This window comes from Ambystoma mexicanum, chromosome 1q, assembly GCF_040938575.1.
Source record: "Ambystoma mexicanum isolate Mex_15411 chromosome 1q, UKY_AmexF1_1, whole genome shotgun sequence".
In the NCBI taxonomy this organism is placed as follows: domain Eukaryota; kingdom Metazoa; phylum Chordata; class Amphibia; order Caudata; family Ambystomatidae; genus Ambystoma; species Ambystoma mexicanum.
This window is the reverse complement of record NC_090922.1, coordinates 1,408,438,928-1,409,385,761: the sequence shown is the minus strand read 5'-3', so window position 1 is coordinate 1,409,385,761 and position 946,834 is coordinate 1,408,438,928. Positions and strand designations below refer to the sequence as shown.

General features: G+C 47.1%; 1 protein-coding gene across 2 annotated transcripts; it reads right to left on the bottom strand.

Moving 5' to 3' along the window:
- Positions 1-183,608: 183,608 nt before the first annotated feature.
- Positions 183,609-910,137, bottom strand: LOC138548445 (vitamin D3 hydroxylase-associated protein-like). 2 transcript variants are annotated; one of them, XM_069642276.1, is made up of 15 exons: positions 909,773-910,135; positions 797,194-797,307; positions 759,372-759,515; positions 692,495-692,628; positions 618,596-618,802; positions 543,650-543,690; positions 482,093-482,217; positions 462,569-462,694; positions 427,976-428,073; positions 417,567-417,666; positions 390,553-390,596; positions 357,114-357,153; positions 322,051-322,159; positions 213,709-213,854; positions 183,609-191,650 (listed from the first exon to the last, which is right to left on the bottom strand). In XM_069642276.1, exons 1-15 carry the CDS (start codon positions 909,971-909,973, stop codon positions 191,531-191,533), a joined length of 1,749 nt encoding a protein of 582 aa, XP_069498377.1. In that variant the 5' UTR covers positions 909,974-910,135; the 3' UTR covers positions 183,609-191,530. The 2 variants fall into 2 exon arrangements, with proteins under 2 accessions (XP_069498377.1, XP_069498378.1); XM_069642277.1 differs by lacking the exon at positions 213,709-213,854 and having other exon boundaries at positions 909,773-910,137.
- Positions 910,138-946,834: the final 36,697 nt, after the last annotated feature.

Sequence of the window (946,834 nt, the reverse complement as noted above, 5' to 3'; positions counted from 1 at the left end):
CTCTCTCCTGTCTGTGTCTCTCTCTCTCCTGTCTGTGTCTCTCTCTCTCCTGTCTGTGTGTCTCTTTCCGGTCTCTCTTTCCGGTCTCTCTTTCCGGTCTCTTTCCGGTCTCTCTCTGGTCTCTCTCTCTCTTTCCGGTCTCTCTCTCTCTGTTGGTCTCTTTCTCTGTCTCTCCCTCTCTCGGTCAGTGTCTCTCTGTCTCTCCCTCTCTGTCTTGGTCAGTCTCTGTCTCTCCCTCTCTGTCTCGGTCAGTCTCTCTCTCTCACCCTCTCTGCCTCTCCCTCTGTCTCTCGGTCTCTCCCTCTCTCGGTCTGTCTCTTGCTTCTTATATTCCTTCTGCTAACTCTTCACTCTGCTCTATTCCTGCATTTCTCCTTCTCTCTCTCGACTCCTCTCTTCCCACTCCCCGCTCTCACACAACCCACGAAACAGTGCCTCATTCGCTATATGGTGCTACTTTCTCACTACCAACCCCTCACCATCTGTCCACCTACTCTCCCTCCTAACTTTTCTCGACCACCGTTCTATCTTTACTTTGATGGCCCCTTCCTCTCTATTGGTCCGCTGGCTCACCTGACCCTAAGGGCAAATCTGCCTGCTTTTCCTTCCTGGAATGGGGTTTAACGCTCATAAGCTCCTTTAGGCCTTGCCCACGTTTCTTGCGTGACGATCTGGTTTTGGGGTCTGGATAGGAGCGCTGAGCACTGCTGTCTTCAGTAGACTGCAGTGAGTATTGTTAATTGAGCTCTGCATGCGGCTCCTTGAATATGGGTGTTTCAGAGACTTTGTTGGGACCACATGTCTGTCTTCAGTTTGCTGTGGGGTATGGTGGTGGCTGGCCATGCTGGTACTTGCTGTTGTGAAATGAGACGAGACCAGAACTCTTGCCATCCTTTGAAATCACACGATTTTGACCGACAGTGGCGTCATATTCATACAACACAACACAGCACATGCAGGGGAGACTGAGACTAATACCCTCCCAGCTCCCTCAAATCGACCTCTGGGGCCGAACTGGCCCTGGAGGAAAGCCTGCTGGGCCTCCTGCCCCCCCCCCACACACACACCTGACTTTGTCACAGATGAGCTTTGGATTTTTGACGTAGTATGCCCCTTTTCTGTGGACACATTTGGAGTAGTCTTTTGGCTGGGATATGCGTGCACTGTTCCCTCTGGCATCCTGAGTTTGGATGCAGGACTCCGATGAAGGCGACTTTCCTGTAATAGACCGGTACACACTTGCTTATTCTTTTCTGCTAAATTTGGTGATTAGCTTTTACACTAGCAGTCATAGGATGTTGTGATACAGCGATTCAAGAGTTACACTAGAGGATTAGAACCAACAGATAGTCGTCAGTTGCCATGTTGGAAGTAAGCAAAAACGAAAGGTTCCTTGAATGCCAAAATAAGGTTTGCTTACCATGTGATAAACTGTTCCAGCATTTCTGAAATGAAAGGTCAACATGCTTTACGAACACTGCCCTTGTAAGCTAAGGTGCAGAGCTCCAGAAAGTGTTTTCTGCAACTCCCCAGTGCCTTGCAACTGAGGACTGTCAGCATTTTTTTGTTAGATCTTTTACCAGTTTTCTCGATCTCTGTGCAAGGTGGTACTTGATATGCATCTCCTCGTGCCATCCAACTCATTATGGCATTCTCTTAGTGTGGGATGTATTTCGATGGACCAGCAAAACTCGGCCTTGTTACGTAAGATGGTGGCTTCCTGCTGCACTCCGCATCCAGCTTTTTAAACATGTACGGCTTATTAAGTAGTCTGCATGCACACATGGGAGACAGGTTCAGGAATGTATCAACTTAACTTCTAACTTGCCTGCATCAGGATAGCCCCTAGGTACATAAACTTGAGTTATAATTGTTCTTTAATAACGCGCTTAATACCGGGGACCAGTACTGAGCGCAAGCCCAGGATTCAAATGTGTATTGATGTGTTGTCTTGCTTCCATGCCAAACCTGTTGCCCCTGAAATCCCATCTGGCCTGCTCTCCATCTGGGAGCAGTTTTACACCTGCCATAATTGTAATGGGTTATTTATAACGCGCTTAATACCCAGTGTGGACCCGGGACCGAACCTTTGTTGCTCTGCATCGTCTTGCTCCAAGATGCGCGCGTTGCTATCCTCCTGTAGACATGAATGCTCAGGGACCTTTGTTGGATTTATGTGCTGAACAGTTAGAAAAAGGACGATCATATTTTCTTGCAGAACATTGGGTCAAGCTTAGATTGACATGTATTATTAAAATTCAAGGATAGGAAAAATACCTAATCCTACAGTTCTTTAGCTGGTCCTTGGTTACATTTCAACACGTGAATAGCAACACCACACACGACATGTGTTGACTACACACACATCCACACCCTTACACACACATGAAAAAACGCTAATTTGCAGATTTTCTTGATTCTGTCCTAGCTTGGACTGATCAAATCATAAGAGCATATGTAGATTGTCGCAATATTGCCCAACATGCCATTTTTCCTAAATGCAGAACGTTCGTGTTAATTAGGAGGCCCAAAGTATTAAAGTGCGATTTCTTTTTATTTATTTATTTTTTTATTTATCTTCTGTGAACGGCACAAAATTGTGAATCGCTTCCATTTGTGTCCGTAGCATTTTAAAGTAGATGACGCCCTGGCCTTGGCGAGTACCTTCTTGTAGTCTGATAGAAGTTTGTAGCCCCTGAACTCTAATGCTGCAGGAGCCAGGCCTTCAGGTTTAGAGACCCCGGGTCGTGGTGCAGAATTGCGCCTCCCTCCCTGGCGTGGTGATCTGTGACCGCTGGCTACTTGGCTGGAGGGGACGCTGACATGCTGAGAAGGTACAGGTACCAAATCTGTTTCGGCCACGCTGGTGCGTGGAGGATCATCCTGCACTGGTTCCCTTCTGAGTTGATTGATGACTCGAAGCGCAACAGATGGAACACATACAAAAACACGCATTCCCAGTGGAATGAGAATTGGTCCCCCATGCTCCCCGGCTGGGGGAACCTGCTGCTGCACCTCCGGCACTTGGTGTTAGTTGCCGTTGCAAACAGATCGATCTAGGGACTTGCCACCATTTGAGAAAAAGGTTGTCCACTTGATCCTGCCGAAGCTCCCACCTGTGGCAAGAGAGCAGCTCCCTGCTGAGAGTCAGCGGCAGTGTTCTTTACTCCTGCCAGGTGAAACGGAATGAGGTATATCACCTGGGTGACGGCCCAGTGCCACAGGTCCTGCACCTCTTCGGAGAGCACTGGGGATCTGGTGAATACCGTTCCCTGCTTCAGGATGTAAAACATTGTGGTGGTATTGTCTGTGAAGACCCTCACCACTTTGACCTTGAGGGACGTCAGAAACACTGCCCGTAGCTCCAGAATATTGATGTGCAGCACCTTCTCCGACAGCCACAGGCCTCTGGTGTGAAGACTTCCGGTTTGGGCCCCCCATCCTTCCAGGGAAGCGTCGCAACTCTCCTGTTACGGGGGGCTCTGAAATTCTGTGCCTCTGGCATTACTGGAGCGCAAGCCGCACCATCTTATCGCTCGGCAGAACTTCTCGTTGAGCGTGATCCTGTCCTGGAAGCTTCCGGACATCTGGACCCAACAGGCTTCAAGGAAGTCCTGCACCGGCCGCATCTGCAACCTGCAGAGCCGAACCAGGTGTATGCACGACATCGTGCCGAGTAGAGACTTGATGGCCCTCACGTGGCGATCTTCAGTGCCAATGCCGTTGCACCTTGCCCAAGATGGCCGATATCCTTTCCTCAGACGGTGACACCAGGCATGACACCGTATTGATCCTGGATCGCAGGAACAGAGCGTCCTGCGATGGTGTCAAGCAGCACTTTACATAATTCACCGAGAACCCCAGTTCCATCAGCAGGCGGACGGTCCATGCCGTGTGGTTGATGGCAATGTCCTTCGACCTGGCCCGGAAGAGCCAGTCATCCAGGTAAGGGTAAACGTGGATCCCTAGCAGTTGTAGATTGGATGCCACCGGCACCAAGCACTTGGTGAAGACTCTGGGCGCTGACTTCAGTCCGAAAGAAAGGGCCTTGAACCGATAATGCTGCACTTGAACGACAAAGTGCAGAAACGTGTGGTACCTTTTTGTGTATGGGGACGTGGCAATGTGTCCTGTAGATCCAACGACTACATATTCTCCCCCCCCATCTCTAGCTGGATGAGCATGTGCTACAGAGTGACCATCCTGAACTTCTGAGACTTTATGTACTTGTTTAGCTGTCTTAGGTCGAGAATGGGCCTCCATCCCCCAGTCTTCTTTCTTACGAGAAAGTACCTTGAGTATACTCCAGAGCCCAGGAGTCGCTTTGGACCTCTATTGCTCCTTTCTTTAACATGGCCCGAACCTCCACCAGCAGCTGGGGGATGTGTAGTTCCTGGCGGAGCACTGGTGGTCTTCGCGGACACTTTCGTTGAAACTCCAAGGTGTGTACATGGGCGAGAGCGTCCAGCACCCATCTGTCAGTGGAGATGGTCTCCCATACGCCAACGAAGTTCACCAGCCGGCCATGCACAGGTGGGAGCCTGACGTCCTGGCCAGTTCAATCTTGCTTGGAGGTTGATGGCGTCTGCCTCCGAAGGCCCTGGAGCAACCACTGTTGGCTTCCTGGGTTGAGGAGCAGGAGGGCTGGTGGTAAGAGGAAGAGCCTCCACTGAAGCCCTTCGAAGACCAGATAGACTTCCCTCCTGAGGAACGAAAGGACGGTTGTTGTTGTAGAGTACCTAGGGCACGTGCTGTCTCTGTGTCCGTCTTGATGGCCTGGAGAGATTAATCTACAGCCTTTCTGACCATGTTATCCCCGTCAAAGGGCATGTCCAAAACCCTTGTCTGGACCTTCTGTCTAAAGTTGGTGGCCTTGAGTCAGCCACAACAGCGAAGAGAGATGCCGTTTCCCCATCTGGCAGAAACCCATGTCTGCAATGTCCAGGGCCACCGTGATGGTGTGGTCCGACACCACTTTGCCTTTTTGAAGGATTTCCAAAGCCTCTACCCACTTGTCATTGTAGAAGAAGTCAAGTAGTGGAGCCAACGTAAACGGCTCCTGGTCTTATCTAGCCACGATTGTGAGGCCAGATAATTTCTTCCTGCCGTTGTCCTGAGGGGTGGAAGAGGAAGAAGATGACTTTCTATTAATTCATTAAACCACATGAAAATACATTGTTATACCATAACTCTGATGCCCATTAATAGTTCTCACAAAGAACATTTCATATTTTCAGATTTCTTTTTCAACATGGGTCATAATCACCACTATGCATTTCATAACTATTGCAATCGAAAAATACAAGTTCAATAGCCCAATGGGCATAAATTGTGACACATAACCCAAGCAGCAGATTGTAAACGCATGTCTTATGTATTCATGTCAGTTTTAATGATGTACACAGCCATTTTCCATACATGGTACAACACTATGATCATGACTTCAGATGAAGTATTTAAACATAAATGCCAGAAATGTATAGACTCAACATGTTCATCGTTATGCACGTAGCGAATATACATACACCTATATATAGGAATGAGTTTAGGGCACGCAGTCAGTATAGATCTTATTGTTTCCAGATTACCTTCAACATCACATATACGACAATACCTTTGAGATGGCAACAATGGCCATTGTGTTCTATGCGCAGCTCTAACCGAGTGCTGAGTGAGTCACATAAACAGCCTAAATCTACGCACTGCTAGAGACTGGCATCTAATCGGGTATTGTGGAGGACAACGATAGATAGATGTAGGTGATCCCCTCCAGATATACATATTTATGCATCTTACTCGTATGCTCGAAGTTGTCGACCCAATCTTTCATTCAAGTTTTCTGTATAAAGGCTCTATTAATGGCACTGCATCTACCACAATTAGAACGATCTAATAACCAATTAAGAGCCTCATACAAATCAATACAATGTAGTTCATACTTTTCTGGATGCTTGCTTCTTTCTAGATTGAAGACTCCTTTTCCCAAACCAAGATTTCACAGCATGTCGCTGACCGGATGACACTTTGCTTTCAAAGGGAGTAAGTCTCTTTGATATTGGACAATGGCTTTTATGGAGATTAAACCACATTCCACTCTTATATATTAAATGGGACAAGAGGGAGGTAGACTTAATATAGACCACCAGAAGTGTCCTTCAACTTTATCCAGCTATGCTAAATTATCAAGTGTGAGGGCTTCAAGGCCATAGACTAACACTGGTATGAAGCAGCATGATTCCTTTCAGGGTATACCCAGCATTTTGCAAGACATAATTAAGTACTAAGTTAGTAATGGTTCTGGCTCGCTGGGTTTTCCTCTATTAATGGCAGATATCCAGGTTTAATATCCATCTCTACTCCGAGATATTTATAGGAGCACATGTATTCAATAACACCCCAGCTAATGGTCATTACAGGTCTATTACCTTGTCTGAATGCTACCAGCATGGTCTTGGTCTTTTTAAAATGAATGGTCATGCCATGTTCACTTGTGAATCGGCCCAGCTCTTCCAGTATGGCTTTCATGCCCTTTATGGTAGGGTCAGTAACCACAAGGTCATCTGCGTACAATAACACTGAGACTGTAGTGGTTTGGTCAAACTCGGGCTGTGTTGTTTTGATGCAACTTCATGAAGATTTCTAGCAACCATATTGGACAGCATATGACAAGATCTACCACAATTTTTGTCCCTGTCAAAAGCAGAGCTGAAAACAACATTAGTAACAAACTGAGGCATTACCTCGCCCTTTAGGTCATAATCGCTTCCAGTAGTTGGATATTATACATAGTGCTTGACCCGGCACGGAATCCAGACTGGAAAGGATGAAGGCTCTTATTCTCATCTGTCCAACTTTGCAAATTGAGAACTATGGCTGAAAATATCTTCATTGTAGTATCAAGTAATGATAAAATTCTATAGTTACCAGGCATGGTTCTTGATCCGGCTTTGTGCACGGGGTTCAGAATCGAGGTGGTCCATGATTCAGGTATTCTTTTTTTCTAGGCACACTTTATATAATGTCGTCGGGACCAGCAACCAGCTCAAAGGATCATGTTTTACAATAGCTGAGGCAAGGGCTAGGGAGTTAAGTTTGCCTATAATATTATCACATTTCTGTTAAATTCCAGTGGCCAGGCTTCTGTTGTGCAGGCAACGTTTTCCACTATCTGGTTGTCATACATATTAGCAGAGATCTAGTCTGCCCATGTCTGTTCACCGATGGCATTGAGAGACGGGGCAAGCTATTACCTCTAGCTTTATTTAACACTTTCCAAATGGCTCTGCTATCGAAATTAATCAACCAGGAAAAGGGCATTACACAGTCCACTGTGCAGTTTAGTAATGCAGCATGATTTGACTGATGCTCACAAACTATACATGCATCAGTGTAGGTCTCTTTTCCGCATCTCATTTGAGAGCATGGGTCCCGGGATTCTTTTTCTGGTGCACAGATAACAAAACCATATGTAATAAAGTCTATTCTTTCCAGGTAGCATCAAAAGTTTTAGATTTCAAGAATGGTATGGAGAGCGCTTTAGTCAAAGGGAAAGAGGAAGAGCATTTCTATCTTAAGGGGCAAGAAGCAGCAAAGAGACAAACTGGGACTGAACAGGGCGAGTGGGGGATAAACAGGCAAAGGGTGAAGTGGATTGTAGATTTCTGTAGCGCGAGTAGACCTTGCTGAGAGGAGAGTTGAGGGGGGGCCAGACTGAATACGCTTAACTGTACAGTGAAAACCAAAATGACAGGTGATTAGAAAAAGAGCCAGTAACGGGAAGTGAGAGACTGAATAGAAGAGTAAAAGATATGAAGGTGATCTGTGATCACTGCGACCCTCACAATTGTGACGGCTGAAAATGCTGACTTTATTTTTTTTTAAACCCCTTTACACTAATATATATATATATATATATATATATATATATATACACTCACGTGGGAGACCCCCAGCACCACCCCATGTTAATATTATATCCTATTGCCCCCCCCATATGTGTTGTAAGGGAGTCTTTAAAAAAAAAAAGTCATAATTTGCGGCTGTCATCATTGTGAGGGCAACATTTTTGCCCATTACCTTTTTGAAGGTTTTGATAACACGTCCACCGAATTCCTTCTGCATTTACTGTGGCTTTGAAGACATCTCTTTAGGTGTCGGGTTCCCTGGTACCTTTTCTCTCGGGATCCATCTTTTGGGATTTCCCTCAGCCTCTGATTTCTTCACTGTGCTCTTGGTTTCCTGCAAAATCTTCTTGTGAAATCTAGGTCTCTTCCCAGATCTAGGGTTTTATCAACTTTCTCACAAGCCCTTTCTCCCAGACCTTGAGTTTCACATAATGTATTTGTGATCTCTCTAGGCCTTTGGTTTCACAGCATTCACTTTAGGTTGCTCTCTGCCACAGGTTTCTCTTCGATGAGGAAGAACTTCATTTACAGGACCCTTCTGTTTGGCTTGTGGGCCAGTCAGCAGGCCCCCATCTTCCACACAGTGGTCTGCCCTTCTCTGGCTTAGTGCTTTGACTTGGCCCTCTCCAGAGTACCCTTTGTTGGCAAGGAAAGGTGTGTACTACCTCAATCCAGATAGCACAGCGCCCTTATATCCAGGCTTGGCTTCTTCCATTCAAGCTTTCCACCTACGCCTCTTCGGCATTTTCCGCTTTCTTCTCTCTCCTTTTATATCCCTTCTGAGGCTATGATACTTGTTGTAGCGTTTGGGTGGGTCATTGTAGGTTTGTTACAGGGATTTTAATGTATTTAATGTTCTGATTTCCTTTAACAAATACTCATATCCCCCAATTTGACTTTCCTGGTATTGGTTAATTAGGTGAATTTCCTCACCTGTTTCTTCCGCATTGAACTGGGACAGCTGACCCAGCCCTTTAAGACGAGCTAGCAATACTTTTAGGTGAATGGAGAGGCAGAGGTTACAAACATCAATAATCAAAATGACTCGGGAAGTTGGCAAAGTTGACTGTTTTATTATCAATTATCTAAAACAAGGAGATCACGGACGTCTCGTAGCATGGTCTCTGAATGCATTTAACAAAAAAATCATACTTATAGTAAAAACCCGTCATTGATGACGACCTACGCATTAACTAACGTCATCCTACAAAAACCTAGTGGCAAATGTGATGAGCTTAGAGGGAACATCTATTATACGTTCCATACTATTCTAACATCAGGTGGGACTACTAAGCCCATCCTTCAAACTAGTCACTATGAACGTCACTAAATACATGACATCCCTTTGGTTATACAACCTATAGGGCTCTAAATTACATGGCCTGCTACAATTGGTTGGCACTCTTACATCCGTCAGTACTTTTCCACTCACGTTATCTGGATTTCCAGGTGCTGGTGAGCTGGTCATAACCATAGCTTCCCACCAATTAGCATATAACCTCAGTGTTCTGCAAAACAATTAAGCCTTTTCAAGGCCTTTGAACATGGCCTTGGAGATATTCCTTGCTGTGGAGCATACAGGGGAGTAGAGGCATGCTCTGCCTCTGCGTAGGTGTGGTTCGGCATCTTTGTCCAATTCCATCCATCCACGTGACTGAAGACCACAAATTTGAGCTCTGGTGCATTTAAAATACTACTATTAAATGAAATGCTGACATCTTCCTTGTTTTCGTCCATGCCTTCCGAACAGGAGTTTCGTTCTTTCACATGATTGTAACGGTTGTCTGCTCATCCCAATCTGATAAGACCTTGGCTTGTTGGGGCTGATCCAGCCTCACCTTGCTGAGATTCACTTCTGTAATTTCATTGTTTTTCAACTGCGACACACTGGAAAAGGCCTTCATTCTCTGGTCCATCTTTGCTATAATATGTTGTGGAAACATCCATTCTTTACTTAATTCCTAAATATGTATATATTGGTGCATGCCGCAATCTATTCACTACATAGATAGCCTTAAGATTAGTTTCAGCTTGCATTTCTTTGCGTCTGTACATGTGTAAAATTACTTGATATCTTTGTTTCTGTAGCATAAGTTTCTTCATCTCGAGCCTGATTATCTTTGATACTGCCTTGATGTCTTATAGACTATATTCACTTGTCTTGTCTCTGCATCTCTTCCATTGTACATCAGTCTGGCTTCGTGTGATGTCACCAATCTGTTCTTTCATTCATTGGTCCTGCTTATTCTGGCATTTCAGTCAGATGGCCATCATACTGTGCCATTAGTAAAAAAAGTCAGAGCGGGCGGATCCAGCTTCCCATATCTCGCACCCACGCACTGGAACGCCCTACCTCCCACAATCAGAGGCGAGTCCTCCCTCAGCACCTTCCGCAAAACCTTGAAAACAATCTTATTCACATAAGATGCGTTGCACTAGTCGAATACATCTCATATATTCCTAATGCATAAACTGTACTGTAATGACATACTGTACCAACCAAAATGTCAGCTCTATGCTTTGTCGAACTCATACTGTACCTATGAATGACTATATGCCTGTAACTAAGATTTTTGAAAGTAACAGCGCCTCAATGCCTGTGGGTTACTTGCGCGCTATATAAATAAATAAATAAATACTGTCTCGTATGTAGATATGGCTTTCTCAATGGGAACTTTGCCTCCAGGATTCTCCTTGGTATCTGTATTTTCACTGGTACTGCACGTTTCTCATTCTCTGGCTCCCAACATATAGGCAATCTACTTGAGGTGGGGTACCTGGCTCATTCTCTACAGTATCTTCATGGTGGCAGCCCGCTGTGTGTCTGATTTCCTCAACTGTGAGGGTTGTGGCTGTCTGAACACTTTGGAAACTATTCTGTTTAGCTTGCGTGCACTTTGATTTCCAGACTATGTGCTGGTCAGCCCAGACCACTTTCTCTCCTTGTCATCAAGGGAAACAAATGCTGCAGTACTCTCCAGTTATGCTTCAGACACTGTAGGAGTATCCTACAAGAGAACATTCTCGGGTACCGGGTTTGATCAGAAAACCCAGATATTCAGTGTTTTAGGAACGGGATCTGTAACACCTCTGTGTAGACTACATTCCTTGGTGAGTGTGAGTGTGTTATCCAACTCCTTTCCCTCTTGGAGGAAAATCTGGAAGAAGCCAAACCAACCCAGTCAGTCGTGGCATGCTCCCCCTTGCATATAGCAACAGTTTGCTCAACTCGCCACACTGGGAAGAATCTGTCCGCAAGACCACAAATATAGCAGTGCAGGTGAGATGAGACATTTTGTGGCATAAAAGGTAAGCAAAGAGCAGATGTTATTAATATTGAAAAATTAAAAGCCGCAAATATGAGGGGGGGAAATGGAATTCACGAGAGTAATGTGAAAAAAGTATTAAAGTGGATGAGACCAAGATTTAGAGCAGATGATGAAATGAGGAGGTCTTTTAAGTTGGACTCACTAGGCGAGCACGAGGTCTGGTCACAACTTGAAGTTTCTTGAAACAGGAGGTCTAATTTTTCCCTGCCTGTAAAAAAAGGGATTTTGACACGATCTAAAAGAATACAATAAAGGGTGCTCATCAGTAAGTCCCACAAACCTAACACAGTCCTCTGTCCCAAAGCCTAATCTAACCCAAGTACTGATCCTACCACTCATTAAAAGGATTAGGAAAGGTACAGCGCAAAGAGCGGGAGCCAGAGAGCAGTTTGCTGTGGGATGGCTGGGACCTGGCAGCGGTGTGCTGTGATTCACAGAGGAGTCTCGCCTTGGCGATAACTGGGTGCTGGTAATTTTGTGGACTCTGGCAAACGCTTGCTGCAGCAGCTCTGGTGAGTGCTCTATTCTGGGTAGTTAACCTTGAAGATCCTGACGATGGGTGGTTGGGGCTTAACGCTTGATTGGCTACCCCGCTCTATTCGGCGCATACGTGAAGTGTTTTGGGGCACTGTAGTTGCCCGCTTCTCCAAGTGAGGAGAATGGTACAATCCACCCTGAGTAATGGGGCATATGCGTCGGTACAGGAAACTCCCCGACACTCAAGCTAGTGGTTTACAAGCTGTCTTGCTCACCAAAATGAACAGGACTTACTCAGTATGAACATACACGTGAGAGTGGTTTGGCACCAGGCGTGAGCGAGTGAGGTGGTGGAGACGGTGGATGGCAGTGAGGTGGTGGATTTTGCATTAAAAATCTTGCTTAAATTGTGTCCTATCCATGGAGAGCTGCAAAAGAAATCCAGGTTCCATGTAATAATGTCCCCTCAAAAATATTGCCGTGCAAAAAAATCACCGGAAAATGGCCATTTTATTGTGGGGACATTATTACCTGGAACATGTGGAGGACACCCCTGCAACTCCCAAACCCTTTTTTTTTTAAAATTAAATATTTCACGGGGGCGTGGGGGAAACCCCTGCAACCCCTGTGCCTATATATGGTCGCCACAACCTTTTCCCGGTGACATTATATACGGTGAACATATATATAGGGATATTATTACCTGATACCGAATTCCATTGCATTGCAGGTAATGGACAATGAACTGGTGAGTAGCCCTTGGATCAAGAGCCAGGGGAATTAAGGGGCACCCATAAACATGGCCATTGGTAGTAATCCGAACATTGTTTATTCGGAGCCCTTGCTGAACCTTTGTATGACTCAATTTTGCATTGAAAGTAACAGAAGAAAGGAAAAGGAAAAAGCATAGCAAGAGTAAAGAAAATTGGACCACCCACCCCCTCAAAACCCCACTCTCCCTCAACCAGCACTTCAAGAGTCGCGATGTAGTAATGTCCACTCCTCAGCGTTGAAAGAAATCGCACAATTTGTGTTAAAAAAATAAAATTGGCCGGCGGGCGTAGAGGGCTAGAAATAAAGTGGGGAATCTCACTAACTGGTTACTAAAAAAAGGGCAGCCAAGGAAAAATATGTCTACTATAAATCTTACCAATGCCTCCGAATCACTAAATTCAAGTGGGCAATTGTCAGGTGCTGAAGATGCGTTGGTGTTTTGGCCTATACCTGCTCCTCGAAGAGTGGATAAGGGAGAGGAAATACTGAAGGCTAATATGCAGAAGCCGTGTACTGATGGGGGACGAAAAGAATGCGGCTTCCCTGTCCCCTTCCTATTTGCCTCGAATGATATCTCGGTGAATACGAGGCGGGTACTGCAACTCTTTGGTAATGTCACAGCCCTTTGGGTAGTTTGAAGTGCAAACTTTGAATATGTGCAGTTGTTGGAGTATCATAGCCCCTCCATGTCGAGGGTGTGCTGCTTCTCGTCGGAAGCGGTGTCCTCAGTGAGAGCCAATGCTGAATCCCTACTCTAATGGGGCCATCACCTTGATCTACCGATAAAGAAGTCATCTAATCATAATCTTGACTCTGCTCTGGAAGGCTTTTGCCGAAGGCTTGTAGCAGTCACTTGTTTGGAAATCTTCAAATGCAGCGCCAAATGCCGTGATTGAGAACACGACCACACAGTCTCACTTGAATTGGTTACTAGCTTTCTTACCATGGATCCAAAAATCGGCATGATTTTTCCTGATTAAATCTTGGAACACTAGGTGCCATTCCCATCTGTGTGACGTGGACGGTTCTGCGGCATTAAGTACTGCTGACGAATCTATGCCATCACTGCGCCACCCATAGTTAAATTGTTCACTCCCATTATGGTGGCGCATTGATCACTGTGCTCTGCATCCACCTACCCGCCTTCCCCCTCCACACCCAATCCACTTACCTTTTCGGCGGCACACAGTGAAGTGTGCTGCCCTCTCTCGTCCAACCCTGCAGCATCAGTTCCTCCCACTTCCGTAGGGTCTCTTTTTTTAATGTTTTATTTTGTTTTTTTAAAAGATTGTTTTTAACTTCTTATCTATGCTGATGATTAATGGATATGATTCCCCGGGTGGAGAGTTCACTGACTCCTCCCAGCTGTATATTTGTGATATTCTTTCATCTCAACAGAACATGGTAAACGCAGGATGGATATTACCGGGGAAGATTTAAATGCGCAATGCATGAATTTGAGGTTCTGAACGGTGGTATCGTACAGGTATCTAAAGTCTGTGGTGTGGGGGAATCCAGTGTCAAGGCTCCAGTTGGTGGGTGGAGTTTGTCAATGACCTTGATTTATTTGGAATAAACAGGTGTGTAGAAGAATATATCCTGGTGGCACCAACATGCATTATCAACAATTGATTACTTCTTTGGTAATGAGTATGAATGTGGCATTTAACCCTTATAGTGATGACGCAGTTATGATGAATTCAGCAATATGTTACGATAAAGTGGGGGCAGTGATGACCAACCTGGTATAAACTGGGTTGGTGGCTGGACTGAGTGCTATGACCAGGTATATGCCAACCTTAAAGAACGCAGACTTTGTTTGATTGGCCGGATAGCTTGGTTCAGAGGGTATAAAACTTTACCACTTTTTTACGGACCAACAATGACTTCAGGGACTCTTGACTCTTTCAGCTGAAGAATATTTGTGAATAGACCAGCCTGTACAGCACCGCACAATGTGCTTTGAATACAGCACACACTTCATCTATGTCAAGAGTCCCTACATTTTAAAGTTAAAATATTTCTTTTCTGGCATTCTCAAACGACATTGAGGTAGCGGTATAGGAACCAGAGAGAGTGGCTAGAGGGCAACTAGTGCTTTTCACGTCTGTTTCATGAGAATAAGATGCATTAAAAACAAGTTGTGTTTTTTTTTTTTTTTTTAAAATCAACTGCTGTCTCAAAGAAGAATAAACCACAACAGTTATCTGTTCCTCCAGCCATACAAACACAAAGGCTTTACACCAGTTTCCAGCTCAGGTGCAAGGTGCTCGCCTTGAAAGCAAGACGACACGGAGCAACACAGGTTCGATCCCCGAGTCGCGCTTAGAAACCTGTGGGTGTTAAGCGCGCTATAAATAACATATCATAAATATCAATGAGGGGGTTTTGGGATTTGCAAGTGTTTAAGGAGTTGACTTCTGTGTTCAATGATGTGAAAGTGTGTGTAGTAACGTTTGTATGTGCAGAAACACTAGATGACTTCAAATATACGACTAGTAACTCATGGGAGAATTGTGGGTGCATTAGCCGATGCACATGTGCACTTAACAAATCCTGCTATAGACCGCAACACAGGGGACATCCATTATAGAAATGGTCAATTAATACAAACTGTTGCAAATAACGATCACAGATTCGCAACCCAGTGGGGCACAAGTTTAGTCTGGTTGCACTGCCTGTTAGTGCCCTGCATTAGTGGACTAACTTGGCTTGTTAGCCTGTGAAATCTGAAGCTGCACCGATTCCTAGCCCTATCTTTTTTTACCTGGAAAAAAGGTAGCATGTCTTTAGGTAAATGGCTTTTGCAAGAATGCACCGCGCCACCTCTTAACTATTCATGTTTCTGTTTATGTAACAAACGAAGCAAATCATGCACCTCGTATTAACAGCAGGAACTGTACAGATCACCTGGGTAGCGCCTAGAGGTAAGAAAAACGCATTAACATTGTAACTGCAATCTAAGATGGACTGGAAAGATGCATAGAAACAGCAGGGTCCATGCATATACTGCTTCTAAATGTATGCACATTTTGTTATATGAATATTGTGAAAACCTGTCAGGATTCTGGCCCTCTAGGAGTGGAGTGGACAACCCTGCGAGCTTAATGGGTTAAACTGAACAATTACACTTGGCTTCTTCCTAAACAGACTGGACACAGCGCATGGAAAATGAAGAATTCCTTTGTGGGGGAGAAAACTGTCAAGTTTGCAAACGATGATTGGGATTAAATCCAAGAAATTAGGTTTTATATAGAATGTAATAAGCAATTGTGGGCCCTGTACACAGAATTGTACATCCTTGGCACGAGAGAGCTCGGCAGCTTGTACAGATCACAATGGGAATTGGAGCTCTTTAAACCCAGCAGAGAGCAGGCCAATAATGTACGAGAAAGAAGTCAGAATCAAAATTGGTATGGTTTTGTCAACAAATACAGTGCAAAGCCTATGTGTTATTTTATATGCAGAGATATGGGACATGTTGTCTCTGCTTCTCCTGGGTCAGCAGGCTTGTAGCTCTGTGACTCGGACGTTTCTGATAGAAACAATGTGCTTTGTGGTTAAACGGATGCTAAGAGCAGTATAACATTTTAGCAAGCCGAGTTGCATGGAGAGTTTGGAAATCTATTTTGTCTAGAAGAAATTGCATAGCTTTTACACATGTGTGCCAATATATTTCGAAAACCACAGCAAGAATTGCATGATGCTGCTTCTGCATTGGCTGTATGTAGGTGAGGCAATAACAGCATGTTTTCTTCATAGGTATTCAGCTGCAACTAGCAGGAATTTTGAGAAACTAGAAATGAATAGCAAACTGCACTATTGTTTTGTATCCTTAGACCAGTGCTGATTTTAGTGAGATGTGAAGGGTTAAGGTCATTGTGGAAAGTATACCCACGCATTGATAAATGATTTAGAGAATTGTAGTAGGTAAGTATGCTTACACATGTAGATGCTTATTGTACTGTATTCATTTATATAGGGCCATTTTCCCATTGTATGACTTCACTTTGTTGTTGTGGGAACACCGTCAGCGACTGAAGTCCAGGAATGGGAAAATGGTCCAAGAGGAGACTTGATGTGTGTGTTCATTCTGTCGAGATTGCTACTTAGGACGACTGGCTAGGCTACAGTAAGAAACCCAAGAGGTCAGGTACGTGGGCGTGTGATATCGGTGGTCAAGACAGAACGCTAGTGCTGGAGACTCGATGTGTGCCCAACTAGTCAGAATTTGTCATAGGTTGTCGCTGTATACTAATGGAAGAGGTGTTGAGGCACGTCAGGGGTTGCAATGCGATTGAGTTATGTGAGCAGCTAGACAGAATTTGCCACGCCGTGGCTGCATTCTAGAGTGCATGGATGGAGAGCTGTGCCTGCGGCAGGTGTCCACAAATATGGTGCGTTAATACAGACCTTGCATTCAGACAGAATTTATCTTAAATTCGGCTTTGTCAGATCTTTTTCTGGCACTCTGGTCTGGTTACCCTCACGTCGAAAGGCTAGTCGTCCGATTACATCTCCTAGTGGGGGTAGAATGCTACCATTGGGAAGTACCTGCCTAGTTGGATTCTTTGAGTGCAATAGGCAAATAAATTAAATAGACATAGCTACTACGTGTCTCGCACATACTAAGAAGATTAAGTAATCTAATAAACTCAATGGCAGGGGATACTTGTATGTAACCACTGTGCGTTTCCAAGGCTAGCCTGAGCGGTTATAGGTGCACAGGGGTTGCCAGCAAGTAAATTGGAACGTCCTAGGTGGCACTGAAACCTTGTAGACGTAATGCTTTGAGTGGAACCACATGTGTAAGTTAGATGCAGTGCCATGACACGCACATACCTAGGTCCAACCCTATAGCATGGCCTTGCTGGTTTTGGATGGGGTCTCGGCTATGATATTTCCCATCCCTAAAAAAAACAACCCTCTAAGTGCGTTGTGATTTATGCCCACAGGGGCATCTTGGTGCATCACCATTCCTGTCCCCAAATCCACCGAAGTTCATACCAAGTCCTATACCCCATGTTAAACTGGCGCACTTCCTTTCTACCTCCAGTGAAACTAGGAATCGAGCGTTCTGAGTGCTTGGGCAAGCCCCTTTCATAATGAGGTGTGGAAATCCATCTAAGTGCGTAACGTGTCCTGTCCCCAAATCAAACTAGGCGCGCTACAATTGCTACCTCTAGTGATCCCTCTAATCTAGCATTCTACCCCTTTACGGCAAGCCCCCTTATTAGATTTCTCTAGGTATTCAATCGAGGTGGGAATGTGGACGTGGCCCTGGTACTGGTACTTTTCAGGCTTTATCTGCTGTCCAGACGTTTTTAAGCCGCAATGTTAAAGGTATTATCAGATTTTCGGGTGTTGTTCGGTAACCAGAGTGCACCTGTTGGAGTGTTGGAGGTCCGGGGATGGAGGGTGATGAGTGATCATCTTCTGGAGTGGAATGGGATGAGTTCATCACAGTGGGGCACTGCGAAAGCAGCCGACATCCACAGTAATGTGAACTGTTGGTGTTTTGATGAAACTGGGCCATCGTTGGTGTGCGAGGATCAGTCTAGGATGATGCGGAAGGGGCGGGGGGGATTCAGGAATGTGAAGGGAATAGCCAAATTTTGAAGGCCTTTCTGAATGTGAAGTGGTTGTCAATGCGACGGATGTGGTGAGGGAGAGAGTTCCAGATGGTGGGAGCTTGGATGGAGTAGGAGGAACCTCACAGTCTGTCTGATGGAGTTACAATGGGGGATAATGAGAAGTGCTGCGCCAGATCCGAGGGTCCTGGACGGTTGGTAGCATACAAGTTTAACTTAGGAGAAATTCGGGACCTGTCTTGTGGATGGCATGGTGAGTAATACACATGGCTTTAAAGGTAGTCCGTCGACCAATAGGTAGCAAGTGTAGGACTCTCAGTACTGGGCTGATGTTTTCTCTAAGTGAGAGGTCAATGAGCAGACAGGCCACTGCGTTTTGGATTCTTAGGTGTTTTCGAAGTTGGAATGCTGGTGTGCTTAGATAAAGGTAGTTTGCATAATCTAAGCGGGAGAGGACAATGGTGAGGATGGCAGAGATTCGGTGTGGGTAGGTGAAGTATGGAAAGATTTGCCTGACGATGTGTAGGTGGAAAAAGCAGGTACTTGATTCAGAGTTGATGTGTTGGGAGAGTGCGACAAATCAACTTACAGGGTACCAGTAATCCAGGGATGAATATTGGTTTCTAAACCATCAATCAGCCCCGCACCTGTAATACACAAAAATAAATCTGAAATAGATTGGAATAAACAAGCATAAATAAAAATGATAAACCTTGTCCAATTTTAGTAATGTGGACAGAACAGCAATCTCATCTCCTCTAAAGGTTGTGCGTGGATTGTTGGTTAGTTGCAACATAGCAAAAATACAATTATTACCCAATGATAAAAGGAGTGATAGTCAAGGTTGTATAAAAAGATATACTTTATTATTGCCACAACAGACAGTCTGACAACACTACGAAATACAACCCACCCTGTAGAGGAATGCAGAGGACAGCCAGTTTCAAAGAAGGAAAAGGGATACACTCTGGATACTGACAGCAGGGTAGTCAGCATGGTTAATATTCACAACAGTTTACAAAGGTTTCTTGCCTTTTGCGCAAAGGTGGAAAATGGTCTTAAAATGTCTCTAGGGGCCTTCTGGAAAAGACCAGGGGGACAGACCCACAATGTACCTTTTTGCTGTTGGTGTTCTTTGTGCTCGGCAGAGTCAGGTCGGCTTCAGGGTGCTTTGCAGGCTTCTGTAACAGAGTTCAAGACGGGAGTCAGTTGCAGGTATCCGGGGGCAAAACGGTTTGGCAAGTGAAGCTGAACGAACATCTGCAGGCTGGTCTACACAGCAGCTCGGGGTCTGGAATTATTGTCTCGGTGCTAATCGGTAGCTCTGAAGCACTGGTCGAGATGTCTCAGGTTTCTTTAAGCGGCTGCAGCTTAACAACCTCAGTGTTGCTGTGTGTTGCGGATCAAGGAACTCGACTGGCTCGAAAATGTCCTTTTAAGGTTGACGGCCATAGATGCTCGTCGAGGCACTTCTCCCAGCTTCTTCTATGGGATTGTGTCATCTCAAAGCTGAGGAGTATTTTGCAGACAGCTGCCTAGTCTGTCGGTTCGGGTTCAGAGACCTTCTGGCACTCCCTATCCAGGAAGCTTGCTGCAGAGCATAGCAAGGCATGCTGTGTGCTGGCTTGGCCTTAGAGAATGAGGAATCTAATAAACTAGAAGGCCGTGATTTGATGTGTTTCCAGACCGTGTCTACTCTGCAAATAACAAAGGGGGGTGGGCGGGGCCAGTCGGAAGATAAGACTCTAGAAAACTTCAATGGGCAGGGCTGGGTATCCCCAAGGCACCCGATAACTGGTCGGACCATTTGTTCCGGGATCTTGCAGCTTGTTCAAACATCAAGCCACCTATCCTGGGTGGTTACTGTTGGTCCAAAAACTCATTTGTCACCCCCGTTAAATTCGCAGAAGCCCTTACAACCAGAAGCTAAAAGTGTGGGAAACTCCTCTCAAACTTCCTCTGACCAGTTTGGGCTTCACCAGGGATGTCAAACAGACCCTATGGAGTCTTCTTATTTGGGTTTGGCTCTACAAGCAAAATGAGTCACCTCGTATCAAGTCCTCTGCCTTCTCTCCTCCCACACATCATAAGGACCCACGACATAAAACATCAACGATAGTGAAAATCATGGAACCCAACCTAAGAAGTTTTGTCCTGGAGTCCAGAAACTTCATTATCACCAATGTCGAGAAACCGGGACAGTTTGAATCAAGGGTGGCACTAAAGAACAACATTTTAGCCCGTCTCAATCTAAAAGTGGCCCCCAATTGTGCCAGATCTCAGGACCTGAGGGTCCTCCGTAGAACTTAGATAAATAACTGTTGCAGCACAGATAACACCAACTGCACTGCACTGTGGTGGGCTGTGGCTCTAGTAGCTTACCCATGTTCCTGGACAGAATTACCAATCTGAAGCATGTGTCACTGCATTCTAAGTTAAACATTGTTTTGAACTGACCTGTTTCATCCATCTTTCCTGCATGTTCGTTTTTGGCGATTGTGCTGCCTCTTTGGATTGTATCTTGCTTTACCTTTTATGTTTCATGTTGTATACTTTGGTGTAGTTTGTTTGTATGCGCCATCCGGGTCCATTGTGCACGGTATAAATGTAATAAAGTGAAATAAAGTTGGTGCCGGTTCTGGAGCAGTTGGAGGATCCTCCAAGTTCTGTTTCTCCCTATGTTCCCTGGAAGAAGTTCAGAGGAGTGATTTTGCTTCCCTCTAGATATCCTGGCCTTCCTTCACTAGCGGAAGATCTAAGGCAGACTGTACCTTCAGCCAGAGTCCAAGGTTGAGTTCTTCTTATGGAGTCTTCAGATCTGCCAAAAGAGGGGCTGAACCCTCAATCCTGGGGTCCCTGCCAACAATCTTCTGTGTGCGCGAGGTCATAACCAGAGTGCTTTGCAACAGGAAAGGTAAAGGGGTGAAAACAGGAACAAGGTGCACCCCAGAACTAATGACAAAGCACTCTGGACTCACTCCCTTGTCCTACTAAATCCCATCCATCTTCCTCTCTGTTGTGTTCAAAGAGTTGCCCTGTGTTGTCCCTGTTAAAGCGGCAGGTCTCCTTTGAAGCTGGGCGAAACCAGACATGCTGGCTCCTGCAAACCGTACCTTATGAATGGGGCCCAGCTAGCGCAGTGGCCTACTGTAAACAGGCCCAGACATGACAGTTTACTACCATCGATACTGAGACGGGAGCTGGCTTCAGGTTGACAGTTACATATGAAAGGTTGTTGGGGTTCCTGCCTCCTGTATCATCTGTAACCATGCCCTGTGTGGGTATGATTGAAGTACCCCCTGTTGGTATGATAATCACTGCCACCAGCTGCACGGCCTTACAAAACAGCTGAGTGTCCATGGAACATTTGTCAGTTAATCGGGCTGTCCATGGCTGGGGGAAGGTTGGTCCTCCACCTTCCAGGAGATGACATAGTGCAGCCCTCGGAGGTCGCATTCCAACAAAATAGGAATGGGCGGTGATACCTGTAGGTGATGTCCAGCCCGGAGTACATGAGTCTATGCTTTTGTCGTGATGTGAGCATAGGAAAATGTGTTTGGATTAGCCCCACACATTTTCCGGAGGTTGGTCTACAATCATCCCATTTAATTAAACATTTAAAAAAAGCCAAGGCGAGCGCACGCCCACCGACGTGGAAGTTGAAGGGAGTGGGGGCTGCCTAGAGAGTGAGACCAGGAGATAGGTTGGGGAAGGAGAGGGGTTTTACTGCATACTAGGATTTCTGTTTTTCTAGGGTTGAGGAGGTGGTGGTTGGTCTTCATCCAGTGGTCAATAGCAGAGAGGCATGATGAAAGATCTGGACGCGTGGTGCCTGGTGATTTAGGGATTTTGAGGATGTAGTCTGTAGTTGTAACAGATGAGGTTGTGGGAGCAGATGAGTGCAGTGAGTCAGCTAAGATAGATATTGGAGAGGAGGGGGATAGGGATGCTCCCTGCAGAACCCGTTTCAGCACTGGGCGAGAGGTAAGGGTGAAAGAGTGGAGGAGCATGATTTGCGAGCAATTAGAAATAGAGGAGTTCTATGAAAGTCTTCACAAAACGGGTTCTTCCCTATTCTTCCAAAACCATCATGGACTGCATTGACAACCTTGCTCCTGCCCTGGCTGACTTCTGCAACCACACCTTCGTCACTGGAGCCTCCCCTTCCCCCCCCTGAAGTACTCTCTTGTGCACCCTCTTCTCAAGAAACCCTCAGCCGACCCCTCCTGCCCGGCTAACTATTGGCCAATCTTCATCACTCCTTTCCTGGGCAAACTCCTGGAAAAGCTGGCCATCTCCCAACTTAATCTTCACACTGAATCTGTTGGTTGTCTCCATGATCATCAGTCTGGCTTCAGAGCAGCCAAAAGCACAGAAACTGCATCCCTGAACATCTGTGAAGACTTGCTCTCTAACCTTGATTCTAGTCTCCCCTCTGTTCTTATCATACACAATCTCTCTTCTGCCTTTGATACGGTCAATCATGCCATCCCGCTTAATCATCTCCGTGATGACCTGGGTATCACTGATCGGGCCCTGGCCTGGCTGATCTCGTTACTCTCTGATCGACCCTCCCCAGTCCAACTTGGGTCCTTCCTTTCCTCTATCTCACTCTCTACCTGTGGTGTTCCCCAGGGGTCTAACCTCTCTCACTGGCTGTTCAACCAATGCCTGGCTCCTCTTGCCCACTACATTGCCGCTCTCTGCACCAACTTTCAGTCCTATGCGGATGACACTCGGCTTGTTTTCCAGCTCCCTTCTGCCACCTCTTCTCCTTCAATCGTCTCTGACTGTCTGTCTGCTATCCAGGAGTGTGGTTCCCCCAACAATCTCTGCCTTAACGCCAGAAAGATGGAGATTCTCCTCATTGGCACACCTGCACCGTCCTTTCCTATCACTCTCTGGCCGGCCTCCCTTGGCCCTTTTTGTCATGATGCCTACCCCTGGACTTCCGGATCAAGCCCATCAGTCCAGAGGGCAGACATCCAGCCCTTTATTGGAACCTTCAAAGCCCCGGTTAGGGGCTCTATGGATTCAGTCCTGGCGCCATAGGTGCCAGGCTCATATATGGGATCAGTCCTGGCGCCGTAGGTGCCCGGCTCATACAGTCAAACTTACCTCATGCAGACCATGCCGCAATGAACTCAAGCATTGGCCTTTGTGAGGCCAGGGAAGGACTACTTTTCTTCAGGGACTATTTTTTAATTGGGTGTGGTGCTTAGAACTATTTACCTGGACTACGTTGGAAGCTATTTAAACCACGCCCGAAGAGCAGAACACGCTTCGCGTTATTCTGCATTCAGCAGCGTAACGCTCACTGTGCCTACAGCCAGCATCCTGTTACCTGCCACGCCCGCTCCGAATCCGGACCGCATCCTGGGAAGAAGGGAAGAAGAAGAAAAGGTTAGAGCAAGAAACTACCTTCTAATCTTCATCGACTCCTGAATCCACCGCATCCCTGCACAAGGAAAAAGACTTTAAAAAAATAAACGTGTTGGACCGCTAGCCGCTGCGCCAGCGCCTGCGTCTCGCCATACTTACCAGTCTTCACAGCATCTACACGATCCGGTGCAGCTTACATCTCTTCGTAGCTGCATTCTCGGCACCTAGAGGAAGACAAGAAAAAACAAGGTGAGCCGAGAGCAAACATAGACAATCTTGGTTACCGCCAGGCACTTACTTGATTTGCCGCCCGAGGTATAATTCTTCGGCATCGAGCATCATGTTACGCCGCACCTGTAAAAGGACAAAAGCACTTGGTTAGAGACATTTAGCATCATTATTTTCTACCGGAAAGTGCTGGGTAATACAGACTCTTACCTTAGTGCGACCTGCTGCCAATCAGGAGAATTACTTTTGGTCCAAGCTGCAAGATAAATAAAGGAAAAGGGAAATGAGTGAATAGCAGACATTGGAACTCTAAAGACTATATAATTACGGCTCCACGCTACATTCCCCAGAGCCCTATTTCGTCTGGAACTCGCCCTATTCCTTCGATCCAGTGGAGTAACTGGCATTCTACGTGCCCCTGCAATCCGCGCAGGATGGAGAGCTCATTATTTCAAGCACTAAGGTGAGGACATAAAGGGAATATCGGAGGTGTTCAGTGGGAACGAATTGGGTGCAGTTATCCTCGCAATCCACGGATGGCTAACTCCCTTCTATTGTTTTCAGGAAACTACTCTTACGGGTCAAGCAAACAAAACTAGGAGGGCCAGTCCAGTCAGCCATCTCCGTCCTACGAGTCACACTGGTGGAGACCACTGCTGTTCAGTCCCGTTCAACGCCCCTGCGGAAACATGGTTAGTGTAACAGAATGCAAAGCCTTAATACAAATTCCCACCTGGGCGTTATGGAGACCTCAGAAACTTACCAACTAGCCCAGTTACTGGGAGGACTCGGGGCCGAAGTGCATTCCTCCCGCCAAGAAACCAATGCTCTCCGGAGAGAGCGGATTGTGTCTAAGGAACACACTGACGATCTTGCTAGGCAACTATTGCAAAACCAAGCTGGGCAAACGCCCCTACCTGGACTTGGGGGTACCCCAACTCGCGCTCAAACAAGTAACCTTGTGCAAGTACTTTTACCAGGAAATATTCCCTTAGCACCACCTGAACGCTTTGCAGGGGACCCAAAAAGGTTTGCTGTGTTTATGAACCAGTGCCGCTTGCATTTTCTATGTAGACCTGGAGCCTTTCCGAATGACCAAGCAAAGGTAGCCTTTGTTTTATCTTATCTCAGCGGTAGTGCAGCAGATTGATCAATTCCACTAGTCAATCAGGATGACCCTCCTCTTCGGGATTTCCAGGGCTTTCAATTAAGCATGGAAAGACTGTTTGCCCGACACTCACAAGGACAAGCCCTGGATAACAAACTTTTGTCCCTACGTCAGAGTAACCAGGATCTGTTGACCTACATCGCAACCTTCAATTGGTTGGTGGTGGAAACCGGATGGCCAGAGGCAAAGCGGATTACGTTATTTCATCGAGGACTTTGAGGTGAGCTCAAAGACGTTTTAGCACAAGTGGTGATTCCACCTCAGGAGTGCTCTGAATATATAGATCTGGTGGTCCAGTTAGATCACAGACTTCAGAATAGAAAGACTGATCGAGCTAAATTCGAGAATCGGGTATTTGTTAAGCCCAAGGATAATCTTACCCCCAAGGGAACAGATGCATCAGAACCTATGCAGATCGGGGGGGTTAAGGGACCTCTGACTCAAAAGAAAAGAGAAAGGAGACGGCAGTTACAACTGTGCCTGTACTGTGGATCTTCGGGACACTTCCTACGGGATTGCCCAGTAAAACCACCCAAGAAGGTGGTAGGAGCATCTTACAAAAGCCTCATGGAGTCTGACTCGGGAAACGACCACGCCCGACAAGCGTAGAGGTCCGCTTGCCGAGCATGAAGAAGGACGGGTTCCATGTTATATTTTCACCACAAAAATATTGCGATGCAAAAATATCGCCATATTTTTGTGGTGAAAATAACACATGGACCCTGCGGGGGACACCCCCGCAACCCCTGCATCATTTTTTTATGTGCGGGGGACACCCCCGCAACCACCGCACCTAATATTTTCACCACCAAAAATATCGCCTATGGCCGTTCCCGACGACCATATGTTCGGCAATATTTTTGCTGGCGAAAATATTACCTGATACTGAAGGATGCTCAAACCTCGCATCTCATTATACCAATGGTCCTTATTGATCCTAGGCAGCCATCTCGTATGCACGCAGTAAGAGCGTACATTGATAGCGGAGCCATAGGAAACTATGTGGACCACGAATTGGCCTCAAGGATGAACCTACCTCTTTGCAAAAAGATCACAACAGAGGTCATCACAACTGTCCATGGAACTGAAATTGCCTCTGGACCAGTAACTCATTCCACTACAGAGATGACGCTGTTGGGTCAAGATGGGCATCGAGAAAGTATTGTGTTTGACTTAATCAAGGCCCTACAGTTCCAAATAATTCTGGGAATGCTATGGTTGGAAACGCATAATCCTTGTATTGAATGGCGAGAAAGGAGAATGACCTTCCCGGATTGTGTGCACACTTGTTATCCAAAAAAACTTTGAACAAAAGCCTGGCCTCAGTCATGAATTCAACTACTCCGTTACTTCAGGAATACCTAGACTTTCAGGATGTTTTTCAGAAGGATCAAGCAAATACGCTACCACCTCACAGATCATAAGATTGTCAGATCGATCTCATACCCGGTGCCCAAGTTCCATGCAGTAGAATTTATGCCCTTACAGAACCCGAAAACCTTCACCTTCGACAATATTTGGATCAATATCTTGCCAATGGTTTTATTCGCCCATCCAAGTCCCCAGCAGCCTCAGCATTATTCTTTGTGCCAAAAAAAGAAGGTGACCTTAGATTATCGTGCTTTAAACCAAATTACGTTAAAAAACCGATACCCGCTGCCTCTTATCTCGGAACTACTGGACCAAGTATAGGATGCTCGTATCTATACTAAGTTAGACCTCCGAGGGGCATATCACATGGTACGTGTAAGAAAAAGCGATGAATGGAAGACTGCCTTTCGCACCAAGTACGGATTGTTCGAGTATCAAGTGATGCCTTTCGGGCTGTGCAATGCACCGGCAGCCTTACAGTATTTTATGAACGATGTCCTTCGAGAACTCATTGACATCTGCGTCGTTGTTTATATAGATAACATCCTAATGTACTCTTCCTCTGAATCAGACCATGTTAAGCACGTTCGTGTAGTCCTTGAAAAACGACGCCAGCATAAGCTATATGCGAAATTGGAAAAATGCACTTTTCACTCTACATAAGTGGAATTCCTTGGATTTATCCTGACCCCAAATGGAGTTCGAATGGACTCTCGAAAAGTGGACGCCATCCTTAAGTGGCCTTCACCAACCTCGGTTAAAGAAGTACAAAGCATGCTTGGATTTGCTCATTTCTACCGCAGATTTATCCCTGACTTCTCACATATTGTACATCCCACCACAGCACTCTTGCGAAAGAACAAACGCTTTTCATGGACAGAAGAAGCAGAAAGGGCCTTCCAGGATCTAAAACAAAAATTCACGTCTGCACCTGTCTTAAGGCACCCACGTCCCGAGCTTCCATACGTTGTTGAAACAGATGCGTCCAGTTTAGCCATGGGGGCTGTTCTTTCCCAGAGGGATCCTGAAACTGGCCAACTTCATCCAGTAATATTCTGGTCAAGAAAATCTTCGGCACCCGAATTAAACTATGCAGTTACCGACAAAGAACTATTGGCTATCAAGTCTGCATTCAAGGCCTGGCGGCATTATCTTCTCGGTGCTAGGCATACCATCACTGTAATCACCGATAACAGAAATTTGCAATATTTAAAGACAGCCAGAGCCCAATCTTCATGTCAACTTAGATGGGCCTTATTCTTTGCGGAATTTGACTTTGTGATTACTTATCGACCAGGTTGTAAAAATGGTAAAGCAGATGCCTTCTTTCGTATTGGAATGGGAGAAGCGTATTCCAACTCTGAACCAGTGCCTATAATTTCGGAGAAAAGAATCCTGGGCAAAACAACTCTACAAACCTTGGAAGACATCCATTTAAAGGTCCAACAACTTTTCGATCAGGCAGCCTTACAGGACTGGTGAAACAAAGGCCAGGATTTTTCAGTTAACGATCATCTACCGTACTATCAAGGTCGTCTGTTTCTACCAAACAAAGAATTACAAGAATTGGTTATTTACAATTACCATGATGCTCTAATTGAAGGACACCCTGGAATCACAAAGACAGAGGCCAAGATTAAAAGACAATTTTGGTGGCCAACCTGGCGAAAAGATGTGAAAACATTTGTGATTTCCTGTGGTATTTGCGCCCAAAAGAAGACCTTGAAGAAGAAACCAGCTGGCCTGTTACAACCTTTGGACATTCCTCCCACACCATGGCACACCTTATCTTTAGACTTTATCACTGATCCCCCTCCGTGTAACGGATATAACACCATCCTCGTCATAGTGGACCTTTTTTCCAAGATGGCTCATTTTATTCCTCTGAAAGGGCTACCTACAGCCTCGACCTTGGCCAAGGAATTTCTTGAAAATATAGTTCGAATACACGGATTTCCTTCTGTATTGGTCTCCGATCGAGGTAGCCAGTTTATTTCACAGTTCTGGAAAAAATGCTGTCAATTGGCTCAAATTGACGTGAGACTGTCAACCAGCCATCATCCCCAGACCGATGGTCAGACGGAGAGGACCAACCAAACTCTTGAACAATACCTACGTTGTATGTTACATCAAATCGAAAACAACTGGAAGGACATTTTATGGATAGCTGAATATGCATATAACAACTCTTTGCATTCAGGAACTGGACAAAGTCCTTTTTATACCATATATGAGCGTCACCCTCGGACCTTCCGAACTTGACTCACCTCAACACTTTGAAATGCCCGCAGTGAATCATCTACACAAGCCTCTGAAAGAGCAACAGAACATTTGAGACAAGATAAAGAAAGATGCAAGAAAACTGCAGATCAACATAGAAGTGAAGCCCCGCATTATCAGATTGGAGACCAAGTTTGGTTGGCTACGAAACACATACCTTTAAAGGGAACTCGGACCTTTAACCTAGATACTTGGGACCTTATACTATTAAAGCCATTATCAACCCAGTGGCCGTTAAGTTGAACTTACCTCCAACTATGCGTATTCACCCCGTCTTTCATGTTTCGCTCCTGAAACAGTACAACCTGGAACACGACTAGCCAAACCACCAGGCCCCATCTTAATAGACGGGGAACCCGAATTTGAAGTTAAAGACATTCTGGACTCTAAAATGGTCAAATCAAGACTTTTTTACTTAGTCGACTGGAAGGGTTACGGGCCACAAGAAAGGTCATGGGAGCCTAGCAATCACGTTCATGCACCCCGGTTGGTGAAGAAATTCCATCGGAATTTCCCAGACAAGCCAGGACCAGAGAGAAGGACAACCTTAGGAGGGGCCTTGTGGGGAAGAGGGAGTGCTGTCATGATGCCTACCCCCGGACTTCCGGATAAAGCCCATCAGTCCAGACGGCAGACATCCAGCCCCTTTTTGGAACCCACAAAGTCCTGGTTAGGGGCTCTATGGATTCAGTCCTGGCGCCGTAGCCGCCAGGCTCATATATGGGATCAGTCCTGGCGTCGTAGGTGCCAGGATCATACAGTCAACCTTACCTCATGCAGACCATGCCGCAAGGAACTCAAGCATTGGCCTTTGTGAGGCCAGGGAAGGACTACTTTTCTTCAGGGACTATTTTTTACTTGGGTGTGGTGCTTGGAACTATTTACCTGGGACTACTTTGGAAGCTATTTAAACCACGCCCGAAGAGCATGGTTTAAATTTGCGTTATTCTGCATTCAGCAGCGTAACGCTCACCGTGCCTACAGCCAGCATCCTGTTACCTGCCACGCCCGCTCCAAATCCGGACCGCATCCTGGGAAGAAGGGGAAAAGAAGAAAAGGTTAACGCAAGAACCTACCTTCTAATCTTCATCGGCTCCTGAATCCACTGCATCCCTGCACAAGGAAAAAGACTTTGAAAATATAAAGGTGTCGCACCGCTAGCAGCTGCGGCGTGCCATACTTACCAGTCTTCACAGCATCTACACGATCCGGCGCAGCTTACATCTCTTCGTAGCTGCATTCTCGGCAGCTAGAGGAAGACAAGAAAAAACAAGGTGAGCCGAGAGCAAACATAGACAATCTTGGTTACCGCCAGGCACTTACTTGATTTGCCGCCCGAGGTATAATTCTTCGGCATCCAGCATCTTCTTACGCCGCACCTGTAAAAGGACAAAAGCACTTGGTTAGAGACATTTAGCATCATTATTTTCTACCGGAACGTGCTGGTTAATACAGACTCTTATCTTAGCGCGACCTGCTGCCAATCGGGAGAATTCCTTTTGGACCAAGCTGCAAGATAAATAAAGGAAAAGGGAAATGAGTGAATAGCAGGCATTGGAACTCTAAAGACTATATAATTACGGCTCCATGCCACATTCCCCAGAGCCCTATTTCGTCTGGAACTCACCCTATTCCTTCGATCCAGTGGAGTAACTGGCATTCTACACGCCCCTGCAATCAGCGCAGGATGGAGAGCTCATTATTTCAAGCACTAAGGTGAGAACATAAAGGGAATATCGGAGGTGTTCAGTGGGAACGAATTGGGTGCAGGTATCCTGGCAATCCACGGATGGCTAACTCCCTTCTATTGTTTTCAGGAAACTACTGTTACGGGTCAAGCAAACAAAATTAGGAGGGCCAGTCCAGTCCACCATCTCCGCCCTACGAGTCACGCTGGTGGAGACCACTGCTGTTCAGTCCCGTTCAACGCCCCTGCGGGAACCAGGTGAGCGTAACACTCTTCCTGCTCCCACCTGTGAGGCTAAGAACCTCCGGGTCATCTTCGACTCCACACTCTCCTTTTCACCTCACATCTCTGATGTCTGTAAGAAGTCAAACTACCAATTGCACCTCCTCTGAGGTATTCTTCCTTTCCTCTCCTGCCCCAGAAGCTCACTGCCTCTAGAGCTCTGGTTCTCATGGCTGGACTACTGCAACAGCCTCTTTCTAAAACTGCCTGCTTCTACTCTCCGCCGTCTGCAAATCATCCAGAACAGGACTGCAAGACTTGTCCTTGGCCTCAAGCCCAGGGATCGTAACTCTCCAGCACTGAAATCTCTGCATTGGCTCCCAGTGGCTGCAAGATTTAAGTTCAGGGCCCTCTGCATTGTCCACAAGGCCTTCTGGGCCGTGGGGCCTCAATATCTCCAACTCTCTCTTAGTAAATACCTTCCTACTCCAGCTGCTCGCTCCTCCACCTCCAACTCCTCAGGGTCAGTCGCTTCTCCAAGCAACAAGTTGGTGGTAGATATTTCTACGGCTGGGGCCTCCCTCTGGAACAGCCTCCCTGCCTCTCTGAAACTTGAGGAGAACCATCTCTGATTCTGCAAGCACCTCAAGACTTTCCTCTTTGCTTCTGCCTTCTCTCTTCCTCTCCACTGCTGATTTTCTATCTGCTACTGCACCGGTCACCTGACTACCCTTCGATTTCAGGCCCAGGTCCCTACCCGCCCAGTTGCACATCAGTACTGCCTCCCAGCACCCCTTGCACTTGGGTCTGTATCTGTAACCCTACAGTCCCCCTACCTGCACTTTTGGACACCTGTTATCTGCACTTACCCTTGCACATGCCACCTGCTGGCTGCACATCTTGTTATTGTTTTGATTCCATGTACAGCACTGCTCCCTCCCCCATGGCACTTTGTCCCCTCCCCTGCACTTGCGTGATCTCACTGTCACTTGGCCTAGTAAGATTGTTGTCTCTGTCCTCCCTCTGTTGCCCCTTCCTTGCCTCGTCGCGCCTTGAAACACTTGTGTATAGGCGCGTTACAAATGCCATATCATATCAAGTACAATCAATAAAAGTTAAACGAACAAGTGCAAGAACAAGAAACACATTCTCATCCTACATGAGTCTTGACCACAGGATCTCCCTTGAACTGTCCGAGGAGATACTGTCACCTCTAACAAAAGAAGTCATTCTAATCGTGGTTAAAGAGTGGCAGTCCACAATCCAATGTTTTAAAGCTACTGTACAGCCTTTAGGATTACAGAAGTGACAAGACATAGATGGCTGATCTTCACCACAGTGTTTGATTTGATTGAGCCTGAATCGCACAGATATCATACAGACCCTTGAGCATGGAAAACATTTGAGGTATACAGAAAGATTGCCAAACCTTCGTGGAAAACGTGCATATTCCCGATGAGATGAATATGATCCCAAGGCCTCAAGGGTCAGTCGCCAATCATCCCTAAACAATTTAGTTTTCACAGCCTTCAGGATTTCCCATCAATTCTAACTTGGAGGACCCAATACGATCCAACAGATTGCCCATCAGACCTCTAAATAGAATAACAGATTTTACAGAACATGTAGTCAACATGTGCTGCAAGTCTTCAAAAATAGAATTTTGAGGGGGAGAAATGTATGGAGAAATGACAGTTGTTTCCACTGGAATCGGGCAGTAAGGGAAATCAAATTCAATTTGTGGCGAACAGTTACAGAGGGAATAGCACTTGAAAGCCCCAACACTTTTTTCCACACCATTTATGTATTTTATTTATTGTTCATTTTTTAGGCTCTTGTACAAGTAAATGCGTTTCAAAGCGCCCACATGGCAACAGGGAGGGAACATGGATTGAAAAAACAATGTGTTCACAAGAGTTAAGAGACAAACTTATTATGCCTTGTGAGTATTCAGAATGTGCAAGTGCAGATAAAAAAAGGGGGAAGAGGGAAAGGGGGATAAGTGCTGGAGTGTCCGTGCTTGTGGGTGAAGAGAAAGAGGAAGTGAAAAAGAAAGTTTTGAGGAGGTTCCAGAATTTGAGGAGGTCCGGCTCAAGACAAAGAGGAAGGGGGAGGGTGTTCCATGGGAGGGAACCAGCAGAAGCAAGAGCTCGGCCTCCGTCCCTCTATTTAGCGAAACGATTCACACACAGAGAGTTGGTTCCGGAGGAGCATAGAATTCTGGAGGAATAATTTTTAGTAATAGTAAGTTGCAGATAGCGTGGTCCCTGACCCCAGACAGCCCGTTGGATGATGCAGAGGAATTTGAATTTAATCCATGCAGCAACCGGGAGCCAGTGGAGAGATTTTAGGGCAGAGAGATGCAGCCCCTGGGCTTGAGGCAAAGGATAAATCTCGCTGCCCTATTTTGGATTAGCTGAAGTGGTCAAAGAGAGGAAGAGGGGTGATTCAAGAGAAGGCTGTGGCAGTAGTCAAGCCTAGAAAGAACAATATAATGTGGCATGTGTCCCTGTAAACCACATCAGGTTTTCTGAAGGCTGTGGAGACCTGATGTAGATTTTACAACCACCATTTTACATCTGCATTGTGTTAATTTAAAAAACACCCACTGTTGCCAAATGCCAATAGTTATTTAGGTAAAAGTTTCACTGTTCATTAAAAAAGAAATGCGCGATGGCAAGATGGCCGCCGGGGTGAGGAGACGCAGTTAATCGGGCTCCGCCCGGGCCGCCGAAAAAAAAGGCACATACAATGCAGCAGGGGCCCGTTTCTCGGCCCCCCCCGACAGCTGAGGGTCCCCCCCCCGGCGGAGGCGGCGACGTGGCAGGAAAATCGAGCGCGAAGCGCGAACAGCGGGGGAATAGGTCCGGCCCCTCCCCCATCGGAGCCGCTCGGGACTTCCCCGCACATACCAGCGCATCAGAAGAAGGCGGTGCGGCGGGGGTATCCCAGCGTGGGAGCAGGATCGGGAGCTCCGCTGGACCCCCCCCCTCGGCAAGCCCTGACAGGCGGTCCCGAGGAACAGGGACCCGCGATCATGCCAGCGGCGGGGAGGAGGAGCGGCACCGGGGAGAGAGCGGAGCCGTCCGCGGAAGAGGGGAAGCAGGACACTGGCAGTAGAAAAGGTGAGCCAGCCGGGGGGGGGCCGCAATCGAGCCATCCACCGAGACAGCTGACCCAACACCCGCCTCCATAATACAGTGAAGGAGGAAGACACGGATCAGGAGGGATTGGGAGAGGTGGGAGTTGGCGCATTAATGGAGACTAAGACTGTCTCGGGAAATCACGCGGAAGAGGGACTTCCATAGGAAACCCCAGCAAGGAACAGCACCCAGGCATTGGATCCCCCATAAAGTGGAGGGATCGCTGAGTGGGGGAACACAAGAAAAAGGGAGAGTCTCATAGCCACAGGTGTGAGGGCGAGCCGAGTCGACAAGCAAAGAAGTGAAAGAGGGGATACCACGTCTAGAAAAACAGGAGCTTCCCCCCCCTCCCCTACACTCACAGGAGTACGCCGGAGGAGCCGAACGGGGGAAAGCACTACTGGAAGGCTACAAGAGGGTACAGAATCCCAAAGACCCTCCAATAAAACACCCCGCCATGTCAAGAGCAAAAGGGAAGGGCAACCCCTCCCAACAGACACCCCAACCGATAAAACAAGGCGCAGATATACTACAAATGTGGACTACGGAGGGAGCATCACAATCGAAAGGGAGAACCCAGGAAGGAGCCGATGGCGAGGCAGAAACACTCTCCCAGAAACAACATCCATTGACCAGGGAAGATATGCAATCATGGTTCATGGATTTTCAAGAGAAGTTCATGACTACAGTTCAAGAGCAATTTGCAACCATGAAGAGTGAAATGAAACAAGCGATCCAAGACATAAGACTGGACGTAAATAACCTCGAAGAGAGAACGGATATGGTGGAAAAATCTGTGCAAAGTCTTGAAGAAGATACGAGCCAAATAGGCGAAACACAAGAAAGGTTGGTGTCTCTCACTCAAAACTTGGAAATACAATGTGAGGATTTGGAGAATCGCTCCAGACGCTCGAACATAAGAATCAAAGGTTTATAGTCAAAATGTCGACAAACAAAAATGTCGAAAAAAAAATGTCGAAAATAATAATGTCGACATCCTATACTTATAATGTAAAAAGTCATTTTTTCGAAAAAAAAATGTCGACCAAAAAAATGTCACTTAAAACTATCAACACCTCACCCAACACCCCCCTGCCACCCCCCCCCACACCCCCCACCACCACCCTCCCACCCCTCATACTCAACACATTCTAATTATATATTTATTTATTTTTTCAATAAATAAATAACCAAAAAGAGTATCATTTACTATTGGGGGGGTCCCCCCCAACCCCCCCTCACCCAACACCCCCCTGCCACCCCCCCACACCCTCCCCAACCACCCTCCCACCCCTCATACTCAACACATTCTAATTATATATTTATTTATTTATTTATTTATTTTTTCAATAAATAAATAACCAAAAAGAGTATCATTTACTATTGGGGGGGTCCCCTCCCAACCCCCCCTCACCCAACACCCCCCTCCGACCCCCCCCACACCCCATCCAACCACCCTCCCACCCCTCATACTCAACACATTCTAATTATATATTTATTTATTTATTTATTCTTACAATAAATACAAAATTTCGAAAAAATATCGAAAAATGTCGACATTTTTGTTTGTCGACATTATTGTTTTTCGACATTTATTTGTCGACATTTTGACTGTCGACATTATGACTGCACACCGAATCAAAAACATGGCGGAGTCAGTACTAGATAAAGATCTGAAAGAGGCGGTAAAAGAAGTGTTTAGAGACATATTGGGGACGCAAGATGCTGAAGATATTGGAATCGATAGAATACATAGGGTTGGACCCAAAAGATCTGGAGCCCCAGGGGAAAGACCACGCGACGTCTTAGTGGCCCTCTCTTCTTATCCGCAGAAAGAACAGATTCTAAGAAGGGCAAGGGAAATGGAGCATATCAAAATGAACGGGCAAGACATCCAATTGTATCAAGACCTGGCCATGATCACCCTCCAAAAAAGAAGAGCAATGGCCCCACTGGTGAAAGCATTAATAGAGAAACAGATCCGCTACAAATGGACCTTTCCATTTGGGCTACTATTTACCTGGGAAGGAAAACAGAGAAGGGTGACTACACTGGAAGAAGGCCTCAGCACTCTGGGACTACAAGAGGTAGAGGTGGAACGAAGAGAAGCCTCATACAGGAGAGACCGTACAAGAAACCTAATGGGCTGGGAATCCAGTAAGAAGAAAAAGACAAGCACAGGGAGGGAGACCCGAAGGAAAGTACCATGAGAAAATAAGGAAGAACGCATATCTGGGGGACAACATGGAAACCTGATGCTGAGTATTGGTCGGGGGGTGGCGGGGGTGCGGCGCCCAATGGACAATCTACGGTTGGCGGCCCGGGCGGGTCCCAACAGGGTGGTAAGCGGAAAGAACAAGTGGATCACTGGGGTTTAGGATTCCCCATGGCATACCCCCCGAGGGTATGGAGGGCAGGGAGCGAGAGGCGCAACGCCTCAGCATCAATAGGAACCCTTGCCCTACTCGGGGGACAGTTTGTTAAGTTTAAAGTTACAAGTTGGGGGAGGGGGGAAGTTGGGGGGAGGAGAGAGGATCGGAGAAATCTAAGAAAGAAACGCAAAGAAGAAAACAAGATGCATCGACACACTAATACAACAAAATGGGGATGGTACGCATATTAACTTACAATATTAGAGGCATGAATCACCCAACAAAAAGAGCGAAATTGGAGAAGCAGTTTAAAAGAGGAAATGCTGATATACTGCTTCTCCAAGAAACCCATATAAGAACAAGGGATAAGCAGAGAATAAGGCTAAAAGGATACACAATTTGGGTACAAGCAACGACAGTGGAAAAAACAGCGGGGGTACTGATAGCGGTAAAAGAAGGAAAGGACTATAAAATGCGGGACACAAAAGTAGATAAAGATGGAAGATACGCCTTAGCCAATATAGAAGTGGAAGGCTATAGCATTACACTGGCCTCAATCTACGCCCCAAACCAAGGACAGGATGGGTTTATTAAAGATATGCTATCAAAGTTAGAAGAATTTGCAAAAGGAGAAGTGGTCATGGGAGGGGACTTTAATTTGGCATGGAACCCACATTTGGATAGGAGCACGGGGTATATTCATGGACAAGGGGCGCCATCAAAGAACCTGAAGCAAAGAATGGACCACTTGGCCCTGAATGACGTTTGGAGGGAATTGAAGGGCGAACAGAGGGGGTACACATATTTCTCGCATGTCCACAATACCATGTCTAGGATAGACTATTTATGGGTATCAGTGGGTCTACTGGGAAAAATACAAGGGGTGGAAAAGGGTACAATCGCCCTATCGGATCACGCCCCCCTGTGGCTGGATGTGGCATTCCCAGGGAAAAAGAACGGGCTCTGGAGGTGGAAACTCCCGCAGGAGTTGATCCAGGACCCAGCAACAGGGGAGACAATAAGGGAAATGATAGAGGAATACTTTACACAAAACGACACCGGGGAGGTGGCAGTGAGTACAGTATGGGATGCATTTAAAGCAGTGGTGCGGGGGTAGATGATAGCGTTGAAAATCACAAGAGATAAACAAAAGTTTCAATGGGAAAAGGAATTGGAAAAAACAATAGAAGATATTCAAGAAAAAATACTGACACACCCCACCAGGCTTTTGAAAAAATCACTAAAACATACACAAGGGCAATTAGAGATGCTACGTACAAAGGGCGCAGAACGGAATCTACTATATCTGAAACAGAGATATTACATTAGGGCGAACAGGGCAGATAGACTTCTGGCGAGACAGCTAAGGGCCAAAAAGAAGGAAACGACGATCAAGGCCATGTGCGATGCGAAGGGGGACGTCCAAACTCGCACACACGAAATGGGGGAAGCACTGAGGCAATATTATCAAGACCTCTACTCCACCGAAAGCCCTAACATAAACGCCCAGGAAGCATACCTAAAGACCCTACAGATACCGAAAATAACAGAAGAGGATAAACAAACATTAGAAGCCCCCATTAGGGAAGAAGAAGTCAGCAAAGCAATAAATGGACTCCCAAGTAACAAAGCCCCGGGCCCGGATGGTTTTACAGCCCCATTTTATAAAAAATACTCAGATATACTGACCCCGATACTAACCAGACTCTTGAACTCATTTATAGATAGCGGTAATGTGACCCCCACAATGAATGAAGCAAAAGTGCTGGTGTTCCACAAAACAGGTAAAGACCCAACTAACCCAGCATCATATAGGCCAATATCCCTGATTAATCTAGACGCAAAAATCTATACGAAAATCCTGGCGTCCAGGCTATCCCCACTACTTCCAAACCTAATTAGTAAGGATCAGTCGGGATTTATCCCTGGCAGGCAAACCCACGATAACACTAGGAGGCTCGCACATCTAGTAGAAAAAATAGGTATCTCCCACACCCCAGCGATACTATTATCGGTAGACGCAGAGAAGGCGTTCGATCGGGTGGAGTGGTCCTTGTTATTTAAAATACTGCAGCACATGGGATTTGGGGAACAATATATTGCGCGCATTAAAGCAAACTACAACTCACCATCCAGCAGAATACTCATTAATGGCGAAGTGACGGATAAGATTATAATCTCAAGAGGAACGAAACAGGGATGCCCCCTCTCACCATTGCTGTACGCCCTATTCCTGGAACCTCTTCTTATAAAAATACGAGAATCAATAAATATTAAAGGGATCGACATGGCCGGACAGGAACATAAAGTTATAGCATATGCGGATGACATGCTAATTACTTTAGAAAACCCCGAATCCACCCTTTCAGCCGCGGTGCGAGAGCTAGAAACCTATGGGACCATTTCCGGTCTAAAGATTAATAGGAACAAATCAGAGATCCTAATATTGGCAGGGGACAGAACAAATATAGAAAGGGAAGCAAAGAAACTAGACCTTACGACTGTAGAGGGGGGCATAAGATATCTGGGAATAGTGATCCCTCAGAAAATAGAACAATTTTATGGGGAAAACTACCCGTCGCTACTCACAAACATCCGTAAGGAATTGAGCAGATGGAATCCCCTGCAGATATCATGGTGGGGTAGAATTCAATCAGTAAAGATGACTATTCTCCCAAAGGTGTTATACTACTTTCAGGCTCTCCCGGTGAGCGTCCCCGATTCGTTCTTCAAAACCCTAGCAAAATTAGTATCGTCTTTTGTGTGGAAAGGGAAATCGCCTAGGATAGCGAGAATGATCCTCACGGCTCCAACCAGGGAAGGGGGGATGGCGCTCCCCCATTTCAAAAAATACTTTCAGGCGGCACAGCTTAGAGTCCTAAGGGAATGGGTTGGGGAGAATCCACAACAAATTTGGGCCAAACAGGATAGAGCAGTGGCAAGGACCCCGCTGGTAGAACTTCTCTGGAAGCAAAAGCAGCATAGGCATAAGAATGTAGAGATCAGTGAAATTATGAAGACCACATTGAAAGTATGGGATATCCAGACACGAAAAGGAATAATGACCACTACGCTGGGACCCTTTACCCCCATATGCAGAAATCCACAGTTCCCCCCGGGGATGGAACAAGGGGCATACGACAGCTGGGAGGAGGGGGGCATAACCAAAATAGGCGAGATGTTCATAGGTAAGGAAATTAGATCACTGGAATCCTGCAGTATAGACGAAAAAATCCCCAAAAGCAATAGATATAGATATGAACAGCTAAAACACTGGCTGAACTCCCCAGAAATCACCAAAGCAGCAACCAGGGATCTCACAGGGTTCGAGACATATATCATATCCAATACGGGAGAGAAAAAGTGGGTATCCATACTATATAAATTCATAAACACACAAGGAGAAGACATTAAATGGTCATATAGAATAAAATGGGGTAGAACGCTGGGAGTGGAACCAACGGATAAACAGTGGGAAGACCTATGGAAGCAAATCCCCAGAATGACCCGCTCGGCACAAACAAGGGAAATGTGGGTAAAAATTATGACACAATGGCACTTTACCCCAGAAAGGCTCCATGCAATGTATCCAAACTCATCTGACCAATGCTGGAGGGGGTGTGATGAAGTGGGTACTCGGAGACACATTTGGTGGGACTGCAAAGATGTTAAACCCTTCTGGGTAGAGGTGAAAAGCGAAATGGGTAAAATATTCCCGGAAGTGGGTTTGCTGGGGGAGGGAGTGTGGCTCTGTGGAATCAGAGACGACACAGCAATGCAATACAGCAAATCACAATGGAGAAGCTATATGGGTCTACTTATAGCGGCATGGACCACTATAGCGCAGAACTGGAAGAATAAAAATACTCCACTGACCTGCACCTGGCTTCGGAAAGTGTGGACCCACATAACTATGGAAAAAATTACACATAAGATCCAAGGAACTGGAGACACATTCGGAAAGGAATGGGAAGGGATATTGCAATACCTGCAGTCAGACTTTATGGGTCAATGGTGCCCTCATATTATTAAGGTTTCAGACATCTTCAATGCATAAATGGAACAATGGACTTTAAGATTTCATCCGACCAGAGGGGAGGGAGGGGGGGGGGAGGGAAAGGTTTAACGTTAAATGTAATTGTACCTGCTTTACTTCAGTAAAACCAATAAACACAGTTTAAAAAAAAAAAAAAAAAAAGAAATGCGCATTGCCAAAAGCCAATAGTTTAGGTTATTTTGTACTGGCACTGTCAATCACACTTTGCATATAAAACAAATTCACCTAGGTATATTTTGCCCACTATCTGAGGTTGCCACGCCAGCATCTATACTATATATAGAAATTATATCCAGTTCATACTACATTGATTTACATTTTATATCCAAATGATATCAAAAATGTGTGGGGGATCATTACATTTATTGTATATAAACAAATGAATTGTTATAGCATTTTTATATACATTTTCAATTTAAAAATATATTTGTATATACAGTTTATATAAAAAAGATATAAAAGAATGTTGAAATATTTTTTATATAAAATGTATATCAAATCGTTTTCAAAGGGCTGGGTCTAAGTCCAGAAATGGTGGGAGGGCACTGTTCAACATCTTTACCAGACAGACATCACACACTGTGTGTGTGATGGCAGACATCACACATAGATTATGATCCGCTTTGACACCCTCAGGGGCTGCTGTGTGTGAAAGATACAAGGGTTTTGAGAATATCCAATTTTAGCAGGACAGGAACGGTGGGATTTGAGTTTTTGTCAAAGATCACACTTATTGATGAAGAGGTGAAGCCGAGATTATTTCACACAAACTGCTTGAATTGGTGAAATCTATCATGGAGGTAAGTGTCGGGGTGTTTCATCTGACTTAAGATGTTATGTATTGCAGGGGCTGGAAAATAGTTTTTGAATATTTCAAAGCAGTGATTGTCGATGTGCAAAAGTCAGTTTCTTTCAAGTTCTAACGACTATACCAGTTCATGCTTTAGATTGTGCCCTGTGGGTCTAGTGGACTCATTTTGCATTTCCAAGTAGGCGTTACATTTTACATTTGTTATGTTTTTTGTGAGCAAAGCGGTACAATTTACATTTTTCGTTAGGTGCACTCAAGAGCGCTGAAAAGCTTGCGTCTATTCTCAGCATGCAAGGGAAGCGCAGAGTGTTAGGCTGCCACTTCCACGTCTTTTACATTTGGAAGCTTCAATGGGTTTCTAAGGCACACAGCGTGTTTAGCTGTCAACTGTGAGCTAGAAGAGTGATACCCTCTGATAGCCTTTTTAAAATACACCTTATAGCTCCAGGCGTGTCTCGCACAATACTGACAATGTGAACTTCCAATTTTGGCTGGCCTTGCATGGTAGGTTTTGAGTTTTTGTCAAAGATCACACATGTTGATGAAGAGGTGTAGCCGAGATTCTTTCCCACAAACTGCATGAATTGTTGACATTTTTAAGGGGGCAAGTGTCAGGAAGCCACATCAGACGTAATATGTTATGTATTGCCGCGGCTGGAATATTGCTTTTGAATATTTCAACGAGACGATCAGCAATGTGTAAAAGATGTCCTATTCTGATTCTATTTGTTTTTTTAGACACACCAGGCATTCCAACAACTGAATGGTTCAGCAGCCATCTGGATATGGAATGTGGACCCCAACAAACATCGGACACTGTGAACATGGAGATTTGTGCATCTGTTCCAACACGCCCTGGCTGTTCTGGGGGCCCGAGGATGGGATTCCATTTTTTCACTGAATCAGCAAGGGGCAGTAATGGGTTGCAGCCCCCATCAAAGGTCTATGGGATTGTGTGGAGCACTACATAACAGATATGTTCTTCAGATGAGGCAATAGGCATGGCTGGATTGGGGGCCCCAGCATTCCGAGAACCACTGCGGCTATTATGGTTTCTGCGCTGTCCCCACATTGCATTGTGACAATCAGTACCTGGGAAATGGGCCAACAAATGGAGACCTTACAGGGACACTGGGGGCCAAGCCACCCCCCTGTGTTCTACCATGGGCAGGGCAAAAGAGGTAGCACATTTAACATATTGTCAGCCCTGGAGCGCTACAGGGGTTGGCCTTGTTTCAAACCCCAGCCCTGGAGTTGCCCCCCCCCCCACCGCCAGTGCGATCAAGGGTTCTGACGGATGTCACAGGGCATTTAAACACCCAAACTTTGCCTGTGCAGGGGTGAGGGCCCCTGTATTATCAGTGCCTTCAGGCACACCTCCCACTGCTTTGGGGATGAAATTATGTTTTAAAAGTGTAAAGCCACAGGCTAGACGGGCTCTGAAGCGGGATCTGGAGTGTGGCGATGTACATTCCTGTTGTTCCAAGCAGCAAAAGTCGCAGTGCAAAGTTAGAAATGACCCCAATGTCGTAAAGCAGCCACAGTGTCGTGGGTCCTGACTGTGGCTAAAGAAAAATGGTCCCCAAAGCACGACAAAGGGTTTTACACCTGAGCAGGAGGGGGTGGTAACTACAAACAGGTGTGTTCAGCAGGGGGCTACCACGAGTGATGATGTCATGATTAGCGATGAAGAAGGCAACACTTGCGCAGCTGTCACAATTTTAGATAACCTAGCTTTTGCACCAGTGAACCCTGTTGGCAACTCGTCTGTCCATCCTCCAGCTACGTGCAAGGGCAAACTTGCACTCCTTCTGCATGAAGACACTCTGGTGGTGGTGGTGAATTAGGGTGGCGTGGGGTATGTACAACCGGGTGCCACCACTGTTACCCATATTGACACAATGAATGAGTTAGATGTGCTGATGACTGCTCTGCAGGGGGACGGGGTCCAATCCAGTGCCAGGCCGCCACCCCTGGAGCTTTCATACACTGTGCATAATAGCTGTTATTCATCCCTTGGTGTTTTTGAGTGATGTTGGCATTGTTGATATTGTCAGTTCCAATGAAAAAGAGTCGTGCATCGATACTGCTGACACTGAAGATGCTTGTATCATTAATATTGTGATTGTGATGCTCGAGAGGGGTGTGTGAATAACGATGGGGAGGGGTGCAATGTCAGTGTCCTTACCATTGCAAATGACCAGGTGGTAAGTGAAGGTATTACAACCAATGTGTTTGCTGTCCCCCCTGAGTTTGCATCAACATCACACACAAACAGCGATACAGCTGTTGAAATATCTCCTAAGAACCCCTCCCAATTATGGATAGCGGTACTGGTGGTACTGCTGAACAGCGGGGTGATATTACAGTGCCTGTATTTGATGTTCACCAGATGGATCAGGCTGAAACCTAAGAGCCAGGGGTCAGTAATATCGGCAGTGCATGTATGGGGGACAATGTATGGGGGACAATGCAGACACTCAAAATGGAGGTGGTAATGTTGTGGGGTGGGGCAATGTTAGGGGTGTTTTCCTTAAGTCCACTTGAGGTAAGACTTCATAAACTATTCCAATGGTATACAGGTCCCCAGCTCTCAGTATCAGTCTGTACTACTCATGGAACCTTGGTAGAGTGGCAGAGCAGTCAGGAAGATGTGAGCTGTAGGTAAGTACACTGAACCCAGTTAGTAATGCAATACAAAGAAACACAAATGTATATAAAATATATATTAATTACATTTACACAAGAGATGTTGTAAAATACTTAGCATATTAAACCAAAACAGATAGGATTACTTGTAGATACTTTTCATAGGCCATTGCTTAGTTTGCAGTTGCTCATGGTTACAATTGTTAGTGTTTGACACTGTCAGTTCTACCATATTATCGGTATTACCACACACTCGCATAAGAGAGAAGAAATACTGTAATTACATTTAGTTAGCAAAACTGCGTAAGATAAAGTCTTTTTGGAAGGAAAACAGTTAGTCAAACAGCAGCAGAGCTTAAACTATTAGTGACAGTTTCGGAGCACACTAACGCTTTTAAAGTCAAAGTCAGTACGGAAAGGGTTCAAAGTCTTACAAAGCCGGGAAACAGTAAAAGTTCCATAGGATACTTTTAGTCTCTAGTTAAAAAAAAATGCTTGAAGAATAACACAATGGGCCTCATTACGACCCTTGCGGAAATGGAAAAATGATGGCGGAAATGCAATACCGCCATCGAACACCGCTCGTTGCGATCATGACCCGTCACCGTAAAGTACGATGCCATTAGCGACACCGCAGTGAACGGCAACGCTAACTGCACCAAGTACGCGCACGCGCGCCTTGCAAAACCGGAATCACCGCCATGGCGCAACGGTACGCGAATTCTGACCCTAGCGGACATGTACTGAACGCCATCAAGCACGTCGTAAAGTACCATTCCGCCATGGCGAGAAATACGGCAACGCGAACCAACCGTAAATGGCCCACTGAGTGCCTGTACTCCACTCCCTGGCCTCATTGCACAACTCCTGGCAGGCGCAATGTACTCACACTATGCAACCAGTGAAATCCACAATTCACCCATGCATGCCAACGTAGAAAAGCATGCAGGGGCTCAAAGCGCCCCGTGAGTGGGCATCCATGTACGGCATGTCACCATAGCCGTACTGACGCAGCACAGGCATGTGAAGCTACAAAACATCAAAATGAAAATCAAGAACACATGACACAAAACAACAGTAGTCCCCCATCGCTTGCCACCAGCGCAAGGCAACATCCAAAACAGCATCCTGAGGGGGATTGCACCAGCCCTGTACTCATGCCAGTAAACAAACCAACCATCAGCAGAAGCATGTACCACACAAGTCGGCAGAGTGACTGAGCAGCCAGGCTCATCCCAAGAGGGGCCGATGGGAGCTGCAGGGCACAGATGGCATCAATACAGAAGCTATTCCAATGGACATGACCCCAGTCCCCCTCCAACAAACGCACGCAAACACAGTCACCTGTGACCAGCCACATTCTGAACAACCCATCATTCCACCAATCGACCTGGCTGACAGGCACCAGTCGGCCAAAAGCCAATCCCCCGCCCCTGAACAGCACATCATGTAAACAGTCACAATGGCAGCCCCTATCCGTGACCATACTGTGCTACGTAGGCAAACGCGGCCAGTACTGTACCACACAACTCAACTCAGAAGCCGGAACACAATGCAGATCATCACGCAATACATACCGCCACAAAGCGAAAATCGCCACATCACCTGCAAAGAACAACGCAACACGACAAATATCGGAATACAATTTAAATGCACATCCAAATGACAAAGGCCCCACAGCAATTTGCAAAATACCACCAAAACAACCATCATCACCGAGGGCTGCATCTGCAATAATTGACCGGCTTCCACTTGTGTGACGCCCTGTACCATCATGGCACACAGGGCCTACATCAACGTTCCAAAAGGCCACATGGAAGCGGCAAGAACCGCAGGTCCGTCCCATGAGGCAGGCGCTAGTCGAGCTGAAAGGCCGAAATGTTGCACCTAGCCACCAGTACAGCGTAAGGGCATGTGGCCCATTGGCGATCGTCCCATATGATCGAAATGGTGCTCCACTGATTCACCCGAAGCTGCAGGAGTCGAGAGTAAAAACCATCTGGAGGAGTGGCGTAGAGATGGCATCTGCAATAGGGCAGGAGATACCTGTCACCCAAAAGAAACACAAATCAACCGATTGCATTACGGGACTCATGATGCATTACAATCTTCATTCAACACACCAAATCCACACCCATATGCATGCTAGCCCACTCCAAAGGAATATACACACCCCTAAATCAGTATCGAATCATAACGAAACCAATCGAGCTAAATACACCATTGTCAACGTCGGTTACTGTGCATGCGTCCGTCAAGATAGAACCCATGACATGGGATTAGTAACGTGCCTAGACACAAGTGTATGAAGGCGCGTCGAGACAGGGAGGATCCGACAAGGGCAGATAGACGTATGTCCCACTATGGCAGCCTTGCATCACATAACGCAGGGGAAGGGGAGAGAATCAAAAAACCCATGTACATGGCAGACCCTAAACGGAATCATCAGTCCATGCATCCACACATCATTCCCTCATACCGCAATGAAAACGCATGAATATTCACTCACATAATATGTGAAACTTCCATCGCGTCTGTGCGTAATGCAGTCCGCAAAAACCACTGTGCCCCTGGCCGGATCTGTAGTGTTGTGAAGCAAGATGGATTTGGGAACGTCCTGCCTTATCGTCCACTACGCTGTTGCGCATCCCATTCAATTCATATCATTCATTGCCTGCTCGTTATGGGCCATGTCCCAAGGACATTCTACAATAGAACGTTACATTTCCAGCCAGACCTGTGGGCGTATCCTCGCCGCTACTTCAAAACCCAAAATGCTGGCCTTCGAATTCCTCACTTGCAACATTACGTCGAAAAGGCTTCTGTGAACGCTTGCATTCACAATTACATCAATGTAGTGCGGCTGTGTGTCATGATGCTAACTGGCTGCAATCACAAATGGCACGCCACGCCCGTCGGTGAAGTACGTTACTGTGCTGCATGAGGGTCGGCCATCGATCGAGCCCTACATACCACTGACTCTTCACAGGTATGTAAGCGGCTGCAATCATAGCATGTGTAACAATGGGAGCATAGCATGAAGATCAGTCAAAGTACATCACACTGCCATCGGGATTTGATACATGATTCAAATCCCAAGATGCCATGCGGCCAAATGCAGCCTTACGTGCGGGACGTGCTCGGCCAGAAGGGATTGCATCTGCCACAGATTCATTCAATCAGCACAGGTGGAGGCCATACAGGCCGACAGCACATATATTGCAGACCCAAACCCCTCCCACAACCACTCCCACTCCAAAATGCTACCGGCAGGACTAGCGATGTTGGGCCTGGGGTACCAGATAGCACTGCAAGTGCTACAACTACAAGAAGACGACGAACAACAACAGGTGCAACAACCGGGCGCACAGGGGAAACGGAGGAGAAGGAGGAGGAGGAGGGCAAGGCAGGGTCAGCAAGGCCCACAAGCACTGCCACTACCACCACGCAGGCGGCCCGCAATCCCACGCCTCCGAGCCGATCCGTTCAACCTCACTGCTGAGCAGATCCACACCCTCTACCGTTTGGACCGGGACACCATAATCGCCATTGTGGACATGACACATGCTGACCTCGTGAGCATGATAGATAGCCCAACCGCCATCCCACCCCTACTGAAGGTGGTGTCTGCACTCCACTTCCTGGCCACAGGCACCTACCAGCACACAGTGGGACAGTTGCATGGCATTTCACAGCCACTGTTCTCACGGACACTCTTCCAAGTGCACGATGCCCTCCTGAAGCACGCCGACGACCACATCACACTACCACGCACGTACCAGGAGATTACCAACGCTAAAGTGGGATTCCATGCACTTGGCGGCATCCCGGGTTGCATTGGTGCCATCGACTGCACCCATGTTGAATTGGTTGTCCCACATGCCATGGAGGTCCAGTACCGCAACCGGAAACAATTTCATTCAATCAATGTGCAAATGGTGTGTGACTCCAACAAGATATTTACGCATTGTTGTGCCAGATTTCCAGGATCTACCCATGATTCTATGGTCCTGAGGAACACAAGAATACCACGCTACATGGAGAGACACGCAGGGCACAGATCCTGGCTACTCGGTGAGTCTCATTCCATGCATGACATCGTGGCCCATTTGATGCGTCAATGACCTTGCAGGGGGGGGGGGGCTACTTAGCACTATCATTCCACTGACACCCTTTATTCGTCTCATACAGGTGATGCCGGGTATCCACTGAAGAGATGGCTCCTCACACCAGTCCGGAACCCACAGAACGAGCATGAGGAGGACTACAACCATGCCCACTCACGTACCCGTGTGGTCATTGAACAGGCATTCGGCCTACTGAAGGCTCGTTTCCGCAGCCTCAGCAGGTCTGGCGGGGCACTCATGTACAGCCATGAGAAGGTTTCTAAGATGGTCATGGCATGTGTCATGCTGCACAACATGTGCATACGTAGGAATGTGCCCATGCCCCCTGACGCTGTACTGCATGCACCTGAAGATGATGATGATGATGAGGGTGGGGATGTGGAGGCACCTCAAGGAGTCCATGAGGCACAGGATGTACGTGCAATCCGACAGAGCATCATAGATGCATGCTTCTAGCAACCACGCATGGTGCCTATTACACGGAAAGGGGACCTGTGGCACTGTGTGTGTGTAGTACAGGCACATTGTGGACTGTACGCCTATGAAGGCCTCGTACGCAAATATCAATGTCCACACATGTCATTGGATGATAATGAGGTGCTGTATTGTTAATGTGATTTGATTTATACACCCTATGGACCCGCCACCCAGTGAAGCCCAACACACCCCCTCCACCCTACTACCTCCCCCCCCAACACCAGTGTCCAAATATGCATGCTGTCCGTGGGTAGACGCTATTGCAAGCCCCCTCTACGGGTATCAGGGGCACCCCTGCCCGTGGAGCGCAGGTTCCTGCCAGATCTGCGTTGGGGGCTGCCCTGGACGGAACTTGCCACGGATGATGTCTCTGCCTGCTCGCGTCCATGCATGTCTCTGAGGGTTTGTGAGAGCTCCGAGAGCACACGGCGCACAGCAGCAAGTTCAGCACAAACGTCTTTGGACGTCGCATGCAGTTCCCCCCTCAGGCTCTCGGTGCTTTTCTCCATTTGTGCTCTCAGGCTCTCGGTGCTTCTCTCCATTTCTCCCCTGAGGCTCTCACTACTTTTCTCTATTTGTGCCCTGAGTGTCTCGGTGGATGTTTCCATGGCTGCCCTGGAACCCCCGCATTCATTTGCATGGTCCTTGAGTAGCGTGGACGCTTCCTGCTGTTGCTCGATCAGCAGGTCGAGGGACTGTTGCCTCTGCTGGGCCATGGACATTTGCGGTGGTGTGACAGGGGGGCTGCTCAACACATGTTGCCTTGGCACAGGACTTGTGGGGGTTGGCCAGTCGTCGTCTTCAGGGTGCCCCTGCGTGGTTTCGTCATGGTGTAGGGGATGGAACATGCAGGGGGATTGGGAAAGGTCATGGATGGTACCTACGTCGCCAGCACTGTTTTCCGTGTCGGAGCATGCTGGCATGACAGCTGTGTCACCTATGGTGCTGCTACCACCAGAGGCAGTGCCATCAGATACGTTCTTTGGGGGGACCTGTGGTGCTGGGGTTGTGGACTTGCTGGCTGCTGGGGTGCCTGTTGCAGTCCCCTCCAGTGTGCTGCCACTTGATTCCTGCTGCTGCCGTGTCTTGATCCTTGCACCTGAGGTGGAGGCTCTTGGGACGTTGGTCCTGGCCCTCTTTGCAGGCGTGCTGGTAGGGGTGTCCTGCAGCTCGTCGTTGGTATCGGACCCTGTGGTGGAGTAAAGAGGGGCGAGCGTTAGTTATGGGTCTGTCGGATTTGGAATGGCAACGTATCAAATGCATTGGGGTGGTACATGAGGCTGATTTGGGACTGGGCCTTGGAGGTGGTCTCATTTTCGTGTGGATTGAGGATGCATTCATTTGGCTGCCTGCAGTTAGGGGGTGCATGCTGCACATGTAGGGGTTGTTTATGGCTTCTTGATTGATTTGTTTGTTCATTCTGACTTTTAGAGGGCGCTGTCAGGGCAAAGTATGTATTGCACTATGGGGTCACATGGTACTGCACATGTTCGTGGTTTGTGGATTTCGCATTGTTTCTCTTGGCCAACCTACCTGATTCTCCGGATGTCGGCACTCCTTTCTCCATCCCTCCGACTCCCTCTATGCTCTCCATTCCTATGGTGGAGGCGCAGATTTCCTCCCAGGGGGTCAACTTGATGGGCGACTCTGAACCCCCCCCGGTAGCTGTGGCGATGTTCCTGTTCGCAGAAAGTATGCTGCGTACGCGGATCCGCAGGTCGTCCCACCGCTTGCGACATTGCTGTGGCGTGCGGGGTGTTGTCCCCACCGCACTTACGCGCTGTGCCACCAGGGCCCATATGGCCTTCTTGTTGGCAAGGGCCGTCCTGGTCATTTGACTGGAGAAGACGACGGCGGAATTTTCCTGGAGGGTCTCGGTGAGCACGGTCAGTTCCTCTCGGGAGAAGTGTACCTGCCGCTTGCGGTCACACGCTTTCTTGGCTACCTTTCCCATATTTATTTTTTTAACTGGGGTTGCTAACGGGTTGAGATGTGTGTCAGGGTCGGATTTTTTATGGTTGTGTTGGGATTCGGATTTTATAGTTGTGCGGCGTGCTGTTTCCCGTTCCGGCCACATGCTTTTACTTCCGTTTCCGTATATTTACGGTGGCCGTAATTTGCGGTGCACGCTCGTTACGGTGACCGCTCATTACGGTGACCGCTAAGATGGGTGGCGGTATTGCACCTGGTGCAGCGTACGGCGGCGGTAAGGGCCGTTTTGGGGTCATTTCCGCCATCGCAGCCTTTCGGATTCCGCCATGGCGTAATGCTCGTGCCCGATGGGTCGTGATTGGCCGCACTTTGCTCCTTCGTGCAATGGCGGAAACGCTATTTACGCTGTTGCGGTCCGGTCAGTCACTTTCCGCCAGGGTCGTAATGAGGCCCAATGTCAGAGACCCTGTTGGAGGACTTGCAAAAGGGACACAAGCAGCAGCTTGGGTTGAAGGTAAGAGTGGACCCCCAGGATACCTTGACGTGCACTCCAATGCTCTGAAGCAACTTCTTGGATTAAGTTAAACAATACCTTTTCTCCCCACAGTACCTTAGGTTAGAATAAATGTTTATGGATGGATTCTCCTCTATCTAAAAGCACTGGAACCGACCTCTGGATTCCTTGGTCTGGTGACGAAAGGCTGGACAATTGACAGGATCTCTCAGCAGCAGTCTTGAGGGAGGACCTCTGGCACGGATTTCTTCAGCTTCTCTGGTCAGTCTGTTTTGGCACCTTTTCTGCAGCACCAACAAAGGACAAAATTCCCCTGTTCAATCTTCTTTGATTCCTAGAGTCCAGCACTCTGGTGAGGGTCTTGGATGAGTTGGATTGTGTCTCTGGAAGTTCACATGGAGCTCAGCAAACACTTGGATGGATCAGGCCTTTCTGAGATGATGCACTTAAATTGGGTTGGAGGTCTCATGGTATTCGTGGTCTGTAGCTCTGGAAAGTCACAGGATGTCGGGAGATGGCTCAGATTGTAGTTCTTCTCAGGACTGGTTGTTCCCACCAGCCTAAGGGAAGGAGTCGTCCTCTTTAGAGCTCCTTTATTGCATAGACAACGGGGCCAGGACAGCATTGGTCACTTCACGGTGTTACAAAGGGTCTGTGTTATGACCCTGTCTGGGTCACAGTGATATAAACAGGATACAGTTGCAGGTATGCTTAATGGTTGTTTTATTCAGGTTCTTCAGTTACAGGTACAAATCAGGTGTCATCAAGTCCATTAGGAGATATGAGGAAATCATGAGGGAAGCCCACTGGCTCCCACCACCCAGGCTTCCTTAGATCAACTGCCTGGGTTAGAACCCATTCATACACAAACACTCCAAGCTAGCTCATGCATTCCACAAATGACATCACCACATACATACAGCATTCAGAAGGTGAACCATAGAAAGGAAGACTAATCCTAACACCTCCTTCCCTTACAAACCATGGAAGGAAAGATTAATCCTAACACCTCCTTCCCTTACAAACCCTAGAAGGGAAGGCTAATCCTAACACCTCCTTCCTTTACAATCCCAAACAATCCAGTCTCACACCTCAAGCACACTGTGACCTAAAGCCGTCATCACAATTAACCATCAGACGGGCCTCAAGCACAAATACCCTGCCAGTCACTCTAAAAAACCAAGAATTTAACAACTGGACAACCAGGCGTAGCTAACAATCCGGTAACGGCACCCCACCATCTAAACAGCAACAACTTCTGTCCTTCAATAAATCACGCATCACCTTCCAACCGTCGCCGCCACCAACGGGTCACCAGCCTGCCACGCTGGAGCACAGACCTGCCCCTCTGGGCTACTAACCAGCATTCCATACACAACCTGAGGAAACAAAACACCTCCCGTCCACCACTGCCACTGGTAGACCTCAGGGCTGCCACACATGAGCACAAACGGCCACCTATACGGGCTGGCACGAAGTCCGCTACACACCTACAAGGAACATGTCTAACCTACTACACCAGACCGTAGACTCATGGCAACTAAAGAGAAAGGCGCCTCCAATCAACCAAAACACACTCACCTGACTCATCCTCAACCACTCAACATTCATAGCAACACTCACAACAGAGGCAACCAGTGGAGAACCAGTCAACCATACCACCATACTTCCTTGAGGTGTTGGCCAGGCACCTCGAGCCCTCATGGCTACTAAAAACAACCAGGTAACCCCACTACCAAGATGTTCTGTTGCCATGCTCCCAGAACCACCCAGAACAAAATCCAGGATGACCCCAGAAGCAACACTTCAAGTAAAAACAATAATAATCAATCACTCACCATCATGGCTCAGCACAAAACACAATCCTGACTCCTCTGAGCCACACAAATCACTACCCTGACTCCTCTGAGCCACGCAATTTACCATCATGACTCGGCAAAGCCACACAAATTACTATCATGACTCCGCAGAGCCACACAAATTACCAACATGACTCCGTAGAGCCGCTTGACCAGACTACCACTAGTCACACAAATCACTAACAAGACTCCGCAGAGCCGCTTGACCAGACTACCACTAGTCACACAAAACACTTATCAAGACTCCTGTGAGCCACATGACTAGACTACCACTAGTCACACAAATCACTATCAAGACTCCTCTGAGCCACTTGACTAGACTACCACTAGTCACATACACAATGACTCCGCAGAGTCACTAGAATAGCCACAACCAGTCAGTGCACACACACTTGACACTGGTTACATGCACGCCATGCATCTTCAAACAGTTTTTCAACATAACCACTCAACACTTAAGAAAAAACATGTTGGTTATTAACAGGTGAAAATAGTGGTGTGTGGGCAGGGCCCTACCCACACCCCAAATAAAAAAAAAAATATTCTTAAAATTCACATAGAAAAATAACATTTCAGTTAGCTCTAATTCAAAAACCTAAAAGTCCATGTTGCCATTTCCAGAATGCAACCTTAATACCTGCAATTCCTCAAGTGGTTAAAAAAACTGAAACTTTTCAGGCATTATACAAAAATTATGCCTTCAAATGCAGTATAAGTCATGTCACCATTGTCAGCCTCTAAACGTCCATGTTGCCCTTTATTTGACAACACTATAAGCTGCAAATCCTCAAAATGGTTAAAACTGCATGTAAGGGAAAACTGAAGTAAAGCTCATCAAATGCACAACACAATTTCATTCCAAAGTCAATCCCAAAACCTAAAAGTCCAATGTTGACATTTACAGGATGCCAGGCTACAACCTGCAAATCCACAAATTGGTTAAAATTAAATATTAGACAGCCTTGATGAGACACTTTTAAATGCACATCATACTCGCAGTCATCAGTCACAGTCATCCATGCGACAAACACACCCACTTCAAAATCATTGTCACTTTATACTATCACATGACTAGCATCACAGGGTTTGATACTAGACACCCATTATCGCAACTGCGCCATGTGACCTTCCTAAAAGCCTCCAAAAGATTAGTAGTTAACATTTTACACCTAACCTCACGTCAAAATACACTACTAACTCATACCTCTCAACCTTTTTTGATACCAAGGCGGGTGAAAACCCAGAAAGGCCATAAACATAAAAGTAGGACTGCCGTAAAAACATGAAACGGCAGTCCTACTTCTATGTCGCTGACCTTTTACGGGAGGGGGGTGGGGAGGAATGCTCCCAGGCACAATCCCCTCATTGGAGGAGAGCGCCAGGGAGGGGAAGGGGTAGGAAATGGGGGCGTGAAAAGCATGACACTTGCTTTTCACGCCTCCATTCGCGCAGGAAGAGTCGCGCTGGGACCCGATTTCGGGATCTCGAAATCGGGTCCCGGCAAAAATATGAATCGTAGCTCCCACCTTTGCCAAGGCGGGTGAAACAGATGAGCTGGCGGGTGGGCGGGTGTGTAGATGCTTTGGCGGGTGACACCCGCCAAAAGCGGGTGAGTTGAGAGCTATGACTAACTAACAAGCATGCTCCACACAAAACGTTGTGCTTACACTACCAATTCCATCAAAATAAATGGGAACAAGGATGTAGCATACAAATAAGTAAGCTAAGTGCTCCCCAAAACCACCTGGTGTCCACAAAATATGTTACTGAACACTTGTTGTAATGGCTTTTCCGGTTGTGCTCTTCACGAGCGTGGAATTCTCAGGAGAATTCTACGCTCGTGCGGAGTCGTTGGCAGTTGGAAGGAGAGGAGAGACGTAGTGAGAGCGGCCGAGGACACGGCTGTTCAGGTTGAAGAGAATAAAGCTGTTTCCAACTTACCTGGCTCCTTCGCGTCATTACACTGGCGACGAGCTTCAACCTGATACCCACGCGCCTGACGAAGCCGTGTGTCCTGTTGTTGTGGAGGCTCTCCTTCAGCCCAGCAGCCTGGTCGCACTCTCCGCAGCAGACGGTCCTCTGTGCCTGATACTGGGGCCTTCCGTGCCGCGCTCCCGGACGTGGTCGAGCGCGGTCCACAACGGCCATCACTGTTGTTGCTGTCTGCAGACGGTCCTCTGTGCCTGATACTGGTGCCTTCCGTGCCGCGCTCCCGGACGTGGTCGAGCGCGGTCCATTCCAGACACCAGTTGCCGCGCTCCCGAGCTGAATTGAGCGTGGCGTTGACAGCCTCCAGCTTTCCTCGCAGGTGAGGCCGTGCACGCCCTGGAGGGGATCCAGCCCGGGTGGGTTTCCTCTCCTCGCCGCTTCTCCTGGCGGTTTGCCAGTGTGACTGAGCCACGTCAGGGATTTTAACGTCCCGCCTCCAGAGGAGGAGGAAACGGCCCCTGTGGCTGTAAAGGGGCGGATTTGTCTGGAAAGGGGCGGATTGACTGCAAAGGGGCGGATTTGTCCTTTCTTCGTCCACAGTTAACCCCTAAGGTCCCAGGGGTGTCTACAGGCCCTTATTAACTAACTCTCCACGTTTTACCAGCAGAAGAAGGGCGGATTTGTCTGGAAAGGGGCGGACTGACTGCAAAGGGGCGGATTTGTCTTTTCTTCATCCACGGTTAACCCATGGTCCCAGGGGTGTCTACAGACCCATCTACACTAACTCTCCACGTTTTATCAGCAGAAGAGTTTTTGTTTTTTCTTCCTCTTACTACATCTGCTGAAAGTGCCATTAACCCAGTTCAAGCGTCCTTGGGCCCGCATCTATACTGCCGACTGCGCTCTTCTTTTGTGAGGTTTCTCCAGTTCCGCGTTGCAAGTTTGTTTCTACAGCATTGTTTAGTAATGCAGCATAGCAATGCCCGTCCTCCCCCCGCTTTTTTACCCAACCCGGGTGAGCCTCCCATTGTATGGGAGCTTTGGGTGGATAGTTTCAAAGTGTACCTTAGAGCCTCAGGGGGTTCCAGGTTATCGGACGACGATAAGGAGGCGGCCCTACTTAACTGTCTCGGCACGGAGGGTCTAAGGATCTTTAGGCATCCTCCAGAAAACAACATATTGGCGTTGCCCACTGGCGATGGTGAAGGGGAGGGGGGCCAGGCGGTGGTGTTGGCTTATGAAACTGCTCTCAAGAAGTTGGAGGTTCGTTTCGGCAAGAGAGCCAACATAGTGTTGGAGAGGTATCACTTTTTCTCGAGAGCGCAAGGGCCTGGTGAAAGTATTGACTCCTACGTGACGGCTTTGCGCACCCTTATTTCGACCTGCAAGTTCACGGGCCTTATGGAGGAGTACATTCGCGACCAGATCATGATGAGGACAAGCGATTCCAAGGTTAGGGAGAGGTTATGGACGGAAAAGGACCCTCCTTTGGATAAAGTGATTGAGATAGCCCGCGCCCTGGAAGAGTCCAGGAAGAGTGTCAAAGAAATGACTGAAAAAGTGGATCTGGTACACATGGTTCAGCCACGCAAGGCAGAGGATAACCGTGCCAGGGACAAGGACCAAAGAGGAACGTTTAGCGCCAAAGACCTTTGCAAGAAGTGTGGCTGGCGAGGACATGTTGCAGGGTCCAAGGAGTGTCCTGCTTCTGCGGTTGTGTGCAGGAAGTGTAAGGGGAGGGGGCATTACACCCGCATGTGCAGGGGTGGTCCGCAGAGGGAGAGTGTGCGCATGGTGGACCCCGATGGGGCCGATGAGGATGTAACGGTGGTTTGGTACGTCAGTCCTTCGCAGGTACCGGGTGTACGCGCCAAGGAGGGGGCGTTATTGAGTGTGGGACCCACTAAGAAGAGCGCATGGGCTACCCTTAATGTGAATGGGGTTCCCCTTAGCGTATTAGTTGACACTGGCTCTCCTTATACCATGGTCTCTCCCGAGTTGTACAAGGCTAAGTTTCAGAAAAAGGTGTCCGATTTGATTCCACCTGACATTAAACCTTGTGCTTATGGGCGTGTCCCCATTAAAGTGTTTGGTTATGACTGGGTTGACATAGAGTTCCACGGGCGAAGGACTAGAGGTAAACTTTATGTGGCACACAAGGGTGATCCGGTTATTGGTTGGGATGAACAGGCATCTCTTGATATCGAGGTTCACCCGGGTAAGGCGGTCCCAGTTTTGTGTGTGAGCAAGGAAGGTGGGGATGAGTGGAAGGATGCTAGTCCATTGACAGCTGATGTGCTCCAGGTCAAATTTCCCGCGGTGTTCTCCTCTACCTTGGGCAAGTTGCATGGTTTTTCCCACAAAATAGTTTTGAAGAGGGGTGCTATCCCGGTGGTGCATAAGGTCAGGTGGGTGCCCATTGTCGCACGGGATCCACTCAAGGCAGAACTGGACAAACTCTTGGAGGCTGGTGTGATTGAAGAGGTGGAATCCTCAGAGTGGCTGGCTCCTATTGTATTGGCGCGCAAATCTGATGGAGGCATGAGGATGTGTGTCGATCTCAGGGATTTGAATTGCAGTATCTGGATTGACAGACATCCCTTGCCTAACATCAACGAAATGCTCTCTCTGGTGGGCGGAGCGTCTCATTTTTCCACCCTTGATCTATCCTCTGCCTACCACCAAGTGGACCTTCATGTTGAATCGCGGCCCCTCACCTCATTCATCACCCCGTTTGGGGCTTTTCGTTTCCGGCGAATGCCTTTTGGTTTAGCCTCCGCCTCTGCTGTTTTCCAGCGAGTGATGCAGAAGTTGTTCTCCGGTGTGGGAGGCGTAGAGTATTTTCAGGACGATATTTTGGTGTGGGGCAGGTCGCACAGGGAGCATGATGAGAGGCTTTTGCAAGTTCTTGGCATATTGGAGAAGAGTGGTTTGACAGTCAAATTGAGTAAATGTAAGATTGGAGTGGGGAGCGTCACTTATCTTGGACACACCTTAGATGCTAAGGGGATACATCCTAAGGCTGATTTGGTGAAGACGTTGTGTGAGGTGTCACCACCTGCCAGCAAGGACCAGCTGAGGTCATTCTTAGGGTTGGCCGAATATTACAGCAGGTTCATTCCCACGTACTCTGACAAGACTGTGGCCATGAGAGCGTTACTCAAAAAGGGTGTTCGTTTTGACTGGTCTGAGTTGTGCCAGCGCGAGTTTGAACATTTGAAGGCTCTAGTCGATCAAGCTCCTTCTTTGGTTTCCTTTTGTCCCTCTAGGAGGAAGGTTTTGACTGTAGATGCGAGTGAATACGGTGTGGGTGCTGTACTTGAGCAGTGGCTTGAGGGGGCCTTCCGCCCTGTTGCCTTTGCCTCCAGGGTACTCAGTGAGACTGAGCGCAGATACGCCGTGATAGAGAGGGAGGCCCTGGCTGCGGTCTGGGCATCGAAGCACTTTAGGACGTTTTTATGGGGTGTGGAATACACTTTGTGCACCGATCACAAAAGGTTAGTGCACGTTTTAACAACTAAAGGATTGGCCCAAGCATCCTCCAGAGTGATGCGTTGGATGGCTGACATGGGGGAGTACAATTTTAAGGTCGAGTATGTGCCTGGTGATAAAAATGCAGTGGCAGACTGTCTCTCTGGTTTTCCACGCCAAGATTCGTATGCTGGGAATCCGGTACAGAATGTAGCAGGGGATGAGTGCACCTTGGTGGCCAAAGTGTTTCCTGCAATCAGTGAACAGGAGTGGGATATTGAGTGTGGTCGGGATCCCGTTTTGAACAGTATTAAGTCAGCTCTTGCGACTGGTGCGGGCAAGGAAGATTTGAGTAAGTCATTTGGTCAAGTGTGGTCAGAGTTGTCGGAAGGTCCATGGGGCATCGCTAGAGGTTCTAGGTTAGTTCCACCAGAGTCTCTAAAGGGTAGGCTTGTGGAGTTAGCGCATGAGGGTCACATCGGGAGATCTATGACGAAAAGGAGACTCCGAGAAGGGTATTGGTGGCCCAAGATGGATGAGGAAGTTGAAAGGGTTGTTAAGGACTGCGCAGCCTGTTCCGTCAGTGATAAAAGTAAGTCGACCCTAGCGCAGCCAATTCACCCCGTGGAAGTGCCTCAAGATGTGTGGTCCAAGGTGGCGGTGGATATCATGGGGCCCATAGACGCCTTGGGAGGTGGGTTGAGATTTTTTGTGGTATTAGTTGACTACACCTCCAGGTTGGTGGAGGCCACAGCTTTGTCTTCCGCAACTACGGAAAAGGTAATTGAGTTTTTGGCATCAGTGTTTGACAAGGAGGGTGTACCTGCAGGAGTTGTCACCGACAATGGTCCTCAGTTTGTATCAAGTGCCATGCAAGAATTTTTCTCTAAGTTAGGGATTCGTCACCACAAGGTGGCTTTGTACAACCCAGAGGCCAATGGGTTAGTGGAGCGCATGAATCGGTTTGTGAAAGGAGCGGTTCAGTTGGCGATTGCTAATGGCTTGCCGTGGAGTAGTGTGGTGTCAGAAGCACTCAAGGCATATAGGCTTACCCCTTTGTTCCTTACGGGTGTGTCTCCGTTTGAGCTAATGAGGGGAAGGAAGCCTGGGTCCAAGCTGAGGGTCGCTGCCTTGGGGGGTGGTGTTCAAACTCGTGTGAACATGCAAGAAGTTCTCGATAGAGTTCGCGCCAAGCAGGATGTGTTTAGGCAAAGTCAACTTAAACGGAGGAGGCACTTGCGTGTGAAAGTGGGTGACCATGTAGTTGTGAAGAATCCCAGGTTCGTGGCCAAGGGTTTGAGCAAGTTCATGCAGCCATGTATGGTGACCAAGGTTGGTCGTGGCTATGTAAAGTTACAGGACGGAACCAGATGGAGTTTGAGACGTGTGGTTCCAGTGGAAAGTCCTGGTGGCATCTGGCTGGAAGAAGATACTCTACGCGGGGGGGGCAGGATAGGAGTTTTGATGGAAATTGGACAGCTGCTCCTTGTGAGGAATCGTGTGGTTCCGCAAATGACAGTAGTGGTGGTGGTACGGTTGCAGGTGGCAAGGGAACGGTTAGGTCTGGTGATGATGCGACTGATTGTATTGCGTCCGTTCCGGGGTCTACGGGGGCCAATGGTATGGTGGTAGTGCCAGCACCTATGGGTGCAGGAGTCGGTGAGAGTATGAGGGTCTCTTCCCCGGAATGTGAGGGTGTTGCGCCTCTGGGTGGGGGAGTTGATGAAGTTTCCCAAAGTAGTTCGCAGGATTCTGTGCTGTTTCCAGGGGAAGTGGGGTCTACTATGCATAATTCTTCTGGGGAGACTAGCAATGACACAAATATCTGCCCAAGGAGAGTGAAGAAAGTGCCAGCTAAGTATAAGGACTTTGTCCTAGAGTTTGCCGATGATTGAGGATTTTATTTATGTCATTCTTTAGGACAATCCTTTTCTCCTTCCTACTAAGCAATATTCTTTCTTTGTGTTTCTTTTGTTTTCTCTTCCAGTTCCTTCACGTGGTGTTTGGGGCATGTTCGCGCTCTTCTCCTGTGTGTGTGTGTGCGCGTGTGTATGTGTGTGTGTGTATGTGTGTGACGGGGGGAGAAGTGTTGTAATGGCTTTTCCGGTTGTGCTCTTCACGAGCGTGGAATTCTCAGGAGAATTCTATGCTCGTGCGGAGTTGTTGGCAGTTGGAAGGAGAGGAGAGACGTAGTGAGAGCGGCCGAGGACACGGCTGTTCAGGTTGAAGAGAATAAAGCTGTTTCCAATTTACCTGGCTCCTTCGCGTCATTACACACAAATAAGTAAGCTAAGTGCTCCCCAAAACCACCTGGTGTCCACAAAATATGTTACTGAACACTGTGCTATAAAAAAATGTCTTGTCATATCAAAAACAAAGATGACTTTGATGACATCAGGAGTGCCATTTCCTACACACAGCACTCATTTGATGGGAATACATTCTTATTTTCCTTTTCACAGCGTTACGCTTACTTCAATGAGCCCGCTGTTTACTCTTGACAAAATCCAAGATTACTCTGCATCAGCTCAAAACACACGCTCGCCCACTTTGCCGTACGTGACATTGACTGCACAATGTGGAAAATCCATGTTCCGGACATCGAAACAAAACATTTGCTTCCTTTCTGCGGACATGACAGTTATTTCACGTTCAAATAACTCGGAACAGAAACAGGTCCTCCCATACGTCATCGCGCTAAGCACGCAGGTGAGCCCTTCCTCCAATGAGAACGCGTTTTCCCTTTGGATTGCTGGCAATGGACATTCGGCTCATCCACCATACTCCACAGCTGACATCATGACATCATCAGTGCCTCTACAAACACGGGAGCCGTCGGAGCTCTCCTCACCAACCGTCACTAATCAAATCCCCAAAGCAGCACAGAGCAACTCCTAACCACAGCTAAGGTCACATGCAAAGCACCTGAGGCAACTTCAGTTGATCCAATGGTAACTTCCACGTTTCCATGAAGCTAATTGCTGTACATTGAACAAACGACTTAACCTCTTGCACCCATACTTCCCTTCAAGCGCAGACCACCCCTTCTTTTTTTAGCATGAATGCTGGGACAGTCTCCTTGCTTCCCCAGTGTAGCATAACAAAGTCCTTTGGCGCAAGCTCCTTTACCTGTCCCTTGGAGCCTAATGGGGTGATCGCTTTATTCCCTCCTGGGTTCCTATTACTACGGCCTGCTTTACTCAGCCTTGGGTGCTTCTCCTTGCTGACCCCTGCGTGCCTACCAGGGCATCCAAATTTCCTCAGCCCTGGGTGGTGGGGCACTTCCTGGACCATGGGGGGGTAGTGGGCTCCCTCTACTTTGTAACAGTCTCTTACATGAACTTCCTCCTCCTGCTCTGCACCCCCCGCAGCAGTATCTCCTTTCTCCTTTATCTGGACCACACTCACACAGGTACCTGTCGCCTCCAGGGTCCATCCATCTCCAGTCCTCTCCAAGACCAGACCTCGTCGCCAATTGTTATGACCCTGTCTGGGTCACAGTGATATAAACAGGATACAGTTGCAGGTATGCTTAATGGTTGTTTTATTCAGGTTCTTCAGTTACAGGTACAAATCAGGTGTCATCAAGTCCATTAGGAGATAGGAGGAAATCATGCGGGAAGCCCACCGGCTCCCACCACCCAGGCTTCCTTAGATCAACTGCCTGGGTTAGAACCCATTCATACACAAACACTCCAAGCTAGCTCATGCATTCCACAAATGACATCACCACATACATACAGCATTCAGAAGGTGAACCATAGAAAGGAAGACTAATCCTAACACCTCCTTCCCTTACAAACCATGGAAGGAAAGATTAATCCTAACACCTCCTTCCCTTACAAACCCTAGAAGGGAAGGCTAATCCTAACAGTCTGCAGGCATCTCTGGTCTTCTTCTTCGGTTGCCTCATTTTCCAGTGCTCGACTTGCCTTTCATCTCAGGAGCCTCACTTTTTATTCAGTTTCAGCACACACTCCTCTGCAAACTCTCACCAGTTTACAGAAAGGGGTGGCATGGCTGTCCAATCAGGTCAACCAGACCCCAGTGGAACTGGTTCCATTCAGGCACTCAGGCAGACAAAGCGCAGGGGAGTGAAAAACTCCTCCCCCACTTCCTGCCTGCCCAGACACTCAACGGTTCCCGTCAAAGGCAAACACACACACAGACCTCCCCCTCTTAGAACGATAGAAGAATGGCTAACAAAGAACAACCATGCTAGAAATGGCAAAAAAGAAGAGAGACACCAAGTTGGAATTTAGGTGGCCCTATTGTGCACAACCGAGACTCTGAATAGTGAGTGGCAAAAAATAGCACAATAATTGGTAGAACTTGTCCACTGCTACCAGCCATAAGAAGATGGTTGTCTGATTAAAAGAATGACAGGAGCAGAGAGAAAGGGGATAATAGGTATTTCCTTGGCACTCCACATAAGGCGGTGTGTGCCAATCTCTCAGAGTATAACGTTTTAGGAGGGATTCAAGGTATCCTATCCTAAAGAACTGTAGTTTCTCATGGATAAAGAAAATAATCTCAAAGGAGAACACAAAGGGTGCCCAGCAACACTGCCCATAATGAGCTGTGTGCTGCAAAGGTTAAACACGGATGCCTTAAAAGGGACATGGAGGAAAGTAGACTCCATAGCAAAGGTAAAACACAGAGAACAGAGTTCCAAAAGACAGAGCCCATAATGAATGAATGAGTGGAAAAAGGCTCCACTCATTCAGGATAGAAAGAAAAAGGTCCAGAAGTCAAGAAAAAAGTGCTAGGGGTCTGACTAGCAGAGGGGATGAAGCATAAACATGATACATCTTCCTAACAGGCACAATGTTGGTATCTTTAACATTTCAAATGACCTTATTGAAGAGTTATCATAGACGACACAGGGTACAGGTGAGTATACAACAGTTATTAAAAAGAATACAAATACTGGGGGGGTGCTATTGCACACGACCAATATGGCTGCCTGAGAAGAGAGCTCCGGCTCCAACATTAATCCTGAACCGAATACATCCTTTCAGAACCGTCCTGCAAGACTGTGAGACGAGAATTTTGGAGGCGGAAGACCTTCAGAACAAGAACAGAAAAAATCTTGCCTGTACGCCCGTGAGGACCCGCAATATTTGCCTGGAGGTGCCTGGGCGGGCTGGAGGTGCCGTTGCGGCCGCCCGCCAGCTCCACAGCATATCTACTGCAAGCCGGAGGTCTGCCGGGAGGAGCGGGAAGCAGTGGGGGAGGGGCGAAGTGGTGATCTCGTACCGCGTTGCCTGCAGACGAAGGTGGATACAGCTGTTGCCGACTGGAGCACCGGGGGCCGCCGACGAGGAACACCAACACCTGCGGCTGCTGCCGCCGGGGATGACCAACACTCGCTGCTGCTGCCGCTGGGGACGGCCAACACCTGCTGCTGCTGCCTCCGGGAACGAAGTTCGGGGGGCCAGCTGAGCGGCTTTGGGAGCATCACACGGCTCTCGCAGCTACCACACGCTCGACGCCGCGGCCGCTGCTGGCGGGCTGGCCCCCTTCTCTCCCGTGTTAGCGGATCGAGAGGGAGGGCGCAGGGGAGCAGCGCGGAGACAAGCGGGGGGGTCGTGTTGCACCCCCATCTCAAGTAAGTGAAGTGGGGTGGACAGGCCTCCCCCCACAATGAGAACTGCCCGTGCCACGCCATAACCCTCAGGGAGAGGCAGGGGGAGGCTTGATGCCACAGATCCGCAACTGAGGCCAGTGCTGCATCCAATTGAACATAGCGCCCAGTACATACCAAATGAGATACAGCGGGAAACGCATAGATTGCATTCATTGAGTGGCTGGGGACTGGGGCTGCCGCTGCAGAGGGGACACAGAAAGCCGAGTCCCCCCCGGCACTTAGTGGGGTTCGCCCAATAAGATACCATTTAAACTTATGAGGTGTGGTGACAGGTGCACCACTAACACCCGGCTGTATGCAGACAGAGCTTGGCGGCTCCTGCTGGACAGTAACCCATTAATCCTGGAGTTGAGCGGGAGGGGCACCCCGCTGTGAGCTGTGTGGGGGCAGTATATGTGACCAAACATTCAGGACCACCCCAGTGAAGACCCTGGCCCTGTGGAGAGCACACATAGACAGCTGAACACCCGGAGGAAGAAAGGTGCGTGGCAGGCCAACGCTCGCACACTGCCCACCCTTTTGCTCGTTTAAGAACATTTACGCGGAGGTCTATACTACGTGGGAGGACACAGTCCACTCAAGGGCCACACACCACAATACATGGGACGCACCGAGAGGAAGGGAACAAGGGGGAGAAAGACCGGTCCGATGGATTCCTTCGCCAGTTCCCAGCCACACAGGGCGGCCGAGGAGGCGCCAAAGGAACACGACAAACAAAGGGAAGATCCCTTGGACCGCCTGGCGACACTGGTCCAGAATGGCTTCATGGCAGTCAACGTCAAACTGGACGATATAGTCACAACAATTGGGTCCCTTAAAGCCCGAGTGGAAAAAGAGAGTGTGCACATCACGGAAGCGGAGAGCAGGATAAGCACCAACGAAGACACAATATCACAACATGGCCGCGACATAGCCCGCCTCCAGACAGAGCTACGGAAAACTCAAAATAAGTGCGAAGATTTAGAGTCAAGATCTCGGAGGAATAATATCTGGATTGTTGGAATTGCGGAAACTTTTGGCAAAGGCGACATGGAGAGGCAAGTGGAAAACCTGCTGAGAAACATCCTGGGAACAGACTCCTTCTCCGAACATTTCCTTGTGGAAAGGGCTCACCGCACGTTGGCACCACAGCCGAAGCCGGGGTCGCCTCCCAGCACCATAATAGCACGTCTCCTTAATTACAGAGATAGGGATGTGGTACTTAGACTGTCCAGAGAGAAAGGTACTCTACATTTTGAACATAACAGAATCCACATATATCCGGACTTCTCCGCTGGTATACAGGCACAGAGGCGGTCCTATGAACTAGTTGAGAAAGTTACGAATACGTAATGTACATTATGCCCTCATCTTCCCAGCAAAATTGAGAATCCAACATGGTGGTAGAGCCCATTTCTTTGAAAACCCAACAGAAGCTATGGCATACATTGAGGCCTCCATTCCTCTACCTCCCAGAGACCGGATGGTCGACTAGAACGCCAGACCACAACTGGGGGATGAGATACCAGATACGGCTGACTAACCGGAGTACATCCTCAGGCCCTGACTGGGGGGAAGAATCGGGAAGGGGTGAGGGAACTCCCGATTAGAGGCGGGTGCCGACTCCCTGCCGCCCAGAGAAAGGAAAACTTTGAAAGGTATACAGACTGAACGAAAAAACGTATAGTGAACTGAGCCGAGAGCCTCCGTTGGGACAAGCCAGGTGCATGCAACAGGAGACCCTCATGAAAGCTCCACAAGTTTAAGGGAATGTACGTTACAGGGCAGCATCGTCAAGTTGGGGAAGATGATGTGGGTGAGGGACCGAAATATCATGGGATGCTCAGCTCAGTTTAGCAAGGTGGGGGCGGGGGGGAGTTTAGGGGTCGGGACTCAGTTGGAGGAGTCCTTCAAGTTACACAATGTGGTGACATTGCGACACATGGTACTCTCCTAAGCAACAGCAAGCCAAGAGGCGCAAAATGGGTATACAGACATGGCTAACCCTGTTAGAAGGGTTTAGACTGAAACATCTTACATGGAACATACGTGGGCTGAACAACCAAGCCAAGTTGAATAAGGTGGGAGCCTATGTGACTCGTCATCATCCTCAGATTGACATGTTACAGGAGACTCATGCGCTCCAGAAGGTTAATACCGAATTCTTGAAAGGATGGGGTAAACATAGATACTGTACAGAATACTCCTCATAGGCACGAGGAGTACTTGTCCTGATTCACCCATCCGTAGGGTTGAAATTGGGAAGAAGTAAAATAGACCCACTAGGTCGATACGTTATAGTGTGCGGAAGCATTTCAGGGGAAGAACTGATATTCGTAAACACGTGTGGTCCAAATGTGGACAACCCTGATTTCTACACAAATGTAATGCAAGAGATTGGTTTATGTGGCAGGAGCAAATACTGTGGGGGGGGGATTTCAATACCATATTAGACACTACCCTAGATCGCTCCACCTCCACACGCAGGAATCCCACGAAAACAGCTAACACTGTACAACAAATCATGTCGCAATGGTTACTGGTGGATGCCTGGAGAACACTACACCCCCAAAAAAGACAGTATTCCTTTTACTCCTCGGTGCATGACACCGAATCCCGCATTGATTACTGGCTGGTGTCTGCGTCTCTTATGCACCAAATCAACGATAGTGAAATATTTCCCCCCACCCTGTCGGATCACTCCCCTATCGTGTTAGACATGACACTAGGTGACCTTAGACCCCCGGTCAGCAGATGGAGGATGCCTCCCGACATCCTTAGGGACCCTGCAGTGGCAGAGGAATTGCACACCGAGGTCAAATTTTTTCTTGAAACCAATAAGGACTCAGTAAATAGCTTCGCAATTTTGTGGGAGATGTTTAAGGCATGGGTGAGGGGTATCCTGATCTCCAAATCCACGGGGCTGTTGAGGGCGGTCAGGGGGGAACTGGCGGAGGTGGAGAAACGGTTGGGGGAGTTAGAGCAACAATATACATCCCTGCATGAAGACAGCACCCTTGCCGACATCAATAGCAATTTACAAGAATTCAGTAAACTAGCTACCAGGGAATTGCTGTATATGGCTACCCGAGCCAGGGCACGCCGGTTTGGCGATGGGAACAAGGCAGGGCGCACCCTAGCTAACCTACTGAAAGTTGAAAGATGCCATACTCCGATTTCCAGCATAATAGCGAGGGACGGCACAGGAACAACAAGCGAGGAGGGTATAAATAGAGAATTTTCCCATTTTTATACAGAACTATATGTCAACCATGACCTGAAAACTCCCAATGACATCAGGGAATACTTAGATAGTATTACGCTCCCGAAGCTGTTAGCAGAAAACAAACTACTGTTAGACCAACCCCTTACGGTTGAAGAAATAAAGGAAGCGATTAAATCACTAGCCAACGGAAAGGCTCCCGGCTCAGACGGTCTGGGGATTGAGTTATATAAGGAGCTCAGTGAGGAGCTTGCCCCTATATTACTGTCTGTGTGGGAGGAGGCCATAGAGGTAGGGATGCTTCCAACGTCTATGAGAGAGGCCATAATCACAGTACTCCCTAAGCCCAGGCGACCCCCCAATGAGATGTCCTCGTACCGGCCCCTGTCCCTTATAAACTGTGATGCTAAGGTATTTGCAAAGATTCTGGCCACTTGCCAGTATTGGTACACCCGGACCAATGCGGATTTATCCCCACTAGATCGACGGCACTCAATCTGCGTAGGTTATTTGGGGTCATGGCCCAGATCAAGCCGGAAGCCCAGGCGGTGGCTGTGTCTCTAGATGCCGAAAAGGCGTTTGACTCTGTGTCATGGACATATCTGTTCATGGTGCTTGAGAAATGTGGGCTAGGTCCATACTTCCTGAAATGTGTCAAGGTACTATACACTAACCCGGCAGCTAGGGTATTGACCAACCGCACCATGTCAGAATGTTTTGAGCTGGGGAGGGGTACGAGACAGGGTTGCCCGTTCTCCCCCATATTGTTCGCCCTGACAATGGAACCAGCTGCAGCGGAAATTAGAGAACATCAGGGACAGAGGGGTATATGGATGGCGGGCCTGACCCAATCAATATCCCTATATGCAGATGACGCCCTATTATACATCCGGGAACCGGACATACATTTAGGTCCAGCGATGGAGGCAATGCATGAATTCACAGAATATTCGGGATACAAAACTAATCGTTCTAAATCTGACATTTTTCCCCTGACCCCAGCTACTAGATGTCCGAACAACACGTACGGCCTAAAATGGTCACCGGACAAGATAAGATACCTGGGGATTATTGTGTCGGGAGACAGAACATCCCTACTTTTGAATAACCACAAATCTCTATTGAATACGATTGCTACAAAACTCTGCTTCTGGGCTAAACTTCCTATTTCACTTATCGGTCGGGTAGCTATACTAAAAATGGTCATTCTTCCTAAACTATTGTACATATTTTCTAATCCGATTTGGCCTGGTAGGCGGTTCTTTGACACTCTTAGATCCATGGCGGTGGAATTTGTCTGGTGCGGGGGATGGCAGCCAGGATGAAGTGGGAAAAAATGGTGGAACCATATAACAAAGGTGGCATAGCAGCTCCTGATTTCGAATTGTATTATCTAGTTGCACTGGTATGATGAGCAGGACACCTCACCCCACATTTGCCTAGAAAAGCACACTGCACGCCCAACTGACATAAGGTCGGTCATCTTTGAAAGGAAACACAGAGATGAATGCCCATTCGATCCAGTTAGTACAACAGCACAGGCATGGTCCAAACTCTACCGTAGGCTCGGGGTGGAGACACCTTACTATGCTGAGGCCCCGTTCTGGAACTTCCCCGGTATAGCACCCACACACGATCCAGGTATACAAAACAAATGGGACCCGGAGGAGGAATTTAAAATCAGAGACCTATTCCCTAATGGCAAATTTATAACGTTGGAGGAATTTAAAACAGGGATGGGAAGTGACCAATTGATGATATTGTAATATCATAGAATGAGAATGGCTTTTAAGGCTATGTGGCCAATGTTCCCAGATGAATCCCCACCACACCCGTGCCTGATGACCCTGTCAACCCGGTCGGGAACGAGTGTCTCGGGGCTATATGCGGCCGTGCAAGCTAACAGTAAATTTGATAAAGGCCTCCTGGGAAGCAGATCTGGGTGAAAATATAAATGACAGAACCTGGGAGAGGTACTGCGAATTGACCAAGAGGGTATCCATGAACGCGGGCCTCAGGCTGATCCAATTTAAGATGTTGAACAAGTTGAACTATACCCCCAAAAAAGTTGCGAAGTTTACAAATAACAGTCCCGGTAGGTGTCAGAAATGTGGTGCGGATCAGGCTGATTCGATACACATGTACTGGAGCTGCCCTCATGTGCATGTATTCTGGGGCGAGGTAGCAAACATTTTGGAGGAAGTTACTCAGATACCGGCAGACCTCACACCACAAAAATATCTGTTTGGGGATATTGGAAAAAAGTCAGAGGTAACAAGAAGGCTCTTTAACATTGCATGCGCAGTGGCAAAAAAGTGCATTCTGCAAAAATGGAAGAGTGCACAGGCACCACAAATGAGCCACTTCCTTAAAGAATTGATGTATGTCAATGAATGTGAAGAACACTATGGCCCTCATTACGACCCTGGCGGAATTCGGAAAACGATGGCGGAAATGCAATACCGCCATCGAATAGCGCTCGGTGCGACTATGACCCGTCACCGCAAAGTACGATGCCATTAGCGACACCGTAGTGAACGCCAACGCTAACTGCACCAAGCACGCGCGCGCGCGCCATGCCAAACCGTAAACACCACCATGGCGCAACGGTACGCCAATTCCGATCCCAGCGGACATGTACCTAACGCCATCAAACATGGCGGAATGCACCATTCCGCCATGGTGAGAAGTACGGCATCGCGAATCAACCGTAAACGGCCCCACTGACTGCCCGTACACCGCTCCCTGCCCACAAAGTACAACTCCCCGTAGGTGCAACGAAGCCACAATGCAACCAGTGAAATGCACAAGTCACCCATGCATGCCAACGAACAAATGAACCTCAAGAGGGGCCAATGGGAGCTGCAGGGCACAGATGGCACGAATACAGAAGCCATCCCAATGGACATGACCACAGTCCCCCACCAAGAAACGCACGCAAACACAGGCACCTGTGACCAGCAATATTCAGAAAATCACAACATTCCACCAGTCCACCTGGCTGACCGGCATCTGTCACACAAAACCCAATCCCCCGCCCCTGAGCATGACAACATTCAAACTGTCATATTGGCAGCCCCCATCCCTGACCTCATGGGCTTCGTAGGCAAACGCGCCCAGTACAGGACCACGCAACAAAACTCCGAAGCTGGAACCCAATGCAGATCCCCTCACAATACATCGCTCCCCAAATAGGAATATGCCACATCACTTGCAAAGAAGAACGCTACACGGCCCATATCAGAATAGAATTTTAATGCACATCAATATCACCAAGCCCATACAGCCATCAGGCCATGAACTCCAAAACACATTTCACCATTGTGGGCTGCATCCGCAAGAAATGACCAGCCACTACTTGTGTGACGCCCTGTTCCCTCATGGTACACAGAGCCACATTCACGTACGAAAAGGCAACATGGAAGCGCACAGAACCGCAGGGCCGTCCCAATGGGGAGGCACTAGTCCAGCTGAAAGGCCGAAATGTTGCTCCGAGCCACCAGTACTGCGTAAGGGCATGTGGCCCATTGGCGATCGTCCCATAAGATCGTAATGCTGCTCCACTGATTAACACGAAGCAGCAGGTGTCGGGAGTAAAACCCATCTGCAGGAGTGGCATACAGATGGCAGTGGCAAAAGGGGAGGAGATACCTGTCAACCAAAAGAAAAGAAACAGAATAGAATGGCCATCAGAACTACATTCGAACAACTCACTTCAATGATCACACTAGATCCACAGCCATATGCATGCAAGCCCACTCCAAAGGATCATCACCACCCCAAAACCACTTGCGAATCATAACTATCTATATCGAGGTGAAAACACCATCACAAACGAGTGTACCTGTGCATGCGTCTGTGAAAACAGAATCCTTCAGATGGGATTGGTAACGTGCATGGACACAAGTGTCTGAAGGCGCGTCGAGACAGGGAGGGCTCAACAAGGCCAGATAGACGATGGTCCCACTATGGCAGCCCTGCATCACATAGCGCAGGGGGGGCGGACAGATCCCAAGAAGCCCTGTACATGGCAAACTCTGTATCAAATCACCTGCCCATGCATCCATTCATCATTCCCTCATCCCGTAATGAAAACGCCTGAATATTTACTCACATAACATTAGAAATATCCATTGAGTCTGTGCGTTATGCAGCCTGCAAAATCCACAGTGCCCCAGCACGTAATTCCAGTCTAGTGAAGTAACATGTATTTGGGAACGTCCTGCCTTATCGTCCACTACGCAATTGCGCATCCCATACTATTCATATCAATCATAGCATTCTCGCCATGGCCCCTGTCCCAAGGACATTGAACAATAGAACGTTATGTTTGCAGTCAGACCTGTGGGCATCTCCTCGCCTGCAGCTGAAAACCGAAAGCGCCGCCCTTCGAATTCCTCATTTGCAACATCACGTCGAAGAGGCATCTGTGGCCGTTTGAAAACACTAATTAATCCATCGAGTGCGGCTGTGTGTGAAAATGGCAACTGCCTTCACCCACGAATGGGACACCCCGCCCGTCGTTGCAACTCGGTACAGTGATGAATGAGGGCCCACCGTTACTCGAGTACTACGTTCCACTGACCCTTCACAACTCTGTTCGCGACTGCACAGATAGTATGTGAAACAATGGGACCACAGCAGAATGAACATATCAACCAATGTTACACGGCCATCGGGTACAAATACAAGATTGCAATAGCAAGATGCCATTCCACGAATTGCAGCGTTGTGCGCGGGACGTGCTCGGCCAAAGGGGAGAGCAGTTTGCACAGGTGGAATGAATCACCACAGGTGGAGGCCATTCAGCCTGAAAACACATAAATTGCACACCCAGTCTCCTCCCACAACCACACCCACTCCGAAATGCTACCGGCAGGACTCGCGATGTTGGCCCTGGGGGACCTGATAGCACTGCAAGTACTCCAACTCCAAGAAGAAGACGAACACCAACTACAACCGGCCGCACGGAGGAGACGCAGGAGGAGGAGGAGGCCAAGGCAGGGCCAGCAAGGGCCGCCAGCACAGCCACTACCACCACGCAGGCAGCCCGCAATCCCACGCCTCCGAGCACATCCGTTCAACATCACTGATGAGCAGATCCACACCCTCTACCGTCTGGACCGGGACACCATAACCGCCATTGTGGACATGACGCAGGCTGACCTTGTCAGCATGATAGATAGCCCAACCGCCATCCCACCCCTACTGAAGGTGGTGTCTGTACTCCACTTCCTGGCCACAGGCACCTACCAGCACACAGTCGGACAGTTGCATGGCATTTCACAGCCACTGTTCTCACGGACACTATTGCAAGTGCTCGATGCCCTCCTGAAGCACGCAGACGACTACATCTCTCTACCACGCTCGGAGCAGGAAATTACGAACACAAAAGTGGGATTCCATGCACTTGCCGGCATACCGGGTTGCATTGGTGCCATCAACTGCACCCATGTGGAATTGGTCGTCCCACATGCCATGGAGGCCCAGTACCGCAACCGAAAACAATTTCATTCTCTGAATGTACAAATGGTGTGTGACTCCAACAGGATCATTACACATTGTTGTGCCCGATTCCCTGGATCAACCCATGATTCTATGGTCTTGAGGAACTCTACAATACCACGCTACATGGAGCGACACGCAGGGAACAGATCCTGGCTACTCGGTGAGTCTCATTTCATGCATGATGATGTGGGGTATGTGATTCGGCAATGACCTGGCAGGAAGGGGGCGGGGGGGGTGTGCGTACGTAGCAATGGCATTCCACATAATTCGTTTATCGTCCACATACAGGTGATGCCGGATATCCACTGAAGAGATGGCTCCTCACACCAGTCCGGAACCCACAGAACCAGCATGAGGAGGACTACAACCATGCCCCCTGACGCAGAACTGCAAGCACCTGAAGATGGTCATGATGAGGGTGGGGATGTGGCAGCACCTCAGGGAGTCTGCGAGGCACCGGAGGCCCGTGACATTCGTCAGCATCTCATTGATGTATGCTTCTAGCACTCACGCCTGGTGGCTGATACATGGACACGGGACTCGTGGCACTGTGTGTGTCTGGGACATGCACAATATGGACTGTACGCCTATGATGGCCTAGTACACAAAGATCAATGTCCACACATCTCATTGGTTGATCGTGCACTTTTTATGGCATATGTGATATCATGTTGTACACCCTATCGACCCGCCACCCAAGTGAGCCCAACACACCCCCTCCACCCTCCCACCTCCCCCCCGAACACCAGTGTCCAAAGATGCTCATCGTCAGTGGGCAGTCGCTATTGCAAGCCCCCTCTGCGGGTTTCAGGGGCACCCCTGCCTGTGGAGCGCAGGTTCCTCCCAGATCTACGTTGGGGGCTGCCCTGGACGGAACTTGCAACGGATGATGTCTCTGCCTGCTCACGTCCATGCATGTCCCTAAGGGTTTGCGAGAGCTCAGTGAGCACACGGCGCACTGCGGCAAGTTCGGCACATACGTCTTTGGACGTCGCATGCAGTTCCCCCCTCAGGCTCTCGGTGCTTCTCTCCATTTGGACTCTCAGGCTCTCGGTGCTACTCTCCATTTGTGCCCTTAGTGTCTCTGTACCTCTCTCCATTTCTGCCCTAAGTGTCTCAGTTGATGTTTCTATGTCTGCCTTAGTGCCCCCACATTCATCGGCATGGTCCTTGAGGAGCGTGGCCAGTTGCTGCTGTTGCACTATTAACTGGTCGAGGGACTGTTGCCTCTGCTGGGCCATGGCCATTTGCGGGGGTGTCACAGAGGGGCTGTTGTCCTCATGTTGCCCTGCCACAGGGCTTGTGGGGGATGGCCAGTCGTCGTCTTGTGGGTGCCCCTGCGTGGTATCCTCATGTAGTACGGGATGGGACAGACAGGGGGATTGGGACAGGTCATGGATGGATCTGACTTCGACATCCCCGTCTTCTGTGTCGGAGCATGCTGCCATCAATGGGGTGTCACCTATGGTGCTGCTGCCACCGGAGGCAGTGCCTTCTGTGGCATCCGTTGGGGGGACCTGTGGTGGTGGTGTTGTGGGCATGCTGGCTGCTGGGGTGCCTGTTGATGTTCCCTCCTGTGTGCTGCCACCTGATTTGTGCTGCTGCCGTGTCTTGATGCGTGCAGCTGAGGTGGAGGGTCTTTGGCCGTTGGTCTTGGCCCTCTTTGCAGGTGTGCTGGTAGGGGTGTCCTGCAGCTCGTCGTTTGGATCGGACCCTGTGGTGGAGTAAAGGAGGGCGAGGGTTATTGGTGGGTCTGTGGGAATTGGAATGGCATTGTATCACATGCATTGGGGTGGTACCTGAGGGTGATTTGGGTCGGGGCCTTGGAGGTGCTTCCATTTGTGTGTGGAGTGAGGGTGCAGTTGTTTGGCAGCCTGCAGTTAGGGTGTGCCTGCTGCACGTGTAGTGCGTGTTTTAGGGGTTTTTAATTATTTATGTATTTATTGTGGGTTTTAACATGCGCTATCAGGACGATGTGTGTGGACGTTCTCCTGGACATGTGTTTCTGTTGCACTATGGGGACACATGGTGCTTCACATGGATGGACTTTGTGGTTTTGGCATTGTTTCATTAGGCCCACCTACCTGATTCTTCGGATGTCTGCACTCCTTTCTCCATCCCTCCGACTCCCTCTATGCTCTCCATTCCGATGGTGGAGGCACAGATTTCTTCCCAGGGGGTCAGCTTGATGGGTGATTCCGACCCTCCCCCGGTGGCTGTGGCAATGTTGCGGTTGGCAGAGAGTATGCTGCGGACGCGTATCCGCAGGTCGTCCCATCGCTTACGGCATTGCTGTGGGGTGCGGGGTGCGGTCCCCACCGCACTTACCCGCTGTGCCACCAGAGCCCATATGGCCTTCTTGTTTGCAAGTGCCGTCCTGGTCATTTGCGTGGAGAAGACGACGGCAGCATTCTCCTGGAGGGTCTCTGTTAGCACGGTGAGTTCCTCACGGGAGAAGTGGACCTGCCGCTTGCGGTCGCACGCTTTCTTCGCTACTTTTCCCATTTTTCTTGGTTTCGCTAGGGTGGATGACGGGTTGGGTTGTGTCTCAGGGTAGTGATTTTAGTGGTTCTGTGGTTTTAGTGGTTTTATAGGTGTACGGCGGGTTGTTTCCCGTTCCGGGCCCGTGTTTTAACTTCCGTTTCCGTATATTTCCGGTCACCGTACTTTACGGTAGGCGCACACTGCGGTGTCCGCTGTGATGGGTGGCGGTATTGCACCTAGGGCGCCGTACGGCGGCGGTGTGGGCCGTTTTGGGTTCATTTCCGCCATCGCGGACTTTGCACTTCCGCCATGCCGTGGTGCTCGTGCCCGATGGGTCGGAATGGGCCGCACTTTGCTCCTTCTTGCAATGGCGGAAACCCTATTTACGCTGTGGCGGTCCGGTCAGTCACTTTCCGCCAGGGTCGTAATGAGGGCCAATGTAATGTCACTCCTGAGTTCATGTAAACCGAAGGACATTTGGGCCCTGTTTAGAATATATCTATGCGAAGCAGACTCAGCCAGTAACAGCCCGGCAGGGCCCAGTGATGCGTCAAATCAGTAATCCTGTTTATTCTGTTATATAACTGAACTGAATGTTGCTGTTCCGGAGATATATGATATGTGATGTTGTTGCAATGTTATGTACCACAAGCATTACATAAAGTTTAAAAAAAAAAAAAGAATACAAATACAAAAGACCCCAACTGAGTACGAAAGAGTCATGAAAATCAGACGGGGGCCCTCACTTTAAAACAAAGTTATAAAGAAATGCTTAGCATTGTCAAAAGTTTAAAGCCGTACTGCAAGAAGGAGATTGTGCAATTGGTTTGTTCAGGCCACATTTGAAGAAGCAAGGGGCCTTATTTACGTTAATAAAACATTTGACGGATAATACTATCGCCTTATTGACAGAGACTTGTGAGGCAGCAATAGGGATGCAGTCCGATACCACAGTAGCCAACAAGTCAGTTGTTGAACATAACACACAAGCCTCCAGTGGACCTTGTGAAGCGCCTTGTGGAACATGCACGGGGGCGCAGGCTGATAATGCACTAGAAACACACCCACATGTTGACCATCACACATTAACTCCCGAGGACACCATGGAATTTGCAAAATCACATCACAATTGATATCCCACAGAAACCTGATGGGGCTAGTACAGCGATAGCTGTACCTAGCTAAGCCATCCCCCAGTCAAGACCCTCCATGGAAACACTCCTATTATGAAACATATCAGGTGGCCGCAAAGACTTATTACTAGCATTAGCGACCCCAAGCAAACCAACCCTATTAGAAAACGGAAAACCACTCAACCATGAGCACACAGCCCCCAGTGCCCCAGGTTCGTGGGTGAAATTAAAAACACAGCAACTGTCACAGACATTGTTACAGACGGGGTGTTTGTTCAGAGTGGGGGTGGGTATCTGTTTTGGCAGAGCCCTAAAGACACAGAACAGCACTTAAAATGGGGCTGGGCTCGAGCTCAGAGGCGTGTGCTATTTAAAATCTTTAAAAAGGCTTGGTTGGTAATATCCAGGCACGCTCAGGCTCGTACACCACAGACACAGACAACCCAGGCGCTGCAGGGACCAGTTTATTGGGAGATGGTTTGGACCTATCAAGGGACTTATAAAGCATTCTCAGCTGTGGAGCATCATGAGGAGTTCAGACTCATGAATTTGGACCAAGGGTTAGTGGTCATAACAGAGGCCCTTTAAACACTGATCCATCAGACACTGGAAACTGTTGCCCCAATAATTTTGTCCAGATAAGAATGGAGGCTGAGGGTTTAAACAGACAATTGTGTACAAGACCATCCCCTTGGGATACTTTCTGCATTTTGTAATTTCTGGAGAATTTGCAGAGGCTCAAAACACAAGACCAACATCATGTGTTTTGCACTGCTAAGAATCACGGTGCTCATTGTCAGACCACGTTCCGGCTGTGTTTATAAGCATTTATGCAAAGTTCTGCACAGCCACATTATAAAATCCAGAGGTAGATGGTTGCTAAATTTCAATCACGGACCCTTAAATCTGTGTCTGGTGTCTAGTCTGATATCCTTAATCGAGCCGCGGAGCATAACTGATGCCAGTATACGTGAGAAAGCTTTGAAAACCCACAAAGAGTTTGGTATTCTGACAGATGCCCCTGTAAGATTTGGAAAGTTGTCTCTCTTTGAGAGAATTTCGATAGACATTTTAAGATACTCTAACAGCGGGGTGTGGCAGTATTTCCGGCTAACTGCTAAAACCACCAGAAACACTTTGTATGTTTTACACCACAACAACCATTTGTATGATATAACCAATCTAAAAGGTTTCCAGGCGCTAAAAACCTCTGTCAGAACTGCCACAACATTTATAATAACAGGCATAGACACAGTTGCCAGCATCACTGTCGCTTGTGCTTAAGAGAAGAGTGTCAAACGCTTATGCAGAAACCTTCGAAATGTCACCGGTGACACACATTTGTGAGGTCTGAGGCCTGTTTAGACATGCACATTCAGAAAGCGACAGTGGGGGCTATATTGTCAAACTCCACATGTACGCCACACGTGCAGGACATTTCTCCCCACAAGTCACAAGTTTAACGGGGTAATCGTTCGGGTTCGCAAAGTGACCATTGTCAACACAGATGAACCTCAAGATAAAACGGAGGACTACATAGTGTATGGCATGCAGACCTACCAAGAGAATGTAAACCACCAACCAAACTATATTTATGTCTGGCATCTAACAGGGGACAGCTGTTGGGAATTTACAGGGGACTCGTGTGTGGCTGCCTTTGTCAGCACTTTTGTAAGAAGCAAATTCACGGGTTACACCTTTTTAGCTCATAATTCCCAAGGATATTATGGATACTCTATACTGCGACAGTTGGTTTGGGCAAAAAATTAAAGTGCAACTGATCACTCAGGTTGGTAAGCTCACGGCTGTCTTTGTGGTACCTCTACAAATACGGTTTATTTACTCCTTGAACTTTTTACCCATGAAACCCTGTGAAGCTCCCAAGAGCCTTAGTTTCCCCGGTTCAAAGGGCTTCTTTCCGAATCTTTTCCTCAAGGCGGCTAACCAGAACTACATAGGCCTGATCCCACCCCTGGAACAATATGGCGTTCAATACATGATAGCGATAAAGATCAGTTAATGGCCTGGTACAAGATGAATGAACATGCTGTGTTTGACTTTCACCAAGCGTTAAGGGTGATCTGTCAAGAAGATGTCAACATTTTAAGACAGGCTTGTAATTCTTTCAGGGATGGGATCATTAAAATGACTCATTGTGAAATGCCTATAGAGGGCGGATTACACGTCATACTTTGATCCTTTTAAAAGCACCACGCTGGCTAGTTGTATGCAGATCTACAGACAACTATATCTAAAACCTGAAACAATTGTCCTGCTGCGCCAGGATTCATGCCATGGGGGAAAAACATGATTCCACTGGAATATATTCAGTGGCTCTTATATGTTTTAGACCAAAAACATCTCTATACAAAATGCCCAGCTGGTGGTGGTGAGGACCGCTACAGTCAATATTGGTTGGACGGTTATTCCTCGGTTCAGGGGGTGGAAACAGCTTACGAATTCAATGACTGTTTTTAGCACGGATGTCCTGAATGTTACCACACCAGGGATTTCAATACTTTGGCGGGTACTACTTATGTACTGCTGTATAGATGCACCCTGTTGAAAAACTTTCCTAGCCAGTCAGGATATTTGCCTCATCACTATCTGGGAACACGAGTGGTGAGGGATGGTGCGGAAAAATCCCAAATTGGGGCACTTTCTTAGAGAGGAATCTACCAGACCCCCTGAACCTCTGAGATGCATTGTATGACATGCGCACAAATGCTTTAAAGTTACATCATTACCAGACTATGCCCCTCAGTGAATAATGACAAACCCTATCCTGTGGGACATCTTGATCATCTGTAACAATGTTGGCGATATAGACCAATATTTCGGTCTGATCAGGTGTGAGGTCTACCCACCCGAGGTATTTACATGTTACCCCATAGATGTGACAGTAAGCTAATGTTTCTGCTTTGCCGTACATGCGTCAAGGCAAAACAGGCTGGGTGCGGTTACACAGACGAAGAGCGAAGGCTGACATGTACTTGGTGTATGATTGAAATACAGGCAGTGGAAGACCGCTAGGGGGTGCGTACCAGAAAGGACGTGTGAGAGCAACGCTCCACTCTGAACCGTTGGGCCTACTGAGCTTCGTTCTCCCCCCTGGTGGGGCTGTAGTCCTTGGAGCAGCCCTCGGGCCCCCACAATACCAGGGGTGCAGTGGATAGTGCCCCCCCCTTGACCCGAGGTGGAGATAGGGGCTAGATGAGCTCCGTGGAACCAGGGATCCTGGGCATCGTCGGGCTTGCATTCCCCGCAACCGCAACAGAGAAGGGCCTGACGTCCCAAATACGGGGGATCTGCAGTGGAGGAGGTGTATCCCGGAGAGAGGCTGCTATGCAGACTGCTGCCCATTCCGGGTCCTCAACGGCCCTTCAACTATAACGAGCCAGGAGACCGAAGTACAGCGCTTGGACCTCAGAAGGCTCTGAGAATGGTGGGAAAACCCGCCGGGGACCGGGCTTGAATATGCGCCCGGCGTGCGCGGGCGGTAACACCCCGCCGCCGAGGATATAGAGCAGGACCGGGGAACCTGTGCGGACCCCCGATCCACAACAGAGAGGCGCCCGCACCAGTGGTACCACCACCGAGGTGAAAGCCCAGTCAGGCCTCGCATGAGCAGCCAACCGGAATAGCAGCACCCCAGCGAACCGGCACCCAGCGCCCGGACAACGGATGCCTGGAAGGTGAGGAGACTGGAGTGGGAGGACCACCAGCCCGCCAGCCAAGGGGCGCGGACGCACGCAGCAGAGGACGAGTGGGGAGCAACTGGTCCACAGCACGCAGGTACTAGCACAAAGGTACCAACAGCGGAGGGAGCCGCACAAACTCACACCACCAGGGGCCAGGAGAGAGGTACACAAGGACACTGAGCCCCAGTGGGGTAAAAGTGGAGCACTCCAAGCAGGCACATATTGGGAACCCATACTACCAGGGGCTGGGCCAGGCAGGGCCCTGCAGGGGAGAGAGAAACACAAGGACATTGTGCCCCGGGCCCAGGGGGTGAAAGTGAAACTCTCCAAACAGGCACATACTTCAGACTCGGGGCAGGGCGACTGGGATATTCCTTGACTCGTCCCAGACCCCGGCTAGGCACAGGCTCCCCGGCGCAGGGACCGGAGGCCCCAGTGTCACCTTGGGTGAGGCAGCGCCATGCAGAGTGCGACCACTGAAGGAAACACGGACCAGGAGCAAAGGAGCGGAGCAGCCCCACCGGGAGGTGAACCCGAGCGCCACACGAGGTACGCCATCGAGCATACTCCTTGTGCGGACCATTCCACTGCTGACGAGATGAGCTCCCGCGTCAGGCGAAGGGGGATGGCACCAATTATGGCGAGGGAGACAGAGTGGATTGAGGCCAATTCCAGCACTTAACCCAGGGGTCCTCCAGAGACATAGAAGTGCCCCAGGGTAAGGAGGCGGGCACTGGGCCCTCCTCAGACCTAACCTAAGAGACTTTCAAATCATAACGAAGGACCCTAAACCCCCAGGGCTTGGCTGATACAGCGATCCAGCATTGCACACAACGGGAGACTATAGACATTCCCAGAGAGGGCCGACCCGTGGCGGAGGCAGGGTCAGAACGGGGTGAAGACTCATTAAGAGGTTTGAAACACATATACACCCAACAAGACAGAGGTGAAACTAACGGCAGCCGACCAAATCTAGGAGTAGGCCCAGTCAAGGGCCCCCATGCAGACCCCGGACCCTGCCGGGGTCGGGAGATAGACACTAAAGGCCGAGCAAAGAAGCCCAGCGCTCATCAGAATGTGGAGACAGGCACAACATGCTCCCCATATTTCACCATTCCCAGTCCCAAGAGGAAGGGGGGTGTGCGCCTGGTCGGGAAACCTGGGATTTCCCCAAAAGAAGACACAAGGACAGACTCCAGCCAAAAGGAGGGCCCCCACAGGGATTCTCTCCTTGCAACGTTTCAGAAGGTGGTCGGGGCCCACCCGGGTGGCGTCCCCATCTAGGCCTCACGAGATGGTGGCCTGCACCCGCATTCACCAGAGAAGATCTGAAGAACATATTTCAGAAGATAAAGGCTATCAGAACTGACATACAAGCATCTATCTGTGATCTCAAAGGCAGGGTCAACAAATTAGAAGATAAAATGGAGGGCATGGAGAATAACCACCTGCAAATGGACGTCCTAGATATGAAATATGGAGCACGTCTGGCGGACTTCAAAATGAGGGAAGAAGAAACTCTACTGAAGCTGTACGAACTTGAAAACAGAGAGAGATGCAACAATCTGAGAATCCTCGGAGTGAAAGAACAGAAAGGGGAGTCTCCCAACGAAGTAGGATGGAAGGTGCAGGGCCTGATAAACCAACTGTTCACTCTTGAAGGGGGCAAGGAGGTGCCGCTAGAAAGGGCCCACAGGGGCAGAGGTGACAAAGGCCTGAGGTCCATAGTGGTCCGTTTCCTAAGATACAGGGAGAAGATGGAAGTCCTTTAAAAAGCAAAGCGGCTGGGGAGATATCTGTACGAAGGCAATTCGATCAAGGTGTTCCAAGACCTCTCTGACCAGACGCTGGCCCGCCGCAGAGACTGCCGTCCACTCATGCAATGGCCCACCGACAAAGGCATCAGGTATAGGTGGTCCTTTCCTTTCGCCTTAACATTTGAACGTGGTGAAGGGGACTACTGTGTCACCAGCGGACCAGAGGCACTTCAGGTGCTCTAAGTCATCAGGGGCGAGGAGGTGTCCAGGGAGCAATTGGAAGCAGTGGAGGCGTCTATGGTGCAACGACGGGGGCCAAACGGCCCACAGGCCATGAAGAAGAAGATTCAGGGCGGCAGAAAATTCAAGAAATTGAACACGCCCCCTCCTAAAGAGCGAGGAGATACAAGCTGAAGAACTGGAGGTTGAGTTAGAATGGACTGGGGGCAATCAGAACCGGGGGGAGGAGTCAGGATAATGGAGTCAATGAGGGAGTGGTGTTCTCTTCCTTAGTGGCACACCTTAGGGTGGGTGTGTCAAAAAGCATAAGGTTCAGTGGGTGGAAGCAGGGGTCGGAGGGGCCACAGGGATCTACACATGGAAAGGCAGATCTGAGGGGCAAAAGGGAGACATTGTATCTCTCAGCATGGAGTGTTCGAGGAGGGGCATCACAGCTTTTGATGGCGTGCTCTGATATTGAAGGCCTGGTAGAGGTCCTCAAGATAGGCTCCTTGAATGTGAAGGGCCTCAATTCTCCTACAAAATGCTCCTTACTGGGAAAAGAACTGAAAAATAGCAATTTAGATGTACTTCTAGTACAAGAAACCTGAACAGTTCTTGGAGAAGAGGCGCATCCTGGGGCCACATATCGGGCAAGTCTTCTGGGCCTCAGGACCTACTAAAAAGTGAGGCATTGGGATTATACTTTACCAGAGGCTCAGGCTCTCGGAACCGGTGGTCTGGGGTCGAGCGGATGGTAGGGTACTGGTGGTCTCAGGGACAATAGAAAACACCAGGGTAACTGTAGTGTCTGTCTACTGCCCCAACATTGGTCAAATGCAATTCTTGAGGGAAGCCATGGGAGAGATTCTGGATAGAACAGAGGGTCTTCTCATTATAGGGGGAGACTTCAACATGTGGGCGGACAGGGAAATGGACCATAGTGGTGGGCAAATCCCATCAGGGAGCAGGTGGGGTTCTGCAAATAGAAGATTCACAGACTATATTTGGGACCAGGGTCTAATCGATGTATGCGCGGGACTCCAAACCCACGGTGAGGGGCTACACCTTCTACTCATTGGTCCATAGTTCTAGAACAAAAATAGATTATCTCTTCATGGAACAACAGTATATTAATAGAGTGGGCACCTGTGAACATTTCCCGATCAGTTGGGCAGATCATGATTTGCTAGAGATGGAAGTAGTCTTGTCAGGTTTAAAATCCAGGGAATCCCTGTGGCGGTGTAACAACCTCCTCCTTAGGGACGCTGTTTTTGTGGAAGAAATTAAAGAGGCTATCAGGGAATTTTTTCTACTCAACGACACAGGGGAAGTGGAAAGGGGGTGGGACGCTGCAAAGGCAACATGGAGAGGCCTGCTCATTTTAGAAGGTGCTGCCAAGTAAAGGACCAGGACCCTGTTGTCCCAGAAGCTCAGGTGACAGATTTGCCTCTTAGAGAAGGTTGAGGGGAAGGAGATGGGGGAGAGAGAAGACCTGAAGGTGGCTAGGGGTAAGCACCAGGAGCTGAGAGATATAGAGATGGGGAGAGTATTCTCCTGCCTGTAGTACTTGAAACAAAGATATTACGAGTAGCGGGACAAATCGGATGCACTACTGGCAGCGAAACTCTGAGGCCAGAGAGCGTAAAGGTGGGTGTCAACAATTCGGGAAGAGGGGGGTCAGAGGCTTTCAGAAGCAGGGGCAGTGGCTGGGGGATTTGCGTCTTTCTACAAAAACCTATATGAGATAGAAGGGGGCCCGATAAAGATTTGCTTAGGGAATACCTTGCAGGCGTGCCACTCCCGAAACTCCGGACGGGCGAGATTCTCAAACTGGACAAGCCCATTACACAGGAGGAAGTCCTGAGAGCGATAGCGGGCCTAAACTTGGGGAAGGCACCAGGGGAGGATGTTTACACGGCAGGATTCTATAAGACTTTCGTAGGACCCTTGACGGGACACTTAGCTGGTTTATTCTCCAATATCATGACCATGGGGAGGACCCCCCACATCCTTCGGGAGGGCACTGATTACAATCATTCCAAAGGTGGACAGAGACCCTGAGGACTGCAAATCCTACCGACCCATTTCCCTACTCAATGTGGATGTGAACATTTTCATTAGAGTACTGGCCACAAGAATGGAGAGCCTTATGCCGAGACTCATGGGAGCAGCTGCGGGGGAGGAGGGGAACCCGGTCTTAGTGGCCATAGACGCAGAGAAGGCCTTTCATCGGGTGGACTGGTGCTTTCTTGACAGGGTACTTCGGAAATTTTGCTTCCGCAAGGGGATTCAACAGAGCATTCAGGCCTTGTACGAACGACTGTCGGCCAGGGTCATTGTTAATGGACGATTGTCCCAGACATTCCCACTACAAAGAGGGACGAGGCAGGGGTGTTCTTTGTCAACTCTACTCTTCGACCTGATGATGGAAATGTTGGCAAAGTATCTTAGGAGATCCCCGCTGGTAGAGGGCATCAAGGTAGGTGGCAGAGAGTATAAACTAGGACTATATGCAGATGACATTTTGCTTCACCTGAGACGTCCTCCCCAGTCTATCCCAGAGGCCATGAGAGTAATAGGTGAGTTTGGGAGGTTTTCGGGGTTCAAGGTGAATATTGGAAAATCGGTGGTCTTCCCTTTCGCTCGGGACCCAGAAAGATAGAAGAATTAGTGCCGCTGGGGCTGCAGATCCAGTTGGAGTGGCTGAAATACCTCGGGATTAACATCGTACGCCCGGGACATGATCTGGGTCAGGCCAACTACCCTCCCCTGTTTGACGGTTATTCTCTGAAATGGAGACGTGGAGGAAGGGGCATCTGTCGTGGATGGGCAGATTAAATGCTCTAAAGATGAACTTAGTCCCAAGGATATTATACCTGTTCCAGATGCTCCTGATCAGTGCGCCGGAGGAACACCTAAGGGAGGCAAAGAGACGTATAGCGAGATTCCTATGGCAGGGTCAGAAGCCTAGGGTGGGTTATGAGACCCTCATTCTACCGAACAAAAGGGGAGGGGTGGGCCTTCCAGACCCAATGATATACTATTGGGCGGCACAACTTAGGGCAATGGTCCCGCACTTGAGGGAGGACCCAGATGGGTATTTCTGGAAATCCAACACCTGCTCCCAGCAACAGTGGGGGAATGGCAACCTCCCAAGATAGATTAGAAATCACCCAATCCTGGGGGTATTCTGGGAAGTCAAGACTATGGGGGAAAGAGGGAGGGAATCACCACATGCCCCTCCTATGAGTCACATTTGGGCACCCCCGGTCAGATATGACATACCAGAGGTCGAGCGCTATCAGTCATGGTTTGAGGCGGGTCTCACAAGAGTGGGTCAACTAGCGCAGAATTTATGAGCATGCAAAAGCTTGAAGAGACACTGGGCATTGGTAAATTGTCAGTACTACTATACCTCAGGCTTAAAGGGATATTCATGTCTGGAAAGTGGAAGGAGCGAATTCAGAGGGAACTCACCCCAGAAGAGAAAGTTCTGGATGGGAATGCAGATATGAAGGGCCTTATCTCACGCCTGTATGGAGCACTGTTGGAATCCGGGAGGGTGAGGGGGGTCACCAGAGGACTTTGTGCACGATGGGAGAGAGACCTGGGTGTGGAAATGGGAGTAGCCTCTGGCAGCAAATGTGTAGGCAAGCCTTCAAAACCTCTATCTCATGCCAGTATAAGTTGCATGCGATGAAATTACTTCACCGATGGCAACATGACCCAGTGCGCCTGTCTAGAATGTTTCCAACGGTGGTCCCCCACTGTTGGCACGGGTGCAGAGCCAGAGCTGACTACTGGCATATGTGGTGGGACTACCCCAAGGTGCAGGTGTTTTGGGCCGAGGTCCTGGGGTGGATCATGGATGCTGGGGGGGGGAGCAAACAACCTAGACCCCTTGTTTGTTCTGTTCGGGTTAGAGAGGTGTGAAGATAAGTGGGGTGCATCATCACCTCTGGTGTTTTCCTTCCCTTGGAAAAGGGGGCAGCTCCCCACAGTGCAGGAGTGGTCCAGCACAGCCAAAGACATATATCTCATGGAGAAGATTTCTGCAGAGATCCATTGCGAACGATGCCGGTGCTTCAGTGAGAGAAAAGGCCCAATGTCTTTCACTGCGTTGATAAGTGAACATGCATAAAAGAGAGATGGCTGACAGAAATTCATGAAGCTCCATGTTAATTAGCCACTGTCCTTTAACACATGTTGGCCACCTTCACTCTCAATGAGGGTCCCACTGGCGATTTACAATCGCTGCAACCCGCTTTGTGGTGCTTTTGCCAGGAGCTATCCATTAGCGAGTGGCTGCTGCTGGCACGTATGTTGGTGAAAAATAGAAGATTGTTGCATTCACGACTGCATACCAGTGCTTCCAGGTAACACAACATCCTTGGACATATAGTACTTACAAGACCTTTAAGTAAATCCTCCAATAATTGTTGTACACATCCAAAGGCGGGTTTCATATTAAATTGATTGCTTTCCAGCAAATGTTCATTTTTTATTTCCTCTAAATAAGCACAAATACATATGACAACATCTACTGTCTCAATCCTTGTAGGTCAGTTTACAGGGACCCATGCATGTTGCTCTACCACACTGTATTTGATATACTTTATCCCCCCACCTTCAAACTGTTTTCCCAATGATGCTTCCAACACACATCGGCCACCCCCGTCTAACCTGCCCCATTTTCAAAAGGGGGTTGTTTGCCGATTGTATAGCCCACAATGTTTTAGATATGGATAGTTCTACCCCCTTCCCAACCCTTAGCTGTGTTAGCAACTGCATCACATGCATAATTTCTACAAGGCGTTTAGAGCTCAACATCTGACCTATTTTACGTAGCAAATTATCAGTGTAAGATATTTCCAAACATTCGTGAGCATCCTGTTGGGGATCATCCATCTTATGTCCTGAGCACCATCTGTGAAAGTGCTTTAAACCCATTTTCACCACTATGGCTGTAAAACCTTGGATGGTCAGGATATCAATCATAGCCGATGTGGCTGTACCATCTTTAACGCTATCAGTCTCCATTAGCGAAACACAGGCCTTATATAGGCTATTATTGAAATCCCCCAGGTTTTTTTATTTGGTTTAAACGGCAAACACAATAAACATTGATAGTCTCTGCTACAGCTTTGCTCATCTCACTGCTTTCCACTTCTTCGGTTAGAGGCTGTAAACAAAACAGAGACGCATAGTTTTAACCACAGCTAGTTCTTAGGCCCTTCAAAATACAAACGCTTGCTTTATAAAATACCCACCGGATAACAGGACCTCCGATATCTGGCCTGCATGGGTTTTCCCAAGGCCCCACTGGGGAGGGGTCACTATCCGGCGTCACATCTGCACCCGCCTGCTAAACCATAGATTCCTAGTAATTGTCTTCAGAGTTCACTTCACCCACAGATGGTCGTTGTAACGCTCACCTGGTTCCCACGGGGGCGCTGGTCTAGTCTGGATTGCTGTGGCCTCTTCTAGCGTTATGCGCAGGACCCGGAACACCGATTGGACAGGACCTCCAAATCGTGCTTGCCTGGCCCGTAGGAATATCCTTCTGCAGATGAGAAAGGGGATTAACAGTCTGCAGAATAGTGTGCTAGCTCCCCCCTTTCCCCCTTCGTTCCTCTCTAACTTCCTCCAAACCCCGGTTTAAGCTCACCTTATGGTTTGGAAGGATGAACTCTCCATCCTGCTTCTGGTGCAGGGGCGCGCGTTCGTCCAGTTACTTCACTGGTTTTCAGAATGGCGCTGGCAAAATCCACTTGACTTTCCTGAGCGATGCGCCGTAAGTATGGAAGTTCAAAGTTCAAGTGAGGCCCCCTTTATGTTGTCTTTCTAACCTGTGATCTGTCCTTTATTTCAGGTGCAGAATGAAGGCGATGCGTCGAGGGGTTAAACTGCCGAGGTGAGTAGTGATGAGGGCGATCACTCTAAATGTCCTTATCATTCCCCAGAAATGTCTCTTGTCCTTTCCCCATAGGGGCCGGGGTACGGTACCTGCCAACGGGGCGGCGCCGACCCGAAATGTGGAAGAAAAGCCGGTAAGTATGGCTGTTAATCAGGCTTTCCTTCTGTGTTCCTTCTGCTCACCTTTTGTTTCTTCCTCTCTCCCCTAGGTGCAGAGATGTGGCGTCCGATGCTGACAGCCGCGATGGTGCCGGGAGATGTCTCGAGGACAGGTGAGTGAAGCGTGGCGCTGCAGTGAGCGACGGGATGCTTTTAAATGGAAGTCTTTCTTCAGGGATGCTGGCGAGAAGATTCCGGATGCAGGTAAGAAGTTTGAAATAGTCCTTGGTTTTCACCTTTCTCTTCTCTTCCTTCCTTGCAGGTCTTCCAGGTTCGAGGCGGGCGTGGCTGGAGTCCAGGAGCAGGAGCAGACACGGTGAGCGTTAAGCTGCAGGAAGCAGAACAACGCGAAGCATGAGCTGCTGTCTGGGCATGGCTTAAATAGCCTCCAAAGAAGTCCCAGGTATGTATCCTTCCCCAACTAGGTATGTATCCTTCCCTGGCCACGCCCGAGTGAAAAAATAGTCCCTATGAAAAAATAGTCCCTTTCAGGTCTCAGGGAGGCCTGAAGCGTGCAGCATGGTCTGCATCAGGTAAGTGCACAAAACACCTCCCTTTATGAGCCTGGCGCTTATGGCGCCAGGACTGATGTCCAACATGAGCCTGGCGCCAAAGGCGCCAGGACTGAGTCCAAAGAGCCCCTATAAGGGGCCGCTGGGCTTTTACCCGAGGGCATGATGCCTGCTTCCGGGGGTGCTGGGCCTGGCCTGGTGCTCCGGGGTAGGCATCATGACAGCACTCCCCCCCAAGGCCCCTCCCAACGTCGTTCCTTCTGGAGGTTTCGGTTTGTTTGGGAAATTCCGATGGAACCTTTTTACCAGCCGAGGTGCATGTACGTGATCACTGGGTTCCCAAGACCTTTCCTGAGGCCCGTACCCTTTCCAATCAATTAGATAGAAAAGTTTTGATTTTGAGATCTTAGAATCCAAAATGTTCTTCACCTCGAATTCAGGCTCCCCATCTATCTGAATCGGTTCTGGTTGCTTTGTTAATCTGGTTCCTGGGTGCACTGGTTTCAAAAGTGACACATGAAAAACAGGGTGAATCCGCATGTTAGCTGGTAGATCGAGCTTGACTGCCACTGGGTTGATTATAGCTTTGATCGAGTAAGGGCCTAAATACCTTGGATTAAAAGTTCGAGGCCCCTTGAGTGATAGGTGTTTGGTAGCCAACCATACTTGATCCCCTATTTGGTATGGAGGCGCCTCTCTTCCGCATTCTTTTTGTATTTCCCTTTCGCATGTTGCAAATGTGCAGTTGCATCCTTGAAGGCTTGAGTAATCGTAGAATGCAAATAGTCCACTGTGGGCATTTCAAGGCTCAGAGGTGAGTCCAAGTCTGAAGTACGAGGGTGATGTCCATATAGGGTATAAAAGGGGCTCTGACCAGTTCCAGAGTGTATCGAGTTATTGTATGCATATTCAGCCACCCATAAAATGTCCTTCCAATTACCCTCCGATTGGTGCAACATACATCGTAGATATTGTTCAAGGGTCTGGTTCGTTCTCTCCGTCTGACCATCGGTCTGTGGGTGGTGGCTGGTCGAGAGTCTTACGTCGATTTGTGCCAGTTGACAACACTTTTTCCAAAAATGAGAAATAAACTGGCTTCCCCGATCGGAGACTAGTATGGACGGGAATCCATGTAAACGGATGATATTTTCGAGGAATTCCTTGGCAAGAACAAAGGCTGAAGGTAATCCTTTCAACGGAATAAAGTGGGCCATTTTGGAAAATAAATCCACCACGACCAGAATAGTATTGTAACCATTACAAGAGGGCAGATCCGTGATAAAATCTAGTGACAGGGTGTGCCAAGGTGCTGGTGGAATGTCTAAGGGCTGAAGAAGACCAGCGGGTCTTGTCTTTTGACCTTTGTTTTGGGCACAAACTCCACAGGACATCACGAAAGATTTAATATCCTTTCGCCAGGAAGGCCACCAGAATTGTCGTTTAACCTTTTCCTCTGTTTTGGCAATGCCAGGATGTCCTTCCATCAGGGTATCATGATGACGGGAAATAACCAGTTCTTGCTATTCCTTTTCTGGCAAAAATAAGCGTCCTTGGAAGTAAGGTAAGCCATCCTTGACTGAAAAGTTAGACCCCCTTTTGATCCAATCCTGCAAGGCTGAAGAGTCCAGGAATTGTTTCACTCGTGCTTGAATGTCTTCAAGGGTTTGTAAAGTGGTTATCCCCAAAATTCTTTGTTCGGGAATTATCGGCACAGGTTTTGAGTTTGTGTCTATTTCTTCCATTCCAATTCGGGATAGAGCGTCCGCCTTACCATTCTTATAGCCGGGGCGGTAGGTGATTACAAAATCAAACTCAGCAAAGAACAAAGCCCATCGGAGCTGTCGAGACGATTGAGCCTTGGCAGTTTTTAAATATTGTAAATTTCGGTGATCAGTGATCACGGTGATGGTATGCCGGGCGCCGAGGAGATAATGCCGCCAAGCCTTAAAGGCGGACTTAATGGCTAATAGTTCCTTATCGGTGATCGCATAATTTATCTCCGGCAGCGAGAACTTTCTGGACCAAAATGCTACGGGGTGCAGTTGGTTGGTTTCAGGGTCTCTCTGAGACAGGACAGCTCCCATGGCTAAGCTGGACGCGTCGGTTTCGACTATATATGGGAGATCGGGACGCGGGTGCTTCAAAATAGGTGCGGACGTGAACTTAGCTTTCAACTCCTGAAAGGCCTGTTCGGCTTCCTCGGTCCATTCAAAACGTTTATTTTTTCGCAAGAGTGCAGTGATGGGTTGCACCACACGTGAAAACTCCGGGATAAACCTGCGATAAAAGTTGGCAAAACCAAGCATGCTTTGGACACCTTTCACCGAACTAGGTGATGGCCATTTGAGGATGGCATCCACTTTCCGTGAATCCATTCGGACCCCTTTAGGTGTCAGGATGAATCCGAGAAACTCAACCTCGGTGGTATGGAAAGCACATTTTTCCAGCTTGGCAAACAGTTTGTGCTGGCGCAGTTTCTCTAGGACGGCCCTGACATGCTTTCTGTGATCAGATTCCGAAGAGGAGTACACAAGAATGTCATCGATATACACGACAACACAGACATCGATGAGTTCCCGAAGGACATCGTTCATGAAGAATTGGAAGGCTGCAGGCGCGTTGCACAACCCGAAAGGCATCACCTGGTATTCGAATAGTCCATATTTTGTACGGAAGGCTGTTTTCCAATCGTCGCCTTCTTTTACTCGTACCAGATGATAAGCCCCCCGGAGATCTAACTTGGTGTATACGCAAGCGTCCTTCACCTGGTCAAGGAGTTCAGGGATCAGAGGCAGAGGGTAACGATTTTTAACAGTTATCTGGTTCAATGCGCGGTAATCGATACAAGTTCTAAGGTCGCCTTCTTTTTTAGGCACGAAGAACAAAGCTGAGGATGCCAGGGACTTTGACGGGCGAATGAAACCATTGGCGAGGTATTGATCTAAATATTGTCTCAAATGCAGATTCTCTGGTTCAGTAGGGGCGTAAATCCTGCTACAAGATGGTTGTGCACCGGGCACCAGATCGATTTGGCAATCGTACGATCTGTGGGGAGGTAACGTGTTGGCCTGTTCCTTTTGGAAGACGTCCTGAAAGTCTTGGTACTCTGGAGGTTGTTGCACGGGGACAGAGGTTACTGATGCTAGATTAATCTTTGGATTTTCCGGGTAGCAGGTTTGTGCACAATCAGGGAAGGTTATTCTCTTCACTCGCCAATCAATTCGAGGATTATGTGTCTCTAACCAAGGGATTCCGAGAATAATTTGAAACTGTGGAGCTTTGATTACATCAAACACAACTGCCGCCCGATGGCCATCCGGACCTACAAGTGTCACCTCAGCTGTGGAATGTGTTACCGGTCCAGAGGCAATTTCGGTTCCATCTACTGTGGTGATGACATCTTTGTTGGTTTTAGGATGCAGAGGGAGGTTTATCCTAGAGACCAATTCTCGATCCACATAGTTTCCTATAGCCCCGCTATCGATGTATGCCTTTATAGCATGCAACCGTTTAGGCTGTTCCGGATCTACGAGGACCATTGGCACAATGAAATGCGAGGTCTGAGAGTTAGTTTTCAAGCTCGGCAAGCGGACCCCTACGCTTGCCGGGCGTGGTCGTTTCCCGATACAGAGTTTCCATGGATTTTATCAGCGGCTCCTACCACCTTCTTGGGCGGCTTAACCGGGCAATCTCGTAGAAAGTGTCCAGAGGACCCACAATAAAGGCATAATTGCATCTGTCGTCTTCTTTCCCGTTCTTTTTGAGTTAGGGGTCCTTTAACCCCTCCGATTTGCATAGGCTCCGAGCCATCAGCCCCCTTGGGGTTAGCCTGGGTCTTGGCCAACACCCGGGTTTCAAACTTGGACCGATCTGCTTTTCTGTTTTGCAGCCTGTGATCCAATTGGACCACTAAGTCTATATATTCAGTGCATTCTTGGGGTGGATTTACAACTTGTGCCAGGACATCTTTAAGTTCTCCGCGTAGACCTCGATAGAATAACGTGATTCTTTTATCCTCTGGCCAACCAGTTTCCACAATTAGTCTATTGAAGGTTGCAATGTAGGATAGAAGGTCTTGATTGCCCTGTCGCAGAGATAGAAGTTTGTCATCCAGAGCCTGTCCCTGGGAGTGTCGAGCAAATAACCTTTCCATGCTTGTTTGAAATCCTTGAAAATCACGAAGAATCGGGTCATCTTGAGTTACCAGTGGGACTGACCAATCGGCAGCACAGCCGCTGAGACATGACAACACAAAGGCTACCTTGGTCTGATCATTAGGGAAGGCCCCAGGTCTGCATAGAAAGTGCAAACGACACTGATTCATGAATACGGCGAATCGTTTGGGGTCCCCAGCAAAGCGTTCCGGTGGGGCCAGCGGCATGTTTCCAGGTAGATTAATCTGCACCGGGTTACTGGCGACCACAGGAGCGGGGTTCCCCCCGGAACCGGGTAAAGGAGTTTGTCCAGCTTGACCTTGCAAAAGCTGTCTAGCCAGGTCATCAGCTCTATCCTTTATTACAATCACTTCCCTCCTGAGGGCACCAGTCTCTTGACGAGCGGCGTGTACTTCGGCCCGGAATTCCCCCAGTAATTGGGCCAACTGGTCAGTTTTGGAAGTTTCCATAGCGCCTGGGTGGGAATTTGTAGGAAGGCTTTGCGTTCTGTAACGATCAACTGGTTCCCACGGGGGCGCTGGTCTAGTCTGGATTGCTGTGGCCTCTTCTAGCGTGATGCGCAGGACCCGGAACACCGATTGGACAGGACCTCCAAATCGTGCTTGCCTGGCCCGTAGGAATATCCTTCTGCAGATGAGAAAGGGGATTAACAGTCTGCAGAATAGTGTGCTAGCTCCCCCTTTCCCCCTTCGTTCCTCTCTAACTTCTTCCAAACCCCGGTTTAAGCTCACCTTATGGTTTGGAAGGATGAACTCTCCATCCTGCTTCTGGTGCAGGGGCGCGCGTTCGTCCAGTTACTTCACTAGTTTTCAGAATGGTGCTGGCAAAATCCACTTGACTTTCCTGAGCGATGCGCCGTAAGTATGAAAGTTCAAAGTTCAAGTGAGGCCCCCTTTATGTTGTCTTTCTAACCTGTGATCTGTCCTTTATTTCAGGTGCAGAATGAAGGCGATGCGTCGAGGGGTTAAACTGCCGAGGTGAGTAGTGATGAGGGCGATCCCTCTAAATGTCCTTATCATTCCCCAGAAATGTCTCTTGTCCTTTCCCCATAGGGGCCGGGGTACGGTACCTGCCAACGGGGCGGCGCCGACCCGAAATGTGGAAGAAAAGCCGGTAAGTATGGCTGTTAATCAGGCTTTCCTTCTGTGTTCCTTCTGCTCACCTTTTGTTTCTTCCTCTCTCCCCTAGGTGCAGAGATGTGGCGTCCGATGCTGACAGCCGCGATGGAGCCGGGAGATGTCTCGAGGACAGGTGAGTGAAGCGTGGCACTGCAGTGAGCAACGGGATGCTTTTAAATGGAAGTCTTTCTTCAGGGATGCTGGCGAGAAGATTCCGGATGCAGGTAAGAAGTTTGAAATAGTCCTTGGTTTTCACCTTTCTCTTCTCTTCCTTCCTTGCAGGTCTTCCAGGTTCGAGGCGGGCGTGGCTGGAGACCAGGAGCAGGAGCAGACACGGTGAGCGTTAAGCTGCAGGAAGCAGAACAAGGCGAAGCATGAGCTGCTGTCTGGGCGTGGCTTAAATAGCCTCCAAAGAAGTCCCAGGTATGTATCCTTCCCCAACTAGGTATGTATCCTTCCCTGGCCACGCCCGAGTGAAAGAATAGTCCCTATGAAAAAATAGTCCCTTTCAGGTCTCAGGGAGGCCTGAAGCGTGCAGCATGGTCTGCATCAGGTAAGTGCACACCACACCTCCCTTTATGAGCCTGGCGCCTGTGGCGCCAGGACTGATGTCCAACATGAGCCTGGCGCCAAAGGCGCCAGGACTGAGTCCAAAGAGCCCCTATAAGGGGCCGCTGGGCTTTTACCCGAGGGCATGATGCCTGCTCCCGGGGGTGCTGGGCCTGGCCTGGTGCTCCGGGGGTAGGCATCATGACAGTCGTCCAGGCACCACAGCCAGTGGGTGCTCCAGAACATTGTCGTCCCAGGTACCCCTTTCCAGATTAGCAATGGTTATGGGCACATGCTCCTTAATGTGTTGAATGAAATCTCCAACAGAGTGCCCCATAACTGTGAAAGTGAGCAGCGGCTTGTTGCGGACAGCGAGTGTAGCCATGTTCTCGCAGAGCTCACTGGCCTTGCGATACGCCATCAAGTTCTGAGCATCTTCCATTTAATCATACACCTTAAAACAATCAGGTGTATAACTATCGTTAGAACCTCTGGGGCTACCAGGGGGTGTTTTTCCCCTTGTAACTGTAGAGGTTCATAATCATTTCCTGGATACCACGCCTTACAGCCCCAGGGTAGCTGAAAGAGCGCATGTGTTTCACAAGCCTAGCACAAAAGCTATATATCTGGTGCCTAGAAACACTTGTGTACAGGTGCATTATAAACATATCATATATAGCTTTGTTATAAGCCCCTCCCCCAAAGCCATCATAGCCTTAGAACCACCCCAGCCCTATTTATGGTTCGATCATTTTAAGCAAACAGTCTTTGGATTCTTAAACTACATAAAGTGTATATAAAAAATATTGGGGTTCAATAAAATTGATATAAAAAATGTGGAGGGCTTATTGCGATATATAACTTATGTTAACTTTATATCAAATTGATATCGGCGGGACATGGGAAAGGGGTGGGCCTTAGACCAGAAATGGTACATGTCAATATTTTGACATGTAAAGCAAGGGTACCCCCTTGTACTACTAATGAGCACACAGAGCCATTGTAAGAAACCGCAATTTCGCCAAGGTCATTATTGAAAAGACCATAAACTTTAAACCGAGAGGGGCTACTATGGTTCGGGTGAAACAATGAAAGATTTGTGAGCGGTAACAAATCTATTTATAACACAGTTACCTACAAAAAGAAATTCCTTTCAAATGGCTTACATGTGCCTTTCAGAAGCATAAAGTAAAATCCATGCTTATTTTACCATAACTGAAAGTACTTTTTGATGGCTGCTCAATGTTCCTCCGCTGAAGTGAAAAAATGGTTGGAAACGCAGGGTTTTGTCTTAGAACGATCATGGCCCCCCCTGAAATGACGAGCTCTGATGTTACAAACATGTGGCGTCGTAAGGCCGCTAGGGACTGCAAATCTGTTACGCTCACTGGATTCCACAGGGGCGCCGAACGAAGCTGGACTGCAACGGTCTCCACCAGTGTGACTCATAGCGAAGTGATGAGCAACTGCACCTGCCCACTTAGTTTCGTCTGTCTGGCATGCAGGAAGATTTTCCTAGAGTGGTAAAAATGGCAAGTTAGCTAAGCGATAAGAGGAGGTTTTACTTCTGCTTCTACTTCCATGACCTCCTAGTGTTGTCTTTACTGTGTCTCACCTTATTGTTAAGAAGGATGGGCTCTCCATCCTGCGTCTGTATGCAGGGGTGCGTTGAGACTTGGGTATCCAGTTAACTTCACTGATCCTGTAATTTTATGGCCGAGTTCCAGACAACAATGACTCAGAGGTAAGTCTTATGCCAATCCTAAGTAGCATGCATTGCTTTAAAGTTCTGGTTGTCTTACAGTCCACCCCTGTACCATTTCTTTATAGTTTTTTCCCTTGCAGAATTGCCGAAGACAGGTGCCTCTTCTCCCAGAGAAACGAAGTAAATGCCAAGGTAAGTTTAAGTATTTGCACGAAGCAAAGAAAAAATGTCTTAGCATGCGATATTGTTCATTTGCAGGATTAATCAGTTGCCCTCTCTTTATTCAGCAGGTGCGGCAATTCCCCAGAGCAAGATCGTGATGGTGATTAGTGAAACCGCAAGTGAATACTGCTTCGGGTAAGTATCTTGCGGCGCAAGGTTGAATGTCTTTTAGCGAGGCGCAGCTCACCTGTTGTCTTTTCTTGTTTTTGCAGATGCGTCTGCTCCGGGCGGCAAACAGGTTAGAGTGCCTCGCAGGACCGCTGCTACGCTCACCTGGTTCCCACGGGGCGTCGACCAGAACTGAGCCGCTGTTATTTCCACCAGCGTGACGTGTAGCGCCGAGATGACTGACTGGACTGGCCCGCTCAGCCTAGTTTGTCTGGCTCGCAAGAATATTCTTCTGCAAAGGAGAAGAGGAATTAACCACCCGTGGAATTGAGTGTCAACCCACCTTCCCCACTCCCTTTGTCTTCCCACTGATCACTCTTGATGTCCCCTCCTTAGTCTCACCTGATGGTTTGGAAGGATGAGCTCTCCATCCTGCGTCGACCGCAGGGGCGCGTTGATGACCAGTTACTTCACTGGCGTAGAGGAATTGGTGAGTTCCAGTATTGACTCTAAAGTCCAATTGTTCATAAGAGTTCAAATGTCTGCTCTTCACTCTGTCCGATTCCTTGCAGGTTGCCGATTAATCCACTCGAAGATTTCCAAATGGCTCAGGTAAAAAGATTCAGGTAAGTCTATTGTGTTTTTCCCCTTAGGGGCCGGGGTACGGCGATGAAGCAGAGTTGACTGCGCCGACCCGAAATGAGGTGAGTACCTCCCGTGGTAATCAGGTAAGTCCTTGGGGGTAGCTTGTATGGCCTTAGAGAGTCCCCTTGCTCACCTTTCTGTCTTTGTCTCCTTAGGTGTCGGAGGGCGGCCGCGAGATGGAGAGAGCGTGATGGAATGCTGAAGTACCACCAAGCAGGTGAGTTCAGCGCGGCGCCGTAGAAATGCGAAGCGATGCTTCAAAGACTTCTGTCTTTCAGTTCCGTGGTGAAATGGATCAGGATTCAGGTAAGGATTAAACTCCTGTTCTAACCTTTATCCTTTTGTCTTCTTGTTTCAGGAGTCCCAGGACTGAAGCGGGCGTGGCTGAAGACTGGAGCTGCTGAAAACACGGTGAGCGTTACGCTGCAGCAAGCAGAATAACGCGAAGCACGTGTGGCTGTCCGGGCGTGGTTTAAATAGCCTTGGAAGAAGATCCGGGTAAGTATTCTTCCACAGCCCCACCCAAGTAACAAAATAGTCCCTTCAGTAAAATAGTCCCTCCTAAGCCTCATTTGGCTTGAGTCTTCATGCAGCATGGTCTGCCTCAGGTGAGTATGCAGCATGGTCTGCTTCAGGTAAGTTATCAATAATGAGCCTGGCGCCCGTGGCGCCAGGACTGACTTTATCTTTATGAGCCTGGCGCCATAGGCACCAGGACTGTACCCAAACAGCCCCTAACTGGGGCTTTTGGGCATGCTCCAAGTGGCATGATGCCTGCTTCCGGGGATGCTGGGCCTGGTCTGGTCTTCCGGGGGCAGGCATCATGACAGTACTCCCCCTCAAGGCCCCTCCTAAAGTCGTTCTCCCCCTTGGCCGTGGTTTGTCTGGAAATTCCCGATGGAACCTCTTCACTAAACGAGGTGCATGCACGTGGTCACTAGGTTCCCAAGACCTTTCCTGTGGACCATCACCTTTCCAGTCAATTAGGTAAAAGAGTTTTGATCTCACTCTTTTTGAGTCCAAAATATTCTTGACTTCGAACTCGGGCTCCCCGTCTATGAGGATAGGTTTAGGTGGAGTGGTTAGCCGTGTTCCTGGTTGCACTGGCTTCAAAAGAGACACGTGGAAAACAGGATGGATTTGCATATGAGCAGGTAGGTCCAACTTGACGGCCACTGGGTTAATAATTGCCTTGACAGAAAAAGGTCCCAAATACCTGGGCTTAAAGGTCTGAGTCCCCTTGAGTGGTAAGTGCTTAGTGGCTAACCATACTTGGTCCCCTATTTGGTATTGAGGAGCTTCACTTCTGTGCTGATCCGCATCCTTTTTGTATTTTTCCTTGGCCTTTTGCAAATGGATGGTTGCTTCTTTAAAGGCTTGTGTAATAACAGCGTGGAGATGGTCCACTGCGGGCATCTCTAAATGCTGGGGAGAGTCCAAATCCGAGGTTCGAGGATGGTGCCCATAATTGGTAAAAAAAGGACTTTGTCCAGTTCCTGAGTGTACGGAATTATTGTACGCATACTCTGCGATCCACAGAATGTCTTTCCAATTCCCCTCAGACTGATGTAGCATACAACGGAGGTACTGTTCAAGAGTCTGGTTGGTCCTCTCCGTTTGACCGTCGGTCTGAGGGTGGTGACTGGTCGAAAGCCTAACATCAATTTGTGCCAGTTGGCAGCATTTCCTCCAAAAATGTGAAATGAATTGATTGCCCCGATCTGAAATTAACACTGAAGGAAAGCCATGCAGGCGGACAACATTTTCAAGGAATTCCTTGGCCAGGATTGAAGCTGAAGGTATCCCTTTTAAAGGAATGAAGTGGGCCATTTTAGAAAAAAGATCTACAATAACTAGAATGGTATTGTAACCTTGGTACGGGGGTAAATCAGTGATGAAGTCTAATGACAAGGTATGCCAAGGGGTAGGTGGTATGTCTAATGGTTGCAATAATCCAGCAGGTTTTTTCTTTTTCCCTTTATTTTGTGCGCAAATGCCACAAGACATGACAAATGACTTGACATCCTTTCGCCAGGTAGGCCACCAAAATTGCTTCCTAATTTTAGCTTCGGTTTTTGCAATACCCGGATGTCCTTCTATTAAGGTGTCATGGTAATGGGAAATGACAAGTTCCTGTAGTTCCTTTTGTGGTAAAAATAGCCGGCCTTGGTAATAAGGTAAATCATTGATGACAGAGTACTCTGGACCTTTCTTTGCCCAGTCCTGTAGGGCAACGGAATCAAAGAGTTGGTGGATCTTGTTTTGAATGTTCTCCAGTGTCTGTATGGAAGTCAGGCCAAGGATTCTCTGTTCCGGAATTATGGGTACGGGTTCTAAAGTTATTTCTGCTTCTCCCATTCCAATCCGGGACAAGGCGTCTGCTTTACCATTCTTACAACCTGGTCGATAGGTTATTACAAAATCAAACTCGGCGAAGAACAATACCCAACGGAGTTGGCGCGAAGATTGGGCTTTGGCTGTCTTTAGGTATTGTAAGTTGTGGTGATCGGTGATGACCGTGATGGTATGTCTGGCACCCAGTAGATAGTGCCGCCAAGCCTTGAAGGCGGACTTGATGGCCAGCAGCTCCTTGTCGGTTATGGCATAGTTTAATTCGGGGGCTGAAAATTTTCTTGACCAGAACGCCACTGGGTGAAGCTGGTTAGTTTCGGGATCCTTTTGGGAAAGGACTGCTCCCATGGCTGAACTGGATGCATCTGTTTCCACTATGTAGGGAAGCTTGGGGCGCGGGTGTCTTAATATGGGAGCAGATGTGAATTTAGCTTATAACTCTTGGAAGGCGTTCTCGGCTTCCTCTGTCCACACAAAGCGTTTGTTTTTTCGCAATAGTGTTGTGATGGGATGTACAATGTGCGAGAAGTCCAGGATAAACCTGCGGTAGAAATTGGCAAAGCCAAGCATGCTTTGAACTCCTTTGATTGAACTTGGCGAAGGCCAATTAAGAATGGCATCCACTTTTCGTGTATCCATCCGGATTCCTCTCGGGGTCAGAATAAATCCAAGGAATTCCACTTCCGTAGTGTGGAAGATGCATTTTTCCAGTTTAGCATATAATTTATGCTGGCGTAACTTCTGTAGGACTGCTCGGACGTGTTTTACATGCTCAGATTCTGATAAAGAGTATACTAAGATGTCGTCGATGTAAACGACCACACAAACGTCGATAAGCTCTCGGAGGACATCGTTCATGAAGAACTGGAAGGCGGCTGGTGCATTGCATAGTCCGAAGGGCATCACCTGGTACTCAAATAGTCCGTACTTGGTGCGAAAAGCAGTCTTCCATTCGTCACCCTCTTTGACACGTACCAGATGATATGCCCCCCGAAGGTCTAGTTTCGTGTTTATACAAGCGTCCTTCACCTGGTCTAGTAGTTCTGGGATCAAAGGCAGTGGGTATCGATTCTTGATGGTTATCTGATTCAGTGCGCGGTAGTCCATACATGTTCTAAGGTCGCCTTCCTTTTTCGGTACGAAGAACAAAGCTGAAGATGCAGGGGATTTGGACGGGCGAATGAAGCCATTAGCAAGGTACTGGTCTAGGTACTGGCGCAAATGAAGATTTTCGGGTTCCGTAAGGGCATAGATTCTGCTGCAAGGTGGTTGTGCTCTAGGTACAAGATCTATTTGACAATCATACGATCTGTGAAGTGGTAAGGTGTTTGCCGGTTCCTTTTGGAAGACATCCTGAAAGTCTTGGTATTCAACAGGTAATTACATGGCTACTGGAATTACTGGGGCCAGGACTGAGTTTTGAGTTTTCCTTGGGTAGCAGGTGTGAGCACATTCTGGGAAGGTTAGTCTCTTCTCTCGCCAATCAATACAGGGATTATGTTTTTCCAACCAAGGTATCCCCAGTATCAGCTGAAACTGTGGGGCCTTGATTAAGTCAAACATCATAGCCTCTCGATGCCCATCTTGACTCAGCAATGTCATCTCTGCAGTGGAATGAGTTACGGGTCAGAGGCAATTTCCGTTCCATCTACAGTGGTGACAACATCGGCCGTGGTCTTGCGGGTGAGAGATAGATTCATCCTGGTAGCCAATTCCCAATCCAAGTAATTTCCTATGGCTCCACTGTCTACGTACGCCTTTAACGCGTGCCTGCGTGATGGCTGCTCTGGATCTACAAGGACCATGGGTATGGTGAAATGCGAGGTCAGAGTGTCCTTCTTTAAGCTCGGCAAGCGGACCTCTACGCTTGCCGGGCGTGGTCGTTTCCCGAGTCGGATTTCACATGGTTTTCGTCTGCTGCTCCTATAACTTTCTTGGGTGGTTTTACAGGGCAGTTCCGAAGAAAATGACCAGCAGTTCCGCAATATAAACATAATTGCAGTTGCCGTCTTCTATCTCTCTCCTTTTGGGTTAGGGGTCCTTTAACCCCCCCGATTTGCATTGGTTCTGAGACATCCACTCCCTTGGAGCTTAGGTGGGTTTTAACCAACACTCTGTTCTCAAACTTGGTTCGGTCAGCCTTCCTGGTTTGAAGTCTGTGATCGAGCTGGACCACTAGATCTATATATTCAGCACAGTCTTGAGGCGGGTTCACGATTTGGGCCAAAACATCTTTGAGTTCTCCTCGATGGAATAATGTGATTCGCTTGGCTTCAGGCCATTCGGTTTCCACTACTAATCTATTGAAAGTTGCAATGTAAGATAAAAGATCCTGGTTACCTTGACGTAGGGATAAAAGTTTGTTGTCCAAGGCCTGTCCTCGGGAGTGTCGGGCGAATAGTCTTTCCATGCTTGTTTGAAAACCCTGGAAATCTCGAAGAATCGGTCATCCTGGTTAACTAGTGGAATGGACCAATCCGCCGCACTGCCGCTGAGATATGACAGTACAAAGGCTACCTTGGCCTGATCGTTTGGGAAAGCTCCAGGTCTACATAAAAAGTGCAAGCGGCATTGATTCATGAATGTTGCAAACCCTTTTGGGTCTCCGGCAAAGCGTTCAGGCGGAGCCAAAGGAACGGCTCCAGGTAAATTTATCTGCACCGGGTTACTCGATGGTACAGGAGCTGGACTTGCCCCAAGTCCTGGTAGAGGTGTTTGTCCAGCCTGGCTCTGTAATAGTTGTCTGGCTAACTCATCAGTTCGTTCTTTTGACACTATCAATTCCCTCCTGAGGGCATTGGTTTCTTGGCGGGCGGAATGCACTTCGGCCCTTAATTCCCCTAATAATTGGGCCAGCTGATCAGTTTCCGAGGTCTCCATGACGCCCAGGTGGGTATTTGTGGGTAGGCTTCACGTTCTGTTACCCTCACCTGGTTCCCACGGGGGCGTCGACCGGAACTGGGCCGCTGTTATTTCCACCAGCGTGACGTGTAGCGCCGAGATGACTGACTGGACTGGCCCGCTCAGCCTAGTTTGTCTGGATCGCAAGAATATTCTTCTGCAAAGGAGAAGAGGAATTAACCACCCGTGGAATTGAGTGTCAACCCACCTTCCCCACTCCCTTTGTCTTCCCACTGATCACTCTTGATGTCCCCTCCTTAGCCTCACCTGATGGTTTGGAAGGATGAGCTCTCCATCCTGGGTCGACAGCAGGGGCGCGTTGATGACCAGTTACTTCACTGGCGTAGAGGAATTGGTGAGTTCCAGTATTGACACTAAAGTCCAATTGTTCATAAGAGTTCAAATGTCTGCTCTTCACTCTGTCCGATTCCTTGCAGGTTGCCGATTAACCCACTCGAAGATTTCCAAATGGCACTCGGTAAGATTCAGGTAAGTCTATTGTGTTTTTCCCCTTAGGGGCTGGGGTACGGCGATGAAGCAGAGTTGACTGTGCCGACCCGAGATGAGGTGAGACCCCCGTGGTAAATCAGGTAAGTTTTGTGGGGGGGTAACTGGTATTGTCCTTGCTTTCTCCCCTTAGGGGCCGGGGTACGGCGTGTGAAGCAGAGTTGACTGCGCCGACCCGAAATGAGGTGAGTACCTCCCGTGGTAATCAGGTAAGTCCTTGGGGGTAGCTTGTATGGCCTTAGAGAGTCCCCTTGCTCACCTTGCTGTCTTTGTCTCCTTAGGTGTCCGAGGGCGGCCGCGAGATGGAGAGAGCGTGATGGAATGCTGAAGTACCACCAAGCAGGTGAGTTCAGCGCGGCGCCGTAGAAATGCGAAGCAATGCTTCAGAGACTTCTGCCTTTCAGTTCCGTGGCGAAATGGATCAGGATTCAGGTAAGGATTAAAGTTAAAACTTCTGTTCTAACCTTTATCCTTTTGTCTTCTTGTTTCAGGAGTCCCAGGACTGAAGTGGGCGTGGATGAAGAGTGGAGCTGCTGAAAACACGGTGAGCGTTACGCTGCAGCAAGCAGAATAACGCGAAGCACGTGTGGCTGTCCGGGCGTGGTTTAAATAGCATTGGAAGAAGATCCAGGTAAGTATTCTTCCACAGCCCCACCAAAGTAACAAAATAGTCCCTTCAGTAAAATAGTCCCTCCTAAGCCTCATTTGGCTTGAGTCTTCATGCAGCATGGTCTGCCTCAGGTGAGTATGCAGCATGGTCTGCTTCAGGTAAGTTATCAATAATGAGCCTGGCGCCCATGGCGCCAGGACTGACTTTATCTTTATGAGCCTGGCGCCATAGGCGCCAGGACTGTACCCAAACAGCCCCTAACTGGGGCTTTTGGGCATGCTCCAAGTGGCATGATGCCTGCTTCGGGGGCTGCTGGGCCTGCTCTGGTCTTCCGGGGGCAGGCATCATGACAATCGCCTGGACGAACGGAGCATCGGTGAGTATCACACAGCGCTATGCTAATTGTTCTTAAGATGCTTTCTTGTACAGCGCGGGTAACTGGTGGTCCTTTCCTAGCAGGTGCGGAGAATCCCAGATGTTTGCGATGGGGAATCTGGTAAGGCTCTTGTTGTAATCTGTTCCCCCTTCTTCCTTTGCAGGTTCGGATCGTGAAGAACAGGACGGGCGTGGCTGAAGACTGGACTGGAGCTGCAGGCACGGTGAGCGTTACGCAGCAGGAGTGCAGAATAACACGAAGCGTGTTCTGTTCTCCGGCCGTGGTTTAAATAGCCTCCCAGAAGTAGTTCCGAGGTAAAGTAGTCCCACTACCACACCCAATGAAATAGTCCCTTAAATAAAGTAAATAAAGTAAAGCGCGGAGTCTGGTAGAGTCTGAGGAGTGGAAGGAGTGAGCTTGCTTTCCTGCTGCTGTTGCTACTGCGTTAGTAGCTCTACTGTGTCTACACTTCCTGGGAATGTCTAAAACATCAAAACCTGCTCTCCCCCAAAGAGCGGGCGCGGAGTCTGGCAGAGTCTGAGGAGTGGAAGGAGTGAGTCTGCTTTCCTGCTGCTGTTGCTACTGCGTTAGTAGCTCTACTGTGTCTACACTTCCTGGGAGTGTCCAAAACATCAAAATCTGCTCTCCCCCGCGGAGCGGACGCGGAGTCTGGCAGAGTCTGAGGAGTCCGAGGAAGTCCGTGGAATCCTGGACTATCCCCGACTCCTCCTGTGTTCGCCCCCTCAGCACCCTCAGTGACCTTTTACTGGAGCCATGCGTGATGCTACAAAGCCTACCTCCTTCGCTTAGACTCGCGGTCAACGGAAGCTGGAATCCGCAACGTTTAGTCATCTGGACGTGCACTCTGTGCTCCCAGCTCTATCGCCTGTCTCGGCTGTGGCTTCGACATCCGCGACTTCATTGCCGCCTTCGCTCCAAGTAAGTTCTAATACGCCCAATGTTAAAATGCGACAGATCATGAGTTCTCTAATTTTGCCGAGTCACAAACGTGCAAAGCAAATTCTATAATCCAAACTGTACCCGTTGAAGGTTGTACAAAGATGGGAGGGATCTCCCTATTGGAAACTCCCGCCGTAATGTGTTTGACCGCGACCCCGATGGCGGGCTGTGGAGCCTGGGTCGAGAAATCACCTAACAATCCTACGATTGCTGTCTCCCTGCCTGGAACGCTTTTCCCCCTGCGAGAACTGGTGTGGCGCACGCTGAACGAGCGTGAGCCAACACTTGTAAACAACGCCTTAGCTTTCGGATTGTGCAGATGCGGCCCACGACAAAGTTACAACAACAAGTCGCCCCAATGGAGGCATGAGTGAGAGTGGTGAGACTAGTCTGGGGTCTCCCTGCCCTAGATTTTACAGTACCCTCGAGAAACTGGGTCCCTCCCCGTTGCATAATCTGGAAGCAGCAACAGCACCTGACAACGAAATCAATGTATTTTTCCCTACATCTGACGACATGGAGGTGGGTGGTCTGCTGGCTCACGATGTGTCGCGACCACAGCAGTCATCCCCAGCAGTCGATGTAAACATTTTGTATCATCATGGAAATCGACGGAATTCACTGAACATTGTTAATAAACTTCTTACAGACCTGACTCAGCTAAACAAAAAAAGAACGCATAAATCAATAAATAACACTCTACTCGAGGAATTGGGCACACCTATTGAGCCCCCTATCACTGTCAACCTCTCTTGTTCCAAAAAACAAACTAGCCAAACTACTCGCACAAGGAGTCTCTCCAAAAGAAGGAGAGCTGATTCGAGTATTTCACCAAATATTAGATGCTCCCAGATGAAGAAACTCAAAATGTCAAATAACATGTCTAAAACCAACTCGGACGGTTCAAATGATGACCTACCCCTAAATGAAGAGGCGCCAGGTGCTTATTGCTCATCAGTTGATTCCTTATCGGACTTGTCCTCTTCTAATTCCTCTTTAATGGAACGCCCCTTTCCAAAAATTAGAAGGCTGCCATATCGTCGAAGGCGCTGCGCACCACAAGAATTGGCTGAGGATAAGGTAGTTGGCCATGAGCAAAACACGAAAGACCTTCAAGCTATCATAATGTCATCGATGACACTGGCAATTGCCTCTTTATTGAAAACGTATTAACATTTGAATGACAACACGAAAGACCTCTTTAGTCTGGTTGCCTCAATGAACTTTAAGCTTGCGAATATTGAAAATGCACACAGCTCTTATAAAGAGTCATTGCGTGATGCCCAAAAGAGGACCGAGTTGGCCCTGGACTCTTTAGCTGAATGTACTAAAAACGCCAATCTGGACAAGAAACTCCTGGCAGAGGTGGCGAAAGAAGCCTTAAAACTTTAAAAAAAAGAAATGAAACACAACTTGTGGTGAAACAAAACTTTGAAAGGTGTACTGCCGGAGCCCCAACTGACTGTGATACTTCCTCGAGCAGCTGTATGTATCAAATTTTAACCGAAAATGCTTCGGAAAACTTGGGCGCCTTAATTACAAACACTGTACCAATTGATACCATACAACAAGGAGTTGCCCCTGCTATTGAAACTACATCTGACTCAAGTGTGCGGGTCCCTGAGGGCAAACTACCGGATGTGATTTTTGACAAGGAAGTGTGTGCTAGTGCACCTTCACAAGTACTCATCATACATTCTAAAGAGAAGGTACTGCCTACACAGTTTGTCGACATCCTTACCGCAAGCCAATCCCCAGGAAACTTGGCTCTCCTAGATCCCCAAACGGCTTCCACTTCCAATCTGGGAATTCAGTTTCAACCTGTTGGCGAGGATGCAACACTGGTACTCCCTGATGTCCATGCTAACGCCTCAGAGCTCTATGATATATTCAAGAAGCCTACGAACATGCAAGGATTACTCCCGGACAAAAATAAATCAAGGGTTATCCGTGAAAAACCCAGAAAAGCCAACCTATTAAAAAAACAAAACGAGGGAATGACTCACGCAAGTTCTTAAGAAATATTAAAACCATCAACGTGATGGTAAATAGAACTATTGTAAAAGAAAAAAGTCGTGAAACAAAAGCCTGCCTAAAAGATGTAACAATTGCACCAGATGAGGCCTTAGAGTCGGCCTCAGGTCTCAGTATTGTATCCGAAGATCTATTGAATTTGTCAATCCATGAGGAAGTCGACGATCAGGAACTGAGCGAGCATGATGCTGTGGCACCGGTTGAAGCGAACCAGCGCCTATTATGCCAAGATGTGTTATGGTAGAACAACCAAAAAAGGTGTGTGTGATAAACATGGACCCAAAACTTTCTCAATCTTCTGACTTGCCTGCCATGACGGAATCTGCAGTGAAAGTACAGATGGCCTCTGAAATGCCTGGAAAAGAAACTCCATGTGAAGAAAAAAGCTCAATTCAATGCAAGAAAGTACCAAGAAGCTGCCAAGTCTTGCAACAATCTACCTCTCTTCAAGATGGTCCTTTAAAATGCATGTCCACTTTCATGACATTGAACGCGAAACGTATGAAATTGGCGGCCCTGTTACTAAATACAGATGGCCTACGGAGAGCATTAGAGACTCAAAAGAAGGTTGCTAGTCACAATGAGCTCCAACCCGTGATCTCTTTAAAACCCTATGCGCAGAAGAATGCGCAAACCGAGCGCTTATTTGGCGTGCCGCAGCTTCACAGTTCTGATGCCTCTACAAAACATAAGCCAAACATGACAGAAAACAGCAAGAACCCCTCTCAATCCACAAAGGCTAAACAAGCCAAAGGCATTGTACCGAAATCACAGGCCTTGCACCAAGTGCTCTTGGAGCGCATAGATTCTTCGGATGATTTCATCTTAAACCGTCATAACCTCTTATGGCTGTGCCATCTCGTGCCAAGCCTCAGAGCAATTGAATCTGGAGACCTGAAAATCGTTGAATTCTTTAACGAAAACAAAAATGATACAGTCATACTTCATCTACAATCCAAACTCATAGTAGACATTCTATTGGAAGCAGGACCTGTGCTAATGTCTCTAGGGTTTAACATATCTGCAGTAGCAAATCACCCTGTGCCTGGACCTTTGGAAAACGGCCCTCGTAGTGTGCCTGTCAGCAGAGCTAGCAAATTAGATGCTCATTTTACAACCGCTCTCCTGCCTCAAACAGCGCAATTACAAATGTGCGTCCCACAATCTGATTCGACGGACAAAATAGCAATGAATGACCTCATAAGGATAACAATTCAAAGGGCTGTAAGTGTACCAACTACATGTGGTGAGATAGAAGTTGCCAACTTAGCCGCTAAAGTCAACGATTGGTCTTGGCTTGCCGGCACCTTAAACAGCGAAGTGGACAAGTAACGCCATGCCCAAGGGGAACGTCAAAACTGCACAATGGGATCTTGGAATACAAGAGGTTTTACGCATCTGTTTACCACTCCTTGGACCCTTGATCTCATCTGTTTGCAGGAAACATGGCTCAATGAAACTCCCATCCTTGAAGGCTTTGAAATTGCGTTCAATCCAGCCATCAAACAGCCCAAGGGTAGACCTATGGCTGGGCTTTTAGTGGCGGCAAAGAGAGCGTCTGGTCTCAAGATTGACAAATCTTTCAATTCATCTCCATTTATTCAAGTAGTGGTGATTAGTTCCTCAACGGGAAGAAACACTCATGTACCTAAACTACATATCATAAATCTATACTGGAACCACTTGGTTGCTGGTTCAGAGACCTTCATTGACCAAGTTACAACCACAATTGATGACCTAACAGAAAAGGAGAACTTGATCGACCTAATCATCTGCGGAGATCTTAACATCGTCTGCATCACACATCTAAATCTACCCGGCAGCAAAAAGACATCCAACACCCGCCAAGAGAAAATAACAAATCAATGGTGCACGGAAATGGATCTACATGGGCTAACTATGTTAAATGGTCAAACAGCAGGCGATATCCCTGCCCAACCGACCTGGAGAAGATGTGACCAGAGCTCGACTCTCGACTACATATTTGTCTCCGGAAACCTACACATGAGGTCCACTCGCCTGGAGATCACCAAAATGACCCATAGTGATCATGATATGGTGACCCTAAGTTTTAATAACACTATTCAGTGCAACAACAGGATGTGGCCGCATGCAGTGAGAACTGGAGCGTGTAGAATCCAGCTATATCTCGAAACTGAGGAGCTAACTCACATCACCTCTGAATTTAAAAGAAACTCTGAGACACTTGAATATTTCCACCTGTTGTCGCAATTTCAGGAACGAAAGAACAAATTAAAACATGTTGACTTTTCATCTAAACACAGATTCGACCTTGAAATTCTCCAACGGAAAAGAGCATTACATCGTGACCTTCGAAATGCACAAAGACAAAACCACGTCAATGTTAACAATGAAAAAAGAAGAATAAGACAAGCATATAAGAACTGGCTTAAGTCTCACAAGGCCATTATGTTACAAAATGATGCTGAACTTATGCTGTCCAAAATGGCGAGTAAAAATTCTAGAGAATACTGGAGACTAATAAACACCAACTTAGCTCCACAACATGATCTCCAAGCAAACCTAGTCTCAGAAGCAGAGTGGACGTCCTTCTACACTGATCTTTTTTGCAAGGATGTGAGAACTACAGAATGGGCTGCTCCGACTCTTACTCACTGGGAGATTGTGTTCCCTAGAGAAGACATCTTGCAAGTAATTAAGAATGTGCACAATTCCAGAGCCCCGGGGCCAGACGGCCTGACCAATTTCTCCATTAAACGACATCCGGACGAATGGTCAGACTTCTGTACAATCTTGTTCCACAGGATCGTCAAATGTTGCAGTACACAAAGATCGTGGAAGTCCGCCGTGACACATGCAACACATGCACTGCAAGAAATTAATCTAAAACAATGAAGGATGTCCCCGGAGAAAAACAGAGTATGTGGGCAGTTGCAAAATTATCTAAACTGTTTTCCAGACCAACATGCCAAAACCTATCTTGTATATGCATTTTAGGCTCAACGTACTGGCAACTAAGGAACGTTTAGGTATTTGGTCACAGCATGCTGACTTGGACTTAAAGTGCCGCTTTTGTCACACTGATAACGAGACCCTAAAACATTTGACAATGTTATGCTCTGGGTTTGTTCACCAAAGAACAAACATTTTTGGTCCAATAACTCGCAAATACCAAACCTTGATGGCTGACTATTGGTGGATAGTACTATATGACAGCTCTAACCGACCTGCCCTATACGCTCTAGTGGCGTTTCTTCATGTTCTAAAGGACGATTTAGACACTGTGATCATAAATCTGAAGCCTAGTCATAGTTAAAGTCCAATGTGGATTAATCCTTGCATGTCGGATCTGAAATCTGTGCACTAAACTGGAGAATTAACTGATCAGATGATGAAGAAATGGAATTTGTGGAAAATATATATATGTTGTCTTGTTTGTGTTTTCTTTTTAAAGGGTTGTATAAACCAATAAAAAAAATAATAATAAAGTAGTTCCTTCAAACAGCCTCAAGGTGGGCTGTACATGGTTTTACCACCTGATAATTTGACTTGCCTGAAAAGGCAAAATGAGCCTGGCGCCAACGGCGCCAGGACTGAGTCCAGGAAGCCCTTAGGCAACCCCTTGGGGCCTTACAGGTCCCCATGGGTGCTAGTAATCTGGGCAGACTGGTCTGCTCCTGATGTCTGGGGGCAGGCATTGTGACAAGATCCCCGAGTTGCAGAGGGAGGCCCCAGCCAAAGAAAGAGAACTACCACCAACTCGTTGCTTGGAGAAGCGACTGACCCTGAGGGAGTTTGAGGCAGATGAGCGAAGAGCTCGAGAAGGAAGGTATTTAGGAAGAGAGAGTTGAAGGTATTGAGGCCCCAGGCCCCAGAAGGCCTTGTGGACGATGCAGAGGGTTTTAATCCTCGCAGCCACTGGGAGCCAGTGCAGAGATTTCAGTCCTGGAGAGATACGATCCCAGGGCTTGAGGCCAAGGACAAGTCTCGCAGTCCTGTTCTGGATAAGTTGCAGGGGGCGGAAGTAGAAGCAGCAGGCAGATTTAGAAAGAGGCTGTTGCAACAGTCCAGCATAGAGAGAACCAGAACTCTGGAGACAGTGAGCTTCTGGGGGAAGGAGAGGAAAGGAAGAATACCTCTGAGGAGGTGCAGTTGGTAGTGTGACTTCTTAGAGACGTCAGAGATGTGAGGAGAGAAGGAGGGTGTAGAGGTGAAGATGACCCAAGGTTTTTAGCCTCACAGGTGGGAGCAGGAAGAGGGCCAAAAGAGGCCGCCCAGAGAGCTACAGGAAAGGAGGGAGCAGGTGTGCCGATGAGGAGAATCTCAGTCTTACTGGCATTAAGGCAGAGGTCATTGGCAGTACACCACTCCTGGATAGCAGACAGACAGTCAGAGATGAGGGAAGTAGAGGAGGGGGCCGAGGGTAGCCTGAAGATGAGCTGGGTGTCATCTGCATATCACTGAAAGTTGGGGCAGAGAGCGGCGATGCAGTGGGCCAGGAGTGCTAGGTATTGGTTGGACAGCCAGGGAGAGAGGTTAGACCCCTGGGGGACACCACAGGTACAGAAAAAGATAGCGGAGAGGAAGGACCCAAGTTGGACCTGAGAGGGTCGGTCGTATAGGAAAGAAGTCAGCCACGCCAGAGCCTGACCAGTGATACCCAGATTAATAGGTAGAGGTGTTGTGATTGGCCATGAAGAATTGATGCCAAGTGTGCCGGCACCTTAATTTGAAGGCCCACTTACGAAAATAGAAAATCTTCAGCTTCTTATTTAAGTCAGCAATGTGTCTTATGAATCCTATTGCAAGTGTTATATTTCTAACTGCACTATAGCCAATTTCATAACTCTTGTTAGGTTTCCTTTATTTATTTTTACATTTATAGAGCGCGCCTAGCTATAAGGCATGATGACGCTGTTACATGACTCACATGATAGTACAAGTGTTATATTACATAAAGTGTAAATCAGCACCAGGTTTTGTCAGTTTCACAATTACCCCCAGGACGGAAGAGGCACTTGGCAGTTCATATTAGGTGAACATCAATGTTTTTAGTGCTTTCCAGAATGTCCGATATGATTGTTCGGCTCGCAAGGTAGGTGGGAAAAGGTTCCAATGTTTGGCCGCAATGGCCGGGAAGCTAGAGCCTCCAGCTTTGGCCTATTTAAATTTTGGCTGGGAGATGCAGTGGTCATAGGCTGCCCTGGTAGGTCTGGAGGATGGTTTTGTGATTTTTATTTTTTTGTTGAGATTTATATAGTTGAAATCTAGATGTAAAGAGTTGATTTACTAAGGGTGTCATATGCAATGTGTAAAATCTACTGAATTTTGTGTGCTCTCCATCTCTGGTGGGTTAAGTTGCCTCTACGCAAAGCTGTTTGTATATACTTCCACCATTTGTTGATGTGTAACATTTCACACTATCATTGTAACATGAGATATGTGCCCAGATGTAAACTATGTACATTTTTGTTGCATGTTTACCATGACTGTAACCCAAGATATGCGCCCAGATGCCTTTGGGCCAGGCGCGCTTTACAAATAAATAAAATTACAAAATGTCTCTAGCAATCCCAGACCAATAGAGCGACCAGGGTCTCCTTTCACAGGGAGACTTTCCTCCCGAGAGCACAGCCTGCAGAGAGAAAATAATGCAATTGACAGGCTAGGGGCTCAGGTGAAAAGGCAGGAACAAAAGCAGAGCTAAAAGGAGGGAAAAGACGCATAACTTACGTTAAGGTACCTATTCAGTAGCCGTATGCTGGTCAGCAAAACCTCCCTCAGACAATACCCCAACTCCTACCTGTTTCGGTGTGGATGAAGATGATGAACCTACTTGATGATATCCTGCCACAGAAGTCCAGAGTGTGCAGGTGTCCCAAAAGATAAAGTGTCAGGATGAACTCCAACAAACGAACGGCACGAGTGTGCAATCTACTGATCAAGATTGTAGTCCAGAATCCACAGGAGAAGGTCCAAAAGTAAAAGAATCTCAGAGTCAAGGACGATGAAAAGCCAAGAAAAATGATAACCAAGAACATCCCGTTCCAAATGAAAAATCAGTTCAAACACAACAATCCAGAAAACAAATGCAATCCAGGGTGAGGGAGAACTTGTACTTAATTGGGGAAGTAGAGAGGAGAATCAGCAAGGCAAACCCTGCCAATCAGGAAGTGAGCAGGCAGTCCAGGAAGAGGAGCTGAGTTCAAGGGAAGCCAGGTGATCAGTCCAAGGGATCGAAGTGCCACAAACAGACAAGGCCAAGGCAAAGGAAAAGTCCAGGGAAGCAAATATCAAGGACGTCAAGAAACCAGGAAGACAAACAAGCGCCAAGCAACAACCACATCAGCTGTTTGCTGGGCAGAACGCAACGGTCATGGAGCACCGCCCGGCAGGTTTCCATTGCTAAAGTACTGGCACCTTCCGGGTTGCGTTGGCCGCCTGAACACGTGATGCATCATGTGAACGGAGTACCAGGACTTTTGGGAGTTGTAGTTTGGGGCATCCGGTGTGCTGCTCGCTGCCCCAATAGCCTCGGCAACCGCCACTGTTGAGGCAGTCTAGCACGGGGGAATGAGGGCGAACGCCGATGACATTACCACTATTTGGGTTTCTGGTGTGGAAATACATGTTTGAGCTGATGTATAGATTTGCCTAGGGGTAACATCACCATTTTAATATTCCTGATGTACAATCCACCCCACTCTGGGTAGGAAAAACAGACAGTGTATTCATTTGTATTTGTAATTTTGTATTTTATTTATTTATAAAGCGCACCAGGCCCAAGGGCATCCGGGCGCATCACTTGGTATTGGGAGACAAAGCATTACAGTAAATTACAACTATATACATACATGTAAAGTACAGGATAGAAAGTTACATATTTACACAGGGTGAGGCTGGAGGTTATTTCGTGAGTGGAGGCTGGCAAGTGGTCAGACGTGAGTCTTGGGCAGATAGCCAGGTTTTGGCCATGGTTTTGAAGCTCTGGAATGATGGTTCTGCTCTTAGCGGGTTGGGGAGCCTGTTCCAGAGTTTGGGAGCCATTACTGGGAACCTGGTCCCACCGGATCTCTGAAGGTTGAAGCGGGGTATGGTTAGGCAGTTAGTCTGAGCAATTCTGCGGGGTCTGTTAGAGATGTGGATGGAGAATCTGTTGGCCAGGTAGCTGGGTGCTTGGTTCGAGAGGCATTTGTGAGTGAGAGCAAGTGTTTTCATGGAGATACAATGTTTTACTGAGAGCCAGCACATGCTGCGTCTGATGTGTGAGATATGTTGGTTCCTAGGGATGTTTAGTGCAGCTCTAATGGCATTGTTTTGGATGATTTGTAGTTTGTTTAAATTGCAAAGGTTGGTGCCAAGATAGAGGACGTTAAAGTAATCGATTTTTGACAACACCAGAGTCCTGGCTAGTGTAGTACAGTTGGCTGGAGATAAAAAAAGGACGACTGGCTGTGATAAGCTTGCAGCTGTAAGCAGCTGCGGAAGAGACTACGTTAGTTTGTCTGGTCAGCTATAGAGTGGAATCAATATAGATACCTAATGTTTTAGTGTCCTTGGAGACCTTGATGGTGTTGCCATCAATAATGAAAGAATTGAACAAAGGGTCTAGCCTGTTGAGTCTTTGGTGAGAACCGAGGATGAGGAGCTCTATCTTTTCGTCATTCAGACAGAGTCTGTGTTGCGCCATCCAGGCTTGGATGACTTGGTAGATGGAGTTAACAGCAAGAGAGTCAGTAGTATAATTTCCTGTGATAGGGATGAGTATCTGGGTGTCGTCAGCATAATTAGTGTATGTGACACCCAGATAGTCCCGAATATCGAATAGTGGCTTTGTAAACACGTTGTACAAAGTAGGGGAGACACACGACCCTTGTGGTACCCCACAGGTGACTGGTGAAGGTTGTGCGGCCGCAGAGGGGGAAAAAACCCTCATGGATCTGTTTTCCAGAAATGAACTGATCCAGGCCGTTGCTTTATCCGAGAAGCGGGCAGCTAGTTTAAGGTGTCGACAGAGTATTTGGTGATTTACAAAATCGAACGCCGCTGAGAGATCAAGTAGAAGTAGAAGGGCAAGTTTGCCCTTCTCTTTTAGATCTTCGATGTGGGTTTTAAGATCAATTTGTAAGAGGATCCAATTCAACACTACAGCTAAGTCAATGCCTAGTCTGGGATACTGAATGGAAACCCTTATTGATATATCTTTATGTCCAATTCATGCGTTCTGGATGACTACCCCTATATAACACCCCTCTCTTGGAATCCCCCTGACCCCACTGAGCCAAGAAGTAGTTCTGTTTTGCAAGTTAAAAGGTTTATTTGAGAATTTAAACAATATATATATATATATATATATATATATATATCACACTTTATGATAAATTAATAATTGGATATCACACTTAATCTGAGCAGTAATCAATAATGGATAGTCTGGCACTAGCACACTTCTTTATAATCAATGATGAGTGGTTATAGGATGGATAAGATAGCAACAATACTTTTATGGTTTCAAATGGATGCAAGGTGGAATGAAAATGCAGTACAGAAAAAAAAAACTTGATATGATTTCAACAAAACAATGTAATCACTTTCCTCTGGCAATCCACTCCCCCCCCTTTATGCAATGCAAGGAAATGGAAGGAAAGCACACAGTTCTCAGAAATGCAATCAAATGTAATTCAGTTCACCCCAGCAAGCTTAGACTACAGAAGTTTGAAACACAGGCCCAAAAATGCTTTTATATATGCTGGCAATGCAGTGAGGAATATGCTGAAAATGGTTTTAATTCCCTTTAGGAGGTTCAGGGTGAGTGAAATATACTTGGGATGAGTTCAGGCTCACTTTAGCAAGGATCTAGGAGTAACTAGCAGGTTAAACGAATTTTTGGCAAAGGAAAGCAAGAACGCTGCTGTTTTCACACGTGGCTGGATTTTGAACCAAATCGCGAATCGCGGCAAAATGTGCGAATAGGTGAATCACGATTATGGCATGAGTATGAGGAGTAGAAAAGCTGCGATTCTAAGCTTTCAGAGGAAAGTTAAACCAAGTTCCTAGCCCAAACGGTTCCAGAGATACAGACGATTAAATAAAGGTAGTTTTTCGGATTTGAAATTTTAAAAGTTCAAAGCGACAGGTTACAGCTTGCAGCTAGAAAATGACAGGTGACAGCTTTGCAAATGACAGGTGACAGTTAGGAGGCAGTTCTGGTTAGATTAAAATAGATTGAATTATATTATTTTAACTAAGAGATTGGTTCTGCACAGTTCTGCTAGGTACTCACAATATATTTTTGAAATAAGCCTCCCCACGGATCTGGTCATGTTTTGGACTGGACTCCGGTTCTGGTCTCGGCACTTCACAGTGATCTGGGTCAGCTCTCTGGTTCTGCTAACAGCGGTCTGGGTCACTCTGGATCTCTGGCCTCTGGTTCTGGATACTGCTCTGCTTTCTCTGGGTACAGCACTGCTTCTGGATCTTTCTGGACAGCTTTCTCTGGACCCAGCGCTGATCTGCACAGCTCCTGGATTCTGCTACCGCTGTTAGGTTTGCTGGATGCTGAGGCCTACTGAGAAGAGTTCTCAGTTTGTGGGTTTAGGCCCTTGCTTTGAGTTCTGAATCATGTTCTTTGGAGTTTTAAAGCCTAAGTGTTGAATCTGGGATCTTCTGGATGTTGTATGGTCCGGCAGAGCGCGTTGCAGCAACTGTATTTGAATGTCTCTACCTGTCCCAGCAGTCTCTTTTTATGTGTTTTGAAAGTCGGTGGAGAGGCTAACTTTCTAGGCCCAACCCCTTCAGAGTTCTGATAGTTGGAGAATTCTTTGCGTTCTCACTGGAGAGCAGGATTGTGTGTCAGAATTATGTCATTTAATGGCTTGCAGAAAGGACAATCCCCTGTCAAATTGCACACAAATCTATATTTGATCAAAATACACATTTCTCAAATACTTAGTGGTTTGTCATTGCATGTACATATTACCTATCACATGAGGTATACTCTGTTCAAACTCTGCTCTTCCTGAGGGCTTGCATTCAAAAATGGCAACTTATTTTCGATTTTAGTGGGTTATGCAACCATGGTTTGTTATTAAAAATTATAGATATATACACGGCCTGTCCTTACATACTCCAGTAAATTCCCATGTCTCTAGCTTAAACACAGAGTCTGTAGTATACATAAATAGCAGGGTTTTGCCCCAGAACATCACACAAATTGGAGTTTGGGCTTGAATCGAAGGTACATTTTTTTAAATGAAGGCTCTCAAAGTTATACATTCCTGTCATTTGATTACAAAGAGTTATCAGTGTTTCTGTAAAATATATATTTTGCTTTCAATTCAGTTCTCAGAGTGTTGGAGTCCGCCTCCAAGACTTGGGTGGGTCAGTGATCACATGTGTCTTCTGGCAGGCAGGCCTTTGTTGACAGGAAACAGTCAAAATCAACATATCCTATTCAAGTGCAAGAGCCTATTGTGTGGTCTCCAGGAGGCACCCAGCCAGTCTGCTTTCTATCAATCAAGAGGTCATGTGAGATTCTAACTCCTGGTGTGAATATCTGGAGGTGAGAGGTTTCCCAGCCTTTGGCCTGTTAATTAAATCAGATTGTCTTCTGGGAGCAGCATGTGGTTAAGATTTTAATTAACTCCCAGCCTTTGATGTAAAGGCCTCTCCTGCAACTCCTGACATGCAGTTTCCCTGTCAGAGTTTAGACCGCTAGCGCCGCCCTCAGTCAAAAGCGGGTACTGCATGCAATTTTGGGATCTTTCTTAGATTAATGCATTCTAAACAGGAATGGTTCTTACATGGTAGTAAATCCTTGCTTAACATTGTTTTGATGGGGCTCCTTACAGTAAAATGGTTATGTGGAACCCCACAAAAGGGTTGAATCTTTAAAGTGGTCCGATGAGCCACGATTTCAGCAACTTTTTGACATCCGTAACAGTGGATTTTGTTAACAAAGATCTTTCTTTACACTGGTGGGTGGCAAGTTAGGTAACCATTTTGGTGTGCGCACAAACTGTGTAGTTCTCCTAGATTCTGGCGCACATGTGGGCTTTTTGGCCATCTTGGATTTTCTAAGCCCACAGCACCAAATGTTGCAGCATGATAGGAGGCCTCCTTAATGATAGTTGCAGGGCATAGGTCCTCTTGGCAGTTGGAAGGTTTGAGGCTGTTGATAATATTTTCAACTTCAGTAACGGAGAGGGTTGAGAAACTGAATGGTTTCAGCGAGTCAAGGCTAGGTTTGTTTTTGGCCGAATGGATATTAGGATGCGGGTTAAACTGTAAACTGTTTTTTTTGTCGTTGATTTTGGCTTGGAGAGAAACTATCTTCCCAAGAAGTGCATTTTGAATATTAGTGCACCAGATGCTATCTTTGGTGACAGGGGATTCCAATTCTTTTAGTATTCTGAACAGCTCTTTGGTATTGGATTTGGCTTGTTCAATGCGTTTGTTATAGGTGTCTTTTTTTTGCCTGGGGTATGGCTTCTTTGTAATTTAGAGTTGCAAGGATAATGCTAGCTTTATTTGTTTCAGTGGGGTTACTTTTCAGGCGCTTCCAGGTTTCGTTTTTCTTTGCGTAGTGTTCCCAGCTGGGGTGTGAACCAGGAGTTAAGGTGAGCTTGAGGTTTAGGTTTTCTCAATTTAGAGGGGGCAATGTGGTCAAGGGCTTCTAGCATGGTCTGATTGAAGGTGTCGGCCATGACAGTTGGATCAGTGCATGCGAGTGCCTGTTCGTTGAGAATCAGGAGGATAAGAGGGAGGAGTTTTTCGCAAGTTATGTCACGCTTATTTCTAGTGGAGATCGTGGGTGCGACATCTGAGCTTGTACTGATAGTTTTGGCAGGGAAGTTAAAGGTGATTAGATGGTGGTCTGTCCAAGCACAGGGTTTGTTAGATTCCACATTAATTTCACAGTTTAAATCAGCTAACCAATCGAGGATTCTGCCCTTGGAATGTGTAGTTTTATTGATATGCTGAGTAAATCCTAAGTTGGTGAACAGATTGTTGATAACATGGGCAGCAGTATCATTGGTATCTGAGAGACCCAAGTTCAAATCACCTAGTGCAATGATTTGAGATTTGATTTTAGTGTTGTCTGCAAGAATGTCAGATAAATCTCAGCGAAGGTGATAGAGGCCCAGGGGGCCTTTATATTAGATGTAATGTAATGGTGTGGTTTGGGGTAAGAGCTAGTTTAGCTGTCAGCACTTCTGCAGATGATATTTGATGCACAGAGGAAATACAGAAGTTTGTAGAGTTTTTATGGATGATGGCAATGCCACCTCCTTTGGAATGGTTTGTATTACGGTTGTGTCTGATGATATTATATCCTGCGGGGATAGCTAGTGAGAGTAGAGGCCATGAGGCAGCATGGAGCCAAGTTTCAGTGATGGCGATGAGGTTAAGGTCATGTGCTATGATAAGATCAACCAACATCTAGTGCATGAGCCGTGAGGGATCTAGCATTAATTAATGCCCCTTTGATTAGGAGTTTGGGAGCCGATGTGGTATTTGTATCGAGGTTCTTGACTGAGGTAGATGTGGGTAGAGTAGAGTCGGTCCTGGCAATTGGACAGACTCTACTCGAACTCGAAATGTATTTAAAGAATTTAACCATATCTAAAAAGAGGGTCTCCAGCTTTATACCAACGAATCACTACAATGTAAGGTACTAACACGATTGGTCAGTAAAACACATGTTTACCTGCCTGCATGAATCTCTCTACTGGTTCACACGCAAGCATTCATTTCCATAATCAATTCTATGTAAATATTATACTCTAATGGACCCTGAGCATGCTAATTACGCTCCCTTTCTGATCGCGTTTATCTAAGCAACATAGTATGCTTCAATATAGAACCATTTCAAAATTCTTCAAAAACATGTGACTTTCTCCATTATCAAGACAAGCATGGTGTTGGAGGAAGGTTATTTGAAAAATGACATTTATAAACTCATATTCATTCTACTAGACTCCCCTATATAGGTTTGGGTTTGTGAACGTACTGGCTATGTGCAGGTCATTTAAATATAGCCAAGAACAACTTGCATCTGACGCCTACAGGTCTGGGTTAGGAAAATAAAACTCCGGGATTGTGCATTCTTCTGTGAACACGTGTGTGCGGTCTTAGAATATGTATGTGCAGCTTTTAATCCACATAGATGTTTACAGCTTCCAATCTATGCATGTATGTTCAGGTTTCAATCTACAAGTGCACAGTTTTCAGTTTATATGTGTACACAGTTTACAATCTACATGCGTTTGGGCTTGAGATGTATTATTCTCTGGTAACAGGTAACATGTTAAAGCACCCAATCTCTTTCACATAAAAAGTAGGCCTGCCTGTTCATTTCAAGATAAGAAACCCCAGGGGGATATCACTTTGCACAATTTCCTATGAATGGAATTAATTCTCTGTTCTAATTTCTGTTGCGTAAACATCTAATTTATGACTAGACTCCCAACGGCAGTAAATTTGCATGATATCTCGTTAGGCAAGAGTACTTCATGACGATACTAAGGCACGCATGATTCTATGCCGGCATGAGTTTAGGAACGTATTTTAATTATGTTTATAAAAATAATCTGCATTCAATTTACACAAAATTTTGCCAATTTTAAACTGCATCTCTCAATACAAAAATGCATTTGGTTTTAAGGACATTGCATCTCACTTCCATTCAGTTTCAAATGAAGACACAGAGCATATTATTTAACACTACATCTGTATCTTTGTGAAATTAGCATTTCCCTTGGCTCCCAGCCTTCTATTCACCCAATTTAGCATGCACAGAGGTCATGGGAAATTTAGATTTGTATTGGGGGGTTTGTATACTTAGATTGTAAACATGGCTTTTCAATAATTAGCTGGGATCCTGTTAGCTGGTTATATGGAACCCGGTTTCCAATACATGGCATGCTCATCTGTGTCTGCGAGGGCTTCTTTCTCCAGCCTGCCTGCAAATAAGTCTCCAGGTCTCAGTTCTTCCCGGCCATAAACATATTCTTCAATATCCATCTCTCAATTTTATTAATAACCTCCCAGTGGGCCAGCTGTTTCATATCCTTAACTCCCTGTCCCCATCTTTTTAATTTGGAAGTAGGGACTTTTCCCTCTGAGTCCCATGTCTGCAAATGTGGGAGGGAATGTCACTCTTAGAGACTTATGGAGAGGCATTTATTTTTAATTGTGTAACTTTGGATGTCAAAATGTGAGTTTAATAAAATAAGGATTGTTATATTCTGTAGATCAGAAGGAAAACATGATATTTTCCTGTGCGGTGTGTACTTCCAGACTGGGCCACTAAGGCAGGCACACTTAAGTCCAATCACCTTTGGGCTTTCATCTTCAAAAGAAGGGGTCTCCTACCACTTCCTGGAATCATCTTTTGGACTCCAACCCTGCAATGCCAGTGGTTAAGATTCAGTCTAAACCTTCCAGCCATCACTTCTTTGTTTTTGCTTTGTCACCCCGAGTGGGACGGGTATGCCCAGACGTGGGTCCCGTGCCTGCTGGGTCTAGAGACCCAAGCTACTCCTCACTGATGAGGCCCAACAAGGCCGAAACATTTTTGGGGATGCTTGTGGTCTCGTGCAGAAGGGATGTGACCTAGCAGTTCAGGCTGGACTGCCCCTTTTGGGGTGGGACCAAGCCTGATTTACATATGGCTTTTCCCCTTCTGTAATGGCTTGGCAGGCGAAGAACGATGGTCTGGAAGGTTGCCCAGAGCAATGCCAGTGGTTAAGATTCAGTCTAAACCTTCCAGCCATCACCTCTTTGTTTTTGCTTTGTCACCCTGAGTGGGACTGGTATGCCCAGACGTAGGTCCCGTGCCTGCTGGGCCTAGAGACCTAAGCTACTCCTCACCGATGAGGCCCAACAAGGCCGAAACATGTTTGGGGATGCTTGTGGTCTCATGCAAAAGGGATGTGACCTAGCAGTTTGAGCTGGACTGCCCCTTTTGGGATGGGACCAAGCCTGATTTGCGTATGGTTTTTCCCGTTCTGTAATGGCTTGGCAGGCGAAGAACGATGGTCTGGAAGGTTGCCCAGAGCAATGCCAGTGGTTAAGATTCAGTCTAAACCTTCCAGCCATCACCTCTTTGTTTTTGCTTTGTCACCCCGAGTGGGACGGGTATGCCCAGACGTGGGTCCCTTGCCTGCTGGGCCTAGAGACGCAAGTTACTCCTCACTGATGAGGCCCAACAAGGCCGAAACATGTTTGGGGATGCTTGTGGTCTCGTGCAGAAGGGATGTGACCTAGCAGTTCGGGCTGGACTGCCCATTTTGGGGTGGGACCAAGCCTGATTTGCATATGGTTTTTCCCCTTCTGTAATGGCTTGGCAGGCGAGGAACGATGGTCTGGAAGGTTGCCCAGAGCAATGCCAGTAGTTAAGATTCAGTCTAAACCTTCCAGCCATCACCTCTTTGTTTTTGCAACCACTGGCACAGAGCAGGTTCAGAGGTCACAGGTTCCAATTTGACAGGTACAGTAACAGCCAAGTTGCTGCAATGCAGCAACTGCATTTAAGATATGCATTTCTGTACCAAATCTATGATGAATATAAATAGCCTATGCTGGTACCAGGGTAAACTCTAAGGGGGTAATTCATAGAATTCAGCGCACAAGTGGCGCACGCGGCTGGCGCACAGTGTGCGCGTGCGAATCCCTGTGCCAACCGCGTGCGCTAAAATCCATTTCCGCGCACAGCGTATTCATGGATTCCAGCCACCAAAACCAGCCGTGGCGCACAGTGGCGCAGCGACCCTGCAGCAGCGCCAGTTACGCCCCCCAAGAACGCCTCTCACGCAGGGAAAAGCCATCAATATACCCAATCCAGCGTAAAGGTAAAGTACCAGCACGGCAAGCGGGCTACGTGTATCACTGGGGTGCGCGGGAAGTACCTCACGCGATTGGCCCTGTGCGAGCAGGGTACGCGTATTTCAGGGGTGCGCGAGAAGTTCCGCACGCGATTTCAGCAGGGTACGTGTATTCCAGGGGTGCGCAGGAAGTGCCACACGCGATTTCAGCAGGGTACGCGTATCTCAGAGGTGCCCGGGAAGTGCCACACACGATTTCAGCAGGGTACGTGTATTTCGGGGTGCGGGGCAAGTTTCACACGCGATTTCAGCAGGGTACGTGTATTCCAGGGGTGCGCGGGAAGTTCCACACGCGATTCCATCAGGGTACGTGTATTTCAGGGGTGCACGGGAAGTTCCACACGCAATTGGGCCCGTGCGAGCAGGGTACGCGTATTTCAGGGGTGCGCGGGAAGTTCCACACGCGATTCCATCAGGCTACGTGTATTACAGGGGTGCGCGGGGAGCACCACACGTGAATTGCACAGGGGCCTACCCTGCACATGTCCTGCAGGCACCCCATCCACCATGGCCATGCCCCCCAGCCAACCCACATGTCAACTTGCACTACTGCCCACCAACGCATGTCCCCCTGCACCCCCAGCCACCAGGGGCACCCTCCACCAGGCCCCCGCCCATGTCTCCCACCCCCCCACCCCCCAGCACTGTGGGGTACCTGCCAGCAGGCCCCCACCCATGTCTCCCACCCCCCCCCCACCCCCCAGCACTGTGGGGCACCTGCCAGCAGGCCCCCACCCATGTCCAACTCATGTTCCCCACCACCTCCACCCCCCAGCACTTTGGGGCACCTGCCAGCAGGCCCCCACCCATGTCCAACTCACCTTCCCCACCCCCCCACCCCCCAGCACTGTGGGGCACCTGCCAGCAGGCCCCCACCCCCCCCACCCCCCAGCACTGTGGGGCACCTGCCACCTGGCCCCCACCCATGTACAAATATTGTTCCCCACCTGTAACGCTCACCTGATTCCCGTAGAGGCGCCGGTCTTGACTGGGCGTATACCGTATTTGCAAAGGTGATGTGTAACACACGGCTGGCTCTTTGGGCTGGACCTCTGTGCACTGTATGTCTGACTTGAAGGGTAAGATGTCTGCAGATAGAAAATATAGGATTAAGGAACTGGGTTATTGAATGTCTCTCTCTTCTTCCCTTTCTCTTCTCCTGTAGAACCCCAAAGGTTAACGCTCTCACCTTAGGTAAGTGAACGCCGTGCTCTCCATCTGCCTCGGGGCAGGGTGCTGTAACCAGTTTCTTCACTGGATAAGGGGAGCAGGCCTCTTGACTTCAGAGGACTGCTGTCCGTCGTTTACTGCACGAACGGTAAGTTTCGAGTAATTCTAATGTCTTTAAAGTCTTTAGTAATGATGTTTCTTGTTTTGCAGGGTTCCGGCAATGGCGGATGACGGGCTGAAGTGAGTTGAAGATGGAGCCCGTGTGATGAATAGAAGCGCCTGGAAGCACGTAAGTAAGCGCTTGTTGCCTGCTTCACGATGCGCTCTAACTGTCTTTTTATTTTGCAGGTACAAGTTCGGAGCGGCTGCAGGGTGCCGGAATACCCACTGGGTTAGATGTGGAAAGGAGTAATGGCACGTGAGTATTAAAGTTCCCCAATGTCTTTAAACGCACCTTGTTTTGTCTTTCAGATGCGGGATGCAGCGCCGATGGCCTCCGGAGCGTGCGAAGAGTTGGTAAGCTTTTGTCTTTCAGATGCCGGAATGCAGTGTGAAGACCTCCGGAGCGCACGAAGAGTAGGTAAGCCTTTGTCTTTCAGATGCCGGAATGCAGCGCGAGGCGTTGGTGACAGCCGATGGATCAGGTAAGTGAAGAGCTGTCACTGAAGACCGTAATGCTAACCTGTTCTTTCTTGTCTTTATAGGTGTTGCTGAAGACTGGATTCAGGATGGTAAGCCTTTTTCCTTAGGCCCAGGATCAGATGCAGAAGACACGATGAACGTTCTGCTGCAGAGGATGCAGAATAACGCAAAGCAAGATTCATCCATCGGGTGTGGTTTAAATAGCCTCCTGTAGTGCTTAGGTGTCTCCTTCCACAGCCACGCCTAGGTAAGAAAAGAGTTCCTGCTTTCCAGAAGAGTTCCTGTGTTCTGAATCTAGAGAGTGGCTCCTGCCCCACCCAACAGGAAAAGTAGTTCCAAACAGAAGAGGATCAGAGGCTCAACTGGCAGGCAAGTAAGCAGCATGGTCTGCTGCAGGTAAGTCCACCCAAGCATTATGAGCCCGGCGCTTCCAGCGCTGGGACTGGGCATATTTATGAGCCTGGTGCCACTGGCGCCAGGACTGGGTCCAAAAGGTCCCAATTGGGACTGGTTGGCACTCGGAACCTGGGTTATGGATCTGCTTCCAAGGGAGTTGGGAAAACCCTGACCTTTTGGAAGCAGAGATCATGACAGTACCCCCCCTCAAGGCCCCTCCCAAACCGGGCTTCTCCGGGGGTTTTGGCTTGTCAGGAAATGTTCGGTGAAATCTTTTGATTAGGCGAGGAGCGTGGACATATTCAGCAGGTTCCCAGGATCTCTCTTGGGGGCCGTAGCCTTTCCAGTCAATTAGGTAAAATAGTTTAGATTTGGAGATCTTGGAGTCCAGAATGCTTTTGACTTCAAACTCGAGTTCTCCATCAACTAGGATAGGTTTTGGAGATTTAGTTAGTCGGGTTTGAGGTTGCACGGGTTTTAATAGAGAGACGTGGAAGACCGGATGTATCTTCATGTGCGGGGGCAAGTCCAACTTGACCGCTACTGGGTTTACTATGGTAGTGATGGAATAGGGACCAAGGTATCTTGGGTTGAATGTGCGTGGCCCTTTTAGAGGTAGATATTTGGTGGATAACCAGACTTGATCCCCTACTTGATATTGAGGGGCTTCCTTCCGATGTTGATCTGCTCCTTTCTTGTATTGTTCTTTAGCCCTTTGAAGGTGAGAAACAGCTTCCTTAAAGGCTTGGGTGATTGTAGAATGCAGGTAGTCTACTGCTGGTGTTTCAAGATCTTGGAGGGGATCCAACTCTGAGGTTCGAGGGTGACTGCCGTACAAAAGAAAAAACAGGGTTTTCCCAGTTCCCGAATGGACAGAGTTATTGTAGGCATATTCGGCTATCCAAAGGATGTCTTTCCAAGTTTTTTCAGTTTGTTGCAGCATGCAGCGTAAATACTGTTCCAGAGTTTGATTGGTCCTCTCGGTTTGTCCGTCGGTCTGAGGGTGGTGACTGGTCGATAGTCTCACATCAATTTGAGCCGACCGACAGCAACTTCGCCAAAAATGCGAAATAAATTGACTACCTCGATCCGAAATTAGAACCGAAGGAAAACCGTGCAGTCGGACGATGTTTTCGAGAAATTCTCGGGCCAGAGTTGCTGCTGTTGGCAAGCCTTTGAGCGGAATGAAATGCGCCATCTTGGAGAATAAGTCCACGATTACTAGAATCGTATTGTATCCGGAGCATGGAGGTAGATCGGTGATGAAGTCCATAGAAAGCGTATGCCAAGGGCGAGGTGGGATGTCAATAGGGCGTAAGAGGCCTGCTGGTCTTTCCTTTTGACTCTTGTTTTGGGCGCATACTCCACAGGACATTATAAAGTCTCTGATATCTTTTTTCCAAGACGGCCACCAGAAGTAGCGCTTGATCTTTTCTGAGGTTTTGGCCATACCGGGATGTCCTTCCATTAAAGAATCGTGATAACAAGAGATTACTTTTTTCTGTAAATCTGTGCTGGGTAGGTATAATCATTCTTGGAAATACAATAAGTTGTCCTTTACTGCAAAGTCCTTTCTCTGCAGATGCCAATTCTGTATGTCTGCTGGAGTTACAAGTTGCCTGGCCTTATCCTTAACTTCCTCTATGGATTCTGTGGCGATTACACCCAGAATTCTTTGTTCGGGAATGATTGGTACAGGTTTAGGGTTGATCAAGTGTTCTTCCACTCCCATCCGAGAAAGGGCATCAGCTTTACCGTTCTTTGTACCAGGTCGATAGGTAATTATGAAGTCAAACTCGGCAAAGAATAATGCCCAACGGAGTTGTCTAGAGGATTGGGCTTTTGCGGTTTTCAAATATTGCAGGTTTCGGTGATCCGTAATCACAGTAACGGTGTGTCGGGCCCCCAGCAGATAATGCCGCCAAGCCTTAAAGGCAGACTTGATAGCCAGAAGTTCCTTGTCAGTAATCGTGTAATTGATTTCAGGAGGCGAGAATTTGCGGGACCAAAATGCCACGGGATGCAACTGATTGGTTACCGGGTCCTTTTGTGATAGAACTGCCCCCATGGCAAGGCTTGAAGCATCAGTTTCCACGATGTAGGGGAGTTCGGGGCGAGGGTGTTTTAAGATTGGTGCAGAGATAAATTTAGTCTTCAAATCCTGGAAAGCTTGTTCCGCCTTGGTAGACCATTCAAAACGTTTGTTTTTCTTTAACAAGGCAGTGATGGGCTGGACTATTCGAGAGAATTCGGGGATAAACCTGCGGTAAAAGTTAGCGAAGCCTAACATGCTTTGCACACCTTTTACGGAGGATGGTGATGGCCATTTGAGAACTGCATCGACCTTCTTTGAATCCATACGCACTCTGCCAGGTGATAATATGAATCCCAAGAATTCAACTTCAGTCACGTTGAAAACACATTTTTCCAACTTAGCGAAAAGTTTGTGTTGACGCAATCTTTCGAGGACCATTTTCACGTGTTTCCGATGTTCAGATTCCGATGAAGAATAAACGAGGATGTCGTCAATGTAAACAACACACACATCTATGAGCTCTCTGAGGACATCGTTCATAAAATATTGAAAGGCGGCCGGGGCATTGCAAAGTCCGAAGGGCATGACCTGATATTCAAATAGTCCATACTTGGTGCGGAAGGCCGTCTTCCATTCATCGCCCTCTTTTACTCGTACCAAGTGGTAAGCTCCTCTAAGATCCAGCTTTGTATATATGCATGCTTTTCTGACTTGGTCCAGGAGTTCAGGGATCAAAGGTAACGGATATCTATTCTTAACGGTGATCTGGTTCAGGGAGCGATAATCTATACAAGTTCTAAGGTCTCCTTCCTTTTTTGGAACGAAGAACAAAGCTGAAGAAGCAGGGGACTTGGAAGGACGAATAAACCCATTTGCCAGGTATTGATCCAGGTATTGTCGAAGGTGAAGGTTCTCAGGCTCGGTGAGGGCATATATTCTACTACAAGGAGGAGTAGATCCAGGTATCAGGTCTATCTGGCAGTCATAAGACCTATGAGGAGGTAGAGAGTTAGCCTGATCCTTCCGGAAAACATCTTGGTATTCTAGGTATTCGGGAGGTAACTGGGGAGTCTCTGAAGAAATTGCTGCCAGTGCAACACCAGGTGGAGGGTGACAAGTAGAGACACATTCTGGAAACTGGACCGTTCTTGCTCGCCAATCGATCAGAGGATTGTGTTTCTCTAACCAAGGTATTCCTAGTATAATCTGAAACTGAGGGGCCTTGATCACATCGAACACGATCTTCTCATGGTGTCCATCTTGACTTACTAGCGTCACCTCTTGAGTGGTATGCGTTACTGGCCCGGAGGCTATCTCCGTACCATCCACCGTAGTAATGACGTCCTTTACAGCCTTGGGACAAAGAGTTAGATCATCCTCAAAACCATTTCATGATCCACATAATTGCCGATGGCACCGCTGTCGACGTAAGCTTCAATTGCATGTAATCGATCCGGATTATCAGGGCTAATGAGGACCATAGGTATCACGAAATGCGAGGTCACGGAACTGGTTTTCACGCTCGGCAAGAGGACCTCTATTCTTGTCGGGCGAGGTCGTTTCCCTGCTCAGAGTTTGTAACTTTGGTAACTGCAGCTCCTACTGCCTTCTTGGCAGGTTTCACCGGACAGTCTCGAAGAAAGTGCCCTGAGTTTCCGCAATAGAGGCATAATTGCAACTGTTTTCTCCTTTCCCGCTCCTTTTGTGTTAGAGGACCTTTCAGACCCCCTATTTGCATGGGTTCCCCGGGGTCTACTCCTTTGGAAGGAGTTGGCGGTTTGGAAAATACTCGAGCATCAAACTTGGAACGATCGGCCTTCCTGTTCTGCAGTCTGTGATCTATTTGAACGACTAAGTCTATATAGTCCGAACAATCTTGTGGGGGATTCACTACTTGGGCTAACACATCTTTGAGCTCTCCACGTAGACCTCTATAAAACAGCGTAATCCTTTTGTCCTCAGGCCATTGAGTTTCCACTATCAGTCTGTTGAAAGACGCAATATAAGCCAAAAGGTCTTGATTACCTTGTCGCAACGAAAAAAGCTCATTGTCCAAGGCCTGCCCCTGTGAATGTCTTGCGAACAGTTTTTCCATATTGAGCTGAAAAGCTTGAAAATCATGGAGGACCGGATCATCTTGATTTACTAGAGGGATCGACCAGTCTGCTGCATTGCCACTAAGGTACGAAAGCACGAAAGCTACTTTAGCTTGATCAGTTGGAAAGGCTGCTGGCCGGCATAAGAAATGCAACCGGCACTGATTGATAAATACTGCAAACCTCTTTGGGTCACCAGAAAATCGTTCGGGCGGAGCCAGAGGTACATTCCCAGGTAGGTTGATCTGCACTGGATTCATAGAGGATGTAGAAGGAAGATTTCCCCCAGATGCTGGTAACGGGGTCTGTCCGGCTTGTGACTGTAGCAATTGTCTAGCGAGATCATCTGTTCGCTCCTTGGAAATAATCAGTTCCCTTCTTAGAGTGTTCGTTTCCTGACGGGCTGCATGCACTTCTGCCCTTAGTTCCCCAAGTAACTGGGCTAGCTGGTCGGTATCCGAGGTTTCCATAGCGCCTGGACGGGAGTTTTGTGGTAGGCTTTGCGTTCTGTAACGCTCACCTGATTCCCGTAGAGGCGCCGGTCTTGACTGGGCGTATACCGTATCTGCAAAGGTGATGTGTAACACACGGCTGGCTCTTTGGGCTGGACCTCTGTGCACTGTATGTCTGACTTGAAGGGTAAGATGTCTGCAGATAGAAAATATGGGATTAAGGAACTGGGTTATTGAATGTCTCTCTCTTCTTCCCTTTCTCTTCTCCTGTAGAACCCCAAAGGTTAAAGCTCTCACCTTAGGTAAGTGAACGCCGTGCTCTCCATCTGCCTCGGGGCAGGGTGCTGTAACCAGTTTCTTCACTGGATAAGGGGAGCAGGCCTCTTGACTTCAGAGGACTGCTGTCCGTAGTTTACTGCACGAACGGTAAGTTTCGAGTAATTCTAATGTCTTTAAAGTCTTTAGTAATGATGTTTCTTGTTTTGCAGGGTTCCGGCGATGGCGGATGACGGGCTGAAGTGAGTTGAAGATGGAGCCCGTGTGATGAATAGAAGCGCCTGGAAGCACGTAAGTAAGCGCTTGTTGCCTGCTTCACGATGCGCTCTAACTGTCTTTTTATTTTGCAGGTACAAGTTCGGAGCGGCTGCAGGGTGCCGGAATACCCACTGGGTTAGATGTGGAAAGGAGTAATGGCACGTGAGTATTAAAGTTCCCCAATGTCTTTAAACGCACCTTGTTTTGTCTTTCAGAATCGGGATGCAGCGCCGAAGGCCTCCGGAGTGTGCGAAGAGTTGGTAAGCTTTTGTCTTTCAGATGCCGGAATGCAGTGTGAAGACCTCCGGAGCGCACGAAGAGTAGGTAAGCCTTTGTCTTTCAGATGCCGGAATGCAGCGCGAGGCGTTGGTGACAGCCGATGGATCAGGTAAGTGAAGAGCTGTCACTGAAGACCGTAATGCTAACCTGTTCTTTCTTGTCTTTATAGGTGTTGCTGAAGACTGGATTCAGGATGGTAAGCCTTTTTCCTTAGGCCCAGGATCAGATGCAGAAGACACGATGAACGTTCTGCTGCAGAGGATGCAGAATAACGCAAAGCAAGATTCATCCATCGGGTGTGGTTTAAATAGCCTCCTGTAGTGCTTAGGTGTCTCCTTCCACAGCCACGCCTAGGTAAGAAAAGAGTTCCTGCTTTCCAGAAGAGTTCCAGTGTTCTGAATCTAGGGAGTGGCTCCTGCCCCACCCAACAGGAAAAGTAGTTCCAAACAGAAGAGGATCAGAGGCTCAACTGGCAGGCAAGTAAGCAGCATGGTCTGCTGCAGGTAAGTCCACCCAAGCATTATGAGCCCGGCGCTTCCAGCGCTGGGACTGGGCATATTTATGAGCCTGGTGCCACTGGCGCCAGGACTGGGTCCAAAAGGTCCCAATTGGGACTGGTTGGCACTCGGAACCTGGGTTATGGATCTGCTTCCAAGGGAGTTGGGAAAACCCTGACCTTTTGGAAGCAGAGATCATGACAGTACCCCCCCACCCCCCAGCCACCAGGGGCACCCTCCACCAGGCCCCCACCCATGTCTATCACCCCCCCGCCCCCCAGCACTGTGGGGCACCTGCCAGCAGGCCCCCACCCATGTCCAACTCATGTTCCCCACCACCCCCACCCCCCAGCACTGTGTGGCACCTGCCAGCAGGCCCCACCCATGACCAACGCATGTTCCCCACCACCCCCACCCCCCAGCAGTGCAGGGGCAGCCTCCACCAGGCCCCCACCCATGTCTCACACCACCCCCACCCCCCAGCCACCAGGGGCAGCCTCCACCAGGCCCCCACCCATGTCTCACACCACCCCCACCCCCCCCAGTCACCAGGGGCAGCCTCCACCAGGCCCCCACCCATGTCTCCCACCACCCCCACCCCCCAGCAGTGTAGGGGCACCCACCACCAGGCCCCCACCCATGTCTCCCAGCACCCCCACCCCCCCAGTCACCAGGGGCAGCCTCCACCAGGCCCCCACCCATGTCTCCCAGCACCCCCCAGCCACCAGGGGCAGCCTCCACCAGGCCCCCACCCATGTCTCCCAGCACCCCCACCCCCCCAGTCACCAGGGGCAGCCTCCACCAGGCCCCCACCCATGTCTCCCACTACCCCACCCCCAGGCACTGTGGGGAACCTGCCAGCAGGCCCCACCCATGACCAAAGCATGTACCCCACCACCCCCACCCCCCAGCAGTGCAGGGGCAGCCTCCACCAGGCCCCCACCCATGTCTCCCACCACCCCCACCCCCCAGCCACCAGGGGCAGCCTCCACCAGGCCCCCACCCATGTCTCCCACCACCCCCACCCCCCCAGTCACCAGGGGCAGCCTCCACCAGGCCCCCACCCATGTCTCCCACCACCCCCACCCCCCAGCAGTGCAGGGGCACCTACCACCAGGCCCCCACCCATGTCTCCCAGCACCCCCACCCCCCCAGTCACCAGGGGCAGCCTCCACCAGGCCCCCACCCATGTCTCCCAGCACCCCCACCCCCCAGCCACCAGGGGCAGCCTCCACCAGGCCTCCACCCATGTCTCCCAGCACCCCCACCCCCCCAGTCACCAGGGGCAGCCTCCACCAGGCCCCCACCCATGTCTCCCAGCACCCCCACCCCCCCAGTCACCAGGGGCAGCCTCCACCAGGCCCCCACCCATGTCCCCCACCACCACCACCCCCCCAGTCACCAGGGGCAGCCTCCACCAGGCCCCCACCCATGTCTCCCACCACCCCCACCCCCCAGCAGTGAAGGGGCACCCACCACCAGGCCCCCACCCATGTCTCCCAGCACCCCCACCCCCCAGTCACCAGGGGCAGCCACCACCAGGCCCCCACTCATTTCTCCCACCACCCCCACCCGCCAGCAGTGCAGGGGCACCCACCACCAGGCCCCCACCCATGTCTCCCAGCACCCCCACCCCACCAAGTCACCAGGGGCAGCCTCCGCCAGGCCCCCACCCATGTCTCCCAGCACCCCCAAACCCCAGCCACTAGGGGCAGCCTCCACCAGGCCCCCACCCATGTCTCCCAGCACCCCCACCCCCCAGTCACCAGGGGAAGCCTCCACCAGGCCCCCACCCATGTCTCCCACCACCCACACCCCCCAGCACTGTGGGGCACCTGCCAGCAGGCCCCACCCATGACCAACGCATGTTCCCCACCACCCCCACACCCCAGCAGTGCAGGGGCAGCCTCTACCATGCCCCCACCCATGTCTCACACCACCCCCACCCCCCAGCCACCAGGGGCAGCCTCCACCAGGCCCCCACCCATGTCTCCCACCACCCCCACCCCCCCAGTCACCAGGGGCAGCCTCCACCAGGCCCCCACCAATGACTCCCACCACCCCCACCCCCCAGCAGTGCAGGGGCACCCACCACCAGGCCCCCACCCATGTCTCCCAGCACCCCCACCCCCCAGTCACCAGGGGCAGCCTCCACCAGGCCCCCACTCATGTCTCCCACCACCCCCACCCCCCAGCAGTGCAGGGGCACCCACCACCAGGCCCCCACCCATGTCTCCCAGCACCCCCACCCCCCCCAGTCACCAGGGGCAGCCTCCACCAGGCCCCCACCCATGTCTCCCAGCACCCCCACCCCCCAGCCACCAGGGGCAGCCTCCACCAGGCCCCCACCCATGTCTCCCAGCACCCCCACCCCCCCAGTCACCAGGGGCAGCCTCCACAAGGCCCACACCCATGTCTCCCACCACCCCCACACCCCAGCACTGTGGGGCACCTGCCAGCAGGCCCCACCCATGACCAACGCATGTTCCCCACCACCCCCACCCCCCAGCAGTGCAGGGGCTGCCTCCACCAGGCCCCCACCCATGTCTCACACCACCCCCACCCCCCAGCCACCAGGGGCAGCCTCCACCAGGCCCCCACCCATGTCTCCCACCACCTCACCCCCCAGTCACCAGGGGCAGCCTCTACCAGGCCCCCACCCATGTCTCCCACCACCACCACCCCCCAGCAGTGCAGGGGCACCCACCACCAGGCCCCCACCCATGTCTCCCAGCACCCACACCCCCCCAATCACCAGGGGCAGCCTCCACCAGGCCCCCACCCATGTCTCCCACCACCACCACCCCCCAGCAGTGCAGGGGCACCCACCACCAGGCCCCCACCCATGTCTCCCAGCAACCCCACCCCCCCAGTCACCAGGGGCAGCCTCCACCAGGCCCCCACCCATGTCTCCCAGCACCCCCACCCCCCAGCCACCAGGGGCAGCCTCCACCAGGCCCCCACCCATGTCTCCCAGCACCCCCACCCCCCGTCACCAGGGGCAGCCTCCACCAGGCCCCCACCCATGTCTCCCACCACCCCCACCCCCCAGCACTGTGGGGCACCTGCCAGCAGGCCCCACCCATGACCAACGTATGTTCCCCACCACCCCCACCCCCCAGCAGTGCAGGGGCAGCCTCCACCAGGCCCCCACCCATGTCTCACACCACCCCCACCCCCCTGCCACCTTGGGCAACCTCCACCAGGCCCCCACCCATGTCTCCCACCACCCCACCCCCCCAGTCACCAGGGGCAGCCTCCACCAGGCCCCCACCCAGGTCTCCCACCACCCCCACCCCCCAGCACTGTGGGGCACCTGCCAGCAGGCCCCACCCATGACCAACGCATGTTCCCCACCACCCCCACCCCCCAGCAGTGCAGGGGCAGCCTCCACCAGGCCCCCACCCATGTCTCACACCCCCCCACCCCCCCAGCCACCTTGGGCAACCTCCACCAGGCCCCCACCCATGTCTCCCACCACCCCCACCCCCCAGCAGTGCAGGGGCAGCCTCCACCAGGCCCCCACCCATGTCTCCCACCACCCCCACCCCCCAGCAGTGCTGGGGCACCCACCACCTGGCCCCCACCCATGTCTCCCAGCACCCCCCCCCCCAGTCACCAGGGGCAGCCTCCACCAGGCCCCCACCCATGTCTCCAAGCACCCCCACCCCCCAGCCACCAGGGGCAGCCTCCACAAGGCCTCCACCCATGTCTCCCAGCACCCCCACCCCCCAGTCACCAGGGGCAGCCTCCACCAGGCCCCCACCCATGTCTCCCACCACCCCCACCCCCCAGCAGTGCAGGGGCACCCACCACCAGGCCCCCACCCATGTCTCCCAGCACCCCCACCCCCCCAAGTCACCAGGGGCAGCCTCCACCAGGCCCCCACCCATGTCTCCCAGCACCCCCACCCCTCAGCCACCAGGGGCAGCCTCCACCAGGCCCCCACCCATGTCACCCAGCACCCCCACCCCCCCAGTCACCAGGGGCAGCCTCCACCAGGCCCCCAACCATGTCTCCCACCACCCCCACCCCCCAGCACTGTGGGGCACCTGCCAGCAGGCCCCACCCATGACCAACGCATGTTCCCCACCACCCCCACCCCCCAGCAGTGCAGGGGCAGCCTCCACCAGGCCCCCACCCATGTCTCACACCACCCCCACCCCCCAGCCACCAGGGGCAGCCTCCACCAGGCACCCACCCATGTCTCCCACCACCCCCACCCCCCCAGTCACCAGGGGCAGCCTCCACCAGGCCCCCACCCATGTCTCCCACCACCCCCACCCCCCAGCAGTGCAGGGGCACCCACCACCAGGCCCCCACCCATGTCTCCCAGCACCCCCACCCCCCAGTCACCAGGGGCAGCCTCCACCAGGCCCCCACTCATGTCTCCCACCACCCCCACCCCCCAGCAGTGCAGGGGCACCCACCACCAGGCCCCCACCCATGTCTCCCAGCACCCCCACCCCCCCAGTCACCAGGGGCAGCCTCCACCAGGCCCCCACCCATGTCTCCCACCACCCCCACCCCCCAGCCACCAGGGCAGCCTCCACCAGGCCCCCACCCATGTCTCCCAGCACCCCCACCCCCCCAGTCACCAGGGGCAGCCTCCACCAGGCCCACACCCATGTCTCCCACCACCCCTACCCCCCAGCACTGTGGGGCACCTGCCAGCAGGCCACACCCATGACCAACGCATGTTCCCCACCACCCCCACCCCCCAGCAGTGCAGGGGCAGCCTCCACCAGGCCCCCACCCATGTCTCACACCACCCCCACCCCCCAGCCACCAGGGGGAGCCTCCACCAGGCCCCCACCCATGTCTCCGACCACCCCACCCCCCAGTCACCAGGGGCAGCCTCCACCAGGCCCCCACCCATGTCTCCCACCACCACCACCCCCCAGCAGTGCAGGGGCACCCACCACCAGGCCCCCACCCATGTCTCCCAGCACCCCCACCCCCCCAGTCACCAGGGGCAGCCTCCACCAGGCCCCCACCCATGTCTCCCACCACCCCCACCCCCCAGCAGTGCAGGGGCACCCACCACCAGGCCCCCACCCATGTCTCCCAGCACCCCCACCCCCCCAGTCACCAGGAGCAGCCTCCACCAGGCCCCCACCCATGTCTCCCAGCACCCCCACCCCCCAGCCACCAGGGGCAGCCTCCACCAGGCCCCCACCCATGTCTCCCAGCACCCCCACCCCCCCAGTCACCAGGGGCAGCCTCCACCAGGACCCCACCCATGTCTCCCAACACCCCCACCCCCCCAGTCACCAGGGGCAGCCTCCACCAGGCCCCCACCCATGTCTCCCACCACCCCCACCCCCCAGCAGTGCAGGGGCACCCACCACTAGGCCCCCACCCATGTCTCCCAGCACCCCCAACCCCCAATGTCACCAGGGGCAGCCTCCACCAGGGCCCCACCCATGTCTCCCACCACCCCCACCCCACCACCAGGCCCCCACCCATGTCTCCCAGCACCCCCCCAGTCAACAGGGGCAGCCTCCACCAGGCCCCCACCCAGGTCTCCCAGCACCCCCCCCAGTCACCAGGGACAGCCTCCACCAGGCCCCCACCCATGTCTCCCAGCACCCCCACCCCCCAGCACTGTGGGGCACCTGCCAGCAGGCCCCCACCCATGTGCAACTCATGTTCCCCAGCCAACATGTCATCACAATCTAGATCCCTGGTCCCTATGGTCAGCCTCCAAATGCAAAACACCCACCCGAGTATTGCATCCACCCACTCATAATTTGCAATTACATCACAGAACACCAATTGCAAGTTCCGAAACAAACACATTTCCCTCACATACACCCAATGGGTGTCAGTGAATCTCAAAACACATATCATGAAATGCATGAAACCAATGAGATACCACACATTGAAGTTCACCAAAAAAAATATGTATTAAAGGAAACATAAATAGAATAAAAAATGAACAGAAACGTGAATATACAAAAATGAAAAGAAGCATGCCCGTTAAAAAAAGCAAAACCAAAAATAAAATTCCAAAGTAATGTTGTCCAAAGTCAATGTCCACAAAACAAAATCCAATGGGAAATAAAAAAGAAAGCCATTGCTCCATGGTTAAAAAGTGCAAAAAAAAATACAATCCAACTGTGAACTATGTACATGGGAACAAGCCAGGGTCCATTATCCCAACAAAATAAAGGAAACCTATCTAACTACACTAACTAATAAAATAAACTATATACAAAAATGTGGCCAATGTCCGAAAGGTCCAAATAAAATAAAAACAAAAATGAAACCTAACACTAGCTACATAACTATGTACAAGGGCAGCGGGCTAGTTTCACGGCTCACTTGTGGATGTCCCGGGCCAGGGCATCATCGAACTCCTCCTCAATGTCCCGGAGGCGGTCCTCCTCCATGGCCCCGAGGGTCCGCAGGGCCGTCGACGTCTCCACCTCCAAACCCCGGCGGATTGCCTCGAGGCACTCGGCCCGCCTCAGGGCCCTCCGCATGGAGTTCTCCGCCCTGACCATTGTGAGCCATGCCTCTTCCGCCCGCTGCCGCTCCACATCTATGGCGTGGCCCAACCGCTGCCACACGGAAGACACTCTCTGTCCTGGGTCCTCCTGCCCTCTGGCCGATGCCTGCCCCTCCGATGTTGAAGGCCCCGAGCCTTCATGGCTCCCACCACGTTGCTGCTGCTGCTGTGCCTCTGCCAGTGCACTGCCTCCTGCTGCCTGCACATCCTCCGCCGGCTGGGGTGCAGTTGTAGATGTGGCCACCCCTGCTGGACGTCCGACTCCCGACTGTGGCAGGGATGCCTCCTCCACCAGCCTGGCCGCACCGTCAGAGGCAGCTCCACAGGGCACCCAGGTGACTGATGGGTGGGAAGATGGCACAGAGGACGACTGGCGCGTAGGGGGTCCAGTTGAGGAGGGGGTCAGAGCAAGCCCCATCAGACGGAGGAATCCGGCCATGGTGACCTGTCCCAGCAGGCTGACGTGGTCAACGAGCCATTCGAGATGACGTGCAGTCTCTTCATGAAAAGACTGCAGGTCACCTCGCATGGCCCGTTGACGCAACGCCACACCAGCCAGGACAGGCTCAACACGGACCTGGATAGCCACGTCCGCAGGCAGAGGAAGGCCAGTTGACGTGAGCTCATCCCCTGCCTGAAAACGGGTCTGGACGTAGGCATCCCTGCTGGTGCAAGATGATGCAGGGACAGGATCAGGGACAGGATTGCACACAGGCACCTCCACAGCGGCCTGTGCTGCCTCCTGTCCCTGGTCCTGCACTGCACCACTAGCACCAGTGGGATCCCCACCTCCAGACCCTGTCTCTGGTGCTTGCACGGCCTCCTCCTCCACCAAACCCCCCACCAACCTGGATGACTCTGTGCCATCTTCCCCTGTTGGGCCCTGTGGGGTCCCAGCTGCCTCTTCTGCTGCCGAGGAGTCCAACTCCAACCTCCGCCTTTTGGACCTCCCCCCGGCAGCTGCGGCCTGAGACGCGGCGGCACCGGACTCCTCACTCCCCGACGAGATGACAATATGGGAGGGGAGCCGGGCCTTGCGTCTCCGGCTGGCGGTGGGATCCCCGCCGCTGTGCTCCACAGCACCTTCTCCGCCCTCTTCATCAGTTGACGCTGCAGACAGGGAGAAACAAAACACAGGCATCAGGGCACTGTACAATGGACACATACACACATGACAGTTGTACATGAGTGGCATTGGCAAACCTCAGACATGTCATCACAATCCCCAACACACATGTCATTACAACTCGCACACATGAGCCATACCACAGCCATATCGCAACTGCCACCACCATCCATACACATACAACAGCATGAGCAGCCAAAGGTGAGCCAGACATCACATGCAACACAGGAAGTGCACCACACATGTACACACACCACCACACTTGCATGCATGTGTACACCACTGCCAAGTGTCGCAGTGTTCAGACGGGCATCCATGTCACATCTGCCAATCAGGCTTCCACATACCGCTGTCACATGCATCCATGTTGCATCACTGTTGCACTCTTGTCAAATACACACACATGCACATGTACACAGTGCTGATACATGCAGCCAAAAACAACATACATGCGTGACATCACGGACATGTCTACTTACATACACATTCATCCAAACATGTGTGCCCACACAACTGCATTTGGCATGCAAGCCTACACACACAAGCACCATCCATGTCTCACACATTACAGCCCTCGCATGTGTCAGCCCCACGGCCCTGTACACCCCCACCCATACTCGACCCCATACAAACAGATGTGCAACCTGCACACTACTGAATAATCACCACACGCACTGCTCACAATCAGGATGCATGTACACTCACCGCTCGACTCCAGACGGGTCTGCTTCTCAAGGACCTGGACGTGGAGCGCTGGGGATATGCGTTCCAGGACCCTCATCTGTTCTTCCGACAAGTGGCCCCGGCGCCCCTTGGCATCCGCTGCCTTCAAGAGGCGCCGGGCCTTGTTCAGGGTCCTGGACCTGAAGTCCTCCCAGCGCTTCTTGACATGTTGTAAGTCGCGGACTGCCACCACCTCCGCGTTGATGGCAGTCACGATGTCAGTCCAGATCCGAGTCCGTCCTTCCTTGTCGGCGCGGGAACTTCCGAAGAGGGCATCATACTGCCCCAGGACTTGCTCCACCAGGACACCAACTTCGGTGGCACTGAAGCTGGTGCCCCTCTGCCTCTCTGGCCGGGGGTTGTCAGTGGTCCCAGATGGTGTTTGCCCCGACATGACAACCCCAGAGGCAGGAGTGGGTGGGCAACTGGGTCCTGGGGCTGGGCTGTGGAGCGATGGAATCCCAGTCGGGAGTCTTCGGTTCCAGCAGGGGTGGTCACAGCAACAGCACCCCTGGCTGATGTGCAGGCAGCAAATGGCAGGGCACGTGGGCAGCAGGCAGTCAGGCAGCAGCAGATGGCAGGTGGGAGCGTGCTCGGGGCTCTGCGGGGCAGTAGTTCGGCCTTCTGGGCAGGAGCGTGGTCTTCCGTGTGCTTACGCGTGGCCAGCTTGATACGGAGTGATTTGGCACGTGAAGAATCTGCACGTCAGTGTGTAATTCGAGGAAAGGCCCTTAGCGCGTAAGCGCGTCTGCACGCATATGCGATTTCATTGGACCAAAGGCCCTTAGCGCGTCAGCGTGTCTGTGACGTGACGCGCGCAGGTGTTTACCTCATTGCACGTGATGACAGAACACACGTGGATTTCCACCAATCGCGTGTGAAAGTTCCCGGCACCCTGGAACACACGTACCTAGGCTAATCGCGTGTGGAACTTCCCGTGCACCCCGAAACACACGTACCCAGGCCAGTTGCGTGTACGCTCACTCCCTTCCGATCACACGCGATGACACTCGGACCGTATCCGAATACGGGAAACCCGCGCACGGCAAAAGACGTGCACAGGCGTCAACGCGTCCGCCCACACGAAGGCAGGCGGAGCCGTCCCCGCGCACAGCATAAAAGTGCGCGCTAACAACAAACGCGTATATACAGCTACGATGAATGCCCCATTTGTCGCTGCACTGATCGTGGGACACCGCAGGAGGAGGAGAATAGCCAGGGCACGCATTTTCGCACCACGGACAAGCCTTTTGGGATGCCTGACGACCAGGTCTATGGCAGGTATAGGTTTCCACCCCATATCATTCTAGACCTGGTCATGGAGTGGGAAGATGACCTCACATCCCCCACCCTTTGCTCCCAAGCATTGAGCCCCTTGGAGAAGCTGCTCAATGTCCTGCATTTTTTGGCCACTGGGTCATTTCAGCGGACCACTGCCATAGTGGAGGGGGTCTCACAGGCCACGCAGTCACGCTGCCTACACCAGGTACTGGCAATCATGACAGCGCGCCCCTCAGTCCGCAGGCACATATACATGCCCAGAACACCCGCAGAAAGGCAGGCCGTTGTCCTGGATTTTTTCAGGGTGGCACACTTCCCCAAAGTGCTCGGTGCCATAGATTGCACCCATGTGGCCCTACGTCCACCTAGGGCCATTGAGCACATCTACCGAAACCGCAAGCACTGGCATTCCATCAATGTACAGGTGGTATGTGATGCAAAGGGAATCATCACCTCTGTCTATGCAAACTACCCTGGCTCCACCCATGACAGTTTCATATACAGAATGTCTGCCCTGAGCCGGGCCCTGGAAGCTGGGCAGCATGGCGACACATGGCTCCTAGGTCCGTACAAATGCCCTTGCACATGCATGCAAGTCACACACAGACAAATATCCAAACCCTAATAATCTCAACTATTATCACCTCCCCAGGGGACAGTGCCTACCCTCTGAGCAACCACATGATGACGCCAATCCGGAACCCCACCACACCACCTCAGGTAAGATACAACGCCTCCCATATTGCAACCAGGGGCATAGTGGAGCGCACATTCGGAGTGCTCAAGTCACGTTTCCGCTCCCTTGACCGCTCTGGTGGGCAACTACTCTATGCACCACCAGTAGTGTGCAGTATCATTGTGGCAGCATGTGTCCTGCACAATGTTGCAACACGGCAGGGCGTCCCGGTGGACATGGTGGTGCCCCCACGTCCCCAACCACAGGCACAGGCGCTGCCCATGGGAGGGGACAGGGCACGTGGCGAGGAAGCCCGGACCCAGCTTGTGGCCACATTTTTCACCTAAACTCCCACCCCTGCGGAGTGCACACAGGCCTGGCACATACCAGGTGACAATCGATGATGACAAAGAGACAGTCAACTGTCACAACCCTACCACCCTGAGATAGTTGCCATGGAAGTGCCACATTGTCTGCATCCCTAGCTACTTAAACACAAGCTATCCTGTGTGACCAAAAGGCACACATATGACATATGACATGATATGGGCCATACACAAGTATTCCAAGGCACAATGATGCAGGGAGGGGGGAACAAGAGAACACAGAGAACGGTACTACTAGGCCAGGTGTCATTGAGATCATGCAAGTGCAGGGGTAGGGGGAATGGGAAAAGTGCAAGGGGAAGGGTGTGGGGGAGTCCAGTACAGGGGAAGTAGCCCAAAAAAATAATACATAGGTCGCCTGGTGGCAACTACAAAGGTAAGTGCAGACAAGTGCTGGGAAAGGAGGGCTGTAGGGATAGAGAGACAGTACTGCAGTGCAGGGGTTGCCAGGGATGCAGTGCAAGTGGAGAGTGGCTGGGCCAGGGACCGAGGTCGGTGAGAGTGGCCCAGTTGCAGCTCCTGTGCAGTTCCAGTGGAGAATTCTGCAAGGGAGAGGCAGATAGTAAGCAGAAGCAAAGAGGAAGGTCTTGAGGTGCTTCCAGAACTGGAGATGGTTCCCCTCAAGTTCAAGTCAGGCCGGAAGTCTGTTCCAGGGGGAGGGCCCTGCTGCGGAGAGAAATCTACCCCCAGCTAGTTGCTCTGAGAAGCGGATGACCCTGACATGCAAGGTGTGCATCACACACACCTGCAAAACAGGCCATGGCCATCACTGTCATGTCACTCAAACCCTCCCAAACATCAACATGACATGGCAAGCAATACCCATACAACAATGCAGTAACGATAAGGTACACATTGCCATTTCCTAAATGTACAGTGGCATCGGACACTGCTGCCTGACCCAGAATCAGATGAAATGACAGATCAACAAAATCTCCCACCCAAAATAAGTCATTTCCAAATGCATTACAACAGTCGTAGATGTAACATCACAATGAATGCCTGTCTACATGCACATTATGCATTGCAAAATCAACACTGCAGCTCATGTGTGCAGTGTCCTACTCCTGCATCACACTGCCCAGCGCACAGCACAGTAAACAGCCATTGTGTGTGATGCACACCCTGAGCATCACATCTAAGTGACAGACCACGTCAAACATCAAATTAGGCATGTACTGGATCCATGATCGGTCACAGAACATGTGCTGCCGGGACACAGTGGGCACCAGAAGGCAAACAGTGTACACGTGGATATTCAAGGGTGGGAGTACATGTAGTGCCTCAGAGTGCAAGTGTGTGGTTCTGCAAGGACATGCACTCCACATATGCATGTGCACTCAAGTGACCATCAGTGTTCCCTACACATCACATGTGAACATCCACCATGTGTACACCCCAGCATGTAAAACCACAACTATCCCCTCGCACCTGAAAGGAAAACACAACACATGAACAGGCATTGATCAGCAGAACACAACATGTACATAGGATACCACCATTACTATGTCAGAGTTCCCATCACACTGCAGGGCAAGGCAACTATCAACAACAACCCCCCCCTCCCTCACAAATGGCCATGACCCACTGAACAACTGCACCTGGGTCATGGAGCCTCCAAACCTCAATTCCACCTGGCCACAGGATCACCTTCACCCTTCGTCACCATCTCCCACCTTGTGTGTAAAAAGATGCCTGAACCCTCAGAATCCACATTCATTTCCAATATCACAAAATCCAAGGCATAAAAACGAACCCGAACACCCTCCAGTAGATGACTTGACGTAGCAGTACCTCACAAAGGCCAAGTACTACCACAATGATGCAACAACCAAGGTAGCACAGCAAAACAATGTCACGACAGGATGTGAGACATGTGTGGTACATGACATAGGATGATGCACCATGAATGGATGTGTACTGTCACAGGTCCCCTGTACAGGCGCGGGAGTGTCACGAAACAACCACCCCCACCATGTCCCGGGTGCCTGCAAGGTCAAACTCACACAGGCCCATGAGACCCTGGTTGGGAATGAGGTTCAGGGATATGCAGTCGGGACAGGTGTTGACACACTGGATGACTGGAATGAGTGGCAGGAGAGGGGAGGAGGAATGACACATGAAACTAGAGAATGCACGAAAATGTACAACCTGTATGAACACATACACAATCCAAACAAACTTGGACATCATTGTCATGGCCTTCTGTAGTCCAGGCTCAGGAGTGGTACGAACCAACCACCCCCTCTAGGGTTTTGGCGCCTGCAAGTTCGGGGCTTACACAGGCATCCGCAACCCCAGTGGGGAAAGAGGGTCAGGGAACGTTGCTTGGATAGGCATGGGAAGCAGGAACACCGGGTAGAGGGTACAGGTTTCAAAATTGCATAGGATCACGGGTGATTAGGGAGAAAAAAACATACCAAATTGAACCACACAGACATCCATGCATCAGTACACTCCCCAGCAAGCCTATGCAGAGCAGTTCGTAAGAAAAACAACAAGACACTTAGCTCTGGTTTTGAGTGCTGACCTCCTGCCTGCGCACTCTCAGGTCCGGTTACAGGAGCACTGCAATGCTGCAAAGAGAGCCACAGTCAACAACCTGTACGTGCCAATTACACAAAAACACAACACCAAACATGCCCCATAGCAACAAACTACTCTACAAACAGACAATCTGTGGTTGATGCTTCGTACCCATATATAACATCACCCCTGTGACGGGTCATACACAGTCAATGCAGTAAGGCAGCCGCTGGTGGGTGCGTGGCAAATGGAACACCAATGTGTCACAATTCACACAACATGCAATGTTCCCTGGGTAAGCAGACAGACCCATATAGCAAGCCATGACTACAGAGCAAGTTGCGTACCACCATGACCGAAACAAAGTTGGCAGTGCATTTATCATGAAGTACGTGGAAAAGACATGCACTGCACCCGAGTATGTCCCTTGCTGTATGTCCCTGTGAGCTGCCCCTTTCCATGTCTCAGAAGGCTACATGTTTGATACAAGTGCCTCAATGGACCTTGGTGTACCGGAGGGTATGTGCCACTGCCCCTGCATGTGTCCCAGACAACCCTACTATCAACAGCCATCAGTCCACAAACACATCTGAGCTGCATTGTGTGCTTCAACACCAATATTTGTCTAAGCTCACCCTCAGTGCTGTGACTAAGCCTGCATGTGCAACTCGCCTGGTGCAAGCTTTGCTGTGTCGTGGCCCCCCTGTGATGCTCACCTTGCCTGGAGTTCCTTGGAACATGTCAGCAGTTCTAGGATGTGGGTCTGCAATCACTGTGCCTCTGCTTGTGCACACATGTGCATGTGGGCACCAACAAACGGGTCCAGAATTCCGTCGTCCAATGGGCCATGTCTGCTGGCAAAGGTGCTCTGGAGACTCATCCCCCTGCAGAAAGGGCATGAAACACATGATTAATGCTTCAAAGTCATCTGTGTATGTCTCATCAGGCATCTCATTACTTGACCATGTCAGAGAGTCACATCACAAATCACACCATCAGTCCGTCTTTCACCTCCATAGTGTGGAACACTATCTACAGCATGAATTGCAACAAGCACATGTACAGGAAATATATGAAACATACTACACAATGCATAGCAATAAATGTCCACATTAATCATGACACACCCATCTAGCAAAAGCTGAACAGTGGACAATGACACCTAAATCATCCCCACTAGGGGTGTCAACACAAGTCACACAGCACCAGACATGCCACAGATATGACAGTCCAGAGCCCTTGTGTAAAATGCTGTAACACCGAACCATCCTTGCGAGCCCATGGATAAGGGAGGCAGGAGTGGCATATGTGAGTCAAGGACCCCAAGCAGCAAGCACATACACAAGACAACCATGAAGGGCCCAGCTGGAACAGACAGTGGATGCCTTCAAAAGCCACAAAGCACCGCACCGTCACATGAAAGCACAATAGACTAGCAATTTTAAACTAAATCAACTATTAACTAATTACACTAACTATGCAAAACCTACATTACCTATTTAAACTAACTATCAAACAGAAACTTAACTAACTAAACTAAAAGAAAAATCAAAAATGGCCACATACGACCCGGGAGGGAGGGGAGGCACCCAGGAGGGGGGAGGTACAGGGTGCTGCTCAACATCCACATGCGATGATGCTGAGCCAAAAAAAAATCCTCCATGGGCTCAACGCCTGCACAGCACGACCTATGTGGGAGATAGATGGTCGTCCGAGTCTGGCTCATCCTGGAAAGGAGGATGTGGCACAGTAGCCTGGCCATGCCTAGCCACAGCTTGCCCCTCGTCGGCAGCAAGTCTGCCGGACGGGTGAGCCTGGTTCTGTGTGATGATGTGACGTAGGTCTGCATGCAGAACCTCACGTGATACACGTGCTTCCTCTTGCAAGGTAGCACGTGTAACACAGAGTTCCTCCTGCAAGGCCTGGCTGGACAACCGCTGCACCTCCCGGCAAGCCTGTAGCTCAGCCGAGATGGTACGCTCAAGCTGTGCAAACCTCTCCTCTGCCTGCTGCCTCTGGGACATCATAAGGACACCCAGAGTGGATCTGAGGGATCTGTTGGACATGGGTGGGGGCCTGGTGGCTGGTGCCCCACAGTGCTGGGGGGTGGGGGTGGTGGGGAACATGAGTTGGACATGGGTGGGGGCCTGCTGGCAGGTGCCCCACATTGCTGGGGGTGCTGGGAGACATGGGTGGGGGCCTGGTGGAGGCTGCCCCTGCACTGCTGGGGGGTGGGGGTGCTGGGAGACATGGGTGGGGGCCTGGTGGTGGGTGCCCCTGCACTGCTGGGGGGTGGGGGTGGTGGGAGACATGGGTGGGGGCCTGGTGGAGGCTGCCCCTGGTGACTGGGGGGTGGGGGTGGTGGGAGACATGGGTGGGGGCCTGGTGGAGGCTGCCCCTGGTGGCTGGGGGGTGGGGGTGCTGGGAGACATGGGTGGGGGCCTTCTGGCAGGTGCCCCACAGTGCTGGGGGGTGGGGGTGGTGGGGAACATGAGTTGGACATGGGTGGGGGCCTGCTGGCAGGTGCCCCACAGTGCTGGGGGGTGGGGGAGGGTGGGAGACATGGGTGGGGGCCTGGTGGAGGGTTCCCCTGGTGGCTGGGGGGTGGAGGGGTGGGGAACATGAGTTGGACATGGGTGGGGGCCTGCTGGCAGGTGCCCCACAGTGCTGGGGGGTGGGGGTGGTGGGAGACATGGCTGGGGGCCTGCTGGCAGGTGCCCCACAGTGCTGGGGGGTTGGGGTGGTGGGGAACATGAGTTGGACATGGCTGGGGGCCTGCTGGCAGGTGCCCCACAGTGCTGGGGGGTGGGGGTGCTGGGAGACATGGGTGGGGGCCTGGTGGAGGCTGCCCCTGGTGACTGGGGGGGTGGGGGTGCTGGGAGACATGGGTGGGGGCCTCGTGGAGGCTGCCCCTGGTGACTATGGGGTGGGGGTGGTGGGAGACATGGGTGGGGGTCTGGTGGAGGCTGCCCCTGGTGACTAGGGGGGTGGGGGTGCTGGGAGACATGGGTGGGGGCCTGGTGGAGGCTGCCCCTGGTGACTGGGGGGGAGGGGGTGCTGGGAGACATGGGTGGGGGCCTGGTGGAGGCTGCCCCTGGTGGCTGGGGGGTGGGGGTGCTGGGAGACATGGGTGGGGGCCTGGTGGTGGCTGCCCCTGCACTGCTGGGGGGTGGGGGTGGTGGGGAACATGCGTTGGACATGGGTGGGGGCCTGCTGGCAGGTGCCCCACAGTGCTGGGGGGTGGGGGTGGTGGGGAACATGAGTTGGACATGGGTGGGGGCCTGCTGGCAGGTGCCCCACAGTGCTGGGGGGTGGCGGTGGTGGGGAACATGAGTTGGACATGGGTGGGGGCCTGCTGGCAGGTGCCCCACAGTGCTGGGGGGTGGGGTGGTGGGGAACATGAGTTGGAGATGGGTGGGGGCCTGCTGGCAGGTGCCCCACAGTGCTGGGGGGTGGGGGTGGTGGGGAACATGAGTTGGACATGGGTGGGGGCCTGCTGGCATGTGCCCCACAGTGCTGGGTGGTGGGGGTGGTGGGGAACATGAGTTGGACATGGGTGGGGGCCTGCTGGCAGGTGCCCCACAGTGCTTGGGGGTGGGGGTGGTGGGAGACATGGGTGGGTGCCCCACAGTGCTGGGGGGTGGGGGTGTTGGGGAACATGAGTTGGACATGGGTGGGGGCCTGCTGGCAGGTGCCCCACAGTGCTGGGGGGTGGGGGTGGTGGGAGACATGGGTGGGGGCCTGGTGGTGGGTGCCCCTGCACTGCTGGGGGGTGGGGGTGGTGGGGAACATGAGTTGGACATGGGTGGGGGCCTGCTGGCAGGTGCCCCACAGTGCTGGGGGGTAGGGGAGTGGGAGACATGGGTGGGGGCCTGGTGGAGGGTGCACCTGGTGGCTGGGGGGTGGGGAACATGAGTTGGACATGGGTGGGGGCCTGCTGGCAGGTGCCCCACAGTGCTGGGGGTGAGGGGGTGGGAGACATGGGTGGGGGCCTGGTGGAGGCTGCCCCTGGTGACTGGGGGGGTGGGGGTGGTGGGAGACATGGGTGGGGGCCTGGTGGAGGCTGCCCCTGCACTGCTGGGGGGTGGGGGTGGTGGGAGACATGGGTGGGGGCCTGGTGGAGGCTGCCCCTGGTGGCTGGGGGGTGGGGGTGGTGGGGAACATGAGTTGGACATGGGTGGGGGCCTGGTGGAGGCTGCCCCTGGTGGCTGGGGGGTGGGGGTGGTGGGAGACATGGGTGGGGGCCTGGTGGAGGCTGCCCCTGCACTGCTGGGGGGTGGGGGTGGTGGGAGACATGGGTGGGGGCCTGGTGGAGGCTGCCCCTGGTGGCTGGGTGTGGGGGTGCTGGGAGACATGGGTGGGGGCCTGGTGGTGGGTGCCCCTGCACTGCTGGGGGTGGGGGTGATGGGGAACATGAGTTGGACATGGGTGGGGGCCTGGTGGTGGGTGCCCCTGGTGCCTGGGGGTGCAGGGGGACATGCGTTGGTGGGCAGTAGTGCAAGTTGACATGTGGGTTGGCTGGTGGGCATGGCCATGGTGGATGGGGTGCCTGCAGGACATGTGCTGGACAGGCCCCTGTGGTGTGAGCCACCTGCAGGGGCCGTGGAGGGTGTAGAGGGAACACCTGGGAGGACCCACACGTGCAATTCACGTGTGCTGCTCCCGGCGCACCCCTGTAATACACGTACCCTGATGAGATCGCGTGTGGAACTTCCCGCGCACCCCTGGAATACACGTACCCCGCTCAATCGCGTGTGTAACTTCAAATCGCGTGTGTGACTTCCCGCGCACCCCGGAAATACACGTACCCCGCTCAATCGCGTGTGTAACTCCCCGCGCACCCCAGAAATATACGTACCCCGCTCAATCGCGTGTGTGACTTCCCGCGCGCCCCCGAAATACACATACCCCGCTCAATCGCGTGTGTGACTTCCCGCGCGCCCCTGAAATACACGTACCCCGCTCAATCGCGTGTGTAACTTCCCGCGCGCCCCCGAAATACACGTACCCCGCTCAATCGCGTGTGTAACTTCCCGCGCGCCCCCGAAATACACGTACCCCGCTCAATCGCGTGTGTAACTTCCGCGCGCCCCCGAAATACACGTACCCCGCTCAATCGCGTGTGTAACTTTCCGTCACGCCCCCGAAATACACGTACCCCGCTCAATCGCGTGTGTAACTTCCCGCGCGCCCCCGGAATACACGTACCCCGCTCAATCGCGTGTGTAACTTCCCGCGTGCCCCCGAAATACACGTACCCCGCTCAATCGCGTGTGTAACTTCCCGCGCGCCACCGAAATACACGTACCCTGCTCAATCGCGTGTGTAACTTCCCGCGCGCCCCCGAAATACACGTACCCCGCTCAATCGCGTGTGTAACTTCCCGCGCGCCCCCGAAATACACGTACCCCGCTCAATCGCGTGTGTAACATCCCGCGCGCCCCCGAAATACACGTACCCCGCTCAATCGCGTGTGTAACTTCCAGCGCGCCCCCGAAATACACGTACCCCGCTCAATCGCGTGTGTAACTTCCCGCGTGCCCCCGAAATACACGTACCCCGCTCGCACAGGCCCAATTGCTGTATGTTGCCACTTTTGTGATGCGCTGGGTCTCTACCGCCTGCCTTCGTGTGGCGGACGTGTTTCAGCTTGTACGTGTCTTTGGCTGTGCGTGGCTTTGCCCTATTCGATTCCATGAATACGTGTGGTTCGAGTGCGTGTGGGCGTTCCGTCTGCTTCCCTGCAGTACATCCCCAGTTACGCCCTTATTTTCGCGCGTTGTTCCCCATTCCGCGCGTTACGCCACGTGTCCCGCCCACTTTCTGGTGTATGCGCCGAGGTTGTGCGCTTTCACTGTGCGCGTCGCGCACGCCTTTCGGGATGTTGCAGTGACTTGTGCGCCATGCACGGGTTTGGCGCATATCCCGAGGTGTACATGCGCAGGGACTTCCATGAATCGCACGCGTGCGCCTGTTTTCTTCCGCTTGCGCCTGCTTGAGCGAAGATTTTCGACGCACGCTCATAAACATTGCAGCCACATCCAACATGTGTTAGCTCCAGTGAGCCAGCTCATCTGTGGAATGTGATGTGTATTCTGGCCCGACAGGCTGATCGTGCTAAGTGACCGGACTGGAACCTGAATGGCTATGCCTCTTCTTTGATCTCCTTGTGAGGGTAGGTAGCACCCCACCCCAGAGACAGCCACACAACAGGCAGCTGTCCTGGGTTCAGCCATCAAAGGAGCACACCTGTTCAAAAGGAGTAGCTTCACAGGGTGCTACATATCTAAAGGCCTTTGACCCTATTGGGAAGGATGCTGGGTTAGTGATGACGGGGAGAACTTTGTTCAGTTGGAGGATCTATTTATTTTATTTATTGAGCATTTATAAAGGCGCACTGTAAATCAGGAACTATTACTAGGCACCACAAGGCAACGGGGGGGACGGGGTAGGTGATATAAAACAACAATAACAGTCCTACTAGACCTTGTGACACTCGGATCATGCAAGTGCAAGAGAGAGGGGGTAGGGAGTGATACTTCTCTCTGCCTCTCCCTCTCTCCTTCCTGTCCCCTCTACTTACCATAGCGCAACGCACTTTGGGAGTCATATCAGAGGGCAAAGTCCACTTACTCCAAGAACATGGATTGGGCCACTAAGGCAGGCACACTTAAGTCCAATCACCTTTGGGCTTTCATCTTTAAAAGAAGGGGTCTCCTACCACTTCTTGGAATCATCTTTTGGACCCCAACCCTTCAGGAAGATTTAATTGGACCTCTGTTGGGAGAGTTGATCTCTCCAAAGTCCTCCGCCAGTGAGGTGAAGACTGAGTGTCCAAGGCAGAGGCATTGGGGGTGAACCTGCTGCTGGAACAAACCCTGCCTCTACCAGCCACAGCAGTACACAGGACCTCACCATGATGGACTGCTGCAGTTGTGTGCCAGCCTCCACCATGTTTCAGAGCACAAGAAAAGGACTCATCTTGTCACTGAGCCCCTGTATTGGGTCCCTATTTTTTTTGCATTGGAACTGTTTGGAGCCATATTTCAAGGACTGTTTGATACATTTGACCCTCCAGGACACTCCCTTGGTGCCTTTTGTACTCACCCAATCTTCGAATTGCTCATAAAGTTAAGAAGTCGTCTGATTTGTCACTGCCGGACCATTAAGAACTGCAAAAAGGTACTATTGACTGATAACTGCCTCCCTGGGTCCATTTATGGGCCCTAGAGACTTGGTGTGATTAATTATTATTATTATTTTTTTAAATAAATGGTATAGTTTAATTTTAAAATTTTTATTTGTCACAGTTTCTACAAATTTTCCGTTTTATGGAATTCTAGTTCATGGTGTCTTTGTCTAGCTTTAGTATTTCTTGAAGAAATTGGCATATCGTGAAAATCAGTTTGATTGATTTGCCATTGAGCATCATCGTCTATCTTTCTTCTGCCTCCATGTTCTGTTCTGCCATCTTATAGAAGGCACCGAATCCGAGTCTTTGTGCTGAAAGGTTGTCGCATTCCATGAGGAGATGGTGTAATGTTCTGGTTTGTGTGTCTCTGGACAGAATTAGCAAAATTGTTCTGAGGACGGGATTTGCCTTGTTTTTGCTAGGTAGAAGCGGGAAGGTATGGTGTTCATCCGTATTTTCAGGTATATTGCTCGAATCTTGTTATCTGGGAAGATGGCCAAATAGGCTGGAAGCTCATTGATTGCTCTTATGTCCGTTTTGCATTGTATATTCAGGCTGTATTTTCTTTTGTGATCATTTGTCTTTATCCAATCATTTCTCATCAGCTTTATCTTTGCTTGTTGAGGGCGCAACGTGAGCATTTCGTGGGAGATCGCTTTGTTTATCATACGTCGATCAAGGTTGTCTTTCCATTTACGTAGGATTATGTTGTTCATTGCGCCCGGGTGTGATTTTAAGATTAGGATTGCCAGTGTTTTTTGGTCCGCTAGCAGCTTACGGTATAGATCAAGATGTTTCCATAGGACGATCGAGCTGATTGATTGCTACATGTCTTATTCTGGGCATTGGGAATGAAGGTGGGAGTTGCAGGATCTTGCGCCAGAAGCAAGCTTCTAATTTCATCCAGTCATATGTGGTGGCATTCATCATTGCTTCAGTTCCATAGACAATAGTTGGGATCAATTTTTGCTTGTAGTAATTTGTTATGGGTTTGAATGAGTATTTTCAGTACTTTTGCTGTATTACACATCCTTGTCTCGCTAATTATTGGATTTTTCCTTCCAGTTTCGTAGTCCATTCCTTTTCCGATTTTGATATTTGAATGTAGATACTTCATCTATCTGATTACCTTTTAGTCGGATTGTTAGTTGTTTTCCCTTCTTGTAGAGCAGTTTGGTCAGTTGCATGACTTTCGTTTTCTTTGTATTGATTGTGAGTTCATTGAGGTCCATGTATTGGCCTAGTTGTAAAAGACTATTTTAAAAGCCGGAAGTTGTCTTATCCAGTAGGATGATGTCATCCGCATACATCATGATTTCCACTGGTGTTGAGTTGATCTTTGGAGGATTCAAGGCATCTAGTTGGAAGTGGGTCTCGATATCTGCTGTGAAAAGGTTATAGAGCGTGGCTGCTAGGGGACAGCCCTGTTTTAGACCATTAGAGGTGGGGATATTCGCTGTCGTTTGTCCTTCTCTGGTAAATTTGTTTGTTTGTTTATTTATAGGGCGCCAGAAAACCCTTGGGTAGCTGGGCGCACAGAATAACAAGAATACTTAGAACTGGTTACAGGTTACATATTACAGGTTATTGGTATCATATGTTATATACTGTAATTACATTATATACATTCTTTACATGTAAGGATAGAGGGTAACATATTATAAACAGTAAATACATTATGTACATTTACATGTGAAAGTGGAGGTGTACGTATGGCAACAGATCACAATGCACATGGTCTCAGGTATCAAAGGTCATTACGTCGGAGCCAGGTGCGGGTATGGTGCCTAAAGCTGTTGTAAGGCTGGTCCTGGTAAGGCATCCAAGTACTGAGATGTTTATTCTTATTAAGTCTTATTGTTACTGAGGTGTTTGAATAGAGTTGTTTGAGTGGTCCCAAGATGTCGTTTGGGCATTTGCATATTTCGAGTTTGTCCCATAGTTTTTGCCTGGAGATACCGTCGAAGGCCATGTGCAGATCTATGAAGGCAGCATATGGTTGTTTTTTTTTCAATTGCTTTGTGCTTAATCAAATTCAGCAAAAGTAAGTTGACGTTTGTGCCAACGTTTGAAATGAAGCCAGGTTGTCTAGTTGCAAACCGGTGTGTCACGGTTGCCCATTGCTTGAGTTTTTGCAGAAGAATAGATGCAAACAGCTTCCTCAGAGGATCTAGTAGTGCGATTGGGCGAAGGTTTGCTGGGTCGTCTCTTGGTCCTTGTTTGTAGATGGGCACTATTGTTGCGGTTTTCCACGACGAGGGTATCTGGTTGAGGTTGTTTATTAGTACCAGGATGTTGCTCATAAGGTTGGCCCATCATTGTGGGTCTTTTTTAATTATTGCATTTGAGGTCCCATCGGCGCCCCGAAACGCGGGATATGTTTCGTTTTTGTATCATATCCAATATGTTTTGATTGTCGCAGAGTACCGTCCACTTTGTCTTCTTAATCTGAGGTTTGTTGTCCGTTTCTGAGTGTCAGGCTTTATATGTGTTCGAGTAGTGTTAGGTCCATCGTTGTTCTGTCACGTTTCCAGTGAGTTTGTGTTGGTTAGCTGAGTTGTTGTTCAGTATGTTCCTTAACTCTCTGAGGTTGTGGGTTTTGTATGTTTCTAGGATGGCCTCTGCGTCGGCTTGTAGAAGAGTCATACGATGGGATTTAGTCCAATTGTTGTAGTTTTGTTTTGCCGCTTTGATTTTTATGAATGAGTCTTTGTCTTTCGTTTTCTTTATATGTCGCAGGGTATTTCTCAATATCTTTTTCTTCTCGGCTAGCTCCTTGTTGTAGGAGTGTAGGCGTGTTTTCTTGGGTTGTTGTGTCATCTGCTTGTAGTAGGGAATTAATAGCCATTGATAGTTTAGTTTCTGGACATCAGGCAGTGGTGTCTGGAGAAATTTCTTTGTAAGCGTAGCAGTTGCTTGTTGGGTTATGCGTAGTTTTCTGCCTGCTGTCCAAACTTCCAGTGGGATAGTTGGGTGAGGCTGTAATTGGTGCAGCATGTTTCGACCATGTATAACAAGCTGGATGTGGTCATTTTTTGTTGTTTTGATTATGCTAACTTTTTCTACTGAATCGCGCATTTCTTTGGAAAGGTAGATGTAGTCGATGACAGCTGACTATTTTCCGCGGGACCAAGTTGGTAGTATTTTGTTCATCTCGTCCATGGGGTGACTGATGAGTGAGAGGTTGCGGATGATGATTTCTTTTGTCCATATTTTGGCGCGTGTTGTCAGATCTTTGTGTGGCTAGATTGTCCATCTGAATGCCATAAGTGAAGGTTTAGATCTCTGCATATCATAAATTTAATTGTTATGTACTTGCTGATGAGTTTGCCTATTGTTAAGAAGACGCCGTCAAGAAAGGTTTAGTTGTTTATTGCTGCAGGGTTCCAGTAGAGATTCATGATAGAGATTATTCTTTCTTGCGGTTGGTTTGGAGAGGCAAAGTTTAAAAATCCTTTTATTTTTATGACAGTGTTTTGTGTCCACAAGTTGATGTTTACAGATTGAATTATGGTCCATGTTGGGTCGATCTTGATTAGGGTTAGTAAGCCTGATGTTGGTCTTCCTTTGGATCTTGTGGGTGCTAGGTTGAGGAAAGCTAGAAAGCCGTCACAGCATGGGGTGTTAGTCATCCTAGTTTCTTGGAGACAGATGATCTGGTGCGTTTCAAGTTCAGGTGATGGATCATTAAAGAGATGGGCATTGCCCCTGGTGTTCCAAGAGCCCAAGGTCCAGGTGTTCTTGAGCTTGTTTGATAGTGTGTTTAATTACAGTAATATATTTTGTATAGAACCATGACTGGACATTACTTTATTTTGTACTGTCATACTTTTGGGTTGCTACTGAACCAATTCACACCCCTCTTGAGATTATAACCTTCACTTGGCCCAAATTGCCACAAAAGGAGATGGGGGTATATCACTTAACTGTGCCTGTTTGACCTTTATGATTGTGTTGGCTCTTGGTTTATAGAAGTGTGAAGGATGAGTAGGCACTTTAGCCTTTACTCACCCTTGCACTCCTGCGGGGCAGAAGCCAATTGGTGCACATATCTTGTACATGCTCCTTCATGGGGGACTTAATGTCTAGGCTAGTTTAATTTTGCCTGGTCACGGAAATCCCATGACTTTAGCTAAATTGGTTTTATGAGGGGCCTTCACTTGATGGATGGGATAGATCTTTGTATTTCACGGGCCCAGGTCCAATTGCTAGCCATCTGGCAGTGCTTTAAGAATGCCTTTGCTTGGATTAAGTTTTGATACGATGAACCATGGCCTAATATGGCCTCATATCTAAGGTTTGGCTGGGCCCAGAGCACTCCTGGCCTCTTCCTGCTAGCAGTTGGTTTCTGTTGGACCCGAATTTGCATTTCATTTCAGTCCAGGAAGCCTATTGTCTCTCCCCCAGAGAAGCAGAGCAAACCCCCTCCTCCTTTCATTAGCATCTAAATGATAGTTCCTGGGCAGAGAGCAAAAGGAAGGCACCCCTTTGTTGAAGCAAACTGTGGAATGTGCTTTTGAAGTCCTCTGGCTGGTATCATTTCACTGTAAAACACTTTGTTCAACATTGTCTTTTAAAAATAAACTTTACATTTTCAACAAATATACCCACAGATCTCTTCATTCCAGTATTTTTAAAACATAGAAATTGGGCCTCATTACGACCCTGGCGCTAAGTGAAAAACGATGGCGGTAAATAGTTACCTCCATCATTTTCCGCCAGGTCCGATCATGACCCGTGACCGTTAACTACGATGCCATTAGCGGCATCGTAGTTAATGCTGCCGCTAACTGCGCTAAGGGTGCGCGCACGCGACCGGCCACACCGTACTTAGCGCCATGGCGGAAAGGTACGCAAATGCCGACCCAAGCGGACATGCACCTAACGCCATCACCCAGCCCGTTAAGTACCTTACCGCCATGGTGCTAATTACGCCATCGCGAACCAACCGTAAAGGGCCATGTAAAGTGAATGCAGCTGCCACAGGCGCACAGAAACAGCACAGGTGAAGGCAATACAGACTCAGGAAGTACAAAAACAGCACACCCCACCCCTTCCCACACCCAGTCACACTCCACAATGATACCAATATGACTAGCAATGTTGGGGCTGGAGGACCTGATAGCAATGCATGTGCTACAACAGCAACAACAACAACAGGCAGCACAGAGGAGACGCAGGAGGAGAAGGAGGGCAAGGCAGGCCCAGAAAGCCCCACCAGCACAGCCAGTGCCACCACGCAGGCAGCCCCCAATCCCACGCATCAGAGCCAATCCATTCAACCTCACTGCTGAGCAGATCCACACCCTGTACCGTTTGGACCGGGACACCATCACCGCCATCGTAGACATGATACACAACGACATCGTCAGCATGATAGAAACTCCAACCGCCATCCCCCCCTACTGAAGGTAGTGTCTGTACTCCACTTCCTGGCCACAGGCACCTACCAGCACACAGTGGGGCACTTGCACGGCATTTCACAACCATTATTCTCATGAACACTCATCCAAGTGCTCGATGCCCTCCTCAAGCACACAGACAACCACATCTCATTACCACGGACTGCCCAGGACATTGCAAACACCAAAGTGGGTTTCCATGCACTAGCCGGCATACCCGGTTGCATTGGTGCCATCGACTGCACCCATGTGGAATTGGTGGTTCCACGTGCCATGGAGGTACCGTACCGCAACCGGAAACAGTTCCACTCAATCAACGTGCAAATGGTCTGTGACTCCAACAAGATCATCACACATTGTTGTGCCCGATTCCCCGGATCAACCCATGATTCTATGGTCCTGAGGAACTCCACAATACCAAGCTACATGGAGCGACATGCAGGCCCAAGATCCTGGCTACTCGGTGAGTCCAATGTCATGGAAGTGGGCAGGTGAATGACGCACCGATGCATACTCCACCTGGCTGAAAGGGGGGGATGATGCAAACTCCACCTGGCTGATAGGGGGGGGAATGATGCATACTCCACCTGGCTGAAAGGGGGGGGGAATGATGCATACTCCACCTGGCTGAAAGGGGGGGGATGATGCATACTCCACCTGGCTGAAAGGGGGGGGAATGATGCATACTCCACCTGGCTGAAAGGGGGGGGAATGATGCATACTCCACCTGGCTGTGAGTAACACAGAGAACGGAGACAGAGGATGGGCACTCACAATGCACTCAACCCCTCTGCATACATTGGGTGATGGCATGCAAAACAGGCCATGGGAGCCATGAGCATATACTGGTTGCATTGTGTGAATCAATTAGTGCATGTAGAAGTGAGCCAAAGTAACAGTTGGATGCAAGCCATGGTGGCACATCATGTTCTTGATCAGACGACATGACTGACACATACATTCTCGCCTACATACAGGTGATGCAGGCTATCCCCTGGAGAGGTGGCTCCTTACACCAGTCCGGAACCCGCAGAACCAGCACGAGGAGGACTTCAACCGTGCACATACACGCACTCGTGTGGTCATAGAGCAGACATTCGGCCTATTGAAGGCACGGTTCCGAAGCCTCAGCAGGTCTGGTGGTGCACTCCTGTACCACCATGAGAAGGTGGCAAAGATCGTCATGGCATGTGTCATGCTACACAATATGTGCGTCAGACGGAATGTGCCCCTGCCCCCTGACGCAGAACTGCAACCACCTGACGATGTGGATGAGGAGGGTGCAGATGGGGCGGCACCCCATGGAGGAGGCGACGCACAGGAGGGGCGTGCAATGCGCCAAAGTATCATCGACCACTGCTTCTAGCACACACGGCTGGTGTGAATCACATGGAGACTGCACTTGGGGCACTGTGTGTCTCTGGGACATGCACACTGTGGACTGTACACCAATAAAGCACACATAAGCAATGAAAATGTCCACACATTTCATTTTGGGAAAGAAAAAAATGTATTTAAACTATGAAACGTCGTGACACACCCCCTCCCCCCTCCTCCCTGCACAACCCAACACACCCCCACCTCCCCCTGCACACCCCAACACACCCCCTCCCCCCTCCCCCCTGCACACCCCAACACACCCCATGTAGGTGTCAACAGATGCCTGTGACAGTGGCCACAGGCTGTTACAAGCCCCCTCTCCCGGCCCCCGGGGCACCCCTGGCTGAGGAGCGCAGGTTACGTCCGGAACGTCGGACGGGGCTGCTCTGTGTAGAACTGGCAGTGGAGGATGTCCCTGCCTGCCCCCGTGCATGCACATCCTGTAGGGTGTGGGTGAGCTCAGTGAGCGCACGACGCAAGCCGGCAAGTTCAGCACAGATGTCCCTGGACATGGCCTGCATGGTATCCCTCAGGGTGGCAGTGCTCTGCGCTACTTCGGCCCTTAGGGTCTCCGTGGCCTGTTCAATGGTTGCCCTGGTTGCCCACACATTCCGCGGCATGCTCAGCCAGCATCGTGGACAGTTGTTGCTGCCGTTCTGTGATGTCCTCGAGGGACTGCTGCCCCTGCTGGCCCATGGCCAGTGCTGGTGGTGTGATGGAGGGGCTGCTCCCCTCCTGTGGACTGAGGACTGGGCATGGGGTAGAAGGCCACTCCTCTACCTCTGTGTGCCCCTGTGTGTGATCCTCATGGGGGCTGGCGTCTGACAAACAGGGGAAATGTAGTAGGTCAGTGGGGCTTCTGACTTCGTGCTCCTCAATGTCTGAGTCTGAACATGCAGCTATTGCAGCTGTCTCACCCATGTTGCTGCTGGCCGCTGACCCGGTGCCTTCTGTGGCAGGCAATGTTGGTAGAGGTGGAGCAGCTGCTGCTGGCCTGCTGACTACAGGGGTGCTTGCCGGTGGGACGTCCGGTATGCTTGCAGTGGGTCCTGCTTGTTGTGGGGTCTGCCTCACTGCAGCTGAGGTTGAGGGTGCGGGGACGGTATTATTGGCCTTCTTGGCTCTCTTCGTCGCAGGCGTGTCCTGGTCCTCGGAGTGTGAATCTGTACCTGTGGTGGAGCAAAGGAGGGAGGGCGTTATTGATGGGTCTGCGGACTTTGGAATGACAATGATAGACATTATTCTGGTCAGTAGATGAGGCAGATTTCAGGCAGGGCCATGCAGGTTGTCTCCTTTTAGTGTGGAATGTGGATGCAGGTATGCAGGTGCCAGCAGTGTATACAGGGTGGTGCTCGCATGTGGCTATGGGCAGTGTGGAAATGTGTTGCATTCACACTCTAGGGCAACCTTGTGCTACACATGAATGGACTGCAGTGACTATGGCATGTCTTGTTTGAGGCACCTACCTTCATCGCCTGATGTCGGAGCTCCCCTTTCCATCCCTCTGACGCCTTCAAAGGCTTCCATGCCAATCGTGGTTGCACAAATCTCCTCCCACGGTTGGAGTTTTAGTGGGGATTCCGACCCTCCACCGGTACCCAGGGCAAGGTTGCGGTTCGCAGAGATGACGGCTCTGACCCGTATGCGAAGGTTGTCCCAGCGCTTCCTGCACTGCTGTGGGGTGCGGGGTACGGTCCCCACCGCGCTGACGCGCTCGGCCACCAGGGCCCAGATGGCCTTCTTTTTCCCTATCGCTGTCCTGGTCATTTCCGGGGAGAAAACGACAGCTGCGTTGTCTTGCAGGGTCTCCGCAAGCATGCAGAGTTCCTCCCGGCTGAATCTTTCCTGGCGCTGGCGGTCACATGCCTTCTTAACAGCTTTAGGCATTTTTGGGTAGTTGGATGGGTGGGTGATTGGTTGGGACAGGTGTCAGGGTTGGATCTGGTGTTGTTCGGTAGGATGGCAATGGATTGTGTTTTTAAAGATGGCCGACGTGCTGTTTCCCGTTCCGCGCGATGACGCTATTTCCGGTTCTGCTTTTTACGGCCACCGCAAATTACGGTGGCCGCTAATTACGGAGGCCGCTAATTACGGTGGCGGAAGTGCACCTTGCTCGCTTTACGATGCCGGTAGGGGCCTTTTCCGCCATGGCGTTAATTGCATTACCGCCATGGCGTAATGCTCGTGCGCGATGGGTCGTAATGTGGCGCTCTTTACGCCATCGGCCCACGGCGTAAACGCTCATTACGCCATGGCGGTAATGACGGAAGATTACCGCCTGGGTCGTAATGAGCCCCATTGTGTTTATGGGTATTCCTTAAATAAGGTGATGTTTAACACCCAACAGGGATGTTGGATCTTTTCTGAGGTTAGGGAACCATGATTTTGCAATTTCAACAGCCAAGGAAAAACGGATTTTAAAACACTTCTGGGTTTTCCCTGGCATGAACCACTGCCTTTTCATATAGTTCCATTTCACTCTGTGAACAGCCCAATGACAGGTTTTGCAGTGTGGTCTCCTGTGTTACCACTGACATAGGCAAAATGGATTGGCGGCCTTTTTTTCAGGTTTTCCTGCACACTTCTCAGAGATTTTTAGCGCACATAAGGCTTTTCAGGGGCCATTCTGTTGTTTTTGAAAACAGCACGCAGTGATGTTGCAGGTCAGAGCCTAGTGGGCCAGAACATCCCACAAGCCCCCCTTGCGATTTGGCGTTGATCGTCCATCAATGGGAAGTCGCAAGACTGGGATGATCGGTCTCTTTTCTTTTGGTTCCAAAAATGGCAAAGTTCATCATCTTTTCCTCCATCAGGGGTGGATCGACCGGTTCCTCACCCAGTCCTGATGTGGGTATGGAGCGATACCCTGGGCCGCTTGAATCTTTCCTCCTGGTCCCTGGGTGGTCCTCCTTGGTTTTAGTCTCCATTGTTTGCAATTCTAGGATGACAAAGCAAAAACATATTTGTAGACATTTCCCCACCACTATTGATGTAGTGGGGCGGACACATACATTTGGCATATCAGGACACATTTTTCTATTGTAATCTATGGACTATATATGGAATATTTTATAGTTGGAATTCTAGGGAGCTGGAGTGATCCCCCTCGGGGTTCCAGGAGACTCCTCCAGTTCCTGCAGAGTGTACCTAGGATGGCAACACTTTAGTTGGTTAATATGGACCCACTTATCTTCCCTCTCTGCCAAACTGCCCTTGGGGATGCAGATATTGTAGGCGACTGGTGAGATTTTGTCTACAATTTCAAAAGGTCCCCTCCAGCTACGCAAAAATGTGCACTGTTTGGCCTGGTTCCTTTGGAAATTGTATAAGTAGACCCGGTCTCCTACATGGTATTCTTTTCTAGTAGTCATAGTGGGTCTTCATGCTGTCTGTAGATCTCTCTAGATTTCCCTGAGCATAGGCAAAAGCATGTTGAAGGTGTTTTCTTAGATTTTTAACATACTCATGAGTTGTGGAGGCATTGATCAATGTTTGCTCTTGGGTTCTGTAGAGCAGATGCTGGGGAAGCACCATCCTGCGTCCAGTCATCAGCTCAAACGGTGACATTTTAGTTGCAGATGAAGGGGTAGATCTGATGGCCATTAGGACAAGAGGTAATCGAATATCCCAACTTGGCCCAGAATCTGCCACAATTTCTTTTAATATGCTCACAATTGTCTTGTATCTCTCTACTACACCACTAGAGGCTAGCTGGTAGGCAATGTGTAATTTCCTTTTGACCCCAAGTATCTCCCACATCTTTGTCATTACTTCACTAGTGAAGTGGCTACCTCGTTCTGACTCGATCCTTTGGGGTAGTCCAAAACGCGAGAAGATGTGGTTGATCATCAGGGCAGCTGCTGTTTCTGCCTTGCAATTTGGGGCCGGGAGACATTCCACCCACTTAGTAAACAAGCATGTCACGGACAACATGTACTTGTTTCCCCTAGAGGAGCGAATCACGGGCCCGATAAAATCGACTTGCAAATCTGAGGTCCTGCCCCATGTGTGGCCAGTATGCAACCTCTCAAGATTTCAAGTGTTGTATGAAACCCCCTATGACCGGCTGTGGCCACATCATGGGCGTGACTTAACATCAGGCATCAGAATGAGGTAGGGACCACCCACTGATCATGGTCAGCTAGGGATCACCTTACCAACAGACCGTCTTAGATTTGGAAAATTTTTGGACATTTCATCAACACTCTGAGGCCCTCTTTCCCTATGTAATTGGTATCCGTCAGGTGAAAGTTCTCAGGGTCCTCAATGTGTTGATAAAACTTACCAATTATTGGATCCCCCTTTTGAGCCATAATCCAATCAGCATCTGGGGTCTCCTTACATTGTGCAGTTGAGAGTTCACTGTGAGCATTTGTCTGGGACCTAGTGATAGCAGTGATGTGGATTTCCCCCAACAGGGACTCGATCTCTAGTAGATCCCCTTGGATGGCTCTGGTTTTGGCCAGCTGATCAGCTAGGTCATTTCCAGTTCTGTCTGGTCCCTCTACTTTAGAATGACCCTTAATCTTTTTCCAGTAGATGGTCATCCCATTCGAGGTGACCAGATCATCAATGTTTTGAATTAATTTGCCATGATTCAAGGGTTTATTATTAGCACAAAGCATGCCTCTGGTTTTCCAGTTAACCAGGTGCTCCACTAACCCGTCCCGTACATAATCCGAATCAGTGATTATGACCAGTTCGTGGAGTTGATGTTGGACAGCAGTGAGGATCTCTTGATGCACAGCCATCAACTCTGCCACTTGACTACTTTGGGGACAAATCTTGTACCCAGCAGAGGGTTCTGGGGTCTCATTCACCCATGCATTGCCTACGCCGGCCACAAGTTCTTTTTCCCCGCTGTTATCAACATGGTAGGAGCATCCATCCACATAGACAGTGGGCATTCCCTCACACTTGTTTTCTTCAAAGACTTTGTGTGGGGTATTAAGGTATGCCTCTATGTTGTCCTTGATTTTAAGACTTTCGTCCTCGAGACAGTTTTCTCTGGCACAATCATGCAAGTCAGCCAGACCTTGCGCGAGGGGACTCTTATTGTTTTGGCCATATCTGACCTCCACAAGAAAGCCTTGCATTGACAGAATCCAGGAAGTAATTTGGGAATTACTCACATTTTCTGCCCGGATTCTGTCACTTTGGAGATATTGCAGAGGCTGGTGTGGAGTCTCCACTATGATGTGTTCCCCCTGGATAAACAGGCGGTAATTCTTCAATGCCCACACCGTTGCCAGGAGTGCCTTCTCACAAATCATTGAATTTTTCCTCCACAAAGGATAAAGTTTTGCTCGCATAGGATATTACTTTATTGACCTTGTCATGCTTTTGGTATAATACTGCAGTCAAGCATGTATTAGGGAACCCTGTCTCCAAGAAGAACTCCTTGTTTTTGACAGGGTAAGCTAGGCAAGGTGCTTGTGAGAGCCTTCTTTTGAGTTGTCTTACTGCCTCGGCTTGTTCTGGACCCCATTCCAACTTGACCCCCCCCCTTCAAAAGCTGAATCAGGAGTCTTGTGATCTCTGCGTAGTCCTCAATTAACTTTCTACTGTAATTAGTCAGTCCAAGGAGGCTCCTTAGTTCCCGCAGAGTTGTGGGTCTTTCAATTTCTGGAGTGCTTCCACTTTCTTTTGCTGGGGACAGAGAACCTGAGGAGTAATCTCATGCCCCAAGAAATTGCTCTGGCAGCCCTCAACTGTGTCAGAACATAACGGATCTCGGCTATGTGTTCATCCACAGTTGAGCTTTTGATGAGAACATCATCCAAATAGGCCAGGTTACCCCTCTCACCCAGGTCAAGCATGGCCTTATGTAGAAAAATGTTGAATTCATTGCAGGAGTTGATGTATCCGAAGGGAGTCCGGGTCCAGGTGTACTGCTGCCCCCCAAAGGTAAAGGCCAGCTTGTATTGGTCCTCCCTACTGACAGGTACAGTCCAGTACCCATTGGTCAGGTCTGTTGAAGTGAATACCTGTGACCCCTGGATCTGGGCCAGCCCTTGGTCAATGTAGGGAAGAGGCCATCAGGAAGTATGGACCCGTTTGTTGAGCTCCCTAAGGTCGGCGCAGAGTCTCCACTGGCCGTTGGGCTTCAATATCCCCAGCACCGGGTTATTGAAGGTGCTGTGGACTGGACGGATTATCCCACGGGACTCAAGGTTCTTAATTATTTCAGCAAAGGACTCCATTGATGCGAGAGGCAAGCAATATTGCTTCACAAACACTGGAGTCATGCCAGGGTCTGTGGGAATTGTTGATGTGTGGATGCCGGTGCGACCACAGTCATATGAGTTCACCGCAAAGTGATCTTGAAAATCCAATAAAACTTGTTTCAATTTTTGCTTCTGCTCCAGAGTTTCACAGGCATCATCTAGGTTGACTCTCTCTTCAACCATCTGCATGAAGCCTGGAAAGACTTCCTTTTTCGCCATCTCAGCGGCCTCCTCCAGCTGGGTGGATTAGTCCCTGGTCAGAGTGCTGATTTGGACTGGTGGCTTCAGGTGGGAAGGCAGTCCTCACGGACTTGAAAATCACCTCATCCCTCCTGAAGTCACAGGTCATAACTCCCCTACCATAAGGGCAGGAAGTGTACACCAGGAAGTTCCCCCCCATGCCAGGTAAAGATCCTGTCTGGTGTTGTGTTGTCATCACTATCACTGTCAAAACAGTCCTTGGGAATTGGTCCTAACAGTTCATTGCCTAAATCTATGGAAAAATGTCGGTCATCAACCGCCATTCCAATAATGGTGCCTGCGGCTAGAGTGATACTCTTTAAGTCGCTGTTATCCACTTCTATTGGAATGGTGTCATGTTCTATATTGACTAGTGGTGTTGGGTTTACCCCCAACCCTTGCTGTTTGAGAGAAGCATTTAGATGAATATAGGCATCAGGGTTTTTCAATTTCTGTCCTCTTTTAACTTTCACTTCCAGTGAGAATTGTCGGGTCCTTTCTGGGATGGTGACTTCCTCTCCAATCTGAATTTCAACTGCATAAGGCAGCAGTTGAGCTGACCTAAATGCTTTCTGTGGGTCATCAAAGCCCATGTGATTATCCGCTAATCAGGACCAAGCTTTGAAGCTTATTAGGTCCAAACTATTGGCAAAGCGATTGAGAATGTCACTGCTAAGTAAAAGGCGGCAGTGATGTCTCGCACGACTCAACAATTATGGACTATGCTCTTGTTGCCTATGGAGATTTTGAGCATACACCTGCTTGGCAGGAGATGTTTGGAATTGGGTGTTTCCAGATCAATTTCCCATTTGTCTATCAGTTTAAATGTGGGAATGGCTGGATCTTTTGGGAGTTTGCGGAACATGGCCTCGCTGATGAAGCTCTTAGCGTTGTTCACACACACTCATGCGAGAACAGATTCCTTCCCTTCATTTAACCGAATTGGGATGAACAACTGCTCTCTAATTTGCTGAATATCAGTCAGGCTCTGAGCTGATTTCTCATCTTTCTGGACTATAGGAGTGGGTATGTCTGATTGTGAATTGGTAAAGAATTTCAGAGTATTTCCTTCCAGTGTGGAATGCCACCTTAGACTGGAAAGAAGGTTGATTTTCAGAAATAGAGAGGACCCCCCATCACCAGTTTGTTTTCCTACTGCTATTACTGTCACGTATGGGATTTGGTTGTTCTGAAAGTGAAATTCTACTTGGTCAGATTTTTGTTCAACCATGTGGCAGGTGCCGTTTAAACTAACATGGTTGATGCTCTGTTTTAATTGTATCGGTCGGCTATTCTGGGTCCAGAGGACCTCGGTTACACAATCTCTTAGGGGTGACAACCTTCGCAGGAGGTCATTCCCTAGTAAACAAGTAGAAGAGATTTGGCCAGAATTCTGTGGAGAGTCTAGGGAATCTGAAAAGAAAAGGTGACAACTACATATGGGAGAAGTTTTGGGTTCCCCTGGTTCCGGTTCTGGACCACCCTCTCCCCCTTTTTAGAGGCAGTCACCAGGATGGGTTTGAACCAGGGGATTTTCATGTTGTTGGTTCTGGGGTTGGATGATGGGCGGCGCTAGCTCAGTCCCCACATCTACCCAGTCTGGATTTGGATCCTTTGGGACCCATTTTTCTTTTGGAGGAGTTCCCCCATCCCCCATTTTGGAGAAGATCCTTTTCCTAGGATCCTCTGAGGACCCCTCTCCTTCAAATTGGAATATTTGTACCTCCTCCTCAAAATGGGTCTGTTTGGGTTCTTTGTTTCTCCTACCCCCGCTCTGCTCCTTGGTTGGCAGACCTTCAGGGGCAGGAGATTTTGGTTCCGGTTCCTGGGTTTCCAGGGGCTTTTTACAAGTGGCGAAGGAAGCTTCCTCCAAGGCTTTACACCCCCCTTCCCCTGGTGCCTCCTCCCTGGGAACCGGTGGGTTGTCGGGGTTCTTCCCCCATCATTGCTCTGGAGCACCAGGTCCGGGGTTAGAGGCATTCTGCGCCGGCATGCTCATCTTTGGGTTCTGTTGAGCCCTCAGCATGCGACCCAGATCCTGTGCCATGTTTTGGAGCTGGCGCTCTAGTTGTGAAACCCGCTCAGGCTGATACGGGGTTCTGTTGTCTCCCCTGGGCTGATCCTGGGAAGGGTAACTATCCCTTCTCTGAAAATACCCCGGGTTTGCAAAATTTGGGTACCCCTCCACCCTTGGCCTCCCCTCTCCCGGATTGGGTTGTCTGGGCTCAGGAAATTGGGGAAAGAAGGTTGGATGGTTTTGGGGTTGAAAGTTTTGCGGGTACCTGTGGAAGAAGTTTGGTCCAGGATTTGGGGGATTACTGCCCTCTTGTGGGAAGTGAGGAGGAAGTTCCCTGGATTAGCTGCTGTTTGGTTGGATGCCCCCCTTGGGCTGGAGGAGTCCACACATAACCCAGGATGGGTCTGTTCCCCTTGTAGCGGGGACTTATGTAACCAGGGGACTGAGGGATCCCATTTGTGGGACTACCTCCTTGGCTCTCTGTATGTGAACCAGGTCCGGGGTTAGAGGAATTCTGCGCCGGCATGCTCATCTTTGGGTTCTGTTGAGCCCTCAGCATGCGACCCAGATCCTGTGCCATGTTTTGGAGCTGGCGCTCTAGTTGTGAAACCCGCTCAGGCTGATACGGGGTTCTGTTGTCTCCCCTGGGCTGATCCTGGGAAGGGTAACTATCCCTTCTCTGAAAATACCCCGGGTTTGCAAAATTTGGGTACCCCTCCACCCTTGGCCTCCCCTCTCCCGGATTGGGTTGTCTGGGCTCAGGAAATTGGGGAAAGAAGGTTGGATGGTTTTGGGGTTGAAAGTTTTGCAGGTACCTGTGGAAGAAGTTTGGTCCAGGATTTGGGGGATTACTGCCCTCTTGTGGGAAGTGAGGAGGGAAGTTCCCTGGATTAGCTGCTGTTTGGTTGGATCCCCCCTTGGGCTGGAGGAGTCCACACATAACCCAGGATGGGTCTGTTCCCCTTGTAGCGGGGACTTATGTAACCAGGGGACTGAGGGATCCCATTTGTGGGACTACCTCCTTGGCTCTCTGTATGTGAATGGCCGAAGGCCTTCTGGGCTTTGGATTGCTCTGATTTTGTGCAGGCAGGTTTGTAGGCCCCCCCATCTCCAAATCTAAAACGTTTGCACCTCATAAATTTGGGTGGTCTGTTCAATGACCCAGTCTAGTGATCTTTTCTCATGAAAATCTCTCACTAGCTGGGTCATGATGTACTTGGGGAGAGCATGGAAAAAAGTATTCACAAATTCTTTGCTGTCCGTGCGCACCCTTCTGGTGGTCTGCGCAAAGGCACGCTTTAATTCCTGCACAAATTCAGGTGGGGCCTGATCCTACCCACATTGCAAGTTGTAGGCTGCCTTGCGAGCCTCCTGAGGGTTTCTGTGCACAGAAATATGTTTCAAGATGGCCGCCCTATAGGTGGACCATCTAGAATTATTTTGGTCCTCCAACCACGCAAAGAAGCTGGAGTATTCTGGTGAGAAGGTTCATTTCACATATTGAATACAGCTTTGGCTGTCCTTCAAATGGAAAGTGAAGAGTTCTGGGTTCCCCAGAGATGACTCTGACCTCAGGTGAAGTTCCAGCAACTTCTTTAATTAAGTTCCAGTACATTGTGATAATCATATAAGGTCAAGTACATCTGGGTTCAGGGCAACATACACCTGCATCCTCCCAGGTAGGCTTACATCTCTCAACTCCCAACATAGAACCCTTTTATCATACATCAACATTCTCACAACCAAGATTCTGTGTCACTCACTTAGCATTCTGCTCCTTCTGCACAAGCAACACAGAAACCTAATCACTACAGAAAGTTTACATCATCTGCTCAAAGAGCTCTAAATGCTCCCAAACAGAATACTTAGCGTTCTTATGGTAGGGCATTATGACACTCCTTATCGCCTTGATTTGATTGAAGGGGTCCTTAAGCAAGGCCCTTTTTGCCTAATTGGCCTTCTTGGTTCGGGTAACCCTGGTCCACTCCTCCTCTGACTCAGAGGCACTGCTCCCAGAAGTGCATGTTTGGTCTTCTAGGCTCTCCTGGATTCTGCGAGCCTGAGAATGGCTGGCAGAATGTGGGGACCTAGTCTCCTGTGTCCTGGGGCGCTCAGGAGTCTTCTGACTCCTCCTTGCTCCCAGGATTTGATGGGTACCACCCCCCCCCCACTATCCTAGCTGGGCAGAGATTTTCAGGATACCCTTAGTGGGCTTATTCTCTTGGAGTTCCCCATTAAATTTCACAGTACTTGGGTACCCATACCTAGATGCCCGCCCATCCATTCCTGGGAGGTGCTGGTCTATGAGACCCATATTTCTGATTGGATTGAAATCTGCCATCCCCGTGGCCCTTGGCTCATGTGCGCCAGTGGACATGGGGGTGTCAGAGTCCAGGGATTGGAAGAGGTGAAGGCCTCTGGTACTAGGGTTCCTGAGGTTATACTCAGGTGTTTCCCTTTCCCAGCGAACCTCATCTCAGTCAGCCCCTGCTCCCTGTTGCCATGCAAGAACCTGAGCTTTCTGTTCCTCTATCAAGGCTTTGCTAGTTTCTATTAGTCTCTCTTGCATGGCTACCTGTCTGTGGAGCTTGTCATTGTACTCACAGAGAGCCTCATTTTCTCTCTGTGCTTCCTGTGTTGTATTAGAGTACTGGGCCAGTCTTTGCTGCAGGAGGGTTACCTCCTGAGTCCTATCCATACTGGCCTGGTCCTTCCTTGCTAGACCATCTTCCACCCTCCTGGTGTGCTCTAACAATTTTTGATGGTCTTTTTGGAGGTCACCCAGTCTCTGAAGGGCCAGGTGATTTTCTTCCAGCTTCTCTTTTAAATAGCAGACTTCCTGGCCTAAGGTGTCCATTTCCTGAGCAAGAGCCTGCCTCTGTGCCGCCAGGTCGACCCTCTGTCTTTCAAGCGCACCAGCTTTCTGGCGCTCTTCATCAAATTCTGCCTGGGTATCCAGGTCTTTCAGGATTAATTTATTACTCTCTTCCTTCTCTCTGTTTAGGTGGCTTTGCAGGGCGACTAACTGCTCTGGGCATGCCCTGTCGAAATGTAGTTGTTGCTCCAGCTTTTTCTGGCTCTGCAGTAGAGAGTCCACACTTTCTTGGTACTCCTTCTGTAGGGTCAGCATTCTGGTATCCTGTTCTGCCTTTTCCTGCTGCAGGATACCCATGTCCTCTTTTATTTTGATTATGTACTGCCTACTTTCATTTTCTGACCCCTGGCTCCTCTGCAGCCTCTGCTCAGAAGAATCCAGATCAGTTTGGGCCTTTCCTAATGCCTGCAGTTGCTTGTTTGCCAGATCTTGGCCTTCGGCATATTTGTCCTGTATTGTTCCAATATATAGGTATAGATATGCTGCTATTTTTGCAATCTTGTTTTGCTCTTACTTTGCCTTAGGGGCCATATATAGTTCGCTCATGGCCATATGTAATGGACCCTGGTCTTGCCATATGTCGACCCTGTTGCAGTGATCTGTTCTGTGATTACCTGCAACCACACATTCTGATCCTGCTCTGTCCATTCACCCCTTACAAATAATGTATGCAATACGTGTTCTTTAGCCTTATTCATCTCTACACAGTCACCATTCTGGAAATATTAATTTCCTTTTTGACTTACAGAAGTTTATTTTATTTTTACAAAACAGACCAATTCCTTAGAGCGTTCCTTTTGAGGGGTGCTTTTCACAGTGTAACACAGTGTGGTAGCCCAGCAAGGATTATGTACCCCACTAGTTAGCACACTGTATTAGATTGTCACAAGTGGTATATCTAATTCAGAAATCTCGGAGCCCCCAATCTTGTAAGTGATTTCAACCCGGCACTCCACCTAAGTCAATGCCTAGCGTGTGATGCACAGCTGGAACCCTTACTTATATATTTTTATGTCTAAAAGTTCTTTTATTTCTGAATGATGTACCCTTATATCACGCCCCTCTCTTTGAATACCCCCGGTCACACTCAACCAGGAAGCAGGCTGTTTTGCAAAGTTAAAAGATTTATTATTATTTTTTATGAAATTGAACAAGGTATATATCACACTTTTATGAATGTGAACAATATATATATATCACACTATTCATATTTATACAATGATCACCAGTGGGTGATATCGCAACAATCAACAATCTCTTTAATCAAAATGAGGATGGATAAGAAAAATACTGCAGCATAGAATAATACTTGATATGGATAGAAATGCAATGCAACATAGAATAATACTTGGTGTAGATAGGAAAACAATGCAGCACAGAATAATACTTGGTATGGGTTCAATCAAATGCAATGTTTCTCTTTCCCCCCTGATACTACTCAATTCCCCCCAATATGCAGTATAAAGAGATGGAAGGAGAGAACACAGGTTTCAGGAATAAACACTCAACAAATGCAGTTTCAATCCCAATTCCCCCCAGCAAGCAGAGAGAAACAGAAATGATTTCAAACAGGTCAAATGCTTTTGAAGGTGGCTTGGAATGAATGGGAAAAAATGCAAAAAAATGGATTTAATTCACTAAATTGTATTCAAAACTAGTGGAAGCCGCTTTGGATAGTTCCAGGTAAACACTAGCAATGATGATTGACTAACTAGCAGGTTGAAAACTGAATTCTGAGGTCGGATGCAAAGAATAGCTATTTTACACGTGTTGAAATTGAGCCAAATGCAAATCCGCTGCAAACTTTTCAGCGCAATTGAGGGAAAACTACACCGAATGCACACTTAAATTTTGTTTCTAGCATGTACGGTTCAGAAGTTACAGAGGTTTTAGTAGAGGTCGATTTTTCTCAGAAACAGTCAAGATTTTCAAATGAAAGATGCGCTTTTGAATTATAAACAAGAATGTTCTGTACACTAGGGAGGATATGAAGATGCAAGATACCCAACGGGACAGCCACCAGAACAGCGGCGCCTCTGCTCTGACTTTTGCCCGCCAAGACACTTGTCTTTCTTCAGCAAATATATTAGCGCAAAGATGAATTTATCACTACAATTATATGGATGAGGGAAAGAAAAGACAAAAGAGATTCTACAATGCAGTTCTGGATATGATAGAATGGTTTTGGATTGGATTACTTAAGGATAAGATACTGGCTATGGACAATTCTATGCTATAGATATTCACAACTATGGTTTGGAATAGGCCCGTCAAAGATCTGGTCAAAGGTTTTGGACTGGAATCTGCTAGCCCACCGGACATGATTCAGGCACCCGGTTCTGCACTCAGCACGGCACTCTGGTCTCTGCACGGCCTCTGAACTGGATCTGATGGGTTGGTTCTGGGTTACAGTTATCAGGTTACAGCTCTGCTCTGCTGGTACGGATCTCTGGGTTCGAGCAAGAGTTCTTGGCCAGAAGTGGAACAGCACAGCCAGGCTGTTCACTTTTTGGTGTGCCCCTTGGAAGTCTGGGGTTAAAATCAGGTTTCAAGATTTTAAAGGCCAGCTAAGAAGGGTTCAGCTTTGGAATTGGGCCTTCTGCTTTCAGAGTTCTGGAGTCTTGGATCTGGGTTCTCCTGTAGAGCGCTTCGCCAGTAAGTCAGTTGGTGGGTGAATCTGTGTGTCTAGGTCCTAAACTGTCCCTATTTATGTATTTCCCAAAGGGGTGGGTAGGCTGAATTATACTAAGCACACCCTCTAGGATTCCTATTGGTTGAAGTATTTCCCCTCTCCTGATTTGAGAAGGAAATCTAGTGTCATAGTGATGCTGCATTTCACAATCCAGGGAGGACCTCCCCTTTGTTTCAGTAAAGTAAATCTATTTTCCACATAAATCATATTTACAATATCACCAACTTGCTAATAATACATATTCACATTACAGATTTAGTAGGGCATATATCCGTCCAAGTCCAAACTCAGTGAGAGCTTTAGGTCCAATTTTACAGTTTTTTGCGCTTTTGGTTGAGTACCCAGTGTCAGATCTGTCCACATTTTTCTCCATACATGCGCGTGACATCTGGGAATAATCCTGTAAAGTTTCATATTTCTAGCATTATCACAATTGCTACAACATCAACATTTTGGTAGTCCCGTCTCTGAACATCGCACAGAGTTCAGAGTAGTTTCAAACGGTGAGCAGCATTTTCATATTATCAACCTATAAATTACAGATTTTTACAAATTTGGCACAGTTTTCTATGAGTCTTTTCTCAAAAAGATATTTTCTACAGTTCCAGATACACAAATCTGTCTGGTCCTGCCTCCAAGGTTTGGCTGGGCCCAGAGCACTCCTGGCCTCTTCCTGCTAGCAGTTGGTTTCTGTTGACACCCAAATTTGCATTTCCTTTCAGTCCAGGAAGCCTATTGTCTCTCTCCCAGAGAAGCAGAGCAAACCCCCTCCTCCTTTCATTAGCATCTAAATGATAGTTCCTGGGCAGAGAGCAAAAGAAAGGCACCCCTTTGTTGAAGCAAACTGTGGAATGTGCTTTTGAAGTCCTCTGGCTGGTATCATTTCTGTAAAACACCTTTTTCAACATTGCCTTTTAAAAATAAATTTTACATTTTCAACAAATATACCCACAGATCTCTTCATTCCAGTCTTTTTAAAACATAGAAATTGAATTGTAGCATCCTATATTGCTTTTGATGGCAAGTCTCTTCTTTTCCACAATTTCATTTTAAGATACAAGTTTTAAACTAACAGTATAAGTAAATGACAGCTTTGACACAGGCAGGCGGCAGTACTGCGCCCATATTCTGACATATTTTCCAGGCAAGCCCTTTTTGAATGGGGATATTTTTGTGATGAAATGTGCTTCTCCTGACATTGTGTTTATGGGGATTCCTTAAATAAGGTGATGTTTAACACCCAACAGGGATGTTGGATCTTTTCTGAGGTTAGGGAACCATGATTTTGCAATTTCAACAGCCAAGAAAAACAGATTTTAAAACACTTCTGGGTTTTCCCTGGCATGAAACACTGCCTTTTCAAATACTTCCATTTCACTCTGTGAACAGCCCAATGACAGGTATGGCAGTGTGGTCTCCTGTGTTACCACTGACATCGGCAAAATTGATTGGCGGCCTATTTTTCAGCTATTCCTGCGCACTTCTCAGAGATTTTTAGTGCACATAAGGCTTTTCGGCGGCCATTCTGTTGTTTTTAATGAAAACAGCACACAGTGATGTTGCAGGGCAGAGCGTAGTGGGTCAGAACATCCCACAGAGTAGACAAATGAATACACAGTTTTCCATTTTGCAAAAGTGTTAACCAAATAAATACCTCTTACATATCTCATTTCAAGTTAAATAAAATAGTGTTATTTACAGTGAAGTGTACTGCATTGCTAAATGCAATGGAAATCAGCTTATGTTTGGTTAAGATCCAGTGTTAGGCAGAATCCTGTGTAGTTCCCTTAGGGAGCACTACAGAAGATTAATACCACAGGTATGAGCAATAAATCCCATTTGGTATCAGTCTGTACCACAAAGATTAAGTTGATAGCTGTGGCTAAGCAGTCAGACTTATCTCAAGAGGGAGATGAGCAGTATTCAGGGTTTACACAATAGGGCTACAGTACTATGGCACAAGGAAACACTGAGCAAAGCTTTGTATTAAAAAGAATATATATTTTTATTTTACACACTTCTAGTTCAACACATAAATCACAGTTATTAAAGCAAGTTAAAATCAGTCAAGAAAAGCATACACAACTCCCTAGTTAAATTGCAGTCAAGTTTGAGCAAGAGTGAAAACTGAGCAAACCGGCACAGTGAAAACCAAACACAAATGGCACTCTAGCAATTTCTCACAAGGGAGGGAAAGAACAAGTTAAACAGGAATATACTCTTAGACACCCTAGCAACACTTCCCAATAAGATTGTTAACAAGTTTAGGCAAGGCAGTATTTTAGCATGTATAATATTGAGGTGAAAACCGAGCAAAATGGCACTTCACAAGTTTTAAAAGTGGGAAGGAAAAAGAGTTAGGTGCACCAACACATTTCTAGGTGAGAAGCAATCTAGAGAGGGCAGTTCTAACAGATTCAGCCAAGTCAATAGGCCTGTGCCAAAGTCAGTGGTACAGGGCAAAGAGACCGGGAGCAAAATGTTCTTGTAGCTGCAGTCAAGTCTTTGTTAAACGATTCGAAAAGGTGGATGCAGAAGGTGAAAGACAATGTTAGAGGATAGGGGCGGCCAACTCAGCAGGTAGGTAAAGGATTTAAAACACCTTTTGCGCTACCAAACGAAAAGGGAGGCCTGGCGGAACAAAGTACCTTAAAATGTAGAAGAGGCTCCTGCGGTGCGGTTGTTCCTGGCAGTTCCTGCAGTTCGGGAGATCCATCAGAGGAAGAGAGACTCTTGTCGTGGAGGAAGGTTCGAGTTACTGCACTGGCCAGGGATGAAACCAGCCGCGGTGCTGCCGAACGAATAAAAGGTATGCTCCTTTAAATCGCGTTCCGGGTGGACGGGTGCCTGGCTATCCGGTCTCCGAGTGCAGGGCACTGGCGATTCGACCAAGGCAGGTCCTGGAAGGTGATTGGCAAACTGGTTGGCCTCACCAGCTCAAGGGAAGAAGGCTCTTGCAGATGAAGATCTTCTCTCGTCGTGTGTAGAAAAGTGGTGAGACGCTGCAGCAGGGCTTCAACGGGGGTTCAGTTGGTCAGATGTCTTCGGCTTCTCTCCTCTTCGGCTTCTTAGTTCCAGTGGCAACATCTTGCTCTTCCAGTCCTCAGGACCCTGCTTTTATGCAAAAAGATCCCCATTCATACAGCCTAGCTGTCACTCACATAGTGGAGTGGTCATCCTGGCCGAAGACTCTCCAGCCTATCAGGGCAGAGTGCGACATGGGTTGCTGAGGCTACCCTGTTCAGGGGTCCTACTCCCCCTCCGACACAGTGGTTCCACCACAGACTCGGGGGTGCCGAAAGGAGGGCTTCTTGGCAGAAGCCCGCCAAAAGGACAAACAAAGGATCCCCGACCTGGGTTAGGAGTTTAGAGAAAGACACGAGAAAGAATTTATATAAATGTTCTGGCAAATAAAACCTACCGGAGTAAAGTTAATATAAAAATAAACCGGCGGTATGTTCGAGGCTGTCAGTAAATGTGGTAGCCTCGACAATGGGAAAATCCCAAAGGGAAATATTTGCCGTTGAATATTTTTGGTAGTAACCACTGCCACCAGCCAGAAACTTTTGAGAGAGGGACTGTACGGTACCCTCTCGAAAATGAACATAAGGAAAAAGCTATTAACCCTTGCCAGTACCTCCATAGTAAGATGGGCTGTACTGGTTTTGTTACTAAAGATTGACTAGTAAAGTCAATGGGGACTTTACATGCCCTGGGAGACAGTAGTCAGTCCCAGGGTATGGAGTCTATGTTTGGGGGTCGATACGACACCCCTGTGTCACTGCACGGATGTTGCTGTGTAACACATGTGGATAAAGATGGTTCCTATGAGGGTGAGATAAACCCCATAGACATTAAACACAAAAATAGCCTAGAACACACATAGATAGCAAATATGCCTAAGAGTGGGAAAAAGAGCCTCACTCTTAGCAGGAGAAAAAAAACAAACCCTTCAAATCCAGCAAAGCTGCTGGGGGACTCTATAGGTAAGGGAAATTAGCCATAGAATGAGAATTCTCCCTAACATCCAGAAGTACATCTTCTGATAATATTAGAAATATGGCACTGTGGAGAAATCTTGGAATTGTTCCTTTATTTATATAGAGCTCCAACAAACAGATGTGTTGAATGCTTTTTGATATGAGATACACACTCTTTTATACATGTGCACAGTTCCCACTTTCCGGTCTGTTTTTCTACATGCCTTCACATACTGATCAGACAATAGTAGAATCAATAAACTATTTGCATTTGGGTCTTCAGAGCATGAAATCAGGCCTATATGCAATGTGGTGAACCAGAAGAAGGAGACAGACTCAGGGATATTTCATGGGTTGTTTATTCTTGACAAAACAGAAAATACATATTTGTCCCTACCACTATGAAGGATTTCCCTACTTCTGAACTAAACTAAGGATGCTTGTCAGTCATAAAATAAAATAAGTCTTTAGTCTGAAACCTATCCACTGTCTCATCCTATCACTATAACAAAACAACACAAATAAGCCAGAACTATAGCCTCTGCAATCAGGCTTGTCCGGCCAATGTTCTCTGGATTTCTCTCAGGCGATGGTTTTCAGTGCACAAAATTTGTCAATATTGTTGACTATGAATCCGTGTTTCCTATTATCCTAGACAATGCTTTAGATATTTTATGCCGGAGTGGAATAAAATTGTTTGTTGTATTTTAAAAAATAAAAATAAAATGGTTACAAAAAGAAGGTGCGATTAGCAGCAACTTTGTGCTATACCAGATAGCCAGGAGCACTGTTAACTCTCAAAGCATAGTTAAAGAATGTATGATCTAGCCAATCAAGAAGATTGCCCCCGCATGAGAGCTAATGGGCGGATCTCAAGTTCCTCCAACACAGTTTCTGGTTTGGTCATCATTTCAGCAAGGAGAGTGAGTGAAATGCAGGCTTTTGCAGTCAAAAAATATATAATCAGATTTTATAAGGCCAAAGTGGTTTTGTACACCCAAGCCGAAAGGTTGTTGAACTCTTTGTACATTAAGCAAGCTCTGAAATACTACATAGATCACAGAAAAAGGGATGCTTCATTCTTCTCAGCTCTTTGCCGCTTTTGGTCCTCAAGTCACTGGCAGAAGAATGTTGAAGGCTGCCAAGAGACAGATGAATTTCAGCATTCATTAGATTGTGCCACAAGAAGACTGTGAGGCCTCTGTCCACGTAGTGATAGCGCTGACTCTACCAGGGCCATAGTAGTGGTGATCGCATTTCTTGCCAGTGGTCCCCGGCAAGACATTTGCAAAGCATCAATGTGGTAGATGACACATACTTTCACTTAGCACTATGGCGTGGGCATGAAGCCCGACAGGAGTCGAGGGGTGGACAGGCAGTCCTGCAGAGCCTTTTTGATTAATTTGGCCTCATTCATCTCCTCCTCCCTAGAAATGTATGGCTTTAATGTGTTGTAACTGCTTTGTTATCTTTTCAACAGCATGTTCATCTGTGAAAGATCCAATGTCACTTACGCATAACTACAGTTCTCCAGCATTGGTATCTTCCATGCAGACACAAATGTAAACCGCCCTCTTGCCATAAGAAGTGAATTGCTTCACCTCCCCACTTCTCCTCAACTCTCACCTCTTCTCTCGATCCTCGACCCCTACCTTCTCTCTCCTCTTCCCCTCTTCTCCAACTCACTCTTCTGGTTACACTATTGATCCCATCTTTAATTCCACCTACTCCTCCTCTCCTGTCTCCTCTTTACCCATCTATCTAGTCATGCTCTGCTCTCCTTCTCCCTTACTCCCAGCATTACACCTTCCTCTCCTTTACCCTACTCCATATCTTTTACTTGACGTGACCTCCGGAACTTTAGCCCTTCACTCTTCCTTGATACCTGCTCTTATTCTCTTCCACCCCTTTCAGATTTCTCCTCTCCCGGCTGACCTTGCCTTATCGTCTCTTCCTTCCTTTATCTCCATTAGTCTCGATCAACTCTACGCCCTTTCTTATTTCCGCCCTACTCGTAAGCCTTCCCAATGCTGGCTGTCTAACCACCTCCTACTATCCTTGCGTCGTCTCCTCTGCCACCTTGAGCGTTGCTGGCTCAAATTCCCCACTCTTCCTATCCAAACCTCCTACTTCTCTTATCAATCTCTATATGATTCCTGCCTTAACTCTGCCAAACGCGCATACTTTTCTAACCCCCTTCACTCCCAAGTCTCTCATCCTCATCGTATCTTTCAAACCCTCTCTCGTCTCCTCTCCCCTCCCGCTCCTGACATCTCTTCTACCTCTCCTCTTTCTCCTTCTGACTTTGCTAACTTCTTCTCTAAAAAAATTATTTCTCTTCGCCCAAAAATTGTCTGTTCTCCTTCTTATTCCCCTCCTCTCCCCTCCTTAAAACCCCCTTCAGCTCACATGTCTAAATGTTCTCCTATCACTCCTTCTGATGTCTCTCTCCTCTTAACTAAATCCCACCCCACCGCCGCCCCTTCCGATCCTATCTCAACCCATCTTATTCCCAAGATTTACCCCTCTCTCATACCTTATCTAACCACCTTCTTCAATACTTGTCTCTCTATGGCCACCTTCCCTTCTGCCTTCAAGCATGCCACTATCATCCCTTTACTGAAGAAGCCTTCTGCTAATCCTCTTCTTGCTTCCAACTTTCACCCAATCTCACTTCTACCTTTTCTCTCTAAAATACTCAAACACTTAGCCTATTCTCAGCTATCAACTTTTGTCACCCACCCACTCTCTCCTTCCCCCTTCTAAATCTGGCTTCCACCCCAAACACTCCACTGAGTCTGCTCTTACCTATGTCCTTAACTCTCTCCTTACCACTTGATATTCTAAGCAATCCTCTATCCTCATCCTCCTTGACCTCTCTGCTGCATTCGACACTGCCGATCACCCCTTACTTCTCAATACTCCTTCCTCCCTTGGATGCAAAGGCTCTGTCCTTAACTGGCTTTCCTCTTACCTCTCCCATGGCTCTTTCGCCATTTCTTGGCGCGGACGAACCTCTACTACCTTCCCTCTCGATTACGGCGTTCCCCAAGGCTCTGTCCTCGGACCCTTCTTATTCTCTCTTTACACTTCACTCCTTGCCCCTATCATCTCCTCCTTTGGGATTTCTCACCATTTCTACGCCGATGACACCCAGCTGTCCCTCTCCTTTTCTTCCTTCACCTCTGACTTACATCTCAATCTCTCTTCCTGTCTTACTGCCATTAAAAACTGGATGTCATCTATCTCTCTCTTAACACTGATAAGACTGAAGTTTTGTTTTTTCCTTCTAACACACTTCCTCCTCCCTCTCCCCCTCCTTCTATTGAATTTCCCCCTTCTAATCTTCCTATTTCCAACCATGCTCGTAATCTTGGCATTTACTTTGACTCTTCCCTCTCCTTTACTCATCATATCTCCCTCACCTCTCGGGCATGTCGCTACCATCTCTTTAACATCCATAGTCATGTCCCTCTCTCACCTTTCATGGTACCAAACTTTTAATCTCCTCCCTCATCTTTTCTCGCCTTTTATATTGTTCTTCTCTCTTCTTAGGTCTCCCTGCTTCCCATTTACCCCCTCAAATCCCTTTACCACTCCGCCATCCGCACGCCCTGTCATCTCTCCCCTCACGACTCCATTTCCAACTCACTTTCTTACTTAGGATGGCTTCCTTTCCACTCCCAACTTAAATTTCACTTCCTTTGTCTTGTCTTTAAATCTCTTCACAACCTTGCTCCTCCTTACCTTTCCTCTCTTCTCTCATTCTACACCCCCTCTCGCTCTCTTCGTTCTGCTGATCTCTTCTTACTCTCTGTTCCCCACCCACTTGTGCCTCCTCATTTCCGCTCTTTTCAGCTCCTTGCCCCCTTACACTGGAACTCCCTACCTTTTTTCTATCCGTTCCTCCCTCACCTATTGCTCCTTCCGCTCCTCATTGAAATCACTCCTTCATTCCCCTCCCTGACACTCTTCCCCTTCTCTCCCTCTATTACCCTTCTCCTTGTTCTCTTTATCTTTCGCCTTCTCTCCTAAATTCTCCTTCCTCCTACTACTCACTTTACTCGCTACTCTCTCTCCCTCCTCCTTCCTTCCCCACCCCCTTCCTCTCCTTTCCCTTCTCATATGCAAATTGTTCTACATGCCGATTTTCTGGTTTGATTCATGTATACTGTTATTGCTTCTACTGTTCCATGTTTAATGTGTTCTTGTTGTTAACTGTAAAGCGCCTTGGATTAAGGCGCTATATAAAACAATAAATACAAATGTGCACTCCTGTAGATATTCAGAATCAGCATATGGTCTCTGTGGACAGGGCTTGTGGCTACCCACCCCAGTGACCACAGGGCAAAACCCCCAAAATCAGGTGGATGGATCACTAAAGTGAATGCAATGTTGTGCTATGTGTATGGTAAAACTGCCCTGTTAATGTAATCAGGATTCACAGACTTCTGACAGGGAATAATCTATGAAAGATACCAATGCTTTGAAATCTGTAGTTACAGATGTGTAACCTTTTTCATATTCTGTGTTCTCTATTTTAGTATACTGAAATGTTGATAATAACCACATTTGGAATCGTAAATATTTATAAGTTTATGAATGAATATGTATTTAAGGTTTGCCCAAGCCATATAAATACCTAATAAAAAAATATTTAAAAAAAGAAACGGGCCTTCTGTACACTTTCCAGAGGAGCTTTTGATGTTTACTCTTTCAGTAGATGAACATTTATCTGGCACTGAAAGAAAATTAGAAATAGAGTGAAAGCAAATTGTAGAGAGCTGAATGCTGGCTAGTGTCTCGTGGCTGTCACTCATTGTCTTGTTGTGATTACAACGTGGGCGTCGCGTGACAGCAGAGACGGTTGGGGAAGACGGATGGGACAGTGTGCTGCCTCCGGGCGGGTTCGTTTGAATAAAGGACTTTGAACTCACTTACTGCGTCCCTTTGACAGTGAGAAGGAACAAATGTAAGATTGCGGTTGACAGTGTGGAGTATCTGAGGCATGAGATTGATAAGGAGGGGGTGCAGCCTAACAGATGCTTGGTGGAGGCTGTGAACTGTGCGCCAGCGCCAACCGATAAAGATCAAGTGAGATCTTTTTTAGGGTTGGCCGAATACTATCATACATTCGTGAAGGACTTTGCAATGGTGTCTACACCCCTAAGACTGCTGCTCAAGAAAGGCTCAAAGTTTGTATGGACTCCAGAGTGTGGTGAGGATTTTGATAGCATTAAAGCAGGGGTAAGCAAAGCACCCTCGATTGGAAGGTTTGATCCCAAAGACAAGAGTGTTCTGGTGGTGGATGCAAGTGTTTTGGGTTTGGGTGCGACTTTGGTACAATACGACAAGGAGAACACAGAAAGAGTTATAGCGTTTGCCTCAAGGGCGCTAAGGGATGCGGAATGTAAATTATTGAGCGAGAAACTTTAGCGATGTTTTGGGCGATTGACCACTTTAAATACTTTTTGTGGGGAAGAAGGTTCATTGTTAGATCTGGCCATAAACCCATGGTACAATTATTTGAGAGTGGAAGATGGGCCTTGGGGTCCCCCAGGATAAGTCGTGGGGTTTAGGTCTCCAAAATTATAATTTTGATGTGAGCTATCTACCTGGAAAAAAGAATGTGGTGGCAGATTGCCTATGCAGACTACCAGTAGGAGGGGAAGTGGAGATCAAGAGTGTGGAAGAGGAAGAGTCGGTAGTAGCAGAGGTGGAAGGTGCTGTAGGTCAGGAAAAGTGGTTACAGGAAAAGGGTTTGGATAATGACCTAACATTGATCAAAGAGTGGACAGTTAACGGATGGCCAGATAAGGTGTTAAATAGGAAGTTTGATGTGTGGTGGGAGATTAAAGAAGACTTGAATATTTATGAAGACAGGTTAAGAAGGGGACATTGTGTGGTTCCTCCGGAAACACTGAGGACCATCTTAGTTGAACTTGCACACCAGGGGCACCCAGGGGAAGGGGCCATGAAAAGGAAATTAAGGCAACGTTACTGGTGGCCAGGTATTGACAAAATGGCGGAGAAACATGTAAAGAACTGTATGGCATGTCAGACAAGTGATAAGAGCAAAGTCATAATAGAACCTCCATTGATTCCTAACACTATACCAGACCAGCCATGGACCAAGTTAGCAGGGGATATTATGGGTCCCATTGCGGGTTTGGGTGAAGGTTTGAGATTTTTGTTTGTTGTGGTGGACTTTCATTCTAAATGGATAGAATGGGACGCTGTCAAGGAAGTCACAACCAGGGATTTGATTTTGTTTCTGGAGAAAGTTTTTCTTAAGGAAGGAGTACCCACTGAATTGGTGTCAGATAATGGGGTACAATTTGTATCGGAAGCAATGAAGAGATTTTGGAGCAGTTACGGTATAAAACACTAGAACGGCGTTATACCATCCTAGACCTAACGGTCTTGTAGAGAGAGTTAACAGGTATATGAAAGGGGGGTTACAAATGGCCATGAGCTTGTGACAGCCATGGAGAGAGGTGTTGAACCTGTTAACATGGAACTACGTAACCACGCCGCATTCGGTAACGGGTGGCTCTCTCTTTGTGTCCATTAAGGGGAGAGAACCTGGGACAAGACTTTGCCCAGGGTGGCTAGGAATGGCGAAAGGTTGTTCAAGTAGATAGGGATCAGATTATGAGGCTTATTGACATAAGCCAGGAGAAAAATAAAGAACTGTTTGACACAAGAGAAAGAGTGAAGGATCGAGAGTGGAAAGTTGGAGATCTGGTCTATGTCAAAAATCCCAGGTCTGTAAATAAATGTGTGGAGAGTAAATTTCTTGGTTTGAAGAAGATATCTGCGGTGAGGAAGAGTGTGGTCATCCTGGAAGGAGGAGAAGTGTGGTCAAAAGGAAGAATTGCAAGGGCCATTGATACGAAAGGTGATGGTGGGCTGGAAGGCCTACGAGCAGATAGAAGGAGTAGAGACAGTGTCACAAAAGATGATATGACTGTCGTGGGTGCTCAAAGGATAAGGTCAAAGCCTGTTTGGTTGATTGACTATGTATATTAGGAAAAATTACACAAATTGCATTTTTCTGGGGTTTTGTGTAAGGGTTTCTATCTCAACAAATGTATTGTGGGGTTTAAATTTACAAGTATAAGAGCTTCTGTGTTATCTAAGGTATATTTGCTTTTGAGTTGCTTTTTGTAATGTTTATCTTTTTAGGTTGCTATTTAACAGTTTCCACTTCAACAATTATTTGTTGTTGTGTTTAAGTTTTTTTTTATTTAGCTCTTTGGAGAGGGAGATATGTAGAGAGCTGAATGCTGGCTAGTGTCTCGTGGCTGTCACGCCACGCGTGTCCTTGTTGTGATTCCAACTTGGGTGTCGCGTGACAGCAGAGACGGTTGGGGAAGACGGATGGGACAGTGTGCTGCCTCCGGGCGGGCTCGTTTGAATAAAGGACTTTGAACTCACTTACCGCGTCCCCAAATCCTTTCACAAATCCTTTCCATTTTAAAAAAAAAAGTGTCATGATTTTCTTGAAATTCAAATATATTTTCTTATACTGTTTTCAAAGAACTATGAAAATGGTGCTACACATAGTTGGCATATGGTGTGTTAAACCTGATCAAATTGGTGTGTCCTAGTTAAATCTAGAAACATGTATACACTTCCAGTCAACCCACAGGCCAGAACCCAGAGTACAATAGACCTCCTTACGAGTCCGATAGATTGGCAAAAAGTGGCAGTGAAGTGGTGGTCATTCCTTTACTGCCTCTTTACCCCCAAATTACTTCACTGCTGTCCTATGAGATTAAACAGTAAGGTGGATGATTAACCTCCAGAAAATAGCTGGCAGTAACTCACCTGTCTTGCAGCCAAACCCTATTAGATTTACCACTCTAAGGTAAATCTGACAAAAATCGCCATGGAGGACTATGCACTTCAGAAATAGTGACTAACACGATGGTGCTGCCAAGGTTAATAATGTTGGTGTTAAATCAGCAGATTTGCTACCAATTTACAGCTAAACTTGTAATGAGGTACAATGTATCTTAGATTTCAGAGAATAAACGCTGCTCATGTTCTTTATGTACATTTAGGTATTTATAATACAGCTGTAATGCAGGGGCACTGGAGTTTCTATCTTGCAATACATGCACCAGAAGCAAATAATCTTTGAAACAGTATAGCTTTATTGATGTACATGAAATTAACAGAAACAAGCAGTACAGAAAGGTCTAATTTATTTTTTGTTTCCAGCGTTTGGTAAACTCTTGGTCTGGAAAAGTGCTATTACTGGGGGAGTGCATGTTTAAGCAGAGGAAACATTGGTCATTCATGCAAATTGCCTTAAGAAATGACAAAAAAGGGAGAATTCAAGGACTGTAATAGAACTGTCAGTCAATAACAAGGCATATATATATATATATATATATATATATATATATATATATATATATATATATATATATATATATATATATATAAAATCAATAATAGAATCGCCTGAAAGATTATACTATGCAGCAGTATTAATATTTGGCCGAATATAATGAATTTCATGTTATGTTATTGTGTATTTGTATAGCGCCATATATACAATTGGTATGATCTCAAAGCACTGTGGGTTGAACACCGTTGGGGACCGTAGTTCAGGTCAGTGGCAAGAGTACGGTAGTAAATAGTGCTTGGGTGGACTCAGTATTTGTGCAGCCAGTGCGGTTCACGTGGTGTGTAGCTGCATTCTAATGCTAGGCGTAGTGCAGTGGTTGTGTGAGATCAGTAGAATCTGGGCAGCAAGGCCGTTGCCCTCGCAGTCTGCATACTGGCGGCAGTGTAGCTTGTGTATGAGATTATGTGTGCAGCTAAACTGTTTATTTTTTCGTGGGGTACAGCTGCCTTCTAAAGACTGTTCATGGTGGTGTGTAGGTATGTGTGCAGATAGTCTGATATTGGCAGAGGAGTATAGCTGAATTCTATTGCTTGTTGGTACAGAGGAGAGTGTGAGGATATCGGTATGTGTGAGTGTCTGTGCGGATTGGTGGGAGACCCCTACTCCTGATTACCTTCTACTGCCTGCTACGCTGACCGCATCTACTGTAGAGATTCAGAGCATTGGTTCTCCGAGAGAAATTCTCTGTCTAGTGTGTAGTTTGTTCTGATTACCAGGCTTGAGGTTATCTTTCCTTGCTTGGCAGTGCCATTGCAGTTGAGTTGCCCTATTCTTAATCTATATTTGGTTAAGTGACTTGCAGGTCGATGGTCGTCCCTGTGTCGTGTTAAGTCTGCCATTCATTATTGGATGCTACCTTCTCTTTGTGCAGTTACCTTCAGTTCTATTCTGTCGGATTTACGAGTAATAACTAGATTCGATGACTGGGGTTCAGTGGGTCCAAGGTCCATCATCAGCGGCTATGGTCATCCCTGTGTCTCGTTGAGACTGCAATTGCTTAAAGGATGACACCTTCTCAGTGCGCATTTAATTCAGTTCTGTTCTATCGGACATACGAGTACAACCTAGGTATGGAGACAGGTACTCTGTGAACCAGAAGGGCCGGCAACAGATCAGGCTGTGATTTTAGTGGTGTGCCTGACTGGCATTGTTACATGCAGCTGGGGTTAGGGAGTTCTTGATCTGGTGTGCGGTTAGAGTATGGATGACAGGCGGCAGCTCCTTGATGTCACTTGTAGGAGCTTGCCTTGCCAGAATAACTTGTCCTCTACCCCTTGGAACTCATCATTGAATCCCAGAAGCTCTACACTAATTGTTTCCCGTCCCGCAAAACTATGTGGCACTTTGGTGAACTTTTGGGCACAAGGGCCCATACATTTTAGGGATGGACTTTTAAAGTTAATGTTGTACCTCTGTGGACATGAAGTGCTGCATACTAATACTTACCTTCCTTTGCAGGGGTTTGTTATGTATTTTTCCCTACTCAAGTGATTGCATATATGTTTCTTTTATGTAGTCTTATGTGATAATGTTACATGCTAGTAGTCCTTTTTCATACTGTTATATGGCCATACATAAATAAGTATTTTTATAATTAATTGTCCAAGTGTGTTCCTTGACTTTTCACTGTGTGCACTCATTGAGGACTCCTTACAAGCTCACCACCTGTGGAAACCTAGCCTTGACCACAGGTCTTGCTACTTTGAACTGGTTTGGCTACAGCTCCCAGAGTTGTCTTTTAACTAGGTTGGCCTTCTATACATCTGTCCACTGGCCAGAGTATATAAAATCAGTCCTACCAGCCCCTCCCTCACTTCTACTGTACTACAATGGTGCCTGTTTTTCACCAACTCTTGATGACTTGTCCTTTATTGATCCTTCTTCTACCTAGCTGGGTGGGTGAGGTCTTGATAGTTCTTTTGTCTTTGGTGGGCTTCCTTGCGAAAGCCAGCCAAAAGGCTCTCTGAGGACCTGAAAGTAGAGGTAGTGAGGAAGGTGATCGAAACGACCCACGTGCTGGCAATAAGTGCCAGACCCAGTCTATGATTAGCCCAACTATTCTATTTTTGTGTGTAAGAAGCCAACCCATATAAGAGTTTGGGTTATAAGACTGGAAAGAACCTGGTGTGGCAGAGGAAAACCAAGGATACCTCAGACTACCCATCACCTAGAGATGCAGCGGTGGACTGGCGTAGGGTTTACCCAAGAAGCAAGTGGTCCAGTGGGCAAGGTAGAGGTAGGAAGGTAAAGATCTCACCTAGAAATAATAACCATCGGTTTCTGTAACTCCATAGAGTTTCAAATATCCAAACTCAGCTACTCCAGTTTTTTGGGAGAAGTAATGGACAGCTGCAAGCATTGTATTCCATAACATCATTACAGATCCTGAAACCCCTTTGTCAACCCGTGGACAGGCCGTGAACCTTAGAGTATGGTACCCACTATTATAACTGTAAAATTACAAAGGACTGTTAGGTTTGGAATCAACCACACCACTTTCTCCAACATCTTGTATATGTAATCACAGGCACAGAACTGATACCAGCAAAGAATCTGTTTGATAGACAATGTGAATCAGTGTTTGTGTTTCTCTGAGGGACTATGAATTCGGGTACTCACAAACGGAAAAGTGCATTGATTCCAACTTCATTCACTCAAAAGCAAAGCTTATGAGTGTTAGGTGCAATTTTCCCTCCATTTATGGACCCCCTAACTTTTTGCTTTACTTTGGATTACCTAACCTGACTTTTTCCAGTAGAGCACCGGATTCAGCTGTACACCACTGAGCTTTCGCTCATTTGTTATGAGGAAACTGACATGTCCTTTAGGCTGTTAGTACTGGGAATCTATGTTTCCCTTAGTCTTTGACTATGTTGCTATTTCTTGGTAACTTTTTATCTATGTGCCGAGTACCTTACAGCACCGCGCATAGGGGTCCTTTTTGTTTTATGGCCCTAGCCACCATCTAAGTATTTTGGGGTGTTTGTGCAAGTGTGCCTAGGACGAACCGGTGGCATCAGTTAACTTTTTTACCATGTTTGGCCCAAGACTGTGGCAATCAGGTGAACTGGCCAGCTCAAACACGGGGTATCGCACAGGAACGCTGCTGTCCTAAGGTGAGACTCGAGACTTTGGGCCTCGCCTATTTGTGGTCCTGAGCCCTCTTCCGCCAAAACTCATTGTCCTAGCTTCTCTGGGTCGCGATTTATGAGAGTGCCTCATGCCACGATCATTTGCCGTCCTTGTGTTGCCCTGCTTTGGTGACTGTCGCTGTACGTGCCTGCTGACCTGCCCCAACATGTCCTGAGACATGCTGTACCGGAACCATCCTTCTCCTTTCTTCAAGAACTGAGAAAAGGCTACTGTCCCGCCACGGACTATCATCCAGTCCCACTGCTGCTGAGAGCCGGGGTGTCCTGTAACTGCAGGGGTGAAACATGCCAGCGGAGTGGACTAGACTGGCAAAGTTTGGTCCGGACTGTGTCGAGGGTCGGTGAGTACTTTCATCACTTACCGCTGGCCCCCTGGCAAATCCATCTGTTTTTACGCACTAGAATCCCTTGAAAGATACTCACCTTGGCTGAGCTAACCTGCGCTCCGCAGCTACTCCAAAACTCTGAAAGTTGCTCTATCTCCAAGGGTAGACCCTCCTCAAGGAGTAGGGCTTTATTGTTCATCAGCTCAACCCCTTTCCTAAACAGCTACAGCTCCCTGAAGAGAAACAGCTTTACAAACGACTGCGCATTGTTAACGCACTGCTGTACTTTGAGCATAAGGCTCCACACTTCTTAGAGCTGGACTGCATAAGCTAGGGATTGACTACGAAGAACTGCCTAATGTGATATCTGTGTTGAATGTACCCCTTTCTGTTGCAGGTTGTGGTCATTTTCTCCCCTTTCATCAGCATTAGGCTAAATGCATTTTGTTTATATGTTACGTAGTGAAAAGCGTGCGTGGTAACTGTTTTATTATTACTGTGGTTTTAATCGTGTTTTATTACAAAGGCCTCTAATAAATGTATTTTTTATATATATCTGTCACAGAGTAATTTGTGGAGTTTACTGTGTGTGCTCACTGCAGGCTTCCGATCAATTTCACCTCTCCTGAGATTTAGGGGGTCATTATGAGTTGGGCGGTAAGGGTTTAATGGCACCAGTAAGGAGATTGTTGCCGGTAATCCCCTACCGCCCAATTCCGAGGTCCCTTAGCGGTAACCATAAGGGACGTTTGGTCGGACCACACGTCCTTTACGGGTCCCGCTAAGGGACCAGGGTGCTAATAACGGGCTTGCTATTCGCGAGCCCGTTATTAGCGCCCTCCCCATTCCCATAGGGCCCTATGGGGGCTCAAATGGGAATGGGGAATGGTTTGTTCAATGGGGACATACCGGTCCCTCCAGGGTCTGAATGGACCGGTAAGTCCCCATTGAACAAGACCGGTGCCGGACCCGGTATTGGAGGCAGTCATGGCGCAAATAGCACTGACTCAAAGGCGCCACCATGTTCTCAAAATTAGATCTCAACAAGGGGTACCAACAGCTGGAACTAAACAAGGACTCCAGATACATCACCATGTTTGTTACCCATCTAGGGCTATATAGGTACAAGCGCCTCAGTTTTGAGGTCTCCTCAGCTGCCGAAATATTTCAGTCCGAAATACACAACATCATAAAGCACATACCAAATTGCTTGAACTACAGTGATGACATTTTAGAACAAGAACATGACAACACACTCACTCGAGTCTGCATGGCCCTGGAGGAGGCCCACCTTAACCTCAACAAAGAAAAACGCTCTGTTTCTTTGGACACCTGTATTCATCACAGGGAATTACCCCTGATCCAGAGAAGGTTACGGCACTCACCGACACGGAACCGCCCAAGAACATCTCAGACCTGCGTTCGTTCATTGGGCGTGCCAGCTATTGCATCAGCTACATAAAAGACTTTGTGTCAGTAAGGGAGCCTCTCAGGACACTAACAAAACACAGAATTCATATGCACCGAGGAGTGTCAATGGGTGTTCCAGACAATCAAACAGCGGATATCAGATTCCAAAAACATGGCCTAATTTAAACTCCAAGAGAGAAATGAAACTAATCGTAGATCCCAGCCCGGTAGGTCTGGGTGCCATTCTGACCCAAATCGATGCAAAAGACAACCACACAAAACATGTCCTCTCACGCGCAAGCAGGAGCCTAAGAAAGATTGAACAAGCCTACTCACAAGCAGAAAAGGTAGGACTAGTGGTTGTGTGGGCTTGTCAGCACTTCCACCTCTTCCTATACTGCAAACCCTTCACAGTGGTCACAGACCACCAGGCACTGTTGTTCATCTATGGAAATCCACAGGCCAAGATGCTTCAGATAATCACCAGATGGGCATTGAGGCTACAGGACTACAGCTTGAACATAGTACACCGCCCTGGAAAGGGTCATAACCCAGCAGACTTGCTGTCACGTCACCCCTGCAAAGAATCTAAGTCCACGTCACTCTATCGTGGATCGGTATCTTGTGTAAGAAAACACGCAGAGAGGTCTGAACTCACACCAGCTTGCACAAGAGATGGAAAATGATCAGGGCCTACAGGTCATCCTTCGATGCCTAGAGACAGGACACTGAAAACAGGCAAAACAGATGGGTGAAGGCACTAGTGAGGAAGCCAAACAGGACATCAACTGCTTGGTAGCCATCAAGGAGGAACTAGCCAAGACCGATGGAGGACTACTACTAAAGGGAACAAAAATAGTGATTCCCCAAACACTACGCCGGAAGGTACTGGATATATAGCACATGAAGGTTACAGGGGCATAGGGCCTACAAAGAGAATGATCAGGCAAAAAGTTTGGTTTCCCCCAGTTCGATTCCCAAGTGGAAGATCTACTCAAACATTGTCCCACATGTGCCGTCATAATGATAATGATGTGTTATTTATATAGTGCCTTAATCCAAAGCGCTTTACAGAGCACATATTTACATACAATATCACCCAACCGAAATTGGTACTCATTTATCGACCTCGGAAGGATGAAAGGCTGAGTAGGCCTTGCTGGGATTCGAACCTGCGACTTGCAGATCATGCTCAGATCGCAGCAGCAACCCGCTGAGCTATCTCACCTGCATCAATCCTCATGCGCGACCAGAGCCCCTACGAATGACAGACCTCCCAGAAAATGCGTGGGACGAAATCGCTGTAGATTTCTTCGGACCACAGGAAGGGGGTGAGTACATAATAGTAGGTGTGGAAGAATACTCATCCCAGACCTACAGCTTGTGCCATCCACCGCTGCATTCCACACCACACCCGCACTTGACCGGATGTTTGCCACATATGGCATCCCCAAGATCTTGAAATTAGACAATTGACCCCCCCTTCACGGGACAAGATTTCAAGTTGTTCTCAGAATACATGGGCATCGCACATTGAAGGATCACACCGCTATGGTCACAGGCAAATGGCACGGTGGAACGTTTTATGAGTAATAACAAAGGGAATGGGCAAATCGCCCAGCTGACAGGGGAACCGGTAGATAAGATACTATACCAACTGCGAGACTATCGCAATACCCCACACAGCACGACTGGAAAGACTCAGTCGGAGGTAATGTTTGGCCGAAACATACGGACAAGACTGCCCCATGCTACGAGTGCAGAGGAAAGATATCACGCTGAAATGAGGGAACAGGACACCAGGCATAAGGAGAACCAGGAATGAAGAGAGGTGATGAAAACAGAAGGGCAAAGGACAATGACCTCGAACCAGAGGATAGCAGAATAGTGCGCCAGTCACAAAGCAGAAAGAGCATGGCCGCTTTGGACAAGGAGCACCTGACGGTGACCCATGTAAAGGGCAGAAGCTGAAAGGAGGAGCGTCTCCAGGAATTTCTTCACACTATAAAAGGATGCCAGGAATTGTCCCGTCAGGTTCTCACACCCCAGACACCAGAAACCAAAGGTGGGATCCGTCCTATGAGCGTGATGGCGAAGACTCGTGTGAAGAGCAGGCCCAGTCACCTCAGCAGGACTGTGAGGACAGTCCAATCCCGCGAGCGACAGCTCGACCTTAGAGAGCTTGCAATCGGCCTCGGAGACTAATTGAAGAAATTAACTAAGGTACATGGTTGTGTTTAGTACCTGGGGTGGGGGGGTCGGGGAGGGTGATGTCCCATCATGCATGCTCCCACATCTCATGGAGGGGGACATGGGGCTGCCGGAAGGGGAGGGGCCGGAGGCAGGAAGTTCAGTTGGTGTTTGGAGATAGAGGAGTAAAGACCTGTTACATCCTCCGCCTGTCTCCGCCTCATTATTGCGTGGCATGGAAGTGTGAGGCCGTGTGGGTTCCCTGCTAGACTTTGCTTAGTCTAGACACCACAATTTTAAAAGGTTTTTTTGATTTTTTAACATTTTTAAATCAGTTGTCACATACACAAACTGGACTTGTCATGCAAATAAGGCACATTCTGTAGCTGCATTTGCAAAAGGCCAGTGGAAAACAAATGCCAAAAAATATAAATATGAGGCATCAGTGAAATGGTCAGTGAGCACTTTTCAAACCCTAGAAAACTCTTAAGCTGACAGGTTGATATGATGGGTTCAGACGTAGGCAGATCAGCAGATTCGTCTCCTAGAAGAGCGCGCACTGTTCAGTTCCTCTCGCGTGCCATGGTCTCCACCTCCTTCATGAAGCGTAGGCACAGCTCTTCCTGCCAAGGCAGCGCCACACACTGCACAGCAACGGGGAGGCCAACACTTCCCCCAACAGCCTGAAGGGGAAAAATACAAGCATAACCACATAAGTTGTCAAGAAAAGGAGCACGGGCACTGGCCCATATGCCTCAGATGCGGCCACAGACTACATATTTTTCAAGATGTGGCCTTGTATCAGCACCTTATTATTCACAAAACTAATATCGTACACAAAACAATATGAATGCAACCATGAGAATAAACAAAGCCATCACACAGACCACCTTCTGTCATTTCAGGCCAGCCACATACTACTCAAGCTAGAGAAATCATTCATATTGTTTTAGGCCATGGCAGAAACGGCATGAATGACCTGGCGTGTGAGGTGAGGATTCACAGTTCTTGTTCCCACCGCTTAACAGCAAGACAATCCACCCCTCAGTTTAGAAGTGTAAGTGCAGGGATATTCTTTTTTCGGAGGGGTCGTTTTATCAACGGATCAAATTTCATCTTGCAATGTAACTTTCCTTTATATCACTTCTGTCTGTTTCCCCCCCCCTCTTCCTCTATATCCTCATGAAGAGACACGTGGGTTACAACAGGGTTTATTTTTTACACGGGATGGTGTCAGCTTAGAACAAAAGAGGGTGGTCGGGGGGGGGGGGGGTTCGGGGTATGCATATGGATTTCCCTCCAGGGTTATTTGGGCACTGCACAATAGGCAGTGAGCGGCAGCAGGTGGCTAGCGGGACACCTCATAAAAAGGGACCTGAAGGTTCGGGCTGGGGCGTTAGGGGATTGCTGGTAGGCAATGCAGGTTGTTTTGTTGCTGATGTGGCAGGTCAGCCGGGATGTTTATTCTACCAAGAGTAGGAGGAGGTAGGAATTTTAAAGGGAGTTAGGGCTGAGTAGCGGAGGAGGCAGGCACATGTTCCTCTGGAGGATGGTTGGGAGAAGCAGACAGGGTTATTAACACGGTAATGGAAGGGGTCAGAGCTGTTTGGACGGGCAGGTACCCCAGGTGTACAAGAAGGGGGAAGAGGTATGGCAGAAGGACGGGCGTTGGCTCGGGGAGAACATGGAGGGAGAAATGTGGGAAGAAGGGAGAGAGGAACTGAGGGGGGAGGAGGGTTAACAGGGCGGAATTAAGGAGAGTTGAGTAATGAATTGCCTGGTGTTAGGACTGATTTTCTATACTCCTGCCTGGTGGACAGATGTATAGAAGGCCAACCTATATTGTGATATGGACAACTCTGGGGAGCTGTAGCCAAACCAGTTCAAGGTAGCAAGGTGGGTGGTCTTCGCTAAATCTCAGGAGGTGGTGAGCTTGTAAAGGGTCCAAAATGAATGGGTACACAGTGCAGATATCAAGGAACACACTTAGACAATCAGGTATAAAAAAAAAGTATTTACTTATCGCAAAATAACACATTGAAAAATTACTACTAATAGGTAATATTATCCCACAATACTAAAAATTAGATACATCTATACAATGGTGTAGGGCAAAAACATAACCCCCTGAAAAGAAAGGTACAGATTAGTATTAGCACAAAACATCCACAGAGAATCACCCCTAACTTCAGAAGTCCAACCCTAAATTGTCTGTGGCCTTTTGCTCAAAAGTTCAGCAACGTGTACACACAGTTTGTGATGCTGGAAAAGAAGGTATGGTCTCTAGGATCCCCTGAACAGTTCCAAGTGTCAGAAGATGAGTTAAACTAGCTAACAAATGTGTTACCAACTTTCGTAGTGCTTGTGTGAACAAGCAGTGGCAAAGCCAAAGTGTTAGAAAAGTTTTTATGAAAGTAAGCAAACTGTTCAAAGGAGTTTAGGGGGCAGGTTAAGTATCGCTACATCTCACCTCCTGAACTCCGATTCTTCATGAGACTTGGCAGTCGGTTGGAGAAGGTCCAAGGTCGCTTTTCCCGCAAGGAGTCTCAGTAGAAGAATGCAGCAACATTTGTTGCAGGGCTCCTCTCAGGACAAAAATGGATGCAGCCAAGTCATTTCAGATGACAGCCACCAATGTACGTTGACACAAAGGGATTAACTTGTTGCGGTCAGACTTCCCCATCTATCTCGGGTCCCCTTGATGCTAGAACCATGACATTTAGCGGAGGTGAGTCTTGATGTACAAGCAGAATATCGCCCAAGTTCCAGGCCTCAACTCGGAAAGGCAACGTCTGCAGCATGGTAGACCAAACTCAGAACTGGTCAGCCACAATGCGGTCCTGGGGCACTTCCGAAGGCTCTTCTTCATGGGACTCCAAGCTGATGTCGAGAATGGATGTTCCCTCCACTTCAAGGGTCACAGCTCCTCTGCAGGACTACTGGAGATCTTCCACAGGACAGGGCTCTACCACGGCAGAAGCAGAAGTTGGTTGCCAAGCGTTCTTCTGACGGATCCACAGTCTCCTTGCGCTCGGTCGCAAAGTCGCCAGACCCTTGAAAAGAGTGACTGCGGCTGCCTTTGCCTCCACCTAACCCCCACCTCCTACTCTTGTGGCTGACTCCCACCCTGACACAGCCCTCGCTAACTTCAATCTCTTTATCTCTTACAACGTTGATACTCTTGCCCCTGCAATGAGAGTCTGACTGTAGCCTTCCTAAAAGTGCAACTCTTGGCACGACTCCAATCTGGCTGCCCTTAAATGCAAGTGTAGGGTAGCTGAGCGGAAATGGAAATCGTCGGACGGACCCTCTGACAAACTGGCCTGCCGCCTCCTTCAAAGGCAATATCGACTCTGCATCCACACCAAGAAAAGAGTCTTTATTCAAGCCTGCACCTCTGCGGCATCAAACAACACAGCCAAACTGTTCAAAGTCTGTAAGGAAATGGCCAATCCTGCAGCAGCCTCCTCTTCTGTCACACCCACCCAGGACATTTGCTCGGCCCTGGCTGCACACTTCACTGCAAAAAACAAAGACATCATTTCTTCTCTCTCCTCCACGCCACCTCATTCACCAACACCTCTGGAGCCTGCCTTGGCCCCTCCACCACTTCTCCTCTCTTCTCTCACTCCTGATGAGGTCGCCAGACAAAGGCGGTCTATGAAGGCTTCATCCAAACAGGTGGACCCCCGCCCTTCTAAAACCATTAAGGACACCATGTACTCTCTCTTTACCACTGGATTTTTCCCAACTTCTCTTAAGCAATACCTGGTGCACCCTCTACTTCAGAAACCCTGCACTGACTCCTCCAATCTGGCAAACTACTTCCTTATCTCCATCACCCCTTTCCTGGGCAAACTCCTGGAGAAGCTTGCTATCTCTCAGCTCACCCTCCACACTGAAACTGCTGGTTGCTTCCACAACCATTAGTCTGGCTTTAGAGCATCCAGAGTCCCAGAAACTGCTTTTCTGAACACCTGTGAAGACCTGCTCTCAAATCGTGACACTAACACTCCATCTGTCCTCATTCCTGTTGACCTCTCCTCTGCCTTTGACACAGTAAACCACAACATCCTGATCACACGTCTGCATGACACCCTGGGAATCACATGTCAGGCTCTGGCATGGTTAACCTCCTTCCTTTCCGACTGCCCGTCACAGGTGGAACTTGGGTCCTATTTCTCTACTATCACTCTTTCAACTTGTGTCATTCCACAGGGTTCTAACCTATCGCCCTGGTTCTTCAATGTCTACATGGCTGCCCTTGCATGTGTGGTTGCCACTTTCATCTCTAACTTCCAGTGTTATGCAGATGACACGCTAGTCTCCTTCAGGCTACCCTCAGCCCAGCCACCTCCTCTACCTCGCTCTTATCAGACTGTCTGTCCACAATTCAGTCATGGTGTGCTGAAAACAACCTCTGCCTCAACGCCAGTAAGACTGAGATTCCAGAGTTCTGGTGTAGCGGGAGATAGCTGCCAGATGGATTTTGATGGAGGCATGGGCCAGCCCCGCCTTGGCCAACGACATTAAGTACGGCAGCACTTGAGGGGCTGTAATCCACAGAGGGTTAATCTTCTGTGCGCCGCACCAGACAGAGAACCTCTTCCACTTATGTCCATAGCACATAAGAGTTAAGGACGCCCTGGCCTTGGCAAGCACCTCCTTGCAGTCCGCCAAGATATTGTACCCTCCAAACTCTAGTGCTGCAGGAGCCAGGCCTGCAAGTTTAGCGACCCTGGGTCGTGATGGAGGATGGCGCCTCCTTCTCTGGCGAGGAGATCTGCGTCCGTCGACAGCTTGACTGTGGGGGACGTTGACAAGTCCAGAAGGTCCGGGAACCAGATCTGTCTCGGCCACGCCAGTGCGACGGGTATCATCCTGCACCGGGACCTCTTGAGTTGGTTGATGAGTCGCAGCAGCAACGGCAACGGTGGGAACGGATACAGGAACAGGCCATCCCAGGGGAATGAGAAGGCATCGCCCATGTTTCCCGGCTGGGGAAACCTGCTGGCGAACCTCCGGCACTTGGTGTTTGTCGCCGTCGCGAATAGGTCGATCTGGGGATTGGCCCATCGTTGGAAGTGTAGATCTACTTGATCCTGACGCAGTTCCCACTCGTGGCACGAGCGCAGCTCCCTGCTGAGTGAGTCGGCAATGGTGTTCTTTATTCCTGCCAGGTGGAAGGGTACCAGAAACATCCCCTGGGAGACGGCCCAGTGCCACAGATCCTGGGCCTCCTTGGAGCGGGATCTGTGGCACTAGGGCTGGGGATCTGGTGCCTCCCTGCTTCCGGATGTAGAACATTGTAGTGATGTTGTCGGTGAAGATCCTCACCACCTTGCACTTGAGGGACGGGAGGAACGATCTGAGAGCCCAGAACACGGCTCAGCGCTCCAGGATGTTCATATGCAGTGACCTCTTCTCCGGGAGCCAAAGGCCTCTTGCGTGGAGATCTCCGGTGTGCGCTCCCGACCCCTCCAGGGAGGCATCCGTCATCAGCGTCTCCTAATGCGCCGGGGTCTTGGGAGTCTGCACCCGCTGTCAGATGCACGCAGGCGCCCCACCACCGGATCGCCTGGTGGAAGGCCTCGTTGAGCGGGATCCTGTCTTCGAAGCTGCCCACCGCTTGCATCCACCGGGCGTCGAGGAACTTCTGCAGTAGTCGCATCCGCAGTCTGCACAGGCGCACTAGGTAGATGCACAAGGACATCATGCCATGAAGGGATTTGATGACCTCACCCTGGCCACATCCATGGCCATCAGCCGCTGCACCTTGCCCATGATGGCCTTCGTCCTTTCCTCTGACGGGGAGGCCAGTCGCGCCACTGTGTCGAGCTTGGCTCCCAGAAACAGTGCGACCTGCGACAGAACAGAACCAGATGGGATTTGGTGAAGTTGATGAAGAAACCCAGGTCTGTGAGCAGTTTGACAGTCTTCGCTGTGTGCCCGATGGCGAGTTCTCTTGTCTTTGCTCGGATGAGCCAATCGTCCAGGTAGGGGTAGATGTGGATCCCGGTAGATGTGGATCCCTGCAGGCGCAGCCATGCTACCACCGGTGCTAGGCACTTGGTGAATACCCTTCGGCGCCGTCTTCAATCCGAAGGGCCTTGAATTGTTAGTGCCGTCCCTGGACTACGAATCTGAGAAACTTTCGATGTCCTTTTAGAATGGGGATGTGAAAGTAGGCATCCTCCAAGTCCAGCGACGATAGGAAGTCGCCCTCGTCCAGCTGCCCCAGCACGTGCTGGAGGGTAACCATCCGGAACTTCTGGGCCTTGATGTACTTGTCTAAACGACGAAGGTCCAGGATGGGTTGCCAACCGCCAGTCTTCTTTCTTACGAGGAGTACACTCCGGAGCCCCGGAGCTTCTTTGGGACGAGCTCGATGGCTCCTTTCTTCAGCATCGCCCTTACTTCCAGCAGCAGTTGGGGGACGTGGTTTTCCTTCCTGGCCACGGGTGGAATGCGGGGGCACTTCTTCAGAAACTCGAGAGTGTGCCCGCAGGCCAGGGCATCCAGCACCCATCAGTCGGTGGGGATGGACTCCCACACGTTGATGAACTTCGCCAGCCGGCATCCCACCGGGGTGCTCAGGTGGGGGCCCGACGCTACAGGCAGTTCAGTCCTGCATGGCAGCGGCCTTGCCTCCTTGGCGACGATGACGAGATTCTCCTGACGTCCTCTGTAGGCCTCCTGCGATGAGGAGCGGGCCGCCTGGTGGTAAGTCGAGGAGCTGCCGCCGAATCCTTTGGAGGCACCTTGCTTGCCTCCGGAGTTCCGAAAGGGCGGCCGTCATTGCTGCAAAACCCCCAAGGCCCGGGCCGTCTCTGTGTCGGTCTTGATGGCCTGCAGCGATTCGTCCACTGTCTTGCCAAATAGGTTATTCCCGTCGAATAGCATGTCCAAAACTCTGGTTTGCACATCCTGGCGGAAATCGGTCGCCTTGAGCCAACCACGCTGTCGAAGACAAACATTGTTGCCCAACTGGTGGAAGCCGGTGTCAGCAATGTCCGTGGCCACCGTTATGGCATGGTCCGATGCCAGCTTGCCCTCCTGCAGGATCTCTAGGGCCTCCGCCCTCTTGTCGTCCAGAAGTCCAGCAGAGGAGCTATCTTAAACCAAAGCTCCCTGTCGTAACGGGCCACAATCGCTAAGGGGTTAGCCGTTTTAATCGTCGTCGCCGCTGATGAGATGACCCGTCGCCCCATGGCGTCCAGTTTCTTCCCCTCGCCGTCCGGGGGGGAGGTGGAAGACGAAGCCGTAGCCCCTGCCGCCTTCTTCCTGGCCGCCGCTGAGACGACCGAATCCGGGGTCGGCTGAGCCCTAAGGCACAGAGGGGCAGAATCAGGGACCCGGTACTTCTTCTCGTACCGGTCTCTCTTGGCAGGAGTCATGGACGGGTTCTTCAGGAGCAAAAGCCCCTCGTCCCAGATGTCGTCCAGTAACGGGACCGAGAGGACCGTCTTCCTTTTGGCCTCACGCCGTTGATAGAGGAAACCCTTGTTCTGAGCTTGGATGCCCTGGCAATTATGGCGTGGAAGGAGCCAATTTCGTCGGGCGTGGAGGCCTGAGGAGGTGGTGGTGATGGAAGGTCCATCCCGTCGTCACCACCGTTGCCATCCGTCCCCGTCGTGGCCGTCTCCGTTCCCGTGTCCTCCCTAGGATCAGGGGAAGGGGATGAAGGATGCAAGGGCCGCGCAGGCTGGAAGGGCGGAGGGATGGACTCTTCTCCGCTTGCTTGGAGGGCTCCCCGACGGGCCAGGTTCCGCTGGATCGTCCCTTTGGGGTAAGGGCAACCTAGTCCTTATCTCCGTACTTAAGGCCTGGATCGCCATCAAGATGACTCCCGAGTTGTCCTGAGGCTCGGGTACCGGCTGCGATGGGCGCAACGGTTGCAGAGTGGAACCCTCGCCTCCACGGAACCTCGTCAGCACCACCGTCGCTCTCTTCGTCCGCCTCGTCGGGATCCCTCCCATAGGACCAGACCTCCTCGAACTTCTTGTTGAGGACCTTCACGACCCCAGCCAGCTCCTCCTCAGAGGCTGAATCCGTGTCTGTGATAGCCACCGCCCCCCGCCGACCCTCATTTTCCACAGGGGTTCTCACAGGGGTCTTATCGATGGGCTGAAAAGAGGATTCCCTCTGCGGTGGCAGGGAAACTCTGGGCCCCGAGGTTACCTCCACTGGGGCAGCCTCCACAGGCTTCGGCAGGGCCGCCACGACTCCCTCGATAGAGGCCTTAGCCGGGTGAATCAAGGCCTTCACGACTTTAGGCACGCTTGAGGCCTTCTCCTTGGGGGGAGGGTCACCGCCTCGCTCCCCCTCGGCTGTTTCCGTCGTGATCGACCGGGGCTTCTCCAGAAGCTTACCCGGGTTCTCCGACTTCCTCTTTCCCGAGCCAGAGCGTTGGCTCGTGGTTGATGGCGTTGGTGAAAGCACGCCCTGCAGACTCGCGGTGCTTAGCCTTTTGTTGGGCCCCCGTCACCGGAGCGCCCTCAAAGGACTTAGAAGACCGCTCGGACCTCTTCTTCTTCTCACCTCCTTCCAGCCAGTTGGTGAGACGGATACGCCGATCCTTCATGGTCCGTTCCGACAAGTTCTTGCAAAATGCACAGTCCTTCTCCACGTGCGTTTTGTCTTTGTGCAGGCAGTAGAGGCATCTAGAATGCTCGTCCTCCTTGAAGACATTCTGCAATCCGCATCCAGGGCAGTTCCTGAACAGCTTGGATCCGGCCGTTGAGTTTCCTTTGTCCTGGGCCATGTCCACGGGGTAGGCCTCAAGGTCTTCTGGAATCCTCCAAAAGCGTAACTCGACGAGAATTTCGCCCTTGAGGGCCGTAGAAAATTTCGAAACGGGTCCCTGTTGATCAGAAGTAGAAACGTTGGAGCTTGAGGCTCGATTGACCGAAAAAATGAGATTAAACTCTTTGAAAAATCGCAAAAAACACAGTAAAAGCTCGAGAGCTATAGCACGAGGACTCCCAACACTTAAACGTGCGGTAAAAATCTGAGGATAGCTGCCAGGGGAGGGGCTCAGGGAGAGGCCAGTCATTGGCTGGGGACAGTGAGCAGTGATTGGTTACTACTAAGAAAGACAGTTCAGAAACGAAACTGCAGCTGATTTTTTCTTTACCGAGGATTCCCAGCCTGACGACGGGGAATATTCATGAGCATGTGAATCCATGCCAGACCCCATGCTGGAGAACTGCAGCTTCTGACTAACTGGGCGTGCTTGGTACCCTCCCATACCCTCACTCCCCTTGCACTTGTCCCCCATCCTCTCTCCTGAACCTGTCTGTGCACTTGCACAATCCGAATGCACCATGTCCTGAAGATAGTCTGTTTTTCCCTTGTCTACCCTCCTTGCATGGTGGAGCCTCAATGCACTTGGAAAAATGCAGAATCGTCATTAGACCTATTTTCTGTTATCCACACCTTTAATTGTATTATATGCAATTGTTCCATGCACCCACACTGACTGTGCAGACTTGTATCTTTCAGAAATTCAAGGGCTCTGAATGACTGTTGGTTTTTTTCCCCTTGTTCCCTCTCTCTTTGACCGCTTTGAAACACTTGCTTTGTGTACAAGCGTTTTACAAATAAACAATACCATACAACACCAGGTTTTGTAGCTGGTGTCTTCCATGAGCTCTCTGGAGTGGGTGCAGGGGTCCCTTTTTTATTCAAAAAGCCAGGTAAGAGCAGCTGCCCCCACTAGCCAATGCCATAGCTGGCCCAGACACACACCCCAGCAGTGGTCCAATCAGGACCACTGGTGGCAGAACTCATACATTCCACCCAGACACACTGGCACTAATCTGTCAATTAGTACCAGACAGTGCCAGCACACTTCCTGGCAGCAAACACTCATTGCCCTCTGGTAGCCTGCCAAAAGCCGCGGGCACTGGAAGTGCTCATACGGATTTTCCTGGCCTCACAGGCCAGGAAGAAGGCTAAAAGACAAGATGGCCAAAGAACAAGGGAAAAATCACGTGGCATGCCCGTGTTTGACCACTAGCCACAGTTAGTAGGTAAACGCGGTAAGGCTAAAACGAGATGTACCAACAAATGGTAAAAAGTCCCTGCTGCCACCAGCTTGTCCATTTAGCACATCTACAGTAACCAAAAATCCTCTCAGTGTTAGTCTAAAGCAAAACATAAAAAGTTACCACAAGTGATAACAAATTACTAACAGTAGTAACACCTTAACAAGAGTAAGGGAAACAATGTTTTCCAGTACTGACAGCATGAAGGACATGTCAGTTTCCTCATAACAGATGAGCAAAAAACAGTGTAGTGAAGCTTAATCTTAAAAAGTACAGGTCAGATACAAAAATAAAAGCAAAATATTTGGGGGTCAATAGAAATGGAAGGAAAGGTGCAATAAAGATGAATATTTCGTAACATTTGGTCCAATGGTTCAGTAGTCTAAGTCCAAGGAGCCAGGTTAGTGTTTTGGTATAAGTTGTGGCCTGTCACATTAAAGCGACCTTTTCCACTATCCGCAAATGTGGTTTTTTGCGCAGTTTAGCCCAAATCGCAGGCTGTCTCTTCTTTGGATTTCAAACAAGTAAATCACATCGCCTCCACAGCTGTGTACGCCACTAAACTCTTCTATGCAAGTAAACACTTCCTCTCATAAGACAACCGCCTCACCATTGCCCGTGCCATCATCGGTCAAAATTGGACTCCTATAACGCACTCCTTTGCGGCAACTCAGAGGAGAACCTCAACAAGCTCCAAGTCATCCTGAAAAATGCCCTTCATGCCGCATTGGACCTGGGCAAGCATGACCATATCTTCGACACAAAAGTGAGCGGTACACTGGCTGGCTATAAGAGAACGCATCAAATTTAAAGTTCTATCAATCACACACTGTTGCCTTGCAAACAAAGCCCCTTCCTCGATAGTCCAGAGACTCACCAGCGGCCTTGCTGCCAGGCCCTTGCACCCCAGACACAGTCACTGCCTCATCAAACCAAGATTCAAACGTGACAGAGCCGGTGCCACGATCTGGAACACTCTACCCCTGCCCCTACAAGCTAAACCTTCCTACTCCACCTTCAGAAATAAGCTTGAAACCTGGCTTTTTAACTGACTCAGAAAATGATCCTCTCTATCTGGTATCGAATGTCTGAATACCTTTAATTAGCACCTAGCTGTCTACAGGCTTTGTGCGTTGTTATAAATGCAAGATAAATAAATCAAAATAAATAAAATAAACAAATCAAAATACAGGTCCTGGATTTCAACTGTCTCATTAGTGCAGGCCCCCTCCCAGCAACCATAGGAACTTTTCAGTCACTCAATCTGGGGAGCTTAGACTTTCTTTCAAAGGTCTAATAACTGATATCTTCTTTTTCAGCTTCTCATTAGGATTCGTGTTCCAGAGGTGGCCCACTGACAACACCTAAATGTCGGTGGCCCTGGAAATGAGGCTAGAGGTCACAGAGCCTGGGTTGGAAGAAGGCACTTCTAACTCTAGCCTGTATTCCTGTATAGCCTGTATATGGTCTACACTTGTGTATAGGCGCGTTATAAATACCATATCATATCATATTCTGTTTAGGATTTTCCTGACTGACACCCAAATTCCTCTACAGACTAGTCTCCTTGCACCTCTGCAATGGAGTTGTTCCTCTGCGACATCCTCTGCTCCCTTATTTCCTCCATTATGTTCTTCCTTACTCTGAACTCCCGTCACTACCTTGGCACATGCTTGTAGCTCCTCCCGTCTACACCGGTCCACCAGAGTGTTCGTGTTTTTGGGGACATGATGGGGACATGATACATTCGCTCTCTGAATCAGCCTGTCGGGGCTGCTCTCCTTCCCCTCCCCTTCCCCAAATGTCTCTACCACCACCTGTTCTCTCAGCAGTCCTTCCTACCAATGTCTCATTGCTCTTTTGTCTCTCCTTCTTACCACCCCCTCTTCTGGGTCTCTCACCACCTCCATTTGCAGCCTCGTTACCTTCACCTTACAACCTTTCACCACCACCTCCTCTTCCAATATCTTTCATTCGGGGAATGGCGCTCAGCCAATCAGGTGTCTGGAACAGTGGGCAAGAATACACAATCCCCACCTTCTGTCCCAGCCACCCGAGGCCCTTCCCGAGTGGCACTTTTTTTAATTTCACATTCAATGCGGGGAGGTAAAAGGGAGCATTTTGTCCAGGCGCATTGAATGTTGCCTGGGCAAAATGAAAAGGGGCTCCTCAGGGTCACGTTGGCTATTGACCTTACAAATAAAAGCATTGAATAATATTGGTCTATCACATGCAAATTTGATGTCTAATCCAATTAGAGTAAAGCGATTTTTACAGTATAAAGACTGGGAGAAAACAATGGAGATCGTACTTGCCTCCAGCATCTACCACCATCTAGTCCCATATGGGAAAATCATGGGAAATCCTGAATCACATCTTCTCAAATTTCCCGATCATAATTGGCGTATTGCCTATCTGAGATTTCATTTTAATGTCTTATTGACTGGGGAAATATTAGAAAACAGAGAAGGGGGGAAAGGCACACACATCCCATGACAATTCTGTAATAGCCTTTCTGTAACTGAAACTTTAAGACATCTCTTGCTGGAATGCAACGCTATTAAGCCCCAACGTTTGATTGCCTTTGGCAAGTTTGTCTCTAATCCAGAGCGTGTCAATATTGACGGTCGTTTGGTGGGATATGTTACATGGGAAATCCGTGACATTAAAACTGGCTACTGTTGCTATCCTCTCTGGAAGGGCAAGAAAGCATGTATTCCCCGAAAACTATGATGGGCAGCACAAAACTGGGTGGACTGGGTGTAACAGACCTCCGCAAATACCAAATCGCAGCACAGCTGGCCCACTTCCAGGCATGGGGAACTGCCTTGGGGCGCCCGAAGTGGGTGGAGATCGAAATATCCCACCTCTCCCTCCGCTTCCTACAGTTTATCCCCCCCCGTCCTACACTGAGCTTGGCCAGACATGCTGTCCTCCACAAAACAATCAATGAAGGCCTGGGATTGGGCCCGCAGGCACAAGAACATCCCAGGGGATCTGAGCGCCTTCTCACCCCATCTTCCTTAACCCAGCCTTCTCCCCGGGCTCTGCCCAAGGAACTTTGAAAACTGGGTGGCGGGCAGTCTTGAGTCACTGGGATAGCTCTTTGAGGGGGACGCCCCCCGCACCTTTGAACAATGCAAACAAACCTTTCAACTAGCAGAAACAGACAGGTTCACCTATGCCCAACTGAGGCACTGGTGCTCCCACCACCAGAGCCGAGTGGCAGCGACCCGAACCCCCACCCCACTGGAATTTACAGTAAACGATCTGCCATCCCAGGGGAAGATTTCGGCCCTCTACAAACTATTACAGGAGGACCCTTTCTGCGCTAAACCCTCCTACATGACCCAGTGGGAGGCGGACCTAGGTCACAGCATAGAGGACCACACCTGGATGGACATCTGGTCAAGGACGCGCACAGCCTCCCCCTGCATCACTAACCGGGAATGCGCCCACAAACTATTATTGTGCTGATATACCCCCCCCACCTCCATCTTCACCACTTTCACCAGGCTTTGGACCCACAATGCTGGCGCCATTGCAGCTTTCCAGGGTCCTATTTTCATATGTGGTGAACATGCCCCATGTTAAGAGGGTTCTGGTCTCAATGCCTTGCTACAATAAAAGATATCACTCAAACGACAATACCACTGGCCCCCGAGCAGATCCTCCTAGGGATCCCAGTCCCAGACTCCTATCCAAGGACAGGACGGAGGGCAGTGCTGATAACAACTCCTGCTGGCGGCCAAAATTACGGTAGCACGCACCTGGAAATCCGCAGAGTGCCCCTTGACAACCCTGTGGTGGATCAAAATCTGGGACATCCTAATAGCCGAAAAGGTCACTGCGGCTAAAGCAGGCCTCCTCCACTGCTTTATGAACATCTGGACACCGCTGTTAGACTATGACCAGAACTACCCGGCACTGACCCATAAGCCACGCCTGATCGCGAAAGCCCTCCACTCAAGCAGCGAACACTCAGAGCCTGGCCCGACCCAATGAGACTGTGAGATAGGACCCACCTTGGGATAATGGGGAGGGATAGGGGTAATGTCATTCTATATACATTTTAAGGAGTTGCAAACAAATGTTGATGTACAGGTTCTCCGATGTGATGTGTTATAAATAAACAGATTAAAAAAAAAAATTAAAAAAACTGGCTACTGTTAAATCCTTGGCCAAAGTATGTGGGTTATTCACTGTGCCAAGAAAAACGATTCTTCTACCAATGAATTAACGAAAACTACAATTTTTCTGATGTTATGGACAGATACTGTAATCGCCTGGTTAAAATTGTGTTCAATCTCGTCTATTAAGATGGTATGGAATTTGAAAGTATTCAAAGCTACATAATCTATTGTAAATGATAAATTATTGGAAATGATTGCTTATCTCGTCTTTTCTTTAGCCATGTTTTAATTGTATGATATGATAATACGATTTTAAACGTTGTATTTGTAACTGTTTCGTAAAGGTTTTCTGTCTGTTGAAAACCAAAACAAATAAAAAATTAAAATAAAATATTTTAACACAGCTTGACTTGCCACATCTTGCTCTCCTCTTCCCCTTTGTATGGGCATCCAGCAATGTTCATGGCCTGTTTCTTATGCTCCCAAAGAAAAGCTAGGATGATTGAGGTGGGCTGAGGGTGCCCATAAGAGGCCTTATTGCCCAGCAGCTGCGGGCAATAAGGCTATTATCAACCGGCTGGACCATTCAAGGAGAGGAGCATTTTTCTAAAAATGGAAAACTCATTGCTGATTGGTTGCTGAGCCACAGACACTAGGAGGCCCCTCCGCCACTAGTCCATCACATATATTGCAGGCTGGCGCAGTTACAGCCAACATGGGATGTTTGGCACGGTGAAGGGGCAGAGCCAGCTGCGTGAAGGAAGAGGAGTGAAGGAAGGGGATATGGAGGCTGAGGCAAGACAAGAGTAAAGGTGAGGTGCGAGGAAGTAGGTGGACGGTCCCCTAACGTTGCAATCAAGTAAGTACACAGGATCCATGGATCCTGACTCTCTCTCAGGATTCCAATGTTCTCTCCAGGGTGATCATTTTTACATTTTATATTGGTGATTTATATAGCAATACGTGCCAGACTCCTACCACTTCTAAGCGCTGGACCGGGGATCACATTCATGTTGCGCCGCATCCTGCTGTGCTCAAGGGGTAAGTGGGTTGCTCATTTCGACTGTTGCACTTTAACGTAAGTCTTTTTTTTACTGTTTGATAAAGTCTATAAGAATAAAAGAAGGATTATTATTGAGGATCTGAACTTTAATGTATTATGCCTGAGGGAATTCTGATGAAGGGATCATGTTTTTTTGTACATTTTATCTCAGTGTGTTGTATTCCTGATTTTGTATGTAATGGCAGCTATTGGTATAGTTTCATGGACTTGCCCCCCGAGTAGTTTACTTTTTTATTTCACATTTATAAAGCGCTCACACAGCCCGCAGGTATCGAGGCGCTGTTACAGGAATAGTTTTTTTTGTTTTTCTTAGTTGCGTGTGTTTTTTTTTTTTTTCTTAGTTACGTATTTATAACGCGCTTAAACACCCAGAGGTTTCTAAGCGAGGACCCGGGGATCGAACCTGTTGTTGCTCCGTGTCGTCTTGCTTCCAAGACGCGCACGCTGCCGCTGAGCTATCCTCCCGGGACAATTACTCCTTGATTGATTCTTGTACTGATCCAGTCTAATGTATCAACGTCTTTTGTCACGGTATTTCACCATTCTGCCCTGCGGGGTAGGAGCAACATGAGAGACACGATCTCATGTCAGCATATCCCTTCATAATAGCAAAACTGGCATCAGCTGCCAAAGTGCAAGAAGAATGGGGAAAGAGCAAGAAGTGTGATACATGCTTATAGGGCGGTCTACACTGCAAGAAACTGCAATTCTTAGAATAGCAATAGGTGTGCTTCAAACAGCAGAAGCTGCAGAGATAAATTGGCGAGAAGTTAAACCTGATTATTCAGCAACAGGCTAAGAGGTGGCACCCATCATATTGTACACCTGCATCATACAAATGATGGGAGTAACGTACAAGTCCAAAGTAGAGTCAGAAACACGGGATTTGCCAAACGGGTGACAGAATTTGATGGTAAGGGGATTTTTCGAAGGCTAGAAACCCTATCAATATGCTGCCACAGGGATGTCATTTGGGGGCTGCAACTGCGACCGCTGGCAACTCTTGTGCGACCCCTGGTGCTGCCTCTGCGACCCCTGCTTTGGGGTTGCAGAGGCAGAGAAAACAAAATTAAAGAGGGCTCAGACGAGAGCCCTCTTTACGTTCAGCTTTTTTATTAAATGCAACCAAACCCCTCTCCCACAGCACATGGAAGCATCTGACTCCTCGGCTCTATGCATGCGTGCGCGGAACATGGGAGCCAGAGGTCTTCCTGATGAGGAGTTCCTCGGAGGAAAAGGTAAGATTTTTTTTTTTAAGTGTGTGTGTGTGTGTGTGTGTGTATGTGTATAATGTGTGTGAATGAGTGACTGCTTGAGTTTAATGTCTGGATTACTTACCAGTAATCTTCATTACTCCTAGTCATATTCTTACCCGTCCCAGTGCTTGCCTATGAAGCACCTTGCGCATATATAAGTACTGGAATAAGGAAGAGGAACGTGGAGGGAATGCTGAGCCGAGGACCTAATTTTGGAGGTCGGAGGAAATTGGGAGATGTTACGTGTCGGAAGGGTGGGGCAGGAAGGGGGGTGCTCCAGCGCTTTAAGTGGGTCTCAGAATTGAAGGTGGATCGAGTTAGGAGGCGTGGCCTAGATAGGGGTGGCTGGATCACACCCACCTGTACTTAGGCCATGCCCCCCAACTAGAGCCACCTCACCTATGGAGTGTGGGGGCCTAGCAAATATTTGGCTCCCTGTAGGAGCCAAGCAGGAGAGCTTGGACACACTGGCATTATATTTTTGGTGCGCCCAGCCCTTCCTTTTTGTTCCAAATCACGGGCTCCAAGCCCTGCTGAGAGGCTGCTTGTGTGCAGCCACAGCCTGTGATTAAGAAACAAAAGGAGGGGCCGGGAGCACCAAATGTATAATTCTAGTGTGCCCCAGCTCTACTTTAGTTTATTAAAGAGAGCAGATACACCCAGCAGGCAGCCCTTCCATTCAAGAAGCCAAGTGGTTAAAAGGCTGCCTGTGGGGAGGGAGGTTGGGGCCTGGCCCCCCAGTCATCCCTTTAACTATGCAGATCCATAAGTGAAAGGGATGCCTGCAGGGAATTAGCTCTTCCCACTAAGAAACAGAAGGAGAGCTGGGGCGCCCAGACTCTCCTTTTGTTCCTTAAAGAGAGGAGCCAAACCCTGCAGGCAGCTCATTTAGCCAAAGAGCTGTGCATGGTTAAAAGACTGCCTGACAGTGTCCGCACTTCTAATTAGGAAAAAGGAGTGGCATCTCTCCTTTTTCCTAATCAGAAGCGCAACTCCTGCAGGCAACCCTTTAACCATGCACATCTCCTGGCTAAATGGGATGCCTGCTGGGGGGGAAAAAGGAGTGGCATCTCTCCTTTTTCCTAATCAGAAGCGCAACTCCTGCAGGCAACCCTTTAACCATGCACATCTCCTGGCTAAATGGGATGCCTGCTGGGGGTTGGCGTATCTGAGGCTAGTCAGGGGGGGGGGATGGTTTAGCCTGGCAGGGCCCCAGCTCAGGAGTCCTTTTTGTAGACTGTCAGGGCTCTGCCATATCTAGTCCCGGCCTTCTTAAAGCCCTGGGGTGAACTAAAACGTAACACGCATCTATGATAAAGGAGGCATGATGTGTGTTCTTAGTGGCTAGACTAGCATTTTGGTACAGCCAGTCTAGTAATTTCTTACTGTGGCATGATATTTGTACTGGACATCAATAATAATTAAGCATGATTGTTTTTACCTGATTAGACTGGAATGTGGAGGCAACAAGTGTAGCCTTTTCTTACTGTGTCTTGCCATTTTTTTCTGCACATACATGATAAAGTAAGCATTGTAAGTGCTATTATGTGGTTGTATTGGAATTTTGGTGCACCAGACTGGGTATGTCTTACTGTGGCATAGCATTTTCTACTGTGCATCATTAAGGCTACAGCAAACATATGTGTATTACATCGCTGGCCTACATTGTGCAGCCAGTTTTGACAGGTTTTCCTATTGTGGCATTGCATTTTTGATAGCAAAGCGGTAAGATAGCTGAGCGGGTTGAGCGCTCGCTGCAGTGATCTGTGTGATCTGCAGGTTGCAGGTTTGAATCCTGGCAATGCAATGCCAACTCCGCCTTTCATTCTACCGTGGTTGATAAATGAGTACCAACTTTGGTTGGGATGATAATTGTATGTAAATATGTGCTATGTATAGCGCTTTGGTGAAAACACTATATAAATAACAAATCAGTATAATTAATTAAAATGTTAATGCTCCTGGTGCACTGTTTGTGACTTGCAGGTATTGGATTTTTGGATACTGTATTGGTATTTTATAGTATTGTATTTATTGCATCGGTATTTTTTTGTTTTTTTATGTACTTTTATGTCATTTTGTTTAATGCCTGCTAGCCACTTATGGCGACGTCACCACAATAAAAGAGGAACTGATGTCATCCGGGTCAAAGGTCATGTGACAGAACTTCCTGTGGTGTCATAAGGTGTGTGATGTCACTTCCGCCACCCCAGGCATTTTGGTGAAATAACATCCCTGTGTTGCCAGCACATACACAGGGGCTGGCTGGCTTACTGTGGCAGTGTATGCTGAGATCCTGTCAGAGGTTGCAGGGGGTGCTAGCTCTGGGCTGCACCTTAGAGTCATGTTATAGATTGCAATGAGATTGCAATAGATGCTGTGGGTTATAGCTTGCCTGAACAGTGTGCAATTCTAGTCTTTGGTCCTTGATGCTGTGTTTTGAGATGCATATGATTGCTTTATTGATTTGATTTGATTTTATTTAGAATAGGTTTGAGTGCCTATACACTGCATTGCTTTAGAGACTTGAGCATTGTGATTTGCCTTTAAAAATGTGATGATAATTTATCCAATGTTGCTCCATACATTGTTGCTCCAGTGAAACAAAGAATGGGATGGACCAGGCTTTTTTGTAGTGGAGTTGTGAAATAAGCCTCAAGAATAGAGTATTGATGATAATTGATTTTCTTAAAGTAAAGTGATTTGTAATTCACCAAACAAAAGTGTTTGAACTTCATGATGATGATGAATACCTGAGAAGACCTACTCTCCAACTCACCTTCTGTTCTGATCCTCCATAATCGCTCGTCTGCTTTTCACACTGTCAACAACTCCATAAACCATCTCTGTGATAACCTAGGCACTACTGACAGAGCAATGGTGTGGCTTACCTCTTTCCTCTCTAACAGAGCCTCCCAAGTTCAAATGGTCCTTTTCTCTCCTCCACCTCACTCTCTACTTGTGGCGTCCCTCAGGGCTCTATCCTATCGCCATGGCTCTTCAAACTCTACCTGGCCCCTCTGACCAACCTGATCTCCACCTACTCAACTCACTTCCAATGTTACAAAGACGACACACAGCTGTCTTTCCGGCAGCTTTCCCCTACCTCCTCCTCTTCCTCCTCTTCCTGCCTTATACCTGACTGCTATTCAGGCATAGTGTTCTGCCAATGATCTCTGCCTCAACGCCAGCAAGACTGAGATCCTTCTCATTGGGACGCCAGCGCCCTGCTTCCCCCTTAATCTCTGTCCAGACTCCTTGGGTCCCCTCCCCTCACCCACTGGTGAGGCAAAAAACCTTGGAAACATCTTTGACTCCTCTCTCTACTTCTCTCCACACATCACGGACCTTGCCAAGTAGTCCAATTTTCAGATTCATCTCCTGAGGGGCATTCTACCTTTCCTCACCTTCCCCCCGAATCTCACTTTCTCCAGAGACCTGGTTCTCTCTAGGCTTGACTACTGCAACAGCCTCTTCCTCAACCTTCCTCTTTCCCTCCTTTGCCCCCTCCAACTAATCCAGAATAGAACTGCGAGACTTTCCTTGGCCTCGAGCCTGGTGACCACATCTCTCCAGCCCTAAAGTCTCTACACTGGCTCACAGTGACTGCAAGGATCACATTCAAACCCTTTGCATCATCCACAAGGCTGCCTGGGACCTCTTTACATCCAGCTTTCCCCCACTAAATACGGAATTGTCCAATTTGACTGAAAATAAATTACTGTATGGCCCTGGCCTAGTTGACTTATTTTAGGCTGTACGAAATGATCGTACAACCAAATATGTGTACAACTAGGTCTTACGGCTCCCTTATAGCGAACAAGGGGATCAGGGGTTGCAGGGGTGTCCCCCGCTCCCCTTGCTCGCTATAATGGAAACGGGAGTTGCAGGGGTGTCCCCTGCTTCCAGGTCATTGGAAGTGGGAGACTTTAAAAAAAAAAGAAAAAAAGAGAGAGGGAGCATGCAGCATCAGTTCCCACCTGCGTTGGAGGGACAGAACTGCTGCCGCAGGGGTGCGAGAGAAACGCTGGCAGATGGCAATAACGTAAGTAGGGAAGAGGGGATGGATATAGGACTGCTGGCGGGCCAGGGTTTTGGCTTGTTTGGCCGAAGGTCAAATAGATTTGCAGCGAAATCGTGTACGGTCCATTCCGCCGCAAATTATTGATCTCAGTCAAACAACCCCTATCCACCAAATACCACCCAGCCAGAATCCTTCGGTGTTCTGGCTCCAACTCTCTGCATGTCAAACGTTTCTCCAAGCAGAAAGTGGGAGGTAGCTCCCTCTCCTCAGCTGGTGCCTCCCTCTGGAACAGCCTCCCTCTCCCCCTCAGACAGGATGCGGATATTCTTAAGTTCCGGAAACCTCTCAAGAACTTCCTTTTCTCCTCTTCCTTTGCTCTCCCCCTCCTGTGCTAAGCGCTCCACCTGCTGCTACGACTGGGGCCTAGTCCCTTCAGAGTCATACAGGGACCGGAACCCCCCTTACCAGTCCCTCCCATCATCCTTCGTCAGCACTTGCCCACAGGCTCCCTTTCCTGGACTACCCCACCCAGTCCTCCTGTCCGATGCACTTTTCCTCCCCTCCCTGCTCTTTCCCCTGGCACTAGCCACTTTGGCCTGAATAGCACATGCCAGCCCACCATGGGGTCCCCCCACTATTGCACTTCTCCCTCTACCCACCCTACCCCCTTGCACTTATCACCTTGTGAAGCACGTGCATGGTAGGATTGTCACAAGGCCAATATAATCGTTTCTTTGTTTTTGTTGCTGTTCTCTGATTTCCCATGCCACCCCCCCCGACCCCCGCCTTGTCTTGTGGCGCCAGGCAACCCTTGTGTATAGGCGCCATACAAATGTCCAATAAATAAATCTATTGAGATGTCTTGAGGGGTGCTGAAGATGACAAATGTGCTTGAACAATGTGTTGTAGAGAGATGAAATGAGGATTTATAATTGTACATAAAGCACTTCTTTTATACAACGTTGGTCATTCTTGACTCTGATATGTTGGTACAGTGAAGATCTTACCAACAGCAATGCAACAAGTGTTTCTCTTCGAAACCACTCTGTTTCGCTTCTGTCTCTGGCGCCACGAGAATGGACACGGAAGAGTTACAGACTTCAAGAACTGTCAGTTCTGAGGGTTGCATATTTTGAATATTTTTGTGACAGAGAGTTGGGAAGAGAACTACGCTTTGAGACCCGCGTACTTTAAATCTTATCATTGTAGCAAGAGCCCAATGTCGGCCCTGAATTGGTCTGGGGTAGACGTCCTCTGTGGCTGGTCCAGTGGCTGATAGCTTCCTCCATCGCAATAGAAGAACGCTAGGACTTTCTCTGAGCTAAGATCAGGGGGAGAGTAGAGTTCTTACTGGCCAGGAGTGATCTCAAGTGGACACGCAATACTTTGCTGCGGTGGTCGTGTTGTGTCTTGAAGCTGTCCTTTATAGCACATCATTTGGTATCACACCAAAATAACGAAAACAAAATGCAAATGTGCGTTTTCTGCACATTCGGCATAGTAGAAAATGTTAATCCCAAAACGCCGGACTAGGTGAACAGGGACTGCAAGGGTGTCCCCTGTCCCTCTAGTTTGGCATTATGGGCTTTGGAGGTTTGTCCTCCAAATATATTAAATGCAACGTGGGGGGATAAAATCAACAAAATCTTAATGTGAACAAGTCGGCTTCGCAATTTTGAACCTTGAGTTTTTGCGATTCGGTTTTTTAAGGCAGATCCCATAATTCTTACACCGCCTTTACTTGGAGGCAATTCATGGCTTGAGTGGTGCTTCCTGGGGCAGGCAATAGTATTCCAACACATTGAGTGCGTGTATCATCTCCCCATTCAGCAGGTTTTTTCATGAAATGCAAACCAATTGTCTTTGTTTCATTATTGTTGGTCAGCCGAAGATAGTACTTTACCAATACATGTCATGTTCTGATGGGAACAAGGCCAGGTTATTGGTCCCTCCCCTCGCCATCTGCATGCTTCCTTATATTCTGCTTAGATTTTCACTGGACGTGCACCTCACATTCACCGCTCTCTCTGTTTACCCATTTATTTCCTGCTCTAATCTATGTCCTCTCTTACACACAATGGGAAGACTTTGGTATTTTTGTGCGGACAAAACCTATCCACTTTAAAAGAAATTGTTTGCATCATTGTACCATGTTCCTTTAAAAGGAGTGCCCATACTAAAGGAATAAGCCAAAATAAGGAGGATGAGGGGCTCACCTCTCGGAAGAGTTTATCATAGGTGTCCTTGTAGTAACCTTTGTAATGTTTAAGCTCTTCCTCGTCTCTTTCGGTCACTGTTGTGACTGGTACAACCCCAGCGGGAAAGTCCAGCAAGTTGTACAGGATCGTGTAAGAAGCAGACACTGGGGAACCCATGAAAAAAAGAATGCTGAAGTTTACTCTGAAACAAAAAGTTAACAGTAACAAACAATAATTATTTCAAGTTAGTCTGTTGGAAACTTTGGCCAAGGACAAATGTGAGTGCTGGTTGAATGGCAATCTTTCAAACTGTTGGGACACAGTGAGCAAGCGTGACTTTCTTTTGCGGGTTTGTGGGCGTGGGGGGGGAGGGGTCAGATGGGAGGCTGGTGGGAAGCTTCGCCTCTCTAAGAAAACTTTAGAAAATTGTGTTTAAAAATGCACCCTTTGACCTCGGGTCCTATTTGCAAATTTGAAGCACAAATTAAATTTTCCATATATATATACATATACTAGTGCGAAAGCCTGTGTACACGGGCCAAAGTGCGTGAGAAGAGACCTTTCGGACAAACATACATCTGCCCATATATATTTCCTAGGGCAACAGCTTATTTCCTATGGCAACAGCTCGCTCTAGCGGAGACAAAACGCGAAGGTTAGCCTTATATACCTTATTTCCTAAGGCAACAGTTCCCTCTAGCGGAGACAAAATGCGAAGTGCGCACTCTCTACTGCGCTTGACGGCATCGGACAAACCTACATCTGGCCTTTTATTATATTGTATGATACATATGGAACAAGTTACTTACCTGTAACTGTTGTTCTCCAGCATGGGTCTGGCATGGATTCACATGCTCATGAATATTCCCCGTCGTCAGGCTGGGAATCCTCGGTAAAGAAAAAACCAGTATCAGTTTCGTTTCTGATCTGTCTTTCGTAGTAATAACCAATCACTGGTCTCTGCGTCATACTGACCACAGCCAATGACTGCCCTCCACCTAAGCACCGCCTCTGGCAGCCATCTTCAGATTTGGAAGCACGTGAAGTGGCAGTATGACCAAGTGAAGAGCCGCAGAGGGGTAGGCGGGAGGGTTCGCATGTGAATCCATGCCAGACCCATGCTGGAGAACAACAGTTACAGGTAAGTAACTTGTTCCTTCTCCAGCATGGGGTCTGGCATGGATTCACATGCTCATGAATAAAGAATACATAGCAGTACACACATGCACAACCACGGGAGGTGGCAAAGGCTCAACATTAAGCATTACATCAAACTCAACATTAAGCATCTTACCTCTTCACCAGGCTCACCTCAGGCGAACAGGTTGCGCAGCACTGCTTGGCCGACCCTGGACTCCTCCCTGGAATCCCGGTCGACGCAGTAGAATTTCGTGAAGGTGTGCGTCGACCTCCACGTAGCAGCCCTGCATATGTCCAGCAGGGGCACACCAGAAAGGAACGCCGTGGTAGCTGCGATCGCTCTGGTGGAATGGGCTCTCGGACGGCCAGGCAGCAGTCGGTTTGCCAACCGATGACAGTACATGATACAGCCGGAGAGCCATCTGGAAATGGAAGCCTTCGAGAGAGCCTTCCCCTGATTGACAGGTCCAAAGTTCACAAAGAGTTGTGACGTCTTCCGAAAACCCTTCGTGCGGTCCACGTAGAACTTCAGCGCTCTAGCTACATCCAGCGAGTGCAAAGTCCTCTCAGCCGGCGACGAAGGCGACGGGAAGAACACAGGTAACACCAAGGGTTCGTTGAGATGGAAGTCCGACGGTACCTTGGGCATGAAGGAGGGGTGCGTCCTGAGCACTACCCTCGTGTCGTGGAAAGTCAAGTACGGGGCCTTGCAGGAAAGGGCCTGGATCTCTCCCACTCGTCGTGCGGAGGTGATGGCCACAAGAAAAGCTGTTTTCCACGATAGAAACTTCAACGGGGCCGAGTGCAGAGGCTCGAACGGAGGTCCCATGAGCTTGGTCAGCACCACGTTGAGCTCCCACGCCGGGGCCGGAGCCTTCACCGGCGGGAACGATCTGAACAGTCCCTTCATGAACTCTTTCACCAGACGATGAGACCACAAGGACGTCCGCCCCGTGGTTCTGGTGTATCGGGAGATCGCAGCAAGATGAATCTTGATGGACGCGTGTGCCAGACCATCTTTGGCCAGCGTCAGCAGGTACGGCAGTACTTGGGGGGCCGTAACCCGTAGAGGGTTAATCTTCTGTGCGTGGCACCAGACAGAGAACCTCTTCCATTTGTGTCCGTAGCATTTAAGAGTCGAGGACGCCCTGGCCTTTGCAAGAACCTCTCTGCAATCGGCCGGTATGTCGTATCCTCCAAACTCTAGCGCTGCAGGAGCCAGGCCTGCAAGTTCAGCGACTTCGGGTCGTGGTGGAGGATGGCGCCTCCTTCCCTGGAGAGTAGATCCGCGTCCGCCGGCAGCTTGATCGGCGGGGACGCTGACAAGTCCAGAAGGTCCGGGAACCATATCTGCCTCGGCCACGCAGGTGCGACGAGGATCATCCTGCACCGTGACCTCTTGAGCTGGTTGACGAGCCGGATTAGCAGAGGCAAGGGAGGGAACGCGTAGAGGAACAGGCCCTCCCAGGGGAACGAGAAAGCATCGCCCATGCTCCTCGTCTGGGGAAACCTGCTGGCGAACCTCCGGCACTTGGTGTTCGTCGCCGTCGCGAACAGGTCGATCTGGGGTGTGCCCCACCGTCGGAAGAGGGGATCCACCAGATCCTGCCGTAGTTCCCACTCGTGGCACGAGCGCAGCTCCCTGCTGAGTGAGTCGGCGATGGTGTTTTTTATCCCTGCCAGATGAAACGGCACCAGAAAAATCCCTTGGGCAACGGCCCAATGCCACAGGTCCTGCGCCTCCTTGGACAGCGCTGGGGACCTGGTTCCGCCCTGTTTCCTGATGTAAAACATGGTGGTGGTGTTGTCGGTGAAGATCCTCACCACCTTGCCCTTGAGGGACGGAAGGAAGGACCTGAGGGCCCAAAACACTGCACGGAGCTCCAGGACGTTGATATGCAGGGACTTCTCCGTCGGGAGCCAGAGTCCCCTTGCGTGCAGATTTTCGGTGTGCGCTCCCCACCCTTCCAGGGAGGCATCCGTGGTCACGGTCTCCTGGTGGGCTGGGGTCTGGAAGTCCATGCCCGCCGTCAAATGCGCGCGGGTGCCCCACCACCGTATCGCTCGTCGGAAACTCTCGTCGAGCTTGATCCTTTCCTCGAAGCTGCCCGTCGTCTGGATCCAGCGCGCATCCAGGAATTCTTGCAACGGGCGCATCCGGAGCCTGCACATGGGAATGAGGTAGATGCAGGAAGACATCATCCCGAGGAGGGACTTGATGGACCTCACTTTGGCCGCGTCGGCCACCAACATCCGTTGCACCTTGCCCAAGATGGTCCTGGTCCTCTCCTCCGACGGGGGGGCCAGAAGGGACACTGTGTCGAGCCTGGCTCCCAGAAACAGTGCGACTTGCGCGGGCACCAGGTGGGATTTGGCGTAGTTCACGGAGAATCCCAGGTCCGTGAGGAGTTGGACGGTCCTTGCCGTGTGGACCACGGCGAGTTCCCTCGTCTTGGCGCGGATGAGCCAGTCGTCCAGGTAGGGGTAGACGTGAATCCCCTCGCGGCGCAGCTGCGCCGCCACCGGTGCGAGGCACTTGGTGAATACCCTGGGTGCCGACCGTAGTCCGAAGGGAAGGGCTTTGAACTGGTAATGACGCCCTTGGACCACGAATCTGAGAAATTTGCGGTGCCCCTTTAGGATGGGAATGTGGAAGTAGGCATCCTCCAAATCCAACGACGATAGGAAGTCTCCTTCCTCCAGCTGACCCAGGACGTGCTGGAGGGTGACCATCCGGAACTTCTGCGCCTTGATGAACTTGTTCAGACGTCGCAGGTCCAGGATGGGGCGCCATCCTCCCGTCTTCTTCCTCACGAGGAAGTATCTCGAGTAGACTCCGGAGCCCCGAAGCCTCTTTGGGACGAGTTTGATGGCGCCTTTTCTGAGCATCGCCTTTACCTCCAGGAGAAGTTGAGGGACGTGAAGTTCTTTCCTGGCCACGGGGGGGACGCGCGGGCACCTTCTTTGAAACTCGAGCGCGTGGCCCCGGGCCAGGGCGTCCAGCACCCAACGGTCGGTGGAGATGGACTCCCACACGCTGACGAAGCCCGCCAGCCGGCCTCCCACCGGGGTGCTTCGGTGGGGGCCCGACCCCACGGCCGGTTCAATCCTGCTTGGGCGCGGCCTTGCCGCCTTGACCTCCTTGGCGATGACGGCGGGGTCCGCTAGACTTGCCTCGTCCTCTGTAGGCCTCTTGCGACGACGAGCGGGCCGCTTGACGGTAGGAAGCGAAACCGCCGCCGGAACCTTTGGAGGCGCCCTTGCCTCCGCCGCTCCGAAAGGGCGTCCGTCGTTGCAGGACTCCAAGGGCCCGGGCCGTCTCAGTATCCGCCTTGATGGCCTGAAGGGAATCGTCCACTGTCTTCCCAAACAGGTTGTTCCCGTCGAAGGGCATGTCCAGGACTCTGGTCTGGACGTCCTGCCGGAAATCCGTAGCTTTGAGCCATCCACGACGTCGAAGGCAAACGCCGTTGCCCAGCTGGCGGAACCCGGTGTCGGCGATGTCCATCGCCACGGTGATGGCGTGGTCCGAGGCCACCTCACCTTCCTGCAGGATCTCAAGGGCCTCCGCCCTCTTGTCGTCCGGCAGAAAATCCAGATGGGGAGCTATCTTGTACCAGAGCTCCCTGTCATAGCGGGCCACGATAGCCAAGGCGTTGGCCGCTTTAATCGTCGTCGCTGCCGACGAGATGACTCTTCGTCCCATAGCATCCAATTTCTTTCCCTCGCCATCCGGCGGGGAAGTCGATGTGGAGGCCGCACCCCCCCCCCGCTTTCTTCCTGGCTGCCGCGGAGACGACGGAGTCCGGGGTAGGCTGCGCCCGGAGGCACAGGGGGGCCGTGTCTGGGACCCGGTACTTTTTCTCGTACCGGTCTCTTCTAGCTGGCGTCGTGGAAGGGTTCTTGAGGAGGGAAAGGCCCTCATCCCAAATGTCGTCCAACAGAGGCACTGAGAGGACCGTCTTCCTCTTGGCCTCGCGCCGCTGATAAAGGAAGCCTTCCTTTTTCTTCTCCTCAGGGCAGAGTTGGAAAAGCTCGGAAGCCCTGGAGATCATGGAGTGGAAAGATCCGATCTCGTCGGGCGGAGAAGCCCTGGTGGGAGGCGACGACGGAAAATCCTCGTCGTATGCCTCGTCGTCCGTACCCGTCGCTGCCGTGTCAGTCCCCGTATCATCCCCTCGGGTGGACGGGGAGGAGGGCTGGACGGGGCGCGACGGTTGAAAAGGAGGTGGTGGATGGATCCTTCTTTTCTTGGTAGGGGGAACACCAGAAGGTCCCGGTTCTGGATCCCCCGACGGGAGAGGTTCCTCCGTCGGTAACGGTAGCCTCGTCCTTATCTCGGAGCATAAGGACTGTATGGCCAACAAAATGGCCGCCGAGTTGTCTTGCGGTGCTGGCAGAGGGGAATCCGACGGGCAGGCAGGGGCCCCGTCGGTATCCTCGACGATGTCGTCGTCACCTGCGTCGGGGTCCATTCCGACGGGCTGGCCTTCTTCCACGCCTAGGCCGTGGCTTAAGACCTCGATCAGCTCCTCTTCTGAGGTTGAGGCCGAATCTCCGACGACGCCCTGCCCCCCCTTCTTCTTCCCCACGGAGGGTTTCACGGGGGTCCTATCGATGGGCACAAAGGAAGACTCCCTCCGAGGAGGCAGGGAGATTCTGGGCCCTGAGGTCGCCACCACTGGTGCAGCCACCACAGGCTGAGCCAGGGCCGCCGCGACCGTTTCGATAGAGGGCTTGGTCGGATGGATCAAGGCCTTCACCACCTTAGGTGCGCTCACCGCCTTATCCTTGAGGGAGGGGGCACTGCCACGCTCCTCCTCTGCCTTAGAGCTCGACCGGGGCCTCTCCAGGAGCTTCGCCGGGTGCTCGGCCTTCCTCTTACCCGACCCAGAGCGTTGGCTCGTGGTTGATGGTGCCGGGGAGGGTGCGCCCTGCCTGGTGCCCGTAGAGCCCGAACGTTCGGCGCTCCCGGTGCCAGCGGACTCGCGGTGCTTGGCCTTATGTTGGGCCCCCGTCGCCGGGGCGCCCTCAAAGGTCTTAGAAGACCGCTCGGATTTCTTCTTCTTCTCGCCAGACGGGCTCTTACCCTCCAGCCAGTTGGCGAGACGTTGATGGCGGTCCTTCATGGTCCGTTCCGACATGTTGCCGCAAAACGCACAGTCCTTCTCCACGTGCGTCTTGTCCTCATGAAGGCAGTAAAGGCAGAAAGAGTGTTCGTCCTCCTTGAAGACGTTCTGCAGCTGGCATCCAGGGCAGACCCTGAACAGCTTTCCGGGCGTCGAGCTTCCCTTCCCTGGGCCATCTCCGAGACCGGGCCTGAGAAGCTTCTGGATTCCTCCGAAGTGTAGCTCGACGAAATCTTCACCCTTGAGGGGCACAGATGAATCCGACACGGGTCCCCGTTGATCGGATGTAGGATCGGTGGAGCTTGAGGCTCTTTGACCGAAAGAATCGAAGTTTTTTTGTGAAAAAAGCGCGAAAAATAGCACTAACGCTCGAGAGCAATAGCACGAGGATCCCAACACATGAACGTGCGGTAAAAATCTGAAGATGGCTGCCAGAGGCGGTGCTTAGGTGGAGGGCAGTCATTGGCTGTGGTCAGTATGACGCAGAGACCAGTGATTGGTTATTACTACGAAAGACAGATCAGAAACGAAACTGATACTGGTTTTTTCTTTACCGAGGATCCCTGACGACGGGGAATATTCATGAGCATGTGAATCCATGCCAGACCCCATGCTGGAGAAATATATATATATCTATATATATATATAGATATATATATATATTTCATAGTGCAGCAGTTGCCGTACTATAGTTGAGTATCCAGATACATAGGAAACCCAAAAAAAATGAATTGCTTATAACTTTTGATTCGCATGGTGGATTTGGCTGACATATTGCAAACACAATGGCCCTCATTACGACCCTGGCGGAAATCGAAAAACGATGGCGGAAATGCAATACCGCCATCGAATAGCGCTCGGTGCGATTATGACCCGTCACCATAAAGTACGATGCCATTAGCGACACCGTAGTGAACGCCAACGCTAACGCTAACTGCACCAAGTACGCGCACGCGCGCCATGCCAAACCGTAATTACCACCATGGCGCAACGGTACGCGAATTCTGACCCTAGCGGACATGTACCTAACGCCATCAAGCATGGCGGAAAGTACCATTCCGCCATGGTGAGAAGTACGGCATCGCGAATCAACCGTAAACGGCCCTACTGAGTGCCTGTACACCACTCCCTGGCCACATTGCACAACTCCTCGTAGGTGCAATGAAGTCACACAATGCAACCAGTGAAATGTACAAGTCACCCATGCATGCCAACGAACAAATGAATCCAGGGACTCCAAGTGCCTTGTGAGTGGGCATCCATATTTGCCATGGCACCATTGCCGCACTGATGCAGCACAGGCATGTGAAGGTTCAAGTACAGAAACATGAGCAGAAAAATGAGACAAACAAAAACAGGCCCCCCCATCGACTGACACCAGTGTAAGGCAACATTCAAAGCAGTAACCTGAGTGAGACTGCACCAGCCCTGTACTCCTGCCAGTAAATAAACCAACCATCAGCATAAGCATGTACCACACAAGTTGGCAGAGTGACAGAGCAGCCAGGCTCATCTCAAGAGGGGCCAATGGGAGCTGCAGGGCACAGATGGCACGAATACAGAAGCTATTCCAATGGACATGACCTCAGTCTCCCTCCAAGAAACGCACGCAAACACAGGCACCTGTGACCAGCCATAGTCTGATAATCACATCATTCCACCAATCCACCTGGCTGACCGGCATCTGTTACACAAAAGCTAATCCCCCGCCCCTGAGCATGACATCATTAAAACAGTCATAATGGCAGGCCCCATCCCTGACCTTACTGGGCTTCGTAGGCAAACGCGGCCAGTACAGTACCACGCAACTATACTCAGAAGCCGGAACCCAATGCAGATCTCCTCACAATACACCGCTCCACAAATAGGAATATGCTACATTACTTGCAAAGAATAACGCTACACGGTTAATATCAGAATAGAAATTTAATGCACCACAAAATCACCAAGCCCATACAGCCATTAGGTCATGAACTCCAAAATACATTTCAGTATTGTGGGCTGCATCCGCAATAAATGACCAGCTTCTGCTTGTGTGACGCCCTGTTCCTTCATGGTACACAGGGGCTACATTCACGTTCAAAAAGGCAACATGGAAGCGCCTAGAACCGCAGGGCCGTCCCATTAGGTAGGCACTAGTCCAGCTGAAAGGTCGAAATGTTGCTCCTAGCCACTAGTACTGCGTAAGGGCATGTGGCCCATTGGCGATCGTCCCATAAGATCGTAATGGTGCTCCACTGATTAACTCGAAGCAGCAGGTGTCGGGAGTAAAAGCCATCTGCAGGAGTGGCATACAGATGGCAGCGGCAAAAGGGGAGGAGATACCTGTCACCCAAATGAAATGAAAAAGAATAGTATGGCCATCAGAACTTGATTTGTATTACTCACTTCAATGATCACACTAAATCTACAGCCATATGCATGCTAGCCCACTCAAAAGGATTATTCCCACCCAAAAATCACTTGCGAATCACAACTATAAAAATCGAGGTGAAAACACTATTACAAACGAGTGTTTGTGTGCATGCGTCTGTTAAGACAGAATCCATTAGATGGGATTAGTAACGTGCATAGACACAAGTGTTTGAAGGCGCGTCGAGACAGGGAGGGTTCAACAAGGGCAGAAAGACGATGGTCCCACTATGGCAGCTCTGCATCACATAGCGCAGGGGAGGTGGATAGAATCCAAAAAGCCCTGTACATGGCAAACTCTCCATCAAATCATCTGTCCATGCATCCATACATCATTCCCTCATCCCGGTATGAAAACGCCTGATTATTTACTCACATAACATGTGAAATTTCCATTGAGTCTGTGCGTAATGCAGTCTGCAAAATCCACTGTGCTCCAGCCCGGAATTCCAGTGTTGTGAAGTAACCTGTATTTGGGAACGTCCGGCCTTATCGTCCACTACGCTATTGCGCATCCCATACTATTCATATCAATCATAGCATTCTCGCCATGGCCCCTGTCCCAAGGACATTAAACAATAGAACGTTATATTTGCAGTCAGACCTGTGGGCGTCTCCTCGCCGCTAGCTGAAAACCGAAAACGCTGTCCTTCGAATTCCTCATTTGCAACATCACGTCGAAAAGGCATCTGTGACCGCTTGAAATCACAAATCCATCCATGTAGTGCGGCAATGTGTGAAAATGCAAACTGGCTTCACTCACAAATGGGACGCCCCGGCCATCGGTGAACCGCGGTACAGTGCTGCATGAGGGTCCACCGTTAATCGAGTACTACATTCCACTGACCCTTCACAAGTTTGTTCTCGACTGCAAAGATAGTATGTGAAGCAATGGGACCATAGCAGAATGAACATATGAACCAATATCTCACTGCCATCGGGATGAAATACATGATTGTAATGGCAAGATGCCATGCGTCGAATTGCAGCGTTGTGTGCGGGACGTGCTCGCCCAAAGGGGATTGCAGCTTGCACAGGTGGAATGAATCACCACAGGTGGAGGCAATACAGCTTGAAAACACATAAATTGCACACCCAACCCCCTCCCACAACCACACCCACTCCAAAATGCTACCGGCAGGACTAGCGATGTTGGCCCTGGGGGACCTGATAGCACTGCAAGTACTCCAACTTCAAGAAGAAGACGAACACCAACTACTACAACAACCGGCCGCACAGAGGAGACGCAGGAGGAGGAGGAGGGCAAGGCAGGGCCAGCAAGGCCCGCCAGCACAGCCACTACCACCACGCAGGCAGCCCGCAATCCCACGCCTCCGAGCTCATCCGTTCAACCTCACTGCTGAGCAGATCCACACCCTCTACCGTTTGGACCGGGACACCATAACCGCCATTGTGGACATGACACAGGCTGACCTTGTCAGCATGATAGATAGCCCAACCGCCATCCCACCCCTACTGAAGGTGGTGTCTGTACTCCACTTCCTGGCCACAGGCACCTACCAGCACACAGTCGGACAGTTGCATGGCATTTCACAGCCAGTGTTCTCACGGACACTATTGCAAGTGCTCGATGCCCTCCTGAAGCACGCAGACGACTACATCTCTCTACCACGCTCGGAGCAGGAAATTACGAACACAAAAGTGGGATTCCATGCACTTGGCGGCATACCGGGTTGCATTGGTGCCATCGACTGCACCAGTGTGGAACTGGTCGTCCCACATGCCATGGAGGCCCAGTACCATAACCGAAAACAATTTCATTCTCTTAATGTACAAATGGTGTGTGACTCCAACAGGATCATTACACATTGTTGTGCCCGATTTCCCGGATCAACCCATGATTCTATGGTCTTGAGGAACTCTACAATACCACCCTACATGGAGCGACACGCAGGGAACAGATCCTGGCTACTCGGTGAGTCTCATTTCATGCATGATAATGTGGGGTATGTGATGCGGCAATGACCTGGCATGAAGGGGGGGGGGTGCGTACGTAGCAATGTCATTCCACAAACATCCTTTATTGTCCACATACAGGTGATGCCGGGTATCCACTGAAGAGATGGCTCCTTACACCACTCCGGAACCCACAGAACCAGCATGAGGAGGACTACAACCATGCCCACTCACGTACCCGTGTAGTCATAGAACAGGCATTCGGCCTACTGAAGACTCGTTTCCGCTGCCTCAGCAGGTCTGGCGGGGCACTCCTGTACCGCCATGAGAAGGTTGCAAAGATGGTCATGGCATGTGTCATGCTACACAACATGTGCGTACGTAGAAATGTGCCCATGCCCCCTGACGCAGAACTGCAAGCACCTGAAGATGGTCATGATGAGGGTGGGGATGTGGCAGCACCTCAAGGAGTCTGCGAGGCACAGGAGGGCCGTGACATTCGTCAGATTCTCATTGATTCATGCTTCTAGCACTCACGCCTGGTGGCTGATACATGGACACGGGACTTGTGGCACTGTGTGTGTCTGGAACATGCACAATATGGACTGTACGCCTATAAAGGCCTCGTACACAAAGATCAATGTCCACACATCTCATTGGATGATCGTGCATTGTTTATAGCATATGTGAAATTATGTTACACACCCCATCGACCCGCCACCCAAGTGAGCCCAACACACCCCCTCCACCCTCCTACCTCCCCCCCGAACACCAGTGTCCAAAGATGCTCATTGTCAGTGGGCAGACGCTATTGCAAGCCCCCTCTCCGGGTATCAGGGGCACCCCTGCCTGTGGAGCGCAGGTTCCTCCCAGATCTACGTTGGGGGCTGCCCTGGACGGAACTTGCAACGGATGATGTCTCTGCCTGCTCACGTCCATGCATGTCCCTAAGGGTTTGTGAGAGCTCAGTGAGCACACGGCGCACAGCGGCAAGTTCAGCACATACGTCTTTGGACGTCGCATGCAGTTCCCCCCTCAGGCTCTCGGTGCTTCTCTCCATTTGTACTCTCAGGCTCTCGGTGCTTCTCTCCATTTGTACTCTCAGGCTCTCGGTGCTTCTCTCCATTTCTGCCCTAAGTGTCTCAGTTGATGTTTCTATGGCTGCCTTAGTACCCCCACATTCATCAGCATGGTCCTTGAGGAGCGTGGCCAGTTGCTGCTGTTGCACGATCACCTGGTCGAGGGACTGTTGCCTCTGCTGTGCCATGGCCATTTGCGGTGGTGTCACAGAGGGGCTGGTCACCTCATGTTGCCTTGCCACAGGGCTTGTGGGGGATGGCCAGTCGTCATCTTGTGGGTGCCCCTGCGTGGTATCCTCATGGTGTACGGGATGAAACAGACAGGGGGATTGAGACAGGTCATGGATGGATCTTACTTCGACATCCCCGTTTTCTGTGTCGGAGCATGCTGCCATTAATGCAGTGTCACCTATGGTGCTGCTGCCACCAGAAACAGTGCCTTCTGTGGCATCCATTGGGGGGACCTGTGGTGGTGCTGTTGTGGGCATGCTGGCTGCTGGGGTGCCTGTTGATGTTCCCTCCTGTGTGCTGCCACTTGATTTGTGCTGCTGCCGTGTCTTGATGCGTGCAGCTGAGGTGGAGGGTCTTTGGCCGTTGGTCTTGGCCCTCTTTGCAGGTGTGCTGGTAGGGGTGTCCTGGAGCTCGTCGTTTGAATCGGACCCTGTGGTGGAGTAAAGGAGGGCAAGCGTTATTAATGGGTCTGTTGAAATTGGAATGGCAATGTATCACATGCATTGGGGTGGTACCTGAGGGTGATTTGGGTCGGGGCCTTGGAGGTGGTTTCATTTTTGTGTGGATTGAGGATGCAGTTGTTTTGCAGCCTGCAGTTAGGGTGTGCCTGCTGCACGTGTAGAGGGTGTTTTTAGGATTTTTAATTATTTATGTATTTAATGTGAGTTTTAAAGTGCGCTATCAGGCCAATGTATGTGGACGTTCTCCTGGACATGTGTTACTGTTGCACTATGTGGACACATGGTACTTCACATGATTGGACATTGTGGATTTCGCATTGTTTTATTTGGGCCACCTACCTGATTCTTCGGATGTCTGCACTCCTTTCTCCATCCCTCCGACTCCCTCTATACTCTCCATTCCAATGGTGGAGGCACAGATTTCTTCCCAGGGGGTCAACTTGATGGGTGATTCCGATCCTCCCCCGGTAGCTGTGGCAATGTTATGGTTGGCGGATAGTATGCTCCGTACGCGTATCCGCAGGTCGTCCCATCGCTTTCTGCATTGCTGTGGGTTGCGGGGTGTGGTCCCCACCGCACTTACCCGCTGTGCCACCATGGCCCATATGGCCTTCTTGTTCGCAAGTGCCGTCCTGGTCATTTGCGTCGAGAAGACGACAGCAGCATTCTCCTGGAGGGTCTCTGTGAGCACGGTGAGTTCCTCACGGGAGAAGTGGACCTGCCGCTTGCGGTCGCACGCTTTTTTCGCTACTTTTCCCATTTCTATTGCTTTCACTAGGGTGGATGACGGGTTGGGATGTGTCTCAGGGTAGTATTTTTAATGGTTGTGTGGGAATTCTGATTTTATAGGTGTACGGCGTGCTGTTTCCCGTTCCGGGACCATGTTTTTACTTCCGTTTCCGTATATTTACGGTCACCGTACTTTCCGATTGCCGCTCATTACGGTGACCGCTAAGATGGGTGGCGGAATTGCACCTAGGGCGCCGTACGACGGCGGTGAGGGGCGTTTTGGGGACATTTCCGCCATCGCGGACTTTGCACTTCCGCCATGGCGTAGTGCTCGTGCCCGATGGGTCGGAATTAGCCGCACTTTGCTCCGTCGTGCAATGGCGGAAACGCTATTTACGCTATGGCGGTCAGGTCAGTCACTTTCCGCCAGGGTCGTAATGAGGGCCAATGTCTGTCACGAGCCCACCCACACTTAAAATTATGGGAAAGAGTCCCAATTCATTTTCCCATCAAGAAAAAGTCCACATTTTGCTTCAGTGCACAGCGAAACCTGGTGGAAGGAATTGGAGCAGGTATGACATAACTTTGGCACAAAGCCTTGACTCGCTTTCCGGGAGGGGCCTTTGGTTATTCCGTCCAGTAGTTCTTAAAATATTTGAAGGGGGTGCTCCTTCTCCCAAAATTATAGCTAAATCTCCCATGATGGAAAAAGTATGATATGGCATCGGCTAGACGTGGGGGTGGGAAAGAGGACACCATGTGAAATTGGGCACTTAGGGGTGGTGGGTGCTGTGGACCAATCCCAGAGCTCGAACGTTTTGGCATATTCTGGGCTATTTTTGCATACTCTGGGTTATTTGCCGATATAAGGGGGGGGGGTGGGGGTGAACTATTGGGATAACATGTCAAAGGGTGTAATATGGCGCTGCCCAATAAGCACAAATGCCGTGCTGACTGGCCAGATCCGAAGGCTCTGGCTAGTGGGCCTGAAAGACAGATATAGTGGCCACAGCCGAAGGAACCAAGTGGGTCCAAAAGAAACATATTGGGGGGGCATGTACAGTGGACAAAGCCTTTGGACATGTTTTAAAATATACAGTGAGCATGGCCAAAGGCCGTACACACTGGCCAAGGCCAAAGGCCCTGGCTAGTAGGCTCGAAAGACATATTTTGTGGCCAAAGGCCATGGTCACATAGTGGGTCCAAATGAAACATATTACGGGAATATGTACCCACCTCTAGTTTTCATGCCTTCTAAGAGTCTACGTAAGGACTGTAGGCTACTCCAGGCATACAGCATTGTGTAGGCTGCTGGTCACATGACAAGCCTGGCACTCAGTTGCCTTGCCACCTCCAGTTTTCACGCCTTCCAAGCCTCTACTTAAGGACTGTAGGCCAGCACCAGGCAGACAGCCTTGCGTGGGCTGCTATTCACGTGACCAGGTCCTGCCACTCAGTTGCTCCGCCCACCTCCAGTTTTACCACCTTCCAAGCTTCTACTTAATGACTATAGGCCAGCTTGAGGCAGACAGCATTGAGTAGGCAGCTGGGCACGTGACCAGGCTCTGCCACTCAGTTCCTCCACCCACCTCCAGTTTTCGCACCTTCCAAGCCTCTACTTAAAGTACTGCATGCCAGCTCCAGGCAGATAGCATGAAGTATGCAACTGGTCACGTGACCAGGCTCTGCCACTCACTTACTCCACCCTCCTCTAGTTTTTGTGCCTTCCAAGCCTCCTCCTAAGGACTGGAGGCCAGCTTGAGGCAGACCGCAGGTCACGTAACCAGACAATGCCGCTCACCTACTCCGCCAACCACCTATTTAATCAGTCCTCCTTAGGCGTCCTCACTGCCAGCGTCCTCAGCAAAGGACATGCAAAGACAAGGAGCTCACCTGTTTGTCCCTGTTTGTGACTGATAGGGCCAAGAAACTTACCTCCTATCCTGCATTTCACCTACAGATTAATCGCTACTACTGCTACTCACCAAAAGACATCATCATGTGTCTCTTCCTCCCTCCACAGCCCATCGCTACTCTCACTAGGGTTTGATTGGCCAAGTGTCCTGGGCAGCCCTCGGCAAGCTACCCTAGCGAACCTCATCAATATTGCTCTTGTCCCCAACCGACACCCACAGACCACATGCACACACCCTCTCATGATAATCAGTGCTCGCTCAGTAGTCGCTCACGCTGCAGAGATTGCTGACCTCATCACATACAACTACCTTGATGCACTGTTCATCATTGAAACATGGTGGACCCCATCCTCCCCACATGTTTCCTGCTTCCCCATGGCTACTGCATCCAAAATGCCGACCAGCCAAGAAGGGCAGGATGCAGAGTGGCAATCATCCACAGGAGTGATTGGCCATGTCCCATCATCTCCTCTCCCAGAACAAGCTAATTTGAATCACTCACCTGCCAGTTCCCTCTATCGCACAAGGAATCCATCACTGTACACCTCATCTATAGACCACCTCGCAGGAGTGACTTCTACATTGCAGACAACACCAACTTCCTCTCCACTCGCAAATTAGCACATTCAAATAATCTCTTTCTCTGTGATTTTAACATCACCGAATCACAGGCTGACAACCACACTCGAAGCACTGCTTCCATGGACCTAAAGCAAATTGTGCTCTCCCCCTTATGCACAACAAAGGCAACACCCTAGGCTTAGTCTTCACTTCATCGTCCCTGCATCAACTGTGCAGACCCTATCCCACTTGACTGGTCTGACCACGCTGCCATCCCAGTAACAGCCACTCACTCCACTACATCTCACAATGGTCAGGCTAAACACCCCCTCACTCAACGCCGCTCATTCAAAACTTTCCCGGTCAATGAGCTAGAAGCAAACTTTGCAGACTTCCCCACCACAGGGAATGTCTCGAGCCTCCTGGAATTATTCAGGAACTCTGCTGTGAAACTGGTGGGCACTCATGTCCCCCTAAAATTCAGCTGGGTTAAGACCAAACCATCTGCCCCATGGTACACCCCTGAGATAGCCTTCAGCAAATGCTCAATCATAGCCCTAGAGAAACGGTGGCGCTAAAACCATAACTCGAGAGATCTCACCAACCTCAAATCTCTGTGCGCAAACCAAAGGATTCTGATTACTGAGGACAAAGCTGCTTACTGCTCCACCACCCTTGAGGCAACCTCTAACAGGAGCAAAGCCCTCTTTGAAGTAGTAAAGCATTGTACCACACCCTCACCCGACCCCGAGGTACCAGCAACTCAGGAAAAATGCAACAGAATAAACACATTTTTTATTGAAAAAATAAGACAAAATCAGTTAGACCATCAAATAAACCTCCCACATCATTAGCATCCCCTGCACTACAGCACACTTACTGGCACTGTGGACGAAAGTTTCTCATCTCTTTCCTCCGGATCTCCTAAAAATGATTTCCTCCCTCAAACCTACTTCTCACTCTGATGATATAATTCTTTGATCCATCATTAAACAATTGACGGGCACGATGCTTAATGCGCTTCTTAGCATCATCAATGCATCCCTCACAGAAGGATAATTCCCGGACACCCTCAAGACTGGTCTCATATGACCTCTTTTGAAAAAACAACCCGAGATACAGATGGAAAAGTCTTGCAAAAGGTAGTTGCTACACAACTACCTCCACCTCCTAAATGACTCAGGTTCTCCAAATAATGGATAAGGGCGACTCATGCCTTGTCGTCCTCCTTGACCCCCCGGCTGCATTCGACACCATCGACTACCGCATCCTTCTCTCCCTCCTTGCTGACAGAATGGGATTCTCTGGTACTGTCCTGAATTCATTTACCTCCTACCTCTCATGCAGACACCGGGCTGTTCAGATGAACTTGTGTTCTAACCAACTTCAGGTTTCCTGCGGAGTCCCCCAAGGCTCCATCCTCTCAGTAGTCCTTTTTAACATTCAAATGGAGCCTCTGGGCACTCTACTCAAAGATACCAATATAGCCATCCATCAATTCGCAGACAATACTTGTACATGAGAGAAAATAGCGTGCAGGACATCATTCGTCTCCGTGAATATCTAGCCATCATCCAGTCCTGGATGTTACCTACCTACCTCAACCTAAACCCATCCAAGAATGAATTTGTCCTCATCAGTCTGACCGCTAAAAAAAAACTTGGCCAACAATGGCTCAATGATATGCGCCTAGAAGGTTTTGATCCACAACTCTCAGACTCAGCACACTCCTTAAGCGTCACCATTGACAGCAATCTGTCCTTCCAGAAACACGTAGCCAAGAAGGCCCAAATAGCCTTGCTCAGAATCTCTACCCTTTGAAAAACCAAACCCTCCATCCCACCGCAGATCTTCCGGACCGTAGTGCAGGTCCTTGTGGTCTCGCACATTGATGGGGGAAATGCTCATCTGACAGGGCTCCCAGCTGCTCACTTGGCACCCCTAAAAACAGTCCAACATGCTGCAGCACGTCTTATTATAGGAGCACGGAACTTGGAGTGAATTACTCACATCCTACGCAAACTATATTGGTTCCATTCCAAGCCAGGATACTGTTCAAGACTGCATGTATCATCTACAAAGCAGTCACAAATAGCACACCAGCGTACCTGGTGGCTAAGCTCCACACATCTGGTGGCACATGCTCCTCACACAGCAAATCGACCAACCAGCTTGAATCAATACTCGTTCGCAAAGAGAGGACTGCCAAACACTCCTTCTCTTGTCAAGCACCTACCCTCTGGAACTCGATCCTGGTGTCGGCTCGGAATGCCTCTACAATTCTCCAATTTCACAAATCTCTCAAACATGGCTCTTTCAACAACACCTGATCAAGGACTAATTCCAATGGACACATACTGACACACAGACCTCACAGTACTGCACTACTGTTAAAAGATTCCAGCCCAAATGCCTGCTACCCACAATCTGTACAGAGCTCTGCTTCTCTTGAGCTAGGTACGCGCTTTAAACAATAAAATGAAAAATACAAATAAATAGTGGCCTGTTGAGTCAGATAGTTGAGCCAAGGATAAATCCCTTTAGTGACCGCAGAGAAAGCTTTCTCTGCAGTCAATAAATGGATTTATCCCTTATATATTCATTCTCTAGGTATTGATACCCCCTATTGACGCACCTACCTGATCATATGACGGGACTTTTCTAGGTATTATTACCATTTACTGACTCAACTATCCGACCATATGACTGAAGTAGGATTCTGTACCTCACCACATTGGGACATTCATAGGTTACCCATTAGGTCCTATCAAAGAATTAGCACATGCGCAATTATACAAGTGTCGGACTCTATGAAGGGCTTTATCCCCATCAGTTATTGCCTTGAGGACGACCGATTGGTCGAAACACGTGTCGGCTGTGATCACAATAAATCTCCATTCATACATCTGGATGGTTGTTATTTGAACACTGAAAGATATTGTGTTGATGCAAGTAATTCTAAAGACATGAATATGGTCGAAACACGTGTCGGCTGTGATCACAATAAATCTCCATTCATACATCTGGATGGTTGTTATTTGAACACTGAAAGATATTGTGTCGATGCAAGTAATTCTAAAGACTTGAATATTTGAACATAGTGTCCTTTGCGCAGTTCTACTACACATCCTGTACTTTTGTGTCTATAACAGTTGGAGGTACTTAGGGGAACCTCCTGTGTAGTATTTGCAGTATGGGACCACTTACAGCACAAGAGAGTTGAGCGTACTCCAATTGGTCACTACCCTTATCTTTATAATTAAATATATAGATATAGATACTGGGGAAGGGGAGCCATACCCAGGTTGCAGTACAGGAGGAGCGAGCTATCCTCTTGATCATCAGAATTTGGTTAGTTTGGAACTTTTGCTTCAGATGGAAAGACTCCTGGGGAAGGGAGTCATCCCCATTGAAACTCTGAACATTGACCATTTGGAACTTTTGTGTTGGATTTGACCATTTGTGCACTTCAAGAAGCAGAGACAGTTCCCATTGCACCTTAGAGTTAATATTTAGAGTGTGAGGGCAAAGATAGGATTTTGGACACAGGATGTGCATTTATTTTGAACATCTTGACAATTGACAGACCATTAGTTTTAAGTGAGGTAGGGACAGCAAGGCAATTTCCAACCTCTTTTACTTCATACAACAACTATAAACATGACTCCTCTGTGTCTGCGTCTCATTCCTGGCTCCTCAAAGGTGTTTTCAGTGAATATAGTTATTTTATTTATTTATTTGGATTTGTATAGCGCACTGCAGCCCAAAGGCATCGAGGCGCTGTGTAGAACTTAAGAAGGCTTGATTAAGGGTTACAAAGATGACGCCCAATGAGAGTTACTTGTTACAATGCAGGAAAAAATATATACATATATATGTATGTATATATATTTCCTTTGGGCTAGCGCAAGGCATAGTTAAGCTTATGATGAGGTCTGTATGGCATTTCAGAAAATAACTTTTGAACCCTTGCATGAATAAAATTAAAAAATATTCATCAGTAATATTTTGAGGCAACGCATGTGCATAAAAAAGTTCAGAATTGTACATTAACTGCTTAATATTTAAAAAATGTTTACTTTGATCGCATTTCGAACAGCTTTTAATGTGGGGTTTTCGCATAGGAATATTTTTCAGCCCAAGTATTTCAAAATTGGCTGCTGCAATTTTTACTATTTTTGGCATGTGCCTAGATTTCTTCAGGAATATACTGAAAATTAGGAAAATAAATGGTGAAAATCGACTTGACCAATTTTGAGTTAACATTTTAAATGTATCAATATAAATCTTAAGTCGCTTCCAAGATGTCGGCCCAGGCTCAGATGCAGGCGTTGTTAGACCAGCTTATGATATTCTGTCTGGAACAATAGGGATGCAGGGGCAGCGATGAGTCATGTTAGGCGATTCCAAAATAGTACCGATCACGCACAGAATGGATTCCCCACACGACAGGACCGGCAATCTATCAACAAAACAAGTAATCAGCCAGGACTCTCGGCTACGTATTGCACTCAATCTCGATGGAAGATAGCTGTATCCCTCCCAAAGGCACAGCCACCCACCTGCAAACATCTGCAATCACCTGCTACTCAATCCCATATCGCACATCAGCTCTGCCACTAGAATGCAGCCAAGTCCCATAAAAAAATGCAGTCTAGCTGGACACATAGGGCCTCATTACAACCCTGGCGTTGGACCATGGTGCTATTAGCACCATGGTCCATGCCGGATTCCGCCATGGTGGATGGCGGATTTACCGCCCCATTCCAAGGTTGGCGGGGCGGTAAATCCCCATTCACCATGGCCTCTTCCCCATTCCCATTTTTGGCCCATAGGGCGCAATGGGAATGGGGAAGGCGCTAATTACGGCACCGTAAATTACGGTGCCGTAATTAGCACCAAGGTCCCTTAGCGGGTTGGACTTTAATGTCTGCAAAAAGCAGGCGTTAAAGTGTGAATCGGGCGTTAAGGGTTTAACGGCGCCGCAGCCTTTTACGGTTGTAATGAGGCCCATAGTCAGTCTCCTTAACTCGCATACTCTCCCAACAGCCTTTACAGCACCCAACCACAAGCTCCTATGACCCATGCTCCAACATATGCTACGACAGGTGCTTCTATAACATGAGCGCCTATGACATCCTCTTACCACACACTTCTACGACATGAGCTCCTACAACACATGGTCCTACAACAACAACCCACTGTTACAACACACACTCCCACAACAAGTGCTCCTACGACATGCACTCCTACGACACCCGCTTTTAGGAGACATGCTCTATATATAGTTTTATGCATGCCCAGAATGAATGTGCATCTTTCATGCAAACTGTGCTCATAACGTATGAGTTTCACAGTTCATAAAGTATGCCATTGCATCCTCTGAAAACTCACATGATAATCAGGGCTAACGTTGATGTCAGCGTTCAGATGTAATTAATGTGCATGAACTGTACAACGAGGCGTGCAGTGTTACACTTCATAGATTACGCTACTCCTACAACACATGCTCATATGACACCCTTTTACCATAAACTCCTACGACATGCGCTCCTACAGCACGTTTCTACAACACACATTCCTACAAGTGTTCCTACGAAACACGCTGCTACAGTATGTACTCCTACCAAACGTGCTCCTATGATACACACTCTTAGGAAACATGCTCTCTCTCAATTTGGGTCATGCCCAGAATTAATGTTCATCTTTCATACCAACTGTGCTAAAAGTGTATTAGATTCACAGTTCATACATTACGCCATTACATCTTCTGAAAACTCAAATGAAATTTAGGACTGTTTTCAGATGTAATGAATGTGCACAAACGGTACAAAGAGATTTAGGAGTTTTACAGTTTGTACATTACGCCAAGTGTAATCTCCTGAATGTGAGGGCTGACTGATGTTAGTTTTCACATTTAAATTGCTTAATTTACAAACTGCAAAAATCATAAGCCTCTTTGTACAGTTTGTTCACAATAATGCAATTACGAACTATAAAGGTTATATGCACCTCTTGTATGTATTGAAAATGTGCATCAAAGATTGAATGAATGTATACATTCTATTTAAAATGTACACGGATATGTAGAGCATGTACATTATGCACGGTCAGAATTAATCTACTGCTTGCATACAAAATGAACACAGACTTAGAGCATGTACATTCCACATCCTCAGAATGTATGTTTACTTTGATCGCATTTAGAACAGCTATTAATGTGGGGTTTTCGCATAGGAATTTTTTTCAGCCCAAGTATCTCAAAATTCACACTTTCAATTTTTCCAATTTTGGGCATGCTCCTAGATTTCATCAGTAATATAGGTACTGAAAATACAGAAAATAAATGGTAAAAATCGACTTGACCAATTTTGAGTTAACATTTTAAATGTATCAATATATAGCGCACATGCCCAGAATCATAGGAACACTGACACGAACGTATGTGTTTCACCGTTCATACAAGTCAATGCTGACGTTGATGTCAGTTTTCAGATGTAATTAATGTGTATTAATTGTACAAACAGGCGTGTGACTTTTACAGTTCTTACATTAAGCAATTGTAATCTTACATAAAAGTTAGGGCTAATCTTGATGTCAGTTTTCAGGAGATTTAAATTGCGTAATGTAAAAACTGTAAAACACATACTCATCTCTGTATAATTTGTGCACATTAATTCAAGTACAAACTGTAAAAGTCATATATGCCTCTAGTACTTATTCAAAACACACATCAAAGTTGCATTTTACTTTAATGCTTACATATGCATAGGAGGCACACATTTCATGAGCAGAATAAAGTTATGTTTTATACTGAAAGCCTCCCTACATGTGTGAGATAAATATTTTGTATATATATTCTACACAAATAACACACTCTTACTACCCACGATCTTACCACATGCGCTCCTACAACACTCGCTCTTGGCAGTGGAGCATGGTGGTCCACCAGCAAGGAGGTTCCTGAAGGACGGGCGAGGTGATCCGCGATGGGAGTGGCGCGGTCTCGAGAAACGTGGGGACTGCGGTGCAGGTGATGGCAGTGGGTGCAGCATCTTTGCAGCACTGCGCATGCATGGAAGACTGGCTCGGTGCATGCCAAAAGTAAACACGTTCCCCTGTATCCTTGGAAACTGGGACAGGGACACTCTAGCCTTGTCCAGTGCCAGTGGGTTATTTAAACCCCTGGCACAAAAACTCGGAGCGTCTGATCGCCCCATGGGATATGTTTTTCTTACCCTGGCTTGTTCCTGCGCCCATACTGTCTCCTATGGCTTTCAGTGCGTCACCTTTTCTCAACTTTCATACTGGACTTCCTTTGCATCTTGTACTCATGGTGGCCCTGAATCATGCTGTTCCCATCTTAATCTTGTATCCTGGCTTGCAACATTATGTGTTACTACTGACTTCTGCAACTGTGTTCGCTCTCCACTCTTTTTGACTGCTTACTCTCCGTTTTCTCCTCCTCTCCCTTTCTTCTATGCACTTACTCTATCAGAATTGTCCCTGGACCTAGTATGATATCAACCTCGTCTGTCTTCCCCCACCTCCCCTTACTTGTTTTTTTTTCCTCTCCCCCTCCAGTACTATCTAAAATGTCGTCAGGCCTTGTACGATAGTCGCTTGTTTTGTGCCTCCCCTCCCTTTCTGCACCCCTAGCCCTCATCTTTTGTTTTCTCCGGCTCTACCAGAAATGTCGTCAGGCCTAGTACAGTAGTCGCCTGTCTGTTTCCATTTCCTTCCAACTCTCCCCCTCCCTTCCTTATCTATGTCTTAGCTCTTGCACTATCTGAAATGTCGTCAGGCCGAGTACGATAGTTAATTTTACATACTTTCTGTTCATGGCCTGTAAGAATGTCATTGTATTTTCCCTTGTTCCCTCCCTTGCCGTGAAGCGCTTTGAAACACATTGTTTATAGGAAACTATATAAATAAACGATCATATCATACACCAGGAGACAGCCATGGCCTTTACCCGGCCACCAGCCTGAGCTTAAGGCAGGCCCGAGTGAAGCGAGGGTCTCAGCTCAGGCTGTGGGCCGTTAAAGGCCATGACCGCCCTCCTGGCAGGGCATGAAAGCCACTCCCAGGTTTGGCCGTGGTGCGAATGGCTTTCACAATTTTTCATCAGGGGATCTGCACTGCAGGCGCAGCTGAACTCCTGATGAAAACTTTTAAAAAATGCCCACCGCCATATGGAAAAGGGACCTTGTCCGTTTTCCATATCTATGATGGTGCCCAGACTGGAGGAGCTCCGGGACCGGAGCACAATGCTCCGGTCCTGCACGTAAGTGGAGGGGTAGGGACGGCAACAGGGAAAGTCTTCTTGTTGCCTCCCCGCAATTAAAAAGCACCACCAGGGGGAGGGCCTCGGGTTGTTGGGACAGCAGGCGGGGATTGTGTATTCTCACCCGCTGTTCCAGCCATCTGATTGGCTGAGCGCCCTTTCCCGGGTGCAAATGTTCTTTCCTTATACATCCAGTGCCTCTCCAGTCCCGACGTGCCCGCCTCCTGGTTTTTCCCTTGTCCATCCTGTTTCTCCATAGCCCTGACCTGCCTTCCTCCTGCCTCCTGGTTTTTCATTTGCTCCTCTTGTGCCTCACCAGTACTGACTTGCCTGCCTCTTGTCCATCTTTTGTCTCGCCAACCTGGTGCTGCATGCCGGTTTTCTGCTTGTGCCTGCACGCCTGTGTGTTGCTCATGCCTGCCTGCCCTTGTCTGACTGCTCCCTGCCTGCCTCGTGTAAAGACTTGAGGGGGGGGTTTCTGTACTCCTGCCCTATGTATGGCACAGTAGAAGCACAGAGCATCCCAGCCAAGATTCTCTATGCAGTACAATGGACAAGCAATCAAGGCTTAAGCTCTCAGGAGGTGATGCAGGCTGGCTCTTAAGTACAGTCTAGTCCCCAAACCCCCACAAAGGAATGTTCACACACTATGTTATGTGATAACACAGTTCTTTATATGCATAAGGTTCAATATATATACACAATCAATCAATAACACACTTTGTGCTTTGGCAGTACTATTATGGTAAATAGGTACAATATCTATGTGGTACCACAGCTAACTCTTGATACCTTCAAAATGCACCAACTGCTGACAGTCTCAGTGGCATACAAATCAAATAGTAAAGTGAATTAACAATAGGTATAGGGAGGAAGACAAGTTGGGTTGAACAAATAGTAGCTAAAGTTTCTGCGAAGACAAAGTTCTGTGTGAGGATCCCCCCACCTGGGCAACCTGTAAATACAGTGTATCAACAAGCCCATATATGTTTTAAATAGTCTTGTTTCCTGCTAAAAATGTTCTACAACCCCAATGTACTTGGTTTAAGCAGAGTTTCTTTGACAGTTTGTCGCCGGATCCCTCGAGGGTGAACTCTCTTTAAAGCAGGAGCCACAGGGTCGCGAGATTCCTTGAAGAAAATGGGAACACTGCTGTCGAGAGAGCAGCTTCGACCTTCGCAGTGCTAGTCTACAATCGGTCATGGACGTCCTGTGAAGATGAGGCATGCAGTGCACCTCAATGCCAAGAGTGTGTTTCCTCAAAGAGGATTCGATGAAGAACATAGGCCCAGCAGCGAGTGTCATGTGTCGGCGTCGACGATCGGGAATCGACCACGGCTGCCTTTGGGATCTTCGTCTGTGTCTTTGTGGACTTCGGGTGGTGGGAAACCCTCCACGGATTCTCCTCGGTTCGTCGACAACTTCAACTTTCTCCGGCGGGACAAAGCAGTCGACGTTGATGGCAACTGAGTCCTTGAATTCAAAGTGTCTTATGCAAAGGTGGAGCATTGCCGCTCCGGTCGTCGGCAGCACGGCATCAAGCTGTCTCCGCTTCTGGGCAACACGACTCTACGGGCTTCCAGCGGTTATGGCGGTCTTTCGAACCCTGGTCGAAGACGATGGACTTCGATGTCCAGGTGCTTCACTTCAGGGTTCCTTAGCGGCCTCATACCCAGTCGACAGTCTTTCGGAACTGACTTCAAAGATACCTCAGTGAAGATTAGCTTCTGCACAATGTTCCCTTGTAGCTCAGAATGAGGTCTCCTAGCTAGGTCCTCTCTTGGATCAGTCCTCGACAGACACAAAAGCATTCAGATTTCGACAACGGCAAGCAGCAGCAAAACCTTCTTCTTCCCGCTGGGTTCAAGCTTAAGCATCAAGTTTCGACTTCAGCTTCTGAACAATTCTAGTAAGTGAGAGGTCCCCAGATATACTGTTCTGTATCTCATTCACAGAGCAGATCCAGGCTCAGGCGGCCAATCATTCAGAAGGGTATCCAGGCAAATAGCCAATCAGGCTCACAGTGCATTCAAGCCATTCTCTTCCATCCAGACACTCACAACAAGGAATGTGGATTGGGGCAAGCACCCAGCCTTTCAGCAAACCACACTGCATTCATACCAGTTTCGGGCAGGGCTGTATCATTCATTGTGTCACACACCAGAAACCAGACACCAATAAAATAAATTTAAATTGGTCAAACACTCCATTTCACCCCAGGTCCCATCCCAAGAGTGTACCCACAACATACAGTCACTGGTAAGGCTCCAGCCAATCTGGCCTGGACTTCCCCACAATACCAGCCAGTCAGGGGAAGGGACAGAGTCAGGGCTTCCTAGGACTTTGGGAAAAAAGGTAACAGTTAATAGAAACCAAGAGGCCACAGGGGCCATCTTGTCTCATATCAGGACTCCACTGATTCCTATGGCAGGGCCTGGGTATCCCAAAATGGAGGATACCCAGAGCACATGGCAAAGTTCAGCATGGAGCTGCCACCAGCCCATACCCTGCTCGGTGGGCCACACACAGGTGCCCAGAAACATACACTAGGGGTACAGGGTTGTACCCCCACCCACGGGTGCCATAAGGGTGTCCCAAGGGTCTGTTCACCACAACCAAAAATGTGAAGGGCTGCACTGCCAGGAGTCCCATATGGACTCCTGTGCAGAAAACAACAAGGAACACACATGATAAGGGAGTACAGGACAAGGACATGGAGGCCCTGTCCCTCCAATGCATTTCCAGCATTACACCTGGCTCGCCTGAAACAGATTCCTAAGTACCTACCTGTGTTCTTGGATTTCAGCATTGTCATCTCGAATCTTCCTGAAAACTCTGCGATTCTCTGACAGTGTTCGCATGTCTCTACACCACGTATATCAGGGAAGTCCCAGGCGTGGTGTAGGGAAAACATTCCCCAGTGGTATTTGCCATTTACTGTGAGGACGCTTGGGAGTTGTCTTCTTGCCTTCACCTTATTCTACGGGCACCTTCCAGCTCAGAGTAAATTCGTGTGACATCCACCTGGAATCCATCATCTGTTATCATGTATGAAACTACGGCAAAACGCTGGATTTGACACTATGCCACAAGCTCCAATGAATCATGAAACACACTCCTACAATAGACGCTCTTGCCACACATGCTCCTATGACGTGCTACAACACATGCTCCTACAGCACCCTCATACCACACACTCCTACAACATGCGCTGCGACAAAACGTGATCCTACAACAACCGCTCCTATGACACATGCTCCTATGAGACATGCTCCTACAAGTGTACCTATGACAAATGCTCTTGTGACATGTGCTCCTACAGCACACTCTTACCACACACTCCTATGACGTGCTCTTATGACACATTCTCCTATGACAAGCTCTTAGTACACAAGGTCCTACGACCCACACTCCTACAACATTTGCTACGACATGTGCTCCTTTGACACACGCACCTACGTCACCCTCTTAACACACACAAACCTACAACATGCGCTCCTACGACACATGGTCCTACAATACACTGTTACAACACACACTCTTACTATGCATGCTTCTACGACACACTCCTATGACGTGCGTTCCTACAACATGCATTTCTTCAGCAAAACCTCCTACGGAACACGCTCCTATGACACACGCCTATGACTCACTCTCACATGACATGCTCCAGTGATACGAGTTCCTACGACACATTTTCCTACTACACTCTCCTACGACACACCCTCCTACGACACATGGTCCTACAAGCTGTCCTATGACACATGTTCCTACGACACACGCTCCCACAAGACATGCTCCTATGACAAGTGCCCCTATGATATCTCCTCCTAAAACATGCAATCGTACGAGTGTTCCTGCAACATGCGCTACTACAACATGTGCTCCTACAACACACCCTCTTATCACACACTCCTACAACATGTGCAACTATGACACACACCCTTATGACACACTCTTATGACACACACTCTTATGACAAGTTCAGTACAGATTTACCTCTGCAGGGTTGTGCGTTGTGTCCCCCCAAGTAGCGAGTTTGGCTTAAGTCGCTTCCAAGATGTCAGCCCAGGCTCAGATGTGGGCGTTGATAGACCAGCTTATCATATTCTTATTGGAACAACAGGGTTGCGGGGGCATCGATGAGTCATTTGAGGTGATTCCAGGATAGTGCCAAGCATGCACAGAATGGATTCCCCACACAACAGGACCGACAATCTATCAACAAAACAAGTAATCAGCCATGACTCGCGGCTATTTTTTGCGCTCAATCTCGATGGAAGATAGCGGTATCCCTCCCAACTGCACTGCCCCCCACCAGCAAACATCTGCAATCACCTGCTACTCAATCGTATATCGCACATCAGCTCTGCCACTAGAATGCAGGCAAATCCCATAATATTAATTAAGTCTAGCTGGACACATAATCAGTCTTCTTAACTCGCATACTCTCCCAGCAGCCTTTACAGCACCCAACCACAAGCTCCTACGACCCATGATCTGACATATGCTACAACAGGTGCTCCTATAAAACGAGCTCCTATGACATCCTCTTACCACACACTTCTACGACATGCGCTCCTACGACAAATGGTCCTACAACAATAACCCACTGCTACAACACACACTCCCACAACAAGTGCTCCTACGACATGCACTCCTATGACATGCACTCCTACAACATGCACTCCTACGACACTCGCTCTTAGGAGACATGCTCTATAAACAGTTTTATGCATGCCCAGAATCAATGTGCATCTTTCATGCGAACTATGCTCAGAACATACGAGTTTCACAGTTCATAAAGTTTGTCATTGCATCTCTCAGATGATAGTCAGGGCTAACTTTGATGTCAGCATTCAGATGTAATTAATGTGCACGAACTGTACACAGAGGCGTGGGAGTTTTACACTTCATAGATTACGCTACTCCTACAACACGTGCTCCATGACACCATCTAACCATAAACTCCAGTGACATGCGCTCCTACAATATGTTTCTACAACACGCTGTTACAACACACATTCCTACAAGTGCTCCTACGACACATGCTGCTACAGCACGTGCTCCTAAGAAACGCGCTCCTGCGACACAGACACTCTTAGGAAACATGCTCTCTCTCTATTTGGTTCATGGCCAGAATGAATGTTCTTCTTTCATACCAACTGTGCTAAAAGTGTATTAGATTCACAGTTCATACATTACGCCATTACATCTTCTGAAAACTCACATGAAAGTCAGGACTGACTTTGATGTCAGTTTTCAGATGTAATAAATGTGCACAAACTGTACAAAGAGGCTTAGGAGTTTGAATGTGAGGGTTGACCTGCATGTTAGTTTTCACATTTAAATTGCTTAATTTACAAACTGCAAAACTCATAAGCCTCTGTACAGTTTGTGCACACTAATTCAATTACAAACTGTAAAGGTTATATACACGTACATAATGAAAATGTACTTCAAAGTTATAATGAATGTATACATTCTATCTATAAAGTAAACGGATCTGTAGAGCATGTACATAACGCACGGTCAGTATTAATCTACTGCTTGCATACAAAATGAACACGGACATGTAGAGTAAGTACATTGCACATGCTCAGAATTAATGTACACGTTCTATCCAAAATGTACATGGAATGCAGAGTATGTACATTAAACCCTTAAAATGAATGTACAGCTTGAATGCAAAATGTACACAGAGATGAGAATAATTACATTACGCATGCTCACAATGAATGTACACATTCCATTTAAAATGTACACGGACATGTAGAATATGTACGCTCCCCACACTCAGAATAAATATACTCCTTTTTTGGGAGGGACAGACAAATCTCATGCATGCTGTAAGGAAGGCATGGCATCAACAGTAAGACAGACACAAACGACCACAGTTCAAGGGTGTTTATTGAACTTCAACAAGGGTATGATAAATGCCTATCTAATCCTAAATCTACAGATGGGAGAAAGCTACAACCATCAAATAATAATAATGTAGTCCAAGTGGTGTCTTGTCAAAATAAAAGGGCCTATACTAAAAAAAACTATTGCCAATCCTTAACTCTAAATCCAAATAGTGAGGGGGTAGCGTGTATGGTCCATCACTAGCATCATGGCCTTCTGTGCCCAAGTCTATTTACTTATCAAAGCCTCTTCATTCAGAGGGTCAGATGTACCAAAACGAACAAAAAGTTATTTTCCTCTCACAAGTACTCAATTCCGGTGATTCACTTTTCACCCTGGATACCCCTATTCCGGGCGCAGGTCCCCCTTTTACAATGTTCACTCGAGTGACTCACGGTTCACTGCGGATCCCCTCAGCCAACCTTAGATCCTCTTTTTACAACAATGTTTACTCAGGTGACTCACAGTTCACCCCGGATCTTCCTCAGCTGTGCTCCGATCCTTCCGCTTACGCAATTAGTCGCCCTCAGCCGGGTTATGACCAATTTCAATTAGTATCAACTATGGAAGACTTTCGAATATGCACAGGTTTAGCTTGACCACTTTGATTTCACTATTTAACATGTGTCTCCTCTCAGTTGGATACCTAAGAGAGACCTTCAAATGAGCACCCACGCAGAGGCAAAAAACTGTTTACGGTATCTGTCTTGGCTTCAAAAGTTCAGTCACTCAGCTGCTATTCAATTAGACACGTCGCTCGTCACATACGCTTCACACACTGTTCTCTTCAGGTTTCTCTGTACAATGTTGCCTCTAACACATACCTAACACATACCAGTCTGGTATCAGTCTCCCCGACCCCCTGACTGGGATGACTTTAGTGGCGCTGTTTTGTTGTAGGAGCCAAGGACAGTACCAAAGTGGCAAACTCCTCCCCACCTTTGTTATCGACGCGGGAGAGCCTCGGATACCTCAGACCCACAATGCAGGTTTCTTCAGCTTTAATTCCAGGTCTTAAATTTCTTATTCTCGAAGGCTGTTGAAAGCAACGGTCTTTCCATGAAAAGGTCAAGGGCACTACCCCCCCTTGAAACCCTCTGCGGTGTTGCCGTCTTTCTCCTCGTATCAAACTGCCATCTTGGAACTGCTGCTTCCTCGTGTGTTTTGCCTTGCTCAGGGTGTGCTTTTATGCTCCGTCTTTTATCCATGTGGGGAAGTGTAATGGAATTTAGCTATACGGCTCGGGTATTAGTCTGTTTTCTCTCACATTGAGCTGTCCGTGAGAAAGTGTTTGGGTCGGGACAGGGGGTGGGGTTTGAGTTCCTAACTATCCTACTTGGAAGGATGGGGAAAAGGTGTTACAGGGAAGGGAATACTGCATATCACCATCCGGTGTCCCACTTCCACTACCTGAAGATGCCTCATCCAAGTGACTCTCCCGCACTGGTCCACCCCCAGGAACTGGATCCAAAAGAAATGGCTGCGTCATGGCCAGCTGGATGACAGATCGCTGGGGACTAGCGGGTGAGACACCTTCAGGATTCTCACAATGCACGGAAGTAGGTGGTTTTGAGGTAGAGAAGGAATGAGAAGAGAAAACGTATTTCCCCTGTATCCCAATCTGACTGCAATAGATGTTTAAAATGTTCCCGAGGAGTAAACATTGTGCAAACCCTGGCATAAGCCTTTCATGTCTCATTCTACACATATTTAACCATAATTCAGCTTTTAAAATGGTCAAAGTGAGTAAATTACTCTCATTTTGTAAATAAATCACCATAGGAAAGAGGAGAACAAATCGCACCTGGCTACTTTGCGTACAATCATGGATCATTTTGGGAACATAAGAGTGGCCACAAATGTTTATATTGCCAAATATGTCTGTGATAGTGATTTACGTCAAAATCCTTCTGTTTGCACAATGCACAACGGGCTTAGTTCTCATTTAATCTGTGACAACACTCATGTGGACATCTTTCCTTTCAGTGTGAGTCTTTTTTTGACTGTTTGGACAGTTTCTATATGGAATGCCCACTGGTGAGGAATATTTGTGGGAGACCAAAGTGCTTAGTACATATTTTGAAGTGGTCTGCACCCTTACCCCACCCCCCCCCCACCCGCACCCCTGCTGGTAGTTGCACCTATGTGATTTGGCTGACTGCCCTTGTGGATTCCTATTCATCACCTGGCCTTGACTTTCTCACTCAGGGCTCCATGATTCGGTCTGTACTCAGCAGTGCTCTGCAGTGACAAGAAGCCATTGGAATGAGTGTTGGCTGGTGCTTTGTCACATGCATAAACTGCATTATTTACCATAGCATATCAGAGGTTACCCCTCACAGTAGCCTCTTGGTTTGCCCTCAAAACGGTCTCACAATATGTCAGTTTAAGGGTTGCACCTTCAAAGCCATGGTGCGCATGGCTTATGTGGGGATCAGGGTCCAGACTAACATGAAGAGCTTCTTGAAAGGGGTTAGGGATATGTTGAGGGCAAAGAAGTCAATGCCCTAACAAATGGCCATGGCAAGGATGGGTGGACCATGGGATCCTTCCTACACCACCCAGGGCCCCATTAGCTTTGGCGATACGTAGCACCTGGCCACCATGTCACCGCGCCAAGTACTCCGAAGACCAAACCAGGGACTTCATCACAGAACACGAATAGCCCAGGACCTGTCATCAACTTTGAGGGAATAATAGACCCAAATGTATTCAAGGAGAACCTTGTCAGTGGGATGCTGGTCCCAGATGTGAAAAACTATTATGCCCAGGCCATCCAAAAATTAAGAATAATGAAGGAAAAAGATCACACACATTCCTCTGAGGCAGATTAATAAAGAGCCAGGTTCTTTTTTGGGTTAGGAATCAAATTAGATCAGAATTATCTGGATGCGCCTCAAGGGATATTTAAAGCCGGTTCATAAACACATGAACATGGTAGAGTTAATCGATGGCATTTAAAGGTTTTGGTATAATCAAGATAGTGCAGGATAATACATACATGAGAGAAACTAGCTTTGCCTCTTAAGCTCAAAGCTCAGACCGGTACATAAGGACTAAAACATGGATACAAATCATCCATGACAGGGAGCTACATCAGGTACAGATCAGAACATAATCTGAGTAGCGGACATATACAAAGGGAAAGCTCGTCTCTTATGGTGGAGCTACATCAAGTGCATATCAGGTTATAGACAGAGTAGCAGACATATGCAAGCACAAGCTCACCTCTTGTACATATGGGACAAATTAAATCAGAGGGGCATGAAAGGTGCAGTGAGTAAACATCAGGAGGCTGGCCTTTTAAGTCAGGGTGCATGAGAGGATATATGTATAGAAACACATGGTTCCTAGTGATTGCATTGAATGTAAAAGTATCGAAAAGAAATGCATCGAAAAAATGCATTTTTTCTATTAATGGGAGGGTCCCCCTCCAATCCCTGTTTTTTTTACCCCTTAAAACCCATTCAAGTAAAAAAAAACCTTTACCTACAAAAAAAATGCATTTTTTCGATGCATTTTTTTTCTATACTTTTGCATTCGAAACTATGTATTCGAAGCAATGCCTGGATACCAAAACGCACTAATGGATATGTATCGCTTGTTACAAAGAGTTGTGATAGATAACATTGTAACCAGTAAAATGCTATATAGATTCAAAAATCTTTTATATGTGTATTGACTTTTTTAGTGAAAATTGCAGAGCCTTTTTTAGCTCCATTTTCTCTGATCTCTTTCCCTTTTGTACTTTTCTTTCTCCTTTGTCTAAACTTCGGCCTCCATTTCCCTAAATTCTGGTTTTATCATAATTTATATTGTATACTGATTGCCAGCATCAATATATGTTTACAGCACTATGCACTTTATGAATCCATTTTCTGTCTATACAATCAATGAGTTTACTGACATTTAATCAATTGTCCGCATGTGAGGAACAATGATGAGCACTATGCACTTTAGAACTTTTTGGTTTTATTGATGACTAATGTTTACAGCACTATGCACTTTAATGACAATCTCGAAAATGTTTGAGGAGTCTAAGTATCATGTTTCCTCTCTTTTCTTATACTTATGGGACAATTTGTTAAAGAAGATCTCTCATTGAATCTGATACAGTGGATTATTAATTTCATGGCCAAAACAGATTGGGAAATCCAGACTGCTCTTTTGAAAGTTAGTCAACAAGGCACACTGATGTCTGCTATATTGCATTGTATTTATATACTATGAGCGTTATAACACTTCAAAAACTGCCGGTCTACCATAAACCTGTTATTTGCATAACATTGACCATAGTGAGAATGATATTCAACACACTCCAAAATGGCCGCCTGCAGTTCCACAAAGGAGAATCCCTATGGATTGAGAAACGGTGAAAGAGAAAAGAGACTAATTGTGTTGGGCAGAACCATAGAGTTCAAACCCTTTTTTTCGATTGTATTTAAACGCTGTGCAAAATACTCACTTATATATGTGATCAAGCAACGGGAGCGTTGCGAAACGCGTCGTAGTTCTGTCATGCCTTTAATAAAGCTGGAGATGGTATAAGAATTTTGTGGCGAACGGTGGATTTATTTTGGGAGACAATTATTGATGTCCTGACAGCTTCGAGTGCCGTCCCTGTGTGGAAAAGTGAAATTACTTTTCCTTTTGTTATATATATATATATATATATATATATATATATATATATATATATATATATTTATGTTTATTGAGTTTATACAGCGCTTTACTCCAAAGCGCTTTACAGGATAACAGCAAGGTACAATAATGAAAGAAGCCTATTTACAAACATGAAACAAACCAGTGGTACAGTATGTAGTACAATTAACTCAAAAGGAGGGGAAGAGAGGGGGAGGGGAGGGGAGAGGAGGTAGGTGAAGGGGGTGTCAATGTCTGATGTGATATGAATCAGAGGAGGAAAAAATATCACGTTAAATGTATTTAAGAACTTCAAGATGATAGCAATCAATAGCGTGCTAAACTTGTTACATGAAAGCAGATTGTGAATGTCAGTACAACGGTAAGAAAAGTGGATAACATATGAGAAGCAGCAAGAACAAATGTTAAAACAGTATGACCTATGGAGTCAGTAGGGCATGCTAAGTAGCACTAATAATAGCAGCTGTTGTTGCGGTGATCGCCAGTTAACACATTGTAATAACAGCATCTGGGAGAGCGAGATCTATATGCGGCAGCAGATCTATAGCATTAGGTTATGCGCAGTATGTCGCAGCAATGAATACGGTCAGGTGTAGTTCGGCAGAATAATAGCAAAGTCGATAAATTTGTTTTCAAGACGGTTCAGCTTGTAGCACGGGTCGGTAAAAGTTCAGAATATTTCAGTGAAGATAAAAGAGCAGGATCATGAAGGAAGTTTGCTTGGAAAAAGTAGAGCAAAAGTATGCAAAGTTTCGCAAGAACAGGAACGTGTGAGGTAAAGAGTAAACGCTCTCATAATGAATGAGAAAGATAGTGTGCACCTTAGGACGGAATCAATAGCGTCAAAGGATGGTTCGACCAGCACATATGCACACCTCTTAACTAATATCAATCAGGACCATATAGGCAGTTGTAACAGGCCTCAGGCGAGTATAAGCAGAATGGTCAAGTCCCCGGAATGGACAGGGGCAAGACAGGTTTAGCCTTAGAGGCAGCCTTTGATGCCAGGCCTGGTTCCGCCTCACGACTCGGCCGGGCCTCAGCATTTTCTGGTGGCAAGAGCCAATCAGGCTGCGCGATCTTACGGCGTGCCTCTCCAGGCAAGGCAGGCAACTCCAAGAGGTTGCATCCTGGCAGGGCCAACTTAGCCTTTCATCCTCCTGAGGTCGATAAATTGAGTCCTGTGCGGTGGGTAAGGATATCAACTGTTATTCAACTGAGATCTAGTGTGAAAATCATCTCCCATTTTGATTCATTAGGATGGGAGAACACTATTCAGATAAGCCACCAGGTATTATGGATCTTATATAGTAGCTCATTACAAATATTGTTTGAGTATAGGCCTCCAGGCTCCACCAACTCCTGTCTGGAAAAGTTAGACCTTTACCTTATAACCACAGGCATTAAGTACAATGATTTATTTTTCCTAGGCGATTTCAATATATGGTGGGAGGATCGTTCGGGGTCAGATTCTAAAGGATTACGGAAGATCCTGGAAAATCATGATTTGACATCTTTAGTAGTTTGACCAGAACATGTATATGGCCATTGCTGATGTGTTGTTAGCTAGAGGTAACGGAATGTCAATGATCAATACATTCCCGGTATCCTACGCGGCTCACACAGAACATGAACAAAGATTAACTCCCTAGTTCCACAAACATGTCCGTTTCCTACAAGCTTAAATATTTGGGAAACAGATCAGAACCAGTTTTGAGGAGAGCATTAGCCTATTAATGTCTCACTTAGATGTGATGAATTCATTGAGCAAGGTGCAGCCATTACGTATAACATTTGTTCCATGGCTGCCTCTCTGAGGCCAAAAACATGTAAAAAGATGTCCAAACCTTGGTTTATACCAAGTTTAACCGACAGTAAGAAATATTACAAAGCCACCGTACGGATGTGGAGAAAGTATGGGACTCCTGATCCCCGATTGGGCTATTAAGGTCAAATTGGCCTTAAAGGAATATAAAGTAGCAATTTGGAAGGCCATATAAGACTTCTTAACTAGAAAGATTGATGGAGCGAAAATAATTGTAATAGAGAGTTATTCTCTGTAATCTCTAACTTTGTTCGGCCTAATGGTGTTTCATCGGTCAGGGAATCTTCTCTTGAGCAGGCAACTTCTTTTAATACTTTTTTTTAACAAGATTAAACTAAATCAGGTACACATCTCTTTTGAATAGGCAACAGGATTCAGATTTAGGATCTAATAATTCTGATCAGGTAATTTCGATGGTAGCAGATCCTACCATGGTTTTGTCATGCCTTTTGATTTTAGTGTCATGCCTTTTGATTTTAAACTTGTCTCAGAGGATACCATTCCAGCACTGCTTATTATTATTACTATTATTATTATGGTATTTATTCAGTGCAGGCCTAGCTTTGAGAAGCAATGGAGTGCTTTTCAGAGGTATACACCAATACAGATGCATAATAGAGCGCTTTACAGATGTGTACAACAGTACAATACATAACGGAGCGCTTTTCAGTGGTAACAACAGAACAGTTATACAGCGGGGATAGGATACAGAGGGGGATAGAGGAAGGGTAGAGCTGTACTGGGCGGTGGGGAGCACAGGGGCAGGCAGCTTCTAGAGAGTCAGCTGCTGCAAGGGCAGACATGATGTCCTGGTTTTCCGTAGTGCGCTCTCCAGCAGAGATGCAGAGTTTCTCTGCAAGATAGCTGGGTGATTTGAGCGTGACGGCCTTATAGGTGAGGCAATAAGACTTGAAGATGATTTGTGCGTGCAGTGGTAGCCAGTGAAGGTTGATGAGGGCCGGGGGGGTGTGGTCATATCTTGGTTGACCCTTGAGGAGTGAGGTCGTGTGTAGGACACTTCTAAGGGGCACAAGAGAGGATGACAAGAGGCCTTTGAGGAGTGCATTGCCCCCATCCAGATGGGATAGGACCAGTGCTTGAATGTTGGATCTAAAGCTGTCTGGGGGGATGAAGGGCTTGACTTTTTGCAGGCGGGAGTACTGATACCAATCTGGTTAGGGCTCTTAAACCCACAAATGACTCACTTTTCTACTTGCCCGCAGGTACTGTAAGACGTTTGGTGGCAGATATTGCCCCATTTATGACCCGTTTTGTAAATGAGTCTCTAGCAAAAGGTTGGGTCCCCTCATATCTTAAAAGGTCAATAATCTCACCTCTTTTAAAAAAATCTAACCTTGACCCGGATAATTTGCAAAACTACCGTCCGGTGGCAGGCCTGCCTTGGCCCAGTAACATTTTGGAGAAAGTTGTTACGGTTCAACTGCAGGAACATGTACTGGCCCTCCTTCACATAACCTACAATGATGTAAGTGGGATCGTATGACCCAAAACCTTCTCCCAGCTCCTCATATAAGCCTCCATCTCATCCCGTGTCTGCCACCAAAAGCTTGTATATGTTGGAGACCTTATGCCAGGAGAGGCTGAACGACACCAACTTCTCAAAAGGCTGGGGCGTGAGTTGAAAAGCCATGGGATAAGACGTCTTTCGGCTCGTCTCCTGCCAATCCGAGAATGATCCTGAAGCTAAATCTATTTATACTAGCGGAAAAATCATGAAAATGCACCCGGTGCTGGCTTTCACTTTTAGCATGGGAAGATCACCCAACGGAACTGAGCCAACCTGTGGTCTGATGGTCGCGGGACGTAATGTGCATGAAGAGAGCTGCGGCGACGAAAAAAGAAAATGGCGCTGTTTCCTGACCAGGGAACAAAGGACTAAGCGAATGCATTGATTGTGTCGCGCATTTGAAGGGAAAGTGCGGGCACGGTCGCTGATGCGACATACACTGGCAGTTTCCTGGACCGCTTAGCCCCGGGGATTTGTGCGTGGACCAGAAGGTGAGCCGCGTGAAGACCGGCCACTAAGTGAACGCCCGGTAGCTGCGGGATGCCTAGCCCTTGCCGTGGCTGGTGAAGCACATGGTGTGTCGGGTGGATTGAAGGACCACCGGTAGTGCGCGGAGAGGAGGAGTGTGGAGGGAGCGTTGCCCTTAGTGCGGTGCGAGAACTCCGACGTGCGAGCACCGTGCTGCCTGACGGGAGAGGCGTGCGAGGTCCGCCGCATTATAGAGAAAGGAGAACAGAAATCGCTTTAACACAGGAGCAGGAGCCCAGGATCCACGTGACGCGCCTGCTTCTAGCCACTGGATGCAACACTGTGGTGGTCGCTGGAGCGAACAGCCCAGGAGATAGGAACACAAGGACATATGCGAGGTGCTGCTGGCGATGGCCCGGATACAATGTATTAACGAGTAGGCACGGCAAGAATGGAATCTTGGGGACAGCAACGTGCACGTGTAGCAGCTACGGCCCAAGGATTGGGCAGAGAAGTGCTTGCACAATACTGAGATCCAGGCCCTCCTCCCCCCCGCTGATATATATACTGCAGTAAAGACAATGTCAGAAATACTAATACTAGGAGGTACCCTGGACCAAATAAACAAACGGGGCACTCTATGAAAGGTTTGCCAAGGATAAAGGTACAGCAGCTACATGCAGGGTTAGAGTCCTGCTGATAACCCTGAGAGACCAGGGGGGGGGGGTCTGGCTTAAGAGCCATGGAGTAGGACGTGATTCCGGGCGCTCCTGCGGATCCTCAATGATCCTGTACAAATGCTGCGAATATAAGAAGAGCACACGTGTAATACCGGAGATGCAGGCAGGCGAAATAATCCGGAACAAAAGGAGCTCATTTTTGTAACAACACACGCACAAGGGTTAAGCAGATGGAGACCCAAAGGCCATACGCAGAACAACGAGGTAGCACTGGGGAAGAATTGGACTGCATTGAACCCCCCAGCGGATCACCAGACACAGGGAACTCCTGGAGGGAACGGTTACACTTGGACAATACCCCCCCAGTTGATGCTCATAACAAAATGACCAGGAACAGACTGTAGAAGGCAGTGGAGGTGGATACAAGAGAAAAAGTGAGCCACAAACAACACGCAACAAGAAGAGTTGAGGAAGAGGGCAGGCGGAGGCGCAGGCTGCGGAGCAGTGTGAGACACCAATTACAACTGCAGCAAGGAGAAGGCGCAGCTCATGACCAGGTGCTGGAACACTGCCTAGGAAATGCGATCACTAGGGGGCACTGATACCCATAACAATTGAAGGAAGACGGAAGAGCTGGCTGTGGGAATAAGGAATTAGTGACCCAAAGGATAAGTGTCCCAAGATAATACTGACAATGGCTAGCTCACACAAGACACACAGGAAGTGAGAGCTGCTAACTCCCCACGAGGCGGACTGGAACAGTACGCAAGCAAGTGCAAGACGGACAGCGCCATAGTAGGTCTGCAGCCACATAGAAGAAGCTGCGGGGGGGGGCAAAAGACCTGCACACTACCAGTGAAACGGATCCTGGGGTAAAAAACAAGGTGGAACAATATCTGTAAGGGGAGGTAAAACCAAGGGCAAGCAGCCCACAATGGACATCTTTGCTAAGTCGCAGCAGCCCCCCACTACAAGGTATGGCTGCTGCACCCACAGACGCGGCTTCGCAGAGAGAGGACCATTTTATCTTAACAGCCATCACGGACATGAATACCTTGTGGGGAATAGCGATGGCAGACCTGAGAACCGCACTGGAAACCAAAATAGATGCAGTGGGGATAGAGGTCAATCTGCTGAGACAAGATGTGAGAGCGCTTGCGGAAAGAACGAGTGGCCTAGAGAGCGCGGTGAAAACCAACACGGATACCAGCACAAACAATGCCAAGGAAGTCCACATACTGAAACAACAGGTGGCCAACTTGGAGAACCGAGCGGAGGAGGCAGAGGGAAGAGCGAGAAGCAATAACATACGCATGGTCGGCCTGCCGGATGGGGAGGAAGGCCAAGACCCCACAGACTATGTGGAGAACATGATAATACAGGAAATAGGAGCTAGCAAGCTTTCCCAAGGGTTGCAATTGAACGCGTGCATAGGGCCCTGATGGGGAAACATCAACCCGGAGCCCCCCCTCGAGCAATTATAGCGAAGATCCTGAACTGCAGGGACAGATAGAAGATCTTGGAATTCTTTCGGAAAGGAGGGACGATAACAAGGGCGTCCGCGACCATCACTGCATACCCTGATTACACCATGCTGGATCAGAGACAGCGCTATAGCTATGTAGCGATCAAGAGGAGACTGCGCACAGCCGGTTTCAAATACATGCTCTTGTATCCAGCAAAGCTCAACATTTTACACAAAGGTAAATCGTACTTTTTTGATACCCCGGAGGATGTGGCGACATGGTTGGACGCACACGGCTGCCCGGAAAGAGATGAGGAACAAGGCCGGGAGGAACACGATAAGTGATTATAAAGCCATGCATGATAAGAGGCGGGAGAGGGGGGGCGGGGGCAGAGACTGCAGAACTGATAACAATGAGGTGGCTAGCAAAGATAGTAATGGGAAATTGTAACAGGTGACACTTGAACACGTTGGACTGGAATATAAATTGTAAAAAGTAAAATGGGTAGCGTTAAGCGCGATTAGTTTGATGAGCAAAATAGGAGTTACAAGATGGAGACAGCCTACCCCCGGGAATTAGAGTAGTAGGACCGCTACTAGGGCGATATCTCCCTGCTGAGCCGTGAGTACGGCAATTGCTAGAAAAGGGCTAGTTGCAGGGGTGCCTGAGATCCAGGGATGGAGCTGGGCAACAGGTGGGGAGTGGTAGAGATAAGAGGGGTTTGAAGGGTAAGTTGGGGTAGGGGGGAGGCGAGGCTGGGGGGTGGCTGGGAAGAAGAGTGTATGGAGAAGAGGGAACGTTGGGAGTTGGGAAGTGTGTTGGGGTTGGGATGAGAAGCGGGAGGGAGGGAGGTTGATGAAGTTGATGTGTTTATAGTTAGGGGAAGTTTATGTTGGGGAACGAGCCTACACGAAAGGGGAAAAAACTTAGATATGGATTGCACTTGCTGAGGGAGGAGTGGGAATAAGGTAATGATGTATCTGCATAGACAGAAAATAGACATAGCCTTGATACAAGAGACTCATCTCACACAAGAAAAGTTGGAGGTGATCCGGAAGAAGTGGAGGGGGACCGTTGTAGGCACAACATATTCGGCCTACGCTAGAGGGGTGATTACCTGGGTAGCGCCACATGTCCCATTCCAGCTAATACAATCTACAGTCGAAGCAGACGGGAGGATTGTTATGATAGCAGGGGTGGTGGAAAACACATATTCCCTGAATCAGGATATGGCGGCATACTTTAGGACCCTATACAACAAACTCAGCATGTGCTTAGGGGCGATGGGGGAAGTGATCTGGGGAGGAGACTTTAACTGCGCACTAACCCCGAAAATAAATAGATCAGATGGTAAAATAGATAGACCCACCCCAGCCGCCACGGCGTTGCAGTCACTGTTAACGGATTTCGGATTCGAGGATGCATGGAGAGTGCGCCATCTGCAGGACAGACAATATTCACATTATTCGGCCCCACAAAATTTACACACCAGGTTGGACTACATGTTTGCCACACAGGAGCTAATGGCAGAAATAGCGCAGACAGAATATAAAGCAAGGGTCCTATCAGACCACTGCCCACTTGTACTTGTATGGCAATACCGACCCCCGAGAGCGAGGATACCAACGTGGCGCCTCAGAGCAGAGGCATTGAGAGATACAATCTTCAGGGAGGATTTGAGAGAGGAAATCATAAGCTATTTTGAGATCAATACTGGCAGTGTTGAGTCAGCGGGTATGCTCTGGGAAGCCTTTAAAGTGGTAGTGAGGGGGATAGACATAGCTAAGTCCAAGGGACTACAAGGAGGGATATTAGCCGAACTACAAGATGCAGAAAAAGAATTAGAAACAGCGCTAAGAAGGGGTGGTAATACCAAGGAAGATAATGAAGCAATACTCAGGCTGCAACAGAAATGTGCTGGGCACTGGGAGAGGTTGTGTAATCTCAACTATGAAAAGTACATAGAGCGACATCATGCAGGAGGGGATAAACCAGGGAGGGCCCTGGCATGGTTATATAAAAGCGAGACCCTAGACCCACAATCAGAACAATAATGAAGGAAGATGGGCGCCCAGTGGACACCCAAGAAGGCGTTAATCAAGAATTTGTAGACTATTGCCGACTCCTGTACGGAGATGAAGAGGGAAGCAAAAGCAGGGAAATAAGAGAAACACTGGAAGACATTGGGTTGCCGCAAATCAGCGCAGAGGAGCAAGAGGAGCTGGATGCTCCAATTACTCAACAGGAACTAGAAGAGGTAGTGGTGCAACTACCCACCAGTAAGACTCCGGTGGCCGATGGACTCCTAGCAAATTTTATAAAATGTATAGAAATGAGGTGCTCCACCCGCTCTTGGCAATGTTAAATGAGGCATACGAAGTGGGAAGGCTACCAGAGTCCCTAAGAAAGGCGATTATCATACCGCTCCCTAAACCCAATAAGCCTGGCAATGATTGCGGCTCATACAGACCGCTGTCAATGCTGAATCAGGATTGCAAGATGCTAACAGCGGTCCTGGTAAACAGAATGAAGAGGATTATTACTAAATTAATACACACCGACCAGACTGGTTATGTCCCGAATAGGAATATATCCAACAACCTCAGACGACTTCACCGAGTTATTGAACACGCGAATGGGGACGCGGGCGAAATGGCAATAGTATCGCTAGATGCAATAAAGGCCTTTGACTCAGTCAAATGGCCCTGGTTGATTGCGACCCTGACCAATTATAGAATAGGACCTGGGTATCTCAAATGGGTTAAATTATTATACAGCACACTGCTGGCCAGGGTTAAAATGGGAGCAGTAATATCAGAGAGGTGGCAACTCAGCAGAGGCACTAGACAGGGATGCCCGTGGTCCCCTATGCTGTATATATTAGCCCTAGAGTCCCTGGCAATATACCTGAGGCAGCTGTATGACATAACAGGCATCACCATAAAAGGGGAACCGCACCTAATCTCCTTGTATGCAGACGATATGCTGTTGTATCTGCGTTACCCTGAAGAAAACCTCCAATTTGTCCTGGAAGTGATGAAGCGATTTGCAGGGCTGTCTGGCATAGCAGTGAATCCTAAAAAACTTTCCACTGGGCAGATACAAAGGGATCCCGTTAGATCAATTACCTTTTTTACAGATACCCTGGGAGGTCAACACGTTTCGGTATCTTGGGATAGACATCTATCATACGGTAGAGGCAGAACACCAACATAACACTGAGAAAGCGATCAAGAATATTGAAAATAGTATGAAGTTCTGGGTAAAGCTCCCCCTGGCGATGGTGGGACAAGGGGCAATGCTGAAAATGGTGGTCCTGCCTAGACTACTGGATTATTTTGGGAACATCCTGTTAAGGGACTTCAATTCAGCACTCCAACTAAGTCAATGCCTGGTCTGGGAGGCCCAAAGGAAGCCCTTATTTATATATTTTTATGACAAGTTATAATCTGGATGATAAACCCTTGTATAACGCCCCTCTCTTTGAATCCCCCTGACCTCACTGAGCCAAGAAGTAGGTATGTTTTGCAATTTAAAAGATTTATTTGAAAATTAAACAATATATATATATATCACACTTTTATAAATAAATTAATATTTGATCGCACACTTATGAATATGACCGTGATCAACAATGGATAATATGACAATTGTACGCTTATTTAATCACTTAGGAGTTGGTATAGAAAGGGTAAAGTAGCAGAGAATACTTTTATGGTTTCAAGGAAAAACAATGATGGAAAGAATGCAGCACAGTAATAAACTGATATGGTTTCAACCAGGGATAACATAATCACTTTTCCCCTTGTGGAAATTCACTCCCCCCTATGCAATATAAAGAGATGGAAGGAAAGCACACAGTTTTCAGGAATACAATCAACATGCGATACAGATTCAGTTCAAATTCTAGTAATCTTGGAGCAACCGGTATGCTTCTAAAACATGCAGAAATATTTTGAATGTGATTTGTACTGAAGTGTAAAGATGCTAAAAATGATTTTAATTCCCTATAGGAGATTCAGGGTAGGTGATAGCTACTTAAGATTGGTTCAGGTCAACCCTATCAGTGATACATGAGGGATTATCAGGTTGAAAACGAATTTCAGCCATGCAAAGCAAAAGATAGGGATTTTTGACAGGTGAAGAGGTTTGAGCTTGTTTCCAATTTGCGGCACTTTTTACTGAATGCGTCGAGCGCTATTACAGAAAAACTATAGCTTGTTGGACAGCTTAGATTCTAGCTTTAAATCTTTTAAAATGAAAGTTAAATCTCGTTCCTAGCACACGCGGTTCAAAAGATACAGACGATTTTGTGGAGATAGATTTTCATAAGTAAAATTAAAGTTTCAGAATGACAGATGCGCTGTGGAAGGTTTTGGATCAACAGGATGGACACACAATTATATGATGCAGTTCTAGATAGGTGGAAATGGTTTGAATTAGATTATTTTAAACTAAGAGATTGGTTTTGCACAGTTCTGGCTGAGTACTTGCACTATAAATTTGAAATAGGCCGTCAAGGTCTGGTCAGGTTTGGACTGGACTCCTAGCTGGTGGTTCTGAAGTCACAGCTCTCTGGGTCAGCTCTGCTCTGCTGGTCTGGTACTCGGCACTGCACGGCGGTCTGGATCTCTGGTTCTGCTGGTCTGGATCAAGTGGATTCTGGATACAGCACTGCTTTCTGGGTACTGGCACAGGGTTCTAGCCAGAATCAAACAGCTCAGTCCGGCTGTTTGAATAATTTGCAAAAGATTTTGAGGCCTGCTGAAAAAGGATTCAGCTGGTGGTTCAGGCCTCTCTGCTACAAGTTCTGAAGTCTGGATTCTAAGTTCTGGAGATGGTCATCCTGGTTATTGTCTGGCCCGGCAAAGCGCTTCGCAAGAAAAGGGAAAGTGAAGTCTCTACCTGGGTTTCAGTGTTCCTTTTATGTCTTTTGAAAATGGGTGTGTGCGTGGGCATAACTAATCCTGCCCCTCACAACTTATCATTGGCCAAGCTCTCCTCTCTCCCTTGATTGGGGGAAGGAATGGAGTGTTATCAGGCATCACTTTTATGGCATACAGAAAGAACACTGCCCTTGTCAATTTGCACACAAATCTATTTTTGATCCAAATACATATTTATCTATGTACCATTTTTCTAATATTATATGTCCAGTTGACATATTTTCTGTAGCACCAAACCATCTACAGAAAATAGCACCAAACCATCCGATCCCTGTCTTTGTAAGATGTTGTGTCCACTTATGACAGAATTCTGCCCTTTTCATCAAGAACACAACCTCTAAACTTTTCCAGAATTTACACAAACATGCACAAGGAATATGGGCATCAGATGATAAAGTGTCAGATTTTTAATATACGGACATTCGGAGTAATACCTTATTTTCTGCTACTACTCCCCAGAACATACCAAAGAGTCCTAACACCTCTTAAAATGTGCACAAAAAAATCACAAGAATAATGATATTAATTAAAAAGTCTGTACTATGAATTATCCATCTTTTTAAAATTATGCTCTGGCCCAGAGGGGTGTGGTTTCCCAAAGCACATGGTGGAATTTCTGGTTTGTCCACTTCCTCCAACTCAGGTTGCTCACAGAGGCACTGCTCCTCCCAGTTTCTTCCAAGAGGAAGCCATTTACGACCCCCCCTAATTTATTTTTTGCCTGAGCCAAGGAAAGCTCATTGTTCTGTTTCCCTGCTCCCATGTGCTCCTCCCCTGATTCAATCAGAGAGGTCTAATTTCCTTTTGGTGGGAACAGCAGAAGGCAGCCAGGCCTGCGAATGCAGTTGCCGGGCAGAATTCAATCTCTTCAAGCCAGGCTTCAGCTAAATGTCACTTTTGTTCCAGTTTTTCTTCATTCAAATCAAACTTACAATGTTTACACATACAGCTAGAATGCTGATTCTAAGTTCAAAACTATGACATTTAAACAGTTGTAAACTATGTGACACTCAACAGTAGGTCACTCATTTATTTTGAACATTTTGATTTTAGTGGCTTTAAATCCCATTTCACTTAGGCTGCTGACATCCACAGCTCCGCTAGTTTTGTTATAAACATTGATTTAGGCACTTCATCTTTCCAGATTTTGTATGCACACAAGACTACATTCTGCCAAATGTCTGCTGGTGTTCAGTGAGATTTTTGAATATCTTGCAATGTTTAAAATAGGCATTTTTAGCTTGCATTTCAGAGAAACAAAGGTGATTTCAAAGCGCTTTTTGAGCTAACAGGCACTGCTGTTTTTCCTTTGGCACCATGTTTCACTCATGGCGCTTTTGGCCCATCACGCTCGCACTGGTGGGTGGCAGGTTAGGCGACCATTTTGGTGTGTGCAAAACTGCACGGTTTTCCTGGATTCTGGCGCAATGGGGCTTTTCGGCCATCTTGGATTTTCTAAGCCCACAGCACCAAATGTTGTAGCCTAATAATTCAAACGTGGGTCAAGACACCCAACAAGCCTCCCTGCCCGACGGCACTTTGATTTCGAGTCGAGGGGGAGGCGGGTGCAAAGGATGTTTTGATCCACACGATGGCATGACCGCATCATCTTCTTCCGATTCCGCAGATGGCACAGTTCAGCATCTTTTCCGATTCCGCAGATCGCACAGTTCAGCATTTTTCCTTCATCAGAGTCGATCGATCAGTTCTCCTTGCCGGTCCTGATGGGAGTATTGGGCGGTACCCCGGGCCCCTCAGATCTTTGCTCTCGGTCCCCGGGTCGTCCTCCTTGGTCAGTCTCCATGGTTTCATCTCTCCTAGGATGACAAAGCAAAGCGGCAATACCTATTCGTAGACATTTCTCCCCCACTACTGATATAGTGGGGTGGCATAAACTTTTTATAAATCAAGAGACATTTACATTCTTATTTTAAAAACAAGATATAATCAGGAGACATTTGCATTCTGTTACTATATTTTTGATATGTGGAATATTTTAGGGTTGGAGTTTTTATTCATCTGGGGCGCCCCCCTCTGGGATTCCAGAGGGTTCCTCCAGTTTTTGCAGAGTGTGCCTGGGATGGCAACACTTTAGCTGATTAATGTGGACCCACTTATCTTCCCCTTCCGCCGAACTACCTTTGGGGATGCGGATCTTGTAGGCGACTGGAGAGATCTTGTCTACAATTTCAAAAGGTTCCTTCCATGTAGGTAAACATTTCCGCTGTTTGGCCTGGTTCCTTTGGAAATTGTATAGATAGACCCGGTCTCCCACACTGTATTCTTTCCTGGTAGGTTTCAAATCCTAATGGTCTTCATGCTATCAGCTGATCTTTCTAGATTCTGCTGAACATAGGCAAAAGCATGTTGAAGGCGTTTCCTTAAATTCTCCACATACTCATGAGTTGTGGAGGCATTTATTAATGTCTGCTCTTGGATCCTGTAGAGCAAATGCTGGGGAAGCACCATCTTGCGTCCAGTCATCAGCTCAAATGGTGACATTTTAGTTGGAGATGAAGGGGTAGATCTGATAGCCATTAGGACCAGAGGTAATCGGATATCCCAACTTGGCCCAGAATCTGCCACAAACTTTTTTAAGATGCTCACAATGGTTCTGTTGTATCTCTCTACTGCACCAGAAGAGGCTGGACGGTAAGCAATATGTAGCTTCCTTTTAACCCCCAGTATCTCCCACATTTTAGTCATTACTTTGCTGGTGAAGTGGCTACCTCTGTCTGACTCAATCCTTTGGGGTAGACCAAAATGCGAAAAGATGTGGTTGATCATCAGGACAGCTGCTGTTTCTGCCTTGAAGTTGGGGGCCGGGAGACATTCCACCCATTTGGTAAATAAGCATGTCACCACAAACTTTTTTAAGATGCTCACAATGGTTCTGTTGTATCTCTCCACTGCACCAGAAGAGGCTGGCCGGTAAGCAATATGTAGCTTCCTTTTAACCCCCAGTATCTCCCACATTTTAGTCATTACTTTGCTGGTGAAGTGGCTACCTCTGTCTGACTCAATCCTTTGGGGTAGACCAAAATGCGAAAAGATGTGGTTGATCATCAGGACAGCTGCTGTTTCTGCCTTGAAGTTGGGGGCCGGGAGACATTCCACCCATTTGGTAAATACGCATGTCACCGTCAACATGTACTTATTCCCCCTAGAGGAGCGAATCACGGGGCCTATGAAGTCGACTTGCAAATCTGACCATGGCAGTGTCATCCCCCTCTTTTGGAGAGGCGCACGGTGTGTGAGGGATGTTGGCTGAAATTGTGCACACAAAAGACACCCCTTCAAGTATTGGTCGAAGTCCTGCCCCATGTGTGGCCAGTATGCAACCTCTCAAGATCTCAAGTGTTGTGTGAAACCCCCTATGACTGGCGGTGGCCGCATCCTGGGCATGACTTAACATCAGGCTTCGGAATGAGGTAGGGACCACCCACTGATCATGGCCAGCTTGGGATTTCCTTACCAACAAACCGTCTTGGATTCGGAACATTTTTGGACATTTCATCAACACTCTAAGGTCCTCTTTCCCAATGTAATCGGTATCCGTCAGGGAAAAGTTCTCAGGGTCCTCAATGTGTTGGTAAAACTTACCAATTATTGGATCCCCCTTCTGAGCCGTGATCAAATCAGCATCTGGGGTCTCCTTACTCCATTGTGCAGTTGAAAGATCATTGTGAGCATTTGTCTGGGATCTAGTGATAGCAGTGACCTGGATTTCCCCCAACAGGGTCTCAATCTCTACTAGATCCCCTTGGATGGCCCCGGTTTTGGCCAGCTGATCAGCTAAGTAATTTCCAGTTTTGTCTGGTCCCTCTACTTTGGAATGACCCTTGATCTTTTTCCAGTAGATGGTCATCCCTTTCACTGTGACCAGATCATCAATGTTTTAAATTAACTTCCCATGTTTCAAGGGTTTGTTATTAGCACATAACATGCCTCTGGTTTTCCAATTAACCAGGTGCTCCACGAACCCGTTCCGTACATAATCCGAGTCTGTGATTATGACCAGTTCGTGGAGTTGATGTTGGACAGCAGTGAGGATGGCTTGATACACAGCCATCAATTCTGCCACCTGACTACTTCGGGGACCAATTTTGTATCCAGCGGAGGGTTCTGGGGACTCATTCACCCATGCATTCCCTACGCCGGCCACAAGTTCTTTTTCCCCGTGGTTGTCAACATGGTAAGAGCATCCATCCACATAGAAAGTGGGCATTCCCTCACACTTGTCTTCTTCAAAGACTTTGTGTGGGGAATTAAGGTATGCCTCCATGTTGTCCTTGATTTTTAGACTTTCATCCTCGAGACAGTTTTCTCTGGCACAATCATGCAAGTCAGCCAGACCTTGCGCGAGGGGACTCTTCTTGTTTTGGCCATATCTGACCTCCACAGGAAAGCCTTGCATTGACAGAATCCAGGAAGTAATTTGGGAATTACTCACATTTACGGCCCGAATTCTGTCACTTTGGAGATATTGCAGAGGCTGGTGTGGAGTCTCGACTATGATGTGTTCCCCCTGGATAAACGGGCAGTAATTCTTCAATGCCCACACCGTTGCCAGGAGTGCCTTCTCCCAATCGTTGAATTTTTCCTCCACAGAGGATAAAGTTTTACTCGCATAGGAGATTACTTTATTGACCTTGTCATGCTTTTGATATAATACTGCAGTCAAGCATGTATTAGAGAACCCTGTCTCCAAGAAAAACTCCTGGTTTCTGACAGGGTAAGCTAGGCAAGGCGCTTGTGAGAGGCTTCTTTTAAGCTGTCTTACTGCCTTGGATTGTTCTGGACCCCATTCCCACTTGACCCCCCCTTCAAGAGATGAATCAGGGGTCTAGTGATCTCTGCGTAGCCCTCAATGAACTGTCTGCTGTAATTAGACAGTCCAAGGAGGCTCCTTAGTTCCCGCAGAGTTGTGGGGTCTTTCAGTTTCTGAAGTGCTTCCACTTTCTTTTCCTGGGGACAGAGACCCTGAGAAGTAATCTCATGCCCCAAGAAATTAACACGGGTTCTACACCACTGTGCTTTCTGAAAGGAAAGTTTTGCTCCGGCGGCCCTCAACAGTGTCAGAACATAACGGATCTCCGCTATGTGTTCCTCCACAGATGAACTTCATCATCTACATAAGCCAGGTTACCCCTTGCACCCTTATGTAGGAAAATGTTGAATTAATTGCCGGAGTTGAGGTATCCGAAGGGAGTCCGGGTCCATGTGTACTGCTGGCCCCCAAAAGGTAAAAGCCAGCTTGTATTGGTCCTCCCTACTGACAGGCACGGTCCAGTATCCATTGATCAGGTCTATTGCAGTGAATACCTGTGACCCCTGGATCTGGGCCAGTCCTTGGTCAATGTAGGGAAGAGGCCATTGGGAAGTATGGACCCGTTTGTTGAGCTCCCTAAGGTCGGCGTAGAGTCTCCACTGGCCGTTTGGCTTCAATATTCCCAGCACCAGATTATTGAAGGTGCTGTGTACTGGGCGGATTATTCCCCGGGACTCAAGGTTCTTAATTATTTCAGTAAGGGACTCCATGGATGCAAGAGGCAAGCGATATTGCTTCACAAACACTGGAGTCATGCCAGGGTCCGTGGGAATTGTTGTTGTGTGGATGTCGGTGCGACCACAGTCATATGAGTCTACCGCAAAGAGATCTTGGAAATCCAAGAAAACTTGTTTCAACTTTTGCTTCTGTTCCAGAGTCACACAGGCATCAGCTAGGTTGACTCTCTCTTCCACCATCTGCCTGAAGCCTGGAAAGACTTCTGGTTTTGCTATCTCAGCGGCCTCCTCCAGCTGGGTGGAGAAGTCCCTGGTCAGAGTGCTGATTTGGACTGGAGGCTTCAGGTGGGAAAGGCAGCCCTCATGGACCTGGAAAATCACCTCATCCCTCCTGAAGTCACAAGTCACATCTTCCTTACCATAAGGCCAGGAAGTGTACACCAGGAAGTTCCCCCCATGCCGGGTAAAGATCCTGTCTGGTGTTGTATTGTCATCACTGTCACTGTCAAAACAGTCCTTGGGGATTGGTCCTAACAGTTCATTTCCTAAATCAATGGAGAAATGTCGGTCATCCACTGCCATTCCAATAATGGTGCCTGCGGCTAGAGTAATGCTCTTTAAGTCGCTGTTATCCACCTCTATTGGAATGGTGTCATGTTCTATGTTGACTAATGGTGTTGGGTTTACCCTTAACCCTTGCTGTTGGAGAAAGCATTTAGATGAATATAAGCATCAGGGTTTTTCAATTTTTGTCCTCTTTTAACTTTCATTTCCAGGGAGAATTGTCGGGTCCTTTCTGGGATGGTGACTTCCTCTCTAACCTGAATTTCAACTGCATAAGGTAGCAATTGAGCTGACCTTAATGCTTTTTCTGGATCATCAAAGCCCATGGGATTATCCGCTAATCGGGACCAAGCTTTGAAGTTTAGTAGGTCCAAACTAATGGCAAAGCGATTGACAATGTCACTGCCTAAGTAAAAGGCGGCAGTGACATCTCGCACGACCCAACAATTATGGACTATGCTCTTGTTGCCAATGGAGATTTTGAGCATACACCTGCTTGGCAGGAGATGTTTGGAATTGGGTGTTTCCAGATCCATTTCCCATTTGTCTATCAGTTTGAATGTGGGAATGGCTGGATCTTTTGGGAGTTGGCAGAACATGGCTTCGCTGATGAAGCTCTTACTGTTGTTCACACACACTCGGGCGAGAACAGAGTCCTTCCCTTCATTTAACTGAACAGGGATGAACAACTGCTCTCCAATTTCCTGAACATCAGCCAGGCTCTGAGCTGATTTCACATCTTTCTGGACTATAGGAGTGGGAGTTTCTGATTGTGGATTAGTAAAGAAGTTCAGAGTATTTCCCTCCAGTGTGGAATACCACCTTAAACTGGAGGGAAGGTTGATTTTCAGAAATAGAGAGGACCCCCCATCACCAGTCTGTTGTCCTACTGCTATTACTGTCACATCTGGAATTTGGTTGTTCTGGAAGTGAAATTCTACTTGGTCAGATTTTTGTTCAACCATGTGGCATGTGCCGTTTAAACTAACACGGTTGACACTGTTTTAATTTTATTGGTCGGCTAGTCTGGGTCCAGAGGACCTTGTTTACGCAATCTATTAGGGGTGACAACCTTCTCAGGAGGTCATTCCCTAGTAAACAAGGGGTGCCATCTGGAGTCACTACTGAGACCGGGTGTTTCACCTTGTGTCGCCCAATTGATGTCCAAATCTGCAGTCCCCTTGACGGGAATTTCCTTCCCGTCAAAGCTCTGAAGTTGTCCAGGAAGAGAGGTGAGAGGAATACGGTAATTCTCCCCCCTTCCTGCATTTAGTTCATCAAAGGCCCTTCTGGACAGAAGGGTAGCTTGGGATCCAGTGTCCACCAGTGCCAAAATTGTACCCTGCTCCTGTACTCGTACCGGGGCGTAGTATCTTCCCTCCTTCTCCTCAAGGGGGCACAGATAATGCACATTTTCGGACAACTGGTGGGCTAATTTTCTGGTTTGGACATTGAGAGAGAAGAGATTTGGGCAGAGTTCGTCAGGGAGTTTTGGGAATCTGAAAGAAAAAGTTGGCAATTAGATATTGATGCAGTTTTGGGTTCCCCTGGTTCCGGTTCTGGGCCGCCCCCCCCCCCTTTTGGAGGCAGTCACCAGGATGAGTTTGAAACAGGGGTTTTCGGTATTGTTGGTTCTGGGATAGAATGATGGGCGGCGACAGCTCAATCCCCACATCTACCCAGTCTGGGTTGGAATCCCTTGGGACCCATTTTTCCTTGGGAGGAGTTCCCCCATCTCTGAAGGAGAAGATCCTTTTCCCCGGATCCTCTTAGGATCCCTCTCCCTCAAATTGGAAGACCTGTACCTCTTCCACAAAATGGGTCTGTTTGGGTCCTTTGTTTCTCCTACCTCCTCTCTGCTCCTTGGGTGGCAAACTTTCAGGGGTGGGAGATTTATTTTGTTTCCAGTTCCTGGTTTTCCAGGGGCTATTTACAAGTGGGGAAGGAAGCCTCCTCCAAGGCTTTACACCCCCCTTCCCCTTGTGCCTCCTCCCTGGGAACCGGTGGGTTATCGGGGTGCTGCCCCCGTCATTGTTCTGGTGCACCAGGCCCAGAGTTTGGTGCATTCTGTGCCGGCATGCCCATCTGAGGGTTCTGCTGAGCCCTTAACACCCGACCCAGCTCCTGTGACATATTTTGGACCTGGCGCTCAAGATGGGAAACCCGCACAGGCTGATACGGGGTTCTGTTTTCTCCCCTGGGCTGATCCCGGGAAGGGTAGCTATCCCTTCTCTGGTAGTACCCCGGGTTGGGAAGATTTGGGTACCCCTCCACCCTTGGCCTCCCCTCTCCCGGATTAGGTGGTCTGGGCTCAGGGAATTGGGGAAAGAATGATGGATGATTTTGGGACTGGAAATTGGGTGGATGCCCTCCTGGGGGAAGTTAGGAGGGAAGTTCCCTGGGTTGGGTGCCTGGTTGGATCCCCCCCTTGGGCTGGAGGTGTCCACACATACCCCAGGATGGGTTGGTTTCCCTTGTAGCTGGGCTTACATAGTCAGGGAAGCGAGGGACCCCATTTGTGGGAGTACCTCCTTGACTCCCTGTCTGTGACTGGCCCGAGGGCCTTCTGGGCTGAAAATTATTCGGTGCAGGCAGGTTTTTAGGCCCCCCTATCCTCAAATCTAAAATGGGGGCAACCTTTACCTCTGCCACCTTGGCAGCAGCAGGGGTGCTGGTCGATTTTTGGCTTTTCTGAGCGTTATTTTTATTTTCTATGGGCTTCTGCACCTCATAGATCCGAGTAGCCTGTTGAATGACCCAGTCTAGTGACCTTTTCTCGTGAAAATCTCTCACTAGCTGGGTCATTATGTATTTGGGTAAGGCATGGAAAAACGTATTTACAAACTCTTTGCTGTCCGTGCGCACCCTTCTGGTAGTCTGCGCAAAGGCACGCTTCAATTCCTGCACAAATTCTTGTGGGGCCTGATCCTCCCCACATTGCAAATTGTAGGCTGCCTTGCGAGCCTATTGGAGATTCCGGTGAACAGAATTTTTTTTCAAGATGGCCGCCCTATAGGTGGACCATCTTGAATGGTTTTGCTCCTCCAGCCCCGGAAAGAAACTGGAGTATTCTGGGGAGAATGTCCATTTGACATACTGAATGCAGCTACTGCTGTCCTTCAAATGGAAAGTCTCCATCATTTGCTCGTAAAGCTCCAAGTGTTCCCAAACAGAATACTTGGCGTTCTTGTGATAAGGGGTTATGACACTCCTTATTGCCTTAATCTGTTTTAAGGGGTCCTTAAGCAAGGCCCTTTTTGCCTTATCGGCCTTTTTGGTTCGGTTAACCCTGGTCCATTCATCCTCTGACTCAGAAGCACTGCTCCCAGAGGTGCCCGTCTGATCTTCCAGGTTTTCCCGGATTCTGCGAGCCTGGGAATGGTTGGCAGAATGTGGGGACCTGGTCTCCTGTGTCCTGTGACGCTCAGAGGAGTCTTCAGATTCCTCCTTGCTGCCAGGATTTGATTGGTACCCCCCCCCACTGACCCAACTGGGCAGAGGTTTTCAGGATGCCCTTAGTGGGCCTACTCTCCTGGGGTTCGTCACTAAATTGCACTGTACTTGGGTGCCCATACCCGGATGCCCGCCGATCTATTCCTGGGTGGTAGTGGCCTATGAGCCCCATACTTTTGGCTGGATAGTAATCTGCCATCCCCGTGGCCCTGGGCTCATGTGCACCAGGTGACATGGGGATGGCAGAGTCCAGGGACCAGGAGGGATGAAGGCCTCTGGTACTAGGGCTCCTGAGGTTATGCTCAGGTGTTCCCTTTCCCAGCGAACCTCATCTCTATCAGCCCCTACTCCCTTTTGCAATGCAAGAGCCTGTGCTTTCAGTTCCTCAGTTAAAGCCTTACTAGACTCTATCAGTCTCTCCTGCATGGCTACCTGTTGCTGGAGCCTATCATTGTCCTGGCAGAGAGCCTCATTCTCTCTTTGTGCCTCCTGGTTGGTCCTGGAGTACTGGGCCAGTCTTTGCTGCAGGAGGGTTACCTCCTGAGTCCCATCCCTACTGGCCTGTTCCTTTCTTGCCAGAGCATCTTCCACCCTCCTGGTGTGCTCTAACAAGTTCTGATGCTCTTTTTGGAGGTCACCCAGTCCCTGGAGGGCCAGGTGATTTTCTTCAATTTTTTCTTTTAATTGGCAGACTTCCTGGCCTAAGGTGTCCCTTTCCTGACTAAGAGCCTGCATATTTGCCGCTAGGTTGTCCCTCTGCCTTGTAAGGGCCCCAGCTTTCTGGCGCTCTTCTTCAAATTCTGTCTTGGTATCCAGGTCTTTCACAATCAGTTTGTTGCTCTCTGCCTTCTCCCTATCTAGATGACTTTGCACGGTGGCTACCTGCTCTGTGCATGCCCTGTTGAAGTCTAGTTGTTGCCCCAGCTTTTTCTGGCTTTGCAGTAGGGAGTCTAGACCTTCTTGGTACTCCTTCTGCAAGGCCAGAAATCTGGTATCCTGGTCTGTCTTTTCCTGTTGCAGTATATCCATGTACTCTTTTATTTTAATGATATACTGCCTACTATCATTTTCTGACTCCTGGCTCTTCTGCAGCCTCTGCTCGGAAGAGACCAGGTCAAATTGGGCCTTCTCTAATGCCATCTGTTGCCTATTCGCCAGATCTTGGCCTTCAGCACATTTGTCCTGTATGGCTCCCATATATAAATATAAATATGCCGCTACCCTGGCAATCTTGTTGTGCTCATCCTTGGCCTTAGGGGCCATATATAGTTCACTCAGGGCCACATGTAAGGGACCCTGATCTCTCCATATATCTGACACAGTTACAGTGACCTGTTGCGCGATTGCCTGCAACCACACATTTTGGTCCTGTTCGGTCCACTCACCTCTCACAAATAGTTTATGTAAGAGGTGATTTTTTGCTAGGATACATGGCATATGCAGGTGATTCCTTTGGAATGGGACGAGGAACAGAGTTGCCCTTTGGAAACTACAAAACTCACACGAGAGAGGGGGTATAAAATTTCCAAACTACGAGATCTACTATATAGCAAGCCAGCTACAATATGTAGCAAAATGGCTCTCAGAAGAACCAACCTCAGAGTCCAGGCTGTTTTGACTGGACTGTGCCCCATTCTTCTTAAAGGAAATGATGTGGTTGCCCAGATCGGATAAGGAAGGGCGCCCAAAGATGATGATACTAGGGTGGGGGATATGAGGTAGGGCCTGTCAGGTAATGGAGAACCCATCCCCGTGTTCTCCGCAAGTGCCACTATTTGATTGTCCAGAAAAGAAGAGCAACTAAGGATGATGATCAGGAAACACTGGGAACCGATAGGGCTAGCAACTATGGGAGACATATGGCAAGAGGGGAGGATAAAAGACGTTGAGATGTTGGAGGAGGAAACAGGGTTACATACGGGACAATATATTACATACCATAGGGTGGTGCTGCGAATCAGAGAGACATGGTCCGAAGTAGTACCAGAAGATCAACCGGAGGCCACCATAGATACAATATATGACATAGCAGAAGGAGGACATGAGATATCTAGAATATATGAGCTGATGATGTCCAAAGTGGGGAAGGAAGTGGTACAACTGAGACAGGATTGGGAAGAAGAAGTGGGTGCCCCAATGAGTGATGGGATGTGGGAGCGGGCCCAAGGGTACCATAAGAAAGTATCAAGGAATGCGAGGTTACAACAGATACAACTATATATAACCCAAAGGGCTTATATGACACGCCAGAGGATAGCCAAATTTAAAAATACAAGATGATAATCATGCCCCAAATGTGACGAAGAAAACGCTGGAATGGTGCACATGTTTTGGATATGTCCAATGATTGAGAGATTCTGGAGAGATGCAGCACATAGGCTTGGAGAAAAAGGGATTAATATAGTGGTTGAAACAGCGTGGGCATGCCTGATAGGGGGGTTTCCCAGACCACATAAACTCAAGCATGTAAGTAAACTAAAAGACTTGGCATACATACTTGCAAAGCGTAGAATCGCTATGGGATGGAAGACATGCCATAGTCCACGAATAGAAGTATGGTGGAAAGATCTACAGAAATGGGCAGAAGCTGAAACAGTATGGCAGGATGCTAGTAATTCTGGAGGGGAGGAAGAGGAGGCTAAAACCTTGATAGCCTGGAAACATTGGATAGCCATGTTATTTGGGCCCACGCAAGACCGGTCAAGTGATCAGGACCCAACAGAGACCACAGGAGAGGAATCCCTACTGCAAGACGAATAAATAGAAAATGAAGGCGAGTAGGCTCGAACGGGGGGAGGGAATGGGAGGAGCAGTGGACACAGATGGCATGATGCAAATTCAAATGTTATTATATGCACTGCAAGTTTGGTTTGTGTTGTTTGTTGAAATAAAATGAAAACTGTTTTAAAAAAATAATAATAAAAAAAACTTCTCAAAAGGCCATAAATCCCTATCTCCCCCTCCCCTGCTCTCAGGATGAGACACCCAGTGTCTAAGTTGTGCATAATGTAATCTGTCAGATTCTGGTAATGCAAAGGTCGTTTTACACTGTTTGAATGTGAGAGGGGTCCCCCATCATACAACTGACCCAAATCCCAGAGACTGACCTCCTGTCGCATGAAAAAGTACCTGCTAGCCAAGCCGGGGGTAAACGATGGATTGTGAAAGACCTGTGTCAGCAGTAAGGGATGAGTGGTGAATAGAGACCTACGATTTGCCCAATCCCAATAGGTCAACGTGACTAAGGTAGCGGTCAGGAGGGAGCGACTAGAAGGTTAGCAAGCTAATGAGAGCCAGGGATGAGAAGCCAAAGGGATTCCGAGAGCTGCCTGTTGAAACTCCATCAACTGCTTAACTAAACGAGAATCTGAAAAATCTATTATTGCGGATAGCTGAGCCACCAGTGGGTATTGGTGCATGTTAGGTACTGCCACGCTGCCCTGCTGTTTTGGCTGGGCAAAGATCCTCCTGTATACTAGAGGGGGGCTTCCCCTGACAGACGAAATCCCAGAGTTTAGATTGCAGAGTCTTGAGAGTCTTGAGAGTGTGAGATGGGAGCAACACCGGGAGGGCCTGGAAAGTGTAAAGAAGCTGAGGAAGCACATTCATCTTTATAGTGGTGCAACTACCGAGTCAAGATATCTCGGTGTGCATCCTCTGATCCAGATCCTGGTAGAGTTCCCGGAAGAGACCCGGGTAGTTGGGATGAAAAAGAGTCATCGGAGCAGGTAAGGTAGATTCCCAAATATTTAAGTCTGTCCTCTTCACACCTGAATGGAGTTTGTTGTAATAATTGGAGGTCTGTTCAAGGCATGGAAACATTAAGGTCTGCCGATTTCGTGTAATTAATAGCGCACCCCGAGATCCCACAGAATAAGTCTAGTTCTTCAGTAACCGCAGGAAGAATGTACACAAGGTTGGTCATCATAAAAATAATATCATAGGCACTGAGAGCCTATTTGTACATGGATTCCCCAGTATCGATCCCAGTGATGAGAGGGTTATTTCTTACCTTTATAACCACAGGCTTGAGGGTTAAAGCAAATAATAGGGGGGATACAGGGCAACCCCATGACGTGTGCCTCGATGGATAGGGATGAGGTCTCAAAGTTTACGATTCATTTTAATTGACGCAGAAGGGCAGGAGAAGTTTGCAAGGACTAGTTTCATAAATTTGGGACCGACACCAAAAGCTGTTAAGACTTCATTTAACTAGGAACAGCTTATACTTACACTATACGATTATACTATCGAACGCTTTAATCGCGTCAAGCAATAGAAGGGCCAACAGGATCTTCCGTTTATTACACCAGTTGTGAGGAATCAGAGGGTTAGACCCCTGGGGAACACAACAGGTAGAGAGAGAGACAGAAGAGAGGAAGAACCCCAGTTGGTCCAAGGAGACCAGACGCTACTCCATGTCTGATCATTGGAGAGCTCTGTGACTGAGCCCTGTATGTCCGTCAGCCTGTCATCCATCAATTCCACACTTTTACTAATCTCGAATATGGCCCGGAAATCTACTTTACATGCCGAAATGTCTTGTCTGAGCTCTGTCAGCATCACAGTTTTCAGAGTTTGGAGGAGAGGAGCAATATCCGCCTTTGCGGCGGCACAGGTTTGTCCGCCTCGTCCACCATGCCCGGGAGACCCTAGAGGAGACCACCTGCACCACCTTAGGTTGGCCCGTAGTTAAACATACTTTGGAGTCCTTTAACTTGCCTCAGGACATAGTAGAGCCAAGGAGAGAAGGGGAGGTGCCACCCCCAAAGCTGTACCCGTGGACAGTATACAAGCTAGATGAATCTGCTCCGCAGTGACATTAGAGGTGCCTGGTGAGCAAAAAAAAAGCACCCCTCACAAAAAATGGCTTGGAGGGAGCAGTGGTGCAATGCAATCCATATGCAATCCTTTGCAGACAATCCTGCAGAGGCAGAAGGGAAAAGGACGGCAGCCACCAACGAAACGTTCCAGCCGTCATAGCAGTTGTTACCTGGTTTCATGCCTCATTCAAATTCCAAGCATAGAGACACCATGCTGCACATTAAGTGGACCAGGTTTGCTAATGTAATTGAATGAGGTTGCCTTGCTCACACTGCGGAGGCTGGGGGTCAGCTTCACCTGAGGCATCAATTCGGGCCCCTCTCGATAAGGCATCACCAGCAGGGCATCAGCCAGCTACTCTCACGTACTCCAAGCTTGTCTGTGCCCCTACAGCACCGGAGCCTCCATGCGTGCCACATAAATAATGTTATTAGGCAGTGACAGATGCAAAACCCCTCAATATTTAAAAAGGATGCCACATTCCCTGATGCTAAGCGACCATTGTGCCAGTTTCAGTCAGGTTCTGGAGGTGGTGTATAGTGAAGAACTTCCCATGTTGAGGCTTTCCAAGAATGGGCAATGAATAATGCCGGTAATGCACATGCTGTGAAATAGCAGAGGTCAGCACAGCTAGCTACTGTAATCTCACCTCACACGGATCACCTCATTTGCCTCTGCTGTTAATGGAGCTCTCCAGCGAGTCGGGTGCTAATGCTGCAGATGGCCTGTCCCGACGCCCCCAGGGCACAGCCGCGTGACCGCCCTCCTCCGCCTCCTCACCGTTGACCATGCAGTACTTGATCCAGCGCCAAGTTGGAGGACTGCAGCGGCCGTCCTCCACCTCACAGCACCATTCAAGGACAATGCAGAGCAATGGCGGCCCCCGCATCTACTACACTCCTTTCAGCCACGCGAGCCAGGCATATCTTGCTCATCGGCCGCCCTGCAGCGAAGTGTCCCGGGCGGCCGCCAACTTAAAGTCAGCAGCACGAAGTCTGTGGTAGTGGGGGTCTGCTCATCACCAGGGGCACTTCTGCACCTCGAATCTGCAGGAGATGAGCGTGAGAGAGTCCCCCACCCAACCTTCACCGACTCTGCATCCGAATGGGGGGGGATGAAAGGCTGCCATAGCCCTCCCCCACAGTCAGGAGTCGAAGCAGAGAGCCTCTACATGGCTCTCCAGCTAAGTCACACCCCCGGATCACCGTATTCTTATTAAACGACTGAGGGAAATAGTAAATGTTTCTATAAGAGCAATCAAATGTCTTTCCTTCTTTCTATCAGAGCGTCAGGAGGTTACCCTTAAGATCTTCTCCTGCAGGACTACAAAGGGTCTTCTGTTTCGCCATTGCTATTTAATCTATATTTACGTCCGTTAATGGACATCCTGCGGAAACATAAGGTCTGTCTTCAGTCATATCCAGAAGACACACAGGTGTTAATTAGGTTTGGCAGAGTCGGAGGATTCGTTTTCTAGGGAAGGACTCAGTCGAGAGGAAGTTAGTAGTTCCATGTCCACTAACTGATTCCAACAGAATCCGAACAAAATGGGAGTTCACTCTGTTTGGATCAAAACACCCGGGGCGTAGATGTCCTCCATCTCCATTCATCTTAGTATCTGAAGTGAAGTTTGTCTCTAAGATCAAGAAGCTAGGCTGCATATGGCAGAATAATTTGAGCAGCGAAGGCTAAGTTGGGGCTAACGTGCAGGCCGTTTTCTACTATGCATATCTTTTACGTCATGGCCTTCCATTTGTCCCTGAGTCGGATCGTGCGGCAGTGGTGAGAGTTTGGTAAAATCACAGCTAGATTATTTTAACAGTTTGCTAGCTGGTGCTCCATCCAATGAAATCCACCGACTTCAGGAGGCACAGTATGCTGCGGTCAGATTGTTCAGAGTGAACAAGTCCTAATCTATTTCAGGGCTGCATCGCTCCCTCAATTGGCTGGCAGTGGAGGATAGAATTAATTTCAAGATTCTATGTATGATATATAAATATATGGATTAATTAGATCTGGCGAAGATGTTGAGCCTATATCCACCAACCTGGGCTCTCCGCTCTGGGACAAGCTGTTTTTGGCTATTCCATCCTCCACTGTATATAGAGGAGATCGTAGATTCCCTGTGTATGGTCCCAACTTATAGAACAGCCTTCCTTGGGAGATCAAAAAAATGTAGTCTTACTTCAATATCTGTGCATATGTAAAAACGTACATCTTTAAATAAGTCATATGGCTTTTGATATCATCTACTTAGGCAAGCCTCCTGAAACCCGTACCTTCATGTGGTTCTTTGTGTCAACTGCGCCTAGATACGATTAAGTTTCATTTTATTGCACATTAGAAAACCCTCAATAAATCGTTTCGTTTTTTATGTTAATTTTAATAAATGCTCTATTTTCATTGCCTGTAATGTTGATGAAACAAATATGTGATCATGTTTCATTCTCACTTTGCGAGGGCAGCAGGGGGGAGGCAGGCAAGTTTAACCTAAAGCACTTTTGAGGCAGCTGGTGGAAGTTACATAAGGTCAGCTTTAAAGAAATTTTATTTTTCAATATACAATAAGATATACAATAGGAAGACTTTGTCATCACATATTGCATCTTGATGTTATGGCCCTCCATATGCGAAGTCACACAAATGAAGGTCTGTCTCAAAGAAATTTGATATTCAATATTTTTGTATTCAATATTTTTTTATTCTATATCAGACACAATAGTTACACAATTCAGTGTCAGCCAGTACAATGATCCACTGCAAAAATTAGGTATCTGACAATAAATAGCTAGATGCTTTTAAAAAACAAACAAGAGAAGCAAAACACCAAGTCCTTGGTACTCAGCAGTCAGTCATGAGTGAATGGGATGGAAGGGGAAGGTCAGTAAAAGGAGGGCAGGTTCACATCTGCAAACAGATTCAGAAGATACTATAGTAGATGGTGTGGGACAGGATGGTTTGTCGTGGCGTGGAAATTATATGTGTGAAGTGCATGGTAGTACCTGTAAATATGCCCCCTGAACTGATCGTCAGAATGTTGACTAGTCTGATCATTCTTTGATTACGACTGACATCACAGTACAATTTGCTTTGTCTAGAGGCCCAATCAAGAAGCAAACTGTCTTAAAATGAAACGTTAGTCTTATCACTTTTCCTGCACTGACCTCTATTTCTCAGAATATTTCTATAGCTTTTAGTAAAAAAAATATTCAATAGGTTAAGTCTTTACTAAATTCAATGCGATCTAAACTTGCAATGAGTTATATTGCTCCTCCCTATTTAAAATCAGAAAGGCCAAAGAAATCAGCCCCTTTGGTTCACGGAAAACCTACATTATTAGCGTCAGTTGGTCTGGCAGTTAGAACATTTCTGGTGCTTCTTCCCTTCTACTGACAATCTAGGGAATCTCACACACACCAGTCACTGGTATTCTACCAACATTTCTAAAGCTCCATTTACCCATTACTATTCTGCTATTGAATTAGCTGTCAGCCAATCGAAAGCCCTTTTTGCCCAACTAAACGTCATAAAAAATCCAATTCTCTCCAATCATTCTCAACTGTCAACCTTGAAGCGTCAAGATCTTACTATGTTTGTTTGTTTTATTACTTATATTGCGCACCAGACCTAAGGGTATCAGGGCGCATTGCATAAGACATTTTACAGCTTGGTTACATAAAAGTTTGAATGCATACATAACACAATAACTATACATAGCAGAGCAAATCAATGACATACATACACATAGTACCAAATAAAACACTAAAATAAGCCTATGGGTCAGTGAATATGTATAAATATACAGGTTGGCCAGGCGAAGAAGAGAGTCAGTCATAGTTGGTATAGAAGCCTGCCCTTATTTGTCAAGGTCTTTGATCCACCTTATAAGGTTCTGTCGGAATTTGGGGTAAGGTTGATCTGATCGCAGAGAGTGAGGTAGGGAGTTCCAGAGTTGAGCTGCTTTGACCTGGAAGCTGCATCCTCCAACTCTGGCGAGTTTGAATCTGGGTAATGTAATGCAGTTGGTGTTAGAGGATCTGATGGGTCTAGTAAGACTTTTTCTAGAGAGTCTCTCAGAAAGATACCAAGGTGCAGCGTTGTTTAGACATTTGTATACAAGTGAAGCAACTTTTAACTGGATTTTCTCATAAGTCGACAGCCAATTATTAGCTCTTCTAGTTTCGGAGATGTGGTCTCTCTTAGAAATTCCTAGTGCTGCTCTAAACTATGTTTTTTTCTGATAAGATTTAGAGATTCGAAGAATAATATCTCAGGCACTATCTAAAAACTATTTTTAAATTGTAAAAGATTGGTGGCTTGGGACTCTTATTCCCAATGAACATAAACTGGTCAAGTGGCACAGCAAGTAGAGCGCTTTGGCATCCGTGCAGAGCCTGCTAACGCAGGTTCGAATCCCGGCGGGGCCAAACTCAGCCTTTCATCCTTCCGAGATCGGTAATAATAAGCAGCGCTCAGATACCTGAGGGTTCGTAGCGCTATATAAATGCCAAATTATTATTTAATTTTTATTTTTTAGATGTAAGGTACTAAAGCTTTCTATTTTTTTTTGCATGATCCATGTCCTGCATCTAAAATGAAATAGAATTTTTATCTTCATTTATTTCTTAAACTTGTACAGTTTTCTCTTAAGGCATATTGTTTTCCTGACACTCCCAAAACTAGCCATGGTACTCTACTCTTAAAAAAACCTAAACTGGTATTGACTGTGTGTCTAACTATTTACCAGTGACGGCATTGCCCTTTCTAGTTAAATTCCTGGAGTGGGTCACTGTGACATGAACTCAGACTAATTTATAACAGCTTTTCACATCTCATACGACCTGAAGTCATAAAAGATGTTCTTAAGACAGATACTTTAACATAGAATTTAATGATGCATACAACGTGTGTGACACTTGAGGTTCGTAAGACCTGCAGAACAGCCAACGACCAAGAAATGGTGAGTTTCCTGCTCTGGCATGTCGGCCGACCACAAAACCGTCAGCTAGCAGCCTTTTAACATCACAAAATGAAGTGTTATCTGTAAGGATTCAAGAACAGGAAATGGACAGACGCGAACAGAAGTATCTTTCACATTTGCAAAGTCAAGGCCCATAAGGTACAATGAGAAGGACTGGGTAGCAAGTAAGAAAGTGTCATGACTACGGGGTTCCCTCTCAAAAGAAATTCCAAAATTTCCTGGGTGGCCGCTTACAAGTCCTGGTCAAGGAATAGGTAGGGTGGGGCTCTTCCTCATCAACCAACATGGCCGCCTGATGTTACACCACTAGATTGGGCAAGCGGTCTAGTTTTCTGTCACTCTGGAGTACTTAAGCCCCTCCCCCTTGTTCAACGGCGCTTCGCGTCTTCAGCTGTGTCAGCGGACGCTTACCGCGGTTCATCCCTCTGACAGGAATTCCTCAGTTTCCCTTGTAATCCATAGATACCCTCTCTGTAGTGCCATGGTCATTGTTTTCCTGTTCCATTCCGCGGCAACAATTCTGTGAACTCTGTGTGGAGTTGCGTTCGTCAGTGTGTGAGCTGGCGGAAACGCATTTCCTTTTGGTGTTTGGTTGTGAGGAGATTTTCGAGGCACTCATTCCTGTTCGGTCTCCTTCCACAGCAAGTATTCGTTACCCATTTTTTTTTCCTGTCACAGTTTAGGTACACTAATTCCACACATTAAGGAACATAAAACGTTTAGGGTTGTGCACATTCGGTTTTAGACACAGTAAGGTTTTTTCTTGTAAGTAGTTTGTTGCAATACCATTCCTGACTGGGTATATTTTAGGAGTAGCACCTTTGAGATATTTTTAGGATTTCCAGAGAACAACCCTTCCTCTTCAGTCACGGTTGTGTTGTTGAAAATAGGTTATTCTCTTTCACCCTCACCATAGGCATTTATTTAAAACCGAAAATTCATATTGGGCAGTCTATCTTCCCTAGTTTTGACCCTTCTTCAGAACATGCACCCCTGCACAGAAACAGGATGGAGAGCTAACCAAATCACCAACTAAGGTAACGGAACTACACAGTTTTTAGGATTTGAACCTTTTAATATTTTCACTACATTAGAACTCTTTTCATTCATTTCGTGTGGTAATTTGTTTTTGTGGTATAGAAAGAGAGTCCAGTTGGGGTAGTGAACAAAAGATAACTGCGCACCCTGAGAAGTTCAGAATATCACGTGGTGTCCCTGAGGAGTCTAAGGTAAGCGTTACAGAACGCGAAGCCCACATAAAAAAAAAATACTCCGCCTGGGCATCATGGGAACTTCTGAGGTAGACCAGTTAGCTCAACTATTGGGAGAACTTAGAGCTGAAGTCCATGCAGCCCGGACCGAAACCGGTGCTCTTAGAAGGGAACTGGGAATCAATAGGGAACGAACTGAAGAATTGGCTCGCCAGTTATTACAGAATCAGGCGGGACAGGTTCCCCTTCCCCAAAGTAATGCCCAAGCTTCCTCATCAACATCGCCCTCAGTTCCAGTCCAAGTGGTGATTCCAGGGAATATTCCCTTGGCCCCTCCCGAAAGATTCACGGGGGACCCAAAAAGGTTTGCAGTATTTTTAAATCAGTGCAGACTACATTTATTGTGCAGACCTGGCGTGTTCTCCACTGACCAATCAAAGGTTGCCTTTGTGTTGTCTTATTTAGGTGGTCATGCAGCCGATTGGTCCATTCCTTTGGTTAATCGGGATGATCCTGTGTTACAGAACTTTTCAGAATTCCAACGAGAGTTAGAGAAACTGTTTGCTCGCCATTCACAAGGTCAGGCATTGGACAATGAGTTACTGTCACTTAAGCAGGGCAATCAGGAGCTGCTTGCATATGTAGCCACTTTTAATCGATTAGTGGCAGAAACAAATTGGCCTACAGAAAAGAGAGTGACGTTGTTTTATCGTGGTCTGCGCAATGAGCTGAAGGATGTTCTCGCTCAAGTTGTCAATCCGCCTGAATGTCTCACAGAATTCATAGATCTGACGATTCAGTTGGATCATCGTCTTCAGGATAGGAGGACGGATCGAGCTCGCCAGGACAGTCGACCCTTTGTAGTCCGTCCAAGAGAACCAGTGTCGAAGTCAGGATTGGATGTTCCCAATGAACCCATGCAGTTGGGCGGAATTCGAGGCCCTATTTCCCAAGCAGAAAGAGAGAAGAGACGACAACTACAGTTGTGTTTGTATTGTGGCAAGGCCGGTCACTTTTTAAAGGATTGTCCAGTAAAACCTTCACGGAAGCCTTTAGGAGGAATTAATCCGGATAAAAAAGAACAGACGGCGGAAAACTCCAGTGCCCGACAAGTCTAGAGGTCCGCTTGTCGAGCATGGAAAAGGTTGCAGCGACCTCACACTTTGTGTGTCCTATCGTCCTTTCTTGCCAGAAGATCCCCACAGAGAGGCATGCATTAGTTGCATAAATAGACTGTGGGGCCATTGGCAACTACATGGATCAACATCTGGCTAGTAAATTGGGATTCCCTTTGAGGAATAAGTTGGAAGCTGAAAATGTTTCCGGGGTGGATGGCACACCTTTGGTGTCAGGCCCCGTAACCCAGTGCACTGACCCCCTCATGATGCTTTGCCAGGAAGGACACAGGGAGAGGATTTCTTTTGACCTGATTCAAGCTCCTCAATTCCAGATCATCTTGGGAATACCTTGGTTGGAGAAGCATAACCCTGTGATCGATTGGTGTTCTCGGACATTGACGTTTAACTCCAAATGTCAGAGTATGTGTTTTTCTGCAGAAGGTTCGAAAAACGCCAGGCAGTTTGAGATAACAAGCAACACCACTTTAGGTCTCATCGGTTCGTTACCAGTAGAATACAAAAGATTCCAGGCTATTTTTCAAGAAGAACGGCAGGCGGAAATTTTGCCCCCGCACAGACCCTATGACTGTCAAATCGATCTCATTCCAGGGGCTCAGCTTCCTTGCAGCAGAATTTATGCCCTCACTGAAAAAGAAAACGCGCATCTGAAGTCTTATCTGGATCAATACCTGGCCAATGGGTTTATTAGACCGTCCAAGTCACCGGTGGCATCTCCTCTTTTTTTTGTGCCCAAGAAGGAAGGGGATTTGCGAACCTGCATAGATTACAGAGCACTGAATCAAATCACTGTGAAGAACCGCTATCCTCTTCCCCTTATTTCGACTTTGCTGGATCAGGTGAAGCAGGCACAAATATTCACCAAACTTGATCTTAGAGGTGCCTATCATCTCATTCGCATTAAGAAAGGTGAGGAGTGGAAAACCGCTTTTCGAACACGATTCGGGCTCTTCGAGTATCAAGTCATGCCCTTCGGGCTTTGCAATGCTCCTGCTGCCTTTCAGTCCTTTATGAATGATATCTTTAGAGAACTACTGGACATCTGTGTGGTGGTCTATGTGGATGACATTCTAATTTTCTCTGCGAACCTGGCGGATCATGTTAAGCACGTCACATCGGTGCTTCAAAGGCTCCAAGAAAATTCTCTGTATGTGAAATTGGAGAAGTGTCATTTCCATGTCCCCGAAATTGAATTCTTGGGGTTCATTCTATCTTCAAGTGGAATCAAAATGGATAACAGAAAAGTTGATGCCATCCTGTCTTGGCCTGCTCCAACTTCTGTCAAAGGAATCCAGAGTTTTCTGGGATTTGCAAATTTCTATAGGCGGTTTATTTCTGATTTCTCTCGCCTAGCTCATCCTATCACCTCCCTACTTAGAAAAAACAGGAAATTTGAATGGACTAATGAAGCTGATGAGGCATTTAAGAAACTAAAGGAACAATTTACTGCTGCACCTGTTCTACAACATCCGAGACCTGATCTTCCGTTTGTGGTTGAAACCGATGCTTCAAATGTAGCAATGGGAGCTGTGTTGTCTCAGCGTGATCCTGGCACCCAAGAAATGCACCTAGTAGCCTTCTGGTCTAAAAAATTCTCCGCTGCAGAATTGAATTACACCATTACAGATAAGGAGTTTTTGGCTATAATTTGTGCCTTGAAGGAATGGAGACATCACTTGCTGGGCGCACGACACACTGTGACCATCTTCACCGACCATCGGAACTTGCAATACTTACGCTCTGCACGGGCACAATCTTCAAGACAGTTACGATGGGCTCTCTTTCTCGCTGAGTATGATTTTGTTATCACCTTCAGACCAGGAGTGCGAAATGGAAAGGCGGATGCCTTGTCACGAATGGGTAACGGGGAAGAAGCCTATGTGCCGGTGAATCCTGTGGAGATAATTTCTGGAGAAAAAATCCTGGGAGTAATGAACACGACAGACTCTGCCCTTGAAGAATTAAAAAAGGAAATTCAAAACCACCTCACACAGGATGAATTGTTGAACTGGGAATCCAGAGGAGAAGGCTTTACTGTGCAGGAGGGCCTTCCCTTTTATCAGGAACGGTTGTACTTGCCCTCGCCACAACTGCAAGAAAAAGTGGTTACCAACTACCATGACGCTCTTTTGGAAGGTCACCCCGGAATCAAAAAGACCATGGAGAAGGTTAAGAGGTCATATTGGTGGCCTACTTGGAGAAAAGATATCATTCAGCATTTGAAAACTTGTGGTAACTGCGCTCAAAACAAGAATCAAAAAAAGAAACCTGCTGGCTTGCTTCTGCCGTTGAATGTGCCACCAACCCCTTGGCACACCATCTCCATGGACTTCATCACAGATTTGCCTCCTTGTGAAGGGTTTGACACGATCATGGTGGTGGTGGACTTGTTCTCCAAGATGGCGCATTTTATAGCATTGAAAGGATTACCATCAGCCTCAGTGCTGGCAAAAACCTTTTTGGAGAATATTGTGAAGCTGCATGGCTTTCCTACGGTGATAATTTCTGATCGAGGAAGCCAATTTGTCTCCAAGTTTTGGAGAAAATGTTGTGAATTGGCTAAAATCGATGTACGTTTGTCCACCAGTCATCATCCCCAAACTGACGGTCAAACTGAGCGAACCAATCAAACCTTGGAGCAGTACCTTAGATGTATGTTACATCAACTAGAAGACACCTGGCTGAACGTTTTGTGGATAACTGAATATGCATATAACAATTCTGTCCATTCCTCCACTGGTTTGAGTCCTTTTTACACCTTGCATGGTCGACATCCACGTACCTCAGTTTACCATCCACCGGAACCGTTAGAAATGCCAGCAGTAAAATCTCTGCATGAAAAAATCACCACTGCCATAGCTCAAGCTCGAGAACAATTATCTGTGGCTAAAGAATCCCAGAAGAAATTTGCTGATGACAAAAGATGTGTTGCACCAGAGTATGAAGTGGGAAATTTGGTTTGGTTAGCCACTCGAAATCTGACCTTGAAGGGATCTAGAAAATTCCTTCCCCGCTTCCTGGGACCTTTTGCTATTGAAAAAATCATCAATCCTGTGGCCATGAAGCTAACCCTTCCAAAAACCATGAAAATCCATTCAGTATTTCACGTATCTCTTTTAAAACCTGTTAAGCCAAACACACGAATTTCCGAAGCACCACCCCCTGTAGTTGTAGATAATGACCAACTAGAATATGAAGTCAAGGCCATCTTAGATTCTAAGATTGTGCGTAATAAGCTATGCTACTTAGTGGATTGGAAGGGTTATGGCCCTCAAGACAGAACTTGGGAACCATGCGAGAATGTTCATGCCCCTAGGTTACTCATTAGGTATCTGACAATAAATAGCTAGATGCAACCAACCTTTCACCGCAACCAACCGTCCAAACCAGGGAGGGGGAATTCAGTTTAGGATGGGCCTTGGGGGGGAATACTGTCATGACTACGGGGTTCCCTCTCAAAAGAAATTCCAAAATTTCCTGGGTGGCCGCTTACAAGTCCTGGTCAAGGAATAGGTAGGGTGGGGCTCTTCCTCATCAACCAACATGGCCGCCTGATGTTACACCACTAGATTGGGCAAGCGGTCTAGTTTTCTGTCACTCTGGAGTACTTAAGCCCCTCCCCCTTGTTCAACGGCGCTTCGCGTCTTCAGCTGTGTCAGCGGACGCTTACCGCGGTTCATCCCTCTGACAGGAATTCCTCAGTTTCCCTTGTAATCCATAGATACCCTCTCTGTAGTGCCATGGTCATTGTTTTCCTGTTCCATTCCGCGGCAACAATTCTGTGAACTCTGTGTGGAGTTGCGTTCGTCAGTGTGTGAGCTGGCGGAAACGCATTTCCTTTTGGTGTTTGGTTGTGAGGAGATTTTCGAGGCACTCATTCCTGTTCGGTCTCCTTCCACAGCAAGTATTCGTTACCCATTTTTTTTTCCTGTCACAGTTTAGGTACACTAATTCCACACATTAAGGAACATAAAACGTTTAGGGTTGTGCACATTCGGTTTTAGACACAGTAAGGTTTTTTCTTGTAAGTAGTTTGTTGCAATACCATTCCTGACTGGGTATATTTTAGGAGTAGCACCTTTGAGATATTTTTAGGATTTCCAGAGAACAACCCTTCCTCTTCAGTCACGGTTGTGTTGTTGAAAATAGGTTATTCTCTTTCACCCTCACCATAGGCATTTATTTAAAACCGAAAATTCATATTGGGCAGTCTATCTTCCCTAGTTTTGACCCTTCTTCAGAACATGCACCCCTGCACAGAAACAGGATGGAGAGCTAACCAAATCACCAACTAAGGTAACGGAACTACACAGTTTTTAGGATTTGAACCTTTTAATATTTTCACTACATTAGAACTCTTTTCATTCATTTCGTGTGGTAATTTGTTTTTGTGGTATAGAAAGAGAGTCCAGTTGGGGTAGTGAACAAAAGATAACTGCGCACCCTGAGAAGTTCAGAATATCACGTGGTGTCCCTGAGGAGTCTAAGGTAAGCGTTACGGAAAGATATCCCTTGATAACAGACATCCGGCTAAGATAGCCTGCATAAGCATCCCATACTGTTATGTTGCAGAACTACACAAAATTCCATAAGATTACAGTGAAGGCACTTACCAACAGGTACAGAGATCTCACTTTGAGATGCAAAAAAAAAGAAAAATCGAACGTAGTTTCACATAGGAGTTCTACCTGAAACGAACCAAGTGACATGCTAGCTCTCTCACTGTTCCACATTGCGTATATGACAAACCCACATTTGGGGGGGGCATAGATATAGATAGATATATAACCCAGCACAACCAGGGAAAACCAGGGAAAAGGAGGAGGATAGGGATGCCAGCAGACTTGCCAGTCCACTTCAAGCCCGAGGGGCTGGGGAGGAGTGCAGAGCAGCAGCAGCATATAAGCAAGTGTCATGATCATGAAGTCAGGGGCACAGGCATGCAGGGGTCGCATGCACAGGAGACCTGGGTGGACACTGTCCTGGCGCCTTTGGCACCAGGCTCATGAACAAAAGTAAAGAAGAACATCCATTTAACACCAAAAAGCTTTTATCATGAACATAGCACCTCAGATGCATTAACCTTGAACATTCCATACAGTAAGCAGGATGCATTAACCTTGAACATTCCATCCATTAACCAGCCCCACGTGTATTCTTGGGTGTGGCTGCTAATGGATTGCCTTCGCACGTGCTCACTCTCTAGGAGTGGCAGGGTGTAGCTGGTAAGCCGGCCCTAATGGGCGTGCCCACGATCTCAGCTATATAAGCTGCCCCGATCCGCAAGACAGACGCTTCGCGTTATTCTGCACTTGCAAGCAGCGTAACGCTCACCGTCGCCTGACGTCAGACTTACCTTTGAAGATCCTGCTTGCTGGACATCATACTTACCAACTGGGGGAAGCTGTTCTTACCTGTACATCTCTCCGGCGAACCAACCAAATATCATGAGCTAATTAGTGCATTAAGCAATGCATTGATATAAATAGCATTCTATTATGAAGTTCTATCCAGTATACTAAGCTACTCATGCAGAAACATAGGCAGTGTGTGCAGCATACATGATGAAGGTGCCATATTCATAATCTTGCCATGTTGAATATGAAATAACTGCTTTCTTATTAGAGTTTTGCGTACTGTGAAACATGTAATAAGTAGATAATGAAACCCACTTAATACATAATTATTACAGACAAAACACAAAGAGACAACAACACATACAAATATGAGTATAAACAGTGACAGTGAAGTAAACAAAAAAGCAGAAATAGTAGCAGAAAGAGTTCATAACACTTTCCGGAACACCGAAATCTTCATCTTGGCACCGCAGCACGACATGCCCCATCGTCGACAGCAGCGCCTGCAAGGAAAAAGAGAAGACAAGGTTAGACATCGAAAGAACAGTCAGTTTAAGGTTGCTCTTTGCCATACTTCGCGCTTTCCTTAAACCTTCACTTACCTGCTGTCGAACATTGCGGTAGCATCCATCTTCCATCCGGCGCGTCTTGCGTCTCACAGCTGCATTGAGGCCGCATTTCCATCTAAAGGAAGAAAACAGAAGAGAGACATTATTGCAGACATAAATAGGAGCAACATATAAAGATATTAAACAGAACAAACAGCATCACAAGAACTCAAGAAAGACTTACCAATCATAAGGAGAAGCATAGTCACAGCTGGACTGGACTAATCCTTATCAAGGATCAGTGAAGGAACTAGATCCCATTCGACACGCCCCTGCCAGAAGTAGCAGGACAGAGAGCTTATCTTCCATAATTCAAAGGTGAGCTTTATGGGCCGGCGTATGCTCACAGAAACCGTACTTTGGGATGAAGGGTTCGAGAGGTACAACAATCACAGATTGGCACACTCACACACTCTTATCTCCAAGCAGGCGCAGTATCACCACGTACCACCGCTCACAGCTCTTCTACTGAGGGAGAGGCCTGAAGGGGGTGATTCAAGTTCAGGGAGGGCTGCAACCGTGCCCCAACGCTTCCGCAGAGACCAGGTAAGCGTAACAGCAAGTCCCAGCTAAGCAGAACTAGTCAACCCCAGAAGGAGCTGTTTCATTTGAAGCACACTCCGCTCTAAACGTGAGTGACAGGTCGATGCTTGCTGGGTGCATGGAGAGTGATAGCATATAGTGTAGCTTATCTTAATAAGAGAACGGTTACCCATGCCGTTAAACTAAACCACCAATTGTTCTGTTACTTACACATTCAAACATGCTCTTTGCCCACATGGCAATCTTGTTCATTGGTGTTATGTTATGTTATTTCTGCTTTTGCTTGTTTAAAAAGGATAAGAACCCTCAGAAGATAGGGGGTCATTATAAGCATTAACATGATAACTCCTGTGTAAAGTGCATCATTCAGAACAATGCATCAGAGTTGTATCTCTTTGAGTCTAAGAACTTTACAATTCCTGAATGTATATGTTTAATCATGTTGATGAGCACATAAACCTAGGCATACCTGTCTTTTAGCACTGAGACACAGCCTAGGGTGAGTTTCGCCATGAGTGGCTGACGACCAGGTGTCCCTTTTCACAGCCTCAAACGAGCTGGACATAAGAGGCTTGTGGTCCCGCCTAATCATAGGCAATCAAGACAACTGAACAAAACCTATTGGCTCCATTTCAATCATGTTTTTGTTACGCTTACCTGGTATCCACGGGGACGCCACCCAGCCCTGGTTGGATGATTTGCTCTCTCAGACCCTCTCCCGGTCCCTTGGTAAGGCCTCTGGTTAAAGATGGGTCTGCAATATAGGAGAGCTGGATTCAATACCAGATTGTCTTTATGTTTTCCCACTTCCCATGGCCTCAACTCCTTCCTCCCCCTTGGGCACTCTACTCACCTTAATTTTGTAAAAGGTGGATTCTCCGTCCTGCTCCTCGTGGCAGGGGCACATAGATGTGGGGGGCGAACAGCGACCAAGTTACTTCACTGGTGCAAGCCCCCCTGTGGGAATCCAGGCCTGCTGCGACTCCATAGGTTTGCTGCTTTAAAGTCTTTATATGCAGTTCTTATGTTCCTCTTAGTTCGAATAATAATGTCTTGCTTCTTTCCTTTTAGGTAGGGAAAGGTATTTTGGTGTTGTCATGCAGTTTGAAGATGAGCATGGGCCGGTAGGCGAAAGCGCAGTGTGCGCAATGCTGTCCGGTGAGTAATGCGCGATATGCGGCACTGTTTCGCCTTTTATATTGCTAACCTGTGTCTTATCTCTCCCTGCAGGTTGCAATGTTCCTCGCTGAGCGCCGTAATGTTCCAGCAATGATACTGACCAGGAGATGACTACCCAAGTAAGAATTGTGTGGTTTTCTTCATTCGGGAGGAAACTTGAGTAAACGCTTACTAATGCTGTCTTTCTTTCTCCTCTTTCCAGATTATGGTATTCCAGGATGCATGCGGTACCGGATGATAGAGTTCGTACCTTCAGGTGAGTGGAACTGAAGTCGGCGATGGATTGAAGACAGGATACTGTTCCAGGTAAGTTTCGTAGTGTTCTTTCTCTCTCTGCAGGTCCTTGGTCTCAGGTAAGCTGGCATCAAAGAACTGGACACAGTGAGCATTACTCTGCCCACAGCAGAATAACGCAAAGCATGTTCTGCTGTTTGGGTGCGGGTTAAATAGTCTCAGGTAAAATAGTAGGTAGGGCCTGCCATACCCAAAGTAGTCCAGGTAAAGTAGTCCCAGGCCTGCCATACCCAAAAGACTAGACCGCATAACTCAGTCCCAAGTAAATAGTCCCATTCTAATGTTGGTCTTCATGATGGTTATGAGCCTGACTCCAAGAGAGGTTTTAAGGCCTTTGACCTGGCCCCAACTGGAAGGTTGACTTGCCAGTGAGGGCCAGGGGCAAGGGTCATGACAGCACTCCCCCCCCTCCCCAAAGCCCCTCTCACAGTGGCACTTCTTCCTGGTCCTTGTTTGGCTGGGTAATTCTGATGGAACTTTTTAATTAAGCGAGGTGCATGGATGTATTCACTAGGTTCGCATGATCTGTCTTGTGGGCCGTATCCCTTCCAATCAACTAAGTAGTATAGTTTGGATCTGGGGTATTTTGAGTCTAAGATATCCTTTACTTCAAACTCTGGTTCTCCGTCAACTAATACTGGTTTTGGCGGTGTTGTAACCCGAGTACCGGGTTGTACCGGTTTCAGGAGTGATACGTGAACACAGGATGAATCTGCATAGTGGGTGTTAGGGCTAATTTGACTGCCACTGGATTTATTATGAATTCAATAGAATAAGGTCCCAAATATCGGGGACGAAAGGTCTGAGTCCCTTTTATGGGCACCTATTTTGATGCTAACCAGACCTTGTCTCCAATTTGATAGTCGGGGGCTTTACTACGATGTTGGTCAGCAAATTTCTTTTGTCTGTTCTTGGCTTGGAGTAAATGTTCTGCTGCTTCTTTGAAGGCCTGGGAAATAGTCGTATGTAGGGTTTTAACCGCTGGCATTTCCAAAGGGGTTGGTGATCCAATTCGGAAGTACGTGGATGTCTACCATATATAGTGTAGAAAGGGGTTTGGCCAGTGCTGGTGTGTAATGAATTATTATAGGCATAATCAGCTACCCATAACAAGTCCTTCCAATTTCTTTCCACTTGATGTAACATGCAACGTACGTATTGCTCGAGGGTTTGGTTTGTTCTTTCTGTATGGCCATCTGTTTGATGATGGTGACTTGTGCATAGTCGAATGTCAATTTGGGCCATTGAACAGCATTTCCTCCAGAAGTTGGATACGAACTGACTACCTCGATCTGAGATCAAGACCGATGGAAAGCCATGTAGCTGTACGATTTCCCCCAGGAATACTTTTGCTAAATTGGATGCATTTGGAAGACCCTTAAAAGGAATAATGTGTGCCATTTTAGAGAACGAGTCTACAACTACTAAGATGGTGTTGAATCATTGACTGGGAGGTAGATCTGTAATGAAATGAAGCGACAGTGTGTGCCATGGTGCGGGAGGGATTTCCAATGGTTGGAGAAGACCAGCTGGTTTCTGCTTTTGGGACTTGTTTTGTGCACACACACCGCAAGATTGGATAAATTGTATGATGTCTTTACGCCATGTGGGCCACCAATAGTTTCGTTTTACTTTAGGTAGAGTTTTGGCAATTCCACAATGATCTTCAATCAGGCAGTCGTGATAACCCGAAATAACCTGCTCTTGTAAATCTTTACTTGGCAAGTATAGACGGTTCCTAAAATATGGTAACTGGTCTTTAATGGTGTAATGTTCTCCTTGAGTACACCACTCTTGTGAGAAAGTGGGAACCATTAAGAGTTGGATCTTGTTTTGGAGTTCACCCTGTGTCAATGTTGTTGTAAGACCCAGGAGTTTGTCTTCTGGAATGATGGCTACTGGATCTGGAGTTATGTATACCTTTTCATCAACACCCATGCGGGACAAGGCGTCAGCCTTTCCGTTTTAGACTCCCGGCCGGTCGGTGATCACATAGTCATATTCAGCGAAGAAAAGAGCCCACTGCAGTTGATGGGAGGATTGAGCCTTTGCTGTTTTTAGGTATTGCAGGTTTCGATGATCAGTTATGACCGTGACAGTATGTCTAGCACTAAGGAGATAGTGTCGCCATGCCTTGAAAGCTGATTTTATAGCCAAGAGTTCTTTGTCTGTGATAGCATAGTTGAGTTCGGGAGGTGAGAATTTTCATGACCAGAAGGCCACAGGGTGTAACTGGCCAGTTCCTGGGTCCCTTTGTGAGAGAACAGCTCCCATAGCCATGCTAGAGGCATCTGTTTCAACTATATAAGGGAGATCTGGGCGAGGATGCCGTAGAACTGAAGCAGAAGTGAATTTTTTCTTAAGTTCTTGAAAGGCCTTCTCTGCTTCTTCGGTCCAATGGAACTTTTTGTTGTTTTTTCTCAATAGTGATGTAATTGTATGCACTATTTGGGAAAAATATGGGATGAATCGGTGGTAAAAGTTTGCAAAGCCCAACATACTCTGGATTCCTTTAAATGAAGTTGGTGACAGGCAGTTAACAATGGCATCTACAGGAGTGGGGTGGTGTGGCTTGGAGCTCCATCGATGTGGCTGCTCCCCTGAGGCCAGCCGTGAGAAGCCTGCCGTAAGTGCAAAAATATCCGGCTTCCCGACTTCCAGCTGGATCCCTGCTAACATCCAGGGCGGTCAGGACACCTAGGGCACCCATAGTCCGAATATGAGAGCATAACGCTCTCACTGGACCCGGCATTCCATCGAGTCGCCCCAGCATCAGACGGCGCCAAAATCCAAGATGGCGGGCGCGCCTCCATCGGGAAAGCAGAGGCAGCAGAGGCAGCACCGACGATCCCCATAGCACTTCGGAAGCCCCACAGACTACCGCCCAACTAAGGCAGACGTGGACCTGAGCCCTCCGGTGACACGCAGCTACATCCCGACCCTGAACCGAGCGGGAGGTGCCCCCGTGTCTCCCCCACGTAACACCATCACAGAGGGCGACCTCCATGGCAGCAATCAGCGGAGCCTGTGGTGCCCCTCAAGGCTGGGGGAACCCCCTACAGCATACTCCGGGTCGGCTCGCAGCCCCCGCGCGGTTCGGCTTCCTTCTGGCTTGGATACCCAGCATCAACACCAGCAGCGGAGGCGGCACGGTCGGCACACGCACAGGTAGGGTCTGCTGGGGAGAGTGGGGTGGGTTACTGAATCACACCTGGCCCGGGCCCCCACCAGGGGAGATCGTGGAACACGCGTCGAGGGTGGCGCAAGGAAACTGCCACTCTCCAGCCCCCCTAGGCGGCCCTGGAACTTCGTCCGGAGCCCTCTCCTCACCAACCCGCGCCAGAAACATAAAGCCTGCACCCCCAATTCCTGGGGCGCCCCGGCCCACATCTCCAGCTAGCGCCTCTCCCCCACTCAAAGAAGTGGAGGATCCACCTCTCCCCCTTTTGCAGCAAAACTGGTGGCCCCGCGCCTCGCTCACCATCACCAGGGGCAGTTTCCTCTAATAGGCAGTGAGTGCCCTGCTACACCTACTTCTGGAACCACGGCCCTCCAACCAGCACCTCCATGCTTGCAGGAACCAACAGCCACCACGCACCAAAAGCAAGCAGACCCACCAGGCAGCGGCTCTATCCCCACAGGCCCTCCAGGCCGGTGGTTGAACACACTATCTTCGGTGCAGGTGGGCTGTGCACCAGAACCGGCTACTACGCCTCGGTCCCCTGCCCTCCCCCCCAGGGAGGAGGCACTGAGCTCGCACCACTCCTAAAACAGCACATCCTTCGGCTTTCCACTTCCTGGGGTGCCCTGGCCCACCTCCCCACTCAGATTCCTTCTCCTACGCTTGGGAGGCCTACGCCAACGGACTCCAGGACCAACACACCCCAGCTCAAATCAGCACCCCCGAAGTTGAACACTAATCCGCCCCCCTGACTTATCTTCCACCCCACGACCGGGCACTATGTCCCAACAAACGAAAGCTAGCAAAAACGCGGACATAGCCACCATGCTTACAGCCCCGGACAGAGGGAAAAAACCCGACCTTGCCAGGCCTACCCCACAGGACCCTCAGGAGGAGGGTGATCCCCCGGCCACCAGGGGTGATTTATTAGCGTTCATGGCAGATATTAAGGCCGAATTTAGGTCCTGCATGACAGAACTCTCCACCAAACTGGAGCAAACCGATCACAGGGTGACTGACGTGGAGCAGAGGCTGGGGGAGATTGAGGACCGCTCCCAGGACCAGGCAACTACGCTGGGAGACATCCAACAAGCAGTTACAGCTCTCCAAGACAAGTGCAAAATCCTGAAGTTCAAGCAAGAAGACTAGGAAATTAGGGCCCGCCGCAACAACCTTTGGATCCAGGGTATCCCATCCTTGGTCCCGGACTAAAATTTACTGGAGTATGAGGGGGACTTCTTCAAGCCCTTCTCCCGCAACTGGACAAACCCCAATTAATGCTAGACCGCACCCACAGACTGCGCCCGCGTCAGGGTGTAGACTCGGACCTCCCTCCAGAAGTTATCACCAGGGTCAATTTCTTCTCCACAAAAGAGGCCATCTCCGCCATCAGCCGCTGACGAGATGAGCTCACCTTTCAGGGCTCGCCTCTCCAGATTTACCAAGATCTCTCGCTTTTAACTCTCCAGAGGAGAAAGGCACTCCGACCCTTAGCCCTCTTCCTTCAGGAACGTCAGGTCCGGTACAGATGGCTTTTCCCAACAGCTCTGTAATTTTCATATAACGGTACTAGCGAACTCGTAGGCGACAGGGAACTTGGAGACCGCCCCTTCCCCGCAGCCTAGACAGTCCTCATGGTCGAGAGCTTCTCGAAACAACAGGAGGAGGTAAACAGTAATCAGACCACACTACATGAACCATTGCTAAACCTACGGACTAGGCGCCCAGCCTTCTTCTACAGCAATTCGCCATTTCCGACACAGCTGAAGACTAGTACTACCCACTACTGCGGGCTTCACCCACGGCCCATGCCCCTTCCAAGGTACGTTCCACCTCCATGTCCTTGGGAAGCCAGGTTATTCTATTGACTCAGTTTGCCCAGTTGGCCAGGGGCTTGGCCACACTCACAATGCCGACCACCCCGCCAGTTAAAAAGTTGGCCTCCGATTGGGGGCCTACGTTAAAACCCCAAGAGTAGGACAACACACACTTAACCCTCACCTATGACGGCGACTAACCGGCTCTCTTCTGACCCCCTCCCACCGGACCATGACACAGCTGGACCTCGTGAGCACCGGACATTACAGTGCCTTTCGCTAAATGTTAATGGGCTGAATTCCCCCTCTAAGCGCAAGTCGATCCTACAGAAACTACAAGACGATGAAGCCGGGGTGGCGATGCTCCAAGAAACTCACCTCCTGCCAGCAGACTTTGGGCTCCTACGATCCCACCTATATCCACATCAATTCCTCGCCTAAGGAGGTTCTAAGAAGGGGAGCACGGCAATCCTTTTTAGGAAAGACCTAAATCCCCAGATCTTGGACTCAATATTGTTAGGCGGAAACCTGTGCAGTTCCCTCTGGGACCACTGCAAAAGATTTAGGACTACAGTAAACCCACTTGGTAGCAGTCTGTACCACACAGATTCACTTGGTAGCTGTGGCTGAGCAGTCAGACTTCCCTCAAGAAGAGTTAGGCAGTATGTGGAGTATACAACATAGGGCAATCTACACAGTAGAACAAGCAAACACGGAACAAGGCTTCGGTGTAAAGATATAAAGGTATTTATTTATTACAACACATCTATGGAAAACACTCTGGCACTAATACGGCAAACAACTTCACTCACAATTACTATACGAAAAAAAAGATCAATCCTCCTAACAATAGTTTAACAAGTCTAGGTTCACCGGCATCACTTATTTGCAGACAGAGGTGTATGCTTTAACCTAGATGGTATTCTAGTATTCGTTAGGACGGGTGAGAAAAATAAGGCAGGTTATAAAGTCAACTCGGTACCAATACTTTTTGGACAAATGCAAGGCAAGTAAGGCAAGGTCTACTGCAGATCACAAAGTTCAGAGGCCAGGCCCACTCGGAGAGAGGCAAGACGATATGTCCCAAAAGTGTCTCAGTGGAAATGCGCTTCGAGTCTTTATCGCAAAATTGTTATGGAAAGATTGGACCAGTTCAGAACAACACTTTAAAGAAAGCTTGGAGGCGACCCAATGGAAAGGCGAGGATTCAGACACCTCACTCGATCCGGCAGAAAGGGAAGCCAGGCGGACACGGTACCTTGTTTGTGGGGAGACAGCTCCGGCGGGGGCAGTTGTTCCTGGTGGTGGATGCACGTCGGGTCTTTGCCAAGAGTAGAGATGATCTCGTTGTCGAAGAAAAGTGAAGTCCGGTGCACCACCAGGGAAGAGACCAGCCGCGGAGTGCTCCGTCACAAGGCACCACCTTTTGTTCGCAGTACAGGGGTAGTGGCTATCCGGTTGCCGAGGTGCTCTGCACGGGCAATTCGACCACTGCGTCCTGGAGTGAAGAAAAAGCAAAGGGGACTGGTTGTTCCCACCAGTCAGGGGAAGAGACTCTCCGGCAGGGAGATCTCCTCTGTCGTCGGGAAGTGGTGAGTCGGTTCCGCAGGGCTCCACCAGAGGTGTCGTCATTGCAGGTCGGCTCAGCGTTACCCTCGTCGGATTCTTAGGTCCTGTGGCGACTTCTGAAGATCCAGTCCCAAAAGCCCTGCTTTTATGCAGAAAACCCCCATTCATTCAGCCTAGCTGTCAATCACAACACGCTAAGTGGTGAGCGGGGTGGCTCACCACTTGGGCCAATCACACCAGAGTGCGGCCGGAGTTGGCAAGGCAACTCGGTCCAGGGTGCCTAAACACCCTCCCACACCCTTGTGGTAACCCAGACAGAATGGCACCACTTTGGAGGGTCTCTGTACAGAAGCCCGCCAAAAGTGGAACAAAGGGCTCAACATTTTGGTTTAGGAGTCACAGAGACGAACACAGACGCCATTTTAAAAATCGAGTTCTGGCAGAAAATACCATCTGATAGACTTATTTAAGATAAGTAAATCGGTGGTAGGTTAGAGATTTAACGAGAGAAAAAGTATTAATCTACAACAATGGGAAGAATCCCATAGGGTTATATTCGGGATCGAATATTACAAGTAGTTTCCACTGCCACCAGCCAAAACTCAACGAGGGGGGACGGGACAGTGCCCTCTCGAATAACAGACCCAGGAGTAATCGAATTACCCCTACTAGTACGCCCACAATAGGATGGTTTGTACTAGTTCTGTTAGTAAATTTAGGTCTAGTAAAGCCAATGGTGACTTTACATGCCCGGGGAGACAGTAGTCAGTCCCCGGGTATGGAGTCTATGATGGAGGTCCGCTAGGACGCCCCAGTGCTACGGCACAGAGGGTGCGTTGTAACACACATAGCAAAACATATGAGACCCTATGGAGTAAAAGACCCCATAGCCCATAGAACACATTGACATTCACAGGAATAACACACATTCATGTCCAAGAGTGGGAGAAAAAGAGTCTCACTCTTGGCAGGATGGAAAAAAACAAACTCCAGAAATCCAGCAAAGCTGCTGGGGGACTCACTAGGTTAGGAAATTCAGCCTAAACAGAGAATTCTCCCTAACAAATATCATGCCCAGAGGGCCGCTTCGTGGCAGTTAAATGCCTTTTACTGGGAGATCTCTACACCTTCGTCTCAGTGTATGCCCCCAACTCGGGACAAGCAAGCTTCTATGACTCACTGGGCGCCTCCCTCTCAGGCTTCATAGAAGGCCAGACAGTAATAGGGGGGTCTTCAACAGAGTACCGGACCCCACCAAAGATAAATCCCACCCCCCCACCCTGGGAGATTTCACGCAAGCCCTTAGCCTCTTATGCCTTTTCAGGACCTTGGAAGTAGTGGACTCATGGCGGGTGCTCCACCCTACCGAGAGGGACTACTCCTTTTTCTCCCATGTTCATCGAACTTTCTCGAGAATTGACCTCCTGCTAACTTCGCCCTAGACCCTCGCCTACGCCAACGAGGTATCCATCGGCCCAAGAATCTTATCTGACCATGCACCAATAACCATGGTACTCCGAACCCAGGACCCCAGAGCCAACTCCCCACGCAGATGGTCGCTCTACGACCCAATCCTCAATGACATGCTGATTAGAGACAGGATCGCAACCACTATTAAAAAATTCCTCGAGGAAAACCCAGTCATAGACACTTCCCCCGCAAACAACTGGGACGTAATGAAAGCAGTGATCAGGGGAGCCTTGATAGCACAAGGGGTGGCATTCCACCGGAACCAGCGAAAAACCCGGCAAGCCCTCAAGAGGAACTGCAAACAGCAGAGGATGCCCAAAAGAAGAAGGGGTGGTCCCGCAGGACTCAACGAGCCATCCGTACAGCCAGAAAGAAACTAGAGGCCCACTACGCCAAACATAACACGCAACTAATGGCCAAGACTAGGCAATTCTATTATGCTAAGAACAACAAAGCTAACAAGCTACTGGTAGCCAAACTGGCCAAAACAAGAGGCACCAAGATCATCACGGGGCTCCGCGACCCACAAGGGGTGTACATCACACTGAGCCAGAGAAACAACAGCTGGCAGTGGACCACCTAACCCAAGTAATGACGGCACCTCCACGGGACCGGTCCAAACAGGAGGAATACCTATGGGGGGCAGCCTTGCCACGCCTATCCGCCACAACGAGGGAGAGCCTAGTGGCACCGATCACGGATAAGGAGGTCGACGAAGCCATCAAATCTCTCAAAAGATAGGCTCTCCGTTACGCTCACCTGGTATCCATGGGGACGCCTGTATGCCCTAGTTGCCGGATTCCCCCCAGATGTACTCAATTTGGGATGATGTCTTCTATGGCAGGTGGGCCTGAAAACACAGGAGGACTGGATTTAGGCACAGATTTTGTTTCCTCCCGCCAGCCCCCTTGGACTCGACCTGATGGCCCCCCTCCTCACCTTGTTATGATGTCTGGCGTGCTCTCTATCCTGCGTTCTGCGCAGGGGTGCGTAGTTTCTGCGGGTTGAAGCGACTGAGTTAACTTCACTGGTGCCAACCCATTCAAGTGTTTTTAAAGAGTTAAGTTCGATTATAGCAATCTCTGAGGGCCTTTGCTTTTCTTTTGGGCTATTAATGTCTTTTCCTGATTGTTTCCCCCTTAGGTATGTGGAGGTTCGCTGGGTGCGCTGCTTGGGTTCGGCTCCTGCCGGGATTTATGGACGCGGAGCGTATGAAGAAAGGTAGGTTCAGCGCGAAGTGTGGTGCTCTAATGTCTTTTTGGGCTAACCTGTATTCTTTATTCCTTTTCAGGTTACGATGGTCTTTCGGGCGTGCAGTGATTTCTGGAGCAGAACCGGCCAAGATATGCCCGGCCAGGTGAGGAGATTTTGGTTGATGCTGAGATTGCCGTGAGTAACCTGTTTAGCGCTGTCCCTTTTTCTCTCCTCTCCAGGTGCTTCGTTCCTGTGCGAGCGCAATGTCCAGAAGATGCTGCCAACGGGATGGAAGACAGCGAGCAGCTGGGATCGAAGGATGGAAGACTGCAGGTAAGCTGGAACTGCTAATGATGTTTTCCTCTGCAGGTCAGCGATTCCAGGAACGCCGGGTGCTGCTCTCTGAAGCGGTGAGCGTTACACTGCTGGCTGCAGAATAACGCAAAGCACGTTCTTTAGCTTGGGTGTGGTTTATATAGCCTACCCTGTAAAGTAGTCCAGGTAAAGTAGTCCGGGCTACCACACCCTAAAACACTGCACCGCACAGTCTGGTTCTTAGGGACTAGACTGTGTGAGTGTCTCCATGTTGGCTGCAAGCCTCCACATAAAAAAGTAGTCCCTTCAAGTCCCATTCCAAGTATGAGCCTGGCGCCAAAGCGCCAGGACTGACTCCAGGAGAGTCCCCGGTGAAAATGTAAGGCCCTTGAGGCCCCAAATGAACCCCGAGCCCTAACCCTGCCTGGCATGTGACCATGCCAGTGGGGTTCTGGGTCACAGGTCGTGACATTCTCCTCGAGATTCTACAAAGTATTCAAAACCCAACTGATCCCCCCCTCTGGTGTCACTCTTCAACTCATTCAAAGAAACAGGGTCGGTGACCCCCTCAATGCAAGAGTCCACTACAATCCTCCTCCCCAAGCCTGGGAAAGACCTGAGAGACCCAGCTTCGTACAGGCCAATTGACCTGTTGGACATAGACGCTAACCTTTATTCCAAGATTCTGGCCAACTGGCTGTCGCACATCCTTCCGGCCATAATTCACCCCGATCAAACAGGCTTCATTCTGAACAGAGCGGCAGGAGACAATATCCGGAGAACCCTGAACCTGGTAGACATCACCCACCGAAACTCCCAGGGCCTTGCACTGATGGCCCTAGACGCCACCAAAGCATTTGACAGGGTATTCCTGAAGCTCACCCTAGAGGCCTTTGGCTTTGGTCCAACTTTCCAATCTATGATAATGGCCAACTACAAATCCCCCAAGACCCTCCTGAGGATCAACTGCTCCCTATCAACCCCGATCCCCAGGACATGTGGGACGAGACAGGGCTGCCCCCTATCACCCCTTCTATTCGCGCTAACAATGGAACCTTTTGCCCAAAGAATCAGGCGGAACAAGCTCACCAAGCGTCCCCAGGTTGGTCCATCCCAACACAAAATTGGATTATACGCCGACGATGTCCTTCTGACGCTTTCAGAGCCCAGCATCTCAACAAAGCACACTCTGGCAGAAATAACTAACTACGGTAAGGTCACCGGCTTCGCCGTCAACTTCTCCAAATCTGTAGCCTTGGGCATCGGCCTCCACCGGGAAAAACGAGAGGCGCTAACCAGGCAGTGCCCGATCACATGGAAAAGATAGTCCATCCCCTACCTGGGAGTTCACATTACGGCAAACCCAAGAAATACATACCAGGCAAACTTCCCCAGATTATTTCGAGAACTGGAAGGGGATCTGAAGCGCTGGACCACTCAGGAAATCTCACTAATGGGACGGATCACAGCCGCCAAAATGAACTTGCTTCCGAGATTCCTCTACGCCTGCTCCTCCCTCGCAGTTGCCATCCCAACACCAGCTCTTCAGGACCTGCAAAGGAGAATGCTGAAGTTCATATGGAGGGGCAAGAAGGCCAGAATCCCCCATAAAACTCTGGTTGGCAGCCCTAGACTGGGGGAGCTAGGGGTCCCCGATCTTCGGGCCTATAGGGCGGCAGCACAGCTAGCACACATCCACGCTTGGCAGATAATCACATAACGCCCTAGATGGGTGGAACTGGAGCACCCCCTGCGATTCCTCCCACATATCCAACTCTCCCCGAGAGAGCGCTGGAAGAGACTCTTGCTAACAACCAAACACACGCTAAACTCCTGGGACTGGGACTGGGCTCTGAAACAAAAGGGAATCCCAAGAGGACAAAACCCTCTCTCCAATCTTTCATAACCCAAACTTCTCGCCTGGGATGAACCCCCATAACTTCCAGAACTGGATTGACGGTGGCCTCGAGACCCTGGAACAGCTATACTCCGGGAACATACCCCGCACCTTCGAACAGTGTAAGGCGTGTTCCAACTTCAGGAAAGAGACAGGTTTACATATTGCCAGCTCCGTCACTGGTGCTCATGGTGCCTCCAGACGGCCACTCGCCCCCTTGCCCCCCTTGAACTGACGCTTAAGGACCTACCATCCTGGGGCAGGATCTCAACCTTGTACAGACGCTTCCTGGGGGACTTCCTAAGTGCAAGAACGCGATGCATGGCTCAATGGGAGGCCGATCTGGGTCACCCGATTGACGACCAGACCTGGGTAGCTATCTGGACACGTACCCACTCCTCATCTACCTGTGTCACCAACAAAGAATGCGTATACAAGCTCATGCTGCAATGGTACTACCCCCCTCTTAGGCTACACCACATGAACCCACATGTGGACTACTCCTGCTGGAGACGATGCCCTCAGCCTGGTTCCTTCTTTCACATGTGGTGGGCCTGTCCAAAGATCCGGCAATTCTGGGAACAGTGCCTGGCAAAGATCGAACAAATTACTGGGATGGCACTCCCTCTGGAACCGGAAACGGTCCTGCTGGAGGTCCCGACCCCCGGGGTATATCCCTGCACCGGCAACAGAGCGAAATTAGTAACGCAATGCCTCCTGGCAGACAAAAGTGTGCTAGCCTGCTTCTAGAAGTCCCCAGACGGCCCCTGTATGGCCCACTGGTGGGGAAAATTATGGGACACCCTGATAGCAGAAAAAGTGACCACGGCGAGGGCGGGAGTCCTGCACCGCTTCCAGAATGTCTGGGCCCCAGTACTGGACTATGACCAGCGATTCCCCGCCTTAAAATTTAAACCGCTCAACACTCGATGGGCCCTGAGGGTTCAAGAATCCACCTGAATGGCGAGGGCAGCGGACATGCCACAGAGCGAAAAACTGGGGGAGGGAGTATGAGCTAAAGGGAATTATCAAAAATGAGTAAAATTATCGTGCAATGCTATTTGTAAATTGTCCTGCCTTGGTTTAAAATAAACGTATTTAAAAAAAAAAAAAGAATGGCATCTACCTTGTGCCTATCCATTCTGATACCGTTTGGTGTGAGGATAAAACCGAGGAACTCCACTTCGGTGACATGAAAAGAGCATTTTTCAAGTTTAGCATACAGTTTATGTTGGCGGAGTTTAGTAAGAACGGAGCGGACATGCGTGACTTGGTCTTTTTTTGTAGCAGAATACACTAAAATGTCATCAATGTAAACCAGGGCGCAAACGTCGATTAACTCCCGCAAAACATAATTCATAAAGTACTGGAATGCAGTATTCGTACAAGCCGTATTTGGTACGAAAGGCGGTTTTCCATTTGTCTCCTTTCTTCACTCGAACAAGATGGTACGCCCCCCCCTAAGGTCCAGTTTGGTATAGATTTGGGAGTCTTTGACTTGATCCAATAATTCGGGAACAAGGAGCAGTGGAAAACGGTTTTTTACTGTGATCTGGTTTAATGCGCAATAGTCGATGCAAGTCCTCAAATCTCCTTCCTTCTTTGGTACGAAGAATAAGGGACTTGCTGCCAGTGATTTAGATGGGCGGATAAATCCATTTGCCAGGTACTGATCAAGATAAAATTTCAAATGGAGGTGTTCTGGTTCAGTAAGTGCATAGATTCAACCACAAGGAATTTGCGCACCAGGTATGAGGTCGATCTGACAATCGTAGGGCCTTTGCGATGGTAGAGTATTGGCTTGTTCTTTCTGGAACACCTCTTGAAAATCTTGGTATTCATTTGGTAGAGTACTAGTCACACCTAGTACAATCGCCGCCGTACTGGGAGTAGCAGATGTACATAAGTCTGTCTTTCCCTTTTCTTGGTAATAACAGGTGCGAGCACAATCCTCGGAAAAGGCCAACTTCTTGGCACGCCAATCTATTAGAGGGTTGTGAGCTACCAACCATGGCATTCCTAAGATTAGTCGAAATCGAGGAGCTTTGATGAGATCCAATGCAATAGATTCTCGGTGTCCATCCTGGCACAGTAGGGTTAGTGCTGCTGTGCATTGGGTTTCTGGTCCAGAAGCTATTTCTGTCCCATCAACAGTAGTAACTTTTTCAGTAGTCGACTTAGAGCATAAGGGAAGCCCCATCTCTGCTGCCAGATCTTGGTCTACATAATTCCCAACTGCTCCGCTGTCTATGTATGCTTCGATAGCATGCATCCGAGACGGTTGTTGGTGATTGATCAAAATTATTGGTAATGCAAAGTGTGAGGTCTGTGGCTCATCCTTCTCGCTCGACAAGCGGACCTCTACACTTGCCGGGCTTGGTAGTTTTCCGACTCCTTGTTATTATCTTCCTTCTCTGTGGCTCCAACAGTTCTCCTTGGTGGTTTCACTGGACATTCTTTGAGGAAATGGCCTGATTTACCAAAATATAAGCATAATTGCTGTTGCCTTCTCTTGTCTCTTTCAGTTTTAGTTAAAGGGGGCCGTACACCCTCGATTTGCATGGGTTCTACCGTGTTTTCCAATGTACGTGGAACATTATCCTTTGATCGGACATGCACAGCTCGAGTGTCTAACCTTATCCGGTCCGCTTTTCGGTCTTGTAATCTGTGATCTAATTGCACCACAAGGTTGATGAATTCTCCACAGTCTTTAGGTGGGTTAACCACTTGAGCAAGGACATCCTTTAGTTCCACTCGTAGACCCTGATGAAATAGTGTGGTCCTTTTTTCCTCAGGCCACCCAGCTTCAACGACTAGTCTGTTAAATGTTGCTATATATGTAAGCAACTCTTGACTTCCTTGACGGAGTGACAAAAGTTTGTTGTCTAATGCTTAGCCTTGGGTATGACGAGCAAAGAGTTTTTCCATTTCCATCTGGGAAATCCCAAAGTCATGTAACAATGGGTTATCCTGACTTACTGGGTTATCCTGACTTACCAATGGTACCGACCAATCCACAGCACTGCCAATCAGATATGACAAGACAGAAGCAACCTGTGCTTGGTCATTAGGAAAGGAAATGAAGACGACACTGGTTCATGAACATTGCGTACTTCTTGGGGTCCCCTGTAAATCGTTCAGGTGGAGCTAAAGGAACTGCCCCAGGAAGGGTTATTTGTACTGGATTTGTGGAAGAAGTTGGTACAAGTGCTGGCGGAATGTTACCAGGCAATGGGGTCTGTCCTGCCTGTGATTGGAGCAATTATCTACTTATTTCGTCTGTACGATCCTTAGTAACAATCAAATCCCTCCTTAGAGCGTTGGTTTCTTGCCTGGCTGAATGTACTTCAGTGCGTAATTATCCCAACAACTGAACTAACTGGTCAGTCTCTGAAGTCTCCATGACGCCAAGGTGGATAATATTATTGAGGCTTTGCGTTCTGTTACGCTCACCTGGTATCCACGGGGATGCCACCCAGCCTTGGTTGGATGATTTGCACTCTCGAACCCTCTCCTGGTCCCTTGGTAAGGCCTCTGGTTAAAGATGGGTCTGCAATATTGGAGAGCTGGATTCAATACCAGATTGTCTTTATGTTTTCCCACCTCCCTTGGCCTCAACTCCATCCTCCCCCTTGGGTCCTCTCCTCACCCTAATATTGTAAAAGGTGGATTCTCCGTCCTGTTCCTCGTGGCAGGGGAGCGTAGATGTGGGGGGCGAGCAGCGACCAAGTTACTTCACTGGTGCAAGCCCCCCTGTGGGAGTCCAGGCCTGCTGCGACTCTGTAGGTTTGCTGCTTTACAGTCTTTATATGCAGTTCTTATGTTCCTCTTAGTTCGAATAATAATGTCTTGCTTCTTTCCTTTTAGGTATGGAAAGGTATTTTGGTATTGTCATGCAGTTTGAAGATGAGCATGGGCCGGTAGGCGAATGCGCGGTGTGCGCGATGTTGTCTGGTGAGTAATGCGCGATGTCGCTGCGCTGTTTCGCCTTTTATATTGCTAACCTGTGTCTTTTCTCTCCCTGCAGGTTGCGATGTTCCTCGCCGAGCACCATAATGTTCCAGCAATGATACTGACCAGGAGATGACTACCCATGTAAGAATTGTGTGGCTTTCTTCATTCGGGAGGAAACGTGAGTAAACGCTTACTAATGCTGTCTTTCTTTCTCCTCTTTCCAGGTTATGGTATTCCAGGATGCATGCGGTGCCGGGTGATGGAGTGCATACCTTCAGGTGAGTGGAACCGAAGTCGGCGATGGATTGAAGACAGGATACTGTTCCAGGTAAGTTTCGTAGTGTTCTTTCTCTCTCTGCCGGTCCTTGGTCTCAGGTAAACTGGCATCAAATAACTGGACACAGTGAGTGTTACGCTGCCCACAGCAGAATAACACAAAGCATGTTCTGCTGTTTGGGTGCGGTTTACATAGTCTCAGGTAAAGTAATCCAGGTAAAATAGTCCTAGGCCTGCCACACCCAAAAGACTAGACCGCATAGCTCAGTTCCTTGTAACTGAGCTATATGTGTGCCTCCATGTTGGCTGAACCCCCCCAAGTTAAATAGTCCCAAGTAAATAGTCCCATTCTTATGTTGGTCTTCATGATGGTTATGAGCCAGGACTGACTCCAAGAGAGTCTTGGATGAGGTTTTAAGGCCTTTGACCTGGCCCTAGCTGGAAAGTTGACTTGCCAGTGAGAGCCAGTGGCAAGGGTCATGACAGTTTTCCATCCGATTGTAGTAATGAGACGGGCACATTACAGATTTCAGATGATGTCTACCAGTGTGAGATGATGGAGGTTATGGCTTGCTGGTTTTACTCGATTTACCAGCAGTTTTTGGTGCAATCAACACTGAAATTGTGTTGACAATGTTGTGTAATCGCATTGGTATATAAGGTGCTGTTCTGGCCTGGATTCGGGCATTGCTAAACCTAAGAAAGCAGATTGTAGTCTTGGGACAAGATCGTTCTGATTCTTTTTTAGCCCCTTTTGGCATTCCCTAGAGTTCCATTCTTTCACCTATGCTTTCTAACTTGTACCAGGAGCCACTACGCCCCTTAGATGACAAACACTGCGTCTCGATACATCAATATGCCGATGATGCTTGTGTATCTCTGAATTTTGGTTGAAAATGATGTGTAGCTGTTACAGAACTGTTTACAGCACCTGGATGGCTTCTCCCTTTTTGAAAACTGAATGAAAACAAAATTAAACTTTTACTATTTTCTCATTCCCAATGTTTAACTCCCTTTTCCAAATGGTTCACCTATGCCAAAGCCTCTGGGGCCTATGCTGATTTTTCACTCACTGCTAAATCCTTAGGTTTTATACTAAACTCAAACCCCCTATGTTAACATGATGGTGAAATTGCCTTATTTCCCTGTATTGGCACTGGGATCAGTGAAACCATTTTTATCTAATGTGCCCCTTCGACTTGTTGTGAAGTCCCTTGTTTTTTAATTGAACTTGGGAATTGTCATCTTACTAGTCTTCCCCAATCTACCTTAGCGCCCTTGAAAGTTGCCCTCCATGTGGCTTGCCGACTACAGCTTAGTGCTAAGAAATGTAATCGCATTTTAATTTCGTTGCTCTGGCTTCACTTAAATGTGCGAATTTTATGAAAACTATTATGCATCATTTATGAAGCAATGTATTTGAAAACTCCTTCTTACTTGGCTGATAAGTCAAAAAATTCTCTGGGGGTGTGAGAGGACTTTGTAGCAAAGACTTATTGCGCATTGACGCCACCCAATTTAGATGCATTTTTTCATCCACATTCTCTTTTTCAGGTCCTGCAGTCTTTTAACCTACCCAAGATTTTGGATGATCTTAAATTTAGAAACCGTTTGAAAGTGTGGTTGTGGAAGTCTGTAGTCTAGTGATTTTTTTTCAGACTCTCTATGGATATCATATGGTTGATGTCCCCGAGTTGGTTTGTATTTAATGATTTGCTGTTATTTGGATTCCTGTAGTTAATATGGTTGAATTGATGTCCTGCTTATTATATTTGGAGGTTTGTAAAGCACTCTGATGCACCTGGTGCTATATAAAAATGTAAAATAAAATAAAAAAATTAAAGTTAAATGCTGGCAGGCGAGGCACGAATGGAGTGGAGCTGCGGGAGAACAGTGTGAAGTCCTGATATGACTCTAGGTTCCAGTTACTTGGAAAACGTGTGTGGAAGTGATTCGACTGCTGCGGCCACCCTAGTATCAGAGTAAATCGCTGCCAAGGAAAAGGCTACCGTTGCATAAGAAGCCCACAAGACCTGAATGCTATGTACATCGGTTAAATGTTGTCAGATGAGATGTGAGTGGTGGTATGGGAAGGGAGACAATCATAATTGTTCGTTTATAATGGGCTTAATACAAGAGATTGGTTTCTAAGCGCAGGATCGGGATTAGAACCTGTGCTGTGCTGCGTTGTCTTTCTTCCAAGACGAACGCTGTGCCCCTGAGCTATGCCCCTTCACTGAGATAAGGTGGTGGCAAACCTGTGGGCTACATTGAGAGGCGGTCAAACCGGGAGAGGAGGCAATGCAGACCAATGCATCCAGCAAGAGGCAAGTATGTTGTGACTCATTGATGCGATGCAGCATTTACCTTGGACGCCACCACGCACCATTAGTGTAGAACACATCTAAAATATGAATAGATTTAGATGGCAAAGAAGGGAAAAAGGAGCAGATACTGTGTGACCTTGAAGAAAGACACCTTGGTGAGATATCGGCCACCAACAAAATGGCAGAATTTAAAAATTGATGCAGACATTGGAGTAAGAATAAATCAAAGGTGTTTGGGTGGGGTGCAGTCCGCAGAGAGAGGGGGGGTTCTCGAAGGATGACCCAATGATATGTCTAGATACATTGAGCGAAGATCTGTGTAAGAAGTAAACAGACAAAATCAAAATATAACCAAGTCATAAATTAAGTCATAGACGATCTTAAGCGCAAGCTAGTATTAATAAATACTAGAGTGGAAGCTTAAAAAGCAGCAATTCTGGGGCTCCAAAAGGAATTGCAAGTCTTCAAAGCAACTGTCCATGGACGTTACAGAAATGGTGCTGGTGGGCATCGAAGACCTTGAAAATTACCACAGACCTTCATTTTAAGTGCCTGGAAGATGGGGTTGGTGGGAACGCCCTAGATTGTTTGGTGCAAAGGCTCTCCAATCACTTGTATCTGAAGGTCCTAACATAGGGAGTGTAAGCGACTTCAATTCAACACTACAGCTAAGTCAATGCCTAGTCTGGGATGCTGATGGAAGCCCTTATTGATGTATTTTTATGTCCAGTTCGTTTACTCTGGATGACAACCCTTATATAACACCCCTCTCTCAGAATCCCCCTGGCCCCGCTGAGCCAAGAAGTAGGTTTGTTTTGCAAATTTAAAAGGTTTATTTGAAAATTAAACAATATATAACTATCACACTTTTATAATAAATTAATATTTGATAGCACACTTGTGAGGATGATAGTGATCAACAATGGATAATGTTACAGTGGTGCACTCTTTTTGATGGCTTAGACGTGATATAGAGAGGATAAAGTAGCTGAGAATGCTTTTATGGCTTCAAGGACAATGCAATGATGAATGAAAATGCAGTACAGAAAATAAACTTGATATGACATCAACAAAAGACAATGTAATCACTTTTCTTTGACAATTCCCCCCCCCCCCTTTATGCAAGGTAAAGAGATGGAAGGAAAGCACACAGTTCTCAGGAATGCAATCAAATATAATTCGGTTCCCCCCTAGCAAGCTTAGAGGAAAACAGGTAGGAGTTTGAAACTGTCATGATCTCTGCTTCCAAAAGGTCAGGGTTTTCCCAACTCCCTTGGAAGCAGATCCATAACCCAGGTTCCGAGTGCCAACCAGTCCCAATGCTGCTTACTTGCCTGCCAGTTGAGCCTCTGATCCTCTTCTGTTTGGAACTACTTTTCCTGTTGGGTGGGGCAGGAGCCACTCCCTAGGTTCAGAACACTGGAACTCTTCTGGAAAGCAGGAACTCTTTTCTTAGGCGTGGCTGTGGAAGGAGACACCTAAGCACTACAGGAGGCTATTTAAACCACACCCGATGGATGAATCTTGCTTTGCGTTATTCTGCATCCTCTGCAGCAGAACGCTCATCGTGTCTTCTGCATCTGATCCTGGGCCTAAGGAAAAAGGCTTACCATCCTGAATCCAGTCTTCAGCAACACCTATAAAGACAAGAAAGAACAGGTTAGCATTACGGTCTTCAGTGACAGCGCTTCACTTACCTGGTCCATCGGCTGTCACCAACGCCTCGCGCTGCATTCCGGCATCTGAAAGACAAAAGCTTACCAACTCTTCGGCGATGCATCCCGCATCTGAAAGACAAAACAAGGTGCGTTTAAAGACATTGGGGAACTTTAATACTCACGTGCCATTACTCCTTTTCACATCTAACCCAGTGGGTATTCCGGCACCCTGCAGCCGCTCCGAACTTGTACCTGCAAAATAAAAAGACAGTTAGAGCGCATCGTGAAGCAGGCAACAAGCGCTTACTTACGTGCTTCCAGGCGCTTCTATTCATCACACGGGCTCCATCTTCAACTCACTTCAGCCCGTCATCCGCCATCGCCGGAACCCTGCAAAACAAGAGACATCATTACTAAAGACTTTAAAGACATTAGAATTACTCGAAACTTACCGTTTGTGCAGTAAACGACGGACAGCAGTCCTCTGAAGTCAAGAGACCTGCTCCCCTTATCCAGTGAAGAAACTGGTTACAGCACCCTGCCCCGAGGCAGATGGAGAGCACGGCGTTCACTTACCTAAGGTGAGAGCGTTAACCTTTGGGGCTCTACAGGAGAAGAGAAAGGGAAGAAGAGAGAGACATTCAATAACCCAGTTCATTAATCCCATATTTTCTATCTGCAGACATCTTACCCTTCGAGTCAGACATACAGTGCACTGAGGTCCAGCCCAAAGAGCCAGCCGTGTGTTACACATCACCTTTGAAGATACGGTATACGCCCAGTCAAGACCGGCGCCTCTACGGGAATCAGGTGAGCGTTACAGAACGCAAAGCCTACCGCAAAACTCCCGTCCAGGCGCTATGGAAATCTCGGATACCGACCAGCTAGCCCAGTTACTTGGGGAAGTAAGGGCAGAAGTGCATGCAGCCCGTCAGGAAACAAACGCTCTAAGAAGGGAACTGATTATTTCCAAGGAGCGAACAGATGATCTCGCTAGACAATTGCTACAGTCACAAGCCGGACAGACCCCGTTACCCGCATCTGGGGGAAATCTTCCTTCTACATCCTCTATGAATCCAGTGCAGATCAACCTACCTGGGAATGTACCTCTGGCTCCGCCCGAACGATTTTCTGGTGACCCAAAGAGGTTTGCAGTATTTATCAATCAGTGCCGGTTGCATTTCTTATGCCGGCCAGCAGCCTTTCCAACTGATCAAGCTAAAGTAGCTTTCGTGCTTTCGTACCTTAGTGGCAATGCGGCAGACTGGTCGATCCCTCTAGTAAATCAAGATGATCCGGTCCTTCATGATTTTCAAGCTTTTCAGCTCAGTATGGAAAAACTGTTCACAAGACATTCACAGGGGCAGGCCTTGGACAATGAGCTTCTTTCGTTGCGACAAGGTAATCAAGACCTTTTGGCTTATATTGCGTCTTTCAACAGACTGATAGTGGAAACTCAATGGCCTGAGGACAAAAGGATTACGCTGTTTTATAGAGGTCTACGTGGAGAGCTCAAAGATGTGTTAGCCCAAGTAGTGAATCCCCCACAAGATTGTTCGGACTATATAGACTTAGTCGTTCAAATAGATCACAGACTGCAGAACAGGAAGGCCGATCGTTCCAAGTTTGATGCTCGAGTATTTTCCAAACCGCCGACTCCTTCCAAAGGAGTAGACTCCGGGGAACCCATGCAAATAGGGGGCCTGAAAGGTCCTCTAACACAAAAGGAGCGGGAAAGGAGAAAACAGTTGCAATTATGCCTCTATTGCGGAAACTCAGGGCACTTTCTTCGAGACTGTCCGGTGAAACCTGCCAAGAAGGCAGTAGGAGCTGCAGTTACCAAAGTTACAAACTCTGAGCAGGGAAACGACCTCGCCCGACAAGAATAGAGGTCCTCTTGCCGAGCGTGAAAACCAGTTCCGTGACCTCGCATTTCGTGATACCTATGGTCCTCATTAGCCCTGATAATCTGGATCGATTACATGCAATTGAAGCTTACGTCGACAGCGGTGCCATCGGCAATTATGTGGATCATGAAATGGTTTTGAGGATGAATCTAACTCTTTGTCCCAAGGCTGTAAAGGACGTCATTACTACGGTGGATGGAACGGAGATAGCCTCCGGACCAGTAACGCATACCACTCAAGAAGTGACGCTAGTAAGTCAAGATGGACACCATGAGAAGATCGTGTTCGATGTGATCAAGGCTCCTCAGTTTCAGATTATTCTAGGAATACCTTGGTTAGAGAAACACAATCCTCTGATCGATTGGCGAGCAAGAACGGTCCAGTTTCCAGAATGTGTCTCTACTTGTCACCCTCCACCTGGTGTTGCACTGGCAGCAATTTCTTCAGAGACTCCCCAGTTACCTCCCGAATACCTAGAATACCAAGATGTTTTCCGGAAGGATCAGGCTAACTCTCTACCTCCTCATAGGTCTTATGACTGCCAGATAGACCTGATACCTGGATCTACTCCTCCTTGTAGTAGAATTTATGCCCTCACCGAGCCTGAGAACCTTCACCTTCGACAATACCTGGATCAATACCTGGCAAATGGGTTTATTCGTCCTTCCAAGTCCCCTGCTTCTTCAGCTTTGTTCTTCGTTCCAAAAAAGGAAGGAGACCTTAGAACTTGTATAGATTATCGCTCCCTGAACCAGATCACCGTCAAGAATAGATATCCGTTACCTTTGATCCCTGAACTCCTGGACCAAGTCAGAAAAGCATGAATATATACAAAGCTGGATCTTAGAGGAGCCTACCACTTGGTACGAGTAAAAGAGGGCGATGAATGGAAAACGGCCTTCCGCACCAAATACGGGCTATTTGAATATCAGGTCATGCCCTTCGGACTTTGCAATGCCCCGGCCGCCTTTCAATATTTTATGAACGATGTCCTCAGAGAGCTCATAGATGTGTGTGTTGTTGTTTACATTGACGACATCCTCGTTTATTCTTCATCGGAATCTGAACATCGGAAACACGTGAAAATGGTCCTCGAAAGATTGCGTCAACACAAACTTTTCGCTAAGTTGGAAAAATGTGTTTTCAACGTGACTGAAGTTGAATTCTTGGGATTCATATTATCACCTAGCGGAGAGCGTATGGATTCAAAGAAGGTCGATGCAGTTCTCAAATGGCCATCACCATCCTCCGTAAAAGGTGTGCAAAGCATGTTAGGCTTCGCTAACTTTTACCGAAGGTTTATCCCCGAATTTTCTCGAATAGTCCAGCCCATCACTGCCTTGTTAAAGAAAAACAAACGTTTTGAATGGTCTACCGAGGCGGAACAAGCTTTCCAGGATTTGAAGACTAAATTCATCTCTGCACCAATCTTAAAACACCCTCGCCCCGAACTCCCCTACATCGTGGAAACTGATGCTTCAAGCCTTGCCATGGGGGCAGTTCTATCACAAAAGGACCCGGTAACCAATCAGTTGCATCCCGTGGCATTTTGGTCCCGCAAATTCTCGCCTCCTGAAATCAATTACACGATTACTGACAAGGAACTTCTGGCTATCAAGTCTGCCTTTAAGGCTTGGCGGCATTATCTGCTGGGAGCCCGACACACCGTTACTGTGATTACGGATCACCGAAACCTGCAATATTTGAAAACCGCAAAAGCCCAATCCTCTAGACAACTCCGTTGGGCATTATTCTTTGCCGAGTTTGACTTCATAATTACCTATCGACCTGGTACAAAAAACGGTAAAGCTGATGCCCTTTCTCGGATGGGAGTGGAAGAACACTTGATCAACCCTAAACCTGTACCAATCATTCCCGAACAAAGAATTCTGGGTGTAATCGCCACACAATCCATAGAGGAAGTTAAGGATAAAGCCAGGCAACTTGTAACTCCAGCAGACATACAGAATTGGCATCTGCAAGGAAAGGACTTTGCAGTAAAGGACAACTTATTGTATTTCCAAGAACGATTATACCTGCCCAGCACAGATTTACAGAAAAAGGTAATCTCTTGTTATCACGATTCTTTAATGGAAGGACATCCCGGTATAGCCAAGACCTCAGAAAAGATCAAGCGCTACTTCTGGTGGCCGTCTTGGAAAAAAGATATCAGAGACTTTATAATGTCCTGTGGAGTATGCGCCCAAAACAAGAGTCAAAAGGAAAGACCAGCAGGCCTCTTACGCCCTATTGACATCCCACCTCGCCCTTGGCATACGCTTTCTATGGACTTCATCACCGATCTACCTCCATGCTCCGGATACAATACGATTCTCGTAATCGTGGACTTATTCTCCAAGATGGCGCATTTCATTCTGCTCAAAGGCTTGCCAACAGCAGCAACTCTGGCCCGAGAATTTCTCGAAAACATCGTCCGACTGCACGGTTTTCCTTCGGTTCTAATTTCGGATCGAGGTAGTCAATTTATTTCTCATTTTTGGCGAAGTTGCTGTCGGTCGGCTCAAATTGATGTGAGACTATCGACCAGTCACCACCCTCAGACGGACGGACAAACCGAGAGGACCAATCAAACTCTGGAACAGTATTTACGCTGCATGCTGCAACAAACTGAAAAAACTTGGAAAGACATCCTTTGGATAGCCGAATATGCCTACAATAACTCTGTCCATTCGGGAACTGGGAAAACCCCGTTTTTTCTTTTATACGGCAGTCACCCTCGAACCTCGGAGTTGGATCCCCTCCAAGATCTTGAAACACCAGCAGTAGACTACCTGCATTCTACAATCACCCAAGCCTTTAAGGAAGCTGTTTCTCACCTTCAAAGGGCTAAAGAACAATACAAGAAAGGAGCAGATCAACATCGGAAGGAAGCGCCTCAATATCAAGTAGGGGATCAAGTCTGGTTATCCACCAAATATCTACCTCTAAAAGGGCCACGCACATTCAACCCAAGATACCTTGGTCCCTATTCCATCACTACCATAGTAAACCCAGTAGCGGTCAAGTTGGACTTGCCCCCGCACATGAAGATACATCCGGTCTTCCACGTCTCTCTATTAAAACCCGTGCAACCTCAAACCCGACTAACTAAATCTCCAAAACCCATCCTAGTTGATGGAGAACTCAAGTTTGAAGTCAAAAGCATTCTGGACTCCAAGATCTCCAAATCTAAACTATTTTACCTAATTGACTGGAAAGGCTATGGCCCCCAAGAGAGATCCTGGGAACCTGCTGAATATGTCCACGCTCCTCGCCTAATCAAAAGATTTCACCGAACATTTCCTGACAAGCCAAAACCCCCGGAGAAGCCCGGTTTGGGAGGGCCCTTGAGGGGGTGTACTGTCATGATCTCTGCTTCCAAAAGGTCAGGGATTTCCCAACTCCCTTGGAAGCAGATCCATAACCCAGGTTGCGAGTGCCAACCAGTCCCAATTGGGACCTTTTGGACCCAGTCCTGGCGCCAGTGGCACCAGGCTCATAAATATGCCCAGTCCCAGCGCTGGAAGCGCCGGGCTCATAATGCTTGGGTGGACTTACCTGCAGCAGACCATGCTGCTTACTTGCCTGCCAGTTGAGCCTCTGATCCTCTTCTGTTTGGAACTACTTTTCCTGTTGGGTGGGGCAGGAGCCACTCCCTAGGTTCGGAACACTGGAACTCTTCTGGAAAGCAGGAACTCTTTTCTTAGGCGTGGCTGTGGAAGGAGACACCTAAGCACTACAGGAGGCTATTTAAACCACACCCGATGGATGAATCTTGCTTTGCGTTATTCTGCATCCTCTGCAGCAGAACGCTCATCGTGTCTTCTGCATCTGATCCTGGGCCTAAGGAAAAAGGCTTACCATCCTGAATCCAGTCTTCAGCAACACCTATAAAGACAAGAAAGAACAGGTTAGCATTACGGTCTTCAGTGACAGCGCTTCACTTACCTGGTCCATCGGCTGTCACCAACGCCTCGCGCTGCATTCCGGCATCTGAAAGACAAAAGCTTACCAACTCTTCGGCGATGCATCCCGCATCTGAAAGACAAAACAAGGTGCGTTTAAAGACATTGGGGAACTTTAATACTCACGTGCCATTACTCCTTTTCACATCTAACCCAGTGGGTATTCCGGCACCCTGCAGCCGCTCCGAACTTGTACCTGCAAAATAAAAAGACAGTTAGAGCGCATCGTGAAGCAGGCAACAAGCGCTTACTTACGTGCTTCCAGGCGCTTCTATTCATCACACGGGCTCCATCTTCAACTCACTTCAGCCCGTCATCCGCCATCGCCGGAACCCTGCAAAACAAGAGACATTACTAAAGACTTTTAAAGACATTAGAATTACTCGAAACTTACCGTTCGTGCAGTAAACGACGGACAGCAGTCCTCTGAAGTCAAGAGGCCTGCTCCCCTTATCCAGTGAAGAAACTGGTTACAGCACCCTGCCCCGAGGCAGATGGAGAGCACGGCGTTCACTTACCTAAGGTGAGAGCGTTAACCTTTGGGGCTCTACAGGAGAAGAGAAAGGGAAGAAGAGAGAGACATTCAATAACCCAGTTCATTAATCCCATATTTTCTATCTGCAGACATCTTACCCTTCGAGTCAGACATACAGTGCACAGAGGTCCAGCCCAAAGAGCCAGCCGTGTGTTACACATCACCTTTGAAGATACGGTATACGCCCAGTCAAGACCGGCGCCTCTACGGGAATCAGGTGAGCGTTACAGAAACACAGGCAATATACTTTGATGTGGTATGCAAAGAAGTGAAAAATATGCTAAAATGATTTTAATTCCCTCTAGAGGTTCAGGGTGGGTGACAGCCACTTTGTATTAGCTCAGGATCACTTTAGCAATGCTCCATGAATGATTGTCAGGTTGCAAACGAATTTCAGCAAAGGAAAGCAAGGACAAATCTTTTTACACGTGGCTGAAATTAAGCAAAATGTCAAATTGCGGCAAATTTAGTCACTTGCGTCGAGCGCAATTACGGAGGGAGTATGAGGAGTAGCAAGTCGGTTTAGAGCTTGTTGGAAAGCTTAGAATCTCAGCTTCAAAATAAAAATCTCGCTTCTATCACAAACGGTTCCGGAGATACGGCCGATTTAGTAAAGGTAGTTTTTCGGATTTGAAATTTTAAAGCTCAGAATGACAGATGACAGTTTTCAGGTTTAAAGAGGACAGAATGACACAATTCTAGGAGGCAGTTCTAAATAGGTTAAAATAGTTTGGATTAGATTATTTTAAACTAAGAGATTGGGTTTTGCACAGTTCTGGCGGTACTCACACTATATTTTGGACAGGAATGCGACTTCGCCACGGATCGGGTCAGGATTGGACTGCGGTTCCCTCACCATGGACGGTCTCGGCCTGGTTCTGCTCACTGGATAATTCTACCTTCTGGGTCAGCTCTGCTAGCGGCACTGCACAGCGGTCTGGATCTCTGGTTCTGACAAAAGTTCTTGGAACTGCACGGCGGTCTGGTCTCTGGTTCTGACAAAAGTTCTTGGAAAAAATTCAAACAGCTCATCCGGCTGTTGAATAGTTTGCAAATGATTTGGAGGCCTGCTGAAAAAGGATTCAGCTTGTGGATTCAGGCCTCTCTGCTACAAATTCTGGAGTTAATTTCTGGTCTCTGGAGATTGATGGATTTGAAGTCTAGATCTCTGGATGTGAAGTCTGAAGTCAAAATGCTCCGCAGAAAGTGAAAAAGAAAAGTCCTATCTGGATTCCAGTGGCTCTTTTTATGTGTTTAGAAAGTGGGTGGGTCGGCTAAATCTGCATGCCCAACCCTCTCAACTTATCATTGGCCAGTTCCTCCTCTCTTCCTTGATTGGGGGAACTAGGTTGTGAGTCAGAGTGATGAGGTAGGTTTATGGTCAGAGGATCCTCCCCTTGTCAAATTGCACACAAATCTATTTCTGATCCAAATACATATTTATCTATGTACCATTTTTCTAATATTATACGTCTAGTTAACATATTTTCTGTAGCACCAGACCATCCGATCCCTGTCTTTGTAAGGTGTCGTGTCCACTTATGACAGAATTCTGCCCTTTTCATCCAGATCACGACCTCTAAACTTTTCCAGATTTTACACAAATGTGCACCAGGGATATGGGTTTCAGATGATAAAGTGTCAGATTTTTAACATGCATACATTTGGAGTAACAACCTTTTTTTCCGCTACTATCTCCAAGAACATACCACAGGGTCCTAACACCTCTTAAAATGTGCACAGAAAAATCACAAGAATGATGATGTTATTTATATAATTTTTACAAGTCCGCACTATGAATTATCCATCTTTTTAAAATTATGCTCTGGCCCCAAAGGGGTGTGGTTTTCCAAAGCACATGGTGGAATTTCTGGTTTATCCACTTCCCCCAAGCTCAGCTTGCTCACAGTCTGCACTCCCCTAATTCAATCAGAGAGGTGTCATCTCCTTTTGGCAGGGGCAGCAGGATGCAGCCAGGCCTGGGAACACAGCTGCTGAATTCCCTCTCCTGTCGGGGGTAGTTGTCAGGCAGAATCCAATTTCATTAAGCCAGGCTTCAGCTAAATGTCACTTTTGTTCCCAGTTTTTCTTCATTCAAATCAAACTCACAATGTTTACACATGCAGCTAGAATGCTGATTCTAAGTTCAAAACTATGACATTTAACAGTTGCAAACTATGTGACACTCAAAAGTAGGTCACTCATTTAATTTACACATTTCGATTTTAGTGGTTTTAAATCCAATTTCAGTTAAACTGCTGACATCCGCAGCTCAGCCAGTTTTGTTATAAACATTGTTTTGGGCTCTTCATCTTTCCAGATTTTGTATGCACACAAAACTTCATTCTGCCAGATGTCTGCTGGTGTTCAGTAAGATTTTTGAATATCCTGCAATGTTTGAAATAGGCATTTTGAGCTTGCATTCAGGGAAACAAAGGTGATTTTAAAGCGCTTTTTTAGCCAACCGGCACTGCTGTTTTTCCTTTGGCACACATTTCACTCATGGCACTCCTGGCCCATCATGCTTGCACTGGTGGGTGGCAGGTTAGACAACCATTTTGGTGTGCACACAAACTGCGCGGTTTTCCCGGATTCTGGCGCAACTGTGGGCTTTTCCTCCATCTTGGATTTTCTAAGCCCACAGCACCAAATGTTGCAGCTTAATAGTCCAAACGTGGGTCAGGACACCCAACAGGAGTTATCCTCGATAGAAACAATAGAGTGGGCCGACCACGCTCTGGAATAACCTATGCTCCCAGCGATGTAATAATGATATTCCACTCATTAATGATGAAATCTGCATTCTGAGAAGAGCAAGGAAGAACATTGAAATAATCTAAACCAGAAGTTGCAGGTTTTCCAGGGCAAAGCACCAGTGATGCTTCATAAAAGATCGGCATTCCGAAGAATCACTGAGAAACTGAGATTAGTTAAGGTTCCCTATCAGTAGTCTATCCTATTCGTCCTGGTTTTCACATGGAACAACAGTCAGAATAGGGTTTCTAGACTAAACATGATCATCAGGGAGAAGAATGGAGGTTATGGATGACAGAACAGGAGGCAGTATAGTGGCCTGTACACAAAGAAACTTGAATGACCACTGGGATTCTTGAGAAACCGGCCCCATTAAACTTAAGATAGGTCTTCAGCATTGACGAGGTCAGAAGCAAGAGGACTGGGGGGCAAGAAAATGCAAAATAATCAACGTCAGACAGAGCGAAGCAAATAAGGTATATCTCTAGTAAAAAACAGATGCAATATGATTCTGCCTTGCCCACTTATTCATAGTGGTTGCATTCATTAGCAGTGTACAAGGCCCTCAAACTAATACTCCAGCTTCGATTAATACCTTAGCAGATAAAGCCTCAGGATTGCTCTCCGTGGACTGTATATTAAGAGCCAAGGTACAGTAAGAGCGGCTACCTCTCTAGACAGTGAGTGAGCATGAAGTGAGGGTTGCTGCTCGGGCAACCGGTGGAGGCCGTTCTTCTTCTGAGTCACTTGACTTAAGGAATTCCATTGGAGTCAGGGAGGCCGGGTGAAAGTAGGGGGGAAAAGACGAGCTTGTTTTGCAATGGGAGAGCAGGATGCACAGAGAAATACACAGAGCAGCTAAAAAAAAAATCATGAGCGGAGGAGGGGGTGTACAGAGCCCCGGCAAAACACTCAGCAGCTTCTTTAGGAGGATGTCCAGTAAATGAGCGCAAATTGAGGTTTGCTGCTCGGTTACCGGTGTAGGTTGACCTTGTTCCGTGTCACGTGACTCCAGGAACACCAATGGAGTCAGGACAGGCCAAAGGTATGGGCTTCACAGAGAGAGTAGTGACTTGCATAGGGAGCTCAAGGTGCAGGTGCAGACAGAGAGTGGTATACATGGCCTCAGCAAAACACCCACCAGCTTTTTCAGGCACATGAGCAGCGGCTGAGCATAAAATGAGGGATTGCTGCTTGGTTACTGATGCAGGGCGAGCTTGTTCCAGGACACATGACTCCCGGAAGCGCAGGTGTGACAAAATGACTACTGCTTAACCATCTTTTCAACCACGCATTACTACAGACCAGCAGTGAACATGGACATAAAGGTGAAACAGGCACAGCCAATACACTTAAGTCGGGTGTCAATATGATATGGCATTTATATTGCACTGGTACACAAGTGTTTTCTAGGCGCGATGTGATAACGGTAGCAACAGTAATAGTACTCCAAAATGAAAGAATATCTAATGAAGGTTTTATACAAAAAAGATATACTTTAATTAAACAAACCAATATGAAAATAACGATCTAGAAAATATCAACAAAACCCTACCCTTTTGGAGAGGACACAGAAAATGAAGAACTTGTATGTTATAGCAATCTGGGCACTTGAGCTTGGGTGAATAGGCAATACACTGCAGCAATGACAAATTAAAGCAAATGTCTTGATTGAAAAATGTGCAAAATGGGCTTCTCAGTCACTACTGTCCCAAATGGTGGTGCAAGGACCCCGGACCTCTCAACAGTATGTTATTCTGGTTCTTAGTTGGGTTGATAATGTTAAACCAGGCTTCTAGGCTTAGTCCTTACAGGTCAAACTGGGTTGGAACACTGTGGGTTGCGTTGGTCTAGGTGGAGATTCAGTGTGAGTAAGGCTTGAGGCAGAGCTCCGTGCAGTTTGGGGTGGCATTCGAGCTGTGAAGTTCAATGAGTCTACCAGGATTGCTTCGACAGTCAAGTTTATTTGAGATTAATGGTACTGCTGGGTTGAGTCTGTGTGTGACACAATGCTTCTAGTGGTTCGAGTCCAGGTCTGGGTTGGGTGGATGCCAAGGTCCCAGTGGTCCGATGCATTTCTTCAAGTTGCATCGGTTCTAAGGCTGCAGTGATAGTGGGCTGTTGTTTGAGCCGAAGCGGTGATGATAGCTGCTGGAGCATTGTGCAGTCAAATCGGTTTGAATGATGCATGAAGGTGTTCAAAGACAAAATCATGAGTCCTGTGCTGTTTCGAAGGCTTCAAAAAGGGTCCAATCAGTTTGAGGATTTGTTGAAGCGGTGTCACAGGGGTCTAAACTGCTTTGTGGTGCTGAGTGTGCTTTGAGGCTCACTCCAGGGCCTCTAGGACAAGGTGAGTACTTTGCTCTCTTTACTCCCAGTCTTCTGAGCTTGGTTGGCACCTGCAGCAGTTCCTTCGCTTCCAGTGAGGAGCCATGTTCCAGTGGAGCTGGCAAATTGGCAGGTCATGGTCCAATCAACAGTCACCCCCCCCATTCTCCCTGTGGGTGGTTATTGCTCAAAGCTCCAATCTGCCTTGGATGCACCATCAGACTCTCCTTTCAAACACAGAATTAACCTCAAAACCCGCAAAATCGGATTGTTTAATAAACATCTAAAAAGTCAGGGCTCCCACACCCTTGACAGATGGCAATACAAAGAAACACAAGGGGCAGTTTAAAAATGATGTGGGCAGAGAAGGGTGTACATGGCCCAGCAAAACACTTCATAGATTCATCAGGGGGGGTGGGTAGGAAGTCATCATCATCAAGAGTCAGAGGGAGGAGAACAGGGGGTAGGCAGCAAGTCATCATCACAAGGAGTCAGAGGGAGGAGAACAGGGGGGTAGGCATGAAGTCATCATCATCCGGAGTCAGAGGGAGGAGAACAGTGGGGTGGGCAGGAAGTCGTCATCATCAAGAGTCAGAGAGAGGAGAACAGTGGGGTGGGCAGGAAGTCATCATCATCAAGAGTCAGTGGAAGGAGAACAGGACGGTGGGCAGGAAGTCCTCATCAGGAATCAGAGGGAGGAGAACAAGGGGTAGGCAGGAAGTCATCATCATCAGGAGTCAGAGGGAGGAGAACAGGGGGGTAGGCATGAAGTCATCATCATCCGGAGTCAGAGGGAGGAGAACAGTAGGGTGGGCAGGAAGTCATCATCATCAAGAGTCAGAGGAAGGAGAACAGGACGGTGGGCAGGAAGTCATCATCAGGAGTCAGAGGGAGGAGAACAGGGGGTAGGCAGTAAGTCATCATCATCAAAAGGAGTCAGAGGGAGGAGAACAGGGGGGTAGGCATGAAGTCATCATCATCAGGAGTCAGAGGGAGGAGAACAGATACTATTGCTAACCAGCGACACCAGGGAAGGGTCAGATGACCAGGTCGGTTCTGGGCAGATTGTAGAGGCAGGAAGAGGTACAAGGCAGTGCTGCTTCACAGCATCACTGATGGGCAGGGAGGTAAATGCAGTGACAGATCCGAGGGTAGTCACCTCTGAAGCAAGACCCTAGTACAGGGAGACAGTGTATCGTAGGTTGAAGGTGCACTGATCTTATATTCGCCCGCTAAAACCCAGAGACAAATGCTGTGCTACAGCGCTGTAGACCCCAGAGGGTGGTCCATCTGGAACATCGAACCCTGCAAAAGCCTGGTCAGTAAGACAGACAAGGGAACCAAAATGAATTGCAAAGCATGGCCAGGAAAATCCAGGCCCTTAGTTATTGTAAAAGTCATTCAGCTGTTTGCTACCCAGTTGTTAAGTTTACCAAACAGATGTTTTTATCCCATAAAAAGAATATTGAGAACTGGAAAAGACAGTCAGTCCCTTTGTGCTTCCCACCTGGCTATCCCATCACAATACAAAAGGTGATAAAGATAAGGAACTGAAAAACATTATCATTTTATACATTTCAAAAGAATTTAGAAGATGTAACTGATTTCCTGGAGCAGATTGAATGAATATGTGAACCTAACTATAATGTGTGCTTGTGTTATGGATTGTATAAAGAAAAGACTGATTATTTTCTGTGCCAGTTTGTCTTGAATTATATGCTTATTCATGTGTGTCAACAGGGGTGGCTCCATCCAGTGTCCATGTGACATTTTTAAATCATTGTTGCCTCTCGTCTAAGCTCATTTGGAATTAGTTCCATTTGTTAGCCTCTCCACAGTCTGAGAATGACATGTACAAATGGAGAGAGAGGAAAGAGTACAAGAAAAGGTAAAAGGCAACTGATCAAGGGTGGTTGTGGTAAGCGGCAAAGTCGACCGACCATCCTCTATCCAGTTCAGATGTTCAGTTCTAATGCCAATATAAAACAGGTAGTGGATGTGAAGGCAGGAGGTACATTTAGAGGAACAATCCCTTGACACCTCAGCTTAAAAGCAGAGGCCGGTCTTACAGAAGGTCCACCATTTTTTATGCTGTGACATCACGTAGAGAAACAACATAAGACACAAACAAACAGAAGCATAGCCCATCTCTACAATTTAATACATTAAGCGTGGACCGTTATGAAGAGAGGTGTTATATTGACGTACCCATCAGCTTTCCAGGATACCCGATCCCAAAGGCGGGGCACAAAGCAGGGCACAGCATCACATCCAGGTTCAGCCCTTCCCACTTGCGAAGAAACTCTAAGCAATACTCCTAGTAAAGCAGAAAGAAAAACGATCAGTCCATCTATCACATGAAGTCCCTGCACTGGGGTATGCAAACCTTGAAACTTGAGAACCATCTCTGGTTCCGGAAGCATCTCATGACCTTCCTCTTCGCTTCTGCCTTTTCCCCTCTTCTCCCCTGCTGATCTGTTTTCTCTCTTGGCACCGTGCACCTGGCCACTTTCTGTCCTTCGGGCCCAGGTACCTGCTCACCCTGCCTCCCTCCTGCACTGCCTCCGGGCCACCCCTTGCACTGGGATCTGTATCTGTACCCATAAAGTCCCCCACTTTTCTTCTGCACTTATCAGATATACCCTATCTGAATAATCATCACTTGTCACTTGCTGGCTGCACTACTAGTCTTCATTGCCTGTATTTATTTCACTTAGTATTTATTCTGTTTCTCTTCTCTGTTCCGCACTTTCCACTTCTGCCCCTTCCATGCACTTCCCCCTTTTCCATACACTTGCGCGTTCGTAATGTCACTGGGCCTAGTAAGATCGTTGTTTTTGTTCCCCCTTGTTCCCCTCCCTTTGCTTGGTCGCGCTCTGAAACACTTGTGTACAAGCGCAATATAAATAAAATATAAATATATAAATAAAATATCATAACATATCATAACAAAAGTAGGCCTGACAGAGATTGAGGCGAAAGAAGGTCCTCTCCAGGACCACCTCACACATTGAAAGGGGTTACATTTCTGGATTGCTATAGCAGGACACAGTTCTTTGAAAATGCAAGGTAAACACATTTCATGAGAAAGGCAAGCCAGTGTGAATGAAAATGAAGATGAGGTAAAGTCCATTGAAGATAGATTCTTTCATTAAACCTACAGTATGAGGAATAATCTCATCCTATACTCCCAACACCCGGTAGGATAGCTCAGGGGCAACGCGTTTGTCGTGGATGCAAGACAACGCATAGCAACACAGGTTCGAATCCTGGGCTCATGCTTAGAAACTGGTTCCCGGTATTAAGCGCGTTATTAAAGAACAATTATAACACCCTGATGTAATGATGCATAAAAGAGACTCTAGCTAATGCTACTTTTTGGGCCCTATAACATTTCTCATGTAGATTAACTCCAACACACTGGGACCAAGCAAACCTTGGGCCAACAGAAATGTCTCCCATTCCCAAAATACCCCCCCCCCCCCAGTTACACTGGTAACCAAGCATCAGTGAACACAAAAATGTGTTTCATCTGAATTTTAAACACAATAATGGACTACACATGAACTCAACATTTAAACAAATTTCCTGGCATAGCCTGCACGTCAAGTCAACAGAGTGTAGAGGTAGTACACATTTTTCCTAGTCTATTCTTGAAAGATTTCAGGCTTTGTAACTAGAAACATTCATCAAAATTTGAGACTAAATTATGTTTTCATAAACTGTATTGTTAAGGTACCAGGAACTGCAGGGAAGGAGAAGTGACTTTATTTGGTTCTAGGTGATTTCTTCAATATTTTTTCACCGAGGGAAAATTCATAATCTTTTTTTTTTATAAGGACATTTTACTGCAAATGTATGCAGGGGAAACCCCTGCAGCCTCCCTAGCCCCTGCTACCTTCTTTATTACCCTAACCCAGCAACCCACATACATTTGAGGTATAATTTGTTGAAAGAAATTCAATGAATTCTCCCTCGATGGAAAAACCTGCGATGGAATCTACCTAACCCACTTTATTTATTATCAGAAATGTTAGGAATCATAGCCCCTCTGCCATAGCATGGAACAAATATACAGAGGAGGAATTATGAAACACATTTCCCTATTGGAGGGATCACCCAGTCCTAGCCAAGGACATTTTAAAAAAAGAGACCTGGATCGGAATGTCCACACTGCGACAAGGAATAACAGATACCAAGATCCCAATACAACCATCTGTGTGTAACATGAAGAGATGTACCACAGCCAGCTGTTCAAATGGGACTGCACCCCACCCAACATAACAAATTCTACTCCAGATACTCTGAGCACTTCGGAAGAGGTGAGCATGTGATGAAATAAAATTGTGCAGGAAAGGGTTCTTTGTACTATACCGGCACTCTTGTCAGTCGTGTTTCAGTCATAAAGGTAAAAAGTGAATTGCACACCCCTGTTTCTTGTATATTGTTAGAAGGGGCCGATGGAAGCTATATATTGTTTTATATTGTTTTTTCAAAAAATACTGCTTCCTACCAGTATTTCACAATCGGGGGAAACAGCCATGCTAGATGTGCAAATTCTGCTGCCTGGGTCCAGGCGATGCAGTTTAACCAGTGTAAAATCGAGTCTATGGACACATTTATAATGTAGCAATAAGCCCTGAGACGGCAGTCCAATACAGCCCAAGGTAATGCCCCCGGTTACATAATTACATGCCTGAGCGCAGCGAGGGCCTTAACGAATGCCCCGGGGGCATTACCGCAGGTGGGTGTGGTCTGCCGTCGAGGGGCTTATTGCTATTAGTATTCCGGGGTCTACAGGCTCGGGAAACTAGTTTTCCCGAGTTTGCAGCTCCAGAACACTAAAGGCTGATGAAATAATTTCAAGCGGCATTTCGTTTGTCATTTGAAAAGGTTTTGTTGCAGTACGCGTTACTTCTAGGAACACTAGAACGCCCGTACTGCTTCATTAGTACGGAGCAACAGGCCGCCATTCTGGGCCACATTTTTCCATACTAATGAATGGGAGGAAACTGCCCACTGTGAAAAAGGGGAAAGGGAGTGCGTGTGGTCCCTTCTCCCTTTCCATTATCGCCAGAAAATAAAAATAAAAGTGTACCCGACGCCAGATGCACGTAAGTGCGTCCACGGGATTACACTGTGATATGGCTCGGAAATGAGCCAATCCACGTGAAGTCTATCCCGTGGAATGTCTCCACCAGGTACTAATGAATCAAACAGTTTTGAATTGAGAGATATGTTGGGAGAATACGAAATTATCTTACACCATGCATCTACATCTAGGTCCAAGTCCAGGTCAGGGTTCTATTGTTAAAGAGCACCACATCTGTGTAGTCCCTGGTATTCTGTACGTATGCAAACATGTGTGAAATCATTCTCACATGTACTGTTGCTGAGGTGACCTTATCTGCCAAAGCTTTAGTCTCAGGGGCAACAGGGAAGTTTGTCCAACCTTTCCTGAGTGTTGCCTGCACTCTATAGTAATGTAGCAGTGCCATCGGATCCTGACGATCTCTCAATCACATTGAAAAGCTCTCCATGTAACAGTATCAGTTCTGTACAACAGTCCTCTGCATACACACCACACCCAGAAACGGTATTGCGCAGCCTCCACAGTCCCATTTCCATGGCCATCCTCAAAACCCCCAGATGTGGATTTCGTGCTGGGTGTGGGCGTGGGGGAATAAATTTCAACCAGGGTAGCGGAGTTTGTTTTTAGTGGCAGCTCTGAAAAGAGCCTTTTTTTTTTAAAGGTGCTTCTAGTGAAACACCTTTTCTTTGGTTTTTATTTTATTTTGTGTTTTCTTGTGCTCACATTGTTACAGTAAACTTTTCACTGCATCCTGTAGACGGGAAAACAAAACAGCATTACCAATGGGCGACAACTAAATGCCATTTGCTTGGAAAAACTCTGCATTTCCACAACTAATGAGGTCATTATGGCAGAAGAACATCCCACCAGCGTACAAAAAGGTATACATGCTTCTGTTGATGAGACACCTTCCAACCTCTGGCTCGGAAAATCCATGATCATTGTCCCATACTCTTCTTGGTGTTATGGATGAGAAAAGCACCTTGGCAGTGGGGATAAGCCTCTTCACTACATTCAGCAACCTCTTCAGTCGACGGAACAAACCTAAACAAGGAACGTAACCCATATGCATGGTGCTGTAGTGCATGATGACAACATCGACAGTAGCAAACGTGGCCAGGTCTCTGCAAAGTGCATGCATATCGGCAAAACTGTGGTCGTAGACAGCGCACCACAATGCGTCCACTCCTTCCAAAATGAAATTGCCTTCAAAGTGTCTTACCAGGGCATATTTGTGCAGATCTATCACAAAGGCATCACCCAAAGTCAACACAATGTGTTTCTCCATGTCAGCCAGCCTCTCTACGCAGAGTAATGTAAAACAGTATGACCGCCCCTTCCTGTGAACCACACCCTCAGTACCTGATTGGATAATCCCCACAGTCCCATTACCATTGGCCAGCATGGTGAGAAGAGCAGAATGTGGCACGTGCACTTCCCAAAGTACCGCAAGAGCAGCGCCCCAGTAAAGCAAGAGCAGTCCGTCTTCCCTTTCCACTATTTTGAGTCCACTACTACCTCAGTGGGTACGGGTAAATAGTCATACACGCATCCACCAATGCCATCCCAGACGTTAGCATCTAACACTGTCAGCTCTGCACAACACTTCATATGTACCGTTACAAATTCAGCCTGCAAGTTTCTTGTCATTCGAAATTACGTCCAGTAGAATGTTCAGTAAAAGATTGCAAGATTTGTGCATCCACATTCATCCACATGAGCACCCAAAACCACAAAATAGAGGTATGAATACTTTTTATGCAGTATGTTTACATTCTTAAAAAGCATACTGTTTTCTCTCCCATCCCCTACCATCAAGTGGCACTTCAATGGTATGTGCTACTTGACGCCGGTCAAGTGGCACAGCGAGTACTCGCTTTGACATCAGTGCAGAGCCTGCTAACACAGGTTCGAATCCCGGCGGGGCCAAACTCAGCCTTTCATCCTTCCGAGGTCGATAAATGAGCATCACATACCGTGGGTAACAATAAGCAGCGCTCAGATACTTGAGGGTTTGTAGCGCTATATAAATGCCAAATTATTATTATTGCAACGTTTTCCTTTACCCATATCTTACATTGTAATATCGAAACAGAAACTCTCTTCTTTCCTTTCGACAATGCTACAAATTGTTTCCCCACTAACCCATCTCCTACATAAATCATAAAAATAAGGCACCAAAACCAGCACTGAATGTATTTTACCAACCTAAAGCAAGTTCCCAAAAGGTCACTGTCTGCACAGCTGTGGTTCTCTCTTGGCTGGACTATTGTAACAGCTTCTTTTTAAATCTGCCCGCTTCTACTCTCCACCCTCTGCAACTCATCCAGAAGAGAACTGCGCGACTTGTCCTTGGCCTCAAGGCCAGGGATCGTATCTCTCCTGGATGGAAATATCTGCAATAGCTCCCAGTGGCTGCGAGGAATAAGGTGATGACACTACATTATGCATAAGGCCTTCTGGGCCCTGGGACCTCAATACCTTCAACTCTCACTTCCTAAATATCTCCCTGCTCAAGCTCTTCCCTCATATGCATCGAACTCCCTCAGGGTCAGTCGCTTCTGCAAGCAACCAGTTGGTGGTAGAACTCTTTCTTTGGCTGGGGCTTCCCTCTGCAACAGCCTCCCTGCCTCCCTAAAACTTGAAGGGAACCATTGCAGGTTCCGGAAGCACCTCAAAGCCTTTCTCTTTGTGTCTGCTTTTTCCCCTCCTCTCCCCGGCTGACTTCCTGGTTGCAACTGATTCTCCACTGGTTACCTGGCCACTCTCTGATGACGGGCCCAGGCCACCTCCCCCCGCCAGTAGCACCCCTGTACTGCCTTTCTGGCAAACCCCACACTTGGGGACTGTTTTCTGTATCCATAACAGTTCCACTGCCACCTGATGTCGGCACTTATCCTTGCACTGGGCACAATTGGGCCGTATTTGTACTTCTTGTCATTTGTTCTTCTTCCCATGTACTGCACTTTCCACTCCCCCTACCCATGCACTTGGGCGATCAGAGGGACACCTGCCCTTGTAGGTTCGTTGTCTCTGTCTCCCCTCTGTTCCCCCTCCCTTGACTCGTCGCGCCTTGCACAACTTGTGTATAGGCAGATTATAAATCGCATATCATACAATTTCATATCATATGATATCATACACACATTGCATTCATGACAAAAGTATGCCTGCCACTTACCTTGTACACTTCACAGGTTTGTTTTTTTCCACACAGTACCCCACTTACTACAAACTTTTCAAAAATGATCGCACAAAAGCAGCACTGAATGCATGTTACCAACTTCAAACAAGTACATACAGTGCATGCATACAAACAGTATGCCTGTCCCTTACCTTGCACACTTCCACTATAGCCTTCTGCACTTTTTTGGACAAAGAGACCTTCTGCCAAAGTTTTTGCGTACACAACACAACCACAAACCTTATTGCGCTATGCCTTAACCTCCACACTCCCATTTCCATGGCTCCCATCCTGAAAAAGACCAGATGTGGCACGGGTAATCCTGGGTTTTCGTGCTAAGAGGGGGTAGGAGAGTGTGAAACAGGGTAGGGGAATGGGTTTTTAGTGGTCCCTCTGAAAGGTTTTTTTCTTGTTTTTTTGTATCGTTTTTTTTAAGTGCTTGCAACCAACCTTTTTTGTTTTTACTCTTTGTATGAGTTTCTCCTCCTTCCATTTTTACCGAATTCTGGTCAAAGCTTCTTGCACAGCGTAAAAGAAAATGGTATTGCCAATGGCGTTCAAAGAAATGCCATTTGCATGGAAGCAGTGTATATTTTGCAATTTCATGCTCTCATAGTGGGTGGAGAACATCCCATCAGCGCATATAAATGCAGACATGCTTCGGTTTATAAGACACCTTCCGAGCTCAAACTGGGAACAAATTACACCAGCATGGTTCCATACTCCTCTTGGTGGAATGGTTGAGAAAACAACCTTGGCAGTGGGAAAAATGTGCATCACTGCATTCATCAACTTCTTCAGATGACGGGGCAAACACCCACACAACATATAACCCAAATGTAGACCTCCATAAAGCACCTTCAGTACAAAGTTCTGGGAAATAATCCACAATGTCAGCATCCAAAATCTTCAAGAGCGGCACCCAGCACACCTTTGACCATGCATACAAGAGTCTACTGCTTGCCCACACCCAGCACAACATAATGGAGCCATACATGCAAACTTTTGCCCAGAAACCACAATCCACAGATGTAACATAGCCAGCAGCACTTCTATCTAACCCCAGCAACATAAGACAGCGATGCATGGAAACATGTGACAGTTAGCAGACTCCACAAACATACTACTGCCTCCGCCACCCCTACCCACTTCCATTAACAGAGTATTGTGTCACTGCCAATCAGACCACACAATCTTCACAACATTGGGCCTACTCCCACGAAGCTACACAAACCAGAATATACAAGCACATAGAACATTCACTTCAATCCTACCCTCTTCTATACTGACAGTGTTCCAACACTGCAACCAGTGGGCACACTGCAAGACTTTTCAATGCACAATCTGCAGCCATACACCGAAAACCATAGGATGTTCTAACAATGACAGCACCCATGGAAGCAACAAATTATGCATGTCAGCGCACTTCTGGTGCTCTATGAAGAGTAAAATGTGCTCCACAACCATTCCGTAAAGGTGAGCACCCTCTGACAGATGCAGTCTAGACTGCATTGGTGCAGTGGGTGTGGGCAAGGCCTAGACTATTGGGTGCATGGCCTATGGCCTATGGCCATGCACCCAATAGTCTGTGCCTTGCCCACACCCACCGTAACGTAATGCAGCCATACATGGCAACATGTGCCCAAGTACCACACTCCAAACACGTACCACAGCCACCGCCACTGCTACCCAACCTCCGTAACTTAATGCAGCTATGCATGGAAACATGGAACAGTTAGCAGATTCTACAAACATACCACAGCCTCCGGCACCCATACCCACTTTCATTAACATAGTACGGTGTTACTGCCAACCAAACCAAAAATATTTCTGCAACAGTGGCCCTCCTCCCAGCACTCTATTCAGTACACAAAAGCAATACTTCATAGTGCAGTATAGTAGTCAGCAGTTTACAGTCTTTATAATTAACTCATTCTCAGCAGCGGTGCAGGAGGATGCTGGAACCCGTCCCGACACGTTTCTCATCGTCCTTCTTCTTCCTGATTAAAGTTTGTCGTGGATATCTCTCTTCGTTGCACTTGTCCCGATGTCAATAAGTTCAAAGGAATTGTCACAGTTCAGTCTGCCAGCCCTTTGCAGCTTGGATTGCTTATTCGTTCTAGGCAAGATCACTTGTCCTTTCTCGTACTGCTTAGAGGACTTCTGATCAGTTATCTATTGCCTTAGTACCATGTGCGCCCAGCTTGTCCGCTCTGGTTCCGGACACATGTACTTTTTATGATCGCACCGAGGAGCCGCGAGTCTTGAATTGTCCGATTTGCACAATTCTCACGCTTCTCTTCTCTACACCTCTAGTTCCTTCTCCGTCCATGAGCGGAACCAGAGGTTAACATAAGCACCAAAGAACTGTGGATCACTTTGTCTTTTGAGGCCGTAAATCATATCGCCTCACTCCTGGTATTGTGTGATCCGTGAACAGTGCAGGTGCACTTCCAGATCCAGGCTCAAAGTCAGCCTGTGGCACTACGGCAGGTGCTGATGTGTGCCGCGCCAGTGATGCAGATTCAGTCTTTGGCGTGCTGGCAAGTGCTGGTGGGCGCCAAAGGGGTACACGTTTAGTGTCTGCCGGTATTTGCAATGCAGATTTCGTGTCAGCCAACAGTGATGTAGATTCTGCTGGGCAACGTTGGGGCACTCTTTGCCCTTTCCCCTTTTTGGCAATCTTTTCAGGCTTCGTTTCGAGTTTCACTTCTCGCTCGGGCAGATTTGGTGGCAGTTTACTGGCAACAGTTTCTTTTGTTTCTGGGACCGCCGTCTCTTTTCAGGTTGTCTGGGTCAGGCAAGTCTTTCAGTGAAGATGGGATCTTTTTGGCATGGGTGGCATGGATCCACGCCTTCCGTCCATCCATCTGTATCGCCGTCTGCGTTGCCAAGAGTACTTGATAGGGGCCGTGCCACCTGGGTGCTAACGATGATTTTCTTTCAAAATTCTTAAGCAGCACCCAGTCGCCTGGCTCTAGCGTATGCCCCGGACAGGTGTATCTCACTGGTAGATCCTCCTGCACCTGCTGATGAATCAAACACAATTTCTGCATTAAAAGGCCACAATAAGTACTAAGCACAGGATGTTCTACCTCGCTAAATCGTTTTGGCTGAGGTGCGCACCAAACATTTGCCGGCCTCCCCATTACGATTTCGTACGGGGAGAGCCCAGTTCTAGCCTGTACAGACGTACGCATGCATAATAGTGCTATTGGTAATGCATCCACCCAACTCAACTTGCTTACTGCACATATCTTGCTTATTTTTGACTTGAGGATCCCGTTGTGCCTCTCCACAAGACTGGCCGAACTCGGATGTCTTGAACTATGAAATCTCTTATTAATCTGGAGACCTGCACATATCTGTAATATCACTGCGCCCACAAAGTGTGGACCGTTGTCTAACCATAGGACACGGGGCAAGCCAAAATGGGAAAAATATTCTTTAAGCATTACTTTTGCCGTACTCATCGCTGTGCAGTCTTTTAAGGGATATGCCTCCACCCACTTGCTGAATGCACAGATCACCACTAAGACATATTTTAAGTTTTGGCATCTCTCTATCTCTATGAAATCAAAATGGATTACCTCAAAAGGCATAGAGGGCGGGCCAAAACTACCTATTGGAGTCACTGTTCCCTTTCCTACATTGTGTTGTAAACACGTGATACAGTTCTGCACCAACCTCTCTGCATTCTTCTTTACGTTTACATTCTGCCATACCGTAGACAGGTGCTGTATTATTTATTTCGCACAGATGTGAGTAGGGCTGTGAGCCATTGTGACCATTGCAGTCACATAAGAATTTGGCAAAATCCAGTTTTTAGTTCCCTTGTCCACCCAAAAACCCTCCAGATCTAATTCAGAAGAGCCCTCAGCCCATCCTTGTATTTCATCGGCCGTGGCTTCGGCCTGCATCTCTTTTACAGTGGCAATTCCATCTTCTATCATACTGGGTAGTTCCTCAGTCTGAACTGTCATCATTTTATTATTCAAATCAGTGGCAGTTTGTTTCGCAATTCTGTCTGCCAATGCGTTTCCCTCAGCCACTTTGCATGTTACCTTTTTATGTGCCTCGCATTTCACTATTGCTAGGCGCTTTGGAAACGTGAGTGCAGACAGTAATCGTACAATCAAATGGCCATGTTGAATTCTGGCACCATGTGATGTCAAGAAACCTCTCTCAGCCCAGAGTCGACCAAAGTTATGAACCACCCCAAAAGCATACTGACTAGCAGTATATATATTCACATTCAAATTTTCAGAAATCTCGCAGGCTCTGGTCAATGCTATTATTTCTGCGGCTTGTGCTGAGTTGTAGGGGATTCTTTTGCTTTCTACAATGCTCTCTAGGGTAGTGATAGCGTAGGCGGCAGTTGTCGTGCCATCAGGTAATTTAAAACAAGAGCCGTCACAAAATAACTCTCCATCTGGCTCTTTTTGTGGGGTGTCACTTAAATCAACTCTCCCCTTCGTTTCTTACTCAGTGACCATTAAGCAATCATGGGGTGGTGATTCGTTGTCATCAATTTCTTTTATGTGCAGTGGCATTAATTCTGCAGGATTCAAAGCGCTACACCTCATAATTTGGATATGGTGCGCGAACAAGATAATCTCATATCTTGTCAATCTAGCAGAGGGGAGGTGTTGCGTCTGTGTCCTATTTAATAGAACGTCTATGGCATGTGGCACCAACAGAATTAAAGTATGCCCCAATACCATCCCTTCCATTTGTTTCACCGACACAGCAGCCACCGCGACAGATCGCAAACATCATGGTAGTGCGCACGCTACAGGGTCCAGTGCGGAAGAGAAATAGCCGCACGGCCTATTTCTTCCACCTTGTTCCTGTGTCAAAACCGCCAATGCACATCCTTCACTTTCACACACAAACAGTCTAAACACCTTTTCATAATTTGGTGTGTCCAAAACTGGAGCAGAACACAATGCAGTTTTCAATTGATCAAACGCTCTCTGAGATTCCTCATCCCACTGTAAAGGCATGATCGCATCCTTTCTAGTCAAGTTCACCATCGGTTTCAGAATTAACGCAAAATTACCGATCCATTGTCGGCAATACGAAGTCATGCCTATTATGGCTCTGACTCCTTTCTGTGTTTTTGGAATAGGCATACAAGAAATACTTTCTATCCGCTCTGGCCTTAGCCTTCTCCCTTCTTTCGAAAGTAGGTAGCCCAAATAGGCCACCTCCTTTCGATTATATTGAAATTTCTTCAGACTAGCTTTATGGCCATCTGCCGCTAGGTGTGACAATAGTAATACAGTGCTTTCTTTATAAATCTCCTCTGTGTCAGCAGCTAACAACAGATCATCTATGTATTGCAAGAGTACGCAACCCACTGGTAATTCTAGCAAGTCTAGCTGCTCTTTCAATGCTCTACTGTAAATACTCGGACTTTCTGTGTATCCTTGCGGAATCCGCGTAAATGTAAATGATCGTCCTCCTAATGTGAACGCGAACAAATATCTGCTGTCCTTGTCCACCGGAATGCTAAAGAAAGCATTTTTTAGATCAATTACACTAAAGTATTCTGCTGAGACAGGTATTATTGTCAATATTGTAGTGATGTCTGGGACCAAAGGAAATTGTGGATCTACTACTTTGTTCAGGGCACGCAAATCAATTATGAAACGGTATGGTACTTCATTGCCTCCTCCTTAAACACTGGAAGAATCAGCTGTTACATGTACTACCTGTAATTTCTTCAATTATCCCTAATTTCACCAAATCTGAAACAATACTTTTCAATCCTTTCTCTCCGCTAGCCGAAATTTTACACTGGGGAATTCTTGGCAGTGTAAATCCTTCTTTCAAAATGATCTTTACTGGCTCTATTTTCAAGCATCATACATCGTTGTCATGCATTGCCCATATACAGGTTGGCACTTTACTTAATTCTCCTGGTAAAGCTTCAGACATGAATTCTGACACAGGGGCATTTTGCTGCCAAATCGTTAGAAACACCCTGTCTGACGTACAATGTATAATCGCACCTAGCTTTTTCAATACATTTAATCCCAACAATGTCTCCCCACAATTTTCTGTTAGGAGAAAAGGACAATGTTTAGTGAATGGTCCTATGGTAACTGGGACTGGTTGGGACAATGGGTTTATGACTGGTGTACCTGCGAACCCTACGGAAACATTCTTTTGCCCTGACAGTAGTATATCCGGAACCAAGTGATGGTCTATTGAACACTTTTGCGCTCCTGTATCTACAAGGAAGCGGTGCTCCTCATTCCCGACTCTCATTTCTACGTAGGGTCCTTTCTGATTCACAGGAATAGACACTGGTTCCGACCCCTGCCCTGGGCTGTCCTATTGGGGAAATAACACATCATCCGATGTGTAATCACTACTATTACTATAATACGTATTTGGCTGTGTATCGAAAATGTTCCCACTCTTCCCTCTATTTCCCCCACTCTGGTTTCCATGCTATTGGTTTTGCTGGCCCTGATTCTGGTTAGGAGCACTTTGGTTTTGGGCTTGGTTTTGATTACCTCCATTATTGTGGTGCTGCGGCATACATACTATTACTATTTGGTCCATTCGCTCCTTGGTGCCCTCTGTGCTGTCTTCTCTGACCAGACCCATTTCTATTCTGCAGATGTGGACATTGCGCTCGCCAGTGTCCTTCCTCCTTACAGTATGCACACTGATTTGGTCCCAATGGCCCCCCATGCATATTCGAATTACTCCTTCCTTGTGCATTCCCTCGCCCTCTATTATGTCCTGCTACTTGCTGCAGTAGCACCCGTGTCTTCAGACTTACCCTATCCTTCTCCTCTTTCTTTTTCTCCGCATTCACTCTGTTCTCATAATATTGGGCCATGTGTAATACTTCGCCCAGCGTTTTTGCTTGCCATGCACTTTCTGGTGTCATTATTAGGTTCTGGATTGGAAGTTTTAACCTCCTCACATATTTGTCAACAAATAGCCTCTTCCCATCTTCCGAGCTCACATCCTTCCCAGTGAAGTCTGTAAATACTTCTTCAAACCTATTAAAATAATCTGTAGCTAACTCATCCTTGCCTTGTACACATGCAGTCAATTTGTCCCATTGATTTCTTTTCTCTGGGACAATTTCTTTTAATTTCTGTACTATACGTGCTGGTAATGCTACCAGGTCCGCTCCCGGTGTTCCTCCAACCGCTTTATTCCTGTCTTCTATTACCAAATCCGCCCATGTGGCGCCAAAGGTCGTTACGTCATCCGCCTTTCTTATTTGCTTCCATATGTCTGTTGGCAGGATCACTGGGTATATTAGGTCTATGTCACCCATGGTAAGCACGGATGATTGTAGGCAGAACTCTACTTCCTTGTAAAACCCTGCAGGATTCTTTCTTATATCGGGAATCGTCTGCTTTATGTTGTTTACCTCCTGTCTGGAAAAGGGGACATGCACATACTGGGCGGTATAATGGGCTGGTGTTACATGCGCCGCTACGGGAATCTCTACTTTAGGCACAAAGGTAGGTGGGACCTCTCTCATAGGAAATGCTGCACTCACTGTTCCTCCCCCTTCTCTCATGTGCAATAATATTCCCAGATCAAGCGATATTGCTGTCTCTCCTGTCCCTCGCTCTAGTGCTCTTTTATATACTGCCATTATTTCAGGTGGGCTGGCCTTGTCTTTTTTATACCTTTTTTATCTAGTAAATGATCAGCCATCGACTGCACTGCTTTTCTTTTCATAGGCATGGAATATTCATCAAATACATCATGTATGTCCATTGTGGGAATACTGGGATCCGACATCCATCTGAATGCTTCTCGTATACATACTTTCAATATGTAGCCCCTCTGTACTGATGACATTGAATGTCGTCGTTGTATATATGGCTCTACCGCTTCCTTCCTATCTCTCCCGATATCCTTACCTCTGTACCCAGGTGCAGTAAACATTTCAGCATAATCATTATCCAATTCATTTTTAAGTTCAAAAAGTCCATATACATGTTCCCTTACTTCTTCATCTCTTTCTCTACAGCGTGTTAATGCATTCAAATCTAACAATCGGTGCGGTGGTAATTTCCCAATTAACTGTTTCCATCTCTCCACCAAATATTCACCCATACATTCCAACACTACCTGTCTTTCGTTGCTTCTTCGGAAGTCATACTTCGAAGCCAATGCTGCCGTCCCATCATTCCCGTCTATATACATTTCTGCCTGTTGCTGCAATTCCACCTTCCTTTCTTTGCTGATCGCGCTGCGAGTTACCAGCGTGCATCTACTTTGTTCAGTCCCGCCTCTCGCCCCCGCGGTTTCAACTTCAACCCCGGGACGGACGGACGATACCGAGTCTGTATCTAAGGCGGGAGGTGCGGATGGGACAACAGGAGCGGGGAGTGTCTGCTGTGGGCCTGGTTGGCTAATAGGAAGTTTTACATGCGTGGTCTGTGGCTGTGGGAGGGCTTGAGCTACGGGAGGGAGAGTTTGAGCTTCGGGTGGGGTTTGGGCAATAGTTACTGACGTGTTTGGCCTCGCTCCTGATCTTGGGCCTTGTTTCGTATGGATCAATATGGTTTCTATCAATTTATCTGCTATGTGCAATTCTCGTTGTGGGTATATTTTTTTTTATATTCAACTGGTCACGTCAACCTGACCTCCTTAGACTCTCAGTCCACTCCTCCTCCTCCTTTTCTTCCGCTACTTCACCTTTTGATTTATGCCTACGCGCATGCTTCGCTCTACTTCTAAATTGGAGCATTGCTTCCCTTCTCCAGTCCTTAACGATATCAAATGCTGTAGGACGGGCTTTCTTTCTTATCAACACCCTTTCCAGGTTATCTATTCTCGCTATCTCAAAACTACCATTTATTGGCCCCTGATGGTCTTGTTGCTTTCTGGTTTGCCTATGCCAAGACTCACAGAATATTATTGCTGCCACACCATACTTCACATACATCTCATATGCCGGCGTTCCCCCAGGTGGTGCAATTTGGCCATCTTCCAAAGATTGTCTACCACAGCGGAAAAACCCTGCTAGGGTGAACAATACCCCAGGCATGTTTCAACCTTCCCCCTGGTTAATCAACCTTACCTAGGGCGTTTGATTTTGCAAAGTCAACTCTCAACCAATATCAGGATTACTTGGAATCGGGGAATGACTCACCTGATAAATCAATTTGTCCTCCAGGACACAATTTGTCTGTATACTGACGCAACCAATGACGTCGTTTCTGCGTTTCTTGGCTTCCGCCTCGTTTCGGGACCGTCGCCTCCTTGTTCTCTAGCCGGGTACGTCGATCAGGGACCAGATCTGCAAAGGAATCTCTCATCACTTCTACAGGGCGCCCCGAACACCTCTTGATCCCGGCTCGATCGTCCCGTCCTCGCCGTTCTCCGCCTTTACTCAATTACAACGTACACGATGGAACAAGTGGGGGAGGGTCCCTATTCGGGCGCCATCTTGAAAGGGGCCCCTATGGGTCCCTCACGTCTATAGAAACAAGGCAAGTCACCACACACGATAGATACACCAGACACGAGGTTGTATTCCCAAAGCTAGGGTTTATTGCAAAGCAAATAGTCTTAGTTGACCAACTCGGTCTCACGCCCCGCGACGTGTATCTCTACACTTTGAGGGACGCAAGAGAGCGAATTACATACATCAGTTACATATATACAAAATGCATATCATACAATCAGCTGTGACATGTTTAACACCCCCCTTTATTAGGTTTCTTTGAACTCGGTGTGATGATGGACACTTTTGACGAATATGACACCTTCAAATATCTATTCTAGTAACAATATGCAATTTTGCAAGTGCGGAGACATCTTTTACTTGTTGAACAGAACACAGTGCTTCTGTTCTTGGAAGCAAGCTACATACGGGGGAAGAGTCACATTCCAGACCTTGCTATCTCTGAGGTGCTATTCGTGTCCTGGGAGCCGACACGCTCTACAGGGCTCGGTAAAGGGGAGCCGTAAGAAGAGCATAATTCAAGCCTTTAGCTGCTTTATTCTAACATATTCTACCATATACCGAGACTGGCTGGCAGCTGTGAAATGATTAAATGCCCTGCGGCTCTGCTTCAAGGCTACATTCGGGAGGGAGCCGGGCATTCATTCCCGGCACTGCCTACGTTGTGTTTCAACGAACTCTTATTAGCCTTGTGGCCCTGCGGCCTTGTCCTTTCATGTTCAGACAACAATATTAACAGTCAAGCAGTGTAAGCAGAAAATGTGCTGCAAAGCAATTTGAACAGAAAGCAATGAGCAATTGTTAGAAAACAAAATGGCGATCCTTGTTACATCAAAATGGCCGTTCATTGGTAAACTCAGAAACCTGTATTTCTATCATATCGTGCATGAGAGGGTTGGCCCATGGCCACCAAAATACGTTTGCCATCAATCATGAGAGGTATCCATTTTTCTAGACTGACAGTCAAAGTTTCGAAAACAAAAGCCTCAAAGGCCTTTTTCTCAACAGTCAAAGGACCGAAAAAAAGGTTCAAATTTTTTTTTTAGGGGGGGGGTTCCCCCCAGTCCCTGTTTTCTTTTTATAAAAAACTTTTTTTACATTGCAAACTAAAAAAATATATAAATAAATTCAAAATCGAAATTTTTTTCAATCCTTTTACTTTCGAACAAAAGGTCATTTGACCCCTTGTTTTCGAACATTTGACCGGACACCGACATGGGGTGCATTCAGGGACGTGTAGTCCCGCATTTGTTATGCGATAGGTTCCAGGGGATAAGCGCGCCAGCTCCTCTATGTGGTCATGGGGCAACTTGCAAGCTCTTAACAAAAGTAATAGGGGTTCGCTGGGGGAGAGGAGGTTGGGTGCATCTTCATCATAAAACACATGTCATTGAAAGATGCGGCCGAGTTACTTGGGTGGGGGGATGGGATGGAAGGCTTAATCGGCCGGGGGCTCTTTATGGCCGGAGTGAATACTCAAGAGACAGAATCAAGGAGGGGGAGGAGCGGGGAGTCAGGCAGCACAAGGGAGCAGAACAGAAACATGCGTTTGAACACAACAAAATCTAAAGACCGTAACCTTTTGCTGTAAACTCAAAGATTGAAATGCCGTTGTCTACAGCTACAATACTGCAATTGTGGAACGGAATGGCGAATGTCTATATTAGTTGTTGCAAGATCTCCGAAGGCCGCCAAGCCGTAGGAGTCGTTGCTGTACTAGTTATTAGCAGACACGTGTGCCCATTGTCAGCTACGGGCGGCAAGGGTATCTTCACTACTGGGTGCATGTATTGGTTAAACGCAGTTTAAAGTGTGTATTACATACTAGCCATGGATAAAATGTTTTTGAGGATTATGGAGATTGTTTTGTTTAGAGGCACTAACTGAATACAATGTGTCGAGGATCAAACAAGTCTTGGACGCGTCACAAATACACCAGCATACCGGATTACATAGATAGTTTGATGCAAAGGTCCTCGTGGACAATGGGGGCCAATATAAAGAGTGAAAGCTCGCCTTGGTCACGTTGGGGTGGGGCTGGGGGGACACCGTGGGGGGCAGGGGAGAGGGAAAGAAAGTGGTTATTCACAACAACCGCAAATATGTTGCATCAGCATGTTCGGTTGCTTTAGAAATACGGTTTATCTATGTGTTCTGCTAAACTTTTCCCAAAGCAGCCCTCCCCAGGCCTTGCGCACGCAAAAGCAAAGCCAAGGTAAGCAAATCCGTAGGTTTGGAGGCGGTCCGGGGGGGGGGGTTTGGGGTGCGAACAGGATGGCCATTATTATGGCGAAGTGAATTCATGTGTCATGACTTATACAAATACATTTTGGGCCTCATTACGACCCTGGCGGAAATGGAAAAATGATGGCGGAAATGCAATACCGCCATCGAACACCGCTCGTTGCGATTATGACCCGTCACCGTAAAGTACGATGCCATTAGCGACACCGCAGTGAACGGCAACGCTAACTGCACCAAGTACGCGCACGCGCGCCTTGCAAAACCGGAATCACCGCCATGGCGCAACGGTACGCGAATTCTGACCCTAGCGGACATGTACTGAACGCCATCAAGCACGTCGTAAAGTACCATTCCGCCATGGCGAGAAATACGGCATCGTGAACCAACCGTAAATGGCCCACTGAGTGCCTGTACTCCACTCCCTGGCCACATTGCACAACTCCTGGCAGGCGCAATGCACTCACACTATGCAACCAGTGAAATCTACAATTCACCCATGCATGCCAACGTAGAAATGCATGCAGGGGCTCAAAGCGCCCCGTGAGTGGGCATCCATGTACGGCATGTCACCATAGCCGTACTGATGCAGCACAGGCATGTGAAGGTACAATACATCAAAATGAAAATCAAGAACACATGACACAAAACAACAGTAGTCCCCCATCGCTTGCCACCAGCGCAAGGCAACATCCAAAACAGCATCCTGAGGGGGATTGCACCAGCCCTGTACTCTTGCCAGTAAACAAACCAACCATCAGCAGAAGCATGTACCACACAAGTTGGCAGAGTGACTGAGCAGCCAGGCTCATCCCAAGAGGGGCCGATGGGAGCTGCAGGGCACAGATGGCATGAATACAGAAGCTATTCCAATGGACATGACCCCAGTCCCCCTCCAACAAACGCACGCAAACACAGGCACCTGTGACCAGCCACATTCTGAACATCCCATCATTCCACCAATCGACCTGGCTGACAGGCACCAGTCGGCCAAAAGCCAATCCCCCGCCCCTGAACAGCACATCATGTAAACAGTCACAATGGCAGCCCCTATCCGTGACCATACTGTGCTACGTAGGCAAACGCGGCCAGTACTGTACCACACAACTCAACTCAGAAGGCGGAACACAATGCAGATCATCTCGCAATACATACCGCCACAAATCGAAAATCGCCACATCACCTGCAAAGAATAACGCAACACGACAAATATCGGAATACAATTTAAATGCACATCCAAATGACAAAGGCCCCACAGCAATTTGCAAAATAACACCAAAACATCCATCATCACCGAGGGCTGCATCTGCAATAATTGACCAGCTTCCACTTGTGTGACGCCCTGTACCATCATGGCACACAGGGCCTACATCAACGTTCCAAAAGGCAACATGGAAGCGGCAAGAACCGCAGGTCCGTCCCATGAGGCAGGCACTAGTCGAGCTGAAAGGCCGAAATGTTGCACCTAGCCACCAGTACAGCGTAAGGGCATGTGGCCCATTGGCGATCGTCCCATAAGATCGAAATGGTGCTCCACTGATTCACCCGAAGCTGCAGGTGTCGAGAGTAAAACCCATCTGGAGGAGTGGCGTAGAGATGGCATCTGCAATAGGGCAGGAGATACCTGTCACCCAAATGAAACACAAATTAACCGATTGCATTACGGGACTCATGATGCATTACAATCTTCATTCAACACACCAAATCCACACCCATATGCATGCTAGCCCACTCCAAAGGAATATACAGACCCCTAAATCAGTATCGATTCATAACGAAATCAATCGAGGTAAATACACCATTGGCAACGTCGGTTACTGTGCATGCGTCCGTCAAGATAGAACCCATGACATGGGATTAGTAACGTGCCTAGACACAAGTGTATGAAGGCGCGTCGAGACAGGGAGGATCCGACAAGGGCAGATAGACGTAAGTCCCACTATGGCAGCCTTGCATCACATAGCGCAGGGGAAGGGGAGTGATTCAAAAAACCCATGTACATGGCAGACCCTAAACGGAATCATCTGTCCATGCATCCATTCATCATTCCCTCATCCCGCAATGAAAACGCATGAATATTCACTCACATAATATGTGAAACTTCCATCGCGTCTGTGCGTAATGCAGTCTGCAAAAACCACTGTGCTCCTGGCCGGATCTGTAGTGTTGTGAAGCAAGATGGATTTGGGAACGTCCTGCCTTATCGTCCACTACGCTATTGCGCATCCCATTCAATTCATATCATTCATTGCTTGCTCGTTATGGGCCATGTCCCAAGGACATTCTACAATAGAACGTTACATTCCCAGCCAGACCTGTGGGCGTATCCTCGCCGCTACTTCAAAACCAAAAATGCTGGCCTTCGAATTCCTCACTTGCAACATTACGTCGAAAAGGCTTCTGTGAACGCTTGCATTCACAATTACATCAATGTAGTGCGGCTGTGTGTCATAATGCTAACTGGCTGCAATCACAAATGGGACGCCACGCCCGTCGGTGAAGTACGTTACTGTGCTGCATGAGGGTCGGCCATCGATCGAGCCCTACATACCACTGACTCTTCACAGGTATGTAAGCGGCTGCAATCATAGCATGTGTAACAATGGGAGCATAGCATGAAAATCAGTCAAAGTACATCACACTGCCATCGGGATTTGATACATGATTCCAATCCCAAGATGCCATGCGGCCAAATGCAGCCTTACGTGCGGGACGTGCTCGGCCAGAAGGGATTGCATCTGCCACAGATTCATTCAATCAGCACAGGTGGAGGCCATACAGGCCGACAGCACATATATAGCAGACCCAAACCCCTCCCACAACCACTCCCACTCCAAAATGCTACCGGCAGGACTAGCGATGTTGGGCCTGGGGGACCAGATAGCACTGCAAGTGCTACAACTACAAGAAGACGACGAACAACAACAGGTACAACAACCGGGCGCACAGGGGAGACGGAGGAGAAGGAGGAGGAGGAGGGCAAGGCAGGGTCAGCAAGGCCCACAAGCACTGCCACTACCACCACGCAGGCGGCCCGCAATCCCACGCCTCCGAGCTGATCCGTTCAACCTCACTGCTGAGCAGATCCACACCCTCTACCGTTTGGACCGGGACACCATAATCGCCATTGTGGACATGACACATGCTGACCTCGTGAGCATGATAGATAGCCCAACCGCCATCCCACCCCTACTGAAGGTGGTGTCTGTACTCCACTTCCTGGCCACAGGCACCTACCAGCACACAGTGGGACAGTTGCATGGCATTTCACAGCCACTGTTCTCACGGACACTCTTCCAAGTGCACGATGCCCTCCTGAAGCACGCCGACGACCACATCACACTACCACGCACGTACCAGGAGATTACCAACGCAAAAGTGGGATTCCATGCACTTGGCGGCATCCCGGGTTGCATTGGTGCCATCGACTGCACCCATGTTGAATTGGTTGTCCCACATGCCATGGAGGTCCAGTACCGCAACCGGAAACAATTTCATTCAATCAATGTGCAAATGGTGTGTGACTCCAACAAGATCTTTACGCATTGTTGTGCCAGATTTCCAGGATCTACCCATGATTCTATGGTCCTGAGGAACACAAGAATACCACGCTACATGGAGCGACACGCAGGGCACAGATCCTGGCTACTCGGTGAGTCTCATTCCATGCATGACATCGTGGCCCATTTGATGCGTCAATGACCTTGCAGGAGGGGGGGGGGCTACTTAGCACTATCATTCCACTGACACCCTTTATTCGTCTCATACAGGTGATGCCGGGTATCCACTGAAGAGATGGCTCCTTACACCAATCCGGAACCCACAGAACGAGCATGAGGAGGACTACAACCATGCCCACTCACGTACCCGTGTGGTCATTGAACAGGCATTCGGCCTACTGAAGGCTCGTTTCCGCAGCCTCAGCAGGTCTGGCGGGGCACTCATGTACAGCCATGAGAAGGTTTCTAAGATGGTCATGGCATGTGTCATGCTGCACAACATGTGCATACGTAGGAATGTGCCCATGCCCCCTGACGCTGTACTGCATGCACCTGAAGATGATGATGATGATGATGAGGGTGGGGATGTGGAGGCACCTCAAGGAGTCCATGAGGCACAGGATGCACGTGCAATCCGACAGAGCATCATAGATGCATGCTTCTAGCAACCACGCATGGTGCCTATTACACGGAAAGGGGACCTGTGGCACTGTGTGTGTGTAGTACAGGCACATTGTGGACTGTACGCCTATGAAGGCCTCGTACGCAAATATCAATGTCCACACATGTCATTGGATGATAATGAGGTGCTGTATTGTTAATGTGATTTGATTTATACACCCTATGGACCCGCCACCCAGTGAAGCCCAACACACCCCCTCCACCCTACTACCTTCCCCCCCAACACCAGTGTCCAAATATGCATGCTGTCCGTGGGTAGACGCTATTGCAAGCCCCCTCTACGGGTATCAGGGGCACCCCTGCCCGTGGAGCGCAGGTTCCTGCCAGATCTGCGTTGGGGGCTGCCCTGGACGGAACTTGCCACGGATGATGTCTCTGCCTGCTCGCGTCCATGCATGTCTCTGAGGGTTTGTGAGAGCTCCGAGAGCACACGGCGCACAGCAGCAAGTTCAGCACAAACGTCTTTGGACGTCGCATGCAGTTCCCCCCTCAGGCTCTCGGTGCTTTTCTCCATTTGTGCTCTCAGGCTCTCGGTGCTTTTCTCCATTTGTGCTCTCAGGCTCTCGGTGCTTCTCTCCATTTCTCCCCTGAGGCTCTCACTACTTTTCTCTATTTGTGCCCTGAGTGTCTCGGTGGATGTTTCCATGGCTGCCCTGGAACCCCCGCATTCATTTTCATGGTCCTTGAGTAGCGTGGACACTTCCTGCTGTTGCTCGATCAGCAGGTCGAGGGACTGTTGCCTCTGCTGGGCCATGGACATTTGCGGTGGTGTGACAGGGGGGCTGCTCAACACATGTTGCCTTGGCACAGGACTTGTGGGGGTTGGCCAGTCGTCGTCTTCAGGGTGCCCCTGCGTGGTTTCGTCATGGTGTAGGGGATGGAACATGCAGGGGGATTGGGAAAGGTCATGGATGGTACCTACGTCGCCAGCACTGTTTTCCGTGTCGGAGCATGCTGGCATGACAGCTGTGTCACCTATGGTGCTGCTACCACCAGAGGCAGTGCCATCAGATACGTTCTTTGGGGGGACCTGTGGTGCTGGGGTTGTGGACTTGCTGGCTGCTGGGGTGCCTGTTGCAGTCCCCTCCAGTGTGCTGCCACTTGATTCCTGCTGCTGCCGTGTCTTGATCCTTGCACCTGAGGTGGAGGCTCTTGGGACGTTGGTCCTGGCCCTCTTTGCAGGCGTGCTGGTAGGGGTGTCCTGCAGCTCGTCGTTGGTATCGGACCCTGTGGTGGAGTAAAGAGGGGCGAGCGTTAGTTATGGGTCTGTCGGATTTGGAATGGCAACGTATCAAATGCATTGGGGTGGTACATGAGGCTGATTTGGGACTGGGCCTTGGAGGTGGTCTCATTTTCGTGTGGATTGAGGATGCATTCATTTGGCTGCCTGCAGTTAGGGGGTGCATGCTGCACATGTAGGGGTTGTTTATGGCATCTTGATTGATTTGTTTATTCATTCTGACTTTTAGAGGGCGCTGTCAGGGCAAAGTATGTATTGCACTATGGGGTCACATGGTACTGCACATGTTCGTGTTTTGTGGATTTCGCATTGTTTCTCTTGGCCAACCTACCTGATTCTCCGGATGTCGGCACTCCTTTCTCCATCCCTCCGACTCCCTCTATGCTCTCCATTCCTATGGTGGAGGCGCAGATATCCTCCCAGGGGGTCAACTTGATGGGCGACTCTGAACCCCCCCCGGTAGCTGTGGCGATGTTCCTGTTCGCAGAAAGTATGCTGCGTACGCGGATCCGCAGGTCGTCCCACCGCTTGCGACATTGCTGTGGCGTGCGGGGTGTTGTCCCCACCGCACTTACGCGCTGTGCCACCAGGGCCCATATGGCCTTCTTGTTGGCAAGGGCCGTCCTGGTCATTTGACTGGAGAAGACGACGGCGGCATTTTCCTGGAGGGTCTCGGTGAGCACGGTCAGTTCCTCTCGGGAGAAGTGTACCTGCCGCTTGCGATCACACGCTTTCTTGGCTACCTTTCCCATATTTATTTTTTTAACTGGGGTTGCTAACGGGTTGGGATGTGTGTCAGGGTCGGATTTTTAATGGTTGTGTTGGGATTCGGATTTTATAGTTGTGCGGCGTGCTGTTTCCCGTTCCGGCCACATGCTTTTACTTCCGTTTCCGTATATTTACGGTGCCCGTAATTTGCGGTGCCCGCTCGTTACGGTGACCGCTCATTACGGTGACCGCTAAGATGGGTGGCGGTATTGCACCTGGTGCAGCGTACGGCGGCGGTAAGGGCCGTTTTGGGGTCATTTCCGCCATCGCAGCCTTTCGGATTCCGCCATGGCGTAATGCTCGTGCCCGATGGGTCGTAATTAGCCGCACTTTGCTCCTTCGTGCAATGGCGGAAACGCTATTTACGCTGTTGCGGTCCGGTCAGTCACTTTCCGCCAGGGTCGTAATGAGGCCCTTTGTCTTCTGTTTCAAGGTAGCCACATTGGTGGGGGCGACAAAAAGGAAAAAAGAGGGGCCCACAACTTCCAAGACAGCTGTTCCTGGCACAGATTTGCAAATACACTTGCCTATAGCGAGTTAATAGTATGTTTAAGCAAATAGTTAGTACACATATAGGATGGAAACAAAAGGGAAGCAACAGACCGAAAAATAGGTAAAGCAGGACAAATGCATGCTGTCACGCAAATGGAGCTGTTAGGTATTAAAGTGGTAAAGTGCACTCAAACAGCCAGGGCAAGGGCTGGGCAAACAATGTTAAGATAGGGCACGCAGGTAGGATCCCCCTCTCCCTGAGGTAGGAAATTGTTGGGAAGATGGGTGCTCTGTCGGGCGCAAAAGGGGGGGGGATCAGGGGGTTGAGTATATGGCAAGAAGGGAGAAAGGCAAGGGGACAATAGCACCTCACTCTCTTCCTCACTCATATGGCACTTCCATGGGATATGGTATACACGTGTTTCAAGGAGAGATGAGGCACAGGAAATGGATAAGGGGGGAAATAGGACAATGATCTTCCTAGGACCAGTGACAATGAGGTCGCGCAGGTGCAAGCAGGGGAAGAAGGCAAGGTTGACAAGCTAGTGAGAAGGTTGCCACCCCAGTCAAACGCCTGAACATGCAAACTAACATGTGAGTGTAATTCAGGTTGTGTTGCGCAAAACGATTAGCAAATGGAATATTCGCCCAAGAAATATTGGTACTGGTTGAAGTCCACACCTTTAGGGTATACCCAAGTGTAGATAGGCGCAGGAGAGGAGGAACGCGAAGAAAAACGGGAGGATCGTTCACCAGCAAAAATGCAACTAGAGTAAAAAGTCATGTGTAAGCGAGTAGTAAAGTAATAGTAGAGAAGTGAAGGTGAGGGAAGAGTCGGACAAAGGGCGGAATGTGGAGAGGGCTGGGGGGTGGGTAATGAATAGGAGGCAAAAGACCTGGATAAAGGGGATCTGGGAAGACCGAGAGATGTCGCGGAATGTGACGGCAGCGGGGGCATAAACTCTGATGCACCACAGGGTATGAGGAGGGGAGTGGGAGGAGGGTTATAAAGTAAAGGGGAAAGTGACTAATATTGAAAGGTGGAAAGAAAAACACATGAAAGGAAGGTGGTCAAATAAAAGTAAAGTGAAAAGTTAAGGTAGGGCACACAAGTTGGATCGCCCTCTCCCTAAGCAGGCATTGCCAGGGAAAAGGGTGCTTTGGCTGGCACAACTAGGTTGGGGGGCAGGGCGAGATCACGGGGATATGGAAAAGGTACAGCACAGGTTAAGTTGGCCAGTAAGGACAAAGGTTGAGAGGGTTAGTGAACCAACAAGGGGAGAATAGGAGAGGGGATATTAAGTAATAATGGAAGGAAGCGGGTGGCTTCCCACCAAGAGTAGGGACTTCCTGGGGGAGTTAACAGGAAAAAGAATAGGAGGGGTCACAGGAAAAGAGTATTAGAAGGATGTCACAAATGGGAGAAAAGATGGTAACAAAGGGCCGAAGGTGGACTCCAGAAGGTAAGAAAAACAAGGTTTGGAAGGGACTCCATCACAGGGTTGGTTGGCTCGGGGACAAAACAGTGATACATGGCAAGGGGGGAACGCTAAGAGGTTAGAGACCTGGGAAAAGTGTAAGAGGTCAAGGAATATAACGGCAGCAGGGGCATGACTTCTGATGAGCCATGGGGCATGTGGAGGGTGGTGGAGAGGGATAAAAAAGTTAAAGAGGAAATGAAAGAAAATTTGGAAAATAAGTGAAAAATGAAAAGTAAATTAGGAATTAAGGAATGTAATTTAGTGGAAGCGGAAAGTAGGACGCGTAAGTGGCTAAGGGATGTTAACTGATCAAAGCTAATGTGAGCATCGATGAGGAAAGAGACGGGCACCGAACCAGGTAAAGAGGCCTACGGCAGATGGGGAGCTCTCAGGCGCTGGAAGCCGCCCAAGAGTAGTGGCGGTGGACTAAGCAACTGGCGGTAGGGGGTGACAGGCACAAGGTAACCGGGCGCTTGGGAATCCAGTTAATCGGGAAAGGGGGAAGGGGACAAAGGTACGGATAGTGGCACAGCTACTTGGGAAGTTGGTAAAGAACTAGTAGTTGGGTACCAGTGGGGAGAAAAGGGGGAGGTGAGTCGGGGGTGGTGGGTGGGGTGGAACAACGCCCAGGGGAGCGAGGGACAGACAACAGGGGTAAGGGAAGGGGGGTGTTAGGGAGAATTCTCTGTTAAGGCTAATTTCTCAAACCTAGTGAGTCCCCCAGCAGCTTTGCTGTATTTTTGGGGTTTATTTTTTTCTCCTGCTAATAGTGAGACTCTCTTTCTCCCACTCTTAGGCATGATTTGAGAATGTCCTTTGACTATGTAATGTGTTTTATGGGCTATGGGGTCTTTTACTCCATAGGGCTTCATGTGTTTTTGGTATGTGTGTTACACAGCACCCTCAGTGCAGTAACACAGGGGTGTCATAGTGACCCCCAAACATAGAATCCATACCCTGGGACTGACTACTGTCTCCCAGGGCATGTAAAGTCACCATTGGCTTTAATAGTCTCAAATTGTGAACAGAACCAGTACAAACCATCATATTGTGGAAGTACTGGTAGGGGTAATTCGATTGCCCCTGGGTCTGTTTTCCAAGGGGGGACTGTCCAGTCCCCCCCTTGTCGAGTTTCTGGCTGGTGGCAGTGGATACCACGCGAAATATTCCACTGGAATATTTCCTATGGGATTTTCCCATTCATTTTTTTGGTGTAATGTTAAAGATACCGCCGGGTTATTTATTTAATATTTATTCCCTGGTTGGGTCTTTTTGCCAGGACTCGGTTTTAAAATGGCATTTGTGTTCGCCTCTGAAACTCTAACCCAAGTCGAGCCCTTTGTTCCACTTTTTAGCGGGCTTCTCCACAGAAGCCCTCCAAATGGTGCCACTCTGTCTGGGGTCAACAGGATGTGTGGGAGGGGGATAAGGCACCCTGGACTGAGTTGTCTTGGCAACTCAAGTCGCACTCTTGTGTGATTGGCCCAGTGGTGAGCCGCCCGGCTCACCACTTAGCATGTTTGAGTGACAGCTAGGCTGATGAATGGGGGTTTTGCTGCATAAAAGCAGGGCTTTGGGACTGGAACTTCAGAAGTCACCACAGGACCTAAAGGATCCGAAGAGGGGAGAAGCTGAGCCATCTAAAAACAACGACACCAACGGTGGAGCCCTGCTGTACGAACTCACCACTTCGCCGACGACAGAGGAGATCTTCTTCCAGGAGAGACTTCTTCCCCTTGAGCTGTTGGGACCAACCAGTTCGCCTTTTTTCTCCTTCCTGGATCGTCACGTGGTCGAATCGCCCATGCCAAGCACCCCGGCGGCCGGATAGCCACGCTTCACCACTACCACGAATAAAAGGGTCGTACCTTTTAACCGGGAAACTCTGCAGCTGGTTTCTTCCCTGGCAGTGCAACGACCTCCAGCTTTCCTCCACTTACAGATCATCTCTTCCCCTGGACGAAGCTCTGACGTGCAACCGCTGCCAGGAACAACTGCCCCCGCTGGAGCTTTCTCACCATTTCAGGTACTGTGTCCCGCCTGGTCTCTCTTGCAACAGACTGTCCAAGGTGTCCCGTAACTCCTTGACTCTCTATCCTGGGGTGACCTCGGACCTGCTAACATTACCTTTCTGACTTGATCCAACCTCTTTTGACTTTTCTGCAAAAACTTTGAGTGCATTTCCACTGTGTGATCTTGGGCACATTCCGCCTTGCTCTCTCCAAGAGTGGGCCTGGCCTATGAACTTTTTGCTCTACAGTAGACCCTGCCTTTCTTGACTTGCTGTGGTTTCTTAAAAGTGTTGGTACTGTCTTATTTTCCTACTCTGTCTTTTCTCTCCATTTTTAAACAAATTATTGGAGTGCCAGCTACGGTTACGCGCTCACCTCTGTTTTGCTAAATAAGTGGTGTCTTAACCTAGACTTGTCGAATAATTAACTAGGGAGGTGTATATACGTATAGTGACTGTGTTTGAACTTGCTTGACATATTAGTGCCAGTGTATTTTTACAAGTGTGTTTTTAAATAAATAATTATATACTTTTATACCAAAGCTCTGGTCAGTGTTTGCTTGTTCTACTGTATTTTTAACCCTATTGTGTATACTCTATATACTGCCTAACTCTTCTTGAGAGAAGTCTGACTGCTCAGCCACAGCTACCAGGTAAATCTGGGTGGTGCAGACAGCTACCAATTGGGTTTACTGCTTACTCCTGTGGTCTTAAACTTTTTTGCAGTGGTCCCTAAGGGAACTGCACAGGTTTCTGCCTAACAGGGGCAAGCACAACGGGGAATGAGGGATAACAGGAAACCTAAAGGGGGCATGCAAGAGGGTAAGTCACACAACCAACGGGAGCGAGTAGTAGGCCTGGAGACCGGGTGGAAGAGGCAGAGGTTAGGTACCAAGGGGGGGGATGGGTGAGGAGGCGAGAGGGTTACAGGACCAACGGCGTGAGGAATAAGATAGGGACCTGGAAACTGGGTGTCGGTGTATGGAGGGGTTGGGGAAAGGACAAGTTTAGAACACTTACAACTGGCCAACAGGGAGCAAGAGGGAGCAATCGACAGGGGTGAAAAGATGTTTGACGATCCTGCACCTGGGAAAAGTAGTAAAGTGGCATCGGCTCAAAGTGAAGCCCTTGCCGAAATGGGGAGTAACGGTGCCACTTCTGCTTGACGGATGCTGCTCGCCATCATGTTTTCAGCTCATGCTAAGTTAAAGTGGAAAAGTAACAGCATCAGTTCCACTCAACGGATGCTGTTTACCATCAAGTTCAAGGGCAAGCTAAATTATTAAGGAAAAGTAACGGCGTCTGTTCCGCTCAACGGATGCTGCTCACCAACAAGTGGGGAGTGTAAGGGTGTCATGTTCAGAGTAGAATAACCTGAAGCAGTACTACCGAATTCGAGTAACGGAGCACCTGCAAGATACCTCCTGCTTAATAAAGCAACTGCTGTCTATACATCCACAACCGAGTCAGTGTATTATTTCAGGTGGGGGTGTTGGTGGAGGGCAGTGGAGAGGGGAATGTGTGGAGGGCTACAGAGTGAACAAAGTCGATTCAGGAATCAGGATAACACAATGCAGGACCCGGGAAGGCGGTGTGGCGAATGTAGCCGACCCCCCTACCAGCCACCCCTGGGGCCAAGGATCCCATCCCCCTACAACTATAGGGCAGGCGGGGGGTGGTCCCTTCCAGACTAGCTGGCTCCAGGCCCAGGAAGAAGGGAGGGACAGGACAACAAGGTGCGAAAAAGGGGCATATGGGGGGGCAAGCTAGACCACGTCTGATTGTTTGGCTTATAAGCAGGGTGAAGTGGGGAAAGCAGCCTCATTGTTCCTGCCCTCAGAAAGAAGAAAGACCTGCCCACCCGAACGAAAAAAATAAAAAAAATTAAAACCCACAAATTGTTAGAATTGTTGAATGTATTAATCTGTGTTTGAATTTTTCAGCGGATTGTTGCAGTGGAGGTGCATGGTGCTCCAGGCTGGAATCCACAAGGGACTGGCAGTGTCCGAGCATGTCGGCAGCGGAGTACTTAACTCAGCAAGCCACAGGGAACGGGGGAGGGTATTGTGTGGGAGGCGGGAAGGAATGGGAGGTGGATAGGTGCAAGGATCAAAGCTGGCGGTGGACTAAGCAACTGGCGGTAGGGGGTGGCAGGCACAAGGTAACCGGGCGCAGGGGAATCCAGTTAATCGCGGAAGGGGACAAAGGTACGGAAAGCGGCGCAGCTACTTTGGAAGTTGGTAAAGAGCTTGTGGTTGGGTACCAGGGGGGAGCAAAAGGGGAGGAGAGTCGAGGGGGGGACAACTCCAAGGGGAGCGAGGGACAGACAACGGGGGTAAGGGAAGGGGGCAAGCACAACAGGGAATGAGAGAGAACAGGAAACCTAAAGGGGGCATGCAAGAGGGTAAGTCACACAAGCAACAGGGAGTGAGTAGTAGGCCTGGAGACCGGGTGGAAGAGGCAGAGGTTAGGTACCAAGGGATGGGTGAGGAGGCGAGAGAGTTACAGGACCCTGGGGGCGAGGGATAAGATAGGGACCTGGAAACTGGGGGTCGGTGTATGAAGGGGTGTGGGAAAGGGAAAGTTTAGAGCACTTACACCTGGCCAACAGGGAGCAAGGGGGAGCAGGCGACAGGGGTGAAAAGATGTTTAACGATACTGCACCTGGGAAAAGTAGTAAAGTGGCATCGGCTCATAGTGAAGCCGTTGCCGAAATGGGGAGTAACGGCGTCACTACCGCTTGACGGATGCTGCTCGCCATCAAGTTTGAGTTCCTGCTAAGTTCAAGTGGAAAAGTAACAGCATCAGTTCCGCTCAACGGATGCTGCTCGCCATCAAGTTCGAGGTCGTGCTAAATTATAAAGGAAAAGTAACGGCAACAGTTACGTTCAACGGATGCTGCTTGCCAACAAGTGGGTAGTGTAAGGGTGTGCTGCTCAGAGTAGAATAACCTGAAGCAGTACTACCGAATTCGAGTAACGGAGCACCTGTAAGCTTCCTCCTGCTTAATAAAGCAACTGCGGCCTATACATCCACAACCGAGTCAGTGTATTCTTTCAGGTGCGGGGCAGGGGGGTTGGTGGAGGGCAGGGGAGAGGGGAATGTGTGGAGAGCTGCAGAGTAAACAAGTCGATTCAGGAATCAGGTAACACAATGCAGGAGCCGGGAAGGCGGTGTGGAGTGTGGCGGCTAAGTTTACAGCAATTAAGCCCAGCCTGCATTACTGCTTTACAAGTCAAGTTATGCCGCAAACCTGCTTATTTGCAGCTGCAGCTTTTAGTACAATTGCATTCCACCTCCCACACGCTTCGATTTTCTGCTCTAGCTGTTCCCGCTACTCACACAAGGCTGAAATGCAACTAGGGTCATGTGGCGATGTGGGGTGGAGGGTGTTCCTCGCCAGCATTCCAACCCCCGTAAATTCCTTAAACAGTTTGTCTTGGCATTCCTCCGACAAGTAGAGTCAGACTCCAAGCAGTGACAAACCTAGCATGTGGTCTCACAGCCAGGGTTGTGTGCCTAGGGCGAGTGAAGCGAAAACGGAAAGCAAAATTGCTCCCATTCAACAAGAGACCTGAACACGGGTCCCAATCGGCTTCCAGTGTCTATCGGGTCCCAGCGCCCTCCGTGCCAGCCCTCTCATACACCCATACCTCCCACAATATATAACGATTGCACTGGTCTGAAAGATCCTCGTCTTCACGGATCTTCTGAATGCTGTGAATGGGTGACCAGCCAGCAGAGGAAGGATCACTACGCTGCTTGAATAGGATAGAAACACATGATTTGAAATGGGACACCCGATTGGTAGATTTACTGTAAAAGGTTTCCTCACTCGCTCAAATGGCCCCAGGACACAGAAATTAACATTCAGTGATTTGGTGAAGTCATTCCTGAGCAATTTTCATTACTGTGGCAACCTCTTACTCTCTCATTTAAAAGCAGCACTCCCAACCTAACCCCAGGCGCCCCTACTCCCCAGGTTAGTATATACAGCTGGTTTCTCCTGGCTGTCTAGGTTTTGTTTTCACTGGAAGGGACAACCTAAAGGCCTATGCCTCATCTGTCTAATCTCCCTCAGGGACTTCCTAGACAGACCCTATACTATCAATGTTGTTAGTTGACCAAAAGGGATTATAAGGTGTGTATTTCCGACATGCTGCCAGTCTCGGCCATCTAGCCATTCCGCTCCCTTTTTCAGTCTGATGTTCTCCTCTCGCTGCTCTCCTGCTCCCAACTCCACCGACCTTCTCTTCTTTTACTCCCTGTGTCTTCTCACTCGTCCTACCACTCGCCTTTACCCTTCAATGTCAATTCCCCTTCCTCTAAACTGCTCCTCCTCCTCCACACTTCTACAAATACTCTACCCGACTGTCTACTCCTTTCCCTCTCTCAAGATCTTTCCATTCACTCTCTATACTCCCTCTCACGCATACCGTAACCTAGCTTTCATGCACTCACAACGTAGTACCACTTAAACTGACCAACTGATACCTCCCCTTTTCTCTACGTTGCCTCTACACTTCAGCCACCATACTTCCTCGTGCCTACTGGTCTTTGGATCTGCCACCTCCTCACCTGACCTCACCCGAAGAATCCCACAACTTCCTGTTTCTTGTCACACTTTTTATCCTCTGCTATTCCCCCATTGGACTTCTAGGCCTGGCCTATCTGGCCCTGTCTTTCTTGCCTGGGATGTGCTACCAACAACAAAAGGTTTCAAATAGCAGTTAAAGCCTTGCCCCTTTTCTCTGCATGGTGCCCCATTGAGGTAGCAATGGCGGCCCGCATTACACAGTGTCATTTTAGGGGGCCTTGGTATAGCTTCCCCTAAGATGAGTATAGTTTTGTTTGGTGGTGGTTGGTCTAATGTAAGTTGCTAGTGGTCTAGGGTGACTGCAGTGGCTTCGTTGCTGCACATGCCAATACTGGGGAGTAGTGCATGGCATATCAAGCGGCCGCCTAAGCTCTCCATTCCCTTTTCTACTGCCTTTCTCTCCATTCAGTGGTCTGGTGCCGAGATGCAAATAGCAGGAGGCGTTGATGAGCTGGGCATACATGCCTAGTTCTCCACATTTCTTCAGCATTTACTCTGGGACTAGAAAAAAAGAGAGAAGCCGTGGCCAGAATTGAAATCAAGAGTTATGGGATGATGCAAGTGGGTACTGCCCATGTATAAACTGGTACTGTCAGGAGACAGGAATTGGGGCTCTCTCAACTGACATCTTCACCCTCTAGGATAGGACTGCCTCCATCCTGGTAGGCCTGTTACCCCAGGTTGAGAAGGGATTCTATCCCTGTGGGGCAAGGTCAGATTACTGCCCTTGCCACCAGAGCTAGTTTAGTCTCCAACAAGCAGAAGGGAAGAAGTGAAAAGGGGTCAAGAATAGTAGTAGTAAAGGTTTGCTGTATATTGGTGGCGTCTGTGCAGAGATAATGTAAGACTATTTAAACATACATTTAGCGGTTTCATCTTAGAATGGAAATGCATGGATAGAATGGGCCTCATTCCGACCCAGGCGGTAAGGGGTTTACGGCAGCGTAAACAGCGCCGACCCTTACCGCCTGATTCCGAGGTCCCTTAGCGCCATGGAGGATTTAACACCTGCTTTTAGCAGGTGTTAAAATCCATGGCGCTAAGGGACCTTGTTGTTAATTACGCCACCGTAATTTACGGTGGCGTAATTAACGCCTTACCCACTCCCATTATGCCCTATGGGGCAAAAATGGGAATGGGGAAGGGTAAATGGGGATTGGGGACTTACCGCCCCGCCAACCTCGGAATGGGGCGGTAAGTCCCAGATCATTTGGAACTCTGCCCTTAAGTGGGTATCTTTTGCAAACAAATACAGGGTAGTAGGTTGCGCTCTCCAAGTAGTAACTTGGGCCTTCAGGATATTGCCTCGGGAGGATAGCTCAGCGGCAACGTTCTCGCCTTGGAAGCAAGACGGCATGAAGCAACACAGATTCGATCCCCGGGTCCGAGCTTAGAAACCTCTGGGTATTTAAGCGCATTATAAATACGCAACTAAGACACAAAAAAAAAAAACAATTGTGCAAAAAAAAAAAAAAAAGCTATTCCTGGAACAACGCCTCGATGCCCGCGGGCTGTGTGAGCGTTGCAAAAATAAATAAATTAAATAAATATGTTGACTGGTAGTCTCCAGTATACGAGCACATGTGGAAAAAGTCCACATTATTAGTCTTACCCATTATGATGAAGAACGTAGTACACACTGTGAAGCAGCCATGCACAAAAAGATACGAAAAACAGATGGTTCCGTTTTAGGAATCCCTTATATATCACAACAAAATCCTTGTTACTGTGACAATGGAAAGCGTATGCTCCACCCACAGGAAAAAGTAAAGGCCAATCAAAGTGAAATACAAGTACAAAATTGCAACACTACAAAGGAAATAAGGTTATTTACTGGTAGAATTTGAGCTTGTACCACTTCTAGACAATACAAGCTAATTTGTTTTTGTGCAGGTACAATGATTTTCTCTTTTCTATAAAGTGTACATGATATACTGACAGGTTGTATTACATCTGTGTCTCTACATCCTTAGAATATGTTTCTCTTGTTTATTCCAATAGCACAAGAGACTTTTTCTGCTAAAAGAATACTTTCGATCTGAATGACACCTGGCCTAGGATCGTTGTCTGTCCTCCCTTGTTCCCCCTCCCTTGCCTCGTTGCTCCTTGAAACACTTGTGTATAGGCGCGTTATAAATGCCATATCATATCATACGGATTCCAACACTGATCTCACTAGTAAATGCCATAGGAGTTGCCCTTTGAAATCTCATAATTGATGTCTTTAATAAGCAGTCATTGATGGGATGAGTGATGTCAAAAGTGATGACATCTGTGATGCCTTCAGTGTGATTTGGTTTCCAGTGTTGTTATTGATGAGATCATAAATATTGTCATATGTGATGTCACTGCTGATGTCATGTGTGACGTCATTAATGTTGCTCCTGGTCTGGGCAACTGGGGAGTTAAGGTGGTGTGACTTACACACACACACACACACACACACACACACACAGCCCCCCCCACCCTAGAAATGGGTGCTATACACCATACCCAGAAATGTAATAAAAAGATGCAAGGTTACCTCTACGTCACCGTGATGCTCATATAACTTCTTCACAGACCTGAAAGATTAGCGGAAAAAGAAAAGGGTAATTAAATACGGGATCATAAATGAACACAGTGGTTTGGAAAGAGTTAACAACATACCCGGTCAGATACTATAAAACTCATTAATATAGTAAGGGCCCTCTTTACATGGGTACAACTAACAACAAAACGTGCAAATTCATTTTGAGAGCATTTTTGCAACAGACTCAGGAGCAGGTTTAGAAGTGGTGATTTGCCTGGGAGTTGCGGAGGGCGAGGACGATTTCGGAATGGAGCTAGAATGTTCCCAGAGACTCTGCATCATTGAGGGTGTGTAGCAAAGACGCACCCCACTCACAGGTCACTGGTACCCCGCTACCTCTAAAATCCTAAAGGCAGGCAGGATAATCTCAGAGCCGTGCAAACTCGTATTATCTCCCTGACACGATTGGGGCTCTGCGCGCCTGGCTCACTTTAGATAATCCCGCAGAAACTGAAATTTCCTACCAAAATGTTACCAATTCCAGGTAAAAAAAATCCATATCTGGCTGTCACGTTGGCAGTTGGGTTCCGGAGCGAGGGCGGGTGTTATAATGTAAATAGTTAATGGAATGTTTTATGCTTAAGGTTCTGCTTAGAATAAATGCTTATTTTATAACAGCTGGACGGGACGGTAAGCGACGTGCGCGGGAAGAGAAAGTTAGTGCGTAGCCGGAAGGCAAGGAATAAAGATTTGTTTGGAGTAGTCGTGGCTCCAGCGTGGTGCGCAGCACAGGCCCAACTGTCCCTCAGTAGGGGTATCCTGTTACACTGGCCAACATGCACTATTATCCAGTTTACCATCAGGGGGCCTCAAATGCCTTAAAACAGTGCAGGTAAACCCAATGTCTTATATCTGAATCACTTCTGGGTATAAGGTAATAACCCTGTGTGGAACGCCATCTGCCTCTGGTGAACCTCAAGCTTGCTTACCTTACTTACAAAACGAGCTACCCATTGATCTCAGTTCTGCTTATAGCTCTAAGCTTATAAGACAGGGCCTCATTACAGGTACGGTGGTATGGGGTAAACGCGGCAGCTGCCACTTTTACTGCTCTGCCGAATCAGGATAACACGAAAATGGCCGCTAGTTACCGCCTGTGTTGCGTCCCCTTTCTCTATGTCAATGACATTGTTTGTTGGGAATTAAGTCCCATTTCTATCGTTGCATATTTGTAGTGGGCTGCGCCCCACGCTGGGGGGAAGAGGCGGGCTACCCCCTGGGGCGCCAGTTTTTGGCAGGTAATAAAGGAGTTCAGAAGCACCGACTCAGCTCCCGTGTCTCATTGAGTAGTCTCATTGTCTATGCTATAATTGATCAGAATTCCTGGTTCCGAACGCTGTCGGAACTCAACAGCCCGAACCTCATTTACAGTGGAATAACCATTACCACGAATGTGAGAAATTATATCTGCATGTATGTGAATCCACGTGTTTGGAGAAATGCGCCGATTATTATTTTTTCTCACTCCAACTCCTCCATCTTGTAACCCTAGCTCCTTGTATTTATGTAAATGGTCAATTTTAATTTCAGGGATTAACTAAACCATTGCTGCAAGGGAGAGATGATGCCCTCCATAAAGGTATCTGGAGTTCTATTTGATTAAAGAGCACTTGTAAGGCCAGCCACTTCATTGGGGGCCCATAGGCTAAGAGTGTAATGAATGCTGGATTTAGTGCGGCCTTTCCGCCCACATGAAGGCAGTCTCTTACAGGTAAAGAAACGAGCATACAGGCATATAAAGGTTTACAGGCTTGATAGATTGATTGATTTATTGATTTATAAAGCGCCTTACACCAAGGCGCTGTACAGTGGAACAACTTAGTACATAAAACATAAACAATATAACGGTGGAAGCAAAATTACAATATGAATCATTCAACAAAACGGTGAAAAGAGCAATTAACTGAAGGGGAAAGGGGGGAGTGGGGCTGGGTAGGGGGGAGGGGTGGTGATGAGTTGGAGGAGGGAAAGGGAAGGGAGAGAGAGAGGGGAGGTAGGAGAGGGGAGAGAGATAGTCAAGGGAAAAGAATGAGGAGGGAGGGGATGGAGAGGGGGGGGTTTAAAGGAGGAGAATGGAGGAGGAGAGATTTAAGGGAAGTGCGAAAAGAGGAGAAGGTAGAGGTGGAGCGGATTGCGAGAGTAAGTTAGTTAAAGTGCAGAGGCGCTAGGAGTTGGAAGGAGCGGAAACGGGAGGAGGCGCATGGGAAGGAGAAACAGTGAGAAGGAAATGGTCAGCGGATCGAAGGGAACGGGAGGGGGAGTAGAAAGTGAGAAGGGAGGAGAGGTAAGGGGGAGCGAGACCATGGAGGGATTTGAAGACAAGGCATAGAAAGTGAAATTTAAGTTGAGAGTGAAATGGTAGCCAGCCAAGGCAGGATAGCGAGGTAAAGATGGAGTCACGGGAGGTAAGGAGACATAGGGTACGAACAGCTGAGTGGTAGATGGATTTAAGGGGGGCAAGATGAGATGTAGGTAGTCCAAAGAGTAGGGAAGAGCAATAGAAGAGGCGGGAGAAGATGAGGGAGGAGATTAAGAGTTTGGTAGCTTGGAGCGTGAGGGAGGGAAGGATTTTACGAATATTGAAGAGGTGGTAGCGACAGGTGCGAGATGTGAGGGAAATGTGTTGGGAGAAGGAGAGAGAGGAGTCAAAGAGGACACCTAAATTACGAGCTTGGAGAGAGATGGGGAGATTAGAGGGAGGAAAGTGAATGCACGGGGGAGGGAAGGGAGGGGGAAGAGAGTTGGAGGGAAAGAATAGGACTTCGGTTTTGTCAGTGTTAAGAGAGTGAAAGAGGGAGGACATCCAGTTCTTAATGGCAGTAAGGCAGGAAGAGAGTTTTTGGTGAAGGTCAGTTGAGAAGGAGCAGAAAGAGGGAAAGAGTTTAGTGTCGTCGGCATAGAAGTGGTGGGAAAAGCCAAAAGAGGAGATAACTGGGGCAATCAGTGAGGTGTAAAGAGAAAAGGACCAAGCACTGAACCTTGGGGTACTTCGTAATCAAGGGGATGGGTAGGAGAGGTCCGGCCGCCCCAGGATACAGTAAAGGAGCGGGAAGAGAGGTAAGAGGATAACCAGTTGAGAACAGAGCCTTTGAACCCGAAGGAGGAAAGAGTGTGGAGAAGGAGGGGATGATCAACAGTGTCATAGGCTGCAGAGAGATCGAGGAGAATAAGGATGGAGGATTGCTTGGCATGGCGAGCAGAGAGGAGGGAGTTAAGAATAGAGGTGAGAGCAGTTTCAGTGGAATGTTTGGGACGGAAGCCAGATTGGGAGGGTGGTAGGAGAGAGAAAGTAGTGACAAAGGATGAGAGCTGATAATAGGCAAGGCACACAAGAAGCTTAGAGAGGAATGGGAGAAGAGAGATAGGTCTGAAGTTCGAGGTGAGAAGTGGATCAGCAGAAGGTTTCTTCAGAATAGGAATAATCGTAGCATGCTTGAACATGGAGGGAAAGGTTGCTGAGGAGAGGCAGATGTTGAAGAAGGAGGTAAGGTAGGGGATAAGAAGAGTGTAGATCTTAGGGATAAGGAGGGAAGGGAGAGGGTCAGTTGGGGCGGACGTGGGGTGGGCTTTGGATAGAAGTGCGGAGACCTCAGACGGGGAGACGGGTGAGAAGATGGACATGGAGGATGAGGGAGGGGAGGGGGAAGGGGGAGAGGGGAAGTCAGAGGGGATGTTGATTTTTTGCCAGAGGGTGAGAATTTTGGAGGAGAAGAAGTTAGCGAAGTCAGAAGGAGAGAGCGTGGAATTGGAGGAGGGATCAGGAGTGGGAGGAGAGAGAAGTCGAGAAAGAGTTTGGAAGATACGGCGAGGGTGGGTGGCTTGAGATTGGAGTAGGTTAGAGTAGTAGGAGGATTTAGCCAAGGCAAGACAAGAGTTCTAAAGTCAGTGGTAAGAGAAGTAAGAGGTTTGGTTGGAAAGTGAGGGAGTTTTGAGCGAAAGTCTCTCCAGACGTCGGAGAAGGCGCCACATAGAGAGGAGATGAGGAGTAAGCCAAGGTTGAGAGGGTTTCCGGGTTGGACGGAAGAGAGAAAGGGGGTAAAGTTGATCAAGGGAAGAGGAGATGGAGGAGGAAAGGGAGGATAGAGCATCAGTCGCAGATAGTAAAGAGAAGTCTTGGAGAGTTGCAAGAGAAAAAGAGCAAGTGTCAATAAAGAGGGTAGGGTCGAAGTTACGTAAGTCACGCCGTGAGTAGATTGGAGGGGAGGGATTAGCAGCAGAGGAGTGTGGGAGAAGAAAGGGAGAAAGAGAGTAGGACGTGATCGGAGAGATATACAGGAAGAGAAGAGACTGGGGAAGAGGGGTAGGAAGAATTGAAGATGAGGTCAAGGGTGGAGCCAGAGGAGTGAGTGGGGGAGGAAGGAAGAGGGGAAAGGAGGTAGGAGTCTAGGATGGAGAAGAGGGGAGAGGATTGAGGGGGAGAAGGAAGATGAAGATTAAAGTCACCAAGCACTGATAGAGGGGAGGGGGAGGGAGAGATAAGCGAGAGGAGGTGATCAGGGTCTTCATAGAAGGAAGAGAGAGGGCCACGGGGACGATAGATGATCAGGAAGGAAATAGGGTGGGGAGAGGAGAAAGATTTGTAAAGGAATTCAAAGGAAGGGAATGAAGGGAGTGATGGTGAGGAGGAGGAGGAGGAGATGTACTTAGGGTGGTAGAGGAGGCCAACGCCTCCACCACGGCCAGGAGCGCGAGGGGTGTGAAAGAAGGAGGAGGAGGAGGTGGTTAATGAAGCGGGGACAGAGGTGTTATGGGGGGGGGAATCCAGGTTTCAGTTAGGCAGAGGAAATGAAGGTTGATGCGAAAGAATAAGTCAAAAACGGCTGTGGTTTTGTTGCAGATGGATCTGGCATTCCAGAGTGCCATGTTCATGAGGGCGGAGTGGTTGGCGGTATGGGGGTAAAGAAGATTAGGGCGGTGAGAGAAGGTAGAAGTGTGACAAGAGGAGTGAGGGGGGATAGTGGAGAGGACTGGGCATTAGGAGGAGAAATGAGAGTAAGAGGGAGAGAAGATAGTAGGAGGGAGAGAGGGGGGAGAGGGAAGAGAGAGTGGTGGAAAGGAGTTTTGGAAGATCGCATATCAGAGGGTTCAGAGATAGGACAAGTAGGGAAGGGCCGTAGCTGTAGAGACTAGAGAAGGCGAGCACAGAGACCTGTGTAGAAATTGCAAGTAGGGACAGTAGACAATGGAAGGACTTAGGTGGGGGATGGAGAGAGGATGGCAGCAAGTTAGGAGTAAAGTGGAGTGGGGTCTGTCACTGTCAGATGGGGGTTCAGTATGGGGAGGTGCAGGGACGGAACAGAAGAGCTGGGCAGCAGGTAAAGGTTGGCGCCAGGGGAAGTCCCAAGCCCAGCGATGAGAGATGGAAGACAGGAGTCAGTGGGGTAGTGGGTAGCAGGCACCCGATACTGCAGGCAGAGGGGGCCCAGGCGGTTGAGGCAGGCAGATTGAGGTCACGATGCTGGGCTGCTGCACCTGGTCTTGAGTAGAGAGAGCTGCAGGTGTAAGTTCTAGGAAGGAGTCACTGGTGGAAGGGGCCCAAGTGGTTGAGGCAGGCAACTGAAGATGGGCTGCTGCCCTTGTTCTACGGCGGAGAGGGCCAGAAGCACAGGACCAGAGAAAGGGTGAGGGTCGGTGAGGGGAAGGACTGCTGGGATGGGCCGTTTGATTCCACAATGTTAGGCAGTTAGAATTGGACTAGAGTGAGAAGGCCACAGGAGGAGGTGCTCAGAGTAGAATGGAGCTCCAACAGGAGAACAGGGCAGTTAAGGAGGATGGGCAGATATGGGAAACTTGAGCGGATTGTACCCTCTCCTGGGTGGGAAGAGCCGCAGGCGGTGGCGCCTGAAGCGGAAAGGTGACACCAGAGGAAGAAGTCAGGCAGCCAGATGGATGGGCAAATGCAGGGATCTAAGTGCAGCGCAAATCAAATGCAAATCCAAAATCCAATCCAAAATGCAAGTCTAAGTGCAGCGCAAATCAAATGCAAATTCATATGCAAATGGGACATGCAGCGAGTGTCGCAGCTTCTGCCGCTGATAGGAGGGATTCTCAGCAGCAAAAAAGGAGATAGATCTAATTGTCAGATCTGGTAGGAGTTCCAGGAAGCAGGCGTGGGGCCCAGACAGGAGCTGGGCGGATAACAGTACAGCCGTGGTCAATAGAGGAGGCGGATCAAGTGTAGAATGTAAAGGCTCCTGCCGCTGTAAGGTGGGTCCTCAACAGACACTCCTGGCTGAGGGTGCGGGAAGCAGTGTCTCACTCAACAACAAGGTGGGGGTCACAGGTGGCAGAGGCAGGCCAGAAGACGCAGAATGTGAAACTTTGCTGCAGCTGGGAGCTCAGGACCTGGAGCTCAGGTTTCCTGCAGGACAAGCAGATGGAGACCCCTGGACAGAATGGAGGCACCAGGTGGCAAGCACCTCCCGTTACAGATGGAGGTCCCAGGACCCAGCTCTGTGGATGGAAGTCAGGAGCCGAAATGGGGAGCGCAGTCAGAAGGCACCCGGGGGGTCCAGGCAGGCCAGGGGACACTGCAGGCAAGCGCCACTGCAGCTGGAGGATCCGGACTAGGAGCGTATGGCCCCTGTGGGTAGGTAGATGGGGGCTCTGAGCCAGAAAGGAGACACCAGGTAGCAAGCTGAGTGGTGAGATGGAGGAACCAGGACCCGCCGCCGTGTATGGACCCGCCGCCGTGGATGATAGGCAGGAACCTTAGCGGAGGTGCTGTCAGCAGACACCCGTTGTTGTAGGCGGAAGCACCAGGGCAATGGAGGTTGGAGGCAGCTGGGGCGGGCTGGCGACACCAGAATGGAGGCGCAGTCAGTAGGCACCCGGGGGGGGAGGCGGAACCAAGCCAGAGGACACAGCAGGTAAGCGGCACTGGAGGCTCCAGATTTGGAGCGTAGGACCCCTGCTGGTTGGTAGATGGGGGCTCCGGGCTGGAAAGGAGACACCAGGCAGCAGCACCTACCGCTACAGATGGAGGACCCAGGATCCGCAGACACAGATGGATCCGGTGCTGTGGTGGAAGACTGGAGCTAAAGCGGAAAAGCCGTCGGCAAAACACCTGTTCCAGCAGGCGGAAGCCCCAGGGTAATGTTAGAGGCTCGAGGCTGATGAGGCAGGCGGGTGAGACCGCAATTCCGGGCAGCCGCTTCAGCCCCTGTGTGGGTAGGGCCACAAGCGGAGACACTGGGTCCAGGACGCAGGGACTTGAGCAGCTGCATGGGCGGGATGAAACCGCAGTTCCAGGCAGACGCGACGGCCGCCGAGCGGGGGGGCGCAGTGGGAGCATGCAGGAGGAGCTGGATGAGGCCCGTAGGGGGCCGTTGAGTTGGCCTTGAGTGCTCGGTCCGCAGCCCGCAGAGCAAGCAGGAGGAGCCGGATGAGGTTGCAGAGGGCCGTTGAGCTGGCCTTGAGGGCTCGGTCCGCAGCCCGCGGAGCACAGGAGGAGCCGGATGAGGCCCGCAGAGGGCCGTTGAGCTGACCTTGAGGGCTCGGACCGCAGCCCGCAGAGCACAGGAGGAGCCGGATGAGGCCTGCATAGGGCCATTGAGCTTTTTTTGAGGGCTCGGTCCGCAGCCGGGGAGCACAGGAGGCGGGGAGGCGCTCACGAAAAGGAGAGTCTCACTGGCGACGGGACAGGAGGAGGCCTCGCCAAGGGGCTGTTCCAGATCCAGTCGAAGGGAGATCCGATTCTCAACGAAATCGCTGACAGAGGGGCCCACGGAGATAAGAAGCAGGAACAGAGGGAGGTAGGGCGTTAATTGCTGTTTTTAATGGCTTATTTATGAAGGACTCAGGCTAGAGCATAGTCCACACTATGTATGAAAGGGTATGCTAGGGTAACATGTATTGCTTTTGCCATTTACTCCTATGTTGTATTTGTGCTTAGGCTGATAATACTCTATGATCACATGGCCTGTGTGTGTGTGTGTCATGTAAGCCTCATGGGAAGTACTCACATATTTGTATTGACATTTTTATTAAAATCAGAAAATCCAAACAATCAAACAATTTCACACATATATATAAATCGCTCCCACTCAGATATGAAGATCACATGGAGAACAATTCAACTATATACAACTCCAAAAATCTCCATTCATTTCTTCATGAAGGTTGCTTTTCTTATTTCTGTGCAGAATCACCCTTTCCAGTAAATACATTTTATGGAGATCCTCCAACCATACAGCGCCAGAGGGGACGCTCTCACTTTTTCAGTGCCGCAGTATTCTTTTCTTCGCAGATAAAGATGCCCTGAAGAACCAACATCTCTGCAGGTATAACAAATCCTATATTAGTTCATTAGTCACCCCCCCCCGACCCCCGCTCCCGCCAAAAGGTTTTGAAAAATGACCGGATTTGATAAGTAGAGTTTATGGTTTTTATATACACAATTCCGAAAGTTCGACACAGAAATACAAAATCCAGAAAAGAAAGCATATCTCAAGGTCACTAAACAAAGTCTCTCATTCTGGGATGTCAAGTCGTCTGTTCCCAGGGTGGTGGCAGATCAGTAGACCAAGTAGACACTGGATATCCCTGGGCCAGTAGCCAGGTGTCTCTAGCAGCCGGTCTACACCATTGGTTCGAGTCTGCTGCTGGTCACTCATCTTGGATTTGACCTTGCACTTCCTCAAGCAGCCGGCAGTACATCTTGAGTTGGAGTGGAACTAGGAGTCTCCACCACAACTCTATTGAACCCATGGCTGTTCCAGGATCACCCTCCTCTTTTACACTTGCATCTCTGAACTGACAATAACATTCCTGTCCCAGTCTTGTTCTCTGGACACCATCTTGACTTGCCTTGGGGTCGACCTGGCCCGCCGGAACCTTCCCGATTGTACTGAATTTCAAACTACCTCCTCCTGCTGCTGCCATCTCCTACACATGTCACTTCTTTCTGTTGTTACCACCTCCTCCAACCTTCTACCCCCTCCTTCTCATTTTACCTCTTGCTCCAACCTTCTATCACCTCCTCCTGAATCACTCTCCTCCTCTTGCCTCCAGCCACCTCCACTTCACCACAATCCTCGGAACACTCTCTAATATCCAGCCAACAGCCACAACCTAATCCAACAACACATACCTGGCAAGGTGGATTGACTGTGAAGAACTGCCATCTGGCAAGAGTCTTAAAACTAGATTTTTTAATTTGTATTAATATATAGCAAAAAGAAAAAGACAGTATAAAAGAGCAATGCATATCATATATTTAAATGTAAGACTCTTACCGGGACTGATAAACAAAAATATACCAGGCCGGCTATCGAAACTGGTTAAGAGAACATAAATCTTCCCATTTAACAAAAAAATGGCAAACAAAGCTGAAAATCTTGGCCTCAATGGACACGAAAAAATGTTGGCCAATTATAAATGGTACCATGAACGGAGCCAATATGGCTCTAATTAACAATATCACGGTAGATAAATGGCAAAATTATATTTCAACAAACTATTCCCTCGCACATGATTCCAAGCAGATTTGTTCGAAAGTGAAATTTAACCAGAGAGAATACACTATAGAAGATATTGAGGAGCTCATAAGAACTCTTATTCTGGTGCACCGGGATCAGACTGGTTGACTAATCTGGTCGCCAAGGAGGACTCTGGACTTTGGCAGATTATTCTTCACAACTATTTTAATCTCATTGCGTAAACAAATGGGATTCCTGAATCATGGAAATGCTCATTGCTGATACCAATATACAAAATAGGACCAAGAGAGAATCCTGCAAACTATCTCCTGTTGGTGATGATAGATGTCGCTGGTGGAATATTTGGGACGATATTATTGAGCACCATAGACTCATGGGTCAGAAACACTCCTATCTTGCACGTCATGCAGATTGGTTTTAGGAGTAATTGCTCCACGCCGCATAACGTATTAATACTTTGTGCTCTTGTTAATGCAGCTAAAAGGGGTGATGGCCCTCCCCTATATGACGTATACATGGATTACAGAAAAACGTTCAAAAGTGTTTCTCAGTCCAAACTGTGGTGGAAGCTTGCAGATTGGGGAATAGAGAAAGGGCTTATTAAAATATTAAGGCAATTACTCACAGACACGAAAATCTGTGTACGGTTGGACGGAGAGGGTGGCTTCACTAAATGGGTGGACACAAGCAGAGGGGTAAAACGGGTGTGTTTTGGCCACCCTGCTTTTTAAACTGTTTATGGCAGATCTGCCAGCAGAATTGGAGAAGTGCAATAAGTTTGCACCCAAGTGGCGATCAAAGCATTTACCACTTTTATCCTATGCTGATGGCATTATTTTGGACCAGACTTTGGCCTCAGTCGGTCTATGACTAGACTGATACAATATTTGAAATAAATGGGTTCATAATGAACTGAAAACCTACAGAAATGATGATCTTTTGTACTAAAAGGTGGTGAGAAGAGCAAAGTTAAAGGTTAGAGACATGACAATTAAAAAGACTCCCACCTAAAAATATCTTGGCTCATTAATTACAGAAAAGTGCACTGATCGAAATATTTTCACAGTGATTGAAACAAGAGCAAACAATGAACCAAGCGCTATAATGAGCCACTTCTGTTGTCACGTGGGTTACAGTTTCAATGGCCTCCTATTGGCTTATAATCAACGTGTGGTTCCTACAATTCTTTATGGAATTGAGGCATGGGACCGCCAGGGGACCAAATGGCGCGATCAGTTAGAAGACACTTTATTAAGGCGAATCACTGGTTTTGCTAAAAGTCTCCCAGTAAGCATGCTTAGGCTTGAGCTAGGTCTGACGTCTCGGACTACCCTCTTACAGATGCACAGACTAGGTGTGGCTCAAAATAATCAACAGCAGGCGTTGCTTCTCTCATTATTGAGAGAAGAATTTGGTGAGAAAGAAAATTAAACAAAATTCAATTGGTTAACTGATGCCTGTGTGGATGTTTTAATGAAAATAGAGTGCCTGCTGGGATGTACCAGTGATGCACTAACAGTCACCACTCAAATGCGCAGGAGGGGTCTTAATAATTTAGAGCGCAGAAAAGTTTGTTTCTCTCAAAGAAGGGATTACGAAAATGTACAGACTGGCTAAATAAACCCCAGCCAATGTTTTAATCTATCAAACAGTCTTTGGCATTTATTGAGGAGATTATTTAGGACGACTGAACCAGCATCCATGTTTAGCTGTTATGGGACCCCATATGAAAATACAGCGAGACAAGAGAACATGCTGACTTTATCTTCAAGCTAGCAACTATGAAAGCCTCAGACTCATGCTTACCCAAATGTACTAGGTTAAAGGATGAACGGCATGAATTGTTGGGTAAGATGTTATATAACGAAGACACTATGGGGATAGTGACTTTCTGGTGTTGGTGTATGCAGGCAAATGCCATTCCCATAATTATAGCCTTGAGGTGGCTATGAAATATAGCAAAAGATATAATGGACAACATTGTTACTTGAAATGTATGGCTTATATTGATTGAGATACTGGCTGAATGTTGGAATTAGATGAATAAGAATGTTTATAATCTGGAAATGTGTATTATATTTGAATGTTTTAATGGTTTTATTGTAAATTATTTTATTTTTGGTTGAGTATGATGAAGTAATGATATGGTGTGAAAAGTAAAATTTACTATAAAATAAGTAATAATAAAATAAACAGATAATAATATTAAAATGAAACAGGTAATCCATCTCAGAAAGGGTGGTCTGCTAACCAAAACCCTCTTTCATTAGGCCCCATGCCAAAAACATAGTTTACACCTTCGTCCTGCTGCATAAGTATCCGGAGTTGCAGCTCCTGCTCTCTAGTGGCACAGAGCAGGTTCAGAGGTCACAGGTGCCCTGTTTGACAGCTGTCTGCTGTGACAGCAAAGTCACTGCAGTGACGAGGTTACATTTTAGTTTGCACCTCCTATTTCAAAATTTTAATAAATATGATAATCGCCTGGTGGCAGGATAATCTGAAATTGTAACTCATACCTAGGTTTCAGTACGCTATGTCACGTTAATTGGCTTTAGTGCTGCACACATCACCACCGTAGTGGTCTTGAAGTGCAGAAACCTATGGTGGCTGATGGCTCACATAATTATTAAAACATCATCTGATTTGTAGCATACCTGTGTCAACCCTGTGAGCTCAGAACAGTTACGAGAGACAATGTGGATTCAAGGCACCTGTCTGTCTGTATTCTAATGACCTGCCTCTGTTGACACTCCTGGAGGCTGGGTAACATCTTCCTGCCAGGCGCAGTAGGTCACAACAGCAGATCTACTTGGAGCCTACTTCAAAGAGGCATTTAAAATTCCAGCTTAAATGCCTGCCTCATACTAGGGGGTTGCACACAAGAACGCATTTGAAGCTGCAGACTGAGAAAGGGGCAGAGCTATTAAATTCAGGGAGCAGAAGGGAACTTTAGGAAGTGTAAGGGTGCAGAAGTACGAGAACATCGGTTTACTTGGTGTACGTTATTCAAAGTAAAAGAAAGAGCGTAATTGGGGAGATGCCTTGATAGCACTACCACTATGAGGGGTTTCCCTGCTTCAACAAAACAAACTAAATTCTCTGCCAGAATGTCCAAAATAAAGTTTTCTGTCCTGTGTCCAAAACCTAATTTAACCCTCACACTCTAAGCTCAACAAAATGTACAAAAGGGGAAACATGTCTCTTGCATGATCTTCTACAGCCTTTCAGTTCCAAAAGAAAGAGTTCCAACGGAAAGTTCTGAAAGAAAGTTCCAGCAAAACGATGAAAGTGCTTCAAAAGAAAAGTTCCAGCTGACTCAAAGGGTGTTCCTTCCTCTTCCCTTGGACAGTTTTAAAGTTTCCATGAATTTTACTCCTCTTTAACTAACTTCAGACCATTTTCCAGTCTTGGTTTAGGTTTAGGTGGAAATTACCTAAAAAAATAAAATGGTCGCATTGCCCAAAAGTTCTAAAAATGCTAACACCAAAGGTTCGAACACCAAAAGTTCGAACCTTTGGTGGTAGCATTGAAAAAAAACCGGGGTCTGCTGGGGTGTGCCCCGCATCACCCCGCTCACTATACTTTATGGTATGGTCTGCGGGTGACACCCCTGCAGCCTTCCGTTACAAAAAAGAAAAGAAAAGGACCCTGCAGCGCTGGTTCCTGATCACAGAAGTGAAAGGGAACAGGCGCTGCAGGGAACCCAGCGTGAAGATGAAGGTAAGTGGGGTTTGTTTATGTTGGGGGGTGTGGGTGGGGGTGTGCTGAGGGTGTGGGTGGGGGGGTGTTATGGGTGTGTTGTGTTGTATGAGAATGTATTTGTGTTCGCATGAGAAAGGTGCAAACTTTTGGTAGTTTGCACCTTTCTCGAACGATTTGCCAGCGGTACTTTCAGCCGTGGGCAAATCACTCGGATTCTTGGTTTACTCTCCTGCCAAGATCTGGGTGCACCTGGGTCTGATCTGGGTGAGCCTATTATATGCATACACTTTTTTGATAGCCTGGGTCCTTTGTCGTGCTTCAGACTGACCCACAGCTTTGGTATACTCCCCTGTCAGGGTCCCTGCATCTTATTTTGGTCCAATGTGTTTGGTTTACTAACCTGCCAAGCATATCTTGAGTGTTCAAACTTTGCTACCTTTATGATTCCCCAGTGGTTTGGGTTTTCCTTGTTTCTCTTCCTTGGTATTCTCCCCATTGTTTATTATTGATATTGATATTTTATTTGTATCACACTCATACACAAGTGTTCCAGAGCGCAACGAGGCAAGGGAGGGGAACAAGGGAGAACAAAAACAACGATCTTACTAGGTCCAGTGACATTGAGAACGCACAAGTGCAGGGAAAAGGGAAGGGGAGGGGAAGAAGTGGAAAGTTGCTGAGAAAAAGGAATAAAGAAAACAGTGGTAGTGCAGCCAGCAAGTGACCAGTGCTAGCTTAAAGGCACAGACAGGGGGTGTCTCGTAAGTGAGGAAAAAAGGGGGGGACTGTAGGGTTACAAATACAGACCCAAGTGCAAGGGTTGCCAGGAGGCAGTGCGGGTGCGTGCAGGGTGAACAAGAACCTGGTCCCGAAATCAGAGGGTAACCGGGTGCATGATGCAGAAAGCAGAACAGATCAGCAGGGGAGAGGAGGAGCGAAGGCAGAAGCAAAGAAGGTGGTCTTGAGGTGTTTGCAGAACCGGAGATGGTTCTTCTCAAGTTTGAGGGGCAGAGAGGCTGTTCCAGAGGGAGGCCCCAGCTGAAGCAAGAGATCTACCCCCAGCTCATTTCTTTAAGAAACGACTGACCCTGAGGGAGTTGGAGGCGGAGGAGTGAAGAGCTCGAGAGGGAAGGTATTTTGGACCCAGGCCCCAGAAAGCCTTGTGGACAATTCAAAGGGTCTTGAAATTGATCCTTGCAGCCACTGGGAGCCAATGAAGAGATTTCAGAGCTGGAGAGATTCAATCCCAGGGCTTGAGTCCAAAGACAAGTCTTGCAGTCATGTTCTGGATGATTTGCAAAGAGCGCAGAGTAGAAGCAGGTAGAGTTAGAAAGAGGCTGTTGCAATAATCCAACCTAGAGAAAACCAAGGTACGAGAGACAGTGAGCTTTTGGGGGAAGGAGAGGAAAGGCAGAATACCTCTGAGGAGGTGCAGTAGGAAGTTTGATTTTTTTTTTTAGAGACATCAAAGATGTAGGCAGAAAAGGAACGTGTGGTGTCGAAGATGACCCAGAGGTTCTTAATCTCGCAGGTGGGGGTAGGAGGAGGGTCAATGGAGGCCGACCAGAAAGTGAGTGGAAAGGAGGGTGAAGTTGTGCCGACAAGGAGGATCTCTGTCTTGCTGGTGTTCAGGCAAAGATCGTTGGCGGCACACCACTCCTGAATAGCAGATAGGCAATCGGAGATGAGAGAAGAAGAGGTGGCCGAGGGAAGCCTAAAATGTGAGTGTCATCCACATAGCACTGAAAACTGAAGCAGAAAACGACAATGCGATGGATGAGAGTTGCCAGGTATTGGTTGAAAAGCCAGGGTGAAAGTTTAGACCCCTGGGGAACACCACAGGTAGAAAGGTAGACAGAGAAAAGGAAGGACCCAAGTTGGACCTGGGAGGGTCGATCAGAAAGGAAAGAAGTCAGCCAGGCCAGAGCCTGATCAGTGATACCCAGGTTGTCATGGAGACGGTTGAGCAGGATGGTACGGTTGACTGTGTCAAGGGCAGAAGAGAGATCAAGTAGGATGAAGACAGAGGGGATGTTAGAGTCAAGGTTGGAGAGCAGACACATGTTCAGGAGAGCAGTTTCCATGCTTCTGGCAGCTCTAAAGTCAGACTGATGATTGTGGAGACAACCAACAGAATCGGAGTGAAGGTTAAGCTGCGTGATGGCCAGCTTTTCTTAAACCACCATTATGCACTTTTCTTTGGGTTTTAGTGGTAAGACATTAGTTGAGGGTACAATTTCAACCCTACCTGGTCTCCGATTGCCCACCCAGACAGTCTGATTCCACTCTCCCCAAGCGGTACCTGCTTGATTGGCTCTGTGGTACGGCGCGTCTCACAGCTGCTTTTTTCCTTTTGTTACAAGCTGCCAACACCAACCGACAAAGTCCTTGTCCTTTGAGCGCTTCTGCCCACCTTGCCAGTGAGTCACTTGTCGCCTGCCACTTGTAGGTGTTGAAGGGGGTGTCTGGGACTGATACCCGAAGCCCTCTGCATTTGTTTGCCAGTTTTGCGGCTCTCTGCGTGTTTGCTGTCTGTTCTGCTTGCGAATGCCGCCTACGTTCATGTTCCGGCGCTCCGCTTCCCAAAGCGGGTCTGTGCTCGCCTGAGAATCCCTGGCAAGTTCTGCTGGTCCTCCTCGGATCTCAGTCGGCTGTCCAGTGCTCCCCATCGGCGGCAGCAACACCCAGCAAAGCCTTGTTTGTGAATGCTTTGTAGGTTTACTTCTCGTACTTCCACGCTTCTCTGAGGCCATATTCCGGTCTGATGGGAAACGCTTTCCGCATCGTGTCACGGGTCTCAGCTTTTGTAATGCTTCTCTCACTCTACTACTGTTTCCCAGTCGCTGTCCACGAACACTGCTGCCACTTCTCAACCAAGGGATTCCTCTTTCTTCCCTTTTAATTGGTTGAATTCTTTCAGTGACTGGAGAAAACTAAAACGTTGGTTGTGCTTTTCTCTTTGTTTTCTTGCATTCATGCAGGGCCTCCTCGTCTCAGTATTTTGTATATTAATTGCTGCTTTAAATCTTCACAAATACACTGCCTTACATTGTGTAGGTGTATTCATAGAAGTGGGAGTCATGGGTAGTTTCAGATAGCGTCTTGGTTTTGGTATGGGAGTGGAGTTTCCTTGTTTTATGAGAGGTACGATAAATTCTGTTTTTTCACAGAAGTCTAATCCATCTTGATTCTATGTGGGCCTTTCTCTCCTTCCTGTCTCCTCTACTTCCTGTGCAACCATGCACATTTGGTATGACAAGGGTTACTGGTCACAAGGAAAGGGATAGTGCCCCTTAAAGCAGGCATGCTTTTATCCATTATCCATCCCCCTGTGGCCTTACACTTTTGAACCTTAAATGACATCAGGAAGAATTCATTTGGACCCTTTTAGGAGAGCAGTACGTTCCAAAGCCCTCTGCTAGAGGTGTGGCCAGATTTTTCAAGACAAAGAAAAGCACCCCACCCATACGCAGGGCACTTTGAGGTGACTTTACTGAAGTCCAAGGCCTACTCCTCTGCTAGAAAACATCCCTAGCGTGGAAGACCAGAGACTGAAGAGGTCGTACCTTGCCATAGAGCAGTGGGACTAATAGCATCCAGTGGGCCAAAGGAGCCCGGTCACCTATTTTCATCTCTCAAACCACTTAAAACTGCATTAGAACCATGCCCCAGGAATATGGTCATTCAAGCCCATGACTTACAGAACATTGGGAGACAGACACAGTGAGCCACTCTACATCAACCATGCTCTACAGTGAGAAAATGTATCCAAGGGTTTCCATTCCTGATTTCTAAAATACAAACCACCATCTCCCCAACTCCGTACATGCACACACCAGGAGGGTCATGGAAGCTGGTATAAAAGCAAAAATGGCTGCTATATCGGAGCACAGATGTGCCTAAAGAATCACATTGTGCACAATGTCCCATTAACTCTCTCTGCATGGCTTAGTAACGCCAGCACATATGTGCATGCAGAAGAGTATGCGCAGCGGACGCGCCCAGTGGGTGTGCTGAGAGTGTGCCGATGGCGCGCGAAAGGCAAGTGCGCCTGGGCGAGTCCGGACCAAGGAGGAGACATGGGCCTCAAATCTATGTTAAAAAAAGGACATCTCACTTCTACACCTCACTGGGGGTAGAAAAACAGCGAGAAAGATTTACTTGCAAAACAAGCTTTTAGCACCTAGCTACAGCTAACACTTGTTTACCACCAGATCTATTGAAAGATATGCATTTGAGCTCTGTTAACGTGACTAAACTGAAGGTTGCAGGAAATATGATGCGTGTTAAAGCGTCTTTAAATGACACAATTCAGATCACGGGGTGCTCTCTGCCCAATGTTCTCCCTTTTCTCCCTGTGGACTGTCGGGTCAAGGTGGTCACCTCATCGATCATGGGATCGATAGTCTATTGCAATGGGATTCATTTAGGCCAACACGCTTTCCAGATTCACCACCTGCAAGTGCTCCAAGTGCTTCTGCAGCCTGCTTGGCCCCAGATGCACCACAGCTCACTTCCTCTGCTCCTGCTCCTCTGCTGCGGAAGCTCCATTAAAGCTCGAATTGAGTTTAAGATTTTATATATTACCCATTTAGCTATTCATAATATGGGTGCTGCCTACTGTGGGAAACCTGAGGTGTTTCTCCCATGCTATTCCCGTGGATCCCCGACTCGGGTGGCCAGGGAATGGCCATTGCTCTTGGATCCCGACCCTGGGGGCGGACAAGCGAGGGAGAATCACCTGGGAAGGGGACCCTTGCAGACTGTGGGTGGAATGCCCCCGGCCGAAACACGGTAGTCCCACCGTTCCAGTACATCCTTACCCAATATCCCCTCGGTCATTATGGGATATTATTGCCAAAAACACATTTGTCCACAACACTACATTTAACCACCATCATACACTTAGCCCCTTCACCCTGACAAGAATACACATGGTTTTTCCATGATCCCTCGGAAAAACAACAACTCTCATAATCTGTCCACACTGCTTTTTCCTAGAACCACTGGGACGAGGAAGAAGCAAACCAGAGCCACGAAGATTACCCATAGGAACCAATGTACCATGAGTTCTTATGGGCAGTCTCCATTTTGTCACTTGTTAATGAGGCCAGGCAAGGTCAGGCCTCCCTTTACAATCATTCCCACCTGAAATCTGTTATACTTCCCAGTCAGTATAAAAGGCAGAGCACACAGGCACACTCTGAGCTGGCTGGGGATGCTGGATTGTGCACAGAGGATGAGAGGAGAAAATTCGAGCTGGAGAGACCCTGGAAGGTCTGGAGGAAGAAGGACTGCCTAATTACTGGGCCTGTGAGTACAGGGGAGGCTGCAGTGTGGCGAAGGAGTTCTAACTCCAGGGAGCCAAATCAGGGGCAGCTGGGGGTTACCTGGCACTTCCCACAAGAGTTCCTACCCTGGGATAAACAGGAAATCCCAGGCCTTTGAGCGGCAGGTTGCGAGTCCCTGACCCCAACAAGTTATACCCTTTACCTCTTGAAGCTCCCAGAACTGTGGAATGCTGTATAAGGGAGCTGACAAAGTGCAAGCAAAATAAGAAAAGTGCCTCCTGGCATATCTTGCATATCATGAGGGGTCCGAGCCTGACTGAGGGAGACCCATGAGGGATCAGAGTGAAAGTGAACAGGGCCTCCAACATTGTATTAGAAAGAAACCAGCAGCCCTCCCGGGTGAACGGCCGAGTTAAAGAGGTGAAACCGCAGCAGCTGTGGTATCATCCATGGCTCCCAAGTCAAGGATATGAACAGAGAAACCAACACAGCCGGTGAGTTGAAGCGAGAAAGTGATGACTAATAGCGATACAGTATAACAGAGTGGTCCAGCATAGCGACAGTGCCCAGTCGAACGTCTCTGTTGAGCGAGTACTGATATGAGCCTATAGGATATAAACTGTGTTTGGTTTCAAGGCAAAAGGAGCTCGAGGAAAGTGAATCACGTTGAGTTGCAAAGCGAGAGGTCCGAGCCTGACAGAAGGAGACCTGTAGCGAACTTTGATTGTCAAAGTGGTCCTGCGGAGGTCCATAGTAAAAGCGCCACACATTTGAAAGTCATTGACATTGGTGAAAGGTCAGAGCCGGACTGATGGAGACCTGGAATGTGAAATAAGTTAGAGGAAGGGAACACGTAACAAATGTGAATAAAGCTTGGGAAAGGGAACCCCTGCAAGTGCTGTGATTGCCGGGTCCGAGTCCGGTTAAGGGAGATCTACGTTGAATCAGGTACTTTTCACTTTGAGAGGTCCGAGCCTGACAGAGAGACCTACGTGAAATTTTTATTGAACTATCAAAGAACTTTGATGAACTGGAAAACCAGTGACTTTCACGTGGAAGGACAAGCAGGACTTGATCCATGTTTTGAACTGCTTTTTGATAACCTGAGCCAGAGTGTGTCATCCTGCCCTGGGGGCGGGCGCAAGGCGCCTTATTCTGTGCTGTCCAATTTAGGAAGGAGAGCTGACTCAGCCACCTTGATTCTTTGTTTTAACACTGACTTTTCTTTGCACACATTATTTCTTTTTAAACAATTTTTATTATTTTAAACAACACACCAAACATTACAACTTTTAGGACGTTCATAATCAATATCAAACCAACACATTTTACATTTCCCGTCCTCCCCCCTTCCTCCCCACAAACTCGAGCCGTTTCATCAGTATCATCTACATGAGCATTTTCGGGAATCCCAGTGCTTGTTGACTCATCTGAGTCTTCTGTTTCATGACTGACCTGGTGAGGGGTAGCCATTGAGGTCACCAGTTGCCTCCAGGCCATCAGGGGACCCACTTCCTCTCCCCCCCCCCTGGTGGCAGCTTCAAACCAAACCGCAGTTTCTGCTTCTGCCCACCTCAGGAGGTCCGCCCACCATGTCTCCACTCTCGGCCTATGGGCCGACTTCCAACACATAGCAATCCTGCGCTTGGCCAGGACATATGCCAGGTCCTTCATTTTGTTGATATGCTTTAAATTACGTGGCCTGGGGAAATTCCCAAGCATGCATGCCCCAGCAGACCCCACATCCAGCACCACACCCCCACCGGCCATTTTCGTCTTTATTTCTTCCCAGAATCTATGCACCTCTGGGCAAGCCCAGAACATGTGCAGCAACCCTTCCTCCTCCTCTCTGCACCTGGGGCATTTCTGTATAGCTGAGCCTCCAAACCTGGCAATTCTTCCAGGGGTCAGATAGGCTCTGTGGGTGACATACAGCTGGATCTGCTGGAGTCTCGCATTCCGTGACACCTTTTTATGGTACCTCTGAGCTCTATCCCATTGTCCATCTGTCATGGATTCTCCTATCTCCTCCTCCCAATCATGCCTCAGCTGGAGTAGCTCCCTCTCTGCCTTCGCTCTTAAGAGCTCATATATCCTAGATAGTTCATGTCCACCCTCTGAGACATCATACATCATTTCCAGGGTGGCATCAGGTTCTTCCGCCAGTGCCGTCTCAGGCCACCTCCCCTTTACCCGTTTCAAGAGCCTGATATATGTAATGTATTGGTCACTATGAACCCCTGTCTCCTCCTGCAACCTCTGAAATTCCAATACCTCCCCTTCCTGCCATATATCTCCGAGGGTGGCTAGACCCACCGGTTCCCAGTATCTGCGAACCGCTTCGAACAATTGGGGCTAATCTCCGCATAGAGCCACTATCGGGACTTGCTGAGAGAGCGGGTCTGGGTCGCCCACCGTTTTCCATCCTCTGCGCCAAACTTCCCAGCCCAACTCCAATAGTCTCCCCCTCCCCAACATCTTAGTTTTATGCATCCACACTGTCTCTCTTAGAAAGTATGGGGCCGAGTCACCCTGCAAAAGCCTGGCTTTCGCCGAGTCCTCCGCAGACAACCACCTGGCCAAATACAACAGCTGTCCCGCCAAGTAATACAGTTCAAAGTTTGGCAGGTTTATGCCCCCCTTATCACAAGTGTTCTGTAGCTTCCACAGGGCCACCCTATTCCTGGAGTTGCCCCATATGAAGCCCCTGCATATGCCATGTAGTCTCACAAAGAAGCGTCTGGGGGTCAAGTATGGGACATTCACAAAAAAGTGCAAGAGTCTGGGCAGAACAACCATTTTGAGCAGAGCTGCTCTCCCCATCATGGCCAGGGGTAACCTAGACCAGAACGCCATGCTATTCCTAATACCCTCAATTGCTTTCTCTGTATTATGTTTGTGCTCTCTTGACGCTCTCTTATGGTAAATATTCACACCCAGATACTTGAATGTCACGGTCTGCCAGGGTATCTGCAGGACGGGTAGCCTCGTCGATGGGGTGCTCCTATACCTTCCCAAGGGGAACAAGCTAGACTTCCCGGGGTTCACCGATATGCCTGAGAGGGTGGCATAACGATCCATCACCTCCAGCACATATTGCAGGTTTTCTTCTGGGTAGCGCAAGTAGAGAAGCATATCATCTGCATACAGTGATGTCAGGTGTGTGCCCCCTGTCGTGCGAATCCCCACCTCCCCGTATTGTTGCCAGAGGCATATTGCTAGCGGCTCTAATGCCAGGATGTATAACATGGGTGACGAGGGACAACCCTGTCTGGTCCCCCTGCTGAGTTGCCATTTGTCTGAAATTGTGGGTCCAGTTTTAACTCTCGCAATCGGGGAGCTGTATAGCAACTGGACCCATCTAGTATATCCTGGTCCCATTCCGTATCCTTTCAGGGTCGCTTTCAACCACGGCCACCGCACTGAATCAAAGGCTTTTACCGCGTCCAGCGACACAATAGCCATCTCGCCCGAGTCTTCCTTAGTTTGATCAATGATATGGTGCAGCCTCCTGTGGTTATCTGTGATATTTCTGCCGGGGACATAACCCGTTTGGTCTGGGTGTATCAACTTGCCGATTACTCTCTTTAGCCTGTTGGCTAGCACTGTCGTGAGTATTTTGCCATCCTGATTAAGCATGGACAAGAGCCTATAGGACCCGCATTCCATGACCGGCTTATCTGGTTTCAGGAGCGGGACGATCACTGCCTCGCGGAGGGACGCCGGCAGTTCCCCCCGCTCATAGGCTTCATTAAACATGGCCAGCAGCAGCTGGAGTAGCTCCTGCTTGTATGTTTTATATAATTTGCTGCGTACCCCATCCGACCCGGGCACTTTACATGTAGGGAGGTGTTGGATCACCGCCTCCAGTTCGTCCGCAGTAATGGGGGCGTCTAAGTCTGCACGTTCTAGGTCATCCAAGGTGGGCAGCCCCATATCCTCTATTGTCTCCAGTATTTCCTGGCTCATATCCTCTCCTGTATCCTCATATAATCGTCTATAGTACTTGAGGAACTCCCTGTTTACCCCCTCCTGGGTGTTATAAATTCAACCTTCCGCATCCCTGACCTCTCTGATCACCGAACGGGGGATCTCATTTTTGTATAGCCAGGCCAGTAGTCTACCTGGCTTATCCTCCCCTGCATGTAACCTCTCCGTATATTTCTTATAATTTAATTTGCATAATCTATCCCAGAGTTCACTACAAGCTAACTGTAAGTCTTTTATCTTGGCGCTGTTCTCTCGGGCGGTCCCCTCACTTCGAGTAAGGCCCTCCAGCTCTCTTTCTGTTTCTAGCAGTTCCCGTTCAATACACCCTTGGAGCCCCTTAGATTTTGATATGGCTACCCCACGCACCGCCACCTTGAATGCCTTCCATACTGTTCCCACAGAGTGTACACTGCCCGTATTAATTTCAAAGCATTCCTCGATGGCCACCCTCAGATCCTCTCAAAATTCTGCATCCTGTAGAGCCTCAGTTCTTAGCCTCCATGTCGGGATACGCGCTCTCGGGGGTGGATGTTGCCACTCTACGACCAAAGGCGAATGGTCGGATAATACCATGGCCTTGTATTCGACCCCCACCATTTCTCCCGCTATCTCCGCCGCAGCAAACACGTAATCCAACCTTGTGTGCAGGTCATGTGGCGCTGCATAGTGCGAATACTGCCTATCCATTGGGTGTAGCCTTCTCCACACATCCTCCAGACCGAGGTCTATCAATAGTGTCCTCAAAGCTTTAGCTGCTGGCGCCGGCTTTCCTGATTTGTCATCTGACCTATCAATCCTGGGGTTCAGGGTGCAATTGAAATCCCCTCCCCACACCATCGCGCCACCCACCAGGGGGCTAATTTTACTGTGTAGGGACCTAAAATATGCCGCTGTATCATGGTTAGGGGCATACAGATTTATAATGTTCACCTCCCTATTTTCCAGGATCCCCGCTACTACCACCATTCTGCCTTCTGGGTCTATTGTCGAGCTGAGCAACTGAAACGGCATGTGCGGTGCCACCCAAGTGATCACCCCTCTTGCATATGCCGAGTATGTGGCACCTATGACATTACCCTTCCATTTTCTTCTGACCACCTCCAGCTTCTCCTTGGTGAGGTGGGTCTCTTGTAGCAAGGCTATGTCAATGCGCATCCTCTTTAAATATATCATCACTTTGTTGCATTTTAGATAACTATTGAGGCCTCGCACATTCCAGGTCGCCACTCTGAGATTACCCGATGCCATCTACTCAATGTACTCCCCCTCCAACCTCCCCTCCGATGTCTTCTATGATGACCCGTTGTCCGACTCTTAGCCCTCCCACCCTCAACAACTCCCCCCTTCCCAAAACTCTACCCCACTACACACAACCCTACCCCTCCCCCCACCCTACCCAGCCCCAACAAATGTCCAGCTCCATCCCTGGATCTCAGCCCCACCCGCGTCTGGTCCTATCTCGGAGCCGAGGATTAGGACCCCGCGGGGCGTCACCGATCTAACAGTGACCTAACTAAGTGTACTACTAAGAGGTTCAAGGATTGTCTCCCAGGAGCTCCCACTTATCTGAATCGGATCCTGCCAGTGCATATTTAGTGCACCATATTCCCCACAAGCTTTATTTAACACTATATTCAAGTATCTTGCCAGCATGTATTTGCTGCAACACACTCCCCGCAAGCTTTATTTAATACTAAATTCTAGTCCCAGTGTCCTGTGTCAAGTCACCAGGGATGACCCAGCTGCGTGCTACTTATCTTCTATGGCTCCCGTCTGGATGTCCGGTTCTTGAGGGCGACCCTGCGTGTCCAGCAGTCCATAGCATCTTCCGGCGTCTCGAAGAACAGAGTTTTGTTCTTGTAGAACACTTTCAATTTGGCCGGGTAGAGCAACATATATCAGTGACCGGCCCCTCTCAACCTCCTTTTCACCGCCCGAGGTTCATCCTGCTGCGCTGTACGTGCAAAGTGTAGTCTGGGTACGCCGTGATTTTCGCCGGCCCCCTTTCTATCGTTCCCCCCTTCCAGAAGAATTCTAGTATCTTTTCCCGATTATTCAATGCTCTCCTCCGTCCTCCCCCCTCCCTCCCCAAAAACTCGAGCCGTCGTATCCGTGCCGTCCACCTGAGCATCTTCAGGTGTCTCAATTATTGTCAGCTCATCCCAGTCTTCCATTTCCCGATTGGCCTGGTGGGGGTTTGCCATCGAGGTCACCAGTTGTCTCGAGGCTATCAGGCGGCCTACCTCTTCCTCTCCCCCTCTAGTGACTGCTTCATACCATACCGCAGTTTCTGCTTCAGCCCATTTCAGAAGATCTGCCCACCACTTCTCCACTCTAGGCCTGTGGGCCGCTTTCCAGCACATCACAATTCTACGCTTGGCAACAATATAGGCCAGGTCTCTCATTTTGCTAATATGTTTTGGATTACGTGGCCTAGGGAAACTCCCCAGCATACATGCCCAAGTCCCCACGTCAAGCACCACCCCCCGACTGGCCATTCACGTCTTCAGTTCTACCCAGAATAACTTCACCTCTGGGCAAGCCCAGAACATATGCAACAGCCCAGCCTCTTCCTCCCCGCACCTGGGGCATTTGTGTATGGCCGAGCCACCAAACCTGGCTATTCTGCCGGGGGTCAAATAAGCTCTGTGGGTGACATACAGCTGAATCTGCCGGAGTCTCGCGTTCCGGGACACCTTCTTATGGTACCTTTGGGCTCTATCCCATTGTCCCTCTGTCATCGGTTCACCCACCTCCTCCTCCCAATCAAGCCTCAGTGGGAGCAGCTCCTTCCTTGGCTTCGCACTCAAGAGCTCATAAATCCGAGTTATTTCGTGCCTGCCCTCCGAGACATCGTTCATCATTTCTAGGGTGGCATCGGGTTCTTCTGCAAGTACTGTTTCAGGCCACCTTTCCCTCACCCGTTTCATGATCCTGGTGTAAGTGATATATTGGCCCTTATGCACCCCTCTCTCCTCCAGCAACCTCTCAGAATCCACTGCCTCCCCCTCCCGCCATACGTCTCCAAAGGTGGCCAGGCCCACCATTTCCCAGTACCTGCGGACCCCTTTAATCAGTTGGGAGTCTTCCCCATATAATGCCACCAGCGGGACCTGCTGAGAGAGCGGGTCCGGTTCACCCACGGTTCTCCATGCCCTGCGCCAGACCTCCCAGCCCAGCACCAACAGTCTCCCCATCTCCGCCACTTTCGTTTCATGCAGCCACACTGTCGCTTTTAGGAAGTATGGGGCAGAGTCGCCCTGCAAATGCCCGGCCTCTGCAGATTCCTCTGCAGACAACAATCTAGCTACATATAATAGCTGTGCCGCCAAGTAATATAATTCAAAATTCAGTAAGTTTATGCCCCCCTTGTCACACGAATTTTGTAGTTTCCACAGGGCCACCCTATTTCTAGAATTGTACCATATGAAGCCCCTGCACAGGCTATGGAGTCTGGCAAAGAAACGTCTGGGGATCAAGTATGGGACATTTACAAAAAAGTGTAATAGTCTGGGCAAGACCACCATTTTGAGCAGCGCTGCTCTTCCCATCATGGCCAGGGGTAATCTGGACCAAAACCCCATGCTCTTTTTAATACCTTCAACAGCTTTCTCCGTATTGTGTTTGTGCTCTACCTCTATCTTGTGGTATATGTTTATGTCTAGGTATCTAAACGTATCGGTCTGCCAGGGTATTTGCAGGATGGGTAGATTTTCTAGTGGAGTACTTTTGTACCTTCCTAAGGGGAACACGCGGGACTTCCTGGGATTTACTTTTATGCCTGAGAGGGCTGCATAGCCGTCCATCACCTCCAGCACATATTGCAGATTCTCTTCCGGGAAGCGCAGATAGAGGAGCATGTCATCTGCGTACAGTAATATTAAGTGTGTGTTTCCAACCGTGCGAATCCCCTCTCTGTATTGTTGCCTGAGGCAAATTGCCAACGGCTCCAGCGCAAGGATATATAACATGGGCGACCAGGGGCATCCCTGTCTGGTTCCCCTACTGAGTTGCCCCTTGTCCGAAATTATGATGCCTGTTTTGACTCTTGCAATCGGGGAGCTATAGAACTTCTTGACCCATCTAATATATCCCGGCCCTATCCCGTATCCTTTCAGGGTCGCCATCAACCATGGCCACAAAACTCAATCAAAGGCTTTGACCGCATCTAGCGATACTATGGCCAGCTCACCTGGGTCATTTTCCGTTTGATCAATGTGGTGTAGCCTCCTGTGGTTGTCCGTGATGTTCCTGCCGGGGACATAGCCTGTTTGGTCCGAGTGTATCAATTTGCCAATTACTCATTTGAGCCTGTTGGCGAGCACTGCCGTGAGTATTTTGCTATCTTGATTAAGCATCGATAAGGGCCTATAGGACCCACATTCCACATTTGGCTTGCCCGGTTTCAGGAGCGGGATGATCACCGCCTCTCGGAGGGACTCCGGCAGCTCCCCCTGCTCGTAGGCCTCATTGAACATGTCCAGCAGCGGCTGGAGTAGCTCCTGCCTGTACGCTTTGTAGAATTCGCTAGGTAACCCATCCGACCCGGGCGCTTTACACGTGGGCAGGTGTTGGATCACCGCCTCCAGTTCGTCTGAGGTGATTGGGGCCTCCAGGTCTGCTCGTTCTAGGTCGTCCAAGGTGGGCAGCCCTATATCTTCTGTTGTTTCCAGAATTTCTTGATCTCTATCTCCACCCACGTCCTCATACAAACGTTTATAATATATGAGGAACTCCTCGTTTACTCCCTCCTGGGTGTAGCGGATCTGGCCTTCCGCATCCCTGACTTCTCCAATCACCGACCGGGGTGTCTCATTTTGTATAACCAGGCCGGTAGTCTGCCTGGGTTGTCTCCCCCCGCATGTTGCCTCTCTGTGTATTTCTTATAGTTTAGCTTACATAGCCTGTCCCAGAGTTCGCTGCTAACGTTTTGTAAATCTCTCATCTTGGCACTATCTTCCCGAGTGGTCCCCTCCCTTCGTATCAGGTCCTCTATCTCACTTTCCGTGTCCTGCAGTTCTCGTTCTATACCTCCTTGGAGCCCTTTGGATTTTGATATGGCCACCCCACGCGCCACCACCTTAAATGCCTCCTATACCGTTCCCATGGATCGTACACTGCCCGTATTGATGTCGAAATATTCCTCGATGGCCTCCCTCAAGTCTTCTCGGAATCCCGGGTCCTGCAGGGCCTCAGCTCTAAGCCTCCATGTCGGGATTCGCGCTCTAGGGGATTGATGTCGCCACTCCAGGACCAAAGGCGAATGGTCCGAAAGTCCCTGGCTTTATATTCTGCGCTCACCATTTCTCCCGCTATCTCAGCGGCGGCGAACACATAATCCAACCTAGTATGCAGGTCATGTGGTGCTGCGTAATGCGAATATTGCCTGTCCGTTGGGTGCAACCGTCTCCACACATCCTCTAGTCTGAGGTCTGTCAACAGTGTCCCCAACGCTTTAGCTGCTGGCGCAGGTTTTACTAGCTTGCTATCTGACCTGTCTATCCTGGGGTTCAGGGTGCAATTGAAATCACCTCCCCACAATATTGTGCTGCCTAACAGGGGGCTAATTTTACTATATAAGGACCTAAAGTATACTGCTGTATCATGGTTAGGGGCATATAAATTTATGATGTTCACTTCTCTGTTTTCCAGGAGTCCCGCCACCACCACCATTCTACCTTCTGGGTCTGTCGTCGATCGGAGCAGCTGAAACGGCACATGTGGTGCCACCCATGTAACCACCCCTCTTGCATATGCCGAATATGTGGCCCCTGTGATGCTACCCTTCCATTTTCTTCTAACACCCTCCAACTTCTGCTTGGTGAGGTGGGTTTCCTGTAGCAGAGCTATATCAATTCTCATCCTCTTTAGGTTTATCATTACTTTATTGCGTTTTAGGTAACTATTGAGGCCCAGCACATTCCAGGTCACAACTCTAAGGTTACCCGATTCCATTGACTTGATGTTCTCCCACTCCCCCCCACTTCCCATGTCGTTCCCGATGGCTCGTTTTCTGGCTCGTATCCCTCCCAACAACAACTTCCCCCTCCCTGCTTCCCCCAACTATGCCCCACTGCAAACAACTTTTTCCCTCCCCCCTCCCTACCCAACCCAAACAAATGCCCAGCTCCATCCCTGGATCTCAGGCCCACCCGCATCTGGTCCTTTCTCGTCGTATCGAGGACTAGGACCCCGCGGGGCGTCACCAAGCTAATAGTGATCTAACTAAGCGCAATGCTATGGGGGTTCACGGGTTGTCTCCCGGGAGCTGCCACTTCTATAAATAGAATGATTCAGTTCAAACAGATCTTGCAAGCATGTACTTTCCCAGCAGCACATTCCCTGTGGGCTTTACTCGATGCTATATTCTAGTCCCAGTGTCTTGCACTATATCCCCCAGAGCGACACAGCAGCCTGTTACTTATCTTCTCCGGCTTCTGTCTGGATACCTGACTTGTGGGGGCGACTCTGCATATCCAGCCACTCCATGGCGCCCTCTGGCGTTTCGAAAAACAAAGTTTTGTTCCTGTGGAACACTTTCAGTTTGGCCGGGTAAAGCAACATATATCTGAGACCCGTTTCCCTCAATCTTCTTTTCACCACTCCGAAGTTCATTCTGCTTTGTTGTGCCTGCAAGGTGTAATCCAGGTATGCAGCGATTTTCGCAGAGCCCCTTTCGATCTTCCCGCCCTTCCGGAAGAATTTGAGTATTCTTTCCCGATCTCGGTAGTTTAGAATCTTTGCAATCAATGGCCTGGGGGGGGGGCCCTGGGGGCAGCCTCCTCGTCAGAGTCCTGTGCCCTCTCTCAACAGCGAACCCCTGGGTCAGTGCCCCACCAGTTATTTCCTGCAGCAGCATGGTTTCCACGTATTCTGTTGGGTTAGGCCCTTCCATTCCTTCTGGCAAACCAACCATGCGGATGTTATTGCGTCTGGCGCGTCCTTCTGCTTCCTCCGCTCTGTTTTCCAGATTGCCCAACTGCTGTACAAGGGCATGGATTTCAGATCTGTGAGCAGCGCATTCTGTCGTGTTTGGGGCCATCTCTTTTTACAGGTTTCTGGTGCACTCCGCAAGCGTTCTCACATCTTGTCTTAGTAAGTTCACATCTTCCTGGCCCCCTCCACCCCTGGAGGCGTCTTGGCATAGGCCTGCAGTGTGGGCTGCTTGCTCTTCTGTCACAGTTTTATTAGACATCGTGCTATGCCAACTTGGTGTGGGTCAGCACAGTAACCTCTTATATGCAGATCTGTGTGGTGTCGGGCCTTTCTTGATGTTTGGGGCCCACTTTGACCGTGCCAAGGATATGCGCCTATATCTTGCTGCGCTCCAGGAATGGGCTGTGTCCCTCACGTGCCTGCTCCAGCTCAGTATTGTTCCGCTGGCCTTTTCCGGGTTCCTTCAGTTACCAGTGCCAGGCGTTCCACCTGGCATTATTATGGCTCCACAAGCTTTAGTGCTGCCACTACATGTGTCTGTAAGGTGCCTCCACAAGTGCTCTCTCCTTACTGGGTTCCAGTCGTGGTGGCCTGTTGACCTGCTGCTTTTCTTTTGTTTTTTTTTATTTGCTGGGGCTCTGGCGTCAGGTGGTCGTGTCTGACGGGTCCCAGCGGGCTGAGCACCCAGGTGGCCCCCCGTGTTATGCACACGGTTCCTCCTGCTCCTGTACACCCTATGTCCGCCGCCAGGCTCGGGCTCTTGGGCGACCCCTCCCCAGCCTGCGCTTTATGCTATTGTTGCAGGTATTATGTCCGGGTTGGGTTGTTGCCCGCAATTATGTCCTGGGCCGGGTGCGCGCTCCTGCGCTATGAGTGGGCGCTCCACTGTGGGCCAGTTGAGTACCCCTCCTAAGGCCCCCCTGATGTACAAAAGATCCAGGGGAGCTCTCCCCTTCAGGGCCCTCCGTACCTCCACCTCCAGGAGCCTCCAGGCCCAACAGCCGGGCACGGGCGCACGGCCCCCGCTGTTTCGTCTCCCGCACTCGATGGCCTTAGCGCATCTGGGGGTGCTCCGCTCCAATCCCATCCCGCGGTCGGGGATGGCAGAGAACGCTCGTCACTTCTGTGCCCGCTGTGGGCTGCGGCGTCTGCCCCTCAGTCCCACAGGCCCCCCTCTGGTCGGGTCTGTCAGTCTATTCTTAGGCCGGGCATCACACGATCCACACGGCCGCTGCGGGCTCCATCTCTGCCACACCAGTCGATGTTCCTGGCATGGTGCTGTGGTCAGTTGCCGTCCATTTGTTCACTGGTCGCCATCTTGCCCGTCGCTTGATTGCGGGCACCCGTCTTCTCCTCCGTGGCTGTAACTTTCTGTCCCAGCCACCGCTCGGGCTCTCCTAGCGCTCGGAATGTGCCCCCAATATTCATACACCCTTAGGAATGCTTCTGCCTTGCATGGGCCACTGGAAACTGCTAGTCTTCCTGCGGATCGATGTCGGATCTTCGGGATCTCCCCACAAGAGCGTCCTCTTACGCGGCCATTTAGCCACAACCCCAGTTCTTGTTTATACTTAATCATCTGCCATTCAGGAAAAAGTGAAATCCTGGGTTTTTGCAATTTCCGATCAGACTCTGCTCTTAGGCCTTAGCCCTCTATCATAACCAAATATTTGGTAAATGGCATTTACCAATGAATGCCTGTCATCCGCCAGGTTAACAGCTGTAAAGAAGGAAAAGGGTGAATGCATAGTCCAATCCACAATTTCACAAGTCTTCACTTGCCCTTCAGGCCTTCAGTAGTGTGACAGGGTCAGGGTTTTGAACCTATAAAGGGGGAGGAGGGATCCCTACAAACCAGGGGTAGGTGGCCTACCAGGGCGCATGGCAGACCCAAGCCTATCTGAGAAGGGGGTGAGAGAGTTGGGGGGGGGCAGTCCCCGATTCCCCCACCCCGACCAGTGTGCAAAATGTGCACTCTCCACTAGAAATTGGCTACTGGTATTTGTCTCTTGGTGAGTAAGAAATGGCATGCTGTGTGTATGAGTAGAATTGAGATTGCGCGCAACCTTTTAATTGCTGGTAAGTAGCTTGTAAACCGAAGTTTAGACCCCTGACTATGCATCGAGTTGCAAAACCATTGAGCCCATTTCTCTTCTTTGCAGGACTACAGCATCCATGAATCATCGCGAGTACACCAGAAAGAGCCAGACGCGTGGAAAAGGATCCCGGCTGTAAATTCCATGATTGAGTTAGCGACAATCAAACTGCAGACTGCACCTGGCTGTGAGACGGAAGCCAGCACAGTGGATCACACAGGTACCGTGAACTGGCAGAATGGAACATATGCTGACAAACGAAAAGGGGTGGTCCAAGAGGGGATTGCAGTGAAAACCTAGCCACGGGGGGAAAACACAGGGAGAGATTGTTCCGAGCAGACGATTACACGAAATACCCATTGTAAGTCGGAAGAGAGGAACATAAGTAAGGGCAGGGCTATAAATACCCCAAGGGGTGTTCGGGTGAGGTCAGGGAGAAAGTTGGTGGACCGAAAGACCAAGTGGCAGAGAGCAAGAAGAGGAACTGAGTGAGTGTACAGGTACGTTATCGAGTATGAGAGAGAGTGATAGCAAGCTTTGAGAGATTGTAATATTGATAGTGCAGGTGTCGGAGTCTGTGAGGAGAGAACATTGTGGAAGTGAGGGAAGTGTCAGTGAGAGTAGCGGTAGCGGTGAGTGAAAAAGAAAGAGCGTGCATGGGAGAGCAAGGAGGGAGTAGATGTAGTGAGGAGGGATGAAGCGGTAGTAGGAAGGGGGAGAGAGAAGAATAGTAGAGGGATAGAGAGGAAAGGAGAGAAGGATGTCTAAAGAGAGAGGTGAGATTGAGGGAGTAGGGCCTAGAGGGGGATGAGAATAGAGTAAAAGATAAACAGAGGGAGAGGAAAGAGTGTGAGAGAGAGATACACAGAGAGAGACAGAGGAGAAAGCGCCTGGAAAAGAAGGCGACAGATTGGGAAATTAGGGAAAAGAAATAATTCAAAATCCTTGAAATCCGTCTTTGGGGGAAACCATGAGAGATGGGAACTCTTAGAAAGCCCCAGAGGGCGGAAGTTAGAGAAGGCTACGACCTTCAGTCCGTCACCACAAGACTAAGTTAGAACATCCTGTTGGGTGCTAAGGCCGCCTTGGCGAGGGAGGACAGAGTCCACAGGAATGACAAGGGAGAGATTGGGGATCGTATTGGTCTGGTCTGCCTACCATCATTCCACCATTGAATATATGACATTGATAATAAAATACCTAAACTGTACACCCGAGTCCACGGGTTCTTGAAGCCATCTGTGACAGTAGGTTATGCAAAAGGTCATAATCCATCCATGTTTAAAAACAGGCAGTGGCAAAGCCAACAGTTTTGGTACTCCCACATTTGCCAACTATTGATATCTTATGTACTACTATCATTTTTAGAGTGAAGTCTATCAGATAGTGGGAAGACTGGAGCACCTATGCACTGCAAATGGTGTGAGTAACTTGGCATATTATGGCAATAACTGGCCAATATCCGAGGACCCTGTTCTGTTCACTAGATATGAGGTTAAACCCATACATCTGTACGTCCTGTAGCCAACACCTTTTGGCTTTGCCAAGGCTCGTTCCCCTGGTTTCATTCAGCTATATCTCACATGGCAGATTACTGACACCAGGCGGACAGTCTGATGTGCAGGCAAGTTACAACTACCTTTTCACATCCTTGTGCCAGCTCCTCCCTTCCAGGCCATCTTCAACATTGTCTTTTCTCATTGCACTTCAATGTCAATAATTTTGGCTCATAGGTGGCTGTTGTCATCTTTGAGCCACAGCAAGAAAGGCCTCTTACGATTCGGTAGAGGTCTAATAGTAGACTAGTTCATAGTGGGTGCTTTATAATCCATGTCAAACTCTCAGACACAAAGTAGTTTCAACCGCAATCCATCTAGAGACAAAATCACTGTGCTACTTGATGAGATACTATTAAGTTTACAAGAACATTACTTACCCAAATCCTCTAAGGCTTTTGCAGATGTACGAAAACCTAGGAAACTGAAGGAAAATAATAAGGTTATTTGTGTATCAAAGAGAAGTGCACAACAGAATTATATCTCATTCATGAGCCTTCATAGTAAGAAAGCAGAATGCACTGCATTGACCTGATCCATGCTCATGAGAGAACACCGAGGCTGACCAGAAACAGTACAGCAATGTTTACCTGCATCCAAAACTCAGGCTGTTACTTCTAACCAGGTAGCTAGATTTAATGGTTTTGGATTAAAACATTTTCTTCATGAGTGCAATTCTATTCCTCTACAATGGAAGACGCTGAGAGAGCTGGTAGGATAGGCCAGTGTGTATGTATGTTCCAGCTGCAGGGGCTTGAGTGCAATCTATTTAATCTCAGCAGGTTCCAGAGTGCAGAAGGAGGGAGGAGACTGAGACACAGGTGACATGGCTGTTGGCAAAAACCTTTTATACCAGAAATAAAATAGAAAAACTACCTCTCCATAGGTCTAAGGGGGCTGTCCCTACCTCAACTAAAATACTAAGGGTTCAGTCAGGATGTCCATGTAAATCAGGAGTCCCCCGTCTTGCATTAAAAATGTATTTCCGTCCCTTACACATATAACTAAACTAATGAAGTAGAGGATCTTCTTGGTCTAGAAGAATGGCTCCCTTCTTCTGGACAACGGATTACAGTTCCAAGTATTTGGTGGGATCTTTACCTGAGGGAATGACTCCTTTCCCCAGGTCTTAATCCCATTCGAAGGTACAAAAAGTTCCAGGTGAAATGTTAAAACTCAATACATTTCTCAGTTTAAACTCAAAAGGTAAAGTTCCAGTCAAACATCAACATTCCTTATTGCCCATAGTTGTTTCTTCACTATTGAGTTCCTGGAGAATGCCTCCCATCTCCAGATTTCTTGCTCTCCGTATTTCCACAATGCCAGGGAAATGACTCCCTTCCCTGGGCCTTTTCTCGGGCTTGCATTTCAGTTCACAAAAACAGGGGGAATGTCTCCCTTCCCCTGGGCCTTTCTCAGGCTTACTCTGCAGTTCACAACACCAGGGGGATGGTGTCCTTTCCCCTGGCCTTTTATCAGGCTAACTTTGCAGTTCATAAAACCAGGGGGAATGTCTCCCTTCCCCCAGGGCTTATCTCAGACTTATTTTGTAGTTCACAATGCCAGGGTGAGTGTCTCCTTTTCCCTGGCCTTTTCTCACACTTTGTTTCACAGGTCCCAACACCAGGAGGAATGACTCTCTTCCTCTGGCTCTTCTTACACTTTGTTTCACAGTTTAGAGCACCAGGGGGAATTACTCCCTTCCCCAGGCTTTTCTTTGTATATTCAGTATGGCAGACCTGATTCACTCTCCTGCCAGGTACTGCCACGAAGAGGATGAATTATATTGATCTTCTTTTGTGGGTGCGGGCCCCAGATCTGTGTTTCTCTATGTTTTTCTTCTTGCAGGATTGGCTCACTCCTTTGCCAAGTACTGCCATGAGGAAGATGACTAGAAATGATCTTCTGAGGGGCCCAGAGCCTGTTCTCTATGCTTCCTTCTGTGTGATTATTAGTTTCCTTTGATATATTATGGTGACTTTCCCTCTTCCCCCGTATTGGGAAACATTTCTTTAGTTAACGGTGCCTCTGCGACTCTTGTGCTATGCCACCAATCATTCCGGTAAGCCCTGTACCTTCAGGGTTGGATCTGGCATCTCCTGGTCCATCTTGGAATTGTCTCTCTCTGTCACGTGTGGACGCCTCTTTCTCTCCGCGTCCTGGTCATCAGCCTCTTCTTGCTGCACCGAACCGCTGTCTCATTCTCTGTTCCTCCAGGGAGAGATTGACAATTGTGGAAGTCCTTCCTTTGTCTTTATTCGGAACACTCATTCATGTTCCTCAAAGTGCTCTTCAGTGCTCCGCACCTCCTCCTCGTCCCAGTACATCTCAAGGAAGTCCTTGTTAGATCATCACTACTCTTCCTCGTCTCAGTGAATGTTGGAAAAGAGGTGGGTGATTTAGATATAGTTCATAGGCTAGGAGGATGTATAGGGTGCTAGGTGTTACTTTGAGTTCTCCCTAGATGGTCACCCTTGTCCGCAGAGGGGGAGTCTCTCCCCATGAGGTCCTCCCGTTGTGTATCACCCCATGAGGACTAGCGGGTAGCGGCCTCACCACCCTGACATCATAGGGAGAGGTTCCCACCCTTGGGGAGAAGTGACGACATCTACGGATTCATCACAAAGTGCAGACTCAGCCTATCATCTTTCCAAGGCTGAAGACCTTAATTCCTTGTCACATCTTTCACATATAGGAACTTGGGACATCAGAAATTAGGCTGAAACAGTGTCAGTCATGGGGGACAAAGCAGGTTCTTTTTGGAGAAGGATATTTCTAAGTGATAGACCTTGAGATGTGTCAGTCATGGATTGTGATGGAAGCCATGGGGCTGACTACATCCAATCAAAGTTGGAAACATTTCAGTCATGATGTTAAAAGTATGGGACTCGGGGCCTTTTGCCTATGACTCCCCCCGAACCATTGCTCCACTCCCACCACTGTCCACATTGTCATCCCCCATGCTTCCCCTCATATGAATTACAACCTTATGTACCATAATTGTCTCCATACCGCTACTCCTGATAAACATATTAATCCTCTCTCCCACTAAACTCACTCTTAGCCTCTGGCACACCACTGCAAGACAAAACCTCTTTCCTCACTAACCACTGACTCCTATTCACCCCTAGTTATTTGTGATGGCTGTCAATGAAAACTGCATTCTCCCTATGACACTGCCACCTAAGTCATCCTCCACACTTGTCTTGCTACCTTATGCAACTCCCCGGTGATGTTAAAGGCAGAAGTGTTGGTCTTATAATCAGTAAAGACACACTATCTGACCCTATTGCTCATCTCTGACTTTCTTTCATCTGCATCCAACTCCTCACTTTTTGTCCCTCTTACTATTCCCCTTATCGACTACTTATCCAGCACTCTCAACCTCTTCCTCTCTGACATTGATCTACTTTTTGAAATGTTCCTCACTGAAATCCCCACTGTCATAATGGAGGAACTCAATCTCTATAACTGGACCCAACAACACCAGATGGACAGAACCAACCAGTTTAACAAAGTCCCCTATCTAAACCTGGGGCCAAGGAAGTGGATGCTGGACCCACAAGTGGTATACAGGGGATTCCCTGGTCATCCCATGCACTAAGGCAGAGGGTGGTGACAGGAGAATTGGTGAAGGTTGTCGGAGTTACAAAGCTTCCACCCTCCCATAACGAGATGTTAGAATTATACCAGCTATCTTACCAGGATTGCCAGAGGGTACTTGATTTGTACTACACATGTTAAACAAGCAGAAGGGCCTAGGAAAAGCCAGCAAGGAACAAAGAACAGTATAGAGGCGGGAAGGGCACCTCACATACGTCTGGCCCGTTATGAAGTTAGAAATGACAGCCAGGCTTGAAATAGGCTTAGGCCAACTCCCTTTGAGACCTAAACAGCTTGGCTCATACAGTCCAGGTAAAACCAATACTCATAAGAACCATCCAAGTGGAGGAAAAACCACCCTACAAATTGCAGGTAGCTCAGTCTAGCATTGGAAAGGGGCTGAGGAAGGTGTTTGGAGGAAGTTGGTTAGCTAGAGGAGTGTTTGGAGATGAGCTGGAGGAGAGACTTGAAGGTTGTATGTAGATAAATTAGGTTGATCCATGGCATATTTCAGTGACTGGAGAAGGTACAAGAGAGAGTCCTGTGGACCAGAATCCTAGAAAAGGGCATTAGCCTGACACAGTCCAAACCTGGACAGAGGATACTGTTGTATCTCCTATGTTGCCGTTATGCTGTGATGTTCGTACCTGCTTCATGGTTACCAAAATATTTGGGAAGGACATGTACTTAGGGTTCCAGAGTGTTGAGGAGAAAGAACTGTTAGTGTGGAGAGGAGCAGTAGGCAACCGGGAGAAGGGGCTTATACTACACACTTAATAAATGCATCAGATGAACCTACCTGACTGCAGGCCTTCTTCCACAACGTATTGGCAATGATGTAGTTTTGATCGAGCTCCTGCTGGTGGCTTCTGTTATTTGGAAGGTCTGGAGTCCTGCTGTGTGTACACTTGAATGCTTGGAGCTGCAGTGCAAAGCTCTCTTGTTGTTTGAGCCTTGCGTTTGTTGCTTTATCCGTGTGCTGCTCCACCATGGAACCTGTGTCGTTTTCTCCTGAGCGGAGCCTCGCTGGAGCCATAGGCCCTTCGATACACACTTTGGGTAAGGATGCTTGAGGAAAAGTGGCAGGGAATCTCTGTGTGTTGGGGAGGTGCCCGTTGGCATCATGGTGCGAGGTCCGCGGCCTGCATGGAGGCACTCCATTGTGGGAGCGCGCACTTCCTAAAGGAGTTAATGGGTGCTTTGGTACTGTGGTGTGAGGTCTGCGGCCTGCAAGGAGACTCTCTGCTGTGGGAACGTGTGCTTCCTGAAGTACTTGCTGGGCGTGAGCTCCCTGTAAAACAACAATAAGTATTTTCTTCCTATGTGATATTAGAGGAAGGGATCTCTTGTGTTGGAACCGTTTATGAAGATTACTTGTCTCAGTAATCTTAGTCAGAAAGTGGAAGTAAATCACTCCGTTTCGGTGATCACTCATCTCAGTGTTGGAATATACCAATTTGAAGAGGCATCCCTTTTTGGGACTCGTTCCAGTAACAAAACAAAAAAATCTTTTTCTGTTTGAAGAGGTTTTCTTGCTCTGTCAAAAGAAAGGGCAGGTAGAAGAACTTAACAAAATGGAGAACGTTCCTCGACCCACAGTGTTTATGGCACATTCTGAACCCCATAAATAAAATGGGGGACTTGGAAAAAAGGGTTTCTACACTATTTAAGGGCAACATGTAGGGGGGTATATAGGAATGCACAGCAAGGCTTCCTTACTTATATGTTGCCTAAGATATGAAGGACAACAAATATATGATACCCTACCGGACCTTGGCGGTGAAGAAGGTGTAAGTGGAAGTGAATTGGAATATGCGTTAAAGAAGTTGGACAAACATTTTTACCCAAGGTTAGCTCCATCCAAGAGCGCTATAATTTTGCTATGAGAGAGCAATTACAGGGAGATTCGGTGGAAGAGTATGTGAGCACATTCAGAGAACTTGCGGGGGACATGCACGTTGATGAGCACATAAGGTATCCATATATGGTAAAGTAAAATCGAGACAAAACAAGAGAAGAACTATGGCTGAAGGACGATTCTTCTTTGGATAAGGTATTGGTAATAGTCAAGGGAGTTGACCACTGATTACATTGCTTGGAATCAGCTAGATACTAAAGGAACGCTTTCCAGAAATGCTGCATTTTGTTATTTTTAACGTGCCTGAAAAGGCTGTTTGAGAACTGTGTTTGAGGCCACGCCCACCCCGGAAGTGCAGGGCATTTAAACACAAGCAGGTCTCTCCGAGCTGGAATCAGCTGGATGCTAAAGGAACGCTTTCCAGAAACGCTGCATTTTGCTATTTTTAACGTGCCTGGAAAGGCTGTTTGAGAACTGTGTTTGAGGCCACGCCCACCCCGGAAGTGCAGGGCATTTAAACACAAGCAGGTCTCTCCGAGCTGGAATCAGCTGGATGCTAAAGGAACGCTTTCCAGAAACGCTGTATTGTGTTATTTTTAACGTGCCTGGAAAGGCTGTTTGAGAACTGTGTTTGAGGCCACGTCCACCCCGGAAGTGCAGGGCATTTAAACACAAGCAGGTCTCTCCGAGCTGGAATCAGCTGGATGGTAAAGGAACGCTTTCCAGAAACGCTGCATTTTGTTATTTTTAACGTGACTGGAAAGGCTGTTTGAGAACTGTGTTTGAGGCCACGCCCACCCCGGAAGTGCAGGGCATTTAAACATACACCGGAACCCTTGTGGCGTTAAGCCCGCAGTGGAGACAAGGGCGCAGTGCTGTTAGGCTGTTGGGCATGTTGTGGCGTGCCTACTCACTAGTGCCTGTAACAGTGCCCATTAACCTGTGAATGGACTTATGGCATGTAAGTAGATAGGCACAGAATTACGCAAGGCAGCTGATACTCCTCTCTTATAAAAGCCACCTGGTTGGGGGGGAGAGTCGGATTTAGGCTGCTCCTCAAGCTGCCGGGCGTTCCCAATCCGGGTGGATATCTGGAATTGCTTTCTGGACTGGTTTGCATCAAAATTAGTTAACTAAATTTTCCTTGAATGTTTTCGAATATTGCTCAAATTTTATTCTTGCTATATGCGTGATTTTAGTAACAGTGTTTTTATCTATTTGTAAATTTCTTGATAGTCACCGTTTTTATTGCTCTTATTCTACTTTGTGTTGCTCAACTCTATATGCTGCTCCTTTCATAGTGACACCGTCTGCTGTCCCCTGATGCCATTTTAACTTGTTTCTGGGGCTGCAAAGTTTTCTCTTCCCCTGATAATCTTAGTAAATGGTGTGTATTTTGATTATTAATTTGTATAGGTCATAGGCATAACGTGGTTAGGTGGATAGCTACCTTTGGTGTCCCCCTTTTAGATCTTTCTACCCCTGTAGGCTGCAAGGTGGTTCCTTTCCTCAGGGGCTTATAAGTCGTCTTTCCCCCTCTTTAAGTAGAGGGTTACATTTCTTTTGACCTTCTATTACCATGGCTCCAAGTCCATGCTCACACAATCTTAGGTCAAAAAAGGGGATAAAAAATACACCTACACCTATTTTAAAATTAGGAACCCAGAAACTGGGTAAAGGTAAAAACTCTAAGAAGGGAGGGAAGAAAGAGCTAACATGTGAGATTAAAGGTGCACTAGAACAACCAAAGATACTCAGTTTTTTAACTTTAAAAGAAAAAGTAATGGTACCTGAAATTATACAACCCCAACCTCCTCCTTGTAATAGTTCGATGATTGATAATAACTCTTTGCTGACATTAGTACATAATCTCAGGTGACAATCTATGGGAACGGGAATTGATCTGGATATCTCTGCAGTAGAGGAAACTGATATGAATAATGTTATTGGTATAAACTTGTCAGCTACTCCAGATTTGAATAAATTTGCACAGAAAGAAGCTGAACTTAATGAGGGGGATGTGTCATGGAATCCTACGGGAAACTCCCTTGAAAATCCTGCTAATAGTGAAAGGAGTGGGGCAAGTGACAATTCACTTAAAGTTGGAGAGAAATTCGATGCTCTAACTACCATGATGGATGTCCTTTTGACCATTTGCACCAAGTTGCTTAAGGACCAGAGTGACACCAAATCATTGGTACAACAGAATATCGATAATACCAGATCCCTTGGGTTTATGGTAGAGGAATATTGGGGAAACAAACTGTATACTGGGAAAAAGTACTCCACGGAGGCAAATGAGGTTCTAGGAGATTTGAGTGAGCTGGTTCTGGCGGCTGAAAAAGAAAATGAGAAAGATGATGCTCAACCTAATATCTCCTCTAAGGAACTACCTATCTCAAGGGATAATTTGTCTGAAGAAATTAACACAAGTGAGAGTGTTGTTGAAATAAGGGAATCCCAAGGTTTTAAGAGACACACTAGGCGTAAAAGAAAAAATAAAAGATCCACCCGAAATAGGTTGGCGATGGCCAAGGTTAAATCGACTAAGACTGTTAAAAAGAATTCCTTGGCTCTTGCCACCACTGCCCCATTAGATTCTGAATGTGTAGAAGTGGGGAACCACTATGAAATTATTGAATACCAGCGGAAGGTGGATGAAGAAAAAAAAGTGGTAAACAAAAATAAGGGATTAGAAAATTGGTTAAAGGGCAATGATCATATGATGGATGAAACTGAACCTGAGGACATGGTACCTATGGGAAACAATTTTAAATATGTTGTAATCCCATATAACAGCAATACTAGGAGAGGGGAAATATATATCAAGGAGATGGAACGACTGGCCATGCATAGTAATCAGAAAATTAGTATGGCAAATTCTGCTGGAATGAATGAAGAACCCCAGCTCACAGTGGGGAAAAGCATTAAGATCATAGAAAAATCTACCACCAATGAAAGCCCTTTTTTAAATCGGGCTTGAATACTGAACAAATTGTCACACATACCGCAGTTACAAAATATTAATTCAGGGGACATTGAATCCATTATTTTGCCAGAAATTGGAAGTTGGGAAAATTGGGATATTGTCCAATTTAGATCTGCGGTTTTTGTTGATCTTATACGGGAGTACTCTAATGGAGTATGGGGTAATAACTATGAAATTGTGATATCCCACTCTTCTATCCATAAAGATTCTAGCGATAAAAACATGGATTGGGGGGGTCTCTCCAACTAATATTGAATCAGGAAGTAAGCTTATAGAAGCAAGATCTTTGGAGGGAAACTCTCTTATCCCAAATTGAGATGAGGCATGTATAAATGAATTTACTCTCCTTTCTTGGAATAGTAGGTGTTTTAACTCCCTACTACGCTACACTACTTGCTGTTGGAGAGCGATATTTTTGCCCTCTAAGAAATTTGGGTCACTGGGGAAATCTTACTGGATATATATAATATATGGAACAAAGTTGCCTCCAAAGGTGAAAAGGGTCGTCCGTATGGAGGGTTATGTATTGGGGTAAAAAATCATCTCACTTATAAACCTTATGAGAAGTATGGGAATTTTCCTAATGTTATGTGTGCAGCCATAGATAGGGGAAGCCTATCAGGGAACTCCTCCTCATTAACATCTACTCCCAACCGGGGGGGTATAATATTCGGGAGATTGGGGAGTTTCTAAATTTTACCATTGAAGGCTGGACTTTGGAATCACCTGAATCTGAAATTTGTATAGTGGGCGATTTTAATGCCCATTGTGACTCTGCCGTAAGGGAGATGGACAGGTGTAAAGAATTGTGGGATGAAACGGTTATTGCTGCATCTTTGGAAACACAGGATCACCACTTGGTTGGGGGGTATAATCCCCAGACCTTGCAGGGATGCCAGTGGATGAATCTGATGTCTTGTTGGGGGCTTGAATATTTGGAACCTAATATAGGGTCAGGTACCGGGGAAACCTGGACTAATGGGAAGGTTGGCTACAGGTTAGACTATATGTTTGTAAATAAAAATCTAAGCCACTCTATAATTTCTTTTGAACATGTAGATACCTCTTTGAGTGACCACACACCCCTTAGGGGTAAATTTACTAATGGCCCGAGAAGCCAAAGTTGGGAAGTAGACAAGGTGATGAATATTCAATTCTCAGCAGGTGGAAATAGGATCACTTGGTCTGATAAAAACGTAACCTCCTTTAATGGTTTGTTTGATCGCCTGACTATTGATGGCCAGGACATTGCTCTTAATGGCCTCAATTCGATCACTAATTTGCTGGGTATAATACGGAGATCAAACAGTAACATTATTTTGAAAAACATAAAGGGAAACAATGATTCCCATAAATTTGATCAAGCGATTCACGATAGGAAAAAAGAAATGATGCGTGATATTCGAGAACTTAAGCAGACATGTGACTTAGATGATAAAGAGAAAAGTAAGAGATCCAGCAACATAAAGACACAATATAAAAACTGGTTAAAGGATTATAAATATAATACTAAAAATGCCAATTGGAGGTGTATATATAAACTATGTAAAATCCATGATTCAAAAAAATTCTGGTACCTATATCGCCAATTCCTAATGGATGAAGATAATAGGGAAAACAACAATGTGGGCCAGGAGGTTTGGAAGCATTATATTACTGATCTCTTTTTCAAGATTAGCCACATGTCTGCTGCCCCTATTTGTATAAATTCATACGGTATTGATAAATTCCCCTTTGGTATTCTGGACATCCTTAAAGTGATTTCAAAAATGAAATCTTCACGTGCCCCTGGGTTGGCTAATATTGTTATAAAACAAAATCCTAAAAATGGGCAGTGATTTTCCTACAGTTATTTACTGGAATATGGGAAACAGGCATTATACCAGATAGCTGGAGGAAAGCTATAGTTGTCCCTATTTTTAAAAAAGGGGACAGAAAACTGCCTGATAACTATAGGTTACTAGCAATGGCTGATAGTAGCTGTAAGAGTTTCTGTTCCCTTTTAGTGGACAGTCTGAACAACTGGATAGAGGAAAAGGGCCTCCTCTCTGCTCAACAAACTGGTTTTCGAAAAGGATACAGTACCCTGGATAATGTAACTATGTTGAAACACATTATAGCTGGGTCTAAGGATAAGGGGGAAAAACTATATGTGTGTTTTATAGATTATTCAGAAGCCTTTGACTGTGTCAATAGGGGCCTTTTGTGGGAGAAATTAAGAGGGGAAAAAGATCTGCCCTAAAATCCTTCATTTTTTGGAGGAAATGTATAGGGAGACCACGGTGTCCATCTGTTTAGGTAAAGGAGGGATGTTATCATCTGAGATCATTACTAATACTGGACTAAAGCAGGGAAGTGTTACATTGTCATGATCTCTGCTTCCAAAAGGTCAGGGTTTTCCCAACTCCCTTGGAGGCAGATCCATAACCCAGGTTCTGAGTGCCAACCAGTCCCAATTGGGACCTTTTGGACCCAGTCCTGGCGCCAGTGGCACCAGGCTCATAAATATGCCCAGTCCCAGCGCTGGAAGCGCCGGGCTCATAATGCTTGGGTGGACTTACCTTCAGCAGACCATGCTGCTTACTTGCCTGCCAGTTGAGCCTCTGATCCTCTTCTGTTTGGAACTACTTTTCCTGTTGGGTGGGGCTGGAGCCACTCCCTAGATTCAGAACACTGGAACTCTTCTGGAAGGCAGGAACTCTTTTCTTACCAGGAACTCTTTTCTTACTTAGGCGTGGCTGAGGAAGGAGACACCTAAAGCACTACAGGAGGCTATTTAAACCACACCCGGTGGATGAATCTTGCTTTGCGTTATTCTGCAACCTCTGCAGCAGAACGCTCATCGTGTCTTCTGCATCCGGTCCTGGGCCTAAGGAAAAAGGCTTACCATCCTGAATCCAGTCTTCAGCAACACCTATAAAGACAAGAAAGAACAGGTTAGCATTCCGGCATCTGAAAGGCAAAGGCTTACCATCCTGAATCCAGTCTTCAGCAACACCTATAAAGACAAGAAAGAACAGGTTAGCATTCCGGCATCTGAAAGGCAAAAGCTTACCTACTCTTCGTGCGCTCCGGAGGTCTTCACACTGCATTCCGGCATCTGAAAGACAAAAGCTTACCAACTCTTCGCACGCTCCGGAGGCCTTCGGCGCTGCATCCCGCATCTGAAAGACAAAACAAGGTGCGTTTAAAGACATTGGGGAACTTTAATACTCACGTGCCATTACTCCTTTCCACATCTAATCCAGTGGGTATTCCGGCACCCTGCAGCCGCTCCGAACTCGTACCTGCAAAATAAAAAGACAGTTAGAGCACATCGTGAAGCAGGCAACAAGTGCTTACTTACGTGCTTCCAGGCGCTTCTATTCATCACACGGGCTCCATCTTCAACTCACTTCAGCCCGTCATCCGCCATCGCCGGAACCCTGCAAAACAAGAGACATCATTACTAAAGACTTTAAAGACATTTGAACGACTCGAAACTTACCGTTCGTGCAGTAAACGACGGACAGCAGTCCTCTGAAGTCAAGAGGCCTGCGCTACCTATCCAGTGAAGAAACTGGTTACAGCACCCTGCCCCGAGGCAGATGGAGAGCTCGGCATTCACTTACCTAAGACATCTTACTCTACACGTCAGGCATACAGTGCACAGAGGTCCAGCCCAAAGAGCCAACCGGGTGCTACACATCACCTTTGAAGATACGGTAGTCGCCCAGTCAAGACCGGCGCCTCTGCGAGAATCAGGTGAGCGTTACAGAACGCAAAGCCTACCGCAAAACTCTCGCCCAGGCGCTATGGAAACCTCGGATACTGACCCCCTAGCCCGGTTACTTGGGGAACTAAGGGCAGAAGTGCATGCAGCTCGTCACGAAACGAATGCTCTAAGAAGGGAACTAATTATTTCCAAGGAGAGAACCGACAATCTTGCTAGACAAGTGCTACAGTCACAAGCCGGACAGACCCCGTTACCCGCATCAGGGGCAAATCTTCCTTCAACATCCTCTATGAATCCAGTGCAGATCAACCTACCTGGGAATGTACCTCTGGCTCCGCCCGAACGATTTTCTGGTGACCCAAAGAGGTTTGCAGTATTTATCAATCAGTGCCGGTTGCACTTCTTATGCCGGCCAGCAGCCTTTCCAACTGATCAAGCAAAAGTAGCTTTTGTACTTTCGTACCTTAGTGGCAATGCGGCAGACTGGTCGATCCCTCTGGTTAATCAAGATGATCCGGTTCTCCATGATTTTCAAGCCTTTCAGCTTAGTATGGAAAAACTGTTCGCAAGACATTCGCAGGGGCAGGCCTTGGACAATGAGCTTCTTTCGTTGCGACAGGGTAATCAAGACCTTTTGGCTTATATTGCATCTTTCAATAGACTAATAGTGGAAACTCAATGGCCTGAGGACAAAAGGATTACGCTGTTTTATAGAGGTCTACGTGGAGAGCTCAAAGACGTTTTAGCCCAAGTAGTGAATCCCCCACAAGACTGTTCGGATTATATAGACTTGGTCGTTCAAATAGATCACAGGCTGCAGAACAGGAAGGCCGATCGTTCCAAGTGTGATGCTCGAGTATTTTCCAAACCGCCAACTCCTTCCAAAGGAGTAGACTCCGGGGAACCCATGCAAATAGGGGGTCTGAAAGGTCCTCTAACACAAAGGGAGCGGGAAAGGAGGAAACAGTTGCAATTATGCCTATATTGCGGAAACTCAGGGCACTTTCTTCGAGACTGTCCGGTGAAACCTGCCAAGAAGGCAGTAGGAGCTGCAGTTACCAAAGTTACAAACTCTGAGCAGGGAAACGACCTCGCCCGACAAGAATAGAGGTCCTCTTGCCGAGCGTGAAAACCAGTTCCGTGACCTCGCATTTCGTGATACCTATGGTCCTCATTAGCCCTGATAATCCGGATCGATTACATGCAATTGAAGCTTACGTCGACAGCGGTGCCATCGGCAATTATGTGGATCATGAAATGGTTTTGAGGATGAATCTAACTCTTTGTCCCAAGGCTGTAAAGGACGTCATTACTACGGTGGATGGTACGGAGATAGCCTCCGGCCCAGTAACGCATACCACTCAAGAGGTGACGCTAGTAAGTCAAGATGGACACCATGAGAAGATCGTGTTCGATGTGATCAAGGCCCCTCAGTTTCAGATTATTCTAGGAATACCTTGGTTAGAGAAACACAATCCTCTGATCGATTGGCGAGCAAGAACGGTCCAGTTTCCAGAATGTGTCTCTACTTGTCACCCTCCACCTGGTGTTGCACTGGCCGCAATTTCTTCAGAGACTCCCCAGTTACCTCCCGAATACCTAGAATACCAAGATGTTTTCCGGAAGGATCAGGCTAACTCTCTACCTCCTCATAGGTCTTATGACTGCCAGATAGACCTGATACCTGGATCTACTCCTCCTTGTAGTAGAATTTATGCCCTCACCGAGCCTGAGAACCTTCACCTTCGACAATACCTGGATCAATACCTGGCAAATGGGTTTATTCGTCCTTCCAAGTCCCCTGCTTCTTCAGCTTTGTTCTTCGTTCCAAAAAAGGAAGGAGACCTTAGAACTTGTATCGATTATCGCTCCCTGAACCAGATCACCGTTAAGAATAGATATCCGTTACCTTTGATCCCTGAACTCCTGGACCAAGACAGAAAAGCATGCATATATACAAAGCTGGATCTTAGAGGAGCTTACCACTTGGTACGAGTAAAAGAGGGCGATGAATGGAAGACGGCCTTCCGCACCAAGTATGGGCTATTTGAATATCAGGTCATGCCCTTCGGACTTTGCAATGCCCCGGCCGCCTTTCAATATTTTATGAACGATGTCCTCAGAGAGCTCATAGATGTATGTGTTGTTGTTTACATTGACGACATCCTCGTTTATTCTTCATCGGAATCTGAACATCGGAAACACGTGAAAATGGTCCTCGAAAGATTGCGTCAACACAAACTTTTCGCTAAGTTGGAAAAATGTGTTTTCAACGTGACTGAAGTTGAATTCTTGGGATTCATATTATCACCTGGCGGAGTGCGTATGGATTCAAAGAAGGTCGATGCAGTTCTCAAATGGCCATCACCATCCTCCGTAAAAGGTGTGCAAAGCATGTTAGGCTTCGCTAACTTTTACCGCAGGTTTATCCCCGAATTCTCTCGAATAGTCCAGCCCATCACTGCCTTGTTAAAGAAAAACAAACGTTTTGAATGGTCTACCGAGGCGGAACAAGCTTTCCAGGATTTGAAGACTAAATTTATCTCTGCACCAATCTTAAAACACCCTCGCCCCGAACTCCCCTACATCGTGGAAACTGATGCTTCAAGCCTTGCCATGGGGGCAGTTCTATCACAAAAGGACCCGGTAACCAATCAGTTGCATCCCGTGGCATTTTGGTCCCGCAAATTCTCGCCTCCTGAAATCAATTACACGATTACTGACAAGGAACTTCTGGCTATCAAGTCTGCCTTTAAGGCTTGGCGGCATTATCTGCTGGGGGCCCGACACACCGTTACTGTGATTACGGATCACCGAAACCTGCAATATTTGAAGACCGCAAAAGCCCAATCCTCTAGACAACTCCGTTGGGCATTATTCTTTGCCGAGTTCGACTTCATAATTACCTATCGACCTGGTACAAAGAACGGTAAAGCCGATGCCCTTTCTCGGATGGGAGTGGAAGAACACTTGGTCAACCCTAAACCTGTACCAATCATTCCCGAACAAAGAATTCTGGGTGTAATCGCCACAGAATCCATAGAGGAAGTTAAGGATAAAGCCAGGCAACTTGTAACTCCAGCAGACATACAGAATTGGCATCTGCAGGGAAAGGACTTTGCAGTAAAGGACAACTTATTGTATTTCCAAGAACGATTATACCTACCCAGCACAGATTTACAGAAAAATGTAATCTCTTGTTATCACGACTCTTTAATGGAAGGTCATCCCGGTATAGCCAAGACCTCAGAAAAGATCAAGCGCTACTTCTGGTGGCCGTCTTGGAAAAAAGATATCAGAGACTTTATAATGTGCTGTGGAGTATGCGCCCAAAACAAGAGTCAAAAGGAAAGACCAGCAGGCCTCTTACGCCCTATTGACATCCCACCTCGCCCTTGGCATACGCTTTCTATGGACTTCATCACCGATCTACCTCCATGCTCCGGATACAATACGATTCTAGTAATCGTGGACTTATTCTCCAAGATGGCGCATTTCATTCCGCTCAAAGGCTTGCCAACAGCAGCAACTCTGGCCCGAGAATTTCTCGAAAACATCGTCCGACTGCACGGTTTTCCTTCGGTTCTAATTTCGGATCGAGGTAGTCAATTTATTTCTCATTTTTGGCGAAGTTGCTGTCGGTCGGCTCAAATTGATGTGAGACTATCGACCAGTCACCACCCTCAGACCGACGGACAAACCGAGAGGACCAATCAAACTCTGGAACAGTATTTACGCTGCATGCTGCAACAAACTGAAAAAACTTGGAAAGATATCCTTTGGATAGCCGAGTATGCCTACAATAACTCTGTCCATTCGGGAACTGGGAAAACCCCGTTTTTTCTTTTGTACGGCAGTCACCCTCGAACCTCGGAGTTGGATCCCCTCCAAGATCTTGAAACACCAGCAGTAGACTACCTGCATTCTACAATCACCCAAGCCTTTAAGGAAGCTGTTTCTCACCTTCAAAGGGCTAAAGAACAATACAAGAAAGGAGCAGATCAACATCGGAAGGAAGCCCCTCACTATCAAGTAGGGGATCAAGTCTGGTTATCCACCAAATATCTATCTCTAAAAGGGCCACGCACATTCAACCCAAGATACCTTGGTCCCTATTCCATCACTACCATAGTAAACCCAGTAGCGGTCAAGTTGGACTTGCCCCCGCACATGAAGATACATCCGGTCTTCCACGTCTCTCTATTAAAACCCGTGCAACCTCAAACCCGACTAACCAAATCTCCAAAACCTATCCTAGTGGATGGAGAACTCGAGTTTGAAGTCAACAGCATTCTGGACTCCAAGATCTCCAAATCTAAACTATTCTACCTAATTGACTGGAAAGGCTACGGCCCCCAAGAGAGATCCTGGGAACCTGCTGAATATGTCCACGCTCCTCGCCTAATCAAAAGATTTCACTGAACATTTCCTGACAAGCCAAAACCCCCGGAGAAGCCCGGTTTGGGAGGGGCCTTGAGGGGGGGTACTGTCATGATCTCTGCTTCCAAAAGGTCAGGGTTTTCCCAACTCCCTTGGAAGCAGATCCATAACCCAGGTTCTGAGTGCCAACCAGTCCCAATTGGGACCTTTTGGACCCAGTCCTGGCGCCAGTGGCACCAGGCTCATAAATATGCCCAGTCCCAGCGCTGGAAGCGCCGGGCTCATAATGCTTGGGTGGACTTACCTTCAGCAGACCATGCTGCTTACTTGCCTGCCAGTTGAGCCTCTGATCCTCTTCTGTTTGGAACTACTTTTCCTGTTGGGTGGGGCTGGAGCCACTCCCTAGATTCAGAACACTGGAACTCTTCTGGAAGGCAGGAACTCTTTTCTTACCAGGAACTCTTTTCTTACTTAGGCGTGGCTGAGGAAGGAGACACCTAAAGCACTACAGGAGGCTATTTAAACCACACCCGGTGGATGAATCTTGCTTTGCGTTATTCTGCAACCTCTGCAGCAGAACGCTCATCGTGTCTTCTGCATCCGGTCCTGGGCCTAAGGAAAAAGGCTTACCATCCTGAATCCAGTCTTCAGCAACACCTATAAAGACAAGAAAGAACAGGTTAGCATTCCGGCATCTGAAAGGCAAAGGCTTACCATCCTGAATCCAGTCTTCAGCAACACCTATAAAGACAAGAAAGAACAGGTTAGCATTCCGGCATCTGAAAGGCAAAGGCTTACCATCCTGAATCCAGTCTTCAGCAACACCTATAAAGACAAGAAAGAACAGGTTAGCATTCCGGCATCTGAAAGGCAAAAGCTTACCTACTCTTCGTGCGCTCCGGAGGTCTTCACACTGCATTCCGGCATCTGAAAGACAAAAGCTTACCAACTCTTCGCACGCTCCGGAGGCCTTCGGCGCTGCATCCCGCATCTGAAAGACAAAACAAGGTGCGTTTAAAGACATTGGGGAACTTTAATACTCACGTGCCATTACTCCTTTCCACATCTAATCCAGTGGGTATTCCGGCACCCTGCAGCCGCTCCGAACTCGTACCTGCAAAATAAAAAGACAGTTAGAGCACATCGTGAAGCAGGCAACAAGCGCTTACTTACGTGCTTCTAGGCGCTTCTATTCATCACACGGGCTCCATCTTCAACTCACTTCAGCCCGTCATCCGCCATCGCCGGAACCCTGCAAAACAAGAGACATCATTACTAAAGACTTTAAAGACATTTGAACGACTCGAAACTTACCGTTCGTGCAGTAAACGACGGACAGCAGCCCTCTGAAGTCAAGAGGCCTGCGCTACCTATCCAGTGAAGAAACTGGTTACAGCACCCTGCCCCGAGGCAGATGGAGAGCTCGGCATTCACTTACCTAAGACATCTTACTCTACACGTCAGGCATACAGTGCACAGAGGTCCAGCCCAAAGAGCCAACCGGGTGCTACACATCACCTTTGAAGATACGGTAGTCGCCCAGTCAAGACCGGCGCCTCTGCGAGAATCAGGTGAGCGTTACATACATCTCGTATACTGTATAACCTGTATGTTTCAGATATATGGGAAAGGTTTACTACCTTAAATAATTTCCCACCTATTGTGGCGGGGAAACCTATATGTGGCCTTATGTATGCAGATGATACTATCCTCTTGGATAAAACTCCAGTAGGATTGCAAAGAATGCTGAATGGCCTGTTGTCTTACTTCGAGGCGAATAACCTTAGTATTAATACAAATAAGACTAAGGTTATGGTATTCGGAGCCACAAAGCAAGAAAAGAAAAGACTTACCTCTAGATGGCATATTAATGCTATTAAACTGGAGGTTGTTGAGGCCTACCCTTATTTGGGGATGCCCAATCTGAGGAATCCCTGCATTAATTTTTTCCAAGAGGCAGTTAACTTAAAAGTACTAAAGAAATGGAATGCTATAAGGAAATACATGGCTAGTAAAGGTGGCCATTCCATTGAAGGATTCCTTGAGATATACAAGAGTTGTATCATTCCCTGTATTATGTATGCTCTGGAAACAGTGGAAAGTAAATATTTGAGTAAACTATACCAACTCGAAGGGAAGCTTTGGAGACCAGCCCTTGGACTTCCTAAGGCTGTACCAATACAAGCAATAAGATGTGAATTGGGGTTCATTTCCCTTCTGACTCTGTGGAAAATTGGATGTTGTAAACTCTATTTTAGAATAATATCGGGGGAGGGGGAGGAAGGTAATCTGCTTAACCTAATAGGAAAAATAAAAGTGAAGGCAGATTTAAGAATACCTATATGCTAAGTCTACAAAATACAGTAATATCCTTTCTTGAAGCCTTGGCTATAAAGAACTGTCATGATCTCTGCTTCCAAAAGGTCAGGGTTTTCCCAACTCCCTTGGAAGCAGATTCATAACCCAGGTTCCGAGTGCCAACCAGTCCCAATTGGGACCTTTTGGACCCAGTCCTGGCGCCAGTGGCACCAGGCTCATAAAAATGCCCAGTCCCAGCGCTGGAAGCGCCGGGCTCATAATGCTTGGGTGGACTTACCTGCAGCAGACCATGCTGCTTACTTGCCTGCCAGTTGAGCCTCTGATCCTCTTCTGTTTGGAACTACTTTTCCTGTTGGGTGGGGCAGGAGCCACTCCCTAGGTTCAGAACACTGGAACTCTTCTGGAAAGCAGGAACTCTTTTCTTACCTAGGCGTGGCTCTGGAAGGAGACACCTAAGCACTACAGGAGGCTATTTAAACCACACCCGATGGATGAATCTTGCTTTGTGTTATTCTGCATCCTCTGCAGCAGAACGCTCATCGTGTCTTCTGCATCTGATCCTGGGCCTAAGGAAAAAGGCTTACCATCCTGAATCCAGTCTTCAGCAACACCTATAAAGACAAGAAAGAACAGGTTAGCATTACGGTCTTCAGTGACAGCTCTTCACTTACCTGGGCCATCGGCTGTCACCAACGCCTCGCGCTGCATTCTGAAAGACAAAGGCTTACCTACTCTTCGTGCGCTCCGGAGGTCTTCACACTGCATTCCGGCATCCGAAAGACAAAAGCTTACCAACTCTTTGCACGCTCCGGAGGCCTTCGGCGCTGCATCCCGCATCTGAAAGACAAAACAAGGTGCGTTTAAAGACATTGGGGAACTTTAATACTCACGTGCCATTACTCCTTTCCACATCTAACCCAGTGGGTATTCCGGCACCCTGCAGCCGCTCCGAACTTGTACCTGCAAAATAAAAAGACAGTTAGAGCGCATCGTGAAGCAGGCAACAAGTGCTTACTTACGTGCTTCCAAGCGCTTCTATTCATCACACGGGCTCCATCTTCAACTCACTTCAGCCCGTCATCCACCATCGCCGGAACCCTGCAAAACAAGAGACATCATTACTAAAGACTTTAAAGACATTAGAATTACTCGAAACTTACCGTTCGTGCAGTAAACGACGGACAGCAGTCCTCTGAAGTCAAGAGGCCTGTTCCCCTTATCCAGTGAAGAAACTGGTTACAGCACCCTGCCCAGAGGCAGATGGAGAGCACGGCGTTCACTTACCTAAGGTGAGAGCGTTAACCTTCGGGGTTCTACAGGAGAAGAGAAAGGGAAGAAGAGAGAGACATTCAATAACCCAGTTCATTAATCCCATATTTTCTATCTGCTGACATCTTACCCTTCGAGTCAAACATACAGTGCACAGAGGTCCAGCCCAAAGAGCCAGCCGTGTGTTACACATCACCTTTGAAGATACGGTATACGCCCAGTCAAGACCGGCGCCTCTACGGGAATCAGGTGAGCGTTACAAGAACCTATGGGAAAAGACAACATCGTGTGTATTATGAAAAGTCTTAAGGATAAAGCTTTTACTTGGGATTTCTGTGAAAATCAATCCTATCTCTATACTAAGTCTCGATATGCTGTCTACGCTCTTCAAGGCCTCAAACCTGCCACTCCGAGACAATATCTGCTAAATACGGGAAACAGGGCTTTGAGAAGATTTTGCAACTACGCTTGAATACCCTCCCATGTAATGAAATAATTGGGGCATGGACTAAAACCCCCCGTGCAGAAAGATTGTGTAGGCACTGTAAAATAGAGGTGCAGACAGTAAGCCATATCTTAACTATGTGCACCAAATTAAAGGAATGTTATTTTAAAGGGTATGCAAATTTTGTTGGGGATTTGCAAATGATTGAATCTGACCAATTTTGGTCAGTTATTTATGACGGAGAGATTAAGGTTTTCATTGGGGCAGCCTTGTATATTTGGAAGCGAGCAATTTGTTAGCAAACTATTTGTAATTGTCTTTTAAATACGTGTCACTCTTTTCTCCTATTTTTGATATGTGTTTTTAGATTGGAATTAATAACTGACTGTAAATTGTTTGCTAAATGGTTTTTATGATTAATATGTTATTGTCTTTTTTTTTGCTGATATAATATTCTTGTAGTGTATAAGGTTTTAATTAACCAAAATGCACTTTAAATAAAATACAAAATAAATTTAAAAAAAAACATTGCTTGGCTAAGCTTGCCAAAGTGAAGGTACTAGAAAAAGAGAGTGTGAAGGAGGCCATGGCGGTTGAAACAAGTGTTCGAGCGAAGAAAAAGTTTCTGTGTCGAAAAGTGAAGAAAGACAATAGTAAAGAGAACAATCACTGAGGAAGTGATAGGGGATTCCTAGAGAAAATATGTTACAGATGTGGGAGTAAAGTATATCGGTCTTGGGCACCAAATTGCCCAGGCAGGAAAGAAATGTGCAGGAAATGCAACAGATGGGGGCACTTCGCAAACCATTACAAAAACTTTAAAGTGAATATGAAAGGGGTCAATATTGTGTCTGCTGGAGGTCAATCCGATTATGAGGACAGTGATAATAGTGTGGGTGTTGACATATGCTGCATAGGTGTGGATGGGGAAGTTTGTGAAAGCGATGCTGAGAGCCCAATTGCAGAAGTGCAGATTAATGTCATAATGTCGAAATAGAAAGTATATCGTGCCTCCTATTGTAATAAATATATTTAATATTGTCCTACGCCAAGCTGCTCGAAAGTCGCTTGCGAAAGAAATCTGTGTTGCAAGGTCCTGACTTTAAATCCATGTAGGCCGCCATTTTACATCAAACCGCCATTTTAGGATTTGTTGTGTAAAAGTCACTCTGTGAGCTAAAATGGTGGACGATGTCATTGCAAAATACAACATGGCCGTCTTGACCTCTGTACATAGCTAATGTGCAATCTGCCTGCAGGCCACTTGTTGAGGTCATGAACTAAGACCTTGTCCTTCACTGACCTATGTGTAGAAGGATTACTCGTGAAATGAAACTAATCCACGAGTATATATTGAGATAAAGTATTTACATTCTGAACAAAGAACATCTGTCTTACTACATTGTATTTATGTTTAAGAAGGCCTGCATGGGAAACTTTAGAATACACAGTTAATGCATACGCTTGTTGTTACATGTATTAAAGACAAACCAGTTATATGCGGTTATTTGAGACTCGGCACAAACCATAGAATTGGTGATGTATAAAGTAGAACATTAACCCGAAGTGGGGCTGGACATAGTGCCCACAAAATGTATAAAAAGCGAATGCATTCTAATGTACAGCGTCTCTCACTGAACACACTAAACCACGTTGGAGTTCGTTGTGTTGTACTGAGGGCCGATAGCTATCTGATTTTGCTCTGTTTTGTAATTGGATTCAATATAGAATAAAGTACTTTGTATGTTCCTTTGAAACCCGTGTCTGGTGTATTTCCTTTTGGGGTACTCAGCCTCGATATTCTTTTTCTGTTTTCACAATACCTATTCATATGATGGCTGATTCAGGTGCGAAAGTCTCTTTACTCTTAAAAGAGGTATGAGAAAAGAAATTGGGAGGGAAGGACAACGATGTGATACCTCCAGACATAAACCTAAATGGGAAGAAAATTGACACGATTGATATACTCGGTTACTTCATGACCAAGTTAGAGTTCAAGGGTAGACAGGAAGTAGGTAGATTTTACGTAACTAAGAAGGGAGCAGCACTGTTGAGTTGGAATGAACAGTGCAAGCTCAGAATTAGGCTAGATCATAATACATGTGAATAGGTGTTGAATGTTACAGGAGGAGGTGAAGTGATACCAGAAGTCTTGAATTGCCCTAATGTGTTCTCTAGCAAAATTGGGAAGTTGAAGGGGATGGTTCATCCTTAAGATTATTATGAAGGAAAGCTCTATTCCTGTGACGGTGAAACTACAGTCTGTGCCTGTTGCGCAAAGGGTGTCAGTGGGGCAAGAGCTGAAAAAGTTAAGTCACCACAGGCTAATAAAGCGTGCTGGGGTGGTAGAGTGCTTGTCACTGTTGTGGCTAAGAAGGCAAATGGGGATGTGAGGTTGTGTGTGGATTTACGCAAAGTGAATGAGTGTTTGGTGGTTGAGCGACACCCGTTACCAAACATGGGCACGCTTTTGAGTCTTATTGGTGATGGGAGTGTGTTCACCAAAATTGACTTAGCATCAGCCTATCATCAGATTGGATTACATCCTATATCTATGAAGTACACAGTTTGCAAATCCCATGAAGGGGTGTTTCAATTTAAACGTATGCTGTTTGGAAGGATGTATCAGTTCATGATAACGTGCAGGAGAGAGTACTGACTATTTAAGTATGTTTTCAGACAGGAAAAGGTAGAATAAATAGGGCATGTGATATCTAAAAGTGGTGTCAAATCAAAGGAATAATTGGTTAGCACCATAAGAGGTGAAGGTACTGCAATGGAAAGCTTAGCTGAATTCTATCAAATGTCTATAAAGAACTTTTCAAAAAAATTTGAATGAATGAGAGAAATGTTGAGGAGGAACACAGAATTTCAGTGGGACTAAAGGCGTGAAAAGGAATTCAATGCCATAAAAGCTGAAGTTAATTTGGCAATGCCACTAGGTCAGTTTGATACGAGAGATGAGACTATAATCAATAGTGACATGGATGCGGGTGACACAGGATTAGGCGCAGTGTTATGTCAAGTGATAGAAAGTGTTGGTGAGGTGATCATTGGACAGGGGCAGAACGCAGATATTCCATCATAGAGAAGGAAGCTTTAGAGTGTGTGTAGGGGATAGCAAAGTTTTGGTGTTTTGAATGGTGTCAGAAATTCATTTTTACGACTGACCACACACTGCTCAAGGTTGTGTTCGAAAGTAAAGGTATGGAAACATTATTTAGAAGACTTGCAAGTTGGGTGACACGCCTACAGTGTCATGATTTTGAGGTGGAAGTTCCATCTGGGAAAAGGAATGTGTTTATGTATCATCTATCAAGGGTGAAAGTGGAAGTGGAGTGTGCAGAAGTTGGATGGAATGAGAAGGCTTATGCTATTCCCAATGGTAGTATTGGGAAAAGTGAATGGGAAGCTGAATTTGAAAATGTTTGCATCAAGAAGTGAAGGGGAAGTTGCCTAAGAAGGCCATGTTGAGGTGAAGTGCAAAGGAGGTTTTGGGATGTGAGGAATGAATTCAGTGATTTATTATTACAGAATGATTTATTATATCGTTCGAGAGAGTGGTTGTGCCGAGCAGTCCGAAAGATGGATTTATTGATCTAGTGCACAATGCGCATATTGGAATGACCAATGTGGAGGAGAGGCTAAAAGCGTGTTCTGAGTGTAGAGAATCAGGGAGGGTTAGAGAGCGAGGGAGCAGCCCTGGTGGTTCCTAGCCTACTCAGTGGTGTGTGAGTTGAGCTTGCTATGGACATTTTAGGGTCGATAAGTGGTGGGTCACGAACAGAAAAAATATGTATTGGTTCTGGTGATTTATTTTCCAGATGGGTGGTAGTCAAGGTGGTTGGGGAGACCACTGTTTCCCCCTAACCACTTTCATTTCCACTCAGATATTTATTAATGACATATTTGCAAGGGAGGGCGTTGTGGGGAACATCTTAACGGACAATGACCACTAGTTCACGAGGAATTAAACTCTTTCTAGAAAAGCATTGAATACAGCACAAAAGGACAGCTTGATATAATTCACAAACCAATGGAGTTGTGTAAACAGATGTCTGGTGGAAGGTGTATGAGTTGCTGGAGTGAGTGGTAAAGGTTGGAAAGAGGAAACGTGGGAAAGAGTTAAGGCTCTACGGTATGCACCACATGTCACAACGGGTGTTGTGCCATTCGAGGTTATGAAAGGAAGGAAAGTGAGTATCAGGGCATGTCCCCCTTGGTTGAGAAGGTCTTGTGCAACGTGTGAATGTAGGAGTGGAGTAGGAGCTAGGAATATGCGTGCGAAAGCAATGGCTAGAGAACAGTATGACCAAATAAAATTTGTCAAGAAGTGGAGGGGGTGAGAGGGGATGTGTTATCTTATTGTAAGCTAATTTATAGAGCGCAACTAACACCCAAAGGCAACATGGCGCTGTTGAGTAACCAAGGCAACCACCTAAAGAAGGCTGTTTTCAGTTGACATCAAAACATTAAATGATCAAAAATGTTGCAAAGATTTTTGGGCAGCTTATTCCATAGGAGTGCAGCCACAGTAAAAGAGGCTTGGCCTCCCAGTCTAGCCCGGCAAAACCTTAATAGATAGGCAAAGATCTCCAGAAGAGCAAAGAAGTTGTGCAGGAACATGACAGCAAAATGTTCTTTGTAGATAATCTGGACCATAGCCGTTAATGGTCAGATGAAATAGACACAGAGCTTTGAACTCAATTCCCTGTGCTATTGGAAGCCAATGAAGGCTATGCCTTTTCAGCGTAACATGGTCACGAGAAGTCAAACCAAAAACAGCCCGTATATCCGTGTTCTGCAACACCTGAAGCCGGTCCAGAAGGGAAGCCGGCTGGGCCAGGTACAGGGCGTTAAAATAATCAAGGGTGCTCTGAATTAATGAAGCAACTACAGGAGCATGTATGGTCCCTGGGAGAAACGGTAGAACTTTCCGTTAAACTTTTAGTTCAGAGTGACCGCGTTGGCAAACTGCACAGACCTGAGCCTCCACTCGAAGGGTGTTCATTATCAGAACCCCCATGTTTTTAACTTTGGGCACAGGCTGAGGAAAAGGGCCCAAAGATACCGTCCAATAGTCAGATGACCAGATCGAGGCAGCAGTTAGTGGCTTGACCAAAAGAACCTCCATTTTATCGCCATTTCATTTCAGACATTTTAGACTCCTCCAGTCCCTTACAGTTTCTACCAGTCCTTCCATTTCCTCAGCAACAACTGCTGGAATCTCCCAGGCTTCTCTCCAGGCAAAGCAGGTTTGGAACTCCCGGGGTCTCTCCTCCTGCTTCAGCTCCAGCTTCTCTTTTTGTACACGCAGCTGGACCTTCCTCAGCCTAAGATTCCAGTCCTTCTTCTCTTTGTCATGAGTACTCTATATTATTTGTTTTCTCTTCTTCTTCACAGTATTTGATGTTTGACTATTTTGTACGCATTGATCACTCTTCTTTTTCATAGTAATTGATACTGGAGTGATCTGTAATACTCTTGCATTCTTCTTCTTCTTCATGGTATCATCAAAATATACTTCTTCATAGTAGATCACTGGATTAACATCACAGTAACAGATATTGGCTACACCTTTCTGAGTCTTGGTCTTTACTGATGGTTTTGGATTGAGTATCTCAAGGAGTTCCTCTGCGGAATCCTTGTGTGCAAGGGCGGAGTATCTCCTGGTGAAATCCTGCTTGTCTCTACCCCTAGGGAGGGTATTGTGTAGTGGGCTTACCTCCCCAGCCTCACAGGAAAAGGCTCTCCCCTGTGGAGAAGTGAATGAATCCTGCATTTCGTCACACAGGGCACATGGCGCACAGCAGGCCTACAAGATAAGTCTGGGATTCCAGTTTAGGGAAGTGGTTCATGAGGAGGGTGTCCAGAGGAGGGGAGATATAAAGGGGGGTAATCGAGGAAGAGGGGTTGAGGGTTCAGGCGGACTGGAGTGAGTGTCGTAGAGATGCAGAGGGCATGATGTGATGAGGGAGGTGAGGCGGCATGGAGGAGGTAAGGCATCAAGCTTACGGGCACTTTGGTTGGCCACTCAGAAGAGGCCTAAGAAAGGCTGTTTTGTAGAAGCAGGCTGCAACGGGTGGTATAGAGACCCAGAAAACAAAAAGGTAGAGAACACAAAAGGGAGGAGGAGAGAAAGAGCGGGGGACAGGGTGAGAAACAGCAGGAGAAGTACTATAAGTGCGTCAACGGGAGAGGAGATGTTCATTAAAGAGCTTTTGATAAAACATTAATTTGATCAATTACTCTGTCAACGTTTAAAAAAAATGTTTATACAAACCTTTTGGTCAAAGTTCTGGGTAGGGTTGGAAAAAAGATAATAGTGATGTAGGAGAGGTTTCACTAACGGGGAAGGAGATCTGCTGGCCAAGGCGTAGGATGTACATAAGGAATTGTGCTTGAGAAGTGTCAAGAGTAGCTCAGGAGAAGTTCCATTGATGGGCCGGGGGAAGTGACAATGGTGGGGCAGGGGATTTCTTGTGTGACTGCAGATTTGCAATCGGAAAGGAAGCAGGGTGATGGGCATAAATCAAGGTCAAATTGCCAATATGAGGCTCAGTGTTCTCTGAACATAGTGCTAGTCCTCACTCCCCCCACCCCACCCCTCACTCTCCCCTCATCACATCCTGGTTTCTGTAAACTTGGTACACTTGACCCCACACACCATACAGGATTATACACGTTGGAACATGTTTGTGATGCTTCTTGCTCAAAAACATGCTCCTTGTAACGTGCGCCTTTGCTCTCTGGGGCTTAAACCTGGTTATATAAAATACCTCAAAATAAAACAGAGAAGAGTAAAAAGTGTCTCACCAGTGGCTTTGTAATAAAAGACAGGAACGTCTTCATCGGGTGTGGAATTCGATAAAACGAGATCTGTGCTTTCAAGTTTGGATCAGTTAATTCGCCTTTGCTGTAAGATAAACATGTCAATTTATTGATCAAGGGAATTTAAATGCCATATTAAAAAGGCCACAGACATTGTTGTCAACCAATTTAAACTGGTAATAGACGCACATTACATCTGTCTGTAGAACCTCAGACCACTTACAGCGCGTGGGTTGCAGCCAGACAGCTTTCTTGGACCACAGCCTGAATCCAGCAATAAAGGCCGGTGTTCTCAGCAATGAAATGCTGTCCCCTCCCACACTCACTGGGCATCCCATCTCTCTGTACCTCCAATTTCTATTAAAGCGACACACAAGGTTTGGGGGGCTCCTCTAAATAGGGCTGGCTCTCCCAGCGAGTAATGTGTCAGAGCAGGCAAGGATATACAAGCAAGAGAGGAGCAGGGTACCAAGAAAGCAGAGGGGCATACAGTAACTTACAATAAGGGAAAGTCCACATAGTACACGTGGCAAAATATACTCTTTATGTATGTTTTAGCAGAAATGCAGTATCTTAAAGGTGTATAGCTTTTTTAAATCAATTTTTTTCGCATTGATAAGTTCTGCAGTGGTCACTAGAAAGGATCAAGGGTTTGGGGTTAGGGTAATGAAATGAAGAAAAAACAGTGGTACCAAGACAACTGTAAAGCCTTATGGTTATTGTAAAATAGGACAGTCACATTTTAGACAGATTCAGCAATAGTCAGTTGTGCTATCTTGCGCTTGGTTTCCTATGGGCGTATGCTATTCAATGTGACCAAGAGAAATCTGCATGCAGTATGGTAGTCAAGATTGCAGTCTCATTGGCTAAACTGCTGCAGACTGTGGCCCTGTGGTACAAAGCAGGAAAAGGGTTATCTTAGGCAGTAGTAGGTCATAGACTTCAACTGATGGCACCCCTTTGAAGGTGTCCTCGATTACTGTAATGTTTTCCTTAACAGCCCAAATAACAAATCCGCAGGCTCAAGATCTTGCAGAATTCAGCCACACGTCTAGTGGTGGACCTGCCTACATTTTCTCATGCTTCGCCTAGCTTGACCCAGGTCTACTGGATGCCCGTTGAGTGCTGAATTAAGTTTAAGACTCTTCAACTGACGCACTGTGCATTCTAGAGTCAAGGAGAGGTTTTTCCTCTGCCTAAACTCCTACTAGGGCTCTTCGCTCGGCACAACTGGGTCTCTTGGTGGTTCCTCGATTTAGGAAAGGCAACTGGGCGGCCGGGCCTTTTCAGTGGCAGGAATTCCCCGCCTCTGGAATTCCCTCCCTCTGTCACTCAGGTTGACCAAAGTTTTCCATCATTTCAGGAAATTGCTGAAAACCTTCCTATCCCCTCGGCGATCTACTTTTTGATAATTGATCCATTAGTTGAAGGTTTTCCCCTTTAAGCACCAGGATACCCCTGGGTGGGTGCGCTAGAGGAAAACCTCTAACATAACATAACATTTGAAGAGGAGTAGGGGTCCCAGATACAAGGTAAACCAGGCAGTGTCTGACAAGTGCTGTTTAATGGGAGCTGGAGCTGGAGGTCTGAAAGCGAGTGGCCCAGCTGTGCCTGTGTCAAGGGAAGGGAGCACAAATGTGGCTCCGTTTGGTCATGTGGCATGTTGTATGGAGTGTAATGAGCCCAGCAATACTTTGTCTTTGGATTATAGGTTCAGGGTCAGTTGCCGGTGCAGCAAATTTGTCTTCATTGAGGAAGCTGCTCTTCCGGGTGAGTATCAGCGATGACAGAGTTATAGTACAAATATCTCTATTCTTATAGAGCTCTTGCGAGCTGGCTGTACATCTGGTCTACACAATCAGGCACGCTGCACCATTGAAGCATTTAGCGGCCACCTAATCAGGGATGGCCTCTACATTCAAAATTCTCAGTTTCATCCCATGCAAGCACTCAGGATGTACATTCAGAAGTGAAGACCAGCCGTCCTTTCATGCATACAGCAAGATCCTGTCATGGCAACTCTGAGCTCTGTCATCTATGATTCAATGTAACAAACATGTCGGGTTGAGTGCGGTAAAAAATGGAATGTGCACCGAGACCCACATCTACCTAGTGATTCAAGCATACAATCCTCTTTAATCAGACATATTTGTCATATATAAAGGTCTGTGGTCATTCTTATTTTCCCAAAATGCTAATTGATTTTATGCAAAGCATTTTTCTACCTTCCCTGCTGCTATTTGTTCCCTTCCCCTTTCCCAGAGGGATAGGTTGGAAGAGTACAATAGGTGTGGACCATACTGTGTATCTTGAAATGATAAACATCTACCAAAAATAATATATATGGTTAATATAGGTTTTGATATGGTTTGTTCAGTAAGAAAAGTGCAATGTTCTTATAATGACTGATATATATACACACATAAAAAAACACACACACACACACACACACACACACACACACACACACACACACACACACACACACACACACACACACACACACACACACACACACACACACACACACACACACACACACTTAACCTTTGAAATAAACATAACAACTGTTTAAAGAGTTAATTTACAATGTTAGGATTCACTTAATGAATATACTTTTCTTTTATTACGCTACTCCCATCCACAGAGAAAGAGAGAGAAGCAGAGCTAGAGTGTGAAAGAGCAGACAGCTAGAGAGCGAGAGAGAGCTGGAGAGCGACAGCTTTAGCGGACGCATCTAGAAACCGCTAGCCTGTAACCAATATAGGCCAAATAAACCTTTGCTATGATACACACACGCTTTCACGAAAGGCTCACAGAGACAACACTACACATACAATCTAAATCTAGCAAAGCAGTATGCTCAGCAGTAGAGATTCAAAACTTGCACTAGTCTTGTGTGCAGTGTATTGCATAGGGTAAAAGGGCCACCAAGACGAGCAGGGTCTTCAGTTTAACATGAAAATAGAGTCTTGCCCAACCCACAACGGTTTGCTGGTTTGACATAGTGCTCCCATGGGGAAATGCAAAGCACCCACTTGAAAGAGGACTGGCTACCTTAAACAATGATACTCTCAATCTACGAGACTACCTGACACTAAAATTAACGTGTTGAAAAGATGAATACAATTGCCTGTTATACTTCAATCATCTGATCCATCATTTTGATATTGTTGAGTCCGTTACACCAGTTAGTGTGTGACTTATGGTCTTCAAGCTGAGTCATGCAGAGCCAAGGGGCATATGAAAGAATGTGTGTCTTGAGGTACAAAGGAACGCATTATACACACATGTACCTGTCGCATGCCGACTCCTCCCATGTCCTTGGGGAAAAGCATTACACATTGCCAAAAGGTTCTAGGTGGGCATCACTAGTTACCAGCCTTCCTGCAGTGACAATTCTGCATCCAGTAAGTGCAAGAGGTTTTGTCTGAGGATGTACGGATCTCTATGGGGTCAATAAGAGCACAGAAGGTATGCTTGCTGCACCCCAATGCTCATTGTAGCAGAACGGCACTTTCACCAAAGTAGGTTGGACCAGCAGTCTCTGCTAGGAAAAGAGAGGAACTGATCAACTCTCTTGTTAGGGCCTTTAGGACAAAAGGGCCAGCATTGATCACCAGAAACGATCAGATGGAGCGTTCACACAATACCTCGGTCGTCTGCCTACGTTTCTGGAATTCGGTATTAACTGAAGAAATCGATTTTGAAAAATTGGTTTCTTCAAAGAGTAATTTAGAAAGACTGCTGGGAGACCGCTCTGAGCAGTCTTTTGAACTGTCAGCTCCTGCGACACACATGAGTACGCGCAGGGGCTGACAGGCAAGGGGGAGGTAGAAGGAGGAAATCGATGTGGCCCAGGTAAGTGTGTTGTTTTTGTGACTACTGTGTGTGTGTCTGGGCGGGTGTGTATGTGTCCAAATGTGAGTGGAAGATTTGGGGAGAGGGAGTAGGGGAGCAGGTATGCATGTTAGAATGCCTGTAACTATGATAAACTCATAGCAGAGAAAAAGAAGGAGTTAAGAAAACAAAAACGCAGAGCCAAGGTTGAAAACACACGGGCAGCCTGGGACGTGTGGGACAATTACAATAAGATCTATAAATCATGGATTAGATCACGGAGAGCAGCCATCTTTCAAAACGACGCAGAAATAATGCTGAAAGCCCTCACCTAAAAAAAAACTGCGGATTTTTGGAATTTGATAAACCATTTGCAGCGTAATATACACAATAACATGATCAACGCAGTGTCGGAAGCGGCTTTAGTCCAATTCTTTACTGTGCTCTTTATGAGGCCAAGATCCACCATAAATTTGCGGGTAGAGCCGACGCAGACATCGTGGGCCGACTTGTCGGATAAAACGGATATATTCGCGGCTATTCAGAAACGGAAATCTTCTAGAGCTTCGGGCCCCGACGGCCTCTCTAACTTTGACCTAAAAACTCACATCAAGGAATGGGTACCCTTTGTAAGTCTGCTGTTCAAACATTGTGCCGACAGCAGGAAAATCCCTCTATCTTGGACCAAAGCTATAGTGATTCCCATTTTCAAAAAAGGTAGTCGAGATGAACCAGGCAACTACCGGCCCATAGCTTTGCTGGACATTATGGGAAAACTATTTGCTTCCCTCTTTCTGGATCGTTTCCGGCGCTGGGCACTATCGGCCCCCTGCAGAGATCCCTTCCAGGTCGGCTTCATGAAGAACGGAAGCACGACGGTGAATATCCTTATAATTAACATCTTGAAGGCAAACATCAAACAAGGGGCACCTACAGTGTATGAAGCGTTTATCGACCTCTCCCAGGCATTCGATAAAGTGGACAGATCGCTTCTATGGAACAAGCTGAAAAACTGGAAATGCCCAGACGCCATCCTCAACCCCATAATTGCGCTGCACACTAATACCACGCTAAGTGTCCGTCTGAACAAACAAGGCTCTCTATCAAAGGAAATTCCAGCTAACAGAGGAGTCAAGCAGGGCTGCCCGTTGGCCCCGGCGCTCTTTGTCGCCTTCCTGGGAGACTTAAAAGAGTCTGAAACCACTGTGCGCTCATTTCCTCCGAAGTTTGGTGGCTCCAATCTCTCCGGCATCTTATATGCGGATGATATGATTCTGCTCGACCAGACGCCCATTGGCCTCCAACGCCAGATAGAGAATCTAGTTCACTATATGGACATTAACAACCTGTCCATAAATAAATTGAAAACTAAAATCATTATATTCTCAAAAAATCAGCCATCGATTAAAAATATCAGGCCCTGGTCTATACACCAAACAAAAATTGAAGTGGTCTCGCACTTCAAATACCTTGGAGTAATTCTTGACGGGAGTATGCAAGAAACAAAAATGCAACAACATCTATGGGCAAAAGCAAAAAATCTAACTTCCCAACTGAGAATGGTGGATCGCAAGTATGGCAAATTTTCCTTGGTGCCGGCCATTCATTTTTAAAAGGGCAAAATGGTTCCTGCCCTGACTTATGGCATGGATGCTACACTTACCATACCCACCTTATTTTGGCAGAAACTGGAGGGATTCATCTGGAAATCAGCTCTCGGCCTTCCTAACTCTATTCCCATTGCGGCTGTGAGAAGAGCGTTAGGTCTCCTATCATTGAGTGCCACTGTGAGTGTGTCTACATTAGCTCTATTCAGAAAGACCCTCACAAAATATTGGCTCCCTATCTTCAACGTCATTGCTCAAGAGATGGCTTCTACGAAGTGCAAGACTCTTGTGAACTGGGCCAAACTCCAAAAAAACAAACTACATGAACTAGCATGCACAACGGAGGACCTTATCACTAATCCCCAAAGAGTTAGCAAAAAATTGAAAAATCAGGATTGGATAAATACCAACGACCGAGCTTCGGCATGCAAGTTGTTCAACCATCTTCCTCCTACGTTTAATAGGCTAAATTCTCCTTTAGCCTATTGCTTAAAATTTCCGGACAGGAAAATAAGGTCCATCTTTTTAAGAGCCCGCTTGAACATGCTTCACACAAGAGAAATCTTGGGAATAAGACACCAAACAGTCTCAAAAATCTGCACACTATGTAAAGCCCCAGATTCTATTGAGACAGTTCGCCATCTCCTCCTGAACTGTCCCTCTTTAATCCAAGAACGTACTGCCATCCTGACACCCTTCTGGGAAGATTCTCGTTTGATTGAAGAAGACACCTGGTGGTGCCGTCTCATCTCATTTACGGTGCCGTAATTAGCGCCTTCCCCATCCCCATTATGCCCTATTGGGCAAAAATGGGAATGGGGAAGGGCAAATGGTGAATGGGGTATTACCGCCCCACTCACCTTGGAATGGGGCGGTAATTCCGCCATCCACCATGCCGGACTCTGGTATGGACCATGGTGCTAATAGCACCATGGTCCAGCGCGGAGTCGTAATGAGGCCCAATGTCACTAAGACAGTAAACACCTCAGCTGAACATTCTGATTCATGCCCAGCCACCCTGATCAAGGGGAAATAGCTAACCTGGAGGAATTCATGACCAAAAATGTGTAAATTATCGCTAACATCAGGCAGTATCCTAACATCACTAAAGGCTATCATCATCCCTCTTAAAAATGTTTAGTGCAGACCCAGAGATACCCAAGAACTGCAGGCCCATAGCGAACATTCCACTCATTGCTACAATCCAGAAAACCCCTTTCTTGCAAGATGACATTAGGAAAGCACTTGACAACAATACACAAACAGATTTAGTACTTGTTGATTTATCGACTGCCAATGAAAAAGTTAATCCATGAGACACCAGATGGGAATAGACGGTGCTGCTTCGAAGTAGGATCACCAACTACCTTGACAACCCCACTCAGAACATTAAAACAGGTGACTTCAACTCAACACATGTCCGTCCCCCTTAAACTGTGGTTTCGCTCAAGGCTCCAAACTATCCCGATGACAATTTAATCTTTACATTAAACCCCTATTATACATTGTTGAACTCTTCTCAAAATGGTTACAATTAAATGCAGATGACACACTGGTACTATTGAAACTAGAAATTGATGACAGCAATCACCAGATAACTGATCTCCTCCAGAGAATCCAGGATCTGACAATAGAGAAAAATCTTTGACTGAACGCCTCTAAAATATAAATGAACACCTTTGAGGTCCCAGCCACGGGAACACTATCTTTAAACGGCCACCCTTCCTGGGCATGGCACCCACCACTACGGACCAGGTAAATAAATTATACAGAATATTGAACTGACCGGAGCCCCTATCCTCTCTCGCCTAGACTATTGTAATAGTTTGTAGCCAGGACTAAACAAAAACTAAATCAGCTGCAAAATATCCAAGATACATAACCAAGCAGCTAAACCTATTTTGGGACTCAAGCTCCTAGGACAACATCTCACCAAAATCTCACCAGTCCTGAAACATCTCAAATGTCTCACTGCTGCAAAGCACCTGACACATAACATCAACTGTATTATTTCCCAAAGCCTCCATAACATTGCTCCTAAATACCTGACCTTTTACGTAAAAAAAGTTGTATCTACAAGACTGCTAAGATCAAAACAGGTTATCAACCTAACTGCATGCAGGTTCAAAAGATTGCAACATGCATGCAGACCTCTCACAGAATTTGGTTCCAAATTCTCAAACGACCTCCCCACAATCTTGAAAACAGAACATACCCACTCCATGAGCAAAGATATAACTCAGATATGCCCACATACATTAACCAAATAACCTCCCCTCCTCCCAATGACTTCTATACTGGTCTCTATAGCACTTTTACCGTATGACGAGAACTTTTGTCCTCACAGCCACATTTATGCCTTACCTGATGACCTCGAATTTGCATGCCTTGGCCCTGCGCAAGGTCCACATGTTCTGTGTTTGCTGTAATATGAATAACCTGCAAGCACCAGAATATCTGTAAACAATGGTGCCTTTGCAAAAGCATGAACCACACGATGGAACCCAACTGTCTGCTCAGATCTCTGGTTATGACTGCAACTAAGCATCCTACATGGGGCATGCACACCTCACCCCATGCTGCCTTTTCCTTGTAAATATGTCACACATTTGTATCCTACTCACTGTCCTGTTTTATGTTTCCTAGTCGTTTTCAAGCAACACCATATCAAGGGAGCGCATTACAAAACTTAAATATAAATGCAGAATACAATGGGTTAATCTCAAAGGGAACCCAAGCACAAGGTGTTTAGCGCCTACTCTTTGGCCTCGATTGTACTGGCCTATGGATCAAGAGTGCAGCAGCAGTTTCTAGGCACTTACGCTTCATGAAGCGCTGCCCATCGCATTCCATACATGAGGAAAGGTCAGCAGAGCCCCTGACTTGTGATCTGCATTTAAGGGGCTACTAGTTCAGCTTCATGGGGCATCTCGGAGCAAACATGACTAGTATAGATAAAGATTTTGACTCAAAAGAATCAAACAGGATATAGTAGCAAAATACCATTCAGTGGAACACTAATTCTTGCGCCAATACAATGCCAAATCTTGAGTAAATGGGATTTGTAACGTTTGAGCTTCGACATTTTTTCATTCTCTATTATCATACGATTCCATGTCTAACCACACATCTTGTGAATCCAGACACATTCGAGTGCATCTCAGCACATCACCTGGCCGACAATTTGAAGCTGATCACCCACAAAGGTACACCTTTTAAGAAGGAGTGCCTAAGGCAGAGCAGTTGCAGCTGAAACTCCAAGTTGGCCCTCAACTTCCTAACTGTAGCTCTTTCTTGGCTTTTGAACGTCTGTCTGACCGCCTCTTGAGCATTTTCCTGCCCATTGATTATCGACTGTTTAGGTTTGTCTTGGACAGCAATCAACTGTGATGCAAGTGGCTTGCGTTCCCTTCACCTGCTCCTGCAAAGAGAAGCATTTCATTTATCATTTGTAGGGGGTCTTTGGAACCTTTGATCTCCGATTGGGCATTTTACCAAAAAGTGTAAATTTGAGGGGGAATCCCGGTGTATTAAATTGTAAAAAGGTGTATTGTGATGTAAATATAGTAGAGCATTTTGTATTGGGTTTCCCGCTGCTCCGTTAACCAGCATCTGCCATAGCCATTAATGGTAGCATTTGGAAGGAGAAAGCGAATGCCAGATAGAGTTTAACAGTGCAGATAACAGAGCATTCTAAATGGAAGAATACTGGTAAATACAGCAGAAGTCCAGGATGCTTTGTTATGCGGGCTGTGTGTCCATTGTTCCTGTCTGTCATTTAGAATAGGTGTATTCTATTATCAGGCATATTTTGCCTTCTAGCAGCAGGTGGCAAATATCAAAGCTTTTACTGTAAATTTAAAAACCTTTAAAAGTATATTGTTTAATACTGTCGCAATGGCATTATCTCCTCCAAATCCCATTGTGGTTCCTGTAATCTTATCTCAATCAATACTGTGCCATGTACTCCACAGGATGTAGGAGACACTCCTGCTGCTATACAATGATAGCATGTTCTGCACAGCTGCTCCTTGGATAAGGGTATGCACTGTATCAAAATAACTAAAATAATAATGATAACGTTGTGTTTGTACAGTATGTGCCTCTAATGAGGGGAACATGTACCTCATTTACATTGCCCGCCAAATGCTGATTCCAAGATGGCCCATCCCCAACACTTCGGACCTCATAACACGGAAGGCGGTAAGGGTTAACGGTCACCGGTAATGGAACTGGTGACCGTTAACCCTTACCGCCTTACTACGAGGTCCCTTTGCGGGTAGGTGCTGTTTAGCAGGTGATAAAAACCAACCCGCAAAGAGACCAGGGAGCTAATTACGGTACCGCAATTTGCGGTACCGTAATTAGCACCTTCCCCATTCCCATTATGCCCTATGGGGCAAAAATGGGAATGGGGAAGGGCAATGGGGGAAGGGGGAATTACCACCCCGCCAACCTTGGAATAGGGCGGTAATTCCCCTTTCCACCAAGGCGGTGCCAGTATTTTACCGGCATGGACCAAGGTGCTAATAGCACCTTGGTCCTCCGCCTACCGTGTAATGAGGCCCTTCGTCTTCTAGTCCCTCTACTGTTCTCTAGCTAGGTGTGTACATATACATTTCATATATGCATCACCTAAAGAGTAGATATTAGTCACCCTTAAATCGTTTTTTCATTTGAATAAATTGCTACTTTTTAAGCCAATGATAAGACTGAATAAATGAGAACACATCATTAAGAAATGTGCTCCCGCCAAATTGGCCAAAGCGAGCAATATGGTAAAATAATAACAGGAATGGGTAGGGTAGTATAAAGCCTACAGGGCAGTGCATGAACACCAAGTTGGAGCATCCTGCCCAGACCAAGTTCCAGAGTAACCTTTGAGGCAAGTACACTTCAGTAAATATACTTCAAAGACAGATGTTCATCCTTGTAGACACCACTCACAATTTGTCCAGCAAAGTGGAGGCTCCATCCGATAGCATTCCTTGGTAAGCCAGCTCAGTGAAGGCGAAGTCCATGCGAGGAGGAGCGAATTCCACCAACTAGGGAAATAAGCAGAGAGCATGATTACAGTGGCGCCACATGGATCAGTCTGGATTACAATGAATTCCTGTCCGTCTTAGCATCAGGCCCAGCGCAGGCCATATGTAAGAGGTGCTGTAATTAAGAAATGTCAACTCAGCCATACCCACTACTCACAAACTATACCCCCCAGTGTAAGGAAATTCACAGGGGGGTGTAAAATACATCCTTATTCTCCAGGGCTATTGGATTCCATGATAACATGTATGGTGAGGTGGACTTAATGTCGAGGCTAATATCCACCTCTTTTCACAACCTCTCCCCCTCCCTCTGGGCCAATTCATTTAAACCTGTCTGCCAGGTAGCTTTATGTAAGATCTGGGACAGGCCTTAGGTAAGGTTTCTACTTAAACGTTGAAACCAAAATGATTATGCCTGAATACGTGTCCTGCATATTCCTATGTTTAGGAATAGGTGTCCAGTTGTTGAAATAGCATGACTTGACTCCATCTTAAGTCTATTTATAATGCAGCTACAGAGTGTGACACTCTGATATATTTTGCCTCAGCCAGCTAGGGAATAATGGGCAAAACAATGAGTATTGAGACAAATTACGAATTTTGCGCATTTCTATTTCTGCTATCTTTATGAATCCTATTGTCTTATCTTCCCAGGGAGATTGACATCCCATTAACTGATGAATATAATTTAAAACATCAAGGTACTGTCTGGAAATTGACTTAAATTAAGGTGTAGGGGTGTGCTTTGAAACCTTTAATTTGGAAACACCAAAAAAATGGTACCAATGTATATTGGTAATTCAATACCTCTGAGGCTGATTTACGACTGCATTTACTAAGCGGAAAAAAGGTGTAAGTAGTAAAAATGACTCAGGCACTTACGTAAACTACTTATTTAACTTAGCACATCAGCCCAATATTATTATTTTGTATCCTACTATGGCTAAGGTATCTTTCTCTTCATGTATTCTTTTCTGTAGCCTTGCGATGCTTCGGAAGAAGGTCAATAGACCGAAACACGTAAAGCACATTCCCATATTTCCAAGGCACTGTTCAACTGGAATCACTATAATCACACATGAGTTAAATGTTTATGTTTTGATCTGTTCAGAATATAGACTACTCCCGTCATTAGTGGCAATTGTATTCATAAATTGTGTTGAATGACAAAATCATCTTTTTTCATAAACATTATAACATTTTGTCGAATTTGCATCAGTAGTCTCTTCTAAGGTTAGGAGAGCCTGAAATTACAATACATGATGTAACCCACTTTGCATTGTGGAATTCTTCCATATATATAATATTTTCACCCTTGGCGAAAAGGTTCTCTCTCTCCAGAAATATCAGCCCCATCGTGTCGATGTTACATGAGTTTCAAGGTGTAAAGTTTGGACCAGAGGTGCAGGTTGAATTTCACACAATAGACTTGCAAAGAAGAGGTAGTAGTAATTTCAGTTCTAAGTCATAACCAGTTATATCTTTCCATGGAGAACGGAAAAATGGGCATCTGTGACCTTTCAGAAGTTCAAATAATATATATTAGCTTCATGTACCACAAAGATGTTCTAAAATTAGATCTGAGGGAAATGGAACCCACATGCTAAATGCAATCAAATGCATTTTTCAAGAATGAGGCATGATACTTTAGCTATCCACATGTTCTAAAGATGATCCACCGAGTTTAGTTAAATCCAGCATTTTTCTACCAAGAGCAAACAAGATCTCTATCAAGGGCAGACTTCTTTGACAAGTGTCCAAAAATGTATGCTCACTCATCCGACAAGATAAATCAGAAAATAATTGCAGGTAATCTACAGTAGCCTGTCAAAGTTAATTACATGTTGTTAGTAAAGCACGTATTTGCCATAAATATGACCTTGTAGCTCTGTGGACTGTCAGGGTTTCATAGTATTTTTAAAACAATGTTATTATTTACTTACAATTTAACCGTTTACACAGTAGATCAACATTTCCATTTTATCCTACATACATTGTGTGAGACCGTATATAGGAGCTCTGTTCCCCAACAACCCTCCTCCCTACCTCGCAAATAATAATTAACAAATGCACTGCCTCCTCTCGCACCTATTCGACTGTGTAGACCCTTCTACTGATAGTCCGGCTTTGTATGCACTACACTGTGGTCGACATGGTTGTTTCAACCGTGGGAGTCATGTAGTTTCTGCACCTTCCGTAGCTGAAAACACATCTTGTATCAGTACTCTCCAGGGTTCAATGTCAGATCCCCCTTCTGCCCGGCCCCAATGGGTAGTCTTCTGCCACACTGAGGTTTCTGCCACCGTCCATTTCTGCAGATCCCTCCACCATTGATCCACACTAGGCCCATTTTGAGATTCCAACCCATCGATACTCTGGCTTTTGCTAATGCATAACCTAAGTCTTTAAGTTTACAAATGTGTTTCACTCTTCTCGGTCTTGTAAACACTCCTAGTAGACAAGCCGAGGGAGAATGAATATTTAACATCACATCTGATCTAGACAGTTTATTCGCTATTGCTTCCTAATAATGTTGTAGATTAGGGCAGGACTAAAACATATGTAACATAACAACATTTTCATGTATGTATTTTGGTCAACGCTGTACCTCCAAGTTATTGAACTTTGAGACATTTTGGGGTGTTAAATACACTCTGTGTGTAATAAATATTTGTGAAAGTTAGTTTTTATCGTTTCTAGATACTAGTTTATGGTACGAAAGCATCCGCAGTCAAGCAGCGTCCATAAAAGGTTCTCCCAGATCTTTTTCCCATGTTTGCTGCATATTCCACACTGGTGCCGAATACTGGGTGAGAAACAATTCACATAACCGTTCTTTCTTTCCTTTTTGATAAATTGTCAATCTTTTTAAAAGTTATATTTAGGTTGCATTAGGTTTCTCCACAACCGACCTCGTTCATGTTCTATTGGTTGGTTAGAACTGTCTTTACATGTACAGTTTAGATCTCCCATTATTACGAGCGGGTCATGCTATTTTTCTCTCTGTTATTAACACAGCAATGTCCTCCGGCAACGTATCGTTTGAAGGAATTTTTGGGTTCCATTAGATGTTTAGTAGAATCAGCACTCGCTGGGGTTCAACACAGGCCTTTTCTATTCTTAAAGCCACCAACTGTATGTATGGAGTGGGAGTCAGAGTATATAACAGTTCCCAGTTTAAATCTTTTTTAATGCCCACCAACAATCCCGACATTGGTCGCCCTTTGGGTCCTTTAAGTGCTGGGTTCAACAGGACCCAATAACCTTCTAATAAGGGGCTTTCGGTCAGCCATGCTTCTTGTAAACAGAGGGCGTGATAGTCCTTTTTCTGTCGATATCCTTTGCTGAACAAATGGCTATGCCCTCTGGTCTTCCAACTTATTAAAGATCAGGGTTCCCCAACTTCCTTTAAGCGTTATTGATCATAAATTTTTCCCGCCAGCAAGTTGATTAACCATTTCCATTTATCATCATCTTTATCAGTACTTTGTGTTGTTTTTCTTGCCTTAGCTGGGGTTCTTTCACTCCTGTTGTTTTTGTTTGGGCCTTGAGCATTTTTAGACTGTTTAGGTTTCTCCCGTTGTTTAGCTTTACTACAGTGATTTGTTTGCAGTAGGGGCTGATGGGTTATGCTCACCCAGCTTTTCTCGTAATATCAAAGCCCATAGGTTGTTAATGGTGGGCCTCTGCTAGGAGAAATTGCTTAACCAAATTAGAGACTGTATGAAAATACACGTTATCAGTACGTTCCTCGTCCTGAAATTCGGCTAAAGAGAGGTAATTTGATGTTAGGCTCAAGCCCAGAATATGGTATAGTAGTCGAATTACGGTTAATCTATGTAATATCAAACCATCCTCAAAGTGTAGAATTCTTTCCAACGCTAGACCTTCTTGATTTGTGTCTGAACCATCTTTATGTTTGCCAGAACTTCTTTCTTCTTTTTCTGTTAACACCTCCTTAGAGATACATTTTGTTCTTTCAGGTGTTACTTGTCTTGTTTCTTGGGAGAGTTCCAATTTTCTTTCGGCTTTATTTGTATCCATCAGTCTGATTGATGCTGGTTTCTCTCCACTAATTCCTTGTTCTGCATCATCGTTGTTTAGTTGCTGTTATTTGGTTTATTTCCTTGATTCCTTCTTATATTTTTTTCTTTCAAGGTTAGTTTAATGAGCCCTCTCCTCTTGCCGTTCTGTAGGGGTTCACAGTTTATAGAGTTTTCATTCTCTGAGGAAGAATCCTCCAGGTCTGAGGCGGATCTACTGCTGTCACTGTCCTCCAATTGTGAAGCATACCATTGGTCCGTCTCTTTATCACTTTCCATTGATTGCTCATTATTGCCCCTTTCTTCCTCCGAAACAGGGTACGTCGATAGATATATTGTCATGTTCCATGTCTTCATCGTCCGTTAGCTCTACTATCTCTGGTATGGTTTTATGGATACACTCTTTCATCTCCTGGTTTGATTAAATCTGCGCTGTATTTCTGGAGTTGTTGGCATCTTTAGGGATAGACACATTTTTGAAAAAGGACCTGCTTTTATTTGATTTTTATGTCGAAGGCACATTTTGATTCTTTGTCTTCTTTAACGTTTTACTGTTTGATGCCCCTTTTGCGATTTTTTTAAATTTTATTTCTTTTATTCTTCTTGGTATCATCTGAATATCTCTGATCTATTCATTCGTTAGGGGGATTTTTTAAAAAACGTTATATAGGTTTGTTTCCGGATCATTCTTTTTCGCTTTCAACTCTTCTTTTTGAGATTCGGAGTAACTATTCAACGTTTCTTTCATTTTTAATCAAGTTGTATTTGTTAATACTAGTTGTTTCTGTTTTTTTGTTGGTTCCTCACTTAATTTGCCGTCCTCTTTAATTATCAAATCAGGGTCTATTGACTCCTTGAGGCTACTCACCGCTGTAGGTTCCGCTATTGTGTCAAGATTAGTCAGGCGAGTACAAAGGCAGCGAATATGGCAAGGGAAATGTGCACCCAGGAACTACGACTCAGGTATGCTAGAACCCAGGAGTGCAAATAGAGTGTGACATCAAAACCAATATATGAAAAGGGATGTGGGGTAAGCACCTGACCGCGAGGAAAGTCGGCAAGCGCCTTACCCCCAATTGCTGTTACAGGTACTGACAGCGCTAAACCCACGGGGAGGGCAAGCAATGACAGGATCTGTGTACTAACACTCTTGATGGTATTACATAAGGGAACTTAAGAACTGTACTCACGAGGACGAGATAAACCTCTTGAATGTCAGCTAGCCCACGAATCCTGTTGAAGAAACTGGGACCCCGAAAGGCTAGTACAGCAATGGAAGGAAAACTAAATACCTAAGTGGGAATAGTGTTTACAAAATAGTGAGGAAAACATAAGCATTCACACAGGAGCTAGCTACTACCGCACACCACACCTAATAATCAAAGGGAAAATAAATGCAGAAGTGCAGTGGAAAACATGGAATGGATCCTCTAGAAAGTAAGGATCAGGAGCAGGGAAAAACGAAATAACCTATGCAAACTTCTCCCTACCCCTCCAAGGAAAAGACAGGAAACTAAACTAAGAGGAACGCTAAGGCAAATGGGTAACAGCAGCAAAGGACAGAGTCAAAGAAATATAGAACACAGACAAACTGGGCTGCATCTAAAAGGGGAAAGCACTGAGAATTGCTGCCTGCAAACAGAGGAAGACAAAAAGGGAAATCAAGGGAGCAGAAATCAATTAGCGCATGAATCCGAAATTCAGGGCGGAGGAAACAAGAAAACAGGAACAAGGAAGTAGGTACAAAGGCAAGGAACCAGGAACCAGGGACTAGTCAAAAACAGGAACACTGCAAACGATGACCAGCGCTGGACTGAAGTAAGACTGAGGCTTTTAAAGCTGCTTAACGAGCACACGCCTCGGGTGTGCTGATTGCTGCACCTGCCGCCACAGCTGTTACCTATCCTCCACCCAACCTTGTGTTGCAAGGGTGGAGGTGGAGCAGTGGGCCAGGCATTCTGGGAAGCATAGTCATTTGGTTAAAGAAGCATGCTGGCTGCCAAAAACCTGGAATGGATCCGGAAGGGAAGTAGCTGGGAAAATAGGGATTTAGCGCTCCCAAATCATCACAGCACTGTAGCATAAAGTTCGGAGGAAAAGTCCAGTAGGGAATAAACCCCAGTTCATGCCCCCAAATGGTGGGAACGGGAGCGAAGGGAGCGAGTCGTGACAGTATACCCCCTCCTACGGCCGGCTTCGGGTGCCCGCCACCCGCACAAGACATATTCTTTCCATGATGGGAGTGCTTATTCTTTGGAGGTGGCACTGATGGAAATGGTGGCCTGTGGGCAAAGGCAGATGGACTTCCATGATAGGAGTGCTTTGTCTTTGGAGGTGGTACTGATGGAAACGGTGGCTTCTGGTGAGGAAGAGACTCATGGTTCGAAGAAAGGCATGAAGGACTTGCAGGACCAGAAGCAGAGTTGGAAGGTCCAGGAAGCTCAGTCACTGGGAGTGGACCCTTATAAGTCTTTGAGGAGGGAGGCAGGCTGGTGCAACATGCCTTAGGCAATGGTAGAAGCTCTGTTAGCCTTTCTGCCGAGAGTGGACATGCGGGAGGTGAGGAAAATGCTGGCTTCAGGAAAGGTTTATGCTCAGCCATTAGAGAAGGTGGTGGCTGAGGTAGAGGTTCAGATTTCCTTCTGTCATCCATCTGGGAAAAGGCTTGTGGTTGAAAGTGACTAAGGTTTGACTGCACATGTTCTACGCCTTGGAGACCTGAAAGTCCAATGGGTTGTACAAGGCTAGTACTCCTGGTGACAGTCGTGTAGCCACTTTGTTTCACGTGGGATACCACAGCAGGGATGTTTGGCATCCTGATAGGAGTGATAGACGCAGTACTTGGTATTTCAGGCAGACTCGCAGAAGGAGCAATAACAGACACATCTTGAACTGCAGCAGTCATTCCCTTCCTTTGGCTACTAGCACCCGACTGGTGCTTCTTGGCGGAATTCTGTTGCACAAGTCCTGTAGGTAATACGCCGGTCTGCACCACCCCTTGTGCACACCCAAGTGAGTGGTTCTGACTCACCACTTGGTCCAGCTTGATGACTCTGAAGCGGGAGCTGGCAAAAGTCTCAAACTCTGATGCTGCATCTTTAGGAGGCTCTGATGCTAAAGTGAAGCAGTTGGGAGAATCGTCTTGTGGACAAGGCAGGCATTCTGGTGCTCCTCCTGAAGCAAAAGAAAGGCAGGCTAGACGTTCATCGACTGTAAATGGTTGGGATTCAGGAGGAATCGCTGGAGCAGAAGAAAATACAGCAGAATCTGATGGTGTAGACAGGTATACCTCTGATATTGGCAGCGAGGCTATGCAGGATACAGGCGTCTCATGAACTGAAGGCAAATACTCAGTATACTCCGGGACTGAAGACATGTTCTTTTGATGGACTACCGGAGGCTCTAAAGCTGAAGGATGATCTGCAGGATGAGTCACTGTAGCTGAAGACAGGCAGGTCAGGGGAAACCTTGAGGCTGAAGGCATGCAAGCTGGAGCAATCTCGGTTGCTGGATACAAACATGTCCAGGTCTTTGGGACTGGCTCTTGAGTAAATGGCAGACATGGCAGTGGTTCATTGGTTGAAGACAGATGTGCCAAAGATGACTGCAGGGCTGTGGATTGAATCATAGAAGAGTCAATGGTTGTAGGAGGACAGACAGAAGTCTCAGAAGTTGACAGACCCATCGGTGGCTCAGGAATGAAGGGCACCTTTAGGGCAGTAGACTCCTTGGCACCAGTAACCAAAGTCTGAGCTGTACCCTTGCAGTCCCTTCCTTTAGTGGGTGACACAGAGTCTTTTTCTTTGTAGAAGTCAAAATCAATCAGTGGAATCACCATAGTAAAGTCTCTGTTAATCAGGATTTCGTCTATTGTCCATTCCTCTGTTTTAGCTTCTGAAAGAGGCAGATTATCAATCAACAGTTCAGGAACCGCCTGACGGTTCTTTGGTTCAGTATACTGTGGAATGAGTCCATCAGAACATGAAATCTGTACTGTCTCTGACTGTTCGTATTGATTAGAAGTGGCAGAAGGAAGAGTGAACCCAGAGGTAACATTGTTTTCCACATCAGCTTTAACATCTACTTCAGTCTCAGCAGCTGTATCAAGAGCAGGGCCTAAGCCTAGGGTAGTGACTGAATCTGTGTATGCCACCATTGTGGATTGTGTTTGGAAATCAGAAGCTTGTATGTGTGCTAGCTCAGAATTATGACAAACTGCTACACAGGGTATTTTTGGTAAAGGAGTGGCTTGTAACTCTTCAGCTAACTGCAATCCCTGATAAACAGCAGAACAATTGTTAGAACCTGTGCCTAGATTTAGCGCTGTGCTAGACGAAAGACCTTCACTCCCAATAGATCTAACATATCGACAAATATCATGGTTTACCAAAGTCTCTGCACTCAGGGGCTGAACAGTGTTCACTTCCTCCACATCAACAGATAAAGTCTGAGGTGTATTCAGTAAAGAGTGTAAGGTTTTATTTTCCTCTTGTGCAGAAATGAGTTCTTGTCTTAACTCCTCAAGTTTAGCTCTTAGCATGCCCTGCATTAACTGTACATCACTATCAGTAGGCACAGGGGGAAGCATAATGGCATCAGGGTTGGAACCTGCACTAGCAATCTGGATGTGCATCGATTGTACATTGTCCTCTACTGCTTGCAGGTTCTGTGATTTATAGTTTATCTTTCCAACTTGGTCTGTGTTTCCCTTAAACAAACTATTGACATTAGACCTCTTGGCATTAGGGACTACAGTATGTACCTGTGCAACGGAGTATGCGTTAGACTGAGGGTAGAAAACAGAAGTTATGCAAGAAACCCCTCCATTCTTTATGTTGGTATCATGAAACTGTTCTATCTGAGGTGAAGCACAACTGGAATCATGGGGTTCAACAACAGAGGTACTCTCGTATAATAAGTCTAACAGTGTGTTGTTTTCTGCGGCTAAGGCTTGCGCTGACATAGAATCGGGATCAAAACCAAAGATAGAACTAGGATCAGGCCATGTAGGATGTGCCATCCTATGGGAAAAATACTTTGCACGTAAATGCCCATTCGTGACAAGGAGTTCATTGGAGTCAGGACTAGTGATTTGATTGTCACAGGTAAATGTAGGGGAAGCTTTCTGTACAAACTTGTTAGAGGCCTTGCTGCCTTTCTTTATTAAACTTGCCATATTCAATGGGAATTTTGGGCTGGTCATACTGTCAAGATTAGTCAGGCGAGTACAAAGGCAGCGAATATGGCAAGGGAAATGTGCACCCAGGAACTACGACTCAGGTATGCTAGAACCCAGGAGTGCAAATAGAGTGTGACATCAAAACCAATATATGAAAAGGGATGTGAGGTAAGCACCTGACCGCGAGGAAAGTCGGCAAGCGCCTTACCCCCAATTGCTGTTACAGGTACTGACAGCGCTAAACCCACGGGGAGGGCAAGCAATGACAGGATCTGTGTACTAACACTCTTGATGGTATTACATAAGGGAACTTAAGAACTGTACTCACGAGGACGAGATAAACCTCTTGAATGTCAGCTAGCCCACGAATCCTGTTGAAGAAACTGGGACCCCGAAAGGCTAGTACAGCAATGGAAGGAAAACTAAATACCTAAGTGGGAATAGTGTTTACAAAATAGTGAGGAAAACATAAGCATTCACACAGGAGCTAGCTACTACCGCACACCACACCTAATAATCAAAGGGAAAATAAATGCAGAAGTGCAGTGGAAAACATGGAATGGATCCTCTAGAAAGTAAGGATCAGGAGCAGGGAAAAACGAAATAACCTATGCAAACTTCTCCCTACCCCTCCAAGGAAAAGACAGGAAACTAAACTAAGAGGAAGGCTAAGGCAAATGGGTAACAGCAGCAAAGGACAGAGTCAAAGAAATATAGAACACAGACAAACTGGGCTGCATCTAAAAGGGGAAAGCACTGAGAATTGCTGCCTGCAAACAGAGGAAGACAAAAAGGGAAATCAAGGGAGCAGAAATCAATTAGCGCATGAATCCGAAATTCAGGGCGGAGGAAACAAGAAAACAGGAACAAGGAAGTAGGTACAAAGGCAAGGAACCAGGGACTAGTCAAAAACAGGAACACTGCAAATGATGACCAGCGCTGGACTGAAGTAAGACTGAGGCTTTTAAAGCTGCTTAACGAGCACACGCCTCGGGTGTGCTGATTGCTGCACCTGCCGCCACAGCTGTTACCTATCCTCCACCCAACCTTGTGTTGCAAGGGTGGAGGTGGAGCAGTGGGCCTGGCATTCTGGGAAGCATAGTCATTTGGTTAAAGAAGCATGCTGGCTGCCAAAAACCTGGAATGGATCCGGAAGGGAAGTAGCTGGGAAAATAGGGATTTAGCGCTCCCAAATCATCACAGCACTGTAGCATAAAGTTCGGAGGAAAAGTCCAGTAGGGAATAAACCCCAAATCATGCCCCCAAATGGTGGGAACGGGAGCGAAGGGAGCGAGTCGTGACATATTGTTAACACCTCAGGGCTGAATTCACTGTCATCCCTCTGGGGGTCCTCCACTATTTCTGTATCTCTGATGTTTCGCACAATTTTGCCTCGCCGCGACCCAAGGCTATTGTTTTGATGTACTCCTTGTTTAGTGTTCGTAAGTCGATTTTCATTAATTTCAGTGTTCAGGGTTATTTTATTTTTTGACGAGGCGATTGAGTCAGGGTTGGTGGTTCGGGCATTCTCAATTGCTTCCGCCATGGCCACCCTTTTCCTTTCTTTTTTCTCTTTTATTATGGGCTCCAAAATGTCATGACTGAGCTGTGACACTTTGGCGGAGCTATTGTCCATGTTGTTTTGTAGGGCTGATATAAACCCTTCCATAAATATCATCTTGGAATGAACCATCGCTAATAGCGTTGTATGGTCTTGCAGGGAGCCCGCTACTTCCTCATATCATTTCATGAAGGGCGCCAAAATCGCTTTCATGGTTGATACTGTCAAGAACTTACCTTCTGGAGTTCCTCCTGGCAATTGCCCAAGATTACTGCTTGCATTGGTTTGGTCCTTTTTGTCAATTGGCGCCTTTTCATTAGCTTTGTTGCAGCCCGCATTCTTTTGTTGTTCTGGCTCTGCGTCTCTCCTGGAGTACGTTTGAGTGGTCTGATCTTTTAATAACGAGCTTAAGCAGATCCCTTCTAGAATGTACGTCTTGATGTATACCGTAGTTCTTATTTGAAATTTGGTCCCTGCTTAATGTTTCCATATTACGGGAAGTTTCCAGCAACACTTCATCTGAAATTTCGGATTCAATACTTCTCGGCAGTATTTTCTCTGCCGACTTTAATCCTCCTGTATGTTGTTCACTTGAATTCCGTTTGGATGTCCCATTAAAGGTAAAGCTAGCCAAGGTCATTGAGGCTGTTAAGGTTTGTGGTTTCCATATGTTTTTTTCTTTAGCAGGACTCTCACGAGTATTACCTCTATGTGTGGACAGCAAACCCCTGTTAGCTCTTTTGTTAGGCAGCCACATTCTTAAATCCTTATTTAGCTCACTATCTTCAGCATCTTGCAATCTGGTTCTTTTTACGGTATATTGACTAGCCTGTGGAACTCTAATGTTTAATTCTTGATCCTTTACTTGCTTGTCTTGACATTGAGGGACCTCTATTGGTCCCTTATTCACGGTGGCCCTTGCATTCTGCGATTTTTTGGCAGTCTCCGCTTGGCTCACCTCTTTGACATTGCATGTTGAGCTTGTCTTCTGTCCCTGAATGGGTCCTAGCCCCTTTGCTTCAGGGGGTTGCCTCTTCATTTTCAACTTCTGGCCTTGGGGATTTGCATTTAAGGGGTTTAGTAGTATGTTCTTGTTGTTTCCTGTATTTTCCACCTTATTATTTTTCACTGTTAAGTCTGAAGCATTATTATTGTCAGATTGCTTTTCTTTAATTGACATATGTTAATTTGAAATCTCTTTTATCGTTATTTCATTCTCTTTGTCATTTCCCACTTCCTTGTCCGTCAATGCCATCCTGTTGACATATTGAGCGGTGCTGGCCCCAATGTTAACCTTAATTATGAACAGGTAAACTGTTCCTCCTTCTTTCCTAATTGGGGGTGGTGTATAGTTAAGTGGCGTCACTGCTTCTGCCGCCCACATCGGCGTCAAGCAGTCATCAACCCCCCTTGCATAGGACTGGGACTCTATCCTTTCTTCCAAACTTGCAATGCCAGTCGTTAGTGCTGACTGTTGATCTTTAATACACAAGTAGCAGGAAACATTTTTACACAGAGATCCCGGCACACCAGACACTCTGTCTCCGCTTATTAAAGTCCGAGAAAGGGTATGGAGCAAGAAGGACTAGGAAATATGATTCAGAGAACATTTTCTAACAATTTACTAACGATCAATCAATCAATGAATGATATGATCCAGCGTGCGTGCGTGCAATGCAATGTGTGTATGTTTGTTATATTACATCAAGAGTGACACAGGAGTGCCTCCGGTATAATCACTGGTGCACGTAATGTAATGAAGTGTCACTGGGGAGCTCTGAAAAACAAGGAAGGAAAGATCCCCTTCACTTACCCCGCAATGCACTGAAACGATCACTCCACATTTACTCGGTTCAGTGCGTTACTCGGCCCCGACTGTTACTGCGCAGCTCAAGACAGCAGCTTCACCAACGCGTTGTCAGCCGCTCTGATCAGCAGCAGCCGCTCCTAATTACTCCCTCCTGCTTGGCTGTGGCTGAGGCTCTGCTTGGCTCTGCTCTGTCTCGGTAGCGGCTCTGCAGCAAGTGGCTCACCTTTCCTCCCAGTCACCATAAATATTAAAGCAGTGTATACACCGCCAGCAACCCAAGTCGAACTTGCTCCGCAGATCCAGCAGTCAGCAGTCCGCCGAATCCAAATCAGCGATAAGGACCCAAATCAATGTGTCAAGCCACACTAGTCTAACTCACTCGCTCTAGCCGATTCCGACACATCTATATATGTATCTATTGTTAATAGTATTGTGTGATAACTTTACTTGCCAATAGTCATTTTTCTATAGTGTGTTTGGCCAGTAAATAATAATAGTATTTTTATACATCCTGTCTTAGTGTAATCTGTGATTCCCATTGTGTGACCTCATTGTGGACCCTTTACCAGCTCACCGCCTCTGAAGAACTTGGCCTAGACCGCCTGTCACTGCTACCCGAACTTCTTTGGCTACAGCTCCCAACAGTTGTCCCTGTCACAATATAGGTGGCCTTCTATAAATCTGTCCACCAGGCCAGAGTATGGAAAATCAGTCCTAACATAGCCTCATAGCATACTTAACTACCACAGCAAGGCAATCCGATCATCTAAAATTACATAACTACAGCATAAAACACCTTGAATGCACATCCTAGAAAAACAGCATGCATGAACGTGAATGGCTCTGAACAGTGAGAAAATGCATAGGAAAAGGGTACATCTAGGCCACATTGAACAAATTTGTGTGTGCTATTGCTTTTTAAGGGCTGCTTTCCAGCTTCTTTTGGGGATGTAGGAGAATCCAGTTAGAGCTCAGGCTGCTTAAAAGAGGTAACTTTTGTGGCCATGGGGGAGGCGGGCAGCAGCATTCTAAAAGTCTCAAAGTCAGTTGTGGCGCGATTCAACTAAGGGATAGACTGGGGGTGGGTTCTGTCCCATTGGAAACATTTTTAAGTAATGGATTATGATGGTGACTTTTGCATCACGATTTTATGGAAAAACCGGGTGAAAAAACATACAATGAAACTAATAGGAGGAGCAGTTTGTATATTTCCCTTATGCCTCTCTCCAGAATACATGCCTGCTCTGCCATTTGAATTCACTTTGATGATGCTGTGTTCATAATATATGCCATCAATGCCACTGTAAATGACTTTCATGAAGTTCACCGACAGTATAAGCCAGCCAACATGCTATAAATCACTTGTCACCCCCACAAGTGATACCAGCAGCCATTTGCTTTTATAATACTGGTGTGGACAGTGACTCTACCAAACAAAAGATAAGCACATATCACACTTTATCACACACTCACTCACACAATAACATAAAAATAAAATCACTCACACACCGACTCATATGCGATTGCATACCTTCATCCAAATTCTTACAAACACACACACATTGCATAACTAACATTTATATATGCAAGGAATGCCAGTGTAAATTACTTTCATGAAGCTGCACCCACCACAGTATATGCCAGAAACCATGCTATAAACCACTGTTCATGCCCAAAATACATGACAGTATTGTCAGTCATTTGCTTTTTCAATGATGGTGTTGCCCCCTCTCCTGGCAAGCAACGCGCATGCACCCGTCACTCTTTAACACTCACTCACTCACTTACTCACTCACACACTAACACACGCACAGACTCTCATGCGAGTGCACATCTTTATCCCAAATCTTACATACACACACCCACACATTGCAGACAATTAAAAGAAGTTCACACACCCACACATTTGAATTTAACTTCAAACGCGTAATCTGCCCCTTCAGGTATCAGGTTCTCCAGTCTGGCTGGTGCCAGGTACAGCAGCTCTCTCATGAACCGCCATGAACGGAACAAGCCCAATTCGGTAACTACTGAATCAGGCTCTGACTCAGACCCACCCACAATGCACCTCAGCAGAGCGCTCATTAAACCTAGATCTCTCCTGGCCCACACATGGATATATCCGATCTTAACATGACAAACAACCTAGACATAATAGCCATTACGGAATATATGGCTGCATGAAGCAGCTGGACCAACCTTTTCCCTCGCCATCCCTGACAACTATACCATCTACCGTAAGGATAGACTGCTGTCTAAAAGTGGTGAGTAGCCATTATAGTCAAGATCACCTGGCTATTAGAGAAATACGTAACCAAGCATTGCAATTGGGAAAATGCCTCTCTATCAAACTATCACTCTCCAACACCACCACATTAACCGTCACACCATATATAGACCCACCGGCCCCATGTTATCCTTCTAGGAAGACACCACACTACTCCTGTCTAAGGACACTCAAGCCCTCATCAAGAATTATCTTCATGGGCGACAAACTTAGGCCTCAGCGACCAGACTGATTACAATGCATTGACTATATCCAGCGCCATCGAAGCTCTGGGCTTCTCCCACCGGATCAAGTGCCCTACACATGACAAAGGTTACACCTTAGACTGGCTGGCCAACATGAACTACAACATCAACATTGTAGCCAACACCCCATGCCCCTGGTCCGACCATAATGTCATATCGTTCACTATCCCTTGGAGCGCATGGATTTAGGTACTACTTCTATGATGATGACATGCAGCTGTTGGTTTGTTTGGACCTTACTGGAGCTTATACTGCGGCACGGCTCGGGAGATGTTTGGAGGATTTGGGTTCATGGATGGTGCTTAATTCACTAAAACTGAATGGAAATAAGACAGAGGTCCTTGTAGTGGGTACCACTTGTCCCCTTTCCTTTTGGACTTGACTTTTGGTCCACCTCCCTTGGCCCATTTCCTCTCCCATCTGCCTCAGTAAAAAACAAGGGGCTAAAGCTATTATCCTCCTTATCTAAGTCTGAGCAGGTGGCGGCGGTTAGTAAATCTTGCCACTTTAAACTATGCATCCCGAGGAATGTTCTTCCTTTTATTCCTGATCAATTCCATGCTCCAGTGGTTGCTGCACTGGTTCTTAGCATGGCCGACTTCAGCAACTCGCTCTATTTCGGCCAGCCAAGCTATCTGATAAACAGACTTCAACTGCTTCAGAACACCACTGCCAGAGCAATTCTACATCCTCACCCATGGGCACATATGTCCCCTCTTCTCGGTTGTCGGTGGCAAGCGGATTTTGTTTAAATCTATGTGTATTGTCCACCGTGCCTTTTACAAACTAGGAGCAGAATATCTCCAGGAAAAACGTCCTCAGTATGTTCCCACCCGCTCTCTTTGTTCCCATTCTGCTTTCCTGATGTCGGTCCCTCGGGTCAGACTGTCATGGATAGGTGGACCTGCTTTTTCAGTGGCAGGGGCGAGGTCTTGGAATTAATTGCTGCTCACTCTTCGAGCTACTCCTGACCAGCTCTCTTTCCGCCGCTCTTTGAAAACGTTGTTATTTTAAACTTTCTGCTACTGCTGCTGCCCCTCCGCTTTAGTGCCAAGATGCCCTTGGGCGATCGTGCGCTTTATAAATAAATCTAACATAACATCCCTAAAAAACACCCAAACTTGCACAAGCAGCTGCCAGCATCAGCCTCCCTCTCAAGAAATGTACGAAACATCATGCGTGCAAACATGCTCCCCCTGAAAGTCTCATAAAAAAATATCAACACACAATTAGTGACCCCAAGCCAATAGTAGAATTGTACAATCACACACTCCAACTAGCCATGGTTAAGATAGCCCCCCCCCGAGGACTCGTAACCCTAAACCACAAGCCCACCTAAACTCTTGGTACACTCCCAGTCTTAAAACCCCATGCTTCACTAAGAGAGCTGCTGAGATCGTGTAAAAAATTTCGCCATCAGCTGATAACAAAGAACACTTTGTCACCTCAGCTAAGCTCTACAAACAATCCATCTTCTCATCCAAAAGCTCAACCTACAATGAGCGAATACAAAAGGCCAATTCCAGCCATAGAGAGCTCTTCGCTTTTCTGCGAGAACCCGAATCCCCTATAGCTCCCCCCAGATAGCTGCATTAAAGACACCACTTGGTGCTTCAATATTCAAATGGCGCTACTGGATAAAATCTCTTTATGCCAAACTACAATTGAGACCACACAAAACAAGCTACTACTAATAAAAACACCACCTACCCCCAGGAAACCACTCCCACAATCCATCAAACCCTTCGAATTCAACCCAATCAATACTGCAGAAGTTATGAAAATTATCAAAGGCCTAAAGCCGTCCAGATGCCAAGGCAATATTTGCCCACCATCCCTCATTAAAGACTGCACGGCTGAACTCGCCCCATTCATTACATATCTCATTAACAACTCCTTCTCTTCTGGCAACATCCCGTCCAACTTAAAGGATGACTGGGTCCTTCCACTCCTACTCTAGACCCTAAAATCTCCACGAACTACCGCCCAATCACAACCGTGCCTGTCCTACTCAAAATATTGGATAGAGCAGCATACCTGCAAATCCAAAAACACTTGGAAACCAATAACCTTCTAGGTTTATGCCAATCTGGATTCTGACTGGCTCATGGATCGGAATCCGCTTTACTGGATTTAAAAATCCAAATGGATGAAATCGTAGACAGTGAAAATCAAGCTCTCCTACTCCTCAATGTCTCTGCGGCCATTGACCTTGTGGACCACAAAATCCAATGCCAACACCTGTCCTCAGCAGCCCATTTCTCGCCCGAATCCACCACTTGGATAGAATCCTTCCTGTCCAACAGAGTAATGAGGGTTTTCTCCAAAACTGCTGCTGCACCACACAGCCCCAGTCATGCGTGGAGTGCCCGAAAGCTCTTGTGTCTCACCAACACTATACAATATCTTCACCAAGTCTCTCTTCAACCTACTATACAAGCAAGGTGTCGCCTACACTAATTACACGGATGACACCCAGATTCTCCTCCCCTTCTCTAGCAACCATAACGCTGATACCACTGAACTGAACAACATATACCAAATAATCCAAGCTTGGATGGCCCAACATGGTCTATGCTTTTGGTCCTTCCGCAAAAGTCTCAAAACACGGCTCTTCATGAAAGTCCTATAAATTCATGGCTCTGTATTTTTATCTTCCTCTGTATATAAGTGCCTTTTAACCCCATTATTATTATCTTCATGTCTGCTAACCTGATTACTGTTCTTGCATCTATGTAACCAGTGCTCAGATGCCCTTGGGTTCGGAGCGCTCGATAAATGTAAAATAAATGAATGAATGAAAGCGCAGGACATGGCAAGAGGGACTTACATTTGATGCGCAGAACAGGATGGGAAGCTTTTGTTTGCCAACAACTGCAACACATGGGCTGCAGGGCCCGCTTAGCAGTCCACATCTGTGCTAAGTTTATTTTTTTATCATTAACTAAGTAAAACAAAAGAGGTGATGGCTGGAAAGTTTAGAATTAATCTTAGCCTCTGACATCGCTCTGAGCAACTTTCCAGAACATTGTTCTAAAATGTGCCAGGTGTAACAGACTGTTGGGCAGCGAGCAGGGGGCAGGGAATAGGGCACCCGGACAGCAGAGTGCTTCAATTCCCATTGCTCTGCCAGTCAGAATAAATAGATTATGTCTTGTCTCGGTTTTCTTTCGGTATTACTATTTGACCACCCTTTCCATTTTGTTTGGATTGAAAGGTGTATACATTTATTGTACACAAACTCAACTACACCTGGACGACTTTTGAGTAAAAAACTGTCTCCAACATCATCTCTCAGAGCCTGTACAGAATGCAATAGCACCAAAGTACTTTATTTCGGCTGACACACGATTTAACCTTTGCCGTTATGCAATACTCTGCATTTCGGCAAGTCTCCTCTCTCAAATGTATTTCTTTTTTCCTCATCGCCAGTTTGCCTAGAGGAACACCAATTGCACATGTACACACTCTCCATAGTATAGCACTAGACACCAAAGGCACTGTTATGTGAAAGATTTTAGTCATACCCAACATGCCACATTGTACTGTCCAACAGTATAGGCACTTAATTTCAACCCCAGGACAGATCCTGGAGAGTGTTGTCATGTACTGTTCTGTCCTTAAGCTAATATATGCTTGTACATGCTTCATAACCAAGGCATTATTAGTGTAGAGGACACTCAACTTTGGGCGTGTTGGGGGAGGGGGTTTGGGGTGCTGGGGGAGAGGGTATGGGGTGTTGGGGGAGAGGGTATGGGGTGTTGGGGGAGTTGGGAGGGTGTGTGTGAGGCTGAGAGTTCAACCACAGTGGTGTTTAATTTTCAATACACCCGCTGTGTGCAAAATCATATCATGACTGGACATTGTTCATTTCGTGTGTGTTTATTCAATTCATGACAGTGCACAGTGCCCAACTCCCCACACACCCTGCGTCCATATGCACACGATCCCAGTGCCGAGTGTAGTACTAACAAAGAACCATCAGCATCCCAGTGTTTCAGATGAAATCGTCAATCACTGATTGGCGCACAGTACGGCCATCTTGTGCATCGCAAACTGGCAGGGGTGCTGCTTCTCCTCCATCATCCTCTTCATCCTCACCCGGTGCATGCAGGCCAATGTCAGGTGGCAGTGGTACGTTTCTCCGGATGCACATGTTGTGCAGCATGGCACAGACCATGGTGATCTTTCCCACCTTCTCAGGCCCGTAAAGGAGTGCTCCACCAGACCCACTGAGGCAGCGGACCCATGCCTTGAACAGGCCAAAGGTCTGCTCGATCACAACACAGGTACGGGTATGAGCCCGATTGTAGTCCTCTTTGTGCCTGTTCTGCGGGTTCCGAACAGGGGTAAGGAGCCACAGCTTCAAGGGTTAGCCAGCATCACCTGCGTGGGAGCACAATGAGGTATGTGTGAGTCAATTTATGATATGACACCTGCACTTATCACTCTCATGCCTGCAGCTATTTGGTGTTGACATGCAAATGTCCCTGGATGTCTGCACACATGTTCATTTGTCACAATGTGTACTGTACTATGGTCTAAGGGTGTTCACTTGCATGCTGTTGCAGATGTACTGTGGATGCCTACCACTGTATTTGACCCCATATAGGTGATACTCTGTATGTATTCCTACTAGCAGCATTGGCACAAGTTGAATCATGATTTGTCATTCATCGGTTGGTATTTCCATGGTGGCATGCAGCACGACTGTGGTGGAGGGCCAGTGACAATCAGTGTATTCCCTTGATGGGATTAATTTGTGGGCACTCATGGGTGCATGTCCTGTGTTGTGCTTTGCTGCAGTCATGTTCGTTACGCATACTCACTGCATGTTGCTGGATAGTGTTGCAGAGGGTACGCTCAGATGATGTGCAGTCAACGTATTGAGGGATGTGGCCTGCTTGAAAGTCTGGCATATTGGCTTTGGTGTGCAGCATTGATTTTTTGTATGACATTGATTTGTCATGTTCAGGTTGGGATGTTTTGGGCCACAGTGTTTTGCTGTATGGCCATTGTCCTGTCACTACCCCAATCTCACCCAGATGGAGTATGCATCCCCCCCCCCAATCTCACCCAGGAGGAGTATGCATCCCCCCATTACACTGCCATGGGCCTGTCAGGCGACTTACCAAGCAGCCAGGCACATCATCCAGCATGTCGCTCCATGTAGCAGGGTAGCGAGGAGTTCCGTAGCACCATCGCATCATGAGTAGATCCGGGAAATCGGGCATAACAATGTGTGATCATCTTGCTGGAGTCATATACCATCTGCGCACTGATGGAGTGGTATAGCTTACGATTCCGGTACGCCACCTCCATGGCATGAGGGACCCCCAATTCAACATGGGTGCAGTCGAGGGCAGTGCATAGAAGCCAACTTTAGTGTCAGAGTTCCTGGGCAGTCCGTGGTAGGGATATGTAATTGCTTGCGTGCTTCAGGAGGGCATCCAGCACTTGGTTCACCATGCGTGAAAAGAAAGGTTGTGATATGCCATGCAGCTGCCCCACTGCGTGCTGGTAGGTGCCTGTGACCAGGAAGTGGAGCACAGACACTACCTTCAGTAGAGGGGGGATGGCAGTGCGGATTTCAATCAGGCTGACAATGTCGTTGTGTATCATGTCCACAATGGTGGTGATGGTGTCCCGGTCCAGGCGGTACAGGGTGTGGATCTGCACAGGTGTTAGGTTGTATGGACTGGCTCTGATGCGAGGGATTGGTGGCTGCCTACGTGGTACCACTGGCTGCACTGGTGGATCTGGCTGGGCCTGTCTCACCCTACTTCTCCTCCTGCGTCTCCTCTGTTGTGCCTGTTGTTGTTGCTGGTGTAGCAATGCAGGCATGTCCTCCAGCTCCAAGATTGCAACTGCAAGTGGGATCATTTTGGTGTGGGAAGGGGTGTGGTGTGTGGGTGGAATCCTTTTGTGCTGGGACAGACTCCATTGCCTCCACCTGTGCTGATTGTGTGCACCTGTGGCAGTTGGGAACACAGCAGATTGCTATTTACGGGTGATCCGCGATGCCTGTAATACCGGCATTGTGGAGACCCTATTTACCGCCTTCGGGATGCCGGTAGGTGCATACCCGCGTGACTTGTGATGTCCTCCTGTTAGCGGTGTCCCGGTATTGCCACCAGAAGGGCGCGTGTACACGCACATGTCGGTACAGAGGGGCACGGTTCAGGCGGTGGCGGTAATGCTGGGTGGTCGTCTCGTAACGGTATTACCATTCCGCCTTCATTTTTGGCTTACCGCAAATCTTGTAATGCGGCCCATAGACTAACAATGTCGGATATTTTCTGATCGGCATGGACCAACCCAAGATAGGCAGTCTGGTGCGCTCCACATGAACTCTTTTAAAATACCCCTATGAGAGGGGACAAATAACACCAATGATGGTTCCTGACTGATTTGCAATGAATAGAAGAGCATTTTGGCAGCATAAGAATGACCACAACTCTTGCATGCATATATAGTCTGTGTCCATGACCAGTAGCCCCAGGACCAGGGGGCCCCCGTCTCATGCAAGATTGAATATTGCATTTCAAAAGCTTTACCTTGGACCGATAAAATGTTGAGCTTATTCTGACAGAATTAGAGCTAGTGACTTTCAATCTATTGGTATTTCAACAAAATGTGCAGTACACCGATTTTCTATCATGCCAGATTATAAGATGACATTGGTCATTTTATTTCTGATAATTGTATTCGTTTTAAAGGGAGATGGAACAACATTTCTTGACGCTTTACTATAAACTGTGAAAGCCAATGAATCCATGAAATAGCTCAGTGGGCTAAGAACCTTCCGCAAAGATCTGTCTGCAGGTTTCACATACACTGCAGCAGGCACATTATCCCATCAAGCCATCGTGCCAAAAGACAGTCACAGGCAGAAAAGGAGAGTGATTCTTTAAAACAACACACACCAATAAAATAATGATCTACTGCAATGTTTAAGAAAAGTGACATTATTGTACAGAAAAAGTTTAAAAACTGGATTAGGCACAACTAACATTGTGCTGACCCTTAATCCCTATAGCACCAGAATCATACACATTTGGTCATATGAGATACACAGCTGGGCAAGGTCCACTAACATGACACTGACTTTTCCCCATTCCTACTAGCCTTTAACAGAAACTGACCTGTTAGGAAGTCTCCTGATATTACCTTACATGATGTACTTGTTGAACACAACAGTGTAACAGCCATCTTGCTCTCTTACACAATAAAGATGTTTAATTTTCGCTATGGAAATGCAGACACAAGCAGCCGACTTGTAGGTCGGTAAGGGACTGAAGGTTATGAATTGTGTAGTAACTCACACTTGACATTGTGTTGACTAATAAATCTACAGGTATAACTACATTCCAACAAGGCTTTAAGTATTGTGAGTGGCCCAATGACATGCCTGGCACCTCCCATTTAGCCATGGCTGTTTACTCTACAGCAGTTTGCATTCTGGGACTTGCAGTACAGCTCTTGCCATACGTTTGGACCACAAAAGCATAATATGCGAAGTACCGTTGGCTGAAAATCAAAGACTAACCAACAGTCCGTTTCTTTCCACCACTACCTCCGTACTCTATATGGTAGTTGTGAGAAAATGTTTTATATTCCCTTCCTGGTTTCTCTTTTTGCATTTGTGTACCATATTGTATGCTTATTCTACTGTAAGTAACTATTTGCGCAGCTCCTGGGGTCTAGAGCAGCTCACCGGGCAGACCAGCTGCAAGATTGAAACCCTGCCGGTCCATCTGGGCCACAAGTGAGATATTGTTTTGTTTTGTTTAAATTTGTTTTTCCTTGTTCGCGCTCCGAGCGCGTGGTTGTGTTTCTCCCTCCCCCCTCCCCTTGCAGCCTCTTCCTGGTGCCCTCCTCCAGCCGACCTCCCTGCCCGCCCACTCCCCCTCTGATTGGCTCCATCGCGTGTCCCTCTGGACTACCCGACGGCTGCTCTCCCCGCTCGCCTCTTTGCGCAGCTCCTGGGGTCGAGAGCAGCTCGCCGGGCAGACCAGCTGCAGGATTGAAATCCTGCCGGTCCATCTGGGCCACAAGTGAGATATTGTTTTGTTTTGTTTAAATTTGTTTTCCTTGTTCGCGCTCCGAGCGCGTGGTTGTGTTTCTCACTACCCCCTCCCCTTGCAGCCTCTTCCTGGTGCCCTCCTCCAGCCCGCCTCCCTACCCGCCCACCCCCTCCTTATCTACCGACCCTCCTGGGCAGCCCCACTGCCCGGCAGCCCCCACGGCTAAGGGCCCCTCAGGCAAAGGGCGGCTCCTACAGCTGCGGCTCCCACTGTGTCTGCAGGTGTCCGCAGGGGACGCTTGGCGCTGGTCCACCTTGTTAGCTCCACCTGTTCCCTCTGCCCGCCGCACCTACACCTGTTCACTTCAGTCGCATGGTGCCCTGAATTCACTTTGCCTTGCAATTAGTGGTAAACTAGGGACTTTCTCTCCCCTCGCAGGATTTTCAAACTTAGGTGGTCTCTCCACTGGGTACCCGTTATGCATTACTGTGTTCACTGTGTTCTGCATTTATGGTAAACTAGGGCTTGTCGCTCTCTTCCTGTCTGCTTGCACTTGTCCTGTCCTCCCCCCTCCCTCCTATCCCATGGTGCTCTCTATGTCTCCTATCTTTTCTAACTGCTTCTCCATTGACTATCCTGCTCTCCTCACTACATCTTGTAGGAAAAAGTTTAAAAAGGGAATCCTGGTCTCCAACCCAGGCCTCCCTATCGCTGACACCTACACCAATGCCTCATCTAAGGAAACTCTCACTGACATCCTCTTTTTCGTGCCTTTGCCAGACCTATGGACCCTTCATATGGTCTCTGTGCTCTCTCCTTTCTCCTCTTCTCCCATTAATGGCGGCACCCGTTGGGATGTCCTCTTGGCCTCCTCCCACTCCTCTAAGGCCATCATTAATGTCTACGCTAATGGGACCGTCTTGGTCCAAGGCCCTCAGGCCAACCTTCAACTCTTTGATAGACGCTTCCCGCGCCTCTTCAACTTCCTTTCCTCTCCTGCTGTCCCCCCTCCTCTGTCCTCAGCTACCTTGCCTCTACCCTCCCTCCCTGCCCCCTCCCTTGCTCCTTCACCTCCGCAGGGTGTACCTCTGATCTGTACCCCTCCCCGGAAGTCCTTTAAAGATGGCAACCTTCTCCACATTGCCACTCTTAACTCTCGCTCTGCCGTCAAACACTCCTCTGATATCTGCCGCCTTCTTGAAGAACTGGACCTTGACGTACTCGGTCTCACTGAGACATGGTTCACGGCCAGCTCTGTCGCCAGCTTTGACACACTCCTACCTGACGGCTACAAGATCCTCTACGTTCCCAGGCTCAGCCGTGCCGGGGGGGGTGTGGCCCTTATCTTCCCTGAGTGGATTCCTGCCACTGTTATTCCCACGCAGACCTACTCCTCTTTTGAATGTATTGTCTACCGACTCTCTCTCTCTCTCCTAGCCATTCCCTTACCATGGCTACTATCTATCGGCCACCTGGTCAAATTTCCTCCTTCCTCTCCGAGTGGGCGGACCTCTCCTCCTCACTCCTGTCCTCAACCACTCAACTCCTCATTCTTGGAGACTTCAACATCCACCTGGACGCCTCCTGTCCCCACTCTGGACTCTTTCGCGACCTCTGCAACTCTCTCTCACTCTCTATTCTCCCGTCTGGGCCGACCCACTCTGCAGGGCACACTCTAGATGCCCTGATCTCTTCTGACCTTCCCCTCTCTACCCCTCTCTCCACTCACCTCTCCTGGTGTGATCACTTTCTCCTTTCTTCCCACCTCACCCTCCCTACCCCACAGGCAAAGCCACCCTCATCACTGCCACCTTCCTTCTCGGTCATCCGACCCATGAAGCGTGTGTCAGTTGAGGCTTTTGCTGCCACCTTCTCGCCCCCTCTTCCCCCCTCGGCTGACTCCCATCCTGACACAGCCCTCTCCTCTCTTCACTCTGCTATATCTGATACTCTTGATATCCTTGCCCCTGTCATGAGAATCCGCCTGAAGCCCAAAGCCAACTGCAACTCCTAGTATGACTCGGATCTCGTCACCCTTAGACGCAAGTGCAGGGTGGCACAGAGGAAATGGCGTGCTTCATGTCCATCCTCACCAAGAAGAGGGCCCTTATCCAAGCCCGCATCACTGCGGCATCTAACAATTCGGCCGAACTCTTTAAAATCTGCAAGGAGCTGGCCAACCCTGCTGCAGTTTCTACCTCTCTTTGTCCCCTCCCAGGCCCTCTGTACGGCACTGGCCTCCCACTTCATTTAAAAAACTCAGGACATCCTGTCCTCACTCTCCTCCTATCACCTCCCCCCCTCTATTCCCTGCCCGTCCTCTGGCCCTTCTGCAACTACCCCTCCTCTCCCCTTCTCTGCCTTTCCCCTTTTTTCTGCTGACAAGGTTTCGAGACAAGTCAAATCTATGAAAGTCTCGTCAAAACAGGTCCACCCCTGTTCCTCCAAAACTATCAAGGACCACATTGACTCCTTGGCTCCTGCCCTTGCTGACTTCCTCAACCACTCCTTCGCCTCTGGAGTGTTCCCATCCCCTCTCAAGCACTCCCTTGTGCACCCCCTTCTTAAGAAACCCTCTTCCGACCCTTCCTGCCCAGGTAATTATCGCCCAATCTCTATCACTCCCTTCCTGGGCAAGCTCCTGGAGAAACTGGCCATCTCCAAGCTTAATCTCCATGCTGAATCTGTTGGTAGCCTTCATGACCATCAGTCTGGCTTCAGAGCCGCCAGAAGCACAAAAACTGCTCTCCTGAACATCCGTGAGGATCTACTCTCGAACCTTGACTCTAACATTCCATGTGTTCTCATTTTGTTTGATCTCTCTTTTGCCTTTGATTCTGTCAACCATATCATCCTTCTCAACCGTCTCTGTGATAACCTGGGTATCACTGGTCAGGCTCTGGCTTGGCTGACCTCTTTCCTCTCAAATCGACCCTCCCAGGTACAACAGGGGTCTTTCCTCTCTGAAATCTTTTTCTCTACCTGTGATGTCCCCCAGGGTTCTAACCTCTCTCCCTGGCTGTTCAACCAGTATCTGGCACTTCTTGCAATCCGCATCTCTGCTCTCTGCCCAACTTTCAGTGCTATGCGGATGATACCCAGCTCATTTTCAGGCTACCCTCGGCCTCCTCTTCTCCTTCCCTCATCTCTGACTGTCTTTCTGCTATCCAGGAATGGTGTGCCGCCAACGACCTCTGCCTTAATGCCAGTAAGACCGAGATTCTATTCATCGGCACACCCACTCCCTCCTTCCCTGCAGCTCTCTGCCCGGCCTCACTTGGCCCTCTTCCTGCTCCTACCTGCCAGGCAAAAAACCTTGGGTCATCTTCGACTCCACACTCTCCTTCTCTTCTCACATTTCTGACATTTCTAAGAAGTCACACTACCAGCTGCACCTCCTCAGAGGTATCCTTCCTTTCCTCTCCTTCCCCCAGAAGCTCACTGTCTCCAGAGCCCCGGTTCTCTCAAAGCTGGACTACTGTAACAGCCTCTATCTAAATCCGCCTGCCTCTACTCCAGAACAGGACTGCGAGACTTGTTCTTGGACTCAAGCCCAGGGACCGTATCTCTCCAGGACTGAAATCGCTACACTGGCTCCCTGTGGCTGCGAGGATTAAGTTCAGAACCCTCTGCATTGTCCACAAGGCCTTCTGGGGCCTTGGGCCAAAATACCTTCAACTCTCTTTTCCTTAATATCTTCCTTCTCGAGCTCTTTGCTCATCCGCCTCCAACTCCCTCAGGGTCAGTTGCTTCTCCAAGCAACGAGTTGGGGGGAGATCTCTCTCCGCAGCAGGGGCCTCCCTCTGGAACAGCCTTCCTGTCTCCCTGAAACTTGAGGAGAACCATCTCCGGTTCCGGAAGCACCTCAAAACCTTCCTCTTTGCTTCTGATTTCTCTCCCCTGCTAAATCACTGAAACTGTACTGAATCAGCAACTGGGCCACTCACCAATCTCGGTCCTTGGCCCAGCCACTCTCCCCTGCACTGCCTCCTGGCAACCCCTGCACTGCGGGACTGTCTCTGTATCCCTACAGCCCCCCTTCCCAGTACTTGTCTGCACTTATACTGCACTTGCCACCAGCTGGCCCTTGTTATTTATCTTGTTTTTTACTAATCACTTTGTACTGCACTTTCCCCTCTCCCTTTCCCCCTTGCACTTTTCCCGTCCCCTCTACCCATGCACTTGCGCGATCTGAATGACACCTGGCCTAGTAGGATCGTTTGTCTGTCTCCCCTTGATCCCCCCTCCCTGCCTCATCGCGCCTTGAAACACTTGTGTATAGGCGCGTTACAAATGCCATATCATATCATATCATAGACACTACAATGTTAAGAAAACAAGCATTGGCAATGCCAACAGTTTTGGCTTGTGTGTAGGCATGGGAAAGGCACTTTCCAGGCACAGCTGTAGTGGTATTAACTGGCCATTGATGGTAGCAAGTGCTAAATGGTGCAAGTACCTGGGCAAATAATAGCAGTGCCTGACAAATGCCCAATGCTTATACACAAGCCAAGACGGTTGGCTTTACTTTTTATTTGACACTTGTAAAGCACACCTAACCCAAAGGTATCTGGGCGCTGGACAGAAATCTACAGACATGATTACAGATGCATAGAGTTGACCAAACAGAAACATAATATATATAATATCATGTAAGATATAGAATGTGCAATATATCTAGCAGGTATTTACAGGAAGCAGCATAGGAGTTGTTGTGATTAAGGCGATTAGCGTTTGAACGTGGGGAGCCAACTTTTATGTTTTCTGCGGTAGGAAAAGTGTGATGGGTCAGTTCTGATGGCAAGGGGGAATAGTGTTCCATTGTTTGGCAGCTATGACTGGGAAGCTACGTCTGCCAGCCTTAGATCTTTTGAATTTGGGTACTGTGAGGAGAAAGGCGGTGGAGGCACGTGTGTGTTTCGTGGTTTGTGTGGGGGTTAAGAGGTTGGTCAGGTATCCAGGAGCCATATCAATAAGGCATTTGTGTGTGGTTGCCAGAATTTTGAATCGAATTCTGTCTTGGATAGGTAACCAATGCACTTTACGTCTTGTTTCTGAGATATGTTCTCTCCTAGGGATGTTAAGTGCCACCCAAAGGGCTTTATTTTGAGTACCTTGGAGTTTTTTGTGACTGGTGTTAGAGGCGCCAGCCAAAAGGACGTTGCAATAATCCAGCTTGGACAGAATAAGGGCTCTAGCTAGGGTCAGACAGCTTTCCTGTGTGAGGTAGAGTCTGCTGGCATTTATAAGCTTGGCTGTGTAGGAAGCTGGAAGGAGATAGTTGCGTTGACTTGTTTTACTAATGTTAGTGAGGAGTCCAGGTATACACCCAAGGTTTTGACCTCTTTTGAGATGGTGATGGTGTTACCGTCTATTGTAAAAGCTTTGTATTTTGGGTCTAGTTTTTTTTTAGGCAAGTTTGTGTACCCACAAACAGCAGCTCGGTTTTGTCATTGTTTAAACAAAGTTCGTTCTGGGCCATCCATGTTTGGATAATCAAATAGATGTTGTTGAGAATAGCGGTATCGTGGTCATAGTTTCCGGCTAGGTGCAGTAGAATCTACGTGTCATACGCGTAATTGGTATATGACACTCCAAGTTGGTCTAATCCATCAAACAGAAGCTTGGTAAAGCTGTTGTATAGCGTGGGTGACACGGAGGATCCTTGGGGCACTCCACAGAGAATTCCAGCTGGGACAGCACTTGCTAGGTTAGAGAACACTCTCATTGAATGCTCTGAGAGGAAAGATTCAATTCAGGCAATGGCTTTAGAGGAGAAAATGGTAGCGCAGTCTAGGAGATGGCCCAGAAAGTTATGGTTCACTAAATCAAAGGCCGCTGACGGTCTAGAATTAGTAGCAGTGCTATATTGCAGTTAACAATAGAGTCCATAGAGTCCATCTGATTTTTCAAATCTAAGAGCACTGTTTCTGTACCATGGCTAGGCCTGAAACCAGATTGGCGCAAGCCCAGGAGGTTATTTGTTTCTAGGTGTTCTTGAATCTGAAGATATGCTGCACAGTCTAGGATTATCAGGAGGAATGGAACCGTGGTGATAGGACGGTAGTTTGTAGGAATGTTGGGGTCTAGTGTGGGTTTATTTTAGGAGAGGGAGTTCCCAGGCATCTTTTAGGTTCTTGGGAAAGTGCTTCTAGCAAAAGGCCTCTTAATGATGGAGGTGATGAATGTGGCTAGTTCAGCAGCACATTCTTTAATGAGAGGTGCCGGCAGGAGTCGACCTGACACCTGGAGGGTTTCAGGCTGGATACAATTTTAGTTACTTCACCGATGGAGACGGATCTGTATTCGAAAGGAAGGCAAGGTGGGAGATTGGTATGAAGGTTATTGGGAGAGTCTGGGTGGCTAGTCTGCCTTTTCTGGTGGCTATTTTGGTTTGTAACATACAAACTTTGTCCAGAAGTGCATTCTGAATGTTGGTGCACCAGGAGTCGTCTTTGTGACACAATTCGGGCTGGCTTGTAGGAGTCTCAAGTTCCCTTAGGATTGTTAAGAGTTCTTTTGGCCCCGATATGGGGTTGGCAATTCTCTCGTTATAGGTGAGACTCTTTGCCTGGAGAATGGCCTATTTGTATTTTTTAGCCGAGGTAAGGAAGAGTTCTTTATTGGTGTTGGTCGGTGAGTCTTTCCAATGGGATTCAGCAGTACGTTTGTTTGTTCTTAGGTCTTTAAGGTTAGGAGTAAACCATGAATTATGGTGAGCTTTGGGTTTTGGTTTGCAGAGCTTGAGTGGGGCAATTTTGTCTAGGGCTTGAAGGATACTGGTTTTGTACAGATCTACTAGAGTGGCTGGGTTGCCGGGCCAATGGTTGTATTCTGTAATGGGTCCTAGTAATGGGAGTAAGGTGGTGCTATTGATGTTACGGGTGCTGCTGGCAAACGACGCTGGTGCCAGGTGAGGTGCAACTTTAGGGTGCGATTGACTGGGTAAGGTAAATATGACGACATTATGGTCTGACCAGGGGCATGGGGAAATGGCAGTTATATTGCTCAGCCCATTGAAGTCAGCAAGCCAATCCAGTATTCGGCCTTTGTCGTGCGTGGCCTGGTCTATGCGCTGGGTGAAGCCTTGGCCAGCAATAGTGTTTTGTATGATTGTGGCATTTGGGTCAGATTTGTCATGGAAGTCTAGGTTTTACCAATGCTTGCTTTTAACAGGACACACATAGTGCTTATAAATCGAGGGGCTGAAGGTAGACCTTGTTAAGAAATTTGTATTACACCATTAGCGGCTTCACAACTCCAATTAAGTAATTCACTCGGACATCCACTGCGATTTTTGATGCGAAGGCTAGATTAACAGGAGTTCAAAGAGTTTCCATGAGTAGGGGTTTTGGACGGGGAGAGGCAGGAACTGGGTGGGAATGGCCATAGGGATTAGCATGGCAAGGGGCAGTCAATGGGTGGGCAAATAACCAAACACCACATACAGGCTATGTCCCTCCTCATATGCCATTCCTCCCTATCACAATTCTAATATAACAGTTTTGCTGGCAAGTGCCTTTCTCATGCCTAAACAAAATCCCATTCTTTTGGCGTTGCCAATACTTGTCTTGGGATGTCGGAGTTTAAAACTGACTGCAGTCCCACTGTGGAGGTAAAATAAAGATTGATCAGTTTGCGCTTTTGTATAGGTACAGGACAGAACATTTGTTTGGCACAGATATAATGGCCATCAGATCGCAAAGGCTGGACAATGGAGTGCTTTTCTGGGCATATTGTGGCAATACCTGTCAATATCGCTATTAAACCATTAGTAATTTACAGCTGCAATTAAGACATTAACTATCAGCAGACTGCTTAGACAAAAACACTGTCAGGCGACAGTCTGATGTTTTTACTTGATAGTGGTATCTCAACGAAGTTCCAGGAAGATGAGTTTTGGGCGGGAGGAGCAGGTGATGAGTGAGAGGGAATGGCCATAGCGACTATGATGGCCATGGGCAGTAAATGGGTGGGTAAATAACCAAAAACACCCACACGCTGTGTGTGCCTCCTCACATGTTATTTTGTTCCTACCTTTTCTCCAATACAATATGCACCGTAATTGTCAGGTGTATAGCACCTTTCACCAGTGGTACGGTCTCAAAGCGCTGTAGGTTGAACTCCCTTGGGAAACAGAAGTCCAGGTATGGGAACATTTGTCAGAGAGTTATAGAATGCGTGTGTGTATTTTTGCCAATACGAAGTTAGGTAGAGGTGGCTAAGTCCCTGCATGTCGAGAAGGCAGATGGATAGGTGCAGAGGTGTAGTCTGGAGAGTATGTGAGAGCAGGAGAAACATTTAGGGGTGTACCGAATTTCCGCTTCGAGTCACTATTGGTCTGAAGTTTGAATGAAAAACAGCGATTCATAAATAGTTTCTGCCATAGTGACTCAAAGCTTAAGTGCACTTTCTATGATTAGCAGTCTTCTCCTTGATTGGGTGACAGCCAATCATGGAACGTGTGGCAGTGGCTGGGCTGCAGAAGCCAAATAAGCTGCTTACTGGCTACTACAACCGGACGACAAAGGAAGCAGCCCCCGACCGTTGAAATAGCAGTGAGGGAAGCAAACAGTTCTTCCCTCACTTCATATGCCAACGGACCAGCAGAGTCAGAGACTGCTCACCAAGTAAGTCCCCTCCCTTCCAACACACGATGAGGCCTCAACATATTGCTCCCACAATTTGAGTCAGGCCTCCAGTGCAAAGCCGGTGGCCCGACATTCATTTTATGATTAAGGGGACCACTCCACTGTCCAGGAGCGGCCCCCACACTACTGATGCCGCCGAGGGACTTTGTCCCCCCGGCGGCCTCGAAATTCTCCACACTATGCATCAATTCCACTTGAAATAATTTCCATGGCAGGGGTGCACCCGAAATACTGTTGGTAATTTAGTGATTTTAGTACAGCAAGGATCAAGAGATCCATAGACATGCTCTTCCGTAGAAGGCTACCAGGGTAGCTCAGCAGGTTGAGAGAGCGTTGCTGAGATGTTGGCAACAGTTGTTCTGTGTATTTGGCACCTCCTCCTACGAGTGTGGACAGCGAGAGAGTGTTCAGTCCAGCTGGAGATATTTATTCAGAACCCAGAAGTAGCCTCTCAGCAGTAAATGTTGAACGCCTTATTTTTCTAAAAATACAACCTTTCCCTTACAGGTTTCAGTTATTAGGGACATAAGAGTGAACTTGGCCTTTTTTCAGATGTTATTTCTTTCTATCTTTTTAATAAGCTTACTGAGATATATGTCCAATTAATAAACATGAATACCCATGCAATAGAATGCCTCCTTATTTTATTAATTGAAATGTTTATTATGTTCTAGAACATGTTTACTTAAACAACTATGCGGCTCTGCCCGAATAGATGGTCCAACTATTTGGTATTCGGCCGACTAGAAAATTAACTATTTGGTACCCCCACTAGAAACATTATGTGAGCAGCTACACTGAACTTCTGACATTTGAGATTGCCGCATTATGGCAGAGGTCTTGTGTAATTTAACCCAGATATATATATTTTTTGCAACAGGTCTAATTGACCAGTACCTGGAGTGCGCGCCTCGCCTTCCTTCATGTTTTACCTACTGTTATGGGAGTTCCGGGCTCCAGAGGCAGCTGCACCGGGGTGACTGTGCCCCACTTTGGAGAATCATAAAGATAGTTCTCTCGCCTCCCCCAAACTTGGGAAGGACTTGTGCTATTGGAGGGGTGTCCGTTGCTGGTCACCTGTACTGGAAAAACTTTCTCACTACAACTACCAGAATTCTTTGAGACTAATCAATAACACCTGCTAATGAAACTCAGCCTTCCTGATGATTATTTGAGATAAGAAAACGCTTGAAGGAGTACAACTACAGACAACAGAACTGCAGCTGAAGGGATCTAACCCTGGTAACATTGAGCGACTTGTTCATTTTGGGATTTAACCCAGATATATATATTTTTTGCAACCGGTCTAATTGACCAGGACCTGGAGTGCGTGCCTCGCCTTCCTTCATGTTATACCTAGTGTTGTGTAATTTGTTTTAGTGTAGTGGATGGGTTGTGAGAGGTAGTCTGGCAAGTATGCAAGTGCAGGAGAAACATTATGTGAGCAGCTAGACTCAATTTCTATCATGGAGGATAGTCACATTATAATGACAGGGGAGGTATAGTATGTCTTATATTAGTGTATGCAGTGGATGGGTGCTAAGAGGTAGTTTGTAGAGTGTGCCGAGAGGTCGTTTGTAGAGTATGCAGGAGCAGGAGAGACAATTACATGTGCAGGCAGACCAGATTTTATCGTGGGGGACAGCTGCATTCTAATGGGTGTTTAGAGGTAGTCTGTGGAGTATTCGAGACTAAGAGAAGCACTGTGTGCAGCTACAAAGGTTAAGCACCATTTAATGGCCCAGACTAAAAATATGGTCTGTCTGGACAAATCTGGCTAAGCTGTAACTACAACAACCACAGACCAGACTGCACTCCACTGACTGCTGCCTGGCTTTCTCCTTCACCTCAGGGGGTTAAGCAAACGCGACAAGCCTACCACCACCTCCAACCATAGCCCAAACTGCCATGTACTGCCTGCACCAGATGCATCAACTGGTGCCAAAGCTATAAGCCATACAAACAGTGCTCTTCCGCGGGGTAGTCACTACGTAAAGGTAGCTTGCAATGAGTAAGTAACCCCCGATACCTTCCGTGCATTCGCATGGCTATGCTGTGCTTTCTTCAGGACAAGGTCTGCGGCCTGGAGAAAGCACAGCACAGATGTGTGAAACACTTGAGAAAGCACCAGCCTTCAGCCTTTTTTACATTTCAATTGAGAAATAAAGTTAGGGAAATTATGACACAAGCTAACAATAGAGAGTGATTTCACAGAGCTGTCCTGAGGGTATACACGCATTTCACCGAATGAAATGTCATTGTGGGATATTTCATCACCGGAATTCTCATCGCCAGAAACCCTTTTTTAAAGAAATATTTTTTGGGGGGTGTTTTGTGCGGGTTGGGGTATGATTATTAAAGTAAAGGGGGTCAGCAGGGGGGGGAAACCCCCACCAGAAATAATAATAAAAAAAATACAGGGTTTCTGGTGATGAGATTTCGGCGATGAAATGTCCCACGATGACATTTCATTCGGCGAAATCATGTAGAACCGTCCTGAGAGTGGAATTACTGTGATGGGCATCACCGCGCAGGAATTCCAAGTGGCGCATTTTGTGGCACAGGTATTCTAGAGCTATATTTTGGACACATTAATTTTGAGGGCCATATGTGCTTGCTGAGACTGTATGATGACTGAACAGGGCCTACGTTCTTCTAGTTCTCTGGAATTCAGAATAAATCATGCAGGTACCGTGTGTCCAGCCTTCTCCAGCAGCTGCTTCATCTCCAGCACTGCACGCCTCATGGAAGGAGATGGCATCGTGTATCCATCAGTCTCAAAATACCCCACACGCAGCGGCCTGGTACTAGAGTACACCTGCAATCAGAAGAAAGAGTGATCACGGGTCAGGATCATCGAAGATGGGGGAGGGAGGGGCAGTGGCAACTATCTGGTAACTCATCATACCCATCAGGGAACGAAATGCGCTCATGCCTGGGGACTCCACTGGCTTCAAGAGACTGCAGTGCAAAGACCATCATTTGGCAAACATCAAAGTGCACTAACACTTACTTGCTAAGTGTCTGTGCACAGACAAATTTCAGGACAAAGATGGGATAGTGCACACACGTTGGTTGGAAAATGCTGGCAAAGCAAGGAGTTTTTATAAATCAACACGCAAGTAGATTAATATTTCTAGGCTTAAAAATAAAAGAAATATACACAGTAGTGGTATGTAGTAATTAACTATAATGAAGGGAATGCAAAAGTAAACTAGATAATGATTTGAAGCATTTTGCAGCAGCTGAGCACGCATATAGGAAATGTTGGAAGGCTGTAGGAAGGGAGCACGGAGGCTCGGAAGCAAATACAAGCAGAAACATGTTTTTCCTGAATAGATTTATGGAGTAAGGAAACACTGACATCAGATCAGACAAAATCAAAAATAGAAACTACATTTAAAAAAGCAGAAAATGGTCTGGGAGCCCCTCTACCGAGAACGGTAACGGCCAAATAACCTGTTCTATGGGAAGGTGCCCAGTCGGGAGGGTTTACGACCAGGTTTTAGCTCATTGTACCTCTTACAGAGTAGAAATTCCCATTTGCATATCAGTCTGGTCCCATCCATTTAGGCATTCCAGCACCGAAATGCTTAGCAATTCTCCTCTAAACAAGAGTACCAACAGCAACCCCAGACACTTGTTTCCGCTTAGTCGGGCCTCATCAGTGAGGTGAAGCTGTGCCTATCTAAGCACAGCGAGCAAGGGGTCCACCTCTGGATAACCCTGGGCAACTTAGCGTGAAACCCAAAGTTCCTTATAATGTACAAAAAGGTCTGGGAGCCTCGATAATCAAGCCCGAAAACGGCCGAATAACTTGTTCTGCGGGAAGGTGCCCACTCAGGAGGGTCTACAACTAAGTTTGAGCTCACTGTAACTTTCACAGAGGAGAAGCATTTGCATATCAGTCTGGTCCCACCCACTTAGGCGGTCCAGCACCGAAATACTAGACAATTCTCCTCTGAACAAGAATACCACCAGCAATCCCAGACAAGTGTTTAGGCCTAGTCGTCATCATCAGTGAGGTGTAGCTGCACCCCTCCCTAAGCACAGTGATCTAGGGGTCCACGTCTGGATTACCCAAAGTTCCTAAAAATGCACAAAAAGGTCTGGGTTGTAGAGCATACAGAGTGGGCACCTCCCCATAGAGCACATTATTTGGCTGTGTGCATTCTCGGTAGAGGGGATCCCACATCTTTGAATTATTAGGAACTTGGGGTTTCACCCTAAGTTACCAAGGGTAATCACGACGTGGACCCTTGCTCATTGTGCTTCGGGAGGTACAGCTTCACCTCACTGATGATGGCGACTAGGCCTAAACACTTGTCTGGGGTTGCTGTTGGTATTCTTGTTCAGAGGAGAGTTGTCTAGTATTTTGGTGCTGGACCGCCTAAGTGGGTGGGATCAGACTGATATGCAAATGTATATTTCTTCTCTGGGAAATGCACAGTAAGCTAAAACATGGTTGTAGACCTTCCCGAGTGGGCACCTTCTCATAGAACAGGTTATTTGGCTGTGTTAATTCTCCGTAGAGGGGCTCCCAGACTTTCTTGGACATTTAAAAAGGCGCCTGACTGACACAGGGGCTATAACACCTATGGGGCAAGGAAAGCTGGATACCAAGAAGGGTGCGTCATGTTGTTATAGGGCAATACAATGGCATCCTGCAGGCTGTGTTGGGACTCATCTGCAGCTGGAATCTATCGAAAGCTGGGGAATCCTGGCCTAATGAGGTAAAAGACAGGCCTTGGGGAATTTCGTGCCATAAGAGAAGGAAGAAATTACGAACAAATGAGTCACATCTGCAGCACTGGGTCAACCACATTGAATGCGCCTCGTTGTGAGTTCGGCGGTGTGAAAACCAATGGTGGTAAAATGGCAGTAATGGAATAATTGCCACTTTTCTACAACTTTCTTACACTGTTGAATTTTGAGATTGGAGGGGAAAGTGGACGCTGCGCCTACAACCTATTGCTGGAGATAAACCCTCACTTTACCTTACAAAAATCATCAGATTTAAATTGTCAGATTACCGCTTGCGGTAAATACATCAAAATCCCCATGGAATCTTATAGACCCCAAAAACGAGGACTAACACCGCCTCACAACCATTCATAATCCTGTAGTAAATCTGTGGGATCAAGTGATGGCAACAGTAAAAAAGTGTGATGTTAATTTCATGTGAATTACAGCCAAACTTGTAATTGGGCCCAATGGAGCTCAGTACGAGTTGGTCAGTATAGGGTAAATGTGCCGGTAATACTGTTTACCGTCACTTTTACCGGACTAGACAAGTACGAGTGTACTGGAAAACTGTTGCTGGAATTATCTGCACTGGTATTGTAAGGAAGGCATGGTATCAACATTAAGAGACACGTGACCATAGTTCAAGGGTGTTTACTGAACTTTAACAAGGGTATGATAAACGCCTATCTAATCCTAAATCTACAGATGAGAGCAACCTACGACCATCAAATAATGATGTTTACAGTCTTAGTGGTGTCTTGTGAAAATAAAAGTGCCTATACAAAAAAAACCTATTGCCAATACTTACCTCTAAATACAAATAGTGTGAGGGTAGTGTTTACTAAAAAGAAAGTTGGTTTCCCTTCCCTTCACCACATTTTCAGCACAGACAAGGCGGTTCACTCAAGCGTAACACAATCTCTGGCTTGTTTAGCACGAGGATACAGTCAATAATTGGTATAAGGGCCTTCCATGCCCAAGTCTCTTTGCATATCGAAGTCTCTTCATGAAGAGGGCCTGATACGACAAAAGAAAACTAAGTTCTTAACAAATGATAATTTCTTTTCTTCTTACAAGTACTCAATTTAGGTGATTCACTATTCACCCCGGTCCCTCTCAGCTGTGCTCAGATACCTTTAATACAACAATCGTCACTTTGGATCCCACTCTTCCGGGCTCAGATCCTCTTTCACAATGTTCATAGAATATTCTTTCTCTGGTGACTCACGGTTTCACCCCGGATCCCACTCAGCCAAGCTCAGATCCCCTTCTTAATACAATTCGTCTCCCTCAGCTGGGTTCGGAACAATTTCAGTTAGCATCAACTATTAAAGACTTTCGAATGTGCACAGGATTTGGCTTGACACGTTGCAGGACCACTTTGATTTCACAATTCCTTTTACATTTGCCACCTCTCAGTTGGATACTGAACAGAGACCTTTGAATGAGCACCAACATGGTGCTGGACCACTGTTTTTATGGTATCGGTCTTGGCTTCAAAAATTCAGTCACTAATCTGTTTAATTATATTCAGGTCATGTGTCTCATATGATTTACACACTTCAGTTTTCTCTATACAACGTTGCTGCTTGCAACCTTGGCTTTAACGCAGACCGTCTGGTATCAGTCTCCCCAAACTCACCGGCTGTGCTGACTTTATTGGTGCTACTTTTTTGTTGGAGCCAAGGACAGTACCACGGCAGAAAACAATCCTCCTGCCTTAGCTATCGTCGTGGGAGAGCCCGGGGTACCTCTGACACACAATGCAGGTTTCTTCAACTTTGATTCTGGGCCTTTTGTTTCTTATTCTCAAAGGCTTGTGAAAGTAACGGTCTTTCTCTGAAAAGGTCAAGGGCACTTCCCTCCTTGCAACCCACTTCTGTCTTGCCATCTTTCTCCTTGTATTAAACTGCCATCTTGGAACTGCTGCTTCCTCGTGTGCTTTGCCTTGCTCAGAGTGTGCTTCGTGCTCCACTTTTTATCCATGTGGGGAAAAATGATGGAAGTCAGGTGTGTGTAATGATCAGTAATTGCCTGACCATTGTATTGGGCCATGTCAGGTGTACGGCTCAGGTGTTAGTCCATTCTCGCTCACAGTGAGCTGTCTGTAAGAAAGTGTTGATATCGGAAAAGGGGGGGAAGGAGGTTGATTTCCAAATTATCCTACCTGGTAAGATGGGGAAAGGTGTTACAGGGAAGGGGATACCGCATCTCGCCCTCTGCTGTCCCCCTTCCACTCTCCGAAGACCCCTCATCCAGGTGATCCTCCCACACTGGTCAACCCCCAGGAACTGGATTCAAAAGCGATGGCTGTGTCCTGACCACCTGGATGACAGATCCCCGGGGACTAGCAGTTGAGACACCTTCATTCTCACAGTATCAATGCATCTAGTATTACTGGCACTGAAAATACCAGATGAGCCTGCAACCTGCACCAGTAATACCGGCACAATGGTATCAGCGGCATATCATGAGCTTGGATTTGCCAGTAATACTGTCTGATATTTGGCTGCATTACCGACAAAAGCAAGGTGGCGATACCTCCAACTGAAAGCAGGCAATAAATGCATACAGTAGTGGGAAAAGAGGCCACAGGTGCACCCAATGCACTCAGGTACACCCATTTGACCCTGAAACAGTACAACAGGGCCACACCTTCCCCAAACACACTTCCCTACACATCGCCATGCTGCCACTGATTGTAGATAGCATTCCCATGCAGCTGCTTCATGCCAACATGGAGCTGCAGTGGTGGCATGTGGAAAGGAGAACAACAATTGCGAAGCGGAGACGCCATGCAAAGCGTGCACCTATGCACCGTGTCAGGGCCACACCATGGACCCTCACTGACATGCAAATCCTAATCCCGTACCACCTTACCAGGGAGAGCATTGGCAATCTCCTCAACCTGATCCTGGAAGACATAGGGAGCAGAATCGGCATCAGGACACCATACCACTGCTGGTAAAGCAGGTGTCGAACCTGCACGTCCTTGCAATAGGCATTTTGCAGCCTACATTCTCCAAAGTGCTGTGTCGGTGGCTGGACGCACTCCTGAGGCGCATGACTCAGCACATTGCACTCCGCACCACTATGGCACAGGGTGACGACACAAAGACAGGATTCTATGCTATTGCATGCATGCCCATTGTGGTGGCAGCCATGAATTGCATGCATGTAGAGCGGTGGCACCTCAGGCCTTGGAGAAAGTATAAAGGAACCAGAAGCAGTTCCATTCACTTAATGTCCAGGTCATCTGTGATGCCAATCTCACGATCACCCACTGCTGTAACCAGTTCCCCAGATCAACCCATGATGCCCTGATCCTGTGTAACAGCACAATGCCATAGTACATGGAGGGGTATAGAGGCCAATGGACCTGGACATTGGGTGAGTGGATGTACCATCACACAAAACTTGCAGTAGAGGTGACATGCAATGTGGGACACACGCACACAGAAATTGCAGGCCCAGACAATGCCCCATACATGCAGGGCCCATACACACACCCAACACATGACAGGTAACAACCCACAGGAGTAGAGCATGACCCACAATTCAACAGTGAATATCCAAGACATGCTTCCCAACAGGCCAGCCACACACAATGTACTACAGGTATTAGAATGCAACATCACACATCCCACTACATTCATGGACCGTCAATTGAGATACTGCTGTTACAGGCAATGCTTCCACAGATCACCATGATATACTTCTATGTCCATAACACATAATTGACAGAAACCGGTTGACTTTCATTAAGCAGTCTTGGGCTGATGACCCTGACTCCAAGACCCACTATACTTGTGATAAAAGGGCTTGAATCAATGTATAAATAGAAAGCAAGCATCGAAGTATCCCACCCAATAACCAAAAGAGGGACACTTATATTCAGTTTTTAGCTATTCTTCGACCTATTGGTCGGAATTATTTTTTACTGATAAGACACACACATTGGTGGCGGGAATATTAAAGCCAAAAACCGACCACCATTGTATGTGCACTTTACCTTTTTAGCATAGGAAAGTAGTGAGAGAGGAAAGGGAAAGGACCTCTACATTCCATTTGTAGCCGTCACACCAGCAAACGCTAGGGCTTTTGTGACAGCAACACATGTAGAGCATCTACACAGGGCAAACAAGCTATTGCAAAGGGAAATAGACGTAGGAGTAACTCCCTATAAATTGAAAAACTGTCAATTATGTGTTATGGATATTTGGGTATAGACAGGAGGTGATAACACCTTGACTCCAACTGTATCTATTTAATACTTCTATGTCCATCACTCTTGCCAGTGACTCTGGCTACCCACAGCTTCCGTGGCTTATGACTCCTGCAAAGACTCCCATGACGGCACCAGAGGTGGTATACAACTGGGCCCACATCTGCACTAGAGTGTCAATTGAGCGCACCTTTAGCCGGTGGAAGGCCTGATTCCGATGTCTTCACCAGACTGGGGGTGCTCACATGTAAACGCCGGACTAGGTGGGCCAGATAGTGCTCGCCCCTGAGGAGGATGATGCAGTGGCTGCGGGTGCCACACATGCACGCACTTGTATATAGAGTGTAGAGACCAGGTTCGGGCAACTGGCTTGCAAGGAACTCATTGACAACTCCTTTGGATGAGGCCCCCCATTTGCACTCCCCCTTGTACCTTTGTAAAGTGAAAATTAATTGCACACATTAAACACTTGCACTCAATAAGGAATGTCTCATCATTGCTTCAAGTGAATTTATTTTGATTTTTGCAACATGAAACTAACATCCCTAAAACAGCATCACCACTGCCAAACTGCCAAAACACCCACTCTCAAAATCACCCCTGCAGTGTCTAAATGTCATTTCTGGCCCCCTTGGCCTTGGGGGCATGCTACTGCCCCTTAGAGATGAGGTGGCACAGTGAATGGCAACTTTAGGTGCTTGGTAAGGAGCCCTCAGTGGGTGGAGCAGAAGTGGATGGCTCAGACCCATGGGCCAAGATGTACTGGAGGGTCAGCTGAATGGCCTAGTTCAGCGACTTGCTGAGGCCGAGGAAGAATGTTTGGTCACGCACTCACCAGTGTTACTATGGCTGCGTTGGCATGACCGAATGAGTGTGCAATCCTGCATGTGCACTCCTGCAGGCAGCCCTGCAGGGCATGCATTTCTTGCAGCTGCTGGCTCGCAAGTGTGTGGATGTCCGCCTGCTGCCTCTCAATGGCAGCCTGTCTTGCACGTATTGTGTGCAAGTTGAACTCAGGCAGTGGTGGTGTGCTGTGGGGACTGTGGCGGGGCCGGCCTGAAGCATGGTATTGTATCATCACGCTCATACTTCTCCTCTTCCTCTTCAGGGCTAGGAACATGGGCCCTGCCGCAAAGTGCTAGGGGCAGCACTCCACGTGATAGGGATGATGGCGTCTGACAGTCACAGTGTGAGGAACTATAGGGGGTGGCAGTGGCATGGCACCGGGAGCTGTAGTGACAGCTGTGTCATTTGCCTGGCTGGTGGTGGGGGGGCACTGACTGCTGGCAGGGGTATTATGTCCCCCTGAGGGCTTGATGGAAGGTGGAGGTGGAGTTGGTGCTGCTTTGGCGCGACAGCCCGGCACTGCTGCTTTCTCCCGCTGGTGAGTGGTTTGGCCTTTGCAGGGATGGGGCAGTTGATGTGGCTGCTGCTGAAGATCCAGCCTCTCCACTGTCTGTGAACTGTGGTCCTGTTGGAAATGTGACGACATGCTGTTAGTCATCTAGCAGATATGTCTGTGGTCGTGCATTACAATCATGCCACATTGTGCGTGCCCCAGAGTTCAATATTTCAGGTGGATCGCTTGGATGCTATTGCACTGATGGGTGCTTACACATGTATGTGGTAAAGGTGGTGCCTGCTGAGTGTGTACACAGTGCATGCCTCTGTTTTGTTATGTTATACTATGTTAAGTTTATTTGTATAGCATGGCGTCTGCCACAAGGGCATCTTGACGCTGCTCAACAGAATGGGGGATGCGTTTTCAAGGCTCGGCAGAAGAAAAGATGGTTAGGCATTGCCCAAAAAGCACAGGGAAGGGAATTCCAGAAAGATGAGTCCACAACCGAACAGGCGCGGCTTCCAATCTGGCAGAGCTTGAACCTGGGGACTGAGACGCGACACGCATCCGAGGATCAAAGTGTTTGACCCGGTGCGTATGGTTGAAATATTTTCTGCCCGTATTCTTCCCCTGACCGTAAAAAGCATGTTGCACAAGACATGCTGTTTTAAATTGAATGCGTCCAGTAATGGGAAGCCAGTGAAGTTGATATGACACAAGCGAGATATGGGCACAGCAGAGTGTAGAGGTGGGGAGGCACGCTGTCGAGATCTGAAGGATATGGAGGCACTGCAGTCGATAGGCTGGTTGTGCCAGAAAGAAGGCATTACAATAGTCGATAGACAATGTGACCAGGGCCGACACAACCGGGGTGCAGAGCTGAATCAGTATAAAAGGAAGAACCCTTCAAGCAATTTGAGTTGGAAATAGCCCTGCAGGGATACAGCGCTGACTTGGGGATCCATAGAAAGGGAGGCAGATATTTGAACACCCAAGTCCTTCACTACGGGGGTGTGGACAGGAAGAGAACCTAAGGAGGCATGCCAGAAAGCAGAAGTCCAGAGGACGCAGATGGAGGACAAACCAACACCTCAATGTTCTCATCGTTCAACTTGAGCCAGTTGTTGCACATCCATACCCCCATGGCCTCGAGACAAACCCTGAACCTGGCTGCCGACTTGGGAAGAGTAAGGTCAAGGCGAACCAGGATCTGGGTATCATCTACATAGGAATAGCAAAGAAAGCCACAAGAGAAGATGTGTTTGTTCAGAGGTTGAGCGTAGATGTTAAACAACACAAGTGAGATGGCAGACTCTTGGGGAACAACTCAGGTGAGAGCCTTACCCTGAGAGCGGAAAGGAGGAAGAAATAGGGTTTGATAGCGGTCAGAAAGGAAGGAAGAAAATGAGGCTAGGATAGTCCCAGTAATGTGGGCCCCAGCTAGTCGATCCAGCAGGATAGCATGATCAATGGTGTCAAAGGCGGGAGAGAGGTCAAGTAGAACCAATGCACCCACGCTGCCTAGATCATGCATCCATGCTAGATGATCGCCACTGAGACCAGCACAATTGCAGTCCCTCGTCCTAGATGGAAAACTGACTATGAAGGATATAAAAATAGAGACTCTTCAAGAAAAGAGCTAAGTAGTAAACAGACCAAAGATTCCAAAAGCTTCATAAGAAAATGCAGAAGAGCGATAGGCTGTAAGTTCGCAGGAAGAGGGGTCGAGGGAAGGCTTCTTCAAAAGGGTGATCACAGTAGCATGCTTGATAGAGGCAATGATCTGACCTGCTCGAAAATATTTGTTATTAGCTGCCAGTAGTAGAAAAACATGTGGGGGAGAATATCTTTAAGGATGCCCAAGGGTATGGGGTCCCTGGGGGATGCCAATTTCAGCATAGAAATGGCAACCACAATATTTTCAGAAGTAAAATAGGGAATACTGACCATGACATAATGTCGGGTGAAGTGAAGCCAGACCCAAAGAATGAATGCTTTTCAATCTTCTCCACAAAGAAGTGGGATAAAGAGTCACAAAGATGCTGCGAAGCAACAATAGGTGCAAAGGGGACAGAGAGCGAACAACCATGAACAGTTCTTTAGAATGATTAATGGACGCCGCAGCGTTATTAAAAATAATGTGCACAATGACTGTTGGCCCACCAAGGTGGGTTTTTGTCGTGGGTGTGATAGGGCATCACTTTCTGACTTGGACGATCTTGGCACAAATGGGTGCTTCTCATCTGTCCATGTGCATGAATGCAGATTTCAGCTACATTGTATGTGCATTGGTACATTCACCTGCATCCCCTGACACGTGTGTGTGTGTGTGTGTGTGGTCACTGCCCATTTGCTGTGCCTGCCATGTGTCAAACCCTTTCCCATGCCCATTCTGTGCAGCTATGCTGGTGGATGCATGCAATTGGGGACTACATGCACATGTGCTTGTAGTTGTTCTTACCGCTATCACTGTGGGTCCCTGCTCCAGCCTTAGCGGTTCCTATCCCATCAATGCCCGCCATGTGCTGGCTGTCTCCTCCCAGGGCATGAGGCTGAAGGGCCTCCACCGGGCCTGGATAGCAGCAGGAACAGGGGGATTCAGGGTGAATTGTGTTTAAAAAATGGACACGGTTGGCCTTTCTGTTCCGGCGGTGACGCTATTTCAATGTGCCAGTATTACCAGCAGTTTGGTTGCATCATCGATATTACCGGCTCTTTTCTGCAGGGGTATGTTTGCGTGCCCGTGGACTCGTAGTACGCCATTAATTCTGGCAATCGCCCCGCCGGTACTAGTAATACCGGCACAGCAGTATTTTCACCGCTTTACTGACGTACTCGTAATGAGCCCCAATATCTTGATCCTACCAAATAACTAGAGACTTCTGGTGAGAGAAAGGAATTTGCGCTTCTGTTTAATTCCTTGCTTGTGGCCTTTCTCAAGGGGTGAACACTAATGGAGTATATATCCAGCATAAACAGAGAAGAAAAAAACAGAACAGAGGCATGGGTGGCTCTGTGCTACAACCAAATACAGTGATGGGTGGAAGTTTTTCAATAAATCTGAACCACTGGCAGTGCTCTGGGCAACCTTCTACACCAGTTTTCTACCCCGTCTGCACCATTCCAAACGGGGTGCAGCCATATGCAAATCAGTCAGGTACTGCCACCAATGGTAGAAGCCCAGCCCGAACTGCTAGGCCAGGTCCCCCTCTGCACAGAAACGCAAGCAACCCCAGACATGTTTCGGCCTTGTTGGGCCTCCTCAATGAGGTGCAGTTTGGTTAGCTATGGCACAGCAGGCAAGAGACCCATGTCTGGGCATACCCTCTCTCACCATGGGAGACAAACTACAACCAAAAAAGTGATGGGTGGAAGGTTTTGAATAAATCTGACCCACGGGCAGTGCTCTGAGCAGCCTCCCACACCACCGTTTTTTAGCCCGTCTGTGCCATTGCAAATGGGGTCCAGCCATATGCAAATCAGTCAGGTACTGCCACCAATGCTAGCAGCCCAGCATGAACTGTAATGGCTTGGCAGGCACGGAACAATGGTCTGGAGGATTGCCCAGAGCAATGCCAGAGGTTTTTTGCTGGGTGGCTCTGTGACATGTCTGGCCTTTGTAAAAGGTAATTCTCAGCAGAGAGAGCCTCAAACTATTAAAGTAGGTTTGGGTAAATTCAATAAAACTTGAGGCAGCGAAGGAGCTCCAAAATGTGTAATCTGCATTGTCTACAGGGCATCAGTGCAGTTTAGCCATGAGAAACTGGTCTATGGTGGAATGTTGAAAATACATTATTTTCACACCTGGTTTTATTAATTGGGCCAGGGTACTCACATTTTGGAGTATGACTTTGTGACAACTCAGAGAGGGTCCAGGAACGACAAACACCCAGGGCGTTGGAAGGGGAGAACTCGGTGCCCGCTGTACCCAGTGAAAAGGAACTTCCCGAAGCAACAGTAATGGGAGAGTGGTGGGGCCAGCATATGGAGAACTCCGTGCCCGCTGTGAAAAGGAAATACCCGAAGCATCCATAATTGGAGAGTGCCCGGTGCCCGCTGTACCCAGTGAAAAGTTACTAACCGAAGCAACCCTAATGGGAGAAGAGTGGGAGCCACGGGACGACTATAAGGAAATAGAACCGCCGCCTCACTGCAAAACGGCAGTTACGCGGATGTTCGATCGGACCTGCTGCTACAACGGTCCTGGCCCGAGTGACAATAAGGCTGGTAGGCTGCGGCCAGCAGGGTCCCGCAGGACAGACCTGGACCCGCAAGGAGGGAGGAGGGAGAAACCACCGCTCAGCGGCAGAGCCACAATTCCGCGGCTGGACAATGGGTATTGTTACATCAAACCCGGCTGCGGCAATGCGAAGAGGGAACAGCTGTGTGGCGACACGGTAACCGTGTCGACGGAGTGCAACGAACAACAGACTCATAACCAGACCCGCGTTCCCCACGAACACCAGAGACAAAACCAGCCCCTCTCACCCCACTACACTTACCTGGGCAGTTGGGAAGCATCCAGGGGAGCAGAAACCGGTGGACCCGAGGAACGACACAAGACGCCATGTTCTCATGTAAAATGGGGCGGAGCCTGGGAGGGTTTTTGTAGACTGGGGAAGGAAGTGGAACTTGATTTGCCAGTTGAAAGCTGCCTATATAAACGCTCAGAGTTGTTGAGAAGGGGTGTTCACTCTCGCTCTCGTTGCAGAACCGACCAGACGTGGAGGCAGGAGCTACGGGAAGCACCTGGGCGTATGAAGACTAGGAGGAAAAGACTTGCCAGAGGTCCATACATCGTGCCCTGCAAGGAACCAGGAGAAACCTTTGCTCAATAAAGGAGGAGAAGCAGAAGAACTATCCCTGGAAAGACATTTTTGTTATTTGTTTACCTTTATTTCAACAGTGTTTAGTCTGAATAAACACCACCTTTTCTTTTCAACACTGCCTGACTATTTGGTGGCAGCGGTGGGATTTAAGAAACACGACATGGAGGCAATCATCAAGGCATTGGCCGACGGACAACAGCAACTCCAACAATTGGTACAAGTTCAGGGCCACCAAGCCCAAGCAGAACGGCAAGCACTACAACAGGCGCTGCAATTTCAAGCTGCCAGCCAGGATGCCCTAAAGAAAGTAACGGAAGCAGTGGTGGTCTATAGAGGTGCAACACCTGCCCCATCAAACATACTACAGAAATACCAACCAGAGGATGACCCAGGATATTTCTTCACAAACTTTGAAAGGATTGCTAGAAATTCCCAATGGCCCGTGTATAAATGGGACATTTTATAGCACCGTTGTTAACTGGTTCTATGCAAGGGGCATACCAGGCGGCAAACCCCAATGGGGACACAGCTTACGCTGACATCAAAAGAACCATCCTAGAAAGGATGGGTGTGGATGAGGAGGCTTATCGACAGAAACTAAGAGAAACCAGACTGCGCAATGGAGAGACTCCACCGCAGCTGTACTACCGAGTTCATGATTTAACGGAAAAATGGTTCAAACCAGCCAGCTCCACTATTTCAGAAATTCTAAAAAAAGTGAAGCTTGAACAGTTTGTGGATGCCCTCCCTAATACCATGCAAAGGTGGGTCCACCAACATCATAGACCCACCCTTAAAGAAGCCATAGATATCGCTACCGCCTTCTAAAAGGCGGGAGGGACCAGGATAAGTCCATTGGAGGTAAATAAAACAGTAACTACGAGAGCCACAGACACAGCTGGTCCTAAACCAATATGAGTGGAACCCAAAGGAGCAACGTGGACACCCTCCAATAGACAGCCCCAATGTTTTGATTGTGGGGAGGGGGGGCCATATTGCCCGGTTTTGCCCAACGAAGAATAAACCAGGACCCATGGAAATCGGATATACCAAGACACGTGAATTCCGAAGAAGACGGGAGCCATACCTGGTGGAGGTCCGTGTCGACAGGGTTCCCTGGCAAGGCTTGATCGACAGTGGAAGCGAATAAACAGCTATAAGACCAGAAGTAAGTTTATCTGGAAAAAAAGGGGAACAAGATATACAGGTTAAGTGTGTACATGGGGACATCCGATTATACCCATCCGAACGAGTCACCCTAGACGTTAACGGGGTTAGTACACCAATGGAGGTAGCCGTCATGCCACACATCCCGACTCCAGTACTAGTAGGCACTGATCTACCCAACTTTAAAGACTGTGCCAAAGACTTGGAATGGTTAAAAAAGGCTCCTTTCTCCCATACAGATATTATATGTAATAAGGGAAGGCCGACTAGGAAATGCAGGAGGGAAGTGAGGGAAGAAAAAAATGGGTGGAAAAGTTCAGCGGGCTGGTAGATTGGATCCCGGAAGATAAAAGGGTCTCCTTTAGAAGCGAAACATTGTCTGAGCCGACTCTAAGGAATGTCTGGGAACGAGCGATGGAAGACATGGATAGCCAAACTACTTATCCTAAGTTCAAATACAAGTGGGGACTGTTGTACAGGGTTACCAAGAATCAGAACGACCAGGAAATAGAACAGCTACTAGTACCCACTAGTTTCAGACAGTCCATTGTGGAGATGGGCCATGATAATCAAACCGGAGGACATATGGCTCGGGAAACACCCTAGAGAAAATCTTAAAAAGGTTTTATTGGCCAGGGGTCTATCGCGAAGTGGCCAGACAATTGTGAGGAGTGCTCAACATGCCAGAAAGCAAACCCGACTAAACCACAACGTGCCCCTTTAATACCCATGCCCCTCATAAGAGGCATTTTTTAGGATTGGTATGGATGTGGTGGGACCATTGGAACCCAGTAGTCACGGGTTCCAATACCTGTTGGTATTAGTCGACTATGCAACGAGGTATCCGGAGGCCTTTCCCATGAGGGGAATCAGTACGCTGCAAGTTTGTAACCAGTTGGTACCGTTCTTTGCTCGGGTGGTTATCCCATTGGAAATCATAACAGATCAGGGCAGGAATTTCGTGTCAGGAATAATGCGTAATGTTTGTCAACAGTTGCAAATCAAACAATTACGCACGTCCATCTATCACCCCCAGGCCGACGGGTTGGTAGAGCGTTATAACAAAAGTATCAAACTAATGCTCAAGAAGGTAACGGCACCCACAGGAAATAACTGGGACAGAGCAGTCCCCTTGGTCCTCATGGTATTAAGGGATACTCCGCAGTCATCAATGGGTTTTTCTCCCTTCGAGTTTCTATTTGGTCACCAGCCAAGAACAGTACTGGACATAGCTAAGAATGAGTGGGAGGAACAAGAGGAAACCACTACTTTAACAGATTACGTGTTAGATATGAGAGATAAACTGACCAAATTGAGGGAATTGGCCAGGGATAATCTCGGAATATCACAATTGGCACAGGAAAAATACTACAATCAGAGAACTTGAGTCCGCCAATTCAAGATCGGAGACCAAGTACTAGTGTTGTTACCCACAAGCCATAACAAGATGTTGGCGCTATGGAGGAGGCCATATAAGATAACAGGGGTCTTAGGCCCAGTAAATTATATGGTGGAACAACCCAATCGGAAAGTGAAACTCCAGAATTACCACGTGAACCTCCTAAAAGAATGGAAGTCATCAGACCGAGAGACAACAAAGATACAGGTGGCAATTCGAGAGGTTTCAGACTCTGCTTTTGCTTCCGTCCAGTGGGGAACACAACTCACCTTGAAAGAGAAAAAGGAACTGGAGGAACAACTCAACCCTCTATGAAAAGTGTTCTTCACAGGGAAAACCCACCTAACAGAACATAAAAAAGAAACTGAAGCAGGAAAAACAGTAAGAATACGGCCTTATCGCCTTCCGGAATCCAAAAGGATGGCAGTGCAGACAGAAGTAGAGGAAATGCTGAAGTTAGGGGTAATTGAACCATCCTGCAGCCACTGGTCCATTCCTATTTTACTGGTTCCTAAACCAGACGGCAGCACCAGCTTTTGCATGGATTGTAGGCAGTTAAATTCCATCTCAACGCACCAGGCCTATCCCATGCCCCGGATCGATGAACTTATTGAACAGTTGGGTTCAGCAAGATATATCATTACCATCGACCTGACCAAGGGGTACTGGCAGATTCCTCTACGAGCAGAAGATAAAATAAAAACTGCCTTTTCCACCCCTTCCGGACTGTACCAATTTACAGTTCTACCCTTTGGGTTGCATGGAGCGCCGGCGACCTTTCAGTCACTAATGAACCAGGTACTGGCACCACACTGTCAATACAGTTTTTCCTACCTAGATGACATTGTGGTGTATAGCAAAACCTGGAAAGGACATCTGGAACATCTCACCGCAGTAGTGTCCTCTCTGCAATCAGCCGGACTTCATATCAATCCAAAGAAAACAGTATTGGCTGCCAATCAAACCAGATACTTAGGCCATCTGGTTGGGAATGGGGTCATTAGACCCCCAACTGGACAAAGTAGAAGCTATTGGAAAACTACCGATGCCCAAGCGTTCCTGGGCTTCATAGGCTACTACCGTCGGTTCATACCTCACTTCTCCTCCATAGCCAGCTCTTTGACGGAAGCACTCAAATCCACCTATACTGGAAATCTGTTAAAAGATGACCAGGCTTATAAAGCCTTCCAGGAACTCAAGAACATCATATCAGCACAACTGGTTCTAAGATGTCCAGACTTCAATAGACTTTTTTTGTACAAACAGATGCTTCTGGGCTAGGCTTAGGTGCCGTCATCTCACAAGGTAGTGAAATGGAGTTACATCCGGTGGCATTTATTAGCCGTAAATTGTTGCCTCATGAGGTTGGATATTCTACCATTGAAAAAGAGTGTCTGGTGATAAAATGGGCAATCGAGACCCTCGGGTACTACTTGGTTGGACGCAAATTTACCATCTTCACAGATCATGCCCCTCTTCAGTGGTTAGCTACCCACAAGGACTCCAACCAACGTGTGCTGAGGTGGTTCCTCACATTACAGGAGTTTTGTTTTGAAACCATACACAAACCAGCAGCCTTTCAGTTAATCCCGGACTACCTGTCCAGAACCCTAGATCAGCCCAATCGGCTGAATGCTTCGGGGGGTGTATGTGACAACTCTGAGAGGGTCCAGGAACGACAAACACCCAGGGGGTTGGAAGGGGAGAACTCGGTGCCTGCTGTACCCAGTGAAAAGGAACTTCCCGAAGCAACACTAATGGGAGAGTGGTGGGGCCAGCCTATGGAGAACTCGGTGCCCGCTATGCCCAGTGAAAAGGAAATACCCGAAGCATCCATAATTGGAGAGTGCCCGGTGCCCGCTGTACCCAGTGAAAAGGAACTAACCGAAGCAACCCTAATGGGAGAAGGGTGGGAGCCACGGGATGACTATAAGGAAACAGAACTGCCGCCTCACTGCAAGACGGCAGTTACGCGGATGTTCGATCAGACCTGCTGCTACAACGGTTTTGGCCCGAGTGACAATACGGCTGGTAGGCTGCGGCCAGCAGGGTCCCGCAGGACAGACCTGGACCAGCAAGGAGGGAGGAGGGAGAAACCACCGCTCAGCGGCAGAGCCACAATTCCGCGGCCGACATCGGGTATTGTTACATCAAACCCGGTCGCGGGAATGCGAAGAGCGAACAGCTGCGCTGCGACATGGTAACCGTGTCGACGGAGTGCAACGAACAAGACTCATAACCAGGCCCGGGTTCCCCACGAACACCAGAGACAAAACCAGCCCCTCTCACCCCACTACACTTACCTGGGCAGTTGGGAAGCATCCAGGGGAGTAGAAACAGGTGGACCCGAGGAACGACACAAGACGCCATGTTCTCATGAAAAAGGGGGCGGAGCCGGGAGGGTTTTTGTAGACTGGGGAAGGAAGTGGAACTTGATTTGCCAGTTGAAAGCTGCCTATATAAACGCTCAGAGTTGTTGAGCAGGGGTGTTCACTCTCGCTCTCGTTGCAGAACCGACCAGACGTGGAGGCAGGAGCTACGGGAAGCACCTGGGCGTATGAAGACTAGGGGGAAAAGACTTGCCAGAGGTCTATACATCGTGCCCTGCAAGGAACCAGGAGAAACCTTTGCTCAATAAAGGAGAAGCAGAAGAACTATTCCTGGAAAGAAATCTTTATTATTTGGTTACCTTTATTTCAACAGTGTTAAGTCTGAATAAAGACCACCTTTTCTTTTCAACACCGCCTGACTGTCTCATTGTCACAGGCTTTATTTAACATTATGCTGGTTTCTTTGTTTTTGGCAATAACGTTATGGGGATTGTGACAGTCACAGACCAATCGTGACTCAGGTTTCAAGTTAAACAGCTTTTAATTCACACAAGGAAGGGTTGAATAATGTCCTGTCGGGTATACATGAGCTCAAACATACAAAGCCTCATATCCAAGTCCCAAACTGTTAAGAGTTTCCAGCTCTCATTTGTAACTCCCTTTGGTGGCTCTGTGGTCTCGTGACCACAGGACACCACGTCCCGGGCTCTGGAAGTTTGCATGCCGCAGACCTCCCAGCAAGAAAGTATCACTTCCCCATGCCTCAGGAGATACCACAGACTACGAAAATCAGACATTTATTTACCCTTGCTCAGGTGTTCGTCTGACAAGTTATTCTCACCCTCCGAGCAAGGGTCAGCGTCTTGGGCTTGAGCTCACCCCAGCCTTTGTTTCTTTTTTCCTTCTCCTAAACTCTGGGCCCTACCAGGGCCTGGGTAACAGCTCCTGGACAGCTAGCAACAACTCTTCTCTCCTCATGGCAATCACCCTTGATGATATCTGGCCCTGGCCAAGTTTGGGGATGCAGGCCCCAGCAGGCTATCTGCATCTGTTTCCTGGGTTGCCTGACTCATGTCAGGGATAGAGTTATAGCCCTTGGTTAGCTCTGCCACCTTGCTTGTGCCTCCGCTCCTCCCCCAACTGCTGCACCTCCCTGGACTGCTACCCAAACTTCCTTACTCTATAGCTACTCCTGCGCCTTTTATACTCTTAATATCCCATCTAAGGCAGTTGATTGTTTGAACTTTTTTCCACTTCGAGCATGTTTCTGCAATGCCCAGGGTTTCTTTGTCCTGCCTCCCTACCATGTGTTTCACCTTCCTCTCATTCCTTTCAGCTGTTTCCTGTCTCCCCCATCTCTGTATGTCTTTCTAACTTGGGTTTCTCTGTTGCTGTTGGCTCAAATAGTGCTGCCTCCATCTTGAGATCAGGCTGAAATATCATGGTACCATGCACTCTGCATCCCCATGCCCTAACACTGCTGGTAAACTCTCTGAAACCTCCCACTGTCTAAGCAGTTCAAGAGACCCCTAGTGTGCCATGGTGAGCATTCCTTCTCCTGGGCAAGCGGGCATGCAAACTGTCTAATCCTAAGTGTTATATCTGCAACCCTGTGGTTGTGACCTGTGTATGCCCCGCAGTACATTCTAACAATCCCACAGTGTTACTTAATACTTGTGATGTATGGGGTTTTGCTGTATTAGTTTTGGGGCATCACCTAGCACGAGAGGTTGGTTAGACCTGGGACTCTTCAATGGGCTACCTGTAGGTACCATATCACAGAGTAGGTGGCTTTCCCTGGCTCCCAAACCCTTCTGATCCTCCTGCTAGCTTTGTACATGCATCTTCATCACAGGATGCATTACATTGGACAATCAAGTAGGAACAATTGGAGACCATGCCCTACACTATTGGTCTAAAGTGAGAAAAGGCACACGCCATCTGAAAATCACAGCACCCCATCAATTAACAATAACTTACTTTACACAGATCAGGTCTGCACCCTTCTCTTTGTTACTTGGTGTGGCGACCTAAATATTCACCACATGTACCTGTGGCAGTGGAATACACAGCTCCACATCAGCATAGGTGTGGCTTGTGCCATCCTATGCCAGCTTTAGTATTCACCCAAATTACAGTGAGCATACATTTATGCACTCAATCTGGTCATGTTGTTACCTCTTCATTGAAGTGAATTGGTGGCACAGTTGGATCCAAGCCAAACATTTCATCACACAAGACAGCTCGCATGAACAATGCCAGGCTGTCCACATCCCTCGCCATTGGCCCAAAGGCTCTTTTAACTAGGAGAGAAATAAAAGGACATACAGGTCTTCAGCGTCATATATTTTTTATAAGACATACAGGTAAGAAACTAGGCCTCACAGGGTTTTCCTGGGGTTCTCAAAGATTCTTGGTTACCTTGTTTTTGGGCCTCCCCTGCGTAACCTACTGCTAGCATATCATAAATTGCATTATATACATATAATCTGAACTGCTCTAAACTCCAAGCCAGGCTGAGGCCAGCCAGGAAGAGGAGAACAGAGCATCCACGTAGGCCTGCAACCATAAATTAAACATTCCTATTGATTTTGACTGGGATGCATTTCACAAATAGAACTTTGCAGTAGTTTTGACAGCTACACATTTCATAAATGTGCATTGCAACTATTGACTTTAACATCCTTCTCTTCTCAAGCACAATTGGAAATAAGGCATTATTCAAACCTTTCATAATGCTTGATCGTTAAAACTGGGTTAAATGGAATCCACAAAAAATCTTGGTGCATTTAAAAATTCATTTCTTTCTATGCAAAAAGCAGAAGATAAGAAATGGCCCAAGCAATAAGCCACTCTTCTAACTTGGCCCGTTTACAAATATTTTTTAATTACTTTTAAAACATTATCACAGCGGGGCCAGCATTTTCATGCAGCAGTTTCAAAACAAACTATTTATAAAAATCAGAATTATTTTGAAAAGATTTAATTGCAAAATGCAGAACAAACACAACGTGGGCTGCAAACATGTTCCCAATTAAAGATGTTTATGTAAACTAAAAGACACAAGTTCAAGCTAATATAAATAAAACACCAACCAAGAGCAAATGCTTTCTTGGGACAAACTGCTAACCGTAAATGTTATTGATAAAGTACTTATGGCTTGTATCATTTGGCAAAGGCCCAGCTTGTTTCAACATGCCAATTCATACGACTAATAATGACACGACTGGATTAAAGTAAACAAACATTTGTTCTACCGTTTCTAATGATTAAATGAATGGCACCATTATGTGTTAGAGTTGGATTGGCGAACAAGGAAACGGATTAGCCTTTATAAACCAGCTGTTTTAGACAGGTGATCGGAATTCCTGAAATTTCACTGCAGTCGACAACACTGTGGACCATGAAGAGCAGAGCCTGGACAAATTCTGACCCACAAGACTTGACCCTTCCTGGGTAAGAAGCAAGCAGAAAAGCTAATGACTAGGCCAAGACTCTAATTCTAGTCTGTGAGCCTAAAATGTGTATTTTGACAATTTTTTTAAATTTGGATTTTCAATTCTTGCCTCAGTTAATTGGAGGCACAGCTAAATTACATTTTTGGAAACAAGGAGCGAAAAGCTTTCAGCTGTCGCTACCCTGAGACAGGAAACTCCTCATGGGGCTTAAAAATGCCCCTTTTCCAATTTTTCAAAACTCAGATTTTTTACTGTTTCACTATTTTAGGGGCTAAAATAAAAGCAATTTATACTCCATTTTTAACACATATATTTACTTTTCCAGTGTTGGTGTTTTGCTTGGACACACCCACATCATGCCTATTACCAGGGCTGATAGGGCTTGTTTGGGAATACTGAGCCCGGAACAATCGCCTTACCCCTTGCCAAGCCCAACATGGCCTATGTGGAGGCTTCTAAGGAGCCCCCCAGGAGAGGACTAAATCATCATTGACGGAAAAGGTCACCCAGAAATCAGATTCCCTCCTGCATATACAGGAGTAAGTAATGGCTGTACGACAGAGGTCTTGGCGATAAGTATCCCAGAAGACAGTGGCTGCTAGCTGAGAGATGGAACATACTGACGAAATCAACAATTCCATACTGACCATTCCCATGACAAGCTTGGAGATGGACGGAGACCCTTCAGACTGCAAGAACGACCATGCAAGCGTGTCAAAGGAAATATTCCACAAAAATAATTTTTAAAATCTCAATCCCCGACGAAATCCACGGATTATTTTATTGTGGAGGCATTGGGACAGTTCCAGCTGGATGTCAAAGTGCTGGGTGAGGACCACACTTGTGTTGCGAGCTGGAAAGTTATTAAATAAAAGATTATTTTCGATCTTAACCTATGTAAAAACATCAGGGATTTCTGTCTTTGGGCAGAATCCCTCACCAAGGTTATATTACAGCTACGACCAGAAAGGATATTGCCAAAGAGTGTCAAACTGACTTGAAAATCATTGAGGTTCACTGCAAGCTGCTTGCTATAGCGTGTCAAACCTGAGGTATTGGATGGTAACAAAAACCATGAATGTCATTCTGTTTCAATCTGTCCATCCTCTGATGTTGCATTAATGTCGGCTTCCACAGACCCCCATTGTGATGCTATTTGTCAATCCCACAATTGACCGTGGATTCAGCAGTTTCCATAGATAATTTATCTACTTGTCTTTCTGGGAGGGATTTGCACACAAAAATATCTAAAATGCCGGCTGTTTCAGATACACACTTGAGAACACTCATTATGGACCACAGAAATATGGTTATGACCAATGTGACAAAGCCGGAGATGACTGAAACTATACAAGTACTACGGAATAAGGTACCGTTCTGGCTCAAAGCAAGAGTAGGCCAAGGATACATTAGAAAGCAAGATTTAAGACTCCTTTACAGGACTCAAATACATAAATGGTGTGTGGAGAGCAATACTGACTGCATCATTATTGGCTGTGGTCTGATTAATCTTCTAGGGATCTTGAACTTGCACAAGAAGTTGATTAAGTGTTGCCTCCAATTTAAGAATAGTACAGTATTAATGTATTTATTTTTTATTTTATTTCTTTATTTTCTTGCTTTTTGCTGTTTTTTTATCCCTTGGTTTTAACGGCACTATTATAGTTCTTTTTTTTCTGTATTGTTTGTTAGCGTAACTATTATTCCTTTTTCTTTTGTGTTTCGCTGTTCTTCCAGTGCCCCGAGGCTTCTATGTGTGTTGCCCTCTATATAAATTAGCAAAGGATTGTATTGAATTAATATATTTTATCCTTCCTTTTGCTTTTTTCTTTTACATTATGTTTTTGTTTATATGCTGTGACAAATCCCAAGGGTTTGGCACTATTTTAGCGTGGTGTAGTCCCTTTCCATGAGGCCAGAGAGGTGAGGCCGCTACCCGATATTCGCCCTGGGGGTGGTTATCAGCGGGAGGATCTCGTGGGGAGGAAGAAACCCATTGAGAGTAGTGACCAGTTTTGGCAAGCACATTACCCTTTCCCCCTCCCACCTTCCCTCTAAACCCACCCTTCACTACATTACCCAAAACTCCTATGTGGTACTACAGTACATCCTGGTTAACTACTACTGGGACGAGGAAGAGAGCGCAAGAGATGATAATCATCACATGTGAGTGACATCACGCGTGATAGCCTTTGTCCTGATCTGATTGGGCCAGCCTCATTTAAAGCCAGAGAGGCAGTGGGAGAATTGCGTCTTTGTTCTGAGTCCGTCATGGATCACGAGAGGCTGCAGGTACGCAGAGGTTGGCCATGTAGAGGAGAACAACACGCGCCATGGAGAACCGCACATGGAGAAGGCTCATGAACCAGGAAGCAGACTGAAGCAGAGGCAAGCTGCCTGTAGTGGAGCAGACCCGCGAGCATGCAGGTATACGCACACCGAGCAGTGGAAGTAGTACGGAGTGGCCCGGTGAGGATGCTAGAAAGCCCAGGAAGCCGCAGAAAGCTGTGGGAGACCCACAAGCAACCTGAGAGGGACGCCCAGCCTCTACAGGCAGCAGGGATGCGGTTCCTAAGGTTGGGGAGACCCAGAGAGAGCAAAAGGCAAGGGGCAAGATTCTTGAGAACTATGTGAAGTGGATCTGGGACCCAGTTTTGAAACATAAACATCAAATTAAGGAAAATACAAACTTTGTATATTTAAACCCCAACCTCCACAGACCTTGGCAAGAGAGTAAACCAATGCTGTGGGGGACAGACAATGAAAACTGTGAAAACCTACAACTGAAGGGGGTCTGAGAAACAATACTGGGTGAACAAGCCCCAGGAGATCACAAAAGGGAACAGAACTGTTGTGGAAACAAGCAAGTATCACAGACCTCGGCAAGAGAGTGAACCAAGGTTGTGGTTGAGAAAAGAAGAGAACTGGAAACGTAATCAAATGAATAGGCTCTGGGACCCACAAGGGGACATGTACCCCAAAGCCTAGATACGAAGCTTGCATATTCAAGGGACATTTTAAGACCTTGACAGGAAAGTAAGACTGTGGGTGTAAGAGAACAAGTGTCCTTGGCAGGAGAGTTAACCAAGGAAGGGTTGCTAATATAGGGACAGGTGTCCCCCCACACAAGACAGTTTAATAGAGATACAGATACAGTGGATAGGCCATGGAGAAAGGGAGCCAAATCCTTGGGTCTTTATGGAACCTTTACTTGTTTTCCTAAAAAGAAAAGACTCTTGGGAAAGTGGATAATCCTTGAGTCCTGGGGAACTTTAGCTTTATTTTCTACACATTTTAGAACTTTTGTATTTAGCTGACAAAATCGGGCTGCAAATCGGCAGTCAGGAGACATTTCCCCTTGCACATTATATTTAGTTTAGCTTGTGAGGGACAGAGTAGGTTTTGGAAACAGGACGGTGAACTTTACTTTGGACATTCTGACACAGACCGCGTCGTTAGTTATTTTTGCTGAGGCATGAAAACCCCTCTTAGAGATAGGGCTAGTTAGGTTTTCCACCACCTCCCCCTTTTTTACTTTGTAATAAAAGTCTTTGTCAATCAACATACTACCCTTGTGTCCATCCGTCTCTTACTCCTTGACCCTCACAATGATATGTTGTCTTGTAGATGTGTTTGTTTGTTTATGTTTTGTGCTAGCGCTCTTATGCCTACGGGCATGTGTGCTAGAGCTATGCAAATAACAAATAATACAAATTATAAATAATTATGTCTTTTTTAAAATGAGCCTTTCAGTTTTCCCTGTGCTGGTGAAACTCTGTTTTATTGTGTTACTGGTTTCGGCACAGTGTCAAAACCTGTGTTGCCCCTCGTACTTTGGCCTGGATAAGTGACACCATCAAGGCACTGAGGAAAGACAAGAGGCGTCCATTGCAGAGAGATTTAAAAGACTTTACCTGTAATCATTTTGATCCATGGCTCTAGATCACTTTTAGGATGTTCTTAGTAAACTACCCATTGAAGCCATGGTCTTTTTGAAGGTTTTTAGTCAACAGAATTACAATTGCATGATTTTACATTTTACTGGACCACAATGGCTACACGCACACCCATTGCTGATTGGTTGTTTTAAATCAAAGAGTAAGATGCTGGATATCTAATCAACTACTTTATTGCTAATGTTAGGAATTTTATATTGTTTCACTAGTCTATGTGTAATGCTCATACGTTTTCTCTACAAGAAAGTAAAGATAAATAATACTCCCACTTAGCATTTATATATGTGTTTAAAAGACAATTTATGACAAGTGCAACACTTGTTGGGTTGGTGATGAAACTGTGTAGGGAAGATATTGATAGCAATTAATGTTTATCATGCATACAAGGGTAATACAAGGGTAATACGCACCGATACATAGATTCACCCAGAAGGAAGACCCACAAAATATTGCTATCCAATAGTAAGCCGGTCATGTCCTCAAGGGTAATAGTTTATCTTGCACTAAAGCACAGAGACACTACACTCTCTAGAGCCTTGCTTCAGGTAATGCAATATTCTCTGCCACAGAACCTGCCAGAGCCCCTGGTGAGCATCTAGGCTGCCTTTGGAGTAGGTTAGTTTCTGGCATGCATGGTAGGATTTAAATCTTGATACAAGCAATCAACAAATATTGAAAAGCCAAGTGGTGGGGGTTTGGAAGGCCATGAAACAGCCATTCGCTCTGCATTGCTGGTTTCAGAGAACAAATACAGGCGTTCCACCAGAGCCACCAGCCATTTCCCACTTTGTCACTCATGTGTTCCTGAGATATCCACAAAGGTCCATAAGATGTGAGATGTAAACAAAGGAGAATCCTGGGGAACTGAAGAGTACCAAACTTGACCCCATCATTTTGAGGGCTCTGTAAGCGGCAGGTTAACAATAATGTGAGTATGCTTGAGAAACGAGCAAACAAAGGAAATAGGAATTTCTGCAAGCCAGCCGCTCCAAGGCAGTGGGATGGTCACAGCCTTTCCTAGAATCTAAAAGAGCATACTGACAGAAGACTGCAGCACCCATGTACAGCTGTAACATCATCCTGGAATTGGGCAAGCAGAAAGTGGACACCACCTGACTCAAGCCTCTTCATGGCATTTTGTATCTGGAACTGTGCAGCAGTTTGCAGCAGAAGTAGATTTACATAAAGTGTTAGGCATCCTTGGTACTAGCCATTCCAAAAGCCCACTTCTAACTAATGATTACATGCCACGGTTATCCTGCTTATGATGCCAATTACACACCCACATAGTGAATAAAAGTAACACCACAAGATAGAGGAGTGGGCGTTCATATATGGTTCAGCAGCACAGAGATCAGGAGAGAGTAGGGAAAGGATGGAGCAGAGTGAGGGAAAGAGGGTGGAGAGAATGAAGCGAAGAGTAGGAAAAAGAGGGAGTATTTGTAGCAGATAGCGTGAGAGATTGGGAGAGAGGAGAGATAGAAAAGATGGAGGAGAGGCAGAGGAGGTGAAGCATCTAAGAAAAGAAGTAGAGGAGGAGGAGGCAGTGAAAGATCAAAGGACAGAAGATGAGGAGGAAGTGAAACATCTAGGAAGGGAAGGAAAGGAGGTGGAACATATAAAGCGTGATGGTAATGCCTATAAAGACTAAGAAGGAAAAGGAGTAGGAAGAAGGAGACCTACCACCGGATTAAGGATAAACGGCAGAGGAAAAATAAAGGAAGGAAATGAGCGAAAAGGAAGGAGATGAGTGATCGGAGAACATCTAGGAGAGAGGACGAGGAGAGACCTTAAGGACTGGAGAGAAGAGAAGGAAAGGAAGTGGTGTGACAGTTTCTCCTCTTTGGCTCTGAGGGTGTGTGGGAGTAAATCAGGTGGCCAGTCCCTACCACCTGCTTCATCATGATGCGAGGCCCAGGGGCAGTTTTATTTATTTATTTATTCGTATTTGTAGAGATCGCAACAGCCCAAAGGCATCGTGGCACTTGTTACAGTGAGTGAACAGATCTTAGTTACATGTAAAACCGACATACTTATTGTACATTTTGTATAAGACAGTTTACATAGGATGATGGGTGAGTTGGAGGCTAAGGAGGTGGTGGGAGAGTTGTTAGTTGAGGAGTTGTTAGTTGAAAAGGGAAGTTTTCAGGTTTTTACGAAAGGCAAGGAGAGAAGTTTCTGCTCTGAGGGCAATGGGTAGTGCATTGCAGAGTTTAGGGGCTAAGTATGGGAATCCTATCCCTCCTGCTTTAGCCCTGTTGATGCGAGGAACAGTGAGTTGATTGGTGTAGCATGTTCTGGTGGGCCTGGCTGAGATCGATCTGGATAGTGTGTCTGAAAGGTAGGCAGGTGCGGTAAGGTTAAGGCATTTGTGTGTGGTAGTGAGGATTTTAAAGGTGATGCAGTCTTTGACTGGGAGCCAGTGAACTGTCTGCCTTGCATGTGAGATGTGGTCTCTTCTTGGGATACTTAGAGCTGCTCTTAATGAGTTATTTTGGGTGACTTGGAGTCTATATATTTTTTTTATAGAGGTGCCAGCTAGGAGAGTGTTGCAATAGTCCAGCTTAGCCCCTATGGTGGCTCTGGCTATTGAGAGACAGTTGTCCTTTGTTAGGAAGGTTTTTATGGCGTTAATGAGTTTGGTACTTAACGCGGAGGCAGAGACAATTGCGCTGACTTGCGTGTTCATGGATAGTGTGGCATCAATGTGAACCCCTAGTGTCTTGACAGAAGATAGGACGGGGATGATGCAGTTGTCAATGCTGAAGTTGGAATAGAGACAGTCTAGCTTCGCTAGTGTGGTCTTTTGGCCTAGAATAAGAATCTGTCTTGTCTCCATTGAGACATAAGCCATTAGTGGCCATCCATGCTTAAATTGTTGAGTAGATTTGACATAGCACTGTAGCGTCTTGGTCATTTGTGCCTGTTAGAGGAAGGAGCACCTGCGTATCATCACCATAGTTTGTGTATGCAATCCCAAGTGCATTGAGTTTATCAAAAAGGGGCTTAGTAAAGAGATTGTATAGAGTTGGGGCAGTACAGGATTCTTGTGGGACTCCGCATTGAATGATAGTGGGAGCTGCATTTGCTGTGTTTGAGAAAACTTTCATTGCTCTACATTCTAGGAAGGAGGTGATCGAGGAAGCTGCTTGGTCGGGGAAATGCGCTGCTTGCGTAAGGTGTGCAGTAAGGGTTTTGTGGTCTACAACATCGAAAGCCGCTGAGAGGTCTAGGAGGAGAAGGAGGGCGGCTTTGCCTTTGTCCAAGATTCAATTTTTTTAAGTCTAGCAGGGCAGATTCCGTGCCGTGCCCTTTGCGGAATCCAGACTGTCTTTTTCCTAGGATGGAGTTAGTTTCCAAGTATAGTTGGATCTGACTGTGAGCGGCCTTGTCTAATATTTTGAGACAAAATGGGACAGTGGTTATGGGCCAGTAGTTATTGGGCTGAGAGGGATCTAGCGTTGGCTTTTTCAAGAGGGGGCGCACCCAAGCCTCCTTAAGGCTGTCAGGGACTATGCCTGATTTAAATGAGGCGTTGATGAAGACCGTCAGGAGTGGAGGAAAGGGCTCAGCACACTCCTTAATAAGCTTGGGGGGGGCATACATCGCACTTGCATAGCGATGGTTTAAGGTGCTTAAGAATTACTATAACTTCAGATTCTGGGATCTGTGATGTCTTTAAAGGCACATTTTGGGAAGTTGATGGTTTTGCGGTTAGGCAAGTTTTGAGTAGCTTGGTTCTGGTTCAGTAGGGCTTTATAATGGTCTTGAATTGTGTTTTGTAGGAGGTCTATTTTTTGAAGCATAGCGGCTTGTATGCTTTTGCACCATGCTTCATCTTTAACTATCTCATCAGTGCATCTTTGTATTTTAGGGCAGCTGCTTTGAAGTTTTCTTTAGAGGCGTCACAGGGGTTAGACTGCCAGATTTTAAGAGCCAGGCGTTTGTTAGCACGCAAGGTTTGGAGCTCTTCTGTGAACCATGAGTTTACATGGAACAACTTTTTTCTTTTGTGCATTCTAGTGGGGCAACGGAGTTTACTGCGTTTGTTAGGGTGTCCTTATATATAGCAGCTAAGATGTTGGGGTCTTGCGAGAAAGGAGGTGCTAGGCAAGAGAGGCCAAGATCGGGTCGGAGGTTCTCTGCAGTTATCTTTTTTGCACTTCTTGCTAGTGTGGCAGGGGCATGTGTGGCAACTTTGGTGCCGGGGGCTTTGGGGACGGTGAATTGTATGCAATTATGGTCTGTTCATGGGCAAGCAATGTTAGAAGTGATGGAGGAGGCACAGTTGTGGTCAACAACCCAGTCAAGGGTGCGGCCTTTGGCGTGGGTAGGGCTCAGAATTTTTGGGGAATACCCAGATCTGTGAGATCTTTGGTGAGTGAGGTGGCGGCTTTATCATTGGGGTCATTGAATCCTAGGTTAAGGTCGCCTAGGAGTAGAGTTTTGGTGGATTTTTTAATATTGTCACTGTGAATGAGGTGTCCTTGGAAGTCTGCAGGGAGACCGGGAGGCCGATAGATGATATGAATATTGATGGTGTTTTTGGGTGATCGGACAGTTTGGCTGATAGGATGTCTGCGTTACCCTCCCATGGGTGAGGAATGGGCCTGAAAGATAAAGCATTTTTGAAGATCAGTGCTACCCCCCTCCTAATTTAGAAGGTATATCCTGTCTGAGGATAGAGTAACCTGCGGGTAAGGCTAGTGTGATGGCCGGGCCAGATGCCTCATGTAGCCATGTTTTAGTGATGGCTAATATATCTAGGTCTTGACTTGGAATTAGGTCATTTACTTCTAGAGCATGTGTGGTGGGAGAGCCAACATTGAGCAGGGTACATTTGTAATGCGATGGTTGGTTGAGAGCGGGCCTTGTGTTAAGTGGCTGTGTAGAATTCGAATTAGGGATATGCAGACCAGAGTGGTGAGTGGTGTGTCTCACAGAGGTGCGAGTTCCTAGTCTTACGTTTCTGCATGTTGCGGGTGTGGGAAGAGCGGTGTTATGCATGGGCAGTGTGCGTATTCTGAGTCTGGCGAGTCTGGTGTAACAATTGAGTGTGTGAGTAAGAGCATGTGTAGATTTTTCCCTCACAACTCCAGGGGCCAGGTATAGAGGACCACTGCATGAATACTTTGTCTCTGGCATAGAATTTACCTGAATGCTCACTGCCTAGCCAATACCTACTTAGGGTCTATTTTATGGCAGGCATGTGCATATAGACCGTAGCTCAGCCAAAGGGAGTGGGATCAGGAGTCTGTTCATGCCCAGAGACAGCTTTGGGGAGTGTAGGTGTTTGGAGCAGCGGAGTGAGAAGGCGTGGAGAAACGGAGGTGCACAGAAGGCGAATGAAGAGAAGGAGGTGGAAATAGAGCTGAATATACAGGAGGTGATGTACGTGGAGAGAGCAGCGAAGATACAGGAGGACGGGTTGGAAAGAGGAAACTGGAGTTTCAGGAGAAGTAGGTGACTGGAGAACTAATGGGGTAGAGAATGATAGAGTTCACGGTGCAAGTAGTGGAGGAGGGGAGAGGAAAGAAGTTGTAAAAATCATCAAGCTAGAGAGCAATGAATAGAGGTTGGAGAAGAACATTAATCAGGAGGGGAGAGGACAGAGAATGGAAAAAACATCAAGTAGGAGGGGAGAAGACAGAGGTTGGAGAAGAATATCAAGTAGGAAGTGAGATGACAAAGATTGGAGGACAACGTTGAGCATGAAGGGAGACGACAGAAATAGAGGTTGGTGAAGTAGGATATAGAGGAGAGAAAAGTACAAAGTGTGCCAGAGGTGTGCACCATCATAGAAGGAGGAACTTCTTTAAGGGGATATGTGGTGTTTGATCAAATTTCAAATTTCGTTAACTTCACATCTTGTTCTTCGATTTGGACCTCCCATTTGTCACTCCTCCTCTTTCTTTTATGGGAGAACCCCATATGGGCGGTACCTTGCCCCTAACCCACCCTATGTATATCATTCCCCTCACATCCACATCTTTTTTTATTTTTATTTCTCTTTATTAGTTTTACAACATATTAAACATTCCCCCCTGCCTCTCCCTCTCTCCCCCATCGCCCAACCCCACCCCACCCCTCCCCTCCCCTCCAGTGTTCGCCAGTCCTTTCCTCTTTCATAGATTCCTCACAGGGGTTCTGTTAATGCATATCCAGGGGTTTCAGGCGTTGGGAGCACCACTGAGCCCTAAAGTCATCTTTCAGAAATGCCAAAGTCTCGCCCCAGTCTCTAGCAAATGTTCCCAGATTGTTGTTCATTGCATATGTGTGGCCCATTCAAGCGCCACGACCTCCCACTCCTTGCAGAGCCAGTCTTGTACCGTAGGAATGGTTGGACCCCTCCACCATTGGGCAATGAGGGTCACTGCTGCCAACGTCAGAACCACCCTGGCCTTCTCCCTGGTCCTGGATTCCCCTTCTTCCCCAGCCTCTCTCAGCCCCAGCAAAATTTGTTCCGGAGATTTACCGGCCCCTTCCCCAAAAGCCCGAGCATGTGCCTGTAGCACCTCCCTCCAAAAAGGCCTGATACCAATATTTGTTTTTGTCTGCTTGACAAAATTTGAAATTAGTGTATACTTAGTACCAGATTTGATGAAACAATATATTTCCATTGGAAGATAAGTAAAGAATGGGGAGGTCCCTGGAGACATATGGCAAACCACAGACAGACAGTAAGACCATAACAAACAAACCATTGTCTACAATGACTAAGAGAAAGATTACGTTTTTGTTGGACTACCGGGGAGGCTAGCCAACTAACAGCCAAAGGGTACCCATCTAGGTCTAGAAGCAGGTTTTCCAGGAATGGGAGAGTGTTGGTTCAATTATGAAAAGAGCTAGCTGGAACTGAGTGACAGATCAGGTCCCTGAGCTAGAATAGCACTATTCATAAAGATGGAGCCCCTCCTACAGTGGGATTGCTCATTCTACCTCAAGGATACTACCCATCCTGTGGCCATAGGCAGAAATGCACTTGACTCTGGAGAAGATCGTTTTGGTATACTAATAACTGAGTGTAACAAGGAGAACCTGTGATAAGAGACTTTGTTCTGTGGGAAAACACATTCTGCTTACCGACTTCATTTTATGCTTCTGGGAGCAAGACGAAGAGATGCACAAGTTGTTTAAGATTTCTCTGACCAAAACCGCCTTCCTGTCACCCTAGGCAGAGGAAACACTTGAACCAGAGACCATGTATAAAAAAAGGTAAATTCCCTGAGGGCTCCACTGAGACAAGCATCACACAATTCTACTTTCACATGGAGGGAAATTGGGAGTACACATCTTCTGTATCCCTGGCTGGATAACACCCTGACTAAAGAGAGGCTATAAACTTTGCCAACCATTGAGACTCGATCTGGAGTGGCCATCTCTTTCATTGTCTCTCGAAAGAAGATATTGCCTTGTCAGAGACGTATGCAAAATAAAAAAGTCAATATAACATTGATATTATTGAAAACCATTTGAGGCTTGTCTGGGTGTGTTTTTCCATGCCTTCATGACAGTTGGAAGAGGAAGAGACTGAGGGAATGAGACGGGCTGACAGCTGTAAGGAAGGCATAGTGTTAATAGTAGACACAGACACAATAGTTGCAAGTTTAGAAAACCTTTATTTTGTAGTTTACTGGGGTTGGTGGAACTCCTAGATGGCCCGAACTCTAAAAGGGGAGTAGTCTTGACCATAAAATAAACAATAAACGTGTCCAAGTCAGTCTAGTCAAAATAAAAAGGCTTGCCCTCCTTCTCAAATAACAAATGGGTAAAGGGAATACAAAAAGGAAAAATAGTGTCTTAAAAGAAATGTCATAATGGCTTAGGTAACAACTCCCTTCCCCACATTCAGCAGCACAGGGTCTCGGGAATTTTTTAAAAAGGATAGGTGGATGGTACAATTCTATCAGTCTTGCACACTCTGGCTTGCTAGTACAATTCAACAGTTCAGGTTTGGGCTTCAAGCTTTTGACTTTCTAATCAATTATTTAGGCGTTGTCCGCCTCACCACAAACGCACAGTTCTATTCACCACAGGCTTCCCTCTGCCAGACTCAAGCCTGCTTCTCTTTTCACATTCAACTCCTCACGTCATCACGGTTCAGCACAGGCTTCCCTCTGCTGGGCTTGAGCCAGCCTTTCTCTTTGTGGCGGTTCCCGTCCCCACATTCTGCCTTTCACACTTAACTTTCACTTTACCAAAGTTCAGCACAGGCTTCCCTCTGCTGGGCTTGAGCCTGTCTTTCTCTTTGTGAGGGTCCCCTTCCCCACGTTCTATCCTTATCTCTCTTTATTGTCGAAGACTTTCGAAACGGCAAGAATTTCAGATAGACCTCTGCATGACCACAACACCACTGCTCTTGGTACTTGTAGTTTTACTTTTGCCCTATTGGCCTCTTTCAAAGTTCACACGCAACACTAATACCTCTTGGTACTTGTAGTTTTATTTTGCGCTCTTGGCAATTTTCAAAGTTCATATAAATTGCTTTTCACTAATCATTCGGGAAAGTAACCGCACTTTCTTGCCTTCGTTTTCCACTTTCCATTACTCAGAACATTTCACAGAGACTTTCGAATGTGCGATTATGCATCGTGGGGCCACTCTGTTACTTTGTATACTTTCCTGAGCATTCAATCATTGTTCTCTTCATTAAGTGTTTTATCAGCACCCGCACGACCTTCAACTCTTGTTACATCTTTCTCTTTTCCTCTTAATACAATCCAGGCTTTTGTTTGCCTTCGATAACTCACCGGTCGTGTTAATTGTTTTTTTTATTTCAATGCTTTTCTCATAGCAGTCAATGCCGTTACCAATGCCTCCTCTGCTCCTCCCCAACTCCGTCGTTCACCCAGGAGGGTAGTGGGCTGCCTGGAAGCACTTTGAAGGTTTCCCTTTTCCGCTCACTCATATTCAGTCATAGAACGCTTATGGCTTCCCGAAAGGATGGAAATCTAGCCTGGCTCTTGCTCGTTCTCCACAGCAGTCGATCAGCCCCTTGGCCTTTCAACTACCAAAGTCTGGTTCGGATTAGCCCCGAAAGAGCTGTTCATTCTCATACCCAGCCTCGCTCAGAGTGTGCCTGTGAGCGCTACCTGTTATCCCGACAGGGAGTGTTAACAAGTGGCAGGTGTATGTAATTCGTATTACGTGCCTGACTCTGCCTGATCTCATTAGAGGTACAGAACCATTGCAAGTCAGTAGAGGTAATCCTCCTGGCCTCATTCCTCATCTTCCTCGGCTCAGTAGTGTTGTCAATGTGAGGTGGGGAGGATTTATGGGATTTGTAGTTTCCCATACAATAAGCAGGGATAGGGATTAGATGGGTTAGGGAAAAAGTCGGATACTATGTCTCACCATCAGGTGCCTCTCCTCCACTGCCCGAGGACCCCCTACCCAGGTGATCCTCCTTCGCTTGTCCACCCCCAGGGTCGGGATCCAAAAGCGATGGCCCTTCCCTGGCCACGGGAGTACGGGATCCTCAGGGACTAGGCTGTGAATCACCCTCTGGTTTTTCACAGAGCCATTAGAGCATGGTAAAGTCCAAGCAAAGACAAGCAGGAAGAAAAAGAGGATCCAGCCCAAGGTTAAAGGAAGGAGTAGTAGAATGATTTAGCAACTGAACAAGGAAGACTCCTCTATGCTGGTGGGGAGGTTGTAGATTCAGAGCCTGTGTAAAGCCTGAGAGAAGGAATTAAAAGTTGTATTCATTTTTGTGCTGTAACTTGAAAAGGCACGTCTAGGAGATCAAAAGGGATGAAAGGTTAACGTACAGTGTGGTCCATTGTTGTAGAAGTCTGTCTCCTGACCCCTCTTGGGCAAACCTTGGGTACTGGATAGAGGCACCTGGTTGCCAAATTGCTGGTTACAAATGTGTGACCTAAGCAAAAATAAAGAGGTGATGGCTGGAAGGTTTAGAATGAATCTTAACCTCCGGCATTGCTCTGGGCAGCTCTCCAGAACAACGTTCTTCGCCTGCCAAGCCATTACAGAAGGAGAAAGACAATATACAAATCAGGCTTGGTCCCACTCAAAAAGGGGCAGTCTGGTCCGAACTGGTAGGTCACATCCCCTCTACACAAGACCACAATGTGTGACCGGACAACTTCAACATCAGGCAGAGCAAAGGAAGAAATGTTTGGGGGACTGCATTCCAGAGAATGTGATTGGCTATTTAACCTGCCTATGAAGGAATTCAGTACTAAGTGAGAGAAGGAAGGACTGAGGACTACAAAACCTGGTTGGATACTGGCATACTCTAGGTAGTCTCTAAGCCCATCACCGTGAACCCAGTCATCCTGTACCAATTTATTAACCAAAATAAACTCAATACTGAACTTATAATTGATCACAAGTAATCTGTTTTCCATTTGTTGTGCCACCACCCAAATATAACTTGCCAAAGAGCGTACAAGAAAAGGGAATTGTTTAAAACTGAAATGTCTGAGGCTCCATTATTTTTTACACCTTATGCTATATAGTTTTTAAGATGCCACGTGCAGAAGAAAGCTTGGGAATCAATCATTATGTTATACCTATCAGAGAGGAGGACAGTGTTCACCGAAAGAGTGAAGATTCTGAGCGTTAGTGGTTACCAGTGAGAGTCATCTGGTTAAGGGCTCAAAAGGTACATGCTCCTAGCCAAGAATTCTTTTAAAATTCGTTGGGGGTGTAGTGTGCATTTATGAAGCTCTGTCTGTCGACCATTAGTTCTAAAGTACCCATACTGGGTGCATTTCTATGGTTGAGAATCAGCACCTCCCGGATCTTTCACCACTGTTACAGAAGCTGGTCTACCCCTCTACAGAAAGGGGTAGAGCAGTGTCTTTGACCTCTTAATCGAGCAGCTGAGGCCTGCCCAGTGATTGTCATCATTCACAAGAGCATGCCACCACGTTTTGGCTAGAGTAAACCCTGCTCAGATGTCAGGACCTTTAGAGCCATTTAATACTCCTAGCCAATCAATACCACATCACCACAGCCACCATCCAAAGACTAGCCAGCCACTTCTTGCCACTTACCGCCCACTGTTGGATCCGCAACCACCATAGACCAGAAGACCTAATGGTTTGCACCCATATTAGAAATCTAGTAAATGCAAGCACCTCTTTTGCCCTTAATACAATACGGTATGGAGCAAACAGGTCTTATCCCAATCCCTATTACAGACATATTTTATTCAATGCAGGGAAATGGTTTGTCATATTTATCTGCCAGTGTGATGGAGGATGGACAAAAGGGTGCATCATCCAAATTTAGCTAAGGCTATATTACTTAACATTTTGAACCATGGAAAAAAGGAAATCTGGAAAAGTTGCTCCATTTTTCCAATAGGAAGATAGGACTTTCAGCCAAAATGTTTTTCTTGATGTCACTCAGCAAATATAGTAAAACAACATAATATGGACTGGGGATAGACCGTTTTTCTCAATTCTCTATTGCACAAACAGAAAGATAAGTGTCAATACTTTTAACAGTGATGCAAAATAATCAGGCCCCAACTAACTAGAGACCACCACTAGACCCCCACCTACAAACATCCCACTGCACACTAGGCTGTGCCCAGCACTGCCTACCAATTCTTCCACCTTCTATGCTGAGTACACCTATAGAATCCCATGACAAACTATGCTGAGAACAGCACTGCCTAACAATCACAGTGTTAACCACCAGTCACGACCTACAGCCTCCTGCTACAGACTATTCTGAGCATAGCACTGCATATCAACCACATTATGTTTTTACCAGTGCTCAAAACAGAACACTCCTTGCAGTGTATTAATCTGCCTTCCTTATGAGTTTCTTCTCCCACATCCCCTCCATCAAGTAAATACATCAGGTACATTTAAGGCCCTCTAGGAGCAAAGGGTGCTCTTACTACATTGAAGGACCTGGATAAGCCTAAAGCCCATGCATACCTTGCCAGTCAATAGTTGGATGGGTTCAGGGTGTAAACATGTCTAACTAACTTAGTACCACAGACATTACAAAGACCCACTGCACCTTGTCCCCCCACATCCCCAACCACACTTCTCAGGGGCTACCACCCACACAGGGAAATTAAGGCCTGGATGTCCCGGTGCTACAAAAGAATTGGCAGCATGGGGGAGCTCACAACACACAATCATCCCATCAGTTATCCACAGTAGGGCATGTTTCTACTTATCCTACTGGCCTATCTGAGCACATTTCATGATACAGATTAGTACCATTCTCTCTATTCTAAAACTGTTTTTCAGCGTGTTCCTTGTGCAACCCCATATATTGAAGCTCAGTGCTCTTTCTATAAACACATGTAGACGCCTAGCCAATTTATGCAACCCAACCCAAGAGATTGGAGCTTACCATCTTTCCATTCCGAGCCCTCATTGCCGACTTCCCTGTGAGCCGCAAACCTATTCACCAGGGAAATATAGGCTCATGAACCAGTGCACACACCCGGCTTCTGAGGCACAAACCCACATAGCAATCTATTGTCAAGTTCGGCCAAACACACCTAGGAAGGCGGTATCAGGTAAAATTGTGTTATTGTAAATGTGAAAAGAAACCAATTTAGAAAGTTCGCTCTGAGCAATATTTCTAAATCGAATGGGCACGCCCCGCAATGCACAAGAGGGCCTGGCGGGCCTGTAAGGCCTGTAAGAGGTAAGTTTCCGGCGGCCCAGGTAAGTGTTTTTGAATGTGTTTTTGTGTGTTTGTGTGTGTGTGTCTGTGTATGTGATTGTTTGTGGTGGGGATGGGAGATGGCAGGAAGCGAGTAAATGTGAGTGTTTGTGTGACTGTTAGAGTGTCCCTGGTAGGGGACCGTAGAGGAGTAAGGCTATGGGTGTGGAAGGGAGGTGGAGGAAAGAGCCGTCCAGGGGGTTTCAACCGTTGATTTATAAGAAATCCCACCAGCGAGGGAAGGTGTGGAGCGGGCTGGAGATCAGTTTTGAGAGGCAGAGTTTGAGGGGGTCATGGAAGTGTCATATTTCCGCATACTGAAGGCCGCACAGATGCGTGCTAAAAAAACTACGTTTTTTGTGTTTGACCTTCAATATGCAAAAACATCACATAGAACCTGGAAGGCATATCCTACACAAAAAATAATAAGCCTACGCTCCTGCCTTGTTTGGTGCCACAACAATGTTCCTTCTAAAAAACATTTAAAGTTTTTATGGGAGGGTGACAAAGAGGAAACCACCATTAGCAATTTTATTATTATTATTATCTTGTTTAAACCTTTACAATTTTACAAAATCAACAAATATTTTCAACATTTTTCAAAATTCATAAATATACATCAATAAAAGGATAAAGCAAGAAACATTCCTAAAAGACATTACTCATATTTCTAGAATATTCATTATTATTCACGAGTTGTTAGCTCCGAGTGAATACATTTACACACGGGTAAAGCTAACATTTTAAGCATTCATAGCTTAAGCTTCTTTTTCATACCATGTCTACATTTTGAATTAAGTACATCTAGTAAGCTTTCTGGTCTTACATATTAATATTATGCCACAGGCAAAGATCATTGCTGTATCTAGGGTTCAACCTTAGTGATCATTCTAAGGCGCAGATGTTATGCAAGAATGTATGCACTTTCATTTTTAAGGCAGCTAAATTTCCATGCAACATTTCCGTCCACAGTTTCTCTCGATCAACATTAGCTGTATCTAATACAAATTTTGAAAAGCATTCAGTTCTTTCTTGAGCTAAGTTAGGACAGACCAGTAATAAAAGTTTTGTTTTCCTCTGTTAGGTTACAAAATCTACAACCAACCTTCTGCATATTTAAACCACGAATTGTCAAAATTTCATTGGTGCTCATCACATTAAATCTGAATCTCATCATTCTATTCCTATACAGCCTCGATGGGTATTTTACTAAATATTTTTCAGGAATCGGAAACCATTTCCAAAAAGAGCCTATTTGAGAATATAGCTTTGAGTTCAGCAGTATAACATTGTTTTCTAACCAGTCATACGCTTTTACTGTTTCTTTAACTTTCCCATAGTTTCTTAACAAAGTCTCGACTGTTAAACCCACATTCATCAATATGGTTTCACAAGCTGCCGTTAGATCAGACATGAAGTTTCCCTTTTCTACTACTTTCAGGTGACAATATAATGATAAATTACGTTCAGAGAAACAAGCCTGTTGAATGTTGGCAGTCAAGATCATAGCGCATAAGTGGCAAAGCAGTTGGTAGCAGTTGTATTGGGCTTGTGTTAAATGAGTGGTGGATTTCGGAGAGGGAGACGGGAGAGGGAGAAAAAGATGAAGATTCAGGCAGACTAGAGGAGACCAAAGTGGAGGTGAGAAGTGACCCATTGAAGTTATTCAGTTGACAATGGCAATGGGACTGCGAGGGATTAGGTACAATGGCATGCGTTGGAGAGGAGGATGATAAGCTGATACGAGGAATGAGAATAAGAGGTAAGGGGCATCTGGAGATGGACAATTATAAAAGTGGCTATTTCAATTAGCATTGACTTACTTAAGGAACCCAGGTGTACCAGCAGTAAGCTTTGCATGCTTACTGCTGGTACAGAATTCCAAGGCCTTTCATTTAGTTGCAGTCTGAAATATTGCAGAAAATCTATCCTCCTTGAGCATTTGCCAATCTTAGATTCTGGCTTTGGAAAAGGCACATGGCCAGCAAGCAAATGGGATTGTAGTTAGATAGTGTCCTGGTGCTACATTGCCTGATGAATCTTAGACTTATTTGATTGTTAGTTAAGTCCAAATACAAAACTATCTCTTTTGAAGCGTGGCATGTTCCATTTTCTTGGAACAGCCTAGATCAGTGATGAGCTGCCCTCCAGACATTGTGGCCTATGGCAGCCATACTACCTCACCATTGACTAGTGTGATGCAAATAGTTTGGCTGATATGCAATTTATTAAGCGCTCATACACCTTGAAGGAAGTATTCATAGCCCTGTGAATTGGGTAGGCTAATAAATGGCATTCAAAAATCTAATATCATTGAAAGAGTTTCTAACTATTTCAAAATTGCAAGTGGCCGGACATTTGGCCTACATTGCCCAGCAAGGCATTCCAAAGGCGTGCCACTTGCACCACCAATGTTTTATCATCTGCTCTAGCCTTGTTGAACTTGGGACCAGTACAAGTTCCATTCTTCTTTTTATTTCTTATTGGGAATATCACTTGTCTCCTTGTTCTATAAACCTTTGGCACCTCCACTGCAGGGCCTTGCGTCACCAAGACTAGACAGTCATCTGACTCTTTGATTCAGGATTGCCGGAGAGTCACTTGGCTCATCCTCCTTTACTAAATTAGTAGTCTTCACGGACACCAACTTCAGGACAATCCGCTCTCCTTCCCACTTCTCTCTTATAGTTTCTCATTTCCTCCTTAGTGCTGGTCTCATTCCTTCCCTCCTCTTTCTGATTTTCTCTCTTCCTCGACGTTCTGCCATACGCTGGTCTAACATTTAAATCCACTCTTGACTGCTCCTCACTTTGCTGCCTGTCTCTTTCTCTTTTCATCTCTTATATTCACCAACAACTGTTCTTCTGTATTATAATATTCGTCGCTGGTCCTCCTTTCTCCAATGCGTGTCTGTCACCTCCTCCTCTCCACCTTTCACTGATGTTGTCTCCACCTCATCTACCCTCCTCTGCACCTCTATCAGATTCTTCTCTGTCCCCTCTTCCTCTCTGTGATATCTTCTCCACGTCGTCTCCACTCCTCTGCTCTTCGTTCAGCTCATCCTCTCCTTCTCTCTTCTTATCTGTCCTCTCCTCCTTGCCTATTCTCATTTACCATTTCTCCTCTTCCCCACTCCTCGGCTTTGTTCCTCTATTAGCTCCTCCTCTCTGCTCTGCTCGTACCTCCTTTTCCTTTCCTCTCTCTTGCTCAGCCCCCCCACTTGTTTTCTGATGCGATAGACACTCTCTTGCTCTGTCTGACTCCAACTCCTACACTTCCCTTGACTGCTTGCCCCCTTTTATAACCAAATGGGTTGGCCCGTTGATTTGATATTTACATTATTAATTTCATATGGGTGTTTGTTACAAGATAGCTTCCTGATTGGATGGCTCAGGAAGGAATAACCAGAACCCCACATGTCCCTGTTTATATTATACAGATAGAAGAAGGAATATAAAAAAAAACAATCTCCAAGTTGAAGCAAAAGGGACACATTCTTTGAGCACATAATACATTGCACAGAATGAGTTGAACTATGCTGTTTGCCACTGATTGGCATATAACTTCCACAGTCAGCTTTGACCCTGAAGAAGTGGAAGAGTGAAAACCTTGTACCGAATTGTGAAATGTGCACTATAACAGTGAAATATCTGAGATCATTGAAGATGCCAAATTTTCCTATTGCTGCTATGCTTGGCTAATTACTCAATAACAAGGTACAAAACATGTGAATAATTATAGATGGTTTACCAACCAGAGAAACTGTTTGGTTGCAATATTAACTATGAGTGACAAACGGGAATGGGTTAGTAGGAGGTGGAGAAGGACTTGCTTGGGAGGAAGTCAGAGAGAGAGGGGTGAAAGAGGCAGGACCTTGGCAGAAAAGATGGCAGGAGATGGCACTTAATGTGTGAGGGCAAGGAGGCAGGAAGACTTAGATGGGTGGTGGGCGAGTAATGGAGGCAGGAATGAAGGGGAAGGAAACCTGTGAATGCCAAGGAAATAAGGCTGCAGACGACTTTGGAAAAAACAAAACCTGGGGCCATGCCAACAGCACGCTAGAAGGACTTTACTGACACTGAATCTTGCTTTCCTTGAAAGGTGAGCCTCTGGCCCATCTGCTGTAAAAGAAACAGACTGTATTACAAGTATTTTATTTCTTATTTTATTGTGTTTATGTTCAGTCTTTGAATTTGCATCATATATTTTACAAAAAAGATTAAAACATGTATAATTTTTTTATTGTAATGCCAGTTTTTACAAACTTTCATTACTTTAGTTATCAAAATTCCCAAAAAAATCAGAAACATACCTCAAGTGAATAAGTTATCTATTACAAAACCATATCTTATAAAACAATAAGCACCAAACATCAACAAGCACTTAACAACAATATCCCATGAACAAGTTGTCGACACAATTACATTTCAATCAGTTAAATCAAGTTCTGCTCTTAAATTTTATCATTCACACTTCCAACGTTCTAGTGCTTCTATCCTTCACTAGACTTCATGTCATTTGCTTTCAAATCGGGGTCTCAAGAATTGTATCCATATAGTTAACCACCGCGCATGTCAATTTGATGTTATTCCCAGATATTGCATGTCCACCACACATCCATATCATCATTCTTGGGTGCAAACTGTCCCAGTAGTCTAGATCTCACGGCTGTTGTTTCAGCACATTCAATTAGCGGATGTTTTATTGATTCTGTATGTTGATTACAATAAGGACAACAGTTGTCGTTTGTATTTTTGTCGTGTCCTAACCATTTATTTTTAAATTTGTTTATTGGCATTTTCAGTAATATCACTTATAAGTTTTGCAAATGCGTCTTGTGCATATTCTTTTACAATGCTTTTCGGTTTAGCCTTAACAGTATAACAAGCAACAAATAACAAATAACAATAACTGTCTCCTTGCCATGTTCGTATGTTTCAGCGTCTCTTGTTTCGGGGTGGGGAGGGTTGTAGGGAAGTTGGGTGGCATACTCAGAGAGGGCGCAGGGGGGATACCTTCCCCTCATTTCTCTGAGGTTGCCCTTTCATGTCTTGCAGATAAGTTTGTTTCGGATCATGGGCTCATGGGGGCTTGTCGTCTGAGGGGAGAAACATGTTTCTAGTAAGTTCTTTCCATGCCTCAAGAGCTCTGCTGGACTTGTCCGTAGAACTAGTGACACTTTCTTCCCAGGCCTTGGTCTCAGCCGACACCCATCGCTCTATGTTTCGCTATGCCATGCTTTGTATTGTGGTCCTGCGGGTTTTTCCAGGACATGGCTATGATTCTTTTGGCCAGTATGCACGTTATGTCCATAAGCCTGACTATGTGTTTCAGTTTGGCTAGCCTAGGATAGGTTCCCAGTAGGCATTCCTCAGGTGTCCATTTGTAGTTCGTCATGCCTGTTTTCTTGCATGTATGTTTTACCCTATCCCACAGCGTCTTAGACTTGGGGCATTCCCACATCATGTGGATTAGATCTGCTTCCTCCGTCATGCACCAGGTGCAGTGTGACTGCGCTTGTTTGTTAAATTTAGCTATTCGTTTCGGGGTTAGGTAGGGTCGGTGCAACACATTCATCTGTATTTGTCGGAATCTATGGTTTCTGGACACCTCTTTGGGGAATGCAAGCGCCCTATTCCACTCCCCCTCTGTCATTTCTCTGCCTACATCTGTTTCCCATTTACCCTTCATTTCCATGCTCCGGGGGTAGGTATGTCGCTCAGGTGTCTGTATATTTCAGATATTGGTCTGCTGCCCTCCCCCATATTGTATAGCAGCGTAAGTAATGGTTCCGGGTCCGGTTCCTCAGGCCATGCTTCCCATTTACGTCGTGCTGTGGAGCAGACACTCTGGTACCAGAGGAACTGGCCCGTGTGGATGGCCTCTCTGTCCTGTAGCATGGCAAATTCTTTAAAGGTGCCCTCTTCATAAAGGTCTCCCCAGGTGTAAACCCCTGCGCTTTCCCATAATCTGATTTGTTTTAGGTCAGTGACTGTTGTGTACAGGTCTGCGAGCAGGGGTATTTCTGGTGTGTAAGCGTTCTGCGTGCGGGTAAGTGTCCTTGTTCTACGCCAGATTTCCCTCCCCCAGGGTGACTATGAGAGGTGCCGCTCCCAGCAGTTTCGAGGGTACCCAGACCAGTTCTTTCAAATTGAGCGGGGGGCTCATGGTCTGTAGCAGGGGTGTTTCATCTGTGGGCTCATCAGATAACCATTTAGTTACAAAGCTAAGCTGGGCTGCTAGGTAGTATTTTTCTAGATTTGGGAGTTGGATGCCGCCTTGTGTGTATGGTAGGGTCAATGTCGACAGCGCTATCCTGTGTCTGTTTTCCCCCCATATGAACTCTCTTATTATCGTCTCAAGCAGCCGGAAGAAGGGTTTATTATTATAGTAGTGTACATTCTGGAACCCATATAGGAATCGCGGTAAAACGATCATTTTAACTATGGATGCCCTTCCCATCACAGATAAGGGGAGTCTCGACCAAAAGTTCATGGATCTGCGCAGGGCCGGAAGCGCTGCTTTGGTGTTATGTTCATGCATCAGTGCGGGGGTGTGCATTATTTGGATTCCTAGGTATCGGAATGTGGTGGTCTGCCATCTTATCCCAACCTCCGGGAGTGTATCCACGTCCTCATTTTTCAGGGCCGCTAGAGGGAACAAGCAGGATTTTGCCTTGCTAAATTGGATCCCAGAGACTCTGGAATAATTGTCCAGGACTTGTAGTATGGTTGGCACATTGAGGTGTGGGTCCCTGACATATATAAGGACGTCATCTGCATAGAGCGAAATGATGTGATCCACCCCTCCTAGTCTTATGCCGGCGTCAAAGAACTGTTTCCGGAAATAAATAGCTATGGGTTCCAGCCCCAATACGTACAGCATTGGGGATAGTGGGCAACCTTGTCTGGTCCCTCTTTGTATGTCCCAGGCATCTGACACATGCTTCCCTGACTTTACTCTTGCTCTTGGTCTGGCGTATAGTATCTTAACCCATCTAATGAATCCAGGTCCGAAGCCAAATTCCTTGAGCACAGCCACAAGCCACTCCCAATAGATGGAGTCGAAAGCTTTTATGGCATCGAGGGATAGCAATGCACTAGTACTCTCATCCTCACTAGTTTGCGCTATAACGTGTTGCAGTCTGCGCAGGTTCATTGACGTGTTGCGACCCGGTATAAAGCCGCTCTGATCAGTGTGTATTATGTCGCCTATTACTCTAGACAGGCGCTTGGCCAATATGGTAGTTAAAATTTTCACATCATAGTTTAGCATTGCCAGTGGGCGGTAGGAGTCGCACAGGTCTGCCGGTTTGTTTGGCTTTAGGATTGGGACCACAAGTGTTTCTCTCATGCTTTCCGGCAGTATCCGCCTCTCATATGCCTATTGATATACTTTGTGTAGCAGGGGTGTGAGGAAGGGTTCCTAAGCTTTATAAAACTGAGGGCAGCCGTCAGTGCCAGGTGCCTTACACGTGGCTAGGGACCTAATTGCTTCAGTTATGTCTTCAGGTGTGATTTCTGCATCTAGTGCCATGGCCTGTTCAGTAGGCCTTTTGTGGAGCCCAATCTCATCCAGCGTGTCCATGATCAGTTCTTGGGGGACCTCTTCTACATGTGAATATAGGCGTGCATAATATTTTTTGAAGACTTCATTGATGCCCTGCTGTGTATGGTGTATGTTCCCTAGTTCGTCTCGTAACGAGGTGGTGGAGTGTCTAGGGTGTTCCCTGTGGCATAGCCAGGCCAGCAGCCTGCCCGGTCTGTCCGCCTCTATATGTGCTCTGTTTTTTTTGGCCGTGTGGTCAAACTTTTCTAGCCTGCCCCATGCTGTCTCATTCTCCCTCCTAAGCCTCTGAAGTTCTGATTCCCTTTCCAGGGTGTCTGTGCGGGCTTCTTCCAGTTCTCTGATCTCCCTTTCTAGCTGGTCTAAGTCCTTCCTGAGCAATTTCCTGATTCCACCGGCCTTTGCAATGGTCTCCCCCCTTATCACCGTTTTTAGGGCATCCCATACTGTGCTACTGTGTTCCACGCTTCCCACTTTAATTTCTATGTAGCCATCTATGGACTCTTGCAGTTCTTCTCTAAAGGCAGGGTCTTTAAGAGCCTCTGCCGGCATTTTCCACATGGGAATTGGGGGCCTGGGGCCATTGTGGTTCCATGTTACTAGGAGTGGGGAGTGATCAGAGATGGTCCTTCCTAGGTACTGCGCTCCTTCTACCGGAGGTAAGTGTTCCCTGCCAATTAGGATATGATCTAACCTCGTGTGTAGGTTGTGCGGGGATGAATAGTATGAATATCCTCTTACAGCTGGGTGCATTTCTCGCCATATGTCTGCCAGGTCCAGTCTGTCTATCATTGCAGTCAGAGCTGTTGCTGCTGACGGACCTTTCAGGAAGGGGATAGATCTATCTAGTTTCGGGTCACATATACAATTGAGGTCGCCCCCCCAGATGAACAGACCGTCTCTGTGTTGTGCAATTTTGGGGTATAACGAGTTCAGGTGGGCCGGTATGTTGTTATTAGGAAAATAGGAGTTCAAGATGCAAATTTCCGTCTGTTCTATATGTCCCCATAGCATTACGAATCTACCTTCCGGGTCTATTTCTGATTTGGTCAAGCGGAAAGGGAGCTGTGGGTGTATCCAGGTATATACTCCTCTAGCATATCTGGAATAAGCAGTGCCGAATCCCTGCCTTCCCCAGTGTGTTTGGAGTTTGGCCGTTGAGTCCGTGGTGCAGTGGGTCTCCTGTAAGAGTGCTATCATCACCCCTTTCCTGTGCAGATAGGTCTTAATTCTGTTTCTGCAGAGATATGTCCCCAGACCTCTCACATTCCATGTCAATATCTTAATTGTCGTAGTGGTCATGGTGGTTTAAGGTGGGTATGGTATTTGTTCTGCTTCTCCCTCTTAAATGTCTGTGGTTGTAGGTCTGGTGTCGAAGGCCCCTTCCCTGTGTGGGCCAAGGCACTGGTTTCCCTTTCCCTTCGGTCAGCCCCTCCGTCCCCTCTTTTCTTTCCTTTTGGAGACTTACCAACAGTAGTAACGTTCATTCTGGTGAATGAAAACAGCAAACAGTGGAACTTTGAACTGCCCCCAGCAGTTGCTTCCAACTTGCAGCGCTCAGGGGCTCCCGAGCCTTCTGGGCCTTTCCAGGCCTCCCGGTGCGGGTGTTGTGTCGGCAGTATGCCTACACGTGTCTTGAGGGGGTACACTGACGTCTTGTCTTGTAGGTTGGTGTGTTCCTGCCCGATATTGCTTCCTTGATGCTGTAGTTTGTAATGCGGTGCCTTGGTCTATTTGTCAACCTGTTGTGCTGACATCCGTCCTTTCCGCCCATTTCTTCGGGTGCTCAGTGTCCTGTGGTTCCTCTTGCCAATTCTTCCTTGCCGTCTGCAAGGTTATTGTGTTCGAGCCACATGTTTGCTGCTGCCGGGGTGTCCAGGAAGACTGCTTTACCTTTGTGTATCACCTTAAGGCGCGATGGGTACATCAACATGTACTTCAAGTTGAGTTCTCGTAGTCTTGCTTTCACCGGGATGAAGGAGTTTCTCGTGCGCTGTACAGTGGGGGTGTAATCCGGGTACACCACTATTTTAGCATCTTGTCTCCTAATTTCCCCTCCTTCCCTCGAGAATCTTAGTATTGTCTCTCTGTCTCTAAAGTTTAGGACTTTGGCGATCATTGGGCGTGGGTGTGAGCCCGGCAGAGGTCTTTTGTAGGGACCTATGGGCTCGCTCTATAGAGAATCCCTGAGACAGATTGCCGGCCCCGATTTCCTGCTGTAGCATCATCTCTGTGAATTCTGTTGGGTCCGGGCCTTCCATGCCTTCTGGGACCCCAAGGATTCGAATATTGTTGCGGCGGGCCCTCCCCTCCGCGTCCTCCGACCTTGCCTCCAGCCTTGCCACCTTTAGTTCAAGGTCCTGGACTCTGGATTTGAGTTCCGTCGTGCTGTCTACATTGTCCTGTAGAGTAGCTTCCAATGTGGTCACTCTTTCAGTGAGGTTGCGGGCATCTTGCCTGATCAATTGTATGTCCGTTTTAACCTCATCGATATGTGCGTAGTGCCGTTATTGCCTGTAGTAATTGCATGTTCGTTGGGTCTCCCTCTTGAGTCGTTTGTGCTGCTGTTGCCCCTGTTTCTTGTTGCTGCTTGGGCCTGACTGTTGTGAAGGAGTCCATTGTTGCGGCTTTCAGTTTGCCCTTGGGAGGTGACATCCCCTGCTTCTGGGTACCCAGTTCTTCACTCCGCCTCGGGACTCACTTGCTTGTTCTCAGGCTATAGGGTCAGTGGCTTTTTTCGCTGGAGCCTGCGGTGGTGCGGCCCCTCCTAGCAGTCTTATTCTCCTGCGCCAGTGGTGCTGGGCCGTTGGTGGCTTCTATTATTTTGGTGGTTATGCAGTCGTGGTGTTGGCCCCCCGCCGGTGTCATCTCAGCCGTAGTGGGTGTGGGGCACTGTGGCCGGTGTGCCTTCCCCCCTTCCAGGCCCGTGGCGTCTCTTGGGCGTCCAGTGACACCGCACCTTACCTTCCGCAGCGCCTCTTTTCCCTGGACTTCTAATTGTCGGGCATGCAGGGTGTCTTTGCCTAACCTTGGGCCGTCGTAATGTGGTAGTCCCTATGGCCCGGTGGCTATTCAGGCCGTTCCCGGTGGCTATGTGGGCCCGGGGAGTTGGTCTGTGCTGGGGGCCTTCAGCCGTTTTGTGTGAAAGGGTGCAGTTCACTAGTTCATTACGGGCGCCGCCATCTTGCGTGCAGTAGGGGCCACATCTCACTCACCTCGTTTTCGTGGTGTGCTGATCCGATACCTTCCAAGGGGCAGCGTCAGAGGTCGGAGACCAATTACCCCTCTCAGCGCTGCAGGATTTATAGTGCTGTGCTGTTTTTCCCCTCCTATGTGTGCATCCTTTTGGCAGGAGGTGGAGAAATGTCGGGCCGTATGGCGGTCGCTGTCTGCCAGGCCCGCCGGCATTTGTTAGGGTTCAGAGGTGATCCAGGTTGCCCGGGTCGGATCGCCGCGGGCCGAATTGTCCGCCAAGGATGGATGTTGCCTGGCGGTGAAGTCCTCCAGCCGCCGGGTCCCAAGTAGGGCCCCGATGTCACCGGAAGGCTCAATGCGCCACACCGTGCGGCGTTCCCGGTCCTCCTAGGGGCTCGCAGCAGCCCGGGCCTCCAGTCCCCGCCTGCTCCTCCTCACCGCCCCCCGTCGTGTCTTAACCATAACATCTCTATTGTATTAAAAGTGTTTAACTTTAGTCTAAGGAACTGCTCCCTATGGTGTCTAGAAGGGCACCGCATTAAATATTTTGGTTGCACATTAAGACTGTTTCCACCTGCACCTAACTCTAGGGCTGATCGCAAGCTTGTTCTTTTTTCTAAGATCACAATCCAGCTCCACTTTTCTATCTTTTTTTTTGCCGATTGCGGACATCTTATCAACAGCTCTTTTTTTTTTTATGTTCGCTGCCATCAAGACTTGTTCCAATTTGCTTATCCATAACTTCAACATTCCTTTTTGAAGTCTCTTCTCAGAACATACAAAAACTTGATAAGGTAGCGCTGGAGGAATCAAAAACATTTTCCTCATTAATCGAGGTGTTAAACACCACTCCTAAGTATCTAATTGAAGGGGTCAAACAAATGGGTTCATCGGCTACATACCATCGGAACTTTTTTTATTTTCTTTGACCGGCCTGAGAGTCAATTGTCATTATTTTTGTGTTTGATGTGTTTATTTCAAGATCGCTCCATACCATATAATCGTAAAACTTGTTAAAATCGCTGAAGACCTTTCTGAGTGCAATCTACCATTACCAGATCGTTGGCATATGTTATACAACTGATCAGTTGGTTATTTATTTTTTGGGGAAAAGCATTGTTCTTGATCCAAGGCAGTTGGAAGTCAGCTATAAACAATTTAAAAAGCTTTGCTGCCAATGGACACACCTGCTTTACACCTTTTTCTGTTCTTAGCACCATTTTTATTAATACGTACACAAATTGAGGTGTCTGTCTGTAATGCTCTCACCGGAGCCAACAGATCCGCAGGGCATTTCTAGCGAGCAAGTTTCTTCCACAGCAATTCACGGTTGATGCTGTGAAACGCTTGTCTCATATTGAAAAAAGGGCTAGAAATAACTTTTTTTTAGGCTTCGGTGCTTCAAGTTTAAGTATGTGAAGCATAAGAAGGTGCACCTCAGTACCCACTCCCTTGGTGAACCCGGTTTGCTGACTATCACAGATCCCAGCAGTAACCGCCCAATGTGATAACTTCTGCTGCAGGAAGGAAGCAAAGACCTTCCCAATAGTATCCAGAAGGGCAATCGAGCGATAGTTAGTAGGATCTGCCCCACTGCCCTTCTTGTGTATCGGGACAATTACAGCCTTTCGCCAGAAACATGGTACAATTTTGAGCATTGCGATCTTTTTAAATAAGGCTTAAATAAAGTGTCCAGCCTTCCTTATTCTGCTTTAGCATCACAGTAGTGACACCATCAGGGCCTGGAGCCCGTGAGTTTTTCAAGTTCTCAATATCTTCTACCGATTCCTGAACATTCCAAGCAGTGCAACATTCAGTCGTACTGGCGGACTGCACTCCATTTGATTTTTTTATACACTGTCTCAAAATAATATTCCCACTCGGCAGCTGAGATTTGATTTGAGATAGCTGGGTTACACTTTGTGTTCTCCTTGTTCAATATTGCCCAGATCTCTCTAGATTTGTGTTTCACAATAAGCTCCAGCATAAATTGCCCCTTTCTTGATCTCGGATGATGGCATTTGATTTCAAGCAGTTTGGAAACTGTGGTCAACGTGTTTGTATTACTTTATCGACTTCATTTTGTGGGCAGTTTTATTTTCAATTGTCGTCTGTCTGCGGAGATTTAATTTGGCAAGCTGCGCTGCTTTACTAAATGTGTGTGTGTGCTTGTGAACTTCAACATTTGTGGTTTGACCTTTTCAGCATATATTGTAGCAATAGAGGTGCATAATTAATTTCATGGTTGCTACGAGCGACAAAGTTTGTTGCTTAGTTCTTGTATTTGGCAATCCTGAATTCGCAGTCTATTGCCACCAGAATTTACTGTCACTGCTTTTTGTAGGTATGACCAAAGACAGTTTTTTTCATAAACCAAGAAAGTCTCAGCACATTATGGTCACTTTTATTCGTACCAAGCACACAGAGCTCTACTATGTTGTTGGTTAGATTATTTGACGCCCAGATGTAATCCAGTATTTTTTTAGTTTGATCCCTACACCAAGTAAATTGTGGGGGAACATTACCATTTACATTGCCGTTTAGCATTATGCAATTACGGCAATGTAAGGCAGATTTCCACCTTTGCCCTCGATGTGTAAGATCTTCCCACAAAATCGGAACATACTTTATGAATTTCGATCAATCTTAAACCAAGAGCTAAATCTTTACATACAATTGTTAATAGATTTTCAAACAGTTACAAACATTCATCAATCATGGTGCTAACTGATTCAATAAACACCTCTACCTCAATCATTTCAGGATTCCCGTAACAATTCAACAGCAACAAATGAGAACGCTCAGCAAATTCTGGTTCCCTAGACTCTAAGATTGTTCCTTGCACGAACATGTTCGGGGTTTCTTGACTGAAGGACAGACCACCAATCATGGATTTTTATCATCGTTAGATAGAAGCCCAGAAAAGGCCGACCTGACTGATTTTTCATTGCGGGGTTCAGATACATGTTGTAACCATCTTTTATTGGGAGCTCCCTCAACCAAGTCTCTGGTAAACAAATCGCAAAGTTATTTTCTAGCCTTACTAAAAATTAATTGAATAAGTGCTGAAAACCTCTTGTATTCCATGTAATTAGGACACCAGTGTCCTCAGCTACTGCACTTCATTGCTAATGTTTTTGAGCTATGCCATCTCTCGGTTTCATGTCTCACCCTTTTGAAAATTGCAAGCTTCTTGTATTTGTGGGGTGACAAGTCCTCATTCTCCTAAGTGCATCCCGCCTTTCGTTGTTGGATACTTCCTCCATGTTCTCTGCCTTACAGAGGGATGGCTCCATTATTATGGTGTTGGGTTCTATGGAAATCTCAAAGCTGAAGAAAAGGATGTCATCTATTTCATCGAGATGTATTTTTTTTTTACTGCTTGGGATTTTATTTGTAATAATACTTGATCAGAACGCTTCTCAGTTGCATACTCTAAAAACTGGTTAACCTCTGATTCAATAGTCGTAAGGCTGGGTACACTTAAATAGTCTCATAACGTTTCCACGGTTTAAATTAACCTCATGGTCATCAGTCTGGATATTTTGAAGTCGTAGTTTCCCACTGTTCGTTGTGCAGCTTCCATTTGTCACATTCAATTTGCTTTGACTAGAAGATGCTTGTTTATGTTAGTTCAAAGTTAGCTTCGGATTTAATTTTATTGACTCTTGGGTCTTTGGATGCGCACTTGGACCTTTATGTCCTGCACCCATGTTCAAGGCGAAGCCCACTTTAATTGGTTGGCCAGCAGTCCTTACAATTTTTTTAGAGGCGACTTGGTAACGTCCTGTGTGTCTTGTGTTCTATCTCGGTTGAACCTCCTGCATGTACCGTATCATCTTCAATCGAGTATGTAGATAGATCACAAAGATCAACTGACGTTGTTGGTCAATTTGAACCTTCGTCATCTGAGCCGCTGCACAGGCGTTTGCCCAGTTGTATTTCACCAGAATTCGGCAATGTATCATTATCCACTTTTTCTTTGTCAACAACATTGCCAGTCTTTGTCGATACCTTGGTCCGAGTAAACAGTCCTATTCTTGGTGGAGTTTACAAATTCCGAATAAACTTTCTCACATTTGTGCATTGTCTTTTCGGATGGGTTGCTCTTGTGCTTTTTGGAACCGGTCAGATTTTTTGGTCGATGACCTGAAACACTGCCGATGTTTTCTTTCACAGCAGAGGGTGTTTTTTTTTTCAGCGAAAAAATTCCAAAAGGCAGTAGTAAAGTTCCCGTGCAGACTTCTATCAATTTGGCTCCGGGTAAATCAGTGGCACATATTACTTCATTCACTACATGTTCTGTGTTCGACTTTTCATTTTCAATTGCCAGAGACTGACACAAATCTTGGTCTTTTTCTCTTGCTATCTGTTGTTGTTTATCTTTGTTCTCGATTCCGACCAGTGCAGCAGCAGGTCCAGTAACAGCCGTTTTTTGAGAAGGTGATATGGCCTGTCTCTCTACCGATGGTTTAGAAGAACCATTGTGTTTTTTTTATGGTAGGGTTCAGGGATTCATTTACTGTATTTGATTTTGAAGAGACAACGCCTCTGCAGCACATCAGGTCAGGTTTCACTCGATCATCATGTCTTAACAATTTAACTGCCTCTAAAAGGCCTTCAATAAGGTAGTCTTTTGAGGTTTGCTTTCTCGCTGCATGGTCACTAAGTCGCTGCTGCCACCGCAAGGTTAACTAAGCTTAGTGCTCCAACTGAGTTTGCAGGAATCCATTGAAGTTTTCCATTTGTGTTAATTTACTTGAAATGTTCTGCAACATTGCTGCTTTATCTTTGGAGGCCTCATTCAATGATCATACAGCTTGACAAACAGAATGAGTGCTACTGATGTGGCGGGTAAAACGTTGCTGTGTATTTGTATTGAGGCAACAGTAAATAGATTTGTCTTATGGTCAGAGTCCATTGATTGTTCCAGCACATTCGTGGACATGTTTTCTTTGTTTTGACATTTTCGAAAGCTCAAAATATTGATTTGAATTGTTTGAGAAAATCCATCTGCTCTGCCAGACCTTGTTTTTTCTTTCTGTAAGAGACTTCTTTCGTCGTGTGCGGCAACTGATGTCAGGAGCCCCATGTCTCCTTCACAATTTTCAGCTGACTTTAAAACTTTTTGTGTGCGTTTAACTTGTTCCAGTGGAGAATTAGAGAAACTTGCAAATAGTTTTTCCTTAACCCACAAGTAGTCGGTTTTCAAATGCTCCGCCAGTCCTGCCTCATGAGCCACAACATCTGTTTATGTCTACACCAAGGTTGTTGGTGGGTTCAGTTGATGCCACTCTTGTTACTACATATTCAAAATTACATTCTTCCCTTAAAACAAAGTCAGCATTCACATCGTTTTAGGTTATCTGTGTTGCTCTGTTTGTTGCATCTAGTTGTCTTGGCTTCTGTTGCCCAACAATTGTTAAAAAACCCGGGCTGAGCAATCACATCACTATCCTTAGTGGTATGATTCATAGACGCTGTCATGAACCGTCGCCTACGTCCCTTCTGGACTTCGTGGTCCCTGACCCATAGGGGATTGAATGCAGTAATCCTTCCAACATGGCAGCTTAACACGGAACGCTGCTTGCCAGTCTTAGCACTCCACGCTCTCCGTTCTACTAAACAGACACACCCCCGCGGCTCTGCGCGTCTCAATGCTACCGCTTGCTGTAGTTGGACATGTGTTGCCGGAGTTTGCTCGGGGCTGTCTCAATCCTGTTTCCCGGTTCCTTGAATCCCCCTTCCTTCCTTCTTTCCCTCAAGACTTACCTTTAACTTCCTGGATTTTCGTCCGTGCTCGGGTCTGACCGAGGACCCCAGTACATATCCCAGTTCTGGAAACAGTTATGTCGTATACTGGGAATCCAGCGTGCCTTGTCTTCGGGTTATCACCCACAGACCAATGGAGCCACTGAACGAGTAAACCAAAGCCTGGAACAGTATCTTCGTTGCTTTGCCACCAAGGTCCAGGATGATTGGTCACCTTTAATACCTGTGGCCGAATTCGCTTACAACAATTCGGATCACTCAGCTATCAAAACCAGCCCTTTCTTCTGTAGTCAAGGATTTCATCCTTCAGTCCTACCGTCCATTCTTCCACACCCTACCCCAGTTCCTGCGGTTGATTCCTGGATTGAAACACTAATTAATGTGCACAAGGAAGCAAAGGATCACCTAGAAAAGGCCCGAAGAGACGTTAAACATTATGCTGACTCCAAGAGAAGACCAGGACCTTCCTATGCAGTAGGCGATAAAATCTGTTTATCCTCGAAACTCCTTCCCCGTCACCTATGACCAAATAAATTGTCTCCCAGGTATTACGGGCCCTTTTCTATAAAAGAAATAGTCAATCCAGTGGCCTTTCCACTCCGACTACCAGAGCCATGGAAAAGGATCCACCCAGTCTTTCACACCTCTCTATTAAAACCATATGTTCAGCCCTCTCGAACTGCTCCAAGATCTACCCCAGTAATTGTCAATGATCAACTGGAATATGAAGTCTCCAGAATCTGTGACTCTAGGTACCGACGTGGTCAATTACAATATTTGGTCGAGTGGAAAGGTTATCCTCCCAGTGAGCGCACCTGGGAACCCATATCAAACATGAATTCCCCCAGGCCGATTCAAAGGTACCATCTTATCCATCCAGGCAAACCCAAAGGAGCTGGGCATCAGTGGAGGCATACTGTCATGAACCGTCGCCTACGTCCCTTCTGGACTTCGTGATCCCTCACCCATAGGGGATTGAATGCAGTAATCCTTCCAACATGGCCGCTTAACACGGAATGCTGCTTGCCAGTCTTTGCGCTCCATGCTCTCCGTTCTACTAAACAGACACGCCCCCGCGGTTCTGCGCATCTCAATACTACCGCTTGCGGTAGTTGGACGTGTGTTGCCGGAGTTCGTTCTGGGCTTTCTGAATCCTGTTTCCCGGTTTCTTGAATCCCCCTTCCTTCATTCTTTCCCTCAAGACTTACCTTTAACTTCCTGGATTTTTGCCCACGCTCGGGTCACAGCTTTCCGTGTCTACGAGTCCGGACATTGTTCATTTCTGGTCTCCGTCCTGGACATCTGAACATATCCTGGAGTTGGATTGTTATCCTCACGCTGGAATCCGAAGACCAGCACACAGGTTTATACAAATCCGGGACCATGCGAAAGAAGTCACCAAAGAAGGTCTCAAACAAACAACAAAAACTGGTGAGAAGGGGAGAGACTTGTGACAGAAACTGTATGATCACAGTTTCCAACAGGTCTACTGATTCCACTGGTTGCAGATACCACTGTTGTGAAATCATTCAGGTTTTTTGCTGTTATTTCAAGCGCCTCCTCATTTAAACACTTGCGAGCAACAGTTTGAGGATCCTCTGGTCTTTCTGTTGAAACAGGTACTTCCAATAGCTCATTGTCAGTTACAACAAAAGGCTATAGAACAGCGCTGAGTTGCCTACTTCTCCACTAAACGGCATCATAGCGTTAGAGTCAACGGTATCCCGCAACACCGGGCCAAGACCTTATAGAGTTAGCATCTCGTTCGTGTCAGTCCTAAAGATGGCAAGACGGGTAAGGTGCTGATCTTCAGATTGACTATAATTTGTGTAAGTCACACATCATCACATATACCACTATTTTATGGCTAATAGATCATAAATATAATCTCAGCCCCTAGACAAAATTCTCAACATCACCTAATTGCAGTTAGCGAAACCAAGCTTGTCCAACATTCTTATCACCTCTGCAGTCAAGAAAACCTTGTTTCCTCCACTCAGCCTATACCATACATCTTGCGCCAGGTCTACCCTTCCAATTGCAAAAATCTACTCAGAATGCACGTTCTGATGGTTTTCAGAGCTGCGCGTTCTACCATTAAGTGCAGCAAGGTCTCCTTGGACTCTTTACAATAGCGACACCTTTCTATGTCTTCCAATCTATGAGCTGATCTCACAGCCAGTATTTCCCCTGTGGGTAGTAGGTTAAGACGGAAGCGCAAAAATTGGTTCCTTATTCTAGGACACAGGAATTGCTTTAGATATGTTGGCAGTGTGCCCAATGGTTTATCAATTCTGGCCCAAGTGGTGTGAATTTTATAGTTCCTAACCATAGTAATAGTCTCAATCCAATCAGTCTCTTTTGACCTTTTTTTTTAATGGAGTCCGGATTTTCATGCAACTCTCTCCCCTCCTTATTACATTTAGACAGAATGATCTTAGTAGTGTTAGCCATATCAATGAGAAATGGGGAGTTGCTCGACTCTAATTCCTTATTCAAATTCTCAAAGAGTGTTGCTCATTGGGTTAAAGATTTTTTCCATTAGAGTCAGGACTTTCCATTGGAACCAGTAGGTCAAAGAAAGTAGCCCCAGTTCAAATCTAATTGGCGGCATTGGCTTCCCCATAGGGAGGTTCAATACCCTTTTCCATATGTGACCCTCAATCCTGACCCACGGATAAGTTAGGCTCACCGGGTTGATTTCCATCCCATACATTATCTTCGGGACAATCTTACCTACGTAAAAACTCAGCAAAGGTTTTATTGTAAACTTACAATATTTACTGTACGCCTACTTCATTTGGTAGATCAATTGTTTGTTGCTGTTGAGTATTTGCTTGATGCTGCCCTCACGATATGTTCTGTCCCACAACTGAAACTAACTCCCTGTGGGGTACTATCTTGATATTATTTACCTGCCAGTTAAATTTTACTCTAGTCATCTTTGGATGGGTTAACTGGATAATTTGGCACATCTTTTGATTAATAACGAGCCCATTCGCTTCAGCATATTCAGTCATTTTTGCTATTAAACGCTGTAAATCTACCGGTGTATAATCTATAAGTGCCAAATTGTCTGCATAGGCCAACCAGTTTATTGATTCTCCCCCCAATTTGGGTGAGACCAAGCCAATATCTTTCATTGCCTGGTGGAAGTCAGCCCTGAAAAGGGTAGATAGGCATGGCACAAATATGCATCCCTGCCATAACCCTTTAAATGTTCTGATTGGCACTGTTAGAGCCCCTTTGGAATTCAGTCTTACTTTAATTTAATAATCCAGGTTTCTTGGTGGATGTGTTCAAGTATTGCGAGAAGTGCTGCTGGAATTCCCCATGCTTTTAATTTCTTCCATAAGAGTTCCCTATCTACGAGATCAAATGCTTTAGAAAAATCTATTAAAGCCACAAATACTCATATCCGGCTACCCCAATATCTCTTCACAATTGTATCCTTCAAAATTGATAAAATTAGGCCATTGAGCGTTGTGCCCATCCCCTTTCGGAACCCAGGTTGTGCTTATGGCAGAAGACCTTTTTCCTTCAACCAATCATTCAGTTTATCCAGAACGATTGTGGCAAATATTTTACTATCCGAGTCCAGCAAGGCGATGGGACGGTAATTCAATGGGTCCGACTGTCCCCCTTTTTTTATGGATTCCCTCCAAGATTGAGGTATCGTACATTTCCGAAGGATATCCTTAAAGAGCAGATCCAGAAAGACGGCCCATAATTTAACTTTATTTTTAAACACTGCATTGAATAAACAATTAGGACCACATGCAGCAGACATGGATGCTTTTACTATTATTCTTCCAATGTCTGATGCCTCAAATTCTACTATCCATGGTTCATTACCATTGGCCACCTTGCTGGACCCTTCAAAGCCTGTACCATTAATATTTTTCCAGCAGATAAACCACAAATCCGCAGACACCTGTATAGAGTGAAGCACATATTGTGGATGTTCATTGTCATTTATTAATGACCAAAATTGCCTTGTGTCTTTTTTAATGAGTACCTCCAGCATCTTCTTCCCAGTTGTATTAGTCATAGGTGGTCTATGGCTCCTTAGCCAATGCTTATAGGTCAGTTGGATTTCCTTTTTCTTATTTATATAATTTTCTGTGCCATATTAATTATTTCTCAATTGTCTTGGTAATTCACTCCCCCTTTTTTGCCAGACTTCTTTATCAAAAGAGTATTTATGCCATGTATCTGTTAAGTGTATTATATGTGGGGTCTCCTGGTCCAGGAGAAACTCATTAAATCCCTCAACTGAGCAATTATCTACTAGGGCCTCTCTGCTCACACAATCCACATAATCTGTTAGCTTCTCATTTAATGTCCTGCCCATATACCTATATTTTCATATGCGGTTTCCTGAAGGATTCACCAACATATCCATAGGGCCTTGGCTACTTAATTCATTTATATTCATGGACAAATGAGTAACTAACATGTTATAATCACTCATTGTGGTCTCCTTCTCTGCAAAAAGATTACACATATCTAGCAGTGATCTAGAAACTAGAATGTAATCATATTGTAGTGCTCGATTACCCTTGCTTCCACGTACTGACCATTTTATTATTAGGATCCATCACTTTATTCAAGATATAGAGGTCCCAGGTCATGCAGAGATGGTCCCATTTCTTCCTGTTCAGTCGAGCAGACAACTTAAATCGAAACCCATCATTGACACAATCCGTATTAAAATCGCCAGCTATCATCACCAGCGAATCAGCCTTACTCAACCATTCACCAACTAATTGGGAGATATAATCAATATATCTATCTAGGGTGTCTAACTGATGGTTCCAATATACGTTAACCACCAACAACTTCCTTCTCAACCCCTTGCATACCACCTCTATTTCCGCAGCCAAGATAACTTCTACTACATTAGATAGAGTACGAGTTTCTTGTTGCCAACAATAATCCACTCGTCAGTCTACCTATATTCGGTTTCTCAGCCTCTTGCTGTAATATGGTAAACCCGTCTCGGGACAATTTAGTACTAAGCCAGGTTTCCTGAAAGGTAATAATGTCATACTCCTTGAACATTTGTTTTCTGACCTCAAAGCCGAGAAAGCTATTGTATCCTCTTGTATTCCAATTTAGACATTGCAAGTTCTCATTTGTCAGAGGTTCGCCTGACGCCCCTTGCTCCCATTAATTCATTTTTCAATAACTGGAGGACAGACAGGGTCAACCCATGTTGCTCACTTAATGGGGTCTTAGTTATCACCTTCTCTTTTGCACTACTTGTGAGCAAGCTTTTCCATACACTTTTTTTCCTGATCCATTTCACTCTGCATCACTCCTCACATAGGATCAGAAAGCATACTCCTCACCTCCTGACGTTCTTCATACACTACACAACCATACTTCATTATTTGATCTCTTTCCTCCAAAACCATATGTCGACTTCCAAGCCACTTCTGCAAGATCGCATCTGTCCTCAAAAGGAGAACTGACATGTGTTATATCACAAGTCGATAGCTTTGTGAGACTGCTGGCCTGCCTCAGTAAAGTGAGGATAGCGGATCTATTGAGCACAATATTCAAGTCAATGTATTGGCACATTTCAATATATGTAATGTTCGGGTCTCGTGCTGACTTCAACCTCCATTCACCATAGATCCCCTTATCGGGTTGCTGGTTCTCATTCCTTTGTGACATGCACTTCCTGGTGCTATGATTATCTTCCTCCTGTGTTGTTTTTGTTATGCAAAAGAGGTTCCTCAGGCGATCCATTGGTACCACCCTGGGTTGGTATTCAGCCGTCCCGGCTGCTTCCTCGTCCTTCCCCGGACCTCCTTGACCTTATTTGGGACACTCAATAGTTCAGCCCCTGTCGTTAAGAGTTCTGGGATGGATTCCTGTGTAGGCAGAATCCCCACTTGGCCTTGCGTGGGACATTCCTTACTAGTCGTAGGGCTAGAGAATAGCGAGACCCATTGTTCCTTAGCTTCTGCTGCCCCGTCAGCCTTTCTTTCACCTGTAATTTCCAGGAACACAATTTCCCCTGATCGATACTGCCTTTCTTTCAGGCCAGTGATGCCGATCTAGCAATACTTAAACTGACATCTTTGCTGAAAAGTGCTTATTTTACATTTAACTCCAAAAGGATTAACGTATGAGCTCTTACCTCATCCCTGATATTATCATATAGGGCAACTTGAGCGCTCAATACGGAGTTTATCACTGAAATAGATGGTGATGACAATTTTATACATTTGTCTGCTTCACGTAGGGTATGATGTAATGTGTTTGATCTGCTTGCTTCTGGGTCTTGTGCAAGATTACTTAATGGCATTAATCCCACTAGCTCAGGTAATATTCCTCATAATAATGTTCATCAGGACTCACATAACCATCAGCTATCCCCCCTTATGCATATGTTCGGGGAGGCGCATGCCCTTGTTGACCGTGGTTTCTCCTTCTACACAGCCCAGCTCTTCAACACCCTCCAGAAAGCTAATATCGCTCATATTGCCTCTAAATTCAATTCAGCGGGTGGACAGGTGTTCTTTGCCATGGTACGCGCCCCCACAGGCTTAAAGTAGCTTTGTTGCCTCTGTGACATACCAGGAGTCGATTGGATTTCCCCCCGCATTTTCATCTTTTGGAAGTGTAACTTGCATTTGCGTTGTTTCCCGCTGAATATTGGGAATATTCTCAGTCCCCATAATGTTTGAGGTTTGTTTCGCCCCAGGATAAATAGCATTAAGTAGACAATTTTCTTGCTGTAGTGTAGGTGGTGCTGCAGTCACAGAATGAGTCCGGCTAATCAGATCCCCCAACATCGCATCTCAGAATTCTTGGGGTTGCATTACTAGTTCAGATGATAGAGCCTTAGATCCTGTCTTCTGTTTATTAGTCTGATGTCGCAGAGCTGTGACTGTCAGTGTAGATTGCTTCTTTCTTGTTTCGACTGGTGGCATCATTGAATTTTACAGCCTATTCTATGCCAAAGACTGTGCAGTTTAGACTTAGTTGGGACGTTTCCTGATGTATAAAGTTTTGATCCTTAATCGTTGTACCGGTGGACGAGAAGCTCCAAGCTTATGCCCATGGTGCCTCCTCTACCAGGGTACTTTGCAATCGTGCTAAAAAGAAAAATGTTTAGAGGAAAAGCACCACTGTAGTTCGAATGTACTCCAGTTAGTTGCCTGATGGGGCTTGATATATCTGATCCTGTCCAACGTTCCAGTGGGCGCCCCGTCAGCTGTACTTTTAATGGGTCTCTCCTCTTTCCGCAGCTACTATTTGATGTAACTAAATGAAGATATAAGTAAAGTCAATCAAGGAGAGTAGGTCAAGAGGAAGCTCAAAGGCTCTAATAACCTGCAGGCACTTCCTCACTATCCCCTCTCTCCCTTGAAATAGTGCCCAGTCACAGGCTTGTTTAAGTTGCTTTTATGTTAAGACAGGCAAAAGTACAAACAAGGAGTTGTGGGCTGCCTCCGGTCTCCGGGGCAGCCCACCGATGGTGTCGGGATCACCTGACACGAGAGGTGCGCCGGGTATCAGCCGGCGAACCTTGCGTAGGGGAGCACCCTGCGGCGCCCCGTGTTACCGGGCGCAAGACTCACGATGCGAGGGTGTCACCCCCAGTTGTCACAGCCGCGGCTCTGAAGCACTCGGGCCGCGGTACACAAGAGGCCACGTCCACATGGCAGGCCCACACACAAGGAAACACAGACACGAGTTGCCACTTCCTCGGGCTCTGCTGCTCTGCCCTCGCAGCGCCAGCAGAGCCCCTTTTATTAAAGGAGCACGTGAGCGTCATGACGCAGTCACGACGCTCACGTTACCCACTCAACTAGACTCCCACACAACATCCCTCCTTTATTATGACCAAACAAAAAACAAACAAAACCCACCACAGACATTTGGTGCATTCCAGTCCGTGCACCACCTAACCGCTACTGAAACCCAAGAATTTTTTTGACACCGCAAAACAAACAGGTGTATTCCAGTCCCCACACCATGGGGCCCTATGACAGGGTCCTCCAACTCAGAAAATCCCGGGATCAAACTGGCCCCCGGCGCTGCTGCAGGACAAGAAGAATATATTCTCTTCGTACTCCTCCCCCATATCATACGGTGCACCTTGGGGGTCCTTCTCCCCTTCACCTCACTCCCCCCTGATGCCCCCGCCATGCCGGCTGGGGCTGGAGCGAGACACACTCGTGCAAAATGGTCTCCTTTCCCGCACCTTCCACAGATTTGTCCCATCGCCGGGCAGTCCTGCGGGTGTGGCAGATCCCACCCACACTGATGACATATTGTGGCACTGGGGTCTCTCTTCAGCCAGTCTCCCCTCCTCATCACTCTTCCTACTGGCCACCTGCCGACAGCCGCCACCTCCTCAACCTTCACTTGCTGCGTGGGGGCCTCCATCTTTAGGTGGTGTCTAGAGGAATCCATGGCCGAGGCCCGCACCTCCGCCAGTTCCTGGGCCCGGCCAAGCTCCAGTATTCGATCGAGGGTCAGCGCTGGGTCCCTCAGAACCTGCTTGCGCAGTATGGTGGAGCTGCAGCCGTAGATGATCTGCGCTCTGACCTCGTCTTCCTCGAAGTTTCCCAGATCGCAGGACAGTGCAATGCCACGCAACTTGCCGTGGAATGCATCGAGGCTCTCCCCTTCTTCCTGCCTGGCACACCTCATTCTGAACCGTTCGTAGTCCCGGTTGACCATGGGTCGGAGGTACCCATTCAGGGCCATGATGGCAGCGCCGTAGGACTCATCCGCTGGCCTTAGTGTCTTAAACAACCTCTGAACAGCCAGTCCGGCGGAGTACAGGAGCGCCGGGCGCTTAGCTGCATCCTTGATCTCCACCGCAGCGAAGTATAGCTCCAGGTTCTCCACCCAGGCCGCCCACCGGGACCTCAGACTTGCAGGCGCCCCCAGGATATCGAAATGGGGTATTGGTGCCAGCTGACCCCGACATACTCCCTCGTCGTCTGACATGCTGACAGCCGCTGGGAATGCCAACTGCAGTCACCGGTGCTGATAGGTGGCCACCGTTCTTCCTGCCCAGGGGCGCACGAGCACTCCAAGTGGAGCCGCAACCCTCGGGTCTGACACCCCTCCAGACAGCAGGAGGAGATACTGTCCTATTTTTCCCTTTTACTGGGCCGCCTTGTGAATCTTGAGGCCCCTTCTGGTAACCAAGGTGTATTTTCTTTCTTGGGCCCGGCCGTTGATGGGCCTCCCTTTTCGGCGTAACCAGGCTCTTCCCTGCGGCGGCCTGGGTGTAGGAGTCTGCTTCCCTCCCCCTACACGAGAGACGGTGATATGGCCCCGTCCCTTTTCGTTTGTTAGGCAGTCCTCTCGAGTGGAGGGCACGCCCCCTTCCGGCCGTACCGCGGTCCGAGTCCGGAGCACCCACGGTGAGTTTTGATGTTTTAACTCCTTTTTAGCAGCCCATTCGATCATGGGCTACCGGCTCCCTGGCTGCCGCTTCAACTGCAGACGGCTGTGTGACCGCGTCTGCCTCACCAGGCCCACGTGGTGACTTCACTCGGCCTGCGCCACAGTTGGAAACTCCCCTTTCAGGGATGGAGGTGAAGGGCCTCGGCACCGGGTGCCCACTGTCAGATGTGCATCCCTGGGCCGCGGCTGCCGAACGCGACCGCACACGCGGCCTCTTTGCTCCACCCCACCTCTCACACGCCTTCATGCAGCGCACCGCCGGGGCCAGGGGACGGGTGCCGGAGTCTCCCGAAGACACAGGGGGCACGTGGGCACCAGGTCCACCCACCGCTCCTTCCACACACGGCCGACACCGCGACACAGGGTACTGCAGGGCCAGCCTCGCCTACTACGCTGGCTCTTCCACACGGCCGCCGACCGCGGCCGTGTGTGCGGGTCGTTACTCCCGCCTGCCACAAACACCAAACGGCAGGCGCGACTTCATCGCCAGTGTTGTGGGCTGCCTCCAGCCTCCGGGGCAGCCCACCGATGGTGTCGGGATCACCCGACACGAGAGGTGCGCTAGGTATCAGCTGGCGAACCTTGCATAGGGGAGCACCCTACGGCACCCGGTGTCACCGGGCGCAAGACTCACGGTGCGAGGGTGTCACCCCAAGTTGCCACAGCTGCGGCTCGGGGGGTACTCGGGCCGTGGTACACAAGAGGCCACGTCCACGTGGCAGGCCCACACACAAGGAAACACAGACACGAGTTGCCACTTCCTGGGGCTCTGCTGCTCTGCTCTAGCAGCGCCAGCAGAGCCCCTTTTATTAAAAGGAGATTGTGAGCGTCATTACGCAGTCACGGCGCTCACGTTACCCACACAACTAGACCCCTTCACAACAGGAGTGAGAAAATGAATAAAAACGGCCCAGTCCTGCTTTCATAGGACCGTTTAATTGTGACCACGTTAGTTCCTTACACAAATGAGTGAAACTGAATGAAGCTTTGCGAGAAGACGCGTGCAACTCATGTCAGTTGTACGAGCTCTGCCAAGGAAATACTGCTGGCTGTGTTACACGGAGCACAAAGGCCAGTTGTAGGGGTATAGATCTTCCCACTTACCTTATTAACTGAGCCAGTGGTACACATTACTTCATTCACTACATGTTCTGTGTTCGACTTTTCATTTTCAATTGCCAGAGACTGACACAAATCTTGGTCTTTTTCTCTTGCTATCTGTTGTTGTTTATCTTTGTTCTCGATTCCGACCAGTGCAGCAGCAGGTCCAGTAACAGCCGTTTTTTGAGAAGGTGATATGGCCTGTCTCTCTACCGATGGTTTAGAAGAACCATTGTGTTTTTTTTATGGTAGGGTTCAGGGATTCATTTACTGTATTTGATTTTGAAGAGACAACGCCTCTGCAGCACATCAGGTCAGGTTTCACTCGATCATCATGTCTTAACAATTTAACTGCCTCTAACAGGCCTTCAATAAGGTTGTCTTTTGAGGTTTGCTCTCTCGCTGCATGGTCACTAAGTCGCTGCTGCCACCGCAAGGTTAACTAAGCTTAGTGCTCCAACTGAGTTTGCAGGAGTCCATTGAAGTTTTCCATTTGTGTTAATTTACTTGAAATGTTCTGCAACATTGCTGCTTTATCTTTGGAGGCCTCATTCAATGATCATACAGCTTGACAAACAGAATGAGTGCTACTGATGTGGCGGGTAAAACGTTGCTGTGTATTTGTATTGAGGCAGCAGTAAATAGATTTGTCTTATGGTCAGAGTCCATCGATTGTTCCAGCACATTCGTGGACATGTTTTCTTTGTTTTGACATTTTCGAAAGCTCAAAATATTGATTTGAATTGTTTGAGAAAATCCATCTGCTCTGCCAGACCTTGTTTTTTCTTTCTGTAAGAGACTTCTTTCGTCGTGTGCGGCAACTGATGTCAGGAGCCCCATGTCTCCTTCACAATTTTCAGCTGACTTTAAAACTTTTTGTGTGCGTTTAACTTGTTCCAGTGGAGAATTAGAGAAACTTGCAAATAGTTTTTCCTTAACCCACAAGTAGTCGGTTTTCAAATGCTCCGCCAGTCTTGCCTCACGAGCCACAACATCTGTTTATGTCTACACCAAGGTTGTTGGTGGGTTCAGTTGATGCCACTCTTGTTACTACATCTTCAAAATTACGTTCTTCCCTTAAAACAAGGTCAGCATTCACATTGTTTTAGGCTATCTGTGTTGCTCTGTTTGTTGCATCTAGTCGTCTTGGCTTCTGTTGCCCAACAATTGTTAAAAAACCCGGGCTGAGCAATCACATCACTATCCTTAGTGGTATGATTCATAGACGCTGTCATGAACCGTCACCTACGTCCCTTCTGGACTTCGTGGTCCCTGACCCAAAGGGGATTGAATGCAGTAATCCTTCCAACATGGCCGCTTAACACGGAACGCTGCTTGCCAGTCTTAGCACTCCACGCTCTCCGTTCTACTAAACAGACACGCCCCCGCGGCTCTGCGCGTCTCAATGCTACCGCTTGCTGTAGTTGGACGTGTGTTGCCAGAGTTTGCTCGGGGCTTTCTGAATCCTGTTTCCCGGTTCCTTGAATCCCCCTTCCTTCCTTCTTTCCCTCAAGACGTACCTTTAACTTCCTGGATTTTCGCCCGCGCTCGGGTCTGACCGAGGACCCCAGTACATATCCCAGTTCTGGAAACAGTTATGTCGTATACTGGGAATCCAGCGTGCCTTGTCTTCGGGTTATCACCCACAGACCAATGGAGCCACTGAACGAGTAAACCAAAGCCTGGAACAGTATCTATTGCTTTGCCACCAAGGTCCAGGATGATTGGTCTCTCTTAATACCTGTGGCCGAATTCGCTTACAACAATTCGGTTCACTCAGCTATCAAAACCAGCCCTTTCTTCTGTAGTCAAGGATTTCATCCTTCAGTCCTACCGTCCATTCTTCCACACCCTACCCCAGTTCCTGCGGTTGATTCCTGGATTGAAACACTAATTAATGTGCACAAGGAAGCAAAGGATCACCTAGAAAAGGCCCGAAGAGACGTTAAACATTATGCTGACTCCAAGAGAAGACCAGGACCTTCCTATGCAGTAGGCGATAAAGTCTGTTTATCCTCGAAACTCCTTCCCCGTCACCTATGACCAAATAAATTGTCTCCCAGGTATTACGGGCCCTTTTCTATAAAAGAAATAGTCATTCCAGTGGCCTTTCCACTCCGACTACCAGAGCCATGGAAAAGGATCCACCCAGTCTTCCACACCTCTCTATTAAAACCATATGTTCAGCCCTCTCGAACTGCTCCAAGATCTACCCCAGTAATTGTCAATGATCAACTGGAATATGAAGTCTCCAGAATCTGTGACTCTAGGTACCGACGTGGTCAATTACAATATTTGGTCGAGTGGAAAGGTTATCCTCCCAGTGAGCGCACCTGGGAACCCATATCAAACATGAATTCCCCAGGCCGATTCGAAGGTACCATCTTATCCATCCAGGCAAACCCAAAGGAGCTGGGCATCAGTGGAGGCATACTGTCATGAACCGTCGCCTACGTCCCTTCTGGACTTCGTGATCCCTCACCCATAGGGGATTGAATGTAGTAATCCTTCCAACATGGCCGCTTAACACGGAATGCTGCTTGCCAGTCTTTGCGCTCCATGCTCTCCGTTCTACTAAACAGACACGCCCCCGCGGTTCTGCGCATCTGAATGCTACCGCTTGCTGTAGTTGGACGTGTGTTGCCGGAGTTCGCTCTGGGCTTTCTGAATCCTGTTTCCCGGTTTCTTGAATCCCCTTTCCTTCATTCTTTCCCTCAAGACTTACCTTTAACTTCCTGGATTTTTGCCCACGCTCGGGTCACGGCTTTCCGTGTCTACGAGTCCGGACATTGTTCATTTCTGGTCTCCGTCCTGGACATCTGAACATATCCTGGAGTTGGATTGTTATCCTCACGCTGGAATCCGAAGACCAGCACACAGGTTTATACAAATCCCGGACCATGCGAAAGAAGTCACCAAAGAAGGTCTCAAACAAACAACAAAAACAGGTGAGAAGGGGAGAGACTTGTGACAGAAACTGTATGATCACAGTTTCCAACAGGTCTACTGATTCCACTGGTTGCAGATACCACTGTTGTGAAATCATTCAGGTTTTTTGCTGTTATTTCAAGCGCCTCCTCATTTAAACACTTGCGAGCAACAGTTTGAGGATCCTCTGGTCTTTCTGTTGAAACAGGTACTTCCAATAGCTCATTGTCAGTTACAACAAAAGGCTATAGAACAGCGCTGAGTTGCCTACTTCTCCACTAAACGGCATCATAGCGTTAGAGTCAACGGTATCCCGCAACACCAGGCCAAGACCTTGTAGCGTTAGCAGCTCGTTCGTGTCAGTCCTAAAGATGGCAAGACGGGTAAGGTGCTGATCTTCAGATTGACTATAATTTGTGTAAGTCACACATCATCACATATACCACTATTTTATGGCTAATAGATCATAAAATTAATCTCAGCCCCTAGACAAAATTCTCAACATCACCTAATTGCAGTTAGCCAAACCAAGCTCGTCCAACATTCTTATCACCTCTGCAGTCAAGAAAACCTTGTTTCCTCCACTCAGCCTATACCATACATCTTGCGCCAGGTCTACCCTTCCAATTGCAAAAATCTACTCAGAATGCATGTTCTGATGGTTTTCAAAGCCGCGCGTTCTACCATTAAGTGCAGCAAGGTCTCCTTGGACTCTTTACAATAGCGACACCTTTCTATGTTTTCCAATCTATGAGCTGATCTCACAGCCAGTATTTCCCCTGTGGGTAGTAGGTTAAGACGGAAGCGCAAAAATTGGTTCCTTATTCTAGGACACAGGAATTGCTTTAGATATGTTGGCAGTGTGCCCAATGGTTTATCAATTCTGGCCCAAGTGGTGTGAATTTTATAGTTCCTAACCATAGTAATAGTCTCAATCCAATCAGTCTCTTTTGACCTTTTTTTTTAATGTAGTCCGGATTTTCATGCAACTCTCTCCCATCCTTATTACATTTAGACAGAATGATCTTAGTAGTGTTAGCCATATCAATGAGAAATGGGGAGTTGCTCGACTCAAATTCTCAAAGAGTGTTGCTCATTGGGTTAAAGATTTTTTCCATTAGAGTCAGGACTTTCCATTGGAACCAGTAGGCCAAAGAAAGTAGCCCCAGTTCAAATCTAGTTTGCAAAGGTAGCGGGCGCCCCTCTCTCGACAGAACAAGGCATGATAACCTGTTCAGTGGTTATTAACCACTTGAGAGTTCGCAGCCACTGCTTTTACTCACTGTGCCTTTCACAGATGGGAAATATTCATTTGCATATCAGTCTTTGTCCTGCCCAGGGGCAGTCCAGCACCGAAATGCAATGGCAATTCCAACCTGAACGAGAGTACCACCAGCAACCCCATACACGTGTTTCACCCTTGTTGGGGATCATCAGTGAGGTGAAGCTGATGCCTCTCTAAGCACAGTGAGAGGGAGACCACGTCTGGTTGCCCCCAGGAGACCTAGGGTTACCAATCCCAGGTTCCTTGAAATTTAGTTTGCAAAGGTAGCGGGCGCCCCTCTCTCGACAGAACAAGGCATGATAACCTGTTCAGTGGTTATTAACCACTTGAGAGTTCGCAGCCACTGCTTTTACTCACTGTGCCTTTCACAGATGGGAAATATTCATTTGCATATCAGTCTTTGTCCTGCCCAGGGGCAGTCCAGCACCGAAATGCAATGGCAATTCCAACCTGAACGAGAGTACCACCAGCAACCCCATACACGTGTTTCACCCTTGTTGGGGATCATCAGTGAGGTGAAGCTGATGCCTCTCTAAGCACAGTGAGAGGGAGACCACGTCTGGTTGCCCCCAGGAGACCTAGGGTTACCAATCCCAGGTTCCTTGAAATTTAGTTTGCAAAGGTAGCGGGCGCCCCTCTCTCGACAGAACAAGGCATGATAACCTGTTCAGTGGTTATTAACCACTTGAGAGTTCGCAGCCACTGCTTTTACTCACTGTGCCTTTCACAGATGGGAAATATTCATTTGCATATCAGTCTTTGTCCTGCCCAGGGGCAGTCCAGCACCGAAATGCAATGGCAATTCCAACCTGAACGAGAGTACCACCAGCAACCTTTGTTAAACTATTTGTTAAGGAACCTGGGATTGGTAACCCTAGGTCTCCTGGGGGCAACCAGACGTGGTCTCCCTCTCACTGTGCTTAGAGAGGCATCAACTTCACCTCACTGATGATCCCCAACAAGGGTGAAACACGTGTATGGGGTTGCTGGTGGTACTCTCGTTCAGATTGGAATTGCCATTGTATTTCGGTGCTGGACTGCCCCTGGGCAGGACAAAGACTGATATGCAAATGGATATTTCCCATCTGTGAAAGGCACAGTGAGTAAAAGCAGTGGCTGCGAACTCTCAAGTGGTTAATAACCACTGAACAGGTTATCATGTCTGTTCTTGCGAGAGAGGGGCGCCCGCTACCTTTGTTAAACTATTTGTTAAGGAACCTGGGATTGGTAACCCTAGGTCTCCTGGGGGCAACCAGACGTGGTCTCCCTCTCACTGTGCTTAGAGAGGCATCAGCTTCACCTCACTGATGATCCCCAACAAGGGTGAAACACGTGTATGGGGTTGCTGGTGGTACTCTCGTTCAGATTGGAATTGCCATTGTATTTCGGTGCTGGACTGCCCCTGGGCAGGACAAAGACTGATATGCAAATGGATATTTCCCATCTGTGAAAGGCACAGTGAGTAAAAGCAGTGGCTGCGAACTCTCAAGTGGTTAATAACCACTGAACAGGTTATCATGTCTGTTCTTGCGAGAGAGGGGCGCCCGCTACCTTTGTTAAACTATTTGTTAAGGAACCTGGGATTGGTAACCCTAGGTCTCCTGGGGGCAACCAGACGTGGTCTCCCTCTCACTGTGCTTAGAGAGGCATCAGCTTCACCTCACTGATGATCCCCAACAAGGGTGAAACACGTGTATGGGGTTGCTGGTGGTACTCTCGTTCAGATTGGAATTGCCATTGTATTTCGGTGCTGGACTGCCCCTGGGCAGGACAAAGACTGATATGCAAATGGATATTTCCCATCTGTGAAAGGCACAGTGAGTAAAAGCAGTGGCTGCGAACTCTCAAGTGGTTAATAACCACTGAACAGGTTATCATGTCTGTTCTTGCGAGAGAAGGGCGCCCGCTACCTTTGTTAAACTATTTGTTAAGGAACCTGGGATTGGTAACCCTAGGTCTCCTGGGGGCAACCAGACGTGGTCTCCCTCTCACTGTGCTTAGAGAGGCATCAGCTTCACCTCACTGATGATCCCCAACAAGGGTGAAACACGTGTATGGGGTTGCTGGTGGTACTCTCGTTCAGATTGGAATTGCCATTGTATTTCGGTGCTGGACTGCCCCTGGGCAGGACAAAGACTGATATGCAAATGGATATTTCCCATCTGTGAAAGGCACAGTGAGTAAAAGCAGTGGCTGCGAACTCTCAAGTGGTTAATAACCACTGAACAGGTTATCATGTCTGTTCTTGCGAGAGAGGGGCGCCCGCTACCTTTGTTAAACTATTTGTTAAGGAACCTGGGATTGGTAACCCTAGGTCTCCTGGGGGCAACCAGACGTGGTCTCCCTCTCACTGTGCTTAGAGAGGCATCAGCTTCACCTCACTGATGATCCCCAACAAGGGTGAAACACGTGTATGAGGTTGCTGGTGTTACTCTCGTTCAGATTGGAATTGCCATTGTATTTCGGTGCTGGACTGCCCCTGGGCAGGACAAAGACTGATATGCAAATGGATATTTCCCATCTGTGAAAGGCACAGTGAGTAAAAGCAGTGGCTGCGAACTCTCAAGTGGTTAATAACCACTGAACAGGTTATCATGTCTGTTCTTGCGAGAGAGGGGCGCCCGCTACCTTTGTTAAACTATTTGTTAAGGAACCTGGGATTGGTAACCCTAGGTCTCCTGGGGGCAACCAGACGTGGTCTCCCTCTCACTGTGCTTAGAGAGGCATCAGCTTCACCTCACTGATGATCCCCAACAAGGGTGAAACACGTGTATGGGGTTGCTGGTGGTACTCTCGTTCAGATTGGAATTGCCATTGTATTTCGGTGCTGGACTGCCCCTGGGCAGGACAAAGACTGATATGCAAATGGATATTTCCCATCTGTGAAAGGCACAGTGAGTAAAAGCAGTGGCTGCGAACTCTCAAGTGGTTAATAACCACTGAACAGGTTATCATGTCTGTTCTTGCGAGAGAGGGGCGCCCGCTACCTTTGTTAAACCAGTTCAAATCTAATTGACGGCATTGGCTTCCCCATAGGGAGGTTCAATACCCTTTTCCATATGTGACCCTCAATCCTGACCCACGGAATAGTTAGGCTCACCGGGTTGATTTCCATCCCATACATTATCTTCGGGACAATCTTACCTACGTAAAAACTCAGCAAAGGTTTTATTGTAAACTTACAATATTTACTGTACGCCTACTTCATTTGGTAGATCAATTGTTTGTTGCTGTTGAGTATTTGCTTGATGCTGCCCTCACGATATGTTCTGTCCCACAACTGAAACTAACTCCCTGTGGGGTACTATCTTGATATTATTTACCTGCCAGTTAAATTTTACTCTAGTCATCTTTGGATGGGTTAACTGGATAATTTGGCACATCTTTTGATTAATAACGAGCCCATTCGCTTCAGCATATTCAGTCATTTTTGCTATTAAACGCTGTAAATCTACCGGTGTATAATCTATAAGTGCCAAATTGTCTGCATAGGCCAACCAGTTTATTGATTCTCCCCCCAATTTGGGTGAGACCAAGCCAATATCTTTCATTGCCTGGTGGAAGTCAGCCCTGACAAGGGTAGGTAGGAATGGCACAAATATGCATCCCTGCCATAACCCTTTAAATGTTCTGATTGGCACTGTTAGAGCCCCTTTGGAATTCAGTCTTACTTTTATCCAGGTTTCTTGGTGGATGTGTTCAAGTATTGCGAGAAGCGGTTCTGGAATTCCCCATGCTTTTAATTTCTTCCATAAGAGTTCTACGAGATCAAATGCTTTAGAAAAATCTATTAAAGCCACAAATACTCATATCCGGCTACCCCAATATCTCTTCACAATTTTATCCTTCAAAATTGAGAAAATTAGGCCATTGAGCGTTGTGCCCATCCCCTTTCGGAACCCAGGTTGTGCTTATGGCAGAAGACCTTTTTCCTTCAACCAATCATTCAGTTTATCCAGAACGATTGTGGCAAATATTTTACTATCCGAGTCCAGCAAGGCGATGGGACGGTAATTCAATGGGTCCGACTGTCCCCCTTTTTTTATGGATTCCCTCCAAGATTGAGGTATCGTACATTTCCGAAGGATATCCTTAAAGAGCAGATCCAGAAAGACGGCCCATAATTTAACTTTATTTTTAAACACTGCATTGAATAAACAATTAGGACCACATGCAGCAGACATGGATGCTTTTACTATTATTCTTCCAATGTCTGATGCCTCAAATTCTACTATCCACGGTTCATTACCATTGGCCACCTTGCTGGACCCTTCAAAGCCTGTACCATTAATATTTGTCCAGCAGATAAACCACAAATCCTCAGACACCTGTATAGAGTGAAGCACATATTGTGGATGTTCATTGTCATTTATTAATGACCAAAATTGCCTTGTGTCTTTTTTAATGAGTACCTCCAGCATCTTCTCCCCAGTTGTATTAGTCATAGGTGGTCTTATTTATATAATTTTCTGTGACATATTAATTATTTCTCAATTGTCTTGGTAATTCACTCCCCCTTTTTTTGCCAGACTTCTTTATCAAAAGAGTATTTATGCCATGTATCTGTTAAGTGTATTATATGTGGGGTCTCCTGGTCCAGGAGAAACTCATTAAATCCCTCAACTGAGCAATTATCTAATAGGGCCTCTCTGCTCACACAATCCACATAATCTGTTAGCTTCTCATTTAATGTCCTGCCCTTATACCTATATTTTCGTATGCGGTTTCCTGAAGGATTCACCAACATATCTATAGGGCCTTGGCTACTTAATTCATTTATATTCATGGACAAATGAGTAACTAACATGTTATAATCACTCACTGTGGTCTCCTTCTCTGCAAAAAGATTACACATATCTAGCAGTGATCTAGAAACTAGAATGTAATCATATTGTAGTGCTTGATTACCCTTGCTTCCACGTACTGACCATTTTATTATTAGGATCCATCACTTTATTCAAGATATAGAGGTCCCAGGTCATGCAGAGATTGTCCCATTTCTTCCTGTTCAGTCAAGCAGACAACTTAAATCGAAACCCATCATTGACACAATCCGTATTAAAATCGCCAGCTATCATCACCAGCGAATCAGCCTTACTCAACCATTCACCAACTAATTGGGAGATATAATCAATATATCTATCTAGGGTGTCTAACTGATGGTTCCAATATTCGTTAACCACCAACAACTTCCTTCTCAACCCCTTGCATACCACCTCTATTTCCGCAGCCAAGATAACTTCTACTACATTAGATAGAATACGAGATGACATAATTTTGGAGTTTCTTGTAGCCAAAATAATCCACTCATCAGTCTACCTATATTCGGTTTCTCAGCCTCTTGCTGTAATATGGTAAACCCGTCTCGGGACAATTTAGTACTAAGCCAGGTTTCCTGAAAGGTAATAATGTCATACTGCTTGAACATTTGTTTTCTGACCTCAAAGCCGAGAAAGCTATTGTATCCTCTTGTATTCCAATTTAGACATTGCAAGTTCTCATTTGTCAGAGGTTCGCCTGACGCCCCTTGCTCCCATTAATTCGTTTTTCAATAACTGGAGGACAGACAGGGTCAACCCATGTTGCTCACTTAATGGGGTCTTAGTTATCACCTTCTCATTTGCACTATTTGTGAGCAAGCTTTTCCATACACTTTTTTTCCTGATCCATTTCACTCTGCATCACTCCTCACATAGAATCAGAAAGCATACTCCTCACCTCCTGACGTTCTTCATACACTACACAACCATACTTCATTATTTGATCTCTTTCCTCCAAAACCATATGTCGACTTCCAAGCCACTTCTGCAAGATCGCATATGCCCTCAAAAGGAGAACTGACATATGTTATATCACAAGTCGATAGCTTTGCCAGACTGCTGGCCTGCCTCAGTAAAGTGAGGATAGCGGATCTATTGAGCACAATATTCAAGTCAATGTATTGGCACATTTCAATATATGTAATGTTCGGGTCTCGTGCTGACTTCAACCTCCATTCACCATGGATCCCCTTATCGGGTTGCTGGTTCTCATTCCTTTGTGACATGCACTTCCTGGTGCTATGATTATCTTCCTCCTGTGTTGTTTTTGTTATGCAAAAGAGGTTCCTCAGGCGATCCATTGGTCCCACCCTGGGTTGGTATTCAGCCGTCCCGGCTGCTTCCTCGTCCTTCCCCGGACCTCCTTGACCTTATTTGGGACACTCAATAGTTCAGCCCCTGTCGTTAAGAGTTCTGGGATAGATTCCTGTGTGGGCAGAATCCCCACTTGGCCTTGCGTGGGACATTCCTTACTAGTCGTAGGGCTAGAGAATAGCGAGACCCATTGTTCCTTAGCTTCTGCTGCCGTCAGCCTTTCTTTCACCTGTAATTTCCAGGAACACAATTTCCCCTGATCGATACTGCCTTTGTTTCAGGCCAGTGATGCCGATCTAGCAATACTTAAACTGACATCTTTGCTGAAAAGTGCTAATTGGTCTCTCATTCTTCCCCAAGTTGATGTTTGATGGGGTGTCAGAGGAATCACTGTCAGATGTAATATATTCTCCAACTTCAATTAGGCTTATCGATTCTCTTTCTTGATCCATATCCCTAGATGTTTCTTTTTCTATGATGGCCCCATCACATGTAATTTTCCTAGTTTGCTGTTGCCTACTCCGTATATTTTTGGTGCCTTATCCCTCTTTGACATTAACATCACATCTCTTAGATATTTTCTTGAATCTTTCTTCAATTGATTCCTCCTATCATTCAATTATTTCTTCTTTGCTTTTCTTGAATTCTTAATTGAGAATATTGTTTTCTCCTGGGGTACTTTTGTTGTAGTCGTAGATACTTCCTCCATACTTTCATTTGTTCCCACTGCGTTCTCACTTGTGCTATTTTTATTTTTTTGCATGTTAAAGCAGCTAGTACTCAATATGTCCATTTTACATTTAACTCCAAAAGGATTAACATATGAGCTCTTACCTCATCCCTGATATTATCATATAGGGCAACTTGAGCGCTCAATACAGAGTTTATCACTGAAATAGATGGTGATGACAATTTTATACATTTGTCTGCTTCACGTGGGGTATGATGTAATGTGTTCGATCTGCTTGCTTCTGGGTCTTGTGCAAGATTACTTATTGACATTAATCCCACTAGCTCAGGTAATAATCCTCATAATAATGTTCATCAGGACTCACATAACAATCAGCTATCCCCCCTTATGCATATGTTCGGGGAGGCGCATGCCCTTGTTGACCGTGGTTTCTCCTTCTACACAGCCCAGCTCTTCAACACCCTCCAGAAAGCTAATATCGCTCATATTGCCTCTAAATTCAATTCAGCGGGTGGACAGGTGTTCTTTGCCATGGTACGCGCCCCCACAGGCTTAAAGTAGCTTTGTTGCCTCTGTGACATACCAGGAGTCAATTGGATTTCCCCCCGCATTTTCATCTTTTGGAAGTGTAACTTGCATTTGCGTTGTTTCCCGCTGAATATTGGGAATATTCTCAGTCCCCATAATGTTTGAGGTTTGTTTCGCCCCAGGACAAATAGCATTAAGTAGACAATTTTCTTGCTGTAGTGTAGGTGGTGCTGCAGTCACAGAATGAGTCCGGCTAATCAGATCCCCCAACATCGCATCTCAGAATTCTTGGGGTTGCATTACTAGTTCAGATGATAGAGCCTTAGATCCTGTCTTCTGTTTATTAGTCTGATGTCGTAGAGCTGTGACTGTCAATGTAGATTGCTTCTTTCTTGTTTGGACTGGTGGCATCATTGAATTTTACAGCCTATTCTATGCCAAAGATTTTGCAGTTTAGACTTAGTTGGGACGTTTCCTGATGTATAAAGTTTTGATCCTTAATCGTTGTACCGGTGGACGAGAAGCTCCAAGCTTATGCCCATGTTGCCTCCTCTACCAGGGTACTTTGCAATCGTGCTAAAAAGAAAAATGTTTAGAGGAAAAGCACCACTGTAGTTCGAATGTACTCCAGTTAGTTGCCTGATGGGGCTTGATATATCTGATATATCTGATCCTGTCCAACGTTCCAGTGGGAGCCCCGTCAGCTGTACTTTTAATGGGTCTCTCCTCTTTCCGCAGCTACTATTTGATGTAACTGAATGTCCCTCAGAACCTGCTTGCGCAGTATGGTGGAGCTGCAGCCGTAGATGATCTGCGCTCTGACCTCGTCTTCCTCGAAGTTTCCCAGATCGCAGGACAGTGCAATGCCACGCAACTTGCCGTGGAATGCATCGAGGCTCTCCCCTTCTTCCTGCCTGGCACACCTCATTCTGAACCGTTCGTAGTCCCGGTTGACCATGGGTCGGAGGTACCCATTCAGGGCCATGATGGCAGCGCCGTAGGACTCATCCGCTGGCCTTAGTGTCTTAAACAACCTCTGAACAGCCAGTCCGGCGGAGTACAGGAGCGCCGGGCGCTTAGCTGCATCCTTGATCTCCACCGCAGCGAAGTATAGCTGCAGGTTCTCCACCCAGGCCGCCCACCGGGACCCCAGACTTGCAGGCGCCCCCAGGATATCAAAATGGGGTATTGGCTGATACCCGGCGCACCTCTCGTGTCAGGTGATCCCGACACCATCGGTGGGCTGCCCCGGAGACCGGAGGCAGCCCACAACAACTCCTTGTTTGTACTTTTGCCTGTCTTAACATAAAAGCAACTTAAAAAAGCCTGTGACTGGGCACTATTTCAAGGGAGAGAGGGGATAGTGCGGAAGTGCCTGCAGGTTATTAGAGCCTTTGAGCTTCCTCTTGACCTACTCTCCTTGATTGACTTTACTTATATCTTCCTCGTCATCTGACATGCTGACAGCCACTGGGAATGCCAACTGCAGTCACCGGTGCTGATAGGTGGCCGCCGTTCTTCCTGCCCAGGGGCGCACGAGCACTCCAAGTGGAACCGCAACCCTCGGGTCTGACACCGCTCCAGACAGCAGGAGGAGATACTGTCCTATTTTTCCCTTTTGCTGGGCCGCCTTGGGAATCTTGAGGCCCCTTCTGGTAACCAAGGTGTATTTTCTTTCTTGGGCCCGGCCGTTGATGGGCCTCCCTTTTCGGCCTAACCAGGCTCTTCCCTGCGGCGGCCTGGGTGTAGGAGCCTGCTTCGCTCCCCCTACACGAGAGACGGTGAGATGGCCCCGTCCCTTTTCGTTTGTTAGGCAGTCCTCTCGAATGGAGGGCACGCCCCCTTCCGGCCGTACCGCGGTCTGAGTCCGGAGCACCCACAGTGAGTTTTGATGTTTTAACTCCTTTTTAGCAGCCCATTCGATCATGGGCTGCCGGCTCCCTGGCTGCCGCTTCAACTGCAGACGGCTGTGTGACCGCGTCTGCCTCACCAGGCCCACGTGGTGACTTCACTCGGCCTGTGCCACAGTTGGAAACTCCCCTTTCAGGGATGGAGGTGAAGGGCCTCGCCACCGGGTGCCCACTGCCAGATGTGCATCCCTGGGCCCCGGCTGCCGAACGCGACCGCACACGCGGCCTCTTTGCTCCACCCCACCTCTCACACGCCTTCATGCAGCGCACCGCCGGGGCCAGGGTACGGGTGCCGGAGTCTCCCGAAGACACAAGGGGCACGTGGGCACCAGGTCCACCCACCGCTCCTTCCACACACGGCCGACGCCGCGACACAGGGTACTGCAGGGCCAGCCTCGGCAGACTACGCTGGCTCTTCCACACGGCCGCCGACCGCGGCCGTATGTGCGGGTCGTTACTCCCGCCCGCCCAAACACCAAACGGCAGGCACGACTTCGTCGCCAGTGTTGTGGGCTGCCTCCGGCCTCTGGGGAAGCCCACCGATGGTGTCGGGATCACCCGACACGAGAGGTGCGCCGGGTATCAGCTGGCGAACCTTGCATAGGGGAGCACCCTACGGCGCCCGGTGTCACCAGGCGCAAGACTCACGGGGCGAGGGTGTCACCCCCAGTTGCCACACCTGCGGCTCCGAGGGCACTCGGGCCGTGGTACACAAGAGGCCACGTCCACGTGGCAGGCCCACCCACAAGGAAACACAGACATGAGTTGCCACTTCCTGGGGCTCTACTGCTCTGCTCTCGCAGCGCCAGCAGAGCCCCTTTTATTAAAAGGAGCACGTGAGCGTCATTACGCAGTCACGGCGCTCACGTTACCCACACAACTAGACCCCCTTACAACAGGAGTGAGAAAATGAATAAAAACGGCCCAGTCCTGCTTTCACAGGACCGTTTAATTGTGACCACGTTAGTTCCTTACACAAATGAGTGAAACTGAATGAAGCTTTGCGAGAAGACGCGTGCAACTCGTGTCAGTTCTACGAGCTCTGCCAAGGAAATACTGCTGGCTGTGTTACACGGAGCACAAAGGCCTCCGTGTAACACAGATCTTACCACTTACCTTATTAACTGAGCCTCACCTCGCAGCTCCGCACCCCGAACGCGGAACACCGAACGCACTGCTGCACACCGCTGCACTCCGAGCAGGGTGTGTGTTTTGAAAGGTTCCTCTTCAGAAAATGCTAGCAATAGAAAACAGCTGATGCTGTTTGGAAATACACAGCACTGCATTCCAGTGCACAAGGGACAAAAGGTTTATGCTGTGTTAAAAATCCAAAAAAGCTAATGGAAGCAGACAGTGCAGAATTCATATGTTATGTTATGTTACTTTGCATTTATATAGCGCCTTATGTACCATTGGTATGCGCTGGTAGGCACTGCATTATCAAAACCACAACTACAGATTTTCATATTGTCGATGGCTGGCAAGCGGACACATGCCATGTGACTCCATAGCTTTTCAGCCAACAGTGCTTTACATGCTAGGTTTAGGCACATACATATTATGCAAATGCAAAGTGGTGTTGGTTGAAAAGCCAGGACTGGTTTAAGGGTGGCCAGTCTGTAGCTTTGATCACCACTTGCTAGGAATTCACTCTCCAAAACCTTAGGTGGTTTGGCATTGTGGCAAAATGTTACCTGCACATTTAGAACGCTTTAAAAATGAGGAAAAGCAGAACAATGTAGGTTTGTGCGACCACTCAGCTCAGCAGTACATCTTCAGATGTCTACTTGTGTAAAGAAAGCACACACATTTAGCCATGAGTTGCACTTACTAACAAGAGGTGCGGGTGATGCACTTTCATGAGCATTTAACAATGATGTTCTTAAGTTGCTGCTTCTGTCCATGACTGAGCTCTCGATATCGTTTTAAAAACTTAAGCACTGGATTCTTGGTCGAATTGGAAGGGAGACATTTTATGAGAACAGTTATTTTGCCCGAGATGCAAACCTGAATTTCATGCAGTTGGGTGTGCTGAGCTAATGACACTGGGTTATTGAAAATGACTCGTATGTGTTGTAAAACAATATGGTTACACAGATGAACCATTATGAGGACAGTATCATTAAACAGTAAGCCCAGATGCCATTAAATGAACATTGGAAGTTTAGGATGTTTAAACTACTGTAGCTATAGGAAGACACTATTTATAAATCAAGTGGCTGCAGGGACACCTGGTTTAGATATTTTGATTGGCACAAAAGCTTTTTACAGCTGCAATCATCACATTACATTTAGAAGGGTGCTTACAAATAGCAATGGCATCCCCATAACAGCACAAAGTTTGCTGAAGGGAGACACTTTTGGTGGTGGTCCAGAAGAGGATGGGCTACAAGTGAGCAGAGACCTTGAGCCTCATTACAAGTGTGGCGGTCCGGAAATAAGGGCACCGGTTTTAACGTACCAGCACCCTTTCCGTACGCCACACTACACCTCTACCTGCAGGGACCGTTGCTCCCTGCAGGTCTGAGCTGCCGGGCACAACGGACCCAGTAGACAGACATGTCACGGAAGCACTGGCGCTGTTAGCTTCCGTCTCCCCACTCCCATGGAGCCCTATGGGACTCCACTGGAATGGGAATAACATTTTCCGGTGCCTAACTTCCTGATGCACCAGGACTAGCAATGTCCCGGTGGCTCCGGGATATCAGGTGCCAGAAAAGGGTCACGAGTCCGGCAAACTCGTAATAAGGCCCATTGCCTGCATTTGGCACAAGAGTGAGTATTTAGTGGGGATATAGCCAAATGACACCACCAGAATGTGGGACCATCCTCAAGCCCCCCCCCCCATGCCATTAGTATTGCCTCAAATGCATCACCTATGAGCCAAAATTAAAAAACTGGTAAGTGAATTAGTTAGGGGAGAAAACGGAGGGTAAGGGGTCTCCCCCAAGGTAAATAAAACCCAATCTATGTTTCTAATCTGCATTACACTATCGGGAGCACACAGTCTAATGCAATGAAAGGTCTGGGATCTGTTGTAAGCAAATAGGGGAACAATAGGCATATTACTAAAGACAATAGTTGAGCAGATAACGCTCATATCTCACCTGTGTTCTGCGTAGTTGATCTGGTGCTGTTGCCGCTCATGCTGTAACGTGAAAGACAGAGATAGAAACAGTTTGAAGCTGCATCCTTACATTTCTCACACACCAGTGCATATGCAGGTGTATTAACATGTGGTGTACCCAGTGTAGGTTGTGAATGAGTGTATAAAGGTAATGAATGAATGGGAACTTAAAAGAGACCATTCTCACTGTAGGCTACTACCAATCCAATTATAATTGTCAGCTAAACAGTGCCTTTACAATACATTTAATTGAACGAAATGCAAAACCTGATGATAGCAGTTAAATTAAACAAGCACTGGCAAAGCCAATCATTTTGGCGTTTGAAGCTTTTCTCTACATTTTGCATTTATTGGCACTGGTGTGCAAGGAGGAGGGTAATAAGGTGTGCAATAGAATGAAAAGGGGAAAAGAGAAAGGGAGGTAGTTATTTATATCTCCTCATTGGCTCACCCACTCCCTCCTTCACTGTAGCTCTCTGGCCGGCCACTCTTGGCCCTCTTCCTGCTCCCACCTGTAAGGCTAAAAACCTTGGCGTCATCTTCGACTTCACACTCTCCTTCTCTCCTCACATCTCTGACATCTCTAAGAACTCACACTACCAGCTGCACCTCTTGAGAGGTATTCTTCCTTTCCTCTCCTTCCCCCAGAAGCTCACTGTCTCCAGAGCTCTGGTTCTCTCCAGGATGGACTATTGCAACAGCCTCTTTCTAAATCTGCCTGCTTCTACTCTCTGCCCTCTGCAACTTATCCAGAACAGGACTGCCAGACTTGTCCTTGGCCTCAAGCCTAGGGATCATATCTCTCCAGGACTGAAATCTCTGCACTGGCTCCCAGTGGCTGCAAGGATTAAGTTCAAAACCCTCTGCATTGTCCACAGGGTCTTCGGGGCACTTAGAAGCACTTGTGTATAGGCGCGTTATAAATGCCATATCATATCATATATATCACAGAGGTGCTAGCGATAATGAGCAAGAGGACATATGAGTGATAAGTGGTGGGGTTAAGAAATAAAGCAAGATTGTCAAAGGAGGGATGAGAATGGTTAGAGAGAGAGGGGTAGGCTGGGGTCTAGAGAGAGGAGGGTAGGGTGCATCGGTGTAGAGAAAGGGGTAGAGGTGGTGAGCGTAGCAAGAGTGAGTCGGTGGGGATAGAGAAAGTGGTGACAGGAAGGTAGTGGTAGAGAGTTGGCGTAGGGTGGGTAGTGGTACAGAGATTGTGGGTAGAAAGAGTGGGAGTAGGGTGGGAGGGCTTAGAGAGAATGAGGTAGTGTGGGTGGAATAGAGAGAGTGGGGATGGGTAGGGGTAAATAGTGGGGTAGGGTGGTTGGTGGTGGTAAAGAGTGAGGTATTGATAAGTATGGTGGGTGTAGATAGGGTGGGGGTAGATAGTGTGGGGCTATGGTGGGTGGAGGTAGAGAGGTGGGGTAAATGGTGGATGGGTTTAGGGTGGGATTAGAGACAGTGGGAGTAGAGCAGGTAAAAGGAGTGGGAAGGGTGGGGTTAGAGAGAGTGGGGTTGGGTGGGTGCGAAGGGGTAAAGAGAATGAAGCGGAGGTGAGTGGGGAGAGAGAGGAGTGGGTGGGTGGATACAGAGAGAGTGGTGGAGTGAGTGAGTGGGGGTAGAGTAGGTGGGTCGGGAGTGAAAGAGTGGGGGAAGGGTGGGGTTAGAAAGAGCAGGGTGGGGTGGGTGGAAAGAGTAGAGAGAGCGAGGGGGGTTGAGTGGGGGAGAGAGTGGAGTGGCTGGATGGATGTAGAGAGTGGGGGTTGGGGATAGAGTGGTGGGGTGGGTGAGTTGGTGGGATAGAGTGTCGGAGGGTGGTGGTATTGGTTGGAGGTGGAAAACTTGAACAAAGCAGCCGCGGGAGAAATCATCACCCAAAATAGCCCAAACGAAACCAAACCCGCACATATAATAGGGGTGTGTGGGATGGTGAAGAGAGAGTGGGAGGGCGGTGGTTGGGGGTAAAGATTTGTGGTAGGGTGGGGGTAGAGAAAGTGTAGGGGGTGGGTGCAAAGGGGTAGAGAGTGGTGGGGTGGGTGAGTGAGGGTGTGGAGTGGGTGGCTGGATGTAGAGTGGGAGGGCTAGGGGGTGGATGTAGCGTGTGGGCTAGCAGGGTACTTGGGAGGACTCGTTGAAAGTAGCCCAAAATAGACCAAACGAAACCCACCCAGCACATGCAATAGGGGTGGCTGAGAGGGGGTAGAGAGATTAGGAGGGTGGTGGGTGGGGGTGGAGTGTTGGCATGGAGTGGGTAGTAGTAGAGAGACAGCCTCAGGAGCACTAAAAAGACGGACCTGGCTTTGAAAGTAGTCTCAAAATAGGCCTCCTGGGGCCTCTATACCTTCAACTCTCTCTTACTAAATAGCTTCCTTATCGTTCTCTTCGCAAATATTTGCCAAACCCAAACACTAACAGCACTGCATATAATCATTTATAATAATAATAATTTGAAATGTATATAGCACTTTGATCCAAAGAGCTTTACATAGCACATAATTACATACATTATTATTACCCAATTGAACTTGGTGCATGGCAACACTATCCATTCCATTTGAGTGACTCTAGCCCAGTTCTGTTTTAACTGTGGATTCTGGGATTTGTAGTCATACATTTCTCCATTATAAACGCAAGACTACAAGTCGCGGAATGCAAAGTTAAAAGTAGGACTGGACTAGTGTCTGAAAAAGAATGGGTAATGTTAGCAAATTTGGTGTACTCCTTAAATGGTTCTATGTCATTTTATCGAAATAAATGACTATGGGGTAATTTGCTTTAATTTTGTTTTTGGATGGCCCACCATACCCCTCCTTCCCACTTCGCTACCACCCCTTCTCCAAGCCCCTCCCCACGCCTCTTTACCCCTCAACCTGCAAATACATATTAAAAGTCTAAGTAATTTCGAAGTAATGATATCGAAGACAATTACTGTGAATTAATTTACTTCGGTAAAATAACAGGAGATCCTTTAAATATTACAGCATATATGAAAAATAATGCGTTTGTAATTTAGTTTAAGAAAAAGTATTACTAAAGCTGTCTTCCCCATAAAACTATCTTTAAAAATAAAAAACATGCTATCGGCCTATTCACTTCATCTCACCTTTACCATGTGGGCAAACTACAAAAATCATCTAGCCTGCCCTCCATCTCCCTCAGCCACAGTACACAAAAGGCTGGCAGTAAACAAAATGTCAGCCACCCCAATCCCTACATATATACAAATACTATCTATGTGTGCCATGACCGTGACGACGACAGGAGAAAAGAAAATGGAGGAGGCACCCCGATAACCCGGGCGGTGTCCTCCTCCTTTCCTCCCCGCTCCCCCACTTGGACGAGGGGGAGGCGCCGGCAGAAAGCGCGGCAGAAGAAGGGAAAGCCTGCCAAGGGCTACAAAGAAAAGGGGCGGGGCACCCCTTTATAACGGGCGGGCTCCTTACTGCAGGCAGTATCCAGCCTTTGCAGAAGGACGCACGCCAGCAGTTTCCAAGAAGAGGATTTTGTTTTCAATGGGACCTGTTCGTGTTGCCGTTCGTTCGTGAGGAAGTGTTGCTGTGGTCCGTACAGATTGAGAAAGGTTCCGGTGTTGGCGGGTTCCAACGAAGGAGGAACGGCGTTGCGGCAATGAAGGAGCGTCGGGTAAGGAGCTGGGAAAATAGAGAGCAAAGTGGGACCCTGCTGAAAGGCAAGGGGAATCTGCTGCGGGTATGTCGGGATCAGGATAAAGTGAGGGCTGGTACAGGAAGTAATAGGCAATCCAATGGGGCGGTCGCTCTTGTAAAGAAATAGCAGTGTTGGCTGCCACAGTTCTATGTTGAAGTGGTTCGTGCGCTTACGAATTAAGGGGGTACATTTGCAGCGTGGCAGCAGTTAACACCTGAGGACCGGCAGCGGGCGCCTACTGTTAATAAGGCTAAATGTCATGGCAGGAGTTTGCCTTGTTTTAAAGTAATTGTGCAACGTGCAGCACTTCCGGTGGCGCCGGCTGGCATGCCAGAAAAAAACTGCCCCGACATTTTTGCTCACTTTTGTGGGCAGGGAGGGCACTAGGTTTAATGGAAGATGCTATGGTACTCTGTGCATAGGTGTTTACGGTTACCGTGTTTGCGGGGGGGAAGGTTAGTAAGGCCGGCGGTAAGCCCAACGTTGCAGCACCGCTGGCTCTCGTGTCATACTCATAGAATGCTGGATGGGGACTGAGACTGGGTTATAACTTGATGATCGGAATCCCCAGCCGATCCACTTAGGAGCATGAAGTGGAGCATCAGCGAGGGCGCGCAGACCTAAGAGGCTTGTGGGTTGCGAGTATAGCCTAATGTAATATGGAATAGGACGATGAAAGGGGGATGTAAGGGCGGAAGTGGTGTTATCGGTATCAAAGGATGAAAGCCCTACTGCACCCGGCTGGTGATGTTGCTGCCCCAGTTCCCCCAAGGGCAGGCAGAACAACGGGAGTGTTGTGGGGGAGAGTTAGCCTAATAAGATATGGAGAGGAACTTGTTTAAGGGCGAGGTAGAAACGAAGGGCAGGAGGGTTCCCCAGAGCAAGCTCACCCTAGTTAAGGCGGAGTTCCAAGTAGAGAGTGCTAGGGACGGAGCTGGACCAGCACCTCTTGGGATCCTAAGCAGCAGGGGTGTCTGGTGGGGGCAGTGAGGGCTCAGATTCCCCGAACAAAACTGAGATCTCTCAGCCCACAAACGCCTGCAGGGACAGGCGGGTCTCAGGCACAAAGGGTTGGGAGAGTTGTGCCTACTAAGAAAGTGGTTGGAAAGAAGGGGTGGCAGGTGGCTACACGGCTGGGTTAAGAGGGTTTGGGTGACGAAGCACAAGAGACAGACTCCGGATGAGCCAGGAGAAAGCCGGAAGGGTCTTCGCTCTTCTCAGACCAGCGCCCCTTGGGAGCCTAAACGACAAGGGCGTCGGGGGGGGACAAGGGCTCAGCTTCCCCCAAGGAAACAGCACTCTCCCTGCCCAGGAACAGGCGCAAAGGGTTGGGAGAGTTGGGCCTATACTGGACTTTTGGGAAGAAAGGGGGAAGCAGGTTGTTGGACACGGAGCAGTCACTGCATCTTCCAAGTTATTTCCACTAATGTATGCAGTGTGGTTTTTATGTTGTTGTGGAAAATAAATCTGCAGCCTTTTTATGGCAAAAAACAAAAACAAGACTCATTCTACACATTTCTGGGGGGGGGGGGGTAAAGTGGAATGAGCAACTGCTATATAATGGGTCCAAAATGGACGGATGCACGAGTTATGCAAACCCCCCTCCCTCCACCATGTTTACTTTAGATAAAAACAGAGTGTCTGGCATCAAAACAGGACTTCCCACCACCCACAAAGCTTGCGCCCCCTCCTTTCCCAAAAAGCCCCACAGTAAAATGTTTAAAAAGTTCATAGCTGTGGTGTGCTTCCCCTTTAAGCAATAACGAGTCCCTGCTAAGGGCTCGTGCTGGTGTCACATGTCTGTTCACCATGTGACTAAACCAATGAAAGAGATGAGCGGTTTCTTGCTCGAATGTCTTGACCAACTGAATCCTGCCTCCTGTGTCATTCTTGGCAGCACGATGCTGGTGCTGCGTAGCAGGCAGAGAGCCTGCCTTGCAAGGCCCTCCACCAGGATAGTGCCCTGGCCGGGCAACGCTGTCCCCATGTTCCTCTGAAGCAGCAGAACACCAGCAGGGCAACTCTGCATGCACAGGCCAGTACCCCTGCTGGGCAACAGCAGTCATGTGGCCGGGATGGCCTGGGTGCCCCTAGCGAAACCTCAGGTTGGCTTGTGTGCCCGTGAGCCACCCCGAAACTGGCTGATGGTCCCCTGAGGTACCCAGTCACAACAATGGCGACGAGGGAGTTCCGAGGCTGCTAATTGTGGTGTCACATGTCCCGAGACGCAGGGTCACGTGACACACGAGGAAAGGAAGTAGAAATAAAGGTATCACCGGAACTTGCGTCTTAACGCCAGTCCGGGTTTATGCAGCAACGAGTGTGGTCCTGTGGTTCATTGCTGCGCCGCCCCCGCGCACTGCGAGAACAGCGCGAGCCCCGCGCGAGGCCCTCACCTCGCATCCATCACGCCTGCCGTGCCCGGCAGGCGAACATCACACTGGCGACAACGGGAGCCGTCGCACCCACGGACCCGCGCTTACAACATCGCGGAGCCGGCAAGGCAGTGACGCCGGCCCCGCCCACCATCAGAGATATCCACCCGCGGCGGCGGAGAGTGGCCCAGGGCCCCAACAAGGAAAAAAAAAAAAAAAAAAAATTTTTTCAACAACACCCCAGGAAGCAGCCTCATCAACCCTGGCAGCCGCATCCAGCAGATATCACCACCCACATGACAAGTGCGAGGCAATCCACGCAGACCACACGCGGCCTACCATGCTAAGACGCCGCACGTGGGACCACGCGCTGCACGCACACCAGGCCCAACTACCACAACACGGTAAGCTGCAACACAGCGCCGCAACACTGCAAAGCACAACATGTCCGACCCGACGTTTAGCCCATCAGAGACCAGCGCCAGGTCCACGTCGAGGAGGAGCCTCACTGATGAACGCACTGACCCCTCGCTAACCACGTTCATGCCACCTTTCGACCCGTTCACCAACGGAGCAGCCATCAGATGGGAAATATGGCTACAACAGTTTGAGATGCACCTTGATGCGAGAGACATTACGACGCCCAAAAAAATGCGCACCTTTCTCCTCCTCAACATAGGATCAGCCGCCCTGCGCCTATTCAATGCCACGCCAAACAGAGGAATCGATGCCAACTACGCCGCAGCAAAAGCCGCTCTTTCCAACATGTTTAAACCAGACCTCAACCCCGACTACGAGCGATTTCACTTCTGCATGGCAAGACAACGAGAAAAGGAGACAGTGGACAAGTTTCATGCTCGCCTTAGCGAAATGGCTGTAGGATGCGAATTTCCAGACGAGGAGTTCGCCATCCGCCTCCAAATCATCAATGGCATCTCCTCTGAGAAGCTGAGGAGAGCGATACTATCGGAGAAGAATGTACGGCTATCACGCATCCTCGAAATGGCGCGACTCCGCGAACAAACAGAGGACCAGGTAGCAGTAATGGAAGCAGCCATTCAGAGGCTACCGCTGGACAACCCTGGACCAACAGAAGACGTAGCAGCTATCTCCCGACACCAAGGCACCCGCCCGAAACAGAACCCGAGAATGCAACCACCACAAAGGCGCGACCAATTGTGCAAGTGGTGCGGAGGTCCATGGCACAAAGGGGAATCCTGTCCGGCGTGGGGGTCAACATGCAGAAAATGCAACCGCCTGAACCACTACGCCGCAGTCTGCCTAAATCCACCGAACAAAAACGACAGAGACGCAGACCCGCGGCCATCACAAGAACCACGAAGGAAATTCGCGCCCAAAGAACCCCGCCAACCAATGCGGAGAGGGAAGGCCAGGGCAGTCGACGAATCACAAAGATCCCCAACCACGAGCGACAGCGATGAGAGTGACAGCGACTCATCCCCCGAAAGGCAAGGCAAAGAAAGGAGAAAGAAAGGGAAGAGGCGAGTACACCGAGTGCACCTAATATCAGCAGTGGACCCACGGAAATCACGACGGAAGAGGAGACCAACATGCACCATCCTCTCCAATGGAGACCCACTGAAAGTAATCATTGACACCGGTGCCACAGTAAATGTCATGCCCGTAACAGCATTCAACAGTCTCAACCCCAGACCAGAGCTCCTCAAGAGGAAAGTCAGGCTATACGCCTATGGATCGAAGAAACCCCTGCCCATGCGAGGATCGTTCAAATCCAACTTCGCTCATAGTAACGCCAGCTGCCGGGCCCCAATATACGTAGTAGATGCTGGGTGCGAAACCCTCCTAAGCTGCAAAACAGCCGAAAAGCTGGAGCTAATACACTTCGCATTCAGTGCGCAACACGATGAACTACACGACCTCTTAGGGCGACACAAAAAACTGTTGCGAGGCATCGGGCGCCTAAAAGGGAGAACGGTCAAGCTACACATAGACCCCACCATCGAACCCAAAGCGGTACGGCACAGGCGAATCCCATTCCATCTGAGAGAGGCCGTAGAAAAGGAACTACTCAAGCTTGAAAACGCAGGAATCATCGAGAAAACATCTGGACCAACCCCGTGGGTTTCGCCGATGGTAGTAGCCCAGAAACCAAAACAACCAGGCGCGGTAAGGATATGTATCGACATGCGGCTCCCCAACATAGCTATCGGCCGTGAACGCCATGTCACTCCCACCATCGACGAGCTCATCGTGGACCTCACGGGAGCGACGATCTTCAGCAAGCTCGACCTCCGGTCCGGCTATCACCAGCTGAAATTATCAAAAGAATCCAGATACATCACAACATTTTCGTCCCATCTTGGCCTGATGAGATTCAAGAGACTCAACTTCGGGATATCATCGGCGCCGGAAGTATTCCAGCATGAGATCCGGAGAGTCATCACAGGACTCGAGGGGACCACAAACATCAGTGACGACATCCTCGTATATGCCTCGAACAAAGACGACCACCACCAACGCCTAGCAGCAGTCCTAAAGAGACTCGAGGATGCCGGACTGACCCTCAACGCAGACAAATGCGAATTCAACAAAAAGGAACTCTGTTTCTTCGGATACATATTCAGTGCAGCAGGAGTGTCCCCAGATCCATCAAAGGTACAAGACATAAAAGAATTTGAACCACCACAATCGGCCTCGGAAGTGAGAAGTTTCATGGGAATGGCCACCTACTGTGCACGGTTCATCCCTGACCTTGCAAGCATCACCAGCCCACTCAGAGAGCTAACCAAGAAAGACCAAAAGTGGGAGTGGACGGAGGTTCACCAACAGGCCTTTCAACAAATAAAAGACTCCCTGTCCGCCTCCACCACCATGGCGTTCTTCAACATAGACCGACAGACTGAACTTCTCGTCGACACCAGCCCAGTTGGCCTAGGAGCCGTACTGACCCAAACAAAGATGGCATGATATTCCCAATCGCGTTTGCCAGCAGGGCCCTCACCAAACCTGAACTAAACTACGCACATATCGAAAAAGAAGCCCTGGCTATTCTGTGGGGATGTCGCCACTTTAAAGTTTACCTGCTAGGGAAACAGGCGAAAGTCTTCACCGACCACAAGCCCCTAGTCCCGATATTCCGAGGCTCCGCCCCACATCCACCAGCCCGCATTGAAAAGTGGATGTTGCAGCTGCAACCTTACAACATTGAAGTAGAATACCGCCCAGGATCGGACAACCCGGCAGACTACCTGTCCCGCCATCCGCGGCCAGCCACCGACAAAGAACAGCACCATGCAACAGAAACAGACGAACACGTCTGTCACGTGATAGCGTGCGCCCGACCACGAGCCTTGACACTGCAGGAAGCGGTACAAGAAACAGCGGAGGACACAGTCCTAAAACATACGGCCGCAGCCATACAGTCAGGAAACTGGAAGACTTACCTCATGTCAATGTCTCACCGAACAACCACAGCCCAAGCCAAACTCAGGGCCCTGTTCGGCATCAGACATGAACTCTCTGTAGCCCCCGAAGGAGTAATACTGAAAGGATACAGGATCATATTGCCAGAATCCCTCGAAGACAGGGCGCTCAAGCTGGCCCACAGCGGACACCAAGGGATCGTCAAGTCGACCGCCTACCTAAAATCCCGAATGTGGATGCCAAACATGCACCAGAGAATTACTGAACTCGTAGAATCCTGCACAGCATGCCAAGCCTCACGGAGACCAGCAAACCCCGAACCAATCAGCTGCGCTCCACGAAGCCAAAAACGATGGGATGCCGTCAGTATGGACCACTGCACCATCGGAGGGGAAGGATACCTGCTAGTGGTAATAGATGAGTTTAGCAGATACCCTGTAGTAGAGCATGTTGCCTCGACAAACGCAGAAACCACCATCCTCACACTGGAGAAAATATTCGCCACACATGGTATTCCTAGGAAAATGAAAAGTGACAATGGCCCATCGTTCGCCAGTCAAGAACTAAGAGAATTTTTCAAAGAGGTCAACGTTAAACATCAACGCATCACCCCAAGATGGCCTCAAGCGAATGGTGACGCAGAGCGCTTCATGGGATCACTGAACAAGATCATCAGGATTGCCAAAGAACAAGGGCACCCCTGGTTGAAGGCCGTGTATCGATTTCTGAGGACACACCGACAAACCCCACACTCAGCCACAGGAGTCAGTCCAGCAGCCCTCATGTTTGGGGTTCCCATCCAGGCAGAACTACCGATACACCCAGACTGGACAGCGCCAGACCCAGACATCATCGAGATAGAAGCAAGACGGGAAAAACACAACGAGCGAGAAAGCATTGCTCGACGAGCACATCACAGAGAAATAAACCCGGGTGACGCAGTCCTCGTCAGGAACCGGGCACCACCGAAGAAAATGTCCCTCAATTTCGAAGCACGCCCGTGGACCGTCACGACCACCAACCACAGCATGATTACGGCAACCCGCGGAAAAGAGACTGTAACCAGAAACGTCTCCCATTTCAGAAAAGTGCCCCAAGAAATGTGGGAAGAGCAACGGTCACCCCAAAGGGAAGAAGTAGTGCACTCACCCCAAAGACCCACGCCACAGCAGGTCACGGAAGCGCCGGAAGAAGCAAATGGTGAAGTGGAGGCCGCCACGGAAAACGCGCCACGAGAAAGAAGTACCCGATACAGTCTGAGAGAAAAGCCCAGACCATCTTCCCGCCTTCAAGGGTATGTAGTGGACGAAGTAAGCCAAAGAAGACAGCAGCAGAGACAGAGACATTCACCTACTCAGAAGTAAGACTCGATATAAAATGTTGATGTTAACCCGTGAGAATTTTGCCTCCAAGTTGGGGAGGAATGTGGTGTCACGTGTCCCGAGACGCAGGGTCACGTGACACACGAGGAAAGGAAGTGGAAATAAAGGTATCACCGGAACTGGCGTCTTAACGCCAGTCAGGGTTTATGCAGCAACGAGTGTGGTCCTGTGGTTCCTTGCTGCGCCGCCCCCGCGCACTGCGAGAACAGAGCGAGCCCCGCGCGAGGCCCTCACCTCGCATCCATCACGCCTGCCGTGCCCGGCAGGCGAACATCACACTAATGATGGAATACCCCTTTCTGTTGGACACCGCATTCGGGTGGCGAGTGGCAGCAGCAGTCTCCAGCTGCTGATGGCCGCGTTGTGGCTGCATTGCTGCGCAGATGGTGGTGAGTTGTCAGCACAGCCGCCACAATACTGTTGCCGCCACCTGCCTGGGGTAGAGAAAAATGTAAATGCAAATAGGGGGAAAATGTGCTGCACGGCTGCCGGTACTGTCCCTCAAGGCCCGGCCCGCTTCCGGTGAACTGTGTGTGTGCTCAGCGATTGGAGCAATTGGAAAAGCACAATGAGAAATGATCATGCCTGTTGGGGGCCCACAGATGGAGTCGGGATCACCCGACACAGGTCCTATGGCTGCGGGCACACAGTGTGCGGGAGGCAGGGCTCAACCTGCTCGGTCCAGATCACCAAACGTGTTACCTCGGCTGGGGGCACCCAGCACTTAGTGTTCTCGGTCTTTGGGGCACCCAGGCCTGACAACCACCTCCAGGCCACGACCACGTGGCAACACCCAATCCCAGCAGGTGTTGTCTGGATGAGTCCATGGTCGAGGCACGCACCTCTGCCAACTCCTGGGCACGGGCGAGTTCTAATATGCGTGGCAGGGTTAGCGCTGGATCCCTCAGGACTTGCGCAGCTTCGATGAACTGCAACTGTAGATGCAAGAAAACAATGGAAGAGGAACTGTGGTGTGATCCCAGGCCTTCAGCTGGGAGCAGTGAAGTGCTCCGATGTCAGTGCTGTCACAGTAAAGGCCGCCCGCCCCAAAGAGTTCCTGGGCCAACCAGCAGTCAGTGCTTGTGTCAAAGCTCAAACATTAATACAAATTATGTGTGCTGATGAGGGAAAACTAAAACTCTCCATGCCGGAGCCTTTGAAAATGGAGGGCCCACTGTACAGCTGACATCCCGGGCCCCCTTGCGGTGAAATGAAGAAGCGATCCATGACTCCACTGCACATATACAATGAATAGGGCCCATCCAGATCCCGGGCCCATCGGTGTGTTGTGTGAAGTGAGAGGAATTAGGAACTCTGTGTGTGAGGAGCATGCAAATTGCCCTCTGAAGAACCGGGGCCAAGTGGTGGTGACACACAAGAGCTCAGTGTCAGAGCTATGAAAAATATAGATAGGTTGTCCGCGATCCTCCTGCAGACATCCTGGGCCCAAATGGCGGTGAATTGTAGGAAAAAAAAGCAAGTGGCGAATGGGCATGTGAGGGTTGCAGCTCTCATGAGTGCTTGCGTGCTTTCCCATGCCAATTAAACACTCCTGCCTGGGGGAAGCAATTCATTAAGTCGTGCCGCTGCCCACGCTCATTTGACAACATGGGGGACAACCCTAGTGGCAGCTGGGGGTGTATGCACACTGCAAGAGGAGCTGAGATAGGAAGAATGCAAACATTATGAAAAGATGTAGGCAAGCACACACTTTGCGCTTAATATGTCAAACGAACCAAATGTCAAAATACAAAATCTTAATAAACTTTTGATTGCACTAACTTTTCTACAATGTCTGGCTTTAGTATTCCCCAAATCACGCAGCAGGAACGATAGCTCAGTGGCAATGTGCTCGCCTCGCCGCAAGGTTGATGCTGTATAACATGGGTTCAAACCTCATTGAGTTTAAAAGCAATCAAGGCGCTATAGGAATCATTGTAACATAAAAGGGTCTGCTAAAAATAAATATAAAAGAAAATCAGAACAAATGACGTGTCCAACTCCACTATAGATGGGGAACAGGTGCAAATGGATCTTAGGTTACCTGGCTTAACGTTCTTAGCCCTGCCTCTTCCTTCCTGCTCTCAACTCTTAGATCCAAGGCATCACTCGCCTTTGATCTAAGGCATCCTTCGTTATTCCATCCAAAACGAAGGGCAGACGGAGAAAAGGGCAATTCCTGTTCGGACCAGGACGACTCAGGGCCCAAACCCCTGCTCAGACAGCAGGTAAGCATGCACCAACATGTGTTTACCCCCCCTCTGTCCCCACAGGCCATCCCCACCCTCTATAGTACCCCCTGTGATGTTCCCTTGTGCCCCCCTTCTCACACAGAGGTGTTTCCTGTTTTGCTTGATTCTTCTACCCTGCTCCTCCTACGCCCCTCCAGCCTACTTCTGAATGTGTCTGTCCTGGTTTCACCATCACCGTTTTGTGGCCAATGCTGGGTTTGACTTTTATAGACTTCATTGACTTATGGTGCTTGACCCGTTGTCAACTCTCATGCTGGACTTCCTTTGCATCTTGTAGTCATGGTGGCCCTGAATCATGCTGTTCTCATCTTCATCTTGTATCCTGGCTTGCAACATTATGTGTTACTACTGACTTCTGCAATTGTATTCGCTCTCCCCTGTTGCTTCTCCACTCTTTTTGACTGCTTACTCTCTTCTGGTCTCTCCTCCTCTCCCCTCCTCGCTTCCTCCCCTTACTTTCTTTTATGCACTTACTCTATCAGAATAGTCCCTGGACCTAGTATGGTAGCAACCTCATTTGCCCCCCCCCCCTTACTTTTTTTTCTCCCTCCTACCCCTCCAGCACTATCTGAAATGTCGTAAGGCCTAGTACGGTAGTCACCTGTCTGTTTCCATTTCCTTCCCACTCTCCCCCTCCCTTCCTTATCTATGTCTTAGCTCTTGCATTACCTGAAATGTCGTCAGGCCGAGTACGATAGTCGCTTGTTTTGTTCCTCCCTCCCTCCCTTTCTGCATCCCTCTCCCTCACCTTTTGTTTTTCTCCGGCTCTACCAGAAATGTTGTTGTCAGGTCCAGTACAGTAGTCACCTGTCTGTTTCCATTCCCTTCCCACTCTCCCCCTCCCTTCCTTATCTATGTCTTAGCTCTTGCACTATCTGATATGTCGTCAGGCCGAGTACGATAGTTAATTTCATAGTTACTGTTCATGGCCTGCAAGAATGTCATTGTATTTTCCCTTGTCCCCCCGCCTTGAAGCGCTTTGAAACATATTGTGTATAGGCGCTATATAAATAAAGTATCATATCATATATCGCATCATACAACCACTTCAAACGAATACAAAGCTTGCCTGCCCAACCTTACCTCTCAGCGGCTCCAGTAAAAATGGTAAATCACCAAATGGGGCACAAACACTACCCATGAAGGCCCACCTACTGCTCCCTATTAACCAATTCACAACAAACAACCACCCACATTTCTCAAAGCCACATGACATATATATTTTTTATTGATATAGTTGAAAAATCAACTTTTCAATACATTAATACAAAACATAAAAGAAATAAGATTTACTATTTTCATAAAATTGAAGCTTAAATGACACAAACAGGCAATATGAACTTAAAAATGGTGAGTGGAAAAATGAATATTACATTTCACATTGTCACATTTAACATTAAAAATGAAGGAAAAACGTTAATGTCACTCATAATTAATAAATAAACTTGAAATGCAAGAAAAAAGTAGACCAAGAAATAAATAAATGGTGTGACATAACATGCGCAATCCTTCAAAGAGCACTAGAATAGTTGTTGTAGCTGCTTTGCATTTATACAGCTTTACTTTCTCCGCCACTAACATTATATATACTCGGCTTCTAGGCGTCGTTCGGACTCACCTGTTGGCCTTCCTTTAAGTTCAGCACTGTCAAATAATTGACAACTGCTAGTCTTTTGTTATCTGTGTATTGTAGAAAAGGTGCCAACACTTTTCAGCAGATAAGGCAATATAAGCTTCAAATTTAGTTTTAAAATATTCAACTCTTTTGTCTAACATAGGACATTCCGCAATCAGATGAAGCAAGGTTTCGGAAGTTCTACTATCTTTGCAAAAGCGACAGAAATCATCCTTCCTTGCAATAAGTCTCCAGTTAGCTAATATGTTTCTCGTTTGCCACAGGTTCATTCTAAATCTTAAGAATGAATCTCTGGCTTTGTTGCCAGGAAATTTTAACACATAACTTTCTGGAGTTCTTATATTTTTCGCAATGATTTTGTACATCTTAGCATGTTGAGTGTTTTGACATTGCTCATATGTGTTAATCCAGTCCCATATCAAGATTTCTTCTGTAGCTCTATCAGGATTTGTTAACAATAGTTCCTCCGAAACCTCGGCATCTTGTAGAAAACATTCCACACTTTTCTCGCCACAAAACCATGGCCTTATGATCAGTTGTTTTCATATACTTTGACAAAACGTGCAAAAGTGTGTTTTCCTGTTGACTCATTATACATTTTCGATACAGACTGCATAATCTCCACATATACATGCAATATAAGGAAGATAAGCCCATTTCATATCGTATTAAGCACATTTGAACTGCTCTGGGCACATGTAGTATACTTTTCCGAAACTGTCCTTCCAATCTTATCCAGGCCATCTCATTCTTCCATGATCTAGACTCAGCACCATATAGCACCGTAGGGACTACCTTTTAACAATAATACATAAGCATTGCTTTCAGAGAAAAGGTGCCATATTTCTGATTAATTATAGAGGCTTGTGAGGTGGCAGTTCTGATTTTTTGATTTAGCTCCTCGAGATATGGAATGTCAGAAGTGGATACATTAACATTCAACCCCAGATATTTGTACTGCGTTCCATTTTCCAGTGACTGAGACATTAATGACCATACATAATGAGATGCCCTGGCCTTATTGTTGGGTACAATCTTCATAGTTTTGGTCTTCAAAACATTTATGATAAGTTCATTATTTTTTACATATTTCCCTAACTGATCAAGTAAGGCTTGCAAGCCCCTTGGCGTTTTAGCCAATAGCACCAAGTCATCGGCATAAAACAGCCAAGGGACTGCATGTGCTCCAAGACACGGTGCACCTGCTGTTACTTCCCTAAACTCCTTCACCCCATCCGCTATGAAATAGTTAAATAGGGTTGAGGCCACGAGACAACCCTGTTTTAGGTTTTTATATGTATCGATAGATTTGGACAAGGTTCCGTCCATTGTCAACCGTACTTGAATAGAGGTTTTAGAATGGAATTCAATTATCCAGTGCTTTAGGTACTTTGGACATGCATTTTTGGCTAATTTATTGAATAGGAATCTCCTCGATATCGAATCAAAAGCAGTCTCGAAGTCAATAAAGGCCATAAAGACCGATTGTTTGACTTGCAACTCATGCTGTTTTATGGCGTGCAAGACCTGTAAATTAACCATAGTGCCTATACCAACTACAAATCCCGTTTGAAAGGGATCATTAATACTGGCTTCTTTGGACCATTTGTTGAAGTCTTTTAGGACCAATCGCGCAAAGATCTTCGCGGGGGCATCAAGTAGCGCGATTGTTCTGTAGTTTCTTGGGTCTAGTCTGTCCCCTTTCTTATAAATGGGGACAATAATGTACTTTTGCCAAGAATGAGGTAATTGTTTACTGCATATACCTGGTTGAATATTGCACGTAGTATAGCGGCCCATGCTTCAGGATTATTTCTCAGCATAATATTGGATATGCCTTCTGGTCCCGGAGCTCCCGATTGGCTTAATTTTTTAATATATATTAGAATATCCACGTCATCGAACACAAGCTGATCGTTTTCGTTGAGGCCCATATACACGCATAGAGTCGGCATATGAACTTATGAACTTGAGCATATAATGAGTTGTAATACTGAACCCATATCTCCTATGGCACTGCACTGATCTGCTTTACCGATTGATTTCCTCCATATATAGTTATTATTAGGCCCCATACTAACGCAGAGTTCTTCGAGGCTATGGTGTGCAGCATAATTTGGGCATCTTTTATTATCATAGTCGCTTTTCGTTGTTTTATCCAATTACTATATCTATTTTTGCACCTGGATATCAATAATGCTTTGTTGAGGACGTTCTGCTGCATTATGAACCGCAAATCCTTCCTAAATTTGGCTTTTCTATTTCTAATCTCTTCATCATACACATGCTCATGCTGTTCCTTTTTCCCAAGTGAAGATTGACCTTGGTTCTTGAATAGCTGTAAGATATCCACATATTCCCCATCTAAATAATGAATGTTAGGATCACAGATGTCTTTCGGATACAATACCGCTGCAAGAAGATCACTTAAGACAGGGGGAGTCCATCTGACCCGGTTACCCTTCACAGAGAGCGCCAGACCATTCATGTACTTTGGGTGGTTATCTTTTACAGCCTTATTAGGCCATGCCCACGTTAGATGGAGAATATTATGATCACTCTTTGACTGATCTAGCACTTTAAAGGAGGTGACATTACAGAATAACTCATTGTCAGCATATACGTAATCAATTGTAGAGGTATGATTACCTTGACGCAAAGTTATCCGAGTGGGTATATCACCGGGTACCGCACCATTTATCTTATTAAACCCTCTCTCATTCATTAGACCCTTCCATGTTTTCATAGTCTCCTTCACCTTCCCACTTTTTTCATTGATACAATTCTTTTTTAAATCACCAGTTATGACGGTATGCTTTACATTAGAATTTTTATCAATCATATTTAGACAATGGGTCAAATCTCTGAATGCTCAGATGATTCCAGTACAAGTTCAGACATGCAATGGTATTGCTATTCGATGAAACCTGCACCAACTGCATATAGCTATTTTGCACAGACCATGCTTCCACTTTCAAACCTCTTGAGAGCTTAACAGTGGTTAAAAGACCTGCCCTAGGTCGACCTCTGGTTTGTTTGATCACTGGTTCCAGTATGACATGATGATATTCCCAAACAGGAGGAGATTGAAGCCACACTTCTTGTAGCATGATGATGTCATATTGGGCCAGGATGGACATTGAAGTCGCTGTTAAATGAGCATGGCCTCGGGTATTCCAGGAAGCTAAGTGTATAGTCGGAATGCTTTCATTATTAGTGAGCTAACATCTGTTTATCCCATTTCCAACTGAAGAACATGATACCATTCTTTTTTGATTGTCATTACCTATAAAGCATTTTACAGTCAAAGGATTGTTTGGTCCTGTAGTAAACTGTACCTTTTTTTGATGGGTATTTGGATAGGTGTTGGCTACATTCGGTGTTACTCCCGGATTTAAAAGAAGGAAACCTAGCTGGTATATTTCATCCTTTGCGTGCCAAATTGTGTATTTGACTAAGGCCGACAACATCCACATTTTTACGACTGATCTATCGCAGTCATGTATGAACTCAATTTGTGATATGTCGTCAGATTTTGTGCCCTGTAAATTTGGAATATTTTGTAGTATGTTCAGTACTGAAGATCGATTGAAATCATACAGGCCGAAATCTCCACCCCCGACATTGTAGAATCAAGCTCACATGTGTTGAATCATTGCATTTATTATGTCTATTCTTCGTGGGAATTTTCATTTCATTTTTCTTATTTTAGGCAGTAGCATTAACACATGCAGGGGTCGGCCCTACACCGCAAAAAGTGCTGTTCTGACGTGTTTTCAGCTCATTTGTATTAGGGTTGCTTATCCCTATTAGGTTACTCTTAATCTCATAAGGTCCAGCGACATTTGATTTAAAGCACTGTTGATGTCGCGACATGAAGATGCCCATTGATTTCAGAATTTCTTCACACCTATTTTCCAATCTCATAAATGAGCGATCTTGGGACTTATTTTCCATATCCCCCCCATCTCTTTCAGCTGTGCCACCTGTGAGGATGAATATGTTCTTAGCGTGGCGCCATACTGTTAATTATTTGCTACTTCATCAACCAGATTGTCTAAAGGATCATACCTGAGATCCATGTCCAGCGGAGTTTCGTTATCTTTTGATGCCAGCTTTTTCATTGGAGTAGCAGCTAACTTATTAACTTAAGCTTACTTATATTAATGGCAGTATATTTACGTAAAATGGCTGCACTCTTCCCTTGACTTCTTTTATCAGGTAAAGACAACAACTTAACAAATTACCTACAGTTTTTATTCTTTTGCATTTTCATTATTTTCTGGTTTTTAGTTTTTTTCATCAACGGGTGTTCAACAGCAGGTTTTTTGCCTCTAATAGTGACACTGAAAATATTACATGTCCTGTTGTTAGGCAGAGAAGGTAAACTCATTTGTTCTTGAGCCATTTCCTCTTTTGCTTTTCCCGTTTCCTCTTGTTCAATTATCTCAATTACACCATTATCTTGCATCCCACATCCTGAGCCAACCTTTCTTTCCTTCACACACAGCTTATTTAACCCTTCCTCATGTTGGATATTCATGTCATCCGCCATGGCATTGAGAGTATTTGTGATATCTTTTGATTTAACTGACCTCTCTTCATGAGAACCTATGCTACTAATAGCCACGTTTCCGTTTACAGGTGCAACTACAGTTCTGTTTTCAAACAGCTCCTTTAAAAGAAAGTTCTGATCTGTTATTCGTGCATCCAAAGTTTCATATAATTTAGCTAATGTAAACAGCGCCGTGTTCATGGCCTGCATGTAGCGTTATTTCTGTAGGAATCATCAAATGTGTATTTGTGAACTTAAAGGATCAAAATTACCACGCTTTGGTTGTTTTGGAGAGTGTTGTGTGAAGGATATAGACAAGACAGATGATTCTAAAGAAGATTCTGGGAACATTACTGGCGATTGCGAAAAGTGTTCAGCATCCGCTTGTTCATTCGGGTGTTTTTCCATCATGCTGCCTACCGGTGGTAGGGTGTCATTTATTGCATGTGGGACAGCAGCTTTCGTTTCTGCATCATCGTTTGTTAAGGGACATGTGGCATTAGAAATTTGTATAGGTTCGGTTTGAATGACAACATTAGTTGTGGATTTAGAGTTTGCTGGCAATGCGTAATCACCTAACAGATTGGGTTTGGTAAATGCAGCTAATAAAGAATCTGACGGCGTGCATAGATCGACTGCAGAATGTCCCGGTTTGATGTTTTCAGGGATCATTGCAGTCGCGTGCAGCTCGTCGCATACTGATTTCCAATTTCTTTTCATTCCCCCTCGTGGGTTCTCGTTCCAACGCGGGCAGACCGTCGGAATAAAACTTCCTAATGTCGCTGGTGTGCGACAGTGACCTACCACAGGAAGATATGCGTGGAATGGCACCTTGCACAATTCGTTTTGGTGTGGTATGAAAATCATACGGATGATCTGTTAGCGGTTCCACCGGGGGCATATTGGTGTGCAGGGTGTATATTTTAAGCATTAGTATTTATTTTCTTTTCAAGTATCACACTCACAGTGAGTTTAACCTATTCAAAAGCAGAACAGATGGTAACATATATGAACACAATAGTGGGGCTCACCATCGCAACCCTCCGCATGATCAGCACAATCAGCCCTTACGGAAAGCCCTTGCTGGGAAAGCACGCGCGCACCAGCGCGTGTGCAGGGCTGGGATGCGGAGGCGGAGCTCAACAGTCACGTGATTGCTATGGTTGCAGCAGGAGAAAAAAACGCCAAACCCGAGTCACGATATGTCAAACGGTGAACAAGGGTTCCTCAGCACAATCAGCCCTTACGGAAAGCCCTTTGCTCGGAAAGCGCACAGACATATCCTATCACACGCTCCTTTCCCTATTTCCTAAAAACACGTTACCACACCTCTTCCCCCAAAATATATACAACCAGCACCCTCTCCAACCTTAACGTTTCATTGTTTCACAGTGAATAACACCACAAATCATTGGTTTGAAAAGCACTAAGATACAGAAAGAAGCACTGGGGAATGGAAGCCATTTCATTCCAGAAGCATTTTTAGTTACTATGTCAACCATTTCCTTCTCTCAAAGCTCCCTCTCCTCTTCCCTGTAGCCATGATTTTGGCCTTAGGGTGGCGCTCTGCACCACAAAATGCATCAAGGCGTAGGCAGTGTTGATTGTTAAAGAACCAGCTGCGTAATACCCATTGAGGGATAAAAGACACTGGGTATAATCCGCATAGTTTACATATGTTATGACCTTTGAATCCAACATCGTGAAAAGAGGCAAGGTGAAGATGTTAAACAGGGTAGGAGACATACATGAACCCTGTGGAACCCCACAAGGAAGTACAGCTTTCTCGCTGTACACGCCAGCCGTGTGTTCGGATAGAAATGACAAAACCCAGCTAGCAGCCTCTTTGGAGAAGGATGCCGATTCTTGTAACCTTGAAACTAGTGTGGCATGTTCCACTAAATCAAAAGCAGCTGTAAGGTTCATCCTTCAGAATTCTAAAAATGGAATGCCACTGATTGGGTAATAGCAGAAATGATTACAGTGCTTAGAAGTGGGAGGAATCTGGCATGAAGCACTATATAATATGCTAGAATTATTATGTCCTAGTTGGACACATCATTTTGATGAGCCATCTTCTCCCATCTGCAAGGTTCTCCTTGTGACACCACTCCTTGGTGACTGGTATCCAAACCGCTCATCCATGATTTTAATCAAGGAGGTTTCCCACTTGGAAATTGCCCCAAGCTGTCCTCACATTTTCACCAAGCTCTGGTGTATACTAAGAAGAAAAGAAATCAACAGACAGGAAACTCAATGTGGCTAGAGGTTACCTGGGAATATATACCAAGTAAGAAACTACAAGAAGACTAATTTCATTTGCAGCAATTTATCTACAACAGACCTTACATTTATGCATGAAAAAAATATAAAGATATTACACCTTACAAATACCACCTACACACCTTTTAATAACCAAGTTTATTGCACGGACTGCAGTAGCAGCCGTGTAGTTATGGTTATGTTGCTCAAATCGTAGGAAGAGCACTTTTTGGCAGCTTATAACTTCGCTGCCCCTGGACGAATCCTTACCAAACTTTGCAAAAAAAAGTATATGGCCCGGTTCTAATCTTTTGGGCAAGTGTGGTGAGGTTTCATCAAGGGGGAGGGGCAAAGTTATAGAGGTGGTCATAGTTGCCATAGAAAAAAGATCTTGCTCACACCTACAGCCCAAACCGCTGGTCCGATTTTCACCACATTTGTGGCAGGAGTGGTGGCTTGGTCCAGAAAGTAGGGTTTTGTAAATTTGGTGTAAATCTGTCCAGTAGTTATTTTTAAAATGACAAAAAAGTAGGCAACAAAAACTGTGTGATATCTGCGTGCGGTTCGCGGACGTACTTCCCTGTTCGGTCCTGGACGGGCATTAGATTGGCCTAGAGGGTGACGTGATGTCAGCAGACATTGGACACGCCCCTTATTGGATGGTGAAAAGCGTGCAGTGCGTCAGATTTTTGATAACGCCCGCCATGTTGGATTTGCTGACATTAAAAAAACACAACATTGCACTTGTCAAACTTATCAAACAATCTCTGGGGAGGTGAGGGGTGATGAGGATGGGATATGGCCATAAGAAACAAAAAAACAGGTGTATTTCATCTGTGATGTTCGCAATCACTGCAGATGTTTGGGGACATCTGTGCCCATTTCTGCATTGCAGGGTTGGTGAAAAGCGGTTCTTGGATGGCTTATAACATTGGCGCCACTCAATGAAACTGCATGTGGTGCAATTTGACGAATCTGCACAAAAGTTTGCAAAACGTTTTTAAATCTAGATATCAATGTTTTTGCAAAGTTTGGTGGGGCTGTGTCAAGGGGAGGGGGCAACATTAAAGGGGGATGCCAAAACATTGTAGAGGTTTATAAATCTGGTACCATTTGAAGAAACTCAACACATTTTTGCAAAACGATTTTAAATCTAGCTATAAATGTTTTAGTAAAGTTTGACGGGATTTTCTCAGGAGGAGGATAAATTAGAGGGATGGTGTCAACAGTTTTAGATGGCTTATAACTGTGTTGCCGTTTGACGAATGTGGACAAAGGTTTTCAGAAATATTATAGACCCACCCTTGAATGTTTGTGTAAAATCTGAATGGATTTTGTCAAGTGGAGGCTAAGTTATAAGACTATTGCACGTACATACATTTTGACATTTTTGAAAAAATAAAACCTGGCGGATTTCAATTAAACTCGTGTAAGGAGCATTGACAAGGACCTCAAAGAATAGTTTTGCAAATGTGCTAGTGTTCTATTTTTTAACAAATGTCATAATGTAGGTACAAAAAAGTGATATACCTTTGGTGACTGAGGTATAGCCTGTGGCCATGGGCAGTGGCCAGATTATCCGGGTCATGGTATATGGTCATGATCCAGACAATCTGGCTACTGGCCATGACCACGAGCGACAAATAATGGGGTTAAAGTGGCCATGTCCACTTGGGATTGTCTACGTGGTAAAGTTATCCTTAAATGCGATAGGTTTGAAAGGGAAAACAAATGTGCTTGTGGTAATATGGTCATAAGGTTCTGTCTTCGCCTTCTGCAGGCTGCCATGGAAAGGGAAGAGGGGCTCTGTATGGAGGTAGTGGGCAGTGTTTCTCATGCTCCTTGATTACAGCTTGAAAAGCACTTAGAAATTGCTTTTGCCTGTGTTAGAGTATATACAGCGGACTGTTGTCTTCCAAAGACATGGATCAACATCCTCTTTTATTGCTGGCAAGGTAGCTGGTGGGATTTTGTGTCCCACAGAAGTAGGCTGTGAAGTTACAGTACTGGTTGAGGAAGATGATGTGGAGGAAGATAGCCCACTACTTGCTAAGAAAGGAACAATCTTTCTGAGAGCATTGCGGTGGTTGGCTTAGTCTGCTTACTACCTGAGTCGATTAAGGCCTTTACCTGTTTCCCATTCACTCAAGCCTTTTCATAGGTGAACTCAGTGGGGGTTTGACATAAGCAGATGTTAAGTCTATAGTTATTCTTCAACTTCTTCCCACTCTTCACCCTCCAAGAAGCCTAGTTCCATAGGTTGGACTTTTATATTCTTTGGGAAGTGTCCCAGCTAGATAGATATCCTGTTTCTCTACAGGAAAAGCAGACCACAGGAGGTGGTTTGCTTGTTTTTACTTCCTCCCTTCTGCTTTCATCTTTAGATTTTGGATCAGGTTTCTTCAGCTCTACTCTTTCTAGAGGCATCCTCTCCTTGACTCTATATGACCCACCTTGTTTATCTACTCAGTGGGTCTGAGGGCAATGGAGGGGTTTATGATCTCTTCAATCTTCCCATCGATGGGCTGGCTGGAAGGATTTAGCTGCATCTGAGTGGTTTTGCACAGTCTCAATGGCCATGGCTAGGGTAGGTCGATTTAATTGAAAAACATATTTTTGCAAAAAAAAAGGGGGTGAGGAATTTGTAAATTGTTCTAAGGTAATCATCTCGGTCAGTTCTTCTAGAGTTTTATTATTAGTCCATAATGTCACTGGGTTTTTGACCCATTAACAGAGTTTCTCCTGGGTTCAAACTAATGGCTCATAATTTCTGCCGATAAAAATTGCAGATTTGCCCTACTCTTTTCAACAAGCCTTCCTTGATGAATAGGAAGGAGGCTCCCGGTGCAAGGTTGAGTAGTTGATGGGAAGTTTGGTGTTCCCCTTTTAACAAGGGTCCCAAATAGCATTTCTTAAAGTTCTCCCCCCACCAAAGTTGTTCTGCCATGCATTCCATTTTTAGGAAAACATTTCCCAAATCTTCGCCTACGAGGTATGGTAGCAGTACGCATTGTGGTAGTAAAGGCATTGCGTGCAATTCAGTTAGCCTAGTTAGATTTTCTTGGAGTATGTTTTCGGCTTGTATCTGAGAGGCTGCCAATTGGGTGATGATAATGGCTAGATTGGCCATTTCTTCCGGGGGTGTAAGGGTTCCCCCTGTGGTGTCTGAATCAGAAAAAAAACGACTTTCGACCCCTTCGGATAAGGTTTCAAAATCCTCAGAGTCCTCTTCTTCTTAGTCACTCGAAGGAGTGGGCTGGGATAGATTAGGTTTTAATCCTGATGGTCCCAACTAAATACCATGGAGAAAAAAAAGGCTTGGAGGGAGGAGGATTTAGAGCACTGGGTCTGATGAAAAAGACCAGCCAAACTTTTAGAATTATTCCGTCCCCCGGTTGTATTTTATAATGAGAGAGTAGGAGATTATCTAGTAAGACTTGAGTCTTGAAGAACATATCCTGTTGACTAGATGGAATATGTAACTGGGAGGACAACACATCTTTCCATGTGGATACATGGACAGAATCTAGGAGATCAACTATTTTATTTTCCAGTTCCAGTGGTAACACAATTATAAGCATGGGTTTCAATTTTGATCAGTTGAATCAAATCCCAATTTATGTAACAACTCATGGTGGCAACAGTAAAGACCGACACAAGTGATCACAGTTCAAGGCTGTTTATTAAAATGTAAATGCAGGATGGAAAAACGCCTAATCTAAATCTAAGATGGGATCAAGTTTCGACCATCAAATGAAAAATAAGGTAGTCCTTGTGGCGTCTGGTCAAAATAAAAGGCCTATATATAAAAAAAAACTATTACCAAATGCTTATAAGTAATTACAGAAAGAGTGTGGGATAGGGTTTTCAATAAAGAAAAAGGTGTTCACGAATAATAGGTCGGGATGTGATTGCCAGTGGTCTCCCTTCCCCAAGTTTATATCACAGACAAAATGGATTGCCTGAGCACAGCACACGAATGAGCTTTCTCAGCACAAGCCGACAGTTCCGTACCAGTTATCAGGTTCTTCGATGGTTAAGTCTCTTTTCAATAAAAAATGAAAGTCTATTGCCTTCGAAGTTTGGATGTATTTAACAAAAAACAAACAAGCAAAGAGTTCCTTGCGAAATGGACTTTGGGCGAGGATTTTTCACCCCTGGATCTCCCTCGACCAGACTCGGACCCAAATGACAAGGGGGATAATTCACTTCCCCTGGTCTTCCAATATTTCTTGCATTCATTAATCTTAATGTCTTTTTAAACAGTTCTCCAGGCTTTGCCCCTTTTTGTCGGCTACTCTCTGCCGTGTTCACTCTCCTTTGAAAACTAGTTCACTGTGGACACTCAGTCGGGTTCACTCATGACAACACAATGTTCATAGGGACTTGAGGCCTCGCTCCCGTTTGTTAGCATCCTTCTGCCGGGTTCACTCTTGCCAACTTTTACTAAAGAGTTCACGGTGGACGTTCCTTGGTCGGGTTCATTCCCGTCAACATACTCTATGGGACTTTAGACTGCGCCCATTCTTGTTATCCCTCTGCCAGGTTCACACTGCCAAGTTTTGCAACACACTGTTCATGCGTTAGATTCACCCAGCAAGATTCACTTACCTTTGCTTTGCAATCATCTGTTGGTCAAAGACTTTCGACGATACAGAAGATTTTACAAGACCCCTGTATGACCACTTTGACCTCTTCTCGCCTTTTCATATGGCCTTCTGGTTACGGTAGGCTCTACAATCGGATAATCGCCCAGATCTTCCTGCGTGAGCACCCACGTGGTGCCAGATTCCTCTGTTGCTGGTTTTCCCCCTTTTCCATCAATAGTATCTTTAAGCTTTTCAAAGATCAGATTAGCTGTTTGCCATTTTTTTAACACAGTTTGGTTGCTTATCGACAATCCCCTCGACTCACTGACTGTGATGAACCGATTGGCTTTCTTTCTCCTTTAAGTCAAGGTTGGTACCAGAGAAAAGCTACTCTCCCCGGCTTGGTAATCAGCAGAGTAGGGTCTTGTGTACCGCTGACACCTGTTGCAACACACAATGGCTATTGTTCGCGGATTTATGATTCCTTCTGCAGAGGTTTCACAAGCCTTAGTCAGAAAGGACAAGGTCACTTCTCTCCATGTCACCTCTCGGTCTGCGCCGTCTTTCTCCTCTTGAACTGCCGTGCTGAGTTAGCTCTCACGTTGTACGGTCTGCCTTGCTCGTCCTGTGCTCTTATGCTCCACCTTTTATACCTCTCGGGAAAGGGCCATCAGGTGTGTGTTATTCTGGTCAATTGCCTGATCCTTGTATTGGGACATGTCAGGTAAACAGCTCTGGTGTTAGTCCATTGTCTTTCGTGTTGTGTGAATGTATTTTTGTCGGGAAAGCGGGGGGGGGGCAGAAGATGAATGTGGGAAATATTCAGACATGCTCATTACGCTATTAGTGGAAACAAGGGATACAAAGCAGGCAAAGACAAACTGTAATATTGTCAAAAAGAAGTGTTATATTTGAGCCAAATAATGTAATCAGAAAGAAGACGAGTGACACCACAGAGGACCGAAGCAATACACAACACCCCACCCCTCATACACAAAGCCCCTTTTACAAGGATTGAAAGAAGCACAAAATGAGTGAAAAGTAATCATATGGTCAGTAGAGAAGACCGAAGCATTCAATGAACTAAAACAAACGATTAGCACCACCCCAGTCTTAGCAACTCCAGATTACAAAAACATGTTTTATTGTTCTCGCAATCTAATGATTACATGAGAACAGCTGCCTCACTCAGGTAACATTGTTGGCCCATACATCTCTGGCATACTACTGTGGTCATTTAGATCTAGTAAGGCAGGGACATTTCCCATTGAACAAGCACTGGCAGCAGCTACCTTTACAATCAAGAAATCAGTGACAATAATTAGGTGCTGCTCAGTGACTCTTTATGCAAAGCATACATTGTTTGCAATTTTACAAGAAACAAAATCCACACTCAACACAGTGATTCCTTCAATCAAATTGTAAGATGCCGCAGTGTCCACCCAGCTGCTTTGATTGCGGAACAGGTGGAAAAAGATTATGTACCTGATGGATTAAGCCAGTCTAATAGCACAGCGAGTAGAGCGCTCGCTTTGACATCTGTGCAGAGCCTGCCGACGCAGGTTCGAATCCCGGCAAGGCTAAACTCAGCCTTTCATTCTTCCCAGGTTGATAAATGAGCACCACACACCGTGGGTAATAAGCAGCGTTCAGATACCTGAGGGTTCGTAGCACTATATAAATGCTAAATTATTATTATTATTATTATTATTATTGTCCAACAAACACTGATGTCTATGATGATTTACCACATATTGAGGAAGATGCGCTTGATGGGCGAAAGATAGTTTATTGACGGGTCATCAAATCAGAATACTGGTTTAAGACACACAGTAGCGGCAGTTGTAAAATGGGAAGAAGGGGAATTTTAAAAAGTGGCTCAAAGAAGATTGTATGCACATTATTCTGTGCACACACCACAATTAATAGCTTTGATTTTGGCATTAGAAATGTTTCCATATGGCCCTGTAACAGTTTATAGTGACTTGGCATACGTCACCTCCAAAGTACATTAAAGATTGTCCTGATGGAAAAGGAGAGGTTTCAAAAAATCAAACGGCAAGCCAGTACAACTTGGTCAATTATTATCAAGGTTAATTGAAGCTTTGTCAGGTCCAGCAGCAGTAGCGGTGGCAAAATGTGCCACCCACTCTAATGGAACGGACATAACAGCATGTAGAAAGAGTGTAGTAGACTCTGTACCAAAAGAAGTATCATACATTTCTGACATATTGGAAATGGCTGTTGTACCCACAAATGTAAAACAGAGAGCACAGATATCTTTAAACCTATAATGCCCTACCTGTAATACAGATAATAGAATTGCAAGGACACATACTTCCAACATGAGCAGGATCTGTGGACTAAGAGAGGGTTCGATGTGTCACCCACTGACCTAGTCTGGAGGGAGAGCTTTAAAGGGAAGCCTGTCACACCATTTAGCTGTTGACAGTTCGGCTTGAGCATCTGCACTATCCTACAAACACATCAAAAGAATATATAGTAGCAGATATGAAAGAAGAATGGTTCATTCCCAATTTAAAAGAGAGGTTGTTAGAACGTATAACAAATTTGTGCAGTGTACCAACAATATACGGTAGGACACACCCTAAAAACAGCGAAAGCAACATTGCCTCACTCATCTGGGCCCTTTCGTCATTTACATATCGACTATGTTGATATGGGAACTAGGCTTAAGACATATCGCTATATGATCGTTGTGGTCTGCCCACTCCTGTTGGCTTGAAGCCGGTCTGTGTACCCACTGATGCAAAATCAGCAGGAAAATGTCTTGTAGGTGAGGTATTTCCCCGCTGGGGTATCTCTGGGTATCATTGGGCAGCATTTTTTGCAATGATTTATTCTGAGATAACTTCTCTATTGCGCATAACACACAAACGGTGTTCTGCTTATTACCCACAACCCAGCAGAATTATGGAGAACCTCAATGGTTTGCTTAAAGAGCACCTGGGGAAACTATGTGTTACCCTGAACAAAAGCTGGCTGCACTGCTTGCCAAAAGCCCTATTTTCAACCAAGCTCTGACACGCATTTTACGCTGCATGAAATTGTAACTGGCAGAAGAATGCATGCTCCACTAACACCTGAATTTGCATATTTACAAGCTGAAAATGTTGCAACTGTCTTAGGTTATGAGTTTCATGAATACTTTAGGGCTATGACTGATTCTCCTAAATTCATCTCAAACCAGATAACACCTTGATAACAACGGCTATCCGCAGCTACCAGAGAAGAGGAAGCACCACCAGAAGCATCAGCGGTGATACCACCACTGCAGCTTTACCCAGAGGGGTGTTTTCTGAATAGGAACTTTGTGAGAAAGTGGAATCATCCCTGCTTTGTGGGACCGTTTGTCATAGAGAACCGACACCAACGACAGTGAAACTACAGGGCTGCAAGTGATGGGTCCATCTTTCAGACATTGAGAGAGACACGTGCAACGCCAACCCCCCTGCACAGACAAGTTAAGCAGCGATAGAGAATTATTGTGACATATAACTGTTTCTAATTCTATGCGTCCACTTGATAACAGGGACTCAGGAAATTCTATCACACAGCACAGGAAGTGCAAAGAATTGAAAGGAATTGTGACTTGTATAGCATTCATCATTGTTCTTCTTTGGTTATCTTTTTCTTTTTTCCTGACTGGAAGATAAATGGTTGGTGGCACAACAAGGGATTAGTGATGTAAAAACATTTGAAAACAAAATAGAGAGAATGACCTGGAAAAGGTGAGAGGTCTTTGACACTGAAAGATTTTAGGGCAGCACAAGTGATGGGTTTTCCACTGAAATTGAAAATATGTGGTATGGCCACTTGCCAGTAATGTGGAGAGTGATAAAATGAGACCTGCTATGTGTGCCCTGGCATCCCCCATGCCACAGGCATCCACGGACTGTTTATACCACAGGAAATAAAAGCGGAAACAGCACACTGTCTAGCTCATCTTGCCCTATTCTGGAGAGGGTTATACCAAGGACATTGGGCATACATAAAATGGGAAGACAAATCAGTATTTGTTTATGACTTTATAAAGGTGAAGGAAATGGCAGATAGGTTGCGATCAAAAGATATTGGAATACATTATACACTGGATGGTTTGCACATGGTGTAAGTCACATTTAGGACTATGAGTTTAAAGAAATACACTGATGCTTAAAGGCAACAGAGTCACTGACAGCTGGTTGGAATTTCTAGAAAATGTGGTCAGAGCAAAGCAAATACGAGTCATTGGTCTCCCCACAAGAGCAGGGGGGGATGACGCCATCACCTTTGTCTCCAATTTGCTTCCAGAAGTTCTGGAATTATACATGTAGATAAGTGTTACCCCATAAAGATCAGAGCACCCAACAAGATGGAAGATACGGGAACGAGCCGTCACTTCTCAACAAATGATCTGATGACCTGGACAAAGAGAGACTACTGAAATCATCCAATAAAAAAAGGTACTCTGACCTATCACCAACATAAGGTGATATTATTCCCTGGCTTAGCACCAGCCACTGCAAAGAGGAGGAAAAGAATGAACGCCATAAAGAAATCCATCCTTGCTAAATGACTAAAGGCGGGTCTACTCCATCAGCCGATACTGTGGGTTACATGGAACGAAAAGGAGTATATCTTTTGAGACACAGAAAGTGCTGAGGAGATCTTAAAGTCATTACCCATGAGAACCGGCCGGAACAATGTTACGTCGTAGCCTTTTTACCTCCGGATTTAGACAACCCTTTGCCTCTATTTGGAAGGTGATCCCACACATTTGTACATTGTTATGTTTAGAGTCTGTATTGAAGAGCCTCGTTGGGAGGATGCGGCTAATGGGGGAGGGGAACCTCTACCCTATGATGCATTTGACAAGTTTGGGGTATGCCAGAGGATTCCTAACAGTATGAAGACTTGCCAAAATGAGTGTTGTTCTCTGTTGGGTACGGCTCTTATAAATTGTTGTGATGACCATAGTAGACTATGATGAAAACCTGTAGAGGACTCCTTGTTAGGGACGAGTTCCGTTATCCCAGGATAATTTGTGTGATTTGCCTGGACTATCCTCACCATGGTCAAACTACAATTGGTCTCTTGTCCCCTACGTCCCCACCAAGATGAGGACTTACAAAGGCCCCAGAAACGCTCAGAGTTCTTCTTTCTTTTTTCTCTTCCTGGTTGTTAATTTGGTGGGGGTTCCCTATGACACTGTTGTTGTGCTTTATGTAGTCAAAACGCCAATAAAAATTAAATTAAAAAACAAAATGCACTGAAAAAGAGGAAATGCATATTCGTTTCTCTGGAGATATCAAGGCAAAAACAATTGTGACCAATACCTCTTCCCCTACACATCCTATTAGCTGGTAATTGATCAAATTTGAGCCTTGTAATACTTTTATGTGCAGGAGTATCATATACACAACCAAAATATTTGTCATCCCTCCTGCAAGTATACATGAAACCTAAATAGACTCATAGGATGATTTCTGTTCCTTCGACATTCAATAGTATGTTATGATACCTTCCAAATGCAATCTTTGGAAACCACTGATGTAGCATTTCTCTGCAAATTGAGATAACAAGCAAACATATGTGAAGCCCCAGAATCGTATAGCCGTGTCTTCACATTCAACAAACATCAACAGAGAATGCTTTTTAAAATTATCTCTAATTAAAAATCTCGATAAACCAGCCTTTTTGTTTCCCCAAATCAATATCCATAAAATAATTGCTGCTAGTTGGATACTAGTAAATAAAGGGTCTAAATCTAATTCAAAATCTAGTATTTCACATAATGTTCATTGTCGCAACCCTAAAACAGATTTAAGAACTCATGTTCTTAACTCGATATTTCATCTCAATGACATATTCCCCAAACTCATGCAGCCTATTTTACCAAGTCAAAGGTTTTGGAATCACATACTTATACTTTAAGAATGAGCAGGGCTGCACTGCTCCCAAATTAGTTGGGACATGATTTGGACAATTACATAATTCCTATGTTTAGTTGGGTCATTTGTGCCATTATGTTTTTAACTTGGGCATTCCATCTATTATTTTCAGAAAATGTAATGCCCAATTATACAAAAGCTGAATGACGCTATTTCCTCTTCCTTCATTTTGAAGACCCAAAACCTTGATGTTAGCCCTATGCATAAACATAGAATGATTTCATAAATGTATCATAATAATTTATCAACCTCTGGAGTGTGACCCATGCGCAACCAGTTAACACTGTATTATGTGTATGTGCCAGGAGTGGAATTCCTCATCCCCACAGAAAGGGGACATCTAGGGATTCCCTAGTCAGATAATCATCCTGTCCACTTAAATAAACACAGATTAAATAATAGGGGGCAACAACACACCCTTGCTAGAGCACATGCATTAATTTACGCAAAGATGGATACTCAACAACCCTCAAATAAGCCTCACTACTGTGTATTACACTAGTGTTAATATAGTTTCAAAATGGGCTATCCATCATTCACCAGGTATATTTCCAATATGTGCTTCCTCCAGACAGTTATACGTCGTACCATTTGCCAACATCTTCATGAAAGCATTTGAATCTTTCACAACATTGTGGGTGTTAAACCTTACCCAAGCTGATTACTCATATGAACATTACACTCTCATTAAATTCAATTTATGTTTAGATTGTAATGATCTGTGGTCAACAGGATTTACATTTACATTTTTTGGGAAAATAATTAGCTCTTTCTTAGCTTGATGATAACCACTTTATCACTTTATAACATTATGTTTATCAAAAAAGTTAAGGACACAGTGGGCCCATTTATCTTCAGATGGATCGGGCTTTACATTTTGAAACCGTTCCATCACAATGTGTGTCTTTAAATGATATGGATCAAGTCAGTCCCATTTAAAATGCTGATTATTATTTGGAACCAAAGATGTTGGTTTGGTGGAGCGGGACAAATTTAACCTCCGGGTCAGAATAACTGGATAGTGATCACTTTCCACCCCATTCTACTACTTTTAATTTAAAAACTTGGATCTGATCTAGTAGTCTGATTGTAAAAAAATCTATTGGGGCAATTTGAGTATGTAAAAGTCCCTTTTGTTGGCTGATCATATATGAGACAGCGATTTATTATGCAGATATTTAGACCAACAATAGTCTTATTAAACATTTGACTTCCCAAAAGAGGCATTAGAAACAAAAGGTGGCATCCTCTAGCTGTCCAGTTCCTTCACATCATAGTCTTCAGGTTCAGTGCAGTCACCAACTCATGAATTTAAATATCTGCTCAATAAGAAAGGGATATTGTGTGAAGGGAGGATAGATCATTGGCAACGCCAGATCTTGGAAGCAAGACCCCGCTGGGCAACACTGGTTCGAATCCCAGATCTGTGCTTAAAATCAACCTCACGTATTAAGCGTGTTACCTGCACTTGAACGATCCGAATGTACAAGGCACAGTAGGATCGTTCCCCCACCCCCTTTCCTTGATGTGCCTTCAGACATATACGTATATAGGTGCATTACAAAAGAACAATAAAATTAAAATAAATACATCCCTGATCACCCATTTGATCCAAAATATTATGGCAAACATTTTTATGGGTATTCAAAGTGAATCAGTCCCTATCGACTCCAATATTAATACACATATTAAACCAATCATTCACAGTTTCCCTTCCACCAAAACCATTATTATTTGAATATTATCAGTAGACGATTGCTCCTGATCAGCTGTCACCTGCAGAGAAGTTGACATCCAAAAGAATAGACCACCCTTTACTCTACTGCTAGCTGGCAGTTGTGGCAATCTGTTATTTTATTTGTTTGTTTATTTATTTATATTGCGCAACCAGACCCAAGGGTATACGGGCGCGAAGGCAAAAAGAGGGTTGTTTAACTTAGGTTATATTTTGCAGATAATCATGAAATACAGCTAATTGTTACAATGCTGTAGACATGTAGTGTCAAAGAATCATGAAAATATGTACAGTAGATTTACAAAAAATGCAGGAATGACAGATAAATAGAACCGAACAAATATACAGAATATACATAAGATCCCAAATGTCGTGAGCTTGGGTTACACATCGTGGTCTTTTAGCCATTGGACAAGTTTAAATCTGAATTGCTGGTAGTGGAGATCTTCCCTTAGGTCAGTTGGAAGTTGGAATTTTATAGAAATTTAAATTTGGGAGTGTAGTAGTACTCAGTGACCAGGTCTATTGGGAATGCACATCAACTAGAGCCACATAGGTACACACGATTTTGCAACTTAGATCTTAGACCTAAAATAGTCAAAGATACACAACCACTTGTCCTTACTCTTATAAGATAAATTAGCTTTGGATAGTGGGCCTTTTCACAGCACCTCCTTGCTCGTATGACATTACTCAAGAGCATCAAGTCATATCAAAATAGTGTTTCCATTTTGTCATATGATAAGTAGTGTTTTAATTTTGAATTGTTATGTTATGTTATGTGGTTTTATCTATGGTATGTATGCTTGTTACGTAGAATGTAAAGTTTTTAAGGTGAGTATCCAAAATAAACTTGTGTGTGACTGACTACTAATTGTACTGCCAAACCCCAGCTGTTCAGTTTCAGAAATTCACGTTTTGCACCTGCCCATCACCTCGTACATTTTCAAAATATACCCTTTGTCCCCAAATCCCAGCTGTTGATTTTTGTTAAATATATACAAAGTTCTCCTCAAGCATCAGCCTGGCCATTCCATTAAGAACCCAAATGTAACACGGCCCCATTGCATACACAGCCTTAAGGGTGTAGGTATCAGAATCGTATGATAGACGCAGCTACATATGAAATTCAACAATACATACCAACAATGAAACTCAGATCAACAAACTGTGGCTGTCGTGATGTTACCTAATAGGAAAGAGGATTTGCAGCGATGGCAAACATTGGCCGGTGATCGCCCCCAACCTTTGGAATGACCTGCCAGAGAACCTGAGATTCTTTGAAAACAATTGTTGATGTTGGGAAATCTTTGAATCCCTATATCTTCCTGAAAGCATAACTACAAACATTCTGGAGCAACATAAATCCATGTACCACAAGGATAACATTCAACAAACGCAGTTCCTTCGTTTTGACTCTGGGTCAATATTTTATCAGCACTTACAACATGGCACTGTACTTGCAGGAATGCAGCTGTAAGGCATACCTCAAATGAGGCCAAGACAGTTCAAGGGTTTTTTATTTTTTGAATAGTAAATGTGCTCTCCGAGGGGCATCCCTCTCCAACTTATATAGTGAAGAGCGTTTCATCTTTAACCCAGTCGTCCCCCAAACCCTGGAATTGTCACTAGGGATTGGTAACCCTATTATCTACAAAACTGCATAGCCAAGTCTGATGGCCTAAAGACAAAACCCCGTTTCTATCTAAATCTCCCTCTAGGAATAATCTAGGTGGCGCCTGCTCTAGGTTCTCCAATGTGATGTAACATAAGGGTCTGTGCCTTCCAAACACTCAGTATTCACTTGGTCTTTTCTTCAGCGCTGTAATGTTTCTCTCCTTAGGTCCCTCTGTCACTATCCCTAATCTTCCCCCATCCATTCCACCCACCATCTCACCTGCCCTTCCTGACACTTCCTCCTCTATCCCTCTGATGTTCATCTATCTACCATCTACCTCAACCCTCCAATCTTACTCTATGACCTCTTTCCCTCGCTCTCCGCTCCACATATTACTACTACTTTCTCCTCCCCACACTACTACTGCTCCCACTGCTCCCACCCCTTCTCCCTCAGTCACTCTCCTTGCAATTCCCGAGTCATCTTTTCATTCACTCCCTTCTCTGTAGAGTAATCTCACTCACACACCTTACACGTACCCAAGTACCACGCTCTTCCACCAACCAATAACTCACCTTGCACACTCCTGCAGCAATTCTCCTCACATTCCTCTGCTCAGTCCTTCCCACACCTCTTGGTCCTCCTCCTTATCCCTTAACCTTTCCTGAATAACACACATCTTCATGCTTCCAGTACTGCGTTTTATCATTGCCCCAACCCGTACATTGGCTCTCTCCCTCTGCTGGTTCCCTAGACCATCCGCGGACTGTCCTTTTTTCCCGGGCAAGTGTTGCAATCACGAAACATACCAAAAGGGTCTTGCGCCCGACCCTTTCTCGTACATGGGGCTGTCCGTCTCAGGGGCATGGCAGCCTGCAGTGCCAATGTCCCAGTTTGTGTGAAGGCTTTTTGGCTAGTTCAAGTTCCCAGTTTGGTGAGGGTACCGCTCTGCAGCCCCCACCGAGGTGAGTATAATATCTCAGAGTGCAGGAATCAAGCTGGAGCAGACTGCACGTATGCTGCTTGCTTTGCTGCGGCGCGGTCTGCTCTGTATCTCGTCCTCTTGTCTCTGAGTCGCTTTGGGCTTAGTTGCTTGCTGGATGTCTCACCATTAAGATTGCTGATACTGGAAGTCCTTTGGGACAAAGAGAAAGGACCTGGACAGAATGATGCAGTGTAGACATGCAGTAATTGACAGTGGTCATTTTTTGAAGCATGCAGGTAAAGAGCCCTCCCAACTCCCACACCCCGCTCTGGAGTATGATTGTCTCTGGTGTAAACCCTGGTAGGTCTTCCAGCCCAGGATGAGAGCAGTCGCTATCCCCTCCTGACTGTGGAAGATATCTGGCCCTGTCACACTATTTCTAGTTTTTGCCTATCCCATCTGCCATACCCATCCCCAAAACTCCCTGTTCCATCGTAGCTCTCTGAAGAGGCTTAGCTATGTCCAGATAAATCCACATAAGCCCATGCAAAGCCATATATTTCCATGTTTAATTATGCTTTATCAAGGTATGCCATTATTTGCCCATGTAAAGGTTCCTTTGTCCAGAAAAAGACCCCAGATATCCAGACAATAAGAGCCAGGAAGTTAATCAAATTTTAAGCACATTTTTAGGAGCCAGGAAGTTAAACGCTTTGCACTGTGCTTAAAACAGAACTTTGAGTTGTGCACCAAGAAAGTATTCTTACACATGCTGATGGTTGTTTTTCCTTGAGGTTCTCCTATAGTCACTCCCTGTCCTACCAGTAGCCAGATTGGAACATTTGCAACTCAAATTGCTAAATTTTACTCGATTTTGTCCTCATAATTGAAAACCAACAGATTTTTACCGATCATCGTAAATGAATATTGACTTCCATTTTCTTTTTGTAAAAAGATATTTGCTACCAACATTTGAATCATGGAAGTATTTTTGCCTCTGCATTTGAGACCTGGAATTTTTAGGATCTACTCTCCCAAAACGGTAAATGCGGCTCTGGGCGCAGCCTCATACCTGCAGATGCAGGTTCATGCGCACATGTTTAGCCTGCATTCTCCCTTGGGGCATTCCACTCTTCTTCACTCTGTGGTGGCCCAAAACTAGAAGAGTTTTAGATATCAATGTAGACCTGAGGACTCGCCTCAGAGCACCTTTTGGTAAACCGTTGTTACATCTCCCAATTAGTACCCAGAACAGTGGTACTCAATTTGTAATCTTGCAAGGAGATGATTGAAGGCATGAAGGCATGAGTTGGCTCAGTGGGTTTTTATCCTCTATACGTGTGGCAGCTCCTCATTGAAGGCATGTGAACTAATGGTAGACCTATCCATCCATCCCTACCAATGGCGTTGTCCGGATTTACTTGCCAGAATTGCTTCTCCTCTGCTCCCTTTTCCTTGCATGCTGGGAGAACAGCTGGCTCTGCCTCTGTGCTCTGGATTACAAAGCTCCAGAGCTCTATTGAAACCTTGGCCAGAACCAAACTTGCCTCCAATCGACAGACTCTGTGTCGACAGAAGTTCCCTGCAGGTGCTCACAGACGAAATCTGTGACAACGTTCATATTTTCCTAATCAAAGAGCAGGTATAAGGTGTATTTCCTCCTCTCGTTTCAGAAAAAAGAAACTTGGTCAGAGTTTCATCATCTCTGGTGGCTCCTCCTTCCGGAACAAACTCTTGCAAAACATTAAAGTAGAGGGAAGCCACCAGAAATTCAGAAAGTTGCTAAAAACTCACTTATTTGAACTACCCTTGACTAGGGACTAATGAACTATTGCCTCCTGCACATACCCAATCCTTGGCATTTCATTTTTTGTGGAGCAGTATTTTTTTCTGGAACGGCCTGGATTTAATGTATTTATTTGTACAGCACTTGTACACAAATGAAGACGCTTCAAAGCGCTTCAAGGCGGGAAAGGACCAAGGGAACACAGTAGTCATTCTTAGGCCTTGACGTTTCCGAATGATCTAACAAAAAGCAACTAGCGTATTAGGCCTAACGGCAGTTCTCCTAGTGCAAGTGCATGCTGTGTTTCAGGAGCTTCCAAACTAGTGAGGTAAGACAAAAGGTGGAACAAGACAGAACGTACTAATCCTAGTAAATTCAAGTTATGCAAGTGTACAGACAGCTGAGCGATGGATGTAGAGGTGGGTTAGTGCCCCCAGTCAAGTAGGGCCCTGAGTTAAGTGCAGCGAGGTTACACCTCTCATGGAGCGAATGCTGCAAGTGCAGTAGTATGAACATAGTTCAGAGGCCCAGAGGCAAATGCAAAGACTGGTGGGGGAGCCTGGGTACTGTGAGGCTCTAATATTGAACCAGGCGACCAGTCAGTAAAAACTGAACAGAGTTAGAAAGGGAACGAGGAGTGTGGCAAGAGAAAAAAAAAGGAGGTTAGCAGGGGAGAGGGAGCGAGAAGGAGGGAGCAAAGAAGGTCTTGAGGAATTTTCGGAATTTATTATTTATGTTTTCTTACCTTTTTATTTTTATTTATTGTATATTGTTAAATAACCTTTACACAATAATTCACATAAAAACATAAAGAAGTACAAAAGATGAGTGTTCCAAGTTAGACACATAAAATAGTACAATAAACGATTAAAAAAACACTAGATGAAGAGACATAAATGGGTAAAAAAGACAGTGAATATTAACGGTTGACTCAAATTTAAAAGGAAAACCAAAAAACACATAACACTCAGAACAATACAAGTGATTGAATTGCAGAGAGGTTACAAACACACCCACTGTACTTTGTATGAGTGTAAGGATTAACACTAAAATATATGATTTACACTAATGCCATGCAATATCATCTGGCATCCTCGGAACCAAGAAAACATAATAGATACAAAGTGCATGCTAATTTACATGAATAACCGGCAAATCAGAGGTAATTAGCCTACTTTCAGTCAGTTCTAAAGACTTGAAGAAAGATGCAATGGGTAAAGTTTCCGAGGTGTTGCTGACACTTAAGCATCAGCGCCAGATATGCCTCTCTTGAACCCACTGATTAGCGAGAAACATTTTAGCCAGATAACAAAGCCTGTTCTTAAACTCTTTGCAAAACGAGATGAGGCGTCTTGTTGATTTAGTGGTTCCCTGCAGATGACAAAATCGGTACCCTAAATCGTCAGACGCAATTATACCACGCCCTGAGAGAATTTATTTGATCAACAACAAATTCCATCTGAAGGATAGAAACATGTTCCTGTGGTGTCTATCTGGAAATTTTATGAGATATGAAGCGATTTCAGCCCTCTTTTTATGTTCATGAGAGAGATGAGACATCAATGTGTGAGTAATTTTCCGTGGGTCTCAATCCAATCGTGATCATTTAGCTGATGTTTTACCTTAATTGGGTTTTGAATGATGGTATCTATATTCAGATTGATTTTTTGTAAAATTCTCTCATAGTGGTTTTTAATTGCAATGACAATATTTGTATGTTTCCCAATAGGAATCTGATTAATAATTTCCTGTAAATTCAAATAAAGGGAATCACGAATGGGCAAAAGTAATCTCCTAGACAAAGACAAAAGACTCCATTCCACTCGAAAGTGGATCCAAATATGGCCCAGTTCAATCCTTATCGCAGCGAGTTGGATACAGGCAGGAACCCATAAAACTTGTCGCCAAATCTTCACTTCCCACAGGTTTTACCATTTCGGGGCAGCGTCATAGAATAATTCCTGACTGTAAATTAGTTTAGGAACCACCTTGCATACATAAAACTTCAATACGGGCAGAATGGAGAAGGATCCAAATTTTCGATGTATCGCCAGGGCTTGTGAAACCAACATGGTCGCCTTTTGATTGAACACATACACCCATTGACAAAACCTGGCACAGCAGATATCCTGTAACCAAGGTATGTCTTGTGGGGCCAGGGGGGGCTGAAGCAATCACTGTATCTTACCAAGACCACATCTGTTGCTGTTTTCTCAGACTTCTTGATATGGCTAATATTCTAGTTTTCTTTAGGTTGATCTTGAGGCCGTTATATGTTTCAAATGGGGCGAAAGCCTTGAGGAGGTTTTTAAGACCCTCACAGGATTTGTCAAAAAGAAGAAAGTCATCTGCATATGCAAGCCAAGATATATTCTGAGAACCCACCTTGGGGGGGAATTAGTGCAGCCGGGTTCAGGTAGTCCCTTGCATCGGACATGTAAAGATTGAACAGACAAGCTGCAAGGATGCATCCCTATCTGAGACCAGACCGTGTGATACACAACGGAACATTGCACCATCTCTTTTCAGCCTTACCCTGACCGATGAATTCTCATGGAGACCTATAATGTGCTCGAGGAGACCTCTAAGAATGCCCAATTTTTTCAGCTTTCCCCATAGTCTGATGCGATCTATGCGATCGAAGGCGGAAGAGATTGAGGCTATGTAGGTGCAAGCATCATGTTTTGAATGTACTTACGGACAAGGCCATTTAGAGATGTTGAGTGAGCCTTTCAGAAACCAGACTGAAATTTAGATAATCTGGACGTGTCGACAGCCCATTTCCCCAAATGCTGAAGTAAGATAGATGATAAAATCTTACTATTAGAGTCCAACAATGAGATAGGTCTGTAATTCGCAGGGTCAGTCCTTAGACCTTTTTTAAAGATGGGAACAATGTAGGCAATTTGCCACGTAGAAGGAAAGATTTGATTGGAAATTACACTCTCGAATAAAATGGCCAGAGCATTAGCCCAGTTTCTTGGGTCGTTTTTAAGATGGCATTAGACAGCCCATTGGGCCCTGCAGCTCTGGAGGGTTTGCATAAAGTAATTAAGTCGAAGACTAGATTTGCGTTAATTTGAATGGGAACCTCTTTTGCCATTACATTGTTAGGTTTGACAATGGGGTCTTGGGGTTTAACATACCCCGTCATACAGATTCAGAAAACACGTTGCCCATGTTGACTCGTCTACTGCGTTTAGCCGAGCAGTACATTTAGACAGAGCCTGGCCATTAATTAAGGACCAAAACATGCCATGTCTTGTTTTGATAAAACTCGCAACACCAATTCAGCATCCTGCTGAAGCAATAACGCATGCCGCTTTTTGCAGTAGATATTGTGATGTTTTACTAATTTGCACTTGGCGAGTTTCTCTTCATACGGAATAGGTTGACACTTTATTGACCTTAAGACAAGCCTCATCAGGGATTTATTCTGAGCTAGTTGCTCGTCATAGACATGTTGATGTTTCTTACGAATGGGGGTCTGAGATGGATTGGGATTGTACATAGCACCAAAGATTAAGGCGTCAATAGTGCCATCAAAATTCACCGCATTAAACATATGGATCTTCCATTTGAGCGTGGGGCCGGCCATTGATTCTCTGAACTGTGAACCCACTTGGTAGCAGTCTGCACCACACAGATTCACGTGGTAGCTGTGGCTGAGCAGTCAGACTTCTCTCAAGAAAAGTTGATCAGTATGTGGAGTATACAAAATAGGGCAATTCTTCACAGCAAGACAAGCAAACAAGCAACGAGGCTTAGTGTAAAGATATCAAGGTATTTATTTATAACACAACATCTACGGAAAACACTAAAGCAAATCACGGCAAACAAATCAAACACAATTACTCTACAAATTAGAAAACGATCAATCCCCCTAGCAAAATATCGACAACTCTAGGTTCTACCGGTACCACTCATTTTCAGACAGAGGTGTATACCTCAACCTAGATGACACTCGAATATTAGTTAGGAAGGGAGAGAAAAAGATAGGCAGGTTATGAAATCAACACAGTTCAATCCTACGCAGATAAAATGCAAGGCAGGAAGGCAAGAATCACAATAGATTGTAAAGTTCAGAGGCCAGGCCCACTCGGAGAGAGGCAAGGCGCGATGTCCCAAAAAGTCTCTAGTGGAGATGCATTCAAGTCTTTATAGCAAATTGTTATCGGCAGATTGCACCAGTTCAGAACAAAGAATGAGCAAAGCTTGGAGGCGACCCAGTGGAACGGAGAGGATTAAGACACCTCACTCGAACCGAACGAAAGGGAAGCCAGGCGGACACGGTACCCTGTTGTGGAGGGCAACTCCGGCGGGGGCAGTTGTTCCTGGTGGTGGATGCACGTCGGGTCTTTGCCAAGAGTAGAGATGATCTCGTCGTCGAAGGAAAGTGAAGTCCGGTGCACCACCAGGGAAGAGACCAGCCGCGGAGTGCTCCGTCACAAGGCACCACCTTTTGGTCGCGGTACAGGGGTAGTGGCTATCCGGTTGCCGAGGTGCTCTGCACGGGCAATTCGACCACTGCGTCCTGAGGCGAATAAAAAGCAAAGGGGACTGGTTGTTCCCACCAGTCAGGGGAAGAGACTCTCCGGCAGGGAGATCTCCTCTGTCGTCGGGAAGTGGTGAGTCGGCTCAGCAGGGCTCCACCGGAGGTGTCGTCGTTGCAGGTCGGCTCAGCGTTACCCTCGTCGGGTTCTTAGGTCCTGTGGCGACTTCTGAAGATCCAGTCCCAAAAGCCCTGCTTTCATGCAGAAAACCCCCATTCATTCAGCCTAGCTGACAATCAACACATGCTAAGTGGTGAGCGGGAACGCTCACCACTTGGGCCAATCACTCCAGAGTGCGACCGGAGTTGGCAAGGCAACTCGGTCCAGGGTGCCTAAACCCCCTCCGGCACCCCTGTGGTAACCCAGACAGAATGGCACCACTTTGGAGGGTCTCTGTACAGAGCCCGCCCAAAAGTGGAACAAAGGGCTCGACCTTTGGTTTAGGAGTCACAGAGACGAACACAGACGCCATTTTAAAAACCGAGTTCTGGCAGAAAATACCATCCGATAAACTTATTTAAGATAAGGAGACCGGCGGTACGTTAGAGATAAACGAGAAAAAGAGTCAATCTCCAACAATGGGACGAATCCCATAGGGTTATGTTCGGCGTCGAACATAACAAGTAGTTTCCACTGCCACCAGCCAAAACTCGACGAGGGGGGACGGGACAGTGCCCCCTCGAGTAACAGATCTAGGAGTAATCGAATTACCCCTACTAGTACGTCCACAATAAGATGGTTTGTACTAGTTCTGTTAGTAAATTTAGGTCTAGTAAAGCCAATGGTGACTTTACATGCCCGGGGAGACAGTAGTCAGTCCCGGGGTATGGAGTCTATGGTGGGGGTCCACTAGGACGCCCCAGTGTTACGGCACGTAGGGTGCGGTGTAACACACATAGAAAAACATATGAGACCCTATGGAGTAAAAGACCCCATAGCCCATCGAACACATTGACATTTCAAAGGAATTACACACATACATGTCCAAGAGTGGGAGGAAAAGAGTCTCACTCTTGGCAGGATGGAAAAAAACAAACTCCCGAAATCCAGCAAAGCTGCTGGGGGACTCACTAGGTTAGGAAATTCAGCCTAAACAGAGAATTCTCCATAACATGCACTCAATATACAATGGTCAGAAATCAGAGCAAAGCTCAAGCAACTGAATGTCAGCAAAGATATAATCAATCATGGTTTGACTAGAGCCACAAAACCATGTGTAGTGGTTGCCATTGTTACTGATATGATTATTCTGGGAATATAAGTTTAAGGATGCGAGTGTAGAGCTCCACTGCAAACCATTTTTAGAATGTTGATCATAGAGGCAATTATCAAATTTGTGATTGACTAAGTGGTCTTCAACCAGTATGACAATCCTATAAATGCAGGACATTTAACATTCAGATCGCCGGCTAGTAATACGTGATGGGAGCCACTTCTTACTTTCTATTTAAAGACCAAATCAACAATGGACTGCAAGAATTCATCTAGTTCAAACACACCTTTATGCCAGTAAATCTTAATCAGTAAAACGTGGTACGCATGTGATGGAAATACAAGCTCAACAGCCAAAAGTCCATACGGGAGGTTCAAGACCTGTCAAGAGGTCACCAAGAGTTCAGTTCGTAAAGCAATGGCCAAACCACTGTACGGTGTACTCTTTGCGCTGGATTTTGCTGCCTGAAAGAAGATGTGATATCCGTCCAACGCGGGAAAAGTGATGAGCCAGGTTTCTTGAATCATTAAGCAATGGGCATGTCTTAATTCGTCCAAGCTGCAATGTTAGTGTATAGGTGCGTGTGACCCCTATAGTTGCATGATGATTATTGTAGTTCCCCGTTTACAGCACAATTTTTTACAAACACATCTTCATCATCGGACCCGCCAGGCACTGGAATTGCTAGGCCCCTGTAGTGTGGAGGCTCTTTCAACCTTGGCGCCTAGCTGTTTGTTTTCCCTATTCCATTGTTTAAGATACTTGACAAATTGGCTATCCTGAAGATTGGCAGCATAAGCATCGTTGACTTCTTTCTCCCATCTTACACTGAGACCCCCAGATTGCACAACAAGTCTCTTTAGGCTAAAACCAAATCGAGCACCAATTTAAATTGAAAATAGAGGTGAACCCAAGACGCATCATTTTTGTCATGGAATGCAAAAACTCTCAATATTCACAGAGAAGAGGGATAGAGTTGCCCAGGAGACTAGAAATTAATATAATATTATGAGCCTCCAGGTTTGACTATTAGGGTTGTAGGAAGCTCTGGTTGCCCCTTCTGTGATTGTTTGTAACTTGGGGTTGAAATTAAGGGGCTCCATACTGCTATATGGCACTGGATTGGAAACAATTGGACGATCACTGTCCCCATAAATTACAATCTTTGAGATCAGAGCAGCATCCCTAGAACAAGCACATGGGTTACCAGATGTTATATTTGCCAAGGAATTCTTTCCACCCTGTAAGGCCTTAACACCATCAGCGGTAACTATAGAATGTCTTTCAGAGGGGATGTATAACTTATCAAATAAAGCACCAAGGTTGGTGTGTTTGCTATGAACAACAGAAGAGTTCACCAGACTTACAGAAGATAAGCAATGAAGGAGATGTGTCAATGTGTCAGAAGCTGAGTCATACTTGTGTTCCGAGATACTAAATACTTTGTTGCTCAGACAGGTTACATACCCATTGGGCTGAACAGTAGGGCCAACAACACCTTGAGTGAGGCTCCTACTAGAAAGAGTACATAGTGGGACATTACTGGCACTGACATGTTCTCTTGCTATGTAATTTGTATGCTGTACCTCTACGTTGTGATCTATGGCCGAGCTCAATAATCTCAACTTGGGTTCCATATCACGTCTGCAATTACACACGCCAGCATTCACCTCAGGGAATTTCGACATAGTAGAAATGTTTACAGATGGCAGAGGGGGAGGAGCTCTATCAAGATCTTGAGCGTGACCAATTGGCAAGCGCAGAACATCATCAAGAGAAGCCTTTTTGCATTCAGAGTTGAAGTCGCCTGAACACAAGCATCAGCTCTAGCGGTTTTAATCAGTTCAATCACAGCATGTGTAGGAGAATGAGAGATAGATGGTCCACCATTACCAACATTAGCCACCAAAAGATCACTTTTAGGAATGAGTGTGGTCCCAAATGTGTCGAGGACAAGTTTTAACTCAACTTCAAATGTGTGTTTTAAATCAGATACAGTTGTCAACCTATGTAAAGTACTCTGGATATTTGTTGAGCTAGACCGAAAGCCAGTGCCACTTTCTTCAAGCACCGCCGTTAACACTGGGCCTCTGGGTTATAGTGGCTTCTTATAGGCGTTCATCGAATCAAGTAAAGAGAGGTTACGTAGCCATTTTAGAGAAGAATTGTTACATCTCTTTAGCAATTTCTGATTCTTAGTCTTTTTTTTTTCTCCTCGAGCGGGGAGCGGGGCAATCAATAGGAAATAAGGCTGGTTGGTGTGGAGGACTATCACAGATTTGTATATTGACGGGGGTCACATTCTCCATGACATGACACATGAGTGCAGGAATATCATTAGAGACAGGAGTTATTTGTCTGACAGATTCCTTTATTATGATAGTTTCAACAGGGATACAAGCTTGACCGGGGAATGCATTTATAGGTTTGTCAAGTGGCATATTGCAAGAGGCCAAATGGCAAACACATGCTTCCAGATCTTCAACCTTTGTATAGATGGATGAGAGCATAGTAGAATAAACCCCTACCTCATCCCAGACATGGTAATCTAATTTAACAAAGGAGCTAAGAACCACATTGAGTGCAGAGAGACTCAGAGAGGATAGCTTGATGCAGTCATCTGCCTCTCTGAGTGTATGGTGAATTGCTCCATCGCTAGATTGAGTAGAGTAATTGGGGGAAGAGATTTCTTGATCTCTTCACTATTCGTGAGAAATGTAGTCGGTAAGTTCATTAGGAGAACGAATACGGGAGGCATCACAGGTTTGCTGAGTAACGCTATCCAAAGTTACGCAGACTTTAGGATGTATGATAGAGTCTGCGTATTCGATTATACTTAAATTGTTCAAACTGTTCTTTTGAGCGCAATTAATTGTAGCAGTTTTCCTAAAAGGCACTATAGTTTTAATTCCTGCACTAGTCCCGGTTAATCTCGGAGAAATAGTCCATGATACATTGACCTGCAATTGGGGACATTGGTGGAGATGTAACAGCTTATTGCGAGCCTTATGCTTAGATTTTTCTGGGCAGACTGTCAAAGGTGTGATTAGGGATGCAGAGGAGTTTGGGACCCCTAAGTTGTGACTCAGCACAGCTACCAAGTCTGCTTCATTGTTAAAATACAGGTCTACATCATGAGCCACTTTTATTCCAGTTGAGCAGCTCATAGTTTGGATCGCACAGGTGTTAATTTCTACAGTGAGTCTCTTGGTTGCAATGGCTAAATTGGGTTAGGGTTGACTGCGCAACCCTGTGCGGAGAGACTTAATGTTGGCTGCGCTGTGGGATTATCAGGATATGAATACTCAAAAAGAGACAGATATAGCATACAACCATCTGAATTCTTGATTACCCAGAGTATCAAGCAGCTAGCAAAGTAGCAAAGAATGTGTAAGCACTGTGGGGTTCAAAGTGAATTAAAACAAACACAGTTACTCCCCACAGTCACCAACACAAGTCACACTCAATACAAATAAACATGCTTAAAAACCGAGCATTGCTTAAAAGGAGTACGAAACCCCCCCGCACTCACTGGCACGATTTACAGTAATTCTGGAACCAAGCGGTTACAAATGTTAGTACTCCGACAAACTGCTGGTACTTTGTGGTTCAAAGGGACTAATAACAAAACACAATAAGTCCCTGCAGTCACCAACACAGACAGGATTCACTGCAAAGAGGTTGTCAAGAGAAGTCCCTGCAGTCACCAACACAGACAGGATTCACTGCAAAGAGGTTGTCAAGAGTCAATTGACCAAGGGAGTAATAGACCCCCAACAGCCACCAGCAATATGAGCAGTATATTGGGAGAAAATGTCTGACAGAGATCCATTGGAATGAATCATTCGAGGTTCCCAACAAGTAATGTAAACAGAGTTGTGGGATAGCAGTATCAGGAATTCCGTGACCTTTTCAGTGAGAGTTTTTTAGTCACTCGGCAGGCTGCCTCCAATAAGTGAATGAAGATGAATTTCAAAATAAGATACGTCTCAATGAAAAAAGCAGTCTTACCGCAGGCACCGGCACGATTTTAGAAAGCAAATCTGTTTTAAGAACGCACGACGCCCCAAAGCAGGTGCACAGAGGGATCTTGCTTGCAGGCACAGCAACAATTGTGATCTTAAAGAGCAGATGAAAGCAACAGCAGCGCACTCGTTTCAGAAATGTACCTGGGTGGTTTGGGTGGTTTGATTGTAGAAATATCATGCAAGCGATGTCCCATGCAATAAACTCATTTCAGGCGGTCAGTAGAGTGGCTCTTCACTTGAGTGACCACAGTGAACACAGTAAACACTCGCACGGCAGTCAGCTGTGGGGCTGGATTTTAAGCAAGTTAGTCTGCCTCCTTATTGGTAAACACAGTGAAAAGACTCCAGCCAGGAACAGGAAAGTAGAATTGCCGCGCAGTTTCCAGAACTTAAGGAGCTCCGGCTCAAGGCGTAGAGAGGCATGGAGGCTGTTCCAGATGGAGGGACCTTCAAAGGATAGAGATCTACCCCCAAATCTCTGCTTTGAAAAATGTCTCGGCCGCAAAAGGTTGAAGGAAGACGAACAGAGGGCTTTAGAAGGAGAGTATTTAGGAATAGAACATTGAAGATAGAGTGGGCACCGGCACAAGAAAGCCTTGTGGACTATGCAGAGGGTCTTGAACTTGATCCTAGCAGCCACGGGAAGCCAGTGAAGGGATTTCGGTGCCAGAGAGATGTGGTCACTGGGTTTGAGGCAAAGGATAAGTCATGCAGTTCTGTTCTGGATGAGTTTTAGTGGACGGAGAGTAGAAGTAGAAAGATTGAGAAAGAGGCTGTTGCAGTAGTCCAGCCGAGAGAGAACCAGGACTCTGGAGATGGTGAGCCTTTGGGGGAAAGTCAGAAAAGGTAGAATACCTCTGAGGAGTTGCAGCTGGTAGTGGGACTTTTTGGAGATGTCCGAGATTTGAGAAGAGAAGGAGAGAGTGGAGTCGGTGACCCCCGGGGGCAAGGGAGGCCGGCCAGTGAGAAATTGGGAAAGCAGGAGCAGTGGTCCCAATGAGGACGATCTTTGTCTTACTGGCATTGAGGCAGAAATCATTAACAGCACACCAAGACTGAATTGCGGATAGACAATCAGGAATTAGCAAGACGGAGGAAGAGGCTGAGGAGCCTGAAAGAGAGCAGAGTGTCCTCTGCATAACACTTAAAGTTAGAGGTGAAGGTAGAGATCCTGTGGGCAAGAGGGGCCATGTAGACATTGAAAAACCATGGGGATCGGTTAGATCCCTGTGGGACAGCACAAGTAGAGTGTGTGATGGAGGAGAGAAAGGGCCCAAGTTCCACCTGGGAAGGACAGTCAGAGAGAAAGGAGGCAAGCCATGCCAGGGCACGATCTGGGAAGCCCGGGGAAGGCCAGAGACAAGAGATCAGGATGTGGTGGTTTACTGTGTCAAAGGCAGAAGAGAAATCGAGAAGAATGACAACAGAAGGAGAGTTAGAGTCAAGATTTGAGAGCAGGTCTTCACAGGTGTTCATAAGAGCAGTTTACATGCCTCTGTATGCTCTAAAGCCAGACTGATGGTCATGGAGATAACAAACAGATTCAGCGTGGAGGGTAAATTGTGAGATAGCTAATTTCCCCAGGAGTTTGGCCAGGAAAGGAGTGATAGAGATCGGGTGATAGTTTGCGGCGATAGAAGGGCCAGCAGATGGTCTTTTGAGCAGACGGCACAAGAATGCTTGAGAGAAGTGGGGAAAACTCCAGTGGCGAAGGAGAGGTTACAGAGGTCGGCCAAGGCTTGAGCAATCGAATCGATGTTGTCCCTGATGGCTTTAGGAGGGCAGGGGTCAACCTGTTTGGAGGAGGCTTTCATGGACCGGACTTGTCTAGAGGCCTCAGGTGTGACAGGGGAAAGGGAGGAGAGAAGAGGAGGGGAGGTGGCCGAGGGGTGGCCAAGAGATGTGGGTGTAGGCGAGAGTGCACGGTAAAGAGGAAGGGGTGCCTTGTGTTTTAGCAGTGAAAAGTGCAGCCAGGGCCGAGCAAAGGGCCTGGGTGGGTATAGTAGAGGAAGAGTTTTCAGTAGGATTGGTCAGTTATTTGTAGACTTTGTAGAGTCCTGCCGTGTTGTTAGATGCCGCTGATATGCAGGCTTGAATATAGACCTGTTTCTTGGACCGAATGCAGAGTCCAAGGAAGGAAGGCGGCAGGCCAGTGGTGCACCTTAAGATCCCAATTTCGTTTAAGGATAGCCAGTTCGGAGTCATACCAAGAGTTGCATTTTTGGATGTCTTCAGACGGACCCTCATGACAGGGGCGAGAATGTCAAGAGTGTTAGACATGAAGTGGTGAAAGTTAGCGAGGGCTGTGTCCGGGTGGGAGTCAGCCGCAGGAGTAGAAGGAGGAGAGTAGGTTGAGGCAAAGGCAGCCACTGTCACTCTTTTCATGGGTCAGATGAGCTTGAAGGCAGGAGGCAGTGAAGGGTGTGCCAGTGCTAGAGGAAAAGAGATCTTCATGTGTGAAGAGATAAGAGAATGGTCAGTCCAGCAGAGTGAGGTAGTGAGAGGGATAGAAGGATGGATGTCTGGAGATGGAAGCATCCAAGGTGTGGCCAGCAGTGTGCGTCGGACCATAAGGAAGAATTTAGGGAGAAAGTCACGAATGTTGCGGAAAGGACCTGAAGATTCAGGAGAATCAAGGTGGATGTTTAGGTTCCCCAGCTGGAGTAGTTTGGAGGAGGAGGAAAGGAGAGAGGAGGCCAAGTCAGCCCATTCAGAGAGGAAGAGGGTGGACTGGCCCGGGGGGTCGATAGAAGGTGGCCAGAGTAAGGCAGGAGGCAGGAGAGAGAGCCTGCCGATCAGACATTCAAAGAAAGAGTAGGCCTGAGTGGGATTGATGGAGGCAGTGATCCACTCAGGAAAGGTCAGGGCTACTCCCCTCTCCAGGTCTGTTAAGCCTGGGCACAGAGAGGATCTTGTAGCCTTCATGGAGAAGTGTGTCAACACCCGTGACAGAGCTGTCCTTAAACCATGTCTCAGTGAGGGCTAGTAAATCGAGATCCAAGTGTTCAAGGAGGTGGAAGATATCAGAGGATTGCTTGAAAGCAGAGCAAGAGTTAAGTGTGGCAATGTGGAGCAAATTACTGTCTTTGAAAGACTTACACGGGAGGTACAGGGGATAGTAGTCCTCCCAGTAAGCGGCAAGAGTGACAGAGCGATAGCGGAAGGAAGGGGCAGAGGAGCCAAGGCAGACAAGGATGTCAGTGAGGGGAGTGTAGGCAAGGGAGTCAGGACAGTAGTAGATGGCAAGGGAGCTATTGCAGCAGGGGCCAAGGGGGAAAGGGGGCACCAGAAGCAGCGGCAGTGGATGTCAGGGGCACCAGAGTGGTGGCAGCTGACAAGGTTGTCAGAGCAATGCTTTTAGGCAAGCAAGCCTGCACAGTTGCAAGCGACAAGGGGGCAGTAGTGAGAAAGGCAGTGAGGTTAGTGGGAGGTAAGGTAGCCAAGGTGGGCATAGCTGGCAAGGGAGCCAAGGTGGCCGTAGAAACAGATGGCAAGGGAGCCTGTGAGGAGGTAAGTGGAAAGTTGATAAGGAGAGGAAGAAGCCTATCAAAAAGTATGAGGCCCTTGTACCAGGATGGTACCATTTCGATAGACATTTATGATGACAATCATGGTGGAGAAAGAGGCAAGAAGGACCTCCCAGCGGGTACCACCATTAATGTGAGAGGAAGAGTAAGGAGAGAGCAGACCGACCATTTGAAGAGTCCATAGGTTGGAAGAAGGAATGACGAAGAGGATGCCAGTGAGAGTCTCTCTGGTGGAAGCACTGACGTAGGTGTCAGAGATAGGCAGACCTGGGTTGGAGCCCAGAACGTCCTTCTTAAGTTTCTTCCTGCCAGGTTTAGTGAGAGGAGAAGGATAGGAAATAGAGAGCAGATAGAGCAGTTAGAGCAGATAGGAGAGATAGAAAGTACATTAGTACTAGGCACAGAGTGTGACACTACGCCCAAGCAGAGCAGGTGAGGTACATGGGAGGAAGTAAGAAAAGAGGGAGCAGACGCACAAGGAGACGCAACAGGACTAGATGGAAACAGTGGGTACTAAGAGGGGGGGGGAACAGAAAACAGACCAGAAAAGGGTGTAACCAGTCAGCGCAGTCCAAGGAAAGGCTGGATGAGCACACACCTATTTTGATTTTAGATAGCAGAAAACAATGCTAGACGAGCACACACCTAAATTCGATTTTAGTCAGCAGCAACAACAGTGCACACCTAAATTCGATTTTAGATAACAGAAAACAATGCAAGATGAGCATACATCTAAATTTGATTTTAGATAGCCGAAAACAATGCAAGAGAAGCACACACCAAACAGTGCACACTCCTAAATTAGATTTTAGTTAGCAGCAAAAAGAGTGCGCACAACTAAATTCGATTTTAGTTAGCAGCAAACAATGCAAGATGAACAACAACCTACATTTGATTTTAGTTTCAGATTGGAGTTGCCATTGTATTTCGGTGCTGGACTGCCCCTGGGCAGGACAAAGACTGATATGCAAATGGATATTTCCCATCTGTGAAAGGCACAGTGAGTAAAAGCAGTGGCTGCGAACTCTCAAGTGGTTAATAACCACTGAACAGGTTATCATGTCTGTTCTTGCGAGAGAGGGGCGCCCGCTACCTTTGTATAACTAATTTTTAAGGAACCTGGGATTGGTAACCCTAGGTCTCCTGGGGGCAACCAGACGTGGTCTCCCTCTCACTGTGCTTAGAGAGGCATCAGCTTCACCTCACTGATGATCCCCAACAAGGGTGAAACACGTGTATGGGGTTGCTGGTGGTACTCTCGTTCAGATTGGAGTTGCCATTGTATTTCGGTGCTGGACTGCCCCTGGGCAGGACAAAGACTGATATGCAAATGGATATTTCCCATCTGTGAAAGGCACAGTGAGTAAAAGCAGTGGCTGCGAACTCTCAAGTGGTTAATAACCACTGAACAGGTTATCATGTCTGTTCTTGCGAGAGAGGGGCGCCCGCTACCTTTGTATAACTACATTTGATTTTAGTTGGCAGCAAAAAATGCAACAAGGTACTGCATTTCCAGCAGTAAGAAGGTGTAGGCAGTGGAAATGTGATCACAGGAAAGCTAGGCAGAGTTAGTGTTTATGTCCATGTCCATGTGGAGCTGGGAGAAGATGCTCTCAGAGATAGGTTAGATAGAAAGTCAGGAGTGGCACAAGCACAGAGTTAGGAGAGATGCGGCCGGTAACCAAAGCAGCATTCAACACTTACGTCTTAGACGAAGAGGGAATCCCATATACCAGGGGCGCATGGATGGGATACTCAGCCTCAAGGCGCACGTTGCAGATTGAATGACTCGTTCGGCTCTGGGTGTGTTGATCTGCTCCAGCCTTTGCCATGTTCAGGACCAGGAGGATAGGTCAGGGACAACATGCTCGTCAGGGAAGCAAGACAACACGTGGCAGCATCGTCCAGCGCTAAGAGGCTGGACTCTGGTATATGATATAAAAGTTTAATTTAATGTTTAATTTAACTTAATTACTTCTAGCACCAAGTCTTGTTGGTCTGAAGTAGTTGTTCCCATAATCTGATCTGCTACGCTTAGCTCGTCCCGTTTTACCCCCCTGTACTTCTACTGGTCTGCATGTACCATGCATTTTGAATGACATTATGTTTGTCCCCATTCTTTGTCGTTGTCCACCCTTCTTCAACTTCGGGCGCCACAACGCAATCTGTACATTGCAGTGTGTGCCATAAAAACGAACAGACTACAAAAGATGATGGGCTGATGGCTGGTCTGGGCGGGGACTGGGGTCGGAGGGTTTCCAAATGTTCTTAATGACAAAGCACTCAAGTTTACCCAGGTCATGCATGGGTATACCATCCAGCCCTGATGTTATTGTTTGCATTCTGGAACTTTTACGTTTCCCATTCTAAATTGATGAGAGGTCTCAGAACGCAAAGAACACACATGACTTTGTGAAAACTGAGAGCTATGTAATAACCAATTTCTGCTTATGTAGACTGTTTGAAATAGGTATAGATTTCAAAAACTGCTTATGTCAGAAGAGCGAGGTAGTAGGATTATAAAGGACCGTCACCTATACAACATCTATATCACTTGAGTTGAGATTTTTTCAAAATTGGATACACTCATTAAGGACGGTAACAAAGTAATGAGGCGCCCCAGCGTACAAGGGTTAGTAGCACCTGGAATAGAATTATGGAAACGTATAAACCTATCAAGATCCAGATCTTCTGGCCAATAATCACTGGTGTGGTTAGGGGTCCTGATTGTTTTTTGGACTTCATCGGCCATTCAGAATGCCCACCACGTGCTCTGCTCCCATCCTGCACTCTCTTGGAGTCCCTGCCTCCTCATCTCGGCCTGAGCATGCCTCAGAAGCCACCCCATTTCTCAAGGCCTCTAACATTGCAAACTAAAGAAGAGGAAAAGAGGATAGATCAGTGGCAACGCGCAGAGCCGGAAGCAAGACCCCGCTGGGCAACACTGGTTCGAATCCCAGATCTGTGCTTAAAATCAACCTCACGTATTAAGCGTGTTACCTGCACTTGAACGATCCGAATGTACAAGGCACAGTAGGATCATTCCCCCACCCACTTTCCTTGATGTGCCTTCAGACATATACGTATATAGGTGCATTACAAAAGAACAATAAAATTAAAATAAATACATCCCTGATCACCCATTTGATCCAAAATATTATGGCAAACATTTTTATGGGTATTCAAAGTGAATCAGTCCCTATCCACTCCAATATTAATACAAATATTAAACCAATCATTCACAGTTTCCCTTCCACCAAAACCATTATTATTTGAATATTATCAGTAGACGATTGATCCTGATCAGCTGTCACCTGCAGAGAAGTTGACATCCAAAAGAATAGACCACCCTTCACTCTACTGCTAGCTGGCAGTTGTGGCAAACTGTTATTTTATTTGTTTGTTTGTTTATTTATTTATATTGCGCAACCAGACCCAAGAGTATACGGGCGCGAAGGCAAAAAGAGGGTTGTTCAATTTAGGTTACATTTTGCAGATAATCATGAAATACAGCTAATTGTTACAATGCTGTAGACATGTAGTGTCAAAGAATCATGAAAGTATGTACAGTAGATTTACAAAAAATGCAGAAATGACAGATAAATAGAACCGAACAAATATACAGAATATACATAAGATCCCAAATGTCGTGAGCTTGGGTTACACATCGTGGTCTTTTAGCCATTGGACAAGTTTGGATCTGAATTGCTGGTAGTGGAGATCTTCCCTTAGGTCAGTTGGAAGTTGGAATTTTATAGAAATTTAAATTTGGGAGTGTAGTAGTACTCAGTGACCAGGTCAATTGGGAATGCACATCAACTAGAGCCACATAGGTACACACGATTTTGCAACTTAGATCTTAGACCTAAAATAGTCAAAGATACACAACCACTTGTCCTTACTCTTATAAGATAAATTAGCTTTGGATAGTGGGCCTTTACACAGCACCTCCTTGCTCGTATGACATTACTCAAGAGCATCACGTCATATCAAAATAGTGTTTCCATTTTGTTTTATGATAAGTAGTGTTTTAATTTTGAATTATGTTATGTGGTTTTATCTATGGTATGTATGCTTGTTACGTAGAATGTAAAGTTTTTAAGGTGAGTATCCAAAATAAACTTGTGTGTGACTGACTACTAATTGTACTGCCAAACCCCAGCTGTTCAGTTTCAGAAATTCACGTTTTGCACCTGCCCATCACCTCGTACATTTTCAAAATATACCCTTTGCCCCCAAATCCCAGCTGTTGATTTTTGTTAAATATATACAAAGTTCTCCTCAAGCATCAGCCTGGCCATTCCATTAAGAACCCAAATGTAACACGGCCCCATTACATACACAGCCTTAAGGGTGTAGGTATCAGAATCGTATGATAGACGCAGCTACATATGAAATTCAACAATACATACCCACAATGAAACTCAGATCAACAAACTGTGGCTGTCGTGATGTTACCTAATAGGAAAGAGGATTTGCAGCGATGGCAAACATCGGCCGGTGATCGCCCCCAACCTTTGGAATGACCTGCCAGAGAACCTGAGATTCTTTGAAAACAATTGTTGATGTTGGGAAATCTTTGAATCCCTATATCTTCCTGAAAGCATAACTACAAACATTCTGGAGCAACATAAATCCATGTACCACAAGGATAACATTCAACAAACGCAGTTCCTTCGTTTTGACTCTGGGTCAATATTTTATCAGCACTTACAACATGGCACTGCCTTGCAGGAATGCAGCTGTAAGGCATACCTCAAATGAGGCCAAGACAGTTCAAGGGTTTTTTATTTTTTGAATAGTAAATGTGCTCTCCGAGGGGCATCCCTCTCCAACTTATATAGTGAAGAGCGTTTCATCTTTAACCCAGTCGTCCCCCAAACCCTGGAATTGTCACTAGGGATTGGTAACCCTATTATCTACAAAACTGCATAGCCAAGTCTGATGGCCTAAAGACAAAACCCTGTATCTATCTAAATCTCCCTCTAGGAATAATCTAGGTGGTGCCTGCTCTAGGTTCTCCAATGTGATGCAACATAAGGGTCTGTGCCTTCCAAACACTCAGGATTCACTTGGTCTTTTCTTCAGCACTGTAATGTTTCTCTCCTTGGGTCCCTCTGTCACTATCCCTAATCTTCCCCCATCCATTCCACCCACCATCTCACCTGCCCTTCCTGACACTTCCTCCTCTATCCCTCTGATGTTCATCTATCTACCATCTACCTCAACCCTCCGATCTTACTCCATGACCTCTTTCCCTCGCTCTCCGCTCCACACATTACTACTACTTTCTCCTCCCCACACTACTACTGCTCCCACTGCACCCACCCCTTCTCCCTCAGTCACTCTCCTTGCAATTCCCGAGTCATCTTTTCATTCACTCCCTTCTCTGTAGAGTAATCTCACTCACACACCTTACACGTACCCAAGTACCACGCTCTTCCACCAACCAATAACTCACCTTGCACACTCCTGCAGCAATTCTCCTCACACTCCTCTGCTCAGTCCTTCCCACACCTCTTGGTCCTCCTCCTTATCCCTTAACCTTTCCTGAATAACACACATCTTCCTGCTTCCAGTACTGCGTTTTATCATTGCCCCAACCCGTACATTGGCTCTCTCCCTCTGCTGGTTCCCTAGACCATCCGCAGACTGTCCTTTTTTCCCGGGCAAGTGTTGCAATCACGAAACATACCAAAAGGGTCTTGCGCCCGACCCTTTCTCGTACATGGGGCTGTCCGTCTCAGGGGCATGGCAGCCTGCAGTGCCAATGTCCCAGTTTGTGTGAAGGCTTTTTGGCTAGTTCAAGTTCCCAGTTTGGTGAGGGTACCGCTCTGCAGCCCCCACCCAGGAGAGTATAATATCTCAGAGTGCAGGAATCAAGCTGGAGCAGACTGCACGTATGCTGCTTGCTTTGCTGCGGCGCGGTCTGCTCTGTATCTCGTCCTCTTGTTTCTGAGTCGCTTTGGGCTTAGTTGCTTGCTGGATGTCTCACCATTAAGATTGCTGATACTGGAAGTCCTTTGGGACAAAGAGAAAGGACCTGGACAGAATGATGCAGTGTAGACATGCAGTAATTGACAGTGGTCATTTTTTGAAGCATGCAGGTAAAGAGCCCTCCCAACTCCCACACCCCGCTCTGGAGTATGATTGTCTCTGGTGTAAACCCTGGTAGGTCTTCCACCCCAGGATGAGAGCAGTCGCTATCCCCTCCTGACTGTGGAAGATATCTGGCCCTGTCACACTATTTCTAGTTTTTGCCTATCCCATCTGCCATACCCATCCCCAAAACTCCCTGTTCCATCGTAGCTCTCTGAAGAGGCTTAGCTATGTCCAGATAAATCCACATAAGCCCATGCAAAGCCATATATTTCCATGTTTAATTATGCTTTATCAAGGTATGCCATTATTTGCCCATGTAAAGGTTCCTTTGTCCAGAAAAAGACCCCAGATATCCAGACAATAAGAGCCAGGAAGTTAATCAAATTTTTAAGCACATTTTTAGGAGCCAGGAAGTTAAACGCTTTGCACTGTGCTTAAAACAGAACTTTGAGTTATGCACCAAGAAAGTATTCTTACACATGCTGATGGTTGTTTTTCCTTGAAGTTCTCCTATAGTCACTCCCTGTCCTACCAGTAGCCAGATTGGAACATTTGCAACTCAAATTGCTAAATTGTACTCGATTTTGTCCTCATAATTGAAAACCAACAGATTTTTACCGATCATCGTAAATGAATATTGACTTCCATTTTCTTTTTGTAAAAAGATATTTGCTACCAACATTTGAATCATGGAAGTATTTTTGCCTCTGCATTTGAGACCTGGAATTTTTAGGATCTACTCTCCCAAAACGGTAAATGCGGCTCTGGGCGCAGCCTCATACCTGCAGATGCAGGTTCATGCGCACATGTTTAGCCTGCATTCTCCCTTGGGGCATTCCACTCTTCTTCACTCTGTGGTGGCCCAAAACTAGAAGAGTTTTAGATATCAATGTAGACCTGAGGACTCGCCTCAGAGCACCTTTTGGTAAACCGTTGTTACATCTCCCAATTAGTACCCAGAACAGTGGTACTCAATTTGTAATCTTGCAAGGAGATGATTGAAGGCATGAAGGCATGAGTTGGCTCAGTGGGTTTTTATCCTCTATACGTGTGGCAGCTCCTCATTGAAGGCATGTGAACTAATGGTAGACCTATCCATCCATCCCTACCAATGTCGTTGTCCGGATTTACTTGCCAGAATTGCTTCTCCTCTGCTCCCTTTTCCTTGCATGCTGGGAGAACAGCTGGCTCTGCCTCTGTGCTCTGGATTACAAAGCTCCAGAGCTCTATTGAAACCTTAGCCAGAACCAAACTTGCCTCCAATCGACAGACTCTGTGTCGACAGAAGTTCCCTGCAGGTGCTCACAGACGGAATCTGTGACAACGTTCATATTTTCCTAATCAAAGAGCAGGTATAAGATGTATTTCCTCCTCTCGTTTCAGAAAAAAGAAACTTGGTCAGAGTTTCATCATCTCTGGTGGCTCCTCCTCCCGGAACAAACTCTTGCAAAACATTAAAGTAGAGGGAAGCCACCAGAAGTTCAGAAAGTTGCTAAAAAGTCACTTATTCGAACTGCCCTTGACTAGGGACTAATGAACTATTGCCTCCTGCACATACCCAATCCTTGGCATTTCATTTTTTGTGGAGCAGTATTTTTTTCTGGAACGGCCTGGATTTAATGTATTTATTTGTACAGCACTTGTACACAAATGAAGACGCTTCAAAGCGCTTCAAGGCGGGAAAGGACCAAGGGAACACAGTAGTCATTCTTAGGCCTTGACGTTTCCGAATGATCTAACAAAAAGCAACTAGCGTATTAGGCCTACCGCCAGTTCTCCTAGTGCAAGTGCATGCTGTGTTTCAGGAGCTTCCAAACTAGGGAGGTAAGACAAAAAGGTGGACCAAGACAGAACGTACTAATCCTAGTAAATTCAAGTTATGCAAGTGTACAGACAGCTGAGCGATGGATGTCGAGGGGGGTTAGTGCCCCCAGTCAAGTAGGGCCCTGGGTTAAGTGCAGCGAGGTTACACCTCTCATGGAGCGAATGCTGCAAGTGCAGTAGTATGAACATAGTTCAGAGGCCCAGAGGCAAATGCAAAGACTGGTGGGGGAGCCTGGGTACTGTGAGGCTCTAATATTGAACCAGGCGACCAGTCAGTAAAAACTGAACAGAGTTAGAAAGGGAACGAGGAGTGTGGCAAGAGAAAAAAAAAGGAGGTTAGCAGGGGAGAGGGAGCGAGAAGGAGGGAGCAAAGAAGGTCTTGAGGAATTTTCGGAATTTATTATTTATGTTTTCTTACCTTTTTATTTTTATTTATTGTATATTGTTAAATAACCTTTACACAATCATTCACATAAAAACATAAAGAAGTACAAAAGATGAGTGTTCCAAGTTAGACACATAAAATAGTACAATAAACGATTAAAAAAACACTAGATGAAGAGACATAAATGGGTAAAAAAGACAGTGAATATTAACGGTTGACTCAAATTTAAAAGGAAAACCAAAAAACACATAACACTCAGAACAATACAAGTGATTGAATTGCAGAGAGGTTACAAACACACCCACTGTACTTTGTATGAGTGTAAGGATTAACACTAAAATATATGATTTACACTAATGCCATGCAATATCATCTGGCATCCTCAGAACCAAGAAAAACATAATAGATACAAAGTACATGCTCATTTACATGAATAACCGGCAAATCAGAGGTAATTAGCCTACTTTCAGTCAGTTCTAAAGACTTGAAGAAAGATGCAATGGGTAAAGTTTCCGAGGTGTTGCTGACACTTAAGCATCAGCGCCAGATATGCCTCTCTTGAACCCACTGATTAGCGAGAAACATTTTAGCCAGATAACGAAGCCTGTTCTTAAACTCTTTGCAAAACGAGATGAGGCGTCTTGTTGATTCAGTGGTTCCCTGCAGATGACAAAATCGGTACCCTAAATCATCAGACGCAATTATACCACGCCGTGAGAGAATTTATTTGATCTACAACAAATTCCATCTGAAGGATAGAAACATGTTCCTGTGGTGTCTATCTGGAGATTTTATGAGATATGAAGCGATTTCAGCCCTCTTTTTATGTTCATGAGAGAGATGAGACATCAATGTGTGAGTAATTTTCCGATCGTGATCTTTTAGCTGATGTTTTACCTTAATTGGGCTTTGAATGATGGTATCTATATTCAGATTGTTTTTTTGTAAAATTCTCTCATAGTGGTTTTTAATTGCAATGACAATATTTGTATGTTTCCCAATAGGAATCTGATTAATAATTTCCTGTAAATTCAAATAAAGGGAATCACGAATGGGCAAAAGTAATCTCCTAGACAAAGACAAAAGACTCCATTCCACTCGAAAGTGGATCCAATTAAGGCCCAGTTCAATCCTTATCGCAGCGAGTTGGATACAGGCAGGAACCCATAAAACTTGTCGCCAAATCTTCACTTCCCACAGGTTTTACCATTTCGGGGCAGCTTCATAGAATAATTCCTGACTGTAAATTAGTTTAGGAACCACCTTGCATACATAAAACTTCAATACGGGCAGAATGGAGAAGGATCCAAATTTTCGATGTATCGCCAGGGCTTGTGAAACCAACATGGTCGCCTTTTGATTGAACACATACATCCATTGACAAAACCTGGCGCAGCAGATATCCTGTAACCAAGGTATGTCTTGTGGGGGCAGGGGGGGCTGAAGCAATCACTGTATCTTACCAAGACCACATCTGTTGCTGTTTTCTCAGACTTCTTGATATGGCTAATATTCTAGTTTTCTTTAGGTTGATCTTGAGGCTGTTATATGTTTCAAATGGGGCGAAAGCCTCGAGGAAGTTTTTAAGACCCTCACAGGATTTGTCAAAAAGAAGAAAGTCATCTGCATATGCAAGCCAAGATATATTCTGAGAACCCACCTTGGGGGGGAATTAGTGCAGCCGGGGTCAGGTAGTCCCTTGCATCGGACATGTAAAGATTGAACAGACAAGCTGCAAGGATGCATCCCTATCTGAGACCAGACCGTGTGGTACACAACGGAACATTGCACCATCTCTTTTCAGCCTTACCCTGACCGATGAATTCTCATGGAGACCTATAATGTGCTCGAGGAGACCTCTAAGAATCCCCAAGTTTTTCAGCTTTCCCCATAGTCTGATGCGATCTATGCGATCGAAGGCGGAAGAGATTGAGGCTATGTAGGTGCAAGCATCATGTTTTGAATGTACCTACGGACAAGGCCATTTAGAGATGTTGAGTGAGCCTTTCAGAAACCAGACTGAAATTTAGATAATCTGGAAGATTAAGGCGTCAATAGTGCCATCAAAATTCCCCGCATTAAACATATGGATCTTCCATTTGAGCGTGGAGCCGGCCATTGATTCTCTGAACTGTGGACTAACCTGTCGACGTTCAGGGCGGTTCTACAAACAGCATTACCCTTGGCACAAACCTTTAACTCACAGTGCCCTATCTTGACATTGGCGAAGAGTGCAAATGGAAAGTTTAGGTGGCACTGTTAGGCGGAAACCTATGCAGTTCCCTCTGGGACCACTGCAAAAGATTTAGGACTACAGGCGTTGGCGGTGAACCCACTTGGTAGCAGTCTGCACCACACAGATTCACGTGGTAGCTGTGGCTGAGCAGTCAGACTTCTCTCAAGAAAAGTTGAGCAGTATGTGGAGTATACAAAATAGGGCAATTCTTCACAGCAAGACAAGAAAACAAGCAACAAGGCTTAGTGTAAAGATATCAAGGTATTTATTTATAACACAACATCTACGGAAAACACTAAAACAAATCACGGCAAACAAATCAAACACAATTACTCTACGAAGTAGAAAACGATCAACCCCCCTAGGAAAATATCGACAACTCTAGGTTCTACCGGTACCACTTATTTTCAGACAGAGGTGTATACCTCAACCTAGATGACACTTGAATATTAGTTAGGAAGGGAGAGAAAAAGATAGGCAGGTTATGAAATCAACACAGTTCAATCCTACGCGGATAAAATGCAAGGCAGGAAGGCAAGAATCACAATAGATCGTAAAGTTCAGAGGCCAGGCCCACTCGGAGAGAGGGAAGGCGCGATGTCCCAAAAAGTCTCTAGTGGAGATGCATTCAAGTCTTTATAGCAAATTGTTATCGGCAGATTGAACCAGTTCAGAACAAAGAATGAGCAAAGCTTGGAGGCGACCCAGGGGAACAGAGAGGATTAAGACACCTCACTCGAACCGAACGAAGGGGAAGCCAGGCGGACATGGTACCTTGTTGTGGAGGGCAACTCCGGCGGGGGCAGTTGTTCCTGGTGGTGGATGCACGTCGGGTCTTTGCCAAGAGTAGAGATGATCTCGTCGTCGAAGGAAAGTGAAGTCCGGTGCACCACCAGGGAAGAGACCAGCCGCGGAGTGCTCCGTCACAAGGCACCACCTTTTGGTCGCGGTACAGGGGTAGTGGCTATCCGGTTGCCGAGGTGCTCTGCACGGGCAATTCGACCACTGCGTCCTGAGGCGAATAAAAAGCAAAGGGGACTGGTTGTTCCCACCAGTCAGGGGAAGAGACTCTCCGGCAGGGAGATCTCCTCTGTCGTCTGGAAGTGGTGAGTCGGCTCAGCAGGGCTCCACCGAAGGTGTCGTCGTTGCAGGTCGGCTCAGCGTTACCCTCGTCTGATTCTTAGGTCCTGTGGCGACTTCTGAAGATCCAGTCCCAAAAGCCCTGCTTTCATGCAGAAAACCCCCATTCATTCAGCCTAGCTGTCAATCAACACATGCTAAGTGGTGAGCGGGAACGCTCACCACTTGGGCCAATCACTCCAGAGAGCGACCGGAGTTGGCAAGGCAACTCGGTCCAGGGTGCCTAAACCCCCTCCCACATCCCTGTGGTAACCCAGACAGCATGGCACCACTTTGGAGGGTCTCTGTACAGAGCCCGCCCAAAAGTGGAACAAAGGGCTCGACCTTTGGTTTAGGAGTCACAGAGACGAACACAGACGCCATTTTAAAAAGTTCTGGCAGAAAATACCATCCGATAAACTTATTTAAGATAAGGAGACCAGTGGTACGTTAGGGATAAACGAGAAAAAGAGTCAATCTCCAACAATGGGACGAATCCCATAGGGTTATGTTCGGGGTCGAACATACCAAGTAGTTTCCACTGCCACCAGCCAAAACTCGACGAGGGGGGACGGGACAGTGCCCCCTCGAGTAACAGATCTAGGAGTAATCGAATTACCCCTACTAGTACGTCCACAATAAGATGGTTTGTACTAGTTCTGTTAGTAAATTTAGGTCTAGTAAAGCCAATGGTGACTTTACATGCCCTGGGAGACAGTAGTCAGTCCCCGGGTATGGAGTCTATGGTGGGGGTCCACTAGGATGCCCCAGTGTTACGGCACGTAGGGTGCGGTATAACACACATAGAAAAACATATGAGACCCTATGGAGTAAAAGACCCCATAGCCCATCGAACACATTGACATTTCAAAGGAATTACACACATACATGTCCAAGAGTGGGAGGAAAAGAGTCTCACTCTTGGCAGGATGGAAAAAAACAAACTCCCGAAATCCAGCAAAGCTGCTGGGGGACTCACTAGGTTAGGAAATTCAGCCTAAACAGAGAATTCTCCCTAACAGGCACTCAATATACAATGGTCAGAAATCAGTGCAAAGCTCAAGCAACTGAATGTCAGCAAAGATATAATCAATCATGGTTTGACTAGAGCCACGAAACCATGTGTAGTGGTTGCCATTGTTACTGATATGATTATTCTGGGAATATAAGTTTATGGATGCGAGTGTAGAGCTCCACTGCAAACCATTTTTAGAATGTTGATCATAGAGGCAATTATCAAATTTGTGATTGACTAAGTGGTCTTCAACCAGTATGACAATCCTATAAATGCAGGACATTTAACATTCACATCGCCGGCTAGTAATACGTGATGGGAGCCACTTCTTACTTTCCATTTACAGACCAAATCAACAATGGACTGCAAGAATTCATCTAGTTCAAACACACCTTTATGCCATTAATCAATAAAACGTGGTACGCATGTGATGGAAATACAAGCTCAACAGCCAAAAGTCCATACGGGAGGTTCAAGACCTGTCAAGAGGTCACCAAGAGTTCAGTTCGTAAAGCAATGGCCAAACCACTGTATGGTGTACTCTTTGTGCTGGATTTTGCTGCCTGAAAGAAGATGTGATATCCGTCAAACGCGGGAAAAGTGATGAGCCAGGTTTCTTGAATCATTAAGCAATGGGCATGTCTTAATTCGTCCAAGCTGCAATGTTAGTGTATAGGTGCGTGTGACCCCTATAGTTGCATGATGATTATTGTAGTTCCCCGTTTACAGCACAATTTTTTACAAACACATCATCATCGGACCCGCCAGGCACTGGAATTGCTAGGCCCCTGTAGTGTGGAGGCTCTTTCAACCTTGGTGCCTGTTTTCCCTATTCCATTGTTTAAGATACTTGACAAATTGGCTATCCTGAAGATTGGCAGCATAAGCATCATTGACTTCTTCCTCCCATTTTACACTGAGACCCCCAGATTGCACAACAAGTCTCTTTAGGCTAAAACCAAATCGAGCACCGATTTAAATTGAAAATAGAGGTGAACCCAAGACGCATCATTTTTGTCATGGAATGCAAAAACTCTCAATATTCGCAGAGAAGAGGGATAGAGTTGCCCAGGAGACTAGAAATTAATATAATATTATGAGCCCCCAGGTTTGACTATTACGGTTGTAGGAAGCTCTGGTTGCCCCTTCTGTGATTGTTTGTAACTTGGGGTTGAAATTAAGGGGCTCCATACTGCTATATGGCACTGGATTGGAAACAATTGGACGATCACTGTCCCCATAAATTACAATCTTTGAGATCAGAGCAGCATCCCTAGAACAAGCACATGGATTACCAGATGTTATATTTGCCAAGGAATTCTTTCCACCCTGTAAGGCCTTAACACCATCAGCGGTAACTATAGAATGTCTTTCAGAGGGGATGTATAACTTATCAAATAAAGCACCAAGGTTGGTGTGTTTGCTATGAACAACAGAAGAGTTCACCAGACTTACAGAGGATAAGCAATGAAGGAGATGTGTCAATGTGTCAGAAGCTGAGTCATACTTGTGTTCCGAGATACTAAATACTTTGTTGCTCAGACAGGTTACATACCCATTGGGCTGAACAGTAGGGGCAACAACACCTTGAGTGAGGCTCCTACTAGAAAGAGTACATAGTGGGACATTACTGGCACTGACATGTTCTCTTGCTATGTAATTTGTATGCTGTACCTCTACGTTGTGATCTATGGCCGAGCTCAATAATCTCAACTTGGGTTCCATATCACGTCTGCAATTACACACGCCAGCATTCACCTCAGGGAATTTCGACATAGTAGAAATGTTTACAGATGGCAGAGGAGGAGGAACTCTATCAAGATCTTGAGCGTGACCAATTGGCAAGCGCAGAACATCATCAAGAGAAGCCTTTTTGCATTCAGAGTTGAAGTCGCCTGAACACAAGCATCAGCTCTAGCGGTTTTAATCAGCTCAATCACAGCATGTGTAGGAGAATGAGAGATAGATGGTCCACCATTACCAACATTAGCCACCAAAAGATCACTTTTAGGAATGAGTGTGGTCCCAAATGTGTCGAGGACAAGTTTTGACTCAACTTCAAATGTGTGTTTTAAATCAGATACAGTTGTCAACCTATGTAAAGTACTCTGGATATTTGTTGAGCTAGACCGAAAGCCAGTGCCACTTTCTTCAAGCACCGCCGTTAACACTGGGCCTCTGGGTTATAGTGGCTTCTTATAGGCGTTCATCGAATCAAGTAAAGAGAGGTTACGTAGCCATTTTAGAGAAGAATTGTTACATCTCTTTAGCAATTTCTGATTCTTAGTCTTTTTTTTTTCTCCTCGAGCGGGGAGCGGGGCAATCAATAGGAAATAAGGCTGGTTGGTGTGGAGGACTATCACAGATTTGTATATTGACGGGGGTCACATTCTCCATGACATGACACATGAGTGCAGGAATATCATTAGAGACAGGAGTTATTTGTCTGACAGATTCCTTTATTATGATAGTTTCAACAGGGATACAAGCTTGACCGGGGAATGCATTTATAGGTTTGTCAAGTGGCATATTGCAAGAGGCCAAATGGCAAACACATGCTTCCAAATCTTCAACCTTTGTATAGATGGATGAGAGCATAGTAGAATAAACCCCTACCTCATCCCAGACATGGTAATCTAATTTAACAAAGGAGCTAAGAACCACATTGAGTGCAGAGAGACTCGGAGAGGATAGCTTGATGCAGTCATCTGCCTCTCTGAGTGTATGGTGAATTGCTCCATCGCTAGGTTGAGTAGAGTAATTGGGGGAAGAGATTGCTTGATCTCTTCACTTTTCGTGAGAAATGTAGTCGGTAAGTTCATTAGGAGAACGAATACGGGAGGCATCACAGGTTTGCTGAGTAACGCTATCCAAAGTTACGCAGACTTTAGGATGTATGATAGAGTCTGCGTATTCGATTATACTTAAATCTTTCAAACTGTTCTTTTGAGCGCAATTAATTGTAGCAGTTTTCCTAAAAGGCACTATAGTTTTAATTTCTGTACTAGTCCCGGTTAATCTCGGAGAAATAGACCATGATACATTGACCTGCAATTGGGGACATTGGTGGAGATGTAACAGTTTATTGCGACCCTTATGCTTAGATTTTTCTGGGCAGACTGTCAAAGGTGTGATTAGGGATGCAGATGAGTTTGGGACCCCTAAATTGTGACTCAGCACAGCTACTAAGTCTGCTTCATTGTTAAAATACAGGTCTACATCATGAGCCACTTTTATTCCAGTTGAGCAGCTCATAGTTCGGATCGCACAGGTGTTAATTTCTACAGTGAGTCTCTTGGTTGCAATGGCTAAATGGGGTTAGGGTTGATGCGCAACCCTGTGCGGAGAGACTTAATGTTGGCTGCGCTGTGGGATTATCAGGATATGAATACTCAAAAAGAGACAGATATAGAATACAACCATCTGAATTCTTGATTACCCAGAGTATCAAGCAGCTAGCAAAGTAGCAAAAAATGTGTAAGCACTGTGGGGTTCAAAGTGAATTAAAACAAACACAGTTACTCCCCACAGTCACCAACACAAGTCACACTCAATACAAATAAACATGCTTAAAAACCGAGCATTGCTTAAAAGGAGTACGAAACCCCCCCGCACTCACTGGCACGATTTACAGTAATTCTGGAACCAAGCGGTTACAAATGTTAGTACTCCGACAAACTGCTGAATAAGTGACACAGATTATTTAGGTACTGTGTGGTTCAAAGGGACTAATAACAAAACACAATAAGTCCCTCCAGTCACCAACACAGACAGGGTTCACTGCAAAGAGGTTGTCAAGAGTCAATTGACCAAGCACGGCTCCAAGGGAGTAATAGACCCCCAACAGTCACCAGCAATATGAGCAATATATTGGGAGAAAATGTCTGACAGAGATCCATTGGAATGAATCACTCGAGGTTCCCAACAAGTAATGTAAACAGAGTTGTGGGATAGCAGTATCAGGAATTCCGTGACCTTTTCAGTGAGAGTTTTTTAGTCACTCGGCAGGCTGCCTCCAATTAAGTGAATGAAGATGAATTTCAAAATAAGATACGTCTCAATGAGAAAAGCAGTCTTACCGCAGGCACCGGCACGATTTTAGAAAGCAAATCTGTTTTAAGAACGCACGACGCCCCAAAGCAGGTGAACAGAGGGATCTTGCTTGCAGGCACAGCAACAATTGTGATCTTAAAGAGCAGATGAAAGCAACAGCAGCGCACTCGTTTCAGAAATGTACCTGGGTGGTTTGGGTGGTTTGATTGTAGAAATATCATGCAAGCGATGTCCCATGCAATAAACTCATTTCAGGCGGTCAGTAGAGTGGCTCTTCACTTGAGTGACCAGAGTGAACACAGTAAACACTCGCACGGCAGTCAGCTGTGGGGCTGGATTTTAAGCAAGTCAGTCTGCCTCCTTATTGGTAAACACAGTGAAAAGACTCCAGCCAGGAACAGGAAAGTAGAATTGCCGCGCAGTTTCCAGAACTTAAGGAGCTCCGGCTCAAGGCGTAGAGAGGCATGGAGGCTGTTCCAGATGGAGGGACCTGCAAAGGATAGAGATCTACCCCCAAATCTCTGCTTTGAAAAATGTCTCGGCCGCAAAAGGTTGAAGGAAGACGAGCAGAGGGCTTTAGAAGGAGAGTATTTAGGAAGAGAACATTGAAGATGGAGTGGGCACCGGCACAAGAAAGCCTTGTGGATTATGCAGAGGGTCTTGAACTTGATCCTAGCAGCCACGGGAAGCCAGTGAAGGGATTTCAGTGCCAGAGAGATGTGGTCACTGGGTTTGAGGCATAGGATAAGTCATGCAGTTCTGTTCTGGATGAGTTTTAGTGGACAGAGAGTAGAAGTAGAAAGATTGAGAAAGAGGCTGTTGCAGTAGTCGAGCCGAGAGAGAACCAGGACTGGTGAGCCTTTGGGGGAAAGTCAGAAAAGGTAGAATACCTCTGAGGAGTTGCAGCTGGTAGTGGGACTTTTTGGAGATGTCCGAGATTTGAGAAGAGAAGGAGAGAGTGGAGTCGGTGACCCCCGGGGGCAAGGGAGGCCGGCAGTGAGAAATTGGGAAAGCAGGAGCAGTGGTCCCAATGAGGACGATCTTTGTCTTACTGGCATTGAGGCAGAAATCATTAACAGCACACCAAGACTGAATTGCGGATAGACAATCAGGAATTAGCAAGACGGAGGAAGAGGCTGAGGAGCCTGAAAGAGAGCGGAGTGTCCTCCGCATAAAACTTAAAGTTAGAGGTGAAGGTAGAGATCCTGTGGGCAAAAGGGGCCATGTAGACATTGAAAAACCATGGGGATCAGCACAAGTAGAGTGTGTGATGGAGGAGAGAAAGGGCCCAAGTTCCACCTGGGAAGGACAGTCAGAGAGAAAGGATGCAAGCCATTTCAGGGCAACAGATTCAGTGTGGAGGGTAAGTTGTGAGATAGCTAATTTCCCCAGGAGTTTGCCCAGGAAAGGAGTGATAGAGATCGGGTGATAGTTTGCGGCGATAGAAGGGCCAGCAGAGGGTTTTTTGAGCAGACTGCACAAGAATGCTTGAGAGAAGTGGGGAAAACTCCAGTGGCGAAGGAGAGGTTACAGAGGTCGGCCAAGGCTGGAGCAATCGAATCGATGTTGTCCCTGATGGCTTTAGGAGGGCAGGGGTCAACCTGTTTGGAGGAGGCTTTCATGGACCGGACTTGTCTAGAGGCCTCAGGTGTGACAGGGGAAAGGGAGGAGAGAAGAGGAGGGGAGGTGGCCGAGGGGTGGCCAAGAGATGTGGGTGCAGGCGAGAGTGCACGGTAAAGAGGACAGGATGCCTTGTGTTTTAGCAGTGAAATGTGCAGCCAGGGCCGAGCAAAGGGCCTGGGTGGGTATAGTAGAGGAAGAGTTTTCAGTAGGATTGGTCAGTTATTTGTAGACTTTGTGGAGTCCCGCCGTGTTGTTAGATGCCGCTGATATGCAGGCTTGAATATAGACTTGTTTCTTGGAGCGAATGCAGAGTCTATATTGCCTTTGAGGAAGGCGGCAGGCCAGTGGTGCACCTTAAGATCCCAATTTCGTTTAAGGACAGCCAGTTCGGAGTCATACCAAGAGTTGCATTTTTGGATGTCTTCAGACGGACCCTCATGACAGGGGCGAGAATGTCAAGAGTGTTAGACATGAAGTGGTGAAGGTTAGCGAGGGCTGTGTCCGGGTGGGAGTCAGCCGCAGGAGTAGAAGGAGGAGAGTAGGTTGAGGCAAAAGCAGCCACTGTCACTCTTTTCATGGGTCAGATGAGCTTGAAGGCAGGAGGCAGTGAAGGGTGTGCCAGTGCTAGAGGAAAAGAGGTCTTCATGTGTGAAGAGATAAGAGAATGGTCAGTCCAGCAGAGTGAGGTAGTGAGAGGGATAGAAAGATGGATGTCTGGAGATGGAAGCATCCAAGGTGTGGCCAGCAGTGTGCGTCGGACCATAAGGAAGAATTTAGGGAGAAAGTCACGAATGTTGCGGAAAGGACTTGAAGATTCAGGAGAATCAAGGTGGATGTTTAGGTCCCCCAGCAGGAGAAGTTTGGAGGAGGAGGAAAGGCGAGAGGAGGCCAAGTCAGCCCATTCAGAGAGGAAGAGGGTGGACTGACCCGGGGGGGCGATAGAAGGTGGCCAGAGTAAGGCAGGAGGCAGGAGAGAGAGAGAGAGCCTGCCGATCAGACATTCAAAGAAAGAGTAGGCCTGAGTGGGATTGATGGATGCAGTGATCCACTCAGGAAAGGTCAGGGCTAATCCCCTCTCCAGGTCTGTTAAGCCTGGGCACAGAGAGGATCTTGTAGCCTTCATGGAGAAGTGTGTCAACACCCGTGACAGAGCTGTCCTTAAACCATGTCTCAGTGAGGGCTAGTAAATCGAGATCCAAGTGTTCAAGGAGGTGGAAGATATCAGAGGATTGCTTGAAAGCAGAGCAAGAGTTAAGTTTGGCAATGTGGAGCAAATTGCTGTCTTTGAAAGACGTACACGGGAGGTACAGGGGATAGTAGTCCTCCCAGTAAGCGGCAAGAGTGGCAGAGCGATAGCGGAAGGAAGGGGCAGAGGAGCCAAGGCAGACAAGGATGTCAGTGAGGGGAGTGTAGGCAAGGGAGTCAGGACAGTAGTAGATGGCAAGGGAGCTATTGCAGCAGGGGCCAAGGGGGAAAGGGGGCACCGGAAGCAGCGGCAGTGGATGTCAGGGGCACCAGAGTGGTGGCAGCTGACAAGGTTGTCAGAGCAATGCTTTTAGGCAAGCAAGCCTGCACAGTTGCAAGCGACAAGGGGGCAGTAGTGGGAAAGGCAGTGAGGGTAGTGGGAGGTAAGGTAGCCAAGGTGGGCATAGCTGGCAAGAGAGCCAAGGTGGCCGTAGAAACAGATGGCAAGGGAGCCTGTGAGGAGGTAAGTGGAAAGTTGATAAGGAGAGGAAGAAGCCTATCAAAAAGTAAGAGGCCCTTATACCAGGATGGTACCATTTCGATAGACATTTATGATGACAATCGTGGTGGAGAAAGAGGCAAGAAGGACCTCCCAGCGGGTACCACCATTAATGTGAGGGGAAGAGTAAGGAGAGAGCAGACCGACCATTTGAAGAGTCCATAGGTTGGAAGAAGGAATGACGAAGAGGATGCCAGTGAGAGTCTCTCTGGTGGAAGCACTGACGTAGGTGTCAGAGATAGGCAGACCTGGGTTGGAGCCCAGAACGTCCTTCTTAAGTTTCTTCCTGCCAGGTTTAGTGAGAGGAGAAGGATAGGAAATAGAGAAGCAGTTAGAGCAGATAGGAGAGATAGAAAGTGCATTAGTACTAGGCACAGAGTGTGACACTACGCCCAAGCAGAGCAGGTGAGGTACATGGGAGGAAGTAAGAAAAGAGGGAGCAGACGCACAAGGAGACGCAACAGGACTAGATGGAAACAGTGGGTACTAAGAGGGGGGGAACAGAAAACAGACCAGAAAAGGGTGTAACCAGTCAGCGCAGTCCAAGGAAAGGCTGGATGAGCACACACCTATTTTGATTTTAGATAGCCGAAAACAATGCAAGAGAAGCACACACCAAACAGTGCACACTCCTAAATTAGATTTTAGTTAGCAGCAAAAAGAGTGCGCACAACTAAATTTGATTTTAGTTAGCAGCAAACAATGCAAGATGAACACCAACCTACATTTGATTTTAGTTGGCAGCAAAAAATGCAACAAGGTACTGCAGATCCAGCAGTAAGAAGGTGTAGGCCGTGGAAATGTGATCACAGGAAAGCTAGGCAGAGTTAGTGTTTATGTCCATGTCCATGTGGAGCTGGGAGAAGATGCTCTCAGAGATAGGTTAGATAGAAAGTCAGGAGTGGCACAAGCACAGAGTTAGGAGAGATGCGGCCGGTAACCAAAGCAGCATTCAACACTTACGTCTTAGACGAAGAGGGAATCCCATAGACCAGGGGCGCATGGATGGGATACTCAGCCTCAAGGCGCACGTTGCAGATTGAATGACTCGTTAGGCTCTGGGTGTGTTGATCTGCTCCAGCCTTTTCCATGTTCAGGACCAGGAGGATAGGTCAGGGACAACATGCTCGTCAGGGAAGCAAGACAACACGTGGCAGCATCGTCCAGCGCTAAGAGGCTGGACTCTGGCATATAATATAAAAGTTTAATTTAATGTTTAATTTAACTTAATTCCTTCTAGCACCAAGTCTTGTTGGTCTGAAGTAGTTGTTCCCATAATCTGATCTGCAACGCTTAGCTCGTCCCGTTTTACCCCCCTGTACTTCTACTGGTCTGCATGTACCATGCATTTTGAATGACATTATGTTTGTCCCCATTCTTTGTCGTTGTCCACCCTTCTTCAACTTCGGGCGCCACAACGCAATCTGTACATTGCAGTGTGTGCCATAAAAACGAACAGACTACAAAAGATGATGGGCTGATGGCTGGGCTGGGCGGGGGCGGGGGTCGGGGGTCGGGAGGGTTTCCAAATGTTCTTAATGACAAAGCACTCAAGTTTACCCAGGTCATGCATGGGTATACCATCCAGCCCTGATGTTATTGTTTGCATTCTGGAACTTTTATGTTTCCCATTCTAAATTGATGAGAGGTCTCAGAACGCAAAGAACACACATGACTTTGTGAAACCTGAGAGCTCTGTAATAACCAATTTCTGCTTATGTAGACTGTTTGAAATAGGTATAGATTTCAAAAACTGCTTATGTCAGAAGAGCGAGGTAGTAGGATTATAAAGGACCGTCACCTATACAACATCTATATCACTTGAGTTGAGATTTTTTCAAAATTGGATACACTCATTAAGGACGGTAACAAAGTAATGAGGCGCCCCAGCGTGCAAGGGTTAGTAGCACCTGGAATAGAATTATGGAAACGTATAAACCTATCAAGATCCAGATCTTCTGGCCAGTAATCACTGGTGTGGTTAGGGGTCCTGATTGTTTTTTGGACTTCATCGGCCATTCAGAATGCCCACCACGTGCTCTGCTCCCATCCTGCACTCTCTTGGAGTCCCTGCCTCCTCATCTGGGCCAGAACATGCCTCAGAAGCCACCCCATTTCTCAAGGCCTCTAACATTGCACACTAAAGAAACTGCCTTGCTTTTGAAAGTAACAATGTCCTTTAAGCCTCAGGCTAGTGAGTGCCTGTTTCGTGGCAGCCATCTTCAAAAGGCTTGTTTGTTTTGATCGCTCTACGCCACACACCCAAGGGGAAGGCCGGACCCAGGGCCGGACGCTAATAGCAACATTTCCCTGGCTTTGCTCGGGTCTATAAGGAAGGTTTCAGGTTCATAAGAACCTATATTGCCCACAGCTTCAGACAATGCTGCTTAATTATAACATTGGAATGTTTGTGCCCATTGTAAACAATCGGTTATGACAGGAGATTGACTTAACTACTGTTACAAAGCTAGATGTTTCTCTTCCAACATTCTGTGTCATTCTTCAGTGCTCTCCTGATCCAACTTTCCACTGGGGCAATACTTACTGCAAGGTACGGAACACTTCTATTTTATTTCGTTTCTAACCTGTTTTTACCCTGTCTTTGTGGTTTAGGCACATTATAATGGCGTTACATACCTGAGGAAGAGGTTTGCAACAAGTGTTATCATCTTTTATGTTCGTTATGTGCCCTCTGCTTCACTTTGGGCCTATAACCCAGGTGTGGGCCAATAACATGTGTTATCGCCCTCTTCCACTAGCCAGTGATGTCTCAGAAGGAGGAAACAGTAACCAAAGAATCAAAGCAATGTCAGGTGAGAAACAATTTAGCTTCTGACCACTTAACCTCAATTACCACAAAATATATATTATTGGCAGAAGGCACCCCACTTTTAAAATGGTCTCTCATGGCCAACGAATCAACAAGAGAGTCCTGGTCAACAAGCTCAGGGTCACAGAGAGCTTCTCACATTTCTACATCCACCTAGAGTTCTTGAGCTAGCGCAGACTTGCATTGTCTTTTGGCCTCTCCCAGAGGGAAAATACGTTTATTTCTGAAATCGCCAAAGCTGGGGTTGAGTAAGTGGGCCAAAAGGAAAACTTCTTTGGCACACATTATGAACCAAGTCGCCTCTGGCACCACCAGCGAGTAGATGACACTGGTATTGGGTTACAAAGATATCCATGACAGAGAACCTGTAGCACCTGTTTGATCATTTTAAGAAGGTGAGGGAGAAATCCTTCTTTAACCGCTGTCCAGCCCGCCCATCAGGCAGCATGCAGATGTTACAAAGCCCTTCATAAAATAACTAGGTGCTTTCAATAGAGATTAGGAAGAATACCAGAAAAGAAAGTCTTGCTTCACCTGAGTCGTTTCCCAGTTGGTTTTAAGCCGCAGATTCCACAAAAAGAGCTCGGGATGCGGATGCTCCCTCCTACGTCCGTGCCTAGCCCCAGGATGGAACCACCAGCACTTATCAGAGCTCCCTCCCCTCCGGTCGAGCCTCCGGGGGTCTTCGTAGGATTCAGGGGATGCAGCGTCTGGCCAAAGATTAGATTACTGCTGTCATAGCTGAAAGAGTGGAAAAATCAGGAATAGTTTAGTCAGCCAGATGTTTGTCGCTGGACTATGTTAGGAACAATCCCAGAGTCCGTCTATATGTGTCCATCACCATTTCTTATTTGTAGGCACTGCTGCACCATATTACAGAAGCATTTAAGCTGTACATTTTTTATTGTTTATGGTTTATTAGAAAACCTTTTACAATTTACATCTCATTTAAAAAAATATATTATCATACATATTTCGAATGGATTGTGTCCTCCCACGTATTCCTCATCTTATGATAAATCGTTATCTCCAGCTTCGCAGCTTCGGAAAAAAAAATTCTCGGCAGAGGGCGCTGTTCTGAAGGTCGTGGCACTGAATGTCCCTCGAGGGACTCCGTACTCTGTCGACGTCACCGATGGTATAAATAGCTCGAGCCGTGCCCCTTGCTTCAGTTCCGTATTCCCAATCGCTTCGCTATCGAGAACGGCGCGCTTGAGATTTTCTGTGAAGAAAATGTCGTCTTCATCGACTCCTTCGACACCCAAGACAGGGTTCAAGAAGTGCGTAGATTGTGGATCGAAAATGTCGATCACGGATCCTCACCGGGTTTGTCTCTGGTGTCTCGGTTCCAGTCACCGGACCGACGACTGTGGTTCCTGCCAATCCATGACCGAGAGAGCTCTTCGTGAGAGGAGAGGTAAACTGTCAGTGGGGAGAGAAGCCTCTAAGAAGGCTACGTTCAAAAAACGTAAGAAAGCGACTGATTCGAAGGAATCGGATCACCATAGGAATTCAAAGAGATCTCGATCTAGGAGTAGATCGAGACACTCTTCTTCCTCGTCCAAAAATGAAGAGGAGACATAGATCTCCTTCATCATCATCTTCTGAGTCGACCGAAGAAATTTGATGTCCGACAAAATCGGATTCTCCCAGAAAATGGGAAGAATTTCATAAAAAGATGATGGAGGTATTCGAGAATGCGGCCCGACCCCCCTCGAATGAACCTCGGAAAAGCCATACCCCTAAGGTCACTCCATTGGACGACAAAGGGAAGTCTAAGACTACCTTGGTAAAAACCGGTAGTGTCGAGGATACTCAAAAAACTCGAGTCGATGACAAGTCGACGAGGACTCTTCGAGAGTCGAGCACTTCTCTGGTGCCATATAAAAAACATAAGTCGTCGAAGGCTTCAACGACTTCATCGACGTCGACCGTTTCGGCATTGAAACCAAAAATAACCTCGACGCCTGTATCGAAGTCATCTTCGAAGTCATCGAAGATTCCTTCAACAACTTCGAAGGATTTTTCCATTCCTTCGTTGCATATGGTAGAGGAAGAAAGAAGATTTACTCAGTTGCCCAGGTCAGACTTTTTTAAGTCCATGTCCTCAATTTATGAGGAATCTGGCTCGGAGGAAGAGGTAGTCACTCCTTTTGGAGTTTCATATGGCACAAAGCAAGTTCCTGAGGAACTCATTGATCAAGAGTCCAAAATGAGAGACCTGAGTGACACTCTACATTCTGCCAGTGGAATTGACTCCTCCCCAGAATTAGAGTTTGCCAGACCTGATCCTGCAGAACATGCAGACTCAGGGTACAGGAGTCTTATGACCAGAGTAATTGGGTGTATGGGTTGGGGTAACACTTCACCCGTTTTTGAACAGGATGACATGACGGATATAATTGTCATCTAGTTCTCCCCTTTCACAGGGCTCTTAGAGGAGGGTGGAGAAAAACTGGGAAAAGCCTCAGAGCATTGCTGCTGCAGATAGTAATTTCCCCAAGAAATACAGACCAGCTGGTACGGATCCTGAATACTTAAACAGGCATCCAACTCCAGAAAGTCTAGTTATTCAGGCAGCATCCACATCAAGGCAAAGTGCATATTCCACTATCCCTCCAGATAGAGAGGATAAAAAAGTTGATGCCTGGGCACGTACGGTTTTCACTTCAGGCAGTATGGCCCTTAAATTGACAAATGTCACCTGTACCCTGGCCAGGTTTACCCATACCCTGTGGGACTTTATTTCAGCGGCAGCTGAGCATATTCCAGAAGGCGAGGAAAGGGAAGGCTTCCTGAATATAGTCAAAGACGGGAAGGAGGCAATGGGGGAATGTCTCCAGTCTGGACTGGATACTGCTGATACTATCAGCAGATCCATGGCTGCAAGCATTGTGCTACGCAGATGTGCGTGGTTGAGGAAGTCGGGGTTTGCACCAGATGTGCAAGCCAGGCTCCTTAACATGCCCTTTGATGGCTCGAGGCTGTTTGGCAGTAAGGCTGATGAAAGCCTAGAAAAACTTCAGACCTCGAAAGCGGCAGCTATATCGCTTAGTGCATCCATGCGCCAGCCTCTAAAACCCTATTCCGGCTCATCTTCCTGGAGGGGCGTTCTTTTCATTAATACTCATTTAGCAGAGGAAGAGGACAGGCTTCTCAAAGAGGCAAAAGAAACTTCCCTCATGGTGCACAAGGAAGAGGAGCAAAATCAGCCCCAGGAGCAGCATCTTTACCCTCAGCCACTCCTGCAGCCGCCTCCAAATCCCTCTGAGGCCTTGTTACACAAAACACCAGTGGGAGGCAGGATCTCTCAGCATCAGAAGGAATGGCGGGGCATTACCTCAGATTCTTGGGCACTGGAAAGAGTGCCCAAGGTTACTGTCTCCTCTTCCAAAAAAGACCTCAGAATCATCCACCGGGAGCCAACTCCGTAAAAATTCCAGACCCGCTCCTGTTGTAGGACATTTTAACCCTGCTAGAGAAAGATGCCATAGAACAGGTACCTGTAGCGGAGAGGAACAGGGGTTGGTACTCCCCATATTTTCTCATCCCAAAAAAGGATGGAGGACTGAGACCCATCTTGGACTTAAGAAACTTGAACAAGTTCCTCAGGAAGGACAAGTTCAAGATGGTGACCCTTTCTCAAATCCTCCAGGCTCTCCAACTCCAGGATTGGTTGGTATCATTGGACCTTCAGGATGCTTACTTTCATGTGCCAATCCATCCAAAGCACAGAAAGTACCTGAGGTTCGCGATTGGCAACTCTCACTATCAGTTTCGAGTTCTGCCATTCGGGTTGATGTCTGCCCTGAGGGTTTTCACCAAACTGTTGGCGGTTGTGGCAGCGAGTCTCAGGAGAGGGGGTATTCACATCTACCCCTACCTGGACGACTGGTTGATCAGAGCAAGTTCTCCAAAACAAGCTCAGGAACATCTTTCGATCACTTGCCACTTCCTCCACAAAATGGGCTTCTCCCTCAATTTCAAGAAGTCCCATATGATACCATCCCAAAAGCTCCAGTTTATCGGAGCAGTCTTGGATACTTCCTCGGGAAAAACCTTGCCTCCCGAAGTGAGAGCTCTCCACATCCAGCAGATGGTAACAAAGTTCCAGAATGCCCAACGTCTACCAGCCTTTGATTTTCTCAGGTTGCTCGGCCTCATGGCATCCTGCATTTTCCTAGTACCAGAGGCCAGGTTGAATGAGATCCCTTCAATGGGCACTCAGAACTCAGTGGTCCCAGTTCTCAGGGAATATGTCAGATCTTCTGCAAGTCCCAAGTGCAGTTGCTCAGGATCTTCTATGGTGGGCTTGCAACGACAACATTCTCAAGGGAGAATCTTTTTGGCAACCATGGCCGGAGATAACAGTAGTGACGGACGCCTCACTCACGGGGTGGGGAGCACACACCAACGATCTGACAATCAGCGGTCGTTGGTCTCCATCGGAGTCCAAACTACACATCAACCTTTTGGAGCCGAGGGCAATAAGACTAGCGCTGAAGGCTTTTCTACCCTCTGTACAGGGAAAGAATGTCCTGATAATGACAGACAACACGGTGGCCATGTACTACCTCAACAAAAGAGGAGGAGTAGGGTCACTACCACTGTGCAGAGAGGCAATGCAGCTCTGGTTCTGGGCAATACGAGAAGGAATCTCTCTATCGGGAATTCACCTAGCCGGAGAGAAGAACACGGCGGCAGACGCTCTGAGCAGGTAGAGCACAGTCTCTCACGAGTGGGAGCTAGCTCAGGAAGTCCTTCTGGAGATCTTCACCCTTTGGGGAACCCCCCCAAGTGGATCTGTTCGCCAGCGCGATCAACCGGAAGTGCGATCAGTACTGGTCAAGGGAATTTCCTCAAAGAGGAGCTCGGGGAGACGCATTCATAGTGGAGTGGAAGTTTCCACTGCTGTACGCATTTCCCCCAGTCCCCGTGATTCCTCAAATAATCAGGAGGTTGAGAAAGTTCAGGAAAACCATGATCCTATTTGCCCCGGATTGGGCCAGGAGGACATGGTACCGGACCTTCTAGACATGTCCATCTGTTCTCCAATACGTCTTCCACAAAGAGAGGATCGTCTCTCGCAAGAGGAAGGTCGGGTTTTCCATCCAGAGGTCAAGACACTCAACCTTCACGCATGGTTTCTGAGAGGTCGAGATACAAGGATTGGGATCTTCCAGATGACGTAATGGAAGTCTTGCTTTCGGCCAGAAAGCCAGCAACAAAATCTTTGTACCGATGTCGCTGGAACAAGTTTAGTAATTGGTGCAAAGATAAGGATGTGGACACTTTTTAATGTGGCACTCCAGTAGTGCTCTCTTTTCTGTTACATCTAGCCAATCTGGGGCTCCAGATAGGAACAATCAAAGGATACCTTGCTGCGTTTTCCATTTTCAAGCGCACCACGGAAGATGTTTCATATTTCAAAATACCATTAATCATTCAATTCTTAAAAGGGCTTACTAACGTATACCCTCCAGTACCTTTTCATGTCCCAACTTGGGATTTAAATTTAGTACTAAAATGTTTGACTTGCATACTTTTTGAGCCTATGCACTCCTGTCAATTGAGGCTTTTAACACTAAAAATTGTACTTCTTGTGGCTCTATCATCAGCCCGCAGGGTTAGTGAACTTCAGGCTCTCTCATGCAAACCACCATATACTGTGTTTTATAAGGATAAGGTAGTCCTTAAAGTTAAACCTTCCTTTTTACCAAAAGTAGTTTTGGACTTCCATTTGTCACAAAAAATAATACTTCCAGCATTTTATCCTCCTCCTCATTTGGGCAAGGAAGAGGAGAGACTGCATAGACTAGATCCCAAGAGGGCTCTTAGTTTTTACATCTCAAGGATGTCTAAATTGCGACAAGATGACCAACTGTTTGTGGGTTATACTGGTCACAAACTGGGCTTATCAGTAACAAAACAGACCATATCCCGCTGGATTATTTTGGCCATAATTAAATGTTACAGATTGGCGGGAAAAGACCCACCAGATGGGCTTCAATGGCTACTTCTGCGGCTCGCGAGAGGGGAGTCCCGGCAGCAGATATTTGTTCAGCTGCAAATTGGAAAACAATGCATACTTTCATCAAGCATTACTGCTTGGATACTGCCTCCTCCAATTAGGGGTTATTTGCCAAGGCAGTTCTGCATTCTGTCCATGAAAACTGTAATTAGTACTCCCACCTCCAAAATTGCCACTGCTATGGGAGTTATCATAAAATGAGGAATACGTGGGAGGACACAATCCATTCGAAGAACAAGTTACTTGCCAACTGTAACGTTCTTTCGACTGGATGTTCCTCCCATGTATTCCTCATCGACCCTTCCATCCTACCCCACAGTACAGTGTACGTTTTCTTACACTTTCCTCTCACGCAGAATGCATCTGTCATGGGGCACGCCTGGGTGTTCCTCCTGTATATTTATCAAAAAGCAGAACTGAAGCAACGGGCGCGGCTTGCGCTATTTATACCATGGGTGATGTCGACAGAGTACGGAGTCTGTCGAGGGACATTCGACGCCACAACCTTGAGCACAGCGCCCTCTGCCGAGAATTTTTTTTTCCGAAGCAGCGAGATTTATCATAAGATGAGGAATACGTGGGATGAACATCCAGTCGAAAGAACGTTACAGTTGGTAAGTAACTTGTTCTTCTGGTCAAAGCAGACATTAAAATCCACAGCAAGATAAATAAATCCATCATTCAAAGTAAATTACCATCATAACAAATCTACTTTCAGCTTCATCACGAGTTTGGCGGTAACCCTTAAATGTGGCAGTAACGCTATTACCGCTGCATTCAAGGGTCCGCCAAATCACAGGTTTGGCTGCATTTACCCCATCTCTCAGCTGGGGGTAAATGCGGTAGGAATTTGCAGATTTTTGGTGCAATTACCGCACGGTGGTACCGCCGATGGTAGTTGCACCGAAAATTTCCCCATTGGCCCAATGGGGAATTCTCGAATGGGCCCAATGGAGAATTACCGTTCCGGCAAACTCGTGATCTGGCGCTAATAGCACTGGAGGGTTTGGCGGTAACGCTATTAGCCCCAGCGGTATTTCGGCAGTAATACTGCCGGGATACCGCCCAACTCATGATGAGGCTCTTGATCCTTGATCAAAGAAAATTACCATCATAACAAATCTACTTTCAGCTTCATCACGAGTTTGGCGGTAACCCTTAAATGTGGCAGTAACGCTATTACCGCTGCATTTAAGGGTCCGCCAAATCACAGGTTTGGCTGCATTTACCCCAAGCTCTCAGCTGGGGGTAAATGTGGCAGGAATTTGCAGATTTTTGGTGCAATTACCGCACGGTGGTACTGCCGATGGTAGTTGCACCGAAAAATTCCCCATTGGCCCAATGGGGAATTCCCGAATGGGCCCAATGGAGAATTACCGTTCCGCCAAACTTGTGATCCGGCGCTAATAGCACCTTTACCAGATTTACAATTATCATATCCAATGTAATATCACATGACTCAAGATGGGCCACCCATTTCCTTTTCCAAACCTCCCATCTGAAAAAAAATATATAATTATTTCTCAGAATCTTATATGGTAGTGTATTTTTAAAAACAATACATTTTCTGAAAAGGGAAATCGTTTTCCACACTGCAATTCACTCCATAGATTGAAGCCCTAGTTCGAATCGAATAGAGGCCACTGGCAATGAGTTGTGCAGCCTCAACAGCTTTCTCGAAAAATAACTTTCCAAAATTCCCCATACTCCCCAAGATAAATTCAGCATGGATTCGGCCCCATAGGTTAGGATCTGTACCATTTTTTGTAAAAGGTTAATATGGGAACCAGTGGAAAAGTCCCATACCTCCAAAAGAGGGCGGCTCCCTGGCCTGCTAATCTCTTGGTCTTAGCTCTTAACATCATATAATGGGCTCTTTCAACTAGATTTCTATTCACTGTTGTTCCCAGATAAGTGATAGATTTCACCATTTCTAATATTTCCTCACCTACCCTCCAAGTGTATATTCAGTTGTGCTTCCGATACACTGATGACATGATAAGGACTTTAGACTTTTTTACATTCACTTGCAGATTATCTCTTCAAGATAGACCATGAAGGAATTTAGTCTGCGCTTGAAGACTAAGGGGTCGATTCATGGAATTAATGTGCGGCGAAAAATCCCGCACAGAGGTGCCAAAACGTGCGATTTGCAGTAAAAGTGCAAAAATCGCAGTGCAAGTGCGAAAATCGCAGGGAAACCAGCGCACATCGATTCATGGAAGTCCGTGCGCGAGAAAAACATTGGATGTGCGCTAAAAATGTGCACCGCGCACGCCGGCGCACAGGTCATCCAACAGAGTGCGCCACGGCCACTGCGAAATCGCACATAGCGCGGCGCACATCACAAAAGTAGGCGTAACACGGGGCGTAACACTCGGAATGGGGAACAACGCGTGAAAATATGGGTGTCACGGGGGAAGTACAGGAGGCAAGTGCGCGGAACGCCCACACGCTCGCCTACAACCCGTATTCATGGAATCGAATAGGGCAAACCAGCGCACGGTGAAAGACGCGCACAGGGCCAAACAAATACGCCACAAGAAAGCAGGCGGTAGCACCCCTGCGCCTGAAAAAAAGGTGCGCCAAAATGTGCGCTAACAAAAAGCACCCATATACAGCCATGATGAATGGTCCATACAGTGTCCCTCTAGGACAAATGAGGTACAAAGGGGTACCGACAAACACGGACACCCGCTGTGTGAAAAAAAGCGTGTGCATGCGTTCCTGGGTGCGCGGGAAGTTCCACACGCGATTAGCCTGGGTACGTGTGTTTCGGGGGGCGCGGGAAGTTCCACACGCGATTGGCATGGGTACGTGTAATTCGGGGTGCGTGGGAAGTTCCACATGCAATTAGCCTGGGTACGTGTACTACGGGGTGCGCGGGAAGTTCCACATGCGATTAGCATGGCTACGTGTGTTTCGGGGTGTGCGGGAAGTTCCACACGCGATTGGCCTGGGTACGTGTACTTCGGGGTGCGCGGGAAGTTCCACCCGCGATTGGCCTGGGTACGTGTACTTCGGGGTGCGAGGGAAGTTCCACACGCGATTGGCCTGGGTATGTGTACTTCGGGGTGCGCGGGAAGTTCCACACGCAATTGGCCTGGGTATGTGTACTTCGGGATGCGCGTGAAGTTCCACACGCGATTGTCCTGGGTATGTGTACTTCGGGTGCGCGGGAAGATTCACACGTGATTTCAGCAGGGTACGTGTATTTCGGTGGTGCCAGGGAATGCTACACGTGATTTGGCCGCGTGGGTCCTCCCAGGTGTTCCCTCTACACCCTCCACGGCCCCTGCAGGCCGCCCACACCACAGGGGACTACCCTGCACCCCTGCTCATGTCCCACAGGCAACCCATCCACCATGGTCATGCCCACCAGCCAACCCACATGTCACCTTGCACTACTGATCACCAACACATGTCGCCCAGCACCCCCACGCCCCAGCATCCAGGGGCACCCTCCACCAGGCCCCCACACATGTCTACCACCACCCCCACCCCCCAGCATCCAGGGGCACCCTCCACCAGGCCCCCACTCATGTCTCCCTGCACCCCCACCCCCCAGCCACCAGGGGCACCCTCCACCAGGCCCCCACTCATGTCTACCACCACCCCCACCCCCCAGCAGTGCAGGGGCACCCTCCACCAGGCCCACACTCATGTCCCCTATCACCCCCACCCCCCAGCAGTGCAGAGGCACCCTCCAGCAGGCCCCCACTCATGTCTACCATCACCCCCACCCCCCAGGGGCACCCTCCACCAGGCCCCCACTCATGTCCAACTCATGTCTCCCACCACCCCCACCCCCCAGCCACCAAGGGCACCCTCCACCAGGCCCCCACTCATGTCTACCATCACCCCCACCCCCCAGCAGTGCAGGGGCACCCTTCACCAGGCCCCCACTCATGTCTACCATCACCCCCACCCCCCAGCAGTGCAGGGGAACCCTCCACCAGGCCCCCACTCATGACTCCCACCCCACAGCCACCAGGGGCACCCTCCACCAGGCCCCCACTCATGTCTACTACCACCCCCACCCCCCAGCAGTGCAGGGGCACCCTCCACCAGGCCCCCACTCATGTCTACCATCACCCCCACCCCCCAGCAGTGCAGGGGCACCCTCCACCAGGCCCCCACTCATGACTCCCACCACCCCCACCCCCCAGCAGTGCAGGGGCACCCTCCACCAGGCCCCCACTCATGTCTACCATCACCCCCACCCCCCAGCAGTGCAGGGGCAGCCTCCACCAGGCCCCCACTCATGTCTCCCACCACCCCCACCCCCCAGCATCCAGGGGCACCCTCAACCAGGCCCCCACTCATGTCTCCCACCACCCCCACCTCCCAGCAGTGCAGGGGCAGACTCCACCAGGCCCCCACTCATGTCTCCCACCACCCCACCCCCCAGCATCCAGGGGCACCCGCCATCAGGCCCCCACTCATGTCCAACTCATGTCTCCCACCACCCCCACCCCCCAGTAGTGCAGGGGCAGCCTCCACCAGGCCCCCACTCATGTCTCCCACCACCCCCCCCAGCATCCAGGGGCACCCTCCACCAGGCCCCCACTCATGTCTACCATCACCCCCACCCCCCAGCAGTGCAGGGGCACCCTCCACCAGGCCCCCACTCATGTCTCCCACCACCCCCAGCCACCAGGGGCACCCTCCACCAGGCCCCCACTCATGTCCCCTATCACCCCCACCCCCCAGCAGTGCAGGGGCAGCCTCCACCAGGCCCCCACTCATTTCTACCACCACCCCCACCCCCCAGGGGCACCCTCCACCAGGCCCCCACTCATGTCGAACTCATGTCTCCCACCACCCCCACCCCCCAGCCACCAGGGGCACCCTCCACCAGGCCCCCACTCATGTCTCCCACCACCCCCACCCCCCAGCAGTGCAGGGGCACCCTCCACCAGGCCCCCACTCATGTCTCCCACCACCCCCACCCCCCAGCCACTAGGGGCACCCTCCACCAGGCCCCCACTCATGTATCCCACCACCCCCACCCCCCAGCAGTGCAGGGGCAGCCTCCACCAGGCCCCCACTCATGTCTCCCGCCACCCCCCAGCAGTGCAGGGGCACCCTCCACCAGGCCCCCACTCATGTCTCCCACCACCCCTACCCCCCAGTCACCAGGGGCACCCTCCACCAGGCCCTCACTCATGTCTCCCACCACCCCCACCCCCCAGCCACCAGGGGTACCCTCCACCAGGCCCCCACTCATGTCTCCCACCACCCCCACCCCCCAGCCACCAGGGGCACCCTCCACCAGACCCCCACTCATGTCTCCCACCACCCCCACCCCCCAGCAGTGCAGGGGCAGCCTCCACCAGGCCCCCACTCATGTCTCCCACCACCCCCACCCCCCCAGCAGTGCAGGGGCACCCTCCACCAGGCCCCCACTCATGTCTCCCACCACCCCCACCCCCCAGCCACCAGGGGCACCCTCCACCAGGCCCCCACTCATGTCTCCCACCACCCCCACCCACCAGCAGTGCAGGGGCACCCTCCACCAGGCCCCCACTCATGTCTCCCACCACCCCAAGCCCCCAGCCACCAGGGGCACCCTTCACCAGGCCCCCACACATGTCTCCCACCACCCCCACCCCCCAGCAGTGCAGAGGCAGCCTCCACCAGGCCCCCACTCATGTCTTCCACCACCCCCACCCACCAGCAGTGCAGAGGCAGCCTCCACCAGGCCCCCACTCATGTCTCCCACCACCCCCACCCCCCAGCCACCAGGGGCACCCTCCACCAGGCCCCCACTCATGTCTCCCACCACCCCCACCCCCCAGCAGTGCAGAGGCAGCCTCCACCAGGCCCCCACTCATGTCTCCCACCACCCCCACCCCCCAGCAGTGCAGAGGCAGCCTCCACCAGGCCCCCACTCATGTCTCCCACCACCCCCAACCCCCAGCCACCAGTGGCACCCTCCACCAGGCCCCCACTCATGTCTCCCACCACCCCCACCCCCCAGGGGCACCCTCCACCAGGCCCCCACTCATGTCTCCCACCACCCCCACCCCCCAGCCACCAGGGGCACCCTCCACCAGGCCCCCACTCATGTCTCCCACCACCCCCACCCCCCAGCCGTGCGATTTGCCTGGGTACGTGTATTCCTGGGGTGCGCAGGTAGTCTCCCATGCGATACCATCAGGGTACGTGTATTATGGGTCCGCGTGAACTTCCACACGCGATACCAGCGGGCTACGTGTTTTACGGGATTCGTTGGAAGTTCCACACGCGATTGCCCTGGGTACGTGTATTTCGGGGTGCGCGTGAACTTCCACACGCGACTGGGCCTGTGAGAGTGGGGTACATGTATTCCAGGGGTGGGCGGGAATATTTACTTGCGACTGGGCCTGGGAGAGCGTGCTACGTGTATTCCTGGGGTGGGCGGGAAGATTCACACGTTCGCCTACGACGCGCCGGAAAATAAATGGTCCAATCCTGAAACACTTACGCCAGCATGAAGCAGGTGTACGTCGACCCGCGCAGCATAAAAGTGCGCGCAAACAACAAACAAGCTCAGACACCAGGATGAATATACCGTTCCTAGCAGCAGTGGCCATGGGTTACCAAAGGAGGAGGAGGAGGAGGAGGAGGATAGTGAGGGCCCGAATTTTCACTCCCAGAACCAGCCTTTTTGGGATGTCTGATGACCAGGTGTATGGGAGGTACAGGTTTCCACCACACATAATACCTGACCTGGTCAGTGAGTGGGAGGATGGCCTCACATCACCCACCCTGTGCTCCCAAGCACTCAGCCCCCTGGAGAAGGTCCTCAATATACTGCACTTCTTGGCCACAGGATCATTTCAGCGGACAAGTGCGATAGTGGGTGGGGTGTCACAGGCCACACAGTCACGCTGCCTACACCAGGTCTTGAACATCATCACTGCATGCCCAAAGTCCGTAGGCACATATACCTGCCCAGGACACCTGCAGAAAGGCAGGCTGCCACCCTCGATTTCTATGGTGTGGCACAATTCCCAAAAGTGCTAGGTGCCATTGACTGCACCCATGTGGCACTACGTCCCCCCAGGGCATCTGAGCACATCTATAGGAACCGCAAGCACTGGCATTCCATCAACGTGCAGGTAGTATGTAATGCCAAGGGAATCATCACCTCAGTATATGCCAACTATCCAGGGTCCACCCACGACAGCTTAATTTACCGAAAGTCTACCCTAAGCCGGGACGTAGAAGCTGGGCGGCATGGCGATACATGGCTGCTTGGTGAGTATGAATGCCACTGCACATGCAGATGCAGAGTTATGTCACTACCCCACTAATGATACCCATCACCTCCTCAGCAGGGGACAGTGCCTACCCTCTGAGCACCCACATGATGACGCCAATTCGGAACCCCATCACGCCTCCAGAGGTAAGATACAACACAGCCCATATTGCAACCCGGGGCATAGTGGAGCGCACATTCGGAGTGCTCAAGTCACGCTTTCGCTCCCTTGACCGTTCTGGCGGGCAGCTGTTATATGCGCCCCCAGTAGTGTGCAGGATCATAGTGGCAGCATGTGTCCTGCACAATGTTGCAACACCCCGGGGCCTGGCTGTGGACATGGTGGTGCCCCCACATCCCCAACCACATGCACGCCCGCTGTGCATGGGAGGGGAGAGGGCACGGGGTGAGGCAGCCCGTACGCAGCTGGTGGCTAATTACTTCACATAGAAATCACACCCCTGTGGAGTGCACACAGCCCTGGCACATACCATTTGATAAGCAATGATGACTCGACCTGACAATTATGACGAACAAAGGGACAGTCAACTGTCAGAACCATAGCAGCCTGAGATTGTTCATGTGGAAGTGCCACAATGTGTGCATCCCTACCTACACAAACACCACCAATGCAGTGTCATCAAAAGACACACTTCCATGCTGTAGAAATGAATACCCACTTGCAAAATACTACATGAAAACAGTGCCATGTCACCCAACCCCTCCCCGGCACGGCCACACAACACACCATGGCATGTCATGCAACGTGAGAGCAAACAAATTAATCCCCACAACATGCCCCAAGTGTCACCAGCTACAGTGTCCCTAATGGAAACATGGCCACACATGAAATGCTCACAGTAATGCAGGACCTACAACACACATTACCAAATACTTACCAAGAATACCAATCACCTACACAACCTCCAACCTACCTTAAACATGACATTACAGACTTAAAAATGTGCTAGCCTCACTACCTGATGATGCCAGCACTCCAAACACTTCCAAGTATACAGTGTTAGCACCACGCAAGAGTGTAGGTGCACTGCTTACAACATGGACTCCAGTTCCAAGGTGGACCGCCTTGTGAAGACATAAGAAATGGACCTGCAAATTAGGAGGATGAGATGGATGCAGAGGCACATATCAATACACCATGCAGTGTACAATACAACAACAATATGCACTATGAATGTATACACAGTATTGACTACAGACTGCCCACACATCGAATGGGAGTCCAATGTCAACATGTACGTCAATGTCACTTGGGCACACCCTTTGCAAGCCCATGGAAACGGGAAGCAGGAGGGGTGTGTGTCACAAAAACCCAAGCATCTGAACCAAATTCCTGACAAGCCTGCATGTGCCCAGCCACAATGCAGCGAATGCCCACGGGAGCCACACAAGGCAACACACTGTCCCAAAAAAAAAAAATATCAAAAATGGCCATTAATGGGCCTGGGGGGTGGGGGAGGCCACCCAGGAGGTCCGAGGACAGGGTGCACACCAAAACCCACCTGTGTGGATCTTGCGAAAAAAAAACACCTCCATGGGCTCATGGCCTACACGGCTACCCTATTGTGGGAGAATCACTGCTGTCGCTCTCCTCACCCTCTGCAGCTGCATCAGGAGGTGGTGGCACTATGGGAGGCAGCCCACGCAAAGCCCTAGTCTGTTCCTCCATGGCTGCAAGCATGCGGGTGTGGTAGGTCTCGTTCTGGAGGATAATTGTGCGGAGGTCCCCATGCAACAACTCACGGGATGCCCAGACCTCCGCCCTAGTTGCCTGCATCTCAGCTGAGAGCGTACGTGTGAGACACTCCAGCTGCTGTTCTGTCTTTCTGTTTGTTGAAGCCTCAAGCTCAACAAGAGTCGTCCTGAGGTGAAGGAGTTCCACCCTCAGGGCTTCCCTGTGGCCCTGGGACTCTATGGAAATGGCTTCCTACAGAGTCGCCAGTGCCGCCCGCCTATCCCCGTCGGACACCAACATGTCCTCCCTGTGTGACTGGCAGATGGAGTCTGTTGCCTGCTGTAGTCGCTCCATCAGCCTTTTGGGGGGGACAATGGAAGTGGCCACCCTATCCATGGCCTGAGCCATCATCTCTGATTATGCTGCCTGTTGGGTTGCCATATCGTATATGGTTTGCCCTCATGCGGTATTGCCAGGTGGCTGACGGCCATCACGTCGGCAGGTACCACACCTGTCTGGGGCAAGGCGAACTGCGCCTTGCTGTGCCGGCACTGCCTGAGGCTGCAGGACTGCATTCCCCCTCTGATCTGCTGGCCCAGGAACAGGATCAGATGTCGCGGAGTGTGACCCTGCATACGTTACCACCAAAGGCGTACCTGCCAACACTGACATCCCCATTGAGGGTTCTAACCCTGGTGCAGGTGGGTCGGACCGAACAGAATCCCTCCCAGGAACACTCACCTGCGACGGCACATAGGTCTCATCATCCGAATCGACACCTGAATACAGCTCGGGGGAGGTGCAGCCAGAGACACCCCTTGAGAGCACGTCCTGCAGCAGTTGTGGGTTCTCACCCACCACCACACCACGTCCCTCACTGGTGGTCGGTCGGCCCTCAGACCCCTCCTGGGTCTGCACCATCTCCACAACCCCAGCAGTATTAAGTGCGTCATCCCCTGCAAAGACATAAAAGAAAACAAATGGAAACAGGGATTAGCACTATGGCACACAATTAGGGCTGAGAGGCTACAGAAACAGTACTTGATTGACACATGTCCCACATGACTAAAACCCTCCCATGCATGCACCGTCACTGCGTGTGAAGGGTAGGCAGATGGCACACATTGATGACACCAAGATGGAAGATGAACACATTTGCTGCATGCTGCCTAGCAGTGGCATCACACATTGGCCAGTGATTGGCATGTCAAATACACATGCCATCACACAGATGGCATGTACCCTAGCCATGAAGTGAAGAGGGAGAGGAGGTCACCAATTGTTTATTCAGTCCAGTTTGCTCATGAAATTGATTTTTTCATTGAAATGGTTCAAATGTTTAACCTGGAGCTGCCAGTCCAAAATGGTCCTATAGCACAGGGACATGTCTAAACAAATCATGTCCAGGAAACAAAGCCAGTCCTCTGTACCATAGCCATGTCAGACATGTGACAATAGGACTGAGAAATCCCGAGTAAAAGTGGTGGTATGCAAACAATCTGCCTGAATAAACAGAGGTAAATAAGCAACAATGTTGTGGCAAGATGACACTCTAAGGGCAACTGGCGTGGTGTTTGGCTGGATGTCTAATGTTGGCAGAAGGGATGCTGCTATACCCAAATGCTGGTGCGCAGAATGTATAGGATGAGGCACATGGGTGACCAAAACCACTCAGGCACACGCACCCTCACCTGGCACCCAAACAGAAGCCCTCCCACACACACCATGCACATGGATGACACACACATGCATGTGCACTCATGGGACAATGCCTCGTAATCTGCCAGTTCTCCCACGTCTTGGATCTGTTCCTCCGTGACGTAGGTCCCAGCAACCTGCTCATGTGGAGTGAGTTCTATCTCCTCTGCTGGAGACCCACCTCCAGTCACTAGAGTTGCGGCATGACTTGAGGCCAGCTTATTCTTTGCCCTGCGCTTCAGGTCATTCCAGCGCTTGTAGCATTCAGTAGCTGTGCGCCTCACGGATTCCAAGGACACTTATGATGTCCGCAATGGTCTGCCAGTGTGCCTGACGTTGTGCAGGTGTGGTCTTGGATCCTGCAACAATCACCATTTCGCGGTCATGTGCGGACACATACTCTATAAGTGCATTCAGTTCGGCCTCATTGAAGCTGGGCTTCCTTGACGGTCCGGACTGTGCAGCCGTGTCTGGGGCATCAGCCTCTACTGGACGAGCACTCTTCCCCTTCCGCTTGGAAGGTGGTGGGGATCCTGAGTGTCCTACGCCACTCTGGACACTAGGGGCAGGAGCCCCGGTGGACTCTGTACTAGGAGTGTGGGATTGCACACTCAGCATGGGAGTTGGTGCAGGCATTAGCTCAAGTGTGATGGTGTCAGGGGGAATGTCAGCATGATGGACTTGGACCGACACTGTCCTGGCTGGGTGTGTGAGAGGTGGGGTGGATGGAGCTGCCCCTGCAGCCTCCCCAGCCTGCCTACGCGGGGCTGCAGATGACCTAGCTGCCCCTGATCCACGTGGCCTGATGACACCAACGTTCACCAGTGCACGTGGCCTAGACCTGCTGACCTGGAAGTCAGCAATAGAGTCACCCTGTGCCAGGTCTGGTTCCACAGTGGGCTGGTCCAACAAGAGCTGAGCATGGAAGGTGTCAGCCACGTTAACCTCAACCGGGGGGGTGCATGGGTGTCCCTGACTGCTCCTCCACACATGGGGGGCTAGGAGCACCTGCAAGCCATGGCCACGTCCCCTACCGGATCCACCACGGCCACCACTTGGGGCTCGGCCACCTTTGCCACCCTTACGGCTTGGTCGCCTCCCAGCCATGGCACTGATGTTATTGTGCGTATGGGAGTCGATGTGAACTATTGTCCTGGGCAATTGGGGGTCAAAGGGGTTGGGTACCAGATGGTAATCGTACCCTAGTGCTCTAGCAAGGCTGTATGTCACCCCTGCGGAAAGATGACGGGTCATGCAACGCACAGGCAGCCCAAAAAAGGGAAGTAAGGTACACGCAACCCCTCCTAGACCATGTGCGTGGAAAAATAAACCTGCACTACGCTGTGGCACCCAGAAACACAAGAATGAACGTATGCGTGTCACACGCAGCCTCGAATGACCTCTGAAGGGGTTCGCGACACACGGGGCAAGCACAGATGTTAAATATGTGCGCGACTCACCGTATGCCAGGAACAAAAGCATGAAAAATATGCGCGTGTGCGCGTTGGCAACACCCCCGCCAAATGAAGAATTGTACGCTGTCTGAGGAGACAGGACAACAGTAGAAGGGAACGCTGTTTGAGGAAACAGGCCCAGGAAAAAGAGGAAAAGAGAAAAAGCTGTCAGAGGTAACAGGGAGTACGAACTGGAAACGCTGTGAAGTAAATCGCGTGTGAACCGACAAGAAGTACAGATTTCACCCACTCGCCCTCCACGAAAAGCACGTACAAGGAAATGGCGTTCTACACGTACCTTTTATACACACGTCACAGACGAGCATACGCGATGAGGCCATTTCCACCAATTACACGCTTTGACACTCGAACGTGTATCTTTTTTTTTACACGCGTCATTCTTACGACCATGCGCGTGATGTCACAGCTGCGCATGGGGGCCTTTGGGCCAATGAAATCGTGTATGCGTGCAGACGCGCTTACGCGCTAAGGGCCTTTCCTCGAATTACAAGCAGACGTGCAGGACTTTTCACGTGCCAAATCACTCTGTATCAAGCAGGCCACGCGTAAGCACACGGAAGACCACGCTCCTGCCCAGAAAGCCGATTTACTGCCCCCCAGAGCCCCAAGCATGCTCCCACCTGCACATCAGCCAGGGGTGCTGTTGCTGTGACCACCCCTGCTGCAACCGAAGACTCCCGACTGGGATTCCATCGCTCCACAGTCCAGCCCCAGGACCCAACCACTCCTGCCTCTGGGGTTGTCATGTCAGGCACTGCAACATCTGGCACCACTGACAACCCCCGGCCAGAGAGGCAGAGGGGCACCAGCTTCAGTGCCAGGGAATGTTGGTGTCCTGGTGGAGCAAGTCCTGGGGCAGTATGATGCCCTCTACGGAAGGTTGCGCGCCGACAAGGAAGGACGGACTCGGATCTGGGTGGACATCGTGACTGCCATCAACGCGGAGGGGGTGGCAGTCCGCAACTTCCAACATGTCAAGAAGCACTGGGAGGACTTCAGGTCCAGGACCCTGAACAAGGCCCGGCGCCTCTTGAAGGCAACGGATGCTAAGGGGCGCCGGAGCCACTTGTCGGAAGATCAGATGAGGGTGCTGGAACGCATATCCCCAGCGCTCCACGTCCAGGTCCTTGAGAGGCAGACCCGTCTGGTGTCGAGGGGTAAGTGTACATGCATCATGATTGTAAGCTGTGTGTGTGGCCATGTGCCAGTAGTGTGCCGGTTGCCCATCTGTTTGTATGGGGCTGAGTATGGGTGGGGGTGTACAGGACCGTGAGGCTAACACATGCGAGCGCTGTCATGTGTGAGACATGGATGGTGCTTGTGTGTGTAGGCTTGCATGCCAAATGCAGTTGTGTGGGCACACGTTTGGATGAATGTGTATGTAAGTAGGCATGTTCGTGATGTCACGCATGTATGTTGTTTTCAGCTACATGTATCAGCACTGTCTACATGTGCATGTTTGTGTATTTGACAAGGGTGCAACAGTGATGCAACATGGATGCATGTGACAGCGGGATGTGGAAGCCTGATTGCCAGATGTGACATGGATGCCCATCGGAACACTGCGACAGTTGGCTGAGGTGTACACATGCATGCAAGTGTGGTGGTGTGCGTGCATGTGTGGTGCACTCCCTGTGTTGCATGTGATGTCTGGCTCACCTTTGCCTGCTCATGCTGTTGTATGTGTATGGATGGTGCTGGCAGTTGCGATGTGGCTGTGGTATGGTTCATGTGTGCATGTAGAAATGACATGTGTGTTGCCAATTGTGATGCCATGTCAGAGGTTTGCCAATGCCACTCATGTGCAACTGTCATGTGTGTATGTGTCCATTGTACAGTGCCCTGATGCCTGTGTTTTATTTCTCCCTGTCTGCAGCGTCAACTGATGAAGAGGGCGGAGAAGGTGCTGTGGAGCACAGCGGCGGGGATCGCACCGCCAGCCGGAGACGCAAGGCCCGGCTCCCCTCCCAGGTTGTGATCTCGTCGGGGAGTGAGGAGTCCGGTGCCGCTTCCCAGGCCGCAGCTGCCGGGGGGAGGTCCAAGAGGCAGAGGTCGGAGTTGGACTCCTCGGCAGCAGAAGGGGCAGCTGGGACCCCACAGGGCCCAACAGGGGAAGATGGCACGGAGTCATCCAGGTTGGTGGGGGGTTTGGTGGAGGAGGAGGCCGTGCAAGCAACAGAGACGGTCTGGAGGTGGGGATTCCACTGGTGCTAGTGGTGCAGTGCAGGACCAGGGACAGGAGGCAGCACATTTCGCCGCAGAGGTGCCTGTGTGCAATCCTGTCCCTGATCCTGTCACTGCATCATCTTGCACCAGCAGGGATGCCTACGTCCAGACCCGTTTTCAGGCAGGGGATGAGCTCAGGACAACTGGCGTTCCTCTGCCTGCGGACGTGGCTATCCGGGTTGAGCCTGTCCTGACCGGTGTGGCGTTGCGTCAACGGGCCATGCGAGGTGACCTGCAGTCTTTTCATGAGGAGACTGCACGTCATCTCGAATGGCTCGTTGACCGCGTCGGCCTACTGGGACAGGTCACCCAGGTGGATTCCTCCGTTTGATGGGGCTTGCTCAGACCCCCTCCTCAACTGAACCCCCTATGCGCCAGTCGTCCTCCGTGCCATCTTCCCACCCATCAGTCACCTGGGTGCCCTGTGGAGCTGCCTCTGACGGTGCGGCCAGGCTGGTGGGGGAGGCATCCCTGCCACAGTCGGGAGTCGGACGTCCAGCAGGGGTGGCCACATCAACGACTGCACCCTAGCCAGCGGAGGATGTGCAGGCAGCAGGAGGCAGTGCACGGGCAGAGGCGCAGCAGCAACATGGTGGGAGCCATGATGGCTCGGGGCCTTCGACATCGAAGGGGCAGGCATCGGCCGGAGGGCAGGAGGACCCAGGACGGGAAGTGTCTTCCGTGTGGCAGCGGTTGGGCCACGCCATAGATGCGGAGCGGCAGCGGGTGGAAGAGGCACGGCTCACGATGGTCAGGGCGGAGAACTCCATGCGGAGGGCCCTGAGGCGGGCCGAGTGCCTCGAGGCAATCCGCAGGGAGTTTGGGGGGAACATGTGGACGGCCCTGTGGACCCTCGGGGCCATGGAGGAGGAGCGCCTCCGGGACATTGAGCAGGAGTTCGATGATGCCCTGGCCCGGAACATCCCGAAGTGAGCCGTCGGACTAGCCCGCTGCCCTTGTAAATAGTTCTGTAGTTAGTGTTAGGTTTCCTTTGGTTTAGCATTTTTTTTTACCTTTTGAACAATGGGCCACATTTTTGTATATATTCGTTTTTTTAGGTAGTGTTATTCGATAGGTTTCATTTCTTCATTTGGGATCATGGACCCTCGATTGTTTATCTGTATATAGTTGACTTTTGGATTTTCATTTTTTTTAATGATTTCACCATGGAGCAGTGGTTTTCGATTTTAATTTTCCATTGGATTTACTTTTGTGGACTGTGACTTTGGACACCTTTCGCTTGCATTATGATTTGTGGTTTTGCATTATTTCACGTACCTGCTGGTTTTTTTAAAAAAAAAATTCCATTATTGTTTGTTTATTTTTGATTCAATTTATGTTGCGTTTAATACATATTTTTTCTTCAAACTTCAATGTGTAGTATAATCTCATTGGTTTCATGCATATCATGATATGAGTTTTGACATTCACTGACACCCATTGGGTGTATGTGAGGGACATGTGTTCATTTCCAAACTTGCAATTGGGGTTCTATCATGTTTTTGCCATTTCTAAATGGGTGGATGCAATACTCAGGTGGGTGTTTGGCATTTGGAGGCTGACCATAAGGGCCAGGGATCTAGATTGTGGTGACATGTTGGCTGGGGGACATGAGTGGGGGCCTGGTGGAGGGTACCCCTGGTGGCTGGGAGGTGGGGGTGGTGGTAGACATGAGTGGGGGCCTGGTGGAGGGTGGCCCTGCACTGCTGGGTGGTGGGAGACATGAGTGGGGGCCTGGTGGAGGCTGCCCCTGGATGCTGGGGGGTGGGGGTGATGGTAGAAATGAGTGGGGGCCTGGTGGAGGCTGCCCCTGCACTGCTGGGGGGTGGGGGTGATAGGGGACATGAGTGGGGGCCTGGTGGAGGCTGCTCCTGCACTGCTGGGGAGTGGGGGTGGTGGGAGACATGAGTGGGGGCCTGGTGGAGGGTGCCCCTGCACTGCTGGGGGGTGGGGGTGATAGTAGACATGAGTGGGGGCCTGGTGGAGGCTGCCCCTCGTGGCTGGGGGGTGGGGGTGGTGCTAGACATGAGTTGGGGCCTGGTGGAGGGTGCCCCTGCACTGCTGGGGGGTGGTGGGAGACATGAGTGGGGGCCTGGTGGAGGGTGCCCCTGGATGCTGGGGGGTGGGGGTGGTGGGAGACATGAGTGGGGGCCTGGTGGAGGGTGCCCCTGGTGGCTGGGGGGTGGGGGTGATGGTAGACATGAGTGGGGGCCTGGTGGAGGGTGCCCCTGGTGGCTGGGGGGTGGGGGTGGTGGTAGACATGAGTGGGGGCCTGTTGGAGGGTGCCCCTGGTGGCTGGCGGTGCAGGGGGACATGCGCTGGTGGGCAGTAGTGCAAGGTGACATGTGGGTTGGCTGGGGGGCATCGCCATGGTGGATGGGGTGCCTGCGGGACATGTGCAGGGTAGGCCCCTGTGGTGTGGGCCACCTGCAGGGGCCGTGGAGGGTGCAGAGGGAACACTTGGGAGGACCCACACGTGCAATTCACGTGTGGTGCTCCCCGCGCACCCCTGGAATACACGTACCCTGATGGAATCGCGTGTGTTACTTCCTGCGCACCCCTGAAATACACGTACCCTGCTGCTTTTGCGTGTGATACTTCCCGCGCACCCATGGAATACACGTACCCTGCTGCTTTTGCGTGTGATACTTCCCGCGCACCCCTGGAATACACGTACCCTGATGGAATCGCGTGTGATACTTCCCGCGCACCCCTGAAATACACGTACCCTGCTGCTTTTGCGTTTGATACTTCCCGCGGACCCCTGAAATACACGTACCCTGCTGCATTTGCGTGTGATACTTCCCGCGCACCCCTGGAATACACGTACCCTGCTTTTTTTGCGTGTGATACTTCCCGCGCACCCCTGGAATACACATGCCCTGATGGAATCGCGTGTGTTACTTCCCCCGCACCACTGATGTACACGTACCCAGGACAATCGCGTGTGGAACTTCCCGCGAACCACTGAAATACACGTTCCCCGCTTGGCGTTTGCTGTTTGGCAGCTCTGTGAACTGGTCCAGGGTTAGTGCAGCCCTTTGCGATGATTTGGGGATTTTGAAGGCTTTTCCTTGCGCAAGGGCGTTCTTGGGGGCGTAACTGGCGCTGCTGCAGGGTCGCTGTGCCACTCTGCACCACGGCTGGTTTCGGAGGCTGAAATCCATGAATAAGCTGTGCGATGGAAAGGATTTTTTCGCACGCGGCTGGCGCAGTGTATCGCACGGGGACACTGTGCGCCAGCCGCGTGCGCCATTTTTGTGCGAATTTCTATGAATTACCCTGTAAGTGATCAGCATATAGGATCCAAGGTAAGCATGTTGCATTGATTTTAGGGGGAAATGCCTGTACCGTCTGTTTGGACTCCCCCAAATCTGAGATGTAGAGATTAAATTGCATTGGGGCCAAGGAATGTCCTTGCTTCAGGCTCCGATATGTGTGAATTCTCTTAGAGAGGGAGCCATTTGCTGATAATCTCACTTGTACTGAGGTATTGATATACAAAGCTTTAATTGCCTCTACCAAACCAGGAGGACAATCCCAGCTAAGTAGTTTCGCACATAACCGCTCCCTGCAAACCTCATCAAAAGCTTGTTCCAGATCCATTAACGCCAGATAGATGTTTACCTTGGACTAAATGGATTTTGGCTTCAGAAGGTTAAGCAGGAAGAGGTTTAAGGAGGTGCCTGTAGAGATAGGAGGGGGGTCCTCAAACTTCTTGGGCATGCCCGCGATCCATTGCATTGGATTCCCATTTCAGCCCCATCTTCATGTTTGTTTGTCATGAGGGGCTACTCCCCACCGCTTTGGATTTCCCCCATTAGTTACTAGCTAATTCTAGAAGATTGAAAACATGTTGGCACCGGAGGCTCTGTGGAGTCCACTCCTTTGACAGCAAAGATTGTCTCTCCCGGAGGTTGTTCCGTAGGCCCTTAACATGGATGATGGACTGGATCACAAGCAACTTCAGGGGATGCACTTTTTTCACTTTTGGCAACCCTAGATCCGACAGCCATTTCTGGCGGGCCTTCTCTCAAGGCGTGTGACACGTTTAGGAGCTGAGTGCGTTTCAATCCATCATCAGATAAGGACAGCCTCTCTCTGCTTGGACCTCACTGACTGCTCGTGTTTGTACTGGCTTCTCATCCATTTACAGTCCTGTAGCAAGGCTGCCATCAGTGTGGTCTTCCGCCTATGATTGTAAAGAATTTAGTCAGATGGCCCAGATTTGGAAGGAGTAAGCCCAAAGAAAGTAACATGAATCAAACCTAGAAATATTAAACAGATCTTTCAACACTTGTCTTTTTAGCTTATATCTAGCTACTTATGCGATGTATGACACTCTCACCAGACATGTTTAGTTTTTATTAAAGGAGTCCATTCTTCTGACATTCATTTTCAGCACTTTTTAAAACGTTTTTTTATTGTGATTTAGTTTTTAAAAACACAAAACCACTGAAGTGCAGTGTTAATAGAGACTTAATTACCGGACAAAAAATGATCACGTTTTTAAGGGTCTCCAAAACATTCACCTGATTACAGAATCGACAACAGAACAGCTTCCATGATTGAAGCTTCCATGCCCTCATGCATTCGTTCAAGTGTGGGGAGTTGGTTCAAACGAAAACAAAGGTAAGTATAGCAAGCCATATTACAAGGAAAAAGAGTAATGTAGTTGGGCAAAGTTTCCCTGCTCCTAAATGTAGCATATTCAGTATATGTTTTGAGTGTACCCAGAGAATCCACAATCTCACACCAATTAGTAGCTAAAAGTTTGCTCTTTGTATTACCAGGATTGCTAAAAAGTTCTTCCTCATTCAAATTAATTTTGAGCAAAACCATATGCATATTTTCACTAAAACTGTTTACAGAGCAGACAGTGTTGGAACTCATAATAATGTTCAAATCAACGTACAAAGTTTACGACCAGTGAAATGATTTTGGCATATGTATCCAAGTTTCCCCAATTCGCCACATAACTGATGGAAGACAAATCTAGTTCATTGTTTGGTATTTCACTTTAATAACCCATATCTTCAAATTAATATAACATAACAAGAAATGCACATCTCTACTTTAACTATACACCAGCGGATGAGTAAGTCATAGGGCAAGTTCACATCTGCACTGGATCAGTAATACACTGGAAAGTGGGCATTAAAGGACTGATTGTACTACACCTTTAACCCACTATCGTGTCCAAGTCATTTAGGAGATGGAAGCAGTAAAAGGAATGGACTGTGGCAATGACTGACGATAACTTCTCCAGCATTGGATCTTTCATGGATTCACATGCTTAGAATATTCCCCGTCATCAGGCTGGGAACCCTCGGTATATTTATAAAGACGTTTTCTATAGGAAAAAATGTTGACACTTCTGTGTCCTATCTATGTCGTTTTGGCCCGCTTACGCCTGACCCAATAGGACGTAGGGTATAAATAGCCCCGCCCCCGCGGCTCCCTTCAGATTTCAACCGTCTCCAAAGTAGTGGAAGCACCTCGTGTTATCTTCTATTTTACAAGGTTGATTTGTTTCTGTCCCAATGTCTGGGGAAGGCGTTGTTCCGTCTGTGTGCTACATGTGGAATGAAAAAGGTTTACGAAGGTGATGGGCACATGGATTGCTTGTATTGTATTCATACTCATCACTCTGCGGAAAGTTGTGAGATTTGTAAAGGCTTCTCACAGAAGACCCCGAGAGACCGTAATAGACATCTGGCAACATGGCTAAATGACGGAACGGGAGCGTATCCTTCCTCGGAGGTAGGATCTACAAATAGTTTGGTTTTGAAATCTAAATCTCCGGTAGCTCCTCGCCATTCGGTGTCTGCAGAGCCACCGGCGAAGAAGTCACGTTCGACGGAGAAGCATCCCTCTGAAAGACATTCTACAAAGGAATCCTCTTTGTAATCAAAAGGAAAAGTTTAATCTTCCTGCTCGTCAAAGAAGGACAGAAAAGATCTGTTAAAGACCTCCTCAGGAGACCATCACAGGTCTTCCTCGAGTCGAGATTCGTCGAAGCATAAATCAAGCTCAAAAAAGGCGGGAATGCCTCACGAACCAGCGCCACACCCACCACTGTCGTCGACGGGAGTTCGGTCGTCGACGGATACATTACCATCAGCGCAGATTGTTCCTACAGACGCGGCGCCCATTCAGATGGCGACAATTGAAAAGTTGGCGTCGTCGACGGTGGCCCCTCCAGAGGGCTGGCAACATTTGTGTACGATCCGATCTTGCCAGAGACCCTGTTACAACAGGAAGGGCCTTCTCGGTATCTTCTATGGAAGACGACCGTGAACAGGTGGTTGGTCCGATGGATCTTGGATTACAGGGTGTTAATACGTTGACGGTCTCGAGTGGGCCAAGGATCCCAGTTACATCGTCTTTACTGAATCCACAGGCAGTGTTGTCCTTGGAAGTGTTGTCCACGTTACAGGCTCTATTGAGCAGGTTGGACGCTAACTTGCCTAGCATGGGTACACCTGAAGTGGTACCGACTACGCCGGCCGACGACGAACCAGGTCCGGCCCCGCGGTCATCGACCAGAGTGCCAGCCTCCCGTCCAGTTAGCGAGGATCTCCCACGCTCACACCCAGAGGAAGGAGAGTTACCAGATTCCGAGTCAGATCAGGGACATAGAGAGTCTTTTTCAGACATATCATCGTCTCCTTCAAGAGATCCGACATGGGAGTCAGAGGCAGAGATGCAAACTCCAAGGAGTCCGGCACAACCATCAACGCTGGATGACATCGGCTCCTTCCATGCAATGATGGGTAAAGCAGGTATTGAGTTTGGCTTGTCCCCAGAGGAGGAAAAGAAGGAATGCTTCTTGTTTGACCATATGGGGAAGAGGAGGAAGTCTGTATTCTCAGGCCCTATTCTAGACCACGTCTGGCAAGAGTGTTTACGAACCATGCGCCACCTGTTTTCAGAACCTGCAGTTAAAGGCAGACTGGAAAAGAAGTTTAAAGCGCCGGAGTCTACTCCGAAATGTTTATCCGCACAGCCCTCCCGGAATCGGTAGTGTCGGCAGCTGCTGCAAGAAAGGCCAGATCACAGCATAAATGTACGACCCCTCCAGACAACGAGGCCAGGAGGCAGGATGCCTTTGGGAAGAAAGTTTTGTCGATCGGAGCGACGACGATAAAGGAAGCTAACTCACTGGCTATTATGGCGAGATACGACCGGGAGATGTGGCACTGTTTAGCCCCCATCCTGGAACATCTACCGTATGAGCACAGAAAATCTGCTATGTTGCTGGTGCCTGAGGGGGAGGAGGCGTCAAACCACTCGATTAATATTGCCATGGACTTGGCAGAATCAGGTTTCAAGCAAATAAACAATGGAGTGGTGTTGAGAAGACAAGCCTGGCTTAAGTGTACAAACTTTAGGCCAGAGGTGCAATACAAAGTACTAGATATGCCGTGTGGAGGAGAACAATTGTTTGGGAGGGAGGTTGACGATGTCTTAAAAGGCATGAAGGAAGACTCGGACACAGCACGCTCTCTTGGAGCCCTACAGAGTGGTAGAACATTTTGATCTTTTTGCCCTTTCCGAGGAGCATCAGGGAATTCCCAATTTGTGGCATCCAGAGACCGAGGTTTCGGTAGGCCATCATATTCCTCTCAAGGCTATAGGCGAGCTGCCCAAGCAACTCGAAGAGGCTGAGACTATCAGGCTTCGAGGAGAAGAGGAGGTTATTCATCGTCCACGAAAGACAAGCAGTCAAAGTCCCAACAATGACGAGCTTCAGGACGTCCTGGGAGGCAGACTATCTCTCTATGTCGACGAGTGGGAGAAAATAACATCGGACCATTGGGTATTAGACACAGTGAAACTAGGCCACTCTTTGCAGTTCACAAACGGGCCGTCGCACATTCCACCTGTGTTTTCGGCTCAACCCCATCTTCAAATATTAGAGCAAGAAGTAGTGCTTATGCTGCAGAAAGGGGCTATAGAATTGGTCCCAGTGGCTGAGAGAGGTCAGGGAGTTTACTCCCGTTACTTCGTAGTCAAAAAACCCAACGTCAAGTGGTGACCCATTCTAGACCTCCGAGATCTCAACAAAACACTGAAAAGTCTGAAGTTCAAAATGCTTAAGCTTCAGACGGGTTATTAGATCTATACAGTTGGGTATTTTCTGGCGTCGTTAGACCTGCAAGACGCATATTTTCATATACCAATGTGTCGACGACACAGAAGATTTCTAAGGTTCGTAGTTGGTCAAACCCACTACCAGTTCAAAGTACTCCCATTCGGACTAAAATCATCTCCCAGGACGTTCACGAAGTGCTTGGCTCCAGTGGCAGCGTGGCTACGCAGAAAGGGTCATCATGTTTACCCTTATCTGGACGATTGGTTGGTAAGGGGGCCGTCGCCGATAATAGCAAAAACAAGTCTAATAGCCACCATGCAACTCCTGCAGCAGTTAGGCTTTGCAATCAACTTTGAGAAGTCCTCCTTAACTCCTTCAAGGAACTTGGTGTTTTTGGGTGCGGATTTCCGGACGCAGTCAGGACTAGTAAAACCATCCTTGGAGAGAGTTCAAAATCTCAGACACAAGGTAAAGGAGTGGAAAGCCAACACCAGAGTGTCCGTAAGAAAATACATGTCTGTACTGGGGGCCATGGCTTTGTGGATTCCATTAGTAAACAACTGTCGTCTCTTCATGAGACCAATTCAGGAATTTCTGGCAGACCGATGGTCTCAGAGTCGGGGATTATGGTCAGACAAATTGACTATCAACAACGAGCTTCTGCGAGCACTTCGGTGGTGGCAACTCTCAGACAATCTAACGAGAGGGATGCCTCTGCAAAAACCGGAGTTTCAGATGACGGTGGTGACAGATGCATCTCTGACAGGATGGGGAGCCTATCTGGAGTCCCTGCAAGTACAAGGTCGATGGTCCCCAGGGGAGTCGACCCTTCACATAAATGTGCTGGAGTTGAGGGTGGTACTTTGGGCCCTAAAATCCTTTTTACCACACCTAAAGGGATCCGTGGTAAGAATATTGACGGACAATATGATGACAATATTCTACCTAAGGAAGCAATGAGGTACTCGTTCCAGAACTCTCTCGGCTGAAGCTCAGGAAATATGGCATTGGGCTCTCGAACAAAAAATAAGTATATTGGCTTATCATCTGCCAGGAGTAAAAAACGTACAGGCGGACTCTCTCAGCAGAGAGATGAATCATCTGCACGAGTGGGAGTTGAAGGACCAACAGCAGATGAACATCTTCAAAAAGTGGGGCCATCCTTCCGTGGACCTCTTTGCAACGAGAGAGAACAAGAAATGCACACAGTACACGAGCAGATGGCCACAACCCGACTAGCTGGGGGAAGCATTCTCCTTCCCGTGGATGGTCAAGTTCGCATATGCGTTCCCTCCCTTTCCACTCATCCAGCGTACTCTGCAGTGGATTCACAAATACCCATGTCGTGTGATCCTAGTGGCCCCTTACTGGACGAGACAGTCGTGGTTCTCTGACCTACTCCAGCTGTCGATAACGCAACCAGTGAGGTTCCAGAAGATTCCGAAGCTTCTATCTCAGGACAAGGGAGCAGTGTGGCATCACGACCCGGACGGCCTCAGCTTGACAGACTGGCTCCTGACTTCTCAGAGTTTGGGGCACTGACCATTTCATCGGACTGTCGCAGAATTTTGCAAGCGGCACAGGCTCCTTACATACTTGTAAGTGGAAGAGATTCTGTATGTGGTGCAAAGATCAACCAGGATTAGAACCCCTGAACATCGCTGCAAAGCAGCTTCTTCCATATTTGCTGCACTTAGCAGAAGGAGGTTTATCTTTCTCTTCAATAAAGGTGCACCTGGCAGCCATTTCGAGATTCACTCGTAAAAGACATTCAACACCAATGTTTAGCGATCGACTGGTTAAACATTTCCTGAAGGGCTTATTCCGGACCTTTCCTCCAACCAAAATGTTTCCTCCGAACTGGAGTCTCAACCTGGTACTGGCAGGGCTGATGAAGGCTGCTTTCGAACCTATGTCATCGTCATCTTTAAAATTCTTATCGTGGAAATTGGCCTTCTTGGTGGCTATTACTTCAGCAAGACGACTTTAGGAGCTACAAGCATTGGTTATTGACTCTCCATACTTGAGGTTTTTCAAAGACAAAGTGGTATTGGCAACCAATCCTCATTTCATACCAAAAGTTCCAACTGTATTCCACAAGCATTCTTCAATTGTACTGCCGACATTCTTCACAATATCTTCATCCTTCGCGGAGAAAGCTCTCCATACGTTGGATGTTAAAAGAGCCTTAAAGTTTTATCTCAATCGTACTCAAGATTTTAGAGGTACAAGACAACTATTTGGGGCTTATGGCCCTTCGGCAAAGGGGAAATCAATCTCAAAGCAAGGACTTGCCCGCTGGATATCATCGACGATTGCTTTTTGCCATTCGAAAGGGAAGCCTCTGGAAAAGCGTCCAAGGGCCCATTCAACGAGATCCACATCGTCATGCGGCATTGTGGTCCGGAATCCCGCTGGTGGATATCTGTCAAGCGGCATTCTGGTCGGTGCCGCAAACATTCACTCGGCATTATTGTCTCGAGCAACAACATGCAGAGGATATGCAGATGGGACGGGCAGTCCTACGACACCTGTTTCAGTAAGGTAAGCCCCACAGAGGGGTGTATCCTCCTATCAATGTATCATAATTGTTTTTTTACTGTTAAATTACCATGGTGAAAGTCTTACATTGCTAACTGCATGTGTGCTATGATGATATTGGTTTTCATTACACCCCTGCAAATTAGGAGTACTGCTATACAATCTATTCTAAGCATGTGAATCCATGAAAGATCCAATGCTGGAGAAGGGAGTAGTTTCTTACCTGTAACTCCATTTCGAGTGGATTGTGTCCTCCAAGGTATTCCTCATCTTAGATGTATTCCATCCAGCTTTGCTGCTCTTCGGAAATTTTTTCGGCAGAGGGCGCCGTGCGTCGATGTTGCGAGTCGATGGTCCCTCGAAGGCCTCCGTCGAGGGTGACGTCATCGGGTGTATAAGTAGCACGCGTGGCGCCCATTGGCCTCAGTTGCGCTTTTCCGCAGTTACGTTACTTCGGACATTCGGCGCGCCTCGAGTTCTGTGAAGAAATATAATATAATAAGAAATATGTCCTCGTCATCGACGCCGACCACGACCCCGAGATCGGGTTTCAAGAAATGCAAGTCGTGCGGCTCAAAAATGGCGATCACGGACCCGCACCGCGAGTGTTTGTGGTGCCTTGGAGAAGGCCACGACATGGAGGCCTGTTTGAAGTGTCATGCGATGACGGGGAAGGCCTTGCGAGAAAGGAGAGGAAAGCTACAGGTAGGTCGGAAGGATCGAAAAGCCTCTAGCGTTGAGTCGAGAACCCATGAGGAGAAATCTCCTTGACGCGAAAGGCATCGATCTAGATCCCGAAGCGATTCTCATTGCTTGTCGTCTTCGTCAAAAAAAATTGAAGAAACGACGCCACAGGTCTCCTTTCACCTCGTAGTCAGAGGAGTCTCCGAAAAAGATGAAATGCCCCACGAAACATTCATCTTCCGAAGAGTGGGAAGCATTCAGGGTCAAAATGATGGTGTTTGAGAAGGCGAAGCCTCGGTCCGCGCCTTCTTCGGAAGCCGGCCGGGAGCGTCATCGCTCCGACACTCGCGCGCCCTCGAGCTCGGGTGATCGTAAAAGGAAGGATAGGGAACATTCCAGGACGCCGAGCGATAAACGCTCGAGTCGAGTCGACCGCTCGAGGTCACCAACGCCGTCCGAGACCTATCACACCTCGAAGGGAAAATCGTCGAAGACTGCCTCGACGCCCTCGAAGCAGACCCTGTCGACGACCACTATGTCGTCGACGCCTTTATCGACGTCGAGACCCTCGGCGCCAAAGGCTCCAGCCAAGCCAGGGAAACCAGAAAAGGAGAAGGAGAAAGTTACAAAACATGTAATTTCTTCAGAGTCTGGTACTACACCTTTTCCTCCTCCTCTCCCAGAGAAGGTTTTCAAGCCTCTACCTAGGAAGGAGTTTTTCAAATCCTTGACCTCAATTATTGAGGAACAGGAGAGAACTGATGAGGAAAATGTACCTTTTGGATTGGCATATGGCACCCCAAATGTCCCAGAATGCTTGATCTCAGAGGAAAGCAGAATGAGGGATTTGGTGGAGTCTTTACATAATGCAAGTGGCATTGACACTTCTCCTGAGAATGACTTTGGTAGACCAGATCCAGGAGAGCATGCCAGTCCATCTTACCGTCAGTTAATGACCAAGGTGGTAGATTACTTGGGATGGGCTAGACGACCAGCCGAATTCGTCCAAGACGATTTAACAGATATATTGGACCATGGTCCCACTGAAGACCCAGTACTACCTTTTCATGTAGCCTTACAAAACAGGGTGGCCAAGAATTGGGAAACTCCGGATTCTATTCCTCCGGTAAATAAGTCCCTCGCATCAAAATACCGCCCAGCCAGTAGCAACCCCGGCTATCTGTCAAAACATCCAACTCCTGAGAGTTTGGTCATACAGGCAGCCACAGTTTCCAACAAACTTGCGTACCCGTCTATCCCTCCAGACAGGGACTATAAGCGTGTGGATGGTTGGGCACGGAAGGTATTTTCAGCCGGGAGCATGGCATTAAAATCTGCCAACTCCACATGTGTCTTGGCAAAATTTTCGTACACTCTGTGGGAGTGCATTGCAATGGCGGTGGAGCACATACCAGAAGGGCAAGAAAGGGAAGGTTTCCTAGCCATCGTTAGAGATGGAAAGGAAGCCATGCAGGAATCCCTTCAATCAGGATTGGACACTGCGGATAGTGTTAGCAGGTCCATGGGCACTAGCGCGGTAATGCGCAGGTTTGCGTGGTTACGGAAGTCAGGTTTTTGCACCGGACATACAGAACCGTCTTCTGAACATGCCTTTTTACGGGTCTCACCTTTTTGGCAACAAGGCTGACGAGAGCCTTGAGAGGTTGCAGACCTCAAAAGCAGCGGCAAAATCTTTAGGAGCTGCTATTAGGAGGGGACGATCCTATCGTTACTACACCTCATATGGAAAGGCGAGAGGAATGGCCAGTCAAAGGGTGGCCGAGGAAAACGTGCTAAGCCAGCTCCAGCTGCAGCCTCTCTGTCAGCAGCGGCTGCAACATCCGCCACAAAACCACTTTGAGGACTTGCACCACAAAACACCTGTAGGAGGCAGGCTGTCACAGCATCTGGAAGAATGGCGAGCCATTACTTCAGATGTTTGGGCTCTAGAAATAATAGCCCAAGGCTACTGCCTTCCCTTTCTAAAGCAACCTCAAAGCAATCCACCAGGGAGACACCCGTTGAAGTTTTCAAACCCGCTCCTACAGCAGGAAGTTTTAACCCTGCTGGAGAAACGTGCCATAGAACCAGTACCTTCGGCGGAGAATAACAAGGGATGGTATGTATTTTTTGATCCCCAAAAAGGACAGAGGACTGAGACCCATCTTGGACTTCAGAAACTTGAACAAGTTCTTCAGGAAGGACAAGTTCAGGGTGGTAACTCTCTCTCAGATCTTTCAGGCCCTTCAACTTCAGGACTGGTTGGTGTCATTGGACCTCCAGGATGCTTATTTTCATGTGCCGATTCATCTCAAACACAGAAAATACCTGAGGTTGGTAGTTGGCGACTCACCCTATCAGTTTCGAGTCCTGCCATTCGGGTTGACCTCTGCCCCGAGGGTCTTCACCAAGTTAATGGTAGTGGTGGCAGCGCACCTCAGAAGAGGGGGGGGATTCATGTCTACCCCTACCTGGACGATTGGTTGATCAGAGCGCGTTCTGCCGAACAAGCACTGGATCATCTGAAAGCCACCTGCCACTTCCTCCACAAACTGGGCTTCTGCCTCAATTTCAAGAAGTCACAGATGACACCTTCCCAACAGCTTCAGTACATAGGAGCTGTACTAGACACATCCTTGGGAAAGAGCTCGCCTCCCAAGACGAGGGCCCTAGACCTTCTTCAGATGGTTTCCAAATTCCAAAATGACCAAAATCTCCAGGTTTACGATTTTTTTAAGGTTGCTCGGCCTCATGGCATCCTGCATCTTCCTGGTGCCAGAGGCACGCTTGAGGATGAGATCCCTTCAAGGGGCTCTAAAGACTCAGTGGTCCCAGTTCTCGGGTCAAATGACGGATCTTCTTCAGATGATTCCGAACAAGGTCAGACAAGACCTTCTATGGTGGACCTGTACAGAGAACATCCTAAAAGGGGAACCTTTTTGGCAACCATGGCCGGAGATCACAGTAATGACGGACGCCTCACTCCTGGGGGTGGGGAGCTCATGCCAACGATTTGAGAATCAATGGTCGTTGGTCTCCATCAGAGTCCAAATTACATATCAACCTTTTAGAGCTGAGGGCAATCAGAGTAGCTTTGAAGGCCTTCCTGCCATCTGTCAGGGGAAAGAATAGCCTGATAATGACGGACAACACAGTGGCCATGCACTACCTAAACAAAAGAGGAGGTGTGGGGTCACTACCCCTGAGCAGAGAGGCAATGCAGCTCTGGTATTGGGCGATTCAGGAAGGAATCTCTTTAACGGCAATTAATCTAGCCGGGGAAGAGAATATGACGACAGATGCTCTGAGCAGGCAGAGCACGGTGTCCCACGAATGGGAATTGGCTCAGGAAGTCATTCAAGAGATCTTCGCCCTTTGGGGGACCCCCCAGGTAGACCTATTTGCAACCAGTACCAATCGAAAATGCGAAAGGTATTGCTCAAAGGAATTTCCCCTGAGAGGAGCCCTGGGGGACGCGTTCGCGGTGGAGGGGAATTTCCCACTATTGTACGCGTTCCCTCCGATTCCCGTCATTCCTCAGGTCATCAGGAGGCTGAGACGCTTCGGGAACCGCATGATCCTAATTGCCCTGGATTGGGCCAGGAGAACGTGATATCCGGACCTTCTAGATATGTCCTCCAGTACGTCTTCCTCAGAGAGAGAACCTTCTCTCTCAAATGGAAGGTCCGGTTCTCCACCCAGAGGTCAGAACACTCAACCTTCATGCTTGGTATCTGAAAGGCTGAGATACAGGGATTGGAACCTTCCAGATGATGTTATGGAGGTGTTGCTTTCGGCAAGAAGGCCAGCAACAAAGTCTCTATACCGTTGCCGTTGGAAAATGTTTTGTAACTGGTGCAGGGAAAAGAATGTCGATCCTTTTCTATGTTCTATTCCGGAAGTACTATCTTTCCTTCTGACCCTAGCACATAGAGGTCTGAATATCAGAACAATAAAAGGTTACCTTGCGGCACTTTCCATTTTCAAGCGCTCATCGGAAGAATGCTCCTACTTCAAAATTCCTTTGATAACACAATTCTTAAAAGGTCTCACTAATGTGTTTCCTCCTCACCCATTTCAAGTACCGATTTGGGATCTAAATTTACTCCTAAAATTCTTGATGTGTGCCCCTTTTGAGCCTATGCACACGTGTCCATTAAGATTACTAACGTGGAAAACGCCCTTTTTAGTTGCTCTAACATCAGCAAGAAGAGTGAGCAAATTGCAGGCACTGTCTTCTGGGCCACCCTATACTGTGTTCCATAAGGACAGAGTTGTATTGAGGGTTAAACCATCATTTTTACCAAAAGTAATATCTGATTTTCATTTAAGTCAGAACATTGTTTTACCCTCATTCTATCCTCCACTGCATCCTTCTAAGGAGGAAGAAAGATTACACAGACTGGATCCAAAAAGAGCTTTAAGCTTTTACATCTCTAGACTTTCTAGTCTTAGAGTGGACTACCAGTTGTTTATAGGCTACACAGGAAGGAAACTGGGTCAATCGGTAACAAAACAGACAATTTCACGGTGGATCGTACTTTGCATTTCAGAATGCTACAGACTAGCACAAAAAGACCCACCAGAAGGGTTAAGGGATCATTCCACCAGAGGCATCGCCTCTTCCACGGCCCTTCAAAGAGGTGTCCCAATAAGATCCATTTGCGAAGCAGCAACTTGGTCTTCACTTCACACCTTCTCAAAATTCTATAGCCTGGATGCTTCCCAGTCTAGGGAGCTGACTTTTAGAAAAGCAGTGCTTTATTCCGCCATCTAAAAGCAAAATCTGACCCCTCCTCCAGAGAAAGTATACACAATACTGCTTTGGGAGTCTATCTAAGATGAGGAATACATTGGAGGACACAATCCACTCGAAGAACAAGTTACTTACCAATTGGTAACGTTCTTTCGATTGGATGTTCCTCCAACGTATTCCTCATCACCCTCCCAACGTTCCCCTCTGTAGATTTTTCCGGGTTATTGCCATCTCAAATCTCGAAAGGCTGATACTTGTCTGCCGGCACAATCTACACAGTACAAGATCACAGGCAAAAAAAGGGGGAAAAACAGAACTGAGGCCAACGGACGCCGCGCGTGCTACTTATACACCCGATGTCGTCACCCTCGACGGAGGCCTTCAAGGGACCATCGACTCGACGACATCGACGCACGGCGCCCTCTGCCGGAAAAATTTCCGAAGAGCAACAAAGCTGGATGGAATACATCTAAGATGAGGAATACGTTGAAGGAACATCCAATCGAAAGAACGTCACCAGTTGGTAAGTAACTTGTTCTTCTCCAGCGTTGGTATCTTTCATGGATTCACATGCACCCGCTGGCCTCCCCCGCATGCCAACCTTATATACCCCGTACTACTTTGGGGGGTAAAATCTGAAGGGAGCCGCAGGGGTGGGGCTATTTATACCCTACGTCCTATTGGGTCAGGCGTAAGCGGCCCAAAACGACGTAGATAGGACACAGAAGTGTCGAAATGTTTTCCTATGGAAAACGTCTTTATAAATATACCGAGGGTTCCCATCCTGACGACGGGGAATATTCTAAGCATGTGAATCCATGAAAGATACCAACGCTGGAGAAATGGAGTTACAGGTAAGAAACTACTCCCCTCTGTTTATGACCCACCATTCCAGTGGTTGGCACGAAACCTCCTTCATTCACTTGTGAATTGTGTGGGCGTAGCCTTGTCTTCACTCTCTGGGCAGCTTGTGCACTAGCACTACAGTGGTTTAGCCACACAGATGCAGGTCTCATTGCAAGTTAGAGCTGAAACAAAGTCTAGAACTAGAAGGAGACAAATTGGACAATACAATTGAAAACATGCATTTGCAAAGCCACAAGCTTTGACCTTTATTTAGGCATGGGGTGGACAGGTAATCTCTTCCACTTTTAGACAGAAGGCATGTTTCCGAGATAGAATAAGATGTGTGTCTTTAATATGGAGCCAAACGATTGAGTACTATTATTTGTAGAATGAGGTTTGCGTTAGAAGCATCCGATACCTGTTCCTGATGAGCCTGAATTTAACGTTGTGGATCAAGTGAAGGGTAAGAAAAGTGTACAATAACTTGTTCGAACACCTGGTGAGGCCAAATCATTTTTATTTTTCTATTTTATTTAAGTGCACATGGCTTGTCAAACAAACCTTTTACAATATAAAAATATATTTCGTACATTTACACACAAAGCTTGAAATAAGTTAAACATAGAATAAAATTCCATATATTTTGTAACAAAAAAAATCAACATTTGTAAAATGACATTCATAAAAATGCCATCAAACTAATGTACAGGTAGTGAGTCAAACATTTCCATAGCCCTTAGCCATACATAATATGTCGCTGCTGTAATTAGTAAAGATTCCGCCCAAAAAATACTCGACCAGAACTGATCAGTCATAGAGCTAGAGAATTTCACGTATGCTCGATATACTGGCTGATTATTGGGCAGGCCGTTAAGACGTGTCTTGCAGTTTGGACACTCCTCCCACAAAGTCGGCATAAGCGCGCTTCAAGAGGGGTGCCCTTCCAGGAACCTACATATTCCAGTACAAGGAAAATGTCAAAACGCAAGTATGTTATAAAATGAACTAAAGCAGGGCTATGTACTTTGATTAAATAACTACATGGTGACTCTGTAAATAGGCCCTGGTGCGTGTAAAGGTTATACCTTTTCTTAATTGCAAAAGTATTCAGAGACTGCACTTAATCCCACTCAAGTAATTCTGTAGATCTGTTGTCCAAGCCTTGGTCCTCTTCCAACTGCATGGTGGCATTGCCCTTTTGGAAGACCTTCCGGCGACTACCCAGGCACCCCTGAGATATGTCCTGCATGCTGCAGTAACACACGTCACCCAGATCCTCATCGGACTGCACTGGCTCCTGCTGCAAGCCCAAATAATCTTCAAATCCTGTTGCATCATCTACTAGGCTGTCACCCTAAAGTCCCCAAGATACCTCACTGGGAAACCAGCATCTCCAGAGGCCTGCGATCAACCAGAAGAAAGGAAATGTGCAGACTTGAAACGGACGGTGCAGGAAGGAAAGAACCAGAATACAGGCCTTCTGTATCTATGCTGCAAGACTCTGGAACCTCCTCTCAGTCAACATCAGACTTATCACATAGCTTCTACAGTTCAGTAAAGAGCTCAAGACCTTCCTCTTCAAGTAATGGCTCCTCCCTAACACCTAGGTCCACACACCCTGCACTCCCCACCCTACCTGAGACTCAGTTGTGTGCTCCCCACTGTCTCCTCACCTGGGTGCTGTAGATCCCTTGCTGCCAATTGCCCACTCTTCCCCACCCCTGTTAGCTCCCCATGCCCTTTTTTGCTGTGTTCTTCCCCTTTTGATTGTGAAGCGCACCGTTGATTCGCGAAGCTGGGTCTGCGCTCAATAAATACCCTAATAATAATAATAATAATTATGGAACCCTCAGCGATGCATACTGATTACACTTTTAACTCGCTGAAAGGATGTTCACCTGGAATAAAAAAAACGAGTCCATTGCAAAGTGTCCATTAAGTTATTTGTGTTTTATCTATGTCCAAAGACAGACATAATGTTTCCCTGCAGCTGGGTGAACAGAAGAACTCAAGATTCATACAACTAATAGAGCAAGGCTACCAATATCCAAAGTGTCCTGGAGGAAGGTCATGCCACAGGGCAAGATTTGGCTATGTCTGGATCGGATGCCAACAAGCCATATGCTGGGGTTGCCGTGGCTGGACAGCATCATCAGATGATAAACCGACCTGGAGACAACAGATCACACAAAGGAGTGGTCTGGAAACAAGTGAAATGGGTCAATCTTGTATATTTTTGGCTGCCTGCTGTTGCTCTTTCTAGCATGAGGAGAGGGGAAGGCAAAGTCGGCCACTCAAACCACTTCACCGCTTCCAGAGCTCTACCACATCCCCAGCTCCTCCTGCCCAGTCCTGCTCCTCTGCACCCCATCACCCTTCCTGCAATTCCCTAGTTGTGTCCTGTCCTGTGAGGAGTCAGAAATGTAAGGCGGACAATTTTGTGAAGGTTTTTCAAAAGATGCCATTTTATTAAACCCTTGATAAACACCTCACTATCCCTAACCTAACAACGATTTCCCTACCTATAAAATCAGCTAAAGGAAACACTCTAACAAAAGGATTCTTTACCTCACACTTGTACATACAATAAACTCAAGAAGGTAATGCATAGCAACTTAAACATGACAAAATGAACAGTTGTCTACAAGACCTGGTCATTTTTTTTCCTTGTAATCTGGGTGAATTCCCCTTCCCCAGATTCAATCAGGATTTCAATCAACAGCTCAAAAGAATAAGGAAATCTGCTATTATAACAAAGTTAAAATAAAGGTCCACTTTTGCAAGTAGTCTCCCACTTGGGATTAACCAATAGTTAAAAATATTTTCAGCCAGTCTTTGGCCTCTCCTCTGGTGGTAAAGAGTTACACACAACTACTTCTTATCAATGAAAATATGTATATCCACAGTGAATCAGTGTTAACAAAATACTTCTGTTAGGATGATTCTGAAAAAGTTCATGATATACTCTCATCAGCAATTACTACTTTGCAACAAAAGTGTGTACTTACACAGTGCATTTATGTCAATGAAATTACTTTTCCGCCAAATCTGGTCCGGGTTCCCTGAATGGGGAATTACCGGGCCATTCCGAGTTCGGAGGGCCCGGTAATTCCTCCCTCCAGGAACCCGGGCACGGACCTTCCCCATTCCCATTTGAGCCCCCATAGGGCTCAATGGGAATGGGAGAGGGAGCAAACAATGGGCCGATTATGAGCGGCCCGTTGTTTGCTCCCTCTTCCCCTCGCAGGACCTTCGTAAGGACGCCTGGTTTGACCAGGCGTTCCTTACCGGGTCCTGCGATGGGAGCTTGTAATGAGGCAGAATAGGTTTCACGGGTCCGTCTCCTTTAACCGAGCCCGTTAACCATTTCCGCCTCAGTCGTAATGAGGCCCAAAGTCTTTTGTCCCAGCTTTCAAAACACAGTTTCAACAAAAGTTCACCCTTGTCTCCCTCGGTCGGACATGAATCTCTCAAAGCAAAAGTACAACAAAATGTTCACGTCTGTCTCCCTAAGTCGGGCTTTGACCTCTAAAAGCAAAAGTTCAACAAAAAGGTTCACACTGGTTTGCCTCAATCGGGCTCGGACCTTTCATACACAGCACTTGCAGGGGTTCCCTCCCCCAAGCTTAATTCACATCCTTTAGGGATTCCCTTTCCCTAACTTATCACACTTCCGGTCTCCCTCAGTCAGGCTTTCTTGATGTCGAAGACTTTCAAATGTGCGTGGCTTTTACTATAGACCTCCGCAGGACCACTTCGACTTTCCTTTCAAACCACAATCTCTTGTTATTTGCCCCAGTGTCTCTTAGTCTGTGTAGTTCAATGTTATAAGCACAAAAGTTCAACATTCACCTTGTACTTTCCCCTTTTTCCCCCGGTGTTAATTTTCATCACTTCACTTTTATCGTTCATCACTTTATCGCTTCTTAAAAAAAACATTTCACCTCTCACAGAGACTTTCGAATGGGCTACTTTCTTTCACCGGACCACTCCGCCACTCAGTATCGCTGGTTTCACAGCTATCGGTAACTCAAAGTTCAACACAGGTCTGCCTTCCTCTGTGTCTCATCTAAACAAGTGCAGCAATCATTTGTGCAATATATTGTAGCAACTGCAATCACTGCTTAACACACACCAGCCTTTCATGTCGCTTGCCAAATCACCGGCTGCATTCCTTTGTCTTTTAGTTCCAATTCACAATTCAAGGTTAATATTACAGGCTTGGCCTCACCTCCCAAACTCTGCCGTTCACCCGGGAGGTCAGTCTTCTTGTCTGGGATACAGCCTTCTCCATGTGTCTTTCACAGCCTGTTGGAGGCAAAGACCTCCTGCAGGGAACTCCTGGGGTCCACAACCCTTTGCTCTCGTCCCTCGGTCCATCGCTGTGCTCCAGTAGGTTTTTCTTTGCTCCAGAAGTTCTGCTCTTGCTTGTGTACCACCTTGCTCAGAGTGTGTCTCTAGGTTGCGCCTTTTATACGTGTGGGGGAAAGCAACTTGGTCTCAAATGTATGCACTTAAAGTCAAGTGCCTGACTTTGCCTGGCCCGATTTTAGTGAGATATGAACATGGGAAATTTAAGGTTCAGCCTTGTTACTCTGTCGCCCTCTTCCTTGGCCCAGTTTTTGTGTGAAAAGTGGGGAGGGGGTTGGGGTGTTGGGGCAATGGAGAATCCTATAAAATAGGATAGATAATGTGTATGGATAAAAAAGGGAGGAATACCGCGTCTCATCATCTGTCGCCTCACCCCCACTTACCGAAGACCCCTCACCCAGGTGCTCCTCCTGCACTGGTCCACCCCCAGGAACTGGATCAAAAAGCGATGACCATGTCCTGGCCACCTGGATGACAAGTCCCTGAGGACTAGCGGGGAGACACCCTTTGGTTTCTCACAATAGCTGTTTGCCTAACTGCCCCCTTATGCCTTTGGCAATATTGATTCTCTTTGAATAGATTGGTTATCACCGTCTTTGGCTTTGGCAATTGTTGTTTACTTTGTTTTTCATAAATAGTGGCAAGAGTGTTGTTGGCAATTTTTCTGTACTTTAAATTCACAATGACTCTGCCACTGTCTCCCCTGCGCATCAGCGTGACATTCAGAATAAATGTCCTTCAGCTTTACACCAGTTTGATACACATAGTATTCACGTTTCTGCCACTTTCCTTCTTTATCATTAGCTTGGTATTCAAAACGTCTGAGTTCGGCTAGCAGGCCATCATGAAGCGCTCCGGGGTCACAGTATTCAAGTGAACTCCCCCGGGTTTGGCTTGCATGTCTGCCTGCTGCGCTACCGTCGGGTTCTCTGCTTCTTCTGCTTCGGGCGGACTGAAAAACTGCTTGGTTTTCTCGTTCTGTGCTTTTTTTAAGTTGGAATGTTTCTTGCTCCACAGGCTTTTAGGTGCTCAACTGCCACCCGAGCCTGTCTTGCCTTGTGGAAAGCGATTACCGCTGCATGATCTCTGAAAACAGGATCTTCAGGAGGAAAGCTTTTACACATAACGCTTCCCACTGCCCAACTTTTGAAAACTGAGTCCCTGAAGGAAGAGGCCCTCTCAGATCCGTCATCTGAACGGCAAACGTCAGCGGAAACGGCGTCTCAGCTTTCCTTCAGGTGCAATCTTGATGCAGAGTCACGGCAGGCACTCCACCTTCCACTACTACTGCTGCTACTCTCTTTGGCCTGCAACTGAGGAGGCTTTTTATGTCTCTCTGTCTCCTCAGGTGTGGGTCATTAACCTTAATGGTGTGCAACCTGCAGTTCAGAGCCGCTGCATCCCTCTTCTTTGTCCCAGTACATTTGGCATTGTGGGACAGTGTTCAATTCATTCAGTTTAAGGGAATAAGTGTTTCTATCTTTAAGATGCTTTTTAAAGGAGTATTAAGGTTTTCCGGAAGGGTTTTGCTCTCTAGGGAAATTATGACTTTCAGAATCTAATATGGTAATATTTAAAGATTCATCTTTCATATTCCCCTGTTGAACATGGCCGTTTTCACCTCTACTATTATGGTTAACCCTGGGGAAGTGATTCCCATTTCCAATACAGGATTTATAAGAACAGTTTTTACCAACATCAGGATAATTAGCTTTGGGAAATAAAAGTTTCTTCTGGCAACAAACTATTACAGATTCCGGCGGCATTACTAACTGTTCCTCCTCAGAGGAAGAAAAATACTGCGTCCTTCGCAAAGGAGTCCTCCCGTTCCCTTGGGGATCTTTTCCTCCCAGGTGATCCTCCCAGCTAACACCACCCATGGTCGGGATCAGGTAGCGACTGCCTTCCACTGGCCACCTGGAAGGAGACTTTAGGTAGGGTTTTTGTGAGGACTGCGTAGGACTCATCACAGTCCCCTATGTGTACAGCGCTCTATTGCTTCCCAGCTAGGTACACGATTAATACATCTGATACATACATAAGTGCTAAAGATCTACTGAAAGAGTGTAGGGGTTATGCCTGCATTTGTGCAGCACATGAGTCTGCCGGGGACCAAATTCATCAATGTTGCTAGAATAACAGTAACGATTGAGATGTTTTTGGTAATGGAAGACTGGCTCAGGCTCAAGTGAAATCCTCACACACTCCACAGGCCATTAAGAAAAAGCTGACATGGCCAAGATGGCGAGTGGGTAGGATGCAGAACCCAAATGCTCCAATGGCCGCTCCTGCACCAATAAACGCGGTCTTGCCCCGCCTATACTTGACGAGCCCCGACAGGTGCTGGGCTTGCTGGCATATGCAGGGGCCAGCTTTGGAGGGGAAGGGACCCGGACATGTGAAGGTGAGGTGTCTGTGGCTGGAGGAAAGGTCCCTGACAGATGTGAGGATCAATAAAGGTCGCTGGGCCTGCTACGGTGCCAGAGCACCAGCTCCAGTGGTGAAGGGGCCGGGCCACATAGAGAAGTGGCGCCTGTGACTATAGGAGAGAGCCTTGGTGAGAGCAGATCTGTTCCGGGGTGCGGGAATGCAAACGTGAGAGCCTGGCACTGAGTGCCATGGCCTTGGCAGGCCCCGCAATACAGGCCGCAACAGAGATGCGGTCCCGACAATGGATCTGACAAAGTGTGAGTGTGGCGACGGCCGGGGTGAGCCCATCAGAGTAATCAGGGGTGCAGAGGGCCACTCCCCGAGTGAGCCTCTCAGGGAGAGGGAAGAACACGCCCAGCCACTCAATTAAGAAGAGGCCTATTCTTTGTGAAGCCTGGAGGGCAATGAACTAGCAGGACCCTATTAAAAAGTCAATGCTCCAATAAGCAGTCAGATGGCCTGGGTCCCAGGAGGCAGACGAGAAGTCAAACCAACTGTTGCAGAGGGAGAAGGAAGAGGACCTACAATGTAAGAAGGATTAATATACATTTAGAAAAGGCTGGGATGATTCCAAAATAGTGGCCGGCGGAGACGAATGTGCGTGAGCAGCCCTGTCCCCACCGGGCCGCTTCATAAGCTTAATAGAGAAGCTACGTGCAAATAAAAAAGGTCAGAGGGGCCACGGAAATAAAGGTGGCGAACACACAGAGCATTGTGTTCTGAAGGAGGAGATTGCGACAGGAAAGACTGGAGTGTTGGGTGTAGAGAAGGCTGGAACGGTCCACGCTCAGAGTTGGCTCTGAGAGCCGATGCAACTGGCGTCCTGACACAAGTAGGCAAGAGCCTTGAGAGCAGAAGGAGCGAGGATAACATAAAGCACCCCCTCCGGAAAACAGCCATAGAGGAATACTGGAGGCGAGCCGGGACAGAGTTCGGCAGTGCACCCGAGACGAAAGAGCGACCGGTGAACAGAAAGTGAAAGGGCCTGAGAAGCAGCAATGTCGTAGTCTTGCAGATGCGGATGGCGCAGTAAATGGGAAACAAAGGAGAGGAAAGCTGATACTGCACTACCCTTAAATCTAAGGTAAAGGAGGGGGGACACGTAGCTGGTCAGAGATGCCCCCAGGATTTGGGCACCCTATCCTTCCAGGGAGGACACTGCAATACCCAGGGTGCGGGGTGAAGGAGCTGTGACAATCCTTGGAGGCCCTGGTAGGGGGATTGAAGTGGCAACTCAAGGAACAGAGAACATCTAACAGCATATGGGAAAAAGAATGCAGCTACGAGTAGTGGAGGAAGGGACAAATTGTAACCCCCTGTATTCACAGCCCAGCATTGGAAAGTGACGGGCCAGGAGGGCCCAGCTACCCCCTAACAACTAATCTTTACCGTACACCGAAGTTTTATAGAAAAATGAAAAAGAGAGTTTAGAGGGGAACAATTTTCTTGCTCGGTTTGGATACAGTGAACAATAGGAAATACAAAGCCTGTGAACTCGTAAATGCTCCCAATGTGCAAAAAGTAAGGGGAAGGGAGCGTTGACGGGGCAGAATACCCCAATGAAAAACAAGGACAGCGGCATCAAAATATTGGGGGGGGCTGAGACATCACCTCAGGTGGCAAGAGGCGAGGAGAGCATGACATACCACTGCAGTTGAGCTTGGGAGTAGGGACCATAGCAATGTGCAAAGATGACCTGCAACAGTTTTAAAGAGTATAATCCCAATTAGCCCAACTGAGAGCTGAAATGAGACAATCCTTGCAGGAGTTGAAAACCAATGTGGCAAAGAAGAAATGGTTGATACTACAGAGAGAGCTGTAAAGGATATAATGGAGGAAACAAATAAGAACTAATAAGAATGATGGGACCAAGGAACAACTCTCTCGCCTCTCACACAATTTGGAAATTTAGTACAAGGATTTAGAAAACTGATCACGAAGATCCAACATAAGAATTAAATACTTATCGGAATCTATTGACGATAAATACCTGGCAACCACTGTGCAGCTTCTGTTTGTGGATCTTCTCTCGGGATAAGGATGGAATGGTCCCATTAGATCGAATACACAGAGTGGGTCCAAGAAGAGCAGACCCAGGAGTGCAACCAAGAGATGTGCTGACGAAAATTACTTAATTTGCTCAGAATGAATTCATATTAAAGGCAGCGCAAATCTCAAGCCCGATAAAGCTTAATGGCAGCGTAGTCCAGTTATACCAAGACTTGGCCCAGAAAATGCTTCAAAAGAGAAGGGCCATGGGCACAGTGGTATGCCTCTTGTACCAAAAACAAATTTGATATAAATGGATGTTTCCATTTGGACTGCTTTTCACATGGGAGGGCAGGCAGCACAAGATTACGACCTGTCAAGAGGGAAAACATATTTTGCAAATACAAGAAGAAGATATGGGCGGTCAAGACAGAATAAGAAGAGCTGACTGACAGGACAGACGAAGTAGGAAATCATCGGGATGGAAAGCGGCAACAAACAAAGACGATGGAAAGGGAATACTGTGATCACACACCCTTCCTGAAACTCGATGCAGCCCTTTTAAATAAAGAACTACTGGATGAGATTCGCAATTTGGAACAGTGGTCCCCGTTGAGAACATTGTGACTCTTTTGGAATAATGCGACACACGTATCAAGTAAGAATGGCCCAGAGGGGCAACAGCATGGTGGTAGGAGCTTCGGAATCCAGGAGTGGTGTTTAGGAATCATCACAATATGTCTCTGGGTTATAAAGAGTGTCAAAGGTGACGGACATTTGGTCCGGGCATTCATTGGAACTTTGCCTCTCTTCAGGGAAGGGTGAGGTTGGGGGGAAGGAAGGGGATGGATGGTGGGGTTTGGGGTTGGGGAGGTGGGTTTGGAGGAGTTGTTAGAGGGGAGGGATCTGCCAGGGAGTCGAGGGGGAGAAGCTTTTTACATGCAGCAAAATGGGTCATGTGCAATATTACTTTGCAATGGCAATAGTCAAAGTTTTGTCGTCTAATGTGAGAGGCATGAACACACCAGTTAAGAGGAAAAAGTTAGAAAAATAAGTGACAGGGGTGAAACCTTATATCCTAATGTATTTAAAAGACTCATATTCGAAAAATAGATGGTAAACTCAGGCTTAAAGGTTATTCCAATCTATATAAGACTAATGCTGTAGACAAAACGGCAGGGGCTCTAATATCGATAAGTGATAGATTATCGGTGCATGTCCTGAATACTAAGATGGACGTGGGAGGGAGATTCTTTTTTCTTAACATAACACTTGGGGCCCAAACCTATACTTTGGCAAATCTATATGCTCCAATTCGGGGCAAGACAGATTTTTGAGGGAAACGCTTTCACAACTAGAGGGATTTGCCAAAGGGGACACTATTTTAGCAGGAGATTTTAATATGGCGTGAGCCCCTCAGATAGGAGTGCGGGAGCTGCACAGTATATAAAGGCGCCGTCCAAAGCATTGAAACATAAAATCAGTACTCTGCTTTACATGATAGATAGCGAGAGATTAAAGGTCAAGACAAGGTATACACGTTTTACTCCCATGTACATGTATCTCATTCGAGACTAGATTATATATGGGTATCCACACGATTGTTGGAGAGTCAAACAGTTGGAATTGGGAGTAATCTCCCTATCAAATCATGCACAACTGTTAATGCAGGTAGCAATAGGGAACATAGCTGGGGACCTTTGGAAGTGGAAATTTCCAAATGACATAATACAAGATTCGGTCTTAGGGGAAACCATAAAGAACTGGGAATGGCCCAGAAAGTCGTGTCGGACGCCTTCAAGGCGGTAATGCAAGGGAATTTCATAGCGATAAAAGCGGCTAGGGATAAACTAAGAAAATCACAAGAGGCAGAACTAGTGAATAAGGTGAAGGAGATACAAGAAGAAACAGCGAAGGGTTCGAACAGGACTATGCAAAGAGCATTGAAACATGAATAGGGCCACTTGGAGGTTTTCCGTACAAAACAAGCCGAGACAGCTTTACTCTTTACTAGGCAATTGTATTATATGAAAGCAAACAAGGCAGATCATTTGTTAGCCAGACAATTAAAGGGGGAATTGCGCACTCGTACCATTTTGAAGGTAAAAAAGAAAGACAGGGAGATGGCAACAACTAATTAAACTATTACCAGTACATTCTAGGACTATTATGAGTCTCTGTATGCATCCGACAACCCAGAGGGGGAGAGACAAGAAACATATTTGAACAATATCTCATTGCCACAAATCATCTAGGGAGAAAGGAAAAGACTGGAAGAGGAAGTGAGGAACATTATTCAGATGCTTCAGAGGAATAAGGCACCAAGCCCGTTTGGGTACCCAGCAATTTTCTATTAGACATTTCTAGATGCATTAGCTCCACGGCTTATGAAGTTATTTAACTCATATAGGCATAAAGGTACGATCACAGACACAATGAATGAGGCAAGGTTGATAGTGTTTCCGAAACCACGTAAAGACCCGACTCTTCCGGGGTCGTAGAGGCTTATAGCACTGATAAATACAGATGCTAAAATATATACCAAAATATTGGCTAATCGATTAATGGATCTCCTGCCCACACTCAAGAGGCCCGTTCAATCAGGATTTATACCAGGGTGAAAGACCAGCAAAAATACTTGTAGGGTTTACCACCTGATTGAAAAAATAGCTATAACAAAAACACCAGCCCTATTGATTTCACAAGATGCAGAAAAACCATTTAATAGAGTCGAGTGGTCACTATTTTAAAAAAAATGGGGGTTGGAGCAGGATTTATGAGTATAGTCCGAGCTAATAACCAGGCCCCTAAGATTAGATTGACGATTAATGGATTATCTAACACAATTGCTGTGACCCGTAGCACGAAACAGGGTTGCCCCCCTGTCACCTCTTTTGTATGCCATTTACCTCGAACCTCTGTTAGTGAAGATTCAAGATATGGATTCGGTTAACAGTATAGATATGGTTGGGGAAGAGCATAAAACAATAGCATTCATAGACTACATGCTAGTTGCAATAGCACATTCAGAAAAGTTTTTATTGACGCAACTAGAGGAATTTCGAGCAGTGTCGGGTTTAAAAATTAATAGGAAGAATTCCGAAATATTGAATTTGTCAGTCAACCACAATGATTTGGAAAGGTTCAGAGCTCCCTTTCAGCTCACAGTGGTGGAGACGGTATCACCAATTTAGGTGTGGTATTCACAAACTCACTAGAACAAACATAGAGCAAATTATCCTCAATTACTCAAAAAAGTAAAAAATGATCTGCAGAGATGGAATGCATTAGTGGTATCTTGGCTAGGAACGATTACGGTAATAAAAATGGTGACCCTTCCCAGAATTACTTTCAGGCACTCCCTCTCCACGTGCCGAAAACCTTTTTTAAATCCCTTATGAAACTTGTTACATCCTACATATGGTAAAATAAACCCTCCAGGATGGCGATGGGAACTTTGACGGCGCCAAGACGAAGGGGAGGGCAGGCACATCCACATTTCTACAAATACTATATGGAAGAAAAATTAAGAGTAATGAGGGAATGGTTCAAGTGGGAAGGGCAGAACGTATGGGCATGACAGGATAGGGCAGTAGCGGGGAAACCCCCACCGGATTATTATGGCTGACGGGGAAACACTGACCACCCAATGTACGAATTAGCAATATAATGGGCTTTGTAAGAGAGGTCTGGGACTCTGCAATGAAAAGGGGGGGGCTCTTCCTCCGAGCCAGTCTGCATTCCTTCTGACATTGCATAACCCCGAATTTCCTTCAGGCATGGAAAGAAGAGCTTTCACAAGGTGGAGGGAGGCGGGCTGCGAGAAAATAAGAGACATGTTTCAGGATCAAACAATTAGAACATTTGAGGATTGCAAGCTTAATATCAGCATAATGGAGAAGGACAGAATGTAGTATATTCAACTAAAACATTGGCTATCTAGCCCGATAATTAAGACGGCGGCTCTGCGACAACTGACACCCTTTGGAACATATATTATGACACATACACGTTTGAGAAAACTAATACTGATACTATATAGACAACAATACAATGCAGGTTCAGTGGAAATTTATAAAAAGATGGGACATCACATTAAGCAAGGCCATGTCAAGTGAACAACAGGAGCATTTTTGGGGAAACATACCAAAATTAACTCATTCTATCCAAATAAGGGAAATGTGGTATAAGGTGATGTACCAATGGAACTATACCCCCGAGCAGCTTAATATGATGTATCTGACAACATTGAGTCTCTGCTGGAGGGGCTGTAAGGTGAAGGGGGACTGGAGACATACATGGTGCGAGTGCCCACATTTTCAACCATTTTGGGGCGAGGTCAAGGTGCACATGGAGGGAATGTTTCAGGATTTGAGTTCCTTAGAAGTGGAGGTGTGGTCATGTGTTCTTTGGGACCCACTTGGTAAGACATATACAAAAAGACAGCAACACAGTTTTATGGTCTCATAGCGGCGTGGATAGTGGTGGCACAAAAGTGGAAAAAAGCACAATGACCTACAGATCAGGAATGGCTTTGGAAGATATGGAACTTTTATTCGATGGCATGTGCCTCGTACGTACTTCAGGGAGAGTAAGCCACCTTCAAACATGATTGGGATGGTGTGTTGACTTATATTCTGAAGGATTATATCATACAATGGCGTCCTCACATTATAAGGATTATGGATATTTTTGGAGAGCAAAGTTTGATGCACGTACCGGATTTAAGGGGAATAGCACTGGCAGAATGGGGTGCAGGGCTTGGGAACTGTTATCTTGTTGTAAAATTCTAAAAATGAAAAAAAAAGGCTGGGAAAGACAGATGGCACATTTCAGCGAAGGAGCAGGGAATAGCAGGTAACCAAAACATTAGGAACCTTCTCGAAAACGCACAAACAGGACACAGTGTGCCAGGGCCAGGTGGAGGTTGGCAGGCAGAGCTTGCAGGGGGCATATCACCCTTCACACAATAAGAACGGCCCTGGTAGCTTGCGATGGCCCTCACAAAGAAGCACCAGAGGCATCATTGCTATAATTAAAAAAAGACTTTGAAGAGTTTCTGAAAGAGGAATTGACTACCATGAAGACTGACCTCACAGCAGCCATCCAAGAACGCACAGGAAATAGACGAACAGGGCGCATGAATGACCGACTGAGGCCGAACTCCCAACATTGGGTGGAAAAGATGACAGTCCTGGAAACTATTCAAGGTCTGGCGTCAATGGAGTGTTCATGTGAGGACAAATGCAAAGAAATAGAAAACAGGGCACGAAGGGAACCCAGCCGACTCAAGGCCCTGAAAGAAGGAGCTGAATACAGAGACATAAAAGCCTGTGTGTCACAACTCTCTGCTTTAATACTAGATGAAACCCCGAATACGAGCTATGAAATAGATGGCTCACATATAGTGTCCATAAACACAAAGAGGGATGCTATGTAATGGTGGGCACTATGGGTGAGCATCCCCTGACCATGATGCCCTTTTATGCCCCCAATCAAGGTTACAAAGTGTTCCTCATAGAATGCCTCAGGTTCACAGAACTCTACGCCAATCGAGAAATAATCATGGCAGGAGAGGCCAACCTAGCCGTAAACCCACTCCTGGATAGGTTGGGTGCCTTCCATTGTACTTCAGTGGGCTCGATGTCTGAAAGTGTGAAGACTAGATTCAGACTTTTACGGTCACCGTCACAACACTGGATTCTTTCCTTGTATGTTGGAATGTGTCAGTGTTCATGTTGGTTCTCTGGCAGCTTTGATATATGATATGGCATTTATAGCGTGCCTATACACAAGTGTTTCAGGGTGTGATGAGGGAGGGGGGGGCAGAAGGAAGACAGACAACAATCCTACTAGGCCAGGTGATATTCGGATCGCGCAAGTGCAAGGGATGGGGGGGAAGGGTGAGAGTGAAGGGGGAGGGGGAAGGGACAGTGCAATAGGTAAAAGTACGGCCAATAGGTGGCAAGTGCAAGGGTAAGTGCTGACAAACAGGCGTCAAGTGCTGGAAGTGGGAATGTAGGGAGACAGAAAAAAAAACAGTCCCCAGTTCAGGGGTTGCCCAGAAGGCAGTGCAGGTGTGCGATTGGCGGAGGAGGGGACCTGGGCCCAAGATCAGAGGGTGGCCAGGCAACCAGTGCAGATTTGGTTTCAGCCAGGAAGTCAGCAGGGGAGAGGAGGAGAAAAGGCAGAGGCAAAGAGAAAGGTTTTGAGGTACTTCCGGAACCAGAAATGATTCTCCTCAAGTTTCAGCGAGGCAGGGAGGTTATTCCAGAGGGAGGCCCCAGGCGAAGAAAGAGACTCGTTGCTTGGAGAAGCGACTGACCCTGAGGGAGTTGGAGGTGGATGAGCGAAGAGCTGGAGAAGGAATATATTTAGGAAGAGAGAGTTGAAGGTATTCAGGCCCCAGAAGGCCTTGTGGACAATGCAGAGGTTTTGAACTTAATCCTTGCAGCCACTGGGAGCCAGTGCAGAGATTTCAGTCCTAGAGAGATACGATCCCTAGGCTTGAGGCCAAGGACAAGTCTCGCAGTCCTGTTCTGGATGAGTTGCAGAGGGCGGAGTGTAGAAGCAGGCAGATTTAGAAAGAGGCTGTTACAATAGTCCAGCCTAGAGAGAACCAGAGCTCTGGAGACAGTGAGCTTCTGGGGGAAGCAGAGGAAAGGAAGAATACCTATGAGGAGGTTCAGCTGGTAGTGTGCCTTCTTGAAGACGTCAGAGATGTGGGGAGAGAAGGAGAGTGTGGAGTCCAAGATGACCCCGAGGTTTTTAGCCTCACAGGTGGGAGCAGGAAGAGGGCCAATAGACGCCAGCCAGAGAGTCACAGGAAAGGAGGGAGCGGGTGTGCCGATGAGGAGAATCTCGGTTTTACTGCCATTAAGGCAAAGATCATTGGCGGCACACCAATCCTGGATGGAGGAAAGACAGTCAGACATGAGGGAGATGAGGTGGTTGAGGGTAGCCTGAAAATTAGCTGGGCGTCATCCGCATAGCACTGAAAGTTGGGGCAGAGTGTGGCAATGGGGTGGGTAAGAAGTGCCAGGTATTGGTTGAACAGCCAGGGAGAGAGGTTAGACCCCTGGGGAACGGCACAGGTGGAGATAGAGAAGAGGAAAGACCCAAGTTGAACCTGGGAGAGTCGATCATAGAGGAAAGAAGTAAGCCACGCCAGAGCCTGACCAGTGATTCCCAGGTTATCCCGGAGACTGTTGAGCAGGATGGCATGGTTGACCGTGTCAAAGGCAGAAGATAGATCAAGTAAGATGAGGACACAGGGGGTGTTGGAATTAAGGTTGGAGAGCAGGTCTTCACAAATGTTCAGGAGAGCAGTTTCTGTGCCTCTGGCAGCTCTGAAGCCAGACTGATTATCATGGAGACAGCCAACAGGTTCTGCGTGGAGACTGAGCTGGGAGATGGCCAGCTTTTCCAATAGTTTGTCCAGGAAAGGAGTGATGGAGATGGGGCGATAGTTAGCCAGGGATTCTGTTTGCTGTCACCAAAAAATGAAGATGACCTGACGTACTGTGAGCCGTTACGCTGTGCAGACATCATCTCTGTTCCTAGATCGGGGCCTGGCGCACTGAGACGAGGTGAGGTGCCTCAACGGCGGCAGCATCACTCATCCCTTAAGGGGGTCAGTGTGTGGTCGGCCCTGGAGGCATTCATTGGCTCTGACTTACATATGGTGTAAGAAATCTGTGCATTTAACCCTGTGATAGCAGTCAGCATCTTTGTTCCTTCAGTGTCTCCGAAGGGCTCTTATACCCCTGATAGTGAGCACTGCTCTGCGGACCCTTAGTCTGATCAGCTCGTGGTGACAGACTACACACCTATTTGTTAAGGGTTTTTATATATGCCATCTCTAGATGAGCGTAACACTGGCAATTATACATTTTTGTGAAGAAAGCACATGTCTTTGAACGGTGGACAGGACCCTTCCACCATTATGGTTGTTTGAAGAAGCCAGCTACCCAAGCAGGCTGTCATTATGGATTCAATATCAGCAGCCCTGCAGTGTGGAGAAATCACACAGCAAATACTGCCATATGGTTGTGATAACTCCGATAGCCAGCTAATGCTGGCGACTAAGTGTGCCAGGCTGGCAACTGAACTGGAGAAACCATGTTGGCAGATACTGAGATACCCACTGTACCTGGTGATGGCCAATGTACCATGGTGCTCGAACCGCGACTTTATGACGACATAGCGTCTGGCAGCGTGAAAGATCACTGCCCTCCACATGGAGTCACCCTGAGGGCTGGGGAGGCTATAAGCGGTGTACAGTCGCTGGGTTCAGTTGCTAGTGGAAATAACTGCCAGAAAAGGATTTGTTGATTGATCTTATCTCTGATGTGTCAATCTTGGCCCCCACAATATTCCACTAATTAGGGAAACGTGTAAGGCTCTCTTTAGACTTTAAAACTAACAACTGGATTTTACCTGAGGAAACTTATCGGATGAACAATCGTATTGAGATTAGGCAAGACATTAAGGCCTGGGACCTGACACTTCTGAATGGGAACGTTCAAGGGGACACACCCCGTCCCCCCATTTTACTTGGGGAAATAATTTGGTAGCTCAATATTGGACTACATTTTTATTTCTTACGGTCTTGGCTTTAGAGGGGGTGACGCGACTATAGTTCCAACAGATTTGAGTGATAATTGTATGCTTCAGTACAACATCCCTCTAACCAAGATGGCGATTCAATCTAAGGAAAATCTAAATGTAAGTGTAAGGCCAAGAAACCACAGTTTTATGGCTCCCTAAAATAGCACTGGCTTTCAACGGCCTAGTAAGTGCAACATTTGAGTTTAATAGTATGCATCTATGCAACCCCCTTGTATTTGAGCCAACTATCCAGCAACTGTTGGGAGAGCTAAGTACAGCTAAGGCCTTAACCGAATGGGCAGATCTGCATCACAAGCATGCTTTTGATGGGGCAGTAAAAAGAGCGTAAGCAAGCCTTTCAGCTTAATTAAAAAACTTTGCAAAAATAAGGCCCCTCCTGGTTGTGAGGATTAGCAAGCTAAAAACCTTTTTTTTTAAACTGGCTAAGAGGCCATACATTCCTGATGTATATTAAAGATGCAGAGAGGTTGCTCTGCTTCTTAATCGGCAGAGATACCAACGCATTTTGGTATCTAATTAAATCGGACAGGACTGATTATCTGCTCCAGTCTCAGCCTTTATCCGAGGATATATGGCTGATGCATTTTTCCAAACTGTATGTAAAAGAATCAGTGCTGATAATGGAAGTACATGGAGCAACTAGGTGGGAGGAGGCAGTCCATCTGGATCCGGATCAGATTGAATCTTTCATAAGGCATAGTAAGAAGTCTAATGCACCGGGGCCAGATGGACTGTCAATTCTCACTTTAAAGTCTGATGTGAATGTATGGGCAAGTGTTTTCATGTGCCTGTTTCATAATATCTTATTAACTCAGAGAATCCCAGCCTCTTGGAAAGATGCAATATTTATATTGATCTCAAAGAGGGGGGGGTGGCAGAATGCTTGCATCAAATTATTGGCCAATCTCACTACTGAACTCTACAAATAAAATCTTTGCAAATGTTCGCCTGAGTGAATTACACTGCTGGGCTATAAAATCTGGATGTCTTGACATGTACCAATCAGGATTTAAGAAAGATGTGGGTACGGCTTTACATTCTTTCATGATTACGCTATTGGATAGATAGGCGAAGGCACAGGGTAGATCAGTCTACTTAACTGCTCTGGACATATCCAAAGCCTTCGATTTTGTCAACCGAGCACAATTGTGGGGAAAAATGCTTTGTTATGGCTGACCCCCAGCTTTAGTGAGTATATTGATAGCTTTACATCAGGAAACTAGAATAAAGATATGATCAAATAACCAGCGTGGATGCACGAAATAGGGTGGCACAAATTGTGGCTTGCACCAAGGTTGTTTGCTCGCACCTTTCTTATTTAATTTTTACATCTGTGGTGTCGACCATTGTTGAGACAAGGTGAGGACAAATCCCCCAATGATCGGGCATATGAAGGTGCATCATTTAAACTATGCCAGCGACATGCCTGTGATTGGACCCCAATTGGCCTGCAGGTCTTTGGTCAGTCTAAACTTATTTGCTGAATTTGGATTTACAATTGAATATTGCCAAGTCAAAGATTTTAATTTTTAATGTAGAGAAAGGAAGAATTTTAATTGGAAAAAACCTGGAAGTGATTGAGTGTTTTAAATATTTGGTAAGTCACATCTATGCGAGAAGGGGCAAGGCGGCCCTGTTTAAGACCTTTAGATCCTGATTTTTGGCAGCGGCTGTGCAGTTGCGACAATTTGATTTTAAATTTGGTCGATTTTTTAGTTCTACTGGTGCTCCTTACCTTGTAAAGCATCCATCTTGAGATATGAGGAATTCGGTTCTCAGATTTAAATTGAGGGGGTAATTCGTAGATTGCAGCGCAGAGGCAGCGCACACATGCAGCGCAGAGAGGGAGCGTGCACCAGCCGTGTGCGCTAAACAGCATTCTGGCGCACCGCGTATTCATGGAATTTCCAAGGCATTTTGAACGCTGGTGCAGCGAACATCCCGCAGCACCAGTTACGCCCCCAAGAACGCCCCTTGCGCAATGAAAAGCCATTGAAATCCCCAATGCAGCGCAAAGGGCTGCGCTAACCCTGGACCAGCTTACAGGGCCGCTACACTGTAATTGCATGAAAATACTACGCGTACCCCGCTCACGGCAGCTAAAACGCATGAAAATGTACTTGCGCACCCCTCAGAATACGCGTACCCCGCTCGCGCCAGGTAAATTGCGTAGAAAAAGTACCCTCTGTGGTGTGGTCTGCCTGTGGGGCATGCCCAGGGTGGATGGCCTGCCTGCGGGGCATGGGGAGGGTGAGTGGGATGCGTGTGGGGCATGCCCAGGGTGGATGGGGTGCCTGCGTGTATTCCGGGGTTACGCGGGAAGTTTCACACGCGATAGGCCTTGGGCGAGCGGGCTATGTGTATTTTGGGGGTGCGCGGGAAGTTTCACACGCAATAGGCCTTGGGCGAGCGGGGTACGTGTATTTTGGGGGTACGTGAGAAGTTTCACACGCGATAGATCTTGGACCAGTGGGGTACGTGTATTTCGGGGGTGTGCAGGAAGTTTCACACGCGATAGGCCTTGGACCAGCGGGATACGTGTATTTCGGGGGTGCGTGGGAAGTTTCACACGCGATAGTCCTGGCGAGAGCGTGGTACATGTATTTTGGGGCTACGTGAGAAGTTTCACACGCGATAGGCCTTGGGCGAGCGGGGTACATTTATTTCGGGGGTGCGCAGAAAGTTTCACACACGATAGGCCTTGGGCCAGCGGGGTACCTGTATTTCGGGGGTGCGCAGGAAGTTTCACACGTGATAGTCCTGGCGAGAGCGTGGTACGTGTATATCAGGGGTGCGTGGGAAGTTTCACAAGCGATAGCCCTGGTGAGAGAGCGTGGTAGGTGTATTTCGGGGGTACGCGGGGAGTGTCACATGCGATAGACCTTGGGAGAGCGGGGCACATCTATTTCGGGGTGCGCAGGGAGTTTAACACGCAAATTGGCATTGTGGCCCCTCGCGGGTATGCCCTTCCACCCCCCCCCCCAAGCCCTGCAGGCAGCCCACACCACAGGGGACTACCCTACACCCCTCACCATGCCCTGCAGGCAGCCCACATGGCACCATGCACCATGCCTCCTCCGCCCACCGCCGCTCCGCATCTATTTGCCGGCCCAACCGCTGCCACACGGAAGACACTCCCAATCCAGGGTCCTCCTGCCCTCTGGCCGATGCCTTCCCCTGTGGTGTTGATGGCCCCGAGCCATCATCGCTCCCACCTTGAGCCTGCTGCTGCCGTGCATATGCCCTGCCTATCGATGCCTGCACGGAGGACGGCTGGCGCATAGGGGGTTCAGTTGAGGAGGGGGTCGGTAGAAGGTCCAGCATACGGAGGAACCCAGCACTGGTGACCCGTCCTAGTAGTTCAACGCGGTCAACGAGGCATCCGAAATAACGTGCATTGTCCACACGAAAACCCTGCACGTCATCCCTAATGGCACGTTGACGCAACGCCACCCCAGCCAGGCTCAACACGGTCCCGGATTGCCACGTCCGCAGGGAGAGGAAGGCCAGTTGTTGTGTGCGCATCACTTCCCTGAAAACGGGTCTGGATGAAGGCATCCCTGCTGGTGTGGGAAAATGATGCAGTCACAGGATTGGGGACAGGATTACACACAGGCACCTACGCGGCCACCTCCTGTCCCTGCCCCTGGACTGCACCACTAGCACCAGTGGAATCCCCCCCTCCAGGCCCTGTGTGTGGGCCTTCCACAGCCTCCTTCTCAAACAAACCCACCAACAACCTAGATGACTCTGTGCTATCTTCCTCCATAAGCCCCTGTGGGATCTCAGCTGCCCCTTCTGCTGCCGAGGAGTCCACCTCCGACTTCCGCCTCTTGGACCTACCCTCGGCAACTGCGGCCGCAGGAGCGGCACCAGACTCCTCACTCCCCGAAGAGATGACAACCTTGGAGGGGAACTGGGCCTTGCATCTCTGGCTGATGGTGGGATCCCTGCCGCTGTGCTCCACAGCACCGGCACCACCCTCTTCATCAGTTGACGCTGTAGACACACAGAGACAGAACACAGGCATCAGGGCACTGTCCAATGGTCTGATACACACATGACAGCTGCTCAATGTCAAACTTCACAGATGGCATCACACTCCCCAACACAAATCATTTGAAACCACACACATGCGCAAATTAACAGGAATGTTGCAGCAGGCAGCACCATCCATACACATACAACAGCATGAGCATCCGAAGGTTAGCCTGACGTCACATGCAACATTGGGAGTGCGGAACACATGCACACACGCCACCAGACATACATGCATCTGTACATCTCCACCACCTGCACAGTGAAATCATCGGCAACTATGTCACATCTGTCAATCTGCCTCCTACATGTCGGTGTCACAAGCATCCATGGCGTATCACATTCGCAGACATGTCAAACACACACAAGCACATATATGCCGTGCACGTACATGAAGGTGGAACCAGTATCCATGTGTCACACCCCAACCATGCCATAGTACATACACAGAAATGTAAACATGTGTGCACCCACATATGCATTTGGGCATCATGCATTTCAACACATATACCATTGATGTGCCTCACACATGACTGGACTCACATGCGGCGGGCTCATGTCCCTGTACATACACATCCATACATGGGCCTTTCAAGACATATGTCCAACCTGCACACTCCTGGCACACCTCAACATGCACTGCGTCCAATCAGTACGCATGGACACTTACCGGTCGACTCCGGATGGGTCTTCCCCTGAAGGACCTGGAGGTGGAGCGCTGGGTGTATGCGTTCCAGGACCCTCATCTGGATGTTGGTAAGGCGGACCCGGCACCCCTCTGCATGTGCTGCCTTCAAGAGGCGCCGGGCCTTGCTGAGTGTCCTGGACCTGAAGCCCTCCCAGCGCTTCCGGACATGTGCCATGTCGAGGGCTGCCACCTCCTCCACGTTGATGGAAGCCACAATGTCCTTCCAGATCCTCTTCCGTCCTTCATTGTCGGCGCGTGAACTTCCGAAGAGAGCATCATAATGCATCTGGACTTGCTCCACCAGGATACCAACTTCTGCAGCACTGAAGCTGATAGCCCTCTGCCTCTCTGGCTGGGGGTTGCCAGTGGTCTCTGATGGTGATTCCCCTGACATGGCAACCACAGAAGCAGGTGTGGATGGACAACTGGGTCCTGGTGCTGGGCTGTGGAGCGATGGATCTTCAGTCGGGAGTCTTCTGTTCTAGCAGGGGTGGTCACAGCAACTGGACCCCTGCAGATGGCTGACGTGCAGGCACCAAATAGCAGGGCACCTGGCTAGCAGGCAGGCAGCAGCAGATGGCAGGTGGGAGCGGGCTCGGGGCTTTGGGGGGCAGGAAAATGGCCTTCTGGGCAGGAGCGTGGTCTTCCGTGTGTTGTTGCGTGGCCAGCTTGATACGGAGTGATTTGGCACGTGAAAAAACTGCACGTCAGCGTGTAATTCGAGGAAAGGCCCTTAGTGCGTCTGTGACTTAACGCGCACAGGCGTTTCCCTCCACACGGATGCATGTTGATTGAACACATGCAAAAACTGCACGTCCGGGTGTCACTGCATGTAATTGGAGGAAAGGCCCTTAGCGCGTATGCGCGTAAGTGACATCGCACGTGTGGGCTGGGTTAAAAAGTACACGTAGGACGCCATTTTCTTGTACGTGCTTTTTGTGGAGAGCGAGTGGGTGATTCTTGTACTTCTTGTCGGTTCACACGCGATTACTTCACAACGGTTCCAGTTCGTACTCCTTGTATACTCAGACGCCGTTCAATACTTCTTTTGGCGGGGGTGTTGCCAATGCGCACACGTGCATCTTTTTCACGTTCTTTTTCCAGGCAGACGGTAAGTCGTGCACGTATTTTTCAACTGTGGTTGCCCCCGTGTGTCGCATACCCATTCAGAAGTCATTGTAGCCTGCGTGTACCATGCGTACGCTTATTTTTGTATTTCTGGGTGCCAAAGCGTAGTGCAGGTTCTTTATTCCACGCACGTGGGCTACCAGGGGTTGCGTGCACATTAAATTTAGTTTTTGGGGTGCCTGAGCGTTGCGTGACCCATCATCTTCCCCCAGGGATCACAGACAGCCTTGCTAGAGCACTAGGGTACGTATTCCATCTAGTTCCCTGCCCCTTTCACCCCAATTGCCCAGGACAAGTGTTTACTGCACCTCCCATTCGCACAAGAACATCAGTGCCATGGTTGGGAGGCGACCAAGTGGTAAGGGAGGCAAAGGTGGCCGACCTCCAAGAGGTGTCCGCGGTAGGGGACATGGCCAGGATGTGCAGGGTGGCCCAAGAAGCAAGTGTGTGGAGGACCAATTGGGGACAACTATGCCCCCAATGGGTCGTTAGATGCAGCTGACACCATCCCAGCTCAGGCCTTGTTAACCAAGCCCATATTGTTGACCGAACCGGCACAAGATGACTCACAGGCCGACTTCCGTGTCACCAAGTCAAAGCCACGTGTGGCGGTGAAAGTCGCTGTCACCAGGCCACGTGGATCTGGGACAGCAATGTCATCTGCTGCCCCAAGTAGCCACGGTGAGGAGGCTGCAGGGGCAGCTGCAGCTCAATCCACCCCAGCTCCGAGTCACCCAGCCGGGACAGTGTTGGTCCAAGACCATCACACCAAGGTTGGTCCTGCCGACATCACCCAGCAGCCAATGCCTGCAGTGAGACCTTTGGTTATCGTGCCTTTGGCTACTTCCAGTGCCCAGTCCGCCTGCGCTTCAGCCCCTACCGACCAGAGCGCGTAAGCCACTCAGGGCCCGCACCACCTCTGAAGAGGAAGAAGGGTGCTCTTGCGGTGCAGACTGGGACCCCAGACACGGCTCCCCCCTCTGGCACGTCAAGGAAGCAGAGTTTCAATGATGTGGAACTAGACGCACTTGTGGCTACGTGTCGGCCCATGGCCGCGAAATGCTGGTGACTGCAGGGTGCAAGACTACGACTGCTCAACGTAGAGACCACTGGCAGTGCATCGCGGACCAGATTAGTTCCCTTGGATTTGTGAGGCGCACAGCTGATGATTACTCTAAGCAGTGGAATGACCTCAAACGCAGAGCAAAAAACAAGCTGGTTTCCAATCAGGCCTCTACTATGGTGACTGGCAGTGGGTCTCCACCAGAGGAGGAAGTACTCACAGAACATGAGTCAATCGCTGGAGGCTTCATCACAGAGGATCAGATCCAAGGCGAGGGAGACCTACCAGATCTTGATGCAATGTCCGGTGAGTGGGCATGCATGTGTGTGCAAACCATGTGTATGTTGCTTGGGTGATGTGTTCTGATTGAGTACCAGGTGAGGCTGTGTAGTCATGACTACTATGGGCCACCCATGTGGTGCCTCCAAACCATCCCCCGGCCTTGGGTTTGGGTTTTACAGTATCCCTTCTGACCGCAGTTAACAATTTCCACCTGATTACTGCACTTGCCTTTCAACTGCCATCATGCCACAACATTGTTTATACTGTTTTCCTGTTCATTCTGCCTGATTGATGGAATCCTTTGCATGTTTAACACACATTTTTGTGCCGTTCTGCCCCAAATTTAACATACTTCAGACATAGATTACACCCCACAGTGCCCCACATTTCTTTACTTATTATGGGAATGATTTCATCAATCAGGTTGATTGAGTATTGTGCACCTACACATGCCCTGCACACAATCACTTTGGGACCCTGTTTGAATGTTCAACATGACAATTGTCTTCTGTCATGTCCAAGTGACCAACCATTGATGTATCCATTTGCCTCCCATTACTGCATTAGTGAACACTGGCTTTGTTGCAGCATGTGGCACATGTGTGTTTTGTCACACTCTTTTGCATGTTCTATTTCATGATGTCCATCTCACATGGATGGGTGACAGTACTGATTTGCTACCATCTGGGTGTCCTTGTCAAATCGGTCATGGCTATGCTACGTGCCATCTGTGTGATGGCATGTGTCATGTATGTGGATTGCCCATGCCACTCACAGGCTGATATGTGATGCAGGTGCTATGCAGCATGCAGCACATGTGTTGCTTTTCCATCTTGGAGTCCTCAGTGTCTGCTTTTCGGCTCCCCTTCCACTTCATTGCCAGTGCATGCATGCTAGAGTTGTCATGTGTGACATGTGCCATTTATGTATTCAATGTCTACCTCGTCATGCCTGTGTGTGTGTGGGCTATGCTGCTCATGCCCGTTTTCATTACTTTTCTTTTATGTTTTTGCAGGTGATGAGGCACTAGATGCTGTTGAGGAGGAGGAGATGGTGCAGAGGCAGGAGTACTCACAGCCACAACCAGGCATCAGTGGAGAACGTGGGGTGTGGTGGGTGAAAATCCATTTCTCCTACAGACCATCCTCTCCACGGGTGTCTCTGGGTACACCTCCAGAGACATCTATGAATCAGGTGCTGAATCTGACATTGAGACATATGTCCTGTCGCAGGTGAGTGTTTCTGGCAGGGATGCTGCTCTGTCCAACCCACCTGCACTGGGGTAGACCCCTCTATGGGGCATTCAGTGTTGGAAAGTCCGCCTGTGGCGGTTACAGATGGAGGGTCTCACTCCACTATATTTGCTCCTGTTCCTGGGCCAGCAGATCAAAGGAGGAATGCAGTCCTACAGCCTCAGGCAGTGCCAGCACAGCAAGGTGTACATCAACTTGCCCCAAACAGGTGTGGTGCCCGCCAACGCGGTGGCCGTGTGCGCCACCAGGCAATACTGTGTGGGAGAACTCCATGTATACTATTGCAGCACAACAGGGGGCATAGTGTGAGATGATGGCTCAGGCCATGGATAGGGTGGCCACTTCCATTCTCCCCCCTGGAAGACAGGTGGAGCTCCAGCAGCAGGCAACGGAGTCCATGTGCCGCTCACACAGGGAGGACATGTTGGCGTCCAACAGGGACCGACGGGCTGGACTGGAGACTCTGTGCACAGCCATATCTGCAGAGTCACAGGTCCACAGGGATGCCCTGAGGTTAGAACACAGGTCCCTCAGAGATACTCTGGGTGCACTTGAGGTGTCCCAGAGTACAAGCTCAGAACAGCAGCTGGAGCAGCTAACGCGCACACTCTCAGCTGAGCTCCAGGCAACCCGTGAGGAAATCCGGGCATCACACAAGACCTTGCAGGCAGAAATGTGTGCTACCCGTGAGGTGCTGCATGGGGATCTCCGTACTATCATCCTGCAGAACCAAACCTTTCAGACCCGCATGCTTGCTGCCATGAAGGAGCATGCCAGGGCTTTGCGTGATCTGCCTCCCATATCACACGCACCTTCCAATGTACCACCAGAGGGTGATGACAGCAACGGCAGGTCTCCCACTGTAAGGTAGCCGTGAAGGCCATGAGCCCATGGAGGTATTTTTTTTTTTTTCTCAACATCCACGATGTGGGTGTTGGAGTGCACCCTGTACCTCCTCCCTCCTGGGTGCCCCCCCCGATCCACACATGGCCATTTTTCTATTTTTTTTTATTTTGGTTTTTTCATATTTTATTCCGAATAGCAAATTAGAATTAGTATTTAATTCATTTATTATCTTTTTTCCATCTTCTTTTTTCTATTTATTATTTTCATTTTATTTTCATTTTTAATTTATTTTAATTTTCATAGATTTTTTTAAATTTAAATTGTATTCTGATTTTTACTATATTATTTTATTTATTTGGTTTACTTTACATTTACATGGGCTCGCAAAGGGTGTGACCAAGTGACAGTAACTTACACAGAGGCATTGGGCTCCCATAAGTTGTGTGGGCAGTCTGTAGTCCAAACTGTGTATACATCCCTAGTGGGGATTGGTGTTGATTTCTCCACTGCATGGTGGATTTGTATATGCTTTTATATACAGGACTTTTTGCATATATACATGTAGCTTCTTCATGTCTTAACGTGCCCGTCTCCATTGCAGATGCAGTTCATGTTGTATGCAGTACACTGCTACATTTGCCTACCAGCAACACACTGCAGTTGGAACGGGTCGATGTGCCGCCTTTTTCAGGTTGTGACACTTAATTTTTTACTGTTATACGTTGCCGCTGTTGGATCCTGTACTGATGTTTTGTCTTGCTGGTAAGTATTTGTTCATGTGTGCTGTTTTTTTTTCATTAGTGAGAGGAATTGTCTCTGGCCTGTTGTCATGATGCCTACCCCCGGGGCACCAGACCAGGTCCAGCAACCCCAGAAGCAGTCATCAAGTTATTTTGAGCAAGCCCAAAAACCCCTGCTAGGGGCTGTTTGGGTGCGGTCCTGGCGCCTATGGCGCCAGGCTCATATGGAGAGTCAGTCCTGGCACCATAGGAGCCAGGCTCATAGAGTAGAACTTTCCAGATGCAGACCATGCTGCAAGCTTACCTGATGCAGACCATGCTGCAGAGCTCCAAGCCAAATGGGTCTTGGAAGGGACTATTTTATCTTGGGACTATTTTTTACTCGGGTGGGGCTGGGGAGGAATACTTTCCTGGGACTACTTTAGAGGCTATTTAAACCACGCCCGAAGAGCAGCACACGCTTCGCGTTATTCTACATCCAGCAGTGTAACGCTCACCGTGTCTGCAAGCCTGCATCCAGTCTTCTGCCACGCCCGCCTCGAGTCTGCAGCTCCTAGAAAAAGGGAGGAACAGAAGGAGGAGAGGATAGAATAAGAGCAAAACCTTCGATCCTTACCTGAATTCCGGATCCACCGCGCCTTCAAGCTGAAAGAAAGAAGCATTTTACACGCGCTGCCTCGCCTGCTGCAGCGCCGCGCTGAGCTCACCGGCCTTCGCAGCATCCTCACGATCCACCGCATCCTTCTGCACGTTCCCGCCGCACTCTGGCACCTATTGGGAACACAAGAACAGCAAAGGTGCGCCAAGGGAATAAACAGAGGCAATAGTAACTACCCCCATAGACTTACCTGATTACCGCCGGGGGTACTATTCCTCTTCACGGGTCGGCGCAGTCTCCATTGCATCCTCGCTGTACCCCGGCCCCTAAGGGGAACAAAAGGACAACAAGGTGAGACAAAGGGACAAACAAGGGGAACTCTTCTCACCACAATAGACTTACCTAATTTTACAGAGGCATTATTCCCCGAACTTCATATTTTCTCTCCACACCTGAATAAGGGAGCAAGCAACAGGTTACATTCTGGCCTTATTTTATTGAACTGTGTAGGATAAGCCAAATCCTTACCTGAACTTCGTCAGCTACCACAAGGAACTCTTCACTGGGGTCAAGCTGCAAACTGCAAGGAATCGGACAAGAGTGAAAGTCAGACATGTGAACTCTTACAAACTACATACTTTTCGGAGTCAATATTGTTCTGGAACTCACCAATTCCTTCGAGCCAGTGAAGCAACTGGTTATCAACGCGCCCCTGCGCTCAATGCAGGATGGAGAGCTCATCTTTTCAAACCATCAGGTGAGACTGTAAGAGGGGACATCAAAGGTGATCTGTGGGGAGAACAGCGGGGGAGGGGGGATTTACGCTAAACTCCACGGGTGGTCAATCCCCTTTCTCCATTTGTAGAGGATATTCCTACGGTCCAAGCAAACGAAGCTAGGTGGGCCAGTCCAGTCCGTCATCTCGGCCCTACGCGTCACATTGGTGGAGACCGCAGCTGTCCAGTTCAGATCGACGCCTCAGGTGAGCGTAACACCTGTTTCTATTTGGGACGGTGCACTTTGTGACACTTGTATCATGTGTTGTGCATTCATTTGGTTGCTTTCACATGCATGGTGTGTTGGGTAGCTGAGATGGGGTTAGGGACGGGTTGGGTGGCATGCCACTATTTGGTTGTAGTATTTTGCAAGGGGGTAGTCCTTCATGCTGCATGAATGTGTGCCTTTTACTGACACAGCATTGGGTGTGTTTAAGTAGCTAGGGATGCACACAATGTAGCACTTCCAGGTAAACAATCACAGGGTGGTATGGTTGTGACAGTTGACTGTCCCTTTTGTCCTCATCATAAATTGTCAGCTGGTATGTGCCAGGCCTGTGTGCACTCCACAGGGGTGGGATTTTAGGTGAAGAAATTTCCACAAGCTGTGTACTCGCTGCCTCACCACGTGCCCTTTCACCTCCCATGCGCAGCGGCCGTGCATGTGGTTCGGGATATGGGGGCACCACCATGTCCACCGGCATGCCCTCCGGGTTGCAACCTTGTGTGGGACACATGCGGCCACTATGATCCTGCACACTACTGGGGGCACATATAGCAGCTGCCCACCAGAGCGGTCAAGGGAGCGAAAGCGTGACTTCAGCACTCCGAATGTGCGCTCCACTATGCCCCGGGTTGCAATATGGGCTGTGTTGTATCTTACCTCAGGTGGTGTGGTGGGGTTCCGTATTGGCGTCATCATGTAGGTGCTCAGAGGGTAGGCACTGTCCCCTGGGGAGGTGATAATGGTCGTCATTAGTTGGGTTTTCCCATTTCTCAGTGTCTGATATGCATGCATGTGCAGAGGCATTCATACTTACCAATTAGCCATGTGTCGCCATGCCTCCCAGCTTCCAGGTCCCGGTGCAGGGGTGACATTCGGAATATGAAACTTTCATGGCTGGACCCCGGATAGTTGGCATATACCGAGGTGATGATTCCCTTGGCATCACATACATCCTGCACGTTGATGGAATGCCAGTGCTTGCGGTTTCGATAGATGTGCTCAGTGGCCCTGGGAGGACGTAGAGCCGCATGGGTGCAATCAATGGAACCTATCACTTTGGGGAAATGTGCCACCCGGTAAAAGTCCTGGATGACGGCCTGCCTTTCTGCAGGTGTTCTGGGCATGTATATGTGCCTGCGGACTGTGGGGAGTGCAGTCATGATCGCCAACACCTGGTGTAGGCAGCGTGACTGCGTGGGTTGTGAGACACCCCCAACTATGGCACTTGTCCGCTGAAATGACCCAGTTGCCAAAAAGTGCAGTACATTGAGCACCTTTTCCAAGGGGCTCAGTGCTTGGGAGCACAGGGTGGGTGATGTGAGGTCATCCTCTCAATCCCTGACCAATTCTAGGATTATTATTGGTGGAAACCTGTACCTCCCATAGACCTGGTCATCAGGCATCCCAAAAAGGCTGGTCCTGGGTAAAAAAATGCGGGGCCTGGCTATCCTCCTCCTCCTGCGATGTCCCACGACCACTGCTGCGAGTAACTGTATATTCATCGTAGGGTATGAGCTTGTTTGTTTGCGTGTACTTTTATGCTGCTCGGGGCCGCTTACGCCTGCTTCCAGCTGGTGTACGTGTTTCCTGATTAGCACGTCTTTTTTGGCGCACGGGTTTCCCCTGTTGGATTCCATGAATACGTATTGCTAGCGCATGCGTGGGCGTTGCGAGCATTTACCTCCGGTACTTCCCCCCGTAACGCCCACATTTTCACGTGTTGTTCCCCATTCCGCGTGTTACGCCTCGTGTTACGTCCCCTTTTCTTGTGTGCACTACACGTTGTGCGCTTTCGCTGTGCGCGTCACGCATGTCGTTTAGTGACATGTGTGCCTGTGTGCGCCACCCATGGATTTGGCGCACATCCCAGGGTTTACACGTGCAGCGCATTCCATGAATCGACGAACAGCTGAGTGTGCGGCTGAGTGCGCGGCTTTAGCACGCGTGCGCTGCGATTTTCACGCATTCGCTCCCCTTTTCGGCTTGCATTTATTTCATGAATTACCCTGTGAATCTTTACCCAACAAAGGAGATCCTGGGAGCCATAGCCAGCACACCGAAAGAACAAAGACTGTTTCGCTATTGTAATATGCATACTGAGAACGTAAAACATGTATGTATTATATGCCCGGCTTAAACAGCAATTCATTATGATAATTTTGAGCAGTTTGCTCACAGTGGAAATGTGGCCTTGCCTTTCTGGTTATGGATTTGCATTTTAAAAATTAATGAAACATCACTATCTATCGGTGTGATTAATTATCTTAATGAGATTTTAAGTTTATAATTATGTTTTTATGAATTCTCATGTATGTATGTTACTATGCGTACTGTTGTGTTGTCGTTTTATTATTGTACATAACATGAAATGTGCTCTTGTTGTTTTTCTATGTGTTAAATGTTTTAATGTAAACTAAATCGCACAATAAATAAAAGAAATACAAATAAAAGGTATTGGGCTTATTCGAGAGCTGGTGATATAAACACCCTGAATTCCGAGATGTTTTGTCTTACTCGCCTGTCCAGCGTGCATACTCCCTTATCCATGGAGTCAAGGCAGCTAACACAGGCAGAACTCGGGAGCATCACACTATCAGATCACACACACGTACTGGTGGATATCGACTGGGGATAAGGAAAGGAAAGGAACCGTGCTGGCGGATCAAGAACTCCCTCCTTAGAGACCCAATAGTGAATACCCATATTGAAGACATCATTTAAGATTTCTTTGGACAACATCCAGATAGAACTACTTCCCTCGCTGTAAGATAGGACACCATAAAAGCAGTCCTTAGGGGCGAGTACATTGAAAAGGCTAGAGAACTTAAAGCCATCAGAACTAAAACTGAGAGAGAACTTAGGAAGGAGCTGCCGAGCACTCAAGAGGCAGAGCATTAAACAAATCCAGCTAGGGCAAATGAATGAAAACTGAGAGCAGTCAAGGCCCAACTCTAGAAACTGCTTACTAATATAACAGTCCACCCTGTTGCAGATGAGACAGAGGTTATTTGAGCAGGGGCAAAGTATAGTCCAACCCTAACTAGACAGTTACAGGCAAAGAAAAATAGATCTATCATTCAAGTAGTACGGAAAACTGATGGCACATTAGTACTATCTGAGAAAAACAAGCTTGAATTAGAAACTGAAAGGCAACAAAAAAAACTTAGATGGGGTCGAACTGCCAGTGTTATTAGGGGAGAAAAGAGAGAAACTCGAGAATCCAATTGAGAATGCAGAGGTAAGGACTGACTGAAGATTTTAAAAAGTATGGGCCCTGATGGATTACCAGCGTTCTTCTACAAACGGTTTGCATGACAACCTATACCAAAAATGACACAAATGTACAATTCTTTTCGAGAAGCTGGTAGAATCACAAGTGCAAAAGGCTGACTGGCATAGCCCTTTCACTGATGCCTGACAGAAGATAAATGCTATTCATTTGCAAGGGGACAGGAGCAAAAAATACTGCACTGTAGAGTTTGTTTATTTAAAAGGGGGTCAAGCAACAACTTCGGCTGCCCCTGCCCCTTCAAGCCCCCCCTGTAGCTATGATCCTTACTGTGTTTTATATTTTATTTATTTATATATTGGTAATGCACATTATACAGCAAAAATTGTGTTTCAAGGTGCATCAAGACAAAGGGGGGAATAGAGAAGAGGAAAAAGGTATAACACAAAAACGGAACGTTATTAATAGGTCTTGAAACTTTCGGAATATGCAAGGGCTATAGTATGAGAGCAGGGGAGAGGGATAGGAGGGGATGCTCAGGAAGGGGAGGAAGGGATAAAAAACAAACAGCCTCCCTACTATGCCCTGAGACGAATCGGATCATGCAAGTGCTATAGCATGAAAAAAGGGGTAGACAGGGATGAAGGGATGTGAAGGAGGGTGTACTTAAGCACCTTAAAGCATCTTTGTGATAGATGGAAATACCAATAAAATGTCTCAGACAAAATAACCGGACTAAAAAAAGATGGTAAAATACTGCTTTTATCTGAATGAAGGAAAGCAGGGTGCATCATCATTCATCAAGGATCACAATGTCTTTTTGATTATACTTAGTTTATATGATGTTAGATGCATCATCTATGACTCCATCCTATGTGGCATATTAAAAAAAAACATTGAGGGGTGGGATTGGATTAGGGGAACATGTCTACATATAGAATGCGTGAATATTAATCTCCCATTGGTGGTTCCTTGTCTGTAGAACACACCCTGAGCTACTTCTAAATACGTATAACACTGATTACAGCAGAGAATATTGCAGCAGAATAATACTTGTAAAGTTGTATGTAAAAGTGCATGGCAGGCTTTTCTGATTGTTTGGCAACCCAAATCCAACCTTGGACATTCAGCTCGCTAGCAGCACGTATATAGAAACGAAACCCAGAGATAAGTCAGCTCTCCCCTTGTTTTCCCAATTAGTCTACCCTCTCTCATTGGTAGGCCTCATGCCAGTGTCCTCAGTTTGAAGGCTGACCTTGCCAGTCTGCACTGTCTCAGAACATTCAAGGGAGTGTAGTCACACCATTATCTTAGCTACAAGCCTAATAAATAGACCTTGTTTGTGAGCTCTTCATCAGGTCTTACACGATGTTGTCCATTTCAACAGTGTATTCAACACTATTTAATTCGATTATGCTGGGCGCAGTTGCTCCTCTTGCCTATAGAGACTTGCTCACTCTATCCCATATACACTTGTGCACTTTTAATTGTGCAATACTTGGCATCGGTAAGTGTTCTTGTTCCTTCTAATCTTGAGAAATATGTCCTTCGCACATGGTCTTCTCGTTGGTCTGCATTTGTACTTTCCCTTTCGAAATAGTATCCATGGTCCTAGTCCAAGGTACTCCTCTATTTTGCAAGGGACAAACAACTTTTTCATTATCTTTTCACTTTAAGATCCTGGGCTCGTATTTTGAGGTACTTGGGTTGATTTGACATAAGCCATCGTCCATCTTCTTCTAATGGTCGTCCTAAACATTAAATATATACCTCTCATAAGCAAACTTCTATATGTTATTTCTACACTGCGTTTCAGCGTATTTACAGTTATTGACCAGTTGGTCACTTTATTCTTCTTTGTATTCATGGTTACTGTATCGTAGAGTGCATGTTTCTCTTAGTGTTTCAGTTACATTGTGATTCTTATGTATTTTCATATTGTTTCAGCATAGGTTCTTACATATTCTTTATGACATTCTTTCGTGGTCGACATACTTTGTTTTAACGTACATCCATTCTCTTCATGGCTGCATTTCGACAGCTCGGCAAAGAGCATCCTTCTTGGTAACTTTCCTCCATTATGTCAGCTTGTGAGTACACTCCAAATGGTTGCCTGATTGCATATCGTCTCTCGTACTCGGCGTGGTACAGGAATATTACCAGGATTCATGCATGGGTTCCCAATTGTAGCTCTTCGTCTGTCATTCCAATAGGACGGTGCTAAAGGTGCGGATTCCAGGGAGAAGGTGTCCACCTGTTCCTCTGCAAGGGGAAGAAGGAGAAAGGTACATGAATGCAAAACAACGTAAGAAAAATGCAGGTACAGGTAAGTTATCTGCAACATGTGAAGGCCTCGCCCTATGGTGAGGGGGGCTACATCACAAATGCAAGTATAAGGAAGGTTGCAGGTAGGTCAATGTAAAGCATAGTAAGGAAGTGAAAAACGATCAGAGGCTGCAGATAGGAAAAAGCAGAACACTGCACAGGGCTGGAGAGTGGCCACCATCCAAGCCTACCAGAGGGCAAGAAAGAAGACATAGGACAGGGCTGAGGAAGACATCCTATAGGTTGCAGGTGGACAGTTGCAAGGCAGGCTAGGTTGAGCCAATGAACACAGCTCAATACATGTTATGGGGCGACATCAAGGGGGCTCCTGAACATGTTAGTTGGCGCAAGCAAGGAAAATACAATAGCGAGCGGGCCAGGCAGTATCAATGAAGGGAAGCAGTATCCCTGAGAGCTAGTGGAAGCCACGGCTGCACCCAGAGGAAGAGGAATTAGCAGAGCGTTAGGGAATAGGCGGAGAGAGGTGAAAGGAGGGGGAAAAGTGAAAAGGCAAGAGCGAAATACAGCAGACATGATGGCAGGCAGCCAAGAGCAACAGGGAGGGAGTCATTTGAAGAAGTGGAGGAGAGGGTATGATAGGAAAAAAATCAGACATGCTAAATTAGGGAGAAGGTCTCCTTACCTTATCATGAGAGGAGGAATCAGAGCGGCACCTTGGTTGATGACAGGGGCCAGTCGTAGAGAGAGGAGTGCCAGGACCGATGACAGTAAAAAGCTGAGATGGGGAGTTGGCTCCTCGGCACCATCCATGCCGCGACAGGACCAAACTGGGTGCATCAGTACCCTTAAGGGAGGCCGTTCGATGGGGTCGTGGCACCTGCTGGCTCTTGGGTCCACCGACCATTAGAATGCACCCCGGCCAATCTGCATTGAGTAGAGGCTCCAGGGCAGTGATGCAGGCACCCTTGTTGTTCATGGATGCACGGCGGACATGATCGAAAAGGCCCAACCATGTTGCGCAGAATGGAGCCCCTCATGGGCTCAGGGCAGATCGAAGACTCTTCACACCATTACCAAGTGACCAAAACCACCTTGACCACTGGGTACTTGTCTTTAATGTGACATTTTATCGGGCACCACAGCTTAACTTTGACCGCAGAGACTACTCTCACACAGGGATATACTTGTGTTGTCCAGGGTCCCTTGTATTTACCTTCCGAGGGTACAATATGTGACCAAACCCTTCCCATGTCGCCTCATGCACAACGATGGAGGTATTCCTTGCCACTACGCTTCGTTCTGAATCCAATATTTGGTTAATTTCCACTCTCACTTTTACCTCTGTTACGCCACTGCCCAACAGCATATCCCACCTGATGTATGCCATCTCAACAGTGCCCACATTTTCCTAATGTAATTTGACTCCAATGAAATATGGCAATACAACACTCTTGGATCAATCAGCAGTAAGCAATTTTCTACCTTTTTCGTGAAGCTGCTTCTGGGATAGAGTTGCCCAACCATTTACAAAACTATGCAGGTAAAAACCACGAAGAAGAAGAGAGTCTCACATAACTGCTGGAAAGAATGGCAACGTGTGCAACTCAACCTAGCTTGGGTTAGGAGGAGGTGAGGCATTCAAACAAACTACTAGAACTTCTATGCCAAACTTCGCTTCTATTACCCTTGTACAGGCACGTCATGGCGAAAACCTAAGCAAAGATGCAAGAAATCAAAGAAATCCCATTCAAGCTAGGCAACCTTACAAAGAAGCCTCAGGTAGTGGCACAACTCACTCCATAGCGCTCTTGGTAAAAACAGAATTGTGGAGGATACATGACAGCGCAGGTCAACCAAGCCACTTATTTTGTTTATTTTTATTTATTTTATTTATTGTGCATTTGTAAGTCGATTAAATTAAGTAAATTGTGTTTCAAAGCGCCCACAGGGCAGCAGGGAGGGCACATGGGAACAAAGGCAAATATACTAACAATAAAGAGAAAGATAGAGGTGTACCTACTAGGCCTGGTGAGCATTCAGAACGTAGAAGTGCAGAGAGAGAGAAGGGACGAGGGAAAGGGGTAGTGTTATGTTTTCCACCGAGGAAGTACTAGGAGATAAGTTGCAAGCAGTTAAGTTCCTGGCAGAGATCACTTGGTGAGAGTGGTCAACTGCCAATAATAAGTACATGCCCGCGAGACAGCACAGGCCAGTGGGCGTTCAAAGGCAAGTGCTGGGAGTGAGCAGGGTCTGGGGGCAAGTGGGTGGGGGGGCAAGACCCTGAAGGATACATGAAGGCCCTGGTCACCAATCTCAGCGACTGTGATGTTTAGCAAGGGTGGGAGAGGGGAAATGAGGAGGTGAAAAGGAAAGTCTTGAGGAAGTAGGAGTCCCAATGGGAAGGATCTCAGTCTTGCTGGCTTTGAGGCAGAGATATTAACAACTTGAAGAATTTTCTGGTTTCTGGGAATGGAAGAGATCTGGAAGCACCTTTAAAATGGTCATGACTTAACAGTGCGTACATTTAGAACCAAACCAATAGACTGAGATCCTATTTCTTACTTTAGCAGTGACTGTGGGACATTTGTTTTCACAAACGGAACTGCACCCTGCCTCTTCAGAACTTGAATGATGACACAATCTTCAGAGGCTGGTTTGTCTATGAGCTTAACAAAGCCATTTGTCGTGTCATGTCCCTGGAACGAAAACAAGAGGAAACAGAATACAATATTTAAGGATGGCTCATAGCCCTTTTACCTGCATCAGTCCACGAGAAAACAAAAATTGTCAAAGCCAATATTTTGGGCGTTTTATTGCATTTTACATTTATAGAATAGAGTAACTACTTGGGGCCCTATGCACCCAGTATTTCCAAACATGTTGGGAAGTTAGTGTTTACAGACACATAGCATTAGTAATAGGAATGGTGAAAAGACTACGATTCTGTTAGGATCCGTCCTCAGACAGCTCCTTTGCTTCCAGGTGGACAAGTCATTACGAGCGCAATGTTCTCATCACGGCGAGGCAAGCTGCATCATTTTGATTATATGTCTGCTCGTTCTCATTCCCTAAAGATGGCCGACATCAATGCCTCAAATATATCTGGGAACGCTTTCTAGTGTTCCCGCAAGATGGCCGCCAGGGAATGTTCAACATCGACAACTCCACCATCACGGTCTCAACAGCTGTACGACTCCTCACTATCCATGTCCCACCAGGTCAATGCTATAGCCTCCTCTGCCGCACTCACCCCCAAGATGAACAATGCTGTCAAGCCTTTCCTCTCTACCAAAAATTGCCCATCTATCGCCAGAGCTGCAATAAGCACAAAATTGGACTATTGCAATGCTCTATTCTTGGGCACTTCGGCTAAAAACATCAACACACTTCATGTCACACAAAATAATGCCCTCAGGGCAGCTCTGAGCATTCCCAAAAGGGAATCACTACTGCAGCTTCTGAGTCAGGGATTCAGAGTGTCATTAAGAAGGCGGCGCAACCACTAAAATGCACCTGCATAGTGGCAATCATCCTTTTTTTCTTTGAAAGACATTCAGAGACAGGAGGGTTTGCACAGTGGCGTGGGTTGCCTAATTCCATGGTTCCTAAGGATACTTCAAGCAAGTGAGAACCGGACAAACCTGACCCATTCACTGCAGTTCATCAAAGTATTTTAACTATCTCTATCACTAAATTTTGGACATGTTTAAGGAAGTCTGGTGAGGGTAGCCATGGTAGTAGAAGTATTTATACAGAAGCACCCATTAACAACAAACAATACATCAGAATACAAACATAATAACAAGCCCTCAAATAGCCATGAGCATATTTTAAAAACAGCATTCACACATCGACAGACATAAATAGATAAAACCTATATCATTATAAAAAGCCATATTCCATTCACGTATATTCTAATGTTTTACACATCTTTTTGTTGTAGTTTTTTAACGAGTAACATTGAGTACAACAAATCATACCTTATCATTAAACATATACGTTGCAGGGAAAGCAATACATTCTAATTATCATTTCAAAACACAGGCTCCTATATGTTTCCCCATTGAAACCTCTTATGACTTACACTGTGCAAAACTCAATACACCCCCTCTTTGTTTATTGCAACACTCCTCCCTCCTGGTTCCTACCCCCAGGGTAAACCATCTCACCTTTTGCGATTGTCCGGTTAACAATCAGTATCACAACCAATGGTAATTACCATGTCATTAGAGAGCGGGTTAGTCTTCCGTCTTAGCCAACGAGGCTTTCCTTTTTCCCTCTTTCCCTTTTCCCTCATGAGGGGATCTGTTGAGATCCCATCTGTGTCTGCAGTTTCGCCTGCTTGTAGGTAGTCAAGAAGGGAAGCCATTCTGAGCCAATATGAGTGTGAGTCTCTGAGAGGATAGAGGTTAAGCTTTCCATATCATACATATCATATATATTGTAAGCTTTGTGAAACCATTCAACATGCTTAGTGTGAGAAACCTGAAGGTGTCCCACTTACTCGTCCCCGGGGATCTGCCATCCAGGTGGCCAGGACACGGCCATCGCTATTGGATACAGTTCCTGGGGGTGGACTAGTGAGTCCTGCCTAGTAGGATACGTAGAAACTCTACCCTCCCCCTTTTCCAACACAAACACTTTCTCACAGGGTGAACGACAACAGACTAATATCCGAGCTGTTTACCTGGCATGTCCCAACACGCAGGTCAGGCAGAGTCAGGCAGCGTCAGGCAGTCACCAGCAACTCCAGACACCTGACAACCCTTTCCCTTCCACATAGGGATAAAAGGCAGAGCACAAGAGCACACTCCGGACAAGGTCGAACGCACGAGGAAGCAGCCATTCCAGGACATCAGTTCAAACGGAGGAGAAAGGCATCGAGACCTGCAAGGACGTCTAGGAGGATGTTACTCTTGCCCCTCTCAACCCAAGCCTCCGAAGAAAGATACCTAAGAGCGTGAATCGCAGCTGGCAGGTGGTGCAACGGATGTCAGCGATACATGGCACCCTCCCGCCCTGATTGCCAGGGCAGGGAGGCTTGGTGGCCATCGAGGTACTGTGCTTGACTCCAGCGGCAAAAGGAACAGTGAGTTTCAACACAGCCGGCGAGTCGGAAGCTGATAGTCAGCCGGCTTGTGTTAGACTCAAGGTTACAAGTAGCAACAATAAGAAGATAAAATAAGACAAGAAGTCTTGTATGAACAATGTTGGTACCAGAGTCAGAGTGGTCTGGCGCCACGTGGGTGCTCAGTCGAAGGTCTCTGACTGGTACCCCTCTCCTGAACAAAGAGACTGTGTTGAACATTATGAGAAACTACAAGTACCAAGAGGCAATAGGGAAGGCTATTATAAGGTGTTAAGGTGGTCATACAGGGGTGGAACCAAATCCCTTGTACACCTTCATAAGGCCTTCATACATTTCAGAAGTTATGTTATTGGGGAAGAGGCATTTGCACCCTGTTGAGGGTAACTCTGTGCAAACTGTGATGTTATATAGCTTGCGCTTGCCATTAACCAACATTGATCCAGCGAGACAAGATCGCCCTTCGGAAGTCTCTGTTTACATTGGCAAGAGCTCTGGTTGGTCTGAGTCCAGACGAGGGGGACCTACTGTGAACATAGAGCGAATGTTTAAAAAGACATTCAGACTTACGATTATTATAGGAGGAGAGAAAAGCTAAAGAAAGCAAACTGTAATTGGGGCAAATGTGAACCCGACCGATGGATTCCTGTGAAATCATAGTGATGATAGAACTATGTGAAGCCTGACTGGGGGCTGGAAAACCAAGGGAAGGGAATCCCGCATAGTGTTAAAACACTCATTGTGATGACAAGTGTGAACCTGACAGAGGGATGTCCACAGTGGGTGGTTGGTCTGAACCCGACTGAGGGAGGCTGATGATTGTGAAGGATTGCAGCCCGGCTGAGGGGGATCCAAGGGTGACAGGTATTCACCCTATGTAAAGATTACCTGAAGGAACTTTTGTTTTATTGTTTCGGCGTATCAGGCCCTCGAAGAAAGACACTTTTGCAGGAGAAAAGCTTTGGGCACGGAAGGCCCTAATACTTGAAAAAGGAACTGTAACCTTGTGCTGGAGAAAGCCCATTTCCCACTATCCGTCTGATCAAGCTCAAGTTATGCTCTGTCAGAGGGAGAAGATCCGATTTTGTCAAATTTATTTTGAATCCAGAGTAGACCCCATACTCCTGCACTGTTTCGATATGTCTGGGGAGGGAAGTTTCCGGAGAGGTGACATAGGCTAATATGTCATCGGTAAAAAGGGTCAATTTGTATTCCATCCCTTGTCTTGTCAGACCTATATTTGTCTCATCTTTGCCAAAACATTCAGCCAGTGGCTCTAAAGTCACGGCAAAGAGTAAGGGAGAGAGGGGACAGCCCTGTCTAGTACCCCTTTGTAGGAGGAACAATTCAGAAGAAAGCCCATTGACAGATACCCGGGTTTTAGGGTCCATATACAATGTCATAATACCCTCATACCAACAAGAATTCAGGTGCACTTCCTGGAGAAGCGCTTTAAGAAAAGGCCATTCGACTCTGTCGAAGGCCCTTTCTGCGTCCAATGAAACCAATAATGGTTCTCTGTCTGCTGGGATTATGGTAGCTAAGAGATCTAATGAAACTGACCTGATCATGGTGTACCAGAGTAGGCATTAAACTGCCCAGCTGTTCCGTCAGTAAACATTTGCGCCCACATTTTGGAGAGAGATGGGGTGATAGGAGCCACACCCAACTTTGTCTTTTCCTTCCTTTGGTATGATGAGTATTCTAGCCAGAATAAAGGAGTCTGGAACTTGAGTCACATCCATAATGTCATTAAATAGGGAACAGAGCTAATGTGGCTCCAAACTGCTTATAAAAGTTAGTCATGTAGCTATCTGGGGCAGGTTCAGTATTTGATTTTAGCTTAGCGATTGCCCAGAGAACTTCCTGGTGTTCAACCGGGGCATCAATTTGTTCTAAGTGCTCTATTGGTAGTTTAGGCAACAGAATGCTGCTAAGGTATCTCGCTATCTCTGGAGAATCTGCAATGAATTCACCTGGTGTACAGAAAAGCGTAAAAACAACAGCATCTCCCTAATATATGATCAGGAGTTGTTAACCGGGCCCCCCCCACCGTAGGCCTCTCACCACACTAATTAACCACTTGGGTCTCTACTTTCTAAGCCTGGCTGGCAGCAGAGATGGGCTTTGTCTCCCTTTTCAAAGAATCTCTGCTTTAAGCAGCGCAGTTGATATAAGGCTGCCCCCTGCCAGAGGTCCTTCAGTTCTTGTCTCAATTCTGTCACCACTTTCCTTCCATCATCTGGGTCACTGTGTCCCTCCCGTAAAGACTCTTCCTAATGCGCTGTCGCAATTCTTTCCTAATGTTATTTATTAATAAAACGAGGCCTAAGCCATTTCCTTCTTAACTATGGTATATGAATAAAAAAATCTAAATACTAAAAGATAGTCATCAAAACCAAACCGGCAGGCACATGGCCCCCACTCATGGCAACCTGTTTCCACCTAAGCATTTCATGCATGCTATGAGGGGCAAAACATTTAAATGGGTCATTAATAAATAATCTCCTACACTCGGGAGATTCAACGTCACTTAGAATTTTAATTGGTTATTTATAACGTGCTTAATACTCAGAGGTTTCTAAGCGCGGTCCCAGCGATCAAACCTGTGTTGCTCCGCATCATCTTGTTTCCAAGTCGAGCGTGGTGCCCATGAGCTATCCCCTCGAGACATTCTATAATTACTGCCATCTAGCCCCTCAGCCATGCATTGTGGCATTTATGGAGATGAGATTATTAATCCCGAGCATAATGGACTGGCATTACAAATACTGGCCTTAAATGGTACATTGGGCATGTGCGCTGAGGAACAGAAACTGTCAAAGGGAAAATAAGTTTCCCCTTGACAGTTAAAGCCAGCTTGTTCAGAATGGGTGGTGGTACTGCCGGGTCGGTGTCCTGTCACCCATTATATGGACTAGACGACCTAATTTACTGAAACGCCAATGAGAATGTAGAAAATTCTTGGAGTCCAATGCTCGTTGTCCTTAATCTATGTAGGTCCACTTAAGTATTGTCACCAGTGACTTCCATTTGCTCCCCTCCACATCCTGTTCAGAATGTCCCTCACACTCACCCCATTAAAAAAATCTCACTGTTTCGAGTCCAATCTGATTTCATATCTATTGTACACTCTTTTATGCTCAAAAGAGTATTGTTCCTCTATTCAAGTAAATAAATACATACAAAGAAATGTGTTTTAGGTGGCTAGAATGGCTTATTTTGGTGTAGCCAGTCTAGCTATACTTAATGTGGGATGGCATTTTTTTTACTGGACCTCTATGACAAAGCTAACATGATAACTGTTACTACGGATGTAAAGTGGACTTTGAAGAAGTTTTCTTATTGTGCCATGGCAGTTTTAATCGCAAAGCCATTAGGAGAATGTTCTTAGGTTATGGGCAGATCCAACTTGGACATGTTTTCTTATAGTATCATTACTGACATTACATGCAAAGCAAACATGGGTATTTTCTTATATAGTAATAATGGCATATATTGGTGCAACCAGCGAGAAGATGTTTTTTTACATTTGCATATGTTGTGGGGAAAGGCATCATGAAATTGCACTGGGAAATTCTCCGTTTGTGGCTTGCATCTTTTTGATTTTTTCATGAGCTACCCAACAATACCCATTGCAATCTGGCTTTTTCACCCAACTTTTCACAGAAAGTCGGATGTGCAATGCACCACTATAATCTATTATTCAAACAATGTTTTCAAGGTGAGAACCCCCACTAACCATGCTTGGTTGGTTTGAGTTCCTACGCTTCGCTCAGTCACTCTTGTATATTTGTGGGAAATAGTTCCACCCCTCCAATTAGGAAATTCATAATCTGCCACTGTGATTGAGCTTCAATTCATTGAGCCGTAGTAACAGACATTAGTAATACTTGGAAGTATCAGTCCGTAGTGCTTTTGTTCTTCTTTACAGTTTCTTCATAACCTACTTCCTTTTGTTTTTAACTGGTTTATCAGATGAAGCACTACCAGTACTCACTGAATAGTAGTGTGTCACAGATTGAAATGGCTTACAAGACTTAGACAGCCCAAGCAGGAACTTCCTTGTGCTATTAATTGTGCTATTAATTTTACATGAAGCAGTCTTTTTAGATTCCTAGAGTTTTAGTCTGAGAATAATTCAGTTTCTGCCATAATTCTAAAGGTGCACAATGAGCATAAATCTCACTTTGCAATTAGGCATTGGTGGAGATGCACTGGAAATTAGAGGCGAGGCAGAAGTGCCACCAGCTGATAGAGCACAAGGACGACCTCCATTACTGCCTCATCCAAAGCAGGTGTCCCTTTTATTGGCATCCAGGCCCTGCATACCCCTTGTAAACATTGGCCCCTTCTAGCATACTCATCAGGGGTGCATGTCATGTATATTCTCCCATCCCCATCCAGATTCACCCACACCTCCTTGTACCATTGTAACTCCCTTGGTTCCTTTATTGTGGTGTGATACAGCTTATCCACCCTGTCCCCGGGGTAACGATACACTGCTGGCATCCTGTATTTGGGGGGATTAGACTGTCTGTATTTGGGAGTCTTTCATTGTTTGTTCCCTTGTCACTTGCCCTATCGTCACCATCATCATAGCAGAACTAGGCATTGATTTTGCACAGCATCAAACGCCTACCTGACACACACAAAAAATTAGTAACAGGAAAACTATGAGTGGGACAAACATTTTCAGCATCATGCTGAACTAGGAAGGTATCCAGCTAAAAATGTCATTGAACCAATTGCTGGGAGTGATGCCTCCTTCTTTTCTCATCCTTTCACTCAGGTTATGCGCCGCCGAGATTACGTGGGACAGGGTCCCATTATCTGCATCGGCAGAAGGTACGTATGTACAGCATGCACTCCAAATTTTTCGGCAAACACCGCTGTCAATTGCGGTTAGGAGGTCCAGGACATACCGGTTTTGCATGGTCATCAACCGCAAGGCGCAAAGTTCCACTTTAATGACGGTGAATGCCTCTTCTGTGTCGTTGGCCAGCTGGATCATTTTCCTGCGCATGATCTGCAGTCATTTTGAGTTTTATCACGCCTGGATTCCTGGCATGAGCAGTGAGGCAAAAAATGTTTCTATGGTATTAAAAAGCTTGTACTGATCCGTCTCTGCCAGGAGGTCTGGGGATTCACTGGAGATGTAATTTGATGATCTCCGCTTGCGGGAAACTCTGTCCTGCAACTCATCTTCAGTCAGGATGTTGTATGTGGAGGGCTCTTTGGTTGCTGGCTGGGGTGCCGGTGATGTTTCGACTGGCACCCTCCCCCCTTGGACATGGCTTTCTGGAATTACCATTAAGGCTGAGTGTAGTGTTGCCATGGCACAGGTGCCTCTCCATGATGGCGGGAGGTGTAGGTACGCTTGTTTGCCACACACCCAGTAAGTGTCCATTAAGGCTGCTGTTCCTTTTTTCATGTCTGGAAGGATGATTGTCTTGTTGCAGTGTTTGTTGACGCCCATTCGTACCGTCCCCTCGCCGTGAAAACAAAGTAAATGCTGTATTTCTTTTTGTATCTTGATTGGCTTTTCAAGTGCTGTCACCCATGTTGGTTTGGCAATGTGTTGGAACCATGTTGCAGTACATGTTCGTTTGACAAATTGAAAGTTTTCATCTGTTAGTCCTCGCAATGCCTCTGCTTTACATGCGATTGTTTCGTCTTACCATTTGTTTTCAGTGAACATTGTCCCTTTGATGATAAAACATTGTTCTTTCAAACATATCACTCCTTGAGGTTTGCTTGTGCATGTTTTTCCGTTTTGCAGCATTTGTACTGCTACCGTGTGTGCCTGGAAGGTACTTCGTAGTCTACATTAGGTTAAATGGATTAGACATTGGGTATCCGAAATGGGTATCTCTTGGGGTATGAGTACTTTGGGTGTACCAGAGGCATGGGGTATGAGAGAGCAAACATAGCAGCTCCCATTTGTTGCTCGTTTAGCTGTGGCACTCATGTCTGAGTACCATTTGTTGGACTGATCGGGTGGCGTGGGTCTTCAACTTCATCTAATCCCACACCATGGTATTCATCATAACCTTTCTCTCCCGCCCCCCTTTTTCGTCTTTTACCCCACCCCCCCCTTGACCATTATGTAACTTTTTTACCTTCTGATGTCTTATAGGGAAAATGTTTGTCCATATCTCATCATTTTGTTCATTCCCACTCTGTAAAGATGGTGACACTGGGTACGTTAGGGTAACTGGGACATAGGGTGTAAAGTGCATTTTACCGCCATCAGAGGTAGGTTCTTCAGTTGTGTGCCTATTTACATATGGCAATTCCGGACTACTGAACATAGAATAATCAACTTCATACTCGTCCGATGCATTATCAATATCATAACCCATCGCAACGTATTTAAAAATTAGGCTTTTGACAGTTCGGTTTTTGCGCAGAGTGTTTAAGTTAGTATTCACAGAACCATTGTGGCTCCAAATAAATTTGAAGCCATCCCAAATGAGATTTGACCCTTCTTGTATCAGATGTACCCCACTCCTCCCCTCCTTTATATCCCCTAATGTAAATGACACACTCCAGTACAGGCCAAAGCAGAAGAACATACAGTCATAATTGTAATTTCTGTTACTGCTAACTTCTACTCTATCACTATCTACATCTGTGGCGTTGTTAGTGAGGGCCCTCCTTTCCATCATATTTACACCTGTAGGGGCGATATAAATTTAAGTACACAAATAATCAACCTTTTTCCTCTTTCTTTTTTTTACATATCGACATTATGTTCATTTACATATTCAGCAGACATGTTTTTAAATAAAATGTTTTTTTAATATTACACAAACATAAGAGAAGAGAGCAGGAGCGAGCTATCTTTGAAGAACATATACTACGCAGAAAGTGGTAGAGGCAGAGACCTGGCGAGAGTTAGAGAGGGTAATCGAGATAGAGAGCATGATAGAGCAAGAGAGAAAGAGAGAGAGAGAGAGCGCATACGTATACATTTACATTTGATTATAATTATTCTTCATCATTGCATTGTACTATTTCCTTTTTCGGCTACTTTTTTTCTACTGCCTTTTACACTTTGTGATCTGTGTTTCACCTCTAGGGTGTTGCAACTTCCTGACTCTGTTGTTGCTCACTCTGGGGTGACGTACTTTCATGCGCCTTTCTTACATCTGAACGATGCACCCAGTACTTTAAACCCCAAACTTTTACTGCAGAGGGTGTGCAATAAATTACTTCATAGGGGCCATGGAATCGTGGGCAATTCCACCTCCACACGAAACTGCGAACATGTACATTTTCACCAGGCATTAGCTGTCCTGTGGAGCTGTCTTGTGCGGGTGTGGTTGTATCTGTTTCATTTTCTCGAGTGGACGTGGGTGCTATTTGCCTTGCTATACTCCGCAGAGCCCATGTCAGTTGGGTGAGATATTCCTTGAATTCATCCCCTAGCACTGTGGCAGCTCTGTGAGCGTCTGATACTCTTCTTACTGGGGATAGTGGCGTATGGATGTGCCTTCCCATCACTATTTCGTGCGGGCTCAAGTGGTGGTCCTTACTTGGCTGTGTCCTGAGCTGGAACAGTGCTAGTGGAAAGCAATAAGCCCAATGTTTCTTAAGTGTGTGACTGCCAGGGTTCCCTGGGTCTTATTCTGTGATGGTGGTTGATTTAGGGTGTGATTAGTTAAGTATTGCTATGCATTCTTTCATTGTGTGCTGGTTGGGCCTTAACTCTATCATTTAGAGTGTTGATAGAATTCCAAGTCAAGATGGAGGGTCACAGCAGTGATCTGATTGGATGAAAATTCCTTTTGTTCAGCAGTGATCTGATTGGCTGAGAATTCATTTTGTTCAGCTGGAAGGAGAGCTCAACTGCCTTTCATTGTCTACCATCAGCTGAGCAAGTTAAGTACTTTAGAAGATCCAGTTTGGGCCTGGCCTAGTTTGAGAGAGCTAAGAAGAAAGTTTTGATGTTTTACTGGAGAAAACAGGAATGAACTGTGAGCTGTGGACGTTTCAAGTTAGAGATAAGTGCCTGGCTGACTTTTACCTCATCAGTTAATGAACCGTTGTTCTGAACCATAAAACTGACTGATACAAGTAAATAAGTGGTTATAATCAGATATTATGATCTGTGCAGTAAAGCAGGTTTTATTTTTTGTCTTGTGCGCGCATGACTTTCTTCTATCTGAGCCAGCGCTATGAAGAAAGTTAATTCTTTCCTAAAAAGAATCGTGATTTAATGTAAATATTCTTTGAGAAATATACGCTGTGTTTTAGGCTAGCGTAATGTTAAATACTTCAGCATGCCCATAAATTACAACCCCAGGCGGCCGCTGAGGGAATTACATTTTAAAAGTTGATAAGTGATAACATAACAAAAGCGTTAGTTTATAGTTATTAAACAGATATGCAGCTTAGGTGGAGTTAGTAAATAATTAAACAGTGGTTAAGGTTGTAGAGGCAGAGTTGAAGGACGTGTTATAATTTAAAGACATTGAAGACCGCAGTGACTTTTTTTCCATCACTGGAGAAAGGAGCGCGTAAGACTCAGTATTCTGTTTGCATCCAGGTCCATTAAAACAATTTGTTTGAGCAAGAAGTTTAAAGAAAAGAGGTTGAAAAGACAGAGCTTAAAGAGCAACCATTTTTCTGTCCATATCTTTTTTTTTTGGAGTAAAGACAGACTGTTTTGTGAACACAGTTTTTCAGCCACTCTAGTGAAGGCTGTATTACCTTTATTTTGGTGAAGCTTTATTGTTTCCATCCTCTGGGCAGGTAGCAGAGGATTAACAGGTACAAGAGTTATTCAGCAGTTCATTATACCTTGAAGCCAAAGTTAAAGTTGATTTGGTATGTTGACTGCATAATCTTTGCTTCCTTCCTTGCTGCAGATATCCTGAGGGTCCAGAGGTTCCACATCCCTTTTCCCCCCGAGGGGTGGAATATTTAGCTGTGGAAATTGTTTGAGTGTTTCACACCTTAGAGGGTCTGTCGGGGTTCAGCAGCTTCCGCAGATCATCAGACAAGACTCAGCCTGACAGTGACACAGTTTTGACAATTTACTCTTGAGCAGGCCTTTGATGTTTTCCACTATCCCGTTGGCTTGCAGGTGATAAATCGAACAAAGTTTGTGTTTGACACCCAACAATGTTGTCACTTCTTTAAAGAGGTCATTCACAAAGTATGTGCCGTTATCCGAGCGGATCACGTCACATATTCCCCACCTGGAGAATACTTCTCTCACTAAAAATGTGCCCGTGCATTCTGCGTCAGGGTGTGCACATGGTCCTGCTTCCAGCCATCGTGAGAAGCCCCATTACATCTTTCTCCCATGTCGGCATAGTCTGAGGAGTTCTCGAAATGGCCCTGACGGGTGTGGCAGCATTCCTCGCAGTGTTCTTAGTGTCATACCTGAATTGTATGTCTGGCAGGTTGTGCGTTCTATTGTTAATTTTGTTAAGTGTTCCTGTAAATTGGGGATGAACCACTCTTCCTGGATGTCTGCAGCAATATGGTGCTTTGTAACGTGTGTTGGAAAATGCAGCTGTTGAAATGCTATGTGTAGCAACTCTATGGGCATTTCAACTTTTCCTGTCATCTCTTGTCGCCATATCAAATCTGTAGGTGGTTGTTTGCACCCTTGTTTTTCCCATAGCTCCTGCTCTTCAGGTGGTGCGCGCCCCTGCAACTCTATTATCTGTATTACGGGTGTAGAGTTATACCCTTCCTCTTTGTCATCTAGTACCGGTATTTTTACTATGCATTCTATTGCTGGAGGGATGTCAAAATATGCTGCTTCTTTTGCAGTGGCGTCTGCTGCTGCGTTTACGTGCGAGATCGCTCCTGTGTTTGTATGTGCCTGGCATTATACCAAAGCTACTACAGATGGTTCTGCTAATGCTTCAATTAAGTCATTCAATAGTTCTGCATGTTGTACGGGGGAACTGTCTGCTCTCCTAAATCCTCTTCGCCGCCATCACTTATGCCGAATCAGAGTATATTGTCACTGCACATCCTTTTGCTGTATGCAATGTTTCAATTAATGCAATAGTTCCACTGCTTATACTGAAAAATGTGAGGGGAGGCATTTCTGTACTATCACTTTGTATTCTTCCCGTTCAAGCCGTACCACAACCGCTCCTACATGCTTTTCTCCTGTTTCACAATGAATAGATGCTGACCCATCTACAAAGTATATTTCTCCCTCTTCTAGGGCGTTTTCACTTGCTTTTGGGATGTCATATTCTTCACCCTCATATGTAGCGCAGTCGTGTGCTTGCATATCCTCTACTGTGCAGGGCTCTGTGACGAATGTGGCGGGGTTTACAGTTTTGCATCTGACAATGTGTACATTTGGGCTTCATATTTTGTATGCTGTCTCTCTTTGTGTGGTAAGAGTGGACTTTGACCTTTCGAGTATGGAAAATAGTGAGTGCTCAGCGTGCAGTGTTACAGAGCAGGCCATCACTATGGTGGCCCTTTTCTCTATCGCGAACGCCACAGCTGCAAGAGATGGTTCACATGCAAAATGACCTTGCATGACTGAATCTAAGGTGCTACTGTAGTAGGCCAATGGCTTGTGGCCTAGTGATGTTTTCTGTGTACACACAGAATCTCAACTCTTTGGATCCTGCTTTTGGTACTAACACAACTGGGCTAGACCATGGACTAGTAGAGGGCTCTATTACCCCGAGATCAAGCATCTTCTTGACCTCACCTTTGATGTGGGTTCTGACATTCTGTACCCTCTGCTTTTGACTGGCAGACAGTCACCAGTGAGAATATCATGCTGGCCCCAAGTGGTCAAGCCTGGTGAAAGTGAGAACAGAGAGGCAAACTGATTTAACATAGACTTGCACACTTCTTGTTGCTCAGGTGTCAGATCTGAAGAGAGATTAACTCCTTCAACCTTTTCGTCCAAAGGTAAGCCTCTAAGGAGGTCAGGTAGAGCTTCACTCTCCTCCGGCTCTTCCGATGAAGCTAGAAACAAGGCTTCTACTTCTGGTCTAGAGACATAGGCTTTGAGGCGGTTGGTGTGGAAGACTCTGGGAGCTTCCCTGGGTTTGCCCAGATCCACCAGATAGTTGACCTATCCAAGTTTTCCCACAACCTTGAAGGGTCCCATCTATTTGTCTTGCAAGGCCCTCTGCCTTGTTGGGAGCAAAATGAGAACTAGCTGGTCTTGAGCGAACTCAACCATGTTAGCCTTCTGATCATGCCAATGTTTGACCAGAGCTTGTCCAGCTTTCAAGTCGTCACTTGCTTCTGCCATCATGTGTGACATTCTCCGTCGGAGACCTATCACATAGTCTGTCACTCTGACTGGCTTGGGGGAAGGAGCACTCTCCAACCCCTCCTTGATCAGGGCCAATGGACCTCTGACCATATGGCCATAAAGAGGCTCAAAGGGAGAATAACCTACTGAGGGACTTCTCTATTAGCAAGGAGAAGGCATGGCAGTAGAAGGACCCACTTTCTTATAAGGGGTTCCTCTAAAGCACCTATCATGCTCTTCATGGTTCTGTTAAACCTTTCTTCCAACCCATTTGTCTGAGGGTGGTATGCTGTTGAGAACTTGTAACTAACTCCGCAGGTCTTCCACATGGCTTTCATGTAGTGGGACATAAAGTTTGACCCCCTGTCGGATATTAGGAAACCCAACTCTGGTAAAACTACCAAGGAGGGCCTTAGCTACAGCCGGAGCTGTAACAGTCCTCATAGGAATTGCCTCAGGGTACCTAGTAGCATGGTCTACTACAACAAGGATAAACCTGTTGCCTGAGGAGGTTGGGGGATCAAGGGGACCAACAATGTCAGTCCCTACCCTCTCAAATGGAACTCCCACAACTGGGAGAGGCACTAAAGGTGCCACATTCTTGGAACCAACCTTACCAGAAGTCTGGCAGGTATGGCAGCTCGTACAATACTTATCTACTTCAGCCCCCATCTTTGGCCAATAAAAGTAGAGAGAGAGCCTTTCCTTGGTCTTCTTGAAACTCAAGTGATCAGCCAAAGGTATCTCATGGGCTAGTTATAAGAACTGTTGTCTGTTTTCTTGAGGTACTACAAGGCGCTTGTAGTCTCCAGGTTCAGACTCAGTTGGTTCACTGTAGAAGAGGCCCTCTTACCAGGGTAACCTGTACTTCCCAGGCTCTTGCCTATCAGCCTGGGAAGTTGCCTGTTGGCGAAGACCTTCCAGAGTTGGACATTCTCTTTGGCCCTTACGGAAAGCTGATCTGCTGGGTCCACCTTCTGCCAGTAAAGACTGCAGCTCAGGATGGTCAGCTGGATCTAAATCTCCAATAAGGTCTTGGCCTCCTACTAGCTCTTCTTCAGAGTCTAGTTCCACCACCCTCTCATCCTCAGCTGGAGGGGGAGTTACTGATGTAACTTTGGACAGCCTAGGGGAAGTCCTTGTTGGAAGCATTGGAGTGCTTGCTGCTGGCTTTTTCCTTGGAGTCTTGGGTTGCCCCTTGGCTCCTGATCTGGTAGTCACTGCAGTAAGTTGCTCCAAGGGGAGAGGAGTGATCTCTGTCATCATCTCCTGAGATGTCCCTCGCAGGGTTTTCTCTCTTGCAGGTTTAGTGAGCTCCTGTAACCTTTTACTAGGAGGTCTGGGGTTATGTGACAGCTCCAAGAGCTTTCAGGTCATTACCCAACAGAACCCTTCCTGGCACCTCACATTGTACACTGACAGGTATCTTTACAGTCATATCATTGCACTGGATGAGAACTGGTAACTGGGGACACATCTGCACAGGCCCTCCAGCTAACTTGGTGAGGCATTTGGGTGCCTTAGCAACATCCTCTGCCTTGAAAAATGATTCATCCACCACAGTTATGCTGGCCCCAGTGTCCCTAATGGCAGGAGTCTCCTGACCATTTACCTGGACACTGTCCTTATAATACTTTTTAGTAACATCTGGGATAGAATTATATACATCTAAATTCTGTTGTTCCCACAACCCCAGAGAGACTAAAGAAACACTGGCTGAGACTCCCATGGGTTCATCAGCCAGCAGTAGAAAGTTTCCACTTTCCATTGGGACTTCCTCTTCTTGAGCGAAGGCTAAGGAGGCAAGCTGGATCCCTGGAGGTTTACCCTTACATCTGGGATCTCCTTTCACATGGTCACTGGCCTTACAAACATAACAAGAGCCAAAGGCTCTCTGGAATGGAGGCTTGTTCTGACCTCCTTCTGGTCTGGGACCAGAAGGTACACTAGCCTGATTCAGTTTCCCTTGTGGCTTACCCTTATGGTTTTGTTTGGGGCCCTCTTTGGAATTTGCAGTATTAGAATTCTCTTTAGAGTCCTTTTTAGGCTGTTTCCCCTCATCCTTTTTCTGAGTTACCCCAGAATCCTTGTGAGTGGCCCTGTTGGCAACCCACAAGTCAGCAGCCTTAGCTAGTTTTCTGGAATCTAATTCCTTTGAATCAGCCAAGTGCTGTCTGAGCTCAGGAGAGCAGGCATCATAAATTGACTCCAACAGAAACAGATTTCTCATACCTTCATAAATGTTCACTTTGTAACCCTTAATCCATCCCTCTAAGTTTTTCAACCCTTCACTCACCCAGGTAGCCCAAGGGGTACCATCATGCTTTTTGAGGGTTCTAAACCTCTTAAGATACTGGGAAGGGGTCTTCCCAAATCTAGCTATCAAAGCTAGTTTCACACATTCATTATCCTTCTTATCCTCCTCCCCCAACTCCATTACCACATCAGTTGCAACAGGGGGAAGCCTAGAGAACAACCAGGTGAGTAAGTCATTTCCTGTGATGTTCTGGAGCCCATGAGTATATTGAAACAGAGACAACCAATCCAACACATCCAACTTAGGCTCATACATACCAATCAATTCCTTAGGCGTCCGGGGTCTTTTAGGACTGGAACTTCTAGAGGAGTCAGAGAGAGAAGCATTGTCTACCGATAATTTATTCATTTCTAGCTCATGCTTGAGCTCCATTTCCCTTAGCCTGAGTTCTTGATTCAGTTCAAGGTGTCTTTGTTCAGCCTGAGTATTCAGTCTCTTGAATTCTAATTCAAGTTTCATTTTCTCTAGCTCAAGATATTGAGGACTAAGTGTGGGACCTGGCAAAGGTCCAGTAGGTACAGCTGGCAGAGCAGACAGAGGCCTAGGGGGGACAGTCACAGCAGCCTCACCCTCCTCGTCTGACTCTTCCTCAAGATTATCCACATCAATCTCTATACTGTTATCTACAGTTTCTGGCATGGTAGGTTCCCCTGAACCATCATCCAGACTTTGGTTAGCTAACAACCTTTCTATCAATTCCATTTCCTTGCCTTTAGTCAGGAGATTCTTATGCTTACAGAGAACTCTTAAACAATCAGCAGTTTTTGTAGCAAGGGACTCTTGACTATAATTTTCCAAGTTGACATGTTAGAAAGATTACTTTTTCAGTGCTAAGCTTTGTGGTTAGTTGCACTAAGGTCTCTTAAAGCACTCTAAAATGTATACTCAATACAAATCCCACCGCTGTACACCAGTGTTTGGCAGAAACCTGTGCAGTTCCCTTTGGGAACACTGCAAAAGATTTAGGACTACAGGTGTTAGCAGTAAACCCACTTGGTAGCAGTCTGTACCACCCAGATTTACCTGGTAGCTGTGGCTGAGCAGTCAGACTTCCCTCAAGAAGAGTTAGGCAGTATGCAAAGTATACACGATAGGCACTCAGACACAATAGCACAAGCAAACACTGACCAGAGCTTTGGTATCAAGGTATATAATTATTTATTAAAAAACACACTGATTGAAACACTCCAGCACTATTATTGTAAATCACTTCAAACACAGTTACTATTAATCTATATACATCCCTTATTCCTTATCAGACAAGTCTTAGTTAACACCACTTATTTCCAGACAGAGGTGAGCGCTTAACTATAGATGGCACTCCAATAAGTTAACGAAAAAGGGAGGGAAAAAGGCAGAATGTAGGAAAATACACCACACTAATACTTAGGAACTCTTAAGCAAGGCAGGAAAGTCAAAAGTTACTTGTGAGCCAAAGTCCAGAGGCCGGGCCCACTCTTGGAGAGAGCAGGGCACAAATGCACCCAAGATCACACAATGACAACAGGCTTAAAAAGTCTTGCAGGGAGTTCAGAAAAGTTTAGCAAGGGTGTCCCAGGCTAACCCAGGTTCGAAAGCCAGGGGCTAAATTTACCCCGTACAGTCGGTTGCAAGGGAAGCCAGGCGGAACACAGTACTTTATGTGGAAAGGATCCTCCAGCGGGAGCAGTTGTTCCTGGCAGCGGGTGCAAGTTGAAGCGTCGTCCAGAGGAAGAGAAGGTCTCGACGTGGAGGAAAGATGAAGGTCGTTGCACTGCCAGGGAAGAAACCAGCCGCAGAGTTTTCTGGTTAAAGGTACTACCCTTTGATTCGCGGTAGTGTTAAAACGTGGTATCCCGGTTGCCGGGGTGCTTGGCACAGGCAAGGCGGCCACGAGATGGTCCAGGAAACGAAACAGGAAGCAGACTGGTTATCCCCACCAGTCGAAGGAAGAAGACTCTCCGGGCTGGAGATCTCCTATGTGATTGGGAAAAGTGGTGAGACGGTTCAGCAGGGCTCCACCGGTGGTGTCATCGTAGCAGGTCGGCTCAGCTTCTCCCTCGTCGGATTCTTAGGTCCTGTGGCGATTTCTAAAGTTCCAGTCCCCAAAGCCTTGCTTTTATGCAGCATACCCCCATTCACTCAGCCTAGCTGTCAATCAAACATGCTAAGTGGTGAGCCGGCCGGCTCACCACTTGGGCCAATCACACAAGAGTGCGACTTGAGTTACCAAGGTAACTCAGTCCAGGGTGCCTAAACCCCCTCCGACACCACCTGTGGTACCCAGACAGAGTGGCACCACTTTTGGAGGCTTCTGTGGAGAAGCCCGCCAAAAAGTGGAACAAAGGGCTCAACTAGGGTTGGAGTCACAGAAGCGAACACAAACGCCATTTTAGAACCGAGTTCTGGCAAAAAATACCAACTGGAGAATTAATATTAAATAAATAAACCGGCGGTATGTTCGAGGCTATAGGAATTAAATAATTAAAGTTGGTAGCCTCGAACAATGGGAAATCCCATAGGGATATATTCGCGGTCGAATATAAAAAGTAGTATCCACTGCCACCAGCCAAAACTCGATCCGGGGGGACGGAGACGTGCCCCCTCGACTAACAGACCCCAGGGCAATCGAATTGCCCCGACCAGTACGTCCACAATATGATGGTTTGTACTGGTTTCTGTTAATAATTTGGGACTGCTAAAGTTAATGGTGACTTTACATGCCCTGGGAGACAGTAGTCAGTCCAAGGGTATGGAGTCTATAGTGGGGGGTCACTATGACACCCTTGTGTTACTGCACTGAGGGTGCTGTGTAACACACATCACAAAAACACATGAGACCCTATGGAGTAAAGGACCCCATAGCCCATAAAACACATCTAGAGTCAAAGGAACAAACTCAAATCATGCCCAAGAGTGAGGGTAAAAGAGTCTCACTCTTGGCAGGAGAAAAGAATAAACCCCAAAAATCCAGCAAAGCTGCTGGGGGACTCACTAGGTTTGGAAATTCAGCCTAAACAGAGAATTCTCCCTAACACTGCTGGATTTTTGGGGTTTATTTTTTTCTCCTGCCAAGAGTGAGACTCTTTTACCCTCACTACTGTAGTAGGCCTATGGCTTGTGGCCTAGTGATGTTTTCTGTGTAAGTACCGCTGTCATTGGTGTTCCGTTGCAGTGTGAAAAACTATAGAACTCCTGGTCATAATCGGGGTTCGCTAAAACAGGGGTGTGTGTGATGACGTCCTGCAATTTGAAGTATTGTCATCATTTCCTGTGTCATTTTGCTAGGGGCGCTGTTCTTTTGGACTTCTTTTAGCGCTTGGAGGAGGGGGCGGGCGGGTTTATGCGGCATAATCTAATATCTATGTACGGCAGTAATTACATATGCCGAGAAATTTCGGCATGTCCTTCACTGTTTGGTTATCAATGTGTGACGTATTGCTTTTGCCCTATCTGGTATAATCCTTTTACCATCTTTTGAAATCAGCTGTCTTAGATACAACCTCTGCCAGGCAGTTTTGCATTTACTCCTACGTCCCTTCCCCTTTCCTCCATACTTATGGGACATTCCTCCGTCATGTGGGACTGGACAGAGCACTTTGTAAAAAGCATCACATTTTTCAAAAAGGTACCGCACGTGGCCGTAAGCCTGCCCTTCTTAGCTCCGCCCAGCACATCTCCCATCAGTCCTTTTCTCCACCCGCTCGGGACTGGATGCACTTGCATCTTCGGAAGATGTTTTCCTTCCAGTTCCTCCTCTCTTGCTCTGGCTTAGCGGTCGTGTGGTGGTCCGTCTATGCCGTTTCAGCTAGACTTTCCAAATTGTTCTTCTTGTCAGCAATGCTTCGCTAGGGCGGATCCCCCATCCTCTTTGTTTAGAGTGTTTGGGTCCAGACCACCGGACCACTTGTGGGACTCTTACTTTTATTGTAACTCCCTTTCGGTCCGGGCGCTTCAATGTCGTTTGGAGCAGTGGGAGGAGGTGTTTCAACGTACTCCCCTGGCGCATTTTCAAACTTTCATCGACGAGAAGAAGAAACGCCTGGTGAGTTCTTTCGTTTTTAGGGCACCCCGGCCGGGAAGACTCCTTCCCGGGGTCTTTCCGGTCCGGGAGGAGCATCAAAAGCACTAATACCGGGGCTTGCCCTGAGGTGCCTTCCAGGCCTAAAAACTGTACCAGAGATTTCTCCCAGGGCTTCTGTAAGGGGCCTATTGACATCAGATTACATTCCAAGGCCCCTCCAGTGGGGGCTATTTATGGGCCCAGTTCTACTGAGGCGTCGGGTACCGGAGCTTGCTTCGAGATCTCCTTGGCTGAAGCTTCCTGTAAAAACACTGGGGTACGCCCTGATGCCTCTGTTGTTGATACCGAACGGAAGTTCGAGGCCCCTCGTGAAGAGGCTTTTACCGGACTCTGGTCTGAGGCCCGTCATTTAGAGGCTAAGGTGACCAACAGTTCTGAGAGGCCTGTTAAGGTCTTGTCGGTGAGGTGTGTTCCTCATCGTTCCCGCTCTTGCGGTGACTCCAGATCTGTTGAGGGGGCCCGGAGTGAGGTTTTGGACCATAATCCCTCCGTTAGCGGCAGTGCCGAGGTCCTTCCTTTGAAGGCTAGATTGGCTGTTAGCATGTCACAGAAACATTCTAGGCCACACAGTAGGTTTTGGCCAAAGAGGACAAACTTCTCGGCTCCTTTGGGAGGAAGATTTTTGCTAACCCAGCCCTGCAGCTGCGTCAAGCCAATGCAGAACTGGTGTTGGCGGGGGCGAATATGAAAATGTGGAAAGGTCTGTCAGAGTTTGAGGAGTTTATTCCTGCTGAAAAGCTGGAAGATTTCAAAGTAGGATTGTTGGACGCCAGGGTCTTGGCACAGGATCTGCTGGAGGCTACGGCGCATTATGTCGATACATCAGCCGGGGGCCTAATGCTTGGTGTGAATACCTCTCATCAGGCTTGGCTGCATGCCACCAAGTTCTCTAAGGAGCTAAGGTTGTGGACCTGCCTTTTGTTGGGAAGGAGCTCTTTCATTCTACTACAGACGTGGAGCTGACCAAAACTAAGGACAGCACTCAGAACGTCAAGTCCTTGTCTGTTCTGGTAAAACCTCCTTTCAGGACACAGAGATCGTTGTCAAACCCTCGGCCTTCCTCTGGTTTCAGGGGTTTTTTAGATTGGAAATCCCACAGGGTTGACACCCCTTTGGCAAATTCCTGCTGAAGTCAGCAACAGAGTCGGTTTTTCTCCCGCTCCCCAGCCTCCTCCTCAGGTTCAGGTGGAGCCGCCACCGAGAAACCAGCTAAATGAGGGTTTTCTGCGCTCGCACGAGACCCCGGTGGGAGGACGCATTGCGTCTCCTTGGGGGGCGTGGCAGACCATCACCGAGGACCGGTGGGTCTTGTCAGTCGCTCGGGCGGGCTTCCGCTTACCCCTTACCCTTACCCCACCCATCAATCCTCCCTTCCAGCAGTCAGGGACGCCCTCCCTCAGAGCCGAAATTCAGAAAATACTGGATCTCAGAGAGGTGGAACCCGTTCCCCTAGGGGAGCGAGGGGAGGGCTTCTACTCCCGACTGTTCACGGTGCCCAAACCCAATCATGCTGGCCTGCGCAGCATCCTAGACCTTTCCCAGTTCAATCTTTCTCTACCCCAAGAAAAATTCAAGATGATCACGCCTTGTCAGATAAAGTCCTCTTTGCAGAAGGGCGATTGGCTCAGCGTGGTGGACCTTAAGGATGCCTATATGCATATTCTGATCTGGAATCCACACCGGAGATACCTATGGTTTTCCGTGGGGGAGGAGCACTTCCAGTTCCGAATGCTCTCTTTCGAGGGGATTGGGTCCTCCGACGTATTCCACATCTATGACAATAATCACCACAGCTGTGCTGCTACGGAACATTTTCTGCGTCCTGCGTCGATGACGTCGATGCGCCATCCTCAAGGACCTCCTCCGACGGCCAACGTCACCCGATGTGATAAGTAGGACGCACGACGCCCATAGCCTCAGTTCCGTTTTTTCCGCGAACGTGTTCGCTTCGTGAATCTCGGTACGCCTCGACTCTTTGGAGTTTCTGTTGTTCATCTCGGTTCTTCGAACCTGTTTGTGTACGATTTCTTCGTGAAGATGTCTACCCTGTCTTCCACACCGCGTCCGGGCTTTAAGAAGTGCGGGGACTGTGGGTCCAAGATGTCGGTCACGGACTCGCACGACGCCTGCCTCTGGTGCCTCGGGGAGGCCCATGACACGGATGATTGTGTCGACTGCTAATCGCTCACGTCCAAAGCCTTGCAGGAGCGCAAGAAGACGTTATCGGTAGGTAAGGTGTCCAAGCCCCGGAAGTCGAGGTCTGCGGGGCTTTCGACGGACAAATCGAGGGGCGACTCTCCGCGTCGTCGTCGGAAGTCCAGTGGGTCTCGGTCCCGGAGTTGGTCTCGCCACTCCTCTGCCTCTTCGAGGCACTCCCGGAAGTGCCATCATCGGCCGCCTTCCCCGTCCTCATCCGAGGACTCCGCCCGTCGGCGGGTCGCTTACCCCACCAAGCATGCAACACTAGAGGAATGGGCTTCCTTCGGGAAGAACATGTTGGCGATTCTCGAATCGCAGGGCACTGGTCCGTCTGCGTCTCTGAGTGGGGTCGGTCGTGATCAGTCGAGAGACGCCGCTCGCACGCCTTCGGGCTCGGGTGGTCGTCACGATTCGTGGGAAAGGTCCCGCTCGGACAAGGGGAATCGTTCTCGGCATGCCCAGTCCAGGTCCCGGTCCTCGACGCGCTCGAGACCGCATGAACCTGTGAAGTCTTCGAGGAAGACATCGACGTCTGTGGCGCCAAAGTCGTCATCGGACTCTCTCAAGGCTCCGCCTCCGAGGTAGTCGTCGACGCCTTCGGCCCCCAGGATGTCGAGGGACACGCTCAGGGCTCTGCCTGAGAGGCCTGTGTCGACGCCGTCGATGCTGTCGGCGCTGCGTCTGTCGTCGACGCCGATTCTCTCATCGCCGGCGCCGATTCACTTAACGCCCTCGACTCCTTTCAGGGCTGTGTCGACGGGGGTACCCCGTGGCTCAGGGGAACCACCTAGAAAGGCTCTGGCCAAGGTCAAGCATGGCTTTGGTTCCAGTTCTGTGCCTTCTTATCGCCATCTGGAGTTCATTTCAGAGGTGATCCGGGCTCTGATGATGGCATGGTGCCTGACACGGTGCCTGACGAGATTCTCTCGGGCCATAGCCAGTTTGAGGACCTGAGGCAGTCCCTGCATGATGCTAGTGGGCTGGACACCTCTCTGGAGGTGGAGTTTTGTAGGCCTGAGCCTGGCACTCATGCCGATTCTTCATACCGGCGCCTTATGTCACGGGTCACCGAGTACTTAGGATGGTCTGCTCCCCCAGGGGAGTTTGTTCAGGATGACCTTATGGATATCCTCGACATTGGTCCACCAACTGACCCGGTACTGCCATTCCATATGGCTCTGCAAAGAAGGGTGGCAGCGGCTTGGATTGCTCTGGTGAGTCTCCCGGCAGTGAGCAAGTCTTTGCCGCGAAAATACCACCCAGCCAGTAGTGACCCCTGCTACTTGTCCAAGCACCCTACTCCGGAGAGTTTGGTGGTGCAGGCAGCTATGTCCCAGGCAAAGCAGGCGTCGTACCCTATCATCCCTCCTGATAGGGACGACAAGTGTTTTGACGGCTGGGCGAAGAAAGTGTTTTCTGCAGGGGGTATGACGCTTCAGGCGGCCAACTCCATTTGTGCCTTGTCTCGTTTCACGCACACTCTGTGGAACTGTGTTTCCTTGGCGGCTGAACATATTCCCGAAGGGGACGAACGGGATGGTTTCCTTGCCATGGTGCGAGCACCGTGATACGCAGGTTTGCGTGATTGCGGAAGTCGGGGTTTGCTCCTGATGTGCAGGCCCGGCTCCTCAACATGCCCTTTGACGGGGAACATCTTTTTGGCAGCAAGGCTGACGAGAGCCTTGAGAGGTTGCAGACCTCAAAAGCTGCAGCGAAGTCGTTGGGCGCTGCAGTTCGACAGCCTCCGCCTTTTCGTCCTAGGGGACAGCAATGGAGGGGAGGTTCCTTTCGTTATTACTCATCCTTTGGTAAAGGGAGAGGAGCTGCCAGTCAAAGGGGCCACCGTAGGAGTGCCAGAGGTGGAAAACAAGGTACTCGAGGTGCCAAGGCCGCTCGGGCTGTTGCCTCTTTGCCCTCAGGCAACGCCGCAGCCGCTTCAGCTCAGTCATGAGGCCATGTCTCATGGTTCGCCGGTTGGGGGAAGGCTGGCGCAGCATCTTGCAGAGTGGCGCGCCATTACTTCAGATGTGTGGGTTCTGGAGATCATAACCCACGGCTACTGTCTTCCTTTCTGGCAGAGGCCTCAAGACAATACACCGGGGAATCTCTCTTTGAAGAGTCCGGATCCGCTCCTTGCACAGGAAATTCAATCCCTGCTGGAGAAAGGCGCCATAGAACTGGTGCCTGTAGCGGAGAGAAACAAGGGATGGTATTCCCCTTATTTTTTGATTTCCAAGAAAGACGGGGGATTGAGTCCCATCATGGACTTGCGCGGTTTGAACAAACTCCTCAGGAAGGACAAGTTCAAGATGGTTACTCTCTCTCAAGTCCTCCAGGACCTTCAACTTCAGGACTGGTTGGTGTCTCTCGACCTCAAGGACGCTTATTTTCATGTGCCGATCCATCCAAAGCACAAGAAGTACTTGAGGTTCGTGGTTGGCGACTCGCACTTTCAGTTTCGGGTCCTGCCGTTCGGATTGACCTCCGTCCCGAGGGTCTTCACCAAGCTCATGGTAGTGGTGGGAGCGCACCTCAGGAAAGGGGGGATTCACGTCTACCCCTACCAGGACGGTTGGTTGATCAGGGCGCGCTCTCCCGAGCAAGTCCTGGATCATCTGTCAGTCACCTGCCACTCCCTCCACAAGCTGGGCTTCTCCCTCAACTTAAAGAAGTCCCATTTGACACCTACTCAGAGGCTCCAGTACATCAGAGCAGTGCTCGACACGTCCCTGGGGCAGTGTTTTCTTCCCCAGGTGAGGGCTCATCACATTCAGCAGATGGTGCACAAGTTTCAACTTGCCCAGACTCTCCCAGTGTTCGAGTTCTTGAGACTGCTCGGCCTCATGGCATCCTGCATTCTTCCGGTGCCAGAGGCCAGGTTGCGGATGAGACCTTTGCAATGGGCGCTCAAGCTCCAGTGGTCTCAGTCCTCCGGCAGGATGTCGGACCCTGTTCAGGTGCCGTCTTCGGTCGCCCAGGACCTTCTGTGGTGGGCCGACGAAGGCAATCTGATGAGGGGGGCTCCATTTTGGCTGCCCTGGCCGGAGGTGACGATCATGACAGACAAATCCCTCAAAGGATGGGGAGCTCATGCCAATGAGTTGACAGTCAGCGGTCGTTGGTCTCTTTCGGAGTCCAGACTCCATATCAATCTGTTGGAGCTGAGGGCCGTCAGGCTAGCCCTGAAGGCTTTTCTGCCGTCTGTGCAGGGGAAGAATGTCCTGATTCTGACAAACAATACAGTGGCCATGCACTACCTCAACAAAAAGGGTGGGCAGGGTCACTTCCTCTGTGTAGGGAGGCGATGCAGCTCTGGTTCTGGGCAATCCAGCAGGAAGTTTCGATCTCGGCAGTTCATCTGACAGGAGACGAAAACGAGACGGCGGACGCTCTGAGCAGGCAGAGCGCAATCTCTCACGAGTGGGAGTTGGCTCAGGCGATTCTCCTGGAGATCTTTGCACTTTGGGGGACCCCTTAAGTGGATCTCTTCACCTCCAGTGTCAACCAGAAGTGCGAGAGGTTCTGCTTGCGGGAATTTCCTCCAAACGGAGCCTTAGGAGACGCGTTCGTGGTGGAGTGTTCATTCCCACTGCTGTACGCGTTTCCTCCAGTCCCCGTCATCCTGCAAGTACTGCGGCGGTTACGGAGGTTCGGTTCTCGGATGATCCTCATTGCTCCGGCGTGGACCCGGAGGACGTGGTACCCAGACCTTCTCGACTTGTCCATCTGCCCTCCACGGCTTCTTCCCTACCGAGACGATCTGCTCTCACGGGAGGCGGGTCAGGTTCTCCATCCAGAGGTCAGAACCCTCAACCTTCGCGCTTGGTTTCTGAAAGGTTGAGGTATAAGGATTGGGACCTCCCTGAAGACGTGATGGAGGTGTTGCTTTCGGCCAGAAGCCCCGCAACAAAGTCCCTGTACCGTTGCCGTTGGAGAAAGTTCTGTGACTGGTGCAGGGTTAAGAATGTGGATCCTTTTGCATGTGACATTCCCATGGTTCTGTCTTTTTTGCTTTCTTTGGCCCACAGGGGCCTTCTTCAAGTGGGTGCCATTAAAGGTTAGCTGGCAGCACTGTCCATATTTAAGCGCTCGTCTGAAGAGTGTTCCTATTTTAAAAATCCTTTAATTTCTCAGTTTCTGAAAGGGCTCACTAATGTGTTCCCTCCGTCACCTTTCCAGGTACCCGGTTGGGATTTGAACCTTGTTCTCAAGTTTCTGATGGGTGCTCCGTTTGAGCCTTTGCATTCATGCCCTTTGAGACTGTTAACTCTGAAAATTGTATTTTTAGTTGTGGTCACTTCCGCTCGCAGAGTGAGTGAGTTACAGGCACTTTCAGTTAAGCCACCCTTCACTGTGTTTCATAAGGACAGGGTTGTCCTCAGTGTTCGTCCTTCTTTTCTTCCGAAGGTGGTGTCGGAATTTCATTTAGGCCAGAAGGTTGTTCTTCCGGCATTTTATCCTCCTCCACATCCTGGTAAGGAAGAGGAGAGGCTCCACAGGCTTGATCCTAGGAGAGCGTTAAGCAGAGTGGATGAGCAGCTTGTTATTGGTTACGCTGGAAAGCGTTTGGGACAGGCTGTGACGAAACAGACTTTGTCTCGCTGGATTATTTTGGCTATCTCTGAGTGTTACCGCTTGGCGGGTAAGGACTCACCGGTCGGCTTACGGGCCCATTCTACCAGGAGTACGGCTGCCTCTACTGCCCTGCAGAGGGGTGTTCCTATTCAAAACATCTGTGATGCAGCCACCTGGGCTTCGGTACATACTTTTGTACGTCACTATTCCCTCGATTCCATCCGGGGCAGGATCTAGCCTTTGGCAAGATGGTCCTTTACTCCGCAATTTGTTTTCTAAATTCTTTTCCCACCTCCTTGCATTGGTACTGCTTTGGGTGTCTGTCATAGATATGGAATACGTCGGAGGACCCAATCCCCTCGAAGAACAAGTTACTCTCTTACCTGGTAACGTTCTTTCGATGGGATGGTCCGACGACGTATTCCATATCGGTCCCTCCCTACCTTTCCCGCTACAGAATTTCTTATGCGATTGCAGTTTACGTTTCCGCAAGGCTTTGTGTGTCAGACTGGCAGAAGACTGGTGGCACACGTTCTGGAAAAAAACTACAACTGAGGCTACGGGTGTCACATCGGGTGACATTGGCTGTCGGAGGAGGTCCTCGAGGACGGCGCATCGATGTCATCGACGCAGGAGCCGAAAATTTTCCAAACCAGCACAGCTGTGGTGGTTACTGTCATAGATATGGAATACGTCGTCGGACCATCCCATCGAAAGAACGTTACCAGGTAAGAGAGTAACTTGTTCTTTGGCCTCAGCTCGGCACTGCGTGTCTTTACGAAGAAGTCAGTTATCGCAGCTTATTTTAGGCTTCAGGGTATCCATGTGTGTCCGTATTTGGACGATTGGCTGCTGCGCAGTCCTTGCCCGCTGAAAGCCTCGAGCAATCTTCAGTCTCTCCTCCAGCTCCTGTTCCACCTTGGGCTGTCGGTTAACTGGCGGAAATGTTCCATGACGGTCTCTCAGGACTTGATTTTCCTGGGTTATCGTTGGAACACGATCGACTGCCGAATTTACCTGACCGGGGACAGAATGGCGGATCTGTTGGCCACGTGTCAGATGTTTGCGTAGTCGGAGAGCATGTCGGCCTGGTGGTTTCAGAGGCTTCTGGGCCTCATGGCCTTCTGCGTATTTGCTCTTCCTCTTGCTTGGCTCAAGATGAGGCAGACGCAGATGGCTCTTCAGAGTTCCTGGCATCAAGCTGTGGATCCGGACTCCAAGATAATATCGATTTCGGCTTTCATGAGAATGGACCTGATGTGGTGGTCGTCTCTTAGAAACCTGTCGGTGGGCGCGGGTTTTCAAGACCCTGCTCCGATGGTGACGATCATGACAGACTCCTCCCTTCTGGGGTGGGGTGCAACGCTGGATCTTCTTCAGGTCTCCGGACTCTGGTCGCCCCACCGAGACAAGTTCCTTTATATAAATCATCTGGAGCTTCTGCCGATCTTCCTGGCGCTCAAGGCGTTCAGGCCGGTCATTGCCAACAAAGTGGTTTGTGTCCGCACGGACAATGTGGTGTCCATGTATTACATCAACAAGCAAGGGGTCCCCTCCTCTTGTGGATCTTGCCATTCAGATTTGGGAATGGCCGGTTCAGCATGGTGTCTAGCTGGTGGCAGTACACATCCCTGGCCAGCTGAATGTTACGACAGATGCCCTCAGCCGACAAACTATGGTCAGCTACGAGTGGGAATTGAAAGCAGAGGTCCTCTTACAGATATTCCTGTGTTGGGGCACTCCGGAAGTGGACCTCTTCGCAACATCAGCAAACAAGAAATGTCCTCTGTATGCCTCCAGAAATGTGCTGGGCGCATCCTCTCTGGGAGGTGCTCTCGAGATTCCATGGCACAACATGAGGGCCTATGCTTTTCCGCCTCTGATTCATCGGACGATTTGCAAGCTCAAGAACACAGTGAACTGTTCTCTTCTGCTCATAGCTACGTGGTGGCCGACCAGGTCCTGGTTTTCAGAGCTTCAACATCTGTCGGTGTGTGCACCGATCATGCTTCCAATGGTTCTCGATCTGCTTCACCAGAGAGATCGGCAGCTGTTGCACCCCTCCCCACAATCATTCAGCTTGGCGGCATGGTGCCTGAATTCAGATCTTTAGAACATCTCAACCTGTCTGCTGACAACATGCACATTATTCAGGCAGCCAGGAAGTCCTCGACAAGGTCTCGGTATAGAAGCAAGTGGCTTGGGTTCTGTCACTGGTGCTTAGCCAAACAGCTGGACCCCAGGGTGGCTATGATTGACACAGTGCTGTCCTTCGTCTCTCATCTAGCAGAGTCGGGCATTCATGTCCTGTCATGCAGGACTTATCTTTCGGCTGTGGCCGCCTACCTATCCACGGACCAGTGCTCTTTTTCACTGTCAAATCCAGTGATTAAGCAGCACTTTGCGGGTCTAATGCGTCTTTACCCTCCTGTTCGCAAACTGCAACCGACGTGGGATCTGAACGTGGTCCTTACGGCCTTGTGCCATAAGCCTTTCAAACCAATTGCTACAGTGGTTCTTAAGCACCTTTCATGGAAGGTGTCTTTCTTGGTCGCCATTACCTCTGTAAGGCATGTGAGTGAGCTCGAAGCTTAGTCGGTGGAGCATCCCTTCTTGGTTTTCCACAAGGATAAGGTTGTCCTTAGGACAAAATCTTCTAGGTGGTTTCTGATTTCCATCTAAATCAGTCAATCTAGCTGCCTGTCTTCTTTCCAAACCCGGCTCGGAAGCTGAGAGGGTTTTGCATTGCCTGGATGTTAGAAGAGCTCTTAAATTCTATCTGGAAAGAACATCTGAACTTAGGAGTTCTTCTCAACTATTGGTGACCTTTGGTAACCCGAAAGGTAAGCAGGCCTCCAAAGCGACTATCTCCAGATGGATTGCTGCCTGTATTATGGAGTCCTACACTGTTCAGGGTCTCCAGCCTCCTAAAGGGATTCATGCACATCTGGTACGGGGCAAGGCAGATGCTGTTGCCTTTCAAAAGTATGTCCCTGGGAGACCATCAGCTTTTTCTAAGCCTTACTGCTTGGACCTGAGCTCCAGATCTGATGCTCAGTTTGGTCATGCTGTGCTGAAAAACCTTTTTCAGTAGGGGGTTTCCATCCACCCGTAGTTCCTGTGAGGAGTGCTTGAGAATCTCCCATAAGTATGGAAGAAGGGAGACAGAACGTAGGAGTATAACCAGGTTACTCACCGTAGTGACCACCTTACCCCTAGTACATAGTCCCCTTTCCTCTATATGCCCGCCCGCTGTCCACTCTAATAAGGTTCCTCTATTATTGCTTAAATGTCTCTGACCTGGCGATAGAAAAGGACTGATGGCCGATGAGCTAAGAAGGGCAGGGTTATGGGCGCGTGTGGTACCCCGCTTAAAAAGAGAAAGGACACATTTTTGAAAAATGTGATGCTTTTTACAAAGTGCTCCAGTCCCGTCCAACAGGATAGAGGAATGTTCCATAAGTATGGAGGAAAGGGGAATATGGACTAGGAGTAAGGTGGTCACTGTGGTGAGTAACCTGGTTAGTTCCTTTGTCCACCTTGTATCCCTTTGTTGCTAGCAAGGTTAGTAACATTATTGAATCTGTTCTACATTGCTCTTCATTTTTGCTGCAAATAAGGAGATCATCTACGTATTAGATTATTGTGCTTTTTACATCGATGTTGCCAAGGTCTTCATGCAAAATTCTGTTAAATCTGCTGAGACTTTCACAGTAACCTTGAGGTAGTATACAGTGTTCATATCTTTTTCTCCTCAATGTAAATGCTGCAAAGTATTGACAACTGGGGTCAAGTGGTATTGAGAAGAAGGCATTCTTCAAATCCACAACCGTGAAGCACGTGTCATTTTTTGGGATGCTGCATAAAATGGATGCAGGGTTTGGCGCTAGAGGGAACTCTCCGCCCCTTGCCTTTTTTATAGGATAAATGGCCGTATTGCAGAAAGAGAAGAGAACCCAAATTTGGGATCCTCCCGTCCCCTGCACACTTTCTACATGCGCCCCAATGGCGGTTAGAGATTTAGATATTCAAAGGTTATACAAATAAAATTCAACATTTGATACCACAAAGGGTTATGAAACATAATATTTCTTTAAGAACAATGATTTATTGCTTCAAGCATAATAGATGCTAGGAGAAACACACTGTACAAACAATAGTGTCCAATGTAGATCGCCCGACGCGTTTCGAGGATTCCATCTTCTTCAGAAAGGGCCTAATTTGACTGTTAGTTAAAAGAAAAAAGAAAAAAGAACAAGAAAGAGTGGGATAAGTTAATGCAGTTATTAGCCCATTATTCAAATAGTTGAAGATCTAGTTCAAACAAGGAGAAGTTGAGTGTAGGACCAAAAGTATTAGAATTCAATAAGCAGTCGAATGGGTGATCTGATTAACCTAGTTCACGACCTGAAATAGGAAGGTATTGTGAATACAACTAGGATGGTCCTGTCACACTCACCTGGGTCTCTGCGGGAGCGATGAAACCTTCCGGACCCCTTCCCGGATTAGTAGAGTGGCACCACAATTATCTGTTGAGAGAGGTGAAATGCTTAGTCGACCTGGATTTGGACGCTGGTCCCTCTTTCTCCCTCCTTCCCGTGCGTGTACTGTGATGGTGAAGTGTAGGAGTATGGTTCACCTTTAGGATAGATCAGGCAAACTCTCCATCCTGAACTAGGCAGGGGCGCTGTGTCTCTGAGACCCACGGTACTTCGTTAGGTCCTGGGCAAGTCTCTATTCTGCCACTCACTGTGTTCCTTCGCCCAGTGATGAGTTCAGATTCCAGTTGCTTCACTGGTGAGATTTGCAGGTAAGTTCTGACCTTCCAGTTGCTTCACTGATTGGGTTCTTTTTGCAGGTAAGCTCTAGTTCCAGTTGCTTCACTGGTTCGGGTATATTTGCAGGTAAGTTCTAGTTCCAGTTGCTTCACTGGTTCGGGTATATTTGCAGGTAAGTTCTAGTTCCAGTTGCTTCACTGGTTCGGGTATATTTGCAGGTAAGTTCTAGTTCCAGTTGCTTCACTGGTTCGGGTATATTTGCAGGTAAGTTCAAGTTGTTCTGTGAGTCCGCTGTGTACTTTTGCTATGCAGCGAGTTCTGCGCGCGGTTGGAAATTGTGGTTGCAGATTCCAATCCTGTTTTCTTCACAGGTTATTTTAGAAGAGTCCGTTGTGCGCAAGAACTCCGAACGCTGTCCTGAGATCTCCAAGAAGATCTGTGTAGGTGATACTGCTATTGCAAGCGCTTGCAAGAAGAAGTTGGTTTGCAGCGCAAGCGTTTACAGGTACTAACTTTCTTGTGTTTTCTTTCTCTTCCTGGTGCTGAGCTCCAGGGCGCATGCGCGAATGAAGAGCACAGGTCGAGGATAGCGGTGCGCGTGTTGCTCGAAGCCACAGTTGCAACACGAAGCATGGGTCTGCCTTTGGGCGTGGTTTATATAGCCAACCAGGCCCAGAGGCTAGAACGTGCCCCAGTATTCACAGGATTCACAGAAGACTACCAGGGGCCATCTTGAATGTATAGGAAGTGTGACTGAGCCAATCAGATTCCACCAAGGGGGCCGGGGCCAACTGTGAAATGTACCTGATTGTGAGTGTGTGGAAAAGGAGTGTTGGATGCCTGCAAGGCCTATTTAGTCTGCCATGCTCCAACCCATCTTGCCCCTGCCTGCTCTCCAGCATATATGACAGTCTTCCTCCTCAAACTCCCTCCTAACCGTATACTTCCCGCCCCTGGTTTGGTGGGATTGTCTCTATGGAATTTGCGAAGTAATCGAGGGGCATGAATGTTTTCACTGGGTTCCCATGACCTATCCTGGGGTCCATACCGTTTCCAATCTATCAAGTAGTACAGGGTCTTCTTGACGACGTTAGAGTCTAGGATGCGTTTTACCTCGTATTTGGGTTCTTCTCCTTCGACCACAATTGGTCCCTGAGGAGCTTGCACTTGAGTGCCTGGGTCTACAGGTTTTAATAACGAAACTTGAAAAACTGGGTGAATTTGCATGTTAGATGGCAAGGTTAGTTTCATGGCTCCTGGATTGATTGTTTTTTCAATGGTAAATGGACTGATGTATTTTGGCTGAAATTTCCTGGGCCCTTTTAGGGCCATATATTTAGTTGCCAACCACACAGAATCCCCTACTTGGTAAGCTGGAGCCTTCCTCCGATGTTGGTTTGCATATCTCTTCTGTGTAGCCGTGGCTGCCAGTAAATGTCTGGTTGCTTCTTGTGCCGCTAGAGTTATTCGTTCATGTAACCTTTTTACTGCAGGCATTTCAATCGCCTCCGGTGGGTCGTACAGTGAGTATTCGTGGATTTCGGCCATACAAGGTATGAAAGAGAGTGTGTTGTGTTGAAGCATGGATTGAGTTGTTATAGGCATATTCCACCATCCATAGGATTTTTATCCAAGCTTGATCGGTCTGGGGATGGTGACTACTTGACCATCGAATCTCAGTCCCTGCCAGACTGCAGCATTTCTTCCAGAAAGAATACACAAATTGACTTCCTCTATCCGAAATAATCACAGAGGGGAATCCATGCACTCTTACGATGTGCTCAAGTAAAACCTGTGCTAAGGTTGATGCTGAAGGGATTCCTTTTAATGCTAGAAAATGGCCCATTTTGGAGAAGAGGTCCACAACTACTAGTATGGTATTGTATCCATAACTCAAAGGTAGATCCGTGATGAAGTCCATTGAGATGGTATGCCAAGGTGCAGGTGGTAACGCCATGGGCTGTAATAGACCAGCTGGTTTCTGTCTGGATGTTTTGTATTGAGCGCAGACTTCACAAGAGTTTACAAACTTAACCACATCTTCCCACCATGTCGGCCACCAGTAATGTTTCTTAACCTTCTCAAGGGCTTTTGTAATCCCGATGGGCTTCCAGCGGAGAGTTATGGTAACTGGTTATAATTTCCTCTCGAAGTGTACGAGTTGGGAGGAATAGACGACCTTGGTGGTAAGGTAGACCATTGTGTATAGTGAACTGTTCTCCTTTTGTGTCCCAGGTCTTCTTTTCATCTTCTGAGAAGGCATCTTTAACTGTTTGTTGGAGGATTTCTAAAGAAGATGTGGAAGGTCCCCCACAAAGCCCCAGAATTTTGTGACCAGGAATAATATCCACCGGATTGGGGGTGATGTAAGCGTCTTCACCCTTACCTATACGAGAGAGGGCATCAGCCTTGCCGTTCTTAATTCTGGGTCGGTATGTAATCCCAAAATCTTATTTGGACAGGAACAGGGGCCACCGGAGTTTCCGGGATGACTGTGCTTTTGCAGAGCTTAAATACTGTAGGTTTCGGTGATCCGTTATGATGGTGATGATGTTTTTGGCCCCAAGTAAGTGGTGTCTCCATTCGGACAGGGCGTCCTTGATGGCCAGTAGTTCTTTGTTAGTCACTGCGTAATTGAGTTCTGCCGGAGTAAATTTCCTGGACCAGAAAGCCACAGGGTGTAAGCACCCAGTTTCCGGACTTTGTTGGGATAGGACCGCCCCCATGGCAATACTGGAGGCGTCTGTTTCCACGATGTATAGAAGGTCTGGTTGTGGGTGTGGTAGCACCGGCGCCGAGATGAACTTGTCCTTTAAGGCCCAGAAAGCTTCTTCTGCTTCTGATGTCCCCTCAGATTTTCATTTTTTTGCGTAGCAGGGAAGTGATTGGATGAACAAAATGCGAAAATTCAGGTATAAACTGCTGGTGGAAATTCGCAAAACCGAGAAAGCTTTGTACTCCCTTTACTGATGTTGGCGATGGCCACGTGACGATTGCCTCCACTTTTCTGTTGTCCATTTTAATTCCACCTGGAGACAAAACAAAAACAAGGAACTCCACTCCAGTGATATTAAACGAACACTTATCGAGTTTGGCATAGAGATGGTTTTCCCTTAACTTCTGAAGCACCGCTCTTACGTGCGTCACGTGTTCTTGCACATTGGTTGAATATATAAGGATGTCATCAATGTATACGACTGCGCCGACTTCCAGCAGTTCTCTGAGAACATCGTTCATGAAGTGTTGGAATGCTGCTGGCACGTTGCAAAGCCCAAAGGGCATCACTTGGTATTCGAATAGACCGTACCTGATCTGGAAAGCAGTCTTCCATTCATCGCCCTCTTTGACGCACACTAAATGGTAGGCGCTGCGAAGATCTAATTTCGTGAAAATCTTGGCTCGTTGTACCATGTCGAGTAACACTGGAATCAGTGGTAATGGATACCTGTTCTTTATCGTTACTTGGTTCAAGTCCCTATAGTCAATGCACGTGCGTAGGTCACCCTCTTTCTGGGGTACGAAGAAAAGCAGCGAGGCCGCAGGGGCCTTAGAGGGTCTGATGAACCAATTTGCCAGATATTGGTCTAAATAGGTCTTTAGATGTGCGTTCTCTTTTTTGGTTAAGGCGTAAATCCGGCTACAGGGTATCTGTGCTCCAGGTATCAGGTCAATTTGCAATCCTAAACCCTGTGAGGAGGTAGGGTGTTGGCTTGCTCCTTGGCAAAAACATCCTGGAATTCCTGATACTCAGTAGGTAATGTTCCTATCATACCTAAACCCGATATTTCCTTGAAGGATGCTGGCAGTGGCTGCCCCACTTCCCTGTCCTGGCGGTAACAGTGGTTGCATTCCCTGGGAAAGGTTAAAGTTCTAGCGTGCCAATCTATAAGCGATTGTGCAATTCCAACCAGGGTATGCCAAGTATCAACTGGAACTGGGGAGAAGCGATAAGATCAAATGAGATGCTCTCCCTATGGCCGTCTTGGCAAATTAACGTGATATCGGCGGTGCATTGAGTTACTGGGCCAGAAAGCAATTGGGTTCCGTCCACTGCCGTCACATTTTCAGCGTTCCTCTTCGTGCAAATGGGCAAACATATCCTGCCTGTAGTCTCCAAGTCCATGTAGTTCCTGATTGCGCCAATGTCTACAAACGCTTCTAGTGCATGCATCTTGTTTGGTTGTTGCTGGGATACCAAGACCACTGGAATTGCGAAATGGGAGGTAAGATGGATCTTTCTTGTGCTCAACAAACCGACCTCTAGTCTGCCGGGCATCAGCGTTTCCCACCTCATCTTCCCCTTTGGTACTGTCCACAGCACCTACAGTCTTTCGAGGAGAATTTGCGGGACAGTTTTGGAGAAAGTGCCCAGATTGACCGCAATACAAACATAGTTGTTGCTGGAATCTTCGTTCATGTTCAGCCTTAGTAAGAGGTCCGTGAAGAACTCCCAGTTGCATGGGTTCGGAATGTGATTCTGTGTGTTGCCGGGTCGAGTTTTGCTTAGGTCAGACGTAAATCATCCGACCTTCCGTACGGGCCCGATCTGCCTTACGGTTCTGTAGTCGATGGTCTTGTTGCATAGCCAAATCTATATACTCAGCACAGTCATCCGGAGGATTAATGGGCAAGGAGGATGAAACCTTCCGGACCCCTTCCCGGATTAGTAGAGTGGCACCACAATTATCTGTTGAGAGAGAGCTGAAATGCTTAGTCTACCTGGATTTGGACCCTGGTCCCTCTTTCTCCCTCCTTCCCATGCGTGTACTGTGATGGTGAAGTGTAGGAGTATGGCTCACCTTTAGGATAGATTAGGCGAACTCTCCATCCTGAACTAGGCAGCGGCGCTGTGTCTCTGAGACCCACGGTACTTCGTTAGGTCCTGGGGAAGTCTCTATTCTGCCACTCACTGTGTTCCTTCACCCAGTGATGAGTTCGGATTACTGTTGCTTCACTGGTGAGATTTGCAGGTAAGTTCTGACCTTCCAGTTGCTTCACTGATTCGGGTATATTTGCAGGTAAATTCTAGTTCCAGTTGCTTCACTGTTTCGGGTATATTTGCAGGTAAGTTCTGGTTGTTCTGTGACTTCGCTGTGTACTTTTGCTATGCGGCGAGTTCTGCACGCGGTAGGAAATTGTGGTTGCAGATTCTAATCTTGTTCTCTTCTTCACAGGTTATTTAAGAAGAGTCCACCGAAAAGTCGTGCACAAGAACTCCGAACGCTGTCCTGACGTCTCCAAGAAGATCTGGGTAGGTGATACTGCTATTGCGTTGGATTGCAGCACGAGCGTTTACAGCTACTAACTTTCTTGTGTTTTCTTTCTCTTCCAGGTGCTGAGCACCAGGGCGTGCGCGCGGATGAAGAGCACAGGTCGAGGATCGTGGTGAGCGTGCTGCTCAAAGCCACAGTTGCAACACGAAGCATGGGTCTGCCTTTGGGCGTGGCTTATATAGCCATCCATGCCCTGAGGCTAGAACGTGCTCCAGTATTCACAGGATTCACAGGAAGACTACCGGGGCCATCTTGAATGCATAGGAAGTGTGACTGAGCCAATCAGAAACCCCCAAGAGGGCCGTGGCCAACTGTTAAATGTACCTGATTGCGAGTGTGTGGAAAAGGAGTGTTGGATGCCTGCAAGGCGTGTTTAGTCTGCCAGGCTCTAACCCATCTTGCCCCTGCTTGCTCTCCAGCATATATGACAGGTCCCTAGAAAACCATAAACTTTCCATAAACGGTAGGTGGACAACATTTCCCTAAAGAAAACATAGTTCTAATTGATTGGCACTCAAATATTCCAAATAAACACACTATTTAGATGTCTATCTGCATAAGAGTATCAGTTCATAGGATGTGCTGAAAGATTAAAGTCTTATATGAACGAATGACTCAAGAGCCACTCAGAAAAAGTACAGTGAATGTCAAAGTACGTGAGAATATATCGAAGTATCTCGTAAATCATCTTAATGCTGTGAGAAGGTATATCAGGTACACCCAAAAATTGGATGAAAATGTCCCGTCCAGGCTCGAACCGCTAATTCTTTAATTAGGGCATTATCTGTTGATGAAAGCATAAACCACAATGAAGTAAATTAAAAGTTGAGTGGTATCTGAAAATCACAGAGTAGGTTGTTATCTGCTTAAGGAAAACTAAATCACTATCCACTATATCTGGTGGTATCCGATACCTGCAGTGTGAGAAATACGGGTATATATCTAGAGTAAAAATAGGAACTGAAATTGTATGGGAGGTTACCTATTTATGGTAGGGTTGGAAGAGGAGGTGCAAACAATGCTTGCTGTTGTGATATACGGGCATAGGTTCTGTGGTACTGTCATGGTGCCTGAACCCGGTCTGAGGTGACAATCTATTCAAAAACAAGTAGGAAGAACATAGACAGATTATTGCTGGGAACACGGTAGATGCAAATGATCATCTTGTGGATACTTATTCGTGAACAGACAGACACAAGTAATTCCAAGAGCCTGGGGTTCAAAAGTACCTTATGGTAGCAGTCCCAAGAATACGGTGGTAGTTTCTTCAACGATAGTCAGAGCAGCGTCAAAGGCGCCTCAAACATGGATAATGGAAGGCCATATCATATCACGGTCCGTGTGCGATCTATAATGTAATCCGAACGAATGGGTTTGTGTTCAATAGAAGAAAATAAACATCGGCTCTTGTAAGAAAATAGCAGCACTTGCATGCATTTTACCTTGTTAATGGATTGAGGACGTTTACACTCGAGTCTCAACGTTGCAAGTCTCTAGCGCAAGAGTTGTCTAGGAGACGGTAGATGCGCCGAATTTCACTGCGCCATTTTAGTAAGTATTTGGATGATGGAAACTGAAAGGGGACATCGCTGTAGTGAGAACAGTGTTCTTCCAGTATGAAATCAGATTGCGGAGAACCGAAATTTTAACACTGGCATAGGCTCCTTATCAATACAATTTGTCATGTGGGAGTGTTCATAATACCAAGCGACACGCTATCTTAAACACGCTTAGCGCTGAACACCAGCTAACACTGTTTCCGCCCTATGTTCACCCCGCTGTACTGCTCAAACCCCCAATGGTCAATTTTACATATACTAAATTAGTATCAGCCTACTGATGCTTTTTAGTCCCGCTGCAGATATCCTACTCTGCATATTGTATCACCAGGCCCGTTGTTGAAATATTATTCTATATACTGGGTTTTTTAGACCGGCTGTTGAAAATCGAATTAGCCTACTGCTACTTTCTAGGTCCCACTGTTGAAATATTTGTCCAGATACTATGTTTTTAGGCCTGCTGTTGAAAATCGAATTAGCCTACTGCTACATACTAGGTCCCACTGTTGAAATATTTTTCCATATACTGGGCCTCATCACAAGTTGGGCTGTATTCCCGGCTGTAATACCGCCGACTGTAATAGCCCTAGCACCGACCGGTCCGGCTGTATTACCGCCGGATCACGAGTGGGGTTTCACGGTAAATCCCCATTCCCCATTGGGTCCATTGGATTCAATGGGGTATTTTCAGCGCTAATTATGCGGGCTAAAACAGCCGGTGGTAATACAGCCGAAAACAGGGGATTTTCACCTCCAGAGAAAGGCTGGAGGTAAAACAGCCCATTTAGCGCCCAACTCGTGATAGGGCCAGCCCTTAAATGAGGCTGTAATACCGTTACCACTGCATTTAAGGGCTACAACCCAACTCGTGATGAGGCCCACTGTGTTTTTAGGCCTGCTGTTGAAAATCAAATTAGCCTACTTCTACTTTCTAGGTCCCACTGTTGAAATATTTCTCTATATGCTGGGTTTTTAGGCCTGCTGCTGAAAATCGAATTAGCCTACTGCTGTATCTCCACTCTACCTGCATATACTACAATGCCCACAGCCACCAGCAAACTCACTGCCCAGCACACCACACTGCTCACCCTTATTACCACAGTAACCGCTCTCCCACTCTTCACTACACCCACACACCCCAAACGAACACCACACAGCTCTGCCGCCACACCCACTCAACATACCCCAACGGAAACATATCGTACCCCTGCAAACATACGCTCTACTCCAACCCGCACCACGACAATGTGCAGACTGGAAAGACTCAGAGCTCGCACACTGATTCCAGAACTCAGCACTCACCCCACTCCCACAGCAATCGGGAACTTCAGACTAGGCACCCGCACAACACACAAACACACTCATCAGGAACACTCAAACACCAGCAAACAGTCATCGACCATCCAAAACAGGCCCCTCACTGACACTACACACAATGCACCAGACCTCACCTACCCCACCACTAAAAGAATCTCACACACCCACTCACATCAAATGCGCACTCATTAATGTACGCTCCCTGCCAGCACATGCTACTGAAATCCACGACCTCATAACCGACAACAACTTCGACCTACTAGCCATCAAGGAAACCTGGCTCCATGAAGCCTCTGGCCCCGCAGTCGCACTTGCACTACCAACAGGTTTCACCATCCTCAGACAGGACAGAACAGCACGAATAAGAGGTGGAGTAGCCATCATGTACAAAGATGGCCCCCACCTTCGACCTATCAGTCACCTATGGACCTGTAACTCTGACCTGCTATCTGCTAAACTCACTCTGTCCCCCAACAGCACCATCAACATGCACGTATTGTACCGCCCCCCCTGGCCCCACTGACTCTAAGAAACACCTCACCCACATACTCAGTAACAACATCAAATGCTCCACCAAGACCCTCCTATTAGGAGACCTCAATTTAGGATTTAATGATAAGAAAGACAAAAACGATGATACCCTCACTGAAGAACTAAATGACCTGGGCTTCACCCAAAAGGTATTAAATCCCACTCACACTAAAGGCCGTATCCTAGATTGGATCGCAGACCATAATTGCCTCTCAACCATCACTGCCAACACCACCCTGCCCTGGACCGATCACAACTGTATCAAATTCACTATACCCATTACCAAAAGCACTAAAACTCTCACCCCTTCTACCGCAGCGCAAGTTAGAAGCTCTAAAAAACTCACTGAGGACAACCTGCGCCCTTACGTAAACATCCCTCAACTAGCACCCCCCTTCGCCACAAACCCCATCACTCTAGCCAACATCTATAAGGACGTTATCACCAAAGCAAAGGTTGTATTATGTACTGAATTAAGATATTCCAGGAAAAGCTCTAGTTCATCTCTTGTACCGCACCAAATGGCAAAAATGTCATCTATAAACCGTTTCCAAATTAGAATTCCTGATGACCAGAATGGGTTATCCAGTACATGATCCTTTTCAAATTTGTACATGTAGCTGTTAGCATATACAGGGGCCGTAGCCGACCCCATTGATGTTCCAGATGACTGCACGTAGTACTTGCCCTGAAAACGAAAGTAACTGTTGTACAGTATAATTTCCAATAATTCAATGACAAATTCCTTGTTCCATCTTATGTCCGAATGTTTCAACAGCAGCCAAAGCACGGCACGTATACCTTCAGCATGTGGAACAGTGTTAGGGAGAATTCTCCAAAATGGCTAATTTCCCTTACCTACTTTGCTGGATTTCTAGCATTTATTTTTTTTCACCTGGTAAGAGTGTGAGCCTTTTTTCCCACTGTTACATGTGTTTTGCTGGGTGTTTAACATTTTTGTGTTCATAGACTGTGGAGCCTTACCTACTCCACAGGCATTATCTTATCTTTTTACTGTGTTACACAGCACCTTCAGTGCAGTGACACAGGGTTGTCTTTTTAAACTTCCCAACTCAGATTCCATTTTCTGGGACTGACTACTGTCTCCAGGAACATGTAAAGTTGCCATTGACTTTATGAGTCTTTTTAAAACCACAGACCCAGTACAAACTATCTTACATAGAGTACTGGAAAGGGTTAATAGTTATCTTTTTTGTCTGTCTCTCGTGGAACATTGGTTTGTTCCCTTTTCAATAAGACTTGGCTGGTGGCAGTGGTATCTACCCTATTTTTCCTACCACGGTTATTTTAAATAGCCTTGGTATTGTTTTAGGCTATCTTAGTAGCCTTGAACTTAAACCCGCTGGACCATATTTACTTTTATACGGTTCCGGCTGGGTTTATTCGCCATTTATTTTTGTAACAGTCTTTCTTGTGTTTTACTCTGCGCGCCAAACCAGGTTTGGTTCCTTTGTTCGCTGACCTTTGGCGGGCTTTTGCACAGAAGCCCTCCTTAGGCACCTGAATGTCTGAGGGGGACAGGATGTGAGGGAGGGGTTTGAGACTCCCTGCACAGGGTCTCCTTGGTATGATTGGCCGTGGTGACTGTCCCGGCAGGACAGCCACCCTGCTGTGTGATTGACAGCCAGGCTGTGTGAATGGGGGAAAACTGCATAAAAAGCAGGTCTCTGGGACTGAGAAGGCAGAGTCGCCACTGGATCGAGAGAATCGGAGAGAAGCTGACAGAAGAGGAACTCTAACACGACTGACCATCTCGGTGAAGCCCTGCTGCGGGTCCGAATCTCCAAACTTCGACAGGGAAGATCTGCAAGGAATCCTCTCCTCTTGAGCTGGTGGAAACAACCAGTTCGCCAAACTGTAAGCCAGGCCTCGCTCCTCTGGTCGAATTTGCTGTGCACAGCTACAGTGAACCGGATAGGTAGGAGGATCGGACACTGCTTGGGTTTTAAGGAGCGCACCTTTCATTCGTCGCTTTGATCCGCTGCTGGTTTCTTCCCTGGGCAGTAAAGGACCCTCCAGTTTTCCTCCTTCTGGTCAGTCCGACAGTCGCTTCAGCAACCGTGAGCCTGCAGGACCTGCCAGGAGCATCTGCCTCAGCTACAGCATTCTTCTGCTCTAAAGGTGTTAAGATGGATTTCTGAACTCTGTCCTGGAGGAGCAGAGGTTCAGAAGGCCAGCCTAGTTTCTTGGAACAGGGTAACCTCTGGACAAGCCAGACCAATCAGGGTAGCGATTGCGGCGGTCAAGACTAGGTCTCAAGAGGGGTTAGGGTGACTGAAAGCCCGCAATGAGCACACAAAGCAAGGACGCTTACAAATTACTCCAGGCAGGTGTTATATTAAAAATATAGACACATTTATTACAAGGCCTTTGTAACATCGACCATAGTAAAGAATCACGATAAAACTCAAGTAACCCAACACATCACAATCAATACAATATATATACAAGACCAAGGGGTCTAAAGAGTTAGAGGTACCTGCACACGCGGGTGCCAACGGGCCAAGAAGTGTCTCTTCGGGGAAATTAGGCAGTTCAGAGAGGTGGACAAACGATGGCGAACAGACCTCTACTACTCAAGCGCAGCCTCCACTTGTGGGCAGAAGCAGGGCGCGAGTACGGAGAAAGGGGTGCTGCTTTTCAAAAGCGGGGGAAAGCCACAGGCTTCTGCAGGAGGGAGACCGGTTCAGGGTATGGACTACTGACCGGTCCCCGATGCAGGCAGACCCAGGCTTCTCCGAGTTAGTTTCTTCGCTGGCAGGTTCAGATGCGATCAGAGGGACGTCTCGGCGCCGTGTAGATTCCGCGGCAGCAGCAGAAGTCAGGGTCGAGGGTGTCCCAAATGCAGCGAACATGCCCAATGATTACCTCAGCAGGGCAACTCGGCAACCGCTTGTATTCCAGGCCCAATGTACACTTCTCACTTCAGACCTAGGAACGCCAAGTGTACGAAGCGTGTGAGAGTGTCAAGGGCTCGGATTTCAGCAGCAGCCAGACAGCGGTAACAGAGCAAGGTTCCTGTGTAGGATGGTCAGTCCGCTGGATGGTCCAGGGATGCTTCCGAAGGCTTACGTACAGGAGTTGGTGAAGATGCCGAGAATAGTTGTTCCCATTATTCTAAAGGGTCGAAGCGCCAGTACAGGCCTCCTCGTTCGATCAGAGGCAGAGGGGTCTCACAGGACAGCAGTGCAGGGTGCCAAACCTTCAGCGGGTCACCAGCGATTCCTCGACTACGCTTCTTAGTTGCAGGATACTTGGCTCCTTTATCCTTTGTATGTGAGAACTCAGGAGATCGACATGGTAGTGGTGTTTCCAGCCTCCTCGTATCCAGGGTTCCCTCGCACCAAAACGGAGAGGGCCCAATGGGAGATCTGCTCACAAAACACTCACACCATACGTGGACCTATCACAGACCACGGTGGTCCCAGGCATTCAAGACACACTAGACTCTCTGGCACCCAGGATGTGTATTGGGACCAGACATCCCAGCCCACATCCTGTGGGCTCACAACAGGCCTGTAGTAGCCCGCGAAAGCATCTGTGTTTCGCGGGAAAGTACATGCCCAAATAAGGATGGCCCCGGGTCGGCTCGACCTGGGGAAGGTGAAGGGGTAAGACGGTCAGCGGGCAGGAAAAAGAACCTCGTGGTCTGGCCATTTTGGAAGCCAGGCCACCCATTTTGGCCGAATGCTCAGAAGCGCGGTTAACAGGGCAAAAGGGAGTTCAAAACACAAAGAAACGATTGCTGCCACCAGTCCCGTCCGTGACATACTTGCACAGTTCGTTATAAATCCATCGAGAGTTTCTAGGGCCTGTAGAATGACTAGAGACCCAAGAGTGCAGTAACTTTGCTTACAGTGCCCTCTTGTGCCATGTTGCACGAAAGATGCAACATGAGAAAAGAACTACGGAAAACAACGTTTCCCGGTACTGACTGTCTTAAGGGCATGTCAGTTTCCCCGTAAGAATGGAGCGAAAGCCCAGCGGAGTGCGGCGGAAGGCTGCGCTTCTCTGGCAAAGTCTAGATGAGGGTGTAAAACAACAGCAAAAAGTTTGGGGTTTGCAACATGGAAGGAAAATTACCTACAATATGAAATCTTTCCTAACAAAAGGTACTGTGCTAACCCAGTTTGTTTGTTTCGTCCAGCCGCGGTGAACGAGTGTGACATCTTTCGCCAATCCGAGGGCTTGTCCTTCTTTATTCTTTAAAGTAACTTTTCGTCCACCCAACTTAGTTCTGAACTCTTGGCAAAGACTTACCCGCCAACTACCCTGAACAGTGTGATCCTCAGCAAAGACTTTGGTCCCTTGACTTTAGGCTAAGGCCCCTGATTTGATTGCCTCACTGTAGTTCCTTTTTCTAGATTGCCCTGCTTACTTACTTGTTGGTGCTGCTCAACCTCTGTCTAACGTTGTCTTTCCCTCCCTTTTAAATTACTTGAGTGCCATTTTGCTCACACTTCATTTTGAGCTTAACTTGTCCAGAATCTATTGGGTGTGGTGTAAGATTGTGATTTTTTTCAACTTCTTGATCACAGTGAAATGTTTTATAACTGATGTGTAAATATATGTATATTCTTTTACTCCCTTGAGTCAGTGTTTGTTTGAATCATAGTAATTTCTGTCCTTTGTGTAACTATTGATACTGCTCACGGTACTCTTGAGATAAGTCTAGCTGCTCAGCCATCGCTACCACTTTACTGTGTAGTACAGGCTTGTACCAAAGGTGAATTTGTACCGTCACTTGTAGTCCTAATTGTGTGTGCTGTTCCCAATTTAGTGTAGGAAACGGAATCGTTCAGTAATTCTAGGCATTTCTGTGTATAATATGCTGTGTCCATGACCACAATGGCACCACCCTTGTCGGCAGGTTTGATTGTAAGTTCTTCATCCTTTGCCAGTGACTCCACATGTTCCAGTTGGCTGTTTTTGATGTTGACAAGAGTATTCTATATTCGGTATTCTATTCTCTTCAGATCATTCATCACACTCTTCTCAAAGAGGTCCAGTAAAGAGTTCTGTATCTGTGGGTCGAGTGTACTTTTTGGGCGTAATTCCAAGTGAGGTTTCCTGGTCAGAATCAGTATTGAAGAACATCTTTAATCTGAGTTTTCTCAGCAATCTGTGAAGACAGATTTTTTCCTCTAACAGTGAGGTATTACAAGTGGGCACAAAGGAGAGACCATGGTTCAGGATTTCAAGCTGACCACTTGTGAGATTCTTGCACGATATATTAATTACTAAATTCTCATTCACTTGTTTCTTCCCCTTTGCGTTCTTCTTGCCTCGTCGAGTTTTTCTTTTTCTTTTTGCCTGTCCCACAGGCCTAAAAAAACACCTGATGTACCTGGTGTTGTTCCCGTTTGAGGTACTGTAGGTCGTGCAACTGTAGTGCCCGTCGATTCTCCTTGGTTTTCAGTCTGGTTCTGTGTTCGATCTCTACGTATGGGTTCGCCCACACTGCTGTTACTGCTATCACTTCCTGAGTTAGATGCGTTTGGATGATTAGTTCTACTTCTATTCAGGTTACGATGGTGATAAAACTCCTGCCACGTGTACACTATCATTTAAATAATCAAATGTTTCAATTTCCGCAGTTTTCTCTGTTCTATATCTGTCTTATAGCTAATCAATTTGTCATTAATGTTTTCTAGCAGTTGAGATAGCTCCTCAGATGACTTGAATTCTGATAATTGCGTTGTAAGTATTGTGATCTCTGTGTCAATTGTTAGGGATTTGAAGAGCTCTTCGATCGTTAATAGGATGAGATCTAATGAGCACTTGTTGAGAATTTGATCCCACTTAGCAATAAATGTTCTGCTCTCAGTGCATAGAGTTGGCCTTAAATAGAAACTCAGGCCTCTAGGGATTCTCTGTGATTTATAATACTCAACCAGAGCAGAGTACTAGCGTGTAGTTTTTGCGAGATCTCACACCTAATTAGTTTTTCTAGCTGGAAGATGAGTTTGTCCGGACTAACTTTGCTTTGTAGTGATTTGTCTGTATCCTTTATGAGCGCTAGGATGTGTTTGGCCACCTCTGCACCAAATGCTAACATGGTGCCACGTTTGTCCGTTATCTCATTGATATGAGAAAATGACATTGGGCCTCATTACGAGTCAGCCGGTCCGGAAATAACATTGGCGGTAAACCCGCCGCCACCGTTGTTTCCGGACCGGCTGATCTCGAGTACTGCAGGCGGGAGGTGTCACTCCCGCCAGGTCTGTCCTGGCGGGTTTAAAACCACCCGCCTGCAGGCGGACGTGGAAACACCCGCACCATTACAGCATGGTGCCAGTGTTTCCACTTCCCCATTCCCATGGAGTCCTTTGGGACTCCATGGGAATGGGGATTTACCGAATTCCACCTCTGCAATTACCGTGTCACTGGGGTTGTAATGCCCCGGTGATTCTGGGAATCATGGAGGCGGAATGGTAATACGAGTCCGGCAGTAACCTGACGTTTTTTCTGACTCGGTTACCGCCGGGCTCGTAATGAGGCCCATTGTCTATTGATTGTTTTAATAAGGGTGCTGACCACTTGTTATGTGCCACACTGGTGAACCAGTGGAAACAAATTAACAGAGATGCAAAAAGCAGTGCACACCTAAATGGCCGTATTTCATGGTGAATTTGATGGCACAATTACACCTTGTTGTAGTAATTCACTTATTGTTTCTTTTATTCCCTTCTTCGCTTCTCTAGACAGTGGGTACTGCTTCACTCTGGGTGGTACTGTGCCTGGATTTAGTTTAATTATTATGTGCGTTACTTCGTGTAGGAGTCTTACATCATGAGGCCCTGTTGTCCAAACGTCTTGTGGTACCTTTTCCATATCTTGATCGACTATGGAAGGCGGAGTACTGACACTGGTCAGGAGGGGGTTATGTATCTCTCTGTGTTGATTCATTATGTCACAAGGCACACATATTTCCATTATTTCCCCGTCAGTGTCAGTAAATAGCTCCTCATCTGTTAAGTTTCTCAGTGCTATGTTTGGGTCTATGCATAAAACTGTTCTCCACTGACATACATGCGTGTCCGGTCCTATTGCCACAATACGCCTGCCTGATACTTGCACCCCCTGTAGGTCAATTGAAAGGCTGGTGCCAGGCACCATCTCGGGCCTTATTACAGGGCGAAAAATAAAATCAGATGGCACTCTCCATTCTTTTTGTGTTATTCCTGGTATCACTATAGCAAGAACTTGTATTCCCTAGATGAACATGTCAACATCCGTGGGCACCCCTCTTACTACAGCCTCGTTTACCATGGTACTGATCATTAGCATCGCTCGCACTGGGCATACTCCTGGAGTGGAGCACACTATTCCCCCTTCTGTGAAGGAGATGTCATGTTAAGCTTACTAAGGAGGTCCCTGCCCAGCAAATGTATGGTTGAATCTTCGTGATACAGCAGGGGCGCTCGACCTGTTTTTTCTCCCACTATTCTATCCAAATCTTTTGTGTACGGAACTTTCAAGATAGTCCCAGAAAACCACTGAGTTTCCACATTTTTCCCTGAGAGGGGGGACCGGCCTTCCATGAGACATGATGTTTCCACTCCCGAGTCCACCATGAAGATGAACTGTTTGTTGCCTATCTCCGTCCCCACTAGTGGTTCCTCTTCTGCACATAGGGTAGTTGATAGGACTCGACACGCAAGTTCTTTCTGTGGGCTGTCCTAATCTGGGTATGTGTTTGTTCCGGGGACGGAGAAAACTCTGTCCCCTACTACTATTGTGCCGCGGAATGGTGCTGGTGCGCCATTAGCCGTTGTCGCGAAAATGTTAGTGTGTGTCTTTCCCATCGGATTCTGGCGTGATACTTATGGTTGCATACCTTGCTGTTGTGGTTGTTGTCTTGGTTGCATTTGTTGTTGTCCTTGCGGGCATTCATTATAATACTGCTCTTGTCGTCCTCTACCACCCATTGGCAACCCGTAGCGGCTACCAGGATGTGGGTGGCCGAACTGCTGTTTTTCCCATGGGAGGAGGCCCTGGGTAATATCCCTTAGGGCGCATTCGACATTCTCTGGAAAAGGGTCCCCACCTACCACAGTTCCAGCAAGACTCTTGGCGTTCTCCCCGCATGCCCTGCCCTCCAACCCCTCTGTTTCCCTGCCCTCCAAATCCTCCTCTTTGTCCCTGATACCCACCTCATCCTCTTGCGTGTCTTCCCTGCCACTAGGGGCCCTCGTACTGCTACTTGCCCGCCATTGTCCTGTCCGTCTGCAGACCACGTCGCTGCCATCCTTGCTGGTGTACTCCTTGACCCCTCTCCCCTCCTTCCTGTCTTTCCACCATTAGGGTTGCGTTAATCGCAGCGACCTTCAACAATTTATTCTGAACAAGGTTCGCTTCATCTGCAAACCTCCTCTGTGATATTTCCTTTTCTCTCTCTCTTTGATCCTCCTACAATGATGTATTATGATGCTTTGAATCTCGGACCAGCCTTTGGCTTCTATCCCAGCTATTTAATCCAAGGCCTTGTGTACCTCCTTCGGGAGCCCTCTCTTGATAATAACGTAAAACAGGGCGAGGATTGGTCCCAAGTCGTGTCCGTTTCTGATCTCCACAGGTCCTGCACCCGAAGAATGAACTGCACTGCCTCTTCCTCCTCTCCCATAGTCCACTGCATTACTAAATGTAAGTCTGGAGTATCTGGGAATGTTTTACGCAGTGCATCCCACACTTGGGCCCTTACATTGTTAAACAATGACCCATCATGGCGATCAAGATTTATTGTTATTCCCGGAAAACCTGCTTTCACCCACACCCCGTCTGCCTGATCTCCCACTGCAGATATTAGCAAACTCTTTACAACTCCTATGGCTAGGGGCACTCCTGCTGTTTTCTTTTCAAATGCGTGTGTTCACTTTCCCGCCCCACCTGAAAGTGGAGGGAGGAGTTTCAACAGGTTGTTTTTGTCCATCTGCGCCCATGGTATGTAATGGGGTCTCCCTCCTCCTTTGCGTATAAGGGGCATTTGCAGTTTAGCTTTTCCTCCCTTTTTACCTACCGTTACTTTCTTAGCCTTACTTAGTGACATGTTTGCCAACCTGCTTCTCAGCCTCCTCTTCCATCTTTCCAGCCCTCCCCCATCTTCTGGATCCTCTCGTAATGGGAGCAACAGTTCTGCTGCTGCTGCTCATTCTTCATACTCATCCAGATCACTCCATACTTCATCTATCTCTCTATCTGAGTTTTCACCTCCGTGTCCCTCCCCTGCTTGGCTGTCTGCTGGTTCCGTTCGCACAATTCTTATTGGTTTGTCATTTAAATGAAAGAAGAACTCTCCTGATTGCCATTCATGTTCTGACCCCTTTGGCATATTGCCTGGTGGCGGTGGCAAAGGTGTGGACCCACTTGCAACGCTGGGTGGGGGTGTCAGCTCACTGGCTGCATTAGGTGGTACTTCGCCTCCCCCTGGCAGCATTTGTCCCCTGTCACACAAGGCTCTTAATCGTGTCAATTCCATTTGTGTGCTTGCTAGTTGTCGTTCTAGATCTCCCATGAGGTGTGCTAAATGTACTGGAGGGCCACTAGTGGGTCCATATAAGCCTATGGGATCATAGGGCGGTGGGGCGGTAGCTGCAGGGGTGGTCAGGGTGCTCGGTGCGGTGACATATTTTGGGTCACTGTACCCTGCGGCGGGCCTAGTTAACAGTGGATAGAGCCTTGTGAAATCATTTTCCCCTGCTTTTGTTGTGGGGTCCTCTACCGTTACTCCCTCCTCCCCTGATGGGGCTGTTGGCACTTTCGGAGATATCTCTTTGGTTGCGTCATTACTTGGTGAGGCATCCTCAAACATCCTCCACAAATATAATATTTCATGTCTGTTCTGGAATTGTTTACCTCTGTATTTCGCTAACAAGTGGGTTGTGACAAGATCTAGTACTCTTTTATCAAAGGACCCTTCTTCTGGCCATATTTGGGATGATCCCTCTCCCTTTATTTCCTGTAACCCACTGTTCGTGGTACGTTTGTATTTTTCCGCTGTATATGGGAAGATGCCGACAAAAATGAGCTAATGGTGTATCTCCTCCTTTGGCTCCCTGCCCTGCCTTTGTGTTTACCTGGATACTAAGTGTATCACACAGTGCAGTTGGAAAAATACTTGTACTTGCTCTATTACCACCTTCTGTCCCACACTGGAGTGAATCCACAAAAACCTTTTTACTTACACCTCGTCATAAACAACAAAAAATATCTGTTCACTCAATACTCTTTACCTGGACGATATAATTACATACATACTTTTAGACAGAACAATACATTTAACTTTAACAACATTTAACATTTATTACTTCTCTAATACTCACTACAACTTTTACCCTATTTTAATTAAATTCGCCCTTAATCTATTCTCTCATTCACTCCCCTCACCGGAGCCCCCTTGGGCTATCTTCTACAAGAGGTGTATTCACACCGAAAAAGAATATTCTAAATTACTACTCCGAGTCTACTTCATATATGAGACCCCTACGTTTTTATCTCCACTTATTCCCAGCACTGGTCAAGACAATGCTACGCGGCGCCGCCTTCTACCCCTCTTCGGAGCTAGGATCCCATATTCCTTTACCTCTGTATCCACAACCTAATGGCCATTTAAAGGAAAGAAGAGAAAAAGCCTATCAGTTACACTCACACAGTCCCTAGGCCCAAAATCTGACTCCACCTTGCTGTTGTATCCTTAACCCTTCCACCAGACACTTCATAGTTTTCCCCTCTTGAGAATCTCACAACCGGTACTCATGTGACCCGGGGGGTCCGAGAGCCTCCGTTCACGGTCTATCCACAATCGGGGCCGCACCCCAACCAAGCCGTGGCCCGCCTTGGAGAGCAGTCGGGTATTTGCAAAGATGACGGGGACCATTGGAACCTTTTGTTTTGTTCACACATTGGTCAACCGTGGAGGCAATGGTTTTGCTGGGCGAGTCCCGGAGCTCGCCGCGCGGCACGGGGGCCTCTCTCAGAGCACCTTCTCAATCACGTTGCGGGGGGTCACCAAGTGAAAGGGCTCACTCCCCACATTACCAAAATAAGTTAAGAATAAAAGACGCATCCCAGTAGAGAATGAGACCAGGAGAAAAGATTGTGAGGTTGCCAAAGATTTATAAGTGATTCGGCATCCAGAGAATTCTGCTGCCCTGTGAGCGCTCCGGCAAACATTACATTTACAATGGATTATAAGGCTAAAAGGCGTCATCAGTGATGTCAGCTATAAGGGTTACAAAGTGTATTATGATTGGGTACGAGGCGACGATGCATAGGTGCCTGTCGGTGCTGTTTCTTCAGGATTGGCTGCTCCTTTGGCAGGAGGGTGAGCCTCACGTGGTTCGGCTGGCCTTGCCCAGGTGGGGTGAGAGTCGGGTCAAGTAGGAGATGTGGTTGAAACTAGCTAAGCTGGCATGAATGCTTATTCTGAACATATAACAAACAATGACCATCAATATACCTATGCGTAAATCTTGAGGTTTACAAGTTTGGGTCATTCATAAGGTGAAGGGTGCGGCGTCTTACTTTCTGCGATAACCTGGGGACTGGGCTGGTCTGGCACATCTGGACGAGACAGGGAGTGGAGTGACGCATGTTACTTTAGGACAGGATATACTGTGACAGGAGTCTGGGTTTATTGGGGGCACTCTAGGGTGGTCAGCACAGTGGGGGCACACTTCTGTTACATTAAGAGAATACCTTAGGAGGGCACAGGGTTACAAAAGCAGTAATTTCCAACAGCTAGGTTGAGGGGTGCGGGAGCAGGTTTGTAGAGATGGTCGAGCTACAAGTCATGGTTCAGACTGGTTCACACACAGGACAGTGAGCTCAGAGGAAGAATAATAAGATACATAATGTTAATTGTTGCAGTTAGCGTCAGTGCATCCGTGAGAAAGGGACATGGGCCGCGCAGAAAAGGTGGGGGCGGTTGGTGCTCACTGTGCGCGGCGCTGCAGAGGGGAGAGGAGACTTCGCAGTGACGAATTGCAGCCTCGTCCAAAAATGAGGCAAGGGTACACAAAATAATCCAAGTGTGTCTTGCAATAGTCCCACCTTTGCTCCATCTGAGGCCTCATTCCCCATGGAAACAGAAGGGAGATGGAGGCGTTCCCCCACTAGTGCAAGAGCAACTGGTTCATCTTGCGTACAATGTATGGGGGGGCTAATTCGCCCCTTCCTTCCTTACACCTTTAATGGATTTAAAACAATTGTGTGATCATTAAGCCTAGCACTGATATTTTCATCAAATCTGACAAGTGAGATTAAGACTAAATTAAATGCTGATAAAGAAGTAAACCCTAAAATGAAGAGGTTGTGAGATCTATCCAACAAACGAGAGTGAGAGGGATGGTGGACCTAAGCGGTTGGAACAGTGTAATTTCAGAGCCGTGAAAAAAACTCCAAATAAATAGTTATGGTGGATTTATTTCATTTTGTTGTTTAAAGCATGTAACCTAGCTTGAGAGCAGCTGAGCTGTGTACAGAGTGTGGGTAGTCAACGTTTGGCCTGGCACTGTTTAACAGTAGCACAGTACTGTGAGCTGAGGTATGCACGTCGGTATGTGCTTTCATTGGGATTAGGGCTTGGTCAGGTGTTATTGAAAAAGCCATGTTTTGAGAAATTTGCGAAAGTGCCGAATTGTGAGGACATTCCGAGCCGATACCGGGATTGAGTTCCAGAGGGTGGGGGCATGACAAGAGAAGGATTACTTGCGGGTCCTCTCTTTGTGGATGAGTTGTGATTTTTGCCAGGAGGTCGATTTGCCCCCTGAGGAGAGTGTGCCACCAGATATGTGGAGCTGGATAATTGGAGTGGAAGATTCAAGGAAGGTAATCCAATAAAGACCCTAGAAAGTTCTTCAGGCGCTATGTGTCCAACCAAGCTAGTACTCCATTTTGTTGGCAAACACAAAAGGAGTCATAAGAAAAAATAGAAGTCTGAAACGTTGGGGTAATGGCGGCAGCGGAATAGACTTCAGAGTCAATCACCACCACCGTTTCAATGCTAGACGAAATGCCGGCACCCTCAGAGGACGTGTGGTTAGGTTTTTTAGTTGAAAAGTACCAGTTATTCCACTATTAGAACTTTTAACCATGTCTTGATCATACTGACTGGGTTGCATAGCCAAGAAAGCCATAATCTGTGACAAGACTTCTCGATCCACCATCTTGAAATATGGGGACTTGGGTTGAGGCGCAGGAGCAAGAATGGATTTACTACGCAACGCATAAATCTTCCACAACCTTAAACTTAATAAAGGTATAAACATGATGATAAAGTGCAAGACAGTTGGCCAGGCAGTGTAGGGTTACCAAGTCACTCACCAGCTCACTGCAGCTCCCAGCAGCTTCCATTTGCTGCTTCTGCACTAAGGTATTGCCCGTTTGAGCTGAGCATCGCGCAGTGCAGGGAATTAAGTAGGGGCTGCCTTCCCAAGATGGGTGTAAGTCCCAACTCTCGGCCACTCCAGAAAACAACTGCTGTAACTGTATTTAGGCATTGCACTTTGCACGCCGCAGGTGATTAAGTAGGCAAGTCTTCCTTAGATGACTGGTGAGTGTGACCAATGTTGCCTCCGTCGCGCCAAAGGTAGACCACTCCAATTCGTATTTCTCTCATCTGAAAGATAAGGAAAAGCACATGCGACAAAGTTGCCCCATTTGCCATTATTATTTGTACTTGGCATCAACAGGACACGTTGGATGCTGCTCCAACTCCTTTTTCTCCGGAAAGTGTGGTCTATCCATTCCATCAGCCAGTGGCTCAGCCTTGCTACTGTAAACAAAGGCTGGAACACTGCCAGTTTGTGAAAGATCCCTGGGATGAAAGTTGCCGTCTTGGATTTGCAGCGGACAATGCTGGAAATCAGAACCAGCCCACCATCTTAGCAAAGATTAATCAACAGGACAATCCACCATTTTGGAGTGGTACCCTGTGTAACAAGGTAAGAAAAGCCACTGGATAAAAGGGAAAAAACGACATGGAGATGGGTACACCCCACCCACCGGAAGAACTTGCATTTCATTATGAATTATGAACTGCAGTCATGGCACCTTCGTGGTTGTGGTAATGACAGCAGTTGCAATTCTGGCTGTGGTATATGTGGGCGCAGTACCATATGTGCAGGTAAGTGGGGATCTGCTGGAGAATCATGAAGTTGCTGTTGGACAGCTTTTCCAGCAATCATACAGAGGCCAGGCAGAATGGTACTGTCTGTCTGCAGGTTCTGACATAGCAATTAATCAACTTGTGATACACTTAAGGCATCATCATTTTCAGCGTAGAATTACTCCAATGCATTTCACCCTCCTGGTCTCCCTTTCTGCAGTTGATATGGTGCTTTAAAATGTGATGATCTGTTGATTAATTAGAGTCAATTCAAAAGGTTTCAACTGGCGACACTGGCTAGGCAACAACAGGGAGGTATGGGTTAAAGTGATGATCAATCTATGTGAAGTGCTTATGGGTCAATGTCGCTGCAAGCCTGCAAGTCCATTTTGAGCTAAACTATCTGCCATTAGTTACACATCTACGTTCATGTGAAGAAAGATTGATCACTCTAGCCACCTTGATGAAAGACTGGGCTGTCATAATTAAAATAACATGATAATGGTTCCTAAATTACTATATCTTTGGGGAGGTGGAGTCTCTAGACTAAGGTGGGAACAGTTGGCAAGACCATACGATCAGGGGGGATTTACAATAATGGAATTTGAGTTACTATCAAGTGTTCCTTTAACCGATTGATTAATTGGACTGGAAGGTAGAGGGAAGAATTTTTCTGGCTGCACTTTATAACACAAAGACATGGGAGTGGACCACGTGTTCTTACCATGTTCTTCACATAATGGTTTGCAAGTTAAACCTCATACAGAATACACAATGGGCTTGGGAGACGTTTTGGGAATATCTTGCATAATGATACACACCTCTCAGCGTTAATGTGTATGGCAGATCCTGATACTGATTTTTGGAGTTGGCAAAACGTAAAAAGGCTAACGGGATAGGATGCTGTGAACAATTAAAGGTAGATTTCAAGTTTCGCACTTTAGAAGTTTTATTTCCTCCTTGTTTAAGTGCTCCCCAAGTCACGCTTCAATACTGCAGGACACAAAACGTGTCGAAGACAACCTGCCACTTATTAAATGGTGCATGCTGTCATTACTGTGGATTCAAGTGTAAAATTGATATCCCGCGTGCATAGTGAGTTACTCTGCTTCAAAAACCTTACATAAGTGGCGAGAATATCTAAGCATCCCCCCTGGAAGATGAATCTTGGACACATATGTAGTGTTACTGGGAATTTCGCACTTAGTCCGAAGCTATGCCTTATACATTATAAATACACATATAGATTGGAAGACGAGACGGCTGAATCTAGATTGTTAAGGGGGGAATGCGACCCTTACTTCCTAAAAGAACTAATATGGCTACCCAAACTAGAGCTGCACAGGCGACCGAGAATGCTCGAACTGGGATGGAAGACATGGTGCAAGGCGTGCCAGGTTGTGGGAAACGCAACTCCATGCTCCCCGCAGGCGCCGATGGTGGCGCTATGTGGGGCGGATGAACAACTGAGCAAAGGGTTACGCAAACACTGGGAGTCGTTGGGCCTGGCTACCTTGGGAGACATATGGCAAGAGGGGAAGGCACTGAATTTTCATATGCTAGTTGATGACACAGGGGTACACCCGGGGTAATATATCACTTACACTAGAATAATTAAGCGGGTGAAAGAAAAGTGGCCCGAAACAACACTAGCAGAACAACCTGACACCGCCATAAAAACCATGTACGACATCTCGTAGGGAGGGCAAGAGGTATCCCGGATCTACGAACTGAAGATGTCGGGAGCCGCTCCAACTAAGGCGGGACTGGGAAGAGGAAGCGGGGACACAGATGCGAGACGGGCAGTGGGAAAGAGCCCAAAGATACCATAAAAAGGTGTCTAGGAACGCGAGGCTGCAGCAGATCCAATTATACGTCACCCACAGGGCATACGTGACCCCCCCAAAGGATCACTAGATTTGGTGGTACCGAAGTACAAAAATGTACCAAGTGCGGGGAGGTGGATACCGGGATGACCCATAAGTTCTGGGCGTGCTCGGAGGTTGGGAAATTCTGGGAGGAAGTCAAGCTGCGACTATCTGACAAGGGGAATTAAGCTAGATGTGGAATCCGTGTGGGCATGCATGCTGGGGGGGTTCACCAGACCACGCAACCTGAAACATGTCTGCAAACTCAATGATCTGGCGTACATCCTAGCCAAAAGGAGAATAGCAATGGGCTGGAAAGCAGCTCACAGACCCAGGCTAGAAGCATGGTGGAACCATCTCCTGAAATGGGTAGATGCCAAGACAGTGGTATGGTATGAGGCAGCCAATAGAGGGGAGGATGAGGAAGTGGGCTCTCTGATAGCTTGGAGACAAATGGTAGTCACATTGTCGGGATCCTCCCATACTAATCCCAGAGAATATGACACGACTGAGAACGAGGAAGGGGTCTAGCACTAAGAGAAAGGTAACCCAAGGAACGGAAGTGCAAGCCTGAGTTAAAAGGAGGTCTGGGGGGAAAACAGTAATTAATAACATATGAATGACTGCTAAAATGCTTGTGAATGAAATGTCGGTTGTGATGGTTATTTTTTGTTGCAAAAATCAATAAAAATTTTTAAAATAAATATATACACAGATTATTTATCATTACAGTCAAGATTTCCTTACATATTTAATCTGTCTATAGATATCGGATGTTAGAGGTTAAGGGGCCCTTTAGAAGTGTGGCGGTGCCGGTAATATGTGTTGATTAAATTACTTCCCTTTTTTAGTGCCAACTGTATTACTTTCAGTTTGACTGCACTGCCAATTCAAAGACTGAAGGTGAATCCGCCTCTTCACTTGCAAAAATCAGTTGATTTACCCCTCATGGTAAATCCTCAGAAATACTCTTAGATCCCCCAAAGATCGGGGTCATATCCGCCTTAATACCACTCATAAACCAGCAGTAAATTCGCTGGACAGAAAAAAATCATGAAAATACCATCACACTCAAATGCAGCGCAATGTCCTCCCTTACCATTTGCATGAAAGTATTGGTCTCTTCACCAGAGAGCACCAAATGCAATAGCACCGAGACACCATCCCAGAAGGACTAGAAAAATGGACGGATCCCCTCAAAGGTTAGCTTCTTCCAACAATCCTACATTATGCAGAATGCATTCATGAACAAATCTCCTTCACAATGTTCAGTCTTCGCAACTACATAAGCAACCAACTCTCCGTTCTCTGGTGAAGACACCAGCGACATCGGAAAAATAGTGAGGATGTTATCACCTAATTCCTGATACATATGAACTGGTTATATATAATGCAACCTTGACATTCTACAGATCAGATATTATTAACATTGTTTTTTTCAGGTATGATTGACAGTTCTCATATCAGCAGTCATGTATACATGTCCATGTCTTTAAGATTCCAATTAATATACCGTAAACCAAGCAATTTATGTGAGTTTTAATATTAACAGATAGCACACACAAGATGAAGAGTTTGCATACATACTTAAAACGTGTTGAGTGTAATATTCTATTAACTGTTAGACATTATGAACCTAGTGAACGATGGAATTCGAAAATTGGTAAGCTGTAAAAAAGAAGCAGACAATAATACAAACATTGTTCATGTATGTAGGATTCAACCGTTAAACAAGAAGGTGAATTAATCATTTTGTAGTGCAGTTTTAGTTCCAGTAAAAGGCATAATGGGAATGTGAAATTGGACTTACCAAGAAAGTCAAAAGGAGATAAAATACCTCCTTGTGTGGTCATGGCTAGGTTCCTTGGACATGCAGCCACTTTAGAAATCTCCCTTAACAACAGCCATGAACTGTATTGCAAAAATGATACAACTGCCACCAACTAGGCGACTTCCGTACACCCAAGAAGGCAAGGGTACTCTTCTGTGAAGACTAGCGCTTCTGACCTTTGCAGCATATGGAGAGGATGATGAAAGATGCAAGCCCTCTGCTGTGTGGTTCGCAGTGGCATCTGGGCCTGAAAAGCTCCAAACGTGGGTGGGAGAACGGAGCAAAAGTTTGCACCTGCATTTCTGGTGGATCCTAACCTAATATAGGCAACTCTTGCTTTCCTGAACTGTGGTGTCACTCACAAGATGGCTGTATCCCAGCCACTCAGGCTTGTGCCTGAAGCAATGTCCCCATACCCAGATTGCAGGAGTAGCAGGAAGAACATTAGGTGGAAGATTAACAGTCAGAACTCAAGTGACAAGCGGAAAGGGGTCTGCAGTCATAATGTCGAAAAAATGTCGATTTACAAAAATGTCTAAAACATAATGTTGAAAAACAAATGTCTAATTTTTTATTTTTTTATTTGTTTTTTTTTTTTGGGTTCCGGGGGTAAAAAAAAGGGGTAAAACAAAAAAAATTCAGATTCCAGATAGAAGCAGTGCACACAGTTCAGTGGACTCTGTGAATGAGGTCCATCCACAACGATGTGGGAGTAGGTATGATGGCTGCAGTTCGGCCACTAAAATGAAAGATTGGCTGAAGAATTGGAGACCTGCACAAAGAACCGGTTTTGGTCAATGAGCTGAATGGGGGAATATTCTAGGAGTCTTGACCAGGCTAGCATCTGTTCAGTGATATGTATCTAAAATGCAAGGACAAAGTAGGGAGAGGCAGAATAATTCTTTGGACCTGCTCTTGTAAAATGAAAACTGGGCATTAAGAACTTGTACAGGACATGGCGCCAACTACCATGCTCCAAAGAGATGATGGTGTACATGAAATGGCTGGAGGCCTTCAACACAAAACTGGACAGGGTGGAAAAAAGTAGTTGCAGAGGAATCAAGGTTGTGGGTTGTTATGATATGATATGATATGGCATTTGTAACGCGCCTATACACAAGTGTTTCAAGGCGCGACGAGGCAGGGGCGGACAAGGGGAGACAGACAACGATCCTACTAGGCCAGGTGTTATTTAGATCGCGCAAGTGCAAGGGTAGAGGGGACTGGGAAAAAGTGCAAGGGGAAGGGAGAGGGGGAAAGTGCAGTACAGGGGATGTTCCAGAGGGAAGCCCCTGATGAAGAGAGAAATCTACCACCAAGAAATCCAATTGAAACCAGACCTTCTCTCTGGACGTAAGCCAGACATAACGATCTACTGATCACGAGGTGCAGGCTTCAGTGTAATAATGAGACCATTTATCATGATCTCACAAGACAAAGAGGTCCTTCCCACAACATGAAGTGGCACATGTTTTTAGGGTCAACCTGAGAATGTAGACAGGGGACATCAGAATCAGATGGATTTTTCTCTATTGCATTCCCCTTATCTGCTATTTATTTCCTACAGTGTAAGCTAAAAATGATCATATACTGTAAAGAGCCAATGTACAATTTGATGAAAACACTGCTCTTCCCCTTTCTTTCTCCCCTCTCCTCCACTTCGCCAATTATTAAGGGACATATTAGAAGTTGCCAGATTCCCAGAAATGTAAAATCTTATATTTCTAGTATTTATGAAATTACTGTCTTGCCATATCATGTACTTTGTAATAATATGTTGGAAGCAAAAACCTATGATTTTTACACAGTCAGGTCGCTGTGAGTCAGAACCAGCAGTGTTCGGCTTGAACCAGCAAACCACAGAATGACAGAAGATGCAAGCTGCTCGCAGGTAGTACCTCGGTCTCACATCCAACACTCACTGCTGCGGTCTACCTCTAACAATTGCAAACTCGAAGTTAGGGATTTGATGGAATCGACCTGATTCATGGAGGTTGACATTTATTTAATATTTCCCTCTTCTGATCTTCACTAACACTCACAGAAATCTGAATATGTATACAAATGCAATTGGTGGGTTTTAAGTTTTTTTTTCTTGAGCCCATCAAAGCCACATATTCTGCCTGATGAATCAGATATGCCACCCTTTCCGGCTCAAAATATCATACTTTCCAACTTTCTACTGTTAAGGAAAATGCAAGCCCGAATTCCAGCCCTCAACCCCCACCATTTGTGCTTTCAGCTGTCATCATGTTTATTGTCCCAGATGTTCATGAAACTGTGCTCAAAGATTGGCAATGGCACGAAATAAAAGAAGAAAAACTGGTTTTGAAACTGAGTGTTCCTGCTGTCGGAAAGTAGATGGGTGGCTGTAAAGAAAAATACTCATGCTCCCAAGTGTCCCAGGATAACAGAGGAGCAATGAGTTGTGGTGGTTCCGCAATACAACTGCATGCAAACAAAGCTTCTGAACCTCCCTGTTTAGTAACAAGCTTAAGGAGGATCATAAGTGGGCGAAATATGTTTACTAGGTGAATCATGTGTAGGGCCAGTGCACACATTTATTTGCTGAAAATAAGGCAATGAGGCTTATATAGAGTGTGGAGTAAATACAATCTTCTGGGTTTTCCCAGGTGGAAAAAGACCTCATTGAACGTCTTGACTTTCTCACTTTCCATCAGTGGATTCCCAGAAGAAAGCTGGCGGGATGTCCGCCGGTCCCCTACATGGCAATGGGGATCTGTGCATTGTCTGCCAGTGGAATGACCACTGGCAGCTATTCTGCTAGCCTTCCTCCAGGTTAACTCCTAACTGTAAATCAGGCGTAATGTGTTTTTGTGATGTGTATATGAAACAAACATACTGATGCTTGAGAACCCAAAGACCAGAAAGTTCTCCATATGAGGAAACTCTTTGAAGATCACTGCACTGCTTGCTTCCCAAGATCCCGGATTCAAATGCTTTTCCTATAACACCAGAGCACTCACATCTATGAAATTAGAAGTAGGACACAGAATTTTAATATAAGAATAAAGTGAATCTAAGGAGTCGGCGTGGGTGAGGCAGTGAGGCGCAGGCATTGAGGAGCAGGAGCAGATTGGGGGTAATTCAGATGCAAGACTATTCAGACATACCACCAGGCATATTGCCAGCCGTGAGGTATATCTGCTGGTGAACAGAATAATATCTAGTTTGTGAGTTCCGCCACCTGGGCCTCCTGGCTACTGGTTACTATGTCTGTTTACAACTGAAAGTGGATCCAGTGGATTTACATCACGCCCGCCACCACTGCAAACGGTAGGATTCTGCGGCTATTATTTGCTGCTTCTACTGACTTTACTGACTTTGCAGACTTTGCTGCTCATTGTGTTACAACGCAGATAATATTATAGCAGCATTGTGGAGCCACGGTGGAATCCCTAAATTCATAGTAGTATATTCAAAGTAACGTACAAACAAGGGCTCAAGAGGATCTCTAAGACGGCAGAGCCTGGGGTTCTAAGCCCCGTGAGAGTTGTATCGTTCAATACCGTGAAGAAACAAAAAGTGGGAGGTAACAACCAACCCCGTAAAGTTCTCTCCATTATAAGGAGAAACAAGAAATAGACTCAGATGAAGAGTCCACATCTGGGATTGTCAAACGGAAAACCCAGAGCTGTCTTAGATCACAGGTTTCTAAAAGGAGGCACATTTCTAGTGTGTCTGACTCAGAAGAAGAACCGCCTTCAAAATTCATACTAATAAAATTAAAAGGTTGTGTGAAAAAAACAGTGCCAGCATTTACAACAATGGAGGAGAAAAGAGCGAACACCTTTAACACCCGCACAAATAGTAAAGAGATGGAGAAGCTACAGCACAAAACCGAGAGCTCAACTAGAAAGGCTCTTTCAGACCTAAAATCTAGGGATTTTAGTACACATTGTCTCGTAATTGAGAATTTCCACAGAAGTAAGGAAGAAATTGTGTTAAATAAAGCTAACATTTTATGTCTGCTGCACTGAATTACAACACTCCGAAAGATCACCTCTAGAGATCTTCAATTGATTGAAGTGCCTGAATAAGATAGACTAGACACAGCCATAATCTATGTTGCCTCGGACAATATTATGTTTAAGATCATGAGAGCAGTAGGGAATTTCGTCTCAATGGGCTTTGAGCTATTGGAGTACGACAATGAGGAACGACAAGGTGACAGCCCATTGGACTAGACACCTCAGTCTTCTATTACTTCCGATGGACAGAGATAAAACAAACGCCATACAGACCAGGGCCTTAGAGGGAGGATGAACGACGAACCAGCCCGTAAGATTAATATTGGTCTTCTAACAAGAACTGTAGCCAATAGCACTTCTAAATTCACGACAAGTGGGCAGCCTAATGAAAGAACGGTCGGAACTGAGAATTGGTCATGGCTGGCGAGTGCGCTAGCCGGTAATACCAGCTCATAGCGCAACAAAGAGATGGTGTTTGACCAATCGCATACTCAAATGAAAGTTGTGACTCTTGCATCATGGAACTCACATGGTGTTTCCCATCCTTTTAGCCCGGGAAACCCAATATTTGAACTTTTTGAAATTGTAGGTCTACAAGAGACGTGGTTGTGTGAAGCACCCCTGTTGGAAGGATTTGCAATGTTTATTAATCCTGCAGTAAAAGGTAACAAAGGTCACCCAATGGGAGGCCTACCGATCACCTTGAAAAAGAACATACAATCTCTAGTGATTCAAGAATTCTGCTCGTCCTCTTGGATTCAAGCCTTATTGATTACTACAGGCTGTAGAACTACTAACCAGATTGGAAATTGGCTCCTCTTTAATCTTTATTGTAGCCAGTTCGGGTCTTCTGATGAAAATGTTGTCAAAATGACTTTGGACATAATGGATAATGCAAGGGACCTAAAACCTGACCTGGAAATCGTGGTGACTTTAATATGCATTGTTTTGATAAAGATGCTAAACTACTAGAAAGCCGTCACATTAATTCCTTAAAACAAGAGAACAGGGTGTTCCTATGGAGAGAGTTGATGGCAGAAAGGAATATCTTTATGGCCAATGGGGGACAGTCCAGCAAAAGCAATGTGGAGTAGAGGAAAGGAACATCAAATACTGGATTACCTATTTGCATCAGAGATAACTTTCAGTAGTCTATTAGTCTTCTCAATTTGGCCATCAGATAAGAGTGATCATGAGATCCTTACAACGGTACTGGGCAATTGGTCCTATGACGCACATAATATAACAACAGTGGATTTATATGTGAAATCGGGGCATAAAAGACTTAGCATCAACAAGGAAAACCAGCCTATTACAACATGTAGTAGCACAATAGTCCTTTAAAGAGGTCAATGGGTGTCTCCCAAAGGCAGGTTTTAAGAAGGTCCATGCTTTCAATGTCGAAATTATGAGAAAGAAAAAGGCTCTAAGGAGCAAATTGATTAAAGCCAGAAAAGAGGGTGGCGCCCCTGCAGTCATAAATCTGAAAACTCGTCATAAGAACTGGATGAGTAATCATAGATGGTTTTTGCACCAAATAGATGCTGAGGAGATGCTCCTATTAATTGGAACTAAAAACACGTCAGGAACTTGGAAAATACTAAACAACTTAAATACACCATAACATTCAATGCTACTGAACGGAGTGTCAGCAGCTACCTGGCAGACCCATTTCGAAACACTCTTCAAGTCTAAAGAGGCAATCAAGGCTGAAGACTTCCTTACCAACTCCGCATGGACATTCTCAAATGAAAAAATGGACATCAAGTATCTGATCTTAACAGCGAGCAACTCAAGAGCCCCGGGGCCTGATGGCTTGACAAACTGTCAGTTGAAGGAAGACCCCGAAGGTTGGTCGGAAGTGATGCATATTCAATTCGAAGAAATCAAAAAAACAAAACAAATACCCTCCTCTTGGTGTACATCAAATGTGGTGCCCTTCTTCAAGAAGGGCGATAGGTCTGATCCATTTAATTACAGACCTATCACCCTTCTGGATGTGACGGGTAAACATTTTTGGTGCCCTTATTTTAAGTGCCTTTAACAACTGGAGATACACAACAGGTCATTTTGACGAATGGCAATCAGGATTTGAGAAGGGATTAGGGACTGCTTTAAACCTATTCCTGATCAACTATATTAAGATCATTGTCAAGTCGAGCTCAAAGAAGAAGGTTCATCTAGCTTCAATAGACCTTTCTCAGGCCTTCGATGTAATTGAAAGACCTAAACTTTGGGAAAAGCTGCAGAAATGGAACTGTCCGCTGGACCTACAAGAAGCTATAAGGGCACTGCATACAAATACTAGCATGCGGGTTAAGCTAGACAAAGTGAGTAATTACACCGACCCAATACCGACTACAAAAGGCCTAAAACAGGGTTGCAGATTGGCCCCAATTGTCTTTAACCAGTTCATATCGGACATTCCATCGGCCTTTGAAAATATTAGATAATTTCCACCAAGATTGGCCAGTACAGCTGTGGGTCATCTACTTTACACACATGATCGAATCTTGCTTGATCAAACCAAAGTGGGCCTGCAACGAAAGCTGGATTCTGTTTCAGAATACCTACATGGAAATTACCTAACGGTGAACGTCTCCAAGTCAAGAATTCTTACCTTGGCATGGAAAGCAGCAAGAAAAAACATCAGGCAAGGAGAAATCATGCCCGAAGTCACAAGCTTTGTCTATCTGGGGATCACGATCAGTAACAGCAAAATAGAAGCACCAAAGGAACTTAGCCGTAGATCAAAGATGAGAATGTTTACACTACAACCAATAATTGATTTTTACAACATCAAGGTCGTTCCTATCATAACCTATATGATCAAGTGGTGCAAAGTCTCATTTTGCTCATCACACCACCTACAAGTGAAATCCCTCAAAGATTTCATTTTCCTGACTTCCAGGAAAGGCCACACCATGCACAGAACACATATGACACAAACACCACCAAAAATAAACATTTAAGGATACAAAGCCATACAAAAATAACTGGGGCAGATTACGTTGAAGCGAAGAGAACAGGTTACCTCATTTCAATTACTCACATCCCACCATACAATAGCCAGGGAGGAGAGACTTTTTTAAATGAGTTCCATTTTCCCTAAGGCACACATATTGGGCCTCATTACGGGTTTGCCGGTACCCCGGTGGTATTACTGCCAGGATACCGGCAAAGGGAAATACTGTTACTGGCACTTGCTGGTAACACTGTTAGATTACAAGTGCCGGCATTCACAGCAAGTCCCCAATTCCATGGAGTCTTTTAGGATCCCATGGAGGGATTTTGCCGCAATTACCAGCAACGGTATTACCGTGCCCGGGAATACAGGCATTTTTTTGCCACTAGTGGTTAGATTTACCTCCAGCTCTACGGCTCAAAATCTACTCTCCTGATATCTAACGATCTCTGGCCTAAGTTAGAGGAGGTATACTGGAGAAAGTTACTGGCCCTTCCGGCATGTATTCCTATTGACCTTATACGTGAAGAGTTGGGCTTGACTTCACTTCTTGCTATAGTACAATGGAAATCTCTCGCCTTCTTCCATAAATGTCTTCTAAACAACTTGAAAGGAGGCTTCAAATTACTACATCAAGTTTTGTGCGAAGATCCTGAACATAACCTGACTACTTGGAAAAAGAATTGCTTAGACATCTTAGCTGAAGTGGATGTTTCAGTGGATGTTCTAAAAACGAATCCTACCAGAGTCAAATGTAAACTTCTAGAGCTGGATTGGATTTACTCAAGGGAAAACGTAAGCACCCTTAGTCTGTATGGTCATAAAAACATAGCACCTAGCAAAAGAGGGAAAACACAACAATACTTGAAAAGATTCCCCTGCAGACAACAGAGAATGGAATTTATGAGACTCCGGATGAGCTTAATGCAGACGAAAGAAATCCTGGAAGTCAGGAAAATGAAATCTTTGTGGGATTTCACTTGTAGGTGGTGTGATGAGCAAAATGAGACTTTGCACCACTTGATCATGCAATGCCCAGGCCTTAACAAAATAAGAAATAGATGGATGGGAAGACTAATTGGGAAATTCACAACAAGAGCATCTGATCGCTGTTGGTATGAGATTTTAGAAGGTGGATATACTGCACTGGTGCTAGCAGTACTTGGATTTTTGAAATAAATCTTTTCAAACATAGATCAGGCAGACGAGCCCATTAAGATATGTAACAAATATCCTGTGTTGAAATAGAAGATTTGGGTTGACTACCTTTTTTCCTCTTCAGTTTTATGGATGATCTTCCCTTAAAGGATTGGTTATTCTATTACGTGGACCACAAAGAAATGTATCAGAGTGGAATTGGGACGAAAATGATGTGAATCCTTCTTCTTCTTCTTGTGTAAGCATAAGGTTTTTATAATTGTAAAACCAAATGCTTAATAATAAAATAAAAAAAATAAAGTGAATTATATTTAAGAACAAGATTTAGATGCTGGGATCTTTTCCCAATGATGTTGAGCCTAAGGACCCTTTGTGTGAATCAATGTAATAGAATCCTATTTTCTGAAGTTGCAAGATTTACTGATAGTCTTCAGTAACATTCACTTGCCACCCGTGCTGCAAGATTAGCATAAGCATCTTCTATGGCTGAAAGTTAACAAATCAATCCACAACAATTGTAGAATAGTGAACTGTTGTACCTTATAATTATAAGTGTCCTTGATGCTGATGGGAACACCGTAGAGCAGGCCTTTCCTCTTTTCTTTCTTCAACTCCAGAAGCTGGGCCTCACACTCAGGAAGGTAATCCGTCAGACAGTTCACATCTCTGTGCACTTCTAGGGCCTTGGAGTAAGAGACAGCAAAGGAGAAGTCATCATTATGGTTTTGTATTTCTGATTTGAATTTTCAAAACAAGTATACATTGTCACTCTGTAAAGGTTTCAAGATGTAAATGTCATATCACACCTAATTTCACCAATGAAAGAAAGCATTTTAAATGAGCTGTAACACCGTAATAGCAGTGATAACATATATTTACCATTAAATATGTCAAGGTGGCTAAGCTATATCATGAAAGGCCACACCATGCACAGAACACATATGACACAAACTCCACCAAAAATAAACATTTAAGGATACAAAGACATACAAAAATAACTGGGGCAGGTTACGTTGAAGCGAAGAGAACAGGTTACCTCATTTCAATTACTCACATCCCACCATACAATAGCCAGGGAGGAGAGACTTTTTTAAATGAGTTTCATTTTCCCTAAGGCACACATATTGGGCCTCATTACGGGTTTGCCGGTACCCCGGTGGTATTACTGCCAGGATACCAGCAAAGGGAAATACTGTTACTGGTACTTGCTGGTAACACTGTTAGATTACAAGTGCCGGCATTCACAGTAAGTCCCCCATTCCATGGAGTCTTATAGGATCCCATGGAGGGATTTTGCCGCAAGTACCAGCAACGGTATTACCGTGCCCGGGAATACAGGCATTTTTTTGCCACTAGTGGTTAGATTTACCTCCAGCTCTTAGCTGGAGGTAAATCTGTCACCTCTACCGAAAAGGTTGCAATTGGCTGGTCCAGCAAAAGTGCTGGTAAACATTATTAGCAGCCCTTTTACCGTGCACTGGCCAACTCTTAATGATGGCCATTCTCTTGTGCGACTGACATTCTTTCCATGTTACGCAGTGAAGATAGCAAGCTCCACCACTTCACGTACATAACTTGTTTAGAAGGCTCCAGTTAACTGGGCATAGTTTTAAATGCAACAGCATTGAGCTATTGCAATGTTCTCTATTGAGCACTAAAGTAGCGGGCACTCCTTTTCATCCTAGCGCTCTTAGTATTCCCATACAGTGTGTTCTACAAGCCCTCTCAGGACAGGGCAAAGGACCTGCAGCTTTCACAAATTTGGGGCAATTTCTTGCCTTGGGATCAGGTAAGGTTCAAATGACACTCTACATCAGGAGTGCCCTTTAAAGAGAGAGGATTAGGATTTTCTCCTTGTGACAATACACTGCCCTATGACCAAGGCGTAGTGGGGAATGCCTAGGGATACTTCCTGCATAATCCCGGGCCAGCATTGCTTAGCGGCCGGCAGTGGCACCTGGCCCTTATGGTTAGCGCACCATTAACCTCAAGGGTTAGGCAGCGAACTTCTTCACATATCTCCAACTTTCTTCCTAGCTCCTCCAGGGTTTCCCAAAGGGTATCTACTAGGGCAGTTCCCATTTGCATGTAAATGTCCCTCTCGATTAACAACCATGAGGGGCAATCTAAAGGACAATGCCTTATCTGTCTAAGCTCCCCCAGTGACTTCCTAGACTGACCCCACCCTAGCAATATTGTTTATTGACTAAAAAGTATTATAGTGTGTGCCATCCAGACCTGCTGAACCAGGGCTGTGTATTGCTACACAGCAAGCCCAAATGCACTCCAAGGGGAAAATAATCCCTATATGCAGATTAATGTTTCTCAAAAGGATTTACGCCGTTCAGGCGAATATTTAGGTACAAGCGTACCTTATTATCTTCTATACTTAACTCGAATGGTTATGAGCAGTTTCATTGGCAATAAACAGCAAACTTAAAACATCAATGTCGAATGTATAGATAAATCAGAACCTAGATTATAGAGATAACTCTTGGATTTTAATCTTTCAAGTCCAACAAGTTACAAGAAGTGAGAAGATCAAATTTACACAGTGTCCTCTATTCACACATAGAGAACATATTTGTCCATTTTACATATAGTACACAGAACCTTAAGAAAATAAACAATGCCTTTCAACAACTGGTATTGTGCAAATCTGTTACAGGTCTCTATGAATTTGTCACTTCACAGCAGTATAATCAATAGGTCCAATCAACATAAACTTCCAAGTAAAGTCCCTTTTTGGGTGTCAAAAGATGACCAACGCATTTCGGTTCATAGAACCATCTTCAGGGTATGGATCTCACTCTTCCTATTCACAATAATGTTCATTACATGGACCCTGTAGGGTAATAGAGAAAGAAAACTATTCAGTGCAACCTTTTGGTTTTTTGGAATCCACTAGAAATATAAAATGTATAGAAATAACTACACTTGCTGATACGCGAACGGGGGCTCCGATCAATAACCCAGTCTTCTGGCAAAAAATCTCAAAGTACGGGGCAGAGGTGGAGTGCAGTCAATTGAGTATCTAAAATGAGACCAAAGAAGACCCATATGAAAATAGCAGTCTAACTGTGGGTGCGGGAAAATGAAAGAGGGTATAAAAAGGGAGGTAGAGCGTGTCAAGTGCTTCCATAGACATGAAAGTACCGAGCCACGGTCTGTGGAATAATGGAAATCAAGTATCTACCTCAGGCGGCATTGCCATAGAGGCTATGAGAGCTCCCCACTTGCGTTCGTGTCAACACGAATGGTAGTAGCTGAACTGTGAGATCGGGTAAAACCCGATGTAAATACAGTGTCCTTCTCCCTGTGATCGAACTCACAGTGGGATAAAGGTAACAAAGGCAAGTGCACAATCCAACGCGACTCGAGCGTTGCAGAACACTTACCTCAGGTCGCGAGAGCTTCAAGACAGTCTGGCCGCAGCGCAACGCGCGGTGTGACTGAGCTCTGCCATTATGCATCGTCCTGGCAACACCGCGCATGCGCGTGGGTCGCCAGGGCGACGTCCATCTTGGTGTGGGCACTGGGTAGTGCTAGGTTGCCAAGACAATGCGGCACATACTTCAAGAGGTTTCTCAACTTGTGAACACGTCCTACTGCCAGACTGGGGGATTCGTGAGCACATATGGGGCACAACCGCAGCTCATATGGAACCGCGGGGTGCCCAAATGATGCTGACAGTAAGTGCAGAGAATTAGTGAACGCGCATGGGGGCACACCCGCAGCTCAAATGGAACCGCGGGGTGCCCCTATGGCGCTAATGGTAAGTACGGAAAGCCAGTGGCCACCGTTAACAGAAATAGAATAAAATCAGTGAACACTAATTAATGTAGAGGTGAAGGCACACGCTCACCGACCTAAGCAGGTATGGGCTAATATCAAGTATCTGAGGCGGGGAATCTTAGAGCATACTCCGGAATAAATAAGTGTATGAGGAAAGGCACCAATGGAACCACCAGGACATGCCACTGGACCCACTGTCTACCTGAATGGTAAATCCAGGGTGAAATAATAAAATACTCCGACTGGAGTGACTAATACTTCTACTAGAGTGAAAAGGGCTCGTAGTTCGCTAAATGGGATAAAGAATCAATTAAATCTAGTTGTGTAAACATAAGAGTCATATACTCTGACATCATCGTGTAAAACACAGAAATGGATCATACAGACATCGGATGAAACAAATGAAAGTACAGAGACAATTAATATGGCATGATTTCCACAAGAATGGACTTACAAAGATGCTACCAAAGCGAGTACATACTCGTGGTTTAAGACAAAAGGAAAATTGTGGATGTTAACATTTAACACCTCCCAAACATGTACATTCAAGTAAGAATCAAGTCTCTTAAAGCAGGAGGTCTGACTTCTCAGTCTTACACAAAGCACATAAGGTCGAACTCGGTATTCATGCCGCGAAGGCTAAGTGAGTCTAAAAGTTCAATCCATAGGATTTCTCGTAACAGTTTCCGCTGGACATCCCCACCTCTGCTCCCCATTGTGACTTGCTCCAAGATGACACATTTGAGTTGTGCGATGGTATGATGTGCTTCTACAAAGTGCAAAGATACAGGTGACCTTAGGCTCTTGGTGCGGATATTGGATTTATGTTCTGACCATCTTGTTTTCACTTTTCTGGTGGTCATGCCCACATAATACAAGCCACAGGGGCATTTTAATGCATAGATTACATTTTGGGCATCACATGTGCAGGAGTGTCTGAGTAAGATTGGTTTACCAGAATGAGGGTGTGATATACTGTTACCTTTTAGTGCTGGCAATTGTAGCATGGAATAGTTCCCTTGAACAAACTCTGTGTACAGGCGGATGGTACTTCTGCTTTGACCAGACTCTTGCGCAGTGACCTACTATTCCTGTAGGCAAAAGTAGGTAGTTCTTGAAATAGTTGCTGTAATTGGGGGTCCATTCCTAGCATTGCCCAATTATTTTTGATAATCCTCCTAATCTTCATGCTCTGCATTGAATAGGTGGTGACATAGACTAACGGCTCTCCTGATTTGGGGGGTTTAGGAGTCAGCAGTGTCTCTCTATTAGTACCCCTAACTTTATCTGCCACTTCAGTGATCTTTGACTGGTTATAGCCTCTTGACATAAATTTAGGCTCCAGTAGTGATGATTGGCGTTCATACTCGGTGTTCTCCGAGATAATCCTTCTAAAGCGAAGAAATTGGCTAAACAGCACGCTGTCGACAGTTCTCTTGGGATGGAAGCTCGTAGCAAGCAGCAGGCTGTTTATGTCAGTCTTTTTCATGTAGATCCTAGTCTCCTGCTGCCTGACTGGTGCCATGCCACTTGCTCCTCCACTGACTTCGTCCGGACAACTCACAACTTTCTATTTTGTGGTGCTCTTCTTATCCTCCCCCCTCCTTCTCCCATTGAGCAATTTGGCCCTGCCTTCTCCACCAGGGAGGTGTTATGAACACTGGAAGAACAGAGGGATAAGTCCCACCCCCTTTCTACACCTGAGGCTGCCATAAGCAACAATGACGGCCTGCGCCGCAATGTGTCCAAGTTTGTATTAGGGAACCTTGGCGTGGCTTCCCCCAAGGTAAGAAAAGTCGCGTTAAGCAGTTGCTACTCTGGTATAAGTCCCTGGTGGTCTACGTCGGCTGTAGTGATTTTGCGGCAGTGCAGTGGGCACAGCACTGGGTAGCAGTGCGTGGCACCAGGAAAAGCCAGGTAAGATCGCTGGTTCTTCTATCACCGGCTCTATTTCTCCACGTGGACTCTGCAGCTCAGCTTGCTGCATGAACATTGTGTGGGGCACTGATAGGTTGTAGTGTTGTAGGTGGTCAGTTACTGCCTCACTCGGGGTTATAGGAAATAAAGAGAAACCTGGCCAGTTCTTTGTTCCAGAGGTATTAGATGATGCAACCTGATACTGCACCTATACAAACAGACACTTGGGTAGAAGACAGGAATTGGCCAAATCAACTGCCACTGTCCCCCTCTGGTGCAGGATGGGTTCTAGCTTCCACCCCAGAATTCCTCCCACCCAAGCTGAGAGGGGTTCCTATCACCTTGTGACAATGTCAACCTGTCTACTACTGTTCGTCATGCCCTCATAGATACATACACCAGAGATCTTCTAAATTGAATATCTTCAGATACTCATTTATATGCTTAAACCATGCGGGAGGGAGAACATTCTGATATTTTAGGACATCTTTTAAAGCTACTCTATATTTTACAAGGGAATCACAAGACATACCCAGAAAAGCTAAGGCTTGAGTGCTGTTTAGTCACTTATACATGTGATACTGAGTTCTACATGCAATGGAACGTTTGGAGTGTTTTTTGGAACCCAGAGTAATCTTTTTAGAAAATTATTTTCCATCACAGACATGGCAAGAGTCTTGGTATATCCACATGTCACTGCTCCATAAAGGGCAGCCGCAATAGCCTGTGCACGACAGAATCAATATGTTTTTACCAAAGGATCTTGAGAAACTCAGAATTCCATTATGCTTTTCCCCCAGAGACACATTGGGCCTCATTACGACCGTGGCGGTCCGGAAATAACGGTGGCGGTAAACCCGCCGCCACCGTTGTTTCCGGACCGCCTGATCCCGACCCCTGCAGGCGGGAGGTGATGTTCCCGCCAGGTCTGACCTGGCGGGTTTAACACCGCCCGCCTGCAGGCGGACGAGGAAACACCGGCAGCATTACAAGATGCTGCCGGTGTTTCCATGATCCCGATTCCCATTGAGTCCCATAGGACTCAATGGGAATGGGGATTTACACCATTCCGCCTCCGTGATTCCCGGAAAACCGGGGTTGTGATGCCCCGGTAATTCCGGAGGCGGAATGGTAATACGAGTCTGGCGTTAACCAGGCGGTTTTACCGCCTCTGTTAACGCCGGACTCGTAATGAGGCCCATTGTTTTTGTTGGAATGTTTAGACCATTTTACCATCCTTTGAGACCCTGACTCAAAAATAGTCAAAATGAGACATTATTAAGGTGAATTCTTGAATGTACTCCATTGTATTTGCCATGTGTCATCACTTTGGCTTCATCCTTATTGATTTCTAAGCCTTGATTGTTGGAAAATGTGACCAAATACTCTGTCTCTCAAGAAATCAGATGGGGTTTGTGAGAAACTTACCACGTTGTCAGCAAAGAATAGAATGCCAATCTTCTATCCCCCCCAAGAGACGATGCATTGGAGGTATTTGTTGGCAATTAAGCCAAAACACCATCAAAAACCGGTAAAAAAAAGGGTTGGGGCCAAAATACTACCTGGCCTTACACCCTTCTCAATGGGGAAGGGTTTAGTACTTTCCCGGACTAGTCCCCACCTGACCCTTACCATTGTATTTTTGTATAGGCCCATTATTGCTTAAAGTAGTGCTAAAGGAACTTTCTTATTGGACAAGGCTTGCCAGAGTTCAGATCTTGGTATGCTATAAAAGGCGGCCTCGAGTTCTATAAAGATCAAATGTTTATAGCCCCCTGTTGATTGCAACATATGTATTCAAAATGAGTCAGTCTGAACAAGTAGTCAATGGTACTCAGCCCTGTAATAAATTCAGCTCGAGGATGGCTTATTGCATTGGTTTCAGATACCCAGTTTTGTCTGGAGAGTGTTACCAAAGCTTTTGCTACTGGCATCCAGCAACGAGATTAGGTAGTAATTAGCTTTCTTAAAGCTTGGTACAATCTTGGCCACATGCCAGGATGCTGGTTTATATCCGGTCTAAAGAATGGCATTGCAAAATGAGAAAAAATATTGTCCCTACACTCTGGATTGACTCCAGTAGAGGTCCCCGGGAATGCAATTAGGGCATAGTGCTTTTCCCCTGCCTGTTCGCCTATGGCTGCAGTTTCCTCTTTCAGTGTAAATTCTAGGGGGGAGAAATCTGGGTCAGTACCAACAAGACTAAACACATTTTAGTCTGGGAAGGAAAGTCACATCAGTTTTCAAGGTAGAGAGAAGAAGTTTCAGTAATAGCCGCTTGAAGGGCCAAGGCATTTTTCTCATTGTTTGTTTGTTTTATCCATCTTATTAAGAGCTTCCCATATTTCAAGACATTTTAACTTTTTTTCTTCTCATTAATCAAGGACTCCTTTCTGTTTCTTTTTACAGACATGGTGGGGGAGGGTATATGAGGAAAAGATCACATAGGTTGGGATGAACAATACCCCAAAGGGTGTACTAGGAAGATATCCAATAGTTTAGGCACACTAGAGGTTGGGGAGAAAGCCACTCTAGAGGTTGTGGAGATGAAGATCCCATAGAGGTTGGGACATTAGATACTCCAGAGGTTGGGGAGAGTGTTGCCACCGAGGTGTGGGAGAGAGATTAGGGAGAGAGACACCCCCAGAGGTTGGGGAGAGATACATCCCAGAGGGTGGTTAGAGAGACATCTCAGATGTTGGGCAGAGAGGCACCTCAGAGGTTGGGGATTGTTGGGGCAAGAGATAGCCTAGAAGTTAAGAAAATAGGCACATCAGAGATTGGAGAGAGAGAGAGAGGGAGAGAGAGAGAGAGAGAGAGAGAGAGACAGAGAGAGAGAGAGAGAGAGAGAGAGGCCGTCCGGTGGTTGGAGAGAAAAGTGCCCAAGTGAGTCGGGCAAGGGATACACAGAGAGTGGGGTGAGAGAGATACCTTTAGAGGTTGAGGAGAGACTCATACGGGATTAAGGAGGAAATAACACTAGAGATTGGAAGGAAAGAACCCCAGCTGGCTGGAGAGGACCTGGAAGGGGAGAACCCCTACATGAAGGATAACAGATACTGGACACAGGTAAGATCACAGAAAGTAACAAAGAAAGGAAGAAATACCCTGGGGGTACGACAGCGAGCAAAGTGGAAGAAGAAGGGGAGGAGAACCATAAGGTGACAGACCAGGATAGTCAGAGGAGCAGTGTAGATTGGTGGGTATAAAGAAGGTCAGTTCTGCAGATACAGGGATGGAGGAGGTACGAGAATGTGTTTGGCAGCCTAACAATTCTATCTGAGATTTTTCCGATATTTCCAATTTGGGGAATACTTGGGTGTACACCGTAGATTATTTTTGTGTGGCGCCAATAAAGAAGACCGAAGAAAACTATGAATTGCAGGATTGGTGGTAGGGGGCATTGAATACATTTGGAGCGTGCTGCAAACTGTGAGACAAGCCATCTCCCAACTAATGAAAGAATATTAGTGTGTTTACACTACAAAAAACAGATATCCAAGACTGTTTGAAGGGCGCATGGGGAATCACTGATAAACCCAAATTCTGATATTTTTGCTCGCCCGCACAGCAAAAAGCACTCAACGTGTTTTTAAATATACAGTGTGCACATTCAAAAACCATGGTTAGTGGCCCATTTGTGTTTTCAAATATACAGTGGTCATGCCCAGTGGCGCAGAAGAAAACAATGGAATTATGAAACCCTTGAAATTCAAGGAAAACACTTTAGTTAAAGTGCAGTTAAGGAGAGTAAACATAATGCAACAAAACTCTTGAAATTCAGCGCATTGGGAAATGCAGGACCGGCTTATCTCAGCCTGTTACTGTTGCAAAGCCCAAGAGTACATATATAAGAGAAGGAATGTCCAATGCCGCACAATATGGCTTTATGGGGAGATCAACGGGAACGTGCTGAATGCCATACTAGCGGCCTATTCATATGTGAAAAAAATACACTGTCATGACCAAATGCCACGGGCTAGTGGTCAAGTAGTGTTATAAAATATGCAATGGGCACATCCGAAATCCATGGAAAAATAAAACCCTTGAAATTCAATCAAAAAACTTTAGTTGCAGGGAATTTAAGATAAACGTAATGAAACAAAACCCCTGAAATTCAGTTAAAGCCACCTTAAATTCCCACCTCCTGTTGCATCACTGGTGACATCACTAATGACATCATATAAGACATAAATGATTATTTAACTAATGGCATCAGACATAAGATCACTCTAGTAATTTGCACATATCTAGACCACCAATACGTTTCTACAAATGTGATATTAGCATTTTAGAATAGGTCATAATAATGAGTACATTGTTTTAAACAGTAAACAGCTACATATGCACCCTATCACTCCTTGTGAATCTTTCCTTTGTAGTACTTTGGTAAAAGATGATATCTAAATACTAAATATGTAATATTTTACAAAAAATATTACTTTCTTTTAATAGCAATAAAGTAAAAAAGTACAGTTTGAAATGTTCCTGTTTTTGCCAAATATATGTAAGACATGTACACTATGATATAATATGTATGTTACAACAGAAATTAGTAGAAATACATAGGAAGACATATGTTGGACCCTAATTATTTACTACATTTAAAATAAAACATATGTAAATACTCAATACATTTATTTTAAGACACATTTGTACAAGTATCATTTTCTAAATATGAGGAGTGCTTTAAAACAAGGATCAACTAAGTATTGGGATGTATTTTAAGATTTCCATACATGGATACTGAAAAAAAGGGATTACTCTAAATGTATAAATGCATAGAAAAGAAATTAAGTTTTCAAATTCAACATTTGCTTAAGAACACGTATATAGATGCACATTTCTGTGTCTTGTGTAAGTGATTAACATGTCAAAATTGAAATAAAACACACTGTACAAAGCAAAAAAAAATCTTTAAATATTATTCCATTTTTTAATACATTGGGCCTCATTCCGAGGTGGGTGGTAAGGGGTTAACGGCGCCGGTAAGGTTGCTGGTACCGTTAACCCCTTACCGCCCTATTATGAGAAAAACCAGGTGCCCTTAGCGGGTCCCGCTAGCAGACCAGGGAGCTAACAACGGGCCCGTTAATAACGGGCCCGTTGTTAGCTCCCTCCCCATTCCCATTGAGCCCTATGGGGGATCGAATGGGGATGGGTTCCCTGAATGGGGAAATACCGGGTCCTCCAAGGTTGGAATGGCCCAGTATTTCCCCATTCAGGGAACCTGGTATGCGGTATGGGGATAGCCAAGGCGCGAATAGCGCCATGGCTACCTCCATACTCATAATGACCCCCATTGACTTTTGTTTATGTCATAGATGTCATCAGTGAGGCCATCGGTGATGTCATCAGTCATAGGCTGTACAAAAGGAGGTGCAAAGTTGTAAGGTGGCTTTAGCTGAATTTCAAGGGTTTTGTTTCATTACGTTTTTACCTTAACGTCCCTGCAACTAAAGTTCTTTCATTGAATAAATATAAGTGGAATGAGAGAAGCAAAAACATAGGCACCCCCTGAGGTAGGAGATGGCCTGGTATTTGCCTTCTCTCTCTCCCTCCCCTGCTGACCTACATGTCTGCTGCACCGTCCAGTTGCTTGGCTACTCTTAGAGTCTCTCTCTGGATCGATCACCCCCCTGCACTGCCCCCGGGCCTTCCAAGCACTTATGGGCTGTAACTGTAACCACTACAGTCCCTTGCCTCCTTTGCACTACAGCACAACGCTGTACTGCACTTACTCAGAGTACTGCTGCCCTGTTGTCCCCGTCTCTCTCCCTGGCACTCGACTCCCCCTTCCTCCTTGCACTTCTCGTTCTTGCACTTGCACGTTATGAATAGCACAAGGCATAGTAAGATTGTTTGTCTTGTCCTCCCTCTGTCTTCCCTACCTTGTCTTGTCGTGCCTAGAAACACATGTGTACAGGCGCTTTATGAATGACTTTTAATATCATATATCATTTAGAGACAAATATTGTCATTGCTTGTGTTATGCAGGAATGTGACAGTGCATTTGTGCTTTGTGGGAGAGGTGAAGGGAATGTGTGGGAGTGTTTGGGTTCTGACAGACACTGAAAAGTACCAGTAGACCAGGCTGTAGGGTCTTCAACAGCATTGGTTATTTTATCTATCTATATATGTGTATACTATATATATATATATATATACATATATATATATATATATATCACTAACAAAAAACATTGTTAAAGGGACGTTATGGTTACAAGTAAAACAGAAACCCCCCTGAAATTCAGCAGTTATTGTAAGCTAAGCAACAATAACTCGCCCCACCACCGTGCACTGCTAAAACTAATAACCATGACATCAAAGATGACATCACACATTTCATTCATGCACCCGATAGTCTAGTCCTTCAACACACCCACCGCAACGTAATGCACGCATACATGCCACCGTGTGCCCTACTACCGCAATCCACCCACATAATACAGACACCCGCCCTCCCACTCGACCTATGTGATGTGCAATTCACTCCCCTTCTCAAAATCCTCTGCAACCACTGCCTTACTTACACACATTCAGTGACCAAGAAGATGTAGGAGTTTTCACGTTTTAAAAAGAAATTCACATAGCAATGACATCACAGGAAAATGCAAAACATGCACTGATGGCACCCTTTAAGCATTCTAAAATGTTCAACTCATCAAACAGCGCAACATGAAATGATGTTCAAATGTTACACATGTATATTTCTGCATGGTAAATTAACACCAAATTACATTACCTAACTTCGCAGAAGGTAATCACACAGAGCTGGTAGACAACCTTTGCCACTGCTCTGTAGCAGCAGCCTGGCCAATACATATGTATTGCTGCAGTGCAACTTCAGCACTGAATGACATGGAGACTGACACCCCCCTCAGTCCGATAGGCAGATGTTGTGTGATGGTGGTACGCTCTGCCACTTGCCTTCACTGGTGGTTCACCTAAAGGGGTCAAATAGCTGTCAGGTCAGTGGATTGGTTTGAGCCAAATCAATATAATCACCTACGAGGCCACTGTACAGACAGACTACTTAATGTGTTCCATGCTTTGTCCTGCTATCTGCCGTAGAGTCACATAAAGCACCTACCACTGTAAAAAGCAGTACTATCTGTCACCCAAATCTGTAGGCGGTAGCACTGCTTAAAAAGCAGTAGCCTACTGTCTAAATCTATAGGTTTGGCAACTCACCACAGAGAGAGGTCGCTGCAAACAGGTCGCTGCATAAGCTATCGCCCCTTTACGACAGCTGCCTCCATTCAACACACAAGGAAGTTGTCTGTCAAGGTACCCGCCAATTGACGCTATACGCACGAATACTGTAGGCACACCTCCATCTTCTTCCATCTCGTTGCATATATCACATAAACTACTTCTCACTCCCCCATCCTTTCTGCCCGCCAACACATAGCGTACGGTATATTTTCCAGACCCTTTTGGCGCTGCACTGTCCTTCGATGCACCATGGGGCCGGTTCCCGAAAACTTTGACGCATAGCACACTTCCCTCCAGCCAACCACCGGCCGCGTACCGCAGGCCAATGACATTTCGATCCGCGGAGCGAACAGGGAAAAGGGTCAACAGAGCGGACCCAGATTCTCACTAATTTGTTGGGACGTACATTTTAGTCCTTTGCAACATAACTACTGGTCGGATTTCCACCGCACACACACAAGCACGCTTTCTGACCCAAGCCCACGCTCCTACCACAAAGTTTTTCCCCATTCAGTCTGTGGAGAAAAAAAAGAATTTTGGGACCCCCCCCTACATGAAACCTCACTCAATTTGGCAAATATATTCAGAGCCATCCATATACTTTTTTTGCAAAGTTTGTTGAGGATTCCTCCAGCGGGAGCAAAGTTATAAGCCAGCGAAAAAGTGGTCTTCCTATGAGTTTAGCAACTTAACCATAACTACACGCCCGCTACTGCGGGCCGTGTGTATGTATATATATATATATATATATATATATATATATATATATATATATATATATATATATATATATATATATATATTCAGTGATAAAACTTCGCCGATGGCATCACATCGGGCCTAAGTGGTGGCTCTGAAAAGAACCTTTTTTTTCCTTTTTTCTGCTTTAATGTACAGTAGTACTGTACACTCTACATCGCCCTTTACAATTTTCTTACAGGAACTTTTTCAATGCATTCCTAACATTGTAAAGGAAAATTGCTTTTCCGACATCTGTGAAATGAACTCCATCTTGACAAAAAAATTCACGCCATCAGAACTTATATTGTCATTCTCAAAAGATGATATTCCTGCAGCATATAAAAAAGCGGATACAGCTTTATTGACAAGCTGCCTTGATTCTTGAATTTGTGGACTGAACAAGTTTGTTGGGCATCGCCATGTTTGCCTCTGATTTATTTCAGGAAAAATATTCTTGGCAGCAGGAAACAGTTCCATTAGGCTCTTAAACAAATCCTCCTGGGCAACCTGAAAAGACACGGGTTACAAACCCCAAACCGTCCTCTCCACAATGCACAATCACAATGTCTGGACATTTAAAGGGAGCCATACTCACAGAATGAAAACAAGCTTGCCTAGTGTAAGCCACAAACTGCATGCCACACATATTCCACTTCTGCCAATCCGATATTTCTAAGGATGCCATGATTTACAGCCTACACCTTCAATGACTGAATTGAAGAGTCCCCCAGAATCCATATAATGTGCCTTCTCAAACACATAGCCATACCCAATAACCAAATGCCACAAGTGTTTCACGCTCTGAAACACTTGTGTATGAGCGCGATATAAATAAAATATCATATCACATGCCATCACTAACTTAGAAATATTCCCACATCCGAAAGCTCTCCAACAGCTTAACTTGTACGAGAGCATTATAATATAAACAGTGCACTTATTTCAAGCTATAATACGCCTTCAACCGAAATCAGCCAAATTACCTCCACCCGAGTTACTAAAGGGCATCCATGGCAAAGTAGTATGTTTGGCATTAGATCTGAAAGAAAATGTACAAACTCTAGGAGTACAACGACCAATAGATCAATCTTTGATTATACTAGTTAATGGTGTGCCAACAAAGAAACAAATTTGGCGACAATTAGTCGACATACACAAAGTTATTTAAAATAATACAATGAATACTACAAAGATATAAACATAAAGGAACACCTAAGAGCGACCACCCAAATTATTCAAGACACACCAGCAAATGTCCACTTTGAACTTGTATATCCTGTAACTGCAGCCAACATTTTAGACCAGTATACAATTCACCCACTACACTCTAAAGACACCATTGACGATGCATTAGAAACATATCAAATGCATCAAGCCAAAGGATTCTCAATTAGCATATGGTAATGAAGTGTAGAAGCACGTTCTTTTCCTCTTTTCCTACTTTTTCTTACAGGAAAAGGAGGAAGGTATGATGAAAGGTCCACGCAAATTAGTGCATCAGAATATTGCTTTTTAAGAATGTATTCTGAAGACCCGATTCAGACAAAATGTTGAATCCAATTTCCACCTCCTCTTTGAAATTGAATTAGCAGCTCTATGTTATGGAGTTGCACACACATTAAAAACAAGCTCTAACTTTGTAAACATATCTGCTACCCCACTGCTTCAAAAAATAAAAGACAAAGATTAAGTTTTGCTGTCAAGTATCACAAATCTCTTGGCAAACATGCATGGTACAAATGAATACTGGTTCCAATGTCACAGTGATGTACCTTGTATGCTAAGGAACCTAGGCCCACCCAAATGGTTTGTTACTTTCAGTTGTGCAGAGTACGCATGGGATTGCACGACTTCTTATGCAATGCAAACCAAAATAAAGACGGAATAGATATAGAAACACCAGAAGAACTCTGTTCTATTGACCCTGTCAATGTATCAAGGTACTTTCACCATCGCTTCATTGCCATGCTGAAGTACCCCTCCGCTCAGAGAAGTGTCACACTTCTTTTGGAGAAATTAATATCAATCCAGAGGACCTCCACGCATACACATGCTTTTGTGGATAAAAGTTGCTCCTAAATTTGGCCATGATAGTGAAAGCGGCCATTCACCAAAAATACAAACCCAAAACGCAGAATAAATGGACACACCACTATAGGGAATGAGACCAGGAGAAAGATTGCGGGTCAAACAAGGTATGTTTTATATAATACTAAAATGAGATATGAAGAGGACTCTGCTGCTCCGATAGCGCTATGCCAACAATACAGAAACATTACATTATTAACCACAATAATCGTCATTTGATGACGATTTCTATAAGTGTCACATGGTACCATTTCATTGGCTCGTTTAGCTAATACATTATGCGCTATGGGGTGACAGTGCTGCTCGATTGCCTGGTGCTGAACTTGTTGCTTCTTGTGTGTATGTGGGTCAGGTGGGCTCATCTGGGAAGAGTGAAGGTCAGGCTGAGTCCCCACCATCAGTCGTCTAACTAATCTAAGATACACAGTAATTATTGGCATGTGGTAATTAATATAAGACATAAAAACTTTAGACAGAATATGCAGGGTTGTCTTTAAATTGTAGAAAAAGGTGCACATTCATGACATGGGCCTCAGTGGGGACAGGGTGCAATGGTCCAGGTGCCTTATCTGGGACTGCACTCCTGAGATTTATTGACATGGCGCCTCATGGTTCAAACAAATGGAATGATAGGTGTTAGGACACGGAGAATATATGATCACTGTGGATTAGTTATAATGGGGGCCATCTACGGTGGCCCGTGGGGTTGTGTCCCACCATCTGATACATGAAAGAAACATAGGGGATCAAGGGTTATACAGGCAATAATTCCTAAAGGTGGAGGGTTTGGAGGAGCTGGGGCAGATATGTGGAGACAGATGGTTTTCGCAAGCCAGGCTTCGGCCCGGTCACATACAGGACAATGATCTCAGAGGAAGAGAAGAAATACATTGTCAGTTTGCAACCATTTTTGCCCAAACTTCAGTGAGAACAGGACAGCTGCGGCACAGACAGGGGAGGAGGAGGTAGGGGTGAGCTGTACACAGCGCTGGGAGAAGGGAGAGAGGGCTTATTTAGAAATCGCAGTGTGGCCTAGTGAAAGATGGAGTCGGGGAGAATACAAAATGCAGTCTAGAATAATACAAAATGGAGTCTAGGGACCTATGAGATGGAGTTTATGTCATTCAATGGCTTCCAAGCTCTGTCTCCAGTAGCCCAGACCCAGGGACGTCTCCAGAAATTGAATGAGCATAATTTCCATTTCATATGGGATGTGGGGGGGTGAAAAGGACCCTTCCTCCCTTACAATAGTGACACCACTGTTTAACAGTTTATTGAAAAATACATTATCTGTGACATCCCTTCAGAGAACCACAGATAGTGACCTACATACACAAGTCTTACGCTTCCAAAAACATAAGTGTGTCAAATACTACCAACGTAGATATAAAAACAAAGGCAAATACTATACCAAATGTCGCTTTGGCTTCCGTAGACCAGTTTGCAAAAAAGGACAAGTAAATAGCTTGATGTCTTCTGTTAGACACAGCGTAAAAGGCAAATCCCCTAAAAATACATAAAACATTAAAAGGGACGAAGCACCCAGGTACATCAATGATTACAATGTAATCATTTCCCTCTTGTGGAATGCAAACATAGACATGAAATACATTGCAGGCAAAATCCACTGCAGTTGCAAGATATGTCACAGCCTATCTCAGACTATCTCACCAATGTCTCTCCACTGGCTCCCAGTGGCTGCAAGGATCAAGTTCAAGTCCCTATGCATAGACCACAAGGCTTTCTGGGGCCTGGCACCACTCTACCTCCAACTTTCTCTTCCAAAACATCTTCCTTCTCGAGCTCTCTGCTTATTCACATCTAACTCTCCGAGAGTCAGATGCTTCTGCAAGCATAGAGTTGGGGGCAGATCTGTCTCCTCAGCTGGGGCCTCCCTCTGGAACAGCCTCCCTGCCTCTCTCAAACTTGAGCAGATCCACCTCCACCTCTCTTTCTGGAAGCAACTCGAGACCTTCCTTGTCGCTTCCATTTTCTCTCGTCCTCTCCCCTACTGATGCACCCAACTGCTCCATGTACTGGTCACCCTCTGAACTTGGGCCCAGGCTCCTGCATGTCCAGCTGCCCTCGCACTGCCTCCATGCTCCCCAGCACTTTATGTTCTGTATCTGTAACCCTACAATTCCTTCTCTCTGCACGTATGAGCCACCCACTGGCTGCACGTGTGAGTTAGCTCCACGTCTCCCTTCCACTCCCCCGCCATTTCTCCCCTTCCCTCTTCCCGCACTTACACGATCTGAATGACACAAGGCTTAATAAGATCGTTATTTTGTATTTCCTTTGTTTCCCCCTCCTTGTCTTGTCACGCCTAAAAACTCTTGTGTACAGGCATGTTACAAATGCCACATCATATCATAAAGCTGAGAAAACAGAGCTAAAAGACCTCTGGGATGACATATCATCTGACAAAACACTATCACAAAAATTGTACAGCTTCGCTATAAAAATGCTCTCCCATAGAGAATGTGGGTGCTACGAAACTGCAGCCCGTTTAACAGGCACAGTTTTATATGGCAAATTGGAACACATTGTCTGGCTGAACCTTGGACCAGTTTCTTTCCGAAAAAGAGTACTAACATCCTACCAAGAGATAGAAAACATAGCCACAAATGCCAGGACATTTTAAAGGACATTTTAAAAAACAATGCAATTGACACATACTACTCAAACAGAAGTACTGCTTTGGAAAACATGTCTGTACGACATTGTCCAAAACTACACCTACAGAAACAATGTCACACCAAATGACACAACTGGCAAATATTCAGACGGGATTAGTCAAAGGAAAGGAACAGCTGTCGGTAGACAGGTAGGCCGCAATGGCAGATAAGCAGGTCCTGCAAGAGAAGACATGAATGCCCGAAGTTGCGAGGTGAGATACGAACGAAGGAACAGTGTCCACAGCACCTTGCCTGGGGTCAAGCTGTTTAGCTAAGCGCCAGTGGCAAAAACGGAGCCATTTGCTCCTATATTGAGCCCTCGTAAGTGGTTTTCTGGCTGCTTGGATAATGCGCATATTGTCCTCGGACAGATTAAACTGTGCTAAAGATCTGAATTCAGGCACCAGGCCACCAAGCTGAACGATTGTGGGTATGGGTGCCATATCTGGTAATCGCACTGGTGAAGCAGGTTGGGAATCAACGGCAATCGACAGATGCTGAAGTTCCAAAAACCAGAATCTGGCTGGCCACCAAGAAGCTATGAGGAGAGTGCAATTCGATGCATTCCTGAGCTTGCAGAGTGACCGATGAATCAGAAGCAGTGGTGGAAAGGCATAAGCCTTCATGTTGTGCCATGGAATCTCGAGAGCGTCTCCCAGGGAGGACACACCGAGACCATCTCTGGATGCATACAGAGGAAGTTTCCTGTTTGTAAAAGTTGCAAAGAGTTCCACTTCTGGAGTGCCCCATTGGCAAAAAATGGTGGAGAGAACATCTGTGTTCAATTCCCACCTGTAACTGGCTCCCGAATGGGGGCTGAGTGAGTCTGCAGTTACATTGATGTGACCTGGAATGTGTACAGCCAGGAGCCAAATATAGTGCTGTATGGCCCATTCCCAAATATGGATGGATCCACAAGGAAGGGTGACTTGGAGCCACCCTGCTTGTTGATGTAAAACATCGCCACAGAATTGTCCATGTGAATACGAACTACCTTGTTTGTGATGGACGGTTGAAAAGCTTTGAGTGCTCGAAAAACAGCCAGAGTTCCAGATAATTGATACAAAACTGCCAGTCCCGAGGTGTCCAAAGGTCGAATACTTCGAGGTGACACAGCGTCGCACTCCACCGCAGAAGGGAGGAGTCTGTGGTAACTGTCACTTGTGAGTAGGGCTCCTGGAAGGAGGCCCTCACTGAAAGGTTGTCAGTCGAAGACCACCATTGTAGATCATCGTCATGCAGCATGGAACTGGGATCATCTTGGAATCCGGGTCCGAAGCTTGAGACCAAGAGCTCCAAAGAGCCAGATGAGTATGCCTCATCTTCAGACGTGCAAGAGGAAGGGCTAGCATGGGAGAAGCCATGAGGCCCAGATATCTGTGGAACCACCAAGCCGTCATGTCCAAAAACTGGAGGAAGAGCTGACACGTGGCTGATAGGTCCCCAATTCTGCCCGTTGTTAGGAACACCTTGGTACTGACCGTATTCCAACGAAAACCCAGGAAGATCACCGTCATGGAAGATTTCCGCCAGTTCACCGACAGCCCAATGTGGAACAGCAGCTGGAGGAGACACTGGAGATTGATCAGTGCCGTTTGTGGGCAAGGACTGCGTAAGAGCCAACCGTCCTAATATGGGTATACATGAACGCCCTGACGCCTGAGGAAAGCTGCGATGACCGACATCTTCGTAAAGACACGCATTGCTGAGCTGAGAACAAAGGGGAGCATGCAGAACTGGAAATGTTCCTCTCCCAAGGAGAACCGCAGATATTTCCGATGCAGCATCCACATCAGGATGTGCATGTATTCGTCCTGAAGGTCAGTCGCCCCTCCGAAGAGAGGACTTTATTTAGCAATGCGTGATCATCTTGAATTTCTCTTGGGGAAGAGAAAGATTGAACTGGGAAAGATTGAGGATAGTGCGCAGGCCAGCCTGGTTGGGTTTGGGCACTGTGAATAGAAGACTGGAGTAGAAGCCCGCCCCTTGCTCCCAGAGGGATACAGGCTCCACTGTTCTGAGGTCTAGAAGTTTCGGGTGCTCAGCTCTGAGGGAGGGTGACCCGAGCTGCTGGAAGGGAGGGTTGAAGGGTGGGGTAGGGGGAAGGGGCAAGTGAAAGCACGCCCGAGCGATGGACGAAACCCATCGGTCTTCGGTGATGGTCTGCCACGCCTCCAGATGAGACGAGATTCGTCCTCCCACTGGAGTTTCGTGTGACCGACCAGATATATCATTTAGATTACTTGCTGGCAGGGAGACTACCTGTCCCTGGAAAGGAGGCTGATGTGCAAGAGAAAAACCGGCCACCTTGCCATTGCTGCTTTTGACAGGGACCGCCAACTGGAGCTTCGGTACGGTGCGCGCAGCGAAACTGAAACCCCCTGAATCCAGAGAAGGACCGAGCATGGGACCCTGACCTTTGTGTATAAGGGGCCTTAGCTGGATCTTTCGCCAGGACCAATAAAGATTTGGCGGTTTGGGTACACGCTTTCTTCTTTGTGAGTTCCTCGTCTATAGAAGAATAATTCCTTGCCCTCAAAAGGAAGGTCCAGTACTTTGTTTTGCACTTCCTTTGAAAACTTTGTCGCATAGAGCCACGCTTGGCAGGAGGTGTCAACCCCGACCATAAGGCCTTGAGCCGAGATATCTACATGGTGTGCCGCAGCTTCCAGTAGATCCTGTGCCAACACCCTGGCGTCCGACAAACCAGCTTTAATATTGTCTCGCCTATCTGCAGGAATACACTACTGGAAATCGGATAGCTCTTTCCACAGCCTCAGATTGGCAGCCGCCAGGATGAGCTCAGTGTTAGCCTGACCAAGTTGGAGTGCCAAATTGGTGAAGACTCTCTCGCCCAAAGCATACAGGAGCTTATACTGTTTGGATATGATGTGGGCCCCTGCCGTTGAAGATGCAGAAGCCAGCTTGGACTGGAGGGTGGCCGCTGGCACCACCGTTGAGGGAGCAGACAAGCCGATAAGGCTATCTCCTAAGAGGCGTGAAGCTTGTATCAAGCGCCAATCCTCTTGTTGAGGTGCAGCCCGGTATGGGTTTTATCCTAGACCTTATGGGCCTCAGCCAAGAGGACCTTCTGGAGGAACAGGCCGGTGCGCTCCTCAGGTGACAGGGTAAAGGCTCCAGAAAGCACCCCTGGGACTGGAATATCATGGAGGGCCATCATATCTAGGACCCGGTCATGTAATGCTGTCACTGAGTGCGGCTGCTCATCTCCATCCTGATCCGCTTGAGGCTCATCCAATGAGGCAGGAACAGAAGACTGGTCCACTGGCATTCCGCCTCAGGTTTTAAAGTGTTGTCCCGGTCTGCCCGAGTGTTCTCTATTGGAGACAGTGGGGGAAGAGGAGGGAGAGGTGGAGGAGGTCCCTGTTCCTTTGTTACCAACATGCTTGTTCCCGGATGCATGACACAGCAGCCGAGTGGCAGGTTGAGCTCGCATTTTCACCCCTATGTAAGGGTTAATGGTTAACCTGGCAGCAGTTGTCCACCTGCATGACGGGCCATGTGACACTGCAGCTTGCGGGATGTTTGTAATCCGCTCCATCACTGCGTTTGTAGCTTGCTAGTATGCCATTAGCAATGGGTCCTGCTCCACTTCAGCACATTGGGACTTCAGATTTACATTCCCGTTTCTCCTCTGATCAACGCCATGTCGCAGAGGGACAGCCACAGCACTCTGTACTTTCAGATCGGTCCTGCCATGCAGGAGCCAACCCACATATGTAGACCCTTCAGCTACCAGGATGGCAGCAGTACAGCGCATATCTCTCCCTCCGACACCGCAGCAGTGTTTTTCCTTCACCAATTTTGTTCGGAGTTACACCTACTGACAGCCCCCGACCTCTGGCAGCCAAATTTGGGATTTATACTCAGTTTCTCGCTGGGGAAGAGGTAAGGTTTACTAGGATTTTGCGGGTCGCAGCAGAGCGATATGAAGTTAGGTCTTCATCCATGCGCTGCTCAACAGCACCCCCGATGAACAAGTCACCATTTATCTAGAAGTCCCTCAAGAAATTCAACATGGTTTTAAACATGAAGCTAAAACATGTAGCTGTAAAAAATATAAACCTCTGCTCCTGTATGTAAGTGGTGTAGCTGTTTCTGGTAAAACATTCTTAATTAAAATAATAAGCACATTTCTACACAACTTAAAAAACAAGAACCTTTCAGCTGTAGTAACACCCCCACAGGTTTAACTGCCTACAACACAGGAGGTGGGAGGTGTAATTTTACACAGACTACTGCTCATCCCAGTAGAACACCAAAACAAATTAGAACCCTACAAATTATCAGCAGAAGCTGCAGTACGCAGAATTCTAAAACAAATGAAAGTGCTCCTGATAGATGAAGTAAGCATGGTTTCCGACCTCACGTTGGCTTTAATTAATTTCAGAATACAAGAGATCCTAAAAACCAACTACGAAGAACTGCTTGGAGGAAAACATGTTATTTTTTTCAGAGACCTCCTACAGTTAACACCAGTTAACACCAGTGAAAGGTGAACATATTTTCAAAACTTTATGATACAAAAAATGCTGCAATACCCATGACAGCATTGGAAAATGTAAATCTCTGGCAACGTTTTCACTACAGAGAACTAACTCAAAACATGAGTCAGTCTGCAGACCTCACCTATGCTAACATTTTAAAGAGCATCAGAATTGGTCTGCTTACTAAAGATGCTAAATACATCTTAAATAGTAGACTAATACATGAGCTATATGGACAAAACACATTGCAAGCTGTAGTCAATTCAACGAGAGAATGTTGAAAAAGAAATGCAACCCATACTGTATATGAGCTTCACAGACAAACTATAAGTACATGGCATGACATTTCCTATGTGTCAACAAGCAACAGCACACCCACTTAGCGGGTGGAACATGTATCTCCAACACAGCTGGATTGGAGAAAATATTAACTTTGTGTCTAAACTACGAGTAATTCTAAAACGTAATCTTGAAGTAGAACAAGGTTTAGTAATTGGCGCAATTGGTAAAGTTATTGGCTTCCAAACATATCCACATGACAACAACATTCCGTTTGTCAACATCCACTTGGTCAAACTTGCAGAAGTTAAAAAAACTGCCCGGACAATAGCATGTTTCCTTCTTTTCAAAGACATGTACGTACGCAGAGAGCAATTTTCTCTATCTCTTTCATAGGCTGTCACTATTCACAAATCACAAGGTCTAACCCTAGATCAAGCATTGATTGACATTGGCATCACAGTCTTTAAAGAAAGTATGAGTTACGTAGACTTGCACGTCTACGTACACTCATTGGTCTATTCCTAGTTAACTTTGATGCAAATAAAGTCAACGCTGACATTCCGTGCATCCTGGAATACAACAGGCTATGGGCACTATACACCCCCATCTAGATATGTACCCTGAACCTAAAAACTTCAAAAAGACAAGTAATAAAAACAGAACTATTACAGATCTCCCAACAGTACCGCTAAAGAAATAACAACCAAATCATTCTGCATAAAACAACACAACCACAAAACTGTCTAGTACAAAGTCAACTGCACATCCATCACAAACGAAAAACACAAATGTCTCTTCTCCAGAAAGATCTTCAGGCCCAGCAAACGATCCAGAAACAGAACTCTCTGGTCTGTTTAAATGCAGCAACACAACTGGAGTAAATTGTTATGCTAATGTGTCAATGAATCTTCTCTTTCAATTGCCACCAATTGTTCACAACATGTACTTAAACAGCTCGGACCAGTTGTGTTTGCAGATGTTCCTCCTTCATAGAAATGCCACAAATAATCCTGACAACACTCACAGTGTCTCAGGTATAAGGCAATAATTAGACTACTGTGGAGGAATGGTAACATTTACCCTAAACATAGAGGAAGATCTACACAAATTCCTAATGTACTTACTGCAAGTACTGGATACCAAAGACATCCCTATAAATCAAATCTTCCAGATTTTATACACGTGGAAACATACATGCACTCTCTGCAACCATGTTTCACAAGACCACATCCCTAATGCATGTTTTGTAAATGTATTCATACCAAATTCTGAATCGATTCCATTTAACCAGCGTATGCACAATGCAAATGATGGCATATTCTACCCTTTTTGCAATTCAGACAATCGCTCCAGCATACAAATAAACTCACATAACCAATATGTCATACTAATGCTTCTAAGGTACAATGCAGATGGTACCACAAATAACCATAAACTTACAGGCTTCTCACACGGCCAAATATATCTTGGAAAGAAAACCTTCACAACAGTAGGCATGGTACATATGTCAAAATAAAGTGGTCGATTCGAATGTAACGATACCTCAGTTACTCCAAAACATAGTTTACCAGCAAATTTACCAAATGCCTACTTAATATTCCTTCAACCCAAATTAAGTCACTACACAATTAAAAGTTAGAATACGCCAACAGATATCTAACTGCATCCATAATACTAAAATAGTACCTTTCAAAGCCAGTCTAGATAGAATACACCAAATGGTATCCAACTACTTGAAAAATACCCTTAATTCCAAAAGACTTCAAATACGCCATCTGAATTCTTATACGACAAAACATCTTCTAACCTCTAGTGTAGTTAGAATATACCAACAGGTATCTAACTACTTCAAGCATTCACTTAATCACAACATACTTCAAACAAACATACTATCACCATTACGCTCACATAACTGTAATCAGGTGCTTTGTAATCCAGTATGGATTTTTTTCCCCAATGATTATTTAATGTCACGACAACAGCAATGTGTCATACACTACTGTTGTACCAAACATAGTACTTAGAATGTACTGTTTATGATGGTCTAAAAAAATGTATATGTAGAATTGTATACAACTACAGCTTTTAAACTATCTTGCTTAACAAATTGTACTGTTTTTTCCCACAGAAAATAAACCCGAGATTCCAGTTTCATAACGTTATAAAACTAAGTAACCATAGCAAATTGTGAGACACACAAGGGTGTCTCACCACTTAGTCCCTTGAGATAGGTCATCCAGGTGGCCAGGACACGGCCATCACTTTTGGATCCAGTTCCTGGGGTGGACCAGTGCTGGAGGAGCACCTTGGTGAGGGGGCCCTGGGGAGTAGATGTGGGGCACCCGGAGGTGAGACGTGGTGTCCCCACTCTTGTTTCCCTGATTCCCAATCATATTACCTAGGAACTTTACCTCTCCCACCCCTTTCACACACACACACTCTACTACATGGACAGAGAGCTCTGAGAGAAGACAGACTCACACCCAGTCAGTCTGTTTAACATGTCCCAACATCAGAGTCAGGCACTTTTCTACAACGCCTCACACATAAATCCCATTACCCTTCTTGAATGGGATAAAAGATGGAGCATGGGAGTACACGGCGAACGAGGCAAAAAGCATGGAGGACCAAAACTTCCTGGGTGTCTTTGAGTGAAAGTGCAGAACTGAATGAAATAAATTTGAAGTGGTCATGCAAAGGTCACAGCCAAACCCCTTTGCACAATCGTAAATCTTCAAACTTGTTATTGATCTTTAAGGTGAAGAGGCTTGCATCTGATCGAGGGGAGCCTTTACTTGTGAGACATCTGTGAGAAAGTACATGGACTTGAGCCCGCCTGAAGGAAGTCCACGTCAAAAGGGAAAGAGAAAGGTCTGAGCCCGATGGAGGAGGACATGAAGTATTTGTTGTTTGTAAAGATAAAGCATGTACACTGTACAGCAGTAGAGACTCTTGATGGACACTGAAAGAGAGACTTTGCTTAGGAAGACCCTACCCTGCATAAAGCACTGCTTCCATGTGCCATGTGCTTCGAGTGTACTCCTAACTCAACTCCTGTTCAGTCTTGTCCTGTGCTAAAACGTGGGGAAGGGGAAGCCACAGTTCAGCAGTCCTGCACTACCGAACCCCTTGTACCTTTTCATTTTGCTATACACTGTTTTGTTATACACGTCATCATCCTACACCCTTAGGTTATATAGAGTAAGGTTTGACAATAGATCTTTTTAGGATAGGTAGGCCATCTTTTATTTTGACAAATGACTAGGGCAGCGTTTTCCTTATTTTGATGGTTGTAGCTTGCTCCCATCATTAGCAAATAGGTTTAGAATAGGTGTTTTCCAAACCCTGCAAAGCAAAAACTACATTCCTTGTGTCTGTCATGCTTCCGATACCATGCCTTCCTTATATGTGGTGTCAACAGTGGGATGTGACTCAATTTAAACAAATTGGCGATCCGTAAAATTTCAGAAGCTTAGTCATATAGCCTTAGACCCCTCTATTGTCACGAAAGAATCAATAGGCTTTGATATCTGTAGCAGCAGAGAAGCTACTATAACTCTAGGGAAAAGAAAAATGATTCTCACCAACTTAGTTTTGATACCCCCCTCCTGGGTGTTGTATAAGATTGGCCCGAAATCTGGCATGGCCTCGGAGTTCGGTCTAGACCTGCTAGCAGGCGTCATAGATCCCCACTTCTGGGGAGACAAAGGTTCTCTTACAGAACCATGGTGAAATTCTATTTGAAGTACCTCGTCGGGACAAAATTGCACAAGGAATTCTTGAAAGGGCTCTATTTCCTTGCTTTATAGACGGAGAACCAGACGATAATGAGAGAGGTATCTTAGGCTTTGGGAAAGCTGATGAACCATCTACCACTGAAGAGAAAAGGGAAGAAGAACTAACATCTTTCCCGACATATCCTTTGCCAAGCAAAATGATCCAGCCCTCGCTGAGGCGTTCTTTCAAGCAATTCCCAAAGGTGAGGGAGTAGAGCAGGAAAGCCCCTTTTTCTTACTAAAGCAATGATTACTGTATAGAAATGAAACATCCATAGAAGGTATACGTAAAACTCAGTTAGTAATCCCCAAAACCTACCGGAAGATCGTACTAGAGACTGCACATTCTCATCTGACAGAGGGACACTTATGACAATTTAAGACCCAGGCACATATCAGTGGGAGGTCTTACTGGCCAGGTATCCATGTTGATATAAAAAACTTTATTCTGGCATGTGAAATATGTCAGAAAACCAGTACTCACATTCCCTTGCCTGCCCCTCTGAATACGTTGCCAATAATAGAAGTCCCTTTCTCAAGGATTGGGATGGATATCATTGGACCTTTGCAAACCTCTTAACTGGAGTGGGTAACAAACATGTCCCTGTGATCGTTAATTACACGACCAATACCCAGAGGCATTCCCTATGCAGAAAAATACCACCCATCAGATTTTAAAACACCTGTTGCCATATTTTCCATGGTTGGATTTCCTAAGGAAATCCTGACGGATCAAGGATCCAATTTCATGAGCAAGCTAATGGGTGAAGTCAAGGAGCTACTCCATATCACCACCTTAAGAACTTCAGTTTACCATCACCAAACAGACAGATTGATAGAAAGATTAAACAAAATACTCAAAAAGATCCTAAGAAAGTTGGTAGATAAGGACCGGAAGGACTGGGAACGTATGATCCCCTGTGCACTATTTGCAGTAAGAAAAACCCCTTAGGCATCCACTGGATTCACTCCTTTTTTTTCTTCAAATAAGCTTTATTAGTGAATTGTCATAGATAAGATAGAACTCAAACAGTACATATTCGCATATACATATTACACAATTCACCATATGAATTTTTTTTAAATTGTCCCCCTACTAAACAGTAAACGTAACTTTACCCCAACCTCCCCCCTTAACTAACTTACAACTCCTGAACCCTCGCCCCCTTCAGTCTAACTTGGCCCCAGGGTGGTCACAGCGGTTGTCTCATCTGAGCCTCTTTTAGCCAGGCTCCTCCCATCGTTTGCCCCACTTTTGACTTTGAGTCTTTCCTCCGCATTTGCTGGTTTTTTCTACAACCTCTCTGTGGGTCCTGGGTCGATGTCCACAGATTTCAATTCCTTCCCCTCCTGCCAGTCTCCCACACCTACCTCCTACATTGACTCATACTCCCCCCGTGGGGTCCTCCATGGGCTCCGGGTTCCCATTTCCTGCCTCTAGCTGAGGTCTCTCCGGGTCATATTTTTCTAGGAAGGCTGCCCATTCCACTGCCATTGACGGGGTTTGGTCATGCATTTGTCTAGTGAGTTGTTCCATCCTATATATGTCTAGGGCTTTCGAGGCCCACTGTATTTCACTGGGAAGTTCCTCTCTTTTCCAACCCCCTGCCAAGCAAGCCCTAGCTGCTAACAGCCAAAAGTATGGCATATGCGGAAGCTTAACCCAGTCCCCTTCCGTTACCTCCACCCCAAACAGCATACAGCATGAGAAGGGGGTCCAAATGCCTCTCTACTCCGTACAAGCTCCTTATCCACCCCAGCATCTCCTTCCAGTACTTCTGTACCTTATCGCACACCAACCACATGTGCCAGTAGTCCGCTCTCGATCGACATTTCCTCCAACAGCAGGGTTCTACTCCCGGATACATCTTTGATGGCCTTGCTGGGTCCCAATGCCACCAATATAGAAGTTTGATCCCATGCAGTTTATATTGGAAGGCCACTGATGTGTGGAGTGCATTCACGCATAACGTTTGCCACTGATGTTCATCCATTTCCATTCCCATGTCAATCTCCCATTTCCTCTTTTGTACCTCTCTCTCCCCTCCCTGTGCCTCTAGTACAGTAGTACAGTTTGGAAATTAGTCCTCTCCGTACACGTCAGTTTCCTCTGTAGCTCCTCTTTCCAACCATCTGACATCAACACCCCTTTAAGCTGCAAGTATTTGAATACAGAGATTTTAACCCCACCCAAAATCTCTTCCAGCTTACTCAAGTCTATGAACACATCTTTCTTTAGGACTTGCCCCACTCTTTCCACCCCTGCCTCAAACAAATCTTGAAACCTCTCGTGGCCCGGGATACGGTCTCTAATCAGTGGGGCCCAGATGTGACTCAAAGTCGTGGGCCACGTCGTGACCCCAGCCATTTCCCTTCTAACCCTCCAAAGAGTCCAGAGCAGGCCCAGGATCCTATGCATCCTGGGCCTGCTCTGGACCCTTCTATCCTTTACCCTTCTCTGGGCTGCTTCCTTCCCCTAGCGTGACTGGTCTGAAGAGGTGATACTCGATGCCCACCCATTGCTTCTGTTTGTCTACCCGCAGGTGAGGAAATAGGGCTCTGAATTGGGCTGCCCTGTAGTATGTGTGCATTTTGGATAGACCCACCCTCCCTTTTCTTTGGGCTGTACTAGTAGTCTATAGGCTACTCTTTGCTTCTTCCCCTGCCACAGGAATCTCAATATCCTCTTTTTTCCGCAAAATGTAGCTCTGGTAGTTCTATTGGCAATGCTTGATATAAATATAGCACCCGGGGGAGAAGTATCATTGTTAGCACATTCAGCTGCCATAACAACGAGATGGTAAGTTTCGAGCAGATGTCTAGTTCCCCAAGGAGTTGATGCAATAGGGACAGGGGGGAGTTTTTCCATATAGATTGTCCAGCTCCCTGGGTATTCCCACCCCAAGGTACTTTATAGTTTCCTCCTCCACCAGTACCCCCAACCTTCCCCATTCTGCTCTGTGCTCCTCAGTTATCCCTCTCAGGGGAAGGAGGTTAGACTTATTCACATTTACCTTAAAACCTGATAAGCGTCCATACTCTTCCAATACCCGGAGCACCCTCGGGACCATCTCCCTTACCTCTGCGAGATATACCATTATGTTGTCCGCGTACATGCTTAATTTGAAGCTATCGTCCCCCTCCCCAATGCCTCTTATCTGATTGTCCCTGCGTATCTACTCCCCTATTGATTCCATCGTCAGGGCGAAGAGTAGGGGTGACAGAGTGCCCCAAATTCCCTGGACATTGTCCCATTTAAGACTACCCTCGCCGTGGGTTCAGAGTATATTGACCTGATGACTCTGCACATTCTATCCCCTACTCCTATTTTTCTTAGCACAGCAAATAGAAACCCCCATTCGACTTGGTCGAAAGCTTTTTGGGTCCAAGCTCAATAGTGCATAGTCCTGTGACTCCCCCTGACGTGTTCCATGAGGTCCAGGGTCTTCCTAATCACATAAGGGCTCTGTCTGGTATGGGTGGATGATTCGGGGCAGTTTCTCTTCAAAGCGTATCGCTAAGATTCACGTAAATATGTTCTCGTCCACATTCAGGAGCGAGATGGGGCGATATGATGAACATTGGGCTGGTCACTTCCTTCCTTTGGGATTACTGATATTAATGCCTTACTGAAAGTGGCTGGAGCCTCCCCCATTTCTAGGATGTGGTTATACAATTTTACCATGTGTCGAGACAGGACCCCTGCATAGTGTATGCGTCCTCCGATTGGGCCTTGCCATTCGAATGGCGCACAATCGCCTCCTGCAGCTCCTCTGATGTTATTGGGCTCTCTAAATTTTTCCCCTCTGGGTCCGTGAGCTTAATCATGTCCACCTCACTTAGACATTCTCTCACAGCAGTTTCCCCACTGAGAGTTCAGGTTTATAAAGCTTCTCATAGTATTGCATGAAACCTTCTGCTATCTCCTTTGGTGCGGCCCGAGTGTCCCCTGTGGAGTCTTCTAGATTGGACACCCATCTTTCCGCCCTCTGTGCCCGGAGTCTCACTGCCAGTAGTGAGTCTGCCTTGTCCCCTTTTTCATAATATTTCTGTTTGAGATACCTCAATTTCTACATGGTGTCCCCCATCCCCAGTGCTTTCAGCTCTGCTCTCTTGGTGAGTATCTCTTCTCTAATCTCGTCTGTGTTCCCTACCGTATCATACATCCTCTCCTCTCCTTCCACTATTTCTTTCCTCAACCTCTCCTCCCTCAGATTCCTTTCCCTTTTACACCTCGCCCCCTCTCTGATCAGTAGCTCTCTCTGATCAGTAGCCCTCTCCAGGTTTCCTTCACAGCGTTCCAGACCACTCCTGTACTCACTTCCCCAGTGTCGTTTAGCTCAAAGTATTCACTGATCGCCTTGGCCAGTTGGTCCGCAAAGAGGGGGTCCTTCCAGAGAGTTTATTTACTGCGCCAGCTACTATCCGGCCTCTGAAGTCCTCTTATATCTAAGGTCATGAGCACCAGGTCATGGTCGGTCCAACCCATTGGCCTAATTTCGCTTCCCATCACCCTTGTCCCCTGATCCCTGTTAAGAAGTAGGTAATCAATCTTAGTGTATGTTTTGTGTGGGGCTGAGAAAAAGGTATATCCGTCCACCCGCGGGTGCTGTCTCCACACATCTACTAGGCCACTTGTCTCAATTGCCCGTCCCAGGCACCCCAGCCTGTCCTCTCCTTCCCCCGGCACGTCACGCTCTTCTGTCCCATGTTTCATTCGCTGAGGAGTTAAAATCCCCCCCAATGATGTACAAGTCGGCCTCCAACTCCTGTATCGCATTGAGCGCACTAGATATAAAGTGCACTTGTCCCTGATTGGGTGCATACACCGCTGCCAGAAGCACTCTCGCCACTTCCATAGTCTCTCATAATATCAACAACCTTCCTTCCAGCAAAGTGATGGCTGCACATTCCCGTAATATGCATTGTCTGTGTAATACAATTCCGACACCCTGCCCCCCCTCGGAGTTCCCTGATGCCCAGTGGACCTGTCCTATCCCTGATCCCTTTTAACGTCCGCTCTTCCCCTTGAATTAAGCGCATTTCCTGCAGGAAGAGCATGTCCAGGAATGGTTTATGAAATTCTCTGGTGACCAGAGATCACTTCCTCGGGGAGGTTAGACCTTTTATGTTCAGCGTACCCACAACCAGACACCCAATTAGCTTCACCTCTCCCCATTTCGAATGCACCACTTTGCCCACCTCTTCCTCATTAGCCTAGCCTGCGACTCTGCCCTTTCCTCCTTCCCCCTTGTTTTTGGGCCTTGTAGCTGCTGTTTTCCCCAGTGCCATACCAATTACAAAAACCCTACAAGAACATTATAACTGTTTGCAACTGTAACTTGAGTTCATTAAGAGTCTTAGAGGTGCCCTCTCTCCCACCGAGAGCCACCTTGGAGTGGAGATATGTGCCTCCCTCCAGCAATCCATATTCGTACGTGTACCTTCCTTCTGGAATTAAAATTGTCCCTTCTTCTTTCATACTGTCTTTCGAGTTATTCTCCTGCTGTTGTTCTGGCATTTTAGGTGTCTTGTGTGGCGATGGTCCATTCAGTCGCTTGTATTTTCTACTCGTTTGTCCTCTCCTCTTCCTCTGCGAACCAGGTACTGTGCTTGGTCTATCCCTGCTCGTACTTGGTCTGTCAGGGCACCTTAATTCCGTCTCAGCGCCCGCCGTGAGATGACTTAGAGCTTGCTCTGCCTCTTCCGCTGCGGTTATACAGTAGTCCACTGAGTCTGCCTCATATTGCAGCGAGAACTGGTATCCCCACCTGTATCTGATACCTTTCTCTTGGAGCCACTTTGGGAGGGGCCTACAGTCTCTGCATCTAGAAAGAGTGAGGTTGGACAAATCTTGATATATCGTCACCTTGGAGCCTTCAAAGTTCAGTTCCCTTCGCTGCTTTGCCCTATTTACCACCTCTGTCTTGTCTTTATAGCTCAGGAACTTTGCTTCTATGGAGAGGGCGCCACTCCCGTATGGTTTACCTCCTCTGTGCGCCCCTTTCTAGTTGCACCTGTTTTCCCCATCTGCCTCGAACAGGTGATGCACCAGGGCCTGTAACTTCTCCTCCACTTGCCTCAGGGTTTCTCGCATCATTTTCTTCAAGCCCAGTATCCTTATGTTGCTCCGTCTTTCTCTGTTTTCTAAGTCATCCCTTTTCAGCATCACTTCCTCTTCCCGAAGCTCCAGCTCTGTCATTCTGGCGTCAAGCCTCATTTCAACCAAGTCCGCATTCAGTCGTTTATGCTCTAGGCCCTCCACTTTGCTTTCTTATGTTGTCATTCCACTAGTTAGGTCAGTAAGCAAGGCCTGTATATCACCCCTGAGAGCCTTGATTTCCATCAGTATATGCCCTGAATCCTCCTCCGTCGAAAAAAGGTCTACCTCTGTCATCATTCTTATCTCTAGTGCCTTCCTCGCTGCCCCTACTGTTTTCCCTGGTTGGGGGGGGGTCACACTGTCCATGTTAATCCCTTTTCCATTCTGTTCTGTTCCGGGGGCCCTCTCTAATCTCTTCTGCGGCCACTTATTCCCCCCTTTCTCTTTTTCAAACCTCCTCCTCTCTTCCCCTCCTGTCCTGTTTCTGTCATGGCTCCACGCGCCTCATGTTCTCTCCCCTTTTCTGTGCTCCTCCAATCCGCCCCACCTTCGTTATTCCTCCCTTCTCTCTTCGATGGCTCCATCATCCTTAGCTGATCCAGTAGAGTTGTGCTGTCCTCATTACATGTTCCTGCTTGTGGCAACACGGCTGTACTCCGGTCTGTCTGGCGGCTACTTATTGTGCCACTGGTTCTTTGCTTACAAGCTTTTCAGCCTGGTCCCTTATCCTCTTGTTTGGTTGTTATAGCTGTGGGGTAGCCTCCAGTGTTTAATGTGCCTCCAATTCTCTATGTGGGATGCGTAACTTATTAAGTCCACGGGCCCCAGCTTCCTCGAGGTTACTGCCGCTCCCCCTCTACACATCACCTCCGTGCTCCAGGCTCCTTGACTAGCTGTCTTCTGATTGGAATTTTGGCCCTTGTCTGGTTGGTTAATTGGGTTCCCTGCCTCTCTCTGGGCTTCTCCAGCCTGCTGCCGTACTTTATTTGGGTAAAGGTTGACTCCGGGACCAGGAGGCACTGGTGAGGGCCCCCTATCCACACTGTTTTTCACCAAGTGTTCTTTTCCCGTCTTGGGCGCTCCGGCGTACACCTAGGCCTCTCCGCTGCGTCTCTTCCTTCACCTACCTTGCTTCTGTCTGCCTCATCAACCTTGTGGGCTCCTGCGCCCCGTGTGATTCTCCCTCCTTAGGCCTTGGTGGGGGTATGTTCCGCACAGTGTGTCCCCCTTCTTTCTCTCTGTACATTGCGGTACCCCCAAGGGAGCCCCCGCCTCCCTTCTAATCTGTGCGTGGCTCTGGGAGCTTTTTTCAGCAGTGTCGAGTGTCCACAGCGCTGCTACGGCCCGCAGCCACTATCCCGTTCCCCTGCCACAGCCTCTGCTTCTCCTTTGCCGGTTGAGTGTGGGGAAGGTCGTTGCGGTGGGATCTGGCCCGCCACGGCCCACATTCAGTGTATTTCCCCCGCCCAGCTGGTCTCTCCCCTCACCTGTGCTGGTCCTCTCTGCTTCCCTGGCTCGCCACACTCTGCTCCTTACCTCCTCCTCTTTTCTGCGTTCTCGCCTTGCGTGCTGCCGCAGAACCCGGTACTTCTCCTGTCGGCTTTTCCCACAGCACCCCTCACCGGGGTGCTTGTGTTCGGGACTCTTCTCCAGCTCCCTTCACGTGTGCTGGCATCCAGTGCTCTGTCTGTGTTCCTGTGGATCTTCGTCTGGGCCTTCAGTCCCTCTCCTCACTGCGAGTTGTGCCGCCGGACTACCTGGGTGACACGCAGCACCAGTGCACTGCTCCGTCTGTTACGAGACTCAGGCACGTCGCCACTGCATCTGCTCGAAGGCTCGCCATCACTTCACCCAAATATTTGTATCACGTAGCTCGCTGTTCCTCACTTAATTATAGTTCTTCAAGCTCCATGCGCCACTGCTTACTTTCATGTGCTGGTATATTTATATTTTCCAGTTAGAAGTGCACCATCTCATCCCTTTGTTGCCGGTGGAAGCGGGAGCTACACGTCTATGCAGCTATCTTCTCCGTGCCCCCTAGCTGTCACTGATTCACTTCTTTTAAACTACTTTATGGAAGAGAACCTAGAGATGTCCTGGACATGGTCCAGGAGACCTGGGAAAAAAGAGAAGAGGCGCCCATTCCCCTTTCTCAAACCGCTCCAGATTGCGAGAACATATGAAACTCATTTGAAATCTTGGGTATGATATGATTGGTTATTTATAATGTGCTTAATACCCAGGGGTTTCTAAGCGTGGACCCGGGGATCGAACCTGTGTTGCTCCGTGTCATCTTGCTTCCAAGACGAGCATGTTGCCGCTGAGCTATCCGCCAGCGTATGTATACTCATATGGAAAAAGCCCAAGCACAACAAATGACCACCGATGACAAAAAGGTAAAGCTAAGATCGTTTTCCGCATGATAAAAAGTATTGAGCCTCTTGCCTGGGCCATATGAAATATTGGAACAAACAGGAACCTGTACTTATAAGGTAGCCCAACCTGACAGGAAACAAAAGACCCATCTATACCACGTATATCTTTTTAAAGTGTGGAAGGAAAATCCTTCTGCCACCAATGTCACGATACTATCCTGTTTGGTACCATAAGAAATAGATAACTTAATTCCTCAAGAGCTATCTAATCAACAACAAGAAGATTTAAAGGATTTAGTTATAAAATGTCCCAATGTATTCTCTGAGAAACCAGGAAGAGTGAAAGGCACTTATCACTATAGTAAAACACCTAAAGGGAAAGTGGCCCATCTGAAACCATATAGACTCACGGAAGCCCGTAAACAGATTGTGGTTGAGGAAGTAAATAAAATGCTAAGAGCAAATATTATCGAACCCTCTTCAAGCCCATGGTCCTACCCTACAGTATTGGTCACAAAACTTGACCATTCCTGGAGGTTTCACATAGACTTCCTCCAAGTTAAAGCCATTTTGTATTTCGATGCCTATCCCATGCCATGCATCGGCGAATTGATTGATAAACTCAGAAACGCCACCCTTGCTATCAACCCTAGACTTAACGAAGGGATACTGGCAGGTCCTAGTGCATGGACCGGATAAGGAAAAGACAGCTTTTTCAACACCCCTACGACTGTTCCAGTTCGAATTTCTCCCTCTTGGCTTACACAGGGACCCCACCACTTTCCAGTGACTTATGGACAGAATATTACCCCTACGCTAATTTCTGTGGAGCTTATATTAGCGAGATTGATAGTAAAACCTGAGAAGACCATCTTTTCTATTATGAGAGCCCTCGGAGAAGCCGGCCTAACTGCCAATCCATCTAAATGCAAGCCGGCCCAATAAGCCGTGAAATACCTCCGCTTCTTTGTAGGGAATGGTATTATCCAACCTCAACGCAAGAAAGTGAAGGCTGTACTAGATATCCCTATGCTTAAAACTAAGAGATCTCAGAGCAATCTTAAGGTTAATCGGTTTATTACCGTAGGTTTATCCCTAACTTCTCAGACAGGACAGCTAGGCTGACAGACAAATTAAAGAATGCTGAACCCCAGAAAATTCAAACGGACTGACGATATATGTTACAACAACCTAAAACAAACCCTGTGCCAGAACCCGATCCTAAAGGTAGTAGATTTCTTAAAGGAGTTTGTATTACAAACAGATGCCTCCCTTGCAGGGTTAGCAGTCTTATCCGACATTTGCGACGGATTGGAACATCCTCTTATTTACTAGTTGTAAACTCTGCCCATGTGAAAAAAAGGACTTGCTGGATTTAGAGGCCCTTGCTTCTAACCCCAAAATCCAAAAATCTGACGCACCTCACGATTTTCACCATCCAATCAGCAGGCACGTTCAATGTCGGCGGACCTCACGCCGCCTTCTGGTCCAATCGGGAGCCTGTCCGCGTTCCAAACAGAGAAGTGAGTCCACGAACCGAACGCAGATAGCAATAATTTCTTTTACCCACGTTTTAGTCTTTTTATATAAAACTACTAGACGGATTTACACCACCGCTCCTGTCGCAAATTTGGTGAAAATACTTCCAGCTGTTTGGGCTGTAGGCGTGAGCAATCTTTTTCATCTATAGTATAAACCATACATTTTGGGAATCCCCCCACACCCCAATAATGCAGCAGGCTCTGGCCTTGTGCTATCAGTATAGGTGTTTTTGGGAGTGCCGATTTTGCAATTGTTCAAAAATAGGAAGTTATGACACAATAAAACATACAGAAGGCTATAGCAGACAACCACGTGCATGTCAGCTACCGACGCGGGCAACACCGGGTGGTACTGCTAGTGGTATATGTTTATTTTGCCAGTTTATGCACACTGTACCAAATGTGAAGGTTAGATAGCACTACCAACTACTCAGTGGTCAGCACACAGAATTAAATATTGCCTTGATTCTTACATAACAAATCATTGGTTTTAATCTGTCCATGAACCAGGTAGGAAGAAAGCTTTGTGAGAGAAAAATGGTGTGTATTCTTAGCAAAATAATGATTTAAATTGTACTAAAGTTGTAAACTAGATATTTTCAACATTTATTTTATAATAAGAATCTACTGAGCATAGCACATTATCAAACTTCATTAAAAACATATTACAAATGGTTTTCTTATGTAAGTCTATAATTCCAAGATGGACAGACTGGTATACTCCACTCGCGTTATTTTGAAATCCCCTATGAGAAAATGGAAAGGAATCGCATCGCATCAAAGAAGGTCAACTGCTGCTTTGCATGAAATCCAAAAGAATTGTAGAAACATAAGAATGGCCACAGACCATTATAGTGGATTGATATGTCTGATAAAAGGGTTGTATTCTTGAATCACTACGTATATAATGCAAACTAGGCCTGGTGCTCATTTATTATTTCAAAATACTCACCCTAACATTAAAGTTCTGTTTGTAACCGGGATCCATATACACTAATTTTGACAGGTGATAAGATTGCAGATAAAAACAAGCAAGGGTGTCTATTGCCACACCTGATAGAAACCACTCCATGAAATCCTAACAAGAAGAAAGAGACAGCCTCTAGGTTGGGATTGCGGGATAAAAGGGCTGTGAGTTTGGATGCTGCATTAGGTAGGGAGGAGGTCTGCTGTCCTGCATCTTCATTGGGGAAAAATAGGTACTTTGCTGAATTTTCAAAAAGGTGGGTCTGAGAGGAGTCATGGGACTGTGCGCACTGCCAGATCCCATTGTACAGATATCCTTAGATGATAACATTCACAGGATGAATACAATATGGACATCATATTGACTCACCTTTCCCATGTAGGTGTAGACAGCACTCTCAGGAGACACGGATCCATCCTGCAGCTTCCTAGTCAGCTCCGCCAGAGAGAGGGAAAGGATGGAGGCTGGAACAACCCCAGGATTCTGAAGTACAAACAAATACTTTAACTATTTATAATTTAGTTTAACTTATTGGAATCTGACAATACAGAACATTTATTTGACACATATTCAAAAGGTTAAAGATAACCCAACGTATTTGAAAAAGTAAAACCTACACAAGTCATAAAACTGATGCAGTAGCTGATCATACAATGCATGCAGAGGTGTATATTACACTGTACAGTGCACACTCATCGATATCTCCTGGTATTATCCAAGAGCAGAATGTATTAAGTGGAATTTTCAAAACAGTAGAGAATATCCAGGTTTCCAATTCTTTACAGAAACAAAGAGAAAATGGTCTGTCCTAGCAGGTTGCAGCCAAGAACAGGCATAGGCGTGTGGGTCCAACAATTCTGGGGGGAGGATTGAAAAGGACAGATGAGTGGTAATGCTGCACAAGGGTGAAAGGAGGTCTACAAGAGCTGATGGGCCAATGTGTCTTCAAACACACTGAGTATAACAATGGAAGTCAGTGAAGAGTGTATACAATTGTTAATGTTCCATCGCATTGAAAATACAAGGAGGTAAGATTCTGCTGTAGCTAGAGATAGCATGGGCCAAAGTTATTTCCATTCTGCGATCACTCATTCATTCTGTAAGTCTTTGGTAGTCCTGGCCTTCAGACTCAATGAGCCTCCTTCCTCGACTTCTCCCAACTTGCACATCAGAGATTACCCTGAAATCATGCTCAGCCTCCAATAGCAGTACAGCATTGCCTAGCAGTTCACACTTCACTACTCGGCAGACTGAATTAGGACTTTTAATCTTAAACCTAGAGTGATGGTGTGGCCTTGTATTTTCTGTTGTCATCACATTATTTGGCACCACATCAACTTATATACTGGAACCTTCCTTCTTAACATCACAAAAGGAAACCGTGCAGTGATTATATGCGAGGCCTTCTCCAGCATCGCCTGCCAACTACAGCCATTGCAGTAAATCAACTGCATGCATCCTGCTGTAAATCAAACTCTTAACCAAACCATTAGCCTTGTACTTGATGTTCAAAGTTGTCCTATTATGGACTCCGGAATGCTCCATAAACGGAGACTTAATTTCCACAAATCTAAACTGTACACCATAGTTGGCAACTAAATGGATCAATGTCCCTGCATGATCAAACATGTTGTATTAAGAAAATGTTTTACGTATGCCGCCAGTTTCTTCTGAGCTCTAAGACTCCGGTGAAGAGGAGGCGTGGCACGATCAGTAATCAAGGCGCCATAAGCGATAAATCTCGGCGCTCACGCAAAGTGTGATCCCCCCAAGTGTGGGTAGTCTTGGCAGTCCGGGCAACTCAGTCAGGAGGTACAGAAGGAAACCCTGCCTCATTGACCAAGACATTATGGTCTGATGAAGAGCTACACTGCTGTCAATAGGTGAGACTCTCTGTTTAATGGCCTATGATTTGAGAAGTCTAAAAGGACTTGCATAAATGGCGGTGTCGCAAAATTCACAGGGGCCAGTAATTGAGGAAAAGTTAAGAACAACTACTACTCTGGAGGCGGGTTTGAATACCTCTGTTGTAAATGTTGAAACATTTACAAAATCCCCCTCATTAATCATGAGGCAGAGGGGCAGCCTATTGAGCACCCTATTGTAGCTGAAGCATCTGTGGCTGGCATGAGAAACTAAACTACAAAATACCACTTCATGATCTCAACAGTATGACCAGGGACATGTTAATGTTAAAGGTATTTATATTGCGCACCGTCATGTACAAATGTCGATTTGGAGATTAAACCTTCCCTAAAATGTAGACCAAAAATTGCACCTACTTTGCTCATTACAAATTTAGCATCGCTTTGTCAAACCGTACCCTAGAAGCCAAAAACGGTTCAGTTACTTCCCTAAAATGTAGGCTTACAATGTTACAGCTAGATCGCCCTAACTGTTGTCTCTTTGCTGGTTTTTCTGGAGTGCTGAGCGCTGCTGGAGTTTTTCCCAAACAGGTGAAAGTTCTTAATGCCATGCACGCTAACTTGGGAAAATCTATCTCTGTTCCCAATGGACAATTATCGTTTGAAGGAGAAAAAGAAGAGGACGTTTGTGGGGAATCTAATCGATAAGACTTAAGTATGTCCACATAGTTTTACGTACAAGCCGCAGAATGAGTCATACGCCACGCAGCTTTTCCGCTCCTGCCCCAGCTACTCCGGGAGCCCATCACTTGGTTCTCAAGAGTTTGGTTGCAGTACATGAAGACTGCGGATGACACAGCCTTAAATAAAAACAACACTGAGTTAGGCAATTCCAGCATAATTATGGTTAGTGAAGCAGGCCCTACCTTTGAAGCTGAAAGTAAGGGAAACACTGAAGTAGGACCTTTGATAGTATCAAAAGTAACATAGAATGAAACTTGAGTCATAGAAGTAGTAATTGATAGTGTAGCCAGTAGAAGATCTAAAAAGGACAAGAAGAAGATAACTATTGTGAAGGAAGATAAAAGAGGGGGTGAAAAGGAGCCATCTGTCAGGGACACAAAGAGAAGAGGAAGTTCTGATAAAAAGAATAACAAATTAAAGGAAAGGTCAAGGGGCAGGTGAAAGGGAAAGATAAGGATATATATGTGAGTGAGAGTATACATTGTACTTTAAGAGAAAATGACAATGGTCTCTTTGAACTTGAGGGTAAGCCAAAATAAATCACATGATATTAGAGACCATATGAAAAAGAAAGTAGGAGACAAAGATTTAAATAATCGAGTGGAAAGCCTAGCAATAGGGACTAATAGCATGGATTTTTCTGCAGAATCGCTGGAATCGACCAAGATTAATGAGCTATGAGCTTGTCTCCTCCTTATGTAGTTTCTTTTACTTTAGATGCACAGCGGACGTTTCCAGCTTTATAACGGATAGTCACTGTTAAACTTCTCTTTTCCTCTTCTTTCATCCCAGACCCTGTATCTCCTTGAATGCTCTTCACTTTACTCTCAGACCGTCATATGGGTGTGAGTCCCAGACTAACAATGATGAATTATTTATTTATTTATATATTTATAACGCATTGCAGCTCGCAAGCATCAGGGCGCAACAGAAACACGAAGGAGAAGAGATCACGGGACTACATAAAACAGAGAAGAGATGGACTCAATATGAGTCCAAAGCTGAGTATGTAACAACGTACCGAAAAAGTAATGTTTTCAGCTGCTTTCTAAACGAAAAGTAGCTACTTTCCAATCTAAGGTTGCCCGGAAGCTCGTTCCAGAGAGCAAATGCCTTGGTGGGAAAAGCCCTCCCGAGTCCAGTGGCTTTTACTCTGGTATGGGCAGCTTTGAGTAGCCCTTGTTTAGCTGATCTTAAACATCGGCTTGGTTCGTACCAATTGAATTCCTTTTTGAGATATGATGGGGCCGTGCCGTGTAGGCAGCGGTGAACTAGCGTCAAGGATTTGAATTTGATGCGCTCCTCTATGGCAAACTAATGAAGGCCGATTCTGTCTTGGGTGATATGGTTGCGCTTGGGTTTCCCGGTGATGGATCTGACAGCGTAATGTTGAATTATTTGGCATTGTTTAATGCAGTTGTTACTAGACCCAAGCATCAATACATTCCCATAATCGAGTCGGGACAGGATAGTGGCTCTAGCGATGGTGGCGCTATTTTTGGTGTTAAGGTAAGGCCTAATGCGGCGTAATAATCTCTGGTAATACTGGCAATTTCTTTTGAGGTATGAGACCTGTGCCTCTGCTCCTAATGAGGATTGCAGGTATATGCCGAGTGTTTTGACTTTGTTTGTGACTGTGATGTTGGAGTCTTTAATGTTGAATGTAGAATAGGCTGGGCCTAGATTGGATAGGGCTTTCTTGGATCCAAATGTCATAAGTTCTGTTTTTGAACCATTCAAGCACATCCAGTGAGCCTTCATCCAACTCTCTATGGTGTTATAGAAGGCTGACAGTCTGTTATTGTCTGTAACATGGTCTCCACAGAGTTCTATGATCAATTGTGTGTCGTCTGCGAAGTTAGTGAAATAAATCCCTAACTGTGAAAGGAGGGCGCAGAGGCAACGAATGTATAGATTAAAGAGGAGAGGGGAGAAGCTGGCTCCCTGTGGGACGCCACAGTCCACAGGGTTCGAACTAGTGGAATGTCCGCCCCAAGTAATTTTAGAATTTCTGTCCTCCAGAAAGGAGGATATCCATTCAATGGCTTCATCAGCGCAGTTTCCTGCTTTTCCCAGGGCCACTAGGAGCTTCCCATGATCTAATAAATCGAATGCTGCCGAGAGGTCCAATAGAATGAGCAGGCTGGCCTTTCCTTTATCAAGGATTTTCAGCATTTTGGATTGAAGACAGAGTAGTGCTGATTCTGTGCTATGTGCACTTCTAAATCCTGATTGCTGGGAGTGTAATAAATTGTGCTTGTCTACGTACCCTTGAAGTTGGTGCATACCTATTTTGTCGAGGATCTTCAAGAGAAAATTGCAATTTGTGATGGGTCAAAGATTGGCCGGATTTTGCTGGTGCAGACCAGGCTTTTTCACCAATGGTGTGACTGTTACTGTTTTTATACCGGTGGGAACGTACCGGTCTCTAAATGACAAGTTTGCCATGCCACATAGAAAGGGTGAGAACGTTCCTGCGTTGTCTAGTATGAATTTAGGGGGTAGTATGTTTTCGGGGCATGAGGTGCAGTTCATGTTGGAGAGGGTATTTAACATGGTTTCAGGTGTAATTGGTGTAAAGTGAAATTTGGGTACTTTGATTTCGGGGTCAGCCTTGTTAGGAAGAGTATCTATAACTTACAGTTTAAGATGGTGTCTCTAGCTTTTAGAATCTTTTGTGAAAAAGCAGTTTGAACTTTTTCACAATCCATTGGCTGAAAGGGTGGGGTGAGGGTGGGCGGCTTTTCGAAGGTTTTTAGAATTTGGAACAGTTTTCCCGTGGAATTGGATGCGCCATTGATTTGTTCGTTGTAGTAGTTTTTCTTTGTTTCAATTATTTTAGTTCTGTAGAGAGTGTCAGATTTCTTCCATTTATCTTTATTTAGTTCTGTAGGGGTTTTAAGCCACTGTCTTTCAAGTTTCCTTTTGGCTGTCTTAAGGGTGCCTAGTTCCGTGGTGTACCAACTTTGGTGGTTAGAGTTGGGGCAAGCTTGTTTATTTTTGAGAGGGGCCTTCTTATCTAGAATCTCTAGAAAGTGGTTATTGTAAGTAGTAATAATAAGATCACAGGGATCGTCGTCTGTGGTATTATGTGTGTGATCCCCTGCGAAAGAATATCTGGTGTGATTTTCTTAAAGTTTCTGCTCTGGATTATTTTAGGTAGATTGTCAAGGTAAGTTTTTTTTGAATGTCAAAGATAGTGTGGCTTCGATTTTGTGGTGATCACTCCAAATACAAGGCTGTGTATTTGTTACTGTGAGGTTTACATTATTAGTAACAATCCAATCAAGTTGGTTGTTTGATTTGATGGTAGGACCATTGTTAGTGATCGAGTAGTTGATGTTGGAAAGATTTTTTTCTAGGCTAATAGCCTCTTTGTCGGCAGGGTTGCCCCGCCATCTGTTTAAATCTCCCAGGAGTACTGTGCCTGAGTTCTTTCCTTTGGGATTATTTAGGATATGGCAGAGGTCATCTTTAAAGTCAGAGGTAAGTGATGGAGGTCTATAAATTACAATGAAATTGATACAATTGTTTTGAGAAGGAGTGAGTTTGAGATGGAGGACTTCGCGTCCCGGGCATTGGATGGGTGAGGTGAAAAGTTGTATGCCTTGTCTAGCTATTATGGCTACTCTGCCTCTCTTTCCTGTAACTCTGTTCTCAAAATGAATGCTATAGTTGGGAGGAACTGCTGTACTAATGGTCGGGCCTGTAGGTTCCTGTAGCCAGGTCTCAGTAAGGAAGAGAATATCTAAATTGTCTTCGAGGATATAGTCATGGACATTTTGGGCGTGTTTGTTCAGTGACCCACTGGCGGAACAGGGGCCCCTGCAGCCCCTGCGGTGCGGGGGGCCCCGCTATCACATGTCCTGGGGGCCCCACTTGAAAAAAAATGAAAAAGAATATTTTTCTCAAAATCTTTTTTTTTTTATTTCTTTTTTAAAATCACTTTGCCTTCATAAAGAAATTATTTCTGTAACAGAAATAATGTCTTTATGAAGTCAGAGAGACTTCAAAAAGAAACAATCAGCCTCATTACAAGTTTGGCTGTAGCCTTGCCGTTAAAACCGCCAGGCTGCCGCCAAACTTGCGCTTTTTTCCAGCATCCGCGAATGGGCAATTACCGGGTCATTACGGCCCCGCCGGACCTGGTAATTGGCAATTGTGGGTGGCGGAAAAAAATGCTCCCCATTCCCATTTGATCCCCATAGGGTTCAATGGGAATGAGGAGATCGGATGCACCAGCACCATTCATAATGGTGCCGGTGCACCCGACATGCTCTGCTCACTGGTGCCGGTACGCCCGCCGGGTCTGAAGGCACCCTTCAGCAGAACTCATAGTTTGCTGGTCTGGTAACAACAGTACCGGCAAGCTTACCGGTACCGTTGTTACCGGACCGGCAAACCTATACTGAGGCCCAATTTCTTTTTGAAGTAATAGGGCTCCCCTCAACCCCATGACGTGTGTCTGAGTGTATGGTGAAAGGGTGCACACAAATGTATGGGTGACTGGGAGTGCGTGTGTGCGTGTACGGTGAAAGAGTGCACACTTAAATGTAAGGATGGCTGGTGTGCATGCGTGTATATGGTGAATGGTGTTTGTGCTTGTGCTCAGGGGTGCAACAAAACCTATATTTCAGGGGGCTGATGCTTCAAATGTTGGGGGAGGCGCTAAATTCATGGGTGGTGGGGGAGTCAAACCTTTTTGTGTGGGGGCATCTAACTACTTTATGCATTTTAATGAGACTATTCTAGTGCAGCTTCAATTATACAAGCAGTTAACTCTCTCCTTTAAGTGTGAAAGCACCCACCTATGAACTGTTGTGAGAATGAACGTTCTCCTGTTCCCTTTCTACACTTTCAATCACTTCCCTGCCATGAAAGTGCTAAACACACATCACAATTTCAATTGCCTAAAAGATTTGGCATTTGAATGCAGGTACTAACAGTGAAATGCTTTACGTTAGTAACTGCTTGGCCCTTGTTAACCCAGGTGCCGTTTAGCATCGGTGTCCTGTTCTGTCCGGCAACTGCTCTGAAGGTCAGCCAGGTTGAGTCAACACAGCCCAAAATTACTGGCGGCGAGTGCTGCAGCCCAGTCAACTGAATATTGTCAGGACCCTACTTGTGTTTAATGCCTTAATTACTTATTGGTAATCGTCATTACTCCTAGCCCTATTCTTCCTTGTCCCTGTAATTGTGTATGAGGCAGTACTTGCCTCATACACAAGCACTGGGATGAGGTAGGGGTACATGGAGGTAATGCCTGACTTAGCTACCTGTATCTTCATTACTCCTAATCCCACTCTTTCTCATCCCAGTACTTACCTATGAGGCCAGGAGCCTCAAATGTAAGCTCTAGGACAAGGAGAAGGGACGTTAAGGTAATTCTGGGCCAAGGAATTGATTTTGGAGGTTGGGGTAGGGCATGGGAGGGAGAGGGCATGTGTGGGAGGTGGGATTGTGCGATAAATCATAATGGTTGTCCATGTCCAGGCTAAGCAGGCATGATATGTGGTGTTAGTGGCTAGAGGGGCATTTTGGTGCAGCCAGTCTAGTTATTCCTCAATTTGGTATGACTTTTTTTTAACTGCGCATTTCTGATAAAGCAGTCCTGCTAAGTGTAATTACCTGACTAGATTGGCATTTGGGTGCTGCCAGTCTAGCCATTTCTTACTGCAGCATTGTATATTTTTTTGAGCATCTGTGATAAAATGATATGATAGAAGTCTATTATAACGCGCCTGTACACACGTGATTCTTGGCGCGACAAGCAATGGAGTGAAGATAGAGGGAGTGACAAGACAAATGATCTTACGAGGCCTTGTGTCATTCAAATCGTGCAAGTGCGAGAATGAGAAATGCAAGGGGAAAGGGAGGAGGAAGTGCAAGGAAGAGGGGAGGGGGAAACAGGGTTGTAATGCTCTGAGTAAGTGCAGCCAGGACAGTGCAGCTCTGGGTAGTGCAAGGAGAACAAGGGACTGTAGTGTTACAGTTACAGCCCCTAAGTGCATGGTAGGCCCGGAGGCAGTGCAAGGGTGACTGATCAAGAAAGAGCCTGCACTCAGTGAGACTCTGAAGGTAGCCAAGCAACCAGTCGGTACAGCAGACAGGTAGGTCAGGTAGGTCAGCAGGAGAGAGAGAGAGAAAGCAGAGGAGAAGAGGAAAGTTTTGAGCTGCTTCCGGACATCAGGTGGTCCGCTAAAGTTTGAGAGGGGCTGGGAGGCCATTCCAGAGGGAGGCATCTACAGAGGAGAGAGATCTACCACCCCCACTCTCTGCCTGAAGAAGCATCTAGCCCTTGGAGGTAGCCAGTGGAAGGGCTAGAGAAAAAAGTTATTTTGGAAGAGAGCGTTGGTTGTAGCCTGGGCCCGACCCCAGAAAGCCTTGTGGACAATGCAAAGGGCCTTGAACTTTATTCTTGCAACCGCCGAGAGCCAGTGGAGAGATTTCAGGGCTGTAGAGATATGATCCCTGGGCTTGTGGCCAAGGACAAGTCTTGCTGTCCTGTTCTGGATAAGTTGCAGAGGGCGGAGAGTAGAGGAAGGCAGCTTGAGAAAGAGCCTAGAGAGAAACAGGGCTCTGGAGACAGTGAGCTTCTGGGAGAAAGTGAGAAAGGGAAGAGTCCCTTTGAGGAGGAGCAGCTGGTAGGTAGAGGGACCTCCTGGTGACGTCCGAAATGCGAGGAGAGAAAGAGAGAGTCGAAGATGACACAAAAGGTTTTTTGCCTCGCAAGAAGGCGAAGGAAGAGGGCCCAAGGTGGGTGGCCAGAGTGAGAGAGGGAAAGTAGTGTCAGGGGTCCCAATGAGAAGGATCTCCATCTTAATGGCATTAATGTCGATATCGTTGGAGGTCCACCAATCCTGAATCACGGATAGACAGTCAGGAATGAGCAAGAGATGAGAAGAGCCTGAAGGAAAGCTGAGTGCCATTCGCATAACACTGAAAGTTAGAGGAGAAGGTAGAGATCAGGTGGGCCAAAGGGGCCAACTAGAGGTTGAAAAACCAGGGTGAGAGGATATAGCCCTGGGGAATGCCACAGGAAGAGAGGTGATGGAAAAAAAGGGACCAAGTTGCACCTGGGAGGGACAGTCCAAGGGGAAGGAGGTCAGCCACTCCAGACCCTGATCCGTGATGCCCAGGTTCTCACGTAGTCGATTGATCAGGATGGCGTGGTTGACTGTGTCGAAAGTTGAGGAAAGATCGCGGAGGATTAGAACAGAAGGAATGCTGGAATCAAGGTTAGAGAGCAGATCATCACAGGTATTCTGGAGAGATGTTTCCGTGCCTCTGGCAGCTCTGAAGCTAGACTTATGGTCATGGAGACAACCAACAGATTCAACGTGGAGAGTAAGCTGGGAGATGGCCAGCTTTTTTCCAAGAGATTTCCCAGGAAAGGTGTGATGGAGATTGGGCGATAGTTTGCCAGACAGGTAGGATCGGCAGACTGCTTCTTGAGGAGTGGGTGCACAAGGGAGTGCTTAAGGGAGAGGGGAACGTTACAGTGGTGATAGAGTGATTACAGAAATTGGCCAAGGTGCAGCGAGGGTGTCAATATGGCCCTTGATGGTTCTGGAGGAGCAGGGGAGCACCTATTTGGACGACACTTTCATGGATCGGACTTGTCTAGAAACCTTGTCAGGTGTTGTCAGAGAGAAAGAGGAGAAAGGAGGAGGAGAGGCAGAGATGGCCAAAGGGGGGCCGAGAGAGGAAGAGGGAGAGGAAGAGGAGATAGTGGACAGGATGTCCTGAGTTTTAGCTGAGAAGTGAGAGGCCAGAGCCATACAGAGGGCCTGGGAGGGAACCGGAGAGGTGGAGACCGCAACTGAATTGACCAGTTCCATGAAGATTTTAAAGAGTTTGTTCGAGGCAGCAGAGACCCGGGTTTCAATGTGTGCTCTCTTCTTGATGAGTGTTATTGCTTCAACTGGCATTTTTGTGCATCCAGTCTAGGTCTGTATAAATGTGGCCTGGCATGCTTTACTGTAATTTCATAACGCGTCTACACTTGGATTGGTGTTACCCTACAAAACAATTGCAAACACTTTGGCTTTTTGGCCAATTATTCTCAGAAAGTGTGCTGTATATTGCATTAAAACACATATTTATATCTTTCTCCTAGTACAGTGTGCGGCATACCCTTCAGCAGCACGTTCATGCGTATTGTGCAAGCGTGATAATCTAGGCCGGCCCAGAGTGTGGCACGACTGTGATTTGTTGCCGAGATGGGGTGCCCCCTCAGCATGGCTCGCAGGGGGGCCCCCACATTTTGTGTTACGCCACTGCAGTGACCTTGTATTTAGTAATGTAATTTTGATGGCATCTGGGCTGGGAGTAGTCAGGTTGTTCAATGATATCAATCCCACTAGGTGTAGAGGGTTGTATTGGGTCTAGGTGCGGCAGTTCCCTGGTGTTGATGTAATGTTCAACAAGTTGTTCATTCTCTAACCGATTGGCGTCAGTGAGTAAGTGCAGAAAATTTAGATATCCCATCTTTTACCTTTGTTCACCGATGCCGAGGAGCAAAAAACTGACAAGGTGGAGGGCCGATAGCTGATGTCCGCCGTGGACCGGCGTTGAAAGGCACCTTCCCAGAAGCGCCGGTGCTGAAGCGCCTGTCGTTTCTATTTCAGCAGCTCTAGTGCTGCTGGGATATGTAGTTTAAAGCTACTGTAGTTTGCAGGCAAGTATACTTCAATGCAACCATCTTGGTTCACTCTCCTGCCAAGCATATGTGTCCTTCTGGACTGGCTCGGTTTCTCTAAGGGTCTCAGATCATTGTATTCTCTGTATCTCATATGGGTGCGGGTCCCAGACTCACATATGTTTCTGTACGGCTTGGTTTAATCTCTTGCCAAGCATATACTTGATTCTTTCGAAGGGATTGTGTCCTCCGACGTATTCCTTATCTTTGATCATTCGTCTCCAGCTTGCTGGCCTCGGAAATTTTTTCTCTGAAGAGGGCGCTGCGCGTCGTCGTCCGCCGAGTCGATGTCCCTCGACAGCCACCGTATCGGCGCCAACTTCACCATGCCCATAAATAGCCACGTGTGGTGTCTGTTGCTCAGTTCCGTTTTTTCCGCGCTTCGTGGGGCCTCGGAATATTGTTGCTCAGTTCAGTCAGATAAAGCCTCTTATATTTACTCGAATACCAACTCGTTCTCGATGGCTTCTTCATCGGAACCGACGACTCCACGGTCCGGCTTAAAAAAATGTCGAGACTGCGGTAAGAAAATGTCGATAACGATCCACACAGGATCTGCCTGTGGTGCTTGGGAGTCGAGCACCATTGTTCGGAGTGTGAGGACTGCATGTCCATGACGGCGAAAGCCTTGAAGGAGCGCAAGGGGAAGCTCAAGAGAGGTAAATCAGTCAAAACCTCCTCAAAGGTTTCTTCGGCCGAGTCGAGGCATTCGTCTCCTCGCCGTCAAAAGCATTCCCATTCTAGGTCTCGAAGTAGCTCCCACCATTCATCGAGATCTAGACACTCAAAGAAGAGACGTCGAAGATCCCCTCCCTCGTCATCTTCTGCTTCCCCAGAAAGGGTCTCCTGCCCCACAAAACACAGCTCCCAGGCTGAGTGGGAGGAATTCAGGAAGAAAATGCTAAGCGTCTTCGAGAAAGTGTCCTCGACCCCCTCGAAGACAGCTGAGGGTGATACCCCGGGTGAAAAACCCACAAATTCGAAACGCCGCGAGTCGCTGCACCCGGCGAAAGAGTCCACCCGAGAACGCCACGGGCCATCGGGTAAGAAGGCACCATCTTCGACGCCGTTGTCGAAGATCCCTTCGACGCATGGATCGGCGCCATCGACACTGTTGTCGAAGGGTTCTTCGACGCATCGGTCGATCGAATCGACGCCATCGTCGACATCGACGCCGATGAAAGAGAAAACCACGGCTACTTCACAGCCAACGGTGATACCAAGAGCCTCCGGCACGACGCCGAGACTGTCGTCGACATCCCGATCCTGATCCTCTCGAGTTCTTCGAGGCCTCTTCCAGTTTTCTCAATGCCTTTCTCTGCGCCTTCGAAGCCTGGCACATCGGCGTCGACGACATTGACGTTTTCTCGCCCAATAATGACAAGTTTGGCTACTTCTGCCTTAGAAATGGGATTTACACCATTTCCGAGGTCAGAGTACCCCGGATTATCTTCAATCTATGAAGACGGGGAGGATTATGACCAGGAAACCTTTGGGTTGCAGAGGACCACACTACCTGTTTCAGAGGATTTTACCTCTGAGGAAAGAAGGTTGAAAGACCTACATGAATCATTACATGAGGCAAGTGGGCTGGACACTTCTCCAGAAGTGGAATTTGTCAAACCAGACCCAGAGGAACATGCCGAAACCCTGATGGCAAGGATTATTGAATTCATGGGTTGGTCTGCGCCTTCACCTGTTTTTCAACAGGATGTCATGACAGACATACTAGACAAAAGTCCACAGGAGGATCCTTTGGTCCCCTTCCATGCAGCCTTGCAAAGGAAGATTTAATCGAATTGAGAAACTCCTGAGGTTATCCTTGCAGTCAAATACAGTCAATAAAAGATTGTCAGGCAAGTATAGGGTAGCTGCTGCTGACCCTGAATACTTATCAAAACACCCGACTCCAGAGAGTCTGGTGGTTCAAGCGGCAACTTCATCAAGCAGCAGATCGCTTACCCTACTGTCCCACAGGATAGAGATGACAAAAGGTACGATGCTATGGCAAAAAAAGTATTTTCTGCTTGTAGTATGGCGTTGAAGTCCATCAACGCCACCTGTACGCTCGCCAGGTTCAGTCACACACTGTGGGAGTGTGCTTCATCAGCGGCTGACTGCATATCGGAAGGAGAGGAAAGGGAAGCCTTCCTTAACATCATCATCAAAGATGGCAAAGATGCCATGTGCGAGTCACTTCAAACTGGCATCAATTCCGCTGACAGTAGGACTCAGACCCATCCTGGACTTACGAGAATTGAACAAGTTCCTCAGGAAGGACAAGTTCAAGATGGTAACTCTCTCTCAGATCCTTCAGGCCCTCCAGCTCCAGGACTGGCTGGTATCTCTGGACCTTCAGGATTATTATTTCCATGTGCCAATCCATCACCTCTGCCCGAGGGTCTTCACCAAGCTGATGTCAGTAGTGGCTGCGAGTCTAAGGAGGGAAGGGATCCACGTCTACCCCTACCTGGACGATTGGCTGATCAGAGCTGTATCTTCGGAACAAGCTTAGATCCAGCTAGATTATGTCTGCCACTTCCTTCACAAACTGGGCTTCTCCCTCAATTTAAAGAAGTCACAGATGATACCATCACAGAGACTCCAGTTCATTGGAGCGGTCCTGGACACTTCCCTGGGAAAAGCCTCGCGACCAGAGGTGAGGGCTCAAGATATTCTGCAGATGGTCACCAAGTTTCAAAATGCCCAACGTCTCCCAGCCTTCGACTTTTTGAGGTTGCTAGGCCTCATGACATCCTGCATCTTCCTTGTGCCAGAGGCTCGCCTGAGAATGAGATTTCTTCAGTGGGCACTGAGAACTCAGTGGTCGCAATTCTCAGGGAGAATGACAGATCTCCTCCGGATTCCGGACAAGGTAGCCCACGACCTTCAATGGTGGGCCTATCCAGAGAACATCTTGAAAGGAGAACTGTTTTGGCAACCATGGCCGGAGATAACAGTAGTCACAAACGCCTTACTCACGGGGTGGGGAGCCCATGCCAACGACTTGACCATCAGCGGTCGTTGGTCTCAATCGGAGTCCAGACTACACATCAACCTATTAGAGCCGAGAGCAATCAGGTTAGCGCTGAAAGCTTTCCTGGCATCAGTACAGGGGAGAAATGTCCTGATAATGACGGACAACACGGTGGCCATGCACTACCTCAACAAAAGAGGAGGCGCAGGGTCACTGCCACTGTGCAGAGAGGCAATGCAGCTCTGGCTTTGGGCAATTCAGGAAGGAATCTCTCTATCGGCAGTCCACCTAGCCGGAGAGAAGAACTTGACAGCGGACGCTCTGAGCAGGCAGAGCACTGTCTCCCACGAGTGGGAGCTAGCTCAGGAAGTCCTTCAAGAGATCTTCACCCTTTGGGGAACCCCTCAGGTGGATCTGTTCACTACCAGCACCAACAGGAAGTGTGATCTGTTCTGTTCAAGGGAATTTCCCCCGAGAGGAGCTCTAGGGGACGCGTTCGTAGGAGACTGGGAGCTCCCACTCCTTTACGCGTTTCCACCAGTCCCTGTTATTCCTCAAATGATCAGGAGGTTGAGAAGATTCCGGAAAACCATGATCCTAATTGCCCCGGACTGGGCCAGGAGAACGTGGTACCCGGACCTTCTAGATATGTCTATCTGTCCTCCAATCCGTCTTCCACTCAAAGAGAATCTTCTCTCAAAGAAGGGAGGTCAGGTTCTCCATCCAGACATCAGAACCCTCAACCTTCACGCTTGGCTTCTAAAAAGGTGAGGTACAAGGATTGGGACCTCCCTGATGACGTCATGGAGGTGTTGCTTTCGGCCAGAAGGCCAGCAACAAAGTTTTTATACCGCTGCCGTTGGAACAAATTTTGCAGCTGGTGTAGAGAAGGGAATATCGACCCTTTTTCATGTGGTACACCAACGGTGTTATCGTTTCTACTCTACTTGGCAAACTCAGGCCTTCAAGTTGGCACTGTAAAAGGCTATCTCGCAGCGCTTTCAATCTTCAAGCGCACTGCGGAGGAGCCATCGTATTTCAAACTACATCTAGTAATACAATTTCTCAAGGGATTAACTAATGTTTATCCTCCAAGACCATTCCAAGTTCCCTTATGGGACTTAAATTTAGTCTTAAATTTCCTAATGGGTACTCCATTCGAACCACTCCACTCTTGTTCGCTGAGATTTCTCACTCTTAAAACTGTCCTATTGGTAGCACTAACATCTGCTAGGAGGGTGAGCGAATTACAAGCTCTCTCTTGTAAACCCCCCCCATAGAATTGTCCATAAGGACAAAGTGTCCTACAGGTGAAGCCTAATTTCCTCCCAAAGGTGGTTTCTGAATTTCATATCACTCAGAAAATTACCTTACCTTCGTTCTACCCTCCTCCCCAACCGGGGAAAGAGGAAGAAAGACTACAAAGGCTGGACCCAAGGCGAGCTCTGAGCTTTTACATCAGCAGACTGGCTAGGATTAGGCAAGTAGACCAACTGTTTGTAGGATACTCAGGTCACAAGTTGGGACTACCCATAACAAAACAGACCATTTCCAGGTAGATTATTTTGGCCATTCTGGAATTTTACAAACTGGCATGGAAAGAGCCACCCCAAAATCTTAGGGCTCATTCAACCAGGGGTATCGCAGCCTCTTCGGCCCTCCAAAGAGGGGTACCAGTCCGAGACATATGTGCGGCTGCCACATGGTCGTCCGCACAGACATTCACAATATTTTACAACCTGGATTCCTCCACTAGTCAAGAGACCAGATTTGGCAAAGCCGTATTACATTCGGTTCATTCCTAAGGGATACATGACATTATTACTCCCACCTACAATTACATGCCACTGCTATGGGAGTCTATCAAAGATAAGGAATACGTCGAAGGACACAATCCCTTCGAAGAACAAGTTAATTCTTACCTGGGTTCGATGGGATGTTCCTCTGATGTATTCCTTATCGCCCCTCCCATCCATCCCCGCAGTAATACTTCCCTTGTGGTTGCAGTTTACGCTCCTTCATAGGTCAATAACCAATTCAGGCATGACTTATCTTATGCTACAAAATGGAACTGTGCAACAGACGCCGCGCGTGGCTATTTATGGGCATGGTGATGTCGGCGCCGATACGGTGGCTGTCGAGGGACATCGACTCGGCGGACGTCAACGCGCAGCGCCCTCTACAGAGAAAAAATTTCCGAGGCCAGCAAGCTGGAGACGAATTATCAAAGATAAGGAATACATCGGAGGAACATCCCATCAAAAGAACGTTACAAGGTAAGAAGTAACTTGTTCTTCTCTCTGTGGTATTCCCAGGGACCCAGTTCCTCTGATCTTTAGTTTTTTCCCCCAATTCCTCCCAGACCTCGAGCACCTCTCGATCTGCCCGCATACCTGTTTGTGTGGTTCGTGTCTTCCGAGTGGCGGTCTCAGTTGCGAGGATCTCGTAGCATTCAGGTGCTCTCCCGGGTCGGCGACGACTCCGCCGGTCACTCCTTCTTTCTCGGGTAGTGCTTTCCGTCTTCAGCCGCGTTCAGGTATCTCTTCTCCTTGTCGGCGGTTGCTCCGCCAGTCACCGTTTCCTTCTCGGGTTGCAGTTCTTCTCTCCAGCAGCTCCCTAGACCTTGGGACGCCCAGAGGGTTTCTTGGGCGGCGGTCGAAATAGCTCCTTCGCCCAGAGCACAGCGTCTACCGGGATTCCACCTTGGAGGATGGTTTGCCCCATGTTGCTTTCACTCTGCTATTTTGTATTGCCTTGGACCAATCAAATCAGTATAGTTCAGTGAAGTGATCTTTATAATCCTGGTCATCGTCTTGTTCACAGTACTTGCATTGGAACCATAGGGAAAGCAAATTATCTTCTCTAGTGCTTTAGTCAGGTTTTATATATTAGGTTGGCTGCCTTTACAATGAAAGATTTTGGCACTAGTTGGGCAGAGAGAAGGAGAGTTTCCCTGGGGAAAAGAGGAAGAATTTGTTATACCGCATTCTCAGGGGATGGTAATCCCTAACCCAAGGTGACTATTGTACTGTGGACACACTGCCCTGACCCCAAGAGAAAGATCTCCCCCGGGGAGAATCCACATATTCATTGCATCACCATTGTTCACTCAGAAATCAACCATGCAGCAGACTTCACCGACCTCAACACCACTCATGACTTGTACGGCATCTTCATTACTGAGAGCCGGATAACATCCCCCTCCAACCACATCCTAGATTTCCTCACCCATAATGGCTACAGAACTATACAACAAGAGAGTCCAAACAAGATGGGTGAAGGCATCGCCATTATTTACAAAGCATCATTGTCATGCATCCAACAAGACATTGCCAGCTTTGGCTCTTTGGAAAACCTTTTCTGCCACGTTCTTCTCTCCCCAACAGACAGAGTAACTTTTCACCTCATCAACAACTGAGCTGAGAGGATAGCTCATGGGAAACATGCTTGTTTTGGAAGCAGGACAACATAGAGCAATGCATGTTTGAATCCCGCTCACAAGCTTGGAGACTGGTCTCCGGTGTGGGGCGCTTTATAAAAGATGAATTAATCTACACACTACCAAAGCCAAACACCTGCTTCATCGAAGACTTCACAGACTTGGTCACCACCATGTGCCTCATGCATTCCATCGTCTCCCTCAGCAACTTCAACATTCCTGGCAACCCAGCAATCAAGTCAATGAAGGAAGATCTCGACTGCCTACTTAACACTCTGAATCTCACACAGCACATGAAAGACCCAACTAAAAAGGTAATATCACCGAACTCATCATCACTGCCCTGACCACCCTCCATCAGAGCTCTCCAATCCTGCTCGACTGGTCAGATCATCTGGCATTAGAAACACCACCCCAGTCAAGCACACCCATTGGAAACCCAGTAAATGCTTTATATCTTCTATTCACTGAACTAGAAAAAACTGGTACTTTACCTAGTACTTGGCTTCAGAGTCACATTTTGGCAATCCATAAAAAAGGCCCCCAGAATTGTCCATCAAATTACTGTATGCTAGCCATGCTCGACATTCCAGCCAAGATATTCGCCAGAGTACTCTTGGCGGAATTGTCTGAGTTGATAGAAGTAAATAATATTTTACGTCCATGTCAAACTGGCTTCCGTGCAAAATCTTCCACCTCCCATCATATTTTAACTTTGGTGTCTGCCGTTGAATAATCAAAACTGAGAAGAGAGTCAGCGGTTTATTGTGCTTTTATTGATTTTAGTGCCAGTTTTGAGACGTAGATTATGGGCAAAACTAGTTGTGTGGAATATCCCTGCTGGTCTTCTTAGCATGATAATGCTACTCCATAATGACACTAAGGTCAGAATACGTTTAGACAGAAGAGGCAAACTTTCCAGTGCCATGCACTCTTAATAGAGGTGTCAAACAAGGGTGTATCCTTGCTACAACACTTTTAAATCTTTATTTGGCGGACCTGAATCAGGCCATTTTAGACACTAGTCACTGTCCAGTTAAGGTGAGTACAGAGCTAATTGGCTGGTTAACCTATGCTGACGACCTGATACTCATGGACCACACTCCGAAGGGTCTTCAGGCAATGATCTCTGCTCTTGGAGTTTAAGCTGCCTTGAATGGCCTAACTGTGAATATCTCAAAAAGTAAAGTAATGATCTTTCCTTCAAATAGAAGGATAAAGACTTATCCTGTCTGGTCCCTGGAAGGTATGCCTCTTGAGACTGTCCGTAGCTTTAAATATTTGAGCCTCTACATAGATCGCTCTCTTACGTGGAATATTCACTGGCAAGAGATGAAGTATGGTCATGGCAAATGTTTGAATCAATTTTATATGTCGTAATGGTGGTATTTTGGTACAGACTGTATTTCTGCTATATACCACCAAAATAGTTCCAGTTTTGTCCTACGGAATTGAAATTTGGCCCAAGGCTGATTGTTTTGAAGCTAAACTCTTGCGAAAACTTTTCTGTATGCCTTTAGTTTTGTCCATACATTTTTTATACTTGGAATTCGATTTGCACGGTATTGTATCACTATTTATCCAAAGATCGTTTATGTGCTGGATAAATTTGACAAGAATGAATAATGGTACGACCATGTAAATTATATCAAGGCATTCCTCAGATTGGAGAATTTTTTAAAACGTGGAACTATTGGGAGAATTATAATGGTATATGACAGAAGGCGGACTGATATAGACCTTACCTCTAGCACCACTTCCGTGGAAGTTATAAAACACAAGTTAAAGCTGAAACTGAGTAGTTTCATGTACGGAAATCGAACTGTGCAATTGGCATCCAATTCTCATAGTGGCCCCTTTATTGGCTATCTTATGGCTCATATTGACAGTCCATTGTATGTTGTGTCATATCCTAATAGCAGTGTGTTACGTCACTACCTTCTACTGAAATGTAATATCAGTGAGGTACTTGAGATTAAGTGCAGTCAATTGGGAATACCACGCATACACCGAGAATGCAGACTATATGGTGAAAACTGTATTGAAAGTTTGGAATATATCCTGTTTTGTGAAGCTCTTGGTCCTCGAAGAGCTAAGCATATGCTGATGTTTCATAATCACCCCAAACCAAGAAAAAAAAAATACAAGACTCGGCAGAAATCCTGCAGCCCATCCAACCTCGCCCTACTCATGGAACTACGTGCTAAACGCAGACGATTGATCACCACTGCCAAAGCCAACTTCTACCAAAACACCATAGCCAAGGCAAACAATGAAAGCAGAGATCTGTTCAAAGTCATCTAACAATGTATCAACCCCCTGCCTGACCCACCTGTACTGTGCTCCCTTGAAAAATCCACCACCATCAACTCTTTCTTAGTCAGCATGATTCGCCAACACATAGACACTTGCGCCTCAACTGACAGAACACTACACATTCCCTCTCTCAGGACCACAACTTTCAAGACACTCGCTATGGAAGACTTCACTACCACCCTAGCATTCCTTAAGGCCACATAGGTGAATGACATCCTTCCCACCTCTGTACTCAAAATCCTTCTGACTGAAGCACTCCTCCTTTACCTGACAAACAGCTCCCTAACTCAAGGCCCATTCCCCTTGACAGTCAAGACCGGACACATTTTCCTGCTTCTCAACAAACCATCACTGGTCCACGACGATTTCAGCAACTACCGCCCCATCACGCATCTTCTCTTCATAAGATCCTGAGAAAGCAGTAGCCACCCAACTCTTCCAACACATTGAAGCCAACAGCCTCCAACAACTTTCAGTCCTACGAATCTGGGTTCAGAGCCGGATGAAGACCAGAAATGTCTACCATTAAGGTGATCGATGACCTTTAAAATCCTCTATGATGGCTATGCTTACCTCCTGGGTCTCCTTGGCCTCTCAGCAGCTTTTGACAAAGTAGAACACGTCAATCTACATCGCTGCATGGGGATCAGTTGGTTCAAATCCTACCTTACTAATCGACACAAGTTTATACAAATGGATTCCTCCAAGTCACCAACTCCACCCATCCTCTGTGGAGTCCTGTGAGGGTCCATCTGTCACGCTCACCTGATTCCCACGGGGACGCTGGCCTGGTTTCGAGTGCTGATGCCTCTTCAATGGTAAAGCGCAGGGCTCTGAAGATGGATAGGACGGGCCCCTCAACTCTGGCTAATCTGGCTCGCAGGAATATCCTCCTGTACGTGAAAAGGGAGTATTACAATCTGGCGGAATAATGCTCGAGCCTCCCACTTCCTTCCTACCCTCCTCGATACCCTTCCACGATTCCCCGTGAAGTCTCACCTTAGGGTCTGAAAGGACGAGCTCTCCATCCTGCTTCTGACGCAGGGGCGCGTTGTACCCAGTTACTTCACTGGATTGAGGTTGGATGGGAGTTCAGGTAAGCTTGATTATACTGGTAAGGCGCTGTAAAAGTTCTGTTGCAAGTTCAAAAGTTCAAGCTTTAAATAATAATGTTTATTGTCTTTTTTCAGATGATGAATGAAGATTCCTTTGGAGACTTCTTGCAACAAAGCGCTAATGTTGATGTCTTTTCCCCATAGGGGCCGCGGTTCGGAATGCCGGAGATATGGCGCCGACCCGAAGTGAAACGTGCAGTTCCAGTAAAGATCTGGTAAATCCTAGATGAGCGCTCAGGTAATGTTTTTTCATTCGCTCATCTAATGTCTTTGTCTTTTTTCCCCATAGGGGCCGGGGTCCGGAAAATGCTTGGAAGCAGCAAGACCCGAAATGAAATGGGAATGACCCAACAGGTAAGTCTTAGAAGGAAACTGAGCTTTTCCTATTCCCTTCCTTCTCTCACCTTGTGTTCTTGTCTTTTTCTCTCTAGGCTCTGGGAAGTGGCTGCAGATCCGGATGATCGCTGCTGAAGATGGAGGCGCCCAAGAAAGGTGAGTGAAATGCAGCGCTGCAGCGATCGGAGCGAAAATGCTTTAAAAAATGATGTCTTCCTTTTCAGGATCGTCGGTGAAATGTCTCCGTGATGCAGGTTTAGCAGGTAAGCCTTCTTCCTCCCCAATTCTCTTCTTATTACCCTTAGCAGGTGTCCCAGGATGCTGACAGGCGTGGCTGAAGTCCAGAAGCAGGAGCAGACACGGTGAGCGTCCAGCTGCTAGGTGCAGAACAACGCGAAGCACGTGTGGCTGTTCGGGTGGGGTTTAAATAGCTTTGGAAGAAGTTCCAGGTATGTATCCTTCCACCGATCAGGTATGTATCCTTTCCCGACCACACCCGGGTGGAAAGTAGTCCCACAGGTAAAGTAGTCCCATTCAGGCCTCAAGAGGGCCTGGATGTAGCAGCATGGTCTGCATCAGGTAAGTGCACATTAAAACACTTGAACACATGTCTAGCTTTATGAGCCTGGCGCCTAAGGCGCCAGGACAGGGGTCCAACATGAGCCTGGCGCCTAAGGCGCCAGGACTGTGTCCAAAGGGCCCCAGCTTGGGCCCGCTGGCACTTCCCTGGGGGGAATGATGCCTGCCTCTGGGGTTGTTGGGTCGGACCTGGCTCCTTGGAGGTAGGCATCATGACACCATCCTCTCCCCATGATCTTCAATCTTTACATCAAACTGCTCTGAACCCTTTTGGCTCCACACAACATCCATGTCCATGAATATGCATGCAGTTCTACCTCAAGATGTCCTCCATCAAAAACAGCATTGACTCAAGTCCTGTCTCATATTGATCCAGCGCTTGATTTTCAGTGCTTACCTGAAGTTCAACACCTCCAAGACTGAATTCCTACTGCAGACCAACAACACTCTACATCCTGACATCCAAATGTGTCTTTCTGCTATTAACCTCAAGGGCATCACACCCCAGCTGGCCACTTGTGCCAAGTGCCTTGGATTAGACATTGACAGACAGCTCTTCTTCAAAAGACAACTCTTCTTCAAAAAGCACATAGCAAGGAAGACACAAACGGCTTGGCACCAAAGTTCTCTCCTTTTGAAATATCAATCCCTTCCTCCCATAAAACAACTTCAGATCAGCTGTCCAAGTCTTGGGGCTCTCCCACGTGGATAGTGGCAATACCCTTTTGCAAGGCCTTCCGGCGACTACCCTGGCACCCCTGAGATGTGTCCCACAGATGCAGCATGACTCATCAAAGGACACCTCAAATTTTGCCCACATCACATCAACCCTCATCGAACCACACTGGCTCCCTCAGCAAGCATGTATCCTCAACAAATCCTTGATCTTCCCCCAAGTAGATTCCTGCCTCTGTCATTCCTACGCCGGCCTACTCCTCTTTCGAATACCTCGTCTGCAGGCTCTCTCTCTCTCCTAGCCATTCCCTTACTGTGGCTACCATCTATCGGCCACCTGGTCAGATCTCCTCCTTCCTCTCTGAGTGGGCAGACATCTCCTCTTCCCTCCTGGTCTCGACCAAACAACTCCTCCTTCTTGGAGACAAACATCCACCTGGATGCTTTCTGTCATTCATCTGGACTCTTTTGCGACCTCTTTGACTCTCTCTCGCTTTCTTTTTTCCCCTCCGGCCAGACTCACTCTGCAGGGCACGCTCTGGAAGTTCTGATATCTTCAGATATTGCCCTCTCTATCCCTCTCACCACTCCTCTCTCCTGTAGTGATCACTTTCTCCTTTCCTCCCAGCTCACTCTCTCCACCACTCAGGCGAAGCCAACTCCAGCACTGCCACCTACCTTCTCTATTATTCGACCCATGAAGCGTGTGTCAGTTCAGACGTTTGCCGCCACTTTCTCACCTCCACGCCCCCTTCGGCTGACTCACACGCTGACCCAGCCCTCTCTATGCTCCACTCTGCTATATCTGATACTCTTGATGTTCTTGCCCATGTCATGGGGCTCCGCTTGAAGCCCAAAGCCAAGTGCAACTCCTGGTATGACTCAGACCTCATCACCCTTAAACGCAAGTGTAGGGTGGCTGAGAGGAAAAGCCGTGCTTCCTGTACATACTCTGACAAACTGGCCTGCCGCCTGCTCCAAAGGCAATACCGTCTCTCTGTCCACACCAAGAAGAGAGCCCTCATCTAAGACTGCGTCTCTGCAGCATCCACCAACTCGGCCAAACTCTTTCAAATCTGCAAGGAGCTGGCCTATCCTGCTGCAGACTCTACCTCTCCTGTCCCCTCTCAGGCCCTCTGCAGAACCCTGGCTTCTCATTTCATCTCTAAAACTCAGGACATCCTGTTCTCTCTCGTCCTCTCCTCATCCTCCCTCTACTCCCTGCTCTTCCTCTGGCCCTTCTGTGGCCACCCCCCCCCCCCTCGCTCCTTCTCTGCTTTCCCCTGCTCCCCCCAGCCGAGGTTTCTAGAAGTCCAATCTATGAAAGTCTCGTCAAAACAGGTTCTCCCCTGTTCCTCTAAAACCAGGCTGGTTGATAAAATGTAATTATTTATTTATTTATTTTAAAATTCAAAAGAAATCATAACATTTTTAACATGGGGCAGCAATCACCAATGGGGTGATAAGAACAATAGGAATGTAAGCAATGCACTTAGTTTAGCCTTCTATTAACACAACTACAAAAACCAGGGAATAGGAGCACTTTTTGATTTTAGGTAAGATAGCACTTGAGTTCAAATGTCACCCTGCAATGTTCCCCCAACCCACAAATAATCAATTCTAAGTGGATAAACAGAAGCAGCAGGTAATCAAGAATGACAAATGGAGGCCAGAATTAAAATCCGACCTTCCCTCCCCAAAGAAGAGAGAACAACGGATTTTAAACCCTGGCAATGCTGAAAATGACACTCGGAAATGGATGAATAAAACAATGAATGTGTACTGTGAGGAATTTAATGTGCTTTTACCTGTGAGCAACGTTCGTTTTTGCTCTCCTGGACTGACCTGCACTGCGAGCTGTGAAGGGGCTCTTGCAGGTGCTCAAACGCTACTGTGAGGAGGCAGGGCTTGCGCTCGCCACGTGACCTATCACGTGACTTGGTTCATCTTCAAAGCGCATTGCCATCCGCCCGAGCGGCGCGTACTGTGAGGAATTTAATGTGCTTTTACCTGTGAGCAACGTTCGTTTTTGCTCTCCTGGACTGACCTGCACTGCGAGCTGTGAAGGGGCTCTTGCAGGTGCTCAAACGCTACTGTGAGGAGACAGGGCTTGCGCTCGCCACGTGACCTATCACGTGACTTGGTTCATCTTCAAAGCGCATTGCCATCCGCCCGAGCGGCGCGTACTGTGAGGAATTTAATGTGCTTTTACCTGTGAGCAACGTTCGTTTTTGCTCTCCTGGACTGACCTGCACTGCGAGCTGTGAAGGGGCTCTTGCAGGTGCTCAAACGCTACTGTCAGGAGGCAGGGCTTGCGCTCGCCACGTGACCTATCACGTGACTTGGTTCATCTTCAAAGCGCATCGCCATCCGCCCGAGCGGCGCGTACTGTGAGGAATTTAATGTGCTTTTACCTGTGAGCAACGTTCGTTTTTGCTCTCCTGGACTGACCTGCACTGCGAGCTGTGAAGGGGCTCTTGCAGGTGCTCAAACGCTACTGTGAGGAGGCAGGGCTTGCGATCGCCACGTGACCTATCACGTGACTTGGTTCATCTTCAAATCGCAATGCCATCCGCCCTTGCGGCGTTAAGCCCGGAGGAGACAAGCCCACTGGCTGTTGTGTGGCTGTTGGGAGCTGGCGGGGCTGAAAGTTGCGAAATATTGTGCAGAGGCCAAACAAGGGTATAGTGTCTGTAATTATTTTCTGGGGTACCTATAAAGCAGACAATCCGTATAGTACTTTATCATTAATTTTAGACAGATCGTTTTACATACATGTATGGGATTGCTTTTATTCTTTTACTAGTATTTGTCATTTTAGTACTGCAGCGTGTTAAGGTATTCCTCTTTTAGTATTGAGATTATCATATGGTCATACAAGTGATTGAGTAGGCCAGTAATCATAAAGTTTGGTAACCCTCTTGGGTTCCCATAATGGGAGTCACACTCAGAAGTATGGGAAGTATCCCAGAGGAATATATAGTTCAGGGGGGTAGAGTCCCACCACAGGTGGTGATTTCTCTTCCACATCCTTCTCAAGTGACCCAAATAGTTAACAAGGGCTCTGTTACCTCTATGGTAGTAGACACTTTGGTAGTCCCACAGGGAATTCCCACTCCTCCGGGTATAGAGGGCACTGGGGATATTGGACCGGAGCAAACTAATCGAGTGGATTCAATGGCAGAGGTGGTGGGAGTCATAAATCGGGCTTTTCTAAACATTGAATCTAAAGTGAACTCTTTGGCAGACGAACCACTGGTGGTGGAGCGAGATTTAGTATCAGATATTTCTATACTAGCCCCACTGTTGACTCATGAGTTTTCCTGGAAAGTTCAAGGCACAAGAGACCCTAAAAGAAAGATTTCAACAACATCAGTCCCTATACCTAAAGAATGGGGTTATAAGGAGAAATTGTCACAGTACCAGTTTAGCCAAAAGCAAGAGAGGGAAATTGCTTGTGGGGATGAGGCCACTTTGCAAAAAATTCAGGTTAGTGAAGGTGTCAAACTTGGGGATGATGACTCTATAGTGGGGGACCCTGTGATCAAGGATGAAGCAGCAGAGGCTGAGGAGATAAAAGAAGTCTCCCAACAGGATCAGCTACCCCCAGTAGATGAGTTATCATTCCCAGTTCTTTCTAGAATTTTGGACTCCATGGACAGAGGCTACGACACATTGAACTATGAAATCCGGGAGCTTAGGAAATCAATGAAGGAAGTATTGAGCAAAGTGCATTTTTTATAATGGCAAACTCAGTCTTCAAAACCCCAAGCCCGAAAAAGGTGGTTAGTGAAGGGGCTGTGTTTGTACAAGGCGAGAGAATGGGAGTTCAAAATATGAAAACACAGGGGGAGAATGCGGAGTTAAAGGGAGAAAGTCTTTTGGTGGTACCTGTGGTATCCGGAATAGTCCTCCCATCGGTATCAATGTTGAGGAAGGAACAGGTTCAGCATAAGAAGATGTTGAGTAGTAGCCCAAAAGTAAAAAAACCAAGTTGTCCTAACAAGCTAAACTCACAGGAAAAAAAATCCAAAAACTGTAAGCTTCCACCCTCACAACAGAATAAAGGATCACGGAAATTCCTCCGTAATCTAAGGTTGGCAGTGGACAATCACATGCAGAGTGATAGAGACATATTAGATCAGAGAAAGAAAGACTTTTTTTATAAACAGGAAAGGGGGTAAAGTTAAGGAACTAATAAGGCTCAAGGAAGTTGATAGGGTTTCATCTGTGTTGGAAAATGTACAGGAGGGGGATAGTCCTTCTTTCGATCTAAGTAATATATCCGTTTATCGAGTAGATATGGAAGAGGAAGAGATTGAGAAGTTTAAGGATCTAGAAGCCCCAAAAAATATTGAATTTGGAGCTGGTAGAGGAGCCGGCAAGTGTGGTAATTTGGAGGAAAGACTGTCGGTTCCACATATAATAGCTGGAAGGGGATTGGTGAATCCTCTGGTGGAAGTCCCGGAAACAGGAATACCGACGGCACCTAAATTATATGCAATTTTTGCGAAACCTGTGGTGGTGAAGGCGGACTTGGGGAAGTTGCCTCCACCCAGGGCTTCCTTAACAGTGCCATTACCGACCCCAAGATTAATGGAGGAAGTAGGTTTGGGGATTCCAAAGAGTAAGTTTTTGGATTCATTGAAGGGGATGGGGGAAAGTACGGGGCAAATAAAATCGCCCAAAAAATGGAATTCGAGGCAAGCGACCAATTTGCAAAAAATTATGCCAGATAATGGTGAGCTATGTATTTTCCTGAATCGGTTGTTCGAAAGTTCAAATAGATATTCCTTAAATAGACATTATATCCTGGATTTGATGCAGGAAATCCCAAACCTGAAATTGATATCGTCAGGGGACATTAAGACGGTAGAATTTGTCTACGATGATTGCCTAGATACTGTAAGACTTCATTTAAGGTCACACCTAATAAGGGAAATAATAATGGGGAAAGAGAGCGTTTCTTAGCCCTAGGTTTTGAAGTTACAGACACAGGGCCCTCAATATTGTCAACTCTGGCTCCCATTTATCAGGCAAAGAAGGGTATGATACAAGATGAAAGAGAACGATACAACAAGGAGATCTATAGTTCCAGAGGGTATACACAAGCTCCTATTGGCAGAGGGGTAAATCAAGGAAGGGAGGAAAAGCGTTTCCAACATACATGATGGTCTAATTGGTCATTAATTACATGGAATTCGAGAGGGTTCAAGAACATCATGAATAACCATGAACTTTTCTCGAATTTTGATACAATCTGTTTGCAGGAAACTTTTTTGCTAGACACACCTATGATAGATGGATTTAATACAGTCTACGTTAAGGCCCGACGGGAGTAAAGGGTAGGCCATTTGGTGGACTACTAACAGCAGTTAAACGTTCTTTGGGACTTTCCATGCAGGTAATTGATGTAGACAGGTCGGACATCCTGATTGTACTCTTAGAATGGCAGGAAGATGGAGAGAGTCTCGTAAGCAAATGTTTTTTGGTAAATGTTTACTTCAGTCCCCTAAAAGACAAACTGGAAGAAGCCTTGACAGCAATTTCTTTTACATTAATGGGTGAATTCCTGGATGACGGGGCTTCAGTGATAATCGTTGGAGACTTTAATGCAGAATGTTTAGAAGAGAATTGGTATTTAGAGAATAATAGAAAGTTTGTCTGTAAGGAATCCCGGGAGAGAGGAAAGAGGATTATCCAGGAATTTGAGGTGTGGAACCTTAGCATTATTAATGGTAATATGCAGATGGATATTCCGCCAGCTTTTACATGGCAGAATGGGTTGTGGAAATCAACAATAGACTACATTTTCACTTCCCATGATCTAGCCATAAGAGGAGTATCCCTGGAAGTAAAATCTCTGATATGGAGTGATCATTCCCTTTTGGAATTTAAATTGGTCAGTCCGACAAAACATGTTGAAACTGACATTGTGGAAGTGGAAATAAATTCAGGAAAGAATGAGGTCAAGTGGATTCCTAGGATTGCATCAGCATTCTTGTCTGAAATTGCAAACTTACAAGTAAATAAAATGGCCCGCTTATGTACAGCGGAGGGATTCCCTACGATTGTGAGGGAGTTGTTAGGTAGGTTAACAACAGATAGAGGCTTAACCCAGATGGTGGTAAGGAGGAAGGGTTACCACTCTTTTGATGTAGAAGTCCAGGCACATAAAAAGGAACTACACCGAGAGGTGAGGTATCTCAAGAAATCTGCACCTCCAGGCTATATGGAAAACGTGCGGATTCTAAAACAATCACACAGGAACTGGGTAAAAGGTAGAAAGTTTTTGCTATACATTAAGGATGCCGAGAGAATGCTGGCTTGTATGCTAGGGAATAGGCCAGGAATATTTTGGGACCTAATTAAACCAAAAGGTACACAAGATTATCTTCAGGCACATGCAGTCAGTGACATTGGTTGGGTGAAACATTTCACTGATTTGTACAGGGTGGAAGGTTTGGACCAATCAGTTACCTGGGTAAAGGCGGATTGGAATGGTGCCCTAGAATGGGACTTGGAGGATATAAAGAATCTGATAAAGAAAAGCAAGTCCTCGAATGCACCGGGACCAGATGGTCTTTCTAATCTGACCTACAAAGGTAACTTAGTAGTATGGTCACAGGTACTGTCTGCCTTATTTTCGGATATTCTGGCTAACAATTCGTTCCCCTCTACCTGGTCAGCAGCAACTTTAATCCTGATCTTTAAAGGCGGGGATAGGTCTTCTCCACTTTATTATAGACCTATATCCTTGTTGGATGCTTCAAACAAAATATTTGCGAAAATGCTGCTGAAAGCCTTGCAAAAATGGGCGGTGGAATCTGACTCCCTAGATGCTTTCCAGTCAGGTTTTCGGCAAGGGCTGAGTACATCCACTAATTGTATGGTGATAGATTTATTAGCACACCAAGCAAAGGTCCAAGCACGGCCAGTATTTTTCGCTTTTTTAGATATTAGTAAAGCGTTTGACATGGTTAATAGGGCTTTCTTGTGGAAAAAACTATATGATAGGGGGTGTCCGGTAGCTCTGTTGAGTATTTTGGTGGCTCTCCATACAAATACAAGGATTAGAGTAAGGCTGGATGAATTAGGGAATTATTCCCCCAGGATTCAGACAAATAGGGGTTTAAGACAGGGGTGTGTTTTGGCACCCTTTCTCTTTTGCCTGTATTTACTGGGAATAGGAGGCTGTATGGAACTTGTAAATACTTTCCCTCCAAGACTGGGTGCTATGGTTGTCCAATACTTGCTTTATGCAGACGACATTGTTATATGTGCCCTCACAGCTATTGGGCTCCAAAGAGCATTAGTAGCCGTGGAGGGGTTTCTAGAGAAACTAGGCTTATCACTAAACACTGCAAAATCAAAGGTTCTGGTGTTTAAGGGGGGTAGGAAAAGTTGTAAAATAATGCCTTGGTACTTGAAAAATGGTAAATTAGAAGTTGTAAATAAATTTGTATACTTAGGGCTGGTAATTTATGACAAGCTTTCAGGTCCTGAATTACAGGAAGACTTAAGGGTAAAATTTGTAGGGGCAGGTGTACAATCGAAAATTCGGTAGATACTCTCTTTTACCAGCCCTAAAGTTATACAAACAACAGTTAATCCCAAAATTAATTTATGGGGCTCAAACTCGGAGTCAGCTGATTAACTGGTCACAACTAGAGGGGGCATTATGGAAAGGCCTACTTCAACTCCAGCAGTCAGTTCCTTTAGCAGGGATTTTGTTTGAATTAGGTCTGTTACCTATAAAGACTATGGTGGACTGGGGTAAGCTTCAGTTGTTGGTAAAAATACTGAACCCTCCAGGGGCGTCAATATATGAACAGTTAAACCTGGTAAGAGTTCAGGGTAGCTGTAGGGTTTTTGGGGACTGGGTTTTGAATTGTCAATTGATGCTTCAACAGGCAAATATTTCAATGGAGGAATTGGAGCTGACACCGAAGGTCGCCAAGTTAAGATGGTGTAGATATGTATGGTCTAACCTGAGGACTGACATAATGGAGTATAAATGCTTTGGGGATCACTTTCTTTGGTCATGTAAAAGTTTTAATACTCCAGCTCCTTACCTTGAAAAGCACCCATCGAGATCCTTTAGGACACAAGTGCTAAGATTAAGGTTGAATTTGTTACAAACAAAAGAAGTATTGGGCCGCCGTGCGGAAATTCCACAAGAACAGAGATTATGCCGGCATTGTAACAAAAATATTGAGACGCTAAAACACTTGTGTGTGACTTGCCCTAAGCTGGAGGACTTGCGGTCTTGTTTTTCAGCAGGCTTGGTTTTCTCCTCCGAGAATGAATTATGGAGGAAAATATTGAACTGTAATGAATTAAGCTTGACTATACATGTTTTTGAATTTTTAAGGAAAGCTGCAGTAATTTTATAAATGTTGGATATATGTATATTGGATTGTGTATTTTTGTATATGTGTTAAAAGTACTGTGGTACTGTAGAACATAATAAAATAAAATAAAAAAATAAATAAATAAATAATGTGTATAAAACTCTTGAAACAAAAACAATTCTTTACTGGAGCAACACTGGAAAGATACTAGCAATCACAATCAATGGATTGAGCAAAAGCATACACTTCAAAATTGAATGGAAGATTTAAAACAGTTTATAATCAAATGACACGCTGTAAATTTAGCAAACTTTTGCAATTCCCCCCTGAATTTAGCAAAACCCTTTTTTTTATAAAAACGGGTGAAATATTGTTTTTGTGTTGGGGTGTAGCAGCTATGGATCATAGGTACAATATGGAAGTGAAATGAGGTCTCTAGCTGGTAAATTGAGTGAGTTATGCAAGATCTAGTGAGGTGCATATTTAGAAAATGAAGGCGCAAAAAAGGGAAAATAAATCAATTTTGACAAGACAGTCTTACTATACAATGGAGCATTCATGCTACGATACCAGGTTAAGACACAGTAAGCTCCAGGGTTGACTTACGAGTTCAACCCTAGCACCTCCGCGCCCGCCCTGGCGGGAACCAGTCTGATCACTTGAAAGAGGACTAAGGGCTTAGGATTTCACAAGACAAAATTATTAAAGATTTTGGCGCTAGCACAAGAAATCAAAGGCAGGGTTTCAAGAATTATTTTTTACAATATTACAAGTTATCAGTATAAGGATAGGATGACTTAGAGAGTGGAACTAAGGACAAAGCAAGGCAAGATGTACTGTGGTTTTCTATGGTTCCTAATGATACTCACAGTCCACTTTTTAGTTTGGATTTTGGACAGTCAGCGGTTATGGTCACCACACTAATCTGGTCTAACAAAAGACAGCCGGACAAAATCAGCAGGACAGGATCATCTGGGCAGAGACTAGATACCAAAGGATAGTTCTTCTGGACTGGTAATTCTGGTTACAGGATATAGGTCATCAGGGTAGCAGGATAGCAGCAGCACGCAGTGAGTGGCGGCAAGCCAAGCTGGATTAGGATGCCAAAAGTACCACAGTTTGTCCTGGTTACTGGGAAATTATTGGGTTTTAATATTGTAGGGTAGACCTTGCTGGAGCAGGATCAGCAATGCTTGGGTTTTGCGATGGACCCTGGAATAGGATCAGCAATCTTGGCCTTGTAGTTGGAGTCTTGAGTCTGAAAGATTTATCATGCAAAATGGCATCAAGGTAGAGGCTGGGCAGGGTTAACTACGCCCACCCCTAAACTACTTGGATTGGGCAGGGGAGCTTGTCTCTGCCTCGCTCTCAGTTGGTTGGACTTCTAAGGGAATGATGTCAGATTTATGAGGTAAGGTTTACATGTCCAAACACTCCCACATTTACTTTACTTAAAATCCAATTTTGCCAAAAACATACATTTCTTTACTTGTAATCTCTTGGCAAATTATACACACAGGTTACATATTATGTGCATCACATTTCAGTCCAATCCTCAGGTCTGTGCGACCTTGTTTCACCTTTCTGATACATTCTGGTAATTTTACACATTAAAGATTTGGCCTAAAATTCTACAATTTTATACACAAATGCGAATTGTCCCCAGGGATGTATGTACCAAATTATATGTTTGCCACATGAATACTTTCCTTGGAATCTGTCATATTTCGTAACTTCTGTTCCCCATACGGCAATGAGTTCTACCAAGTTTCAAAAGACACCCCCCAAATTTAGATTTAAAACTGTGAATTTTTAAATTTCTGCTAATTCTTGCTACAGAAATAAAATTCTTTAAAGTTTCTTTATAACATAGTCTCTGGCACCAAAAGGCAGCCCCTTTGTTACTAGATCCCGTTTTTTTTCTTCCTCCAACTGCAAGCAGCTGTCATTTCCTTCCAAGCAAGATAGGTTTCCAGTCTTAATTGAAGGTTTTATTGCCCCTTCACACTTGACAGGTCAGTGTCCCAGGACTGCTATTGTCCCAGCCTGGAGCACAGACAAATGTCTGACGAGCTTGTGAAATTTCATTGTCCTGTCCCATACAAAGTTTTCCAAGCTGGCACTTCGCACCTATGTGTCCTGGATTTATGGTGTATCTCCCTTCCTTGGAGGAGTTTCATGGCTGGCAACTGGAATAACAGGTCTTTCTGAGAGCTTGCAACTCCAGCCTATGTGTTTTAAACTGTTTAATTTCTTACTTTGGGTCTTGAATTAAACAAACCTATGACAGAAGATATCCTATGTGTGTATTATCACCACTAACATAATTACTTTACATTGCTAAGTAAACAGGCTTTCATTAACACTTTAGTTTTAAACAGGCCATTTTTTTTCTCTTCTGTCATCACAGCCCATTTTTCCACATGTGTTGAAAACTGCTAGCATTTCTTTCTTTAATTCGGTTTGCAGCTCCTCATATTACCACTGTCTTTGCAGCTGTAGTCATTTTCCTTGCTTAAATTACAACCGATAAGTTCCCCGCAGGACTTTACTGTGAGCCCCTATAGCGGGCCTGGCGGTCAAATTGAGTGGAGTGTTCATCTTTTGGAAGAGTGTGGTGTACAGGGCTTTTTGAGTGGTATTGGATCCCTGCGCGAATGGAATTTAACTAGTTGCTTGCTTAGGACATACAACTTTATAAACATTAAGAACTCTTCTGGTTCGGATAGCGATCTTATTCCAAACCCGTACGCAGTGCAGCAACTAATGCACCAGTCTTAAGAATATGAGTGCTGAAAAGTAATTAGTTTTGATGACAAATACATTGAAGAACTCTTGGCTAGAGCCTCCATTTTTTCGGAGGAAGGAGAAGGTTCACTGATCTCAAATTTGAGTAATTGGGATGAACTTTTACAACTGAAAAAATGCCTCATCAGGACAGAGCTGCATGGATCTATCCTGATCGAGTATCTAAGAGCAGGCGCCCTCCCTCAAGGACTGATAGTCCATAACGAACCCCGGCTGTTTTTGGACAACAAAGAGTTTGTTATAAAATGGAGCTATATTGCCAATAAATGCGGGAGGGATTGGCTCGTTCTCATTATAGACAAAGCCAATGAGATGTCCATTAAAATATCAAAGGATCTCTCAGAGATGGAAGTTGAAATAAAGAAATTGGTCCCTTTAGAAACCTTCAAGTTGAGACTAGAAGAGATTATGAAAGAAATGGAAGATTTTAAAGAATTCACCACAAAAGAAAGAATTAAAAGAATGAAAAAAGACCTCACAGAATTCTCCCACGAGAAAGCGTTTAAGAACACCCAAGAAGGGTGCGACCCCTCAAAAAACCAAACAGTTCAATTCCAAAAACAGCAGAAGGTGCACTTTGGGAATACTTCTTTCTGGTCAGGATCCTCTGGAGAGGATAGTTTTTCAAATTCTACAGCCCAAAAAAACAACAGTCGCACGGCAAGACAACAAGGTAGAGGCAGACAGAATAATAGTAGAGGGCAGAACTTTAACAGATCTTCCAGAGGCTGACAAGGATCACCACCTCAAAGACAGCATTTTTTAGAGGAAGAAACGCACAATGAGGATTGGGATTATGCACCTCGCCAACTAAGGAGCACCAGGGGTTATTAGTGAATCGGTCTAATTACACTCCAACTATGACAGAAGAAAAATTGTTGAACAAAGGCCTAGGGTTTGTGCCAACCACAAGCTACAATGGCTTTAGAATGAAAACCGAGATTCACCAACTTTTTCGTAAAATACATCTAAAACAGTTCTTTACAGATAAGAGATATGAGGGTGGAGATAACGCTAGTGGCTTAAAAAAATCCCTCAGAGTTTCATCCCCCTTTCTCGAGCTTTACACCTGAAGCAATAGTGTTCAAAAAAAGGGTTCTATCCGAACTGAAACTACTCGAAAAGAAGAATATTGACACTCATTATTTTCAAAATTTAACACGGGATGAACGAAAAGCCTTGCAACAACTAAAAAATAACAAACAAATCATTATTAGAAAGGCTGATAAAGGAGGGGCAATCGTACTACTCAACCGTGCTTTTTACATCTCAGAATGCACGAGACAGCTAAACGATACATCGTTTTACAAGAAAATCCAGGAAGATCCAACACCCCGCCTAAAACTCACAATTGAAGAAAAAACAAGGAAAGCTCTGGAAAGAGGATGGATCTGCAAACAGGAGCATGACTTTCTCACAGAACAAAGCCGTCTATACCTAAATTTTATATCTTGCCCAAGATCCACAAATCATTTCTTGACCCTCCAGGCCGCCCTATTGTGTCAGGGGTAGGTTCATTGTTAGAACCGCTTTCAAAATTTGCGGACAAATACCTAAAACCGTATGTCCTTGAGATGTATTCATATATACAAGATACTACAGAAGTTATAACTTTAATCGAGAACTACCCTTTCAATAATAAGCAGCAAATACTAGTTAGTCTCGATATAGTGTCCTTGTACACGTGCATTCCACAAGATCTCACTCTTGAAGTTTTGGAAGAGGTGCTTCTTGAGAAAAGAACTGAAGGAGAAGGTCCTAACAGCTTTATACTTTGGTGTGCGTCAATGTCCCTAAAAGAGAATTACTTCAGTTTCAATCAGCAACTTTTCCAACAAGTGCACGGAACCGCGATGCGCTCATCGGTAGCACTTTCCGCAGCCAACCTGTTTGTTGAAACATTTGAAAAGAGTGTCATCTATAGCCCTTCTCACCCTTTTCTAAACAATCTTCATTTTTGGAGACGCTATATAGATGACATTTTAATCATCTGGGACGGCGATATAGCCATGTTCGAAAACTTTAAAGAATGGCTCAATGGACAGAACCCGTTTCTAAAATTCACAGCAACTACAAGTACAATTGCAATTAACTTCCTTGAAATTACGATTTGGGTAAACAACAGTGACAACACACTTAAAGTGAAACCGTATCATAAACCAACTGATCGGAATTCACTCTTACAGTATGACAGTTGCCACCCTAGCCATATTAGGAAGAACCTACCTGTAGGCCAATTCCTACGGCTTAAGAGAAATAGCTCAAGTACAGCAACGTTCGAAGAAGAAGCAACAACCTTAAGCCGGAAGATGCGCATTAGAGGTTACCCTAATAAGATCGTGAGGAGAGCTCACAAACGAGCAAAGAACAATAGCAGAGAAGCCCTCCTTGAATATCGCAACAAATCACTAGACAACGACCAAATCGTATTTGTAAGTACTTTCAATACACTTTGAAACAAAGTGAATGCCATTATCAAGCGCAATTGGCATATTCTAGACGCTGGCGAATGTCCTATTAAAAAAACACTTTGCACGTTTAAAAGAGGCCCAAATATTAAAGATATGGTCACTAAAAATGATATTTCAGTTCAATCACCCCAGTTGACCTTGACTGAGTCCTGGGGCTTGCCAAAACCCACTAGACATACACCTTGTGGACACTGCAGTGCTGCTCGAGCACAAAGAGCACAAAAGAGATCGACTTAGGTTTGAGAAAACCTTGGCAACAAAGACAGTTTACTAACTGTAATTCTCAGATGGTAGTCTATGTGATTTGGTGTCCCTGCGCACGAAAAATAAAAATAAGGATTACAGAACACAAAAGTTGCATTAGAAATAAGAACATAACAGCTCCCATGGTGGGCCATTTTTTGTCCATGGATCATACTCCAGAGTCATTCACATGGAGTGTACTGTCACAGATATGTCTTAAAGAAAATACAATGGTCAACAAGAAAAAATTATTCCATACAGAACAAAGATTGATTTATCTTTGCAATACCGTAGAGACAGGTCTTAATGAATCCATTGATTGGGACAGACTGTGTTAGTGATAGGACAGCTAGTGTAGTGCCCCGCTATTCCTTCTCGTGGTAAGTCTCCCTAAGGTGTTTTACCTATACAATACCAGACTGAATCTGGGTTTCAAAAAATATATCTAACAAATATATTTGAGAGCAATGTCCAGTTCTTGTTCTGTTTTCGCTGCTTGTTATTCGAGCATGTTTTTTCCACCATATATATAGGATGTACATCGTACTAGATGAGCTTCCAATTTTTAATAGGTTTGAGTATAGTTTTTACGAAATACGTTGTTATTATCCGAATAAGCCTCATTTAAACTGTGGTTGGCCTTTTTAATAAATAAATAAAAGAATCTTATACTGATAATACCAAGATATTCGATGGTCAGTTTTGTTGTATGGAGAGTACCACAACTAGAATGTAGGTAACTTGTGTTCCCGTCCAAGATGGCCCCCGGGATACACACATACGGGCAATGGAGTTTCACTCCTTCTCTAGTTTCCATGCTCCGCCCGTATTAGTATTAGAAGAGTCGCAGCATCATACAGTCACGTGGTCGTGTTGCAGACACACGACTGAGGAGAAACCGGGAGAGCGTTAATACCCAGTGAAGAAATCACACTGCGAGTACAGAAGTTAACATTATAAACGCTAATATGACGTCCAAATTTACCTCTGTAATGTTGATTTTGAAACCGTACTAGTTTACATCCGTGTCGGTCTGAGCCCGCTTCTCGCGTTTTTGTCTTGGTTACTAGGTGGAACAAGGACCGTGCAACCTTCCAGCTAAGCACTTTTGGAATTTATTTACGCACATGCTGCGATAATCGCGGGTATTCCAACAACTCACGTACGAGTGCTATGTAAGCACTGAGGAGCGTATCAAAAGGTTAGCTTTGTGTGCTCTATCCATCTGACCTTTGTTCTGCTGTTCCATTGTTTGTCGACTATTGTTGGCTCGGTGCATTCTGGTTTGTAGAGCCAGTTTAAAATATTTGTAAAAATACTACGAACAATACAATTGGCTTTCCCGTTTGGGTCCACCGACGACTGCGATGCCGACTAACTAGACTATACTCTCACTTTTTCAAAGTTAAATAAGAGAGTTACTACCATCAGTAGCTTTTTGGATGTCGCGGGGTTGTTTGCAATACATTTTTGATTGTGGCAATACACAAAACATAGAAGCATTCTGTTTCTAATTTTAAAATATACCTCTAATGAAAAGCTGTTTCTAAGACTAAATATATCCAGTCAGTTTTTACCATGTTCACCAAGCTCCCTGTTGCCTTACTGTCTTCCAGAGAGAAAACCTCGTACTCAAGCAGATCGTGTGTTTACCCCTGCTACTACTAATCAGTCGGCAGTCAGGTAAGCCTTTAATCTGTAACTAGATTTAAAAGGCATACAAAATACGATTGACAGTGTTTTTTTTCTGAAGGCATACAACCGATTTGGTCTGTTTCTCCTTCCATCCCTTAGGTTGTTACTTCACAGCAAAAGAAGTCACCCTTAATGAACTGCTCTCCTTCCTTTGCATCAAGCGTCACAGAATGTATACGGCATCTTTCTAGTAATTGACATGCTACCTGATGTTTGTAACATCACCCCCTGAAGAATTTCCCGTTACTTACCCTATCCAAGGTTAATGGGAATGAAACATGTCGGGTTAATGTTTTCGTTGTGAGAATGCTATCACAAGTTTAATAAGGCATTTATAGCCGTTACGCACTTAGAACTATAATAAGCTTCTCAGTATTGAAACAGAGATTTTAGATTTGACATCAATGGTGTGTTTCATCTTATATGTTACTGTTGCATTTTTTTCATGTCATGTGGTTGTTTTGGTATACATCTATTAGTCTTGTCCTGTAATTCTAACAGCTACTTTTTTGTCTGTGGTATTCGGCTTTTTTTATAGATTTTCACTTTATCCATCCACAGAATTTTTCTAGGTCCTCTTTTTAGGACTGTTTTTCTAGCACAAACTTGGTTTACAAACGTGTTTTATTGTCTTTGTTTAATTGTTGTTGTCTAGCATATTAGAAGGTGTGACGGTTAGTACACTGTCCTTTTATATATATATTTTTTTTAAATGTCTTTAATAAAATGGTTTTTAATCCTAATGTATGCATAAAATAAAAAGAGATATATATATTTTTTCAATCATGATTGTAGTGTCATTTGTTGCAATTTAGGAGTTCAGTTCATAATGCTTCCCCATAGATGAATTTAGATCTTAAAGGGTGAGCTTCTGAGAGGAGTTAAGACCATTTTGGTGTAATTTAAACATTTTGTATAGGGCACTGTTTTAAGCCTCTTTTTTTTAAAAAAAAAACCCTAAGTTTTTCAGTCATTTTCCTTGCAGCAGGACTCTTATCTAAAGTATATATACATTAATCCTTGACCTAGCTCAAAGGGTAAAAAGTCTCTTTGAACTGCTGGGCTTGGATACATTTTGGCAAGAAATAAACGAGTGTTTCTGTGCGAGTAAAAAGAAAGTTGCTTGTTGATTTCTTTCAAATCTACTTTGACAGGACCTGTCATTCAGGAATTATTATGCCCGGTTTTTCTGAGGCACAATGAATTATCCTGGGCCTGGCAGGGCCGTTTCCATCACAGTGGTCTCAGAATGAACAGATGGAAATAGCATAACACAGCATTTTAAAAGGGTGAAAAAGGTTTTCATTTTGAAGGGGAATTTTTGGCTTTTGCACCAATGTAGTGCTGCCTGTTCACTTGATTCCATATATGTTTCAAAACGCACTGGCATACTTTTTCAGTGTGTCCCCTTGTTCCATTTTGCCTGAAGTGTGCCAGGCAGGCTGGTGCAGCCATTTTTTGTTGCTGCCAAAATGCAGTTTTGAAGTCCTGGTGCGCACAGGAGCCAGCGCCGCCAGGTTACTGTTTCTTGCCCAAATGCAGCATGGTGATGTGGTGCCATGCCGTTGAGTGGGTCAATATATCCCACACATCAGCATGTGGTGAATAGGTGGTACTTTTGTGACCACACAGAAAAGATGTAACATTGCCCTCCAACTATCCCATGCTAAAAATGGTCCTCATTGACAGTTTTGGTGGTGCTGTAAAATAAAGTAGCAGATCTAGAATTATTGCCAATTTTACTGCACAGCCAAATAGAAACTCGTTTTGTGTGGAGGTTTTGTCCATACAAAACCATGACCATATGCAGTAATTACCACATGCAGTAATATGCCATCCCCATGGACTCCTGCTGGACTCCAAAATTGGAAGTAAACAATCCAAATCATGCAGACCTTCCCTTTACTGCATGCGGTAACACTGTTTGAGTCTGGTGGAATTTCCTGCCAAACTGTAAATGAGGCCCAAAGTTAAAGGAGGAAGACATGCAATACAAACATGAAAACATATCAAAATGGCTTCTGAGTCTAACCCTCTGCCGAGGGAAAAAGAAAATAAAGAAAAAGTTTTAAAAAATGAAGGACCACCCCATGATGCCGAAGGGGGGACCCGTCAAACAACAAAAATCAAAGTTGAAACTGCGTGAGCTGCACTCTGTTGGCGACAGTTGCTTGCCCGACACTCATAACGGAGGACGGTCAAGCTGGCGGTCCGCTCAGCACCCTAAAGGGTGAATACATCTACCTTTTCGATCCTGCCTTGTTTGGGGCGCCCGTGGCCTGGAGGGGCATCACGTTCACCACCACAGGCCTGGGCCCAATTATTGGTGCTCTCTGTGAGAAGGAGGGAAGTGCAAAACATCACCACTCCCTCCCTGAGCTCGTTCACTGCCTGCCGCCGGGGTTGCCCCCTCATTATGGTGTGCTCCCCAGCCAGGAGCGCTGCGTGGTTGTTGCTTGGCTCGTCGACTGCCAAGGCGGGCCTGCAAAGGCTCTCTGGGCCGCTGCTGGCAGGCGTGACTCTGGTGGACAGGAAAGACAGGGCCCCCCTGCTGCTGTGAATGCAGTCTGGCCAGAATCTTTAGAGATGGATACCCCACACTGCTGCAAACATGCTTGGCCGCCCCCAAAGTTGCATCTCAGCCTGCAAGAACTTTGGGACCCCCTACAGACTGCAGCTGCCCTGCTGATCATCCAGGAGCACCAGAGCTACAGTCCTGCAGATGAAAGGACCTCGAGACAGCCCTGACTAGGTTGTCTCCTTAGTAAGGTTTTTTTGTATATCGTTTTTAAAGAGCCCTTTTTATGGACTTTAATTAGGTTTTTGAAGGACTTTGTTTTTATATTTTTAGAGAACACTTGATACACATTTCTAAAGGGCTTTTTTAGTTTTAAAGGACTATTTTATTTCGTTTTACGCAGCTGCTTAGCGATGGGTATAGTGTTAATGTGTCTATGCGTTTCCCCCTTTTTTATACGAAAAACCACTGCTGCACTGAGACAATGTATCAATACTCAATATTACATTCAGTAACTAAAGAAACCCGTACACCAGCATTCCTGTGTCCACCTTTACTTGTGTGTGGTTTATAGTTATTGTAATATAACCTAGTGTTTCTTCCTAGGGGGTTGTGGAATCCGTCTAACCATTTCCTTTCCTGCCCACATATGTTTTCCAAAGAGGTGCACCTAGGGTGACCTAGAGCACAGTCAAGCCGGTGTTGCTAGGGATGGGTATGAGGGTGATTAAGTATTTAAAAATATTTCAAAAGTATTCAATACGACACGGATCGATCCCCAGGTCCGCACTTAGAAACCTCTGGGTATTAAGCGCGTTATAAATAACCTATCATATCATATCAAGGTAAGAATAAGTGCAAGAAAACATGTATTCCTATGCCTGCCTACACTGGCCTCCCACCAATGTGATATGGCCAAACCTCCCCCCACACTCCCAAGTACATGAGTGCATAGGATCAGCCATTTTGTAAAATCTTGGTCTACCATGTAAGTTGGAGCTAGAATTGTAGAATACAGCGAGCGAGAGCTCCCTTAAAGTCTATCCTGCCTAGTTCATTGATACGTGTCCCACCGATTTGCTGCATTTATATGTATTCCTAGTCTTCTTGAAATGAAGCATAGCGCATAGCCAAATACTGACATACAGGGGCGTTGCTAGGGGGTGGCTAAGGGGGCTATAGCCCCTGATCTTTTTGTTGTAGCCCCGGATAGAATCTCAGGAGCTACAGCCAAAAGGCTACCTAGCCCCCAGTCCCAACAGTTCCGACATCAGCGTAGCCCCAGGTCTTTTCCAGACCTAGCAACTCCCCTGCTGACATATATTTGGCAAGAGGGCCAGTCTGCTGTGTGTGGGTAAGCCTCCATTTTGAGCTCTCTACCCTGTCATTGTGCAGTACTGTAGACCCTGGCACCAGCACTATATTGTACAGGAGCGCATGATCATAGGCTGTCAAAATTGGATGAGAAAGGTTGCAGTAACATGGGCAGTACATTGGTGGCGCTATGCAATCTGGCACCAACATGTGACTATGGCAGTTGACTACCACACATGATATGATATGGAATTTATGGTTAAGTAGTGCTGTGCAGCCACAATACCCTTGTGTAACATTCACTATGGAAACACTGGGCTATGAATCTGTGCTTCTTTATTGTTCACAGGCTTTTGAAGCGCATTGCTGTTTCTTTCCATTTATGTGCCACATTCATATTTATTTAATGTATTGTTTTGTATAGAGAGCAGGACACACTATAATGCATGGCTAAACACTTTGCCATCCATCCATCGATCCAAGGCCAGAACAGCTAATAAAGATAAAGGAGACTTGCAACAAATAGGAGATACAGGAAATCTCCCTAAAAAAGGAGCAAAACCATTTTGTAGACGTCAGGACTAATGTGTTGGTGTTAGAGTCATAGAATTCCGCCTGTAAAAGCCCCTTTAGTCTGCCCTGCCTAGCACATTGATTTTTATCTGCTACATTTCCTGTATTATTTTTCTTTGGTAAATGTAGCAGGCTGCTCCATGATGATTGGCTAAACAAGGACACATTTTTTGCGAGAAAGGTACTCTGATGTGCGTGGATATGCTACCAAATCAAATTTTCTTTATTGCGAATATTGAGAAATCTTAATGAAAGAAAATGAAAACAAATAAAAGAACTTCGAATGGATTGTGTCCTCCCACGTATTCCTCATCTTGTGATAATTCGTTATCTCCAGCTTTGCTGCTTCAGAAAAAAAAATTCTCGGCAGAGGGCGCTGTGCTCGAGGTCGTGGCGTCGATTGTCCCTTGACGGGCTCCGTACCGTGTCGACGTCACCGATGGTATAAATAGCTCGAGCCGCGCCCGTTGCTTCAGTTCCGTTTTTCCGATCGCTTCGCTATCGAGAACGGCGCGCTTCTTTTTTCTGTGAAGAAAATGTCGCCACCTTCAACGCCTTCGACACCCAGGACTGGGTTCAAGAAGTGTGCAGATTGTGGGTCTAAGATGTCGATCACCGATCCCCACCAGATTTGTCTCTGGTGTCTCGGTTCCAGTCACCGAAGCGACGACTGCGGGTCCTGCCAATCTATGACCGAGAAAGCTCTTAGTGAGAGGAGAGGTAAACTGTCGGTGGGGAGGGAGGCCTCAAAGAAGGCTACGTCAAAAAGACACAAGAAAGTGACTGATTCTAAGGAATCGGATTGCCATAGGCACTCAAAGAGATCTCGATCTAGGAGTAGACCGAGACACTCTTCGTCATCATCAAAAAAAATGAAGAGGAGACATAGATCTCCCTCATCATCATCATCATCTTCTTCAGAGTCGACCGAAGAAATTTGTTGTCTGACTAAATCGGATTCTCCCAGTAAGTGGGAAGAATTCTGCAAAAAGATGTTGGAGGTTTTCGAGAACGCGGTCCCGACCCCCTCGAAATAGCCATACCCCTAAAGTCGCTCCATTGGACAACAAAGGAAGTCAAAGGCTACCATGGCAAAGACCGGTAGCGTCGAGGAATCCAAAAAAACTCGAGTCGACGTAAAACCATCGAAGATTCTTCGAGAGTCGAGCACTTCTCCAGTGCCATACAAGAAACACAAGTCGTCGAACACTTCGACGACTTCGTCGATTCTTCGAGAGTCGAGCACTTCTCCAGTGCCATACAAGAAACACAAGTCGTCGAACACTTCGACGACTTCGTCGACGCCTACGGCGTCGATAATTTTGACTCCAAAGCCGAAAACATCCTCGACGCCATTATCGAAGTCATCTTCGAAGACTTCGAAGACCCCTTCGACAACTTCGAAGGATTTGCCAATTCTTTCGAAGCAGATGGAAGAGGAAGAAAGGAGATTCACTGCTTTGCCCAGGTCAGACTTTTTCAAATCTATGTCAGCAATTTATGAAGAGTCTGCTTCAGAAGAAGACAAGGTTACTCCTTTGGGAGTTACTTATGGTACAAGACAAGTTCCTGAGGAACTTATTGACCAGGAATCTAGAATGAGAGACCTGAGTGATACTCTACATTCTGCCAGTGGAGTTGACACATCCCCAGAATTAGAGTTTGCCAAACCTGATCCTGCAGAGGATGCAGATGCTGGGTACAGGGGTCTTATGACCAGGGTAGTTGAATATATGGGTTGGGGTAATACTTCACCCATTTTTGAACAAGATGACATGACGGATATAATCATCAAGGGACCTCAGAAAGATCCTGTTCTCCCTTTTCACAGGGCCCTTCAAAGGACTGTGGAGAAAAACGGAGAAACCAGAGACTATTGCTGCTGCAGATAGCACTTTTCCAAGAAAATATAGACCAGCTGGATCGGATCCTGAATATTTGAATAAACATCCGACTCCAGAGAATTTAGTCATTCAGGCAGCATCTACTTCAAAACAAACTGCTTATCCAACTATCCTTCCAGATAGAGAGGATAAAAAAATGGATGCCTGGGCACGTAAAGTTTTCACGTCAGGCAGTATGGCACTTAAGTCAGCAAATGTCACCTGTACCCTAGCCAGGTTTACCCATACCCTGTGGGACTGTATTTCGGCGGCGGCTGATCATATTCCGGAAGGCGAGGAAAGGGAAGGCTTCCTAAATATAGTCAAAGACGGGAAGGAGGCAATGGGGGAATGTCTCCAGTCTGGACTGGATACTGCTGATAGTATCAGCAGATCGATGGCTGCAAGCGTTGTGCATCGCAGATTTGCGTGGTTGAGGAAGTCGGGGTTTGCACCAGATGTGCAAGCTAGACTCCTCAACATGCCCTTTGATGGCTCGAGGCTCTTTGGCAGAAAGGCTGATGAAAGCCTAGAAAAACTTCAGACCTCGAAAGCGGCAGCTAAATCACTTAGCGCCTCTTTGTGCCAGCCTCTAAAACCCTATTCCGGCTCATCTTCCTGGAGGGGTCGTTCTTTTCGATACTACTCCTCTTTTGGTAGAGGAAGAGGACAGGCTTCTCAAGGGGGCAAAAGAAACTTCCCTCGTGGAGCATGAGGAAGAAGTGCAAAATCAGCCTCAGGAGCGGCATCTGTACCCTCAGCCACTCCTGCAGCCGCCTCCAAATCCCTCTGAGGCCTTGTTACACAAAACACCAGTGGGAGGCAGGATCTCTCAAAATCTGAAGGAATGGCGGGGCATTACCTCAGATGCTTGGGCACTGGAAACAGTAGCCCAAGGTTACTGTCTCCCCTTTCTAAAAAGGCCTCAGAATCATCCACCGGGAGCCAACTCTGCCAAAATTCCGGATCCGCTCCTGTTGCAGGAAATTTTAACCCTGCTAAAGAAAGGTGCCATAGAACTGGTACCTGTAGCGGAGAGGAACAGGGGTTGGTACTCCCTATATTTTCTCATCCCAAAAAAGGACGGAGGACTGAGACCCATCTTGGACTTGAGAAACTTGAACAAGTTCCTCAGGAAGGACAAGTTCAAGATGGTGACTCTTTCTCAGATCCTACTCCAAGATTGGTTGGTATCATTGGACCTTCAGGATGCTTATTTTCATGTGCCAATCCATCCAAAGCACAGAAAGTACTTGAGGTTCGCGATTGGCAATTCTCATTATCAGTTTCGAGTTCTGCCATTCGGGTTGACCTCCGCCCTGAGGCTTTTCACCAAACTGTTGGCAGTTGTGGCAGCAAGTCTCAGGAGAGGGGGTATTCACATATATCCCTACCTGGACGACTGTTTGATCAGAGCAAGTTCTCCAGAACAAGCTCAGGAACATCTTTCGATCACCTACCACTTCCTCCACAAATTGGGCTTCTCCCTCAATTTCAAGAAGTCCCACATGATACCATCCCAGAAGCTCCAGTTTATCGGAGCAGTCTTGGATACTTCCTCGGGAAAAACCTAGCCTCCCGAAGTGAGAGCTCTCCACATCCAGCAGATGGTAACAAAGTTCCAGAATGCCAAACGTCTACCGGCCTTTGATTTTCTCAGGTTGCTCGGCCTCATGGCATCCTGCATTTTCCTAGTACCAGAGGCCAGGTTGAGAATGAGATCCCTTCAATGGGCACTCAGAACTCAGTGGTCCCAGTTCTCAGGGAATATGTTGGATCTTCTGCAAGTCCCAAGTGCAGTTGCTCAGGATCTTCTATGGTGGGCTTGCAACGACAACATTCGCAAGGGAGAGTCTTTTTGGCAACCATGGCCGGAGATAACAGTAGTGACGGACGCCTCACTCACGGGGTGGGGAGCACACACCAACGATCTGACAATCAGCGGTCGTTGGTCTCCATCGGAGTCCAAACTACACATCAACCTTTTGGAGCTGAGGGCAATCAGACTAGCTCTGAAGGCCTTTCTGCCCTCTGTACATGGAAAGAATGTCCTGATAATGACGGACAACACGGTGGCCATGTACTACCTCAACAAAAGAGGAGGAGTAGGGTCACTACCACTGTGCAGAGGGGCAATGCAGCTATGGTTCTGGGCAATACAAGAAGGAATCTCTCTATCGGCAATTCACCTAGCCGGAGAGAAGAACACGGCGGCCGACTTTCTGAGCAGGCAGAGCACGGTCTCTCACGAGTGGGAGATAGCTCAGGAAGTCCTTCTGGAGATCTTCGCCCTTTGGGGAACCCCTCAAGTGGATCTGTTCGCCACCGCGATCATCCGGAAGTGCGATCAGTACTGCACAAGGGAATTTCCTCAAAGAGGAGCTCTGGGAGACGCATTCCTAGGGAGTAGAAATTTCCACTACTGTACGCGTTTGCCCCAGTCCCCGTGATTCCTCAAGTAATCAGGAGGTTGAGAAAGTTCAGGAAAACCATGATCCTAACTGCCCCGGATTGGGCCAGGAGAACGTGGTACCCGGACCTTCTAGACATGTCCATCTGCCCTCCAGTACGTCTTCCGCAAAGAAAGGATCTTCTCTCGCAAGAGGAAGGTCGGGTTCTCCATCCAGAGGACAAGACACTCAACCTTCACGCATGGTTTCTGAGAGGTTGAGATACAAGGATTGGGATATTCCGGATGACGTAATGGAAATCTTGCTTTCGGCCAGAAGACCAGCAACAAAATCTTTGTACCGATGTCGCTGGAACAGGTTTAGTAACTGGTGCAAAGACAAGGATGTGGACCCTTTTCAGTGTGGCACCCCAATGGTGCTTTCTTTTCTGCTACATCTAGCTAATCTGGGGCTCCAGATAGGAACAATCAAAGGATACCTTGCTGCGCTGTCCATTTTCAAGCGCTCCTCGGAAGAGGTTTCATATTTCAAAATACCGTTAATAATTAAATTCTTAAAAGGACTTACTAATGTATACCCTCCAGTACCTTTTCATGTACCAACTTGGGATTTAAATTTAGTACTAAAATTCTTGACTTGCATAACTTTTGAGCCTCTGCATTCATGTCCATTGAGGCTTTTAACTTTAAAAACTGTCCTTCTTGTGGCCCTATCATCAGCCCGCAGGGTTAGCGAACTTCAGGCTCTCTCATGCAAACCACCACATACTATTTTTTATAAGGATAAGGTAGTCCTTAAAGTTAAACCTTTGTTCTTGCCAAAAGTAGTCTCGGACTTCCATTTGTCACAAAACATAGTACTACCAACTTTTTATCCTCCTCCTCATCTGGGCAAGGAAGAGGAGAGATTACACAGACTAGATCCCAAGAGGGCTCTTAGTTTTTACATCTCAAGGATGGCTAAATTGAGACAAGATGACCAACTATTTGTGGGTTATACTGGTCATAAATTAGGCTTATCTGTAATAAAACAGACCATTTCCCGCTGGATCATATTAGCCATAGTTGAATGCTATAAAAAGACTCGCGCAGCGTCCGTTGCTCAGTTCCGTTTTTCTGCGCTTCGTGGGGCCTCGGAATATCGTTGCTCAGTTCTTCAGTCAAATATATTGATAAATTCCTCGTGAATACCGATTCGTACTCGATGGCTTCCTCACCCGAACCTACGACTCCACGGTCCGGTTTCAAAAAATGTCGAGACTGTGGAAAGAAAATGACGGATCCTCACAGGATCTGTTTGTGGTACCCGGGAATCGAGCACCATTGTTCGGAGCGCGAGGACTGCATGTCCATGACGGCGAAAGCTTTGAAGGAGCGTAAGGGGAAGCTCGAGAGAGGTAAGGTAGTTAAAACTTCTTCGAAAGTTTCCTCGGAGGAGTCGAGACCTTTGTCTCCTCACCATCATAAAAGACATTCTCGTTCTAGGTCTCGAAGCAGTTCCCATTACTCTTCGAGATCTAAGTATTCAAAAAAGAGACGTCGAAGATCCCCTTTCTCATCTTCGTCTTCTTCCGTTTCCCCAAAAAGGGTCTCCTGTCCCACAAAACATAGCGCTCAGGCTGAGTGGGAGGAATTCAGGAAAAAGATGCTAAGTGTCTTCGAGAAAGTGGCCTCGACCACCTCGAAGACTGCTGAGGGTGATACTCTGGGTGAAAGACCCGAAAAATCAAAAAGCTGCGAGTCGCAGTACCCGGCGAAAGAAGCCACTCGAGAGCGTCATGAACCTTCGAGTAAAGGCAAAGTTGCGTATTCAACGCTGTCATCGAGGATCCCTTCGACACATAGATTGGTGTCGTCGATGCCGTTATCGAAGGGTTCTTCGACGCACAGGTCAGTCGAGTCGACGCCGTCTTCGACGCCGAGAAAGGACAAACCCACGGCCACCTCACAGCCAGTGGCCATACCCAGAGCCTAGAGCACAAGAATGTCATCGACAACCTCAAGTAGAATCCCGATACTCTCGAGTTCATCGAGGCCTCTACCACCTTTCTCAATGCCTTATTCGATGGCTTCGAAGCCTTTAACGTCTGCGACATCGACGTTTTCTCAGCCAATCATGATAAATCTGGCTCCTTCTGCTCTGTAAATGGGAATTATACCATTTTCAAGACCTGACCACTCCAGGGTCTTATCTTCCATTTATGAAGAAGGGGAGGATTCAGATCAGGAAAGGCCTTTTGAGTTGCAGAGATCTGCAACTCCTGCACTAGAGGAATTAACCTCTGAGGAAGGTAGGATGAAAGACCTCCATGAAACCCTACAGGAAGAAAGTGGGTTGGACACTTCCCCAGAAGTGGAATTTGCCACACCAGACACAGGAGAACATGCTGAAACCCCTTATAGAACCTTGATGGCAAGGATAATAGAGTTTATGGGATGGTACACACCCTCACCTGCTTTTCAGCAAGACGACCTTACAGACATCTTGGTCAAAGGTCCACAGGAGGATCCTGTAGTGCCATTTCATGCGGCATTACAAAGGAGAATATTGGCAAACTGGGAAACACCTGAGGTTATCCCAGCAGTTAACAAGAAACTATCAGCTAAATATCGGGTGTCTTCTGCTGACCCTGAATATTTATCCAAACACCCAACTCTGGAGAGTCTGGTTGTTCAGTCAGCTACTTTAGCAGGTAGTAAATCGGCTTACCCAACTGTTCCACAGGACAGGGATGATAAGAGATATGACTCTATGGCCAAAAAAGTATTTTCCGCATGTAGCATGGCGTTGAAATTCATCAATGCTACTTGTATGCTCGCAAGGTTCAGCCACACACTTTGGGAGTGTGCATCATCAGCGGCTGACTGCCTCCCAGAGGGAGAGGAAAGGGAAGCGTTTCTCAACATCATTAAGGATGGTAAGGACGCAATGTGCGAATCCCTTCAAACTGGCATCGATTCTGTTGACAGTATCAGCAGGGCCATGGCGGCAAGTACAACGACCAGGAGATTTGCTTGGTTGCGAAAGTCTGGTTTTGCTCCAGATGTGCAAAGCAGACTCTTGAATATGCCCTTTGACGGCTCTTTTTTGTTTGGTAAGAAGGCGGACGACAGTTTAGAAAAACTGCAAACATCAAAGGCAGCAGCAAAATCATTGGGAGCTGCAATCCGTCAGACACCATATCGCCCCTCGAGAACCTCTTGGAGAGTTAAGTCCTTTCGCTTCTATTCCGCATTCGGAAAGGGCAGAGGACAGCCGGTTCAAAGGGGTCAGAAGAAATTCACCCGAGGTGGGCGGGGTAAAAACACAAAAGGCACAGCAGCAGAAGGTGCCTCTTTACCCTCGGCATCTGCATCAGCCGCCTCCAAACCGCTCTGAGGACTCTCTTCACAAAACAGTGGGGCAGGTTAACTCAACATCTGACGGAATGGCAGGCTATTATGTCAGATGCTTGGGCATTGGAGACAGTTGCCCAAGGTTACTGCCTGCCTTTTCTACGCATCCCTCAGAGTCATCCACCGGGGAACAGCTCTCTGAGAGTTCCAGATGCGCTCCTCTTGCAGGAAATTGTAGACCTGCTAGAGAAAGGTGCCATAGAACTGGTACATGTAGCGGAGAGGAACAAGGGGTGGTACTCCCCCTACTTTCTCATACCAAAGAAAGACGGAGGACTGAGACCTATCTTGGACTTACGAGAATTGAACAAGTTCCTCAGGAAGGAAAAGTTCAAGATGGCAACTCTCTCTCAGATCCTTCAGGCCCTCCAGCTCCAGGACTGGCTGGTATCTCTGGACTTCCAGGATGCTTATTTCCATGTGCCAATCCATCTCAAACACAGGAAATACCTGAGGTTCGCAATTGGCGGCTCTCATTATCAATTTCGAGTTCTGCCATTTGGGCTGGTCTCTGCCCCGAGGGTCTTCACCAAGCTAATGTCGGTAGTGGCGGCAAGTCTAAGGAGGGAAGGGATCCACGTCTACCCCTACCTGGACGATTGGCTGATCAGAGCTGTATCTTCAGAACAAGCTCAGATCCAGCTAGATTATGTCTGCAACTTCCTTCACAAACTGGGCTTCTCCCTCAATTTAAAGAAGTCACAGATGTGCCATCACAGAGACTCAAGTTCATTGGAGCTATCCTGGACACTTCCCTGGGAAAAGCCTCGCCACCAGAGGTGAGGGCTCAAGATATTCTGCAGATAGTTTCAAACTGCCAAACCTCTCCTAGCCTTGGACTTTTTGAGGTTGCTAGGCCTCATGGCATCCTGCATCTTCCTTGTGCAGAGGCTCGCCTGAGAATGAGATCTCTTCAGTGGGCACTGAGGACTCAGTGGTCGCAATTCTCAGGGAGAATGACAGACCTCCTTCAGATTCCGGACAAGGTGGCTCGAGACCTTCAGTGGTGGGCCTGCCAGAAAAACATCTTGAAGGGGGAACTGTTTTGGCAACCATGGCCGGAGATAACAGTAGTCACAGATGCCTCACTCACGGGGTGGGGAGCCCATACCAACGACTTGACCATCAGCGGTCGTTGGTCTCCATCGGAGTCCAGACTACATATCAACCTGTTAGAGCTGAAAGCAATCAGACGAGCGCTGAAAGCTTTTCTGCCATCTGTACAGGGGAAAAATGTCCTGATAATGACAGACAACACAGTGGCCATGCACTACCTCAACAAAAGAGGAGGTGTAGGATCACTACCACTGTGCAGAGAGGCGATGCAGCTCTGGTTTTGGGAAATCCAGGAAGGAATCTCTCTATCGGCAGTCCACCTAGCCAGAGAGAAGAACTTGACGGCGGACGCTCTGAGCAGGCAGGGCACAGTCTCCCATGAGTGGGAACTAGCTCAGGAAGTCCTTCAGGAGATCTTCGCCCTTTGGGGAACCCCTTCAAGTGGATCTGTTTTCCACCAGTACCAACAGAAAGTGCAATCTGTTTTGTTCAAGGGAATTTCCCCCGAGAGGAGCTCTAGGGGACGCGTTCATAGTGGACGGGGAGTTTCCACTCCTGTACGCGTTTCCACCAGTCCCTGTCATTCCTCAAATGATCAGGAGGTTGAGAAGATTACGGAGAACCATGATCCTAATTGCCCCAGACTGGGCCAGGAGAACGTGGTACCCGGACCTTCTGGACATGTCCATCTGCCTTCCAATTCGTCTTCCAGTCAAGGAGAATCTTTTCTCACAGAAGGGAGGTCAGGTTCTCCATCCAGACATCAGAACCATCAACCTTCTCGCCTGGCTTCTGAAAGGTTGAGATACAAGGTTTGGGACATCCCTGATGACGTCATGGAAGTGTTGCTTTCGGCCAGAAGGCCAGCAACAAAGTCTTTATACCGCTGCCGTTGGAACAAGTTTTGCAGCTGGTGTAGAGAAGAGAATATCGACCCGTTTACATGTGGTACACCAACTGTGTTATCCTTTCTACTCTACTTGGCAAATTCAGGCCTTCAAGTTGGCACTATCAAGGGCTATCTCGCTGCGCTATCGATCTTCAAGTGCACTGCGGAGGAACCTTCGTATTTCAAATTACCCTTAGTAATACAATTTCTAAAGGGATTGACTAATGTCTACCCTCCAAAACCTTTCCAGGTTCCTTTATGGGACTTACATTTAGTCTTAAATTTCCTGACGGGTACTCCTTTCGAACACTCCACTCTTGTTTGTTTAGATTTCTCACCCTTAAAACGGTCTTATTAGTGGCTTTAACATCTGCTAGAAGGGTGAGCGAATTACAAGCTCTATCTTGTAAACCCCCTCATACAATTTTTCATAAAGACAAGTTGTCCTACAGGTGAAGCCTAATTTCCTCCCAAAGGTGGTTTCTGAATTCCACATCACTCAGAAAATGACTTTACCTTCATTCTATCCGCCTCCCCATTCAGGGAAAGAGGAAGAAAGGCTACATAGGCTGGACCCAAGGCGGGCTTTAAGCTTTTACATCAGCAGACTTGCTAGGATTAGGCAAGCAGACCAACTGTTTGTGGGTTACTCAGGGCACAAGTTGGGACTACCGATAACAAAACAAACCATTTCCAGATGGATTATTTTGGTCATCCTGGAATGTTACAAACTGGCAGGGAAAGAGCCTCCTCAAAATCTTAGGGCTCATTCAACCAGGGGTATCGCAGCCTCCTCGGCCCTCCAAAGAGGGGTTCCAGTTCGAGACATATGTACGGCTGCCACATGGTCCTTCGCACATACCTTCACAAGATTTTACAACCTGGATTCCTCCTCAAGTCAAGAGACTAGGTTTGGCTAAGCCGTATTACATTCGGTTCATTCCTAAAAGGAAACATGGCATTTTACTCCCACCTCCAATTGCACACCACTGCTATGGGAGTCTATCAAAGATAAGGAATACGTTGGAGGACACAATCCCTTCGAAGAACAAGTTACTTCTTACCTTGTAACGTTCTTTCGATGGGATGTTCCTCCGACGTATTCCTTATCGCCCCTCCCATCCATCCCCGCAGTAATACTTCCCTTGTGGTTGCAGCTTACGTTCCTTCAAGGTCAATAACCAATTCATGTAAAACAACTGTTAATGTCAAAACGGAACTGAGCAACGGATGCTGCGCGAGTCTATTTATACGCGTGGTGACGTCGGCGCCGATACGGAGGCCATCGAGGGACATCGGCTCGAGGGACATCGATGCGCAGCGCCCTCTACTGAAAACATTTTTTCGAGGCCAGAAAGCTGGGAGATGATCTATCAAAGATAAGGAATACGTCGGAGGAACATCCCATCGAAAGAACGTTACAAGGTAAGAAGTAACTTGTTCTTCTCTCTGATAGTGGCCAGCAGGAAAAGATTAACCCTAAGATTGAATGAAAAAGCCAGCTAGTGGGACTTAGCAAAGCACCTCAGATAGCCGTTGTTTTAGTGAACCAACACTAAACAAAATATACTTACCGTTTTCCCTGCACCACCCTTTTACATAATACATTCTTGACAAATGAATGTTTTCGCAGCAACAGGGGCAGGTTGTGAAAAGGCCTGAGGGTAACCCAGGTTGATAAGTTTGTTCTGGCAGCAGCTGTGTGTGCCACCTTCACAGTTCAGCAACTCTTGTATGATGATGTAAGCAGGGGACACAAATTCAAGTTGCTACTTACTAGCCAGCCATAAAGTCACTTGCTACCTCCAATTCTATACGTACACACAACAGACCATTTCTTACTCACCAAAGATCAAATATCACTATCCCTTTGCACCATGATATAAGGAAGACTTCAATAGTTTTTTTGACACAGTTGTACCCACAGCAATTAAGGTACTATATTAATATAATCGGTCATGCCATCAGGTTCTTTAACGGTCAAATCTCTTTTCAATCAAAAGTCTTTTGCCTTCGAGGCCTGATGTAACCAACAAACAAACACAAAGTTCTGCTTCTCATATATCTTGGGTGATGACTTCACCCTTGGGTCCCCTCTTCCGGGGGTGGACCTTTCACCAAATCCTATTCCACAAAACAACTGAACAGTTTCTTTCTCAAATGAAGTTTGGGTGATGGGTTTTCACCCCTCGATTTCCTGTGGCTGAGCTCAGACCCCAAATGACAAGGGGGACACTTCACTTCCCCTTGTCTTGCAATATTTCCTGCTTTCACAAATCTTAAGGTCTTTTCAAACACTGCAGTGTGACTTTACCTCGATTTGGTACACTTATGTAAACACACTGTTCATAGGGACTTCAGGCTTCGCCCCTTTTCGTTAGTATCCCTCTACCAGGTTCACTCTTGCAAACTTCGCAAAACAAAGTTCACTGAACTTTGGGTGATGTCTTTTATCCCTGGATCTCCCCCGAACGAGCTTGGACCCACTTGACATTTTTCTCCCTCCTTTCGGGTTCACTGTGGCCATTCTTGCATTCACAAGTTTCAGTGTCTTTTTAAACAGTTCATCAGGCTTTGCTCTTGATTATCGGCTTCCCTCTGCCAGATACACTCCCACCAACTTTTACCAAACAGTTCACTATGGGATCTTAGACTTCATCCTTTCTTGTTAGCATCCCTCGGCCGGGTTCACTCTTGCTAATCATCATGCGGGATTCACTTCCCCTTCTTCACAATCATCTGTCGGCCAAAGACTCGACGGTACAAAGGATTTTACAAGACCCCTGTATGGCCACTTTGATTTATATTCGCCTCTTCCCAAGGCCTTCTAGTTATGGTAGTCTCTAGCCTCGGGTAATCGGCCAGAATTTTCTGCGTGAGCCCCCGTCCCAATGTGGTGCCGGACGCCTCTGTTGTAGGCTTTCCCTTCTCTTTCTCAATAGTTCCTTTGTTTGTTCAAAGTTCAATTAGCAGCTTGCTACTTTCCTTCAACACATTTCGGTTTCTTTATCGGCTTTCACCTCGACTCAGCGATGTTTCCATCTGCGAAGGTTTCGCGGACCTTGATAGGAGAGGGCAAGGTTACTTCTCCCCTTGTCACCCTCTCGGTATTCTCAGTCTTTCGCCTCCTCTTGAACTGTCGTGCTGAGTCAGCTTTCGCGTCGTGGAGTCTACATTGCTCATTGGGTTCTGTCGTGCTCCACCTTTTTTCCCTGTGGGGAAGGGCCATTAGGTGCGAGTGATTCTGGTCCCCTTGTATTGGGACATGTCAGGTAAACGGCTCTGGTAATAGCCCGTTGTTTTTTGATTTGTGCAAAACTATTTGTATAAGGGTGGGCAGTGTTTTGGACTATCCTACGTGGTAAAATGGGGAAAAGGTGTCAAAAGAAGAGGGATACCGCGTCTCACCCGTCAGTGTCCAACTCCCACTCCCCAAGGACCCCATATCCAGGTGATCCTCCCTCACTGGTCCAACCCCAGGAACTGGATCCAATAGCGATGGCCATATCCTGGCCACCTGGATGACCGATCACCAGGGACTAGTTAGGGAAACACCGTCAGGTTCTCACATAACATAGTCAAAAGTAAAAATCCATAACCCCTGGTAGATAATGCTCATGTAGACCAAGATATTTTTATCGGGAATTAGCCTGAGGTTTAGTATCTGCTCATTACTGACTAAATCCTCATCTGAAATGGGGCTGTCCATACCTCAGTACAAGTGAATGCAATGAAGTCAAAATAATTCTGTCCCTGATTGGTGCCTATTGCTGTTAGAAAGTGTGGGTTCAGAAAATCTGGCAGAGAACAGATACGGGAATTAAATAAAGAGGTAAAATGATTTACCTGTTCTAAACGGGCATAGTTGTTACAAACCTCTGCTGACAAAGCAGTCTGCCTCTATATCTGGATCCCATTCTGGATTCTTCAGAGCTTTCGTAAGAGCACATTTATATAACTTACAATCTTTACACCATCTATGTGCCCTTTGGAATTTGCTCTTTGCATGGCCCTTGAATGCCATACAAATAAAAAACTCCATGACATTGCTGTAAACCACAAGGAGGCAATCCAGAGTCAAACTGCCCATTAGACGTCAATGGCTCAATAAACAGAAGAAATGTTATCCATCTTTTGTTCTTGATTTAAATGTCCCTGTTTCAGGCACTTCAGATAAGAATTAGAGTCTACTGTAGTCTTCCAACAAAATGCATTGATGGTGCTTGAAGGCAATATAACAGATGATACTAGCAGGTCGTGATCACCTTCGACTCGTTTGTCCACAATGAAGAGGGTTACATAATGCCAAACTTCTTCTCAGACCAGAAAATAATTTCGAATGGATTGTGTCCTCCCATGTATTCCTCATGTTAGATATATCCTTACCTTCAGCTTTACTGCTTCGGAAATGTTTTCTCTCTCCACCAGAGGGCACTCCACTCAAGGCGGCAGCGTCGATGTCCCTCGGCGGCATCCGTCGAGCACTGACGGCATCCGCTGTATAAATGCCTCGAGCACGCCCCCGTTGGCCTCAGTTCCGTTTTTTCCGTTAGCTTCACTTCGGATTGAGATAAAACGGCGCTTCAGTTATAACAATTATGTCGTCTTCATCGAACCCTTCCACACCAAAAACTGGTTTTAAGAAATGCCAGAAGTGTGGGAGAAAGATGTCGCTGACCGACCCTCTTCGAAATTGCCTCTGGTGCCTCGGTTCTGACCATTGAATTGATGACTGCGGTTCCTGTCAGTCAATGACCCATAAGGCCTTAAAAGAAAGAAGGGTAAACTGGCGGTGGGGGAGGAATCCCCAAAGTTTTCTTCGAGAGGCAAAAAAGACTCGGCTGAGTCTTTGACAAAACGTCATAAAAAAATCTAGGTCGAGGAGTAAATCCATAAAGTCCTCTTCTTCTTCGTCTAAAAAAGCAAAGAAAAGACGACACCGGCCCCCCTCTTCCTCAAGTACATCTGAGGAAGTTATAACATGTCCAACAAAGCATGACTCCCCTAAAAAGTGGGAAGCTTTTAGAGCATCTATGATGAACATTTTTGAGAATTCGGCCCAGACCCCCTCAAAAATGTCTGAAGTCCATGCCCCTACGCACAAAAAAAGTGACAGGGGAAGGTCTAAGACGAGGAAATCTGACAAAAAATTGTCGAGGGTTTCTTCCATGGAATCTTCCCAAACGCCTAAAAAGAAAAGCCTTCCAGTGCATAAACAGGAGGTAGAACTTAAGGAAAGGGCGTTAGATTTTTATAGTCATTGAAGTCCTCGACAAAAACATGTCCGAAGCCTCCATTGAAGGCTGTCGAGCACAAGGGGTCGACGACCCAACCGAAGAAAGTTACGTTGAGTACACAATCGACGGTATCGAAGACTCATTCGACGGCGTTGATGGTCTCGACAACTCCTTCAACGACATTCATGATTCCCTCGAAGACTACCTCATAAACATCGAGGGTAATAGCTACAACATCGACGCCATCAACGCTTCTGTCGACGTCGACACCCGTTACAATGGTGAAATCAACACCTCGAGCCCAGCCTCACCATGGACAGACAGGTAAATGCCACTTCCTCATCCGCAGCATATCACTCCAAACTCATCAATGCCATCAGGCCCTTCTTATCACGGCAAAACTGCATCTGAATAGCCAGAGCCATCATCGGCTCCAGACTCGACTACTGCAATGCCCAGTTTATTGGAAACTCCCAAAAAAACCTTGCCAAACTCCAGATTGCGCAAAATAATGCCTTAAGGGCTGCCACAGGCACCTCGCGCAAGGAACACATTTCGGGGATCAGTTGGGAGGTACACTGGCTCCCCATCAAGGAAAGGGTGATCTTCAAAACTCTGGCCCTTACACACAAGTGCCTTCACGATCAAGCACCTCCCTATCTGACACAGAGGATAACTAGACAAACTGTCTCCAGACCTTCAAGGGCAGCCTATGCCAACTGCATCACTGTTCCACACACACAGAGAGTGCGTGCAGGAGGCACCAGCTTCCCCACTATGGCGGCTACCCTCTGGAACAACCTCCCAGCTCAGATGAGGTCAATCGACTCACACACGGCCTTCCGCAAGGCCTTAAAAACCAAGCTCTTCATCTAAAGAGCCTGTCACTCTAGGTATGGATTATTACTGTATTCACCATGTATAGAAGACTATATACCTAGACAAGATTAGTAACCAACTGTAACAATCAATCTGTATCATATGTAACCATGCAAATGTGCATAAACAAATGTATTTAAACAGACCTTTGGGGCCGCTTACTGTAACCCTCAAGCAAGCCTTCTTAAAAACTCCTTATAGCGCCTCGTTGCCTGTGGGCTGTAGTGCGCTCTACAAATGCTAAAATAAAATACAAATAAAATGTTCAAACCCATACCTGAAAAGTTGTTTCATCCAGGAAATAGACATAATTTTTTCCAAACCATGTCATCTATATAGGAAGGAATGTCGTCAGGAGATGGAGAGGAAGAAGAAAATGAAGAAGAGGTTTCATCTGCAGGGGTAAAAATTGGTACAAGACAAGTCCCTGAGGAATTAATTAATCCTCAATCTAAGATGAAAGATCTCTATGAATGTTTGCAATCAGCAAGTGGACTGGATACTTCTCCAGAATATGAATTTGAAAAACCTGACCCAGCAGAACATGCTGATTTAGGTTATAGAAAATTAATGAATGGAGTTACAGAATGTATGGGATGGGGTAGAAACTCACCTGTCTATCAGGATGATGGCATGACTGATATCCTGTCAGGAGGACCTCAGCCAGACCCCATACTTCCTTTTCATATTGCTTCACAAAGGAGGGTTAATACTGCTTGGGAAAGAACTGAAACTATTCCAGCAGTAAATAAGAAATATGTTGCAAAGTATAGACCCTGTAACTCTGACCCAGAATACTTAAGTAAACACCCATCTCCAGAAAGTCTGGTAGTTCAAGCAGCTACATCCACTAGAAATGCTGCATAACCTACAATTCCCCCTGATAGGGATGATAAAAAGATTGATTCATGGTCTAAAAAGATTTTTACATCGGGGAGCATGGCTCTAAAATCCACAAATGTATCTTGCACTATGGCGAGATTTACATATACCCTGTGGGACTGCATGTCAGCGGCAGCTCAACACATCCCAGAAGGTGAGGAACGTGATGGGTTCCTATCCATAGTAAAGGATGGCAAGGATGCTTAGGGGGAATGCCTTCAAGCAGGTTTGGACACAGCTGACAGTATCAGTAGGTCCATGGCATCTAGCGCAGTGCTACGCAGATTTGCATGGCTAAGAAAGTCAGGTTTTGCACCGGATGTACAATCTAGAATTCTTAATATGCCATTTGACGGCTCAAGGTTGTTTGGCAGCAAATCAGATGAAAGTTTAGAAAAGCTGCAGACCTCCAAGGCAGCTGCAAAATCACTCAGTGCCGCTATAAAACAACCTCAACAACGCCCCTACACAGGCTCATCTTCCTGGAGGGGTCGTCCCTTTCGTTTTTACTCCTCATGTGGGAGAGGAAGTGGACAGGCCAGTCAAAGAGGACAAAAGATATTTCCTTGGGGCCGAGGAAGAGGTGCTAGATCTGCCCCAGCAGCGGCATCTGTCCCTTCAGCCGCTGCTGCAGCTGCTGAAAAACCACTCTGAGGTTTTGATCCACAAGACCCCAGTGGCAGAATCTCACAGCATCTGCAGGAATGGCAGGGCATTACCTCAGATGCTTGGGCTCTGGAAACAGTATCCCAAGGTTACTGCCTTCCTTTTCAAAAGAAACCTCAGAATCACCCACCGGGATACAACTCTGCCAAAAATTCAGACCCGCTCCTGTTGCAGGAAGTTTTAACCCTGCTACAGAAAGGTGCAATAGAACATGTACCTGTAGAGGAGAGGAACAAGGGTTGGTATTCACCATATTTCCTCATACCAAAGAAGGACGGAGGATTGAGACTTATCTTGGACTTGAGAGACTTGAACAAGTTCCTCAGGAAGGACAAGTTCAAGATGGTGACTCTTTCTCTGATCCTTCACGCTCTCCAACTTCAAGACTGGTTGGTATCATTGGACCTTCAGGATGCTTACTTTCATGTGCCAATCCATCTCAAGCACAGAAAGTACCTGAGGTTTGCAATTGGCAATTCTCACTATCAGTTTCGAGTCCTGCCATTCGGGTTGACCTCCGCCCCAAGAGTTTTCACCAAGTTGATGGCGGTAGTGGCAGCGAGTCTCAGAAGAGGGGGGATTCATGTCTACCCCTATTTGGACAATCAGGGCACGTTCTCCAGGTTGCTCGGCCTCATGGCATCCTGCATTTTTATGGTGCCAGAAGCCAGGTTGAGGGTGAGATCCCTTCAGTGGGCCTTCAGGACTCAATGGTCCCAATTTTCACGGGAACTGACAGATCTTTTATAAGTTCCAACCAGAGTAGTACAGGATCTACAATAGTGGGCTTGCAAGAAACATATCCTCAGGAGAGAATCTTTTTGGCAACCATGGCTGGAGATAACAGTAGTAACGGATGCCTCACTCACAGGGTGGGGAGCTCACACCAACGAGTTGACAATCAGCGGTCGTTGGTCTTCATCAGAGTCCAGACTACACATCAACCTATTAGAGCTGAGGGCAATCAGACTAGCAGTGAAGGCCTTCTTGCCCTCTGTACGCGGAAACAATGTCCTGATAATGACGGACAACACAGTGGCCTTGTACTACCTCAACAAGCAAGGAGGAGTAGGGTCACTACCACTGTGCAGAGAAGCAATGCAGCTCTGGTTCTGGGCAATACAAAAAGGGATCTCTCTGTCTGCCATTCACCTAGCAGGACAGCAAAACACAGCAGCAGACGCTCTGAGCAGGCAGAGCACAGTCTCCCACGAGTAGGAACTAGCTCAGGAAGTCCTTCAAGAGATCTCCGCCCTTTGGGGAACCCCGCAAGTGGATCTGTTTGCGACCATTGTCAACAGGAAGTGCGAACGGTACTGCTCAAGGGAATTTCCCCTGAGAGGAGCTCTAGGAGACACATTCGTAGTGGAGTGGGAGTTTCTTCTTCTGTATGCGTTCCCTCCAGTCCCTGTGATCCCTCAGGTAATCAGGAGGTTGAGAAAGTTCAGGAAAACCATGATCCTAATTACCCTGGATTGGGCCAGGAGAACGTGGTACCCAGACCTTCTCGACATGTCCATCTGTCCTCCAGTACGTCTTCCAAAAAGAGAAGATCTTCTCTCGCAAGAGGGAGGTCCCGTTCTCCATCCAGAGGTCAACATATTCAACATTCACGCATGGCTTCTGAGAGGTTGAGTACAAGGATTGGGACCTTCCGGATGGTGTTATGGAGATTTTGCTTTCACCCAGAAGGCCAGCATCTAACAGGCCAATTCATGGAATAATTAGCACGGCGCAAGTGGCCAAAAACGTGCGATTCGCAGTGGAATAGCGAAAATCGCAGTGCAAGTGCGAAAATCGCACGAAAAGCAGCGCACATCGATTGATGGAAGGCCGTGCGCGAGAAAACCATCGGATGTGCGCTAAAAAAGTGCACGGCGCACGTTGGCGCACAGGCCATCTAACGGCGTGTGCCAGGTCACAGCGAAAATCGCACAGGCCACAGCGAAAATCGCACATAGCGCGGCGCACACAACAAAAGTAGGCGGAACACGGGGCGTAACACTCGGAATGGGGAACAACTTGCCAAAATGTGGGCGTCACGGGGGAAGTACAGGGTGCAAGTGCGCGGGACGCCCACACGCTCACCTACAACACGTATTCATGGAATCGAATAGGGCAAAAAAGCGCACGGTCAAACCAGCGCACAGGCACAAACACGACCGCCACAAGAAAGCAGGCGGTAGCGTCTCTGCGCCTGTAATAAATGTGCGCCAAAAGGTGCGCCAACAAATAGCACCTATATACAGCCATGATGAATGTCCTATACTGTGGCCCTCCAGGACAAATGACGTGCAAAGGGGTACCCACAAACACGGACACCCGCTGACTGAAAAATAAAGTGTGCGTGTATTCCGGGGTGCGCGGGAACTTTCACACGCGATTTGGCTGGGTACATGGATCTCAGGGGTGCGCGGGAAGTCTCACACGCGATTTGGCTGGGTACGTGGATCTCAGGGGTGCGCGGGAAGTCTCACACGCGATTTGGCAGGGTACGTGGATTTCAGGAGTGCGCGGGAAGTTCCACACGCAATTTGGCCGGGTACGTGCGCGGGAATTTCCACACGCGACTTGGCTGGGTACGTGGATCTCAGGGGTGCGCGGGAAGTCTCACACGCGATTTGGCAGGGTACGTGTATTTCAGGGGTGCGCGGGAAGTTCCACACGCGATTTGGCCCGGTACGTGCGGAGGAATTTACACACGCGATTTGGCTGGGTACGTGGATCTCAGGGGTGCGCGGGAAGTCTCACACGCGATTTGGCAGGGTACGTGGATTTCAGGGGTGCGGGAAGTTCCACACGCGATTTGGCCGGGTACGTGCACGGGAATTTCCACACGCAACTTGGCTGGGTACGTGGATCTCAGGGGTGCGCGGGAAGTCCCACACGCGATTTGACAGGGTACGTGGATTTCAGGGGTGCGCGGGAAGTTCCACACGCGATTTGGCCGGGTACGTGCGCGGGAATTTCCACACACGACTTGGCTGGGTACGTGGATCTCAGGGGTGCGCGGGAAGTCCCATACGCGATTTGGCAGGGTATGTGGACTTCAGGGGTGCGTGGGAAGTTCCACACGCGATTTGGCCGGGTACGTGCGTGGGAATTTCCACACGCGATTTGGCTGGGTACGTGTATTTCAGGGGTACGCGGGAAATTCTACATGCGATTTGGCTGTGTGCTCCCAGGTATTCCCTGTACACTCTCCACGGCCCCTGCAGGCAGCCGACACCACAGGGGACTACCCTGCACACCTGCTCATGTCACCCAGCACCCCCACCCCCCAGCATTCAGGGACACCCTCCACCAGGCCCCCACTCATGGCCCCTATCGCCCCCACCCCCCAGCAGTGCAGGGGCAGCACCACCAGGCCCCCACTCATGTCCCCCTGCACCCCCACCCCCCAGCATCCAGGGGCACCCTCCACCAGGCCCCCACTTATGGCCCCTATCACCCCCACTCCCCAGCAGTGCAGGGGCAGCACCACCAGGCCCCCACTCATGTCTCCCACCACCCCCACCCCCCAGCAGTGCAGGGGCAGCCTCCACCAGGCCCCCACCCATGTCTCCAGCCACCCCCACCCCCCAGCCACCATGGGCAGCCCCCACCAGGCCCCCACTCATGTCTCCCACCACCCCCACCCCCCAGCATCCAGGGGCACCCTCCACCAGGCCCCCACTCATGTCCCACTGCACCCCCACCCCCCAGCATCCAGGGGCACCCTCCACCAGGCCCCCACTCATGGCCCCCTGCACCCCACCCCCCAGCATCCAGGGGCACCCTCCACCAGGCCCCCACTTATGGCCCCTATCACCCCCACCCCCCCAGCAGTGCAGGGGCAGCACCACCAGGCCCCCACTCATGTCCCCCTGCACCCCCAACCCCCAGCATCCAGGGGCACCCTCCACCAGGCCCCCACTCATGTCCCCCTGTACCCCCACCCCCCAGCATCCAGGGGCACCCTCCACCAGGCCCCCACTTATGGCCCCTATCACCCCCACCCCCCAGCAGTGCAGGGGCAGCACCACCAGGCTCCCACTCATGTCTCCCACCGCCCCCACCCCCCAGCAGTGCAGGGGCAGCCTCCACCAGGCCCCCACTCATGTCTCCCACCACCCCCACCCCCCAGCCACCATGGGCACCCTCCACCAGGCCCCCACTCATGTCTCCCACCACCCCCACCCCCCAGCAGTGCAGGGGCAGCCTCCACCAGGCCCCCACTCATGTCTCCCACCACCCCCACCCCCCAGCATCCAGGGGCACCCTCCACCAGGCCCCCACTCATGGCCCCTATCACCCCCACCCCCCAGCAGTGCAGGGGCACCCTCCACCAGGCCCCCACTCATGGCCCCTTTCACCCCCACCCCCCAGCAGTGCAGGGGCACCCTCCACCAGGCCCCCACTCATGTCCAACTCATGTCTCCCACCACCCCCACCCCCCAGCAGTGTGGGGCACCCTCCACCAGGCCCCCACCCATGTCTCCCACCACCCCCACGCCCCAGCCACCATGGGCATCCCCCACCAGGCCCCCACTCATGTCTCCCACCGCCCCCACCCCCCAGCATCCAGGGGCACCCTCCACCAGGCCCCCACTCATGTCCCCCTGCACCCCCACCCCCCAGCCACCATGGGCACCCTCCACCAGGCCCCCACTCATGTCCCCCTGCACCCCCACCCCCCAGCATCCAGGGGCACCCTCCACCAGGCCCCCACTCATGTCCAACTCATGTCTCCCACCACCCCCACCCCCCAGCAGTACAGGGGCAGCCTCCACCAGGCCCCCACTCATGTCTCCCACCACCCCCACCCCCCAGCAGTGCAGGGGCAGCACCACCAGGCCCCCACTCATGTCTCCCACCACCCCCACCCCCCAGCAGTGCAGGGGCAGCCTCCACCAGGCCCCCACTCATGTCCCCCTGCACCCAGGTCCTCACAATCCCCAATCATGTGCGTTATGGTCAGCCTCCACAGCCAAAAGGCCCTACCAACTAACCCATTCACCCACATGGAAATGGAAATTACATGTTACTCCCCCAATGTTCATAAAGCAAATGAACCCATGTCCGTCACACACAATGGTTGCAATTGAATGGGAAAACACCCAACATGACATGCATGAAACCAATGAGATGATACCACACAGTGTAGTATGAAAACAAAATTGTATTAAAAAAAATTGAATGCAAATGAAATGAAACAAACTACAATGGCAATGAAAAAAAGATAAGCTGCATGTCCGTCCAAAAAAATCAAAACTACAAATCCAAATCCAAAAAAATGTTGTCCAAAGTCACATTAAAAATAAAATCAATCCGAGAGAGAAAAATAAATGCAAAGACCATTGCTCCATGGAGAATAAATAAAAAAATGTAAAAAAAAAAATCCAATGAAGAACTATGTACAAAACATCCAAGGGTCCATGAGCCCAAATGAACAAAGGAAACCTACAAAAAACCCTAACTAAAATGCAACTATATACAAAAAGTGGAGCAGTGTCCGTCGACTCCAAATCATAAGAAGAAACAAAGGAAACCTAAAACTAAAGAACTATATACAAAGGCGGCGGGCAAGTCCAGCGGCTCACTCCGTGGTGTTCCGGGCCAGGGCATCATCAAACTCCTCGTCTATGTCCCGGAGGCGGTCCTGTTCCATGGCCCCGAGGGTCCGCAGGGACGACGCCATCTGCTCCTCCAACCCCCTGCGGATTGCCTCGAGGCACTCGGCCCGCCTCAGGGCCCTCCGCATGGAGTTCTCCGCCCTGACCATCGTGAGCCGCGCCTCTTCCGCCCGCCGCCGCTCCGCACCTATCTGCTGGCCCAACCGCAGCCACACGGAAGACACTTCCTGTCCTGGGTCCTCCTGCCCTCCGGCCGATGCCTGCCCCTCCGATGTTGATGGCCCCGAGCCATGATGCCTCCCACGTTGACTCTGCTGCTGCCTCCGACGCAACTGCCTCTGCCAGCACGACGGCATCCAGGCTGATGGAATCCACCGACGCCGTCGTGCACGTGCCCTGCCTGATGATGCCGGCACATCCTCCATCTGCTGGGGTACAGTTGCTGTGGTGTCCACCCCTGCTGGACCTACGACTCCCGACTGTGGCAGGGATGGGATCCCCACCGAGCTGGCTGCATTGGTCAGGGCAGGTCTACAGGGGGCCCTGGTGGCATCTGGGCCGGAAGAAGGCAAGGAGAATGACCGGCGTATAGCCTCCACAGAGGAGGAGAGGGCCGCCAGATTGGCCGACACATGCAGGAAACCCCCGAACATGGAAGATCCCAATTGGGCCACGTCGGCACGGTGCTCTTCATGATGACGTGCGTGCTCCTCCCGGGAAGCATGCACGTCATCACGAATTGCACCCGCGCGCATCGCGACCCCAATCAGGACCTTCTCCATACGGACACGGGTCCCCTCGTCCGCAGGTGGAGGGGAGTCAGGTGACATGGACATCCCCTCTACCTGCAGACAGGCCTGGGACGGGGCATCCCTGCTGGTGCATGGTGGTGCACTCACAGGGTCAGGGACAGCGACATGCACAGGCCCCTCCACGGTGACCTGTGCTGCCTCCTGCCCCTGCCCCTGGACTGCACCACTTGCACCAGCAGGGATGCCCCCACCAGGCCCCATGTGTGCCTCAGTGGCGGCCTCCTCCTCCTCTGTGGAAACCACCAACCTGGATGGCTCCTCACCGTCTTCCGCCATAGCAGGCCCCTGTGGGGGCTCACCAACCCCTTCCGCTGCAGCCGTGGGGGCATCCCCGCCGCCTTGCTCCACAGCGCCGTCTCCGCCCTCTTCTTCACTAGCCGCTGCGTAGAGGGAGACATAGAACACAAGCATCAGGGTACTGTTCAATGGTCCCCTAGACAGGAAGCAATAGCAGATGAGTACCACTGTCAAAGTACACTTCCATCATGTCCCTCCACAACACATGGGTCAGTCCAGGCAAAACACACACAGTAACAGGCATGGTGCATGCCATGGACATTTCCATACATGTCCAATGGACTCTTGAAACATACAATGATATGGAACTCACATGCATCATGGGTCATGCCTATCATATGCACACACTTCACCTCAGTCACATCCATCTGGCCTCATATACCCCAAACACAGCGGATACAAGGATAACTAGGCTGCATCAGTGAATCTGTGCATTGTCACACACATGTGTCATGCATCCATGGCATTCACAAGTCACAGACATGCAGGTCAGGCACACAGACATGGCTACCATATATGTACCTGGCATCAGCACCCATCCCTCACCCCCACCCATGTCCAGGAACAGAGACTGGAATGCTCTCATGTGTATTATCTGCATAGGGCTCCCCATGTCGCATTTAAACACATGCAACAACCATGTGGTTCACACATCACTGGTCGCACATGCATTACCATGATGTCCCTGCACAAATACATGCATACATGGCCTATGTCACACATACAGGCAAGTATCAGACAACCAGCACACCGCAACATGCCCTGTCTCACACAGAAATGCTTGGCCACTTACTGCTCAACTCCAGACGGGTCTCCCTCTCAAGGATCTGGGCGTGGAGCGCTGGGCGTACGCGTTCCAGGACCCTCATCTGGATGGAACTCATACGGCCCCGGCCCCCCTCCACGAGGCGCCGGGCCTTCACGAGGGTCCTGGACCTCAAGTCCTCCCAGCGCTTCTTGATCTTCTGGACGTCGCGGGTTGCCACCCCCTCCGCGTTGATGGCAACCACACAGTTGGCCCAGGTCCTCTCCCGTCCTTCCTTGCTGGCGCGGGAAGATCCAAAGAGGGCATCATACTGCCCCAGGACATGCTCCACCAGGACACCAACTTCGGTGGCAGTGAAGCTGGTGCCCCTCTGCCCCTCTGGCCTGGGGTTGCCACTGGTGCCAGATGTGGAAGTGCCCGACATGGCAACCCCAGAGGCAGGGGTGGGTGGGCAACTGGGTCCTGGGGCTGGGCTGTGGAGCGATGTTATCCCAGTCGGGAGTCTTCTGTTCCAGCAGGGGTGGACACAGCAACTGGACCCCTGCAGATGGCTGATGTGCAGGCACCAAATGGCAGGGCACGGTGGCAGCAGGCAGGCAGGCAGCAGCAGCAGATGGCACGTGGGAGGCTGCTCGGGGCACTAGGGGGCAGTAATTCGGCCTTCTGGGCAGGAGCGTGGTCTTCCGTGTGTTTTCGCATGGCCAGCTTGATACGGAGTGATTTGGCACGTGAAAATCCTGCACGTCAGCGTGAAATTCGAGGAAAGGCCCTTAGCGCGTAAGCGCGTCAGCACGCATACGCGATTCTATTGGACCAAAGGCCCTCAGCGCGTAAGCGCGTCTGTGACGTGACCCGCACGGGTGTTTCCCTCATAGCACGTGATGACGGAGCACACGTGGAAAGACTGCACGTCAGAGTGTCATCGCGTGTAATTGGACAAAAGTGCGCGTACACGCGATTGCCCTATGTACGTGTATTTCAGGGGTGCGCGGGCACTTACACACGCAAGTACATCAGCGCACGTGTATTCCGGGGTGCGCAGGAATTTCCACACACTATTGGCCTGGGTACTGGATTTCAGGGGTGCGCGGGAAGTTTCACACGCTCGCCTACAACACGCGCAAAGAAACACGTACGCCAGTAGGAAGCAGGCATACGTCGACCCGCGACGCATAAATTTGCGCGCAAAAAAATAACAAGCTCAGACGCCAGGATGAATATACTGTTCCTAGCAGCAGTGGCTGTGGGCTACCAAAGGAGGAGGAGGAGGATAGTCGGGGCCAGAATATTCACACCCAGAACCAGCCTTTTCGGGATGCCTGATGACCAGGTGTATGGGAGGTACAGGTTTCCACCACACATAATACTGGACCTGGTGAGTGAGTGGGAGGATGACCTCACATCACCCACCCTGTGCTCCCAAGCACTCAGCCCCCTGGAGAAGGTCCTCAATGTACTGCACTTCTTAGCCACTGGATCATTTCAGCAGCAAGTGCCATAGTGGGTGGGGTGTCACAGGCCACGCAGTCACGCTGCCTACACCAGGTCTTGAACATCATCATTGCACGCCCATCAGTCCGCAGGCACATATACCTGCCCAGAACACCTGCAGAAAGGCATGCTGCCGCCCTGGATTTTTACGGTGTGGCACGATTCCCCAAAGTGCTAGGTGCCATCGACTGCACCCATGTGGCTCTACGTCCCCCCAGGGCATCTGAGCACATCTATAGGAACCGCAAGCACTGGCATTCCATTAACGTGCAGGTAGTATGTAATGCCAAGGGAATCATCACCTCAGTATATGACAACTATCCCGGGTCCACCCACGACAGCTTCATTTACCGAATGTCCACCCTAAGCCGGGACCTAGAAGCTGGGCGGCATGGCGATACATGGCTGCTTGGTGAGTATGAATGCCACTGCACATGCATGCATGTCAGATACTGAGCAAGGTCACAACCCCACCAATGATACCAATCACCACCTCCACAGGGGACAGTGCCTACCCTCTCAGCCCCCACATGATGACGCCAATTCGGAACCCCACCACGCCACCCGAGGTAAGATATAACACAGCCCACATTGCAACCCGGGGCATAGTGGAGCGCACATTCGGAGTGCTTAAGTCATGCTTTCGCTCCCTTGACCGTTCTGGCGGGCAGCTGTTATACGCTCCCCCAGTAGTGTGCAGGATCATAGTGGCAGCATGTGTCCTGCACAACGTTGCAACACGCCGGGGCCTGGCCGTGGACATGGTGGTGCCCCCACATCCCCAACCACATGCACGCCCGCTGCGCATGGGAGGGGAAAGGGCACGGGGGGAGGCAGCCCGTACACAGCTAGTGGCTAATTACTTCACATAGAAATCACACCCCTGTGGAGTGCACACTGCCCTGGCACATACCATCTGACAATCAATGATGACTCAACCTGACACTGATCCTGAATGTCTGGAGAATCAACCGTCAAAACCATATCAGCCTGAGATTGTTCACCTGGAAGTGTTACAATGTGTGCATCCCTACCTACACAGACACCACCAATGCAGTTTCGTGAAAAAACACATTCATGCAGCTAAAATGAATACCCACTTGCAAAATGCAACATGAAGACAGTGCCATGTCACCCAACCCATCCCCAGCACCGCCACACGACACACCGTGCCATGTCATGCTATGTGCAGGTAAACAAAGTAATCCCCACAATGTCACAATGTACAGTGTCCCTAATTGAAACTCGCGATACCTGAAATGCTCACAGTAATGCAGGACCAACAACACACTTGAGCAGGTATTTAGCAATAACACCTATCAGCTACTGACCCTCAAAACTACCATTAACATGACATTACGAATGTAAGGAATTAGTAGTCTCACCACCTGGAAATGCCTGCACTCCCACCACTTCCAACTGTACAGTGTTGCCGCCATGTAGAGTTGTAGGTGCACTGCTGCCAACATGGACCCCATCTCCAAAGTAGAGGGCCTTGTGTAGACATGAGGAAAGGACCTGCAAATTAGGAGGTAGACACGGATGATGAGTTACACATCAATGCAACATGCAGTGCACAACACAACAGCAATATGCACTAGGAATGTATACACAGTATTGACTAGACTACCCACACATGCAGTGGGAGTCCAATGTCACCATGTACGTCAATGTCACTTGGGCACACCCTTTGCAAGCCCATGGAAACGAGAAGCAGGAGGGGTGTGTGTGACAAAAACCCAAGCATCTGAACCAAATACATGACAAGCCTGCATGTGCCCAGCCACAATGCAGCATATGGCCACGGGAGCCACACAAGGCAACACATTGTCCCAAAAAAAATTCAAAAAAAATTAAAAAAATTTAAAAAAAATCAAAAATGGCCATTAATGGGCCCGGGGGGGTTGGGGAGGCCACCCAGGAGGTCCGAGGACAGAGTGCACACCAAAACCCACCTGTGTGGATCTTGCGAAAAAAAAACACCTCCATGGGCTCATGGCCCACACGGCTACCCTATTGTGGGAGTATCACTGCTGTTGCTATTCTCACCCTGTGCAACTGCATCCGGAGGTGGTGGCACTATGGGAGGCAGCCCACGCAAGGCCCTAGTCTGTTCCTCCATGGCTGCAAGAATGCGGGTGTGGTAGGTCTCCTTCTGGAGGATGAGTGTGCGGAGGTCCCCATGCAACAACTCAAGGGATGCCCGGACCTCCGCCCTAGTTGCCTGCATCTCAGCTGAGAGCGTACGGGTGAGACGCTCCAGCTGCTGTTCTGTCCTTCGGTTTGTTGAAGCCTCAAGCTCAACAAGAGTCGTCCTGAGGTGAAGGAGTTCCAGCCTCAGGGCTTCCCTGTGGCCCTGGGACTCTATGGAGATGGCTTCCTGCAGAGTCGCCAGTGCCGCCCGCCTGTCCCTGTTGGACGCCAACATGTCATCCCTGTGTGACTGGCAGATGGAGTCGGTTGCCTGCTGTAGTCGCTCCATCAGCCTTTTGGGGGGGACAATGGAAGTGGCCACCCTATCCATGGCCTGAGCCATCATCTCTGATGATGCTGCCTGTTGGGTTGCCATACCGTAAATGGATTGCTCCCATGCGGTATTGCCAGGTGGCGTACGGCCACCACGTCGGCGGGCACCACACCTGTCTGGGGCAAGGCGAACTGCGCCTTGCTGTGCCGGCACTGCCTGAGGCTGTAGGACTGCATTCCCCCTCTGATCTGCTGGCCCAGGAACAGGATCAGATGTCGCGGAGTGTGACCCTGCATCCGTAACCACCAAAGGCGTAGCTGCCAACACTGACATCCCCATTGAGGGTTCTGACCCTGGTGCAGGTGGGTGGGACAGAACAGAATCCCTCCCAGGAACACTCACCTGCGACGGCACGTAGGTCTCATCATCCGAATCAACACCTGAGTACAGCTCGGGGGAGGTGCAGCCAGAGACACTCCTTGAGAGCACGACCTGCAGCAGTTGTGGGTTCTCACCCACCACCACACCACGTCCCTCACTGGTGGTCGGTCGGCCCTCGGACCCCTCCTGGGTCTGCACCATCTCCACAACCCCAGCAGTATCAGGTGCGTCTTCCCCTGCAAAGACATAAAAGCAAACAAATGGAAACAGGCATTAGCACCATGGCACACAATGAGGGCTGAGAAGCAACAGAACCAGTACTTGATTGACACATGTCCCACATGACTAAAACCCTCCCATGCATGCACCCTCACTGCGTATGAAGGGCAGGCAATGGCACACACTGATGACACCAAGATGGAAGATGCACACATGTTCTGCATGCTGCCTGGCAGTGGCATCACACATTGACCTGTGATTGCCAGGTGAAATACACATGCCATCGCACAGATGGCATGTACCATTGCTATAGAGTGAAGATGGAGAGGAGGGCAGCACTTATTCATTCAGTCCAGTTCCCTCATGTGATAGCTTTTCTAATTCAAACAGATCTGATTTTTCACTTGGAGCTGCCAGTCCAAAATGGTCCGATTGCACAGGGACATGTCTAAACAAATGATATCCAGGTAACTCACTCCACTTTACCACAGCCATGTCAGACATGTGACTAGAGGACTGAGAAATGCCTAGTAAAAGTGGTGGAATGCAAACAATCTGCCTGAATGAGCAGAGAAAAATAAGCAACAATGTTGTGGCAAGGTGACACTTCAAGGGCATCTGGCGTGCTGTTGGGCTAGATGTCTACTGTTGGCAGAAGGGATACTGCTATGGCCAAATGCTGCTGCGCAGAATGTATTGCATGAAGCACATGGGTGACCCAAACGACTCAGGCGCACACACCCTCACCTGGCACACAAACAGAAGCCCTCACACACACACCATGCACATGGATGACACACACATGCATGTGCACTCACCGGACAATGCCTCATAATCAAGCAGATCTCCCATGCCTTGGATCTGTTCCTCCGTGATGTAGGTCCCAGCGACTGACTCATGTGGAGTGAGTTCCATGTCTTCTACTGGAGACCCACCTCCAGTCACTAGAGTTGCGGCATGACTTGAGGCCAGCTTATTCTTTGCCCTGCGCTTTAGGTCATTCCAGCGCTTATAGCATTCATTGGCTGTGCGCCTCACGATTCCAAGGGCACTTACAATGTCTGCAACGGTCTGCCAGTGTGCCTGGCGTTGTGCAGGTGTGGTCTTGGATCCTGCAACAATGACCATCTCGTTATCATGTGCGGACACATACTCGACAAGTGCATTCAGTTCGGCATCCGTGAAGCTGGGCTTCCTCGACGGGCCGGACAGTGTAGCCGTGTCTGGGGCATCATCCTGTGCCGGACGAGCACTCTTCCTCTTCGCTTGGAAGGTGGTGGTGATCCTGAGTGTCCTACGCCGCTCTGGACACTAGGGGCAGGAGCCCTGGTGGACTCTGTATCAGGAGTGTGGGATTGCACACTCAGCATGGGAGTTGGTGCAGGCATTGGCTCAAGTGTAATGGTGTCAGGGGGAATGTCAGCAGGATGGACTAGGACCGACACTGTCCTGGCTGGGTGTGTGAGAGCTGGGGTGGATGGAGCCGCAGCTGCCCCTGCAGCCTCTCCACCATGCCTACTTGGGGCAGCAGATGACCTTGCTGCCCCTGATCCACGTTGCCTGATGACATCAACGTGCACCAGCGCACGTGTCATAGGCCTGCTGACCTGGAAGTCAGCCATGGAGTCAGCCAGGTCTGGTGCCACAATGGGCTGGTCCAACAAGGGCTGAGCATGGATGTGTCAGCCACATCAGCCTCAACCAGGGGGGGTGGGGGGGGATTATGGGTGCCCTTGACTGGTCCTCCACAGATGGGGGACAGGGTCACCCTGCTAGTAACGACCACATCCCCTACCGGATCCACCACGGCCACCACTTGTGGCTCGTCCACCTTTGCCACCCTTACGGATTCCTCGCCTCCCAACCATGGCACTGATGTTAATGTGCGTATGGGAGTGGCTGTAAACTATTGTCCTGGGCAATTGGGGGTCAAAGGGGTTGGGTACCAGATGGTAATTGTACCCTAGTGCTCTAGCAAGGCTGAATGTGACCCCTGGGGAAAGATGACGGGTCACGCAACGCACAGGAAGCCCAAAAAAGGGAGATGACGTGCACGCAACCTCTCCTAGACCACGTGTGCGGAAAAAAAAACCTGCACTACGCTGTGGCACCCAGTAACACAAGAATGAACGTATGCGTGTCACACGCAGCCTGGAATGACCTCTGAAGGGGTAGGCTACACACGGGGCAAGCACAGATGTTAGATACGTGCGTGACTCACCGTCTGCCAGGAAAAAGAGCGTGAAAAAGAAGCGCGTTGGCACGTTGGCAACACCCCCGCCAAAAGAAGAATTGTACGCTGTCTGAGGAGACAGGACAACAGTAGAAGGGAACGCTGTTTGAGGGAACAGGCCCAGGAAAACCAGAAAAAGAGAAAAAAGAGAAAAAGCTGTCAGAGGTAACAGGGAGTACGAACTTGAAACGCCGTGAAGTAAATCGCGTGTGAAAGAAGTACAGATTTCATTCACTCGCTCTCCACGAAAAGCACGTACAAAGAAATGGTGTTCTACACGTACCTTTTATGCAGGCCCACACGTCCAGCGTCACTTCCGTGTGTACGCGCTAGGGCCATTTCCACCAATTACACGCTTTGTCACTTCCGTGTGTAGGGCCATTTCCACCAATTACACACTTTGTCACTTCCGCGTGTAGGGCCATTTCCACCAATTACACGCTTTGTCACTTCTGCGTGTACGGCTAGGGCCATTTCCACCAATTACACGCTTTGTCACATCCGCGTGTAGGGCCGTTTCCACCATTTACACGCTTTGTCACTTCCGCGTGTACGCGCTAAGGCCATTTCCACCAATTACACGCTTTGACACTCGGACGTGTCTCATTTTTTTAACACGCAACATTTCAAACGTGTGCCATATTCAACGTGCACGTGACTTCATAGACCCGCATACGCTGGTGGCCTTTGGGCCAATGAATGTACAGACGTGTGTTGACGCGCTTACGCGCTAAGGGCCTTTCCGCGAATTACACACAGACGTGCTGGATTTTCACGTGCAAAATCACTCCGTATCAAGCTGGCCACGCATTCACACACGGAAGACCACGCTCCTGCCCAGAAGGCCGAATTACTGCCCCCCAGAGCCCTGAGCACGCTCCCACCTGCCATCTGCTGCTGCCTGACTGCCTGCTGCCCAGGTGCCCTGCTATTTGCTGCCTGCACATCAACCAGGGGTGCTGTTGCTGTGACCACCCCTGCTGGAACCGAAGACTCCCGACTGCTTTTCCATCGCCCCACAGCCCAGCCCCAGGACCCAGTTGCCCACCCACTCCTGCCTCTGGGGTTGCCATGTCGGGCACTGCAACATCTGGCACCAGTGGCAACCCCCGGCCAAGGAGGCAGAGGGGCACCAGCTTCACTGCCACCGAAGTTGGTGTCCTGGTGGAGCATGTCCTGGGGCAGTATGATGTCCTCTTCGGAAGGTTGCGGGCCGACAAGGAAGGACGGACTCGGATCTGGATGGACATCGTGACTGCCATCAATGCGGAGGAGGTGGCAGTCCGCGACTACGAACGTGTCAGGAAGCGCTGGGAGGACTTCAGGTCCAGGACCCTCAACAAGGCCCGGCGCCTCCTGAAGGCAGCGGATGCTAAGGGGCGCCGGGCCACTTGTGGGAAGATCAGATGAGGGTCCTGGAACGCATATCCACAGCGCTCCACGTCCAGGTCCTTGAGAGGCAGACCCATCTGGAGTCGAGCGGTAAGTGTACATGCATATCTGATTGTAAGCTGTGCGTGTGGTGTGCCAGGAGTGTGCAGGTTGAACATGTATTTTTATGTGGGCAAGTGGGGGGGTGTACAGGGCCGTGAGGGTGACACATGCAAGGGGTCTCATGTGTGACACATGGATGGTGCTTGTGTGTGTGGGCTTGCATGGCACAGGATGTGGAGGAATGATTGTCAGGTGTGACATGGATGTCGATCGGAACACTGCGACAGTTGGCGGAGGTGTACACATGCATGCAAGTTTGGTGGTGTGTGTGCATGTGTAGTGTACTCCCTATGTTGCATGTGATGTGTGGATGACCTTTGGCTGCTCATGCTGTTGTATGTGAATGGATGGTGCTGGCTGTTGCAATATGCCTGTGGTATGGCTCATGTGTGCAAGTTGAAATAACATGTGTGTTGGGGATTGTGATGCCATGCCTGAGGTTTACCAATGCCACTCATGTATGACTGTCATGTGTGTATGAGTCCATTGTACAGTGCCCTGATGCCTGTGTTTTCTTTCTCCCTGTCTGCAGCGTCAACTGATGAAGAGGGCGGAGAAGGTGCTGTGGAGCACAGCGGCAGGGGTCGCACCACCAGCCGGAGACGCAAGGCCCGGATCCCCTCCCAGGTTCTGATCTCGTCGGGGAGTGAGGAGTCCGGTGCCGTGTCCCAGGCCGCAGCTGCCGAGGGGAGGTCCAAGAGGTGGAGGTTGGAGTTGGACTCCTCGGCAGCAGAAGGGGCAGCTGGGACCCCACAGGGCCCAACGGAGGAAGATGGCACGGAGTCATCCAGGTTGGTGGGGGGTTTGGAGGAGGAGGAGGCCGTGCAAACGACAGAGGCGGGGTCTGGAGGTGGGGATTCCACTGGTGCTAGTGGTGCAGTGCAGGATCTGGGACAGGAGGCAGCACAGGCCGCCGCGGAGGTGCCTGTGTGCAATCCTGTCCCTGCTCCTGTCACTGCATCATCTTGCACCAGCGGGGATGCCTACCTCCAGACCCGTTCTCAGGGAGGGGATTGGCTTACAACACCTGGCCTTCCTCTCCCTGCGGATGTGGCTATCCTGCACCAGGTTGAGCCTGTCCAGGGTGGGGTGGCGTTGCGTCAACGGGCCATGCGAGCTGACCTGCAGTCTTTTCATGATGAGTCTGCACGTCTTCTTGCATGGCTCGTTGACTGCGTTGACCCACTGGGACAGCTCACCAGGGCTGGATTCCTCCGTTTCCTGGACCTTGTTCCGACCCCCTCCTCCACGGAACCCTCTATGCCCCAGTAGTCCTCCATGCCATCTTCCCACCCATGTGTCACCTGGGTGCCCTGTGGAGCTGCCTCCGACCGTGCGGCCAGGCTGGTGGACAACAGATCCCTGCCACAGTCAGGAGTCGGACGTCAAGCAGGGGTGGCCACATCAACGACTGCACCCCAGCTGGAGGAGGATGTGCAGGCACCATCGGACAGGGCACATGGACAGCAGCAGCTGCAGCAGCAGGAGGCTGTAGGTGGGAGCCACGATAGCTCGGGGCCTTCAACATCGGAGGGGCAGGCATCAGCCGGAGGGCAGGAGGACCCAGGACAGGAAGTGTCTTCCGTGTGGCTGCGTTTGGGCCAGCAGATAGGTGCGGAGCGGCGGCGGGCGGAAGAGGCGCGGCTCACGATGGTCAGGGCGGAGAACTCCATGTAGAGGGCCCTGAGGCGGGCCGAGTGCCTCGAGGCAATCCGCAGGGGGTTGGAGGAGCAGATGGCGTCGTCCCTGTGGACCCTCGGGGCCATGGAACAGGACCGCCTCCGGGACATAGACGAGGAGTTCGATGATGCCCTGGCCCGGAACACCACTAAGTGAGCCGCTGGACTGGCCCGCCACCATTGTATATAGTTATTTAGTGATAGGTTTCCTTTATAGTTTATTTTTATTTGGAGTCGACGGACACTGCTCCACCTTTTGTATATAGTTCCATTTTAGATAGGTTTTTTGGTAGGTTTCATTTCTTCTGTTGGGATGATGGACCCTGAATACTTTGTACATAGTTGGACTTTGGATTTCGACATTTTTTTTACTATGGATATTTTTTCCCATGGAGCAATGTTTTTCTATTTCTTTTTTCCCTTCATTTCCTTTTTATGGACTTGAACTTTGGAAGAAATTTTTTTGGATTATCATTTATTGATTTTAATTTGAAAAGGGACAGCCAGCTTAATTTTGTTTTTTTTTACTTGTGTATTTTGTTTAATTTTGATTGCCATTACTGTTGTTATTAATACATTATTTGGATTTTTTAATTCTTCAATGTGTGGTTTCATCTCATTGTTTTCATGCATGTCATGATATGGGTTTTCAGGTTCACTTGCAACCATTGTGTGTGTGTGAGACACATGTGTTGATTTACATTGTTTCCATTGGAGTAGTATCATGGGTGCATGTAATACTTGGTTGTGTCTTTGGGCTGTGGTGGCTGGCCATGAGGCCCATGCTTGAGGATTGTCAGGGCCTGTGGGCAGGGGGACATGAGTGGGGGCCTGGTCGAGGCTGCCCATGGTGGCTTGGGGGTGGGTGGGTGGTACACATGGGTGGGAGCCTGGTGGGGGCTGCCCATGGTGGCTGGGGGGTGGGGGTGGTGAGAGACATGGGTGGGAGCCTGGGGGAGGGTGCCCCACACTGCTGGGGGGGTGGGGGTGGTGGGAGACATGAGTGGGGGCCTGGTGGAGGCTGCCCATGGTGGCTGGGGGGATGGGGGGTGGTAGACATGGGTGGGAGCCTGGTGGGGGCTGCCCATGGTGGCTGGGGGGTGGGGTGGTGGTAGACATGGGTGGGAGCCTGGTGTGGGCTGCCCCTGCACTGCTGGAGGGGTGGGGGTGGGTGGGAGACATGAGTGGGAGCCTGGTGGGGGCTGCCCATGGTGGCTGGGGGGTGGGGGTGGTGGGAGACATGAGTGGGGGCCTGGTGGAGGCTGCCCATGGTGGCTGGGGGGTGGGGGGGTGGGAGACATGGGTGGGAGTCTGGTGGGGGCTGCCCATGGTGGCTGGGTGGTGGGGGTGGTGGGAGACATGGGTGGGGGCCTGGCGGAGGGTGCCCCACACTGCTGGGGGGGTGGGGGTGGTGGGAGACATGAGTGGGGGCCTGGTGGGGGATGCCCATGGTGGCTGGGGGGTGGGGGCGGTGGGAGACATGGGTGGGAGCCTGGTGGGGGCTGCCCATGGTGGCTGGGGGGTGGGGGTGGTCGGAGACATGGGTGGGGGCCTGGTGGAGGGTGCCCCACACTGCTGGGGGGGTGGGGGTGGTGGGAGACATGAGTGGGGGCCTGGTGGGGGATGCCCATGGTGGCTGGGGGGTGGGGGGAGACATGAGTGGGGGCCTGGTGGGGGCTGCCCATGGTGGCTGGGGGGTGGGGGTGGGTGGGAGACATGAGTGGGGGCCTGGTAGAGGGTGCCCCACACTGCTGGGGGGGGGTGGGGGGTGGGAGACATGAGCAGGTGTGCAGGGTAGTCCCCTGTTATGTGGGCTGCCTGCAGGGGCCGTGGAGGGTGTACAGGGTACACCTGTGAGGACCCACCCAGCCTAATCGCGTGTGATAATTCCCGCGCACCCCTGCAATACACGTACCCAGCCAAATCGCGTGTGATTATTCCCGCGCACCTCTGTAATACACGTACCCTGGCTAATCGCGTGTAAACCTTCATGCGTACCCCTGTCATACACGTACCCAGCCAAATCGCGTGTGAAAACTCCCGCGTACCCCTGTAATACACGTACCCTGGCTAATCGCAAGTTTAACTTCACGCGTACCCCTGTCATACACGTACCCTGGCTAATCGCATGTACCCCTGATATGAACGTTACCCGCTTTGCGTTCCTTGTTTGGCAGCCCTATCAACTGATCCAGGGTTAGCGCAGCCCTTTGCGATGATTTAGCGATTTTGATGGCTTTTCGTTGCGCAAGGGCGTTCTTGGGGGCGTTACTGGCGCTGCTGCAGGGTCGCTGCGATACTCTGCGCCACGGCTGGTTTGGGAGCCTAAAATCCATGAATACGCTGTACGTGGAAATCGGTTTTGGCGCACGCGCCTGGCGCAGACAATCGCACGCGGACACTTTTCTGCGAAATTCTATGAATTACCCTGTAAATCTCTGTACCGGTATCGTTGGAATAAGTTCAGTAACTGGTGCAGGGATAAGAATGTGGACCGTTTTCAATGTAATATTCCTACAGTATTATATTTTCTGTTACATTTGGCTAATCTGGGGCTCCAGGTTAGTACGGTAAAAGGATACTTAGCAGCGCTATCTATCTTGTAGCGCTCGTCAGAGGAAGAATCTTACTTTAAGATACCTTTTAATAACCCCATTTTTAAAAGGTTTGAATAATGTATTTCCACCAATACCTTTTCAAGTTCCTGTGTGGGATTTAAACGTGGTACTAAAGTTCCTTACATGTGCTCCTTTTGAGCCTTTACATTCTTGTCCATTAAGGCTTCTTACTCTGAAAACAATACTTCTAATTTCATTGACATCAGCCCGCAGGGTAAGTGAGTTTCAGGCACTTTCTAGTGGTCCTCCTGACACCATCTTTTATAAAGATAAAGTTGTCCTTAGGGTCAAACCTTCTTTCTTGCCAAAGATCGTCTCAGACTTTAACCTGTCACAACAAATAATACTACCTACTTTCTACCCTCCTCCTCACACAAGTAAGGAAGAGGAACGACTACATAGATTACATCCTAGAAGGGCTCCTAGCTTTTATATTTCGAGATGGACAAAAATACGTCAGTGTGACCAACTGTTTGTAGGATACACTGGCCGTAAATTAGGACTAGCTGTAACCAAACAAACATTATCAAGATGGATGATTTTAGCCATAACAGAGTTTTATAGGCTGGCTGGGAAAGATCCCCTGATGGATTGAGAGCTCATTCAACTAGGGGCATGGCAACTTCAACAGCACTTCAAAGAGGTGTCCCTGTACAAGATACTTGTGCAGCAGCCACATGGTCATCCATGCGTACTTTCATAAAACATTATGCTTTGGACTCAACTACCTCTCAAGGAGGTCTATTTGCTAAATCAGTACTTCATTCGGTACATGACTAAAGAATGTCTGTACTCCCACCTCCAATACAAAACTGCTTTGGGAGTCTATCTAAGATGAGTAATACGTGGGAGGACACAATCCATTCGAAGAACAAGTTACTTACCAACTGTAACATTCTTTCAATTGGATGTTCCTCCCACATATTCCTCATCGACCCTCCCAGCCTACCCCGCAGTACAGTTTATGTGCTTTACACTCTAAATTCTTTTAAGGCTTGGGTCAAAAGAGGCACGCCTTTAACTACAATCCATGGGTTCTGATATATGAAAAAACAGAACTGAGGCCAACGGGCGCTCTCTAGGAATTTATACACCGGATGATGTTGGTGCTCGACGGATGCCGCCGATGGACTTCGATGCCTCTGCCGCGAGTGGAGCGCCCTCTGGTGGAGAGAGAAAAAATTCCGAAGCAGCAAAGCTGAAGGTAAGGATATATCTAAGATGAGGAATACGTGGGAAGAACATCCAATCAAAAGAACGTTACAGTTGGTAAGTAACTTATTCTTCTCATAGAAGAGTATCCACTAGACTGGAAAGTGAATAACCCTGGGACTTCAAAGGGAAACCTGACATTGACAGAATGTAAGCCCAATTCTGAGAGATAGGGTAACAGTAATTTGCCTGAATGGCTCATACTTTGATCTGGTGCCACAGAGAACCAATATTAAAAGCTGCATCTTCATCCAAGAAGAAGGAGCCCTCTCCTGAGCAATCCCCAACTTTAATATTAAAATCCCCACCCCCACTGTTAGAATTACAGGGGTTATGGCAATGACTATGCCAGTGATAAGTGAGCCCAGACCATGGACATGATGTGCATTATAGAAATTCTGAAAATAGTAACTGGCACCATGGGCTGAATTAAAGGAGACAATCAGCAAAGTCCAAACTACCTGTACCACAAATTTTCATCAATATATTTATTTAATGTTTTTTATAACGCACCTAATACTGTAACCGAGTTCGGTTTCTAGGCGAGGATCCGGGATTCGAGCCTCCGTTGCTCTGCGTGGTCTTGCTTCCAAGACCAGCGTGTTGCCTCTGTGCTATCCTCCGTTTACATGTTGCTGAAGTTGTTAACCCACCACAATTCCTTTCACGCATACTATATTTTGCTAGGACATGGAAGCAGTCAAAGCCTTATATGGGAAGAAACATTAGGACTTTATAATCATCATTTAGTGGTTTATTTAACCCATCAATGTTCTAGGAGATTATGATGATAAGAGCCTTAAGGGGATTGAGGCATGCTTCCATCACAGATGTAGACACATTGTTGGACACACTTATATCCAGTTCCTTTGGAATGAGTTGAGGACTTAAAATGTCCTGTCCAATCCAGCACTTTTTCTCATGCATTAAGGTACAAAATCAGAATGTAAGCGGCAGTCAATGGTCCTCAGAGAATGCGACCTGAACCCAAGGATCTTAGACCTCAGGATCTTTCCAGATTTTAAGACCCGAGCATTCTTTGGTGTATTTTAGTTTGCATGCAGATGACAATGATTTGCACCATTGTCGCAAAAGATTTCAATGCCAGCTTCGGACATGACATCCGTTTTATCGTGGATCAAATTACGAATATAAATATATTGATATAAGCAAGATTGATCATCTTATTTAATACTGGTCCTGCAGAAAAGACATTCTCTGTAAGGTGCTTTGCAATGGATTTAGTGGATGCATGCGGTGGGAGGTGAAGGTGGGGAATTGCCATCTGGCAAGGGTGCAAAGCCTGGCTTCATAAAAGGTTTATTAATACATAAAATGATGCGGGTAATTCCACCTCCAAAATGATGATCTGCTAACCAGATTCCCCTCTCCATCATTTCCAGGCCAAAAGCATCAGCATTTAAGATATGCCCCCTGTAATCCATACTGATTGCAGCGTAAACTCTAAAATAAAGCAATTCCTGGGTTTAGGCATAGTGCATGACACTACTTATGATCATGGCCCACAATTGATATCACACTTGAGTCAGCTCTGCTGTGGAAGATCTGTATTCTGGTCAGCTGGGGGGCTCACACCAAGAGGCTGCATCTCCATGGGCCTGTTTCTAGTGAGGAGACTCAGGATTAGGATAGGCATTTTCCAAAGCACTCAGGACAAAAAAAGGGATGTAGTGGTGCACTCAATGTGTAATGAGGTTACAACAATATTTTTTTTAGGGTTAATATGGCAAGCACAGGGGGATTTAGGTGCTCCCAGTCAGATCTTGGCTGCAAGATCACAATACAGTACAAACAAGAGGTCCCATGAAAAAATCAGAGGACAGGACTTGGGGCACACAAGGACGATATAATTATCAGTTAATTCCAAACACATATACAATTGTTGAATTTGTGAAATCAATTTTACTGGTTTAAACACTTGGGTGCCAAAATCAGACAAGTAAGATACAAATAATAATATAATCACAACTCAGTTCACCTGAGTAATTAGCAATGACTGGACATACAAATAAGTTGAGAACAACACAGTTCAATTTGGAATGTCTGGGCCACTAAGATAATGGCCATACATGTGACAGTTCATAAAAGACAAAAGTAAATGACAGTGTATCACAAAATGAAAAAATTCAATTTAACAGACATTGGTTGGCTCCGATATCTTAATAGGCACACATTCTTGGTCTGGGAAGAGATGATATGTCTCTATATATCGCATCCTATTGGTTGTGACGCGTTTCGGGCATGGGAGAGCCCTTCATCAGGTAAGGATATCTGTGAATATAGTGTGCATTCCTAAAAAACAAAGGTGAAACTGTAAGTATTGTAGGATGCAATACCTTTAGCATATTTAATTTGACATAAATGACCTGTACTACTGAATCAGTAACTTTGAGGTCGGTGTCACAACAGATTATGATGCACTTCATGGGTGTGGAGGCGACCTCACTGTGTTTGTGATTTGGATAATAGAAACATAAGTGATGTCATTGAGTTCTTGGTCGGTCTACCGTGGGATCAGTCACTCGTGATGAAGCGCTGGGTCCTACTCTGTATTGGACTAACATGTCCACGTGGCTGACTCAAAGTGAGCAGCACTCACCTTTTCTGGTATGGTGTGAATGCATATAAAAGACACTTGATGTTTCAATCATTAACGGTTGGGAACCACAGCGTCTTCACTGTCGTGGGGAAAGGTACAGCAGACGTTATTCTCGTGTCTGTAGGATAAGGGATTGAATAATGTAATACCAGATACAAAATAGTGGAGCCGAGCTGTCGGATGCATAACACCTTGCAGCGGGTGAAAGGCAGAGCTTGCACAATGATAGCTCGACAGACTTCCTGATTTAAGATTCGTGCAATAGAAGGTGAGCAGGTACTCACCATCTACTGACCCATATTCTATTCATCACAAGGTGGAAAGTTATCAGGGACAGGTGGACACGATGGGTGCAGCGTGTCCTGTGTGAAAAGGCATTGTAAAAATGCATGTTTACTGTGCCGACGGTTGTATTTTCAGGATAGTGATTTGTCTAGCTCAAGCATTAGAACGGGTTAGAATTAATTAAACTTACATGCACTCTCCAATGTTGGTTCTTGAGTACAAACTCAGGCGGGCATTCGGCGTCGATGTCTCATCGCATACTGCCGTTGCGTCTAGTTGCTAGGCAATGTGGGCGCATGCATACTCGATAGTTATACTGATGAAAGTGTAAAGAGAGACTCAGCAGCGCACCATCTTTAGATGTGTGTTCGTGAGTAAAATTAACCTATTGAGCAGAGAAACTCTGTTGCAGATGTTGTTAGTATGATTATCACAATGTTCACAGTGAGGGCAACAGGTTCAATTTTAGAGAGGTTCCTGCTTGGCAAAAATGCGACAGTTGTTCTCTGCCCCAGATTCCAATGGCCAGAGATTGGTAGTTTTTCTACCAACCATTTCTCATTCTTTTACAAAGTGGGGGACATTAGGTTTGTTGTTACAAGTAACAACTTAGGTCCCAGTCCATGTTCATACCATGTGGGCAGATTGAATCAAGCTGTTCTATCCAATGGATTTTCCTTTGTTGCACAGGTCTGTTATGTTACCTCCTCTTCTGGGCAAACAGACATGCTCCAAAATAAACTATGTGTACGATGGTATGTCTTGATTGGTTAAAATGTTGTGCAACTGGAGACTTTTCGGATGAAAGTCTGATGTCTGACTTGTGTTCACCCTAGCGTGTTTTTGCTTTCCTCGTTGTCATACCCACATATTACAGTCCACATGGACATTTGATTCCATAGATCACGTTTTTGGTGTTGCACGTTGACGTGTGGTGTAGAGGAATATTGAAGCCTTTGTAGGGATGGGTTATGGTGTTCCCTTTAATTACATTGTGACAACAGTTGCAGTTGTTGTAGGTTAAGGTGCCATTAAAGTCTTGTTTCTTTGTTCTTTTGGACCCAAGATCTGCTTTAATGAGATGATCACGTAATGATTTACTTTTGCTGTAAGCAAACAGCAAAGGTTTTGGTAGCAGTTTGGCTAGAGTGGGATTGAGCGCTAAAATTCTTTTTGATGATTTTTTTAATCTGTCCGCTATGTTGTGAGTAAGTGGTGATGTACACAAGATCACTCTTTGTGGTTTTTTCTTTTGATTTCAGTGCTTCAGTCCTGGGTATATTCATGACTTTTGTTGCACTGGACTGTACAGATCCATGTGTATAGCCCCGTTTTAAGAATTTCTCAGTGAGTTGATCAGCTATGGATATATATTCTTCGTCTTCCGAAATAATCCGTCTATGTCTGAGAAATTGACAGAGGGATGCTCTAAATAGCTATTTTCGGGTGAAAACTCATGGCCAGCAGTAGACTGTTTCTGTCTGTCGCCTTTGGGGAATATGGTGGTTTGTAGTTTGCATGCTTTGAGCTAAACTAATACGTCAAAAAAGCTTGAGTGTGTACTACTTGTACTTGTCTCTTCCAGGTAAGACGTATAGGTATTTGCCTAACTGGGGGGCATTGCTGCTCCCATCGAAGTTCCTGAGAGCTGGACAAAGTATCTGTCTTCGAACATGAAGAAATTATTACCGCGAACAATGGTTAATAATTTCAATATCCATAGTTGATCTTTCAGAATTTCCTTGCTGTTCTGTAACAGCCATTCCATGGCCACTAATCCAGCATGATGTGTTATATTTGTATACAAGCTTGATACGTCCATCGTGAAAAGGATGTCTGTGCATTCGTCAAATGTAATCCCTTCAAATGTCTTCAGAAAGTGTTTGGTGTCCTTGATGTAAGAGGTAAATGCATGAGCCAGTGGTTGTTTCACTCTAAAAAGGTTCCAACAGGCTCTTGTTGGTTGCTATGATAGCACATCCAGGGGGATCTAATACATTTCTGTGGTTGTTTGGCAGAATGTAGATCACAGGCATCGATGGATATAAATTGGTGAGAAATTTCTTTGTTGTGTTCGTTATTAATTCACCAACTTCAGCCTCTAGCACATTCTTAATGATGTTCCGAACCTGTTCAGTCGGATCATTACATATTTCCAGGTAGGTGTCTTGATTGGCTAGTTGTCTTAATATTTCTGATCCGTATTTGTTTGTGTCCCAAATGACCAGAGCTCCGCCTTTGCCGGCAGGTTTGATGGTTAATTCTGGATTTTTCCACAATCTGTCAAGTGCTTGTTTTTCCCGGTGTGTAAAGTTGGAACAGGAGCATTTCTGAATTGTACATTTTTGTAAGTTCTTAAGGACTCGTTTTTGGAATGCCTCTAGGACCGAGTTCTGGGTGGGAGGGGTAAATGTGCTTTTAGGTTTTATTTCTAGAACGTCAGACTGTGGTCTATTGTCCGTAAGTTCAAGGGAATCAAAGAAAACGTTGAGTTTCATTTTTCTAAATAGTTTGAAAAGAATTAATTTTATTTTCTTTGCCAAGTGTACTGTTTGTGGTGTGGGACGGAGGAAATACCTTTTTGTAATGTAATGTGCTCAACTTTGGATAGTTTATAACTGGAATATTGACTACTAGGTCTTCTTTTGAGGAGGTTTACTTTTCTTTTTGGATTTTTTCTTTTTAGCTCTTCTTGTCGAACTCGGTCTAAAAAAAGAGGAGGGATTTGGAACTGTGCCATGTGGAATTTTGTAGGGAGAGTAGGTCTTAACAGTGTTCTTAGGATCCCGCGTTTGTTCAGCTTCCCTTTCCATTAGCTCTTCTGGAGTGTACCATTTCTCCACTTGATGCTTCTGAAGATGAGATTTTAGGGCAGGGTGCCCGTTTGTTCTTGTTGTATCGAGCTCTACCGCCTCGTGTGGTGTCTCTTTGTGAGTAGTATTCTTTCCACATATAGACGATAGGTTTATAGTCAAACTGTCACATGTATGGCCATTATCTTAGTGGCCAAGACATACCAAATTGAACTGTGTCGTTCTCAAATTATTTGTATATCCAATCATCGCTAATTACTCTTGTGAAATGATTGTGATTATATTATTTCTGTCTTGTCTGATTTTAGCACCCAAGTGTTTAAACTAGTAAAATTGATTTTAGAAATTCAGCAATTGTATGTGTGTTTGGAATTAACTGACAATTATATTGTCCTTGTGTGCCCCAAGTCCGGTCTTCTGATTTTTTCGAGAGACCTCCCCTCCAAAGCCAGAAGGACCCAGACCGGAGGAAAATGTTTCCAACAAACTATATTTAACTTAATAGAAAACACGTCACTAACCCTGCTGCTAAAGGGGAATTACGTCCCTATCAAAACGTAAGTGCTCATCAATAGTCAAAAGAAAAATAGTCCTCAGTGCAAACCTATCGACTAAACTGGCCATGACTTAGGAAAAATGTAAAAGAAAATTAGCTAGAGTGTTCTGCACTCGGGGTTGTTCAGCACAATTTTTCTCAGGTGTTCCAAGAGTTCTTCCTGGTTCTGGATCCACTGGTTATCCGTAATCATCAGTTCTTCTTATTGAACAGTTCTATCAAAGTTTCCCAAGTTCAACAATAAAAAGTCTTGAAATTCCTGCAAAATCAAACTGTCTGTAGGCGGAGAGATATTTCCCTGGTTCTTCTCCGCCACTATGGTGGGTCTCTCCCCACTTGGTTCTGGTGTAAGGTGGCTGCATGTTCCCTTTGTATATGCTCTTCGCTTTGTTTATTAGGCCTCTTTGGCTCCCATGGGTTCCTCATTCCCTATGTCTTATGTGACACTCTGGGCTATTGGTAACCCCTCTCTCTTTGTGGCTCCCTTTCCTCTTGTGGGTTCCTGTGACCCTTCTGGAGGTTGATACTACTAGGGTTTCATAGGCCCCCATCAATGTTCCCTCTAAGCTGTGCCCATGTGCGCTTGCACAGTTTCAATCCGGGTGCTAGTCAGAAGAGGTTTGGCAGCACACACAGACAATTCCCACCTTCTCAAGAACTAAAAGAGCACATGCATAGCATTTTTATGTTGGTTGTAATACGAATAACGTTCAAGCAACAGAATTTCTATAGTCAATGTTGCCTTAGCAAAAGCGTCAACCACACCATGTAACCCAACGGTCAGCTCAAATATCATATACTGATTGTAAGTAAGCAGGCTAGTTGGGTGTGTAACCTCATACCATGATTCCTGTTATTTAAACATATGTCACACAGGTGCATTGAATAGATAGCACAAAAACTTAATGTATTATAAAACTTAAAAATTAATATGTCCTCTAAGATTTTGAGTAGTAATCATCATTTATACAACGCCTGTTCCCATTAGTATGGTCTCAACACGCTTGTGGTGGGAACTGCCTCGGGGACCGAAGTCCGGGTATGGAACAATTTGCCGAAAAGGCTTAGAATGCGTGTGTGCATTTGGCCAAGTTTAGGAATTAGGAGGGCTGGCCGGTCTCCAGTAAGCAACCCAAGAGGTCACGCATGTGGATGCGCGCTGAGGGAGGTCGCAAGAGATGCATGTGGGCAAGAGACTCGTTATGTGTCCAGCTAGACCGAACTTTGTCGTAGGTCATCACTGCATTCTAATGTGTGTGGATGAATAGGCATGAAATGGTGCATTTATACGTACCTTGAGCCCAGATGGAGCTTTATCTTTGATGTAGCCATTTCATCAGATTGTGTGAAAAGACCATAGGATCCTCTAAGCATGATAGACAGGCTACCTTTGTAGTAGTACTATATGTCTACCAAGTTCTATAATAGGCTACCATCAGACATCTAAATGCAATATCAAGGATACCTGCATAATCTTCTATGTGATACATTGGCTAACTCATAAATCTTCTAAGTGCAATGGATAGGCTACCACCATCTATCTTCGAGCGTAATGGACAGGCTAACATTATAAGGTGGAACACAAATTGCGCACCCCCAAATCCATCTAATTGCAACACATTGCCCATCCTCAAATCCGTCTAACCTTCCCAGTTCTTCTATTGCAATACATGTGCTAAGGTATCCAGTTACATTTTTGAATGCACATTTTCAAAGGACTTTTTGTCAAAAAAAAATGTCCCAAAAAAAATCCGAATATAGTTCTTTTTAGTTTAGTTAGTGACAAAAAAGGGGCAATAAAAAAAGGGGTTTGGGGGAACCCCCCATAAAAAAAAAAATACAAAAAATAAAATAAAAAAAGCCATTTTTTTCTCGCCATTTTTCATTCGAGAAAAAGGGATTTGAAAATGTCACTATAAACCATTTGCTAACCTCCACAATTTCTTCAATTGCAATTCATGTGCAAAACTTCACAATTTCTTCCAAGTGTGATACATGTGATAACCTTCACAATTCTTCTAAGTCCAAAATATGTTCTAACCTTCACAGTTTCTTCAAAGTGCTGTACATGTGCTAACGTTCACAGTTCAAGTGTGATACATGTGCTAGCCTTCACAATTCTTCAAGTGCAATACATGTGCTAACCTTCACAAATTCTTGAGATTACTGCTAGGTGCAATACATTATATAGTACAATGATAAGTAAGATAATGTAATGGGCATTTGTGTAGCTCCTTTCAGCATTGGTATGGTCTCAACTCTCTGTAAGTTGAATGCCCTTGGTAGACCAAAGTCTAGGTATGGGAAATTCGGCATAGAGAAATAGAGTGCGTGTGTGCACATTAGCCATTATGAAGGTTAGTACGGGTGGCCAAGTCCCTGCTACTTATCCATGTTGAGCAGACATGTGGTGGGCGTGGGGAGGTATCCCAGAGTATGTGAAAGAGACATTATCTGTGCAGCTGAGCTGAATTTTGTCATGGGGAATTCATTCTAGTGTCAGGCGCTGAGGTAAGGCAATGCTATTTTGGCCTTTTGTTTGCTTTTTTGTGTTTCTTGTGAGCGCTGGGTGCTCAGTCTCGGTTTCCCTTCATTGTACCTTTTGTGTTGCTGTGTGCCCGCCCCTTGCCCCACCCCCTACTGGGCTTGGGCTACTTATGCGTTTCCTTTACGGCAGCCCCACTATCCGTTGCAGCCCTCCTGCAGCAAAGGACCCAAGGCAAAGAGCAGCGCCAGATGGTGTCTGCTGGTGTCAGCCAAGGGAAGCAAGAAGCCTGCAGCCGTCAACCGCTGTGACTGCTAAAGTAAGTACGGTGGATCAGGGGGTGCAGCAATCATTGCATCCCACTAATTTGTCTCACCCCTCTAAATTACTCTATTGTTCATATTGCACCACCCCTAAGCATCTCAGTGAACTGTATTGCTTAGCCAATTCTCATGGACAGTTCGCTTTCTATTCTTATGTTGCTGTTTGTGTTGAAATTAGGCCTTTTCCCCCTTTTTTCAAGAAAATCGATTCTGGGTGTTTACAGTGCGGCCCGCCCCGCCCCCTCCTTCCTCCCACACTGCTCCTGCATTCCCTTGTGGCTGCCTGCTTGTTTCCTCCTGTGTGCCTCATTCTGTGTGAACCTTCCCCTATGTTGCCTCCTGTGGTGCTCAGCTTTGGGCTGTCCTCCTTTCCTCTTTCATACTCCCTTCCTGCCTCCTTGCACCCTCTATGGTGCTCTCAATCCCTCCCATCTTCTAAAACTACTACTCTATCTCCTGTCCTATCCCTCTCACCATGTCTGGTAGAAAAATGTTCAAAAGGGATCGCCTGGTCTCCAACCCAGGCTCCCTATTGCTGATACCCGCATGAGCGTTTCCTCCAAACAGACCCTAACTGACATCCTTGTTGACCTCTCTAGGCCTATGGACCTCTCATATGGTCTAGGCTATCTCTCCTAGCTCTTCCTCTCCCATTAATGGTGGCACTCGGTGGGATGTCCTCTTGGCCTTCTTCCTCAACTCCAAGACCATCATTAAAGACTATCTGAATGGCACCGGCTTGGTCCAGGGCGTTCAGCCCAACCTCCTCCTTTTCGATAGGCGTCTTCCGTGTCTTATCAAGTTCCTTCCTTCTCCTGCTACTCCTACTAGCACCTCCCTGGCTCCTCTGCCACCTCACTGGCACCTTCCTCCTCCTCCTCTCTAGCTTCTATGCCACCTCCTGCCACCACCTCTGCCCACTCTCAGGCCCCTCTGCCGCTGGGTGCACCTCACTCCTGTACCCCATCCCGAAGTCTTTCAAATGTGGCAACCTGCTCCGCGGCGCTACTCTCAACTTTCCCTCTGCTGTCACAAACACTCCTCTGGCATTTCCACCTCCTCGAAGAACTTGACCTGGATGTCATTGCTCTCACCGAGACATAGTTCACGGCCAACACTGTCACACGCTTTGACACTCTGCTCCCTGATGGCTACAAGATCCTCTCCTAGGCCAGAATTAACTGACCCAGAGGCGGAGTAGCTCTGATCTTTACAGAGTTGGTCCCTGCTTCTGTCATTCTTTTGCAGGCCTACTCTTCCTTTGAATGCCTGGTCTGCAGGCTCTTCATCTTCCCTGGCCTCTCCCACTGTGGCCACCAGCTACAGGTCACCTGCCCAGGTTGCCCTCTTCCTCTCGGAGTGGGCAGACCTCTTCTCCTCCCACCTTGCCTCTACCTCTCAGCTTTTCCTCCTCTGAGACCTCAACATCCACCTGCATGCTTCTAATCAATCTCTCTCTCTCTCTCTCTCTCTCTCTCTCTCTCTCTCTCTCTCTCTATCTCTCTCTCTCTCTCTCTCTCTCTCTCTCTCTCTTACCTTCTGGTCCGACACACTCTATTGGACACACCTCAGATGTTCTCATCTCCTCAGACATCCCCTTCTCTCTAACCCTCTCCCCACTCCCTCCTCTTGGACGGACCACTTTCTGCTTTCCTCTCACCTGAAGCTCTCTGTCCCTGAGGCAAGGCCCACTCCAGCACTGCCACCTACCTTCTCGGTCATGTGACTCACTCTGGCACAACCCTCTATAACCTGCATCTTTCTATCTCCAACACTCTGGACATCCTTCCCCTGTCATGAGAATCTGCCTGAAACCTACCTCCAAGGGCAACTCTTGGTATGACTCCGACTTTGCCGCCCTGAAAATCCAAGTGCAGGGTGGCTGGGAGAAAGTGAAAGGTTACGGGCACACCCTCTGACAAACTGGCCTACCACCTGCTCCAAAGGCAATACAGACAGTGCCCCAGATAAAATTGAGTTGGGTGTATGTTACTCCCCATTTTTAAACTTTGAGACTAGATGTGATTTCAAGAGAATAAAATGTATGGGACATCCAGCCGATGTGTGCAAAAACTGTATGGAAATCCTTACTATGCAGCAGCTTTTTGCATTGTGACAGAATACACCTTTCATTATTTCTCTAAGGTCTGTCCATTTGATCTCTCCTGTATATATTTAAATGTTGAAAACACAAAAACCTAGCCAATTACATAGTTAAGCAAACATGAATTGTATTGTGTGTTTTGAGGTTTTATAGCAAAATTATCTTTTGATGTTTAATGAAAATCCTCATTTCCTGGAGCTATTACTACCTAATGCTATGCCAATGTTATGATACGACAGTGCAGAGGCAAGGACTCCATGCTAAATTCTATATCTAATCTCATGATCAAATAGTTATCTATATAGCGCTTTTGCACCAAAACTAAGTTGGTACTCCTTTATCAATCTCGAAATGATAAAAAGCTGAGTTGGTCTTTACGGGATTTGAACCTGCAACCTACAGATCATGCACAGATCGCATTAACAAGCTCTCAATCGGCTGAACTATCTTGTTGGCTAACATCCTTCAGAGATTATCGACTGAGGTATAATAATCACAGTGTCTAGATGTTGGACGAACCATGTATGAAGCGCTACATGAAGTTAAATACCTATCTGGATATCACAGGGACGGTTTTGCTGGGTTTCTATTTCAACTATTTAACTTTCATTTGTTTGTTTTTGAACAGTGCTTGCACTTCTTGGAGAGTCATGTTTTGGGTGTTTTAATTGTAGTCTTGAAGATTTGAGGGGCTAGAGCACCTGTCACTGGTGTAAAGACAATCACTCACCATTGAGCAAAGACTCTGATGCCATTGACCATTTATAGTAATGTACCCCATTGACCGCAAGGTTGAATGGATGTAAACTAGACCATGCCCACTCACAATGTTACACAGTATTTATAATTCGAATGTTAATATAAATTGTAAGTGTAATAATGATCTGCCTTCCCCCATGATTATGCACACAGCACAGGAACTCTGAAAAATACGATTGTGCAATATTGGTTTGCTTTCACTGGAGAAAAAAAAGCATAATTTGTTACAAAAGATGAATTCTCAATTGCAACTTAGTTATCCATCTTATTACTTATACAATCCTAAAATGCTAGGAAAATAAATATACACAGTGCTTCTGTTTCCTCCATGAGCATCAACACAGCAGAAGCTGAATGGAAAGAAAACATTCCTTTTAAAGTGTGCAGTTTCTTTTTTTAAAGGCTGCAGAGAAATACATTCTGTTTCAGAGGCTTTTATACATGGCTTGCAATTACATCCATGTAGATAAAAATCAAAATAAGCATTCTGGTTTTTGTCAAGTAACCTGACCTTTGCACTGCCCTCTGCTCTAAACTTGTGCGTAAATGTACACAGGAAAATAATAAAGCTGTCGGATTTACAAGGTTTCCATGCATAAAAAGGCCTGGTACGCACCTTATCTGGAGGCCTGAATACAGACTCTCTGTCCTGTCAAGAAGAGAGTCCACATCCAAGCCTGCGTCTCTGCAGCTTCGAACAACACAGCCAAACTCTTTAAATTCTGCAGTGTCCACCTCTCCTGTTCCCTCCCACACCCTATGTACAGCTCTGGCTTCTCACTTCACCACTAAAACTCAGGACATCCTGTTCTCGCTCTCCTCTTCCTCTCTCGACCCCCCTCTGGCCCCCTCTCCCTCTCCTCCTTTCTCCTCTTTCTCTCTGACAACACCTGATGACGTTTCTATTAAAGTGTCGTCCAAACGGCCATCAAGGATTACATTGACACCCTCGCTCCAGCCTTGTCCAATTTCTGCAATAACTCTTTCACCCCTATCGCCCAATCACTATCACTTCTTTCCTGGGCAAACTCCTGGAAAAGCTGGCCATCTCCCGGTTTACTCTCCACACCAAATCTGTTGGTTGTTTCCATGACCACCAGTCTGGCTTCAGAGCAGCCAGAGGCATGGAAACTGCTTTCCTGGACACCCGTGAAGATCTGCTCTCTAATCTCTGCTTATGACATGGTCAATCACGCCATCCTGATCAATCGACTCCGTGAGAACCTGGGCATCATGATAAGGCACTGGAGTGGTTGACCTCCTTCCTCCTGGACCAGCCCTCCCAGGTTCAACTTGGGTCCTTTCTCTTCACCACCTCTCTCTCCATAAGTAGTGTTCCCCGGGGCTCTACCCTTTCACCCTGGCTTTTCAATGTCTACCTGGCCCCTTTGGCCCACCTGATCTCTACCTTCTTATCCAACTTTCAGTGTTATGCGGATGACACTCCGCTCTCTTTTAGGCTCCCCTCAGCCTCCTTGCTCATTCCTGACTGACTATCCGCGATTCAGGATTGGTGCACCTCTAACCATCTCTGCCTTAATACCAGTAACACAGAGATCCTTCTCATTGCAAGCTCTGCTCCCGCTTTCGATCTCTCACTCAGGCCGCCCTCCTTAGGCCCTCTTCCTTCGGCTTCCTGTGAAGCAAAAAACCTTGGTGTCATCTTCGACTCCACTCTCTCCTCCTCTCCTCACATCATGGCTCTTGCCAATAGGGCACACTGCCAGCTGCACCTCCTCAGAGGTATTCTTCCTTTTATCACTTTCCTCCAGAAGCTCACTGTCTCCAGAGCCCTGGTTCTCTCTAGGCTGGACTACTGTGACGGTCTCTTCCTTAATCTGCCTTCTTCTACTCTCCACCCTCTGAAACTAATCCAGAACAGGGCTGCAAGACTTATTCTTAGCCTCAAGACCAGGGACCGTACCTCTGGCTCACAGTGGCTGCAAGGATCAAGTTCAAGAAACACTGCATCGACCACAAAGCTTTCTGGGGCCAGGGCCAACACTACATCCAGCTCTCTCTTTACAAATACCTTCCTTCTCGCGCCCTTTGCACAGCTTCCTTCAACACTCTGAGGGTCAGATGCTTCTCCAGGCAGAGAGTGGGGGGTAGATCTCTCTCCTCTGGAATGGCCTCCCTGCCCCTCTCAAACTTGAGGCAGACCACCTGTGTCACAACCCCTATCCTTGACCCCCTCGGATGCAACAGCCCCTGACAGCTGTGATGAGCCACAATGGCTCCAAGGGCCTTAAAGGCCCATCAGCAGAGGACATGGATTCAGTCCTGGCGCCTTGCCAGGCTCATTATTCAGAATGAGGCAAGCACCACTTGGGACCTTAATCCAACATGGAGGTCCTTTATACAGTTCAGTTCCAAAAACTGAGATTTGCAGTCTAGTGTTTTGGGTGTGATCAGTCTTCAGGTGTGGCTGGCTATATAAGCCACGCCCGAATAGGGATTCACGATTCGCGTTATTCTGTACTCCTGCAGCGTAACGCTCACCGTGTCCAGCTCCAGCTCATCAGCATCTCTCGGTGGCTTACATCTGAAGCCATCAACCTGTATACATCGGGAACCTACAAGAACAGCATTGACGGGTTTTACCTGTGAGTAACAACTCCTACGTCCATCTTCGCTCGGTGGTCTTGCCATCTCCGGTGTGCTCCGCAACCTGCAAAATAAAAGGACTGCATTATTGATAACCCACACTCGGCAAGCAGCGGGTTTGGACATCGCGTGACGCTTTCTGCAAAGATGACAAGCTAAAACACCAATACTCACTCACCTGAATTACTGGTCGTTAATTGAACTTCACTCTTGATCGTCAGTGCACTGCATCCTGTAAGAAGGCGAGAAAGAAAGAAAGGCAGATTAGCAACTAGCTCACATTGAGCGGCACGGCGCTTCACGCTAAACTACTTACCTGAGCATTATCCATCCGGCGCTGCAGCTCCGCAATCACAATAACTCCTGTGGAAGACAGAAAGAGACATTAAGAGCACTAAGGAGGAAGGAAACATTGAAAAGGCACAGGGAACGAAGAGAAGACAGGAGTAGGAGCATAAACTGAAAGACTTACCTAAACTCTATAAACAGAGTCAGTGTCACAGCCGGTCTGGACCCGACACAAGGGCATTGGACCAGTGAAGCAACTAGGCCCTCTGAAAGCCCACAACTACCACCCGCCCCTGCGCAGAGACACAGGACGGAGAGCTCAACGCACAAGAAACCAAGGATCTGTCCACTAGCCAACATACAAACAAGCAGAAGGGGTCCAGGTTAGTGCACAGCCTCTCATCCGGTGTTGTATGGCGCCCCCATGGATATCAGGTGAGCGTAACACTTGAGGTTCTGGAAGCATCTCAAGACCTTTCTGTTATCCTCTTTCTCTCCCTCCCCTGCTGACCTACTTGTCTGCGCACTGACTGGTTGCTTGGCTATCCTGCTCCGAGTTCTCACTGGGTAGCAGGCTCCTTCATGATCAGTCTCCCCTGAACTGCCTCCGGTCCTACCGCGCACTTAGGGGCTTTAACTGAAACCTCTACAGTCCCCTGCCTCCAGCTTGCACTTAACCAGAGCCAAGCTGCTCTGGCTGCACTTACTCAGAGCAATGCTGCCCTGATGGCACTTCTCGCTTTTCTCTCCCTGGCACTTCCCCCTCTCCCTTCCCCCTGCACTGATGTTGTCACACACGCACCATCTGAATGGCACAAGGCATAGTAAGATCGTTTGTCTTGTCCTCCCCTGTCTTGCCACCAATGTTTAGTCGCACATAGGATATGTCATTTATAACGCACCTGTACAAAAGTGTTTCTATCATATCATAGGGGGGTTGTGCAAAATATGTGAAGCTGGAGAGGCATTATGTGAGCAGCTAGACCGAAATGTACTGTGGGGGATAGCTGCAGTCTAGCGCCAGAGGTCTTGTGTGGAGTGTGATAAGCAGAAGAGGCATTATGTGAGAAGCTAGAGCAAATTATATCATGGGGGACAGCTGCATTCTGGTACCAGGGTGTTGTGCAAAGTATATGAAACAGGAGAAGCATTATGTGAGCAGCTAGACCAAATTGTAGAGTGGGGGATAGGTGCATCCTAATAGCAGAGGTGTTGGGCAGAGTATGGGAAGAAGGACAGGCATTATGTGAGCAGCTAGACACAGCTTGTTGTGGGGGATAGCCGCCTTCTAGTGACAGGGTGTTGTGTAGAGTATGCGAGGCAGGAGGGACATCATGTGAGAAATTAGAGCAAACTTTATCGTGGGGGATAGATGCATTCTAGTACCAGAGGTGTTGTGTAGAGTATGTGAGGCAGGAGGGACATCATGTGAGCAGCTAGCCTGAATTGTATCATGGGGGATAGCTGCACTCTAGAGACAGAGGTGTTGTGCAGAGTATGTGAAGCAGGAGAGGCATTATGTGTGCAGCTAGACCAAATGTATCATGCAGGATAGCTGCATTCTAGTGCCAGAGGTGATGTGCCAGGTATGTGGCCAGGAGGGACATAATGCGAGCAGATACGCCGAAATAATATCAAGGGGGATAGCTCCATTCTAGTGACAGAGGAGGAACATCACGTGAGCAGCTAGGCCAACGTTCGAGGAGGAGATTTATGGTACTCTTGATTAATGATCTGTGTCTCTCCTGTTACTACCCCTTCATTCCCCTATTATTTGATACTCCTATTTTGAAATATATCTCTGTATTGTATTGGTTACTATGTTTGCTCAAACTATCAATGTCAAATGAATCATTGAATAATTATGTATGGTTATATTTGCCAATGCTGTGCCTTGAAAAAGACCACAAAACGTCAAAGCACATGTTGGCTTGGTTAGGGCACTGTACAGCTTTCTTAGGAAAGATATGTCATAACAATCCTGATTGTTTGGCATTATTAAAATCAATTAATATTGTTTGGATCAGCGCACTGTCTTTGGTTTAATCCTTTTTTTCTGCATTAACAGCTGGGTCAGGTTGGGGGCTTTGAGGTTGTCTAAGAGCGGAGAGTCACTGGGTTGTCGAGGGCATGGAACCAGATGTTAAAATCTCTCAGCAGGCAGAGTGAGGGCTGTGTGATCAGTATAGCAGCTGGGGAGTCGCAAACAGGCATTGGCGAAGAGTCTGTCGTAGCCGGTGGCCTATGGATGAGTAGGAAACTGAGTGTGTAAGAAGGGGATGGAGAGTTTAACTAGAAGAGATTGGCAATCTGCAATGCAAGGCTGTACTGCAAGGCTGTACTTCGGAGTGTGAGATGGTTAGGTGGGGTTTTTGTAGGAAGGCGATTCCACCACCTCTCTTATAACTGTTGTGGGTGATGAGTGTGTTTTCAGGGGGGAAAAGCCTCATGTGCAATGGATTCAAAGTCATCCAAGAACCAAGTTTCTGTGATGAACATGAAATTTGGGTTTTCTGAGCTGATGAAGCAGATCGGGCATTGATGAGCATGAAAGTGAGGTGTAGGAATGGGAGAGGGTGGGTACTTCCCTGGGAGGATGAGGTGGTTGAGTTGGGTGTGTTGGATTGATGCAGTGATGCTATGGAATTCACCATGGTGTCATTGTGTCCGTGAGTGGGGTCAATGGATGGGTGGGGATTAAGTGGAAAGAGGGTTTGTGAAGTACTGGGTTTTGGGTGAGAGTCAGATGTGAAGAGGTTGAAGGGCGAAGCAGTGTTTGGGAGGATTTCAGTTGTGGTTCCTGAAGTCGATGGGTTTTCTGGGGACTGTGCAGCATGCTGGGGGGATGCGTTGGGTAAATTATGGGAAACGGTCGGGGTGGGAGAGGGGACAGATTGGGTGAGGTGATGTGGTGCTCCATTTGGTAGGTGTGGATTTGCAGGGGGAGTAGGTGTTTGGGCATCCGTCAAATAGGGATTTTACTGGATTTGACTGGAAAGGGGGCGACACAGGAATGTCTGCAGCATGAGTGTGGATGGATGACTGGTGGAAGATGGGGAGGATGCAGGGATATGGTGGTGTGGGTGTTGCAGGCTCTATGTTTTGCGGTGTGCTTGGGTGCCTGTGGTGTGTGTGTGAAAGGAATGGAGGGATGGCTGGGGTTGGGGGGTTTACAAGGGTTTTTGGTGAGGGCAAGTTGGGCGATGCTTAGGGATGGGAAAACTGAGGTAGAGGGTGGTCTGTAGGAGAAGGGATGAAGGCGGCATTGATAAGGAGAGAGGGGATGGGTATGACAGGAAATGTAGGTGATGTGTGCAAAGAGTCCCTTGAATGTGATGTGGGAATGTTTGAGGTTGGGAGGGAGAGACGGCGTTTCCCATGCAGGCAAGGCAGGGGAAGAGAATGAGTGGGGAAAGATTAGTCCTTTGGTGTGCTAGAGTGCTCCCATGGACTGAGAGTTGGATGGTATGGAGTGGGTGGGCAGGCCAGAGGCCAAGGGTGGATTGAGGATGTGAGTTTCCCTAGGAGCAGGTGTCTGTTTAGAGGGTGGGAACGGGGCAAGGGAAAGGGGGTGAGTTTGGCTGTGTTGCGCCTGAGTGCCCCTCTGGATTGTGAGTTGGTCATCATGGTAACTGCAGGTGCGTAAAAGTGGTGCCTGAAACCCAGCTAGAATCAAATATGAACAGAGCTTGGAAAATACTGCTAGATTCAAGTATACACAGAGCCTTGAAGATACAACTAGATTTATGTATGAGCAATACTTGGAAACACAGCTAGATTCAAATGTGAATAGAGTCTGGACAACACAGCTGGATTCATGTATGCACAGAGCCTTGAAAACATAGCTAAATTCAAATGTGAACAGAGCCTGGATAACACAGCTAGGTTCAGGTATGCACAGAATTTATGAGAACTGGGAGTAAAACAAGTGGGGTGCTTAGGTAAGCGCTTGTGGTGGCTAGTGGTACGAAATACACTGGGGGTGGGTTACAGGCGAGGGGAGTCTCATGATGCAGAGACGGTGCAGTAGGTTGTAGCAGGGGCACTGCTAGGGTAGGACTCTATGGTGAAAGCTAGGCTTGAAGAGCAGTTAGATTGGAAATGGCAGAGCGATGCCTGGGAGATAGGTTGCAAGGGTTCTTATATTGGAATTGCAGGAGGTTTTTTTTAGCTTGGGCACCATGGGTGAACAGGGGTAAAACGGGAACAGCAAATGCCCTGGCACAAACCTTGGGAGAGCCTCTTGATGGGGGAGATCAGGTCACGAGGACCTGGCACCCGGGACCAATGGGGAACAAGGATTGTGGGAGGGGTCAGAGGAAGGAGGGGCTGGGAGGAAAATGGAAAGCAGGGCTCCAGACACACAATGTTAAGGCCAAACAAACACAGAAAACACGAGATGGAATTTGCTTTCAGGTTAAAATGCACAAACCCTCCAAAAACACCATACCCACGTTGCTGCTCCGAATAAAAGGGAGAGCAGAGCTCCAGACACACGATGTTAAAGCCAAACAAACACAGAAAACACAAGATGGAACATGTTCATGCATAAACACTTCAAAAACACCTTACCCATGCTGCTGCTCCAAGTAAAAAAAATCTAGTTAAACAAGATATTATTCTAATGGAGCTTGCGCAAGCATGTTATGGCAACGCCAAACTAATATAAACTTTTCCAAAAATAGGAAAACTTTTAAAGGAGGATCTAGGAGTTACGAGACGTACAACTGTAACTCCCCCTTTTGCCCCCGCCCCCTTTTACGGTTTCTCTTGGGACTTGGCAGGTCTTCAGAGGGTCGTCAGAGGTCGCATTTCCCACCGTTTCTTCTGAACATCTGTGGCCAGGAGTTGCAGGTTCGAGTGAGTCCCTGGTCGGCCACAGATGCTGGTGCAACATGTTCCAGTTGAAGAATGCAGCTCACTCAGGTGCAGGCCTCCTCTCAGCACACGACAGGATGTGGGAAAGCAGTTTCTGTCTACAGTCGACCTTTGCAGGACGGGCACTGATGTTCAGCACGGCCCAGCCACTCACCAACATCCCCATGTTGGAGGCTCGCCTCTGCGATGGCTTCTCTCTTTCCATTCAAGGGTTGTTGGCTCTTTATTCTTGCTCTGCGACTAAGAAGGTGCGTATTGTTCCCTGTCAGGTGTCGGCATTATCTTGAGCCAAACATATAGAGGTAATGTCAGGGTTGTTTTGAGATCAACATATTGAGGCACTATCCGTCTATCTTACTACCATGTAGGCGGATAATACTCTAGGTATAGGAAGTTCCCCCTAGGAATGGGAGTCCTTGTCTCCTAGAGGGAAGTCACTCACAGTGAGGTACTGCTTTCCCAAAACCCTAGGGAGGGTTTTTCTTGGTGGGCTCACCTCCCTAAGCTCAAAGTTGGGTGGGGGGCTCTCCCTAGGGAAGAAGTCTCCATATTTGTCACACCACATACTCTATCTGCTCTGATGATGTGCTTGTACAGCGTTGATTGACCCACATACACTGGCACCCTTGTCTAATAGTGTGTACATAAAAGGCTGTGTGTCACAAATACCTGCTCCCAACTGTGACAGTGTACATATATTGGACTCAATGGCCACATACCCTACCTATCTCTCTGCTGGGATGGTGTACTTATACAGGTTTCCTGAACTGATGGTGTGCTTATACACGACAGAATGACCCACCTACTCTGGCTCACTGCTCCGATGGTGTGCTTATACAGGACAGAATGACCCACTTATTCTGCTCTCTACTCTGATGGTTTGCATATCTAAGACAGAATGACCCTTCTACTCTGGCTCCTGGCTCTGATGGGTGCTTATACAGCACAGAATGACCCGCCTTCACCGACTCCCTACTTTACACATCCAGGAGCCTACTGTGACTCACTGCTCTGAAAGTTTGCGGATACAGGAAATAATGACCCACCTACTCTGGCTCCTTGCTATGAAGGTTTGTGTATCTAGGACTAAATGACCTGCCCACTCTGCCTCCTTGCTCTGTAGGTTTGCGGATACAGGATGGAATTACCCACCTACTCTGGCTCACTGCTCTGCGCACACAGGACTGTGGGAAACCGGATTCCGCTTTGCAGGAGTTCAAGGATGAGTAGGCCCACTCAGCCCTCATACTTTGACACACTAAAACAGAACATAATCATAAAGGTAAAACATGGACAATGAAGAGATATACCTCCTTCGCCTTTTGTGGTAACGTGGACCAAAGAAAGGCTATAATCCTGTTGAAGGGGAACCAGTAGTGACTCAGACAACACAGAATGACACTCCAAAATAAAGGGAATGTTCAAACAAGGTTCTATAAAAAATAAGCACTGTAATTATAAACACAATCTCCACGTAGAAAAATATTACTATAGAAAAACCCACCCCAAAGGACGAAAACAGGAGCAATCGTTACCTAACCAGTCTCCAGGATCCCAGTGGACCATTGGGGCAGTTCAGTGTAAACAGTACCTGGATTCAGTTCTTGGTGGGCGGACGCATCAGACCCGATGTCGAACGATGATGCAAGCTGATCAGGCCCAGTTTAGGTACGTAGGATCACGGAGGCTCTGTCAGCAAGTGGGCGTCGAGTAGGGCGAACACAGGTGGTATATGCGGTCAGACAGCTCTTGTTCAATGCTGCAGACCATGGCTACCCCAAGCACGCTTCACAGTTGGCCAGGCCGAGTCGGGCTTTAGCTGCTGGGAGAGGTTGGCGAGAGGCGCTCCAGCGGTTTGAGTAGACGGGTGACAGTCATCGAAGTGATGATCATGTGTGTGTCAATGTGCGATCAATGAGGCAGCGGTCATCAGGCTAACTGGGCCGAGCTGTAGTTGTAACCCCCAGTTAGTCTGCAAATGAACCTCTGTTGATTAGGTTTAGCAATCGCTTCGGGCCTAGAAGGTGACGTTCTTCGCTAAGTCGATCTGGTTTAGATGCAGTGCAATAGTTCGGCTGGTTAGAGGAATGCCAGCTCCAGCGCCTTCCCTATGGTTTAGGATGCAGGAAACACTGAGTGACTGGTTCAGTGTGGTAGAACAGGGAGCTTCGGCTGGTCTGGATCTCTGGTGGCTGTGAGGCATACACAGATGTCTTGAGAACAGGATGCTTCCATTCAGGGTCTGCTCCTCAAGCTTTAGGAGAACTGTTGCAGAATGGTTGCTCCTAGTCAACAGCTCCTTCTTTACCTCAGGCTGAGGACTTTGGACAGTGCAACTGTCCCAAAGAAGGTCCAATGTGAATATTCAGAACATCTTTTCGGCCTTAAAGAAACCTTGAGGAACTGAGGGTATTCTGCTGAAGGGGCGTAAAACCCCTTCTTTTACAGGCACAAGTCACCACATGATTGCTCTAAAGCAAGCCTGCTTTAGGGGACCAATCCCTGCTCGTGGTTGGAGTGGACTTCTCTCTGTTGATGTCACACCCAAAGTGCTTTGCTCCAGAGGAAGTGTAGGGGACATGAAAGAGAGACAGCGAGAACCAAGATCGTGAAAGACCCCTTCCAGTGTCCAGAGCACTCCTGCCCATCATACTATCGCCCCATTCCATCCTACTGACAACAAAGACTTTTAGACATGCAGCACCCTGGTGGGAGGCTATTCCTCCTGAATTGGTGTGCTCCTTTGATACCTGGGCCAGGACAGCTGCCTGCGGTGTGGCTGTCTCTGGGGGAGGGAGTTACTGACCCTCACTAAGAGAATCAAAGAGGGGCTGGGTCCCCTGGGTTTTTTTCCTGCGTGTTAGTTGTCTGACTCGAATACACATTCTTTTCTACAGCATAGCTGGCTCACAGCAGCTGATACATGTGCAATATCAATTGGGATGTGCCAGCAATCATCATAAGTAGCACCATGCACTATGCCTAAACTCAGGCCAAGCTGATTCTTAGAGTGTACCCTGCCACCGGCATGGGGTACTCATGATCATTGTAGTTCGGGTACAGAGGGCATATCTTAAATGTCGCCTCTGTGCTGCACTGTCTTTGCCGTCACTGCAGCAGTGGAGTGGGCATCGTATGACCTTTGTGCCTGCTCTTTGCCACAAGCAGAGCAGGTGTTGTGGATCAGGCTACTGATAGGGCATGGTCATCAGGCTAACTGGGCCGAGCTGTAGTTGTAACCCCCAGTTAGTCTGCAAATGAACCTCTGTTGATTAGGTTTAGCAATCGCTTCGGGCCTAGAAGGTGACGTTCTTCGCTAAGTCGATCTGGTTTAGATGCAGTGCAATAGTTCGGCTGGTTAGAGGAATGCCAGCTCCAGCGCCTTCCCTATGGTTTAGGATGCAGGAAACACTGAGTGACTGGTTCAGTGTGGTAGAACAGGGAGCTTCGGCTGGTCTGGATCTCTGGTGGCTGTGAGGCATACACAGATGTCTTGAGAACAGGATGCTTCCATTCAGGGTCTGCTCCTCAAGCTTTAGGAGAACTGTTGCAGAATGGTTGCTCCTAGTCAACAGCTCCTTCTTTACCTCAGGCTGAGGACTTTGGACAGTGCAACTGTCCCAAAGAAGGTCCAATGTGAATATTCAGAACATCTTTTCGGCCTTAAAGAAACCTTGAGGAACTGAGGGTATTCTGCTGAAGGGGCGTAAAACCCCTTCTTTTACAGGCACAAGTCACCACATGATTGCTCTAAAGCAAGCCTGCTTTAGGGGACCAATCCCTGCTCGTGGTTGGAGTGGACTTCTCTCTGTTGATGTCACACCCAAAGTGCTTTGCTCCAGAGGAAGTGTAGGGGACATGAAAGAGAGACAGCGAGAACCAAGATCGTGAAAGACCCCTTCCAGTGTCCAGAGCACTCCTGCCCATCATACTATCGCCCCATTCCATCCTACTGACAACAAAGACTTTTAGACATGCAGCACCCTGGTGGGAGGCTATTCCTCCTGAATTGGTGTGCTCCTTTGATACCTGGGCCAGGACAGCTGCCTGCGGTGTGGCTGTCTCTGGGGGAGGGAGTTACTGACCCTCACTAAGAGAATCAAAGAGGGGCTGGGTCCCCTGGGTTTTTTTCCTGCGTGTTAGTTGTCTGACTCGAATACACATTCTTTTCTACAGCATAGCTGGCTCACAGCAGCTGATACATGTGCAATATCAATTGGGATGTGCCAGCAATCATCATAAGTAGCACCATGCACTATGCCTAAACTCAGGCCAAGCTGATTCTTAGAGTGTACCCTGCCACCGGCATGGGGTACTCATGATCATTGTAGTTCGGGTACAGAGGGCATATCTTAAATGTCGCCTCTGTGCTGCACTGTCTTTGCCGTCACTGCAGCAGTGGAGTGGGCATCGTATGACCTTTGTGCCTGCTCTTTGCCACAAGCAGAGCAGGTGTTGTGGATCAGGCTACTGATAGGGCATGGCACAAGTACACTATGCTTTTGTCATGGAGTTGCGAAAAAGGGGCATCTGGTTACTAGATTACCCCTTTGGAGAGGGAACCACCAGCATCATTTTACATTCTAATAAAAATAAAATCCAGGGCACTGCACCCTTGCCAGATGGCAATTCCTCACAAGGACGGAGTAGCCTGCTTACTCTGGCTCCCTGCTCTGAAGGTTTGCGGATACATGTTTGAGTGACCTGCATACTCTGGCTCACAGAGACTGCTCAATAAAGTAATAGCTAATGCTTATAGTTTTGCTAACATTTCCAATTGTACGGTGACACATTTTCTGTGATAAGCCAGTGCACATTTACAGTAGGGAGCAAAGTGCAAGTTAATGTTAAATTGAACCCCTTAGAAAAGCACAATGAGGAATCGACAAGAAGTGGCAGTGGCATACCGAGCGGGGGAGGCAGGAGTGGACAGCTTTCCCTCCGCCACCACTCCACCGTGGCTTTTTTAGTGCCAGACCGGGACATTTGGCAGTGGGACGTTTCTCCTTTTTGGCACCCTCACAGGAAAAGATGTCCCGTTGGCAGGACAATGAGGGTGCCGAGCACAGTGTTCCTGCTTAGCACCCTGATAGTCCTGGCACAGAACATTATGATGGGAGCCATTAAACATTGATTTTAGGGATGGGGGACTATTAGCAGGGACATTTGTCACTTAAGAAATATGAATGGGGTGATCAGAAGCGACAAGGGTGCCTAATGTGGCATGCTTTATAAAATAATGACTATGGCTTTTAAACCCAAGATGGATTTGTTATGCCCCCCATTAATCTACATAATGCTATGGTTTCTTTGCAAGCCATGATCTTATTTCTCAACATATTTCTATAACGATGTATATAGAGTATAGCTAGTTTATATGAAAGGCTAGTTTATTATATAATGTGGTTTGCTTTCAAGGCATTGCTATAAAGTATTATTTAAGCACATGAAATGCAGAGCAAACCTTAATAAATATCTGTATCAATGAAACCTTGGAAGATGTGTTCATTTGCTTAAATTGTCCACATCCTGGTTTTACCATTTGGGGGCCGATTCATGGAATTATTTGCGTGTAAAAACTGGGATTTGGGTGCCATTCTGCATGCAAATCCCTGTTTGTTGATTCATGGAATCGACTGCGCAGGACTTACTTGGAGTACACACAGGCTCACTACGCCTCTGTGAGCTGTCGATCACCTTGCACGATTCACCATGCAGAGCATGGGCGTGGCTTGCGCAGAGGGCTCGGAAGGGGGTGGGACACAGAAAATGGGGAAGAACATGTGAAAAGGTTTGCGTTCCAAGGGACAGCCTGCTGGTAATCCCTCGCACGCCCATAACTGTGCCAATCAACACTTATTCATGAAACCAACAGCGCAGCCTCTTGTTGATAGTAATGGCCACCCAAAGGCAAGCATATGTACACTTGCACATAGGAATCGCAGCATGGGGGTGGGTTTGCATATCTGATCTAGGGGTGCGTGTACACAATCAGGGTTCTGATCTTACTTAGGGGTACGCGTATGCAGTGTAGCGGTATGCACGAGCGGTTAACAGGGGTTCGCACGCAGATTTGCAGAGTTTTTACTGAGTTAAGATTTTTCATACGCATGTTGTCGGGGTGCTGGCAAGGCAATAGTTACGGGGGACCCTGCGCAGGGTCCCAGAGATGCAGGCCTGCTTGCGGGGAACCCTACGCATTGTTTGAAGGGGCAATGTATTCGCGCCCATAGGAGCACGCAAAGGTAGCTTTTCAGGCTGTTCATGCTTTGCGTGGGGGGCGTGTCAGGGCCATTTTGGGTGCGAATTACGAATACGGTTCATTTGCGCAGCGAATTCCGTGAATTCACGGACACGCATTTTCTATTCTGCGCGCAGGCTCGCGCAGGGTCCTTCTCGGAGTGTGGCCCTTGCAGGATTTTTGCGCACATTTCCATGAATCAGCCCCTTAACCAAAGTGTGTGATGCTGGGCAAACCATTTAATCGCACAGTGTCTTACCTGCAGCGCAGCAACTGATTCACTTCATATCTTACATTAATACATCTTGCCATTATAAAAAAAAGCCTCATGACTATAGAGTTGCTCCATGTATAATAATAGTGCAATTTAGGTATTTTTCACCACAGAGTTATTTGCCACTCTTTACTTACTTTTTTAAAATGTATTTTTTATTTGTTTTATTGGTTTTACACAGCATTACACTTATATCGCAGCAACCAATCCTTTGTCGTTGCAGTGTCCTTCAACCAAACATTAAAACATGTCAACATTCCCCAGAAATATTCCATTCCCACCCTCCGCAAGCCTTCGTACATTATACAATATCTGCAATGGGTCCGGTACTCTTACTTCGGATTAGTCTATATCGTCTGAGCTAAGTCGTTATCTGTGGACTGGCTGAACATTGTAACGGTTAGGGTTGTCCATTGCATTAGATCCCGTCTAGGTATTTGCTTTTGTGTGCTCAGCGCCTTCTCCCATGCCCCTGTTTCAGCTGTCGACCATTTTTTCAGGTAATCCCACCACCTATTCACACTCCGCTTGGCTTTACCCTCCATGTCATGGCTATGCTTCGTTTCGCTAACTGTTTGCTTACTTATAGCAACTTATTCTAGTCACTTCCATGGTGCCTCCAAGTATCAAAGACTAATGCTGCTCCTTGCAATATACTTTTCTGTCAAGTCACTTCTGTTGGCTCAATCTATATGCACATTTTGAGGTTTGCATGTATTTTGCCCCACAGAGCTGTTATAGATGAGTTTCCTGCATCTGTAATGGTGCTGCAGTTTTGTTTTGTTATTGATATTTTATTTGTATCGCGCTCGTACACAAGTATTTCAGAGCCCGAAAAGGCAAGGGAGGGGAACAAGCGAAAACAAATACAACGATCTTACTAGACCCATTGACATTGAGAGCGCGCAAGTGCATGGGAGAGGGAAAGGGGAAAAGTGCATGGAAGGGGGGAGAAGGGGAAAGTTCTGAGCAATGAAAAACAGATAAATAATAAAAAGCAAAAAAAACACAGTGGTAGTGCAGCCAACAAGTGGCAAGTGCTGGGTTTAAGGCAACAGATGGGGTTTGTTTGTTAAGTGTAGGACAAAAGGGTGGCTGTATGGTTACAGATCCGATTGCCTGGAGGACATTGAAGGTGGGTGGCAGGGTGAGCAGGTACCTGGGCCCGGAAGTCAGAGGGTAGGCCAGGTGCCCGGTGCCGAGAGAGAGCCGATTAGCAGGGGAAGAGGAGAGGCAAAGGCAGAAGCAAAAAGGAAGGTTTTGATGTGCTTCTGGATCCGGAGATGTTTCTCCTCAAGTTTCACAGTGGCACGGAGGCTGTTCCAGAGGGAGGCCCCAGCCGAAGACAGATCTACCCCCAGCTCGTTTCTTTGAAAAACGACTGACCCTGAGGGAGTTAGAGGTAGAGGAGCAAAGTGCTTGAGAGGGGAGATATTTACAAAGGGACAGCTGAAGATATTTTGGACCCAGGCCCCAGAAAGCCTTGTGGACAATGCAACAGGTTTTTAATTTATTCCTTGCATCCATTGGGAGCAAGTGGAGAGATTTCAGGGCTGGAAAAATACGATCCCAGAGCTTGGGGCCAAGGACAAGTCTCACAGTCCGGTTCTGGTTGAGTTGCTAAGAGCGGAGAGTAGAGGCAGGTAGATTTAAAAAGAGGCTGTTACAATAGTCCAACCTAGAGAGAACCAGGGCTCGGGAGACAGTGAGCTTCTGGGGGAAGGAGAGGAAAGGCAGAGGACCTTTGAGGAGGTGCAGTAGGACGTTTGACTTTTTTGAGATGTGGGCAGAGAAGGAAAGCGTGGAATCAAAGATGACCCCCAGCGTCTTAGCCTCTCAGGTGGGGGTAGGAGGAGGACCAAGGGAGGCCGGACAGAGAGCGAGGGGAAAGGAGGGTGAAGGTTTGCCAATGAGGAGGATCTCAGTCTTGTTGGCATTCAGGCAGAGATCGTTGGCGGCACACCAATCCTGAATGGCAGATAGGCAATCAGTGAAAGAAGGGGAGGAGGTGGCCGAGGAAAGCCTGAAAAGTAGTTGAGTGTCATCAGCATAGCACTGGAAATTGGAGCAGAAAATGGCAATGCGTTGGGCGAGAGTTGCCAGGTATTAGTTGAAGAGCCAGGGTGAAAGGTTAGACCCCTGGGGAACACCACAGGTAGACAGGGAGGTAGATGAAAGGAAGGACCCAAGTTGTACCTGGGAGGGTCGATCAGAGAGGAAAGAGGTCAGCCAGGCCAAGGCCTGATCGGTGATACCCAGGTTGTCACGGAGACGGTTGAGCATGATGGTATGTTTGACCGTGTCAAAGCCAGACGAGAGATCAAGTAGGATGAGGACAGAGGGAATGTCAGAGTCAAGGTTGGAAAGCAGATCTTCACGGATGTTCAGGAGAGCAGTTTAGCACTTCTAGCAGCTCTAAAGCCAGATTGATGGTCGTGGAGACAGCCAACAGAATCAGAGTGAAGGTTAAGCCTTGAGATGGACAGCTTTTCCAGGAGTTTGCCCAGGAGTAATGGAAATTGGGTGATAATTAGCCGGGCAAGTAGGATCAGCTGTGGGTTTCTTGAGAAGGCGATGCACAAGAGAGCTTCAGAGGGGAGGGGAAAGTTCCTGAGGCAAAGGAGGGGTTGCAGAATTCACCCAGGGCTGGAGCGAGGGTGTCAATGTGGTCCTTGATGGTTTTAGAAGAACAGGAATGAACCTGTTTTGACGTGACTTTCATAGATCAAGCTTGTCTAGCTACCTCGTCAGGGGAGAAAAGAGGAAAGGATGAGAAAGAGAGTGTGGGGTGGCTGAACGAGGGTCAGAGTACACTGAAGGAGAGGGGAGAGAAGGTGAATGGGGGGTGAGGGTGGACAGGATGTCCTGGGTTTTTGAGATGAAGTGAGAGGCAAGAACCGCGCAAAGGTCCTGGGAGGCAACGGGGGGGAGGGGTAGAGACTGCAAAAGGGTTGGCCAACTCCTTGCAGACCTTAAAGAGTTCGGCCGAGTTGTTAGATGCCGCAGAGACACAGACTTGGATGTGGGATCTCTTCTTGGTGTAAACAGAGATTCGGTATTGCCTTTGGAGCAGGCGACAGCCAGTTTGTCAGCGGATGAACAAGAAGCCACTGTTTCCTCTCAGCTGCCCCACACTTACGTTTAATGTGGCCAGGCCAGAGTCATACCAAGAATTGCCCTTGGCTTTGGGCTTCAAACGGATCATCATGACAGGGGCGAGAGAGCCGAGAGTATCAAAAATAAAAGAGTAGAGCATAGACAGGGCTGTGTCAGGATGTGATTCGGCCAGAGGTGGAGGGGGGAGAGAAGGCGAGGCGAAAGCCTCCACTGACACACGTTTCATGGGCCGAGTGTCCGAGAAGGTAGGTGGCAGTGTTGGTAGGCTTGGCCTGGGGAGGAAGAGAGGGAGAGATGAGAGGAAAGGAGGGAGTGATCGCTCCAGGAGAGAGGAGTGGTCAGAGGGATGGAGAGGGGAGGTCAGAAGAGATCAAGACATCAAGTGTGTGCTCTGCACAGTGAGTCGGGCCAGAGTAGAGGATAGAGAGGGAGTCACAGAGGAGGAACAAGGAGTGTCAAGATGGATATTGAGGGCACCAAGAAGGAAGAGTTGAGTGGTTGAGGCCAGGAGGGAGAATGAGAGGTCCGCCCACTCAGAGAGAAATGAGGTGATCTGACTAGGAGGCCGGTAGATAGGAGCCATAGTAAGAGCGTGGCTAGGAGACAGAGAAAGCCAGCAGACAAGACATTCAAAAGAGTATGTCTGCGTGGGAAGGATAGAGTCAGGCATCCACTCAGGGAAGATCAGGGCTACACCACCTGCGGGCCGGGTGGATCTGGGTGCGGAGAGGATCTTGTTGCCATCAGTGAGGAGAGCCTCAAAGCTCGTGACAGAGCTGGCCGTGAACCATGTCTCGGTGAGACTGAGATGCTCTGACAGCATGCACCAGTGATGTAAAAAGAGTTTATGTATATTACAAACGTTCCATTTTTGTAACAGAGACATTTTTAAAAACTGAATCAACAAGCTAATGTATTAAACGGAGCAAATTTGTTGCACTGTTTCGTCTGGTATGAGCGACGTACTCCTAGCTTGTGAGGTCATTGGGCACAAATGCTAGAAATGTCAATGATTTTCGGTCGTACGTATTATGTTAAACCGAGTCGATGTTTAAACACAATAGAGTAGCCAGGTATCTGAATCCTGATGTATATGTATTAATAGAAAAGACAAAAAGTTATTATTTGTAGTCAGGTAATAGTGTGTTATAGCACATGCGCAGATGTTGGCAACAGTGCTTACTATGGGAATATTGATTACTCCCGTATAAAATGCTGAGAAATATAGGTTTAAAGGGTATTAGTCTATCTGACTGTGGCAAACTGACCGAATGACCAATTTGTTCGAATACAATGTGGGTTATTTGTCCTTTGGGCCAATTTGGTCGCATATATTGCTGCATACCAACCCTGGAGAACGGAGGTCGCGGGGGTGCTACCCGCTAACCAGTGCAGTGCGCGGAATTCCATATGGTCTTATTCGCACCCCCAAACCGGACACTTGCACACCAATCTATTTTTTTGTACATTATGTACACTTATGACTCGCAATCCACATTTCTAAAGGACAAATGTCCCTGCTAATAGTCCCCCCCTCCCTCCCAAAAGTACCTAACGTCTCACATTTTAATGCTCTGTTTACACATAGCAACGTGAGCGCGCCTCTACTGGCCAGAGCTGCTTGGGGGCACTGTGCTGGTACTGGCACCCCTCCCTGTTCATTCAGAAAAGGTAAGGTGTCCTGCTGCGGCAGGAGAATGAGCGTGGTCAGCAGGAATTGCACAGCACACCATGTCCTGCCAGCCAGCAGGACAACATTCGTTTATGTATTTGTTTCACCTTTCACCCTCTGATGGGCACCATCTTTGAGGTGCTGAATGGGAGAGGTGTCCCAATGAAATGTCCCACAGCTGCCCTGCCCACCCCCCGCCAATGCCACTGGGCCTCCGTGATCTGATATGTTCTGTGCAAGCGCACTGTGCAAACGGGCTTTGTGTGCACAGAGCGCTCGCACAGAGAACATTAGATCACGTACGAGCGCACCGTGTGCTGTTTGACATGGCTGAGACATGACAGGTCTGAGGTGAGCCGGCCGCCGGATTTCAGATCCGGCGAGAGCCGGCCCATTAGCCAGCGCTGCGTACATCATTCCAGCATTGTATTCGCAGGCAGAATTTCATTTCTTAGAGAAACCAGACAACCCATAACAGCGGGCGCGCAGACGCCTTCCCCAAAATGTTGAGTTTTCTAAGAGTCACAGGACAGGACACCTTTCGGTTACAGTCCCCCTCCCCCCCCCGTCCCCGTCACGATATGTCAATGGAGCGGTGATCATTAGAGCACTAGCGCCTACCTCTCTCCTGAAGCGCTGCGCCGCTCGCTCCATCTGCGCCAGCGCCGCCTCTCTCTTCTGCTTGCCCCTCTCAGTCTTGTGCTGAATGCGCCGCCTGAGACCCGCCCGGCGCAGCGTCATTCCTATCAAGGCGGCGGCGGCGGCAGAGACCCCGAGTAGCAGCGCGGCCAGGCGAGTCCCATCCAGTCCCGGAACCCGCATGGCGTAGGGTGACGTGAAACTGCTTAACCTGGCGGGACAGTGCTAAGAGGGTACATACAGCAGGACGTCATGCACACCGGAGCGTTCTCACTGACAGGAGGAAAAGGATTGGGTGTGCTACGTGGGAAGAGGCGGAGTGTGTTTCGGATTGGAGTTTGGAGTGTCCATAATAATCAGGTGTGCACCTGGGACAACATTTCCGGGGGGGGGGGGGGGGGATTAGCCGGTCCGATAGCACAGCGAGTAGAGCGCTCGCTTTGACATTTGTGCAGAGCTTGCTGACACAGGTTTGAATTCTGGCCAAGCTCATCCTTCCGAAGTCGACAAATGAGCACCACACACCATGGGTAATAAAAAGCAGCACTCAGCTTCCTGAGGGTTCGTAGCGCTATATAAATGCTAAATTATTATCCCTTCAAATGTGGGGGACTAGCCCCTTCAAATGTGAGAGGGTCTAACTTTAGAGACTGTGGGGGAGGGTGAACGTACTTGTGTTGTGTGGGTGCAGCCAACTTCTTTGCACAGGAGAATGTATGCTGTAGAATGAGACTATTCACGTGCAGCTTCAGTGTTCCAAGCAGCTAACCCTCTCCGGGTCTGAAACACACACTTAAGAAATGCTGCGAGAATGAGCTATTCTCCCCCTCCCCCCATGACCTGCTGATCACTCCTCTGATGGGGAAATACTAACACCACAGCATGATTTCAATTGCCTAAAAATGTATGCATGCAGTGGACCATCTGAAACACTCAAGCACGTGATCTTGTTATAAACTGTTTGGGCTCCTTCATGAAAGACTTTCAAACAAGTGACGCCGAGAATTGGTGTCGCGAACTATGGGAGGGTAAATAATACCCGTGTAATATTCGCCCTAACGATAATGCTGAAAGAAATCTTTGAAACACCAACATGGCCACAAAAATTAATATAACTCCCGTCACCCATCACCTTTAAAAAAAAATGAAATACACTCCTCAACTAGCGGTAATAACGGGGCAAAGAAAAATGGCGCTCAATTTCTAATAAATACATATCCAGTGAAACCAGCTCCAACGAACTGAAGCGACAATGGCACGTTACTCATTGACTACCAGCAGCACATCTCGCGGCTGCATTGCAAGATAGTCGAACAATTGTGCACATTGGCGAACTATGTACGCTTCTATTGTATCTTCATTTATTTTCCTTTTTCCTTTCCTTGTCTTTCCTTTTTTTCTTTTGCCCCTCGTCATTTTACTAAATGTTTCACTAATGTACAGTTTACTTGTGGCAAAGGTTTGAAATAAACCGTAGGCCGTAAATAAAAATAAATAAATAAATAAATAAAAATGTATGCATACGAATGCAGATGCTAACAAAGGAAAACGCTTTACATTAGTAATTGCCTGGCCTTTGTTAAAAGAGCAACCCCAAGCACTATTTATTGTCTGTGTCCAGTCCTGTCCTTCCCAGTCCAGGGGCGCCGAGTACGGGGGCTACGTGCCCGCCCCCGCAGAATGAAGTCGGGGCTGAGCCCCCGGCCGGAGAGAAGAGACGCAGTATGGATGGCCCTTTGTTCCATCCATACTGTGTCTCTCTCTCTGGCGGCCCAGGTAAAAGCCGGGGAAAATAGATGTTTAGAAATTGTGGGACAGATGCAAAGCAAGAGGCTCTAGCTTTGCACCTGTCCCTCAATTTCTAAAAATCGTTTTTGGTTGGGTATACTTCTACATCTGTGCACGGGGTACACAGATGTAGAGGTACACCCAACCCAAAACGATTTTTAGAAATTGAGGCACAGATGCAAAACAAGTCTGTCTCTCAATTTCTGAAAATCGTTTTGGGTTGGGTGTATTTGTACATCTGTGCACCCCTCTTGCTAAGAGGGGTGCACAGATGTAGAGGTACACCCAACCCAGAAGGATTTTTAGAACTGGAGGCACAGATGCAAAGCAAGTCTGTCCCTCAATTTCTAAAAATCGTTTTGGGTTTGCAAGAGGGGTGAACAGATGTAGAGGTACACCCAACCCCGAAGGATTTTTAGAAATGGAGGTACAGATGCAAAGCGAGGGAGGGGGCAGGGACAGGGCAAATTAGACTGTTTGCATGTCTCTGAGTGTGCACGTGGTGAGGGTGAATGCTATGGGCGGGGAGCGGAGGTGTATGAGCCAGCACTTTCTAGTAGAGTTGCCATATTTGAAATGGGATAAAGCTGGTACTCCTCAGTTAGCTCGCTACACTCTTGATGGGATAGTACTGCTGTAACATGGCTTCCATAATTATTGAATCTTCTCAGCGTTAATACTATGCTTTTGTTGAGGCAATGCTAGTTCATCTTAGTGGGGCTGCTATTCTTTTGATGGGACAACATCAGCACTTCTCAGTAGCACTTCTACGCTCTTATTGACAAGGCCCCAGCTGTATTTCTTTTTATTTTAATTGGTTATTTATAATGCGTGTACTACCCAGAGGTTTCTAAGCGCGGACTGAGGGAGCGAACCTGTGTTGCGCGGACCGAGGGAGCGAACCTGTGTTGCGCGGACCGAGGGAGCGAACCTGTGTTGCTCTGTGTAGTCTTGCTTCCAAGGTGAGCACGTTCCCCCTGAGCTATCCTTCCGATACTCTAAAGATTTGAAGTACATTTAATGATACAGAACCAGAACTATTGAGCAAGTCTGTCATCATCCGAATAACTCAACACTGTCGTGGTTATACAAGAGCTCATATATTTAAAGGGATGGAATTACTCAGAATCTAGCAGCACTATTCAATAACCCAAAGGTCTTAAGCATAGTTAATGTGAAAATACTACACTTCTCACCATTGGGACAGTACTGCCACTTCTCACAGAGGCTTCTACACCTTTTATGGGGCTGCACTGATCCAGCCTACTGCTCACATGCTCAGAATTGTCATTTCTCAGCAGGACTGCAACACCATACCATTGTGTTCTGTATGTTGAGTGCTTCTTCACCGCCAATGTGGATTCATGGCTCTCTCCCAGTGTCTAAATAGTAGATCTGTCTACATTCAATTGGCAACAGGCATGTCCGGAGCTGCCTGCTGTCCATAAGCTGCCGCTCAGGATGTTGGGAGCCGTGATGGGGCAAGGGATAGAAGGCTCGAGCCTGTCGGATAGCAGAATCAGCACGGTCTTAAAACCTGCTCATTCCTTCTGGAGGGGCCATGGGGCAAAATGAGCCTGATCCCACATACAGGGGGTTGTTACCCCTTTATCGCTCCTGAATGAAAGAATGAGCTCTCTTAGACACAAGTTATCACCCCTGCACACACATTGAATGAATATGGTATGGATCTATAGATCGAGAAAACTGGAGTGACAATTCAGAGTGTTTTAACAGAAATATAATTGAATTCCCAGATGGGAGACTGACTCCATTAATATACGTGGGGTCACTGAGATGACCAAGAGTGAAACTGTACATTCAGTTGTGAGATTACCAGCAACGGTTGATACTATGCTACAAGGAGTGAGGTGCCCACTCAATATATCACACTGTTTATAGGTGTGAGACCCACCCTGAATGCTTGCCCAAAGAGCCTTGGCCAGAGTTTCACACTGAAGAAGTGAGCATGTGATCCGGGGTCTGCAGCCCACACACGCAGGGGATTCCCATGCTCCCACTTGCAGGATTTGCACCAAATTAGTGAGATTGGGCTCCAAGGTAGGAGGCACACGCACAGTCTTTGCTCTGACGTTTGACACACTCACAGGATGGGACGGCATTTCGTTCTCCCATCCTAGTTGTGTTGCTCTGCCTTTTGAGGGCTACTACAACCTGGATGATTATAGAGGGGTGGAGTAGGGGCAGTGATGGCCTACTGGAATGCAACTCAAAGGCTTAAATCTCCTTCTTACTTGACTTTAGTATATGCAGTACATGCTAGCCAATGGTTCCACTGTTCTGCGCGCGCCTCCACCTGCAAACCCCCCCTCCGCACACCGTTGCACCAAGTTGGCGACTACATGGAAATTTGCAGTCCTATAACTGCCAGTGATGTCACTTCCTGTATTTGCCCCCCCCCCACAAAGGCCCCCCCCGGGAAATTCATAAGTCGTCTCCCCTGACCGTATCGATACACTTCTAAAAGCTGGCGTACAGAGAGAAACTAGGGTAGCCCAATGGGCCTCATTACGAGTTTGGGGTGCAGGGTAAAAAAGTGGGAGATAATACTATTTACCTCCATTTTTCCCACACAGTCAAACTACAAGTTTGCCGGTTTTACCACTGCCGGTATTACCAGATGTTATTGCCTCCAAAAAAAGTAATATCAGCCAAAATCCCCCAGTGGAGTCCTATGTACTCCATTAATTGGGGATTGACACAGGCAAACAGCCACTTGTAATCAGGTGGTGGTTTGCCACCAGTGGTAATACCGCTTGACCAAGGAGCGGTATGGGCTAGCAAGGACTTAGGCTGGATGTAACTCACTGGTTTGAAGCAACAACAAAAAGCCTCAATGGGCGTGTACGTCTAGACATTGAGTACATTTCTGGTGTTACGTCTGTGTGTGGATATATTACACGGCCCGCGGTTGCGGACGTGTAGTTATGGTTAAGTTCCTAAATCCATAGGACGACCACTTTTTGGGCCTCTTATAACTTTGCTCCCTCTGGACAAACCCTCACCAAAGTTTACAAAAAAGTCTAAGGCCCATCTGAATTTTTTTGCAAAGTTTGGTGAGGTTTTCGTCAAGGGGGGGCAAAGTTTTAGGGGGGTCCCTACATTTTTTTTTCTGCCATAGACTGAATGGAGAAAAACTTTGCTCACGCCTACAGCCCAAACCGCTGGACGGATTTTCACCAAATTGGCGGCAGGGGTGGCGGCGTGGTCCCGAAAGCGTGCTTTTGTAAATTTGGTGGAAATCCGTCAAGTAGTTTTTTAAAAATTGAACAAAAAGCCAGTCCAAAAAATGTGTGATATATGGGTTCTGTCCGCAGACCCATTTCCCTGTTCGGTCCGCAGAGACGGCTCTGGTTGGCTTAGAAGGCAACGTGGTGTCCGTGGACATCGACGCGGTCACTGATTGGATGGTGAAAAGCGTGAAGTGTGTCAGATTTTTGGAAATGCCCGCCATCTTGGATTTGGTGTCCGCAGACATCGCAGTAAAAACATATTAAAAAACACAACATTGCACTTGTCAAACTTATCAAATAATCTCTGAGGAGGTGAGGGGTGATGAGGATGGGATGCAATATGGCTGCAAGAAGCAAAAAACAGGTGTTTTTGACCGTAAAAGTCAGCGAGCAGTCCTATTAAGTTTGCGGACACCTCTGCATTACAGGGTTGGTGAAAAGCAGTTCTTGGATGGCTTATAACTTTGGCGCCACTTAATGAAACTCCAAGAAGTTTTGCAATTACATTCGTGGCCCGATTCCAAATGAGTTTGCAAAGTCTGGTGGGATTCTGTCAAGAGGGGGCAAAATTAGAGGAGGTGTCCCAAAATATTGTAAAGGCTTATAAATGTGGTGCCATTTGACAAATCTACACAAAAGTTTGCAAAAAGATTTTAGATCTAGATATAAATGTTTTTGTAAAGTTTGAATGGATTTTGTAAAGTGGGGGCTAAGTTATATGACTATTGTATGTGCCTACATTTGACACTTTTGAAAAAATAAAACATGGGTGGATTTCCAGGAAACTTGTGTAAGGAGCATTGGCAAGGACCTTAAAGCATGGTTTTGCAAATGTGCCCGTGTTTTATTTGTCATCAAGAGTCATAATGTAGGTACAAAAAATAGTGATGTACCTTTGGTGACTGACATGTAGCCTGTGGTCATGGGCAGTAGTGTCAGAAGCAACAAGCTCTCAAACACACTTTCGCCCTTTTTTAATAGTCAGATTGGGATTCTGTGGACTAGGGCCTGGCACACAAGACACATGAGGGGCTCCCGAGTTCTCATCCGCCCTTTATCATACAGCATTGCATAGAACTGCACTAGTTAGGTCCACTTCCCGTTAAGAGCTTCACTTCCTGTTCCAGGTGCCCATTCTGCATGGTGCGGTCTAGTCTTTGGGTGTGGCTGTCTATATAAGCCACACCCAGTCAGCATGCTGTGCTTCGTGTGACTTTCTGTTTCCACACTCACCGCAGCTCCAAAGATCCTCTGCTGATCTGGAATCTTCGATCCGACTTCTTCTTACGCCGCCTTACCTTTTCTTGGTAGTAGCTCAGCTTCTTCTGCGCGCGCTACACCTTACCTGCGAGGACTCAACCCGTGGCGCGCTTCCTTCCAGCTACTCGCCATTGCTTACCTGCAGGAACTCCAGCTCGCGACCGCTTCTTATCCTTCACTGCGTCCCCTGCGTGGGTCCAGTCAGTGAAACAGCAGCGGTAAGCTTACCTGGGAATTCCTTGACGCAGCCTTTCTACTCACGCATCTCCAAACTTGAGCCTTCTTCCCCACTCGAGGACCTAGCAGCACGGCTCACCTCGAACTCGACCCTGGAAGTCTAAGGACAATAAAAAGACAATTACTAAAAACTGTACCGCAAACTTACCTGCAACTCCGCGGTCTTTAGTCTGGATTCTTCGATCCACGCCAACAACAGCTACCGCAACCCACGATCTGAAAAAGAAAGGAAAACACTTATAAGAGGACAATCGCATATGAGGACATAACCTGACAAATACTTACCGCACCAGTGACGTAACTGGTTGGAAGACACCTCTTGTCCCAGCACGCACTCCTGATTAGCTCAGGATGGAGAGCTCATCAAAAGATTAAACAAGGTGAGCCCGATTGAACTCACACTCACACCAGGGCACTCGGGGAAGGGGTAGGGTGTGACACTGCAGATTAGAACACTAAACCCGTGATTGTTTCCACAGGCATATCTTTGTGGCACTGAAGAACACTAGAACAGGGAATCCAAACTCAGTCCAGGGGTCCAATCCATCGCTCCTGCAGAATTTAGGTGAGTGTGACAAGTAGCCACATTGACTTCCCACTTTGGGAACCTGGGGTGCTAATGGCCTTCATCCCCCATTGCAGGGACTGGAATGGGGGGTATTGGTCCGGAGACCCCGTTATCCAACCTCGCTTCGCTTGGGCTGATAATTTGGGCTGCTGGGCTGGTATCCACTGTTCCAGTACCTGGAACGGGGGATGAACGCCACAATATTCCATTAGCATAGCACAACATGCTAATGGAAATGTTGGAAAATCTTATTGAGTCCATGTACTTTACTGAGAAATGTAAAGTAGATGGAGTCTACATTTTATTTTTTTAGTTCTATTTTTTAACTGTGAAAGGTGGTTCCTAAAGAAAATTTTCTTTTGTTGTTTTTTGATGTATTTATTTGTTTGGCAGGAGAGCTTCGATCGCAAGGTAGGGAGGGAAAAGAGGGAGGAGGCTCCAAGCACTAATATGGATGGGCAGGTGGACAGGGACAGATGTTGCTTATGTGTTACTTCTAAGGTAGGGGGCAGTGTTTCTTATGCTCCTTGATTACTGCTTCAAAAGCACTTCGAAATTGCTTCCCGCTGCAGAATGATGTCTTGTAGTATATACAGAGGACTGTTGTCTTAAAAAAATATGGATCAACAGCCTCTTGTATTGCTTGCAAGGTAGCTGGTGGAATTTTGTGTCCCACAGAAGTAGGCTGTGTGGTTACAGTATTGGTTGAGGAAGATGAGGTGGAGGAAGACAGCTTACTACTTGCTAAGAAAGGAACAACCTTTCTGAGAGCATTGCGGTCATTGGATTTGTCGTTGCAGCACATGGAGGTGGTCCCGTAGGAGTACTGTCTGGGGGGTCTGCAACTGAGTTGCACTCGGTGCATTTCACTTTGGCAGCTTTAGCCTTTAGTACATTCCCAACAGTGGTAAAGAACTGCCACACCCATGATTCTCTCTGGGTGCTAGAGGTAGGCACTTCCTCTACCTCATCTTCCTGGTCCTCTTCATTGTCTTTGGAAGTACTGCACTATTTTTGTTGTGACAGTCCTCCAGCTGGTGGTGGTGGCTCCTGGGGAGGAGGGATGGCAATAGGTGATGCCATTTTTGGGATAAATAGCAGTTTGCTAAAATTCATTAAAGTATGTAATTTGTACTAGATTGTTAATGGATAATGAGTAAGAATAGGTGCAGGGGCTGTGCAAGGGAAATTTTGAAGTTGAAAGTTCCTAGATCAGTAGAAAATGCAGACCAAACTGTCTGCGAAGCACACATCTGATGACCCCTGACATCTTGTTACTAACATTATAAACACAACCCCTTGTAGGGACTTTTCATCAACATTAATTTCACATGTGATGTCATCAGTAATCTCATCAATGACATTTGTGATGCCATCTTTGATGTCCTGGGTGTTAGTCTTTGCAGTGCATGGTGGTGGTGCGAGATATGGTTGCTTAGCTTACCATCACTGGTGAATTTTAGAGGTTTTTCGGTTTTACTTGTAACCATAACATCCCTTTAACAACATTTTTTAAATGTGCATATATATATATATATATATATATATATATATATATATTACATGGCCACGGTAGTGGCCATGTAGTTATGGTTAAGTTGGTGTTTCCATAGGAAGAACACTTTTTGGGCGGCTTATAACTTTGCTCCCCCTAGACGAATCCTCACCAAACGTTGCAAAAGAAGTATATGGCCCACTCTGAATTTATTTGCAAAGTTTGGTGAGGATTCGTCCAGGGGGGGCAAAGTTATAGGGGGGGGTCCCAAAACTTTTTTTTTTCCCATAGACTGAATGGGAACATTTTTTTGCTCGCGCCTACAGCCCAAACCGCTGGACGGACTTTTAAAATTTGTGATATCTGTGTTCAGTCCACGGACACACTTCCCTGTTCGCTCCGCGGACAGTGTCCTGATTGGCCGAGCGGCTTTCGACATGCAGCGTGTACGCTGATTGGACGGTGTGAAGCGTGAATGTGTATTTAGTAGAGTGTGTTGGTGTGTTGGTGTGTAGGAGTGTTTGGGGAGGATGGGAGGGTATGAGATAGGTTAAATGTTGTGCTTTTTTATGTGGTAGATGTTCTTTTTGTGTTCGATTTGTCTGCGGACATCACGGGTGTCCTGAAATGTTCGCAAATAAACAAAATGGGGGTGTTCTGAGGACGCTGTCAGTATTGTTCATTGTCAAGTTGAAAGTGTTCTAAGAACTGTCGTGTTGTCCTGAAATGTTTATAGGGGCTGTCCTGAAGACACTGTCCGTATTGTTCTTTGTCAAGTTGATTGTGTTCAAAGAACACTCGTGGTGTCCTAAAATGTTCATAGGGGGTGTCCTGAAGACGCTGTCCGTATTGTTCGTTGTCAAGTTGAAAATGTTCTAAGAACTCTCGCGGTGTCCTGAAATATTCGTAGGGGGTGTCCTGAAGACGCTGTTCGTATTGTTCGCTGGCAAGTTGAATGTGTTCTCAGAACACTTGTGGTGTCCTGAAATGTTTGCAAACAAACAAAATGGGGGTGTTCTGAGGACGCTGTCCGTATTGTTCGTTGTCAAGTTGAAAGTGTTCTAAGAACACACGCAGTGTCCGTACTGTTCTTTGTCAAGTTGAATGTGTTCTAAGAACACTTGCAATGTCCTAAAATGTTCGTAAATGAACCAAATGGGGGTGTTCTGAGGACGGTGTCCGTATTGTTCGTTGTCAAGTTGAAAGTGTTCTAAGAACTCTTGCGGTGTCCTGAAATGTTCGTAGGGGGTGTCCTGAAGACGCTGTCCATATTGTTCGCTGGCAAGTTGAAAGTGTTCTAAGAACACTGGTAATGTCCGCGGACATTAAAAGTTTCCATAGGCCATAGTTGAAATGTTTGAATCTATGGGTGTGATATGCTGCGGTGGTTGTGGCCAGGGCATAGAGTGTTGGGTGCATGACCACTCTATGCCCTGGCCACAACCACCGCAGCATATCACACTTATAGTTGCTTATAACTTTGGGTCAAAAACAAATTTATAAGGAACAAAGTTATAAGATATTATGGGTGTGATATGCTGCGATGGTTGTGGCCATGGTATAGAGTGTATAATATACTTACTGTTTGGTTTAGTAACTGGAGTACATGTATTTCTTGTTAATTTCTGTGATAAAAGAAAATAGCATGTTAGTATTAGTATTTTGTAATGACTTATTACATTGTATAATCAACATTCTTTTTTTTTTTGGACCCTCATATTTAGTGGATTACAAACCAGAGTACTGTGCAATTTGCTCAGTTGCTGTGTTCATTGCTAAAATCATTGGGTCTGTGGGAGAAAAAAAAATCCATGTTGGATTAAAAAAAAACCTTTTTCTGTTATGCTACAGTTTGTTTGTTTGTTTTCAGTGTTCGCTTGTTGCTTCTGGCTAATGCTTTATACATTGGGCTGTTGCATTTTTTTGGAGCACTACCATATTATTTATTTGTTTGGATATTGTGAAATTTTGGAGCAGTTAGATACCAGTAGGCATATTCTAACTGTCTATTTATTGATATATTTTAGTGGTATTGATTTATCTGTTTGAATATTGTTAAATTTCTGGACAGTTAGATACCAATTGGCGTATTCTAACTGTCTATTTTTTCCTCTAATTTAGTGGTATTCATTTATCTGATTAGTTGTTGTACAATCTTTGGGCAGTTAGATAGCTTTTGGAATATTCTAACAGTTTATATTTTTTTACTACAAGTTTACTTAAGGTTTAAGTACAGTTTAGTTATCAAATTTTGGTTTTAAGAACACTAAATAAGCGTTTGTAAGATTTGCTGGTAATCTCTGCTTTATAGTAATGGTACTATCATTACATTCAAACCATCCATATTTCTTTTATATATATGCAGTGCAGTGCCCTGAATTGGTTGTGGCTCCTGCATGGTAGATTATACCTATTGTTGTGAAGGTTTTCTTACCAAGTGATATTTGACCATGTGTGAATCCAGTCAGCTTGCAGTTGTTTTTGGTACCACCTGCATTGTAACGTAGAAGCATTAGTATTATGTATTTACTATGTGTTTGTATTACTAACATGGAGCGATTATCTGAATTGCAGGTAGAACATAATCTACCATGGTTTTTGTACAAGTTGCTGAAATGGAATGGATTCACAATTAGGTATTGATATTTATATGAAGTGTTCATTGGGGATTTCTTCTTGTGTCACATTGTTGCAGAGAGTGCATGTATGTTTCCACATGTATGAAATCTGGAAGATTTCATTTATAGGTATGTTTTTGTTTTCCAGTACTTGTAGTAAGTACATTAGAAATTCTTGTGGATCTTCCTATGAGTTTATAGTGAATTTTACCATTCCAGCACAGTAGTCCAATTGTTGACTTATTCCATAAACACTATACGTGTTGTCAGGATTGTTTGCTGCATTTCTGTGAAGTACTAACATTTGAATACACAATGGGTCTGTACTGTGTAAGTAAATGTTGTCAACAATTGGTGGTAATTGAAATAGAATATTCATTGCTACATTTGCGTAGCAACTTACACCAACTATATTTGAGAGTTTAAATGGACCAGGTAGTTCTGTATCTGACTGCTTTTTTTGGAGTTTGTCTTCCTTCTTTGAAGAAGTACCTGGTTTACTTTCCCTAATTGATTCATTTTTGCTTGTGGTACTTGATGAAGTATTACTTTCTTTTACTCTCTTTGTAGGATTTGCAGTGATATCCTGTTGCATTTCTGTTTGATTTATTTTTCTTTTATAATGTTTTACTTTTTGTGGAACAGAATATGTGTTTAGATGGGGGTGAATAGTGAGCAAAGTCTATTGTATTCTAAAATGCAAGGAATATCAGCGTTTATTTTACTTGCATCAAAGTTGATTAGAAATAGACCATCAAGTGTACGTAAGCGTGATAGTGCTACGTAGCTCATGCCTTCTTTAAAGACTGTGTTACCAATATCTATCATTGCTTTGTCTAGGGTAAGACCTTGTGATTTATGAATCGTGACTGCGTATGCAAGCGTTAGAGAAAATTGTTCTCTGCGTACATACATGTCTTTGAAGAGAAGGAATCGAGCTGTTGAGCGTCCTATCCTTTTTACTTCTGAAAGTTTGTCAAAGAGTATATTGACAAACTGAATTTTGTTGTCACGTGGGTATGTTTGAAAGCCAACAACTGTACCCAGTGCTCCATTAACTAGTCCTTGGTCCATGTCAAGGTTACGTTTAAGCATTACTCTGCAATTTATGGATCATTTTAATATCTTTTCTAAGCCTGCTGTGTTTGAGATTGATTTTTCTAAACTATTTAGTCTTGTTGTGGCTTGGTCACACATGGGTAGTGTCATACCATGTACATCTAGTTTGTCTGTGGCGCTAATTTCCATTATTGGTTGCATTTCTTTACTTAACATTATTTAATTGAATTTGAAACAGCTTGGAAGAGTTGGCATTAAGGCCATACAATTGACATTTTTGTGGGCTAATTGTTCCATAACATCTGTAGCACATGCATTATCGCCATAAAAGTGCATTAATTTGCCAGGTTTTCAATATTGCTTCTGCTTCTTTAGAAAGTATACCAACTCTGATACTTTTTAAGATGTTGGCATAAGTGAGATCTGCAGATTGCCGCATGTTTTCTGTTAATTCCCGTATTGGAAATGTTGCCAAAGGTTGACATTTCCAATGCTGCCAACAGTTTTAAGGCAGAGTTTGCGTCCTAATGTTTTAAAAATAGGCTCCCCTTTTACTGGTGTCAATTGAAGAAGATCTCCAAAAACAATAATTTATTTTCCTGCAAAGAGCTCTTCATAGTTTGTTTTGAGTACTTCTTGTAATCTGAGGTGAATCAAAGCCAACATCAGATTGGAGACCATGCTCACTTCATCCATTAGTAGCATTTTCATTTGTTTCAATACTCTGCGTAGTTCCATTGCAGCTTCTGCAGAAAGTTTGTAATAGTCTAATTTGTTCTGGTGTTCTACTGGCAATAGCAGTAATCGGTGTAAAGTGACACCACTTATGTTGGAGGCAGCTAAACCTGTGGGGGCAGTGACAACAGCTGACAGTTTGTTGTTTGTCAATTGTTGAAGGAACTTACTGATGATTTTGATTAGGAATGTTTTGCCAGAACCAGCTTCACCACTGACGTACAGTAGTATAGGTTTATAATTATAGCAGGAACATTCTTTATTTTCATGTTGTACACCATGTGCAATTTGTTTTGTTACTTCTTGAAAAATGCTATGTTGTTCATTGTTTAGTTTTGATTGTAGTATAGTTAAGTCTTCTTTATCTTCATACTGACACATGGTGTTTTCTACTTCTATCATAGCTAATTCTGCCTCATTTATTATTAGTGGTTCTCCCAGTGGTTCTTGGCTTCCTGTTACAGAAGGTTGACTACTGTCAGGAGTGTCCTTATCTAGTTGGGCCTGGAGTTCTTCTTCGTGTTGCTGTTCCTTGTGCAACATTGTTTTGTATTGTGTAAAGTTTACATCAGTTATAGTGCTTTCATTTGCTTTGAAAGCATCTTCATATGAGTCATAGTTATCTAGTATTTCTTCTTCTTTTCTCCATGGTTTAAAGAGTTGTAGCAGGGACATGTAATATACTTCTTTATGTTGAGGAGTCTTTAATGACAATTTGATATGATTAATTAAATTTGGTTTAGTGAGTTTAACTAAGCTGCCTTCACAGTTTGTCACTCTGTCACCTTTTTTTTCATCAGGTTTTATATTATTTTTGTATGTGTAGTTTTGAGCTATGTGGTATAGACACATGGTTTGCAAAGTATTACTTCTGTTTGGGTAGTATGTGTCCAATAAATTGTTTTTTAAAATGTCTTGGCTGTTGGGATCACATTTGGCTATTGTTTCTATATCTTCGTATGATTTTAGAACTCTTTTTCTAGATTTAGCTGGACCAAGACTTAGCCATACTATATTTTCAGATTTACCATACAATGCTGTACCAGTTAAACGATCAGCTGCTTCATATGATCCACATTCTCTATGGGAAAGCATTTTTATGCCCAAGCTGTATAATTTCTGAGACACTGTTTTATCTGATGGCAGGTCATTCCAGGGGTCTTGGAGCTCTGTCTTTTCTGCTTTGGTTAAGTATGCTGTGACATATCGTGCAACTGCAGTAGAATTGTCTGCAATGTACTGCACATCTATGTTTGCATTCCATAAGTGGGCAATGATTGCATTATAATCATTGATATATTTTTCTTCTTCTTTTCTTTTTATGTAATATGTATTTTCAGGTGACTTACCTTTAACACTATGTCTAACTGAAGACATGAGGTTGTTCACTTGACCTGTATTTGTAACTGGTCTAGGGAAACCAAATCTGCATTTGGTGTAGTATTTCCCTTTGTTTTTGTATGTGTATTGCGACAACAATATTTTCCACATATGTGTCTTTGAAATTGTAAAATGTGTACATGAAGGACACTATTTGTGGCTTCTGATGGAATTTCACAAGTGACATATTTATCAATAAACTGTAAAACAGTGGCATCACTGTCTTGACCAAATGTAGGAGCATCTTTAATCCATAAAAGCATGTGGATATGTGGTGCTCCTCTGGCTTGGTATTCTTTTCTCCAAAAGAAGTGTTGCACTTCTCCAAAGGGAGGAACAGTTTTATTACAAATAAAATGTAGCATAGCAATGAAGCGATGGTGAAAATATTTTGAAACATTAACAGGATCCAAAGAACAAAGTTCTCCAGGTGTTAGTATATCTATGTTTGTTTTGTTTTTGTTTGATATGCGTAGGAAATCATGTAAATCTTCCCATGCATATTCTGCACAACTTATTGTAACAAACCAAGTGGGTGGGCCAAGGTTTCTGATCATACAACGTACATCTCCATGACGTCGAAACCAGTACTCTTTAGTACCACGGATATTTGCTAATAGATTTGTAATATTTGATTGTAAAACCTCATCCTTTTGTTGCACTTTTTGTAATAATTGTGTAGCTGTCATATTTTGAAAGTGTGATCCTGATTTTAATATGTGTGCAACTCCGTAACATAAAGTTGCTAGTTCACTTTCAAAGAGTAGGTGGAATATTTATTCCACATTTTGTCTAAATCTGGGATCTTCAGAATACATCCGTAATGAGCGGTATTCTGATGCTGATATTTGAATAGGTCTATCATCGTACCTTCCTCCTTTTTTCCCATATGCCGATTGGTGATCCTTTTGTTTGACGCATTTGGTACGTTTCCAGTGCATCTTCTATGGTGTCATTAGAGTGCAAAGGATGAATTGTATAATGGTCTAAAGTATTTGATATTGTAGCAGGATCTAGGAGATCAAATTGACCAGTTTCTTGTGTTTCTTGAATTATTTCAGTTGTAGCCTTCAAGTTTTCTTCAATATTAATTTCTTTGTAATATTCATTATTCTCTTTAAGATATTGCAAGGCTTGTCTAACTTTATGTAAATCTACCAGCTGTTGCCATATTTTTTTTGTCTTTTGTAGGTACTCCATTTACTAAGATAATTAAATATTGCTGCATTGGACGTTGCACTACTAGAGTATGCACATTTTCTTTTAGATCTAATGGTAAATAAACTACTTTTCCACAAATGCCTTTTACCAGTTCAGAGGGAGGTAATTGTGCTGTTTTTGGTTGAAGGTTATTATTGCTTGAAATGGGTGCACTGTTTGAATTATGATGCTCTCATATAAATTAAGTTGTTGTAGGGGTTTTGGTAGTGGGTATAATTCCAAATTATTTGTGATAGCACGTGAAGGAGTTTGGTTGTTGTCAAGTTTTGTAGTGCAGTAACTGCAAAGTATTAAGGGGTCAGTTATTTCATATTTGTTTTCTGCTACAAGGTAGAGAGCTAATTCAAACCATTTAGAATCTTCATTGTCTTCTATTTTGTATGATAGGTCTACAGTTTTTGTGTTACTTTTATAAAAAGTTCTGCGGCAACATACACACACATGGTTTGATACTTCAGCTGATGTACTTTTAAATTTTATTATTTCTTTTTTGTATGTGTTTAGTAAAAGGTTGCCATGTGTAGAATTTTGCTAATTTGGTTTAAAGCTATTTCATTTTGTAAGTGGCTTTCACTTCCAAAATATTTTTTCTGGATATAGTCAATTTCTTCAAATAGGTCTTTCGCTGTACCATGTAGAAGAATGTTATTTAAATTTGCTAGTGCTAAAGCAGGACTTTTAGCATAGTACAGTTTATAGACTAGATTTCTTATAGTTGAATGATGTGTTGATATCCTTTTGATATCATGGAAGGTGGTTTTACAAGTAGGTCCTGTGTACTTGCGCACTGGACAGGTATCCATATTTTGCAGTAGTTTAATTTTGATTTTGTCTTTGTTTTTACATATTGATTGAGGAATTGGCGTAAAGACTTGAAAAATTGTTTGGGAATGTTACACATTGACGTGCATTGCCATTTGTACACTAGATGTTCTGATTCAGTTGAATGGAGGGGTAATTCTAAGTTTTCAGGGCATATTTTTGTAAGGAGTACTTCTTGTTCCATTATGGTATTATTCACTTTTTCATAACCTCGACCACTGCTATGTATGGCAATTGTATTTGTTTGCTTTTGTTTGTATGCTTCTTCATTAAAGTATGGTTCTGTGCTCGTAGTGTGATTCCATTCACCTCTGCATATTCTTAAGAAGTTCTTTCTGTTGACATTTCGTTTATTGAGAAGTCTTTTTTGTAATTTAGTTATTAGTTTTGTTAGTGGTTTCATTTTGTTTAACACTAAAATAAATAACTTTCTTTTGAGAAGAATTGCACCGTCTATCAACGCTTCTAAGATTAATTTCCTACGATAGGTTTTAAGGGTTGAACCTGGTTTCTCTCCTGTTTTTATAAGATTTTGAAGGACTCTGTGACGGAACATTTTGGCTAAAATATTTTTCTTGGTATGCTTACTTTGAACTTTATCAAGATTTATAGAAGCAGTTTTATCTGTAGTGATAGCTGATTTTTTTGTTAATTGTTTTCTGGTTTGTTTTACATTTTGATAGAGGAGGCAAAGGTTTTCCACATGAAACTTCTTTTGTTTCACTAAATGACTGTATTAGCTGTTTTGTTTCAACTTCTTTTACAAATTCCGCTAGATATGGATGCTTATGTTGCACACTTATTTTCATTTGCTCTACTTCTGTGTTGCTTTCTACGGACTTCACTTTTGGAAGGCATTCTTTAGGGTCTGTTGAAAAAAATGAAGAAGGTATGGGTTGGGGTGTTCTGCAAAGTATGTGTGCTGTGTGCATGAGTGTTTGAGTAAGATGATAAAGATGTATGTAATGGTGTGTGATTGTGCATTGGGAACTACAACTAGCAGGGATGGGTATTCTTGAATTTATATGCTACTAAACTGGGGTTCAGATGACAGAAAAAAGTAAGCTAGTAGTGTGGAGAAGTACAAATAGTAAATCTAATGTATACATTTAAAACAGTTGTTTGTTCTATAATATCCAAATTGTAGCGGTTGAGTTGGGTAATTTGTGTGTCCAAAAATAGGAATTTGCGGGCCATTTTGTCTGTTAATCGCTGTTTAAGACATGGGGATTTTTGGACAGAATGGTGCACAATCTCTATATTTAGGCACAGAAATAGCATGAATTAACTTTACAGTGTGTTTCAGTAATAATACAAATATTATTGTGATACTCTACTTTTTTTTTTAATGAACAGGTTAATTCTTAGTTCTTCTTTGTTCTTCAAATTCAGTTGCTTCTTTTCAGGAGAATGGTCTTCACTGCAATTGTAAAAGAAACAAATTAGTAATTTTGTTTGTATATAGCACTGTTTTTAATTTAGACATTGATTTTTTTAATTGAAATCCTCAGCGCCTTCCTCAAAACCATTAAAACTATCTTATTTACATAACATACGTCACACAAGTTAAATATACATGATATGTTCTTAATGAACAAATTGTATTGTAATGACTAACTTTAGCAAACAAAATATCTTTACTATGTTTGTGAAATTCATAATGTACCACTGAATACCCCTATTTCTGTAACTAAGGTCTGCCCAGGTAATAGTCTCTCAATGTCATGCTTAAATTAAAGTAATTGAATAAATAAAGAAATAAAACAAAAATATTAAGTCAGTTTGAAAATGTGTGCATTCCTGTAGTTTGTGTTCATGCATTTGGATATGCATGGAGCTGCAAGTAGAAATCTTGGAGACTTGTACAGTATTTCTTGTAGATGGTGCTTGCCAATGATATCACACTTGGACTCAGAGAGATTCACAGTACATTTGCAGTGGTGATCTATGATGATGCAGTTAGATGTAGAGGTCTTGAATGTGATTGGTGGATGGTCATGTGACTTCTTAGCTACATCTAATGAGGGAATGGCACAAAAAGTGAAGTGGAAATGGTAGAAGGGCTATTCATGTTACGATATGTCCGCGGACATGGCGCTAGTTCGCGGACATCAGGTGTTACATCCAGGGATTTTTGGGTCCAGAAGTCATGCACATGAGAATGAGCACTGAAAGGGATTGGTCAGGAAAGTTTAGTGGGTGTGTTGTGCCAGGAGAGAGTTTCTCAGGTACTCTTTCTGCTGAGAGAACAACAGATAGCTATGGCTGTGTGTTTCAGAAAACAGATTGTCTGGATTTTGGGAGATTCATGGATACATTGGTTGAAGGTGTATGCAGAAAGCTGTGGAGTAGCTGTATATCTTGGATTTCCACATGTGGAAGTACACTGGCATGAAGTACGTGGAATGAAGTGGTTGGACTTGCTACCTCGTTGTGCTAGTTTGGAGACAGAGCAACATCCAGACATAATTGTAATTCATTGTGGAGGGAACAGTTTAGGACATGTGTCTGGAATTTCTTTGCAATTTTCTATGAAAGAAGGACTTGGGAAGGTCATGGACATGTTCCCTAATTCTCAAGTAATATTTTCACGGATTGCACAGAGACAAATGTGGCTTTGTCCTTCTTCATTTGATGCATTTCTAAGAGATTTTGGCATGTCCTCTTTTCACAATGAAAATATTATGTTTCGTAGTACATACATTTTTCGCAGAGATGGAGTCCATCTTACTTATGCTGGCAATCAGATTTTTTTGAGAAATATACAAAATGCATTACGACCTTTTTTAGAATTACAGCATTCATTTTGAAGTAGGTGTTAAGTATTTATAATTTTTGACATACAAACACCTCCCAAAGGCTCTTTTCAGAGCCACCACTTCCTACCAGAGAAAATTGCAATGGTTATGATAGGGTAGCAACCCAATTTTTTAGATGTCCGTGGACTGTCCGCGGTCTTCTAAAAAATACAAAGGGCCCTGCTTCATTTATTTTCACTTCTATTTTTTAACTGTGAAAGGCGGCTCTGAAAAGAGCCTTATTTTTTTTAATTTTTTGTAATTTTGTATTTATTTTGGTTTTTTATACACGACACACTAGGAGAGGAGGGGAAAGTAGGGTAAAGGGGGAAACCAACCACAGAGATAAGAAAGGGCGAGCTAAGAGAGGAAGATGTAGAGTGGGTTTTATTTGGGTAGTGAGCAGGTCTTCTCATGCTCTGAGACAATGGTCTCAAAAGCACTGCGAAGTCGCTCCCCCCTGCAGAGTACTGTGTCGCAGTACATACATACAACTGTGACCCTCAAAAGGTAAGGCTCATCAGAATTCTATATGCCCTGTGAGGCAGCTTGAGGAAGAGGCTGTCCCACAGAGGTGGTCCTTGTGATGACCGGATCAGAAACAGAGGATGAAGTAGAGGAAATCAACCTACTACATTCTTTGCAAGGTTCAACCTTGCGAATATCCCCAGAGTGAAATTACCTCAGGTGTCGCTTCATGGTAGTTGTCCCAAAGCTGTACAAACTGTGCCTCCCGCGACTGATAATCATTGCAGGTGACACGGTTCACACAAGCCTTAGGACCATTCCCATGAATGCTAAACAACCGCCACACCCAAGACTCACGCCTAGTGCGGGTAGTAGGGATTTCCTCTACCTCATTCTCCTCATCCTCTTCTTCCTCCTCTGCATCCTCACTCCTGTTTCCCTCTTCAGGCCCTTGTGGAGGTGGTGGTGGTGGAGGGGGTGGGGGTGGTGCTGAGGCAGACACAGCACTAGGTGGCAGCAGTGGAGCCACAGAAGCCATCAGGTTGAAGATGGAAATCTGCAGGTTGCAGCAAAAATCTCTGTGCTCTGTAGAATCGCCAGAAACACAATGAGAATAAGCTCTAGGGCGTGGTCTTTTATAGGGGTGCTTGTGCGCGGTCCGCGGTCATGCGCGCTGTCCGTGGACAGATCGAACACAAATAAATGTTCAAAAAGTTTCAAAAAGTATGTATAAACTTATAATTAGTATGTGGGACTTGTGCTATAGTGAGTTTTTATTGGAAAATGTTGTGGATTACTTGAAAATGTACTTTTAAATTGTTCGGGGACACAAACAGTGTCCGCATTCAGAACACGCGATCAGCGTGGGCGCAGTCACATGGGCGCTTCGCGAACATGTTTGAGAAGGAAGCGGCTGTCCGCAGGACACCAAATGCACCGGCATTGGTTTGCGCATGCGCGTTGATGTTCCACGGACACTGTTCGGGTCCTGAAGTAATTAAAAGTGCGTCAGACGTCAAACGAACAGTTACGGACAGGCGTTTCTTCTTAGAACAGTGTCAACTTGCTTGCGAACAATACAGTCAGAAATTGCGTCCTCAGAACATCTCCATTTTCGTTTATTTACGAACATTTCAGGACAACGCGTGTGTTCTTAGAACAGTTTCAACTTGCTAACGAACAGTGCGGATAGGTATTGTGTTCTTCAGGACACCTCCATTTTTGTTTATTTACGAACATTTCAGAACACCAATTGTGTTCTTAGAACAGTTTCAACTTGCTAACGAACAGTACGGATATGTATAGTGTTCTTCAGGACACCTCCATTTTCGTTTATTTACGAACATTTCAGAGCACCAATTGTGTTCTTAGAACAGTTTCAACTTGCTAACGAACAGTAAGGACAGGTATAGTGTTCTTCAGGACAGCTCCATTTTCGTTTATTTACAAACATTTCAGAACACCCGCGCTGTCCGCGGACACCTACATTGTTTTTTTTAAAAAGAAACGGAAACTAATTACAACTCAATATAAAAATGTAACTTTAACGTATATTAATAATTTATGACAGAGAAGGTGAGGCAGAAACAAAAACAAAAACAGGAGAATTAGGGGTTTCAACATGATTGGTATCAGGTGAAGAAGGGATGGAAGTCTCATCAAAATGTTTTGGGTTATGGAGAGGGTTTGGGGATAATTGACTGGGATATGGTGAGGGAGGACAAGTACATGTGGGGCAATGCTATGACGTTTTTGTTTTAAAATGATCTTCAACAAAAGTTTTCAAATTATTAAAATTGGTCAACAATAAATCCATTTTTTCTTTTATGCTGTCAAGCGTGTTTTCCATAACAGCTTCTTCAGAGGTATTTTCTATTTTGGTATGCTCTGTACAAAAAAAAATATATATATGTTAAATGTATATAAAATAATAATAATTAAATGGTTTATATTGCAAAGTGTTTACCATTAGTTTCACTATTTTGTGACATTTCCTCATGTGGGAAATGCTGCTCTAGCCATTCCAGAGTACTAGACATTTCTGTGAGAAAAAAAAAGATATTATATATATTTTTTTTTATCTAATACAGAAATTTTATAAATATATGAGTAAAATGAAGTACACTTACTATTTCAGGTAAAATATGTTCTAAGTACTGTGTAGGTCTGGTGTTGTTCTTAGTTCTGTAGTGTCTGTGAGGTAATTATGTTGGAAGCCAATTTATGTTCTTCTGGTATATTCCATTTTAGAACATATTGTATTTAAATGAATGGTTCTTTTGTTACACATATGGGTTACATTCTTATGTATTACTACATATAATGTGTATGTGTGTTGCTTTTTGAATTTGTTAAATGTTCCTATGTTATGATATAACAATCAAACATACCCCCCAGAGTTTTTACGTAGTGGTACTGTTCTCCGAACATGTCCGTGGACATTAAAAGAGTTCGCGGACATCAAGTTCAGTAGAAGAGGTTCAGTACATAAAGTCAAAGTTATTATTGTTAAGTTGCGCTACTAAAAACCTATGAAATTCAGTGAAAAAACTTTGTTAAAGGGACATTATGGTTAAGTTGTGCTACTAAAACCTATGAAATTCCGTGAAAAAACTTTGTTAAAGGGACGTTATGGTTAAGTTGCGCTACTAAAAACCTATGAAATTCAGTGAAAAAACTTTGTTAAAGGGACGTTATGGTTAAGTTGTGCTACTAAAAACCTTTGATATTCAGTGAAAAATGTTTGTTAAAGGAACGTTATGGTTCCAAGTAAAACCGAAAAACCCTTGAAATTCGCCAGTTATGGTAAGCTAAGCAACCATAACTCGCGCCACCACTGTGCACTGCTAAGACTAACACCCACGGCATCAAAGATGAAATCACAAATGTCATTGATGACATCACTGATGACATCACATGTGTATGTACTTTTCATGAAATATGTGTACACAGGATTCTTATTATAATGTTGCGAAAAAAGTGTCAAGGATCATTGCAATAAATATCATACCCTAATTAGTGCATTGAACGATGCATTGATATAAATAGCATTCTATTATGGGGTTCTATCTAGTATACTAAGCTATGCTACTCATGCAGAAACATAACATTGTGTGCAGCGTACAAGATGAAGGTATAATATTCGTAATGTTAATATGTTGAATAATGAAATGATAATTGTTTTCTTAATAGATTTTTGTGTACTGTGAAATATGGAATAAGTAGCTAATAAAACACATGTATTACATAATTGCATTACTATAGACAAAACACAAAGACACAAGAACACATACCAATATGGGTATATACAGGGAAAGTGAGGTTAGAAAAAAAGCACAAGTAGTAGCAGAAACAATTCATAACTTAACTGATTATTTTCATGCAAATAAATGATTGCTCTGTTTTAAAGCTGCTATTTACCCTATGCATATGTATCACTTGATGTGATTGGACCCTAAGGAAAGTAGTGAGTACAATGTATACAAATATGACCATATACATGAAAGTACAGCCATAAAAAAACAACAGAACTGTCAGAAAGTGCTCATAGGTCTATTGATTATCTTTATGCACAAAAAGGATTGCTGTCTTTCAAGCTTGTGTCTTCCCGTATGTATATGTTTCATATGATGTGACTGGACTCTAAGGGAATTACTGTAAGAACCTACTTGAAGGATACGTCTACAAATAAAATGTTTAGTTTCTGACTGTTACTGAAGAAGCACAAGTAGTAGCACTATATATATATATATATATATATATATATATATACACACACATACACATATACATACACACACACACTAGCAGGTGTACATATGCTTCGCCCAGTAATTCCTGGGGCTCAAGTGTGTAAGCTTGAAGTGCCATACCCGTATGTTTATGGCTGAAGCATGTAAGCTTTGTACTGTTGAGGTGGCATGCATTCATCAATTTACATGGGAAATTAAGTTCCTGTAATTATTATGAGAGATTTGCCACGATGTGACGGACAACGTCATTGCAGACACTATAACAGACATGCACCGTTTCCTGTCACTAGCATTACTACAAAAGCACCATTTTGTGTGAACAAGTGTTACTTAAAAAGTGAGTGTCACCAATGTCAGCTAGAATGCTGATAGTGTGGACAGTTTAGGGACAATGAACTGGAAGTTTTCATGAACTGCTGAACTTTAGGAACAATGGGGGTAGAACAACAGCCCAAAGGCAAACATGGCAGGGGTAAACATTGCATATAGAAAGATTGACATTTTACACTTTTTGCGTTATCTACACCATGGAACCTACCCACATGCCAAATGTCAGGTTTGTGGCATGTTGGGTTGTATGCTTATAGATGGAAGATGTGTATATCAGGCCATGCCTGCACCTCTATGTTTAAAGGAGGAGCTGGCAGGGATGCAGTCACGTGATTATTCTATTGTACATTGGCAGGATTTTATGAGCAATTTGCATTGTTCAGAATATTTACTATTCCATATGTCATAAAACTGTTCCCTTCGGGTACAAAAGAAGAATTTAAAGCAAAAGTGGCCAAAACGCCAACTGAATGGAGAGTCAATTGTGAAATAAAACATCTCACATAGCATCAGGTAAATTCACTGTAATCAGTAAGAGAAGAGATTTTTCAATTGTCAATTTGCAATAAAGACATGTTTATGAACGCTGGCCAGAAGAGTAGCTCAGTGTGTCAGGCACACACTGTGGTGTACGATGTCACGGTTCGAATCCCAGCAAGAAAACTCTGCTGCTCATCCCTCAAGGTTGAATAAAGACATTTCTCATGTGACTCTTATGTGCACATTAAGAGACAATCCACCATGTGGAATGTGCCGCAAATAAATAAAACAGTTCTTTATTCTAATGTGTTTTCTGAAATTAACTCCAGCTGTCCATCCTCCTTCATTATGGGCAGTGAGGCAGTCCAGAATGGCTTTGGCAAGCTTTCAGACATGTTTCTAAGATGAATGGGTGGGAGGGGCATGTTCTGGGTCTAGGACTGCTGCGTTGAGCAGACACTTGTTCACATGGTATACAGTCTTTATAACAAATCTTTTATGAAGACATGTTTTTATACTGAAACTTTTACAACGAAAACACATATTGAGAATATATATGTGGGTGGGGTAAAGGGTTAAACATTTTCGGAATACAGTGAGGGTGGGGGGAGTTTTAGGGGTGGGAAACAGGGATTGTGGGGGGAACCCCCTAAAAAATTAAAAAATGCATTTGTGTTTTTTCGTTATAAAAGTGTCAGAATATGTGCATTCTATCTAAAAGGGGGCGTTGTATCGCCTGCATGCCTCCATTTTGCATAGGGGTGCAGCATGGATCCCGTTGGACACAGTGTCCCATGCCAGCATAGGACTTCCTTAAGGTATTCGAGCCCACCTATTTTATTTTATTAGGAAAGTATAATATACCAGTGTATTGCCCGCCCAGAGTGCACGGACAGTCATTAATCACCAGTGCAATTGCAGAGCCAATACTTTGAGCCAATACTTTGAACGCAGGTAGAAGACGCAATGACTTACAGCCAAATGAGCACTTATACGGCTATTTATTCAAAGCTTGGAAGCAACAAGTGATAACAAAAATAAATCACAGAAAAGACAGAGAATTCAAAATAAAATACATCACCGTGGGCGTAACTGATTCCCTCATCTAGCCAGAAGCGGCTGGAAGACCCCGGTAACAGCCGGGCTGAGAGCACAACAGCCCACAGGTATGCCGGACAAAGGCGTCCCCCTTCCGACTGAGGTCTTTGTACTTGTCCCGTCTGACCGTTGAGGGGTTCCACATATATGCACTCCTCAAAAAGGGGTGGTAATTTCTCGAACCTTCTGGCAATGCACTTGCGCATTGATGGGTAACCGTTGGTTGCCAGCTGGGTCAACCGACAGTAACCTCAAGGAGCAAAGCGCTTCCCTCTCCTAAGAACAAACGCCACGGAAAACAGTCTCATAACTCATAGCAAGACATAACAAAACCAGCTTTCCCAGCAGAATGTCCTTGACTGCATACCAGGTTTGGAAAGCATGTTTTCTTCAGCAAAGTAAATTCAGCTCTCAGCAAAGGAAGTACAGCTTTTCACTGAAGCATGGAGTAAATATCCATTATGGCTCTGAGTGCCCCAAGAATACACTGCACACCAGCGCCATGTTTTAGCTCAAGCATAACAACCAGACATTCAAATATATATTGATTCAGCAAGCTATAAAGAATAGCAGGGAGGGAAAGATGAGATTGGGACAATGGAGGTCGATAAAATGTTGAAAGGGAAAAGTTATAGAAGGGGTATGAGGCAGATATTCACAGGTGCCAACAGCCGACACTCATAGGATACCTAAAGTGATGGGGGCTGGAAATACCTTCGGTCAGGGGGCAACAGCACTGTTCTAAATACAATTGTGCATAGTGAGGTGCTTTTACCTCGATGCCAACATGGCCCATTCCTTTCGAGATATGTTATTATTAGGTTTGGGTTTTAAGTGGTGCTGTAAGCACTGCCTTTAAGCCAAAACTATTAGCATGGTAGGGGAAGATACGATAGAGATGTGATGTGAGGAGCCTCTGGGAGTTGGTTGGCTTGTTACCTATGCTTTGTCTGACAAGGGCAATGCTAGACCCTATGGCCATTCCTATCCACAATCTGTTCCTTCCAGCCTCACCTCCTCACATCCCCATCAAATTTCTGGGCTAGCTCTGTGCCTTTAAGGAGATGCCAAATGTTATTTATAATCAGCACTCCAGGCGGGTGCCTCAGCCACTCAGGGAGCCCAGTCACAGAAATGTGAAAGGGAGGTGGGCACCAGTGTTCCCTCTAAGCTGTGCACATGTGCGCTTGCCCAGCTTCCTTCTGGGTGCCACTCAGAAGAATTTTAGCAGCACACAGACAATTCCCACCTTCTCAAGAATTAATATGGTGAAAGCCACAGCAGTTACCTGACATTTGCTTTCTCTCAAAATAAAGCCACATTGTACTCACTAGTCTTAATATTCTGGTCCAGCCTATTTACATTACCCTACTACGCAAGTGTGGCCTTAAAAACCTGAAATAGAGAATACACCATAAAAGCATGAAAAAGTAGCTCTTTGAACATAAGATCTTACTAACATATGCCTGCACACATAATCAAAGAACCTTCCCTCCCCACCCATGATTCCTATACTTGACTACCACACTTGCACCTTATGACTCCAACTTTCACCCATGTCCACATTTAGATATTACCGGACAACCTTGACTCGGCCGACTGTGGCTCTGCAATAGGTTACCAGACTTGTACCAACATCCACCTGTCTTATGGTTGTTGTAATTTGAAAAACAATCAAGCACCAGAATTTCTGTTACTCATGATCCTTAGCAAAAGTATCATCCACACTGTGACCGAATTGTCAGCTCAAATATTGAATACTGACTGTAAGTAAGAAGGCTATTTGGATGTGTAACCTCATACCATGCTTCCTATGCTTTTGTACATATGTCACACACAGGCTTTGAAGCAGTACCTTTGCAACGCAATATAAAACTCAAATACTAATTTGCCTTTAAAGGATTTTGAGTAGGAAAATGTCTTGCTCAGTGTCACCTACTTACTGCTAACATTACCCTATAGGTGGAGAGCAAGATTGCAATATCATTTACTTGGCCTGCAAGGGATAATGGGTATGGACTATGCTTGGCATTACTAATACATAGTATTAGAACAACGGATATTCAGACAGCTAGAATGCTTTTCAAACAATCTGCATACTTTCCATGTTTTCAGACTTGCATTGAGCATAGACCATGACAAATGATATGGTAACTTGCTGCTATAAAAAACGGTTTCACTGAGCACTTGTATAATCCTACAGAACAATATTAGGGCAGGCTATGTTGTAAACAATCTTGCATATACTGCAAAATAATTGTGTACATGCAGAATTGTAACATTTTGTTAAACTGCACATAATATCATGGCGAGGCTTTAAATATGTTTTGCTTGCAAAGTATTGTGATTATGCAAATATCACAGTGAGTGTTTTACTGCTACAATTCCTCACTTTTTACAAAGCCCTGTCAACTAGTATTCAAGGCTAGCCCAGGATCCGAGCAGAGGTACGATCGGAAGGGGGTTTGGAAGAGAGGGCACAGGAGGATGAAGAAATCAGCAACTTTCAAAAACCAAGTCGGATGTTTCCTCAGTACAGTGAAGGAAATGTGTTTGTTTGCTAAACTAAAGGAAACTCTAGTAACCGCCTAGGAAACAGCACCTTCTGTTTCTTTCTGCTCAGCTGTTGAGGGCTTTACAATATATAAAATAGATGAAAAGGGAAGTGACAAAATTGGGGTGCGCTCAACTCTCTTGTAATGTGGATTGTCTCATGCTGCTAAAACGACTGCATAGAGAACACTTAAGTCTTAATGTCCTTCAGTGTTCAAAAAAGGCCATCCAGAATTGTGAATGGAGATTTTATTGTGATCATAGCTGACACGTGTTTCGACCAAAGGGTCGTCCTCAAGGCAAATAAATGATAGGGATAAAGCCCTTACGACTGCAGATGAGAATGCTCTCATCTGCAGGCTAAGGGCTTTATCCCATATATATGCTGACTTTAGGTATTGACACCTCATACTGATCCATCCTTTTGAACACCTGACGGAATACTATCAAGTCTTGAGACACTTCCATGGGGCATTCATAAAATACTGATTAGGTATTGTAAGAGACTTGACACCTTTGCATTCATGCAAGTGTCCAAATCCATGCCTAAGGGCTTTATCCCTATCATTTATTTGCCTTGAGGATGACCCTTTGGTCAAAACACGTGTCGGCTGTGATCACAATAAAATTTCCATTCACAATTCTGAATGGCCTTTTTTGAACATAAGGACATTAAGACTTAAAAATCAGAACATAGTGTTCTCTGCGCAGTCTTACTACACACCTTTGACTTTGGCTTTCCAATATAATCATGTGTTCTGCGTTTATTACCTTGAGAATCCCCATGCGTCTTGTTTAAGTGATAACAGTGAATTGCAGAAGAGGGGTCTCTAGTTACAGAAGATGGCACTCGATCTGATGTACCTCTGAGCATTGCTACTATCAACATAAACTGCAAATATATGTAATTTTCTTCAACAGCCCCATAAGAAACCTCAGTAAGGTTCTTGTTGAATTTTGTGTATGCTGGGGTGAGGAAGGGTGGGCTGTATTATGTGCCCTGTCATTTTCTCCTTCTTTGTCAGGGTACAAAGCAGGGTTCTCAGAAGACTTTACTCCCTACTTGCAATCAAATGATTTTTCAGGGAGTAACAAAGTAACTAGCTTTGCCAGTATGGATACTTTATGCTTCTTAAACGTTCTTTCCCCTTAAAATGCCTCTTGAGATTGGGCAGTAATATTATTAGAATTCCTTCCTATGCAACTGCTATGCTGGTCCCTGACTAGAAAATATCAATGGAGCTTTGTGGGTAGAAGCAGGTGGTAGAATCCTTTATGTTCATTGTTGAACATATTTTCCCGTTTTTATGGAGCAAACACTGATGGTGTATATATGCCTCTTAGCTGAATGACTGATTTTGAGTAAGTGTCGTCACAGCTCTATTCACAGAACAATATAATGTTGATGGTTAGCAGAGGAACAAGGATTTCTGATCCTAATATTCTATGGAGCAGTTATTCTCATTTAGTTATCATCCTTACACTAATGATGAGAGGCACGTTCTCCTGGCTCTTGAATTACTTCATTAATGTGGCACATGAACTCCTACTGACATGTTTTCTGACACATTCCTTTTAGTTGTTATTCCTTTTGCATACATTGTATCCTGTATACATTTTTTGACAGCAACCTAAGTTATGACAAGTGATATTTGTTTTGTGTAATACATAGGAGGGTTTTTCCCAATGACAAACAAAATTCTGCATGGTCTCTAAGCAGTGTCGACAAATTAATAGCCACAACTAAACCAACTGTTTATACTGAGCATACAATGCTCTTTTGTACACTTATTTTTCTCCGCATAGGAGTACTTTTGCTAGCTTCTGTGGCAGACATTGAAGTCTTGGACTGGTTGATGAACATTCTTTATAATCACATATGAAATATTTGTTTTTTTTGTAGCCTATATGTTTGGGGAAAATGTTTAGGATGCACCTTATACACTTCTTTATAAAGGATTACAGTGGTTGGGTGTGGAAATTCCCTTCCAAACTTTCTTCGGGGATGATATCTCACTAACTGTACATGCTCACAAAGTGACTTACCTCATTAGTGAGTTGCGCACATGGAAGATTATGTGTGCACGAAAGCCAACCATTTCCGCACTTAGAAAAAAATAATTAGATGGAACATTGGTGGGCACCACATTTAATTGATAAACTAGATAAAGAAAAGATACTCAATGTATCGGTGCTGATCAGTCAGCACAATGCCCTCTACGAACATATTATAGAGCTCCTGACCTTACTGCACACTGGTCAGGTCACAAACCTGACCAGTGTATCTCTGGACTGATGGCACACTTGAGTGCACACAATTTCCGAAAAATTTCACTATTCTACTCAAAATACAATAATGAAATGTTTCATCTAAAACAATTCTTCTTGAAATAACAAGAACTCCTTTAAGGCTCCAATTTGTTCTGATTAAAGCAGTAGCCATTCAACTGCTCCTATGCTTAAATTATGAGGGATCGAGGTATATAAGATCTTCACATGCACTGTGAACAAAATGTCATTCCTGTCATATCCAAGTTGTTCTAGATTTTGTAGAAAGTGAGTCCATCTTTGATGTGAGCAGATGTTTGTTGAACCAGGGGCTGCAAAAAGGAATCAATGTATGTTCCTATTGGTTGTAAAATCCCTTCTGTCGAAGCAACGATAGGTCTGCCGAGTGGCTGAATGGGATTTTTATGGATTTTGGGGGGGCAGGGGTGGGTAGGTAGAATGTAGGTACTCTGGGATATTGTACACACAGGAATTGTGTAGTTGTAGGATTAGACCACCCGCTTTCCTCTGCATCTTGTAGAACTTTCATAGTCTGTGGTCCTTAAAATGACTAATGTGCCCCCTTTATCAGTGGTGCGAATGGTTACTCATCAGGGTACACAGAGTTAATGAATGTTAACTCATGTCGATTCTTGTTGCAATTCCTAGGTTTTCTATAGGATCGCTTTGAAAAATAATCAAACCCGAGTTTGTGAAAAATGTCAATTGTCGGGTTAGGCGCGTAGGATAGAAATGTGCTTTGAGGACCAAATACAATGTATTCTTTGTTGCTGGAATTGTCGATATTAGTCAAACTACTATCTTTATCACATTTCAAGGTGTTAAGGAATGTTTTCAACTTAAGTTTGAGCACAAACCTAAATAAATAAATCTTGTTTTGGAATAAATTGGGGTTGTAGGTAGGTACAAATTCGAGTCCTTTCTGGAATATAGAGCATTCTTTAGGGCTTAATGTCCGGTCTGACAGCTTGACTACTACGTTTGTCTTATTTATTTATTTATTTTCCTGTTGTCATGTCTGTATTCGGGACAGTGGTTTGTTTCCTCCTACCCCACCTGGTTCTTTTCAAATTGTGTTTCTTTCTAAAAAAGTGGAAGATGACTGTTCGCAGTGATGCGTTGTTGCTGGTTCCACTAGTGGTGGCAATACACATGTTACTAATGTCTGATTGTTCTAAAATATTGATTGTTTGATTATTTTCAGAGTTAGGGCTAGATAGATAGGAAGAATCATTATATTTACATCCATTCGTATATACTTCATTGTTGAGACATTTCCTAATTTTCTTCTGTTCCAGGTCTGTACAATATTGCTCTAGTCTACCATTGACATCTTAAAAGTAATTTATCAAATTCTGCCTGCGCTACCAAATTGAATGTTTCTTGAATCTCCTTACTGATGGAATTAATTTGTTTTGATAGTTCTTGGATGGTAAGTAATATCAGAACCAATGAACACTTGTTTAAATTCTGTTACCACCTCCTGATACATTCTTTACTCTCTTTACTGAGTGTCAGTTAAATGCTACTTGTAGATCTCTCAGTATCCTTTGTGCCCTATGGTAACATCCCAATATTACTCTGTGTAATTTTGTGTTGATCTCTTTCCTAATTAAATACTCTAGGTGTTTAGGGTCAGTATTTGGAATAGTGTGTGGTGTGTCCCTGATGTGATTGAAAATGGCATCTGCCTCTTGGCTTTAAAAGCCCAACATTTCTGCTCTTTTCTAGGTCAGATCTCTTTAAACAACATTACTTGTGTGCCTCCACCAAGTGTGTGGAAGGAATCCGGAATTTGAAAGATATGTGGCCACCACCTTCAATTGATGAACGAGGTGAAGACATTATACTGAATGGGCCTCATTACGACCCTGGCGGTATGGGGTTCATGGCGCTGGTAGAGCTGCCAACGCCGTTAACCCTATACCGCCTCATTATGAGGTCCACTCGCGGGATCCGCTCTGGATGCCTGGTTTAATTGCTGATCATGTTCACATTTATACTCAAAATACAATAATGAAATGTTTCATCTAAAACAATTCTATATTGGTCCCTCCTTTAGAGATTCATCTTCATAAAATCACACGGAGATAGAGGAGTACTTGTCCAATGCATTCCAACCCGGGTTCCTTCATCAGGGCAAACTCTAGAGAACCCACATAAAAAGAGGATTTTACTACCACGATAAGTAAATCCATATCCAACTATAGAAATATATGTTTACTGTTGAAATAGAGGCCAACATACCTGTGTCAGTAGTGTGAGGGGTTGGACATAGGAGACTGACACAGGTGGTGAGTTTCTTAACCAGATACCTTTAATCAAATTATAATGGGTTATGGAAAAACACCTCACTATCCCTAGTTCTATGAAGGGTTTCACCTGCCTCAACAAAACAAACTATTGAACGGTTGTTGTCAGAATTTACACAAATAATATTCGCTGTACTGTGTCCAAAACCTAATCTTACCCTCACAATCCTAATTCTACAAAAGTGAAACAAGGGAATCATAAAATGCCTCTCCTGAAGTGTCGGCTGCGTGTAAAACACAAAGTTCCAATAGGTAAAGCAAAAACCCTAAGTGTTCCAAAAGAAAGTGCCACCAACTCAAAGGGGTTTGCTTTCCTTCCCTTTAAAAGTGTACAAAAGTTCTCCAGGAGCGTTACCTCTCTAACATCTTTCCAACTTTTTCCCTCTGCCTTGGTTTTCTCTCCTGCATCTTTTAATCATCGGCCAGATATACTTAGTTTCCTAAGCTTTCCAGCGTTTACAAAGTTATCCAAAACGCCTGGGACGAGGAAGAGTAGTGCTCTTAATGATGACAAGCAATTCCCTCCATTGCCTGCATCTCCTCGTTGCTAACTGCCATCATTTGAATTCACTCTCCTGTCCAGGCTAACGCCTTTGGTTCTTTGTGAAACCTCCTTATGTGGTCTGGCGCCTTCTTATTCCACTCTGTTTTATCACATATTATTGGCCACCACTTCTCTCAAGTGCTGGAGCCCTTTCCCTAAGGTAAATATTTTGTTAGTGGCTTCAGTGGTACACTTCGTATCTGGGAGTTGTTCAGACCCGTAATAACGGGATCCGCAGGGTTCTGTCGTATGCCCTTTGATCGCCAGCAGTTTCCATGCTCCATGCCACACTGACAGGCATCTGCTACGTCGTTCTTCAAGCCTTGGAAGCTGCAGTGACTTTTTCCCTCTGCGACGATGGGAGATGCAGGATTCAGCTGCATCCCGACAATTTGGTGATGTCTCCACCCAGATTGGGTTGTTAATGTGTTGACCCATGCTCTGCCGTGCCTCCAATCCAGAAAACCCCTCACAGGAATGTTTATCCACCAACCGCTGGTGCTGTTTGGTGGCCTCCCCAAGCAGTGGGTCTTCCTATTGTCGTCTTCCTGGATCACACCACTTGTCTTATTTTAAAATCCCGCCCCGGGTTTGCGGCATCGCCAGTTGCAATAACTTTCGCTGGGAAACTTGTGTGTTACCCCACTGTCTCTCTGCCATGGTGAGCGGCCACAAGTTGTTTGAGCACTTTTTCGTTTGCTCCTCCATAGTCCTTTGTTCCTTCTGTCCGACTCTCGTTCTCCTGCTTCCATGGCTTTTCCAACTCTGTATACCGCTGCTGCTTCTTCCACTTCAAGGACTACTTCTGTGTCTGTGTTTCTGTCCTTTGTTTCTTTTTATCATCGGGACAGTCTCCCAGATAGAAAAACAAATAGAATGTTGACAGTAGTTCTGTGCATCCTCCTGGGGCCTCCTCGTCCCAGTACTACATATAGCTGTTACTGGTGTCATTTTACTTAAAGGGGTTTGTCGAGACACAGATGAATGAGTCATTTATGGTGCCTGCCCCACCCCACCTCACAAGGATGAGAGGAGTACTGTGAAGGCATCATGAATGAGACACAGACAACTCACTGAAAGTTTGAGCTACAAACTTTTATTAAAATAAAGAAGGTTGGAAAAAGGCCCATCTTGCCCTAAGCTAAGGTGCGAGTTCCCTACCTAAATAACACTAAGGATAGTCTGTGTCAGGAAGTCTGAAGCAAATGTCTGTCTGTGTCCAAAACCTATACTTGCCCTCACATCAATTTGTGTACAATATGTAGGGAGGGAGGTCAGCATCAAAATGATAAGTATTAAAAATAAAAGTTCTGAGCTTTGTCCAGCTGTTTGTCAAAAGGTTTTCCTTCCCCAAGGTTCAAATGGTTCACAGTACAAATGGGGTTTCCCTTCCCAAAGCATTCAAGTCTTTCAACAATTTCAATATAACACAATTCCTGGGGATCCTTCCCAGCTCTTCTGTCTTGGTTATCTTTCACCACTCCCATAGAATTAAACTCCTTACTTTCAAATCACTCAAGGTTTCCTTTTAGAACAAATTGCAAGCTTCTTTGTGGTGCATTAAGTGGCTTTTCCATAGAGGAGAATATTAAGTCTCAGCGCAGTTGTGGAACCACACGATCCACCCATTACAGGTCACACAACTAACAAGGCATACTTGCTCCTTCTTCATAGGCACGTTACCAATGCGTGTATTGCCATCATTTTCTTGTTGCGCTTTCAAATACTCTCATGGCGCTTGCCGATGCTTGCAAAGTGCCTTTATGGATCTTGCCAATGCTTGTACTCTTAATCTGCACAGTTCATAAATATGTCCTTGTGGCTCTTGCCTATGCTTGTTCTCTTAATGTGCTCAGTTCCTTTGACTCGTGTGATTCCACAAAACAACATTCAGATCGGTGTTCAAAGTATTTGATTTCATGTAAATCGGTATTCAATATACTTGTTTTCATCAAAATGCTTGCTTTCATTTAAATCGGAGCGGTCTCACTGGTCGGTGCTAACGGCGTTCTGCGAGGCTTCCCACTGTCACAAATTATCTCTCTCCTGCAGCTCCTTGCGTAGTCTCTGCAACGGCTCTCCTTGGTTTTTCTCCACCACAATGTGTATCTCGTATCGGAGCCTCACTCAGCAGCTTCTCCTGCTCACACCGGTTCCTCTGCCGTACTTTGCCATCGGCATCGAGCTTCCTTTAGCCGTGCTTCCCGATGCATACACTCTGCACATGCTCTAGTTCTTCGAGCACTCTGTCTGCCATGCCACCTTCCCAGAGAAGTACGTTTCCATACAGCAGTCTGGCACAGCTGACTCGACCACCACAGCTGACCCAATGATCGTCAATCTTCTAGCTTTTAAACCTCCCGGCAGGCTGATTGGTCAGAAAAAGACTAGACCGCTCATTGCTGGTTTGGCAGTTCTGTGTTACTCTTAGTTGCCTCCTCCTCTTACCAGTACCTAACTCGTGTTTGTATGTGTGTGTATCAATAAGGAGAGGATGTGTGTCTCGAGCTGGTCTCTTCCTTGTTCTAGTATATAACTGGTGTGTTTTAGGGAATGTTCTACAAGAAAATAAGGGAACAGATTGACAACAGACTATAAAGGCTTGGGGGACATTGGACTCATGGTGAAAGGAAAATGCGGGATACCATGGCCACTCCCCAAGTCTCCTCCAGCCAGATGATCCTCATTCAGATATCCACCCCCAGGATCATGATCCAATAGCAATGGACTTTCCCTGGCCACCTGGGCGGAGAATATTTTGCAGAAAGAAGTGAGGATGCCCTCAGATTCCTCACAGTATATAAAACATGGCGTCTGCCCTGTCTTTGCCTCTATACCATCAGGGTGATAGACGATATTCACTAAGACAACCGTACCAACCTTATCCTGTAACCATCGAAGAAGAGAGGAATTTGCAATCTAAAGAAGATATGAACATGCTGTAACCAAAGATGACGAGAGAAAATGGCTTCACTGTCAAAATGACACACGTAGATACATCAGACACGAAGTAAATATGCACTCACCATGAAGAAACGCAGACATTAGGTCAAACGTGCATTTAGACCTGGAGAATGTTACCTGCACCAATAGACACTAGAAACATATCATAATCAATGTATATGCTGAAACACAAGGCAAACGATATGTGCGCAAAGCTTGCTTAACATAGACATGCAATGGTAACGGGTGGCCATTTTGAATAAAATGGACGGTGGAGCCACGTTAAGAGTGTATAGGAAGCATCGAAGAAGCCTCGACGCTGCAAGGAGATTCAATGTGCTGAAATTAACTGGAAAATGTATTTGTGCAGGCCAGACAGTGGCTACACAACTCCCTCCAAAGTTACTGCTGAAAAGGGAGGTTTGGATAACTCTGAAAAGAACAGAAGATAATTCCCAAGTGTAAGACACATTTCTCTTAGATTAAGTAAAATAACAAACAGCCTTTGAAAGCCAGGTACCCATAAATTAAAGCTAAATACTGGATGAAGTATAGCTCAAACAAGTCTCCAGTAGCCACAAACAGTAAAGACACCTGAATCAATATGGGCTAAAATCCTAATAAAAGTCGAGCAGAATAATTCAAAACGTGATCTCCTCACACATGACTTGGAGAACTGCCTTTTCATCAATGCCAGACACAGATAGGCCCATGCCTCAACTCTCCTTGAGTTATCAGAACAAAGATGTCAGGCAATGCCAAGTTCAAAGTTACAGGTCCTCGCTTGTGGCCTAGGAAATCAGGGATGCATCTTATGGAGAAGGAGCTCTTGTTGTGTCCCCTCTTACCACTATTTGTTCTCATGTGCTGTTGATCTGCCAACACATTCAAGGTTGGTAAAACCATTGCCAACCAATCAACTCCTAAAATGTTTCAGTAGTCAATGACCTGTTATGTTGATGTCTTTTTTGCCTTTATCACTTTGGGGGCGGGGGATCCAAGGTGGGGCATCAGATAGTCGGAGACCAATGTAGAAACTA

Excerpts from the sequence above, each read along its gene's own strand:
- LOC138548445 (XM_069642276.1), bottom strand. The coding sequence starts at position 909,973 with ATGCGGGTTCCGGGACTGGATGGGACTCGCCTGGCCGCGCTGCTACTC. Across the intron at positions 797,308-909,772 it reads CGCAGCGCTTCAGGAGAGAG|AATCCTGGGGTTGTTCCAGC; the intron begins GTAGGCGCTAGT and ends TTTGTACTTCAG. Across the intron at positions 191,651-213,708 it reads ATGATAAACTCTTCCGAGAG|GCTGTTGGGGGAAGTGTTGG; the intron begins GTGAGCCCCTCA and ends TTTCCCCTTCAG.